We start from the raw sequence: 1,140,025 nt of genomic DNA, 5'->3' as shown, positions 1-1,140,025 counted from the left end.
GGAGTAAACATCTTTTAATTTCATGGCTGCAATCACCATCTGCAGTGATTTTGGAGCCCAGAAAAATAAAGTCAGCCACTGTTTCCACTGTTTCCCCATCTATTTGCCATGAAGTGATGAAACAAGATGACATGATCTTAGTTTCTGAATGTTGACCTTTAAGCCAACTTTTTCACTCTCCTCTTTCACCTTCATCAAGAGGCTCTTTAGTTCTTCTTCACTTTCTGCCATAAGTGTGCTGTCATCTCCATATATGAGGTTATTGATATTTCTCCCAGAAATCTTGATTCCAGCTTGTGCTTCCTCCAGCCCAGTGTTTCTCATGATGTACTCTGCATATAAGTTAAATAAGCAGGGTGACAATATGCAGCCTTGACGTACCCCTTTTCCTATTTGGAACCAGTTTTTTGTTGTGTGTCCAGTTCTAACTGTTGCTTCCTGACCTGCATACAGGTTTCTCAAGAGGCAGATCAGGTCGTCTTGTATTCCCATCTCTTTCAGAATTTTCCACAGTTTATTGTGATCCACACAGTTAAAGGCTTTAGGACAGTCAATAAAGCAGAAATAGATGTTTTTCTGGAACTCTGTTGCTTTTTTGATAATCCATCGGATGTTGGCAATTTGATCTCTGGTTCCTCTGCCTTTTCTAACACCAGCTTGAATATCTGGAAGTTCACAATGCAGATAGTGAAGTGCAGTTTATTACACCGGCGGGCCCAAGGCAGAGTCTCCTCTTAGCCAAGGACCCCAACTGACTTTTGTGAAAATCTTTAATATCTTAAGTATACTGCTCAAGCTCACATCCCCAAATTCCTTAAACCTAGCCTGGAAAGTGTTAAAGGGAGATACAATCAGGTTACAGCCATGATTCATAATCAGAAGGGTCAGCTGATTATATATTGTAGCCTACACCAGTGGGTGCCATAAAGATTACAGAGGTGATTGACTACATAGGGGATTATTACATTCTTTTTGGCGATGGAAAATCTTGGTATGGAATCTGGTGTTTATCAGTCTGGGAGGCCAGTTTGGTATGTTATCCCTGTGGCTACTAGGCACATAGTCCAAAGCTCACTGAAAGTGCAAGGGGAGTTTTCCTCTTTTTCAAGATGGAGTCAGCTCGGCCTGTTCCTTTCCTCCCTCAACATAACTGTATTTACATGGTCAAAATAATGTAAGCATAATATAAATACTGACAAAATGGGAAGATGAGGTATGGCATGGGAGGATGTGTGTACCTGTGCATAGGTTTGTGCTAAGGCCAGGAGCAAAGGATTGGAAGATAAAGCGATTAAAGAGAACAAAATCTTCATCAGTAGGAAATCAAAAGATAATACCTAAATTCAAACTCTTTGAAATGCAAATTAAATGTGTTAATTTTGAGATGCATAGATAAATACACAGAGTCTGTATGTATCACTGGAAGATATTAACTCCAGGGAGCAGGAAATGAAGGACAGCCATTTTTGTAACAGTTCTCATAGAAGGCTGACTTTTATGCAAATGTGTCAGAGGTATGGGCTCACTCCTATTCATCCTTCAGAACTCACCTGTTCCTTATTTTATTTGGAAAGCCTTCATTTGCTCTTCCAGATGCCCTTCTTATTTACTGTATTAGACATCTTTACTTACCCTATGGTAATACCTATCTTCTAGTGTCATTATTGCTCTTGTCTTCATAACCCCGATGTAAGTTTTCATATCCTTAGTGTGAGTGTGTGTGTGTGTTTTACAAGTTTTTTTACTTCATTGCCTAGCACAATTCCAAGTACATAGTAGAAGCGCCATAAATATTTGTTAAGTGAATAACAGCACCTGCTAAACCATATTTAAGGAGCTATTTGCCAGGGCTAATTCTAGCTCCACAGTGAGACAACTACCAAATAAATTAACTAATTTGTAGCTCCATGAGTGTATTATTACTCCACTATTCAAGCAGGCTCTGTTAAATTATTAACGTGAATTGTAAGGTAAATAAACTACTTTAAATCTTTTATAGCATGCTATAAACAGTACCTAGTAAAGGCAAAGAAACAGTCCTTCCAACTAGTGTTTTGTACCTTAGAGGTCTTTTTGGAAGCCCCTAGGAAAGTCACTAGAGAATACCCTAAAATTGAATGCAAAATTTTGTGTGCAGGCTTTTTTCTGGAAAGAGAACCCATTATTCCTGTTAAGTCAGGAAGGAGGGAATGATTTCAGAAGTTTAAATGGCACTGCTCAGGGCAACATGCCTTACATTTTACATTGTGCCATTTTTTTAGAAAGGTATAGGACTCTCTACATATTTTGTTTTCTAAAAATCTTGAAACATAGAGATGGGAAAGCTACTATTCTAGACTTGAGTATACAAAAAACACCAATTCAGGTTTGTGATTTTAATTAATCAGGAATAGAACTCAAATTGAAAGAAAAATTTACCCATATCCAAAAGCAGGCTGTGTAAATTCTACACAGAATTATTATGAGTTTTAGGCCAGTGTTATTTCATATTTTATGAAATATAAATTTTAATGTTCAAGTAGAACATTGCTATATAGAATGTCAGGTAAATTAAATATTAAATAAGTATTACTTTTTATTGTTATAAAATACTGTGTAAGTTCAATTTGTTTGTTTCTTGATTACTGAAATATAATTCAAAATGAGAAGTAATAGAGCAGGAGCCAATTTCAGAGGAAGCTTAGTCTTTTTTTTTTTTTTTCAGTCGATGGTTCAGGAATTCCATTAATAAAAAGACATGGTTTTTAAATATGCACAGTGGACTAGAATATCATAAATGTGAAATGACCTTAATTTTATTGAGCATTCAACCTTGCTTAGTCTAGGTAAAAATACAGTCACTGATATGAGACTAGAACATATCTAAGCCACAGAAAAATAGTCAATTCAGTGATGTGATATTAAACTATGAGAAGAAATTTGCAGGGAAGTGAAGAAGGAAAGGCAAAAGATAGCATTCTAATTATTCAAATAATCCCAGAAAGTCATTAAATAAGAAAGCATTCATCTATTCCCTTTTGGAACATCAAGTAATATGTTAATTCATTTCAGTTCAGTTGCTCAGTCCTGTCCCACTCTTTGTTGCCCCAGGGACTGCAGCACGCCAGGCCTCCCTGTCCATCGCCAACTCCCAGAGTTTATTCAAACTCATGTCTATTGAGTTGGTGATGCAGTAAAAACATTTCATCCTCTGTCGTCCCCTTCTCCTTCTGCCTTTAATCTTTCCCAGCATTGGGGTCTTTTCCAATGAGTCAGTTCTTCGCATCAGGTAGCCAAAATAGACACTTCAGCATCAGTCCTTCCAATGAATATTGAAGACTGATTTCCTTTAGGATGAACTGGTTGGATCTCCTTGTAGTCCAAAAGACTCTCAACAGTCTTCTCCAACAGCACAGTTTAAAAGCATCAGTTCTTTGGTGCTCAGCTTTCTTTATAGTTCAATTCTCACATCCATACATGACTACAGGAAAAACCGTAGCTTTGGCTAGACAGACCTTTGTTGGCAAAGTAATGTCTTGCTTTTTAATAAGCTGTCTAGGTTGGTCATAACTTTCTGTCCAAGAAGCAAGCATCTTTTAATTTCATGGCTGCAGTCACCATCTGCAGTAATTTGGGACACACACAAAAAATAAAGTCTGTTACTGTTTCTACTGATTCCCCATCTATTTGCCATGAAATAATGAGACCAGATGACATGATCTTAGTTTTCTGAATGCTGAGTTTTAAGCCAACTTTTTCATTCTCCTCTTTCACTTTCATTAGGAGGTTCTTTAGTTCTTCCTTGCTTTCTGCCATAAGGGTGGTGTCATCTGCATATCTGAGGTTATTGATATTTCTCCTGGCAATCTCGATTTCAGCTTTTGCTTCATCCAGCCCAGCATTTCTCATGATGTACTCTGCATATCAGTTAAATAAGCAGGGTGACAAATACACAGCCTTGACGTACTCCTTTCCTGATTTGGAACCAGTCTGTTGTTCCATGTCCAGTTCTAACTGTTGCTTCTTGATTTGCATACAGATTTCTCAAGAGGCAGGTCAGGTGGTCTTGTATTGCCATCTATTTCAGAGATGGCACAGTTTATTGTAATGCACACAGTCAAAGGCTTTGGCATCGTCAATAAAGCAGAAATAGATGTTTTTCTGGAACTGTCTTGCTTTTTCGATAATCCAGCGGATGATGGCAATTTGACCTCTGGTTCCTCTGCCTTTTCTAAAACCAGCTTAAATATCTGGAAGTTCACTGTTCATGTAATGGAGAATTTTGAGCATTACTTTACTAGCATGTGAGATGAGTGCAATTGTGCGGTAGCCTGAGCATTCTTTGGCATTGCCTTTCTTGGAATGAAAACTGACATTTTCCACTCCTGTGGCCACTGCTGAGTTTTCTAAATTTGCTGACATATTGAGTGCAGCACTTTCCCAGCATCATATTTCAGGATTTGAAATAGGTCAACTGGAATTCTCTCACCTCCACTAGCTTTGTTCATAGTGATGCTTCCTAAGGCCCACTTGACTTCACATTCCAGGATGTTTGACACTAGGTGAGTGATCACACCATCGTGATTATCTGGGTCGTGAAGATCTTTTTTGTATAGTTCTTCCATGTATTCTTGCCACCTCTTCTTAATATGTTCAGCTTCTATTAGGTCCGTACCATTTCTGTCCTTTATCAAGCCCATCTTTGCATGAAAACTTCCCTTGGTATCTCTAATTTTCTTGAAGAGATCTCTAGTCTTTCCCATTCTATTGTTTTCTTCTATTTCTTTGCACTGATCACTGAAGAAGGCTTTCTTATCTCTCCTTGCTATTCTTTGGAACTCTGCATTCAAATGGGTATATCTTTCCTTTTCTCCTTCACCTTTCACTTCTCTTCTTTTCATAGCTATTTGTAAGGCCTCCTCAGACAACCATTTTTCCTTTTTGCATTTCTTTTTCTCGGGGATGGTCTTGATCACTGCCTCCTGTACAATGTCATGAACCTCTGTCTGTAGTTCTTCAGGCACTCTATCAGATCTAATCCCTTGAATCTATTTGTCACTTCCACTGTATTGTCATAAGGGATTTTATTTAGGTCTGCATGGCTCAGATGGTAAAGCATCTGCCTACAATGCAGGAGACCCAAGTTCAATCCCTGTGTTGGGAAGATCTCCTGGAGAAGGAAATGGCAACCCCCTCCAGTATTCTTGCCTAGAAAAGGAAGGCAGTCCATGGGGTCGCAAAGAGTCAGACACGACTGAGCGACTTTTTCTTTCTTTCTTTCTTTCTTTCTTTCTTTCTTTCTTTCTTTCTTTCTTTCTTTCTTTCTTTTCATATGTGAATGGTCTAGTGGTTTTCCCTACTTTCTTCAATTTAAGTCTGAATTTTCCAATAAGGAGTTTATGTTCTGAGCCACAGTCAGCTCCCAGTCTTGTTTTTGCTGACTGTATGGAACTTCTCCATCTTTGACTGCAAAGAATATAATCAACCGGTATTGACCACCTGGTGATGTCCATGGGTAGAGTCTTCTCTTGTATTGTTGGAAGAGGGTGTTTGCTATGACCAGTGTGTTCTCTTGGCAAGACTCTGTTAGCCTTTGCCCTGTTTCATTCTGTACTCCAAGGCCAGATTTGCACATTACTCCGGGTATTTCTTTATTTCCTCCTTTTGCATTCCAGTCCTCTATAATGAAAAGGACATCTTTTTGGGGTGTTAGTTCTAGAAGGTCTTGTAGCTCTTCATAGAACCGTTCAACTTCAGCTTCTTCAGCATTACTGGCCATGGCATACATAGACTTGGATTACTGTTTTGAATGGTTTGCCTTGGAAATGAACCGAGATCATTCTGTCATTTTTGAGATTGCATCCAAGTACTGTATTTTGGACTCTTGTTGAGTATGGTGGCCACTCCATTTCTTCTAAAGGATTCTTGCCCACAGTAGTAGATAGAATGGGCATCTCAGTTAAATTCATCCATTCCAGTCCATTTTAGTTTGCTGATTCCTAAAATGTCGACATTGACTCTTGCCATCTCCTGTTTGACCACTTCCAATTTGCCTTGATTCATGGACCTAACATATTCCAGGTTCCAATGCAATATTGCTCTTTAGAGCACTGGACTTTGCTCTCATCACAGTCACATGCACAACTGGTTGTTGTTTTTGTTTTGGCTTCGTCTCTTCACTCTTTCCGGAGTTAGTTCTCCACTGATCTCCAGTAGCATATTGGGCACCTACTGACCTGGGGAGTTCATCTTTTAGTGTCCTATCTTATTGCCTTTTCATTCTGTTCATGGGATTCTCAAGAAAAGAATACTGAAGTGGTTTGCCATTCCCTTTTCCAGTGGACCATGTTTTGTCATAACTCTCTATCATGGCCCATCCATTTTGGGTGGCCCTACATGGCATGACTCATAGTTTCATTGAGTTAGACAAGGCTGTGGTCCATGTAATTAGACTGGTTAGTTTTCTGTGACTGTCATTTTCAGTCTGTTTGCCCTCTAATGGAGAAGGATAAGAGGCTTATGGAAGCTTCCTGATGGGAGAGACTGACTAAGGGGGAAACTGGGTCTTGTTTTGATGGGCGGGGCCATGCTTAGTAAATCTTTAATCCAATTTTCTTTTGATGGTTGGGGCTGTGTTCCCTCCCTGTTATTTACATGGGGGCAAACTATGGTGGAGGTAATGAAGATCCCATGCAGGCACTGCTACAGTCAGTGCCCCCAACCCTGCAGCAGTCCACCACTGATCCACACCTCTGCCAGAGACTCCTGGACACTCACAGGTAAGTCTGGGTCAGTCTCTTGTGGCATCACCGCTCCTGTCTCCTGGGTCCTGGTGCACACAAGGGTCTGTTTGTGCCCTCCCAGAGTTTCCCCAGTCCTGTGTAAGTTCTGGTGGTTCTATATGTTAAATGTTATGCTCTGAGCCCGTATGTCCGATCCAACCGCGAGAGTGAACAAGTCCACCACAGTAATGCAAAAGCAAGAAGGGAAGTTTATTTCTAGTGCGCTAGGCCTCAAGCCTCATCCAACACAGCGGAATCAGTCAAGAGCCCTGAACAAAGGAGTATGGTGGCTTATATACAGGCAGTTCTTTGTCTCAGTTACAGGAGTAGCTGGCGTTACATGATTGGCCAGGCAGGATGAGCGCATATCCTGTCTCTTTCTGGTAAACATGACTCAGGTTCTAGAGCCTGTCGTTTGGTCCCTAACATTCCCCCCTGTCCTTAGATCATATAGAGGAATCTTTCTCTCGGTCCTGAGACACAGTTTGATATTGTTGTCGAAGCACAAACAGCTGTACTGTATTTATGCGTTCCTTTACAAAGGCTACAAGTCTATTGATAATACATGGGCCAAAGGTAAGCATTAGTAAAAGTACTAGCAGGGGTCCTAGCAAGGTGGAGATTAAGGTAGTCAGTCAAGGGGATTGTTGAAACCAAGATTCAAACCATCCCTGTTGAGCCTCACGTTCTCGTTTACGTTGGGCTAATCCTTCTCTCACTTTGGCCATAGATTCCCTGACTATTCCGGTGTGATCAGCATAAAAACAGCACTCTTCTCCTAGGGCTGCACAAAGTCCTCCTTGTTGCAGAAAAAGCAGATCTAAACCTCTCCTGTTTTGCAGGACCACTTCAGATAGTGAAGTTAAAGATGATTTTAAATGACTAATAGATTGTTCTATACAGGTAATGTCTTTATCTATGGCCGCTCTTAAACAGTTAAATCTTTGACTTTGCATGGACAGAGCTGCTATTCCAGTTCCGGCCCCGGCCATTTCCAGACCGAACATAGTTGCTATGGTTATGGCAGTAATGGGCTCTCTCTTAACTTTATAAGCTCTTTTTTTTGTTGATTAAGACTCAATTTGTGGGCCCAATAATCATATACAGCTTTTTCTGGTCGATACAGTATCTTTGGTATCACAGCCACCATAACACAGAATTTTTTTTTTTTTAGAGTCAAAGATTGAGCTGTGTAAGCATGGAGTCAGCCCTGTGTGTGAACAGACCCACCATCCTCCCATCCGTGGTACTGGCCACCTGACTATGGGCAAGTCTGTAGGCTCAATGACATGCGCACACGGTGGAGACCTCTCTGATAATATCTTGCCCATACATAACCCTTTTCCCCATATCTCTCTCATTGTAAGGCCTACTTTTCATTTTCCCCATCAACATTGGGGAGGATCGGTGCCGTTGGCCAGGTCGTAAGAGGCGTTGAGGCCTACTGCCTTGTAATAAGGGGGAATTAAGTTGTAACATAACCAACAGGATTTAGTTGCCTCAGGATGGGTTTGATTTAAGGTAGCATAAGCTGCCTTTACTAATTTCTATAGTGGATCTGTTTGTCCAAGTTTAGCAAGGGGGCCCGCCTCTGGGTCTTTTGTTGGTCCCTGGGATGTAGGCAGGGAGGTTGTCGGGTAGAGAGTTGCATGGACCTGTTCAACGGGGTTTGGACCGATACTATACATTTGCACCGGTTTTAAAACTTGACTCACAACAATGATCCCATTATAATATTCCCAGTATGGGAACCCGTCAGTTTTGGTCTGAAGCCCCCATGATATCCTGTTGACCCAGGCCTCTCTTTTTTATTTGCTTTGTCAATGTTAAACCTTATTTTTACCTGGGCAAAGTTATGATCATTTTCCCAATCGGAGTACGGAGGTATGGGTCCTACAAATGAGAAGTTAAGCAAGTCCCGATTTCCTACATCCCACCGTCAATACCCTGGAGTCTCCGACCCATCATTAGAAGTTACGCAGTCCCAAGATTTACAATAAGAGTCCTGTATCCCCCCACAGATCTTCCAGTTATGCCTGGGTGCACCTGGACATGCCCAGGATGCATGATTCCGGAGCTTGCCCTCTTCCAGGGTACATTCACCACCGGCTTAAGGTCAAAGTATAAGTCTGGCCACCAAGTAAATGGTGGATGTATTGCGGTGGTGGAGTTAAGCATCTCACGTGTTAATCCATTTTGCAGTTTCCAGGTGATTTTGACGGGTTGGTGCGGATTCACGCTGGCAGCTTTGGAGCAGAGTAACATGATCATCCATAAGATGGTCCAGATGAGTTGCCTTGGTCCTGTTGACGACGCCGGAGCTTCAGCCTCAGGGGCTTGGACGGGTGCAAAGACGCTTCCCATTCTTTTTTAGCGTCTTCCTGCTCTGCTGAAGTAGCTGGGCATACGTGGTTGCAATGCACCCAAGGCCCGATACCATCGACCTTTAGGGCAGTTGGGGTGGTAAGAAGAACAACATAAGGACCCTTCCATTTAGGTTCTAGTGCCTTGGTGTGGTGCCTTTTGACCCACACCCAATCTCCGGGGCTGATGTTATGTGAGGGGATAGTCCCCTTGTTTTGACCCTCATGTATTTCCCGGAGCAGTTTCCAGACGCGAGAATGCACTTTGCCCAAAGCCATCAAAGCCTCCTGGAATTGTCCCAAAGTAGGAGGTGGAAGTTTTTTTCCTTCAAATATTGGACATACAGGGGGACGTCGCCCATACAGAATTTCAAATGGGGTCAGATTAAGCTGATAAGGAGTATTACGTGCGCGAAAGAGGGCAAAGGGAAGGAGAGTCACCCAGTCCCCGCCAGTCTCTATAGCCAATTTAGTTAAAGTTTTGGTTTTTTTTTTAAGGGTCCGATTCATTTTTTTAACTTGCCCCGAGCTCTGTGGGCTGTATTTACAGTGTAATTTTCATTTGGTCCCCAGAGCTAGGGCAAGGCTCTGAACTATTTGGAAAACAAAAGCAGGTCCATTATAAGAGCCAACAGTCACCGGCAGGCCAAACCTGGGAACTATTTCTTCTAAAATCTTTCTAGCCGCTACCATTACAGTTTTTCCCTTAGTAGGAAAAGCTTCTACCCACCCTGAGAAGGTATCTACCAGCACTGACAAGTACCGGTAACCATACTTGCCTGGCCTTACCTCGGTGAAATCTATTTCCCAGTGCTGCCCTGGCCCTTTTTCCTGATACCTCCGTCCTGCGTGTTGCCTCTTTCCTGGCCTCATCTGTTGACATGCCTTACAAGCATGGACTATGTTCTTCACAGTTGTTTGGTGCCGGGGGAATTGCAGGCGCGCAGTTTGAAAAAGCATCAGAGTCTTTTTCTCTCAGATGAGTAGACGAGTGTAGATGCTCACACAGTTGCCATCCCAACTGAGCAGGGAGTATCAAGTAACCATCGGAGTCTTGGTACCATCCATCCTCTCCTTTTGTAGGTTGGGACGTTCCTGGATCCAGGCAAGGTCTGTGGATGAATACTCAGGGGTTGGGGGCAAAGTGCCCATACCTGGGGGTGGAAGTCCGATCGCCAACACCGGAGTAATAAAATCTTCATCAGCCGCTTTTCGAGCTGCCAGATCTGCAGCACGATTTCCTCGTGCCATGGGGCTGTCCCCTTTTTGATGTCCAGGTACATGTACTATTGACACAGCCCGAGGCAACTGCACAGCCTCCAGAAGTCGACGGATCTCTGGCAAGTTTTTAATCTCTTTTCCTTTACCTGTCAGAAACCCCCGTTCCCGATATATCGGGCCCTGGATGTGTACCGTGCCAAAAGCATAGCGACTGTCAGTGAAGATAGTTATTTTTTTTTTCTTTAGCTCTCTCTAAAGCTTGAATCAGGGAAATTAACTCTGCTCTTTGTGCTGAGGTGTCTGGGGAAAGAGTCTCCGCCCATATCCTCCGTCCAGAATCATCTACCACTGCGGCCCCTGCCCATCTCTGTCCATCTTTTACATAACTGCTTCCATCTGTAAACCATATTAGCTCACTGTTATCCAGCGGCATATCTGCTAAGACCTTCCATATTGCTGTTACTCCAGCCAGTATCTCATCGCAATCGTGGAGGGGGCTATCCCCCTGTGGATTGGGCAAAAGAGTAGCCGGGTTTAGAGTGCAGGGCATTTGAAAATGAATCCGTGAGGTGTCAAGTAGCAGGGCCTGGTAGTGAGTCAAGCGGGCATTGGAAATCCATTTACCCGGGGGTTGTTTCAGAACTCTCTCTATAGCATGAGTAGTGTAGACCAAGAGTCTCTGTCCATAAGTCAGTTTATCAGCATCATGGACTAGGAGCGCGGTGGCCATGATGATTCAGAGGCAAGGTGGCCATCCAGCTGCCACTGGGTCCAATTTCTTGGAAAGGTAAGCTATGGGATGCTTCCAAGTTCCCCACTTCTGTGTTACTACCCCTTTTCCTATCCCTCGCTTTTCATCTATAAATAATTGGAAAGGCTTAGATGGGTCAGGAAGGGCAAGGGCAGGAGCTTCCAGCAAGGCACGCCTGAGCTCCTGAAAGGCCATTTTCATTGACTCAGTCCATTTCCAGTCTTTGTTTTCTTTGGTCCCTTCATACAGGGGCCTGGCCTTTTCTGCAAACCCCAAGATCCATAGTCGGCAATATCCCACAGTTCCCAGAAATTCTCTCACTTGTCTAGGGTTAGCCGGCTCAGGGATCTGGAGGATGGTTTCTTTCATAGCCTGTGTTAGCCACCTCTGGCCCTGCTTTATCTTATAACCGAGGTATGTAATCTCTTGCTTGGCAATCTGGGCCTTTTTGGCACTGGCCCTGTAACCTAAAGTCCCCAAGGTTTGGAGAAGGTCACCTGTTGCCTCTTGGCACTCTTTCTCTGTAGCCGCTGCCAGCATGAGGTCATCAACATATTGTAATAAAACAATGGTAGGGTGCTCAACCCGATACTCACGGAGGTCTTCGTACAGGGCCTCATTAAATAACGTGGGCAAGTTTTTGAAACCCTGTGGTAAGCGAGTCCATGTCAGCTGCACAGGGGTCTGACAACTGTCTTCCTGCCATTCGAAGGCAAAGATCTCTTGGCTTGCTGGGGCAAGAGGCAAACTGAAAAAGGCATCTTTTAAATCTAAAACAGTATACCAAGTGTAGTTTGGAGGCAAGTTGCTTAGCAATGTATAAGGGTTAGGAACCGTAGGATGAATATCACTCACCCGTTTGTTGACTTCTCGTAGATCTTGAACCGGTCTAAAATCAGTTCCCCCAGGCTTCTTTACAGGAAGCAGGGGAGTGTTCCATGGGGACTGGCACTTTCTCAAGACCCCAGCGTCTAGGAGGCGTTGTATGTGAGGAGTAATTCCTTGCCGGGCCTCTTGACTCATGGGATACTGCCGCACTCTCACCGGTGTGGCACTGGCTTTCAGTTCCACAATAATAGGGGGCCTCTGTTTGGCCAGTCCCATTCCTGCTGTTTCAGCCCAGGCCTGAGGGTATCTCTGAACCCATGGCTGTACTTCGGGACTTATTGTCGCTGGGGCCTCTGGCAAGTACAGTCTGTATTCATCCTTTAATGCCAGAGACAAGACCTGAAGAGGATGCCCAGTTCCATCTAAAACTGACACTTGCCCGTGGTCGAAATGAATTTGGGCATTTACTTTAGACAGTAAATCTATTCCCAGCAAGGGCGCTGGACACTCAGGTATCACCAGAAAGGAATGGGTCACTTGGTGGGCCCCCAAGTTTACATGCCATTTTGTAGTCCATCCATATCGCTTATTCCGGTTGCTCCCTACACCCAGCTACTTTTCTTAGACATGGGTCCATCTCTTTGGTTTAAGACTGAGTATTGAGCTCCCGTAACCACCATGAAGCCAACTGGTTTCCCTTCCACATTTATAGTTACCCAGGACTCGGGGAGGGGCTTCGAGCCCTGACCCCCCTAGTCGCTTTCCTCACCCGCGTAGAGGATATGACTGTCCAGGGAGGGAGTCTCGTTCTTGGGATTTTTGGGCCCTCTTTTAGGTTTTTCTTGGGGCATTTATCTTTTCAATGTCTAATCTCTTTACAAAATGCACATTGGTTCTTTTCAAGCTTACGCCTTGTAGGTTTTTCTTCAGTCTTTGAGTCTAGCTTTTTTCCTTTTTGGAACCTATTTTTGTTTTTGACTCCAGCAAAAAATATCTGAGCCAGCTCTTTTTGGTTCTTATGGTTTTCTTCAGCTCTAAATTTTTTTCCCCCTTCTAATGAGGTCCTCTCTCTCCTCTGGGGTCTCTCTATGATTGAAAACTCTCTCTGCTGCCCTCACTAGATCTTGCAGGGACTGTTCACCCAGCCTCTCTATCTTTTGTAACTTTCTCCTAATATCAGGGGCTGCCTGATTCACAAATGCTAGCATACCTGCTGCTCAAGATTCATCTGCCTGTGGGTCCATAGGAGTATACTGTCTAAAAGCTTCCATTATCCTTTCAAGGAAGGCTGCCAGGCTCTCATTTGGCTCTTGCCTCGCTGAATTTACCTTGGCCAAATTAGTTGGCTTTCTGGCGGCCGCTCGAAGGCCAGCCATGAGAGTCTGACGGTACACTCGGAGACGCTCCCTACCTTCAGCGCGTTCGAAGTCCCAGTGGGGTCGCACCAAGGGGAACCCCTCCTCAATGAGATTAGGCTGTATTGTGGGCCTCTCATCTACCCCCAGCACATTCTTCCGAGCTTCTAACAGGATTCGATCGCGCTCCTTTGTAGTGAAAAGCACCTGTAACAGTTGCTGACAATCATCCTAAGTGGGGTTGTGAGTAAAGAGGATAGATTCTAAAAGATCAATAGGACCCTGTGGTTTTTCAGAGAAAGAGAGAGTCTGAGTTTTCCAATTGTACAAATCACTAGTGGAAAAGGGCCAATACTGATATGTCCATTCCCCACCCTCTCTGGCTGGCCCCGCCCGGACCGGAAATGCATGAACAGTGGAGGAGGGAATTTCCGGGCCTTCTTCTTCAGCTGCACTGGCCACTTCCCTTGTCCTTCCCCGAGTTCCCTGGGCGGTGCCCCTTTCCCTGGGAGGAGCTGAGGGTTCAGCTCTCCTCCGGGCTTCTCCCGATGAGACCTGTGGAACCTGTGGAAGCAAGGGCGGATGTGGATCCGCATACGGGGGTGGGAACAATTTGGTTTCCAGATCTATCAGATTAGGATACAGAGAAGAAGATTCCTGGAACACTGGCTTAGGTCATTTTTCTTCCTGTTTTTCTTCTTTTTCTTCAGAAGCTTTCATGACTAGCACCTGTGGGTTTAGCAAGGTTGGAGTCGGGGAAGAGGTACGGGGAGGTTTAGGAGGTTTAGAAGGAGTAAGAACAAAGGGTTTAAGCCATTCCGGCGGGTTTCTCACTAGATCCTGCCAGACCAGAATGTAGGGAGTCTGATCTGGGTGCCCAGCAGGACTAGGGGTAAGCACCCTCTCTTTAACTGCCTGGATAATTTGGGGATTGAAGGTTCCCTCTTGTGGCCATCCGACGTCAAAGGTGGGCCACTTGGCGGAACAGAAAGTCACCTGTTTGCTCTTCTTTACCAGTAACGAAAGATTCTGAGCTCTAGACTTGAAATCAGAGAAGTGGTTAATCATAAGAGATAAAGGAGTAGAAGCAGTTTGTCCTATGATCACAGAAAAGTACACTGGGAGCCAACAGAGCACACAAAGAGCAGCGCAGACACCACAAATAGACAAACAGATAACAAACACAAGGTGGCCACCGACAATGCACTCAGTCTTACCTGCAGGGTGTTCACAGAGCCAGCTGCCTCCCCGGCATGAAACCAGGCCCCGGCCTTACACTGGACTTAATCCAGTAACCAGAGCCAGCCACCTCCCCAGCACGAAACTGAGCCCCGGCCTTATGCTGGACTTGCCTCTGCACTTTACATCCAGATGCCTCCCCAGTACAATACTGGGCATCGGACTTAATCTGGGCTTCTGCAACGTTAGCACTGGTGCTCAGAGCTCTTTTCTCCTAACGAGATTACTCCCTTCTACCAGGAGAGTTGTCCTCCCTGGCAGAACAGAGATCCCCGACGAGCCCCCAAATGTTATGCTCCGAGCCCGTATCTCCGATCCAACTGCGAGAGTGAACGAGTCCACCACAGTAATGCAAAAGCAAGAAGGGAAGTTTATTTCTAGCGCGCTAGGGCTCAAGCCTCATCCGACGCAGCGGAATCAGTCGAGAGCCCCGAACAAAGGAGTATGGCGGCTTATATACAGGCAGTTCTTTGTCTCAGTTACAGGAGTAGCTGGCGTTACATGATTGGCCAGGCAGGATGAGTGCATATCCTGTCTCTTTCTGGTAAACATGATTCAGGTCCTAGAGCCTGTCGTTTGGTCCCTAACATTAAAGAGATATTTATTTTGTCTTGTTAAAATTTGGTGCTATGGAGGTTTGAAACATCCTGCAGCATATCAACTTTCAGTTCACCTGTTTAGTATCATTAATTCTAAATGATAAAGAGCAAAGGGAAATAATTTGATATTGAAACCATTTACCTCAGATTGGGTCTTGAACACATGTGCTGGGACTTGAACCTGGACAAAAGCCTGCCTGGGACTTGAACCCATCTGGCTGAAACTCTAACCAGCCAAAACACTCAATACCTGGTTTCAGGACCTAATGAGCTCAGGTTCTTGATGTCTCATCACAGAAAGAGTTCAGTGAGAGACAAAGTGATAGGTAAGAAGTGGATTTGTTCAGATTCAAAGCAGACAAAGTGTGGGCCATCACAGAGGGTAAGTCAGGTGGCAGAGGAATGTGGCTGTAACTTTTTATAGGCTGGGTAATTTAATATGCTAGTGAATGGGAGGATTATTCCAACTATTTTGGGGAAGAGGTGGAGATTTCTAGGAATTGGGCCACTGCCCACTGCATGGTCTTTTGACAGTGCCTTGGAACTGTCATGGAACCTCTGGTGGTTTAGTCACTAAGTCATGTCTGACTCTTGTGACTCCATGGCCCTAGCCTGCTGGTCTCCTCTGTCCATGGAATTCTCCAGGCAAGAATACTGGAGTGGATTGCCATTTCCTTCTCCAGGGGAACTTCCTAACCCAGGAGTGGAACCCGGGTCCCCTGCATTGCAGGCAGATTCTTTACCTACTTAGCTAGGAGGAAAGCCTGGCACCTCTGGGTGTGTCATTTAGCTTGCTGATTGAGGATCAAGTTCTAATCAAAGCTGTCACTAGCCAGCCATCTCAGGACTCATTTGATTCTAATCGGTTTATGTTGTGTCCTTGGGCTATGTCATTCTTTCAAAAGTTGTGCCCTGCCCATTTCCCTCCTGTTACAATCTGTATTTTGTCTTCTTTTTGTTAATCTGGAAAGAACTGAACCAGAACTTCCTGGGGGGTAGGGTGGGGGGTTTGGTTGGCCCTATGTATCACTGAAGAACAGATTTAAATGTCAACTTTTAAATGCAAGTCAAAACCACAATGGGATATCTCCGCACAATAGTCAGGATGGCTATCATCAAAAAATTCACAAACAATAAATGCTGGAGAGGGTGTGGAGAGAAAGAAACACTTCTATACCCTTGATGGGAATATAAACTGGTGCAGTCACTATGGAGAACATTAAGGAGGTTACTTGAAAAACTGAAAATAGAGCTACCATCAGTTCAGTTCAGTTCAGTTCAGTCGCTTAGTTGTGTCCGACTCTTTGCGACCCCGTGAATCGCAGCACGCCAGGCCTCCCTGTCTATTACCAACTCCAGGAGTTCACTCAGATTCACGTTCATTAAGTCAGTGATGCCGTCCAGCCATCTCATCCTCTGTCGTCCCCTTCTCCTCCTGCCCTCAATCCCTCCCAGCATCAGAGTCTTTTCCAATGAGTCAACTCTTCGCATGAGGTGGCCAAAGTACTGGAGTTTCAGCTTTAGCATCATTCCTTCCAAAGAAATCCCAGGGCTGATCTCCTTTAGAATGGACTGGTTGGATCTCCTTGCAGTCCAAGGGACTCTCAAGAGTCTTCTCCAACACCACAGTTCAAAAGCATCAATTCTTTGGTACTCAGCTTTCTTCACAGTCCAACTCTCAAATCCATACATGACTACTGGAAAAACCATAGCCTTGACTAGACGGACCTTAGTTGGCAAAGTAATGTCATCACTGCAGATGGTGACTGCAGCCATGAAATTAAAAGACACTTACTCCTTGGAAGAGCTACCATATGACCCTGCAATCCCACTCCTGGACATATACCCAGAGAAAAACTTGACCCAAAAGTATACATCCGCCCCAATGTTCATTGCAGCACTGTTTACAATAGCCAAGATAGAAGCAACCTAAATGTCCATCAACAGTTCAGTTCAGTCACTCAGTCGTGTCCAACTCTTTGTGACCCCATGGACTGCAGCACACCAGGCCTCCCTGTTCATCACCAACTCCTGGGGTTTACTCAAACTCATGTTCATTGAGTCGGTGATGTCACCCAACCATCTCATCCTCTGTCTTCCCCTTCTCTTCCTGCCGCCAATCCCTCCTAGCATCAAGGTCTTTTCCAATGAGTCAGTTCTTCCCATCAGGTGGCCAAAGTATTGGAGTTTCAGCTTCAGCATCAGTCCTTCCAATGAATATTCAGGACTGATTTCCTTTAGGATTGACTGGTTTAATCTTCTTGTACTCCAAGGAACTCTCAAGTGTCTTCTCCAACACCTGAGTTCAAAAGCACCAGTTCTTCGGTGTTCAGCTTTCTTTGTAGTCCAACTCTCACATCCATACATGACCACTGGAAAAACCATAGCTTTAACAGTGTGGAGAGTCCTTAAAAAATAGCAAATAGAACTGCCTTATGACCCAGCAATCCCACTGCTGGGCATACACACCGAGGAAACCAGAATTGAAAGAGACACATGTATCCCAATGTTCATCGCAGCACTGTTTATAATAGCCAGGACATGGAAACAACCTAGATGTCCATCAGCAGATGAATGGATAAGAAAGCTGTGGTACATATACACAATGGAGTATTACTCAGCCATTAAAAAGAATACATTTGAATCAGTTCTAATGAGATGGATGAAACTGGAGGTGATTCTACAGAGTGAAGTAAGCCAGAAAGAAAAGCACCAGTACAGTATACTAACACATATATATGGAGTTTGGAAGGATGGCGATGATGATCCTGTATGCGAAACAGCAAAAGAGACACAGGTGTGTATAGCGGACTTTTGGACTCAGAGGGAGAGGGAGAGGGTGGGATGATTTGGGAGAATGGCATTGAAACATGTATACTATCATATAAGAAATGAATCGCCAGTCTATGTCCGATGCAGGATACAGGATGCTTGGGGCTGGTGCACGGGGATGACCCGGGGAGATATTATGGGGAGAGAGGTGAGAGGGGGGTTCATGTTCGGGAACGCATGTACACCCGTGGTGGATACATGTCGATGTATGGCAAAACCAATACAGTATTGTAAAGTAAAATAAAGTAAAAATAAAAATTAAAAATAAAAAAAATAAAAGAATGAAATAATGCCATTTGCAGCAACATGGATAGACCTAAAGAGTATCATGTTGGTGAAGTAGGTTAGAGAAGGAGAAATATCATATGGCATCCCTTATAGATGGAATCTTAAAAATGATACAAATGAACTGATTTACAAAACAGAAAAAGACTACCAGACTTAAAGAACTAACTTATGACTGAGGGGGAAGCAACGGGGGAAAGGGTTAGCTAGGGAGTAGGGGGCAGACATGTACACACTGCTGTATTCAAAATGGATAACCAACAAGGATCTACTGTATAGTACACAGAACTCTGCTCAATGTTATGTGGCATCCTGAATGGAAGGAGAGTTTAAGCGAGAAAGGATAATTTATGTATGGCTGAGTCCCTTCACTCTTCACCTGAAACTAACACAACATTGTTAATTGGCTATACACCAATACAAAATAAGATTAAAAAAAAAAAAAGTCACATCTTCCAGGAGAGAATCATTTCAGTTCAGATCAGTTGTTCAGTCCTGTCTGACTCTTTGCCACCCCATGAATCACAGCATGCCAGGCCTTCCTGTCCATCACCAACTCCCAGAGTTTACCCAGACTCATGTCCATCGAGTCAGAGATGCCATCCAGCCATCTCATCCTCTGTTGTCCCCTTCTCCTCTTGCCCCAATCCCTCCCAGCATCAGGGTCTTTTCCAATGAGTCAGCTCTTCGCATGAGGTGGCCAAAGTATTGGAGTTTCAGCTTCAACATCAGTCCTTCCAATGAACACCTAGGACTCATCTCCTTCAGAATGGAATGGTTGGATCTCCTTGCAGTCCAAGGGACTCTCAAGAGCCTTCTCCAACACCACAGTTCAAAAGCATCAATTCTTCAGTGCTTAGCTTTCTTCACAGTCCAACTCTCACATCCATACATGACCACTGGAAAAACCATAGCCTTGACTAGACGGACCTTGGTTGGCAAAGCAATGTCTCTACTTTTGAATATGCTATCTAGGTTCATCATAACTTTCCTTCCAAGGAAAAAGCATCTTTTAATTTCATGGCTGAAATAACCATCTGCAGTGATTTTGGAGCTCCCAAAACATAAAGCTTGACACTGTTTCCACTGTTTCTCCATCTATTTACCATGAAGTGATGGGACCAGATGCCATGATCTTCGTTTTCTGAATGTTGAGCTTTAAGCCAGCCTTTTCGCTCTCCTCTTTCACTTTCATCAAGAGGCTCTTTAGTTCCTCTTCACTTTCTGCCATAAGGGTGGTGTCATCAGCATATCTGAGGTTATTGATATTTCTCCCAGCACTCTTGATTCTAGCTTGTGCTTCTTCCAGCCCAGCGTTTCTCATGATGTACTCTGCATATAAGTTAAATAAGCAGGGTGACAATACATGGCCTTGACATACTCCTTTTCCTATTTGGAACCAGTCTGTTGTTCCTTGTCCAGTTCTAACTGTTGCTTCCTAACCTGCATACAGGTTTCTCAAGAGGCAGATCAGGTCATCTGGTATTCCCATCTCTTTCAGAATTTTCCACAGTTTATTGTGATCCACACAGTCAAAGGCTTTGGCATAATCAATAAAACAGAAATAGATGTTTTTCTGAAGCTCTCTTGCTTTGTTGATGATCCAGCGGATGTTGGCAATTTGATCTCTGGTTCCTCTGCCTTTTCTAAAACTAGCTTGAACATCTGGAAGTTCACAGTTCACATATTGCTGAAGCCTGGCTTGGAGAATTTAGAGCATTACTTTACTAGCGTGTGCTGCTAAGTCACTTGAGTCGTGTCCGACTCTGTGAGACCCCAGAGACGGCAGCCCACCAGGCTCCCCCATCCCTGGGATTCTCCAGGCAAGAACACTGGAGTGGGTTGTCATTCCCTTCTCCAATGCATGAAAGTGAAAATTGAAAGTGAAGTCGTTTAGTCCTGTCCAACTCTTCGTGACCCCACGGACTGCAGCCCACCAGGCTTCTCTGCCCATGGGATTTTCCTGGGAGATGCATGCAATTGTGCAGTAGTTTGAGCATTCTTTGGCATTGCCTTTCTTTGAGATTGGAATGAAAACTGACCTTTTCCAGTCCTGTGGCCACTGCTGAGTTTTCTAAATTTGCTGACATATTGAGTGCAGCACTTTCCCAGCATCATCTTTCAGGATTTGAAATAGCTCAACTGGAATTCCATCACCTCCACTAGCTCTGTTTGTAGTGATGTTTTCTAAGGCCCACTTGACTCCACATTCCAGGATGTCTGGCTCTAGGTGAGTGATCACACCATCGTGATTTTCTTGGTTGTGAAGATCTTTTTTGTACAGTTCTTCTGTGTATTCTTGCCATCTCTTCTTAATATCTTCTGTTTCTGTTAGGTCCATACTATTTTTGTCCTTTATCGAGCCCATCTTTGCATGAAATTTTCCCTTGCTCTCTCTAATTTTCTTGAAGATATCTCTCGTCTTTCCCAGTCTGATGTTTTCCTCTGTTTCTTTGCATTGATCACTGAAGAAGGCTTTCTTATCTCTCCTTGCTATTCGTTGGAACTCTGCATTCAGATGCTTATATCTTTCCTTTTCTCCTTTGCTTTTTGCTTGTCTTCTTTTCACAGCTATTTGTAAGCCCTCCCCAGACAGCCATTTTGCTTTTCTGCATTTCTTTTTCATGGGGATGGTCTTGATCCCTGTCTCCTGTACAATGTCATGAACCTCCATCCATAGTTCATCAGACACTCTATCAGATCTAGTCCCTTAAATCTATTTGTCATTTCCAATGTATAATCATAAGGGATTTGATTTAGGGCATACCTGAATGGTCTGGTGGTTTTCCCTACTTTCTTCCATTTAAGTCTGAATTTGGCAATAAGGAGTTCATGATCTGAGCCACAGTCAGCTCTCAGTCTTGTTTTTGCTGACTGTATGGAGCTTCTCCATCTTTGGCTGCAAAGAATATAATCAATCTGATTTCCGTGTTGACCATCTGGTGATGTCCATGTGTAGAGTCTTCTTTTGCGTTGTTGGAAGAGGGTGTTTGCTATGTCCAGTGCGTTCTCTTGGCAAAACTCTATTAGCCTTTGCCCTGCTTCATTCCATACTCCAAGGCCACATTTGCCTGTTACTCCAGGTGTTTCTTGACTTCCTACTTTTGCATTCCAGTGTCCTATAATGAAAAGGACATCTTTTTGGAGTGTTAGGTCTAAAAGGTCTTGTAGGTCTTCATAGAACCATTCGACTTCAACTTCATCATTACTAGGATTAATGGAGCGTAGGGTTGGGTTACCATGATATTGAATGGGTTGCCTTGGAAATGAACAGAGATCATTCTTTCATTTTTGAGATTGCATCCAAGTACTGCATTTTGGACTCTTTTGTTGACCGTGATGGCTACTCCATTTGTTCTAAGGGATTCTTGCCCACAGTAGTAGATATAATGGTCATCTGAGTTAAATCCACCCATCCCAGTCCATTTTAGTTCGCTGATTCCTATAATGTCGATGTTCACTCTTGCTGTCTCCTGTTTGAACACTTCCAATTGTCTTTATTCATAGACCTAACATTCCAGGTTCCTGTGCAATATTGCTCTTTACAGCATCGGACCTTGCTTCTATCACCAGTCACATAATGGCAGGCAAAGGCTCTTTAAGTAAGTTTTGTTTTATAGATTCCTCTGATGCTAATAAGAGTTCTGGAGTTGTCTCTGATGATTAAGAATCATCCTGCCCTTCCTAGCAGAAATAAAGAAGACAGGTTTTTTGTTTTTTTGTTTTTGTTTTTTTTTCATATCTTCTTCCTCTCAATTGTCTGCAGCTCAAAACAATCCTTAATCAAAGTGGTATATTTTGGGATATCATAATCTGAAGAGCTTCAACCCCTAGTAAACCCTCAATTAAATTGCAGGGAAAATAATATGCCATGCTTGTGGCAGTATTTGAATGGTAGATGACTGATAAAATATATTGCATTATACTTGGGTCTAGTTATGTTTTAAATACCATATAACTTAATAGAAATGTTAAGTTACTCAATCTGAAAGCCTATTAGGTAACTGTCCTGGCTTTTTTTTTTTTTCTATGATGTATATCTCAGATTTACCTTTTAACAGCAAATAAAGAAGAGGCTATAGAAATTAGAATGTCAAAAGAGATGAAAATCTTAGAAAAGATTTAAATGGAGGTAAAGACGTTTCAGATAGTTTAAAAATATAACTATCACTTGGAACTGAAAAATTTGAGGCATCACTCAGAAAGTCACAAAATATTTACTCCAAGACTTCTGTTTTCAAAGGCATTATATACAATGTTTACAAAATAAACAAAATTTGAAAGTGTAGAACCCAAGGATACTATAGGTGACTTTTTGGCTACTCCTAAATTTTCCTTAATTGGACTTATCTAAATTCTAATTGAATAAGACTTTATTTTTGGCCACACTGAGAAGCTTGCAGGATCTAACTTCTCTGACCAGGGATTGAACATGGGCCATGGCAGTGAAAGCACCAAGTCCTAACCACTGGGCAACCAAGGAATGCCCTAAATGGAAACTTTTCAGGCAACCCTTTCATATTTTTCTAGACAGTTATCTTCATTCTGAATGATTTCTCTCTTGATTTGGATTTTATCTTATAAAGTTTAAGCTCCAGCTGCATTTTATTCTGTACCTTCACAGATATATTATTTCTAGAAGTATTTGTAAATATTTTAATTAGTCACAATTTTCATGATTGAACAGGGAGTGAAACAAATATACTTTGAGACTTAGAAACTGACCTTTGATCTTATTGCCATAGGATGTTTGCTGCTAACTCCCTCGAGGCAACACATATTTACTGTTTATGATTGTTTTGGGAACCATACTCATCTATTTAGACATGAAAAGCGATTTTCACTACACTTTAATGCAATATGGATTTTCTTTTTTTTTTTTCATTTATTTTGTAATTTGAGAAAAATTGGTTTACAATGTTGCGTTGGTTTCTCCCTTACCACAACACAAATCAGCCATAATTATACATATTTCCCCTCCCCATGGAGCCTCCCTCTCCTCCCCCAACCCCACCCCTTGAGATCATCACAGAGCACCAAGCTGGGTTCCCTGTGTTATATAGCAACTTCTCACCAGCTATCAGTTTTACATATGGTGATACAAATATGTCGATGCTATTTTCTCCATCTGCCCCACTCTCTCCTTCCCTCACTGAGTCCACAAGGGTCCCTGCAAATAGCTTCATCAATACCATTTTTCTATATTCCATATAGAACGTTAACGTGAAGTCGCTCAGTCATGTCCAACTCTTTATGACCCCATGGACTGTAGCCTACCAGGCTCCTCTGTCCATGGGATTTTCCAGGCAATAGTACTGGAGTGAATTGGCATTTCCTTCTCCAAGGGATCTTCCCAACCCAGGGATCAAACCCCAGTCTCCTGCATCGTAGACAGAAGCTTTAACGTCTGAGCCACCAGGGAAGTATATGTGTTAATACACCATTTTTGTTTTTCTCTTTCTGACTTACTTCACACTGTATAACAAGTTCTATGTTCAATATGGATTTTCTTAATGTCACATCATAACATGAGTAACACCACCACACTTCATTTACTGATCTTCCTAAATTTTATATCAATTCATTTTATGGAGTAATTCAATTCAACTGCTTTATCTTAGCAATATGTCTGTTGTTGTTGTTTTAAATGTAGCATCAAATCCCACATAAACTCTGGCAGTTTGTATTTTTTAAGTAAGACAAAAATGAAACAAAATACATGTTGGACCTGTTTTTTTCTAAGATATGTCTCTAGCAAGTTTGTTTTGATTATCTTTTCCTCCTAAACTTGTTTTATCTCATTTCCAATGGGGGATTTATAGAGAACCTATGGAAAATTTGTTTCACACTTATTTTTAAACACTTTTTTATTTTACTTTGTTTTTACCCATTCTTTCAATGTCCTTTATTTAGAAGATTGTTCATTTTCATGATGGATTGTCTCATTTTCTTCCTTAAATACTTGATAGGCTTTACCAGCAAAATAACCTGGACCTGAAGTTTCCTTTGTGGAAAAGTTTTTGAAAACAAATTCAATTTTTTAAATAGAAACAAGGGTATTCAGGTTTTCTTTGTGATCTTGTACTAGTTTTGGTAAATTATGTTTTTCAAAGACTTCATTTCACTTAAGTTGTCAAATTTATTGGCATACAGGTGTTCACAAAATTACCTTTTTAATGTCTATAGGACCTGTATTGATATCTATCCCTCTTTTGTTCCAGTTGTTAAGCAACCCTTGAGTCAAGGACCGTCTTTAATATTCTTTTCATGTAGGAAAATAAGATCCAGTAATGAAGTATATCACATGCTGGCTTAAGTGTCGTGATCTACCATTAACTCTGGTTTGCAATGTATTGTGCTTTCCTATGTGTATGTTTACCTGGAATATCTTACAAAGTTTTATTTAACAAAGTCTCAAAACTATCACTGGGATGAAAAAATACTAAGAAATAAAATTCAGATCATATGTGTCTTGGATATCCTTGACTGGATTAATTTATTATCAAAAATACTAGTAGATAGTTCAGGCCTAGAACTGAAAGTTACAGATCCTGGCTGCTACAGATTGCAGTATTTTAAAGACACTGTTTTTTTTTTTTTTTTTATAAAGTAGTCGTTTGGTGATGAGCTGCTTGGTGTTGGACCATAGTCATCATGATTCCAGTACCGTCATGATGGTAGAGGGCTGCCGTCAATTTCTTCTTTCCCTATACAAGCATGCCATACTCCCATCAACAGACAGAGGAAAGAGCACATTCCTTTTCTTCTTTGATTTTGGGCTAGCCTTAATGACTTGCTTGATGAATAAAATGTGATAGAAGTGATGTTCTGGAATATTCAAAAGTAGATTATAAAAAGTCCTGCTTCTGTCTGGGCCTCTTGCAACACTCATTCTTGGGGAAACAAGTTACTATGTAAGAAGGCAGATTTCTCGAGCTTATTATGCTCTAGAAGCTATGTGAAGATGCTCCAGTCAATAATCTGAGCCTCCGTTGTAGCCACACCTACCAAGGCACCAGACATGAAGTGAAGCCGTCTTGAACGCACTAGACCAGCCTATCCACCAGCTGAATTCACTACTAAGTGACTTAAGTCAGTGACATTGGAACAGTAGTTAAGCCATACCTGAATACCTGACCAATGAAATTGTAAGTACATAAAATGTTTGTTTTAAACCACTAAGTTTGGGATTGTGACACAGAGAAGATAATCAGAAAAATGACTTGTATAAATAGAGGTAAACATCTCTATTATCTGGCCTGATAAATATGGCTGTAATATTTCAGACTAGGTGAGAAAGAATCTGGAAAAATGCCACCAGCCAATCTGCCATATAAAGTAGTATATCCTAAGAAAGTTTGTTCCTCTCCACAGTGTAAGAATGAGACTATAATTTCTAAAAATTATAAAAGTTCTTGACAACACAGCTATTTGAGTTTAAGGTGATTGACACTTTCTGGTCTTCGGTTAATTCTGACTTATTTTTACATTCAAGGTGCTATAATGAACAGGTTAGATTATTCAGTATTATCTTGAAGAGAAAATAAAAACATTTTCATGTATAAGGAAATGTTCAAGTAGCAATGCAAGGGTTGAGCTGTGAGGTTATGGCTGGTAAACGTAATAAGCTAGCTCAGATTTTAGAATGATTTGTAGCATATCTTGTGATTGAATGAATCTGTGATAGGGCATTTGCTTCTGAAAGAATCTCTCTTGCTGTTGGTTAGTTGCTAAGTTGTGTCCACCTGTTTGCAATCCCATGGACTAGAGCACTCCAGGCTTCTCTGTCCTTCACTATCTCCTGGAGTTTGCTCAGTTTCATATCCATTAAGTGGGTGATACTATCTAACTATCTCGTTCTCTGCTGCCCCCTTCTGCTTTTGCCTTCAGTCTTTCCCAGCATCAGTGTCTTCCAATGAGTCAGCTCTTCTCATCAGGTGGCCAAAGAATTGGAGCTTCAGCCTCAGCATCAATCCTTTCAATGAATCTTCAGGGTTAATTTCCTTTAGGATTGACTGGTTTGGTCTCCTTACTATCAAAGAGACTCTCAAGAGTCTTCTCCAGCACCACAATTCAAAAGCATCAATTCTTTAGCACTCAGCCTTCTTTATGGTTCAACTCTCACATCCATACATGACTGCTGAAAAACCATAGCTTTGACTATGCAGGCCTATGTTGACAAAGTGATGTCTTTGCTTTTTGATATGCTATCTAGGTTGGTCATAAGTTTTCTTCCAAGGAGCAAGAGTCTTTTAATTTCATGGCTGCAGTCACCACAGTGATTTTGGAGCCCAAGGAAAAAAAAACCTGTCACTATTTCCACTTTTCCCCCTTCTATTTGCCATGAAGTGATGGGACCAGATGCCATGATCTTAGTTTTTTGAATGTTGAGCTTTAAGCCAACTTTTTCATTCTTCTCTTTCACCCTCATCAAGAGTCTTTTAGTTCCTCTTCACTTTCTGCCTTTAGGGTGATATCATCTGCATATCTGAGGTTGTTGATATTTCTCCCAGTAATCTTGATTCCAGATTATGATTAATCATTTCACATGATGCACTCTGAATATTAAGCTAAATAAACAGGGTGACGGTATCCAGCCTTTTCATACTCCTTTCCCGATTTTGAACCTGTCTGTTGTTCCACGCGAGGTTCTAACCTTTGCTTCTTAACCCAAATACAGGTTTCTCAGGAGACAGTTAAGATGGTCTGGTATTCCTATATCTTAAAGAATTTTCCAAAGTTTGCTGTGATCCACACAGTCAAAATCTTTCATGTACTCCATGAAGCAGAAGAACGTGTTTTCCTGGAATTCCCTTGCTTTCTCTATAATCCGATGAATGTTGGCAATATGACCTCTGGTTCCTCTGCCTTTCTAAATCCAGCTTGTACATCTAGAAGTTCTTGGTTCGCATACTGCTGAAGCCTAGCTTGAAGGATTTTGAGCATAACCTTACTTTAGCATGCAAACAAGTTGTTTGGTAGTTTGAACATTCTTTGGCACTGCCCTTCTTTGGGATTGGAATGAACGACCTTTTCCAGTTTAAAAGGCTTTATGTTGGATACATGTGTAGCCCTCTGCACCTTAAAAGTTACTCTGAGCTTTGCAAGCTGCTTTAGCCGAGAGGATCATAATCAATGCAACAAAGAGGAACATACAAATAAAAATGAGTGCTATATTTAATCAAATCTCTAGTGCTTTGAAAAGAATATCCTGGATCATAAATTACTTTTAGTAAAAGCCTAATACCTAATTTGGCTTGTTGAGAACTTAATTGAAAACTATATGTAAAGTAATTGAATATGTTTATTGTGAGATTTTAATCTTCCTTTTTATTCTTTAATGAAGAATAATTGTATAGCAACAGAAAACACAGTCAATATCTAAAGTCATCGATTCCTTTCTTGCTCAAGCAAGATCATTCTCATTAAACAAAAATAGTGTCGAGAAATAGTTGCCATTAAAGGATCATCTCCTTGGGGCATATTAAAAATCACTCTGAGCCGCACATGGATGCCATGCTTCTAAAAAGTGAGCTCTTTTCATTTAGCTTTACAGTGGTACTATCAAAATTGTTCAGATTAATGAAGAAAATAAAATGGTGTTTATATGCCCACTGAAAGGAAACTGAGTTGCATGAGTTAAACTTCCAGCCTTTTATTAGCTCAGAAGGTCAATTTTTAAAGTCTTTTCTATGCTTTTAACAAAAGTCATTGACTACAGAGTAGACTTTTTAAAGAAAATGGCTTATAAACAAATTATATCTATCCCAAACCTCGAAATCTACATAAATTCATAAATCAGTTAATAATAATGACCATTTTAAAAAGTGTTGATTTCTCTAGATTCGCAAAGTCCCATGTCAATAGTAGAGTGGTTTGTATTTAGCAACCATTGTTGGAAAAATGATAGAAAATCTATTTTATCCCTTGAGGTTACTAAGATATAAAAATATTTATATTGAACAAACCAAATTGTTTTGTGACATAATTACATTGTAATTCAATAAAAACTTTAATTTAAAAGCTATTATTTTTAGTTATTTATGTATATATCAAAAAGTATATTGTGGATTTTTTGTATTCATTGTGAAAACTCTTGCTTAGACCTGTGCTCTGGAGGATTCATTAATTCATCCATTTCTCTATTAACAGATACTTGATGAGCATGTATTGCTGAGAACTATTCTGTATTCTAGGTTTGCAACAGTAAACAAACCAGAAAAACATTTCCTCCCCTTTTAAGGCTTACATTCAATCTGAAGAGAGAAGAACAAAGTAGTGGTTATCAGTGGGGAGCTGGGGAGAGGGAAAGGAGTGGGAGGTACAAACTATTGGATGTAAGACAAGCTAAAGGATGTATTGAACAAAACAGTGAATATAGCCAATATTTTTTAATAACTGCAAATAGAAATAAATCTTGAAAATTATGTAAAATTTTTAAAATGTTTATAAGTAAAATATCTTTTTAATTTAAAAAACTTTCCAAAACCATGGAAATATCTGGAGAGAATATTACAGGCAGGAACAGCAAGTTTAAAATCTTGAGGCTGGAACTTGATGGGTAAATTCAAGGAATAGCAGAAGATTGGGGCGGCGGCCAAGAAGAGCTACCCTGCGTCCAAGGTCAGGGGCGGCTGTCGTGAATGCCCGGCTGTGACAGCGCAGGAGCAGCAGAGAGGAGCTACCCCATGTCCGGCAAGGGGCAGCTGTGCGGGCGCAGGAGGACTGAGAGGAGCTACTCCACGTTCAAGGTCAGGAGGGGCAGCGGTGAGGAGATACCCTTCGTCCAAGGTAAGGAGCAGCGGCTGCAATTTGCTGGAGCAGCCATGAAGAGATACCCCACGTCCAAGGTAAGAGAAACCCAAGTAAGATGGTAGGTGTTGCAAGAGGGCATCAGAGGGCAGACACACTGAAACCATAATCACAGAAAACTAGTCAATCTAATCACACTAGGACCACAGCATTTTCTAACTCAGTGAAACTAAGCCATACCCTGTGGGGCCACCCAAGATGGGCGGGCATGGTGGAGAGGTCTGACAGAATGTGGTCCACTGGAGAAGGGAATGGCAAACCACTTTGGTATTCTTGCCTTGAGAACCCTATGAACAGTATGAAAAGTCAAAATGATAGGATACTGAAAGAGGATCTCCCCAGGTAAGTGGGTACCCAATATGCTACTGGATATCAGTGGAGAAATAACTCCAGAAAGAATGAAGAGATGGAGCCAAAGCAAAAACAATACCCAGTTGTGGATGTGACTGGTTATAGTAGCAAGGTCGGATGCTGTTAAGAGCAATATTGCATAGGAACTTGGAAGGCAGGTCCATGAATCAGAGCAATTGGAAGGGGTCAAACAGGAGATGGCAAGAGTGAATGTTGACATTCTAGGAAACAGTGAACTAAAATAGACTGGAATGGGTGAATTTAACTCAGATAACCATTATATCTACTACTGTGGGCAGGAATCCCTTAGAAGAAATGGAGTAGCCATCATCGTCAAGAAAAGAGTCCAAAATGCAGTACTTGGATGCAATCTCAAAAACGACAGAATGATCGCTATTCGTTTCCAAGGCAAACCATTCAATATCACGGTAAGCCAAGCCTATGCCCCGACCCATAATGCTGAATAAGCTGAAGTTGAACGGTTTTATGAAGACCTACAAGACCTTTTAGAACTAACACCCACAAAAGATGTCCTTTTCATTATTGGGGACTGGAATGCAAAAGTAGGAAGTCAAGAAACACCTGGAGTAACAGGCAAATTTGCCCTTGGAGCACGGAATGAAGCAGGGCAAAGGTAAATAGAGTTTTGCAAAGAGAATGCATTGGTCATAGCAAATACCCTCTTCCAACAATGCAAGAGAAGACTCTACACATAGACATCACCAGATGGTCAACATGGAAATCAGATTGATTATATTCTTTTCAGCCAAAGATGGAGAAACTCCATACAGTTAGCAAAAGCAAGACTGAGAGCTGACTGTGGCTCAGATCATGAACTCCTTATTGCCAAATTCAGACTTAAATTGAAGAAAGTAGGGAAAACCACCAGACCATTCAGGTATGGCCTAAATCAAATCCCTTATGATTATACATTGAAAGTGAGAAATAGATTTAAGGAACTAGATCTGATATATAGATTGCCTGATGAACTATGGATGGAGGTTCATGATATTGTACAGGAGACAGGGATCAAGACCATCTCCATGGAAAAGAAATGCAAAAAAGCAAAATGGCTATCTGGGGAGGCCTTACAAATAGCTGTGAAAAGAAGAGAAATGAAAAGCAAAGGAGAAAAGGAAAGATATTCTCATTTGAATGCAGAGTTCCAAAAAATAGCAAGAAGAGATAAGAAAGCCATCCTCAGTGATCAGTGAAAAGAAATAGAGGAAAAGAACAGAATGGGAAAGACTAGAGATCTCTTCAAGAAAATTAGAGATACTAAGGGAACATTTCAAGCCAAGATGGGCTCGATAAAGGACAGAAATGGTATGGACCTAACAGAAGCAGAAGATATTAAGCAGAGGTGGCAAGAATACACAGAAGAACTATACAAAAAAGATCTTCACAACCCAGATAATCACAATGCTGTGATCACTCACCTAGAGCCAGACATCCTGGAATGTGAAGTCAAGTGGGCCTGAGAAAGCATCACTACAAACAAAGCTAATGGAGGTGATGGAATTCCAGTTGATCTATTTCAAATCCTAAAAGACGATGCTATGAAAGTGCTGCACTCGATATGCCAGCAAATTTGGAAAACTCAGCAGTGGCCACAGGACTGGAAAAGGTCAGTTGTCATTCCAATCCCAAAGAAAGGCAATGCCAAAAATGCTCAAACTACCGCACAATTGCACTCATCTCACATGCTAGTAAAGTAATGCTCAAAATTCTCCAAGCCAGGCTTCAGCAATATGTGAACCATGAACTTCCAGATGTTCAAGCTGGTTTTAGAAAAGGCAGGGGAACCAGAGATTAAATTGCGAACATCCTTTGGATGATCAAAAAAGCAAGAGAATTCCAGAAAAACATCTATTTCTGCTTTATTGACTATGCCAAAGCCTTTGACTGTGTGGATCACAATAAACTTGGACAATTCTGAAAGAAATGGGAATACCAGACCACTTGACCTGCCTCTTGAGAAACCTATATGCAGGTCAGGAAGCAACAGTTAGAACTGGACATGGAACAACAGACTGGTTCCAAATAGGAAAAGGAGTACATCAAGGCTGTATATTGTCACCCTGCCTACTTAACTTATATGCAGAATACATCATAAGAAATGCTGGGCTGGAAGAAGCACAAGCTGGAATCAAGAGTGCTGGGAGAGATATCAATAACCTCTTATATGCAGATGACACCACCCTTATGACAGAAAGTGAAGAGGAACTAAAAAGCCTCTTGATGAAAGTGAAAGAGGAGAGTGAAAAAGTTGGCTTAAAGCTCAACATTCAGAAAATGAAGATCATGGCATCTGGTCCCATCACTTCATGGTAAATAGATGGGAAACAGTGGAAACAGTGTCAGACTTTATTTTTTGGGGCTACCAAATCACTGCAGATAGTGATTGCAGCCATGAAATTAAAAGACGCTTACTCCTTGGAAGGAAAGTTATGACCAACCTAGATAGCATATTCAAAAGCAGAGACATTACTTTGCCAACAAAGGTCCGTCTAGTCAAAGCTATGCTTTTTCCAGTTGTCATGTATGGATGTGAGAGTTGGACTGTGAAGAAAGCTGATCAGCGAAGAATTGATGCTTTGAACTGTGCTGTTGGAGAAGACTCTTGAGAGTGCCTTGGACTGCAAGGAGGGCCAACCAGTCCATTCTGAAGGAGATCAGTCCTGGGTGCTCTTTGGAAGAACTGATGCTAAAGCTGAAACTCCAGTACTTTGGCCACCTCATGCGAAGAGTTGACTCATTGGAAAAGACTCTGATGTTGGGAGAGATTGGGGGCAGGAGGAGAAGGGGATGACAGAAGTTGAGATGGCTGGATGGCATCACCGACTTGATGGATGTGAGTCTGAGTGAACTCCGGGAATTGGTGATGGACAGGGAGGTCTGGCGTACTGTGATTCATGGGGTCACAGAGTCGGACATGACTGAGCGACTGAACTGAACTGAGATTGACCTCAAGAAGAATGGTTGGAAATGACATTGGAGAGAAGGCTGAAATCTTTGGGTTTTATTCTGCAATGAGACACTTTTAAAATTTTTAAGCAGAGAAATAAAGGATTCCTTTCAGTACAGCATAGTCAATAAGGCAGAAATAGATGATTTTCTGGAACTCTCTTGCTTTGTTGATGATCCATCGGATGTTGGCAATTTGATCTCTGGTTCTTCTGCTTTTTCTAAAACCAGCTTGAACATCAGGAAGTTCATGGTTCATGTATTGTTGAAGTCTGGCTTAGAGAATTTTGAGCATTACTTTGCTAGTGCGTGAGATGAGTGCAATTGTGGGGTTGTTTGAGTATTATTTTGCAAAAAAAAAAAAAAAAATCCTCTACCTACTCCTTAAATGACAATAGGGGCAAGTAAGAAAGCCCTGAGAACAATTAAGAGCAGTTAGAAGGCTATACCTGGATTAGGATGTGTGCTGGATATTTTCTGTTTGCATTTCCAACTCCTTTCAATCCTTCATGGGTGTTCTGTGCCCAGAAGACTGGTTTGATTCAGTCAGCAGAAGACACTGTCAGAAACTGGAGAGCAGGAGGAAAGTGAGTAAGGTTCTTATTCTCCAGATTCACTCCCTCAAGGTCACAGGAGTTGGGCTGTTCTTCTACCATAGCTCTTCCTGGGCAACCTTCTCCAAATATCTGCTCTCTCTCGGTTCTATAACTTCTCCCATCAGTCACCCCTTTAGACTATAGTGTTAGGGTTCTGCACTGCTGCTAATCCCAAGATTTTATACTAACCCTTGTGGAGTTTCCTAAATTCTACTCATATCTTTAAACAGTCTTTTCAATATATACTCCTCAAATTACCTGATTTTAAGGACCCACGTATCTTGCTGGACCCTCAATGGCACAGGATAATAGTGAGGATTTTGAACTGGGGTGTAAGATAAGACTCCTGAGAGTCCCTTTGACTGCAAGGGGATCAAAGCAGTCAATCTTAAAGGAAATCAATCCTGAAGATTCATTGGAAGAACTGATGCTGAAGATGAAACTCCAATACTTTGGCCACCTGATGGGAAAAACTGACTAATTAGAAAAGACCCTGAAGCTGGGAAAGACTGAAGGCAGGAGGAGAAGGGGATGAAAGAGGATGAGATGGTTGGATGTGTTAGTTAGTTACAATAGGAAAAAGGAGTCCAAAATGGTGGTGGCTAAAAGGCAAAAAAACGGAAAAACTAGCGAAAATAGAACAAAGGAAGGTCTAAGGACAGGAGTGAGGATCTCAGGTAAAACAAATAGCCCTCCTGGCTAGCCCAATTTACATAGGGCAGGCCAAAGGGGGAGGAGACAAATGTATAGAAAGAGAAAGCCTAGAAGGATTGAAGCCTCTCTTCTCTTGTCTTTTGGGTTGACCCACCCTCTCGCCTTGAGAGTGTACTATCCTTTGTTTATCTGAAAAAAACTGAGCTTAACAGGGATTCCTCCCTCGCTTCAAATTTTTGCTGTGGTGAGACAGAACCAAGAAAATTATACACTCCCCCAACAGAAGGCATCACCAACTCAATGGACATGAGTTTGAGCAAGCTCTGGGAGTTGGTGATAGACAGGGAAGCCTGGCATGCTGCAATCCATGGGGTTGCAAAGAGTCAGACACGACTGAGTGACTGAACTGAACTGAAATGAATAGTGAGGATGATAAGTAGTTGGATTCAGGATATATTTTCACAGGATCCACTGAAAGACTAGATGTTTGCATACAGCATGAGATATGGAGAAGGGATCCAACTTGTCCTACTTAGTATTATGGAGGTCTTCTTCTAAGTTAAAACATATACTTCTATTTGTTTTCAGTTAAGTCATAGAATTCCTGCATTGACAGGCACATTTTTTTAAGGACCAACATATAATAGAATTACTATACCAAGAAATGTATACCTTTAAAACTTATTTTATTATTTCCAAATTGCACTCCAAAAAGCAGTACTAATAAAGCCTTTTAACAATGTTGACTTTCACCTTCATCATCAAGAGACTTTTATCAAATTTCAAAAAAGTCTTACAATAAAAACTTTTTTTATCTTATTTGCTTTTACTTGAATGCTAGTGGTGTTACCAAGTCCAAGCTTGCTCTGTTTGTTCCACTACAGGCCAATGAATCCGAGAGACTGAGATACTGGGGCAAGGAATACGACTTTATTCCTAAAGTTGGCTGAAGAAGAAGATGGCAGACTTATGTCTCAGAGTAACCATCTTGTTGGTGTCTGGATGCCAGATTCTTCTATAGAGTCAGAGAGAGAGAGAAGATATGAGAAACTAAAGTCGAAAGGCAGCCTACAGAGGGAGAGGGAGTGGGGAGGTAAAGTGAAAGAGTCTTCGGTTTTCCAAAACATCTCCAGGATTGGAAGTAGTTTGTTAATCTCTTCTTTCTGTTGTAGCTATTCACAGGTGGACAGAGTCAGATTATCTCTCCATGAACTGAACAAAGGCACTTGTGTTTACAGTCAGGCTGAGGGGCAGAGTCCTCTGAGGCAGGCTGTTATGTGTGATTATAATATTACGTTTGTAGTCCTGGGGTCTGTAATGAAAGAACTCGCCCTCAAAGCGTCATCTCTGGGCCCTGAGACAGTGGAAGGCATCATGGTTGTGACAATATGGATTGAAAAAATCCTCACTGATCTAAAGGTCCAGCATAAATGAGTTCCCTGTGGAAAGGAGGAAATCAGCCTTTTCCTAACAGCCACAGAAAACTCCTGGATTCACTTAAGGAGGAAGAAAAGAGACCAAGTGAGACAACTGAGAGAAGAGCCCCTAGCTCCCAAGAACTTGATCAAAGCCTTGGAAGAGAAAAAGTCTCCCCCCAAAGAGTCTGGCAGTAGCCAGGATGTTGCCCATGTCCCCAGGAGAGTGCCCTGGGGGGCCCTGCTCCACCAGAAATCAAATCTGCCACTGTGGGGGGCACGCCCCAGCCAGGACTCGCTTTCCCAGAAGGAAAACCCAGAACCCACGGAGGATGAAAGGAGTGAGGAAAAGGGGAACATGGAGGTTCTGGAAGGTTGTAAAGACTCTAGTAATGGAGCCCAGGACCACGAGGTTCCTGAGCCCTTCAGCAGCCCAGGGTCTGAAAAAGGGAACCATCTCCAAGGAGTGGCTGGACGTCACTTTTTCAAGTATCTGATAAACGTTAAGAAGGAGGTGGATGACACCTTAGTTAAAATGCACTAGGTTGAGGGCCAGAACAGGGATTTGATGAACCAGCTTTGTACTTACATACATAACCAAATTTTCAAGCTTGTTGCTAGTTAACTCCAAAATTCTCACACAGTTGGGAAAGTTCTATAAAGCAACTCGCTTTGAAGAGTGGCCTGGCAGGGTGGCAAGCTGAATTGCATCATTAGCCCACTAGTAACATTATGTGGAATAGTCTTAAGAAACTAATGAGTCCATTTTTAAACACCTGACTCCTTTAAACAAAAAAAAAAGTTACAGGGCATTGTAGTATGGTAGTTCAAAGAAAGAATTGTGGTGATCAGCATCAACAAAATGCCATCAGTAAACTCATAAGGGATTTAAACCTGACTTAAGCTGATCACCTTTGGGGAAGGAAATGGCAACCCACTGCAGTATTCTTGCCTGGAGAATCCCATGGACAGAGGAACCTTGCGGGCTACAGTCCATGGAGTCGCAAGAGTCGGACATGACTGAGTGACTTTCACTACATAATAACAAAAGCAATGAAAACCAAGTGAAAGAAACAGTTTCAACATAAATTCAGAATTGACTTCTCTACAACAGTGACAGTGAGCATATTTTCATGATAGTTGGCCAGTGTTTGATGAGGAATAGAATGACCCATAGGTTCAAAATACTTCCCCACAAAATACTTATAACAAAGGAAAAAGAACTTCACATTGAGGAAATCTGACACCACCTTCACTAAGCGATCAAAGTGAATATCATCAGTAATGGGACAGATTAATGTTAAGGACAACCTCATGAGATATAATGAGAAAACAGCATCACTTCTGTGATATTACCACCAAAGATAGGTAATCTGAATCTAATCTAGTCATCATCTTCAAATCCTAAAAGATGCTGCTGTGAAGGTGCTGCACTCAATACACCAGCAAATTTGGAAAACGCAGCAGTGGCCACAGGACTGGAAAAGGTCCGTTTTCATTCCAATCCCAAAAAAGGCAATGCCAACGAATGTTCAAAATACCACACAATTGCACTCATCGCACATGCTAGCAAAGTAATACTCAAAATTCTCCAAATCAGGATTCAACAGTATGTGAACCGTGAACTTTCAGATATTCTAGCTGGATTTAGAAAAGACAGAGGAACCAGAGAATAAATTGCCAACATCTGTGGGATTATTGAAAAAGCAAGAGAGTTTCAAAAAAACATCTACTTCTCCTTTATCAACTATGCCAAAGCCTTTGACTGTGCAGATCACAATAAACTGTGGAAAATTCTGAAAGAGATGGGAATATCAGACCACCTGACCTGCCTCTTGAGAAACCTGTATGCAGGTCAAGAAGCAACAGTCAGAATTGGACATGGAAAAACAGAATGGTTCCAAATAGGAAAAGTAGTATGTCAAGGCTGTATATAGTCACCCTGATTATTTAACTTATATGCAGAGAACATCATGAGAAACGCTGGGCTGGATAAAGCACAAGCTGGAATCAAGATTTCTGGGAGAAATATCAATAACCTCATATATGCAGATGACACCACCCTTATGGCAGAAAGCGAGGAAGAACTAAAGAGCTTCCTGATGAAAGTGAAAGAGGAAAGTGAAAAAGTTGGCTTAAAACTCAACATTCATCAAACTAAGATCATGGCATCCAGTCCCATCAGTTCATGGTAAATAGATGGGGCAACAATGGAAACAGTGGCAGACTTTATTTTGGCGGGCTCTAAAATCACTGCAGATGGTGACTGCAGCCATGAAATTAAAAGACACTTGCTCCTTGGAAGAAAAGTTATGACCAATGTAGACAGCTTATTAAAAAGCAGAGGCATTACTTTGCCAACAAAGTTCTGTCTAGTCAAAGCTATGGTTTTTCCAGTAGTCATGTATGGATGTGAGAGTTGGACTATAAAGAAAGCTGAGCACTGAAGAATTGATCCTTTTGAGCTGTGGTGTTAGAGAAGACTCTTGAGAGTCCCTTGGACTGCAAGGAGATCCAACCAGTCCATCCTAAAGGAGATCAGTCTTGAATATTCATTGGAAGGACTGATGCTAAAGCTGAAACTCCAATACTTTGGCCACCTGATGTGAAGAACTGACTCATTGGAAAAGACCCTGAATCTGGGAAAGATTGAGGGCAGGAGAAGGGGACGACAGAGGGTGAAATGATTGGATGGCATCACCGACTTGATGGATATGAGTTTGAGTAAATTCCAGGAGTTGGTGATGAACAAGAAAGTCTGGCATGCTGCAGACCATGGGGTCACAAGAGTCGGACATGACTGAGTGACTGAACTGAACTAAATCATGAGACAAATCTAAACTGAGGGGCAAACTACAAAACAATTCTTGTTTGTGCTAAGTTCATGGAAGGCAAGGAAAGACTGAAGAACTGCTCCAGAGTGGAAGTGACTGAGGAAATATGATAATTAAATGGGATGTGTGGATTAGATTGTAATGAATAAATCAACATTAATTTCCTGATTTTGTATTAAGGTTGTAGAATGACTTATAGGAGACAAAAGTCTTACTTGTGGGAAATTCACACTAAAATATTAGGAAGATGGGGCATCAGGTCAGCAACTTATCCTGAAATGGTTCAGAAAAAGAAGCTATTTGTATTCTATTTATAACTTTTGAGAATGCTTGAGATTATTAAAACAGCACAAAATAAGTTTTCACATCAGTAATCCTCATAAGCACTTCTCTTTCCTTGGTACCCAATGGACACCACACATTCAATCTTGGGCCAGAGAGGATAAAATTAATTTGCTTTCTCTTTCCTAGTTTTTTTTTTTTTTTTTAATTTTTGGTTGGTGTAGGTTTCAGCCATTATAAATCATACAGCATAGAATTTGGAGAAATACTCCATCACACCATTTACAAGTTAGAATAAAAGTTTCCCTGAGCTAATCAAAGGTTGTCATTGAAAGGGAAGATCAGTAAGATACTTTTCCTCATATGCTCCAGCCTTTTCAGGATTTAAGACGTAGGGAATTTTTCTGGAATCTTGTGTTAAAGATATTAAAATACTATGCAAATTGCAGTGATTAAAAAATAATAATAGGTTACCTAAATCTCTATCCTCTATAAAAACAACAGTGTATTTTACAAATTATTTGTAAGAATCAACAAAATCTGGGTTCAAAAATTAGTTGCAGCTACTATATGGTTGTGAGAGCTGGACTGTAAAGAAGGCAGAACACCAAAGAACTGATGCCTTTGAACAGTGATGCTGGAGAAGAGTTCTGAAAATCCCTTGGACAGCAAGGAGATCAAACCAGTCAATCTTAAAGATCAACCCTGATTATTCACTGGGAGGACTGATGCTGAAGCTGAAGCTCCAGTATTTTGGTTATCTGATACAAACAGACAACTCATTGCAAAAGTCCCTGATTCTGGGAAAGATTGAGGGCAGAAGGAGAAGAGGGCATCAGAGGATGAGAGGGCTGGAGAGCATCACCGATGCAATGAGAATGAACTTGGGCAAACTCTGGGAGAGAGTGAGGGACCCGGAGGCCTGGTGTGCTGAAGTCCATGGTGTGGCAGAGTCAGACACAACTGGCAACTGAACAACAATGACGGCTGTTATTGAAATAAAGCATGAAAATCTCTATGACATAAGCCAAAATATTTGCTTTTAGTATTATTCTTGCTCTTATAGCTAAAGAGTTATATTTTAATATCTTCTCAGTCTACTTCCCACAGGAAGTTAATCTGAAATATCCCTTTTAATAAAAAAAAAAACCCTGAGAATCCAGCACAGTTTCAAAAGCCATATAACACTGTTATTATTTCATTTTGTTTTTTTTCTCAACCCCACCCCTTTTTAAAAATAAGCTTCAGACTCAAGTAACAAAGCTTTGAAAAGCAGATGCAAGTTGTTACTTTTGGCTGCCATCTAGTGTTAAAGAACATGTTTGTCTTTTCCTTTTGAAAAATTTTGTATATAGTATTTTCAAAATGACAGAAGTTAAAAGCTAATACTATAATTAAAATTTTTTAAATAAAAGTTAAATATATTAAGGTATATAACATGAAATTTGATATACATATACATAGTGAAATGATTACTATAATCAAGCTAGTATTAATAGCATAGTTATTATGTTTTGTGTGTGACAAGTACACCTGAAATTTATACTCAGCATATTTCCACTGTTTAATACAGTATTAAGTATGGTCATCATACCTGTACCTTGGAACTCTAAACTTATTCATACTCACATAACTGCAAATATGTACCCTCTGACCAATATTTCTATTTCCCCCACCATCCTAGTCCCTGTAAATGTACACACATATAAATATATGTATATGATACATCTTTATCCATTCATATGTTGATGGACACTTAGGTTGTTTTATATCTTGGCTGTCACTGAATAATGCTGCAATGAGCATGGGAGTACAAATACCTCTTTAAGATCTTGCTTTCAGTTTCTTTAGATATTAAAAATCAGTAATTAGATTGCTGCATCCAATAGTTCCATTTTCATTTTTGAGGAATCTGCATTCTATTTCCCATAGTGGATATGTCAATTTACAATCCCTTCAACAATGCACAAGAGTTCTTTTTTTCTTGACATCCTTAACATTTGTTATTCTTTTTTTATGAAAGCCATTCTAACAATGTGCTGCTGCTGCTGCTGCTAAGTCGCTTCAGTCGTGTCTGACTCTGTGCGACCCCATAGACGGCAGCCCACCAGGCTCCCCCGTCCCTGGGATTCTCCAGGCAAGAACACTGGAGTGGGTTGCCATTTCCTTCTCCAATACATGAAAGTGAAAAGTGAAAGTGAACAATGTGAGGCAATATTTAATTATGGTTTTGGTTGCATTTCCCTGATAATTAGTGATGCTGAGAATTTTTCATATACTTGTTAGTCATTTGTATGTCTCCTTTGGAAAAATGTCTATTCACTTCGTCTATCCATTTTTTAATTGAATTGTTTGAGTTTTTGCTATTGAGCTGTGTGAGTACTTTGTTTTGGATATTAACCCCTTATTAGATATATGTAAATATATGCAAATATTTTCTTCATCCTGAAAGTTTTCATCTTATTGCTGGTTTCTTTCTCAGTACAGAAGCTTTCTGGTTTCGATGAAGTCCCACTTATTTATTTTTGTTTTTATTGCCTTTGCCTTTGGTGACAAATCCAAAAAAATCTTTGCCAAGACCTCTCTCAAGCATCTTGCTCCTTATGTTTTCTTCTAGATGTTTTACAGTTTCAGATCTTGAATCCGTCTTTAATTCATTTTGAGTTTATTTTTGCATATGTACAATATAGGCGTCCCGTTTCATGCTTTTGCATTTGGTTTTTTCAGTTTTCCCAATAACATTTATTGAGGAGACTATTCTTTCTCCAATGTATATTCTTGGCACCTTGTCATAAAGTAATTGACTATATATGCACTGGTTTATTTGGGGGCTCTTCATTCTCCTCCATTGATCTATGTGTCTGTTTTTACATCCTTATTACAAAGGGCATACTTTTTGATTGCTATTTCTTTTACAATGTGTCTCATGTTGAAGCCTCCATCATGTACAGTTTGACACTGGGGCCCAACTTCTATCCCTGGAAGTTCCATTTGACATGTATATCCCTTCGGAAAATAGAACTTGCTCATTTTCCTGAGTTTTATTTTGGTAAATGCCTGGCATTCTGGTTCTGTCACAGAAATGGAACGATGGTCAGCCATGCCCAAGACCAAAATCCTTCTCGGGTTCCCTGGCCAAGGCCCGGTTTCTGGTATCTGTAGATGCTCTTTGGCCTTCTGAGATTTTGCAGCTTTACTCAAGTAAATCCATCATTGCCATGCCCCTTTACCATAAGGTTTTTTTGCTAACTGTTTTCAAAGTGCTTTAGTCAGCTAGTATTCCAAGCAGGGGGCTTCCCTCATAGCTCAGCTGGAAAAGTAACCACCTGCAATGCAGGAAATCCCAGTTCAATTCCTGGGTCAGGAAGATATGCTGGAGAAGGAATAGGTAACCCACTCCAGTATCCTTGAGCTTCTCTTGTGGCTCAGCTAGTAAAGAATCTGCCAGCAATGCCAGAGACCTGGGTTCAGTCCCTGGGTTGGGAAGATCCCCTGGAGAAGGAAAAGGCTACCCATTCCAGTAAACTGGCCTGGAGAATCCCATGGACGCTATAGTCCATAGGGTCACAAATAGTGGGACACAACTGAGTGACTTTCACTTTCACTTTTCATTCCAAGCTAAGTTTCCTTGTTCCCATCAGCCCCAGTAGGTATGAGAGTCCTTGGTCTATGCCTTATTTCATTAGAGGTTGAGTGGGCAAAATCTACCAAATCTAAGAAATGACAGTTTTGCAAACATTCACCTCATTGACCTCACACCCTCAAGAGCTGCTAATTGAAGAGGTTTTACCTGGGAGAAATATCAATAACCTCAGATATGCTGATGACACCACCCTTATGGCAGAAAGTGAAGAGGAACTAAAAAGCCTCCTGATGAAAGTGAAAGTGGAGAGTGAAAAAGTTGGCTTAAAGCTAAACATTCAGAAAACTAAGATCATGGCATCTGGTCCCATCACTTCATGGCAAATAGATGGGGAAACATTGGAAACAGTGTCAGATTTTATTTTGGGGGCTCCAAAATCACTGCAGATGGTGACTGTAGCCATGAAATTAAAAGACACTTAATCCTTGGAAGAAAAGTTATGACCAACCTAGACAGCATATTCAAAAGCAGAAACATTACTTTGCCAACAAATGTCCGTCTAGTCAAGACTATGGTTTTTCCAGTGGTCATGTATAGATGCGAGAGTTGGACTGTGAAGAAAGCTGAGTGCCAAAGAATTGATGCTTTTGAACTGTGGTGTTGGAGAAGACTCTTGAGAGTCCCTTGGACTGCAAGGAAATCCAACCAGTCCATCCTAAAGGAGCTCAGTCCTGGGTGTTCTTTGGAAGGACTGATGCTAAAGCTGAAACTCCAGTACTTTGGTCACCTCATGCGAAGAGTTGACTCATTGGAAAAGACCCTGATGCTGGGAGGGATTGGGGACAGGAGGAGAAGGGGACGACAGAGGATGAGATGGCTGGATGGCATCACCGACTTGATGGACATGAGTTTGAGTGAACTCCAGGAGTTGGTGATGGACAGGGAGGCCTGGCGTGCTGCAGTTCATGGGGTCGCAAAGAGTCGGACACAACTGAGCAACTGAACTGAACTGAACTGCCTTCTGAAAACTGCCATATTAATCTTGGACTGCAGCTTTAATGGCAGTCCCACTCAGATGGATTTGAGAAAGATTTGAAAGTTTTCAGCACTTTTTGAATCAATTCAAACAAAATTCATTTCATTAAAAAAAAATTACCATTATCCATGGGTTCAAAATCTTAGATACTGATCATGAGCCAATCTGGAAGTTATGCAGTTCAGGGAAATGCCTTTGTCATATCAAAACGGAAAAAATACATATATATTCTTTTTGTATTCTCCTGGAAATTGTATTTACTTTTTTAATCACTACAGTAATGAAAAAAAAATAATTTAGAATTGAATCACTCTGCACTTCCCTGGTGGTCCAGTGCTTAAGTCTGTGTTTCTACTGAAGAGGGCATGGATTTGATCCCTGGTCCCCCTGGTTCTCTCAGTCAAGTACAACTCTTTACAATAACATGACCTGCAATCTGCTAGGCTCCTCTGTCCATGGGATTTTCCAGGCAAGAATACGGGAGTGGGTTGCCATTTCCTTCTCCAGGGGATCTTCCTGACCCAGAGATCAAACCTGGGTCTCCTGCATTGCAGGCAAGCTCTTTACCATCTGAGCCACCAGGAAAGGTCTTCCTCTGGTTGGGGAAGTTCCACATGCCACTTGATGTAGGAAGAAAAACACAATTGAATAACACTGAGGTTATTTCCAAAATATAGGAGTATTTTTCCAGTTCATAATGGCATAATTGGCAATGCTCCCTTTTAAACTTGGGCTTCCCTGGTGGCTCAGAGGTCAAAGCGTCTGCCTGCAATGCAGGAGACCTGGGTTCGATCCCTGAGTTGGGAAGATCCCCTGGAGACGGAAATGGCAACCCACTCCAGTATTCTTGCCTGGAGAATCCCATGCACAGAGGAACCTGGTGGGCTACAGTCCACGGGGTCACAAAAAGTCGGATACGACTGAGAGACTTCACTTTCACTTTCCTTTTAAACTGATGCTATTTGTGGTAGTTCAGTTCAGTTCAGTTCAGTCGCTCAGTCGTGTCCGACTCTTTGCGACCCCGTGAATCACAGCAGGCCAGGCCTCCCTGTCCATCACCAACTCCCATAGTTCACTCAGACTCATGTCCATCGAGTCAGTGATGCCATCCAGCCATCTTGTCCTCTGTCGTCCCCTTCTCCTCCTGCCCCCAATCCCTCCCAGCATCAGAGTCTTTTCCAATGAGTCAATTCCTTGCATGAGGTGGCCAAAGTACTGGAGTTTCAGCTTTAGCATCATTCCTTCCAAAGAATACCCAGGACCGAGCTCCTTTAGAATGGACTGGTAGGATCTCCTTGCAGTTCAAGGGACTCTCAAGAGTCTTCTCCAACACCACAGTTCAAAAGCATCAATTCTTTGGCGCTCAGCCTATTCCTGCAGACCCAATGTCTTAATTTTATTGCAAATATTTAGCAGTACTTTTACCATTCTAAAATAAAATTCACAGATAATACAACCCATAATACAATCCCTATATATATATATATATATATATATAATGTTCTAAGTGTAACATAAATGAGCAATGAAAGAGAAAGTTATTTGCAATAAAAGATACATATTTCAGTGTGTAAATGCTCAGACATGATCTCAAAGGAGACAAATTAGGCAGTCTGATGTTGGCACCTGTATTTAACATCTACCTGAATACAACTACAAATGTTGTTTATAGGTGTGTGTGTTGTATATTAATGTCATAGATGGTATTTCCATTGACAATTATGATTTTCTAAAGGTATGAACAACTCTTGGTAAAGTTCTGAGGAAAACAGAATAAAATCTTTCCTCAATATCCATGGTAGCTATGCTTCTGGAAATTTTGAAAAATTAACATCATACCATACCACAAATACTATGTGTTTATGTGAAGTGAATAAAACCTAAGTAACTGCTCCAATTATTATGATCATGTGTTTTATTTCATGAATGTCTTGAAGAACAATCTAGTACTGAGTAAGACCTGATAATTTTCTTTTTAATATTTCTTTTTGGCTGTATTGGGTCTTAGTTGTGGCATGTGGAATCTGTCTTGGGCCCCCTGCATTGGGAGCATGGCATCTTAGCCACTGGACAATCAGGGCAGTCTTCACGGACTGGATAATTTTTAATTGTGTGCAAGGCAAGGTGTGTAAGGCCGCACACCTTTGTAATTTTTAATTGAGTGCAAGGCTAGCCTCTAATCCCAGTCATCAAATGCCAGTAGTACTCTTTATAATTGTGAGATCCAAAAGTAGCCTGAGAGGCCAATGTCACTCCTACTCCTGCATGAGATTCACTTTCAAAGCAGTTAGAGACAAAGAACCAACAAACTGAAATTTTTGTTTATTTTGTAAATATTAATGAATAAGATATTTTATACATTGCATTTCTATATTTGGGATAGCATTTCTTATAGGCCCGTAAAACAGGCTGTTTATTATAATATACAATAATACAGAAAAAAGCATAATTGCCTGACCTCAACATACTTAAAGACTGAAAGAAACTATAATATTAATACAATCTACAAGCTAACAAGACATTATGATAGTAAGACTTGGATATACAAGGAGAGAAACAATGTAATTCTCATAAATAATTTTTTAATTTTTTAAATAATTATAACTTAGAAAGAAAAAAAAGATGGATAAGAGAAAATGTAAAACAGGAAAAAAATTTGAATAAGTCATCTGTGCAGTATGTTGTCACTTTTTTCTTCCTCAAAATTAATTTCTATGACTCAGCAATTTCAGTAATCATAAACCTCACAAAGATATCTCTTATTCATTTGATGAATTTGTGGATGCAGAGGGTATAACAAATAAAGAAAAATCTTTAAATCCTAAACATTTACCTTGCTGGGAGAAGAAAAAAATTACCTTAATTCACTCATTTCTCCTCTTCCTACCAAGAATCACTTCAGATTTTGAAGGATCAAATAGGAAACAGGATCAGTTCTTTGCTAAGTTGCAAGATTGTGAAACTTTGAGGGAAATAGTAGAAATGTGAGCATGAGGGGAAAAATCCATAGTCGTATTGTTTCAATTTAGCAGTCTAATCTCATAGTCTAGCTTAATGGTTTTTCTATGTATTTCTCAGAAGTTCTTTTTTTTAGGATATTGTTTTCATTTATTTAAAGACACTTAACTAAGGGAGGAAGGGAACTCTAAAATTTCAGTATAACTTTCTGTCTCCAAGGAAAATCTAAATTCTGGCCCAAGACAACTAGAAATCCTTCAAAAAACAGAAAGGGGGGAGATTTAATCACTTCTCTTGGGAACTAATTTTTATGCCTAGCAGCATATTGGTCAGAGTTATTCTCTAAGTTACAGTTTCACCATTATTTAGATATATTCAGTAAGTTTTTAAATGATTTTTGGAGATATTGAGGAAAGTGATCTCATTCTTACAACTTATCTTTCAAAAGACAAATCTAGGTACCTTGCTTAATCACAAAGAGTTCTGTTTCTCTTGATGTCTAGGTTAGTGACTTCTCATCAGAGTTTTGATCATCTAAAACAGTTTTTTTTTTAATACTATTCTCCCCCCTCATCTGTTTGTGTGTGTGTGTGTGTGTGTGTGTGTGTGAGGGTGAGTTGAATGGTCATCTCATCTGGTTAGCCAAGTGAAGTTTGTTGTCTTTGATGTAGAATCATAACTAGGATTAATTTACCTAAGTTTTGGAGAAGGCAATGGCACCCCACTCCAGTACTCTTGCCTGGAAAATCCCATGGACAGAGGAGCCTGGTAGGCTGCAGTCCATGGGGTTACGAAGAGTCAGATACGACTGAGCGACTTCACTTTGACTTTTTACTTTCATGCATTGGAGAAGGAAACGGCAACCTACTCCAGTGTTCTTGCCTAGAGAATCCCAGGGATGGGGGAGCCTGGTGGGCTGCCGTCTATGGGGTCGCACAGAGTCAGACATGACTGAAGCAACTTAGCAGCAGCAGCAGCAGCAGCAAGGGGAATGAAAAGAATTAGAGGGCTGAGTCCAGTTCAAAATCTAAGGAAAGGCCATGTTTCAAACTGAGGAAATTAAAATAAGGTAGAAAAACTCAGAAACCATTGGACCCATAGTACCTGGATGGGCCAAGTAGACATTTTATATTGGAGAATAATGCAGTATTGCAACTCCAGGTAGATTGAACAACACTAGTCTTTGTATATGTATCATTGAGAGATGATAAGAATTAAACAAAGGCTGAAATGAATGCTCTGACATTTTACAGTCCTTTTGTTTGGTTGCATCAAGACATGGTTTTAATCAAGTAATGAAATAGCCATTCCTGTTTTTACTGTCAATATTAAGAAGGTAATGTTGAATACTGTAGTCTGTGGCTAACGGCATAGAAGACAATTCCATAGGTCAATTATCTTTTGCCTAAACCAGTGGCTTCCCCCAAGAACAAAAAGCAGCAAATCAAAGCAGCTAATCGCTGTTATACTCAAGAAGATTTCATTATAAAATGCAACATTGTAGTTACAGCCTCTTGAGTTTGCCACAGTGTACAGGTAATAAATCCGAAAGCACTGGTAGGGAAGGAAGCAAATAAGGATGACTCCTATAAAAAGCAGATTTTTCAACTGAGCCCAGAACTCTTGATGGGATAGTAAGGAGTGTCCAAGCTTCCGTGCCATCAACACAATGATGATGATCTGGAGGACCAAGATAATCACTGCGATGACTATGACAATAGCGACTATCATATAATTGATGACTTGCACATATGCATGAGCAAGTTCCTTGTGGAATTTGAAACAGTGGTGGTTGTCGTAGCCCTCATGAATTCCATACTGAGAAACAACCAGGGGTACCACAATGATAATCACCAGTAGCCACACGGCAGTACTGGCAGCCACAGCATGTAGTTTTCTGTAGAATTCCACTTTGTCCTTGTGCTTGAAGAAAATGAGGTACCTGATGACTAGAATCACCATGTAGAACAGGAATGTGAGGTACATGTGGATGTGCAGCATGGCACTCACAAATCTGCAGAAGGACAACCCAAATGTCCAAGTGTGCTTGATGAGGTAGGTCAAGCGAAAAGGCACTGTGAGCAGAAAAACACTGTGGACCACCACCAGGTTAATGACTGCTGTGGTGGTCACAGACCGGGTGTTCATTTTCACAAGCAGGAACAAAATGGAGATGATGCCCATCAGGCCTCCAATAAGCACTACAAAGTAGAGCCTGGTTAAATGGGGTGTCAATATAGGGTCATCGCAGGTGGAAGTATTGTGGGCAGCCATGCTTCAGAAGTCACCTGGAAGAGATAAAGCACCCGTGTAACTAACAAGCTTCCAGAATTTCGTTCATATTTTGTTTCCATTAAACTGGCAGGGTGACTTTGTCATTTTTCTGTTTACATGATGTAAACCTGATATGCCTTAAGAATGAGAACTATTGTCATATGCATTTCTGGGTACTCTACACTGAAAACACAGTAAGTCATTGACTCTTGACCTTTAATAGGTTAAAGACCACTTCAAGAGGCCCTCAGAGATACATGTATATCTACATAGTCAAAACTATTTGTATAAAGCTTGATTTCGGACCATTTGAAGTTGATACATAGATACTGGTATTGCAGTAACAACTGGGGGAGGGGGGTGGGTAATATCCTAAGTTGGACAGAAAGCACAGTGGATGCATTAAGTACACAAAATGTTTTTTTCCTTTAAGTATCATTTAATTCTCTAATTCCTTCCAACTCATCAGCAAGTGATCCAAGAATATTTATACTTTATTTTTTAAAAGATATTATTTGTTTGGCAAAAAGGAAAAAGACTAAATCAAGGTAGCAGCAAGAAATAGGAGGAGTTATCTGAATTCTCACCACAGTTACATAATCGTCTAACAGTGAGTGCTTGACTAAGATCTTATCATGGGCCCCCCCCCGCCCCAAGACCATAGCATGTCTCCCAATTTTCCTATCAGTTCAGTTCAGTTGAGTCGCTCGGTCGTGTCTGACTCTTTGCGATTCCATGAATCTCAGCACGACAGGCCTCCCTGTCCATCACCAATTCCCGGAGTTCACTCAAACTCACATCCATCGAGTCAGTGATGCCATCCAGCCATCTCATCCTCTGTCATACCCTTCTCCACCTGCCCCCAATCCCTCCCAGCATCAGAGTCTTTTCCAGTGAGTCAACTCCTTGCATGAGGTGGCCAAAGTACTGGAGTTTCAGCTTTAACATTATTCCTTCCAAAGAATACCCAGGACCGAGCTCCTTTAGCATGGACTGGTAGGATCTCCTTGCAGTCCAAGGGACTCTCAAGAGTCTTCTCCAACACCACAGTTCAAAAGCATCAATTCTTCGGCACTCAGCTTTCTTCACGGTCCAACTCACACATCCATACATGACCACTGGAAAAACCATAGTCTTGACTAGACGGACCTTTGTTGGCAAAGTAATGTCTCTACTTTTGAACATGCTATCTAGGTTGGTCATAACTTTCCTTCCAAGGAGTAACCGTCTTTTAATTTCATGGTTGCGATCACTATCCACAGTGATTTTGAGGCCAAAAAAATAAAGCCTGACATTGTTTCCACTGTTTCCCTATCTATTTGCCATGAAGTGATGGGACCAGATGCCATGATCTTAGTTTTCTGAATGTTGAGCTTTAAGCCAACTTTTTCGCTCTCCTCTTTTACTTTCATCAAGAGGCTTTTTACTTTCTCCTCACTTTCTGCCATAAGGGTGGTGTCATCTGCATATCTGAGGGTATTGATATTTCTCCTAGCAATCTTGATTCCAGCTTGTGCTTCTTCCAGCCCAGAGTTTCTCATGATGTACTCTGCATATAAGTTAAATTAGTAGGGTGACAATATACAGCCTTGGCGTACTCCTTTTCCTATTTGGAACCAGTCTGTTGTTGTGTGTCTAGTTCTAACTGTTGCTTCCTGACCTGCATACAGGTTTCTCAAGAGGCAGGTCAGGTGGTCTGGTATTCCCATCTCTTTCAGAATTTTCCATAGTTTATTGTGATCCACACACTCAGAAGCTTTGGCATAGTCAATAGAGCAGAAATAGATGTTTTTCTGGAATTCTCTTGCTTTTTCCATGATCCAGCGGATGATGGCAATTTGATCTCTGGTTCCTCTGCCTTTTTTAAAACCAGCTTGAACATCAGGAAGTTCACGGTTCATGTATTGCTGAAGCCTGGCTTGGAGAATTTTGAGCATTACTTTACTAGTGTGTGAGATGAGTGCAATTGTGCGGCAGTTTGAGCATTCTTTGGCATTGCTTTTCTTTGGGATTGGAATGAAAACTGACCTTTTCTAGTCCTGTGGCCACTGCTGAGTTTTCCAAATTTGCTGACATATTAAGTGTAGCACTTTCACAGCATCATCTTTCAGAATTTGAAATAGCTCAACTGGAATTCCATCATCTCCACTAGCTTCGTTCATAGCAATGCTTTCTAAGGCCCACTTGACTTCACATTCCAGGATGTCTGGCTCTAGGTGAATGATCACACCATTGTGATTATCTGGGTTGTGAAATTTTTTCTGTACAGTTCTTCTGTGTATTCTTGCCACCTCTGCTTAATATCTTCTGCTTCTGTTAGGTCCATACCATTTCTGTCCTTTTTCGAGCACATATTAGCATGAAATGTTCTCTTGGTATCTCTAATTTTCTTGAAGAGATCTCTGGCCTTTCCCATTCTGTTGTATTCCTCTATTTCTTTGCATTGATCACTGAAGAAAGATTTCTTATCTCTCCTTCCTATTCTTTGGAACTCTGCATTCAGATGCTTATATCTTTCCTTCTCTCCTTTGCTTTTCATTTTCCTTCTTTTCACAGCTATTTGTACGACCTCCCCAGACAGCCATTTTGCTTTTTGGCATTTCTTTTCCATGGGGATGGTCTTGATCCCTGTCTCCTGTACAATGTCATGAACCTCCGTCCATAGTTCATCAGGCACGCTGTCTATCAGATCTAGTCTATTAAATCTATTTCTCACTTCCACTGTATAATCATCAGGGATTTGATTTAGGGCATACCCGAAAAAGCAAGAGAGTTCTAGAAAAATATCTATTTCTGCTTTATTGGCTATGCCAAAGCCTTTAACTGTGTGGATCACAGTAGACTGTGGAAAATTCTGAAAGAGACTGGAATACCAGACCACCTGACCTGCCTCTTGAGAAACCTATATGCAGGTCAGGAAGCAACAGTTAGAACTGGACATGGAACACCAGACTGGTTCCAAATAGGAAAAGAAGTATGTCAAGGCTGTATATTGTCACCCTGCTTATTTAACTTATATGCATAGTACATCATGAGAAACACTGGGCTGGAAGAAACACAAGCTGGAATCAAGATTGCCGGGGAAAATATCAATAACCTCAGATATGCTGATGACACCACCCTTATGGCAGAAAGTGAAGAGGAGCTAAAAAGCCTCTTGATGAAAGTGCAAGAGGAGAGTGAAAAAGTTGGCTTCAGTTCAGTTCAGTTCAGTCGCTCAGTCATGTCCGACTCTCTGCGACCCCATGAATCACAGCACGCCAGGCCTTCCTGTCCATCACCATCTCCCAGAGGTCACTCAGACTCACGTCCATCGAGTCTGTGATGCCATCCAGCCATCTCATCCTCTGTTGTCCCCTTCTTCTCCTGCCCCCAATCCCTCCCAGCATCAGAGTCTTTTCCAATGAGTCAACTCTTCACATGAGGTGGCCAAAGTACTGGAGCTTCAGCTTTAGCATCATTCCTTCCAAAGAAATCCCAGGGTTGATCTCCTTCCGAATGGACTGGTTGGATCTCCTTGCAGTCCAAGGGACTCTCAATAGTCTTCTCCAACACTACAGTTCAAAAGCATCAATTCTTTGGCGCTCAGCCTTCTTCACAGTCCAACTCTCACATCCATACGTGACCACAGGAAAAACCATAGCCTTGACTAGACGGACCTTAGTCGGCAAAGTAATGTCTCTGCTTTTGAATATACTATATAGGTTGATCATAACTTTTCTTCCAAGGATAAAGCTCAACATTCAGAAAACGAAGATCATGGCATCCGGTCCCATCACTTTGTGGCAAATAGATGGGGAAACAGTGGAAACAGTGTCAGACTTTATTTTGGGGGGCTCCAAAATCACTGCAGATGGTGATTGCAGCCATGAAATTAAAAGACCCTTACTCCTTGGAAGGAAAGTTATGACCAATCTAGACAGCATATTCAAAAGCAGAGATATTACTTTGCCAACAAAGGTCCATCTAGTCAAGGCTATGGTTTTTCCAGTTGTCATGTATGGATGTGAGAATTGGACTATAAAGAAAGCTGAGTGCCAAAGAATTGATGCTTTTGAACTGTGGTGTTGGAGAAGACTCTTGAGAGTCCCTTGGACTGCAAGGAGATCCAACCAATCCATTCTGAAGGATATCAGCCCTCGGTGTTCTTTGGAAGGAATGATGTTAAAACTGAAACTCCAGTACTTTGGCCACCTCATGCAAAGAATTGACTCATTGGAAAAGACTCTAATGCTGGGAGAGATTGGGGACAGGAGGAGAAGGTGACGATAGAGGATGAGATGGCTGGATGGCATCGCCACATCAATGGACATGAGTCTGAGTGAACTCCGGGAGTTGGTGATGGACAGGGAGGCCTGGCATGCTTCAATTCATGGCATCGCAAAAAGTAGGACACGACTGAGGGACTGAACTGAACTGAACTGAATGGTCTAGCGGTTTTCCCTACTTTGTTCAATTTAAGTCTAAATTTGGCAATAAGGAGTTCATGATCTGAGCCACAGTCAGCTTCTGGTCTTGTTTTTGCTGACTGTATAGAGCTTCTCCATCTTTAGCTGCAAAGGATATAATCAATCTGTTTTTGGTGTTGACCGTCTGGTGATGTCCATGTGTAGAGTCTTCTCTTGTGTTGGTGGAAGAGGGTGTTTGCTATGACCAGTGCACCCTCTTGGTAAAACTCTATTGCTTCATTCCACATTCCAAGGCCGAATTTATCTGTTACTCCAGGTGTTTGACTTCCTCCTTTTGCATTCCAGTCCCCTATATTGAAAAGGACATCTTTTTTGGCAGTTAGTTCTAAAAGGTCTTGTAGGTCTTCATTGAACCGTTCAACCTCAGCTTCGTCAGCGTTAGGAGTTAGGGCGTAGGCTTGGATTATGGTGATATTGAATGGTTTGCCTTGGACACAAACAGAGATCATTCTGTCGTTTTTGAGATTGCATCCAAGTACTGCATTTTGGACTCTTTTCTTGACCATGATGGCTACTCCATTTCTTTTAAGGGATTCCCGCCCACACTAGTAGATGTAATGGTCATCTGAGGTAAATTCACCCGTTCCAGTCCATTTTAGTTCACTGATTCCTAGAATGTTAACGTTCACCCTTGCCACCTCCTGTTTGACCACTTCCAATTTGCCTTGATTCACGGACCTAACATTCCAGGTTCCTATATTGCTCTTTACAGCATCAAACCTTGCTTCTATCACCAGTTACATCCACAACTGGGCATTGGTTTTGCTTTGGCTCCATCCCTTCATTCTTTCTGGAGTTATTTCTCCACTGATCTCCAGTAGCATATTAGGCACTTACCGACCTGGGGAGTTCCTCTTTCTGTATCCTATCATTTTGACTTTTCATACTGTTCATGGGGTTCTCAAGGCAAGAATACTAAAGTGGTTTGCCATTCCCTTCTCCAGTGGACCACATTCTGTCAGACCTCTCCACCATGACTCACCCGTCTTGGGTGGCCCCACATGGCATGGCTTAGTTTCATTGAGTTAGACAAGGCTGTGGTCCATGTGATCAAGAATACTGTTTGCCATTTCCTCCTCCAGGGGATCTTCCTGACCCAGGGACTGAACCCCCGTTTTTCACGTCTCTTGCTTTGGGAGGTGGATTCTTAATCACTGTACCACCTGGAATGTGATTTAATTATTATCTACATCTAAGTTGTTATTTACTAAATAAAAGATGTATTAATTTTTAATCACACTAATCAAGTCACTTCACTTTCTTATTTAAATTCCTTCAGTGGCCTCCCATTTCTTTGAAGGTAAAAATCAAAATTATTAACATGTTTAGCATGTTCTGGGTTATAGCAAAATCCAATCCCTTGAGACCAGATTCAAGAAATAATCTAGAGGTTAAACTGACAGGATTTGACATTAATTGTATATGGAGAAATGAAGGGAAAGGAAGTATCTCAATCACTCCTAGATTTCTTGCTTGAACAACTGTTTGATAAGAGAGGTCTGTTTACTAATACCAGGGACAACAAGCATCAAAGTTAAGGGAGAATAGTAGTTGAATTATGTGGCTAATACGTGACCTTTGGAACACATTCATAATTATTCTATTCATTCTTGAATGTCTCTTCATACAATCAAACTTATAAAGCAGTAAAAATGAACCAACTGCTGATATAATACTGATGAATCAAAAAAGCATCATACTAAATCACGTATCCTCAATTGGGCAATATTGCCTCCAAGGGGAAAAATGTTTGTTCTGGGGGTGTGAAAAATCTTATTTTTAGTGTATAAAATGCAGGTATACATGTAGTATATAAACACACAAACAGTATATCTGTGGTATTAAAATTTCATAAGAGGGGGAGAGATAATTAGGGAAATAGGTATAGAAAGGCTCTTTAGAGGGAAAGTGATAAAGTGGAGAACACCACACTAAATAAAAGATGCCAGCCACAAAAGAGTACATGCTAAATGATTTCTTTTTCTAGAAAATCAAAACCGATATGTTAGAAGGATCAGTGTAGCTCAGGGCCCAGTTTACAGGTGAAGGGATTTACTTCAGAGGAGCCTGGGGGAAATTACGGGATGATGGGACATTTTATATTGTGTTGTAGTTATTTGTCAAAGCTCAATGATCTGTACACTTAAAACTGGTGAATTTTCTTGCATATAACTTATAGCTCAATAGGACTAATTAAAAAATAATAATAACCTGGCCCCAGAGAGCCTCTGCTTTCCTGAGTATGGAATAGGATTTCCACGTAACCGACATTAAAGCTTGCCTCCTGTTATACTGGCTCTCTGTAATGTGTAATCTCTGCACTCACCTTTTATTTTTCTCTGTAGAAAAGTAGTTCCATCAGGTAGATGTGAAATTATATTTTGTTCGTATCTGAATCAAGGAGGAATGTGCCATCGTAAGCTCTGCTTGTCATTTTTTTTTCCAGTTATTTGCCTAGAAGTTTCAGCTTCTAAAAGGAGAAAATACGATCAGTTACACACCATCCGTCTCAAGTCCTCCTTTCTCACCAACTGCCATAATCTCTCTCTTTCAGATAAAAGAAGTTTATATTACATCTCTTGTATATATCAGGTACTACATGAGATGCTTACCTGAACGTGGGCTCATTTAACCCTCAAAGCAGTCCTGGGCTTTGTGTATCAATATGTATCACTATACTGATTTTCAAATGAAGAAACTAAGCCTTAGTCTGGATATCATTTACCAAGTTCTCCAGAGTTTTACACACACACACACACACACACACACACACACACACTCAGAAATATACAAACTCCTGCGTCATAGAGAAGCAAGTTGTGCAGCTTCTAACGTAAGAAGGAGGGGAGGCCATGAAGATATTTGGTTCTACTCACATAGCTGTATGCCAACATATCTTTAAAGCTGCCCTTCCTTCTTTTTGGATTTCTTACTTTCCTATTCCTTTTACTTGATTTACAGCAGATGCCATACATTAGCTCATTCAACATCCATTCCAACCCTTTCTGGTCTGTCAGAAAATTTCTGTACAGTTATAGTGCTTGTAAGTGAGCTAGTTTCTACTAGTATGTTGCACTACTGCAAAACTTGGAGGCAAAAGTGAAGGATGTCACTGTATAGAGAGATTAGGTTATTTGGCAAGACAGTAGTAGTAATGTCTGATTTCTCTGGGACACTAGTGGCATAGGAATCCAGTACTATATATCATGGACTTCAGAAAGCAATAGAGTCAATGATGTTTCTGCTATTAATTTCATGGATATTGAATAGTGAGATATTTTTCTCTGTCTATATGGATTATGTCTTTGTAGCAGCCCAGCCTGGTTCCCAGATATTCCATGGTATTTTGTAACTTGTTGCCTTCTAATAAACACCTTCTGCTTAGACCAGCTGAAGTGGGTTCTATTGTCTGCAGGTAACAACTATGATATACCTTGTTAATTCCTATTCTAAGGATCAATTGAGTCATCATTTCCCCCAGGAAGCCTTACTAATCTCCATTCTCAATTCAGGTTGTATGTAATCCCCCTTTGTCCCATGGAACATACCAATCATGCTTACCTCTACTATGTCACTCAGTTACATTTCTGCCTTCCAAACAAGATTGAGGAGGGAAGAACTGAGTTTTCCTTTGTATTCATATGATCTAATGAAGTTATTTAAATTAATGTAAACATTATCATTGAAAACTAACATACTTATAGTACAGTGCTCAGATATAGGTATATAGTTCAATGAATTTTAACCTTACCCTCACCAAAGACAATCAGTATCCTGACAGCTAAAACCATATAATAGGTTTGTCTACTTTGAATTTTATATAAATTCAGTGTCCTTTTTTGTGTGTATCTAGTTTACTGCACTCAGCATTATGCTTTAAGATTCATTCATGTGTATAGTTTTATTTATATCATTGCATGAATATTTCACAATTTACCCATTCTATTGTTGATGGACAATAGCATTATTTCCATTTATAGGGCTATTATAAATAACGCTATAAACCATAAGCAATGAAAAGACAACCCAGAGAATGGCAGAAAATATTTGCAAACAATGCAACCAACAAGGGATTAATCTCCAAAATATACAAATAGCTCATGCAGCTCAATATTAAAAAATAAAAAATACGCAGGAGATCTAAACAGACATTTCTCCAAAGAAAGTATATAGATGGCCAAAAAGCACATGAGGGTGTGGAGAAAAGGGAACCATCCTATACCATTAGTGAGAATGTAAATTGTTACAGCCACTAGGGAGAACACTATGGGGGGTTCCTTAAAAAAAAAAAAAAAGCTACCATATGATCCAGAAATCCCACTCCTGGGCATGCACCCAGAGCAAACCATACTTCTAAAAGATACATGCACCTCAGTGTTCATTGCAGCACTATTTACAATAGCCAAGATACGGAAGTAACCTAAATGTCCATTAACAAATGAGTGGATAAAGAATATGCGGCACATATATATACAATGGAATATTATCAGCCAAAGAAGGAATGAAGTAATGCCATTTACAGCAACATGGATGGACCTAGACATTATCATATCAAATGAAGTAGTTCAGACAAAGACAAATATCATAGGATTTCACTTATATGTGAAATCTGAAAAATGATACAAATGAACTTATTTACAAAACAGAAATAAACTCACAGACTTAAAAAATAAACTTATGGTTACCAAAGGGGAAAGGTGAGTGTGGGGGATAAATTAGGAGTTTGTGATTCACATATACACAGTACTACGTATAAAATAGATAATCAACAAGGATCTACTGTATAGCACAGGGAACTCTACTTAATACTCTGTAATAGCCTATATGGGAAAAGAAACTGAAAAAGAATAGATACATATGTATGTGCTAAGTCGCTTTAGTTGTGTCCGACTCTTTGCAATCCCATGGACTGTATGTAGCCCATCAGACTTCTCTGTCCATGGAATTTCCAGGAAAGAATACTGGAGGGGGTTGCCATTTCCTCCTCCAGGGTATCTTCCTGACCCAAGGATCAAACCAGCACCTCTTAAGTATCCTGCATTGGCAGGCGGGTTCTTTACTACTAGCACCACCTGGGAAGCCAGATATAAGTATGCTGCTGCTGCTGCTGCTGCTAAGTCACTTCAGTCATGTCCAACTCTGTGCAACCCCATAGACGGCAGCCCCCCAGGCTCTGCCGTCCCTGGGATTCTCCAGGCAAGAACACTGGAGTGGGTTGCCATTTCCTTCTCCAATGCATGAAAGTGAACAGTGAAACTGAAGTCGCTTAGTGGTGTCCGACTCTTTGCGACTCCATAGACTGCAGCCTACCAGGCTCCTCCGTCCATGAGATTTTCCAGCAAGAAAACTGGAGTGGGACTTCCCTGTACCCCTGAAACTACCACAACATTGTAAATCAACTATACTCCCATATAAAATAAAAATAAATAAATAAATAATGCTACTTTGAACATTCTCATAAATTTCTTTTGTGAAAATAACTATGCATTTCATCTTTTGTGAAAATAAATAAATTCCCAAATTCTGTTGGGAATTTACCTAAACGTGTAACTGATGGATTGTAGGGTGTGTATTTGTTCTGTTTTAGTGAAACCCAGAAAGTTTCTGATATAAATTCTCACTAACAGTACAGGAGAGTTTCAGTGCTCCACAGTCTCCAGAATATTCAGAATTTTCTGTCCTTTTAATTTTTTCCACTGTAGTAGATGTCATTGTATTTCATTGTGGTTTTGATCTGCATGTAGCTTACTGAATAATAAAGATGACCACATTCATATGTATCTGTGGGACACTTAGATATTCTGTTTTGTGAAGTGCCTGTTGAAATCTTTCACCATATTTCTATTTGGTAGTCTGCCTTTTTTTATTGATTGGTAGTAGTCTTTATGTAGCCTAGATATCACTCCTTTATTAGAGATATGTATTATAAATATCTTCTTCCACTTTCCTTTTACCTTCTTAATAGGTATCTTGTGATGAACAGAGTATCTACTTTTTGGTATTACCAGTTTGTTAAATTGGTAATTTAACAGAGTCAGCAACTTCAGAGTCAGCACCTTCATGTCCTGGTAAGGAGCCTGGCTACTCAAAAGTAATAAGGATAGTATACTATCTTAACCTAGTATACTAGTATTTTCATCTTCTTCTTTTTTTTAAATACACAGTTTATCTAGAAGTGATTTTTTAATATAACGTAAGGTAGGAGCCATGATTATTTTTTCCCACATGGATAAGCAATTGACTCAGAATCATTCATTGGAAATATCATTCCCACCCTCACTAAACAGTGTCATAAATCAGGTGACCACATATGAGTCAATTTAGACCTTTTTTAACTCTCTGATATATTCTGCTGGTTTGTTGATCTACATATGTGCCAGAACCACACTGTTTAACTCACTATTGTGGTATAGTAAATTTTCATATCAGGTAGTCTAATTTTTTTAACTTTCTTTTCCATAAGATTCCCTGAGATATACTTGATATTCTGCATTTCCATACAAGTTCTAAAATCTGATTCATAAAACTTCTGGTGTTTTTAATGAATTTACATTAAAAGTATACATACTGATAGCTTTAAATAGATAGTAATAGCTTTTTAACACTGAGTCTTCTAATCACTAAACATAATGTATCCCTCCGTGTTTTTACATCTTCTTTAATTTGTCTCAATGATTTGTTATGATTTTCTATATAGAAGTGTTCTATATGTTTTTTTAAAAAATATTGCTTGAGATAATCATATGATATTTCTCCCTTTTTTGTTTAGTGTGGTGGATTAGTGATTGATTTGTACATGTTCCATACTTGTGAAGCTGGAATAAAACCCATTTTGAAGCAGGGTTCAATTCCTGGGTTGGGAAGATCCCCTGGAGAAGGGTATGGCGACCCACTCCACTATTCTTGTCCAGGGAACACCATAGACAGAGGAACCTGGTGACCTACAGAGCATAGGGTCACAAAGAGTCAGACACAACTGAGCAACTAACACACACTTTGATGTTACATATGAACTTCATTAATATATCAGCTTATTTGAAGTGTTAGTATTTTGTATAGAATTTTGCTTCTCTTATGAGAGGGATTGATCTATAATTCTCTCCTCAATGCCCTGACAGGTATAAAAAGGTTTTGCTGGTCTCATTAAATGAGCTTAGAAATGTTCTCTCATTTACCATTTTCTAAAAGACTTGTGTACAGTTGAGGTTATTTCTTTCAGTATTCTATGTATTCAACTGAGATTAAATTTATTTTTATTATCTAAATCTTTCATATATACACTGTTTTGTGGGGGGTTTCTGTCTCCTGATTCTAGCAGCAATTGAGAGTGATTTGTTAAGATTTATATTCTTATTATAGATTGTGCAGTATTCTTTTCATTCCATCAACTTTTATTTCATATGTTTCTACACTATGTTATTAGACCATAAAAGTTTAAAATAGTGATTGTATATATTAATCATAAAATGTCCCCTTTATTTCCAAAATTATTCTTCCTTAATATTTACTTTTTATAATATGCAAAGCCTTTTTTTGGTAAAGTATTTATTTGTACTTTATATCTTTTTGCTATCCTTTTATTTGTAAACCTTTATGGTTCTGACATTTAAAATGTGTCTTTGTAAATATCATATAGTTGGGTCTTGTTTCTTAGATTCAGTCTAACAGCTCTTCTTATTTCAACTGTTTATTTACATTTGACGGAACTTCTGATTGAAGTTGTGTCTAATATATCATCTTAATTTTATTTTCTGTTTGACTCAACCATCCATGTAATGTGTCTTTCCCTCTTTCTCTGCCTTCCTTTGGATTATTCAAGTATGTTTTATTTCACCCCTTCCTCCTCTATTAACTTCTTAGTTATATATTTTTCTACTTTTTTTGTAGTAATAACCCTAGAGATATAGCATGCATCCTTTTACCTATTATGGGCTTCCCTGGTGGTTCAGCAGTAAAGAATCTGCCTGCCAATTCAGGAGAAACAGGTTTGAGCCCCAGGTCAGGAAGATCCCCTGGAGAAGGAAATGGCAACCCACTCCAGTATTCTTGCCTGGAGAATTCCATGGACAGAGGAACCTGGTGAGTACATGGGGTTGCAAAAAAGTCCAACACAACTTAGCAACCAAACAACAAGCCTAATATAAATTATTACTCTAGCCACTTCCCTCCTATTGATACAAATTCAGAACATTTTAATTCCATTTACTCTCTACTTCCATTTTATTATTTTATATTTTAATTCTGCATACATTTTAAACTCCACAATATACTATCATTGTATTGTATGGTTAATAATCAATAGACATTTATATTTGCCCACTTAGTTTTCTTTCCATTGCTCTTTTTTTTTTTAAAAAAAGATTTTATTGAAGTATGATTGACATACAAAAAGCTATATACATTCATGTATACAAGTCGATGACTTTAAAGGTAAGTATACACCACAATCATCATCCATAAGCTGGTCCATCACCTTCAAAAATTTCCATATGACCGAGCAGTCCCACTACTGGGCATATATCCTGAGGAAACCAGGATTGAAAAAGACTCACGTACCCCAGTGTTCATTGCAGCACTCTTTACAACAGCGAGGAGATGGAAGAAACCTATGATGTCAGTTGGCAGATGAATGGATAACAAAGTTGTGGTGCATATTACTCAGCTATAAAAAGGAACACATTTGAGTCTGTTCTAAGGTGGATGAGGTGGCTGAACTTAGAGTCTATCATACAGAGTGAAATAAGTCAGAAATAGAAAGACAAATATCGTATATTAACACATATATATGGAATCTAGAAAGATAGTATTGATGATCCTACTTGCGGGGCAGCAAAGAGGACAGAGACATTTTGGACACAGTGAAGGTATTAGGCGGTGGGATGATTTGGGAGAATAGCATTGGAGCATAACATTACCATATGTAAAGTTGATAGCCAATGTGGATTCCATGTATGACCCAGGGAGCCCAAAGCCAGTGCTCTGTGACAACCCAGAGGGGTTGGATGAGGAGGGGAGTGGGAGCAGGGTTCACAGGGAGGGAACATGTGTATACCTAATGCCGATTCGTGTTGATGTATGGTGAAAACCATCACAATACTGTAAATTAATTATCCTCCAATTAAAAAAATCATCCTGCCTTCTTTACTTATTATTATGCATGAAAACTTAACATAAGATCTATCCCCTTAGCAAATTTTTAAGACTACAATACAGTATCGCTAGCTATAGTCTCTATGCTTTACAGATTTCTAGGATTTATTCATCCTGTATAACTAAAACGTTGTACCCTTTGGCTAACACTTCTATGTTTGCCCTTCCCCGCAGTCCCTGCCTTGTCATTTTGTTGATGGCTTCCCTTGCTGTGCAGATACTTCTTGGTGTAACATAATCCCACTTGTTTATTTTTGCTCTTGTTGTCTGTGCTTTTGATGTCACATCCAAGAATTCTTTTCCAAGGCCAATGTCAAGAGGCTTTTACCATATGTTTTCTTCTAGGAGTTTTGTGGTTTCAGGTCTTACAATTCAGTCTTTAATCCATTTTGAGTTAACTTTTGTATGTCGTATAAGATGAGGCTTCAATTTCATTCTTTTAAATTCAGTTTTCCAAGACAATTTATTAAAGAGAGCTACCCTTTCCCCATCGTGTATTGCTGTCACAGATCAGTTGATATGCATGCGTGGGTTTATTTCTAGGCTCTCTATTCTGCTCTGTCTATGTGCCTGCTTATTTGCTGGTAGTATATTATTTGCATTACATTGTAATATGTTTGTATTACAGCTTTGTATGGTAGCTTTGTCATACATTTTGAAACCAGAAAATGTGTTGCCTCCAGCTTTGTTCTTCTTGCTCAAAATGACTTTGGCTATTCAGAGTCTTTTGTTGTTTCATATGGGTTTTAGGACTTTCTTCTTTTTCTGTAAAAAAATGCCACTCAGATTTTGATAGAGATTGTATTAAGTCTGCAGATCACTTATACTGGTATGGATTAACATAGGTAGTAATTTTAATAATATTAAATCTTTTAATCTATGAATGCAGAATATTTCCACTTATTTCTCTCTGCTTTAATTTCTTTCATCACTGTTGTATAATTTTCAGTGTACACGTTTTTTACCCCCTTGGTTAAGTTTATTCCTATTTTATTCCATTTTTTTCCTGCGATTGTTAATGGGATTGTTTCCTTAATTTCTGTTTCAGTATTTTATTATTGGGCTTCCCTGGTGGCTCAGAGGTTAAAGCGTCTGCCTGCAATGCGGGAGACCTGGGTTTGATCCCTGGGTAGGGAAGATCCGCTGGAGAAGGAAATGGTAACCCACTCCATTAGCTTATTGAAATTCAACTGACTTATTGTATGTTGATTTTGTATAGTGTAACATTAATGAATTCATTGATTAGTTCTAACAGGGTTTTCTGTAGAATCTTTACAGTTTTCTACATATAAGGTAACATTATCTGCAAAGACAGTTTTACTTCTTTCTAATTTATATGCTTTTTTGTTTCTTTTCCTTGATCTTTTTATTTCTTTTAATTGCTTTTAAAGTTTCTCTTTAATTTCACTACTATGCTGAATAGAAACAGCAAAATAGGCATCCTTGCCTTGTTCTAGATCTTAGAGGAAAAGATTTCAGCTCTTCACCAGTGAGTCTGATTTTAGCTCCGCATTTTTCATATGTGGCATTTATTGTGTTAAGTTCCCTTTACACATAATTTTTTGATAGTTTTTATCATGAAAGTGTGTTGAATTTTATCGAATGCTTTTTCTGCATCTCTTGAGATGATCGTGTGATTTCTATCCCTCATGAGGTGTATCACATAGATTGGTTTTTCGTATATTGAACCATTCTTGCATAGAGGGATAAATTTCACTTGGCCATGATGTATGATTCTTTCAATGTACTATTGAATTTAGTTTGTTAATATTTTGTTAAGCATTTTTGCATTCGCGCTCATCAGGTATTGTGCAAGACCCCCAGATGGTCTGCCTTAGTTGGCAGCTGCTGCACTCTGCCCTATCTTTCTTTCAGCTAAGCTGTGCCATGCGCTCTCTCGGTCTGCCTGCAGGGGACACTCTCTCACTCACATCGCTGCCAAGGAACCCAGCTCCACTAGGGTAACAGAATGAGAAGAGACGTTTAAAGGCTCTTTCTTCCTAGGGCATGTTCTTTTTTAAAACTCTCTTCCTCTTTGCCCCCTTCTCCATGGCACTTTCTCTTTTTTGTTCTCTTGAAGACTGCTCCATTCCACAGGATTGTTCTCCAACCACCAGGATGACTCATTGGCTTTTGAAAGCCAAACAGAACTAGAATGGAGCCTAGAGAAAGATGACAATGAAGCAGTAAAGGCTTTTGAGAGTCTCAGGTAGTAAGGGAGATCAGATACGAATTTGGGCTCAGTTTCTTCCCGGAAGAAAAAAAAAGAAAAAAAAAAGCAATGTGTCCAAGAAGTATTCCTGTGCATGTGGGATATTACTCCAGTGATTAACAGACATTTTAAATTGGTTAGCATAAAAAAGTTCTTTCTCCTTTCCTTCTTCCTTTCTAAGAACTAAGAGAAACACTTAAGTTTCCCACATCCATGACTCGCTTGTAGCCATGACTGTGTACGTCCAATACCACACTGTCAGTCCCTTCCACACCAGTACAGGGACAGGGTCATGCCACATGTTCACAATATCCCGATGCTTGAGAAGAGATGGGCACCTGGATGAATAGCACTGTTTTATGAATATTACATTAGGGAATTATATTCTGCAACTGGAAGCTGAAATATTGAAACCTGCAGACAAGTTCTCACTAGCATTATGAGCAATGTCATATTTTTCTTATGTCAAATTTCTTTCTACAGTTTACTTCAATAACAACATCAATTTAAACAAAGTAAACAGATCTGTTTGAACCTGGACAATTAAATCTTTCCTCATCTATTACTTTATGTGTTAGAGTTGGATACCCACAAAGAGTGGGGGTATCTCAAGTTTTTGCACAAAATTGGAATTTCAAAGCTTAAAAGTCTTAGAAAGAAATGCCTTCATTTCAAAAACTTTGAGCACACACGAAAATAGTAAATGCCATTCAGGAGTGTTTCCAGTGCCTCACTACAGAGCAATAGCTTGCTAGTAAGAACAGTCCCTGCATGGGGAAAATCGAGAGGATGTCTGAGAGAAGCGGTGAGATCTGTGACAGATGAGCCTGGAAGACAGTACCTGGGGACCTGGAACAACCGAACCAGCACCCACAGTCACAGTGCTCACTCAAGAGCAAGCTCAGCCAAGGGCTTCGATGTGTGTTATGTGCAGAACTCGCCAAGCGAGCTTTGATAAACCCCTACAGACAGTGAGTGCATAGTCTCTTACTAACTGAGAAGCTGTTTCTTTCCCTGAATGTCAGGTTTAGATGCTGTGTGTTTGTATTTTTAAGTGTTCGGTCTCAGGTTTGGAAATTTGCCCTGTGCTTTGGGACAAAGACCTGGAACACAGAACAGAGCCAGATCAAATGTTTGAGACACACTGGTTATTATTAGTTAGGAGCTCTAGCTCAAATTAATTCATTAATTTTAAAAAGGACTCCACCTCACCCCCAATGTTTACAGAAAAAAGTAATGTGGGCCTCAGCCCAACAACTTACTGCATGGTAACCAGTGGCTAAGTGGTAAAGAATCTCCCTGCAGTGCAGGAACTACAGGAGACATGGGTTCAATCCCAGGTTCGGAAGGTTCCCTGAAGGAGGGCATGGCAACCCACTCCACTATTCTTGTGTGGAGAATCCCCACGGACAGAGGAGCCTGGTGGGCTACAGCCTATGGGGTTACAGAGTCAGACACAACTGCAGCGACTTATTAGGCACACGCGCACAAGTGGCAAGTATACCTGCAATGATTGAATGAGGTTGTGAAAGATAAAGGGAGAAATCGAGAAAATGGGGGACAGAAGGACAGAGAAGCAACAGGAAAAATGAAAAGAATAAGGAGAAGAAGGCAGAGGGAGAGAAGAAGAGGAAGAAGGTGGCAGGCTCTAAGAATCCCAGCCAACCATGCCATCATCACTTACAGGCCTTGAGCTAACTAGTATTTTCCGGGCATCAGAGTTTTTATACCTGGAAATGATACAAATATAATGATTTGCCCAGCTGATTGTCTAATATAATATGAACTGGTTACAAAAGAGTGCAGTTGACCTTTGTAATACCTGAAAGAAAGTAAGGGATATAGTTTATGTTTCCATGGAGATGATCCATTTGTAAATCCAAGGAGCCAGGGAAGTTTTTAGAGCAATATCTATAGCGCTTATTTGCTGCTGTTATTCAAATATGTCACCCATATGCTCATTGTGTTTCCCCTTGCCCGAATAGTCTACCCTGTTCATTCTCTCCTGAACATTCCTGAGGTCCAAACCAGATTCTTTATCCTTCAGGCCCCCACCCTCCACCCCCTTATACATTCTCAGCTGTTTTCTTGCTTCAGCTAAGCATCTCATTCCTTTCTTGTTTGTTTGTTTCTTCTTTAATTCTCATTTTAATTCTTTATTTTAGGCATTTGTGTATCTGTTTTTAATGTTGAATTTCTTTCAGAACTAATAAGATATTTTTTATAGTAAGCATGAGTTTTTAACTGAATGGGAGATAAGGGTAGAAAAACCACCTTGACCTTACTAAGCATACTTTTGGAAGGACCATATTTGGATCTAAGTCCATAGCTGATGTCAGGATCTTAGAATAAATATGGCCCAGAGCACAATCTCTTAAGAGCAGGACTGCTTCCCTGGCCCTCCGGGAACCTCCTTACCTTGGACAGTGAGCTCTTCTTTATCTCTGTGATTGACCCCTGAAGTACAGCTGGACCTCAAACTCCAATCTCTGCCTTCTCTCATTCTCCTAATTTGGGGGAATTCCCTGGTGGCCAAGTGGTCAATGCCTTTGGATGGAAGACTACCTCAATATTAGCAGCAAGACAAGAAGTGGCTTCTGTGGCTGTTTGATAAGGAATCCATGATAGAACTAACATCAGAGGTCAGTCTATGAAATGAGAATCCTAAAAAAAATAATAATAATGTAGAGTCCTACAAAATGGCATTAGGCAATCTATATCCTCATGAGTGCATAGATTACGGGTCTCGGGACCACCCCTCCTTTCAAGAAGAGCATCTAGAATCTACTTTGGGATTTCTCACTTCATTTAATAAACAAATCACATCATTTAAAGCATCTTTCATATAGTAGGTAGTTAATATTCTGAGATTAATAAAACATATCTCATCCCTCCCTGCATTTAAATCTCCTTTTGTCTGGGAGGGGAGAAAGTGGTACATAAATTATTTGTCAATACAACAACACCTACAGGTACATTTAAAATGCCACAAGAATCCAGAAAGGGGAGTAATGTATTTAGCAAATAGTGGAAAGTGGAGGCATCAAAATATAGCAATGGATAATGCTGGGGCCCAGATATGTACCAGGTGCCGGATCCTGAAGGATGCGCTGAAGTTCTAGATGCAGAGAGGAAGAAGTAGAGCACTCTGGGTAAAGACAAGAGTCTTAGAGAAGGCATGGATGCATGTTCAGGAAAATACCAATAATCTGATATGCCAGGAACATTAGTAAATGAGTAGAAAAATAAGTGAGGCCTACCAAATAAACATGTTCCCACTCTGAGGATTTCCTACTGTATCCTGAAAATTATAAGAGATTCAAAATTTTAAATATCAACATTTTAATATTTCAATTGAAAAAGCTTACTTTTGGCAACAGAATGAAGGAAGGATTGGGGGAAGTCAGGACAAAAAATTGATACCATAGTAGGCTATTATGCTGATTAAGTTTAAATGATACATGGACTGGTACAAGTTGATACCACCTGGGAAGATTAACCCCCAAACTAAACAAAAATTGAAGACTCTAGGGGTTGAGAGGACATTGTATACTTCAGGTGTATCAGTTAGCAAGTAATGACATCTATATGTCAAATCAACAATAAAAAGACAGGAATAATCACTAATGTTTAAAGAAAACAAATGCCACTTTAAGAAAAAATCAAACTCCTCAGGCAAATGAACTAACAGACTAGCTAGTTGGCTAAAAGGACAAAGGATAAAACGTAACTTTAAATGTAATCAATACCCTCGGTAAGAAGAAAATGATGTGAAAGAAATTCTATTACAGTTACTGAATAAAAGATGTAGCAGAAACACAATTGGTGAGCTTATAAAAATGCTCAGAAAGATTCTCACAGGTGGAAAAAAAGTAGCCAAGAGAGAATACTGAAAGGGAATGCGTAAAGCACTTAGGATAAATCTAAAATTCCAGCATTGTTTGGAGAGAGCAGAATGGAATGGGACGCTCAAATAATTGAAGACCATCTCCTACAATAAAAAAGATGACCTCTTTATGTTAAAGGCTTTTACCCAGTACTGAGCTGAATTAATAAAAAAGACTCACGTTTAGAGACATCAAGGTGGAATTTCAAACCACAAAGAACAGCACACTTGTGTATCCACGTGGATGTCTAAAAAACATCTCAAATTTAGTATATCCAAAGCTGAACTCCTATACCTTTCTTCCCCACCTCCCAGACATACATAGAAACTTGTGACTTTCAAAGTCCTTCCAGTCTTAGGTGATAGTAACTCCACTCTCTACTGCCTGAGTGAAAACCTTAAAGTCATCCTAGATCCCTCTTTTTCTCCCCAAACTGGTCTCCAGTCCTATTGTCTTTTCTTCAAAATAATTAACATAGGATCCCTGGATCAGATTTTTTTTTATAAAGGACATTCCTGGGACAATTGACAAACTCTGAACAGAATGTATAATAAATTAAGTAACAGAATTACATCAGTGTTGCTTTCCTGACTGTGGTCACTGTATGTGGTTGTATAAGAGAATGTACTATTCTTAGGAAGCATATACTGCATGTCACAGAGACAAAAGCATCATATCTTCAACTTATTTCCAAAAGGGTCAAAATTGTAATATATGTATGTAAAAAGTGAAAAGCAAATGTGACAAATGTTACAACTGGGAAACTAGGTTAAGGATATATTGGAGTCCTTTGTACCATTTGTATAAGGTTTTTAGAAATACAAAATTTTTCTATGTTGAAAAATACAAAAAAAAAAAGTCTAAGTTGTGTCTTCTCTTCACCACTTAACATTGCTAAAACAACTGTAGTTCAAACCACATCGCCTTCCACTAGGAATATTATAACAAATTTGTGGATTCTCCCTTCTTTTACTTTTGCCTCCCCTATAGTCTATTCCCCAGGCTTCCAATGGCTCAGTGGTAAAGAACCTGCCTGCCAGTGGAGAAGATATGGGTTCGGCCCCTGGGTCGGGGAGATCCCCTGGAGAAGGCAGTGGCAACCCACTCCAGTATTCTTGCCTGGAAAATCCCGTGAACAGAGGAAACTAGCAGTCCATGGAGTCACAAAAAAGTTGAACACTATTTAATAACTAAACAACAACAACATAGTCTATTCCTGCTGAGCAACTGAGGTAATCTTTCAAAATATAATTCAAAATATAACAACAAAGGGGTTGTTCGTCTCATCACAACTCTGATGGCCTCTCATTTTTCTCAGAGTCAAGTCAAAATTTGGAAAATGCCTGATATGCCCTACAGGAGCATATTAACCCTCTCCCCCATCCTCTCTTTCTTTGATGTTATCTCCTGTAACTCTCCCTTCTGTTGGTGAATTCCAAGTAAACATAATGGGCTGTTTGCTTCCCCTCAAGCTTCCCTGATATGTTCCCACCTCAGGGTCTTTGCACATGAAGTTTCCTCTTTTGGAGTGTTCTCTCCTCGGATATCTGCACAACTCACGCCTTCACCCTCATCACATCTCTGACCAAAGCTGCTTCATTGGTTCCTTTCCTTTCTATTTAAAATGTCAACACTTGACCTCTTCTACCCAGCACACCTCGTCCTCTTTTTATTCTTTTATTCTCCACAGCCTTTATCGCTGACATGCCACACGTTTTTGTTGTTTGTTTCTTTGCCTTCTTGCTCCCTCCCCTATGATTCAGACTCCTGAAGGACAAGAAATTCTGTTTTGTTCACTTTTTTACCTCCAGCACTGGGAATAGTGCTTTGCATATAATACTTTCCTAATAAATATCAATAATTGTTGAAGGAATGAAATGAAACATACTAAAAATTCTCATAGAAGGGGAAAAAAAACCCAGATGCATTATAAAAGGTTTTAAGACAAATCAACATCAGACTTTTGACATACTGAATGCTGGAGAAGACATTTGAAGGGCTTTGAAAGACAGTTTTGAATTTAGAAGTCTGCTTTCAACTAAACTACCATTTGAGATGGAGAGAAAAAGGAAGCATGTATTCTAATACATATACACTCAGAAAGTTTACCTCTCTCAGATTTTCCTTGAATAAGTAATGTATATTCTAAAAATGAAAAAAGATATGTGGGCTACCAAAAATAAAGTAGTGGGGGAGTGACACCAGCATCACAGTGATGTGAAATGCTCTCTTTGTTTTCCCCCTTCAAGCAACAACCAGTAAAAAGTCCACAACTCAACAAAGGTGTCTCTGCCCAATGTACCAGGGTGCTGGGGCGTTCCACATGATCTGTATCTAAACACGGGTGGACTAGAACAAACAGAGGAGAACCAGAAACCCAGTGGAGATGGCGCCTGCAATCCCAGCTCACCAGCCACAGCAGCTGAGGAGGAGGTGCAGACAGCAAGAGCCTCCCAGCCACCGTGCAACCACAGCCACAGGCAAATGGGTCCCTTGTCACAGAGACACCCATGGCGCCCTCTGCCTGCAGCAGCAAAGCCTACGAACCTGACAAAGCCAGACATGGCCGAGGTGCCTGCACCACCCAGCTCCCTATCACCTTCCCCTTCCCCTGTGCTTCAGGAGCCCACAACCCTAAAGATCCTGAGCTTGGTGGAAGAGCCCACTGTCTGGTGCCCCAGCCAGTCACGCCAGTGACACCAGCAGCAACAAGGCACCACTGATCCATCCTGGAGGGAGGCGCAGCGGTGATAATGAGGGCCCTGGGCCATCCCTTTGACAGAGGCCCTGAAAGGTGAAAAGTGCCGCTTCTCAAATTTAACCAGAGGCAGCGCAGGTAAAAGAAACCAAAATCGTGGTATGGCGCCACCTACTGGAATGCAAAAGAAAGGCCTCTAATTTCTAGATGCACCCGCTGAGTTCTTCAGTTCAGTTCAGTTCAGTCAGTCGTGTCCGACTCTTTGCGACCCCGTGAACCGCAACACGCCAGGCCTCCCTGTTCATCACCAACTCCCGGAGTCCACTCAAACCCATGTCCATTGAGTCGGTGATGCCATCCAGCCATCTTATCCTCTGTCATCACCTTCTCCTCCTGCCCTCAATCTTTCCCAGCATCAGGGTCTTTTCCAATGAATCAGCTCTTCGCATCAGGTGGCCAAAGTACTGGAGTTTCAGCTTTAGCATCAGTTCTTCCAAAGAATACCCAGGACTGATCTCCTTTAGGATGGACTGTTTGAATAATTCTTAGAGACAAGTTTAAAAAAAAAAAAAAAAAAGGAACTTTACCTAAAGAAAGATGTTGAATAGTTCAGATGCACCAGCAAAGGAACAAATCATCAAGCAGCATGAAGAACCAAAGTAACATGGTACTAGAAAAAGAAAATGGCAGTTCTCCAGAAACCAGACTTTACGTCACATAAGATTGTGATCTAACTGATAAGAGAATTAAAACAAAAAACTATTATGAAGAAACTCAATGAGCTACAAGAAAAGTCAGAAAGGCAGTTCATTGAGCTTAGGAATAAAACTAATAATCAGAGAGAAAAGTTTACCAAAGAGATAGAAACTCTAAAAAATAACCAAACAGAAATTCTGGAGCTAAAGACCTCAATAAATAAGATGAAGAATATATTAGAAAGCATTAGAAATAGAGTGGACCATACAGAAGAGGGAACTAGTGAGCTCAAAAATAGAAATCTAGAAATGATACAGATAGAAGAGGAAAGAACACTGAGATTCCCCCAAAATGAAGAAATTCTCCAAGAATATTCCAACTCTTTTAGGAGGGGCAACATTAGGGTAATGGGTATATATCCTAGAAGGAGAAGAGAGTGAATATTTAAAGAAATAATAGCTGAGAATTTCCCAAACTTGGGGAAGGGACTGGATATACAAGACTGTGATGCTAAAAGAATATCTAATTGCTGCTGCTGCTGCTAAGTCGCTTCAGTCGTGTCTGACTCTGTGCGACTCCATAAATAGCTGCCCACCAGGCTTCCCCGTCCCTGGGATTCTCCAGGCAAGAACCCTGGAGTGGGTTGCCATTTCTTTCTCCAATGCATGAAAGTGAAAAGTGAAAGTGAAGTCATTCAGTCATGTCCGACTCTTAGTGACCCCATGGACTACAGCCTCCGCCGCGGGATTTTCCAGGCAAGAGTACTGGAGTGGGTTGCCACTGCAAGAATATCTACTTAGTTTAACAGAAAAAGACCTTCTCCAAGACACAATATATTAAAACTATCAAAAGTCAACAACAAAAAAAGAATTTTAAAGGAAGCCAGTAAAAAATAAAAAAGAAACTAATCTAAAAAGAAAGTCCCTTTAGGCAATCAACAAATTTCTCAGCAGAAACTTTGCTGGCCAGGAGGGACTGGGATGATATTCTCAAAATGCTGAAAGATAAAAATTGTCATCCAAGAATACTCTCAGCAAAATTGTCATTCAGATACAAAGGAGAAATAAAGATTTTCCCAGATGAACAAAAGTTGAGGGAGTTCATCAACACCTGACCTGCTTTATGGGGCTTTCCTGGTGGCTCAGATGGTAAAGAATCTGCTTGCAATGTGGGAGACCCGGGTTCCATTGCTGGGTCAGGAAAGTCCCCTGGAGGAGGAAATGGCAACCCACTCCAGTATTCTTGCCTGGAGAATTCCATGGACAGAGAAGCCTGGTGGGTGATAGTCCATGTGTTCGCCAGGAGTTGAACACGACTGAGTGACCAGCTTTATAAAAAATATTGATAGGAGCTTTTCTATCACAAACAAAAAGGCAAAGATACATAGACATTTGAGTAAGGTGGTAAATAGAATTAGAAAATTGCAACTCTATATCAGCATATGTTTTTGAGTACTTTATTCAAGCATGAAGTTTAAAGAGAATAAAAGCAGGAAAGAATAATGATAGCTACTTCAATTTGGATTAAAAATGCATAAAAAGTGATAATTTGAGACAATAAAAAGAAAAAAGAAGGATGGATCTCATAGATAAATGAAGATAAGATACTATCAACAAAAATGGACTGTTATCTATGAGACATTTTATACAAATGTCATGACAAGCATACAACGTACGTCTAGAGCAGAGACATGAAACAGAAAAAGAGGAAACTGAAGTAAACGTTATTAAAAAGCCATCCAGCCAAAGTGACAGACAGAAACACAAGGAAAAAGAAACAATGGAGATATAGAGCAACCATGAAACAAAAGATAAAATGGCAGTACTAAGTCCTCTTTTATCAATCATCACACTAAATATGAATGGATTGAATTCAATCAAGACACACAGTGACTGGGTGGATTTAAAAATAAGACAGAATTATATGCTTCCCCCAGCTCTAACAACAAACATAGGTTCAAAATGAAGGGAGATCAAAGTCACTCTCAGCTGTTATCAAGAAAGCAAGAAATAACACTGTCGTAGAGGATGTGGGTAAAAGGGAACCCTTGTACACTATTGGTTGTCACTGAGTTGTGCCCACCTCTTTGTGATCCCGTGAACTGCAGCACACCAGACTTCCCGGTCCTTCACAATATCTCGGAGGTTGCTCAAACTCACATTCATTGAGTCAGTGATGCCATCCAACCATCTCATCCTCTGTTACCCCCTTCTCTTCCTGCCTGCAATCTTTCCCAGGATCGAGGTCTTTTCTAATGAGTCTGTTCTTTGCATCAGGTGGCCAAAGTATTGGAGCTTCAGCTAAAGCATCAGTCGCACAATTGGTGAGAATATAAATTACTACAGCTACTATGGAAAATAGTATGAAGATTCCTCAAAAACTTAAGAATAGAACTATAGTATGATCTAACTATCCCACTTCTGGGTATTTATCCAAAGAATATGGAAACACTTACTTGAAAAAAATATATACACCTATGTGTTCATCATAGCATTGTTTGCAATAGTCAAGATATGGAAACAACCTCAGAGCCCATTAACAAATCAATGAATGAAGATGTGTGTGTGTGTGTGTGTGTGTGTGTGTATGAATACTGCTGCTGCTGCTGCTAAGTCACTTCAGTCGTGTCCGACTCTGTGCGACCCCATAGACGGCAGCCCATTAGGCTCCCCTGTCCCTGGGATTCTCCAGGCAAGAACACTGGAGTGGGCTGCCATATACTACACAGCCATAAAAAAGATGAAATTTTGCCATTTGGGACAACGTGAATGGATCTTGAAAATATTATGCTTAGCCAAATAAGTCAGACCCAGAAAGACAAATACATAATTTCCCTCATATGTAGAATATAAAAAACAAGCACAGCAAATGAACAAACCAAAATAAACATATAGATACAGAGAGCAGAAGAGTGGTTAACAGTGGGGAAAGTGTGAAGGAGAGGGTAAATTGGATAAAGTGAATCAACTGTATGGTAACAAATGGAAGCTAAACTTTTGGTGGTGGTCATGGCGGTAGAAATATAATAAAGTAAAAACAATGCTGTACACATAACACTTGTATGATGTCATAAATCAATGTTACCGCAGTATGAAATACAATAATAGTAACCCAAAATATAAGTGTGTGTGTGTGTGTGTTCATTCACTCAGTCATGTCTGACACTTTTGCAACCCCATAGACTGTAGCCTGTTGGGCTGCCCATAGAATTTTCCAGGTAAGAATACCAGAGTAGGGTGCCATTTCCTACTCCAGACAATCTTTCTGATGCAGGGATTGAACTCACATCTCTTACCTTTCCTGCATTGGCAGGCAAGAATTAATACAGAGGACTGGTGGTGCTAAGTGGCTGCCTTAAGGTCGGGAGCAGAGTAGTGAAGTGACCCACAGTGGTTGCTGTGTCTGTAACTAAGAACTCTGGGTGACCTGGCCAGGCTCGTGATAAAAGGCCTCGTCCCCCAGACCTTATTCATTCCTCTCTGCTTCCCACTCCATCTCTGAATCACCAGCTTCTGCTGCTGCCCACTGAATGGAAGGGACTGTGGGCAATTCAGCTTCCTGATCATTCAGTATGAGAAAGCAACCATAGTCATTTCTTCAGAGCACTCATCATTGGTATCTCACTTTTTCCTTGTCACCCTCCACACCCACATTTGCACCCTTCTGGAAAGAAAGGATCCACAAAAGCTGTATGAGTTACCACTGTGTCTCTAGGCCGAGAGGAACACGTCTACCAAGGATCAGAAGACAAAAATCACGAAATCTTAACACGGGAGAAACCTAGAGGCCGTTGTGTCCAGCGCACCATTAAATGGAAGAAAACACTGCAGCACAGCCAGGATCTTCCTTACCTAACTCAGGAGTCACTAGCTAAACCCCAGTTCCCCTATTCCAGTCCAGAACCAATCCCATGACACAACATCATTGGAACAGGACCCCAGAGGCCCAGGGAGGAGAAAGGCAGATTCTTTGTGGCAGAGCCATGCTTTAGGCCCATCCCCATATACCCCTCTTCAAGGATACCTGTTAGGAGTCACAGTGAATATTCAGCTCCAGCTAGAAGAGGCAGAGAGGGAGAAAAGGCCATTGGTGGACTGATGGCTTCCCTGCCTTTGAGACATCTTTGAAAGTGAAGGTGTTAGTAGCTTAGTTGTGTCTGATTCTTTGTGACTCCATAGATTGTAGCCCGCCAGCCTCCTCTGTCCAAGGAATTGTCCAGCCAAGAATACTAGACTTGCCATTCTCTTTCCAGGGGATCTTCCTGACCCAGAGATCGAATCCAGGTCTCCTGCACCGCAGGCAGATTCTTTACTGAACCACATTCAGCTTTAGAACAAATTACTCTTTGTTCTTTCTATTGGAACCAAATAGGAACGTTCATTTTAATCATGAAAATCAAGCAGCATTTTATCCAAAGCATTTTGAGAAAAGACTCTGTAATGACAGCTCCATATTAAGAACTAACTACCTCAGGGTAGCTAAAAAAAGCTCGCTGAAATATCAGAAAAAAGGTGGAAAACAAAAAAATAGATAAGTACACTCTAAAGAAAGCCATTTGAAAGAATTATATGCCTGTGTAACATATTAAACAGTCACTCCACCCCTATTTTTTCCCTCAGATTCCCTCTTTGTGGTCATTTTCCTTTACTTATCCTATTTCTGAAGTTTGAAAGGAATTTCCTAACTCTTCAACTAAAATTGAAGAAAAGAAAAGCCTGCTTAGGCAATTTTAAGTAAAGTTATAAATCTGCAGCTTCTCGAATGAAAAAATTGTTTCAAACAATAACAGCATTCTGGGTTGAGCTATTATTTTTGCAATCACTTGAGGAGTTAAACCTTGCTCCTGACTTGTTAACTTCTGGTGACCCATAAGAGAAGTGAAAGCTGAGATAGAATCCCCATGAGACTGAAAGAGTCTTTGTGTTTGTACAAGTAAGAGCCACACTGCCTGCAAGTCGCCTCAGCATGCTATTCTACCACCTGCTCTCCACAAAATAAGAAGCACTCTGTGAGTTCTTTCCATTCCCAGGGGGAGCTTTTCTCATATCTATAGTTACTAAAATGTGCTATGAATTCTGACCCTCACATATGTCCCTCACCTCCTGGAAATCTTTGCTTAAAAGAGATACTAATACTTTCTTGCCCAATAATTGTTTGTTCTCAGGAAATGTTAGATCTGTGGGAGAGTGTTCCTGGAACTGCTGTATGCCCATTGCAGTAATGATCTTCCTCTTGCCTCACTACGGAATCTGGTCGACTTAATCCACTCCACTCACAAAGACAGGAACAACCTGTCAGGCAAGGAAGGGCGACTTCCAATAGACAAAACTTCGTAGTCAGCCATGTTAGTGATTTCCTCACCGGAAGCTCCCACTGAGCCCAGTGAAGAACTGAAACAGAGAAAGCATAGGATATCACTAAAGAGGCTGTCTTTCACATTTTCGTTTCACATGATTCATGCTGTTTCATCAAGAGTATCACAAGCAGGCTGTCTCCTTTTTGCGCTGCTCGGACCATGTTGTGCTTAACTATCTACTTGTTCATCCTCCCCATTATCTTTTTTCGTTCATAATAACTATCTTATTTCCTTTTCTTTTTTTGGTATGTTTGTCTTGTTTTATTACAAACAGAGGCAACTAAACTGAAAAAAAAAAACTAAAGGAAAAGTAGATGAACAGAATTTTTCCACTTTCTTGAGTATTTTAGTATATTTTCTGCTGGGATCTTTCTATGCATCTCTGTTAGTGAGATAGTATAATTATATTGTACCTCAATTTTCAGCATATATTTTTCACTAGTGATATATTAAAGGACTTAGCCTTTAAGCTTCTGTACTTTTAAATGACTGCGTAACATCCCATCAAGTGGTCATCTTCAATGTTATCTAACTAAATTTTCAGCAGTGGGACATTTCCAATTTATTGTTGCTATAAATACTTCTATGATGAACATTTTTGCGAATTAAGTATTTTACATGTTTTGGATTACTTCCCTGGTATCCAAGAAAAGAGTGGTTGTATGACATGAAAATATTTATGGATTTATATTTATAGTGTCAAATTGTTTTACATTGACCTTTTTTTTGACAAAATATTCATTTAAAGTAAAAAGTGTATTCATGCTTTCTAATTTAAGCTGTTTCTATTAAGCAGTTTTTTTAAAAAAATATATTTTATCTAAATGATTCCAATCAGCCAGCAATCTTTATTTGTTGTTCTTGTTGGCGGAATTCTGTAATGGACTAAGTGAGGAGCTTTGGATAAAATGCTATCCTCAAGTAATTCATTGCCACTTGAAATCATACCCTGAGCCCTCAGTGAGCTAAGCCAACAAGAAAAGAAGCATTCCAGAAGTTCTACAGGTATTCTCCTGTTCAAATCCTGTCTTGGCGTCTCATCTAAATAGAGCTTTGGAAAAATCATTGACCTTTGTCTTGGAGCTCAGTGTAGTCTGTCAACAAATCAAGATGCCATCCCAACAGAACACCTGGGGAGACTGGGAGTGGGAAATGACTTAAGAGAATGTTGAGCCTCTTTATTAAGAGAAAGATAGCTTTTCATTTGAGAACTCATCAACAGCTACAGATGGAAGGCACCATACCTCCAAGGTGAATGTGAAATATCTCAGAGCAGTAAGGCTTTCCACAAGTCAAAACTACTGAGAAATTAGCCAGACCAATCTGCTGAGGCTCTCCCTTCTCTCATTTTCAGCCCCAGGTGTCTCTGGGTCTATGCTTCCTCATCAACAACGAGAGTGTTGATTCTAGCACAGTTTGTCAATAACATAGCTGCCACGTCCTCAGGTCTTCCTCGGTTCCTGGCACTATGATGGAAAAGTCATCTATATCAATTATAATCCTCCCAAGAGGTCTAGTATCTGGGTACTCTTGCCTGGTGATGAGGGCTTCCCTGGTGTGGCTCAGCAGGAAAGACTCTGCCTGATTCCAAGGGCTGCTTCTGCTTCCCCTCATCGTTGCTTTATTCCTAATAGAATCTCTGGAAGAATTCAAGTTTGTGCCATGCACTTACTCCCATACCTCTTTCTTTCAAAGTTTTTCTGCTGTCCCACCCAACAGGGGCTGAAGTAATTTCTTACAGGAATCCCAGAGTAGGAGGAGGTACCACTTACTTCCTCAGTTTCCCACCTAATTCTCAGCTTCCCCAACTCCTTTATTTTTGGTTTGCTACCCAGCTGCCTCTGAACAGCATATTCTCACCGCAGCCAAGGTGAATTCTAAAATTAGACAATTTAGTCCCTTCTTAACAAAAGTGATTCATGACTCACGGATACAGGTGGTAAAGGGTAAGTTTCAATATTTTCAAAGAGAGGAACTAAGTTGCTAAGAGAGTTTTGGTCCTTTATAGAGGAAGAGGAGGACCAGCTTGTTCATTATGAAACACAGGGTGAAATCCATGTTAGAATTAAAATGGGCAGGTGGAAGAAACAACTAACCATAGTACCAGATGAAACAAGAAGTGCCAGATATTTAAACATGGATTGGAAAGCTTCTTGACAGATTGTTGTACAGAAAACTCATCACTGAATCTGATAAGATAAAATGACCAATTCTGAGAGTCTATAATTTAACAAAGACCTGGCTTTTTCAGTTTCCATCTCTTTAACTCACCAGACTTCCGCTTTAGGCTCAGACAACAGAACTACCTTGTGAGGGTCCAACTACCAAACAGCCAAAGGCATTTCTCTCTAGGCTTCTGGTTCACCCTTCGGCTTCTTTCTTACTTTTTTAGCTGTGCCGGCTCTTCCCTGCTGCAAAGACTTTTTCTCTAGTGTGGTGCACAGGTTTCTCATGGGGATGACATTTCCGTTTTGTGAGGTGTGGGTTCTCGGATGTGTGGGCTTCAGCAGTTGCAGCTCCCAGCTCCAGAGCACAGACTCGGTAGTTGAGGAGCACAGGCTTAGCTCTCCAAAGCATGTGGGATCCTCCTGGATCAGGGATTGAACCCGTGTTACTTGAATTGGCATTTGGATTCTTTACTGCTGAACCACCAGGGAAGCTCACCCTTCAGCTTCTTAAAGCTACCAAATACCAGTATTAGCAGCTTCTCTGGATTCTGGCTGAAGAATTATTCTTAAGACAGAATGCTCAAAAAGGACTTGGACCTTCAAGTTCTATGAATGACCAACAGGGAAAGCATTCACCAGAGACCCAAAACCTGTGTCATTGACTTGTCCTCAATATCTTCCCCCTGGATGATGCTTCTTCATCTCAGATAATATGCTAGTATTGTGGATTATCTTATATATTCTTATACATATATATAGCTATGGCTATGTACAATAAAAATAGAAATGCCTTTCCCATATTTTCTGAATAAGATGGTGTAGTGAGGTAGAATGATGGCCAGCACCCAGAAGAATACATTCAATTAGTATCTCAGAAACCTATGAATGTGACCTTATTTGGAGAAAGAATCCTTGTAGATGTAATGAAATTAGGGATCTCAAGATAAGGTTGAGATCATCCTGGATTATCCACGTGGGCCCTAAATCCAATGACAAGTGTCCTTTAAAAAGATGCACAGAAGAGAGACACACAGAAAGAGGAAGGGAAGCTCGTGTGAAGACAGAGACAGAGGTTGGACTTATACAATCACAAGCAAAGGAATTCGTGGAGCCTCTAATACTGGAAGAAGCAAGGAGAGATTTTCCCAAAGAGCCTTCAAGGAAAGTGCAGCCCTGTGGGCCTCTGATTTTAGACTTCTAGCTCCAGACCTGTGTTAGAATACATTTTGTTGTTTTAAGTCACAAAGATTGTGGTGATTTGTTATGTTACCACCAGGAACTAGGGTATTATTTTGGTACATTATTTGGTACAGGAGAAAACAGTCTGAATTGTAGCTGAACCTCTGAGTCTATAATGTTAGAACCACCCAGATCTGTGCGAACATTTTCAAGTGCAAATTGACTATGTTCCACACCACTGCCTTCACAGAGTACAGAAGAAAGTTAGGAACATCTGATGAAACTCCTTGTTTACAAATAGTATACTTTGCATGTCTCTGTATTGTACCCCAACCCCAAAACACACACAAAAACACACATACTACTTACCAGAGAAGTTTAAAATAAAAGAAGATTATGAAACTAAGCTCTGCTTAAGATACTATATCTTCAAATCCCATGCTGTTTGTGGGTATCCAAGACTTCAAAAAATTCCATAAGTTTCTACGAGTCAGTGATATCTTTATATTCTCTATCACCCTTGGGACTTCAGAAGAGCCAAGTTTTGTGCAGGTGAGGTACTGGTTGGCAAATATCCTGTTTCCTTTGCCTAATGGTGGCTCTTTCAAGAAGTTCCCTGAATGGTTGTCACTCTGCTCATCTCAACTCAGGTTTACCAGCAGAATAGACTTTCTAACTCACAATTCCTCTGAAGCTTCTATTTTATCCAGAATCATCACTCACTTTCTTCATAGCACTTAATGCAAGGCCTAAATTCTCATTATTTGTTAATTTCTATACTGATTGATCATTAGACAAGGATCTCCATGAGGGCAGTGATCATAACTGTTTAGTCCATTAATAGTATGACGCTGCTGCTGCTGCTGCTGCTGCTGCTGCTGCTGCTGCTGCTGCTGCTGCTGCTGCTGCGTTGCTTCAGTCATGTCCAGCTCCATGCGACCCCATAGACAGCAGCCCACCAGGCTCCTCCATCCATGGGATTTTCCAGGCAAGAGTACCGGAGCGGGTTGCCATTGCCTTCTCCGAGTATGATGCTAGGTCCATACTAAACATTAAATATTTTGTTGACTATTCGTTGAATTTAAGACTCCTGATCTCCCTTACTAGGTACAAATTTTTCAATGGTGGAAACTTTCAATATAATTGATATATTTTATCCCTGAGAGAAGAAGGAATACATTACAAAGCTGTGAGACCAGGGGACCCATTGTCTTTGAGTAATTATATTTAAGATGCATATGTTTTCCCAAGAGATATATAAAGATCATATAGTAATGAAGGAGGGAAAATAAAGTAAAAAGAAACACAGGCCTGGCCTTGAGTACCTTATACCCTAGTGCAAGAGACAGATATGTGTAGCAGAAATACATGCAGATGGAATGAAATAGTGCCTTGAGGGCACAGTGGTGGGGGGAGAACAAGGCACACTAGGAAAAGGAGGAACCCAGGGAGGCTTCACAGAAGAGGCTGCTTTTAAAATGGAACTTCAGGATGGAAAGGATTTTGCAGAGAAAGAGAGAAGATGAAAGGAGAAGGAGACTGGAAATTTCAAGGGATGGAACTGCCAGAACCACAAAGAACAGACACCACACTTTGAAGGGTTTGTTAAGAAACGCAGCACGGTCCTCTCCATTACGGCCTGAATGTGTCAACCAGCAAACACCCAACCTCCATAGATTGTGATTTTCTAGTCTTGGCTGTTTAGAGATGTCCTCAATGCAATTTACTTTTGGAGAGAAGGGTGGTGACAGTTAGAGATATACTTGTATTTTTCTTTTATTAGTTTGTTTTAGACCATATGCTTTAGACTAGAAGAAAGATGCATAGCTTTTTCCTTTCATAGCTCTGAAAGCAGCTACTCATTCTTCTCACAAGCCTCAGTCCACATTTTCCAAGCCTACATTCCCTGCTGACAGTTATTATGTGTTTTAAAAATGATATAAATTTTAATCTTAGAGAAACCCACAATTAGAAAGATCTGTCTGTAATCAGAAACATTCATGGTTTGCACATGGCCTTGCTCCATTTTGATAATATCCATCACAGAAAACTGAGGTTCTCTGGCTAAGGCACTTTCCACATATCTTCCTGGACACCTTATATAGAGCTGTACCCTAATAAATGGTCACAAATGGGCTTGGCTTCCTGGGAGGCACCTATGCATCGCTAGACTGTAAGGGGAAACCTTTCCTTTAATGCTCAGATACAAAGAGTTTGAGTTGAAAACCTCGTTGAAAGTTCAGCAACGTTATGTTCTCTTTTATAACAAATGAGATCCAAGTAAATGAAGTTGAAACTTCATTCAGAAATAGAAATTCTTTAGAAGGGAATTATGTAAACTGAAAGAAAAACTTGCTCTGTGGTATGCAGATTCCTGAGCAACAGAACAAACTCACCTGAGAATACAGAAGTTGCCATTATCAGCCAGCAAGAAATGATACTTTTGATCACACGCCATATTTTTTTTTTACCACCCATACTGAGGAAACAGACCCAAATAAAACAGTGAAATAGAGTAATTTTTGTTCTTTAGGGTGCTACATTTTCTACCAAAGCCCTGAATATTATTTCCTTTAATCTCTGTCCATCCTATTCCCTAATAAAGCTTATTTTTTCCCTTGTGTCCCAGTTTCTCTCAGCAATATATTAAACATGGTCCCCCAAAAAAGTTCTAACTACTCCTTTATGTTCTAGGTAATTTTTCACTTCCTTTAAGAATTTTCCATATTCCTCCCCGAGGAATTTTTCCCACTCTAATAGTTGGTTGTACCACTTTTGTTTCACATCATCTCAAGGTTTGATTATAGTTATTAATTTAACTCCTCCCTCTCTCTAATAAAATATAGATCTCCCAGGGCAGGAGCTGTGTCTAAGTCTTTTCAGCTTCCCCCTTGGTTCTTAGCAAGACTGCTGTCTCCATGGTTCATCAAAAGGATAAATGATTTGTGGACAGTGGTGTTTGCCTGCCTCCTCAGATTTCATTTCTGCCTTCCTCAAAGCCCATCATTTCCATTTCAGCATCTGTGTCATTCTCGAGATATTCACTTCATGCCTCAACTTCATGATGCGACTCTAAAGTTGGGTTAAGGTAAACTGAGTGGTATATTTCATTCCTCAGCTTATACCTAATTAAAATAATTGATTCAATAGGAACACATGACTCAGATGGTCCACTCAGAAAGACTTTCAAGATTCCTTCGGGGAAAAGGCAAATCTTCGTGTGTGTGTGTGTGTGTGTGTGTGTGTGTGTGTGTGTGTGTGTGCTACTGTAGCATGCAGTTTGCAGGATCTTAGTTCCCTGACCAGGGATCAAACCCATGCCCCCTGCAATGGAAGCGTGGACTCCTAACCATCGGACTGACAGGGAATTCTCCAAATTCTGTTTTTGTTTTTTTTTTTTTGCAAAGTAGAGTGAGTATATTTGAGACTTAGAAGTGGTACAGTCATTTTACTACCATAACAGAAATCAACACATTTTAGGCTCTTGATACTGATTAAGTGGTGGCTTGGCAGTAGACATTTAGCTATCTGGTATATGAAATAAGTTCTAATAGGAAAAAAAAAAAAAACAGAAGATCCCCTAATCAAATTTTGTACCACTAAAATCTGGTAATTAAAGAAGTTAAAGTTTTATCCAGTTTGCCTTCATAAAACTGTTACTACAGTATTTCCTCATCTGTAATATGGAACCAATAATGAGATAAAGTATGTAAAGCACTCAGCACGTGCCTTGACCCTGAGTGGCCACCCTATAAACCTCATTAGTTTCCCTTTCTTTTCTGTCTAGAGGTCTTTTTCCAAAACAACAAACAAACAAAAAACAGTAAAACCCTGAAATATATCAATAGCTCAAAATTCTTATAATAGCATGTTCTGAAGAACTCAGAATAAAAATAAATAATACTTAGGAATGAAACTTCTTCCTCCAACTTTCATGAGGAGACAACTAACCCAAACCAGAACTCTATTATTTTGGGGACTCCTAGTGCTTGAGACACAGATTAATGCGAAACCATTGCAAATAACCTAATGACTTATATCCTATTTCTACACAACAAACCATGGTGTAACAGTATTTGCTACACAAAGGGCAGGTTAAGACACAAAGAAATATAAACTCTCAATTTCTGGAATTAGATCTTCGCAGTAAAAAGTACAATAAGGATAATGTACAGGAAGAAACTTCGGTTTGATTTACTCAAGGATATTTGGATAAATTCAAGTTTGCTTCTTTTTGGATTATTGTTTAACCTGAACTGCCTAAGAAGTTGTAAAACCAGCAATTAGTTACCAGAAGTTCCAAAACTCCTATTACAAACCTAACACTCTAGAATGTAGTAGCCTGTAAAGGGAAAGAAAGTGAAAGTCACTCAGTCGTGTCTGACTTTTTGCAATCTCATGGACTATACAGTCCATGGAATTCTCTAGGCCAGAATACTGGAGTGGGTAGCCGTTCCCTTCTCCAGAGGATCTTCCCAACCTAGGGATCGAACCCAGGTCTCCTGCATTGCAGGTGGATTCTTTACCAGCTGAGTTATCAGGGAAGCCAGCAGCCCGTAAGCCTACATAGCAATCATCTTCTACCAACTTACCTTTTATTTTGTCGTAATGTGAGAAAAACTCTCTCTGTTTTTATTCCTGAATTCTTTTAGAGCCTTAAAAGAAAATATAGTTCTAAATAGTAAAGTTAACTTGTTAGTTCCATTAGCAAAACTATAAACTATCACTCTTTTAATGATCATAATTAAATGTAATAAATTACAGGATATAGGAGAAAAATAGCCTGAGTCTGGGTCCTGGCGCTGCCATGTATTGGCTGTGTACATCTCTTCACTTTAAAATACACCTTCAGCTTTATAGAAAATAATAATACATGCCCTGCCAAAACCATGGGCTCTCAAGAAAGTAAAAAATGATCCTACCAACATTTGCCACCAGAATACCTGCCATAAAACCTATTCCTCACTGAAACACAGAGGAAAATCTAGAAACTCAGGTCCAGGAGGGAAGAAGAGGATGAAACAAAAGACATGCAGAAAATAGTAGAAAAACCATTGGCTTTGTGGCCAAAAATGACCGTATGTTAAATCTGATACTATAAAATTATCAATTTGAACTTAAACAATTTATTTAATCTCTCTGGGTTCAGTTCCTCTGTGTAATGGAGATTATACTAACAACATTGCAGAATTGTTAAATGAAATAATAAAGAGATGTGAAGGGTCCAGTTTAGAGGCTTGCATTAAGAACTTCTTAATAAATGGTAGCTGAAATGACACAGAATAGTCAAGTGGAGAAATAAGGTTTCAATCACATAAATATGTAATTAATGGGTATTTTGCACAGTGAATTAAAGGTTCTTTAGCAGCATATATTGAAGATGACATATATTTAAAGTGACGAAACAATTGCACATATAGAGTCTGGGAACTTTCATCAAGTAATAAGGCTCAACAAAGACACGTTTAACATTGGAACCACTTAAAATCCAGAAGAACACTTAGAAGAGTCTGGACAGCAAAAAAGGAAGAGAAATCTAAACAAGACCTGCGAGATATGCCTTGGAGACCCTGGCTAAAGTTAATGTGTGTGTGATTTTTTTCAACAGTTTATCCATAAGAAAGCATTATAAATTAGCATCAAAATCTAATGGTATTTTATCTGAATTTTCTTATATGTAATGTTGTTTGACTTGATTGGTATCATACTGTGTTAGGACCAAACTGAAGCCAGGACAGGCTCTAAGGGGCGGGCTAGGCCTGAGAAAAGCTGAGGCTCTGGGAATTCCCACAGGCAGTGTAGCTCGACCAATCAGAAAAAATCCCCGTAGCCCCCAGCCCGTGCCAGACCTGAGCCAATCCGGATAGGGATGCGAGGTTTAAAAGTCCCGGGCGCGCGTACGGTTTAACCAATCAGCTATGCTGTTACAGAAACAAAGAACCATCTGTATAAAAGTATATGTGATTCAGAGCTCAGGGCCTTTGTCTGATTCCACTGTGCTGGATGAAACATGGGTCCTGGCTCGAGCTGGTAATAAACCCCTCTGTGCTTTTGCATTGCTGTGGACGTCTTATTCTCTCAGTTTTGGGGACTCGGACTCTGGGCATAACAACTGTATATATTTGTGACAGGGCACTTTTGCCCAGTTCTTCACCCTTCCCTGTATGCACACCTTCTGAAGTGTGACTTTGCAGTCTTTCCCACCACAGAAACAGCTCCCTTGGCTTTGCATTTGGCCAAGGGACTTGCTTTGGCCCAAAGACTAAGGCGGAAATGACGGTGTGAGAGTTTCTCACTTAGACCTTAAGAGTTGGTATTTCTGCCCATCCCATGGCTCTGCCATTACCCTGAGAAGAGCATGCTGGGCTAGTACCTGGTCCCAGGAGGAGAATGAGAGACATAGAAAGTGGAACTAAACCAGAGTCCAGCCTCAGGCAGCAGACACAGATGCTGGAGCAAGATCAAGTGAGATTTGGAAAGCCAACCAGCTGGGCCTAGACCAATTGGTTGACCCTTAGCCAATACACAGTTCCAAAAGGATAAACACTTGCTCGTAATGTTTCTGAGTCTTGAGATGACTTATCACACAACATTTTGCTGGCAATGTCTAGCCAAACACAATGTCTTTAATAGGTGTCTTATTTTTAAAAGTAATGTCCCTATCTGCTCACATATTGCCACCAGAAAGACAACTATTCTTTGCTATCTTTCAGGTATCAAGTTTATGGGTTTTTTAAAAAATAGTTTTGATTCATAACCAGATACATTATCCAGAGATGCAGAGAAAGGTTGTGTAGAAAAAAAATGTGAGTGGTAACTGGCTATTTGACAATATTAAAGAATTATATGGGGGCAAAATGATAGTATTATGGTTATGTTTTTGTTTTTTCTTTTTAACAGAGCTCTTATCTTTTACAGATACATACCAAAATATTTAAGGATAAGATGATTTTACTTTGGGGATTTTTCTGGGGTTTTCTTCAAAATGATCCAGTTTCAGGGGAAGTGGAATAAACCAAACCAGAGTAGCTGTGAGTTGCATCACCATAGCTAAGCATAGCTAGGCAATGATTATACGGATTCACTGTGAGGTATGATTGAAATTTTCCATAATGACACTTTTAATTAGTAATCTGATAAAGACAGAAAACATTTCCTTTAAAAAAGACAAACGACGGTGAAAGATAGATATATTTTCCCATTTTCTCTGATGAGGGGTGAATACAATAAAATCCAAAGCCTCCAAAGGAAACATTGCCAGCGGGGCTCCCTCCAGATCACCAAGTACTCTCTGCTTCTCTCTAGGAGTGCATCCTTGCTTTGTCCTCTGAAGAGAGAGCTTTGTGAATACAATCTGTGCTATGAAAAAAATGCAGCTTAGTGCAAGCCTGCTGAGCACAAAACAGGCATTCAGTGACTGTTCACTTGATAAAAAACACTCCTGGTGGAGGGAGGAGAGGCCAGCTCACAGACACACTGGAGTCCCTGCCACTGTGCACCCCGATCTTGCGCTCAATATCCACGCCCATGCCCAGTGGGGGGTGACGTGATTGTCTGAACTTCACCAGGAAGTTCAGGAAACATCTAGTTCAAGACTGCCCTTCATAGATACTTTTATCTGCGTTTTGAGTGAGCTGTATTGACAAGGTATTTGAAAATTATTGCCATCAGTGAAAACCAACACAGCAATAAGATCTTCTTCATCCAGTGAAGTGAAATATTGTGACAAAGTGCTGGCAAAGATAAGGTAACACTGCCCATTGGAGTTGAAATGGAGACCACATTTCTAGAAATCCATTTGGCAGTGTATGCCAAGTTCATGAATAGCAGTAATGCTCTTTGAGGCCTTAAACCCTCTGCTAGGAATTACTAAGAGCAATACCAGCAATGTGTGCAAAAAGACTTGCTAACAAAAAGTTAATTCTGCTACATACCTCTGACCTACTGTGTCACTAAAATAATGCGCCTAAAGAAATGTTAAATGAAATAGAAAATTCCTGTGATAAATGACTGTTTATACACTATGATCTCTACTGTATTATCTAAATAAATGTATTTATTGAAAGTGATTTTATCAAATATTTGAGCAATTGCTTTGGGAAAGTAGATCATGAATACTATTTATTTCCCTTTCTGCAATTTTTTTTAGTGTTTGCCAAATTTTCTTCAGTAATATGAATATGTTTCATTATTACAAAAGTATTTTAAATCCATTAGTTCTTCTAGTAATTCCTCCATCATGTAAAATTGCCCTGTATTTCTTTAGTTTCCTTTCTCATTTCAATTTTCTTAAAAATAAATTTTTTAATGTGTTGAGGTATAGTTGATTTACAATGAGTTAATTTCTGCTATATAGAAAAATGATTCATTTTTTATGCTGCTGCTGCTGCTGCTGCGTCGCTTCAGTCATGTCCGACTCTGTGTGACCCCATAGACGGCAGCCCACCAGGCTCCCCCGTCCCTGGGATTCTCCAGGCAAGAACACTGGAGTGGGTTGCCATTTCCTTATATACAGGTATATATCTATATACACATATACATACATTCTTTTTCATATTCTTTTCCATTATGATTGATCACAAGATATTGACTATAGTTCCCTGTGCTATATAATAGGACCCTCTAGTTTTCCCTGTATTTCTTAGCTGCCTGATGGTAGTGACTGTGGTGACAGACACAAACAACGGCTTTAGATATACTCAGAATAGCCCCTATGTTTTCTACACCTATAGATAGCTTTCTTGAGCTTAGTTAAAACCACAATAACAGCTCTATCTCAAGGTCATTTTGAAGATAAAAAACAAACAATGTATAATACAATCTTTATAAGCCTTTAAGTTCTCAGCTTCCTTTGTATGTTCAGTTCAGTCGCTCAATCGTGTCCGACTCTTTGCGACCCCATGAATCGCAGCACCCCAGGCCTCCCTGTCCATCACCAACTCCCGGAGTTCACTCAGACTCACGTCCATCGAGGCAGTGATGCCATCCAGCCATCTCATCCTCTGTCGTCCCCTTCTCCTCCTGCCCTCAATCCCTCCCATCAAAGTCTTTTCCAATGAGTCAACTCTTTGCATGAGGTGGCCAAAGTACTGGAGTTTCAGCTTTACCATCATTCCTTCCAAAGAAATCCCAGGGCCGATCTCCTTCAGAATGGACTGGTTGGCCCTCCTTGCAGTCCAAGGGACTCTCAAGAGTCTTCTCCAACACCACAGTTCAAAAGCATCAATTCTTTGGCACTCAGCCTTCTTCACAGTCCAACTCTCACATCCATACATGACCACTGGAAAAACCATAGCCTTGACTAGACAGACCTTAGTTGGCAAAGTAATGTCTCTGCTTTTGAATATACTATCTAGGTTGGTCATAACTTTTCTTAAGGAGTAAATGTCTTTTAATTTCAAGGCTGCAATCACCATCTGCAGTGATTTTGGAGCCCAAAAAAATAAATTCTGACACTGTTTCCACTGTTTCCCCATCTATTTCCCATGAAGTGATGGGACCGGATGCCATGATCTTCGTTTTCTGAACGTTGAGCTTTAAGCCAACTTTTTCACTCTCCTCTTTCACTTTCATCAAGAGGCTTTTTAGTTCCTTTTCACTTTCTGCCATAAGGGTGGTGTCATCTGCATATCTGAGGTTATTGATATTTCTCCTGGCAATCTTGATTCCAGCTTGTGTTTCTTCCAGCCCAGTGTTTCTCATGATGTACTCTGCATAGAAGTTAAATAAGCAGGGTGACAATATACAGCCTTGACGTACTCCTTTTCCTATTTGGAACCAGTCTGTTGTTCCATGTCCAGTTCTAACTGTTGCTTCCTGGCCTACATACAGATATCTCAAGAGGCAGGTCAGGTCGTCTGGTATTCCCATCTCTTTCAGAATTTTCCACAGTTTATTGTGATCCACACAGTCAAAGGCTTTGGCATAATCAATAGAGCAGAAATAGATGTTTTTCTGGAACTCTCTTGCTTTTTCAATGATCCAGCAGATGTTGGCAATTTGATCTCTGATTCCTCTGCCTTTTCTAAAACCAGCTTGAACATCAGGAAGTTCACGGTTCACGTATTGCTGAAGCCTGGCTTGGAGAATTTTGAGCATTACTTTACTAGCATGTGAGATGAGTGCAATTGTCTGGTAGTTTGAGCATTCTTTGGCATTGCCTTTCTTTGGGATTGGAACGAAAACTGACTTTTTCCAGTCCTGTGGCCACTGCTGAGTTTTCCAAATTTGGTGATATATTGAGTGCACAGTTTCACAGCATCATCTTTCAGGATTTGAAATAGCTCCACTGGAATTCCATCACCTCCACTAGCTTTGTTCGTAGTGGTGCTTTCTAAGGCCCACTTGACTTCACATTCCAGGATGTCTGGCTCTAGGTGAATGATCACACCATTGTGATTATCTGGGTTGTGAAGATCTTTTTTGTACAGTTCTTCTGTGCATTCTTGCCACCTCTTCTTAATATCTTCTGCTTCTGTTAGGTCCAGACCATTTCTGTCCTTTATCAAGCCCATCTTTGCATGAAATGTTCCCTTGGTATCTCTAATTTTCTTGAAGAGATCACTAGTCTTTCCCATTCTGTTCTTTTCCTCTATTTCTTTGCATTGATCTTGAGGAAGGCTTTCTTATTTCTCCTTGCTATCCGTTGGAATTCTGCATTCAGATGCTTATATCTTTCCTTTTCTTGGCTTTTCGCTTCTCTTCTTTTCACAGCTATTTGTAAGGCTTCCCCAGACAGCCGTTTTGCTTTTTTGCATTTCTTTTCCATGGGAATGGACTTGATCCCTGTCTCCTGTACAATGTCACGAACCTCATTCCGTAGTTCATCAGGCACTCTATCTATCAGATCTTGGCCCTTAAATCTATTTTCACTTCATAAGGGATTTGATTTAGGTCATACCTGAATGGTCTAGCGGTTTTCCCTGCTTTCTTCAATTTAAGCCTGAATTTGGTAATAAGGAGTTCATGATCTGAGCCACAGTCAGCTCCTGGTCTTGGTTTTGTTGACTGTATAGAGCTTCTCCATCTTTTGCTGCAGAGAATATAATCAATCTGATATCGATGTTGACCATCTGGTGATGTCCATGTGTAGAGTCTTCTCTTGGGTTGTTGGAAGAGGGTGTTTGCTATGACCAGTGCGTTTTCTTGGCAAAACTCTATTAGTCTTTGCCCTGCTTCATTCTGTACTCCAAAGCCAAATGTGCCTGTTACTCCAGGTGTTTCTTAACTTCCTACTTTTGCATTCCAGTCCCTTATAATGAAAAGGACATCTTTTTTGGGTGTTAGATCTAAAAGGTCTTGTAGGTCTTCATAGAACCGTTCATCTTCAGCTTCTTCAGCATTACTGGTTGGGGCATAGACTTGGATTACTGTGATATTGAATGGTTTACCTTGGAGATGAACAGAGATCATTCTGTCATTTTTGAGATTGCATCCAAGTACTGCATTTCAGACTCTTTTGTTGACGATGATGGCTACTCCATTTCTTCTAAGGGATTCCTGCCCACAGTAGTAGATATAATGGTCATTTGAGTTAAATTCACCCATTCCAGTCCATTTTAGTTCGCTGATTCCTAGAATGTCGACGTTCACCCTTGCCGTCTCTTGTTTGACCACTTCCAGTTTGCCTTGATTCATGGACCTGCCTTCCAAGTTCCTATGCAATATTGCTCTTTACAGCATCAGACCTTGCTTCTATCACCAGTCACATCCACAGCTGGGTGTTGTTTTTCCTTTGGCTCCATCCCTTCATTCTTTCTGGAGTTATTTCTCCACTGACCTCCAGTAGCATATTGGTCACCTACCGACCTGGGGAGTCCCTCTTTCCATATCCTACCATTTTGCCTTTTCATACTGTTCATGGGGTTTTCAAGGCAAGAATACCAAAGTGGTTTGTCATTCCCTTCTCCAGTGGATCACATTCTGTCAGCTCTCTCCACCATGACCAGCCCGTCTTGGGTTGCCCCCAGGCATGGTTTAGTTTCATTGTTAGACTAATCACACTAGGACCACAGCCTTGTCTAACTCATTCCTTTGTATACATAATATAAAATGTTGACAAGATGTGGGTAAGACTCCATACCTGAGCATACAGTGTAATCCATGAAAACTGCCATTATTATTATTTTTTTTGAATGAGTACTTTAAGCAAGGCATTTGGACTTTGACATTTTGTTTCTGTGCAAACCTTCTTATATAATGAAGCCAAAGGTTATGCAAAGATAGGATCCTGTCTGTCTGGGGTCAGGCCCTGCATCTGTCCTCCTGTTTTCCATCACTGGTTTCCTGAAGTCATCGCCTTTTCCCAAGGGGGCCTCATGCCTCTCCTGCAACACTGAGTTCTGCTCAGACATGACATCATTTACTCATTTTTCCAGGTCTTAGGAGGGCACTTTTAGCTTTCACTACTCCCTGGGGATGATGTCTTCCTTTGTCACCACACTGTTAGAACTCCCATTAAGCTGTGGAGGAAGAAATGTGTCTCTTAGCACAAAAATAAATTTAGGAAGAACAGCAACTCTGTGTATAATTGGAACACAGACTGCATTTGGCCAGCTTTTTTGCCAAGTAATTTGTTAGGAGACAACTGGACAAAGATTGCCAATGGAGTAAAAGACTAGATCAGAGCTCGGTTCATTGACTAAATTAGCCCTTTACCTAGGTTCAGCCATTTTTCCTCATCATGCTTCAATATGGCCACGTATAAAATTGCGTTCTTAAATCTACTGGGCTTCAGCGATGGTTTAAATGAGCTAACTTCTAGATCCAAAGCATCTCAGAGGTCTCATATTATCTAAGAGGTCATACACTTTCCAAAGTGTATGTTTTCAATTTAAGAAATTTTTTTCATATCCACAAAGACACTTTCAGCTTCATAAAATTCACATTTTTTAAGACAGTCTGTGATATTGTTAGATAAAAATAATAGCTGTAACGTTCTTTATTATATTGAACAGAAATCTACCTTCCTCTAACAACCCCACTATAGTCATAGTTCTATTTGGGGGATCTTTACAACATAAACATTTTTCCTATTTTCTTTGAGGTGTCACTTTCACTTTGTTTAAGAACAAAAAGGGGAGAAGAGGGAGAACAGTAATTTTCATAAGATACAGAAGGGAAGTTAGCACTGAAAAAAGTATTTTTCCTTTTAAAATTATATTTTTCATCAACTGAATATTCCTATCATCTGCCTTTTCTCTCAACTTCTGTATGCCGTCATCTCTTCTTATTCAGACAAGTAACTAAGGTTTCCAGCATAATGTGGGATTATAAGCTTTGACACTGAAGTCCTGGCTTTATTATTCACTAGCTCGGCCATCTTGGGCAACTTAATTAATATCCCCATACCTCATTTTCCTTATCTGTCAGTTGGAAGATTATAATATTACATATGTCACAAAGCTATTGCTCTAAATATTTTACTTGCATGGGGATAGTCTACATAAAACACATCATAAGATTAGGAATAGACACCGCACTCCATAAATGTGATAAAGGTGATGTGGTTTCCAGCACCTCCTCATATGGCCAGATGATTTGGAAATTCTAGTTTGCCAGTGTCCTTCTTAAATTATAGTGGCAGAACTGGAAGCATACACATAATCAGGAAAACTCAGAACACACTGGGATGCTCACCACTTGATCAGGATGTTCAGTTCAGTTCAGCCACTCAGTTATGTCCGACTCTTTGTGACCCCATGGACTGAGGCATGCCAGGCCTTCCTGTCCATCACCAACTCCCAGAGCTTGCTCAAACTCATGTCCATCCAGTTGGTGATGCCATCCAACCATCTCATCCTCTGTCTTCCCCTTCTCCTCCTGCCTTCAATCTTTTCCAGCATCAGGGTCTTTTCAAATGAGTCAGTTCTTCACATCAGGTGGCCAAAGTATTGGAGTTTCAGCTTCAGCATCAGTCCTTCCAATGAATATTCAGGACTGACTTCCTTTAAGATGGACTGGTTGGATCTCTTTGCTGTCCAAGGGACACAATGTATAATACAGAGTCCCTTCTCAAACACCACAATTCACAAACACCAATTCTTCAGAGCTCAGCTTTCTTTATAGCCCAACTCTCATATCCATACATGACTACTGGAAAAACCATAGCTTTGACTAGATGGACTTTTGTTGGCAAAGTAATGTTTCTGCCTTATAACATTCTCTCTAGCTTGGTCATAAATTTTCTTCCAAGGAGTAAGCATCTTTTAGGATGTTAGCCACTTGAAATTGAGCAAGTTATTCAATCTGTTTAAAACCTACAGATTCTTCATGGATAAAATGGGAATAGTAAGATTATTCACTTCGTAAAGCTTTTGTGAACAATTTAGTAATAGTGATATACAAGGTACTAAGTAGGTACAAATCATGGTTCTAAGCACATCTTGACACACAATGTATATTCAATATTGTTATGACAGGAGATGGTCTAGGAGGTACTAGCTGTCTAACTCTAGCGTGATATTTCCCCCATAGGCACAGAGTCTGAGCTGACCCCACCTCTGATAAACCCCATACAGATCTGACCACATCTCTGGCTGGCTCCGCTATCAGACACTTTAACAGGAAGGAGGCAATGGGAAGAAGAGAAGAAGGTTGAGGAAGTGTAGGAGAGAAAGAGGAAGAGGTCATAGCCGTGATAGAGAACTAGGGAACACACCGAGCGAGTGGTTACTCTCAGAAAGAGGGAACAGGAGAAGAACCACCACAGCTTTTTAAAATTTTTCTTAACCCATGCCAGCCTGGTTTTCCCTGATACTCGGTTGGTAAAGAATTTGCCTGCAATGCAGGAGACCCTGGTTCAGTTCCTGGGTCAGGAAGATCTGCTGGAGAAGGGATAGGCTACCCTCTCCAGTATACTTGGGCTTCCCTTGTGGCTCAGCTGGTAAAGAATCCGCCTGCAATGTGGAAGACCAGGGTTCAATCCCTGATTTGGGAAGATCCCCTGGAGAAGGGAAAGGCTACTCACTCCAGTATTCTGGCCTGGAGAATTCCATGGACTGTACAGTCCATGAGATTGCAAAGAGTTGGACATGACTGAGCGATATGGCCTATAATATTTATGTAAAAAAAAAGAAAGAAAATAGCCTTATAATATTCACTCTGTAACTTGCTTATTAAGAGGCAATGGCATGAAGAACAAAGATGCATTTTCCTTTTATTAATAGTTACGTTTTCATGGTCTGCATCATTAAACCTCTCCATTTGAATACCAGATTCAGCTGTCTCTGCAAAGTATAGCTTTCGATTCATGTGACTAAGACTCTTCTTATAGATTCTTTTCATGATTCATCTGTGAATTCTTTAGCACTGCTGGAAAAGTTAAAGGCACTGTATGGTGGTAAAAAATATTTGCACTTCCTCTTAGTACTTACAGAAATCTGGAGGATTGAGAAAATTTCTCTCCACTGAGACAGTTTAACCTCAAACTGCCTTCATGGATCTTTTACAAGCATTCTGATATTCAGAGTTACTGACAGGCCCGAGTCCCTTTGAGTTCTGAATTTTGGAGGTTCACCCATCCCAAACCAGTGATTCTCAATCTGTTGACAGAATTGCACCATTTCCCCCCTTCTCTGCATCCTTTGGGGTCTCTGACCAGAGGGTTTAGTGTTAGATGCCACCAGTAGTAAGTATCCCCATGGCAATCTGAAGGTGAAATGGAAGACACGCCATGACTCTTCCTGTGTCAACAACATCCAGTGTGAGGACTTAGACAAGAGTAGATAAACCCTGCTAATGAAGGATCTCAGTCTTCCTCTGAATAACCCTCCTTGGATCATGCATAGCTGTAGTTTTCAGTGGTGCTTTTGTGAGATTCCTGTACCTCCTGATTCCCAGAAAAAAATCAGCAACTGCTTCTAATGTTTATTCTTACAGCCCTTCCAGTGCTGTTGCAGCCTCTCATCCTCTATATTAAGTTCCTCCCTGTTTGGAACACCTAGAGTGTTGTTATTTCCATGATACTCTGGTTTATGCATCAATGCTGGCTGCATGGTAGAATTGCCTGAAAGTTTTTGGAAAACACTAATCCATGGTTCTTACTTCTGGGAAGGGGCCTAGGTATCCATATTTTTTCAATGCTCTTCAGATATTTCCAATGGGCATCCAAGAATGAACACCACTGTCTCAATCTCAAATTGAATTCCCAACCTCGGGGTTTCATTTCTTTTCTATCAGACTTTCATTTTTTTGTCATTTTAAATTACGTTTAACAAGTCCGGAAGCTCACTTTATCCCCTCCTTCAGTGTTTTCCCAGCAAACTGAAGAAAGGCCGGTACAAGCAGTTTTCAAACTGGCCTAGGGTTTCTGGATATCTGGCTAAAAACCACATGGCAGACACAAATGCCAATGCAAATACAAATATATAAACAAATAAAATCTTTAACATAAGTGATTTTAAAATATTGATCATGCAGTTTGCCAAATAACTGAAAATCTATTTTGAAAATGAAACATATATCAATAGAAGCAGAATCTCAAAAGACATATTCGACAAAGAAAATAAAAATTGGTGAGCTCTAAAATAGATATGAAAAAAACTTTCTCAGAATGCAGCTCAGAAAGGAAAATAATAAGAGCAAGCCCACTGTATACTTTTCTTAGCACAAAAGAGAAGTGACATAGAGGTTAAATTTGTTCCAGAAGAAACGATAGAGAGCAAAGTAAAGGCAATTTTCTCAGAGATGATGGCTGAGAATTTTCCAGATTTGATGAAAAACATTGACTGTCAGGTTCAGTAAGGTCAAAAAATCTGAAGCATGGTGATTAAGAAGAAACCCATACCTAGACACAGCCTAGCGAAACTGCGGAATACTAAAGAAAAAGAGATGCTGATCTTTAAGGCAGCCAGTTAGAAAGGATGGATCACCTAAAAAGAAAAGTTTTTACAGAGATAGGTGGGTTTTTTAAAGCAGCAGTGGAGGCAAGGATATGATATGGTATTACCTTGAACGGTGAGTGAAAGTAACCATCAACCTACAAAGCGTACACAGCAAACTTGGCTTTCAAGAATGTGGACAAGAAAAGGACCTTTCGTACAAATGAAAACTGAAAAAGGTAACACCAATATAGTCTTTCTAAAGGAACATGTATAGGATGTACTTAAGAAAGAAATGAAGTTATACAAGAAGGAAAGTCTAAGTTACAGTGGAAAAGAATGTTAATCAAAGAAACTAAATATATGGCAAGACTAATCAGATTCTGTATAAAATAACAATATTAAAGTTATCTATTGGATAAAAATACAAGACAATACTAAAATATTGGGTAATGACATCACTGAAGTTTTACATATAAAAAGACAAATTGGGAGGGGGTTCTCTGTCAATGTGTTCTAAGATCTGCGTATTACTTAGGATGAAAGCAAGACATTGTTTTATTCCAGGGTTTTTAAACTACATGGAAGTTCATAATTCTTTAACAACACTGGAATAATAAAAATAGAATGCTTATCTTCCAAACTAGTAATGGGGGAAAATGAAGTGAAGAAAAAGCAAATTCAGTTAGTCCAAAAGAAAAGAACATAGGAGAGAAGGAAAGAAAGGAAGCAGGAAGGAAGGGGCAAAAAATGAAACCTACAACAAGGCATACAAATAGATAACAAAAAATTTAAAGGTAGAACTAGATGCACATTTCATTAATAATTCATTTAAGTAGACCAAAGTTCACAGTCAAAAAAGATTCTCAGATTTATATTTAAAAATCCATTCGAGTCCAAAAGTCCGCTCTACACATCTGTGTCTCTTTTGCTGTCTCACATACAGAGCCATCATTACCATCTTTCTAAATTCCTTGGGAGAATGGCATTGAAACATGTATAATATCATGTAAGAAATGAATTGCTAGTCTATGTTTGACGCAGGATACAGGATGCTTGGGGCTGGTGCACGGGGAGGATCCAGAGAGATGATATGGGGTGGGAGGGGGGAGGGGGGTTCATGTTTGGGAACTCATGTACACCCGTGGTGGATTCATGTCAATGTATGGCAAAACCAATACAGTATTGTAAAGTAAAATAAAGTAAAAATAAAATTTTTTTTTAAATCCATTCGAATCCATTATTTAGATACATCTTAAACAAAACAGCCTGGAAAACTTAAAAGAAAAAAAAAATTAAAATTCTATACCTGGCAAACTCTAAAGAAATAAAAAGTAAGAAAGGAAGGGATGGAAGAAAAAAGTTAATGTATCCATTATCATTATAAAATAGGCTGTAAGTCATGTATAATAAATGCTGTATGAAATAGGTACAGTCTATTAGGGAGTAGCACCTAATTCTTTTCAGAAAAATTGGGGAAGAAGAGAAAAAAGTTCAAGGAAGAAAAGGAAATAAACATTTGGGCAATCCTTGTCGAACAACTGCTTATTCCTGGCCCTCACACGTGTGGTTTATTTCCACTCTCTCCTTGCAATCCTTATGATAACTCTCCTCAATGAGAATTACTACTTCCAGGCTAAGTATTAATAGGTTGCTTAAGTGCTCTTATGTGGCTGAACAGGAAATTGAATCAAATTCTGTCAAATCAGAAAACTCACTATGTGAAAACTGAACCTTAAGGATTTGTGTGTAGAGCTGACAGATAAAATACAGAGTACTCAGATTTAAAATCCAGATAAGTAACAGATAATTATTTTTGTATATGTATCCCATGCAATATATGGGATATACCTATACTAAAAAAACAAACAAACAAAAACCATTGACATTTATCTGAAATTCAGATTTAACAGGGAGTCCTGAATTTTATTTTCTAAATTTGGCAACTCTAGGTGGGGATAAACTAAAAGAGAGTTGAGATGACACGGCTTATCAGGGAAAATATTAATACATTCTCTTTCTGCCATACTCCATTTTGAGCACTTAGAGGACTTATTTTTAACTTACCTAATTAAGAGTGAATTGTGAGATTTATTGTCCCTAATTTTCAAATGGAACTCTTAGAAGTATATATACTATAAGAATGTCCCATTACAGTGATATAGTTTCATGCTTCATTGGGGTCCATATTTGCTTCAGTCTGTTTTATTTGTACTTTAAACGGAAGGTACAAATCCTGGTTGAACAGGAAGGATGAAGCACCCAGGCTAGGTTATTCATAGATTTCCTGCGGCAGATGCATTGTAAATTAAGCTTTTTGGGAGGAGAACACAGGTTACTCCTCTATAAAAAACAATGTTGCCTATTAGGCAATATCATAGAAATATGTAGGATCTGGATAAACAATATAAATGAATATATAAACTAAAGTACTGTTTCAATTTACCTGAAAAATATCATTGTGTGATATGCAATTTTAAGTATGAAATTATAGAAATATATGTGTCAGTTACCCATACACACCTGCATTTTTCTGCACATTTGAAGAATGGGAGATTCTAATAAAAAAATCTCTTTTCACCAGAGCAGTGACATCACATATGCTTGGGGAGATTGAGTAGAACATCTCCTGCAACGTGCCTCACCCCATCTTTCCACCCAAAAATGAAGACAATCTGATATGCTGATGGTAGGTGATCATTGTTTTTAACTCAGACACTATGTTATGCCTTGCCAAAAGAGGAATCTATAAAAAGGGAACTGGAGGTTGAGTGGACATGCAATCTTCTTCAGGTGCTATGATGTTACTGAATGTCAGTTTCCACATTCACCCTAACCCAAATTTTCAGAGTTAAACATGCATCTGTTCACATGTGGTCTATGGCTCTTTCCTGTGACAATGGCAGTTGAGTAGTCTTGATAGGGACCAAATTAGCCTACAAAACTCAAAATATTTGCTATCTATCTTTTTACAACAACAAAAAGTGCTGCCGGTCTCTGATTATAGATAAAAGGATCTTTTCTGTTGGAAGTAAAGTTGAAGGTGATCCATTGAGAGTGATGGACAGGAATTTATTCATGAAATCCAATGATGTCCAAAGCACAGCTCAATAAGGCAGCAGCACATCAGACTAGAAGTTTCTGTAGTTAGAATTCAGCTAGCTCTGGCTTCATAGCCCACCTTATGTAGATAATATACATGTGAGACTGTTGGGAAGATTAAAGCTAAGCCTGATGCTGAAAGTACCCGCCAAATGTTCGATCTCTTCATTTAAATAAATATTTAAGTAAATATCAATTTCTCCCCTACATTCTGTTTCATCTCAGAAGAAAGTACCTGAGTATAGTTGCTCTGATAAAATGAGACAAAACAAGGTCCCTGTGTAATTTTGTCTAAGCACAGGCAAACACAAGGTCACAGGACTAGCCATAAAATGACAAATACCCCCCTTTCCTGGTTAAAAATTAATGGTTTCCTTTTCCTTGCTGAGCATAAAATTGTTTCTGCTTTCTGACAGCATCCAGTATAGAGTGAACCCCACACATGCTTAGACCTTCCCCTCCCTGCAGTGAATCATAAACTCAAGGTGTCCAGCTACAGGTGTCCCTATGGTCTTTGGCTGAAAGTCATTGACAGATGGGACAGTGAGATGGGAATAATGTCAGTTTGTTTTATTTGTACTTTAAAAACTATAAACTGTACAGTGGTGGTGGAAGAAAAGTAATAATTATTGAATAAAACTATGTCAGGCATTTTAAGTGTTCTTTTTTTTTTTTTTTTCATAATTCTCATTTGAGTTAGATATTGTGATCTACCTTTTACTGACACAGAAGCTGAGGACTGTTGAAGTTGACTAGGTCTCTTCACTGTGCGTATGTTCAGTTGTGTCTGACTCTTTGCAACCCCCTGGATCATAGCCCACCAGTTTCCTCTGTCCATGGGATTTCCCAGGCAAGAACACTGGAGTGGGTTGCCATTTCCTTCTCCAGGGGATCTTCCCAGCCCAGGGATTGAACTATATTGGCAGGAGGATTCCTTACCACTGAGTCATCTGGGTCTGGGGCATGGCAGATGTGTGTGTCACTTGGAAGTGTATAATGGCAGAGAGAATCACTGTCTTTTCTAAAGAAAGCCAATGTAGTGAGGAATAAAGCCTTTGTCTTCCCCTGTGTTAGCCTGTCTTGTATATATTACACCATGTTGGGCATGGCGCCAGGATGCATTGATTGTCTTTCTGAACATCTTAGAACCTTCTCTCTTCCTCTTTCCCTTAGACTTAACCCCTTGGAGCAGCTGTGGGTTATGTCTTTGCTATTAGCACTTAAAATACAAGATTAGGAATATGAGATAAGAAAGAATCAACTGCCTAACCACAAGCCTTCATAGTCATCCAGGTAGATCAGTCAAACCATTGATGGCCAGAGTCTCATAATGACTTACGACCTTTGCATTTTTTCACATGGATAAATTGTGTCTTTCCAGCTATATTGTTGCTTCCTGGAAAGCAGAGAACATAAACAAATGTTTGAATATATCTGTTTGTCTTTCTTTCCACAATAGTATAAAGAGTGAAGTAGATATAATTCCTATATTTTTGTTACATTTTTTCCTGAAAACTCAAGAGAAACTAAAGAATTTTACATCCAATTTTCTTCATGGGAAGAGATCTGAAACAGACCAATTCAACAATATTCCTCTTGGTAGAGATGTTTATAGGGTATTGTAATGTTTGGTTACTAAGTAGTGTCCGACTCTTTTGCAAACCCATGGACTAGAGTCCGCCAGGCTCCTCTGTCCGTGGATTCTCCAGGCAAGAATACTGGAGTGGATAGACATTTCCTTCTCCAGGGGATCTTCCCAAACCATGGATCAAATCCACATCTCCCGCATTTGCTGCATTGGCAGGTGAATTCTTTGCCATTGAGCCACCTGGGAAGCCTATTTATAGGGTAGATTATGTTTAAAGGAGCATGGACAGAAAGAGATTGAGAGAAGGGGAGAAAGGAAGGAGGTGACTGATGAATGTGGCAGTTTTTTCTTAATTCTTGAATTTATGTTCAAATCCCAACCAAAGTTTCTCTAAATTAAGTCCTTGCATAGAATAATCTTCATTAGATATGGTCATGACTTTGCAAGGAGATTACAGTGTAGGGAAAGATAAGACCTACACTAAAATAATCTTATGCAGTCCATGATGAATTAATCATAAGTACCACTGTACCTGCTGTGAAATAATAAATAAACACATTACTCCACCCCTGGTTCACAGAGCTCCTAAAACCATTGCCATTTGGTAGCATTAAAGTTATGGATCCCAATATTCCAAAGAAAGTAATATGCCACGTGCATTTTGGGGAAAATGAGATGTCCTAATTGTTGGTGCTGAGGAAACAAACAGGAGAATAGTGGGATATAACTCATGAAGAGTATAGAGCCAGACCATCTTCCCTGCCTCCTGAGAAATCTGTATGCAGATCAAGAAGCAACAGTTAGAACTGGACATGGAACAATGGACTTGTTCCAACTTGGGAAAGGAGTACATCAAGACTGTATATCGCCATCCTGTTTATTTAACTTTTACATGCAGTATACATCATGTGAACTGTCAGGCTCGATGAAGCACAAGCCAGAATCAAGATTACCAGAAGAAATATCAATCAATAACCTCAGATACGCAGATAACACCATCCTTATGGTAGAAAGCGAAGAGGAACTAAAGAGCCTCTTGATGAAAGTGAAAGAGGAAAGTGAAAAAGCTGGCTTAAAACTCAACATTCAAGAAACAAAGATCATGGGACTCCCATCACTTCATGGCAAATAGATGGGGAAACAATGGAAACAGTGACAGACTTTCTTTTCTTGGGCTCCAAAATCACTACTGATGGTGACTGCAGCCATGAAATAAAAAGATGCTTGCTCCTTGGAAGAAAAGCTGTGACCAACCTAGACAGCATATTAAAAATCAGAAACATCACTTTGCCAACAAAAGTCTGTTTAGTCAAAGCTATGGTTTTTCCATTAGTCATGTATCAATGTGAGAGTTGGACCAAACAGGAAGCTTAATGCCAAAGAATTGATTCATTTGAACTGTGCTGTTGGAAAAGACTCTTGAGAGTCCCTTGGACAATAATAAGATCAAACCAGTTAATCTTAAAAGAAATCAGTTCTGAATATTCATTGAAAGGTCAGATGCTGAAGCTGAAGTTCCAATAATTTGGCCACCTGATGCAAAAAACTGACTCACTGGAAAACTCCCTGATGCTGAGAAAGATTGAAGGCAGGAGGAGAAGGGGACGACAGAGGATGAGATGGTTGGATGGCATAACCAGCTGGATGGACATGAGTTTGAGCAAGCTCTGGGAGTTAGTGATGGACAGGGAGGCCTGGCATGCTGCAGTCCATGGGGTTGCAAAGAGTCGGACATTACTGAGTGACTGAACTGACTGATAGAGTCAGGTGTTCTCTAGTCACTGATATTTCCAGTCAAGAGAAAGCTGGAAGCCAGAATAGACAGGCAGTTTATTTTTTCATGTAATTTTAAGAATACAAGCCATAATTTGCTTTTCACACAAAAGAACAGATATTATGCTTCCATTTATGTGAATAATTTTGACTAGTCAAACTCAAAGAAACATAAAATAAAATGGTGGTTACCAAGGGCCAGGGCAGGGAGGAATGGGAAGTTATTGTTTAAAAGACACAGAGTTTCTGCTTGGGATGATGAAAAAGATCTGGACAGTGTTAGTTGCAATGACTGTACTTAATACCAGTGAACTGTACATATAAAAATAGTGAAAATGGTCATTTTTCTGTTATGTATACTTTACCAAAATTGTAAGAAAAATTATGAAAAGAGTTTTTAGGGCAGACTGTGATTTTAATCAAGAAGGCAAAATTTTGGTGAGTCTTTTAGCTGTACAAATGGAAGGTAAGTGCCACTGTGAGTCCTGAACATGCTTCAGACATAGATGGACCACAGTTCTGTTCAATGGGACTTGCTCTTCAGAGATGATATGATATGAACTAATTTTTCACATCCTCTACCTGGGGATTGGGGCATAGGCTTGGATCACTGCGATATTGAATGATTTGCCTTGGAAATGAACAGACATCTTTCTGTCGTTTTTAAGACTGCATCCAAGTACTGCATATTGGACTCTTTTGTTGACCATGATGGCTACTCCTTTTCTTCTAAGGGATTCCTGCCCACGGTAGTAGATATAATGATCATCTGAATTAAATTCATCCATTCAGTCCATTTTAGTTCGCTGATTCCTAGAATGTCGACGTTCACTCTTGCCATCTCCTGTTTGACCACTTCCAATTTGCCTTGATTCATGGACCTGACATTCCAGGTTCCTATGCAATATTTCCCTTTACAGCATCAGACCTTGCTTCTATCACCAGTCACATCCACAGCTGGGTATTGTTTTTGCTTTGGCTCCATCCCTTCATTCTTCTGGAGTTATTTCTTCACTGATCTCCTGTAGCATATTGGGCTCTTAGCAACCTGGGGAGTTCCTCTTTCTGTATCCTATCATTTTGCCTTTTCATCCTGTTCATGGGGTTCTCAAGGCAAGAATACTGAAGTGGTTTGCCATTCCCTTCTCCAGGGGACCACATTCTGTCAGACCTCTCCAGCATGACCTATCCATCTTGGGTGGCTGCACAGGGCATGGCTTAGTTTCATTGAGTTAGACAAGGCTGTGGTCCGTGTGATCAGATTGGCTAGTTTTCTGTGATTATGGTTTCAGTGTGTCTGCTCTCTGATGCCCTCTCACAACACCTACCATCTCACTTGGGTTTCTCTTACCTTAGGCATGGGGTATCTCTTCACAGCGGCTCCAACAAAGCACAGCCGCTGCTCCTTACCTTGGACTAGTTTGCCCCTCCTGACCCTGAACGTGAAGTAGCTCCTCTCAGCCCTCGTGCACCCCGCAGCCACCACTCCTTGGACGTGGGGATTCAATATCACAGTGATCCAAGCCTATGCCCCAAGCAGTAATGCTTAAGAACCTGAAGTTGAACAGGTCTATGAAGACCTACAAGACCTTTTAGAACTAACACCCCCAAAAGATGTCCTTTTCATTATAGGGGACTGGAATGCAAAAGTAGGAAGTCAAGAAACACCTGGAGTAATGGCAAATTTGGCCTTGGAATACCTAATGAAGCAGGGTCAGGGCTAATAGAGTTTTGTCAAGAAAAAGCACTGGTCATAGCAAACACCCTCTTCCAACAACACAAGAGAAGACTCTACACATGGACATCACCAGATGGTCAACACTGAAATCAGATTGATTATATTCTTTGCAGCCAAAAATGGAGAAGATCTATACAGTCAGCAAAAACAAGACCGGGAGCTGACTGTGGCTCAGATCATGAACTCCTTATTGCCAAATTCAGACTTAAATTGAAGAAAGTAGGGAAAACCACTAGATCATTCAGGCATGGCCTAAATCAAATCCCTTACGATTATACACTGAAAGTGAGAAATAGATTTAAGGGACTAGATCTGATAGACAGACTACCTGATGAATTATGGACAGAGGTTCTTGACATTGTACAGGAGACAGGGATCAAGATGATCCCCATGGAAAAGAAATGCAAAAAAGCAAAGTAGCTGTCAGAGGAGGCCTTACAAATAGCTGTGAAAAGAAGGGAAGTGAAAAGCAAAGGAGAAAAGGAAAAATATTCCCATTTGAATGCAGAGTTCCGAAGAATAGCAAGGAGAGATAAGAAAGCCTTCCTCAAGATCAATGCAAAGAAATAGAGGAAAAGAACAGAATGGGAGAGACTAGAGATCTCTTCAAGAAAATTAGAGATACCAAGGCAACATTTCATGCAAAGATGGGCTCGATAAAGGACAGAAATGGTATGGACCTAACAGACGCAGAAGATATTAAGAAGAGGTGGCAAGAATACACAGAAGAACTGTACAAAAAAGATCTTCATGACCCAGATAATCACGATGGTGTGATCCCTCACCTAGAGCCAGACATCCTGGAATGTGAAGTCAAGTAGGCCTTAGGAAGCATCACTACGAACAAAGCTAGTGGAGGTGATGGAATTCCAGTTGAGCTACTTCAAATCCTAAAAGATGACGTTGTGAAACTGTGAACTCAATATGCCAGCAAATTTGGAAAACTCAGCAGTGGCCACAGGACTGGAAAAAGTCAGTTTTCATTCCAATCCCAAAGAAAGGAAATGCCAAAGAATGCTCACACTACCGCACAATTGCACTCATCTCACATGCTAGTAAAATAATGCTCAAAGTTCTCCAAGCCAGGCTTCAGCAATACATGAACCATGAACTTCCTGATGTTGAAGCTGGTTTTAGAAAAGGCAGAGGAATCAGAGATCAAATTGCCAACATCCGATGGATCATCAAAAAAGCAAGAGAATTCCAGAAAAACATCTATTTCTGCTTTATTGACTATGCCAAAGCCTTTAACTGTGTAGATCACAATAAACTTGGAAAATTCTGAAAGAGATGGGAATACCAGACCACCTGACCTGCCACTTGAGAAACCTATATGCAGGTCAGGAAGCAACAGTTAGAACTGGACATGGAACAACAGACTGGTTCCAAATTAGAAAAGGAGTATGTCAAGGCTGAATATAGTCACCCTGATTATTTAACTTATATGCAGAATACATCATGAGAAACACTGGGCTGGAAGAAACACAAGCTGGAATCAAGATTGCCGGGAAAAATATCAATAACCTCAGATATGCAGATGACACCACCCTTACGGCAGAAAGTGAGGAGAAACTAAAGAGCTTCTTGATGAAAGTGAAAGAGGAGAGAGAAAAAGTTGGCTTAAAGCTCAACATTCAGAAAACGAAGATCATGGCATCTGGTCCCATCACTTTGTGGCAAATAGATGGGGAAACGGTGTCAGACTTTATTTTGGGGGGGCTCCAGAATCACTGCAGATGGTAATTGCAGCCATGAATTAAAAGATGCTTGCTCCTTAGAAGGATAGTTATGACCAAACTAGATAGAATATCAAAAAGCAGAGTCATTAATTTGCCATCAAAGGTCCATCTAGTCAAGGTTTTGGTTTTTCCAGTGGTCATGTATGGATGTGAGAGTTGGACTGTGAAGAAAGCTGAGCACCGAAGAATTGATGCTTTTGAACTGTGGTGCTGGAGAAGACTCTTGCGAGTCCCTTGGACTGCAAGGAGATTCAACGAATCCATCCTAAAAGAAATCAGTCCTGGGTATTCATTGGAAGGACTGATGCTGAGGCTGAAACTCCAATACTTTAGCCACCTCATGCGAAGAGTTGACTCATTGGAAAAGACCCTGATGCTGTTGGGGGCAGGAGGAGAAGGGGACGACAGAGGATGAGAGGGCTGGATGGCATCACTGACTCAATGCACATGAGTCTGAGTGAACTCCGGGAGTTGTTGATGGACAGGGAGGCCTGGCATGCTGCAGTTCATGGGGTCGCAAAGAGTCGGACACGACGGAGCGACTGAACTGAACTGAACTGAGCTGGTGATTAATGCAGGAAGGAAGTGACTTGATTTGTGGTTGTAAGGATAAAGAAGAGAGAAGACCTCTGCCTGGGATTATAAGTAGGCCCCAGCAGCATGGCCTCAAACAAGGACTAATGAGAAAGGCTATCGGGAAGAAGGTACTCCCTAGGTTTGGAATTGTTCTTTTCTGTCTAAAACATTGTAATTTCTTAAGCTATTATCAAGCCTTCAATATAGTTCATGGGCCAGCCAACTATAGCCCATGGGCCAGCCATGTGTGTAAGGTTTTTATCTGATCACAGGAATGCTTATTTATTTATATATCTTCTCTGACTGTTTTTATACTACAATTGGAGAATGAAGTAGTTACAACAGAGATTGTATGGCCCACAACACCTAAAATACTGATTATCTGGTCCCAGCAAGAGTTTGTCCCAACAAAGGGTGTCATGGATTCAAGTTAGTTGTGTGCGAGAGGGAATCGGAAGGTCCTTGTCTACCTGTTGGAATAAAGCAGACCAGACAAGTGGGGAGATGGCCCACAGACAGACCGGAGGGCAGTAAGAGTGAGGGACACCCTCGGTCTCGGATTTGTAGAGTATGTAAACCAGGCCTCAGAGATCCTCAAGAAGAGACTGAGCTTCCTGTCATCGTTTAAGTGGGACCTTGGACCAAGAACAGTAATGAGTTATGTATTTGTGATTGCACGCATGAAGGCCTTGGTTTTTGGACTCCGTCTGGGACTAATCTTAACCCCTAACAGATCCCGGGACATGACTCCAGCACAACCTCTACGTAGTTGAGCAAATTATTATTGTTGTTCCATAGCGAAGTCATATCCAACTCTTTGCAACCCCATGGACTGGGCATGCCAGGCTTCCTTGTCCTTCACTATCTCCTGGGGTTTGCTCAAACTCATGTCCATTGAGTCAGTGATGCTACCTAACCATGGTACCCTTGAATACACAGATACTGCACAGGCGCAGTATGTAAACACACCACAAAGTAAACTGTGAGTTGCTGTTTGTGAGGTGGAGGGATAGTGTAGGCAGGGGAGGAGGGGGGGTGCACTCTTTGAATAAGGAGTTTCAGGCATAGTACCAGATTATACAAAGCTGTGTAGGTTTTTCAGTAAGCATTTCTTACATTCTTTTCAATCTTAGAATTTAAATTTCCCTAAAGAAATGAATGGAAAGTAAACCAGCTATTGTAGATTGAATTGCTCTTTCAGAAAATGAAATTATTCATAAAGAGAGAAGAGAGGGATGTTTGGATCTCAAGCCATTTCCCACTCCAGGTAGCTGTGGGGACTCCCCAGCCAACGGAGCTCAGAATTTGGTGTCATCAGTTAACCAGGCACTGAGGGCCAGACTGAGCTTCTCTGTCAAGGAGCAGAGTGCTATCCTAAATTCTATTAGGTCTGATTTCTGAATTGCCCAGGAAAACCTTCCGTTTATGTGTAGCGCTCCAGCCAGTACAGTCTCCTGCCTGATGCCAAGAGTGCCACTATTCATTAACAAAACTTGATTCTCCAGTTCCCCGATCCCAGACGCTAGGTTACTGGGAAAACTTGTAATGTGTCAATTAAATTCAACCAACTTCACTCTTTTTTAAAAATGACATAATCTCCAGGGACTGCAATCTTTAGTTGACCAAGTATTTTGAAATCCCAGTTACATCCAAATTCAAAAGAAAAGGCAATATTTGGATTTAGCAACTACTGTTTTTAGAGCATTTGGGGCTCTAAGCCTTCAGTATCTATGCTACATAATCTCAATGATGGTGTCTTTAACTTTCCATTCATTCATCCTTTCATTCATTTATATACTCATTCCAGAGATGTTGAATACTCAGTATGTCACAAACACCATTCCAGAATGTGTGCTCACTCAGTTGGTTCCGATTCCAGTCAGGCGACTCCAGGGACTGGAGCCCAGCAGGCTTCTCTGTTCATGGGACTTCCCAGGTAAGAATACTGGAGTATGTTGCCATTTACTACTCCTCGTATCTTCACCCTGGGATTGAACCTGCATCTCTTGTGGGTCCTGCATCGGCAGGTCGATTCTTTACCACTGTGCCACCTGGGAAGTTCCATTCCAGAATACAAAGATTTTTTTTAAAAAATCATCCTAAAAGAATGATTTCCTGCTCTTAAGGAAATCTGTGGAAGTTTGTTTCCCATTAAAAAAATACATACTTACAAACACTCAGATTTTTGTATACAATATTAGGGGATTGGTGAACTACCTTAAAGTATCATTCATGAACTCCTTTGGGGTCACATGAGTGAGTCTATATCTTCCATTTTATAACTGTTAAAAATCATTCCCAAGAATCAGAACTGGAAAATTATGGCCTTGAAGCCAGATCTGGTACCTTTCTCCTTCTTTATGGCCTGACGTAAGAATGGCTTTTGCATTTTCAAATAGTTACATTTTAAACAGTTATGTAAGAGTCTGTACATTATCTTCAATTTTACCTATTGACTTGCAGAACCTAAATTATTCACTTTCTAGTCCCTATAGAAAAAAATTGCCAATCCTTGCTCCCAAATGGTTAGAAAATATTTTTCAAATCACTCAGCCAGTTACTATAAAATAGAGGACTAGGATTCATACCTGATTCATACTTGATTTCTCATCCATTGGTCTCTCATTATTCCTGTTGATAATTAAAATATTGACTAACATTGATTGAATTAAACCCAATAAAAAGAAAACAAGAAATTATATATTTGGAGTACTTAATAAACAATTTCCTAGATAAATAATTGGACATTTTTCAGGAAGTTGAAATCCAGAGAACTTAGTGACCTACCCAAAATCCTCACAAATTTGTTAAAGAAGCAAGACTAAGCTCTCAAACTCAGATTGTGTGTTACTTGTTTTTTTACTTTGAATATTTTCTATTCCACATGTTTGAAATATAATACTTTTTGTAAACAGAAATAATGGTATGGAAGGAATTTACTTAAAGCAAAATACTTGAACAGATGCTATTGTTAACTTCTAATTAAGTGATTTTTAACGTTATTTTCAGATTCTTCTGTAATGAAATACAAAGAATTATGATAACTATTATTACAAAATCACATGTGCTATTTTGAATATATTCTTTTAGAAATTTCAAAGTACCTAATTACTACTGATTTCTTCTATCAGTTAGGGTTGCCAAAATGGTTTCAAAGTATATATGACAATATTACCAATGATAGAGTTTAAAGATTTTCATAATAAAAATACTAAAAATGCTTCAAAGATAAATATTTTAATACTATTTGAAAACAATACCAGATTCCTTAAAGACTTCTTATATGATGTTTTTAGCCAGAATTCTTTTTTTTTTTTCCGACACATTCTGAGAACATTTTTGTTCATATTTAAGCCCTAATAAAAATTGAGTGTCACACTCAGCATCATGTGTACTACACAAGAAGAACAGATCAATTCTTTCTAAAATGAGGAGTTGTGGTCAGTGTAAATAAACTCATTTTTTTACAGTAAGACTGTGTGGAGATTCTGAATTTGAACAGCGTTGGCAAGTCCAGCATGCTCTCTTTATGGGTAACCTTCATATATGTGCCCCCCAGCTCAAACCTTTTGCACTTACCTGAATAAGACAGATTTCCCAGGGAAATGTGCAGAGTTGGGCCACCTGACAGACTTCCAAATAGAATTCTTTTTTTAATAACAAGGCTGCCTGGGCATTTCCCTGGCCTGCAAGCACTCACACAGCCTAGACAGTTCACCAAACAAAAGGAAGCTAGTGTTTTAAGTTCTGCAGAGAATCACCAGCAACCACAAAACCTCAAGATCATTTCAGACACATTAGTATTGAAAAACCAAGTTCTTAAAGATGAACACCAAGTTGCAAAATTACAGGAAGGCCAACTGTCAAATATTTTTTAAGGTTTTAGGACTACTATGAGAATCCATTTTTTAAAAGCATTCAAACTGAATTTTGTAGAGAATGGGAAGTGGGGGAAGACAGTGATATTATCAAAATTGAAAAGAAGAGATGAATTCTGTGCTGTGGGATTACTACTCTCATAATGTATTTCAGTGATTATCTCTGTCATTGTATATAATATTGACTACAATATGACACTAACTTCAGCTCATTTAATTAGAGTTAAGAAAGAAAATATTAGAATGATAGTCTATTAAAGTGCCAGAAGAGGGAAGTGTGTCTGTTCACAGCCTCATTTTTTAGACCCTTAACATTATCCTCATAAGAAACCATACATACAATCATAAAGCTATATTGCAAACATTGAAAGTATATAAGTTCCTCAAACTGCTCTAACTTGCCTGTCATTTTATGCCACGCTATGTATGTGTGCATTCTCAGTTGTGTTCAACTCTTTGCGATATCATGGACTGTATAGCCTGCCAGGTTCCTCTGTTCATGAAATTATCCAGGCAAGAATACTGGAGTGGGTTGCTATTTCCTTCTCCAGGGGATCTTCCCGAACCAGGTATCAAACCTGTAAATTAATATTTTATAAATACTATATCTTGTAAATTATATAATAGTATATAGATATCTGTGAATTTAAAATGCTAATTTATTAAATATCAATATTTTAAACACCACTCCAATTTTTAAACTCTAATTTGACATTTCTCTATTTAAAAAAATTATGGGAGCATCAAACTTGTACCATCCCTGAGTTTTTTCTACTTTAAAGGCCCTAATTAGAATTATGAGTTTGGTTATTTCATATAATTTCTGGTGTCCTTTGCAGTGTTGGAACACTAATATTTTAGGCAAACATTTTTCAGTTCTTCTTATTGTTCACATTTCTAATTTCAAACATAATGCTACAAATACACCTGATTTTGTTTTTTTTAATCACAAGGGAAGTATTTTACATCTGGAAACTCTTCAGCTTCAGCAGGTGTGCACCATTTGTGTCACAGGAATAAAAATGTTATATGCTTCAAAATAACTCATGCTGGAGAAATTTCAATTTTCAGTAATGGTAGAGAAGACTGTTTTAGATAAACTCACCCTCTGAGAACAGCCTAAAAAAAACGGATAGAATATAAGTTTATTGGCTTCAACACTTCAGAAAGCTGGCCAGGCAGTGAGAACCTGAAGAAACCAAATCCCCAGAAGAAGAGAAATACAAAAGGTGACCCTCATTTTTTATTCTCTTTTTTACTCAAGGCGCTCCTGTTTGTAACTGGCTACTCAGAAGCAGAAAAATCAAGCAGGAAGGGGTAGCTAGGGAGCTCAGAAGTGAAGGATACTTGGGTTAGGGAGCAAAATCAGAGCCTAGAAATTACCAAGGAGGTGGTACCTTTATAGTCACCCTAGGTTGCAGGTGGAACCCCTGCACGGCTCTATCTCAGGAGAAGGCATTAACTAGAAATACTGTGCCATCACAAGATTGAAGTTCAATTTAAATCAACTAAATTAGTTGTTATTGTTTAGTTGCTAAGTCGTGTCAGACTCTTTTGTGACCCCATGGACTATAGCCCATCAGACTCCTCTATCCATGGGATTTCCCAGGCAAGGATACTGGAGTAGGTTGCCTTTTCCTTCTCCCAAGGTACTGAATCAGTAGGTGCAGTAATTAGATAATCATTGAGCAGATTAGGGAATTTAGCACCACTATAACAGCCTACATCTACATCCATATCAACAAGTTTGCTCTCAGATTTTTTATGCACAATGTCCAAATTTCAATAAATATTAATAGGCATGTCAGAAGATAAGATTAAATAACCAAAATCATGAAAATAAATAGAAGATAGAAATAGATGTGCAAGGAGATAAAGGATTGAGGGACTTTAACTGTGATCAATAGCTAGAAGAAATTAGGTAAAATATAGAGGATTTATATTTTATACTGGAATCTATCTCTTAAAATCAAATGGAAAATTTGAAATTAAAAGATAAGATAGCTAAAATTAAATACCCAACTTGTAGGGACTAAGAGAAAATTAGACCCAGAAGATGAAAATTAGTTCAATAGAAAACATCAGGTTGAAGAACAGGGAAGCAGAAAAAAGACACAGGAAAAGGTGTTTTTTAAATGTAAAAGACAAACAGAAATGTCCTAACATCCCCATAACTGGTGTCCTAAGAAAGAGAGGAAAGAATTGGGCAGAAACAATGTTTAAAGAGGTAATCAATTTAAATATTAAATAATTTTAAAAACACATAGACTTCAGAAGCATTATGTACTTCAAGCAGGGCAGAAATGAAGAAAGTTTGCACCTAGTTGTATCTAGAAAAATTGCTAACAACCAAAACCAAAATCAAACAATCTTAAAATCAATTTGAAGGGGAAAATTATTTTTTAAAGAGCAACAATAAAAGTAAAAATAAACTTCCCTACAATGAAACCCAAAAGAAAGGAAAGAACACCTTCAAAACTATGAAAGAAAATTACTACCAATTTAAAACTCCTTATTCGATGAATATATTAATTATCTTGAAGGCAATATATAACATTTCCAGATCAATCAAAATTGAGGTAATTTAAAACCTGCAGACATTTGTAACCTGCTAAGGGAATGAGCAGGAGTTGTTCACGAAGAGCAAAAGTGTATCCAAGATGGAAGTCAGTACTGCATGTAGAAAGGAAGAAGCAAAACAAGGAGTAAATATGGGTAAACCTAAAGAAATATTGAAGATACATGGTAACAATAATTATAATGCTTTGTGAGTTTCAAAATATAGAGAAAACAAAATATGTGCTCAGTTGCTCAGTCGTGTCTGACTCTTCACAACCCCATAGGCTGTACCCTGCCAGGCTCCTCTGTCCATGGAATTTCCCAGGCAAGAATACTGGAGTGGGTTGCCATCTTCTACCCAGGGGATCTCCCCCGACGCAAGATCATCCTGACCCAGGGATCAAACCCACGTCTCTTGCATGGGCAGGAGAATTCTTTACAACTGAGCCACCTGGGAAGTCTGAGAACCAAAATACATGACAATATTAGAATAAAACATGAGAAGAAGGTAAATTCAATGAAAGTGTCCTAACACCTCTGCATCTTCTTGGTGGTGGTAAAAACACTAATTTATTGCAAATTGTAGTCAGTCTAGAATACTCATTGTAATCTCTGGGGTAGCCACTAAAAGAATAACAATAGAACATATAATTAACAAGATAATATAGAAGAAATGATAAAAATATTAATCCAAAAAAATGCTCAAAGCAAAGGAAAAGACATCGAGAATGGGTTGACAAGTATGAAATGAAGGTTAAGAGGGTAACTTTAAAACCCTTAATATAATATGTAAATAAGTGAGCAGTCAAAAACAAAAATTTTTAGATCAGATGAAAAAACCACATGCAACTTAATATTGATTAAGAGAGACACACCTAAAATGCAGCAACACAAAAAAATCTAAAATAAAAGATAAAATATATGTAAAATGAAAAAGTATTTTAAAGAAATTCAGTATAGCTATATATTTATATAGAGAGAAGTTAGATAATAAGGTAAGAGACATTATTGGCAATAAACAATAAGAATTTCATTATAACGAATGGCACAATCTTTCTAAAATATTACAATTCTAAGTTTATTGCACTTAATAGTGCAGTTTCTAAATAAATAATGACACAACCAAAGGAAATATGACACAACTAAAAAGAAAATGGACAAACCCATTATCATAGGGAGATTTTAACAGCTATCTCTTAGTAATTGATAGACCAAGAAGACATTAATTCCATGTGAATATAACAGATTTTTAACAATGCCATCAGTAAACGACCTGATTACATACTCTATACCCAGCAAAAGCAAAATTCATATCAAATATTAATTAGCTAAGTGATAGGTATAAGACAAATCTAAACAAAGATCTAAAAACTAAAATTATGCAGAGTACATTTTCTGACAATAGTATAATTAGGTTAGAAATCAATAAAAAAGGTAATATTAAAATCTTTTCATGTTTGAAAATTACTTGATATAATTACTTTTAAATAATTCAAAGCTAAAAAAATCATTACAATGAAAATCAGCAAATTTTTCTTTGAATGGTAATTAAAACTAAATTTGTCAAATATTTCAGAACACAACTAACACCATACTTAAATGCTTATAGTAGGAATGAAGCTGAAAATGAATTCTCTAAGCATCCAGCTCCATGAGTTAAAATAAATCTACAGAGAGCAAATGGAAACAAATAATAAAAATAAAAACAAAAGTCACTAAAATATAAAACAAACATGCACTAGAGGAAATCAATCTAAAGGTTGATTTTTTTTTAAGTTGGTTTTAAAATCTGATAAATCCCTGAAAAACAGGTCAAGAAGAAAGTAAAGAGGTCATAAAACACCAATATCAAGAATGAGTTTTTTCAAAGGAGAGATTTAAGTATAGATCCCACAGTTAAGAAAATGAAAACAAGAGACTGTCATAAAAGTTTCAGGGTAATAATTTCAATAAAATAATTAAAAGGTTTAAAATGTCATAATTTTCCAAAACTGCTGAAATGCCACAAGAAGGATAAAATACGAACAGTTTAATATGTAGTAAAGAAATTGAATCTGTAACTAAAATGCTTTGAAAAAAAATTTCCAAGCCTGGTAGTTTTACTAGTGAATTCCTCCAAACATTTAGAAATGAAATCAATCTTACATACACTATTCCAGAGACAGAAAAAGAGGAAAACTTCCCAAGTCATCTTTTGAGGTCATCATTACTTTGGTAGCGAATATTGGTAAAAGGGAAACTACTTTCTTATCTATATAGAACAAAACTCTCAAAATACTAGCAAATCCAGTGATATATAAAAATGATAATACATTATGGCCAGGGGACAATTATTCCAGGAGAGCAAAATGGTATAACATGTGAAAATCTATAAAGGCAATTTACCAAATAAACAGATTAAAGAATCATAATAATCTTAAATAGAGGCAGAAAAATCATTCAGTAAAATTCAACATCTATCTATGATTTTAAAAAAGAAAACCTACAAACTAAAAATAAAAAAAATGTTTACAGCATCTTATAGCAAACATCATGCTTTAATGGGAAATATTGAAAATGTTTCTCTCTCTCTTTCCTTTTTTTTTTGAAATATGTGTGATCAGTTCTTCATCTCCACTGAAATAAATATCAGAACAATTAGTTCCAAATCCATATTTAAAGCTCATTCCCTTGTGGCTCAGCTGGTAAAGAATCCACTTGCAGTGTGGGACACCTGTTTTCGATCCCTGGGTTGGGAAGATCCCCTGGAGGAGAGAAAGGCTACCCACTCCAGTATTCTGGCCTGGAGAACTCCATGGACTATAGAGTCCATGGGGTCACAAACAGTCAGACACGACTGAGCGACTTTTACCTCTTCACCAAGAAAAAAGTTGCATGTGGCTTTTGTTAGCTTCCAGCTCTTACCTATTACATCAGTATGCAAAGTAAACTCTAGTTGAGCTCTGCTGCAAATTTTCAGAAATCATCTTAATCACATAGAAAGAATGATTTCCAATATTGGCATCCCCTAAAAAAATGAGGCTGGTGATAAAATGTCAAGTATTTAAAGAGCAGAGGAGGGATCTATGAAGCAGAGAATTTCAGTGTTTGAAGATATGCACTGATACTAGAAACATCTTCCAAGTAATCATCCAGACTCTAGTTGTTCATTGACAGCTCTGACATTTAAAGTTATTCATTACTCACAAGCTGAACTGTCTCACTATACCATCTACCCACATGTTCAGTTCCCCTTATACCACAGAGAAAAAGCTTAACCCTTTTCTGTATGACAGTGCTGTAAATACTGATGACAGTAGACTAGTCCAGTCTGTCTTCTCAATGCCTGGAGCTGTGTTCTGTTAAAACAATACTCGTCTGAGGTGGCTTTGAGTTTCTCCACCCTCCTGGCCACTCTTCCTTCAATACCCTTCAGTTTATTTAACTTCTTTTTCAGAGTTTATCCAGATGACTCCCAGTGCCATCAGTGTGCTCTATCCTGTGAAACAATGTCTCTTTGTTACCTGGTGCTTTCTTTAAGAGCTGCCTACAAACATATCTTCTAACCATCTTGTGCTTTTAGACCCAAGAGAAGATCCTTGCATTGATCTTTACTAAACTTTACTTTGCTCCAGGCTTTTCCACACCTTTTCTTTTGGATCCTAAATCTAACCACTGCATCATCTTCCAAGATGTCCAACAGAACAGAACTGAAGTTCAAGGCCTTCATCAGCCACCTGAAAACTTCCAGTTGGGCACCAGTCCATTCATGTGCGTCCTTCAGTTAGAGCTTTTCTCCAAATATCACACAGCCTGTGCTTCCAGAATGCCTATGTGGCCAGCAGCGAGCTTGCTAAATGCCTGCATGAAAACCACATAAACTTTGTGTAATGAATATTTTTATCTCATTCTGATATCTTATCCAAAATATTCCTCACTCAGCTTAACCTTCCAGCCACATGAATTAGCCTGTGGAGTCTGTACTCGCAGTAGAACATAAGAGTTTGGAGGTTCATCTGCGTTCAAGTTCCTCCGTTTCACGTAGTAAGCTGAGTACCCTCAGCAAAAAACATCCAGACTCTCTGAGCCTCATCTTGCTAAGTAAGACAATGGGCTAATTGCCTAGACCCCTGCTGTAGAATTTTAATTTGTTTTATAATGTGCATGAACTTTGTCTAAACCAGTGTTTTCCCTGTAAGGTATTCCATGAATTTCAAACTCTACATAGAGACTGTTCTGAAATGGAGACCATCAAACGTCCCCATCCATGGAAAGGCTCAAGATTTTCACAGGTTAATGCATTCAGACACTATACTTACACAAAAAAGGTTACCACCTGTGAAGAAATGCGGTTATGTGGGCAGATAATGATGATGACAACAACCATAGGGAGGATGATGATGCTCATGCCCTTGATAATGAAACTGACGGCCCACCCTGAAGTCCACGCTATTAATACTTCTGTTGTTAGCATAACAATAACGCTCACTTGGCTTCTCATAGCATGAGTTCTATTTGCCTGCATGTCAGGATATTATAAGGCATTTCAGGACAGTTGCTACGGTGACCAATGAATTTTATGAGGACATATAAATGTACCTCAAATCTGTACTTCCTCTCAGAAAGAGACTGGATTCAAGGCCTATGTAATTCAGAGGAAACAAGCTTCATGGTGCCATTTTTAAAACAGAACTTGTTTTTCTAGAAGCAGAGCATCAGCCCTTGCACTGTAGGAGACCACACTCCTATAAATAGATAAGAAATCTAAGGGTGTTTTGACTTAGGCAGGAAGTCTTAGAACACGGGTGAAGAATTTTAGTTTTCAGTGTGTTTATTCATCAATACATTTCAAACACACACACCCTCCACAGACAGATCTAGTAACTGGATCACCAAAATCCTTTATTCTAGGCTAAACCAGGCCAGCACCTAATCTAAGATTCACATATTCCCACACTGTTAAAAAAAAAAAAACCAGCAGTCTTGGGCTTTCTTCTCTTGATCTTAACCTTAGCTTCTTGCCTCACCATCCATTTCTACATATACCTAGCTCTGTTTGGCTTTGTCTTCTGTTCTTATCCCTTGTAGCTGAAGGTAGATTTGGCTTTTTCAGTTCCAGGAAACCTCCCCATTTGATCAAGCACTAACCTGGAGCTTATCATCAATGATGCTTTCCTTGGTTACCTAATAATCCTCAGGGGAGAGTTTCAGTGAGTTTCCTTGAGAATGGCCAGCTCTTGCCAGAGAAGTTTCAGAAACAGTTGCAACAGACCTTTCCTTTGCTGCTGCTGCTTAGTTGCTTCAGAGGTGTCTGACTCTGTGCGACCCTATGGTCTGCCACCTGCCAGGCTCCTCTGTCCATGGGATTCTCTAGGCCAGAGTACTAGAGTGAGTTGCCATGCCCTCCTCCAGGGGATCTTCCCGACCCAGGGATCAAACCCAGGTCTCCTGCATTGCAGGCTGATTCTTTACCACTGAGCCACCAGGGAAGTCCTAGACCTTTCCTTTAGCAGCCCCCAAAGTTTCACTGTTTATTTGTTTTTTTTTTCAATCTTCCCAAGTTTTCTGTTTACTTACTCTATTTGTTTCAATTCTCCATTTTGGTAGCTGTATCTCCAGAGCACATTTTTTGCTTGAAGGATAAATTTATTAATTTATTCAACAAATACTTGCATGGTACCAGGCCACTTAACAGCAGAGTTCCAGAAGCTGCCTGTTAGGTTTGATTCTGCCTTTGCTGGGGAACCTGTCGTCTGCTTGTGCACCATCCTACATGGGATAAAAAATAAGGTCAAGATGGTGCCTTAAACCACTCTTACTCAATCTTATACTGGAAATTGTTTCCAAATCCATGAGGAAACACATATCTTCATGACCTTGTCTGTTTCAGTGGTTTCTTAGGTCTGACACCAAGGCACAATCAATGAAGCAAACAATAAATGGATTTCCTGAAAGCTTTTCTGGATTAAATGACACTGTCCATAAAATATTTGAAAAAAACCCCACAAAATAAAAATATTTTACAAAACATTGTATGTAATGTTTTGGTAAATAGGAAGGATTTCTGATTGCTTAGTTCCTTTGGCTTTATCGAATCTTTGTGTAAAGGCATGCCTGTGCTGTGCTAAAAATTGTTTTCATACTTGGGTATTGGTTAAGGTTTATTTTATTGTTAATGGCTCTGCTCTGTTGAGGGACCCACAACACAAGGCCAACTCCCCTGGGGAAGCGCACAATCTGTCTCAAACTGTGGAGACTTCCTGCAGGTCTCAGCCGCAGTGGGCACTCCCCACACACCCTAACTGTGTCTGCCACATCCCTTCCTCTCCCCAGCCCAACTGTGCAAGTGAGCCTTAGTAAGCTGCTACTTTTGCCCCTTCCTGTCTGTGCAGGGAATAGATACCTGAGGGCCACCTACTACCAGAGGCACAGAAGATAGAAATGAAAGACAACACAAACAGAGAGATATACCGTGCTCTTGGATTGGAAGAATCAATATTGCGAAAATGACTGTGCTATCCAAGCAATTTAAAGATTGAATGCAATCCCTAACAAACTACCAATGGTATTTTTCACAGAACTAGAACAAAAAAATTCACAATTTGTGTAGAAACACAAAAGACCCCGAAGAGCCAAAGCAATCTTGAGAAAGAAAAATGGAACTGGAGGAATCAACCTTCCTGACTTTAAACTATTAGCATTCTTATCATTTATAACTGAGAAGTAAGAAAAATATTAAAATATATTTCTTCCTTAAAAATCCAAGTCATATAAAACTACACTTTGTCCAAAGCAATCTACAGATTCAATGCAATCACTATCAAGCTACCAGCGATATTTTTCACAGAGCTAGAACAAATAATTTCACAATTTGTATGGAAATACAAAAAACCTCGAATAGCCAAAGCAATCTTGGGAAAGAAGAATGGAACTGGAGGAATCAACCTGCCTGACTTCAGACTCTACCACAAAGCCACAGTCATCAAGACAGTATGGTACTGGCACAAAGACAGAAATATAGATCAATGGAACAAAATAGAAAGTCCAGAGATAAATCCACACACTTATGGACACCTTATCTTTGACAAAGGAGGCAAGAATATACAATGGATTAAAGACAATCTCTTTAACAAGTGATGCTGGGAAAACTGGTCAACCACTTGTGAAAGAATGAAACTAGAACACTTTCTAACACCATACACAAAAATAAACTCAAAATGAATTAAAGATCTAAACGTAAGACCAGAAACTATACAACTCCTAGAGGAGAACATAGGCAAAACACTCTCTGACATAAATCACAGCAGGATCCTCTATGATCCACCTCCTAGAATACTGAAAATAAAAGCAAAAATAAACAAATGGGACCTAATTAAAATTAAAAGCTTCTGCACAACAAAGGAAACTATAAGCAAGGTGAAAAGACAGCCTTCTGAATGGGAGAAAATAATAGTAATTGAAGCAACTGACAAACAACTAATCTCAAAAATATACAAGCAACTCATGCAGCTCAATTCCAGAAAAATAAACGACCCAATCAAAAAATGGGCCAAAGAACTAAATAGACATTTCTCCAAAGAAGACATACGGATGGCTAACAAACACATGAAAAGATGCTCAACATCACTCATTATCAGAGAAATGCAAATCAAGACCACAATGAGGTATCATTTCACACCAGTCAGAATGGCTGTGATCCAAAAGTCTACAAGCAATAAATGCTGGAGAGGGTGTGGAGAAAAGGGAAGACTCTTACTCTGTTTGTGGGAATGCAAACTAGTACAGCCACTATGGACAACATTGTGGAGATTCCTTAAAAAACTGGAAATAGAACTGCCTTATGACTCAGCAATCCCACTTCTGGGCATACTCACCAAGGAAACCAGAACTGAAAGAGACACGTGTACCCCAATGTTCATCGCAGCACTGTTTATAATAGCCAGGACATGGAAGCAACCTAGATGTCCATCAGCAGATGAATGGATAAGAAAGCTGTGGTGCATATACACAATGGAGTATTACTCAGCCGTTAAAAAGAATGCATTTGAATCAGTTCTAATGAGGTGGATGAAACTGGAGCCAATTATACAGAGTGAAGTAAGCCAGAAAGAAAAACACCAATACAGTATACTAACACATATATATGGAATTTAGAAAGATGGTAATGATAACCCTGTATGCGAGACAGCAAAAGAGACACAGATGTATAGAACAGACTTTTGGACTCTGAGGGAGAGGGAGAGGGTGGAATGATTTGGGAGAATGGCATTGAAACATGTATAATATCATGTAAGAAATGAATCACTAGTCCAGGTTCGATGCAGGATACAGGATGCTTGGGGCTGGTGCACGGGGATGACCCAGAGGGATGGTATGGGGAGGGAAGTGGGAGGGGGGTTCAGGATTGGGAACTCATGTACACCCGTGGTGGATTCCTGTTGATGTATGGCAAAACCAATGCAGTATTGTAAAGTAAAATAAAGTAAAATTTTTTAAAAAAAGATATTTGAAATTATAGAAACTGAGGAGTGGGGACAGTAGGCTGAAGTCAAAAAAATGAAGGGACAAATGTGCCCTCCAATGGTACAAAAAGAAACCCAAATGTTAATTTTTAAATGTTTTTTGATTGAAAAGGCATTATGTGTTTACTACAGAACATTTCTTTTAACTACAGAAAAACACAAAGAGAAAGGAAATTCACTCATATTTCCATGGTCATAAATAATAATTATTGCTTGGTATTTTCTCTCCAGTTTTTATTGCATATGCTATAGACACACACTTTTGATCACAGTGTACATGCTTAATTGGTTAAGTGAGGAGAAAGATATAAGACTTCCTTAATTTTATTACTTTTTATCAATGAAATTTCTAAATTATTAAACACAATTAAAAGACAATTTACAGAATGGGAGAAAATACTTCCAAAACTTGTGAGTGACAATGGGTTAATCTCAAAAAAAAAAAAAAAAAAAAAAAAAAAACCACAAACAGTTCATGCAGCTCAATGTAAAAAAAAAAAAAAAGATTCTCAGCAATACAAATTACAAGAGAAGTGCAAATCAACCATCCAGCCAGCAGAAATCTTTCTTTTGCTTTCCAGAAGATGGTGCTGTAACGCAAGGTTTTGTTTTCTCTTAACTGGCCTGAGTCTGCACACTACACACTCACTTTGCACCTCCTCCAAACTCCTGTTCCATGGATTGCTGATTTCTCCTGTCAGGCGGGCTGCACCTCCACAACTTCTCTGTCTCCCATGAGTGCCCAGGTCTGCACCCTCCAGGTTGCCTTGCTCCTTGTGGTGGCAAGTGGGGATCAGTAGACTGATTCCCCAGGATCTCTCCCTCTGAAGTTCTAGCCACTCACTTCCCTCAGGTGGGCAGATCTCTCAGGTGTCTTGGTGTTACTGTGTACTTCTGTTGGATCATGGATGTCTGGTTAATTGTGAACCAAAAGAAGAGAAAAAGGGAAGGACTCTTGCCACCACTGTGTTGACGTCACTCTCATCAAGAACTTTGCTTTAAAGAGGAGTGACCCTAGGATAACTATAGAAAATCACATTTCTTTTCTAGTCATTAAATATTTCACCTTTTGAAAACATAAATCTACATGATATACCTTCGGTCCTGGTCAGCCTTTATCCTGATATGATGATGCCGAAAGGACGGTTGGGCACCAGCTCCAGCGAGACTTGTGAAAAAGGATGTTCATCAAGGACACAGATCTTCAGTGGTACAGGCTGGTCTCCCACCAGCTAATGCTGCATTACAACTATATAGATATACAGAGAATTAAACCTCCTATGGCCGTGGTGCCAACAGACTGCCATTACCTGTGGGCACACCCCATAACAGGGCCAGCGTCACAATAGTGACCCCAGTAGGCTTAGGTTCTCCACTGCACAGACTCACAACAAAGGTGAATGTAGTTTGAGTTGAGTTTTATCTGTACTGATGCACTCACTTTTGTGGCCTTTATTACTCACCACTCTGTGTCCTATTTTGAATGAGCATCTTCACGAAGCATGTGTCATGGTTTGGGATGCTTTAGTCTGGGGTCAACCAGCTTTTTCTGAAGATGGCCAAATAGTACATATTTTAGACTATGCAGGGCATATAAGCTCTGCTAAAACTACCCAAATATGCACTCCCAAGTGAAAAGCAGTCATGGAAAATACACATGACTGTGGTCCACTAAAACTGAGTTTATAGAAACAGGCAGCATACCAGGTTTGGTCTGTGGGCCATAGGTAGCGGCCTTCTGCTACTAACAGAAACAAGTGTAGTTATATGATGTTTCTTTTTTATGTAATTTAAAAAAAATATTTTTAATCCTAATTTTTAAATTTATTTTTCTTTTATAGCCACATTCAGCATGAAGGATCTTAGTCCCCCAATCAGGAATTGAACCTATGTCCCTTGTATTGGAAGCATGGAGTCTTAACCACTGGACCTACAGAAAGTCTTGAAATAATTGTAGTTAGATGCAGGGTTCTAAGGCAAACAAATGTTGAAGCAGTTTTGGAGACTATAATATAAAATCTGGTACGTTGAATATTTCACTAAAGCACTGCCTTTCTGACTTCTTGCCCAGGGAAATTGTGGGAGAGTAGGTACAGATCTTCTGAGTTTATTTGGTTCATTTTCTCCTTCCTCTGCATTATCTTTGAGCATATAAAATAGGTAGAACCTCTAGTTTAATAATTTTACTAGAATAAATATTGGTCCTAACACTTTCCAAGTTTTTCCTTCAACTTAAAGGCTCCCAGTGCTTTCTCTTGGCAAAACTCTATTAACAACACAAAAGAAGACTCTACACATAGACATCACCAGATGGTCAACACTGAAATCAGATTGATTATATTCTTTGCATCCAAAGATGGAAAAGCTCTATACAGTCAGCAAAAACAAGACTGGGAGCTGACTTTGGCTGAGATCATGAACTCCTTATTGACAAACTGAGAATTTAATTGAAGAAAGTGGGGAAAACCACTAGACCATTCAGGTATGACCTAAATCAAATCCCTTATGACTATAAAGTAGAAGTGAGAAATAGATTTAGGGGACAAGATTTGATAGACTGCCTGATGAACTATGGACAAAGGTTCGTGACATTGTACAGGAGACAGGGATCAAGACCATCCCCAAGAAAAAGAAATGCAAAAAAGCAAAATAGCTGTCTGAGGAGGCCTTACAAATAGCTGCGAAAAGAAGAGAAGCAAAAAACAAAGGAGAAAAGGAAAGATATATCCATTTGAATGCAGAGTTCCAAACAATAGCAAGGAGAGATAAAGCCTTCCTCACCAATCACTGCAAAGAAATAGAGGAAAACAATAGAATGGAAAAGACTAGAGAGCTCTTCAGGAAAACTAGAGCTACCAAGGGAACATTTCATGCAAAGATGGGCTCAATAAAGGGCAGAAATGGTATGGACCTAACAGAAGCAGAAGATATTAAGAAGAGGTGGTAAGAATACACAGAAGAACTGTACAAAAAAGATCTTCATGACCCAGATAATCATGATGGTGTGATTCACCTAGAGCCAGACATCCTGGAATGTGAAGTCAAGTGGGCCTTAGAAAGCATCACTACAGACAAAGCTAGTGGAGATGACAGAATTCCAGTTGAATTATTTTAAATCCTAAAAGATGATGCTGTGAAAATGTTGCACTCAATATGCCAGCAAATTTGGAAAACTCAGCAGTGGCCACAGGACTGGTAAAGGTTAGTTTTCATTTCAATCTCAAAGAGAGGCAATGTCAAAGAATGCTCAAACTACTGCACAATTGCACTCATCTCACACACTAGTAAAGTAATGCTCAAAATTCTCCAAGCCAGGCTTCAACAGTACATGAACCATGAACTTCCAGATGTTCAAACTGGTTTTAGAAAAGGCAGAGGAGCCAGAGATCAAATTGCCAACATCCGCTGGATCATCAACAAAGCAAGAGAGTTCCAGAAAAACATCTATTCCTGCTTTATTGACTATGCCAAAGCCTTTGACTATGTGGGTGAGTGAGTGAGTGATTGAAGTCGCTCAGTCATGTCCGACTCTTTGCAACCCCATGGACTGTAGCCTACCAGGCTCCTCTGTCCATGGGATTTTCCAGGCAATAGTACTGGAGTGGATTGCCATTTCATTTCCTTCTCCAGCGGATCTTCCCAACACAGGGATAGAACCCGGGTCTCCCGCATTGTAGACAGACACTTTATTGTCTGAGCCACCAATGTGGATCACCATAAACTGTGGAAAATTCTGAAAGAGATGGGAATACCAGGCCACCTGACCTGCCTCCTGAGAAATCCGTATGCAGGTCAAGAAGTAACAGTTAGAACTTGACATGGAACAAAAGACTGGTTCCAAATAGGAAAAGGAGTACGTCAAGGCTATATATTGTCACCTTGCTTATTTAACTTATATGCAGAGTACATCATGAGAAACACTGGGCTGGATGAAGCACAAGCTGGAATCAAGATTGCCAGGAGAAATATCAATAACCTCAGATATGCAGATGACACCACCCTTATGGCAGAAAGTGAAGAAGATCTAAAGAGCCTCTTGATGAAAGTGAAAGAGGAGAGTGAAAAAGTTAGCTTAAAACTCAACATTCAGAAAACTAAGATCGTGGCATCTGGTCCCAACACTTCATGGGAAATAGATGGGGAAACTGTGGAAACAGTGGCAGACTTTATTTTTTGGGCTCCAAAATCACTGCAGATGGTGACTGCAGCCATGAAATTAAAACACGCTCACTCCTTGGTAGAAAAGCTATGATAAACCTAGACAACATATTAAAAAGCAGAAACATTATTTTGCCAACAAATGTCTGTCTTGTCAAAGCTATGCTTTTTTCAGTAGTCATGTATGGATGTGAGATTTGGACTATAAAGCAAGCTGAGTGCATAAGAATTGCTGCTTTTGAACTGTGGTGTTGGAGAAGACTCTTGAGAGTCCCTTGGACTGCAAGGAGATCCAACCAGTCCATCCTAAAGGAAATCAGTCCTCGGTGTTCATTGGAAGGATTGATGTTGAAGCTGAAGCTCCAATAGTTTGGCCACCTGATGTGAAGAGCTGACTCATTTGAAAAGACCTTGATGCTGACAAAGATTGAAGGCTGGAGGAGAAGGCAACAACAGAGGATAAGATGGTTGGATGGTATCACCAACTCAATGGACATCAATCTGAGTAAACTCCAGGAGTTGGTGATGGACAGGGAGGCCTGGCGTGCTGCAGTTCATTCTGTTGCAAAGAGCTGGACACGACTGAGCACTGAACTGAAATGTACATCTGTTCAGTTGGTACATAGTGGGCTTCATCACTGTTCTCTAGCCTCCCGTGATGCATAAAGTCTCCCAGGCCTCTCAGGAGATTAATTAGTCTGATTGATGGCAAATTATAGCCAGTTATAATCTTGAAAGGACGCTTTGTTCTGAAATAAGTTTTAAATTGTTAACTCATCCATTTTAAAATTTGGGGTCTTGCTAAATCAACCAACTATACTTACCTTAATTGAGTCATCACAAACAAAATGATCTCATTATATATAAGCTTTTAGAAACTCATACCTTTAGAGGTTTTGAAGTTTATTCCCTGATCAATTTCCCATTCCTTTTCTTAAAATGTTCCAAAATAAAACTGAACCCCATCTTGGCTGTTCATGCTTCCTTCCCACCTGCCAAATAGTAAATGTCTTTTAAAATTATCTGTCATAATTTAGGAGAAGGAAATGGCAACCCAATCCAGTATTCTTGCCTGGAAAATCCCATGGACAGAGGAGCCTGGTGGGCTACAGTTCATGGGGTCACAAAGAGTACCAAGTGACTGAGCACAGCACATGATAATTTAAGAGAGCTCTGTCATTAAAAAACAAACACACAAAAACCCCACCTTTATTCACATAAGCAGTCTAAGGGGAAAGCATGCGTTAATCTCATCAGAGAGGGTACTTTCAGATAAGTTCTATCTTGGGTCATAGGTTCAGATAAGTCTCTAAGTGAAGTCTCTCAGTCATGTCCAACTCTTTGCGACCCCATGGACTGTAGCCTACCAGGCTCCTCTGTCCATGGAATTTTCCTGGCAATAGTCCTGGAGTGGATTGCCTTTTCCTTCTCCAGGGGATCATCCCAACCCAAGGATCGAACCCGGGTCTCCCGCTTTGTAGACAGATGCTTTACTGTCTGAGCCAATTTGGCTGGTTTTCGCAGGTGGCTCATTGGGAAAACACTCAGAGCCAGCTCCATTTTAACGATCTCACAGCGTGCTCCCATAGCATTTACAGAAGCGTCAGGCTGGGGTGTGAAACTGTGGCAAACTCCTGTATGAGGTTTTTTGTTTTGTTTTGTTTTGTTTACCATATAAATAGTTCAGAGTTGCTGTCATAAAATTAACGGTTTCTCTAATAAAACAACATCTGCATTTTATATCCACTGTGGGTTATGAGCCCCAGCAGAGCAGAGAGTTGGAGATTGCCTTTTTCTCCTCAGTAGGTACCAGACACTGGAAAGCTGAGATCCAGTTTCTTATTCAGCCATCCACCAGAAGACATTTAGAAATAACTCTCCCTACAAGGCCTTTTGCATAAACTGCCTGGCTGATCTTAGAAAAGAATTGTGAGCCACGGATGGTGGTGGCTGATTCACATTTACATTCACATTGGGAAGCACTTTCAGGCTCTCATTCTCTTGGCTAGCCATAAAGCCTTAACACAGAGAAGGAAATAGTACGGAAAATTTATATCTATGGAATATAAAGACTATCCAATTAATACTAAAACCTGCCTGGACCCCTTCTTGGTTTTTAGCTCCTGAAACACAGATCAAACACCAGCTTTGCTGATAGTGGTCATGAGTCAGAGAATTATCTTTTTGTGTAGCATCAGAACTAACCCCTGCAACCTGTTTCACACTATTAGTCTTCTTGAAATGTTGAAGATTTAGAACTCTATGCTCCTACTTTGAGTTGAGGGTTTAGACTTAAAACCCTGTTGGTCACAGGTCTTTTTTCATTCCCCCAAAGAGTTCTCATTCCTTTGTTGTGACTAGAAGCCCTGATCATGGACTCATGGTGTTTGTCGAGAGAAGGGACAGGGGAAGAGGTTGGCTAGAGCGGGCAGAAGGCCAAGTGAGCAGAGTAGGACTCTCGTATCCTCCTATCAACCAAATGCTTGTCTGGGAATCTCTGAGTCAAGACTTTCTTGGTAGAAAATCCTCCCTTGGCTTTCATCTAGGGGTAAAGCTTGGTGTCAATTGCTCCTTTTCCATTTTTAATTCCCAGCTATCACCCAAGGGTAGAACCTTATCTCCACCTCTGCCCTGCCTCTTAGTCCAACCCGGTCTCCCCAGGGAACTCACTGGTGGGCAGTGTAAGTAGACAAGCAGCAAGCCCCAACTAGCCCAGCTATTTTGAAGACCTTCAATCAATTAGGCCAGTGGTTGCTTTGGTTGCATTTGTTGACCGTGACTTCAAATTTTTTCTAGATTTCTTTGGAGAGGAAATAATCTCATCTATTTTGCTCCAATCTGTATTTTGTGTTGTATTCCTTTAGCTCTGATTCATAACTGCAATATCTCAAGACTTCTGCTCTACTTATAGCAGAATTTCATGTTTTTCTACTGCTGTTGGAAATTTTTCTTTTGAAGTGCGTGTTTCAGATCTGTCAATGAAATTTTGGACAGAAGAAAAAAGAGATGCAAGTGCTACATCCTTCAACTTACAGCAGTAGTTTGAAGAGGTTATTTAACTTTGTTAATAAAAGGCAAATCTTGATAAAGATGTAAGGTTTTGCTTTATCACTTACTCCCCATCTTATTCTGTCTTTGTGTGTGTGTTTGTGTGTGTATGTGTATACATGGACTTCCCAGTTGGCAATAGTGGTAAAGAACCCCGCCTGCCAGTGCAGAACACGTAGGAGACATGGGTTCGATCCCTGAGTGGTGAAGATCCCCTGAAGGAGGACATGGCAACCCATTCCAGTATTCTTGCCTGGAGAATCCCATGGACAGAGGAGCCTGCTGAGCTACAGTTAGAGTTGCAAAGAGTTGGACACGACTGAAGCAACTTGGCACGCATGCTCACATGTGTATAGATATATTTTTTCCAAGGCTTAATATGATCTTTTAAATTATTATGATCAATTTTATAGATGAAAGATTCAACTGAGGCTTAAGAACAATGAACTTGATCTAATTTCCAACAATAGATATCTTTGTACTACACTTGACCTAGTACATCTTTTTATCTATTTTTTTCTGTTTTTAGGCACTTTGCCCCATCTAGACTTTGACCTGTATAATTTCAGGATAATAGTTTATTCATCTCTGTCACTAGTACCTAGTGAAACTGTTAGGCACTCAGTCATATCCAACTCTTTGTATCCCCATGGACTCTAGTCCACCAGGCTCCTCTGTCCATGGGAAATTCTCCAGGTAAGAATCCTGGAGTGGACTGCTATTCCCTTCTCCAGGGGATCTTCCTAACCCAGGGATGGATCCCAGGTCTCCTGCATTGCTGGCAGATTCTTTACTGTCTGAGCCATCAGGGAAGCAGCCCAGTACCTAGTAGTGGCTGAAACATAGCATAAGTACTCGGTGCATGTTTGCTGAAACCAACTGAAGTGAAAGAATCAGAACTCTAATCCAGGTGTGTCTGACTTCAGAGTATACAGTTTTCACCACGCTATACCATCAGAGCTGACGACTGCTCTAATTTTTTAGAGTTAAGACACCACTCTCTCCCACTGCAATGTAAGGAAACTTCACATTCTTGCAATCCCTTGGCTCTAGCCTGAGGCATTTCCCCAAGTGGTCATTTGCATATTCTGTAATCCGTTCTGGACAGGAGTGTCCAGACAAGAGTTTTGGAGACTAGAATCCCAGAAGGGACAAGCAATGTGCCTCCATTTTGTATTTTCTAGTTTCTTCCCATGGTCCACAAACTTAAGGTAACACACAAGTTGGAAAATTAACCAGATACAAAATTGAAATGTAATGTCAGGAGCAGCAACTTTGGAGACAAACGAGCAACCAATTTAAGCTGAGGCTGCACCATGCTGGAATTCAACAGTGTCTGATGATAATTAGAAAATAGTGTGTGAATAGTATCAGTTCCCAGAGATCCATTCATGCTAGCAGTTTGGCTTTGGTTTAAGAGAAGAAAGGATGCTATCAGGCAGGTTTATATGAATACATAAGGGTTTAAAAAGGAATGATGGAAACAGTTTCAAGCATCTTCCCAAGACTGAGTCCATGGGCCCAGTTTTAAATTTGTAGAGGCTAAAATCTCTTTTTACAAGAAACACTTTCAGACTGGGGAATGGGTAGGGTTGCTTGGCTTCTCAGACCATAGATAAAATGCAACACAGAGTGAGTACCATGAGCATGATCCTCACTTCTGCTCGGAGCCCATTAACTATGGTGATTCTAGACCTGTGAACTAGTGCATTGATGATGGGGGCCAAGAGTAGTGACTGCACACCCACGGAGACCAGGAGGCCCACCAGGAAGTGGTGTAAGCCCGCTGGACACGTGTGCAGAAAAGTGGCAATACCTGAAATGCACTTCTAATTATTGTGAGACAAATGAGAGACTTTGTGGGGGTTCCTCAGAACTTTTGTGGGGAGACTGCAGGAAGCTAACTTCACCCGGGACCAAGGTCATACTCCAAGAAACAAGGTAATAAGCCAAAATAATTTGACAATTAATAGTAACATGGCCTCACTTTTAACCACAGCTCTTGGATCGATGAAGATTAGGGTTTTATTTCTTTAAAAAAATTTTTTTTACCATATCCTTAGTTCCTAATATCATGTATGTTTAAGCATACAATGACTTTAGCTTGTTTGATAAAATAGGCTCTGAAACTTAACCACTGGTCTGGACTCCCAATTTTTCCATTTGCTAGTTGTATTACTTTCCTGTCAGTTCAGTTCAGTTCAGTCCAGTCTCTCAGTCGTGTCTGACTCTTTGAAACCCCATAAATTGGAGCATGCCAGGCCTCCCTGTCCATCACCAACTCCCGGAGTTCACTCAGACTCGCGTCCATCGAGGCAGTGATGCCATCCAGCCATCTCATCCTCGGTCGTCCCCTTCTCCTCCTGCCCCCAATCCCTCCCAGCATCAGAGTCTTTTCCAATGAGTCAACTCTTCGCATGAGGTGGCCAAAGTACTGGAGCTTCAGCTTTACCATCATTCCTTCCAAAGAATACTCAGGGCTGAACTCCTTCAGAATGGACTGGTTGGATCTCCTTGCAGTCCAAGGGACTCTCAAGAGTCTTCTCCAACACCACAGTTCAAAAACATCAATTCTTCGGCGCTAAGCTTTCTTCACAGTTCAACTCTCACATCCATACATGACTACTGGAAAAACCATAGCCTTGACTAGACGGACCTTAGTCGGCAAAGTAATGTCTCTGCTTTTGAATATGCTATCTAGGTTGGTCATAACTTTTCTTCCAAGGAGTAAGTGTCTTTTAATTTCATGGCTGCTATCACTATCTGCAGTGATTTTGGAGCCCAGAAAAATAAAGTCTGACACTGTTTCCACTGTTTCCCCATCTATTTCCCATGAAGTGATGGGACTGGATGCCATGATCTTTGTTTTCTGAATGTTGAATTTAAGGCAACTTTTTCACTCTCCACTTTCACTTTCATCAAGAGGCTTTTTAGCTCCTCTTCACTTTCTGCCATAAGGGTGGTGTCATCTGCATATCCGAGGTTATTGATATTTCTCCTGGCAATCTTGATTCCAGCTTGTGTTTCTTCCAGCCCAGTGTTTCTCATGATGTACTCTGCATAGAAGTTAAATAAGCAGGGTGACAATATACAGCCGTGACATACTCCTTTTCCTATTTGGAACCAGTCTGTTGTTCCATGTCCAGTTCTAACTGTTGCTTCCTGGCCTACATACAGATTTCTCAAGCGGCAGGTCAGGTGGTCTGGTATTCCCATCTCTTTCAGAATTTTTCAGTTTATTGTGATACACACATTCAAAGGCTTTGGCATAGTCAATAAAGCAGAAATAGATGTTTTTCTGGAACTCTCTTGCTTTTTCCATGATTCAGCAGATGTTGGCAATTTGATCTCTGATTCCTCTGCCTTTTCTAAAACCAGTTTGAACATCTGGAAGCTCATGGTTCACGTATTGCTGAAGCCTGGCTTGGAGAATTTTGAGCATTACTTTACTAGTATGTGAGATGAGTGCAATTGTGCGGTAGTTTGAGAATTCTTTGGCATTGCCTTTCTTTGGGATTGGAATGAAAACTGTCCTTTTCCAGTCCTGTGGCCACTGCTGAGTTTTCCACATTTGCTGGCATATTGAGTGCAGCACTTTCACAGCATCATCTTTCAGGATTTGACATAGCTCTACTGGAATTCTATCACCTCCACTAGCTTTGTTCATAGTGATGCTTTCTAAGGCCCACTTGACTTCACATTCCAAGATGTCTGGTTCTAGATGAGTGATCACACCATCGTGATTATCTGGGTTGTGAAGATCTTTTTTGTACAGTTCTTCTGTGTATTCTTGCCACCTCTTCTTAATATCTTCTGCTTCTGTTAGGTCCATACCATTTCTGTCCTTTATCGAGCCCATCTTTGCATGAATTGCTCCCTTGATAGCTCTAATTTTCTTGGAGAGAACTCTAGTCTTTCCCATTCTGTTCTTTTCCTCTATTTCTTTGCATTGATCGCTGAAGAAGGCTTTCTTATCTCTTCTTGCTGTTCTTTGGAACTCTGCATTCAGATGCTTATACCTTTCCTTTTCTCCTTGGCTTTTCAATTCTCTTCTTTTCACAACTATTTGTAAGCCTTCCCCAGACAGCAATTTTGCTTTTTTGCATTTCTTTTCCATGGGGATGGTCTTGATCCCTGTCTCCTGTACAATGTCACGAACCTCATTCCATAGTTCATCAGGCACTCTATCTATCAGATCTAGACCCTTAAATCTATTTCTTACTTCCACTGTATAATCATAAGGGATTTGATTTAGGTCATACCTGAATGCGGTTTTCCCTACTTTCTTCAATTTGAGTCTGAATTTGGTAATAAGGAGTTCATGATCTGAGCCACAGTCAGCTCCTGGTCTTGTTTTTGTTGACTGTATAGAGCTTCTCCATCTTTTGCTGCAGAGAATATAATCAGTCTGATTTCGGTGTTGACCACCTGGTGATGTCCATGTATAGAGTCTTTTCTTGTGTTGTTGGAAGAGGGTGTTTGCTATGACCAGTGCATTATCTTGGCAAAACTCTATTAGTCTTTGCCCTGCTTCATTCCGTATTCCAAGGCCAAATTTGCCGGTTACTCCAGGTGTTTCTTGACTTCCTTACTCCTTATTCTTCCTGTGCTCAGTATACACGTCTGCAAAGTAGTACCTCCTTCAAGTATCATGGTATTAAATCAAATCTTGTATTCAAACATAGCACAGGACTCAGTCTTCTATAAGCAAGAGTTTCTATTCACATTAGTTCATGTGTTGTTATTGTCATTAGTAATATCATCATTATTATTGAATTCATCTTCATTTAGAGCATTAGTCCTACTCATCCCATTATAGTTTTCATTTTCTCAACATGTTTTTTTTTTTCAATCAGTGACTTCAAAGATTTTCTGAATAGTCATCCGTATGCAAAGACTTGATTTTCACTGCAAATTTTCCCTTTTCCTTTCATTAGGTAGTGGTGTTTATTGATGTATGTATTCCTTCATTATTCACTAAATTGCTTATCCAATCACTATTTCATATGCCTACTGAGTGTTAGATGGAATTATTGGAACTACGTGTATGGTATATAAACAGTGTATATAGCAGTAAGCTGCCCTCAGGGAGCTTATATTATCATGGAGGAGACAGACAATAAGATAAACAAATATGTAATCTAATGTCAAGTCTGTGTAAGGGCTATGAAGAAAAATATAGTAGGGCAAATGAAGAGAGAGTGACAGGTAATGTAAATTTAAATAGAGATATCTGTCAAGGCATCTCTTTGTCACAGAGCAAGGGGATGTTTAAGCTCAAGGGCATTGATGAAAGCAAAAGAGTTCTTGGAGGTGAGCAATTAAGAGAAGTCTCCTTGATAGCAACAAGAAAAATCATAGGCCAACTAGAAGTATAGCAGAGAGAACCTGAGAACAAGCTAGCTAAGAAGAGCTCTCCTGAGGCCTCAAAGTTATGTCTGCAAAGAGGCCCAACTCTAATTGAATCAGACTATGGAGCAGTTTATGACCCAGAGTGTTGTCAAAAACAATAGAGAAACCAGCTGGCAAATAGTTGAGGCTAATAGCTAAGTATGATAACCAGCCTGAAGCTTAACAGGGGGTGAAGGGAAAGAAACAGAGAACCAGTTAAAACCATAAACATCTCTGAGGAAGGAGGTCTGTGAAACTGCACATATGCAAAGCTGCGCCCTTTAGGGAGTGACATCTGAGCACGCACACTGCCTGGGAAACAGACTTCACTGAACTAGTCCAGCCATGTCACTAAATTAGTGATCAAACAAATACACAAGCAAACAATAAGAATATCAAAGAAGATGGGGGAGGAGACAAACTGATATTCATGTTTGCAATGATATATTATTGAAACTGTCCGATTTTCAAGAACAAAGAAAGGATGAGACATAAAAATAAACAAGAAATTGGTGCCCATAAACAGAAAAAAAGAGTGGACAACAAAATTTACCTTTGAGGGCTTGAAGGTAGCCATTATAAAGAAGCATGTTATAGAAGTTAAAAAAAAAATGATGACAATGTCTCACCAAATAAAGAATGTCAATAGGTATGACAAATAACTAAATGGAAATTGTGGAGTTGAAAAGTACAACAACTTGAATTAAAATTCACTGAATTGGTCCAACTGATTTGAACTGTCAGAAGAAAGAATAGACTGATAAAGATTATGTAATCTGAAGAATGGAAGGAAAAAGGACAAAAACTATAGTCAGCCCTTTGTAACTGCTGGTTCCACATCCACAGATGCAAAAACCACATGTCAGATTTCAAGGTTGGTTGGATCTACGTATACAGAATCCCAAGTATGGAGGACAGACTCTGTTATACTACTCAATACAAGAGATTTGAGCATGACTAGATTTTGGTAACTGTGGGTGTTCTGGATCCAATCCCCTGCAGCTATCATGGTAATCTCAATATACTTAGAAAAAACATTTGATGATATTCAACATGTTTTCATGAAAAAAAATAGCTGCAAATAAAAAGGAATTCTCTCTGATACACAGCATCTACAAAAATCTCACAGCTAATATGACACTTAATGGTGATGCTGAAGTCTTTCCCTCTAAACGTGAAAGTTGCTCAGTCATGTCCAACTCTTTGTGACCTCATGGACTAATCAGTCCATGGAATTCTCCAGGCCAGAATACTGGAGTGGGTTGTCTTTCCCTTCTCCAAGGGATCTTCCCAACCCAGGGATTGAACCCAGGTCTCCTACATTGCAGGAGGATTCTTTACCAGCTGAGCCACAAGGAAAACCTAAGAATGCTGGAGTGGGTAGCCTTTCCCTTCTCCAAGGGATCTTCCTGACCCAGGAATTGAAGTGGGTTCTCCTGCATTACAGGTGGATTCTCTACCAGCTGAGCTATCAGTGTTATTTCCCTCTAAGGTCAGGAACAAAACATGGCTGACCCTCTCTTAACATTGTACTGGAGGTTCTAGACCGAGCAATTAGACAAGGAAGAGAAGTAAAAGACATCCAGATTACAAAGAAAGAAGTAAAACTAACTCTAGTTTCAAATGGCACTATCCCTTTATCCACTAATTAATGAGTTAAGATCAACCTATAAAAATCAATTTTATTTCAATAGTAACAATGAACAATCTTAGAATGAAATTTAAAAATGCAATTTCACAAAATAGCATCAAAAAGAATAAAATATTTAGGTGTAGGATTAACAAAAGAATTGCAATACTTGCACTGCTAAAACTATAAGGCATCACTTAAAGAAATAAGAAAAAAAACTAAATAAATGGAAATATATTCATGTTCAAGGATCAGAGACCTAGTATTATTAAGATGATGCTGCTACTGCTAAGTCACTTCAGTCGTGTCTGACTCTGTGTGACCCCATAGACGGCAGCCCACCAGGCTCCCCCGTCCCTGGGATTCTCCAGGCAAGAACACTGGAGTGGGTAGCCATTTCCTTCTCCAATGCATCAAAATGAAAAGTGAAAGTGAAGTCGCTCAGTTGTGTTCGACTCCTAGTGACCCCATGAACTGCAGCCTTCCAGGCTCCTCTGTCCATGGGATTTTTCCAGGCAAAAGTACTGGAGTGGGTTGCCATTGCCTTCTCCGATTAAGATGATAATACTTCCCAAACTGATCTATGGATTCAGTATCATCTTTACCAAAATCCCAGCTGGCTTGTTTGCAGAAAAGTCATCATGGGACAGTGGGGTAGAGAACAGATGGAGAAGGCAAAAGTGGAGATGGGAAACCCAGGTTACAGGCAATACCACTCAGCTAAGTGAAAGACTGATAGTCTGGATTAAGTTTATGGTAGTATGGACAGAGAAATGTGACTAGATTCAAGACACTATTATGGGTAAAAATCTGAAAAAATATGAAAGTAAACATAGGGATAAATTAAATGCCTGTAAATGTATATGATCTTGGAGTAATTTCCTCTAATGAGCCCTTCAGAGAATAGCTGCCAGATAAACCTAAATAACTAATAAGAATCTGCTCATTGACTAAGATGTGAAGCTATTCTTCAGTAAGTGCTCTGCATAAAAAGCAACATATTTCTTGATTGTTCTTGGCAACTTCTCAGAAATTCTCATTTAATTATTTTATTGTGGAGCAGGAAATGTTGCTGTGTCTTCTAAAACCTTTAAAAAATGTTATCTTTTAAAATCTCCTTCCCCAACTCAAAAGTCTCTGGCAGAGGATTAGGGGGTAGGAAACAGCACAGGTGCTCAGGATTTCTAATAAAAAATAGAAAGCCATTAATTGATGGTTTTAAAGCTATTACATTATTTTTAAACTGTTACATTATTAAATGAAGGTCTGAACTGTTTTTTCTAATTTCCATTTATTCAGACATAATTGACATATAAAATTTTAATATAATTAAAATATTTGATAAATGTTTACATCATGAAAGGATTTTCCTCATCTAGTTAATTAACACATCCATATCCATCACTTCACTTATTCATCTTTTCTTTTCTTTTTGGGACAGGGGACTGAGAACATTTAAGTTCTACTCTCTTAATAAATTTCAATTATACAATACAGAGTTATCAGATATAGTCTGAACTTAAAAGCAACTTTTTTTCTTTTTCTTATCTTCAATATAGTACAACAGATAGCAAGAGATAAACTGGATGAGTTGTGATTTTCTTGTAAATATGAGTTCATTCTCAGTTTGCTAAATCAAAGGGATTAAACCTACTGACGTCTATTTAATCATTAAACTAAGCAATAGAGTATTTTACTTTTAGCCTTATAGTCTATATTGCAGGTATAATCTTTAGCTCCATCAGCAAAATTCATCTTTTTTAATTTATGACTTTCATTTTAATTACTAATATCTTTACACAGTATGTTTAACCACATTTCTGTACATGAGATTATATCATTTGAAACTCATTTTATCAAATATTTTAGCATCTAATATTCTGTGTGCTTTCAGAATTAGATAGCCTAGAGGGAAAATACTTTGCTGAGCCAATGATAAAAATACCATTAAAAGAATTCTACACTAGCAGATGCAGTTGACATGACTTTTTAGAATTTTTAATTAGCTATGGTTACCCTAGGATTTGAAGCTCCCTGGTGGCTCAGACAGTAAAAAATCTGCCTGCAATGTGGGAGACCCAGGTTCAGTCCCTGGGTTGGGAATATCCCCTGGAGAAGGGAATGGCAACCCACTACAGTTTTCTTGCCTAGAGAATTTCATGGACAGAGGAGGCTGACAAGCTACAGTCCATGGGGTTGCAGAGTTGGAGATGACTGAGCGACTAACACACAGACACACCCCCAGGATTCTATATTCATCGACGTCAAAGCCCATGTTTTAGTTACCTTGTTATTAGTAAGTAGTGCTCTGTTTTGTTATGTACACATAGTTCTGCTAAATAGGTGCTGAATTCAATACTAATATCAAACCTAATGTTATTTTTAAATTTAGCATTAATGTTAGAGCAGTATTAAAATGCAAGAGTTTTTACTGTGATAAACTCTGTAAAGTATTTGTAGAAATTTCAGGATCTGAAAATCAGATAGCTTCAGGACAGATAAATTTTGTTGTTCCAATAAGAGTTTAATTTATTCTAGTTTAATTTAATTTTAATATGTAAAAATCAGAGAGAGAGTACTGATTAATAAAGTTAAGGAAAGAAAAGAGCAGGCACTTGCAGGAAATCCTCTGTGGAAATGTTTTTAAATCAAGTATATTATATATAATAGCAATATAGACCCATTTACACAGATTCCAGATAGAACCAAGCAAGTGTGACAGGCCATTATGCTGGCTGTGATGAGATTCCACCTATTCAGATAATCATCCTTTTGCTTAAATCACACTACATATCTTTCCTTGACAAGCGAATTAGGTTAGAGGGGAAAGAGAACAGTAACAGTTACTATGTGCTGAGCATGGGGATTTGTCCCAGCATTATAAATTGATTTCAGACATTTAGGGCACCAGGAATTCCAATGCTTTTTCTCACTGATACTATCTGTAATTCAGTAAGAGTAAAACACTGAACTCCAAAGATGCTGGGCCAAATTACTACCACGAATGAAAAATAAAACATCCAGATTTATAGCAGAAAACAGATAGTGGTGCAAAGAAGCAGAGATGATACATGTTAATAATTACCCAAAATACTGCAACTATTACCGTTTATGCACTCCACAGCGCTATGCAGGCACAGAGCCCTGAATTTTCCAAGCGGGTAGTCTTTCAAGGAAAAGAGGAGGTGTTTTTGTTACATATTCTCATCTTAATATTTTTCTTTGGAAAATGGTTATATTTGGGATGCAGCTCTATGAATTCAGTGAGTCAATATTTCCAAAGTGATTAGGTCTCAGAGAACCAGGTTTTACAGAATATGATAAGCTACACTGTAGATATAGACACATAATGGATGGGTGCATGAATATTTAGAAAGAAGCCACTATTTCTTGAGCACTTTCTATGCCTCAGACACTGCACTAAGTACTTTGCATAGTAACTGCTCACAATAGAATGATTTCTCCACTTAAAAAAGTGTTCAAGCAGCAAGGATTATTATTGTACCAAGGTTAAATGGGGGCTTCTTTGGTGGCTCAGCAGAAAAGAATCCAACTGCAATGAAGGAGACTCAAGGGATGCAGGTTCCATCCCTGGCTTAGGAAGATCCCCTGGAGGACAGCATGGCCATCCACTCCAGTATTCTGGCCTGGAGAATCCCACGGACAGAGGAACCTGGTGGGCTGCAGTCAACAGGGTTACAAAGAGTCAGCTACAACTAAAGCGGCTGAACACACACCCACATAAATGCGGGCAGACTAAGAATCCAACCCAGGCTTGTCTGTTTGCAAACCATGTAGTTTATAAAAATCATTGCATCATGCTCTGTCTTACAATATTAACAATTATATGGGAAATGTTTACTGGGTACCAGTGTGTTTACACTTTGATTACTTGGTAAGTGTTTCGAATACATGAGCTCATCTCAGCTAAGGATTGTTTTACACACGTGGTTCAGAGAAGCCAATATTAAATTGACTAATGACTACCAAACTCTTGGAATCGTTTGTGGAGTGTGCAAATTTAATCACTTGGAAAATATGTCTTTTAAGAGTTTTAATAATCCATGCTTAAGAAAGATGAAACAATATCTTTTGTTTTAGCTTTTAGATGAGGCAGCTGCATCATAAAGAATTCAGTGATTTGCAGAATCTCCTTAGCCAGTCAGTGGTAAAGTCAAAATTACATACTGCTCCTGGGTCTGAATCACGGTGTTCCTCTGGGCCGCTCCTCACCTGAGGAGGCTGCAGTCAGCCTTTGTTATTCCACTGCCCAAGAAGCTCCCATGACTTTCACATTGCTTTTCTCCTTTTGGTGGTCTCCAAGGAGACCAGGAGCATCCAGGAGGATGCTGCCTGGAGAAACAGTGCCTCACTTCTAATATACAATAAGACCTTGATGGGTCTGTCGGCAGAAAGAATTTTTTCCCTGTGAGGCCTGTGTGTTTTGTTTTTAATAAAAGACACTTTAGGGGGGGTGGATAATATGCTGGCTTGACTTCAGCTTAAAAAATAAGCTTTTCAGCCTGTAATCTAAACAACTCACCAAAGATATGAAAGTCTAATAAAAAATTGATGATAAAAGACTCATAAACAGAACCTGTCCTGCATATACATGGGAGGACCCAAGGGACAAACTAAAGCTTTGCAAAGCAAGAGCTACAAAAAATGCAGCCGCTTCTGCACACGGAGAAGTGCCTGTATTGTGAGAACACAAAGACCTGCTTCCTGACTGGCCTTGGCAGAGGAGGACATTCGTTCTCATTAGCATGACACTGGGTAATGTGGGCTGTTAGCTCATACAGGGGGCAAGGCAAGGGCCAAGCACTGTGCCAAGCCAAATGGACAGTATGGGCAAGGATGGCAGAACAGCTAAGAAAGCTTATGCAATCCTTGTGCCTATGAAGTTTAGTAAAAAAATTACACATATTTAACCTGGTAACATGAATTAGCTACCTTTCCTGATTGGTAAAATTTTGGTAAAAATAATAACAACTACAATGAGCTGTTGGGATAATTTAAAGAAACTATATGTGTGGTGTGTATTATACATATAAATACATTATAAATACTATATACATATAAAGTTCTTAACAGCATCCATTCATTCATTCAAACACACAGTAAACCCTGGATTCCTAGATTATTTTGGTTCAGCCCTCTTTCCTTATCTCAACCTGATTTTTGGCCCCGTGCCTGAGATAACTCTGAAATCCACTTTTGTATTTTGATTTGGATCTAAGATATATTTTGATGCCTTAAAGGAAGTATCACCATCTCTCTTCTCCTGGAAGAACAATGACTTAGATTTTTCTATAGAATCTTAGTAACCTGCTTCTCAAAACTAAAAAGAGAAGGAAACAGAGGGTTTCAGGGCAAACAGAGATGAGTGAAAAAGCATTCCCCGGAATGCATGTTGCTCTCTTAAAACTCCATCTTTCTCTCCTGCCAGCCGCTCTGTTCATCAGCCCACAGCGTTCCCTCATCTCAGTGAGTATTTAACAGCCAAGCTGAGTTGGTTATCTTTGTGTTATGGTCTGCACGTATTTCCCAGGTTAGAGTTACCTATAATTTGCAATTGTAGGTAATGCCTGGTGTGGCCCCTCCAGGTGCTTGCCCCCTGTTCTCTGCCGCAATGTCTTTACAGATGCTGCGGTCCCCGTCTCAACTTCTTTAATACACACTCTGCCACATTGCCTGCCACCTCCTAGGGACTCTTTCCTCATCCCAGTCTCTGCACAGTCTCACCTCTTAGTTAAGTCCTGTGCAGCCTTCAGATCTCAGTCAACTGCTTAGGAGAATTGGGTTCCCATGCTACACACTCTAAAAACAGAAAGTATACCTTTTCTTTAACTTGTCACAAGTTACAATTTATATATTCATGTGTGTGTGTGTGTGTGTGTGTGTATGTATTTGATAAACGTCTGCCTTATCCTCAACACCATAAGTTACAGAACAGTAAAGGCTTTGTTTTCTTCTCCTTTATGTCACCTCACTGACTATAGTGCCAGGCACATGGTAGGCAGGCAGGCATTTGTTGAATGAATAAAATATTGGTGTGCTGCATGTGCTAACTTGCTTTAGTCGTGTCTGACTCTTTGTGACCCTATGGACTGTAGCCTGCCAGGTTCCTCCATCCATGGGATTCTCCAGGCAAGAATACTAGAGTGGGTTGGCATTCCCTTCTCCAGGGGATCTTCCCAACCCAAGAATTGAACCCAAAACTCCAGCATCTCCTGCATTGCAGGCAGGTTCTTTACCCACTGAGCCATCTGGGAAGTCAAAAGTATTGGTAATGACCCACTAAAAAGAATCATTCTCATAAACATTCCTAAGCCTCAACCCCCCTCAGTTCAGTTCAGTTCAGTCGCTCAGTTGGGTCCGACTCTTTGTGACCCCATGAATCGCAGCATGCCAGGCCTCCCTGTCCATCACCAACTCCCAGAATTCACTCAGAATCATGTCCATCGAGTCCGTGATGCCATCCAGCCATCTCGTCCTCGGTCATCCCGTTCTCCTCCTGCCCCCAATCCCTCCCAGCATCAAAGTCTTTTCCAATGAGTCAACTCTTTGCATGAGGTGGCCAAAGTACTGGAGTTTCAGCTTTAGCATCATTCCTTCCAAAGAAATCCCAGGGCTGATCTCCTTCAGAATGGACTGGTTGGATCTCCTTGCAGTCCAAGGGACTCTCAAGAGTCTTCTCCAACACCACAGTTTGAAAGCATCAATTCTTTGGCACTCAGCCTTCAACCCCCCTAGAGTGATGCTAAAATGTCCCCATAACAGGGGAATTCACTGGAACAGTGAGGAGAACAGCCAGGGTCTTAGGGAAAATCAAGGATGCTTTTCAGATACCTTATGGTCAATCCTTAAGTTAAACCTGTTACATACGGAAAAGGAACTGGCAACCAACTCCAGTATTCTTGCCTGGAAATCCCATGGATGGAGGAGCCTGGCAGGCAGCAGTCAATGGGGTCGCGAAGAGTCAGACACAACTGAGCAACTAACAACACAGCAACACATGTTACATACTGCGTTGTCTGGTGGCAGCATGCATACACCACCCAGGATAAAGTGAGCTGTTCTTTCTGTTCTATGACTATGTAACCTGCCCTTCTGAACAGCAGCAGGCACACAGAAGGGGAAGGGCGTCACCGCCCATAGCTCTCAGGTGATAGGCCAGGCATTTTGTCTATGCCATTTCCTTGAAAGGAAGGATGTAATTCTGTTTATTCCCTGTTCTGTAGGTCAGTCTAGGACGTATAGCAAGCATTGTGTTCTATATATTAATTCCTGTTAAAGAAACTGCATGCATGAAAAGAAGGGTCCTATGACATGCAGGCAGCCGTAGACAGGCAAAATTAATGGGGACTTATGAGGACATGTTTTATACATAGTGATTTAGAAGAGAGAACTGTAGCTGGAATAAAATGCTGTTTTTAGAAGGCAAATAAGAATGTGTGTTAATTAATCACTGAGATAAGTTCTTAGCTAACTGAACAAACAACCAGATTTGAACAGGTAAAAATAAGGAGATGCCTGTTATGTGCATCTAAAGCTAAAGCTGATATGTTATATGCCTCTAGAGACATTGCCTAAGAAATCTGCTTGGCTTCAGCATAGACAAGCCCTCTAAATTTTGTTTGTTTGTTCCAAACAATGGAAAACTCCAAATAAATACAAAGTAGAAAGACTAATACAATAAATCTATGCACCCATGGCTCAAACTTCAATTGTTTTAAATACATGAAAAATCTTCCATTTATACCCCCACCATTTCTCCCATAAGTTAAGTCACTTGCTCAGTCATGTCTGACTCTTTGCAACCCCATGAACTGTAGCCCACCAGGCTCCTCTGTTCATGGGATTTTCCAGTCAAGAATACTGGAGTGGGTTGCCATTTCCTTCTCCAGTGGATCTTCCCGACCCAGGGATCAAACCCAGGTCTCCCGCATTGCAGGCAGACGGTTTAACCTCTGAGCCACCAGGGAAGCCCATAACACTAGATTGTTTTGAAGCAAATCACTGGTATTACATTATTTCATCCACGAATGTGACAGTCTTAATGATAATTACTCTTCTTTTTAACATAATCACAATACCATTGTTGTACTTAAAAATTATAATTCCTTAGTGTCTTAATACATACTCTAATCTCATATCACATAAATGTCTTTACTGCTTATTGGTTGGTTGGCTGGTTGGTTGGTTGTTTCTGTGTTGTTATTCTTTGTTTTTACAGTTGGCCCATTAGAAGCAAAGTCCAGAGTCCATATCTTGCATTGGTTGATATATCTCTTATATGCATGTGTGTGTGCTAAGTCATTTCAGTCGTGTCTGACTCTGCGACCCTGTGGACTGTAGCCTCCAGGCTCCTCTGTCCATGGGGATTCTCCAGGCAAGAATACTGGTGTGGGTTGCCATCCCCTCCTCCAGGGGGTCTTTCTGACCCAGGGATTGGACCCGTGTCTCCTTTGCAGGCAGATTCTTGACCACTGAGCCACTAGGGAAGCCCTGATACATCCCTTACATCTCTTTTCATCAATAGTTCCCCTCTCCTTTGTAATTTTATTTCTGTTTTCATTTTATTTATCTTTTGAAGAAGCGGGTTATTTGTTCTGTAAAGTCTCTCATTTACTGTATTTCGCTGATACGACGCTAGGGTGCTGTTTAACATGCTTTTCTATCCCTTGTGTTTCCTGTACAGTTGTAGGCTTCATAGGTTTGTTTTAAACGTTTGGCTAGAATACTTCATAGCTGGTGTTTTGTACTTTCGTTTACAGCACTTTAAGAGTCACAGAGTGTCTGATTGTCTCTTTTTTATTATGTTAAAATTGATCAGTAAATCTAAGAGTTGCCCACCTGAGCAGTCCACAATAAAGATTTTATTACCTGTTCACCAAATGATTTTAATAGTCTTTGCCTAGATTCAGTTTTCATTCAGGGTTGTGAAATGTTGGTATTCTAATTTTGTCATTTTTCCTGCATTTTCATTTAAAACTCTTTTATAAAGAATATTTTCTATCAATGAAGTTGAATATTGTGTGTATATAGTCTTTATTAGGGTTTGTATACCAATTACAGGATAATTGCTTTTCCTTTGTTTAGTGCTCAGAATGAACTGATTCCTGAGCATCTTCTAACAGCAATCACAAGTTTGTTTGTTTTCCTTCAAAGTATTACGAACTCATGGGTTTAAGCATGTTCGATGTGCTTCAGTTCTTGTATTATTATCCCTATTGATGGCTCAATTATTCCATTTTTGAGACAAAATGGAAGCCAATTCAAGTTGCCTCTTGAGTCCTTTTGATATGGCTCCAGTGATTTTCAATTTTCTCCTTACTTTCAAGATTGAAGTTTCAGGCTAATTTTGTGTGTTTGCTGCCACAGACCTGGTATCAGCTGTCTCTCCAAAGAGCTCTTGTTCCATTTATGGAAATGAGTATTTAGGGACTACAGTCTGGATGTTTGGGATGATCTTTGCTCTGAGTTAATAATTTTTTCTAATCTTTTTCAGTGGATAAACTTAGAAAATATGTAATTTTATAAAATTAAAATATGTAATTTTAATTTCTTGCCCGGAGAATCCCAGGTTTTTATAAAGTTTGTATTATCTCCAATTCAAATTTTGGCCTATGGGTTTTTACACAATTTCTTTGATTTTAAATATTGACTGTTAACCACATTAACATAATTACTTATTTACTTTATCCTAGTGTGTATATAGAAAGATCCTCTGGAGAAGGGATAGGCTATCCACTCCAGTATTCTTGGGCTTCCCTTGTGGCTCAGCTGGTAGAGAATCTGCCTGCAATGCGGGAGACCTGGGTTCAATCCCAGGTTGCAATGACACCCCACTCCAGTACTCTTGCCTGGAAAATCCCATGGGCGGAGGAGCCTGGAAGGCTGCAGTCCATGGAGTCACTAAGAGTTGGACATGACTGAGCGACTTCACTTTCACTTTTCACTTTCATGCATTGGAGAGGGAAATGGCAACCCATTCCAGTGTTCTTGCCTGGAGAATCCCAGGGACGAGGGAGCCTGGTGGGCTGCCATCTCTGAGGTCGCACAGAGTCAGACATAACTGAAGTGACTTAGCAGCAGCAGTAGCAGCACTGTGTATATATACATATATGTGCATGTATCAAATTACTATGTTTTACAACCACTTGAAATAATTTTACTCTTATTGGCAAAACCACCAACTCAATACACAGTTTCATTTGGGTCATTTTGCCTTTTAGACTTCAACTTAATTTTGTTCATAATAATGTAAAGAATATGATTCCAAATAAAATCCACTAAATAAAATACATGTAAAGAAGTCTAACTTCTGTCTTTATTCCTTCCAATCTATTTTCTTGCTCCCCCTAGAGACAGACATTCTTAGATTTATCCTTCCGTTGGTTTGTCAGTTCAGTTCAGTCGCTCAGTTGTGTCCAACTCTTTGTGACCCCATGAATTGCAGCACACCAGGCCTCCCTGTCCATCACCAACTCCCGGAGTTCACTCAAACCCATGTCCATCAAGTCAGTGATGCCATCCAGCCATCTCATCCTCTGTCGTCCCCTTCTCCTCCTGCCCCCAATCCCTCCCAGCATCAGAGTCTTTTCCAATGAGTCAACTCTTCGCATGAGGTAGCCAAAGTACTGGGGCTTCAGCTTTAGCATCATTCCTTCCAAATAAATCCCAGGGTTGATCTCCTTCAGAATGGATTGGTTGGATCTCCTTGCAGGCCTAGGGACTCTCAAGAGTCTTCTCCAACACCACAGTTCAAAAGCATTAATTCTTCGGTGCTCAGCTTTCTTCACAGTCCAACTCTCACATCCATACATGACCACTGGAAAAACCATAGCCTTGACTAGATGGACCTTTGTTGGCAAAGTAATGTCTCTGCTTTTGAATATGCTGTCTAGGTTGGTCATAACTTTCCTCCCAAGGAGTAAGCGTCTTTTAATTTCATGGCTGTAATCACCATCTGCAGTGATTGGTTTTTATATATAAGCAAATGTATACATATATTTGTATCCTCTTCTTTCTTTGGTAAAACGTAGCATAGTTTATAAGCTTGACTCCAGACTGCTTGTTTTCATTACATGAAAAATTCTAGATCCCCTTTTAGTGATACACGGAGAGCTTTCACAATTTTTTATATTGCTTGGTCCTCCAGTGTCCTGATCTACTAGGACTTATGCCTCTACTACCTATGTTTGGCTGGTTCTAAGCTTTTGCTATTAGAGACAGTGCTGCAATAAATAGTCTACAGTATATTTTCTTTTCATTTTTTTACTAGTGTGTTTTCTGGTGGTGGTTTAGTTGCTCAGTCATCTCCAGCTCTTGTGACCACATGGCCTTCAGCCTGCCAGGCTCCTCTGTCCATGGCATTTCCCAGGCAGGAACACTGGAGTGGGTGCTATTTCCTTCTTCAGGGGATCTTGGGTCTCTTACACTGCAGGTGGTGTCCTACATTGCAGGCAGATTCTTTACTGGTATTTTCTGGATAGATTATTAACAATAGGATGGCTGAGTTAAAGGGTAAATGCATATGTAATTTTTTCTAAATATCACCAACAATGAATGAGAATTTTTGTTTTCTCTCAGCCTGCTGACAATGCATGCAGTCAAACTTTTGGATTTTTACCAGTCTGCTATGTGAGAAATGATACCTCAGTGAAATTTAAATTACATATCTCATATTCTGAGTAAGACTGATCATCTCTTCTCACACTTCAGGACCATTTGCATTACTTTAATTTTTTTCTAAATATTTTCCCTTTCTATTCTAGATGTCCTTTATACATGAGGTGATAAAAAAGTTGAAGTATTTTTCCAGGTCAGTTATTTGTCTTTTTACTTTCTTTATCATGTAAAAGTTGCTTCTGGAATTTGAGTCATAAGTGGAAAAGTATTCCACATTCCTAGTCCATAAAGGACTTCATCCATGTTTTCTTCTAGTGTTTAAATAACTTTTCACATTTAACTTTATAATAAATTTAAATTTATGTTAGTACATAGTAGAAGAATAGATTGGTCTCTTTTCAAATAGGTATCTAGTTTTGTCAACATCGTTAATTTAAAAGTCCATCTTGTTCTTCCTCTTTGTTCATCTTCTTGTTTTTTTCCTTTCCCTCCATTTACAGAATGATACACTATCAAAACCATTTAGTGAGGTGTCTCCTGGTAAGCCAGAGAAGGCAATGGCACCCCACTCCAGTATTCTTGCCTGGAAAATCCCATGGATGGAGGAGCCTGGCAGGCTTCAGTCCATAGGGTCGCTAAGAGTTGGAGCGCCTTTACTTTCACTTTTTACTTTCATGCATTGGAGAAGGAAATGGCAACCCACTCCAGTGTTCTTGCCTGGAGAATCCCAGGGACGGGGGAGCTTGGTAGGCTCCCATCTATGGTGTCGCACAGAGTCGGATACGACTGAAGTGACTTAGCAGCAGCAGCAGCTCCTGGTAAGCAGAGTGGCAGAGTCTGAGTAGAATGAGAAGACTCAAAAGTGAAAGTTCCCACATATAATTAAATGATGAAACTCTGAAAATGTCATTGATATTGATGACCATTTAGGAAAAACAAGAAACCAAATTAAAACAAGAGAAAAAAAAAAAAACCTAAACTGACCAATAATCATGGAAGAAAAAGATGAAGCTGTCAAAACATAGAAGCAGCTGCCCCCAGAGATCATTTCTCAGGCAAGTTTGTTCAGATCTTAAAAAAAAATATGTCCTTGCTGTTTAGATTTCTTTTGAACTTAAAAATCTTCCTTACTAATGTTAAAAAGCTCACATAATCCTGATTACTAACTCTAATAGTAATAACATAGAGGGTAAAACCAAAACTTACTGCATCCCAAGCACAGCATAGAGGAGCTACTGCATGTCCAAGGTAAGGAGCAGTGGCTGTGCTTTGCTGGAGCAGCCGTGAAGAGATACCCCAAGTCCAAGGTAAGAGAAACCCAAGTAAGACGGTAGGCACTGAGAGAGGGCATCAGAGGGCAGACAGACTGAAACCACAATCACAGACAAATAGCCAATCTAATCACATGGACCACAGTGTTGTCTAACTCAGTGAAACTAAGCCATGCAGTGTGGGACCACCCAAGACGGCCAGGTCATGGTGGAGAGGTCTGACAGAATGTAGTCCACTGGAGAAGGGAATGGCAAACCACTTCAGTATTCTTAACTCAAGAACCCCATGAACTGTATGAAAAGGCAAATGATAGGATACTGAAAGGTGAACTCCCCAGGTCAGGTGAGGGCGCCAATATGCTATAGATCAGTGGAGAAATAACTCCGGAAAGAATGAAAGGATGGAGCCAAAGCAAAAACAACACCCACTTGTGGATGGGACTGTTGATAGAAGGAAGGTTTGATGCTGTAAAGAACAATATTGCGTAGAAACCTGGAATGTTAGGTCCATGAATCTAGGCAAATTGGAAGCGCTCAAACAGGAGATGGCAAGAGTGAACATCGACATTCTAGGAATCAGCGAACTAAGATGAACTGGAATGGGTGAATTTAACTCAGAGGACCATTATATCTACTACTGTGGGCAGAAATCCCTTAGAAGAAATGGAGTAGCCATCATAGTCAACAGAAGAATCTGAAATGCAGTACTTGGATGCAATCTCAAAAATGACAGAATGATCTCTGTTAATTTCCAAAGCAAACCATTCAATATCATGGTAATCCAAGCCTATGCCCCAAACAGTAATGCTGAAGAAGCAGAAGCTGAACGGTTCTATGAAGACCTACAAGATCTTCTAGAATTAACACCCACAAAAGATGTCCTTTTCATTATAGGGAACTAGAATGCAAAAGTAGGACGTCAAGAAACACCTGGAGTAACAGGCAAATTTGGCCTTGGAGTAAGAGTGAAGCAGGGCAAAGGCTAACAGAGTTCTTCCAAGAGAATGCACCTGTCATAGTAAACACCCTCTTCCAACAACACAAGAGAAGACTCTACACATGGATATCACCAGATGGTCAACACCGAAATCAGATTGATTATATCCTTTGCAGCCAAAAATGGGGAAGCTCTATACAGTCAGCAAAAACAAGACTGGGAGTTGATTGTGGCTGAGATCATGAACTCCTTATTGCCAAATTGAGAATTAAATTGAAGAAAGTGGGGAAAACCACTAGATCATTCAGGTATGACCTAAATCAAATCCCTTGTGATTATACAGTAGAAGTGAGAAATAGATTTAAGGGACCAGATCTGATAGAGTACCTGAGGAACTATGGACAAAGTTTTGTGACATTGTACAGGAGACAGGGATCAAGACCATCCACAAGAAAAAGAAATGCAAATAAGAAAAATGGCTGTCTGAGGAGGCCTTAAAAATAGCTGTGAAAAGAAGAGAGGCCAAAGGCAAGAGTAAAGGAAAGATACCCTTTTGAATGCAGAGTTCCAAAGAATAGCAAGGAGAGATAAGAAAGTCTTCCTCAGCTATCGATGCAAAGAAATAGAGGAAAACAATAGAATGGGAAAGACTAGAGATCTCTTCAAGATAATTAGAGACAACAAGGGAACATTTCATGCAAAAATGGGCTCAATAAAGGACAGAAATGGTATGGATCTAACAGAAGCAGAAGATATTAAGAAGAGGTGGCAAGAATACACAGAAGAACTGTACAAAAAAGATCTTCATGACCCAGATAATCATGAAGGTGTGATCGCTCACACTCATCTACAGCCAGACATCATGAAATGTGAAGTCAGATGGGCCTTAGGAAGCTTCACTATGAATAAAGCTAGTGGAGGTGATGGAATTCCAGTGGAGCTATTTCACAGCCTAAAAGATGATGCTGTGAAAGTGCTGCACTCAATATGCCAGCAAATTTGAAATACTCAGCAGTGGCCACAGGACTGGAAAAGGTCAGTTTTTATTCCAATTCCAAAGAAAGGCAATGCCAAAGAATGCTCAAACTACCGCACAATTGCACTCATCTCACACACTAGTAAAGCAATGTTCAAAATTCTCCAAGCCAGGCTTCAGCAATACGTGAACCGTGAACTTCCTGATGTTCAAGCTGGTTTTAGAAAAAGCAGAAGAACCAGAGATCAAATTGCCAACATCTGCTGGATCATGAGAAAAAGCAAGAGAGTTCCAGAAAACATCTATTTCTGCTTTATTGACTATGCCAAAGTCTTTTTGACTGTGTGGATCACAATAAACTGTGGAAAATTCTGAAAGAGATGGGAATACCAGACCACCTGACCTGCCTCTTGAGAAACCTGTATGCAGGTCAGGAAGCAGCAATTAGAAACAGACTGATTTCAAATAGGAAAAGGAGTACATCAAGGCTATATATTGTCACCCTGCTTATTTAACTTATATGCAGAGTACATCATGAGAAACGCTGGGCTAGAGGAAGCACAAGCTGGAATCAAGATTGCTGGGAGAAATATCAATAATTCCACCACCCTTATGGCAGAAAGTGAAGAACTAAAGAGCTTCTTGATGAAATTGAAAGAGGAGAGTGAAAAGGTTGGCTTAAAGCTCAACATTCAGAAAACGAAGATCATGGCATCTGGTCCCATCACTTCATGGGAAATAGATGGGGAAACAGTGGAAACAGTTTCAGACTTTATTTTTCTGGGCTCCAAAATCACTGTGGATGGTGATTGCAGCCATGAAATTAAAAGATGCTTACTCCTTGGAAGGAAAGTTATGACCAACCTAGATAGCATATTCAAAAGCAGAGACATTACTTTGCTGACAAAGGTCTGTCTAGTCTAGGCTATGGTTTTTCCAGTAGTCATATATGGATGTTTGAGTTGGACTGTGAAGAAAGCTGAGCACTGAAGAATTGATGCTTTTGAACTGTGGTGTTGGAGAAGACTCTTGAGAGTCCCTTGGACTGCAAGGAGATCCAACCAGTCCATCCTAAAGGAGATCAGACATGGGTGTTCATTAAAGGTGAAACTCCAATACTTTGGCCACCTCATGCGAAGAGTTGACTCATTTGAAAAGACCCTGATGTTGGGAAAGATTGAGGGCAGGAGGAGAAGGGGTCAACAGAGGATGAAATGGTTGGATGGCATCACTGACACAATGGACATGGGTTTGGGTGGACTCTGGGATTTGGTGATGGACAAGGAGGCCTGGTGTGCTGCAGTCCATGGGGTTGCACAGAGTCAGACACAACTGAACGACTGAACTGAACTGAACTGAACTGAATCTTAATGTTATTATTGTTAATTCACAAGCCCTAAAGAAAAATAGAAAATCTAACAGTACTAAGGGCTAAGGGCTTCCCAAGTGGTGCTAGTGATAAAGAGCCCACCTGCCAATGCAGGAGACATAAGAGACACCAGCTTCATCCTTGGGTCGGGAGGATCCCCTGGAGGAGGGTATGGCAACTCACTCCAGTATTCCTGCTTGGGGAATCCCATGGACAGAGGAGCCTGATGAGTTACAGTCCATGGGGTCACAAAGAGTCAGACACGACAGAAGCGACTGAGCATGCATACAACATTACTGTACATTTCAGAAATTCAGTTATCAATATTATAATTTCAATTAAATTTATTAACTACTTGAGCATTTCTCAATGTCTGGTGGAATCTAAGGTGACTGGATAAGAAAAAGGGGAAGAGCTGATTTCAAATAGGGAAAGGTCTGAAAAGGTCAAAGAAATTTCCTGGTTGCCAGTCTTCTCAGTGCCTTTAATTTGTTCATATACATGAAGGAGCAACTGTCTTCAGTCTTTCCAAATTTACTTGATTATAAAATCTTCTTTAATGTTCGAAGTAATGTCTTTATAATTCAGTTTGAAAAATACTCAGCACTGTCAATAGAGGAGAGAGGGAAAGCAGGTGATCATTTTGATAGATGGTACAACAACGAATAATGAAATTCAAAGTTCATTTTTCTGAACAACTTTGGAAAACCAGAAACCGGAGAGTACCTCAAAACTAAGAGGCAACATAAAATTTCAGAATGATGGATTAGAGGCATTTTTGCTAAAGTCAGAAGAAAAAAAAAAGTACGTTTATATTAGAATGCTTATATATTCCCACCTAGGGTACTGATGCAAGAAAAGAAATAACAGGCACAAATACAGGAGGGAAAAATAATATAGTGTTATTTTATAATGACTGGTTATCAGGAAAAGAATTCAAAGGAGCCAACCAGTAAATGTTGAAATCATAAGAATGTTCAATAAGGTAATCACCAAAGAAAAGATCAAAAGTATACTAACAACAACAAAAAGCTATTAGGAAATGGAAATTTTTTCCAATATTCAATAACCACAAAAAATAGGAAAGAAACAAGAAATATCATGGACCTGAATAAAATGTTTCAGCTCCAGCGAGGGACATAAATGAAGGTTCAGATAGCTGGAGAGACAACATGAATCTGACGAAACGAATATCAAGTTATCTAAAGAAATGCAGTATAAGAAAAGCAAGTGGGCTGATGGGGCAAAGCCAGCAGCACCAGGACGGTTCCTTACAGAACTCACCCGACCCAACCAGAACTGCTGGTGACGAGGCAGCTAGTTTATCACCCTGAAGTAGCACGATGTGATGGTCAAACCAAGAGAAGGTTGCATGGAGGCCTCTGAGGCCTGGGACAAGGGTCTGTTTAGAGCTCCTTTGAGGAAAAAGCAGATTAGCATTGTAGTGGGCACCAAAAAACTTCAAATGGTGTATTCAAACCTACTGAGAGCAAATGGATCACCGGAAAAAGAAGGACTCAGAAAGCAAGACTAAGAAAAGCAGAGAAGCCCACTGGGAGGCACAGAATTTCCTGCTTTCGCTTTACTTTTGGCCACACGGCCAGATTTCTGGTTCTCCCACAGTAACTGTTTTCACATGAGAGTAGGTTCAATTTGGAGGAAAGAAAGGTTGTAACATTCACAGGGCAGTTGTGATAAGAAGCCAGGTTATTTTGGATCTGTCTGATTGGCCTGGGTTGTATGGTTGTACAGGCATTCACGGTGGCTTAGCAGTAAAGAATCGACGTGCAATGCAGGAGACGTGGGTTTAATCCCTGAGCTGGGAAGATCCCCTGGAGGAGGGCATGGCTACTCACCCCAGTATTCTTGCTTGGAGAATCCCATGGACAGTGGAGCCTAGCGGGCTGCAGTCCATAAGACTGCAAACAGTAGGACACAACTGAAGCAACTGAGCACACATACGCACACTTTCAGAATAACACAGGGCGTGCAGATCCATGACACGTATTAGAAGGCCTTGACACACCCTCTAGTGCATATAAAATAGTTATAATACAAAAATGATTTATCAGTTAACATAAATTTGGCTGAATGAAACTAAAATCCAATTATGGGGAATCCACCAAAGAGGAATTTGGGTTTCTCATGCTGAAGATGTCTAGAGCTAGAATGATTACTGGAGAAAGTCACCTGGGGTCAGATTTCTCTGACCTCCTGTCCCACCATCCTCACCAACCACATTTGCCCCCAAAGAGGGAAGATGGCTGACCCACTGACTGACAGGATCCACCTCACATTCCAGGAACAAGAAAGAGAAGAGGTGAAACGACACCTTCCAGTGAGACCACCACTTGAGAAAGTGTGAGCCGTCCTGGAAACCTCAGTTTTTCTGCTCTCTGACCCACATGGTCAGCTGCGAGGAAACATGGGCCCATTGCTCCCAACAATTGGGTTCCACTAGTCCAGAAAAGAATGAGAATTGGTTGTAAATAGTAATGACAGCGTCAGCCATGAATGGTATTTTTTTATTATTATTTAAAATTTTACAGTATTGTATTGGTTTTGCCATACATCAACATGAATCTGCCACAGGTATACACATGTTCCCCATCCTGAATCCCCCTCCCACCTCCCTCGCCGTACCATCCCTCTGGGTCATCCCAGTGCACCAGCCCCAAGCATCCTGTATCCTGGAGGATGAAATGTTGGACTGGTCAACACATATGGTGATGGTGGCTAAGCAGGGTGGAAGGTGGTGGGGGAAGAAAACTAAAGGTTTCCATTACACATTACATAAATATAAATTCCACGTGGATAAAAAATGTAATTGCCAGGATAAATCATGGGTAATACTCAGGCAATCATGCCTTTCTAAGACCAATAGCATGAGCCTAAAGGAGCATAAAGAAAAGATTGATGAATTCAGTTATCGAAATGTTGAAAACTTTTTTGCTGTAGCTTCCAGCCAACAAAATATCCATGAACATAATTTGACACAAGACTATTTACTAATACAAACATTTTCAGTGTATACTACAAATGGTAAATCTCCTTAATAAAGATTTAATAAGAGAATAATTAATACAATACATGGCAAAGTTTCATTAACGCAGTTTGGAAGAGAAGAGAAAACTAACCAACTGATACTTGAAAATATGCTTAACTTCATTATTAAGCAAAGGAATGCAATTGACAATAATGAGTTACCATGTCTTACCTATAAAGCTGTTAACTATTAAAAAACCTGATGACACCAGTGGCTGAGGTGCAGACATACATGTCTGGTATGAGAAAAGCTGGACTTTTCCGTTTGCAAATAATATATATAATATATTACACGAGCTGTTGAATGTAGCTATGGGAAGAAAGTTTTTTGTTCATTTTAATTTGTTTCAGTTATCTAATTTCTTTTTACAAGTAATATGCAAATTAATAACAAGATCAAAAACAATAAACTGTACTGTCTCGATCATCAGTAATGTTACACCAGAATATAGTTGATGGTTATCTCATAATCAGAGAACTGTAGAGGCTTTTCATTTATGTTTTCACTTATAAACTTTTCTGTTTTTCCCTTTAATGAAGAGGTATAACTTCTGCAAACAAGCAATACTAGTTCGTTTGTTTGTTTGCCTTTTTAAACAACTCTTGAGAAGCTCTCTACTGCCCTCATAAATGAGTCCAAATTTCATTAGAAGGAATGTATTTCTTCATCAGCTCTGCTGCTTCAGATGTGTCCAACTCTTTGTGACTCTAAAGACCATAGCCTACCAGGCTTTTCTGTCCATGGGATTCTCCAGGCAAGAATACTGGAGTGGGGTGACATGCCCTCCAGAGGATCTTCCTGACCCTGGGAATGAAGCTGAGCCTCCTTTATTACAGGCAGATTCTTTACCACTGAGTTGCTGGGGAAGCCCATTTCTTCATCATCTGACCTTTATTTAAACAAGAGGTCTCTCTTACTATCTCCTCTACCACAGTCCAGAGCTGGACAGAATGACTTTCAGTACTCTGAACACAGCAAAGCTCACTCTCACTCTCGGGGCATTTGCTCCTGCCCACATGCGCCTTCTCAACTTCTCACAACTTTTTTTACTAGAGCACTCACACCCCCTCACCTTCTCCACCCAGCTTGGTGGGTCAGGTGACCTGCACATAGCTACACCATTGCATTCGCTCAGTTCGGTTGCTCAGTCACGTCCAACTCTTTGCGACCCCATGAATCGAGCACGCCAGGCCTCCCTGTCCATCAACAACTCCCAGAGTTCACTCAGACTCAGGTCCATCGAGTCCATGATGCCATCCAGCCATCTCATCCTCCGTTGTCCCCTTCTCCTCCTGCCCCCAATCCCTCCCAGCATCAAAGGCTTTTCCAATGAGTCAACTCTGCATGAAGTGGCCAAAGTACTGGAGTTTCAGCTTCAGCATCATTCCTTCCAAGGAAATCCCAGGGTTGATCTTCATAATGAATGGACTGGTTGGATCTCCTTGCAGTCCAAGGGACTCTCAAGAGTCTTCTTCAACACCACAGTTAGACTTCCTCAGAGTCCAACTCTCACATCCATTCATGACTACTGGAAAAACCATAGCCTTGACTAGACGGACCTTAGTCGGCAAGGTAATGTCTCTGCTTTTGAATATGCTATCTAGGTTGATCATAACTTTTCTTCCAAGGAGTAAGCGTCTCTTAATTTCATGGCTGTAGTCACCATCTGTAGTGATTTTGGAGCCCAAAAAGATAAAGCCTGACACTGTTTCCACTGTTTCCCCATCTATTTCCCATGAAGTGATGGGACTGGATGCCATGATCTTTGCTTTCTGAATGCTGAGCTTTAAGCCAACTTTTTCACCCTCCTCTTTCACTTTCATCAAGAGGCTTTTTAGTTCCTCTTCACTTTCTGCCATAAGGGTGGTGTCATCTGCATATCTGAGGTTATTGATATTTCTCCCAGAAATCTTGATTGCAGCTTGTGTTTCTTCCAGTCCAGCGTTTCTCATGATGCACTCTGCATAGAAGTTAAATAAGCAGGGTGACAACATACAGCCTTGACATACTCCTTTTCCTGCTTGAAACCAGACTGTTGTTCCATGTCCAGTTCTAACTGCTGCTTCCTGACCTGCATACAGATTTCTCAAGAGACAGGTCAGGTGGTCTGGTATTCCCATCTCTTTCAGAATTTTCCACAGTTTATTGTGATCCACACAGTCAAAGGCTTTGGCATAGTCAATAAAGCAGAAATACATGTTTTTCTGGAACTCTTTTGCTTTTTCCATGATCCAGCAGATGTTGGCAATTTGATCTCTGTTCCTCTGCCTTTTCCAAAATCAGCTTGAACATCAGGAAGTTCACGGTTCACGTATTACTCACACACTAATTTTTGTTTGCTTGTTTTTCTCACATATTTGATTCTAAATTCCTATTGGGAAACACCTAATCAGTGACCAACAGTTATTGTTGTCAAAAGAGATAAAGAATGAGTAAGAGAATGAATGGAACCAGCCTCTGTGTATCATATCTTACTGTGGACACCTCATGTACTTCATCTCATTGAATACCAACTGAGGTTTATGAAATAAGCATTCAGTTCAGTTCAGTCGCCCAGTCGTGTCTGACTCTTTGTGACCCCATGAACTGCAGCACACCAGGCTTCCCTGTCCATCACCAACTCCTGGAGCTTGCTCAGATTCATGTCCATAGAACCGGTGATGCCATCCAAAATCTCATCTTCTGTTATCTCCTTCTGCTCCCACCTTCAAACATTCCCAGCATCAGGGTCTTTTCCAATGAGTCAGTTCTTCACATCAGGTGGCCAAAGTATTGGAGTTTCAGCTTCAGCATCAGTCCTTCCAATGAATATTCAGACTGATTTCCATTAGGACTGACTGGTTTGATCTCCTTGCTGTCCAAGGGACTTTCAAGAGTCTTCTCCAGCACCACAGTTCAAAGCATTAATTCTTTGGCATTCAGCTTTCTTTGTAGACCAACTCTCACATCTATACAAGACCACTGGAAAAACCATAGCTTTGACAAGACAGACCTTTGTTGGCAAAGTAATGTCTCTGCTTCTTAATATGCTGTCTAGGTTGATCATAGATTTTCTTCCAAGGAGCAAGTTTCTTTTAATTTCATGGCAGCAGTCACCATCTGCAGTGATTTTGGAGCCCACCAAAATAGTATCTCTCACTGTTTCCATTGTTTCCCCATCTATTTCCCATGAAGTGATGGGACCAGATGCCATGATCTTTGTTTTCTGAATGTTGAGTTTTAAGCCAACTTTTCCACTCTCCTCTTTCACTTTCATCAAGAGGCTCTTTAGTTCCTCTTCACTTTCTACCATAAGAGTGGTGTCATCTGCATATCTGAGTTTATTGATGTTTCTCCCAACAATCTTGATTCTAGCTTGTGCTTCATAAGCTCAGCATATCTCATGATGTATTCTGCATATAAGACAATACACAGCCTTGACATCTTTCCTGATTTGGAACCAGCCTATTGTCCCATTTGTCCAGTTCTAACTGTTGCTTCTTGACCTGCATACAGATTTCTCAGGAGGCAGATCAGGTGGTCTGGTATTCCCATCTCTTGAAGAAGTTTCCATAGTCTGTTGTGATCCACACAGTCAAAAGCTTTGGCATAGTTGGTAAAGCAGAAGTAAATGTTTTTCTGGAACTCTCTTGCTTTTTTGATGATCCAATGGATGTTAGCAATTTGATCTCTGGTTCCTCTGCCTTTTCTAAATCCAGTTGAACATCTGGAAGTTCAATGTTCATGTACTGTTGAAGCCTGACTTGGAGAATTTTGAGCATTACTTTGCTAGTGTGTGAGATGAGTGCAATTGTGTGGTAGTTTGAACATTCTTTGGCATTGCCTTTCTTTGGGATTGGAATGAAAATTTCCTCCACCATAGTTTGCTCTGAGTTCAAACAACTGGGAGGGAACACTGCCTCACCCATCAACAGAAAATTGGATTAAAGATTTACTGAGCATGGCCCCATCGATCTGAACAAAACCCAGTTTCCCTCATAGTCAATCTCTCCCATGAGGAAGCTTCCATATGCCTCTCATCCTTATCCTTCAGAGGGCAGACAGCATGAAAACCACAATCACAGAAACCTAATCAAACTGATCACATGGACCACAGCCTTGTCTAACTCAATGAAACTATGAGCCATGCTGTGTAGGGCCACCCAAGACCGACGGGTCATGGTGGAGAGTTCTGACAAAACGTGGTCCCCTGGAGAAGAGAATGGCAAACCACTTCTGTATTCTTGCCTTGAGAACTCCATGAACATATGAAAAGGCAAAAAGATATGACACTAAAAGATGAACTCCCTAGATCAGTAGGTGTCCAATGTGCTACTGGAGAAGAGTGAAGAAATGACTCCACAAAGAATGCAGAGACAGAGCCTTAGCAAAAACAGCACCCAGTTGTGGATGTGACTGGCACAGGAAGTAAAGTCCGATGTTGTAAAGAACAATATTGCATAGGAACCTGCAATGTTAGGTCCATGATTCAAGGTAAATTGGAAGCGGTCAAACAGGAGATGGCAAGAGTGATCATCGACATTTTAGGAATCAGTGAACTAAAGCGGAATGGGCAAATTTAACTCAGATGACCATTATGTCTACTACTGTGGGCAAGAATCCCTTAGAAGAAACGGAGTGGCCATCATAGTCAACAAAAGAGTCTGAAATGCAATCCTTGGGTGCAATCTCAAAAATGACAGAATGATTTCTGTTCATTTCCAAGGAAATAAGCTTTACTGCTCCTTTTTTCCAAGAATTTAGGAATTTGGATCACCCTTGATAGCACCTGGCATGTAGTAAGTGCTAAAAATTACAGAATAAAAGAACATTTGTACTCTACAGCCACTTATGTAAAGTCAAAGCTAAGTGAAAATATGAGCTAATTATCTGGATTGTTAAAATAAAAAGCACCTTGCTCTGAGGATGAGGTTGAGAGTGGAACAATTAATAGAAACAGGTTGTTTATTTTACTTTTTCTTTTTGTCTTGAATTATTTTAGATGGCTACATGTAGAGTGCCTGGATTCATCTGCACTGAAACTCCTTGAGAATTTTGATAGGTTGAGCCAAAACAGAATAATGAAATGAACCCTTCTAGGCAGGAAGGCAGAAACAGACATAAAAGATGATTTCTTTGTGTTATCTGGCCTTTATGGAAAGAACCATGATGAGCTTCCAGAAAATGCATTATTGATGTGATGTAATAAGGTGAGCTTGTTTTCTTCTTTTCAAATGACTTATTTTATATTAAGCATAGTATGAAACATTGCCACTAACATTGTTTTTCAGCACAAGGGAATTGTATTTGATCTCATACCCTGCCTTTTCTATCTATTTCAATAACTCATATTTCGTCAATGAAGCTTTATTCATGTTATTCTTCCATTTCTAGTTCAGCATGTATTCAGCGAATTCAAGAAATTTTTCATGCTCAAATCACACCCTTTGTTCCCTATGTTTAGTCTCCTTTGGCTTCTGAGTGATTCTTGGTCAATTCATGCTTTTACCTTCTCATTTCATTTATTTCATTTCCTTCTACAAAAAAAAAAAAAAACTTTAACTGTGCTACCATTTAGAAAATAGATGTTTGTTCATAATTAAATATTTTGTTTTTTAAAAGGGCAACCTCTGCTTAATGTCTTGCAAAATATTAAAACTCACAGTATCGTTTTTTTATTTCACATACATATCTCAATTGTATGCAAGATTGTTATTGAAGCACCACAGAAAGCAAACTCAAAATCCAAATAAAACGATTTATTTAAAATATCAATTTAGAGGAGAAAGATTAATTAGAGCATGAAACAAAATTTGCAGATCCAAATTATTCAAACATTATTGTTCTTCTCTAGCTACATTTTATAATGGTACATTTGTTGTCTGCTTAGCATTCAGTTGACAGGAATTCATAAATATGTAGTGAGCAAATATCCATTTTCCTCCTTCTGACGATGGAAAGTCTTTTGTGTGCCAAGCACTGTGCTAGACAGAGTCTCTGTCTTCTTCTTTGAGCTTGTGGTCTCACAGGAAAATGTAATCACACTGATGAGTGTATAATGACAAACCGAAGTGAGTGCCCTGCCAACCAGAAGCAGATCGTGGGAGCTTCTCTGGGGTGAGACAGTCAAGTGATGCACCTTCCATACCTCTCAACTGTGGTCTCTGGCAAGCTGGTGAAATTCCTGTCCTCCCTGTGCTCACACTGAAACATTTTCCCTGCCAAATGCTTGAGGCAAAAGGCTTGATAGACCTGACCTGGCCTGAATGTAAAACTTCACTTAGAAAATCTTCTGCTTCTGCTGTTGACACCACAACACATCTTATTTTCAGTTTTGAAATGAGAAATTTCATCCAGGTGGCTGCCCACCTATCAAGGCTTCATTTAGAATATGTGGTTTAAAGAGTACCTGCAGCAAAGAAGGGCCTGGAATAAACCCCTGGATTAAATCTACTGTGTGGCCAGGCAATGTGGTAGCATTCGGCAGCATGCATGGTTTTGCCAGGATACCTCTGTGTTGCTTCACCATTGCTTACAAGTAAACTCCCTTTGCACTCCCGTGTACATACACAGCCCCATGTACATATGTGACATATACATGTTGCATCAAATGTATATGCTTAATTAGAATTAGTAGGAAAAGAAAGGTAAAGCAAACTGCCAGTGCAGGAGATATGAGAGACTCGGGTTCAATCCCTGGGTCAGGAAGATCCCTGGAGGAGGAAATGGCAACCCACTCCAGTATTCTTGCCTGCAGAATCCCATGAACAGAGGAGCCTGTCAGGCTACCGTCCATGGGGTGACAATGAGTTGGACAGGACTGAGCGACTAAATGACAACATAGAAAAGATGTATAAAGCAATCGTGGCTGTCAGTAATTCTTGGCTCTATGTATGGCATAAGAAGTTTGGAGTGCTATTCTCTCAACATTTCAGGATGTTTAAACTTTTCATTTACAAAAGGTTGAAATATCTTTCAAAAATAATACAAAGCAAGAAAAAGTGCGTCAAGGCACTTCCCCAATGGATGGGAAATCTCTGCCTCCCACATTTCTCTTAGGCATTAGCTTGCTCTGACTTCCTGCACTGCCAGATCCTCTCATCCTTCTCTCCTCGTTTGCTGATGCTCCCTTCTCTGCACTCAACGTGGGCCAAACATGGAATATGACCCTTGCTTCCTTGGTCCCCACAAAACCCCCTGCATAATGTGTGCGTGCGTGCATGCTCAGTTGTTCTTTGCTTGTCTGACTCTTTGCAACCCGAAGGACTGTAGCCTGCCAGGTTCCAGTGTCCACGGAACTTTCCAGGCAAGAATACTGGAGTGGGTTGCCACTTCCTACTCCATGGGCTCTTCCTAACCAGAGGATCGAACCCATGTCTTCTGCATCCCCTGCACTGGCAGGTCAGACTCTTTCCCACTGTGCCACCTGGGATGCCTTGGACCAAAGATCCTGGGGCAATGGTTGGAAGAGGGGCTTACATTCCAGAGCACCAAAGGACATGAATGAAAATGAATTTTTTTTTAATCAAACTTATAAACACTGTTTTCCTTTATGGCTTTAAAATGTCATGCACTTTAACATCCTACTCTTGAAGTAATATTTTCAATAAAGTAAGACAACTGAAGGATGGCCATTGCTGTTTCTAGAAGTCCCCTGGCCAGTCCGCCCATCAGGATGGCCAGGTTAAGGGTTTTTGCTGCTTTTCACTTTTCCCTGAAGCCCAGCCTCATGTCACATGCTCAGCTGATTCCCTTTCCTCCCACACCCCTTCCTCTCTCTGTCCTCGCAAACTCTGAATTCAACTCAATTTCTCATGCAAAACCACTCAGTTCTCTATATTCTGTCCTTTGCTTCCAAACCCTGTGTCTCTGGGTGGTAGGAGGGAGCATGGCACTCAATAGAACCACAGATATAGTAATTCATTTGCTTACGCAAAAAAAAAAAAATTTGCCCCCTCCAGAGCAATTATGCTAGCAGAGGGCAAAAACAGAGATGCAGTGTTTGTTTAAATAGCAATTAGAAAAATTGTTGCTACCCTGAACTGTGGCTTCACCAAAGAACCCTATTTAAAATGTGGCAAATGCTCAGTAACAATTTGTGTGTGAACCTTTTGTCTGTGAAGGCTGTGCAGCAGAAAGGCAGTCCTATTTAAAATGAGCTATAAGAATGCCCCTGTCATTGTATCTTCCTGAGTTACTAGCCTGGGACCAGACAATTGAGAAAGTAAAGCCTTCTGCCCCCACCCCCTTTTCCCAGCCCGGTGATATGCCCAACTATCATTGGTATTCTTGACTCAGCCCTCCCACTGGCAGCTCTATTCAGCCTCTTCAGTTCTATTCAGACTCTTTTGACCTGAATCTCAACTCCTTTTGGGGGTCTTGCTTTGTTTCTCCTCTGCCAGGATCCTGGACCTGTTCTGAATCTCTCCTGGTTCTGTAAAAATCTGCTCTCTGTGCACTGTCCCCACTCTGACTAATCCATTTGGCTTCATATGAGCTGGATTCAGTGAGCTCTGCTTTCATATCATTTTTGCCAATCACAATTTCCATCCATCAGCCTTATGAAAGCCTTCAGGAACATCATCCCGTCCCTGTCATTTCTTCCTCCAATATCCCAGCTCCCACAAGATGTTTCTTCCCAGAGGCCTAGACCAGTCCTCCACTTTGAGTGACACGCACTCTCTGCCATGCTTCTGGAATCTTTGAACCATCAGAAAGAACCATGGAAACATTTCCAGCCTAAGACCAGCCAAACACTTTGTTATGAGCAAGATCGTGTTGAAGTCATTTGCTTGCATTAAAATGGAAGCTTCAGGACAATAAGAAATAAAAACTTGTTCAAGAGTATCACTCTCCTATCCTTTATTAAATGAAGTACCAGGTGATAAGTAAATAGCACCTGCACTCCTGGATAAAGAAGGGCTTCTTCAGCTGCAGACCTGCAGGGAGCCCCAGTCAGCAGGTCATGGCCTTCAAAGCAATCAAAACTCTGTCAATACTGAAATGACTTTCCAGAGTAGGAGTGTCATCTCTACCCTCTTGCTATTTCACTCAGGCCCAAAGGTATGATCATAACTCACCTTTCCAGATTTGGGACACTATGAAATAAATGTCATCCTAATTTTGGTGGAAACATTAAAGTAAGTCAGCACAATTTCTAAACAGATGGACTTTGAGTCTCGGTTTTGCAAAAGTTACATTCTCCTTCATTGTGTTAGGTAGTTAGAAGAATAGGAAAAAGGAGTCCAGAATGGAGGTGGCTAAAAGACAAGGAAGGGAAAAGCCTGCGAAAATAGAACAAAGGAAGGTCCAATGACCAGAGTGAGGACCTCAGGCAGAACAAACAGCACTCCTGGCTAGCTCACTTTACATAGGGCAGGCCCAGGGGGAGGAGAAAACATAGAAAAAGAGGAGCCAAAGGGCTGGGGGTGGGAAGGGGCTCTCTTCCGTGCGCGCATGCGTGGTCCCTCTCTTTCCCTCTCCTCCTCTTCACGTCTTTTGGGTCAGCATGCCCTCACACCTTGAGGATGTATTTTCCTTTATTTTCTAAATAAAACTGAGCTGTAACATGGAGCTGTAACACTGTCTAAGAGCTGTGATGCACCGAGGGCTTTAATGTCCGTCACTTCAAATTTTTGTTGTGAAGAGACAGAACCAAGGAAATTACACACTCCCACAACAACTGTAATTGTAATTGCCTACAGAGAGGCAAGTAGGACTCCTTGTTCCTTTCCTAAAGATCTGCAATAACAGGTTAATAATAGCCTCAGCCTGTGAATCCTGTTTCCCACAGTTTGGAAACACTATCTGATTGACTCAGGAGTCTCCTTTGATGACCACATGCCTGCAGGTGGTACTGTTCTGAGAAGATCATCAGCCTTATCTGAGGACCCGCACCCCGGTCCTCATACAGGCAACACCTGTACTCTGTCTCTGTGACTAGTTGGGGGGTTTTAACATCTTCATCCTGGAAAATTGGAGTCCTTCCCATGGAATGTGTGTGTTGACCTTAGCAGAGACAGCCCTTTCCACTCTGGAGGTAAGACTGGGAAAATGTGAGTCCAGAGCCCTCTGCTGCCTCTGGGCCCACTGCCTGTCCAAGCCCACCTGCAGGAGGAAGGAAGGACTTTGTTACGAACAAGAGAAGAAGAGGTGAGTGACACCAAGGGGGCCCAAGTTCCCAGTCTCAAAAGACTTCAGAAGAAAGCATCACATTACACTTGAAAATATGCAGGCTACTTTCAGATATCTTTTGATGTTGATTTCTAACATAATTATAATTTCATAGTGATAAGAGAACAGACTCTGTATGATTTCAATACCTTTACACCACACCATTTTTGCACCTTGTTTAGTGTCCCTGGATATATTCCAATGTCTCCTAGTTTACAGCCTATGGGAACTGAAATAGAATTTGTATCCTACTGTTGTCTGAAAACTGTATACATCTTAACTATGTTGAATTGGTTCATAGTGCTTTTCAGGTGTGCTGTAATCTTCTACTTCTCTGTATATTCATTCTATTAATTTTTGAGAATATGATATTGAATCTCAAACTCAAAATCTTACTTAAAAATAATGGCAATATATAGTGGGACTATATGTAAATTTGCTCTACATTTTCCAAGTCTCCTGTAATTGTGTTAGCATGCTTTCATAATTTAAAAAAATAAAAATAAATGTCCTCCGAAGAGCCCTAGGTACAGCACTCCTAAGGCTCTGCTTTTATGTTGTGGTTTTTTACTGATATTGGTTTTGACTTTCTGAACTACCCTGATCCCTCAACTAAATCTTTTTGTACTTAGGCGAATCTATTTGGTTTTCTAGTACCTGGAACTCAAGCATTCAAACTACCAAATGGCTCATAATTTATTTATCTTAGTAATGGATATAATTACTGTGTGAGGCCTTGATGAAATGCACGCCAGTAGGATGGCTTCTCCCCTTACAATACTAACCTTCCAGGAGAAGACATAGCTGGACAGCACTCACTTTCTCTGAGTTCCCGGATTCACCACCCTGGGTGCCAACTACCCTTTCTGAGGACACTTTAGCATGCTCTCCGCATAGGAGCAGCAACAGCCCTTTTTCCATTTTATACTCCTATTATCTAGTGCAATCATAAAGGCCCTCCAAATATTTGTTATGGGAATAAGTGAAATGCAGTAATACTAACAACAATACTGTTTTTATGGTCTCAAAGCCCCTCCAGATAAATTATCTCAAATACCAAGCATATCCATGGAATTTCTATAGTAGAAAGTTGATGTTTATCAGCATCACAGCCAAATAAAAATATCCTGTAAGACCTTCACCTTCCTTCCCTTTTCTTATCTAATCTTAATCTGATTTTCTAAGGAGACTTTCATACTGGGAAAAGAATGAGCTCATGATTGGGAACAGGAGAGGAAAGGTGATAAAAGTATCTGGTTGATTTGGTTGCATTTCCTGAAAATGAAATTAACTGGGTTCCACTGAATATGAATCTTAGAACCTCAGTTACCTAACAACCTGATCCTCTGGTGGTGACACAGGAGCCAAAGTTCAGGATCTGCAAAACTGAGACCTCACATCTCATTCATTCTTTCACTCAGCAGTTTCTATTGCATGCCAGTTGCATACCAAACATCATGGCAATTGTGGTGGCCCTCTCCACTCTTGGGATTTTACAGCTCAGTATGGGCTTCTCTGGTGGCTCAGAGGGTAAAGCGTCTGCCTGCAATGCAGGAGACTTGGGTTCAATACCTGGGTCAGGAAGATCCCCTGGAGAAGGAAACGGCAACACACTCCAGTACTCTTGCCTGGAAAATCCCATGGACAGAGAAGCCTGGTGGACTACAGTCCATGGAATTTCAAAGAGTCGGACACGACTGAGCGACTTCACTCACTATGGTGGTTCTCAGGTGGTTCTCACCCGCCAGTGCAGGATACAAGAGACTCGAGTTCAGTCCCTGGGTTAGGAAAATCCCCTGGAAGAGGAAATGGCAACCCATTCCAGTGTTCTTGCCTGGAGAATCCCATGGACAGAGGAGCCTGGTGGGCTACAGTCCATGAGATGGCAAAGAGTCAGATGCATCTGAGCTCTAACATAGTGTAAACATAATAGTTGTTCTCAAACTGACTTGTACCCTGAAATCACCAGGAGAGCTGATACCTGAATCTGACTCCAAGAGCTTGTAATTTCCTTAGCCTGTGATCTGTATGTCTGCAGTTTCAAAATGTCCTCAGATATCCCACGAAATGTGCCACCACAGCTGAGAGCCACTAGTCTGGAGAGAGAGAATGGTGAATAAGCAGGGAATTACTAGGAAGGGTTTAAATCCCTGATGCAGGGGAACCATGTGCAACCCTCTCCACCCTAGCTTGGGAGATCCTGAGAGATTTCCCTGAGGAGGCAGCTGAGCCCAAAGGGGCCCTGTGGTTTGGCCCAGGTGATGATGTTGAGAAGCTGAGAGAAGAAGAGTATTCCGACCAAAGAGAATAGTAAATGTCATTAAAAAAAGTACCCTAAAGGGAGAGAGAGAGAGAAAGAGGGAGCCTGATGTGTAAAAGAACAGAAAATAGTCTTACGAAAGGAGAGATAGGCAGTGATAAAAATTGAGCTTATATATTAAAAAAAAAAAAATTGAGCTTGAAGAGGTGAGCAAAGGTCAGAACACAAAAATGGAAGTTTTGGGATGTTGGAAGGCAATGGGGACACATGACAAAGTGTGCGATAGGAGAAGGAAAGGATCCTCTGTGCTAGAGATAGAACCTTCTCTAAGCCCTTTCTCATCAGAATAACCTCAATGGCCACACTTGTAAATGAGACCAGCCTGGATATAGCATGGTTAATGAAGATTTGTAATTGTGTTAATGATTTATCCTTTCTTTAAAAATCTTGTTCTCATCATTGTCTGTGATAAATTTATAGGCTTCTTTTTCTCCCCAGGAGATTAAAGCAGCTGCATCATCTCATTAACCTTCACCCCTAGAGAAGATGGCAAGGTAAATGATATTATATTACGGAAAATTTTAAACACTTAAAGTTTAAAAGATTTGCCAAGAACTCAGTGTGATAAGTAGAGCAAATGCCAAATTCTAAGGGTGCTTTTTCTTCTGATTCTTAAGCTCTGATTTATCTGTGAGATGACATTGTGGGGAGAGAGGAACAGGTCAGCTTGGAGCATGTCTGCAGAGCAGGGTGGCATGGAGCTTCAAGCAAACCTGCACTTAGAAAAAAATCAGAGGGGAACAAAATTGCTTTTTGCTCAGCGAAGCTCTTGCAATTTCAATTCCAGGGGAAATAGTTAATTCATGAACTGAGCTGTGGGAGGAATGAATGCACTGGCTCCCAGAGGAAAAGGGATCTGGCCAGCTCACCAACTGCTAATACAAATTTTAGGCTATTTTACATTTATTCTCATGGGGGGAAAGCTAGAAATTGCTTATCTAAAGCTAAAACACTGTGGACTGGATTTGATGGGTAGATTTTTGCTAACTCATCCACCACACGATGAGGTTGGCCCCTTTATTTGGTTTTGAATCAGTCAGCTGTGTTTCCCGACAAACTGCCAGCTCCTGTAGGCCTACATCTGATTTTCTGCTGTCCTTGCCTGTAGTTCCCTCTTGCCTGATCACCTGAAAAAGATGGTTCGAATTCACCTTTTCAGTTTGAGCTCTGAGCCCAGCCCATTGCCTAAGTTCAGACAAAGTCAGAGTATGGATTAGACCAGTACTTGCCAAACTGTAGTGGACATCCTCCCAGATCACCTGGTGATCCTGTGAAAGTGTGGACCCCACATTCTGCATTTCTAATGAGCTCCCAAATTGTGGCAATGCTGCAGGGCCATGAGCCACACCTTTTTCTCTACCTGTTCTCAAGCTCCGAGATCTTTCCTCTCAAAAGCATCTTCCCATCAGCCTGCTTCTGCTTTTGTTAGTAGAGCATCTGAATCTTAAAGGCCTTCTGCCCTTTCAGAGTCTTCTTTTTAAAACACTTTCCCTGGAGGGTTAATATTTGATGCTCTGTCTTAGCTAAGAGGGTCAGGGATTAGATTTCAATTGGTTGAAATCCAAATCAAAGTGGAATGAGTCAGGACTGTGGATATTAAAAGGACAAAGGCAGCAAGGAACAAAGAAAGGGACTCACTGATGAGACATTATTCTCCAATTAAAGGGAAACTTACAAACAAACAAAATCAAGCCACTCTTCCTGCCTTCAGTGGAGCTTCAAACCAGAGGGTGTTACCTAGGACACACTGGAGAGTCATAACCTTGGAGGCAGATCCCACTCTGCCCTAGGACTGGGACTTGGAAAAACTATGTAACTTTCTGCATTAGCTTCCTGATCTATGGAGTGGAAATGACAGCACTTACTTCATCCACCGCAACTTGTTGTGAGGGCTAAATGAGATATTTAATCTTAGCTATTGCCAAGCACCTACTACGGTAGCCCTAATAGTCACTCAAAATATAATGGAAATGTAACAAACAACGCCAGTGAAATTAGCAAAATTCAGATTATCAGAAGAGCTCATGAAGGTGTTCAGGAAATCAACAAACCAGTTTGGGATGAATGAAGGGAATACACTTCATTAATCTGTCCTCTCATATCTGTACCACATCTCAGCTCTCAACCTGCAATGAAGTCTTCCCTGACTCCTCCTTTCAATGACTGGTCACATTTCATTTAGTCCTAGATGAGAAATGCCATATGCAAGAAGGAAAACAGCCCCTAGATTCCTCTTGGTATACCTTACTTAATTAGAAGAAAACACTGGAAATCCATTACTTCATTTGCCATTTACTAACTGATGTTGGGCAAATAACAAACTTTCCCGCTTTTAGTTTCCCGCTCTGTTGAACGGGTGGAAGAACAGCTATCCTAGCTATTTATTGTGCACCTAACATAGAGTATTGTACATGGCCCCTCCGTCATTGAAAACTGCAGTCCCTTCTACCTCACACCCCCCATCAATGTTCCTTCATCCCATGTGTCAAATGAACAAGTCCCTAAGAAGCAAAGAAACCAAGTTAAATATTGATTCTAACTTTACAGCTTCATTTCTTTTCTCTTAACCCTTTGCCCAAGCTGTCACTGCCAATTTTCCCCAGACGTAGCAGTCCAAGAACTATAGGAGAAACTGAGTTGAATGTGATGTTTTAGGGCTGTTCTTTTCTAACATTAGGTCTAAAAAAAGGCCGATTTGAATTACTAAGGAGGTCAGCATCTCAGCCACTCAGCCTCAAGATGAGAATTGTTCTAGGAAATGGAGTTGTCAGGGACAACACTGCAGGGAACAATGGGGGATTGTCCTCTTCCCACCTAGAACTCAGATGGGCCCAAGCCAAGAATCAAAAGCAAAATTGGCAATATATGCTCTGTTTCCTGACAAACAGTGTTCAATTTAGGCTGTGATGATTTTTCTAATATACCTTTTAATATAAATTTTGTTTTATATGAGTTAGCAGATGGGGCCTGGAAGCTGCAGAGCAGAATGGATGTGCAAAATGTTATAAGTCACATTGGTAGGGTGATGGGTTCCATGTGTCTGCGGGGAGTAGGAAGCCATTAAAAAAACAAAAAGAAAATCAGGTCAACACCTAGGTGTTATGAAAATGAAAAAAAATCACAACTGGAGAATCTAGGGATTTTTAATCTGATCTTTTTTTTAATATGGGAAATGAAGTGTTGAAGTACCCCTTGCATAGAGTACCACTTTTATCAGTTCTTACCTCTTCCCTGGGTCTCAGTTTCCTTATTCAGAAAATGAGGCTTGTTTCAGGTCAGAGATGGCAAAGAAGTTTCCCTTCGGGTGCTAACTCTAACCCTTGGCGGTGGCTGAGGACTGGCCTGGGAAATCTAAGGCTCCAGCTGGGCTGGTGTCATGATGTGCTTAATCCTTCAGTCTTAACCAACTCTTTGTGACCCCATTCTCCAGGCAAGAACACTGGAATGGGGAGTCATACCCGCCTCCAGGGGATCTTCCTGACCCAGGAATCCAACCAGTATCTCTTAACGTCTTCATTGGCAGGTGGCTTCTTTACCACTATCGCTATCTGGTGTCATAATAAATAGATGATCATTGCTTTACCGACAAAGGTCCATCCAGTCAAGGCTATGCTTTTTCCAGTAGTCATGTATGGATGTGAGAGTTGGCCTATAAAGCAAGCTGAGCGCCAAAGAATTGATGCTTTTGAACTGTGGTGTTGGAGAAGACTCTTGAGAGTCCCTTGGACTGCAAGGAGATCCAGCCAGTCCATCCTAAAGTAAATCAGTCCTGAATATTCATTGGAAGGACTGAGGCTGAGGCTGAAACTCCAATACTTTGGCCACCTGATGCGAAGAGCTGACTCATTTGAAAAGACGTTGATGCTGGTAAAGATTGAAGGCAGGAGGAGAAGAGGAGGACAGTGTATGAGATGGTTGCATGGCATCACCAACTTGGACCTAAGTTTGAGCAAGCTCCAGAAGTTGGTGATGGACAGGAAAGGCTGGTGTGCTGCAGTCCATGGGGTCACAAAGAGTCAGACACGACTGAGAAACTGATCTGAACTAACCAGGGTAGAGCTGGTTATAGTTGTGCTAAACATTTGTACTCTCTGATTGCTGTTGTTCAGTCGCTCAGTTGTGTCTAACCCTTGGCAGCTCCGTGAACTGCAGCACACCAGGCTTTCCTGTCCTTCACTGTCTTCTGGAGTTTGCACAAACCATGTCCATTGAGTTGATGATGCCATTCAACCATCTCATCCTCTGTTGCTCTCTTCTCCTCCTGCCTTCACTCTTTCCCAACATCAGAGTCTTTTCCAATGAGTCCGTCCTTCGAATCAGGTAGCCAAAGGGTTGGAGCTTCAACTTCAGCATCAGTCCTTCCAGTGAATATTCAGGGTTGATTTCCTTTAAGATTGACTGGTTTGATCTCCTTGTAGTCCAAGGGGCTCTCAAGAGTCTTCTCCAACACCACAGTTCGAAACCATCAGTTCTTCAGTGGTCAGCCTTCTTTATGGTCTCTGAAGACCCTTCCATTCTTAATAGTTACTGATCCTAATGTGCCCACCATGGGATGAAGGGAAGAGGCAGAGGAGAAGCTGTAGATTATATTGGGAGGCTCCAGAGAGAGAATAGTCCCCTACAAGTCACCCAGGAGCATGGTTTTGGCTAAAAGACATTCTGAAGTTTGGCCTCTAAATGCCACCCACAAATTCAAGCCCACGCAATACATGTGACATGGAAGTTTTTTTTTAATGTATTTTTAAACACCAAAGATATAAGTCCTCATAGTTCTCTCTTTTGGCATCTATGATGCATTGAATTGTGGGCCCCAAAAGACTTATCCATTTCTTCAGGCTCAGAACCTGGAAATGTTACCTTATTTCAAAAAAGGTTCGTTGCAAAAATACTTAAAAATCTTGAGATGAGATCATTCTGGATTACTCAGGTAGGTCCTAAATCCACGTGATGGGTATTCTCATAAGAGACAGGAGAGATGACACACGAAGAGGAGAAGGGACTGTGCCCACACAGGCAGAGGTTGGTGAGATGCAGGCCACAGAGGCCAAGGAGGGCTGACGGCCACCAGCAGCTAGCCGAGGCAGGGGAGGACCCTCAACCGGCCAGCAGAAAATCAACATGAGAAAGAAAACATCCGTTGTAAGCCACCAAGTTTCAGATCACTTTTACAAAGCCTCAGGAAACTAATACAGCAGCCTACAGTACAAGTGTTTACAGAGCGGCTCTGGCTGGCCAGAGGAAGAATCAGTTCATGGCTCTCCACAGAGGACATTGGCCCAGGTCCTTGCCATTGCTTTGCCACCCGCCCTTCAGACTCTCTCCCTGACACGGGGCTGTTTCTGCAGCTCAAGCAGGGAGCCCCCCGACTGGTTTCCTCTGGGCCTCCACTCAACTGCATCCTCTTGACCTTCAGATGGCCTCTTGTAGGCCACCCTTCAGGCCCAGCTTGACCTCAGCCAAGTCCTATAGTCTAACTTCACTACGAGCCTAATCATTCATCATAGTTTTAGCTGCCAGATGCTCCTGGAGGTGCTTGAGAACATATGTTTAAGCTAGACTCCCTCCCCTTTATCACCCAAATGACAGCTTAATACTGCCCAAGCCAGTGTTGCCGAAACTCGGCCAGCATTTGGCAGCTGAGGAATGGGGCAAAAGAGGAACTCAAATGCAAGCAACATCCCTAAAACAGTGTTTGATAAGGAAATGTTCCTCTCTAATTTGTATTAAATAATGGGCAAAGGGACCGTTTCTGAAATTTCATCAGGATGACCTGAGAGCTTCAGCCTACAGGAACAGCAAGTCACAGTCAGAACAAGAGGACCAGAACATGAACTTCATTTGATGCAACTGCCATTGCCTTACCTTTTTTTGTCCCCCAAACTTACACACTCTACTTCTTCTTTTCATCTCATTTAGACCTCGCTAGGAAAAACAGAGCCAGCTGTCCTGTGAGCTTTACTCTCCAACCCCGTCACAGCTTGTGGTAAGGGACTAGTATGGCTCATGTCTCTTTATGATGACACCTGTGATGACAAAAACCCAGGCCGCAGATTCTATTTCCTATATGTTACTATAATATCTTATATTATTATAGTCCGTTACTTACCGTCTGTGCAACATAGAATATTTATTTAATGCCTGGGAAACACTGCCTTCTTGTCTATGGGGAAGGAATAGTAAGAGTTTCCTTGCATGATGCCAGTGAGAATCAACATACCTAGTCCAGGGCCAGGCACAGGACTGGCAAAGTTCTCAGGAAATATCCTTTACCCTGATTCCCACTACTATTATTGTGATTGTCATGGCTACCCTCCCCCAAAGACACATAACCCTCTGTCCCACGATACGTCTGCTTGCCTCCATACTTGCTCCTATAAGGGCTGAGGGAGAGACGAAGACCACGGAAGAAATGGAAGCAAAAACTTAGGGCCTGCTAGATTAGAAAGGGTCTGAGCTGTTCCTGGATCAGGAGATCCATCTGTATAGCAGCCTCTTTGATAACTCTCTTTTGTATTCTGAGCACAGAGTCCTCATTAGACACTTCTGCTTCAGAAATAACAGCAGCCTGACACTTGATTTTATCTCCAAAATCACCAACCTGCATAAGAACTATGCATCATCCCAAGAAACCATCTTGCTCTGGGAATAATTAGACACGTAACTCCAGAATTGCTCAGTGTGGACAGCCCAGGCTGTCTTTTTCCCTCCCTTCTACCTGGGTTGACACTGCACTCACCTTTGGCCAAGCACAGACAGAAGCATTTCCGTTTGCATCCCTGCTGACCCAGTGTTTGTCCACTACCAATTCCAGCCTCATCCCCCTTGGGGTATCACCTCTGTGCCACACTTCAGGCTGTGATGCCACCTGCTGCACCCCCCCTCACTGCCTCAGCCTCAACTCCTCCCTTCAACCTGCCCACCTCTGCCCTCTCCTCCCCATCTAGCCATGCTCTTCTGTACCTGTACACACCTGGCTCTTGACCCAAATGCAGGTCATTGATACTACCTCTGACCTTCCTAGGCAAACTTCAGTTTCCTGATTGTTTCCACCAGTGTACTCCAGCTCTATTATAAGTGTGAGTCAGATGTAGGAGGTGTGCATGGTCATCCAGGCAGTGCTCCAGATTCCCGCTCACATGTCCTCACCGCAGTTAAGACCCTCCTTTTCCCTGTAAAGTCAATCAGCCTCCAAGAAGGGTATCTGATGGACTAGCCACACTGACAGGTAAATGACTTGTGAGAAAGAAAAGGCTTCCCCTTCGGGACTGTAACCTAACAGATAGGAATTCCTCAGGGTCCTCCATTGGCCCAAACACTGGGAACATTTGTTCAGTTCAGTTCAGTCACTCAGTCATGTTTGACTCTTTGTGACCCCATGGATTGCAGCATGCCAGGCCTCCATGTCCATCAACAACTCCTGGAGTTTACTCTAACTCATATTTCCATTGAGTCAGTGATGCCATCCAGCCATCTCATCCTCTGTCGTCCCCTTCTCCTCCTGCCCCCAGTCCCTCCCAGCATCAGAGTCTTTTCCAATGAGTCAACTCTTCGCATCAGGTGGCCAAAGTACTGGAGTTTCAGCTTTAGCATCAGTCCTTCCAGAGAACACCCAGGACTGATCTCCTTTAGAATGGACTGGTTGGATCTCCTTGCAGTCCAAGGGACCCTCAAGAGTCTTCTCCAACACCACAGTTCAAAAGCATCAATTCTTCAGCGCTCAGCCTTCTTTATGGTCCAGGAACCTCTGTGCCCTCTGCAAAAATGACCTTTAAACAAAGATCAGTCAGGGCACTGGGGCTTCCCAGGTGGCACTAGTGGTAAAGAATCCTCCTCCCGATGCAGGAGCCTCAGGAGATGTGGCTTGATCCCTGGATTGGGAAGATCGCCTGGAGGAGGAAACGGCAACCCGCTCCAATATTTTTGCTTGAACAATCCTGTGGACAGAGGAGCCTGGTGGGCTACAGTCCCAGGGTCACAAAAAGGCGGACACGACTGAGCAGTACAGCTGTCAGGGCATTAGTTTGCTAGGGCTGCCATAACAAAGTGTCAAAAGCTGAGTGGCTTAAGCCACAGAAATTTATTACCTCCCTGTTCTGGAGGCCAGAAGTCTGAAATCAAGATGCCAGCAGGCTTGCTGCCATTTGCGGGCTGTGAGGGACAACCTGCCCCATGCCCCTCCCCCTGCTTGTGTACCCTCAGGTACGCCATGGCTTGCACGTGGCATTCAACCTGTGTCTTCATATCACCTTCCTTCTGTACACGTCTGTCTGTGCATCCAGGTCTCCCCATTTATAAGGACACCAGTCATACTGGGTTAGGGACTGTCCTAAGGACCTCATCTCAATTTGATCATCTGCAAAGACCCCATTGCCACGTAAGATCACATTCACAGGTCCTGGAGGATAGGACACCAACACTTTTTGCAAGGTACACAGCTTAACCCATAACACTTAGGTACAATGTATCCTTATTTGTGTCAAAAATACATCCTAAAAACCTCATATGATATGAAACTTTCATAATTAATTTTTCTAAAGGAAAAACAATAGTTGAGGGCAAGGTGGACGGACTATTATCTCAAAACATATTTATCACTTAGTTTGTTAATGTTTCCTCTGTTTCTTTTTCTCAGTATCTTGTCTAGTATTTTTCTTTGGAGACTTACTATAGTTACTGCCTGGCCCATCTCAGTGATCATTTGGTTCATGTAGTAGCTTTTTATGTACCTTTCATTGCAAAGTTACTGATTTTCAGCACTTGCACAAGCAATATGACAGTGACATCTTCGATGATACTGTTATATGATACAGAGAGTTTTAGATGTTTAAGTAGCAATGAATATTAAAATAATAGTGCAAAATGGATCAAAACTCCTTGCAGAAATTCTTGAGCATGCAGGGTATTTCCATTAAGCAGCTAAAGTGACTGTCGCCTGGCAAGAATGTGAACGCAGGATGCAATTCATATAGGCCCCCTGCTTTGAAATTGTGTGCATTTGTTTTTAATTTGAGGAATTGATAGCTTTTTTTTCATACTTGAGTAACCAACTGAGACTTTGTTATTACTTCCAGGCCACACTATTTCAAATTCACATATTTGCATTAAGTACCACTGGACTGGGTAAGAAGCATCTTTACTTCAGCAAGAAGAATCATAGAGAAAACTACCCGGAGGAAACAAGGCAGGTGGAAGCCTTGTGTCTAGTCACAGAGGCTAGCTTCGTAGATCAGGAAGAAATGGGATTTGACATGTCTCATAGTTTTTATTTATTCCCCAGTCCCTTCTGCCTAGCTCTGAAGTCTACTAAGAAAAGAAATATTACCTTTATTATATGTTCTTTTGTCCTCCCTGTCTCCAGCCACCAAAATACGCTGGTCGCTTCTTGGTATAAAGGCTAAGCTCCTACAGCAAGATGACTTAAAAGCACAAGGCACTTAGCACTCAGCACTATGGAGCTGGAGGTAACCTTGTATCAGGAGTCCTAAGACTCAGTTTCTAAGACTTGGCTCTGCCATCAACAGCTTGCTCTTCTTAGGACAATTTGTCTAACTTCTCTGGGTTTCCATGTCTTCGGAGTAAATGGTTTTGTACATTTTTGTTAAAGTGATGGAATGACAAAGGCAACACAGGACGTGCACGACTCTCCTCTCTTAGAGAGAACATGTATGGCTCATGAGAAAAGGGTTTCAAACCAGGAGCCCTCTCTTCTTCCCACTAAACCCATGGATCTCCTGAGTCCCCAGGTGTTGCTGAGGTCTCTTGAGCCATGGCTCACCCCTCAGGCTACTCCTGCTCTCTTTACTAACTTTCTCATTATGAACGGCTTCACCCCCCACCCCCACCCCACCCCACCCCGCTGCTTTAGTCGACACCTTCACCCAGGGGAAGAAAAGGTTGTTTTGGCAGTGTTGTGCTGATCCTGACCTTAACTGCCCAGCAGGTCCTGGACAAGCCCACCCTCGGGCTTTTGAACAGAAGGGCCTCAGATAGACAGACACAGTGTACATTTTTCTGACCAAAATGCATAATCTGTTTTATAAGAGATTTTTGAATTTTCAAATAATCTGAAACATATGACAATCAAATCATATTTAGTTAAGCCTCTAATTAATTGCCTTGACAAAGAACAAAATTCCATTAAATTCATCTACCCAAGGAAATCAGAGTGGGACCCATGGCCCACTCACTTCCTTCTTATTAGTAATGAGCAGGAATCCTCTCCCCAACAGCAACCAACTATTACGTGAATCCCACATCCAGTCCCATTTCTTCTTCCCCAAATCCTTTGCTCCCTACATAAAGGAATTATGTAGAGAATCATTAGTTTTCAGCCTCATGGAAAAATAAATGAAAGAAAGAACGCATCTTTTCCCAGTCTTTAGAAATTTTGATGTAAAAAATCCATCCATTTGTAGAACAAAAGCTTGTTATTTTCACCCCATCTTTAGGAATGGTGATTCCCAGAAGGATCTGGAATTTTAACTTTTGTTTCATGCTTGACATTTGGATGGGTTTGTTTATGTGTGATTGTTTCTTATCTGGGGAAAGTGGGAGTGGAGACAGAAAGGCATTAAATACTCAACTCTTGCCTACCCACCAGCACTGGCAGCAATTGGTGTCAACAAAGATAATGAAAATTGAGCTGGGATTCCAACATCTGTGAACCAGGTCTCCTCTGGAGCTGACGTGGAAGATGGAGACAGGTAGACAGCGCCTGGTCTCTTCAAGGCGCTGGGGTAAAAATGCTTCGTAGACATCAGTATCATTGCATGTATTTTCTTCTGGAAACAATGTTCAGAAAAAGACTGATGAAGATGTCAGAATACACAGCTATTTTAGAGCCATTTGGCAATTTTTTATTTAGTCATCCAAAAAGGTCCTTAGGATTGCCAACAGCCAATGTTGCCCGCCAGCTTGTTTGCAGGAGAACCCAATTATCACACACAAAAGCCCTCTGGTCTTGGATCAGTTTACTTGTCTGCCAGCTTTCAGAAAGGAGAAACAGCTGTTCCTTATGCTCTGACTTCAGTGGGCCTCTAACAGACCCCTCCAGCAGCAGAGACCTGATCTCAGCCCAGTGGGTGCCTTTGACCAAAGTCCTGCCTCCCCTCTGACATCTGGTCCACCCTGCCCCGTTGCACCCCACTCAGTCCCCAGCCTCTTGGGCCCAGTTAGTGCTTAGAAGAACCAGGTCTTCTCTAAGTTGTTTTCTTTTTTAAAACAGAGGATGATTTTTTGTTTTCTGGTTTTGAAAATAACCAAGACCTGCAGTGTTAACTCTCAAGGTGAACTTGGCAGAGGGAGGCATAGCTGTGGACTCTGTGACCTGCCAGCTTGAGTGACAGGCTGTTTACAGTCATTAGGAGACTCTGAGAATAGAGACTTGGAGAACTGAAGGCCTCTGTAGATTTCTTGGGTTCTGTTTTTGAATGCTTAAAAATAGAGTGGTTCTTTAAAGGGCATCATTTAGGAATCATCTATCTTATGTTTCCTAATCTGTGTATTTAAACTTCTATGTCATCTATCAATACAGTAGAGGCACTAATGATGAATAATTATGGGTGAGGAGCTGAAAAGGTTCAGAATGTGTAGTCATTTACAGAGGCAGCACAGCAAGCACAGTGGTCAAGGCACAGATTCTGGAGCCAGCCTGCATTTGAACCCTGGCTGTGTGACCTTGGACTGCTGACAACCTCTCTGAGCCTGTTTTCCCATTGCTAAAAAGCACATGAGAAAAAATACGTCTTCATATAATTTTTGTGAGGACAAGAACAGTGGAATATGTGAGAGCTAATGATATTTATAATCTTTCTGAAGCACAAATTTGAATCATGTGCGTCATGGGATTTGACATACAATAGCTTATCCCTTGACTTGAGAGATAGGCTATTGCAGATCGGTGAAGAAAGAATGAATATATTACTAATGATGTTGGGGCCATTGATGACCCCCATGGGAAGGAAATGAAAACAGAGCCCTCCTTCCCTACTTTATAAAAAAATCAATCTAGATAGAAATAAATTAAGGGCTTAAACATGAAAAGTAAAAATTTTAATGTTTTAGAAGAAAAGCATATGAGAATATCATTATGGTCTTAGAGGAGACTTTTTTAAAGAAACTATTTTTTGAAAGCTATTGTTTTCAACTACATAAAATTAAGCACTTCTGCTCATTAAGATACCATAAGATATTGAAAAGATAGGCACCATCTGGGGAAAGAGATTTATAACACATTTAACTGACAAAAGATTCATGTCCAGTATAAAAGAATGTCCATAAATCAATAATAAAAAAGCAAACAGACTAACAAAAAAAAATGAGCAAAAGATCTGAACAGGTATTTTACAGAAGAGAAGACTTTCATTAACATATGAAAGTATACTCAATGTTGTGAGAAGACAAAACAATGCAAGTTAAAATCACAATAAAATGCTATTTCGTACCCACCAAGTTGATAAACTATGAAGCATGGCTAGACAGCAATGATCTGGGACTCAGATGTGCTGCTGGAGGGAGGTGACTGGGTATCACCATTTGTAACACAACTAGGTATTGCCAAGAAGAACTGAAAACCCACAACCCTACAACCTAAGTCGACTCCTTAGAGTGGATCCCCAAATTTGCTGCATGTCACCGTCACCTGGCATGCGTTTAGAAATCCTGTGCCCAGACTGCACCCAGACTAATTAAATGAGAATCTCTAGGGGTGAGACCAAGGGATCAGTATCTTAAAACATTCAGATGATTCCCACATGCAGTCAAGCCAGTGGAACCCCCTGCTTGTGACCTCTGATTGCACCTCAGAGGATGCTGAAGTGGAGAAGGCCCAGATGTGGCAAGCCATCTGGCAGGATGTGAGCATGGTGAGCAAAACCCCACACAAGCTTCCCTCCCATAGGCATTTCCTCCAGGAGAGGGGTCCTCTCCACTCTGGATGTCTACCTCTTAGGTCACAAAATAAGTAAAGTCCTCCAGTAGCCTTACTTGCCCAAGGCACAGACATGACCTCTTTTCACACAGTCAGGTAGTTTGGCTCAAAAACGGGGATGGGCCTTTCTGTGTTGTGGGGCAGGACTCCCAGGAGGGGGCAAGTATAAGATTGGAGCTGATGTTCTCTTTTATGACATCCATATAGCTATAGGGGGACTGCTCTGACTAGCCAGGCCTCCACAGCAAATAAGTGTTTCATCATTGTTCTGCAATTGTCCTAACTTGCTTCAGTCATGTCCAACTCTTTGCAAACCTATGGAATGCAGCCCTCTGTCGGTGCGATTCTCCAGGCAAGAATACTGCAGTGAGTGGTCATTTCCTTCTCCAGGGGATCTTCCAGACTCAGGGAGCAAACCCACATCTCTTATGTCTCCTCCATTGGCAGGCGATTTCTTTACCTCTAACACCACCTGGGAAACCCCAATTTTGCAACAGCTGATATAAAAAATCCCAATTGAATTTGAAATCCAGTTGCATTATCAAGGCATTTTTAATTTTTATAGAAAGAACCCCCTTTTTTATGTGAACAATTTTTTAAAGTCTTTACTTGATTTGTTACAATATTGCTTCATTTTGCTATGTTTGTTTGGTCTGGCTGCAAGGCATGTGGGATCTTAGCTCCCCAACCAGGGGTCAAACCAGCACGCCCTGCATTGGAAGGCAAAGTCTTTGCCACTGGACTGCCAGGGAAGTCCCATTATCAAGGGATTTTTTTCAACCTAACATTTGTCAGTGAAAGAAAAAAAAAAGCCATTTGATTCTTCAAATATCCTTCTTGAATTATTATTATGTATTTTAAAATTTTATTCCCAACCTTGAGAGTAATGGCTTTTGTCCATGACGACTATCAAAATTTAAAGAGGTCATCATTTAAAATCTTGATCACAATTGCACGTAACTATTTCATGCAGAAAACTTGATTTTTTTTAGAAAAGTATGTTTAAGGAGGAAATCTCAAGTTTCTCTTTTTAAAAAAATGTGAAAAGATTGTATGTGGAAGTGTTATACTTTTTCCTAAAATGATTATGAAATATTAAAAAAAATTAATTCTTAACATAATTGTGAAACATAAAAATAGTTCTTTTTTCACCAATACCTGTGAAGTGAAGTGAAGTCGCTCAGTCATGTCCGACTCTTTGCGACCCCATGGACTACAGCCTTCAAGGCTACTCTGTCCATGGAATTTTCCAGGCAAGAGTACTAGAGTAGGTTGCCATTTCCTTCTCCAGGGGATCTTCCCAACCCAGGGATTGAACCCAGGTCTCCCACATTGCAGGCAGACACTTTACCTTCTGAGCCACCAGGGAATACCTGTGAAGGTGCCCCTAACCCCCCTCCAGCTCACCCCAATGTGCTAAACAAATACCATCTATTTCAGTGTATGCCATGAAGGCTCTAGGGGCATGGCATTAAAGAGAAACTTTTGCATGAAAAATACACAAGAACGTACTTTATAGCAGGATTCTTTATAATAGTAAACAAACAGAAAACCACCCAAAAGATCGCTGACCACAGAATGGATAAAGGGTGGTGAGCTCATTCAATGGAATGGGATGCAGTAAGGAAAATCGGTGAACTACAGCAACATGTCACTATGAAGGAAACTCAAAACTTTATACTAAGCAAGGGAAAAAAAAAACAAGTCACAGGAGAAAATGTACAAAGTTCAAAAATAGGCAAAACCAAACAATAAATTTGGGAGAATGGGGAATTAGTGATGTTTTTGAAGGGAAAGTAGAGTCATTCACGGGAGAAGGCAATGGCAACCCACTCCAGTACTCTCGCCTGGAAAATCCCATGGATGGAGGAGCCTGGTAGGCTGCAGTCCATGGGGTTGCTAAGAGTCAGACACGACTGAGTGACTTCACTTTCACTTTTCACTTTCATGCATTGGAAAAGGAAATGGCAACCCACTCCAGTGTTCTTGCCTGGAGAATCCCAGGGACGGGGGAGCCTGGTGGGCTGCCGCCTGTGGGATCGTGCAGAGTTGGACATGACTGAAGCGACGCAGCAGCAGCAGCAGCAGCAGCAGCAGAGTCATTCACTCATTCAAGTCCACTCAAACCTTGACATTTGCTGGGTTTTTTGCCTGGAATACTTTCCCCAAAAGAGAGGTTTGGTTTTTCCAAAATAAAGACAATAATTTTCTATGTGGTTTTCCCAGATCAGCTGATGGAAAATTGTACAAGAGAACATCCAGCAGACACACACACACACACACACACACACACACATTCAGACATTCCCCCGCCCATACAACACAAGGACCCACATCATGTGCACAATCTATACTCACCTTACTTGACTTTTCTTCACAGAATTCAACACCTGGCATATAGATTTTTTTTTTTTTTTACTTAATCTGTTCCTCTCACCCAAAGGAGAAGAAACTTAATTTTGTTCACCACTATCTCTCCAGCACCTAGAATGGTGGTTGGCACATACTAGGAATTCAATAAAAATCCATTGGATACAAATGGGGATTTATTTAGCAGTTACTTTATTCAGACTACCAAATTCTAGTGCAGGCACAAGATTTAAAGTCACCAACTTGAGTATGTAGAAATGAAAATATTTTGCAATAATTTATTTTATACTCAAACCCTAATTTTTACTGGTTGAAAGAATCTAAAATTTTACATTTCAAGGTAGACCTTTCTCTTCTGGGTTTTTCCTCAGACTTTTCTTTGTGTAAATGATCAATATAATGTTTTACCCCACTCACTGGCCCTCTCCTTTGAGGTGAGCTTAGTTTCTGGGGCATGGAGGTTTACAATGCAGCGTGAGGGGTCCCTGCCTCCTCCTCCATATGGTCCCATGGTGTGCTGACATCTATGACAGTGTTCTTGTCCTATTGAATCTTTGTTCATAGGCATATCTGACCCCACTGCCACCAAACTGCTGAAATACTAGAGTCAAAGCTTCCCTGTCTGCCTTGAGCATCCTCCTGTACCAATGAGTCACATACCACTGAATATTCCTTAGGAGGCAAAACAGCCTCTTCCATCATACTGAATACTTCCTCATTCTCTAAAAATTCAAAATTCTTTTTCTCTCCAAATCTTGGCTCTAGCTCTATTACCAGAAGTTTTCAAAATAGTTAACTCTATTCAGAAACTTGTCTGATCTGAACCCACCATCTCCCAGAACCATGGATGGCTCAATGGGTGAGCGATCTGGGAACAACCAGCAAATTGAAGAAAGGGAGGAACATCTGTTGTTTTCTTGAAATTTTATCTCACCGCTCAGAACCCATGGCACCACAAGACCTTAACACATGGCTTTACAAGTTTAAATAACACTTTATTGACCTAATCCTTTGGGAAATCTAGAGGTATTTTTTTCTTTCCAACAGATGTTCACTACCTGCAACTCTCACTTTTTGTTTTTAATGTAGAAATTTTGATGGAAATATTTTTAACAGATATTTCACACCTTCCAAATTTATTCAGTGTATAATCCAGAAGATAAGGACTTATTTTCAAAAGAAAGTTAGCCCCTCAACAATATCAATTATTATCCCCCGCTACTCAGTAGCTCTGGGAGCTGTCATGGGTGAGAAAAATGGGCAAAGTGGCTTGGCTTTTGCTACATTTGGGCTCATCTGCTCTTCTTTCTTCCATCAGCTGCTCTCAAGGTCACTAGCCTATCTGTTAGAAGTGGTACTCAGCATCTATTCTGTCTATAACAGGTAGACTTTGCTTCTCCAGATGTGGTCCTTGCACCAGCAGCATCAGCATCACCTAGGAGTTTTTAGAAATGTCAAATCATGGGCCCCATCCCAGCCCCACTGAATCAGAGTCTGCATTTTATCAAGATCCCAAGGTGATTGATGGGCACATAGTTGGTGAAACACTGCTTCAGATTCAGCCCTGCCCTCACTCCCAAAGCACATCAATTCTCAGGCTGAGGTCTAAGCTGCCCCTCCCTTCCACACCCGCACAATCACTACTTAGATGCCCTGTGGATTGGTCATTAGCACTGGGGAGCCTGGTGGGCTGCCATCTATGGGGTCACACAGAGTTGGACGCGACTGAAGCGACTTAGCAGCAGCAGCAGCAGCAGCAGCAGCATTACTACGTGCAGAACAATTTCCAGTATAAGATGAGCGAGGGCAATTCTCCCCACCCCAGAGTTTGGACTGACGTTGGGGGAACGACTCAGGGAGGCAGCTAATAGGAAAAAGAATATAGTACAGAAAGCAGCCTGACACATTTTTATGTACAGAAACCCCATCAGCTCTATTGCAATGGCAAATCATTGCAATCATGGTTGCAAACACACACACACTTTGTCCAGCACATCCCCCACATTGTACTTTTGTGACTTATTTTTATCCATAAACATCCTTTGGTATCTATTATGAATTGATTTCACCTGAATTACATATTTCCCTGAATTAGTAAGATAAGAGTAGACTGGAGAAGAGGCAGATGGCATGAAATCAGTCGGACTTTTCTCACCCTTGTGTGGATCCTCTAACAACAGGTCATGAGAAAGTGCCCTGGAGCTAGACGGCTGGGGTTCAACACCTCGCTCTGCCTGTGTTACTGGATGGTACCGGACAAATTACTTCAACTCTCCTCCTCAGTTTCCTCAATTAAAATACAGAGATGATCAGAACTGCACCTATCTCTCAGAGTGAAGGTGAAAATTACAGAAATTAACACACAAAAAGTGCTTAGAACCATAACTGGTACATAGAAAGTACTCAGGAAGTCATTATTGTTGTTAATATTATTATCTCTAAACCTAATAGAAGGCTTCAAGCCACTTTTATTTCCTCCTGAAGGCATTTTTTTTTAACCTGTGAGACCTTGAATCAATCAATATGTTTACCATCTCTAAGCCTCGAGTTTCCTTATCAGTAGAAAGAGGATAAGCATAGTATTTCTCTCATAGTGGGGTAAGAGTGGAGTGAGAAGATTTGTAAAGAAACCCACAGCAGAGTACCCAGCCCATGCAGCCTCTGAGCAAATCTTAGCTGTTTTCTCTCCTTCACAGTGAAATCAAATAGTCGATACAACTAAACAAGATGTGTTGTTTTACATGCAGTTCACATTAAAGATGTCAGTCCCAGGAAACTTCTATTCACCCAGCTTGAATTCACCAGGGAAAGGACAAATGAGGACGCAGTGAGAAGATGGGAAGAAGGTCTCACCACAACCCAATCCAACAGCACCTTGATGTTAGATTCACAGCCCCCAGAACTTCAAGACAACAGATAGATTTCTGTTGTTCAAGCCACCCAGTCTGTAGTCATTTGTGATGACAGCCTTAGCCAACTAATATAAACCAGAGAGGCCCAAACAGGTCCTCAACGACTGAGAGAAATTGCAATGCAGTAGAACTCCCCACAAGCTTCTTCAGAGTAAGACGTTTCTGGGACACCTTTTGCCCCAAAGATTATTCCTCACCGACCTCTGGGTTTCAAGGAGAAGCTCCCTTCCTGCTGATTTTAAGCATCCCATAGTATGATGATCATCGACAGGAAAGATATTGTCTAATCCCAACCACACAAAGACTCCCTAGGGGCCAAGGAACATGGCCAGACAATTTTGCTCCCTGGGCATCTCTGCTCCTATGCAAAGGGGGGATTCTGGAGAAAGGTTTTACCCACATAACAAAATTGCCATAAGGTAACCGCTAATGACACAGCCGGCACTCCATGCAGACCACCTGCCACCACCTGACAACAGCACAAAGCTCAACATTTTGGCAGCACTTCTTTGTCTAACACAAATGATCTTATTTTCACAAGCAACTGGAGCTGCCAAAAGGCCCAGTGAACAAACACAGCCTGGCAGATGCCACGATGGGGCAGAAAGTATGAGGTCCTGGGATGGAAACCGGCAGGTTTACACACCTCCCCAGGTCCTAGCAGGCAGAGCCCAGGCGACAGACGCACACTGACTTGAATGTTAATGTCAGAGAGTGGGACGTGGGAGACAGAGAGGTGAAACTGGCATGAAAGTGCTTTAAGGTGAAATGAAACGCTGCTCATCATGTTAACCACTAAGGAGATGTTCAGATTATTCAAAGGCAAATGTATACATGTTAGTTGCCCTGTTGTGTCCGACTCTTTGCAACCCCAAGGACTGTAGCCCACCAGGGACTTCTCCAGGCAAGATTACTGGAATGGGTAACCATTCCCTTCTCCAGGAAATCTTCTCGACCCAGGGATGAAAACCATGTCTCCTGCATTGCAGGCCGATTCTTCACCATCTGAACCACAAGGGAGCAGGCAAAGACAGCCTGCAAAAAGATTGTTGTTCAGTTGCTCAGTCATGTCCAACTTTTTGTGACCGCATGAACTGCAGCATGCCGGGCTTCCCTGTCCTTCACCATCTTCCTGAGTTTGCTCAAACTCATGTCCATTAAGTCAGTGATGACATCCAACTGTCTCATCTCTATCTCCCCTTTCTCTTGCCAACAAGGTATGTGCACATCACACATAAAATATGTTTTTAACTGGAAAATCAATCTAGGGCTGTCTTAAATGCTTCATATAGTATAAATATTTATATTCATATAGAAGGAAGAAAAATGGTTAATTGGATTCTTTTGAATGAAGTATCATTCAAATGTATTTTGACAATAATTGGCAGCTTCTTGCCCAGGTACTCTTGAATCTATAGAAATCCCTTAGGAATGTGGGAATCACCCTCCTCCAGTGACAGCCTCTCTCCATCCTCCACACAGCCCTCATGCCCCCTGGAGAGATTTATCAAATGCACAGCTCTTCACAGCCTCCCGACAATGGTTGCTCCTTTGTTGTCTTTCAAGTAAACACTACAGTCATCAGCATGGCCTATGAGTCCCTTCATGGTGGCCTCTGCCCACCCCTCTGCCATCATCTCCTGCCCTCAGATATCATCACATGCGATCAAGATCCCAAACTACTCACTCTCACTCTGTCTTCCTCTCCACAACTTTCCTGATATGCTTTCCTTTTCTACATTACTGAGTTATGACCCATTCTTCCATACAAGACTCAAATTCAACATTCGTTTCAAAGCTTCCCTGATTCTTCTAGGCAATATTACTTGCCCTCTGCTCTACAACCCTAGAATACCCCAGGTGTCCCTTTGATGTGAGGTTTAGTATTTCCAGTTGTTAGAATGTCTTGATACAGGTTGACATGGTGGGCCTGGGTGGTGGGTACCCTTCTTACTTTTCTTCTCTTTGAGATCCTGTAAGGCAAAGCATATTATCTGTTTGGCTAGGGGCAAAAAATATATACATATATATATATGTTTCCTATTGAAGTGTATGGAAACAGAAAAACAAATGAAAACCACAAGGTAATTCATAAAACATCTTGAAACATATGGAAAAGTTAATGCTCCCTGAAAATACAGAAAAGCGTATATCTAAAAATGGCTTTCAACAACAAAAGAGAGAAGGAGAAAGGAAGGGAAGAAAGAAGAAAAGAAGAGGGAAGAAAATTATAGAGGATATTAGCTTGGTGTCTTCAAAAAGACCCCAAGGGCTTGACCTCTAGGAAACAGGGTCAGGGAACCATTAGAACAAAAGAGGTTGAGATGGAAGAAGAGACGGGAAGGAACTTGCAGAACTGGCAAAAATATAAAAATACAAGAAGGCAAAAAATATAAAATGCAAAGGTGAAACCAAGAATGAATTAAAATGATAGGCAAGGATGTGGGGAAAAGGGAACCCTTGTGCACTGCTGTTGGGAAAGTAGATTGGATCAGCAACTGCAGAAAATAGTATGAAAGTTCTTCAAAAAATTAAAAATGCAACTACTGGATGATCTCACAATTCCACTTCTGGATCATCCAAAGAAAATCAAAGCACTAATTCAAAAAGAAATCTGGACTCCCATGTTCTCTGCAGCACTCTTTATAACAGCCAAGATATGGAAACAATCCAAGCATCCATCAGTGGATGCATGCATAAAGATAAAGCCATGGAAAGGAATGAAATCTTAAGAAATCTTGCACTTGAGACAACATGGATAGACCTTGAGGGCATAATACTAAGTGAAATAAGGAACACAGAGAAACACAAACATTGTATGATCTTCCTTATAAGTGAAATAGTTTTTTTTTTTTTTTTTTAAAAAGCTCATAGATACAGAGAACAGATTGATGGTTCCCAGAAGTAGAAAGTAGGTGAAATGGGTGAAGAAGGTCAAAAAGTATAAGCTTCCAGGTATAAAATAAAGTCCCAGAGAATGTAATATACAGCATGGTGAGTATAGTTAATAATACTGTATTTCATATTTGAAAGTTGCTAAAAGAGTAGATCTTAAAAGTTTCAATCATAGGGAAAAAAAATTTGTAATTATGTATAAGAATGAGGAAAGTTAACTAGACTTATTGTGATCATATATCCTATAAACCTATCACATAATTACATCATGACACGAAACCAAAATAATACTATATGTCAATTAAGCCACAATAAAAATTTTTTTCTTTTTTTTTATATTTTTACTTTATTTTACTTTATAATACTGTATTGATTTTGCCATACATTGACATGAATCTGCCACAGGTGTACATGAGTTCCCAATCCTGAACCCCACTCCCACCTCCCACCCCATATCATCTCTCTGGAACATCCCCGTGCACCAGCCCCAAGCATCCTGTATCCTGTATCGGACACAGACAGGCAATTCGTTTCTTTTATGATAGTATACATGTTTCAATGCCATTCTCCCAAATCATCCCACCCTCTCCCTCTCCCTCAGAGTCCAAAAGTCCATTCTATACATCTGTGTCTCTTTTGCTGTCTCGCATACAGGGTTATCATTACCTTCTTTCTAAATTCTATATATATATATGTATTAGTATACTGTATTGGTGTTTTTCTTTCTGGATTACTTCACTCTGTATAATCGGCTCCGGTTTCATCCACCTCATAAGAACTGATTCAAATGCATTCTTTTTAATGGCTGAGTAATACTCCATTGTGTATATGTACCACAGCTTTCTTATCCATTTATCTGCTGATGGACATCTAAGTTGTTTCCATGTCCTGGCTATTATAAACAGTGCTGCGATGAACATTGGGGTACACGTGTCTCTTTCAATTCTGGTTTCCTCGGTGTGTATGCCCAGCAGTGGGATTGCTGGGTCATAAGGCAGTTCTATTTGCAGTTTTTTAAGGAATCTTCACACTGTTCTCCATAGTGGCTGTACTAGTTTGCATTCCCACAAACAGTGTAAGAGGGTTCCCTTTTCTCCACACCCTCTCCAGCATTTATTGCTTGTAGACTTTTGGATCATAGCCATTCTGACTGGTGTGAAATGGTACCTCATTGTGGTCTTGATTTGCATTTCTCTGATAATGAGTGATGTTGAGCATCTTTTCATGTGTTTGTTAGCCATCCATATGTCTTCTTTGGAGAAATGTCTATTTAGTTCTTTGGCCCATTTTTTGATTGGGTCATTGATTTTTCTGGAATTGAGCTGCATGAGTTGCTTGTATATTTTTGAGATTAGTTGTTTATCAGTTGCTTCATTTGCTATTATTTTCTCCCATTCAGAAGGCTGTGTTTTCACCTTGCTTAGAGTTTCCTTTGTTGTGCAGAAGCTTTTAATTTTAATTAAATCCCATTTGTTTATTTTTGCTTTTATTTCCAGTATTCTGGGAGGTGGAAAAATTTTTTAAAATAAAGGTAAGCTACATTTTTATGACAAACATCAGAAAATACCATCAAAAATATTCAAAAGGAGGAAAGTTATCCCCAAATTATCATAACATCATAATTTGTATTTTTTCCAGAAACTTTCCATGCCAATATGTAAAAAATGACACAGCTTCCATGCATTCATAGACATATCCAACATCAATTCTGTAAGTAAGTCCCTGTTGAGGTTCTGTTAGAGTGAATAAATCCAGCTACCATAAGACATAAACCTAGAAATCTGCATGTTAGAATGATAAAGGGTATTGCTTTCTCAGATCACAGACCACTGCTGACAGCAAAGAGATTCTGGTTGGAACTCCAGGGCTCCTCCCAGCTTGTGATGCCAGAAGCTCAGAGCAACATTTGTGATGTGTCTCCAAGGTCACTATGGGGAGGGAGAGGGGCAGTGTGAGCCTTTGAAGGGACAGGCTTACTACAAGAGGCATGCATCCCCTCTGCTCACATTCGTTTGACTCCACTGACTGAAAGGGATGAGGATCTAAGATGTAGCTTTGTGCCCAACATAACAGGAGACACACAGAAGCCGGTGAGCAGTAGCAGTCTTTGGGTTGTGCAGTGGTTTTAAATATGCCTACTAATTCTCTGATGCTCCTCCCTTCAAAAGGTAGAACCCAATTCCCCTACCCCTGAGTGTGGGCTCAAGTTCTAACACGTACAAATGACACTGCATGACTTCTAAGTCTGGGTCATAAAAGGCACTGTAGCTTCCTCCTTGCTTACTCTGTCTTTTCTCTGGAGTCACTTACTCTGAGCAAGTGCCAGCTGCCACATCAAAAAGACACTCAATCAGTCCTATAGAGAGGTTAAAGTGATACAGAATTTGACTCCTGCCCATGAACAGCAATACATTGAGCCAGACTTCCTCCTAACAAGCCCAAGAGGGTGCCATCTTGGAATTCACATTCAAGCCCGAATGTAGCCTTCAGATGATCATGGCCCCAGCCCAGCTTATGAGTGCAGTCTCACAAGAGGGCTATACCAGAAGCCCCCAGCAAAGCTACTTGGATTAGACCTCAAAAAACATTTACGTGAGACAATATATGTTTATTGGTTTAAGTCATTAAAGTGAAATTGAAGTCGCTCAGTCATGTCTGACTCTTTGTGACCCCATGGAATGTAGCCAACCAGGCTCCTCTGTCCATGGGATTTTCCAGGCAATAGTCCTGAAGTGGACTGCCACTTCCTTCTCCAGGGGATCTTCCCAACCCAGGGATCTTTGGGGTAATTTATTATCTAGCAGTAGATACTTAATGCAGCAAGGATCCACACACATAGCATAATAAGACTAGGCAAAGTATCTCTTTATCACTAAGTGGGACTTTGGAACTAGACCCAATATGGAACCTTTAATGGAGACTCAGTGACTGTTCTTGCTTACATTTGACAGCTATGAGATGTAGGGGGCAAAGCTGAGAGAGATACTTCCTCTGTGCATTTCCTTGGGTCCAATCTCATAGTCTAGCCCTCTAATTATTGCCAGTTGAATGGCCAGGTTAGGCCATTCCAAGGAAAACTATGCCAAGTAAAAACAAGGAAGAAGGAGGTGGAGTATGAATCTGGCGACCAGGCCCATGGGGGTAGGAGGAGGCCAAGAGGAAACAGCTTGTAAGAGGACACAGAGCCTCACTCTTTTCAGAGAGACAGTCTCTGGAGGAAGGAGAATAAATCTGCAGAAAAGAGAAGGGCAAACTTTCCATTCTGAGCTGCAATCAAAACTTATTTCCTTGTCTCTCAAAAATCTCTACCTCTAAGTGCCTGGAGTCATTAAATATCCTTGGACTCAGATCCATTCGCATAAGATTCTTCTGATCTGGGATGTAGTGGGGATAATGCAAGGAAGCTTTATGCCTTCCCTGGAGGCTAGATGGCATCCTTGTATGGCCTCCTAGGGCTATTGTTCTCTGCTTTTTAATAATAGAGGCTGGGGTCTGATTAATTCTATGATAGAATAACACTTTCTAACAACAGCCTTGTTGTTAGAAACTATCTTCTCAAGTTCATTTTCACTTAATAACATCATACTTCACTCTGTTAATAGATAGAGTCACTCAAAGATATAATCAACTGAGTGTTTTCAAATTGAGACCTTGCTAAATTGGCGTTGATGGCCAGGGTATTTACTACGTTAATTGTTTATATACAGCAACAAACATTAATTGCAGGAGTTTGTTAATGTCTAAAGTTCTTAATTTTTTTTCTAAATTAAAACTATCCCCTTTTATAATTATTCTCACTGATTATTTTCATCTTGACAGTTCATATTATGATTTAGGGGAATATTAAAAAAATTTATGAATTTGTGTAGCTTAAATGAAATATTTCACCAGTAATAGCTATTTGACTATTGTCCAGCAATCAACTTCATTCCTTGTTTAAAAGACTAGCTTGTATGTTAGACCCTCTTATACATGTATGTATGGATGGATAGATAGGAAGATAGGTGGATAGATAGATAGGTAGGTAGGTAGACAGACACATAGGGAGAGAGAGCAGTCTGGGTATACAGAAATGGAAGGCAGGTTGAACCTCAGAGGAGACACAAATCATCACCACTTGGCAGAAAGCACAACACAACTGGAATCCAAGTCCTGGTTCTGTGCTCTGCTCTGACGTTTACAAATCTTTTGCCCAAAGCGAGTAGCTGCAACCATTCTCGGGTCCATTTCCTGGTCTACTGCTTGTTGTCCTGCCTGTGATGTGGAATCACTTGAGTAGGTGACAGTGCTCTCAGATGTCAATCCAGAGTGTAAGAGATGATCAGGATGGAGAGAAGACCCCTCGTGTGGCTGCCACCTCTAATTCCTACACCCCCATTTCCAAAATTACTTATGCTGCTCTGATAGGCACAGTGGTGGCTTCTTATAAGGATGTGGTTCCTTTGAGGCCCCCAGACCTCCACCAAGGACTATGGCCAAGTACCTAGAGGAGAAGCCAGTGAATATTTGCATCAGCATATTTGATATCATATTCCAAACACTTTGTTCTTGCCTACCCCAAAACCTAACTTTCTGGACCTGTTAGGGAAGTGTAATCTCATCGATTCTGTTTCATCACAACAAAGATTTGAAGCAACGGAATTAACGCCTCAGCACATCACACCTCTTGAACAGTCTGTGTTATAGTACTTGGACAGATCAGCTTCCTTTATAAAATAAAGGAAAATGCATCCTCGAGGCACGAGGGCATGTTGACCCAAAAGATGGGAAGAGAGGAGAAGAGAGAGAGAACGGGAGCGCACACGGGAGAGAAAGAGGCCCCTGGCCCTTTGGCCTCTTTTTGTATGTTTTTTCCTCCCCCTGAGACCACCCTATGTAAATTGGGCTAGCCAGGAGTGCTGTTTCTTCTACCTGAGGTCCGCACTCTGGTCCTCCGACCTTTCTTTGTTCTATTTTCATGGGCTTTTCCCTTCCTTGTCTTTTAGCCACCACCATTCTGGACTCCTTTTTCCTATTCTAACTACCTAACAGACCCAAGCTCCTGCTAAAATACAAATTAGCATAAAAGTGACTTGAATATTTCTGAGCACACGATAGGTGAGACCCACACTGTAATTAGCTTCCCCGGTGGCACTAGTGGTAAAGAACCTGCCTGCTAATGCAGGAGACATAGAGATGTGGATTCAATCCCTGAGATAGGAAAATGCCCTGGAGAAGGGCATGGCAACCCACTCCAGTATTCTTGCCTGGAGAATCCATGGACCGAGGAGCCTTTAGGGCTACAGTCCACAGGGTTGCACAGAGTTGGACACAACTGAAGAAACTTAGTATGCACAGCATGCAAACTGTGATTAGATGTCCCGCTCTGCTTGTCCCTAAAGTAAAACCACCCCAAGAACAAAACTATTTGCCTGACTCTTCCCTCCTTGCTCCTGGAGGGCTGGTGTTACCACCTTTGGAGAATTTTTCCTGCCTTTAAGACTAAGAGTTTTAAACATGGTATCCCAAGACCTCACTCAAAGCCACCAACTCCTCCTCATTTACAAAGCCCACCTTGAGCTGCAGAGAGTAGCACACAGTTATACGGCCCTTGGGATGCCCCCACTCCCACCAACCCCAACATAGGATTATGCAAAAGAGCACATTTCTTGCCGTCTTTCCCCATCATATCCTCTGTTAACCTGTGACACAGTATTTTGGTCAAAGCGTCAATGAATGAATTACAGATATATAGAGAGAGAGTTTCCATTTCACAAATAGTTTTCAGTGTGGGTGGTACCTTACCTTAGTGAATTTGTCAACTGCTTTTTCAAACCCAGAAATCATGGAATCCTTTGCAGCCTAGTGTGGAGCTCAAGAAAAATTAGCCAAGAAACCATTACTGTGATATCAAACTGCAAATGTGCCCTGGGCAGACGGAGGTGAAGGCAGATGTGTAATGCTAATAAGATGATTCACAGGCACTTCTGGATCTTCTGAGGATGCTCAGGACCCAGAAATACTTGTATCATCATTGCAGCTATTTATGTCAACAAGACATATTTTATTTCGGCCAAGAAACAACAGCAAAACTGCTCAGAGATAATCTCTAACATCTTTTAATCCAGTCTGAATTTTAGGGAAGCTGGAAAAGAATTTTAGGGAAATGTGGGGTGTTTTTTTGTTCTTGTTTTTGTCTTTTTTTTGTCGACTAAAGCGACTTAGCAGCAGCAGCAGAGCAACTAAATGAACACAGTCATCACTTTAAGTCCTTTTCCACAAGCCCACAAAGTGCTGTTCTCGCTGTCAGAAAAACCTAAGCATCCATGACCACTCATCCACTTTGGATCTTCGCTCTTGTGCCTCCCTCAGCGGCCACCAGCAGGTATATTTATTGGAAGCCACCTCAAAATCAGATGGCTCGTAATGGATTTAGGGAACCTGGCTTCAGCCTGCTGTCACTGTGATTTTCATGACTTTTTATCGGCATCGCCACCACTGCCACCACAGATAATGAGTTAAGAGAAACCAGATCTATTATTTTCACATTAAGTGATGAATCCAAATAAATCTGACAATCCTAGATGGATGTGCATATCATATTTTAGAGTCTGGATAGGAGTGGGGCTTTGGTTATTTTCTTATCCTGAGGGAAAGCAAGCTCTCAACTGCTGGCCTCCAGCCCAGATTCACGGTCAAAGACCTGGGCTTTGGACCTTGAGCTTTCTCTGCCTCTGATTCTCCCTTCCAAATTGCATGATGCGGATGCAGATGATGTCCGTGGAAGATGCTGTGATGTATAACCTAGGTCTCCCTTCAGAAATTAAGGGCTTGTTTTCCTGGTTGTTCAGTGGGCAGTTAGCCAATAGCACTCAGCTCTGAGCCCTCTCCAGGAACTGCCCATGGACAATCCTCATCCAGTGATTTGTCCACAGAGGGATATAAATACTCTTCTCCTTTGCTCCAACTCAGAACAACTCTAAAGAGCCATCCTTGTTTCTAAGCTCCCCAAGGGGTCAGCTGCACCTCCCTTGAAACTGCATCGTAGCCAAATAAAAGTCTCTCTTGGCCCATGCCTCCTTCCTTCCATCCCCTGCGGATGTTGATCCCAAGAGCTCTTCCTATAATACATCTTGCATACTAATCTCCATCTCAGAGTCAGCTTCCTGGAATCCAAACTGTGGCAACTCCCCTGTGCCCTCAGCCCAACTCCATGTTGACTTAGAGCTGAGACTGACAATCTGGAGGCTGACAGCTTCCACCCTGGAGCACCTGCATCTCTCGGTGTCTTGCCCAGGGCTTTCTTAGCAACACAGGTTGCATACAAGTACAAGTGGGGCATATGGGGGATTAACTCCCCCAGGAGGACCCAGGATAAATGCCCACCTCCCCATGCCTGGCTGGCACAGTCCTGAAACATGTTCCACAGTTTCTTGAGAGGCCCTGGTGAACCAAGTCTCTGCTGTGCCCGCAGCCACCTTGCCCATGGACGTGTCGTTGGCTTTCTCTTCTGTCTCACAGCTTTGTCTCCCGGCACTGCTTCGTCTCCTGGCACTGCTTCATACCTGCTTCTGCTTCCTGGGATCACCTCCCAGTAAGCCACCAGCATTGAGGTGTTTGCTTCCCTGGTGGCTCAGATGGTAAAGAACCTGCCTGCAATGCAGAAGACTCAAGTTTGGTCCCTGGGTTGGGAAGATCCTCTGGAGAAGGGAATGGCTACCCACTCCAGTATTCTTGCCTGGAGAATTCCATGGACAGAGGAGGCTGTTGGGCTATAGTCCATGGAGTCACAAAGAGTTGGACAGAGCACACATACACGCTGAGGTACTTGCCTCAGAATCCACCTCTGGGTGATCTGAAAAAGAACAGAGACTTTTTTTTTTTTTCCTTTCTAAGCTAGAAACTCACCACCCTGGGGGCAAGACCAAAGGTGCACTTGCTGGAAGGGGCCATGAGTCATGAGCAGTGTGTCAGGATAATAACTATGGAAGATGCTGAGGCTACAAGTTTAATCTCTGCCACGATGTCTGGCTAATGTCGAACTACTTCATGATAACATTTATCAAGAGAAAGTAGACTTGAATGTCCCCCTTGCTCCATCCTCCTGTATGGGAGCTCTCCACATGCTCCAGAGGCTGAATGACAACAACGGCTGTCACTTACCAAGCCCTCTGCTGGTTTAGGAGGGAGCATGGGGGAGGAGCTCACTCATCCTTTGAGGTCGATAAAACCATTGACTCAGATTTAGAAACTGAGACAGAGGGGTGGAGTGATTTCCACGGTCTCATCCTTAATCAGCTAAGAGCCAAGATTCAAACCCAGAGCAGATCAAAGTGCAAATTCCAAATCAAGGGGCAAGAGGCCACTGGAATATGTGTGTGCCCAGGCAGGAGAATGCTGGGCAGCCTGGAGTCAGTGATGTAAAGAAGAGAAAGGAAATAGCCTCCATGTCATGTTGCAGGGATATGTACGAGAGCAGGTAGAAAAGGGGCTAAGAGCATCCCAAAGGCTCTAGAAATGTGTTGATAAGGTAGAGAAGGAGAGAAGAGACAAAATAACCACACCATCTTCCAGGTCAGCAGGCAGCCCTTGAGAAATGAGCTTGGTGCCAGTCCAAGCAGGCTGAATATGATCTGTCCTGAGGAGGGACTCTGGCTTCAATACTGTGCCCCCAGATGTCACCTTTCAACTAATATTTATTGAGCGCCCTTGAACTGGAGACATGGAAATACACAGAAAAGGCAGGTTCCCTGCCCCCAGACAGCAAGTCTACTGGTCAGGGGAAACTGACAAGAAATAAATAAATTGATGTATTATAGATGTCTGAGAGTAATAAGAGCTCTGAGAAAATTAAAGACGGCATGTGCTAACAGTTGATGACTGCAGGTGCAATCTTAGATGAGGCGGCAGAGAGGTTTCTGGGGAATGCCCCATTCAGGGAGACAGGTACACGAGAGGCAAAGTATCTGGGGAGGGAGCAGCTGGTAGCAATGCCCTGTGCAGGGCTGGGGAGCAGCCAGTGTTGGGCTGCAGAGAAGCAAGAGAGATAGCAGTGAGAGAGGAGGTGAATCAATTTCAAATCAAAATTGATGCCAATAACATCCAGGCCTGGAAACATCTAAGGCTCTCCCCCAGGTCCTGGACCTAACATTCTCCGTGTCCTGCTGCTCTTGCCCCTTCGTCGTCCTTTGCTGTGTTGGTTTAACCTGGTGACAACCAAAACTTAATCTACGACAGCTTTTTTATAAGAAACTAACCACAACAAGCAGTTTATGGCCGTTACATGTACAGAGATCTGGAGTACGTGAGGGAAAGCTAGCTTCATCCAGCCCACTCCATCTGCCACCTCCGTCGTCCCTCCCTGCCTCATGTTCTTCACTCCTACCTCCACCAAGACAGAGCTTCTCCCCCTCCCATCTCCTTTCTCCAACCCTAGAACTATTTCTACTCAAGTAGAAATCTTAAATGCACTTCTTCATCGAAGTAGATCTCTTCTAAGAGGAACTTTTCAACAACCACTAAGAGAATAAAATGTTCCCCATCTCATTAGTTCACCCCCACCCCACCCCACCCCTCCTGGGCAGGTGTGTGGTAACAGGGCTGGAAGCCAGGGACTTGGCCTCAGGATGGAAGGAGAATCAGCTTCCGACCATGGGCGTGCACAGAGAGCTGCGTGGTGTGTGTATCTTTCATCTAGAGAAAAATTAGGTCAGCTATAAATGGAGAGGACACAAGCACCGTGAAGGCTACAGATCTCTGCTGGGTTTCCTAGGGGATGATCTACGTTGTGGAGCTGTGGAGGTGTCCTTGGAACACAGGACTCGAGTCAGGCTTTTAACAGAGCGCTCGTTTTCCGATAAATACACACACACTCTTTAAAAGTAAACCTGGGAAAGGTGTGTGTTTAGTAGGGTGTTTTATTTTTCTTTTGTAATAGTCTAGATTAGGTTGTAAGAAAGAAGATGGATTTCAGAAAATGGATAGGCCCTAAATAAACACAAATAATCTCCAGTCTATGATGTCTTTGCAACACAACTCTTTCTCCCTTGTTCTCCAACCCCTCATCTTGCCACCCTGGAAGTGCAGATGTAATTATAGTTAACTGCCACTGATTGTGTTCCTAATATATACACAGGCATTATCTCTAATCCTTCTAAGACAAGACAGTTAACACTACTTCCATTTTACAGATGCAGACACTGAGGCTCAGGAAGGTGGCTCCTGGCCACTTGCCTAAAACGGAGAAGTGTCTGAATCCTTCTGAACTGATTTTCCACTGCCTGCAAAAGAGAAAGGCTTTTTTCTTGATTCCCAGAGAGCCATCAGTAGCTCTGTTCTCTGGGAGTGGCTTTTGCAAGATCAACCCTGGGACAAGCCCTTGATTGAGTTTGTTCCTTGACAAAATTTACCAGATCACCAATTAAACACTTGCCATAGGAGGTTCACCGTCTAGAAAGAGTAGAAAGTGAAGGGTGAATGGGAGGATGAAAGTGAAAGTGAAAGTCAGTCATGTCCAACTCTGCAACCCCAAGGACTGTGTAGTCCATGGAACTCTCCAGGCCAGAATACTGGAGTGGGTAGCCTTTCCCTTCTCCAGGGGATCTTCCCAACCCAGAGATCAAATCCAGGTCTCCCTCATTGCAGGAGGATTCTTTACCAGCTAAGCCACAAGGGAAGCCCAAGAATATTGGAGTGGGTAGCCTATCCCTTCTCCAGCAGATCGTCCCAACCCAGTAATCGAGCCAGGGTCTCCCGCATTGCCTGTGGATTCTTTACTGACTGAGCTATGAGGGAAGCCCCAAATGGAACGATGGGGGTGTCCAAAAACCAAGAGACTGGGTCATGCTTTCCAAATGTTAAAGTCTAATGAAATTTTACATTTGACTACTTGGTGAAATTATCAAGCTGTCAGAAGAATCCAGGAAAGCCGCAGGTCTCACCTTTCACCCTCTCCTTACCCCTCCCTTTCCCATTCCCCCAGGGCTTACACTGTGGCTGGTTGAATATTTCCTGTGCATTGACAAGCAGATCCTTTGCCACTAGCGCCACCTGGGAAGCCCGACTGTTTGACTATTATTCTGTCCCATTAGGGACATTAGGAGGAGCCATTAGGACAAGGTGTATGCCAGTACTTTGTAAACTGTGCTAAGTCACTAGAAAAGCCCCATCCATGAGTGCGATACAAAGCTTGATCGAGGCCATCCACATGCTAGTTTCAGGGTCCTCGAAGGGCACGAACCTCTGCTATAACCACTATCCTCCCCAGGATCAGCAACAAGAAATGTTCATCCGTCTTTTCAGTTATGCCAACCTCTATGGTTAGCACCAATGTAATTCTGTCTGATCTTCAAAACAACCTTCGTAAGGCAGATATTATCACCTCTATTTTACAAAAGAGAATGTTAGGAATTTAGTCACTAAATAATATGCTTAGGGTGAACTATGTATATGGCTTTCTGGAGCTGGGTATTTGGAATGTTTAATCAAGTTACTTTCTTGGTTAAACTACATCCTTCAAGGAGTTAGAAGAAAAAGAGTAAGGCTGAGTGCTCTCAGGGAAGACAAGCTGATAACAGGGGCCCCTTAACTAACTGCACAAATCCTGAAATCACAGAAATGTCCTAAAAGCATCTCATGTCCCCTCATCACCATGGGTGTGAACAGTTCTGAGACAAGCTGCTCTGAGAGGGTCGTGTACAACCAAGTCAGCCTTTGCAGGGAACAGAACAAGCTGTGCCTTAGGAATGTGTTCGCTTTAGCCTGGGGTGATGTGTCAGCCCCGCCACGTCAGACTCCGCCTGGACCCTCCCTGGGGCCTCAGGTCTCCCTGTTGCCTACTCCCTCTTCCTTCTGTGTCCTCCACATATCTCATTACCAAGCAATCCCAAATTGGAACGCTTTGTTTAGAAAAGGCATAAACAGCGACCGTCCCATTTAACCACAGAGTCTGGTAGTGTTCTAAAATAATTTACATGTACCTGGTTGTCAGATCTTCACAGGTACCCGTGAAGCACCATTAGCCCCCATTTTACAGATGAGTGAGCTGAAGCACGCAGAAGAGAAAGGACTTTCTTAAAGCTCATTCTGACTTTGCAAGGCCAAGCTGGAGTGGGGACCCAAGTAGTCCCACACTGCCACTTCAGAGACTATTTCAATTGTTTTAAAAGGTCATTTTAATCTGGAAAGTCCCAAGTACCCAGGAAGATGATAACTGAAGATGTGGTAATAAGTGAATACGTCTCCAGGAAGCTAAGCTATTGTTCAGCCTAGAATTGTATTACAAAGGAAAAGAGTGGCAGGGCCTCACCCATAACAAGCACGGTTTTAAGAAGAAAGACAAAAGTAAGAATGAGGGATGGAGCCAAAAGGCAGAGCCCCAGGCTGGAAGCCCGGACACCTTTCAGCTGTCCAGAGAGAGCCCTATGTACGAAACGAGCATGTGGTTGGTGCATGGAACCGAGGTAGGACTTTAGAGCGTCACCTCCTTGGATGCACCCAGCACCACTGAGAGGGAAGTGGTTTGCCAGAGGTCTTTTAGCCAGTGAGAGGGCAAGATAGGGTCTGAATGCCTTTCTGGAAGGGTAGAGGCAGAACTGGAGCTCAGGACACTTGCTATGCCTTTCAGAAGGTTGAGACAGAGGGTCAGTTGCAGCTGGCTGGGGGCCATGCTGATGAAGCCAAGGGTCATGTTGATGGAGCTAAAGATGCAGTCACTGTTCTCAGGGTTGACAGCTTCATCAACAGAGCAGAAATTAGTGGGGAAATCGCTTGGCCAGCTTTGTACTGACCAGGGCAAACTGATGTCCATCCCAGGAAGAGCACTCCAGGAGGCAATCCTACCAAGATCAAATAAAGACACTTCTTGGCTTATTATTAGAGGCAGTTCACTATTAGATGCTAACTATAACGTACTCTCTGGTCTTTGTAAACCAGAGTGGGAAGATAAATGTTATGCTGACAAACCTAATTTAAACTAAAAATATTCTCTGTAACTTGCCTTTGGTTCCTATAATCCAGCTTATCGTCATATAAAAGGATGAGAGTAGATCATATTCTGAGAAATATTGTCTTAAACATTTTAACTAAAGTCCTCTCTAATGGTCTATTCAAGCACTAACCATTTAATAAGAAACAACAATTCAGTTGTAAATGTCATCACTGGGCATAACGTTGTTCAACAAACACCAAAATAAACTCTTGTAGGAGCAGCAAAGGACACTTCTGAATCTCGTTGCTCTGCAGGAGGATAGCACTGACAGTCCTGTCTGGGAAGCCACCACAGAATAAGGGCCCACCAGAAGCAGGGTCTGGGAAGTACTCTTTTCTCTTCCCAGCAAAATCTGGTAGAAACTAGAAATTTCCCTCAACACCAGCACCAACAATGAGAAGGATAGCCGGTTTGCTTGCTTTTAAATAGCTAATACATTTACAAAGCAAGTTACAGAGAACATTTTTATTTTAAATTTGCGACATTTCCAGTTCTCCAATGGGATGGCAACAAGGTGTGCTGTTCATCAAACCTAAAATTAGTTTTCTCTTTGTTGCTTGCTTGTTGGCTATACCTGCATTTAATGAAAAGGGAACCTCCTGTAGACCCAGTTTGTCTCAACTAATTCTTGGGTTGATTCTACAGATCTCCAGGTTAGAAACCTCTCAGGCACCTGCAGAGCATCTTTCTAAAATGGAGTAGACCGAGATGGCAATGACTGCCAAGATCTTGGAGCCTTGAATGAGTCCAAGCTTAAAATCAGGAACCACCCTTCTGTTACAGTGTTTCAGACAAAAAGTGAGATGAGAGATATTTAAGATTCAGGTCTCAGGGTCAAACATACTAAATGAACTGATAGTTTACTCCATGCATGAGAGAACAGTAAGGATGAGACATGTTCTTTACCCCTGGGGAATTTCTTAATGTTGTAAAAGATAAGGAGGTGCCCTGGAGGATACTGGTTGATAAAAATACCAATGCAGTGAAACTTTGGAATCTGAAAATCCTAGCTCAAACCAAGCTCTGCCTGCTATTAGCTATGTCCTCGTGCACTTTAGTTGCCGCAGGGTTCTAAGAGTGAAGGACCTGCCAGGAGTTGTGACTCTGCTCTCTATTAGTCACTCTGTTTATGTTGACTTCCTATCTCCTTCACATGCTTGTCAAATACATACTAGTTATATACTCTGTTTCGTCTCCCCTCACTGTTACCTACATATGCTTTTGCTTCTTTATTATAAGTAATAATTAACACATGATTGCAAATGGACAAATACTATATGGAGGTACTTAGAATAGTCAAATTCATAGAGACAGAATGTAGAAGAGTGGTCATCATGGGTTCCAGGTGTGGGGGGTGGGGAGGGGCGGTGCGGTGGGGAGTTGTGTTGAATGGATATAGAATTTCAGTTTAGCAAGATGCAAAAAATTCTGATGATGGATGGTGGTGATGGTGTCACAACAATGGGAATGTACTTAGTGCCACTGAACCGTGTACTGTTAAAATGGTAAATTTTATGTGCTGTATATTAGAGTTGGACTATAAAGAAAGCTGAGAGCTGAAGAATTGATGCTTTTGAACTGTGGTGTTGAAGACTCTTGAGAGTCCCTTGGACTGCAAGGAGATCCAAACAGTCCATCCTAAAGGAGATCAGTCCTGGGTGTTCATTGGAAGGACTGATGCTGAAGCAGAAACTCCAATACTTTGGCCACCTCATGCTCAGAGCTGACTTATTTGAAAAGACCCTGATGCTGGAAAAGATTGAGGGCAGGAGGAGAAGGGGACGACAGGGGATGAGATGGTTGGATGGCATCACTGACTCAATGGACATGAGCTTGAGTAAACTCCGGGAGTTGGTGATGGACAGGGAGGCCTGGCGTGCCTCAGTCCATGGGGTCGCAAAGAGTCAAACACGACTGAGCTACTGAACTGAACTGAACTGAAGCATAATTTAAACAAATAGAAACACAACAAGTAAACACTTGACGCACTCTTAAGAAATTTACCTACAAGATCCGTCAGAATAGAGTGATTCGTCACATCCAGACCCACCTCGACACTATCTTTTGGAAAGATTTGAGATGGGAAAATACCCTTTTTTTTTAATCCCCCTGGACAAAGAGGAGATACACAGTGCCCAGCAGAGGGCAGAAGAGAGTCAAGGAGGCGGTTCACCTTCAATTTTGGCTGTGTGTTCACTTTCTAATTTGCTGCTTAATGAATGGTATTGTCTTTAAAAGAGAAAGTCTTTCTAAGACAACACCTTAGAGGACAGAGAATAAACAATTCTTCCGCTGAGTTAATCACATCATTTAAATGACATGGAAATAACTGCTCTGTGTTGGTTTTTCTGGTGGTGCCAAGTTCCAACTTTTCTTGCAAAGTTCTCCGTGAATAATTGTATTGGTGTTCCCACGAAAGGACAGTAAGAGCTAGACTAAGTCTCAGTGGAAGCCCTATGGAAATACTATTGTAAAATTAATGGGATTCAGGTATTTCGGTGTTTTCCTGCTTGGCAGCTGTGAGCTACACTGTCATAACCAAATGCCATAAAAGTGCTGCCATTTACATTCACTTTAACGGAAGAAATACCTTTTCTTTCCCTCGATTTTCTACATATTTTCAATTATCCTTGATGCGCAGTAATTACTTTGGGGAGATTGCTCTTTGGCTTAAAAGGATATTGCCACTTTATTATTTTAAAACACCAAGGGAATCATTTTAAAGGCAGAGAGCAGCATTTTTATGACAAGAGTTTTCTCTCTCCTCTCTCAAAGGAAGTCAAACGCATTGCTGTCGCATTTAAGCTTGCAGATTTTTTACTTTTTTTGAATTTTGACCAGAAGCTTTTTTGACTTCTGGTCTCCAGCAGCCTGGGAGGCTCAGGGCTGGCACTGGGATTCTCCAGGAGGGTTTTGTGTAATATCAGTGAGCCTTAGCTCTCTGCCTTCTCCCTGGGAGGCTGCACGGAATCCTCCCCCAGTTAAAACTGAGGGCAGCAGCATTATCTGCCCAGGCAATTCTAGTTCTTCCCTTTATTTGGATAATCTGGAAGCAGATAGCTTTCTCTTTCCTGCATTGAATATAATTCAAGTTCCCCAAATCCGTTATTATTTCACCTGCCTTGCAATGGGAATTGGAGGCACACTGATAAATGACTTGAAAGATGGTCTAATTTCCGTAAATACCTCTGTTGGCTGTTAACTTACAATTTTATAACGTCTAAAGCAGTCTGAAATTCCTCTGTGCATATCCTGAGTGAGCTGACAGTCACGTGTCCCCTGCATCAATTCTGCCCCCCACCCCCCAAATAGAAAAGAAAACTATTTTTCTCTTTGTCCATCAGTGGAAGACTACTGCTCTCAAAGACCCACGTGTGTGAACCATGAGCCTTTTTCTATAGAAAAGAAATGACGGGGGAACCCATCACTAAGCGCGGTAGGATAGGCTTAATTAATTTAATTTCTGTCTCCGGAATGTTCCCTCTTCCTTTTTCAGAGTCAAGGTGAGGGGAGAGTGAGAGGGCATAAGGGTGGAAAGCTCGGAGACCAAAAAAGAACTAGACCACTGAATAGCTCTCAGGCCTTTAGAGGCTGCAAATCCTCTTGAGTTGAGTTACCTTGTGTTGTGTGTTATGTGGCAACATAAAGATGAGTCGATGTCCTCTCTAAGTTCGGTTGCCTTTCTATATATGGTAATCGCTTGGTTTACCATAAGGTTCAGGAAAACCCACTTTCTTGTGGAGTTCACCACATGTAGGAGCTCTGGAAGAGTTATTTTCAAAACCCCAAATCCTGAATTTCCATGAGGAGAATCTAAACAAATTGTACAGACCAAATAAACATCATTGTGGGGAAGGGAGGGCTCCCATATGGAAATCATGGTGACACATGGCGTTGGCAGGAGCTGCATGCTACAATAAATTAAAATGTAAACAGCTTTCCTTGTTAGAAGATCCCATATGGAAAATGGAATGTGGCTGTAGAATGTAGACCGCATAAAGCACTCTGTCTCTGCACTGAGTGGCGAAGCTGAGGAAGGCAGTGCAGCGAGCTTGTGTTCATCCAGTCTGCAGAGGAGGGTGAACTTGTCTGTTGAACTCCATTGTAGAAGGTGAACGCCCCCCCAGGCGCACTCCACTTCAGCTCAGGCTCACCACAGGGTCTGTTTCCTTGGGTCGCACTTAAATTTATCACAGTAGAGTCTCTAGCTTCTGACAAGGTCTGTAGGAAAGGATCTGAATCCATACTCCCTGTGCCCTATGTGACAGGCACTAAAAAATTTTCATTAAAAAAATTTAAAGTACAGAAAATAGTTTAACAAGCACCGTTTCCAGATTAACAAATACCAGTATTGTATTCTACTTGGTTCAGATCTTCGTACAATTGTATAAAAGATGCAGAATATTCCAGCTAAAACAGAAGCCCCCTTTGCTCCCTTCCTGAGTCCTTTCTTCTCCCTCCTTCCTGAAAAGGTGCCATCCTGAATTTTCTGAGTATCGTCCTGTTGCAGATATGTTACCATATTACTTGATTTAGTCCTTCCAGCAGCTCTTTGAAAAGGATATTATCCTCATGTTTCAGATGAGAAAACTGAGACCCAGGGAGATCAGAATTTACTTACAGCCACACATCAATAGGTAAACGAGCCTTTTTTTTACTGCATCCTACCCCCAGAAGAGATGGTCCTCTTTCTCATGGCACCTGAGGACCACAAGATTTCTTCCTGGCTGAATCATTTTACCTACCTGGATCTTGATTCATGAGCTTCACTTTATGACTCCTTGGTGGATCCATTTTCAAAGTTTTGGTGTTTTGATTTGTAAAGTCCAAACACAAACCCAACTGGGAATCAGTGAAATGGGAGAATTACACTATCTTATTACATGCATGTGGACATCCTATTTATCATGAAATACACGACTGGTACACAGTTGCCTTTCTGAGGCCAGCTGTGCATCCCATATTTCATTGGTTTCATGCCATTAGGGAGTTAAGACCTACCTTAAAGATTTAGGAGAGCTAAATGAGCTAAAATATGAAGCAACTTATCCCACTTATTGGTACCAGGTAGTGCTCAATGAATTCTATCTAGAGGAATGATTACTTATATCTAAAAAGATACAGATATATTGAAAATTCTACAAAAATGTCAGAGCTGGACTGAAATATATAAAAGGATACAATCTAACTTAGGCTATGTGTTTTTTACTACGGTTAAAAAAAAAGTGATCTGATTTGGTGTAATAGTGTCAGAGAGAAGCATTTTCTTCTACCCTCTTAGGTTTAGTACTGGCGTGTGCAAATTAAACATAAATTTATAGTTTAACAGAGGAAAATGGCTTATTAATATGCATGCAAAAATACACCAAAAAAGTGGCTCTCCAAATAGCTAAAGATAGGAGTTTATATACCTAACTTAATGGTGGGGGATGAGGGGAGGGAGAGAAGGATCTTCTATGGGAGGAACAAATGGTTTTCTAGGGGAACAACTGGGCTTTCCTGGTGGCTCGGTGGTAAAGAATCCACTTACAATGCAGGAGACGCAACAGGAGCTGCAGGTTCGATCCCTGGACTGGGAAAGTTTCCTGGAGAAGGAAATGGCAACCCACTCAAGTATTCCTGCCTGGAAAATTCCATAGACAGAGGAGCTGGTGGCTACTAATCTTTGCACTTATAGCCTATTTATTAAAAAAAAAAATAGCTTATTTATATGCACACAAAAATACACCAAGAAAAGTAGCTCTCTAAATAGCTTAAGATGGGAGTTTATATCCCTAACTTAGTGGTGGGGGCTGAGAGGTGGGAGAGAAAAATCTTCAGTGGGAAGAACAAATGGTTTTCTAGGGGAACAAATGGCAGATAAGGAAGTTTGTGATAATGTCTGTTTATACAAGTGGGAGCGGTCATCTCAGATTTTTCCTTCATGGCCATAAAGGTTCTGGTTAGGGAATTCTTAGCAGTCTCACTCCCAGGAGTTTCTGCTTTCCGTGCCAAAGGAAGGTTTCTTTCTACATCTGTTAAATCTAGAATGTCTTTATTTTAAAGTAATCTTTATATTAATTTTAGGGATCTGAGTGGGTCTCCACATTGGCATTTAAACACTTCCCAACCCCCATATATTAAATAAACATGCTATAATTTTGTTAGGCAGATTTTATAAAGTTTTTAAATAAAGTGATATCTTCTAAGCTGTTACTGTGAAAAAATAAAGGAAGCCTTTCCAATCTAGGAGAAAAAAGTTCTAACAGAGTCTAGATTCAGTGACTATTACAATGGGGAAGATACCCCAAAGACCTTTTTCACAGGAACAGTGTTCACATCCTGTGTTCCACCTCCCAAGAGTCTGGGACCTTCTAGTCTTCAGTTTTTTCACCTATAAAATAAGGACGATAATGATGTCTAATTTGTAGATTTCTTTGAATAAAATCTGTGTAGGCTGAAAAGTCTTTTGGTTTATAAAGCCTCATATATGTTAGATTAGCATTTTAAAACAGTATGATCATATAAATAAGGTGACATTCTATTCATTTAAATCAAGAGAAATTGGATGGTGATTAAACTTGAAAACTTAAAAAAATGTGTATACGTATATATGTATATATATAAATAGATTCACCTCCAGGGAATGCCAAGCTGACATTCACCCTTAGGCACTCTGGTGGCTATAACTTATGTCAATACTGCTGTTTTGGAGACAAATCCGTTTTCAAAAACTGGAGTTAAGAGCCAAAGACATTACCAAAATAAAACAATAGCCACTTCAGGACGTCCTTGAGTACGATGACCTTGCAGAATGTGATTGTTATTATAGAACGTGGTGTGCTTGATACTTTGGCCTTTTTATTTTCTTGGCTCAAACCAGAAATGCCAACCTCTCCATCTATTCTAGAATCTCTGGCATGTTTATGGGCAGAAAATGGCTGATGATAGGTTTTTGGTCAGATGATCTTCAGTTAGACCTGAAACTCACCTGCTATTTTAAGAAAATTTTATAAGATCGTCACCTAGCAAAACACACCCCAACACACACACACACACACACACACACACACACACACACACACACTACTTTTCATAAAGAGTCTTCCCCAACCTCACAATTTTATCTGGAAAAAAGTCAAGCAATCGTGAATGCAGCTATTAACACTAACTTCAAAATTATAACAAGGTTCAAGTGGATATAAACGTTAGATAAAGTGTCCTGTGTATAGTGATGTTTTTAATAACATGCTTCTAAAAACTAAGCTTTTCATGTGAAAATTGTCAAATAAATAGCTGTGCTGATTTCTAAAGCAATAAGTAGCTCATGGATTTCATTATTTGCTACAGATTTTCAAATGAATTGATTAAAAATTACATCTGACTACCAGTCCCTGAGAGACTCTCTAATTTTCCACCAAAGTACATACAAAATTGCTTTTGTTTTTTTAACAACAGTCATAATACAATTTAAAAAAATAAGATACTACTTTATTCAAACTCCTCCCCTACTTACAATTTCATCTTCCCCTTTTCCTTTTTTTTTTTTTTTTGTTTTCCCCACCTTTTTGCATGCTTAATTTTTTTAAATTTACCTCTTTCTGAAACACTCTAGGGTCTAGTGTTTTCTTTCCCTTTAACAAATGGGGCATAAGTATGATTTCCAGTGTTCCTAAACAAGCCATGCCAAAAACAAAGAAATGTTATCTTGTGTCCTCATAGTGGGGAATGTTTCAGGTGGTGATAATTTCCAAAATCCTATAAGGGTTTGACAGGCCACAAAGGAACACGGTCCAGGTATTGGCTGGGTAGCTTAGATTTACTTTCCCCCCTTTCCTTCCTAATAAAATAAACTTCCCACCTATTATAACATGTGCTCTCCCATGCCTCAGGCTCACATGTCCCACCAACTCCAGTTCTTTGAATGACTAACTCTGTTTATTCTTCAGTACTCAGCACAAGCATTGTCTCCTCCAAGACTCATTGTCCATTGAGTGAAATAAAAACCCATTCATGTGGTGTCCTAGAGCGTTCTGTAGCAGTAGCTCAAAAACCTTTCCCCATTGCATTGAAACTCTCTTCCCAGGTCTGTTTCTTTTCTGTTAACCTAAAACAATAAAAGGTCCAGTTATTTTTCCAGCACAACAGGGTTTTTACTTGGAAACAGCCAAGAATTGCAATTCTGGACATGCAATTATGATGAAGCACATGCAAGTCAGGTAAAGCAAGGGAGAGAAGCTGTTATAAACACAAAGTCCAAAGTGCAGCAGTTTTTTTTTTTGGCTGAGCTGTTGTCAGGCAAAAAGAAAATCTTTCCTCTTCCTGCTGGCCCTGTAATGTCGCTTTCTGCCAGAGATGCAAGGTATGTCTCTTCCTACTGGGATCTGTGCTGGCACAAATGGTATATGCATGAGAGCTCCCCTCCTGGCCTCCCAGCTCCGTTTTCATGAAGTTTCCCTTTTCATTTTCCCAGCTCCCCCTCAACTGAGAATTGATGTGAACAATTCAGAACAGAATTGATGTGCTGGTGTAGTCATTCCTAACTCGAGAGTTTAGCATGAAATGATTATTTCCATTTTATAGTGGATAGTTTAAAATGTCTTTAAAAACATTCTCAAATTAACAGTAAACTATGTAATAAATTATACAGCACAGAAGACAATAGCTCAGTTGTTTCAAAATCATGTTTAATATATATACGCACATCATATGTGTGTGTGTACACAAAATACTCCTGAGTTAAAATTAACCCAAAATACCAAGAATTTTCAAAGCAAATTCCTAGAAATGTTTGTTTCATGAGCTACTCAATGAAAAAGAGAAAGCTGAAATCAAATATTCTGAGATATCCTACACTAAGAATCCCGCAGACACTTTTGAACACAGTAGTTTTAACAGATATCCGACCATGACGCAATTTTGCCAGGTACACTTCTGAACAGACTACGCAGACTTACCTACTCTGTGGACACAGGTTTTGAGAAATGTTGCATGACTTATTCTAACCAGCCCTTTACACGGCGGACAGGTCAGACCTAGATGTCCCAGCATCCATGGAAGATTTTTGTTGGAGTGGATTGTGCTCCTACCACAGCAAAGAAGAAGCAGTCGATACATTCCATGTGGTACTCTGTTGGAGGACTACCTAGCTTATCTTTTCCAATCCTAAGAATTCTGCTCTTCTTTCACAGGCAGTCCTTCTAATTCAATGAATAATGTTCTCTCCTTTTGGGGGGCATGTGTAAAAGGATTGTTAACTATTTTGAAAAGCACCCATCTGTGACAATAGTCATGCTTATGGTGGCAATTGATTGAGATGATTTGGGAGAGGATGATGTCTCACAAATAGGAGGAAAAAAAGGGCAGAGAAGCCCCCTTTTCTTTATAATATGAGATTTATGTCTAATACCATGTGTTCATATTTATATCATATTTGTGCATAGTATCATATTTAAAACATGTTTTCCATTTAGCTTTTCTAAAATTAAGGCACAGTTTGGGGAGTAGATACCAAAATGCACTGCTAATTTAAAACTTGGGGTGGAATAAGGACAATTTAGCTTTTACTTTATTCATGAAATCTTAGCACAGGAAATGCTACACTATCATTTGTTTGTGGCTTCATCTTCAGCACAAAATTAGTTTTCTGCCTGGTGTCATTTGTCAAGTCATCTTTTAAAGTAGTAATTTCCCCACATCCCTTATAAATGCAGCCCATCTTTAAAACCACTGCATGCTGACGTCACCCAACAAATTGTCACTACAGAGAAGGAATGACATGAACGCTGAGAGTTATAACACTGACCAAATGCAGAGCAGACAACCTTTTTGACCAACATCTTATCATAAATGCAGATTCAGCTGTTAACTTTGGTAATTGTTGAGAAGGTTAACACTGCTATAAGTCCCATGACATAGGCATCACATGGGACACAAAATCTTACATGTGTTGAACATGCTAATTATACAGAGGCACCTAATGTACCATAAAATATACATGCATCATCTACAAAATGATAAAATGCCATTCCAAATATTTAAGAAATTTTACCCTAAATAGAATGTTTATTCAAGTAATAATAAATAATTATTAATATTTGATTAAATGGAGGTTATATAAAGATACTATAAGGAATCCAAATCATTTTGGAATGTCAGACAGAAAAGCCCAGTTTTCAAATCTCTACCTAAAGTAGTATTCAAATCATTTTGCACTTTCAGAAGAACCTGTAATTACCACCTTTCACGCTAGGTGGTGGACTCAAGACCAAAAAAAGCTATTAAATGGATGAATACATTCGATTTAGCAAGGTCAAAAGAAATGGAGAAGATCATTTTAAACTTGGAAAGAGGTAATTATTTTATATAGAATTCCAATGCATTTGATAAAGAAAACAGGCCGAGTCAGAGAAGTACGGAAAAGTGGTTTAAATAGCTTTGGGAATATCTCTAAATAGGGATTCTCTACAAGTAAGCCACCTACCATCAGGAGAACCAGTTAAAACACACATTCCTAAGCCACAGAGCCACCTTGCAGAATTATCACATCAGACTGGTGAGGATAGAGACCTGAACCTGTTTTTCTAACATATGGTTTTTAGGCAAAATTCTAAGAACTAGATTTACATTGCTCTAAATCTGCCTGGTAGTAAGAAATCCCAGTTGGTTGAAAAGTTCTTGATGTTCAGAAACTTTGTTTTCAGCCTCCTATAGCTTTTATCTTGAAAATCAGCAGTTGTAGGTTTCACTTTAAAGTCTCCAGATAAATTTTGGCTAAGTTACTATTACCCCAAGAAAATTCAGAGTGGCAGGTTCAACGCTGTATGTAACAGAATATTTGGAAAGCAGTTTGAGCTTTGTAAAATGGGAAAAATGTGTTTTATAGAATGCAATGAAAATGAATCTCTTCTGGGAGGAATGGGTGGTATTTATATTAGGTATTCAAAAGTCGAACCACATTGATCTGCCTTTTGAAGTAATTACATTGATCTCTGGAGTTAGAGAAATGTATTGCTTATTCCCTGCAGATATTTTCCAAACCTCTTTTAAAAAACCAAAGCAGTTTTTTTTTTTTTTCCTTCTAGTTCAAGTCACAAAGAAAAGCGTCTTCTCGAATTGCAGCGAATTATTCTGAGGAATAGGAGAAGGCAATGGCACCCCACTCCAGTACTCTTGCCTGGAAAATCCCATAGACGGAGGAGCCTGGTGGGCTGCAGTCCGTGGGGTCGCGAAGAGTCGGACACAACTGCGCGACTTCCCTTTCACTTTTCACTTTCATGCATTGGAGAAGGAAATGGCAACCCACTCAGTGTTCTTGCCTGGAGAATCCCAGGGACGGGGGAGCCTGGTGGGCTGCCGTCTATGGGGTCACACAGAGTTGGACACGACTGAAGCGACTTAGCAGCAGCAGCAGCAGCATTCTGAGGAATGTGTATGCGTGTGTGCTTAAGCTCGTGTGTGTGTGTGTGTGTGTGTGTTTCTGTGCTCCCTAGAACCTCCTGAAATGAGTGTTCTGGGTTTTCTGCTTTTGCTTTTTTAAGTGGTTTTATTTAGTTAGCTTTGGCTGTGCTGAGACACAGCTGCTACGAAGGCTCTTCTCTAGGTGCAGCAGGTAGGGTCTGCTGTCTGGTTGTGGCGCGCAGGCTTCTCACGGCAGTGCCTTCTCTCGCTGAGGAGCGGGGGCTCTAGGGCACTCAGGCTCCAGTAGTTGCCACACATGGGCTCAATAATTGTGGCACCCGGGTTTAGTTGCTCCATGGCATGTGGGATCTTCACAACCCAGGGATTGAACCCATGTCTCCTGCAGTGGCAGGCGGATTCTTTATCACTGATCCGCCAGGGAAGCTCTTGAGTTTTATTTTAGATGAGAATTTTTTCGGTAGCATCAAAACCTTGCTCCTTCAGAGTCACTTGTTCAAAAGTATTTTTGAATGGATAATATACTCAGATAACCACTCCAACTTTGACTGAATATACAGAATAAAATTTAACCACTGCGTTAAGACTTAGCACAGTCTGTGTGAAAGTGTATTCTGTAGAGTTTGCAAGTAGTCCAGTGAGGGCTATTTGCCCCTATAGTACATTAACACAGGCATCTTTGCTCTTTGAATTCTTGTACCTAAATGGTAAGGTTTTCTTATTTTTCACCTTACTTTCAATTGTTATTTCATGTCCCTATCAATACACCAGTGCAGTAGGGAGGACTCTTTCTATTGCTAATCTTCAGAAGTTTTGGAAGGCTGATAACCGCATTTAGTTTGTTAGGAATGTGTGCAGAGCAAGAAGGAGAGTAGGAACGCAGTGGAGTTAGGAATGCTGAATCAGTGAAGTAGGAGATACTTTGAAATATCTCCTCTGCCAGTGCTTTCTAATCATTTCCTCATTCTTGATGGTTTTTCCCATGGGGGAGACTGCAGGTAGTTGAACTATTGTTTCAAGTAAATCTTCTGAATCTGCTTTTACTTGTGGTTATAACATTTCTAGAAAAGCTTTGCAGCCCCCTAAAATATATAAATGCTTTTAATTATTTTATTTTTCATCTGCTAATAGCAGAGCATATTTTCTTTCTTAAAAAATCTAAATGTGCTTCTGAGTGTTCATTTATGAGAGAGCATACTTGCATTGCTTTCTATGTATATGTGTTTATACATGCATATATAAATGCATATATGTGAGTGTGTCTAGAGTATGGGGCAGAGAGGAAAAGGAGCCATTTTTCCACTTTAGGAAGTGACTTCACACGAATCTGCTTTATTTGAGTTACTTTCCTGGCTTAATTGTCTTCATCAACGTCACTACATGGTAGAAGCACCGCAAAAGCAGGAATAACAGTAGTTTACAAAGGAGCAATATACCAGGACTGGACTTGTTTGTCTGTTCTCTCAGGGGCAAGATGGAGGAGTTGATGAACAAAAGCAGCCGTTCCCAAGAAAGAACAATGGCATTCTCTGTGACCTGAGCACAGCTGGTAACACTGGATCCTCAAACATTAACTCCTTCCTGAAGACCCACATTAACATTTCCTCTAGCCACATCTATAATCTACAGCATCTCAGATAAATTGAACACCTTGCTTCTTCTTTTTGGTTTAAAAAAATTTCTTCTAATTGAAAAAAATTATGTTCTTTTAACATTGAAGAACAGCTCCAGTAAATTTATAAATGCCTAAATACTGAGGTTTGTTTGTTGAGATTTGTATCTGGAATTACTAAATACCCATGTGACCATGAGCTGCAGGAGGGTGAAGATTGGATTTGCTTTGCTCCACACAGTTTGTCCAGCATGACCCAGTGCCTGGCACACAGTAGGCCCATGATAAACATTGTTAATCAACTGACTGACAGTAGTTTAAAACAGAAACTCATCTGTGGGTTGAGATTAACTTGAAACATTAATGGGATCAGTCGGATCAAAACATAAATGTGATTTTTTGTGTGTCTTACTGATTTATTTCCTCTGTTTCCCCTCACATAGCTCTGAAAACCTATTTTAAATTTCATGAGGAGCAATGACGTGTTCCACTGTGCCATCTCAAATCTCCTTCTCTGAATTCAGGTTCCATCTTAAGTGCAGAAAAAGTGATGCAGGCTCACAGTAGAAAAGTATATTTTTGAAAATACCCACAATCGCACTGCCCAGAAATAAGAACCACTAAAATATTTGCTGTTTCCTTCATATTTTTCTGTATTTATATCTTTAATTTATATCTATATTCACATAATTGGGTACTATAAATATAATTTCATATTCTGCTTTTAATGTAAATGTTATTTCTTAAGCATATGCCATATCATTCAGTTCAGTTCAATCACTCAGTCATGTCTGAATCTTTGCGACCCCATGGACTGCAGTACGCCAGGCTTCCCTGAACATCATCATCCTGAAGCTTACTCAAATTCATGTCCATCGAGTTGGTGATGCCATCCAACTGTCTCATCTTCTGTCATCCCCTTCTCCTCCCACCTTCAATCTTTACCAGCATCAGGGTCTTTTCAAATGAGTCAGTTCTTCGCATGAGGTGGCCAAAATGTTGGCATTTCAGCTTCATCATCAGCCCTTCAAATGAATATTCAGGACTGATTTCCTTTAGGATGGACTGGTTGGATCTCCTTGCCGTCCAAGGGCCTCTCAAAAGTCTTCTCCAACACCACAGTTCAAAAGCATCAATTATCTGGCACTCAGCTTACTAGTCCAGCTCTCATATCCACATGTTCAGTTCGGTTCAGTTCTGTTGCTCAGTCGTGTCCAACTCTTTGCGACCCCATGAACTCAGCATGCCAGGCCTCCCTGTCCATCACCAACTCCCGGAGTCCACGCAAACCCATGTCCTCCATTCAGTCGGTGATGCCATCCAACCATCTCATCCTCTGTCATCCCCTTCTCCTCCTGCCCTCAATCTTTCCCAGTGTCAGGGCCTTTTCAAATGAGTCAGCTCTTCACATCAGGTGGCCAAAGTTTTGGAGTTTCAGCTTCAGCATTAGTCCTTCCAATGAACACCCAGGACTGATCTCCTTTAGGATGGACTGGTTGGATCTCCTCACAGTCCTTGGGACTCTCAAGAGTCTTCTCAACATTACAATTCAAAAGCATCAATTCTTCAGCACTTAGTTTTCTTTATAGTCCAACGCTCACATCCATACATGACTACTGGAAAAACTATAGCTTTGACAAGACAGGTCTTTGTTGGCAAAATAATGTCTCTGTTTTTTAATATGTTGTCTAGGCTGATCATAGTTTTTCTTCCAAGTAGAAAACGTCTTTTAATTTCATGGTTGCAGTCACCATCTGTAGTGATTTTGGAGCTCAAGAAAATAAAGTCTTTCATTGTTTTCATTGTTTTCCCATCTATTGGCCATGAAGTGATGGGACCGGATGCCATGATCTTCATTTTCTGAATATTGAGTTCTAAGCCAACTTTTCCACTCTCCTCTTTCACCTTCATCAAGAGGCTGTTTAGTTCTTCTTCACATTCTGCCATAAGGGTGATGTCATCGGCATATCTGAAGTTATTGATATTTCTCCTGGCAATCTTGATTCCAGCTTGTGCTTCATCCAGTCCAGCTTGTCTTATGATGTACTCTGCATGTAAGTTAAATAAACAGGTGACAATATACAGCCTAGATGAACTCCGCTCCCAGTTTGGAACCAAACTGTTGTTCCATGTCCAGTTCTAATTGTTGCTTCTTGACCTGCATACAGATTTCTCAGGAGGCAGGGCATGTGGTCTGATATTCCCATCTCTTTCAGAATTTTCTAGTTTGTTGTGATCCACACAGTCAAAGGCTTTGGTGTAGTCAATAAAGCAGAAGTAGATGTTTTTCTGGAACTCTCTTTTTCGATGATCCAGCGGATACTGGCAATTTGATCTCTGGTTCCTCTGCCTTTCTAAATCCAGCTTGAACATCTGGAAGTTTATGAATCACAGTTCGCCTGACTTGTAGAATTTTGGGCGTTACTTTGCTAGCGTGTGAGATGAGTGCAATTGTGCGGTAGTTAGGGCATTCTTTGGAATTGCCTTTCTTTGGGATTGGAATGAAAACTGACCTTCACCAGTCCTGTGGCCATTGCTGAGTTTTCCAAATTTGCTGGCATATTGAGTGCAGCGCTTTCATAGCATCATCTTTTAGGATTTGAAGTAGCTCAACTGAAATTCTATCACCGCCACTAGCTTTGTTTGTAGTGATGCTTCCTAAGGCCCACTTGACTTCACATTCCAGGATGTCTGGCTCTAGGTGAGTGATCACACCATCGTGATTATCTGGATCATGAAGATCTTTTTTGTATTGTTCTTCTTTGTATTCTTGCCACCTCTTCTTAATATCTTCTGCTTCTGTTAGGTCCATGCCATTCTGTCCTTTATTGAGCCCATCTTTGCATGAAATTTTCCCTTGGTATCTTCTAATTTCCTTGAAGAGATCTCTAGTCTTTCGCATTCTATTATTTTCCTCTATTTCTTTGCATTGATCGCTGAGGAAGGCTTTCTTATCTCTCCTTGCTAGTCTTTGGAACTCAGCATGAGTATATCTTTTCTTTTCTCCTTTGCCTTTCACTTCTCTGCTTTTCTCAGCTATTTGTAAGGCCTCCTCAGATAACCATTTTGCCTTTTTGCATTTCTTTTTCTTGGGGATGGTTTTGGTCACTGCCTCTCATACGATGAACCTCCATGCATAGTTCATCAGGCACTCTGTCTATCAGATCTAGGCCCTTAAATCTATTTCTCACTTCCAGTGTATAATCATAAGGGATTTGATTTAGGTCATACCTGAATGGTCTAGTGGTTTTTCCCACTTTCTTCATTTAAGCCTGAATTTGGCTTTAAGGAGCTCATGGTCTGAGCCACAGTCAGTCCCTGGTCTTATCTTTGCTGACTGTATAGAGCTTCTCCATCTTTGGCTGCAAAGAATATAATCAATCTGATTTCATTATTGACCATCTGGTGATGTTCATGTGTAGAATCTTCACTTGTGCTGTTGGAAGAGGGTGTCTGCTGTGACTAGTGTGTTCTCTTGGCAAAACTCTGTTAGCCTTTGCCCTGCTTCATTTTGTACTCTAAGGTCGAATTTGCCTATTACTCCAGGTATCTCTCGACTTCCTACTTTTGCATTCCAATCCCATATTATGAAAAGGACATCTTTTTGGAGTGTTAGTTCTAGAAGGTCTTGTAGGTCTTCACAGAACCATTCAACTTCAGCTTCTTCAGCATTACTGGTCGGGGCATAGACTTGGATTACTGTGATATTGAATGGTTTGCCTTAGAAACAAACAGAGATCATTCTGTCGTTTTTGAGATTGCATCGAAGTACTGTATTTCAGGCTCTTTTGTTGACTATGATGGCTACTCCATTTCTTCTAAGGGAATCTTTCCCACACTAGTAGATATAATGGTCATGTGAGTGAAATTCACCCATTCCAGTCCATTTTAGTTCGCTGATTCCTAAAATGTCGATGTTCACTCTTGCTGTGTCCTGTTTGAGCGCTTCCAATTTGCCTTGATTCATGGACCTAACATTCAGGTTCCTATGTAATACTGTTCTTTACAGCATCGCACTTTACGTCCATCACCAGTCTCATCCACAAGTGGGTGTTGTTTTTGCTTTGGCTCCATCTCTTTATTCTTTCTGGAGTTATTTCTCTACTAATATCCTGTAGCATATTGGGCACTCACCCAACCTGGGGAGTTCATCTTTCAGTGTCCTATCTTTTTGCCTTTTCATGCTGTTTATGGGTTTCTCAAGAATACTGAAGTGGTTTTCCATTCTCTTCTGCAGTGAACCACATTTTGTCAGAACTCTCCACCATGACCCATCCATCTTGGGTGGCCCTACATGGCATGGCTCATAGCTTCATTGAGTTAAACATGGCTCCATGTGGACCACAGCCATATCATCAAAACCTCTTAAAAAACATAATCTTGATAGTCATGTTGTATGCCACTGTAGAGAGATGTCCCATAATCAGGTTAATTTCTTTTTCTTTCTTTTTACTGTTGGGCACTTAGATCACTTGGAATATTTTTATCTTCATGATCATCTTTACACATAATGTTTGTGAACATCAGATTGCGTTCTTGGAACACTTTCCTAAAAATACACTTGATTATTTTTAAGGCTTTTGATTTAAGTACTACCACACTGCCTTCTGGTTTTATTACAATTAGTAGAATAAATGGATCTCAGGTGGCCTTGGCCTGCAATGGCTTGGAGTGGGACTTGGGTTGGCCCCAGAGATGGGGCTAGGTCACAGCAATGAAAGCACTAGATTCTAGCCTCTAGATCAGTGGTCAGTGACAAGGGCTTTGGCCCTTTGGTTTTTCAAAAAAGAGCTTCCACAAAGACAGAAAGTAGTGAAGCAAGTAAAGTCTGTGTGTGTGTGTGTGTGTTTTTAAGAGGGTAAAGAGTACAGCATGTGTGGATAGGCACACAAGCAGACTCAGACAGAGAATCCCCGAGTTGTGCCTGAGTGGCAGTTTAAATCACTCATATGGGGCATTTCTTCTGGTTTTCCTTTGGCCAGTCATTTTGATTTGCCTGGTTCACTGTCCCTATTTGGCATATCTCAGCATCCTTCCATGTGTGCATACACATCTCTTAGCCAAGATGGATCTTAATGCAGAGGTGTCTGGGTAGAGCATCTCTAGACAGTGCTCCCCACTTTTGCCTGCAAGGAGCCTTTCTGTGCCTGTGTGGCTGGGGAGGTCTCCTGACTTTGGGGAATGAGAGATGTGTGGTCTGGACAGGGCCCAGCCTCCTCCCTTAATTGCTATTCTCATCTTGGAGTTTCCAGTCAATAGAGAATGAATTTCCAATTGCTTTACCCTGCTGAGGCCTGTCTGCCTCCTAACTCAAAACTTCTAACAGCAGTGAATGAGACTCTAATAGTAACTGATAGCAGCTAACCTTTTTTTAAAGTCTTATTATGTTCCAGGTACCATACTAAATGCTTTATGTGTGTGTTGTCTCATTTAACTTTACCCATAGCAATATGAAGTAGGTATTATTTTATACCCATTTGGAGAAGGCAATGGCACCCCACTCTAGTACTCTTGCCTGGAAAATCCCATGGATGGAGGAGCCTGGTGGGCTGCAGTCCATGGGGTTGCTAAGAGTCGGGCACGACTGAGTGACTTCACTTTCACTTTTCACTTTTATGCATTGGAGAAGGAAATGGCAACCCACTCCAGTATTCTTGCCTGGAGAATCCCAGGGACGGGGGAGCCTGGTGGGCTGCCGTCTATAGGGTCGCACAGAGTTGGATACAGCTGAAGTGACTTAGCAGCAAAGATGATAAACTGAGGCACAAAGAGGTTACAAACTTCCCCGGACTCATACAACTGGATTTTTGGACCCATGTGATCAGTTGCCAGAGCCCTGGCCCTTCCTATATACTGAAGGAATCTTTGGCAGCATTGAAAGATACCCCTTAAATCTGGCATTTTAATTCTTTGCTAACTATATAGAAGGAAAAACAGTATCTCATTGTAGTTCCTAAGTTTCATTATGTTAATATCAGCAACTTTATGTGCTTTCCTGATATAGCTATTTAGCCAGTTGTATTTCTTCCATCCAGTGTGAATTGTGTTTCCATCATTTGCTGCTTAGTGACTCTTCTTTTTTTTAATATAAGCTTACTAAGTATTAAAAATATTCTTATTTGTCTGTGTCTGTTGTGGTTAAATATTGTTCCTGTTTGGTATTTAATTGTATTTATATTTGGGATATCTGAAAGATTTTCATTTTCAAGCAGTAAAATATATTGTAAGTTCTCTTTGCAATTCCTCCCATTTCTTTTATACCCAGAAAGTAATCCATTTGCAGATATCAGATTGATATTAATTTAGAAAAAACTGTATCTTTTCCTTGAAAAAGAAAATCTTCCTGATAGACTTGGGTTTCTTCTCTTTCTCCAAGATTGTATTGTTAGAATCAAGTGGAAACAAGTATTCTCTAACACTTCTGGCACTCTGAAAACACAATTCATAGAAATTTCAAGGCAGCAATTTTGTCTGCCCATCCTCATACCCCATGGCTGGCCCAAGAATGGGGAAGCAATGCAAGCATAGATACACATTGCTGATGACGACCTGATACAAAGGATTGAGTTTTGGTTCCAGGCATTCTGTTTCGGTGTCACCAGTGTAAGTTCCCCCTCCCTAGTACTATAATTCACTTGGGCTGGTTCTCAGTATGAGACACCAAAAGATTAGTTACTGGTGAGGGGTTGCTTTTAAAATTTAAGCCCTAGCAGGATGTACTTTTAATCAGAGATATCTGCCTTCTGAGCTTGACAGCTGTAGAGCAGTCTTTGTTTACAAAGCATCTCATTAAATGGCCAGAAAGCCTCCTAATGCTAAATTAGGCTTCTTTCATTTTGCCAACACTATTTGCTGATAATTCTTCACATAAAAGCTTTGATATAAACCATTTTTTCTTCATTCTACTAATTTGTGTCAACATATTTGGGAGTATAATATTCTGTTTAAAAAGAACATATTTATGGAAACCAGTACAAAGCTTCTCCATCCACCCTAAAATCTAAGCCTAAAATTATTTACATGCAATTTTCAGTGATTTATGACTTATTAATTAATTATCAACTAAAGTAGGGCTGATGTTGAAAAGGGTACAGTTGCTATTGGTTGCTAATATGCCAGGAAAAGAAAACCTACAATTATAAGCTTGACACAGGCAACCATGGTAACAGATAGATCTACTTTTCACAACAAATAAAAACTGTTCAAAAACAACTAATGTTTCTTGATGTTTGACTAGCTGTCACAAACAACTCCAGTGGCCTCTGTTACATTTTTTAAGAAGGTAACTATGAATCTAGACCCATTAACTTTAGGTTAGTTATATGGACCTGGATTTTAATGACTTTATTATTTTAAAATTCTGGAAATGATTTTTATCCAATTTTAGGCTACTTTATAATGTAAGTAACTTATCAACAAACAGCCAATAATGTGTAAATTTTACAATGATTTATGATGCATCATTGGATAGTGAGCAATTACTATTTTAAAATAATTACTGTAATGGGAATCAAAATGGTTTTCCAAATATAATGAATAGCTACTCTCATCCAGCCTCATGAAAGGACTGGAAAGTATTTCACAAATTATCTGGATCAGCTTTGGAAATAAGTCCAAGAAACTGAATAGAATAAAAATCTTTTCCTAGAATACTGTAATCAGAGATAATTATTCATAGCAACAGCTAAAATTTACTGAGCACAGACTAGATACCTGAGAGTTTCCAGTCAATCAACACTGATTTCTCAGGTGCTATGTAGTCCTTATTTTATGTATAAGAAAAATAAGGCTTAGAGAATCAAGTAACTTGTCCAAAGTTAACTTCTGGCAAGTGGCAAGCCTGGGACTTAATCCTGACCTATGTGAGTTCAGGATCCAAGCTCTTAACTCCTATGTAATAAATAAATGTCAACTAAATTTTGCCAACCCATCCTAGCTACATAACTATTAATAAGGCTGACTCCTCTATTCTTCCTAAGCTTCATTCTGCCTACATAGTGTTCAAGATGTCTGGGGAACTGGGATTCCACAAAAAGATGTGAGGAGTGACCCAATTAGCCAAAACCACTTGTCTTTCAAGATAACTAAGATTGTTTGTAAATCTCTTATTTTGGGGGTAAAGGAGCCTCCCCTCCTGCCAAGCATAACGCATTAAAGTTTTTCTGTGTAGGAACAGAGTTCAAGGTGGCCTGTGATAGCTTCTAATGGGATCCTTCTTTTTCATGACATATCGAGTGTTCCTGTGTGACTAATTTATAGTCATTCTTTAACAAATAGTGGACCAGAACTCCAAATATTAAGTGTATCTCAGGTTTTTTTGATACCCATTCTCTCTTGCCATAAAAAAACTACCAGCTTCCTAGTCATATTAATGTAATATTGATATATTATATAAGCCGGTGTCACTGGGGAAAGCTGAGTGATGAGAACACAGGACCTCTCTGTACTAGCTTTGTAACTTCTCATGACTCTCTATCTCAAAGTAAAAAGTTGCATTTATTTATTTATGTCATGTGGGGTCTTAGTTCCCTGACCAGGGTTTGAACCCCCAGCATTGGCAGTTTGGAGTCTTAAGCACTGGATCCCCAGGGAAGTCCCTCCAAAGTTTCAAGCTATTGCCAACTTTACATTTTGCCTGGGAAATGAACTTCTGACTTTTGCAGCTGGTACTTTCATCCGGTCAAGTTTCCTCTTCAGGATTTGGCCAGCGATTTGAAGAATCACTGATGTGTGTTGCTGTTTGGTCACTCTGTCGTGTCCAACTCTTCGTGACCCCATGGACTGCAGCACACCAGGCTTCCCCATCCTTCACTGTCTCCCAGAGTCTGCTCAAACTCATGTCCATAGAGTTAGTGATGCCATCCAACCATTTCATCCTCTGTCGCTTCTTTCTCCTTCTGTGTAGACACAATCTGTCAGCATACTAGAGACAATAGAGTATGTCCATAAACCTGCATCTGAGGGTCAACCACATACCCTTCTCCAGGAAACTAGCTGAGGACCAGGCTGCCTCTCAAAGCCTCATTAGAAATGAAAGTCAGCCTGCTGTGGAACTACCCCAACTACCGCTAATCCCCCTGAACAGGAAGCGCTCACTAGGTGACAAGGCTGAGCCCAAAATTCCTTTCTGTGGGGGAGGAAGTAGTCACGCTCTTGCCTGACCGCTGCCTCTGCTTATTTATCGATATGTATCAACTTCAAATCTTGACAAGGACAGATCAAAGGACTGTGGGTTCTGGGAACAGAGTGTGCTGTAGAGAGAAAAGCAAAGCAATCCTGAGTGGAAGATCAAGGCCAGTCCTGAGCCGAGCCCCAGGAGGGCACAGGTCCTTAGTCATCAGGAGTATGCTGCACACTCCCTCAGGAAATTTACTCTCTGTAAAATGCCTTGAGCAACTAGGGACAGTTCTCAAAATAAGATACTGATGTAAAGAACTGAGGAGAAGGAAATGGCAACCCACTCCAGTATTCTTGCCTGGGGAGTCCTGTGGACAGAGGAGCCTGGTGGGCTGCCATCTATGGGGTCATGCAGAGTTGGACATGACTGAAGCAAATTAGCATGCATGCATGCATTGGAGAAGGAAATGGCAACCCACTCCAGTATTCTTGCCTGGAGAATCCCAGGGACAGGGGAGCCTGGTGGGCTGCCATCTATTGGGTTGCGCAGAGTCGGACGTGACTCAAGCGACTTAGCAGCAGCAGCAGCAGTAAAGAACTGAAGGAAGCTCGAGGAAAACATTGAACGATTTGTTCTGGAGGCACCTGTCTGAAATGCAATCTTTTTCTTAAGAGGGAAACACTCAACAGCTTCGTCTAGTTAATGAGGCTGATCCTGGAAGTTCCTGGAACTCACTTTGATGCATCCTGCCCAGAAATGCTGTGCCAAATAAAGGGGGTTTGTCCCCAGTTTGTAGTAGAGGAACCTGTTGAAGGTGGTATTTGGAGAAAAAAGGCTGCAACTATGAAAAGATAGTTGCATGCTGCAAATGGCATATATTCAGAGATGGCAGAAGACCTGCTAACAGAATCCGGGAAGACGAATGACGGGGCAGGGAATACAAGGAGCTCTCGTACGAGCCATTTCACAGGCTGCCCTGAAACTGCCCATTTGTCTTCTGCCGTCAACCTACCAAAGCCCTGTTGGCTTCTCTGGAAATAGATTGCTAAATAAGCCTAAGCTTTTTTAGTTTGTAGAATTGGCGAACCAAAGGGGCAGCAGATTTATTTTGTGCCTCTAAAGATCATTTATAACAAGGCTAAGTGGCCCAGGGTAGAACACAATAAACGTGATTCATGCAGGAAACCCATTCTGTTGAGGCAGAAACGAAAGTCCATATTAAATCAGTCTATTCTGTGCACGGGGCCAGTTGGAGCAAGGCAAGCTCAGTGGTTTCTCAGGCACATCGAAGGCTGAGCACAATTGTTCTGGGTAACATGGAGATATGAGATGCCTTTAAAATGAGAATAGAGCCTTTAGCTCTGGGGGCAGGGGCATCCCTGACCAGCCTCTAGCTCTGGGAGCAGGGGCACCTTTGCCCAGTGGCCCTGCCAAGCAAGTGGGTGTCTGGAACTATATTCTCAGATGGCAGCCAGCCTGGGGATCTATTCAATTACCACAAGTCCCTTGCCAGGCAGTTTTCATCAGCTGCACAATTTATCAAGACAATTGGACCCAGTACCGGAATCCACCTTTGCAAATTGCCCTTCACAGGGCATCTGACTGAGACAGGGACGTTTGATGGCTCTTGGCATTTGAACTCTACTGTAAAACTGACCAACTGAAAAAGTTGCTGATGCTCACCTTCACCTTCCCTTCTGCCCCTGAAGGTCTAAACTACTGAAGAATGATGTGAGTGCAAGAGCATGTCACATGGGCCCACTGTTTTTCATGTGACCTGCTTTTTTTTTAACATTAAATTCCTCCTAGCTTTTTCTCCTTTCTACAGCTGGCACCGCATTTCTTCCCCTTTTCCTTCTGATATCTATCCGCGGCTTTGGTCATGATCAAGTGAAATGCCTTCTGAGCCCAAATCCTCACTTTTCAGTGAGAAGTTGACTGGGGCTCTGTCATAAGGCCTCCAACTATATTATAAATTAATCATGTGTGGAGTATTTTTAGCACATTTGATTTGGGGTTTTCCTTCTCCACTGTCTCTTTCCCTTGCATTAGCCTTTATTTATACAATAATGTTGCAACTTCACATATAGTTATTCGATCATAGTGAATGACCTCTAACGCAAGCTGTTTAACAGCAAGGGAGTCTGAAATGGAGACAATCCATAACTACATACAGACCAGGGTGGCACTGGCCATAAATCGTTGGTCCTCATTTGTTGTCTTTATTGAAAGCTGACAGTTGCCATTGTGATACATTCTAAAGGGTGGTCTAAGAGCAAGTCCAGAGCGGTGATAAAGGTAAGAATTCCATCCACAATGAATTTAGCAAAGACAAAAACCTCATCAAAGCAAAACCTTTCTCGAAAAAAGAAAAAAAAAAAGGAAAATCTATTAACTTGTTACACTTTTATCAAAAGTGCTGATGCCCTTAGAGGTAATGGTAAGCTATCCTGTCTATTGACAATACACTTGAAAACTGGTTTTAGATGGGAATCACTGGCTTTCCTCAAAAATAATTCATGTCTATTCTTATGCCTGGAAGGGATGCACAGCAAACATCAGCAATAAAGGTTTATTTTATGGGAAAAGCAATCTGGTAGATTGTAGATAGAATACTAAATTTGTGTGGTCATGCAAATCCCATAAGCATGAACTAAAAACATACTGAGTGCATAAATTAACCAGAGCTCCTATTGGATTTTTTTTCTACAAAAATAGTTTCTTATCTCAAAACAGTATTTTAATTTGTTTCCCTTTCAAAGACTAAGGGTATACTCCTGCTACTCTTGCTAACAAGCAGCTGCTCATCAAACTATATACAGAGAATTAATTTAATGAAGAGTTTCTATTTAGGAAGAAGCAGTAGGAGGAAAGGCAAACAGTTGGAGCTTCCACCAGGCTGATGGGGTTTTACATGCTGGAGAAGCAGCTGGAAATTTGGATGACAGTTTTGAAAGATGGATGATAAGGAGAAGGTCACTGAAATTGAAATGGTGGGTGAGAAAGTGGAGTAGACCAGAATAATACGGCAAAACTGAATCATCTCATACATGTTCAAGCCTTTAAGGAACTCTTTTCTTTTTGCTTCAAACAGTTTGCTATTCTCCCTGGTGACAAATTGTCCCATGAATGGCATAGATTATTGGCCTTTTTTCTTCCACTCAAATCAGTTCTAAGAGCAATGTTTAAAGTTCAGTTTATATGATAAAGGATGTTCCCCTCAGACCCTCGTCAGATTGTGAGTGTGTGTCTTTTGCATAAGTATGATTTTTTTTTAAAGTAAATGTTTGTTCCCAAGCTACCTTAAAAACAATGTATGTGTTTCCAAAACAAATGCACACTATAGCTTGGAAAATTCCTTTGGCACAGACTGATCAGCCACAAGTGCTACTGACTTAAAAGGTGAACCAAATAAAACTTGACAGCAAGGCAAAATATTTTATAGGCAAAGTGACATTTTATAATAATGGAATAATAAATGCAAAAGGGAAAATGAAGCAAAGCTAAAATATAATCTCAGATCCATTGATGCTAAAGAGGGGTGAATCTCAATTAGACTTTTCCTGCTTTTATTGCACTAATAATTATGGCTATGACTGAAGCACTCTTAAGCTTGGAGAACGCCAGTATTTCTAATCATGGTATCACATTCCTCCAATCATTTGTCTATATGAGAATCTGATGATACAGTGTGGAAGCCTTGGTAGCATGCTGAAGTGGATGGAAGAAAGTGATGGGAAAATCATAGGACCGCTTTATCAAGCACTTCAATTTGGAACCAGAGGAAGCAATGTTTAAATTATCCTGATGAATACAATCCAACCCAAAACACGTCTACTTCTTGACATAAATCAGATTACAAATGTAATTAATACAGACCACGTAAGTTTACTTGCCTAACTCCGTCTTCCACCGCACTACGAAACTCAGCTAACAGAAGCGATTTGGGTCAGTTTAGGAAAATCAACAGGGTCTATTCCATAGCACAAAAGTTGTAAAGAGGATTTAAAAAAAAAAAAAAAAACTGATGTTTAACTCTGGAAAAAGAGAAACAGTAAAGGCTGGTCTTAACACAGAGGTTTAGATTTAGGATGAAAAGAGAGCCTGGATAATAAGGAGAGGAAAGCTGTATATTCACCCAGCTCCAGAGACATGCATCTGCTTTCTTTAAGTTCTAGTCAAATGTACTTTGGGGCAGGTGGCAGCTAGATTTATTAGGATGACCATGTCAAAATCTATATAAATATTGAATTACTATTATGCACAGCTGAAACTAATATGATGCTGTTTGTCAATTGTATTTCAATTTTTAAAAAATGTACTCTGGGTTCACAATGGACTCCAAGCTGGAAAAAGCCCATAAGTCCTCATTTTCATCACTCAGAAGCAGATATTTCCACAAAAGAATCATCATGGTGTAACACAGAAGAAATAAACCAAGGCAATCAGAAACTCACAATCAACAAATTAGTAAATAAAATAATGATTTAATGGAAGCATTCATTCATTTGATAGACGTTTATTGATGCCTGCTTTATCCAAGGTTCTATGTGAGGTGCTGGAGGACAATTGGAAATGACCAAAGCATCTTATCTCTGGGTAGTTGGTTTCATTAGGTATGGAGTGGGGTTTTGAAACAGGTTGCTTTTTTTTTTTTTTTTTTAGCGACTAAAATAATTCTGAGGATCCACAGATTGAGAACTCAAAACCTGAAACAGTGATTCTCAATATCTGTGTTGCCAGTAGGTCAGAGACAGAACAGTAGGGAGGAATGAAAACTGATGCAGAGACACTGATCATAACTCCAGTCTCTGTACTTGCAGGAGAGCAGTTACAGGGTGCCCTGCTGGGAAGACTGAGGACTTTTGATCCAAACACTGTATGGCTGCTTAGAAGCAGCATGACCAGGAATCAAGTTATTAAACTCCTCAAATGGGGACTTACAACCACTTCCCCAGATGGCACTAGTGGTAAAGAACTTGCCTGGTAATGCAGGCAATGTTAAGAGACAGGGGTCCAACCCCTGGGTAGGGAAGACCCCCTGGAGGAGGGCATGCCAACCCACTCCAGTATTCTTGCCTGGAGAATCCCATGGACAGAGAAGCCTGGCAGGCTACAGTCCATGGGGTCGCAAAGAGTTGGACACGGCTGAAGTGACTTAGCACAGCACCAAGTGAGATCACAACAAGGCTCTGCTTAGTGCCTGATCCATTGAAAGGCTGTTTCTGTCCTTTTATTGAGTATGGCACACCCTCTTTTTTTCCCTTTTACTTTTAAAAAATTGTTTTCATTCTTCACAGTCTAATCCCAGCCTACATTCTCTATGAAAGCTTCTTGACACCCCACCACCCCCATTTCCAAGGCTCATTGACCTCCCTCCTCCGTACTTCTTCAGCCCTCATATTCAGGATCACACAATCTGATGCTCAATTGTCCTCCAATTACTTCATGAGTATTGCTTCAGTTTTCCTGGCTGGGTTGTCCCTGACCATTTGGACAATGTTTCTTTCCACAGAGGTATAAGAGACTTACTTGCTGGCTGGTCAAAAGTACCTGCTGGGCTGCTGCCATAAGAGACATCTAAAGAGGGAAGGAACAGCCTCATTTCTCTGTCAACATAATGCAGAGGAGACCTGCCAGCATCGCCACCGCCTCTGGTAGGCATTAGTATTCTGAAATAATCATCAGAATGTCAGCCTCCTTCCACCCCCACTCAGTTATTTTGTTGGAAAAATGCAAAACCTGCATTTTTCCATGAACCAGATTTTACTCTATGCACAGAGTGAATGCAGCGTCTGTGTTTAGCATCCCAATGTGATAATTATACATTACGCTTACTCCATGGCTAAATCCTGCACAGGATCTACACTAAAACACAAAGGAACGACTAAATACTAAATAAGTGTGTTATCTTCCCCTTCCTTCCCCTTGTGATTTTTTTTCTTATCATCCAGATTGCCCCCATGCTGAACTGTGCCTGTAAAAATAATGGAGAAACCTCAGATGTGTATATAACTTGAAAGGTGAGTGACAGAAGAGGGGAATTACAGGGACATCTGTGCCAGCAAAAACATGAACATATTGGGAAGAAGGAGCAGTGTTTGTGTGTGTGTGTGTGTTTGTGTGTGTGTGAGAGAGACAGTATGCCTATAGAGAAAGCAGATTTTTTCTTTTTTAATGAAAACAAAAGCTGGGTTATGTAAGCAGCACAATTTGAAATGGCTTGTATAGCAAGAACGGAAACAAGTTATGAATATTCATAAGTAAAATGGAAGAAGTGTTCATTTGCAAGGAGGAAGTGAAGATGAAATTCTAAATATCATTTGGCCACAATTTTATCCAGTAAATTTTAGATGTGTAGATCAGATAATATAAATACAAATTCAAAACCAACTAACCCCATTGCCTAAATTTCCCCCTTCAACACACTAATAACCAGTTTATGAATATTTCCACATATTATTGAGCCAATTTGCCTTAAATTTGATTTTTTTATCTCTGAAGACCTAAAAGTGAAAGAAGAAATAAATAACAAAAACAAGAACCATATACAAAAATTAACTCTAAATGGGCCACAGGATTAAATGTAAGAGCCAAAACTATAAAACTTATACAAGAAAGCATACGAGTAAATCTGTAAATTTGTGGCCTTGGGTTGGAAAAAGGATCCTTAGATATGACCCCAAAGCATAAGCAAGATAAGAAGGAAAGATAGATAAACTGGACTTCTTTGAAATTAAAAACTTAGGTACTTTCAAAAGATACTATCAAGAAAGTGAAAAAGACAACCTACACAATGGGAGGAAATATTTGCAAATCAAATATCTGATAAGGGCCTTGAATCTCAAATATATAAAGAATCCTTCAGTTCAGTCACTCAGTCATGTTTGACACTTTGTGACCCCATGGACTGCAGCACGCCACGCTTCCCTGTTCATCATCAACTCCTGGAGCTTACTCAAACTCATGTCCATTGAGTTGGTGATACCATCCAAACATCTCATCCTCTGTCATCCCCTTATTCTCTCACCTTCAATCTTTCCCAGCATCAGGGTCTTTCTAAAGAGTTGGGTCTTTCTAAAGAGTCAGTTCTTTGCATCAGGTGGCCAAAGTATTGGAGCTTCAGCTTCAGCATCAGTCCTTCCAGTGAATATTCAGGACTGATTTCCTTGAGGATTGACTGGCTGGATCTCCTTGCAGTCCAAGGGACTCTCAAGAGTCTTCTCCAACACCACAGTATAAAAGCATCAAGTCTTCAGTGCTCAGCTTTCTTGATAGTCCAACTCTCACATCCATACATGACTAGAGGAAAAACCATAGCTTTGATTAGATGGACCTTTGTTGGCAAAGTAATGTCTCTGCTTTTCAATATGCTATCTAGGTTGGTCATAACTTTCCGTCCAAGGAGCAAGCGTCTTTTAATTTCATGGCTGCAGTCACCATCTGCAGTGATTTTGGAGCCCAGAAAAATAAAGTCAGCCACTGTTTCCACTGTTTCCCCATCTATTTGCCATGAAGTGATGGGACCAGACGCCATGCTTTCAGTTTTCTGAATGTTGAGCTTTAAGCCAACTTTTTCGCTTTCCTCATTCACTTTCATCAAGAGACTCTAGTTCTTCTTCACTTTCTGCCATAAGGGTGGTGTCATCTGCATATTAATATTACTCCCAGCAATCTTGATTCCAGCTTGTGCTTCCTCCAGCCCAGCGTTGCTCATGATGTACTCTGCATATACTAGTTATTAGGGAAATGCAAATCAAAACCACAACGAGGGGCTTCCCTGGTGGTCCAGTGGTTAAGAATCCATGCTTCAGTGCAGTGGACACCCATTCAATTCTGGTCTGGGAATATCCCACATGCTGTGGGGCAACTGAGCCCGTGCGCCACAGCTACTGAGCCCGCACACCCCGGAGCCTGTGCTCCGTGACAAGAGCACCCTGGGCACTGCAGCTACTTTCTCCTTGAGGAGAGAGTAGTCCCCGCTCTCCACAACTGGAGAAAGCTCCCGTACAGCAATAAAGACCCAGTGCAGCCAAAAAAAAAAAAAAAAAAAGCCCCACAATGAGATACCACTTCACACTCACTAGAATAGCGATACTGGCATATCTTGGAGATTTTGCGGGTTTGATTCCAAACCACTGAGATAAAGTGATTATCTCAATAAAGGGAGTCACACAATTTTTTTTTATTTCCCAGTACATATTAAAGTTATGTTTACACTACACTGTAGTCTATTAAGTGTTAACAGCATTATATCTTTTAAAAAGTACATATTTTAATTTAAAAATGCTTCATTGCTAACCATCATCTGATAACTCAGAGTTGCCCAAGCCTTCAATTTGTGAAAATGCACTATCCATGAAGCGCAATGAAAGGAGATATGCCAGTAACTCAAAAGTTAGATAATAATAAGCGTTGGTAAGGATGTGGAGAAAATGTGACCCTCATACACTACCACTGGGAATGTAAACTGGTATAGCTATTTTGGAAAACAGTTTTTAGCCTTGTGCCAGACAGATAAACATAGAATTAACATTTGACTCAGTAATTCCACACCAGAAATGTACTCAAGAGAAATGAAAATATATGCCCACACAGAAATTTATACACAATATTAATAATAGCATTGTTAATAATAACCAAAATGTAGAAATAACCCAATATCCCTCAGCCAATGAATGGGTAAACAAAATGTGGTTATCCATACAATGAGATATTATTAAGCCATAAAAAGGAATTAAGTGCCGATTTCATGCTATATCATGGATGAATCTTGAAAACATTGTGCTAAGTAGCAGAAGCTACTCAAAAAAGACCACATATCATATGATTCAATTTATATGAAGTGTCTTCTAAAGACAAGAGAGTTGATTAGTGGTTGTTTAGGTCTGTGGAGAATGTAGGGGTGATAACTAAAAAGATAAGGGATTTCCTTTTGAAGTGATGAAAAATGTTCTAAAATTGACTATTATAATGGTTGCACAACTCTGTGAATATACTAAAAGCCATCAAATGTCACACTTTAAATGGGTAATGTATGTGAATTATTATTTCAAAAACACTTTGCAAAAGAAAACAAGAAGCAATCAGCATGATCTTGAACTCCATTAGAAATCTCAAACTACTTGTCAAACAAAGCTCTATCAATGAAATTGTAGGTGAATTAAAAGTTCAGGACAAAAGGAAAAGAAAATGCTCAAATGAAACCTCATCCTAATGTCTAATCCATCCCCTGAGGCTCATGCACCATGGTGTGAATTTTAATGATGGGGTCTTATATAAGTGAGATTTTTTTTTCCTCAAGCAGAACTTTGATCCTTCATACATTTGCCTCAAAAATTAGAAGCCGCAAAGTGAAGTTGGTATCAAACAGCCGACTACTAGATGGCATTCGTCACAGTGTTTCACCTCCAGAGCCTCAACCTGATAGTATTTTTCTTTTTGTCTTCATGAAGCTAAGAATACAGGTTGGGTAATCTCCCAGATTTTGATTAGCAATCAGTGAATCTTGAGGATGAATTCAAACAACTGAAATCTCAACTCTTGAATCAGGAAGGGTAAGGACAAAGATTAAAATATAGTTTAGCCTATTCATGGGATCTAGATAATGAGCCCAAAATGTATCTTCAGACCAGTATTTTCAGAGACTGTGGCCCATGGAGGCTGCTGCAGGGAGAGAGCCAGGGAAGATATGCTGCAGGTCCTCCACCAGGGAATCTCTGCTTCTACCTGTTCTAAATACAGAGTTTCTGCTTTGAGAAGAAATCTATCAGAGTTTCTGCTAAAGCAAGTGTTGAAACCTAGGGATCTAGACCATATTCATTCACAGAGGCATCCTCACAAGATTTTTGGCATAAAAAAGATCACATTCAGGTCCTGATATCGTTCACAGAGGAGGTCTTACCAGCTCACACAAGACTTGCTTCCAATAAAGGACCTTCACCCCTAAATATTTCTGGGAGGGTTCTGAGAGACATTTTACATACTCTTAAGAACAGATCACCATTTATACATTCAAAAGAGCAGCAGCTCTGTGCCTGGCATAATACAAATCTCTGCCATGCTTCAGGTATGGAGTTTCTGCACTGCCCTCATCCTTGACTTAGCTCTTGTGGCTAGACAAGGTTAACACTTCCACTGTGAGAGAAAGACCATCTTTCCAGTCACTTTTTACCAGCTGCTGATTTTAAAAAATGCCATTAATACCCTACTGGAGGAAACATGATTCTCCCTAATCCTTCCAACACAAAATACATAACAAGAAGATTTTCTGGCTATTAAAAAAATCTTTACTTAGATAAGAGATAAAGCTAGATATTTCATCATGTAGTTTTATTTTTAAATTTATTTCTAATTAGAAGATAATTTATTTCTAATTAGAAGAAGATAAAGAAATGGGAATATCAGACCACCTGACCTGCCTCCTGAGAAATCTGTATGCAGGTCAAGAAGCAACAGTTAGAACTGGACATGGAACAACAGACTGGTTCCAAATTAAGACTGTATATTGTCACCCTGCTTATTTAACTTATATGCAGAGTATATCATGAGAAATGCTGAGCTGGATGAAGCACAAGCTGGAATCAAGTTTGCTGGGAGAAATATCAATAACCTGAGATATGCAGACGACACCACCTACCACCCTTATGGCAGAAAGCAAAGAACTAAAGAGCCTCTGGATGAAGGTGAAAGAGGAGAATGAAAAAGGTGGCTTAAAATGTAACACTCAGAAAACTGAAATCATGGCATCCAGTCCCATCACTTCATGGCAAATAGATGGGGAAGCAATGGAAACAGTGAGAGACTTTATTTTGGGGGTTCTAAAATCACTGCAGATGGAGACTGCAGCCATGAAATTAAAAGATGCTTGCTTCTTGGAAGAAAAGTTATGACCACCCTAGACAGCATATTAAAAGCGGAGACATTACTTTGCTGACAAAGGTCCATCTACTCAAAGCTATGGTTTTTCCAGTAGTCATGAATGGATGTGAGAGTTGGACTATAAAGAAAGCTAAGAATTGATGCTTTTGAGCTGTGGTTTTGAAGGAGACTCTTGAGAGTCCCTTGGACTGCAAGAAGATCCAACCAGTCCATCCTAAAGGAAATCAGTCCTGAATATGCATTGGAAGGGCTGATGCTGAAGCTGAAAGTCCAATACTTTGGCCACCTGATGCAAAGAATTGACTCATTGGAAAAGACCCTGACTCTGGGAAAGATTGAAGGCAGAAGGAGAAGGGGATGACAGAGGATGAGATGGTTGGATGGCACCACTGACTCAATTGACATGAGTTTGAGTCAGCTCCAGGAGTTAATGATAGACAGGGAAGCGTGGCATGCTGCAGTCCATGGGGTCGCAAAGAGTCGGGCATGACTGAGCAACTGAACTGAGAAGATAATTGCTTTACAATGTTGTATTGGTTTCTGCTGTACAACAACGTGAATCAGCGGTAAATATACATATAGATTTCCCTCCTCTTGAGCCTCCTTCCCACCCCAACTCCTACCCCACCCCTCCAGGTCATCACAGAGCACCAAACTGATCTCTCTGTGTCATATAAGAGCTTCCCACTGGATAGACATTTTACACAGAGCAGTGCGTCTATGTCAGCGCTGTTCTCTGAATTCATCCCACTCTCTTATCCCACGATCTCCACAAGTCTGTTCCCTATGTCTGCATCTCTCATGTAGCTTTAGCCTGTGGGGTTTCTAAGATGAATGGACTATCACCTATTTGTAGGAAACAAAAACAAAAACTGGCTTTTGAAATTCTAACTCCCCAAATCCATCACTGCTGGTTTCAAGTGGCATTTTAATTAATGGTTTCTTACTTGGTCTCCCCCAGTTTTCCAGTGAAATGCCCACTGGGACTCAGAGAGCAATGAACCCTCAGACAGACAGCCTACCTACTACCAGACTATGTATGGAAGCTGCACTAATTCATTAGTGGAGTTTAGTATTCATGGGACTGAAACTAGATTTAGCAGAATCTAGCCAACATTTGGGAATTTAAAAAACCCATCCTTTCCACCCTGACCCAGGGATCTGAGTCTGTTCCAGCCATATTTTGGACAAGTGTTCTTCTGCCTTACCCCGTCTGGGAAGCCAAAGTGTTGGAATATACTAATCATTTTAGATAAATTTAGGTAGACAAGGTTGGATTTATAGATTTTTATCCTCTATATTTTTGGCAACATTTCTTCTTTGCACTGTTAGCCAACACAATGGTGAAATGATCTTAAATTTAAATGCTGATAGAAGGAATTAAGAACAGTGCCCAGCCATAGAGTAAACAGTCAATTAATATTCATTGTTTAAATGTTTGTATGTAACCAATTTTAAAAAATACAGAGGTTCTCAATCAGTTTCTAATCACATTTGCATTTAGTTTTTGAAGAGAACTTAGGCATGGAATAATTGATGAAGAATTTCATGAAGAATTTTATCATGAAATTCACCAAGAGCTTACAGTAACAAAAGCAGGAGCTTGATGAAAGAATAGTCCATTTAACAGCAAAGGAATTAAAATAAAAAGGAACTTTGTTTATTAGTGACCTTCAAGGAATCAGCCCCATGTCCTCTCCCTGCCAAGCCGAAGCCAGTGCTAACAAGCCTGCTCATTTGCCGGAGCTGAGCTGGGTTCCCTGTCAGCACCGCTGACACTGCAAGGAAGGAAAAAATAATTACTTCTTAAAGCCATGCATTAATTTAAGCACTTGGGAAAATTCAATTTGTGAAAAAAAATAAAGAATTAAATGGGAACAAAAGAAATACTGTGTTTAATGTCAGAATAGAAAGGTTAGAGAATGAAAACTGGTGAACAGAATCAAGTGTGGGGAAACACAGTGAGCTGGAACCAACAGGGAGACCAGCCCTGCATGGCAGTGTGCTTGGCACATACCGCTCCACCTGCAAATGCGGGCATTGCCCTCGGAACACTTACACCACTACCTGCTTCCTGCTCTCCAGACAAGGGGGAGAATACTCACTAACCTCCTGATGATGACTCTAGAACCTACTTATTTTAGGAAAAGGCATCAAAATCATGAGTACCAATAGGTGATTTCTGTCCACGTGGAGTTCAAAGTAGCTCTGGGGTCTTCTTCTTCTCTTTTCTCCCTGTCCTAGCACCTATGACCGGAGAAGGCAATGGCACCCCACTCCAGTACTCTTGCCTGGAAAATCCTATGGACGGAGGAGCCTGGTAGGCTGCAGTGCATGGGGTCGCTAAGAGTCAGACATGGCTGAGCGACTTCACCTTCACTTTTCACTTTCATGCATTGGAGAAGGAAATGGCAACCCAATGTTCTTGCCTGGAGAATCCCAGGGATGGGGAGCCTGGTGGGCTGCCATCTATGGGGTTGCACAGAGTCAGACATGACTGAAGCAACTTAGCAACAGCAGCAGCAGCACCTATGACTCCTATGTCTAACTTATTCTTTTGCTTCATTAGCTTTGAGGGATAAACATGAAGAAAGAGGCTAAACTAGTTTTAATTCTGCCATTCAAAAGTGCTTTAAAACATGGGTTTGGGGAATTCCCTGGTGGTACAGTGCTTAGAACTCTGCACTCTCACTGATGAGGGTCCGGGTTCAATCTCTGGCTGAGGAACTAAGATCCAGTAAGTTGTACCATGTTGCCAAAAAAAGATTTTATTATCCTTTATGAGTATGGGGAGGCCTCCAGGTTAGAGACAACTGCCACTGAAAAGATAGTTTATTATATTTACAGATGCCAAGAAGTGGGAAAACACCACAACATGGTGGGGAGGGCTCTCTAGGGAAGCATTGGATTTGTCAGGAGGCAGAGGAAGAGGGAAAGTTGTAAACAAGAGCCTTTATTGTGACTTCTTCAGGAAGGAATGGGTCTGGCACAATAAGCAAACTTAAAATTGGCTAATTTGGATCATTTCAATGGGCTCCACGGCATAGAGTCTGTCCCTAGTTGTTCAGTACCTGAACCTGTGCTGCTTGGGGCAAGTAGATGATGGCCCGGAATGTAAATGCTGATTAAAGGCTGTGATTGAGGTTAAGGGCTCTGCATAGATTGGTTTGCATTTGAAAGGTGTCCTCACTGGTCATTTGTTCACTGTCTCTAGGAACTGGCTAGCCCTGGTAGGGTTAGTCCCTCCAAGGTCAGCAAGGCTAGATGTCAAAGCATCAGAATACAGAGGGTAACAGACATGCTTCATACAAAAGGCACTTACATAGATTCAGTTTACTAGACTAGCAAAATGTTTCACTTGGTGATTTCTATCATAGCACAGAACTTCAGTTTTTGGAAGGTCAGGCTCCCTAAAAATCCAAAATCAAAAAGAGCTCCTCAGTGAACATGAATAAACTGCTTCTACTGCCTGGGGACCATTCTCATCCTTACCCTGGGGATTTGCCCTCTCTGAATACTAAGCAAAATGCTTCAGGAGAAGGATGCTTTATATTTCATTATTAACCTTTAGCTTGTCACAATATGAAGGAAAAGGATGGTTGAGGAACTGTTGATGAAAACAGGGAGATTTTCTTTCTATTGCAAGGTGAAACTCTGACCTGTACATCAATAGTAGAAGCTCTTAACAGTCAATAGAAGTTCAGAGCCTTGGAGAAATGGGTCTGCAGGAAATTACTTTCATGGAGGAGAAAAAAAGACATCAGGTTATTGGCCCTAAGAGGCTCTTAAATTCCAAAAATAAAATCCAGATGAAGATATCAAAAGAGGGGGAAACATTCAACCACATCAAAAACTAAGATTTCCTACCAATATATTATTGGAGTTTGTAAAGAATTCTTTCCAGCACTAAAGCTGATGAAATTGAATTGAAAGCTATAATCAGTGGCTCATTCAATGAATGTCAATTTGAAGCTAGTGGAGATGATGGAATTCCAGTTGAGCTATTTCAAATCCTGAAAGATGATGCTGTGAAAGTGCTGCACTAAATATGCCAGCAAATGTGGAAAACTCAGCAGTGGCCACAGGACTGGAAAAGGTCAGTTTTCATTCCAATTCCAAAGAAAGGCAATGCCAAGAATGCTCAAACTACCACACAATTGCACTCATCTCACACGCTAGTAAAGTAATGCTCAAAATTCTCCAAGCCAGGCTTCAGTGATATGTGAACCATGAACTTCCAGATGTTCAAGCTGGTTTTAGAAAAGGCAGAGGAACCAGAGATCAAATTGCCAATATCCGCTGGATCATGGAAAAAGCAAGAGAGTTCCAGAAAAACATCAACTTCTGCTTTATTGACTATGCCAAAGCCTTTGACTGTGTGGATCACAATAAACTGGGGAAAATTCTGAAAGAAATGGGAATACCAGACCACCTGACCTGCCTCTTGAGAAATCTATATGCAGGTCAGTAAGCAACAGTTAGAACTGGACATGGAACAACAGACTGTTTCCAGATAGGAAAAGGAGTACATCAAGGCTGTATATTGTCACCCTGCTTATTTAACTTGTAAGAAGAGGTGGCAAGAATACACGGAAGAACTGTACGAAAAAGATCTTCACGACCCAGATAATCATGATGATGTGATCACTCATCTAGAGCCAGACATCTTGGAATGTGAAGTCAAGTGGGCCTTAGAAAGCATCACTACGAACAAAACTAGTGGAGGTGATGGAATTCCAGTTGAGCTATTTCAAATCCTGAAAGATGATGCTGTGAAAGTGCTGCACTCAATATGCCAGCAAATGTGGAAAACTCAGCAGTGGCCACAGGACTGGGAAAGGTCAATTTTCATTCCAATTCCAAAGAAAGGCAAAGCCAAAGAAGGCTCAAACTACCGCACAATTGCACTCATCTCACATGCTAGTAAAGTAATGCTCAAAATTCTCCAAGCCAGGCTTCAGCAATACATGAACTGTGAACTCCCTGATGTACAAGCTGGTTTCAGAAAAGGCAGAAGAACCAGAGATCAAATTGCCAACATCCGCTAGATCATGGAAAAAGCAAGAGAGTTCCAGAAAAACATCTATTTCTGCTTTATTGACTATGCCAAAGCCTTTGACTATGTGGATCACAATAAACTGTGGAAAATTCTGAAAGAGATGGAAATACCAGACCACCTGACCTGCCTCTTGAGAAATCTGTATGCAGGTCAGGAAGCAACAGTTAGAACTGGACATGGAACAACAGACTGTTTCCAGATAGGAAAAGGAGTACGTCAAGGCTGTATATTGTCACCCTGCTTATGTAACTTTTATGCAGAGTACATCATGAGAAACGCTGGACTGGAAGAAACACAAGCTGCAATCAAGATTGCTGGGAGAAATATCAATTACCTCAGATATGCAGATGACACCACCCTTATGGCAGAAAGTGAAGAGGAGCTAAAAAGCCTCTTGCTGAAAGTCAAAGAGGAGAGTGAAAAAGTTGGCTTAAAGCTCAACATTCAGAAAACGAAGATCATGGCATCTGGTCCCATCTCTTCATGGGAAATAGATGGGGAAACAGTGGAAACAGTGTCAGACTTTATTTTTTTGGGCTCCAAAATCACTGCAGATGGTGACTGCAGCCATGAAATTAAAAGACACTTACTCCTTGGAAGGAAAGTTATGACCAGCCTAGATAGTATATTCAAAAGCAGAGACATTACTTTGCCGACTAAGGTCAATCTAGTCAAGGCTATGGTTTTTCCAGTGGTCACGTATGGATGTGAGAGTTGGACTGTGAAGAAAGCTGAGCGCCGAAGAATTGATGCGTTTGAACTGTGGTGTTGGAGAAGACTCTTGAGGGTCCCTTGGACTGCAAGGAGATCCAACCAGTCCATTCTGAAGGGAGATCAACCCTGAGATTTCTTTGGAAGGAATGATGCTGAAGCTGAAGCTCCGGTACTTTGGCCAACTCATGCGAAGAGTTGACTCATTGGAAAAGACCCTGATGCTGGGAGGGATTGGGGGCGGGAGGAGAAGGGGATGACCGAGGATGAGATGGCTGGATGGCATAATGGACTCAATGAACGTGAGTCTGAGTGAACTCCGGGAGATGGTAATGGACAGGGAGGCCTGGCCTGCTGCAATTCATGGGGTTACAAAGAGTCAGACACAACTGAGTGACTGAACTGAACTGAAGAAGAGCTTGCTTTTTTCTTACAGTGCTTATATTCTGGGTGGTGGAACCCAAGAGGCAGTATATAGATATATCTTCCTCTGGAATGGATATGTAGAGAGAGTGTGTAATTGCCTCAGTTCTGTCTGACCACAACAAAGACTTGAAATGGTCGACCAGTGTTGCAGCTTGGTTACAGCTCAGAGTTTTATTCGGTAAACAATGCACAGTACATCCTCGAGGTGTGAGGGTGGGCCAGCCCCAAAGGAGAGGCCTCAACCTGTCTTGGCTCCCTCTTTTTGTACATTTTTCTCCTTGCTCCTGAGCCTGCCCTATGTAAATCAAAGCTAGCCAGGAAGGAGGCGTGTTTGTTTCATCTCAGGTTCTTACTCAGGACCGTGGATTTTTCCTTTGTTCCCTTTTAGTGGGCTTTTCCCTTTCTTTGTCATTTAGCCACCACCATTTTGGACTCTTTTTTCGTATTCTAACCACCTAACAGATATGCAAGCAAAGCAAAAACAGTAGCAAAATATGCCCATGGAATTAACGTATTAGCCATGAATAAAAAATGTCAGACATGATGCTAAAAACTCCAGAGGAAAAACAAGTCTCTGAAATGGCTTTATTTCCAAAACCAAAAGAAATTGTTTAAGAACTGTCAACCTCAACAGAATGAAAGAAGATATAACTTTCATGGAAAAGAAGCAGATTTAAAAAATAGGAGAGTCTGAGATGAAAAGGGAATGGGGTAAGATAAGAAAGGCATTCAGAAAAACTAAAAATATAATAATAGCAGAACCCCAAACCACAGCACTTACTGAGAAAAAACAAAAACGGTCAGAAAATCAAATCAGTGTAGAGAAGGCACGATTAAGAAACTCTTCAGGAAAACAGACAAAGAGAAAAAAGAAAAAAATGACAAGAAAGAGGAGACGTGTCTATGACAGAGAACAGAGACTCAGCTGAGCAATTCTGTGGTGGACCTGAGGAAGGAAACACGAAGATGGAACAAGAGCATGAGTCAGACATAAATATGCAACACTCTTCCAGACCAAAAATACTGGAGAATTTGACTCAGTAGGCTTCATCACATTCTTAGACAATTTAGGTACATCCTGACAAATACTTGATATGTAAGAACTACAAGAAAGAATATATGTATATATATATATATATATGGCAAAGAATATATGCATATATATATATATGGCAAAAAGTGGATAATGTGCAAAGGATAAAAGTTAGGTTGGCCTCTGTGACACTAATCTATGACTAGATATTACAGTGTGAAAAAGGTCAGCTGATGAAACGGGTACCACTTAGTACAAATAACTATTGAGAATTTAGTTACAATACCAGAGAGACAAGTCTAAAAATTTTTTTGGAGAACAAGATATATATGACAAAAGAATCATTTAATTCTCAAAATCATGTAGTTCCTAAAACTTAAAATTATGTTGCAAAATTCAAGAATTAGGGTGATTATGGTAGAAACAAATGTTTTTAAATTCTACATTTCATATGAGGACTCAGAAGATTGCTTTCCATTCTTAATTTGATATAAAAAGTTTACAGTTTTTAATGTCATTTTAAAAATGTAAGGACAACAGATTGTGTGTGTGTGTGTGTGTGTGTGTGTGTGTGTGTGTGCTCAGTTGTGTCTGACTCTTTGAAACCCCATGGACTATAGTCCGCCAGGATCCCCTATTCATGGAATTTTCCAGGCAAGAATACTGGAGTGGATTGCCATGCCCTCCTCCAGGGGAGCTTCCCAACCCAGGGATTGAACCAGCACCTCTTGAGTCTCCTGCATTGGCAGGCAGGTTCTTTAATTACTCACCACCTGGGAAGGCCTCAAAACAATGGATAACAACATGAAATGCCCAATATATAACCTTCAAGTCAGAAAAGACAAGTGCAAACATGTTATGATGTGAGCTTAGGTTTAGTTTTAAAAATGTCTATTAAAATGTATATGTAATAGGCATGTATTTATTTTCATTTAAATTTTTAGTGTTTTCTAAAATGAATATATATTATCTTTAAATATAAAATGTTTTATTCTTAAAAAAGAGATGTCTCTCATACATAAATGCAAAGGAATTCATTGGCATTTTCTAGCTGGTTTCCATGACCAGTGTTTGTTTTTTCTGTATAATTCACCATCAGAACTGTTGTCATGTGCAGACTAAATTAAACATCCTATGAGAAAATGGGGCTTAGCACAAACTTCCAGTAAGATTTTTGGAAAAATTAATCTGCATTGCGTTAGACAACTAGTTAGAACATTTATTGAGGCTATATAGAATGTTATTTTCTTGAAATCCTAGATTGGCAATTATTCACATACTTTGGCCTTTTATTAGACTGTGGTCTCCTGGAAGCCCAAGATTATTTCTTTTTCTATTCCCACTATCTATCCCAGGTGAAATTAAATTATTCTACCACGTGGCTGTTGCCATCACCATGCTCATTCCCATTATTGGACAAAAGGTATTGAATTCACTCAGCTTTCTTTAGTTGCGTCTTGAGCTATTTCGAGCTATTCCTCCCTCCATTTTTTTTTAAGTTTATTCACACCTGCAAAACCAAGGTGGTCTTTGATACTATATGTGCTTTTAGTTACCAGTAGCTTAAATGAGCCATAGTTGTAAAATTGCATTTTCTTTGCTTACATGTAAAGCTTTTCCATCTGATTTTGTTTAGGTCTTGACTTTTCCCCCAAGTTCTAAAGAGCTGCATTAATTTTACTTTCTTCAGAAAACTTGTTTGAGCCAATAATCTAAACTTGACCTGCATTTTCACAGCTCCAGGCCTTTGCTCATGCTATTCACTTGGCCCACACCTCTTTTCCCCCAGTATATTTATGCTCATCTGAATTCTGATATAACCTCTCCCATGAAGTTTCTCCAGCCATGAGTTTCCATTACACATTGTGTGGTCATTATGATAGAGTTTCTCAAGCAGGGCAGGGCCTCTGTCTCCTTCATACCAACTCCATTCCTAGAACATGATGACATATAAACATTTGATCGATTCAGTATACTGAGAGTTGACTCTGTGCCAAGCCCTCCATCAGACTCCCAGGATGTGACATTGAACAGGTAACGAACAGTGTCACGGCACTAGCCTCAAGTAGATCCCAAACTTGTTTAATAAGACAAGGACCAAATAGAGCTGTGACCAGGGCTTCCCTGGTGGCTCAGTGAAAAGGAAACCATTTGCAGGAGATGTGTGTTCGATCTCTGGGTCGAGAAGATCCCCTGGAGAAGATAATGACAACCCACTCCAGTATTCTTGCCTGGGAAATCCCAGAGACAGAGAAGCCTGGGGGGCTAGAGTCCTTGGGGTTGCAAGGAGTTGGACACAACTTAGTGACTAAACAACAGCAAGAAAGGCTGTCACCAGATACAGTGAATACACTCAGTGTGGCAGGGTCTGTTCTGATTGGTGATTAAGGCAGGACTACCTGAGGGGAAACTGAGGCCAAGGTCTGACGTATTAGGAGCTTGCTTTTGGAGAATCAGGTGAATGCCTTCCAGGCAGAGAGAAGAACACAAACGAAGGCCCTGAGAAAGGCACAGGCTTGCTCTGTTCAAGGAAGAGTGAAAGGTCAGCGTGTCTGGAGCAGAGGGTGAGAATCACCTGCAGACGAGAGGAGGGACATGAACTGAGGTCAGACAGGCAGACCCTGATAAGGGTAATGGGGGGGATTTTGTTTTACTTAATTCCATTGGCCATGAGTTCCCACTCAAGGGGTTTAAATTGAGAAGTGCCATTGCCTCATTTCTATTTTTAAGAGATCATTGTGGAAGTGGACTGTTATGAGACATATTTGGGTGGACAGTAGCGCTACCTACCAAAATTGGGAAGAGGGTGGGGCATGGAATGAGTTTGTGTATGTTGGGGGTGGGGTTTAGGCACTGTGTGTTTGCAAGTGGAACAGTCAATAAGGTAGGCAGATTTATGAACTCTTCAGGAGAAATGTCTGGCTCAGAGATTTAATTTGGGAGGTAATCACAACTAATGGTATTTCAGGCTATGGGACAGGAACAGATTATTTTGGAAGGAATGGAACAGGACCCAGGTCAAGTCCTGAGGCAACCAATCATTTAGAGGTCAGATGGAAGCGGGAAAAAGAGCAAAGTAGTCCAAGAAAGGGAAGCCAGTAATGTGGGGTGGGGGGAGGGGGAGTGTGACTTGAAGGGAAACAAAAGGGGAGTATTTCAGAAGGAGGAAACAGCTCACTGTGTGGAATGCTGCTGGCACGGCAAGTCAAGGAGGATAGGAGATGTCCTGCACTGATAAATCCCAGGTGGTTGGTCATCTTGTCAAAAGCAGTTTTGATGGGGTGGCGAGAACAGAAGTCAGATTGGTGTGGATTGTAGAGGGAGGAGAGATGGTGAAGGAGTTGGCATTCAAAAGAAATGTTGCTGTGAAGGGGACAGAGAAATCACTTTCTGACTATCTCCAAAACACGTGTGGGACATACTGTTTTTGAACACACAATAATGCTTCCTTTTTAATGTGCGTGTTTGTACACATGTGCTCAGTCATGTCTGACTCTGAGACCTGTGCACTGTCGCCCACCAGGCTTCTCTCTCCATAGCACTCTTCAGGCAAAAATACTTGAGTGGGTTGCCATTTCCTACTGCAGGGGATCTTCCTGACCCAGGGATCAAACCTCTGTCTCTTGTTTTCTCCTGAATTAGCAGGCAGATTCTTTTTTTTCAGTATGCTCAAAACTACAGAAAGGATCAACAGACCAAAGAGCAATATTTATAATAAATGGTGTGGTTGGGAGACGTCTTCCTTTAATCACAGTATTGAAGCTGAATGCCCCTAAAACTGAGTTTCCCTGCTGAGTTTATGATTAACTTTTCTATCCAAAATTTTATTCCCTTTCTTGTTTCTTCTGACCTCAATATTGTGCTAACTGGATGCTAAACATCCAGAGTCAGATGACTAACATTGCTGTTGTCAATAACACTGCTAATGTATGGGGGCTCATACATTAGCTTCTAGACAAAATGAATTAACAGGTTGCTTCTCCTAGACAAAATGAATTGACAGATCCCCAAGTCATGGGCTACCAGACCAGAAACTCCTAAACTATAGATGACCTGACCAAAACTACAGCTAGGAAATGGCACGAGACTGATTAACCCCAACCTGTTTGTTCTTCCCCTCTAAAAAGCCACTAACTCAAAGACCAAGCTGGAGTGGATCTGAAGCTCCTCTCGGGCTCCCTTGCTTGGTACTCTACAGTGAACCCTGACTTGGCTGCAAACACCTGTGTCAGAGTTTGGTTTTCTGTGCTGTGGACACACAAGCCCTTGGTCAGTCACAGTAGTTTTTCATTTGTTTCTGTACTATCCTATACAACTCAATAATAGCTGACATCTTAAAGGAAATTATAATTTCCCTGGTGGCTCAGCTGGTAAAGAACCTGCCTGCCAATGCAGGAGACACCAGAGATGTAGGTTCAATCCCTGGGTCGGGAAGATCCCCTGGAAAAAGAAATGGTAACCAGAAAATTCCATGGACAGAGGAACCTGGCGGTCTAGGTTCACAAAGTGTCAGATAAGACTGAGTGTACACACATGCATAATTAAAATATAATACTTTATTTAATACTCCTAACAACACTGTGAGACAAATACTATCCCATTTTAGAGATGAAGAATCCAAGAGAGTGAAGCAGTTACACCAGACCACAGAGCTAGTGAGCAGTAGAGGCAGAATGAAGACCCAACAAAGATCCAGGGTCTGCATTCCCAACCTTTGCAAGAGAGATGGAGAAACAAAGAAGGTATTAATGACTTAAGATAAAACTAGAATCTTAGCCATTCTCATTTAAAGAAAAATGGTCTTTCTCTATTCACTAAAAATTTAGATAACAAGATTCATGTCACTGTTGAATAATCCCTAGCAGTAGTTTAGATAATTCTGCTGGTAGCTGAGAATAAATGAATGGAGGCCTTAGGTATGAGTCCTTCTCTTTTGTTAATGCAAGAAGGAAAGGGATTTAGGAAACATCATAATCTTCCTACTAAATTTGGATACTTAAGACTTAAATATTCTAAATAAGGTCTCTAACCATATGCCCCAGATAGTAGTAGGAGAACTGTCTGAGTAAAAGTAGTAGTACATGTTTTATTTACCGGATTTGTGGAAATGTGTTTATAGCAGTAGCTTTTAGGCATGTTTACAAAAAAAAGTAGGCACCCCAAACATTTGACGAACTAGAACCCTTGCATTCCATCAGTCATTAAGGCAATATCCAGGTAGAAAAGTTGAGTTTCATGCATTACCTAAAGATATCACCAAATGCATAAACATAAAGAAATGACTCGTGGGATGTGTGAGCATACACAAGATGGATGACCCCCTAAAACAGAACCCATTTGGATCTTCAAATCAATAGTTACTCTATGCATTCAGAGAGCAAAATGACTCAACGTGACTCTTGAGATGTTGAAGGCAGACAGCCATTCAATCATCCTTGCATTTCGTCATCTCACAAATGGTTTTGAGTTTTTCTAAGCACTCAGCATTGCAAAAGAAGAGGTGCAAACTCTTGAGGAATTTATGATCTTCATGGAGAGAAGAGTTCTTTGCCTTATCTGCCAAGCACCAAAGGAGTGACAGACATAGAGTGGCATTAACATTAAAGGATACGAGGCCTAGTTTTTTTTTTTAATTTTTGCAAATTTTTAAAGGAAATATGTGTCCAGTGTTTAACTTACAAACAAAAGAAGTAAAACAAACACACAAGATTCATTCTCAGAGAGCATTGATATATTTTTGGATATGCATTTATATAGTTGAAATATAATGCACAAATGTCTATCTCTTTTTCATTTTTGTAAAATGATATGTTTTCTCTGTACCACATGATATAATTTCCAACATCATTAAAAATTCTTAATATATACATGTCATTTTAATGAGCATTTATATTCCATTGTATGGATAAACTTATTTAAGCATTGCCCCTGCTGTCAACCATTTGAGTTTCATGCAACTTTTGATTGTTGTAGCTATAAGGCAGCTGGGATAAACTGGGATAAACTTGTTCATGCCAATTGTGTTTGTCTCTATCTCTTATAATTTTCTTAAGTATACATCACCAGGAGTAAGTGAAACCTCAGGGTCAGGGAGTCTCCAGAAAGACTGAAGCAATTTCTACCTCTTTAAGGAATATATAGGTGTGTCTATCTCACAAAACTCTGGACCACTATAATGAAAATCTCATAAAAAAATACATTTTTTAGTTTGATGAAGCAAACAATTACTCAAAGCTATTTGAATTCTTAGAGATTTTATTTAAATTCCATTAATATTCCATTAGCCACCTGCATTTTCCCTTTTATAAATTATCTGTTAATATCCTTGCTCATTTGCTTTCTGGAGTTTTAGTGTTTTAATGATGTGTTTGGGTTCCTTGTATATGAAGAACAATAATCCTTTATAACACCTATAACACATATTTCCAAATATCTCCCTCATTAATAGTTTGCCTTTCAATTTTGTCTGTGCTTTCGGTCCACAAAATAGGACAGAAACAGAGGCAGGGATGTGTTAAAACACCTAATGCCTGTGGGAGGAAATGGGTGTGGCATTTCCAGACACATGTATTTCTCCATTCTGGCAGATGAGAATGAAAAGTGGGCTGGTAAGGGCTGTGTATAGCTCATACTTAACATTATTGTTTGCAAGCAGTGATGAACTATTGGAGGCTTAAAACAAGTGACACGAGCAGATACACTTCTTGGAAATGGAGACCTAGTGGTAGAGAGGAAGATGGATTGCAGGCAAAGACCTTTGCAGTCAGCTCCTGGACTGTTGCAAGAGCCTCCTCTGCAGTCTCCTGGGTTTAACTTACATGATTTTAAGTTTCTCTATGTTTAAATTAAAATGTTTAAACTTAAAACTAAATTATGGAATGAAGTAGAGTCAACATTTCTTTCTCAGAGGAAGGAATAAAATAGGCCAAGATGAGTGAAGAGATCAATAGATTGAAAGTGTTTATGCAACTTTTATTAAAAGAACATAAAGCTATCTTTTCCAGTATGTGCTTGTTTGGTGAACTATTTGGCTAAATCCTGGTAATTGTATAGAAAAGTAGGAGAGAGAAAACTGTAAGAGGTGACAGGCTGATAGCAGAAGGCATTAGTGTTAGAGTTTAGAATTATTTGTGGATAATAGGTAATCTGAAAGTTTTAGACTTCAACAAAACATTAGCCTTAGAATGTTCAATATGGACTGGAAAGAGACTAGAAGCAGAAAACTCAGTTACGAGTTTATTGCTTTGGTACAGCATATCCAGAGGGCAATTTGGTGATATTGTGGCAACAAATATAACATCCCCATCTTTTGACCCTACAATTTCATTCCTAGGAATTTATTGAAGAAATAATAGATATATGTTTGGAGTTGTATGTTCAAAGATGTTCACTGAATTGCCATATGTAATAGAGAAAATGTAAAGACTAAACGTCCAACAATTCATAAGATGAACTACTGTGTAAGATGAAATACTGTGAAGTGACCAAGTATCATGATGTACATCTGTATTTATAAACCTTGAAATAGCTTCATAATATACTTAAATACCCTACACCTAGAGTGCCTCCTCCTTCACTTTAATCCATCTATCGTCTTACCCTGGTGATACTTGTAAGACTGTTATCACAGTGGAGTTTCTAAAGCAAATCTTGTTGGATTTCTACTATAGCAGAGTGCTCTTGGCTCTGGACTGGGACATTTGCTTTCAATTCTCATCTGTCACTTTATAGTGGTATGAATTTGGCAAGTCACATAATCTCTTTGAGTCTCTGTTTCATATTTAAAATGGGGACAATAAAATGTGTTGTTTCCTTTAGTTGTGGAATTGAACACAAACAAAAGCCCTTTCATTGCTTAATCCTTGCTTTTCAGGATTAGAAATTTCAGACAAAGAATATCAATAGCAAAAATAAGTTATTTTTTACTTTACTTAGAAGTAATATACCCACAACCCACTGCCTAAAATGCTAAAATGTTTTGCCTTTATAATTAGTCTCTTTGGAATAAACCACAGATCATTTCCTTCAAATATCATAAAACTTTCCTATTTTCATAAGTGCATATGCAAATTGAAGATCTCGCCTCAATTATGAGTACTCAAGATAACATAATTATGTTATTCACATAACCTACTTTGAACTTATCTTAAAATCTGTAGTGGATTTCCCAGAAAAGAGGGCCTACCTTCTTTAGGTTCATCTAAAACCTTTTGCTGATGGAATCAAATGCTATTTAAGATTTTTGCCTTTGGGCAAATATATAAAGAAGGAATCCTACTTGCCCTTTACCTTCCTAGATCGTGCCCTCAATATTAGATTCACTAGGGAAATAAATTCACATGCTTAGAAGTGAGTAATTGCTGTATTTTATAAAAAAAAAAGGTTATTGTATTAATATAAAACCTAATCTTGTTCCTCCAAATTTTATCCAAGTATTTAGCAAAATTTAAAAAAAAAATTATATAAGAACCATGTCAAGTCCAAATCCTTAAAATTGGCAATTAATGGTAAAACTACTACACTGTCCTTAAAGTATTCAATATCTTTTCACATTTAATCTTTCCCTTTTCTTTTGAAATGAAAAGAAGAGATAAGGTCACGTTTGGGGGCAAACAATACAGAATGTTGACAAAAAATTGAAAACCTTGGGACTTTGATCTTAAAATAAAATTGATATCATGGAAAGAAAGCGAAAGTGTTAGCTCCTCAGTTGGGTCCAGCTCTTTGTGACCCCATGGACTGTAGCCGGCCAGGTTCCTCTGTCCATGAACTCTCCAGGCAAGAATACTGGAATGGGTTGCCATTTCCTTCTCCAGGGGATCTTCCTGATCCAGGGTTGAACCTGAGTCTCTGCATTGCAGGCAGATTCTTGACCATCTGAACCACCAGGGAAGCCATGGAGGATATTTTTTTTTATATTGGAGAATAGTTGATTAACAATGGTGTGTTAGTTTCAGGTATATAGCAGAGTGATTCAGTTATACATATAGATGTATCTATTCTCTTTCAAATTCTTTTCCCATTTAGATTATTAGAGAATATTGAGCAGAGTTCCCTGTGCTATACAGTGGGTCCTTCTTGGCTATTTTCAATATAGTAGTGTGTGCAATCCCAAACTCCCAATCTATCCCTCTCCTGCACCCTTTCCCCTGGTAATCTTAAATTTGTTTTCTAAGACTGTGAGTCTGTTTTGTGTTTTGTAAATACGTTCATTTGTATCACTTTCTTTAGATTCTACATATAAGCAAAACCATATATTTGCCTTTCTCTGTCTGACTTACTATGGAGCTTTTAAAGAAAGTAACCTTCAATCAAAATCTAGGACCTCAATCCAAAACCAAAATCAATGTACATGGAATTATAGATGAGCTAAATTTCTCCAGGTATGTATGTCTTTGAAGGGACCAAGGTAGTAGATGAGCTCAGGTATGCTGACCCTGAATCGTGTGTGGTGATCCAGGAGGGGAAGATGGAAAATGTGATCCTGATTCTTGGAGATGTGAATAAGGAAAGAAGTGGAAGAGCAAAATGGCTCAGAGGGCCTGATTCATGAGTCATGTGAATCACAAGTGGGAACAGATCTTCAGGGAAATTCTGACTGTTCTCTGGAGGGGGCAAGCGAGTTCTACAGACTTAAAGGAGAACTTTTAAAACAATCAACATGAATGAGATGTAATTTACATACCTTTTAAAAGATTCACCTCTTTGAAATTTTTCGTTTTCATCTTGAGATAATTGTATATTCACACGCATTTATAAGAAATAATACAGAAAGATTCCATGAACTATTTACCTAAGCTGGTAGCCAAGTGAAGTCACAGCAAAATATCACAATGTTATTTTATAAAATATGGTGTATATTTTATATATATAGTATACAATGTACATATATAAGAAGATGTGTTAAAAATATATATAGTATACTATCACAAAAAGATATTGACATTGATACACTGGGAAAAAAGAGCATTTCCATCACAAGGATCCCTCATGCAGCCCTTATAATCACACACCTCTTTCACCCCCCACTCCCACCCACCACCACTAGTCCCACCCACCAGTAACCACTAATCTCTTCTCCATTTCTATAGGTTTGTCATTTTAGAAACAATATTTAAATGAAATCATACAGTGTGTGACCTTTTATGGTAGGACTTTTTTTTTAGTTAGCATGATTCCCTGGAAGTGCATCCAAGTTGTTGTATCAGTGTTTCATTCTTTTTTATTGCTGAGTATTATTCCATGGTATGGATGATGACAGTTTGCTTAGCCAGTCCCCTAATGAAGGACAGAATGTACTAATTTTAAGTTTTTGATGAGTTTTGACAAATTGAAATACCCACAGAATTGTTGCTGAAATCAATAAATAGGACAATTACTCAGGAGAAAAGAAAATATATATTCACACGTAAACTACATGAATACTTGTAGCAGTTCATTTCATAACAGCTAAAAACCCTAGTGGCTCAGATGGTAAAGAGTCTGCCTGCAGTGTGGGAGAACTGGGTTTGATCCCAGTGTAATGCAGATCCCCTGGAGAAGGAAATGACAACTTACTCCAGTACTCTTGCCTTCAGAATCCCATGGACAGAAGAGCCTTGCAGGCTACAGTCCATGGGGTTGCAGAGTCAGACATGACTGAGCAACTTCACTTCACTTTCTTTCAAAAACTAGAAAAAATCCAAATGACCAACCACAGATGAATAAAAATGAATAAATAATGATGTATCTGTACAATGCAATACTACTCCGTAGTAAAAAGAAATGAACTACTGATATAAATGTCACCCATAGTGAAAAAAGACAAGACATAAAAGAGCATATGCTCTACGCTTTCCTTTATATGGATTTCTAGGACAGGTAAAACTAACCCAAGTGTCAGAGAGCAGAGAGTGGTTGCTGAGGCCTGGGTGAATGAGGGGAGAGACTGACTGCAAAGGGGCATGAGAAAGCTTTTCGTAGTTAGAGAACGTTTTAAACCCTCAACCTGGAAGAGAATCTATTGCTCAGAATAAAAAGACTTCCCTTTCACAGAAGTCAAGAAATTGATGAAAAAAAAAAGCTTGTTTGTGGAGGCTAGGAAAAGAGTGAGGTAGGAATAGAGGCCTAAAGAATCAAGGTATGGATGAATAATGAACCCCAAATGTGAAAACAGAGGAAATTTGGGGGAAAAGTATAACAAGGCTTCAAACTGCAGAAAGCTGGTTGGAGCATTGCAACACCAGAATGTGAGCTTAATCTATTTATTGTCAAGTTTGTAATATGCAAATTCTCCCTCCTTAGCTTGTGGTCTTTACACAGGTGTGTGAGTTGCTTTTCTTTGGGTCCTGTAGGAGAATTTAGCCCAGGACACACAAGTATTGGGACAGCAAGTGTGATCTTGAAAGGGTTAATTCTCTGATTCCATTAATTGGTTATGGCATGAAATTACTTCTAATAGCAGAAAGCAAACAAAGAACAATTTATTTGCTTTTCTTGGGTTGGGTCTCTCTCATGATGAAATACATTGTGATATTTTCCACCAATGTCCTTCTGGAAGCCCTCTCTATTCCTCCGAAAAACTTATAGTGCTGATGTAGTAAATGGCATGTGCTGTGCTGTGCTTAATCACTCAGTCATGTCCGACTCTTTGCGACTGCATAGCCCACCAAGCTCCTCTGTCCATGGGGATTCTCCAGGCAAGAATACTGGAATGGGTTGGCATGCCCTCCTCCCGGGGATCTTCCCAACCCAGGGATCAAAACCAGGTCTTCTGAATTGCAGGCAGATTCTTTACCATCTGAGTTACCAGGGAAGCCCAAGAATACTGGAGTGGGTAGCCTTTCCTTTCTCCAGGGGATCTTCCCAACTCAGAAATAGAACCGGGGTCTCCTGCATTGCAGGCAGATTCTTTACCAGCTTAGCTACCAGGGAAGTCCAGTAAATGGCATACTCAGATGAAAGTAAGTCCTTTTTATCACATTATATGTGCCAAATCCCTTCCACCCTTGAAGGAGACAGTACTTACCTGGGTTGTAGGGAGAGAAACTGGAGCAAAAATGATGGAACGCTGGAAGTGTGAATTGAGTCTGAAAGAAAACAAAAGAAAAGAGGTTCAAGTCTAGGTGAGAGTAGGGATAAACTTCCATTCCAGGGAGATTGGAGGTGAAAGAGAAGTGAGCTACAGTTACTGGAATTCAGAACTAGGGAAACAAAGTAAAAGAAACAGGAAGCAAGCTGGAATTACATTGGAGTTGGGGAGAATTATCTGCAGATGCTAAAACTACTGGGTAAAAGATGGTTCTGGAATAGGATATTTGTACAGTGTAAAGTGTCCTCTCAGATTTCTTTTTAATTATAAAGGGAGAAAAGAACATTTTCACTGGCTCAATCTAGTTGGTGGTGACAACCTTCCCAAGAGTGACACAGACTAACGATGCACATGTGGATGGGATGCAGTGCCGACCACCCATGTCACCCATGAAGTGTTCATGCCCAAATGTTTAATGTGAAGCTCATCACACCAAACTCCTCCAGAAGCACAAAGAATAGAGGGATAAATAAAATGACGCCAGAGGCAACAGGCTAATCCAAAGTGTTTGCTATTCTATGAGAGGATTTGCCTGGGCCCCACACATTATTAGTAGCCTTTGACTGTGTGGATCACAATAAACTGTGGAAATTTTCTGAAAGAAATGGGCATACCAGACCACCTGACCTGCCTCTTGAGAAACCTATATGCAGGTCAGGAAGCAACAGTTAGAACTAAACATGGAACAACAGACTGGTTCCAAATAGGAAAAGGAGTACATCAAGGCTGTATATTGTCACCCTGCTTATTTAACTTCTATGCAGAATACATCATGAGAAACGCAAGGAGAAGAATACTTACATGCAGAGTACATCATGAGAAACGCTGGACTGGAAGAAGCACAAGCTGCAATCAAGATTTCCGGGAGAAATATCAATAACCTCAGATATGCAGATGACACCACCCTTATGGCAGAAAATGAAGAGGAACTAAAAAGCCCCTTGATGAAAGTGAAAGAGGAGAGTGAAAAAGTTGGCTTAAAGCTCAACACTCAGAAAACGAAGATCATGGCATCTGGTCCCGTCACTTCATGGGAAATAGATGGGGAAACAGTGGAAACAGTGTCAGACTTTATTTTTGGGGGCTCCAAAATCACTGCAGATGGTGATTACAGCCATGAAATTAAAAGACGCTTACTCCTTGGAAGAAAAGTTATGACCAACCTAGATAGCATATTGAAAAGCAGAGACATTACTTTGCCAACAAAAGTCCGTCTAGTCAAGGCTATGGTTTTTCCAGGGCTCATGTATGGATGTGAGAGTTGGACTTTGAAGAAAGCTGAGCGCTGAAGAATTGATGTTTTTGAACTGTGGTGTTGGAGAAGACTCTTGAGAGTCCCTTGGACTGCAAGGAGATCCAACCAGTCCATCCTAAAGGAGACGAGTCCTGGGTATTCATTAGAAGGACTGATGCTGAAGCCGAAACTCCAATACTTTGGCCACCTCATGCGAAGAGCTGACTCATTTGCAAAGACCCTGATGCTGGGAAAGATTGAGGGCAGGAGGATAAGGGGACGACAGAGGATGAGATGGTTGAATGGCATCATCAACTCAATGGATATGAGTTTGGGTAAACTCTGGGAGTTGGTGATAGACAGGGAGGCTTGGCATGCTGCAGTCCGTGGGGTCACAAAGAGTCAGACACAACTGAGTGACTGAACTGAACTGAACTGATTCAGTGACTCAGTTTCCAGGTTGTCCCAATAATATGTTTAATAGCTCTTCTCAGTGAATCAGGATCTAATCAAAACTTACTTATTGTATTATTTATGTGTCTTGCTGTTGTTCAGTCACTAAGTCGTGTCTGACTCTTTGCAGCTCCATGGACTGCAGCATGCCATGCTCCCCTGTCCTTCACTATCTCCCAGAGTTTCCTCAAACTCATTCCATTGAGTCAGTAATGCCATCCAACCATCTCATCCTCTGTTACTCGTTTCTCCTCATGCCTTTACTCTTTCTCTGCATCAGGGTATTTTCTAATGAGTCAGTTCTTTGCATCAGGTGGCCAAAGTATTGGAGTTTCAGCTTCAGCATCAGTCCTTCCAATGAAGATTCAGGGTTGATTTCCTTAAGGATAGGCTCGTTTGATCTCCTGGCAGTCCAAGGGACTTTCAAGAGTCTTCTCCAGTCTTTATGTGTGATTGACCTCTTTATCTCTTATAGTTTTGAATGATCTCTTTATTTTTTCCTTACTGTTTTTTTTTCTGCTTTCTTTTCAAAATTGTCATGACACTGACATTTTGCAGAGTCCAGGTAAGCTCTCCTGTGCATGAGGAGTTGGAAAGCCTGACTGTATCGGGGCCCAAGAGCATGGGGAATTGAGCACCAGGGCTTTGGAAACCAAAGCAAGCAAGATCTCCATGTGGGCTCAGAGTGAGCTTCAAGACCAGCAGCCCTGTCTGCCCTCAATACAAAGGCTCCAATATAAAGATGCCATAGACCAAAAACCTCTTTGGGGTCACCCCATAAACATTTTCATCCACTCATATGATCATGGAGGGGGTGATGGGCGTGTATGATCAACTGAGACTAGATCTCTAGCCAATTTGGTAAGTGGATGCTAAGTTGGAGTATAGTGATTTAGAAAATTAAGGGAAGTCTGGATTGAAGAACGTAGGCTGAGCACTTGGTTTTTTTCACCTTTGTCCAAAATTCCCATTGAAATAACAGTAAAGGTATACAAAAGGTGATCAATAGGAAACCACAGGGAGAACAGAAGGGGGACCAGTAGCCAGAGTATTGATGAAATTATGTAGTATGGCAAGTAGAGTGGATCTATATGGTGATCAATCAGAGTGCAGGGAGCTAATACTGGGAAGAGACCCAGGGGGAAAGGGGATACAAAGACACAGACACAGATCTGCACAGCAGACTCCATACTGGCTTAGAGGCTGCAGGCTCTGGGAGCAAGAATGGACTGCGGAGCAGTAATCAAGGAATTTAATCAAGCAATAATCCAGGACTGGGTACAGAACAGCTGGGTCAGTGGGTCCCACCTATATTTAGAGGATGACCAGCAGCAATACTTTTTGCATGCATGCTAAGTTGCTTCAGTAGTGTCCAACTCTTTGTGATCCTAAGGACTGCAGCCTGCCAAATTCCTCTGTCCATGGGATTCTTCAGGCAAGAATAATGAAGTGGATTGCTATGCCCTCCTCCAGGAGATCTCCCCGACCCAGGGTTCGAACCTGTGTCTCTGATGTCTCCTGCATTGGCAGGTGGGTTCTTTATCACAAGCGGCACCTGGGAAGTTGCTGTCTGAAGAAACGAAAAGATTTGCCTGAAAATACTATTCATGTTCACAGATATAAATATTAGGGAATATAAACCAATAATCTGTGATCACTAGACTATCAAAGAAAATCATCAGTCCCAGAGACAAGCACCAATGTGAACAAACAAAAAATGAACCTCAAATTAACAGATGAATCAGGAAACAGAGTATTTAAAAACAAAACAAATCAGTTTTTAATTAAAATCCCAGAAGAGAGTTCAAGAGATATGCCCTTAGAAAAGGAATTGGTTGCTGTGAAAAAAGGAACAATCAGAAATATTAAGTCGCTCAGTTGTGTTCGGCTCTTTGTGACCCCATGGACTATACGGTCTATGGAGTTCTCCGGGCAAGAATACTGGAGTTGGTAGCCTTTCCCTTCTCCAGGGGATTTTCCCAACCCAGGGATCGAACCCAGGTCTCCCTCATTGCAGGCCAATTCTCTACCAGCTGAGCCCGAAGGGAAGCCCATTGATGGCTAATGGTAGAAGCATTCACTGAAAGGGTCAGAGGATAAAGTCAGGAATCTTCTAGAAAAGCACAGAGCAAAAAAAGGAAGAAAGGTAGGAGATAAGGAGATATGATATAGAAGATCCATCAAGGATTTACATAGAACTTCCAGAAAAGAGAATACAAAAAATGAGATGAAAATAAAGAAAAGACAGAAAGAAATTTCCTGAGGTTGAAGAAAGACAAGCCTTTCTTTTGAAAGGCTTATGTAGTGCCAAGAGAGAATGGTGATAAATACCCACACCCTTTTGCATCCTGACAACAGTTCAGAATGCCAAGGATAAAGACAAGATTCTAAATGCTTCTAGAAATGAAAACACACATCCACATGGGCACATACACAGACCCATGAAGTAAACCACAAGAGAGAAAGATCATTTTGACCTCTCACTTTTTATCAGCTGGCAGACAGGAAGCCATGCTTTTTTAGCGTTCTGATGGCTACCAATCTTCCAATCAAATGTACCTGCAAATAAAGATAATCTTATTCTGACTTAGTGCACTCGGTCTGATCGACTCTCAGTCCATCTGTATCCCTACAAATGATCCAATTTCGTTCCCTTCTATGGCTGAGTAAGGACTTCACTCGTGACTCAGCGATAAAGAATCCACCTGCCAAGCAGGAGCGGCAGGAGATTTGGGTTCGATCTCTGAGTCAGGAAGATCCCCTGGAGTAGGAATTAGAAATCCCCTCCAGTGTTCTCTCTTGGAAAATTCCGTGGACAGAGGAGCCTTGCAGACTCTAGGTTACCGGGGTTGCAAAGAGCCTGAGCATACACACAATATTCCATTGTATTTATGTACCACATGTTTCTTTACCCATTAATCTGGGCATTTTAGAAAAATGGTACAGATGAACCTATCTGCAGGGCAGGAATAGAGATGCAGATGCAGGTAACAGACATGGGGACATGGGGCGGGAGAGTGAGGAGGCTGGGAAATTGGGATTGACATATACTCACTACCGTGTGTAAGACAGACAGCTAGTAGGACCCTGCTGTATGGCACAGGGAGCTTAGCTTGGTGCTCTGTGATGACCTAGACAGGTGGGACAGGGCTTGAGGGGCTAGGAGGGAGGCTCAAGAAGAGGGGCGATATGTGTGTACATATAGCTGATTCACTGTCATACAGCAGAAACTAATACAACATTGTAAAGCAACTATATATCAACACATTAAACTTAAAAACATTAAAAAGGATATGGTCTGTCATACATGAAGTTTCTCAGAAATGTTTATCTTCCATTCATACTTTCTAAAAAATCAGTTTTCTTACATAATTCAGTGAAACAAATCTTACAAAGCAGAAGTCAAGGTATTCAGGAAACATGGGACATAACTAAAGGGTAATGGAAAGAAATCCTGGGACTACAGTGAGGGAATAAGTGATGTTGGGATGGAAAATCTGAAGGCTTTGTGGAGAATGTCTTCAAGAGTAAAGTGGATTCCACGTGCAAGGGTATGGAAGACTTTAATATGTTTTGGCAATTTCAAGACTCCAAGGAGGGCAAACCACAGAGTCGTGATGCCTCCACGAAGTAAATGAAAATATACCCAAATTGTGGGAATCGGACAGAATCCAGAAGAGAGAATCTGTTCAGCCTTTTATTTCTGACACATTACCCTTCGGGAGTGACTGGCTTAATGACATAAGATTATATTCCTTGTCTTTAGGTACAGTCATACTACTTGGTTCTGCCATGCATAATAATATATAAGTTCAATGTTTGGTTGCACCGAGGCAGTAAGGCGAGCAAATCCTTGTTTGTGGGCTTCTACAGCTGGGATGGATGACCATCTGTTCTACGTGCCCTCAGCTTCCTTTGTATCATTTCTGCTTCTCCACTTCTTCCTAGCCTCTCAGTTTTGGTGACTTAGGCTCCATCCTCTCTGTCTTTGGTTTACTGCAATAACTCCCTATCTGTTCCTCCCTGTGCCTTTTGGTGTCCCCTTTAATCCATTCTCTATTTGATAGGATGAACCATCAATATAAAAAACCAGTCTCTTGCTTAAAATATTTCACTTGGAAAACAAATCAAAAAACCCTCAAACAAAAAGCTTTTCAGTGCCTTCCCATTAACCTTAATAATGCCAAGGGCTTCCAGATTTTAGGTTTTGCCCTCTGCTCTTGGATTCAGTTTTGATATTCTCACACTTTAACCAAACTGACTTTTTAAAGGTCAATTTAAAAAGCACTATAACATCTATAGACCTTTGTACAAACTGCTCCTCTTGTTCTAGAACCCCTCCCCATTACCCAGCTCACAGACCCCTCCCCATCCTGGCTAACACCTACTCACTCACCCTTTGGGTTTCAGCTCTAGCAGAGTTTCCCCAGGAGGGTTTACAGATCTTGGTGGCAACCCTGCCCCCTAGGGTACTGCAGCCTTCTGTTACTATATCCTACTATAGTCTCTCTTTTTAACTAGGTTGAAAGTGCCAGGAGGGGGAGCCCCATGATTCTCATGCCCACCACTGTAGCCTCCCTTCTTCTCACAGTGGCTGTCATTTAAGGCATTCAGCACACATTGAATTAATGGATGATAGAGAGAAAGAAGGCTCTGCACACACACCTCCCTGCCACTCTGTCTGTCCCAGGGCTGACCCCAGTGGCTCTGAACTGCAGGTGCCTGCCTGCTCCACAGACCTTGTTATCTCTGGTACAGCAGCTTCCTGGAGCTGAGGTCACTCTCTCTACCCCCAGAGCTGTTTCAAGACTGGAGTCAAGCCAACATAAACCTGATTCTAAGACAGGAAAAGAGAACAGATTCTTCAAGTTATAGATCAAGGAAGTTGAGGCTGATTTGAGGGAGAATTCTGAAGCAAATTATGAAATGTATTATTAAATGCACAGGACCCATTTGCAGTCCAATAAATGTTTTTAAAAAATGAATTAGAAATGAATATTTGTAAATGCTTAGGAAGGAGAGTTGATCAACATGAGTCATCATTGATTAAAAATATAACAGGCCATTTTTGCACTTGGGGTTTTCATGGTGACATTTGAGTACTCATCCATCTTATCTTGGAGTTCTGTAAGCACAACAGAGAATAAAGAGGTGGGAAACACAGGATAGAGTTATTAAAGCTGGGTATTTCACCCAAATGGCTCTCTATCCTTCAACAGTACAAAGCTGTCCTCTAAGCATAGTTGTGGGAGGCAGTTTAGACTTGAGGCTTCAGTGAATTTTGTTCTTTAGCTAGTCCTCTCTTCCATGTTTCCTTTTCTCCTAGCCATCTTGAGACTGAGGTGGGTGGTCCTGCAGAGGAGATCTTGAGTCCACTTCCCTACCCGCAGGCTGGCCCATCTGCAGAGAGCCTAGCCCTGCCCTGGTGGAATTCCTGCAGGTACGACTGATGGGCTGCACTTAGATTCTGATCCTTATTATCAAGTGGTCCCTCTCTCTAACACAGCATGACCTGATGATTGAATGATTTGGGCTCTGACCAGGAGCTAAAATAAAATCAGAGTCATTCATACTAGCTCTTTTCCTCCCCTGTGGATAGAAACTGATAGGTAGGAAATGGGAGATGTTGCTGTTTATTTGCTGATTCGAGGGCTGTTCTAGATAATAATAGCTAAGCTAACAATTAGTGAATGCTTGTACGTGCCAAGCCCTGCTTTAAGAGCTTTATTGTGTTAACTCATTTAATCCTTACTCAATGCTCCCAGGTAGATATAGTTTTAGTCCATGAGTTAAGTCACTTGCATGGGGTAATGCAGCTAGTAAATGTCAATGCTGAAATTTATGTCCAACAACCAAGTCCAGAGATAGAGCCCTTCCACATGATACCACCACAATGCCCTCTCTGCACAGAGTGCCTGCTGCAGACCAGCTAGCCCAGAGTAAAGGTGGATTTTTCTAAGGCATTTGACACATCTAAGATGTTTTTATGAATACAATAGAAAAATAAGGCTTGGCAATTGCACAGTTAAGAGGGTTATTATTAGTAACTGAATGAACCAGATAACCCAAAGAATGCTGATCCCCACAATGGCAGAGGGAGTTTGTTAATAGGGTGTCCCCCAGAACCTTAGCGTTCTATCTGACCTGCAGACATGGAGAGACACTGGACACCTGAATCAAATCCAAAGAGACCTAGAGATGGTGGACCAGAGACATTGGTTTCTAAGACTAACCTCGTAAGCACGGACATTGCCTAATGGTAACACAGCAAAGAATTTTCTTTATTTTTTTATTTTTACTTTATTTTACTTTACAATACTGTATTGGTTTTTTCCATACATTGACATGAATCCACCACGGGTATATATAAGCTCCCAATCAGTCTTCCCCTTGCACTGGATGAATCTGAAAAATAACTGCCAAGAGCTTAGGCTACATCAGTTCAGTTCAGTTGCTCAGCCGTGTCTGACTCTTTGTGACCCCATGGACTGCAGCATGCCAGGCTTCCCTGTCCATCGCCAACTCTCGAGTTTACTCAAACTCATTTCCATTGAGTCGGTGATGCCATCCAACCGTCTTATCCTCTGTTGTCCCTTCTCCTCCTGCCTTCAATTTTTCCCAGCGTCAGGGTCTTTTCTAATGAGTCAGTTCTTCACATCAGGTGGCCAAAGTATTGGAGTTTCAGCTTCAGCATCAGTCCTTCCAATGAAGATTCAGTATTGATTTCCTTAGGATGGACTTGTTGGATCTCCTTGCAGCCCAAGGGACTCTCAAGAGTCTTCTCCAACACCATAGTTCATAAATTGCTTTTAATGTCTAGTTAGTTCGTTTATATGACAATTAACTTTTTAAAAAGACAGAGACAGGTGTCCTTTACAAAAAGGTGAAAGAGGTTTGAAGCCCTATCACCTGAAAAGGAGTTAGATAGATGAGAATGTTTAATCCTCAGAAGAGAAAGTGTAGGTAGATTCTAGGGTTACCTTCAAAGATCTGAAAGGTTATCTCCCTAGGACGGATGTGACTTACTCCGTGTTAACTGCAGAGGGCAGAACTGGGACCAAAGGTTACAAAGAGGTGGCGTTGTCTAATTGCTGGGAGAAGTTCCCTGTCTACCTTTGGAACAATTATGACAGCTAACATTTACTGAATGTTCATGATGTCTGAGGCTGTCTTTATGTGCCTGAGCTAGAAAGTTGTGGATCAAATTCATACTTATTATTATAAGCATCTCATCATCATTAGTAAAGGCCCCATTTACTGACTGCTTATTAAATTACCTCATTTGATAGCTGCCCTGTTGACTGTTATTACTGTATCATTACTGTTTTACAGATGGGGAAATAAAGAAGTGAAATTACTTTCCTGGAATCATCCTGCTTTAAGTTATTGGTTTATAATGATCTGCACCCAAGTATTCACGCTCCTGATACTAACTCCTGGGGTTATGCATATAATAAGGGGTCAGATCAGAGTGGTTCACTAGAAATATAATGTGAGCCACTAATGAGAACCATGTGTATAATCTTATTTCTTCTAGTAGTTGCATTTAAAATGTAAAAAGAAACCAGTAAAATTATTTTAAATTAGTATATATAGCATACATTTATGTCTTAACCCAATAATTAACCCAACTGAATCATCACATCTAAACTATCGTCATTTGTTGGAATGATGTAATCAACATTAAAATTATTAACCAGCTATTTTATCTTCTATTTTCACATGAAGTCTAGTGTCTATTTTACACTTACAGAACATGTTAGCACTAGCCATGTTTCAAGCATTCAATAGCTGCTTGGAGCTCTTGGCTGCTAATGGACAGTTATTATTCAGTCGCTAAGATGTGTTCAACTGTTTTTGACCCCATGAACTGTAGCACACCAGGCTTCCCCATCCTTCACTCTCCCAGAGTTTGCTCAAATTTATGTCCATTAAGTCGGTGATGTTATCTAACCATCTCATCCTCTGCCGCCTCTGTCCCCTCTTGCACTCAATCTCTCCCAGCATCAGGGTCTTTTCCAAAGAGTTGGCTCTTTGCATCAGGTGGCCAAAGTATTGGAGTTTCAGCTTCAGCATCAGCCTTTCCAATGAATAATTAGGGTCAATTTTATTTAGCAGTGATTGGTTTGACCTCCTTGCAGTCCAAGCAACTCTCAAGAGTCTTCTCTAGTACCACAATTTGAAAGAATCAATTCTTTGGCAGTCAGCCTTCTTTATGGTCCAACTCTCACATCTGGACATGACTACTGTTAACAGGTTTGACTACATGGACTTTTGTTGTCAAAGTGATGTCTTTGCTCTCTAATACAGTCTAGGTTTATCATAGCTTTCCTTCCAAGGAGCAAGCATCTTTGAATTTCATGGCTGCAGTCAGTGCAGTGTTAAAATTTAAATCTCCTTTGGGGCCTAGGTGGTGGAGTGGGTGGGATCGAAACCTAAAAAGCATCTTTGCTTATATTCTAATGCCTCCCTGTCCCACTTTATCTCCTTTGCCAATTTGCAGGGAATGCATAGCAGTTGTCTTTTCCTTCTCTGGTAGAGCCAGCATAGATGCTTCAGAATTTGGAGAGGACAGGTGTTTCTCCTGTAACCTTCCAACAACTGTCATTTCCCTTCTGGCAGCAACTCAATTATCGTGCTTAATTTCTGCTTTGAAAAGGACTAAAGTAGGTTGTATGAATCAAATAATGTACCTTACAGACCAAATTGGGGATAGAACGTCTTGCTTTATGCAAAGTTATGCAAAATTAGGGAATCCCTGGCTTAATTGTTGAGAAATAAATCCCGTGGTCTGTAAGCGCACAGGTGACTGTGAGGAGGAGGAAACGTTCTGTTGTTAATTTTGTCGCACTGTCCAAGAGTCCAGGCAGAACGTCAAAGCAAACAGCCTCTTCAAGTAGCTTTAAAACGGCCCACCGAAGTTTCCCCTCAAAATCCCAAACCAACTGCCAAAATTGAAAGCTTGTAAAAAAAAATGCCACGCACTCCCGGCCTCCCGGAGGTGGCGCTATGAGGGTGACGGAGTTAATTAGTGCCTGCAAAACGCCGCTTGTGAGCTCATCCGAGAAGTCATGCTCTGCACACATATTATTTATAGCAGAACTGAGGCGTGCATAGTGTTTGACATTTCTCTTTAAGTAGGGGGACTTCAAAAAGTCGTGGGCACCCCCATCCCCCCCAGGCGAAGTGCGGTGCGCAGGCAGCAGGGGGCCGGCTGGAAGCGAACGCGCCAACCACGCGGGTCCCGGCGCAGGTGCCGGGGGCGCCGGCGGCCACTCCGCAGCGTCTGCTCTGTAGGAGAGTTCGCGGCTAATCTCGGGATGCCTTGCAGATGCAAAATGTGTCTCTGGCCAGCAGGAGGAAGGAAGAGGAAGTGAGAGCAGCGGCAGCCGGCGGCGCAGCAGCCGGCCGACCCGGAGTGTAAGTGCGTGTGCTCGGACAAGCGAGAGCGGGCGAGGATGGGCACGGGATAGATAGAGGCAGAGCCACTCACACCGCCGGGGCCCTGAGCTGGGCGACAGACTCTCCGGCTCCCCTTCCACAGTCGCGGGGTCGCCAGAGATCTTATCGCTGGGAACCCTCGCCGCCGCCGTCCTGCGACCCCGGGCAGGTTCGTAAAGTTTCCTGGGCTGGCGTGGCGCCCTGACTCGCTGACCTCAGCGCGGCCCGGGAGGGACCTGGGGCTGGGGTGAGGAGGAGGCGTCTTGCTCCGGGGGACTCTGGGCGCCGCGGAGACTTTTGTTTCCTTTCTGGGGGCGCCGCGTCGCAAGCGGGGGTGGCCCCGGGCTCGGCGGGGTGAAGGCTGCGGGCGCGCCTGGGCACTCCGCAGTTGGGGAAGTCAGGGCAGAGGGGGAGGCGGCAGGAGGAATGGGAGCCGAGCGAGGGGCTCCGAGGAGGGGGCGCAGGGCTCGTGACCGAGGAACCAGCCGAGACGTTTCGGCCAGGGCCGGTTGCAGGGGGTCGACCTGGGGTTGCGGTGCTGGAGCCGGGGGACTGGGGACTCAGGACAGGGAGAGTGGGATTGGGGGCTTGGGCACCACAGAGGGTGCGCGGGAGAAAAGACTGGCAGCGAGGACTCCCGGCTTTTCTCAGGCGCTCGAAGATGGGAGGGAATCCCCCGGCGAGCGCGCTCCTGGCAGGGGGCGGTGATGGGCTAGAGGGGTGGAGGGCCTGGAGGGACGCGAAGGGGCGGCAGGGGCAGCTGGGAGCCCCGGACGACTGTTAGTAAATACCCGCCTCCCCGGGACACTCCGAAGTCCCGGCTGGGACCCGGAAAGGAGGTGGGGGAAGTCGGTGGATGATCCTGGCATCAGAGGAGGGGCGCACCGGGCGCGCCTTCAGGGAAGGGAGGTAGCCGAGCTCTGGGGGCCCTGGAATCCGAAGCGGAGCGGGGCGGCTAAGATCGCAAGAGTAGCTTTGAGGAAGAGGAAATACAGAACTCAGCTGGCCGTGGGGTGCGCGCGTGTGTTTGGGGTTGGGAAGTCCGTGTGGTGCCGCGGGCGCGCGCGAGGGCGGCGAGCGTGTGTGTGTGTGTGTGTGTGTGTGTGTGTGTATGTGTGTGTGTGTGTGTCAGAGAGAGAGAGAGAGAGAGAGACCGAGAGACCCAGAGGGGCTCTGGAGCCGTGGAGTCCACGCCGCCGAGTGACCCTCTGCCGCCTAGGTGCTGTTTGAAATTGACTGGTCCGGACGAGGGTTGTTGACGGTGGGACCTGCGTTGACCTAAAGCCAATCGCTTGGCCCCGGTAGTGACCCGACTCTGCGGGTCTCTGGACAGCTCCGGAGCCTTGCAGGGCATACTCTGTATGCCCAGTGCCCCAAAATTGGGCCTGCTAACATCACTGGCCTTAAATGATGCGAACTTAAATCGTTATATTTAAGATTTCAGAGAATCTGTGACAAGGGTTTCTCCACCCTTGAGACAGAGGCCGCGGTGCGCCCCACGGTAAGGCTGCCAGTGACTTGGGGGTGAATTTTCAAGTTGTTCTTTTTTTGGTCTATAAAATAAAAGTAATTAATGACCAGCATTTATATATCAACTCTTTGAGGATAACTTTGGGAACTAGAGGGGCCTGATACCACTCAGGTTCACTTTCAGATCCAAAAGGTGTCAGTGGCCATTACCATCAGCCTCCTCTGATCACGGTTTTCCATAGTATCTCATCTCCATTCCTACTGCCCAAGGTTGTTTCAGAGTTTATTGTTCCCCAGTTTGAGTTTGAGGGTCAGATCCCCGGCTGTCAAGTGGTGGACATTTTTTTTTTTTTTCTTGTAGCTGACCTTCTGCACCTGCTCTTCACTGTGATAGATTTCCTATCTCTTAAGGGCTGTGGTTAAATGTGCATATATATTGCTTTCTTACTATGGCTTATGACTTGGTTTTGTTTGTTTTTAATTAGATGGACTGGATGTCCTCTCAGAAAATCTGAGGGAATGACCTTGAGTGTTCAGACTCTGCAGGAGGGAAGGGAACTGTGAAGAAGCTGGGTAGGTGTCAGGCAGGGGCAGGCTGCGAGGCTGGCCCACACCTGAGATGGTGGAATTCGGGAGCAGACACGTCTACCCCTTCTTCTGTCTCATTTCTCTGCCCTTCTTGACTGCAGCAACTCTGATTGCCTCACATTCTTGTTTTTCCCCAAGTTCTGTCCCCAGGCTCTTTGCACATATTATTCCTTTTTCACAAGGAACTTTTCCCCACATGTCCAGAGGGCTCACTCCAATGCTTCCTTCAGGTCAGTTGTCAGTTTATAGGCAGGCTTCCCTGACTACCGTAAAATAACAACCAGCCACTCCCTGGTCCTTTTCAGTCTCTCAGTTTTCCCTCTTAACATTTATTACCCTCTGATATAATATATTCGTTTGTTTGTCTGCTTATTGTCTGTCTTGACCATTAGAATGGAAGTTCCACAAAGGCAGAAATATTGTCTTATTTACAGGGCCAGAACCTAGACTGATTCCTACCAAGTAGGTGTTCAATAAATACTTGTTGATTGACTAAGATGGGCCTTCATGGGAGAGGCTCACCAGGGAAGTATGCCAAGAAAATACTACAGCATCAGGGACAAGTAAGCCTTTTTTCCTCTGTCGTCTCCCCATGCTCAGCTGCACCTCTTGCAGATGCCTTTCTGCCTTGAGTAAACTCCTCCCTGTAGAATTTCAGCCTGAAGAAAGGAACTGAGAAATGATTCCTTGGGAGAGTGAACAACCAGTACAGTTTATTAATAACACATAACCGCTTTAGATCTGATATCTGTTTCATCACTCTCCTTGGAGAATGTCTTTTTAAAGTGTGTGTTACTTTTGCCAAAGGAAGACTCCCCTGGGAAGAAGGGTATTACTGTGAGTAGAGTGAAGTCAGAGACAGCCGCTGTATGCCACTCCACTTCCCCAGCAGATGGGAGTGAAGAGGAGAGGGAATAAAGGATGAAGGAGAGGAAGATAGAATGGAGCTGGGTAGCAGATGCTGGGGAGAAGAGAGATGAGAAAAGCCCAAGAGAAGAAAAGCGAAAGAGAGGAAATGGGATGAGGGGCTTCTACAGTGGTGTTAACAAACCATACATATTTATTAAATTGAGATAAGACAACATTTGAGTGTTTTAAAGTAATAAATAACCCCCCTTTGGGTGTTGGGTGTGAATGGGTGGGGATAAAGGTGGAGGAAGGGAATGCTTTGAAGCCCTTGCGGAGAGGATGTGGCTGGGGTGTGCCAAGGGGCTCCGAACACACACTTTGCTGACATTATCATCTTTCTAAACACTGTAGGTTTATAGGTAATCATTCCTATGGAGGACATATCCTGTCTGGATCTAAGACAATAGGTACCATTAAGGTTTGTAACTGAAGCCTGCAACCACTTTTTAATGCCTGAAACCATCCAAGTGGATCATTTGATTTTTAAGACACCACAAAGCCCAAGTGTTTCCTGCTAATTACTCAACTCCATTTCTGCTTCTTTTTGTTAACTAGTGTTTTTAAAGCTTAGGGTTGCAACAAGGAATGGATCATAACATCAATTTCTTAGGTCCAGACTAGCAGATGAAAACGTGAAATAGAAGAGAGTACAATGGAAAATAGAGTGTTTTACAAAACAGACACCAAATCTAAACGTCAAATGTATTACTTAATATGAGTCGTGTTGAAAAAAGTCTGTTTTAATAATTTTGGGGGTGCTAGGCATATACATTTTAAACCATTTGCCAAGGATAGTGATGAAAGTGTTTACGAGGTCATACTTTAAGAAACGCTTAGCACCCTCCCTCATTACAAAATACTATTAGTTTAATCTCCTGCAAGAGATGCTGTTTCCCAGTGTTGAATCAAATGCAATAAAAGCATCAGCCATTGACTCAGCCTTTAAAATACTACTGTTCATAGGACTCAATGGTCTGTTAGGCCCCAAGAATGCCATTTTGACAAAGCTGGAGATCCAAGTGTATCGTTTTCACTTTAGTAATATGGAAGGGCAGTAGATTTTATGTAATAACTTTTTAACTTAGCATAAAATGAGTGAAAATACTCTTTTCTGGCTAAGTTTTAGTTTAGAGCTTATGAGGTCTTTAAGCTTTTGAGGTCTTTGGAGCTTACTCCACTGAACTTTTTCTTTCATATTCTACACCTCACAGTTCTCAGATGCATGCTTTTAATTACTTCAGAGGTTTGCAAAGACAGAAGTAATCTTGTCTGGTGGCTGCCACACTGCTGTGATACACAATTAGATTAAGCTTCTTAGCTGACCAGGGCTTGGAACTGGCCAACCAAAAAAAGAAAAAGGCTGAGAACTTCAGTACCATTCAAAACATCAGGATTTTGAAGACCAGTTATCCAGGGAACAGAATGTGGCTCCCATGAAATGTGTGTGGCCTATGAAAGCCTTTGAATATGCCTAGTGCAGCACTTTCACATACAGCAAAGCCAGCCTGAAAGCACGATGTTCACACTGGTTGCAGTTTTTGGATCCCTGGATAATTTAGGTTGTCTGAGTGTCAACAATTGGAGCTTACGTTTAGTAGCCAGAACTGAACACCTCAGATCACTCTTATGATCCATGATTAATTTAACTTGTGACTTAGCACTATGATTTCTGAAATTTTTTAAGATAAGTGCAGGTCAGTTTGAGCAGAATTTTGTCACCAGCCTAAGGTGGGGTGAACAGCCAAGTATCCGGTAGGAATCTGTGTGGGAGAGGGAATGCTACATCATCAAACAATATTAACCACAGCAACAACCTGGCCTACTACTGAGTAGAGACATTAGTCACATGTATAAATAGAAGGAGCCGATGAGTCTCAGTCAGTGCTCTGGGCCCCCACAGACACTGATTTCCAGAATCTGAGCAAGATTATTATTAGAACCTTAATTTTAGGAGTTGAGGCTACAGTTTTGGCTATTTTAGGTCTAACAGTTAATGCAGGGAACATAACTTTCCTCAGTAGAAAACACTGGCAAGCGTACTACTTGTTGGGCTCCCGGACTGCTGTGGGTTGGGTGGGTTATACTTGCTGGATAAGGAGCAGAGGTTGGAGGGCGGCAGGAGTGAGTAAACGGTGACTGAGCATTGCCCCAGTGGCCTTGGAGTCACAGGAGTCATGCAACATCTTCCTCTTTGTGCCGGCAGCTGACACGCTTCCTCCAGGAAGGCTGTTTTGGAGATGGTGGGGAAGAACTGGCACAGTGTTCTTATCCATTTTATTGAAGTGGCCTGGAGAAATGAAATGTCACTGTTGTGCTTGGAGAGTAGATCTGAGCAGATATCCGCCTTTCCTGACTCTTTATGCTGCTGTTTCTTTCACATGCCCCATGACTCTTGCGTTGACTGCTTATTCTTCTTGTTGGTTCTCTTGGACTAGCCTAGTCTGAGGCCAGGACTCCCATGTCAAGCTACGCTGCAGCCCATCCAGGTACCCTTCACTCCTATATGCTAGTAGAAATGCCCTGGGTACTGATGGATGTGCCCTGGTTGCCATGGCGCCTAGGGATGTGGCTGTCATCACTGAGGCCGTTTTTCAGTGCCTTACTTTGTATATCACATTCCAGAGCTGACCTCTTTAGTCCTGGGAGTCAGTGATCCTTCTCTCAGGGAGAGCATGCCCATCACCTAAGCTCATGATATTGAAGCATATAAGCCAGAATGCAATTCATTAATCAAAAATGAGACTGAGGTTTGCCAAGGAGAATAGACACATATTCTTTAACCAACCTTTTTGTTTTCTTTGTGGATGAGTCATGATGAAATCAAAAGCCTGGAACGACTTGATGGTGGTGGTGATGGGGACCAACTTGGAGGAAGGAATACATTTAAAGTATCTTCCAGCTAGTCATACCTTTTTTGCTACTTCTCCTGCTCCATATATTAATACCAACCAAGGGAACCAGAGACTGGAGTCTTTAGCCAGGATGGTTTTTCCCTTGGGTGATGCTGAGACTGCAAATTCTCTTTTTCTTCCTGCAGGCTATTGCCAATTCGATGTTGATCTTTTATGTCAGGCAGTCTCAACCTCACACTGTTGACCCTTGAGGCTGGATGATCCTTTGTTGTGTCCTGTGACTCCTAAGATATTTACTAGCTTCTCTGGTCTCTACCACCAGATGCCAGGAGCAGCACACCGGTGTGATAACCAAATATGTCTCTAGACATCAGTTGCCAGTACCCTTCCCATAGTAAGAACCACTGTTTGGTTTTCTTGCATGAATTAGTCCAACTCTGGGCTATCCAACAGGCTAGACTTTTGACAGCAGTTATAAGTGCCCCAGTTTTCTATTCACTGGTATTTCCTTTGCCCTAAGGTGGCTTTTTCACATCTGGGTGGTCTCACCCTTTATGTTCATTTATTTCCTCTAGTTCTTGAAGTTTCCTCACTAGCTTCCTCTCCTAAAACTGCAGTTGTTTTCCCAACCCAAATTGCTTTCAAGTCAGTTTCATGTGTGTTTCCTCCTGGCACCCCCTGGTTGAAAAAAACTGTAGCTAGTGATTTTATGTCTCCGTTTCCTCACAAGGTCTTGAATTCTGGCCCATGGTTGCGGTGTTAGCTATATCCTCCACATAATTGAATAAAATCAATGAAACAGGAACGTAGTTGCAGAACTCAGCTGGGCTTCTTCATAGGTCTCTGTCTCGAGATTAAAGAACTGTCTGTGTGGGGATGAGTTAAGAGGGTGAAATGCCTCCTCTGCCGGTAAAATACACCTTGGCTAGTTGGGTAGTGATAGATACTAATGGTCCGGTACGGTGACCAGGACATTGCTTTAAGATGCTGCTAGATGTGGAGTCCTTTTCCACTCTGTCCGTTAGATTCCGGTCCTAATCTTGCCACATTTGTTTTCTTATGTAATTATCTGTCAACCTTTTATTTACCTTCACTCTTGTGCTGCTAGAGCAGGGCAGCATCTAGTGGCTTAGGCAGAGATATTGCCAGCTCACAGCTGTATCTCCCTGAGGTAGCCGCCTTCTTATAAGTCACAGCCCTATAGCCAACCTCCACCCTTCCTTCCGCCCTTTGTGTGTTTTTTTTTTTTTTTTTTAGTTTGAGATTGCATTTAGAAAGCCAGTGTTTTGTGCTCTGGGGTTCTGTGGCTGAGCAGTCCTGGATGAGCTATATTTTCCAGGCTGCTACACACAATTACCCTTAATTTCGAAGCGTAATGCATTTCAAAATAATTTTTTTCCCCCCTGTTTTCAGGCTCTTTTATCCAAATGCAGAGCCACAGCTGGCTTTGCCCTTGGCCCCCAGAAGGCATGTGGCTTGGGAGGTGGAGCCAGTGGAGGGACTTTGGTTAGATTGCGTATTTTTGGCTGAGTGAAGAGAGAATTCCAATAACACTCAGTAAGACTAGTTTTGCCTTGACTCTTGCCCACCCTCACCACTGCCCCACCCCATCATTTTCAGAGCATTTTTATAGTGGACCATGTGCCCTCGTTATTCCAACCATGCACCATTCTGTAGAAGTGGCCAAGTATTCAGATATTTAGATTTGGGGGATAGGACTGATCCTTCATACACTAAATAGTAAATGTTTGTTGTGTGTTTATGTATGTGTGTGTATGTTTTTGTCACACACACATACACACACACACACATACACACACACATATCCATGTAGCTCTCCTAATATTGACAGATCTTTATGAACAAAGAAACTCTTCTATCACCTGCTAAATCCTGTTTTCTCCAGTGCTTATCATTTTTATTTTTAGAGCATGTCAGTATAAATCACATTAAATCAAAACTTTTATCAAGGAATGTATATGTTTCCATCATCCTTAAACTTACTTTCCTGCCAAGTAGTGACTTCAACTAGTTAGAACTACTTTTTCAATTACTGCTTGTTCTTTGAGGATTTGGAGAAACATTTGCCTGGATTAAGATAAGAGAAGCACAATAAAAGTTTATTTATTTATTGTAGTATATATTTTCAAATGGGCTTCCCTGGTGGCTCAGTGGTAAAGAATCCTCCTGCCAATGGAAGAGATGTGGTTCAATCCCTGGGTGGGGAAGATTCCCTGCAGAAGGAAATGGCTAACTCATTCCAGTATTCTTGCTTGGGAAATCCCATAGACAGAGGAGCCTGGCAGGCTGTTACAATCCATGGGCTCGCAAAAGAGTCATACACGACTTAGTGACTAAAACAACAGTGAGAATGTTTTAAATGTGTGCCTTATACTTAAATATGCATATGAATATTTTTAAGTTGAAATGTGAGTGGGCTTATAGCACGCTTTGTAATACTTCATTCATTCAATAGCCATTTTGATAGCATTTTATGTCATACAATCAAGACTCTTGCTGGTCCTTATAAGACCCACTTCAGATGAGCAGTTGGGTGAGGGGAGCGGTCGTGGAAACAAATTCATTAATAGATAGTCATAATAGAGTGTGACAAATGTATGTTTAGAGTGTGTGTAGATCACAGAGGAAGAAGTTCACCATGAAATGACTTTGAGAATGTTCTGGAAAGCTGAATGTTGAAAAACTGGTTAAGTCTGGGGAATACAGCAATCAGGGTAGTGGGGAGAAAGTTTGAGAGAGGCCTTGTGTCAACTCTTCTGGGAGCTGGGCATTTGGATTGAGTGGAAAGGAATACTAAATGATTTTAGCTAAGAAAAAGACACAATTGGAATTCAATAAGGAGCATAAGTCCCAAGGCCACATGGAAGATAGATTAGATGGTACAGCAGGAGGGAAGTGCCAAGGAAAGATGGAAGCTGTAAGCCACTTCCTTCTAGGCCAACCCGAGGAAACACGCAGTCTTGGTCAAATGAGTAAATAAAGCTTCCTGTATAAATGCAATTCCATTTTCAAGTCTGAGGAGTGGGCCAGTCCTCTTCCTTTAAAGAGACAACTTTCAGAGGGCCAACCTTTCCCCCTCTCCAGGCTGGATTCAAGCCAGAAGGAAAAAATATTGGCATTGATGAAAATAAAAGATTTGGTGACTGAATGGATTTGGGAAAAAGGGAAAAGTCTTCGAGGTTTAAATCTAAATATGTGTTGGTTGAGGGTTCTTTTCTCAGCCTCAGATTTTATACCTTGGGCATAAGTCCCTACCTCTTAGAGTTGCTGAGGTAACTAAACATAATAATGATTGTAAAGTAAGATACCCCAAAAGTACTGGGTTGGGTTGGATTTGCTATGATTGTTGATGTTACCAGTACTGATGCGGTAGTTTTGATTCACGTTTTTTATTCAAATGTTTTGCTGAAATCATTTAAAGACATACATTTATTATTTTATCTTCTTTAAGTAGCTTTGGGAATTCCTCCTAAAATCTTGACTAGACTGTTAGGTTGATTTACATATCTTTTCTTCAGGAATACAGGAGAAATAGACTGTAGGTTAGGGAAAATTACCGTTGATTGTGAATTAAAAGAGCTGACATAATGAATAATGTTAGCAACATGGGGCCCTCAAATAAAACCTCTTGTAAATGGGTCTCTATCCCCCATTCATTGACAACTAACCTGGAATTTTACTGTTTTATTATTATTTTACTTTGGGTAGAGAGAATTGAGGTTGCTAATTGGGGGTCTTTCCCTTTCCTTGAATTTAGCCTTCCTGAGGCTGTTTGTTCTTGTTTGGTGTGGATGGGAGCCCCGTGAGAAACCCCCGGTTTGTGGAGCAATAGTGGAGAGGTATTTGGCAGGAATTTCATTCAGTTGAACTGGGTTTCATATGATTATGCTGCATGTTAAGGACTTAGCTCAATGATTCCAATAATGCTTTGTGACTGTCCCTTTCTAAGTCGTTTGGAACTTCTCATGAGTAGGGGATGGTTGAAATGTTCACTGGCAGGTGAGTGGTAAGAAAGTATTCATTTTTCTTCTTTAATTTGAGCCTATAAATCAGATTAGAAAATATTCTGGATATAAACAATAGGAAAATAAAACGAGAATGTCTGCAATCCTGAGTGTACAGCCACAGTATAGCTCTGTCATCCCAGCGTGATTAATTGTACCAAGTTTCTCTTTAAAAAGTGCCCCAGATTGGATGGTTCACTTTATGGCCACCTGAGTAGAAGCCACCTGTTTCCATTTCTACTCATTTTCCCTGGCCATTTCCAGTTTATTTGGATGCCTTTTCTACTTCATGCTCTTTCAGGATGGCAACAACTAGCTGAAAGGCTCACCAGCTCATTAAGCAGTAGCTCATGTACCTGCCATTTGGTACTGGCTTTTATGAAGTGGGTTGGAAAAAAAAAACAAACCTCAACATAGACACTAAATTGCCATGAAGTATGGGTGTAGGAGAGAAATGTGTCAAGTGAAAACTACTTCTCCAAGTCTGTGCTTTGAAAAGTATAGTCCCCACACCCCTGTTACTATAGTCATGAAAAGTCTCTTATCTAATCACTATAATCAAATCTTGTCTGGTACCTGACAAATTATACACTCTCTTTAGTGTACAACAAAATCCCCAGTCACTTTCTCTTCTCCCAGGTAGGGTGATAAGTATGGATTTTTCATTGCTGATTGTCAGTTGTGCGGTAAGGCCTCTTTACTGTCTATCAGGATTAGTGTGTAGCTTTCGTGGCTCAGAGGTTAAAGCATCTGCCTGCAATGGAGAGGACATGGGTTTGATCCCTGGGTCAGGAAGATGCCCTGGAGAAGGAAATGGCAACCCACTCCAGTATTCTTGCCTAGAGAATCCCATGGATGGAGGAGCCTGGTGGGCTACAGTCCACGGGGTCGCAAAGAGTCGGACACGACTGAGCGACTTCACTAATGTTAAATAAGTGTTAAAGACCCGTTCAAAGATTTATATAGTGAAATATAAATTTACGATAAGTCACTGGAGAGTTACATCCATAGCAAAATCTAGATCAGATTAACAGTGATTCAAACATATTCATTCGCCTTGGACCCATTTTATAGATAATACATGTCAGGGAGACTGGCTGCAGATCAATGCAAGGCCCAGAGAAACAGTATAATAGCAGTTTCAATGCTGAATTTCACTCTTCTTTCAAAATCCAGGATTTTTCTGTAGCACATCAAATGCTGTAATGCTCTCTTGCTGCCGTGTCTCTGTTGATTTGTCTAATTCATTTTTGCCTCACTTGACCCCACTGCATTGGAATATTATGTCTACTTGGTGAAGGATGGGGAACAATGCTGTGAGAACTTTGCTTCAGGAACATGTGAAAGAGTACAGTCAGGGCCGCAAGCCCTTCATTACCTGAGTCAGGGCCAACTGCTGGCAAGATGGCAGAGAGGAAAGGGCAGTAATGGTGGATTCATTTATATCTTCGTGAAGCCTCATTCTGCTGTAGTAGAAATTGTGTTGTGATTATTGCCAGCTTATTTAGGGCCATTTGAAATCATTCAGATATGCTGGTAACAATTCCAGCATTTGAAAATGCCTTGAAACAGTCTGAGAATCGGCACCTGGAGCTGAGAATGATAAGACTCATGAATGTGTACAAAAATATAGGAAGTAAGTCATTGTGAAAACCCCGAGGTCTGTTTTTATTTCAGCATATATTTTTTAGACAATGAACAGGCTTTAGGGTAATTTTTTACAGCAAAATCAAAGCAAGACCCAGAGAAATGGCGTAATAGCATTTAATGTTGAACTCCACTTTTCTTTCAAATTCTAGGAACTGCATTAGGAAGAGTTGGGTTCATCCTTTTGAAATGGTAAATGCAAAGGAAGGTATCTTGTAACATAGGCAGGGGAAGGGAAACCACTAGAGGACTTGAGTCTTCCTGGTGCTTGAGAGACCCTGGAACCTTGAACCTTTAGGAGAGAAATCAGAGTATGTTTAAATTCTTGGTGGCTACTGTGGGATCTGCATCAGCTGCCAGTGTTTGCTTTTGAAATATTCTTTAATTCCTTTGTTCATCCACCAATATTTATCGAGCACCAGCTATGTACCATGGGTATGCTAGATTATACATAAACAATGGTGGGTCTGCTTCCTAGGGAAAAAATATAGCCCTGTAGCTGATGTCACGGACTTCTTACCCCTCAGTGGAGGAAGTGTACATTAATCAAAGAATCACACAAAAAAATGTGACATTCAAACTGTGCCAAGGGCTATGGAGGAAAAGGTCTGATACTAGGAGCGCCTGAAGTAGAGGGATTAATACAGCCAGAGCTGGGAAGGGAAAGAACGGATTTTACTGGGGAAAGAAGATTCCCTGCCTATGGCTAGTGTGTGTGAAGGTCATTTGAAGGGCGGACTTGGATGTTGAAGGAACTGAAGCTAGAACACAGGGCAGGGAACTCTCCAGGCCTGGATTAGACTGGAAAAGAGGGCTCACTGGGACCAGGGTCTGGGCCTTTCTCAAAAGAGCAATGAGCAATCACTGAAGCGTTTTACCCAAGGGAGTGATGTGATCACATTTATGCTTTGCAAAGATCTTTCTGACTTCAGTGTGTTAACTTTTACATCATTTAAAACTGGTCACAATGTAACCTCACTATTACTACTTTTAGAATCTTCACAATTTCTAAAAGAATCAATTGAGCCACTAGTGTCTCCTTCAGATTTTAAAGAGCAATTTAACTGAGTGATTTAGCATGGATATCTCAACCACTTAAGAAGGATAAAGTCCCTAGTTCTGTGGTTCACAGACTTCAAAATGCCTAAGAATCACCTGGGACCCAGAAACTGCATTTTAACAAGTCCCTCAGGTTGATTCTGATGCAAGTGGCCCTCTCTCCACTTTAAGAAGCCTCATCCTAGAAAGTGCTAAGGAGTGAAAAAAGAATTATAAACCTCAAAGTAAAACATTATCAGTCAGCCAGTCCAGGATAGAACCTCTTTATTGCCTGGATTTTAGCGTGGGCCTGTTCTCCCCATACTGGTGGGATTTTCTTACAGGACACCTGAAATGGATTCTAAATCCTTTGGGTTTCTTTTCATTTATTTCCTAATCCTTTCATATGCAGCTGTTTTCTCAGATCTATGGCTTACTACTTCTGTGTCTCTGATATTTTACTTTTCATTTTGTTGCCATTTAATAAGAATCTTCTTGTATGCATGCTAGGTCACTTCAGCTGTGTGGGACTCTTTGTGCCCCTCTGGACCATAGCCCACCAGGCTCCTCTGTCCATGGGATATTCCAGACAAGAATATGGGATTGGTTTGCCCGTGCCCTCCTCCAGAGGATCTTCCCCACCCAGGGGTCGAACCTACTTCTCTTACGTCTCCTTCATTGGCAGCCGTGTTCTTTACCACTGGCACCACCCAGGAAGCCGAGAATCTTCTTAGATAAGGCCCAAATGAAGCTATGAGGTGGGGAGGTGGTGGGAAGCCTGCCCCGAGGAGGAGGTGGTGAGAGCCCGTCCATGGGTTTTGCTCAGTTTGCCATCTGCCGCAGGAGACTGGCACATTGTGCAGGGGAGAGACCAGTCAGCCCATAGTTGCCACAAGATGGAATTTTTTCCAGGGATGTAAAGGGCCAAGGATACCAGGAGGAGTACTTTTGGGGAGGGCATCTCCTTTCGCTCCCCTGTTCTGGTGCCGTCTTAAAATTCTGCTTGGAAACCAATCATGAGGAAGAGAGTGGGCTCACAGCGGTTCCCCAGGGGAGTATAAGGGCCCAGAATTCCTTATCAGGTGAAATCAGGTGGAAATGAATATTAAGGGCAAATTTACAGCAGAAAAAAAGTGACGGAAAAGGCATCAGGTGGCAAGAAGAGAGAGTGAAGTACCCCGAAGCCACATCTCCCTCTGGTCAACACGACCCAGCTCCGTGGTCACCTCCTCTGGGAGCCCGCCGTGATTTCCCGGTATGCCCTCCTGGGACGCACTGGTGCTTCTCTGTGCTGTCTCTTCACACTGCGCTTCCGGTCTTTGTTCCTGGGTCGACTGGAGGTCCAGCGCAGATATTCCCAGTGCTGATCCTGCAGCAGGTGCTCAGTGAGCATTTGCAGGAAGAAGCGCTGTGGTGCATGCACGTGAGCCCAGCGTCCTTTTGGAAGAGCCTTTTAAAATGGCTTCTTTATCGCTGAGTCAGGGCCCCAGGGACACGTGGTTCGGGAATGCCTGGCATGGAACTCGTCGCTCTCAGTTTTGCTGAAGACTGGTCCCGCCTGAGGTCACTGTGATGGAGGCACGGGCCAGACAGATGTCAGATGTGGGAGGCGAGCGGCTGCTGGCTTTGCAGTGCCCTAATCCTGTGGTGGCAGTGGTTACTGCTTTTCTCTCATTCCACTGGATCCAGACGTGTGTAATGAATGTTCCAGAGGAGGACACCAACATTGTTAGCGTGTTACTGCCTGCAGAAGTATTTATACTTCGTGGGTCTGCTTGTAATTCTCTCCTGGTCACCAGAAAGCCTATGGGGCGGAGATATCAGGAGAACATAAGTTGGAAGAATGTAGAAAACATTTCTTGGCTTCCACCCTGAAACTTCTACCCCCTCTGTGTCTTCATCCACGGTTCAGCCCGTGTTGAATCTGGACAATCTGTTTCTCTCTTCCTTCCTCCCGGTGCTTGTGGGCGACCAAGCATTCATGACACATGCTGGGGGCTGGGATCCTTACCACATCTGTGGTTACCTACATTTCATTTATTACGTTCTGAGAGTATCATGGCCTTGATAATTTATGTTTCTCAGCTAAAATCGCACATTATTTTTCTAGCAGCTATCGAGGGTTTTAGCTAGCAATTGAAACTTGATAGGTGTCGTGGCTCTTCATTGCTGGAACGATTTATCCTGATGTTCAAGTGCTGAGCTGAGCCCATTTCTTTTAAGCCAGATAGCACACACACACACAGTAAACCCCAAACTTAAGTGTTCTGAGTTCACTCTGGAGGTGGAGTGAGTTTGGGCCTTTGGAGCCACATTCTCAGACCTTCCCCAGCCCTTTTCAACTTCAGTTAAATAACCAAACAACTCCTTGCTTCCCCAGGGTGGGGATCATGCCAATTGCTCAGTATGTCTATTTGGATTATGAATTCTGGGGCCGAGGAAATAACCAAGACTTGGAGTCGGGGACCTGCTGCAAGATGGATCTGAGCTGAAACTCCACTGATCACCTGAATTCCATAAGCACATTCTCTCACTGGTGGGCCAGTGGGGACATTTTGGGTCTCTTGGAATTGGTGTCACTTCAGAGTCAGTGACCAGTAATCCCCCAAAGGTTTGATTATTTCCCTTTCCCCATTGCACAGTCTCCCTGAAGAGGCTGTCAGTCCCTCTGGGGGAAGGCTAGGAGAAAGATTAACAGTATATGCTTTTAGCAATGTACCAGGGCCCTTCCTCAAGGGGACCCAGCTCATCTTTATTTAAGGGATTTTTGTGTCTACAAACTGGTTCAAGTTGGGGAATTGATGGAAGGGCCGTGACTCTGTTTTTAATGGTTCAGGTTGGACTTGCATTCACTTGACCTAGAGCTTTTCTGCTTCTAGGCTCCAGTAAGGATTTAGTAGGCTGCCTATTTCACCTTTAGAAATATCGTAATTGACTCACCAATACCATGTGCATACTGTCGATTCAATTGTGTCTGACTCTTTGTGACCCTATGGGCTATAGCCCGCCAGGCTCCTCTGTCCACGGCAAGAATACTGGAGTGGGTTGTCATGTCCTCCTCCAGGGGATCTTCCTGACCCAGAGATTAAACCCCACATCTCTTATGTTTCCTGCATTGTAGGTGAATTCTTTATCCATTGAGCCAAACCCCATAGGTCTGTGCAAAGCTGACTATTCTGACTGCTGCTTTGATTCTGCTGTCTATATGGGAATCGCGCAACACTAGAAGGTCCTTAAATAGAGCCCTTGACTGGCTTCAGGCCTGACGCCCTCGCTCTCTTAGACACTTTGCTGAGCTGCCTTGGGGGAGTGACGGAGGCAGGATCGCCACGACTACACAGATGGAGTCTGAAATTACTCATCCCCTACTTGCTGTGGGCAAATTCATTAAGCTCTCATAGCTTCCATATCCTCTTGTATAAATGGAAATGGTGTCCATGTAATGTCATGAGAAAATGAAACATGTCGCCAAAGAACAGAGTTCCTTGGCTCCAGCCAGCATGCAGTAGATGTGAAAGGATACATACTTTTTGAGCCTCTCTTCAAAAATTGTGTGTGCAAGGCCAATGGTTGGTTAGAAGAGATGGAATTAGGAGTCACAAGATGCACCATTCCTGTATCTTTCCACACCCTTCTGGTTGGCTGACTCTGAAACACGTGCTTGATTTTAACTTTTGTAGGGAGAAAAAGCCATTTCATTCGAATTGGTTATGTCCACAAAAGCATTTCATGAAGTTTGTTCTTTGCATTAAGAATAGTGTCCTTAAGAATGCTCTTTGCATTGAGACTTAAAGTTCATTGTGTTTTCCACTATCAGATTTTGATTCATGGGTCTTCTTTTAGAAGATCCTTTAGAGAAAATAAGGTCTCTAGGACAGAGGACCTTCTCAGTACTTGCCCAATGCTGTGGGGAGTCCTGTTTGTAGACTCCATTTGTAAACTTCATTCACTCATTCTCTTTTAAAAAACATTTATTTTTATTTATCAGTGGCTGCGCAGGGTTTTTGTTGCTGCACTTGGGTTTTCTCTAGTTGCGGTGCATGGGCTTCTCATTGTGGTGATTTTTCTTGTGGTGCCAGGCTGTAGGTGTGTGTGTACACTGTCGGTGTATAGTGGTTGTGGCTTGTGGGCTCTAGAGAACAGTCTCAGGAGTTGTGGTGCACTGGCTTAGTTGTCTGTGATACATGTGGGATTTTCCTGGACCGGGGATTGAACCCACATCCCCAGCATTGGCAGGTGGGTTCTTTACCACTGAGCCACCAGGGCAGCCCCACTGAATCCTTCTTTAAACACTCGATGCCGGGGAAGTGGTGGTACACAGAATGTGACTTGCCTCCCCCTAGTGGGGGAAGAGGCAGTGATGGACACACCAGTAACTCAGTGTGGCTGGTCCTCTCAGGCAAGCACCAACCACTGTTGCTACTGGTCATTGTCCTGCTTCAAGGAAAATGTTGTGCCTCATGAGGTCTGTGGGCTCTGGTGGTCCAGGCATGGAATTCAGGTTCAAGAGGCCAGAGTCTTGGTCCTGAGGTTGTAACTCACTGTTATCTGTGCCCTCCTTGATGGCCCCAGTTTTCTTAGCTCTGTAATATGGAGGAAGGGAGCTGGATGTCACTGATGGATCCCAATCAAAGATCTGTGAATCAGTCAGCTGCTTTACAGTCATCTCAGCAGTTACAAAAACTTGGAATCTGGGTCCTCAACACAAGAAATTTGGATTCTAGGTGGGTTCGGAAATCTGTACTTAAACAGAGTTCCTGCCCTAGTTAACTGTGATGTGGAGCCCCCTTGGGGAATCCCTGGATGACTTCTGATGCCTCTTCTTCGCTGTTGCTCCATTCCTCATCCTTTACAACCTTTGCCCTCTTAAATGTCTCCTTCAGAAAGCCTTCTGACCTCTGACTGATTGGCCCACCATAGAGAATTAATTCATGCCTTGCGCAAAAAAAAGAATGATAAAACTTATCAATTTGCACTTATTTACTTTTCTGTCTCCCTACTGGCCTGGAGGCTCCTGAATATAACGAAGGTTCCATATTTATCTTCACATCCTCTGTGCCCTGCCCATTGCCTGGCAGGTAGAATGTGCCCAAAGGGGCATTTTTCAAGATAGCAAGATAAGAGGGTAGTGAAACTGAAGATTAGCCCTTCTCTCAGCCTGTTAGCACTTCTGGAAAAGATTTAAGAGATGTTTCAAATAAATCACTCCAACATATTTGCCATGGCCCATTGAGCTGATGCCTCCTTTTCAAATATCTGACTGTTAACAGAAGTATAACGGGATTCCATCCTGTAGCCTCGAGACCCCCCAGGATGGATGTAGGATCACCGAGAGAAGTGAGGTAGGGGGAAGACAAGTTGGAAATTACTGATGGTTTAAATTCAGGTGTTTTGCTAATACAAGCCCTTTCAATATATGACTTGACATTCCCTCCCTAGGCCTCCTCCCTTCCCCAATTGAAAAAGACAGCTGACAATATGTGTGCCCAAACCCTCCTCTGGATGGAATAGAGTCGCACTGAGAAAAGGAAAGTTGATTTCCTGGTTGCCCTCCTACTCACAGAGTTCTGGGTGGCGCCATCCCACACTATTTGCATCACTGAGCTACACATACTGCCAAGACTGCATCTTAAATTTAAACACATTCGCAGGAGGATAAAGAAAGCCCCGGGAAAAAGGTGACACTTGGCCATAGAGGTACGTAAGCACTGAATGTTGTATGTTTTACTTCTGCTTTGGTGTTAAGGACAGAAGATGAATTGAAAAGTCAAAAGCTCATCTTCTGAGCAGCTATTAATTTGTGTATTGCTGTACTTTCATCTGTTGAGTCTTTGAATTTTTGAAAACATAAAGACTGAAAAATATTTCCTAGGGATCTCTCCTATGTGCCTTCTCACTGGATTGTTTTGATTTTTAGGCTACATGTTGACTTAAGAACCAGTGTTAAAGGAAGAAATGTCACCGTAAGGTTCTGGTTCCTGATTGTCGTCCCTGTGACACAGATGTGACAGGACTCTAAGCATATACTCTCTTCACTGGTTCTGCCCCATCCCCGTTCAAAGTCGAATGTTCCATTTAATCAAGGCAGTTAAGGAGCAATATAACTGGATTCATTAGCCTGAGTTCTGAATGCTCCTCTGAAGAGTTATTTTTGTATTCATACAATTTTAATATTTGGGGACAGGCTGTACCACTTTCCAGGTGCCAAAAGTGATCACTCAGTTTTTTTTTTTATTAAGTACTATTTTAGCTTCAAAATATTTTATTTTTTTATGGACTGCTGTGTGCCTTTGACCCAGTTCTCTTTTTCCTGGGATGTGTGTCCTGAGAGGATGAAGTTTATGATATTAGTAAAGTTTATGATATTAGTAAAGTAATGCTTGGAAGTTTGATTCCTTTCAAGTGGAATCACTGTCCCCATCCTCCTCCAAAACATACACACAGACACACACACACACCATCCCCTTCCCAAACATTCATCCTTTATGTTGCTAAAATGCCTTTGGAGTATATATGGGGAAAACTGATTTTTCTCCTCCTTTTTGCATGGGAGAGGGAGAGGCCTTGGTCTTGTGAGATAGAGGTGGAGTAACCAGGGTCTCTGAATTGGCAGACCTGGGCACTGTTGTCTTATTGTCTTTTTTAAGCAGGACTTTTGTGTTCCTGGTAGATGTGCCTTGGAGGAGGACCATGGCCTTACAAGAAAGAGAGCGTGCCATTCACAGAAAAAGGGAAGCTGTCAGCAGCTGTCTCCTCTAACTATAATTTGCCAGAGCCTGGAAATGAATAGGTGACAGCTATTAAAAGAGCTTTAGAATGATTGCAGTTAAAAGTAAAGATATTACAGCAAAGATATTATAGACTACCACTTAGACTTGTTTCCGCTCGTGAAAGGGCTGAATTGGAGTCCATTAAATGTTTACAAAATAGTATCCTTGGTCTTTCTCTTAAGGACCAGTCTACAGTACTGTTTATGTCTTTCTCCATCTCCTAGTGGCTTTTCTTTTGCTGACATTTGAAGGAGGGTGACATTACATTGGAGTGAGCTGTGACACATTTTCAACAATGGTTGCTGCCAACCTGGGGTGAGGTGACTGGGGGTTATTTCATCTGAATGTTAAGAGCTGTTCATCATGCGCTTTTCCTGAGGGTGGGGTGGGTGGGTGGGAAAGGTGCTCCGTTCCTGCCTGGGCATTGTTCTGCCTGTTATGTGCTTTTTGCGAGTTTCAGTTTTGGAATTTGAGAATGTCTTAGCCCAAACATATCTTAAAAGCATCTCTCCACCTCTCAGCTAATGAAGCACATCCTAGAGATACCTTTTCTTCTATTGTGAATTGAACTAGAGAATAGTTGTCCATTTTGGCAAACCATTTTGTTCCAAATAAGTGCACACGTTAATATGCTTGACAGAAAAAGAACGTATATCTGAACTTGGGAGAGGATCTTAAATGCCGTTTTTGCTTTGAAAAGTCACAGGCAACTCTGTGCCCCTTGCCATCTTGGATTTCCAGCTGTTAAATGATTTGAATCTAGTTTCTTAAAAGGACCCCTTTGATGGTTGGAACCATGATACTTGAGAGGGTCAGGTTAGCTTTTCCAAAATTCTGTTTGTAGTTTTTCAGCAGAGATGATACAGTATCTTCTATTGAAATGATCTTAGAGATCCTACGTTACTGCTTTCCAGTTACTTGGTGGAAAGATGTTGAAGATGAATTAGGTATTAATGCTGGCTTTTAAAATGTATTTAAATAATTGTTCATTTTAATGCATATTGGAAAAAGTATAAAAGCACATCAAACCTATGACTTCACAGACTTTCTTGCGTAGGGTGAGACTAAGGTGAAATAAGAGCTTTGAAGAGCTAGAGTATGGGAAATGCTCATGTAATCCAAAGGCTGCCTTTTGCCACAGATGAGGCTATATACAAACCAACTCACCAAAGGCTGCTTAGTGGTGACATTGAGACAGGAATCCCAACAATGTGTTACACTAGTGAATAATATTAATAATAATAACAACAAGGACAGATAACCTTTATGGAGCATTTACTATATGTGATGCAAAGTGATTTATATACATTATCTCTCTTAGTTCTCACTACAGTCCTTTGAGTAACTACTATTAATATTCTTATTTTATAGGTAAGAAACTCAACATTTAGAGAGGGTGAATAGCTTGCCCAAGGTCATAGAGCCAGAAGGAGGCAGAACTGAAGGGAAAGATGGACTGCACATTATCTGATCTTAGGTCACTGAGAATAATTAATATCAAAGATGACCTTGAAGAAGGGTCCTTTGATTAGGAGATTTGAAGGCCTGTGGAGCAGATGTTTGCTGGGAGCTCAAAAGTGTGCTAAACTGTGAGGCACTGGGCATCCAGAGACTTGCCTGGAGACTCTTGTGACTTAAGGGTTTTATAGCTTTGTTGGAGTGGGTGGCTCTCATAAAAATTAGTTGAGGATATTATTTTTATGTATGAGCATGTTAAATGCTCAGAAACCTGCAGTCAGAAGTCTGTTTTCTTCTGTAACATGACAGTTTTCAAAATCAATTAACCACAGTTTCCCTCTTTCTTAGATAACACCTATCACATTTTGTAGAACCAGTTTTCTGGGGAGCACCCATTTGGCACCTCACTCAATCCTTGTAACTCATTTTAAGCATGAGAAATCTAAGGTCCATGATGATTTGACCAAAGTCAAAACTAGTTGTTGGCAGAGTTTGTATCATTTGTTAATCTATTCAGTGGGTGTACATCCAATGTATATAACTGCTATTGCTATTATTTGGGCTACGTGTTGCTCTTTGGGATGTTAAAAATAAACTGTTCCAGAACTTGAAGTAAGTCTATTTGTCCTCCTTGCTAAGAAGTCCAGTTCTGAAACCATTGACCTTAGACAGTCATTAGAAGACAGATTATTTATGAAAGAAGTCACATTGGAAAATCATCTCTATAGGTTTCTCAGCATTGCTAAATTGTTTCATTGGCTAGAGTTTCATATCACATCTGTTTTTTGATTCCTGGGCTTTGGGCCATGTGCTACAGTGCCAGATTCTCTAAGGTTCTACCCAAATTGCTAATATCAATGGATTCCTGAGGAAGATATAGTTTGTTCAGTTATAATAGAGATGGACACAGAATCGTATCAGATGGCGAGTCCTTCCTGGCTTCAGTTTGGAAGAACTACCTGTGGGTACTGGTAGTGTGTCCATCTGGTGATTTTCTGAACTATATAGCACACTGTGGCCTTATAAATCTCTGCTCATGGATACTGAAAAGGATTCATGGAAGGATACAAATCTTCTGTGAATTATACGTTTCAAGTATACAAAAAATGGCTGATGTTGGTACAGTACAAAGATCGATGAGTCTGCTGGGCTAATGGTTCTGAGCTGCTCAGATGGAAGACAAAGGTCAACAAAGCCAATGGCTTTGCCACTGGAAAAGGGATTTGTAACTGAGGAAGATCATTCTGCTGTGGAGGAAATGATGATCTAATGCTGGTATGCTCATGGATCTTTTACAGTTTGCTTTCTTATCCTGGGAAGCGGGGGAGTATCATGCTAGGCCTTGCTCTGCATTCCGCAGGGGACTCTGCTTCTAACCGGCCCTCACTCATGAGGTCTATCAGCATGGCCTTCAGGAGAGAACACTTTATCTCAAGCAGATCATTTAATTTAGGAGAAGGGTATCCTCAGTTTTATATAGGGATAGTTTAGTGGTTAGAAATGCCATCTCTCTGACAGAGGGCACTTACAGCTTAAAAGAAGAGAAAAGGAAATAAATCTGACACTGTCTGTCAAACTCATTTCTACATTTCTCAGGGTATTTCCCTGAGAAGAAATTGTTTATTTCATCCTATGTGTCTTTATGGATCAGAGCAAAATCAGACATTTAATTCTAGGCAAAAGAGGTTAAAAACAAACAAACCAAAAAAACTTAAAAAGATTAATAATTGGGATAGATGTTTGAGAAGTTATATAAAATGGAAAGCTGCAAGTTTTATTTAGTCTCAGAAATGAAAGCAAAGCTGTAAGAGGTTAAGTATGGAGACACAGGCTTAATCGTGTCTATAGGAGTTTACTGTGGGCTGTGAGAGGAATGCCTGACTACATAGAAAATGACTAGAAGGGAAATGGTGGACATGTTTCCCTTCCATAGTTTTAGGAAATAAGCTGTAATATGGAAGACATTGGTAAAGGTCAAAATGGTACTTGGAGCTTGAAAGAGCCAGACCTGAACCCCACCTTCTCCATTTACTAGATATGGAAATTTAAGCAAGTTATGCTATATTTTCGAATCTCAATTTCTTCAGCTATAAGATTTAGACGAGAATACAGACTTCTGGAGGATGCTAGATAGTGCTTAAGAGGCCTGGCACAAGGAGTGCCCAGTAAATGGTAGCTTTTATTAGGAACTATAAATAGGAAAGTATCTAAGTGATGCCCACCACACCTGGAAGGGAGCTGTGAAATGCCCTGCTGAGGTGCTGTGAACCCTGTGATTTAACTGAGTGTGGCATAATGCTTGTCTGATTTTGTTTATTTCCAAAGAAATCTTCTAGTGCATCATTACTGAAACACATTTTGGAGTTCTTACAATCAGTTAACTAATTCTAAAACCCTTTTCCTAAATAGCAAGGCAGGTGTTGCCTGCTTCATCTGACTATTTGTACACCTGTTTAAGCAGTTAAAAATCCACCAAAACATTTAAAATTATGAAAGCCAATTGCTTCATGACTAAACAAAATTCCCTGAAAGTGTATATTCCTGCCAACAGCTGAATCGTCTGAAAGAGGCAGGAAAACCACATGAGCTTCTCTCTTCTAATGCTGTTGATGTGTTGGGACTTGTACCACGTCCCTTAGGCCAAAAGGAAGCACAGATTTGGATGGGGGGAAGTCTGATGAATTAAGCCAATAACATTCAGCCTCTTGGCCAGAGAGATGTAAATTCTTTGTCTAAACTCACAGAAAGAAGACTTTCAGGGCTGAAAAAGACTGATAAATAATGCAAATTCCTCCTTTTATTGAATTTATTTCTCTGGATGCTATGTATATAATTGGTAATCAATACATTTTATTTGCTGGCTTTGTAAAATTGTTTCAAGTTGGGAAAGAGATGAATCTGTGGTGTTGAAACAGAAGAAAGCTAATTTTCTTATGCTGGGACTGACTGTAATGTTATTAGCCAGATGGTCTAACCATCAGAGCTAACCAGTCAGACTAGGCCACAAATATCTCAGTTGCACAAAGCAATTGGATTTATGAGCTGTAATCTTTAAAGGTCGACTTGTGTATGGGGACAGAGGTACCTCTTGTCTGTGTTTTGGGAGCATAGGTTGGCTCCCTGGCCCTACACAGGGCAGAAACACCACTGGCCATCCTTTGTGGCTTTAGCTCCTTGAGTTTAAATCCCAGTGCATTTGTAAGCCTCAAGAGTAAGGGCTAATTTTGACCAATGAAAGTGGTTAACCCTTCTCGCACGTCCTCTTCTTCTGCTGTTTATGAGGCATAGCTCTTTTCTCTTTGCCGGCAGAAAGAGCATTCAGAAAAAATCCATTGCACCTTCTTATTTTGATAAAACCTTTCATTTTCCATCCTTTCCCTTTGCAGCTTCATCCATGTGCTGCATAGTCAACCCCGAAGAAGCTGGGGTTAAATTGAGATGATAATTTCAGGACGACCTGAAGTTTAGATGTTGTGATTATAGTAGAGAGTTTCCAGCCTTTTTTGCTCAGCTTTGAAATCTGGAGGACTGTTCTCCTAGGGAAAGATTTTTGACTTCTGGGGAAACAGCACTGTGACCCAGAGGGACTGCAGCATTTATCTTGATAAGGTGCTTGCGGAAGTTGCTGGATATAGAAGAGGGTAGATTTCTGAAGGATACAAGCCATCTTGAACCCTCTTGGCTGATATTCACAAAATAAACATGCACCAAGAAATCAGAAACTATGTGGTGGGCAAGGTAGAAAGAGTCAAGTTGGCTAAAATAAGGAAATAGGGGAAAATTGCTGTTTAGAGAGAACTTGGCATATATTTGGTATTTGTGTCTGTTTTTCTCTTGAAATGGGCTGATGTGTTGGCAAGAAGCTTCTGGCTGTTGTCGCAGATATGAACATCTGTGCTCCTTTGCAGAAAACTCAGGATTCCAAAGTGTTTGGTGGAAAATGTGTAACTGCCACTCACTCTGTCTCCTCGTTAAGAGTTGAGCCTCTGCTGCACAGAGTGTGTTTTTAAAAGGAAGACGTGGCTTATGGCTCTGGGCTTTGCTTTTGCATACCACGTGGCAGAGGAGTTCCTAGCAGTGAAATCTAAGGCTGTCAGATACAAGTGTGCGTTCTTGGGGCAAATCTGCTTTACTTGCTTGCTTAGAAATAAGAGGGAAAGATGCCAAGTTAGCAAGATAATTGTGACATAGGCATGCAAGGAGAGCCATCAAAGGTGTGGCAAAGTCTTTGCAGCCTTTTGCTTTGTTCCCTTGGTTAACCCTGAATGCCATTACAATGACCCCCAACTATCAATAGCACCACAATAAGAATATAATTTTTGATCACCCTAAAGTCCAATGAGGTCAGCCTAGGCATCAATATCTACCCAACATACTCCCCATCTTCTGGCTTCCTTTAGCCAAGCAAGACTCAGCACAGATGTGGCCAAATGCAGAGGAGGCTGGGAAATACATTTTTGCCATATGCCTGTGGAAAATGCAATTGATGTGATTGAACATACAGCATCATCTCTACCACAACTCTTAATGTTCTTCCTAGACAGTTGTGGATTCAAATTTTGTGAGGCCTGGAATTTACGCAAGTTTGGGGATCATGTTGGAAATTTACACAAAATTAGGTGCACAAGCGAACATCTATTTATTTATTAATAGAAAGAGGATGGAAAGGACGCAGTAGAAAGAGGATGAGAGGCTCTGTGCTAGCTTCTGTTACTCTCTTAGATGTCTGCATATAAAATGTGTTTTTCCCCAACTTGCCTGGGGCCCCCAAGGAGCCTTTAGTGCTGGTGAGGGGGTGGCAGGCCAGTTATCTCATGCTGCCCTGCAGGGTGAGAATTGCTCCAGTCTTTCTGGGGAGCTTCTCAGCTATTCGTGCGGAGAGCCTGTGACTTGTCTCCTGCTATAACTCAGTGGCCTTTGCTTTTGTGTGCCTGCAAGGGGCTAAGGGTATGGGTCTAGACAGAGATCCAGGCTGTTTGAATCCCAGCCACTGTTTGCTCCAAATTCTTTAGCTTGTCCAAACTGAAATGTCTGCCTCCCCTCACCACAGATTGATGCAACTGACATAGCAGAGCACATAACTCAGAGCTGGTATCCAGATTCGTTGGGCTAATGCATTGAAAGCACTGAGCCTAGTACCTAGAACTTAATAAAAGCTTAATCCATACTGTCTTTTTAAAATTATTATCACACTAGGCAAAGATTTATGTTTGGAGACGTTCAATCTGCCTTGTCATATGTGTAAAAATGAAAGCTTTCTAATTGTCCAATGACAGGTAAATGCTTGAATTATGGCTCCATACAAAGGACGATTACAGTAATTAGAAATGATCATAAATTTTTTTGTGCAAGTAAATGCTCATATAAGTGAAAATAGAATGATATGAAACAGTATGACCTGAATTCTGTAAATAATGAGCAAATAAAAAAGTGCTGGAATTGAGAAAACCTTAGTATTGGTCATCACTGGGTGATAGACAAAGGACCAAACTTTACGCTCAGCTATAGTTTCTGCACCTGGCAGATTGTATGTATTTATTTAAATAATGATATTGCTGATCCTGCCTTATAAATGGCAGTATTGCAGTCTTCAATTATCCTAAAATTTTATTGTTTCCAAAGAACTATCACACGTAATTTTCACCATAACTCTTTACAGAACAACAAAGGAAAAAACATGTCTTTAGTGGAAAAAAGATCAAACAAAACAAACCCATCCAACCACGAAAAACTTTCAATTGGGTGAAATTTCCAGATAGCATCATCACAGAAATCTCCATCCCTGCCTCATGTCCTTTTAATTACTTTTGCTGTTTGCCAAGCACTGGAAAAAAGGAACAAAGACTACTGTCTTCTCAATTTATGTAGTTTTCTATTTAAAATTTCAGTCACAAGTATTTTAACAGTTATCAGTTTGAATTATTTTTTAAAAAGTTAATTAATTTATTTTAATTTTTGTCTTTTATCAAGAGGCTCTTTAGTTCTTCTTTACTTTCTGCCATAAGAGTGGTGTCATCTGCATATTTGAGGTTATTGATATTTCTCCTGACTATCTTGATTCCAGCTTGTGCTTTATCCAGTCCAGCTGTCTCATGATGTACTCTGCATATAAGTTAAATAAGCAGGGTGACAATATACAGCCTCGACATAACTTCTTTCCCGATTTGGAACCATTCAGTTGTTCCATGTCCAGTTCTAACTGTTGCTTCTTGACCTGCATACAGATTTCTCAGGAGGCAGGTAAGGTGATCTGGTATTCCCATCTCTTTATGAATTTTCCAGAGTTTGTTGTGGTCCACACAGTCACAAGCTTTGTCATAATCAATAAAGCAGAAGTAGATGTTTTTTGGGAACTCTCTTGCCTTTTCTATGATCTATCAGATGTTGGCAATTTGATCTCTGGTTCCTCTGCCTTTTCTAAATCCAGCTTGAACATCGGGAAATTCACAGTTCATGTACTGTTGAAGCCTGGCTTGGAGAATTTTGAGCATTACTTTACTAGCTTGTGAGATAAGTGCAATTATGTGGTAGTTTGAGCATTCTTTGACATTGCCTTTCTTTGAGATTGGAATGAAAACTGACCTTTTCCAGTCCTGTAACCACTGCTGAGTTTTCCAAATTTGCTGGCATGTTGAGTGCAGCACTTTTACAGCATCATCTTTTAGGATTTGAAATAGCTCAACTGGAATTCCATAACCTCTACTAGCTTTGTTCCTAGTGATGCTTCCTAAGGCCCACTTGACTTTGCATTCCAGGATGTCTGGCTCTAGGTGAGTGATCACACCATTCTGATTATCTCGGTCGTGAAGATCTTTTTTGTATAGTTCTTCTGTGTATTCTTGCCACCTCTTCTTAATATCTTCTGTGTCTGTTAAGTCCATACCATTTCTGTCCTTTGTTTTGCTCATCTTTGCATGAAATGTTCCCTTGGTATCTCTAATTTTCTTGAAGAGATCTCTAGTCTTTCCCATTCTATTGTTTTCCTCTATTTATTTGCATTGATCACTGAAGAAGGCATTCTTATCTCTCCTTGCATTCAATTGGGTATATCTTTCCTTTTCTCATTTGTCTTTGCTTCTCTTCTATTCACAGCTCTGGATGAAAGTGAAAAAGGAGAGTGAAAAAGTTAGTTTAAAACTCAACATTCATAAAACTAACATCATGGCATCTGGTCCCATCACTTTATGGCAAATATATGGGGAAACAATGGAAACAGAGACAGACTTTATTTTGGAGGGCTCCAAAATCACTGCAAATGGTGACTGCAGCCATGAAATTAAAAGACACTTGCTCCTTGGAAGAAAGTTATGACCAATCTAGACAGCATATTAAAAAGCAGAGACATTACTTTGCCAACAAAGGTCTGTCTAGTCAAAGCTATAGTTTTTCCAGTAGTCATGTATAGATGTGAAAGTTGGGCTATAAAGAAAGCTGAGCGCTGAAGAATTGATGCTTTTGAACTGTGGTGTTGGAGAAGACTCTTGAGAGTCCCTTGAGCTGGAAGGAGATCCAGTCCATCCTAAAGGAAATCAGTCCTGAATATTCATTGGAAGGACTGATGCTGAAGCTGAAACTCCAATACTTTGGCCACCTGATGCAAAGAACTGACTCATTGGAAAAGACCCTGATGCTGAGAAAAATTGAAGGCAGGAGGAGAAGGGGACGACAGAAGATGAGATGGTTGGATGGCATCACCGACTCAATGGACAGAAGTTTGAGTAAACTCCGGGAGTTGGTGATGGACAGGGAGGCCTGGCGTGCTCCAGTCCATGGGATTGCAGAGAGTTGGACACGACTCAGTGACTGAACTGAACTGAACCGAATTTGTGTTTGCGCTGGGTCTTCGTTGCTGTGCGCGGTCTTTCTCTAGTTGCAGCAAGCAGGGGCTACTCTTCGCTGTGTTGCTCAGGCTTCTCATTGCGGTGGCTTATCTTGTTGCGGAACATGAGCTCTAGGGCATGCAGGCTTCAGCAGTTGTGACATAGGGGCCTAGCTGTTTCATGGCATGTGGGAGTCTTTCGGGACCAGGGATCAAACCTATGTTCCCTGCATTGCAAGGCAAATTCTTAATCGGTGGACCACCAGGGAAGCCTGGATTATTTCTTCATGGAAAGTTTTAGAGTAGAGCTTGAACCTTAGCCTCATTCTCCCCAAAAACACTTTCTGCATTTCTAGGAGGTGACAAGTTCACTTTCGATCAGAGCCTGCCTGCTTTCTGCTCCGTGTTCCCCACCGTTCCCTCCCTTGCAGGCCCAGCCTTTGAAGCTGGTGGGTGGACTGCTGAAGGGGTCTCTAGGACCAGGGACCAACACGTCCTGATCAGGTCACCCTGGCTGCTCGTCTCTCTCTCCTGGCTGACTGGTGTTTTGTACCTGGCTTCTGCTTTGTTCCAAGTGCCCGAATCCTTGCTGGGAGAACCTAATGAGAGCTGGGCCCTGGACTCATACCAGTCTCGCCTTCCTGCCTCTCTGGCCTTCCAACTGCGGAAGCTGAAGTCTTGCACCGTGTTGGTGACTGACTTCACCCTGTCGGGTGAAAACTTCCCTGATTCTGACCACCTGCCTGTACCTGGGAATCCTGTGTATCTTTAACTGGCCCTCTCATACCTCTCCATACTGGCCCTCTTTGCTTTATGTTTCTTGTCCCCAGTCTGACCTGCAGCAGCTGATGCGGCTACTTGAGCTGACTCTAAGGCATCCTTGGCCTTGATATTCAGCAGGTACCGAGTTCCACTGGGGCCTTGCACTCCCAGCTACCTCAGCTGCCTCTGTCCTTGCTCTCAGCCTTGCTCACCCCTGGGGTCTGGGCAGATCCACTTCCAGGTTATGGAATCTCCCATGGGAGAGATTCCAATCATACCTCATTGCAGTGATCTGGGCCAGGTCACCAGATACTGTGCTTTGAAAAGACAACCTGTTTTTAAATTGTTAACCCATTATAAGACAGTAGAACTGCAGGCTGCTGGATGGGCTGGAAGTTGGGGAGTGGGGTAGGATACTCCTATTTCAATTTTGAGTAAACATACTATTCAAGACAGTTCAAAAGATGTTGCACTTGCTATCTGTAATAGCCTCAAATCTGGGAAAGTATCGTGGAATGGCAGTTTTCGTGTCTCTTCTTTAACAGACAGGTCAGGTTAAGTGGAAGTGTGGGCGGGGAAAGAGTAGTCAGTGAGAGTCCAGACTTCTGGGTTCAATTCCTGGGCCGGGCCCTAACAAATTGCAACTGGGTGACTTAAAACAGCAGACATTTGTTCTCTCACAGTTCTGGATGCTAAGAGTGCAAAATCAAGAAGTCAGGGGTCTTGCTCCCTGGGACCCAGTCTTAGGGGAGGCTCCTTCCTTGGCTTTTCCAGCTTTGAGTAGCTCCAGGCATTTCTTGGCTTGTGCAGTGTGACTCCAGTCTCTACCTCCATCTCCCCGTGGCTGTCTTCTTTGTGTGTGTGTGTGTCTTGGCATGACGTTTTCTTCTTCTTGAAAGGATGCCAGTCATATTGGATTAGAGTTCACCCTAAGGATCACATCTTAACTTTGATTGTATCTGCAAAGACCCTGTTTCCAAGTCAGGCCACATTTGTGAATATGGAAGCTTAGGAATATAGCTTTTGGGGAGACACAATTCAACCCATAACTACCTTCTATGATCCAGTCCTGGATGCCCACTTAAGGGGTGTGACCACCAGCCAGACTGCTTTGGGTCTCAGTTTTGGTGGCTGTAAAGTGGAGATAATAATAGCCTTTCTTAGAGGGTTGCTGTGAGAATTACATGAGAAAAGGCTAGTTGGATAGTATCTGGCTTATAGAAGGTGCTCAGTAGGGGTGAGCTTTTATGGCCAGTCATTTCCAGTCCAGGATTTCACAAGCTAGCTCATGGAGAAATTGAGGAAGTGAATGAGCCCCACACCGATTAACACTATGGGAAATCATAAGTTAACTCTTCCGATGCTGTGGCCCACAGGACTCATCTGCAGACCAATTTTGATTCCAGGGCAGTTGTCACCTCTACTTCTGCTCAAGTATTTGCTTGATGGAAGTCTCCTCTGCTGCTCTTTAAAGGGAATGCAAAATAACCTTGTTGGGCAAGTTCAAGAAACTCTAGGCCATTAGCTGGACTGAGCAAATGTGTCTGTCCTTTCAGGGTGGTCCTGTAAGACACCTGGCTTGTGTCCACTCAGCTCTGGGGTGCAGTGTGGTCTGTGTGAGTGCTGCGGCACGCCTGGCTGGGCCCTGTGCAAGGTGGCCTCGGGTCATTCTTGGGGTAACATGAGGTTTACAAGTAACATAGTCCTGGGGTGAAACTTGAACCACATTCTGCTGACTCAATTATTCAATAGAAACGGGATTCTCAAGATTCTAAACCACCGTCCCTACCTTTGGAGGACACATATATCTATTATATTGTTCAGCAGGGTACCACCGAAGAGTTGACTGCAAGTCAAATTGCTATTTTTCTCCCTGATTCATCTTTGTGAGGTTGGTGTCGTCAGTTTTATAGTTGGCAGCACATCTGATTTAGGAAATAGATTCTACACGTTGAAGCCCTAAATAAAGCTTAGCTTTAGATTGAAGTCCAATAAAGGAATTATCTATAGTTAGTTCACTTATTTCTGGTACAAGTCAGTTGCAAGTCTGAAAATACAGGCTTGAATTTGCATGCTCATTTAGTGGTGCTGATCAGCTGAAATGCTGGTTATTAGAAAGGTGGTAGTTTCATTATGGAACATACTTTGAACTTAATTTCATGTGGGTCTGTTGCTGTTCTGGGAATTTTGTTCTAGGATGTGTTGAAGATGTGCTGTTGCTATCTGGTTTATGAATTGTTGAGGTGCTGTTTATTTTTAATGTACTCCCTTCTCTTTTCTTCTCAAAGTGAATAATTAAGGATTAACATTCAACTTTCAGTGAGATCCTTTTACTTCATATTGAGAGTTATTATTACTCTAATTCATGTTACTTTTTCCTTGAAGTTCTGATGTATCTTTAGGAAGATAAACCTTTTTGCATATTAATTATTCCTTTTCAGTATTAATTACTATAACTTCAGCAGTGAACATTATTGCACACTTATTTTATGCCAGGCAGTGCTGCTTTAGGTTATTATTATTTAATTTTTATGTCTTTACTAGATTTTTGAGTAATGTCTGTTAGAATTCACATTTTGTAGTGGGGATCTGAGCCCTGGAGAAGCAAACTTGCCAAGGCTACATTTTTGTAAGTGATGAAGTCAGGGTTTGAACATAGGTATTCTGGCTTAGGATCCCTTGCTCCTTCACCATATACCCTTGATACTGCAGATACAAGCAAATCTTTGCAGTTGAGGAGAGAACTACAGATGCAGTCTAGAACTTTTTGGTGAATCAGAAGACCTCAGCATTTCCATGTAATATGCATTTCAGGCCAGTGGTTTAATTCACTTTGCTTAATTTGTTTTGTTCAAGTTGATATCATGCTAATTTGTACAGTCAGTAACTGGAAACATGGGAAGTACCCCAGTAGGGCTCTGGGTTGCAAGATACATTAGCGTGCAATTAAGAAATTCACAGGCTTCATACATAGATATCCTTGAGATTGACTCAGTTGTTATCAAAATGAAAACTGTGGCCCAAAGTATGTATTTCAGAAGATAGGGTGTTGCTTGGTTTTATGTAATAAACAATAGAAAAGTTAAATCAACTTAGGTAACTGGTTTAACGAGTTTTTTTTTTTTCATTTCAGAAAATTTTCTAGGCCTTCTTTATTATATGTATGCTATGTACATTTCAGTCTCCAAGAAGGTTAAAAAAAGGAGTATTAAATGTTTTTGGAATGTCCCTGACAATTATCTGATCATTTATTCTGGCAGATAAGATTTTGTCATAATTCACCTATGCTGTGTTTTATTAGATTTTTCCACTCTAGCAGTTAGGATGACTTTGATTGTGAGTAATAGAAAACCCTGTGCAAAGTAGCTTAAACAATAAAAGTTTATGTAAATGAAAAGGTTAGAGGTATAGGAAGATGTAGAATTAATTAATAGCTTGATTCAGCCACTCTGTAGGTCATTTAGGGTTTGGTTTCTTTTTGTTTTTCTCTGTCTGCCAGAGTTGAACTTTGGAGCTGGGCATTTTTCTTTCTCTGCCAGAGTTGAACTTTGGAGTTGGGCAAGGGACAAATTCCTCTAGTTAATGAGCAAAGTGATCACATAAGAATGGCAGGATAAACATCTGATTTTTTAGAAGAGTGAATGGGAGCATGGATGTTTGAGAGGCAGCCAACAAATGTCCACCATGGCCAGTGACTTGGGTACCTCTAATTTAAACTAATAATATATTAATCTCCTTTCTTCTTCACCTTGTATGTATCGATACAGTATATAATAATGCTGAAGGATGTTTCACTGAATGGCAGGCTGGGGTTTTAGGCAGCAAGAAAAAGAGAACTAAGGGCTGTAAGTTTGCGTGTCACATGGACACTCGCTTTTGGCCCTGGGGATTTCTTCTGAGAAGTGAGAAGTACCTTCGGATGACCTAATTCATTTGGTGGTTGCCCTTTTTTGCCATGTTGTACCAACTGGTATTTTTTTCTTTAGTAAAGGGACCAAGTGGCTGCTCTGTGCAAGTCACTCTGTTGAGTCTAAGTTGATTGAGAGACTTTTCTTAGAAGTGTAGCCTTCCTGGTCTTTCAGCTTGGTCAGGGAAATGAGACAGGCACACAAATAGCTAATACTGAGGGTCAAATGTGGAGGGAGGCACAGGAAAAAAGTCTCAGGGGCTAAGAGGAGGGAAAGATTCCTGGGGAGATGAGTCCTTTGTGGGTGGGGGAAGGGGAAAAAGTGGGGACTTTAGAGAAGGGAAGAGCTGGGAAAAGGGTGATTTAGTTTGGCTAGAGTCTAAATGCTGTGAAGCAGTTAAAAAAAAAAAAGATTCTTATACTAGTTATTTATTCCTGTATAACAAAGTAGCCCAAAACTTAGTGGCTAAACCAACAGTCTTTACTCTCTTCTATAGTTTCTGTGGGCCAGGAATCCAGGAGCATCTTGAGGGGTTCTGGTTGAGGGTCTGGCCTGAGATCATAGACACATGTTAACAGGGTCTGCAAGTCATCTGAAGGCCCGACGGGAGCTGGAAGGTTGGCTCCAAGGTGGTTCGTTCACATGCTTGGTCGGTTGGTTCCTGTGCTCTTAACATGACAGCTGTCTTCTCCCAGGGTGAACTTTTGGGATAGAGATAGTCAAGTGGCAGCTATATCTTTTTATGATCTAGCCTTGGAAATCACAAACACTCTGTGTTTTAGAAAAGGCCATTCTAAGGGGAGGAGAACTAGGAGTCTTTTGTTTTTTAAGAGAAGAGTGTCAAAGACTGTGCACACATAGTATTGAAACCACTGCTGTTATTGAAAAAAGCCGGGAGCAAAAACAATAGTTGCCTCACAGTGGTTTTCCTTTAGTTTTCTCTGCTGCTGTGTTTACTCATCTTAGTTGGCTAGCCTAGACTGTTTTGATTGGTGTGTTGTTGTTGAGTTGCTCAGTCATGTCTCAGTGTGTACAACCCTGTGGACTGCAGCATGCCAGGCTTCCCTGTCCTTCGCTGTCTTCCAGAGTTTACTTAAGTCCACGTCCAATGAGTTGGTGATGCTATCTAACTATCTTATCTTCTGCCACCCGCTTCTTCTTTTGCCCTCAATCTTTCCCAGCATCAGGGTCTTCTCTGGCTCTTCGCATCAATATTGGAGCTTCAGCTTCAGCATCAGTCCTTCCAGTGAGTATCCAGGGTTGATTTCCTTTAGGATTGACTGGTTTGATCTCCTTACTGTCCAAGAGACTTTCAAGAGTCTTCTCCAGCACAACAGTTTGAAATCATCCATTCTTCAGCATTCAGCTTTCTTTATGGTTCAACTCTCACATCCTTACATGACTACTGGAAAAAATAGCATTTTGATTGGCAAACTATGGTATCAGCGATATTAAAAGTATGTTTTCATCTACTCAACTAGTTATTTAAGATAAAAATTGGTAACTTATTCAAAAGTTATCTTGTAGCAGAAACTTACTACATAAGTGAGACAAAACAGAAGTGACTCAGGCTGGGGTGGTGAAGGAAGGGTGCAGCCTCCAGTCAGCACCCAGGAGGACCCAATAAATGCTTTGAACCCAGAGAATAGTTCTCACTTTGAAAGCCACCAAATTTTGATTTTCTTTGAGAATTCAGTTTGTTCTTTTGAAGAACTCTTCCTTATTCAGGAATTTAGAATTGCTTTGTCAATTGTACTCTTATGGTAAGACTTATTTTCTGTCATTTAAATAATGTAGTTGAATTATGACACAAAATGATAGTTAGTATTATTTTATTCAAAATGTTTGTCTTGTGGCTGGTGGTGGGAGATAGTTGAGAGTGAGGAGGGAACTTTAATTTGAACAGAATCTTCCCCTCTGTGGAGCACATATATTAGTTAAATACACACACACTTGGGATTGAAACGTAAAGTGACAGCAATGAAAATTGGGAGGCACCATTCTCATGTCAGTATCAAAACTAGAAGCCATCCATGACCATGTGACCTTGAACCATCACAGTATGACTGCTGGAGTGGGAGGCAAACTTCTGAGAAGTGGAGAATATGTGTGTTTTGTGTGAGTGTTTTTGATAATTACCAGAAGTAACAGGGGAAATTTTTATGAACCTGATAAGGAAAAATATGCTCATTACTCATGACTCATTAGTTTTCTTAATACAACAATATACTTGCTAAAATCTGCACACTCCCCCCTCCCTAAAAAATATTTCTGTAGACTGCAGGAAAAGAGATTCTTAATACAATAAAGAAATTGGAAAGGCAGAGTGCATTACCTCTCTCTAATTTAGCACGTTAAAGGGCAATAGCTAGCAAAATTAAATTTTATTTAAAGAATTTTCAGGACAAAAAGCATGAAGATATTAATTTTTCTCCACTATCACTTTCCACTTTTATTGCTGCTACAATCCACTTTACCCACTTGTTCCTGGGGAAGAAAGAGTATAAAGCTTGGTGCAATGATTTCTTTTGAAAATAAAGAAATGTTGTAGCAGATATAGAAAGCCTAGAAGAAACCAAAGGCTGGGTGGTAAATGAAAGAAGGGAGACTTCATTTATTTTTTTTACAAAGATTGTGTGTGTGTGTGTGTGTGTGTGTGTGTGTGTGTGTGAAAGGAGACGACTGCTTTTTGAATTCATCCACTGACAATCAGTCCATGGAATTCTCCAGGCTAGAATACAGGAGTGGGTAACCTTTCCCTTCTCCAGGGGATCTTCCCAACCCAGGGATCGAACCCAGGTCTCCTGCATTTCAGGCAGATTCTTTACCAGCTGAGCCACAAGGGAAGCCTAAGAATACTGGAGTGGATAGCCTATCCCTTCTCCAGGGAATCTTTCCGACGCAGGAATTGAACCGGGGTCTCCTGCATTGCAGGCGGATTCTTTACTAACTGAGCTATCAGGGAAGCTGAAGAATTGATGCTTTTGAACCGTGGTGTTGGAGAAGACTCTTGAGAGTCCCTTAAACTACAAGGAGATCAAACCAGTCCATCCTAAAGGAGATCAGTCCTGGGTGTTCATTGGAAGGACTGATGTTGAAGATGAAACGCCAATACTTTGGCCATCTGATGCTAAGAGCTGACTCATTTGAAAAGACCCTGATGCTGGGAAAGATTGAGGGCAGGAGGAGAAGGTGACAACAGAGGATGAGATGGCTGGGTGACATCAGATACTTGATGCACATGAGTTTGGGTAAACTCCGGGAGTTGGTGATGGACAGGGAGTCCTGGCTTGCTGCAGTCTATGGGGTCGCAAAGAGCTGGACAACAACTAAACTGAACTGACAATCAGTATTCATACCAGTGGGATTTCCCATCTAGAGTATTGCTAGGGTAGAAATTAGTTGCTGTATCTCCACAATTGCTTCTTAAAATCATTTGCTATGAGCTAGCAAAATGCCACACTAGTTTTTGTTTCTACTTCCTATTCCAGCTGTTCTTGATTTTATGTGGAAGTATTACTTGTGGGAGTGGAAGCCTGAGCTCTTTCTCAGTAGAGTGACTGACATGGAATAGCATCAGGAAACAAATTTCCTTCCTCCTCTTCTCCTCATGCGTTTCTGCACTGACCTCAACATCTAAGTTGGGAGGGTGTCAAAAAGCATTTATAAGATGCTTATAAATAGTATCTTTTCTTCATGCAGCTGAAAAAATTTTCAGCTAATGTCTTCTTCCCTTTACAGGTCTATCATGCAACCCACTGTTTCTTTTTTCTCCACCAAAATATAATTCTGGTTGCCTTCATTTAGGACTAGGCCAGTGGGCCCAATAAATGGGATCTCATTTCTCTTGTTTGAATGAATGTTTCTCTTGTTTGAATGAGGACAGTTATTATAAACCTGTTCATCTCTGTATACAATTCATTCATTTCTTCAGGATAGCATTTAATGAAGGCACACTCTGTAGGGCTCTGTGTGTGTTGGGTGGGGCATGAGGCATGGAGGTTATTGTGATCTTAGCATCTAGCCCTCTGTCTTTCTGCCTTTTAGTATTTCACAGTTTGGTGGAGGGTTGGAGAGACAGATAAGTAAACAGGTAGGCCATTTCAAACAAGTACTTATGAAACTCCTGATGTATGCAAGAAAGTAAATCAAATATCATACAGATATCAGGTTTTACTGAACTTCATTTCTTTCAAGGAGTTGATTGTTTAGCACAGAAAAGAAGGCAACTAACTTAGCAAATATTTAGAGAGCTACCTCTGGGTCAGTAGTTGGAAAGTTATAGATTGTTTATAGTTATAGTTTCCAACTAGTGTAGTTGGAAAGTTCGTTTGTTTTCATGTTAATTTGCAAATTAACCGGATTCAACCGGGCCACTAAGCACAGATATGAACTAAGCCCCTTATATGCAAAGAAAGTAAAGATCTTTGGAAGGGAAGTAATTAGAGTGAGAATTGTGGAAGAACTGGGAAGCAGAATAGTTAAGAGTAATTAAGGGCTCAGACTCTAGGAGTCATGGGTATCTGGGTCGGATTTTAGAGTCATTACTTAATAGCTTTGTGATTTTTTTGTGGGAGGAGTTAATTTCCACTCCAAACCTCTGTTACTCTATCTACAAAATGGAGATGATACTGATAGTACTTACTGTTCAGTTCAGTTCGTTTGCTTAGGAGTCTCACTGTCCATCACCAACTCCCGGAGTTTACTCAAACTCATGTCCACTGAGCCAGTGATGCCATCCAACCATCTCATTCTCTGTAATCCCCTTCTCCTCCCTCCTTCAATCTTTCCAGCATCAGGGTCTTTTCAAATCAGTCAGTTCTTCACATCAGGTGGCCAAAGGATTTGAGTTTCAGCTTCAGCATCAGTCCTTCCAATGAATAATCAGGACTGACTTCCTTTAGGATGGACTGGTTGGATCTCCTTGCAGTCCAAGGGACTCTCAAGAGTCTTCCCCAACACCACAGTTCAAAAGCATCAATTCTTTGGCACACAACTTTTTTTATAGTCCCAGCTCTCACATCCATACATGACTACTGGAAAAAACACAGCTTTGACTATATGGACCTTTGTTGGCAAAGTAATGTCTCTGCTTTTTAATATGCTGTCTAAGTTGGTCATAACTTTTCTTCCAAGGAGCAAGCGTCTTTTAATTTCATGGCTACAGTCACCATCTGCAGTGATTTTGGAGTCCCCCAAAATAAAGACAGTCACTGTTTCTACTGTTTCCCCATCTATTTGCCATGAAGTGATGGGGCCAGATGCCATAATCTTAGCTTTCTGAATGTTGAATTTTAAGCCAACCTTTTCACTCTCCTCTTTCACTTTCATCAAGAGGCTCTTTTGTTGTTCGTTGCTTTCTGCCATAAGGATGGTGTCATCTGCATATCTGAGGTTATTGGTATTTCTCCTGGCCATCTTGTTTCCAGCTTGTGCTTCATCCAGCCCAGCATTTTTCATGGTGTACTCTGCATATAAGTTAAATAAATAGGTAACAATATACAGCCTTGTTGTACTCCTTTCCCAATTTGGAACCAGTCTATTGTTCCATGTCCAGTTCTAATTGTTGCTTCTTGACTTGCATACAGATTTCTCAAGAGGCATGTAAGGTGGTCTGGTATTCCCATCTCTTTCAGAATTTTCCGCAGTTTGTTGTGATCCACACAGTCAAAGGCTTTGGTATAGTCAATAAAGCAGAAATAGATGTTTTTCTGGAACTCTCTTGCTTTTCCAGTGATCCAGTGGATGTTGGCAATTTGATTTCTGGTTCCTCTGCCTTTTCTAAATCCAGCTTGAATATCTGGAAGTTCACGGTTCATGTATTGTTGAAGCCTGGCTTGGAGAATTTTGAGCATTGCTTTGCTAGCATGTGCCACTGCTGCTGCTAAGTTGCTTCAATCATGTCCGACTCTGTGCAACCCCACAGACAGCAGCCCACTAGACTCCTCTGTCCCATGGATTCTTCAGGCAAGAACACTGGAGTGGGTTGCCGTTTCCTTCTCCAATGCATGAAAGTGAAAAGTGAAAGTGAAGTTGCTCAGTTGTGCCCAGCTCTTAGCGACCCCGTGGACTGCAGCCTACCAGGCTCCTCCGTCCATGGGATTTTCCAGGCAAGAGTACTGGAGTGGGGTGCCATTGCCTTCTCCTGCTAGCATGTGAGATGACTGCAATTGTGCGGTAGATTGAGCATTCTTTGGCATTGCCTTTCTTTGGGATTCTAATGAAAACTGCCCTTTTCCAGTCCTGTGGTCGCTGCTGAGTTTTCCAAATTTACTGGCATGTTGAGTGTAGCACTTTCACAGCATATCCTTTAGGATTTGAAATGGCTCAACTGGAATTCCATAACCTCTACTAGCTTTGTTCATAGTGATGCTTCCTAAGGCCAACTTAACTTCGCATTCCAGGATGTCTGGCTCTAGGTGAGTGATCACACCATTGTGATTATCTGGGTCGTGAAGATCTTTTTTTTGTATAGTTCTTCTGTGTATTTTTGCCATCTCTTCTTAATATCTTCTGCTTCTGTTAAGTCCATACCATTTCTGTCCTTTGTTTTGCTCATCTTTGTATGAAATGTTCCCTTGGTATCTCTAATTTCTTGAAGAGATCTTTAGTCTTCCCCTTTCTACTGTTTTCTTCTATTCCTTTGCATTGATCACCGAGGAAGGCTTTCTTATCTCTCCCTGCTATTCTTTCGAACTCTGCATTCAAATCGGTATACTTTTCCTTTTCTCCTTTGCTTTTTACTTCTCTTCTTTTCACAGCTATTTGTAAGGCCACCTCAGACAACCATTTTGCCTTTTTGCATTTCTTTTTCTTGGGGATGGTCTGATCCCTGCCTCCTGTACAATGTCATGAACCTCTGTCCATAATTCTTCAGGCACTCTATCAGATCTAATCCCTTGAATCTATTTCTCACTTTCAATGTATAACCATAAGGGATTTGACTTAGGTCATACCTGAATGGTCTAGTGATTTTCCCTACTTTCTTCAATTTAAGTCTGAATTTGGCGATAAGGAGTTCATGATCTGAGACACAGTCAGCTCTCAATCTTATCTTTGCTGACAGTATAGAGCTTCTCCATCTTTGGCTGCAAAGAATATAATCAATCTGACTTCAGTATTGACCATCTGGTGATGGCCATATGTAGAGTCTTCGCTTGTGTTGTTGGAAGAGGGTGTTTGCTATGACCAGTGCTTTCTCTTGGCAAAAGGCTATTAGCCTTTGCCCTGCTTCATTCTGTATTCCAAGGCCAAATTTGCCTGTTATTCCAGGTATTTCTTGACTTCCTCCTTTTGCATTCCAGTCCCCTATCATGAAAAGGACATGTTTTTTGGGTGTTAGTTCTAGAAGGTCTTGTAGGTCTTCATAGAACTGTTCAACTTCAGCTTCTTCAGCATTACTGGTTGAGGCATAGACTTGGGTTACTTTGATGCTGAATGGTTTGCCTTGGAAACGAACAAGAGATCATTCTGTCGTTTTTGAGATTGTTCCAAGTACTGCATTTCAGACTCTTTTGTTGACCATGGTGGCTACTGCATTTCTTCTAAGGGATTCTTTCCCTCAGTAGTAGATATAATGGTCATGTGAGTTATATTCACCCATTCCAGTCCATTTTAGTTCGCTGATTCCTAAAATGTCGACATTCACTCTTGCTGTGTCTTATTTGAGTGCTTCCAATTTGCCTTGATTCATGGACCTAACATTCCAGGTTCCTATGCAATATTGTTCTTTACGTCATCAAACTTCACTTCCATCACCTGTCATATCCACAACTGGGTGTTGTTTTTGCTTTGGCTCCATCCCTTCATTCTTTCTGGAGTTATTTCTCCACTGATCTCCAGGAGCACATTGGGCACCTACTGACTTGGGGAGTTCCTCTTTCAGTGTCCTGTCTTTTTGTCTTTTCCTACTGTTCATGGGGATCTCAAGGCAAGAATACTGAAGTGGTTTGCCATTCCCTTCTTCCATGGACCACTGTGGAAGATTATATTTTCTAACGATGTTCAGTCTGATCCCTCATATTTGCTTTTTACAGTGTCACTTTGACAGTCCTTGGCTCTAGTGATAGAGTTTACGTACTTTCTCTTTGATCTGGAGTGGAATATTGTGACCCCCTTGACCAGCAGAATATAGCGGAAGTGATGCTATCTGTCTTGCAAGGCTAGATCACAAAAGTGCTGTGCCTCTCCATTTTGCTCTGTAGTGTTTGTTCTCAGAAGCCAGGCACCCTGCTGTAAGAAAGTGGGAGTAATTGAGCTCCCTGACCCACAAGCTTAGTTGAGCTCCAAGCTGACTGCTAGCTCAGCTCTCCAGCATATGCATGAACCATCTTGAAAATTGGATCCTTCATGAGCCCCATGCAAGCCCTGGCTGCCTTCACATGGAGTCTAGAGCAGCCATGCCAGCCCAATCCTGCCAAATTGTAGTTTCATGAGCAAAGTAAATGACTGTTGTTGTTTGAAGGCCTAAGTTTTAGGAAGTTATATTTATTTAGGATGTTACTTATTGTTACACAGCAATACGGAACCAGGACATTTGCCATATAAAGTTGTCAAGAAGATGTGATGAAATGATGCATATAAACTGGCACAAAACTGATGCTTCACTAAGATTTTTCATTATTGTTGGTAGTTGAGAAGCAGAAATAAGTATTAATTCAAAGTTCCGTCACAACCTAAATTCCCCCCTCCAGCCACCGTGAACTTCTGGTATGCAGTAGTTTTTAGGAAACTTGTTCTGTTTGCTTTTCTGTCACTTGCCAACTCTGTCATGTGTCAGCTTCCTGGAGTCCTTTTCTCCTGCGTTTATGATGCTGACTCTGTGCTGGACTCTATCCTCTGCTGAGTCAGAGTTTTCACTGAGTTTTTCAGTGTCACAACCAGACCTGTAATCAGTGTTTAAAGTTCTAGAATGTTTTGTGAAAGTCCTGCTTCTGATGTTTTAAAAGCTTTTTTATTGTGGTTCAAAAAACATAATGTAAAATTTATCATCTTAATCATTTTCAAGTGTTTAGCTCAGTGCTGTGCTGTGTGTACCAAGTCACTTCAGTTGTGTCTGACCCTTTGTGACCCTGTGAACTGAAGCCTGGCAGGCTCCTCTGTCCATGGGATTCTCCAGGCAAGAATGTGGGAGTCTGGGTTGCCATGCCCTCCTCCGGGGGATCTTTCTGACCCAGGGTTAGAACCTGTGACTCTTACATCTCCTGCACTTGCAAGCAGGTTCTTTACCACTAGCACCATCTGGGTGTAGTTCAGTGCTGTCCACTATATGAACACTGTTGTGCAAGAGATTGCTTATATATCTGAACTAAATCTCTATACCTGCTTAACAACAACTCCCATTCCCTGTTCTCCATCCTCCCAACCCATGGCAACCACCGTTCTACTTTCTTCTTTCTATTTCTAAGAGTTTGACTCCCTCATGTAAGTAGAATCATGCAGTATTCGTCCTTTTGTGACTGGTTTATTTTACTTGCCGTCATGTCCATAAGATTCATTCATGTTGTAGCATGTGAGGGGATTTGCTTCTTTTCAAAGGCTGAGTAATATTCCATTGCACATATAGACCACGTTTGCACAGTGCACTTTAAGGTTTGGAACGGGTAATGCAAAAAGTCACAGTTTAGTGAATCTGAGTAAAGTGAGAACACTGGGAACTTGGGACAGGCTTGACTTCAATATTCGTGTGCTTTGCTGCAGATCCTGAAATGTACTCATGAATCCTTACACAGCAGAAAAAATAGGCTTTCATTATTATTTGCATCATATAATAGATATGTATATTATTATAATGTCACTAAATGTTTATTAGCAAGTTCCTTTAAGTAGTGACCTACTTTAGTTCATTTAAAACATGATTCAATTTACTGAAACATAATTTACAAATAATTTTTCAAATGAAGTTCCCTTGGGTATTTACTAGCCAGCAAATGATAGCACTGTGAGTAAGTGGAAGAGTCCTGAGAGAGAGAACACGGGATGCAAGGAGGAAGGAGTGCTTGTGAATGTGAGCCTGTTTCAGGCCTGATGAATGGTGTTTGACTGTAGTGTTGGAACCCATGAAAGATATTGATTGTGGATGTTGGGAACATTTTAATCTCTCATTTCAAAAGACAAAAAAATGTATTTTAGAACCCACCGGTGATTTTTAAATTTTATTTTAAAGAAAAGGAAGCATGGCATTCTGTGTCTTGGAGCTTACTGCCTTCCGACTCTGGCCACTGAAGAGGTTTATATATGCTGAGAAAGTTAAATTTGTGCTGGGAAATTATTAGTTAAATAATTAATATGTAAAAACCATTATATTTCATAGTTCTCGAGCAGAGATTCTCAACCTCAGTGCTATTGACATTTTAGGCCAGATAATTTTTTGTTGTTGGAGGGATGTTCTTTGGCGTGTAAGAAACTATCAGAATATCTGGCCAATACTCTCTCTAGTAGCACCCTCTACCCATGTTTTGTCAAAGAATAATATCTCCAGACATTGTCAATTGACCCTAGGGGAGGAAGAACCACTACTGTTGGACGACCACTGATTTTATATAATATGTCTGTATATAGATGTATATATAGATATATGTATAAACAAATACGTATATCCTTGAAGAATACATTAGTGTTATTTTTGCCTAATTTGCCTAAATGGTATAGTATGTATATATTGATCTTCATCTTTTGTCCATTTGTTAATGTTTTTGAGATTCAGCCATGTATATAATTATAGTTTGCTGCTGCTGCTAAGTCGCTTCAGTCGTGTCTGACTCTGTGCGACCCCATAGACAGCAGCCCACCAGGCTCCTCCGTCCTTGGGATTCTCCAGGCAAGAACACTGGAGTGGGTTGCCATTTCCTTCTCCAATGTTTATGTATATTTAATTGGTGTATTTTGGGTCACCTTTAGACCATGCATGCTGCTAAGTTACTTCAGTTGTGTCTGACTCTTTGTGACCCCATGGACTGTAGCTCACTGGGCTCCTCTGTCCATGGGATTCTTCAGGCAAGAACACTGGAGTTGGTTGCTGTTTCCTTCTCCAGAGGATCTTCCCAATCCAGGGATCAAACCTGCATCTATTACAAGATTTCCCTGGTGGCTCAGACGGTTAAGTGTCTGCCTACAATGTGGGAGACCCGGGTTCAGTCTCTGGGTTGGGAAGATCCCCTGGAGAAGGAAATGGCAACCCACTCCAGTATTCTTCCCCATGGACAGAGAAGCCTGGTAGGCTACAGTCCATGGGGTCACAAAGGGTCGGATACAACTGAGCGACTTTACTTTCACTTTCATTGGCAGGCAGGTCATTTACCACTAGCACCACCTGAGAAGCTCCCTTTAGACTGTATCACTTTTTATTTATCTGTTGATGAGCATGTAAGTTGTTTCTAATTTTGCCATAGAAAACTATTCCTCAGTGATTATTTTCATCCATGTTACCCTGAGAGTGTATGTGATCATCCTGCTAAGTCACTTCAGTCGTGTCGGACTCTGTGCGACCCCATAGACGGCAGCCTACCAGGCTCCTCCGTCTGCAGAATTTGTTCAACTTTACTATAAATGACCAAATTGCTTTCCAAACAAGTTATATTAATTTATACTCCCAGTTGGCAGTATGTGCGATCCTATTTACACCACATTCTAACACTTGATACTGTAGAATTCTTTAACCTTTGTTCATCTAAAAGATGACCATGCTATCTTAATTGCTGTTTTAATTTACATTTTACTGATTACTAGTGAGTCATCAAGTTTTAAACCTGGAAGGACCTTTGGAGTTTTCCAGTCAACACATATTTTAAAGATGGCAAAATGAGACTAAGAATATTTTCTTACTTCTTTCTTACCTTTAGTTTTCTTCACTAAGAATATTTTTCTGCCTCATTGTTTGATGTCCTTCATTGTTTTGTCATTTTGAATCCAGGAGCAAATCAAACGGAAATCTTTCACATTTTCAATGAAGACAGGAAATGTACAGAGAAAAAAAATTAAAGATTTTGACAGTATAGATTTCCTCCATGCAATATTTTCTTTTCACCAGCCACCGCAAGAAGATGGCTGTTTACTGAACTTGTTATGTTAGGCACAGGACCTAAACCAAGGAGGGTACACAGATGTTTGCATGAATGATGGCGTGAACCCTGAGATGTAATGAGCAAAAGACAAAATCCTAGCAGCATCTAGTCCTTTGTTTTTCTCATCTCCTCTGCATCTTAAATTTAATTTCCTAATTCTGCTCGTAGCCTCAGCAGACCTGGGAATTACTAAGAAGGGAAGGAAGTGTCAATATTTTCCTTATTTGGGTGCACTTCCTGGTGAATTTTGATCCATGCTTCCAAGGTCTGCCCCTCTTGAGGTGAGATTCCTGGAGGCCAGCTGTTGAGATCAGACAGTTGACCCTCGTGGGCAGAGCAGTGTGGGCACTGTCCCCTGAGGGACATGTGGTTTTCTCTGTAAGGTCTCCAGACTGGAAGAGGTCATGCCTGTCTCTGTTGTAACTGTCCTGACTCTAATAAGCCTGCCTTCCCAAAAACCTCATCCCCATTAATGAACCCAGCATCCCGAGTCCCAGTAAGCCTGCCAGACATGATTTCAGTGCCCCACGCACAAGCAAGTTTAATTGCTGTATGATTGCCTCAGATATGAAATGAAGAAACTTATTACTTTCAAGGCTAGCATTGTGTTTCTGTGCAATTCATTTCATCACAGGTATTTGTGTCAGTCAAAACAACATGGAAATGTATTTGTTTAATTTTGTGATTTGGGAGAATAAGTGCAGATAAGCTGGCTTTCCCCAAAGTTAAACTCTGTGAGCTTATTTTTATGCTAAATGATGCACGTAATGCATGTTAATATTTTGTCAAGCTGAAAAAATATTTCTTGCTGAGATTCTGTTTAGAGGCTTTTTTTACAGCCACTGCATGCAGGATGCTGTGTGTTCATTTCTTCTGTGATCTGTGTTTTGAGTAGTAGGCATCTGCTGATAACCTACTATGGGCAGCATACTGTCACGTGGCTGGAGCTAGAAAGAGAACTAAGAGGAATGTCCTGCCTTTGGAACCCTCTATCAAGTGAAGACAAAGATTTGCTAACAGTCGTTGAGAAAGGAGACACATGCAGAGAATAGGGGGCAGAGAGGAAGAACTGAATAACCACTTTGGGTCACTTCCAGGTTTTCCCAAAGGAGGAACATTTGTGCTGTATCCTGAAAAATGTGTGAGTATGACAAAGATTGGGGGTGAGGATGGTACTGAGGCTTGGCTTGGGCTGAAAGGGGAAGCCACTCCAGGCAGAGGAACTGAATGTGCTAAGGCTGGGATTGTCAGAAATCCTGACCTTTGGGGAAGAATTGTTAGTATTCATTCTTGTTGTTTGGTCTAGATGTATTTAAAACACCCATGGCCTACTCCTGGGAATGATTCATTTGGATAAAATCCCATTATCACCCCCAAGTTATGTTGTGTTACACAAGCATTTCAGCCCCCAGCTGGTGGCCGCATTACCAAAGCTTCATTGATCTGGCCACAGTGACTGCTCCCCAGGGAATGCTTGCTCAGCAAATGCCTCCTTCTGGGGCCAATTTCATAGTGTCCACACTTTTAGGGAGGACTCCTGATCATGTGCCCATTTGCATTTTAATTAGAAAAGATGAAAAACGGGGGGAAGGGGAAGGGAAGAAATCTGAGCCAACTAATAGTTGGTTTTTTTAAATAGATATTTTGTTTTTTCATCAAAACAATTATCCAGCCACAGCCTCAGTCTCTTTAGTACTGAACTTTTAAGCCAGCCTTTCAGCTGCCATAGAAAACTATGGGGAAAAAAAAAAAAAGATCTAGGAAACTTTTGGGACTGGAGTGTGAGACCTCTTTCTATTCATGCTGAATTCAGAACCTTTACTTACCTCTCCACAGAGAAGCTAGATCTCAACACAGATTGGAATTCATGGCGCTGCAGTTGGGGAGTGGTTGGACAGTGTTTTGGGTATAAGAGAACCCTAATGTAAATAACCTGAAGGGCCCCAGGGAATTTATCTATTATTTACTAGGATGTTACTTGCATTAATGTGGAGACACATTTGAAGGATGCCTCCTTTTCCGCAGAGATCATTATCAGAAGTAAAAATAAGCTGAGGACCCTAGGGATGCCCTGGAAAGCTGACAGAGCAGATCGGCAGTAAAGTGCACTCCTTGGAGTGAAGTGAAGGTGAAAGGGAGGAGCCCCCCAGGGTCAAGTTCAGAGACGGGTCTTGGTGGAAGGGAGAGAGGTATTTTGTGGACCAGTGAGGATGGAAGATGCTCATCCCACACCCTCCTTAAATTGGATGAGTTTCTGTACTGATTTGAGAAGAAAAACCAAAACCCAAAAAACATAATTTGGGGAATTGTTCCCCTCTCCTAGTAGTTCCCTCTTTCCTTTTCCTTTTTTTCTATTAGTAGACTTTGTTTTTTAGAACAGTTTTAGATTTAACAGAAAAAATGAGCAGATAGTACAGAGAGTTCCAATATACTTCCCTTTTCTGCACACAGTTTTCCCTACTAGCAACATCTTACATCTTTTAAAATTAATGAACCAAAATGATACATTAATATCCATTAACATCTGCAGTTTACATTAAGGTTCTCTCTTTGTGTTGTACATTCTATGGGTTTTGACAACTGCATATGTCATGTAGCCAGCATTATAATAGCATACAAAATAGTTCCACTGCCCTGAAAATCTCCTGTGCTCTCTCTGTTCATCACTCTGCTCTCCCGTCCCTTCTGCCTGCATCCCTGTCCTTCAGACCCCTGACAGCTACACACCTTCTGATCTTTTTACTGTTCCTGTAGTTTTGCCTTTCCAGAATGTTATGTAGTTGAAATCAAACTGTCTAGAGCCTTTTCACACTGACTCCATTCACTTAGAAATATGCATTTAAGATTCATCCGCATTATGTTATGCTTTGATAGTTCCAGCACAGTTGCTGGGTTCTATGGTGTAGACTAAGAGTTTGGCTTTGTAAGAAGATGCTAAACTGTCTTCCAAGTTGACTGTACCTTCTCTCCTTGCTTTGAGCTTTCCATATGACTTTAGTTTGGGAGCAGAGCTTAGAGATAATTTGTGGGAAAATGTAGGTGCTGCTTAATGTGTAGTACACTTGATTCTGAAATATCTAGAGAAGTGTTTTATATTGGGTAGAATGCGGTAGGTGAAGACCTGACCAACAGTCTCTTACTGTAAGGACATTTATAACTTACTTAACCAGAAGTCAGGGCCAAGTGGCTTCAGATTCATCGGGTAGCTGAGGGAAATCATCAGGGACCCAAGATCTTTTCTTCTGCTCAGCCATACTGAATATGTTGGCCCTTTGTCTTTTTTCATGCTTCATAGTCTCAAGACGGCTGCTGTAGCACCAGGCACTATGACCTCACAGCCCTAGCAGAAAGAAAGAGGAAGGGGAAACACCAGCAGTTCTCCTCTCCCTTTGTCTCTTGTATTAGAAAAATGACCTTTAGCAGATTTCCTCTGGTGTCTTTTTGGGGGCTCACATGGGTCATTTAGTCACTGTAGCTGCACAGAGGCCAGGAAGTGGCTTTTTTGAGCCCCTTGAATGTTTGACCAGCTCTCACTCATTTATCACGGGGACTATTGTAGGAGCTACTTGCCCCTTTTTTGGCCTTAGCATCCTCATTAATCTGTGATGTGATAAGTGATATCAATTCCTTTCAAACTATGTTTCCATGAGCCCAGACTGTCTGAAGATGAGCTTAGAGGTCCCTATAGAGGGAGAGGGGGCGGGGAGGGTGAGCCAGGCTCTGGCCTCCCACTTCTTCCTGGATAAGCACTCTTCCAGCTTCCTCACAGATTAGGGCTCCTGAAGGGTTTCCTTTGGATAAGGCTTCTGCAACTAAAATTAAGGATGAAAGCAGTCTGGATTAGATGATGGTGAATGTTTCAGTTCTGAGAGTCAAACTTTTGGACCAAAGTAAGACAAAGCTATCAGTCTCCTCCTAAGTGTTTCATGAAATTCTTAGGATTTTTGCCTTGAAAATTTTACCAGATGCACATGTTGTGCATAGATTTTGTCCTCTGTCCTAAAGGAGGAGGACTTTGCCGTTTGTAAAGTGGGTTTAAATCTTACTTCTTCCTTGACAAGGAGACGCGTTTGGAGGTAGATTTTGGAGGTAGAAGATAAAACAGTGGTCAACAGCCTGAGTGTTACCCCTAAAAGGTGAAAATTTGATCTTCCTTGATCTTTTCAAGCGCAATTAATCAAATGGCCCTGTAATTGAAAAGGATGTGTTCTCTCCTATCTTCTTTGAACTCTTTTCCATGTTTATGTGAAATTGGGGCGGCTTTTCAGATGGAAATTTTACCTTTGATGTAGCTATTTCATTTATGGTAAAAAATGTTGTGGGCTTTTAAAATTATTTCAGTTAAAATGCTTTGTAATTAATATTTATCCCCTGAAGTGATTTTTATGAAATTTTAGGAAAAGAGAATATATTAAAAAAAAAACCACAAATAGGTCTGTGTTTTAAAAGTGAGCAGAGGATTTTAATAGACATTTTTCCAAAGAGGATGTGCAGGCACATGAAAAGATGGTCAACATTACTAATCACTGGGCTGTGCTTAGTCGCTCAGTCATGTCTGAGTCTTTGTGGCCCTTGAACTGTAGCTCGCCAGGCTCTTCTGTCCATGGGGATTCTCCAGGAAAGAGTAGGGAGACGCAAATCAAAACCACAGTGAGATATCACCTCATACCTTTTGGAATGGCTGTTATAAAAGAAGACAACAAATAAAAAGTGTTGGTGAGGATGTGGAGAAAAAGGGACCCCTCATGTACACTGGTTGAAATGTAAATTGGTGCAGCCAGTATGGAAAACAGTATGGAGATTTCTCGAAATATTAAAAACAGAACTACTATACACATACACACACACACACAGACACACGGAATATTACTCAGCCATTAAAACGTATAAAATCTTGCCATTTGCTACAACATGAATGGTCTTAGAGAGTATTTATGCTAAGTGAAATAAGTTACACAGAAAAAGACAAATACTATATAGTTTCACTAATTGTGGAATCTAAAAAACACAAAACAAATGAGCAAATATAGCAAGATAGAAACAAAGTCATAGATACAGAGAATGAACAGGTGGTTGCCAGAGGGGACAGAGGCAGGAGAGAAATAGGTGAGGGAGATTAAGAGGTATAAACTTTCAGTTGCAAAATAAGTGAGTCAGGGGTATGAAATATATAGTATGGGGAATGCAGTCAATAATTATATTATGTCTTTGTATGGTGACAGATCAAATAGATTTACTATTAATAGTAATAGATTTGTGGTGATAATTTTGAAATGTACAGAAATATCAAATCACTATTTTGTGTAACAGGAACTAGCATGGTATTGTAGATCAATTATATGTCAAAAACAAGCAAACAAATTCACACACAAAAAAGAGATCAGCTTTGTGGTTACCAAAGGTGATGCATGGGGGAAGTGGGAATTGGATGAAGGCAGTCAGAAGGTACGAACTTCCAGTTTTTAGATAAGTAAGTACTTAAGTAAGGAAGTAAGGAAGTAAGGACTTCCCTGATAGCTCAGTTGGTAAAGAATCTGCTTGCAATGCAGGAGACCCCAGTTTGATTCCTGGGTTGGAAAGATCCACTGGAGAAAGGATAGGCTACCCACTCCAGTATTCTTGGGCTTCCCTTGAGTCCATGGGGTTGCAAAGAGTTTAACATGACTGAGCGACTTTCACTTTCAATGAAGCATAAGGAAGTACTAGGGATGTAATGTACAACATGGTATGTAATTCACACCACATATGTTATATACGAAGGTTAAGAGAATAAATCCTGAGTTCTCATGACAAGGAAAGCAGTTTTTTTCTATTTCTTTAATTGTGTATCTTATATGAGATGATAGATGTTCACTAAACTTACTGTGATAAGTTTATGATGTATATAAGTCAAACCATTATGCTGTACACCTTAAATTGTCAGTTATTTCTCACTGGAATCGAACCGAGGTCCCCAGGTCTCCCACATTGCAGGCAGAATCTTTACCAGCTGAGCCACCAGGGAACCCCATTTCTCAAAGAAACTGGCAGAAGAAAAGGAAAACAACCAAACAAACAAACTAGGTCTGTGCTCCCTAAGGACAAATTGATGAATTGACTGCTAAGTGAAGCTGACTTTTTTTTTTTTAAATAATTCCAGTGGCTTCGTAGTTTGCACAGCACTTTGTGATAGATGGACAGCATGCTGATGCTGATTCCATCCAGGAATGCCCCCCTGATCCTGGGCTGCGTGTTGCTTTTCAGGTCTTATTGGTTCGGGGTTTAGACAGAGGAACCCTGCTGTGTGCAAGACAAAGGGCCTCAGTTCTAAGTGAGCATATGCCATCTGATGTTCTACACAGTCCTGTATCGTCTCATTATGATGCATAACTCTTCAAAGCAGAGGTTATTACATTTTGCAGTGGAAATGGCAGAGCTGGAGCTGTAGTCTTCCCAGAAGCCTGAACATTTGCCACTGAGTCAGTTGCTCTACCCTTTTGCAGTTAATTGGCATATCTCACATAAATGCAGGGAAAAGAGAGAATGATCAATTTTTGGAATACTCTTTTGGGTCAGATAATTTGAATATTTTAAATATTTAATCTTCATGTCAACCCTAGGGGAAAGAGAGTTTATGCCAATACCTGCAGTGCGAGTTACAGTATTTTCCCCATTTTGCCGCTGCTCCTGCTAAGTCGCTTCAGTCGTGTCTGACTCTGTGCGACCCCATGGACTGTAGCCCATCAGGCTCCTCTGTTCATGAGATTCTCCAGACAGGAATACTGGAGTGGATTGCCATGCCCTCCTTCAGGGGAACTTCCCAACCTAGGGATCGAACCCATGTCTCTTATGTCTCCTGTACTGGCAGGCAGGCTCTTTACCACCAGCACCAACAGGGAAGTCACAGCGAATTGAAGACTGAGACTTTTAGAGGAAATGGGTCCTTTAAAGGACGTGTGAAAATCTGCTCAAGATGTTGGAGTAATGGTACTGCAAGAAACTGCAGATAATAGGGTTTCTGGCCTCTGTGGATTCATGCAATTCCCACCAAGCAAAGTCACTCAGCTTATTCCTTTTATGTGTAGCACAGTGCCATGCCTTGTCCAAAAGGATGGTGAATGTCTGTCTACTGGAAGGAAAAGATAAAAAGTTCAGTCTTTCCTCTTTTCCCACACACTTTCACAGTGGCTTACAGTCAGAGTACTTGGGTTCCCCCTCTACTTGCACTAAGTTGAAGTAGAGGATATGATGGGCTGGCACATTGTGACATTTGAATCAAAATTGCCTGATGCTCCATTTCCCCAAGTCTTGGAAGAAAATAACTTTCCTCCCACCCTTCTTCCCCCAGGAGTTTGCTCAGTGAGTTGAATCAAGGGTGTGCTCCCAGCCCTTCTTGTCCTGTCCTGGCAGAGCCCAGGTGGGTAATGACATCGAGGCAAGGCAGATGGAGGAGGAGCCTGAACCTGGATGGGTGTGCTTCGTGGATGGAGTTGGGTTGCAGATGGGAGGGAATAAACCAGCTGGGGACTGAGGAGTTCTGTCCAGCCAAGTGGCAGAATGTGATGTCCAGGTTGGAGAGTCTCAGGGGCACATGTCTGGCTAGCAGTTGTTGGATTGGTGAGGATATATGTGAGAGCGCTGCTCCTTGACACATTAAGTATCGGCATTAATGAAGCTGTATTTGGACTAGCTCTCTGGTGATCCAGTGTATCTCAAATCAGTACTGGGTAAGAATATCCTTGAAAGGTGGGGATGATTCTCTTAGGAGGTCAGAATCTTAAGCTGAGTGTGATGCTTCCCAGAAAGGAGCCCAGGAATGGGATAGGGACTCTTGAAAGAAGCCCCCTTGTGCCTCTGGGTTGAGGATGGAGGTGGTGATCAAGGGACACACACAGAGGTCACAGACCTGTTTATCACTTCTTTTGGGGGACTGAGTCCAAGAAGTATCAGTGTGCCTCCATTAAGATCATCCTTTCTGTCATTTTGCAAGAGTGAAAGTGAAATGGGAGGAAGTGAGGCTGGAAGACCATGATGTGACAGTAACAGCGATGCACCAAAGCCCATGCTATCTTCTGCTCTCTTGCCCTTCTCTCTTGTTTCCCTGGGGGAGGAAACTTTTCCCCTTTTGGCTTCCTTAGAAAAGTTTTCATTTGTTTCAAGGGTCCAGGAATCATATGTCACGAGGTAAATAAAATAATGGAAACAAAGCAGGAAGATAAACAAGGTTGGTGAAATCAGTCCCTTTTTGGTTGTCATCTGAGTTACTTGAATTAAGCAGCAAACAGAGCTTCAGAAGAAAGAGTGTGTCATGGTTAATTAACAACTTTAAAATTAATATATAGATTGAATTTTCCTGTGAAAGAAACTTGAAAGTCCTGGAGATAGGAAGGGAAAGTAAAAATAAAAAAATAAACCTCCTTACTTTCTAGGTTACTTAGAATACAGTTCAAAAGTCCTTTACTGCTTTTCATGTATTTATACATCCCTCCTCCATGTATTTATACATCTCTATGTAAAGAATAAGTACTACATAAAAAGGTAGTACTTATTCTCTGGTGTCTACCATGTGTCAAGGACTAGACTGGAGTTTGTGTGACGTAAGCTCATTTGATGCTCAAAGGAGTCTTCAGTTCAGTCGCTCAGTCGTGTCCGACTCTTTGCGACCCCATGAATCGCAGCACACCAGGCCTCCCTGTCCATCACCATCTCCCGGAGTTCACTCAGACTCATGTCCATCGAGTCAGTGATGCCATCCAGCCATCTCATCCTCTGTCGTCCCCTTCTCCTCCTGCCCCCAATCCCTCCCAGCATCAGAGTCTTTTCCAATGAGTCAACTGCTCGCATGAGGTGGCCAAAGTACTGGAGCTGCAGCTTTAGCATCATTCCTTCCAAGAAATCCCAAAGGAGTCTTAATGAAATGTATATTATTGGCCATGTTGATGAGACAGTTGATGTTCAGAGAGGTGATGTGGGCTGCCTACAGGAAAATCACTGGTAAATGGATGTGCAGATTCGAACTCTGTTTTCACAAACATGCTGTTCATAACCCTGTTGGTGTACCTGTGCTACCGAATGAGACTATCTTACATATATCTTTTATAGCCATTGCTTTTACCCGATGTATTCCTCAAGTGTTAGTCAATCAATCGTGTCCAACTCTTTGCGACCCAATGGGCTGTAACTCATCAGGCTCCTCTGTCCATGGGATTATCCAGGCAAGAATATTGGAGTGAGTGGCCACTTCCTTCTCTAGGGGATCCTCCAAACCCAGGGATTTGAACCTGGGTCTCCTGCATTGCAGGAGGATTCTTTATCATCTGAGCCATCAGGGAAGACATATACCTCAAATGTTGATTCAAAGGTGAGCTTGAATAATTTTTGTTAAAGTTTAATTATAGGGTTTTCAGAATAAGAAGTATTCTGATATTTATTTTTAATTGGAGGATAATTACTTTACAAAATTGTGTTGCTTTCTGCCAAACGTCAACATGAACCACCCTTCAACTTTCTTAATCTTTGATAACTGAATCTTCCTATTTCGAGCATCAAGTATTTTAAGCATTGCTATTCAAAGGGATAGAAGGAGAAAGAAGAAATGAAATTAAGAAATTTTATACTATAAAAGATTATAAAAAAAGCATCTTGAGTTTCCCTTGAGTCTTGTTTTAATATATAAGGAAGTTAAATAAAATTCAGTTGGCTATACATTTTGCAGACATTCTACTCTGTTCGTTCTGGTTAGAGTATGACTAATTTTATATTTCTACCCAGTTTGTTTCTTTCTCATGAAAATCCCTATCTTCAGTCTACACCATTCTGTCTTAGGGTTATATTATCAGATTTAGACGAATATTCCTTCATAACACGATGCAGTCATTCTTACTCTCCCTTTGTTTCTTGTTTAATGAAATCATCTGATGCTGTGAACTGTCCTCTTATTACTTCTTCTGTTGTTCAGTCGCCCTCCCCAGCTCTTTGCAACCCCATGGACTGCAGCACGCCAGGACTCCCTGTCCCTCACCACCTCCCAAAGTTTACCCAAGTTCATGTCCATTACTTCGGTGACGCCATCCAGCCATCTCACCCTCTGATGCCCTCTTTCCTTCTGCCCTCAATCTTTCCTAGCATCAGGGACTTTTCCAGTGAATTATCTGTATGCATTAGATGACCAAAATACTAGAGCTTCAACTTCAGCATCAGTCCTCCCAGTGGATATTCAGGGTCGATCTCCCATAAGATTGACTGGTTTGATCCCCTTGCTATCCAAAGGACTTTCAGGAGACTTCTCCAGCACTTGAGTCCTATAGGATTTCCTATATAGTTTTCTCAAAATAGTTTCTCGCTAATACATTGAACACCTGTGTTGTTCTAGTGTAGAAGGTATATACATATATATGTATATACCCTGCAGACCCCTGGCATGCTGCAGTCCATGGGGTTGCAAAGAGTCAGACAGGACTGAATGACTGAACAAAAAAAAGAAAAAGAAATAATATACATACACCTGAAACTTGGAAACAGGCAAAAGGATGAGTCTGTGTCCTTTCAAAGTCATACTGGATTATATAATCCCTACCCAAGGATTATCTAATTCTCTAGGCCTGTGTGCCTTTCTTTGCTTTACTTAGATTTACTGTTTACTGTTGGATAAAGTATTTTACAAGTCTATAAGGGTAGATGAATGCCTACAGAAAATGGTACAATGCAAATGATTCTTTTCCATTAGAAAAGATAACCCCAAAGTATAATTTTGATGCCCTGCAAGTCATTAAACAAAGTTTGTATCTACTTTAACAACCTAATTTCAGCATTCTTTCTTTCAGTGACTATATATAAATATTTATCTTCTCTTATAATCCTTTGAAACAATATTTCTGTTCTGTTGGTTTTCTCATGGAATTAAATGCATCTTTAATATGTATTTTACAAGGGTCATTTTATAACATTTTGGAATTTGTTTACACTAGGAACAATGTTAGAGTCTTTCACCCATTTCAAAGTAAAACCAGAACTGGATGGTAGTTAAAGCTGTGAAACTAATTTTACTCAGGAACCATTGCAATAGGGGGAAAATAGGCCTCAGTAGAGAACTAGGCTCAATTCCAACCAAATGCAACAAGGGACAGTGGAGATTTATAGCTGAGGAACAGGGTTGGGGGAACTTCCCAGGTGGCTCAGAGGGTAAAGGATATGCTTGCAATGCCGGAAATGCAAGAAACATGGGTTCGATTCCCAGGTCAGGAGTATCCCCTGGAGAAGGACATGGCAACCGACTCCAGTATCTTTGCAAGGAAAATCTCATGGACAGAGGAGCGTGTCAGGCTGCAGTACATGGGTTCTCAAGAGTCGACATGAGCGTGCACGTGTGCAGCAGGGCTGGGGAGCGGACGGTAGAAGGAAAGTCACTAAGGGGAAAATCTAAGAATATGGGGTTCTTGCTAAACCAAGCAAGAATTGACAGGATGGCAGGATTCTGGCTTAAGGCAGGCCAGGGTGATCACGGTTCAACTGGAGGATGAGGAATTTGATCAGATATTAAGAATTCTTTCTGAACTAATTTAGCAGAATTCTTATTAAAACTGGGTTCTACAAGGACAGAGATGGAAGCAGAGGGCCTAGGGGAGCCTGACCAAAGTTTGGCAAGGAGAGAATCTTTGTTTCATGCATTGTGATTTAATATTCACATAAATCTTCTTAGGTGAGCTTATCATTCTCATCACTGTGCTTAGGAAAACAGAGGCTTAAGAGTGCTCAAGTGACTTAGTTTAGGGGTGGACTGGGTGTAATGTGGAGGCACCAGATCAGCCCAGGTTTATATGAATCAAGGTCAACCGCTGATTATATACTTCACTGTGTTGTCCAGAAAACTCAAATGCTTCTCACCAAGGTGAGTGATGGCAAAGTGTGGCTGAGGGTGACCCAATATTGTGCACCAAAGAATATAGATAAAAGGAAGAAATAAGTTAGGGAAAAGGGCTGAGATTGCCTACAGAAAAGCTATGATACTGTTGGGCTTTTTGTTTCTTAAATCAAAAACAATCTGTGTAAAAGGTCTGTGCAATTATTTTGACTCATTGGATAGATTTGCACTTGGAAAGTCCCCATCTCTTACCTCAGACCTGAATATTTGCTTATTGGGTGTATAGAGAGAAGTAGTTTAAAATAAGACATAGCAGAGGTGTTTGCTTTACATTAGCAGGACAAACAAAACATTGGGAGAGGAGAAGAACCATAATTGCTTCTAGATTTCAGCCAAACATAGAGTTTTCATCTTTTACCGTGTAAATGTATAGTTCCTAAGCTTAACTTTTGAACATTGTAGGGTGTTTCCAATTTTTCTTCTGTTGTTGTTCGCTTAGTCATGTCCAACTCTTTGTGACCCAGTGGACTCCAGCACACCAGGTTTTCCTGTCCATCACCAACCATCTCCTGGAGCTTGCTCAAACTCATGTCCATTGAGTCAGTGATGCCATCCAACCATCTCATTCTCTGACATCCCCTTCTTTTCCGGCCTTCAGTCCGCAGTCTTCCGGCATCAGGGTCTTTTCTAATGAGTCAGTTCTTCACATCAGGTGGCCAGAGTATTGGAGCTTCAGCTTCAGCATCAGGACTTCCAATGAATAGTCAGTATTGATTTCCTTTAGGATGGACTGGTTGGATCTCCTTGCAGTCCAAGGGACTCTCAAGAGTCTTCTCCAACACCACAGTTCAAAAACATCAATTCTTTGGCGTTCAGCTTTCTTTATGGTCCAGCTCATATCCATACATGACTACTGGAAAAACCACAGCTTTGATTATATGGACCTTTGTTGGCAAAGTAATGTCTCAGCTTTTTATATGTTGTCTAGGCTTGCCAAACTTTTCTTCAAAGGAGCAAGCGTCTTTTAATTTCATGGCTGTAGTCACCATCTGCAGTGATTTTGAAAACCAATGAAATAAAGTCGTCACTGTTTCCATTGCTTCCCTGTCTATTTGCCATGAAGTGATGGGACTGGATGCCATGATCTACCTCTTAAAGTTCCCAAAACAAAATTGGTTATAATTCCTATTACTTAAAAATGTGTGAGAAGTGTGCTGTGTCATTAAGTCAATAATAGGCTTCTTCAACTCTAACATTTCTGAAAATGAGCAGGGAAGTGTAAGTGGTAGGTGGCAGTGAGTGAGGCAAGGATGAACAAGTCTTAAATGTCTCTCTCACTCTTTCTCTTACTGTAAAATCACTCCCAGCTATGCCCACAATAGTCACTGCAGTAGGTAACATTAGGAACTCAAATGTAATTAAAATACTAGGGCTGAAACTCAGCATGCTGTGGTATCTATCTGTAACAGCAAACAGTCCTTGAAATCCTCTACTAGCCCAGATGAGTATAATAAATTCACTAGGATACCAGATTTAAGAGTTTGAGAAATTGGTTTTGTGTCTGTAAGTGTCATTAGCAATATCTATTGTTGTTATATTCTGGATTCTGATTAAAAGCATCCTACTCATATCCACTTAATCCAGAAGCCCCCAGGCACTTCTGATATGTCTTGATCTCCTACTTCTCATGCTCCTGCAAAATCCCTTGGATATTGCATCCTGTGTTTCCATGGAATCTGGTCCTGTTTCCTCCTCATTGTTCCTGCCCCAGATTAACCTGCATCAGCCTCTGGTCCGGCTGATGACTGCAATTGTCTCCTCAATATATTCTGTGTACTTAGCTTCCCTTCCGTTTCCCCTTCTTCCTCTTTGTACATAGTTCCTCAGATTGTTGTAAAAGTATCTGCATGATTTTGCCACTGGGCTTCAGACCCTTCAGTGGTTCCTCACGGCTTTAGTGATGAGTAATGAAGACTTTTGCTAAACCTACCAAGGTCTTTCTGACCCAGTCCCCGTGTCCCTCTTTCTCCAATCTGTTGTCTCCTGCTGCTCACCTTTGCTCTCAGGCTGACCTGGGATCTGTTTACATCTGCTTTCAGCAGAACATGCCAGACTGTGTTGAGCTAGCCAGTCTCTATGCTGGATTGCTTTCCTGTGAACCTGAGCTAGGTTCTCCTTCTCAATAACACACTGTAGTTGTTTGTTTATAGTATTTCTGCAAGGGACCATTCTGTCCTTCGGGGCAGGGTGGTGTCCTCTGTGTATTGGTGTCCCCATGCCTAACAGAGAGGCTCTCCGTTATATTTCTTTGTAGATTGAGTGAATGAATAAGTGAAGGGAGACCTTTTTTGCTTGAGGAAGTGAATGCAACTTACTTGTAGGGAAAGATTGTGTGAGTAGGACCTAAGACGGAGAAGGCAATGGCACCCCACTCCAGTACTCTTGCCTGGAAAATCCCATGGACGGAGGAGCCTGGTAGACTGCAGTCCATGGGGTCGCGAAGAGTCAGACACGACTGAGTGACTTCACTTTCACTTTTCACTTTCATGCATTGGAGAAAGAAATGGCAACCCACTCCAGTGTTCTTGCCTGGAGAATCCGAGGGACGGGGGAGCCTGGTGGGCTGCTGTCTATGGGGTCGCACAGAGTTGAACACGACTGAAGTGACTTAGCAGCAGGACCTAAGGAATTCTGTTATTTGTCCACAAAAGCGTCTCATCTCTCTTCTTTCCTTTTATGTATGTCTCATTTTTGTATACCCATCTCTGTAAATCTGCTTTCATTGCCATCACTACTGTTCCTTCCAAGGGGGAGGCAGAGCAGTGGAGCGCTGTTTGTAATAGAGGGCAGAGAAGATACAGAGTTGGCCCAAAAGTTTGTTTGGGTTTCTCCACACAATGTAACAAAAAATCTGAATGAATTTTTTTGGCCAACCAAATACAAACCAAGAGATACTCCTGGGCCCTCACTTGCTCAGCCTGTCTTTGGGTTAGACCAATCTTCATGGACTTGTGGGGATTTGAACACCACACACACACACACACACACACAAGGCAGGGAAAAAAGTGAACATAACCAGCAAAGGGACAATTCAAAATCATGGATCACCTGATAACATTCGAGGGAAAGGGTGTAGCATCACTTTTCCATGATTTTCTGCCAGAAATCCACAGCCTGAATTTAATCAGAGGAAGCATCAGACAAAGCCAGATTGAGGGACTTTATCCAAAATAAACAGCCTGTAATCGTAAAAACCGTCAAGGTCAGAAAAATCAGGGAAAGACTGAGGATAATGTTTTAGAATAAAGGAAGCTAAAGAGATATAATGGGCTTTCCAGGTGGTGCAGTGATCAAGAATCCACCCGCCAAAGCATGAGACGCAGGAGACACAGGTTCGATCCCTGGGCTGGGAAGGTCCCCTGGAGAATGGAATGGCAACTCACTCCAGTATTCTTGCCTGGAGAATCCCCATGAACAGAGGAGCCTGGTAGGCTGCAGTCCATAGCGTCGCAAAGAGTCAAACATGACTGAAGTGACTTTGCATGCATAAACACACACACACACACACACACACACACACACACACACACACACACACACACAAAGAGGCACAACAGCTTAATGCACTGTGTGATTCTGAACTGACTCCCTTTGCTATAAAGTACAACACTGGGACATTGGGTAAAATTTGAATAGTGTCCAGGAGCAAATGCAGAGTGTATTAAATGTTCATTTCCTGATATTGATGGTTTTGTTGTGGTTGTGGAGGAGAATGTCACTGTTGTAGGAAATGTACACTGAAATGTCACTGAGTGATGGGGCTTCTGTTTGGCAAGTTATTTTCAAGTGTTTCAGAAAGGAAGCAAGCTTTTTGTACTTTAGTTGCCTTTTTTTTTTTGTAACTTTGAGATAGCTTGAAAATTAAAAACAAGTTTTTTAAAGAAAAATGTTAATAAACAAACTTGGACTTTCTTTCCACAGACAAATTGTCCTGATGAGATTTGCTTTGCATTATATGCTGATGGAAATGTGGGGAAGAGGGATTCTGGTTTTCCTCGAGAAGATTTAGGAGTGAAGAGGTGGTGAAGCCTAGGGCATAGCTAGGAACAAGCCTGCACCTCAGCAGCTCTCAGCGGGTGAAAACAGACTCAGAAGAAAGACTGTCAGCTCCAGGAGAGCAGAGCTACCTCCCAGGGACAGGTGCAATTAGCAAGTTTCTGGGGACTGGGGAGAGAGATGCCAATTTGATGATTGACTGTGGGAAATGTACTCAAGGCCACTGGCACTCTTTGACTAGCAGATTTCCTCCCTGTAGGAAATCTTCAAGGAGGAAGCCAGGTGCAGTCAGGAGACTGCTTCGTAAATAACGACTCACAGAGTGAGGAGCTGGCCAGTGTGATCAGAAGGCCAGAGGCATCCGGTCCGGGGCAGCCTGGTTCCTGCATTCTGCATGGGAGCCTCGCACCTGGTAATGCTACGTGGCGGCATGAGTTTGGGGTGGGGCCTGCCCTGCCTTGGGTACAGCTGGGGTGGCCAAACTTCAGTTTTGGTCTGCTTTCGTGGTTGGCCACCTCTCTGCTTTTGTTCTTTCTTTAGGTACGGAAATAGCCTCAGGCAGTTTGAAGACCCCTGAATGCCTTTGCCTGTGTGTGATTCTGTGTGACCTCCTTCTGGGCTGATTTTATAGGTTCACTCTCAGGAACATTTACCACTTTATTCAGTTTCCATAGAGATCTTTTTTTTTTTTTTTTCTGCCACTGGCCACATGGGAACTTGGGTTAGAGAGAGACTGTAGAGTAGCAACTTCCCTCTTTTCTGTTATTTATTTTTTTAAGCCATGTTAAAGGAAGGAAAGCTTTTTTTTTTTTTTTTTTTTTTTAAGAGGCTTACGTTCTTGGAATATCTTACTATCTTCTATTTAACTTCCCCAGTTGTAGACTTTCTTTTAGAGATTTAGTCCAAATGGGTATTTTTTTCCCTGTTGAGCCCAGTGTGCCCCCACTACCGTGAACCAAAGGAATTCGGCTCCTTGGGCACAAAGTCCATTGAGGGCTTGTTGTCTGTGCATTAGATGATAATTCACTTTCTACAGCTGAGTAGTGCTGCCTCTCTAGGGGTGGGCCCCCACGCCTCAGAGCTCTGCTGCTTCAATCCCCTCTCCCCTGGAGGGGTTTGCTGTTCTTTCTCACACTGGTGGCCAAGCACTTGAAGGCCCCTAGGTACTTAGCCCTGGAACCTGTGGTCCCAAATGGCTCCTTATGTAAAAGCTGGTTGTTTTCTAGTGAGTGTTACTGCAGTTACCCAAACCTTGAGGCTCTTAGTGCTAGAATCTGTTTTTGAAGAGGTGCTGGAAACTGGAAACCTGGCATGCAAGTACGTCTGCCTGCAGCCCAGCAGCAATGGTTCTGTGTGGCTCCTTGGTTAGAGATGAGCCGAGAGGGTCTGAATCCTTCTGTGAGTGATGAAGACCACAGGAGTTCTTAGGCATGGACCCTGTATTCCCCAAATAAAGCTTAGAAGGTTGTTTTGCTTTTTACAAAGGAAGCACGTGTACATACCTGGACTAGCCCACCCTGGTCCAACATCAGGGTCCTCAGTTTAGTGTAATTTTATATTTTGTTTACTGCTTTGCCCATACCATGATAAGGCCTTTCATACACATGTCTTTGTAAATGATAACTACTTCTTCTCTGGAACATGCCTGATTTGCGTCTCTACACTGTGGACACTGAACCACGTGTTCAGCTGGGGTGTCTACATGGTCACCAGGTTTCCAGCCTGGCCATCTGTGCTCTGTGGCAGATGCTGGCAACCAGATCGTCCTCTCCTCTAAAAGTGCTGCCTCATGAGGAATTCATGGCCCTTAGCACCTGGTGGACAGAAACAGTAGCTTGGAGCGTGGAGTGGTGAGCACCTGCAAGGCTCAAGAAACAGAGACTTGGTTTCCATTTGCAAACAAAACAAAAAGCCCCATGTGAATTCTGGCACCAGTTTTTTGCCATCTGTTTGATTTATTTTAAGGGTCAGGGGCTGTGGTAAGTACCAAACTCTGTGGACCAGTGAAAAGAATTAGAAATAGAATCACCTGAAACATGTATTCAAAGCAGGTAGGCCCTGTGGTCTGCTTAGGGACCTATAACTTTCACTTTTACCTTGTCCCTAGGCCTCCTTGCGTCAGGGACTGGAGGCTGGGGGTGGCGGGGAAGGACAAGCAGGAACAAGAAATGTGTTCCTTGGGGTATCTTACTAAGCTATGCCTCTGTTAGTCAGATTTCATATTTGTTAGGAGTTCTACCCTCTCCAGCTCTGCCACGCATCTGCTAGGTGAAGTTGGCCAGGACAAGGGGGAAGGAGGGATAGCTGGATGTGAAACTGATGTGAAATTGATCCTGCTCCTCCAAGTGGCGAAGGGGCTGGAGGCTGACAGCTGTGTAAGGAAGCGCTCCCTGTAATGGGCTTTGGGTCCCTGCTCAGTCAAAAGACAGACTTTTTACTCCCAGTGACAGCTGCGAAGTACAGATTTATGGTGGGGCACTAGCTCTGAATTCCAATTACCAGTTGAGTTTCAAAAGAGTCGACATTTTCATGTCCGTGGTACATTTTTACAACTTGTCACTGTGGTAGCCGTACATAGCCATCCACTGTTGCTAATATTTCTAAGCAACTGATTTACGGAATGAGAGCACAGGTGATGGATACTTAAGGCTTTGCTGCTTGGGGGATGAAAGGGCCGTGGAATATGCTCTGAATTTCAAGGGGTGAGAAAGGAAGGCGGTATGGGGAAAGAAGACGATGAGGTTTTGGAAATTGGGTGACACCCGTGAGGCTGTGTGGAAAACATATATTTCTGTTTACGATTATTGATTTTTGTCTCAAAGAGCAGCTCTTGCTCTTGAGGGTTGCATGTGCCAGAGAGTTAATTAAGGATCCTGGGGGCACCCATGCTTCATGCTGTACGCATGCCCATAGGTGAAGGTGGAAGCATTTGGGTCTACTGCAACTTGACAATCTTATTTCCTATGGTTGAGAGATGGCTGGATTCGCTATTGTAAGAACATGATGTTGAGAATTGGAAACTAGCTCTGAGCCCAATCTATCATTCTTGCCTGTAATGCTCGATAGACGGTATAGGTTTATCTTTTAACTTTGATAATTTGTGACTCTTAGAGATTCTTGCATAGCTGAGATGTTTTAACAACGGATTATTGTGTGCAGATTTCAAGAAACAACTTCATTGCTTCTGTTTGAAGAAATACACGTGTCTGTTCACATTCATGTCAACGAATGGTGGGAATAAATCTCAATGTTTTAAAATAGACTTTAAAAAACCTTCCCAAGACTACTTAGTGCCTTTTAAAAAACCTCCTCCTGAACTTTGAAAGTCTTTTTCTTCAAACATAAAGGACAGGTCTTATGTGTCTGTTTTGGTTAATGTGTGCTGGTTTTATTTTGGACTCTTTGAAACCCAGCATGAAGGCTAAAATTCTGCAATGTGGAGAAGTAAAAACGAAAGAAATGGTGAGGTTTTGGTTGTGCTAAATTAAAGTGACAAGGTACAGATAACAGGGCATGGCTGTGTCCACAAATTAGCCCTCTCTAATTTGCTGCTGTGGAAAATAGTGCTTTGGCATTGCATTGTAATTTACTTCTTGAATTAAAAGTTTTAAGAAAAGAAGGTGTACTTTGCTCAAAAGAGAAAACCTGAAAAACTCAATCCTTTCAGTTTAAATGGCCTATGGTTCCCTGTGTTCAGGGAACTATTTGAGCAAGTCCTGCTTCAGAAATATGTAAATTACATGGTTTTATTTTTAGAAGCCACACTGTGTGTTGGATGACTATGTGTGCTACTTCAAGTTACCCTTTTCTGAAGTTTTTGTTGCAATTCAGAATGCAGTTTGTTCGAGCAGGTGGCAGCAGTATTTTGTGTGGTCTCTTGTGTAAATGCAGGACCATCTCATGTATAGGACAGATTTCTAATGGCTGGGGCAGGGCAGGGCAGGCTACCTTCTCCAGTTTCTGTTTGCTGCTGCTGCTGCTGCTAAGTCGCTTCAGTCTAAGCAATAACTTGATATTGGCAGGGAGACAAGATGACATTTGGTTTCCTCAGTCACACCATGTCTTGCCCCAAGTTATAATATTCCTTTCCCCAAATTCAACTTCCCAGAAGGCTGAAATGTTGTCATTTTGCAAAGTGTGGTGGCACGTGAACTATTATATTACAGAAAATCAGCTGCGTAGATTGAAGAACAAAAGTCAGAATTGTTTATTATAAATAGCACTTTAAAAAATTGCAGTTCATGATAATTTATCTTTTGTTTTTAGTTCCTATGGATGTTTGCTCAGAGAGAAACCCAGGCCTCCATATTAGCCTGTCCACTCCTGGGTGCTGATACTTTCACCATCGTGTGAGGTTTTAATTCATCATGACATTCCATACAAGCGTGTAAGATGTTTCCTAAAGTGTGTTCCACAGGTCATTAACAGATGTGATGGTTAAAGCGTTCCATGGTAAAATAAGTTTGACAGACACTGGGAAAAACAGAGTCAACAGATTGCTTTACTGAAGGCCTTTTCTGGGCCTTTAACAGACAACTGTGCTTGTGACTTGTCAGGACAGTAAGTTCATCCTCTTGCTGGGTCATCACCTGGTAGAAGAGGGCAGGGAGCTCTCTGAGGTCTCTTTTGAAAGGGCACTAATCTCATTCATGAGGGCTACACCTTCAGGACCTAATCACCTCCTCCAAACCCTACCTCCAGTACTGTCGTCCTGGGATAAAGTTTCAATGTGGGGAATTTGGAGATGCAGACATTTCAGCCTGTAACATGATGGTTTATGGAGGAATCGTGTGTGAAGCTTTGAGTTCAGGGCCTGGGAGACAAGCATTATACCATTGGAGACACATCAGTAAAGCTTCAATCCTACTCCCCTTCCTCCTCAGTGAGACTCCCGAGATAGGAATATCCTGTCTTGTTGCCTTATGCCCATTCATTTTCCAAGCCTTGATTCCTCTTTGCTTATTCCTTTCTCCGTCCCCAAGTTCTGCTCCTAACAATCACAACATTCAGTAGGCTTCTAAAGAAAAGGAAACCTGCATTCTTGGTTGGCACACCCTTTCTCTACAAATCAAACACATTAGTTAAGAAGTGTTCTTATTTCCAGTGCTGGGGATAGGGTCATTATGGCCCACAGGACTGTGGCCTGTAGGCATTAACTGTATATAGGTGAAGTTGTTTCCAGCCAAGAGCCAGCAACTGAAGCCCAGCAACTTCAGTTCTGCCTTGGAGCCCTCAAATTGAAGATCTTCAGTTAACAGGTAGCTCAGCCTTTGAGAGAGGTGTTTGGCTTTTGGTTCTGAATCAGAATCAGTTGTGGAGTGTTGAACAGTGTGAGTCCCTTGTGCACTGGCATCTCCAGGGATTGGACCTGATGTTTGGAATTTCAAAACTCCATTCTGATGCAAGGCCATTTTCATGTAAAGACAGAGTTTCTACTCTCCATATTCTCACTCTGTGTGTGTACACAGGCACTCATTCATTGCTTTATTCAACACATATTTATTAGGCATCAGGGCTATAATCCATGGGCTTCCCTTGTGGCTCAGCAGGAAAAGAATCCTCCTGCAATGCGGGAAACCTGGGTTTGATCCCTGGGTTGGGAAGATCCCCTGGAGAAGGGAAACGCTACCCACTCTAGTATTCTGGCCTGGAGAATTCCATGGACTATACAATCCATGGGGTCACAAAGAGTCAGACACGACTGAGGGAGTTTCAGTTCGCTTCACTTCATAGTGCATGGGGTCACAGAGTCAGACTTGACTGGGTGACTGAGCATACACACAGATACACACCCATACACACACACATTTGTGTTGTATATGTGCTGGGCCTTATTCTAGATGTACAGCAGTGAATGAAACACCCATGCTCACAAGCAGCTTCTTTTCTAGTGGGGAATGCAGAAAATAAACAAGTAAACAAATCCCTGAGATGCTATCCTGCTTTGAGAAGCATCAGCAAGAAAATGAAGTTGAGGAAGGAGGTGGGAAGGACGGGACACTATTTGAAGTAGGGGCCAAGGCAGGCTTCCCCAGGGAGGTGACATTAGAACTTGAGTGAAGAGGGAGAGGGAGCCACAGGACAGTTTGCGGGGGTGCATGTTCTAGGCAGAGAAGCTTGGTGTCCTGGGGAACAGCAAGGCCAGAGAGGCTTGAATGGAGGGAGAGACAAGGGAAGGAGGTGCAGAGAGTCTGGAGGCCAGATCAGAAAGGCTGATGGCAGACTCTAGATACAGCTTTGAATATTTTTCTAAGTGTGATGGGATGCCTCTGAGAGATTTGGACAAAAGAGTGATCTGATCTGATCTGTATTTAGATGGATCATTCTGGAGAATTAACTATCCCAAGCAAGAGTAGAATAAGGAAGACCTGCTAAGAGGTAGACTTTCAGGCAGTGTACAAGGAAGTTTATGCATTTGCTGCAAGAAAATATTAAACTAAATCTTTGAATTTATCCATAGGCCATGTTGATGGTGCTTATTAAAAGCAAAGTATGGAATGTATAGTCTATACGTTGTAAAATAATTACATATATTTTCAAATATGATACCTGCAATGTTATTTGAACAAGGTCACACCCTCAAACCAATTTGTGTGCATTTATATTCATGTTTTGTGTGTGTGTGTGTGTGTGTGTGTGTGTGTGTGTGTGTGTACGTACAATGCTTGCTGGTTTTATTACAGATTAGCGTGAAAGAACTAATTTATCAAGGCCAAATTTCTGGGCAGCCTTTTGAGTTGTTCTAGACCTTAGTGTTTTCCTGACAAACAGAAATTCTTACCACAGTGTGATTATTTTGATCACTCATTTAAATATATCTTTTCTAAATAGTTGCACTTTTTATTTGCATTTGTGTTACTTCATATATCTTGTTCAAGTGTAAGTAATTAAATGTGTGCTTTGGACTGAATAATGCTGTTTCTCTCTGTGTGTGCTCAGTTGCTCAATCGTGTCTGACTCTTAGTGACTCCATGGACTGTAGACCATCAGTCCCCTCTGTCTATGGGTTTCCCAGGCAAGAATACTGGAGTGGGTTGCTATTTCCTCCTCCAACAGATTTTGCCACCCCAGGGATCAAACCTGAGTCTCCTGTGTCTCCTGCATTGGCAGGCGGAGTCTTTACCACTGAGCCACCTGGGAAGCCCATGTTCCCCTCTACCCTTTTTATATGTTGAAAGCCTAATCCTAATGTTATGGGATTTGGAGGGAATTCTAATGTACTGGGATTTGGAGGTAGGGGCTTTGAGAGGTGATTAGGTCATGGGGGTGGAGCCTTCATGAATGAGATTGTTGTTGTTATGGTGTCCAGTCACTAACTTGTGTTGGACTTGAAATGACCTCATGGGCTGCAGCACACATGGCTCCCCTGTCCTTCACTATCTCCCAGAGTTTGCTCAAACTCATGTCCACTGAGTCAGTGATTGATGCCATCTCATCCTCTGTTGCCCCCTTCTCCTCCTACCCTCAGTCTTGCTCAGTTTCAAGGTCTTTTCTAATGAGTTGGCTCTTTGCATCAGATAGCCAAAGTATTGGAACTTCAGCTTCAGCATCAGTCCTTTCAATGAATATTCAGGGTTGATTTCCTTTAGGATTGACTGATTTGATCTCCTTGCTGTCCAAGGGACTCTCAAGAGCACCACAATTCCAAAGCATCAGTTCTTTGGCACTTGGCCTTCTTTTATGGTCCCCTGTAAGAAGAGGCCAGGAAGATGGCCAGCTCTTACTTTCTGCCACAATGAGGATGAAAGGTGAAGTAAAATGAAAGAAAATGAAAGTCACTCAGGTGTGTCTGACTCTTTTCGACCCCATGGACTGTAGCCCACCAGGCTTCTGTGTCCATGGAATTCTCCAGGCCAGAATACTGGAGTGGGTAACCTTCTCCAGGGTATCTTCCCAGGGATTGAACCCAGGTCTCCCACACTGCAGGCATATTCTTTACCAGCTGAGCTGCTGGTGCTAAATCACTTCAGTCATGTCCGACTCTGTGCGACCCCATAGACGGCAGCCCACCAGGCTCCACCATCCCTGGGATTCTCCAGACAAGAACACTGGAGTGGGTTGCCATATCTGCAAATCAGGGCTCTCACTAGAATCTAATCAGGCTCCATGACTTCCAGCCTCTAGAACTGTGAGAAGTAAATTTCTGTTGTTTATGAGCCACTTAGTGTATGATACTTTGTTAAGGACCTGATGGACTGAAATAGTGTCCACATCAGCATATCATGTATGTGCATTTGTTTTCTGTTTCTATGGCCAAAGTAGGTATTGGAATCCACTCGACTGTCTAAGCAGCATATTCTGTCCATACTAGAGGTAAAATATAGAAGAAACCAACAAAACCCAGGGATGTAAAAATCTACCTAAAACCCACATCATATTGAACATTGCCTGAAAAAAAAAATCTGTTTAGATATTTTTCTTGTAACACGTTATAAGAAAGGAAAAGTAATAGAAACACGTCAGTAATAAATAAATAATTAAATAGGTAGGAAATAAAGAAGAACCTCCAAAGAGAATCTCTACAAATGTAACAAAGAATACAGACGGTAGAAACTATATAAGTGGACTCATTTGTGAAGTGTTTTGAGATTTTTGTGTCAGATGCTTATAATGTAATTGACAAGTAAAAAATTGTAAACTCACCAGGCAGGCAGTCTTAACCAAGTGCTCAAAGTTGACACCTCCCTTAATGGGACAATCGAACTGCAGGTGCCACCTGATATGAAATGTGACATCACTCCTATTGTATTTCTGCCAAATATCCATAACCAGAATCTCATTGCCAGGAGACATTAGACAAACCGAAATTAAGGGACATTCTGAAAAGTAACTTTTGTAGATTTTTCTTGTACTCTTCAAAAATGTCAAGGTCATAAAAGACAAAGGCTGAGCAATCTCCCAGACTGAAAGAGACCAAAGATGAAAAACTTAATTCTGTTAGCAATCCTGGATTGGCTCCCAGGCAGGGAAGCAAATTCTTTGTTTTTGTACGATAAGGGAAATAATTGGGCTCATTAGTGGAATTTGAATAGGTCTTGTAGATTATTTACTAGTGTTGTATCAATTTTAATTTCCTGATTTTGATAACTATGCTCTATTTATGTAAGTGAATTTTTTCTTTTATTGCCTCACTGCATGGCTTGTAGGATCTTAGTTCCCTGATCAGAGACTGAATTCATGCCCTTGGCAGTGAAAACCTGGAGTCCCAACCACAGGACTGCCAGGGAATTCCCTATAAGTGAATGCTCTTGATTTTCAGAAGTATATGTTGAAATATTTACGGTACAGGGATATCATGTCTATGACTTATTCATATATAGTTCAGTTCAGTCGCTCAGTCGTGTCCGACTCTTTGTGACCCCATGAATCGCAGCACGCCAGGCCTCCCTGTCCATCACCAACTCCTGGAGTTCACTCAGACTCACGTCCATCGAGTCAGTGATGCCATCCAGCCATCCCATCCTCTGTCATCCCCTTCTCCTGCTGCCAATCCCTCCCAGCATCAGAGTCTTTTCCAATGAGTCAACTCTTCACATGAGGTGGCCAAAGTACTGGAGTTTCAGCTTCAGCATCATTCCTTCCAAAGAACAGCCTGGACTGATCTCCTTTAGAATGGACTGGCTGGATCTCCTTGCAGGCCAAGGGACTCTCAAGAGTCTTCTCCAACACCACAGTTCAAAAGCATCAATTCTTCGTTGCTCAGCCTTCATCACAGTCCAACTCTCACATCCATACATGACCACAGGAAAAACCATATCCTTGACTAGACAGGCCTTTGTTGACAATGTAATGTCTCTGCTTTTGAATATGCTATCTAGGTTGGTCATAACTTTCCTTCCAAGGAGTAAAGTGTCTTTAATTTCATGGCTGCAGTCACCATCTGCAGTGATTTTGGAGCCCAGAAAAATAAAGTCTGACACTGTTTCCACTGTTTCCCCATCTATTTCCCATGAAGTGATGGGACCAGATGCCATGATCTTCATTTTCTGAATGTTGAGCTTTAAGCCAACTTTTTCACTCTCCTCTTTCACTTTCATCAAGAGGCTTTTTAGTTCCTCTTCACTTTCTGCCATAAGGGTGGTGTCATCTGCATATCTGAGGTTATTGATATTTCTCCCGGAAATCTTGATTGCAGCTTGTGCTTCTTCCAGCCCAGCGTTTCTCATGATGTACTCAGCGTATAAATTAAATAAGCAGGGTGACAATATACAGCGTTACAGGGGAGGAACTAGGTTCTCCAGTTGTCCTACAAATTAGATTGAAAAGATGGAATAATGAGGGAAAAACACATGAGTTGATTGACACAAGCAGCATACATACATAAGGGAGAAACTCAGTGAAGAGTGACTCACAGGGGTGGTTAGAACTTGGGCTTGTATGGTATCTTGCTGCTGCTGCTAAGTCGCTTCAGTCGTGTCCGACTCTGTGCGACCCCATAGACGGCAGCCCGCTAGGCTCCTCTGTCTCTGGGATTCTCCAGGCAAGAATACTGGAGTGGGTTGCCATTTCCTTCTCCAATGCATGAAAGTGAAAAGCAAAAGTGAAGTTGCTCAGTTGTGCCCGACTCCCAGCGACCCCATTGGACTGCAGCCCACCAGGCTCCCCCATCCATGGGATTCTCCAGGCAAGAGTACTGGAGTGGGGTGCCATTTCCTTCTCCGATGGTATCTTAAAAAAGAACAAAAATATTTAGAATAGTGACAAGGTGAAGGAAAAGGGTGTTAGGCTTCCAAGGGTGGTAAAATGTAGGAAAGTAAAGCTATGTGGAAACTAATGGAAGGTAAGGGTCAAAATTAGTGGAGTTTGTTTGTACAGGTCCATCTGGTGCCATCGCATCTCAGGTGATAAGGTTGCTATTCCCTTCTTGGTATGGGAAGCTAGGGACACCTTTGTAAGGAGAAGTTGTGTTCTGTTTTGGGGCTTCCCAGGTGGTGCCAGCGGTAAAGAAACTACCTGCCGGTGCTCGAGAATGAGACTCAGAGTTCCATCCATGGGGGGGGACGATCCCCTGGAGGAGGGTGCGTCAACGCACTCCGACATTCTTGCCTGGAGAAACCCGTGGAGAAACCCATACATACATGTGTGTATATATCTATATATATATGCATGTGCGTGTATATATGTGTGCGTGTGTATATATGTGTATGTGTGTATATATATGTGTTTGTGTGTGTATGTGCATATGCTTGCACATATACACACACACACACACGTGCGTGTGCATTCTCAGTCACTTCAGTCATGTCTGACTCTTTGCAACCCTATGGACTGTAGCTACCAGGCTCCTCTGTCCATGGGATTCTCCAGGCAAGAATACTGGAGTGGGTTGCTGCACCCTCCTCCAGGGGATCTTCCTCACCTAAGGATGGAACTCTGAGTCTCTTATGTCTCCAGCATTGGGAGGCAGGTTCTTTACCACTAGCAGCACCTGGGATAAACATACGCCACATTTTCTTGATCCATTCACCTGTTGATGGACACTTAGGTTGCTTCCATTTCTTGGCTATTGTAAATAATGCTGCTTTGAACACTGGGGTACATGCATCTTTTCAAATTACTATTTTTGTTGTTTTTGGATATGTACCCAGGAGTAGAATTGTTGGGTTATATAGTAGTTCCAGTTTTTTTATTTTTTTGAGAAACCACCATACTGTTTTCTCTAGGGGCTGAACCAATTTATGTTATTACCAACAGCGTATGAGGGTTCCTTTTTCTCCACTTATTCACCAACATTTGTTATTTGTGGGTGTTTTGTTCTGTTTGTTTTGTTTTTGCTGATAGTCATTCTGACAGCTATGAGGTGATACCCCATTGTGGTTTTGATGTGCGTTTCCCTAATGATTTGCAGTGTTGGGCATCTTTTCATGTGCCTGTTGGCCATCTGCATGTCCTCTCTGGAAAAGTGTTTATTCGTCTTCTGCCCATTTTTAATTGGGTTGTTTATTTTTTTGATCATTTTGAAACTTTTATGTAAGTCTGAAATTATTTCAAATCATGAACTCTAAATTGAGTTTAGGAGAGAACATTTAATTTTCTCCCAAATTTCAAAACCCTCTCTAAACCCTCTCTAGTTTCTAAATAGTAGGAAGAAGACTTTTTTTTTTTAAAGTATAAAGCAGTTTATCTAGAAATTGCCTTAAATTCATATCAATTAGCTATTTCAGATATTATGACTTCTATGCATAAAGCAGTGTACGTCTTGACATGGTAACAAAGCCAGTTAGCATAAAGTGGACCAGTAGGAAGTATTTGTCTAATGCTGAATTCTTAAATAGTTTTTTAAATTTCTAAATAGAAAACTAAGTTGTAATTTACACTGTTTTTATTCGTACTTCTCATAAACTTATCGGCTTGTCTCAACCCTTGTGATTGGATGTGTTTTAAAAGAATAAATAAAGAGACTTCCCTGGTGGTCCAGTGGCTAAGGCTCTGAGCTTCTAATGCAGATAGCGTGGGTTGGATCCCTGATCAGGGAACTAAGAGCCCGCATGCCGCAAACCACCACCCCCCACCCCCCGCAAAAACAAAGTGAAAGAGTAAAAAGAAATTCAATAAGAAGTGAGAAACCATAGAGAGGATTTCCTAAATAGTGAGAGTAATCAAGTATTGGAATGTTGTTCAAGAGTTTTTCCTCCCCTGTGGACAAGGATGAGGCGTAGATACTGGATTTCTCATGGTCTGTAGATCAACTTACCTGTACATTAGTTTGTGGGTGGTTCAAATTTTGAGTCTTAAAATATTTATATTCTCATAAATTTGCATTTTTTTGGTAAATCTTAGGGTCTACATCTTATTCTGAAGTCACCTATTGTTATAAGTAACTTGGGACTCCCTTGTGAGTTGTCACTTATTAGTAGCTGGTTCTTACAGTTTAACTCTTGAGGAGTGTAGAGTTGTCAGTTGCTCACTAGTCTTATACAGATTGGTGTCCATTCTGTGAGAGAGGCAAAACTCCTTCTGTACTTTCTACTGAAACTTTGATAAACTGGCAATCTAGGGGTTTTAATAATTATAACCAATCCATCTAGAGTAATGGACTTCCTTGATGGCTTAGTGGTAAAGAATCTGCCTGCCAATGCAGGGCTGGTGGGTTCCCTCCCTGGTCTGGGAAGATTTCCCTGGAGAAGGAAATGGCAACCCACTCCAGTGTTCTTGCTTGGAAAAACCCCATGGACAGAGGAGCCTGGCAGGCTACAGTCCATGGGGTTGCAACGAGCTGGACACAATTTAGAGACTGAACAATGAGAAATCTGGAGCAGTGGTGCTTTGCTTCAAAAAGAGCAGCTCTTTCCTTGGTAATACTGGTCTAATGAGTGGACGTGAAGCTGGACATTTTCTGGGGTCTGTCCTCGCACTACAGTGTCTGTAATCACCTTAGACGAGCTACAGTGCATCCTCATTATTGGAGGATTCCATTTTTGTGACTTTGCCTACTTGAGAGTATTTATCTATAACCTCAAATTGGTACTTAGGGTGCTTTCGTAGTACTCAAAGACATGAACGGAGCAGTGAACGTTTGGAATTGCCCAGTGAGCAAGTTCCCAGCTGAGGTCAAACAAGGTGCTCTGCCTTCTTGGTTCAGCTCTTGTACTGTAAACAAATGTCCTTTTTTTCCCATAGTCTATTTACTGCCACATTTTCCAAAGTTTTATGCTTTTTCTTTGTGATTTTACTATTAAAATTAGCCCAAAGCATAGTGATGGAGTGCTCTCTGTGTTCCCAAATGCAAGAAGGCTGTACTGTACCTTAAAAAGAAACTGTGTAAACTAATTAGCTTTGTACAGACATGAGTAAGCATGTTGATGCCATGAGTTCAAGGTTAATAGATCAACTGCTAAGTCACTTCAGCCGTGTCTGACTCTGTGTGGCCCCATAGACGGCAGCCCACCAGGCTCCCCCATTCCTGGGATTCTCCAGGCAAGAACACTGGAGTGGGTTGCCATTTCCTTCTCCAATGCATGAAAGTGAAAAGTGAAAGTGAAGTTGCTCAGTCATGTCCGACTCCTAGTGACCGCATGGACTGCAGCCTACCAGGCTCCTCCATCCATGGGATTTTCCAGGCAAGAGTACTGGAGTGGGGTGCCATCGCCTTCTCCATAATGGATCAACAATACATGTTAAATAAAGTGTCTTTAAACAGAAACACACATGAAGCCAGGTTATTTATTGATTGGCTGAAGGAAGTATTTTGACCAGTCACTCCCTGGGTTGGGGTGGGGGAGTGTAATTCTGCATTTTACCTTGGAGCAGGGATTCAGCATTTGCTAATTCAGTGTTCATGAAGACTCTATACAGAATAACAGCCATGGATAAGGAGAATTGAGTCTATTTGATCTCTCCGAATGTCAACTTCCTTATAGATAGAGTAACTATATTACTCATCTTAAAGCCCGGAATGAAAGTGAGAATTTGTCAATCATTATGCTAGTGCAACAGGTGTAAACAAAGACGGTGTCACGCAAACTGGGTCACATGGTCATCTTATAACAGGTAATGTGGAGATTAAAATACCCAATTTCATTAGCAGACAGCAAATATTTCTTGATCCTCACCTATGGTGCTGGATATTGTACTGGGCAGTAGGTACCAGTGGAAACAAAAGCATCATGTCGCCTGCCTGCATGGAGTTTACTCTATATTGGAAGAAGGGAGGGGAGTGAATAGGCACACACACAATGAAGTATATTGTCACACGTTTTGGCCCATTCTGTGAAAGAAAACTATAACCGGTTCTATAGGTTTTAATTGTAGAGAATAAATACTTAATTTTGAAGTTGGATGTGGCGATTAAGATAAAATGCACAACCTACAAGTTGAGAATTATGTTTTATTCGATGAACTTTCTGAAGACTTTGAGCCCAGGAGGCAGCCTCTCAGCTCTGAAGAACTGTTTGTAAGAGCTAAGGGAAAGATTGATGCTGAAGATGAAGTTCCAATACTTTGGTTACCTGATGTGAAGAGCCAACTCATTGGAAAAGACCCTGATGCTGGGAAAAATTAACGGCAGAGGAAGAAGGGGACGACAGAGGATGAGATGGTTGGATAGCATCACCAACTCAATGGACGTGAGTCTGAGCAAACTCCAAGAGATAGAGGAAGACAGGGAACCCTGGAGTGCTGCTGTCCACGAGGTCACAAAGAGTTGGACAGGACTTAATAACTGAACAACAAAGGGAGGGGCTAGGATATAATAGGAGTTTTGCATCAAAACCAAGTAGTCAGAATGTCAAAAGATGACTATTAGATAAAGAAAATCAGACATCTCAAGTTAATGAATTTAGTACCTTTTTATGTATGGAAAGAGGCAAGAGTCTGGGCTCACTGAAATCGTTCCTTTGATAGGTACCGTAGCTATCTTTTCTCCCATTCTGAGTCCTCTCAGGATGCACAGTTGGGGGCAGCTGTAGTAGCTTAAGGCTTGAAGGCAACGTTCTTTATTTACTGCTATGGCAGGGGGCAGTTTTCCTCCACAAGCAGTAAGGCAGCAAAGAGGTCTCTGAAAAGGAGACATTTAATCTGAGATCAGATGATAAGCTTCATTTGATCTTTCCAAGTAAAGAGTGAGGTAGGATAGAGCCTGACCCTTTCCAGAAAGACCTTAGTGGCTGAAAAGTAATGAACAAGGAGAGACTGATGCAAGATACATGCATGGTAAAGATTCTACGAGCACTGGAAATCCACTGGGGGATTCTGAGATCAGAAGTGATAAGCTATTTTAAAAGTTCTCTGTAGTGAATGGAATTGGGAGTAGCAGGAGAAGCAAGTGAATGCCAGGGGCCAGTTAGGAGCCTATTTCAGTAGTCCTAGCAATGTAAATCAACTGTACACCAATAAAAATTAAGAAAAATAAGAAGTCCCAGAGGAAGTGGAGGTGGCCACAGTGTAGGTAGAAGAAGACAGGGAGAGAGGCTTAGGAGGTCAGATCTGCTTGTCATGACAATGAATATGAACGTATAGGACAAGAAAAGAAAGAGTTAGGAATGACTCTTAGATTGCTTGGATAGATGTTTCATTCCCTAAAAGGTGAAATATTGTAGGGAGCAGAGTCAAGAATGTAGCAAATTAGATATGTGTATTTACATAGAAAACCACTGTTAGATATTAGTTTCTTTTCCACTTCTGTTATTCTAGCCATAAAAGTTGTTAGACTATTTGGTTTTCTTTTTTCTCCCTGTCTGTCTCTCTGTGAGTTTGTATGTACTAGCATTCAAATTTGGTCAGTTATTTCCTTATTTTTCATATCAATTTTCTGAACATTCTTTTACACATATTAGTTGCAAGTCAGTTAGTAGCCAGATTTAACAGGAGAAAAGAAAAAGTGAAAGTGAAATTGCTCAGTCATGTCCAGCTCTTTGCGACCCTATGGACTGTAGCCTACCATGCTCCTCTGTCCATGGGATTTTCCAGCCAAGAGTACTGGAGTGGGTTGCCATTTCCTTCTCCAGAGGATTGAACCTGGGTCTCCCGTGTTATAGGCAGACACTTTACCATCTGAACCACCAGGGAAGTCCTAACAGGAGAAAAGAGAAGGCTTATTTACCTGTGCTTGTAGGAGTACTCAGTAAGAAGTAATTTGTCAAGTGTCCAGAGGTAAAGATGTATGCATCAATTTAAGAAAAAAGCGGTGTGGGGTTTAGAGCTTCAGTGGGAAAGTATGGAGAGTTCTCTTGGGCTTTTTGATGCTGATGGAAGCAGAATTCATACTTCCTGGTGGTGAGAGTATGTCTTCCCTCTGAAGGGGAGGTAGAGGGCAGCTGTATTTTAAGGAGGCTCTGCTATTAGTTTCAGTTCAGTCGCTTCGCTTAGTCATGGCCAACTCCTTGCAACCCCATAGACTGTAGCATGCCAGGCTTCCCTGTCCATCACCAACTCCTGGAGCTTGCTGAAACTCATGTCCATTGAGTCAGTGATGCCATCCAACCATCTTGTCCTCTGTCATCCCCTTCTCCTCCTGCCTTCAATCTTTCCCAGCATCAGGGTCTTTTCTAATGGGTTGGCTCTTCCCATCAGGTGGCCAAAGTACTGGAGCTTCAGCTTCAGCATCAGTCCTTCCAATGAATATTCAGGATTGATTTCCTTTAGGATTGACTGGTTTGATCTTCTTGCTGTCCAAGGGACTCTCAAGAGTTTTCTCTAACACTACAGTTCAAAAGCATCAATTCTTCAGTGTTCAGCTTTCTTTATGGTCCCTCTTTCATATCCATACATGACTACTGGAAAAACCATAGCTTTGACTAGATGGACCTTTGTTGGCAAAGTAATGTCTCTGCTTTTTAATATGCTGTCTAGGTTGTTCATAGCTTTTCTTCCAAGGAGCAAGTGTCTTTTAATTTCATGGCTGCAGTCACCATCTACAGTGATTTTGAAACCCAATAAAATAAGGCAACTCCTTATCCTTATGCAAATTTATCCATCTTCTCCCCTTTGAAGTGCTGTGCCTAGCAAGGAATGTTGGGAGGGGTAACCCTTTCAATTCACAAAGGTCATGACCTTCCCTTTCCTGGGGAGGTACTAGTGTCTCACCCCTCATTTGCATAATTGTGTGAGGCCACAGAGTTGACTCATCTCTGAACTAAGATCTGTTTCTAGTGACCTGAAGAAAAACTCATGGCCTAGCAGCTTCCCCTTCTTGAAACTTGTAAGACCTGCCACATCCTGTGGATATGGCTATTTTAAACTAATGGATAATGAAAGGATGCTATGAATTACAGGTTCACAGGTTTCTTGCAACTTTTTGATCTTGGATAAACAAAAATGTTTACAAAATAGTGGTTATAAGGTCAGGTCTCTGTTCAGAGGTATAATCCTGAAACTTGCTGGGTTGGTTCAGCCTTTCTCTCTTGGATTGCAGGAGCTGGTCCTTTTTGATCAGGATAAATCTGATGTTTGATTACTGGTTTGTAAAAACAGAATTTCCTTCTTTTTCAGTTACCAGGTTTTTAAGGAAATGGTAACCTGTTAAAGTGTGATTATGCATACTTTTGAGTTCTGCTTTGCTTCCAAGAAGAGGAACTGTTAGAGGAGTCAGGGAGATAGGAACAAAGAACCAAAATTACTATGTAAAAGTTCTCAATTTTTTAAAAAACATAATTAATATTCTTTTCATCTGGCAAGTGGTAATGATGCTGTGGATATAATATATTGAGCTTTTGCAAGACTTCCAAAAATGTATTATTAAGGTCTTGGTTTCTTGGACAATGTGGAGAAATGGGACCTGAATGCTGATACAGCTATATACAAATGATTACATAAGAATAGCAAAGCTTCAGCAGTCACCACCTCTTTTTCCTTCCTGGGGCTGCCTGGGTGTCCAAGGCACTGGCCTTCAGCCAGCACTTACTGGTATACTGGTCCCTTGGGGTCAGAGTGCATTCTGACTGGTCACTGGGCCCCTGTGGCTGCGTTAATGCAATCTCAGGGTATAATAAACAACAGCTCTTAAGAAAAGCTGGCTTAAGTGGGGCCTGGACTAGCTGAGCTCTTTAGGAACTTTATACATGGTACCCATACCCAGCTGTAATTTAAATGAAAAATAAATCATAAAGTAGTGTCAGAAAATCCACCATAGTGCATGTTTTCTCATGATGGAGACTTCAGCTTATTTTTAGAACTCATAAGTAACAAATAATGTTTTATTTTCTCATTGATTGGATGCTTCAGTTTTGTCAGTGCCTTAAACATGAGCCCTTGTTGAGCTCAGAACAGGTCTCCTAAGGCAGCAAGGATAGGAGAGAACTGGGAGTTTATGCATTGATTCTACTTACATTTTGTACTTCCATGAGTAGTTGTGTTGGTTTAAAGTGAGTAAAAATTGTTTGCATAGCCATTAAGCGTTTATGATAACGTGTAAAGTTGTTTAAAAGAAAAAGCATTGCTTAAATTAAAATAGCACCATGAACAAACAAGGTTTAGACTTCGTAAAATAAAAAAAAATAAAGCAAAATACTCAACAGAGGGATTTGCCACAAAAAATCTGTACTTATTAGACAACCACTTTTGCATATTGGCTTAGTTAGATTATTTGCTTTTGGCTTTAGGGTAAATAACCGTGCCGTTCCTAGAACAGACCTCCCCCAGCGCCATCTTCATCTTTACACCTGACTCTCCTGCTGTCCTAGGAAATGCTGACTTGCAGAGCAGCTGGAGAGGCAGGATTTGAGGTGATAATCTTTAGGGTGATCTTTTCCTGGAGATGTTATAGCGTGCTGTGACTATTTCTCAGCACTGAGGGTTTGGGTGGAAGACTAGGGGAATCTTTACAAGCCTCAGGATGAGCTTCTAGCTGCATTTTCCATCATAAAAGCCTGTCTGACTGAGGTGGGGGGTGTCTCATGTTAATCTTAACCTGCCTTCTGTTCTATGCCAGATTGAAAAGAAAGATAATTATGAAAAAAAGAGTGCTAAAGAGAAGTGCCAACCACCAAATCCCTTTATGAGTGAAGGATTTATCTAGAAAAACAGACTAAAATACCCATTAAATGTGTAAACTAGACTGAAGGGATTGGCAGAAAGTAGACTGACAGTTATTTGTTGAATTCCTGCATTTTTATTAGTTTGAAATACACTTACTTATGTTCCAGTTAGTCCTGGGAAGGAGAGAAAAGTATATTACTACAGTTTGGAGTTATAAAAAATTTATTATGAAGCTGACATAACTTTAAATATGAGACATGTAGGTTAGGGTCAAGTGGATAAAAAAAGAAATCTATAGGAAGTTCTGTTTCAGAACCAGCAGGCTTTGTGACCTTGGAAAATAAAAATAATAATCATTTATTGAACATATTGTGTGGCAGGGTCTCATGGGAGCACTTGGCATCGTTTAATCATCATAGCAACCTTGTGAGGTAGCAGTATTATTCCCATTTTACAGATGAGTAACTGAGGTCTGGAGAGCTTAAGGGAGAGTATCTGCCCAGAGTCACCTGGCTAGTTGGTGACAGCCAGGATTCCAAGCCAGGCCTCCTGATTTCAGAAGTTGTGGTCTTAAACACATGAAGATATATTTGTTTCCTCTGTCATTTAACTTCTCCGGTTAGTTTCTTAATTTTAAAATTAGGGATCAGGATTAGATTATTTGTGATTAATCAGAGAGTTTTGGAACTAGAAGCTCATTGCTTTTTTTTTTTAACTGAAACTGAGAAGAGCTAATGTTCACCCTAATACTCATTACAAAAGGTCAAGAGAATGACTAAATGGCAATTACTAGCAAGTATTTGTAGCAGTTTAAGTCATTTCAGGATTTTACTTTTGACAGTTACTTTTGATTAGTTTTAGTAACAGGGACATGGAAAGAAGTTATTTCTGAGCCTACAGCTCAACTGCTTTCTCATTTCTCTCTGTAAGAACCCCCACCCCCAGCCCATCATTCCCTGGAGTTGCTAAGTAATCACATGACAGGCCATCAGCTCATCAAGGGAGTGATGCAGGTGGTTCATGAGAGGAGGGTATTTCAGGAAAAGAATAAGAAACATGCCACTGGTTAAGAGAACCAGGAAGAAACCGCAGTTAGTCTGTGCTGTTAGAATCTCAAGGTTTTAAACTATGCATCACTAGAAAATATGCTCCTTACTTCATTAAGAAAGAAAATATTCATTATTGTTTATATCTTCTGATTTATTGATTCAGCATTATGCATAGTTTCTTGCAGTCCAGAGGTCTGGATCTCCTTGCAGTCCAGAGGTCTCTCAAGAGTCTTCTCCATCACCACAGTTCAAAAGCATTAATTTTTTGGCGCTCAGCTTCCTTTATAGTCCAACTCTCACATCCATACGTGTCTACCAGAAAAACCATAGCTTTGACTAGACAGACCTTTGTTGGCAAAGTAATGTCTCTGCTTTTTAATATGCTGTCTAGGTTTGTCATAGCTTTTCTTTCAAGGAGCAAGCATCTTTTAATTTCATGAAAAGGAACTGTAGTCACCATCTGCAGTGATTTTGGAGCCGAAGAAATTAAAGTCTCTCACTGTTTCCATTGTTTTCCCATCTATTTGTCATGAAGTGATGTGACTGGACCCCGTGATCTTCGTTTTCTGAATGTTGAGCTTTAAGCCAACTTTTTCACTCTCCTCATTCATTTTCATTAAGAGGCTCTTTAGTTCTTCTTCACTTTCTGCCATAAGGTGTCATCTGCATATCTGAGGTTATTGATATTTCTCCCAGCAATCTTGATTCCAGCTTGTGCTTCATCCAGTCCAGCATTTCTCATGATGTACTCTGCATATAAGTTAAATAAGCAGGGTGACAATATACAGCCTTGACGTACTCCTTTCCCTATTTGGAACCAGTCTGTTGTTCCATGTCCAGTTCTAACTGTTGCTTGTTGATCTGCATACAGATTTCTCAGGAGGCAGGTCAGGTGGTCTGGTATTCCCATCTCTTTCAGAGTTTTCCACAGTTTGTTGTAATCTACACAATCAAAGGCTTTGGCGTAATCAATAAAGCAGAAGTAGATGTCTTTCTGGAACTCTCTTGCTTTTTCGATGATCCAGCTGATATTGGCAATTTGATCTCTGGTTGCTCTGTCTTTTCTAAAACCAGCTTGAACATCTGGAAGTTCACGGTTCACATACTGTTGAAGCCTGGCTTGGAGAATTTTGAGCATTACTTTGCTAGCATGTGAGATGAGTGCAATTGTGCAGTAGTTTGAACATTCTCTGGCATTGCCTTTCTTTGGGATTCTAATGAAAACTGACCTTTTCCAGTCCTGTGGCTACTGCTGAGTTTTCCAAATTTGCTGGCATATTGAGTGTAGCACTTTCACAGCATCATCTTTTAGAATTTGCAATTGAAATTCCATCGCCTCCACTAGCTTTGTTCATAGTGATGCTTCCTAAGGCCCACTTGACTTCACATTCCATGATGTCTCGCTTAGGTGAGTGATCACACCATCGTGGTTATCTGGGTCATGAGGATTTTTTTTGTATAGTTCTGTGTATTCTTGCCACCTCTTCTTCATGTCTTCTTCTTCTGTTAGGTTCATGTTGTTTAATGAAGAGTAATAAAATTACTAGCCAGGTACCCACCACTCAACCTAAGAAATAGAACATCACCATTACTGATGCCTTTGAAGTCCTGATTCCTTACCCTTCCTTCAGTCTTGTAACCTTTGTCTTCAATGATTTATTAATGATTTCCTTTTTTTTAGATTTACACAAATATAAACTATATTTTCCAACTTTTTAAAAAAAATGAAATTGTTGTTTATGACAGCTTTTTGTATACATTCTTTAGGAGAAAAATTCCCCTCTACTCCTAGTTTGTCTACTTTGTTGAAAGGCTTTAAAAAATTATGATTGACTAATGAGTTGGTGATTCTGATGCCCTGTTTAGTTATGACAGAAAGGAGTTAAGTTTATTATTAATGATTGATGAATGTATCTGCAGTGGATGTTAGTGGAGAGAGAAAGGTAAGAGGAAGTAACATGTGACTGTTGTATGCTTATTTCTCATTGTTTATATGCTATAAAACAGTTTCATTTACAATACCACATCTTGGTTATTATTTTCAGGTTTTTTGTTTTTTATTAATTAATTTATTTGATTGTTCTGGGTCTTCATTACTGCATGTGATTGGGGCTATTCTTATTTGCAGTGCACAGGTTTCTCATTGTAGTTTCTCCTGTTGCAGAGCATAGGCTCTGGGGGATGTGGTCTTCAGTAGACGTGGTGCTTGAGCTCAGTAGTTGAGGCTGGAATGTTTTAGAACATGAGCTCGGCAGTTGTGGCACATGGGCTTAGTTGCCCTGCAGCATTTGGGATCTTCTCGGACCAGGGATTGAACTGATGTCCCCTGCATTGCAAGGTGGATTCTTAACCGCTGGAACATCAGGGAAGTCCTCCAGCTTCTTTTTCTTGTTTAGAGAATTCTGATTTCATGAATATGACTGGAACCCATGTCTGATGCCCATCATTTTCCCCTACTACACCCTGGTGATACTTAATTTGCACTTTGCTTCACTAATTCTTTCTTTTATTGTCTTCCTCAGTCTCTCTAGGTTACACCTTTATTGAATTTAATCTGGAACCTGTTATTTTTCACTGTATTGCCAAGGAATTGTTTTAAAGCATCTAAGAAATAAATGGCTTCCCCCAAATCTAATCAATTTATTCATTTATTCACTTCCTAATTCACCAAATATTCATTAAGAATATACTATGGGACTAGAGACATAATGGTGAATATGACAGTACCCCTGCTCCTACGGAGTCTGAACTCTCATCTGAACAAACAGATGAGTGCATAATATGCTACAAGGTAGTGATAGATGAGAGTAAAGGAGAGTGAATGAGAGAGGGAAAGATGACTGGGAATGTGTATGCTGGGGTGTGTATGCCAGTTCTACTGGCATTAGGTCACGTGGAGAAGGCTTCCCTGAGGAGACGACATTTGGGCTGTGTCCTAAATTCGGTGAACATGTCAGCTATGGGAAATTGTGGGAACAGTGGGTGGAAAGTGTGATAAATCTGAATAGCTTCAAGACTTCCTGAGTGGTCAGAAGAGAGTAAGCAGAGTAGGAGGTGGGGACAGAGAAAGAGACAGATGCCAGAACATGTTGGGCTTGTAAAAACTCATCAGATAGATTTTGCTTTCTGATTCTTGTTGACATAATGGAACTAGGTGAGTGTAAAGTAATTTAGTAGCATCTGGTATCTTTCTGTTCTTTTACTGTCTCATTGATTTCTTCAGTCCATTATCAAGTTGTTGAAAATAAAAATGTAAATTCTGACTTTCTTTCACTCTTGTATCAGAGACTCTAAGCTCCATGAATGATGGAAGGAAAGACCCTTGTTATTTATTATGAAGTGAATAGAGAATTTCTCTTTTTCCCTTAGAGGAGTTTGAGAAACACTGTCACTGAACTGGGGCAGGTTCTTTGCATCATGCTGGGAGATGCTGCTGTTCTGCAGAGACTCTGGAGGAATGTAACTTGGAAAGGGGCAGATGTAAGCTAGATGTCTTTCCAGCCTTGAAGTGCTCCGTAGATGAGGCTCCTTAATGTGAGGGTTGAATGAATGAATGAATGCTCAGATGCTCAGTCAAGTCTGACTCTTTGCCACCCCATGACTGTAGCCCATCAGGCTCCTCTGTCCATGGAGTTCTCCTGGCAAGAATACTGGAGTGGGGTGCCGTTTCTTCCTCCAGGGGATCTTCCCGATCCAGGGATTGAATCCCCATTTCTTACATCTCCTACACTGGCAGGCAGATTCTTTACCACTATTGGCAGTTCTCAAAATCTGACTTCCTCTCTTTGAGTGGAAACATAATTTAGACAATGTAAATGATTCATTCACGATTCCATAACTTTGTCTTACTTTAGCCACTGTTCTGAACACTAGGTGTTAAGGAATGGAACTAATCTGATTTTGAGTTGGGTCTTCTTAATTTCTATGCCTCAGTTCTCTATTTGTGTAATAGTATTTGCCCACCTACTTCACAGAGATTTTATATATGATGATATGAGATGGATGTTGGAAGGACTGTTTGCCTGTTTTAATATATGAGAAATAATTACAGTCTGACATAAAATAGTTGTTACTAATAAATTTATTTTTCTTCTATGAAACATAATCTAACTTTGAAGAAGAAATACACTGGACAGTCCACTGACACCACCTAAATATGACTATAGTTTCTTCCTTTGTCTTTTAGAAAAATGGCACCTTTATGAACATTGAGGGGCAAAAGTAAGGAAACTTTCTGAATTTTCCCTCTCATTCTTTAGCCTTTTTGAGGGTGAGATGGTTGGATAGCATCACCTACTTAATGGACAAGAATTTGGGCAAACTCTGGGAGATAGTAAAGGACAGGGGAGCTGTGTGTGCTACAGTCCAGGGGGTCGAAAAGAGTCAGACCTGACTTGGTGACTCAACAACAACAACAACAACAACAACAATCTACTAAAAATAACAACCACTACATTGATAAGAAAACATCAGATGGATGAGTCACCAAACTAAGATTTCATTTCCATCTACCACTTACAGGGACTTTTCCACCAGTGAGGTTCCTACCATTATTACAATGTCCTAGAATTTTCTCTAAATTCTAAGCAGAAAACCCCATCATAAGGCTCAAAAAGGCTAGATGTTTTTCTGGAACTCTCTTGCTTTTTCCATGATCCAGCGGATGTTGGCAATTTGATCTCTGGTTCCTCTGCCTTTTCTAAAACCAGCTTGAACATCTGGAAGTTCACGGTTCATGTATTGCTGAAGCCTGGCATGGAGAATTTTGAGCATTACTTTACTAGCGTGTGAGATGAGTGCAATTGTGCGGTAGTTTGAGCATTCTTTGGCATTGCCTTTCTTTGGGATTGGAATGAAAACTGACCTTTTCCAGTCCCGTGGCCACTGCTGAGTTTTCCAAATTTGCTGGCATATTGAGTGCACTTTCACAGCATCATCTTTCAGGATTTGAGATAGCTCCACTGGAATTCTATCACCTCCACTAGCTTTGTTCGTAGTGATGCTTTCTAAGGCCCACTTGACTTCACATTCCAGGATGTCTGGCTCTAGGTGAGTGATCACACCATCATTATGAAGCTTAAAATCATTGCATATGGTGGATATTGTGACCACGTAGGAAAGAGAAGGGTGCTCATGGTGATACTTTGGTATGTCTCTATCTGCCTATCGAAAGATAAGTCATGAGTTGGGATAATTGCAAGTAATGGAGAAAAAAGAGTCTACTATTGAGGAAAAGATTCTTGAGATGGTGTGCATTGATGAACTGTTTGGTTACTTCTTCAACTCTTCACTTTACCCCAGAAGCCACAGTTTTTTTTTCTGTGTCTTTACATTAGGTTTGAATTTTTACGATCACTGAGATCAAAATTTTGGCTTTTAGAATTAATGACTGAGATGGGTAGTTGGTATTTGAGAATTGTCGGTTCTGCAGCAGAAGACAGTCTTTTCTTCTGCTTTTTCTAATGTGGAGTGCCTCTCCAGGGACCCGTGTTGAGTAGATCTCCCACTGGCTTTCTGTCCTGCGGCTGCTTTGGTGCTGGCCAACACTGATGGAGGGAGATTGGATACTTCTCTTCCCTGTTGAGGGCTGAGTCCTGCCCTCACTCCTGTTTCCTCACATTTCAACATGATCTCCTGTAGTGAGCTTGGGAACAGAGAAGTTTCACCAAAACAACTTTTATTTTCAGATCCCCATTTAAAAGACTCTTTACTCTGTGAGGTTTCACAGCCTTTGATTACTCTAGGAATTTAGGACTACATCATAGAATTTAAAACACAAAGTGGAAATGTGGCCTGATATTAGAAGTCCTTTCACTGAAAGTGGATGTGTTTCCCAACAGATGGGAAGAGACAGGAAAACTAAGATTGCTTTTCCACCTTATGCAGGCTCAGATGTAAACCTGTGGGGGCTGAAGAGCTTTCCATTTGATAAAGGCTAAAAGCTTACCTGCATTTCTCACCTTTCAAGCTATGACAGTCATTCACAAATGTCAAATATAAAGATGTTTGGACACCATTCAGAGCTCATCTTTAACAAGTTCCAAGTGCGAGACGTAAAAGAGTTTATAAAAACACCAGAGCTTTGTTAGGAAGACGCTTCTGGCCCGTCTGCAATAGGATTTATCTTTTATCTTATTTTTCCATCAATGGTGATGGAACAGTAATTATCCTGAGCTGTCTTGCACCTGTAAAATAGGATGTGTCCACAGAAGTACTCTAGTGTGCTCCAGTTTCTCAAGCAAACATTGCCAAACTTTAAGACTGTGAAAAGAAAGGCTGAAGAAATTTGGTTTGACATGAATTTTTAAAAATTTTAATTACTAAAAGTAAGGATTCTGGGAAAAAAAAATTTCAAAGCAGAAATAAAGATCAGAATTAAAGCACTAAAGCATGCCTTATAGAACTCCTTTATTATTATTTTTCTATACTTTAAAGATTTTTGAAACACATGAATAAATATGGGAAGAAATCCCTTTTTCTAATTGGATTAACATTTAGGTGAAAGCAAAAATGGTTAAGTATGAGTACAACCTTTCAGACGATTTTTAATTTAACTCTCTAGATTTCAACACTCTAGATTTTTGTCTGAAATTTGGAACCCTTTTAGTCATATATTCAATACAGTGCATGCTTGCTCAGTCGTGTCTGACTCTTTGCAACCCCTTGGACTGTAGCCTGCCAAGCCCCTCTATCCATGGAATTTTCCAGGCAAGAATACTGGAGCAGGTTGCCATTTCTTTCTCTAGGGGATCTTCCCAACCCAGGTATCAGACCTGTGTCTCTTGCATCTCCTGCCTTGGCTGGCGGATTCTTTACCACTGTGCCAATTTGGCAAAATTGATATTAGACACACAGTCATATGAGGGTCTCCTGAGTATCTCTGAAGTCTCATTTTGTATTAATAAAGATAGAGATAAACACTGATCGGAGAGTTTGATTTCGAAGGAAAAATGTATTGAGGGTTCCAGATTGGCATCCTGGGAGGGTATCCTGGTATCCTTTACCACTGCTTATTCCATCTTAAAGTTTTATCATAAGCCATTAAATCAATTTCTGTTAGTAAACATTATGCCTGTGTATAACATTTTTCCATTGAAGACAATGCAGTGTGCCATCTGTGTAGATGGCAGTGAGTTCAGTATTACTCTTACTGATAAGGCTGCAGAGTGCAATTACTCTTCATTCCTGGCAGTTACTTGGAACCCCATATGCCTTAACTAGTCAGTTGATCTGGGGATTGAGTAGAAATCCTTTTGAAATTTGAGGAGCTTAATTTGATCCTACTTTTGAATAGGCAGTCACCCTACCTCCTGGTGGATATGCCAAAGAATACCCTCAAACAGATCCTGGATTTTTCTCAAAATAAATAATTTCTGTCTCTTGGCCTCCAAGAGTTTTATGCTTTACTGCATGGGTGAATTAATTTTTGCCTGGAAAATTTTTAAGTAGATGTTTGAAATGTCTACCTTATTATTATTTTTTTTAATCTCAGTGGAGTTTCATAAACTTTCATTTTAAGCTGTATAACTTCCCAGTGAACTCTCTTGTACCTGAGTGAACTGATTTGCTATTTAGGTTCTTTGCCATAATAAGCTCATTAAATGCTGAGGCCTGCTACCAAAAAGTCATTATTTCAGTTTTGAGTACTTGTTCTGAGGCTGTACTCTGACAGAGCTAGATGTCAATTAAGATTATTCCTTGTTAGTGGAAATAAAATCATGTTACCTGCTTATAAAAGAGTCCTTCTGTTCTTTCTCTGGGAGAGAGATGAATAAACTCATACAAGGTTTATCTACTCATTAAATGAAAAGGTAAAAAGTTAGAGATTGTGAAAAGATCCTTGTCTAAACTCACCGGAAGTAATGAAGGTAGCCATGGGGTGTTTTTTCTGCTGAGGTGTGCCTCAGAGTTCCTTTCCAGTTGCAGGTTTTGTCACAGCATCAACAAATATGTCTGTGATGAGCTTAAAATTTCACGCTGTATGATTCCTGTCTATGGGGTCAAAGTCAGAAGCCAATTCAGGAAATCACTATCAGTATTATGTAAGAACTAGGTGAGAAGGTGGAGTAGGGATCTATGATACAAAAAGTGTCTTAAGGCCTCCTTCTTTCTGGTGAAGCAGAATGGTTGTAAAAGCCTGGATTTACTGATTCCTGGGATTAATGGTTGGTCTTACTCTCTGCCAGGCCCTGTTCTAGGCATTTCGTGTATGTTATAGTCAGAGGAAGTTGATTATAATGGTTCTGAGCACAGACTTTGGACTGGCTAGATTGCTAACCAGCCAAGTTAGTGGCTGGTTTCCTCACTGACTCCATTTCTTCATTTTTAGAATGGAGATTAGAATGGCACCTATGTCAGAGGGATGTTGGGAGGATTAAATGAGTTAAAATATGTAAACTGTTCAGTAGGGTACCTGGCAGATAGTAAGTTAAACAACCATTAGCTATTACCATCATCATATTACTTATCTCAAGAAAGCTGTGGGATAGTTACTGTGGTTTCCCCCATTTTAGAGTTGAGTAAACTGAGGCACAGAGAACAATTTTCCCAAGGCCTCAGTCTAGGAGGCAATGAAACTGAGATTAGAATTCATGCAATCTGAGTTCAGTCTGTGGCCATGACTGCTATCTTCTGCTGCCTCTCAACTTAATAAGAAGGAAATGGCCATGAGTTTTAGAGGTAATCTGCAGTAAAGCAGATTAGGTTTACAAAGAAAAGGGGAGAGGATGTTTCTTATACTAGTGCCTTGGACTTTACCACTGGGTCCTCCAGGTGGGTCTTACTGGTAGTGGTCAACAAATTGGCTGGCATGAATCTTCCTTTTGGAATAGTCGTAGCTCAGTAATGGGCTTCCTTTGTGGCTCAGCTGGTAAAGAATCTGCTTGCAGTGTGGAAGATCTGGGTTCTATCCCTGAGTTAAGAAGATCGTCTGCAGAAAGGAAAGGCTACCCCCTCTGGTATTTTGGCCTGGAGAGTTCCATGGACTGTATAGTCCACGGGGTCTCAGAGTTGGAGATGACTGAGTGACTTTCACTTTTAGCTCAGTAATGACATCTCCATCACTCTGGCTCATCCAGAGTGAGCCAGCTCACCTTTGACTCCAGCTTCTCCTTTGTCCCCTAGATCCATTTTATTATTGACATCTGTTGATTTTTAATCTTCAGAAATAGTTTGTAAATCCTTCACCTTCTCCATCTACAAGGCTAACCCCCCAAGCCATTGCCATCAATCTTACCAGGCTTTTTATCAGTTTATTCTTTGTCCACATGTGTCTGTTCTCCTGTAGGCTGAGGCAAAACGCAAATCTGCTTTTCTTGTGCCCTGACTTAAAACACCACCCATTTTTGCATTCAAATCCAGCTCTGACTCTAAAACTTACCCTTTTTCTTATGTCATCTTGCCCCATTGGAGCTGTTGGCTTTGATTTGAAAAACTGAAAAAAGTAAGATTCTTAGGTATCAAGTAGAATCTGATTTTCTTTGACCTCATTCATTAAATTCATGCCTCAGATAATTAGGCTAGTGTCTGACCCCATTATCAGATCTGTCAGCAGAACTCAAGTGTCCCACAAAGATTTATAATATATGACCTTTTTCTAGGCAAGGCAAAGTATATTGCAGTAGAACTTAAGATACATGGAAGTTCTTCCTAATTTTTTCCACAGTCATCTTCACTAATCTAGCTAGGTTTGTGTGTGTGTGTGCAGGGTTGTTTTTATTATTATCATTTTGTTAGTTTTTGCATGACCGAGTCCTTATCAAAGTAGATAGTAGCAGACTGAGTCCCAAGTATTCTACAACTATGTATAGATGAAAAGAATCTTAAAAATTTTAAAAATTGACATATAGTTAATTCACAGTGTTAGTTTCTGCTTTAGAGCCGGGTGATTCAATTATACACTAACATACATTCCTTTTAATATTCTTTTCCATTATGATTTATCACAAGGTACTGAATATAGTTCTCTGAGCAATACAGTAGGACCTTGTTATTTATCCATTTAATATAAAATAGCTTGCATCTGCTAACCAAAAAATCCTAAATCATCAGCATCCTGTTAATTGACCAACAGAAACTTTAAAAGGTCCTCATTTAGCAAACAGTCAGCACTGAATTGGAATCCTCTGTCTTCCTCTTACCAGTTTTTAATCTTACTACTTCCCAGGGCCATGCAAACAGATTGTAGAGAAGCTCTGCCCAGTGAAAAGTGAAGGGCAAAAGCATTAAAAAAAAAAAATCCATCCAGAATGTGATCTTTTGGATATTAACAACCTCAGGGTGTAATCAGTAAAACTGGCTTTCAGAATAGAATTGCAGGCTACCTTTCCCCCAGTTTGTAACCTGGCTTTATTTTTAAATAAACAGTAAGCAGTTTCTGAATATATGTCTATGGAAGTGAAATCCTTTTGTTCTCCCATCCACAGGGAACACTGGCCCACTCACTGGACCCATTGTTATCTTAATGTTTGTGTGAAACACTCTTCAAAGCCTGGCTACCTGATAGCATGTCTCCTGATAGTATTTTGTCTTAAAACAAACTGCAGCAAACTTGTGAGGGAACCCAGATAAAAAACAGAAGGAAGAGACTTCCTCTTGCAATTCAGGGAGTTTTGATAGCACCTCCTAAAGTGGAAGAGATAAAACCGAAAAACCTATAGCCTTATGTTTTTGTTTGTCTTGCTGAGGGTGTAGGGTGGTACCTTTGTAACTAGAGGATAAACTATCTAAAACCCTGAAAATAGGGGAGATTCATGTTTTCTAGTGGAATCTTTCCTGAGAAACATTTTGAGGTGCTTCTGTTTAAAGCTAGGAGAGGAGCTGTGTAATCATTGGCCACTGTACCTTCATCCTCTCTAAAACCCCTGCTTCTGCCAAGCTGGAAGGACAGACAGCTGGAGAAGCTGTAAAGTAATTGGGGCAGGCCCCCTGCTGAGCAGAGAACACCCCTTTAGTCCTTCTTTCAGTTCAGTTCAGTTCAGTTCAGTCGCTCAGTCGTGTCCGACTCTTTGCGACCCTATGACTTGCAGCTTGCCAGGCCTCCCTGTCCATCACCAACTCCTGAAGTTCACTCAAACTCATGTCCATCGAGTCAGTGATGCCATCCAGCCCTCTCATCCTCTGTCGTCCCCTTCTCCTCCTGCCCCCAATCCCTCCCAGCATCAGGGTCTTTTCCAATGAGTCAACTCTTCCTATGAGGTGGCCAAAGTACTGGAGTTTCAGCCTCAGCATCAGTCCTTCCAATGAACACCCAGGACTGATCTCCTTTAGGATGGACTGGTTGGATCTCCTTGCAGTCCAAGGGACTCTCAAGAGTCTTCTCCAACACCACAGTTCAAAAGCATCAGTTCTTCGGTGCTCAGCTTTCTTCACAGCCCAACTCTCACATCCATACATGACCACTGGAAAAACCATAGCCTTGACTAGACGGACCTTTATTGGCAAAGTTATATCTCTGCTTTTTAATATGCTGTCTATATAGCTCATAACTTTCCTTCCAAAGAGTAAGTGTCTTTTAATTTCATGGCTGCAATCACCATCTGCAGTGGTTTTGGAGCCCCCCAAAATTAAGTTTGACACTGTTTCCACTGTTTCCCCATCTATTTGCCATGAAGTGATGGGACCAGGTGCCATGATCTTCGTTTTCTGAATGTTGAGCTTTAAGCCAACTTTTTCACTCTCCTCTTTCACTTTCATCAAGAGGCTTTTCAGTTCCTCTTCACTTTCTGCCATAACGGTGGTGTCATCTTCTTTAGGTGCCTGAGCCCAGCTCCAGCAGCCAGGGATTCAGCCTGAAGAGATGGACGGTGTCGGCAAGAGAAATGAGACAGCCTCTCAGTTTTCTTTGGACTGCCTGTTTATTCCAAGTTTAAGATTCTCTTTTATACTTTCACAAAAGCATTAGGCCAGAGGTTTGACATTTTCAGTTCCCCCTCTCCCAGATTTATTATCTCAATAAATCATTACTGCTCCTCAAACAGAGTTCCTGCTTCAGTGATTCTCTTGGAATCAACCTTATCATCTATTATGGCATCACTGACTCGATGGACGTGAGTCTGAGTGAACTCTGGGTGTTGGTGATGGACAGGGAGGCCTGGCGTGCTGCAATTCATGGGGTTGCAAAGAGTCGGAAATGACTGGGAGACTGAACTGAACTGAACTGAATGTGTCCTATAGTTAACTTGTGATTACGTTGTAACTCATGCTACATTCCTCAGTTTACTACTTATCTTCCTAAGTCCTGTTTGCTCCTAACATTCTGAGCTCACTATCTCTTAAAAAGGCTTCTAGCTATAGTGTCTCTAAAAATTCCTAACTTCTATAAGCTATAGTAAAATATGCTAACTTTACAACATTCCTTAAATCTTTAACTTCTAACTATTTTAATTATTTCTAAGCCCAAAATTCAGTAAACTCCTTTGCCATAAACATTCTCCTTGCAAATAAGCTTCAGATATCAATCTCTCCCATGGCCTTAAGCTGCGGCCTATGTGCTCATCCTGGAACACTTTTTTGTAAAAGTCCTTGGACAAATGTCAATGATTAACTTTATGAATTATTTTCTGAGCAATGCTGCAGAAGGCTTTGTGCCTTCTCATGCTCCTCTCAAGAACAATAAGCACCTTAATATTCCTTTTCAGTCAACTCAGCCGAGGAGAGGAAAAGACAAGTCAGAATTACAAGGCCTAACTGCTTCATCCCGGGATCCGTGCCTGCGGAATGAGGAGAGGGGGCTGGGGACTGTGCCTCCATTTTGTCAGTAATGCCTAACGTGGCTCCCGACATTTAGGGACTGTTAATTGCCTTATAACTGAAGACCGCATCCACTTCTCCCTGGGGAGAAAGTATCTAGAGGAGTTGAATTCCAGTCACCTCCCTGTACTTGAGAGAATTTTCCCGGGAAGCCTGGGCCTGCTTCAGCAGGCTATCTGCCCAGGCAGTTCTCTGCGACTCCGTCTTTGCAGGGCAGGTTGATCCTTCCTGAATCTTAACTCTAATCTTCATCTCCAGTTCCTCTCAACCCAGTCACTCACCTGGAAACTTCTGCTCATCCTTGAAAACCCAGGAAAAATCTTCGTCTATAACCCACTCCCCACCCCCAGACTTTCAGGCCGAGTTACCTTTCTCTACCCTCCTAACAGTTTGTGTACTTCCGTTATGATGCTTGAGGGATAAAAGAATTCCCATGTGGTAGGACCTCCATGTATTTCAGAGGAGGGGATGCAGGAGACACAAGAGACATGCCTTCGATCTCTGAGTCGGCCAGATCCCCTGGAGGAGGATATGGCAACACACTCCAGTATTCTGGACAGAGGAGCCTGGCGGGCTACAGTCCTTGGGGTGGCAATGAGTCAGACACAAGTGAGCAACTGAGCACACACACTGGAATGCTGTGTATTTCACTAGAGAAGATGACAGAATCCCCTGGTTCATCATCCAGGTACCACATGCCCGGTGAATTAATAATCGTCAGAATGCTGTAGCAGGCCCTGTTCTAGTTGCTTTAAGCGTTTTGTCTTCACAACAGACCTACAAGAAAGGTTCCACTGTTGCTCCTGTTTTACAGATGAGGACACTGCAGGTGAGCCATAGTACGTAACTTGTCCAGAGTCAGGGAGCTGTGGATGTGGAGAACCAGGATTAACCCAGGTGGACCTCTGAGCACGCTCACTCACATGTCTGTGCTCATCTGAAGAATGAAACCTAAAGGGCCAGAGGAGGGAGAAAAAGGCAGAGGCTGTTGCCATCCTGTTTGGTGGGTGCTCGGCACTGCATCAGGCGCCGCCTTTTAGGATGATTAATTCTGTGCTGAGTTGTCAGTGGAAGCCTGTGGAAGTGCAGCCGGACACCCACCTTCTGCAGAAGGCCCTCCCTGCTAATCCGATACAATTGAATTTCCTAGGGTGGCCTTTATGGCTCTGCTGTTGCTGGAAAGGGAGGGAGAGAGAAGTTTTGCGTATTGTTTTTTGATCAGCAGGTTTGGAAACTTTGAGTGTTTGGCTCACAGGATGGTGGAAACGCTCCAGCGTTTCCTGTGGCCTCAAGTCTGGGCTCTGAGATAGGAAACTGGGCCTGAGCTTTGTCTGCCCCGCTGGGGAATGCCGGCCCACCTCACAGAGTGATAGGAATTGCCTAAGGAGGAAGGGAGCTGGGGGAGATGCTGGGGAGTTGTGGGGAGCAGACACTGGCATTGCAACAGCTGAAAAAGAATTTGAAAAGCAAATATCCAAAAACCAGAACAAGGGAGGAAGTGTGTATGTTAGTTTGAAAATAATGAACTTTCCGTTTGAGATGCTGATTCCCTAAAGTGTGAGAGAGAGCTCAGAGTTGAAGGGATGAGCATCAGTGGCTTGAATCTCATCTTATATTTTGACAGAATTTCTCTGGGAGGAAAATGAATTCAGAATCAATCCTGCTCTCACCTCGGAGCACCTCCATTTCTGTTTCTGCCCCATGAGACAAATGAACGGTTGCTGCTTGAAGAAACCCTTAAAGGTTTTCTATGCAAAGGATTCTGGATTTTTAAAAATGCATCCTTGGCTTGAGTAATCCCTCACATCAAAAAAAAAAAAAAAAAAAAAAAAAACCAAAACCAAAAAACTCTGAACTTGCTTTTAAGGAAAGAGTGATTTATTTATTCACTTGTCTGAAAAATATTTACTGAGCTGCTGTTTACCGTGCCATCTGGTCAGGAACAGAGGTCCAGAGATGAGTAAGATGATCGCTGCCCTCGGGGAACTCATTAACCAACAGCGTAAGGAAAGGTGGAAAGGTGCTCTGGCCAGTGCATTGTAAGCACCTAAGAAGACAGATGTGAGTGCCGTTCCTTCTTGCCTTGGAGCCTGTGGAGTCAGAGAAGCGGGTGCATGAAATTGGCTTTGAAGGCTAGGTGGGAATTTTTGAAGCCAACCCAGGGGGAGAGAAAGAGACGTTCTGGAATGCAGAGGGAACACTATAAACAGAAGCAGGAGCCGCAAAAATTTGGCAAGCTCAGGAAATGGCCAGCAGTTTGATAGGAGAGAGATAGCCAACTTTTTTCTCAGGACTGGCCCTCTCCCCTCAGTAGATTTTGATACACTTGGAGAGCGATCCTGACCTGGCCAGTCTGGGACTTGTCTTCTTTAAGTAGTGCTACCACCAGCCACTGCAAAAGAATCATTGATGATCTTATGGGAAAACCTGTTATTGCCTGCATCTGAGCAGGTGGGGAGCAGGGATACAGTTGATGGGGAAGGGTGCCCTGGTGGTGTGGTGCTCAGAGGCAGGTGGGCCCCAGAAAGGTTTATGTGCCTGGAATCACCTGCCGGAGATTTAAAGTGAGAAGTGAGATGTTCAGAATCTAGCTATCACAAATACAAATCTTCTGTTTCTTTTTATTTATCTTCTCATGACCTGCACAGTAGAAGCTGTGGTTAGTTGAATTCCTATGTGAATTGGAAAGAGTTACTCAAAGAACAGGGCTTCTTTCCTGGAAACAATCCCATAGACACAGGTGATGATAATTCGATATGGGACTAAAGGAAAGAGTTTTCTCTGTCACTTTCCAGTGTGTTTCTGGCCAAGACTTTTCAACAGTTCATTTTTTCCTGAGAGGTGAAGGAGGAAAATGGTCTCAAAACATCTCTCCTCGAAGTGTGTCCTATGAGAAACCAGTGTCACTAGATGCTCCATGAAAAATCAGTTTTCCGGATAGGTACATTTGGGAAATATTGTGTATTGCATGCGAAGATTTCACAGTACATCTGCATTATATTAAAGACCTGTAGTAAATGTGCCCTCTTCAACATATGGGATAGCAATTAAAACCATGGGCTATGGAATTGGACAGATGTGGATTGCATTCTGGCTGGGCTCCACAGGGGGATTTGGGACTTTGAGCAACTTAATGTCTCTGCATCTTAGTTTCCTTGTCTGTAAAATGGTTTAGTAAGTGGTGCCTATTCCATAAGGTTAGTATGTAAAGTCCATGAACTGGTTATTCAGTTCAGTTCAGTCGCTCAATCGTGCCCGATTCTTTGCGACCCCATGAATTGTATGTAGCACGCCAGGCCTAGACTCATGTGCATCAAGTCAGTGAAGCCATCCAGCCATCTCATCTCTGTCGTCCCCTTCTCCTCCTGCCCCCAATCCCTCCCAGCATCAGAGTCTTTTCCAATGAGTCAACTGTTCGCATGAGGTGGCCAAAGTGCTGGAATTTCAGCTTTAGCATCATTCCTTCCAAAGAACACCCAGGACTGATCTCCTTTAGAATGGACTGGTTGTTACTATTAGCTATTATCCATTCAATGATTTACAAGAGCTTTGACTCTTTTTTTTTTTCTTTTTTGCTTTATGTTAATTAACATATCAAAGAAGTAGTGTTTGTGGGAAATGCTTGCCTAAGACTAATTCCTAAAATGCAGGCATGACTTTTTTTTTATTGGAATATAATTGCTTTACAGTGTTGTGTTAGTCTCTGCTGTACAAAGAAGTGAGTCAGCTAAATGTATACGTATATCCCCTCCTTCTTGGGTCTCCCTCCTATCCCCATCCTGTACTCCATCCCTCTAAGTCATCATGAACTGAGCTGAGGTCCCTGTGTTATACAGAAGCTTCCCACTAGCTATCTATTTTACACATGGAAGTGTACGTATGGTAGTCTCTCCCCTTCCCCTTCCCCACCACTGCCCACGTCCATACGTCTGTTCTCTACATCTGTGACTCTATTCCTGCCCTGCAAATAGGTTCATCTGTACCATTTTTTTTTTTTTTAGATTGCACATATATGCTTTAACGACTTCTGTTAGCAGTCCAGGGGAGCCAGGGCAGGTCCTAGGCAGAGAGGGCTCCATCAGAAATACGGACGTGCAGGTATCACAGCTCCAGAATTAGAGAGCAAAGTATCCCTCCCACTTGGCTGCTAAGTTAGACTGTGTGACTTCAGTGTGTGTTTTATGTACCAGTCATCTCTAAGGGAACAACACGATTCTAATTCAGAGCAATAAACAGTTATGATAGAGTTGATTTTTTTAGTCAGGAATTTTTCAGTTACAAGTGATAGAACCCTAACCCAAACTCACTTGGCATAATGGTAAATTTAAGAGTTCAAAAGTCTAGGAAGAATATTGAGATAGATCAGAGAGTGGAAGGAAAAGTGCTAGAAGACAGAAACTCTACATAGTCAGGACTCCTGGCCTCTTATTCTCCCTCCTGTCTTTCCTCTCTGTCTTTGCTTCTCTTTGCCTCATTCCTTCCTGTTAAGAGACAGCCCTCCCCCTCCTCCCCTCCTCCCCCCCACCTCCAAATGGGATATGTCTACTGACAGCTTCAGTCAACAAGCCCTGCAGAAAGAGAGAACACTCTCCTTCCAGGCCTCATAAATCAATCCCCAGCAATCGATTTGCTTGGATCATGTCTGTCCAATGGGCCAACCACTGTTCCCAAGGAGATGGGGGCTGTCATTGTCCAGGCCTGGCCACATGCCTACTCTTGCTTAATAGCTGGTGGGACAGGACCTAATACGTGAAGAAATGAGATGGAAGAGCTTGCTAGACTACTAGACAGAAAAATTGGAGTGTGTCAACTACAAATTGGCGCTTGCCTGTCAACTACAAACTGGCACTTGGCTAGAGCATTTGCCAACCACTGAACAACAACAACGAGGGCATTTGCCATTTGCCTCTGAGGAGACTGAGCCCTGTGCTGCTGTTCCTGTTGACCTTCAACACCCTCTGAGGGAGTTCAGGGTGGAGTGAGACACTCTGTTCGCCAGGGAATCTGGTGGAACAGGTTTTCAGATGCCTAGGTATTTTCAGGAACTGATTTCAGGATCTCAGTCTTTGCATCTCTTCATGTCTAGAAAAGCACTAAATCTCTTCATGGTGACATCCTCTCCTCGTGACTCACAGAAGATCTCTTGTAAAGTAAGCGCTTGATTGCATGAACACCCCCCTCCACCAAAAGCTTATATACTGACGTTCTCCCACTGCGTCTCTGGAGCAGCCTCTCAGAGCTGCCGTCCTCATTTTGTCCCAAATAAAACTTAACTGGCAACTCTCATGTTATGCATCTTTTTATTTGACAAACGACAAGGGTTCATTAGAGAGGTGTGTGAAGGAAATATGTTGGAGTAAAATATTACAGAATTACTCTCAACTGGTATCAAGGTATTCACGGTTTTGTGTCACCTTCCCCTTCCTGTTGGTTTTCTTCAATTTATCTTTAACTCTATATCTCATCTCCCTTTTTTTTGCAGTTAAAATGTCGTATGTATGACTTAATATCCACTTTGTAAAGTTGGTCTCTATGAAATAAAGCTTTTTTTTTTTAAAGCAAGATTAAACTTAGTAACCTGAGTGACCTAGTTCTCAACCATGGGTGATTTTTTCCCCCAGGGGACACTGGGCAAATGTCTAGAGACATTCTGATGGTCACAGCTGAGGCAGTGCTCCTGGCTCTAGTGGATGGAGTCACAGATATCACTGGACATCCACAGTCTCTCAGGATGGATGTAGTCCAAAATGTCAATAGATCAGTGGTCAATAAACCACTAAAGAAATGTTACTTTAGTGGTTTCATCAGAGCAGAAATTATAATGGCTAGATTTATTACACTAAATTTTATGGATTAAAAACAAAGTAATTTTTTTAAAGGGCTTTTGCTTTTACATTTTCCCTGATGGTAACAATATGGTAGTTGTATTAGTCACTCAGTTGTGTCTGACTTTTTGCAACCCCATGAACTGTAGCCTGCCGGGCTCCTCTGTCCATGGGATTTCTATCTCAGGTTGAGTCATAGTTATTGCAAATACTTTCTCAGATTGCAATTTTTAAAAAATATTTAATTAATTATTTGGCTCTGCCAGGTGTTAGTTGCAGCATGTGGTGTTTTTCAGTTGTGGCATGGGAACTTTCAGTTGCGGCATGTGAGACCTAATTCCCTGACCAGGGATGGAACCTGGGTTCCCTGAATTGAGACTTTCCTACTGGTACAGTGGCTAGGACTCCATGCTCTCAGATTGTACTTTGTGTTTAAATTTTTATCTTGTGTTGTGGAATGCAGAAAATTTTAAGCATCTTTCAAAACAACTATCAGCCCCTTCCCTATGTTCTCTGTTTTTGGTGTTGTACATTTGGTAGGATTGCCATGACAAGGTACTGCAGACTGAGTGGCTTACCCAGCACAGATTTGTTGTCTCACAGTCTGGGGGCCGGAAGTCTGAGATCAAGGTGTTAGCAGGGTTGGCTAAGTGAGCCCTCTCTTCTTGGCTTGTGCTCAAATGATCAAGCCACGAGATAAGATGGCTCTCTTCTCACTGTGTCCTCAAATTGTCATCCCTTTGTACATGGGTCCAAATTCTTCTCCTTATAAGGATACCGATCAGACGAAATAGGGCTGCCCTAATGACCTCGTTTTAATTTAATTATCTCCATAATGGCCCAATCTCCAACTACAGTCACAATCTTAGATACTAGGAGTTGCGACTTCAACCTGTGAATCTAGTTCAGTTCAGTTCAGTCGCTCAGTCATGTCCGATTCTTTGTGACCCCATGAACCACAGCACGCCAGGCCTCCCTGTCGATCACCAACTCCTGGAGTCCACCCAAACCCACGTCCATTGAGTAGATGATGTCATCCAACCATCTCATCCTCTGTCGTCCCCTTCTTTGCCTGCCCTCAATCTTTCCCAGCATCAGGGTCTTTTCCAGGGAGTCAGCTTTTCACATCAGGTGGCCAAAGTATTGACGTTTCAGCCTCAACATCAGTCCTTCCAATGAACACCCAGGACGGATCTCCTTTAGGATGGACTGGTTGGACTTCCTTGGTTCTCCAACACCACAGTTCAAAAGCATCAATTCTTCGGCACTCAGCTTTCTTTATAGTCCAACTCTCACACCCATACATGACCACTGGAAAAACCATAGCCTTAACTAGATGGACCTTTGTTGGCAAAGTAATGTCTCTGCTTTTTAATATGCTGTCTAGGTTGGTCATAACTTTCCTTCCAAGGAGTAAGCATCTTTTAATTTCATTGCTGCAATCACCATCTGCAGTGACTTTGGAGCCCAGAAAAATAAAGTCAGCCACTATTTCCACTGTTTCCCCATCTATCTGCCATGAAGTGATGGGACTGGATGCCATGATCTTCGTTTTCTGAATGTTGAGCTTTAAGCCAACTTTTTCACTCTCCTCTTTCACTTTCATCAGGAGGAGAAAATAAATGCAATAGCCCACAGTAGGTATCATGACTGAGAGGAGAGGTATCATCCTCTGGAGAGTATATAAATATTTAGAGAAAGTAGTTCAAATTGCTGAGATTGTGTATCTTCATTCATTTATTGCAGATAGTGCCAACTGTCACTTAGGGCTGGGGTAAAGAATGAGTGAGAAAGTATATATTTCAAATGCCCAATCCAGTGCTTGGTCTCAGCTCATCCCTGCCCCTTTCTGCCAACTGTCCCATAGCCTCCGTGATGACAGTTCAAGCCTCTGTGAAAGCATTTTTCTCTGCAAGTTTGCAACCTATTGTAAGCAAAGGTATCTAATAGCACATTTCCCCCACTTGGCAAGTAAATGGGCCAAGTTTTTAGTGAAATACCATATGAGGTTTTCATGCACTGCATATCCATACAATGGGATATTGGGTTTTGCATTTGATTCAGTTCTCTCTTTTTTTCACTTTCTTCTGAATGCTTATGTCTTGCACAGGGTTTTCCCCCATTTATGAAGTCATAAAGCTTCCTCCTTGGGCCCTCTGCTCTTCTCGCAATGTCCAACAGTTTTCTAATGGAGATGGAGAATCTGAAATGGCATCCCCACCATGTGTCACTCCATCTGGACCCTACAGTGTGGGAAACACAGGTCTACTCCCCCTGCTCCCATGGTCCCTGGAGATCATGGCTCATTTACATGACTGCATAACAAACCTTAGTAAACAACCCTTTCTTAGTGTACATTTCCAAGTTACCTTTCTACAACATACATTTCCACCTGCATCCACGAAGTCCTGAACCCCTCTTCCTTTGTCTAGCCTTTTCTCCTCGCTTAATCACCCCTTGCTAAGATGGTTATGAGCTCCAAATTTTAACTGTCTCTTTGAGTTACTCATCTCTGAGTTCTTCGGCATGTGCAGTCATTGTATGAATAAATAAATAAACTTTCATTTTCTTCTTTTAATTTTTTTGTTAGTTTAATTTGCAGTCCCCAGCTGAAGAACCTAAGAGGATTGAGAAAGGGGATTTTTGTCTCCTTCTCTACAGTGAAAGGCTACTCTCAGAGCCACTTTCAGAGGTCCTTTCCCTTTTTGCATAACTTGGATACCACAGGAAAATGTTGTCTGTCTCTTTTTCTATCTGGGACCACTGAACATTTAAAATCTGGAACCAGTTCTCCCTCCCCACTATTCCCATACTCATTATAAACCTATTATCTGTCACAAGTAGATAATGATGGTGAGTGGAGGAGGGGACAGCTTGCCTATGGAGGAAAGGAAGAGACAGAGGAGTTGAAGCAAATTGTTTCTCCAGCTGTTTGCTATTTCTTTCCCATCGATCTGCCTTTTGACTTCTACTGGTCCATCTGTCAGGCTCTTTCAGTACAGCTGTGGGGACACATGGTTCACAGGACAATTGTGTTAACTTTCCCGCTACACAACTCCTATAGAACATCCTTATAGGCTTGATTTTCTATTCTCTTAATAGGGTTTGCTGGTGTAACAGGAAGGCTAGAAATAAGATAAAAGAGTTCAAAGCCATTCAGAGACCCAAAGCTAAAACTCTTACGGAAAATTCAGGGGAAAAAATGGGTCAGATATTTGGGAACTTCATGAACTTCAAGATCTAATCAAACTGCCTGGAAAAACATGCAGAGACGTGACGCATCTTTAGGAGACTTCAGTGGAGTGAGTTTCAAACACAGACATGTAGCACTTTGGGCTTAGAACAATGCACAGTGATAGGTTTCTAGATAGGAATCAAGAGCGATTTCTCTCCATTGTATCAGAGACATGACCCAAAGATAAGGAGGAGACATTCAGCAGAATAATAAAGACAATTTCAGCTTGCTCAGGGTTACATCTGACATGAGGATTTTGGTATCTCACTTCCAAGTATGAAGTGACTCCTTTTTTATTTATTTAATTTACTTAGCCGTAAACAAGTCCTTTGACATGCATATTAAGGTTGTAGAATCTGCAGTTCAGTTCAGTTCAGTCGCTCAGTCATGTCCGACTCTTTGCAACCCCATGAATCGCAGCACGCCAGGCCTCCCTGTCCATCACCAACTCCCGGACTTCACTCAGACTCATGTCCATCGAGTCCGTGATGCCTTCCCGCCATCTCATCCTCTGTCGTCCCCTTCTCTTCCTGCCCCCAATCCCTCCCAGCATGAAAGTCTTTTCCAATGAGTCAACTCTTCGCATGAGGTGGCCAATGTACTGGAGTTTCAGCTTTAGCATCAGTCCTTCCAAAGAAATCCCAGGGTTCATCTCCTTCAGAATAGACTGGTTGGATCTCCTTGCAGTCCAAGGGACTCTCAAGAGCCTTCTCCAACATCACAGTTCAAAAGCATCAATTCTTCAGTGCTCAGCCTTCATCACAGTCCAACTGTCATGTCCATACATGACCACAGGAAAAACCATAGCCCTGACTAGACGGACCTTAGTTGGCAAAGTAATGTCTCTGCTTTTGAATATGCTATCTAGGTTGGTCATAACTTTTCTTCCAAGGAGTAAGCGTCTTTTAATTTCACGGCTGCAGTCACCATCTGCAGTGATTTTGGAGCCCCAAAAAATAAAGTCTGACACTGTTTCCACTGTTTCCCCATCTATTTCCCATGAATTGATGGGGCTGGATGCCATGATCTTTGTTTTCTGAATGTTGAGCTTTAAGCCAACTTTTTCACTCTCCACTTTCACTTTCATCAAGAGGTTTATAGTTCCTCTTCACTTTCTGCCATAAGGGCGGTGTCATCTGCATATCTGAGGTTATTGATATTTCTCCCGGCAATCTTGAATCCAGCTTGTGCTTCTTCCAGTCCAGCGTTTCTCATGATGTACTCTGCATTTAATTTAAATAAGCAGGGTGACAATATACAGCCTTGACATACTCCTTTTCCTATTTGGAACCAGTCTGTTGTTCCATGTCCAGTTCTAACTGTTGCTTCCTGACCTGCATACAGATTTCTCAAGAGGCAGGTCAGGTGGTCTGGTATTCCCGTCTCTTTCAGAATTTTCCACAGTTGATTGTGATCCACACAGTCAAAGGCTTTGGCATAGTCAATAAAGCAGAAATAGATGTTTTTCTGGAACTCTCTTGCTTTTTCCATGATCCAAAGGATGTTGGCAATTTGATCTCTGGTTCCTCTGCCTTTTCTAAAACCAGCTTGAACATCAGGAAGTTCATGGTTCACGTATTGCTGAAGCCTGGCTTGGAGCATTTTGAGCATTACTTTACTAGCATGTGAGATGAGTGCAATTGTGCGGTAGTTATAGCATTCTTTGGCATTGCCTTTCTTTGGGATTGGAATGAAAACTGACCTTTTCCAGTCCTGTGGCCACTGCTGAGTTTTTCCAAATTTACTGGCATATTGAGTGCAGCACTTTCACAGCATCATCTTTCAGGATTTGAAATAGCTCTACTGGAACTCCATCACCTCCACTAGCTTTGTTCGTAGTGATGCTTTCTAAGGCCCACTTGACTTCACATTCCAGGATGTCTGGCTCTAGATGAGTGATCACACCATCGTGACTATCCGGGTCGTGAAGATCTTTTTTGTACAGTTCTTCTGTGTATTCTTGCCACCTCTTCTTAATATATTCTGCTTCTGTTAGGTCCATACCATTTCTGTCCTTTACCAAGCCCATCTTTGCATGAAGTGTTCCCTTAGTATCTCTAATTTTCTTGAAGAGATCTCTTGTCTTTCCCATTCTGTTCTTTTCCTTCTATTTCTTTGCATTGATCGCTGAAGAAGGCTTTCTTATCTCTTCTTGTTATTCTTTGGAACTCTGCATTCAGATGCTTATATCTTTCCTTTTCTCCTTTGCTTTGTGCTTCTCTTCTTTTCACAGCTGGTTGTAAGTGCCCCACCCCCCCGACAGCCATTTTGCTTTTTTGCATTTCTTTTCTATGGGGATGGTCTTGATCCCTGTGTCTGTACAATGTCACGAACCTCATTCCATAGTTCATCAGGCACTTTATCTATCAGATCTAGGCCCTTAAATCTATTTCTCACTTCCACTGTATAATCATAAGGGATTTGATTTAGGTCATACCTGAATGATCTAGCGGTTTTCCCTACTTTCTTCAATTTAAGTCTGAATTTGGCAATAAGGAGTTCATGATCTGAGCCACAGTCAGCTCCTGGTCTTGTTTTTGTTGACTGTATAGAGCTTCTCCATCTTTGGCTGCAAAGAATATAATCAATCTGAATTTGGTGTTGACCATCTGGTGATGTCCATGTGTAGAGTCTTCTCTTGTGTTGTTGGAAGAGGGTGTTTGCTATGACCAGTGCCTTTTCTTGGCAAAACTCCCTTAGTCTTTGCCCTGCTTCATTCCGCATTCCAAGGCCAAATTTGCCTGTTACTCCAGGTGTTTCTTGCCTTCCTACTTTTGCATTCAGTCCCCTATAATGAAAAGGACATCTTTTTTGGGTGTTAATTCTAAAAGGTCTTGTAGGTCTTCATAGAACCGTTCAACTTCAGCTTCTTCAGCGTTACTGGTTGGGGCATAGACTTGGATTACTGTGATATTGAATGGTTTGCTAGGAGACGAACAGAGATCATTCTGTTGTTTTTGAGATTGCATCCAAGTACTGCATTTCGGACTCTTTTGTTGACCACGATGGCTACTCCGTTTCTTCTGAGGGATTCCTGCCCACACTAGTAGATGTAATGGTTATCTGAGTTAAATTCACCCATTCCAGTCCATTTTGGTTCGCTGATTCCTAGAATGTCAACATTCACTCTTGCCATCTCTTGTTTGACCACTTCCAATTTGCCTTGATTCATGGACCTGACATTCCAGGTTCCTATGCAATATTGCTCTTTACAGCATCGGACCTTGCTTCTATCACCAGTCATATCCACAGCTGGGTATTGTTTTTGCTTTGGTTCCATCCCTTCATTCTTTCTGGAGTTATTTCTCCACTGATCTCCAGTAGCATATTGGGCACCTACTGACCTGGGGAGTTCCTCTTTCAGTATCCTATCATTTTGCCTGTTCATACTGTTCATGGGGTTTTCAAAGCAAGAATACTGAAGTGGTTTGCCATTCCCTTCTCCAGTGGACCACATTCTGTCAGACCTCTCCACCATGACCTGCCCGTCTTGGGTTGCCCTGCGGGCATGGCTTATTTTCATTGAGTTAGATAAGGCTATGGTCCTAGTGTGATTAGACTGACTAGTTTTCTGTGAGTATGGTTTCAGTGTGTCTGCCCTCTTTTGCTCTCTTGCAACACCTACCATCTTACTTGGGTTTCTCTTACCTTGGGCGTGGAGTATCTCTTCACAGCTTCTCCAGCAAAGCACAGCTGCTGCTCCTTACTTTGGATAAGGGGTATCTCCTCACCACCACCCTTCCAGACCTTCAACGTGGGATGGCTCCTCTAGGCCCTCCTGCGCCTGCGCTGCCACCGCTCCTTGGATGTGGGGTGGCTCCTCTCGGCCGCCGTCCCTGACCTCGGACACCGGGTAGCTCCTCCCAGCCGCCGGCCCTGACTTCGGACACGGGGTAGCTCCTCTCGGCTATTCCTGTGCCGTCTCAGCCTGGTACTCTTGGCCACTGCCCCTGACCTTGGATGTGGGGTAACTCCTCTTGACCGTCGCCCTTCGGGCATGGGGTCCTCCCGGCTTCTGCCCCTGACCTCGGACGTGGGGTAGCTCCTCTCGGCCGCCTGCGCTTAGTGCACAGGTCGCAGCCGCCTGCGCTTAGTGCGCTGCATTTGTTGACTGAAGTTTACAAATACTTTTGCATCTCAGTGATGCCTGACCAAGCACTGGGTCTGAATGTTCATGTTTCTTGGTGAGCCTGTCTTGTGTCGCTTCAGCCATGGCTTGCCCTGATCATTAGTATCTGCCCAGAGAACTTGGCATCTTTGTGACCCCATGGACTGTAGTCCACCAGACTCCTCTGTCCATGGGATTTCCCAGGCAAGAATTTGTTGTCCTTCAGATGCTCAGTCATGTCAGACTTTTTGCAACCTCATGGACTGCAGCACACCAGGCTTCCCTGTGCTTCATCTCCCAGGGTTTGTTAAAACTCATGTCCATTGAGTCCGTGATGCCATCCAATCATTTCATCCTCTGTTGTCCCCCTTCTCCTCCTGTTTTCAATCTTTTCCAGAATCAGGGTCTTTTCTAATGAGTTGGCTATTGGCATCAGGAATACTAGGTAGACATTCTCTTCCCAGGGGATCTTTCTGACCCAGGGATTGAACCCAGGTCTTCTGAATTGCAGGCAGATTCTTCACCATCTGAGCCACCAGGGAAGTCCTGAGAACTTGGCAGCTCACACCTGAACTGGAGGATGATTTTCCCCTCAGAGGACATTTGGCAATGTCTGGAGACATTTCTGACATTTATGTAACAGCTAAAGAAGGTTATTGATCTCTAGTGGGTAGAGGCCAAGGATGCTGCTAAACATCTTACAAGGGTGAGAAAACTTGAGCTAGAAACGTTCTCTTCTGAATTTCAACAGTAGAAACATGACTATATATAGAAGCTAACGGTTTCTTCATGGAAATATAAATTCAAGAGGATAAAATGTGTACTTCTGAGGATAATGAGGTGGATGGGATTATTCATTCTGTAGTTGCACACCTGACTCTACCCATGGGAACCTGGCTGTACCCCATCTCTGCTGCTTGTTAATGTGGGGAAAACTGATGAGGACTAATTGGGCTGCTTAGGTGAGCTCCCAAGGGGTGCTCCCAGCCTCTTTGCTCTCAATGGCTGCTTTGTACACCGCTCTTATGTTGTTCTCCATGGAGGCACAAGAAGAACTGTGTTATTCTATTCTCACCTGTTCAACAGGTTTTGTCTGAACAGTCTTTGAGAAATAAATATCTTTTAAAGGGGAAAAAAAGCACACTTGGCCTTTGATTCCTGGAAGGCCAGATGACCTCTTTCAAAGTAACTCTAGACTATTTTGTGTAGAGTTGGGAGGAAATTGCTCAAAATGCATTTTTATTTCTACTGTCTAGTATCTATTCTCTTCAACACCACGATTATGTGTTCTTTGGTTTGAATAGTGTTACCTGATATTTGCACTGAGTCTATTCTCACATTAGAACTTGTTTTCTTAACTCTTATTCTAGGATATGTAATTCAATATGGATCCTGAATTGAAGCAATGTGGTACAGATAAAATACACTATCCTTGGAATTCTCAAGTGAATTAAAAGAGTGTACAGATTATGAAGAAATCTGTCCCAGTGCAGACTGCCTGCTTGTATTTGCACTTATGAGACCCATAATTACGTAGTGGTCTCTGTTGTTGAATATTCAATTGTTTTCAAGTTTTGGGAATTATAACCAAAATGGCAATTGACGTTGTTATGGTTGAGTTAATAGTTATTTCTTAAGGAAACATCCTAGAAAAGTAAAATTACTCAAAGGGAATATAAAATTTTAAGGCCTTGAGTACAATTTGCCAAAGATACCTCTAGAAAGTTGTACTGATTTATACTCAGAATCGATAGATATGCATGGACATGAACTTTCTTTTTTAGAAGTTATGACCAAGAGTTGGCATAGGAATGTCTAGGAGGGTCAAGAGTATAGTGAGCGAACCTGCCTCACTGTGACCCCAAACTGTTGGAACTCGTTCTCTTATTACACTTGCTCCTACTTGCTTGACTTTGGCCCCTCACCTGTTGCAGGAACATGTGAGGCATGCTCCTCCCTCAGGGCCTTTGCACTTGCTAGTTGAGAAATAAAATATTGCCTGCCATATTGGTAAGGAAAGGATCTAGCCACCATGTTACAGGTGGCCCAAATGTGAGCCCTGAGGGAACTCAGGAAGGAAACAAAGAATGTCTGCCATCGAGCAGTCATCAGAGTGAAGCCACTCCCCTCCTCCATGAGAAAGCACTTCTGGCCCCAGAAAGCGGAGGTGCGCATCAAAGGATGATTTTGGTGAACCCAGACGCTTGCATCTTACCATATGCAGAGAAGCACTAAATTCCTTAACTGGAGATATCTAGTATTCTTTTATTAACAGTAATCTATTGTTTTGACTTCCTGGTATGGTTGCAAAAACTCCTATATATTCTGGCTCACTACTTCCTCTTGGGAGAAGTTTACTCAGGGTGATTTGAGATGCTGCCTCCTGGGCTCAAAGTCCTAAGAACATCCACTGAATAAAACATAACTCTCAACTTTTAGGTTGTGCATTTTTATTTCAGTCAACATGCTCTCTTGGCCTGTGACATGATTTCCCCAAGTGTTCACATGACTCATCTCCTCACTTCTCGTAGGCCTTTGCTCACATTTTGCCTCTCACTGAAGCTTCCCCTGGCTTCCCTATTTAAGACTGCATCCTGCCCCTCCCACACAGATATACTCACAGACTTCAGATTCTCCTTCCCTGACTTATTTCTCTCCATGTCCCTGATGCCACCTAAGGTGCAGATTTGCTGCTGTATCCCCAGCACTGAGGAAACAGCTGGCACAGAATTGGGCTCAACAATTATTTGTTGAATGAGCCACTGAACCACTGCTTTGGAGTTATGCTCCTGCTGGTTAGCACTGATTATCTTCACACCAGGCTGGCTTCATCTTCCTTGGCCAGAGGGGCAGCCGTTTTGTTTTGGTTCATTTCCCTTACTTGTCAGCTCTGGTGAAGTTAGTTATTTATATCACTGCTTGTGTTGTTATTATTAACTGCCATGAGGCTGTCACTATTAGCTCTGTTATCTCTATTATCTTAGGCATGTCCAACTGCCACAGACAGGGGTTAGTAACTGACAAGCCCCACTCTGGTTTGATAAACAATCAGTTGCATATGTTTGACTAGAAGCTTTATACAGAGATCAATTTCTGAATAAAAGACCAAGAACCCAGTAGAAAAAGGGCAAAGTATCACTTCAGTTCACAGTAAAGTAGACATGGGGCTTTGCATCTTTATGTTCAACTTCCCTCACAATAAGAGAAATAGACATTGGAAGTACATTGAAATATATTTTTTCAATGCATGGAGGTGTACAAAAGTTCAGTCTGTTGGTGAGTCTGTGTAAATAGTCAGACTCATCCATTGCTAAAGGGAGGGTAGATTGGTACAGCTCTCCTTAGGGAGGGATATTTGCAGATAGTATCAGAATCTAAAACTGCTTATACCCTTTGACCCAACAATTTTACTTCTGTGAATCTACTGTAAAGATATACTCACAAGTGAGCACAATGATGTATGCATAAGATTATTCACCAGAGGCTTGTTTATAACAGCCAGAGTTGAGAGATCACCCAGTGGCTCATGGCAGGGGACTCGCTCTTCAGATAAGACCCTTCTATACAAAGAATGTCTATGCGGCTGTAGAAGGAACCAGGACACAATGTTTATACTGATATAGAAGGTTTTAGAAGACACAGGAGATGAATAAAACAGAGTCTAGAATGCTGCCTTTTATATAAAGAAAATGGGAAATATGTGTTTTAACATTTGACTTACATGAAGAAATTCTGAAGGGACACATAAGAATCTATTAACAGTGGCTAGATGGATGGATGGGGATGGAAGTTATATCTGTTCGGAAGGAGGGAGATTCACCCTGTCTTTACACACACACACACTCTCTCTCTCTCTCTCTCTCGTTTTGAATTGCATGAATGTTTTACCTGTTCCAAAATATTACGTTAAAAAAAAAGTTCTTAAAGAAATGAGGGAGTCTGGGAGAGAGAGGCAGCAGAGGATTAAACTTACTTCTTTTGTGTAAGCAACACTATTCATTCCAGTGAGAATTCAAGGTCTGTTCTGAATGCTGTATTAACCAGCACAGTTAATTTTCTTGGCATCTTGTGAACTGGCCTTGGGGAGGGAGTGTGTGTGTACATGTGTGTGAACCATGGGGCGTGGCTCCTTCCTCATGATATCCTGGTTGCTATAGTGCAGAGCTCTATTTGTGACACCCTGAAAACACTTTAAAGAAATGCTGCTTCCTGGCCATGACTTCCTGGGCAATCTGTCCTTCCGGAGACTGTTGAGCACGAGGAGTTTTCATGTGCTTCGGGGCAGAGTGAGCCAGGCGCATTCAGACCCCGGGCACTGTTCAGAGCAGAACTGGGCGGTAAGGGTTCCACCTTGCTTCACACTGGGGACTTGGGAGCCTATCCCTCGCCAGCGCCTCATCTCCTGGTGGCTGTGACCCCAGGGCATTGGTATCTTCCCCTCCTCTGCCTTCCCTCCTGGGGAGCCACCACTGAGTGGTGCAGTTGGCGCCCTGAGTCTTCTGCACCCAGAGCCGTTTCTTGTACCTAAACCACCAGTGAAAACAGGAAGTGATGAAGCAAAATTCACCCTGTATTTGTACTGAGCGACTTCTCTTTCTCTTTTTGTCATTCCTCATTAGGTATAGACACGTGCAGCCGTCTACACCGTAGGATCCCACTTCCACTGGCTTTGGACGTTCTAGGAATTTGCAATGCCGCCGCCCGCGGACATCGTCAAGGTGGCCATAGAATGGCCGGGTGCCTACCCCAAGCTCATGGAGATCGATCAGGTTAGTAGGACTGGCAGTCATTTGGCAGTTATTTTAGTTTCCTTTCTATTCTGAATTTCTCCCAGACCAGCTCTTTTTTCTCCTGTTCTGTCTCTGGCTGTGTTGAAAAATCAGTGTGATAATAGTTACAGTATAGTTTGATTCCTGTACCACATGTAGTGGTGATGGATGGGGTTTTTATACTTGTCCAACATCTACTCAGGATGAGTCAATACAGGGTTTGTGTCCGAAGCTGTGAAGGAGGCGGTCAGGACAGGGGACCGGACTTGGGCAGCTGATGCAGTGGAGCTGTCCCAGCACCGCCTTGCAGAGACTCATGACTATGAGTAGATTGTTTTATTATAGACAACACAAAACTTAATTTTGGGGGTCACTCTTCTCTGGCTTTTGCAGAAGCAGCCAACAAGTACAATATGACTTTGTCCTATTACTATTTTGATTATGAAATTAGCATAGAGGGGTGGGTCTTGGGTCCTAGCCAGTTGTCATTTCATTATTAGAATTAAATGCACTGTGGGTCTAATGTATTGTCTGGTATATGAAAAACACTCAGTAAATTTTTACTGCATGAGAAAGTATCACAAAGATTTTTAGCATGGTTTTACCTATGGAAGCATCCTTTAGCTTGGGCACTGAGTCTTATGATGTAATTGATTGCAGGCAATCTCAGGGAGGTTACTTTTGTCATTCTAGAGTAAATGACTTAAAAACAAAAAAGTTCAAGACCTAGTATATGCCTATGGGTTTCATAAAGCATGTAGTATGGGGTTCTGGATGGCTTTCTACATCTTCAAAATTAGGGTACCATGGAAACTCTACTTTTTATGTACTCAATACTATTTTATAATTATGCTCTGTACTACTTTTCTGGTCAGATTTTATTATCTGGTTGAAGACTTCTAGAGGATTTGAAAGATATTGTGTGCATCCAAGTGATTCATTAAATCATGAAGGTCAAGTGAGAATTAGTTGAGTTTGAGCATGAATGTAAGGAAGAGTAAGTTTTGTTGTAAAGAAGGTGTCATCAGACCAACATGTCATAGTCATTGTGACTGCTCTTTGAGGCAGATTTTGTTGACTTTAGAAGCAATCCATGAAAGTAGAGAAGTGCGCTCAGTAATTTTATATACATTTGTGTCAGACAACAGTTGTTTACACTTTTTCACGTGCTGTTTGAGAGAGGATACACATTGAATATTACTGCAAGATATGGCTGGGGCTACTTGGTGAAGACTAAATGTTGTTAGGATTATGTTTGTCTACAACCCAAGAGAACAATGGTTTCAAAGAGATAGAAGTTGGCTTCTCAAGTCCATTGTACTTCCCTGGTGGCTCAGATGGTAAAGCATCTGCCTACAATGTGGGAGACCTGGGTTTGATCCCTGGGTTGGGAAGATCCCCTGGAGAAGGAAATGGCAATCCACTCCAGTAGTCTTGCTTGGAAAATCCCATGGATGGAGGAGCCTGATAGGCTACAGTCCACAGGGTCGCAAAGAGTTGGACACAACTGAGTGACTTCACTTTCTTTCTTTCTTTCAAGTCCGCAGGGCCGTCCTGGGCTGGCATGGTGCTCCAGTGTCATGGACCCAGGCCCATTCTGTCTTGTTGCTTTGCCTTGTCTGCAGGTGGGGCTGAGGATCAGTTGCTTGAGCATCACCTAGGAGCTCAGTAGATATACAGACTCTCAGATCCTACCCAGACCTCCTGACCCAGATGTGAATTTTAACAAGATCCCCAGGGGATTCCTTGTATAGTTAAGTCTGAGAAATATTGAACTGGACACCTGTGCCCAAGCCCGAGGCCATATCAGAACCACTTGGGGCACTTGTTCAAATGTTCTCTAGGGCCCCATCTCCAGAGATTCTAAGTCAGTGGTTCAGGTAAACTATTTCTTTTTGATTCTGCCATGGCCAGGGGTGTTTGGAAACCTCTTCTTTAAGACAGCAATTCCTGACCTGCACTCTTAGGGGCCTGTGGAATCAGTATCCTGTCCCTGCCTTTGGGGATGGCCCTTGTTGTATGTGTATCAATAATCTTTCTAAAATATTCTTTTTATTTGGGAACAATTTTAGATTGACAGACAAAATACAAAGATTTTTAGAGAGTTTTTGTACAACCTTCAACTAAGTTTATCCTAATGTTAACATCTTGCTATAACTGTGGTACATTTGCCTCAACTATGCAGGATTACTAGTAATTGAACTACAAAATTTATGAGGATTTCATCAGTGTTTCCACTAATGTTCCTCTTCTGTGACAGAATCCAATACAAGAATATCAATTGCACTGTAATATATCCATCTTGTTTCCTCTGTCTTCTCCAGTCTTTGACAGCTTCCAAGTCTTTCCCTTGTTTTTCCTGGCCTGATAGTTTTAAGGAGTAATTTATTTCAATACAGTTTCACACACAGAAATGACAAGAATAGTACAAAGGACTCCTGTCTACCTTTTATCCAGACTTACTAATTATTAATATTTTGCTTCATTATTTTTTTATCTCTTGTATACATATCCCCTTTTGAACCATTTGAGTGTGACTTAGAGGCAGCATCTCTCTTTACCCCTAAATAATCAATGTGTCCTTCTAAAGAATAAAATCATTCTCTTACATAACCATATTCTCCTTATAGAAACCAGAACATTAGTTCAACATTATCATCTAGTTCAGAGCTCAAAGCCCATATTCATATTTCATCGGTTATTCCAATAAGATCCTTGATAAGTGTTTTCCTCAGTCTGACAGCCTTTCAGGATCCTGAAAGGATCAATCATAACAGTACAGTTATTGTCATGTCCCTCTGGTCTTATGGCTCTTGAATGGTTCCTGAGAGATTCTTTATCTTTCCTGACCTAGAAAGTTCTGTAGAGTGTGCTGCTGCTGCTGCTGCTAAGTCGCTTCAGTTGTGTCCGACTCTGTGCGACCCCATAGATGGCAGCCCACCAGGCTCCCCCATCTCTGGGATTCTCCAGGCAAGAACAATGAAGTGGGTTGCCATTTCCTTCTCCAGTGCATAAAAGTGAAAAGTGAAAGTGAAGTTGCTCAGTCGTGTCTGACTCCCAGCAACCCCATGGATTGCAGCCTACCAGGGTATTTTGTGGGATGGCCTTCAGTTTGGGTTTCTCCAATGTTTCTTTCCAATTAGATGCATGTTTTGCATTTTCGGCAGACAGAAAGGAGAGATGAGGGTCCTCTTCAGGGCATCACATCAAGAGGTACATAAAGTTGCTTTGTCTCATTCTTTGTGATGGTTCTAAATTTACAGATGCTAATATTGAGGTTCTTAGAAGTTAGATGATTTTGTAGTCAATGAGACCAGAACACAAACACAGGCCTCCTGTACTTTGAAGACTGAACTTTTCAACCATTGGCTAAATTGTAGGCCTCCTGCTAATGCCATATGGAGACCTCCAGTGTTAAGAGACCCAGTTCCTTTTTGCCCTGCAGTGGCTGAAGTTGGAGTGAGTGGCAGCCTTACTATCAGGTGTTGTTTCTTGATGGAGTTGGAAGTTGGCGCAAGGATCAGAAATGTATTTGCACAAGCAAGGAAGACTTGGGCAGAGTTTTCTCCTAATCTTCTACCTTGTTCAATAAAGGTCACATCACCTGCTTCTCTCCTATCACATTTTGCCTTTGCTCCTTTGTTCTTAGCTACCATTTCACTACAAGGTATTTCTGGAAGCTGGGTCAAGCATGGCTGCTCCGTCTTCTCCCCCAAACCCCCAGTATCCCTCCACTTATCACACTGTGTTGTCCTTATCTATCAACTTAAACTGGTGGTCCTCAAACCTGAGTGTGTCAGGGCAGCTTGTGAGAAACAAACATCCCAGGCCCACTGCAGAGACTGTGATTCTGCCGACCAGGGGTGGACCCTTAATCTGGCTTGCGATGAGCACTAAATGAATCTAGAGCAGAGTCACCCTCATTGGATCCTGCGGGGGCTCGAGAGGAAACCACCTGGAGCCTGAATTACTCCATTTCTGAATACCTTTTTTTCTAGTGCCTGTTGACCAACCTTTCTATATAAGTGAGTAATTAATGACTAGCTGGGAGAGGGAGATTCCTGAGTGGGAATCGTGTCTGCTCAGTCAGGGCCCATCTCGGTTGCAGGGGATGTCTCCTTGGAGTGGATTGGTTTATCTTCATTCTGAATTTTGAGGAAACAGTTCTGTGTTTCTACTCCACAGGAAAAGCCCCGAGGAACTTTTTACAAGTGAAGTCTGCTCTATTATACGAGGCTCTCAAAAGAGCTGTCATCTAGCTTCTTTGTTCCTGGCGGCGGCCTCTGCTCCTGTCTTCGCTGTCTGTTGCTGGCTTTCAGCCTCAGGAACCATTTGCGGTTTTAGGTGATCATTGTCTGGATACACAGAGCCAAAAAGGCTTCCTGTCCACTCTTCCCATTAACCTAATGTTTTCTGAACAGATTTTTTTTTTTTTGTCAAGTGTGTAGAACCCCCAGCTCTTTGACAAGAGGCATAATGCAGTGTGTCCTAACAAACACAATATGGGCTCTGGGACATTTAAACCTGTGGGGTGGGCCCAGCGGCCCCCTTTCTGTGAGAGCCCAGTTAGCCTCTTTGAGCCTCATTATCTTCGTCTTGTCAAGTCAAGATAATAAGTCACCACTTTTATGATCATTGTGAACATTAACGAAAATATATGAAAAGAATAGCACACTGCCCAGTTCAGAGGAATTACGCAGTAAAGGCATTGTTGGGCTTCCCTGGTGGCTCGGCGGTAAAAGAATTTGCCTGCAATGCAGGAGCCACAGGAGACGTGCATTTGATTCCTGGGTTCGGGAGATCCACTGGAGGAGAGCATGGCAACCCACTCCAGTATTCTTGCTGGGAGAATCTCATGGATGGAGGAACCTGGTGGGCTATGGTCCATAAGGTCACAAAGAGTCAGACACAACTGAAGTGGCTTAGCATGCATGCAGAGGCTTTACTGCTGCTCATTTAAGCAAGTTCTCATCCAATAAGAGAATGAGATGCTCAGGTTTGCTTTTTTACCTGCCCTTCCATCGTGAATGGTTTCCCACCTTTCTCCTTCTTTTTCTGCATGACTTTGTAAATATTTAGGAAAGAGAAAAAGTTAAAGGGCAAATGGGAGGGAGGCATCACCTAGTAATAAAGGAACATGCGAATTGGCCACACAACAAGTTCATGCTATGGAATATTCACTGGCTCCCTGGTACTTCTCCAAAATATTTTCTCCCACCTCTTGGCCACCTGCTAATGTTCTGGGAAGCAGCTCCTCTGTTTGATGCACTCTCTTCCTCCTGCCTCTGTTCTGCCCTCCCCTGCCTTTTTTTACGAGGAATTCACTGAAGCTAGAAAGCCACCACTCCAATCTGAGCCTCAGATATTCTCTGCTGTGTATTTGCCCAGAAGGGATGATGGGAAGAGATGCATGGTTTTCTTCCTCAGTTCTGCAGATCCTCCTCAAATGGTTCAGGGTGAGGGGTGTGTGCCATAGGCGTCCAGGCTCTCCATGCTCACTTCTGCCACAGCAGCGGCTGTTGACCTTTTCTCACTTTTGGATGCTTTGGGGAAAGATTTTGTTTGAAGAAAGTATACCACAATTAAACAGTCACTGATGATCCTTGAGTTTCCCGGTGACCCTGAGACTTGTCAGATTCTTTGACCTGCCTTCATGTCCTGCTGTGATTTTTCTCTTACATTATCCCAGATTCAAGGTATTTGCATGTGCTGTGAGCAGTTCTCAAGTACCCTCTTGCTTTGGACAAACTGCCCCTTTACGAGTGTGTCCCTGCCCATATTTGCACTTTTCTTTCCCCCCATATCTTATGGTTTCTAATAGCCAACTGCTTGGGTTTCTTCTGCCCTGTCTTACTCCCTCCACTCTAAATCTTGGCTTTGCTAGCATCACACAGAGCCTCCTTTCTGCTCAAGTCTTTTTCAGTCCTGTTGTAACGCAGTTGTTTCTCCATCCTTCTAATCCCTGCCCCTCCTTTCTTTTTGGCTACACCGCGTAGCATGAGGAATCTTAGTTCCTTGGCTAGGGATCAAACTCTCACATCACCCCCTACAGTGGAAGCACAGAGTCTTGCTTGCTGGACTGCCAGGGAAGTCCCATCCTTTTAATTCCTTATACCATTTTCTTTGCCTGTAGATTTTGTTTACAGTTAACATAACTTGAGCCTGCCGTTATTTACATTTTTAAAATGTGCCTATGTCTTTTGAAGTAGATTATAAGCTTCTGGTGGTCAGTCTGTTTTATATACATTTGTATTCTGCAGGCCATCACATTGGTCTCTTTCTGTGGGATGACTTTTGGCTTGAATCGTGAGTAGTAAAGATAAGAATAAAACATTGGTATTCTCCATTCTTCAAAGAGAAAGAAATTACAATAGCAACCCCTCTTCATACATGGTTGCAGATTTTATTTTTCTAAAAAGAACACATATGCATGTGTTTTTAGGCAAGCATGCACAAAATGATTGCTCGTGGTTTTCCCTCAACTATCTGATTTCTGTAGTATATTTAAGCTATCCTATTTCTGTAATATATTTAAGATATAATTCAATATGCATAAATTTGATTTACCCAAGACCTTTTAATGGCTCACTCATTGCATAAAGTGCATTGAAGTTTTGGTGCATGACACAGGAGTTTAACTCATTCTATACATAGTACTAGTAATAGTGGCAATATTAATAATAATGTATACCATCCAGTTAGCACATAGGATGTGCCAGGCAGTGTCATAAGTGCCCTGCGTGGAGTACCTCGTCCCCCTCTTAAAGCCTAGCAAGGCAGGCTCTACACTTCTCATTTCATAATTTTTCCAAGTTACCTGAGATCACACAGGCAGAATGTTATTGATTTGAATCCAGATTGGGCTTCCCTGTTGGCTCAGAGGTTAAAGCGTCTGCCCGCAATGCGGGAGACCCCGGTTCGATCCCTGGGTTGGGAAGATCCCCTGGAGAAGGAAATGGCAACCCACTCCAGTATTCTTGCCTGGAGAATCCCATGGAGGAAGGAACCTGGTAGGCTACAGTCCACGGGGTCGCAAAGAGTCGGACATGACTGAGCGACTTCACTTTCACTTTTGGGTGACACTAAAAAATCCAGGCCGTTTGTACTAAATCATAAATCTGTTCAGTAGTTCTTTTTTAAATTTCATTTCAGCTTTATTGAGGTACAATTGACATATAGTGAGAACAATTCATTTCTTTTTCTCTAAAATTATTTATTTATTAATTTGGCTGCACCAGGCCTTAGTTGTAGCATGCAGGCTCTGCAGTCTTCATTGCGGCATGTGGGATCACAGATACCAAACCCTGGGCCCCCTGTGCTGGGAGCGTGGAGTTTTAGCCACTGGGTCACCAGGGAAGTCGGGAGAATAATTAAGTTCTGTTCTCTTAGACAGTTTCAATCATACAGTACAGTATTATCAACTGTAGTCACCATGTTTTATATTAAATCCTCAGGCCATGTTCATCTTACAGCTGAAAGTTTGTATGCTTTGACTGATCTGTTCATATTTCCCTCACTTACCAACCTCTGGCAACTTCTTTTCTACCCTTTGTTTCTAGGAAATTGAATTTTTTTTTTTTTTTTTTGTAGATTCCACCTGTGAGTGATATTGTGTGTGTGCTTTGTCACTTCAGTTGTGTTCAACTCATGCAACCCTATGGACTGTAGCTCCCCAGGCTTCTCTGTCCATGAGGATTCTCCAGGCAAAAATATTGGAGTGGGTTGCCCCCGCTAGGGGATCTGCCCGACCCAAGGATCAAACCAGTATTTGTCCTTCTCTGTCTGTCTTATTTTGTGTGTTCGGTACTTCTGTTTGGGTCTCTCCACCCCTTATGGCTCCATTTAATGGCTCACACCAGTAACCACAGCCTCGTTTAAACAGACACTTCTACCACTGCCAGCTTGCCTCCTCCATCCACTGACAAGATGATTTCCAGGGACGCATTGTATGATGAAAGCCAAGTCTGAATTTATTTAAAAACTAGGGAAAAGATGGTGAATGGTCTGGATTATCACTGAAGGAGCCCACCTGAAATGAGACAGAGCCTTGAAACATGGGGGTTCCTTTGGGGTTGGACACTGGGAGAGACAGACTGGCCTAGTGCTTACAGGCACAGCCTTTGGATGGGCTTATTTGGACTCAAAATCTGGGTTGCCACTGAGTGCCGTATGACAGGGGACAAGCCTCCTGCTTTGTAAGGATGAACTGTCAATATTCTTAGGTCCTTCCTGACTTTGTGGGGATTCAGTGAGGTAGTCGCTCAGCGCCCTGCTTAATAATCATTTGAGCCAATTATGATTTTTTTTCAGGGTCATACATGAAATAGAACCATTTTCTTCTGTTTCAAGCAAGACTGGAACCAATAATACAAACTTTTCCTTAAGTGCATTAAAGTTATCTCTTCAGCCTAAAAACCTGTAATTCCCAAGACATTTAAATATTGAGAGCCTGGTGAACTAAAACAACAGTTGAGCTCCAAATAAAGATTCTGAGTTCAGATGCAATCACGTTCAGTTCGGTTCAGTTCAGTCGTGTCCAGCTCTTTTCGATCCCATGGATTGCAGCACGCCAAGCTTCCTGGTCCATCACCAACTCCTGGAGCTTACTCAAACTCATGTCCATTGAGTCGGTGAGATGACACCATCCAACCATCTCATCCTCTGTCGTTCCCTTCTCCTCCCGCCTTCAATCTTTTCCAATCAGGGTCTTTTCCAGTGAGTCAGTTCTTTGCATCAGGTGCCCAAAGTATTGGAGTTTCAGCTTTACCATCAGTCCTTCCAATGAAAATTCAGGACTGATTTCCTTCAGGATTGACTGCCTATCAGATCTAATCTATTTGTCACTTCCACTGTATAATCGTAAGGGATTTGATTTAGGTCATACCTGAATGGTCTAGTGGTTTTCCCTACTTTCTTCAATTTCAGTCTGAATTTGGCAATAAGGAGTTCATGATCTGAGCCAAAGTCATCTCCCCATGTTGTTTTTGCTGACTGTATAGAGCTTCTCCATCTTTGCTGCAAATATAATCAATCTGATGTTGGTGTTGACCATCAGGTGATGTCCATGTGTAGAGTATTCTCTTGTGTTGTTGGAAGAGGGTGTTTGCTATGACCAGTGAGTTCTCTTAAACAAAACTCCATTAGCCTTTGCCCTGCTTCGTTTTGTACTCCAAGGCCAAATTTACCTGTTACTCCGGGTATCTCTTGACTTCCCTGCAATCACATAGAATACACAGCTTGAGTATATTTAACACTGCTGAGCAGTATGTTTAAAAATAGTTAAGACTGTAATTTTAATGTAATGTGTATTTTGGCACAGTGATCATAATAAAAAAGATCCCATAGAATCAAGAAAATGAGACTGAATTTCTGGAAAGCAAGTTTCTACCCTTGCCCTGCAGAAATGAAAAGTCTTGTGCCTGTCCTGAACTCTTTTCCTAAACGGTTGTATTACATTGGACTTCATCAGTCTCAGCACTATTGACATTTTAGACTGGAGAATTCTTAGTTTTGCTGTCTGTGCTTTGCATTTGAGGGTTTTAGCAGCATCCTGGCTTTTACCCACTAGATGCCAGTGGCATTCCTTCCCCCATCTGTGGCAACCAGCAGTGTGTCCAGACATTGCCAATGTCCCCTGAGTGGTGGACAAATTTCCTCTTATCAAGGAGGGACTAAATCAGTGGCTCCAAGCTTGGTTCTGCATCTGAATTGTTTATGGCACATGTTGAACACAGAGAGGATTATTTGTAGATGTGGTTCAAGAGCTGGGGATTCCTGTTTCTTCAAGCTTCATAGTGATGCTGATGTTCTTGGACCCAGATTTAGAAATTGTTGTTGTGCAGTCCTATACATTTCTCTCTGCTGGTGCTGCCTCTGGCTCCCACAGTAATGTTTAGGGAGTCCTTAATGCTTCCTTCAGTACAATGGTCCTAATAGTTCTTCATTTTTTCTTACTTTATAAAGAATACAAACATGACACTTTCAAGAGCTTATTTGGTCCTGCTTAAGAAAAGTGTGATGAAGCCTGTGTGATGTTACACTGCTGGGTTTTGTGCTGTCATAACCAGGTGGAATTTCACTGAGACAGGAAAAGTCATGGCTCATCTGATTTTTGCAACTGTTGGATTTGGTATCGTAACAGCTATTTCTTAAACTTCCTTTAATATAAAGTGACTGAAGAACTTCCCTTTCTGGTTTTAGCTCTCTCCCTTTGTATGTGAGAGTGTATATAATCTCTTACAATCTTAGAGTTTGCCATGCTTTGGAGGAGAAAGATGGAAAACATGTTTCCCCTCAGCTGAGAACCCAGGTTAATTGCACAAGCATGAACTCTAGCATTCTGCTTTTTCTCTGAAGATGATCTGCAGATTTCAGTTTGCTTTCTAGGTAGGTAGGGGTGATATTCTCCTCCGTCTACTTCCCTTTCTCAGCTCTGTCACTAAGAGCAGATTGGGTAACTCAGGACAGAACCTTTTATCAACCATGTTTCCTTAAGATTTTGATGACTAAGACATCTCACATTTCTAGAACCTTTCGTGTATGTCACACTGTGTACTTCGTTTTCCTGTTAGGTCAACTGGCAGTTTGTGGTGGGATATATAATTATGTAGCTTTTAGCATGAAGCAGGACTCTGGGTTCTCATAAAAAGGTGCTTTGTCCTAGAGAAAGGCAGCTTGCACTTTGTCTCTAGGGATGTGTAGACCTATGCAAGGTGCCCAGAACTTCTCGGGAATGAGAGCAGCCTCAGGGGAAAAAAAAATATGTGCTTTTCTGTTTTTTTTTTTCTAGAATTTCCATCAGATGTACTCATGAGTCTTCTGAGTCATTGTACCACCATGGTGCTGGACCACCTCCCCTGCAACTCCTAAAGTCTCTCAAATAGCAAATCCTGTGGAATTTACCTCCTCAGTGGTTCTTGATTCTGTCTGCCTTTTCTTGATCCTCACTGTTCTCGCTTGCCTCCACTTGCCTCCTTGGCTGGCCTCCTGGTCACCACTCTTACTTCCCCTCTAATGCATTCTCCCAGGCCTGGCAACCTTCAGTGCCTTCCCACTGCACTTGGAATAAAATCCAGACGTTCTGGCTACGAACCTGCTATCCCCAGCCTTTGCTCACCTCACCAGCTTTGCTTAGAGTTACTGCAACTTCCACCAAACTCCTATCTTGGTTCTAATTATAAGTGATTTGTTTTCTTTCATAGCTGCATACTTCTCAGAGCCTTTACAAATGTGTTTTTCTTCTAACTGGAAGTTACCAGCCTTTCATTTCTCCGCTCATCTAACTCCCGTTCCCTCTTGATCCCAGATGAAATGTACACTTCTTAAAAGTCATCTGATTTCTCAGATCAGATGAAGGCCCTTGTTATATGCATTTGTAACAGTCCATATGGCTCCACTTATGCACTATGTGATGCTCTGCACAGGCCGTGTGTGTTCCCAGTGCCTAGTACAGTGCCTGATGTGTGCAAAAGTCATAAGAATAGGAGCAAAGGAAATAGGTGATGTTTATACCTTTTCTGTCTGATGATGCAATTAAATACAGTTATGAAAGGAGTGGCCCTCTGAGAAGAACGTCCCTCCCCTTGTTCCCACCGTGCATTCTAAATATATTGTTTTATCTTATGAATTGACTTTATGAAGATCTATTTTTATCCTTCCATCAAAGCATTCCATAATCAAAAGACAGCCAAATGACTTTGAGATAAGCTATATCAATTTTCAGAATGATTATAGATGGATCATTACACTGCAACACGTTTGTGGTGATATATTTGCATTCATCAGCCTTGTCGCCGGAAGATGCTCATAATTTCCACTGTCACATCATTCTTGACCTCCTGACCCATATGAACAGCTGCCTATCTGTTACTTGTTTTGACCATCTAGATGCCCCTTGCACCTCAAACTCAACATAGTCAAAATCAGTCCTCGTTGTTCCCTCCACCCCCAAACCTGTGCAGTTTTGCTTGCCTTAATATCTTCTTTTCTCAGTGATATATGAACATATACCCAGGTTGCTGAAGCTGCAGCTACATGTCTTCCTAGATTCTCCTCTTTCCCTCAGCTTTTCTGTACAGTCAGTTACCCCAGAAAACTTGCATCTGGTCCCTCTTTATCACACAGGCTGCTGCTGCTCCAGGTGGCTCTATTCCATCTGGTAAATGTAGGGAAACGTAGCACTCAAGGGAGGACTTAAAAATAAGGGTGTCATGGGCCCTCAAAGGAAGAACTTTAAAAGAGAGAGAATAGTATCTTCACAAACAGGAAGTTATGCACATAAAATGGGTAGATATAAATTGAGAATAGATAAATTTGAGGAAGAAACAATTGAAAATCTCAGAAATGTAAAAGTAATAAATAAAATGTAAGAAAAACTCTACAACAGGAAAAAAGCAGTAAAATACATAGAGTTATTCTGTGGTGGGTTTGGCTAAAGAGAGAACCAGTAATGTGGAAGTTGGAAATAAGGAATACATCCAGAATATATTCCAAAAGATAAAGGAATGAAAAATACAAATGTGAAGTTATCTTGAAAGGGCAGGTTAAGAAGTCCCATCCTGTGTCTAACTGGCAATCCTACTAATAAAGAACAAGAATGGAAGAAATGGTGGAGAGGTAATATTTGAGATCCTGCCCAGTACTGTAATTCCACATGGGCCTCTGGATCTGGCCTGCTGGATGGATAGAGGGTGTGTCATGAGGAACTGTATGGACTCAATACTCTGTCCAAGAGTCATGAAAAAAAGGGAATGTTTCTCAGCAGAAGGTTTCACTGCATGTGATGTGATCTGCATTTTTAGAGGGTCAAAATTTAAGAACTGTTTTGTGAGAAATAAAATTAAATAAGAGAGATTAGTTAGACAGTAATTAGTTGCAGTAGCCCAAGTGAGAAATAATTATGTCATGGCCTAGGATGGTGACCTGGAGAAGGGAATGGCAACCCACTTCAGTATTCTTGCCTGGAGAATCCCATGGACAGAGGAGTCTGGTGGGCTACAGTTCACAGTGATGCAGAGGGTCAGATGTGACTGAAGTGACTTAGCACAGCACAGGATAGTGACAGAGGATACAAAAAGAAGTAAGACAAGTGAGCATGCTATTTAACATCTTGAGATCCTCGTACAGTTCTCTCAGTTGTAATGTAGGCTTAGTAACATCATCTTGCAATGGGGATATGGTAGTCACTCAGTAAATGATAGCTATTGCTATTATCATTATTATCGGAAGGGCTGACCAAATGACAATAGACAGTGAAAGTGTGAGTTAATGACATGTCGAAGGTAGGGCAAGTTTAAAAGTTGTTGATATAGTCAGATGTCTGCCTATTTCAGATCCTCCCAGAAGAGCCTGTTTTATTGTTCTTCCAGGCTGTGGTTTAGCCTCTGGTAGTCATGGTCACACTCATGGGACATATATTTGAGACTTAGAAGCCTGTGTTTCTCCACTAGTTGCTGGCACATTTCTCAGCACATCCATTACCACTGAAGAAAGAAGGATGGGGGACTTCCCTGGTGGTCCAGTGGTTAAGAATCTGCACGCCAGTGCAAGGGACCCAGGTTTGATCCCTGGTCAGGGAACTAAGATCCCAGGTGCTGTGGGGCAACTGAGCCCACGCATCACAACTAAGACACAAGGCCGCCAAATAAGTAATCTTTTTCAAAAAGAAAGGTGAATTGGTGCTAGTGCATCCACTCACGGTAAACCACTCATCCACTCAACAGTAAACCAACTCCATGGCACAGAGAGACAAGAAGTAGAAGAGGGGGAACTAGAAAGTAAAAAAAGTAAACTGACTTCGTAAAACTCTCTTTGCCACGACTTAGTATTCTTTTGACAGCTTTCTTACGTCGGATGTCAGTTTCTTCGCAGTTGATAAACATTCATAATCCTGTGTTTAAATTGAACTTGAACCCTACTTTGCCTCCAGAGCTTATCTGGCTTTATCTGGTCTGCTATTACCTTATCCATCACAGTCAGCAGTCGTTTCTGTTTATTCTATCAAGCGTATCTGACTTTTTATCAATACTTTCATACCATGCACATAAATAGGATTAACCTTCCACATATGAGCTTAGCACAAATAAGTGCACTGTTTCACAGAAGAGAAGGTAGGCAGGCCTTAGGACCTGAATTGAGTCACAGAGTGAATCACTCACTCATTTCCATATAAAAGAACACTTGACTCAAGGCAATTTGATCTCTGGTTCAAGGAGATCAAATTGCCAACATCCATTGGATCATCGAAAAAAGGAAGAGAGTTCCAGAGAGTTCTGCTTTATTGACTATGCCAAAGCCTTTTACTGTGTGGATCACTACAAACTGTGGAAAGTTCTTCAAGTGACGGGAATACCAGACCACCTGACCTGCCTCCTGAGAAATCTGTATGCAGGTCAAAAAGCAACATTTAGAACTGGACATGGAACAACAGATTGGTTCCAAATTGGGAAAAGAGTATGTCAAGGCCGTATATTGTCACCCGGCTTATTTAACTTATATACAAAGTACATCATGCAAAATGTCGGGCTGGATGAAGCACAAGTTGGAATCAAGATTGTTGGGAGAAATATCAGTAACCTCAGGTATGCAGTTGACACTATCCTTATGGCAGAAAGTGAAGAAGAACTTAGAGCCTCTTGATGAAAGTGAAAGAGGAGAGTGAAAAGGTTCGCTTACATTTGAATCAGTTCTCATGAGGTGGATGAAACTGGAGCCGATTATACAGAGTGAAGTAAGCCAGAAAGAAAAACACCAATACAGTATACTAACGCATATATATGGAATTTAGAAAGATGGTAACGATAACCCTGTATGCGAGACAGCAAAAGAGACACAGATGTATAGAACAGTCTTTTGGACTCTGTGGGAGAGGGAGAGGGTGGGATGATTTGGGAGAATATCATGTAAGAATATCATGTAAGAAACGAATCGCCAGTCTAGGTTTGATGCAGGGTGCAGGATGTTTGGGGCTGGTGCACGGGGATGACCCAGAGGGATGGTATGGGGAGGGAAGTGGGAGGGGGGTTCGGGATTGGGAACATGTGTACACCCGAGGTGGAGTCATGTTGATGTGTGGCAAAACCAATACTTATATTGTAAAGTAAAGAAAAATAATAATAATTAAAAAAACAACAACAGAAAACAAAAACAAAAAATACCCTCAACATTCAGAAAGCTAAGATCATGGCATCTGGTCCCATCACTTCATGGCAAATAGATGGGGAAACAGTGGAAACAATGACAAATTTTATTTTAGGGGACTCCAAAATCACTGCAGATGGTGACTGCAGCCATGAAATTAAAAGATGCTTGCTCCTTGAAAGAAAAATTATGACCAACCTAGACAGCCTATTAAAAAGCAGAGACATTACTTTGTTAACAAAAGTCCGTCTAGTCAAAGCTATGGTTTTTCCAGTAGTCATGTATGGATGTGAGAGTTAGACTATAAAGAAAGCTGAGCGCCGAAGAATTGATGCTTCTGAACTGTGGTGTTGGAGAGAACTCTTGAGAGTCCCTTGGACTGCAAGGAGATCCAACCAGTCCATCCTAAAGGAAATCAGTCCTGAATATTCATTGGAAAGACTGATGCTGAAGCTGAAACTCCAATATTTTGGCCACCTGGTCAGTGAAGAACTGACTCCTTGGAAAAGACCCTGATGCTGGGAAAGATTGAATGCAGACTAGAAGGGGACAACAGAGGATGAGATGGTTGGATGGCATCACTGATTCGATGGACATGAGTCTGAGTAAGTTCTGGGAGTTGGTGATGGACAGGGAAGCCTGGCATGCTGCAGTTTATGGGGTCTGGAAGAGTTGGACACGACTGAGTGACTGAATTGAACTTAACTGACTCAAGGTGTGGTGGAATGAAATGGCCCACCAGACAGGGTGGGATTATCTGGGAGCACTTCTTGGAAAAGACAGATGTTAAGGAAGGTTGCTGCTGCTGCTGCTAAGTCGCTTCAGTTGTTTCCAACTCTGTGCGACCCCATAGACGGCAGCTCATGAGGCTCCCCCGTCCCTGGGATTCTCCAGGCAAGAACACTGGAGTGGGTTGCTATTTCCTTCTCCAATGCATGAAAGTGAAAAGTGAAAGTGAAGTTGCTCAGTCGTGTCCGACTCTTAGTGACCCCATGGACTGTGGCCCACCAGGCTCCTCCGTCCATGGGATTTTCCAGGCAAGAGTGCTAGAGTGCGGTGCCATTGCCTTCTCCGTTAAGGAAGGTAGAGAAGGATATAGTAGTTGGGAAAGTTGTTGTTTTTGCTGCCTGAGATATTGAAATTTGGAAAAAAAAGTATATCCATAGCAACATTGGTATTAGGACAGTGTAAAATAGTCAAGAAGAAGGAAGAAGACTCAGGAAAGATAATTGATGTGAGTAGGGCTTTATTTTTGCATCATTCATCTACATTTTTGTCATTTTCTAAAATTGCAGTTTTGCTTCCAATTGAAGGAGAACACCGTTTCTACTGAGCAGAGGTATATTGGAGAACCTAAAAGAGAAAGAGGACCTTCTCCTCCTCTTTAACTCATTACTAATGAGAGTACTGATTATTTTTTGTGTCTGCTCATTTACATAGTCTGGTGATTTTTATGATGCAAAGATTGCACTTGGTCTTGCTGAATCTAATATTTAATTAGATTCATAAAGCTTGAAACAAGTCATTTTTAGTAAACTATTTTTAAAACAAATCATCTGTCGAGAAAAAGGTGTCATAGCCTGTCATCTTTCTATTTTTAAAATTAATGGGATACATAGTTTTTACTGCTTTGGAGATAGAGTTGTGAGTCCTTTCCCCCCCACCCCCTGCCTTTGTCATTTCTAACAGTCACTGGAATCTTGTGTCAGTGATTCCCATTGGAACTGTTGTCAAAATGTTTGCTTTCCAAGAACCAGCTATTAGTAAATTTGCCTCAGGGAAGTGTGGTTTTTGTCATTAACTTTCAGTTTATTTAAGCAGCTATTAGGAAAACAGAATATTCATACACACTTCTCAGAGACATCTGATTCCTTCATATTAAAGGTATATGGTTGGAAGCATGGAGAGCAGTCACCAGGCTCATTGGAGGAAGAGTAAAGCTGTTATAAAAATGACCGGTGTTTTTGACGTGGTGTCAGGAGGCACCTCCGGGAACTAGATGGATTACTTATTGCACCTGAAAGTTTTTCCAAGTCACATTGTAGGCTACGTCTCAGTCAACATGCATATATCCCTTCTCAGAGGTGTCCTGACATTTAGGAGCTGGGTTTCTTTTCTTTCTAGACCAACATTACTCATAACTGCTGGGCAGAATATGTTCAATGAATTTCCATCTATAAAGGAAAGTAAAAATCCCAGGTGCTGTGCTGTACCAGCTCAAAGTGTCAAAACAAAGCATCTGTCACATTCTTTTAAAGCACTGGAGAATGACTTTATAACAGTCTGGGACCAAGAACTTTCAGTCTTGGGTGAAAATGGTTTTGCAATTACAGAGCTGTCTGACAACGGCCCTCTGGCAGAGTAGCTATGAGGTGGTGATGGAAGACTGCTCCTGCCTTTCTCTTGCTGTCTTCCATCTTTAGCTTCTGCCTGAGCTTCAGAGGCAGTTGGAAGAGACCAGAAGAAAGGGAAAGAAGCTGAAAGTCTGAAAAAAGATGTGTTTTTAATTTTTTAAAAAAGTTCATTAATTGCACGCCTTGTAGCCTAGTAGCCATTTGCTTGGGAGGTGACAGAGGTGAGTTTCAGAGGCAGTGTCTCCCTCCAAATGTGTATAATCTGGTTGGCAGAGGAAACAAAAATGCATTGAAGAGTAAAGAACAGGATGAGATGAGTGCCAAAGGCAGCACTGGGGGCTGGAGTCACTCCAGGAAGAAGGAAGAAGAACTGGATATTCATTCATTCATGTATTTAATTTTCTTAACCAACATTTAAAGAAAGTACCTGCAAAGTGTCCAAGCTGGATGCACAAAATGAAAGAACCTATTCAGAGGTAACATGCCTTGCTGTGTACCAGGTGCGGTTTTGAGGACTGATCTAACATCCTCTCAATTAATCCTCACTACCCTACAATGTACGAGGCGCTACTTTATTTTCAGAAAAGAAAATGGAAACATTGAAAGAAGTAGCCAGCCTAAAGCTACAAAACCAGGGGCTGCAGAAGTTGGGGTTCTACCCCAGGAAATCATTTTCTAAAGTTATTCCAGTGCTCATAGTTGGGGTAAGATGTAGAAAAGCAAGTTGTTGATAAAAATTCAGCATTCTGAGTGCTTTTCTGGTGTCCCTACTGCTATCTCATAAGCATACCCCCACCCCATATCTTTAAAAACATTTGAAATAAATACGGTTTTGAAGAAGCCAAGCTTTCTTTTTGATATGATGCTCTTTTTAGGACAGACATGGGCCTGAGAAGTGGATGTCAGAGGTCGGAACAGCAGCCCACAATTTATAGTTGCTGACAAGTGTGTATCACTTCAGATGAGGGAGATATCAGCCTCCACAGGCCAGTGTCAAGGCAGAAATGTGGGCAGTGGGAATGTGCGAGCTCTGAGGTGAGCATTTGGGTCGCGTAGTATCCCCAGGGCAGGTGCCCTGCCAACAGGCAGGAACAGGTGGTTCAGTGGGAACTGCCCTCATCAGCGAGGGGACATTGACGAGGGATAACAGCTGGACTGTGTCTGGGGAACATGCCTCAAGGCAGGCTGGACTCCACAGCCTCTGATATAATCAACTGGAGAGCCCCAAGGATGTTTCTTCGGGGGGTCTTCTCACGTCTGAAAGGAACCTTGAGCTTTGGGCCGGGAGAGTGAGATATAAATACACACACACACACACACACACACACACACACACACACACACACACATACTTTTGAGATAAAAGTGAGACAGGAGGAGGATCTGCTTTGGTGAGGAAGAGAACGTAGCGCTAATCTTGAAGAGGTGGCAGGACGTCCATGTGGATCTGCACCAGGGGTTGTTGGTAATGCAGGATCAGACCTTAGAAGAGGGGTCATAGTGGGAGGCATGGATTCAGGGATTTAGGACACTGGCATTTCATTAAAAGCAAGAGAGAGTTTAGGAAGAAAAATGAAGGACCAACACCCACTTTAAGGATTAGGGAGAAAAGGATGCATTCTCTTTTCTCCCTAATCCTTAAAAAAATATTTTAAGAAATATTTAAGAAAAAATTTTTTTTTCTTACCCACTTGCAATAGTTTTAACAGTGGCCCCAAAAGTATGTCCAAATTATACCACCTGGAATATGAAAAGGTGACCTTATTTGAAAAAGGTGTTTTATATATATAATTGTGTATCTTGTGATGGAATCACCCTGGATTTACATCCTTCTTGTAAGAAGAGGAGAGAACACCATGTGAGAACAGAGGCAGAGATATAGATCACAAGCTAATTGCTAGTGAATTTGACCATTCTCAGGAATTCAGGTGATTTTATGAAAAGTAAATAAAAAATTTTTTGTACTGGAAATTTGCTTTCTGGATGTAGTCTATGATAAATTAAGTTGAATAAAGGAATTCTTTTGGAGAGTAAGAGTTTAAAAGAGAGGGATAAATTTAAAGAAAAAACCCAACAATAAAAAGCTTATTTACTCCGTGAATATAATTGTTGGCACAAGGTACTTTGCCAATAAAATTCACTTGGAAATGCATACTTTGTTTGATGAATAAAAATATTTGTGTCATTATTGAAATTGTCTCAAATTAGTATAAAGAGAAGAAATACTTTCGTGTAGTGAACGATGACCTCACCATTGCTAAAGGGAACAAGTAGAGAGTCTATTTAATCCCCAGTCACCTGCACTTGGAAATCTGGTAACTGACTAACCCTCTGGGTTATCCTTAAAAACATTTCTATTCTTTCCATCTTAGTTCATTACTGAATCTGAGAAGGCTGATTTGACCTTCAAAACAAAAAACTTAAGGGATTTAGTTATGATTTTTGTTAAGTTACAAAAACATGGTCAGGCAATTAAAATAATTTTTCCTTGATATTTTACATGGAGATATATTCCTGTAGAGTATAGAATTTATTTTAGTTCCTTTATGGTTTATGGACTCAGAGAAGAACCAGTTTTTATCCTTTTATATCAAAGTTTCTTTTCTTCTGGGCTTTTCTCTCAATGAGATGAAAGGCAAATATTACATGGGTCCATAGAAAGCTACAAGGGAATGCGCTTGTCACCCTACTCCAAAGTTTTAGTGAACTTCCAAGCATGCCTTGGAAGCTTTCTTTTCCTCAGGTGAAACTTGTATTATTATAAAAACATCTTATGTAACTTGAACAAATATTAACTAAAACATAGAGCCGATCTTCAGTTTAGAATTTAAGTCAGGCAAGGAGCTCACATCAAATTGAATGTTTTATATAGAAAGTGAGAAAAGTACTGCTACCAAAATAGTGTATTTGGGAGTATCTCGTTCCATCCCTGTTTACAGCAATAGTTCCTGCTCACCTGTGTGGCCTTGCTAAAGGATGGTGACAATCATTTGATTGGTATCTGTTTTATCACCTGTTGAATTATACTGCTCATCAGCTGGCTGGCTCAATGCTCTCCCAAAGCTGTGAATCACAGAGTGGTCTGTGTGGGGAGTGGTGACAACCTTCACATGTCTAAGCAGCTGCTTACAGCCACCCCACAGTGGTTTACATGGTAGGAAGTGGGATTTGTGCTGGTTAATCCAGGCTATACTTTGAAATGGTTTACTTTGATGTTGTTGGTTGTTTTTTTCTTTTGTTTTGCTTTTTAATATGCATTAATCATTTTTCTTAGTTTTTATTGGAGTATATACTTGCTTTAAAATGTTGTGTTAGTTTCTGCTCTACAGCAAAGTGAATCAGCTATATGTATACACATGTGTGTGTATATTAAGTTGTTTCAGTCATGTCCGGCTCTTTGCAACCCTGTGGACTGTAGCAGGCCAAGCTCCTCTGACTCCACTATCTCCCAGAGTTTCCTCAAACTCATGTCCATTGAGTCGGTGATGCTATCCAGTTGAATAGCATCTCATCCTCTGTCACTCCCTTCTCCTCCTGCCTTCAATCTTTCCCAGCAACAGGGTCTTTTCCAATGAGTCAGTTCTTCACATCAGGTGGCCAAAGTATTGGAGCTTCAGTTTCAGCATCAGTCATTCCAATGAAGATTCTCCATTAGAAATAGGTTCTCATTAGTTACCTATTTTATGTGTAGTAGTCATAGTATATATGTCAACCCCAATCTCTCAAGTCGTCCCATCCCCCATTTCTCCCCTCGCTGTGCTGTCCACACATTTATTCTCTACATGTATGTCTCTATGTTTGCCTTGCAAACAGGTTCATCTGTACCATTATTCTAGATTCCACATATATGTGTTAATAAACAGTACTTATTTTTCTGACTTACTTCACTCTGTATGAAACTCTCTAGGTTGACCCGTATCTCTACAAATGACTCAATTTCGTTCTTTTTATGGCTAAGTAATATTCCATTGTATATATATACCACATCTTTATCAATTCATCTATTGATGGACATTTAGGAAATGGATTACTTTTATAATCAAGGCTTTTCTGTTGGTTCTTTTTTTTTTAAATAAAGTAAATGAATTTTCCATCTAACAGAAATATATTGAGTTTTCTCATATCCTGTTAGCATCTGTGAACTGTGCAATACTGAGGGGTGGAGAAGGTTACAAAGATGAATTAAGATACCTTGTTTTCAAGGGACAAGAAAATAAGACAAATATACTAGGTCCTTAGGAGTGATTCATTTAATATGCTAAGTATAGAGGGACTTTGTTGCCAACAAAGGTCCATCTAGTCAAAGCTATGGTTTTTCCAGTAGTCGTGTATGGATGTGAGAGTTGGACTATAAAGAAAGCTGAGGGCTGAAGAATTGATGCTTTTGAACTGTGGTGTTAGAGAAGACTTTTGAGAGTCCCTTGGACTGCAAGGAGATCCAACCAGTCAGTCCTAGAGGAAATCAACCCTGATTATTCATTGGAAAGATTGATGCTGAAGCTGAAGCTCCAATACTTTGGCCACCTGATGCAAAGAGCCAGCTCATTGGAAAAGACCCTGATGCTGAGGAAGACTGAAGGCAGGAGAAGAAGGGGCCAACAGACGTTGAGATCACTGACTCAATGGACATGAATTTGAGCAAACTCAGAGAGATGGTGGAAGTTCAGAGGAACCTGGCGTGCAACAGTCCATGGGGTCACAAAGAGTAGGGCACAACTTTAGTGCCTGAACAGTGGGGCTTCCCTGGTGGCTCAGTGGTAAAGAATTCACCTGCCAATTCAGGAGACATGAGTTTGATCCCTGATCCAGGAAGATCCCACCATGCGGTGGAAAAACTAAACCTATGTGCCACAACTATCGAATTCATGTTCTAGAGCCCGGGAGTGGCAACTATTAAACCCGCGAGCCCTAGAGCTCTTTTCTGCAACAAGAGAAGCCACCACAAAGAAACCTGCACATCACAACTAGAGAGTAGACCCCACTTGCTGCAACTAGAGAAAAGCCTTCACAGCAATGAGGACCTAGCACAGCCAAAAATAATATTTAAAAAAATGGCATAAAGTAGAAGTATGGGGGTGGGATTTTTTGGATGAATCATTAGCTAATCCAAAAGCATGGGGAACATGTACAACATTAGTAGACAGTTTGATTGCTTGAGACCAGATTGTGGAAGGCCTTGGATGACAAGCTAAGAGATTTATACAATGTAGGTGATGGTCATTGAAGATCTATGGTGGATATTAGAGCAAAAGAACAACATGAGCAAAGTTTATGGGGAAAGTCTAATTTTACCTAATTATAATTAATGCAGGAATTAGAAAGAAAGAAACTGGTGATGTACAGACTTATTTGTAAGTATCTGATGCCAGGATACTGAGAATTCTTAACCAAAGGTGGTAGTTAGGTCTGGAAGGGATAAAGCAGAGAGAGGTTTTTGCGAAGTAATGATGAGACTCAGTGTCTTGTAGATATCTGTATATCACAGAATGGAGAAGGCAAAGATAAGTTCTCTAGAAATCCACATGAAAGAACTACTAGACGTAGGTAATACAAATATAGGAACTAATGCAAGGTCAGAATCTGTGTTTGATATGCCAGTGTAATGTTTGACTGGAAATTTATGGCAAATAGTTAATGCTAGTAATGATGGGCTGTTCCTCAGGAAAGGCCCTGGGGCTGAGGAAGCAGAATTAAGAGTGATGGAACTGGGGTATGATTTATCTGGTAGAAACTGGAATGAGGAATGCCAAGATCTTAGAAGAGCAATTTGGAGGAGGTGAGAAGTAATGATATGAATGTCACAGAGGAAGATGTAATGCCACCTGTAACAAATCAGACCCGGAGGGTGAAGAAATAAAGGTTAATGATGCTCTGGGCTGTAGTGGTGTCATAGTGAGACAGAAAAAGTCATGACTGAGATGGCGGGAATTTGGGGGTGGGGACATGCTATTATTGGGTTAGGGAATCGTGAGAGTAATGATTTTTGTTTGTACATTTAATAAGATTCTTGAAGGAGAGTTAACATGCTGTTTCTAACAAACTGCCAGAGATTTCTAAGAGTGGAATCAGATTACAGACTTGGGACAGCTGAAATGAACGAGGAACTGACCAGTTGAATGAAAACAGAAGAGATAGGAACATAAATCTGAAGTTTAGAAGTAAAACAAATAATGAGGAATCTCTTGGATTTTATCGGAGGATTGTTGCTTATAACTGTAGGAGATGGAAGGAAATACAGCAACTCTGGAAAGATGGTTTCAAAAAGAAGGTAGTAATGACATTAAAAATGTGAATGAATTAAGGGAGATGAAAATTGTGAAGTCATTGGAATTAGGCTTGGGTGGTGGAGTTCAGTGTTTCTTTGGAACATGTAAAGAAGGGAGGGGACAGGTGTAGGATGCGGGCCGTGGGACCAGCCCGTGCTTACACAGCATTCATTTTAATTGGCGAGGCTGCAGTTACGTTAACTGTGAGTCCTTTTCCTCTGGGGTTTTAAGTTTTTCTCTAATCTTTCTCTATTAAATCTCTAAACTTTGTTCTTCCAGAGTCTTTACTCCTTTCATATAGCCAACTTCAGAATGTTCTAGATATAATAGTTCTAGAAGCCCACTTCTATCTTTTCAAATTTGACTCTGAAACTATGAATCAGACCTGGATTAAAATCTGAATTCCTCTAAGTTACCTAGACTTTAAGAATTCCCATTCTGAAAGCAGTCATTTAAATGCCTTCTCCTACATCATTAACAATACTTTCTTGGCTCGATCTGTTCTTTCAGTATAATTTAAGTCTGAAATTTGACCCTGTTATTTATATTTTAGTTTTGAGGATACAAGAAGATTGGGGGAGTTAGGAGACTGGTAGGTAAATAAGTGTTAGTCACTCAGTTGTGTCCAGCTCTTTGTGACCCCATGGACTGGAGCCTGCCAGGCTTCTCCTCTGTCCATGGGGTTTCCCAGGTGAGAATACTGGATTGGGTTGCCATCCCCTTCTCCAGCGGATCTTCCCAACCCAGGGACTGAACCCAGGTCTCCTGCATTGCAGGCAGATTCTTTACCATCTGAATGACTGCAGCTAATCTAGGAGACTGGTAAGTCCTCATGAAATACTAATAGCCTGGAGAGGTCTCTGACAGCTGGAAGTGCAAAATCCTCAATTTATGGAAAAAGTTTTGTTCCTAAAGCTCCTTTCTCCTTTGGTTGGGAGTGTACATTTGCTCTTTGACTCACAGCCAGAACCATAAACAATGGACAAGTTCTTGCAAAGGCCTCAAGTTGTAACATGTAACCTCAATGTTGAATCCAATCTCCATTTCTAATCTTAGTCTAGAAGAGATTAACTCAAGATGCTGATATGCACTGTCTTTCCACCCCTCCACAATTCTCGGTCCCTCTTCTGCCCATTGCATTTAGAGTTGTAGGCAGACGTTCTTCTGAAAACATGGTGGTGGGCTTAGTCATAGACCCTAGCGCCCCAGAGTGCAGGAGAGTGTTGGAGGAACACTGAGGGCAGCATTGGAGCTTTTACTAGGGCCCTGAAGCCCTTAGGAAGGGACTGTGAAGAATGGAGTGCTTGGAATTAACCAAGAGGGGGCCCTAGCAATGTTGGGTCCGAGGGCAAGGATGCAAAGAGGAAATCAAGCTCTTCTAGTGACGCGAGAGGGTAAAGAAGTGGAGCCCTAACCCTTTTTTGAGTCTTTTGCCCTTTATTTTAATTTTCATTTAATTCTTATGAAAACCCTGAGGAGTGGGTAGGTCCTCTGCCCATTTTACAGATAAGCTAGTTGTGGTTCAGCAAATTAAGGAAGATGTCAGTCTCACTGCAGGCAGGTTGACACAGCTAGGATTTAAACCAATTCTGCTTGATTCAGATTCCTTCTGCCATACCTCAGTGCCCAGAGGGACAGGAGGAGAAAGTGTTAGCTGCTATTCTGTGGTTGTATTTGAAAATCCAGGACCGTGTGTTGTATTTCTTTGATTTCTCTTCCCCATTTGTTTCTTGTCTGTGATGTGTTCCTTTGGTAGACACACTCCTGCCCATCCCAGGAGACAGCTGGGGTCTGTTTACATCCAAAGCAGAAAGAGTTTCGACATGTCTAGATGAGCTGTGTGTGTCTCTTCACTACATTCTTTCTATCTGGAGGCAGGCAGAGCACAGCTGCGGCTGTTAGGCCAAGAGTACAGCTGTAGTCAGCCGCCAGTTGACACCACAGCACATGGTGTCATGGTGCCGTTACGCGCGTGTGTCCTGCTCAAGCTGCGGCATGATTGACAATTGCCAGGACCACAGTTGTGGGAAGAATTCTATGTACTTTGTAGGAACAATGTCTCTATGCTTCATACTCCACTTGCCTCATGTTCTCATAAAATTACCCTACATCCAAGCTTGTTTGCAAAAAGCCAAACTACTGGTTGCCCTACCCATGTACTACTCTTGAGGAATTCTGGTGATCAGTTGACTTTGTAGATTGTTATTGCCTATGAGATCTTTGACCAAAACTATGTTTCATCCTGATTTTAATGTGGCTAAGTTAAATACTGGGGCTTCCCTGGTGGCTCAGATGGTAAAGAATCTGCCTGCAATGCAGGAGACCTGGTTTCAATCCCTGGGTCAGGAAGATCTTCTGGAGAAAGAAATGGCAACCCACTCCAGTATTCTTGCCTGGACAATTCCATGGACAGAGGAGCCTGGTGGGCTATGAGATCAAAAAGAGTTGAACATGACTAAGTGACTAACGCTTTCACTTTCAAGTGAAATATCATGTATATTTTGTTCAACTCGCATGTTAAGTATAGAAAAAAGGACCCAAAGGATAATACATCATTAATGCATTACTTTGCCGACTAAGGTCCGTCTAGTCAAGGCTATGGTTTTTCCCATGGTCATGTATGGATGTGAGAGGTGGACTGTGAAGAAGGCTGAGCGCTGAAGAATTGATGCTTTTGAACTGTGGTGTTGGAGAAGACTCTTGAGAGTCCCTTGGACTGCAAGGAGATCCAACCAATCCATTCTGAAGGAGATCAGCCCTGGGATTTCTTTGGAAGGAATGATGCTAAAGCTGAAACTCCAGTACTTTGGCCACCTGATGTGAAGAGCTGACTCGTTGGAAAAGATTCTGATGCTGGGAGGGATTGGGGGCAGGAGGAGAAGGGGACGACTGAGGATGAGATGGCTGGATGGCATCACTGACTCAATGGATGTGAGTCTGAGTGAACTCCGGGAGTTGGTGATGGACAGGGAGGCCTGGCGTGCTGCAATTCATGGGGTCACAGAGAGTTGGACACTACTGAGCGACTGAACTGAACTGAATGCAGTTGGTGGTGATGTCTGGTCGATTATTACTTTGAGAAAAACAAACTTACTGACAACAACCAAGAATAGCAAATGTAAATTGTTCTTACTTAAGTGTCTTTATTAGGCCTCTTCTTCTTCTTTTTTTTTTTTAGAGCTTAAAATGATGAAATGAAACTAACAGAAAGTATTTCCTTTTTTTCTATTTTTCAGAAAAAACCACTGTCTGCAATAATAAAGGAAGTCTGTGATGGGTAAGTGTTACTCAGGATTTATCCAGGGAGCTCCAGTCAGCATATTGAAAGGCAAATAAAATATTCTTGTGCAATCATTAAATATTACTCATTAAGTCACTACTTGACCTGCCTAAAGACACCAAGAAGTACTGTGTAATATTTCCATGTCTTTTCTCCCAAAACATTCTATCTGTTTCTCAAAGAGTGGGAAGCGTAGAAGTCCTGATATGTGGACATTGGGATTGATCTTATTTACTTTGAAAAGATGTGGTTCATTCATCCTATTCAGCAGGAGGCAGTCTAAGTTCCTGAAGTTAAGTGCACACTTCATCTGATATAAAATGAGAAGACCACTCAGGTCCCCACAAAAGATAAAATAATTTAAAAGACAGGTCAGTGGGTGGTTGTGCTGCCGCATGGAACTTCACAAAGATAGAGAGCTTTCCTGCTTCTCTTGGGCTGCTCTAACAATCCATGGATATGCAAGTTGCCTGAGGTTTTTTTTAATTTTTAAGGCAGAACTATGAATAGCATTTTACCTGGAATTTGTTTAAGGCCTGTGATCCTTAAATGGACAGAGGAGACTGGCGAGTTAATCTGTGGGATCGCAGAAGAGTGGGGCACGACTTTGTGACTAAACAACAACAATGCTTAACTGAAATGCTCCAGTCCACAGCCAGCACACTGACTGGGGATGGCAGACTACAGACAACCAAAATGTAACAGTTATCAGAAGTTTAAATTGCATTCATTTCCTTTGTTTTCCTCTCTCTGTTCCACTCACTCCTTCATCATAGGGAGGAATGGAACTTTATATTTAATGAGCCCTCCCTCAAACCTGTGAAGATAAAATACTTAAAGAGTGAACAATAGGCTTGGAATAAGATCTTGGTCTCAGGGTCATGAGAAGGGGGCTAAAGTCATTTTGTTTAAGGAACTGCACTGTGCGTATCTTGGGTACTGGCCCAGTTCCAATCACAGGGTGCTGCTGCTGCTGCTAAGTCACTTCAGTCATGTCCAACTCTGTGCGACCCCATAGACGGCAGCCCACGAGGCTCCCCCGTCCCTGGTGGGATTCTCCAGGCAAGAATACTGGAGTAGGTTGCCATTTTCTTCTCCAATGCATGAAAGTGAAAAGTGAAAGTGAAGTCGCTCAGTCATATCTGACTCTTAGCGACCCCATGGACTGCAGCCTACCAGGCTTCTCCATCCACAGGATTTTCCAGGCAAGAGTTACTGGAGTGGGGTGCCATTGCCTTCTCCACACAGGGTGCTAAGTTCATCTGACTCTATCATATGGACATGAAAATGATCCTTTTTTTTTTTTTGTAATCAGCTTTTGCTTGCATTTTTCAGGTGGTCCCTTGCAAACCATGAATACTTTGCACTGCAGCATGCTGATAGTTCAAACTTCTATATCACAGAAAAGGTAGGTCAACCACGTTATTTAATCTGGAACACTTATATTTAAAGGAAATCAAAACATAGCTGATGTTTTCTCTGCTCAAGACTAAACATGCTGGTCTAAATTTTACATCTCTCACGAAAACAGAGTCTGCAAAGCAACCAACCGCTACTTTAGTATTAACAAGGGGATATTTAGCCCATTCAAGAGTAAAGACCAAATATGTTTCTGTGTTCTGTTTTAGCAACAGCATTTGCCTTCTAACAGTGAATTTACTAATTATCTCTCTTCCTTATTGCTTGGTTTAAGCATTTATTTGATACTTAATGACTTAGTCAAGCTTTCCTTTCTCAGACTTTTTTTTTTTTTCCAGAATAACCTCTAAGCCCTGCTTAAAGTTATTGAAACAATGATAAAAACCATTTTGAAGGTGGCATTGTGTAGGCATTGAGTGTTCTGTGGTTCTTGGGAGCTCTGCTTTCTTCGTGGGTGATTTTAACTAGGAAACTTGGAAGTGAGAGAAGGATTGTGAATACTACAGTGGCTCTGGCAGGAAGTACAATTAATATCCTAGAGATTTCTCTTAGGAGAAGGGAAAAGTAACATTTATTGAGCACCTGCTGTGTGCCAGAAACTGGGCCCGCCTCATTGCATCTGTTTGTTAATTTCATCCATAAGACTACCCTGTGGTGGAAACCGCATTGGCTTTGGTTAACAGATAAGAAACTGAATCACAGCAGTCAGATGGCTTAGCTAATATCTCAGGAGTGATAAGCCATAGAACCAAGAAGCCAGTTCAGATCATTGTGCTTCTATCACTTTTCCTTTGGGGAATTCCTGGAGAAGTTTAGTATTCAGCTCGGTTTTATGGAGAGCTCACTGATATGCGTTAAGAGCCAAAATTGTCTTCATGGAGCTGATCGCCTTCTGAGGTTGGCGAGGAGGAAGAGGATGGGTCTGTGAACAGCTTTCATCACAGGAAGCTGGCCAGCTCTGGGACAGAAGTGAATACAGAGTGCTCCAAGAAAAGGGAGAACCGGGTGGCCTATGGCTCCTGGCTTTGTTTGTCCCAGTCCTTAGAGCGATCTTCAGTTGCCCTATCAATCAAATGGTGGTGGAAGTTGGAGGCACTAATAGGGTCTGTCCCACTGTGACTGCCCTCTCTACCCTGAGGAGGCAACAGGTGTTCAGTCCAGCCCGAAGGGAAGACAACCAGATGGATCTTGGAATTTCCATAACTGATCATGTTTTCCTCTGCACACTGATGGCCAGAAAGCTGAGAACATGTAGCCTAGATTTCCTGGCCTATGTTGTCTTTATTACTTGTGCTTGTTCCTTTGATTTATTCCGTAAACACACAATTTTATGTCTTTCTTTTCTTCTTGCTTCACTTTCTTAAGATTTTTCATTTATTTTATACTTATATAATCTGCATGCTATTTGTGAGATAAAGAAGATGTAAATAAATAAAAGTTAAATGCTAGCAGTTGAATGTGTTGTTGTTGATTCCCTTAAACAGAAGACTGTCTCACTTTACCTTGATTCACCTTTTAAAGGTAACTAAAATATTGTGACTTTGCGGGTATATTGGAAAAGACTGAATGGCTTTCTACTATTTAGGATACGATATGAAAAAAATTTTAAATTATTAAGTGATAAAAATATAGGACAACAAATATTATAATAGAGTTTTTCGAACACCACCAATTAGTGGGATGTGAAATCAATTTAGTTGGTTGCTGTAACATTAAAAGTTAGAATATAATAGAGTAGGCCAGAGTATATGACCCATGTTGTTTCTGAAAAACTTGGGTCATACACACACACACACACACGTATAATACAAGTATTTTGTGCTGGTTTTATACCCTAGGCTGTGGCCTAAAAGCCACTGAGTCACAAACAGCTCTGTCTTTGATAAACCATGTTGGTTTGTGTTCCCTGATGACTGTCCTGTCTTCTGTCTTCATTGTCAGGAGACCTCAATGTATTGGTGATTGCTAAGGATGGACTTCTCAGACCAGAGAACATAAACATCACAGGGAGCATCTTTTTAAAATGGAGATTTCTCAGATCCCGACTTCAGAGACTCATAATGGGTGGGCCTTAAATATGGCCTAGGATTTTACACTGTAAGGGCCCTCTGGAATTCTGATGCAGGTACTCAGGGACCATTAGGAAGAACACTGCTCTGGGACCACTTTTCTGAAGACTTGGGGCCCCAGTGTGGCACTGTGTACAATGAACAGAGGTCACGTGCTAAGTTTCATTTAGGAGGGTGTTGATGTACAGTCAGTTGTTAGAATAATTTTAAAATTCGTATATTGTTTATACTTTTATTCTAACTAACATTAATATCTACTTAGAAAATTCAAACTACTCAGATCAGTGGAAAAATTATTATTTTATTGGGCATGCTAGTTATTTTCTGAGAAATCTTGTTTGGCCTGAGGAGATCCTTAACATTGAATTTAGAGGGACTGCCACTTAAATCTGTTATCAGTCTTCATTGCCCAATAGCAAGGATTCTTCCTTTACTAAAAGTTTAAGGAATAAGAAAGCTCGTTTTTTGTTTGTAAATAAAATGTCATCACTCTTCCTCCTGCAGCTGTCTCTGGGCATAGCACACACATGTGACACAGAGCTTGACGCACACAGGGCAGGAGATGGACCTTGAATCCTGGGTCCACAGGGGTAAATCTGAGCCACCTTCAGTCTGCGGTTAGGTCCATCTAGTTCTTTGCAAGTATTCCTAAAAATAGAGTCCATTTCCCATTTTGAAGTAATGTATTTAGCATCATCTTAGTTACTTACAGCCCAGTGAGTTGTTAGGCAATATTTGCGTTACCATGGTAACCAGTGACTAATTTTTGAAACTTGTGCATATTCTTAGTTACTGACTTTCCCTTGTATATGAGGTGGTTCCCCCTCCCACTGGCAGAGATAAAATATCACCTGTAATTTTAAAGAAGAAAAATTCTCCAGCTCTGGCAGGACAAGCTAACATATTCTCTAACTGACGGCTGTTGACAGTCTTCTAGGATCCTCAGGAAGGCACCTCCCCTGCTTTTCTCATGTTATCCAAGCCCATTTTCTGAAATTGTCTTCATTTGCTTATTGGGCCATTAACTTTTGTTTTTCAGCACGAGGGAAAAAAAATGTCATGTTGTCGAGCAGTGTTCAGCAGAAGCATAGCATGCAAATGCTTAGAGAACATTAAGATTCAGCTATTTACAAGTTCAGATTCTGCCCTAGAAACTTTCATATTTCAGAGTGATGGCTCAGAGGCAGAGAGAGAGAGAATATAAAATAAAAAGTGAATTGTGTATTTTTCAGCTTTATTGAGGTATACTTGGACAAATAAAATTGTGAGATATTTAAGCATATGTCATGGTGGTTTTGATATACATTATGAAATGATGCTTATCTAGTTCATAACACACGCATTACCTCTAATTTTTCATTTGATGAGAACATTTAAGTTCTAGTCTCTTGCCCTGTGCTGTGCTTAATCTCTCAGTCATGTCCAACTCTTTGCAATCTAATGGACTGTAGCTTACCAGGTTCTTCAGTCCATGGGGATTTTCCAGGCAAGAATACTGGAGTGGGTTGCCATACCCTCCTCCAGGGGATTTTCCTAACCCAGGGATTGAACCTCGGTCTCCCACACTGAAGGCAGGCTCTTTACTGTCTGAACCACCAGGAATACTGAGCCACCAGGAATACATCCAAGAATACTGGAGTGGGCAACCTATCACTTCTCCGGGGGATCTTCCTGACCCAGGAATCGAATTGGGGTCTCCTGCATTGCTGGCGGATTCTTTACCAGCTGATCTACCAGGGAAGTCCTCTAATCTCTTAGCACATCTCCATGCAATGCAGTGTTATCAGCTAAGTCATCATATTTTACATTAGATCCTGAGACCTTAGTCATCTTATAATCTGAAGTTTGGTACCGTTTTACCACCCTCTTTCTATTTCTACCAACCCTTCAGCTCCTGGTGACCACTTTTTCTACTCTCTGTTTCTCTGCTTCAATGAGTTTGACTTTTTCTTTTTTAAAAAAATTCCACAGATAAGGGATGCCATGCAATATTTGTCTTTCTCTGTCTGAATTCTTTCCCTTAGCATGATGCCATGAAGGTACATCCATGTTGATACAAATGGCCAGATTGCCTTCTTTCTTATGGCTAAATAATACTCTATTGGTATATTTCTACCAGTCTTCTTTATTCATTCATCCATTGACATCTCTTAGGAGATGTTTCTGTATCCTGACTATTGTGAGTAATGTTTCAGTGGATGTGGGAATGCAAATATCTCTTCAATATCATGTTTTCATTTCCTTTGGATGTATACCCAGAAATGGGGCTGTTGGATCCTGTTTTAATTCTGTTTTTTTAGGGGGGAACCTTCATGTTTTCCCTAGTACTTATACCAATTTACATTCCCACCAACAGTGTATAGGTGTTCCCTTTTTTTTCATAGCCTCACCAGTACGTATCTCTTTCTATGTTTTGTTTTTGATAGTAGCTATTCCAACAGATGTGAGGCAATTTCTCATTGTGGTTTTAATTTGCATTTCCTTAATGATGAGTGATACTGATTAGTCATATACTTGTTGACTACTTATCTTTTTTCGAAAAAAGTCTATTCACTTTCTCTGCCCATTTTTTTAAATTGGAGTGTTTTCTGTTTTTGTTTTTGCTATAGAGTTGTGTGAACTTGTTATTTAATTTGGATATTAGCCCCTTATTGGATATATGACTTGCAAATACTTTTCTCTGTTTCGTAGGTTGCCTTTTCATTTTGTCAATCTACCTATGTCACCTCCTGGAAATCCTGGAGTCTCTACCACCTGGGCCCTAGTTTGTTTATGATGCCCCCTTTTTTTTGCTGACACTAGGCCATTGATCCTGATGGTATTAATAACTGCCTCAGGACACTAAATATAGGCTGTTACAACCTGTGAGTTTTAGTCCGTGTGCATGCTCAAACACTCAGTCATGTCCAACTCTGCAACTCCATGGACAATAACCCACCAGGCTTCTCTGTCTGTGGGCTTCTTCAGGCAAGAGTATTGGAGTGAGTTGCCATTTTCTCCTCCAGGGGATCTTCCTGACCCAGGGATTGAACTCACATCTCCTGCATTGGCAGGTGGATTCTTTACCACTGAGCCACCCTATTATGACCTACTTATTCCTTAAGAAGATGGCATGGAGGAAGTTATAACAGATAGTCTTCTACTCAGTAGAGATTAGCAAATACATTTTCATTTGCCTTTGATCTGGATTGTCTAAGGTAGTATTATTGCATTAATACCATATTTTTTTAAGGAAACAGGAAAATTGCCTTGTTATCCTTAACCCTAAGCATGCACACAGGTAGGTTCCCTGAAAGCACGGGGCATGGTAGAAGGCACCTTTAGGAGATCATTTACTTGTGGACCCTTGAAGTTTTCTCACAATTTCACAATGGCATTTGGTCCCCATGTGCTAAGACCTACCTCAGAATGTGTGAAGTATAGTGATAGACCTTGGCAGTATCTTATTTCTGGAAGTTCTCATTTTGTAAAAATAGAGATGGCCATGCCTCATCTAGACTCCTCTTTGAAGCTGGCCCCAGAAACCTTAGGGAAGGAAGTGGCGTCTTTGAAGGGCACCCCTTTTTAGTGCCATTCCTGCCTCCTAGATGCTGTGGATTCTCAGACAGGCCTTGAGCATCCCAGAATCCCTGGGCAGACAGGGATTGTGTATCCCTGGTACTTGTGTGTCTGCCTTGGGTCAGGAGACCACTTGGTTATTATGTGGAATTGAGTCTGACTATTGTGAACTATCAAGCTTTGGGCTCTATAAATAGTTTAGTAGATGAGTCCCTTTCATTCTCTGTATCCATGGATCTCAGGGTTAGTGGGGGAGAAAACATTGAAGTGAGCATAGGTTTTGAGAAAGAAGAGGAAGGAATCAAGTTATTATAGAAGAGAGAAGGGATCCAAAAAGGTCCTGGAGTGGGCTAACCATGTCTGATAAGAGATTAGAGAGGCTAATGGGAAAAGTACTCATTCAAAGACAGACATCTGCTTGTGTGTTTTAAGCCCTTTGGCAGGTGAGCTGGGGCGTTAGTTGGGGGATGGTAACAACTGTCCGGAACATGTGTTGGATCCTTGCTTTGTGGCAGGCACTAGGCTTAGCACTTCACATGGGCTCTTTCTTGTACTTGAGTCTTCACAGGGAGCTTGTGAACCGGGATTATTGGTACCTGCTCCATTCTACAGAGGGTACAGCTGAGGCTCAGGGGACATCAGTAACAGATCAGGGATGGGCTCAGGTCTGACTGAAGAGCCAGTGTCCCATGCTCTTGGGCCATGCTGTGGGACAGGCAGGAATCTCGGCAGTTCTCAACATGCTGTGCCGCAGATGGAAGTCACACCGGCTCTTGGTGCTGGAGATGGAAATCCATCTTTCCATCCTCTCTTCTACCTCCCTAGCTTCCTCCACTGACAGTCCTCACTCTGCTACCTCTCGGTCCTCCAACAAGCATTTGAGCCTATTTATATCCATGACCCAATAACCCAATTGCATCGACATTGCTGAACAAAGTAATCTGCCTTAGAAATTCCCCAGAGATACACACATTACCAACAGAATTTCTTTCCCCTTTGGGACAAGTTTGGTGAGCCCAAGGGAGCTGGTTCCATCCCTGTATGGGCAGGTTGGCTTTGTACAGAGACAGTGGGTGGTGCTTCTCAGCTAGGTTGGTTGACACTTTACACAAGTGCATGAGTCCCTGTTGGTCACTAAACAGATTGAGAACAGGGGTGTCGTGTGACTGGCTTAAGAACATTGTTGTGTAGACAATTCAAAGCATTAGACATCTCTTATGTACTTGCTTCATCTTTTAAAACTGTCTACAATATTGTGGAGTTTAGGATATTATTGGGAAAGAATTGGGGAATTCTCTTCTATATGAGTATAATGTGAAAAGTGTGAAATTGTTTTTAAATGATAAAATTACAGATGATAGAGGTAACAGTAGGGTTTTTCAAATCGCTGGTCACCACTTGTTAGTGGGTGTTAAATCAACTTAGCAGGCTGAAGGAGCATTAAAATGGACTATAACAGGATAGAAAAGATCAGGGTGCATTACATGTGTGGTTTTGTGAAACATTTGTTTCGTGTGCTTTATATGTAATATACATCTAGTCTTATTTTTTATCCTGGGGTCAAAAATGTTTGAAAGTCACTGAAAATATTTATGAGGTGGGGGGATTCACTCGAGAGAATAAATACAAGTAATATTAAGTAGTTTAAGGAAGTTTCATGTTTGGAACGTTTTCTTTGTTGAAGAGTGGAATGCACACACACAAACACACACCCACACACCGACTACCATTGCCACCCAACAAAACACAAAGCAAACTGAGGCATGTCTTCTCCTGGGAAGCTGCCCCTCCGCTGGCTCCTAGGAGGCCATGTGTCCCTTCTCTATTGCCCCCAACAGCCAAGGGACTGGAAGTTGATGCCTTTCCCTAGCTGAGCCCTGCCCCCTTACATTCTCTCCTGGAAATCTGAACTTGAGAGGTGAGTTGGGTGATGTTGTTTGCTAGAACAGAAAGGACAAATGGAGTCAAAACTACTGTGATGTCAAGGCGAATGCATCTTCCTACAAGGTGAACACCGGCCTGCAGAAAGGATTGGGGCTTGAGATGGGTGGGGCTGAAGGCCTGTGAGGAAGCCAGAGGAGGGGGAGAGGGAGAGGCTTCCAATCCTATTTCCTCTCTGTTCTGTTTTCTGTCTTCACATCCCTGTGAGGGCATCTGCTGTGGCATTTCAGTTCTGCCTCTGAAAGCACTGTATGCAGGTCTCAGTTACTCTTGTTCAAAGAATTTTCACTGGGACAGGCATTTTAATTTGAACAAACCAGAGCGCGGGAATGTTGTAAATTTCTTTATGAGACATCCCCTTTTCTGCTACCTATGGTGAAAGATTCTGGATTTGTTCAATAGAAGCCACTGTGGCTGCCTCAGCAAGTTGTCCCTCAGCCAGGTGTGACCAGCATGGGTTGCGACCTGCTGATCTGGGGAAGCGCCTCCAGGACTGGCACTCAGCAGGCAAGGACGGGCAAAGAAAGATCCGGGACTGGCACTCAGCAGGCAGGAACAGGCAGAGACAGATGTTCCTGCTTTTCGGCTTGCCCTGGCCTTTCAGCTCTACTGAGGCTTCTGACTCCCAGTATTTCTCTCTTGCTGCCCCTTTGCCCCATCTCCTGCCTTTCTCACACTCTGCTGCCTGTCTGCTTTTGATCCTCACTCTACATTCACATGTGCCTTCCTGCTGAATTCTTCTTTTTTTGATTTGTAACTGAACCTGACTTCTGGTATGGATGCTCCTTGCCCTGCTGGCTGCTTGTATGCCTGTCACCAGTCTTTAGAAAGTACTGGACTCTTCTAGAGGCTGCTTGTCCCGGATCTACCAAATCATAATCCAAGGCTGTCAAGGGAAAAGAGCCATGCATGCATTTGAGAAAAGTGACTCGTACTGATCTCCTGTATGTGCCAGGCACTGTCCTAAGCTTGAGATTTTTTTTAGCATCTTAATTGAGATACAACTCACACACATAAAAACTACCATTTAAGTGTGCAGTGGTTTCTAGTATATATACAAAGCTGTACAGCCCTTTATTTTTTCGATAGTAAAGCTGCGTCATTTCTGTTCACGTCATTTTTGAGTTCTGATCTAGCCGCTCTCAATGTGAATATAGATCATGGCCTCGGATCTAGCGATGCAGATCCAATAGATCAAGTCTGGGGTTCAAATATTTTTAACAAGTCCCAGTGGTACCACCAGTGCCACATTTGAACATTACTCATTGGAAGTGTGAGCAGCCTCTGGACCTTTCTCTTTATTCCTGCATGTCTCGGCTGAAGAAAAATGCATGACCTAAAAGTTATCAGTTATGTTTTATTCAGGGGCTTTACTGAGGACAGGACACCAGCTTCTCGGAGAGCTTTTATCCAAAGAGATAAAGGAGGAACTAGGATATGTGGGAGTTTTTGCTGAAAAACAACAGCAAACATTTAGTGAAACATCAAAGATTCCTGCTAGTCACAGAAAACCAGGCATCTCAAGTTAATGATTTTAGTGCTTTCTATGTTTGGGCAGATGCAGAGTCTGGACTCATTGCAATTATTCCTTAGATATGCATCTTAAGTATCTAGGGTCAGTGTCCTGTTTTTGTCTCTATCCTAAATTGCCCTCAGGGCACGCCATGGAAACTGGCTACTGTGGCTGATGACTTTATCGGGGGCAACATTTGTTGTTTACGAGAATGGCAGGCAGTGTTTTTGGCTGCAGAAAACCCATATTATGAATTCTTACCAGCTTGTAGTCCTGTGTGCTCCCTGATAATGGAGACAGCGTTCTGCTTGACTTTCACTGTTGCTGAGAGAGAATGAGGTCCAGCCTCCTTCCTTAACCTGGCTGTCAAGGTGTGTCACAGTCTAGCCCCAGTCAACACATTCCATTTGCTGTCTTTTTCTTGTTCTCTCTGCTTTAGCCAAATTGCCTTGATGTTCTCCAAATAAACTTTGCTCTGACTTCCCTGGTAGCTGTACTCACCTGCAGTTCAGTCCTGCCCAACCTCCCGCACTCCCTCCTATTCTGTTTCAGGTACTAGATTAGATACTGTGTAGAAAGAGATGAAATGGCAGACTCCTTGCTTCTGGGGGAGGTGAGTCTTAACAAGGAATACACATGGGAAATAATGCCATTCAAATAACTGCCATTTCAGAACAGTCAACCCTTCTGTCCCTACCAATCCTTAATTATCTGAGCTGGAAGAGACCTTGGGTGCTTGCCTGAAATAATCTTCACCCCAGTGTTGGAGATTAGTGTCTTCATTCAGTCCTTAGCTCTAAATACCTTCCCTTGTCTCTGTTGTTGTAGGAAAGATTGTCTCTTTAGTTTATCATCTCTTAGACTCATTTGTTAGCTAAGCAGGATCTGCATCTCTTTACTGTTGCCTTAAAGTGTGACTTAACTATTAATTTTTAACCACCCCACCCCCCGCGCCGGCCCCAACCAAGTTGCAAATACTTTACAATCAAAACCTTCATTTTTCACCTCGGGGGCCCTGTACAGTGTCTGATGTGGTTCCTTGAGCATATTCTGTAGGTATTCGAAGATTGCTTGTGGATTTTATGTGATGCAGTTTTTTTGTGTGTAACATAAAAGGTACAATTAGTTGCTTAATAAATTATGTATGATATTGGTTAATTCAATTACCAGAATATGCACATACACTTCCAGATTATTCACAGTGGAGGAATCCTAGAGTGAATAAATGAATCTTAATGCTCCTCTTAAGAGTCTTAAATCAGTGTTACAAAGTTGGCTTTCAGTACTCCACGACTGATTAATTTTCTTTCCCAAAATAAGTATGTGCGTACATACATACACACACATAATATTTATACTGTGCTGGATGTCGACTAAAATTTTTAAAGATTCATGAGATTTCACAAGATGATACTTAAACCCAGTCCTATGGATTTCAGTACTCTTTCTTTAGAATCAGTGACCTGTTTTTGAGAACTCACAGCAATAGCTATGGGAAGGGAAAAATAAGAGACCCTCTGGTATCTCATGTTATACAAATAATTCATCATTAGGCAGATCATCAAATAGTAATACAGTTTCAAAGTCAGTATTGATCATGTATTTTTGTTGTAGCAGGCAACAACCTCTAAGAACCAAACTGTAGTTGTGACAGAAAATTTACCCCAAATTTTGTGATTTATTTTGTTGTTCAGTTCTGAGAAACTGAGTTTTACTTTATTTCACCCTGGGGGATCCATTAATATTCTTGTGGCTCACCCACCTTTGGTTCTTTATCAGGCAGTTAACTCTGTTTGAAACAGTGATCACAGAAAAGCAGAGAGAATTCCAGGCTTAAATACATGTTTTAGAGTTTCCATGAAGGAAAACAGGGGCAGTAACTTTGAAACCTTGTCAGCATTTTCTGCCCTCCCCACACACTCTTTTTCATTAAATGAAGGCGAGACAGGATAGGCACAGTCCACTGTGGTGACGGATTTTCCAATAACCAAGGCACAAGTGAATGCAGCTGTTGTAGTTGGGATTATATGTTCATGTGGTGAGAACAGGGCTTCCTTGGTGGCTCAGTGGTAAAGAATTGGCCTGCAATGCAAGAGACACAGGAGACGCAGTTTCGATCCTTAGGTCCGGAAAATCCCCTGGAGAAGGAAAAGGCAACCCACTCCAGTATTCTTTTCAGGAAAATCCCGTGGACAGAGGAGCCTGGTGGGCTATAACCCATGGGGTCACAAAGTCAGACATGACTGAAGTGACTAAGCCCACAGCACACATGGTGAAAGCAAGTCACTAAGAACAGAAGCTGTAGCGAGAGTCTGGACCAATAGGAAAAGCACTTTGGAATTTATCATATTGTGTTTGCTGTGTCTTAGATCTTTCAGCTTGGGGAACAAAACTGCCATAGACTGAGTGTCTTAAAAACAACAGTTGTAGAAGTTGGAAGTTCAAGATGAAGGCGCTGGTAGATTCAGCATCTGGTGAGGGACTGCTCCCTGGTTCATAAATGGCCATCTTGTCATTGGGCCCTCCTAAGACAAAATGGGAGAGACAGCTTTCATCAGGGCACTAATCCCATTCACGAGGGTTCTGCTCTTAAGACCTAATCACCTCCCAAAGGCCACACCTCCTAATACCATCACATCAAGCATTAGGGTTTAACAAATGACTTTTAGGGTGACGCAGTCTGTAGCACATGCCACATGTGAACCCATAAAATTTTATTATCATCCCTTGGACCTTACATTTTGAGTTTCTCCAAGTCAGGAACCAAAAGATTATGAATATTATTAATATTTACTTTAAGGACATACTGGATTTTTCCCAGTTCAGTTGTCGAAGACAAAAGGGCAGGATGATAGCCACGTGCTACTCGGGTATTTGGTTCCTGGCGTGTTGTTGGGATAGAATGATAGGTACTACTCTTGGGTTCCCTCAGACCTTTCTCACTCAGTTCATCAAGCCCAACTTGTGAAAATGGAAATATGTACACACATTGGTACGTATGCATACAAGCATCAGACAGTTCTAAATTTCCCCAGGAGCTATCCAGCCCTGGCATTAGGCTCCAGCCACCCAGTCACCCTCCCTCTCCTGGTATCTTTGCTCTTAGTGACTCAAACTAAACTGGCATTAGACTTTCTGAAATCTCTGAAAACATCTGTGGGGTGTTTTTTTAGAGTTTTCTAATTAAGAGTTTAGGAATTGGGAAGGAGCTATCATTTTAAATCATCTGGTGCTTTTCCTCCAGAGAAGACTTGGAAGAGTATATACTTATTTCAGTATGAAGAAAAAAAAAAAAAAAAACAGTCTCAGTTGAGTCATATAAACGAGAGGGAGCAAGAGAGGGAGGGTACCGACTGCCACCAGCATTACTCAGATGTCAGTGGGTTTTATGACATGTTATTTAATGTTTACCACTGACTGTTGGATAGAGGCTATAAGAAGATGATTATACAGGCAGCTAACTTTTTTGCTTAGGCTCCCTAGCTTGTGTTTGGGAAGATACGGCTGCTTCTAGAATTGCAGGCAAAAATAAATGCCAGAGGTCATGATAATTCCATGTTCTCCAGTTCAGCTATTAAACCAGTGAATAGATTGACTCAAGTACTGAAACATTTAACTGTAATGTTCAGATACAGAACGAGTGACACATGAGTTTCCCGCAAAGGCAGGCACTTATTTACCAAAAATGACCCAGAGTACCCTTGTAAAAAAAACAAAAAACAGTAAAAAGCAAAAACCTGTATCAGTAGAGGAGATTCTGAGAACGGCTCTGTGACATATTGTATTTCAAAGCCAGAAACCTAATTGCAAATTTCCTGACCACAATCCCATTCATGTTTTTTAACTCTAAGAATGAGGTTTAGTTCTGAATAGCTATTGAACTATATTTCTCAAAGTTTTAAGATAACACAACATTCTGTGTGCCAAAGGTAACATTAAAAAGTCATGAAACAATTGTCATGATGTTGTTAATTTTATTATTTTTTATTATTTTCTGTTTTGTTTTATATTTTGAAAGTGTTTGCTAGGCCCCGTCAGGATGCCTTCATGACTGTCACTGACTGTGACCCGTAGTGTGAAAGGCATTTCATTACTCTCTTTGCTCTACAAGGTCATAGACAAAGTTAGATATCCTCACCTTTGCTATCCCAGTATCTAGAACAATGCTTAAAAGTTTAATTAGTGAAAGAATGATGCCCACAGCAATAATGTGTAGTGACTTAAAGGCAAACTTGAGGAGCAGGCATGATCGAAAGGAGGAAGGGAAATAAAACGAAGATTAAAGGTTTGGTAGAAAGATTGGGAAGAGGGCAGAGGAAGGAGATCTGGTCACAACCCCAGAAAGGTGTTTTGTCTTCAATGTTTTCTGGATATGGCCCTCTGTGACATTTGGGGTTTTAGGATGCCCACTTTCTACTGTAATCAGAGTTAAGTTGCAGTAATAACTATTGCAAGATCATTTCTTTTTTATCTCCATAGTTCCCATTCATTTTTGCATTAAAAATACCCCATGTTTAGTAACATAAAACAAAAACCTTTTATCAGCAGAGATGATTAGTTATACTTACTGGGTCAGCCATTTGGACATGGCAAAGCAAGGATAACCTGTCTGGGATGATGTCTGGAGTCCCATCTGGGAAGACATAAATACCTGGGGGCTGGAATCATTTGGAAGCATCTTCACTGTATGTCTGGCTCCTGGGCTCGGGTGACTGAAAGGCTGAGCTCTAGTGGGACTGTACACTGGAGTATCTTCCTGTGGTCCTTCCATGAGGCTTGGGTTTCCTCACAGCATGGTGGCAATATTCCTAGGAGCTCCCTGGAAGGGTGCTTCCTGAGAACCAATATTCCAGGAGAATAGAGCAGGTGTTTGATGCTTTATGACCTAGACTGGTAAGTTCTGTTGAAACTTCCGCTCTAGTCTGTTGCTGAAAACAGTTCTAGGCCTGCCCAGATTCAAGGGGAGAAGATATGGGCCCCTTCTTTCTATGGAAAGGATGGCAAACAACTTTGGGGCTTTTTAATTAAACCACCACATGCCACACCACGTTACCTTTCTCCTTCAGGGAAAAACTGTTAGCGGAGTTACTATTTTCCAGAAGTTATCCAAAAACTAAACTCGATCTTTTACTTTTGCTAGATTTTAATGTTTTAAGCTAAGAGGAAGAAGACAAGATAGTTAAAATAAGAAAAACTGAAGAAAGTTTACCTCATTAAAGCATAGAGCATCAACGATGTTATTTTTCATGTTGACAACGGGTACAGGTGGAAGAATGATTTATTGCTTCTTTTTCTTAAGGGTGGCAGGAGGAAGCTGGGTAAGTTGAGCAAGTGTTCAGAGGAAATTAGAATCAGGCACTTGGATATTTACACCTTCTTTTAAGTATAATTTTTGGGGAAATGGGTTCACTTCCTTTACCATGTCTGAAGACTGTAGTTAAAAAATAAGTGTTTTGTTATCAGCAGCAGCACCTGTAACCCAGTCACTACTCTTCATTTTTCAAAGACAGTCTTGTGCTTGGTACTGTGACTAAAGAGAAAGCTGAAAAATACCTGGTGTGTTAATTGCAGTCCTATCCAGGTTCTGGGCTGGTGTTGGACGAGTTAACTTTGGTTATCAAGTACATTCTTCAACCCCTTCTCACTCTTACAGGGGAAAATTACAAAAAATAAAAAATAGCTTTAAAAGTGATTCATTGTGATCTTATTTAAGTTTTTCCATTTCATTTAGAGATGAATAGGAAGGGAGGGTTCCTCCTTTATTCTTATTGTTTTGATGTATTTCTTCTCTTTTCTCATTTTTTCTCTGTTCCCAATGTTTATTTTTAATTCTCCTGTGGCCCCTTTTCTTCCTACTGATTCCTTTCATTCCATCTTTCCTCATTACCATCTCCTTTTTTAGAATATTAACTATCTTTTTTAAAATTTCTTTTCCTAGTCTCTCTTCATCAACTTTTCTTTCTCTCCCTCTCTCTTGAAACTTCAGACTTGCAAGCACTGTAGTTAGATACAGTATTTAGAGTTTAGATATAAAAAATAGTGAGGTGCCACTTTACTAATAACGAAACTTACATAAAACTTTCTTTTTTTTGGTATCTGCTACTCCTAAGCAAACAGATGTGAAATTTTCAATTTCATTAAAAAATTTATGCACACAGATAAACATATTGGAGACATATTAGAAGTAAAAAAGAAGAGTAAAAATTGCTTTAATTATCAGAATCCTAGTATTCAGAGAAAACCACTGACATTTTAATGTAAATACTTCAGATATTTGAGTATGCATAATTTGCTTTGCAAAATAGGATCATTGCATATACATTCTTCTCATAACTTGCATTTTAACTTAATGTATAATATGCATCTTGACACGTTAATACACTCTACCTACTTCACTATGTTATGACAACTAAATGGCATAATGCTGGTAAAACACTATGCCAGGCGCTTTGCCCATGGTCATCCCTCAGTGAGTTGTATTTCCCATTTATCTGTCAGACTTTCTTAATGGCTGAGAAGTATCCAACTCAGTTTTTGAATTAGTTCTTTTTGTTTGTATTTTAGGTTTTTTTTTTCATTCTTTCTTTCTTCCCCTCTCTCTTTTTTAAGATCCTAAAGTGTCCATTCCTTAAACTAAGTCTTTTAGTAATTCTTTAACTATTTCCTTATAAACTATCAATAGAACTTGAATGAAGAATCAAACTGGATTATCCTAACTTATACAGATGCTGCTTACTGATGAACCCCTGTGTGTCAGGCATGTTCTTGTGTGATTTCATTCAAGCATTAAAGGTTCACAGGGGTCTTGGGGAGGCTTGGAGTTTTAGGTCACACAACTTTGAGTGTCATCTTTGGAGCTGAACTTGATATCTTCTGTATTATTGTGAAGAAGATTCCATTTCAGAGGATTTTAGAGATGGCTTAGGAATTGCAGACATATTTGAATTATCCAGCCTTTTTTTTAAACTGTTGCTTTGAAATATTTCAACATGAATAAAAAAAATCAACATAAACTCTAATAATAGCCTCATTATTCTTAACTAAACCTCTCAGGTTAACTTGCCTTTAGGCAAACCTTAATATGAAAGATTTCATTGCCTTCATCCCTGTGAATATATTTACACTTCTTACAAATGTGCCATTGACTGGAAAGATTGGACTGTTTTGTTTTAAATCAAGCATGAACCAGCCCACTCGAGTAAAATCATCCCAGCAGATTTACTGCCGCAGAACCTGAGTGCCTGGTTCATGTACAAAAGGGATAGTTCAGGCTTCATGGCTTGGGTACACGTCAAGTGTCCAGTAACAGGGGGAGACCTATTTTATTCCTTTCAGTAAGTTTTGGGTGCCTTTTGCTTGACTTCTAGTGTTTATTATGAGGAATGAGAGTTGAGGTTAGTTATACAGATTTGACTATGCTGAAGCCTTTGATCAATGCAAAGAAATAGAGGAAAAACAACAGAATGGGAAAGACTAGAGATCTCTTCAAGAAAATTAGGGATACCAAGGGAACATTTCATGCAAAGATGGGCTTGATAAAGGACAGAAATGGTATGGACCTAACAGAAGCAGAAGATATTAAGAAGTGGCAAGAATACACAGAAGCACTATACAGAAAAGATCTTCACAACCAAGATAATCACGATGGTGTGATCACTCATCTAGAGCCAGACATCCTAGAATGTGACGTCAAGTGGGCCTTGGAAAGCATTGCTACGAACAAAGCTAGTGGAGGTGATGGAATTCCAGTGGAGCTATTTCAAATCCTGAAAGATGATGCTGTGAAAGTGCTGCACTCAATATGCCAGCAAATTTGGAAAACTCAGCAGTGGCTACAGGACTGCAAAAGGTCAGTTTTCATTCCAATTCCAAGGAAAGGTAATACCAAAGAATTCTCAAACTATGGCACAGTTGCCCTCATCTCACATGCTAGTGAAGTAATGCTCAAAATTCTCCAAGCCAGGCTTCAGCAATACATGAACCGTGAACTCCCTGATGTTCAAGCTGGTTTTAGAAAAGGCAGAGGAACCAGAGATCAATTGCCAACATCCTTTGGATCATGGAAAAGGCAAGAGAGTTACAGAAAAACATCTATTTCTGCTTTATCGACTATGCCAAAGCCTTTGACTGTGTGGATCACGATAAACTGTGGAAAATTCTGAAAGAGATGGGAGTACCAGACCACCTGACCTGCCTCTTGAGAAATCTGTATGCAGGTCAGGAAGCAACAGTTAGAACTGGACATGGAACAACAGATTGGTTCCAAATAGAAAAAGGAGTGCGTCAAGGCTGTATATTGTCACCCTGCTTATTTAACTTCTATGCAGAGTACATCAGGAGAAATGCTGGACTGGAAGAAGCACAAGCTGGAATCAAGATTGCTGGGAGAAATATCAATAACCTCAGATATGCAGATGATACCACTCTTATGGCAGAAAGCAATGAGAAACTAAAGAACCTCTTGAAGGTGAAAGAAGAGAGTGAAAAAAGCTGGCTGAAAACTCAACATTAAGAAAACGAAGATCATGGCATCTGGTCCCATCACTTCATGGCAAATGGATGGGGACACAATGGAAACAGTGTCAGACTTTATTTTCTTGGGCTCCAAAATCGCTGTAGACGGTAACTGCGGCCATAAAATTAAAGGACGCTTGCTCCTTGGAAGAAAAGCTATGGCAACTGTAGACAGCTTATTAGAAAACAGAGACGTTACTTTGCTGACAAAGGTCTGTATAGTCAAAACTATGGTTTTTCCAGTAGTCATGTACAGATGTGAGAGCTGGACCATAAAGAATGCTGAGCACCAAAGAATTGATGCTTTTGAACTGTGGTGGTGGTGAAGACTCTTGAGAGTCCCTTGGACAGGAAGGAGATCAAACCGGTCAATCCTAAAGGAAATCAGTCCTGAATATTCATTGGAAGGACTGATGCTATAGCTGAAGTTCTAGTACATGGCCACCTGATAGGAAGAATGGACTCAGTGGAAAAGACTTTGATGCTGGGAAAGATTGAAGGCAGTAAGAGAAGGGGACAACAGAGAATGAGCTGCTTGGATGGCATCACCAACTCAATGGACATGGGTTTGAGCAACCTCTGGGAGATGGTGAAGGGTAGGGAAGCTGGCGTGCTGCAGTTCATGGGGTCATAAAGAGTCGGACATGACTGAACAACAGCAATACAGATTTGGCAAAAATTTGGCCTATTATTCCCTTTCTAACCATCTTGAGAAACTCCTGAGACTTCAAGGTGATATCTTAAAGGTCATCATTTATAGCTATTACGTAATATGTATCCGGGTATGGTAGGCAGAATTGTAAGTTACGGTGGCTCCCAAGATTCCCATCCCCTACTGTTGCATGCCCTGTGTAATTCCGTCTTCTTGAGTATGGTCTGGACCTGGGAATATGATAGTTTTTACTCCTGTGGTTACATCACACTGTATGCCAGAGGATTTGCAGATGCAGTTAAGATCCTTAATCACTTGACTTTGGGTTGACTTTGGATTCATCAAAAGGGAGACTATCTTTGTGGACCTGACTTAATCAGATGGACCCTTTGAAAAGGGTGAAGCATTAAAGAGATGCTCCCCTGCTGGCTTGAGAAAGTGTAAATTGCCAGGTTGCAGAGAAGACTACAGGGTAAAGACCTGAGAGCCACCTCTCAGAGCTGAACATGGTCCCTGGGCAACAGCTGTCTGGGAAATAGGGAGAAGCGGGATCTTCGTCAAACAACCAAAGAAACCAAATAGGCAGCAAATGGAATAAACTTGGAAATGGTCTCTGAGTTCCAAGTAAGGGTGCAGCCGATTGACACCTTGATTTTATCCCTGCGCAACCCTAAAAGAGGGCCCAGGTAAAATGAGCTATTCTCCTGAGCCATAGAGATTGTGACATTACACATTTGTTTAAGTTTCTAAGGTTGTGGTAATTTGTCCTGCAACAATGGAAAACTAGCATATTGTATGAATGTATCCAGGTTTTCTCTATACTGAATAAAATAACAAAACACAGAAGCAAATTGAATGTAGAAATTTGTTGTATTATTGTAATGACCATCCATAGTGCCAGATATTGAATTTTTATGTTAATAAAAAAGCCTCATTATTCCTGCTGATAGCTTTAATAAAATATACATTTACAAACCTAAGCACAAAAAACATGATAATATTAATACAAAACCTCTTCGTCTATTTTCGGTTCTGAGGGATTTCTTTTCCCTTTCTAGAACAAAAATATTTCATTATTTGAAAATTATTGGCTTGACTAATAGGCACTTTTTAAAAAGACTGCATTTTAGTTGTTTTAAGAATGTAACTTTTGGCAGGGAACAGAAAAGTGGGATTGTGTGAGGCTAATTTATAGTCAGCACATTGTTTTTAAATATATGTTTGTCTTTAATTGTTCCCTCATTACTAAATAATGCATAGATGTAAGGAATCCAGTCACTACTTTTGATTCAGACAGATGAGTTTTGCAGTAGTGATGGTTTTCTGCAGTAGTGATGGATTTTTAAATAGTAATTTAAAACTTTAAAATCATGCAGCATTTCAAACATCAGAAAGTACAGAAAATGACATAACTAATTCCCATATATTCAATCATCTAGATGTTAATAGATGTTAACGTTTTGCCTATTGCTTCAAGTTTTATTTAAAAAAGTGCAAGTCCTGCTACAACCTGCTTAATCTTTTTCACTGTCTCGCCTCCCCAGAGGTAAATTCTCCCTCAGTTCTAGCCAGAAATGGATGTATATTATTCTCATGAATTTTTATAAATTTTCTATGTATGTATGTATTTTTGAATAATGTAAAGAATTGTTTTATGCTTTAAAATTTAAATTATTGGTATCATACTGAAGGTAACTTAATTTTTTCACTCAAAGCTATATTTTCAAGATAAATGCTAGGTAATGTCCCATGGCATGAACAAAACAGTTGATTTATTAGAACACAGTTGATCACCATTTTTCTGCTGACAAGCAATGAAGTTGTTTCCCCAATTTTTGTACTTAAATAGTACTGTCATGAATATCCTTGTTCATATATTTATGTGACCCCATTTGAACATTTCTGTAGAATAGAATGCAGGGAGCTGCTGGGTTGTATCTTTAACTTTACTAGGAGTTGCCAAACTGCTTTCCAAAGCATTTCTTTTTAGTCTAGTCCCACTCACAAAGCAGAGTCCTCTTCCCTTCTTTTTACCCAGTACTTGTTGTCATAGTACGGCTTTGGTCTTCAGTCACTCAGTCATGTCTGACTCTCTGTGACACCACGGCCTGCCAGGCCTCCCTGTCCCTCACCATCTCCCGGAGTCTGCTCACTCATGTCCGTTGAGTCGGTGATGCCATCCAGCCATCTCTTCCTCTGTCACCCCATAGTCCTGCTGATGCTAGCTAACTGGATGGAGGGTGAAGGCATGTGGATTTCATTTGTATGAAATCCTATGAAACCCTAGTCCACTAGTCCATAACTGTTTAATGGTGTCTGTTGTTAAATAGATGTTAATAAGACCGCTTTAGTATGATTTTGCTTCCCGGGTGGCACTAGTGGCAAAGAACCCACCTGCCCGTTCAGGAGATGTAAGAGACCTGGGTTTGATCCCTGGGTCAGGAAGATCCCCCAGAGGAGGAAATGGCAACCCATGCCAGTATTCTGGCCTGGAAAATCCCATGGACAGAGAAGACTGGCAGGCTACAGTCCATGGAGTCACAGAGGGTCGGACATGACTAAGTGTCTGAGCACAGTACGATCAGACTAATCACTTTTCCTTTTATTGCTTGGGCTTATTATGTTTCTTATAATAGCACTTCCTCTAGTCATATATTATAAAGGTATTCTCTTTTATTTTCTTTCAAAAGTTAGAAAGTTTTAATGCTCATTTTGATTAAAATGGATTTAACTTATGGATTAATTTTAGAAGGAATTTGCTTTTATTAGCATACTGTCTATCTCATCCATGTAAACAGTATATTTTCCCATTTATTAGAATGTTTCAACAAACTCTTATAATTTCTCCCTCAAAGTTCTTATATATATTTAGTAAGATATATGACCCACAATTTTATGTCTATCATAAATTGTATCTGTTTTTAAGCACTTCTCCTCTTTATACCTATTTATGTATTATTCATTGAGTGTTTCTTGTGTAAAAAGTTTTCTACTGAGCTTAATTTCTGCAAATACACTAGATATACTTATTAGTGTATTTCCTGTTTTTTATTATTAGCAAAATTAAGTATCAGAGAGATTAACTTGAGGGTTGTATATGACTAATTGTACAACCTGGATTTTAACTTAGTTTTATCTAATTCTTTACCTTTTGCTAAAAGCCTTTCCTTTTAAATCAGCTAATGTTTCTCTGATGTATGTAACCTTGTTTCACTATATCTTTTTATAGTAAAAACAAAAATCTCATTGTAGAGTCTTTATGTGAAAAAAGCATTTATTTCACCAAGTAGAAGTTCCTTCATGTCAATTAGCTGATTCATCTGGATAGACACATCTATGGAAGAGAAGAAGTGTATAAAATAAATGTTTCTCTGGCAGTTTTCTTTAAATTAACTCTTAAGGAAAACACCTGTTCTAATTGCCAGCGTGTTCTTTCTCTTGCTCTCTACTTCACCTGTGCTAAGAGGGTTAGTCCTCCCATCAAGACAAACAGCTTCTAGAGATAAGGCCCAGAGGTCCAAGTGCAGGGCAGGCGCTCCAGTGAAAAACAAGGATGTAGATGAACTTTCTAATAATTGTAAGTTTCTTTTTAAATTGAGATATAATTGACATAACTTTATATGGTGGCTCAGATGGTTAAGAATCTGCCTGCAATGTGGGAGACCTGGGTCTGATACCTGGATTGGGAAGATCCCCTGGAGAAGGGAATAGCTACCGACTCCAGTACACTTGCCTGGATATTTCCATGGACAGAAGAGCCTGGCAGGCTACAGTTCGTGGTGTCACAAAGAATTGGACACGCCTGAACAACTTTCACTCACTCACTACATTAATTTCAGGTGTAGAGAATAATGATTCGATATTTGTATATTTTGTGAATTGATAACCACAATAAGTCTAAGTGAATGCTAAATGAAATAAGTCAAAGATAAATACTGTATGTTTCACTTATATGTGAAATCTTAAGAAAAAAGACAAAGCCTAAGTTCATAGTTACAGAGAACAGATTAGACTGGCAGTTGTCAGAGGTGGGGAGTCAACATCCCTTACCTACATAATTACAAACATTTTTTTCTTAGCAATTTTCAAATAGTATTGCTGCTGTTCAGTCGCTAAGTCATGTCCAACCCTTTGTGTCCCCACGGACTGTAGCACGCCAGGTTTCCCTGTCGTTCACTATCTCCCAGAGTTTGCTCAAATTCATGTCCACTGAGTCATATAGTATACAGGCAGTATTATGAACTGTAGTCACCATGCCATAACAACACGTCCATGACTTACTTATTTGATAACTGGAAATTCACACCCTGACTCCCTTCACCCATTTTGCCCACCCGATAACTCCCCTCCTCTGACAACTGCCAGTCCAATCTGTTCTCTGTATCTACGAACTTAGGTTTTGTTTCCTTTTCTTTTTTTAGATTCCATATATAAGTGAAACATACAGTATTTACCTTTGACTCATTTCACTTGGAATAATGACGCAGTAAACATGGAGGTACATATATCTTTTCAAGTGGAGTGGTTTCATTTTCTTCGGTAAATACCCAGAAGTGGGATTGTGGCGTCATATGCTAGCTCTACTTTTAACTTTTTGAGGAACCTTCATACTATTTCCTATAGTGGTTGCACCAGTTGACATTCCCCCCAGCAGTGCACCGCTGCTACTGCTGCTGAGTCGCTTCAGTCGTGTCCAACTCTGTGCGACCCCATAGACGGCAGCCCACCGGGCTTCCCCGTCCCTGGGATTCTCCAGGCAAGAACACTGGAGTGGATTGCCATTTCCTTCTAGAATCCCCTATTCTCCACATCTTTGTAATCACTCTTTTTTTATCTTTTTATGATAGCCAATGGAAACAGGTGTGATGCATTATCTTATTGTGTGATTTTAGTTTGGATTGTCCTCATAACTAGAGATGTTGAGCATCTTTTCATGTACCTCTTGGCCAGTTTTCTTTTAAGGAAATCTCTACTCAGGACTTCTGCCCATTATTTTTCCATTGGATTGGTTTTTTTTTTTTTTTCCTGTTGACTTGCATGAGCTCTTCATATATTTTAGATATTTACCCCTTATCAGATACATGATTTGTAAATTATTTGTACGTCAGTTTTTGTCATTCAGTATGTTGCTTTTTCATTTTGTTGGCGGTTTCCTTTGCTGTTCTGAAGCTTTTTAATTTAAAGTAGTCCCACTTGTTTATTATTTTATATTTGTTGCCTTTGCTTTCAGTGTCAAATCTAAACAGTCCCAGAAAGACCCGTGTTAAAAAGCTTACTGCCTATGTTTTCTTCCAGAAGTTTTATGGTAATACTTTCAAAGTTTTGATTGTTTAATTTCCTTCTCTTTCATTTGTCATCCATACTAACTCATCTAGAGAGATCTACCTAAAATCTAGTTTTTTTCCTAGTGCAAGAAGGAGGAGATAGGCTAGAAGGGAGAAACCTATAGTGGGATTCAAGCTCAAACCCATTCTTTCTCTAATATGTTCTGTTGGGTATTTTCACTTCTAACACCGAGGCCAGATCCTGCTTTTCTAAGGCTTCTTTCTATCTGGTCTTTTCTCATAACTGGGCAATTCCTCTTAGGATTGTAACAGTTTAGTTTCTAGGAGTGGTTCTGGATGGTCTTGTGAGTCCCAGAGCTCAGTTGTAGATGTCTGGGACTCTTTGTTGGAGAAGGCAATGGCACCCTACTCCAGCACTCTTGCCTGGAAAATCCCATAGACGGAGGAGCCTGGTGGTCTGCAGTCCAAGGGGTAGCAACTGAGCGACTTCACTTTCACTTTTCCCTTCATGCATTGGAGAAGGAAATGGCAACCCACTCCAGTGTTCTTGCCTGGAGAATCCCAGGGACAGCAGAGCCTGGTGGGCGGCCATCTATGGGGTCGCACAGAGTCAGACACGACTGAAGTGATTTAGCAGCAGGAGCAGCAGCAGCAGCAGCAGGGACTGTTTGTAACTCTGCTTCTGTGCTAGGGCAGCCTGATGCTGTGGATTAGGTGAACATCCATTCAGGACATTATGGGAACACAAGAATTGATAGTGGAACATGAGCAATTATTATCTCTGTTCTTCCCTTTTTTAAAAAAATGATACAAGTATTTCATAGTAGGCATGAAATAAATAGCCATTGATGACTGCAGTTTGTAAAACAGGGCAAGGAAAGAAAGATGGACTGAGATTTATTTGCATTGTGGGAGGAAGAAAGGGACAGTATCTCTATCTTTGAAGAAAAAAAAAGTGGACAGTTAGTTTTAGTTTACAGATATATTCTGACTATTGCTTCAGGCCAAATTATGATTAAAATAGCCATTGCATTCATTTAAAAAGTATATATTGAACACATTTTACATACCACACACTATTCTAGGCACTGATGATGAAAAAAACTTGAAGATGCCCACTCCTCTGATGCATATGTTTTCATGGGCGTGGGTGGAGACAGGAGATTTTTTAAAAAATGAACAAGGTATTTATTTTTCAGATTGAAGTAAAGACTCGAAACAAAATAAGTGAGGTAATGTGATAAAGATTTGTGAGCAGAGTGTGGTAGGCAGGCCTGGCTATGGAGCTCAGTCTGCCAGGCTAGCCATGTAATATAGGTTCAAGAATGGGTCAGAAATATGACTGGACTTGTTTTAAATTTCCAAATAAACAGATATAGAGGAAATAAGGCTGCAGGAGAGTGGACCTGGTTTCCAGAACTGGGGGCTTATGACCCTTCTTCTCCAATTATGTGCCCCAAGAAACAAACTTATACTCCTCCTCTAAGGCTCCGAGTTTGTGCTCCTCAAGCTTAATATCTGAGTTCTGGGTCTTTACTTTAGGATTGTGCCAGCTCTGTGACAATCTGCATCTCTCTGCAAGGCCCCAGATGTCCGTCTGTGGTCAAGATTGCTGTAAAGCACCAGGAAGTGTCTTTCTAAAGGGGTGGTATTCATGCCAAGGCTGAAGAATAACAAGGAGGCAGATCATAGCACTTCAGCAAAAGGCACAACCAGTACAAAAGCCTTGAAGCATGAAGAATTTGGTGTGATAAGTGACAAAAGGGAATAGGAGAGTGAGCTGGGGAGTTGGGGGAGTATCAGATATGATGGTAGAGGTTGGCCACGGCCATATCAGGAGTCTTTTAAACCATGATAGGAACTGGGATTTTCTTCTAAGTACACGGAATGCTGCTGTTTCAACCCAGGGTCTGTGAATTTGTATAGGAAGAAAGTTATAACTGTATGACAATAAAAAAATCACATTATTTCAATGAGACTAGACAACAACCCATGCTAGTTTAAATAATATCTGTGTTTGTGTTACAGGTAGAAATGATAGATATTTCCATTTATTGCTATTATTGCAATGATCTCAAAGTGTCATTTATGATCATTACATTAATTATAAATTACAGTAGTTATTAGCGCTTATAGTATATCTTGTTATTTTCTGCATTAATAAAGGTGCCAGTGAACTACAGCCTGTGGACAAAATCCAGGTTGCCACCTAGTTTTGTAAGTGAAACTTATTGGAATACAGCCATGCCCATTCATTTATGTATCACAGTTGCAACAGAAAATTTCTTCCCTTGCAATGTTTAAAATACTTAGTAACTGGTTCTTGATGGAAAAAGTTTGCTGATAACTATACTGAAAAAGATTGAGGGCAGGAGGAGAAAGGGACGACAGAGGATGAGATGGCTGGATGGCTTCATCAACTCGATGTACATGGGTTTGGGTGGACTCTGGGAGTTGGTGATGGACAGGGAGGCCTCGTGTGCTGTGGTTCATGGGGTCGCAAAGAGCTGGACACGACTGAGCGACTGAACTGAACTGATATTGAAAAAGTAGCATATGATACAATTCAAAAACTTGGATAACTATTGGTTTCTTTGCAAACTTCTGTATTTTATTTTATGTATTTAAAAGTGTTATTTATTGAAGTGATCCATAGGCTTCACTAGACTTCCAAAACATCCATGACAGGGGGCAAAAAGAAAAGAGATTCTTTAAATCTCTGCCTTACAGGATCTCAGGCAGGGGAACCTAATGGCCTGAACTGCGTTTCCTCTGCCTGAGCTTCTCTTCCCGCTTCTTGATCTGACAGATTTTCCATATTTCCAGTACCCAGTACCCAAGCTGCCTCTTCTTTGTGAATGATGTATCGAGTCCTTACGCAGTGCCAGGCAGAGCCTTTATTAGCACTGTCTAACTTTATCCCATGACAACACCATACGGTCTAGGTGTGACGATCTTCCTTGTAGCAGTGAGGGGGGCTCGGAGGAGCTGTCATGCCCATGTATTAATTGACCGGATGTTCACTGAGCACCTGCTATGTGCCAGGCTCTGTGCCAAATGCCCAGGTGACAAAACTGTCAGTAGTGATGCCAAGGTTTGGATCGGTCCCATCTGATACCAGTGTTAGGGTGGCTCACCTCACAGCAGGTTGTGTTCAAGATGCCAGACACCACACTGTCTCTTTGAAACCAGCAGCAAGCTCAGTTACTCTTCCTTTTCTGATGCTTCCATCCCACTTTATTCAGTAGCTCTCCTCTCCACCGTAAATGTTTGCATCTTGTTCTCACTCCACAGTCTGTTGTCTGCACTGGCTTTGCCTAGAATAGGCCGTAGCGTCTGTATTTTCCTAGCTGTAGCAGCATCCTTACCCCACTCCAGTACTCTTGCCTGGAAAATCCCATGGATGGAGGAGCCTGGTGGGCTTCAGTCCATGGGGTCACTAGGAATTGGACACGACTGAGCGACTTCACTTTCACTTCCCACTTTCATGCATTGGAGAAGGAAATGGCAACCCACTCCAGTATTCTTGCCTGGAGAATCCCAAGGACGGGGGAGCCTGGTGGGCTGCCGTCTCAGGGGCTGCACAGAGTCAGACAGCGACGCAGCAGCAGCAGCAGCATCCTTGGGCTTCTCTGGTGGCTCAGTGGTAAAGAATCTCCCTGCCAGTGCAGGGAATGGGGGTTTGAACCCTGGATTGGGAAGATCCCCCGGAGAAGGAAATGGCAACCCACTCCAGTATTCTTGCCTGGGAAATTGCATGGACAGAGGAGCCTAGGGCTACAGTCCGTGGGGTCACAAAACAGTCAGACATGACTCACGTGACCAAAGAAAAACAGACAGCATCCTTAGTGATGCTTGTCAATGCCGCTGGAATGACCCTTTAAAGTCTTTTCTTTTTCACAAGCATGAGCTTCTTTCCTGTAAGTGCAGCTCTCTTCTCCAGCACTTTGTGGATTTCTGAGACCACTGAGATTTGTCCTTCACAATCCAGGTTTAAACATTTTCACATGCCATCTGATTGAGGGTTATGTTAAAATTGATAGCAGGAGGGGCTGGCAATGAAATCTCTATCTCAAATAGAAAAAAGGGACCGTAGGGGAGGCCTGGTTTACATGGTTTACCGTAGCTTGTGCAAATCTTTCTGTCCAAAACCATGGAGATTGCTTTTTCCCCTAGAAACGTAACCAATGTTCATTAACTTGGGTGGGCAAATACTCACAATATCAGCCATTTTTAAAAATTTCTTTTCTTTTTTTTCATATGTTGTAAGTGAAAAGCATTGTTGCCCACTTGTTACTGGATCTACCTGGACATCAGCGTTTTATCAGTTTATACACACATAATATATTCCATCAATTTGGATTCATACTGCAATACTATCATGCAACCTACATTTTTTATGTGATAACTTAAAAATAATGCAGGAGGCTGCATATTAAAAAAGAGTTTTTTGGGGTCTTAAGTTTTGCAATTCAGAAGACACAGGTTTGGGGTAAACATGAAAGAATATTCCAAGGAAGAGAGTCAGGAACTTTTAAAGACAAAAAGCCACAAGGTTGTTAAAAGTTGCCTGGTGAGGACTTCCATGGTGGCGCTGTGCATAAGACTCCATACCTGCCAATGAAGGGGACAGAGGTTTGATCCCCGGATCAGGAGGAATCCACATGCCACGGAGCAACTAAGCCGGTGTGTCACAACTACTGAAACCTGTTCGCTCTAGGGCCTGCAAGCCACAACTACTGAAGCCCATGTGCCTAGATCCTGTGTTTTGCAACAAGAGAATTCACTGCAATGAGAAGCCCGTGCATTGCAACTACAGAGTAGCCCCCACTCTACACAACTAGAGAAAGATCCCACTCACAGCAAGGAAGACCCAGCGCAGCCAAAAAAAAATAAAAAGTGCCTGGTGAGAATGGTCATTGACTCACCTGAATCAGAAAATATTTGTCCTTACAGAATCCCAGGTTGTTTTAGGATAGGGTTCCAAAAGGTAGGTAGACCATCACAAGTTATTTTAGGGGAAGGGTTGAGGGTGGATGAGGCCCGTGGACTTCTTTGTATAATAGTAATAATACTGGTAATGATAATAATAATGATAAAAGAGAACCGACTTTTGATGACCAGGCAGGATCATTCCAATGCTCTCTGTTGGTGAAGTTTAACATTCTCCTAGATGGCAAAAGGGAAATGGTTGCAGGGCCCAGCTCCAGTATGCGGTTGGGCCAAGAATGTTAGATTTCAGGTTGAGAGGCAGTGAATGAATAACTAAAGTATCTGGGCTTGCTTTTAGTTGTTTTCTCTCTGTTATAAATGATGCCTCGGTGGACATCTTTCATAAAATGTTTGCCGTTCTGGTGTTTCCAAAGGGAAAAACTTCATAGAATTTGATTTTGATTTTTAAGGCTTTTGCTAAACATTATAAAATCACCCATGAAAAATGTGTCTCTGTTCACTGTCCTTCAAGTCATGTGTGGGAAGAAAGGCACAGATTTTTGTCACAGAACTTATTACTAGTTTTTCAGTTCTTGGGTCTATTGGATTGTTAACTTGGAGATAGGAGGTGCTCCCAGCCAGGAGTCCTGTGGTTGGAATCCGGGGTCTAATGTAGTGAGTGCCAAGCCCTGCAGAGATGGAAGCAGCTGTGTATTGCTGCAACCCTCCACCATGTTGCCCAATCTCCTTAACTTACTCTCCATTCTAATTCACTGCTGCTGACAGATTTATTTCTCTGAAACTTTCCCTTGGTCATAATGTTCAAAAGCCTTAAATGTTTTCTCTTTGTTTATTGTATTGAGATGTTGCTAGTGCTTACCCCACTGTCTGTATTACCAAAATTATCCCCCTCACCTTCTGTGCTCAAGGGGACTGACTACTTTGACTTCAAGGTTGAGTCACCATCTACATAGTGACCTTTTATTACTTCTTAACGGATTGGACTTAATCAGTTCTTTCTCTAGGATATTAGAGGGACAGAGACATGGATTGGGTTCTACCCTGAGCTTTTGGTCCTAGGGCCCAGACACCAGGCAAAGGTAGATGTGTCTCACTCTTGCCATATGAAATTGGCTGAGAAAGCAAGCATCTTCCCTGGCTTTCTAAAAGGTGCCTCTTTCCAAGCAGCAGTGAAATCTAATAGTGCCTATTCCTTTAAGATAAGCATATTCTTTTCCAGAAAACATTGTTCTTTGTCTCCTACAAGCAGTTGATGAAAACGAAAAGGGGGACAGGCATTCTCCTCTGGCTCCTCCCCTGGGATCACTACATCCCACAGATTCCCTGGGCTCCTAAGGACTGTCTACCAGCTTTTCTCCACTCCTTTTACCCAGATCTTATTACAGGTAGAAAGAGAACAAAGCATTCTGATGGAACAGGCCCTCCCCTAACGTGGTCTGTGTTTACACAGCACAGATAGGTAATTAGCCAAATATTCCTTATCACCTGTCTTGTCTATCTTCTTTTGCCTTGGGGAATTGTGTGAATGGTACATGAGTGTTATGAAAAATAAATTGATTAAAGAAAGACAATAACTGAGCATAGAATCTAGTTAGTGGCATGAAAAAAGAGTGGAAAGAAGTCAAATCCAGCTCCTTCCATCCATGGGTGATGATGAATTGCTACAGCTATATGGAGCTGGGGCGTGGGGCTGGGAAGGAACATGGTCCTTGATGGTAAGGACCCCAGGGAAGTCTGCAATATGAGTTATGGGAAATGTGCATTTAGAAGAGTTTGCCACCCTATCTTTCTTATTCTTTTTCCCCACCTCACCTCTCAGCCTTTTCCTCCTGGCCTTTGGGGGTTCAGATTTATTTTAGGGTATTTCTATGCTCCTCCTCAAATGTTAGACCTGTAGTCCTCTGTCTGGAGGCATTGCTCGGTAACCTAGCAACCGGCATGTCATATGTGGTCCTCAGTTATTTCCCTCAGCCCAAAGATTTGAAGATCATGCAAATGGACACATAAAGGATAGAAAGGATCAGGTTTACAGTGAAAAATCAGCCTCTGTGATTACTGAGTAATGGATGCAAAGAACAGCGTTATTTCCTGGTATTATTTCCAAAGTAAGGACCCCGTCACATCAGGAGAAAGAGACAGTGACAGACAAAGGCAGAACCAGAGAAAAGGTCCTGAAGCTGCCTGGACTTGAGGGGTCTGGTCGTGAGTGCCCCCTCCCCCTCTGACCTCCTGCTTTCCTTTCTCAGTCACAGGAAGGGGGTAGAATTTGGAATTTTGGGCCAGGGAATAATTCTTAACATTGCCTGGCTACATAGAAAGTTGGCCTACTGAGATAAACAAAATTTCAGAAGGAAAAATATGACAACAGTGACATTTTTCTGAGGAATCTTATTATCCGATCCACACAGAGGCCAAGTCACTGAGCTTCTTCTTGTGTGAAGAAGCACAAAGACATCCTATGGAGATGCTTGTGAATGTCAGGGGCTAGTACAGTCTGCCACTGCTGGGTGGCAGTAGCTGTGACAGCGGGGTTTAGCAGCTTTAACTGGGCCCCTTGTCATTCTTCCCGTACATTGTGTGCTGTTACTTTAGGACATTTTCTGCAGAAATGTTCTTTCTGCTGCTCTCTCTTCTTCATTTTTGAGGAGCTGCCATTAGTCTTGTTTGCCTTACTTTATTACCTTGAAATTCCAAACACTGACTCTAAATGTGCTGCATGATCTTATGAATTAGACCGGGATGATTCTAAACTTTACTGTGCAGCAGAATTATTTGCAAGCATAGTGAAAAGGTAGCCGCTGAGGCCCCTGAGTGTGTGGCTTGGTGGGCTGGGGAGTCCCAGAAATCTGCATTTTAATACTCATGGTGATTCTCAAGCCAGTGGTATGAAGATCCCATGAGAATCAGGGATTAAAGGCTGATTTCCCAGAGAGGGGCATGGGACAGTTTCTTGGCTCTGTGAGTTGATGAATACATTCTTTAGTTTTGCAGAATCTCCCTCTCTGTTTGGAGGGAGGGAGTTCACTTTTTTTGTTGTTGCTGTTCCTTCCCCCACATGCTTTTCTTTAAAGAGCATATCTTTTAAATTTTTTATTTATTTATTTTTTTAAATTTAAAATTTAATTTTTTTTCTTTGGCCACACCACAAAGCATGTGGGATCTTAGTTCCCCAATAAGAGATCAAACTTGCAATCCCTGCATTGGAAGTACAAAGTCTTTTTTTTTTTTTTCCTTCCTTAATCCCTGGACCATCAGGGAAGTACCCCTGCCATGCACACACACATGCTTTTATAAGTCATTTAATGATGTTCCTTGTCTGGCCTGAGAAGGGTGCCTCTATTGAATGCTGCTGGATTGATCCTGTTGAAATCTGCTTACCAAAGGTCACTGATATAACCTGTTGATCAGACAAAGCTGGCTAGAGTATTTCTCAGTTCACTAAGGAGGAATGGATCCATGCCAGCTGGGGCAGCGTATCAGCGGATGGAGGTGAATTGGTCAGGGTAAACTGGAGGGAATGGACAGGAGGTAGAGGGACACAGCCAATGGGCAGGATAAGTAAGTAAAATCACACACACACACACACCCCCACACACACCCCCCCCCCCACACACACACCCACACACACCCCGCTTGCTGGATGCTTGGAGGACTGCATCAAAGAAGTCCCTTCTGAAACAGACATAGAGGCCTGAGAGTATGATAAAAGAGTGGGTGCCAGGTCCTCAGCCTTTGATGTGGCGCATGCTGTGTGCCAGACCTCCCCTCAGCCGTGCTGATCTGCTGATGGAATAGGCGTATGGTTGATAGCATTTGTTATCCCGCTGGATATGTGCTGTTGACTTCCTGAAGTCTGAGACTCAGGATTGCCTAGATGGCACTATTATTATTACTGGCTGGATTACATATAGAGACTAGCTCAAAACAAATAAGCATATGCAGCAATGTGCTTTTCAGATGTTATTTTTGCACTTAATAATATACTTTTTTCATGAGCTAACTTTTTTCATGAGTGTTTGCAAGGTGCCATTCTCTGTCCTAAGCACTTTAAATGGATTATTTCAGTTAATCCTCAGAATAGCCTTAGGAGACAGGCGCTATCCTTATTTTACACATGAACAAGCTGACACAGAGGGCAGCTATGTCACTTGTACCGGATTCCCCAGGTAAGAAGTGAGATGTGGGTCTAGTTCAGACTATCCTAGCTGGAAACCCAACTCTTCAGTGATGCCCTACATTGTCTGGATGAGACTTATGAATTTAGAGTAAGTCCAAGCCTTTTCCTGTGTTTACCTCCCAAGTTTGACTTCCTTGGAGAGCAAAAGGCGTCATCATCAGTCAGTGGCATGAGAGGTGGCATCCAGGGGATTTTCTTGATGGAAAAGTCTCCAAAGCAGATGTCTACCATTGGCTCTTTCTTTGAGTTTGATCTACCCTTCTGTTGGGACCTTAAAGTTTTTAATGCATATATTTGTGGCTTTTCTGGTTTTGTTGTTGTTGTTGTTGTTATCTATTGTTCCAAAGTACTAAACACTGATTAAAAATGTATTTTGGGGATAAGGAAGAGACAGAAAGCAAATTAGCTGCCGGTTGAGAAGGGATGCGTGCTGCTCTCAATGTAACAGTCCCATTTTGAATGAATTCTAGGCCAGGCACAGCTCATACATCACATCTGGTTCTTGCTACATTCTCTAAGCAGTGACTTGTTCTTCCCATTTTAGATTGGAGTGGTTGAATAGCTTGCACTGAGCTTACAAGGTGGTGTGAGTCAGATGGAATTTGAACCCAGCCCTTTCTGTCAGTGGTTTTGACACTGCTTTTGTTTTAAATAAACAGTCCTCAAGATCCTTTCTTCAAAGAACTCATTCTTGGATCCCAGAAAATCAGGAGTCTGTGTCGAAGGAGTCAACCTGGAGGTCAATTGTTTGAGGTCACCCCAGCCATACTTCCACCCAGTGCCTCATGTCCAGGACATCCTGGGGAACACCTGGGAATCTGTAGAGCATTTGTTAATACCACACTTATTTCTTTGCTCTCATATATGGCAATCAGATGATGAGCTCACCCCTCTAATGATGAATGCAAGGTCTAAGTTGTTTACCTTTTCCAGAGGGAGCACAGCCTCTGATGTCGTCTGCCCCCAACCCTGAGGGGTTTGAGTCCCCCCTCCCCCTCCTTGATGTTGGGCAAATAACTTATCCTCTTGGCAGATTTGGTTTCTTATCTTTAAAGTCAACATAAGATTATTATGATGGTTAAATAAGCATTCCAACAAAACCCCAAATCCCTCACCCCAGTGCCTGTCAACAAATGTTAATTTATTGCTTTTATTAGGAATGCTTCATCACCACTATTAATTTTCACGAGGAGAGATTATTGCTAAACCCTCCTGGCCTCTTTACACCCTCTTTTCCTGCTTGATTTGTTACTTGGGAAGAATAAACTAGGCCCCCTTTTCCTCTTGGGAAGGAACCTGCCTTTGGTCTTAACCTCAACAGGTATGCTAATCTGAGGGTTTAGTTAGCTGTCTGCTGGTTATCATTCTCAGCTCTGTGTTCCATAATCACTAATAAAGGAGATATTTTAGGCTTTCACCTTCTGACTCCTTTATTTCTTGATTCATATAAAACCTGAGCGGGAAAGATGTAGCTATCTATTTGGCTTCCTTAATATTCTATAATTAGTATTTGTGGTTTTCCTCTCCATTTCTCTTAGAGGCATAGAATTTTAGAGTTGAAAGCTTTTTTAAAAAAATACTGAAATTCACTTCACCATCTCATAACTGAACCGGGCTGCCCAGTGGTCATTCAACCCTTGCCTACACACTTCCGGTAATGAAGACCTTGCTCTCTCAAGAGGTGGCCCAGGGTGTCTGGCTGGGGATGCTCTAAATTGGGCTGAAATTGCCTGAGGAAAGTTTGGATCCAGCAGTGTGGAGCTTTCAGGCCTGCCTGAACTCAGTTTAAAACGTTCAGATTAGGATTTCTTTGGGAGAAAGTACTGGCCTGAGGCCTGCTTGCTTTCAGATAATTGTTCTAGAAAGTTCATTTTCCAGTAAGTCATCAGAATTGGCTGAGGGTGAGAGTGAGTATTCTGTGTTTATGGCATCTCATTCTGAGAAATTTCCTACTACTCCAATGTGCCTGCTGCGTCCTGAGCAAAGTCTAGCTTGTGGCTTGTCGGAAATGGTGCAGGAGATTGACCCACAAGGCACTTTATTAACCTCCTGGCTCGGTGCTCCAGGGTGGGGGATGCTGTGGTGTGACTCCCAGAAGGTCAACTCCTGAAAGCTGAGCATGGTGCGTACTCTGGTGGCAGAAGAGAAAACTGCCAGTGAAATTCTCCTTTCCATGCCAAAGACGCTAAGTGAAAGCTTCAGAACACTCACTTCCAATACACTTGCTGAGTGGAGATGGACCAATTTGGAATCTGCTCATATATGCTGTTTGTTCTTAACTTCAAGGCAACGTTCAATAGAAACCAGCAAATGTTAAGAAACCAGAAACCAGATTCCTTCTCCCCCCCCCCCCCAAAAAAGAGAACAACTTCATTGAGATAATTCACGTACCCAAAATTCACCTGTTAAAGTGTTCAATCTGTTGCTGCTGTTGTTGTTCAGTTGCTCAGTCATGTCCAACTCTTTGCAACCCCATGGACTACAGCACACCAGGCTTCCCTGTCCTTCACCATCTTCCAGAGCTTGCTCAAACTCATGTCCATTGAGTCTGTGATGCCATCCAACCATCTCATCCTCTGTCTTCCCCTTTTCCTCCTGCCTTCAATCTTTCCCAGCATCAGGGTCTTTTCCAGTGAGTCAGCTCTTTATATCAGGTGTCCTAAGTATTGGAGCTTCATTATCAGTCCTTCCAATGAATATTCAAGGTTGATTTCCTTTAAGATTGACTGGTTTGATCTCTTTGCTCTCCAAGGACTCTTCAGCGTCTTCTCCAGCACCATAGCTCAAAGGCATCAATTCTTCGGTGCTCAGCCTTTTTTATTGTCAAGCTCTCACATCCCTACATGACTACTGGAAAAACCATAGCTTTGACTGTATGGACCTTTGTAGGCAAAGTAATATATCTGCTTTTTAATATGCTGTCTAGGTTTGTCATTGTTTTTCTTCCAAGGAGCAAGTGTCTTTTAATTTCATGGCTGCAGTCACTATCTGTAGTGATTTTGAAGACCAAGAAGATAAAGTCTCTCACTGTTTCCATTGTTTCCCCATCTATTTGCCATAAAGTGATGGGACAGGATGCCATGATCTTTGTTGTTTGAATGATGAGTTTTAAGCCAGCTTTTTCACTCTCCTCTTTCATCTTCATCAAGAGGCTCTTTAATTCATTGGCTTTTAATTCTTCAATTCGTTGGCTATCACTATATTCACAGATTTCTAAAATCATCACCACCATCAATTTTAGAGCATTTTAATCACCCCTGAAAAAAAATTCCTGTGCTGGTTAACACTCACTCCCAAATCCTCCTCCATCAGCCCCTTGAAACCAGTAGTCTGCTTCCTTGTCTCTATAGGTGGACCTCTTTTGACAAATGAAATCTTAAAATACATAGCTTTTGCATCTCAATTCTTTCACTTAATGTTTTCAAGGTCATGTGGTAGCATGAATCCATACTTTGTTTCTTTTAATGGCTTAGTAATATTCCATCGAATGGATTCACTATGTTTTGTTTATCCAGTCATCTGCTGATGGATATTTGGGTTGTTTATACCTTGGCCGTTGGAGAAGGCAATGGCAACCCACTCCAGGACTCTTGCCTGGCAGATCCCATGGACAGAGGAGCCTGGTAGGCTGCAGTCCATGGGGTCACTAAGAGTCGGACATGACTAAGCGACTTCTCTTTCACTTTTCACTTTCATGCATTGGAGAAGGAAATGGCAACTCACTCCAGTGTTCTTGCCTGGAGAATCCCAGGGATCGGGGAGCCTGGTGGGCTGCCGTCTCTGGGGTCACACAGAGTTGGACGCAACTGAAGCGAGTTAGCAGCATACTTTGGCTGTTATGAATAAAATTTCTCTGAACATTCAGGTACAAGTTTTTGTATGGTTATATAGTTTTGGTTCTCCTGGGTATATATGTAGGAATGATTTTGCTGGATAATACTCCATTTAATAAGCTTTTAAAATTGCTTGTTTTGATTGCTATCCTTGTGTCCCATATTTCTATTCTCTGGGTTCATATTCACTTCCTCTGTAGTGTAGGCTGTCCATGATGATATAAAGAAACAGAACAAAAATAGACTCACAGACATCAAAAGCAAACTTATGGTTACCATAGGGAAAAGGGAGAAGTGGAGGGATAAATTAGGAGTTTAGGATTAACATGTATACATTACTACATATAAAATTGATAATCAGCAAGGACCTGCTATATAGCACAAGGAACTCTATACAGTATTCCGTAATAACATATATAGGAAAAGAATCAGAAAAAGAAAGAATATATGCATATGTATAACTGAATCACTTTGCTATACACCTGAAACTATCACAACATGATAAGTCAGCTATACTCCAAAGTAAAATAAAAATTAAATTTAAAAAAAGAATTGAAGGGGGAAATAACACATCTGGGACCCAGTTTAAAGTTCTTTGTAGAATTAAAAATTATTCAAGTGAGAATAGACCGAATCATATGAATGCATATTATTTATATATGGAATCTCCGCTCAGTGATATTTGCCTTTGTGTTCTTCTTTCCCAAGCTTTCACTTGAAGATTTACAGTTTTTTTTTTCTTTTCCAGAATCGAAATGAAATAAAAAATGGCACTATCCTTCGATTAACCACATCTCCAGTAAGTTGATGCTTGTTTGTGGTTCTGTGATTTGCGGTTTGTTATATGTGATTATGGGATATTAATTTTTCAAGGTAACTCATGTGAAACAAAAGATTTTTGGAGTGTTCCCCTATTCTGGAGTAGCAGGAATGCCCCCCTTCGATTTCCTGGCACAGAAAAGGAAGTTTTTGTTCCAGGTTATGTGCAAGTAAATTCACTTTAAAGTTTGAATTTTGTGGTCATATCAACAGTTCTCATAATATAGATAGGATAACTCTACCCTGTGAATTGGTTTTACCTACCTACCCACAGATCCACCCAAAACTATCTGAACAAACAAAGCGAACACAACTAGAGACAGCCTGTTCAACTTCCCTTGAAAGTCAAAAGGTGTGTCTGTCTGTGTATGGCAGAGTGAAAATGTTTAAGCATTTCCTAAGGTTTGGTCAGTTATTGTGACAATTCATCAAATATGGTTTAAGAAATATTTGCTGCTTATGTTGTTTCACTGACGGCTGATCCTAGAAAAAAAACCTTTTCAAGTTTTCCAAATAAAAACTGCTAAACAAAATGCTACAGTATATTTAGATTACTGTAGCCAACTGTATTGCTTAACTTGATCTTTCTTACTTGCTTATAGAGACTTTGGGTAGTAACATTAGCATATTTAAACTATGTTTTTTTCACAGTGCATTTTATCACTTTCCTAAAAAATAATCTGCACAAAATACACCAAGTGTTACTATTTTCACTCTGCATATGTGATGAAAACTGTGTCTAGCTCTCATTTTCAGTTTCCACTGAAACCATGTGCTAGGCTAAAAATAAATTTAAAAATTGGGAAAAGCATCTGGCTAAAATTAAATTGTGGGTACTGTAACCACCACAAATTCATCTTGTTGAAAATTACATTAGAGAGGCTTACAAACACCTAAACATTTTACCCAGTAACATCTTGAGCCTAAACACAGTGATGGGCTCAATAGAATACGCTGCTGGAGTTGGCTAAACTGGCTTTTGGTACCTTCTTTCCCACTTAAGGGAAATTATCATTCACACTCATTTTTCAGTGACTTCATGTTGAGCCAAGACATTTTTGTCTGCCTTAGCACTGACCTTACTTCAGTCAGCATGAATTCATGTTAATTTAACCTTTAGAGACCATAGTTTCATTTGGGTTTTGTAGTTCCTATATATCCTGTTGAAATTATTCATCTGGTTGATGGGCAGAAAGAGTATACCTTACTTTTGTTTCATCTCAGAATTAGAAAGGCACCACTTTTTTTTTTTTTTTTTTAATCTATGCCTTGGCTTCATGAACAAAATTTCTGCAGTGCCAAGCTACTCCTTGCAAGAAGGTTAGGTGTTTGTCAGGGTGAAGTTTCTCAGCACCCAGAAAGCCAACGTGCTGACACTGTGGTGTGACTTGGCTTCACTGGGGGGAGACGTGCAAACACCAGTGCACGAAACAACACTCTACAAGAGAATCCCCCTGCAAGAGACTAGTTTACATTTTCCAGACAATAGTGGTCCCCAAAGTTGACTCATTGGTAGAACTTAAAAAATGCTGATGGCTGGGCCTTTAAAGAGAAGCTGAATAATGACATCTTAGAATAGGGTCCAGGCACCTGCACTTTAAGTAAGCACTTTATGGTTTGACTGTAGCCATGGAGTCTAGCATTGGGAATTACTCTATAAGCAAGACATATTGGATCTTTAAACTTTGTTTGTTGCTGGTAGATTTTCTTTTTAAAGATTTTGTGTTTGACTGAAAAAATGTGGGTCAGCATATGCTAACTCTTTCGCTTCTTATATACACAATAAAAATATATTTTTGAAAACTGTCTCTATTGAATTTGCAAGGAGGTGTTAGAGTACCATAAAGAAACCAGCAAATGGTGTTGTGCTAACTTTTACAAGTTTTTGTGTCTACCTCAGCTGAACTCTTCCTGTGGCCACAGTACTCACACTCGCCCACACGCATAGATGCATGCATTCACACACTCTTGTTTTAGGTAATGTGCAGCTCATGTCCACTCTATCAATGGCATTTTGATGGATTTATTTTCAGTCTTACTCTGTTATAAAACTAGTTGGATTATTCCTAACAAAATAGGGCATTAATAAGAAAAGATTTTTAAAAACTGCATAGTTATTCTTTTAAGAGCCCAACACTTGGCATATGGTCTTCCTCTATGTTGCATGTCTTCAGACAATCTCTCTACTGACCATCTTGAATATATATTTTTTAGATGTCATATCCTTATCCATCCCCCCAGTAGTGTGAAAATATAGCCATGAACCCACCCCAGAAATGTGTGTGAATATGTGTGAGTTTTTGAGCATTTAAAGGTTTGAAGACCTTCAGATTATGCTGCTAAGTAGTATTTCCTTGTATCTGTCATGATAATACTAATAATACCTATGGAAATCTAACCTGAGGTCACATGTTGCATGAAGCATATTTTACATAAATTTTGACTACTGTTCCTCTTATTAATAGAAGAAACCTAGGTTTCCAGACCATTGTTTTCACATTCCTGAAATTTTTGTTTTGGAAAGTTTTTATAGTAAATATATTTGTAGTTTTGGAATATGGAAAGCCATTCTAAGTTCTAAATAGGACACAAAGCTCAGAAGTTACAAAGAAAAAGATTAATACATTTGATTACCAAAAATAAAAACAACACCACAGAACTTTAATGTTTGAGAAAAATTCCAGAAACAAAGTAAAAAATAGCAAATTAAGAAAAACTACTGGCAATGTAAGTAATAAATGGAGGGTTCAGTTCAGTTCAATTCAGTGGCTCAGTTGTGTCCGACTCTTTGCCACCCCATGAATCGCAGCACGCCAGGCCTCCCTGTCCATCACCAACTCCCAGAGTTCACTCAGACTCACATCCATCGAGTCAGTGATGCCATCCAGCCATCTCATCCTCTGTTGTCCCCTTCTCCTCCTGCCCCCAATGCCTCCCAGCATCAGAGTCTTTTCCAATGAGTCAGCTCTTCTCATGAGGTGGCCAAAGTACTGGAGTTTCAGCTTTATCATCATTCCTTCCAAAGAACACCCAGGACTGATCTCCTTTAGAATGGACTGGTTGGACCTCCTTTCAGTCCAACGGACTCTCAAGAGTCTTCTCCAACACCACAGTTCAAAAGCATCAATTCTTCAGTGCTCAGCATTCTTTACAGTCCAACTCTCACATCCATACATGACCACTGGAAAAACCATAGCCTTGACTAGACGGACCTTAGTCGGCAAAGTAATGTCTCTGCTTTTCAATATGCTATCTAAGTTGGTCATAACTTTTCTTCCAAGTTAATTCCTCAACTTGCAGGATCCCTTGTGAATAGATAAACTGCCCCTAAAATAGATGGTCCAAAATCTATAAACAAAAGTGATCTCTTTCTCTCTGTCTATTAATCTATATATTTATCTATCTTATCTTGCCAAGCAGGATCTACATAGACCTATATATGGCTATATAGCTATAGCTGTGAAAGAAGAAACTCAATCTTCCTCTCAAAAAAGAGATGAAAATTGATAATCAAGGCACGAGGCAAAGATGCTGTGAGGTCAAGAGTATAAATTGGTACAGCCTTTTTGGAGGGCAATTTAGCTGTATTCACCCAAGCTTAAAATGCATGTGTCTTTGTTCTGACAATTTTACTGCTGGGAATTTATTCAATAGATAGTCTCACAAAAGCACTGTAGGATACACACAGACACACACACACACACACACACACCCATACACATCCATACAGGGCTGTATGCATCATTGCTTTCAATAATCAAAAGCTGGAACCTATTAACTATCAGTTGGGACTAGTTAAATGCATTAGGTGATAACTGTGTGACAGAATACTGTCAGATGTGAAAAAGAACGTGGCATGTGCTGCCTCCGAGGCACCTCAGAATTTTACTAAGTGCCAAAGCATGTTGCAGAACATGGTGTATAGAGTCATCCCCCTGATGCACAGGGGAAATAGTTATATGTCAATAAAAGAGTAGAAATGGTTCCCAAAGAATATCACAAGAAACTGCTAGCATTATGCTAACTCTTATTTTTCAGTTTATAACTTCTGATAATACTTACATTTTTTGTACCATGTGCTGCTGTTATTTTATTTTATTTTATTTTGGCTGCACCCTGTAGCATGTGAGATCTTCCCTGATCAGGCATCGAACCTATTCCTCTTGCGGTGGTCACATGGAATCAGCCACTAGACCACCAGGGAAGTCCCGGCTAATGTTATTTTTAATTAAATAAATCTGCAAACAAATTTCTTAATGTCACTACAGTATACGAGAGATGAATCATGACATTCCATGCTAAAACCATTCCAGTATTCCAAACTATCAGATTTTTAAGAGCCCTTTTATATATGACCTGAACTCTTCTTGTCTCTTATCCCTCATTTTGGCCCATGTGGACAAATTAAATAAAATTGCTTATTAAGTATCTGCTGTTGCTTCGTCAGCTTTAAGCGCAACCCTGCCTTCTGCTCTCTTGCATTTGGGGAACTGATATTAGAAGTATCTGGGTTAGAGAGCCTGCTGCGCTGATCTGGGGGGGCCAGTTACTATGGCGAAAAGAAAAACAGTGTTACCTCAGTCACTCTGTGGATTCAGGTTGTCAGAGATTCTTAACAGTCAGACTGTTAATGATTTTTTGAACCAGTTTCTTTCTCCTGAGCTGAGAAACCCAAAGCAAATGGTAGGATGTCTTAAGTTCTGTTTCTTGCTGGCACCCTATGAGCTTAACACAGAGGGAAGCCAGTGGAAGCTTTTAGGCAGAGAGGGGACAGGATCACTCTGAGTGCTGCCCCGGAACAGATTGCGAGTGTCAAGGGGCCGGGTTAGGAGACAGGGCTGCAGTGCCAGTTGGAGACGATGGCGCGGGCTGCCTGTGTGGTCTGGACGTGGAGTGTCTGAAGGAGGGTTGGAGGGCGAGCCCCAGCACTTCCTGATCCCGGGGCTGTGGTTCTCCTTGTGGGAGACTGCGAGGATGTCCCTGGTGTTTGGGCACAATCAGTAGCAGTGCTGCTTACTGAAATAGAAAGTTTAGGAAGCGGGAGATGAAGAATTGGAGATGCCTGTCCTGTGTCCATGAGGACACGTCAACCCGGCAGTTAGGAGTCTGTTAGGGACACTTAGGTGTGCTGAGGTCTGCTGAGAAGGTAAGGAGGGCCAGATGAGCGAGGTAGACAGGGCGTCATGGAGACGTTGTCTGGGTAGAGAGTGGGGAGTATGGAAGCTCGTGGATGGAGGTGAGGAGGAGAATGTGAGGTGAGATGAGTGGCAATTTTGGACCCACTGTTAATTCTCTTAATTCCAGAACTGTTGTGGAAAATGGAAGCAGTGAAACGAGGGCCTGGCTGGAAGCAAACTGACTCACTGTACAAAGGTGTGACAAATGTACACACCTTTTCACTTGTTTTTAAAACAGGGTCTGTTAGAGATGTTTGCAGCTGGACCTGACCTACTGCACAGAGACTGATGTACAAAAGAAAGGGGGACACAGTAGGGGCAGAGCGCCTGAGAGGTGAGAGGGTGGCCGCTCTAGAGCCGGGGATGAGGGGACGATTGACCTTGGACAGGAAACAGGGGTCAGGTGCATAGACTCAGAAAGAAGCAGAGCAGGAGCACAGAGGCCCTGGGGCTGTGTCCTTGCAAGCAGCAAGCTGAAGGAACTCTGTGCTTTTTGAAATAGGAAGATGCAGAAATTCCTGGCTGATTACTTTGATTTCCTCAATAAAATGTAGGGCAAGATCACCAGTGTGAGGGAAGCAGGAAATGAGGGAGTTTAAGGAAAGAAGAAAATGTGTGAGTCATTTTGGAGGGAGCTTCCCAGGTGGCGCTAGTGGTAGAGAACCCACCTGCCATTGCAGGAGACTAAGAGACACACCTTCAGGCCCTGGGCTGGCAAGATCCTTTGGAGGAGGGCATGGCAACTCACTCCAGTATTCTTGCCTGGAAAATCCTGTGGACAGAGGAGCCTGGCGGGCTATAGTCCATAGGGTCACAAAGAGTTAGACATGACTGATGACTAGTACGCACGCAGCAGACAGTCCAGGAAAACTTGGTTGGATTGCTGGGCAATATTGTGTGCCCATTTGAAAATATCTGTGAACCTATAGACTTTTTTGATTACTTCTTAGTTGGTATCATGGACCCAGAACCATTTGGGAAATTCCTTGGGAAAAGCTTTAATTAGGACCTTAAAGAGCAGAGATGGTAAATACTTGGCACACATCTACTGTGTATACCTATTCTGTGTCCACTGGTGATCCCTCAGAGGCTGTTTGCCTCTGAGCTTGGGCCCAAAACTTTCTCGTCCCAGGACATTAGGCAGCCACACTGTGCTATCTGAGTGACTCAAGATGAAACTTGTTTTCTATCCTAGGACAATGCCGGAAAATAATACTTACTCTCTGATACAATCACCCTCACAGCTATTAGAGTCTTTTTCAGTTGTTCTAACTGCTTGGAAAATCAAAACTAAGGCTATTTTATTTTTTAATAATGTAAAATTTCCCCCAAATATAAAGATATTACAGACTCATGGAAAATTTGAAAAGTGAAGCTTGCAACAGAAAATTATGCAGAACATTACAATTTATCAACAACAGTGGGCTATATCTTGATTTGTTTCCTTGGGTCAGGTTTATGCAAATATGTGTGCATTTGTATATTCATTGCTGCCAGTGTTTGAATATGAAAGCTATTTTAAGAGCTCCAAAGGTGCCACACATTTGTCTAGATGTTTAAATTCATGCTATCAGTCAGGGAAGATCATCACCACCCAGGATTCCTCCAGCTCTGTTGCTTCTGCTCATGAACTTCTTAGGCCACCTGGCCCAGTCTGTTTGCCTGTCCTCACCTCCTTACATGCTCCCTTTTGCCCTCCAACCCCAGGCACACTGGTCCTCTTTCTGTCCCTGCAGACATCCCAGGCCTGTTCCTTCTGGTTTTCCTTTGCACCAACCGTTTGTGCTGCTCAACATACCTTCTTGAGGCCCCTCCCCAATGTGGCTGAGTTTTTGTCGATTAGACCCCTGCATCAATGTTGCTTTCTTAGGCTGCTTGTCCCTGAAAACCACAGGGACAAGAAGCCAGGTGCCAATGCCTTAGAAATGAGAACTCTAATTCTAGGCAAAGCTGCTAATGTGGTTTTAAATTATTTTTTGTATTTTTGTTTGCTTGTTTAGTTACTTTGTTTTAAATTCATGCTGTAAATAACTAATGCGCATGAAACACATGTTGTTGAAAAGTGGAATTTACAAACTCTGTTGTATTGTGCTGGAAGATTTTCAGTAAGCCTGAAAGATTATTTGGGTGTCTAATGATGCTTTTGAACATTTTGTGTAGGCAGTTATTACTCAGAGTATTGACTGAACGGCTGAACATGCTGTATAAATTTGTGCAATTGCTTAATTAAGCAAATAGCTTTTTTGTCATTTGTAGATAATAATTTTACTTAAAAAGTAAACATTCTCCCCCTTTTCCCCTCCACACTGCCATACCCACTCCATTTCCAGGGTTTTACTGTTCTTGGGCTCTTGCTTCTCCTTGAGATGGGAATATGGGTCCTGTCAAAGAAAGGCAACTGATTTTCGTTGTGAAATTGACAAGCATTGCCTGAAGGTGAAGTCATTATGGTTGGAAACCTCCCTTGGTTTGTAATACTTAACTAAACTTGTGCATTTGGCCTTTGTTTCTTCTTTTTTTTTTTTGATCTGTGGTGGTTTCCTTTGTGAACACTCTTTGCTTTGTTTTTCTCTCCGGTGAGGCTCAAAACGCCCAGCAGCTCCATGAGCGAATCCAGTCATCGAGTATGGATGCCAAGCTGGAAGCCCTGAAGGACTTGGCCAGCCTTTCGCGGGACGTCACGTTTGCCCAGGAGTTTATAAATCTGGATGGCATCTCTCTCCTGACACAGATGGTGGAAAGCGGCACCGAGTAAGCACCTTTTATCTAGACTTCATTCTGGGTATACTTTCCTTGTTTTTAGAATTTCTAGTTTTAAATACCAGAAATTGTCTAGGCTCAGGAAAAAAAATGGCGTTTAAGATAGTGTGTGGGGTGTGGTTTTGTTAAGGATCACTACGTTCTCCACCCACCAACTAGTCAGTATCTAACACAGTCTGAAATTTCAGATTCAGAAGGAGAAATATTAGGTCATTATCTCTAAGGGCCTTTCCAACACAAATTATAGTTCTTTAAAATATAAATCCCTCACATCCTTTGCTTATCTGCAAAAAGAATTTTCCTCCCCGACTCCATTTTTAAAGAAAGTTAGAATACCTCCTTAGATTTCAGAGTCTTAAATCAGGTCTAAATAGCATTCATAAAGTAATTATTTTTTTACATTAACATTTGACTGATCAAATATATGTATTTAGTTATTTACCATTAAGTACAATAAACATTGGGCTTCCTAGGTAGTACTAGCAGTAAAGGACCCATCTGCCAATGCAGGAGATGTAAAGAGACATGGGTTTGATCCCTGGGTTGGGAAGATCCGCTGGAGGAGGGCATGGCAACCCACTTCAGTATTCTTGCATGGAGAATCCCCCGTACAGAGGAGCCTGGTGGGCTACAGTCCATAGGGTGGCAAAGAGTCGGATATAGCTGAAGCAACTTAGCATGTATGCACAATAAGCATTTATTAGGTACCCCCTGTGTACAAAAAATTAGAAGTCGGGAAAATTTTACAAGATGTGAATCTTGCCATCCAAAACTTTTTAGAGGCAAAATTCAGTTGAGGTGCAATTCCTCTTGAGGACTGGGAGTCTAGAGGTTGGACCAGTTATATCTCATGGAACCTTACAGGAGGGTGTCAGTGAATGGGCTTTAGGGAGTTTGAGTTCTGTCCTGGGCCAGGAAGGAATGGACATTTCTGATTGAGGAGTTCATCTTCTTAGGGAAAGGTTTGATTCTGTGGTGTGATTGTGGAGTCTAAGAAGCTAGATGGACCTAGCTTTTATATGTGTGGACAGATCATTCCCTTGACCACAGAATGACAGCTTAGGGTCCACAGGAAACTGCTCATTTCTATATGGTCAGGTACTACTGGTAAAGACTATTAGAGTATGCCAGTTAGGCCTTGTGGGGATGCTGAGCCAGCCAACTACAGAGTAATATGCCAAATGAATAATGTGCAGAGCTGGGGTAGGTATTTATTAGGAAAGAATAAATATCGCTGAGAACTGCAGTTTAAACCTGGGTCATTTAAATCTGTCTTCAGTATGTGGTGATTTAAAGGATGACCTGATGACTGTACATAGTAGAAACCTGTCTCAGCCCACTGCCTTCCTTCCTTCCTTTCTCCCTTCCTGTCTCCTCCTACGCTGGGCATTATTTAGCCTCTGCTATTGGCTAATAAAAGATTCTTTCTTTCTATTTCAAAAAGCATGTTTTATAATAATAGAAATATCTCCTATATTAGAATGTTCTCCAGAGTTTGGAGTTGGGGGGGTCTTACTTCACAGACAAGTAGAGAAAACATCTAGGAGTGAATAATGGCGGTGGGGGGGGGAGTCTAATTCAAGAGGACTGTGAATCAGAATTGGGTGATCTGGAAAGGGTCAGTTGTAGACAATATTATCTATTTTGTTGTTGTTGTTCAGCTGCTCAGTTGTGTCCAACTCTTTGTGACCTCATGGACTGCAGCATGCCAGGCTTCCCTATCCTTCAAGTCTCCCAGAGCTTGCTCAAATTCATGTCCACTGTCAGTGATGCATCCAACTCTCTCCTTATCTATTTTTAAAATGATGACTAAAACTCAGCTTATTAAATTTTTGGCAAACATGGACTTGGAGTAGGACAGGGAATCTCAGATTCTGGATGTTATCAAAATCCAAAGTGGTTACTGTAAATTGCAGTTGATGCTTGAAGCAGCAACTTGAAGGGAAGTTGAATAAGTTTAGCCATCCATGAGGCTCACCCACGGAAAAAGAGAAAGAGGATTCTGTCTGTCGGAAGCTCCAGACTAGAATCCAGTGAGGAATGTATCAGATTCCTCACTTCTTGTTACTAGTGGACAGTGGATTCCGAGTTGTGATTAAAAACACATTCACTGTGACTGTGGATGACTTCATGAGCTTGCCATACATGGTAGGCCCTGCTTCACACCCATTACCGCTTCTGGTGGGATAGTGAGCCCTGGGAGCTTCTGCCTCCATTACATTTGTAACATATTAAACAAAAACATAAATGTGTTCCCGCATTTATTGATTTATCTAAATCTCAGCCATTGACATATCAAAAACAATGTACTAGAACCAGTTTCAGTGGAACCTGCTAATATTAGGTGGTTCTGCCACAGATACCTAAGTATCCAAGGGCTTAAGCTATGGCATATTCAGAATGACACTGTGTTAATACTTCCAGGTTTATTAGAACTGCAATCATAATTACAATTACAATGGTCCATACACTGAAAACCAGAGTGCATGGGATTTGTACCCTAAATAGAGGACTGGAGCTGAGCTCCAGAACCTCTGGAGGTTGGCAGTTATATACTTGACAATGAGGGAGAATGCATGCTAGGAGCTTTCATTTTTTAGTTTCTCATTATATTCATTTGCTAAGGCTTCTGAAACAAAATACCACAGAGCAGATGGCTTAAATTACAGAAATTTCTATCCCCACAGTACTGGTGGCTGGAAGTCCAAGCTCAAGGTGTTGGCAGGCGTGGTTTCTTCTGCAGCTCTCTCTTTGATTTGCTAATGGTCACCTTCTTCCTACAGGGCTTCCCAGGTGGCGCTAGTGGTAAATAACCCACCTACCAATGCAGGAGACTTAAGAGACATGGGTTGATCCCTGGGTCCGGGGAAGATCCCCCAGGGGAGGGCATGGCAACCCACTCCAGCATTCTTGCCCAGAGTATCCTGTGGACAGAGCAGCCCAGAGGGCTACAGTCCATAGGGTCACAAAGAGCTGGACGTGACTGAAGTGCCTTGGCATGCACGCCTTCTTCCTATGTCCTTACAAAGTCTTTCCTCTAATCAAAAGCATCCGAGGTGTCTCTTTGTCCAGTTTGCTTCCTCTTACAAGGACACCAGTCAGACTGGATTAGGACCCTACAGGCCTCATTTTAACTTAATCACCTCTTTAGAGGCTTTATCTCCAAATACTGCCCCATTCTGATGTATAGGGGACAGGAATTCAGTATATAAATTTCAGGGGATACAGTTCACCCCATGACACTCATCAAGGAGACACTGCCGCTTGTGCTTGAGAGGACAAAGAGTAAAAACAGATACTACGTATGGCCTTGTCAACCTTAGTGGTTTTCATCTGTGCTGTTGCCTTACTCTGTAGTTTATCTTGACTTACAGAGTGGCCTACAGAATGAACATTGGGGACAGCATATCTGAATTATATCACTAGGTTTCACATGTCAATACTGAATTTACTCTATGTGAACCACAGTAATTGAATTCTTTTTTTTTCCAAAGTGTATCATACTCATTCATATTTTGATTATTTATAATCTGTAAGCCATCCCAGTTTGTTATGTGCAACTTGATTGCAGACAGATGAACGGAACTCAAGACCAGATCTTGAGTGTGTTATGGTTGTACTGTCTCTGATACTTTCCCATCACACTGTGTTACTGGGAAGGGATGATATCTCTCTGAATGACCTTGGTGTGTGCCCTCTTCACGATTTTGCGCATAAGTTCAAAGTCACACTACTCATAGGGAAGGAGTAAAGAGGGCACCGGAGCTATACAACCTTCCTGCCTTCCTTCTGCAAGGTCTTGCCATTCATGCTAGGAAGCTGCTCATTTGATGAACAGTTATTTTCAGATCTTTTGCTCAGATGAAAAGGAAAAGAGAAGGACCTTTTTGTCATAGGGAAACTCAGCTTCTCAATTAAACTTAAACAAGACTTTAATTAATTAACAGGAAACCTTTGGAATAGAAAGAAGCTGCACAAATTAAATAGATCCTGCAGTTTGGAACGCATTTGCTTATGACTCCTGGGCAGACTTCCAGGTGGGAAAGGCAGCAGTTTCCTGAGCAGGACCTGTGGAAATTTTTAGGAAACACTGAAGAAATGTAGCTGGAATTTTTCTTCTTACTTTGAGCTATAATGAGATTCAAAGATTGCTTGCCTGCTTGCCATTACCCAAGGCTGAGCTTTTTAACGTCTCTTTCCAGCTGGTACCAGGAGAGACTACAGGGAAAAAATGAACAACAAAGGAGCAAGAGGCAGTGACACTTTGGCAGAACACAGTGTCTAAAACTTGAATTTCATTTTTCCATTCTTGTATAATTTTGAAATTCCATTCCTAGTGTCAGCTTGAAAGATAGATGTGGAAGCATATACATTTTTGGGGAAACTTGTTTCTCCAGCCTGAGTCAGGAAATGGTATCCATTAAGGAATGGGCAATTATTTTTGTTTTCTGTGTTTTGTTTTATTAAGGATAGATATTAAAAGATTCTCGGAAACGATACATTTTGTTTTATTTGAAAGAAAAAAAAATTGTACCTGCAACTTTAAATCCATTGTAGTGAATAACACTGCTTTTCTTAGGGTTTTAATTAAACACCGTGTTCTTTGTCTATGCTGCTGTGCACACACACAATTGGATGGTTTACTCTGTGCCCTTTTGCTGTTCAGCAATCAGAAGAACAGAGGAACATTTCCAAGAATGAAAGGGCAGGATCTTTCTAGTTTCCCACTTGGCAATATGACAGGCAAATTACGCCCTTGGAATATGAGTAAGCAGTAGCACCACCCTGGGCAGAAAAGTTAAGAGTGAAAAAAGTTAAATCCATATATTTACCAAAAACTCATTTATTATTTAAAAATAAATGCAAGTAAGCAGAAAGAAACAAATAAGAATCATTTGTCTTCTGCCTTACCAGAGGCAAATATTTTTAGCATCTGGATGTATATTGTTTTTGTACATTCTTATAGATACACACACACACACCGGCTTACACACACATACACAGGTTTTACAAAAGTAGATTTATAATATTAATGGTCTCTGTAATCTGCTTTTTGTGCTTAGCAATAGTGCCATGTCGTTAAATGTTATTCCCTTCGTAATTTTTATCTGCCTATTTTTTATTGGAGTATAATTGCTTTACAACGTTATGTTAGTTTCTGCAGTACAACAAAGTGAATCGGCTATATGTGTATACATCTATCCCCTCTCTCTTGAGCGTTCTTCCCATCCCCCCATCCCTCCCCTCTAGGTTGTTGTCTACCTATTAATTCATTTTTGAAGCTCTGTTTAAGTGCAGTTGGTAAGCAGTGTAATGTGATAATTTGAAGGACATGCAGAGTGGAATTAATTGTTCCCCTATTGTTGGATATTTACTGTTTTGAGGTTTTATTATGATTGTGAACACTCTCTCATCAGTTTTTCTTTCAGCAGAATCTTTGTGAATAATTATTTTATTGAAATAAAATTACTAATTCAGTGGATATGCACGTATTCAAGGTGTTTTAAAATAAGAACAGCCCCATAGCTTGCTGACCTGTCCTAATTTGTACTTTACCCTTCTTGTAGGAGTATGTCCATTCCTAACACTCTGGGCAATACTGGGCTGGTATTTCCTTAGGGATTCTGGCTTTCCTAAGAAAAATAGCAGTGAGGTATTTGAGGAGTTTTCACTAATCTGGGGAATTTACAAGTACTTTTTATTTGCTTAGTTGATGTCATTTCTCCAAAATTTGGCTATACTAGCAACAGTGGAAAGAGTCCCATAGTTATTTTAGATACCTGTAAAATAACTATGGGACTCTTTCCCTTAAGTGGACTTCCCTGGTGGCTCAGATGGTAGAGAATTCACCTGCAATGTAGGAAATCTGGGTTCGAACCCTGGGTCGGGAAGATCCCCCGGAGGAGAGCATGGCAACCCACTCCAGTATTCTTCCCTGGAGAATCCCATGGACTGAGGAGCCTGGCGGGCAACAGTCCATGGGCTCGCAGAGAGTCAGATACGACTGAGTAACTAAGCACACAGCACAGCAAAGCCCTTAAATAATTGTCCTAAAAACAAACCACATTTGTTGTATAAATTGTCAGTCTCCTCCCCATTCTGTCATATAGATGACACAGATGAGGATGTTCGGGTGTGTGTATAGCTATGTGTGTTGTTTATATAAATTGTCATTGTTAATATACAAACAGTTTCATATTAAACTTTGAGGATTCAGATCACTTTCTGCTGGCTGGAGTCAGAGTTGTGATTGTGTGTCAGGTGTGGAAATTCAGTGATGATCTAAATTAAGCATGCAAAAGGATGTCTTGGCCTTGATGTTGCCTGGCACCCACACTTGAGAATGGGTTTCTAGGTTTTATTCATTTAGCTAAGTATGTATTCTTTGAATGCCAGATACTCCTGACACTGGGTTAGACACAGAACGTGTGTGTTGTTGGGTGGGGAGGGGGAGGACACAGTTGTGCATATGACAGTTTGGGACTATGTGTGACCTTTTTTGTCTTCACACAGAAGGTAAATTTCTTTTTTGAAAGTGACTTTGCTAAGCTTCACGGACACGGATTGTTGGCTCTAACTCAGGCTCTTGCTTCTGAGAATTCAGTGTTTCTTATAAACCGTGGTTGTTGTGGAAGGTCCAGGCCAGGCCCGATTGATCAGGGAATCTCTGCCAGCCGCCAAGCGCAGGTCACACCATGCGTGTCCTGTACTTCACCTCGGACAGAGGCCACGAGGAGGAGCCAGCGGCTCCCCAGGCCGAACCAGAAAGAAGCAGCTCTGTGTGGTCCGTGGGCCCCAGCTGAGAAGCTGGCTGAGTCTTCCAGCTCCCTCAGTCTGCCTTCTTGGCGCTGCAGGACACAGAGCTCAGGGAGTTTCAACAGGAGCAGCCCTTCTGGGGCCCTGCCAGAAATTTGCATCACTAATGCCAAAGGGGCCGACCTTCTTGGGCTTTGTTGGGGGTTGTGTGGCAGAAAATTCTTTATGCTGAAACTCCGCCTCCCCATCCCTTTTTGCTTTGTCTCTGTGTCTTTGTTCATCACTCTCATAATATAAATAAGAAGGGGTCATACAGCCTATTTAAAGGAGAGCTTGTCTTCTGCTGGGGCAAGGATGCCACTTGGGCTAAGGTGAGGGGCTTCTGATCATGTGAAGCATTGTTTTTGGAGAATCATTTGTTCTCCTGATTATGTTTTATTTAAAGTGGATACATATGGAGACAGAGAGAGAGGGAGAAGGAGGAGAGAAAGAGAGAGAACTTCAGATAAAAAACAGACATCACAACAAAAAATTCCTCTTCTGCTTATGTTTCTCTGAAGCCAAGGTGAGGAAGTAGAGAAGTGAGAAACACTGAATTTCTCTCTCTGTACTCTGGTCAAGAACTTTCTAAACCCAGAATCTGCTACAGGGGTAGCGCGTGCGCGCACACGCGCACACGCACACACACACACACACACACACACGCACGCGCGCACACGCTTATATATACCTAAGGATGCACAGGCCTGAGGCCAGAAGGTTATTTTGAAAAATTGCTTTGATTGTTTTCACACACAGACACACACACACACATCTCTGACAAGCATTAATTTTAAAGCAGTTCTCTTAAAAGATTAACTGACCCATAGCAAAACATTTTTAGAGTATATTTGAACAGAAATCAGTTAGAATTGGTCAGTGCCAAACTGAAAGTGGTTAGGAACACTGTCCACAGGAGCTAGCTGGGGAGGGAAGAGTCTCTTACAGAGAAGAAGTGGAAACAAGCAAGGGCCTTGTTAGACTGTTAGTCAAGTCTGGTTGCTTGTCCTTAGGTTTCCATTTCCTAACCTGGAGGCCTTTGCAGGTTTCGGGTTTTGGATTGATTATGTAGGCAGCCAGAGTATTAGAGCTGCCTCCTCTAAAGGGTGGCTTGTTCAATTAGTTTAACAGTTCCAAATTTAATGGGAAAGTTGCAAGCTCAAGTTTCACCAGTTGTCCTGATTGTGTCCCTTCCAAAGATCTAATCCCAGAGAGCCCCTTGCACCCAGTTGTCCTGCCTTCTCCTAATTGTTTCAGGAAGGGGGACCTTTTCCAGGTCTGGACAGTAGGTGCTTGTCGAACACTCAAAAATGAATTGTTCTAGGGGACACAGTACTGACAAAATAAAAGAAAAAAAAAAACTTTATTGGGAAGGGGTGCCTGGACAGAGAGCAGCAGGGTGGTACGGGAACCCAGAATAACTGCTCTGCCTTGTGGACCACAATCTCAGGTTTTATGGTTATGCGTAGTTTCTGGGTTGTCTCTGGGCAATCATCTTGCTTGTGCCCATATTTGGTCTGACTCAGCATACTTCCTGGTTGTGCATGCAACCTCTCAGCCAAGATGGATTCCAGCAAGGATTTCAGGAGGCTGGTGGGACATATGGATTGGCTTCTCCACCCTCCTTTGGGCCCCTCCTGAATTCTCCTGGTTAGTTCTTAGTGGCAGCACTTTCTTCCTTACTGGGACCTCCTGTTGCCAGACAACTCATGTAAGTTTCAATCACTGGTTCCCTAGTATAATCTCTTGTAGTCTGGAGCTATTCCTTAATCTTTCCTGTTCTCTCATGGCTTTGACACTTTCAAGATCATAGGTCAGCCATCTTTAGAATATTCTCCAATTGAGGTTTATTAAAAAGTAGTTAATTAAAAGGTAATTATCAGGGAAAGGTAAAAGCATGGCTTTCATACAGATATAAAACTGAGCATGTGTTACGACAATGTATGTTATTCATTTGATATGAGGGAACTGGGCAGATGTTCTCATGGTTCAAAGAAAGAGTCAAAGGACACAACTTTGCATGAAACAGAGAAATGTTGAATTGCAATAGAGACAAAACTAGTTTTTCACCTGCAGGGAAGAAGTCAGTTAATTCACCACTAGACAAAACTGTGGACACTAATTTCCCTCTGAAACATGCTAGAATATCACAAATGCTTGTGTTTGTTTTTTTGCATCCTATTAATGGCGCATGATCTCTCTCTTATTATTGATGTTCACTTTGACTGCTTGTTAAGATAGTGCCTTCGAAGTATCTCCCAGTAATGCTTTTTACCCCTTTTGTAAATAATTAAGAGAGAATCTTGAGTAGTTACCCATGGGAAATGGAAAGTGGTACAAATCAGATTTATATATTTTTCCCTAGGATTTAGTTCTTCCAACAGTACCAGCACACTACCTTTAAAGCAGTGTAGGCCCATTTGTTCTTGTTTTATTCCCTGGGCTATAACTCATCACCGTTATTATTTATCTTGAGGCTCAGTGTGTCCCCAGTATGGCTTTGGAAACTTCTTCAAGCTGTCTTCTGTGTCCTACCTTGGTTCCCATTATTCTTTGAGCATTTCTGTACTTTTTGGCTCAACGAAATGTTCTGGGCTTTTCTTGGTCTTTTCTTGCCCCAATCCTGGCCAGAGTCATTTCTCCAAGGAGCCCCAGTTCCTTTTAGTGGAGGGTAGTATTTGGCTCTTGCGAAAGGGCCCAAACTCTGCTCAGGCTTGCCTCTCCATGGCCACCTACTTCTTTTACTCTGCCCATGGCAATTTGAAGGAGAAGAAAAGGAAGCTACTATAGATCTGAATGAAAAATGTCCTCCAGCCAGCTCAGCTAAAAAAGGACATTCAGTTCAGTTCAGTCGCTCAGTCGTGTCCGACTCTTTGCGACCCCCTGAATTGCAGCACGCCAGGCCTCCCTGTCCATCACCATCTCCCGGAGTTCATTCAGACTCACGTCCATTGAGTCCGTGATGCCATCCAGCCATCTCATCCTGGGTCGTCCCCTTCTTCTCCTGCCCCCAATCCCTCCCAGCATCAGAGTCTTTTCCAATGAGTCAACTCTTAGCATGAGGTGGCCAAAGTACTGGAACTTCAGCTTCAGCATCATTCCTTCCAAAGAAACCCCAGGGTTGATCTCCTTCAGAATGGACTAGCTGGATCTCCTTGCAGTCCAAGGGACCCTCAAGAGTCTTCTCCAACATCACAGTTCAAAAGCATCAATTCTTCGGCGCTCAGCCTTCTTCACAGTCCTACTCTCACATCCATACCTGACCACAGGAAAAACCGTAGCCTTGACTAGACAGACCTTAGTCGGCAAAGTAATGTCTCTGCTTTTGAATATACTATCTAGGTTGGTCATAACTTTTCTTCCAAGGAGTAAGCGTCTTTTAATTTCATGGCTGCAGTCACCATCTGCAGTGATTTTGGAGCCCAAAAAAATAAAGTCTGACACTGTTTCCACTGTTTCCCCATCTATTTCCCATGAAGTGATGGGACCGGATGCCATGATCTTCATTTTCTGAATGTTGAGCTTTAAGCCAACTTTTTCACTCTCCTCTTTCACTTTCATCAAGAGGCTTTTTAGCTCCTCTTCACTTTCTGCCATAAGGGTGGTATCATCTGCATATCTGAGGTTATTGATATTTCTCCCGGCAATCTTGATTCCAGCTTGTGCTTCTTCCAGCCCAGCGTTTCTCATGATGTACTCTGCGTAGAAGTTAAATAAGCAGGGTGACAATATACAGCCTTGACATACTCCTTTTCCTATTTGGAACCAGTCTGTTGTTCCATGTCCAGTTCTAACTGTTGCTTCCTGACCTGCATACAGATTTCTCAAGAGTGCCCAGTCCTAACCACTGGATCGCCAAAAAAGAAAAAAGGACATTAGAGCCAACAAACCATAAACCACTGCAGCTGCACCCCCTCCCTGTGCAGATTCCTGATGGAGAAAAGCAGGATACTGGCCCTAGACAGCTAAGTGAAGGGAGACTCGCCCAGTCACGTCCAACTCTTTGCGACCTCATGGACTGTGTAGCCCACCAGGCTCCTCTGTCCATGGGATTTCCCAAGCAAGAATACAGAAATGGGTTGCCATTTCCTTCACTAGATAGTTAAGGTGCATATCAAAGGAATGATTTCAATGAGCCCACACTCTTACATCTTCTAGTACTTAGAAAAGCACTAACTCCACTAGCTTAAGAAGTCTGATTTGTCTTTAACAGTACTCTTGATGTTCTGACTACTGGTTTTTGTTGCAAAAATTCCTTTGGATACTGATTCTTCCCTTAAGGCCTTGGAGCAGTCCCTCAGAAACAATCTTGAGAGGCTGTACTATGGGCTTCAGTCCAAGTCCTTCAAATAGAACAAAACCCTCAACTTTTAGGTAGTGCATTTATTCAGTGTATATATATACACTGAATATATATATATATATAATATTATTTAAGTAATTATATATGTTATTTATTGATAAAGCCAAGTAAAAGAGGAGAAAGAGGGGAGGAAGAGCAAGATTACCTACATTTTTAACTCCCCAGTTTTATCAAATACTAGATCTGATCACCTCGTGGTCATTTGGGTTTCTGAAGTGGTTACATTTACATTTATGTGGTTGAAATGTGGAATTTAACTTCTTCTGAATTGAATACCTACTCTGCAGGTGCCTGATGGTATAGTTAGTAGTTGAGTTACAGAGCCAGCCTTTGCCTTCATGGTGCTGGAAGGGCTGTGAGATGTCCTAAGTCAAATGCCTGGTGTATTCTCAGCACTGTGGACATGGGTGCCACACTCAGTCCAGTGAAGGAGGGGAAATCAGAGGTCAGGGAGGCTTCACAGAGGAGCCTGGAATGAATGTGGGGTAGGGTTTAGCTAGTCTGACAAGGAGGGGAAGGGTATTCCCCCAACTGAGGGAAGAATACACTTAATGCCAGACAGATTTGGCAGGCTTGAGGAATGGGAAGTGGTTTGATAAGGATAGAATCACTTATTACCTAATTTTTTTGACCTAATCTTTAGTTTTTTAAGAAGCATAAGTGTCCTATTTTGCAGACAAGTTTTGTTGATTGTGTACTTGTTTTGCAGCCTATGATCCTTGAGGTCCAGCTGTCATCCAAGACTGCTGCACTGTCTCATAATGTCTTCCTTCAGAAGAAGCACTTTTTTTTTTTCCTCTAAGAAAAGAGGAAGTAGAATTAGTGGGCATTTTACCACAGAAAGATAATCAACTATTTCTCTCCTGTTGAGCATATACTTAAAGAACAACTGGATTAAGGCTTTGTGGCTCTACTTTTTCATTGAAAATATGCTCCCCCTTATTTCTAGTGATGTCCTCCTTAGTTGAATATATACTCATTCTGAGCCAAAGGGAGTGTTTTTGTTGCCTTTGTGTGCATGCTCAGTAACTAAGTTGTGGCTGATTCTTTGCAATCCCATAGGCTATAGCCCGCCAGGCTCCTCTGCCAATGAGGTTTTTCAGGCAAGATACTGGAGTGGGTTGCCATTTCCTCCTTCAGGGGATCTTCCTGACCCTGGGATCAAACCCCCATCGTCCCTAGTGGCTCCTGCATTGCACGTGGATTCTTTACCACTGAGCCACCTGGGAAGCCCCCTTTGTTGCCTTTATTCAAAGGTAAATTGCATTAGGTTGGTTATAGTAGTTTAATCTCTATTTTTGATTGTTTTGTGTCATTAATAAATGCAAATTTATTACTTGGAGAAATGTTTTGAAATGAATTAAGTGTCATATAGCTCATTCTGGGCTTTCTTCATGATATGTAAGTTGTGTGAAATCCATTGCTGTCATGCATGCGCCTTACATGGTTGTTTTTGAACTTTACAGACGATACCAGAAATTGCAGAAGATCATGAAGCCTTGGTAAGAATTTCTGATCTGTTGATACAGATGATGTAACACTTCCTTCTTCTCTGAACAATTAAACTCTGTCCTCTGATTGTGTAACTATGTGTCTAGATATTTTGAGTGATTTTTTTTTTTGCTTTCTTTTTGATGTTCTTATAAACAGGTTCTTAAAAAAAATTATTTCCCTTTTCTTTTTGCTTTGTGGTAGAGTGTTTTATGTTTGTAACCACAGAATGATCACATCAGGGTTGCTACCCTTCTCTTTGGAGCAAGGCTAGGCATAATTTTATGTATTACTTTAAACAAAACCTTTCTTTTTTGTGGCCTATGTAATGTTCAAAGTCAAAAATCTTTGATTTTCTTCAATGACGTGGTAAGAAAAAGATCCACATAAAAATATTAAAGATTGAAGTATGGAAGGAAAATTATTTACTTTCAGTCTGAGAAAATGTTCAGTCACCCATATATTTGTGAATTGCATGATAATTGTGTCTGGAGATCTCAAAACTTCTCTCTCAGAGTATTCCCTCCTCAGTGCCTTTATTATTCACTAAACAAGAGGAGTCCAAATAGGATCTTATAAACTCTCTGTAATAGGCTGAACAAATTTCCATTTTGCCCAGTTGTTAAGCATATAGTTTCAGCTTGAGAAGGAAGATTGAACAGCATCTGAAAATGTGCACCTTATTTTTAAGCCTCCAGAGAAAATGCTGAACAGTGTAATAGTGGTCTCTAAGCTCTCATGTTCCCTTACCCCTCCCACTAGAAAAGTATTAGTTGCAGGAACTCTTCAGTCATTAAATTCTAATAAGACAGAAACATTGAATTTTTAGGATAAAGCTCCTTAAATCTAATTTTGATATATATTTTAATACAGTAGAAACACTTAATGGTAAAGACAATAGAATCCATCTTTTGTTGAGAATTTACTCTGTCCTGGGCACTGTCTCAATGTTTAAATGTTTACACTTGTTACTTCTAATTCACACGTTTATCCACAACACAAGATGAGTAAAATTAGCATTATTTCCTTGATGCAGAAGTTAAAGTGAGGTGGTATTGGGATTCAAACTGGTTATTTCTTCTCTAATAATCTCATACAATTTGTTAGTGTAAAATTTTGGACTCTAGCCAAAATAACTTCTTAAAATTTATCTGTCAGCAGTTTTAATCTTTTGGTATATAGGGGCATTGCAAGTGTGAATCATGATTTTTATTTATGATGGACAAAATCAATGCTCAGGATCCTGGTTCTGGTAATGGCAAAGTAGCCTAATCAGACTAAGGGCCATAGATAACAATCATGACCTCTAGACAAAATATTGCAAAGAAAAACATCGAAAAACAAGTATTTAAGGAACTAAATAGCAACTGAAACAGACAGAAAAAAGTAAGTCAGTCTTTGAGAGAACAAACTGGCTCTAGATGAGATTTGTGTGTTTACAGCTTTTTGCCTGAGGATCCCTGCTCATCCAGGTAGCATGCGTTCTGCATGTGTGCGAAGTCACTTCAGTCGTGTCTGACTCTGTGCCTGCTATGGACTGTAGCCTGCTAGGCTCCTCTGTCCTTGGTGATTCTCCAGGCAAGAATACTGGAGTGGGTTCCCGTGCCCTCCTCCAGGGCATCTTCCCGAACCAGAGATTGACCCCACATGCCCTATGTTTCCTGAGTTGACAGGCGGTTTCTTTACCACTAGCACCACCTGGGAAGACCCATCCGGGAATCATGGAGTGATAAAAACCCTCAGTCTTAATGTTACTGGTGGTACATACCTCCTCTGTCCATGCGACATAATTTGGGGCTGGCAGAGCAACTAGATAATTAAGGAAAATCCATGAAAGAAAGGAGGCTCAGAGGATATGAAACCCTCATAAATATATATGAATTCTGCCCAAATATATCACTGATCACTGAAGTGTGAAGGTACATGTGTGTATGTGAACCCCAAAGGGTATTCAGATGTTTTGCTTCCTCGTGGGTCAGTTTTGATGTGTCAGTTTAGTCCCCTGAGCAGCTAGTGCTGAGATGGAGTAAGGAGAGTAAGAGGTTTACTGGAGGATGGGTGGTACTTTGTGGCTCAGAGTGAGGTTGGCTGTGAATACCTTTCAGATAGTGAGGTAGAGCTGATGCCTGGGAAAGGAAGAAGAAAAGAGGAAGCAGGTGTAGATCTGACACTCCCAGCTAACCCAGTAGGAAGCCCAGTATAAATACAGACTGTTAGAGGGGTTACACAGTGAAAATTGGTTACACTGGTGAGCTTTATTATGCACATGCAGAAGAAATACTGACTCTACACATATGGTTTCAGAGAAGAGAGATGGTGGGGCAAAGTTCCCAATCATTTCATGAGGCCTGTGAGGCCAGTATCACTCTGATAACAAAACCTGACAAAGCTAACTTAGGAAATAAAAATTATAGGCCACCTAATGAACAAAGGTACAAAACTCCCCAGAAACATATGAACAAATATAATCAAGCAAGGTAAAAAGAAGATTTGTGGCAACAAAGATTTATCTCGGAAGTTTAACATCTGAAAATCAGTCACCATGATTTAGGAAAATAAAGGAGAAAACTTAAACAGAAAAACCACCTTTATAGATACAGAAAATAGATTACAGATACAGAAAAAGCATTTCATAGTATCCAACACTCATTCATAAGTATTCTCAGCAATCTGGGAATAGAGGGAACTTCCCTCAACCTGATAAAGACTATCTAAAAAAAGAAAAAAAAGCATTATACTTAATGTTGGAAGATGAATCCCCACTCCTCCCACTAAAAACTGGGAATAAGGTAAATATATTCACTTTTTGCACTTGTAGTCAACATTGTACTATAGTTGTTAGCCTTAGCAATAAGTCAGCATATAAATAAAAGGTCAGAAAGGAAGAAATAGGGGCTTCCCTGGCGGCTTAATGGTAATGGTAAAGAATCTGCCTGCCACAGCTATTGGGCCTGTGCTCTAGAGCCCGGGAGCTTAAACTGCTGAGAGCTATGCGCTGCAGAGCCTGCGCTCTGCAACAAGAGAAGCCACTGCAGTGAGAAGCCTGCAGACCGCAGCTAGAGAAAGCTGCGCAGCAATGAAGACAGAGCACAACCAAACATAAATAAATTTTTAAAGCTACTCATATTAAAAAAAAAAAAAGAAGTAAAACCAACTCTATCTATAGAAAATCCTAAGGCATCTACAAAGAAATGGCTTGATCTCATAACTGAATTTATCAAAGTTTCAGAATATAACATTAGTATGTAAAAGGGATGTATTTTTATACTTTAATAGCAAACAACTGAAACATGAAATTGTATAATTTCCATTTACAGATGTCAGAAATGATAAAATTCTTAAGAATTAATTTTAACAGGAGACATCAATACCTGTTGTCTAAAAAATAAAAAAATATTGCTGGAAGAAATTAATGAAGACCTAAATAAGTAGAGAATACAGCATTTTATGGATTGGAAGACACAGTATTGTTAAGACAGCAATTCTCCCCAAATTAGGTTTAATGCAATACAGTTTTTAAAAAAGAAATTACAAGCCAACCCTAAAAACTTAAAGGAAATGCATTGGACCTAGAAGAGCCAAAACAATCCTGAAAAACCCATAAAAATCTATAAAGTTGGAAGACTTCATTAACTGACTTAAAGACTTCCTACAAAGTCAGTAATTAACATACTGTGATATTGACATAAAAGGATAGACAGATCCATAGAACAGAATAAAGAGTCTAACATTGATCCACAGCTAAATTTTCAACAAAGGAGCTGAAAGAATGTATGTTGATATATCATGCTATGATTCTAAAGGGAATGTCCAATGGGGCAGTTTAGAAATCCATGCATTTCTGCGTCTATAAGTTTTACCACAAAAATAAAATACTTGGAAAAACTTAACAGGCAGGGTAGAACAACATTATTAACTTTGGCAATTAGGGATATATTCAATATTATTTATTAATAACTTTAAAAGTGGTCTTTATTTTTATCTTTTCTCTGCTTCTCTCTTGGGTATGGCACCCAATGAAAACATTTGGAAGCACTATTTGATAAAACTAACAGCATAAAATTTAAATGCTTTGAGATTGGCTGAATTTTCTTGGAAAGAAGATGGTCTCTACTGAATTGATGAGAAACATTTATTTGAATCATTCCAGCACACATGGTGTGTTGGCTGTGACATGGCTCTCGACCAGCATGTAAAGTTTGTAGTCAGCTTAATCTGTGGCAGCCAGTACTGCAAAATCTCTAGCTTAGCACTTTATTAAAAAAACAAATAAACTAAACAAATAAAAATGCTCCCCGCATGTGCCATGTGGTTGCTTTATATCGGTAATCCTTTTAGCCTTGATCTTCTGCACCCAGCACTGATTTCAGAGACAGGATCTTGTCTCTTGCCTTTCCTCTTTGGAACCTGAATCACTCCTCTAGCAGTGGAAATAAACATCTGTGTCAGGGTTCAATAAGAGCTTTTGTAGCTGCCTCAGTTGAGATGAGGTGAGTGAGTCCCTTGATATGGAAGGTAATAACATTTTAGCACTGCCATCCTTTCCTTGCAACTGAGGATTTAAAGTTGAAGTTTGAAAAATGTCTCCCATGGAAAGGTAGTATGCCATCTAGCAACCAGTTATAATGAATTATATATGTCATATATATAGTATATATAATACAATATATTATATACATATTCTATATCATCATATATGTATGTATCATATAATAGATAAAATATGCTATTAGATATGTATTATATGTACACAGTATATAAGATATACGTTATATATACAATATATTGTATCATATATAATGTGTACATATAAATATATCTAATAACATATTTTATATATTATATAAGATACATATACATACATAGGATTATATAGCCTATGTATGTCTAGTAACATTAATGCATAGAGTTTATAATTACGTGTGTGTGTGCTCAGTTGTTTGGTCGTGTCCAACTCTTTGCAACCCTATGGACACTAACCCACCAGGCTCCTCTGTCCATGGAATTTTCAAGGCAAGAATACTGGAGTGGGTTGCAATTCCTCCTCCAGGAGATCATCCTGACTCAGGGATCGAATCCACACCTCCTGCGTCTCCTGTATTATAAGTGGATTTTTTACAGCTGAGCCACTGGGAAAGCCCCCTTATAATTATATATGTGGCTCAGATAGTAAAGAATCCTCCTGCCAGGGCAGGAGATACAGGAGACATGGGTTCGATCTCTGGGTCAGGAAGATCCCCTCGAGAAGGGAATAGCATGCCACTCCAATATTCTTGCTCGGAGAAGTCCATGGACAGAAAAGCCTAGCAGGCTATAGTTTACGGGGTCGCAAAGAGTCAGACACGACTGAGTGACTAACACTTTCACAAGTATAGAAAGTGTTATTAGATAATAAATATATAAGTATAAATTGAGGAAATAGCAACCCACTCCAGCATTCATGCCTGGATAATCCCACAGACGGAGGAGCCTGGCAAGGTCACAAAGAGTCGGACACTCCTGAGTGATTGAGCACACATAATATAACATCTATATAAAACTTTTTTGGACCAAGAGAGTGATCCTTGCTCTAGACACCTTGGTGTGTGATGTAAAGAAACTTCTCTCACTTCTCAACCATTGATACTAACTGGTGATTGCCAAGCACAGAAAGCCCTAGCTGCGGTCTCAGAAACAGTGCTCCAGTTCCAACCATGGAGATTTAAACACTAGTTCCCCAAAGCAGCTTGGAGATTTGGAAACCAAACAATACTGTTTCTCTTTTTCTGCATCTTTTGCCCCAGGTCCTGGGAGCCTGTTTGAGGAGTCTGTAGGCAGAGTTCTGGGGCATTTGAGGAAGAGGGAGTATCCGAAGATGTCACTGAGGCCATTTGGATTATGAGTCCATTGAGCGAGGAACAAAGTTATGTTGCGTTCAGATAATCAGAGCGCATAAGTACAATTTATCTTTTGCTTTTAAAGCAGTTAATGAAGATGATACTGTCTTTAGTCCAAGATATAGGGAATATAAAGAAGAGTTTGTTTCTAGCCATGTGTTACTCCTTTTTCTGTTTCCATTGATTTCTCTTAAGTGACAACACCAAGACAGTGTTTTTACACGCCATGGAACCTATGAATGCCATCCTCCAATGTCATGTACATGTTTTACCATTTGAGGTCTTTCAGCATGCCAGGTGTAAAGAAATGCAAACCATTCATTATCAGTTGTGCATGTATGTGTGTGCCTAGTCGTGTCTGATTCTTTGCAAACCCGTGAACTGTAGCCCTCCAGGCTCCACTGTCCATGGAATTTTCCAGGAAAGAATACTGGAGCGTATTGCCATTTCTGACTCCAGGTTCATTATCACTTAGTGTTTCTTTTTTTCCTTTTTTTGAGTAAAAAAATTGTTAATATTGTTTGTGTGTGTGTTAGTTGCTCAGTCACATCCGACTCTTTGTGACCCCTTGGACTGTAGCCCGCCAGGCTCCTCTCTCCATAGGGATTCTTGGGGCAAGAATACTGGAGTGAGTTGCCATGTCCTTCTCCAGGGGCTCTTCCTGACCCAGGCATTGAACTGCAAGCAGATACTTTAAGCCATTTGAGCCACAAAGGAAGTTAGTTAATATTGTTTACCACTAATAATACAACAAAGTAATAAATTACATAATATTATTCACTAAAAATTCTATACATAATAATGTACTGTTTTCACAGTGATACTAATATGTAATAATTTGTTAATAACTCTTACTAATTGATTTTATTTCCTGGCTCTCTTATTTTTCTGAAGAAATTTCGTTGTCTTTTTGCAAGCTAGTGTTTAGATTTTCTTATGACTCGTTGTGGGAAGAGTCATTCTGGAATTTTTCAATAACCTTTCTTACTTGTCCTTTTAATCCATTTTCCACCTGACTATCTACTTTTTTTGTTTTCTTAAAGTAAGCTTGAGTTTTCTGGTTTGGAATTTCTTTTTGGGGCATGATTCTCTGATGCCACCTAGGGGGAACCTGTAAGATGGGGATTGCTTGTCTGTGACTCAGAAAAGTCTTTTTAAAATATATGCTGCTTTTTTTGTCTGACTTGAAACGTTTGGCTTTCCTTGCATTTTTTTTTCTGGTTCCAAGGACAGAGAATTCTTGTCACAATGAAGACAGATATTTGAAAATCATGAGCTCCGTGTACCTTTTTAAAATACCTCTTTGCATAATGATAATAACTAATATTCATATGCTGCCTTCCAAGTGTTATACACAGCTCAGAGGGCTATAAATGTGGTAACTCCTTTTATTTCCCCAGGAATTCTCTGAGCAAAGTATCACCACCACTAGCAGCATCATTGTCATCCTCTGTTTTAAAAAATGAGGAAACTTGGGGCACAGAATATGTCAGTGACTTGTCCTCTTACAGCTGTCCACCTCTGCTGTCTGACTCCAGAAACCACCCACTGAACCATTTCCATCTAGCACATCTCATCCCCTCTGGTGTCTGGTACATTTGGATCACAGTACTTGCCTGAGAGTCACTTCCTCTTTTGTAGATTTATTTTCAGCATCACAGCTTCTGAGATGATGCAAGATTTCCAAGGTCCTCCATGGAGGCCAGGCTAAGAACACTGGGAAGAAGGGCAACTGCAAAGGTGTTTTAAAAGCAATAGGAGCCAGTTTTCTATTCTGTTCATTGAAAATGAATGGGAAGACTCCATCTAAACACTTTATGAAACTCTGTAAAGTAGCAATCATGATATATAGGAGTCTACAGATTAAAAATCTGAACTACTAAATTGATTTTTTAAAAATCAAGCATAAGAATCAGTATGGTTGTATACAGTATGGAGATTCTGATGGGTGTAATTTAATGTACCTGAAGAGACAAAATTTACCTTGAGAGTTTTAAGTTAATACTATTATGGTGATAATTTACAGTAGAGATGAGTTTCTGTAAAAGATTCTCAAAGTTGTTTTGAAAGCACTAGAAGATTCAATTCTTACATGACAGTATACATGTTAGAATAAGAATTGAATCGCCAGTCCATGTCTGACTTAGGGTGCAGCATGCTTGGGGCTGGTGCATGGGGATGACCCAGAGAGATGTTGTGGGGAGGGAGGTGGGAGGGGGGTTCATGTTTGGGAACGCATGTAAGAATTAAAGATTTTAAAATTTAAAAAATTAAAAAAAAAAAAAAGAAAGCACTAGAAGACAAGTCAGGTTGTTGTCTGGTAAGGGGTGTGGGTGGAGCTATTATAGAAGGCATTCTTTTACCTGAGTTTGCCTGATCTGTTTATTTTTTTTTTTTTAATTTTATTTATTTATTTATTTATTTATTTTTTTAATTTTAAAATCTTAAATTCTTACATGCGTTCCCAAACATGAACCCCCCTCCCACCTCCCTCCCCACAACATCTCTCTGGGTCATCCCCATGCACCTGCCCCAAGCAAGCTGCACCCTACGTCAGACATGGACTGGCGATTCAATTCTTACATGACAGTATACATGTTTAACATGCCTGATCTGTTTAGATTTCTAACTCATTCATGAGACACTTCCTACAGCTTCTGAATCACAGCAAGTCAATGGCCAGCAAATCATTATTATCTATAATGTTCTAGAAAGGTATTCTATAAAGCCTGTTAACTAAAGTTAAAATGCTGGACAGTGTAACATAAAAATTAATATGCTTACTTACATATATGTTTGTATCTATGAGTGTGTGTATGTGTGTAAATGCACTCACCAAACACACACACACACAGACACAGACACACCCACACACACACACACCCACACCCACCCCTAGGTATATATGGGCTATATGAATCTTTTACAAAGTGCTCATATTTTAATAGAATTATTTATAACCTTCCCTGTTGGATACCCAGAGATAAAAGAGAAGTGTGTTGCCCTCTTCCTAATATTTGTTTGCTGAGGAGCTTTTCTAAGCGATCATTTTCTGAATGTTTATATGCTGCATTTTATTCAGTGCTCTACCAGCAGCCCTGTGATGAAACAGATTTTAAGTTTTCAGTGGGGAAGACGATGGCTTAGAGAATCTTAGGGACCTGCTCAGGGGCAACGTAGCTCACTTGAGTGAGATGTGAATCCACGTCTGTCCCCCAGAGGCCCTGGCTTCTCACTGTGAAGCTACCTGCCTCCTTCCTAGCGAGCCGCGTGTGTAAGACGTTGTCTGTGGCCCAGCTGCTTATCCCAGTGATCTTGTACAGTTCTGCTTGTATTCATCTTTCTAAAGCTCTCTCACTCCCGTCTCTTCTTGTGCTGAACTCCTGGGCCCATCACCCTCACGCCTCCTTGTGTTTTCCAGCTTTGGAGACATGCTGTCCTTCACCCTGACGGCCTTTGTGGAACTGATGGACCATGGAATAGTGTCCTGGGATACGTTTTCGGTGGCATTCATTAAGAAGGTAATTCAGATTGTGCTTCCCAAGCTCAAACCACTACTTTTTTTACAGATATTTTTCTACGCTTTGAGCTTATCGCAAAGTTGTTTCCTTTTGTTCTTTGTGTTAAAGGGTGAGTGCTATTTTTGATAGTATTATATATATGGTGGTCTGAGGGCCTAAATTCTATATAAAAATGACATTTTCTCCCCAGCAGGATCATAAGGGCTGTACAAGAGAACCCCTAGTTGAGGGAAGTCAAGGTGACATGTTAAAACCCCTCTTCTGGATTCCATTGTTTTTAAGCCCTAACTAGAGTTCCTAGTATCTTTCCTAAACCTTCTCTTCTCAACTAGGTGTTCCGGAGAAGGGAAAGAGGCAAAATATATTGACTGCTACATGACTGGGTCTGAAGCAGAAATGTAAGAGGAAAAGGGGTGCTTGGGTCCATGCCTCGTAGGCAGAGTAAGCCTGCTCATGCGTAATCTTGTTGTAGTAAGTGTCTCTGGGATCAGCTAGTTCAGTTGGCTCCCACTGTCCTTAGGAGGAAGCTAGCAAAGGGGCAGGCGAAAGTGGACCTGGTGTGAGGAGAGAGAGCAGAAGAGCCCCCCACCATTCCTAGCAGGTGAATAGTAATACAAACACATCTGCAAATTTACAATTCTCTTTGCAGTCTTCTAACCAAAATGAGTAGCCTTGACTTTTCAACTGTTGAACGTAGTAGTAAATCAAGAATCATCCTTATTAGTTTGTTAACTTATTTTTCCTCTCTTTGTATTTGTGGAATGGTTTCTAAATATATTGGCATCTTTCTTTCTGCTGTTACTGGGAATGAAGAGATATTTGGAATTCATAAATTTATCTTATAGGTCTAGATTCCTGGGAAGAGTGGTCTAAAATAAAGAATTTCAGAGAGTCTTTGTGAAAGCTAGAAAATAAAAACAAAATCCAGGCTGAGTCACTTGAGTTTTTAAGAGCTTTTATTCTGAAATCATGGTAAACGTATAGAAAATTTGCACCAAAAAAGTACAAAATGTTCCAAATGACCTTCAACCAACTTCCTTAATTACAGCATTTTGCATAATAACAGTATTATCAAGACTAGGAAATTAACAGTGCTACAAAGACTATCACTATTAATTGATTTCACCACTTTTCTCTGGTTAAGGACTCAAGACTGCATTTAGTTATCATGTCTCCTTGGTGTCTTCCAATATGGTAGTTCCTCAGTTTTTCCTTGTCTTTCATGACTGACAGTTTTGAAGAATACTGGTCAGTTATTTTGTAGAATGTCCCTTAGTTTGGGTTTGTTTGATATTTCCCTTAAATCAAGGTTATGCATTTTTGGCAAGAATGTCAGAGAAGTAATGTGCCCTTTTTAGAGGATCACATTAGAATATGTAATGTTGATATCTCTTATTAATGGTGACCTGGATTATGTGGTTGAGACCCAGCAGATACCACTGGGTCTCCCCTCTCTGAAGTTACATCTTTTCCTTTTGAAGTTAATCAGTACCTGCAGGGAGTTACTGCCTTAAACTGAAGAGCATAGGAGAGCCCTTAGTCTGTTGAATGAGGATGTTTGGAATGGAAGTCTCACAGAATGAATACCTGAATGCTGTCGTCTATTTATTTCAGGCAAGAACTGTTTGGGAACCCAAGGTCTTCTTGATGTACCTCTGAATCCTTTTTTATTACATAAGGGCATAAAGCCAAAAAAAAAAAAAAAAAAAAGAGTAGTAAGAACTTCCCTGATGGCTCAGATGGTAAAGCATTTGTCTACAATGCAGGAGACCTGGGTTTGATCCCTGGGTCGGGAAGTTCCCTGGAAAAAGAAATGGCAACTCACTCCAGTACTCTTGCCTAGAAAATCTCATGGACAGAGGAGCCTGGTGTCCATGGGGTCGCAAAGAGTTGTACACAACTGAGGGACTTCACTTTCTTCACTTTTAAGAAAACATACAAAGAAGGATGAAGCCTCTTTTTGCCTGTATTTGTCAGTGGCATGAATTGCTTAGAAAAAAAGAAAAGGAGAGAGAGAAATGAGTATAGAAGAGAAAGCCAAGGTAATCCAGATGTGTTAGGAAGTACTCTCCTTTGGTGGTAGCAGGTAATTAATATAAGCATTAGGTTTTATTATTTTTTTTTAGATTTTTAGTTTTTTATTTTTTAAATTTTAAAATCTTTAATTCTTACATGCATTCCCAAACATGAACCCCCCTCCCACCTCCCTCCCCATAACATCTCTCTGGGTCATCCCCATGCACCAGCCCCAAGCATGCTGCATCCTGCGTCAGACATAGACTGGCGATTCAATTCTTACATGATAGTATACATGTTAGAATGTCATTCTCCCAAATCATCCCACCCTCTCCCTCTCCCTCTGAGTCCAAAAGTCCGTTATAGCATTAGGTTTTAAATTCAGAGGAAAAAATTACTGTGTTTTGTCTTTCCAAGATAAAAGTTCTAGAGAAATGGAGTATTACTTACCCATAAAAGAGTGAAATATTACCATTTGCAGCAACATGGGTGAGCCTAGAGATTATTATACTAAGTGAAGAAGTCAGACAGAAAAAGACAAATATTATATGATATTATTACATGTAGAATCTAAAAAGTAGTACAAATGAACGTATTTACAAAACAGAAACAGTCTTATAGAGATGGAAAACAAATTTATGGTTACCAAAGGGGAAAGAGGAGAGGCATAAAGTAGGAGTAGGGGATTAACAGATACACACTACTATATATAAAATAGGAAAACAATAGGAATTTACTATATAGTGCAAGGAACTATATTCAGTATCTTCTAGTAACCTTTAATGGAAAAGTATCTGAAAAGGAAAAAATATGTCTGTATATATATACACGGACCTCCCAGGTGGGGCAATGGTGAAGAATTCTCCTGCCAGTGCAGGAAATGAGAGTTCAATCCCTCTGTCAGGAAGAGCCCCTGGAGAAGGAAATGACAACCTCCTCCAGTATTCTTGCCTGGAGAAACCCATAGACAGAGAAGTCTGGAGGTCTATAGTCAGTGGGATCGCAGTTAGACTCGATTGAGAGATTGAGCACCCACACATGCATGTAAATACATATACATATAAAACTGAATGACTTTGCTGTACTAAAACTAACACAACACTGTAACTCAACTATATTTCCAATTTAAAAAAAAGTTCTAGGGAGGCAACTTTAAATTTGAACATACTGGGTTTTGCGGACATTTTTTATACTTAAAATTTTTAAATTCATTCTGAATTTATGGTGGGCTTTTCTTTTCTGCTTTCAAATTGCTTTGCTTTTCTGATATTAGAGCCTCTTTTGCTATAAAAACAATGCTGTTCTCAACGTGAATTCCTTGAAATTAGGTTGTGCTTTCAGCAACATTATCTCTTGATTCCTGTAGCAATCCTTTGCAGAAGAGAGCAGTAAGTGTGTGTTCCTGGTCAGGAGGGGAGGACACAGAGGCTTGGGGAGGTAGAGTGAGGTTATGTATGGAGAGTGGGTGTCGTTGGTCCCCCATTGCAGGGCACCTGCACTTTAGATGTTGGAAAGAAGAGATTCTGAAGGACAGAGGACAGACTTGTTGAAACAGCATTGCCTCTTGTTCAGCCCTCCCTGGCCTCACTAGGGCAGCGTTAACTGATTTCTCCCGCTCTCCATTCTCCTTGAATCTTGTACATGCCCCTGTTCCATCACTTACCACTCTCCTGTGAATTTTTTGTTCTTTTGATTGGCTCTCCCAAGACCATGAGTCCAAGAAAGCCAGGATGGAACCATGGCTTTCTTCTGGCTTCTCTCCTCAGGGCGTGGCATAGAGTCAGACCTTAATACATTTCTGTGAAAATGAATAAATGAAATTTGCTTTGGAAGTATTTTTCTAAACTCTAAAACTTGAAGGAAAAAAAAAAAGAATACAGTGCCACCATATTTAAAATATATTTCAAGTAAAATTTCAGCCATGAATGGAAAGGAATTACAAAGGTAACTTTCTTTAAATGGGTGATGTGGTTAGAGAGAATGACAATAATCTAATTTTCTAACTGCTTATGAAAATGGTTTTTGCTCACTGAAATTAACCAAAAAATCATATTGGATTCAAGGAAGCAAAGACTAGCAGTCTTGGCAGTTTAAATTAAACACTGAGTATTTTTCAGAAGACAACATGTTTATAATGTATTCCATCCTCATTCCTAGCCATTCTATTTCCTTTGCATTGCTACTTTGAGCTCCACTCCTTATGTGAATTTTAAAAAGGCGTCATCAGAAAATGACTTTATAATTAAAAGTTTTTGTAAGGTTATCTTTTTATTCATTAGCTGGATCAAATTCAGCACTTTGACAACCCAGGAATTGTATACAGGCAACTGTCTTTTAAATGGAGCTTTATCTAGACAAAAATCAGCTAGGAAATGTGCTGACAAAAGATGCTTATCTCTGTGCTCCAGACTTGGCTTCCTATTAATGCCAAATTCATACGACTTTGGAGGAATATTTTTTCCCTGCCAGCCCTGATATCCTTCTCTGCTATCTATTTTGTTATGTGTGGATCTCGAGTCTAGTTTACAAAGTTTTTCTGTAATAAGTAATATCATTTCATGAACACTTTGAAACTTGGCATCCCTTGATGCCAGTCTTTAATGTTGCTGCTTTTGAAAGACTTGGTGACTTAGAGAGAGGGTCAGAAGGCATGGAGAAGAAAGAAATGAAATAAAAGAAAAACAACCTAGAACTTTCTGTGTTACGAGTTGGTTTTACCCTAGCCAAGTATAACATCAGAGCCTTTTCTTGGAAGGAAAGTTTTATACAAATGCTCTTGAAACCTTAGCTCTGCAGGAGGGCCTGGTTCACTCTGCAGTATATTCAGTGCCTAAATAAACATCCAGCCAATTTCAGTTTAGAGACCCAGTCATTTTTGCCTCTTAAAAGCTTGAGAGATTTATGGACCACTGCCTGAATAACTTAAAGTATGGGAGAGGGGCTCCATGTTCTCCACGTATCTTTGCAGTTTTGACAACAGAGGATAATTTTAAGGTCTCTTTCTAAGTAATTCAAAGTGTTTCTGTGATTTTAAACAGTTGTATTATTGATTCATACCCTGTGATGCCCCTTAACTTCTTAAAAGTCACCCAAATATTCCTATGTTTTATCTAAGTAGCACTTTTATTTATTTATTTTTCTTTTAATTTTTCTTTTTTTTAACGCTGAAAACATTTTTTATTGGGGTATAGCCAATTAACAATGTTGTGATAGTTTCAGGTATACAGTGAAGGGACCCTGCCATGCATATATATGTATCCATTCTTCCCCAAACACCCCTCCCATCCAGGCTGGCACATACCATTGAGCAATTCCACGTGCTGTACAATAGATTTTTGTCAGTTATCCATTTTAAGTACGGCATTGTGTGTATAACCTTCCCAAAGTTCTAGGTAGCACTTTTAAATGAGTGAAAGCATGTGGAAGTAATAGATATAATTATTGTTCGCTCCTCTTCCTCCTTTTTCTCTCTGATACAGACCCACTCTCAAGAAGCTGTACTTTGACAGGTTTAGGCTGGCTCACCCATGTTGGCCAAAGTACAGAAATAGAGCTGGAAAAAATTTAAAGGCAAAGGAAGTCACAATTGATTTTGAGGAAGACAAGGGAAATTAAAATGTAACAAGATGATTTTTAACCTTCTGCAGCTATACTGTGACCTGTGGTTTTTAAACTAGACATAGAAAGTAACATTTAAGCTTTCACGAAGTTGTCCATCCACCAGTGAGGACAGTCATCATGTTTGCCCAGTCAGCCCTGGTACCTTGTTTATCGGTATTCATTAGATGAAAGTATTGGTTCGTTTAAATGTCAAGTTAAAATTACTGATAAATAAGGCAAAAGATAGAAGTTAGTTTCAAAAGACGACTAGTATCTCCTACAGAATTGTACATTAGACTCTGAAGAGTCATGTGCATGCTTTCTGCCAGGCAGTATTCAGCTTAGCGTGTTACGCAAAGTTTTGTAAGCTACTTTAGGGTTGCTGAAATGATGGTCTCTGTATGTTAAGGAAGAGCTGAAATAATGGAAAAGATTAATTTTAAACAATACTTTGATGAAGGTAAGGGGTAATTTTTATGATAAATATATAAAAATGGCAAATGGAATATGTATATAGAATACAATGTCTGAATTAAAGCATAGGCCATTACCTTTTTTACCACCCCTGTGTAAGCCTGTTGGGAGCAGGTGAGAATTAATAATTTGTAGAGAACTTTAAAGCCATTGTAAGAAACTGTGCTTTGTATCAGGAAAACATTGAGCATTTTGATTATTTCAAGAAAGGAAATACTGTCAAGGCATATTTATAGAAGTAGGGGGTAAATCTGTATCAGAGGGAAATCCTGAATACAGAGGAAATTGAAGAAGCTGCTCTCATAGTAACCTAGGAATGAGCTGGACAGTGTGCCAGTGTGCATATACAGCTGCATGTATATGAGAGGGTAGGCATTGCACAGAGCTTCCTTGGTGGCTTAGATAGTGAAGAACCTGCCTGCAATACAGGAGACCCAAGAATAAGCATGTAATGTACTTTATAGTACATGACTGTTGTGTGTCCATCTGTGCTAGATTATAAGGTCCTTGAAGTTAAAAATCATGTGGGTTTGCTCATCTCTTGATTTCCAGATCCTAGGTCAGTGTAAGCCTGTTTTGTAGTACATGGTCAACACCTATTACCTGAATGAATGAAAAGAGGGGATGAAGGCAAGAGGGCGGAGGAGGGGGTTTGATCATAAACTTTCAGCTAGAAGATTCTCCACAGAGTCTTAAAGGTACATCCAAATTTACTAAATGGGAATAAGAATAGGAGCATGGAAGGAAAATAGAATCTGTGCAGAGGAATCAGTGGTATTGTCAACATATTTCTTTGTGAGTTCTTCTCTTTTCCAATAAGTGTCAAGAATTGTACTGGGATCATGAAAAGTTTTTGGTGTGGCGTTGATGAGGAAGTCAAGGAATTAATATTGGATTTAGAATAGGTCTAAGTTAGGCATTACCCCTAAGCACAGTATGAGGGTCATTGGATTTCTGTGGGAGAAAGATGGACTTAAAGAAAGAAAAGTGGCCTCATCGTGGTAGATCTGATAGGGGAATAGACCCAGACAGTGAGGATTAAGGCATGGGCTTGCCAGGGACAGTAAACACATTGAAGAAGTTTATTAGCTGTGAAAGGAGCTAAAGCAGTCTTTTGAGAATCTTAAAAATCTCATACTCTTTCTATAGTCTGTATTATAAAATAGTACCCTTTTGGAATATACTAGTATAATGTTACTTTACTTCTTTATGTCGTATATTTTCTACCCCAAAAATCCAGGTGTATCTGGAGGCAGAGAGCAAATTGATAACTGTACTTGCCCACCTCTGTTTTTCACTGTGCCCTCTGCTTTCACTGGGCAGTCATTGGACTATAAATGGTTGAACTAGTAACTGTAAGTTGCCATGGTGCCTTTGAATTTTATCTTGTGCAAAGATGGAGAGGGAATGAGGAGAAGGGGTCAATGCAATAGCAAAAAGGGAAATATTCGTGTTGATAAGGGGAAGCTATAAGTGTCAATTTGTCATGGAACCAAATAGCTTTTAAGAAAGCAGTCATGATGATGATGATATAATAACAGCATTTTAATGTGAGTTGTCAGCAAACAGTAATAACATTTAATGAGGCCTCTAAAATAAAACCTTTATGGTACCCATGTGTTTGGGTTTCTGTGATCCATTATTCTAACCCTTATTTTACTTCCCTCTTACATTCTGATTTATTATGTTTGAGGCTTTAGTAATAGAGCTTAAACGACTATTTTAACTTTTAGCACTTCTAATTTAATTGATTTCCTGTTTGCTAAATTTGAGAGTGATTAGAAGTATTTATTTTAACCATAAGAAATGGGAAGAATGGGGAAAAGACTGCTTCACTGAGGAATAAAAAGGAGATTAGCCAGTGACTGAAAAGTTGCCAGTTGAACTGTGTTGACAAGTGTGATTTGTGTGAGTCCCTTAAGAATGTAACAGAAGCATAGTAAGAACATAAAAACCATGGGTTGTGTGGGTGAAGGAGTAGCCTGGAAATGGGAGGCAGTGGCTATTAGTATATGTTGAAATTGCTGTCTCAAAGAAACACAAGAATTCTTACAATATATGTGTTGAAATTATCTGCCCCTGAAAGCTGAAACTCAGAAGAACCATTCCAAAAACACCAGACATAATAATTCTTTGAAACCATCTCCTTTTTAAAATTGCTTATTACCAAATTAGAGAAATAGGCCATAAATAGCGGTTTGTAATAAGGTGGTGAACAGTCATTATTGACACTGTACGTTTCTGGCTATCCTGCTATAATTCCAGGTACTTTTCATACTGAATGTCTGGTGTTTCTTAAATGAGCTCCCGATTGACTTCATTTGCTCCCTTCTCTGCTCTGCTTACCGTGAGTAATCAATTGTGTCCCTCTTGGGTTTTCAGATAGCAAGTTTTGTCAACAAGTCGGCCATGGATGTCTCCATCCTGCAGCGGTCCTTGGCCATTCTGGAGTCCATGGTGCTCAACAGCCACGACCTCTACCAGAAGGTGGCACAGGAGATCACCATCGGCCAACTCATTCCGCATCTCCAAGGGTGAGCGAGATCGACGCTGCCACAGGGGGAGGGAACGTCCTTCAGGCAGACAGCTCCCATGACGGTTTGGTATTGGTTTGATTACATATATACAGAAAAAGAATCTTGATCTTGTATATAATGAAACCATGCATCATGTTTGTCCTCCATCACACTGACATGGCACAGTGACTAGCCCTGGGTGCGCCCCTTGCCTGTTCTTGAGACTAGTGTGTCCCTAGTGCCTTGGTAGGGGCTCAGTTCTGATAAATGTTGCTAGATAGTGTAGAGCTTTGCTTTTAATAAGATACAATAAAGCAATTTGTTCTCTTACGTTCTCAATAGGGTCTTTATCCTTAATCATACAGTATTTTCTGCAATATGAGAATTTTCATAGTTAATTAGGAGTTTTTAAAGCCAGACTTCTTTATTTGTCTCCAGGTGATTACAATAACCTTTTTCTTGTGTATTTTATAAAATACAAAATTTTAAGACGCCTGAGCTATGAAATAGCTGCCCTAGCAGCCTTGGGTTTTGGGGGAATCTCTCCTCCCCACCCTTAGATAACTAGTAAGGTTGCCTCTGATGATGCGAGCCTGAGAAGGAATGCTTGTAGGATGCCACTTGATCAATGAAAGTATTTTGGATCGCAGGTGGCAAGAAGCATCCTGAGCTAGGACAGGGAGTTTATTGAAAGGATACTGGGGTGTTTTATAGACCCGAGGAATGACTTGAGTAGCTAAGCCTTGGGAAGGACAGAAACTATGGCTTCCTTGGAGTTCTCACAACAGGCCTTTTCTCTGGCATATTGGCTGGCAGTAATGTGACTTGGCTCCCAGTAAGTGCTGCCCCTGGTCTCTCAGGTCACACTGGCAGATTTTCAAGAGGAAACCTGATTGGCCTGTTTGGGTTGGGGTGTAGAATGGGAATTCAAGAGAGTATTCAGTCATTCTCAATATACCAAAAATGTTGACTATGTGTTTATAATTAAACTTTATATTAAACTACCAAAGTGCATTAGATGTTTCCTTCATTTGGGGGTAGGAGATGGTGACTAGAGTGTAAAATTGTAAGTCACACAAGCTATAGACTGTGGCCTCAGGGAAAACTAGCGCATGCTCTAAAATGATTTTGTGTGAAATCACTCTGGAAATGGTACCAATTTCATGTGTCCCTGAATGCGACCTGTATCAACTTAAAAGTCTGTATCTTTCTTCTGCATCTCAAGGGCATCATTGTGCATTTACAGTGCACTTTGCCAAGAGGAGAGTCTCTTATTTGCCAAGTGCTGTACTAAAGGTTTCATGTGCATTACCTCATTTTATCCTAAAAGCAGCTCCTTGAAATGAGTGTGTTTTTACCCAGTGTTCCAGATGAGGAAGCTGTGTAGGGACACCCTGTGAACTTCAAGGCCACACAGCCAGCCAGTGGGGCACTGGGCTTAAAATCTCATCCTTCCTGAGGCTGTGTAATAATCTCTGCCTCTTCCTAAATTATCTCTAAATGTAGCTCACTGGCCTCTGCTCTTTGTTTATGCCCTCGGTCCTTCTTATTTACTATTTGTGCTGTGCTGTGCTTAATATTTACTGTTTACCATGCACCTAACTGTAGATCTTGGCTTCATTTGGAATTTCTTATTTCATTCCTGTGAAAAGCAAATTTGTAAACATAGAAACCTATCCTTCTTGTTCTTTAGAATTTCTAGTTGAAAATAGATTTTTAGAATACGTAATATTGCCATGGAGACAAGGCAGTTTCCTCTATAATAAGCCCAGGAATGTGGGGACACCCAGGACTATTCCCAGATGTACTTCCTGCATCAGACAGAAAATTACACACACACACGCACACACACACACTGGTCCATATTTTTAACTCTAATAGAGGAGAGGGGAAGAGAGCCAGCTGGCCACCTATATCTCTGGGTGAGTATGTTTTGTCCGGCTAGCAATAGTAATTTTCTCCTCACATGTTTCCAGCTTTTCATGGTTGAAATACACAGTGCTGACTGCGTTCTCTGGGTCCTGCCTTTCTCTCTCACCTTTTTTGGGGAAATAATCATGACCCTTATCATGGTCTCACTGAGGGGTGGTCTTTTCTGACTTTGATGTTGTTCTGTGTCTTTACAGGACAGATCAAGAAATCCAGACCTATACCATTGCAGTGATTAATGCACTTTTCCTGAAGGCCCCTGATGAGAGGCGGCAGGTAAGTTGCATTTCTTCTGCCTTAAAGCCTGTGCCCAGGGCTGACAAGCTTTGGTGCAGGGAGAGCCCTCCCCTTCCAATCCCAGGAACTCCTCTGGGGTTCTCTGCTTCTTGGCGGTTTGCCTGGCCAGACTGGGATCATTCACAGATCCAGTGGGAGCTAGTTGGAGATGAAGTATTTCAGAGGTAAAGCCCTTTCATCATGTAAAACCCAGTATAGAAGCCCCAAACAAAGAGCTGAAAGAAAGAGGAAACTGCTTTCGTGGTGGATGCAGAGTTAGAAGCCCCTGTGGTCTTCCGTCACTTCACTGGATACTCACTGGAGCCAGGGAGGGATTGTCCCCATTTTCCTGATGAGGAAAGCTAGACTCTGAGAACTGTCACACTTTGCTGCGGGAGATGCCAGGTGGGAAGATGGGAAAGGGAATGTGTAAATTGCTGCCGCAGTTGAGAGAACCTTTCGTCTGTAAGAGGCTCTTTGCTTAGTGATATTTCTGCTGTCCGTGTGTGGATGTGCCCAGGAGGAGTGAGCATTTCATTTCCTCTCCTCTGTGTCATCAGAAGGAGGGAACCCCTTCGAAGTACCTGCTTGGAACGTACCCTTCAATACTGCCCTTTGTCAATCTTTGGTTCTTCTTCAGCGAGGGAAAGGACTATTATAAAGTGGCTGTGGAAGAAGTGGCGCTTTTGCATGTCTTAGAATTTGGCTCACATCTCAGAATCCTTTCTTTTTTTCCCCCAGCAACATAACATACTTGTTACCTTGGTCACAATTGACTCCCTTTAGAAACTAGATGAAAATATGAGATCTTCCAGCGTTTAGAAAGTATTCTAGGGAGCTTATGACAGTTACTAATAAATTGTTTTAGAAGAATTTAGAAGGTTAGCATGCTACTGAATACTGTGGCAAGAATTTTACTTTTTTTTTTTTTTTACTTTATTTTTTTCGTTGCCAGGGATTTTAAACCTCAGTGGCTAAATATGAGCGTTTCTGGTTTGTTTTCCATTTAGGTTTGTTTGCTCATTCCTAGGAGTTACATTTGCACAATAAGCAGAGTGGCTTTCTAATTTCCTGTGCTTTTGGTTTGGTATTGGCTGAAGCCAGGAGGTGCCTGCTCTCCCCAAGCTTATTTTCCAGGCTGGATATTTCAGGGCAGCTTTGCAGATCTTAAGTGGGATCATGGGTAGGGCTGCTCCTTTTATATTTATATCTAAATACTGGGAGCATGATAATTCCCATCAGGCTAGTAAGTTGCCTGCATATGTTCACAAGCCTGACATGGGCATCACAGAGAAGCTCAATTCTTCTGCTAGCCAGACCAGGGATGCCTAGCCAGACCAATGATAGCTGCTTGTAGAGTGGGGTCAAGAGCCAGGCCAGAACTAAGACTGACTAAACTGACCTAGACTCTTGAAACTGTCTTTCCCTCTGTGGCTAGATTAGAGGAAAGGAAAGCTCACACTCACCCCAAGTGTTACGATTTCACTCAGACCTCTGCATAAGTAAGATGCATACCCCTTGCATCATTCTGTTACACTAAAATTACTGTTAATCTGATTAATTGGAATTGAATGACCATGAAGAAATAGGGAATTAGATGCCAATCTATGCTGACTCCAGGGCAATGATAACAATGAAAATATAATGGGGTACCATTATACTAGAAATGCCATTAACATTAGGCTTGAATTCTGCTAATCAAATCTTTTCTATTTTTGAAAAATTAGGCTATATGAAACCGACATAGCACAGTTTGTACATATGTTACTGTATTAATACTAAATCACAAAAGGTAGTCTAATAACATTAAATCACTTAAGTAAACAATTCAACTGAGAAAAAGTGTTTATCAACCAGCAGAAAATTCAGATTTTAGTCTTTGAAATAAAAATGGCAATACTTGTCAATAGAAAATTAACTTGGACTTTATAGACTATGTTGAATTTAGGATGAATCAGTGACTATTATTTGTCAAGAAAAGGAGTATTTTGATTTTTAATTTTTAAAATACTTTCTAGTGAGTTAAGAGAGAGTTGGCCCTAAAAATTACTTCAAGTTCATAATGAAGAAAAGCTTATTTGTCATTATTTTTTGAATATCAGTGGAGTCTGATAAAGCAAAAGCTCAAGCTAATTGGTAATATCTTGCTGTATATTATATATTTGTTATTGATTGATTTATGTTTTTAAACATTGAAAGTTCTGAAATTTTTGGCAAATAGGAAAACTTGCCAAAGCCTGTCACTGATAATATTTGAGAGTCTGCCTTGCAAACATGTTTTATGTCATTTCATTTAATCTTCACATCTATAGAAAATCTTATTATTTTATTATTTCTATTTTATAAATGAGGAAATTGAGAGTCAAAGAGGTCAGGAACTTGACTGGTTGCTGAGCTGATTAAGAGTCCATGTTAGAATCCCAGCCTTACTCTTGCTCTTATCTGCAAAGCATCCCACTGAATACTGGTCAAGGAAGTGTCTCCTGCAGAATGGCCTTGTATTTGTCTGGTAAAGAACTTCCTGATACTTGGGAGACATCAAGCCCATTTTCTTACTCCAGTTAGATTAAAACATAACCTTAACACTTATTTATTGGATTTACAGGAATGTCCCTTTTTGTTTGTTTTTTTAAAGCTTTTAGACATTGGATAAATTCCACTTCAGTCAAAAGTTTTTATTTATTTCAACATCTCTTTCCAACTCGGTGTCAGACACATTGGTAGGACTCCATTATTTGGGTTTTTTTTTTTTTTCAAAATGTTAATGAATTTGGAAGGATTTTGAATACCTATATCTTATTTCTACTTTTACTGAAGAAGGATACCACCAAAGCCAAATCTTTTTACTTGGCAGGCAAACTTGAGCGATGTTGTTTTGCATTCATGGAGTTGACCTGCCTGAGGGAGCACTGAGCTTAGGGCAGGGGTATAACTGCCTCCTGTGTGATGGTACCCTGTCACCCTCCCTGTGAGGTGAGGGGTTGGGTCATGCCTGCCTCGCAGATATTGGAAAAGCTCCCTTTTCCTGCCCAAATGAAGGGAAAGGGTGCTGTTTTATGGGAGAGGGGATTGTTGTTAGGTGGGCAAATGGATCCTTTTTTTTTACAACTAGTTGCCATTATTCATTTTATTATTTCCATGATGAAGTTTGTCAAATCACTTCCAAATTCCTCTACAAACGCTTATGTTTTGATAAGCATTATTAAAAAAAAACAAGCCCTTTAGCTGAAAGATTTGGTAGAAAAATCAGAAAATACAGATTCCAAAGGAATCTGTTCTAAAAACACCTATTGCATCCCCAGAGAGGGAAACACTGCCACTACTCACCCCTGTGGGGCTGTCATGGTCCTACTTCCTGCTTGTTTTGTGCAAAGACTTCCCTTCAGACATCATTTGTCACTAGATGTGATCATACTGTGTACACTGTTTATTCTTAAAAATGCTTTTAGAACTAAACCTGACTTTGTGGACATCTTTCCATGTCATATCTGTACAGGCAGACCTCGTTTTCCTGCATTTTGCTTTATTGTGCCTCACAGATGCTAATATATATATGTAAATTGAATATCTGTGACAACCCTGCACCAACCAAGTTTACTGGCACCATTATCCAACAGCATTTATTCACATGGCGTCTTTGGTAATTCCTGCAAATTTTCAAGCTCTCCATCAGCAAACAAGACTATGAGTCAATGAAGACTTAGACAATGTTATGATCTTTTAGCCGTCTGTCCTGTGCTTAGTAGCTCGGTCATGTCCGACTCTTTGCAACCCCATGGACTGTAGCCCACCAGACTCTTCTGTTCATGGGAATCCTCCAGGCAAGCAGAGTGGAGTGAGTTACCTTGTCCTCTTCCAAGGGATCTTCCCTACCCAGGGGTCGAGCCTAGGTCCCCCGCATTGCAGGTGGATTCTTTACCATTGCAACCACCAGCAATAAAGTATTCTTAATGGTTCACTCAAACCATTCCTTAATATTGGACAAAAAATCCATGGTGTGGATGAGGATTTTTCCATTTTCTCTCTGATCAAACACTAGTTCCTTTAGGAGGGTAAAAAAATGTTTTATGTACTTTGTTTTCTTAGATATAATGTTTTGCATACTTAATAGACCTCAGTATAGTGTAAACATAACTTTTGTGTGCACTTGGAAGGCAAAATATTAGTGTGAGCTAATATTAATCAAGGTATTTGCTATATTGTAGCAGTCTGTAACTGAACTTGCAATATCTCTGAGGTATGCTTGTATTCATATCCATATTTATATTTGTCTATATCCAGGATATATATTTTTATCCTGGAGAAGGAAGTGGAAGCTCACTCTAGTATTCTTGCCTGGACAATTCCATGAACAGAGGAGCCTGGCAGGCTACAGTCCATGGGGTTGCAAGAGTCAGACACAGCTTAGTGACTAAACCAAAATCATATACTTTTATATCATCCTAATGATATAAAATATTCTCCATAGATTCTCAAGTTCTCTCAAATCATTCTTTAATATTGGACAAAAAAAAAAAATCCATGATACGGACAAGGATTTTTCTGTTTTCTCTCTGATCACGCTCCAGTTCCTTTAAGAGGGTAGCAGACTGTTTTATCTAACATTCATTGCCTACTCTGTGTCAGTCATTGTGCTGTGGGCTGGGAATACAAAAATAAAAAGGACAGTCTGTGTGCCCTTGAGAGGACCATACTCTTCTGCAGAAGATAAATATCATAAACAGATCACTATAATAACTGCTGTAGTAGATGTTGGAAGTATATCATTCCTTCTAACTTATTTTAAAACTTTATAAGTTGATAGACTAATATGGACTTCCTGATGGCTCAGCAGTAAAGAATCTCTCTGCAATACACTAGATACAGGAGACATGGATTTGATCTCTCGATTGGGAAGATCCCCTGGAGGAGGAAATGGCAACCCACTCCAGTATTCTTGCCTGGAGAATCCCATGGACAAAGGAGCCTGGAGGGCTATAATCCATGGGATCACAAAGAGCCAAACACGACTAATTGACTAAGCACATCTACCTCAGGCTGACATAGGCACAGAGGATTTGTGTGTGTGTGCCAATAAAGCAATACTTTTATTTATATAAAAGAAAAGGAATGAAAGGAATGTTGGGCCTTTGTTATTCATCTGGTCCAAGAGAAAAAAAAAAGATGGACTCTTTCTGTTTTGATCATGAAGAAGGCATGCTTTCTTCACCCTGTGGAAGGGCAGTTCTTTCTGGATCACCGTTTAACTTATTTCTGAAGGTGTTCTTGTCCTTGCCTTCTTGTTTTTAAGAGGTTGGAGAGGATTCAGCATTGGATTTTGACTGATGCCATCTCTGGCCTTTTTAGATCACCGTAGAGTATTTGTACGTGTGTCTCTTTGATGCTGTGGATGAGCGGGGACGTTAACATTAAGCTGTGATGTCTAACAGAGTGCTCCTAATTTCCATCCCTCTCTCTCCTACCTGCTTTCCTTCTGTGGTGGCGATGGCCGTTAGGTTGGTGTAGACAGCAGTGTTGACATCCTTGAGTGTCCTCTGACTGTAAGTCCCCATGTTCCCTTCGTCAGCACTCAGCAGGCCCTGCACCCTCATTCTGCTCCTGTCCAGCCCTGCCTGTGCACCCCCTTGTACTTCCTCCCCGTGTTCTGAGTTCGCCTTGCTTTCTACAAGTTTATTTTGACCTTGATCAAATTCACGGTTGTGTTTTTAAATTATAACTTAGCTTCTTCTCTACTCAGTAAGAGTGGTGACCCTCAAATTACCCCCTTCATCAATAAACATCCCAGTGACTTCCTGAATATGAGCAGTATTTTTCCTTTTGGATGTTTGTACCCCAATTGCATTCAACTGTTTAATTTTCCCTTAGTATCTATTTGACAATGTTTAGAAAGAGCATCTGTAAATCATGTCATTTAATAAAATCACCTGCAGAACCTCTATGCCAGTCAGGTAGACCAATGCACAGTCTGCAGAACTGAGGCCCAGGGAGACTGGGTGTGGACCTAGAGCATAGCTCTGCCCAGATGTCTGTCCTTTGCTAAAACTTCACTCAGTTCATTTACATAGACTATTAAACCTTGGGATATATACTACTCAATGTTTGGTTTTGCACAGATGCTGATGAAATGGCTTTTAGAAGTCTTAGATCTTTAAAGTGATGGCTCTCTAGTATTGAAATCTCTTAGGTGCGGGCATATGTTGCCTTGTAGTAACAACTCTCTGCACATATATATTCTAATAAAAGCTGATGAGCCATTTCAGTGGAGAGCCACTGCTCTCATTTGGAGTGTTTGATTTTGATTTAGTACTCACCTTTTCCTGGAAGGAAGAAATTCTAAAAAAGAAACAAAAAGAAAAAGAAAGAAGTCACCGGTGCCAAATTTCTTTCCTTTGTTTTTGGGCATTGCTGTATTATCTAAACAACATTCACAAAGTCAGTTGAGTAGTACTGTCCATTTGAGCCCTTTCTTTGGTAAGAAATACTGCTGATATCCAGTGTTGAAGCACACCCCAGAATAAAGTCATCTGGGGCCACGTGGAAATGTTTCTTTCTAACTGATGCTTTTCTATCTGCGTGTTTTCTTCCACAGGAGATGGCGAATATTTTGGCTCAGAAGCAATTGCGTTCCATCATCTTAACGGTGAGTACCTGTATGCTGTGAGCACCTTGCTGGGGAAGAAGGGTCTGGTGGATTTATAGATCTCCTCTTTTGGTGTGGTTTTGTGGTTTGTTCTGTGACTTGCTTCTGTGATCAAGCAGTAGGAAGTAGAAAGGCGGTAAAAGTGTGCTTTTGGAAGTGGAATAAATAAAGCTTTCCCCCAGGGATGGCCATGTGATTGGAGGGCAGGGGTCCCTGGAAGAGAGAAATGCCTTGTGGCAGGTTTATTATAACTCACCAGAGCTTTAGCTTTGTATTTAAGGAAATTAGGGACTCCCTGACTTTAACAAATCCACCAATATGAGCAAATACCATTTTTAATGAGGAAACTAAAGAGAAACATATCAGACTCTGAGAGAAGTCCTGAAATTTTGACCATCATTTTCCTGGGCCACTTTATCAGAGAAAGGCAGAAAGGTCAGGCATGAAACCCACTCATTCACTATGATGCAAAAAATACCTGAAACCTCAGTCAAGAAGAGGCTCTACATGTTATGTTGTAAATGTTTAGAAGTAAATCAAATAGCAAGATTTCTTGAGGCCTTATCTGCTACTTGACTTTTAACTAAAGGCTGAAAGAAACATGTGTGATTGATTCTTCTGCTTACCAAAAAAAAAAGAATAAAGATTTATGCTTGTGTAATTCCAAAAAGGAGTTCTGCAAGCATACAGTTACACACACACACACACACACACACACACACACACACACATTCCAATACCATGAGGCCATTAAAAATTAAAAACCTTATGGGGGCAAATAAAATAAATATTCTAGAATCCAAAGCCAATAATAATAACTATGATTTGTCATCAAGTTTGATGTTAAACTTCCTGGCTGTTAAGGATAAAGAGAAACCATATGAGTGTACTTTTCATTACTTGATAAAAGGGGTACCCTAGGTCTTTGGAGGATGACATATTTCCACCCCCTGGAACTGGAATCTGAAATGGGGATTGTCAGAACATTCTGATATATTCTTTGTCCAAGAATGGTTTTGTAGAAATTGCAGAGGGATTCAAAATACGGTTATTTTTTACACTCACTCTCAATAAAAGTGGAAGCAACAATATTAATCATAGAGAAATGAAGGTATTTGTGTAGGGGGTGGAGAGTAGGGTGATGAAAGAGTAGAAACCGGGATTAAAGTCTTAGCCTGTTGTTGATATCACCTTGGTGTGGCAGTTGAAGTTAGGATGCCCAGAGATGGAGTGGGTGAAATGACTGTAGCTACCATGTCTCAAAGATCAGTTTACTTCAGCGTGACTCTTTAAATGAGACCTTGATGATTGAAGTTTAAGATTGGTTGGTATTCTCTGGCAAGAACTTGGAGTGTAGATACTGTTGAGTTGCTAATAAAATAAATAGCCATATGCTTTAGTGTCCATACACTTTGGACATTAAACATATACCAAGAATTAACATTCTGTTGGGAAGATTGGAAGCTATGAGGTTTGATTTTTCCCCATCACATTGCTTGGCCTCCCACCCTCCAACCCACCTGATTTTGGTTCAGCGACTTCCTTCTATGTCTTGTTCTTCACTCCACCTCTCCTTTAATTGGCTATTTTATCATGGTGCTCAGAGCCAGGCTGTGGAGTCCAGGTACACGCCAGGTTCAGGGTACCCAGAGAAAATTCCTTGAGATAGCAAGACATGGTTGGGCCTAGCAATTCAAAATAACTCATTCGAGTGGGTGTTTCACCACTTTGACTGGTTGGTTGGCATTTAACAAAGTATTCATTTATTTATTTGCCTGTACTGGGTCTCAGTTGAAGCATGCAGGATCTAATTCCCTGACTAGGGATCGAACCTGGGCCTCCTGCACTGAGAGCACAGAGTCTTAGCCACTGAACCACCAGGAAAATCTCTAGTTGACTGGCATGTTTAAGGCACAACTGTGGTTTCTGCCAAAGCAGATGCATATTAGGTCCAAGTCTTGAATTCCGTTTCAAACCCAGCCCTTGACGGGACAAAGGCCCACATATTATAGTCTCCTGCCCCTCCTTTTATATTTATTCCATTTTGGTTCTGTTTCTAAGGGGAAGGGTCATTTTCTAAAAAAAATTCACTCACTGCATTGTGGGGGTAGTGGCCACTATATAGTGTCCACAGGGAATTAATGACAGATCTGACAGTTACTTTGCCTTTGTGTGATGCTTCTAAAGCTTTCCCAGTTTAGAGGTGGGATCACTTCTCGGAGACAGCTGTAGGGTAAGAGGATGGCAGCACTGCTTACAGTACCTGTGTACCGTTTATTTTTCTGGCAAGGCAAGCAGGCAAGGAGTGCTTCTGCTGTAGAAATCCATAGCTGTCCTCAAGATGCTCCCATTTCAGGCATACCTTCTCTTATATGGCTGCAATAGTCACCAAATGTCCATTTCCTGCTGCACTTCCACTCTTCCCTGAACACAAGAGGTCTTTCCCCAGTTCTGGCCTAAAGATCAGGAACCTTACTGGGTCCTGAAATGTAAAGGAAAACTCCAGGGTCACCTGTGCACTCATCTTTCTCCTGAAAGTGGTTCCGCCCACCTTCACGCCCGGTGCTTCCAAATGAGGTCTTCTGAGGTTCTACTTGGCATCATGATGAGGGTGGGGTGGGTAAATTAGGTTATTTGCTGTTACTTTCTTCCTTTGTTTAAAAAAGTTTCACTCATGAACCATCTCCCTAGCATGTCATCCGAGCTCAGCGGGCCATCAACAATGAAATGGCACACCAGCTGTACGTGCTGCAGGTGCTGACCTTTAACCTTTTGGAAGATAGGATGATGACCAAGATGGACCCACAGGACCAGGTGAGTGCTCATTAGACAACAGTCAAAGCATATGAGGGAAAGAACATCCTTAAAGGTCTTTTCTTGAGCTTCTTAGAAACCAGGAGGCTTCTGATGATGATAATATTATTATCATCTCAGAACTTAGGGAAATGGATTTAAAATTTTGATGAGTCTAGAATCAGAGAGGGCTTCTCTGACAGCTCAGTGGGTAAAAACTCCTCTTGCAACGCAGAAGACACAGGAGACAGGGGTTCAATCCCTGGGTCAGGAAGATCTCCTGGAGTAGGAAATAGCAACCCACTCCAGTACTCTTGCCTGGAAAATTCCATGGACAGAGGAGCCAGGCAAGCTATAGTCCAAAGGGTCGCAAATAGTTGGACATAACTAAGTGACTAAGCATGCATAGGATCATAGAATAAAATAAATGAATTATTTTGTTATGTATCGAACACATGCAGACTCTTTCCTTATTGGATAAGAAAGCCTGACGTCACATGACTACAAATACTGACACTTGGCTCCAGTACTTTCATTGGTGATAGCTTTGGAGTCAAGTCCACAGGACATAGAGCCACTTGGTAGCTCTGGTGATATGGCTTCTACAGGCTGAGAGAGTATTTCCATTCTCCAGTGGTCAGAGCCATGGAGGCCCCAGGTTACATCTGATTTCTGGGCTTCCATTTCTGCCGGTTGGCTCTCTGCTATAGATCTCTCTAGGTCTCTGGCTGTTGTGCTTGAGAGGTTCAGTCTTGATCCAAAAGGCTCTGGGGGAACTTTACTGTGTGAAGACAGAGTGAGAGGAAACAGCTGGGAGCGCTGCTGTAGCATATTTGCAGCTTAAACAGCGCTGCAGCTTTGGAAAGGAAAACACTCGTTATTGGCACGTGAGGGTCTGATCTCTGGCAGATGTGGACACACATGCGAAGTGTGTAACCGCCGCAGCACTTCGTTTGTGGCGTGAGGCCACGCGATTAAGAATGATCCAGAGGCTTCCAGCGGCCGTCTAACGTGCCCCACACTTCTGGCAAGGCCAAGTGCAATCATCACAGAGAGATGAGACTGCCTTATGACTTCTAGTTCGAAAGGCAATGCGTCCAGAGGTGGAACAGCCCTCCCTTCTTGAAAACCTCCTCCTATTTATGTAAAAGATACATGCCTTTTTCTTATTGTGGTTAAACATGCATCACAGAACCTTTACCGTTTTAACCATTTTTCAGATTTGTCTCTATGAAGTCACTTCTCAGTGGAGTTAGGGATCCCATATCACCTACCTATTGCTCTTAAACCTTATGTGCGTCTCACTTTCTTTCTGACAGTACAGGACTTCAAGATCCTCTAACTTGGCTTTTTCCAATCACAAGCCTTCCATCGTATTTGGGGCCCTCATTGAGAATGTCACAGGGCAGTTGATACCAGAGCTTCAAGGGGCTTGGCCATGAGGATAATTGTGGAATAAAGCCAGGGCTGACCAGCAGGGAGAGTGGCAGGAGGGGGGAAAAGGTTCGCAGAGCTGTAACTTAGAACACTGGTTGCCCTTTATCTGTTTTCCTTTTGCCTGTACCCAGTGATTCATTTAGACCCTGGGGAATGAGGGAGCAGATGAAACATCACAGAATGAAGGCAGCTCTCTCTCCCTCCCTTTTTTTCCTTCCTAACCCCTTCAGGCTCAGCGGGACATCATATTTGAACTTCGAAGAATTGCTTTTGATGCAGAGTCTGAACCAAATAACAGCAGTGGCAGCATGGAGAAGCGCAAGTCCATGTACACCCGGGATTATAAAAAACTTGGCTTCATAGTAAGTAAGCCATCTCCAGTAAGCTCTCTCCTTCCAGCACCCGGGGGCCTGACCTCAGCCTCATAAGCGATGTCTCCTCCGAGCGTGTGGTCCTCCTGTGCCTTACAGAATAGTTTCCACATTTTCCAGATGTTTAGCTGGTTTAAACAGGATCACATGAAAATCTCTTCTGGCTGCAGCGGAGTGGAATAACTTGTACAAGTGTGACTAATACTGAGTTTGTTTATTCAGTTCTGATTAAGTGTAACCAAGAGTAGTTAGCCCGGAAAGCATCTAGACTTCGTTAGATCTACTTCACAGGAGGCTGAAGATTCTATTTAAATTAAATGGGTGATGGCAATTGTGGGAGAAACCTTATTTGGGACTGGTGACTGGGTTATTCACATATGCTGATTCCATATCACAATCAGATTGAGAGTCTCCTGAAATTTAATCATGGTGTGACATGCAGTTTATATTGTCCTAAAAGTTTTGTCTTGCTACGGATGCTAATTAGTTACCACCTAGATTTTCTTTTTACTTAGTTTGCAGATCAGAACACAGCCTTGTCCTGAATATAATCTGTTGTTTTTGTTTCTGCTCGTCCATTTTTGCTTTCATCATTATCACATTTCTATATGACCTTTGGCTTATTAACCTCAAATTCTGCAGGTGTAAATTTGGGTTTCTTTCTACCTCCTTCATAACCAACATAAATCAGACTTTTGTCTTCAGTAATTAGAAATTAATTTATAACTGCAAATACTCTTTCCTTGAATATACTTACACACACACTAATGTTAATATTCATTTGTATTTATGCTTTATTGTTATTTGGAAAACCTTATCTTTTATGGGAATTCTTTGGAAATGTTTCCACATCAGTTATATGCATTGTTTTCATTGCTAAAGAGTTGTTATTATATGAGTGTACTACAGTTTATTTAGCCAAGCTCTTTTACTGAGTATTTCAGTGTTTTAAAATTAGATGAGTCAGCAATTAACATCTTTGCTTCTCAGTATTGATGTAAATCCTTGATCATGTCATTAGGATAAATCCATGAAACTAGCATTTCTATGATATATATTTTTAAAGCTTTTGATATCATCAAATTGCTTTCCATAAACACTGGGTAATTTCTACTTTAACCATTGGTGCATCAGAGTAACTTTTTTATAAACCTCTCTAATAATATTTGTAAAACTAGAAAAAAGTAATAATTCGATGTTATTCCTTTTTTGCTGGTAGTCTCAACATGTTTTTTCTAAGAAGAACACTTCTGAAGCGTTGTATTCAGCTTTGCGACTTGCTTTACAGAGCTTCCTTTTTGTGCTGTCATATCCCAAATTTTGACTTTGACCTTCCATTTGATCTTTTAGCTGAATCTGTTTTTCTAAATTTTAGCAAAAAACTCCAAGACTGATGGAGAGGCGAGAGTCCCTGTGCTTGGTGTGTGTCGATGATCAAGGTTCCAAGGTGGCCCCGGTCCTGCTCTCACCCACCCGTGTGTTGGCAGACTCTTTGCTAGGGAGTTGCCTGTCGGATTGTGGATGCAGCTCACATTCTACCTCCCTGACGGTTCCTTCCAGGTTTTACTTTAATGTGTTGAGTGAGGAAAGTGAAAGTGAAAGTTAGTCGCCCAGTCCTGTCTGACTCTTTGTGACCCCGTGGACTGGAGCCTGCCAGGCTCTTATGCCCATGGAATTATCCAGACAAGAATACTTGAGTGAGTTGCATTTCCTTCTCCAGGGGATCTTCCCGACCCAGGAATTGAACCCGGGTGTCCTGCATTGCAGGCAGATTCTTTACCTTTTGAACCACCAGGGAAGCCCCATGTTGAGCCAGGAGTCATATGCAAATCACCTGGGAAGTTGTGCAAAATCATCCAATCTCTTACCCTTAGGTCATACAGAATGGCAGGGAACAGACCAAGGTGTGTGCATTTCGAACTGCTTCCCCTCGATCCTGATATTCTATCCTGGAGGAGAGCCTGGTGCTAGGGTACGCTTGAGTTACTGCCATTCATGTTCCTCCTTTTGATACGACCTGGATTTCTAGTGCATTTGAACAATGTGGAAAATGCAAAGTGAGCTTTTTACACATACTGATCCCTGGACACACTGTGTCTCTGACCCAGGTCCTAGTGGGTTTTGTCGGGGGCAGTTGGGTCCCAGAACACACAGTGTTATCTGTTTTCTTGTCTGAGGGATGGAGGAGAGAGGGAAGTTGAGGAAAGACCACTCAGTAGGACTTGGATTATCCCAGCTTTTTGTGTTACTGCAGGTCTCTAGGAAGGATAGACTAAATGAGGGTGGGAGGTATGAGGCACCACCTTTTTTATTTCTATGCATTAGTCCTGTGTGAAATCTCCAGGGTATCCCACAAGCCAAACTCTTGAGTGATTTTTCTCGATGAAGCTCCATCTGTCATAACATGATTGATAATTCCTTCCACAGTTGGCTTCTGGGGTCTGTCTCTGTCTTAGCTTTCAACGTCTGCTGAGTGTTTTTTGAGTACTTTGTGAGTACTTTATGAAGAATGTTGCATTTTTAAAGTAAAAGTTAAAATTATGTTGTTCTAAGGCCTTCAGCACTTATGTGGCCTCCACTCCAAGGATTTGAAAAGTCATTTAAAAAAAAGCAAAAATCTTGAACAGAGAATAACCAAAACGGAGTGTTGGTTTTTCCCTGGTACTTTCTTTGAGCTTTCAATTTTAGTCCTTCCTCTGACACTTCTTCCAGGCCACAATCTTGCATCAGGTAATGGAGAAACTGAAAAGACTAGTTAGTCATGATTTCTAATGCTAGAAATGATGCAACCACTTTCACAAGCAGAAATTTTCTCTTTTGACTACCTGTCAGCAGAAATAGACAGGCCTCGCTAATGGAAAGACAGGCTCGTGGTGCCACCTAGAGGCCATTGTGCAAAACGCAGAAAGCTGGTTGAGGACCTCAAGTTTCTGGCCCAGAAAGCTCCGGATGCTGGAAACTGTCCTGGTAAAGGATTCTCTCTGTGCTTCCAAAGGAGGAGTAATCTTGTCTGTAAACTCCTTAGCGACCTCCTCCACAGTCTGAGATTTGAGTAACCTTTTGGATCTCTTTGAAGAAAAGTTCAAGTCATATAAGATGGTTATTCCTCGTTTTTACATCTCCTGAGTAGGCATTGCCCAGGAAACGTTAAGTGACAAATTTTTGGAGTTGAGTGAGTCTAGATTTTAATTCCATGCTTCCCACTTAAAAAGCCACTTACTACTAGTGAGCCATTTATTAATAACTGGCCAGTAGGGCGGTTATTTGGGCTTCCCTGGTGGCTCAGTGGTAAAGAATCCGCCTGTAAAGCAGAAGACACAGGAGGCGCAGTTTCGATACCGGGTTGGGAACATTCCCTGGAGAAGGGCATGGCAACCCACTCCAGTATTCTTGCTGGGAAAATCCCATGGATAGAGGAGCCTGATGGGCTACAGTCCATAGGGTCGCAAAGAGTTGGACACAATTGAAGCGACTTAGCATGCAAGCATGGGGCAGTTATTTAACCTGTGTGGGTGTCAGCTTCCTCAGGATGAAACTGGGCAGATGCTCTTCTATTTCGCAGCTGCTGGAGGGCCCTGCAAGACCATCTTTTAGCAACTGGCCTTGCACCTGGCATGGCAGAGGCACCCAGCAAATGGCACCTCCTTCCCTTTCTTTTCGGAGAGCACATATCAAGGAAATCATAGGCAGCTTTTTACGTTTTCCGAAGTGGAGGGGCCGTTGCTCCAACAAGGCAAGAAGAACAGTTTGTTACCGGATAATAAAGCACGACACTTTCGAGAAGGCAGATGGGCCTCACATTTCTTCTCAGTGCAGCATCCCAACAGAGCAGATTTTTCTGGTGAAATCATTCTAAAGTCCCAATCTAAAGTGGCTAAATGGCTTGTATGGTTAGTCATAACACAGAAAAGCACTTGCTCTTAACACAAAGCTGCTTATTCTTCCAAGATCTTTTAGTTAATGGTTTCTGAGTTGCAAACTGGACATGCTTATAGATTCCCTGGTAAGAAGAGGGAGTCAAGGATGTCTGGGTTAATACTAATCTTATTGGAACTTCTGAGGAGGGGCATGTGTGCTTCTCAACCTGACAGAAGGCAGATTCACATTTTTAGAATGATTTTATTTTGAAAACACAGGAAATACCTTTATACAGACCATGCGCTATTGACTATAATGACCAGGAACTGTGCAGAATGCTTTGCATACTCTGAGAAGAGTTTGAGTTCCTGGCCGCAGACCCTTCAGAACGTGACTGTCTTGATGTCAAATTGATAGCTTCTCTATTTGTGGATTTTACCTTTGTCCAGTCTAAAAGGATGTATCTGTAGTTCTTTTTTCTTGAACCCTCTTGGACTAAGGCAGATGTCAGAAAATGGATAAGAGTGGGTTTTTTCCTTAGTTGTCTTTTTCTTCTTCTTGAGCTTGACTGGGGATAAAATAAGCTCATTTTAAAAAAGAAACTCTTTCTGAACAGCATAATGTGCTTTTAATCTGAAGTGTTTTGATAAGCATTTACCTTAACATTTTCAGATGGTCTTAGCAGAAAAAAAAAAAATGGCTAACTTGTGGGTAGTGGGAAAAATACTATTTCAGAATTAAGACTCTTTTAAAATGTAGGTTTTATTGTATTCAGGTATAATAAGGCCAGCCCTGCCCCTGGAGATGGTTGTTGTAGAACAGGCAGGTTGTTATTCATAGATCCCAAGAGGAGGAAGCATGTGACCTCACAGGAGCATAAGGGGGCACTAGGGTCAGTCAGGAGACTGAGGGAGCAAGGGGGAAACACAGGCAATGGCCTTTGTCGTGGTTTCCGTGAGAAAGCCAAGGCACAGCGGGTAAGCAGACTCAGAACTGGTTGGTTTGAATAATCTCCCTGAGTTCTGAGCCTGCATGCTACTCTGCGTTGTCCCGTACTTGGCCCCGTATTCATTAGGGCGGGTGGATGGTGGCCCCAAGTGTAAACATTGAGAAAGGAGGTTGTTGGGGGATGAAGGCAGCCTTCTCATCTCTAGAAAGTAGGTCACTCTGCAAAGGGGAGCCCCTCCAATGTCAGCAAGGACCCAAGATTCCAAAGCATCAGAAAATAAAAGAAAATGAAAAAACAAATGATGAATACAGACTTACATTCAAATTTTAAAGGATTTTTTTTTTACCTTTTTGGATGATAGAAGATGCTTATGCACAAGTATAATTATCCATAATTATATATGCAGTGCTTGGTGTCATTTTAATATATTTTTTCTCAAATACAGATGGCAGGATATGAAATGAGATGTATATTTATATATCTCTTCCTCCATCTCCGTCTCCATCTCTGTTCTCATACCACAGAAGACAGCGTCTTAGTCTAAATGCTGCTGGAAATCCGCAGCTACTAGGAGAGTGTGACATTGGAATTACGCTTGTCCAGGGCTGCCTTTGACTCTGCCACTCACAGGCTGAGTGATTCCGGCCAGGTACTTGACATTGTCATGTCTCAATTTTCTTATCTTTAAAATGGGGCATGTTAGTTGTTTCTGTCTATAGGTTTGTTGTGTGGATTAAATGAGTAAACACTTATAAATTGTACAGAACGATACCCGGACATAGGAATTTGGACAGTGTTACAGCTACTATTAATGTTATTATTGGAATGTTGCCCAGTGTCCCATGACACTGAGAGACAATGATGGGGGAATGTGAGAGTTGTAAGTTGCTCCTAGGAAGATAATGAGAAAATGCATGGTTCAAAATAAAAGTTAAAGATGAGGGAATAATGTGTGCTTGGGAAACTGCAAGAAATTTGTCACGACCAGTGTTCGTGTTGTCCTGGGGGCAGAGAAGTAGAGTTGGCATTACAAGCAAGAGACCAATTATAGAGAATTTTAAATTCAGAGGGGTTAAAATAGACAGTAAATCTTCATGGCTTCCAGACCTGAATATTCACCCATTCCCTACAATTTATTTGTAACCTTGAAATCAGTCATCGTGGGCTTTCACAGTCATTTGCAGACAAGCACATAGTGGCAAAAAAAATTGAGTTACTGGGCAGTCTGATGAGATCAGCAAGGTATCTGCCGTCTTGTTTCAACTCTTAAATGAGTATCCCTTTTGCAGTCCAGCCAAGGACACATTTTCCGAAATGATGTGCTTTCTCTTGGTGATTTTGCCGTTTAAAATGGCCCCCAAACTTTGTGCTAAAGTGCTGTCTAGTCTTCCTACGTGTAGAGGCTGTGATGTATGTGCCTTATGGAGAAAACCTGTGTATTAGATAAACTTACTTCAGGCATGAGCGACACTGCTGTTGCTGTGAGTTGTGTTAATGCATCAATAATATGTTACATAGTGAGTTTTTAAACAGACATGCACATAAAACAAGGTTATATATTGATCGATTGACAAAAATTTGTGACCAGGGGCTCAAAGGAACCTGAACCTGTACTGCCCTTAGGAACAGTGGCTCAGTGTCTGTGATGATTTCATAGGCCATAGGTACAGGAAATAAAGAGAATCAATGTACTATAAGGTCCTGGAGAGCTTTCAGGCAGGGATGAGCCATGCAGGGGAGAAGTTAAGGTGGTCCTAGGTTCAGTTCTGTGCTCACCACGTGTCCTGTACTTGCTAAGTTGGGAAGAGCTGGCACATCCTTCAAGAACTCACAGGTATGTGAGACGTCAACAAATGTCTGCAAATCACAGCACCACTCAGGACAATCGGGGCAGGTGTGAATACTATAACCTACTGTGACTTGAGGCATTTATTTCAAGAAGCTGCCTTGAAACTGCTGCTGTACCAAATACTACATCCCTGTAGTTAGGTGAATTTTCATCCTATAATCAAGTTTCATTCCAAACTCATTCTGCATAGATGAGAATGCAGCCTCGGGTGGGTCTGGCTTATATTTCAGCGTCACTCCTAACAGGACTTTCTTAAAGGTTTTGTCATTGAGAATGTGATCCAGTCCCTTGGACTACAAGGACAGCGTTAGCAAGAATCTAGACTATATGTAAAGTAAATTTTAACATTTACCTAATCTTTGCTGTGTTCAACCCCCTTTCTCAAGCATTTCTGGAACCACAAATTAAAGCAGATTTTAATAAAGAAAATCACTTTTTCCCATAGGGATGATTTAATAATTGGAATAGTATTCTTAACCAAGAACCCTAATTTCAAATAGTTAAAGATACGCCCCATGAAAAATAGGTCATAAAAAAGGGACAACTAATTAGTCTGGGTTGCTCTGCACGGAAGCTCTGGCAAGTCCTAGTCAGTCCACCCAGCCCCAGCCTGCCCCTTCCACCCGAGGGAGGGACCTTTTACAGACTGTGATGAAGGGATAACTGAACTCCCTGAATGTTTAGGTTCAGTCTGGATGAAATCACAGGCAGTTACCACATGGACTTGTTGCCCAGAACCACATCTTCTATCTTCTGCCTCATGGACACTGTGTTCTGGTCCATTCTGTTCAGAAACCCCCTTTCCCTATTCAAAATGCAGTGAGGCCCCAGTCCTAATCATTTCTAGTTTTGCTCCATCTGAAAGGAAACTAACAGAGCACTGTGCATCTGAGAGAGGACATGGCAGCCCACTCCAGTCAGTATTCCTGCCTGGAAAGTCCCATGGACAGGAGAGCCTGGTGAGCTCCAGACCATGGGGTCACAGAGAGTCAGGCATTACTGAACTAGCCGAGAGATAGAGTTATTAGTGAAGCCTGAGCAGAATCAGCCAGCAGATGGAGTAAACCCACAGCCACTGACGACTCTCAATCAGACCTCACCCCCGACAAACTCAGGAGTATCAGCCACTGGGACACCCAATTATATTACAGCTTTGCTTGTCAGCCTGCAGAATTTGAAACTGTAGGGCCAAGACAAGAAGCCTTAGGATATCTTCAGGAGGTCTGCTTAGCCTTCATCAAGGTCCTACAGAAGCTAGGACCATTCTAAGATGCCCACCTGGCCTCTTTGTTAAATGAGATTGTCCGCTGTTCATAGCCAGTGAGCATTTATGTGTAGCACCCACATCTCCTGATGCTCATTCCCAATTATTTTTCCTTATGCTGTCTTGAAAAATTTTATATGGGGCGTAAGAGTCTATACATCGAAGATTTTCTTCTGTCTTAACATGGAAATGCGAGAAAGAACCCATTGTAAATAGAAAATCCAGATGAATATTGACTGTAGAAACAATGATAATAATAATGTATTTGGGGGTTTAAAAACATACATAATTAAAATGTGGAACAATAATATCTTGGAGTGTGTAGCAGAGTAAAAATGAACCAGCTGGGGCGTGGTACAAAGCTATTGTGGAAGTCTGAGCTGATTCTTGATATGTATTTCTCAGCTGAGTAGAATATTATGGATTCATTTTTCAACTTTTTCTTTTAGTAGCCATTTGTGACCTTGTGGACTGTAGCCCCCCACCCCCAGCCCCCTGCCGGCTCCTCTATTTGTGGGATTCTCCAGGCAAGAATACTAGAGTGGGTAACCATGCCTCCTCCAGGGGATCTTCCCAACCCAGGAATCAAACCTGTGTCTCTTGTGTCTCCTGCATTGGCAGGCTAATTCTTCGCCAGAGTGCCACCTGGAAAGCCCCTTTTAAGTAGCCATTCCTGGAATTAATTGTTCAGAGATATCACCAAGACTCCCATCTTGATGGTATGGGGTACTTGAACCTCCTGATCGTTTGTTTCCCTTTTATCCCTGCTTTTCTCTTCCTCACTTCAACAAATAGCAAGGGGATTGTGAAAGGGAAAGCCAAAGAAGGGCATTCATTGAGGATACTCAGAGTTTAAGCCAGAATTTGCAGGCAGTTCTGTCAGTCGCTTCCTTGATTGGCAGGTAAGAGTGTGGCAACTCCTCATTACAGGTAAAGAGAGGACCCCGTGGCCAGGATGGGCTCTGCCGTGCCTGTCTTGGATGTTTCCGATCAATGATGCACAGTGTAGCATCTATTGTCTTCACGTTTGGTTTTAAGTGCTGAGACCAAAGCATTGTGGAAGTTACGCGCACATAGAAGAATAAAAGTTAGCTCCCGAAAGTCTCTGGCAGAACCAGAAGGTGGGATCCTGGGCTTCATTTCTCCATCATTGAACTGAGGGGAGCAGATCCCTGGGCAGAGCTGCTGCGCGGCGGGCTTTTCTGGTTGGTGTGGTTGTAGGGCCGCCTTCCCCGCAGGGTCGCACCATCACACTTGCTGGTGATGCAGAGACGTCCAGAAGTTCCGTGCAGAGCACTTGCAGACTTTTCGTTTCTTCTTCCTCCTCGGCTGTCTGGCTGGGGTGGGCAAGGACCGTCCCGATGGGTGCGGTGTGTCTGGCTTGCAGGGGCAGCCCCCGCGCAGGCTCTCCGTCACTGTTGGGACTGACGGGTGGGCCCGTTACCGGTGCCTGACTGCGGTGTCGGGGCTTGTGCCGTCGCTGCAGTTCCATCAGGTCGGTGACTTCGTGCACGTGACAGGTTGCTTCCCTTCTCCCTTCCCTAGCAAGGGAGAGGAGCGCCGAGGCGCAAGAAGAGCTGGGGACAGTCTCATCTCAGAGTCAACCCCCAAGAGCCAGCTGTTACCCATGGATGCCGTGTGAAGATGGGGAAAAGTGCATCAACCCTATAAGGGACACGTGAATAACTGTGCTCTTGAAGTGCTTTATATTTTTAAAAGAAATATTGTAAAGGAAAATTTTTACAAACAAATGGACTGTGATTCATTGCCATGACAATATTTGAGCTTTGTTCTCCTCTCGTATTTTAATGTGATTAATTTTAACTCTAGCAGAATCTCTCAGGGGACTGTTGAAAACTGAGTGAGAGGATGGGTTTCTCCCGCTCTATTTTCCCCACTCTCCTCCTGTTCAGGACTCATCGTGCCTTTGTTGTTCTTCAGTCGCTAAGTCGTGTCCAGCTCTTTGCGACCCCATGAGCTATAGCACACCAGGCTTCCCTGTCCTTCACTGTCTCCTGGAGTTTGCTCAGACTCGTGTCTATTGAGTCAGGGATGCCATCCAACCATCTCGTCCTCTGTCACCCCCTTCTCCTGCCCTCAAGCTTTCTCAGCATCACTGTACCCAAGGTGGGCCATTTATCTCGTGTTAGTGCTGATTTGGAGAAGGCAATGGCACCCCACTCCAGTACTCTTGGAAAAATCCCATGGACGGAGGAGCCTGGTAGGCTGCAGTCCATGGGGTCGCTAGGAGTCGGACACGACTGAGCGACTTCACTTTCACTTTTCACTTTCATGCATTGGAGAAGGAAATGGCAACCCACTCCAGTGTTCTTGCCTGGAGAATCCCAGGGATGGGGCAGGCTGATGGGCTGCCGTCTATGGGGTCGCACAGAGTCAGACAGGACTGAAGCGACTCAGCAGCAGCAGCAGCAGTAGTGCTGATTTATAACCACTAGGGGGCGCGCTACACAAAGGCATGTGTGTTAGTTACTCTCCAGACAGAAGATATTTTCTATGAAGAGCAGCTCTTAGAAGGCAGAGTACTTGGTGGGGTAATTTTTAAAAGATTGAACCCTGGGCCAGCCAAAACCGTCTGCCTTAAACTTTAGCTTAAAATCCACAAGAATTTTGTCTCCTTGAAAACAATACTGTGGAGGCAACTTATTAAACAGTGTTAGTCACGAACTCCTTCAAGTTCCCCTCTCCTGGCATTCTTTCTTTGTACGTGGGATTTTGCAGCAATGGTTACCATTCAGCAGGTACAAGGGTGATGCACAGGGAGTGTGGGCTTCAGTTCAGTTCACTTCAGTACAATCACTCAGTTGTGTCTGACTCTTTGCAACCCCACATAACGTGGCACACAGGCCTCCCTGTCTATCACCAACTCCTGGGGTTCACCCAAACTCATGCCCACTGAGTCGGTGATGCCATAAAACCATCTTATCCTCTGCAATCCCCTTCTCCTCCTGCCCTCAATCTTTCCCAGCAACAGGGTCTTTTCGAATGAGTCAGCTCTTTGCATCAAGTGGCCAAAGTATTGGAGTTTCAGCTTCAACATCAGTCCTTCCAGTGGACACTCAGGGCTGATCTCCTTTAGGATGGACTGGTTGGATCTCCTTGCAGTCCAAGGGACTTGCAAGAGTCTTCTCCAACACCACAGTTCAAAAGCATTAATTCTTCAGTGCTCAGCTTTCTTCACATTCCAACTCTCACATCCATACATGACCACTGAGAACTATAGCCTTAACTAGATGGACCTTTGTTGCAAAGTAATGTCTCTGCTTTTTAATATGCTGTCTTGGTTAGTCATAACTTTCCTTCCAAGGAGCAAGTGTCTTTTAATTTCATGGCTGCAATCACCATCTGCAGTGATTTTGGAGCCCAAAAAAACAAAGTCAGCCACTGTTTCCACTGTTTCCCCATCTATTTGCCATGAAGTGATGGGACTGGATGCCATGACCTTAGTTTTCTGAATGTTGAGTTTTAAGCCAACTTTTTCACTCTCTTGTTTCCCTTTCATCAAGAGGCTCTTTAGTTCTTCACTTTCTGCCATAAGGGTGGTGTCATCTGCATATCTGAGGCTATTGATATTTCTCCCAGTAATCCTGATTCCAGCTTGTGCTTCCTCCAGCCTAGTGTTTCTCATGATGTACTCTGCATAGAAGTTAAATAAACAGGGTGACAATATATAGCCTTGATGTACTTCTTTTCCTATTTGGAACCAGTCTATTGTTCCATGTCCATTTCTAACTGTTGCTTCCTGACCTGCATACAGATTTCTCAAGAGGCAGGTCAGGTGGTCTGGTAGTCCCACCTCTTTAAGAATTTTCCACAGTTTATTGTGATCCACACAGCCAAAGGCTTTGGCATAGTCAATAAAGTAGAAATAGATGTTTTTCTGGAACTCTCTTGCTTTTTCCATGATCCAGCGGATGTTGGCAATTTGATCTCTGGTTCCTCTGCCTTTTCCAAAACCAGCTTGAACATCTGGAAGTTCACAGTTCACGTATTGCTGAAGCCTGGCTTGGAGAATTTTGAGCATTACTTTGCTAGTGTATGGGATGAGTGCAATTGTGCGGTAGTTTGAACATTCTTTGGCATTGCCTTTCTTTGGGAATGGAATGAAAACGGACCTTTTCCAGTCCTGTGGCCACTGCTGAGTTTTCCAAATTTGCTGGCATATTGAGTGCAGCACTTTCACAGCATCATCTTTTAAGATTTGAAATAGCTCAGTGTGGGCCTGCTGCTGCTGCTGCTGCTATGTTGCTTCAGTCGTGTCCAACTCTTTGCGACCCTATAGACGGCAGCCTACCAGGCTCCCCCGTCCCTGGATTCTCCAGACAAGAACACTGGAGTGGGTTGCTATTTCCTTCTCCAAGGCATGAAAGTGAAAAGTGAAAGTGAAGTCGCTCAGTCATGTCCGACTCAGTGACCCCATGGACTGCAGCCTACCAGACTCCTTCGTCCATGGGATTTTCCAGGCAAGAGTACTGGAGTGGGGTGCCATTGCCTTTTCCTAATGTGGACTTAATGATATATAAACAAGTCAGTTTCATCTGAGATAATATAGCACTGCTCTCCGGACACACAGTCTAGAGCCAGACTGCTTGGTTTTGCATCCCAGCTCCATTGCTCCTCAGCTGCGTGACCTTGGATAATTTACCTAATCTTTCTTTATCCCATTATCTCTGCATTAGTAAGAATGGCATAATAATAGTTCCTACCTAAGCTTTGAGGTTGAGATTAATGAGTCAACAGAAATCAAATTCTTAGAATCCTGCCTGACATTGAGACAAATTTAATAAATTCTAATTACTGCTGTTACCTTTTGGGTTGGGTGGCCACAGTGAGTGTGGGGTCTGCGTTTTGACTTTGACAGTTCTCCAATTGACTAGAACCAGTTGTATCAGAGAGTAGAAATAAGTGGCTTCAAAGTGGAGCTAATCTGAGGGATAATAGGTCCCAAGAGTGCTTCCCTGGTGGCTCAGATGGTAAAGAATCTTCCTGCAATGCTGGAGACCAGGTTTGATTCCTGAGTCAGGAAGATCCCCTGGAGAAAGGCATGGCAATCCACTCCAGTATTCCTTCCTGGAGAATTCCATGGACAGAGAAACCTGGTGGGCTCTGGTTGCACAGAGTCAAACATGACTGAGTATGCACACACGTACAATAGGTCCCAAAGTCCATGAATTCTAGAGAATTTTTTAAAAGTGTTTGGCAAGGCAGGAATTTTAAAATCTTCAAGAAGTGTTTAATGAAGAGATAAGTCCTTTTCCTCTCCTTGAATAGCAGCTCAGGAACTAGCATTCAGGCCCATGGGTAAGTATGTCCTTGGGGATTCAGTCCTCATAGACACCTGCTCCTGTGAGGAGTTCCAAGAGGCAGAAGGGCTCCAAATCACAATGTAAATCAAAGAAATTTTGCTGTTCACAACAGGAAACGCTTTTCAATTGGCTGACTCCATACAGGGTAGCCCTTTAGAGTACCTTGGACTTAGGCTAGACTGCACTAGAGCTTGAGCATTTGATCAGAGTCTTAAAAAGGACAAGCAGTTATGGGATTCTGGTACCTATGATGGATTGTTGTAAATGTCCAGCATCTCTTCCCATCATGCTCTGCTTCGTGGCTGAGCCTCTTGATTTTGCCCCTGGTAGGATGTCAGGGGTCTTCCCAGGTAGCACTAGTGGTAAAGAACCTGCCTGCTTATGCAGGAGACATAAGAGCCGTGGGTTCAATCCCTGGGTCAGGAAGATGCCCTGGAGGAGGGCATGGCAACACACTCCAGTATTCTTGCCTAGAGAATCCCATGGACAGAGGAGCCTGGTGGGCTACAGTGTGTGGGGTTGCAAAAAGTTGGACACAACTGAAGCGACTTAGCACGGGCTGGTATCAGAGCATCTTGAAAAGCAATGCTGGCTCTTCCGGGGTGCAGGCCAGAGGGTGAAGATTGTAAATGCCAGTACGGAGACCCCTGGTGCAGTCGCCTGCTTGCTGTCAACCTTGCCTTGGACAGCAATTGAACAGCCCCAGGCCAAGTTAGTGGGCCTTCTATTCTCATTCTCTTTCCTGAGACTTTTTTTTTTTGTCCTTTTTTCCAAATGGTCACCATTTGTCAGTGTGTCTCATAGCTCTGAATTCGGTGTAATGTGACCTTGGGAGAGGAGGTGTGAACAAGCCATGCAGACCTGTTTTATGTCTGGGAGGAAGTAATTTATACACCAGGAGCTGGCTCTGTGGTGTGGGATTCTAATTCTGGGAATGGCATTTTGTATGTGTAGGAAGGCTGTCAAAACCTTTCCAATGGAAGGGACCAGAACCAATTTGAGAATAAGGTGGTTATGTAAGAACTGTCCCAGCTCAGGCATCTTGGCACATGTCCTGTGTTGTTCACTCCAAAGAGGAAAGAAAGGGGAATAGGAGGAATTCGCTGTGCACCCTTGAAAACCCACAAACTTACCAGTAAGAGATGACATGCAGTTCTGAGATGTTTCTGGAGGCAAAACATTTGTAGTTTTCTGTAGTCAGAAAAGGGAAATGGGTGTGCATGAACCCTTTGCTTTCTTATTATTCCTGCTCCTCCTCTTTAAAGTGTTCGCCAAACTAATTAGCCTGCTGGGTCTATGTCACTTTAAGGAGGCCCACTAGGGTTTCCGTTGGTCTCATATCAGTGACAAACCAGCCACAGTGACCACCCCACTAGCAGCAGCATTTGAGCCCGTCTAGGGACCTGGGCCAAATGGTTCCCATGCAGTGGAGCCTCCACCAGGCACGAGGCACAGCCATGACTTTCCCTATTTTAGAGGTGAACTCGTGTGGCGCAGACATTGGAGATGGGCATCATAGAAGGGGAGGCGTTTCGACGTGCAGGAATTCGAGGGTAAACAAGGGGACCAGTGCGGATTAGCCCTGGCTGAGAAGGAGGAGCATGAGTGATGAGCAAGGACAACTGAAAAATGTGAAGAAAGTGCTCCTTTGACGACAAGTCATGAGCAATTTGTGCTCGGGGTTTTGGGTGATATTTGATCATTTTAAATTAGGAGAGTATGTGGTTAAAGATGAGGATTTCACTTTGACGGTAGTATAAAGATGTTTTGGAATAGATTCTTGCAGCCCTTTTTCTCTGTGTGCATACAGGGTTATTGTAAGCCTTCCAGTGGCAGGAATACTGTCAGTATAGTACGATTTGAATACCCAGTGTGGGTTCCTCTGAGCAGAGGATGCATATTAGGTTTACTAGTTTATTTAGCTCGTCCTCTCACTCCCACAAGAACCCCCAAACCCCAGCCCCCCTTCAGCTCCCATACCCCAATTATGGGATATGTGGCTTCTGTGGCTAATCCCTCACCCAGACTCCTTGTTTGGGGGTTCCCACTACCCCCCCCCCACACACACACGTACATGTGTATGTGCTTATGTGTGTATGCACAGGTGTGTGCCCATCTGCTCGCAGAAGAGAAATTGACGAGAAGAGAAAAATCGGTTGGCCTGTAACATAGGAACTGTCTGATTTGTTTTTAAGAGCTAGGAAACAAAATTGCTACTCTTCCTAGTGACTCAACAAGGTATAGAGAGTCCTGCCCTGTTTTTAGTGCTGGGTGTGAGTCTACGCCTAAGGCTGCTGGTTACCAAGGGTGCTCCTCCTCCAGGCCCCAGTCCTGCAGGGCCTTCCCTGGCGGTGGCTTGTGGAGCTGCATCCCGTGGTCCACAGTTCCGTCCGGCCTCGCCGTCCTCCCCTGCTGCTGCTTTAACAGCTTGTCTTCATTCAGTTTACAGGTCAGAAAAAAATGGCCTCCGTCTTAAAAGCGATCTAAGTGAAAATATCAGCCTAGTAGAAGTACAGGGGGCCAGGGCCCTTGGGTGGATGAGCATCTTTTGGGGTTGTGCACTGTGACCCGTCAGGTATGGGGGCTTCAAGTGTGCTTGCCTGTCCCCAGCCTTGCTTCTGACATGCATTTTTCCCCCTGCCTCCTGGATAAACCAAGAGGGAGGTGGTCAAAGACTTCATGGAGTCCTTGGTAGTTCTTGCAAGGTTGGGCAGACGTGGTAAATGGATACTTACTTGTCAGGTTGAATCCTTCAAAGCCCTCCAAAAAAATCCTCTCCCCAGATCTGAACAGGGATGTGCAGTGTTTTGTTTTGGTTTTTGTACTTTTACCCCACAGACTTTCTCTTGCTACTCTTTAAAATTCTTTCTTTCTGCAGGCCAGTTTAGTACTTCCCTATTGTGGAAAGGAAAGGAGAGGAAACTGTGAAGAAGGAAAGCAAACACGCGGGAAACCACACACACACACACACAAAACACCTGTAATCCTACCCTCCGATAGCAAACTGTTGTTGTTTAGTATTTTTCCTTAGTTGCTTTTTCTATGGGCTCTGTTCTTTTCATATTTGAGATTAAATTTTATGTTCAATTTCCAATCGTTTCCATTTGTCACATGTAAACCTGGATAAAGATCATGTTTAGTGACTGATGCTCTGCAGTAAGTACTTAAACCATAACTTACTTAGATGTTCCTCCAGTAATTAAGGACATTTTAAAATAAATTACAGAAATGATTCGATGATTATGTTGTGCATGACTATTTGTCCACATTTAGAATTATTTCCTTAGAAGAAATTATTAGACACTTGGGTCAACGTTTACAGATACTTTTGAAACTCTAATTTAATTTTGTTTATTTGTACTTCCTATTTTAAAATTCTTCCTGCTGTCCATTAAATTGATTTTATTCACATTGTTTCTACCTACTTTATTTGAATTCTTTTTTTAAACTATTCTAATTCTGAGAGCAAGGCATAGTGCCGAGAATTCATAAAAATAACTAAAATTATTTAGAAAAAAATAAACCATATTCCTTCATATATAAATAGTTACAATTTTGGTGCGTATCTTTTCCAGGTATATTCTATGCTTATGTAAATAAGTATACTTTCTCTAAATGTGATCTTCTAGTTTTTTAAATTTTCAAAGTGAATTTTTATTTTAAGGTTTCTAGTGAAAATGTAGTAGAATTTTGATGCCATCTTATCATATGCTTAGCTTTATCTGACAGAAACTTAGTGAAAATATTAAAAAAATATGGGAGCTAAGCACTATTGATGAAGCCTGTCTTTTCTGTTTGTATTCATAGAAGCTTCTTACAGAAGAAACAGTTGTGGAGGCAACTCTTGTGGCCACATCCAAGCAATCTTTGTGCACAACGATATTTAGTCATGCTCTCTTTTTAGGGATTTTGATGTATATTGCACAGTTTGTTAGAAGAAGCACTATAACAATTTGCATTTCCACCAAGAACCTTAGAAAGTACCCATTTGACTGAATCCTCAGTAACTCTGAATACTTTATTTTTTGTCGTCACTAATTTTACAGGCTTTTAAGAAAAATCTCCTAACATGCTTTTTTTCTATACCTCCACAGCCATATTTCCTATCTTCCTAGAGTCTTCTCTTGCACTTATTTTTTATTATTATTATTCCACTGGCCTGTTAATTTGTCTTTCTAACAAGAGGCACAGCCCAGAGCTTAGTACTTTTCTCACTTTGAATAAAGGATGGTAACTCGTTTAACTCAGGATAGTGTAGTAATCCAGTTCTTGTCATCAGGGTAGGCCCCAGGGGACCACTGTGCTCCTTCTTCCTCTGAATACCAGCCAGCAGTCTTGTATCTCTCTGCTTCTCCGTTTCACTGGTCCCTTTTGCCTCCTGCAGTTTTCTTTCTTCAGCTTGAACATGGCAGGAAATGGCTGTGCCATCTCTAGCTTTACATAACATACTCAGTCCTGTGCTCACTGATGACTGATGGCTTCTGAGAGAGGTACTTCAAATTTTCTAGATGAAATTCTTGTCCAGTTTGAGTCAAATGACCACCTTGGCCCACTCAGACCTGCCCAGGGTATTGTGGTCCTTCCACACTATATCCAGAGCTGTTTCTCCAACAAGAGAATGTACATAGGGTGTAGTATTTAGTGTGTCCACTGCAGCTCCCTGCCCAGCAAGTGGACCTTGGCTTGGAATTTGGGGATCACATAAATATTGATTTGGGGGGGGGGTATTTATATATTTTTCATTTATTAAAAAGCAAAGATCATTTTGCCAACAAAAGTGCTTAAAATAAAAGTTATAGTTTCTCCAGTAGTCATGTATGGATGTGAGAGTAGGACCATAAAGAAGGCTGAGCACCAAAGAATTGATGCTTTCAAATTGTGGTGCTGGAGAAGAATCTTGAGAGTCCCTTGGACAGCAAGGAAATCAAACCAGTCAATCCTAAGGGAAATCAGCCCTGAATATTCATTGGCAGGACTGATGCTGAAGCTGACTCCAGTACTTCAGCCACCTGACTCGAAGTTATTGTTCAGTCGCTCACTTGTTTTCGACTCTTTGTGACCCCATGGACTGCAGCATGCCAGGCTTTCCTGTCCTTCACATCTTCTGGAGCTTGCTCAAAGTCATGTCCATTGAGTCGGTGATGCCATCCAACCATCTCATCCTCTGTCCTCTCCTTCTCCTCCTGCCTTCAGTCTTTCCCAGCATCAGGTGCTTTTCTAATGAGTCAGTTCTTCACATCAGGTGGCCATCGCCCAGGAGCTTCAGCTTCATTGTCAGTCCCTCCAATTAATGTTCAGGATTGATTTTCTTTAGGATTGACTGGTTTGATCTCCTTGCTCTCCAAGGGACTCTTGAGAGTCTTCTCTAACACCACAGTTCAAAAGCATCAGTTCTTTGGTGCTCAGCCTTCTTTATGGTCCTACTCTCACATTCATACATGACTACTGGAAAAACCATAGCTTTGACTATAGGGACCTTTGTTGGCAAAGTGATGTCTCTGTTTTTTAATACACTGTCTAGGTTTGTCATAGCTTTTCTTCCAAGGAGCAAGAGTCATTTAGTTTCATGGCTGCATTCACCATCTTCAATGATTTTGGAGCACAAGAAAATAAAGTCTCTCACTGTTTCCATTGTTTCCCCTTCTGTTTGTCATGAAATAATGGGACCAGATGCCATGATCTTCGTTTTTTGAATGTTGTTTTAAGCCAGCTTTTTCACTGTGCTCTTTCACCTTCTTCAAGAGGCTCTTCAGTTCCTCTTTGCTTTCTGCCGTAATGGTGGTGTCATCTGCATATCTGAGGTTATTGATATTTCTCCTGGCAGTCTTGATTCCAACTTGTGCTTCATCCAGCCCGGTATTTTGCATGATGTTCTTGGCATAGAAGTTAAATAAGCAGGGTGACAATATACAGCCTTGACGTACTTCTTTCCCAATTTGGAACCAGTCTGTTGTTCCATGTCCTGTTGTAACTGTTGCTTCTTGACCTGCATACAGATTTCTCAGGAGGCAGGTCAGATGGTCTGGTATTTCCATCTTTTTAAGAATTTTCCACAGTTTGTTGTGATCCACACAGTCAAAGTCTTTAGTATAGCCAATGACACAAAGAGCTGATTCATTGGGAAAGACCTTGATGCTGGGAAAAATTGAAGCAAAAGGAGAAGGGGCTGGCAGAGGATGAGATGGTTAGGTAGTATCACCAACTCAGTGGATATGAAACTGAGCAAACTCCTGGAGATAGTGAAGGACAGGGAAGTGCGGTGTGCCCTAGTCCATGCGGTCGTAAAGAGTCAGACATGACTTAGCGACTGAACCACAGCAATTTTTTAAGGGATAGTCAATGCTCCTTGTAATTATTAAAACAGCATTATTTTAACAAATGGAAACAATAAGTGTTATCAAAGCCTTCCTTTGCATAAATGATACTAGTTAGACCTCTTTATTATGCTGGGACTGTATCAAATTTCATTGTACTCTCTTTAAAAAGTATAGAAATGGTTTCTATTTTAAAACTTTATTTGCTGCTTTGTTAAAAATAGAGACTGACAGCAAATTCAACAGAAGATGCAGTTTATTTGCCTTTAGGCTATCAGATTTCATCCAGAATAACTCCTTAGAAAGAAAGTCTTTAAGGACATGATGGGAGAGGGAATGGCGAGTGCCTCCCAGTAGCCCATTCTCTGTTTATTCCCCTATTTTAATGGAGAAATGATCGTCAGTCTTCATATGCTGTGACTTCAAAAGTTGAGAGGATTTTTGTGTAATAGACATGAAAAGTGAAGTCACTCAGTCGTGTCCAACTCTCTACAACCCCATGGGCTACACAGTGTATGGAGTTTTCCAGGCCAGAATATGGAGTGGGTAGCCTTTCCCTTCTGTAGGGGATCTTCCCAACCCAGGGATCAAACTCAGGTCTCCCACATTGCAGGCGGATTCTTTACCAGCCAAGCCACAAGAGAAGCCCATGAAGATTGGTCAAATATGTAGAACAGAGGAAAAACAATAATTTCATGCTTTGTGATGGACTTAAATGTATGCAGACAGTTCAACAAACGCGGGTTGATTTGGATAAATATTTTGGTCTAGGTTTGCTATATTTTTATTCTGCAGGGATTATGATTTCCCAGGCTACATTTTAGGACTTTTTGCCCCTTTTATTTAGAGCAATTTGTAGGAACCCATATCTACAGGTATTTGCAGTTATAGCTTTAGTGCCTGGAGCCAGACCACCTTGGTGGCCAGAGAAGCTATCCCCAAACTCTGTCTACACTCATCTCTGACCTCAGAACCACCTGTACATGGGGCAGACTCAAAACAGTAGCTATAAACAAAAAGTCTGAAGTGAGACCAGAATTGCAGCCTCCAAACAGTTAGCAGTTCAAGCACAAGCAAGAAAATTATCTGCCAAAACAGAAGAAACAACACTCCTTAGAGAATAATGACAGGATCCAGACTCGCTGCAACTTAACATTCATAAAGGCTGGAAAACAATCTTATGTTTTCTGATATATGAAGAATGAAGGAAAAATTCTCTCAAATCCAACTCCAAGATGAACCAAATGTTGAAACCAGGACAAGGAATTGAAAACGTTTGTGAAAGCTGTCCACAGTGAAAAAAGCAAACCATATTTTCAATGTTTGAAAATCTTAGCAGAATTAGAAGTATCAGTAGAGAAATAAAAACCATAGGAAAGAACAAAATGGACAGTCTAGAATAAAAAAAAAAACCAACCACTGAGATTCTCAGTATGTAATAAACCTGCAAATTGAAGCTATTCCTTGTAAGAAAAAAAGTAAAGTATTTTGCTCTTATTTTAGTATATTTTTTACTAATGAAATAGAAGCAGAGCAACTCTGTCCATCTTTTCCTCTTCTAAATTTTATCATCCTTAACCTTGAGGGAAAGAGAAAGTTCTGGAAGGTGAGCAGTGAGGTGAGAAAGTTGAGGAGTTTGGGGGTGTTGTAGCATATACTCTTCCTCTCTCTTCTGTGCTACTTCGATGCTTTATGCACAGATTTGTTGCTTTTCATAGAGCAAATTCCAGTTCATCTCCCGATTTATCTCGCTCCCCTGATGGGTCCTAAATAATAGGAGGTCAGCTTCTAGGTCTTTCTTATCTCTTTCTGTAATAGGAGTGGAATGGATGGGCACTGAGTGAATGAATAAAGCTTTCGGGTCCCTCAGTTCCTGCTGTTATCTCCTAGCCTTTTTCTTGGAATTGTCGTCTTTATTGCAAGTGTTTTAGAGTGCTTTACAAGAAACTGCACAATTACTGAAACAGCATTATTTACTGAGTGCCCTGTCAGAATGTTTGCCATTTTCCTTTATCATCAGCATTTAATTTTGCCCAGCATGTTTAATCATGATGAAAATGAAAGGGTCAAGCACTATGAATAGATCTGTCTTTCCTCCTCCTAGTCTTCCACACCTGTGTTCCACCTTCAGTTCCTTTACTGGTCCTTCTGGGAAGGTTTTGTGATGTCCATCTCTAAAATAGTCTCCTTTAAAATGGTTCTAAGGGCTTCCCTGGTGGCTCAGACGGTAAAGAATTCACCTGCAATGTGGGAGACCTGGCTTCGATCCCTGGGTTGGGAAGATCCATGGAAGAAAGCATGGCAACCCACTCCAGTATTCTTGCCTGGAGAATTCCCAGGACAGAGGAGCCCGGTGGGCTGCAGTCCGTGGAGTTGCAAAGAGTCAGACATGACTGAGCGACTAAGCACAAAGTGGTTCCATAGAAGTATGTGTACACACCAGTCACTTTTACCAAATGCATCTTAGTCACTGCATTTTGAGTCTTGCTTCCATGTGTGAGCTGTTTTTTTGACACTTTGTGTAGGACTTTGAAGAGAAAAAAAAAAAAAGAACAAGTAGCAGAGGTATGAGTTTTCTTTTTGGTTCATCAACCCCAGGGGGGAAAGAAAAACTCAGCCTCTTTTGTCTGCTTATTATTCTGTAGCAGGTCCTCTCCTGAGTGTTTGAGATGATTTTTTTTTCATTTAATCTTCATAACCAGTTTGTGAAATAGACGTTTTCCCCTTATTTTATATCTGAAAATATTGAGGTTAAATAACCTGCCCAGAGTCTCACAGATCGTAAGAAGTGACACCAGAAATTCAGTGATAATTTTGTCTCATTCCCCAGGCCACTGCTGTTTGGCTCTGAACCATACTGCTTCTCTCTGAAATAAAAGGTTAAGAGGACTCAGGAATGCAAATGAGGAGGTGTTGGAGCATGAGTGGTTGGTTCAGCTTCTGGTATAATAATTTTTAACCCTTTCCCACTGTGAAAGCACGTGGTAGAATTCATTTATATTTTGTACATATCTCTTTCTTCTGGCCTGAAAGCTCTTATGCTGCCTCTTTGTCTCTCACTCTCAAGAACATATTGAAAAGAAAGTGAATAACTATGGCACTGTTATACAGATATATCCTGCATATTTTCCAGTGTATAAAATGCAGTGGTATGTAAGATGCATGGCCAGCGTTATAAAATGGCCTAGAAGATGAGAAACTCATCTTTACTGTGCTGCTCCAATTGCCTCCTGCTGACACCAGGGGGCAGCATCTCCACATAGCTTTCAATTTAGTGGGCACTTGAGGTAGTGGGCCGTATTTGGCCCAAGTGGATCAAGTTTGTGTGTTAGTTGCTCAGGCCGGGCCAACTCTTTGCAACCCTGTGGACTGTAGCCCTCCAGGCTTCTCTGTCTATGGAATTCTCCAGGCAAGAATACTGGAGTGGGTTGCCATTCCCTTCTCCAGGGGATCTTCCTGACTCAGGAATCGAACCCAAACCTGGATCAACCTTCACCTCTTATTTTCCAAGCCAGATGACCCAATCTTAATTGGGCTAAATGAGTGCAAAACGATTTTCAGTCAGTGTTTTGAAGGAGAGGGTAGTGAGAGGCATAACCTATGTTAGCACGCACGTTAAAGTATTTGGTTTTTTATATGAATGGATGTGTTCTGTGTATTGTAGAATTCTTTCCCCTACCGAGAACACCCGTTTTCTTTTTCAGGACTGCAGTACTGAACATGCAGTCTTAACACAACTGCAACTTAGACTTCATTTCCCACTAAAACTTTAGTATATATTTATTTTCTGAAAGGACGCCTAGCAGTTACCCGAATCTCAGCATTTAATACTGATAAATACTATTTTGCTGTCCAGTCCTTCCTCTAATTTAATCACACGTCCTTTATACCATTTCATTCAGTCCAGATCCGCAGTTCCATGTTGCACTTTGTTGCCATCTTCTTTGCTTTCCCTTAATCTGGAGTGGCTCTTATGCTTTTTCCCGTGTTCCAACCTTGGTCGTTTTTCAAGGATATGGGCCAGTTATTACATACATTGTCTTTCAACCTGAGTTTGGCTAATATTTTTCACCATTGGATTCAAGTTCTCATTACATTTTATACCGTGCTGTGGAAAGATGAGTCCTGATTTCTAAAGGCTAGACATGGTAACATTGTTTATTTCATACTATCTCTTCAAAAACTAGCAATTGTGTGTAGATGGCATTTTTTAGCTCTACATTGCAGAGCTGCCCTACCCCTGTGGGCTTGGGTTTAGTTTCCCTGAGACCACTGGAAATCTGCAGAATGAAGATTTAGGAGTTGTTTATCAGGAGTTTTATGCTTCAGGACTGGAGGGCAGTGACAGAATTATATTGTGTAGCCCTCTGTGTTAAAAATCATTGTTTTTTGATATCGTGGAGCCAAATGGAGTTCCCTGTATGTTAATTCGCTTGTCAGATGTTAAGTGAGAAAATGACAATTTGCCATGTAAATTATAAAGATAATTAAGCCAGTCTTCTAGGGCATGGCGAAGGCTGCTTGTTCGACTCGTGTACCCCTTCCCAGGGAGGATGGTACATTTTATTTCCTTGGCAGTAGAATTTCCCTCTGCCAAGAATAAAAGCATTACTACCCTGAGTTTATAAAGCAAATCAACAATGTCAATTTGGATACATGGATAATTTCTTAAGACTATTTTATTAGTAGTGTTATAGCTGCTATCAGAACCAGAGAAGTGACTGTCTTTATGTTTTTTTCTCCTCCCTTTATGCAGCCTCTCCCAAATCTTTGTGTTTCCTTTCCCCCATCCTGCTGTATTTGATAACTCAGCTTTTCCTAAAAGGATTTTGGCTTTTGTTGTAAAAGTTGAAATGAAAAAGCTATATGCAAATATATGCAGATTAGATTTGGATTATTTTTAAGCCACATGGACAAAATTCCCCTCAGCAGTCTGTTCCCACTAAGAAAAATTCCTCCGTTGTTCTCTTTCCATTTTAAACTTTTTATTTTGAAATAATTTTAGATGAACAGAAGTGTTGGGACTATAGTACAGGGAATTACTGTAACCCTTTGTGTAACTGCCCGTAATGTTACATTTACACAATGGTAGTATATTTTTCAAAACTAAAAATTGATATTAGTATGATACTATTAAGTAAACCACAGAGTTTATTAGGATTTCCCCAGTTTTCCCTCTTATATCCTCTTTTCTTCCCAGGGTTCCAGAATGCATTTAGTTGTCATGTCTTCTTAGGCTCCTCCAACCTGTGGTGATGTCTGAGTCTTTCCTTTTTGTAGCAATCTTGACACCTTTAAAAGAAATCTAGTTGTGTGTTTTGCAGAAAGTGCCTCAATTTGTGTTTTTTCCTGATATTTTCTCATGATTAGACTGGATTTATGATTTTTTTGGGGGGGTGGTTATGGTTTTTAGGAAAGAATATGATGGAAATGAAATGTCATTCTACTCAGAGAACCTCATCACATTATATCTGGGATATATGGTTTCTTTATTGACTTTTATAATTTTCTTATACTCTTTCTCTGTTTTGCGGTTTTAACTCTCTTTATGGTGCTACCCTGGTGGCTCAGATGGTAAAATGTGTCTGCCTACAATGTGGGAGACCTGGGTTCGATCCCTGGGTCAGGAAGATTCCCTGGAGAAAGAAATGGCAACCTGCTCCAGTACTCTTGCCTAGAAAATTCCATGGACGGAGGAGCCTGGTGTCCGCAAAGAGTTGGACACGACTGAGCGACTTCACTTTCACTTTCACTTCCATGGTGTTACAACTATTTTTAAAAAATTGAATACTGTGGTCAGTTACTTGGTTGTTCGCATAAAATCCTCAGAGCTCATTTAAGTTTTCTGTATAACATAGGGTATTTCAGTGAAAGAAAATCAAATGCAGGCACGGTTTCCTCTTTCTCGAATACTTTCAACCTCTCAACTCCACTCGAAAAGCATAGTGAGAAGTGGGATATTTCCTGCCATATCAGTAAACAAGGATGTCACAGTCATCAGTGATTCCAGTGGTCCAGTGTGAGCTGGTGAGCCTAAGGGCACTCAGGAAGGAGAAGAATACTTGCGATCTAACAGCCATCAGATTACAGCCACTCCTTGTGTTGAGCCCCAAGGGAACTCAGGATGTGAAAAACACAGGATTCTGGCCACAGGATAGCTGAGATGCACATGAAAGGAATGGTTTCAGTGAGCCCAGACTCTTGCATTTTCCCATATGTGGAAAAGTCCTAAATTTCTTAACTTAGGTTATCTGGTTATCTTTAATTAACAATAATCTTTTGATGTTCAGACTGCCTGTCCTTTGTTGCAAAACTTCTGTATAACCTGACTCCTTCTTGCACCTCCTCAGAGCAGTTCTCTCAGGGTTACTTGAGATGCTGTCTCCTGGGTTTGAAATCCTAACAATTCCTGCCGAATAATATGTAACTCTCAACTTTTAGGTCGTGACTGTTTTTTTCAAGTTGACAGTGGGTACGCCACTCTCTAAAGTGTTTAGAGTCTTGGACAAAGCATAGCACATCTTCAGATTTCTTTTAAGGTTATTTTTAGTGTATCAGATTTGTGCGCTGGAGCAAAGCATGCTAGAGACATAGACATGCTTGACTGAGTCCTGGTCTGCCTAACTCCTTGCTGAACTTGGACTCTTTGAGTTCTAGAGATGGGGCTTTATTTGGCTCAGAGCATCTGTGGATATTTCAGAAAGCTGATTTTAATCTTAATATAAACTTCTCTTGCCAGTATAAGGAATAATATGGATGTGGATTGTATCTCATTTTCCATTCACTCATGAATTATCTGGGTCCTAGAAATATTCAATTTAAACAATGAGCCAAAATGAGGAAGGGCCTAAGTGATCCACGAGCTATAATCAGTCTATGACTACCAGCAGCTGAAACTGTCACTCTCAATCTTTCTCTCATTAGTGGCTTACTTTAGAAATACCCCCTTTTTATTGAAGTATAAGTGACATAAGACATTATGTTTAATTTCAGGTGTGCAGAATTGTTTGGTATTTAATGCATAAAATCTTTGTAATAATGTCCTCCCAAACATAGAGTGACAAATAAAATAAAACATAAAACAAAAGAAAACAAATATGTAGTTTTCTTGTTATAGCATTCATCTTTAGAAGGAAGATCACTCTTGTTTGCTTCGTATGATTTAATTCTAATTATGGCTCCCAGAACACATTCTAAATTACTGTGCTGTAGCTTGAATATTGCTAATTACCTATCCTTCCAGTTGGGAGGGAAAAAAAAGAAATTTAATTAGCTCTGAAGTTCAAGAACTATTGAAACAAGCACTATTTCCACCCCACTTCTCTGTACTTCCTCTTGCAAATGATGTATTTAATTGCTGGTATTTCGTACTTGATGTGTGAATGTATTTGGCAGCCATTGCCACCAAGCTGAGTACCATGAGCTTTCATAAGCCACATATGTTCAGAAAGTTTCCTGACAGGGCAGAGAAAAGGAAATCTCAGATCTTCTGCACCCTCCGTCTTCTACTAGAACACGCTGTGTTTAAAGTACTGATGAGTGACCTTCCTAATTGGAAAGGTGATCTTTGGTGATTCCTTGAAGCTCTTAATGTCAGTGCCCCTGAGATCTCTTCTGTCCCTTTCTCTCTAGTTTTTAATGTGCTATGTCTCTTTCTGAGTTTGCCTCTTTCCTCACTGGCGTATACGTCTGCACTTCTTCCTTTAGCATATTTAATTGCTATGCCATCTCTGTGCTTTCTCATTAAGCTGTATACTCCATCTTGGTTTATATCAGTATTGTCTGACAATGAGAGTATATTCTTCTAGAAGCTGTGATCTGTTTTCGCCATTTTCCCTCTTTTTTCTTTTCCAATTTCTGTTTATTGCACAAACAGTGGCATAATAGTAATAAGGGAACAAAAGAAAATTGAGTTCTATGTTCAGATTACAGTGGACCAACAATTTTTATTCTCTATTTCTAGTTTTGATCACATATGTGATGTTTACCTAATTATAATGCTAAAAGACAGACAATTTCATATTTTACTTGGAGCATTACATCAAAAGGATTTTTTTCATATTGTTATATTGCCATCATCCTGATGACTGTTAATGTCATTAAGTTGATACACTGTCATGTGTTTGGACATTTTTAATTGCTGGACGTTTATTGTTGCAGTATTTTTCTATTTATGAATAATGTTCTATTGTGCATCTTTGTGTTTATGACTTTTGCTTTTCTTTTGAATTATTTCACTGGGGTAGGTCACTAACAAAGTACTTGAATATTTTCGTTGTTCTCAGGTTCAGTGCTGCGTTTTGTTGGTGTTTTTTTTTTTAGCACAATGTCATTTATAGGAAGGCATTTTGTCAATGTCTTGGGATCAGGCGGTGATAAGGAAGTCCATTTTGGAAGCAGTCTTTTCATGTGAACTTATTATTGGGGTTCTGAAAATGATCTTTTAGGAAGTGATAGTGAAAGCAAAGCAGCCATTGAATCTTTGGGGAGATGATTAAATTGTTGGGATTTAAAAGGTCAATTCGAAATTCATTCGCTGGCCTGCTGTAATCTATACTGAAATTTTTTTCTAGGAAAAATATATTCTCAACAATATCAAAGACTATTTTAAAAGCTGGCTGGGTGTCCTGTATATCATTCCAAATATCATTTGAAAGTTTTCTTTTATGTCTAACCGGAATCTCAATCTGCTGTGGAAAATCATTTTCAAGTATTACAATCCAACTTGCAATTAAACATAGCTACATTCTTCTTCACAGAGAGTAGAGACCTGTTGTCTACTGTGACCGTGGGCCATTTTGAGTTGGGCATGGGACAGAGGGAAAGCAGTGTCCCTGTAGGGTTGAGAGAGGTGGTTGAAGGTGAGCCTTGATGTATCTCCACAGTAGCATCCTCTTTCTTAATATCTGTTTGGTTTTGGTCGTCTTAAGGGTTGGATTCACTCTGTAGCTCAACAATGCCTGCTGTGACCGGTTACCATTGTTGTCTCATTCCAATCAGACATGGAAAATATGCTGAACAAATTTAAAGAGCTGTGAGTACTTACTAATTTGCACTGCGAGAGGTGATGATAGTAGATGGCAACTTGATTTGAAGCCCATGTTCAACATTTGGAAGTGATAAGCATTTTATTAATATGTTCATCTCAAAAATTACCTCACATTTATTTTTCTTTTACTCCCTCTGTCATTGTTTTTAAATTTAATTTTAAATTTTATTATGATGATTTTAGGGGTTGTTGTTTTTTTTTTTTGCTGTGCCACGCAGCATGTAGGATCTTAGTTCCCCAACCAGGAATCAAACCCATGCCTGGAAGCGCACCACCCCTGCAGCGGCAGTGCAGAGTCCTAACCCCTGGACCACCAGGGAAGTCCCCTCCCTCTGTCCTTGCATTCTTATGTTCCCTTTCTGTTGTTGTCTCTTTTTCTGGTGTTTCCAATGCTGTTTTTCTCCTCCTACCTCTCTTCTTCATCCCTCCTCTCTCCTCTTCTCTATCACTCTTCTCTCCTTCCCTGTTAGTTTCTACCATTCTTAATTCCCTTCTTTTTCCTTTGGGAAAATAGGCTTTAAATTTTAAGTATGCTAAGGGAATGTCATTTCATAGTGAGACACTGCAGGATTCAGGGACTGCATTTTATGGCTTATTGACAAAGACAGGCTGCAGGAGCTTGTGCTTATGGCCGTGATTTAAGGGTGATGGTCCCGTGTCTCAGATGAATTCGATTGTGTTGTGGGGCAGCTGGATTCCATTGTCACCTGAATCTGACCTTTCTTTGCCATGTAATTAACAATGTGCCAGCCGCAGATCATAAAGTGAGTGCAGTTCAATGAATAATACTACGTACTGGTGCCTGAAGTTTGTCTTAACTGTGGGACTAGTGGACATGGGATGTGCCTGGATGTCTAGCCAGGAGTGACATTTAAGCTCCATTGCCTGATGCTGGGTTATGAGAGCTCTAACGTGTGTCCCCAAACAGTTGCTCACTACAGATGGCGGATGAGCTCTGAAGCTACAGGCTTACGTGTCCAGGAGCCCAGAGGCAAACTGACCCTTTTCTCCTTAGGCTCAGCATCTGTGTTGGCTGTTAGAAATGATCAGAATACACTTTAATTAATTTTCCTGATGAAGCTTGGGAGGCTTAATTTTTGGTGATTAAACTAGACTTCTGAATAGATTCCCTCAAACCCCAAACATCTTGCTCAGAGATTCATATAGTGAAGTAGGCTTGCCTCCCTTGATGAGTGTTGCTGTAGATTCAGTCCTTTTCATGGCTTTTGTGTTGTGTGTTGATTAACAGACCATGAACTGACTGCCAAGCACGTACACAGAAAAAAAAGAAGTGGGGATGGTATTAAGCCTGGGATGGATAATACTCATTAGCTTAAGATGCATAAAATAAGTTGAGGTAGGATGGGAAGGGGTACAGAACAGAAGATTTGCACCCCCATCATGGTTTCATTTACTAATTAAGGAGCTTGGCAAGGTGGTTCAGACAGATTTAGGGACTGAATGTAAGCAGGCTTCGAGTGATCACTAAAATTTTATTCAGAACATGAAACAGATGACTTTGGTTTCACCGGAAGATGGGCAGATATGGCCATGTAGTCAATTAGTAACCTGGAATTACAGGAACCTGGGGGCGGGCCATCACTGTTGTGGCTTTTCTCTGCCCAGTCTCAGGAAAGCCAACAGAGCAGGTGCCATCTGCATTGTGCATGAGTTTGGGGGTGGGAGTGGTCCTGAGAGGAGCCAAAAAAAAGAGGGAGGTCCTTTAAAGGAAAGCATTTCTTATCTCTTCTCCGAATGAGTTTTGAGCTTAACACAAGTTGCATTACCAAAGGAGTTCACCTAGAGTTTATGCATTGAGCCTACCTGTGGGAAGATGCCACCATGGGGGCAGGGGAAGTGGTCATCATGGGCAATTTAAGTTTTTGCAATTTAGTTTCATTATTTACTTTGAAATGAATTCTCTGATAATTGTGCTCAGTCATTTCAGTCATGTCCAACTTGTTGAGACCCTATGGACTACAGCCTGCCAGGCTTCTTCATCCATAGGATTCTCCAGGCAGGAATACTGGAGTGGGTTGCCATGCCCTCCTCCAGGGCATATTCCCAACCCAGGGATCGAAGCTGCATCTCCTGGGACTCCTGCATGGCAGGCAGATTCTTTACCTGGTGAGCCACCAGGGAAGCCCTTCTCTGATAATTGGCTTCATGTAAAATCAAAGGGAGATTTGGAATAATACCTTCAAAGGCAAATCAGTGGGATTTCCAGTCATCCTCTCCATTGCTTGGAGAAGGAAATGGCAACCCACTCTAGTATTCTTGCCTGGAGAATCCTGTGGACACAGGAGCCTGATGGGCTGCTGTCTATGGGGTCGACAGAGTCGGAGACGACTGAAGCGACTTGGCATGCATGCGTGCACTGGAGAACAAAACAGCAACCCACTCCAGTATTCTTGCCTGGAGAATCCCAGGGATGGAGGAGCCTGGTGGGCTGCCGTCTATGGGGTCACACAGAGATGGACACGACTGAAGCAACTTAGCAGCAGCAGCTCCACTGCTTTTTTTCATCAAAGGGGACCACTGTAACTTGGCTTCCACCCACCTCAGCAGCCCCTTTCCTTGGACCCTCAGATGGCGCGATGAGGCTTCCAGGTGGAGTGTAAGAAGACATGGTGCATTCCCATGTGCCCATGCTGGCCGGGTCTGAGAATAGGGAGATAGTACTGAGGCCACTGGACCTAATTTCAGAGAGTGTATCTCCAGAGTTAAATGGGTTTGCCTTAAATTCTGAACAGTTACAGATGAGGTAATCCTTTGAGACATTTTATTAAGCAGATTGAATTAAGATACAGGAAATGCTATTTCACATTTCATCAGAGAGGAAAGTCAAGTCTTATGAAAGTTGTTTACTGTAACAGGAGGTTGTTGTGTGTCTGTTTCAACTCAATTTTCTCATTATTTCAGGATCTGTGTTCCCTGCTGCCCTCTACTCCTTGCATAGTAGAAAATCTAGTCTGCTAACAGCTTGTTGAGATGACTAAGAGCCTTCTTCCAGTTGTGGGAAATTGGGGATCAATGAAGATAGTCCACGGAAACCTCTATTTGCTGTATCAAGCATGTGTACTTATATGCATACATGGAACCTATTTGTTTAGCTCCAGTGTTGCAACTTAAGATGGCCATTTTCCTTCTAGGTGTAGCATATACATGCAGTAACTGAGTAGTTAACCTGAGTTATACTTCTTGTGTTGTTGCTAATGTGCCCTCCACCTAAGATAAGGCATTTGGCCACTTGCTGTAGAATCTAATACGGTAATCAAGGCTATTAGTACTTCTTGGTAGCAGGCTGCATCCTAAATTTACATAAATGTCATATCAAATCTTACTTTTTTTTAGCTTAGCTGATAGAGTCTTTGAAAGGATAGGGAGAACAATAAGTTGATTTGGGTGTTGTAGTATTTTGGAGAGAGGCTTGGGAAGGAAGCAAAATGAGGGATGCATTGATATATCTCAAATGAGGGACGCTTTGGTATATCTCACTTGGCCTTTCTTATGTAAAAAAGATATACTCAGAAAACACTTCCTAGTTATTGAGAGTAAATTTCTTTTCTGAAATACCGCAAGTGGCTCAGAAGAGGATTTCAGTATGAAATGACTTTTTTTTAAACGAAAGCACAGACAATTCTCTCTCCACCCTCAACCCTTTACAGAATTTCAAAGAAGAGGAGAAATAGAAATGAAGCTGACAAGAGAAGTCATCTAAAATTAAAACTCTCCATATGGAATTCCTTTTTCTTTTCCTCTATATATTGTACTTGAAGTCCTAAAAACTCAGCTCCATCTTTGAGAATGTTGTTACAGGATGGTCATTGGAGGCTCTTTTAACTCTTAACATCTACCATTGTTCAGTGATTGATATCTTCTAAATGGTAAAACAGTGTTCTTCTAAATGATAACTTTTTATTGAAAAAAATTTCTTATTATCTTTTCTTATATATTGAATAGGATGAGTACAGAATTCAAAAGGTATATGTGTGAGTGTGCTCAGCTGTGTCTGACTCTGTGTGACCCTATGGACTGTAACCCACCAGGCTGCTCTGTCCATGGAATTTCCCATGCAAGAATACTGGGATGGGTTGCCATTTTTCCTCCAGGGGATCTTCGCAACCCAGGGATTGAACTGCATCATCCGATGTGGCAGATAGATTCATCACCACTTGAGCCACCTAGGAAGCCCTTAAAAGGCACAGAAGATGGGAAAAAAAAATGGTGAAATGATTCCTGCTACCTCTTTCCTCCAGCCTTCCTCTTCCCTTCCCTGGAGACAAATACTGTTGTCGCTGTTCTTATTTTTATCTTTCGGTATGTATATGAGTGTGTTTAGGAATTCATGGAGTTTAACTATCTCTTTATGCTAGATGTGTTTTCTTGGTTCCCATCAGTTTAAAATGTATTTGAAGAGAAAGTAAGGCTTAGTGACAATAATAAGTTAATGGACTATATTTAGCTAATCACATAAATTTACCTAGAATTCTCCTGGATAAACCTTCTTGCTACTGTATTACATTTATATCTCCATATTTCATTGTCAGAGATGTCATTTATTGGGAGATATACACTTTATGTACAACTTAGAATGAAAATAACCTAACCAGTGAACTATTAACCCATACTTCAGTTCAGTTCAGCTCAGTCGCTCAGTCGTGTCTGACTCTTTGTGACCCCATGAATTGCAGCATGCCAGGCCTCCCTGTCTATCACCAACTCCGGGAGTTCGCTCAGATTCATGTCCATCAAGTCAGTGATGCCATCCAGCCATCTCATCCTCTGTGGTCCCCTTCTCCTTCGGCCCCCAATCCCTCCCAGCATCAAAGTCTTTTCCAATGAGTCAACTCTTCACATGAGGTGGCCAAAGTACTGGAGTTTCAGCTTTAGCATCATTCCTTCCAAAGAAATCCCAGGGCTGATCTCCTTCAGAATGGACTGGTTGGATCTCCTTGCAGTCCAAGGGACTCTCAAGAGTCTTCTCCAACACCACACTTCGAAAGCATCAATTCTTCAGTGCTCAGCCTTCTTCACAGTCCAACTCTCACATCCATACATGACCACAGGAAAAACCATAGCCTTGACTAGACGGACCTTAGTCGGCAAAGTAATGTCTCTGCTTTTGAATATGCTGTCTAGGTTGGTCATAACTTTTCTTCCAAGGAGTAAGCGTCTTTTAATTTCATGGCTGCAGGCACCATCTGCAGTGATTTTGGAGCCCAAATAAAGTCTGACACTGTTTCCACTGTTTCCCCATCTATTTCCCATGAAGTGATGGGACCAGATGCCATGATCTTCGTTTTCTGAATGTTGAGCTTTAAGCCAACTTTTTCACTCTCCTCTTTCACTTTCATCGAGGCTTTTTAGTTCCTCTTCACTCTGCCATAAGGGTGGTGTCATATGCATATCTGAGGTTATTGCTATTTCTCCCAGCAATCTTGATTCCAGCTTGTGTTTCTTCCAGTCCAGCATTTCTCATGATGTACTCTGCATAGAAGTTAAATAAGCAGGGTGACAATATACAGCCTTGACGTACTCCTTTGCCTATTTGGAACCAGTCTATTGTTCCATGTCCAGTTCTAACTGTTGCTTCCTGACCTGCATACAATATTTACTATTATCTATTTATTTAATCCTATTATTTGGGTCTTCCCTGGTGGCTTAGATGGTAAAGAATCTACCTGCAATGAAGAAGACCCAGGTTCAATCCCTGGGTCAGGAAGAGCCCCTGGAGAAGGGAATGTCTACCCACTCCAGTATTTTGCCTGGAGAATTACATGGACAGAGGAGCCCAGCAGGCTATAGTCCTTGGGTTGAAAAGAGACACAACTGAGCAACTAACACTTTCACACTTCATTTCCACTTATTTAAGTATTTTCTAAAATATTACATTTATTTAAAGAGCTCAATTCGACTTACTGATACATAGATGGGCTTCCCTGATAGCTCAGTTGGTAAAGAATCCTCCTGAAGTGCAGGAGATCCCAGTTCGATTCCTGGGTTGGGCAGATCTGCTGGAGAAGAGATAGGCTACCCACTCCAGTGTTCTTGGGCTTCCTTTGTAGCTTAGCTGGTAAAGAATCCATCTTCAATGCTGGAGGCCTGGGTTTAATCCCTGGGTATATAGATGCTTATTATTTAACACTCTTGAAAGCACATAAAAAGAAGTAGCAGGAAAATAGATGTTTCATTCCTGAAATTTCTATCCATGGACCCACCTCTTCTGAATCATTTCCACCTCAATTCTTCATTATCTATCTATATTTTCCAAACAATTTGCCCCATGTGCTGTCAGGAACCATTTGGTGATACAATTTACAAAGAATCTGAAAACAAAAGTCAATGGTGCTGAGCTCTTAAACTATCCTTCTTTCAGTTTTGTAGAGTTGGCACACTCTTGGCTCCCACCAGGCAGGAAATGTAGTGAAGCATGCTCGGTTGCCTCTGCTTCTACCCCTTTCCACAACCACTGGGGCTTGGGGTTAAAAAAGAAAACCTCCAATATTGTCTCAAGGTTTTTATTGTAGATCCTGATACCCATTCTGCTATGTGATGCTGGGTTTTTAATATTCACACATGCTCATGCAGAGAAAATTACTTTATGACTGATGTTTGGTAGAGAGAAGTCAAAGGTCCTATTGATTATGAAATTCTACCCAGATTTAGAACTATTAAAATATGAAAAACAAGTACAGCTTAGAATTGATGAAGATGATAACCTTAATTCTGAGTCTTATTAATTAAAAATGGAATTTCTGGAAGTTTTATGCTTTCAGATGAGAATTATCTCTAGATTGTAGACTTTTGCAAGGCTCATAAATCAAAGCCATAAGTCAAAAGCACTAAGCTTTGAGATTTTGACATGTCTTAGATTCATAAGGGTGAACCTTCCCTTCCCTCTTATGCTCACAAATATTGACAGCACATTTCTTTTTCAGAACATCTGAAGTGAGTTGGTTTGATATTTAAGCGACAGGTTAAAAACTCTTTTCTTTTCTCCCGTAATGAGTCAGCTATTTGTTTTACACTAAGAAATTCAGAGATCAGATTTAAGAATAATCTTCTAATAGAAAAAGGGAAAAACAATGAGAGAAAATTCTAATTTGCGAGCCAACTTGGTTTAAGTCACAGCTATTTTTTCCCTTTATTTGAAATATGTAGCATTACAGTCAATACGTTACTAAGAAAAAAATTCAGAATTTGGAAAGGAGGCAAAGACTAGACTGGCATATCCTTTCAATGTGGTATTGGAGCATTAAAAAAAAAAAAAAGCCTGGCCAAAGATGATTGCATTCTCCAGGAGAGCATTTCTGTGTTTACCTGTGTTGTTTACTGTTACTAGAGCCTAGTGAGTGGGAAACAGTACACTGCTGCGTAGCTTTTAGCTGGTAGAGCTGCCTAGCAGGAAATCTTACCCCAAATATTGTAATGCTCTGTAGGACATTAACTAGCTTTATAAGTAAGCTGGCAGTCTTTTACTAATATTCTTTTTGCAGATGCTACAAACACCTTGCTCTTCAAATGCACTATGAACCAGCTTTATCATCCTACTGGTTTCTTCATTACTGAGTTGAGTAAATCTTGACCCATGTTTGTTCTGTATTTTTACAGAAGTCCTGTTATTAAAGTTTTGAACCTTTCCCTTTGTCAAGATTTTAATCTCTCATGTGAAACAGAGTTATTACCAGTCACTATGAAATATATTTGTAGCTTGACAAGTGTGTGGTAGTAGTTCATAGTAACCCAAAAGCATGATAATGCATATTTACCAGGTTCAAAAGTAGACTGCTGAGAATGTATGTGAGCAAGACTTTTACCCAGTGATGTCAACGTGATTAGCAAATGATTCTATTTGTGTGAATGGAAAAGCTTCAGGAGCTGGAGTTGGGCTTGTGTAGGGAATTGTTCTAGCCAGAGCTGGAACTGTTCACAGAATCCTGAGAGCCTTTTCAGAACAGCCCTGGGGGTTCAGGGGTGCCCTACAGAGGTAGATTTTGTGTTTACTCCTTTGGCAGCAGGAGTGGGGTTTTCTAAGCCCTCGACCATGTATGCAGTTGTTCCCTGGAGTTATCACCCTCGTCCGTTAGGGATCATCAGACATTAAATATATTTAGTTTGGTTTACCCTCCCACACCTTGATTATTCTCACATTATCCTTCTCCTGCCATCAGTCCTATTTTCTCCCTCTTCTTCTTTCTTCTCTCTGCCTCTCTATCCATTAAGGAATGCTCCCTGACTTGGAATGGTATGGCAGATGACATCATGTTTAACTGAGATATACATTTATTTGATTACTTCAGGGTTTTTTATAATGTCTTATAAGCACAGTAAATGCCAAGCAATGAGACACACACAAATCAGTGGAGGGAAATTTCATATGTATTTGAACTTTGCATTGATCACCTTAACTGTGTACCTAAGTCATTTTCCTAAGAAGAGAATTAATGTATCTCAGATTTATGGTGGCTTAGGGACACTTATTTTGAAGTGACAGAATACTCAACATACAATGCTGCATTATCTTATGTAACTCAGCACCTGGAATTCAGGTAAAATGTTGATGAATGTATAAATGAGTGGAAAATGAAAAATGCTATTGAATCTTTTCTGCCAGAAGTCTCTATAAATAGAACAAATTACTATGCAGGTGGGAGACTGAAATTTTCCACACTTGAATGCAAGGAGATGGGGAAGGTACAATATCCCCCCAGGATCTTTGGGGAACTTTTGATTCTTTAATTCTTTTCTGATTCTGTTGGCAGAATCCTGGGGTGAGGAGACGATTCAACAGTGTTGGGAAGAAGGCCCCTTTAGCACAGTATTGGTGAGATCTTTGAGTAAGTGTGGGCTGAGCATAGTCTGGGAATCAGTTCTGTGGGGCCAGTGAGAAGGATGAATTAATGGAAGCTGAAGCTTAAGAATGCAAGGACCGTTGACATCTTGAAGGGAACCAGAACTAGAAAAAGGACCAGAATTTCTGAATAAGAGATCTTTTGGTGGAAGGTGAGAGGGGACACTGATGCAATTCTGGATGGAAAGTGAATAACCCACAGCAACCATTTCCCTGGGGCTTACCTGTTGATCTGTTCAAAACATTTTCTATATGTTGTCTCACTTGATCTTCACTAAGCAAATGAGCGAGAATACCTACATAGAGTTATAGGTGAAGAAGTGGGTTTTTGTTATTGTTATTCAGTCACTAAGTTGTGTCCAACTCTGCAACCCCGTGGACTGTAGCATACCAGGTTTCCCTCAGTTCAGTTCAGTCCAGTTGCTCAGTCATGTCCGACTCTTTGCGACCCCATGAACCATAGCATGCCAGGCCTCCCTGTCCATCACCAACTCCCAGAGTTTACCCAAACCCATGTCCATCGAGTCAGTGATGCCATCCAACCATCTCATCCTCTGTCGTCCCCTTCTCCTCCTGCCTTCAATCCCTCCCAGCATCAAGGTCTTTTCAAATGAGTCAGCTCTTCACATCAAGTGGCCAAAGTATTGGAGTTTGAGCTTCAACATCAGTCCTTCTAATGAACACCCAGGACTGATCTTCTTTAGGATGGACTGGTTGGATCTTCTTGCAGTCCAAGGGACTCAAGAGTCTTCTCCAACATCACAGTTCAAAAGCATCAATTCTTCAGTGCTCAGCTTTCTTCACAGTCTAACGCTCACATCCATACATGACCACTGGAAAAACCATAGCCTTGACTAGACGGACCTTTGTTGGCAAAGCAATGTCTCTGCTTTTGAATATGCTATCTAGGTTGGTCATAACTTTCCTTCCAAGGAGCAAGTATCTTTTAATTTCATGGCTGCAATCACCATCTGCAGTGATGTTGGAGCCCAGAATAATAAAGTTAGCCACTGTTTCCACTGTTTCCCCATCTATTTGCCATGAAGTGATGGGACTGGTTGCCATGATCTTCGTTTTGTGAATGTTGAGCTTTAAGCCAACTTTTTCACTCTCCTCTTTCACTTTCATCAAGAGGCTCTTTAGTTCTTCTTCACTTTCTACCATAAGGGTGGTATCATCTGCATATCTGCAGTTATTGATATTTATCCTGGCAATCTTGATTCCAGCTTGTGCTTCTTCTAGCCCAGCATTTCTCATGATGTACTCTGCATATAAGTTAAATAAGCAGGGTGACAATATACAGCCTTGATGTACTCCTTTTCCTATTTGGAACCAATCTGTTGTTCCATGTCGAGTTCTAACTATTGCTTCCTGATCCTTCAGTATATCCCAGAGTTTGCTCAGATTCATGTCCCTTGAGTCAGTGATGCTATTTCTTTTCTAAGAGCATCAGCTGATTTTGCATATTGCACTGGAACCCGCATTGGTGTCTCTCCAAGTCTGTGCTACTTACCATACCCCTTGCTGCCCTTTACGGGTGCTTGTTTTGCCCTTTGTGGTTAGCCAGGCCCTTTACTGAGGAAGTACTTGTCAGAATTGAAGAGACTTTCCTGCCTGTTCAAAGCCATTTAGGGTGAATTTTTTGGAGAATAAGCCCCTGAACATGGTGGGCACAGGGCCCAGGTGGATGTTCTCCCAGCACTGCACTGTAGTCCTAGAGGTGGGCTTTTATGGGGTGTTTTTGGGTGGGGGGGGGCAGCTGTGCTCCCTTTGAACTGTTCCTTGATTTTTCCCATCTCACCCCCTGCATACAGTGCCACTGAGGGAGGTACCACCTGCACCAACTTTACTGATGAAGAGTGAGCACTTTGTGAACAAACAGACTCTTTCTAGCTCCTCTGCCTTTTGTCTGATATGTAAGAACTTGGCAAAGCTTCTTCCCTTCAGGGTGCTGAAGAGAAAATTGATCCTTTACTAGAAAAATGGGAGACTAGGAGAGGAAATTATGCTGTTTTGTAGAAAAGGGAGGAATTTATATACATATGTTCAGAATAGTTTTCAGACTGCCCATGTATGCACTCACTCTGTTGAAGAAAGATCTATTTGTGGAGGATTGAAATGTTCCTATTAATATTCCTTATCTAAGAGAAACAGAGGTATCAACTGAATTTCACTAAAGGTAATAGGAAAACTGATCTCCAAGGGTCTTCTTTTATATTTGGTTTCCTCTTTTGTTGTTAAAAATACATTTCATTTCTCTTTTACATGCCAGGATACCGCAGAGGGAAAAGATAGCATAATCAGTATGAAAGTAATAGCAAATGTTAGTGCCCGTTTGCAGTTCTGGTCACGACTACCTTTCATCTTACATTTTATTATGCCTTCATATTTAAGGTGCAAAGTCCTGAAATTATTAAACCTACTTCAGTTGCTGTAGTCAAATAACATTAATAAAATGTAGCCTTTCTAAATTTACATTGTAATGATGAACTATTTTACTCAAAGAAAAATAACTGAAGATAAAACATATTGATCTTCCCTGGTGGCTCAGCGGTAAAAAAATCTTCCTGCAAATGCAGAAATGAATTCGATCCCTGGGTGGGGAAGATCCCTTGGAGGGAAAAATGATAACCCACTCCAGTATTCTTGCCTGGAAAATCTGATGGGCTACAGTCCATGGGATCGCAAGTGTTGGACACGACTGAGTGACAAAGCCGCCACCACCACCAAAGATGTTCATGTGTGTACTTACAATTCAGATTTAATAGATAGTAACATTCAACTGTGGGGAAGGCAATGGCACCCCACTCTAGTACTCTTGCCTGGAAAATCCCATGGACGGAGGAGCCTGGTAGGCTGCAGTCCATGGGGTTGTGAAGAGTCGGACATGATTGAGTGACTTCACTTTCACTTTTCACTTTCATGCATTGGAGAAGGAAATGGCAACCCACTCCAGTGTTCTTGCCTGGAGAATCTCAGGGACAGCAGAGCCTAGTGGGCTGCCGTCTATGGGGTCGCAAAGAGTCGGACACAACTAAAGTGACTTAGCAGTAGCAGCAGCAACATTCAACTGTATTTGGGGAGGAGGCATGATTAAGAAAACAGGACATTACAGATTAAGGCCATGTCCCCCTCTCTCCCCACCTGTCCTTATCCTTCTGCTGTCTTATCATGATGCATATCACTTCCCTGCATGTTTTTGTACTTTGAAAAAATGGTTGTAGAAATTTTGAGTAATTTTCTTTACATATATATCTTGTGATAACATTATCAGTTTAAAGTCATAATGTGTATGTTTGAAGTCATTTTTTTCTGAGATCGAATTACAAAGAAGACCCAGTTGTTAGAGGAGGTTGAATTTAGTTAAATAACCACCAAAAAGTAAATCAGACTTTCAGAAGTTAGTTTCAGTTTCTCTTGTCCTTCACCCCTGCCCTCAGCCTCTGAGTAACCCTACAGATCCTTGCACGCTGGGGGTCCTTTAGGACCAAGTTCGTAGAGCATGTGATGTTTGCAAGATAACCAGGAGGTGTTTTCTTTTTTAATGTGGTAGTTTTTATTAATAATTCCATTCAATCTGTTTGCTAAGGTTAGGGGCAACATGGCATTCACATGCTATTTATCTAACATTTTCAATAATTCTTATCCTCTTTCAGGGTTTATTGCTCTCTCGTTGGTAGTGGTCTCAAATTCTTGTTTTTCAGATCCTTATTCTCCAGACTGAGACAGTCACAGTCATTGTATCTGCAGATGGTTAGATTTAATGTGAGCAAAACCAAATCAAACAGAGGTCACTTGCTTTTCTGTTGGCTCCTATGAGTGACAGCCAGGAGGGGAGATATTTCTGCCATGGTTTTGCTGATTTCTTAGAGGCAGGAGGTGTGTCATAAGATGCATTTTTAGAAGCTTGTTTAAAAAAAATCTATTTTATTACTGATTTTCAAACTAAAACTGTGGCACTCCTTCAGATCTTTCTATCCTCAGCTCCAGCTATTCTCTTTGGAATTGTTTCCATTACATTCTTTAGGAAGCCATCTTCTTTCAAGAATTTTCAAGATAACTGGGGTGGATGCCTCTATTTAGCTTGACTATTTTTAGATTGAACCATGTGAAATTCCATTACTGCAGGTCACAAATGGTCAGATATTGGCAGTTTCACAGTTTCCCTACATATTTGGGGAACCCTGAACATTTACAGCTCTGAAGACTTTAGAGCTGAAGGGTCCCATCAAGATAATATTGTCCAACTGCCAGCAGTTACAGATGACTGCCCCTGGGCTGGCCCAGGATTGCCCAGTCAGTAGTGTAGTGCCTCACTCAGGCTGAAGCTGTGATTGTAGTTTCCTGACTAAGTGAAGTGAGATGTGAACAGTCAGACTCCAGGAGATGCTGGCTTAAAAGGATCGGGTTAAAGAAGGGGAGTCCTTTAAGCCCAGAGGGCTGTACCTTTTGTAGGGCTGGCAAATTGAGCAAATGTCATGCAGTGGTCCAAGCCAGGGGGCCTCAGGACCTGAGATTGCCTGACTCAGATAAGGGACCTCTTCCTGGCCTTCTTCTGAGAGAAATGCTGTATTCAGGAGGCAAGCTGTTCTGCACAGGACTCACTTGACCAGGTGGAGATGAGCCTTTCTGCCCAGGTGTGTAACCTTGGGCACAGCTGGACATGACCTGCAGGGGACCTTCAGCAAAGGCATGGGTGGAGTCCAGGGTGAGACTCCAATCCATTTCTCATCTTTTCCTGCAGGATGGTCTCTGTTTCTTTTTAGGAAACAGTGGGCACACCTCTACTCAGATATAAGTAAGAAGCAATGCATCTTCATTAGAGAAAATTTGAAAAATATGGACAGGTAGGGGAAAAAGTCTTCCATCTCCCTACCATTACAAAAAAATTACCATTAATACTTTGGTAAGTTTCCTTCCAGTTTTTACAAATTCACAATTACATGCTAAGTATATATCTTGATATTGCCTGCATGTATATGTCTGTTATATATATATATATATATATATATACACACATATATATATGTATATATATATATGTAATAAGAATACATAGAGAGTTCTCTACATAAAATACACAATGTCAAGGAATATATACTACTATTGAAATTCTACACAGAGTACAACATATATTTTATATTCCTAACTAAGTACTCTATGAAGATAATTTTTTTAATTTATTTATTTTAATTGAAAGCTAATTGCTTTACAATATTGTAGTGTTTTTTGCCAAACATCAACATGAATCAGCCATGGGAGCGTACGTGTTTCCAGAACCTCCCTCCCACCTCCCTCCTCATCCCATCCCCCAGGGGTCATCCCAGTACACCTGCCCTGAGCACCCTGTCTCATGCATTGAACCTGGACCGGCGATCCACTTTACATATGATAATATACATGTTTCAATGCTACCCTCTCAAATCATCTCACCCTTGTCTTCTTCCACAGAGTCCAAAAGACTGTTGTTTACATCTGTCTCTCTTTGCTGTCTCACATATAGGGTCATCATTACCATCTTTCTAAATTCCATATATATGTGTTAGTATACTGTATTGGTGTTTTTCTTTCTGACTTTCTTCACTCTGTATAATAGGCTCCAGTTTCATCCACCTCATTAGAACTGATTCAAAGGCATTCTTTTTAATGGCTGAGTAACATTCCATTGTATATATGTACCACAGCTTTCTTATCCATTTGTCTGCCAGTGGGCATCTAGGTTGCTTCCATGTCCTGGCTATTGTAAACAGTTCTGTGATGAACATTGGGGTACATGTGTCTGTTTTAATTCTGGTTTCCTGGGTGTGTATACCCAGCAGTGGGATTGCTGGGTCATATGGCAGTTCTATTTCCAGTTTTTTAAGGAATCTCCACACTATTCTTCATAGTGGCTGTATTAGTCTACATTCCCACCAACAGTGTAAGAGGGTTCCTTTTTCTCTGCACACTCTCCAGCATTTATTGTTTGTAGACTTATTGATAGCAGCCATTCTGACTGATGTGAGATGGTACCTCATTGTGGTTTTGACTTGCATTTCTCTGATAATGATGATGTTGAGCATCTTTTCATGTGTTTGTTAGCCATCTGGATATCTTCTTTGGAGAAATTCTGTTTAATTCTTTTGCCCATTTTTTGATTGGGTCGCTTATTTTTCTGAAATTGAGCTGCAGGAGCTGCTTGTATATTTTTGAGATTAATTCTTTGTCAGTTGCTTCATTTGCTTTTATTTTCTCCCACTCTGAAGGCTGTCTTTTCACCTTGCTTATAGTTTCCTTCATTGTGCAAAAGCTTTTAATTTTAATTAGGTCCCATTTGTTTATTTTTGCTTTTATTTCCATTACTCTGGGAGGTGGGCCATAGAGGATCCTACTGTGATTTTTGTCAGAGAGTGTTTTGCCTATGTTTTCCTCTAGGAGTTTTATAGTTTCTGGTCTTATCTTTAATCCATTTTGAATTTACTTTTGTGTATGGTATGAGAAAGTGTTCTAGTTTCTTTCTTTTACAAGTGGTTGACCAGTTTTACCACTTGTTAAAGAGATTATCTTTTCTCCATTGTATATTCTTGCCTCCTTTGTCAAAGATAAGGTGTCCATAAGTGTGTGGATTTATCTCTGGGCTTTCTATTTTGTTCCATTGATCTATATTTCTGTCTTTGTGCCAGTACCATACTGTCTTGATGACAGTAGCTTTGTAGTATAGTCTGAAGTCAGGCAGATTGATTCCTCTAGTTCCATTCTTCTTTCTCAAGATTGCTTTGGCTATTTGAAGTTTTTTGTATTTCCATATATTTGTCCTAGTTCTCTGAAAAATACCCTTGGTAGCTTGATAGGGATTGCATTGAATCTATAGATTGCTTTGGGTACTATACTCATGTTTACTATACTGATTCTTCCAATCCATGAACATGGTATAGTTCTCCATCTGTGTCATCTTTGATTTCTTTCATCAGTGTTTTATAGTTTTCTATATATAGGTCTTTTGTTTCTTTAGGTAGATTTATTCCTAAGTATTTTATTCTTTTCATTGCAATGGTGAATGGGATTGTTTCCTTAATTTCTGTTTCTGTTTTCTCTTTGTTAGTGTATAGGAATGCAAGGGATTTCTGTGTGTTAATTTTATATCCTGCAACTTTACTATATTCATTGATTAGCTCTAGTAATTTTCTGGTGGAGTCTTTAGGGTTTTCTATGGAGAGGATCATGTCATCTGCAAACAGTAAGAGTTTTACTTCTTCTTTTCCAATCTGGATTCCTTTTGCTTCTTTTTCTTCTCTGATTGCTGTGGCCAGAACTTCCAAAACTATGTTGAATAGTAGTGGTGAGAGTGGGCACCCTTGTCTTATTCCTGACTTTAGGGGAAATGCTTTCAATTTTTCACCATTGAGGATAATGTTTGCTGTGGGTTTATCATGCTGCTGCTGCTGCTAAGTCACTTCAGTCGTGTCCAACTCTGTGTGACCCCCATAGACGGCAGCCCACCAGGCTCCCCCATCCCTGAGATTCTCCAGGCAGGAACACTGGAGGGGGTTGCCATTTCCTTCTCCAATGCATGAAAGTGAAAAGTGAAAGGCAAGTCACTCAGTCGTGTCCAATGCTCAATGACCCCATGGACTGCAGCCTTCCAGGCTCCTCCATCCATGGGATTTTCCAGACAAGAGTACTGGAGTGGGGTGCCATTGCCTTCTCCGGGGTTTATCATATATGGCTTTTATTATGTTGAGGTATGTTCCTTCTATTCCTGCTTTCTGTTTTTTTTTTTTTTTTCCATAACTGGATGTTGAATTTTGTCAAAGGTTTTCTCTGCATCTATTGAGATAATCATATGGTTTTTATCTTTCAATTTGTTAATGTGGCATATCACATTTATTGATCTGCAGATATTAAAGAATCCTTGCATCCCTGGGGTAAAGCCCATTTGGTCATGATGTATGATCTTTTTAATATGTTGTTGGATTCTGTTTGCTAGAATTTTGTTAAGGATTTTTGCATCTATGTTCATCAGTGTTATTGGCCTGTAGTTTTCTTTTTTGTGTGTGGCATCTTTGTCTGGTTTTGGTATTAGGGTGATGGTGACCTCATTGAATGAGTTGGAAGTTTACCTTCCTCTGCAATTTTCTGGAAGAGTTTAAGTAGGATAGGTGTTAGCTCTTCTTTAAATTTTTGGTAGAATTCAGCTGTGAAGCCGTCTGGTCCTGGGTTTTTGTTTACTGGAAGTTCTGATTACTATTTCAATTTCCATGCTTGTGATGAGTCTGTTAAGAGTTTCTATTTCTTCCTGGTTCAGTTTTGGAACAGTTATACTTTTCTTAGAACTTGTCCATTTCTTACAAGTTGTCCATTTTATTGGCATATAGTTGCTGATAGTAGTCTCTTATGATCTTTTGTATTTCTGCATTGTCTGTTGTGATTTCTCCATTTTCATTTCTAATTTTGTTGATTTGATTCTTCTCCCTTTTTTTCTTGATGAGTCTGGCTAATGGTTTGTCTATTTTATTTATGAAGATAATTTTTCAAGGCTGTGTAATGTTCTATCAGGCTTCCCTAGTACTCAGAGGTAAAGAATCTCCCTGAAATGCAGGAAACCCAGGTTCGACCCCTGGGTGGGGAAGATCCCCTGGAGGAGGACATGTCATTCCACTCCAGTATTTTTGCCTGGAGAATCCCATAGACAGAGGAGCCTGGAGGGCTATGGTCCATTGGGTCACAAAGAGTCGGACATGACTGTAGTGACTGAGCGTGCACACATACAATATTCTATAACATGATTCCCACCCCACCCCACCCCACCCCACCCCCACTGTGTAGTTAGCTAGTTCTCCTTTTAGAATAGCCATTAAGAAATGGGCTCTGGACTTATGGGATCAAGTCTAAGCATAATGTTTGTGTGAATGTAGGCAAGACACTTAACTTGTCTACTCCTCAATTTCTTCATCTTTAAAACAACCATAAGAATTCTACTGGTGTGGAAAAGAGAACACAGTCTCCAAATTTAAAAGCCAGGACTTTGCCATTTCAGCTGTGCTGAAAGGGGGAAGGAGGAGAATGCTTATGAGACACAATCCAGATCCCTGACTCATCAAAATTGTAGGCAGTCTTACATAAAGTTATATAAAGTATAAAAGTCTTATGTAAAAGTGTGTCAAAGGTCTCTTCCCAGGTTTGCCTTTGGTTGGCAAGGAGAAAGGATCTGAAGACACCAAAGTGGGACTTTGCATCACAAATTAAGGCTACTAAAAACATTCCTTTCAACTTAACATTTTCAAGACACAGGATTTATCCAGTTAAAATTTAGTTATCTTTAAAATCAGTACCATATTTTCCAGGGGAGCAAAACATTAAACATTTACATAGGGCTTGTGTTATCCAGGTACTAAACATTTACCAAACATTAGCATTTCTTTGATAGTTGAGATGTTTAACTTTGATTAAAGAGTCATTATTTTTCTTAGCTCACAGCACTGCTGTGAAAACAAAACACTTAGAAAGAGGGTGGGCAAACTTTTCTTGTAAAAGAAGGGTCAGCAAGTAAGAATTTTAGGGCTTATAGGCCAAATGCTCAAGCAGGTACAGATAATATGTAAATAAATGTGCATAGCTGTGTTCTGACAAAGCTTTCTTTATGAACATTGAAATTTTAATTTCATATAATTGTCATGTGTCAGAGGTAATTATTTTCCTTTTGAATAAAAACAAGATTTAAAAATATAAGAAGGGACACACACTTTTAAATTCACAACTCTACAGAATTGAGTGGTGGACCCAATCTGGCCCCTGGGCAGAAGTAACCCCTGGCTTAGAATAGTCCTCAGCCTTCATTAAGTGCTGTGTGTGTGTTAGCTGTGTCACTTCCATGATTAGAGCTGTCATCACCATCATCACTAGCACCATGCAGTGCTAGGTCCTGGAGGTGGTGGGGATTGTAGTACACAAGCCCCTGCATCCCTTTGACCTCCTGAGAATCCATCTGTAGCAGCAGCATCTTGACCAACTCCTGGCTCCATCACAGAAAAGAGGTTTTGTCTCCCATGTCGGCGATGGTGCCCGTATCAGAGGCTGTCTGGAGAGCTGTGCTAGGCTCAGAGGGAACGGGTTGCCTGCGTGGCTAGCAGGCCCAGCCCTGGAGTGAGGGTAGCACCCGTTCTGTGTCCTTTGATGGACCTTTTAGCCTGTGCTCTTCCTGGGGATGGGTGAAAGAGGGAGACAGAAAAACCCCCTGTGCATGACTGATGCTAGTTCACCTCCTGTTTTAAAACTACAAAAGGTTGGCAAAAAGGGAGTTCTAAAAGGAGCAGTGAAAAAGCTGTGGGAGTTCAGGGAAGAAAGAGTAGGGTGTTGCTAGCAAGAGCCACAGTGCTTGGGTCATTGAGAATCCTGCATGCATTCAGATCAGTAGAAAAATTACAGATATCTTTATAAACCTTGACAGCATTATTTCATTATTCATGAAGACTTTTTTTAAAAACCGTAACCAGCTTCATTTTAAAGGAGATTTATTCCCAAGGCATTATTTAATTGAGTTTTCATGGTAATTCTTTGTATTGACTGTTAAATCAACATACCAAATAAACAATATTAGAATTTATTCTTTTATTCAATAAGTCTCAACTCTGCTTCTTCAAGATAATGAAGTAAGAGTGAGCCCAGTTTTTCATAAATTGTATGCATAGCACTGCATAGCCTTTTCTGACCTTTTAAGAGTAATTTTTAAAAGGACAATTTTTTTAAAAACTTTATTTTATATTGGAGTATAACCAATTAACAATGTTGTGATAGTTTCAGGTGGACAGCAAAGGGACTCAGCCATACATATACATGTTTTCTGACTAAGGAAATTTGCCTTAAATCCAGAATTTTCTGTGTGGGAGCTTCCACAGTATGCATGTGTGAAGTTACTTATGCTTGTGGGGTGTGTGTGTGTGTGTGTGTGTGTGTGTGTGTGTGCATGCACAGTGTGTGTGTATGTCCATGTGTGCATATTTCAAAGCTGTATTGTTAAGGCTTTTAATAATTCACTTCTGAAACGAAGTTTCTTGAAGCCAAGTAGTATTTTATTTTAATCTTTGGATGAAATTTATCATGTTTGTCTTCCATGGTGCCTTGCACAGTAGTAGAAATCCAAAGTTATTTGATAAGAAAAGGAATGAGCCAGGGCTGCTAAGTATCTATTGTCCTTTGCCCCAATTCTCTACCCTTTAGTTCTCTGGAAACCATTCTGGCTGGACATCCAGTCCTTGCTTCAGTATTTCTGAAAAGGCTGTTTTCTGCCAATTCTGCTTCCTATAGCTGCCCTTACAATGATATCAATCCTTGAGATGCCTGAGGACAGTAGTGATCAAACCCACAATTCCCATCCTACTACAAACCACCACCATCACATATACTTTTCCCCCTGGGCTAAATATCTAAAGTCCCCCCCCCCAACTTTTCTGACACACCTTTCTGTCCAGATATTTCTGCTGCTTCCTGGCTGCCCCTCTGTATAATTTCTTATGTGTCAGGAGCTGGTTCACAGTGGGGGCCCCCCAGAACTCTGTGTTGTGTACGGGTATGGCCTCAGCTGGGCCTGGATGGTGGAATTCTCTTCTGTTCTTCTGGTTATGCTCCTGTTAATAAAACCCAGCCTGTCAGAGCCTCCTGCCTGTCAGAGTCTCCTGCCTGCCACTTGAAATTGATTCATCTTAGACTTATATTACCAACTCTAACTCGTATTTCTTAATATAGAATAGGTCATGAACTCCCCTAGGTTGCAGAACAGACCCAGGGAGGGGGTTCCTAGTGACACTGGATAGTAGTGGATGGTCTCACAGCTCAACTGAATTAGAGGTATTCCCTAAAAGATTAGTTGTGGACCTGTGGAAGGAAGATAAATGGAGCCAAGCTGAAGGTCAGGAAAACCAAAGAGTAACAGGTGGGTGAATGATATTAGAAAGACAAGCAAAGGTGTAAGGGTGTTCCAGAGGCCAGGCCAAGAGAAGAGAATGCACAGCTCAGAGGGAGGTCCAGCATGGAAGCCAGACAGTCTGTTGACCTGAACCCTTAGCATCTTTCTGAGTATTTCTTTCATGTAGATCCTTTGTGCTTTACCTAAAAGAATCAAATTTTAATGATGTGGAGCTGGAATCTCATGAATTATTTGTGAGCCAGATTTCCCTTTTTCTGTAGTAGATTTGTTTTTGAATTTTTAAAACAGTCTTTTTATGGGATGTTACATTTCTCTGATTGAACTTCTACTTGCTAATGGGACCCATCTTCCTATTCTCCAAAGACCTTTTGAACCTAAATAGGAAAAAAAAAAAGCTACAGGGTTGAAGTTGGGACTTTGCCACTTCTAACCAGGATCTTGCACGAGTCACTGTCATCTGTAGGCAGAGAAGAATAACATTTACCTCCTTAATAACTTGCCTCATTGGGTAGTTGGGAAGATTAAATTAAATCACCCCTTTGGAGTACCTGGCACAATGCCCACCTGTACCCAGTCACAGCTATTTTTCTGCTCTTCAATATATTCACCATCTTGTCCACTCTTAGGTCAGATTTAATAAGCTGCCTACTCTGTATTCATCGAAACTCTTCATTTTTATTGAATTTAATGGAAAGAGACCAAGGACAGAATCCAAAGATTTCTAAGGGCTATGTCTAGGACTTTGAAACAGTGATCTGTGTTGGGGGTCAGATAGTCAGATACTGTTAGGAACTTCCTCATATAACTGTGTGAAGCAGCCAGGTGAGAGAGTGCTGAGCCTGTATCAATGTGAAGAGTGCACGTCCTCCCTAAAGCAGACATCACAATAAAAGTCCCTGCCAAACCAAACACTTTGATACAGGGAATCAAAGTTCCAACTCCATCAGTTGGTGAGTATAGGTCCCTAGAACTCTCTTGCATTGCGTTACTGTGCCTTTAGAGCAGAGGTTCTCAAAGTATGGTCCAGAGTAACCCCTGGAAACATGTATGAATGCAGATTCTCAGGCCTCAACCAGAAACTCTGGGGGTGGTGACCAGCAATCTAACTGAACAGATGCTCTATTTGATTCTGATCATGCTCAAATTTGAGACCCAATGATTTGGGAAAGTGTTCTCAATCTTGGCTGGACATTGGAGCTTCAGAAATCCAGTTGCTTGGTTTCCACTTCACAGATTTTGGGTAGAGCCTGGACATCAGAATTTTTCAAAGCTCCAAAGGGGATTTTCAGGGGCATCCAAGATGGATAAGTGCTGTTGTAGGAACCTGTTGAAATGCCCACATACCCTTTCTCCTGGGTTGGAAGAGGAGGAGTGGAAGGCATGCACAGTTTGGCACAACTCCCACGTGATCTTTTGCAACCATCAAAACCTGCTTCCCCTTGGAGAACATGACCTTAATGTACCAGCCTCAAGAAATAGCCTTGATGGAGCTTTTCCTAGACTGAATGAATATTCACTCAATGTGATTTGTTTTAAAGGTTGCTTTTAATGCTATATTTGTTCAGCAAATGTAGGCACTCATATAGCACAAATATTAACTCCTAAATCCTCATAGGCTTTCTCTGCGATATGCCATCTGGCAGGCATTATTGTAATCATCTCTTTATTATCCACACTAATGAAGGACTAGCATGGCATTGGTAATTGAAAAACACAGATCATTTAAAAATCATTCAGGCTCGTGCCAGCACTGCTTCCCCAACCAGGAAGCATTCAGGAGTAAAAAATATTGACTGATTACAGGTTCCTACCTTCCCTGTGGAGGTACTAATATATATTATTTTAGTCAGAAATGTGAGAAATAGAAGTGAGAGGCTTCTAATTTATAATTCCTTTTTCTGAAAATGGAAATTTCTGTTTTCTCAGTAAGAGGCCAAAGCACAAAGCAGATAAACAGCAAGTATATTTATAATGCATCACACCCTGGAACCAGTTAGTTTAAAGCATGATACTCAGGGGATCATGGGACTCAGGGATACTCAGAGAAGCTGCATGGGACTCAGGGGATGAGTGGATATGGATTCCAGATCTTACTTTGATATTACTTGTGTTATTTGAGATGAGTCATTGCAGTCATCAGTAGGTCTCAAATTGTGGTCCCCAACCGGCAGCATCTGTGTCACTTGGGAACTTGTTAGAGAAGCAGAGCCTTGGACCTCACTCCAGCCCTCCTGAATTAGAGGGGCCAGCAATTGGTGCTTCAGCAGAGGCTTCAGGAGATTTGGTTTGGATTTCTGCTTAAGTTGGAGCACCACTGTTCACTAGGTGCTTAGTTTTCTTAACTACAAAATCAGATGACCAACCTAGCTTATATTTGAAGTGCACAACTCTCCAGTGACCTCCAGTGATTTGGGCCTGAAACATATTTAAAGATTCTCTGTCTTAGACGTTGGATGTGTGATTGAAACAATTCAACTTAAAAAACTGGCATGAGGATAATAGAAGACAAACAGATCTCTAGGAACACTAAACACAAACCGTACATAGGGTGCTCGCTATAAAATAGATCATGCTATCTTCAGTTGGTTGGTACCATTTTCCCAAAGTGAAAATTCTTGGTGCCTTGGAAACGCAAGTGGCTGCTCCCCCTTTCTCCAGGGGCTTAGAGCTGTCTGATGTGATTCAAGGAGCAGCACTTCTACAGGCTCTAACAAATGGCATTTCAGGAGGATGTACAGAGGTACACAGGCTTTGCAGTAAAACAAGGGGAATTTTCAAGTCATTTATCAAAGCACTTGCAGCTTCCATTTCAAGACAGGTGGAAAAAAAATAACATGGAACAAGAAAAGAAAATAAATCTGTATCCAGAGCATCTCATAAATAAGGAAGGAATAGGGGAACTGTTGGCCTTGCTGGGTTCTCAGATTATTTTCGTCACAGTATAGAGAGCTCTCAAATGTTTTGGCAAGTAATTCTTACACTTTTTCCATTATCAGAATCTATGCTTGTAAAATAATTTCACTGGCTGTTAAAACAAAAAGAGAAAGAGGAAACAATCATTTCAAGGAGAGAGAGGCTGAAAAAATAATAACCAGAGTTAAAAAGACAGAGACAGAAAAAGAGTATAGTTCACTCACAAGGCAAGTTATTTTTTAATCTAAGATGCAATGACGCTTCATAATTTAGAGCAAGTCATAGAAAATCAAAGGCAGTTTTCTAATTGACTTTGGTTTAATAAGAGCCTATTTGTTGGAGACAATAAGACCTGGTTTATTGAACATGAGAGAGACTCTGGTCTGTTATATCTGGGGGGGATGGAGAAATTAGAGCTTTTATTGAAAAGGATGGATCACAGGCCCACTTTGCCTGAACAAAGCGTTGACTGAGGAAAACTACGACTGAGAACCTGCATTGGACATCTCTGTAAAATTTCCAAAGGTGTCTGGTTGAACAGCAACGTGACACTGAAATCCTGGTTTAAAGCCTGTGACCTTAGTTCAGATTCTCATTCTGCCACATCCTGGCTCTAAAACTCAGCAAGCTACCCAGATGCTCCGTGCCTCAGTTTTCTACTGTCAATGGAGGAGAATAATAAGACCCCCTCTATAGGAATTTTATGAGGATTAAGAGTTAACACCTTCAGGGTGCTTTATATAACACCTAGCAGAGAGCAGGCATTATTTTATTGGGACTATTTGCTAAATAGCCACATGAATCTTTAAAAGAGCTATAAAAATATAATTTTTCTTTACTGTAAGACCATTGAAAGCAGCAATGCCCTGTTTGATACCCCCATTGTATGCCTAAGAAAGTGTGTAATTGACTGAAAGAGGTTTCTAGAGGGTCCTAGGAGCACTGTTCAAACAAGACTGATGACCCTTGACCCACAGGGCCTTCTCCTTGGTCAGCTTCACTAACACATAGCTTTGGAGGGTTGTTCAAACTAGATTCAGAGAAACTAATTTCTTTTTCAGATGATTGTCTTTCCATATACTTATTTTTGGAGTAGATTCATAGACCAACACTAGAAATAAGTCTGAAGTAAATGTCATGTTTTTCTCTTTTATCTGGCACACTCTCCTTTGTTGGCTCGACCATGCTGTGTAGCAGCTAATATTGATTAGCCTACTTTTTTCTCAAGCTTTTCTCAGGCTATATAAAGTATAAATGGCTAGCAGTACCAAAATAAATGCATTCAACATGTAAAGGAAAAAAGTAGAAACAAAAGCATGTGGAAACTTGTTGTCCAAGCAGGACATTGCCTGCATTTCCAAGTTCAAGTTGCAAGTTCCTGGGCAAGAGTCTTATCTCATCTGAGCTGCAGTTTCCTCATCAATAAAATTCATGCAGCCACTATGGAAAACAGTATGGTGCTTCCTCAAAAAACTAAAAATAGAACTACCATATAACCCAGCAATTCCATTCCTGGGTGTATATCCAAAGAAAACTGAAACGCTAATTCAAAAAAATACATGTATCCCAGTGTTCATAGCAGCATAGCCAAGATATGAAAACAAAGTGACCGTCCACAAACAAATGGGTAAAGAAGGTGCCATAGATGTAGACATATGTGTGTATACACACACACACATATACATACATACAATGGATTTCTACTCAGCCATAAAAAAAATAAAAGTTCACCATTTTTAACAACATGGATGGACCTGGAGGATATTAGTTAGATGGAGAAAGACGAATACTGTATGCTATCACTTATGTGTGTAATCTGAAAAATAAGACAAATGAATGACTAGAACAAGACAGAAAAAGACTCACAGATATAGAGAACAAACTGGTGGTTACTAGTGGGGAGAGTGAAGCAGGGAGGGGCAGAATTGGAGTATGGGATTAAAAGATGCAAACTACTATGGATAAAATAAAATATACAAGGACATATTGTATAGCCCAGGGAATATAGCCAATATTTTCTAATAACTTTAAATGTTGACATCAATATAATGTAAATCAACTATACTTCAATAAAATGTACATGTAAGGAAAAATGTGAGATGAATTTTGGAGTTTTCTTCTCCAGAATTAAACAAAAATAAAATAGCATTGTATTATTAAAAATTAATAAAATGAGAATAACAATAGTGCCCACCACCTATTTATTAGATGAGAGAACCTTAGTGAAACCCAAACTGGCGCTAGCCCTGAAGAGTACTCAGCAGATAGTAACATTTGTATGTTACTTGTGTTCATGAAAATTGAATACATTCAAGTCAAAATAAAAATGTACACATAATGAGGGCAGTTCTACTATTCTCTTCTAAAGAACTGAAAATATTACAAGATTTTCACTGCAAGTTACTTTTTAGACTACATCTTTGATCATTTATTTTCAGCGTTTTGCTTCACCCACCCCCTCACTTTTGAATACAGGTCTCACTCTTGTACACCAGTGAGTATCAGATTAAGGCTGAATCTCACTGCATTTGACATGCTTAGTGATTTTCATTTTTGTTACAATTTTATTTATTTTATGAAATATATCTTTCTTATCCTAACTAGTAGTTCTTTGGTATTTAAAAAATTTTTCAACATCTTAACAAACAAATCAGGTTAAAGTGCTAAAATAAAATATTGAAGTCACTGCTGCTGCTGCTGCTGCTGCTTCAGTCATATCTGACTCTGTGCAACCCCATAGATGGCAGCCCACCAGGCTCCCCCGTCCCTGGGATTCTCCAGGCAAGAATACTGGAGTGGGTTGCCATTTCCTTCTCCAATGCACGAAAGTAAAAAGTGAAAGTGAAGCCGCTCAGTCGTGTCCGACTCTTCGCGACCCCGTGGACTGCAGCTTACCAGGCTCCTCCGCCCATGTGATTTTCCAGGCAAGAGTACTGGAGTGGGGTACCATTGCCTTCTCCTTGAAGTCACTACATTGGCCCAAATTCCTTTACAGATATGGACAGAGGTTTCTGAAAATTGTGGAACTGTGGCCAGTAGGCAGCCACTGTCCTATCATTTTTGATGTTATTAGCTCATAAAGCAATGTCAAATCAGCATGCAAAAGACAGCTTCTATATATTCTTGAAGGAGGTAGAAAAGTGTGGGTTGTTTGAGCAAGTGAACAGAAAATTCTTCATGTATGTAAATTAGAAAAAAATACCATTGACCAAAATTTCTCTGGCATATCAGAGAGTCAGACTGTTTTTAAAAAGTATTCAGGAACAAAATAAAAATATATTATTTCATACAAATTACCTAGATTATGAGGAAAGAGTAGTTTCTTGAATATCTCTTCAGCGTTTCTTTTCCATCTCTTTAGCAGAAAAATGACTTCCCTCAGATCACTTGCGTGTGGGCTAAGTTGCTTTAGTCGTGTCTGACTTTGTGGGACCCTATGGACCATAGCCTCCCAGGCTCCTCTCTCCATGGAATTTTCCAGGCAAGAATATTGGAGTGGGTTGCCCTCCTCCAGGGTATCTTTCCAGCCCAGGGATGGAACCCTCAACGCTTACATCTCCTTCATTGGAGGGCGGGTCCCCTACCGCTAGTGCCACCTGGGAAGCCCCCCAAATCATTAGCCATTTAGATCTGAATTTTCGAGACAGATGTTGGTGATTGTTTTCAACAATTGGCTGTGGAAAGTGGTTTACTGCCCTGACTAGGAGTCTCTGGTGGTGTTTACTGAGTGATCTTGAGCATATGGACAATTTGTTGGGCATATTTATAAGTATTGTGGGTTTTTTGTGTGTGGTTCTTGACACTGTATGGGTGAGAAGGCCAGAGCACTCCCTGGAAGAAGGCAGACATTAGGACCCTGTGAACCTCTGAATTTTAAAGTCATGTGTCTGCAGAGACCTATAAGTCCGGACAGTTCACAAACACCATGGACTGGTGTGACCATACTTTACCCTCACTCATGAGGATGAGGAAGTTAAGGTACAGAAAGGTAAATGGCAGACATACAGCTTTATCCCAGGTCTTTCTTCCCAAATACTATTGGTTCCAGTAGAGCTCAACCACCAGAAATAACTGTTTTTGCATTATTTTCTCTTCTTACAGTGTCACATGTCTAAGAATAATCCCATATTTTGATTTTCAGCTGAGTCTCCCAACCCTGAGTCTAGAAGCTGGTTTTGATGCACCTGTAGAAAGAAGCCCTCATTGCCACCCCAACAGGCTCACATGGAGACAGCAAATGTCCTACTTGATTATTTGGAGCTTGTCTTGTGGTACTTTGTGGTCTTGTGGAGGGAAACCAGACCTCTAGTGGTTGTTGATAAAATCTGCTCAAGAACTAACCTGATCAAACCTTTTGTTTTAATCACAGAATCATGTCAACCCCGCCATGGACTTTACCCAGACTCCTCCTGGGATGTTAGCTCTGGACAACATGCTGTACTTCGCCAAGCACCATCAGGATGCCTATATCCGGGTAAGCATGTGGCCTCTTTCAACTGTTGTAGGTTTTCTGCTGAATTTGAATTTCTAACTTGTACATATGGAGGGATTACCCGTTAGATAAGTGGCCCCAGAGTTTTGCTTCTGTTATTTAGTAAAGTAAAAAATGAAAATGAAATGAATATCAAAGTAGGGATTTTTAACTTTTAGTTTTTTTTTCACATGATTACAATTTAAACATATACTAGATACTGGAAAAATATTTTATATAATTCACTTATTTGATTATGGCAAAATCTCTTATCCTTAAATAACAAAGAGAAATGGAAATCTCTTAAGACTTCTCTGACTTCTTGAGAAGAGTCTCAGGATTCTGTCTAGTACTGCTCTGTTCAATCTAATTCTGGAGATACAATAAGATAAACAGAGAAGTGTGGGAGAGATGGGGAGGGAGGAGAAATGCCTTCTTGCATTTCATAACAGATTAGTGAAACACCAGCTCCCAGGGCAGATTCCTTTGTGGGTGGGGCTGAAGGAAAGTAGAAGGTGCCCAGCTCTGCGTTGGCAGGAAAGACAATGTGAGTGAACTGGAGCATGAAGACAGTGACAGAGAAGGTCTGCCCATCAAGGCTGCTCCCCTGGAGGCTCTGGATTTGTGTTGACCTCTGTCCTCAGTCTCTAGAGAGAGGACCACAGCTGGGTGAGGAATATAGATCCATGATTGAGAAGGAGGAGGATATGAATAAATGGGCAAGAGAATTGGTGAATGGTTAAGTGATGACTAGATACAGCTTAGAAAACAGTCAATGAATGAAAATCCTAATGCACGAAGGCTAAAGCTGAAATCGGAGTAGGATATGAGCCCGTATGGGGCTTCCCGGGTGGCGCTAGTGGTAAAAGAACCTGCCTGCCAGCGCAGGAGACTTTAAGAGATGTAGGTTTGATCCCTGGGTCCGGAAGATCCCCTGGAGAAGGGTATGGCAACCACTCCAGTGTTCTTGCCTGGAAAATCCCATGAACAGAAAAGCCTGGCAGACTATAGTCCATAGGGTGGCAGAGAGTCGAACACAACTGAAGTGACTTAGCACGTGAGCATTTACCTTAGACCTTCTCTGTTGGATCCCTCTTAGCACTGGCTTTCTGGAGACCAGGGTTCAAGACCTTTCACTGTTGTTACCTGGTGATATAAATGTGAGCCATTCCTTTTGAATGGGCCACAGTTTCTCCTCTAAACTAGGGAGTTTTATTCCCCCAGGGAGCATTTGGAAATGTGTGGGCATGCTTTTTTTTTTCTTTTGGTAGTCACCATGCCCGTTGGGGTTCTACTGGCCACAACCCTCTAAAACATGGGACAGTCTGCAGCATGAAAAATTATCCTACCCGGTAGTGACTCCTTTGAAAAAAAGTCACACCAGATCTGAGTTCTCCGTAAGCACTATCAGTTCAGTTGAGTTCAGTCACTCAGTCGTGTCTGACTCTTTGTGACCCCATCGACTGCAGCACGCCAGGTCTCCCTGTCCATCACCAACTCCTGGAGTTTACTCAAACACATGTCCATTGAGTCGGTGACGCCATCCAACCATCTCATCCTCTGTCGTCCCCTTCTCCTCCAGCCTCCAATCTTTCCCAGCAGCATCAGGGTCTTTTCAAATATTTTAACTTTATCTGTTTTTCTATATATGCAATTTGACAAGCTTTGACTTATATTGAAGCATTATTTATAATTTAACTATATGAAGGATTTTATGCATTTGTCTGAAAGTTTTATGCATTTCTCAGGTACTCAGTCAGAAATATAATTTTCCATAAGAAAATAGTTTTTTCAAAAAGTTTAAGTTGTTTTATATGTGCATACATTTATTACACAGATTTTTTTCTAGGAATGTAATTGCTCCCATTGTAAATAAATTAATATTTTTTAGATACCATGTAGTATAGCCTTAGAGAGTTGAGTGTGAAAAGAAGAAGCCTATTAGAAATTGAATTTAGCATTAACTGATTGATGTTTGTGGATGAATATTTTCTAAAATTAGAATATTGATGCTCAATATATTGTTAATTGCATAAGGAGCATATGTCTCAAGAAGAGTAATATAATATTTTATATTATAAAATAATAAAAAATAAGCCCATTTTCTTCAATGTGTTCTCTAAACCATCATAAGTTAAACTAATACCATAGCAACCTGATAGAACTTTATATCTGATAGGAACTTGAAAGAAAATCCTGTTTGAAAGAAAAGTGTGGCCCTTTTCATCCACATGCACTTTACTCTCTGGTTAGACATTCCAATAACTGAGATATCTGTTGTTTTCTAAAAAGTGTCCCTTTCTTGATGTTTTTTTCTGTGTCCTATCTGACTTCGGGGTCATTAACTGCTATTTGGAAAGCTAAAGCTGTTTATCTGAATGAACAGGAATACAGGATCGTATATAAAATCTGAGGCATTTCGAAGGAAGTTTTTAGATTTCTCTTTTTTTAATTTTTATTTATTAATTTACTTATTTTTGGCTGCAGTGAGTCTTTGTTGCTTTGCACAGGCTTTCTCTAGTTGTGGAGATTGGGCCCCTCTGTAGTTGCAGTGTGCCTGCTTCTCCCTGTGGTGGCTTCTCTTGTTGTGGAGCATTAGCTCTGGCTGCACCTGACTTCAGTAGTTGCTGCTCATGGGTTTCAGAACACAGGCTCAACAGCTGTGGCACACGAGGTTAGTTGCTCTGTGGTATGTGGAACCTTCCAGACTAGGGATAGAGTCTGTGCCCTCTGCACTGGCAGGCCGATTCTTATCCACTGAGCCACCAGGCAAGTCCCCGCAAGGAAGTTTCGTGGTGACTATGAAAGCAGGCTTCCCAGGTAGCACAGTAATAAAAAATCCTCCTGCCAATGTAGGAGCTGCAGGAGGAGAAGGTTTTATCCCTGGATCAGGAAGATTCTCTGGAGTAGGAAATGGCAACCCGCCCCAGTATTCTTGCCTGGAAAATTCCATGGACAGAAGAGCCTGGTGGGCTACAGTCTGTGGGGTTGCAAATAGTCAGACACAACTGAGCACACACACACACACACACACACACACACGAAAACAGATGTCCCAGTGGCAGTAAATATAGACAATGAAATTTGTCATTTCAGCAGCTAATTATAGATTTTGGTCTATGAGCTGAGTGGTCTCTTCTGAAATACAAAAGTGGGCTCTTGGGTTTTTAATAAGTTTACATTTTGATAAAATTTGTTTTTTTAATGGTAAATTTCCTATCTAAATGCAGCTATTTACTTATTATTTATATCTTTCATTCAGTAAACATGTATTCTCTACCTGAATATATAGTCTCACTTTTCACTTTGCCAGTCACATTTATGGCTGAGGTTTTTAAAAAGAATTCTAATGTACACACACACACACACACACACACACACACACACACACACACACACTCCTTCTTTGCCCTTGATATACTCTATCACCCTCCAGCTACTGTGTTCCCTCGAGCACTGTTTCTCCCTGTTGTCTTCTTGACCCGTGTTCTAACTCACCTGCCCCTCACTTTTCAAAACTTGGTACCCACCACTTTCCAGAAACTGTTCTGCTACGTAAAGAGCCCCCACCTCCTCCTTTGTCTCATTTGGCCTCCCATTGACACTGGACACTGTTTCCGTTGGCCGGTTCTCCCTATTTTGCCTGCAGCCTATGGTGTCTGTCTTGGTTCTCCCCTTGGCTGTTTTAGTCTCTGGTGGGTTTCTCTCCTTCTGCCTGCTTATCAAATGCACATGATGCTCGTGACTCAGTCTGTGGACCATTTTCCTTTAGGCTGCAAGCATTTACTGAGTAACCTGTCAAATAGCCTGCAGTGAGTGAGGAGACAGGAGTTCCCCAAGGAACAAGTCACTCATGAGTCCTGTCCTTGAGGATTTTACTGTCTACAGATGGCAAGTAGGGGGAGCTGGGGGAAGAGATAAATACCAGCACTTTCCAAGCCACTCAGTGGATTTTGATTGGGTAGGAGTGATAATGGGGACACAGAAGAGCATCACAAACACAGATGTCAGGTAAGGAGGACTTCCTGGAAGAAGTGGCATAACACTTAGACCTGTTGGGTAGTACTAGTTCTCAGGTGAGGGGAAAAGGGTGTGAGAAAGTACTCTAAATAGAAGGAAACATGCAAACAGAGGCATAAAGATGTGTGCTTTGTTTATTGGAGAAGGAAATGGCAACCCACTCCAGTGTTCTTGCCTGGAGAATCCCAGGGACGGGGGAACCTGGTGGGCCACCATCTATGGGGTCGCACAGAGTCGGACACGACTGAAGTGACTTAGCTTAGCTTTGTTTAAGGAACCACAAATAGCACAGCATGGTTAAGGCAGGGAGTGGCCGATATGATCATGGCTTGGGAGATAATTGTGGGCTGGTTCGTTAGGCACCCTTCATGTAGTATTAAGTTGTTTGGGCCTTAACCCAAAGGCAGTGAAGAATTTCTGCACTATTTTAAGGAAAGAGAATGAGAGTCAATTTTAGAAAAATCATTCTCCTGCCAGAAAAGAAACGTGAGAAATCAATACTAGCAGTGAAAATGAAATTGGAGAAATTATCGAGAAAAGATGGTCACCTGAATGAGGGTAGTAGCCGTGGCACTGGGGAGAAGCAGTTGGAATGAACTATTTTGGAGCTGAGATAAATTTGATTCTCTCCAAGGATGAGAGAAATACTGGATTGAGTGGATAGACAATGGTGTCATAGATGAAATAGATCTGCACACTGTGAGGGGATAGTCCTTTGGAGATATCCAGACCCTATTTTTACATGGGACACCTGTCCAGGTCTTCGTTTCTAATAGGCAGTGAGCCCAAACCTATATAGATACCACATTCTGTGTTCTCCATTCTGAACTTTCTCTTTTCCTCTCATCTATTCTCCCTCTTATCTATTCATGTAGATTGTTACAATACTATCTTAATAACCTCCCTGCTAAAGCCTGCACTCTTTGAACCCACCTTCTAGGCTAGCTGCTAGAAAGATTTTTCTAACCACAGCTCAGAACGCTTTGGGAACCACCCCTGGCCCACAGCTCTACCTCTGGTACCTGGCACACAGTGGATTTTAATGATTGCTTGTTGAGTAGTTTCTTTAGTTTTATTTAGATCATCTCTTGCCAGTGATCAATTCGTTTTTATCATCTGGGAATCATGGTCTTTGGTTCTCTTAACAATCATATAAAAGTATATTTTTGCAACATGAATTTATTGATGGGCAGTCTGGTTTTTCATGTATTGTTTGAATAAACTTGGTAACCATGTATTAATGAGAGCAGCAGATGTAATTGAATTAACCCACACTTGGATGGGCACAGAACACAAGCAGAAATTGCAAATCTGAGCATCGCACTGTGCCCAGAGTAAAATCCGAAGGCATAGCATGAATTCAGACTTTGAGTCTTATTTACTGTGGGCATAATTGTTTTTTGGTTTTTTTTTTTCTGGAAATGCTTGATTCCCAGAGCTCCCCACCCCCACCCCCACCCAAGGCTCTCTCTGTGAGAGGTGGAGGGTGGTGCTTGGCTCACTCCCATGATTCTGCTGTCAACTCAGAGACAGATAACAGCATGTAGTGTATTGTTTCATCTTGCTTTTCTTTTTACTCCCTGGAATGACAATTCTTAGTATCTTGAAAGAAAGAAGCTTAGTGACTCCATTGGAAATAAAACCTTTGGTCTTAGAACATATATTCTTGCTGTATTTAATTATTCACTGGAAACTACTGAGGCCAAATGACTTGTTTTCTTTTGGTTCAAGACGCATACTGGCTATTGTGGGAGCCAAGATTTAGCCACAAAGCAGGAGGTCATAAGGAAAAAACTAAGGATTCCCAGCACACAATGGTCAGGTCTGGGGAGGAACTGGGATTGGAAAAAATACCTGAGAAAAATGCTAAACTAAAGAGGTCATTTCAGGATGGAAGTAATTCTTTATGGTAATACTTGTCTTCCCCTGATTGTTCAGAGAAAATAAGTACCTAGTACAGGTTCGGTAACATAAGATGTGCTCCATATGTTTAGCTCAGTCTTCAAGTGAGATGGATGTGTTATCACAGAGATTCAGGAACTGGGACTTAGAGAAGTACTAAGAGCTCCACTAGGTCAAACAGCCAGGAGACCAGCTGACTTTGAACTTATGTTTTGGCTTCCAAATCTTAGGCTCTTTGCATTGTGCAGCCTCCTTTCTCAGGGCTTGGATTGTGATGAATACAACAGGTCTGTTCTTCCTGACATGATGGGTAAAGGGGCAGAATCAGAGGAATGCTTAAAAGACACAGGAAGTTGATGGGACCATCAAACAAGTGTTTATACTCAGTTCTGATTTTCCTAAATCTAGCATGATCAGAAGGTTGTTCCTAAAAGGAAGAGAGGTGACAACTTCTTCCATTTTACTACAGACTTTATATAAATATCACAGTTTATTAGATTGTAAATCCTTTGAAAACTGAGGCTGTCTTTTTCCTATATATTGTCATATAACCACATATTTGATTGCTACTCACAGCATGCTATTTAAAGGGGTAATCAAGCCTGGTGAAGGAATCACTACAAAGCTTTCCAGATTGCAGATGTGGTCATTAGTTTCAGACTAGTGACAGGAGAAGTGACAAGCAGAAGAATTTCAGAAGGTTCAAAACCTCTTGGCATTATAGCCAGACAGAAGCATGCTGTTCATTAATCCTAGACCCTAAAAAAGTCAGATAAGCTATTTAAATATGCTGCAATTAACAGCCAAAAGAGTACAAATGAGATGTTTCTGTTATTACTTATATCTTTCTCAGAGGAAGACATATTCACACTGAAAATAAAAAACAGTTCATTTTCTCAGATGCTGCTGCTGCTGCTAAGTTGCTTCAGTCGTGTCCAACTCTGTGCGACCCCATAGACGGCAGCCAACCAGGCTCCGCCGTCCCTGGGATTCTCCAGGCAAGAACACTGGAGTGGGTTGCCATTTCCTTCTCCAATGCATGAAAGTGAAAAGTGAAAGTGAAGTTGCTCAGTCGTGTCCAACTCTTAGCGACCCCATGGATGTAGCTCACCAGGCTCCTCCATCCATGGGATTTTCCAGGCAAGAGTACTGGAGTGGGTTGCCATTGCCTTCTCCATTTGCAGATGCTAAAAAGCATCAAAGCAAAGAGAGGGGCTTCCCAGGTGGTGCTAGTGGTAAAGAACCTGCCGGTCAATGCAGCAGACATAAGAGACATCAGTTCAATCTCAGGTTTGAGAAGACTCCCTTGGGGAGAGCATGGCAACTCACTCCAGTATTCTTGCCTGGAGAATCCCGTGGACAGAGGAGCTGGCAGGCTACAGTCTGTAGGGTTGCAAAGAGTCAGACACAACTGAAGCAACTGCACACAGGCAAAGGAAGAGAAATCCCTTTCAATATTCATGTTCAACATCAACTCACTCAGGTTGACACTGTCATTATTTCCATTTTGTGGATGGGGAAACTGATACACAGGCAGGATTACACCAGCTAAGGAAGAGGAGAGTGAAAAAGTTGGCTTAAAGCTCAACATTTAGAAAACTAAGATCATGGCATCTGGTCCCATCACTTCATGGGAAATACATGGGGAAACAGTGGAAACAGTGTCAGACTTTATTTTTCTGGGCTCCAAAATCACTGCAGATGGTGATTGCAGCCATGAAATTAAAAGACGCTTATTCCTTGGAAGGAAAGTTATGATCAACCTAGACAGCATAGTGAAAAGCAGAGACATTACATTGCCAACAAGGGTCTGTCTAGTCAAGGCTATGGTTTTTCCAGTGGTCATGTATAGATGTGAGAGTTGGACTGTGAAGAACGCTGAGCGCCGAAGAATTGATGCTTTTGAACTGTGGTGTTGGAGAAGACTCTTGAGAGTCCCTTGGACTGCAAGGAGATCCAACCAGTTCATTCTAAAGGAGATCAGTCCTGGATGTTCATTGGAAGGACTGATGCTAAAGCTGAAACTCCAGTACTTTGGCCACCTCATGCGAAGAGTTGACTCAACTGGAAAAGACTCTGATGCTGGGAGGGATTGGGGGCGGGAGGAGAAGGGGACGACAGAGGATGAGACGGCTGGATGGCATCACCAACTCGATGGACTCCGGGAGTTGGTGATGGACAGGGAGGCCTGGCGTGCTGCAGTTCATGAGGTCGCAAAGAGTCGGACATGACTGAGCGACTGAACTGAACTGAACTGAAGGAAGTGCTTGTGCTAGAGCTGAGTTTAACACTGAAGAGTTTGCTTCCATACTTCGTGTCCATACCCTGTGCCTTTTAGGGGTCATAGATTCATATAGAGTTTGCAACTGCAAATCAAGTAAGTTCTAAGGAGTTATTTTGCTCACCTGACACAGTGTTTTTAATGAGAAGAGAATTTAAATTGCCTGTGGCAGGGCCTGCACTCTCTGTCCAAAAGAATTGCGAGCTCCAGGACTCCCTGTTACATTCTGTTTGGCTGCTTTATGAATTCTAGTTGTCTGCCTGCTACCTGAGGGACCTGACTTAGTGGCTGTGATATTGGCAACCTTTGTGAATTTCTGGGTGCACTGTCATCACACAATGGGTGCTCAACATCTCTTACTTGACTTTTTCTTTTCCTGGTGCATAAAGTTATACTTGGTTACTGTCCTGTCTCCTGGGGGCTTCATATTTCTGTGCTGAATGTTGTCTTTCCAGCCTTGTCAGCTCCTGGAGAGCAGGTGCTTCATCCTGTATTCGGTATTTGTTCTCTTGCTGAGAATAAAGGACTTTAATTTCAACCTCCCAAGAGTAGAGGAAAAGATTAGGCATGTTTCTCAAATTCTCTTGCTGTAAATATTAAAGAAAAAAAGTCATCAGATATGATTATAAATACATGAGCCCAGTGTCTGGGGGCTTTCCGCACAGTCAGCCCTCTGGCTGTGCGTCAGACCACGCAATGGAATTCTTGCTGACCACAGCCTGCACATAAAGGGGCACAGAAACCGAGTATCCCTCATGCACTAACGGGGTGCTGATGGAGGCAATGATGAGCCTTTAAAATAAATTAAGGAACTTTTAACATTTCAAGGGGAAAATTGGCAGTTTCCCAAGTGGCATAATTACAAGACAGTGTGTAATGTGTAATTAAACTTAACTATGAAGTAAATGATTGGAATAAAGCTTGGTGGCACATCATTTTTTTTGTTCCCCTATGCTGACAGATCCCTCCCTCCCCTTGTCCCTGAAACGGCTTTACAGCAGCAATTGCTCCTAATTTTTTTTAATGAAATTATATGTTGCCAGTTAAACACAGAGTTTTCATGTAAAGGAACCTTTTTTATTAGGGTGATGTTTTCTTTCTAGGTTATCTGGGGCACAGAATCCATAGGATAACAAGGACCTCAAGGCAAAGCCTTGCTGGGACTTTAATCTTTGTCTAATTATTCATTTAAATACTTTAGTCTTTACTTTTTATTTTGACTCTTCCTTTGACCAAGGTCTGCAGCCTGAAGGCTTATTTTTGTGTACAGTTTTTTCATGTTTTAAAAATAGTGGCATTAATTTCATTGATTGTGAATAACGAAGCTGTTACTGCCAAACAATCAGGACCCCTTGAGAGTGTGAATGTATCTGATTAGATTTACTAATTGCACTGGAAAGCAGAATTTCTGACTTCCAAATCCAGTGATTTGAATGGAATACTTCAGGCCTCAGGATGAGATCATTGTTCAGCACGAGCTTGGTTTTATCTCAGACAACCCGTCATCTTAGGAGTGAAGGCAGGTTCCACACGCGTGAACAATTGCTAGATAGAGCAGTGCATCTGCCCTGAGTCTTCACCACCTGGGTTCTTTCGGTACCTACTTCAGTAACTGGGATCTGAAGCAGGTCTAAACCTGGTAGTTACTTGTTCCGTTTTCCTCTGCACCAACCCAAGCTGGGTATTAGGTTTGGAACTTTTTACTGAGCTATATCTAAAGGGTTTTTGTTGTTGTTGTTGTTTTTAAACTGTAAAACATAGTGGGATTTTAAAACACAAGGATGGATTGCTTGATAAAAGAAAATGTAACCAAACAATAGAAGGAACTCTATGCAGTTGACACAGTACAAACGAGGCCCAGTGTGAATTGCAAGGTTAGAAACTGCAAGCAACCTCATGTGTGGATGACGCTGTGCTCATTAGGGTATCAGCTAAACCCTTAGTCAACACGGACTGTCCTGGGTCTATCCTTAGACCCAGTCATGTCTTCTCATTCCTTCTCCACATCCATTCTTTCTCAGTCCACATTGTCCATTGTTTGTCTCATTATTCTAGTTAAACAAATACATTTTTATTGAGTACCTGCTCTGTGACAGGTTGTCTCCTTTCTGCTGTCATCAGCTAAGTTCCCCTTTTAATTATGCACTTTCTACCTTCATTGTGGAGGGCTGAGTAGCTGCTGTGCTGGGGGTATGGTGTGGCTGCTCCTCTTTCTGCTGTAGTTGCTGTGCCATGCTATAAAGTTCCAAGAGCTGCTATTCACTTTTGCCTGTCCCTTTAAGAGGTGAAAAGTTTCTGGGAATCCCCTCTCTTCTGTGTATCTAAGTGGAAAGTGTTATAGGCCCCTTTAGCTCTTTAAGTTATTTTTAAATAATGGACATTATTTTTAAATCGGTTTTAGGTTAACAGAAAAATTAAGCAGCAAGTACCAAGAGTTCCCATATATTACCACTTCAGTCCCTCTCCCACACAGTCTCTCATGTTTTTAACATCTTGCTAATTAATGTGGCACTTTGTTGGATTTAATGAAGCCAGTATCCTACTGTCTTGCTATAATTGACTATTAGTTCCAGGATTTTTTTTTTTTTTGTCCTTTGAAAGATTGTAGATAAATAATCATGTGCACCAACAGTTTTATTTCTTCTTTCTCAATCCGTGTACTTTTCATATCCTTTTCTTATCTTATTGCATTAGCTAGGATTTCCAATAAGATGTTGAATAAGTCAGAAGGAATATCCAGCCTTAATCCTGATGTTAGGGGGAAAGAGCTAAGTTTTTTTACCGTTAAGGATGTTGTTAGCTTTTTATAAAGGGAATAAAAAAGTGAATGAAACCAGTTTTTTTAAAAAAAAAAAGGATGTTGTTAGCTGTAGAGTTTTTATAGATGTTCTTTATCCAGTTGATGAAGTTCCCCTTGGTTATTAGTTTACTAGGACTGCCATAACAAAACATGCGGTGGCTCAGACAATAGAAACATATCCTTTAACAATTCTGGAGGCTGGAGGTCTGAGGTCAAGGTGCCAGTGGGTTGGTTCCTCTTGAGGCCTCTTTCCTTGGTTTGCAGACAAAGGCCTTTTTACTGTGTCCTCCTGTGGCCATTCTGCTGTGTACTCACATCCCTGGTGTCTCTTTCTCTTCTTCTTATAAGGACCTCAGTTGTATTGGATTTGAGCCCCATGCTACTGGCCTCATTTTCTTGCTGCTTTAAAAGCTTTATCTCCCAATATAATCACATTTTGGAAGACCGAGGTTTAGACCTTTAGCATACACACTGGGGTAGGGAGAGATACTGTTCAGTTCATAGCATTCTGTCTACTTTGTACATTCCAGGTGCATTCCAATCTCTGGGTCTGGTACAGGCATACCTCATTTTATTGCTCTTTGCAGATATTGGTGGCATTATTTTTTTAACTAATTGAATGTTTGAGGCAACTCTCTGTCAAACAAGTCAATCAATATTTTTCTAATAGCATCTGTTCCTTTTGTGTCTCTGTGGTAATTCTTATAATACTTCAGAAGGTTTTTCATCATTATCATATTTTATAAAATATAATATGTGATCAGTCATCTTAGATGTTACTATTGTAATAGTTTAGGGTTGCATGAACCATGGCTGTATAAGATGACAAACTTCAGCAATAAATGCTATATGTTTCCGGACTGAAGTTGGCCAATTAATGACCCTACAATGGCCTGTAAATGTTCAGGAGAAAGGAACTGTTACACGTCTCTCACTTTAAATCAAAAGCTAAAAATAATTAAGCTTAGTTAGGAAGATATATTGAAAGCTGTTGTTGTTCAATTGTATATCTGACTCTTTGTGACCCCATGAACTGCAACACGCCAGGCTTCCCTGTCCTTCACTATCTCCCACACTTTGCTCAGATTCATGTTCATTGAATCCGTGATACTATCTAACCATTTCATCTTCTGCTGCCCTATTCTCGTTTTGCCTTCAATCTTTCCCAGCATCAGGGTCTTTTCAAATTAGTAGGCGCTTCACATTCAGGTGGCCAAAGTATTGGAACTTCAGCTTCAGCATCAGTCCTTCCAATGAGTATTCAGGGTTGATATCCTATAGGATTGACTGGCTTGATCTCCTTGTAGTCCAAGGAACTCTCAAGAGTCTTCTCCAGCACCGCTATTCAAAGGCAGATAGGCCAAAAGCTATGCCTCTTGAACCAGTTAGTCAAGCTGTGAATGCAGAGGAAAACTTTTTGAAGAAAATTAGAGGTGCTACTCCCATTAACACATGGATTATAACAAAGCTAGACAGACTTATTGCTGATATGGGAAAAGTTTTAGTGGTCTGGATAGAAGATCAAACCAGCCACAACATTCCCTTTAAGACAAAGACTAATTCAGAGCAAAGCCCTAACTTTCTTCAATTCTGTAGAGGTTGAGAGAGGTGAGGAAGTTGCAGAAGAAAGGTTTGAAACTAGCAAAAGTTGATTCATGAGGTTTAAGGAAAGAAGTCATCTCCATCAAAATGCAAGGGTAAGCACAAGTGCTGATGTAGAAGCTGCAGCAAGTTATCCAGAAGATCTAGCTAAGACAGTGAATGAAGGTGACTATACCAAACAAGAGATTTTTGATGAAGACAAAATAGGCTTCTGTTGGAAGAAGATGCCATCTAGGACTTTCATAGCTAGAGAGGGGAAATCAAGTTTCAAAGAATGCTCTTTTTAGGTGCTAATGCAGCTGGTGACTTGATGAAAATGCTCATTTACCATTCTGAAAATCCGAGGGCCCTGAAGAATTCGTAATACTAAGTCTACTATGCCTGTACTCTATTAGTGGAACAACAAAGCCTGTATTGCAGCTTGTTTGTTTACAGCATGATTTCCTGAATATTTTAAGCTTGTGTTGACACCTGCTGCCCAGAAAAGAAAATTTCATTTCAAAATTATACTGGTCATTGACAATTGACCTAAGAGCTGTGGTGGAGAGTAATGTTTTCATGCCTGCTAACACACCATCCATTCTGCAGCCCATGGATTAAGGAGTAATTTCCATTTTCAAGTCTTATCATTTAAGAAATACATTACATGAGGCTATAGTTGCCATAGACAGTGACTCCTCTGTTGTTATCTCTAAATTGAAAATTTTCTGGAAAGGATTTGCCATTCTGGATGCCATAAGGAAAGTTTGTGATTCATGGGAAGAGGTCAAAATATCAACATTGACAGGAGTTTGGAAGAAGCTGATTCCAGCTCTCATGGATGACTTTCAGGAGTTCAAGAGTTCAGTGGAGGAAGTAACAACAGATGTGGTGGAAATAGGAAGAGAACCAGAATCAGAAGTGGAGTCTGAAGATGTGGCTGAATTGCTGCAATCTCATAATAAACCTTTAAGAGACAAAATCCTTATGGATGAGCAAAGAAAGTGGCTTCTTAAGGTGGAATCCTTTGCTGGTGGAGATGCTGTGAAGGTTGCTGAAATGACAACAAAGTGTTTAGAATATCATATAAACTTAGAATAAAGCAGTGGCATTGTTTGAGAGAACTGACTCCAATTTTGAAAGAAGTTCTACTTTGGGTAAATGCTATCAAACAGCATTGCATGCTACAGAAGAATTATTCATGAAAGGAGGAGTCAATCAATGGGGTCGACTTCATTGTTGTTTTAAGAAATTGCCACAGCTACCCCAGCCTTCAGTAACACCACACTGGTCAGTCAGCACTCATCAATATCTAGGCAAGAACCCTAAGAGCAAAAAGATTATGACTTGCTGAAGGCTCAGTTGCTGGTCAGAATTTGTTAGCAATCAAATATATTTTTAAATTAAGATATGTACATTTTTTTAGACACAATGCTATTGAGCGCTTAATAGACTATAGTATAGTGTAAACATAACTTTCATATGCAGTGGAAAATCACAAGTTTGTGTGATTAGCTTTATTTTGGTATTTGCTTTATTGCAGTGGTTTGGAACCAAATCTTTAATATCTGTGAGGGTTGTCTGTACATGCTGTTTCCTCTCCAGGGAATCTGCTCCCCTTTTAGCCATGTACCTTGGCTCTCACTTCCTCTAGATTCAGGGTGGCCTCTTCTCACCACCAAATATAAGATTGTAATTTCATCCTTTTTTTCCCATCCACCTTACCTCCTTTGTCTTACTCCAAATGTAATGCTGTTTACGTGCTCTACATCACTTATCTGTTAAGTGGGTGCCTGAATCGAGTGGGTGCTTATGTTCTGCCTCCTGGCCAGATCGCCAGTCACCCCAAGGTAAGAAGCCACAGAGATGAATTTTTATCTGGAATATGCTAACTGAAACTGTCCTTCTGTCCTTTGTCCATTCTCGAATAGAAACCAAATTAGCAGTTATAGAGGTATGCCCCAAGGTGGCCTTGCCTCAGATATGCTGATGCTTATACTTGGGTGAATCACTGCTGACTTTCATTTTTAAATTGTATTCATGTGACTAGAGTCTAGCCAGTATCAGCAGCCTGACTACCAAATCAGAAAGCATTTTGTGTTGGTATAATAGAATTTAGATGGTAGTGTTCCTGAATGTCCCATTGTCTTCAGTAAAAATAGCTTTCCCCTTAGGAACTGTGCAGTACACCTGGTACACCCAGAAGTGTTTGACATTGTCAGGTAGCTTTAATTTTTATCTCAATTTTATCAATTTTTCCTTTGTCTTGAGGAAAAAGACTAAGATTCCAAAATTTAGTATAAATAGTAGACAATATTTTTCTTGTATTTGATAAAGTAGCTGAAGCACTATTAGTAACAGATATAACAGCCTTAACAGCTTAATTTCTCTCTGATTTATTGAATGCTATTCTGTAAATAAGTACAAGGGTCCTTATACTTGGAGGCTTTTAGAAGACACAGATATATGTCATTCATACCTGTCCATAAACTTGTGATTACCAAGATCAGGGAAGTCAGTCGGCTGCACCTTCATTTCTTGAATGGTGGTGTTTCTGTGCCGCAGGGCTCTTGCACATGCCGTTCCCATTGTCTCAGCCCCACTTTTCTCTGCCCATACTTCCTCGCCCACATAACTCTCATTCTTTAGTACTTCATCCTGAAGGCTCCTCTTTTATTGATTTTCTTTCCTTGTTACTTCCTATAGAGCACTGACTCAATTTTGAATTCTATAATTATATGTTTTATTATTTAATCATCATTTCTCTCAAATAAGACATTTTTGAACAGGGACCTTTTTCCCCTAGGAACCTATTGTCAGCAAAGCTGAGGAACTGACCAAAGGTGATTCTGGGCAGGAAGAGAGAGGCGCCTGAGTGATGTGAGACTTTGTTTGTACTAGAATGCCTTAGAAGTGGAAAGAGGAGGAATGAAGCTTCTCTGAATCCAGAATTTTCTTAATTGCATTTGGTAATTTGTACTTGGGCTTCCCTGGTGGTTCATATGGTAAAGAATTTGCCTGCAATGCAAGAGACCTGGGTTCAATCCCTGGGTTGGGAAGATCCCCTGGAGAAGAAATGGCAACCCACTCCAGGATTCTTGCCTGGAGGGTTCGGTGGACAGAGGAGCCTGATGGGCTATAGTCCGTAGGGTCGCAAAGAGAAGGACATAACTGAGCATACTTCCATAGGTATTCTTCCCTCAAGAGCCTACAAGGGAACCCCCCTTCCTGCTCTCGTCACCATCATACCCCGTGGAAGGTGCAACTTTGTAGAACTCAGGAGTGGATGCTGCCCTGGCTGGGGAGGCAGCCTGGAGCTGTGGGGTAGTTGGGACAGGTTGGTGCTTACTACTCACTTCTTTTTCCTGCTGGGAAAAATGTCAAGGACATATAGATTTTCCTTTTCCATCCTAGGTTCAGATGGGCCCTATGAATGATTTTTTAAGACTATGTTTTTTTAGCACAGTTTAAGGTTCATAGAAAAATTGAGGGGATGGTACAATGATGTCCCATGTATACTCTGCCCCCACATATGCACAGCCTCCCCCACTAACAACATCCGTATCAGAGTGGTACTTGTTCCAGTTGATGAACCTGCACTGATGCATTGTGATCACTCAAAGTCCACAGTTTTCATACAGTTCATGCTTGTTGTACATTCTGTGGGTCTGGACAAATGTATAGGGACATGTATCCATCACTATGGTATTATATAGAGTATTTGCACTGCCTTAAACATTATCTGTGCTTTGCCTCTCTTTTCCCTCACTGCCCTCATTCTCCCCTGGCAAGAATTTATCTTTTTACTGTCTCTATAGTTTTATCTTTCCTAGAATGTCACGTAATTGAAATCGTGAAAATCATGACTTTATCAGATTGGCTCCTCTCACTTAGTAATATGCATTTAAGTTTCTTTCATGGCTTTTCATGTCTTGATAGCTCATTTCTTTTCAGCAGTGAATAGTATTCTGTCATCTGGATATATTGCAGTTCATTTATCCCTTCACCTACTCTAAGACATCTCAGTTGCTTCCAAGTTTTGGCAATTAAGAACAAAGCTGCAGTAAACATCTATGGATAGGCTTTTGTATGAAGATAAGTTTTCAGCTCCTTCAGATAAATATCAAAGAATGTGGTCACTGGACAGAATAATATGAGTATGTTTAGTTTTATTTTAAAAATCACCAAACGGTCTTTCAAGGTGGCTATACTGTTTTGCATTTTCACTAGCCATGTGTAAGAGTTCCTATTGCTCCACATCCTCACTAGCATTTGGTTTTGTCAGTATTCTGGATTTTGGTGGTGAAATGATTTTAATGGTAATTCTCTCCCATTGCTTTGGGGAGTATAAAGAGATACAAGCTTCTTGGATGGTGGTTTATAAATATATCAATAAAATACATTTTAAGCAAACAGGCTCTTTTGACTTAATTCCTTTTCTAGTAATGGGCTTGAAGTGAAAAGTTAGTGAAAGTGTTAATTGCTCAGTCATGTCCAACTCATTGCGACTCCATGTACCGTAGCCTGCCAGGTTCCTCTGTCCATAGGATTTCCCAGGCAAGAATATTGAAGGTGATTGCCATTCTCTTCTCCAGGGGATCTTCCCCACCCAGGGATCAAACCTGTGCCTCTTGCATTGCGGGAAGATTCTTTACCATCTCAACACCAGGAAAACTCTACAGGAAATAATTTCATAAGTACGCAAAACAATTGCTGTGCAAGATGTTTATCATTAGCTTCAAATAACATGCAGTTTAGAGGACCTTTGATTAGCAGGAGGTGTCTGCACACAAGAGTATGAGTGAAGGAACAGAACTTGGCACCCCTGTAAATGCAAATACAGCCAGGCAGCTGCATTTCTTTGCCTTGGCAGCTTTAAGTGCATTAAGAGCTGTGTCATTTTTTTTTTTAAAAGAAAGGATTTTGAAATGAAGGAAAAAATAGTCTTTGGGGGGCTATAACAACTGGGAGGTCATTTATCTCCCTAATACTTACACACTTAACACTGTCATGTAAGCTTATTGGAAACAAGAGCGGCCACTTTCTCTTTGGTCCCCACATGTACCTCAGGTGGCACAAGAGGAGCTTGGTTCATTCCAAAGGGCAGCTTGGGGCTAGTCAAGTTTGCTTCCTGGGAAAATCACAAGCATTCATTGCTTTAGCCTGCAATACTGTCTTCCCCTCTCCACCCTTATCTTCAGCAATCTTTGTCAATTGTAGAGTAATTAGAAGAAATGTCCCTATTAATCTTGCTATACAGGAATCCTTTGAGTCTTTTTTTCCCCATTTTTTATGTTTTACCTGAAAGCATCATAAAAAATTGGGTGTCCCTCACTGCTCAGTAGTAAAGAATCCATCTGTCAGTGCAAGAGATACAGATTCAATCCCTGGATTGGGAAGATCTCCTGAAGAAGGAAATGGCAACATACTCCAGTATTCTTGCCTGGGAAATCCTAGCCTGGCAGACTACAGTCCATGGAGTCACAAAGAATCAGACACAACTTAGCAACTAACAACAGCAAATCATAAAATTAACTTAGGGACAGGCTCATCATAAGGCAAGTAAATTGGGGTTTGTATGGAAGGACTGTTTCCAGAAACAGGGGACTTAGATCAGAGCTGGTGCCCAATGTGCACAAAAGAGAAGGAACCTATTGGAGCATCACTACCTAGGAAACAGGAGTAGCCTTCTCTTTCACGACCTCAACTTGGGATGCTAGATTTGAAGGCCTTGGAATGTTGCTCCTCCCCTGCCCCAATCACCTAAGCCCAAAAGGGGAGATTCTGTGCCACCCCTTCATGGTAACAGGAGGGTGAGAAGTAGAGCCTGGTGGGTATGTGGAGGGCATATTCCTTTGCTATGGAAGCTGGTTCCCAGACACGTCACAGACATTTTTCTTCTGCTGGTTTTCATCCTCAGCATTTATAGGAAGCGTTTATAGCAAATACTTGCCAAGTGTTTTCCGTAAACATCCAACTAAGGACATTTTTCACACATTCCAATGCTCTGTAAATGTTTGTTTTCACAATGCACAAAGAAGGTGAATACACAGTTTCCCTGAGCAGACCTTTGAAATGTGGGCTTTGGTCCAGAGAGAATTCCCTTCTGAGTTTGTCCTTCATCTGGCCATGTTGTCCGTGCACAAGCAGTAGTTTCTCAAGAGAATTTCTAAATGAAGTTTCCCCCTCTGCTTGGATTCCTAGCTGCATGGCTGGATGGCAAGTAACTTCTGGGTCCTGAGTACCCCCGTGATGAAGAAAGGAGTGAGGTCCGAGGTTGCTGGGAGCATACAGAAGTCGTTGCTTCTGAAATAGGATGGGGAATGTGGGTGACAGGGGATAAGAAGATGATTAGAACTCAGGATGCATGTGAATGTACAGAAATAATAGATTATGGAAACTCCCATGTTCAATTCTCACCAGCTAGTGGTCACCATAAAGGATGGTGAGGGACCCTCAGTGGGCCTGGCTGGAGTTGTACCCTATACTATTCATTCACTTGTTTGATAATTGTTCATTAATGAGCACTAGTCTTTGGAAGGACTGATGCTGAAGCTGAAACTCCAGTACTTTGGCCACCTCATGAGAAGAGTGGACTCATTGGAAAAGACTCTGATGCTGGGAGGGATTGGGGACAGGAGGAGAAGGGGACGACCGAGGATGAGATGGCTGGATGGCATCACTGACTCGATGGACATGAGTTTGAGTGAACTCCGGGAGTTGGTGATGGACAGGGAGGCCTGGCGTGCTGCAATTCATGGGGTCGCAAAGAGTCGGACATGACTGAGCGACTGAACTGAACTGAACTGAGTGTTATGTATGATTCTGCTGTAGTGTGGGAGATCCACAGGTGACTAACATGTGGTTTCTGACCTTAAAGGCTCAGCCCCATTAGGGGAAATAAGGCATATACGAAAATTGAGAGTGAAAGTCGCTCAGTCATGTCCGATTCTTAGCAACCCCATGGACTGTAGCCCGCTAGGCTCCTCTGGCCATGGAATTCTCCAGGCCAGAATATTGGAGTGGGTTGCCATTCTCTTCTCCAGGGGATCTTCCCAATCCAGGAATCGAATCCAAGTCTCACCCATTACAGGTGGATTCTTTACCCATTGAGCCACATTTGGAGCAGGAAGTGAGAAGTGCAGTGAGAAATGAGGTAAATTCCTCACAGATAAAGGGATGAGGTTTTAGACAAAGGAATTGCATAAGATTTTATGGAGAAAGTAGCACTGGCTTGGGTCCAAAGGAGAAGGACAATTTAGACAGGCACAGGAGGAGAGGGGGCGGCAGGGAGGTGTCAGGGGAAGCGGCTCTGGACTGCGGGGAACCCGCATCTGGACCTACTTCTAAAGAAGGGCTGTCTCCTAGCAGAGACCTCTCATTCGGCAGAAGTAGCCAAAGCTTGGGATGCGTATGTAGAATCAGATATAATGAGATGAACTGCATCTAAAAAGCTAGATTTAATAGCAGATAGATTTTCTTTTCACATGCCTTTAACTTGAAGTAAAACAATGTATGACCTAATTTAATTAGATTTTAATAAATAATTTTCCCATTGTAGCTAACTTAATATGTATATAATTGGAAAACTGACCCTCTTTTCTGTTTGAAAATGCTTCTGCAAAGGCCGATTTATTACTGTCTTCCTCACCTTTCCATCCCTTCATGTCCATACTTCCAAAACAGAGTGAATTTATAAATCTGTAAGCCAAGTGAGAAAACAGGTGTGATCTATTTCATCACTAGCTCTCCTGAAATGTGTTTGTTTAGTAAAGCAAGTTATATCCAAATACATTTCAGACAAATATATGTGGAGTGTAACATAGCTTTAAGACTGCAATAACTGTTAAGACAGTGGTGACAATTTCTCAGTAAGAAATCAGGCTTGAGAAATGTCAAGCCTAATTTTTCATCTAAAAGTGACTGTCAGACAATGCCAAACATCTTGGTGTCTTTGTATTCCACTGAAGGAGACAGGAGGCATTTGTATTCAGTAATGCAACGCTGAGTGAGTCAAAATTCTGCCTTTTGTTCATGTGATTTATTGCTAATATTGCCCAAGATACAGAGGGGCTTCTCTGCCTTCATCCGGCATCCATTTCCCAGTTGTAATTAATCTTTATTACATTCCATAGCTCACCTCTGGTTTGGAATGTTAAAGAGATGCCTCAGAATAGTCTGGAATCAGTTTCTTCTCCAAGTTTCACCCTCTTGATGAAGCTAAGCCTGCCTGCCCACTGCATCTCATATGTACCTTCATCCCAGAAAGTCCTATTTCTGTGTAAAAAAATGCAAACAATATAGAAGGACACAAAAGAGGTACATAGCAAGTGAATATCTGCCCTACAAGTGAATATCTGACCTGCCATCCTTTTGTGTCTTCCAAATAGATTACAAGTCCCTAAAAAAGGTATTTTATTCATGTGTATATTTTTAGCATCTAGCAAGTTACTTAGCAATAATCAATGCTTAAAGAAATGCTTGTTGGATGAATCAATCAGTCAAAGGGTATGAGGGAGAGTGGGGCTAAAATTCAGATGATACATTTGGGGAAGTACTTTGCTTTTCAAAATGTGATCTTTGGACCAGCATCATCAGCATCTTCTGGGAACTGGTTGACAATGCAGGACCTCAGGCTTACCCTAGACTGCTGGATCAGAATCTGTATTTTAACAAGATCTTCAGGTGAGCAGTGAGTGCTTGAAAGTTTGAGCCAACCTACAGTTGTCCTCTGTTTATCTGCAATATAATTTAAAATGTGAGCTTTCACAAATAAATGCAAGGAAAGCTATGTGATTTACATTTACGCCATATGCAGCGGAGCCCTTATTCATCAAGTGTATACTGGGGGCTTTGTAAGGCCTTCATGTTTCACTCCCTTGAGTGTGGCTGTTTTGGGGTATCCTGTAGGACTGTCATCCTAAGCCATTTTGGAACTATCTCCTTTAGTGCCCATATCTGGTCAGTCCTAAGCCCCAGTTTGGAGACAGACACATTTCATGTTACCCAAGAAACCGTTTAAACTGCAGTGTAGAAATCATACCTTGCTGGCATATCACATTTTAACTATTACTCAATGTCTGAGGTGTGGTTTCCTTATGTGTAACATGTCCTGCTTTGATGGCTTATGAAGACTAAAGGAGTTAAAACGCTTAACAGTTTGCACATAGTAATCAGTCCATATATATTCACTCTTTTTTTTCCCCCAACTGAGGCAAAATTCACATAACATAAAATTAACAATTTCAGAGTGAACTTTTAAGTGATATTTGGTATATTCACTATGTTATGCAGACATCACCTCTGTCTGGTTTTAAGACATAAATTATCCTCACCCTGAAAGGAAACCATATACCCATTAAGTAGTTGTTCCCCATTCTCCTTCCCCCCAGCCCCTGGCCACTACCAACTGCATTCTCTTTCTATGGGTTTTATTTCACTCTTATTAATAAAATTTTTATTAGTCACAGAAAATAAAAAAACAAAAAAAATCAGATTTTTAAATTTCTTCTTCTTTCTACTCTCATTGCTTTTCACATCCTTAAAAACAGGAGGTTTGCTAATGATGGAAACTGGAAGGAGAGACGTGGTATAACTTTAAAAACAGTGGTTCATAAAATGTTGTCCCAAATTAGCAGCATCCACATTGCCTAGGAACTTGTTAGAAAATGTAGATTCTTGGGTTTGCCCCAGAAGAGCTGAATCATAACTCTGAGGGTGGGGCCCAGCAATCTGAGTTTTAATAAGCTTCCAGATGATTCTAATGCCTGCTTCAGTTAGAGAACCACTGCTTTAAATAAACCAGACGTTGCCTCTCCAGGCGTCTTTGGGTCACGACACTTGCCTTCACACCTTTACCATCCTTGGGCCCAGGAACACATGTACTGGCCTAGGAGAGGTGGTCTTCCAACCTGGAGAGAGGAGATCTTCCAACCTGGTTTCTCTGATGGAGGCATCAGCTAGGGAATTTCTCCTGCTATCCTCTGGCCCCTGGAACAGTCAACAGAGCTGTTGCCTCAACTTCCTCCAGTGACAGTGGCATCATTGTGCAGGCACAGATGCAAACACAAGTCATCTCTGCTATTATTTAATCCTTTCCCCTCTTGGTGCTCCCTGACTTCATGTTTAAAGGGAGGACTTTCCAGCAGCGTGTGGATGTGATTGCTTGCTGTGTTTCACACATCCTATTTTTGTTGCACTATATCAAAGTGCAGGCAGCATTTCTTTTTGGTTGATTAATGTTCCATTTGAGGTCTATTATAAACCTCCAGGCTTTAATTACTACACCATTACCCAGTCAATTCCTTGCCATTTTATATTTATGGCCTTTATTATGCCTCTGTATGTGCAATTGCCTAATTTTATTCTGGAAGAATTTCACCTCATTAACTGGGTTTTATACCATTCTTCTCATTTGTCCAGATTGTTATTTATCTCAGTTCTGTGTGTGTGCTTTCCACTTTGGTTTTTCACCAGTCTGACCCTTTGTACATACTTTTTCTCCTTTTCCTGAGATGCATTGTTCTTTTGCTCTTGGAAACTGCTCCTTAAGTATTTGCAAACTCTTCTGCGGATGGTCTTTTCCTTGGTGATCTGTTACTCCCACTCCAACTCTGGTTGCTCCATTTGAATTGCTTGGTATCACTGGCCCTTCAGAAGGCCTAGAGGTCTGGCTTTTCAGCCCTGGGCATACCATGGACAGTGATCTCTAAAGGGCCATCTAAGGTTCAGGGAAGAAGTTGTTTTCTCTTTCTTAAAGCCTATGCTGCTAAAAATAATTTTTAAATGAACTCTAAAATGCTTTGCTAACACTTCCTCCTTTAATCCCCCCAGTATCTCCAAAGAATTTAGAGTTTGGTTCACTTGCTTTTATATTTTCTTACATTCTATCCCATACCTGCTAAGTCAAACTCTGGGGGAGCAACCTAGCTGTCTGTGTTTAATAAGCCCCCAAATAATTCCGATGCTCACTCAAGTTTGAGAACTACCATTATAAAAAGATGCTGAAAGAACTTCAGGAAACCTATCTAAGTCAGAAATATTTATTCCACCCACGTTCTTACTTTCCCAAAGAGCAAGATTAATAATTTCAATACCATTTGTGACTGGTTTTTTGTTGCTTGATTTTTTTTTCAACATCTTTACCCTAGAGTTATGAGAATATTTCAGTAAGACAAGAGCTTATGCAATTACTATAATAATAGTAGATCAGTCGTCTCCCTCATTGAGTATTTGAGATGTCTCAGGCACTGAAATCTTTACCTCCACTTTCTGTTTTCATTTAATCTTTACAGCCCTTTGTGGGTGGGTATTCCTATTTCTGTTTTTGTGGGAGAAAACTGAGATTAAGAAAGTTATTATCAAGTCACCAAATCTATTAGAAGTAGATGCAGGGAAACCATATCTGTCTACAGCCGTTTTCTAGTCATTTGTTACCTTGTTAAGGACTTTCCTGATCAAAGCTGTATTATAATTATCTCACCCTCTCCTTTTTCAGTAAGAGTTGGTATCATGTGTTTCAGTAGGAATCAGTAACCAGCAATGTGTGCTTTAGTGTTAGACATCCTAAGTCCTTGAGCTGGGTCTGTTTATTTCTGTGTTACATGAACCCTGGGCAAATTATACCACATCTTTTTGCTTCAGTTTCTCCATCTGTAAAGTGGGACAATGCAGTATTCCTGTCTCACAGTAGTACATGTGCCTTAAATGACATAATGTGAAATCATTTAGAACAAAGTCTGGGAAATAAAAGTTCTTGATAAATATTAGGTTCTGTTTCTCTTTTTCTCCCATCTTGTCTGTGCCTTTAAAGCTATTTACTCTGGAGCTCACTATGCTTGTCTGTGAAGAAGTGGTTGGTGGTAGATTGGGTAGACTGTCCGCCTGGGATTCTGATTTGCTCTGGTTTATTTTCCTGCTTGGCATACTTTCTATGGTTATAATATTCCTTTGTTCTCTGCACACTTAAAATCATATTAGGGATTTGGCATGTCTGTTTAATTTTTAGGGACTTGCTCAAAATTCATGATCATGATTAAGGTCTTGTGCAGCTCATTTGAGGTAGCTCAGTGCTCTTTCTGGAGAAGGTAATGGCAACCCACTCCAGTACTCTTGCCTGGAAAATCCCATGGACAGAGGAGCCTGGTACGCTGCAGTCCATGGAGTCGCTAAGAGTCGACTGAGACTTCACTTTCATGCATTGGAGAAGGAAATGGCAACCCACTCCAGTGTTCTTGCCTGGAGAATCCCGGGGACGGGGGAGCCTGGTGGGCTGCCGTCTATGGGGTCGCACAGAGTCGGACACGACCGAAGTGACTTAGAAGCAGTGCTCTTTGTAAAGCTTTCCCTCTGACTTTCTGGTAATAATCACCATTATCTTTGGTACAAAGGGAAATGTAGGAGGTGGTTCGCTCTTGTCTCCCAAATCTCTGTGGATGTAAGACCCCCCAGGGTGGCCTTACACGTTGATTCAGACAATATCTGGATGTCGATGATGAGATCTAAGGGCTAACACTTCATTCTGGGGTGTTCCATGATTTTGTTACTAATGTAGAAGTACCGCTGTGTTGGGGGTGGGGGGGACTTGTTGATACAGTAAAGGTCTTTTTTTTTATTATTTATTGGTTTGACATGGGAGAAGATTGGCATTTTCTCTGGTGGGTGAAGAGACAAGTTTTTGCAGAGCTTGTGGGGTTGACAAGACTCCAAGGACAGGTTCCTATGGTGACTGTAACTGTTTGGTCTTGGGATTTTATGGCCCAAACTATCAGACTGTGACTTGTGTTTCAGGGTCCTTTCTCATTTTCTGTACTTGTATATGGAGAAGGCAATGGCAACCCACTCCAGTACTCTTGCCTGGAAAATCCCATGGACTCAGGAGCCTGGTAGGCTGCAGCCCATGGGGTCGCAAAGAGTCGGACACGACTGAGCAACTTCACTTTCACTTTTCCCTTTCATGCATTAGAGAAAGAAATGGCAACCCACTCCAGTGTTATTGCCTGGAGAATCCCAGGGACGGCAGAGCCTGGTGGGCTGCCATCTATGGGATCACACAGAGTCGGACATAACTGAAGCGATTTAGCAGCAGCAGCAGCAGTAGCAGTACTTGTATAACCTCGTGTATAACTTGTATAACCTCGTATATAACTTGTATAACCCCATGGAAGATGCCTGCTTGAATACAGGCACCTCGGACCTTCTATCTTGTATTTCTGGTGTAAGTAGGTTCACACACTGTCCTTGGTGGCCTGTGAGGAGACCTTGAGGCTTCCTGTGACACTCAGAGCGAAGTGGCGTGAACAAGAAGTATCCACAGATGAGAGGAGATGGAGGAAGTCCCTGAGGCTTGCTCCAGGGCTGGCTACAGGGAAAGCAGAATGAACCGGACTCACCCCAGATGAGGCTCACTCATGAAAAGGTGGAGGAAAGTGTGCCAGGGACAATGTAAATGTCAGCATTGTGATGCTGAGGCTAAGGTGTAAGGGTGGTCCCAGGAGCCAGAGAAGGGCAGTTTACTAGAGTGTGGCTGGCCTTGTTCTCAGCTCTTAATAGTCACTCCCAAGCCAGAGAGGTTTCTCATCTGCACCAATGCAGAAGAAGAACTCAAAATGCATGAAAACAAAGCCTGTAGGGACACTCTGCACAAAGTCATTCACCCGAGTAATTGTTACTGACCCTCGGGATAAATGAGCCAAGAGAGAACCTTATACCTTTGTCTAGGAGGGGCTGGGATTTATAGACCCACTTCAGTGAGATAGAGGAAAATTGATCAAAGTTCCCTTAGCCTCTTGAGACATGAAATCCATTGAGTTTCATGGCAAAGTGTATGTGAAGGCAATTTGTAAGCTATAATGGGGCAGAAAGAGATTTGGAAATTGAAGACCTTAAAAATTGAGTTTCAGGAGTGACCTAGGAATGATCTAAGCAAGTCACCTCTTCCTGTTGTTTCAGCTTTCCTAAGAGAATAATAATAGTATCTGCCTCATTGATCTTATAGACTTGTTGGGGTCAGTGGACAGAATATATGTAAATATACTCTGTAAACTTCAAGTATTTGATCAAATGTTTTATACTCAATATTGCATAAATATCCAGTGTTTTATAAAATATGCAGACACTTACAACTTCTTTTGCTGTATGAAGTATTCTAAGGTAAGTGATAATAGCAAGTTTAAATATGTATTCCATCCACCAAGGTTTCTGTTACAGTTTGTTTGCTTTTAAAACCGAACAGTGAGGGGAAAAAATAAAGATGAAAAATATGCTTTGATATTTCCAGATAGAAGCCCAAGTATGTCAGATAAACATGGATAATACCAGAATGTTGAAATTGAAAACAGATATATTAGTATATTAAGTTAAAAAACTACTGTCTAGTCTAAGAATGATCCCTCACTATAGTAATATCTTATTAGTAACATTCATAATTTAGTGTTTTCTGAATATTTTTGTGACAATGTTGACCTTAAAGCCCATGCAGGTAACTAACTTGAATGATTTGTGTCAGTCTTGTCTAAAGAAACCAGTAAAGAAGGAGAGTTTATTTTTCTTCAGGTGGGTAAATATGATAAGATGGATGGTACATTAAAAAGTGAAGAGCAGGGTTTTTCCAAGCTGATTTACATATTGGTTACTTAAATTACTCCTTAATTTAGTGCCTGCTAATAAACAGTGCCTTGGAAATATTTTCAGAACATTTATTGGCTGCAGTAATTCCACCACGTGCAGTGTATTCAGATCACATCCTCATTAAATATTGATGGACTCATGAAATGTTGACAGAATGTTAATGTGAAATGCCAGGGAATGTCCTCGGTGGGAGCTACAGGCTGCCTGAAAACCACCTGTCTCCTGTCTTTTCTTTCTGTTCTGTCTTCTGCTGTGTTTCCTCCCTTCATTTCCCCATCATCCACAGATTCAGATTTGCTCCTTGATGGGGCTGTCTCAGATACAAATATTTTCAAAGAGAAATGAAAATTCACTGATAGATGGGAATATAGTTGTTCTTCCCTTCTGTGTTTCTTAACTGGAATTTCTGGTTAGAACCAGAAAAGATTCACCTAAAAGGAAGAAGGTGATTCAGGCTCAGTTGAATGAGACTGTTCACATTCAGGCAGATTTCCAGAAAAGATCATGAACAGGGGCAGAGCCGCTCAAGGACTCCAGGGCTGGTCCTTTCTGCTTGGCAGGAAAAGGGATTTAGTTGGAGTTTATGATGAGCTTTCTGAGAGAAAAAGAATGTGTGTTGGCTAAGGAGACTGTAAGAAAGAATTTTTATGATAAATCTTAAGGACAGCAAAGGCTAGATTCATGGTGGTAGTCAATGCATAATTATTTATGTAAGCATGTGCTACAAATATTCCATGGACAGAGGAGCCTGGAGGGCTATAGTCCATGGGGTTGCAAAGGGTCAGACGTGACTGAATGACTGAGCAAGCACGCACGTGCTGCAAACAGTTGACAAGTCCCACAAAATGGGATAGTTCATCAGCTTCTTGGACAGTCATAAGGGTGATAAAGCCACAATGACGAAGGCTTTGGAAACTGCCTCTGATGCTGCAGGTGGAACTGTTTCTGTTGTGATTAGGGTTAGGTATACCTGTGATGCTGGAAGGAACATGCTCAAATGGAAATGGTTGATTTGTTTGTGTGGTACTGTCAATGCGTGTGATTATGTGTGTGCATATTTATGTGTGCTATTGTCATAGTGTTTGTGAAGAAAACAATGGGAGCACATTTGTTTTGAAATTCTACTCCTTTGGGTCTTTTTAATTAATTTATTTTTGAAGTGAACTATTTTTAGTCTTTCTTGAATTGGTTACAGTACTGCTTCTGTTTTACGTTTTTTTTTTTTTTTTTTTCGCGGGTGAGGCGTGTGGGATCTTAACTCCCCGACCAGGGGTCAAACCTGATCTGCCTCCATTGGAAGGCATAATCTTAGCCACGGGACTGCCAGGGAAGTCCCTACTCCTTTGCTTTTAAACCATTCTCCATATCCTGTGCTGCCTCATGTTACTTTGTTATTTGGAACCCAGTTTGTGTAAATAAAACAGCACTTTCATTTACTTTTCCTTCTTCCCCTTTTAATTTTCTCCTTTTTACTTCACTTCTTCCAAATAGTCTTCCTGTTATCTGTCTTTCCTAAACACTTTCCGTATGGTTTCTTGTGTGTTCTCCTTGCCTTTTTTGATCACTTACTGTGTAATGAGTACACCCTTGCAGTCAGAGCTGAGCCACCTTCGTCTCTGCCAGGGATACTATAGGCCCTCCGAAAGGACTGCACTTTCTTTCTTAGGCCCTACTATCCATTCTTTACACTTGTAGATCTTTCGAAACAAATCAGGCCATGTTGCTTACTTGTCTCAATCTCCAGGTTCAGTTCAGTTCAGTCGCTCAGTCGTGTCCGACTCTTTGCGACCCCATGAATCGCAGCACGCCAGGCCTCCTTGTCCATCACCATCTCCCGGAGTTCACTCATCCAGCCATCTCATCCTCGGTCGTCCCCTTCTTCTCCTGCCCCCAATCCCTCCCAGCATCAGAGTCTTTTCCAATGAGTCAACTCTTCGCATGAGGTGGCCAGAATACTGGAGTTTAAGCTTTAGCATCATTCCTTCCAAAGAAATCCCAGGGCTGATCTCCTTCAGAATGGACTGGCTGGATCTCCTTGCAGTCCAAGGGACTCTCATGAGTCTTCTCCAACACCACAGTTCAAAAGCATCAATTCTTCGGCACTCTGCCTTCTTTACAGTCCAACTCTCACATCCATACCTGACCACTGGGAAAACCATAGCCTTAACTAGATGGACCTTAGTCAGGAAAGTAATGTCTCTGCTTTTGAATATACTATCTAGGTTGGTCATAACTTTTCTTCCAAGGAGTAAGCATCTTTTAACTTCATGGCTGCAGTCACCATCTGCAGTGATTTTGGAGCCCCAAAAAATAAAGTCTGACACTGTTTCCACTCTTTCCCCATCTATTTCCCATAAAGTGATGGGACCAGATGCCATGATCTTTGTTTTCTGAATGTTGAGCTTTAAGCCAACTTTTTTGCTCTCCTCTTTCACTTTCATCAAGAGGCTTTTTAGCTCCTCTTCACTTTCTGCCATAAGGGTGGTGTCATCTGCATATCTGAGGTTATTGATATTTCTCCCGGCAATCTTGATTCCAGCTTGTGTTTCTTCCAGCCCAGTATTTCTCATGATGTACTCTGCATAGAAGTTAAATAAGCAGGGTGACAATATATAGCCTTGATGTACTCCTTTTCCTATTTGGAACCAGTCTGTTGTTCCATGTCCAGTTCTAACTGTTGCTTCCTGACCTGCATACAGGTTTCTCAAGAGGCAGGTTAGGTGGTCTGGTATTACCATCTCTTTCAGAATTTTCCACAGTTTATTGTGATCCACGCAGTGAAAGGCTTTGGCATAGTCAATAAAGCAGAAATAGATGTTTTTCTGGAATGCTCTTGCTTTTTCCATGATCCAGTGGATGTTGGCAATTTGATCTCTGGTTCCTCTGCCTTTTCTAAAACCAGCTTGAACATCAGGGAGTTCATGGTTCACATGTTGCTGAAGCCTGGCTTGGAGAATTTTGAGCATTACTTTACTAGCATGTGAGATGAGTGCAGTTGTGCGGTAGTTTGAGCATTCTTTTGCATTGCCTTTCTTTGGAACTGGAATGAAAACTGCCCTTTTCCAGTCCTGTGGCCACTGCTGAGTTTTCCAAAGTTGCTGGCATATTGAGTACAGCACTTTCACAGCATCATCTTTCAGGATTTGAAATAGCTCAACTGGAATTCCATCACTTCCACTAGCTTTGTTCATAGTGATACTTTCTAAAGCCCTCTTGACTTCACATTACAAGATGTCTGGCTCTAGATTAGTGATCACATCATCATGATTATCTGGGTCGTGAAGATCTTTTTTGTACAGTTCTTCTGTGTATTCTTGCCACCTCTTCTTAATATCTTCTGCTTCTATTAGGTCCATACCATTTCTGTCCTTTATCGAGCCCATCTTTGCATGAAATGTTCCCTTGGTATCTCCAATTTTCTTGAAGAGATCTCTAGTCTTTCCCATTCTGTTCTTTTCCTCTATTTCTCCAGGTTAGCGTCTCAGAATTTGAAAATGACACCCGCTGGAGCCCTAGGGCAGTGGTTTTAGCCAACCTCTACGCCCTTTGGCTCTCTCTTCCCTGCTCAGGCTCCTGGAATCCTAATACTGCCCTGCACAGCTCCAGACCCCTCCGCATTGTAGACCAGGCCACGTGAGGAGACTGTATCTGAAACATACCCTACTCAACTCAGCGGCTCTGTCCTTGATCTCTGCCTGGACTATTCTTTCTCCTAGACTTTGACATGGCAAACTCTATTTCACCCCTGGATTCCTAATAGTCACCTGGTTATCTGTACTCTCCTCTCCAGGTCTTTCTTGTTACTCTTTACCACCTCAACCAGTTAATCTTTTTGGTAGCACTTGTTATAAACTATAATTACCTCTTTTTCAAAAAATATATTAATTATTTAATTGATGGAAAATTGCTTTACAATTTTGTGTTGCTTTCTGCTGTAAAACAACACAGATCAGTCATATGTGTGTGTGTGTGTGTGTGTGTGTGTGTGTGTATGTGTATCCCTTCCCTCCCTCTACCCCCACCCCACATTTCTCTGTGCTAGGTCATCACAGAGCACCAGGCTGGGCTCCCTGTGTCATTTAGCAACTTCCCACTAATTCTTTTATACATAATAGTGTATATATATATCAGTGCTATTCTCTCTGTAATTGCCTCTTTTGTTTTGTCTGTCTGCCATGGTTAGAGTGGATGCTCCTATAGGTCAGAGCCCTGGTCTTGCTTTCAATTCTATGGGCCTAGGCATCTTTCTGGTAGACAATAGGTACTCAATTACTACTATTAATTGAATGAATAAAACACCATTTCTTTCACTGAAGAAGTCATAGTCTGGAGGGAAAACCACATAAGTCACTGCATTGTGGTAAACACTTCTGGGAGACACCTACTGAGGGTCCTATAGCTTTTAAGGACATTCCAGACAACCCCACTGGGAAAGTTATAGGGTGCTTCAGAGATGAATAAGCTGATTATTCTTTTTGTCAACATATGAATTTGAAGTTTGGCAACCTTAATTTTTTATTATTTTATTATTTTGTGTGCTTTAGAACAGTTGGCTAATAGCCCTTTATTCCTGAAGTAGAGTTTTTCCTTTTATGTTTTACTTTTGTTTGATGAATGTGCTAAATGGCTCCCTTAGTTATAGTAGGAATATTTCAAACCAGCTTAAGGAAAGAAGAGAATTTGTTAGATGGCACAAATAATTTTCAAATGGAGGGCTGAGCAAATAAACCATAAATCTGGGGAGGTAGTTTTGCTCAGCACTCAAATGCTGCCACGGCCACCCCTGCCTCTGCTCTGTTTTCCCTTGCATTTTGACTTGCTTTTCTTTTTCTGTTTTTTCTTTCAGACTCACTTTCAGGTAGTTCCTACACTCATACCTCTTGGGCAATATAAGCATAGTTGGGCCAGTTTTCCCCATTTTGGTGCTAAGTCTCAGGGAAGAACTCTGGATGGTCCATTTTTGTGTCACATGTCCGTTAGGTGTGCTTGGTCCACTAATGCCGGGGTGAGCTCTTGTAAGAACATGGAAACTCCTGTGGGAAATATGTGATTAAGTAGAGGAGCTGAACCATTAAAAAAAAATGGAATAATACCATTTGCAGCAACATGGATGCAGTTAGCGTTTATCAAACTAAGTGAAGTAAGTCAAAAGAGAAAGACAAATACCATATGATGTCACTTTTATGTGGGGTCTAAAATATGAAACAAATGAACCTATTTTGAAACAGAATCATGTGGTTGCCAAGGGGGAGGGGATTGGAGGGGAGGGATGGAGTGGCGGGTTTTAGGATTAGCAGGATGCAAGCTTTTACATGGCTTCCCTGATAGCTCACTTGGTAAAGAATCTGCCTGCACTGCAGGAGACCCCGGTTTGATTCCTGGGTTGGGAAGATCCACTGGAGAAGGGATAGGCTGCCCACTCCAGTATTCTGGCCTGGAGAATTCCATGGACTGTGCAGTCCATGGGGTTGCAAAGAGACGGACATGACTGAGTGACTTTCACTTTCTTTCAAACTTTTAGATATAGAATGGAGAGACAACAAGGTCCTACTGTATAGCATAGAGAACTGTATTCTATACCCTATGATACACCAAAGTGAAAAAGAATATTTTTAAAAAAAAAGAAACTGTAGGAGCTGAAGTCATTAAAGGAGAGTTACTATTCCCAGGAAAGGGAAGATATGACTGGGAGAATAAGAGAGTGGTTTTGTTACTTAAGTAAAAAGTCTTTATTGTACTATTTTTAAAAACTCTCCATGGGCACCTCTGGGTAAGTGGAAACTGATGAGCAAAATATCCTCTTACAGAGTTGGAAGTAGTTTTAGGAGATTTGGAAAACAAGAGAGTTTTCAGCCCTATATACAGAGACTATACTTAGAGTACAATTTTGTTCTGCTCCCAAGAGACTTAGTTTGGTGGTCTGGAGTAGATCTGTTTCTCTATTACAATACAGCCAACACTTTTGATGTTTTCTGTAAACTGACTTCCCTTTCTGACCTCCTTCCTTTCCTGCTTGCAGATTGTGCTTGAGAACAGTAGCCGAGAAGATAAGCATGAATGTCCCTTTGGCCGCAGTAGTATAGAGCTGACCAAGATGCTGTGTGAAATCCTGAAAGTGGGCGAGCTGCGTAAGTATCCTCGTTTCCCACAGGGTATCCAGCTTCTGGGGCTGCCTACCTACATGCAGGGTTCCCAAGGTGCTGACAGCTAAGCATGGGCATCATTCCCATGGACTGAACATTCTTTAACTCAGGTTTCCCGTGTATGTATTTCTGCATGTCTGCTCTGGGAATAAATATTAAAATCTACAGGAATGGAAAAATGTGCAGGTATTGTGACCAAATTTAAAATATTGTCAGAGTATATATTGCTCTGTTTAGGAAAAGATCTATGGGTTTCTTTTTTAAAATTCCAGTTTTTAAGCTACCAGTAGATCATTTTCTTTTTGCTTTTTGAAACATCTTTCTTGTATAAAGAAAAATGCACACTTTAATGAAATTCTCTTGCTTCCAGTATTTTACTTGCTTAGAATCCTTTCTCTATGAAAGATAGAATTATTGAAGGAAATGAGTAGCTGTGTGGTCAGAAATATGCTTATTGCTCTTTTCCTCCCTTACACAGTGTTACAGAATTTAAGAGAGGATACCTAGCAATAGAGAGCATGATAATTCTCTTGCCTTTTGCTCCCTTGCATAATTTGGTTTTAACCCGTTAAGGCAAATCTGATTTAACCAGGCCTGCAATCATAGTTAACACTGAGTCTCCCTGTAGCAGCTAAATTCCATTCCCTATAACAGCTATAGAGCCGACACACATATAAATCTTTTCTTGTAGACTTAATAACATAGGCATCAGCAGAAGCTATTTATACCAGAGGAATGTCTAGTGTTTGGTATTATTGTGAAAGCATAAATATTTAGTCACCTGTTTGAGAGTGTAAAATAATGGTCTATAATGATTGATGGGAAGGAATCTAAAGATGAAATTGGAAAGGGGGTTATGTTTTATTTACAGTGTAAAATTGACTACCATCACTGCTAAGGTAAATTTTTAAAATGTAGAACTTAATAAGGAAAAAAGCTAAGAATTTGAGCCTGTTTGACCAAGCACAGTGAGTGTTATCATCCTCCCAATGTGGCTGGGGGAAAGAAACCAAACTGGGTCCGGAATTCCCCCGAAAGTTCATTACTTATGAGCCCAAATTAGGTTATTTTTGCATTAAAAGAGTAACAACCTATCCTGAGAGATGTCTGTGTAGTCTGCTTGGGTTCACTTATCACCAATGCTAACATTTCATTTTTACTTTAATCCTTGACCTTCATTTCATCCTTCCTACTCTTCATTTCACTAACTTGTAGAGATTATGTCTGCTATGTAGCTTACTAAGTATTCCACTAAAGAATTAAAGTCCTGAATCAAAAAAATCCTCCTGAATTCCTGTCTGATAAGCATGACTATTTCCTGTTTATCTCAATTTGATGGGGAAAAGTATAGAAAGTCACTTGCTAAAAGGCACTGATGACTACCCAAGATTTTCAGAAATGAGAACAGTCATGTTCTGCTTGGCTGGTATATCCTGTGTCCAGATTACTGCCTTGCAATGTCCTTTTCTTGTCCTGCCTTCATTTTTGTCTTCCCCAGAGGCCTGCTTTGGCTATCTTACTCTCATCTTGATGATGGCAGAAGGTATGCTCTTGTGAGCTTTAACTGTCATACCTGGCTTTCTGCTTTTCTCCTTTGCCCAATGGACATGTGTCCATTATGCTACAAGTCAGCACAGAGCAGAAATATGGTGGACTAGGGGGAGAATGTTGGGGACAACAGGCAGCAGGATTCTGTCTTGGCTACTTATGACATTTGTGTCCTTGAATAACAAGTAGCAGACTTCACTACGTGCTCATATTCCTACATTTCCCCAGAAAGAGTTGGGCTGATGGTTTGAGTAGTTGCATTCATTTTGGCTTGATCACAAGTAACTTTGGTGTCTGAAATTGCAAGGGTTATGTATGAGAGGAGTAGCCTAGGAACAGGCAGTATTCAACCTAAGGAAGCTAACTTGGACAAGATGGCCACATTTCAGGCTATATGTGGGCAAGATTAATGTGTATCTGATTTGGACTCTCCTCCCCGTCAGTGGTGCCCCATCTGGTGTGTGGACAAGAACTTTTGTGACAAGAGTCTAAGCAGAGCATGCTGCTCATGTAAATGTCAGCTCTGTGCTTTGAGGGAGGGAATTGGTGTAGATTAGAGGCTGACCTCTGCCTGGTATAGAGCACCCTCTCCAGATGTTTGAAGAGCTGGTAGTCAAGCCAGGAACCAAGAGAGAATCCCATTCTATGGGATGAGGTAACCAAGTAAGAATGAAGGCAAATACCTTTGGGATCCCTGAAGGTGTTCCACACACTATGCACCATTTCAGAAGGTGAGAACCTTCTGCTGCAGAGAAGGCCTCCAATATGCTGCTGCAACTTGCTTAGCACCAGATCAGGTCTGGTTTCTGACATCTCCATGGCAGGCTTCCTTTTGTCTAAGATGACAAATGCATCTATTCATTTGTTTAATAAAAATCTACTGATTAATTACAATATGCCAGAGACTATGTTGAACACTGTAGGTGCAAAGGTGAACCAGATATGGTCTCTGTCCCCAGGAATCAGTCTTCCACTTGAGAAAGTATATGAGCTGAAACTGATGTTTTTTCCTCTTAGCTATAAATGTGTGTTTATATATCCATAAATATATGTACATATATATATATACACCCATTATCTGATCTAAAGCATAATTTTCAAATTTCGATAGTCTGAGCTTTCAGGTTGACCTGTGTTCACCCTCTACTGATTGCAGAGCCCATTTCTGACATTTTGCAAGCCTACCAAAGACCCCCACGTTTCTGAAGTCTACATGCCCAAATTGGTTGTTTTCTACTCATAAAATATTAAAGGATTGCTACATTCTGATTGAGTGCTAGACAGCAAATGATGAAACACCCTGGAGTAAGAGGAAAATTGCTTTTTAATGGATTGCCTTTTGTTTGTTGCCATATTAAATAAGTTACTAATAGAAAAAGTAAATCTAAGCATACCCTTACGTTGGAGGAGATGTCTGTTTTTCTTCTGAGGAAAATTGGGTTCACACACAAATCCATCTCCCTTTGGTCTGTGTGTGTTTGCTTTTCTCCATTCCCAAATCAATGATTTGTGTTAATAATTGACTGGGAAGATTATGGTCACATTACGTCTGTGAGCAAGTACTGAGACTAAAGAAGTACCAATTAAAATTCTAACTCATTTTTCTACAATAGTAGGAAGATGCAATTTTCTAGAAATGTTTTGCCTTTTGATTTAACTTAAGGTCTTTTAGAGGGAACCCACTTCTGAAATACCAATTACATCTTAGTGTCTAAAGCAAACATATTAATGTTCAGTTAAATTACTAATACCTAATATTTATGCACAAGGTTTTTTTGGATTACTTTTAAAAAAGCACTATTTTTCTGCATCCCAATTATTGGCATTGTAAGACACAAATGTTTAGTAGTATAGTCTATAAAACAATGCCTACTTATATTCTCAGAGCACTTTATCAAGGCATTTAATTGAACTCTGTAATACCCCCAGGAGTTAAACCAAGATCAATAGCATCTATTTTTATTAATGAAGAGAAGACTTGTGCTTTCTGCTTATTGTCTAAGGTCACTGAATTCAAATTGGTGCTCAGGTTGCTCAAAGAGTGGTTCAGAAAGAGGCAGGGAAGTCAAGTGTTTGCATTTTGGCGTCTGAATGACCTAATCTGAATCGTAGCTATTAATCAGATGCCTTGGGCATGCTTCTCTCTGTTCTGAGCTTTCTGGTTCCTTATCCATAAAATAAAGATACTGTCTACTGCATATAGTTGTTGGGAGGGTTAAATGAAATCTTGGATGTGCTTTAGTTGGAAGATGATAGTCTTTTTTTTCAAGTGATAGGATTTTACTTTCCATAAACAAACAAACTGCAAGTTAGGCCAAGGAGGGAAAGTGCTCTGATTTAAGTGACAACTGGAAGCAAGATCTGGAACCACGTCCTTTGTTTCTGCATTCTGTACATTCTGTTGTTATTGTTCAGTCACGCAGTCATGTCTGACTCTTTGGGACCTCCACGGACTGCAGCACACCAGGCCTCCCTGTCCTTCACCATCTCCCGGAGCATGCTCAAACTCATGTCTGTTGAGTCAGTGATACCACCCAACCATCTCATCCTCTGTCGTCCCCTTCTCCTCCTGCCTTCAATCTTTCCCAGCATCAGGGTCTATTCTAATGAGTTGGCTCTTCACTTCAGGCGGCCAAAATATTGGAGGTTCAGCTTCAGCATCAGTCCTTCCAATGAATATTCAGGATTGATTTCCTTTAGAATTGACTGGTTTGATACCAGCTTTCTTCATGGGGCTTGTTTGAGGTACTTATGTTCTCTTAGTTTCAATTCTAAAAATCACAAAAAGAAGAATCCTATTGACCTAGAGGTAGTCTCACATCCCCATGGCCTGGGTTGTAGAATTGTCAGTCCCATGTAGAAGAAGATTGAAGTAGAGGGAGAACGTTTTCAAAAGGAGAGGTGTGTTTGTGAATGTGAGGTGGGTGAGAATAGACAAAAGCAGGAAATGGTTTCCTTACAAAGGATAGGAGGCATAATACAGGCTAATCGATTCCTTATGAAGAAACCCTGCTCCTAACAGGAGCTAACAATGATAACTGTTGTTTTTGCTGTTGTAGTACTGTTTCGAAGGCAATAATAAGCTTTTGAGGACTGCAAAGAAAATTTGATTTCTGATACAAATAGGTTAATTACTTATCCTCTGGATAAGGATCCAACAGATAAGTTATATTCCAATTACACTTAGAGCTAGGATATTTATTTTTATTTCTCATTCATTCAATAGCTAAAGCTCTTCTTCTATGGTGTTGTTTAGTCACTAAGTGGTATCTCTTTTGAGACCCCATGGGTCCAGTCAGGTTCCTCTGTCCATGGAATTTTCCAGGCAAGAATGCTGGAGTGGGTAGCCATTTCCTTCTCCAGGAGATCTTTCCGACCCAAGGATTGAACCCGGGTCTCCTGCTTGGCAGGAGGATTCTTTACCATGGAGCCACCTGGGAAACCTATACTGATGACAAGGACTTAGAACATACACTTCATCCTCCAGCAGTTCATGTGCTGACTAGAGTCTTTCATGTAAACAAATAATTATGAAGCATCTTACTATTTGTAGATTACATTTAAGATATATTAATGTTCCTAGGGGCATTGTTTAGTTATTTTGTTCATGGAGAGCCATGCAGGCTGAGGAAGGGATTTGACATCGCTCAAGAAGAGATTTTTCTTTTCTTTTTAATTTATTTTTTAAATTAAAATAAGGCTTTTAATAATAAGGCTTTTAAAGGATCATGGCTTTACAGAATTTTGTTGTTTTTTGTCAAACCTCAATATGAATCAGCCATAGGTATACATATTTCCCCTCCCTTTTGAACCTCCCTCCCATCTCCCTCTACATTGATACACAGAGCCCCTGTTTCAGTTTCCTGAGCCATTCAGCAAATTCCTGTTGGCTATCTATTTTACATATGGTAATGTAAGTTTCCATGTTACTCTTTCCATGCATCTCACTCTCTTCTCCCGTCTCCCATGTCCATAAGTCTATTCTCTATGTCCATTTCTCTGTTGCTGCCCTGTAAATAAGTTCTTCAGTACCATTCTTCTAGATTCTGTATATATGTGTTAGAATACAATATTTATCTTTCTCTTTCTGACTCACTTCACTCTGTATAATAGGTTCTAGGTTCATCCATCTCATCATAACTGACAAATGCGTTCCTTTTTATGGCTGAGTAATATGTCGACCTTCTAGGAATCAGCGAACAATAATGGACTGGAATGGGTGAATTTAACTCAGATGGCCATTATATCTACTACTACGGGCAGGAATCCCTCAGAAGAAATGGAGTAGCCATTATGATCAACAAAAGAGTCCGAAATGCAGTACTTGGATGCAATCTCAAAAACGACAGAATGATCTGTTTGTCTCCAAGGCAAACCATTCAATATCACAGTTATCCAAGTCTATGCCCCAACCAGTAACGCTGAAGAAGCTGAAGATGAACGGTTCTATGAAGACCTACAAGACCTTTTAGAACTAACACCCAAAAAAGATGTCCTTTTCATTATAGGGGACTGGAATGCAAAAGTAGGAAGGCAAGAAACACCTGGAGTAACAGGCAAATTTGGCCTTGGAATGCGGAATGAAGCAGGGCAAAGACTAATAGAGTTTTGCCAAGAGAAAGCACTGGTCATAGCAAACACCCTCTTCCAACAACACAAGAGAAGACTCTACACATGGACATCACCAAATGGTCAACACCGAAATCAGATTGATTATATTCTTTGCAGCCAAAGATGGAGAAGCTCTATACAGTCAACAAAAACAAGACCAGGAGCTGACTGTGGCTCAGATCATGAACTCCTTATTACCAAATTCAGACTGAAATCGAAGAAAGTAGGGAAAACCACTAGACCATTCAGGTATGACCTAAATCAAATCCCTTATGATTATACAGTGGAAGTGAGAAATAGATTTAAGGGCCTAGATCTGATAGATAAAGTGCCTGATGAACTATGGAATGAGGCTCGGGACACTATACAGGAGATTGGGATCATCCCCATGGAAAAGAAATGCAAAAAAGCAAAATGGCTGTGAAAAGAAGAGAGGCAAAAGGCAAAGGAGAAAAGGAAAGATACAAGCATCTGAATGCAGAGTTCCAGAGAATAGCAAGAAGAGATAAGAAAGCCTTCTTCAGCAATCAATGCAAAGAAATAGAGGAAAACAACAGAATGAGAAAGACTAGAGATCTCGTCAAGAAAATTAGAGATACCAAGGGAACATTTCATTCAAAGATGGGCTCAATAGAGGACAGAAATGGTATGGAACAAAGAGAAGCAGAAGATATTAAGAAGAGGTGGCAAGAATACACAGAAGAACTGTACAAAAAAGATCTTCATGACCCAGATAATCATGGTGGTGTGGTCACTAATCTAGAGCCAGACACCCTGTAATGTGAAGTTGAGTGGGCCTTAGAAAGCATCACTATGAACAAAGCTAGTGGAGGTGATGGAATTCTAGTTGAGCTGTTGCAAATCCTGAAAGAGGATGCTGTGAAAGTGCTGCACTCAATATGCCAGCAAATTTGGAAAACTCAGCAGTGGCCACAGGACTGGAAAAGGGCAGTTTTCATCCCAATTCCAAAGAAAGGAAATGCCAAAGAATGCTCAAACTACCACACAATTGCACTCATCTCACATGCTAGTAAAGTAATGCTCAAAATTCTCCAAGCCAGGCTTCAGCAATACATGAACCGTGAACTCCCTGATGTTCAAGCTGGTTTTAGAAAAGGCAGAGGAACCAGAGATCAAATTGCCAACATCCACTGGATCATCGAAAAAGCAAGAGAGTTCCAGAAAAACATCTATTTCTGCTTTCTCGACTACGCCAAAGCCTTTGGCTGTGTGGATCACAATAAACTGTAGAAAATTCTGAAAGAGATGGTAATACCAGACCACCTGACTTGCCTCTTGAGAAACCTGTATGCAGGTCAGGAAGCAACAGTTAGAACCGGACATGGAACAACAGACTGGTTCCAAATAGGAAAAGGAGTACGTCAGGGCTGTATATTGTCACCCTGCTTATTTAACTTCTATGTAGAGTACATCATGAGAAACACTGGGCTGGAAGAAACACAGGCTGGAATCAAGATTGCCGGGAGAAATATCAATAACCTCAGATATGCATATGACACCACCCTTATGGCAGAAAGTGAAGAGGAGCTAAAAAGCCTCTTGATGAAAGTGAAAGAGGAGAGTGAAAAAGTTGGCTTAAAGCTCAACATTCAGAAAACGAAGATTGTGGTATCTGGTCCCATCACTTCATGGGAAATAGATGGGGAAACAGTGGAAACAGTGTCAGAGTTTATTTTTTTGGGCTCCAAAATCACTGCAGAGGGTGATTTCAGCCATGAAAATAAAAGACACTTTCTCCTTGGAAGAAAAGTTATGACCAACCTAGATAGTACGTTCAAAAGCAAAAGCAGAGACATTACTTTGCCAACAAAGGTCCGTCTAGTCAAGGCTATGGTTTTTCCAGTGGTCATGTATGGATGTGAGAGTTGGACTGTGAAGAAGGCTGAGCACCGAAGAATTGATGCTTTTGTACTGTGGTGCTGGAGAAGACTCTTGAGAGTCCCTTGGACTGCAAGGAGATCCAACCAGTCCATTCTGAAGGAGATCAACCCTGAGATTTCTTTGGAAGGAATGATGCTAAAGCTGAAACTCCAGTACGTTGGCCACCTCATGTGAAGAGTTGACTCATTGGAAAAGACTCTGATGCTGGGAGGGATTGGGGGCAGGAGGAGAAGGGGACAACAGAAGATGAGATGGCTGGATGGCATCACGGACTCGATGGACATGAGTGAGTGAATTCTGGGAGTTGGTGGTGGACAGGGAGGCCTGGCGTGCTGCGATTCATGGGGTCGCAAAGAGTCGGACACGACTGAGCTACTGAACTGAATATTCCATTGTGTGTATGTGTACCACACCTTCTTTCTCCATTCATCTGTCGATGGACATCTAGGTTGCTTCCATGTTCTAACTATTGTAAATAGTGCTGCAATGAACAGTGGAGGATACATGTGTCCTTTTCAATTTTGGTTTCTTCAGGGTATATGCCTAGGAGTGGGATTGCTGGATCATATGGTGGTTTTATTCCTAGTTTTTTAAGGAATCTCCATACTGTCTTCTATGGTGGCTGTATCAGTTTACATTCCCACCAACAGTGCAAGAGTGTTCTTTTTTCTCTAAACCTTCTCCAGCATTTATTGTTTGTAGACATTTTGATGATGGCCACTCTAACTGGTGTAAAGTGATATCTCATTGTATTTTTTATTTGCATTTCTGTAATAATGAGTGATGTTGAGCATCTTTTATGCATTTGTTAGCCATGTGTATGTCTTCTTTGGAGAAATATTTGTTTAGGTCTTTTTCCCACTTTTTGATTTGTTGTTTGTTTTTCTGGCATTGAGTTGTATGAGCTGCTTGTATATTTTGGAAATTAATCCTCTGTCAGTTGTTTCATTTGCTATTATTTTCTCCCATTTAGAGGCTTGTCTTTCACCTTGCTTATAGTTTCCCTTGCTGTGCAAAAGCTTTTAGATTTAATCAGGTCCCACTTATTTACTTCTGCTTTTATTTCTGATCCTCTAGGAGGTAGGTCATAGAGGATCTTGCTTTCATTTATGTCGAATGTTCTGCCTATGTTTTCCTCTAAGTAGTTTTGGTCTTACATTTTTGTAGCTTCTGGTCTTACATTTAGGTCTTCAATCCATTTTGAGTTTATATTTGCATATGGTGTTAGGAAGTGTTCTAATTTCATTCTTTTACATGTAGCTGTCCAATTTTCCCAGCACCATTTATTGAAGAGGCTGTCTTTGCCCCATTCTATAGTCTTGCCTCCTTTGTCAAAAATAAGGTACCCATAGGTGCGTGTGTTTATTTCTGGGCTTTCTGTCTTGTTCCATTGATCTATATTTCTCTTTTTGTGCCACTACCATACTGTCTTGATGACTGTAGCTTTGTAGTATAATCTGAAGTCAGGAAGGTTGATTCCTCTAGCTCCATTCTTCTTTCTCAAGAGTGCTTTGGCTATTCGGGGTCTTTTGTGTTCCCATATGAATTGTGAAATTTTTTGTTCTAGTTCTGTGAAAAATGCCATTGGTAATTTAATAGGGAACACATTGAATCTGTAGGTTGTTTGGTAATATAGTCATTTTCATGATATTGATTCTTCCTACCCAGGAACATGGAATATCTCTCCATCTGTTTATATCATCTTTGATTTCATTTTTTGTGTCTTATAATTTTCTATGTACAGTTCTTTTTGTCTCTGTAGGTAAGTTTATTCCTAGATATTTAATTTGCTAATTGCAATGGCAAATAGGATTGATTCCTTAATTTCTTTCTGATTTTTCATTGTTAGTATATAGAAATGCAAGTTACTTCTGTGTATTGATTTTGTATCCTATAACTTTACTAAATCCACTGATTAACTCTTGTAATTTTCTGATACTATCTTTAGGGTTTTCTATGTACAGTATCATGTCATCTGAAAACAGTGAGATCTTTGCTTCTTCTTTTCTGATCTAGATTTATTTTATTTCTTATTCTTCTGTGCTTGCTGTAGCTAGGAATTCCAAAACTATGTTGAATAATAGTGGTGAAACTGGATACCCTTATCTTATTCCTGATCTTAGGGGAAACACTTTCAATTTTTCACCATTGAGAATAATGTTTGCTGTAGGCTTATCATATATGGCCTTTACTAAATTGAGATAGGTTCCTTCTATGCCCAATTTTTGAAGAGTTTTAATCATAAATGGGTACTGAATTTTGTCAGATGCTTTTTCTGAATCTGTTGAGATTATCATATGATTTTTATCTTTCAATTTGTTAATATGGTATATCACATTGATTGATTTGCATATATTGAAGAATCCTTGCTTTCCTGGAATAAACCCAACTTGATCATGGTGTGTGAGCTTTTTGATGTGTTGCTGATTTCTGTTTGCTAAAATTTTTTTGAGGATTTTTGCATCTATGTTCATCAGTGATATTGGCCTGTAGTTTTCTTTTTCTGTGTTGTCTTTTTCTGGTTTTGGTATCAGGGTGATGGTGTCCTTGTAGAATGAGTTTAAAGTGTTCCTTCCTCTGCAGTTTTTTGAAAGAGTTTTAGAAGGATAGGCACTAGCTCGTCTCTAAATGTTTGATAGAATTCTCCTGTGAAGCCATCTGGTCCTGGGCTTTTGGGTTTTGGGGAGATTTTTTATCACAGCTTCAATCTCAGTGCTTGTAATTGGGCTGTTTATAATTTCTATTTCTTCCTGGTTTGGTCTTGAAAGATTGAACTTTTCTAAGAATCTGTCCATTTCTTCCAGGTTATCCATTTTATTGCCATATAGTTGTTTGTAATAGTCTCTTATAATCCTTTGTATTTCTGCATTGTCTGTTGTAACCTCTCCTTTTTAATTTCTAATTTTGTTTTGATTCTTCTCTCTTTTTTCCTTGATGAAGCTGGCTAAAGGTTTGTCAATTTTGTTTATCTTCTCAAAGAACCAGCTTTTAGTTTAATTAATCTTTACTATTGTTTCTTTCATTTCCTTTTCATTTATTTCTGCTTGGATCTTTGTGATTTATTTCCTTCTACTAATTCTGGGGTTTTTTTGTTCTTCTTTTTCCAGTTGTTTTAGGTAAAAGTTAGGTTGTCTATTCGATGTTTTTCTTGTTTCTTGAGGTAAGATTGCTATAAACGTCCCTCTTGGAATTGCTTTTGCTGCATCCCATAGGTTTTGAGTTGTGTCTTCATTGTCATTTGTTTCTAGAAAGTTTTTGATTTCCCTTTTGATTTCTTCAGTAACCTGTTGGTTATTTAGAAATGTGTTGATTATTCTCCATGTGTTTGTGTTTCTTACAGTTTTTTTCTTGTAATTGATTTCTAGTCTTATAGCGTTGTGGTCAGAGAAGACACTTGATACAATTTCAGTTTTCTTAAATTTACTGAGGTTTGATTTGTGACCCAAGATGTGATCTATCCTGGAGAATGTTCCATGGGTACTTGACAAGAAGGTATATTCTACTGCATTTGGATAGAATGTCCTGAAGATATCAATGAGATCCAGCTCATCTAATGTATCATTTAAGACTTGTGTTTCCTTATTAATTTTCTGTTTGGATGATCTGTCCATTGGTGTGAGTAGGGTGTTACGGTCCCCTACTGTTATTGTGTCACTATCAATTTCTCCTTTTATGTCTGTTAGTGTCTGTCTTATGTATTGAGATGCTCCTATGTTGGGTGCATAGATATTTACAATTCTTATGTCTTCCTCTTGGATTGATCCCTTGATCATTGTGTAGTGTCCTTCCTTATCTTTTATAATCTTTATTTTAAGGTCTATTTTGTCTGATATGAGAATTCTACTTCAGCTTTCTTTTGCTTCACATTTGCAGGGAATATATTTTTCCATCCTTTCACTTTCAGTCTATATGTGTCTTGAAGTCTGAAGTGGGTTTCTTGTAGACATCATATATATGGGTCTTGTTTTTGTATCCATTCAGTCAGTCTGTGTCTTTTGGTTGGAGTATTTAATCCACTTACATTTAAAGTAATTATTGATATATATGTTCCAATTTGGAGAAGGAAATGGCAACCCACTCCTGTACTCTTGCCTGGAAAATTCCATGGATGGAAGAGCCTGGTAGGCTACAGTCCATGGGGTCGCAGAGTCGGACAGGACTGAGCGACTTCACTTTCTTTCTTTCTCTAGTTCCTTTTGGAGGAGGAAATGGCAACCAACTCCAGTGTTTTTGCCTGGAGAATCCCACGGAAGGAGGGGCCTGGTGGGCTGCAGTCTATGGGGTTGCAAAGAGTCAGACATGACTAAGCAACTAACACACACACACACACACACACGTTCCAGTTGCTAGTTTCTTAGTTGTTTGGGGTTGATTTTGTAGATCATTTTTTTTTCTCTTTATTTCTTGACTATATAAGTCCCTTTAACATTGTTGTAAAGCTGGTTTGGTGGTACTAAATTCTCTTAACTTTTGCTTGGCTGAAAAACATTTTATTTCTCCATCAATTTTGAATGAGATCCTTGCTGGGTACAAGGATTTGGTTGTAGATTTTTCACTTTCAGTACTTGAAATATATCCTGCCATTCCCTTCTGGCCTGAAGAGTTTCTGCTGAAATATCAGCTGTTAAGCATATTGGGTTTCCCTTCTGTGTTACTTGTTGCTTCTCTCTTGCTGTTTTTAATATTCTTTCTTTATGTTTCATCTTTGTTAGTATAATTAGTATGTGTCTTGGCATGTTTCTTCCTGGGCTTATCCTGTATGGGACTCTTTGTGCCTCTTGGACTTGACTGATGATTTCCTTTTTCCTGTTGGGGAAATTTTCAACTATAATTTCTTCAAAATTTTTCTCATACCCTTTCTTTTCCTCTTCTTCTTCTGTTCAGTTCAGTTCAGTCACTCAGTCGTGTCTGACTCTTTGCGACCCCATGAATCGCAGCACGCCAGGCCTCCCTGTCCATCACCATCTCCCGGAGTTCACTCAGACTCACGTCCATCGAGTCCATGATTGCACCCAGCCATCTCATCCTCGGTTGTCCCCTTCCCCTCCTGCCCCCAATCCCTCCCAGCATCAGAGTCTTTTCCAATAAGTCAACTCTTCACATGAGGTGGCCAAAGTACTGGAGTTTCAGCTTTAGCATCATTCCTTCCAAAGAATCCCAGGACTGATTTCCTTCAGAATGGACTGGCTGGATCTCCTTGCAGTCCAAGGGACTCTTAAGAGTCTTCTCCAACACCACAGTTCAAAAGCATCAGTTCTTCGGTGCTCAGCCTTCTTCACAGTCCAACTCTCACATCCATACATGACCACTGGAAAAACCATAGCCTTGACTAGATGGACCTTAGTCGGCAAAGTAATGTCTCTGCTTTTGAATATACTATCTAGGTTGGTCATAACTTTTCTTCCAAGGAGTAAGCGTCTTTTAATTTCATGGCTGCAATCACCATCTACAGTGATTTTGGAGCCCCAAAAAATAAAGTCAGCCACTGTTTCCACTGTTTCCCCATCTATTTCCCATGAAGTGATGGGACCGGATGTCATGATCTTTGTTTTCTGAATGTTGAGCTTTAAGCCAACTTTTTTGCTCTCCTCTTTCACTTTCATCAAGAGGCTTTTTAGCTCCTCTTCCCTTTCTGCCATAAGGGTGGTGTCATCTGCATATCTGAGGTTATTGATATTTCTCCCAGCAATCTTGATTCAAGCTTGTGTTTCTTCCAGCCCAGCATTTCTCATGATGTACTCTGCATATAAGTTAAATAAGCAGGGCGACAATATACAGCCCTGACGTACTCCTTTTCCTATTTGGAACCAGTCTGTTGTTCCATGTCCGGTTCTAACTGTTGCTTCCTGACCTGCATACAGGTTTCTCAAGAGGCAGGTCAGGTGATCTGGTATTCCCATCTCTTTCAGAATTTTCCACAGTTTATTGTGATCCACACAGTCAAAGGCTTTGGCGTAGTCAAGAAGCAGAAATAGATGTTTTTCTGGAACTCTCTTGCTTTTTCGATGATCCAGTGGATGTTGGCAATTTGATCTCTGGTTCCTCTGCCTTTTCTAAAACCAGCTTGAACATCAGGGAGTTCATGGTTCACATGTTGCTGAAGCCTGGCTTGGAGAATTTTGAGCATTACTTTACTAGCATGTGAGATGAGTGCAGTTGTGTGGTAGTTTGATAATTCTTTGGCATTTCCTTTCTTTGGAATTGGGATGAAAACTGCCCTTTTCCAGTCCTGTGGCCACTGCCGAGTTTTCCAAATTTGCTGGCATATTGAGTACAGCACTTTCACAGCATCATCTTTCAGGATTTGAAATAGCTCAACTAGAATTCCATCACCTCCACTAGCTTTGTTCATAGTGATGCTTTCCAAGGCCCACTTGACTTCACTTTCCAAGATGTCTGGCTCTAGATTACTGATCACATCATCATGATTATCTGGGTCATGAAGATCTTTTTTGTACAGTTCTTCCATGTATTCTTGCCACCTCTTCTCTTTTTTTTTAATTTTTTAATTTTTTTTTTATTTTTTAAATTTTAAAATCTTTAATTCTTACATGCATTCCCAAACATGAACCCCCCTCCCACCTCCCTCCCCACAACATCTCTCTGGGTCATCCCCATGCACCAGCCCCAAGCATGCTGCACCCTACGTCAGACATGGACTGGCGATTCAATTCTTACATGACAGTATACATGTTAGAATTCCCATTCTCCCAAATCATCCCACCCGCTCCCTCTCCCTCTGAGTCCAAAAGTCCGTTATACACATCTGTGTCTTTTTTCCTGTCTTGCATACAGGGTCGTCATTGCCATCTTCCTAAATTCCATATATATGTGTTAGTATACTGTATTGATGTTTTTCTTTCTGGCTTACTTCACTCTGTATAATTGGCTCCAGTTTCATCCATCTCATCAGAACTGATTCAAATGAATTCTTTTTAACGGCTGAGTAATATTCCATTGTGTATATGTACCACAGCTTTCTTATCCATTCATCTGCTGATGGACATCTAGGTTGTTTCCATGTCCTGGCTATTATAAACAGTGCTGCGATGAACATTGGGGTACATGTGTCTCTTTCAATTCTGGTTTCCTCAGTGTGTATGCCCAGCAATGGGATTGCTGGGTCATAAGGTAGTTCTATTTGCAATTTTTTAAGGAATCTCCACACTGTTCTCCATAGTGGCTGTACTAGTTTGCATTCCCACCAACAGTGTAGGAGGGTTCCCTTTTCTCCACACCCTCTCCAGCATTTATTGCTTGCAGATTTTTGGATCGCAGCCATTCTGACTGGTGTGAAGTGGTACCTCATTGTGGTTTTGATTTGCATTTCTCTAATAATGAGTGATGTTGAGCATCTTTTCATGTGTTTGTTAGCCATCTGTATGTCTTCTTTGGAGAAATGTCTATTTAGACTCTCACTGTTTGCAGATGACATGATCCTCTACATGGAAAACTCTAAAGACTCCACCAGAAAATTACTAGAGCTCATCAATGAATATAGTAAAGTTGCAGGATATAAAATCAACACACAGAAATCCCTTGCATTCCTATACACGAATAATGAGAAAGTAGAAAAAGAAATTAAGGAAACAATTCCATTCACCATTGCAACGAAAAGAATAAAATACTTAGGAATATATCTACCTAAAGAAACTAAAGACCTATATATAGAAAACTATAAAACACTGATGAAAGAAATCAAAGAGGACACTAATAGATGGAGAAATATACCATGTTCATGGATCGGAAGAATCAATATAGTGAAAATGAGTATACTACCCAAAGCAATTTACAAATTCAATGCAATCCCTGTCAAGCTACCAGCCACATTTTTCACAGAACTAGAACAAATAATTTCAAGATTTGTATGGAAATACAAAAAACCTCGAATAGCCAAAGCAATCTTGAGAAAGAAGAATGGAACTGGAGGAATCAACTTGCCGGACTTCAGGCTCTACTACAAAGCCACAGTCATCAAGACAGTATGGTACTGGCACAAAGACAGACATATAGATCAATGGAACAAAATAGAAAGCCCAGAGATAAATCGACACACATATGGACACCTTATCTTTGACAAAGGAGGCAAGAATATACAATGGAGTAAAGACAATCTATTTAACAAGTGGTGCTGGGAAAACTGGTCAACCACTTGTAAAAGAATGAAACTAGATCACTTTCTAACACCCCACACAAAAATAAACTCAAAATGGATTAAAGATCTAAATGTAAGATCAGAAACTATAAAACTCCTAGAGGAGAACATAGGCAAAACACTCTCCGACATAAATCACAGCAGGATCCTCTATGATCCACCTCCCAGAATTCTGGAAATAAAAGCAAAAATAAACAAATGGGATCTAATTAAAATTAAAAGCTTCTGCACAACAAAGGAAAATATAAGCAAGGTGAAAAGACAGCCTTCTGAATGGGAGAAAATAATAGCAAATGAAGCAACTGACAAACAACTAATCTCAAAAATATACAAGCAACTTATGCAGCTCAATTCCAGAAAAATAAACGACCCAATTGCCACCTCTTCTTAATATCTTCTGCTTCTGTTAGGTCTATACCATTTCTGTCCTTTATCGAGCCCATCCTTGCATGAAATGTTCCCTTCGTATCTCTGATTTTCTTGAAGAGATCTCTAGTATGGAGAAGGGAATGGCAAGCCACTTCAGTATTCTTGCCTTGAGAACTCCATGAATAGTATGAAAAGGCAAAATGTAGGATACCAAAAGAGGAACTCCCCAGGTCATTAGGTGCCCAATATGCTACTGGAGATCTGTGGAGAAATAAATCCAGAAAGAATGAAGGGATGGAGCCAAAGAAAAAACAATACCCAGCTGTGGATCTGACTGGTGATAGAAGCAAGATCCGATGCTGTAAAGAGCAATATTGCATAGGAACCTGGAATGTCAGGTCCATGAATCAAGGCAAATTGAAAGTGGTCAAACAAGAGATGGCAAGGGTGAACGTTGACATTCTAGGAATCAGCGAACTAAAATGGACTGGAATGGGTGAATTTAACTCAGATGACCATTATATCTACTACTGCGGGCAGGAATCCCTCAGAAGAAATGGAGTAGCCATCATGGTCAACAAAACAGTCCGAAATGCAGTACTTGGATGCAATCTCAAAAACGACAGAATGATCTCTGGTCGTCTCCAAGGCAAACCATTCAGTATCACAGTAATCCAAGTCTATGCCCCAACCAGTAATGCTGAAGAAGCTGAAGTTGAACGGTTCTATGAAGACCTACAAGACCTTTTAGAACTAACACAAGAAAGCCTTCTTCAGCAATCAATGCAAATAAATAGAGGAAAACAACAGAATGGGAAAGAGATCTCTTCTTCTTCTGGGACCCCTTTAATTTGAATTTTGGTGTCTTTGATATTGTCCCAGAGGTCTCTGAGACTGTCCTCAGTTCTTTTCATTCTTCTTACTTTATTCTCCTCTTCAGAAATTATTTCCACCATTTCATCTTCCAGCTCAATGATTCATTCTTTTGCTTCAGACATTCTGCTATTGATTCCTTTTAGAGTATTTTTAGTCTCAGTTGGGCTTCCCTGGTAGCTCAGAGGTTAAAGCATCTGCCTCCAATGCAGGAAACCCAGGTTTGATCCCTAGGTCGGGAAGATCCCCTGGAGAAGGAAATGGCAACCCACTCCAGTATTCTTGCCTGGAGAATCCCATGGACAGAGGAGCTTGGTAGGCTACAGTCCATGGGGTCACAAAGAGTCGGACTCTACTGAGTGACTTCACTTTCGCTTTAGTTTCAGTAATTGTGTTGTTTGTCTCTGTATGTTTATTCTTTAGTTCTTCTAGGTCTTTGTTAATTGATTCTGGCATTTTCTCTGTTTCATTTTCAAGGTTTTTGATGATCTTTACTATCATTATTCTGAATTCTTTTTCAGGTAGTTTGCCTATTTCCTCTTCATCTATTTGGACTTCTGTGTTTCTAGTTTGTTCCTTCGTTTGTGTAGTGTTTCTCTGCCTTTTCATTGTTATTATTTTTTAACTTATTGTGTTTGAGGTCTCCTTTTCTCAGGCTTCAAGGCTGAATTCTTTCTTCCTTTTCATCTCTGCTCTCCTAAGGTTGGTCCAGTGGTTTGTGTAAGCTTCATATAGGGTGAGATTTGTGCAGGACTTTTGTTTGTTTGTTGTTTGTTTTTCCTCTGACGGGCAAGGCTGAGTGAGGTGGTAACCCTGTCTGCCGATGATTGTGTTTGCACTTTTGTTTTGTTAGTTGTTTGGATGAGGCATCCTGCACAGGGTGCTACTGGTAGTTTGGTGATGCTAGGTCTTGTATAGAAGTGGTTTCCTTTGTGTGAGTTCTTACTATTTGATACTCCCTAGGATTAGTTCTGTGATAGTCTAGGGTCTTCGAGTCAGTGCTCCCACTCCAAAGCTCAGGGCTTGATCTCTGGTCAAGAACGAAGAGTCTATAAGTGGTTTGTTATGGCATTAAGTGTGAGATTAAAACAAATGTCCAAAGACAAGAAAGCAAAGATGAACCCTAGACAAATGGCAGTTACAAAACCAGGCAAATAATAATTAAAATAATGGAATATACACATATACATATACACCTATGAGCAAAGTCAAAACAGTCCAACAAAAATAAAATACAGTAGACTGACCCGGCAAACAAAGGAAATAAAAAATTACATTTACCAGTTAAGAACAAAACTAACTAAATCAGAAACTGGAAAACAAAACTAAAGCAAGGTGCCAAATGGGGAATAATGCAAGCAAGGAAAACAAAACTAACAAATATGTTGAGAGGAAAGGAAAGAAAGAATAGATATGCAGAGTTAAATAGAGGTAGATGAAGAAGATTTCTATACATTAAATATTAACTGCATGGGGACAAGAACAATAGGAAAGGCAAAGGAATAAATGTAGAAAAATATAATAGATTTTTTAAAATTAGAAATTAAAATTATAAAAAAGAGGAAAAAAAAGGAAGAAAAAAGGGGGAAAAAAAGAAAACTTCATAGAACTGCAAAAGCCCAGTGTAGAGGCAGAGGTTTATACCAACAATAAAAAGTGTGACTGAATGTACACATATACATATACATCCAAAAACAAAATCAATACAGTCCAACAAAAATAAAGTACAACAGATTTACCCAGCGAACAAAGGAAACCAAAAATTGTATCTACAAGAACAAAACTGACAAAAGCACAAACTGGAAAATAAAACCAAAGTAAGGTGCCAATTGGGGAATAAAGCAATGAAAATAAAACTAGTATGTTAAGAGGAAAGGAAAGAAAAGAAAGAATAGATATGCAAAGTTAAATAGAGGTAGATAAAGAAGATTTATATACATTAAAGATTAACTGCAAGGGGAAAAGAATAGTAGGAAAAAACAAACAAATGAATAAATGTAGAAAAAAATACTGATAGGTTTAAAAATTAAAGTTAAAAAAAGAGAAAAAAAAAACAAACAAAAAAAAGGAAAACGCCACAGAACTGTAAAAGCCCAGTGTAGAGGCAGAGGTTTCTAACAACAATGAAATAATAATTAATAATAATTAGTTATTAATTAACTGAGGGAAAAAAAGCTCAAAAGCTTAATTAGATTTCATAGTGCCAATAAAATCCACAGCTACAACAGAAGAGGAAAAAAGGGGAAAACAAATCCAAGAGAATCTACAGAACACGTCAAAACAGAATAATAAATGTTTTTCTTGAGTCACTGCTGTCAGAGTCCTTTCCCTCTCTGGGAGTCACAGTTCGCCTTACCTCCCTAGGATGCCCTCCAACACTGTGCTGGACCTGGTCCTCCATCTCTGGACCTGCTGTGAGGGCAGCTCAGATTCTAATCTGGTCCTATTCCTGTGTCTTCTTAACTCCAATGTCCACAGCTATCAGAACTAGTGCGTTTTCTTTTATGAGAATTCTCAATGACCTTTTATATATTCCATAGATACAGAGTCTGCCTAATTGATCGTGTGAATTTAATCTTCAGCTTGTACTGCTAGTGGGAAGGTTTTGGGTCTTCTTCCTTAGACACGCTGCCCCTGGGTTTCAACTGTGGTTTTATTTCCACCTTTGCATGTGGGTCGTCCACTGGGGTTTGCTCCTGAGGCTGCCCTGGAGGACTTGGGTTTGCCCCTGTGAAGACCAGGTGTGGAGGTGGTGCAGCTGCTTGAGTCGCAGGTGTTCTGGCAGCACCAGGTACTCAGAGAGTTGGCAGCTAGGGCAGCAGGAAATACAGTGCTCTAAAAGGGTATGGCAACCAGTATTGGCCAATACGCTCCAGTGTTCTTGCCTGGAGAGCCCCCCTCCTTGACAGAGAAGCCTGGCAGGCCACAATCTACAGGATCACAAAGAGTCAGACACTACCAAAGTGACCCTGCGTGCATAGATGCAAGCCTTTTTTGCCTGTGGCAGCTCTGCCCCAGTGAGAGTTGAACATGAAGGTGGGGCAGCTGCTTAGCTTACAGGGACCCTGGCGGTGCCAAGTGTGCAGGGACATGGACTGCCTCTCCTGCAGGAGTTATGGTCCCATCAGAGTCTTCATTTGAGCCTCTTGTAGTTGCCATTCAGAAGGCCTGTTTGGCGAGTCTTTCTCCATAGCTCCACCCATTCAGGCACTTAAGAGCTCCCTTTCCTGAGATACGTCTCTGTTGTTCAGAGCGTCAGGCACATAGAGGGGCCCCCCTGGCTGGGGTCCTACACTGTAGATCGGTGCATCAGACACTTAAAGGGGCACCCTGGGTGGCATCCTACTCTATAGTTCAGTTCATCAGGGGTTTGATGGGCTAGTCTCTCTGTTGTTCAACTGCTGATGCTGGTGTGTGGAGAGAGAGAGGCCATGGTGATGTCTCCACCCACTACACGTGACTCAGCAGTATAGCCTTGCTACCACAGCTGCCCGTTTTCTTCCACAGGCATTTCCCACCACAGACTCCTCCCTTCCATCCCCTCGATCCATCTCTCCACAGTCAACAGCAGCTCTCGCCCTGGGATTGCTCCAGAATCTCTAAACTCTAGCTCCTAGCCGCTGCACCTTCCAGGGGACCTGCGTCCCTGTCTGGGGTGTGTATGGCTGCGGCAAGGACTGTCTGATTCTCATTCCATTTAGGCTGCCACAGATCAGCTGTTTCACTTTCAGCCTTAAATGTTTCTCCTCGGACTCAGACAATTGCCCTGATGTGGGGATCAGACCCCTGCTTCAGTTCCCCCACCCGCCAAGGCAGGTCCAGTCCTACCAACACTCCTGTTTCCCCCCCCCAGTTCCTTCATCCTACCAAGTTTGCATGGGTCTATAGATTCTTTCCCACTGGTCAGGTACTCCTGTCTGCTCTCAGCTGATGTTCTGCATGTACTGTTGTGTCTGAAGATGTATTTCTGATGTATCCGTGGAGAGAGATGTACTCCACGCCCACCTACTCCTCCGCCATCTTGTTCAAGAAGAGATATCTGAGTGTGTGTAATCATGCAGATAAAGAAAAGAATAACCAGGCAGGCACAGGGGGGCGAAGCTGTTGAAAATTCCAGGTGGTGAGAACTGTAGGTGGAAAGACCAGGAGGTTCGAAGAATTCTACAGTCTGCTCTTCTTATCTGCTGGTTCTGCATCCTTGGATCCAGCCAATCCTGGAACCAGTCCCTTGCAGATACGGAGGGCTTGTACTTCAGTATGGCAAAAGCAGGAAGCTTGAGGGAGCAGGCAAATGGAGGAGATTCTGACAGGAGAGGCAAGGATCAAGGTATAAGGATTTGCAGCATGGAGGTGTCTGGATTTCACCAGATAGTGGAGTGGGAACCAGTAGAAGAACTTTAACAATAAAAAGAAATGTTGCAGTCCTAGGCATGAAATTCTAGAACTAGATTTTTTTCTGGGTGTGACAAGACCTTGCAAGCATGACAATATGCAGTGCCAGGACCAGAGACAAACTTAGCTTACTCTAGCCGAGCACAGATGATGAATGGAGAGTCGATTAGGAGGTTTTCAGCTTCAAGTAATCAAAATCTCAACTCAAAATGGCCAGCATAAGAAGAACATTTATTGAATGTCACAACTTCAGACTTGAGTAGGCTCTGGGGGTGGTTATCTGTTTAGTGATGTCACCAAGGACCCAAGTTCTTTCCATCTTTTGGTTCTGCCATTCTTGGCATACCAAGTTTGTTCTCGTGCTTATCGCAACATGGCAGCTATCATCACATGGTCCAGAGGAACAAGAGGCTGTGTCTTCCAGAGAATCTTTTCTGGTGTATAAAATGTGTTCGAAAGCCCTTCAGATAAGATAGATGTGTTCAGGGTGGTGTGACTGTAGGTCCAAAAGCCCTTTAGCAAACTTTTTCTCATGTATCTTTGGCCAGCACTATGACCATGTGCTTGTGTCAAACTCAATCACTGAGAGGGAACTAGAGCATTTAAAGGTCATAGCAGTCATTAGCTTCTCCCAAGATTGAAACTAGTCTTTCCTGAGTGGCCATAGGATGAGGCTTAGCTAAAGAAAACTGGGAAACTACTCAAACCCTTAATTCTATCCCTTTACTTTGAAACCTATTTTCTGCATTTTCTTTACTGCTGCAAAAAACTATAACAAATTGAATTCAGATTATAGCCCTCTGTCATTTTGCCTTTATTGGGAGTTGAGGAAATACACTGTATTTTTTTAGGTCACAATATCAAAGGTTGCCGAAAAATGGAAATTGAAGTTTGATTATAATGTATTTCATTTTTCATCACTTCGCTACTAGAGCTCCACTACCTTATTTTCTTTTTAGCAAATGGATATTCCACTTCCTCAATTATGCTTTTGTGTGTGTTATTCTCCAGTGTGTTCTGAAGGGCAGGATGGACATACATTTATGATTGAAGCCTTTGTATTTCTCGGGAATAACTTTGCCATCTTCAGCTGTTTGACTATACCATAATTACATTAAAATTTAATAGCTACTTCTCTGTTTAAAAAAAAAGAGATACAAGAACAAAATCTGCATCACACACTATGAAAATTTTAAGCATTTTCTTACCTTGTCTTTCAGTGGAAATATTTATTATCACATACCAGTGGTGCTGAGTGAAGCACCTTGTATAATTCATCACCCAGACACCTCTGCTTTAGCAAGTAAAAATAACACAGATGAGCAATCTGAAGGACTCTGGAGTGCACAGCAATTAAAATAGACACTTAACTCTGGGACATTGGTGTTTTCGTACTTGGAGAAATACATCCATCACTTTCATTCTTAGAACATCCTGGCTAAAGCAAACTCAAGGAAATTAGCTTTTAACAATTAAACCTCGTAAGGACATTTTTCCTCCTAATACTAGCTTGTACCCATGATCCATGGCAAGTTGAAGCCTCTCAGATCTTGACTCTGTCTTAAATGTTTATATTCTACTTCTTCATATTCTATACTTTCATACTCTATTTCAGCCTTATGTTTAATGTAAGCAAATAAGCAAAAGTTATTCAAGGCCTGAGCCTGGATTTAGAAAGTTACATGCACTTTTGCCTCAATTTAAAATGTCATAGGAGAGAGTATAAAAGTCATTCCAAAGTGGTAGTTTAAAATATATATATAATGTAATATTACTCAGCCATAAAAAGGAACAAAATTAGGTCATTTATGATGTGAATGGACCTGGAGTCTGGAAGGATGGTGCAGACAAGCCTGTTTGCAGGGCAGGAATAGAGATTCAGATGGAGAGAATGAACACGTGACACAGCATGGGAAGGAGAGGGTGAGGCGAGTTGGGAGAGTAGGATGGACACATATGCACTGCCGTGTGTAAACTAGATAACTGGTGGGAAGCTGCTGTATAGTGCAGGGAGCCCAGCTTAGTGCTCCGTGGTGATCTAGAGGGGTGGGAGTGAAGGGGAGGGGTGGAGGGAGGCTCAAGACGGAGAGGACATATGCATACATATAGTGCATATTCACTTCACTGTACAGCAGAAACTAACACAAACTTTTAAAGCAGTTATACTCCACTAAAACTAAAATTAAACAACTGATATCAGGATTTATAATAGTAGTACCATGAGAGGGAGGGCCTGATTCCTGAATCCAGAATCAGAAGCCCTGGTTGATAGACATCAGTGATTTTGTCTTTGTCATGATGGCTAGACATATTGCTCCTTAGTCTCCCATTTGTAACACGGGAAAATCATCATCATCTGAAAATCAGAGGAAGAATGTCAGTTAAAGCATTTTGTTAACTATAAAATGTTGTCCTATTGAAGGAAGTAACTCGAATATGCAGAAATGCAGAGACACTGAAATGCATCTCACCCCATAGCAAAGCCAACTCTTTCTGTGCATCCAGTGGCTGTCATATGAATCTGAAGTTCTGGTTGTTTTGTTGGTGTGTCAGAAGGCTGTCCTTGTATATCCTTCTGAATCACAGTGTAATGATTGTCTCCATAGACACGTGGTTGCTGAGAAAAATTACGTCTGGCAGTTTGAAAGAATATATCAAGCACATCTCAATTATAAATGGATGAAAATAAGTTATAGTTACCATAGGCTTTTTTTAGGACTTGCCCTTTTTTACATTATTTTTGAGAAGATACATAGCTGGAAACAATCAGTATCCATTCCTCCTATCAAATTAGGTTATAGATTGAGAGGGAAGCCTGGTAGCTTTGCCGCCTCATGATGAGAGACACAGACACACTGACGGAACACAGATGCCCGTTGTCACCTGCTTCTGCCTTGTAGCAATATTTTTCATCCAGGTTCGTCTTTAACATCCCATTTGGGTGACTGTTCTGATTCCTCCCTGAACTCCAGCTGTAACAGGATATCACATCCTCCTCTAAACTCCTAAAGCACTTTATCTGTGTCTCTTCCGTTGTTCTTTCAACTACATTAAGAGTTTTTACCTTATTTGTGGCCCTGCTTTCCCTACAAGTTGAGGGGGTTTACTGAAAAGTGTAAAGATAACTTGAAGATAATTAAATGATGAAAACAAAAGCAATTAAAAAATAAAACTGAAAAAAATAGATTATGAGTGTTTTCAAAGTACATGTTATAAAGACCTTTGTATTGATAATTATCAGCAGTGGACCTTGAATTTGGCTCAAAGATCCGTTTGTCTCAGGGAAACCAAAGCAACTCAGTAACAGAAAACAGAACAGTGCCCATTACATCTGAATAAACTCTATATGAAAACTGAAATGCTAATTTCAAGTAATCCCAAATGGTATTTGATAGCATTAATATCATCTGTTAAATACGGAATAGGATACATTCTTAGCATCATTTTGTAAACTACTACAATGCAACAAGCCAACATGGTATTTTAAATGGTGATAACAAAATTGCTTTGCCGTTTAAAGCTGGAACTAGAGTAGGATGCAAAGGATGCTGATAGATAGAAATAGAGGTATAACACATTGATATAAACAAAGTACTTTAAATTATAGACAATAAAACTATCTAGAAATCCCTGAAGAAGCAATAGAAAAGATGTTCGGATTAATATAATTTAGAAAAGTAGCTACATAGTGGATAAACAAAACTTTGTAACATTTCCATATGTCAGCAATAATTAGTTAATTATAAAATGGATAAAAGGGGTTTTTCTAGCAGTGGCAATAAAAATGTAAACTGCTTCAGAATAATCCTAACAGAAAACATCTTGGGACTAATGTGAAGAAAACTGTAAGAGTTTACTAAGATATGAAGCACAAATTTTAAATAACTAAATAAGTGTTTTATTCCTGGGAGGAAAACATACATACTATGATCAAGATTTAAGCTCCCCAGTCAATGTACAGGCTCATATCTTGCTCCAAAATACCAATGGGTTCTGGGATGGGAACATCACAGAGCAATGGTAGAGTTCATTTGGAAGAATAATAATGTAAACATTGGTAAGTAAGAATTGATAAGTAAGAGCAATGATAAATGAGTGGAAGTAAAAGTATTTCTTTTTAAAAAAATTTTTTTGCAAGAGAGTCCAAAGAATTCATTCACATATACCTTTCACCCTGGTTCGCCTACTATTATATTCACATTTTACCATAGCTGCTTTGGCATTCTCTCTCTTTCTCTCTCCGTCTACGCATACATACATACGTACACATATTCACAATAGGGAGTATGTGAAAAATATGAAAAAAATATGTCTTGTTGCAGAAAAAATTTTAATATATTTTTCAAAAAATTCAAATAAATAAAAATGATTTTAAATTAGATCCAGCTCTGGCCCGTTGTCTCTTAGAACAAAAAGTGCCCATAGCCCTGCCCGCAGGAGGCTTCCTTGGATGGCTGTGGGGAGGAACGTTTGGGATGTCACTGGATGAGACATCATGATGAGAGCAGTGGCAGGAGCCGGGCTCAGAACATTTCACCACTGGGAGTCTGAGAGAGGCTCACTGCTACCTGCCACCTTCTCAGCGCAGGTCAGCAGCATATATAATGAGTTTCATTGTCTTCCATTCTGTTCAACAATACTGGGGATGTGGCTTACCAAAAACCCAGTGGTTACATACATGAAAAACTATGGATTTCAGGACATGCGGCTTCTTATATAAGTAGAAACATCATTTTTAAAAAACCATTAAAGTAAAATAATCCCAGTAGATGAAGCAGGCTGTCTAAATGGATGGTGTCTTCAGTTCTCATCTGGGAAATCAATCTAGTATTAAAGTTACTAGTCTCACTCCAAAAATGAGACACATGAAAACCATCTTCCTCTAGTTCTGCAGACGTCTGTCTCTTCTGAAACCCAAGGTTAGACCCATAGGCTGTGAAAACCATCTTCCTCTAGTTCTGCAGACGTCTGTCTCTTCCGAAACCCGGGGTTAGACCCATAGGCTGTTTGTTTTTTTTCCCCCAGAGCATTAATCACACTTTGCAGAACTTATTGTAGGATTGTATCACACCAGGTTATGAGCTAAAAGACCCTAGGATGTTGTAAAAATAGAATATTAATATGGGAGGGATGAAATTAGAGAAAAAGCATTTTAAGTAGAATGCTGTAAGTTTCAACTAGATGGTAAAGCAGTATAAAATAGATCAGAAAAAGAAAGGAATTAAAACAACACAATCAAGATGTTAGACTGCACTGAAATAGTGATGAGATGCTAAGATATAAGGTTTTAAAACCAAAATATATATGTGCCAAACAAAAACAAACACATAAGAAATCCAGGAGGATACCCACACCTTCAGTCTTCAGTTCACTTCCTACAGTGTTGGACTGACCCCCAGGGAGTCCCCATTGGTTGAGAGAGCAGCAATGGACAGAAGCTCTAGGATGCCTTTTAAAGCTTCTGAGGGCTTTGGATGGATTTTCCTCGTTGCTGGAGTAGATTAGAAGATGAATGCCAACAGAATCTCCCAACTCTGGGCACTTGAACTTCAATCAAAAACCATTTGTTGATCTTTAAAGATGAGTAGAAAGAATCTATTTAAAAAAAAAAAAAAGCAAAACAAGACCACTACCATTTTTCAGATGCTTTCTATTTGGCAGGCAATTTCGTGAGGTTAGTACTCTTTTAACCCTTATAGCATCACCATTTACAATCGAAGGACTTGGGACTCTGGGAGAGGTTAAGTAGGCTGAGGCCATAAAGACATCAGATACAGTTAATTATTATGGGATATTATTGTGCTGTTTACTTTTAACTATCAATACTGCTTTCATTTTTTAAAGAATGCCCTATCTTCCTTACAGACTGTAAGCGCTTCCAAGAATGAGGCTCAGAGTGAATTTATGTTCTAGCTTAGCCTCTGGTTCGGTGCTTTACATAAATCTGCATTTTAAAAATATTTAATGGGAATTTTCTGGTAATCTAGTGGTAGGGACTCCGTGCTCTCACTGCTGAGGGTCAGGGTTCAACCCCTGGTTGGGGAACTAAGATCTCACTAGCCATGTGGCATGGTCCAAAAAAAAATAAAAAAGTATTTACCATACAAATAGAGTAACTTTCCATTTGCTTCAGAATCAGTTCCAAAAATATTTTTCAGATATCACTAAATTTTTTATGATGTCTCTGCTTTATCCCCAAACCTCTTAAACAGCATCCTTTTTTCTTCCAAAGTAAGTGAAAATGAATTATACCAAAAGACTCCTCTTCATCCCTCCTCCTCCTCCTCCACCTTGGGGTAATTTGGTGAGGAGGCCTCCTGGGTCCAAATTTGAATTAGAAAATATCAACACCACAGTATGTTCCCCAAAGAGGAAAACATGATCTATTTTCAATCTTGTGTTTCAGAACACACAGCTGTGTGACTTCCTAATTTATTATATTCCCCGTCTGCCTCCAGACAGCTCTTAGCCTGCTTCTTCTTCTCTACCCAGCCCATCGCTATGGGAAATGGGGGGGACTTGAAGCAGCCCAGAGCTTGGACTCTAGTGAAAGGCCAGTAAACTGTTCCTCCCGAGATGCCTCCTGCCCAAGCATGTGCATTCGCCTCTAGGACCTGAAGGGAGCCCGAGGCCCCATGGGATGACAGCTGTAGGTTAGGAAGCCAAGCTTCCAGCTCCTTGAAGGTTGGTGTCAGCTGTCTGCATGTCTCCCTAGGGTGTGGTCATTGTTCCCTGTCTCCAGAGAGAACAACACAGCTTTGGGTGGGTCTTGGCAACCAAGCCCAACGTGGCTTCCCTTAATTGGGCTTTCCAAGGGTTTTGGCCATAAGAACAGATTGCAGCTGTGGCCTGAGCATCTTTAGAAGTGTGAATCATTTTTTTTTTCTCCTGAAGAAGCTATTTTGAGCTTTATAATTGCATATTTCTATGTTTTTTTTTCATAGAGTGAGTAAGGAGAATGACTTGCATTTTTTTTTTTTAATAGAAATCTGCTGGGTTCTATGCTCTTCTATCTTGTGTAACCCAGGCCAGTGATTCCTGAACTTGGTTGTGCATCAGATTTACTTGAGGGCAACTTCTGTGATACATAAATTCTTGCAATGGAATCCAGAAATCAGCACATTTTATAAACTCCCCAGTTCATTTCCAGGCAGCGAGACTGGCCTCTCCTAGGTTTGGGAATCTCTTCAACCCCCTTTCTCCCCACTGTGGTAATTTGGGTCCCAGTTAAATGGTTATCTTTATGGAGTGCTAAGAGCCCTAGATTGGGTACTGCTGCTTAGTCGCTCAGTCCTGTCTGACTCTTTGCGACCCCATGGACTGTAGCCTACCAGGTTCCTCTGTCCATGGGGATTCTCCAGGAAGAATACTGGAGTGGGTTGCCATGCCCTTCTCCAGGATCTTCCCAACCCAGGGATCGAACCCAGGTCTCCTGCATTGTAGGTGGATTCTTCACTGTCTGAGTCACCTAGAAGACCTGAAATCTAGTTCTATTAATAGATCCACTACTGACCAGCCCTAGATAAATATTGTCTCCTATGTGGTCCTCAGTTTCCTCTAGTGAAAACATTGTGATTGCCCAAGTGGCCACCAGGTCCAAAACTGCTATGTTCAGCAGAATCCTTTTTATGAACCCGAGAAGGTGACCCTAACCACTGCATTAGTTAATTAGAACTTGGCCATCATTAGTTCTCTAATTACATGTATGCAATCTAGATTGGTTAGTAGATTCTGTGTAAGAGAACTAAAGAGAAGCGCGAAGACCTTGTGAGGAGGAACTCCTAGTGATAAGGCAACCTCTCAGCATGGACCAGAGGACTTGCAAATATCAGTGCACTCACCTTTTGAACATAAAATTTAGTTAAATGTACTTTCTCTCTGTGAGTGTTTTCCTCCTTTGAAAAAATCAACTTTGTTGCCAGCAAAGAATTAAACCTTAATTTTGCCAGAAAAGATAAAGGAAATAGCCAAAAAAAAAAAAACCTTCCTCTCATTTCAGTCTTCCCTGCCTAGATGATTTCACCGTGTCTTTCCCACCTTGTCATCCTCTCGGCTGGGTCTGGTGGCTCTTGCCGCACTCCATGATGAGGTGGGGCTGTCGGGGGCTGAAGCAGCTGCCTTACCCATCTTTACTTGGAAACAGGAGTGTTTAAATAATCCAGAAACTTGGAAGAAGACACAAGCCTAAATCCAAATGCTACTTAACATTTCTGCAAGTCATTCTTATCCCCACTTGGAGACGCACAGCTCTGATGGTTCTATGGCTTTTATTGGCTATTTAATGGTTTAAGGAGCAGCTTTGCACTGGAGCCCATGGAATCCCACCAAATTGCACAGACCATCCCAACATGGCCCGATCAGAACCCATCCTGCTGCTCTTCTGTGTCATGAATGTTGTCAGAGGAAACCTCAGATTTGAGGCCTTGTGGAATTGACTGTTTTGATCATTTTTTTAAAAATGTTTTGAATTAGGAGTTTACATTGATGCTTATACTTTAAAAACTTTTCCTTTAAGAAATGAGCTAATGTCATGTGTATTACTTGGTAATCTGATTCTTTTTAAGATGTTACAGGCTTCTTTCCTCTCAGTAAATGTAGTCATTTGCAGTTCATGCAAACTTTGAACAGTTGAATAGTATTCCATTTCATATCTACGGCCATCATGTAGATACAGATATAAATAGTATCCCATTCTCTGAAAGTGTGAATCTCTTATATCAATAAGATATTTGCTGCTGCTGCTACTGTTGCTGCAACTGCTGCTGCTGCTGCTGTTGCTGCTGCTTCTGCCGCTGCTGCCGCTAAGTTGCTTCAGTCGTGTCCGACTCTGTGCGACCCCAGAGAACGCAGCCCACCAGGCTCCCCCGTCCCTAGGATTCTCCAGGCAAGAACACTGGAGTGGGTTGCCATTTCCTTCTCCAATAAGATACTTAAATTGCTTAAAAAAATTTTTTTTATGAAGGGCATCAGGATGAACATTTGCTCAATAAATACAGTTTGCATCTTAGTGCTGGGCTGTGACAGTAAAGTGAAACAGAGCGCCATCCCTTCTCTTAAGTAGCGTATATTTTACTTGGAGACCAACAGAAAATAAGCAAGTGAAGAAGTATGTCATGTGGTAAAAATACAACAGATAGATCAGACAGAAAAGGGAAGATGCGTGACATTGCCTGTAAGATGATTGCATTGATCAAAAGTATGAAGGCAGTGAGGGAGGGGACCAAGGTAGTATCGAATCAAGAGCTTTCTTGAAAGAGCGAACAGCAGTGCAAAGGCCCTGAAGCAGATGTATCCAGCAGAAAAAAAGTGCAAGGATCCCAGTGTGGAACCCGGGGAGAGTAGCAGGAGATAAAAAGGGTCGGAGGAAGGAGAGACTCTGCAGGCCTTTTGTTGGCCGCTGTAACAAGTTTAGCTTTTACTCTGAGTGGAAAATGAAGCCATGGGATGGATTGAGCATGCATATGCTGTTATGGGACTTATGAATTGAAAAAATGGCTTGGTTTTTCTATTGAGATTAGACTATGGGGGAAGGCAAGTTAATATACTCCACTACAGTGACCAAGCTGAGAGATAATGGTGTCTGAAACCAGTATTAGCGGTGGAGATGCTAAAAAGCAGTTGAATTCCAGGAAATAAAAAGAGGAGTCAAGGATGGGCAGTTAGAAGCAAGAAACTGTCATTGAGAATGATGAAGGGCATAGAAGATTAGCAGTTCTGTTTTGGTCATGTTAATGTTGAGATGCCTTTTAGACATCCGAATATTGGATGTGTGTGTGTGTCTAGAATTCAAGGGATGGTTCTGAGCTGGAGATCTAACTTTCGGCATCATCAGCATATAGACCCTGTTTAAAGTGATGAGAACAGTGAAGAGGTTCCACGACTGAGCTCTGAGCACCTCAAAGTTGAAGGCTGGGGAGAAGAAGAATGACTCTGAGTAGAATCATAGGGATGTAGGAAGATAATCAAGAGAAAGTTCAGTTAAAGGTGAAGGAGAGATTGCATGTATAAAATACTGCAGACTGGGAGTTAAAAGAGGATTGAGCATTGATTTTAGCAGCGTGGAAGCTCGAGGTGATCTGAGCAATGGTAGTTTCAGTGCAAGGATGGGAAGAGAGCCTGACTGGATGGGTTAGCAGCAAGGTAGGGCAGAAGGATTGGGACAGTGAGTACAGAAGAGTCCTGCTCAGCGTGTCTGAGGATTGCTGCAGGGATGTATTAATAGTACAAAGTCAGCTTTTAGAAACTTTTCTAGCACTTTGACATGGTCATGACATTCAGGCACAGGATCATTTTTCTACTGATTAATTTTATTTCATTTTCCACGAGTATCTGTTTCTAGTCACAGATTAGAAAAGAAAAATAAACCGGTCCTTTACTACACAGAGTTTGATGGGTGTTGATGTGGGCTGTTGAAAGATGATTTGCTTTACGGCAGAGCAGAAAAATAAAGTGGAAGCTGGAGGGGAAGTTACAGTCAAGTGTCAAGTGTGACTTTTTTTTAGTCTTTTTTTTTTAAATACATGTTCTAGAAAAGGAGTCAGCAAACTACTGTTAATGGGCTCATTACCTATTTTTAAATTAATTTTTATTGAAGTATAGTTGATTATGCATTATATTATATGCATTAATTCAGTTGTGTAGTGAAGTGGTTCAGTTATATATATTTTTTTTTCCTGATTATTTTCTACTAAAGATTACTCCACGATATTGAATATAGTACCCCATGCTATACTGTAAATGCTTGTTTGTCTTTCTCTCTCTGATTTACTTCATTCAGTATGATGATTTCTAAGTACATCCATGTTGCTGCAAATGGCATTATTTTATTCTTTTTCATAGCTGAGTAATGTTCCATTGTGTTTATATATACCACATCTTCTTTGTCCATTCATTTGTTGATGGTCATTTAGGTTGCTTCTGTATCTTGGCTGTTGTAAATACTGCTGCTGTAAATATTGGGGTTCATGTGTCTTCCCAAATTAGAATTTTCATCTTTTCTGGATATATACCCAGGAGTGGGATTGCTAAATGATATGGTAACTCTATTTTTCATTTTTTAAGGAACCTCCATACTATCTTCTGGTAGTGGCTACACTGCTGCTGCTGCTGCTGCTAAGTCGCTTCAGTCGTGTCTGACTCTGTTCGACCCCATATACGGCAGCCCACCAGGCTGCCCCATCCCTGGGATTCTCCAGGCAAGAACACTGGAGTGGGTTGCCATGTCCTTCTCCAATGCATGAAAGTGAAAAGTGAAAGTGAAGTCACTCAGTCGTGTCTGACTCTTAGCAACCCCATGGACTGCAGCCCACCAGGCTCCTCCATCCATGGGATTTTCCAGGCAAGAGTACTGGAGTGGGGTGCCATTGCCTTCTCCGAGTGGCTACACTAATTTACATTAAAGTGGAACTTTTTTGACAATGGGAGAAATTATGGTAGTTATATATGCTCATGGGAAAATTCAGTAGAGAGGGAAAAACTGATGATGACAGAGAACTGTATCTTCGTGGCTAAATCTGTGCACACATCTGTAATAATTTTCTTGTTAAATATCTACCAGCAGATCCTGAATCAAAGAGTACATACTTTTAGTATTTTTTAATCCAATGTAGCATATGCCCATTGTTGAAAAATTTTTAAATTCAGAGAAGCAAAACTAGTAATTATCCATGATCCCACCACCAAAATAGATTGGTATATATCTTTTGCTTTATGAAGAGATTAAACTATAATATATGAAATACCTTATTTTTTCCATTTCACATGTTGTGACTATCTTCCTACAATAAATATATAATTACATGTATTATTTAATGTCTGCTTAGTATTTCATTGTGTGGATCAACTATAATTAATTTAACCAGACTCTTATTACAGAATATTTAGGGATGTTCCATTTTTTAGTGGAAATAGCATTGTGATATCCATCTTTGTAATTCCATCTGATTTTATTTCCTGAGGATTAATTCTTAGTGGAAGTTCTATGTCAGATGATCTGAAAATTTAAAGTTTCTTATTCCTTTACAATTTACCTGTAGAAAGGATGAAGCATTTGCACTCTACTGAGCAGTCGTGAAGATTTAGATACAAGCTTTAAGACAGTTTTTTAAACTACTGAAAAAAATTGGGAGTGGGGCAAGCAACCTAGTTGAGATGGTGAGGCCTGGGGTGATATGTAGGGAGTTGCTCAGATAGATGGACATGTATCTCATAGATCTACTGTATATGACAGAGGCTTATAGGTTTAGATATGACATATAGTTGTCCATACCACAGACACATTATGACTTTTATAAGCCCCAGGTGCTTTTGCCTTTGTGGGCAGCTTATTCTGTAAAACAATGTTAAAATTTATATTTTAAGACGGTATGATATCACTTACATATGGAATCTAAAAAAAGGTACAAATGAACTTATCTTCAAAACACACATAGAGTTACAGATGTAGAAAACAAACTTACTAGAGGATAAAGATGGGAGGGGATAAATTGGAAGATTGAGATTGCCACATACATACTGCTATATATAAAATAATTAATAAAGACCTACTGTATTGCAAAGGGAAGTCTACTCAATATTCTGTAATAACCTATATAGGAATAAGATCTAAAAAAGAGTGGATATATGTATATGTAGAAACTAACCTAATATTGTAAATCAACTACACTCCAATAAAATTTTTAAAAAAGATTAGTGAAAATCTGCAAAAAAGACTACATTGTCATAAAGATGACTATAATCCAGGCTGGATTCATTGTTCTGTGTTAGTTGTTATCCTCCTTATGTTTTTCTTCTAACGTTTTTCTGTTTTGTGGTGACCACCTAGGAGGGAAGGTGAATTTTGTAAAGCAATTCAGATGGAAACAGTTTCATGGGCTGGAGAGTATTAATTCCCACAGGCCCTCAGAACTGTGCCTGCAAAGCACCATGGATAGATTGGCCCCAATTATGCTTTCTGTAATTTTAATAATGAATTGATATGACTTATGAAAAAAATAAAAGAGAAAAATGTCAGACAAAATTTATAAATATTCATGGTCCCTAAGTAGTTTCACTTAAGTCACACAGGGAGAATATACATTCTTTTCCCATATGTTCCATCCCATTTCCTTCCCAGCAGTGGACTATAACAGAAGACTTGGTAAAAGTAAAGGTAAAACCTTTCTAGCTTCCCTCTCAAACTTGCTGCTATTTCTGATCCCTGCCTCTATTTACCCAGTTGTCCCCCCAAAACTCCAAAACTTGAGGTCATCTTCAGTCACAGCCTCAGGTCCACAGTCAGTCAATGACCAAGCCTTGTCAAGTCAGCACCTAAAGCTTTCTTTCTAGATTTTTTTTAAAAAATTGAGATATAATCCACATGTAAGTTTGTATTAGTGTTAGCCCTTATGATGTAATAATTTGCGAAGGGAAGCTGATAAATGTATATATTGCAAATTGATGATCAGAGTTAGTGTAGTTAACATACAGCACCTCATGTAATTACAAATTTGTGTGTGTGTGATGAGAACTTCTAAGATCTCTTCTAGCATTCTTCAAATATGCAACACTCTTAAGTCCAGTGTTGTTAATTGTAGTTACCATGCTGTATTTAGTTGTCTTATAACTGGAAGTTTGTGCCTTTTGACCACTTAAGACTTCTGTCTCCCTATTTCCCTGTGTTTGCACTGCCATCATCCTGATTTAGATCACCATGGTACTGCCTCCACACTTGCTTGTTCTAATCCATCCCTACTCCATCCTGCAACCTGGACTTTAACTAGGGCATAAATCATATCTGTTTAACCTGATTTATTAAAATAAGATGGCTCCCATTGCTTCCTGTTTTCTCTCAGAATAAAATCCAAACTTCTGTTTACTACCCTTGCATCTCAGTTGCTTCAGTCATGTCCGACTCTTTGTGACTCCATGTACCATAGCCTGCCAGGCACCTCTGTCCATGGGATACTCCAGGCAAGATTACTGGGGTGGGTTGCCATGCCTTCCTCCAGGGGATCTTCCTGACCCAGGGATCGAACCCGCGTCTCCTGTGTCTCCTTCATGGCAGGCAGATTCTTTACCACTGAGCCACCTGGGAAGCCCTAGTTCCTTTCCCAGGCCTGGGCAAACAGGTGGGCTCTCCCAAAACCCCTAAGGCAACTAGTTATATTGCTGCATTTGGCCTGAGTCAAGATTAGTCCACTCAAAGGCAAACAGATATTGTGGTGAGGAATGAACTGGAGTACAGGAGAAAGCATCCTTGAGATCAAGTTCTGTAAACCTTTTAGCATCCTCAGGAATTTGGGTTAATATGTTATAAAGAAAGGCCATGAAGAGATATATAGGGATCACTGTGTTGTTTACTGCTGTAAGGTCTTGTATTCCCCGTTTGGCTTAACAACTGGTAGAATAGGAGTGTTGCAACAGAGACTGGTAGATTACCAAAAGGTCATGCCTTAGGAATTTACCCACGAGGGGTTGTAAACCCTTCTTCTCTTCCAAATTTATAGGATATTTTCTCCTGTTAGGATAAGTAGTTTCTGGTCCAAGGCTGATTTGTACAGGTTGGGTGTTAACAGCCCATCTGGGGATTCCTTAGGAGAAGGCAATGGCACCCCACTCCAGTACTCTTGCCTGGAAAATCCCATGGGCGGAGGAGCCTGGTAGGCTGCAGTCCATGGGGTCGCGAAGAGTTGGACACGACTGAGCGACTTCACTTTCACTTTTCACTTTCATGCATTGGAGAAGGAAACGGCAACCCACTCCAGTGTTCTTGCCTGGAGAATCCCAGGGACGGGGGAGCCTGGTGGGCTGCCATCGATGGGATCACACAGAGTCGGACACGACTGAAGTGACTTAGCAGCAGCAGCAGGGATTCCTTTGTCCCATACTGAAGGATTTTCTCCTTGTAGAATATGGCAGGAATAGAATCTTGTTCTTTTGGCTGGTCTTAGACAGGGTTAAAATAAGGGGCTGTTCAGGGCCTCCTAACCAGAGTATGACCTCAAGGGAGCTTGAAAAGTCCTTCCCAAGGAGAGGAGTAGGACACTGAGCCACAACTAGAAGGGCATGCAGAATCAACCACTGCCTTACTACCCTTGCCCTCCGGAAATCCCGTCATGACATTCCTCCTCTTCACTCTGGACCTTTACATACATAGGCTCCTTCCAGAGCATCCATCCTTTATTCCTTTGCATCCCCTCATCAGACTCACTCTTCAGCCCTCACTTGCTGACAGCAACATTCCACAGGACTGGACTCGAGGCCTGAACTCCCCCCCCGCCCCGAAGCACATTCACATATGTGGAAATGACATTTCCTTGTCTGTCTCTGCACATTTTCTCCCTTCAGCTTCATCTGCTTTATAGTACAGTTCCATCCAGATTCTTATGTAAGGCTTTCCATTAATCCAGCATAGATGAAAAGCACACAGAGGCTGCATTGAGGGACAGCTAGTGGGCACCATATGGAACTGGAGGAAAGACAAATTTTGTTTTAAAGTTGAATCCATTGACTCTGGGACTATGATTTGGACAGATGGGAGTCAGTGAAACCTCCCAATCAGGACAAGCGATGTCGTATGGGATGAAGAAGACAGTGGAATGGGTCTTAACCATAGTGTCTGACAGACATAAGAGCTCAACAGATGCTGCCTGTTGCCTTCATCCTAGAGAAGGCGAACATTGGGAATCTGGTCCCCCAGGGTTAGCCCTATGCTTTGCTGGGGCCTGCCTGCTGGATGGTGGGGCAGGCCCAGATTGATATGACTGTGTCAGTCAGCTGGAGGTTAGAAACCAGCAGGTGAATCCTGCTATGTTTAGATCATCACCAATAGGAGCAAGATGACTGTTCTCTTTATATAAGAGTGGAGCCCAAGTTTCTTTGCTGCTCTTAGTCTTGAGAAAAAGTCAGAAGCATAGGCAGTGACATTTATAGCTATTTTGACTGGCTAGAGGGTTTTCAGAAGATGAGGAAACAAACAAGAAAATTGAAACCAAAATATATTTAACCCTGTAGATTTTGGCCCATTTTGCTTCTTTCTTATAACTTTGGTCATTGTAGCTGACGAGATGGTAAGGAGGGGACCTGTGGACATTTTTTTTAACCATCTCTATGCTATGTGGCTGCCTGTATTTATACTTTAGATAATAGCATAATTTCTACTGTTCTGAATATTCCTCTGGGTCATAGCCTCGAGTCATTTGATTTCTAACTTTGATTAGTTCATGAGATGTGGTTAGAAGCATCTTATCTGAAGAAATAGGAATAAAATATCAGGAAGGAGGCAGTCAAATGGATTACTCTCTTGAAATAATTGCGAATGGTGACTCATTTGGGTAACGAAATCACTTTAGTGAATTTTGAATAGCGTTTTAAAAAATGGAATAAAATAATTTTTAGAGTGCTTCACAAGTAGCAGAGACAAGTGTTTCATTAGATCAGTTTCATCTGCATGTGTACTGGGATACAAGACGCATTTTGTGCTGTCGGTCATGGTTGAAAAAGTTTAAAAGCCTCCTCCCCTGCCCCTTCATAAGGCAATTCACCTTGAAATTACCTGCGCTATAGAACATTGTCTGTTTTTATATTAATATATGCATTGCATATTTTTTTATTCAGATGTGTTATTCCAATAGAATTTATCTTAATGGATGAGTTGCCTACCTCACAATGATACGAGTGAGGCTGATCATCACCCATAAGCATCTGTTGCATGATTTCTGCTCACTACTCACATCCATCTTTTCTCTTGGTACCACTTCTAGCTCTTGGTGATAGCCCCAATTTCTAGGCTCTTTAGAAGTGCTTCTTTACAGATTGCTGCTGCTGCTAAGTCACTTCAGTCGTGTCCGACTCTGTGCGACCCCATAGACGGCAGCCCACCAGGCTCCCCCATCCCTGGGATTCTCCAGGCAAGAACTCTGGAGTGGGTTGCCATTTCCTTCTCCAATGCATGAAAGTGAAAAGTGAAAGTGAAGTCGCTCAGTCGTGTCTGACTCCTAGCGACCCCATGGACTGTAGCTTACCACCAGGCTCCTCCACCCATGGGATTTTCCAGGCAAGAGTACTGGAGTGGGGTGCCATCGCCTTCTCCATCTTTACAGATTAGAAAATGAGAATTTTAAGTGTGATATTTCTTACATGTACATGAGAGGGAGCCACAAGATAAATCTTTAAATGAAAGGGCAGTGTCCAGTCTTTTGTGCCAGAAATGATTGAAGCCTTAAAACAGCTTTTGTGTTTCTGATTTGTTTCACTGTTTTACCCGTGTTGTATCTGAAAGACAATATTCTGTTTTAAACAGTTCCAAATGGAAAGCCATTCAACCACCATGTATGTAAAAGCCTGTATGTAAAACCCGAACAGAAATGTCTGGCTAAATGATAAATGCCCTTCCTTCCTCCTGGGCTCCCTTCATGCAATCGAGGGAATATGAATAAGAATAAGTGGGACATGAGAAAGCAATCCAAATTGGTCCTGACTAATAAGAAAATCATTGAATAGTCATTCACTTCCATTCACTCAAACTTAGGACTGTGGAAAATCCCCTATTGCTTTGGACCTTTAAAACCTCCATAATTTGGCTTCTGTCTGCTTTTCTAACCTTATTCTCTATACAACTTGGGAAAAAGAAAAAAGAAGAAAAAAAAAAAACGTAAACCCTAAAGTAGCTGCCACAACCAGCTTGCATTTCCTTTAGATATAGGCCATTTGCAGTACCTTAAAAAAACAAACTACCTCTTTTGTTCCTTGGCTCTTTAGCACTTTCCTCCATAACTGTTTTTTGTCTAATTCAACCCAGCCTATATGGTCCAGGATATTGGCACAAAACGTTTGGGGACCCTCCTGATTAATATGAATTCAGTGGGTTTCTGTAGAGCACTTACATGGCTCAAGAACTGTGCTCAAAAAACACATGTTTCTTCATCTGCCCCTCCTGAGAAGCCCACATACAGAATTATTAGTATCTACTGAGCATCTTCAATGTCGCACATCTTGATCTTGGTACTGGAACTTGGCTGATTTGTTGAAGATAACATAGAAGTCAATCGTGGAATTATCTTTGTGCTTTTCATTAACTTATAGTCTAACATCAGTGCAGCCATGTGAATATAACCATTTATTAGAGATATAACAAAATCTCCATGCATCATTTTAAACTGTTCAACAAGGAAGCGTTCCATAGAAACCAAAGACTTCACTAGTCTTTGGTTTCTATCTTTGGTTTAGCCAAGTGATATTTTGTAGCTTATATTTTATTTCTAAATTTCCTTTCTGATACTGTGTATTTTATATAGGGTCAGATTTTATTTTTAAATAAATGATTATATAATAATTGCCCTTGATTTTTCTCTGCCATTTCTTTATAAAAAAATTACATAAAACCAGTATCATATCACATGAATATGTATATATATAAAGATTATCAACACATTAAAAATAAAATTTTAAAAGCAGTATGTCTATTATTGAAATGGCAGAAAATGGGGATTTAAAAAAATTTATTTTATTGAAGTTTATTTGATTTATAATGTTGCATTAATTTCTAATTAATTGCATTAATTTCTACAGCAAAGTGATTCAGTTTTATATATATATATTTTCATATTCTTTCCATTATGATTTATCACAGGATATTGAATATATCCTGTGCTATATATAGGAGGACCCACTGTTTATCCATTCTTTATATAATGATTTGCATCTTCCTCTCCCAGACTCTCATCCACGCTTCCCCCACCCCACCTCCCTTGTAACCATAAGTCTGTTCTTTGTGCCTATGAATCTATCTCTGTTGCAGAGATAAGTTTGTTTGTGTCAAATTTTACATTCCACATATAAGTGACATCATATGGTATTTGTCTTTCTCTTTCTGACTTACTTCTAGGCCCATCCATGTTGCTTCATGTAGCATTATTTCATTCTTTTTAAAGGCTGAGTAATAGTGCATTATGTATACATAACACGTATTTATCCATTTATCTGTTCATGAACATTTAGGTTGTTTCCATTTCTGGCCATGGTAGTACTGTAATGAACATTAGGATGCATGCATTTTTTTTTAAATTATAATTTTGTCCAGATACATGCCCAGGAGTGGGATTGCCAGATCATATGGCAACTCGATATATTTAGTTTTTTGAGGAGCATCCATGCTGTTTTCCACAGTGGCTGCACCAATTTACATTCCCACCAATAGTGTGGAGGGTTCCCTTTTCTCCACCCCTTCTAGCATTTGTTATTTATAGACTTTTAAATGATGGCCATTCTTACCAGTGTGAGGTGGTACCTTACTGGAGTTTTGATATGCATTTCTCTAATAATTAACAATATTGAGCATATTCTCATGTGCCTGTTGGCCATCTGTCTGCCTTCTTTGGAGAAACATCTGCTTAGGTCTTCTGCCTATTTTTTTATTGGGTTTTTTTTTTTCTGTCATTGAGCTGTATCAGCTGTTACATATTTTGGAAATTAAGCTCCTATCAGTGGCATCATTTGCAAATATTTTCTCTTGGTCCATAGATTACCTTTTCATTTTGCTTATTATTCCCTTTGTTGTGCAAGTACACATAGATTGATTAGGCCCCATTTGTCTATTTTTGCATTTATTTTTATTGCCTTGGGAGGCAAGAAAACCTAAAAAAACCTCGGTACGATTTATACCAGAGAATGTTTAGCCTATGTTCTTTTCTAAAAGTTTTATGGTGTCGTATCTTATATTTAAATCTTTAAAGCCATTTGAGTTTATTTTTTCTGTTTGATGTGAGATTGTGTTCTAACTTCATTGATTTATATACAGCTGTCCAGCTTTCCTAACAACACTTTCTGAAGACACTGTCTTTTCTCCATTGTATATTCTTGCTTCCTTTGTCAGAGTTTAATTTAGTGTAGGTGTGTGGGTTTATTTCTAGGCTCTTTATTCGCTTCCATTGATACATATGTTTGTTTTTGTGCTAATACAACACTCTTTTGATTACTGTAGCTTTGTAGTGTTGTCTGAAGTCTAGAAACGTTATGCCTCCTGCTTTGTTCTTTTCCCTCAATATTGCTCTAGCAATTTGAGGACTTTTGTGGTTCCATATAAATTTTAGGATTATTTGTTCTGATTCTGTGAAAAATATCATGGGCAATTTGATAGAGATTGCATTAAATCTGTAGATTATATTGGATAGTGTGGCCAGAAAATGGGAAAGATTTTTAAAGAAGAGAATTAAAGTCACTCACTATTCTGCCACTCCATGATTACAACTATAAGCAAAGTGATACGTGTCCTTCTACCCTCTACTGTATCTATGTTTATATCCTCACATTATCTGTAAATATACATATGTCTGCAGAAATATGCACATATTAAAAATGTAAGGTTTTTCTGCCTCTGCAGTTCAGAATCCTATTTTTCTCTTTGCTCAGAATTATCATATCTAGAACATCTTTCTTTTTCTTGAAATACCCTTCAAAGATATATTCTTTAAAGACTGGATACCATTCCACTGTGTAGATACATCATACTTTATTTAATAGATGTCTTTTTTTAGTATGTTGAGGTTTTATCTAATTTTTACTGTCATAAACACCTCTAAGATCATCATCCTTGTAAATGAATCTGACATTCATCTTTAGTCTTTTACTTAGAATAAATTCCTAGAAGTGAAATTGCTAGTCTTGTACACCCTTAAGTTCTGATTACTTGTCGCCAGACTACCCTCTGAAAAGGTTATCTCAATATTTGCCTCCCCCTCAACAGAATGTGGAGAAGGCAATGGCACCCCACTCCAGTACTCTTGCCTGGAAAATCCCATGGGCAGAGGCGCCTGGTAGGCTGCAGTCCATGGGGTCGCTAAGAGTCAGACATGACTGAGCGACTTCCCTTTCACTTTTCACTTTCACGCATTGGAGAAGGAAATGGCAACCTACTCCAGTGTTCTTGCCTGGAGAATCCCAGGGACAGGGGAGCTTGGTGGGATGCCGTCTATGGGGTCGCACAGAGTCGGACACGACTGAAGTGACTTAGCAGCAGCAGCAGCAGCAGCAACAGAATGCGAGAGAGTGTCTGCTCACTACACTACTGTAAAAAGAACAAAACCAAGAACTCTCATCATTCACTTGAGAGTTCAAAATATCATCTCCATTTTGGCTATTTTATGGGAAATGTTAAACATTTTTTGATGTATGAATTAGCCATTTATATTTTATGTATCAAAATGATTACTTCTATCCCAATTACAGGAGAATTGTGCATGCCTTATGTTAGGAGCCTGGTGGGCTATGGCCCATGGGGTCGCAAAGAGTTGGACATAACTAAAGTAGCTTAGCATGCATCACATACACATACACATACATGTAATACATATTTTGGGGCTTCCCTGGTGGCTCAGATGGTAAACCATCTTCCTGCAAAGCAGAAGACCTGGGTTCAATCCCTGGGTCAGGAAGATCCCCTGGAGAAGGGAATGGCAACCACTCCAGTATTCTTGCCTGGGAAATCCCATGGACAGAGGAGCCTGGCGGGCTACAGTCCATCGGCATCACAAAGAGTCAGGCACGACTACGAGACTGCACTTTATTTCTTTCTTTATGTTATATAAATAAGAGAAACTGATGTCATTATCAGGTGGCACATGATTTTTAAGTGAGGACTAAGATCGAGTCTTTGAAATAAAGGAGAATTGGTGGTTCTAATTTAAAACATATGTAGGGTGATCAGTTTACTTTATGTATTTCAGACTGCTTTAAAAATATTTAGAGGAGCTACGTATTAACTAGCATTCTGAAATTAAGTAGTGGCAATCCAAACCCTATTGTCAGAGGGATCTTTTAAAAAAAGTCCCTTTGTAGAGGTTTGAACCACTTTGGGAGACATTCTTCTCATTATCGAGTGGCCAAAGGCCTATATAGGATAGTATTTAATTTGTTAAGGTTTTTGATTCTTTTTTTATTTTTAATACTTTTATTAAAAGAGTAGCCCATGATATTATAAAGTACTTTAAATTATATAGTAGATTTAAAATGAAGAGAATGAATTCCCCTCTCCATCCTCAGTTTGTTTCTTGAGTCCCACATCTCAGCAGTAATCTTGGTATGATGAACTTGTCTGGTCCTCTCTGATTGCATAGACTAATGTATTGTGTGTGTGTGTGATATTATAGAACTCATTAATTTTAATAGCTGGGCAATATTCCAGAATAATGTCAGACCTAATATCATGTTTGAAATGTGAACACAAGCAATGTGAGATTTACCTCAGGGCATTTTGTTTATTTTAATCATTTTGGAGAAATTGAGGGTTCCAGGAGATGACCTTTTTAACTAATGTTAGTAGAGAAGATATGGTAGAATGAGTTGTTTTTTAAAGTTATGTCAAATAGAGGAAGATGCAAATAGAGGAATATGATATCAAACTTATATTGTCCTCTTTATTTAAATTTTGGAACCGAATTAAATTTGGGGAGGAAAGTAATAAGGGAAAGTGCATCTTCAAGGAGCGTTCTCTGGAATTCTCTTAGAGAGTTAATCACAATGTCCAAAATTGATTTTGTCTTTGGACTATAATAGTTTCAAGACTCTAAAATACAGTCAGAAATCCTGCTAGTTTCTTCCTCAAACCATGAGGCCGGCTTTGGGAAAAATACGATTTTTGTCCTAGAATTCCAAGTGTGGTGAGGAGTATGAGGTGTGTGTGTCGGTGGAAGAGATGAATGATTCATTCACTTCTACCTACAGTTCATATAGATGGAATCATACAGTATGTAGCCTTGTGTGCATCGCTTCTTTCACTTAATACAGTGTTTTCGAGAGTCATCTAGGTTGTCACCTACTGTTTTAATGACAGGGGAGCTGTGTTTTGTTTTGCTTCCCCTTTTAAGTCAGGTTTGCTGAGGTATAAATAGCACAGTAAAGTTCACCCATTTTAGGTATTCTATTGTATAGTTTTGGTTTTTTAATTTTTTATTAAAGTTGCTCTGCAATGGAGTGTAGTTGCTTTACAATGTTGTGTTAGTTTCTGCTGTATAGTAAGTGAGTTGGCTATGCATGTGTATATATCCCCTCTTTTTTTCTTTTTATTTCTTTCTCATTTAGGTCACCACAGAGCATTGAGTAGACTTCCCTGTGCTATACAATAGGTTCTCATTAGTTATATTTTATACATGGTATCAATAGTATATATATGTCGATCCCAATCTCCCAATTCATCCCATCCCCCTCTTCCCCTCTTGGTATCCATATATTTGTTCTCTACATCTGTGTTTGTTTCTGCTTTGTAAATAAGATCATCTATATCCAATTTTTTCAGATTCTACATATGTGTTAATATATGGTATTTGTTTTACACTCAGTTCTTTAATTTTAATACATGTATGGAGTTCCAGTTGAGCTATTTCAAATCCTGAAAGATGATGCTGTGAAAGTGCTGCACTCAATATGCCAGCACATTTGGAAAACTCAGCAGTGGCCACAGGACTGGAAAAGGTCAGCTTTCATTCCAATCCCAAAGAAAGGCAATGTCAAAGAATGCTCAACTACTGCACAATTGTACTCATCTCACATGCTAGTAAAGTAATGCTCAAAATTCTCCAAGCCAGGCTTCAGCAATACGTGAACCGTGAACTTCCAGATGTTCAAGCTGGTTTTAGAAAAGGCAGAGGAACCAGAAATCAAATTGCCAACATCCGCTGGATCATGGAAAAAGCAAGAGTGTTCCAGAAAAACATCTATTTCTGCTTTATTGACTATGCCAAAGCCTTTGACCGTGTGGATCACAATAAACTGTGGAAAATTCTGAAAGAGATGGGAATACCAGACCACCTGACCTGCCTCTTGAGAAATCTGTATGCAGGTCAGGAAGCAACAATTAGAACTGGACATGGAACAACAGACTGGTTCCAAATAGGCAAAGGAGTCCGTCAAGGCTGTATATTGTCACCCTGCTTATTTAACTTATATGAGAGTACATTATGAGAAACACTGGGGTGGAAGAAGCACAAGCTGGAATCAAGATTGCTGGGAGAAATATCAATAACCTCAGATATGCAGATGACACCACCCTTATGGCAGAAAGTGAAGAGGAACTAAAAAGCCTCTTGATGAAAGTGAAAGAGGAGAGTGAAAAAGTTGGCTTAAAGCTCAACTTTCAGAAAACGAAGATCATGGCATCTGGTCCCATCACTTCATGGGAAATACATGGGGAAACAGTGGAAACAGTAGCTGACTCCATTTTGGGGGCCTCCAAAATCACTGCAGATGGTGATTGCAGCCATGAAATTAAAAGACGCTTATACTTTGGACGGAAAGTTATGACCAACCTAGACAGCTTATTAAAAAGCAGAGATATTACTTTGTCAACAAAGGTCCTTCTAGTCAAGGCTATGGTTTTTCCAGTAGTCATGTATGGATGTGAGAGTACGGAAAGCTGAGTGCAGAAGAATTGATGCTTTTGAATTGTGGTGTTGGAGAAGACTCTTGAGAGTCCCTTGGACTGCAAGGAGATACAACCAGTCTATCCTAAAGGAGATCAGTCCTGGGTGTTCTTTGGAAGGACTGATGTTAAAGCTGAAACTCCAATACTTTGGCCACCTGATGTGAAAAGCTGACTCATTTGAAAAGACCCTGATGCTGGGAAAGATTGAAGGCAGGAGGAGAAGGGGACGACAGAGGATGAGATGGTTGGATGGCATCACCGACTCAATGGACGTGAGCTTGAGTAAACTCCAGGAGTTGGTGATGGATAGGGAGGCCTGGCATGCTGCAGTTAATGGGGTCACAAAGAGTCAGACACGACTGAGCGACTGAACTGAACTGAACTGATTCAATCAGAATAGAGACTACTTCCATCTCCCCTCAGAATGTTCTCTTGACAATTGATTTTGCCTTTGAGAAATAGTCCTTAGCCAATAGGAAGTTGGGGTGGGGGTTACGGGGGGTAGTGGGGGGAGCTGGTGAAGTTAAATCTAACCTGATTGCCATAAGCCTTCAGCAATCTTATCTATTCAGCCTTTAGAATCACACAACTATTCCTTGATGAGAGTGTCCCCCCACCCTTTGTTAGGCATATAGAAAGGAATGTCACAGTAGAGATGAGAGATGGCGTGTGTTTCTCTCCACTGGATTACCACACTTTGCTTAATCTTAGATGGTAGTTTTATGAGATAGACCAGAACCTTTCCCTGACAACAGAGCAAAACTCATGCTCTGCAATCTGAAATGCATCACACCATCTGTTTCTAGAAGTCAATAATGGCCAGAACACATGCTCAAGAAAACAAGGGGCTATAGATGATCACATGAAGATGAACCGATCCCTTTTTGATAGATACTATCCAAATTTGTATAGTACACACAAGCACACACAGGCCCACAAATTTCACAGAGGTCCATGGGAGTCAAGAGAGGGTGTGATATTTAGTGAGCTTATTTAGTTGATAAATAACCCCTGTTTTAGGTCTAAGCCCTCTCCTACTGATGAAAAAGAAATAAAGACTAAAAGAAGATTGCATCTTCATATGAGTTTTTCTCAGCCTACAGTATCCTCTTTAAGTCTGTTTATCACACTCCCGCAAGAGGTGGAAGGCCCTGGGAGCACTGCAGAGTGAAGAGAATTAAGCAGTACAGTCTTTTCTGCCTTCAAATGGTGCTATGAAGGTAGGGTAATGAGGATTTAAAATGATGCAGTTTCAGCTTCTTCTCTTTTACCTCCCTTGATTACTATCGTCTCACCCCCCAAATGAATGTCTCCCATGTCTAATCGGATGAGGTGAAGAAGAGAAAATTACATTTATTTTAAGCTTAAAGTTTAGCCAGATGGGAGGCAGCTTAAGTTTCGTGTGAATATAATTTGATTATTTCCCCATCTCACCATCCCATGTTGAGTTGCCTCTGACAACTGATAAAATTCACATTTCCAAGCAAATCTAGGATTTAGATATAAATATGCAGAGTGGAGCGCACAAATTAACTCATGTTCTCAAAGTTAAAAAGGGTGAAATCGGACTAACTTCACATAAGAAAATTTTCGACTATGCTAGTGAGATGGAGCAAAATAGAACATAACCCATAATCAGATTTCAAAATTTTTCCAATTCATAATTTTTAACAGAATGAGTAGGAGCATTCTAGCAAAGCTAATTACTAAGTCTGAGATCAATTTTCTCATTAACTGTTGGTATAAAATTGGAGCTAGGCTCCATTTGAAGTAATTTTCCCAAACATTGACATAAAAATACGTGTTATGGAATAAATTAAAAATTTGGGAAATGTTATGATATGGGAGACAGAAATTTCAGCGCCTATTAGTAGTTCACATTTCTTTGCTTCACTAAGGCACAGGTTGAGAGTTGGAATTTCTCCATTTCATCCTTGTAGCCCACAACCTTTCTGCTTTCAGTTCTGGATCTTTATCCAGTATTATAAATGAAGGGGCTAGGAAGTAATGGAGTGGAATTTGGTGTTTCTTTGCCAGTCTGATCGAAGTGGTTTGGATCTAGAAACAGATACTTCTTTTAAAAAAAAAAATTTTTTTTTTTACTTTATTTTACTTTACAGTACTGTATTGGTTTTGCCATACATTGACGTGTATCCACCACGGGTGTACATGCGATCCCAAACATGAACCCCCCTCCCACCTCCCTCCCCACAACATCCCTCTGGGTCATCCCCGTGCACCAGCCCCAAGCATGCTGTATCCTGCATCGGACATAGACTGGCGATTCGATTCTTACATGATAGTATGCACATTTCAATGCCATTCTCCCAAATCATCCCACCCTCTCCCTCTCCCTCTGAGTCCAAAAGTCCGCTATACACATCTGTGTCTTTTTTGCTGTCTTGCATACAGGGTCATCATTGCCATCTTTCTAAATTCCATATATATGTGTTAGTATACTGTATTGGTGTTTTTCTTTCTGGCTTACTTCACTCTGTATAATCGGCTCCAGTTTCATCCATCTCATCAGAACTGATTCAAATGTATTCTTTTTAACGGCTGAGTAATACTCCATTGTGTATATGTACCACAGCTTTCTTATCCATTCATTGTAGTGTAATTTCTATACAATGTTGTGTTAATGTCTGCTGTACAGTGTTGTGTAATGTCTGCTGTACAACGAAGTGAATCAGCTTCGTGTATACCTGGTGGCTCAGTGGTAAAGAATCCGCCTACCAGTGCAGGAGACACAGGTTCAGGCTCTGGGTGGGGAAGATCCCCTGAAGAGGGAAATGGAAACCCACTCCCGCATTCTTACCTGAAAAATCCCATGGGCAGAGGAGTCTGGCAGGCTGCAGTCCATGGGGTCACCAACGAGTCAGACATGACTTAGCAACTAAACAACAAACAGTACATATGTATCCCCTCCCTTTTAAACCTCCCTCCTACCCCTCCCCTGTCCCATCACAGAGCACAGTGAGATAGTTTTTCTGATAGTCAGATAGTTCTGACACACATAGCTGTCAGATAGTTTTTCTTCTAAATAGATCCATCTTAGGAACAGAACTGCAAGGTATGGATAAAGCAAGCTTTCATATGTATCCCCATTTTTTTCTAGTTGGACCCAGTGGGGAGGAAGGGCAGAGACTCTGTCCAGATGGTGGAGTAAAAAGTAAAAGCAGTCATTCTCACCACTCCAGGCAGTGCAGAGCTGGAGTGGAGTCATTTCCACACTTGGAGCTGCCCCAAGCAGCAGCAGCTGCAACAGCAGACACGTGAGCGGTAGTGTGTCCTGGGAGAGGCCACTGCCGGATTGTCATGGTTCTGACTTTCAACTGGAGTAACCAGGCGTTTGAGGACAAGAGACCCACCAATCATTTTAAAATGAAGTCATCAACGCTTTTATATTCAGAGGCAGAATTGTTACTTAATTTCAAACTGGTACTTTATAATTAATTTCTATCAGCCACCTTTGTATTTAGGATCTTCAGTCTTCAAATAATTTGCGGAACCATCTGATGACCTCAGGGGCAGAACCATTACTGAGCAATATTTACTTGAGGGGCCCAGACCTTCTAAAGGGGATTTCTCTAGGACCCCTCAGAATCCCCATTTTTTTGTCGGCAGCACCATCTCCTCCTTTGGAAACCCAGCCTGAACATTCCTGTGTCTCACTGCTAGTGCCCTACCCCATCAGTTCTGTACGTTTAAATATTGTGTATCATGCTGATGTCTGAGCTAGCTGAATTGTCACTGTTTTGTTCTTTTGTAAGGTTGATTTCCTTATTTATGTTTTACTCAAACAAATGTTAAGATTTGTATGCCTTAGTGGAGGCGGCACAGTGTCAACTGTGATGGAAGAAGGTGTGGCTATGTCCATCATATTGAATTTGGAATTCTCATAACCTCAGGTAGAGGGTGAACTGTTTTATTTCTAGGTGAGGATAATCTGCTTAGAATCATTTCAAACTCATTCTTTTGAGATTTGTGAATTAATCTAGTCCAGGGAGAGCCTATAAGAACATACTGATCTGCTTCATTTCTAGGAAACTTTTAAACCTTTACAGTGTTAGTAATAGAGAAGTTCTCCCTTTAAGAACTTTTTTATGTGAGTTTTCAAGATATTCTAGATTAACAGTTTCTATTTTTGGTTTGTTCATTTTCTGATTCTAAAGTTAATAGAGATAACTTAGAAACAAAGATGTTTTAGTTTAACAATCTAAAGTCATTTTTGAAATTATCTCCTTATTTTTTCTTAAACCTCTCTGCTCTTTTTCTGGTGGTGAAACAGTTTCCTAAACATAGTAGTGAAATTAGAAAATTTTAAGTTAGAAAATAAAATATAAAAGATCATCCCAATAGTCATTGTTAATATTCTTTGCATTTCTGCCAATCTTTGGTGCATATGTGTTTAGAAATCTTGCTCATCATTGCAACCCCACATCCTAGAGACCTCCTGAAAGTTGTAAGTTGCTCAGCACATTCATGTACTAGGGGTGATCTTTATCATGTAAATTATTCTCATTCTTTTCAATTGAGAGGGCACCTTTGCATCATTTGATTAAAATGTTCACTTCTGAAACATTGTATCTGCAGATGAATGTTTGGGCTGTCTCCTGCCCACCAGGAACCAGTGACCTCTGTGGATTTAACAGCTTTATCTAAAGACAAATGGATGAGTTTCTGTAGAATACATGGATCCCCTTTTTATGGAATCCTTTTTAAATTCTGATCAAGTTTGCTTCATCAATACAGCTTGTGCAGAATTTTTCTGTCCTGAATATTGCTCAGATAGAGAATTTATTCCCAAGTCCTTTTTATTGGCATCTCTGTCCAATCAGTTGTAATTCTTCCTGCAGGTGATTGTACCCTCCTAGTTTTTCCTAACTGGCTAATGCAAGTGGATTTTCAAGTATTGAAAACAAATCTCAAATACATTGCTCTCCAGTTCCTTAATTGCTATTATTAATTTTGCTCTACCCTAAAATTGGCATGAGCCCTTGAGTCCAGTTTTCTCAGTATCAGTATGTGAGGCATTAAAATCCACTGACCCGAAATCACAGCCTTATCAGAGAATGACCCCAGAGTCACGTTGTGCCAAGGAAGAGTCCATTTTGCCTAGTTTTTGCCATTGTTCTCAAACTGCTAAATACTAGATTCCAAAGCTCAAGCATAAGTGCATAAACATTTCCATTAATGGACTTGCCACTCCCGATGGTAACTGCAAAACTCAGGCACCTCCAGCGCCCTGGAAGTCTGGCTCCAGACCTTCCTTCAATGTCTTACATGGTTGACTGTCCCTTCTTCCCAGATGGCCTGACTGCTGTTCAAGGTAGGCAGTGTTCCAGTTCTTGGTTTGTTCCTCCAGTCTTCTAGGAGTGCTTTCGCTGTCCAAATAGATATATATTCAGATCATAGAACGCAGGAGGAAAGCCTGTGCTAGAGATACTAACTTGGGAGTCATCGCCCTGTGAGTTGGGGGTAAAGTCATGGTATTGGGAAGATTGCCTGGAGGGAATTTGGAGAGTGACCAGTGTAGGTCTAGGAGATAAACCTGCAGGAAACCTTCCTTTAGGGACCACATAGAAGAAGAGGAAAGCTTCCCTGGTGGCTCAGACAGTAAGGAATCTGCCTGCAATGCAGGAGACCCGGGTTCAATCCTTGGGTCTCAAAAATCCCGTGGAGAAGGGAATCTTGGAAAATCCCATGGAGCCTGGTGAACTGTAGTCCATGGGGTCACAGAAAGTCAGATACAACTGAGTGACTAACACTTTCCCTTCACTTCAAAGGAAGAGGAGGACCACCATGCAAAAGAGAGGCAGGAGCAGGAGGGGCAGAAGCAGAAAGCACAGAAGCCAAGGGTCATATATGTGGACCTGAAAGGAGTCCAGGATGAAGGCAGACATCCTGGTGAAGAGAAGGACTTATGATCTTGGTTCTGGAATATGTATTATTAAATAACTTGTCATTTGACATCTTTGCATGTATAACTTTTGGATATTGCTGGCATTGGCTGACAGTTTTGCAGTTCACTTTCCATGCAGGTTTGTTCTATTCATCAGAGAGAGAAAGTACAAGCATGTCTAAAAATATTTTAAACTTTGTTCAGTACTGTTTGGAATCTTTTATTAGCAACTTTTCTAAGGATTTAGATTCCTTATTGAACCTGAAAATGAGTGCTAAAAGAAATCCTAATTGGATTAATACTAGTCATGGTTTCGATATTCCCTAAAAGCTACTTATTGATTTAAAATGCAGTCTTCAGCTCCCCTCAGATATTGCAATCAGACTTTGTTCAAGGGTGAACATCATGTGAACTGACAATCACATAAGATTTAAAACTCTGCCTTTCACACGAGTTTCAGATCCAGACCTTCTTTTCTCTCTTGGACTCTAATCAAACCTAAAGGGAATTGGCACTCACAAATAAATAGTATGTTACAGTGTGCATTTTGTGGGATCCTTCTCTTACTGAGTGGATGACATAAAATTGCCTAGCGTTCAGGGCAAAGGTGTCTGTTCATTCTCTTTGATGTCTCTGGGCCCACAAGCACTGTACCTTCCCCAGCTAGTCAAGTGGTGATGGTGGAAGAAAACATTTCTATTACTCTGTTGTTCAGTTGCTAAGTCATGTCCAGTTCTTTGTAACTCCATGAACTGCAGCTTGCCAGGCTTCCTTGTCCTTCACTATCCCCCAGAGTCTGCTCAAACTCCTGTCCATTGAGTTGGTAATGCCATCCAACCATCTCATCCTCTGTCACCCCCTTCTCCTCCTGCCCTCAATCTTTCCCAGCATCAGGGTCTTTTCCAGTGAGTCAGCTCTTTACATCAGGTGGCCAAAGTACTGGAGCTTCAGCTTTCAGCATCAGTCCTTCCAATGAATTTTCAGGGTTGATTTCCTTTAGTATCAACTGGTTTGATCTCCTTGCAGTCCAAGGAACTCTCAAGAGTCTTCCCCAGCACCACAATTCAAAAGCATTAATTCTTCAGCTCTCAGCCTTCTTTATAGTCCAACTCTCACATCCGTACATGGCTACTGGAAAAACCATAGCTTTGAACAATAGCCTTTAATGAGTTGCTAACGCAAGTGTTTTCCCTGAGCAACAGCCCATAATGAGTTCCTAATGTGAGTCTTTCCTCTCGAGGAGTGTTGGCTACTTGGTTAATATGAAGATCAACCTAACTGTGGTTTCCCTTGCTTAGGGGCAGTGTTTCCTTGTGCTCTAAATAGGATTAATTTCCATAACTTAATTTACCAGGTCCAAGAGGCGAGCTGCAGTTGCTATGGGAACATAACTAAATTTCCTTGTGTTAGTACATTTAACACATCAACAGTGATGCTATAGTGATATACGTATGTCTTCCTTTTCCCACTTTCATTTCCTTATCCTTTTAGATGGATTACTCTTGGGCAAAGGAGAAGAGGATTGATTTTCAGACTAGTTTATCTGATTAGTGTGTCACAGTGTTCACCCGGCCAGTTATTTTCATGGTAATTACAAGTCCAAGGATGCCTGTGTCTGACCTTTACCTCCTGCCTTTGGTTGGTGCTACTTTTGACAGGCTTTCTAGCATCACAGAGGCCCTTGCTGAAAGAGAGGAAAATATTGTTCATCCCCATACTCTGGGTGCCCAACCTTGTGCCCCAAACTGAACAATTGTTGACTGAATGTCACATGGCTTTGTGTATGGTGATAACTTTTGTTCATTCACCTTTCATTTCCACCAGCATGAATCATTTCTTTGCTAAAACTGAAAGGCCTCTTGGGTTAGATATCTATATGCACACAGAGTGTGACTATCAGGGAAGTACTTGCATTGCATTTCTAGGCCACATAATCTTTAGCCTAACATTTGCATATTAATGGATAATTGTAAAACATTATGTAAATTATACATGGTGGTGAATATATTATCAAATCAAATGGCCTTTAGAGGTAATTACAGGATGCTGCTATGTCAACTAGGATGCTGCAGGTTGAATGCTGAACATTTTCCATAGAATAAAATATAACCTGGGCAGAGTTTATTTCTGTCCAAAGTCATGAGTTGTCTTTCAGTGTGATTTTCAATTTTTAGATGATGAAGCTGATACTTGGGATGATATTAGTTGCAGAATATTAGGGGTTAAAAGAATAAAAGCCTGATTGAAAAATATTAGAATGTGGAAACTCTTAAGGTTGGTAATCAATTAAATGTTTGAGTCACAAAGTCCCATGAGTATTTATTTCTTTTATTGTACTGATTCAAACATACTTTCTTTTTATTTGTTTTTTAATTTTAACATAATCCATTCTTATAGTAAAATGCACCAGACAATACTGCCTCAAGTCACCCCACTGCTAAATGACTTTATTTATTGACATGAGTTCTTGAAGACCACTGTCTGCTTTATCACTCTGTTCTCGAGTCCAACTTGATATCTGTTCTGTAGATGGTGGCAAGAAAGCATTGTGGAAGGAAAGAAGGATGGAACATAGGGAGGGAGGAAAGAGGCCGAGAGGGAAGCAGGAAGGAAAGGGGAGGAGGGTGGAGGCAGGAAAGGATGGGCCAGTAGGTACTTCCACCATGAGAGTGGATTGTGGGCAACCCGAGTCACTTTCTTTGACTGTTTTTTAGGTTTACTGTATGAGGAAAGAAAGAAGGTTTCTCTTTAGAACATATATTTTTCCATCTATAAATGCTGACCGTATCTAGTGCTTAGAAAGGAGGCCGTCTCTGTAAATCTCTCGTGGTAGTCAATAGTGAGTGGTAGACTAAGATCTTTATTACCATTTAAATCTGTTCCTTTCTAATCTCTTCTCTTGTGTGTGTGTGTGTGTGTGTGTGTGTGTGTTTTTGAGCCCCTGGGTGTGAGCCCAGGCATGGACATTTTTGAAATTATGTTTAAATTCTGTCTATGTTTCACTTTATTTTTGGCTGCTCTTGGCCCTCATTGCTGCAAGAGCTAGTTCCTCTAGTGGCCACACATGTGGGGGCTGCTCCCTGGCTGCAGGGCTCAGGCTTCTCGGGACAGCGGCTTCTCTTGCTGCACGGGCTTCGGCAGCTGTGGCGCAGGGGCTCAGTCACCCCATGGGCTTAGTCGCCCCATGGCATGTGGGATCTTCCCTGATCAGGAATCAAATCTGTGTCTTCTGTACTGGTAGATGGATTCTTTACCACTGGGCCACCGGAGAAGTCCTCTAATCCGTTCTTCCTTAAAACCCTTATTTTACTTGATTTCCATACAAAACGATCCTCTTATCACCATTATTCCAACTATTTTTTGGTTCTCTGTTCTGTTAGTGAAAACTGGGGGTGAAACGTTTTTTTCCTAAAACATAACTGATATTATGCCAGGTATCTCCTTCCCAATAGCAAATATAAAACAGTAAGCAAATTTTGGAGGTCAGAACCTGAAATGGATCAAAATGGTCATTCAGATGTGCTCTAGGAAATCAGACTTAGCCTGAGTAGCCTTGGAGGTCAGAAACCTGTGTCTGAGTTCCCTGCTCCTCCTGTTCTGTTCCTCCCTGTCCCCAGCCCATCACCATATTGGGCTAGAACTTGGGATATTAACCCACATTTTTGACAAGTTAATTTACTTGGTTTAGTTATACTTTAAATAAAGATAATGGTCTAACATTATGTCAGCTGTAAAGCACAAAATAATTGTTGACCTAAGTTTTCAAGTTTTGGTTGATTGTTATAGAATTTTATGGGCCCATTTCTAACCAGACAAAGGGAAAGGGACTATGCCCGATTAAAAACATTCCTGTTGCTTTCTCAGCGCCAGGGTTCAGTTAGATGATTAAATCCCTGCTTTGCTTCTTGCTGATTCTGTGACCTCAGATGAGTACTTTCATAAGCCCTGCTGCACCAGCTTTTAAAGACCTGGATAAGGGGGTGGCAGAGGATGAGATAGTTAGATAGCATCACCGACTCAATGGACATGAATTTAATCAAACTGTGGGAGATAGTGGAGGACAGAGGAGCCTGGCATGCAGCAGTCCATGAGGTCACAAAGAGTCAGACATGACTTAGCAACTGAACAACAACAGTGATGTCTCATCTCATAGCTGTGTTGTGATCAAAAGAGGTCACAGATATGAAAGTCCCTAACAAAGGGCCTAATTCATAGAAGGTGCTCAATATATGTCTTTCCTTGTACGTAACTCTCCTCATTGCCAACTTCTTCCTGCAGTGATAATATGGAAACCTCTAAAAGTGACTGTTGTCAAAACTAACATGCCAACAGATAATGTACAGTCCATGCCTGCCCTTAGGTAAGTCATCTATTCATCATCAATTTGCTTTTTCTCCATTTCCAACTCAGATTGGTAATTTGGAGCCATTGGAAACTAATAGGAAAATGGAAGGCATTGCTATCATTATTGCTCTGGTGGACTGAGGCCTCATGCAGGAAAATTTGAGGGAGGCAAAGGATAATAAAGGAAAAAAGAAACCTGCCTAGAATTAAGCTGTCCTATCTAGGGCCTCCTTCACATGACTTCAAAGCCATATTTCCTTAAGTGGGAGTTAAAAGCTTAATCTCCTTGCCAGTTAGAATAATTCTTAATGACTAACATAGTACTGAATCATTCTTTGGCTCTGTGAGATACTATTGATGGCTGTACTGTAAAGCAATGAAACACAGAAATGGCTTCTGCCATACAATGCAAGAGGAAAATAGAGCAGCTAATTAATAGGCCATAAAATATCTGCTACTACTGCTACTACTACTGTTACTATTGATACATCCGATTTTTATGATGTCCTGTATGCAAGAAGCTGATACATTGGTTCATATTACTGTTGAAATTATGTTAAGGCACTCATGACAACAAGCACTGCAGAGGACTGTGGGTCATCAGGCTCCCTGTCTTATAGAACATCTTCCTGTAAAAGCCCCTAACTGATGTGGTGGTTTCCCTGAGCGTATCAGAATCCAGACTTGGGTTCATTAAGAGACTTCCTCAATACAGAAAACACAGAAGAGCAAAGGTAAGGGGACTTGTCTCAGGGTGGCTTACTGGGCTTTGGAAAAGATCCAGCATCCAGTTCTTATTGGAGACTCTCACCTACAGAGACCCCAGGCGGCCTGGACAGGACATCTCAAACTGATAGATGCCTCATGGATAGCAGCGTAATGCCTGATGACACAGGCCTCTCCCCACACTTCCCCTTTGTCCTTTATTGGGAGTAGTAGAAAGGAAGAAAATTACCATGGGTTTCAGAAATCTCTGAAAAATCCTTTTAGGCTGTGTGCGAAATTAGACCACAACTCTGAACTTTCTAATGGCTCACAGTCTTTGTGGAATCCTCCCACCAAATATTCTCAGATAGGAATATTGCCCCCGTGAAATCAGGGCCTCTTGGTTTTCCAGGGGGATCTGTATACCACATTCAGTATCCAGAGGCTGGCCTGGCCTGGCAAGCCACCCCAGGGTTTCCTGTATTGAGATTATCTGAAGACGAGGTGGCATCATGCTCTGGTAAATGGTGCTTGGCTCTCGCTGATTCCCTGGAGGAGGAAACAGCAACCCACTCCAGTATTCTTGTCTGGTTCTCTCTGAGTAAGCATTTGACTACCTGGTTTAGCCTGGGTCATAAGGCACCAGGGCGGGATCCCTTTGGACACAGAGGAGCCTTTTGTATTTAAAAACTGACAGATTAACTAGACCTATTTTGTGGTAGGGATATCCTGTTTTGTTTTTTAACAGGCAGCACACCCCCATCTAACAGATCACAGTTAGGTTTCAGCTTTTCCATGGGAGCTGTTCTTGGTCTAATCCCAGTGTGTGCAGTAGGAGTTCTGAAGGATGGTGCTCCCAGAATTAGTTATCTCGTTGTGAACTCGTGTGAAAAGCAGACTCTACCTAGTGCTCCTGTCAAGAAAGTCACTTAGAAGAAACTGCAACTGTTGTTGCTTTTTAATCACTGCATTTCTTTCCTCAAGGATACACTGACCTCATAAAAAGAACCAGCTCGGGATCTATAGTCAATAAAATAGCTTGTGTTTATAAATCACCTTTCCTCCAAAGTATAAAAACTACTCCACAAATTTTACTCCAACTAAACTCTTCTTGAATTATTATTGAGAGAGACAAGAGTATTATAAATTCTTTCCAGGTAGGATTGTACTTTTACATTTCTTTTGTTCCTCTCGAAGCACTAATGGTTACTGAATATTTTGTGATTGGTTGGTTGCTGATTACTATTAAGATCAATGCTAAATCTTACTGGATTGTACAGAATGAAATACGGAAATCTAAGGTTGCTCTTTCAGCCCAGACTATGAGCAGGCATCCGCCTTAGAAAGACTGGCAGCCCACTGTGTATAGTTGGGTACTACCCAGCTGTAGGGGGCACCATTCACATGGCCCGGGTGGTTCTGGTGCCCTTTAGAATTGGGCTCAGCTTAGTTGTACACAGTAATGCATCTGTGGGCACAGCAAGACCTGAGACTATAGGACTTATTACAGATGTGGTGAGCAGGTACAATTCCCCAAACAATTTCTTACCCTCAAAATCTCAGGAGACAGACCTAGTAAGACTTTTCACCTGCGGGAGGACTGGAGCTAACACTGTGTTGAACACTGACTCACAGGCTGGTTGGAGCAGATCCTGCAAATGGATGGTGGAGACCATGATTTGTTAGTTCTGGGAAGAGTTGCTGGGCTGTGAGTCTGCAGGGGGTGGGTTGGTATCTTGAGTGCTAAAGCTTTGATTTTAGGCTGGCACACATACCTCTGTGGACTCATGGGTCTTTGGCTTCTGCTGTAGCATCAGTTGTTAAAAGACGAAGGAGACGAGGTTCCGAGAGGGATTCAAATTGCCTAAATTCCCATTCCTAGTAAGTGGTCAAGAAGGAGTTCACCTAAAGCTTTAAAACTTGTGTTTATGCAGTATACTTTCCTGATTCTAGTTTGGACAGGTTATTTTATAGACACTCCAGCTCTTTGCTTCTTATCATTTTCTCTATTTATTCACTGGCCACAGAAGCCATTTTTCTCATATTCATTTTAATGTTCAGTGTTTACATTTCAGGATGAGCCGCAACTGCTTGTGACATGGCTGACAGGGAGACATGGGTATCTTGGGGAAGCTAAATGATAAGCTCCTTAGAAATCTGTTCCCTGGGTAATGGAATATGCCTAACTCCATTGTTTATAAGCAGTAGCATTATTGCTAGGACAAGAAATGCAATACATATGCTAATATGTGCATGAACAATTGGAAAGATGTTTGAACCAAAGAAGCTTGTCTATTTCACATTTACAGGCAATGAAAATTGAAATTTTTAAAGCAGATTTTCAATGAAGATTGGAGAGGTGCCAAAAATTAGAGATTGCTACATAGTGGTGCCTTCCTCCAAATTACTACAGGCATGCATGCTGTTTGCAAGGGGAGGGTAACATTATTGCCAGTTTTGAAATCCAATGATTCTGTAAAATATTACATAATATATAGTATAGTGGTATAGTGTTAGTCACTCAGTGCTGTCTGACTCTTTGTGACCCCATGGACTGTAGCCCACCAGGCTCCTCCGTCCATGGGATTCTCCAGGCAAGAATACTGGAGTGGGTTGCCATTCCCTTCTCCAGAGGATCTTCCCGACTCAGGGATCAAACCCTAGTCTCCTTCATTGTGGGCAGATTCTTTACCATCTGAGCTACAGGGAAGATCCCTATATAATATGGATTAATTATATAATATATCTTACACAAATCCCCCGGGTATGCTGAGTATAATTTGAATAAACATAAATTCTTAAATATAACTTGAATGGAGATTATATAAAATACTAAAAATTTTCTATTTCACATACTCTCTTATGATTTCTTAAAGTATTTAATAAAATATTAACACATTTTGCCTTTTGTTACTAACACCAATGTGCATAACCTATTGCCCAATCTTCCCATATCTTTGGAAATAGAACCCATTTCTTATGTCTTTGTGGCAGGCAGTTAATCAGTGTATGCTAAGGGACTGGGGGTGAATGTTATCACTTTTATTATCTTTAAAAGTGGATTCTGGAAACTATTACCACTGACAAAAATTTTAAATGGATTATTGAAAAAGCCTAGGTTTTGGTTTTCATAAGAGAAAGTAGCAAATACTTGGAGTCATTTGGGTTGCCTAATTCAGTTTTGCCAAAAATCACTTTCTTTTCTGTCCTAAGTATTAATATGATAAATTAGACAGGTGCCTTCAAATATAGTGTATCTAGTGTCTAAGAGAGGGAATGTTTTAAGAATTTCTTAGAATCATTTTCTTGGAGGGTACATGGGTCTGTCTTTGGCTGTATCTTTTTAAGAAATTGAATCCATAGTCTGAATAAAGGAATGCAAACTATACTTATCAGACTTTTCAGAGTATCCAAATCAAGAGGAGCTTTTCAAAATTAAAGATTTTTCTATGTCCTAGTAGGCTGAAACAGTGGGATAAATATCAAAATTACCTTTGACAAAATTCTGCATTTCAATTTAAAAAAATCAGTTCCACAATTTTAAAACCAGAGAAATGACTTCGATCAATCTTTCTGGGTGTAGAACCTGAGCATTTTACTTGATGACATTGTCAGTTAAGCCCTTAGTAAATGATTGTTAAGTAAAACCAGTGCAGTCTCAGGCTGTACTCACCAAAATAATTTCCAAATCCAAGAAGAGTTAATAGTCTGATGATAGATACACTTGCCTCAGACAATTCCTGCAATACTAGGGATTATTCTGGGACACCTATTTTAAGACTGTCCTTGGCAAATAAGCATATATTGAAGAAAGTAATGATGTCTGTAAGTAACAGTTGAAGAAATGGGATATGATTAGCCTTTTGTAGAAAAAGCTAAGAGGAGAAATAAGAACTTTCTTCAACTGTTTCAAAGATTGCCAAGTGAAAAAGTGTCTGATTTACCACATGTAATTCTAGAGGTGAACTAGGACCAATGTGTGTAGAGTTTTAGGAAATTAAACCACAGATTTTGTCTATTGTTTGATTTTGTTAAAACAAATGAATATGTACTGCAAAGTCTTGAGGTATTGCTCATCATGTTTGAACCAAAATTACATGACAGTCTTTCATAGTTGTTGTTAGTTATGAAATTTTTAAAAATGAATTCTCCCCATGTCTGGAAATGCAGATTTTTATAGGAATATTCTAATAAACCTACTTCCAAGGATAGAAAAAAAAAATGAGGACTTGATTATTTCTACCTGACACTCATCCCAAGACACTTGCTGAACATCCTATAAACCACAGGTGCTGGTTCCAGGCTTTCTCTGTGGAGACTAGTTTGTCATCATTAGAGGACCTCAAGGGCCTCCCTGGTGGCTCAGATGGTTAAGAAGCTGCCTGCAATAAAGACCTGGGTTCAATCCCTCGGTTGGGAAGATCCCCTGGAGAAGGAAATAGCAACCACTCCAGTATTCTTGTCTGGAAAATTCCATAGGCAGAGGAGCCTGAAGGGCTGCAGTCCATGGGGTTGCAAAGAGTTGGACAGAACTGAGCAACTAACTGGTACACGCAGAGAATCTCTGTAAGCAGGGCATGTGGTTTGGTGCTCTCTGTGGTGCTGAATCAAGGCAGGGCCTTTCAGGCATTCCCCCAGGCTAAGGTTTGCTTTTTACTTCTCTCTCTCTTTCTCTCTCTCTCTCTCTCTCTCTCTCTCTCTCTCTCTCTCTCTCTCTCTCTGTGTGTGTGTGCGTGTGTGTGTGTGTGTGTGTGTGTGTGTGTGTTTGCAGACACTCAGTCATATCCAACTCTCTGCAACTCCATGAACTATAGCACAGTAGGTTCCTCTGTCCATGGGATTCTCCAGGCCAGAACACAGGAGTAGATTGTCATTCCCTCCTCCAGGGGATCTTCTTGACCCAGGAATCAAGCCCACATCTTTCGTGTCTTCTACACTGGCAAGCAAATTCTTTACCAACTGCACCACCTGGGAAGCCCCTTACTTATCTCTGCCCTGCAACAATTCAGGTTGCATCCATTGCCTGTTGTCATCCCTCAGGATTATGGCTCCATACCATATAGATCACACCCTTACATCAAGCTCTCTGATGATTTTGCCTGCCTTTCTTAAATCTGATTGGCACCCAGCCTGCCTTGACCCCAGTCCACTGACTTCTCAAGACAGATAAGTTATGGAAGAGATTTGAGATTTTGAGAGAGCTTCAGTAGATGAAACATGATGTTCTTAGAGCTCTCTTGACCTATTAATTACATTTCTAATAACATAAAAAATCATCTCATGGTATATATTCATTAATTCTTGGTAGACTTAGACATGAGGCAAATATTGGATTAGATGAGTATGTGGCTGAGAAAGCATATTAAGGGTTTGATTACATCACTGATAAACTAGATATTAAACTAGAATTTTTCTTCAGTTTTTGTTTCTCTTATACATACGAAGTCCTGTTCTGGTGGCTGGAGATATCAATTCTTTACCATGGTTTTTGTAAGAATGAAAAAGCTTGAGGAAAGGCCATCACATAACAACTAGAGGAACTTCACTGACAGAACATCTTGACCACAGAAGCAGAAATCTGATAAACTCAGGCTGCGCAGAGTAGACAGTCATGTTCTGCAGATAAGACAGGGACACAGCTGGACACACAGGGGGAAGGTACTTCTGTCCTCCTATGGGGTCTCACCAGACACAGAGAAATTGTCTGAAATGAGCATTTTTTCTCTATGGACCCAGAGATCTATGATTAAGCTCGAATGAGAAAAATTTGTGAACATAAAACTAAAAAGAAGAGAAGGAACTACTAGTGGAGAAAAGGAACATAAAGCATAATGGAGAGAAAAGTTGGAAAATCTCTGATATATAATGGTAACTAATATAAAGCCCTGCATGGAAGCCAAACCATTTAAGATTCATAAATTTTATAGCTAGAATTTTAATGTAAAATTCCTTGAGGAAAGGATTCATTCAGATTTCACTAGTTATTAAGTTATAGAACATTGCTATACCAAATTATGCACTTAGTAAATGCTTTCTATGATACATGTGAGATGGGTAGAAAGAGAAAAATCTCCCTAAATCAAGGGGAAAAAACAGAAACTTGATCTTAGGAAATATAACAAATGATATAGTTAATCCTCAAGGTTCATCCTGTAAGGTTTTGTGATTAAATAAGAATTCACATAAAGAACTTTGAGGTGAAAGAAATTATGCTCATTCAAAATTTAGGCCATTTTTTTAACATCTGGTCAAATTCAAGGTCAGATTTATTAGGCTTAGAAAAATTATACAAATTACTAAAAAGTTGGTCCACTTATTGAATAATTCTCTTTGAAAGTTTTTTTTTTTTCTTTTTCCCTGACAAGAAGAATCTCCAGAATAAAGATGTCCTGGTGTCCATTTGGAAAGCTCTTTATATCATATCTCACCCAGTGTGATTAGGAGGCCAAGTACACAAGACCTGTTTCTCATCATCTTCCCGCTTTTTAGCACTACAGCTCTTTTACACATTTTGGTGTTACATATATCCACTCTGAAAGGAAACAATATTTGATCAAGCAGCATGTAGTAGCCAGAGGAGGAAGGAAGCTGAACATGTCAAAGGAAGAATTCTCATGAGAGATTCCACATTTACGGCAGGGCATTTGCCCAAAGCCCCTAGAGTAAACTGGGCCCTCCATTTGTGCTATCTTCTGTGGTTAAATTGTGTTCCCCTGGAGGGTAGTTAACCTCATTTAGAGCAAGCTAAATATCAATCAAAAAATATTTGACTTTCTTCCACAGCACAGATGAGACTCTTATAAAAATACCTTAAGTCAGCCTCTGAACTTGGCTTCTACAACCATTGATAGAAGTTAACTACCATGTAGACTTGCTCTACGGAGAAGGCAATGGCACCCCACTCCAGTATTCCTGCCTGGGAAATCCCGTGGGCGGAGGAGCCTGGTGGGCTGCAGTCCATGGGGTCGCGAAGAGTCGGACACGACTGAGCGTCTTCACTTTCACTTTTCACTTTCATGCACTGGAGAAGGAAATGGCAACCCACTCCAGTGTTCTTGCCTGGAGAATCCCAGGGACGGGGGAGCCTGGTGGGCTGCCGTCTATGGGGTCGCACAGAGTTGGACACGACTGAAGTGACTTAGCAGCAGCAGACTTGCTCTAAGGCGTTATGGATCATTGTAGGGACACGGCAACTGTTGACTCTCTTTCCACCTGCTCTTTCAAGGCTCTTGTAAGACTACTGAAAAATAGGACTGGGAGGTAGTTTTCATTCTTACCAAACACCTAGGTATCATCTGTCCTTGAAGGCCTTACATCTTCTTACTAAGTAAAATCTGTGATGGATCCATCTCCTCAAGGGGAGGACCAGAGGGCAATTGTCTTTAAACCCCATGATCTGATGTGGCAAATAGGGTTGCTGACCTAAGCTCTTGATTTCTCCAATTGTTCTAAAGAAAATGATAAGACACACTCCCAAAAGAAAGCCGCATTTGGAGAGAAAAGTGTCAACTGATTGCTAGGATTCAACATTTTTAATTTATTAAAGAAAACAAAATTGTTTTCAGTGGCCAGAATGACAGAAAGTGGAAAATAAGATTTAAAAACAAAGGAGGATGGAAATTGACTGCTGAGGGGGTCTGAAGTTTCATTTGGTGGGATGAAAATCTTCTAACATTATACAATGATGATAGCTACACAACTTTCAAAGTACAGTAAAAAATGTTGAATTTCACCATTAGGTGGGTGAATTTTATAGTACATAAACTGTATCTCATTAAAGGTATTAATTTTTTAACAGATGAAAAGGTTTATTTTCCAACAGAACAGGTGTTCAGGATAAAATTTCTTGGGTTCACATCCCCATAATTCTACCATTAATAGTTGGGTGGCCCTGGTCAAACTATCTAATACCTCTACATAGCAGTTTTCTTGTCTCTAAAATGGAGATAAAAATACCTTCTCCTTTGGTTTGTGAGGATGATTGGACTAATGTATGCAAAATATCTACCAGAATGCTTAACTTAGAGAAAGCCCTCAGCAAGGCTAGACCTTGGGAACAGCAGGATATGATTGTTCTGACGATATTAGTAGAAGTAAGTCTTCAGTATGAAAGTTCAAAGCCTGAAATAGCCTTGTAGAGACCATTTCATTTCAGGATGTATTTCTTCACCCAAAAATGTATTAAAGGAAATTGATTTCATTGTTTTCTCTCAATAAGCCTGCCTCTTTCCCTGGGCTGATCTGGAGACAAAAATCAGCTAATTCATTTTTGCAAGTGTGTGGTTGGAAATCAAAATTTGCAAGTTCTTTAAGGAAAGCTGGAAAGTTCTGCACCTTTAAGCTCCTCCTCCCTGCCTCTGCCACCTGGTTTCCTTTAGAATAGGAAAGCTTGGTTGCACAAAGATGAAGGGTGTTGAATATGCCCCATATATTAATAAGTATAAAAAGGCCACCCCACTGAATCCTTTCCGCAGCAGAATGGTCTTTCCAGGGAGAAGTGATGCAGTCAGAGAGAATCCTTTTGGGAAAGCTGATCTAGGGACCTTTTGCGGAAAGGATTCTGGGAACCCCAGAGCAACTCTGGCAGTGGTCAGGCTTCAGGAAGCACCTCTTCCCAACTCAGATCCTGCATTTATTTATCAAGTTCATTCAATAATATGTATTATGTGCCAGCTGTGTCCGAGGTGGTACAGTGTGTGTTTTTGTATTTATCCGTTAACAAGACAAGTGTGGTGGTCTCTATCTTAAAGGTCGACATTCCAATCTGAAGACAGAGAAAACAACTTAAAAGGAAATTAAATCACTGTAAATTGTTATGAGTAAAGCAGTTGCAAGTAAATCAAAAGGCAAAAATGTTAGAGTATCAAGCTAGTGATTGCTTTCCTGGTGGGCCTGTCTGACCACATCACATCCTTTAGGCTCACTGAGGAAAATCCTTTCATATCCCATCTGTGAAAGAGAGTGCAGAAAGGTCTCTTGGTGATAAATAAATAAGCATTAAATTTCATATACTTCATTTAGGGAAGTCTGTCAAACTCATGCACAGGGTACGTTTATTTTTAATTTAGCTATGGTTTTTGAGAGTTGGACTATAAAGAAAGCTGAGCACTGAAGAATTGATGCTTTTGAACTGTGGCGTTGGAGAGGACTTTTCAGAGTCCCTTGGAGTGCAAGAAGAACAAACTAAACAATCCTAAAGGAAATCAGTCCTGAATATTCATTGGAAGGACTGATGCTGAAGCTGAAACTCCAATACTTTGGCCCCCTGATGCAAAGAACTGACTCATTGGAAAAGACCCTGATGCTGGGAAAGATTTGAAGACAGAAGGAGAAGGGGACGGCAGAGGATGAGATGGCTGGATGGCATCGCTGACTCAATGGACATGAGTTTGAACAAGTTCCAAGAGTTGGTGATGGACAGGGAAGCCTGGCATGCTTCTGTCCATGGGGTCACAAAGAGTCGGACACAACTGAGTGACTGAACTGAACTAAGGCACAGTTTAGATGTATTTATGGTGGCATGCATGGTTATACTTAAGATACTTAACTGGAGTAGGTCACATGACCCAGCCAGGAAGAGTTGGCAGCTGTGGTGCAGCCAGAATTTCTTTATTGGGGAGGATCCTTGAAGAGTGACATATTAATCCCATGGGGAACAGTTGACACGGGGCAACTGCATCCACTCCCTGTACATTTGTTCTCCTCTAAACCCCTTGAATACTTCAAGTTCTCATAAGCTAAAATGGACCCAGGTTAACTGGAGCCAAGCTGGCATTCTTCTCCATTATTGAACCTTCTTTTGTGGTCCGTCCAGCTCTCTCAGTTGTGTGCTTCAAAGCTTACACAAGATAGCAAAATCAGATAAATAGGAAATTCTTTGACAGGCAGGTACATTGATTAATGAGCCATTTCTGTATTTAAGAAGCTATTTTGTTCAATTGGCCTCTAAAGTGGAAGGCCAGATCATTTGTATTCAACAAACATGTTTTGCTAGAGGCTGGGGACAGAAAGGTAGCCAGTCCTAGCCATGCCTCTCTAGATATTCAGTTCTGTGGCTCAGTGCTTTCTCTTTCTCCTTTGCAAGCTGAAGGAGCAGCATCAACTACCATTGACAAATTGTGCAGATTCTTTTTTTTTTTTAAGTGTAACATTTGATTGATCCTAAGTCATAATTTTTTAATATGGCAATCTGTGAGTTGTAAACATAGAAGGAGAATTTGTTTCATTAGTGGCACCTAGTGAGTTGTTCCCAGCATTTCACAGCCTCTTCCACAAGCTGAAAGGATCCTGAAAACCCCTCTGTGCTTTGTGCTGGAATTGCACAAAGAGAGTTCCCAGGTTCTCTTTAAAAAATCAGAAAGCAAATTTACATTAGCTGTTATTTGGCTCACGAAACTCCCTTGATCTCTCAAAGATCTCCTTTCCCAATGTGTCAAAATCTCAAGCAAGGTACATATTGTCACCTTCCCCTTGATCTCTCCATGAGTTTCAGAGCGTCAGGGTTAACTGCAGACGTTTGCCTCAGTCTTTGATTCATCTCACGCTTTGATTTTTTTGTTTTGTCTTGTTTTCATCATTCTCATTCCTCCATTTGATTCCTCGATGATTATGACATGTCAAAAACATCAAACCTAAACTGCTGCTCTAATGAGAACAGACACACCAGGGTTCTCTCTCAGCTGTTCTGAAGCCCGGAAGGCAGCTCCAAGTGGGATGCGCACAGCGCTGTGTTCTCCAACAAGAAGGTGGCTGGGCAGAGGCCTGGGCCCCCTTTCTTTTCTCATTAGTAAGTGCTAAATGTCTCGGGATTCCTTATGCAAAGAATACTTGATGTTTCTTCCAGTCATCTGAGATGGTTCTGACTTTTAACAAACATGACTATGTATGTACAGAAAGCAATTTTCTCTCTTTCCAAGGCTGACCTTGAGTTAATCTGTTGAAATTATGTATAATTGTTGGACAGTTATACACACTGTATAATTTTAAAAGGAGACAGATAAAGTATATGTGTTTGGTGACAAGGAAAGATCAGCCGGCTCTCGGCTTATTTACATTCAGAAAGCTGGGGACTGGTGTATATGCAAAGGTGGACGTAGCGAGGATTGATTTAGAATTTGGCAAGATGTGTCTGTGGATTTAATTCATTGAAGGCTGCATCTGGTGTGATGGCAGTGGCTCCAGGATCAGCTGAATGAAAGAGAGGTCATGAGGTCTGCAGGAAGTAGAAAGCCCTGCATGGGTTGGAAGGTTTTACTTTGCCTCTCAGAGCTTCAGTATTCTTGTCCCTAAAGAAGAGATAATTCTCAGCCTCACAGTGGTTACCTAATGTATGCTAATCTGTGGGGAAATACTTTGTTAACTCTGAATTATTGCATAAAATATACTTTTTTATTATGGAAATATAGACTGTCTTGTAGGTTATTTTAGGGACTCTAGAAAAAGAAAGACTTTATTTAACTCTTTTTCCTTTCCTTGATTCCTTTGTAGAATGAGGCAGTGCATGAATATATAAATAATTCTTCCTTCTTGCAAATAAGTGGTATTTTTAAGATTTAATAGAGAATAAAGGGCAGGCAAATTGCTGCAGAGCAAAAGCAGTCAGCAAGAGGACCTTTTATAAAAAGCTTTTGAACCACTGTCATTTGAAAAAAATATATGTACTGTCTTGTCCAAATAAAGAAAATTTTATAATAATGGTATAAGTTTGGGGGCAGTAAGCAGACAATGCAAAATCTTACCTTCTTGTGCCACTAAATATTTTTAATGAAATTGATTTTTTAGTAAAGTTTAGATTTAAAGAAAATTGCAAATATAAAAAATTTACACATACCCACTACCCAGTTTTTGCCATTATTAGCATCTTACACTGGAATATTACATTTGTTTCCATCAATAATAGTAATATTAACTGAAGTCCATACTTTCAGATTTCCTTGGTTTTTAACTAATGTTCCATTTCTGTTCCACAAGCCTACCCAGAACACACTTTATATTTAATCACGGATTTATCCTCTAGGTGGCTCAGAGTCAGTCCTAGCTTATATTGTGTCTCTGTGTTAAACTAATTACTCTTTCTAAGGGTCTCTATTGATCATCCTAATAAAGCATTCATAGCCTCGTACCGGGAGACTCTAGCTCTAGATTACCTCCACCTAGAGCCCAGCTGTGTAGCCACTTTGTGTGAGCAAAACACAGGCAGAAACTAGCATGGGAATTTAAAAAATAGCCTGAAACAGTTGTAGTAAATAACAGAGTGCCAACTACATTCATGCACACCACTTCCAGTATTACTTTTATAATTCACACTTATTTATTTTGATTTTACACACATTCCTAACCATTTTGGTACTATAGACTATTTTGAAGGCTTCAAACTCTGACTCAGAATGTGTCTAAACCTCTAAATAGCTGAGGATTATTTGAAATTCTACAGTAATCTCAGACTGAAGACCCAGAAGATAGTGTGGACAAAAGAATTCTTCCTTTAGTGGTTTTAGTAGCTGTTGAATTCAGCACAATGGTAAGAGTAGAGACACCTATGATGAGGATAACAACAATGTACATGTGTTGAAGGACACAGTAGTGAAACTCAGCATCTAACTCTAGGCTCTGCTGATCTCACAGTAGCTTTTCTAGAACCTTTCTGTGTAGTGTGTAGAAGTAAAGCTAGAAGTAATCAAGCAGCTCAATAGTTGTGACTTACTAGTCCACCAAGAGACCATACAGCCTGCAGAAGAAAGTCATGGAGCCTGCTAGAGCCTGGGTCAGCACTGTGACCGGATGCAGAACATGGAGCCACTGCTAACTCATTCATCCTCTCAACCAGTATTCACAGAAGTGCCGGCCAGCCTGTGTTGACACTAGGGGTACAGAATGAACAGAAGAGGCAGAGGCCTGTCTTGTGGAGCTTTCATTCTATTCCCTTCTGTATTGCTAATTTTATTTACATTATAAAAGGATCCCTCTGGATTCTTTGTGGAAAAGAGATTGTAGCAAGAGTGGAACAGGATGTCTAGTTAGGGGGCCACATGAGGCAGTTAGTGACGAGGCTAAACCACGTAGTGGTGGAGATGGTGACCAGTAGTCAGGTTCTGAATTTATTTTCAGGAAAGAGCCAGCAGGATTTGCTTGTGTATTGGATGTGGGTTTGAGAGAACAGGAGCCAAAGATGCCTCCAGGTCTTTGGTCATTTACTACAGAAGGGAACACTGGGGGTGGGGAGAGCGTGAGGATGGAAATCAGGAACCCAGGCTTGGCTGTCTTTCTGAGGTATCTGTGAGATACCTGAATGGTGCTGACAGCTATGCAGTGAAAATACGCCTCTGGCTGCAGGGAGAGGGCTCAGTGCCCAGAGACTGGATGAGTCTGCATCACCCAGGGAGCGAGGACAGCTAGAAAAGCCTAGATGTGCAGGACTGAGCACTAGGCTGGAGGTTAAGAATGGGAGGAGGAACCAGTAAGCAGGCAATCAGTTGTCCAAAGAGCCAAGAGGAAGGGGGGAAGTGATCACCACATCAAACAAGAGGGATGTTCAGGAAGAATAAAAAGGTAATGTGGAATATACTATTGGCATGGTGGAGATGGTGGCAAAGCCATAACATTCTCATTTTTCCCCCTTTGACCCTACCATGTAGCATGTGGGATCTTTTAGTTCCCCAACCAGGGACTGAACCCTTGACCCCTGCATTGGAAATGCAAAGTCTTAACCACTGGACCTCCAGGGAAGTCCCAACATCCTTATTCTTAACTGAAGACAGTTAATAGTCTTACCTATGATATTTCAGGATGAATATATAATAATGTGAAAATGCTTAGCACAGTAAATGTGCAATTCACACCAGCTATTTTAATGGGATACAGTTGATAGATCACTTTCTTGCCGGTTGGCTGTTCTGAGCGTCCCAGGTGATCTGAGGGAGAGCAGTGGCCATTGAAATCTTTGTCCTTGTTTAATGGTAAGGACACTCGTCTTCAGAGAGGTTAGAGAGAAGTAGTAAGGTTGCTGGGACAGAGCTCTTCCCAAACCACACCTCATGGAGGATTTTCACATTTGCCCCAAAAGAGCCTATCTGCTATATCACCAAAAAAAAAGAAACAATCAAAACCAAACAAACAAGCACCTGTTTAAGTCTTTGTTCGACAAAATGAGTGGATTGTAGCACTTTCCCTTACAAGCATCCCATGCATCACCACCCGCCCTTGAGTCTGATGAGTATACAAGAGAGTGACTGTTCCTAGTCCCTCATTGGATAATGGGGATGCCATTCCTATAATGAAGAGGCAGAAATATGTAGTTCACAAACTCAAAACTGAGAACCTGAATTCTTTCTCTAGAGCCAGCCACACCGCTGGTCTTTGGCCCAGCCCCTTTTTCATGTGACTCCCCTGTGGCCACAAATTCTAGACTTGCATTGGTCTCAGTCCTGGTTGCATGTGAGAATCATCACTAGGAAGCTTCTCAGTAATGTCCTGTCTCATGCTTTTGATGGTTTGATTTCATTTATCTGGGTTAGGCCCAAACATCAGTAGCTTTTTGCAGGTAAGTTTATGGAGGCATAATTTACATTTGGCAAAGTTCTTCTTTCTTTGTGTGCAGGTCGGTGAGTTTTGACATACATACAGTCATGCAACCAGTGCCACGGTCAACACACTGATTATTTGCATCACCCTAAAAATCGATGGGCCACTTTCAGTCAGCCTCTTCCCCCACGCCCTGTAGACCACTCATCTGTTTCCAGTGGCACTGGTATTTTTTAAAGTAGACTATTACAGCATGCATCCAGGGTTCAGAAACATGGTCAGCAGAGCTGCCTTCCAGCCTTTGTTAAAATTCAGGGACACAGGAGAGGAAACCTGAGGTGTTCTGTTAATACATTCAGGAAATCAATCAGTTTATTTCATGCTTATGCTCTGTTAGCTGAGAGAAGGCCCGTCTATTGCTTCCAATTTTCTGCAGCTGTTTCTCTGTTTTACTAGTGGTTTGAAGAGAGAAGCGAATGGAGATTCTGAGGCACTGATCAGGGAGGGCAGACTTCCTGTACCTGCCATGGTGGTGGGCAGTGTGAGGTGACCAAATAAGTACTCATCTTTTCTAGGTGTCCACACTGTCCTTAGCATCATAAACACAATGGCTGTTGTTCAACGCACTGCCCCCCACCTCCCCAACCCCACCTCCCCACCCCTGCCTCTGCTTTCCTTTGCCACATACAGACCTCAAATGTTTCGGTGATAACTCAGCAGCCCACAGAAGTTCAGCAATGTAGGCAAAGACCTTCCTGTTTGAAATATACCTTGTATATTTCAGGGGCCTACACTCTGTGCATGATGAATAAGGCCTTCATGTGTTCAGGCTTATGGCTATAAAATGACAAATGGCAACATTAATCTTCGCATTGTTCCCTTCCCCTAAGGACATTATAGAGACAGCCAAGGTCGTGCAACCATGTAACCTGAGTGTTGTTTCTCCTTATTCCCTCTCCTATACAGGATGTTGACATTACCTATTATATATGCTACACTCTTTCCTGATCTCCCCAACTTCCTATTTGCAAATAGCTTTTAGACTTATATTGAATGGTAATGATACAAATAGAAAGAAACACAACATTTATTCCTTATACCCACCATTTTTGACTGATGGGGTGGGCAATAGAATGTCCTATTTCTCCTTCGCTGGCAGAGAAATACACCACGTGGTGGCAGCATAGTGTGAGAAGCATGAGTCCTTCAAGTGTGGCGTGGAGGAGCTGGAAGGTGTGGGACTGGCTTTGTTGTACCAGGGCACACTGCCGATGAAGTCCTATCTTGGGAAGGAGGAGGCGTGTGTCACTCTTACAGTGTTGTCTATCGTATCGGGCACACACTGATCCAGTCGGGTGTACTAGTGTTCATATTTTTGCTGTTTCTGTGTCAGTTAATGTTTTTATCATAATGATACTAACTTCTTCCCATGTGGTCTCCTTTCTGTTGGTTGTGGGTTGGAAGATCTATGCAAGAACTCTTTGTATACCATCACAGCTGCTTTGAACATCACCCCTTCAGTCTGTGGCAAATGGGCTACTGATGAGAAAAATGATCTCAGGATATTTCTACTTGGTTTCAGTTTTGTGCTCCGAGGATGGTTTTGCCTAGTAGGAGGTGCCTAAGCCGAATATCCATCTTTCTAAAATGGCACTGTCCAATAGGTTAAGCCACTCGCCACATCTGACTATTGAAATTTGAATTAGGTAGAAATAAATAAAATTTTAAAATGTAGTTTCTCAGTCATACTAGCAACATTCCAGGTGCTTCCCTGGTAGCTCAGACAGTAAAGAATCTGCCTGCAATGCAAGAAAGCTGGGTTCGATTCCTGGGTTGGGACAATCCCCTGAGAAGGAAATGACAACTCTAGTATTCTTACCTGGGAAATCCCATGGATGAAGAAGCCTGGTGGGCTACAGTCCATGCAGTCACTAAGAGTCAGACATGACTAAGTGACTAACACTTTCACTTCACTAGATACACACACACACACACACACACACACACACACGCACACACATGCTTCCAAGATTACAGAAAGTTCTTCTGGAAAACACTATAATGCAACACCCTTCCCAAGTAAAATGAGATTTTTTTAATTCATTGCATTTCCAGTGATTTTGTATTGGAGCCTACATTTTATCTTAAATCAACATTATGTTGCTCCTGTAAAGAGAGGAGATAAATACAAGTCAAGAGTATGTAAAACCAAAAAATTCATTTATCCAAGTGAATCATGTGGGTCATAGTGTTGATTATAAATGGTCAGGAGGAATTAGGCATAGACTGAATCCACTGGAATCAGGCTATGGGAAGATTTCCATAAGGAAAGTGCATAGTGACCACCAAAGCATACCTTCCTTCCTAGTTCTGATGATGTTAAGTCATTCTTTGTGTTCTGTATTGCTTGCTTCTGATGGTGATTCTTTAACTTCAAAGGTCAAAATTGCCTTCACAGAATTTCAATTTCCCCTCATGTCTTGGTCAGTATTAAGTAAAAATATGATGATGATGCTTTTTTCCAATTCTGTGGGGGAAAGGGGCCAAGATACAGATGGCTGAACATCCTATCCACCCTCATTAGCTGGACCGACAGTGGAGATTCAGGGCAAGAAATGCCCTGGTGTAGACGCCATCCATGTCTCTCTTCTTCATGATCTATGGACAGAGTGCCAAGGAGGCTTCAGGGAGCATGGAGAGAGTATGGCTGTTATCATCAAAAGAGCATTGACATTTTGAAACCAAGCTAACCTTACCTCAGACCATGGCATATCATACGTCTGTACATCTCACCCCTTCGTAAACATATGATGTAAAGTGCCCCCCATTTTGTGATCTAGTGTGCCCAGGTGAGTGTCCTTGCAAACTAAATCGTACTTACCTAAAGCAGCAATAATTTGTTTCACTAAACCTCATCCAGAATTTTTTCTAATCCTTTGAAGAATACAAAAGAATGTCAAAGTTTCCTGAGCTTAGAAAAGTGATATTAGAAGGAAAATCTCTAAGCAAGGAAGAAACCTGTCATACCAACATCTGTAGCTACCAAGGTATAGGTGATGCTTAGATTATTCAGAAAATGTTACAATTTTAATGGTAAGAATTAAGGGAGACAAGAAAATCCATTCCAAAATATGAGCATCTTTTGTGTCACCAGCAAAATATCTGAACAAAATTTCTATTACATTAAGAGAAACTGTTCTGAGAAACCAGGGCACCACCTGGGTAGAGTGCTAGGGTATAAGAATCTGCACAGGCAGGTCAGTGACCTAAAGGTTCCAGGGGCAGGATGAGTCTGGGGCTGAGTGCACATGGTATTTGAGCCAAGTAGGAAGAAGTAGAGGTGAAACTGTCTTAAAGAAGGGGTGGTGAGAGATACACGTAGAAGTGGAGGGGCTGAGGCAATTGTTGCCAAGGAGCCCATGGCTTCCTTCATGCTTATTTTTTCTTTGGCTTCCATTGAGGTAGTCTTTGTGTGGTCCCCTGATTGAAAAGCACAGGCCATACAAGTGAATTAAAGAATGTATATTTTTCAGATATGGGGAATGATGGGCAGAGCAGATGGGTCCGCTTAAGCATAGTGTCTGATAAATTGGGACTGTCCTCTCTGGAAATGTTTATTGTCCTCTTGATTGCAATGTCCAATCTGTGTTTCATATAGATTGCGTTTTCCATAATTTCTGTAGTTTCTTTATTCTATATTAACACTTTGGGAAGTGTCAGTTGCCCAGATTAGCCATATCCTAAAGCTATAGATTAGTGTATCTGAGTATATTTTGCAGTATCATTCATTCAGTCAAAATAAGATGATGTCTTAAAGCAAAAACAAGAAAGCTTTTGAAAATGACCCATCTTGTTAGTAAGAATCTCTGTATTATACATGAAAAATACTCAGGAAAAGTCTAGAACTTACTAGGGATAGAAAGAAATATTTATAGATATAAATTTAATGTATTGCTCCAGCTGATCCATTGTCATATATCTATTTTCATGTACTTAGAAAACAGACCAAATTTGACTTCTGACTCGGGTTTTGGGTGATGATGGAGTCAGGCTAATGCCTGATTCCTATACGTTTGGTCACAGACTGTTATTTCCCTCAGTTCATTTCTCACTACCCTATCCCTCTTCTTCATGTCTGAATTTTCTCAAAAACAAAGCTGGCCTCTCTAGTCTGTGTTACAAGGTTTTTTGCCAATGGCTGCAAGCCTGTGTCCACTCTGCTCAGGCCATCTGATGGCCTGATTCCTGGCCCCTCTTGCTGAGTTCTTATCACAGGCAATGACTGTGTCTTCCTAACAGGTTCCTCGGTCATAGGCGTGAGTGGATAGAACTGGCTAGAACCCAGTGAAAGAACGCCTAATCAGGTTTTTGGATGAATTGGGGAAGGAAATGCCAACATAAATATTACTCTGGAGTAAAACTAAAAAGCTTTTGAGGTTATTGAAAATAACAGAAAACATGATGCACAGGAACTATTGACGTCAACCTAATCCCACGAGACACCTCTTCACTGCAGATCTGCTTTTCTTAAAGGGCATATTCTACTCTTTTTACATAAAAGAGTTTCCATTTTATTTTCCATGAGGCTAACTAGCAGATGCAGAAAATTCCATAAATAAATTTTTAACCCCTCATTGTACTATTTTATTAGAAGCTTATCTTTTATTCTATAATATTGGACTTCCCTGGTGGCTCAGATGGTAAAGCGTCTGTCTACAATGCGGGAGACCTGGGTTCGATCGCTGGGTTGGGAAGATCCCCTGGAGAAGGAAATGGCAATCCACTCCAGGACTATTGCCTGGGAAATCCCATGGACAGAGGAGCCTGGTAGGCTACAGCCCATGGGTCACAAAGAGTTGGACACGACTGAGCAACTTCACTTTTAGTATTTTTTCACTTTTACATTTTACTATTTTATTAGAAGCTTATCTTTTATTCTCTAATAACCCCACCATTTTACCACCTTCTTTCCTTAGCTTCCCGTTTACATTGGCCACTTTGTTCTCCTACAATTTCTGCAGACACAGGCTCTCGACATGATTTTTGTTTCTTTTGTCTTCTCGTCCCCATTCAAGTTGTTGAAAATATGTCCTGAATATTTCCCTGTCATTGAAGTCCAAACCCTGGTTATATCCCTAATGGGTTACTAGATCCTTTCCAGAAGTCTTCCTTCAACACCAGCATTTTGCATGTATTTTTTAAAAAAGAAAAATTTCTACCACCAAAATGTGTGGCTCTCCTTTGTGGACTTTCTTCTGGTTTTTTGTCATTCCCACCAATTCAGCTCCATTATCACCACCCCTGATGTCTGTAGATAGCGGCACATTTTTGATGATACTTTTTAACATTTTCTCCTTTGATTCGCTCAGCTGTGTGAAGTTGTGAGAAATTAAGTCATTCACATAGAGAACATATATCTGCTTGGTACTAGAGAGTGGACTATCACTTAAGCCTTCTAAGGGTCTAATTTCTTCCTTCTACACAGCTCTGTAGCCTAATTCAGAGAGTTACTCACTGTTTACAACTTTCCTTTGTCTTCTGTTGTCTTTATTCTGCAGTACTGAATATTTTGGATCACTTACCCCATTCGTTCTTGGGCATTCAAAGTTTTTCTCCCAGTGTCCTCTGTGTGTTCTTTTTTTGGCTGTTTAAGAATCAATTCTGATTATCTCAGCCTGCAAAATTTATGTCCTCCATACCTCATCATGGGACAAATTGCAATTCCTTTTCCTTATTCTTTATTCTTATCAGAAACCTCTATCATCAAAGATACCAATTTTGCCTCATTTCTTGATATATTAAGTGTACCCTGAATAGTTATGGTCTTACCTCTTGGGAAAGGACTTCCAGGGCTTGACTGTAGAATGCTGACTTTCTTGTAAGTTATAATCTAGTGTCTGGTTTCCCCCGACCCCAACAAACACATGCTCTAGACAATGTTTTTGCTTCCTTTTTATCAAACATTCATGATCACAAAGCTTTGTTTTCAAAAAGCACTTTTCACCTAAAAAATTCAAAGTGCTTTGAGCATTATGCATCCCGGCAGTGTTCCTCTGAGGTAAGTGGGTGGCAAGTATTTTTATCACCTTCTATTAAAGCAGAAGCAGAATTCACTGCACCAGGATCCCCTGGAAAGCAGAACGATGTGGACTTAGTGAGTCTCTTCTCTATTTCATTTATTGGCCACTGTAAAACTATTCCTGATAGAACTGGGTAGAAGCATCTCCCTTGCAGGCAGGCTTCTATGCATGCTTTTAAATGGCTTCCCAGAGATGCTGATTATGGAATTTGGAGTCTGAATGTAAATGAATTTGAAATGAGCCTGACTGGGTTCTGAAGGAAAAACACATTCAGAACTATCATCCTTGGGTCCAATTCAAATGCCAATTCCTCTAAGAAAATAAACTTAGCCTTCCCCAGGACTCTCATGACCCTTTGCATATTCTTCTTTTGTGGCGTATATAACTCACTGTACTTTCTTCTGCCACTGATTCCATGCCCGATTTATCTCTGTGGATAGCCACTTGAAAGATTTGCTGGAATGGAATGAAAGGAATTAACCTCTGTTGTTTCTAATTATCATGGAGCTTAAAAATTCTTCCATTGGCAGGTTCTGAGTGTCCTGGATGACATCTAGATGATTGCAGTTCTTTGACTGTCTTTCCACTCAGCTTTGTGCTCACTAGTTGGCCATTGATTATGCTGAGAAATGTCACTCTCCTTAGCCAAGCATTTGTCTATCATAGCCAAGAAAGAGAAGCCAACTGGCCTTTTATCAACAGTAGCTCTGGGAGACTGTTTCTAGGTACCTGTCCTGCAAGGGGCCTTGTGCCGTGTCTTTGCCTCCTGTGAGCCTTCCTGCCCGCTTCGATGGCATGGCGTAGCAGCAAGAGCCACATGCAGGCCTCCCGGGAGCCGTGTCAACTCTGGATGTGCTAGAGCTCCACTGTATCCTGCTGTTCTGGTGAAAGGTGCTTTAAGTAGAGTAGCTTGTGAAAAATAAATAATGCCGTTTCTCCAGCTGCCCCTGGCTCCCTTAGATATTTCTAAAAGGTGCCAATGAAGCCCACAAAATATTAGTAATGAAAAGGAAGGGAGAACAGGTTCCTTTTGTCATAAGAGTGAACTGTGACTCATACGTCCTGACTCATCGAAAACATACAAAGGAAGCCAGTCTGTGGGGTGCCCTCTAATAGGATGTTTCTCCAATGACTCATGCAGGCATGGAATGAGGAACAGCCTGAATCAAGCCAAACAAGTGTATTTTTAAATATGGGAGGGCGCGTTTCCTGGTACGATATGATGAAGAGTGCTACACACTTACATGGTTATTTTAGCCCAGGCATTGAAATGTGTGGGCACGGTCTCTGCAGAGCCTTCTCCTGTGGTCATGTTTTGTTTTGTTAGTGGGGAGAAATGTTTAATGATTAACTAGTGCTGGCAAGAATATGAGATTTCAGTGCTATGCTTCAGTGTAACAAGGAGATGGAGACTTTTTGAAAGTTGCAGCTTCAATAATGTTGTCCCCTGGACAAGTAGTGTGTCGCATCTAACCATGCATTCCATAAGCGTTTTTGGAGACTCTAAAGACAGAAAAGGCCTAGTCCTGGACCTCCAGAGTCTTAGAATTTTTATGGAAAGACACAAAAACAGATGGAGAATGGTGTGAACGATGGAGGGTGAGATGGAGACAGTTAGAGGTATCAGACTATAGGTAGTGAGAACAAAGGCATCCCATAGAGGTGGTAACGGCACTGGATGTTAAAAGACCTTTGGAGTTGTCACTGAGTAGGTGGCTCAGTGATAAGGAATCCACAGGTGTTGCAGGAGACACTGGTTTGTTCCCTGGGTCAGGAAGATCCCCCGGAGGAGGAAATGGCAACCCATTCCAGTGTTCTTGCTTGGAACATCACATGGACAGAGTCGCCTGGTGAGCTAAGTCCGTGGGGTTATAAAAGAGTCGTACGTGACTGAGCAACTAAACAACAACCAGGGAATGAGACAAGGCAGGGTGTTTCAGGCAGAGGAGAAATGTATCTTTAAGTCTAGAAGTCTTGTAAACAGCTTATTTGACTTCATATGTTTGGTCATTCTATTTTCTTCTCAACATTTGAAATTGTTTTCTCCCTCTCCCCAGTGAACACATTCTGAAAGTTTTATTTTTAAAAAACGTGCAATGGGCCTATTAAGGGCTAGGCAGGGTACACACAGTAAAGACTTTGAGAGGAGCTGGGATTTTAAGCAGAGTGACTTATTTTCACTATGATCAAGCACTAATAATAATAAGTTTAAATGCTTGCTATTGCTCTCTCTGTGTCTTGCCATGGCAGTAGTTAGATTTTCATGAACTCCTCATGTGGGGCAGTGAGGAGCATGAACCTGTCTTGAGGGTGGGAAGCCGTTTTGAGGCCTTTTGTTGCCATCTGGCACAGCAGACAGTGAACACTTGAACCCTGCCCCGTGGCAGCAGGAGGGGAAAGGAGGAAATATATTCAGAATACTAAGGTGACTGAGAGAGGAGTCCAGCCGACCCTGGATGACTAAGCATAGCAGACTGCTGAGACTGGGCACCAGCCTAGATAGAATGAGTGAGTTCAGTTTGGGCCATTTGGAGTGTGAGGTGACTAAGGGATATCCAGGCAGGCATGTCCAGTAAGCAGCTGGTTGTCTGAAGCTCAGGGGAAAGTTCTGAGCTCAAAAACGAGATTTGACAACGGTGACCACGGGAGCCGTGGGACTAATTCAGTTCTCCTAGGACAAGAGTGAAGAGAAAGAAGAAAGATGAGAACAGAACCTTGGGCAGAGAAAAGCACCACCCCCATCCCAAACAACAAACAAAAAACAAGTCTATGAAGAAGACAAGAAAGAACAGTGAGATTGGGAAGAAGAACAATTATCCAGTGCTAATGGGCTGTTGTTATTGTTTTACCCTCTCAAGTCTTAACAGCTGCCAAATAACCTCAAAAGCATTTATAAGGACTCCACATGCTAGATATAATGTCCTTCTTGCTAGGAAACATGGGTACCTGTATTGGGTATCCTGTGTACATCCTAGTGACCACAGGAGATGTCCTGATCACTTATGTGTGTAAGAGAATGGAAGTGATGTCAGAAACACCCCCTGTTTTTAGAGAATTGGGAATTTTTATAAAATCAAAGTTCTCAAATGCTTTTGTCCCAGGCAAGGGAGAAAATGATTTCAAAACATGAAGAATAAGATCGTATGACCAAAAAGTAAAATAAAATAACTGTCTACAAAGAAAGGAAATGAAAGTGTCTGAGAGCATTAAATTTTATTTCATATGGAAGGAAGGGCTGAGAATTTTCATCAGAAAATCATCCTCTTGAAGTTAAAAGCATCTTATTTTAGTCTCATCCTTAGTTCGGTTTTTCATTAAGATATGTTCTTATCTAAAACGACATCTTTTTGGTGAGAGTTTAAAAAGAAAGAAAAAGATGATGGCTAAGAAGCTGAAGGCCAAAATAACCTTTGTTGAATTTGGCTTAGAACAAGTTCAATGGCAGGCAGTCTGTCATTGGATAATAACCACCTGAATATATAAGGATATTAGAGAAACTTTAGAAGTTAATTTTAATTATATGTCAGCAAGACCATGGAGGAAAAAGTTACAGACATTCAATATAAAAAGAATGTGGATAACAAAGGGTTAAAATATATCTTTGCCATCCATTTAAGACTGACTACAGACACACATTCTTGAGGCAGAAGCTATGTATGTGAACCTGTCTCATAGGCCCAGCAACAAGAAACCAATGTTTCATTCCTTGGAATACTAATTAGCCCCACAGTCTATAAGATAAAATCTAGTCTCATTAAAGCAGTAACAAGAACTTAAACCTCATTTTATTAGTGCTCTTTAATAGTGAAAATAATTTTATCAACTGCAAAACTGTATTCACTTCTTGGATGTCCATGTATTCAAGATAATGAGATGCACTCTGGGAGCACACCCAGAGTGAGTGTGCCACATTTTTACTCAGATTTATTTCCCAAAATACCACCAAAACACTGATGCCTGGTTTTTTGTTTATTTGTTTGAAGCTATTTCTGTGAAATAGAAATTCAGTTCTAACATAATTTTTTAAAAGAGATTAGAGTGCATGGGGCTATTTTTAACAAATAGAAGTAATATAATTTGGCTACTTACCCTAAACCTGAGACATCTGGGGTAGTTATGGATATGTGTGTGATCACTCAGGGTCAAAGGAGCTCAATGGCCTTATTATGTGAATACTGATGAAGCTCTCATTCCATAATGGTTAGGACAGCAGCAGCAGCAACTAGAAAGCTACTGGGGCAAGGGGACCTCCAAGTACACTGACTACACACATATTCAGAGAATAGCCTCTGCAGGCTGAAGGCCTCCAGACTTACATCCTGCCCTGTCTCTCTCTGGCTGTGTGACCTCAAATAAGTTACTTACCCTCTCTGTGCCCCAATTTTCCTCACTTGTGAGACAGAGTTGAGAATCAAACTTGTCTCATATGGAATTCTCATATGAGAATTAAATGATGTAATAATTGTAAAGCACAGAGAACAGAGGCTGGTGTATATTAAGTGCTGTAGAATTGTTTGATTAAAAATAAATTGGTCTCATTAGCTTGATTTTCCTAATCTTCCTTGCATTAATTTTCTATCTTCTTTATTAAGAAACCAATGAACAAATAAAAGTTTCCTGAAATTAAAAGTCTATGAATTGTTGAATTTTCCCCTGGCGTTAAAACAGTAACATTTTCATGGGAATACATGTCTGCCATAGATAAATTGGAAAATGCACCATTCTTACCAACTGTAGGAATTGCATATCCAAAAATTACCTTAGTTTTTAAGATTAAGTGTCCATTAAAATAATGGCTTGGAGAAGAAAGAAATGGAATTAAATTTATTTTTATATCACAGTAAATAGGCATTCTAGAAAGAATTAACTTTCTGCTGTAAAAATCTTCCATAGAGGGAAATTAATGTGTGTTGAGTAGTTTGATAAGAAGGACTCTGGACCCAAATTATTGTTAAATCCTGGCTCTGCCTCTTCTTAGCTCTGTGAACCAATCAACATCACTCTTCTGTGCCTCGTTTTCTCATCTGTACAGTTGGGGTGATAATAGCTGTACCGCCTTTATGCAATTGTTATGAAGACTAAATGAGAAAATACTTGTAAGGAGCTTGGAACCGTTCTGCATGGTCACTGCAATGGTATCAAGTAAATAACAGCTTTCTAGGCTACTCACCTTCTAACTTGCTCTGGCAGATTTCCCAAGTGACTGGTAATTCAGACTATGTCCTTTTCAAGTTTTCCAGCCAGCTGTTACTGGTTTGATATGTAATGCTTTATCCTTTCGTTTCCTCTTTTCTGGGGTAAATCTCAGTCAAGTGCCTGTGTTGAAGCCTTTTCCCTACATTATTAACACGATGCTTGAGGATATACTTCTTGGGCTGGTGCTCTGTGGGTGCACTGCTTGGCCCCTCTGCACAAAGCTGCCCACGTGACCCTGGGTAGGAGAGAGCCATACTCCTTATATGCACTCTTCTTTAAGAGGATTGATGGAACTATATATAGGCAAAAAATTAGGGGTTTAAGTCTGTTTTGATCACTGATAGAAATCTTCATCCTCTCAAAGCCCGCATTGGCAAAAGCATGATTGTCCCTGGATTATTCTGTTCATATCCCCCATATTCCCTTTAATTCCCCATGGGTAGGGGGACACATTGTTAACACTGTCCTGCAATTTTTGAGGCCATATGTTCCTTGTAATGAAGTCTGACGAGGGCCTGAGATCAGCACCGAGTTCCGGTGCTTCTGCTGAAAGCCACATGTGGTAAATGAGGTGGGCGGGGAGAGGAAAAGAGGCCCCTACCCTAGGGCAGGACTAGTTGTTGGCAGTTGATCTACAGAGGAGGTTTATATACCATAATTTGGGTACATACCAGATTTGAGGCGTTTTTGTTGTTGTTGTTACATTTATGTGATTAATCTGCTTCCCTTTAAAATTCCTCATTTTTCTTTTTTTTAACTTTTTAATTTTATATTGGAGTATAGCTTTTTAACAATGTTTTGATAGTTTCAGGTGCAGAGCAAAGCGACTCAGCCATACATATGTATGTATCCATTCCCTCCCAAACTCCTCTCCCATCCAGGCTGCCACATAAGTGAGGAGAGTTCCCCTGTGCTATACAGCGGAGAAGGCAATGGCAACCACTCCAGTACTCTTGCCTGGAAAATCCCATGGGCGGAGGAGCCTGGTGGGCTGTAGTCCATGGGGTTGCAACTGAGCGACTTCACTTTCACTTTTCACTTTCATACATTGGAGAAGGAAATGGCAACCCACTCCAGTGTTCCTGCCTGGAGAATCCCAGGGACGGGGGAGCCTGGTGGGCTGCTGTCTGTGGGGTCACACAGAGTCGGACATAACTGAAGCGACTCAGCAGCAGCAGCAGTGCTATACAGTAGGACCTTGTTGGTTCTCCAGCTTAAATATAGCAGTGTGTGCATGCTAACTCCAGACTCCATAGCTCATTTTCTATGAAGAGAGCACGTATGCTTGGATTTCAGGATATTGGTGGAGAGAATACAGAGGACTGTGTCACTTTGTAGGTTGGACAATGTATGGCAAAACCAATACAGTATTGTAAAGTAAAATAAAGTAAAAATAAAAATTAATAAAAAAATAAAATAAAAAAATAAAGTAGTGGGTGAAGCATGTATGGGGCCTTCCAAAGTGGCCCTATCACAGCAAGAGTGCCGAAATGTGTGTTATACAAACGTTGGGGACTTCTCTTATCCCATTTTATTAACAGTGCACGAAGTAGGGTGAAATGGAAACCACACGGAAGAAAAGCATGTCTAGGGAGGAAGAAAAAGGAGGAAACCTGAAAAGGGATTGTGGGCATGTGTTTGTGGAAGGCTGGTCATGTGAGCACTGTGAAGAATGCAGAAATTACTGAATCAGGATTCCTGTGTCTTGGAGGCTCATAATCAAGTGTGGGGATTCCAAACAGATGGAAGAAATAAAAGGTCTGGAAACGCAAAGGAAGCAGAAGTTGGGCAGGGCTGGAGGGAAATGACTTAGCAAAGGGAAGGACTTTGAAGGGTGACTCACTGGGCTCCATGAAGAGGGAAACCCAGGAGCTTAACATGTGCAGATGCAAGTGTGTGTGCCTGTGTAGTTGCTTAGCCACATCCAGTTCTTTGCAATGCTATGAACTGTGGCCCGCCAGGCTCCTCAGCCCATGGGATTCTCCAGGCAAGAATACTGAAGTGGGTGTTGCCAGCCTTCCTCCAGAGGATCTTACCTACCCAGGGAATGAACCCACGTTTCCTACATTGCAGGCAGGTTCTTTACCCATTGAGCCATGGGGCAACCCCGCAGATATAAGTGGAGAAGTTTATTTGATAACTTTATTGTTGAATTTAATGTTCATTCCTAGGTCAGTTAAGAAAAGTTAGGGGAACGGAGTAGGGACAAACTGGAAAGTGTTGAATGCTTTGCTAAATCATTTGCATTTTGCCCTGACACCTACAGGTAATCACTAAGTTTGTAAGGGGACTCAATTACTGAGTGGAGAAGGCAGTGGCACCCCACTCCAGTACTCTTGCCTGGAAAATCCCATGGACAGAGGAGCCTGGTGGGCTGCAGTCCATGGGGTCGCAACTGAGAGACTTCACTTTCACTTTTCACTTTCATGCATTGGAGAAAGAAATGGCAACCCACCCCAGTGTTCTTGCCTGTAGAATCCCAGGGACGGGGGAGCCTGGTGGGCTGCCGTATATGGGGTCACTCAGAGTCAGACACGACTGAAGTGACTTAGCAGCAGCAGCAGTAGCAGCAGTTACTGAGTACCAAAGACATGAAAGAATGTATGTGATAAGCAAGACTTGACATGTCCTCTTTCCTTTATTTGCTATTTTTTTGGACTTAGGGTTACTTATTTTCAGCCTCTTTGCCAGCTCCCCAGCCCTGGTTAAGGCTCTGAGCCTCAAGTAAAGATGTCATCCATGGTCATGTGATGGCGCACAGCTCTTTCTTGCTGGGGCTTCGGTGAGGCACATCCCAGCCGTTCATTAATCAGCCTCTATCCCAACATAACCCTCGAGTGCCCATCTCACATGGTTGAACAGGCAATTATTTATATCCATGCTAAATTTGCTGTATGACAGTCTCTTAATATGTCGCTTCTGAGAATAATTTTCCTTATAAAGGGAATTTCAATTAAGGGTATGCAGAAATCACTTCTTGGATGTGCTCTCCTTTGCCCTGCCTTGGACTATTTACCACCCAACTAGAACTTTCCTCTTTCCTAATCGTTCACTGTGCCTACCAGTGCTGCAGCCACACCTCACCCAGGTCGGCAAATTAGATTTTTCATTTTGGTTTTGTATTATTAAAGCATACTACAAACTTGATACTCTTCCCAAAGAAGTCAGTTTTTCCTATTATATTCTTTTCTTTAGACCATTCAGAGACCTATAAGTGAATCCAGAAGCAATTATTTTGTCAAGAGAGAAGGTGTCAGGATCCAGAATCTGTTTTACTGCCGGTCTTAGTTTCAGCCAGAGGACCAAGAAGCACAAACACAGAGCATGTCAGAAAGCCCAGTTTTCAATTATAAGCCAACATCTAGGAGTCACTTAGCTCATTCTTATTAGAAATCATAATTTCCCGGAAATTCTGCACATTTTGTCATTTGGTAGATGCAGCTCTATAATTTTCCAGGGGATCTGTTACTTTCATGAAGGGAGGTTCAAGTGAACAAGATTTCACACAGACTAAACCTGTGTGAATCTAAATTTAAGATTTTGGGGAAAATTGCACATCATATTTGTATTCTGCACAGCATTTTACCGCTACCATTTATTGAGTGCTTATTATATGCCAAGAACTATGCTAGGTGTTTTATGTGACTCCTCTCACTATATCTTTACTCAGTTCTACAGTGTAAATTACCGTTATTATCACCATAATAACACAGACTTGATGACATAAAGGACTCAGTTGAGAAAGTATAGAGAAAGAATTCTAGCCTCAGTTCTGGTGACTCCCAACTACTTAGCACTAATGTTCATCACTCGCCATTAATACACTGCAGTATCAAGTAGAGTCCAGAATAACAGGGATCCTCAAATTACCTGAATTTTAATGCCATTAAAAAGAGATACAAGGTAGAGGAAGAAAGGTGATAGGAAGTTGTTACTTTATTCCACTCCAGTTCAAAACCTGCTAATGGCTTCTTATTGCAGGTGGAATAAAGCCCATGCTCCCTAATGTGTTCTACAAAGAATTAGATGATCTGATGCCTGCTGGTTTCTTCAGCTTTTACTCATTTCTCCTTCTTCTTGAGCTCAAGGTCATATAGATAAAGAGTGGCAGAGCCAGGGTCCAAACTCAGGCGGACTGGCTCCAGTACCCTGTTCTTAACCACCTTACTAGTTGGATGGGTGGATGGATGAACGAATCAATGGGTCAGTGGACGGATGGATGGACAGATAGGTGGACATGCACATGCGTGGATGAAAGGAGGGAAAGAAAGAAGGAAGGAAGGATCTGTAGATGAATGAAGGAAACGAGAGAGGGATGGAGGGAGGAAACTAATTTAAGAGAAACTAATTTAAGGGCTGGAGTGCTGCAGTCAATGGGGTTGCAAAGAGTTGGACACGTCTGAGCGACTGAACAACAAATATTGCTATATGAATAAACTAAAATTTAACATATTGAGTGGATATTTTGACTGTTTCAAGATTTTGATTATAACAAATAGAGCCACTATGAACATTCAGATACCTTTCTTGTGCAGCACCAGTTTATGCGTTTCTTTTGGATCTATATCTTTGGGTAGAATTGCTGTATCATTGAGTATGAATATTTTCAGTTCAGTTCAGTCGCTCAGTCGTATCCAACTCTTTGCAACCCAATGAATCACAGCACACCAGGCCTCCCTGTCCATCACCAACTCCCAGAGTTCACTCAAACTCACCTCCATCGAGTCCGTGATGCCATCCAGCCATCTCATCCTCTGTCGTCCCCTTCTCCTCCTGCCCCCAATCCCTCCCAGCATCAGGGTCTTTTCCAATGAGTCAACTCTTTGCATGAGGTGGCCAAAGTACTGGAGTTTCTTAGGCAGGCTAAATACTGTTAAACTGCTTTTCAAAGTGGTTGAGCTGATTTACACTCCTAACAACTGTTTATGAGAATTCTATTTTTTTCTACATTCTTATCCACACTTAATTATTTTTTTAAAATTTTTTCATTGTAGCCATTCTGGTGATATTTGAAAGTATCTCATTATAGTTTAAATTTGCATTTCTCTGGTGATTAAAAAAGCCAAATATCTTTTCATGTGTTCATTGGACACTTAGATATCTTGTGAAGTATCTGCTTACGTTTTGCTTATTTTTCTGTTGAACTGTCTTTCTTTCCCTTATTGATTTATTAGAGGTATTTATATACAATGGATATCAGTTTTTTGCCAGACAATGCTGCAAGTTTTTCTCCTACCCTGAAGTTGCCATCCTTCTTGTACCCTTTGATAAACAAGAGTTCTTGATTTTAATATAAGCAGATCAAACCTTTTTCTTTAGGGTTAATGATTTTTTTGGTCCTGTTTAAGAAATCTTTGCTTACTTCTAAGTTATCAATATTATTCTCCTGTATTATATAGGAGCCTCATTGTTTTTCCTTGCACACTGAGACCTATAATCTACTTTGAGTTGATTTTTGTAGATGGTATGAGGTAAGGAGTTATAATTCATTTTTCAGATGCATATGTAATTGGCTCAGCACAAGTTTTTGAAAATTCTTTACACTATAGTGTCACCTTTTTCATAAATCTAGTGATTGTACATATAAGACTATATCTTGAAGATAAGAACTCCCTATTCTATTTTGTTGTTCTGTTTTTCCATTCATGGACCAATATCAAACTGTTCTAATTATTATAGTTTCATAATGTCTATCTGCAAGTATAATTCCTCCAAATTTGCCATTTTAGCTAAGTACAATAATAATTAATTTGCTATTAAAACTGGTAACAACTAGCACTTACTACTGCTTATTTTATCTCAGTTAATATGTGAATCATGTATCACTTTAGATTTAATCTTAGCAGCAATCTGATGAGGTAAGATGCATTATCTTTTTTATAATGAAGAAACTGAGCCCCGGAGGAAGAGTAAGTTGGTAAAGGTCACATTGATATTCAGTAGTGACACCAAGATTTGCACCCAGATCAACCTCACTCTAGAATCTCTGCTCTTTTATTAATACACAACTGTGAGCTTGAGCTATGGCCTCAGGTCATTCTTGGTGAATTGTTTATCTTTAAATGCTAGAGTCTGATTTTTAGCGCTAACACTAGTTGGTTTTTTTTGTTTTTCCTCTCTCTCTCTCTCTCTCCATGTCCTTAAAAAAAAGCCCAGAAGGAAAGTGAACAATGGAGCACTGGATTAGACGATATGTCTTTTTAGTGTCAATTTCATACTATTTTTAGGCATGAGAGAGGATAGAAAAGAATATCCAGAGTTCTGTTAAACCAAATTTCAGGAGCTGGGAAATGCTGAGCAGCTTTCAAGCATCTGATCCCCTATCCTGAAATAGCTGGGGTGAAAGCTTCTGCACTGGTGGAGCTCAGCAGTGGGGAACTTTTCACATTCCTTGCCCTCACTCCCCTCGCCTCTTTTCACCTCTCCCACCTGCAAAAGGTTTTGAACTTTGAGCCTCTTCCCACACAGCACCAAAACTCCAAAGCCAAGCTATTAAGGAATACCCAGTCTAAAAATAGAAAATTCAAAGGCCACAAGGGTAAGATTTTGTGCAGAGGTATAAATAGACATTTGCATCTGTGAATTCATCAATATATTTCGAGCCAAATAGTTCTAGTTTCCATGCTGTGGCTACCTAGTAAGATTTTGCAGCCATTCTGACAGTTTTCACGGCACTCTTGTGTTTATGATTTATCCCCTTCTTCCTGTAGCTCAGAATTTTAAAACAAAATGCCCTTTGTGTTAGGCCAGTGCTTATCTCTCTTTCAAAAGTGCACCATTTCCAAAGACTGGTTTAGTTGAAATGGCTCATTATTTCATGGTAAAAATACTCAGAATTTGCCTAGTGCCACCAAAATATGTCCCTTTAGTCACTCGCAAGTGAGTTCACAGTCTGAGTATAACAAGGGTCATCGAAACCAGGAACAGAGCTTTTCAGCATCTCAAACATTACATTTGTCTGAGAAAATTCCCATGAAAGAGCAGAAATTATATGCATTTTCCTGTGTCATCTTGTCATTCTATCTTTAGTCGTGTAATTTTCTTATGTAATGGTCTGCATTCGGTGATATTAATAGATTGAAAGGGGCTGAAAACAACTAACACTTTTCTTATGAAAGAAAGATTGAATACTAGCTTATCAAACATTTCTAAGCCTATCAAATGCCACTCTGATGCCCTAATACCCTAACTGAAATGTGTAGCCACCCTGTCATTCTAGGAAATAATAATTTAGGACATAAAGTTCAATGCAGGTGTAATCTCCAAGTTCTATAATTACTAATGGACATTAGGGACTTCAAAATACATTATGGTGTGTGTGTGCATATGTGTGTGTAGTCTTATAATCTTAGATTTGGCAGGAACCTTACCAGGTGGTCTCATTTACAGGTAAGAAACTTGGAGCCCTGGAGCTGAGATGACCTTCTCAAGGTCACAGGGCAGCACTAGAACCCTTTCTTTGTATTCGCTTTTCATTGTTTACTTGCTACCCTACAAAAGCCATTGTTCTTTGAGGCTCCAATGACCATACCTGCCTCACCTTACAGTATCCAACGGAAAATAGGAACAAATCTACTTTGAAAGGCAAAAATGCTGCATAAGTGTATAGCATTCTTATTTTTCATTTTAGAAACAAAAGTGTGTGGATTACAGAAGCTTTCTAAGCTTCCTGTTTAAAAGTGAATTAAATGTCAGCAAATTAATAAGCACTCATTTACTCCCAGCCCTGAAAATACCTTCATATTCCAGACTTAAAAGAACAGTAAGTTGATCCTTTTTTTTAATAAAAGAGAATCTCATTGTGTTAAAAATAGTGTGCTTAAAAACAACTTGGTTTTTAAAAAAGTCTATTTTTGTCTCATTTAAAATTACTCTTTAAATTCCATTTATAAAGTCATTGCCTACAAATTCAACATTTCTTTTTCTTTAAAAAGTGTTTCTGTTTTCCTTAAAAAACAGTAATAAACCTTCCCTTCCCTATTTTTATCTGTGTGTGTGTTTGTTTGTTTAAATCTACAGATTAAGGACCCTGTTCATGAGAATCAGGCCACCTCTGTGAGCTGATGCAAGTTTAGTTTATCACTGGGACAGCCTGGGCTGAAGCCCACTTGCTATGGGATGAAGAGCAGCATAATTTTGTTGGCCTATAGTTGCACTGAGCTTACTTCCTGTAGTCATGTTCCTTTTTGATCCCCATAGCCCCCTGATGAAGTTTGTTCTATTGTTGCCCCCAGTTTACAGATGAGAACACTCAGGCAATGACAGATGAAATGTGTTGCCCAGCTGACTCAGCAGAAAGTGATAGAACCAGAATTTGAACCCCAGCAGCCTGACTCCCAGCATCGTTGCCTGCTTTCTGCCATCACGAACTCTTGGACAAGCCATTTTGCCTTTCTCACTGCTCTTACCTGAAAAATGAAAGAGGAAAATAGGTCAGATAATCTGGACCAATCCTTCCTGCTCAATCATCCTCGATCCTGAATATCTGCAATTTGAATATTTTTGAGGAAAAAAATATCACTTTTTGTTTGCCTTTAGTGTAGGAACAGCTTTAAATTATAAAATCCCAAAATTCATCAGTCTTCTCATTGTTTCTTTGGTAACATGTGAGGGAGCAAATTGTCTTTGGTTTGTTGTATGCCCATTTCTCATCACAAGGGATGAGTCCCAAGGTTCTTGAATAGCAAAGCCGTTCTCTTATGGAGGTTGAAAACCATGGCTCTGGTGTAGAATGCTGGATGTACAACAGTGATGGGCTGTCACCACAACAATGTAAGGGCAATGATGATGGACTTTGGAGCCAAGTCAACTGAGTTTGAGTTTGCCACTTGAAAGCTGGGTGACTGTGGACAACTTTCATAACCCTTCTAACACTGTTTCTAATTTAAATAAAAAGAAATTGATGTTATTTTCCTAGAGGAAAATAGGGCCTGAAATGTGGCTAATGGCAGTGGTATGGCTGTTGTTGGTACTGTCACATGGCCAGGTATTACCCATCAACAGGTGCTGGCTGTGTACTTGCTGTGAGCCTCACTGGGCTGTGCATCAAGATCGTGGTTTCTGTTGAAGGAAGAATCCAAGGAGATCTAGGAGAGTAGGTGGAGAAATTAACTTTCAAAGCATCAATCACATGGAAATGCCCTGTGCTCTTGGTGTCAACTAAGGCAGGAAGCTGCTGCTGGGTCAACAAAAACTGTAGGTTTCCAATGCTCGTTTGGGGCCGCCTGCCTTAGTTGACATGATGGAAGGCTTAATTTCTGCAAATTTCACCTTTCTCATGTATAAAATCAGAGAAGGCAATGGCACCCCACTCCAGTACTCTTGTCTGGAAAATCCCATGGACGGAGGAGCCTGGAAGGCTGCAGTCCATGGGGTCGCTGAGGGTCGGACACGATTGAGCAACTTCACTTTCACTTTTCACTTTCACGCATTGGAGAAGGAGATGGCAACCCACTCCAGTGTTCTTGCCTGGAGAATCCCAGGGACGGGGGAGCCTGGTGGGCTGCCGTCTATGGGGTCGCACAGAGTCGGACACGACTGAAGCAACTTAGCAGCAGCAGCAGCATATATAAAATGAGGATAAGCATCATGCCTACCTCCTGGGTTGTTATGAAGATAACACCCCTAGAGCCCTTGTGAGTTACACACAATCTCCTACCACCTGATCCCTAACATTAGGGATGTTGTTTTCATCCCTCTTCACCCAAGCAAGAGCAGGGCTCTTTGTTCTCGGTTTTGTCTGGCTTGCACAGCACCAGTAGTCCCATAAAACATTAATTAGGGCATAAAGTACCCATATAATCACACCAGTCCTGAAAAAGGTACTGTGATAATGCGATTAATAAGTTTTTGTATGGTGATAGCGCTTTAAAGTCCTGCTGTAGACCTGTAAATTTTACTGGCTTCAGTGCTTATGAAAGCAAGAGTGACAGCTCCTTGCCCAGGGCCGCAAACACACAACCCTCCTGCGTTTACTTTTCAAGCTCCCTAAATAGCTTTGTATATCAGGTCAGGACTTCGCTTTCTTCAATTTTGCCATCTCTACCACTGTCATGGGCTTCCCTGGTGGCTCAGATGGTGAAGAATCTGCCTGCAAGGCAGGAGACCTGGGTTTGATCCCTGGGTCAGGAAGATCTCCTGGAGAAGGGTTGGTTACCCATTCCAATATTCTTGTCTGGAGAATTCCATGGACAGAGGAACCTGATGGGCTACAGTCCATGGGGTCACAAAAAGTCAGACACGATTGTGACTAACAGTTGGCCAGTCACCACTAACATGAGCTGGAGTTCTTTCCTCTAATTTCATATGTTGTTTCCTCTAATTTCTGAGATGTAATAACAGGCTTGACTAAGAATTGAGGGCCATCAGAGAACATCCCACATTCCTAGAAATGATCTGCTGGTACAACCTTCATTGTCATCACCACCGCTTTTTTCCATATTTATGTCTCTTTGTATCTTTTTAAAGCACTTTCCCATGAATGGGGAAAGCAGTGGAGATTTCATTCCCACTTCTTAGTTTCAAAAATCAAGAGTCATAAAGGTGAAGTGAGCTCCTTATTGTCATGGATGGACTTGAACCCAAATCTTTTGCCCTCAGACCCAAACTTTTTTAGTGTGACTGCTGGCTGCTGCTAGCCTATGCCCCTGCCTTCTCAGGAAGAGAGCAGCACTTACTACGTATTCTAAAGGATGAAGACAAAAGAGGTTTGCGTATAGGTGTGCCCCTACCAGAGCGGAGCATGTCCCCGTGGGTTTGATCAGGGCTCACTCACCAGGAGCTTTCCCCAGGGGATTCTCTCTAAATAATGTCTGTGTTCAACTACATGAAGGGCACCCTGACCTTCCCAAAGTGCTGTAAACCTTACTCCTGCCCCACCCCTTCTGCCCTCCTGGGCTTCCAGGGCTTGAAATTTGGGGCCTTGAGATCTAACTGGCCTTTAAATAGAGTTCAATTAAAATAGAAATTCTTTCACTGTATGACATGACTGAGCGACTTCACTTTCACTTTTCACTTTCATGCATTGGAGGAGGAAATGGCAACCCACTCCAGTGTTCTTGCCTGGAGAATCCCAGAGATGAGGGAGCCTGGTGGGCTGCCGTCTATGGGGTTGCACAGAGTCGGACACGACTGAAGTGACTTAGCAGCAGCAGCAGCAGCAGCAACAGCCTATATTAAAAGAAAAAAAAATGTAGGATCCTGTTTTGGCCCTGGGGAATCAAGGATAGGGGAATCACAAAGCATACTTCCTTGGGCTCCAGTAGCCTTATTCATATGACATGAACAGTCAGAGGTATTCTAAAGAGCAAATGAATGTATGTAAAAGGACTGTAAAAATGTAAGCTTGACAAAGAGCTGAGGAGAAGGGAGGGGCTGGTGTGCTGGTCTGGGAAGAGGAGACAGGTGGCCACACCTAGAATTCAGAGCATTGGGTCTGACCATGACAAAGGAAGCTTTGTAATGTGGTGGTTTGAAGGCAGTCTTACTGACTTCACGGTTTGGTCCAGAACTGAACCTTCAAAGACACTTGGGCTGCTTTGACCCCCAGCCATCTGTATCTGGGAATGTCAAACAAATGGTTAATGGTATCAGATGCTTAATGATCTCAGATGTCCCCTGCTTACTGCCATAAGAGGGAAAAGAGCCCCCTGGAGAAATAATTCAAGGATGCTATTTTCAAAGTTGCAATTAATTGTGTATTCAGGAAAGCTCATCTTCTGCCAGTTATTCCATTGAAAAATGGGAAATTACGGGTGATGGAGGCGCTGTGACTGACAGGGCAGTTTGAATGATCTTTTTAAGATCAATAAGGCAGATGCAGAGCCCATATTCAACACCAGCCATCCTGGACCAAAGCCGTAATGATCATGACACGGGAAGAGTTATGAGCTAGCTTCCTTCACTCAACATATTGCGTAAGGGTAGGTCTGACCATCTGACCTTCAACTTGGAGGTTTCATGGGGACTAGCCTCTGGTTGCCCTTTTCTAAGTGCCTCTTTTCCACGGTGGCTTGAGCCGAATGTGCCTCCCATTGTCTCCCTTTGGGGGATGTGGCCGTGTCTTTTCATTTTCCTTCTCAACTTCCTCCCTTGTTTCCCTCCTCTTTCCTCCAGCTAGTGAGACCTGCAACGATTTCCACCCGATGTTCTTCACCCATGACAGATCCTTTGAGGAGTTTTTCTGCATCTGTATCCAGCTCCTGAACAAGACATGGAAGGAAATGAGGGCGACTTCTGAAGACTTCAACAAGGTAAGAGGAATCTGAGGCAGAGGCGGCAGCTTCCTATGTCCCCGGAAGAGGCTCCTCCCCACCCTTAGCATGGTCTCTTTGTGGCGCGTGAAAGGAGAATGAGGATGGCTATGAGTTTAGGTGGCTTTGAGGATGGAAAAGGAACGCATACCTGTACAGACAGGAGCCTGTGTGCCAGTGATGTTCTTATCTCTCTAGGGATAAGCTTGGAACAGTTTGTTCCTTTTGGCTCACTAAGCAGAAGCCACAGGCAGAGACTCTTTCTTGAGAAATATTGATAAGGTGAACTTTGCCTTTAATGGCGTTGAGCTGGGATGCCTTGTTAGTACAAGATCTGGTTGGGGGATATCCCTCCCTTTCACCTGTGCAGGTGACTGCTACGGAGAGAATGAGATGAGGAAGGCTGCTGTGGTCACTTGGTGTCTCTCTGGGTTATGGATGGGTTGAAATAACTGCCCTTTTCTCTGTCACAAAGAGTTTTTATTAAAATGCAAGACCTCTTTGAGGGAGTTGAGGAAGTTGAAATGGAACATTTCTTGGTTTACAGAAAGCATTTGGTTTTTGTGAAGAGTGTGAATCTCACATTTTCACTTGTGAGTGAATGTTGGGTAGAGAGAAGAGTGTTGATCAACTTAGGGGATACATCTTGTGCACTTTTCAAGATAAACAAAATCTTTATCCTAAGATCAAAGCCTTGTTAGCAATCATGACGTGGCTACTAACAACTGGTGGTTGGGACAGGTGTGCATAGGACTTTAATTCTGATTTGCTAATATATATGGCTCTGGGTTTGATTAGCCCCCATCACCCATGTTCCCTGGCCTGGTACTGGGAGCAGAACTGTTTCTGAGTCTTAAGTGTCTGGTCTGAGAGTCATCCTGCAGGGCCTTCATGAGCTTATGCTTGGGGCATAACATAATATCTGAATTCTGGTGTCACTTGATAGTCTCATGGTCTTTGCCTCCCAGTCCCCTTTTCTCAGAACTTACATCTATCTGGTCCTTCTTTTCCACCATATTTCAGGTTCATGGCATTTGAACCAATATTGGCTAAAAAGAAAGAAAACCAGGGAAAGGACACTTTTCCCAAGGCTTCCCCAAGGTTAGAACCTGTCTCTTATCAGCATAATGATCTTACCTGCACTTGTAACAGAGAATGAACACCATTCCATCTCAGTCATTCTGGGCCACCTATTCAGTTCCTTTCTTTTTTATTTTTGTAAATCTGTTATATGTTTTTGATTTGTGGTTACCCTGGTTTTCAAGAAAGTTTACCCATAACTCTATCTGCTTGCTTTAGACTGATAGTCATGTAAGTTCAAACGCATTCTAAAAGATGGACCTTTTTTACCCTCCCCCACATTTTGTGATTTTGATGTCCTGTTTCACATCTTCATCTTTATCCTGTTGCAGTTCATCGTAGTTATAACCACTTCAAGAAATGTTTTAATTGTTGTTTAGTCTGTGTACTGGTTTGTTTAAGTGATCTTCAATCCTTTTGTATATTTGCTTGGGCCATCTATTGAAGTCCTTGAAATTGGCCCCAGAGACTCCCCTCTGTGGAAAACACTAGTCTATAGACTGTGTGCTAGAGCTGCAAGTGTCTGAGCAACTGTGTCCAAGGACAGACATGATTTGGGATGGGAAGTGAGAAAGAAGAAGCCCATTAATTCCCTTATGATTATAACTGCAGCCTCTTAAGTGTACTCTACTTGATTATGAGGGACTTCGCAAATCAGGTGCAAATTATCCCTAGGAGAGAGGGAAGAAGGAGCACGGAGACCTTTGTTCAATCAAACCAAACCAAGTGGAGAGTTAAATCAGTGGGCTCTGAGAGTTCTAGAGCGCTGTAGCCGCTTGCTCTGGGTCAGTGCAGTTCTTCCCGCGCTGCACTGTTTCTGAAAGTCACTCAGTCCTCAGCTCTTGTGTCCTGGAGACACCTATTCCTCAGGAGAAGATGTCACTGGCTCCCATGTGTTCTGGTACCAGGTATCCATCTGCTTTCTGAGGGGGGTTCATCTAGCCTTCTTCCCCAGAATTTTAGATATCTGCATTTTTTGTGAAAGATAAAATCTAATATCATTGCTATTGGTCTATGCACAGATGAGGTGTATAGAAAATATTAGCAAATTCCTGCAAAGGAATGGCTCAAGGGAATGAGTACTTAGGTTTAAGTACTTAATTACTGTAGAACTAATAAGTTTAGGACATGAAGTCAAGAATACATCAGTAACAAAGGAAATCAGAGGCCTCAGTCTGGAGGTGCTGAGCAGGGCTGGAGGGAGGAGGTGAGCCTGGCTCTCAGATGCATTTTGTTCATTGCAGCTGTGTGCTCGGGTGGGTGAAGATGATTTTCTCCTTGCATAGGATGAGGTCCTGGTAGGTGACAGTAAGGGCCCCAAAGGGTCATGTGAAAATCTGTTTGATTAACTTATATGGTTGCAGAAACATTCTTCAGCAAGATCGAAGAGCCAGGTTCAAATACAGTTTCCTATTGTAGCCTTAGTGTCATCTTTTTTGCACTGGACAATCATAAACTATGGAGAAGAAAATGGCAACCCACTTCAGTATTCTTGCCTGGGAAATCCCATGGACAGAGGAGCCTGGTAGGCTACAGCCCATGGGGACACAAAAGAGTCAGACACGATTGAGCGGCTAAGCAACAAATCATAAACTAATTCTGACATTACACATCTGCTGCCAAGTAGAGGTGGTTATTTATGGTTGTGGGTAGGCAACTGGAGGCCTGAGAGGCAGAGAGCCCCACTCCACATGCCCATTGGTCAAGAATGGATATCAGCGGAGGATCAGGGATGGGTGTGACAAGGCATCTAAATTTTCTACATCAAATGTTTGCTGTTTGCTTTTTTCTTTTAAATACTGTGCATGTCTTACTTTTGTAACCAGAAAAGTATATCAATTATATACTTTTAATCACATGTATATTAGTTTTTTAATACTTTTGTAACATATTGCCACAATTTGTAGCAGCATAAACAATACAAATTGTTTATCTTACAGCTCCATAGTTCAGAAGCCAAAAACAGGTCTCCCAGGACTAAAATAAGATATCAGTAGAACCATGTTTCTTTTGGGAGGTTCTTGGGGAGAATTCATTTCCTTGCCTTTTCCAGGCTATGGAAAGCACCTGCATTCCTTGGCTCATGGCCCTCTTTGTCCGTCTTTGAAACCAGCGATTGCAAGTTCAGTCCTTTCTACCACATTTCTCTTCACTATGATCCCTCTTATGCCTCCATCTTTCACTTGTAAGAACCCCTGTGATTACACTGGACCACCTGGGTAATCCAGAGTAATCGTTCCTATTTTAAGGTCAGCTGACTAGCAACCTCAATTTCATCTGCAATGTAAATTCCCTTTGCTATAAAAGGAAATACATTCACAGAGTATGGGGATTAGATTATGGACATCGACACAGGGCCATTATTCTGCTTACCATAATGTGCACTTAAGTTGTAAATATAATAGATTTGTATCTGTGAGTATCAGTTTAAATCAATGAAACATGAAAAGATGAGCTTTTCTGGTGTTTATTTTTCTGGTAGACTAGCATAATACCAGTTGCAGAGTTCTGCTAGTGGTTGCTCAAAGGCAGGTATAATTACGTCCTTTTTCTTTTATTTCTCTTTTTTGTTACTGGCCTTAACAAAAACAAGAAAAAAGGGCCGGGGGGTGGGGGGAGTTGTGGGGAAGGACTCTGAGTGAGAGCCTTTACTTAAATGTGAAGAATGTCTTCTCTGATTTTTTTCCTGCTGCCTATCAGCCACTGTTTGCTTTACCAGATAATAATTTGGAAAAGAGAAATGCTGAAATTGCAATCAGTTCACTTTTCTTCTTGTTATTAATTTGGTAGCAGAAGAGACTGAGTTTAGGAACAAATGTGGGTTTGGTGTTACTGGTAGATTTAATGTTTTTCTTGTTTCCTAAGATTATACAAATGGAAATTCAGAAGTATTTTAAGAGTCTAACAGAAGACACAGTTTCTTTGAACTTTCTTGGACATCTTCTCAAGCTTTTGCCTGTTTGAATGAAAACATGGGTGGTGAATTTAATCATTGACCCTGAGATACAGTGTTCTCTAAGAAAGGCTTAACTATTTGCCTCCTTTGGTTTATTAGTGGAGAAGCAGTATTTCTCAATCTAAAATTTTGATTTTTCTTCCCAATAAACAATACAAGATTCTGGCAGACCCAGAAATCTCTTCTACAACCCACTTTGTTGAGGACACTCATTGGTAGATACCTAATGCTTGGAAGTTAACACTGCTGCTGAATGTGAGTGTTTGGAAAAGCAGCTGTCTCCAGACCTGGGAAGCAGCAGGTGCAATGTTTTTGTGTTTGTTTTTTTTTTTAATTTATTCAAGAGAAGTAGAATTAGAGAGTGATTACAATACTTATGCTTTGAAAGTACTTTCAGTTTCTCAATATAGCAGTCTCTGCAGAGTTATCCATTGATTCAGGCCATTGAGTTTGTATTCTGTGTTTTTGCCTTTTATCACCAATATTTCAGAGCATGCATCACTCATTGTCAGGGGCATTAGAGAAGAGCTAAAGCACAGCTGGATCCCCCAAAATGCAAGTGGCCCCATAGTCATTTCACTGAAGCCTTTACTTTTGAGTTGGGGGTTAGGAAGGAGGATGCAAGTGACTTGGATATTTCAGGTATGGGAATCTCATTTCAAGCTTTTGTGTCAGACTGCTCCACTTGAAAAATTTGAACAAGGATATGTATACATCAAACTCAGTATCTATGAATAACAGCATTTCTCAGCCTGCCTGTACATTAGAATCACCTACGGGGCTTTTGAAAGCTCTGTTATCCCGGTGTCCAGCTGTACCACATGACAATTAAAATTTGGGGGGGTGGAGCCAGCACTATTAAAGATTTTCATTAAGGTAGATTTGATCACTAAAGGTAAATCATGTCCATAGAGTTACCATCAGTTGACACATATAACACATTTCACCAACTCATGACTTGTGCTGATGAAGTGGTGTGTCTGTCAGTCTGCAAGGCCCAGGGTCTAATCCTGACTCTGTTACTCAGGAGCTCTATGCCTGAAAATTGGAAGAAAAAAAAAGTGGATACCAGAATTCCATCACTTTCTCTTATAGTAGTGTGATCTCAAGGTGAAGTCATAAATGTCAAAAGACTTTGAGGAAGTAAAATATCATATGCAGTTGTAAAGTGTTCTTTTTGTATGTAATAAGATAAATACTGTCTCTGAAATACAAGTAAATTGCTTTTTCACAAGAAGACATTTTTTTAGCCATTATGTTTAAAAACAGAGGAGGGAGGGGGAAGAAAGCAAAGTGAAGCTGTCTCTGTAGCCCCAGTTAACTTCTGAACTGAATTAAACAACTCGTCTAACTTTGGTGGAAACAAGGTTGAAGCTGAAAATTTGGCGGTGTTTTTCTCCAAACGTCTTTATTAGGTACCTTGGTTTTCCCCATGACAAGCCATGAGTAGCAGCCTAAAAATCAACGGGTACAGTTTTCATGAACTTAATGTCTGGTGAGAGTTAAGGCCTCTCCAGCAATTACCTTGTTGTCCAGACTTCTCCCCAGGGTGGCTGAGCCTACTAGATACCATCAAAACATTTGTTCACAGCATTAGTGTTACTTCACATGCTGTCAAAATGGGCATTAAAAACCCAAATCAAATGACTTTGCCATGCCTTCAAATTACCAAAACTGAAGAAACTAATGATTTGAAAAATGCAGTCACTCTAGAGTGAAAGCACTGTTTTAAAATGCTACCCAACAGCGTAATAAGCAAAGCACGCATGATAGAGTGTATGCTGTCAGGCTCACAGATGAGAAATCGTCCCTTCCAAGAGGAGAGGCTGTGCACGGGGAGAACCCAGGCCCATCACACAAAGCTGCAGCTGCCTCTGGCGCAGCTACCAGCTTCTTCCAAGTCAGTGGGTGAAAATGCAGTGGGGAGGATTGGAGAACAAGACACAAGACAGCGGACACATCCTGAGAAGTCCCTTGGAAGGTTATCCATGGAAAATAACCACTATCTAGGGCCATAGTCACATCTGATGGGTTATGATGTGGTATAGAAAAGGGATTGTTTGAAAGCTCAAAGGCGGTGACCGCATAAATGAAAAAGGGGAATATGTTTTCTCCCCAAACCGCTTCCAGCTTACTGACTTTCTATGCATGCTTTTCAGGGGGCAATTAGCTATTCAGAAGTCCCCTTCCTAGGCCAGCTCAACTTCGTCATGGTGCAGACAGCGCTCTGTTGGTTAGCTGAGCTGGCCTAGGGAATGAAAGGTGGTCTGTAACTCTCACCATGAATAAACATGAATCTCCTCATTTGCATGAGGCAGGTGACTGTAAAATATCTTGGAGCAAGTTGTGAAAGGAGGCTTTGTGCATCTGTGCCCAGGGGAAGCTGGGGGGGACTCAGCGTTGTTTATCTTCATTAGAATTCCAACTAGTGCTGCCGTTATTGATCTGAACCCAGGCCTGGTGTGGTTAATAAAGTAGGTGTATGTTTTAATTGAAACATGAATATTTAAGTAGAGGAGAAGTCTTTTAAAGGGCCCTCATTTCCTATGGGATTATCCATTTTTCAGCTGTCTAGGCCATTTACAAGTATTTATTCAAAAGGCTTCTCCTGTTTCACACAGGTCTTTAGGTTTGGCAGGAAGAAAATCAAATCTCCAGAAGCAAATGTATTATATGAACAGGTTTATTTTTTCCTTTGATGTTTCCCATTGCATAGGTAGCAAATGGTTTGTGTGTGTGTGTGTGTGTGCGTATGTTTGTGTTTCAGTGTGTTTAAGGTATCCACTTAAGGTGGTATTACCCTTTTTCATGTAATTTGCCACTTTCTGTTGGACAGTAATCATGGCATGTCCTCATCAATATCAATTATGCTGTTGAGAGACAGTGAAAAGACCAAGAAAGATCAACTGTACTAATTTATTGTTTTCAAGAGGTATCTTCTTAAATAGATCTCAGCGTGTACACTTTCTAAGCAGAAATGTATTGATTATAGGTAACATTGTCCTTACTAAGATGGGAAGATTGCTGCAGTGTGAAGCAGTATTTCTCCAATTTTGCATCACAACCCCATTAAGGAGCTTTCAGACATATTTTTCAAACCTAATCACCCTCCTCCTGAAATTTCAGTTATGCAGATATATTGTTATTTGTTTAGATATGTATATCTGTACTTTCCATGTTAAAAGACTAAGAATTTTTGCTCCTCCAAGAACTAATTTTCACCTCCCCAGGGGGAGAGCAACAGAAGAGCCTGCAGGCAGTCCCAGCATGGCTTCTCACCTGAAATGTAACCTTGAACATGTCCTTTAGCCGCCAAGTCCCTTCTTATCTGTAAGCTGAGTAGCGGTAATAATAATAATAACAATGATATTTCCCTGAATCACAGAATTAGACCCTCAGTGGTGAGGTTTGTAAATTGCCCCATATATATGGGAGGTGCTGATCTCAAGGGACAAACAGTAATTTGCATTTGGATTGTGCAGTATGATTGGGCAGCTTTGATTTCCCAGGGGGGTGGTGGTGGTAGTTTAGTCACTAAGTCATGTCTGACTCTTGCAACCCTGTGGACTGTAGCCCACCAGTCTCCTCTGTCCATGGGATTTCCCAGGCAAGAATGCTGGAGTGGGTTGCCGTTTCCTCCTCCATTGGTTTAGCCGCAAAGGGGGATTTTGACCACAGTGGGGCACATTTCTTAGTGAGGAGGAAGTCCTCTTGTGCAGTTTGTGGTTATGAGGGATGCTCTCCCCAGCCTGCCCACAGATGTACCACAGGTGATGCAGGAGCTTAGCAGAATCTCAGAGATGGACACACTGGTCCTTCAAGAGCCCAGGTCCCCTACTGTCAGCTGGCTAACCTTGTGCAAGGGCTTCAGCCCTGTCAGCTTCAGATTCCTCATCTGTGAGGGAACAGCAGGAGCAGTACCACAGCTACCTGGGCTCTGAGCCCTGGGCCCTGTCAGGCACAAAACTGCTTGGCTCAGTCTGGCCTGGCGCAAGCACCAGGTGACACAGGATTCTAAATTCCTCTGAAAAAGAAAACGAAAACTCATGGCAAAGCTGACGACGAAATGCTTTCAGGCTTCTCCCTGTGATTTAAGTGACTAGCTTAATAGAATGTCCATCTTAGTGGTCCCAGCTGCACAAGGTCCGTGCAACTTTTATGAGAAAGCAGGGGTGACTGTAAAGTGGTTCATTTGCAGGGACCATCCTGAGGTTGTGTCACTAACAGCCTGAGTGTATGTCCTTTTGAAGGGGTTGTATACAAGGATCCTGAATCATCCAGAAAGAATTCGATTTTGTTGACTCTTTCCTTGTAATTTTCACAAGAAATGGTTAAACTGTTTACAATTTGTTTAAAAGCTGTCTGATAGGCTTAGTTGGTTGGAAACACAGCTAACATGTTTTGCTCTCTTGACATTTTCTAAAACCGAAACATTTAAAAAATAATCTTTGCTGTGTTTGAGTCTCATGAATAATTTGGGGAAAAGCTTGACAATAGTAAATATACATCTTGAAGTTTCCTTTATGTGCGCAAGGCTTTTCTCATTTCCAAAGTCTTCATAGACTCGGTGCATCTTTCTCTGAATGTGCTGTTGTTGATTAGTCACTAAGTTATGTCCAGCTCTTTTGCAACCCCATGTTCGGTAGCCCACCAGGCTCCTCTGACCATGGGATTTCCCAGGCAAGAATATTGGAGTGGGTTGCTGTTTCCTTCCCAAGGGGATCTTCCTGACCCAAGGATCAAACCTGTGTGTCCTGCACTGGCAGGTGGATTGTATGCTTAATTAAGATCTGCCAATTATGAAAAGCAAAGAATTGATAGGTTCTTCTACTGGACAGTGGTGAGACATATCAGTTCCTTTAAAAGTATATATATATATTTTTTACTGAATTATAATTGGCATACAATATCACATTAGTTTCAGGGATACAACATAGTGATTAAATTTTCTATATGTTCTGAAATGACCATGACAACAAGTCTAGTACCGTATGTCACCATACAGAATTAAAACAATATTATTGACTATATTCTCTATGTGATACATTATACCGCCATGTATATGTCTCTTGGTTCAACTGCAGACCTTTCCTGAACACGAAAATGATGACAACTCTTTAAGTTAACTGTTCTCTATAACTCTATTCAATGACTTTGGAAGCTTCTTTTCCCTTTTATTAACTACACTTTGGGGCACTGTATGAGTTGCTAACTGGTTCCTATGACCTGAATTCCATATTCCATGGTGGATCATGTGAGGGATTTGATAATGGCACAGAAACCATTTTATTAGTATACATCCAATTAAAAGGAAATTACCTGTATTTTAAGCTAGGCATAATGAGATTTAGGCATTCTAAAGTAAAGGGCAGATAGGAAACAGGGACAGATAGCTATGAAGAATACCATTTGATGGGAATCTCTCAAAAAATGCCAAGTCCTTTTTGATTTAAAAGAAAATATTTATCTTGTATTTGCAAAGTCAGTCAGTCAGTCAGTTCAGTCACTCAGTCGTGTCTGACTCTTTGCGACCCCATGAATCGCAGCATGCCAGGCCTCCCTGTCCATCACCAACTCCCGGAGTTGGCCTGCCCACTCCATCTCCAAGCATAGACATAAGCTACTGGGTCTAACAGGTCAAAAACAGAAGCTAAGATTGAGAGGCAAAAGAGAGGCTCAATTTTATCACAGTCTCTGTAGCTATTTGTTACAGAGAGAAAAATCAATGTGGAAATGAATGAGAGATGAGAATTCCAAACTGCTAGTTTCTTCTTTTCCTCTCCTCCCTCTCCCCTTTCTTTTGCTTTTTCTATGTATTTTCCTTGAAGTTCTGGTAAAATTAAAAATGACAGTGAGTGCTTAGTGAAGTACATGGGAGGAAGTCGTTTAGGTGGGTAGTCAGTTCGGGTATCATTCCTACACCCAGTCAACGCTCTCCCTAAGGAAAGTTCTCAAGCCACTGTGGCTTTTGGCAACAACTCATGCAGATCCTCTTCAAGTGCTCCCCTTGCTCTGTCTTTGTGAATACCCATATCTAAAACTCACCACAAGGAACTGCAGTTGTCTAACTGTGAGGTTTCTAGTGAGTAGAGCCTTGCTTTTTCTGTATTATTGGTATCTACTCAATATCTGGGATATAGAAGGTATTCAATGTTACTCGCCCACAACCATCATATACACAGCATGGCCGCATCAGTAGTCCACTTTTGGTTCAGTTCAGTTCAGTCGCTCAGTCGTGTCCAACTCTTTGTGACCCCATGAATCGCAGCTCGCCAGGCCTCCCTGTCCATCACCAACTCCCGGAGTTCACTCAGAGTCGCGTCCATTGAGTCAGTGATGCCATCCAGCCATCTCATCCTCGGTCATCCCCTTCTCCTCCTGCCCCCAATCTCTCCCAGCATCAAAGTCTTCTCTAGTGAGTCAGTTCTTCACATGAGGTGGCCAAAGTACTGGAGTTTCAGCTTTAGCATCATTCCTTCCAAAGAAATCCCAGGGCTGATCTCCTTCAGAATGGACTGGCTGGATCTCCTTGCAGTCCAGGGGACTCTCAAGAGTCTTCTCCAACACCACAATTCAAAAGCATCAATTCTTCGGTGCTCAGCCTTCTTCACAGTCCAACTCTCACATCCATACATGATTACTGGAAAAACCATAGCCTTAACTAGATGGATCTTAGTCTGCAAAGTAATGTCTCTGCTTTTGAATATGCTATCTAGGTTGGTCATAACTTTCCTTCCAAGGAGTAAGCGTCTTTTAATTTCATGGCTGCAATCACCATCTCCAGTGATTTTGGAGCCCCCAAAAATAAAGTCTGACACTGTTTCCACTCTTTCCCCATCTATTTCCCATGGAGTAATGGGACCGGATGCTGTGATCTTCGTTTTCTGAATGTTGAGCTTTAAGCCAACTTTTTCACTCTCCTCTTTCACTTTCATCAAGAGGCTTTTTAGTTCCTCTTCGCTTTCTGCCATAAGGGTGGTGTCATCTGCATATCTGAGGTGATTGATATTTCTCCCGGCAATCTTGAATCCAGCTTGTGTTCTTCCAGTCCAGTGTTTCTCATGATGCACTCTGCATAGAAGTTAAATAAGCAGGGTGACAATATACAGCCTTGACATACTCCTTTTCCTATTTGGAACCAGTCTGTTGTTCCATGTCCAGTTCTAACTGTTACTTCCTGACCTGCATACAGATTTCTCAAGAGGCAGGTTAGGTGGTCTGGTATTCCCATCTCTTTAGTGTTAATATCCAAACTGCACTTTAAATAAATGCTGCCCATCCTTTCAACAAATATTATTGTGTGTTGGCAACACAGTGGGCACTGTCCCAGGCACTAAGAATACAGAGAAGGACTAGACTGATGGTTCCTGCCCTCGTGGAGCTGGCAGTCTAATGTGTTTCTATTTGGAAGTTTATAGACTAGTCCCTTTTTCTGAAACCACCAGTCAGTGACCAGAGTCAATACAACCACTGTTGGGTCCTCTGCCTTCTCATCATTGCCTTGGTTCTGATATTCTTCTTCTCTCCAAATCTGGTACAAGTGATTTGCTTGGGACAGTGAGATGTTCATGGATGGGAAGTGAGCCAAGGCCTGACTATGGCTTCTGTGGTTGGGTTGGGCTCTTGCACTCTACCTTCATTGTGAAATAAAGTCTATAACCTGGGCAGCCACTAATCCTTCATTGTAGTTCCCAAATGAGGCATTTAGACTGCAGTTTCCTTACCTATCCATGAAATTACAGCTTGCTGAACACTGTCACCTCAGCTGACCTATAGACCTGTGAACAGAAGAACTTCTTAGCTGTTGGGATTATTTGTTACACAGCACTCTTAATAGCTGACTAAGAAACCAACTATTTCAGTAATTTTTCTCCTAGCTTTAAAATCTTCCCACTTTCCAAATGTCCTCCAACATAGATCTGTATCATTCTTGATTTTAATCCATCTATAGCTGTCCATTGCCTGACTTATATAGTTTCCTAACCTTAGCAAGATGTTCACATTTCTCTTTTATTAGCCTAAAATACTTTCCCTGCTTCATCCCCGTATCTTCACCTGTACCTATCTGAAGCTCTGCATATTCTGGACTGCCCACCATTCCTTGCACGTGCCATCATACTTTCCTAGCTGAGGTGTTTGCTCATCGTCCTTCCCTCTGCCAGAAATACCTTCCGCCATCTGCCTGTTGAAATTCTACTTCAGGATTTTGCACAAGCGCCACCTCAGGAAGATGGTTACTGTCTCCTCTTCATTCAGATTGAAATCCTGCACCTCTGCCCCCTCTGCCCCCATGACATGGAATTCAAAATTTCTTTTGGAAAATATCTTTGAGCTAAGAGTAGTAGTGTATTTACAAATCTGCCTTTCTAAGTTAAATTTGTCATTGGAAACAAGAACTATAGTTTTAAATCTTAATATCTTCCTGTTATTTTTAAAGTAGTCTCGTCTCATTTTTTGCATGGTTGAAGACTGAATGAATAAATGGCCAGAAATGTTTAATTTACTCATTATTTATAATGGCCTACCCAGCCAATAAACTGAATTAATTTATATCATTTGTGTGGGATGGTCACTGTTATTCAATTACTAGAGACGACAGTTACTAAGAATTCTGCAGTTCTACAGAATAAGGAATTTTCTTGTCCCGGATTCCAGTAGATCTTGAAAAACCCTTCTAGATCCTTCTTTCTGAATCTCCTCTTCAGATGTCAGAACTTTGAGGGAGTTACAACTGATTTTGCCATTCATGTTTTAAGAAAAATGAATATTATTTTTCCAAATCTGTAACTTAAGATAAAGAGAAAGCTTCAAAAATATTGAAGAGTTGCAAAATAAGCTAAATTCCTTTTTTCCAAGGAGAGTTGTTGGACCCCCCTCCCACACCCTGGTTTAAAACAAAAACAAAAACAAAACAAAAAATTGTCTCACCTTATTTCTTATATCCACTATTGGATTTGCTTAACCCATATGCCCTGGCCATTTGTGGAGTATTCTGTTTCCCCCTTGTCTTGTTTCTTCTCCACGCCACAGGGGAAAATAATACCAATAATGGCATTTATCTTTTCACAAGATGACCACCAAGAGACTTTCCAGTGTGGGAGACAGACTTGCCTTTCAGCAGTTCATCCCACTTAGATGATTACTCTCTACCCAAGCACTCCCAAGAAACCTGTACCTGTCTTGCATGTCAGATAGTAAATGTGAGGACATCATGCAGTTTATAAAAATTATCTTTTGTGTTTTACCTTTGCCTCCCTAATTTCTCTTAAATTAGGAAAAAAGTTGCATTCCCTAAGAGCTTCATAAGAGTAGGAAGATTTGATTCTTGCCACAGTTATTGTTTGTTTAAAGTGCAGTCAAGTCCCTAGAACTCTTCTGGTCCTGATTTCCTTATTTCTCTTTCACATACCCGTTTGTGTGGCTTGGCTGGAATCGAGGTGTATGGCATATGGCTTTTTGCCGCTTGAGCTGCCACAGAAGTAAATGTCATTGGCATATAATGCCAGGTTTCCATTTTTTGAATCACAGAGCATGGGATTCCGTCCGAAAGCTCCCAGGCCACTGTGTGTTCTTGAAGCAAAAGCAGAAAAGGATAAGAACCATGTCTCAGAGATGCTCTGCTTATTAAAATGTGTCTATTGCGATAAGAAATATATATAAAATGGAGATGCTGTTGCCCTCAAATGTGTTAGAAAAAGATATCTGGCTTGTTTATCGGGCACTGAGCAACTCTGGATGTTTGTTCCAAGCCTCTACTAAGCAGATATCAGTTAGAAATGTAGAGATGGTTTTAGACAGATAAAATTCTCTCGTGCATGTACCAGAAAACATGAGACTGTGAATAAAAGATATTGATGGTTTTTTGACGCAGTTCACTAAAATTTTGTATTCATTAAACTGTCACGTTATAGAACACTTCAAGACAGACTTGGCTGATAAAAGACCCTAGAAGCTGCTGCAGATACGGCCTCAACCTTGACTTCCCACCCCTACCCCTCACTGCACTCATCTCCCCACTCCCAACCCCCTCCCACTGCTGAGGAACCAAGAGGAGGGTTTGGAAATTCACAAAGAAAGAAGAAATGAAGTCAGTAAGTTCAGTAAGTCAAGAGCAGCATTGACCCAGAACCTAAGGAGTGGGATTCAAACTCTAACGCCATTATTTCCTTGCTGGGTGATCTTGGGTGGATCAATTAATTACCTTGCCTCATTTCTCAATCTCTTATCTGTGAAATAATATAGATATTTTACTTAATATAACAACTTGATATAGTTATATTATATTGAATATGTAGTTAAATGAGCCAAGATAAGCCTGATCATATGAAATGGCAGATATTTGACCATTTCTGAATTGCAAAATTGAACATTCTTTATGGTTTATCCTAATCTATCTATAAAGCACTGGGGCCATTTCCATAAGGATTACACGGTGCCCCAGATGAGATGTGGGCGGCGTGGATTCTAGTCCAGTTCTGCATTTAGTGCTTGACCCTGGATGGTTCTCCTACACCTGCACTTACCACCCGTCTCCTGTCTAGACAGAGGTGGCCCCTGAGGCAGCTTCCTCCTTCTGGGCTTTGAATTCCCTCCCTTGTCATCTGCACCAATGTCCCTTCTAATCTTCCCGTCATCAGTATCATCCTCTTGCATGCTGTCTTCTCACCATGATAAAAAGGTACTCACATCTCTTGCATTTTACAAAAACAAGTAACTCCTTGATCCTCTATCCACTTCAAGCCAGGTTTCCTCATATAGTTCCATCTATGTACCATTTCTTTTTTCTTCTTCCTATTAATTCATTAATCCACTGCAACTTGTCTTCTGCCCTCACTAAAAATATAATTCAGCAAAAGGAGAGAAGTAGAACTCTAAAATACACAAATTATATTGTCAATACTTGAAACCTCTTTAGCCACAAAAGCCTCCAGTTTTAACAAAGTCAAGAATTACCTCTGATGGACATTTTAAAATCCTCTCTCGTATTTGCCTTCTTTGAAGCACATGACCCTGTTAGTCGCTCTTTTCTTAAAAACTATCTTACTGTGGCTTTGGATATGAACACATGCACAAGGTATATACACAATACACTGTATATATTAAATGAAGTAAAATAATTATCATTGTTCCAGTTACAAGTGATATTTTAGGCAAAAAAAATTAAAGGCAGCTAAAAATATAACATCTTGAGAAGAGAAATATGACTCTCTAAAATGCACTAATACACATTTTGAATACTTGAAAACCTCTTTAGCCATAAAAGACAGGATTTCTTAGAGGCAAGTGGAGATTGAGAAGAATTGTTGAGTTCTAATTTAAGACTGGAAAGAAGTCACATTGTTAAGAATCTCTGCTCTGATGAAAAAAGACATCAAAAAATGTATAAAAATAAATCTTTTATCCCTTTCTCCTTTATACTTATTGACATTCTCTCTCCTCCTCCCTCTTCAGTTCCTTCTCTTCACCGAAAAATCTCTCCTTTCCTTCAAGATTCCTCTTTCAGGTTCTTTACAGGCTTTTTTGTCCCCTCTCTGCCAAATTTCCCAGGAGAGATCACCACCTCCTTGCCCACCTCCTCCACTTGCTGTGGTTTGACATTCACCCAAGTCCACCTACTGAAGTTGCTTTATTTAGGTCGGCAGTCACCCCTGAGTGTCAAGTCTGACAGCCTGGTTCCATATGTTCATCCTGTTCCATAACCCTAGAGCTTTGGCTTGTGTCCCCACCTGTGCCTCCTAGGATCATCTCCATTGCTTGACTCGCAAAGCACTGCAACCGCTGCTCAACTCTTAAGGTTAGGCATTCCCCTATGCCTTTTTCTTGTCCCACAGCCTCTCATCTTCAATCATGCATCAACTCTAGGAGTGGCCCCTCGTCTCTTAGTCTTGGAACCTTACAGTGGTCCCTGGCTTTCTTCACCTCTTCTCCTACCCAGTCCCCAGATCCTGTGGGTCCAGGAGTGTGTGAGTAAGGGTCATCTGGCTTTTACCACTTTTAACCTGCTTCCTGCCACCATTATCTCTTGTGGAGCCTGTTTGTCTTTTGATGTTCTCCCTGAATCTGCACTCGGCCCACCTATAATTTCTCTTTCCCTAGCTGCCAGAAACACCTTTTTAGAACACAGTTCTTCTAATAACATATTTGCACTCAGAAACGTTTGGTTTCCTCTTCTTATAGCATGATGACAAAATATTTTATTGTAAGTCAGTTTTCCAAATGAAATGTCTATTACACCCTGCAACTCACCCCCTACAAACCTGTAATTCATCATATTGATGGCTCCTCCAATGTGCCTGGAATGTCCAGGTCTCTACCCATGTTCCCTCAACAAGGAAGACCCATCACTCTTTCTATTGAAAGTCTGCCTATCCTTCAGAACTCAGCCCATGAGTTCTGCAGAGCCCTTCCAAGGAGGTAGAATTAATTTTTTTCTTTTAGGTGCACTTTATTTTTCCTTTTCTTGTAGCATTTCACATCATTGGCCATACATTGAGTTTGAAAACTTCTTTTAGTCAATTATCTTGCTTCAAGCTGGTCCCTAGCCACTTTTTGTCCAACCTCATGCCTCCCTACAGCAATACAGAAGAACCCTAAAAAGACCCATGAAAACCATGGTCTTAGTTTATAGTTAGTCACCTGTACTTTCTCCTTCTTCACTCTACTCCAGAGAATAAGGAAAAATTCTGTATTGCCTTTCTATCCCAAGGTGCCTACGAAAAATTATACAGGTACTCAACAAATATTGAAATGAAATTGAAACTGTTAGACACTCAGTCATGTCTGACTCTTTGCAACCCCGTGGACTGTAACCTACTAGGCTCCTCTGTCCATGGGATTCTCCAGGCAAGAGTACTGGAGTGGGTGGCCTATGCCTTCTCCAGGGGATCTTCCTGACCCAGAGATCAAGCCTGCATCTCCTGCATTGCAGGTAGATTCTTCACCATCTGAGCCACCAGGGAATTAAATGGATTGAATTTTTTATCCAGCCACAAATGGGAAAAAAGAAACTGATAATGTTTCTGTTTTTTAATAAGCTAGAAAGCTCACCCTAGAACAAACCTGGCAAATTATGGAATAAAGTCAATCTTAAGTGAAGGGTATTACTGCGTAGCTAAGATGAGCAGGAGAAGGAAGATACTCCAGAGTGATGATTTCTCTTTGGACCAGGAAGAAAATTCAGGCACTTCTAGGAGAGAAAGGAAAGAAATTATGTGCACGTGTGTGTGTACACCTTAAAAACAGCTTTGCATTTGGTTTTGATGGTGTTTAGTGCTTGACCAAAACCAGTTGATTATTTTGTGCTGGTGTGTGCTCCTGTTCAGAGATCAGGGCATGAGATGTTACAAACACAGGCCATAGCAGAGCCTGGGAGACCTAGTCCCCAGTTGTTTGTGAGGCTGATTACCTCCTTTCCTCTCCTCCCTTGTTTATATCAGTTGGAAAACCTGGAGCTCCCTCTGCAAAAAGGAAAGAAGGAATTGGCATCCACAATGACATTAGAGGGCTGCTTGCTACCATTTTGCTGGCATAAATCTTGACGTTTCAGCAGAATTTTAAGAAACAAGTTGGGAAAAATTTCCTATTGGGAAATCTACCAGTAATTGATAAACTAATTTATAAAGTCATGCACTACAATATAGGTGTTTAGAATCATGGACATTCCAGGGAAAAAATGAAAACATATAGATGCTCGTTTCATTGTTATTTACAGCAGCAAGAAAATGGAAATTAACTCAATAATTCAGCAATGAGAACATGATAAATTAATTTATGGCCACATTTATTTATGTGTCAAATTTTTTTAGTCATTTAAAAATGATATTTGTGAAAACATTTTAAAATATTACATTAAATGTAGTGGGGGGAGCAGGATGCAACACTATATCTTAACCAAGTAAAAATGTAAACTAAGAAGTTTTCAACATGAAATTTGAATGATTTTAACAATGGTTTCTTCTTCATGGTGTGATTAATAGTAATTTTTTCTGTTTTACTAAGTTTAGAATGTTAAGCATGTTCTCTACTGAGCATGAATGTTCTTACAGTCATATTATTATAAACAACTTTAAAGTATGAGAATACAGAACTGTCATCAAGCTCCAGTTGTGATCTGCTAAGTGGTGCTGGTCTAGGGGGAATTCTCTGACCACAACAGCCCACATTATCAATTCAGGCTAAGTTTGTTTATTCTTCCTTAAAATAAAGCATGTATTTGAGCCATCTGTGCCAGCTGAGCCTGCGCCCGGCATCTTCAGCCTGAAGTTGATTGGTACTAAGATCAAAACCCTCTGAGGCTCCATTCGAGGAAGACTCATTAACTGCAAAAAAGTTCTAAGCAAAGGTGACATCCTTGAGAAAGGGAGCGAGTTCACAGAGGGAGGGTCCCAGCACCTGGGCTGCTGGTAAAATGGGTTCCTGGAGGGGAGGTATCTAACTTCTTTTCTATCTCTCTGAGGCCCCTCGGGATGCAGAAGTAGGAGGAGAAAGGAATGGGAGAAAACATGAGATGAGTCACTGAGATGTTTTCAAAGACATCCTCATCTCATAACTTTATCCTTGAGGTTGGGTAGAATAACAGAGAAGGACTCAGAAGGATTTTATCACTTCCCTAAGTGTAAAGGTTTGCAAAAAGATTTTATATTTTTGGCTAAGGTATCAGAGACATGTAGAGACGGTGTTCCTAGTGTTGTGTGAATAAATCAGACTCTAAGGAGTTCGCAGAATTGGTCATAGCCCTGGAAAGAGATAATTACAAAATAGCATGACATACGCAACAGCAAAAACCTGTATACATTGTATGGAAATAATTCAAAGGAGGAATTATATGGGAGAGGCACTCTATTGGGAGGGTTTTAAAGTATGACTAGACACCAGGTAAGCAGAACAGAATTGGCGGGGAAAAGAAATGAAATAGAATGAAGACATGAAGAGAAAACTTAATGAACAGAGCTCTGTTGTTTTTAAGATATTAAAGCTGTATTCTTCAGTATCCAAGACTTGAAAAAAACAACCTTAAAGAAACGTGTGAAAGCACATTATAAGTACTTCCTAAATATTAGTTGAATGAATGGAGGCCCGATTCCTTAATTACAAACTGGAGTTCTTTGGTGAAAGATATTTTTTCAGCGTGTGAACAGAAAAACTAAGATGTCTGACACACAATAGATTGCCCCAAAATATAAACAAGAGCACTTATTCATAGTTGAACATATGTCATTGTTTGAAATATCTGCTTCACAATTCTTTTGCTTGTCACTGCATTAAGAGTATTACAGGCAATGCATTTTGGAAATCATGTTTCATATTTGCTGTGGAATGACTTGGAGGGAGAGCATTTTTGCATCTAAATGGATGGGTTATTGCCCTTTGGGGCCAATTTTTATTTATATTATCAAATTAACTCCTTCCTGCAATTACTGACTTAAAAAATGAAGGCAAGTACTGAGCAATAAAACAAAATTATACTTTGGACTGAATTTAATTGCTGCACAAATTAGGTTGCAAAGCTCATTCTTCCTGAGAGTTGGGAATAACCTGTTAATATCATTTGCCTAGGGGTCATGGTTCACATTTCATAGCTTTCTTTAATTGGAAGTAGAATAGAGAACAGTTGGCAAGTAATCTGGCTCTTACAAGCTGATAATTTCAGAACGAGTCTGTCCTTATAGTGGTGATGCCAGTTTGCCATGAGTGGTCACAACACTCAGAGTTGGTTTTCCTAGAGAGTTGCTGGGTTGTTTTGGTATTGAAATGGTGGCTGCATGGTTGTAATGTGTCTGGCTTCTGAACACAGTCTTTATTAAGGGACAAAGGCAAAATAATTGAGTTTAAATAGGGCTCAGAGTAGAATTTCATACGTTGAATCCCTTTGGTCCTGTGGGTGTCCTCCCCTTGTGGTTTCTTATGTGGTTCTGTAAGACCTCTTGGACCTTAATTCAATCCCTTAAACTCCTTTTGCTTTGCAGCATCCCCTTCCACATCTTAGAACCTGACGTCCCAGAAACTGATGTCTGTACGCCTTCCTCTTCCTCCCTCCTTGCCTAAATAAACCACATCTACTTATCTTCTTAATCTTCTTGGTTTTCCTCTTGCTCAGCAAACCCTCCTACTTTCCACTTCATCCCTGGTTTACCATGTTATGTTGCAGTGTAATGCCTGTTATAACTAGAGACCAGGACACATAATTTATCTGTGAATCTGTGAGAAGAAAGAGCAGAGAGAATGAGGGCATCCAGTGTTAACCATTTGACAAAACAATAGATATAATATCTGCTGACTGAAATGAAATTGGTCCTTTTACTGAATATCAGAAGCTAATTTTATTCTCAAAAGATAGAATTATTTGCTTGTGAAATTCTATGTTTTCTCAGAATTGGGAGAGATTTGCTTATGCATTAGATCTAAAAATCAAGAAGAATGTGATGACAGCCCAGAAGCGTCCCTTTTCCAAGTGGTGAAGAAGCTGTTTCCCATTTTGTATCATCTAGAGCATATCCTACCATTTGCCCAGCAGCTCTCTGCCACCATATTGGCAGTGGACATGCTTGGCAAGGCTGAGCTGAGAATTTTGGCATTTTCATTTTCCCTTTGGCATGATTTTTCATCAGCCTGCAATTCTGGAATGCACTTTCATAGTATATTTGAAAAATTTGAGCTGGCAAGTCCATACACTTTCAGAATTCACCACTATTCCTTTAAAGACAGACAAAATTTAAGAGCTGCATGATGTTAGGCCTTACTCTTCTGGCCCCTTTACAGGCTCAGCTGGTAACGAATCCGCCTGCAGTGCAGGAGACCCCAGTTCAATTCCTGGGTCAAGAAGATCCACTGGAGAAAGGATAGGCTACCTACTCCAGTATGCATGGGCTTCCCTGGTGGCTCAGCTGGTAAAGAATCCACCTGCATTGTTGTGGGAGAGCTTGGTTTGGTCCCTGGTTTGGGAAGATCCCCTGGAGAAGGGAAAGGCTACCCACTTCAGTATTCTGGCCTGGCAAATTCCATGGACTGTATAGTTCATGGGGTCACAAAGAGTCGGACACAACTGAGCAACTTCCACTTTCAAACTTTTCAAAAAAAAAACCTTCTGCTCCCCATGTTCTTCTCAGGTCAGATGATTTCATTTGGTTAAGTCCTTCACACCCAAGGACTTCTAGACCTTGACTCTCCAACCTTATGAATCCAAATCATGGCCACAACCTGTCAGAGGTCAGTTGCTCTGAAAGAGGGAAGAAGTGCATGGATTAGAGACCTGTTTATGGATGGGTTTGCATTTTGTGGGTCTGCTTTTATTTAAGTGCTTGTAGATTTTGCTTATATTTTAAGCATTTCTAAGGGAAACACAAAAATAGCAAGGTTCAGGGACATAAACTTCATACTAATGCCTCATAACGTGAATTAGGTGTCTTAGGTTGCTTGTGGGGCGGTTGAATCTGCTCTAGACGCCTTGCTTATCGGAGTCTATCTTCTTGATCTCAGTGTAACCATATCATGAATTAAGGTGGTCATTACCATCATGTACATTGCCAGCAATGAAACATGCATCCTAACAAAACTGATGTCCAGCTTGTGGAAGTGACCTGTTTAGGACCAGGGGTTGGCAAATAGGATTTGCTATTAGTGCTACTTCTTTATAACTCAGTAAATGGAATCTTCCTCAGCTCTCTTTTAAATGCCCAGTATAAACGGTGTTCATTTTAGCTAAAACCTGTAGGTAGACTGAGGAAAATGTAGATTGCAAATTTAGAAATCACTCCACCATAATCTCTATATTTTATGATCCCAAAATATATTGTCACCTAACAGAATCCTTTTTGATTTATGTATCTATTTTTAAAGTATTGCAAAGTTATATGACTTACATCAAATCTGGTAATAATACATTTGATAAATCATGTTTATGGAAAGGAATAGAATTTAAATAGCTTGAATCTTCCCCTAGAAAACCCAGGATAAATGGCACCAGCAGTGCCTACCTGGAATGAAACAGAGTACAGGCTGTAATGTGGGGGTAAAATGGAAAGATGTTTTTCTCTGATTTTATTCAGATGCCCAGGTGGCATTATTTCTCCCAGAATTTTCCAGATATTTGATGCTGTGATTTCCTTCCTCTGTCCGTGGGCAGCACATAATAAATATGAACGTGTTCATAGCTGATGATATGCTACCAGTAATACATTTTGAGCCTCTAGAGTACAAGTCCATTAAATGTATGCTCCGTACCAGTTCTTGGGGACTTGACAAGCAGAAGTTCAAATATCAAGGCAGTAAAATCTAGGTTTCCCTTTTTTTGAGGTTCATTAGCAGCTGTCTCTTTTTAAATTGCAATATAGTTGATTTACAATGTTGTGTTAATTTCTGTTGTACCGCAAAATGATTCAGTTATACATATTCTTTTTCATATTCTTTTCAATTATGGTTTACCACAGGAAATTGAAAATAGTTCCTTGTCCTATACAGGACCTTGTTGTTTATCCATTCTCTGTATAATAGTTTATATCCATCAGTAGCTCCTTAAGCTTGTATATACTCTTTTCATTACAAAGCGTAGAAAGGGAAGAATACCCAATAATGGCCAAGTTGATTAACCCAGTCCGGAATCTCAGTAACAAAAATACTAGACAACATTCCACGGGAAAAATCCCGGGAAGATTTTCTGAAGATTATGTAGCTACTCTGTATAAAGTGACTCCTCTGGAAATGTAGATAAAGCTGCTTATTTTTCAGAAGTAGCTAGGTGAACCAAAGTGCCTGTTTGCTAACTTTTAAACAGAGGAGGGGGTAGATCAGACTGAAGGCCAAAAAGTGTTCTCTGTTGTCTTTGCAAATTTTGTCTTAAAAATGAATTTTCTAGAAAAAAATTACCCAAAGAAAATTTATGACAGTTCTTAGCATTTTACCATCTGAGCCACCAGGTGGCTCAGGTGGTAAAAGAATCTGCCTGGAATGCGGGAGACATGGGTTTGATCCCTGGGTCAGGAAGATCCCCTGGAGAAGGAAATGACAACCCACTCCAGAACTCTTGCCTGGAGAATCCCATGGACAGAGGAGCCTGGAAGGCTACAAGTCCACGGGGTCACAAAGAGTCAGACATGACTGAGCAACTAAAACACTTTCATAGCATTCAGGTAATAAGAGCTCTACCTGTCTTCTTGCCGGCAGGTCTGATAGCATCTCTAACTACCTGGTGGATCTGGTCTTCAGGAGCTTACATGCTCTTTCTTCAGATGCCTGCTCACCAGCAGGTATTGTTGTTGTTGTTCCGTCACTCAGTCGTGTTTGAGTCTTTGCGACCCCATGGACTGCAGCATAACAGGCTCCCCTGTCCTTCACTATCTCCCAGAGTTTGCTCAAACTCATGTCCATTGAGTCGATGATGCCATCCAACCATCTCATTCTCTGTTACCCCCTTCTCCTCCTGCCCTCAATCTATCCCAGCATCAGAGTCTTTTCCGATGAGTCAGCTTTTCACATCAGGTGGCCAAAGTATTGGAGCTTCAGCTTCAGCATCAGTCTTTCCAATGAATATTCAGGACTGATTCCTTTAGGGTTAACTGGTTTGAACTCTCCACTGTCCAAGAGACTCAAAGAGAATGGCAAACCACTTCAGCATTCTTGCCTTGAGAACCCCATGAACAGTATGAAAAGGCAAAAAGATATGACACAGAAAGATGAAGCCCTTCAACACCAGCAGAGCTACTGAGCCCCAAACTGTGCTATGTATGGTACCTACTCTCAACTCAAAAATTGATAGTCAAAGGAATGTGATTTTGTTCTGATGTAAAGGGGTTCTTTGGGTTGGCTTGGAGTAGTGAGACCCACCCCCATTCTCAAAAACACACACACATATACATGCCATTCTCCATTTTATGCATTAAAGATTAATTTAGGATTAGTCTTTTTTTTCCCTTATTTTAACCCCTCTTGCAGTGATTGTCAAGCTGTGGTGTATACAAGAATCCCCTGGAGAGCTCGGGAAAACATTCTTAGATTCCACTCCTAAGACTGTAGGTAAGGAGGGATACAGTGGGATCCTAGGAATCCACATTTGGCCACGAGCTCCAGGTAATTCTGATCCAGGTGGTCCGTGTAGATCTCTTTTAAAGAAACTGGAGCTGGAATCTTTGGATTCACATCCCAGCTCTGCTGTTTTTTATCTTGGTAACCTTACTTAACTTCCTTAATTTCCTCACACTGTTATAATAGGGACCATAATAATACTTCACTGGGTTGTTGTAAGATTTAAATTGGTTAATCCAGATGGAGTGCTACCCAGGCTATTAACTTGTAAATGTTAGCTAGGTCAGTTCAACATGTTATGCATGCCTTGAAATCAGCTATTTCACTTAGATTGTTAACTTGTTGAGATTAACTGGGGAATATATTGAGTTACGTAGGTGTGTTGAGGGATGAAGTCAGGGAGTCATTGAGTGAAGTATTTCAGTGGCTTTTCATTGTGATGGGATAAAAACCAACTCCGAGACATGATCTCTGAGACCCTGCAGATCTGGCCTCTGCTTTCTTGTCTGGGTTCATTTCACACCAACCTTTTAATCATTTTCACTCTGATCAGTCACATTTGGCTTGTTTCAGGTTTTCAGAGCTGTCACCCTCCCTTGTAGGCAGTGTGTGTCTAGGAGGGCCCTTTGCGTGTATTATTCCTTATGTCTGAGACACTGTTCCCCTTGCTTTCAACTCATTACCTTCTGCTCTTCCTTTAGATCTTAGCTCAGATACCTCTTCCTCCGAAGTATTCTGCCTTACCTCACTGCGTTCAGCCTTTTAGTATTTGTGCTCCTAGCACACAGCTCTCCTTCATTCTCCATATGAAAGTTACATTCTAATATTTTTTGTGTTCTCTGCTAGGGTCATTGTGCTGTAAGGCACAACACGGGCTAGTTTGTTTTGTCATGAGCACAGTTACTTTTGGCACATAAACACTCACTAAATATTTGTTAAACAAATGATTCAATTTTGATTAAATTTCCAACCAGGGAAGAAGACCTGGTTGGAATGACGTTTCTGCATAAAAAGAATAGCAATTTGGATAATCTCAGGAGGGTGAGAGGGCAATGCGCAGATGTCCCCATGGCAGAGGAAGGTGGACAGGGGAGCTTAGAAAGGTTCCAGAAAGGTGGTAGAGGAAATCTGAGATATGCATGACCCTGGAGTGTTGAGGTGGTCTGGACAGAGCTGAGAAAGACTGCTGGGTGCCTGAGAGGCAGAACCCAGGTGAGAATTCCTTCCCAAGCTCACAGTGGCACAAAGAAACAAAATGGAAAGCCAGGACTCAGATTCTTGAAAGAGCAAATATAATATCAAGACCACTGGGCCAGAGCTGAGCACTTGGAGACAGATGGCTTGGACCAAGAGTCTTTAAGGAATAAAGGAGGTGCAGGTGTTGCTTGTTAGACACTGTCTGTGTGATAGTGAATAATTCACCTTGGCTCCAAGAGCAAGGGACTGTAGCCCTCTAGGAAGCCTGGCCAGTGTCATTGATGGTTTGAGGTCACCAGGCTTGTAGAGATGGTTAAGAAAGAAAAGATTATTCTTAAGATTCATGATGATGGGACAGAAAATAATTTCTTTCTCTCTAACTTAAGCCAGAATTATAACCTCCTTTGCCACTTGCCATTTTCCATCAGTTTCTGTAGAATTCCATCATGTCAAGGGCTTCCTGCAGACCCAGGTGTGAGATCCCCTGGGTTTGACCAGACCAAGCAGCCATTCATTGCTCAGTGGCGGCCCCTGCTGTTATAGAGAAATATAACAGCATATCTAAAGTGACTAACTGGTCGTGCAACCAGAATTTGGAGCCTGCAAAGGGAGGAGTCAGAGGGGTTGTTAAGGGGCTGAGGAAATCCCCAGGAGGAGATCCAGCGTTGAGGGTACCTTGGTGAGGTGCTAATGCAAAGAAGAAGTTGAGCTTAAGGGTTTGTGCAAGCTTTCTTTCACAAGCACCTGGTTTAGTCACTTCATTCCAAAGGTTTGCTAGGAACCACCACAGTGCCCTCAAGAAATGCCACCGAAAACTTTTATTTGAGGGCTTTTAGCGCTGTTAGATGACAAATATTTTAAAAGATACTCCACTCATTCTATAGGTGACTTACAGTAAATTTTAATGAGATGGCTGTGCGTGTTTGTTTACATCCTGAGTATGAATCAGAGGATGAATCCTCCCTGGGGAGCCCTGCTGGGATGCACTGTTGCATGAACGCATTTCTGGGTATGTGAGCACCCCTGGCGTGCTGGTACTGTGTGTACAGAGTGAGGCTGTTACATGACATTTCTGGACAAAAACTGTATGTGAAGAAAAGGAGGGAGAAAGCAAACTCACAATCAAATAAAAGTAGGGAGCGGGGAGAGATGAGATTGCAGTTAGATTGTGGGTCTGGCAGCAGATGTTCTACACGAATCCAACTTGCTGCAGCCAGTCTGTTTCCATGGCAACAGAATCAGTAATTATTGAGCCTGGGAGCTCCCCCCTCCTTTCTCCCAACAAGGTGGAGGCTGATGAATATGAACTATCTCCAGCCCACCACTAGCTCTTTCTTCTTCCTCTTTTTCTTTTGTTTTTAGTTCTTTACAAGAAGGGGAGTGCTGAGGAGTACCAAGAAGAGGAGCTATCTCTTTATTGATAGAAGAGCATAGGGCACTAAAATTAAATGAAGTTATTGTTTTCTCTTGTGGTGCTATAAGAGAAAAGCTCTTCCTCGAAAAGCCGATGATCTCTGAAGATGCTAAATAAATGAGCAGGAGTTTCCCTGAAATGGAGGCTCCCTTTGATTGGCTGATCTTTCTGCGACTTCTGCCAATCAGAGCACCCCTGGGTTCCAGCTCCATAAACATAAGCAAAGCTACATGCTTATTTTCCCGGACTTGAAGTGTATACCATTCAAAGGTGTGCGGCGGGTCTCCATTCACATGGCTCAACTGGAAATCTATTTTGTGAACAAGCTCACTCAGGAACCATCCAGTATTCCAGCACGTTGTTCTTCTGGAGGTCAACTTTAAGTCATCTGGTGGCAACTGCAGCTTAGAAGCAGTATCTGTAGTTGGGGAAAGATGGACTTACGGGGGCTTGGTGAGTAAATCTCAGTCTTACACATCTGTCCGCTGGTATTAGCAGCCTGAGCTAAAATGTAGCTTTGTCTTATTGTCTGCCAAGAAAACGGTGAATTGGAACAAGCACACATAAGAATAAGCACTCTAGGCTGGGGTTCCCGTGATGTGTGAGCCTCTGTATTCCAAAGACTGCATGCATCGCTCGGGTATGATCGGGTTTGTAGTTGACTGTGTGTTTTACTGGGATGTTGGTTTGTCTTGCTAGGATCAGTGTAAGGAGTGGAGTTTTGCTTTATCTTCCTGGGCACGGATCCATTTCAAAAGAGGAAGCTTTTAAAACTAAATTTATGAGAGTCAATCCTGTGCATGGCTGGGAGGAGAGAGAAGGGTGCAGGCTCGGAGCTGAGCTGCGAGCTGCTTGACCGTGTTGCCGGTGTTTGCATTGTGAAGAGAGATGCTATTACAATGGTCTGTCAAACACTTCTTCAGACCCTCAGCCAAAGAAAGGAGCATCTCTGCTGGGTGCACTGCCCTTCCTGCTCGGGAAGTATGCAGCTGAGCTAGGTCGGGTCCCTTTCTTCTTTCATGAAATCTGTCTCCAAATTGAAATATGTTCTCCTCTTTTTAAAAAATTAATTGCAGAAAGAGTTAAAAGTCAGAGAGATTCTGGCTGTCAAGAAGCATGCTTCTAAATGACTCTGTTTTGCATTCTTTGAAGCCAGAGAAGGTTTGCAAAGTTGAATTCAAGCATTGGCTCTTTGCCAGGGAACCGATGCTCTGAGCTAGTGCTCTGCTCCCTGGGGTTTAATTTTCTGACACTGGTGATGAAATTTTCAATTTTGTTGAGTAGAAAAAGGAGGAATAAGAAAGCAATGCTGTAAACAGGCAATGGAGGGGCGGCGTGTGAAAGGAGAAACTCTTTGCCTTTAGGGACCCTTCTAGCTGCAAACTTAAATATATATGTGATGAAATGGAACTCAAGCAGTATCCTCAGATGCAGGATGTAGGATTCCAGGGGTACTACAGTCCTTCCGAATGTGGAGAGAAGAGGCATTGCCTTTGGTTTGGGTGCAGAGAGTGGGGGCTGAACTTGGAGCTTCCAGCTCTACCTAAAAGCCTCTCCCCAGCATCTCTGTTGATATTGAAGCTTCATTACTGTGACTTTTTTTAAACGCGATTTCCCGCGTTATGTGCCAGGGAGACTGACAGCACTGATGTCTTCTATTTACAGTCCACTTGGGTTCAAATAACAGAGAAAAAAAGAGAAAAAGGCGTTATCACCTGGTTCATAAATAGATGCATGTAAAGTAGTCATATATGGGAAGTCTCATTGGCTTGTCCTTTAAAACAAGGTCCTATTGACAGAAGAGTGTTGTAGATCTTCACATGGCTCTAGCATGGAATTTGCTGTGCCCTAAATGGATTCAGTGATGAACGGGTAAAGAAACAAAAGAGTAGGAAGGTTTTGCCTGTAGAAAACTTGAAACCAGAGAGAGGGTGATTGGGTATTTAGGAAAGATCTTCGGCTTTTGTGACCAGTAAAGAGATAGGGTTGACTCTCTGGAGAACATGGAGAGTTGCCCAACTCCGCGTGACTGCATCCAACACAGGGGAAAGCTGGCCGCACCAGGTCAGTGTCTTATCTATTAACTGAAGCTCTCTAGAAATGTAGGCTGTCCTGTGAGCCCAAGTTGCTCAGGATGGTGTGCTGATTGAGAATTCCACCTGATTGGAGGCGAGTGTGAGCGTCTCTCTGCTGCATCTCACCACCCCCCCCACCTGCTGTACACCTCAGTATAGGCACAATTTGGACAAAGTCTGGTTTCTAGTGGCTCTGCATTAAGTGACCGTCACCTCATTAGAATGACCCTCCATCTTCTTTTGATCTCTTCTCTCCCCCTCTGGTGTCATTTGACATGAGTGAAGTACTGGCACCTGTTGGCACGAATGAGAAAAAAAGCCTTTTATGGAAGCAGTCAAAATGTAAAGAAAAAAAAAAAAGAATAAGAGTAGTTATTAGCCTATTTTTTGTCATGAAAGTCTAAGAATTTGAAAGCTATGAAACTCTCCCCTGGCTTAAGAAAATACCTTTATGCCGAATCACATAACATTTTGGGGACAGCCCATTTCAGGGTCAAGTAAGATCTCTGCCCTGTGTGACTAGCCAAGAATTTATTATGTGCTCAAGTTCATTGTCTCCTTTTTGCAAATGGGTCCAACTATGTACTGCTACAGCCATGTCTCACTCAACTGCTGGCTTAAGCAATGATTTCGGTATCTGAATGAGGCCCTGGATGTTCTCACCTAAGATCTGAATTAAAAAATTTTGGAAATCATTATAGATCATGGTGGTTTTCTCACTCCTGAGCTTAGAGGGTTGGTGAAGCTAGAATTATAGGACTTGAAATGAAAATGTTCTTTCAAGGACCAGAATTAGTTGCATGTTTGTAACTGTTAAGTTTGCTCCTGGAAGAGAAGATTTCTTCCCACTACCTCTTCTTGAAATTTGTAGGATGTGGGACATATTACAAGGTTAAATGTAGAGACTTCCTTGATGGTGCAATGGCTGAGACTCCACATTCCCTATGCAGGGGACCTGGGTTCAATCCCTGATCAGGGAACTAGATCCCACATGTTGCAAATAAGAGTTTGCATGCTGCAACTAAGACCCAGGATAGCCAAATACATAAATAAATATTTTTTAAAAAGAAAGATAAATATAAAGACCAAAAAGTGAATTCCCTTAGATTTTTAAGTGACTGTCAGAGTTTCCCAATATAAGTCAGAGTGAATATAAATACATTGAATCTAATGCCTGAAATTTAGCATTGAGTTGGGATGATAAGATTCCTCAGTTCTCCCAGCAGTCGGAATAAAATCAATTACAACAGGGGTAGTTAACCTGCCTTGTGCCAGGCACTGTTCAATATATTTTATGTAGATGTAATAGCTCATCGAGTCTTTATAGCAGCCCAACAGGACTACTTGCATTCCTTACTTCCTAAGTGAGGAGATGGAGTCACCAAAAATGTAAAGAACTTGTTTCCGTTTATCCAGCTAGAAACTGGCAAGTGCTTGGTGTTTTCACACACATTGATTTACCACATTGCTGAATTTATGGGTGGACGGAGCCCAAGTGGGTAGAGGAAGGCGGTCTTCTAGGTCATCGAGTCTGACTAGTGGAGTCAGACCCCAGGGAGTTGAATTAAAGAGTCATTGCAATAATTAAAGTCAAATTAGAAAGGCACAGTGGGATAGTTGGGTCAATTTTTAATAATACCATTTAAGAAAAAAAATTTGAACTAAGTAAAAGCCTGTCACCAAAATGCTGCATTTGTTCAACCCCACCACCACACCATGCTCCTGTATGATGCGCCACCTAATTCTGCAGAGTATTTATTTGACTGGTATTAACCGGGTCAATTTCTATATGAGACCAGCTCCTCCTCGGCCATATGTGAGAGGCGGGAGTTCACCCTTTCCATGGTTGCCCTTTGCTTGCATTTGCCAGGAATGGTTTGCAGTTGCCATAGCAATGGTGAGGGTTGTTAAGGGCCAGGAACAATAGAGCAGCCAGGGTGTGCATGACCCACAATGGCTATGGGAATCACCAGGGCTACCATGCTTTCTGAAGACTTGGCAAACAGGAGTGATGGCCCCAGCTCAGAAAGATTCCAGGTAGTGATAGAGGACAAACAAAGACGAAGCAACTGAAAGGTCAAGATTAGGCCTGGAAATCATCAAGTGACATAGATTTCAAACTATGTACCTCAGAGTTGCCATCACTGAGAGAACTGGGGTAACGTGGGAGAGGGGTGAGTCTTCAGTTCCCACTTTAACCACAGCATCTACATTCTATCTGTTTTGCAAATTGGCAATCTTCACTGAAGCCTTACTAATGAAAAATGAAAGGAAAGGTTGGGTTCCTGAAAGGCTGGGTTCCTAGAAGGAAAAAGAAAAAGTATTGACCTCAAAATTTTCAGTTTGGCAGATAAAGAAATGAAAGACTGCAGCATAAAAGCGAGCTTACACTGCTATATGGAAAAGGAATCTGGAGGGGTCTTAATAGCAGCTTTTAAAACATGGGTTATTTGTTATTCGTGTCTAATATTATGCAGTTTCTAGTATTACACCAGGTATTAATATGTGTGGCTTCTCTGGTGGCTCAGACAGTAAAGAATCTGCCTGCAATGCAGGAAATGCAGGTTCGATCCCTAGGTCGAGAAGATCTCGTGGAGAAGGAAATGGCAACCCTCTCCAGTATTCTTGCCTGGAGAACTGCATGGACATAGGAGCCTGGTGGGCTACAGTCCATGGGGTCACAGAAGAGTTGGACACGACAGCAACAGCAAAAATTCATATGTGTAGAAGACACATTCAACAGCCATTCAATAAACAATGTCCTCCAGAGACAATATGCCAGATCTCTTTCTAGAGCAGCACTGTCTAGTGGGAATACAATGCAATTTATATCATTTTAATTTTTTAGTAGTCGCATTAAAAAAGTAAAAAGAAAAAAAAAACCCAAACTCCAAATCTGTTCATTTTAATAAATTATATTATTTAACCCAGTATGTCCAAAATATTATACTTTCTATATGAAACTACAAAATTATTAACAAAATATTTATATTCAAGTTTGTCATGCTCAGCCTTTGAAGTCTGACATATATTTTACACTTAGAGCACAACACAATTTGGAGACTGAATTTTCATGGGAAATCTGTATTTAGATTTCACAAAATTTACAGTTACAAAAGTAGATTCAGGAACAGAAGTTGTTCTAAACATACTTAGAAGTTTTCCAATAACTGAAGTATCAATTTTAAAATTTCAATTAGCTAACATTAAATAAAATTGCAAATTTCAAAAAAAAAAGGCGAATCAAACAACAAAACACCTCAACTGCATAGTCTCACGAACCACATGTTTCAAGGTTCCCACGACCATGTGTGGTTCGTGGCTACTCTCCTGGACGGTGTAGTGTTGAACCCTTGGAGAATTCTCCTTATAAACTAGGTCAGTTAGATTTCTCGCTTACTCATCAGGCTGTGGCACCTTGATCTCTTTTACCTCCATTAGGTACCAAGCAGGCTTGCCTTGCTAACAAAGAGAAAAGCCACACATTAGTATTCACAGATGTGTTTACTTTTGCCCTTAACCATTGTGCCACATCCAGCATATAGCTAAATCTTGGTTGCTCCATTGCACTGTTTGGCATGGGGGAATTAAAAGGTGTGCCATTCCGCATTGCAGAAAGTCAACACACCATCCGTGGCATTTTTCAATCCTCAGATATCTTGGCCTTGCCACTTGCTGCACTTTGGCACTACTTCCTTCAACTTAATATGCTCAGGGAACATGAGTTTTATTTTAATAATAAGCTAAGCAAACCAGAATAAGAAGGTAACTTTTATCTGTTTGCATAATTGAGGCTAAGGGATGATTTAACTGATGTCATCTTATTCAATTCTGCAAATTTTATTTACCTATAAAAGTTATTGAGGGCTTCCCTGGTGGCTCAGTGGTAAAGAACCTGCCTGCCAATGCAGGAGACACGGGTTTGATCCCTGGGTCAGGAAGATCCCCTGGAGAAGGAAATAGCAACCCACTCCAGTATTCTTGCCTGGAGAATCCCATGGACAGAGGAGCCTGGTGGGCTACAGTCCATGCGGTTACAAAAGAGTCAGACACAACTTAGCAACTGAGCAACAACAACACATAAATTAATGACTGAATAGTTCCTGCAGTTAATTTGGTCTTAAGATCTTTACCTTCAACATCAGATGGCATCCTTATCTAAAGTTTTCTTTGTATAAATATAAAAGCAATCATGAAAACAGAATCAACCTCTTCAATAACTAGATCAAAATGATGCTACAAAGTCTTCATAGAAGTATCCAGTTCCAGCCTTCTAAAGATATCCTGACATTGACAATTTCAGCCCAGTCTGCCAGTGGAAGGATAAAGCTCACTCCAAGCTGGGTGCTTTTAGGCCTTCCATTAATAAAGAGCTCTTTTAGAAATAATAGAAAAAATTGAGAAAGGAAAAAAAATTCCATACAGTTAAATACCATCCCTAGAAATGGGGATGCCTTCTGGTTCAACTCGACCCATTTCTAGCATGTTGGACAGAACTGTCAAGGAGAATGCCTTGTGCAGTTAAGCACTCAACAAGTGTTGGTTGGGTGAAATTGTGTGGGTCCTTTGCAACTTCTTTCTTTCTATGACATGACTTAATTTTTGTTCTGAGACAACAGTGGCAAACCAAGTAGATTAAACCATTGGCAGTGTTGATTCTTGAGAGCAAGATGACTTCGTATGTGAATCTGCTGATATTTGGCCAAGCCAAGAGCTAATCCACTCAATCATGAATGAAAAGAAGTGCTGTGGGATTTCAGTAATTACAGAGACACCGGGAACTAGCTGTATGTTACATAAGTAAAATTATCATTACCGTAATTGCTTTTGCATTACCACAGGATTTAGAAGTTCACTAGCTTATTTCGCCTAGAAAGTCAGGACTAGAAAAGTGTCATGTAGAGGACAGAGCAATAGTCTCGTATTGTCATCTCTACTTTAAGAATTAAATTTTACAAGTCACTTAACCCTTATGCCCCTCAGCATCTTCACATGGGTAAGGAGGAGTTTAGACTTGGTGACTTCTCAGGTCATGTATGTATCAAGTTGGAAACATTCAGTCCTCGAGGGCCCATGCTCCATTGATTATAGTAGTCTTTCTCATTGTACCCAGATAGAGCTTCAGAATCCTTCTTAACACAGCGCTAAGTCAGCCACTGCCAAAGGATCAGAATTGGCTTAAAGCTGAAACGGATTTTCCATCCTCTCCTAGGCCGCTTCATCAGCTCAGTGCCTTGTGTAAGACTTTGGAAAGGAACATGCAGGGAACTATCATCAGTATGCAGAGTTTCAGCAATAAGGGGATGACAGTTCTTGCCTCAGCCCCTTGCTCAGCTGTTCCATGGAGGTGTTGCCATCTGACAGCGAGGGCTGCAGCCTGGCACTCTGGGAGCTCACTTCTCTCTTCCTTTGAGCTCTAAGTGATGAGGGACCTGTCAAGGAGAGCAATTCACTGGCATCATTCCCAGACCTGGAAGCATAATGAAATAAAATTTCATTCTGACTTGGTTGGAATTCTTCTAGCTGAACATTTGAGATAGCATCTGGGGCAGTTCTAACATCCAATTGCCTGATTGGAATGAAGCACCCATCAGCTATTGGCTTTCATTCAGTCAGAGCCTCTTGGGACAAATCATTTCTATCTAGAGCCAGCCCAGTCCAGAGGTCCCAGCAGGTGATGCAGAGCCTGCTCCTGTCTAATGGGCCAGTAAAGTGAAATCTGCATTTCAGAAGCTTTATCATTTACAAAGAGTGATTTCAAAGCAGGAAGCATCTGAAAGTCACTGACACTGGTACTCCCCCTAGACTCCTCAACATTAAGGCTTTAATTTGAGACTCGGGTTTGGGGGGTATTATGCTGGTACTGTCCATTGGTACTCTTTCTAGTACCCCAAAGAATGGGAGTAGGGCCATACCCCTCCAGCTATAGAGAGTGGTAGGATTTGAGGGGCAAAACCCTCATTGACTCCATGATCCAGGCTCAAATGCCTTAGCAAATTAGACCCAACAAACTTTGCAAAGACCACCTTATAGACCATCCCTGTCCATTCTGAGTTTTCCAAGCACTGTGTAGATGATTATTTAACCTTTATGAGTCCGAGTTTTCCTTATCTTGTTAAAACAGGAGTAAAGATGCATAACTCACAGGGCTATTGAGTGAAAATTAGAGTGACGTCTGTGTGAGTGGTTAGTATGCTGTAACACACTACGTAAGGAGAAAACAGTATGAGTATACTCCTTGGGTAGAAGCCGTGTATTTTTCATGTCTCATAGAATGTCTAGCTCAGAACTCTTTGGCTATGGAAGATTCTCTACTTGGACAACCAGGGCGCTTGCTGTCTGCTCTCGGGCCATTCTCCTTAAACCACAGAGGCTATCCCAGCTCTGCTAGTGCTGGAGGCCACCCAGAAGAGAGCACTGCCCTTAGAACCCCGGTGTTTGTTGTTTAGTCGCTAAGTTGTAGCCAACTATTTTGTGACCACATGGACTGTAGCCCACAAGCCCACTGTAATTCATGGGATTTCTCAGGCAAGAAGACTGGAGTGGGTTGTCACTTCCTTTTCCGGGGGTCTTTCTGACTCAGGGATCAAACTGGTGTCTCCTGCATTGGCAGGCAGATTCTTTACCACTGAGCCACCAGGGAAGCCCTTAGCACCAAAGCCCAAGATAAAAGTCCCAGCTTAGCCACTACTAAGATTTAGGTCTTGCCATGTTACCTCTCCAATTATTAGTATTTTCTTCCCTCACAGATAAAATATAAATATTATTTACACTAATCTGACAAATAGAAATGTCTAAAGAACAAATGAATTAACATGTTCCATGTGCTTTGTGAATTATGACATAAAGTATTACTATTATTATTTAAAATCTAATATCTCCTAACGACTCAGTCTTGTTTTTCTGAGGAAGGATAATTGGGAAGATGTTTCTGGAAGCAGGGTACCAGAAGCTCCAGGATGATGACGTATACTTTCCTGATTTTGGAAGCCAGTCAAGATCAAACGATATTGTGCTTCTAGGCAGATGCCTTGTGGCATTCAGGGATACTGTGAACTGCCATAAATAACTGGTGGTGTTTACATTTGTAAGTCAAGATGTTCTTGTGTCTCTGCAGATGGCCCATAAATCTTTCTGGATAGCCAAGCCTTAGCCATACAACACTGATTCTGTCCTTCTTCTAGAAAACATAAGAAAAAGCTTTGAAAGCATGCATATTTTGAGTTCTTCTCTATGCAAGTTCTCAGACACTTCTTGATAGCGTTTTTCCCCTCCCCTGCCCACCCTCTACCACCACCAGCCATGAACTTCATACCCCTGAATTATACATTCTATCAAGAGAGGAGGTGTGATTTCTTCCTTTGTAACATCTGGTGATCTGTTTATTGTATTCCCGTAACATCCTAGGTCCTGAGGAAACCTGAGTCCCAGGATGTCAAATAAATCTAATCTGGCGACAGCCTGGGGGTACTGGGGTAGTTACCGGGGCTCTGCATCTGGGTTCAGTGGTACTGTGGAGGGGAAGGGGAGCAGCACCATGCAGTTACCTTATTACAAGTAGAAAAAATGGGGCTCGGAGAAACTGATGGACTTGCTAATATGTCTCTGTTAACAAAGGACAGTGGCCACACTGCCTTGCTCTCTCAATTTATTCAACAATCAATACTTGCTGAATGCCTACTGTGTATGAGTTCTAGGCCTTAGTATTATCTGTGAACATAGATAATCTATGACGATCTGTGGATTAATCTGCACGGAGGTTTATTTTTAATGCAATCATTAGTGTCAAAACTGGAATTGCCTAAAATACAGAGGCTATGATAAGAAAAATTTCTGACAGACAAGTTATTTGTATATTCATTAATTCATGCATGCATTCACTTATGCATTTATTTCCATTTCCGTCTGCATAAAGAATAAATATCTACTTTCAAAAAGTAGGGCCTTGGGAAAGCTGTTTGAAAACTTGAAAGAAATTGATGAAAACAAATTGGCCAATAACTGTCCTTACCTTCTGCCTTCTTTTCTCCTGGTCTCCATTTATGGCCTTGCTGGCACAGAGTTAGAAATGAACACAGAAGAGCTGAATTGTAAGAGCAAACACAAGAGCTGTGCACTCTTTTAGTTTTGCAAAACAACTTACAAGGTGAAATTTGGATGAACCAGATTTTTTCCACTTTACCAGAGGTTCTGAACTGTTAGAATTGTCAAAGAAGAAATAATGCAGCTATGGTGATCGAGAGCTGTGGCAACTGCATGTCTCCTGGGCAGAGGTATAAGTATCAGTGGATAGGAAAATCTTTTAGCTCAATATCTGAGCACTATAGGAAACTATACAATAATCACACTGTGTGTAGCAAACTATCATTTTCTTCCGCCCCTGCTTAATTTATGTCCTTCATAAACTCACTCCCAGTCACTTGCTTCAAGGCCAGAGTAATGTTAGAAACATTTGTTTTGGTGGGCATATGAATTGTGCCTTCTCTGTGCTAGGCACTTTACATATTCTTAGGTCCTTTTAATGGAATTTCTCAAACCTTTAAAAAAGTATTTTTAGTGTAACTTTTATTTTTGAATTACCACATGCCATGGTCTATCAGGATACAAGTTTTTACCAAAAAGTGCATCCCTGTATACTCAAAGGATGAATAGAAGTTGAGAATTAGGGAGGTTTTAGTGTGATTCTCAGTCTCCATCCTTTTTCCTAACATAGTTTCAGTATCGTGCTAACAGCAATGTTGAAAGACATTATATCCTCTTTTACAGGTAAGGGGACAGAGATGTAGAAGAGTTAGTTTATGATCCACCTAGTAAATGGCAGTGAAAGTGAAAGCGTTAGCCCCTCAGTCATGTCCTACTCTTTTCGACTCCCTGGACTATAGCCCACCAGGCTCCTCTGTCCATGAAATTCTCCAGGCACGCATACTAGAGTGGGTTGCCATTTCTTCTCCAGGGGATCTTCCTGACCCAGGCATTCAGCCTGGGTCTCCTGCATTGCTGCTGCTGCTAAGTCACTTCAGTCGTGTCCGACTCTGTGCGACCCCATAGATAGCAGCCCACCAGGCTCTCCCATCCCTGGGATTCTCCAGGCAAGAACACTGGAGTGGCAGGCAGAGTCTTTACCGTCTGAGCCACCAGGAAAGTAAGTGGAAGAATGGAGTTCAAATCCAGGTCTCTCTGACTCTCAAGCCTCCTAAATCAACTTGGAAGTCATTATATGTGGCTTCCAAGTCAACTTGAAAGTCACATATATATATATATGAGGCTTTCATATATATATAAAACATATATATGTATATATATATGACTTCCAAGTTGACACACACACACACACATATATATTCTGTTTCAGAGAAGTACAATAGCATAATTAACAGCTAACATTTAAGCATAAAATTCTATTATGAAAACACAGTTTATGAGTAGAATCAAGATAGAATGGGAAAAATGGGAAACAGGATGAGAATTTGAGTTCTAGGACAGAGGTTCGCAAAGGTGACTCATGGGCCAAATCCAAGCCATGGCCTATTCTTGTAAATAAAATTTGGCTGGAATCTAGCCATGCCCATTTGTCTACGTACTGTCTGTGGCTGCCCTCATGCTACAATAGCAGTGTTGATTGGGTCTGACAGAGACTGCCCGGAAGGCTTAAAATTATATTTGGCCTTTTAGAGTAAAAGTTTGCTGACCTGTATTAAATGAGAAAAATGAAGATGTAAAATTTCCAGTTATTAAAGAACTTATTCACATATGTTTAAATGAGCAATTATGGATATCAAATCAGTTTTGTATGCATATCCAAGGATACACTTTTAAAAGCAATGCAACCATTTTATATTTTTAATATCAACACTGTGATACACTGAAAATTATATTTTTTGCAACTATTTCAACTTCAATAAAAAATTTTCCTAAGTCAATAAAAAAAATGTGTTAAAGAATATGTAGATTTTTAAAAAATAGAGAGTTAGAAGACCAGTGCTCTAGAAGACAGGATCAGGGATGGGGCTTTCCATAGTTCAAGGTCATTCAGTGATGGAGGGAATCTTTTTTCTTCTCATGGGGCAAACTGAGCCCCAAGTGTAAATGTCACCCCTCAATCAAGCTATTCTCCAACAACCTTGAGGGCTAGCTGGTGGAAGTGTGGGACTCCAATAGAACAGTGCTAAAGAGTGATTTCTTAGACATCTGGGTTCAGTCCTTCAGATCAGAAATACCCTTCAGGGGCCTCTGTACTGGCCTTTCTGACAGCCAGCCGTGCTCTTTGAGAAGGTAGAAGGCTGGGCTTTTCATGATGTACCTGCAGACTTGTTGGGAGGCTGTGCTGTGCTCTAGCTGCCCTGACTGTGGGTTGTCCTAGACAAGCGATGTTTAAACCTGTCTAGCAGCCTTGGTCAGAGAAGGCAGTGGCACCCCACTCTAGTACTCTTGCCTGGAAAATCCCATGGACAGAGGAGCCTGGTGGGCTGCAGTCCATGGAGTTGCTGAGAGTTGAGCACAACTGAACAACTTCACTTTCATTTTTATGCATTGGAGAAGGAAATGGCAACCCACTCCAGTGTTCTTGCCTGGAGAATCCCAGGGGTGGGAGAGCCTGGTGGGCTGCCGTCTATGGGGTCGCAGAGTCAGACACGACTGAAGTGACTTAGCAGCAGCAGCAACCTTGGTGTATGTCAGGAGTTGAATTGTGTCCTCCTTCTAAAAGGCTATGATGGTTTTAACCATCAGCACCTCAGAATGTGACCTTATACAGAGGTAGGGTCTTTACAGAGGTAATCAAGTTAAAATGAGGTTATTAGAATGGGCGCTATGCCATGATGGCTGGTGTCCCAATAAAAAGGGGAAATTTGGATCCAGAGGTAAGACATGCATGAAGGGAAGATGACGTGAAAAGACACAAGAGAAGACACAAGCTGTTACCAGAGTACCTCTGAGGATGGAGGCGTGGAACCAGGGAAGTTTTGGTCCTGGCCCCTCGTCTCCTTCCTTTCCCTTAGAGAAGTTCAACAGAGTATTTCAGATAAAAAACTCTAGAGCCAGAGCTTTTGGGTTTTAAATCCTACCTACCAGCTGTGTGACCTCAGGACCAAATAGCCTCACTTGTTAAACGGAAGAATAATGTGTGTGTGTGTGTGTGTGTGTGTGTGTGTGTGTGTTAGTCACTCAGTCATGTCCAACTCTTTGAGACCCTATGGACTGTAGCCCACCAGGCCCCTCTGTCCATGGAATTCTCCAGGCAAGAATACTGGAGTGGGTAGCCATTCCCTTCTCCAGAGGATCTTCCTGACTCAGGGATCTAACCTGGGTCTCCAGCATTGCAGGTGGATTCTTTACCCTCTGAGCCATGAGGACTCACAGAAGAATAATATTACCTGCCTTAAACGGACTCGATGCACGTGAGTCTGAGTGAACTCCGGGAGATGGTGATGGACAGGGAGGCCTGGCGTGCTGCGATTCATGGGGTCGCAAAGAGTCGGACACGACTGAGCGACTGAACTGAACTGAACTGAACTGATACGGTTATTGTAAGAACCAAGAGAGATAATACCACGTGAAAGAATGGTACATAATAAGTGCTCAGCAATGAAGTGTTCATTATTGGAGATCGAAAGAACAACTACCTCGGACCCATGAATCACCTAGGAAGTACTGCCTGCATGCTTCTCTGGAATTCTGGAAGTTTTATTTGTGAAATGACCATATACATGTTTGAAGTGGGTTTTCAAAAAAAATCTCTAATCATCTTTTCTCTTGCTTTATCCTGTCTTATTCTTGCAAAGGCTAATATTTGAGAATAGCCAGCATGCCCTATTAATCCTTTAAAGAAAAAGTATCTGCTCTGGTACCAGTTGGCAGTTAGATTTCATCAGTCACTTGAGATTATGGATTAACTCGCTGATCTTTCTACCCTTCGAGCTAATTAGCCTTTGGACAAATACAGCCAGTCACAGAAGCCAGGCACAGCTGACCAAACACATCTCAAAGTAGATTTGGTGGGTAAATAATGCCAAGCTAACTTAGATCTCTCGATGATACTGCTTTTCTGAGTCACTAAAATCTTGATAATTTGTCTTTCCTAGCTAGAGTTGGAAGTGAGGTGTTTACAACCCTTCAAAGCAATAGGACATATGTGACTAATTAAACTAGCTATCTCCTCCTTTCCTAACACCACCACCCCACATTTAAAACTAGTTCTTCTCTTATGTTCTCAAATAACTGGTCTGGTTTGGCTTTAAATGACTTCAGCATATCCTTTGGGACCCTTGTGTAACAGATAAGGGAGGCTTTCCGACAGCCCCAGCTGAAATGCAAGTTTTCTCAATGTAATTTAATTACCAATAATTTGGCTACCTGATGTGAAGAGCTTACTCATTAGAAAAGGCCCTGATGCTGGGAAAGATTGAAGGCAGGAGTAGAAGGGGAGGACAGAGGATGAGATGGTTGGATGGCATCACTGACTCAATGGACATGAATTTGAGCAAACTTCAAGAGATAGTGAAGGACAGAGAAGCCTGGTGTGCCGCAGTCCAAGGGGTCACAAAGAGTCAGACACAACTGAGCAACTGAAAAACAACAAATTTAATTACCACCACCTGCCAAGACTTTCTCATACCTCTATAAAGCACCTTACACAGTTCATGCCTCACCTTGGTGCTAAAGCCTGCTAAGTACTTGTAGATAATTGGCATATCCTCTTAGATAGTGTTTGGTGGAACTCAAAATGTTATTCCTTTCATTCTTTGCTAAAGATGACCTCTCCAGGTAATCCTTCTCAAGCTCCCTTCAGCTGAAATTATTCTCTCACTGTAAAATCCTAGACAGCCTGACCATCAAGTCCTCGGTAGTTGCAAGGAGCTTCTCAGTGGGGCAGGGCCATCCGCTTGGTAGTGACAGCTGGAATGGTGAGCCCCTCGTGGTATCCAGTTCTTTTGGCTTCTTCCCCATTGTCTCCTCGCACAGGCAGCCTACACTGTGCATCTGTGTTCTTCTGAGTGACCCCTGCTTCTTCCTGATCCCACAGGGCAGAGTTCTGGTGAAGGGATTCTAGGCTGAGTGACCAGCTCTGACATTAAACAACCATGTACCTAAGTCACTGGGTTTGGGGTTTTGTTCTTGCATTTGAGGAAACAGAAAATAAGAAATCGTTTTGCTGTTATCTTAGAAGAGTAGTAGAAGTGTGGTCATTTTGCATTGTCATCAATATGCATTGATTCAACAAAACATTTATCAAGTGAATACTAAGTGCCTCGTACTGTGTTTGGTAAATGGGAAGAATCCAAAGAGAATACAATCTAGGTTTTGCTCTCAGGATCTTAGAAAAGAGTGAAAAAATTTATGAGATAGTAAATCATCTTGAATGGTATTATCCAGTTAATAACAAAATTGAGAGCTTCAAAAAGATGAAGTCGTAGGCCACCATTCTGTCACTTGTATGTTTGGAAAAATATCTCATGGCAAAGAGCAATGCACTCTATGCCTGCATGGGCTTCCTCAAAACAAGCTATCATGTCTGATACCCAAGTGGCATGTGTCTAAATGAATTATGATAATATGAGCTTATTATACAGAATGAACTATATTTTATATGGGAAAATGACCAAGAGATATTTCTCAGTGAACAAAAACGGTAGGAGGATAATACACAGCATATTACCCCTGGTATTTGTGTGTATGTGTGTGTGTGTGTTGGGTGTATGCATGTATTTGTGTCTGTTTGCATATATGAAAAAAAGTCTGGAAAATGAATAAGACAATGTCAAGAATGCGTAACTGGAGAATGAGATGGAGGAACCCAGAAGAAGACTTGTACTTTTAATATGATGTTCTCTTGTACATATTTTTGCTGTAAGTATGCAATGACTTTTATTCTTAATTTAATCATCAAAGTGAATTTTTAAAATATAAATCTTAATAAAATATTGGTCTTGGTGGTTTAGTCACTAAGTTGTGTCTGACTCTTTGCAACCACGTTTACTCTAGCCCACCAGGCTCCTCTGACCATGGGATTTCCCAGGCAAGAATCCTGGAGTGCATTGCTCTTCTCTTCTCCATGGGATCTTCCTGGCCCAAGGATCAAACTCAGGTCTCCTGCATTGCAGATGGATTCTTTACTGACAGTAAAAATAAAAACCTTTTACAGTATTATCAATATAGGAAAGTGTGTTTACTCTGAATTTGATTATGGAAGATACATAATTTAGAGTTTGTTTTGGAAATATTTAAAGCAGCGATTTCATTCCTTGGTGCACATTATAATTACCTATTGATTCTTTTAAAAATTGAGAGACCCTGCCCCTGGATCACCTTAACTTTATAAACCAGAATTGCAAGTGAGGCTTAATTGTGTTTAAAAACAACACACACACCTCACCACCACCACCAGCTTACTCAAGTGATTCTGATGTGCACCAACTTAAAGTACAGAGCTAGAGAGGAAATGAGAGATGAAAACTGCCGCCTACTGTGGCCACATACACGCCGAGTGAAACTTCCTAAGGAAAGATAGAAACCTTAAGTTAGATTATAAACCAATATACAATCATGTTCTAGTCACAAGGTAACCACCTGAATAAACGATAGACAAAAATTTTGAAGGAAAAATAGAGCATACAAGTTGGAAAGAAAGAAAATAGGAATAGCAATATGGACATCAAAGAAGAAATTAAGCTTAAAATCATCAAATGGGATAAAGAATCATTTCATAGATAAAATGTTCAAATGAAAATAATAAAAATAGTCATGAATCTTCATTCACAACATATCAATATCATCAAAAAGAAAAGGAAAAGTTAAAAAAAGAATGCGTGAAAATATAGTTGTGATAAAACATCACTGCATTCTTAATATATTATCAAATTAAATATATAGGATATTTTTAAAACATAAGTATCAACCAGTAGGTACACATTGAACTGATACCTTACACTGAATGTGTGCCTTCTTTTCAAGGATCTATGCAACTTTTTAGAGAAAATGTGTCACATGGCCAAAGATCCTAAATAAATTCTCAACGTAACAGGCTTTTCAGTAACTACTGAGTTAAAGAAGAAATAAAAGCTACAATTAGAGGCTATTTAGAAAATGGTTACAGTGAGAACACGGCATGCCAAACCTTACAAGATACAGGCAAAACTGTCTTTATGTGTTATGTTTATAGCCCTAAAAATCATTATTTTTATAGAAAGAATGAAAATAAATCAAGGACAAGTTAGAAAACAATAACAAAGGAACAAAGAAGGGGCAAGAAGAAAGATAAAAAACAATAAACTAGGAAACAGAAACAATAATGAATCCAAGAATTACTTCTATTAAATAATAACCATTGACAGTTTTATCAAAGAAAATATAGGGGAAACATGAATTGAAAAACTCATCATTGAAAATGAGATGAAAGCAGGCATTGGGTGACTCAAACAGTATTAATGAATTTTAGGGGTGTCAAAATGCTATACTATCCTAGGTAACGCTCAGTTAGTGCACAAGAACACGCAAAAGGCGGAAGGTTCCAAAACCCTAGGGCTATAGTGTCCCAGGGCTTCCATCATGGGCTTTCATTATTAATCCCTAGGAAGTCAGCTGTTCTTGCCAGATATTTAAATTCCTACTAAAAATGCCTCTTACTCACCTAGGAACACTGACTCCTTTTCCTTTTTTTGATCCTTTATCCTTTCTTTTTGTTATTCTGAGCTTCCGGAAGCAATGGACACCCTCCCTTTTCCAGAAGCACAAAATTTGGCAAACACTCCCCCTAGTGGCAATTTAACAAATCTCCTGAAATGACTTACCCAAGAGCCAGGGCTGAAAACTGGTGCCAGGCTGGGTTAATGGAGGGACTTGTTAATGAAACATATTGCTGGGCTCCACGTCATAAGGGTATACCTTAAAATATATGCTTCATCTAACAAGCATCATTAAAATACTCAAGTTTGGGTCTATTGACCTAGGGTATGTATTCTTCTATGGTATAGAAAAGAAAGGCAACATGAGAAGAAATAAATTCTTATAAACTAGCCGGAAGTGTTTGTATTAATTTTCCACACTGAACACTTGTGAGAACACTTGCTGCTACTTTTCTTCGTCATACTACCTACCAGTATATGAGTACAAATGACAGACTGGCCTGGGAATTGTTGCTTCATTATTCTCAATTCATATTTCCAAACATCCTCCATGCCTTAGATTTCTCAGTTTCTAGACCCCCATTCTGTTCAGAACAGCCAGCTGGTTTCATCAACATGCTGCCTATAACATTCTCCAGCTGGTTAATGGGTCTCAAAACTGGCCCTAATTCTAACCAGTGTGTCTATTCTGGCCCCTTTTGTAGAATAATCTGTTTCATGGTCAAAGTTTCCGTTCATTATTTCTTTGTAGTCTTTGGTAATCCCTTTTCACCCCTTCCTTGTTCAAAACTGTCAAATGGCATATTAATTCAATTCATTGGTGTTAATAGTACTTGCAGGGAAGAAGAGACTGTTCATATTAATATCAACACATTACTCATCATTTATCATCTCCATGTAAAGTTTTAGAGAATAGATTTGTCATCATTATTGATTAAGAGAGGAAAGAGCCTTGTTGTTGAGGAATCACAGACAGGTGGTGCCCATCGCTGCCTCCGCTTTGGGAAGCAGGATTCTTATCATGTGAAAGAGCATTATCTTAGGAGTAGCATGTATGAATTAGGTTTTCAGAAGTCTCACTTCTGAAAAACCTGTGGTCCTAATATTCAGTGCGACTCAAGGATTTCAAATATAAATAACCTTTGAGCTTACCCATTGATTCAAGTCTCATTCCCATCTCACAAGTGGCTTCCAAGGTATACAGTTCAGTCATGTAAGAGTGACATTAAAACTAATGTTGGCAGAATGCCACTGTAGCGTGACTTCTGCAATAATGAATGACTGAAAGTAGGCAAGATAATGTAAGATGTAAATGAGGTTTCATTCTGAAAGGAAGGCAGCCAGAGGTCCTGAGAATTAATGGAAAAGCTGCAGAAAAAAATATGGCGCTATTACACCAAACACTTTCCGCTTTTCCTTTCTATTGCCTGACTGAGATGATTTGGCAGAGTTTAAAAATAAATGAACTGTATTCATTTTTTCCTTCAGAGCTTTTCTTTGAAGGCATTCTATAAGAAAAAAAAATGAAATACTAACACAGGCAGTATGTGGGGATCAAGACATGAAAATGTAAGCATTCTATCCAGTGGTATATGTTTAATAGTCTAACTCTCCTCATGTGGGGAGATATGCCTGATTCCAATTAAGGTCATATCATACAGGCAAACGGGATGTTTCAAAGAGATGTTAATGATCTGCTAGGTAATTCGGAGGAAATGATGTTCTAAATGGGTTTCAGTAGCATTTGAACCTTTCCACTGCCATCTTTACACTGCAACATATAGTGTTAAGGATGATGTTTTTATAGCAATGCCATTCCAATTTTTAGTACTAACTAGAGACAGGATTCTTTTGCAGACTTATCGTTTATGTTGATCATTGCTTTTCACATTTTATTTTAGCCACAGAACCCATACTGTAAACAGCGTGAAAGTACACTTCTGTGATGTAAATGAGGTTGGACAAGATCTCAGAGATCCTTCCCTCCCCCCAGCTTTTTTCCAGTGTTTTCCTCACGTCTCCCCGTAGCTGAGTTTGCAAACAGTCTGCTGGGAGAAAGAACAAGGTTTCTTCTTTATAACCTAGGGAGGAAATGCCTTTAATTATTCATTCATTCTTTGATGAGACAGATGTTTTTTCCAGTGCCTGTTGTAAGCCATCATTTCTAGGCATTGGGGATGCAACAGGGAACAGAAAGGACCAAGAGTCTGCTCTTAGGAAGACGATGAGAGAGACAGCCAGGCAACCGGGAGGTGATTGGTGCTATAACAAAAGTAAAGAATGATGGATGAAAAGACGGGTCCTAGAGAAACGGCTAACACAGGAAGAACAGTCAGGTCAGGAATTAGAATGCTGAGAAGGTGTGGTCACATCTGTCCAGAGCTTGGGAGTGTTTCAGGCAAAGAAAGCTTCTGAAAGCCCTAAAGCAAAGGTATTCAAGATGTGTCTGACAGCCAGGCAGCTGGAGCCCCGCGAGGATGTGGAGGAGCTGGGGGTTGTGGCAGGTAGAGAGGTCAAAGATAAGGAAGCTAGTTGATGGACTGTCTGGTGACCCATGATGGAAGTTCAGTATTTCTCATTTTAGTTTAAATTTACTTTTCATTTTGGCTTATTTATTATTAAACCACTTATGATTAAGCTCTTCATATTTTTATTCCATCAACTTCCTAAATGGCTTTGAGGTAACTTACATGTATGATGCCTAAACACAGTCCATTCAAGCTCAAGACCATTTAGAGGGAGAATGAAGTAATAGTGGAACTGAGAATTTTAAATGTAGTTCTTTGTTTCCTCAGGGCCAGGGTTAAAAAAAGAAAGAAAATGATGGCTTATGTAATTTTGGTTAGTTAAAAGGGAAGGCTGTCCGTTCTTAAGGGAAGGAACTTCTAAAATAAATTCGAACATAATGTATTCCATTGGGTCGTATACAAGAAACATCAATAATTCTCTTTATGAATATTGAATACCTAATGTATGCAAACTATTGACACTCTAGGGAATACAAACCATAATCAAACATAAATTCTGCCTTCCATGAGCTTGCAGTTTAATAAGGTGCATAGCAAACATACACAAATAACTATACTACAAAGTAAGATATAAAACAAATATAAGTTAGTTTTCAGAGTCTCTAGAAATGGGTCTTCATGGAATTTTATGTCAGTCACAGGCACAGCATTAAAGCATGATTCTACAAGAATTTCATGGTTAAAGGTAGGAGTTAAAGTACCCAGCCAGGTTTATAGCTTTCCTATAATCCAAGGGCTTAACACAAAGCACCCTGGAGCAGGACGGAGGGCAGGCTCTGTGCACTGGCTTTCTCTGCCCTCGTGCACCTCACGTACAGGCACTGGTCCTCATTCAGTTCAAAGGTGACTCTTTGTCAGAGCCTCAGTTGCACATCACCTGTGTTGCTAACTGAAGAGACACTTGTATTTTGGATAACAGATGTGTAGGTGAAAAACTGACATCATGAAAATTGAATAGTGTTTTTTTTCTTTAATAAGAAAAAGACTGTATTTTAATAATGTATGTTTTATGCAGAACTAATTCTTGTAGAACTAATTGGTAAGTGGCTCAGACAGTAAAGAATCTGCCTGCAATGCAGGAGACCTGGGTTTGATCCCTGGGTGGGGAAGATGCCCTGGAAAAGGGAATGGCAACCCACTCCAGTGTTCTTGCTTGGGCAGTTCCATGGACAGAGGAGCCTGGCAGGCTACAATCTGTGAGGTCGCAGAGTTGAACATGACTGAGCAACTAAGGCTTTCACTGTCACTTTTTCAGAATTAATTCAAGTTTATAGTTGAAGATAGAAAATGAAAGCATTCCTAAAGGAAAAACACTTATAATTCATCTATCCAAATGAAAACACTGTTGATTTTAATCTTTGTTCCCTCAGACATTATTCTATGTATGTTTATGAGAATATCATACTATCTATACTGGTTATGTGGTCCCCTTTTTTCATTCTTTAAACATAGAGACATGCTGTTCAGTGATATCATTAGTAATTGCTATGTGGCACTCTAGTGTACAGGTGTATCATTATTTGTTTAACCAATCTTCCAGAGTTGACACATGAGTTGTTATTGATTTTTCAATGTTAGAATCAATGCTGGGATGAACAGTCTTTACGTCTTTTCATACTTTTCTGTAATAATTCTCTAGAAGTGGAGAGAACAGTGATTTGGGATAACTATCCCAGTTCTAACTGAGTCACACCTGTACCCAAAACTTTTTCTTGAGACCTTTGCTGATTGACTCTTAACTGCAGATGATGTGAAGCCATCCTTTATACAGAAGGAAGGCAGCTTCAAAACACTGAGTTTTAAATTATCATTTGTCTCATATATGAGTCTCTGAATTTTAAATTATCATTTGTTTTTCCTTTCTTCCCACCCCAATGCCATCAAGTCCTTTAAATCAGTCACTCAGGCCAGACCATGGATGGCATTATCAGCTCCTCTCATCTCTCAAAGCCTACCATATCCAATAAGTTACCAAGTTCTTTACATTCTGTCTCCTAAAAAATATCCTAAATCTGTATATTGACTTCTTCCATTTAGTTTATTGGTCCCAGATGACTGACCCTGGATTCCTATTGTTAGTTGTTCAGCTGCTAAGCTGTGTCTCTTTGCAACCCCGTAGACTACAGCACAGCAAGCTTCCCTGTCCTTCACTATCTAACACAGTTTGCTCAAACTCATGTCCATTGAGTCGGTGATGCCATCCAGCCGTCTCATCCTGTCACCTCTTCTCCTAGCCTCAATCTTTCCCAGCATCAGGGTTTTTTCCAATGAGTCACTTCTTCTCATCAGGTGGCCAAAGTATTGGAGCTTCAGCTTCAGCATCAGTCCTTCCAATGAATATTCAGGACTTATTTCCTTTAGGATTGACTGGTTTGATCTCCATGGTGCCCAAGGAACTCTCAAGAGTCTTCTCCAGCACCACAGTTTGAAGGCATCAATTCTTCAGTGTTCAGCTTAATTTAAGGTCCAACTCTCATATCTGTACATAACTACTGGAAAAACCATAGCTTTGACTATACAGACCTTTGTTGGCAAAGTGATGTATCTGCTTTTTAATACACTGTCTAGATTTGTCATAGCTTTTCTTCCAAGGAGCAATTGTCTGAATTTTGTGGCTGCAGTCATCATCCACAGTGATTTTGGAACCTAAGAAAATAAAATCTGCCACTGAATCCCTATAGAATTTTTAAAATGTTCTCCTCTTCTTGGGTTTGGCTTACCCTCTAACCCATCTTTCATACTTTGTTGTAATGTAAATCTGATGATGCCATGGTCAACCTCCACATCTGCGATGGTGCCATATTGCTTTCTAGGTAAAATTCCAACCCCGCAGCTTGGCTTGCAGGTGTCTGTTTCTGGGCCTAGTAACCTGGCTGAGTCCTGAGAATATGTATGTTTTAAACCTTCCCTGTGATTTCCATGTGAGCAGCTTGACCCTTCATGAAGCCCAAGATGGGCACATAGGAAGCACTGATCTGCTTGGAACCCACTGTAAAGCAGGAGGCCAGAGACAGCTGGAAACTTCCCTCAGCCACGGCTTAAAATTATCCAGCACAATGTGATTATTTTAGGAAAAATTTCAAAAGCATTCTACCAAAGAGCAGCATGTTTGCAAGTATAAATTAGAAAATTATTTCCTTTTAGAAAGCCTAATTTAATTAAGTGACACAATTTTGAAGCTATGAAGGCTTTTTCCTGCTGAGTCAGGATTTCTTGTTTCACAGCTAATACAAAACAGGTAGTGTAAATTAGAGACTGGCTCTAGAGACTACTACATGTTTGGCTGTGTAAAAGTATAAAGTATTGTTTTGTGGGGTAGAAGCGCAGGAGGTCATTTCATTTAAATCTGGTTAAAGCACCATGTGAAACCTTTTTTTTCAATTAAGATATTTAAAATATAGCTTTCTTACAGAAATACTGAAAAATCATTGAATGCTGTATATTTCCTACAGAAAATGATATTCATAAGTATCATCAAACTTCAGGAAAAGAAAAAGATTTTGGAACAGTTGTATGTTTTCTTGAGATTTATGGTGGAGTTTTTAAAGAAAAAACACGTTTGTGAAAATGAAGAGGACATTGCTATAATAGAGCTTTATTTAACCCATCTCTTGCTAATCCTTCAGAGAAGGCAATGGCACCCCACTCCAGTACTCTTGCCTGGAAAATCCCATGGATGGAGGAGCCTGGAAGGCTGCAGTCCATGGGGTTGCTAAGAGTCAGACACTACTGAGCGACTTCACTTTCACTTTTCACTTTCCTGCATTGGAGAAGGAAATGGCAACCCACTCCAGTGTTCTTGCCTGGAGAATCTCAGGGATGGGGGAGCCTGGTGGGCTGCCGTCTATCAGGTTGCACAGAGTCGGACACGACTGAAGCGACTCAGCAGCAGCAGCAGCTTGCTAATCCTCAAGGAATTTGGTGGACTAAAATTCCCTAATTCTCAGGCGAGGTAATATGAACACCCTATATAGTCATTAATATCATTAGCATTATTCCTAGAAGATACAGAGTTGGAATTTTAAAACAATTTTGTTTACTTTTCTTTCTGTCTCCACTAAAATGTAATTTTCACAAAGCCAGAGTCTCTGTCTTGTTCGCTGTGGGTCCCCAGGCCCTTGTTCATCAGTGAAGTGAAGTTGCTCAGGCGTGCCCGACTCTTTGCGACCCCATGGATAGTAGCCTGCACCCAGCTCCTCTGTCCATGGGATTTTCAAGGCAAGAGTACTGGAGTGGGTTGCCACTTCCTTCTCCAGGGAATCTTCCCAACCCAGGGATCAAACCCAGGTCTCTCACATTGTAGACAGACACTTTACCGTCTGAGCCACCAGGGAAGTCCTTGTTCATATCTGCTGAGTTAGTGTTTGCAAGCCAAAGAGTGAAGATTTTGTGTAATATACTCCTCTATGGAGATATAAAAGGAGAAAGAAATTTCATACTCAACCTGAAAGAAGCTTATAATAGTAGACATTACCTATTTTTCTAGCCCACTGGATCTATCCAATTATGATCATGCTATATACATTGCAACATGATTCTCAATAGAAAATCTCTTTTGTCTTCTTTCATATCTATCCTCTATTTCTTGATATACATCATCAATACATATATTCCAAAATTGTCACCAATGTATGCCTCATATGTATGTGGAAGGGACAATTAATTTTCTCTAGGCATGCTCAGAGATTAAAAAATAGTTTTCAAAACCAGAGGTAAGAAAAAGTTGCAAGAGATACTGGGCTAGATGGCCTACATCAGCATTACTCAGAGTGAGCTCTTTGTAACTGATTGGCAACAGAATGTAAATCAACTATGTCATTAAACATACAGTGTAGTTCAGTTTATACCTTTTCCCTGGTAAGAGTTTCTCAATGAAGGAAGCGGCACATGGACTTGATTTCTCATGCAAGCTCTTCATCTTGTGGTCAAATCTCAAACAGTTCATAGACTAACACTGCTCTACAACCACACCTTGAACAGCACTGATCTTCATCAAAGTCTTATCTACTTCAAGGAATCTCCAAACTGCCTTCGATAAAAGATTTATTTATTTATTTGGCTGTGCCAGGTATTAGTTGCAGCACACAGAATCTTGGATTTTCATTGTGGCATATGAGATATTTTAGCTGGGGCATGTGGAATCTAGTTACCTGACCAAGAATTGAACCCAAGCCCCGTGCATTAGGAACACAGAGTCTTAGCCACTGAGTCACCAGAGAAGTTCTGAAAATGCCTTTTAAAAGTATCATTTTCAGTTTCAGTTCAGTTCAGTTCAGTTCAGTCGCTCAGTCGTGTCCGACTCTTTGCGACCCCATGAATCGTAGCACGCCAGGCCTCCCTGTCCATCACCATCTCCCGGAGTTCACTCAGACTCACGTCCATCGAATCCATGATGCCATCCAGCCATCTCATCCTCGGTCGTCCCCTTCTCCTACTGCCCTCAATCCCTCCCAGCATCAGAGTCTTTTCCAATGAGTCAACTCTTCACATGAGGTGGCCAAAGTACTGGAGCTTCAGCTTTAGCATCATTCCTTCCAAAGAAATCCCAGGGCTGATCTCCTTCAGAATGGACTGGTTGGATCTCCTTGCAGTCCAGGGGACTCTCAAGAGTCTTCTCCAACACCACAGTTCAAAAGCATCAATTCTTCAGTGCTCAGCCTTCTTCACAGTCCAACTCTCACATCCATACATGACCACAGGAAAAACCATAACCTTGACTAGATGGACCTTAGTCGGCAAAGTAATGTCTCTGCTTTTGAATATACTATCTAGGTTGGTCATAACTTTTCTATGTAGTTATTTCTCCAATAATTAGTTATGTGATAATTAATTTAGTGTTATTAATTATATCTATGTATAGATAGATAGATAATGCTATATAACATCATAGAAAAACTTATACAAGGCTGAAAGTTTAGAGAAAGGTTGGGGCTGCTGTTTTGGTTGGAGTTCCCTTGGGTGGTTTCTGTGAGGAAGTGACGCTGAAGCTGTGGAGAGAAAGCTATGTAATTATTGCTGAGAAAGCAATCTGGGAAGAGAAAATATCAGGGGGCTTGGAATAGGAGCAAGCTTGGTGTTTAAAAAACAGCAAGGCAGTTAGTGTGCCTGGAGGGTAGTAAACAAGGAGGAGAGTGGTAGAGGACTGAGTCAGAGAGCTAGTCAGGGCCCAGACTTTGCAGGGCCATGGAAAGAACCCTGGTTTTTGTTTTCGGTAAGACAGAGAGCCCTTGGAGATGGTGAGCACATGAATGGCAGGATCTGATAGGTTTTAAAGGGTCACTGTGACTACAGAGGAGTAAAGGTGACTCGAGAGATGAGGATGCTGTTGCTGCAGGGATCAGCAGGCAAGGGATATGGTGGCTTAGACTAAGGTGGAAGGGTTGGAGATGACAGAGAGCAGTCACATTTTAATCTGTGTTCCAGACCCAGCCAATAGGATATGCTGACTGGAGTAGGCGTGGGGCAGAATGAATGAAATTAACCATGACTCTCAGTTCTGATGGCACCATTTATAGAGTTGAGGAACACTGGGAAAGAACAGATCTGGGGTGAGGGAAGAGGAAGAAAAAGTTGAGTTTGGAGCTGTTGGGTGTGAGACGCCTGACAAACATCCAAGTACAGATGTGGAGAGAGCAGTGCAATAGATGCATTTGACTCTTACAAAGAGGTTGGGACCAGAACATAATCTGAGAATTGCTAGCTCATCTAGGGAGTGACAGTCAAGCTTCAAGAACCAAACTCAGGGCACTCCCAACAATTAGAGATCGGAAAGATGAGGGACTTTCCTGGCGGTCCAATGGTTAAAACTCCGTGCTTCCACCGCAAGGGGCACAGGCTTGATCCCTGATTGAAAAACTAACAGTCCACATGCCATCCGATATAGCAAAAAAAAAAAAAAAGAGAGAGAGAGAGAGAAACTCAATAACAGATACTAAGAAAAAATAGAAAGCACACAGGCAACAACTAAATGTGGTCTTATGAGTGTCAGGAGAAGGAAGAATTTTTTAGGAAGAGGCAGTAATCATGTGTTTCAAACACTATTGTGGAATGAAGACTGTAAATTATCTATCAGAAAGGGCCTTATGGAGGTCATTGGTGCTCATGATTAAAGCAGTTTCAGCTCTGATTCACTGCCTAATTAGAGAAGTTTTCTTGTGATTGGTTTTACTTTCTTATTGAAATGAGAATCAGTTACCTGATGAAAACTAAGAAGGAAGGGGTGGGGCCCTGGAGGTTTGCGAGTAGAATGAAGCTGTGAAGAGTGGATCAACTGGGGAAGCACAGTAGGACTGCCAACAGAACTAAGAACTCCCTTGTTAGCCACAGTCATAGATTTAAATGACACCAGACTGCGCCACTGTATGCTTTCCTTCAGCCACCCAGCTCCGCAGAAGGGCAGAGCAGAGAAGAGGATTTAAGGAAGATCGGTGGTTTGCTGGGCAAGTATGATGGAGGGCAGAGGTGCTGGGTATTTGGAAGCAAATGTAAGGGAGTGATTATAATTATAACAGAATATAAATGATGTAAAAAAGTGAAGGCATGAATAAGGAAGGAAATGATGATAATGTCAGAAGCCACAGTAAGTTCAGAGAATGTTCAGAATGGGCATATTAGCAAGAGTGAGTTGTAAAGATGAGATCAGTTCAGTTCAGTTCAGTTCAGTGGCTCAGTCGTGTCCAACTCTTTGCGACCCCATGAATTGCGATAGTAGTTGTCAACTTGAAGCTTTGGCTCATGTTCTGTATCAGCAATGACAATGTTTAGGATACAATCACAGCAAAGAGTGACTTTGGAATGTATAATGGACAAGATCATTGGTTGAGGAGGCCATGGAACTAAGAAGCTAGATGCTGGATGGATCCTCTGTGAGGACATTGGAATTACTAAGAATAGTAACAGAACGATGGCAATGGGGAAGAGGGTAAGAAAATCTTTAATAAATTGTGGGCATGATGGGGAGGAGAGTAAATAACACAAGGAGGGCTAGTGAGTAGTATAATCTGATGGGATCTCAAAGGAACTGGACAAGGGTTAAGGAGTAGAAAGGACAGTGGTCTGGATGCAGCCAGGAAGAGCAAAAAAGGACAACTTATCCAGTCTCCAAGACCAGTAGTACCAAGAGGTAGAAGGAAGAACTGGAGGAGCCTACAGAAGAGAAACAGTCTCCTAGAAAGTCATCCAGATTTCCATCAGGGCAAGAAAGAGAAACAAATGCTTTCAGAAGACACAGGGGAATTTACTGATGACAGACCTTGGGTTTCAGAGGGCACACTGGAAAGGTTTGAAGCTAATAGGAGGGGGTGACCAGAGCTTCAGGCAAAGTAGGGAATACAAAGAACCTTTGGGAATGCAGATCTGTGAGAGTCTGGGTGATGGGGAGTGAGCTGGAGTCTTGACTGAGACACAGAGGAATGAGAGGTGTGGCAGTCTGATTCGAGTGGCGTCTCAGAGAGAGTGGGCTACTCAGTACTGACAGTAGTTTCTTGCTGGGACTGGTCTCATTGGTGGTTCTCATGAGGAGGTGGGAACGGTTGGAGGAGGAAGAGCAGAAATTGCACCAGAAACCGGGAGCACTTGGAAGGCTCCTTGGATGCCAAGGACCGTGGTCTGACAGGGGCTGGGGAGCTCTAGGGTTTTGCCTCCCACCTGTCAAGAGCAACCTCAAGGTTTCCAGAAATCGTATTCCTTCAGTTGTCCATTATCTTCTCTAGATTAGAAAATCACCATCCAGTGATATCTGGGGTCTTTGCCCGAATGTATTTCAGAATTACTAGGTTAGTTGAATGCTTTAACAAGTACTGTTTTGACGGAGTATACTTCAAATTTACGTTGGAAAAGAATTGGTGTCATCCTTTCCACAGAAACAAGGCTGATAGCATTTAAATAGCTTTGGCTATCTCTTGGGGTGAACATAGTTGGTGGGAAATTGACAACATTACTTAGAACATAACTTGGAAATTATATTTTCCTCTGCACACCACTAGACATTTTGGACTTGGGAAACTCAGACTACCAGAGAAGTAGCTGATGTGAAAGGACAGTGGAGACTCACTTCAGTTAATCATTTCTTGTTATTTTTTTTTCTGCCCTATAATCAAACCTATAGACCACCCATTATTTGTTTTGAAAAATTTCCCAACTGATGGGTTTATGTAGGCTAATCATTTGTATGTAAGCACAACATTTCTGATAATAGTCTTTCCAACAACTGCTAAAAAGCCTTGTCTCTACAGGCTGTCGCGAGATGGCCTCACTTGGTAGTCTCAAAGTCAAACTCATTTTCTTGTATACCTCAGTGCATTTTCAAGCTGTAAAACAAAACTTGTTGGATAAACTGACCTTTTTTTTGTAAGCAACCTAGCCAATTTCAGAATTGTTCTTTACGAGCATTAATACATGGATTGATCTGATGGCATTTGGATCTAAAATTACATCTTGGATACAGAAGAGACCAAGGCCTTGTTTGGAAAATTTCTGACTTCATTGTTTTCTTTCAAAAAAGAGACGAAAAAAATGCAGAATTTGGAGAGAATTATTGATTTTTGTTCTGACTTGTTCCTGAATCAAAATGTTTATAGCCTTAAGGACATCCTAGACAAAAGAAGGTTTTGAAAAAGGGAGCAAATATCGAGAGATAAATTTGAATCAGGCATCTATTTGTGCATCAAGTACTGTCTGAGAGAGAGAGAGACATAAAAATGAAAAAAGGATCTGTCTCAAGCATCAAGTGGTCTAGCAGTAGAGACGGACATAAACCAACTGCCCTGTTGAATTCCATTAGACTTAAGTAGAGGATGTGAAAACAGTTAATCCTCTTGGAGGTAAAAAGAAAGTGGATAAGGGATGGGGCAGGGGCAGCTGAGAACCTACGAAGAGCAGAAGATACTTGGATTGGACTTTGGAAGATGATTCCGAATTTGCCACATCCATAGGAATGGGATGGAGGTCATGCGAGAGAGAATTCAAAGCGGAAGCAACAACCTGAGTAGAGGGCTAGAGGCATGAATAGGGTAGCCTTTGGGACCCCGAGGAGGCAACAAGGGGCAGACAGATATCACAACTCTAATTGGTATCCTTTGCATGGCAGGTTTGATGAATTTAAGGGGAGCAAAAAGATATATACATGCTTCCAAGACATCATGAAGTGTTTTCATAAAAGAAGATACCGGCTCAGCATGTTGCTTTTCCAGGTGCTTTTACTTGGAGAATTTGCTCTTAAAAGTGGATTCTCCATCTTTGAGGAATGAGACCAAGCGGTATACTGGTGAGAATTAAGAGAGATGAGAGGATGCAAAAAAAGAAGCAGAGGATTTGCACCTAGAGAAGAGGGTTTACTTCCTATTGTGAGCAGTTAGGAGCCGTGAGCCCAAAAGTCACATGATCTCCTGGCATTTGTTTCTTCCTCTGTGTAAGCGGAACTACACAGAGACCATATATGAGGTAACATGAAAGCCTTTTCATGCCTTAAAGCATGATAGACATGACAGCTGATACTGACTCTAATCTTTCAGTTATAAACTTTGTCTTGTTAAGACCCCAAAGTCAGAAATTGTACAATGAATTTAGAGAATGACTCTCAAATTTTAGTACCTAGAAACATTTCTCACCTGGTATACTTGTAAAAATGCCAAATCTTGGAAACCACCTGCAAAATTTCTGATTCAGTAGGATTTAATAGGGATACGGTTTAAGAATCTGCCTTAAAAAAACAAACAAACAAATGCCCTATGGAAGGTGGTTCAAGGAAACCATTTTTAGAAAAACAGTTTCAAAAGAGCTGAAAAAATACATGCACTTAGCAATATCAGGCCAGAAAGTGCCTGCCTGTTAACAGAACCTTGGATTCTTATCTTCTAAGAGAAAGTGCGCATACTCTTTGTGGAGGTCTGAGGTTCATTTTGACCACGTGCCATACCTGAAGTTTGCCTCACTGCCTTAGGCCAAAATAAGAAGGTACCACTTTTGGGGGGTGTGGGGGGCACTTCCCAGGTGGCTCAGCAGGTAAAGCATCCGCTTGCAATGCAGGAGACATAGATTGGATCTCAGGGTTGGGAAGATGCTCTGCAGGAGGGCATGGCAACCCACGCCAGTATTCTTGCCTGGAGAATGCCATGGACAGAGGAGCCTGGAGGGCTACAGTCCACGGGGTCGCAAAGAGTCAGACACGACTGAAGGGACTAAGCATGCATGCTGGCACTACTTTTTTGAAGTTCTGTGATGGTGTTTGGGGTGGAGGACCAAAAACTCTACCTGCTACTGAGCACAGACTCCTGCACCTGGGCCCTCTTGGCCCTTGCCCATCATCTTCATCCTTCATTTGTCAGTCCAACGATCCCTGGACTGCCTTCCAGAGATGCCTGTCCTTCCCCTTGCTTCTCGTCAGCCTTGCCCAGGGGCATTTGCCATCAGTAGAAGGGGCTCTGAGCACTTAGTCTGAACTTTAACCCTGATACTTTGGTGGCTGTGTGACCTCCAGCAATTCCTTTACTTTCCTAGTTTCCACTTCTCAACTGTAAAGGAGGTCGACACACCTAGCTTGCAGCACTGCTATGAAGATGAGGGGAGATGGCTTAATGCTCTGTGTAAGCCTGCACATGGGCTTCTCTTGCCTTCCAGCAACTTGTGTGTTTACGCACTTATGAGCAACAGCAGTGTTTTTGGAAAGCCTGCCTGAGACTCAGAGCAAGTATCCAAGTTTTAGGCATCGAGTCCAGAGCATTAAAATTTTCAGTACAGGTCTATTAGCTTCTGAATAAAGATAGTAACTTTGGATTGAAACATTTACTTCTCCTTTTTCCAAAATTACCCTTGAGATGACCAACACGCACACGTACACACACACACACACATACACACACACACACACACACACACTATACTGTTCCCCAGGTCTGGAGCAAGGAAAGGTAAAATCCAGTCATTCATTCAGCAACATGTTAACACACATCCCCATAACATGCCAAACTCTTCTGTGGGTACATTCAATACAGGTTAAATTGGAAACCACCTACATGTTCAGCAATAGGAAAAAAGTAAATAGAAAACTGTTTTCCTTAAAGATGTTGATGCGTTGGCATAGATTTTATATAGAAAAGATGTTTATGTTGTTATATAGAAAAGGTTTTAAAAACAATATGTACAATATTATACTAAACCTATTCTTATGAAAAGTTCTATAAAGATGTGCACTAAAATTTTTAACTGTTTTTTTTTGTAGATGATTGCATTGAGGATCACATTTTAAAATATTGCTATCTATTCTAACTTAATTACATTGAGTTTAGCGTACTTATGTCATAAATATATCTAACAGATTGTCACAGTTGGGATTTTCAGACATTAACTGCAGACCTAAAAAATATTTGCACAACTAATTTGGGGTTTGTGTGTGATGTTCATGTTTATATGAAGAGAGCAGTACCTATCTTCCACCATTCGACCCCTGACCTCATGGTACTGAAATGTCATAAGAGTCCTATCACCTTCCTTTGGGTCCCGTGATCAGTGCTTTGGGGGTAATGAAGAGATTTGTCTTCTCCAAGGGCAGAAAGAACCCCCGTCTTCTTTGATGTCTGTACTTTTCCCTCCCCATCCATTCACATGCCAGTAGAACCTCTCTTATGTAAGTAGACCTCTCTTGAGATTCTCTGTGATAGGAAAGAGCGTGTTAAGACTTTTTTTTTCCTTTTATTTTCCAAAAGCACCATTACAATTCCCACTTTCCCTCCACTCATTTTTATAACTGAGTCTAGAGTGATTGTTTTTTTCTTTGAACCTTGCTTGAAAGCAAGTCAGCCCCTTTACAACCACCCGTTTACCTGGAGACTCTAAGGTGAGAGTGATGATACAGAGAGGCTCTCTTATTAACCAAACATTTCCTCTGTGCTGGGCATTCATCACGTAAATCCAGATAGCTAGATAAGACTCATTAGTGTCATCTTTCACGGCTTTTGTCTGCCTACCCTTCTCGTTCTCTGTAGCATTCATTAAAATGCCACCGAAGCTTCCAGGGCCAACTCCATGTCTCTCTCACCCCCCATGGCCAGGTGCCGTGTTTGACCCCGCAGGGACAGGGAACAATCACTGAGGTTACCAAGCAGAACATTTAATTAAAGGGCCTTTGATGGCCTCTTGGACTGATTTCCTTTAAAATCTACCTGGATCCTCTGGGAGGTTCTTCTCAAGATCCATGTTCTGCTTTGAGCCCAGCAGCCCCCAGGGATGGAGATGGGCCTCCACCTGACGCTGAGCATCTGTGTGCAGTGGGTTTGCCATAGGGACACACCTGTTCAGCAGTCACTGGCCCTTGCCTGGGGACATCCTGCTGGTACCCAGACCCTCCTCTCTGGTTCCCAACCAGCTCCTGCTGCAATCTCCTTGCTAATTTCATGTAGAGGTCTTTGAGTTCAGAGTCTCTTGCTCTGGCCTTTATATCCCCCTTTGTGTTGTTTTTCCTTGAACAAGTATTTATTGAGCACCTACTATCTGCCAGGCCTTGCACCAGTCACTGGGGACACAATGCTGAGCCAAGGAGACATGGTTCTGCTTCCATGGAGCTTACAGTCTAGAAGGGGAGACAAGCAAAGGCAACACAAGAATAAACAAGGCAGAATGGTCTCAAATGTAAAAAGTACTATGAAGTACACCAAAAAGGGGCATAGACAGAATCTACCAGGGGTAGGGGAAACCTTCTTTTGGACAGTGTGGTCAGAGAGAGCTGTGGTCCCTGGACCAGCACCATCAGTTTCACCTACAGCCTGTTAGAGAGGCAGGCCCTTCGACTGAATCCCTGACCTCTGGTGCAGTCTGTATTTACCAAAGCAGTTATGTGAAAGTGTGTGGAGGAGAGTACATTCCAGGCAGGGGGTACAGAAGACCCGAGACAGAAAAGAGCTTGGTTTAAGAGCTTGGTTTGTTCAAGGAAGTGATATCAAGACTACTTTAGCCAGAGCAGAATGAGGGGGAAAGTGACAGCAGATGATGTTGGTGATTTGGGCAGGGATCAAATCATGCAGATTCTTGTAGACCAGGGTGAGGGGGTTGGACTTCAGTCTAGGCAATGTGAGAAACCACTGAGGCATGTTAAGCAACGTGATGCACTCACCTGAATTACTTGTTTTTAATTTGAAGTTTGCCCCTGCACATTTTTAATATATTTTTTTTACTTTATTACTGGAGTATAATTGCTTTATGATGTTGTGTTAGTTTCTACTGTACACCAAAGTGAATCAGCTATAGATATAGCAGAGATATATGTTTACATGAGATCTGAATTACTTTTAAGATGATCTCCATTGCTGAACCCAGAATAGATAGGGGCAGCTTAAGAGTGGAAGTAGGAAGACCAGTGAGGAGACTGATGCAGTGGTCCAGGCAGTAGGTGATGGTGGCCTGGACCAAGGCAGTAGGGCATAGAGGTAAGAAAGTGATTCCAAGATATATTTTAGAGAGAAGCCGATGGTCCCGCTATGAGTAGAGAGAAGTTACAGAGGTGGGAGGGGTCACAATTGCCTCCTCCATTTCTGCCTTGAGTGACAGGGGAATAGAGGTGTCATCTACTGCTCTGCAGGGCCAATAGGTAAGCATACCCTCCTGGCCTTTATCTCAGCCCCCTGCTCCCAACTGTTTGGGCACACATCCCACTGTAACAGCTTCCTGGAGCCTATCCTCAGCTTAACTCTCGGGCTATATCTTCAGTCTATCCCAGAACCTTGACAGAGGACGCCCTGAGCTCATCCCCATAAGGACTCTGTCCCTAAGGCACCGTGTCTTGTGTGCACAAAGGTTTGAGGAATACCTAAATGGCTATATCTCTGTGTAGATCAGTGTTGCTACTAAAGAAGGACTGAGTCCGTCCCCAGCCTTGCTGAGAGGTGCACACTTGTTACCGTCCCCTTAGGAATGAGCAAAAAGGTAGAGAGAAAGAGGTAAACTGCCTGGAGCCAGGAAGCACAGCCGGCCCTGGAATCCAGGGGAGGTTGAACCCAAATCCAGGGGAGGTTGGACCAAAAGACAAAAGATAGGAGTGGCTAGGGGCAAAGGAGGAAATTTGAGAAACCTGGGACCTTCTGGTGAGTGACCCTTTGCCCAGTCACCCACCATGAAAAGTGAACTGCAGGAGGGAAGAGGAAGGAAAACAGATGTTTTAACTCCTCATGTCTCCTGCAGAGATGGTGGGCTGGTTACATAAAAAGCTGCCTGTGGACTGCTCAGTTCCTGAGTCTCACTCATGAGGCTAAAGGAAATGTCGCCTCCTCTCTCACATCTGTGAATGATGGGCCTGTCAGCCAGTCCAGCCAGTCAGGAGTCAATCACTTCCCATCAGCCATGTACCTCATTGTTTGGACACCATGCGTAGCATTTTGTTGCTCAAACTGTGTTCATTTGGGAAATGCCAGTGGTTTCATCTTCTAAAATTAAACTCTGAAAAAGTGGTAAGATAGACAGGAGGGATGAAAAGGAGATGTAACGAAGCACGGGGGGAACAGAGAGCTTGGGACCAAGAAGCCAGAACCCGAGAAGGTGAGCAGTTGAGTAAGCCCAGCCCATTTACGGAGCATCTAGCTGGCCATAATGAAAATTCTGTATTTCTCATCTATGTTGTAGAACCTTGTAAGGATAAAATGATAATGTATGCAGAGTTCCTATACCTGGCTGACTTACTAGCCAGATGACAAATCGTCTTCTTGCTCCAGAGTTTAGCCAAAGGAGTCCAGCTTCTTCTGCACAAAGTTATGTGCACTTGGATCCCACAGACTGCCTTAGTTTCCCTTACCTTCCCCATCAGTGCACAGAAGAACATCCCTCTCTCTCTCTCCCCCATTTATCTCACCAGACAATTTTAAAGGCAAAATGTCCTTTAGAGTGCTTATAAGCTGCTGTAAGATAAATTCCATATAAAAATCAAGATCCTACTCATTCTAGTTATGTTATTCACCACTTTTTACCTCTTCTCTATTCAGTCTGCATTTCTGGAACATCTACTGCATGCTACGAACTGTCACAGAGGCTGGGAAAATTAAATCAAAAGAACACTTAATCCTCCACTTGGCTGTTTTTCACAAACAAGTGTTCGCTCATCTTCTGTCAGTTGAGCCCTACCTTCATGAATTCTTTCATGAACATAGTTGATTTAGTTGATATCCTCAGGCTACATCCTGAAGGAGGAGAGAATCCTGGGGGCAGAGGTGCTTGTGGGATATTCCAGGAAGAGGAGTGTGGTTGCTCCACTGTGGATGCTTCCAGATCACTGATCCGTGTGTGAGCAGGAAAGCATCAAGAAATACAGCTGTAGAGGTGAGCTGAGTCAGCTGGTTGAAGGGCCTTGTACAACCTGCTGTGGGATTCAGGCTTTGTCCCAGGGTTTTGGAAGACTGCAGAAATATATTAAGCCAAGTAGACATTGTGGTCTTTGTGCTTTAGAAAGAAAACTTTCTGGATTGAAAAGTCCCAGATGACTAGAAGAGAGACCAGTTTAGGAGGTTTAGGAGGTGGTTGCTAATCCAAGGAGGACATAATACAAGACTGAATCAAGGTACAGGCCAAAATGGAAATGGAATCAATCAATGTTTAGGCTATGAAATCAACAGAGCTGGGTGGTTTGTTGATTGTAATTGAGAGTGAGTTGGCAAGTGAGACGTTGAATATGATTTCTGGTGGATATTGGAACCTCCAACCAAGGTAGAGAATTATGGGGATAACAGCAAACCAGGATTTGGGGGAGAGTGAGTTCAGTTTCTGATCTAGATGAGAAGGGATTTGTGTGCATACACATGGAAGTCATGCCCTGTGCAGAGCTAGAGCGACTGATGAGCAAAGGTGAGTGGGATTAGCTGGAGATACAAAATTGGTTTCATAAGCATGAGATAGAACTGTGAATCGTTTGAATAAAGGAGACCGAGGGAGAAGGTGGAGAGCGAGAAGAGTAAGAGGCTCCAGGACTGTGCACCTGCATTTATTTTCTATTTTAATTACTGTTACAGTATAGTTGATTTGCAATGTTCTGTTAGTTTCAAGTGTACAGCAAAGTGAATCAGTTACCCATGTACATATATCCAGTCTTTTTCGATGCTTTTCCCATATAGATCATTACAGAATATTGAGTAGAGTTCCCTGTGCTGTCCAGTAGACCCTTATTAGTTATCTGTTTCATATATAGCAGTGTTTATCTGTCAATCCCAATCTTCTAGTTTGTCCCTCCCGCCTTTTACACCCTGGGAACCATCAGTTCACTTTCTACACCTGTAACTGCATCTAAGTGACATGCAGATGAACACAAACTCACAAAAGATACTGAAGAGGATGATTAGTGAGGTAGAAGAGAAGGCTGTTCTCAGTGACAAATAGAGTCTTGATGGTTTCAGAAAGAAAGGATAGGAATTTATGGAAAACCACCCCACCCCTATCCTCACTATCGGTATCTTCCTTTAGAAGTTACAGACCAACACAAACCCACCTGTATGCACACACACATACATGCACACACACAACACACACACGCATAAAGGTTGTTGCATCAAATGCCATTTTGGTTTTAGCCAGGGGTGGCTTTAAGGCTTCAACCATAATGAAGTGACTGGGAGAATTCCACTTTTCTGTCCTGACAACCCTTTATCTTCACAGCAAAGCAGGAGGGTAGGTGGCCACTTGGACAGCAGATGTATTTTCCCTGTAGCCATTAATACTACTCATTCCTCTACCTACTGGGACACAGTGCAGCCCTCATAGCTACCCCAAGCCTCTTCCCGGTGATGGAAATTTCCATTATTAACAGGAAAACAGCAGGCTAATGGCACAGATGAATTGTAAATTTTGACAGCCCAGACAGGTAAATATTGGCTTTGCACAAACAAGTTTCTATAAATAACCTGTCTGCTGTAGAAACTCCACAGATGGCAGCAGGGCTGCCCAAGCGTTGATTTTCCCAGGGTGTTCGGTGCAGAAAAGCACAGCTGTCAACTTTGCTGTTCTTGCTGTGAGCTCGGGCCACCTCTGCTGTGCCAGCAGCCTGTCCCTGTCCCATCCTCCTTTGGCAGGCAGAGGCAGGGACAGGTGGAAATCAGTCATTTCAATAACCTGCCTCCAGTGCCGTTCCTTCCAGGATTCCAAAAGGGTTTCTTTAAAATGTCGCTCTTTCAGGTTTGGCAGTCAGAGTGGAAATTTGTCTGATACGGGGATTCTTTGGCCCCTTCTAATTTAAGTTCATCCTGTTGGAAAGAAAAGCAGGTGAAGTGAGGCACATAGTCACTCTGGATTGTGTGTTGTGTGGCTGCTTCGCTAAAAATAGTGCCTTCAAGGGCTCTGGGTAGATGCTGGGTGTTGTGTGTGGGCACACCATGGCTGCTGACCTGAAAGAGAATGGGTGGGGTGAGGAACCATTTACATCAGCAAGTCATCTTGCAGAGGAAGTTGGCCCGGTGGTCATCTCAGTGCATCCGCACCCACGAGAATGCAGTGAGCCACTCTTGGAAAAATATAGAGGCCTTCTTATTCTTAAATTTGGGGCTAAGTGTTCATAGCTGGAATAATGTGGATTAAAGTAATGGCATTCTAAATGATCGTTCTAAGGATGCCCAGAAAGCTTCGTGCTAAATTAAACACTCTGTCACTGTGGCTGGGCTCTGGTTTGGAGTATACTTCCTTCCTTCTCTAATGTTTATTTCCTGCTTCTTCTTATTTCTGAAGGCTCACTGATCTAGTGCACTGTGTTGTCATAAGCCTTTTCAATTCCTTCTGGAAGCAGACAAGTTATAAATCATATAAGGTGAGGCAAATGATTCTAGAAGGTGCCTAAGATAGCGGTAGTAATCAAAAATTATTATTTTCCCCTTCCACGAAAGTTTTGATGGAAATTCCCCAGCGGTTCAGTGGTTAGGACTCCATACTTTCATGACCGAGGGCTTGGGATCAATCTCTGGTCGGGGAACTAAGATTCCACAAGCCTCACAGTGCAGCAAAGCAGAAAAAAAGAAAAAAAAGGTATTGAGAAAGCAAATGATAATAATAGACACCATGTTGTTGTTGTTTAGTTACTAAGTCGTATCCCACTCTTCCATGATTCTGTGGACTGCAGCCCCCTAGGCTTCTCTGTCCATGGGATTTTCCAGGCAAGAACACGGGAGTGGATCGCCATATCCTTTTCCAGGGCATCTTCCTGACCCAGGGATCGAATCTGCATCTCTTGCATTGCAGGCAGATTCTTTACCTCTGAACCACCAGGGAAACCCAATAGATACCATGCGATTGAACAATTCAAAATAGGAAATTAGGAGGAAAGATATTGTGGAGAACTGCAGTAGGAAATAGCACATAAATAATGAAGCAATAATGAAACAATGACAGCAATGTTGTCTGTGGGTTTTCCCTTTAGTCTTATCCCAAGAGAGGAGAGCAAAGCTGATAGGAGTCAGCCATCAGTATAAAATATAGCACGTATATTTGCTCTGCTCTGTGTTCACAGAGTGAATTCAGGGCTTTTCATTCCTCTCCTGGGCAACTGATCACCACTAGCAGTCTCCTTGGCTTCTCTGGTCTGGTTACATTCTAGTTATACTTCCACGCTCAGAAGGACTACTAATTTATTAGGGTTTAGGGCTTTGGGCTTTTCCTCCCAAGCCTTGTCTCCATGGATAAAGGCCTGTTTCCAATAAGGGATTTGAATGCCTCCCAGGCCAGACTTGTCCAGGCCTTCTGCTTCCAGAGCAATCTGTACAGCACCCAGCAGCCAGCAGGCAACAGACCAATGTTTGGGGAGTGGAGCTGACTCTATGAGCTCTTATTATCAGGGAATCTCATTTCCATGTTAGGGAAGAGACCAGAAAAATTCTTCCTGGTAAAATTACAGCTCGATATTCAACAGTATAGCTGAGCCAGGTGCTCAGCCTAGGAAATAATGAGGCATCTTCCACTAAAACTGTAAGAAGGAGCAAACATACCATATAGGAAGCCCCAGTAGGATACTGCCAAGTGTAAGAGCTTTGTAATCAGACAGGCTTCATTTTGAGTTGTGCACTCCTTATGTGAATCGGTGGACTCTGGGAAAGATTTTGAGTCTCTTTGAATCTCAGCTTCTCAGTTGTTATGATACAGATGAGAATAATCATCAAATTCTCAGGACTGTGATATCTAAGAAGCAGGATGTCACCTTGCAAGAAGGAACTCAAGCCACATGGCCAGGCTCACCTCCTTTTTTTGCCATTTACTTGCTGAGAGATCTGTAACAAATTCCTTAACTTTTTGTGCCTAAATTTCTTTATGTTTAAAATGGGGAGTGTTGCTGTCGTGAATAAGTAATTCCTATAGAGAGAGTGATTCAAACAGCATGAGATAAGCGTGTGTTTATGACAGTGTCAGATGGCACTGAGAAAAGATGCCCTCCTGGGGTACTTGCTCCCTCCATCCTACTGTCTCACTCACCCCTGGCTTTCTGAACAATTCCCTGATCATTTTGTTAACTATGAAACCAGTCACATCGTTGGCATCTTCATAAAGGATTGGACAACTATTGTCTAGTACATAAGGCCTCATCAAGAGGGCACCTGTGCCAGTTTCCACACAAAGCCAGAAAGGGGGCCTTTGAGGCCCCAGGAGAGAGGGTGAGTGTTGTTATGTAGAGCCGGAGCGAAGGTCTCGTTTCTTTTTTATTATTATGAACATCTGTTCTTTAATTGAAAAAAATTGCAAGGTATTCCCCAAAATCCAAAGTAATACTCTTGTTTACCTAGAAAGGGGTGAGTATATTATTTAGAGGCATATAATACAGTTCCATAATTCAAGATATAGATATACACTCCAATCATTCATTTAGCCAAACCCTCTTATGCAGCGATTGGACACTGGGTCCTATGCCAGGTGCTGGGGATGGAAGTAGGAGCAAGACTGTCTTTGATCTCAAAATCTAATCTAATTGGTAATATCAATTAATGAAACTGAATGACTGTCTGTCCTTCATTGTCCTTCTGACTCAAACAATTGGATGAAGACCTGTCCATGAGTGATGATCCAGAACACTATAGAAGGGACCGTAGACAAGGGGAAAGTGAGTAACTCTGTGTTAGGACTAGCATAGTACCTAAGCTAAGGCACAGCTTAAGAACGGATGTGGGGCAAATAAGGTTGAATTTATACAAATACTAATGATAATTTCAGTTTGTTTAAACTTAAAAATATCGTTGACAATCCCAGAATTACATAACCCACCCCAGTAAGTGACCATGAATGCATACATGGGAAGGACTTTGGTGAATTTGTTTCATTCTCTTTTGCATGTTCATCATCCTCTAACCATGTGGTAAAGGTTTTCCCTGGTGTGCAAATAAAGAATCTGGTGCTCAAAATAAGGGGGGAGCAATTCATAGAGAGCACCTCCGAGATGGAAATCCAGGTTCCACGGGTAGCTGAGGTCTCTGTCACCGTGCACCATCCTGCTAGGCCAGCCTGCTGCTGCTGTGATCTGAAGGTGGCTTGTCATGGCAGTTTATCCCTGCAAGTGCACTCTGCAAACTCTCAGTGGTATGTTGAAACAGCCACCCTATTCTTCTAACTCTTCCTCCCTCCTTCTGGGAGCATCTTACCCGATAGTATAACAACTCAGGCTTCCTATACTTTGTGTTTCTTTTCTCAGCAAGTGTTCGTCCTACGTACAGGTTTTTCATGGAGCCTAAAAATGTCCTGGCTGGGGCAGTTGGTGCTGTGTTGTGTTAATCACTTGGTTGTGTCCAACTGTTTGCGACCCTATGGACTATAGCCTGCCAGGCTCCTCAGTCCATGGGATTCTCCAGGCAAGAATACTGGAGTGGGTTGCCATTCCCTTCTTCAGGGGATTGTCCAAACCCAGGAATCAAACCTAGGTCTCCTCCATTGTAGGCAGATTGTTTACTGTCTGAGCATCCTGGCTGGAGCAGTAAACCTCCTAACTAACACGCAAGGCCGTGTATGATCTCCTGTTAAGACCCCTTCAAACTAAAATACAGTGACTCCTCCGTTGAAGGAAGCACTTCCTTTAAGGGGAGTAAGTCACGCCATTTATCCAGATTTTCTCATTCATGGTGTAAATCTGTGGATTTCGTGCAACTGAGATAATTCGTTGTCTACAGCAAAGAAAACATCTTCTCCGTAACTCTTCTGAAATTCTCAGCCCACGTCGTAGGTTTTCTCAGATGGTAGTGGCACCAGTTGGTCCCCTGAGACCGGGAAAGCACCGCTTCTGAGTCTTAGCACAGTTGGAGAACCATCACTTGTAATAACTTCATGCTTCTATTTCAAGGACTGTTGACTGATGTTTTGTGAAAATCGCTTTGTTGCTTCCATGTATAGCTGAGGAGTCTTAGGACTAACATGCAGTAGTGCTTCCTGGTAGAACAGGAAAGATTTTCCAGATGTGGCAGAGGAGGGGGCCATTTAGTGAGTTAGGGTGGGATGTGGCCCGGTGACCCTGCAGTTCTGTGGTCAGTGTCCACCAGGTGGTGAAGCAGTGTGTGGAGATCTGGCCGAACAGGAGAGTGCTTGGGACTGTTGGACCTTAAAAAAGTGGCTTTCTGAATATCTGTTGATAAGGTGATGACCGTATAGTCCACTGGATTTGTATAAATTATAGATTACTACTTATGTTTGTCCTTAAAACCCTATTCCCTAGAATCACCCAGCACTAAACTAAGGTGATCCTAGCTTTATAGCACTATTGTACATCTAAGACAACTGGGGTAGAGTGACCAGGAAGGCTTAGGACACAGATCCCAAGTCCTGCTCAGCTGTGCAGTCTTAGGCACACTGGTTTACCTTCTCTGAGCTTTAGTTTGCTCGCCTGTGGAAAGGAGACAGACAAAGTCCACCTCACAAGGTGTTGTGACAGGCCATGTAAGGGTGTTTTGCAGAGAAGATGCAGAAGATGAGTTAAATCATTTGAAAGTGTGTGTTTGATTATCTTCCCTGAGTGTGGTCACAAGGCACAAAGCCAGAAGCTACAGACTTTCCTTCTAGATTGCTTGAATGTGGTTAGGTTTGACATGGTATTCATTGCATGCAACTCATTCAAGGCAACAATTTCCAAGGTGAACTAGAAAATCTGTAGGTATTATACTAAGAGATAAAAGGTGTTACATGACCAAATATGTTTGTGGTATCTTAGATTTAACTCATATATCCTGATACATATAGTGAGCCTCCAGGAGGAGGGTATAATAACTGAACAACCTAGATGTCCATCAGCAGATGAATGGATAAGAAAGCTGTGGTACATATACACAATGGAGTATTACTCAGCCGTTAAAAAGAATTCATTTGAATCAGTTCTGATGAGATGGATGCAACTGGAGCCAATTATACAGAGTGAAGTAAGCCAGAAAGAAAAACACCAATACAGTATACTAACACATATATATGGAATTTAGGAAGATGGCAATGACGACCCTGTATGCAAGACACAGATGTGTATAACGGACTTTTGGACTCAGAGGGAGAGGGAGAGGGTGGGACGATTTGGGAGAATGGGAATTCTAACATGTATACTGTCATGTAAGAATTGAATCGCCAGTCCATGTCTGACGTAGGGTGCAGCTTGCTTGGGGCAGGTGCATGGGGATGACCCAGAGAGATGTTGTGGGGAGGGAGGTGGGAGGGGGGTTCATGTTTGGGAACGCATGTAAGAATTTAAGATTTTAAAATTTAAAAAAAAATTAATAAATAAATAAAATTTAAAAAAAAATAAATAAATAAAGCTAAAAAAAAATAAAAAAAAAATAAAATTATACATCACAGAATTCTTTCCTTCTTATCCAGTTTCCTTTCCCCTACTCCACTGAGTACACCATGGAACTAGTGTAACCCAAAGCATATTCTGAGAAATGCTAACGCAGAGAATCCTAAAGAAACTTGCTGTGAAGTCACTAAGTTGTGTTTGACTCTTATATGACTTCATGGATTTCAACCCACCGTACTCCTCTGTCCATAAGATTTTCCAGGCAAGAATACTGGAGTGGATTGCCATTTCCTTCTCCAGGGGATATTCCCAACCCAGAGACTGACCTTCAGTCTCCTGCATTGGCAGGCCGATTCTTGACCACTGGGCCACCTGGGAAGCCCCTAAAGAAACTACTCTTAGCTTTTTACACCTGTGCTAATAGAAAGGCATGGTGTCAAAGAGCAGTAGAATTTATTCTAAGAAAACCCTATATGACCACGTAGCTGAGGGACAGTGCCACCTTATTCATGAAGCTGCTCTGAATTCCCCAGCTAGAAGCTGTCTTTTCCTCTCCCAGCCTCTTATCACACTTTAACTGAGGCTGTCTTGTGCATTTATAATCTTCTACCTCACTTAAAAGCTAATTATGTACATGGCATAACTCCCCTGCTGGTGAAGAGACTCCTTTTGTGGAGTGCTTCTTAGAGCCCCGCAATGCCTGTTCTTTGTGAGTGCTTAGAGAGTGTGCCTCTGCTAGGCACTCAGGTGACTGACTCAGATGATGAAAGTTTCTCATATTTCCTTAAGACTATTAATTTCCTGTTTTTATTATTATTTAGTTATTGGGCTTCACAGGTGACACTAGTCATAAAGAACCCGCCTGCCAATGGAGGAGACAAAGGAGACCTGGGTTCGATCCCTGGGTTGGGAAGATCCCCTGGAGGAAGGCATGGCAACCCACCCCAATAGTCTTGCCTGGAGAATCCCATGGACAGAGGAGAATATGGGCCTATAATCCATAGGGTCTCAAAGAGTCAGATACGACTGAAAGGACTTAGCACACATGCATTACTTATTTATTATTCATTAGACAATATTTGTTAAACATCTACTATGTGCTAAGCACTTGGCATTGATTATTTATTTTAATATTCACAACAAAACTCTGAGGTAGTTGCCTTTTCCCCTCAGTTTACAAATAAAGGAACTGAAGCTTTAAGAAATGCTAAATAACTTGCTCAGCATCAGAACCAGTATTCTAAACTATGGGTGTCTCTTGCCCAAGCCTGTGCTTCAGATCACTAAGCATGACCCTCTCAGGGGCTGATGAATAGACAAACACAACCAGGAAAGCAGCCTCGGTGGTACCTTTGTGCTTCTCTGTTCTCTGTAAGTCCCTCTGTGGAGATTGTGGTGGTGGTTTAGTCGCTAAGTTGTGTCTGATTCTTGCGACCCCATGAACTGTAGCCCACCAGGCTTCTCTGTTCGTGGGGTTTTCCAGGCAAGCATACTAGTGGAGATTGCCATTTCCTTCTCCAGGGGAATCTTCCTGACCCAGGAATCGAACCTGGGTCTCCTGCATTGCAGGCAGATTCTTTGCCGACAGAGCTATGAGGGAAGCCCATGGAGATAATCACCCTCGTAAATGAAAGACTTGTAAGCCCCCAGGCAACTGCCTTTCCTCCTACTCTTGGAGTGCGGAAGGCTCTCCTTGGCCTGCTCTGTCTGATGTTGCTTTCACCAGATTTGCCCTGCCGTGACTGTAAACCCTTGTGAAGTGGTGGGTTAATTGCCAGTCTGGGCTATGTTCTCCTTTCAGAAGTCCCTCCAGAGATTACAGTCTCAGAACTGGGAAAGGTTGTCTCTGATCTCCACTTGCCCAGCTGCTAATGGGGTTCGGAGGATGGCAAGATCACATGCCACTCCAGCTTCTTCTCATTTACAAAGTCTTGATGTTGGTCACACCCCATAATATTCAGCCTTCTGCCACCTGTGCAGTCAGGCAGCTAAACCAACCAGTATTTATTGTGTACATGCCACATGTAAGGACAGGGTGGCCTCTGGAACTCATTCATACTCTTTAGAGTCCTCTTCCTATTTTCCTTTTTCCAGGGGCATACAGTGTGGCAAAGATTAGAACAGGAGATTTGCGTTCTCACTCTAGGTCAGATACCATTCCATGCACGCTGTGGGCCAGCCTGTTGGCCCCTCTGGCTCCCAATCTCCTCAGCTAAAAGCAGGGGAGTGCACCGTGACACTCCCTGTTCTCTCCTTTCTGGCCTGACTTTCTCAGAGTGGCTGCAGCTCCCCAAGGGAAGAGTTTATCTGCAATCTGAATGGGGATGAGGATGCTTATATGCATGTGGAATACTCCAAAACCACTACAATACTGCTGATATGTTTTATTACTATGTCATCCCTGAGAAATTCAGAAAACGCAGTTCTGGGTAAGTGAATACAATAAACACAGAAATCCATGTTGGACTGGGGTTTGCACTCTGTAGATTTCCACTTGCAGGAGGTGAAACATACCGAATCTGTATGTAGAGCTGCTCTAAGAGTGCTGGCCCTCGCCTGACTGGGTTAGGGTAGGGAGCAGGCCTCAGGCTTCTGTCTCTGGGAAGTGACAAGGTCTTTGACCTACATATGATATGGCCAGGAAACCAACAAAGTCTTTCCTGAGACTCACTCCTAAGGTATAATTATCTACAAAGAAGGTGATTTATGGGTCATTTTCTATTTTCTAATAGCTTTAAAAATTATGCAAGTAAATACATTTTCCTTTTTTAGAAAAATTAACAATGTCTTTGATGTTTGAATCAATAGAATTTTTTTATTCTAGAATATCATTCATTGAACAAAGCAAACATCCCCTCCCTAGTGGAACTTACATTCTAGATGACCATTGATGACAACTAGGTTCAGAAAGAAAACAAAACAGCATTTGCCCATCTTAAGAACAAAGGATGAAAAATGAAGCAACTGCATTAAGGGCCCTCTTATCCTATGCAGCTGGAATTGGCATCAGATTAGTTAATTTTTAAAAAAGACCGTGGAAATGGTTATGGTAACATGATATAGATAGGCCTTAAATATTTTACTTTAATTTGAAAAATACAAATGCAAATCAATTCACGTTTTAAAAATGTGAGTTGCTGATTGGAGATTTTAATGACCAGTCTTTGAGAAACCAGGCTGAAAAGACATCATCCACGATTTCCAGTTTCAGTTTTCTTAAACTAGAATGAGATCTCGAAGGCACTTAGGAACCAATCCAAGTACAGAAGATTCCAGTCTTTTGTGATGACCCACCCACACCTAACCCTACAGCAGGTTGATTTTGTTTTAGCCACTTTTTCCCCTAGCCTTCTAAATCATGCAACTGAGAGCATTTTCTTTTTCACACCCACATTTCATCAGTGTATATAATATGCAACCAAATTGCATAATTACACTAACAAGTATAACTGGCAGAAACACTAACAAGTGTAACTGGCAGACCCTAAAATCTCACTCCACAACTGGTAGAAGCAGAAGCACAGAGCTGTGCCTGTGTGTGCTGTCGAGTCCGCCTCATTGCGACCCCGTGGACTATAGCCCACCAGACTTCTCTGGCTATGGAATTTTCCAGGCAAGAATACTGGAGTGGGTTGCCATTTCTTTCTCCAGGGAATCTTCCTGACCAGAAATCGAACCCATGTCTCCTGTGTCTCCTGCATTGCAGGCGAATTCTTTACCCATTCAGCTACTGGGGAAGCCCAAAGCACAGAGGCATAACAGCAATTAGGCGATTAGCTTGTTGTAGGGAATGGCTACCCACTCCCGTATTCTTGCCTGGTGAGAATTCCATGGACAGAGGAGCCAAATGGGCTACACTCCATGGAGTTGCAAAGAGTCGGACATGACTGAGCGACTAACACTTTCACTTTTTTTCATCAGCTTGAGCATCAGTCAGTATATTAACAGAAAGGATGGAGAGTGTTTCTTAATATGGCAAGTCAGTTACACGGCAATCATTTATGAGAACTCCTATTGTACTTCTGAATATAGCCATAAGCACCCATTATTTGCATGCCCTAGAACAGTGTTTCTCAGCGTAAGTGCTGTGGAACCCAGATGATTGTATTGGGGGCACTCAGGGGTCATTATAAAGAGTTGGCAGCAGGTCTGAATCTCCCCAGCTTTCTTCAGCTGTAGGAGCTGCACTTTTATCTAATTTATACATCTGACTGCTGCATCTAATTCCATTTTTAAAGAAAAGACTTAGAGAATGATTATATTTTTAAATAAGGGCCACTGGGATGCTTTTAGGGAGAAACTTTTAGAGTTTTAGCAACCTGGCATAAACTGCTGTAGAGAGAGGACACCTGATAACATTTTAAAGCTTTCTTTTTTTTAAAGAGATGATTTTAAATGCTTGCTTTCCACCTGGTTTCTTTCTATTACATGTTTCTGATTAGGCACTATATTCATTTCCTAGAACTGCCTTAAGAAAGCACAACAAACAAGGTGGCTTAAAACAGTGGAAATTTACTGTCTCACAGTTCTGGACCCTAGAAATCCAAAATCAAGGTGTCAGCAGGCCCATGCTCCTCCTGGAACCAGTGAGGGAATCCTTCCTTTCCTCTTTCCAGCCTCTGGTGGTTTGCTGGTGGTCCCTGGAGTTCCCTGGCTTGCAGCTACATGATTTCGGTTTCTGCCCTTGTCATCATATGACATTTTCCTTGTGTGTCCGTGTCTTCACATCACTACGTACTCATAAGAAACCCAGTTATACTGAACTAAGGGTCCACCCCATTCTATGTGACCTCATCTTATCTAATTACATCTGTAATGGCCCTCTTTCCACATAGGGCCACATTCTGAGGTACTGGCATCAGGATTTTGATCTATATTTGGGGGAACACAATTCAATCCATAGTATTTTTCTCCCTGTCCTCAGCACCCTCAATTCCTAGACACCGGTAGTGAACAAAGCAAAGCCTCTCAACATTTATAAGGCCACTGATGTCCCTGTGCTTGAATAAAACCAAAATAAGTCTTCTGGGAGAATCCCTTAATCTAGGTAAGGCAGTGCAGCCAGGAAAGACACTACAGCAAAAAGAACTAGCATGTTTTAAATGCAAACCCTGTACTTAGTCTTACACTAAGCACAGGACATCTCCTTTTTATTTATCTTCTGCCGAATTGTTATAGGTGTTTATTATTTTATATACTTTAATTTTCAAGTAACAGAAAATTTGCAGTTGTTTATTATCTTTAACAAGAAGAAAATGTATTGGCTCACATAATTGAAAGCTAGAAATGCAGACTGAATTCAGAGCTGACTCAGTCCAGGGTGGCTGCAGCTCTGGATTCCCTGGACTCCCGTTTTGTGATTCCCTGGGTTCTGCCCCTATCTGTGTGGCAGCTTTAGTGCTGGACATTGCACACCACAACATCCCATGAGAGAGGGGTCATTTTAGAATATGATCCCAGAAGGAGTGAGAATATTTGTGGAAGCACCTAGCCAAAGCTCTGCTTGTCTCCTTGGCTTGAATTTGAATACACACCCTGTTCCAAACCAAATAGTGTTAAAGAGCGTGGGGAGGAGACCAATCAGATCAGCACCTGCAGTCAGGGTGACTGGGTTAGCGTTAGCATTAACTCAGGCTCAAGGACTTCCCAGAGGATAGGTGGATATCTGAATAAAATGAGGCTTCTCTTAGGAAAGAAAAGGGGGCAATGACTATGTAAGTTACCACTAACGTCCGCCTCAGCAAGACAGGTGTAGAGATGAAATAACAGAGATTTAGAGAGGTTGATCACTTCTTTCCAAAATGACATAGCCTGTGAGTGTTAGACTAAGGTTTATCACCAAATGTCTCTGGCTTTCTCATGGAGCAGGTACCACCTCCCTTACTGGAGTGGCTGAGCTCTTTGTGTGCCTTTTTGACTAGTTATGTAGTCTCAGCTTCTCAGAAACTTGGTCTCCACACCTTTGATTGTGCACCTTCTTATAAGAGTGCCAAGAGCCTCACGTGATGTGCTTCTGTGAATGAATAAGGCTGTTGAGGTGTTGAGTATCGAGAGAAAATTCTAGGAGGCCTTGGCTAGGAGAATGGATTCCCCACCTGAATGAAAAAGTGAAAGTGCAAGTCACTCAGTCGTGTCCGACTCTTTGCGACCCCATGGACTTAACAGTCCATGGAATTCTCCAGGCCAGAATACTGGGTATTCAGAATACTGGGTAGCCTTTCCCTTCTCCAGGGGATTTTCCCAACCCAGGAATCAAACCCAGGCCTCTTGCATTGCAGGTGGATTCTTTACCAGCTAAGGCACAAGGGAAGCCCAAGAATACTGGAGTGGGTAGCCTATCCCTTCTCCAGGGGATCTTCCATCGAACCGTGGTCTCCTGCATTGCAGGCGGAGTCTTTACCAGCTGAGCTATTAGGGAATCCCCTCACCTGAATGCTGCTGCTCCTGCTGCTAAGTCGCTTCAGTCATGTCCGACTCTGTGCAACCCCATAGATGGCAGCCCACCAGGCTCCCTCATCCCTGGGATTCTCCAGGCAAGAACACTGGAGTGGGTTGCCATTTCCTTCTCCAATGCATGAAAGTGAAAAGTAAAAGTGAAGTCGCTCAGTCGTGTCTGACTCCTAGCAACCCCATGGACTGCAGCCCACCAGGCTCCTCTGCCCATGGGATTTTCCAGGCAAGAGTACTGGAGTGGGGTGCCATTGCCTTCTCCCCTCACCTGAATAGACACCCTTAATAAAACCACTGGATTGCTGGCTTCCTTTTTGTGCTTTAATGCACTCTGAGCAAGATAGCAGGTAGGCTGACTCCCCAAGTAAGAATGGAGATGGTGGAGTTGTACCCTCCAACTTTGCAGTCAGACCAGTTAGGTATCGGATTCATTTTTGGAAGAGACAAGGTAATACCTTGATAACCTCTCAAGAGACAACTTGCAGTGAGGGAGACTGTGGTGGTGTCTATTATGGTTGAGCAGAAACAATGTCCAAGATGGAAGAACTGAAACTTTCCTGCATGCCCAGCATCTCACTCAAGTGATGAGAAATGAGAGTGAGTTTCCTCAGGCTCAGACCTTGGGGACAGTTTGGGTATTTGTCTCTAACCCTTAGTTAAACTACTTCTGTGAATTTCCTTTAGCATTTCTCTGGCCCTTGGCTATTTTAAGTATTTTTTCTAGCGATACCAGTGGAGCATTACAAAATCCAAAAGTTTTTCAAGGACGTTTCCTCTTGCGAGCATCTGTATTGTCAAGGAAAAAAATTGTTTTGCCCATTATTAACCTTCATGCTAATTGTTTCTTTTTTCATCTCCTAATCATCAAAAGCACATGTTTTCATTTCCATTTCAATCATTTCAATTACTTGCATCCAAAGCAGAAATAATCCCAAATGTTATTAACGTTTATAATGCCCCAAAGTAAACAGCTCTTAGCCTTACCAAGCCATGCCTGAAGGTTCTCTTTTCCCTTGGAAGGCACTCCCAGCAGGTTTGGCTTCACAGGTGTGCTCAGGGAGTGGAAAATAGTGCAAGTGCTGTACAGCTCATGCCCTTCCCTTCCTGCAGAGTTTCTAAAGCAAGGGCAGATGTTGTCCACTCCTCAGACCTCTCTGGCTCCTGAGCCAGTTGGGAAAGTATTTCATTATCTTTGATCCCGCTGTCCCGGGTGGTGAAGAGCTGACTTAAATGTGCACATAATAAACCTGGGTTTTAGGATGCCAGGAATATGACTTGTCACCTGACTTGTCCCCAATTCTCTACATCTTTGCTCCTTGTCATATTGTCCCAATCTCTGTGAGACCTTACTTTCTCTTCCTATTGCTGCAAATATCCTCTAAGAGTAAGACCTGTTCTCAATGCTTGGCTTCACTCCCATGGGGCTCTCTCCAGTAATGAATGGACCAGGAAAGCTGAATTAGCAAATTTCAAACATTTCCACAGTCAAAACTTTTCTAATAAAGAAAGAGAGAGAAAAAGAAATAAAGAAGGAGGGGAGGAAGTAGATGTCTAAGGGAGAACTTCTAAAAGCAGAGCTATTGTCACTTAAATGATGCCCTGACCCCCAGTTCTCTGAGGTGACTCCCCCCATATCTCTTGAACACAGTGTAAAAATCACAGACCTGAAACCATGAGCTCTCTGGTGTGGCTGGGACTCACCTGCCCCTGCCTCCCTGCATTCTGTTCTCCAGCCCCTGCCTTCCCTGCCTAGTAGTTAGACTCCAAACTCCCCAGGTTGTACATGTGTCTGGAAGGTTTCTGTGGAATTGCCCTATTCTCACAGAGTTGGAGCCCTTGAGTGCATGAGAGTGTTACCCTCATCTACTGCCTCCTTCTGGAGCTGTCTCCTTCCAAGGGCTTGTATTGGTCATGCACCTCTCGCTGTAGCTCTCTGGAGCACAGAAGTATTTCCCAGGGAGCTTTCAAGGTATGTGTGGATAGACAAGCATGGGTCACTGTTGTTCATACAATTGTGATTTCAACTAACTTCTCACCTTAGAGGATTGGTAGGAGCTACAGTTCATCTTCTCACATCCAAGTTCCAAGAGAAAAGCATAGACTTAGATTTCTTCCTGTTCTTAAAGGAGAAAGTGACCTGGTCTTCCGGGAAGAAAGTGAGTAGTCATTCCTGTCTGGGGTGTCTTGAGCCAAGCGGATTAGTGTCCTTGCAAATATCACAGTTTCACTCTGTTCCCACAAAATTTTAGCTATGGAAAGTCTGTGGCATTGTAAATAGTTATATCTAAGCGAACGCTTTACCCTCTGAGCCACCAGGGAAGCCCATTTCTAAGCGAGCTTGGAGTACAGACATTCCCAGCCTGCCACCTGGACTTGTAAAGTCTTCTTCAAGCAGAGTGAGTGGCATGAAAGGTCCTTTTCAGCCCCACACACTCTTTGAGACCAGGGTTGTGCTACATGCTCTGTTGCTTCAGTCGTGTCTGACTCCTTGCAACCCCACGGACTGTAGCCCGCCAGGCTCCGCTGTCCATGGGATTCTCCAGGCAAGTATACTGGAGTGAGTTGACATGCCCTCCTCAGGGGGATCTTCCTGACCCAGGGATCAAACCCACATCTTCTGTGGCTCCTGCATTGCAGAGGGATTCTCTACCACCAAGCCACCAGGGAAGCCCTTCCCCTCCCATACATGAACCATTAGGCACATTTCTCTCTTTAAGCACTTATTACCCAATCCTTGAACTGATGTTCATTTGTCTCCCAATTAATCAGAGATCTCCTTGAGGAAGGAAAAAAGGAAACTGATACTGACTATGAAGGATGCTGAGCCAAGAACTGTGTGGGAGCCCTCTCTTGTGTGTGGACAGGGACCATGTTTTATTAAACTGGGTCTAAATAACACCTTGCCTGCCTCTTAGTGAAAGTCAAAGTGAAGTTGCTCAGTCGTGTCCGACTCTTTGTGAGTCCATGGACTATAGTCCACCAGGCTCCTCTGTCCGTGGAATTTTTCAGGCAAGAGTACTGGAGTGGGTTGCCATTGCCTCTTAACTTACCCACAAAAATGTTTTATGAATGAATGAATAAGGTTTACCCTCTAAAGAGCAGGTCATGTTACATCTCAGCATGTGTTTACCACCTGGGCCCACACAGCTTTTTGTGTCTAGTATCTGGTTACCTGAAATAATACCTTATATCATACAGAACTTTCTGATTTTCATATCTTTAAGAGAGCCACAAACACACAAAAGTTCCTAGCATCTAATATTAGACCAGTTACTAATTGACACATACAGATGGTCATTAAATGAATTCTGTAAAATAGGTAGTACCATCCTCCTTTTTCAGGGAGGTTATTGTGTGTGCCCAAGGTCACAGCTCACATTTTGGATTTATGTTCAGGTTACATATGCGGAGGATCTGCTATGTGCTGGATGTGCCATTAGGTGCTGTCAATGTGTTTATAATTTAATCCTGCAACAACTCTACAGAGTCTTTATTAGTGTTGTGATTAACTAGGGCCTTAGAAAGATAAATAGGTCTTATTTAAGGTCACGAGTTCATACTGACAGGCCCACCTCAAATGGTGCTTCTTACAGCTCACACAGCTGGTACTAGTTCTAGAAGATGGACTCTTTGGGATGAATCCCCCAAAGCTGCCTTACCTGTTCTAAAGAAAGCATTTTTCTTTCCAAACGTACATCTGTCTTTCTCACTGTAAAATGATTCTCACTAGAGTGATGGTGTCCAGAGATTCCACATTATTCAAACTCAACGTTAAGAATAAAGGCATCAACTATCAAATTGATGTTAATGAACCAAGTGCTCTTGGAAAGCCAGAAACTCATTTTCATTCTAACCCTTTCCACTGACTAATAATATTATGGAGAAGGAAGCAGAGAGAAAGAAACTGAAAGTGCCCATACACTCATCTCACAGGTGAGGCTGTTTGGAAATGTCCACTGAATTTGTCTGTATGCCCTCCTTGTGCAGAAGAAAGGAAGCAGGCCCTTCCCACCATGGAGAACAAACTTGATTTTTTTTTTTCACTTGCCTGATTGGAAAACAGCAGAAATGGCAAATATGATGTGATTGGGATGATGGACTTTACTCAGTGAAAGGGGAAAAATGAGTTAAGTTTACTTTAAAAAATCAGTGAGATGTGTCTAAAAACACAGCATTAAAATGTGGTGTACCTGAGCATATTCTGTAGAAGATGATTTTACGCTGTTTTAGTGGACATTTCAATTAGGGCTTAGTCTTATGGGGAACAGTGCTGTGGAAGACAGGAGGAAGTAACGAAGCTCAGCATGTGGCTTGGGAGGCTTCCTGCTAAATGCAACTCAGCAAATTAAAAGCATAAGTAATTTTAATGACAGCATAAGAGAAACAAACCTTCAAAGGTTAGGAAACTTAAAATAGCTTTAACTTGAGGGAATTGCAGGGCGGTAGGCTTTTAACTCTTTTCATCTTAAAAAGGCACATCCTAAAATATGCCAAGTATAGGCATGTGGAATAAAATTCACTGAATTTGGAAGCAAAATATAGTTTTTGAATTTCATGACATTGACCTGCTATTGATATTGTTAACAAAATTGTCTTGGGCCCCAAATAGCGCGCTTAAAGTTTCTAGACACATCTGGGGCCATGGCTACTCCCTGGTCAATGTCAGCTAGGCCATGGGCTGGGAAATCACACATACCATGGTACTTAGTTCAATTGCAAGAGAAACAGAGGGAGAGGGAGCAAGCTCATGGCTGCTCAGTGACTATGTGTTCTTCCCACCACTCTTCACTGTGGGTTGACCAGTTCTTTTCACAACAGGATGCTATCTAATGAGCAACAGAATCCCCAAACATCATTTAGGCCCTTGTGGAGGTGTATTATTTCATTAGGCCACTCAGATCTCATCGAGCAACAGGCTATTCATTTTCTCAATTGTCCCCAAAGGGGTGTGCAAAGCTGGTGAACCTCCTTACACTTTGGGAGTCAGTCACTGACCAGATAAGCATTGGCCCATATCCAGGCAACTCATGGAGCACTGGTATGTTTCAAGTGCATTTGGAAACCAGTAACATGGATTTGGCTACCATAGATTTTAATACTTAACATTTCAATATGCTTTTGCCAGCTACTTTTATATTGTTCTGCTACAGTGATTTTAAGTCATATCCTCTTTTAAATTCATCAGCTGGTTGAACCATTCATTATTCATTCATTCAACAAATATTGACTGGGTGCCAACCCATTCAGAGCTGGACCACACTGAGCCTTCAGCTGGAGGATTTTAAGATGCTTAGTAAAGGTTTAAAATGTGATGCTAAGAGTCATGGTATATTTGCCCATTAAGGAACAGTGACATGATAATTTTAATTCCAACCTGGAGTGAGGAATTTTCTAACTAACACTTTGAAATGTATTCACCCTCTTTCAGAAAACTGATTTGGGAGGCAGGAGGTTCACCAGAAGTAATCCTAGGGGATTAAGAGGAGATGGCATCACCTACTCTCCCATTCATATTGCAGAGGAGGGCAAAGCTCAGCAATATGGCTGGCCTTGGACATTGGAAGTGAGTCCACACCCCAGTCTGCAGCTGCCCACACTGAGGTCAGTCCTCGAAGGCAGCTATAGGGTGTGCAGGCTTTGATGTCCTATGCATCTTTTGTTTGGTTCTCATTTTGCTGCTTACTAGCCATGTGACCTTGAGTAAAGCTCTTAACCCCTCTCAGTTATCCTTTCTTGATACTATGAAGTTGAGAACATCATTACTAGGGCAGGTGCATCGCTTACTCAGTAGCTGGCCAGAGAAGACGTCCCATGAGTGCTGGGTTTCGGTGGCTGGTATGGCTATGCTGCCATTACTCTCGGTCACTCCTGTGCTTCTAGTCCTTTGTCCACATTTGTGCAGGCACACAAGTTCACACACATGCTGAGCAGCTCTGTGTGTGTCAGATGTATAAAATGCACACTTTGGTACATTCTTGCCATTCAGAAGAGCTCTCTTTCACATTCAGTCTAGTAGGAAAAAGCTCTTCAGTAAGGGTCATCTGATTCCCTGGTGGTCTGATTCCAGTTGGCCCAATGGGTGGGAAGATTGATTGCATTTTTAAACCATAGTTAGTATTTATGGCCAGGACTTGGAATAGGCATGGAGGATGGTTGGCCGACTCTGGAGGCAAGTGTTATTAACGAGGCAGTGGGAACCAAGCAGGGCCTGAAATAGATGTCAACGTTATCTTTTGGTTGCAGGGTGTCACTACCCTGCTGCTTTTCTCGTCAGTGCTTCCTGGATCAGGGTTTTAAAAAAAGATGGCAAAACACACCGCTTTTATCAGAGACTCAACTTTTCAAGTATAGAATGCTGTTTATGTGTCACTAATGCTGTTGGACTTGCCTTCTGCACCTGATTTATACAGATTGTTCCTTTTGACTGGTTTTTTGCTTAAAGTCCTATTGATTGGATGGAGAAGGATAAGCGTTACTGTCAAAGCCCTGGAGTCTGCAGGGTAGAAGGTAGGAGGAGATTCAGAATGTCTTAAAATAATCCTATTCTTGGATAGAAGTGCGGGTGGCAAGAGACAGTCAGCTTTCTGTTTTCTGGGGCAGAGGAAAGATACATTTATGAATGCCGGAGTTAATCTTGAAGCCTCACTTGAACCAAGGAGCTTTATCTTCTTAGTTAACAAGTGGCAAAAAATGAAACTTCTGAATATTCTTTTCCCTCATTTGCCTTTTGAGATTATCAGGGACTTACCAATACCCAAAGAAAATGATAAAGCATGAAGAGATGAAGTTTGGATTTCTGAATAATCAGAAGTTGATATGATTTATTCAGGTTGTATTTAAGTCTGGTTTCCCAGACGAGTTGAGAGACTAGTCACCTATTTTCTGAATTTGAACCCCCAAATCTCTCCCCCTTGAGCCTATTGCAGTAGTTGAAATGACAGTCCTAAAAAGTAACCAATTCCTTTAAATATGGAGAAAGCAATGGCACCCCACTCCAGGACTCTTGCCTGGAAAATCCCATGGATGGGGGAGCCTGGTGGGCTGCAGTCCATGGGGTCGCAGAGTCAAACACAACTGAGCGACTTCCCTTTCACTTTTCACTTTCATGCATTGGGGAAGGAAATGGCAACCCACTCCAGTGTTCTTGCCAGGAGAATCCCAGGGACGGAGGAGCCTGGTGGGCTGCCGTCTATGGGGCCACACAGAATCGGACACGACTGAGATGACTTAGCAGCAGCAGCAGCAGCCTATGGGCCTCTAGCAATCATTCATACTCTAGTATGAACTAGTTCCTTCAAGTTTGATCTCTAGAGTTGTACTCATTGGATGGAAAGAAGAGGCATGTGTTTTGCAAAAAAATAAATAAACAGAATGGTTTGGTACGGTCTCCCAAAAGTAGAACTGGATGTGATACCACAGTGGGTAGTTTTGTCTAGCTGTGTACTGTAAGCTTCCAAATCTGCTATTCCAGCTCTGAGCTTTGTGTAATCCCCATCTTCAATAAGATGGAGTAGACTGCAGGTAAAAGAGAGAAGCGGCACGCCCAGCTGCACTGGGGGGTGACAGGGTGCTCATAGATACAGGCTTTGTCCATTCACTATGTATTTACTGCTTGGTGTCCAGTATTATGTTTGGGTGTTCTGCTCTTGGGATCAAGAAAAGGCAGCTGTAGCCTGAAATGTGACTTGTTCTTATAAATGTCCTTATGTTTTTCAGAAATAAATCTGATCTGTATACTACTATCTGCAGCTTTAAAAAAGGATTGTGTCAACATTTATAAATGATCACGGTATAAGTTTACTTTATCACCTTGCTGCTCTTAATCTAGTTTACTAAGGTAAATTTGCTCTGTAAAAGAGGAAGGGAGGGCAAGCACTCTCCTGTGGAAAAGAATGTTAGAAGCCAATTAAGGTATTTTCTAAAATTATGGACCTCAACAAGCTATCATTGATCTGTGCCTTCTTTGGTTGCTTACACATTAACTAGATCTTCATTAAAAACTGTTCAAAATACATGTAATAATATATAATATGTACTTCTTAGAGTTAGGTAATATGTTTCCATAAAAATGACCAATACTTATTAAGGAATTTCCACAAGTGTTTACTATAGGTCACATAACCCCTTTTTGCCCTGTGAAATAGCCTTGTGATCTCTCCACCCTGTGGGATTCCCAGGTGGCACAGTGGTAAAGAATCCACCTACCAGTGCAGGAGATGCAGGACACATGGGTTTGATCCCTGGGTCAGGAGGATCTGGAGGAGGGAATGGCAACCCACTCCAAAATTCTTGCCTAGAGAATCCGGTGGACAGAGGAACCTGTCAGGCTACGTCCATGCAGTCGTCAGGAACGCAAACACAGCCTTTACTCAAACCACATCAAAAAGGAATTTGCGAATTGTATTTTGAACATACGTATGAGAAAGTTTTACCCGGTTCACCCAAAGTTGTACAACTGAAAAGTGGTGGATTTAGAAATCAGACTGAGCTCTGCCTGACGTATATCCATGCATGTGCCCATAGATCAGAGTTCATCCTTCTTAGAGCTCAGAAACCACCTGGAAACTCCCAGAGTGCAGTTGTCTATTAGGGATTACAGCTGGTGATTTGAAATGTCTGAGTAAATCTTACTAGTTGTGGGTCCTTCTCACAAGTGAAGATGGAAATTGATTTTTAAAAAAACAACAGCAGTAGCTGCCCCAGATGTGAGGCTTGGAGCCATAGTCCAAGGAATGGCCTGTGGTCTTGCTTCTCTCCCACTGGCTGGGACACGGGTTTAGTTTGCCACAGACAGCAAGGGCATTGATGTGCTATTCACCAGTCTTTTCTGGCAGGAGTTACTCAAATTCTTTAAATTGGAAATGAAAATCCACTCAAAGGGAAAATGAGAGGAGCAATTTCCATTTTGGGAAGGGGAATTGAGAAAGAAAAGGGGAACATAGACACATGAAATGTCCCAATCACTCCTTGGTCCATTCCCAAGTCCTGGTCCCCTCATTTTTTAGTTTGATATAAAATAGCGCGACCTTTTACACTTTTCTAAATACTCTGCCAAAAATGGTTGAGTGAATCCAGGGAAATCAGTTGGTTAATTAGGATATCTGCATGACTCTTCAGCAATAAGAGTTGTGATAAAGCCATACAGTGGACAGCTAATAATGACTTCTCTCAAGAGAAGTTTATTATAGCTCCCTGCTTGCTGTTAGTGTGAGAATTAGCCTAGGAAGGCTCTGCAACTTTACTAGCACTAATTTAAATAAGGATTCCTGTGTGTGGGATTGTTGCTGAGCAGCGGATTCTAAATTACATCCCGTGAAATATGTGTTCGAGATTTTTGTAAGCAGGTATAAAAGGAAGAAGTTTTCATAGTCCATCAAGTTTGAGGGAACTCTAGGTTAAGCAAAGAATCTTCCAGTTGTCTACAAATTTGTAATATATTCTTTGTATTTTTCCTTGGCCATTAAGCTTGTTGCCGAAGAGCATCTCTTGAGGCAGGATAGGCTGGTGGTTAAGGAGTCTGGAGCCAAATAGCCTGGATTCAAATCCCTATCTTGCCACTCATTATCTGTTTGGTCCTAAGCAAGTTGCTCAGTTTCCTCACCTCTAAAACAAGGATCATAATAGTATCTACCTCCTAGGGCTGTTGAAAACTATTAAATGAATTAAGCCATATAAAACATTTAGAACTGTGCCTAGTATGTGGTCAGTGCTCTCTAAGGGGCAGTATTGCTGTTATGATAATTTTTCAGATTAGAAGACTGGGTATTTGAGCACCTCGGTGGCTCAGTGGTAAAGAATCAGCCTGCCAGTACAGGAAACACCAGTTTGGTCCCTGGGTCGGGAAGATCCCCTGAAGAAGGGAATGGCAACCCACTCTAGTATTCTTGCCTGGGAATTCCCATGGACAGAGGAGCCAGGCAGGCTGCAGTCCATGGGGTCGCAAAGGAACAGCATACAACTTAGCGACTAAGCAACGACAGCAGCAGAAAACTTCATGGTGACCAGTCTCTTCAGGAATAATTGTTTGCTGTTTGCTTCAAAATTAGTTTCTTCTTCCCCAGTATGTGTGGAATTAGGTCAAAAGTAATTTAAAAGGTAGAAAACACAATGAATTATGGGATTCCATGGCATTAGTTATATAGAAAGCTACAAATTTTGAGTCAAATAGGAGTTTGAACATAATAGTTTGGAAACATTGAAGGACAACCTCTGGGCTTCGGAAAGTACTGTGGGAAATGATAGTACTAATTACCAATGGCAGATATGTTTCCTACTTGCCCTTCCATAATGAAAGCGTGCATGAATGCAACCTTCTGTAGAGTAAGAACAAGGTGCCAAGTGCCAAGTACTGGATTTCTCTCCATCCTCTCCTTCTTCACAGTAAGAAGAGAAGGAGGAGATGGGAAGGTTTAATCATGTGAGATTTAAGTGCAATTCTGAGTGAAGCCCAGGAGGAGAAAGGAATGACAGAGGATGAGACGGTTGGATGGCATCACCGATTCAATGGACACAAGTTTGAGCAAACTCTGAGAGATGGTGAAGGACAGGAAAGCCTGCGTGCTGCAGTCCATGGGGTCGCAGAGTCAGATGCAACTTAGCGACTGGACGACAACAACTGAGTGAAGCCCAAAGTTAAAAGGGCAAAGATCTGAAATTCTATTGCTAGTTGGAGTGGGTCCTTTTCCCCATGAGACTCTGGGGGCCCAGGCAAAGACTTACCCTAACCCTGCCACTTGTGAGACAAAAGGAAAAATTGCCCATTGTGCTCTTCAGAGACAGGCATCCAGTGAGATTGGGCCCTAATCTCGCCACTAAAAAAATGTGTGATCTTGAGCCAGTCACTCCAGGCCCAAGCCTAGCGCTTCTGTAAAACAAAGGGATAGGCCTTAGTCTTAGCCCCGTCCTCCCGTGGGACAGTCTGCCATCGTCCTGACAACAGGGAACTGTACTGAGGCTTACACAGCAGAGCAGAAATGAGGACGGAGTCTTGGTCGGTCACGAATTCCGAGTTCCCTCCCTCCACCTCCTTGCCTTGGGCAGCCGGGATATTCCTTGTGTAACTGGGTCAGGAAAAGGAGAGCAGGAAGGTAAAAATACTACCCTGCAGGTATAGCCAAGCCAATACTGCGCTGGGTTCCGGGGATGGAGGAATGAAGATGAAGGGGACTTGGAGGGATACGGGAAGAAGCAGAACACATGGAAAATCCAGACTGATTCCTCTGGCCCTGAGGCTTTATGTATTTGGTCCTCCTTGTGGCTGTTGAGTCTAGGGTGAAAAAGAGGCCACAGGGGTGGGGCTAGAAGGGAGAGGCCTCCCTCACCATTACTCAGTGGCTAATTTTCCAGAGACTGTCATTAAACAAATTTCTGCTATAGCCCGGCAGCCCTCACAGCCCTCATTTGTTGGAAGAAAATTGGGAGGAGGTGATTTATCAGAGGTGATAGTCAGGCCGGACTCTGGATTCTTAATGGCACATGGACCTTTTGCCTTTAAAAAAAATTGCTTGTTAGAAAATTCATTTTCCAGCCTGTCTTTGCATTCAGAGTCAGAGGAGTTGGGGCAAAGAGAAAGAAAAGGCGAAAAAGCTTGCTAGGCTTTTGAGCCCAGAACTGGGGTCCAGGAAAATTGAAATTAGTAGGGGGTAAAATAGGGATCAAATGCTAGGGGCTACATGATGGAGTGGGAGGGGGGCTGGAGATAAGAAAGGATGACTTTCCTGGAAATTTCTGGCCATTACCTGCCAGGAATAGCATCCTTTTATAAATTAAGGGCTTATCTTTTGCAGCAGCGGCATCTGGCCCAGAGAGGGCTGGCGCAGCCCAGCTCAGAGAGGATCCGAGAGCCTGGGAGCTATGTATAGAAGGCAGGGTTGCTCTTCCAGCCTTTGGAAATGTTCAAGCACTGAGAGAGTCACGAAAAAAAAAAAAAATGATCCCTCTGTTTGTTCCTTGAAGTATAAAAATGATTTTATTTTTAGACATTACAGTGTTTTTTTAAAAAATCTACTGGCAGTAGTCTTCAGACGCAGCCATGGGAAGTGCAGCCAAGAATGAGTGCAAGGGTTCCTCAGCCTCAATGCTGTTGACATTTGGGATAATCCTTTGTCGTGGGGCTGTCCTCTGCACTGTGGGTGTGTTGCAGCCTCCCAGGCTCTGCCCACTGGATGCCAGGAGCACGCCCCACCTCCACCTGCTGTGGCCTGACATTACCAAATGGTCCATGGAGTGGGGGATGGGCAAAATTATCCCACGGTGAGACCCCTGCCCAGAAGACACAACCATTCCCATGGCCCCTGCCTTCAGTTTTTCTTAAATGATCAGCTGTCCCCCAGACCACTGGTCTCCCTGGGGCCCACTTTGCATCCACTTCACCCCGTGGGGGCAACATTCCCCCTCCACTCTCTTAATTTTTTCCAAGACAAATGCTCTCCACCCTCCTCTTTCCCCCACAACATGTAGTAAGTTTAATGCACACTGTTTTTGTCATGAAATATTTGCATTGTATTTACCAAATATATGTTCTTTAAAGAAGTTTGCCAAATGTGTCGCTTTAGTGGAAGAAAACACATTTCCACTCAGTGTTTCCATTTGGTTTTGTTTACCTGTATGTGCGTGTGTGTGTGTCTGTGTTTTAAGGCAGTACGTAGAGGACATATTGGTCCTAAGATCTCTGTGGTTCTGTTTTTTGAGGGGGGAGTTTTTTGTGTGAGAGGGGTTGTTTTTGTTTGTTTGGGTGTTGGAAGAGGTTGTTGTTTCTTTTTGTACTGCTTAGGTTGTTTTACCCTCGTTTCTACCTATAAGGTGGTGGAGATTCATACTAAGTGGTCCGAGGCTTCCAGCCCGTGGACTTGTAAGCTTCTTGCTCCCAGATCCAACATACCTCCAAAGAAGAAAAAAGGACATTTCTCCTAGGAAAGATGAGCTAAACCATGGAGACAAGATCAGGGCTGTTGGGTAACAGTCTAAATTGTAAATGTTTAATAAAGACTAAACTTAGAATTGGAAGTGAAACCTAGCTGTAATAGGTAGAATTTAGAGTAGGGAACCTTCCAAAACATAGCTCAGAAGGGCATCTCACTCTTTGTTTAGATGCTTTGGTGGTTCCTGCAGAGGGAATCCAGCTTTCTCGGCCTGGAACAGAAGGCTTGTGTGATCTGCCCACAGAAGCCTCGTTGCCAGTCTTTCCACTGGCCAGCTTCCTCACTGTCTGGGTTCCAGCTATACAGAACTATTTTCAGTTTTCCCAATATGCCAGGGTTTTTCATAGCTTTGCCAGAAATGTCTCTCCTCTTTTCCCTTCTACCTGGGAAATTCCTACTCATCCTACTTGACCTAACTTGAAAGATCTTATCTTTGGTGCTAGTTCCCTGCTTAATAACCTATGGTATTATTATGGTTTTCCTCATGCCAGATTATAATTATTTATATTCCTTTCTCAATTTCTAGTACTTGAGAATAAAGTGGACATCCCCTGAATGTAATTGAATGAGTTAATGCATGATCCCAGTCCCAAAGATGTAATTTAGAATTTGATGTTCCTGAGAAAATTTTTTTTAAAAAAATTCATTCCCTGCAGTTCTAAATTCCAGAAGGTACCTTGAAAATTCCAAGGTCCCCACCCAACCTCTTGCTCTTTGGAAAGCTTTGCCAATCCTAAGCCCATAGACCAGGTCCTCCACTGCTACAAATTTAGTCAACACAGGGTTTTTGTCATGATTTCCCTTCTTCTGTCATTTTCAGTTGCCATGGCATTCTTGGAACTGTTTTCTCTAAACTGAAAATAAGTTTCCTCTTTACTTTTACTCTTCTACCTGAGGCTGTAATTTTGACATAGAAGATTATCCTGCAAGATGTGAGTCCAAGTTCAGAAAAAATTTCACTCAGGTTAGTGAAACCATTAGTTCTCAAAGTTGTATTCTATTCTCGAAGTTTGAATAATCTCCCTTAATTTTCATTAATTAATTAATTGGCATCTAGGGGATGTAGAAAAGAGAAAGGTGTAGTCCCACCAGGCTTCCCAGGTGGTGCTAGTGGTAAAGAACCCACCTACTAATGCAGGAGACACAGAAGACACAGGTTTGATCCCTGGGTCGGGAAGATCCCCTGGACGAAGGCTTGGCAACCCCCTCCAGAATGCCTGCCTGGAGAATCCCATGGAGAGAGGAGCCTGGCGGGTTACAGACTATAGGGTTGCAGAGAGTTGGACACGACTGAAGTGACTTAGCACAAAGCACACATTCTAAGATGGAAGTTTCCATATTTTTCTTTGTCTTCCTTGTTTCCCTTTGCTTTTCTTCCTCTTTCAAGTCATGTTTGGGAAGATTTCTTAATTTTCAGAAGGAAAAGATCCCAGAATCCGAGAATAAAACTAATTAAAATGACAAATTGACCAAAATGAGAAAAATGACAAATAATCCGTAGGCTGAAATTTTCCCAAAAGCCAGGAATAAATAAAATGTCTCTTAAAGTGCCTGGTGGAGGAGGCTGATAAAAGAAACTCAATTATCTGTTGTTTCTTCTTCAGTCTGTGACATCTGACTTTAAAAGGGAAAAAGTAAAAAAAATAATAATAATTAAGGATAGCAAGTAAAATAATAAATAGAAGTTCATGAGCTTCTGTGCCTAGTTGGAGGTTGAGAGAAAATGTTTTCTTTCAAGAATAGATTGTTCAATTTAGCCTCCTCTCTTACGTTAAAGTGTTTCAGCTGGACAATTAGACACTTGACCACCTACGTATTATTATTGGAACTTTCAACCATTTTACTGTAAATAGATACCTTACTTTGTTTCCCTGAAATTTGCCTCGTTCTTGCCAGGAGAATTCCATGGACAGAGGAGCCTGACAGGCTACAGTCCATGGGGCTGCCAAGAGTCAGACACGAATGAGTGACTAACCCTTTCACTTCCATAAGGGAACAGGCAAAAAAATAATTAGCAAAGAGCAACTATAGAGAATTCCAAGTGTTTGATAGAGTGTGAGATGAGTGCCATAAGAAAGGGAAGGAGGTCTGCACCATGCAAAGAAGTCCTGCCACACTCTCTGGAACAACCGCACCTGGGCACTTTCTCATAGTTAAAGCCCAGCAAATGCCCTCGAGTCAACGTGATCCTTCTTTCAAGGACTTTTTCAAGAGACATGCAACTTTGAAAGATAAATGACTACCATAAATATGGCGATTTTTACAGTGAATCTGCTATGGTCCAAATGCTTGTATCTCTGCCAAATTAATATGTTGAAACCCAAACCCCATAGATGATGGTATTAGGAAAAGGGCTTTTGGAAGGTGATGGCTTAGGTCATGAGGGCTCTGCTGTCATGAATGGCATTAGTGTTCTTATAAAAGAGGACCCACAGGGATCTCTAGCTTCTTCTACCACCTGGGGACACGATGAAAAGATGTCAGCCATGAAGCAGGAAAAAGGGCCCCCACCCAGCATACTGACACCCTGATCTTAAACTCCCAGCCTCCAGAATTGTGAGAATTAAATTTCTGTTGTTGAATATATGCTTCCCAGTTCCTGGTATTTTGTTATAACAGTTCAAACAGACTAAAACACAATCTTACCTGGATCCTTGCTCCATTGAGGAACACTTAGGAATTTTTCTGTGTTGAAAATAAGGGATTTGGTAGAGTTCATTTGATAGTTATTGAATACCTACAATATACCAATAATTATCCCTGGAGAAGGAAATGGCAACCCACTCCAGTATTCTTGCCTGGAGAATCCTATGGACAGAGGAGCCTGGTGGGCTACAGTCCATGGGGTCGCAAAGAGTCGGACACAACTGAGTGACTTCACTCACTCACTCACTCACCAATGATTATACTTGACTCTTGAGCCAAGTGCAAGAAACAGACCCTCATCAGCTGTCAGGGAGATCACAGACAAGGTGGAAAGGGAGTAGTCATAATAATAATAGTAGTAACAGCAAAGAGCTGGTCACGACCTAGCAACTGAACAACTGTTATTATCCCCACTTTACAGTTGGAGTAACTGAGGCCAAAGAGAGGTTAAGTAACTTGACAAGACCACGTGGCAGAGCTAAGTTCTAAAGGCAGATCTGGTCCTGTGGTCCAGCTCCTAACCACAAGGCAGCACTGCTTCTCACGGACATGGAAATTGTCATCTAAATATGTTCATAGAGGCCTATAAAAAGAGCTTTGGGTGAACAGAGAATAGAGTGACTCATAGGGGAGTCAGAAAGGACGTCTCAAAACAGATGACATTTCAAGAGAGACAAGATCGTCAGTCTAACAACAGAGAAGTTAAATGGCAGAAAACAACATGGGAAATTCTGTTCATAAATTACCATTTTGTAGAGTGATTTAATATGTATATGTTTCATGCCAGATTTTTAAAAAACCTTTCCTGCATAAAACCATAATGATCTATTGATATTCATTAAAATATATGCACATATATATACACGTGAATTTCATTATGCAGATATGAAAATTAATGTATTGAGCAAGAGAGTATGTTTTAGGGTATAAACTGAACACTGTGTTAGGATTTAATTTTAAAGAACATTGTTTTTAGTTTTGGATGTTGTAGCAGTTGTTTTAAATATCCACAAATCAGCACAATGGGAAAACATGAGCTTTTCAGAGGTACATGAGATCAGTGTTTCTCTCCAGAGGCAGTGCCGGGTGATAGTTGCCTGCTCTGGGCAACAGTCCAGCTACCCAATCAATCTAAATCTCATTTGTAAATGAGGAGTGACGCATTCGTTTGTTCCATAATACATTTCCGTGGACTCACTGACTCATATTCAACAAATTGTTTCGTGTGTAGGTCCAGAACCCTATATGTTGGTTCTTGAAAGGCTCAGTCAATGGGCATATTACACACAGTAGAAGGGGTGAGATCTAGGTCCCAGAGGCCAGATTAGAGGTTGAAGTCTAAAGCTGACCCCTGGAGGTGAAAGCTATTAGATATTTATTAGTTCAGGCTAGAATGACCAGCAGGAAGAACAAGCATCCTGATCAGATTACTGCTGGTGTCTAAAAGGGGTTGGGGGCTTTTGGCAACCCGTGGAGTGTTCTCAGTGTGATACAGTATAGCTCTGAGAGGTCCATAGAATCTAAGATCTCAATTTAAGACATTGGCTAGAGATTTAAGGATGACAGGCTGGATGGTTGGATGACAGGGGCTAGGCCTTTAAGGAAAGAAGTTTGGTAATGGCCAGATGGGTTGTTTCAGTTGCAGCTAAGATAGTATCATGGTGCAGAGGTGGGCTCCATTTTCCTGAGAACTTTGGATTGAAGAAACTGTTCCACAGGAGCCCAGCATGAATCACAAAGCATTGAGCTATGAATTGGAGCTTTTTGAGCATTGGGGGACCAGAGCTCACATGAGGACTAGATATTGGTTTTGTAGCAATACACTTGCAGCAGCAGCCTCACTTCCGTATTTTCCAGGTCTAGTCTGTTCCAGGCACTGTACATTCACTATGTGATGCTCACAGCAACCCAGCGAAGTTGATGTCATTATCCCATTTCACCAATGAAGAGATTGAGACTCAGATAGTAGATGATAAAGCCGAGTTTCAAACCCAGAATTATCCGACTTTCTTTCTCTTTTACTAAGTGCCACTTCTCTTGAGCCAGTCAAAACCTCATTCACTGGTGACAAAGATTGGTTTGGGAAAGATGAGGGGTAGGTAGCCTCATCTTTGAGCCTCAAGGCTCAAAGCTAGTATCTGAACAGCACTGGGAAAGGCAGAAACTGCATGGTACTAAATACTGTGGGAAAGAAAAGAATCTTAGAAGAGAATGATTGTCCTAGTCATTATTAACCAAATGCTGGAGTCCATGAGCACACAGTGACATCCAACAGAGAGAGCTGCGTTCTCTGCCTTCTAGGACCATCCAACCCAAGATGCACATTTACGTGCCGAGTATTGAGCTAGGAGAAGACAAGTTGCTGAATTTGTGCAAGTTACTTTTATTACAGATGTTGAATTACTTTGAGTTAGGTGAACCATCATCAGGTGTTGACTGAATGACTAAATAAATGAAGGAAGGAGGGAAGGAAGCCAGGTTTGCTTGCTCTTACAGATAAATCTTTATCTATGGATAAACCAAAAGAAAAAATATATTTTCCCATACCCCCTAAAGTGAGTCTACTTTGTTTTGTGGGAGGTAGCAATTTATAGATCTATCTACACATTAGTTTCTAAAACTCAAGTATTTTGGAAGAGCAGATGGAGTACCATACTGTACACACTAGTCATATATTTTGAAATATATTTCTTTTTGAGCAATTCAGTGCTGCTTTATTTAGCAAAAGTTGTTGAAGGTTTTAAAAGCAATGATCCAAAGAACATAAGTGGCTGAAATATAGTGGACAGACAGGCATGAGGGCAATGCTTTTCAAATGCGGCTCTTCAGACCCCAGCCCTGATCCCCATTGCCTCCCCCATGTAGAGATAAAGATCCCCTCCATCCTGGGAGATGTGGGTGTGGAGGCTGGTTTTCTGTGTTTTTTTTGTAAATCGTCTGGGTGGTTCTGATATGCATCCAGATTTGAGTACAAATCTTCTATACCCATATCTGAGTCCTACTCTTAGTTCCTCGCTTTCTTGAGACTCATTTATTTTCATAGATTAAATTATTAGAGAAACTAAGGGAAGAAAACCCCATTCCTTTCATACTTCCTGAGTCACAGGAACCAAATAGGTGTTTCCAATATGTCAGGTAATTTGTTTTATAGATTTAACCTAATTTTCACAAGGACTTGCCAACATTTTAAGAGTTAGCCCTCAGATACAGATTTGGGTTGTGCATACTCCTCAGTCCATAGCTTATCACCATAAGTACATGGAAGACTTTCCTTTTATTTTTTTCTTTATTTTTTGCTTGGAGGAAAATTGCTTTACAATGTTGTGTTGGCTTCTGCCATACAATGCAAATCAGCCGTAATTATAAATATATCACCTCCCCCTTGAGCCTCCCTTCTGTCCCCCCATCGCACTCCTAAGGTTTACCTTGTGTTTTGTTACTGTTCCCCTTCACCATCTCTCCCAAACCCATTCCCCTCCCCAACGGAGAACTACCTACATATTCTGGAACTCAAATGTGCATGTGTCTTTATAAAATGTATCTTATTATTGGTGTATGTGTATATTGTCATTTTTGTAAATGATAAATCGATAGTACAAATAGGCTATAAAAAGTAAGAATGTTTCTTAGTGTTTACCGAACATTATATTTTCAGGTAGATCCCTATTATTATGTAGACTCCCAACATTTTCATAATATTTCATTGCTATTATTTCACGTTATTTATATCCTTCCAGTTGATATACATCTATCCCACTTCCAGATCTCCACTAGTCACGAAAAATTCTGCAACAAACATCCTCATTTGTAACCCTTGGGTACCCGTGTTAAGCATTATTTGGGGGATGCATACCCAGGAGCTGGGACTCAGAGTCATGTGATATGATTATTAGTTTCAGATTGTTCCAGTATTAATAAATGGAATAAGCGCACAAGTGGTCTCCCCTCCCTATACCCTCTCCAGCGTTGGGTGTGAACATTTGGCCATTCTGACTGCTGAGAGCACGCGTCATTGTTGTTTTAATTTTCATACCTTGAAAAACTAGTGAATTTGAGCTTCTGTTCATGTGCTTCTTACCTATTTACCTTACCTTCTAAGAACTGCATTTTTATGCCCTTCATCCACTTTTCTATTTCTTTAAATTCTAGGTATTAATTCTTTGTCAGCTCTGGCTGCTGCAATAATTAACTCCCAGTTTTGTTATTTGTCCCTGATAACTTACCAGTATCTTTTAAAATATCCTTACTATTTAATGTTGGTAAATCCAACAATTTTTCATCTTAAGGTTAATGGTTTTAGGATCTTAGGAAGTACTTTCCCACCCAGAATAAGGATTTGATTCCCATTTTTGTAGGTAAGGAAATGGAATCCCAGTGTTTATAACTATCAGTTAACAGCAAGATTTGAAACTATTAATAATAAGCTGTTAATAATGAAATTTTGGTGTCCACAACACTTTTAAACTGGTAAGTATTATTTGCACTAAAGACATTCTGTGAATTTCTCTCAGAGATCTCTCAAAAATTCCAGTCTGCAGCCTGTGTCCCTCAGATTTCACGGAATTTTCCTTTCTGCCCTGAAATTCTTGCAAAGTATCTCAGACTGCATTACCACCAGGCTGGTCGTAATTACAGCTTTGGCCTTCATTAAGCTAATTACTACTTGGACTCAAATTGAGCCATTTTGCTCAAATAACACTATAAACCAGTCCTTTCTCTGTGACATCTCTGCCTTTTTCTAGGAAAGTACAAGGCTGATATCAGAGCTCTGTGTCTCCTTAGAACAAGGGATTTCAAGCTTCCTTTCTCCAAGGAGCCCTGCAGTACGGTTCAAGTGTCTCATGGTTTAAGAGAAATGGAAGAAGGAGCTGGGGACTGGAAGGGCACACAGGCCCCTCTTCTGGTTTACACAGTCAAGCTTTGCCTTCATTTGTTGTGTGTACTGAGTAATGTGCTGCGCTTAGTCACTCAGTCATGTCTGGCTCTTTGAGACCCCGTGGACTGTAGCCCACCAGGTTCCTTTGTCCATGGGGATTCTCCAGGCAAGAATACTAGAGTGGGTTGCCATGCCCTCTTCCAGAGGATCTTCCCAGGCCAGGGATAGAACCCAGGTCTCCCACATTGCAGGCGGATTCTTTACCATCTGAGCCACCAGGGAAGCCCTGGTGTAAAGTACCGGGTAATACGTAAGATCTATTTGAAAGGGATTCTACTGGTAAAGGGGGAGGAGGAGGAGAAGCGTTGCCTTAGAGAACTAGACTACTTAATATAAACTGATATATTTTCATCTCTTTGCTTACGTTACATTTATATAGTGCTTTACATTTTGAAAAACACTGACATTATTTGAATTTATAAACTCTTGTGAGGTAGGCATATTTTAACAGCTGCGGCAGAATTTTCTCACAATTAAAGTTCCGTCTTGCAGCACCTGCCTGTTCTAGCAGGCAGGCTGAAGGGCCATATGTCAGGAGATGATTGAGATTATCACCAGCTTAGGTTGAAGGCAGAACCAGACCATATCTAATCTCTCTGTTTGGGCAAAGATGTTATAACTGGGAATGATCAGAGAAGAAAGTAACATTACAGTAATTGGCTACACTAAGCGTTTTGTCTGCTGGGGAAGGAAGGAGGAGATTCCACACATTAATTGAACACGTGCTCTGGTCTAGTCACCATGCTTGGTGCCTCATTTCGTTTCACCTTACAGCCACTCTGGGAGGGAGGTATTATTATATCATTTTAAAGGTGATGAAAGTGAACCACGTCAGCTTAAGTGGAAAAGCCCAAAGGTTTTTTCCCAAAGCCCAGAGCTTTGCAAAACTCCAAAACCAGGACTCTTCCCACTGCATTAAGGATACCTCCACATAAACATTACATCTTTTAAAGATTAGCCTCCTTGAACTTCATTTAAGCAGTTCTGTGTGGAAGGAAAGTTTTCATAAGTCATTCCATCTCACGCTGGGCATCACATCAATGCCTTGATCCTCTCCATCTCTCTGGTGCTTACCTCCTGCTTTCAGACGGAGCCGCATCATCTGTCGTTTATAGCTACATTCAGCCTCCTTGTTGATGAGGTCACTTGCCATGACTCAGCCCTCAGCATCTTTCCTGCTTTGATTTCCTGGGTTTACAACACAAGCCCCTGCTATTTTTGGTTTTGCCTCAGATAGAAAGATTGGAAAACAGCAGTCCAGCCTTCTGATTCTCCAAAGTTGTTGATTCGACTTGGCTTTCTGTCTTCATTCATGAATTCTTTCTGGGCTGCAAGCTGAGGAGGTTTACATGATTGAAAGCTTCTTCTCTATTCTCAGAGAGTGTGCATCTGGGACACAAACAGGGGCCAAATGTGGTGTCAGCATTGATTATCTTTGTTTTCACTCTTCTGACCAGAATCCCATGTACACAATCACTCTTTCTCCTGCCTATTGCTTAACTAAAAGAATAAATATGTTAAATAACATTGTTGAGTAGTTTTATTTCAAATATGCATATATTATGACTGGTGTCCTGAGCAAGATGACCAAGACTAGGTATATTTAATCTTTTATTCCTAGGGCCTTTTATTCCTAGGGCCAATCTTTAAATGAAACTGCACTCTGTTCAATGAAAGCTGTTGGTTTTCACAACTTGAACTTCTGGGATCTTGCATTTTATACCAAGAAGCCATTTACTCAAATGTTCATGATCATTCTAAAATGATGGAAAGCAAGAAGGTATTTGCATAACACCTTACACTTTATGAAGTACTTTCATATGTACCATGCCTTTTATGTTAATTACTCTGGGGTAGATTTTATCGTCCCTGTTTCACCTAAGTAAGTTCAGATGCAAAATGCCTTAAGCTGTATAAAGGAACATGAGTTTTAAAAAAATAGCTGTGTGCATGAGGAGATTGGGCAGGGTCACACAGACCTAGCTGTGCAAGTCATTGGCTCCTTATACCACAAATACTGCTGTTGATGAAGAAATAATATTATACTTTGGGAGAAGCCGATGCATATAAAAAATTCAGGTAAGACTGAATTATCATTCAGCTGGCTGACACTCAGATCAGTATCAGAGGGGCAGAACTCCTGGAATTAAGCAGGGTTTTATATTCTCCATGTCAAAAGTAGAGCCTTTGTGACCTGTTTTCCCTTCAGAATGGTTTCCTATAGCTGACTCTGTTAGCTAAGCCTACAGAGCAGCCATTATGTCTTCAGGATACCCCAAGCAGAAGACAATGAGTATGCCACAGATTCTCAGTTGGCCAGGCAATATTCTAGGTATTGGGACTAACACAATTAATAGAAAGCTTCCTTGCCCAAAGAATATGACAGTATGGTGGAGGTGGAAGGGGTGTTCCCTTAAACTAAGCCTTTTAATAGAATGAGATCAGGGCCGTGATGGGTGACAGGCCTGCTTGCATAAGGGATGAGTAGTTAGCCCATTAAAGAGGGAACATTTCAAAAAGAGACATCAGCATGGAAGAAGAAGGAAATCACCAGTAACTTGGTGTTTCTGGAAGGCAGTATCTGAACTGGGAAATGGCAATCAGTGAGACTAGAAGATACACAGGCAGAGGCCCTGTGATGGGGGCCATCTTTTCTGACATGGAAAAGTTTATCTTTTATGCTGCTGAGCACCTGGATCCAAACGGTTGGATTTGTATTGAGTTCATAACACTGTGGAGAAGGGATGGGAGGATCTGAACATGAAGAGAGGGAGTTAGGAGGCTTCTGAAGTCATCCAGATGAAGGATGTGGAGCCTCAAGAGACAAAGTGGGAGTAGAAGGGAAAGGGCAGAGCTGAGAACCATGAAGAAGCTGGAGCCACAACTTGAAGACTGGACGCAGAGGCTAAGGAATAGAAAGGTGTCCAAGATGACATCAGTATTTTTAGTCCAAAGGAGGACGCCATAAATCCTTATAGGACATGCTGTAGGCAGGGCAGTTTTAAGAGGAAGATAATAAGTTCTATTTTAGAAATGTGTGAGAAGTATTTATGGGCCACTTCTAAGACAATGCTTTTAAACAAAGAAATCAGTTTAGATCTCAAAGCTAGAAACACAGCTTCTGCTCTGGTTTGTATTAATTTTTTTTTTTTTTTTTTTTTTGCTACTCTGTTTGAATCAGTGGTTCTTTGGGACTTCATCATGACCAGCTTTAAGGGTCTGATGACAGCCACGGATCCCCGGGGGTAGAAAAGCACATGTACACATTCATAAAACGTGACACACAATTACAGGTAATTTGAGGAGCTCCAAGATGATACTCCTTGCTTTAAATGGGACACGAAACTTTAAAACTCGATGCAAATCTCTGAGCTGCCAAGGTACATGTTGAGAGTCAAGGATATTCTACTGTTGCTATATGATCAGAGTCCAATTGCAACCACATGGTTTATTACCGACCCAAGTCAATAGGACGTCAACAGGCAGTTATATACCTAAAAATTGGAGCACAGGCTCATTTTAACTCTTCTGTACACTACGCATATCTTTTTTATGACCCCATTCTTTGCCTGTGTTATAAACTCCTCCTCTGACTTTCCTCCAAAATGCGGCTAACAGAATGTGAGGTTGTTCAAACTCTGTTACTACTTATTGACAAATGTAGTCTTTCTTGTCCCAGTTCATTTCATAAGCTGAGAAAGCTGTTGTGAGAACAACCTCACGTCATCTTCCACTGCATTCTCTGCTCAAGTTGGTTAAATTCTATGTCCAGAAGTCAACTCACTTTTGTTTAGACGAAAGTATGAACATCCCACAGCTTCTGTCTCTGTATTTTAACTCTTTTTCTACAAGCTCTGTACATGTTCTCACGAGATAAACTTTTTCACACATTTTGTTCTCCTGCTGAGGAATGCTGGCATTCCTCTCCTCTAATGCGCTGAGTAGTGCTTCAGATCAACAGAGTCCCCCCAGAAGATACAAAGGTGCGTTAAAGATATTGTCATCTATTATTTATTGGGTGCGTATTAGGTACTAGGTCTCCCTTGAGGGTTTCCAGTCTAGTGAAAGAGGCAAATGTGGATTTATAAATTGCACACAGTGTGATCATTATGTTAGTAGAGGTGTTGAACTCAGGAGATTATAAAAACATGCATGCAGGGATGCCCCTTGCCTAATGGGTTGAGTCTTTCAGTCATTTTTGTGTGAGCATTTATTGCACCCCTCCTGAGTGGGCTTCCTGGTGCTGTAGGGGTAAATAGTTGGACAAATCTTGAATTTGAGAAGCTTTGACAGCTTAACGAAGATGTACAAAATAAGCTTTAATGGGAGGTAGAAGTAATACATGCCTCACACGTGAAGAAAAGCAGAGGGGAAACTAGTACTTATTAAGTACCTATTATGTGTCAGAAATTATTTTAGATACTTTCATTTAGACTTTCTAATTGAATGCTCCTACCTGTATTTAGGCTTAATTAGCCTTTTCTAATTTAATTTAGAAATTAAGACTCAGAGATGACAAATTAACTGAAGAGCTCCTTGTTTGTGAAACTCATGATATTTCCAATCTACAGAGCTAAAGGACCTTAGGAAATACATCAAAATAATGAAGTGAGACAGCATATGACCCATTTAGTTACTGCCCAGTGTTCCAGTTTTCTCTCCACTTCATTTATCTCTTTCGCCCTGCCCATTATGGGTCAGTTTATACCCAGAACATCCCTAGAGGTTGTACCTTACCAGCTTTAACTATCATTTCTATTATGATAATTTCAAAAATAAATCCCTTTGGATGTGGCTTAGCAACTGGCTCCTATCTTTCTCCCGTGATTTATCCCATCTTTGGTAGCATTAATATTAAAGATAATTAAACATGCTGCCTTTACAGGTTGATTTTCGATGGGCATGCCATCTTTTGTCCTAAAGCATGAGCATTTCTTAATAAGGCATAGACATAGCAGGCACCTTTTCTTATGTTTCAGTGCCTTTTCATGTCCTTTTGAACAAGACTGCTGACAAAGCCACCCTTAAGTTTCCTTTACTGCATGGCAATTATGACAGCTTAGATCCATTTATCCAGTGTCACTCAAGTCACTGGATATACACAATAGATGACCCAAGCTTTAACCTTTTTATGATTTAACACTTTATTTATTTGGCTGCATTCGATCTTACGTACAACACGTGGGATCTTTTGTTGCAACACACTGATTCTCTAGTTGTGATACACAGGTTCAGTAACTCCAGGATATGTGGGATCTTAGTTCTCCAACCAGGGATCTAACCCACGGTCCCTGCATTGAAAGGTAGATTCTTAACCACTGGACCACCAGGGAAGTCCCAAAACTTTAAATGAAAGCCAGCAAGCTTCACCTGATGGTGCATTATTAACACTACATGTCTGAAACAAGCTCACTTCTCAGCCACACCTTCAGGCAGAAGGCGCTTCATATGAGTATCTTGAGATGTTCCTTTGAAGATCTTATGCCAAAGAGCAAGCATTTATTTATAGCTTTACTTTTTTCTTTATCAAATGAATTTTACACACAAAAAGGGTTTTATGTATAGTGTTTTTCTTATGTACCTCTTACTTTTCCTTCTCATTTCATTCACCTGTTGTTCTACATTGGCTACCAGTATTTGTCAGGCAGCCTTCCTAGGTGTAACATCTAAAGCAAGACTCACTTGGGCACCTTGCATTCTTTGCCTGGTGTTGGCCCAGTAGTCATCAGTCATGTTTGTTTGTTAGTTGTTGGGGTGATGAGCCAAGCCTGTTTAGCTTGGCACTGATTAATGATGTGTATGGAATAAGCCATTTGCAGACCCATCTTAGAAGCCCAGTTAGCCAAAGACAAATAGCTGAAAGTTGGCTGAGGGAGCACAGGAGGTGGACTCTTGAGAAAGGAGAGTCATTTGGAAACAGTGGTATGACTTTTGGTTGTCATAACTAGGGAAGAGGCAGGTTCTGCAGTCAAAATAAATGCCTTGGGGTGTGGTTTCTTGGTAGGTACCCCAAATTCTGTGTAAGGCATGTTACTGATATACTTGCATAACTGCATCATTTCCCTGTGCTGTGGGACCTGCCATTTATAACTTGCTTATGGAGCCTTCTCAGCCACATCTTCAGACAGAAGGCATTCGTGTGAGTATTTTGAGATGTTCCTTTTGAAGATCTTATGCCAAAGAGCAAGCATTTGCAGCTTTACTTTTTCTTTATCAAATGAACTTTACACACACACACAAGTTTTTGTCTGTAGTGTTTTCCTTGCCTTATGTACCTCTTGTTTTTCCTTCTCATTTCATTCACCTGTTGTTTCATGTTGGCTTAGCATCCATTTCTTTACTCAAAACTTCTCCTCTTTGCCTTTTTCTATCCTTTATGTGAGACAATGAGGAAGAAAGACGTTCATTTTGAAGTTATAGAGAAAATATCTTGGTGCTAACTGGAGTCTTACCATTTAGTGGCTTGCCAAAATTGGGCATGGTACTTTATTTTGTCCTTTCTAGAACAGGCTTTTTCTCCCTATTACTGACCGAGAACTGACAGAAAACATTTCTGAAGTTCCATTGCCAACTTCTCGCTAGAAACTTTAGGGATATGTATTTCCTGAAGATAAATAATCCCCTTGTTTAGAAGGCATTTTTTCACTAACCTATCTGAAATGCTTAATTCAAAAGTTATAAGGATGCCCAAATCCATTTGGGTGGAGAAAATCCAGAGATGAGAGGATAACTCCAAGGTTACACAGGAGATGAGACAAGAAAATTCACCAGGTATCCTGGCTTAGTTATTAATGTTTGGTTTTATGACTTTGGTTCCTGTACTCAAATATTTTAATTTTTCATCACTTCCTGCAAGATAGAGCTCAGATTCTTCTACTTGGCAGCTATAGGCATCCATAGTTTGAGTGTGTCCTGTCTCCCACAGCTTATTTCCTGTCCCTCTCCCTAAGCGAGGGAGAAGGAAATGGCAACTCACTCCAGTATTCTTGCCTGGAGAAGCCCATGGACAGAGGAGCCTGGCAGGCTAGAGTCCATGGGTTCTCAAGAGTGGGCTACGACTTGGCAACTACACCACCACCACCACCACCACCACCGCCACCACCTCCCTAAGTGAATAAGCATAAACAAAGGCATGTATGTATGGTCTTGTAAAAGCTGCTCAACAAATACTCTTTTAATTCTTACATCACCCTGTGATGTTTATACTGTGATCTCCAGTTTACTGGGGATCTGAGACTTGGAGAGTTAAAAAATTTGCTCTAGGACACACAGATGGCAAAAGTAAGAGAACCATGAATCAGACCCAGTTCTGTGGGACTCCAGTGGTCGCTGTTTTCCTTTGACCTTTCACTAAAGCCAAAGGGATCTTAAGAAACTGCTTTTCAATTGGCTTGGAAAGCCCATCCCCCTCATTTCTGTCTTTAGATCTAAATCAAACCCATCCTGAAGAACCCCACCAGAACCTGCTTTGTTCATAGGATGCTTCCTAACCACCCCAGATGGAAATGGTCTCACCTGCCAGGTAGGAATTGGGAGCTTTGGGCTCTATGCCACTCTCCAGTGTGTGATTTTTGATTCTAGCTTGACACATGCTGCAACCTGACCTCTAGAGTTCCACTCAGTTAAAAATTTTAGGATTCTGAACACCCTTTTAATTTCTTGTGAGATAAGATCACTAATGTATTTCTTGTTTGAATATTTGTCTTTAACTCCTTCCTTAACACAAGGCTCCCAAATCATTTGGAAATCCTAAGTGATAAGAGCTCTTAGAGAATTTTTTATTCTACTGAGCTGACTCTGGGTGGACTCCTGGATGGAAATTCTCACCAGAAAGACCAGGCCATGATTAGAAGCTTGAAATTTTCTGCCTTGCCCCATCCTCCAGATAGGGGACAAGGGCTGGAAATGGCAGTAATAGTTGGCCATGCTTACATGAAGAAATCTCCATAAGATCCCAATAGCACAGGGTTTGGAGAGCTTCTGAGTTGGTGAGTACATCCACACCAGGAGAGTGATATACCCCAATTCCATGGGCACAGAAGGCACTTGGCACCTTCCAGGTCTCCCTCCATGTTTCTCTTCATCTGGCTTTTCATCTGTATCCTTTACCATATCTTTAATAAACTAGTAAATGTAAAAAATTAGGATTCTGAAGTTATGCCATGTATATAATTTCTTGTATGCATTAAGTCCTGTACCTCTGTGCCTGTCTCACCCCCATTCCCCACTGGCTCTATGTGTGTGTTAGTCGCTCAGTCGTGTCCGACTCTTTGCGACTCAATGGACTATAGCCTGCCAGGTTACTCTGTCCATGAGATTCTCCAGGCAAGAATACTGGAGTGGGTTGCCATTCCCTTCTCCAGGGGATCTTCCAATCCAAGGATCAAACCCGGGTCCTCCACATTGCAGGCAGATTCTTTACCATCTGAGCCAAGGGCAGTGCCTTAGGCAGAAGGAGCAGCACACAGATGGTATTGTGGAAAACCACATCTACTCTTCAGTTCTATCACACTCCCTTTTATTTACTTGTCTCTTTTATTCACTTACTCATCCATTTATTTATGTATTACTAGCACGGAAGTTTCCTATAGCTTCCAGGATCCTTCCTGAGATCTTCTAGAAGCCTCACCTCCACTTTTAGGCAATATAGTTATTGGTTTGGGCAAAATTATTGGGCAATAATTATTGCCCTGAGGGTAAGAACTTTTCATTTTTTATATACTCAAAGAAGAAACCAAAAGGACAAGTCACTTTGAGAATATGAGATTTCAGAAAAAGAAGTTTGAACAAATACCAATAAACAGTTTGTAACATTTGCAGTATCATGGTTTATTCAGCATTTCATCAATCCTTGTGCACCTGTACATACTAGCCTATAGATACTAGCCTGTATAGAAATATGGGTGGCTACCAAGTAACTGAAGTCACCAGGTTTCAAGTTTGGTTTCAAAGGAGTGTTGTCTTCTGCACCATCTTCAGTGACACTTGTCCCCTTTGACTCCTAACATCTTTGGTTCTTACAAGTTCTCAAGCATTCCTTCTAGGAGAAAATGGTTCTGTTTATCCCATCAGCAGACACCACTGGGAAAAATAGATATCATTGTCTTCCCCTCATATCCCCCAGAAAATTCTTGGACCCCAGTTTTCACCTATCAGACTTCCCTGGTGGCTTAGATGGTAAAGAGTCTGCCTGTAATGCGGGAGACCTGGGTTCAATCCCTAGATTGGGAAGATCCTCTGGAGAAGGAAATGGCCACCCACTCCAGTATTCTTGCCTGGAAAATCCATTGATCGAGGAGTCTGGCAGGATACAGTCCATGGGGTCACAGAGTCAGACATGACTGAGTGCCTTCACTTTCTTCACCTATCAGATGTTCATACTAACTGAAATTTGAAAAGAAAGGAAAAGGTGAGCATGCTCAACATCAGAAGGTCTACAGTTTGAACAAGGAGACCGATGTCTTCCCACTATTTTATACATTCAACAAACATGTGTTGGTCCCTCCTGAGTGTTTGGCATTGTTCTTAGACCCGTAACTAAGTTCTTTCCCTGAATAGTACACCATTTCCAGAGGTGTTATTGTTGACTTCAAATTGCCAAGATAGTAAGTGAGATAGAAATACTGTTTAGTTATTGGGTTGAACAACTTTCACAAGGACATACCACTGAACGTAAGTTCAGACCCTGAAAGAACTTGAGCTATTTCTCAAGAAATTTGGTTTGGGGCACTGGGGCTTTTAAGAAAATTTAATCCAAAGTTATTGAACAATCAAATGTGTTAGGTAAAATTAACTATTGCTGACCAACATCGTTTCCTTCAGAGATGATAGATAAGTGCTATTGTGAATACCAAATTCAATTGATTGGTAGTGACTTGCCTGCAGACAGAGTTCTGGTTCAGCAGGAAAGAAAGTGCCATGATGGATTAGTCATGTCTGCCACTGTCATGGGAGAGAAGAATGCTGAGATATGTGCTATATAATTGCCATCTAGGCTGTTTCCTTCAAAGGACCCATCAGTAGGCATGGCAAGGGGGTGTCACATTCAGGTGAAAACAGGGCAGACCCAGTGGATTTCTATGACAGTAGCTGCCTTCTTGGATGCATTAGATCCAAACCACCAAAAGACTGAAAGGATTTTGCAGAATTAGGGCACTTTGGGCAGTTTTAATTGTCTGAGCTTTGTGGCCATGGTGGTTGACAGGTTCTCCTTTAAAGATAATAAATAGCTTACAATTACTTTACTTTGGAAAGTGCTCTTCTGCCCTGGAACTCTGTAATAACCAGCCGTGGAAAAGGAAAAGCCTGGGGATTTATGAGATGTCCCAATTTACAACCATCTGGGAGAAATACAGCAGGACGTTGGTACATCAGTGTTTTAACCAGAGTTAATCCATCATTGCTACTGTACAAACCCTCTCTTTCCCTCTGTTTAAAACTATCACACAGATTTGACCCCAGACTTCATCAGGACGGGCCAGAAATCATGTTTTAAAACATGTAATTCAGAAATACAGTCAAATTGACCTTTGGTTTACTACACCGAAGGGGATATTTTCCAGGTATGAGAAATTTTAAAACCTACTAGCAATGAGAAGAAACATGAGGTATAGTCTCTTCCTTCAAAGGGAAACCAGCAGTGAATACATAATTTCAGGACACTCTGGGAAGTGAAGTCCTTGAAGTGATCAGACAAGAGCAACAACATATTTGTATGCACAAAAAAACAGTGGTATGCTAAATCGCCTCTTTGCTTGCCCTGCCCCCAAATTATATTGGTAACTCACATCCATAGCACTTATTGAGGGCCACTGTTCTTATTTGTTCACATCTGTTTGTTCCTCCCGACTGCCTTTGAGTTCTGTAAGAGTGAGCATTGGATCCAGTTCTTTGTGTTTCCAGCACTTCGGGACTGAATACGTGCAGCTGACTCGAACTACCTGGCAGTTAGGACGTCAACCCTCTGCACAGTGAAACTCCCACATATGATATGTAGTTTGGGCATTTCCTTTGTAAGTGTCTAAGGATTCGACCAGCTCTGAATCATGTAGCTGTCGTATTTCCTTTGAAGATAATCCACAAATAAGTGGACCCGCACAGTTCAAACCCATGTTGTTCAACAGTCAACTGTACTTCTAAAGCCTCTAATGCCATACCCGGAATTGACAACTCATTAGAGAAAATTTAGAAAATGAAAACATATTTATTCTTCATATGTTTTGTTGATGATTCAGCTGAATCTGTTTGGAAAGTAAAAAGCATTTCTAAATTTCTCAAGGAAGAATGGTCCACTTATAATATCACACTGTAAACTATAGAAACAAACATTTGATATACCATTTGCTTTAAACTGTAAAAACACAAGAAAATATTACATGTTATTTATGGATATAGGCATATGTAGAATTATAAAAATATCTACAGAAGAAATATATCTCTGGCAAGGGTAGAATGAGGAAAGGATGACACCTATGGCATTTTATATCTTTAAAAAAGACCTCTAAAACAAATATGGCAAAATGTTGACACAAATAAAATTAATATGGTGGATGATGAGTATCTGCTGTATTATTTTCTGTTGAAATATTTCATAATTTTGAAGTTTATAATTACTTTTTTAATGAAATAAGACCACTGAGAGGGAAAAAATATCACACTCTTAATTTGATGAGTACTGAAAAGGAAAAAGTGTTTGGAGAAGGATGGCAAGAAGATTCCCTCCTGTATGTCAGAGTTTATACCAGTGAGCTCTACTGCGTGGCCATCACCCTGCACAGTTTGTCTGCGGAGAGGCATCCACCAGCACTTTCACTTTGGTGCACTGTCCTTCCGGAATGACTTGTCAAAGCGGTGATCCCCATGTCTTGTCGAAGCGGTGATCCCCATGTCTTCAGAGTTCGGCAGCCTTGCCTCACCAGGCAAGGCTGGTTTATAGAAACCTAGACCTTGCCTTTTCTACCCCATTTCCCCTGTGTTCTTGCTTGAGGAGTCTGCTTATGAAAAGTTTATTCAATCTCCCTTCCAGAGGGGTGGGTTGTCCTCTTTCATTTGTCACTATTTAATAGCTTATGCAAACCTGCTAGGAGGGCCAAATGTGGGAGGCTTCAAGATTCACCCTCATTTACAGTAAGTACACAGTACATTTACAGTAAGTCTTCGCCATAAGAACCTTCAAAGTTGTGAAATTTCAAAGATGTGAATGTGTGTGCCATGAATATCTAGCGTGAGTGAAACGGCATCCTGCCTTCCGTCTTCTATTACTGATGATCCTTCAGCTCTACCATCTTCCATCTCCTTTCCCTCCTCCAGTCATTAACTCTTCTTTCCTGCTCAATCTATGCCAACCCCTGAATGTCGGCTGTTGTACGATACTGTCGTACTTTTCAGGGTACTTTAATGGCCTGAAAACCAGCCCCATTGGTTTCTGCCTCTCTCACCACACATGGTCATGCATTTAGACTGACTTACTTGACATGTTGTTTATTCAAAGCCATGGAATTAAATGCCACCCACTAATGTGATTGGCAGGGACTTTGCTTGCCTGAGGCAAGCATCCTCAGACACTGGTGAAAATAGCTCCCTGCTGTCCACCAGAGCCTTCAATTAGCTAACCAGCAAATCTAGCCTGATGGCTGTATTAATCTGGCTCCCTGTTTCAGTGGGGAAAAGAAGCTTGGTCACAGGACTGTTTGCCTCTTGATCTTCCTTGCTCTAAGGGCAGGATGCAGAGGGAAGGCATTAATCCCAGCCCTCACCTTTTCTGCCTCCTCTTTTGAACTGGCTCCCTGTGGACGCTGGAGAAACTGAGAAGGATGTTTCTTCCACATCCATTGTTCTTCCACAAAGCCAGCTCTAATTGATTTTGAGATGAATTGCTAGTTGAAATGTTTTTTTTTTTTTTTCTGGCTGTAAAGAAGCCTGAAACCTTAAATTAAAATGCCTTCTTGTGAAGAGCAGGGCAGCTGTTAGTGCCTGTGTCTTCATCATCAGATGTGAAATCACCCAGTTAGCACCTGCACGGAACCACAGATCAGACATCATATAATAAGTTATTTGGGGGCTGATGGCAAAGCCCTCAGAGCTCTTAGTTTGGATGATGATCAGATTCTCAGGATGATTGAACCTGCCTGAGCATCACTACCCCCTGCCATCTGATTCCTACTTTATTTGTAGTTAAACCAGGGGAAGTTCTGAGCAAGGAAAAGGCAGTGCCAAGCAGCTAGCTCCGTTTCTAACAGCTCTGGTGCCATCTGCTTTGCTCTCGGGGTGAGTTTTAAAAAGTTATTTTTCATAGTCTCTCTAATAATAGCCCTCCATCAGGTTCCCCAGGCCCGTCTGGACACTGCCAACCACAGGCTTGCTCACTCAGTGTTGGCACTCAGGCATCTGCCATGTATCTGGAAATGCTGATGTTGATTGCTGCCTAGGGGACTGTGGGCTTATTGGGAGGGCAGTGGCTGCCCTTGCTAAAGTGGGTCCCTGAGCAGCACCTGAGCCAGGTAGCAGATGCTTGCACCATGGTGACTAGGGCCGCCTCAGTGAGAAGCAGCCCAGGGAAAGTTACCCAGCCCCTGAGTGAGGGTGGCATCAGAGAGCCCTGTCCAAGCCTGCTCAGATCAGATGCAGTCTCCTGACCATCTCTCTGACTGTCCCAGGTGAGAGTACTCACCCTGTCCACACTGTAGCTAGTACCTGAAGGCCAGCCCTTGAGGGCTGTAACAAGCCAAGCTCTGGGTTCCTCATCTGTAAGTTGAACGTCCCTTTCTCTTTTTCCTGAAATGGCAGTCATCATTGCTACTTCCTACCTTCTTATGCCTCCTTGTTTAAGACCAGTAGCCCTCAACCTCAGCTGAATATTAGTGCCTCCTGGGGAGCTTTGTAGAGCGTGACCAGTGGGTTTTCAGTTCTGAAACCCATTCCCAGCTAGATGAATCAGAATCTATGGGGGTGAGGCCAGGCAGAGGTTCATTTTGGATTTTGTTGTAGACTGAGGGTTGGGGATTACTGATTTTGAGGCTATTTCTTCTTTTAATCATTTGTCCATCTGTCATATATTAAACAGACCTTTTGTAAATTACTATGTGATCGGATCATGCAGACTCTGAATATACAAGAGTCATCACCAAGAAGGACAGTGCCCATAACATTATGATACAGTCCTATGAGGGGAGAATAGGTGGTCCGACATTGCCTTTAGCGAGAGGGCAGCAGGTCAGAGATGGATTTCTAGATTTGAAGAATGAGCAGGTATTGGAAGGAGGTCATTAGTCACAGGTGGGAGGAAATAAGCACAAGTGAAGCTACAGGATGAAGTTCAAGGCACTGGGAGGATCTCAGTGTGGCTGGATCATGGAATCTGAAGGGTGATGCAGTATAGAAGGCATCAGCTGGAGGGGAGTGGAAGGAACCAGGAGGGCCCACGTGGTCACACTGACAGAGTCAGTCTTCACCAACAGGCAGTGATGAGATTACCTTTTGGAAATAATCCAGCATCTATGTAGAGAGGCTGGAAGGGACAGAGTTGAAGCCAGAGGCTCTTGGGAAGCCACATCAGGTGATGAGGCAGGGCTCCAGGGGTGGGTCAGTGATAACAATGTGAAGTCGAAGAAAAGAATAGATATTTAAGAGGAGAATGAGCATCTCACACTTCTGAAAACTATAATCCTAGCAAAATTCCCAACTTTCATGAACATTAAGCTTCCCCAGCCCAGAGAGTTCCACCGTTTGGATCATTGCTACTTTGTCTTTCATCACTCACCAAAGGCATAATGAAACTCCGAGTTGCAATACCAGCACAGTACAGATACATGGGGCCCTAGGAACAAGACTGTCAGCAGTTTGCATTCCAGACTCTGACTTGGGAGGAGTCAAACCAATGGAACATCCCAGTCTTCAGTGAACTCTTCTTATTCTCAGCTCCTGGGTTCATATCTTGGCTTTAGATTTGATGCATAGTAAGCCTAGTGTTTGCTGGATTCAGAAATGCCATCTTAGAGAGGTCTGGTTGTGGTGACCTCACAGCCCACGTTACACACAGCACTGGGCTTTGGCTCAGAATTAGGTCATCGACACCCCCTCTGAGGGATACTCACAGGAGCTCAGAGAACTATTAAGACCCGCTAAAGCATCAGAGGCAGGGAGAAGCTAAATAACTTGCTGGTTCTTATGATTATCACATGCCAGGCTTAGATCATGTCCTCTATGAAGTGCAGAGACACTTTATTTCATTTATTAATGAACAGACTATTTCACATTCATCTGGTATAATTTGAGGACATAGGATGAAATCGAGAATGGGCTGGAGGTTGCACACCAGCTGAGCTGATTTGTGATTTCAGAACAGTTTCTATTCACTTACGTTAAGCCTGATACCATGAGGCCCTAGAGAGTCAGGCCCATCAGCAGGGGCCTGCACTTGTCCAACCCCAGTAGGAGGTGTGGTAGAAGGAAGCAAGGATGGGCCAGAGTGTCTTCCAGTCCCTGAAACCATTATGAGGAAGAGCTGAGAAAACTGTTTAAAGAAGCAACTCTTTAATCTGCCTGAATCAATTTCTATTCAGTGCAACCTAAATATAATCTTGAATTGCCCTGCACATGTTATGAACCCCCCAGGTTGTCATGAGGATTTTTGCATGCTGCAAGGAAGATTTTTTTCCTTTCGATAAGCTGTTGGTGATTCACAGGAAGCCTCCTAATGATGGGTATAGTGTAATGGGGTAAATACTGTGCATCTTCTAATCCTAACTAGAGATATTCACCTCCACTTTATAGACAAGGAAACAAGATTGAGAGAAGCTAGAGCAATTTGCCCAGTTAAGTGAGTGATGGAGTCAGATTGTGAAGTGAGCACTGCCTAATTCTAAAGCCAGGCATTTTTCTTCTATACCAGGGGTTAGCAAACTCCCACCTGCAGGCTGTATACCCAGTCCACCAGCTATCTTGTCAAATGAGGTTTTATTGGAACACAGCCATGCTCATCATTTCTTATTATCTTTGGTCACTTTCATGGCACCACAGTAGAGCTGGGTAGCTACTACAGACACTATATGGTCCACAAAGCTTAAAATATTTATTATCTGGCCCTTAAGAGAAGTTTGCCAACCTCTGCTGTAAATCAAAACTGCCCCAAGATAAATACAGAAAAATTAAATCTGGCTCCTTGGGCTAAGAAATCACTTTTGTTTTTTCTTTCTTTCATTTAATATACTTGATTTGTTGTTGTTCAGTCGCTAAGTCATATCTGACTCTTTGCAACCCCATTGGCTGCAGCATGCCAATACACTTGATAGTACTCAGCAAAAACTCTTGTTTGCTTGAACTGACTCAGGCAGTCCATTCCCTACCTATGGCAGAACTATAAAGTAAAATCATCTCTAGTTTCCAGAAGCTATCCTAAGTTTAAAGACCTCTAAAGGATGGAGGTCAGTTGACAGCCTACATCTGGTTCAGTAACTGTCCCTGCCAGGTAAGTCACCAGTTTTCACCCCAACTTCTTGAACTTTTTCTAGGCAAGGCCACTTCTCCCCATATTCTAACCTTGGAGAGTAGCCCCCTAGAGTGAGTCCCAATCTCCAGAAAAGTATCCTGCTTATACATGGGTATCTGGGGTCTTCCTCCCCCCAGACTCCTCTCTAGGTAGAATCCCTCAAGTTTTCTGAGCCTTCTGTTGTTTTAGGTAAAGAACATTTCTGGGAAGAAAAATGGTTCCAGTCCTAAAGCCAGCAATGAGAACTCTCCCTCATGAGTCATTTTAAAGCTGGGCCGCATTGGCATCTGTCTTCTCTAAGACAGCCTTTTCTCTTCATCATGGAGATAAATCCATTTAACGGGCACCACTGGTTGGGTAATTGTATGTTTGTAAGCATCCCTTTTAGTGGTATACTGCCGTGGCTTCTTCCAAAACCCTTCACTCAACTTCAGATCAGCCCCTTCCAGCTCACCTCTGGAAGAAAGCCCAGAACGACCTCTGGAACCCTAAGACACCATCTCAAAGCCACAGACATTATTCCTTAGGCTGTGGAAAAGTGCTCTCTGAGAGGTGTGTTAGCAGCCTTAGAGTTCTGTTAAGGTTGCCTTTGTTTAATTCTATAGATGAACGGTAGAAGCCTGAGAATCTTCAGTATTGAGCCTATCGGTCATTACAGTCTGGAAGATACTTGTTATGTACCATGGGCCACAAAACAAACAAGAAACAGCGCCTGCTTTCCAGGGATTTACAATCTAGATGGGGTTACAGGTACACTAGTCATTAACTTCATTAACTTCATTGCTTTATAGGCATATGACAAGAATCTCTATAGAGGCCACACTAAAGGCTCAGAAGTGGTGCTGGACATCTGCTGAGATCAGAGGTTCTCACACTCGAAGGTGCATCAGAATCACCTAGAGCAGCTATTAAAACACTGATTCCTGGGCCCAACCCTAAAGTTTCTGATTCTGTGGGCCTGGGGTGGGCCTAAGAAGCTGAATTTCTAGCAAGTCGCCAGGTAATACAGATGTGGTCTGGGAATATTTTTATAGGAGAAACCTCTGACATAATTTCATTCTCAGAAGGTAAGGGGACTCAAATTTGTCATGAATCTAGTATGTTCCATTCACTGTGTCAGATGCTTTGCACATAATATCTTTAGATTTTAAAACAACCCTGTGGACTCTACTATTATGTCCACTTCACAGTGAGCAAACTGAGGCTTGAGAAGGGGAACTAGTGTTTGCTAACTATCTACAATATACCATGCAGTTTTAGGCTTTACCTCATTAACAATAAACAGTGTGTGTGTGTGTGTGTGTGTGTGTGTGTGTGCACTTCATTGCTGAGTTGTATCTGACTCTTTGCAGACCCATGAACTGTAGCCTGCCAGGCTGCTCTGTCCATGGGATTCTCCTGGCAAGAATACTGGAGTGGGCTGCCATTTCCTACTTCAGGAGATCTTCCCAACTCAGGGATTGAACACGCACCTCTTGCATCTCCTGCATCAGCAGGAGGATTCTTTATCACTAGCACTCTGATGAATCTAAAATGATTCATTCTCCCAGTTTACAGATGACGGAAATGAGTCTGGGAGGGATTGAGTGTCTTGAGGAAGTTGGCAGCCTGGTTTCAAAATTGTGTGTGTTGAGCTCTAAAGGCTGTGCAGCTGCCCTGCAACCAGTACCCATCCATTGGCTGAAAACTACTAACATGAACTCCAAAAGCATATTTTCTCTAATACCTGAGTCATGCACGGCCTACCTCCTGCCTTTGCTCTTGCCAGTCCCTCTTCCTGGAGGGACATTTTCCTCTTCCATTACATCGTAACTCCCATTCATCCTTCAAGTCCCAGCAACAGTCTTGTCTCAACCGTGTAGACTTTGCTGACATCCCTCCTTTCCCCAGCTGGCCCAGGAAGAAAGATACCTTTGTTTGTGTCCCAATATACATTACTGAATTCCATCACACCACCCAAAATCCTCTGATGATTTATCATTAGTAATAGAAAAAACAATCCACATTTTTCATCTTAGCCAGTAAAGCCACCTACTGTCTTCCCAGCCTTACCTCTCAGCTCCACCTCATTTCTCAAATTAAATGAAACCACCAGCCACTCTTCTCCACCCAGAGCTGTTCTCTCCTCTCTCTGAGCTTGCCTCATGCCATTTCTTCCACTGAGACCGGCTTCTTCCCTGCTCCTCCTCATGTCCATATCTGGCCTCTCCTTAAATCCCAGCCAAAGTCCCCATGCTGCACCCTCAGCCCTCTGGCACTTCAGAGGGGCTCAGGAAGTATTTGAGGGATGAATATCTTGCCCATGCGCCACTATGACATCACTTCTTCTCGCGGAAGATGCAGATGGAGTTGCAAATCTTTCCCTTTCCCAGGCCAGGAGCTCATTCCATGCAAGCACATTCAGTCTTAGGGCCTTTTACATTGTGGATGCTCAGAAACAGTTGTAGAATGAATGGATGAATGATGCTGGATAAAGATGTAACTGGTGTGTCAGGGTCAAAGAGCTGATGAGACCAGGAGGGCACAGAGGCTCCATGGATCAGAAGCTCATTGCAGTTAACAACAATGAAACCAGAGCACCATTAGACTGCCAGCATGCTTGATTCTGTTCAGGGATACCCAGCACTTACACCTTTAACCCACTCTGCCAAGGAGCTAAAAGGTTTCTCCATTTAAAGTACAAGTGTCTTGTGGGACCCCCACTTCTTTTGTAACATATGATGTTACTACAGTCAGCGTGTGCTGGGAAGACTCCAGAAACACACGCTTCAGACCACAGGCATGGTTCAGACCTTGACTGAATAATCAGTCAATACCAAATGCAAATTCTAAGAGTATGTTTTCTTTGATGTCTGTGGCAAAGCACATGTTGTAATTAGAAGTTTTAAGTTCATTGATTTGCTCATGCCTCTGCAACACCACTGTGGGTTTTTCAGAAAATGATTAAAGGTTTTCCAAAGAGGATGGGGTTAAAGATGGTGGTTGTGAGTATCCTGATTTAAATTGCACACATAGAGCATTAACAGAGACTTCACATCATTAATTCTAGTTCTTGTAGAAGGTATGCTGCAAAGGAATAGAAGGCTAGTTGACCCCTCTGACTGTTTTGCCCCTTCTTAAGGAAACAATGACATCTGTCGCTCAGGTCACTGCTCTTGGTCATAGAACAGTGGCCAGTGCCAAGCAAAACTGTGAGGTAGGCAAAACCAATATCTGGCTGCTGTTTTATCCTGTATACCTACCGCTTGCTTCCCTTTTCCTGGGGCCAGTGCCATCCAGACCTCTTCACGCTTATCAACCTACTCCTAAGAAAAGGGCTATATTTTCTTCAAACTGAAGTGTAAATGATTGTTGGGGATTTAAAGGATTGTTCCACTTATGGATGCTTACATCTAGCAGGGATCAAAGTCTTAAGCAAAAGAAATGGAATTCTAACAGTGGATTTTAAGTGCAGAGTATAAGTAGAAGCTGAAGAGTTTCCCATACTTGCATAAGGGATTATCATTTCCATGCAAAGGTACAACCATGAGCATATAAATGAAGATGATTTTAACTTATTTGCTTTCAAAATAGCTTTATTGTTCCTACCCAGTGTCCTTTTCCTATTTTTTCTCCGATCTGGGCAACGTCAGCCTCTTAAATTGGTATTCCTGCATACTTCATTGCTTATGTTCACTGAGATCTTTGGTTGAAAGTGACAAGAATCCCACTCAAACCATTTCCAGAAAAAAGGCTTATGCAATCAAACCAGCAAATACCAGGGCTGAACTGACTTTGTGGTTGGAGAAGACAATGGCACCCCACTCCATTACTCTTGCCTGGAAAATCCCATGGACAGAGGAGCCTGGTGGGCTGCAGTTCATGGGGTTGCGAAGAGTCGGACACGACTGAGTGACTTCACTTTCAGTTTTCACTTTCATGCATTGGAGAGGGAAATGGCAACCCACTCCAGTGTTCTTGCCTGGAGAATCCCAGGGATGGGGGAGCTGGGTGGGCTGCTGTCTGTGGGGTTGCACAGAGTCAGACATGACTGGAGCGACTTAGCAGCAGCAGCATGGCTTCATCATTGGGCTTCCCCAGTGGCTCAGTGGTGAAGAATCTGCCTGCAATGCAGGAGATGCAAGTTTGATCCCTGGGTCAGGAGGATCCCCTGGAGGAGGACATGGCAACCCACTCCAGTATTCTTGCCTGGAGAATCCCATGGACAGAGGAGCCTGGCAGGCTACAGTCCAAAGGGTCACAAAGGGTCAGACGCAACTGAAGTGACTTAGTACATGCACATGGCATCACCATTATTAACACATTCCTTGTCTCTCTCTTTCTCTCTCTCTCCACCCCCACACACACACGTGCACATGCTTCTGACTTTCTTGTGTCTGATTCTACTGGCATCGGGCTCATTATCTTCCACTCTGCCGTATGTTAAGGGACAGTCTCACAGTTCTCAATTTGAGGCGAAAAGAGCAATTCTGCCTCAAGTCAAGTCAGAAAAGTCTGGGAAGGATGCTGATTGGTCAGTTCATGCTACATGCCCTCTTACTAGCATTATCATTGTGTCCAGTCACACGTAGTCTAGGGACTGTCATCTCTGACAGCTCCTTAAGAAACTCATGAAATAAGAGAATCACCTGGCCCTCTGAGCCTGTGTTTTCTCATCTATAAAATGAGGAAAGTGGAGAGAGCTGTTAAGACTCCCCCAGCGTTAACCTAATTCTATTTTAAAACCTCTTCGTTTTTGGTGTTCTAGTTGCTATATCTTTGTCTCTCTTACATGTCCTACCTCCCGCTAGAAGGTCAAATAACATTAGGAGATGACAATTACAACCTTGGCTCAACTCTGAGTTTCTCTAAATGAGGAAAGGGGCAGCTCCTGCAGTGCCCCTCACATGAAACTACAAAGTGTTATAATTCAGCCTTGACCATATTTAGCCACCATTTATACTGCAAGATATGAGATGGTCACAATTTCAAAATTTGTAAAGCATTCCAAATTTAGCATTTTGCCTGAGTAAAAAAAGAAGCAGATCAGGTGGAAGGTCAACTGGAAATTTTCCTCTCTTCCGTTACACTGGGGGCATGAAACAATGTTTATGTAACTGGTTCCAATTCAGACACAGCCCAGGTTTCAAGCAGTTAAGATGTGGTAGTTTCCATGTTATTTACCTATTTCAACATCACTGAATATGCATACTTCATTCTAAATTCATGTGACATCCTCTTCTTTGAAATACCTTCCCATCTGCCAACAATGTTTATCCATCCATCTGCTCTGTCACATCCACATTTCAACTGTCATAATCTTTGCTCATCCTGGTTCTCTTATTAGACCCTTAGTTCACACAAGGCAAAGACCATGCCTTCAGTTCAGTTCAGTTCAGTCACTCAGTCATGTCCAACTCTGCAACCCCATGAACTGTAGCACACCAGGCCTCCCTGTCCATCGCCAACTCCCAGAGTTTACTCAAACTCATGCCTATTGAGTTGGTGATCCCATCCAACCATCTCATAATCTGTTGTCCCCTTCTCCGCCTGCCCTCAATCTTTCCCAGCATCAGCATCTTTTCAAATGAGTCAGCTCTTCGCATGAGGTGGCCAAAGTATTGGAGTTTCAGCTTCAGCATCAGTCCTTTCAATGAACACCCAGGACTGATCTCCTTTAGGATGGACTGGTTAGATCTCCTTGCAGTCCAAGGGACTCTCAAAAGTCTTCTCCAACACCACAGTTCAAAAGCATCTTCGGCACTCAGCTTTCTTCATAGTCCAACTCTCACATCCATACACGACTACTGGAAAAACCATAGCCTTGACTAGACGGACCTTTGTTGGCAAAGTAATGTCTCTGCTTTTCAATATGCTATCCAGGTTGGTCATAACTTTCCTTCCAAGGAGTAAGCGTCTTTTAATTTCATGGCTGCAGTCACCATCTGCAATGACTTTGGAGCCCCAAAAAATAAAGTCCGTCACTGTTTCCATCTGTTTGCCATGAGCACTCAGCAATGTTTGTTATGTTGATTTCACAAATGATGCTTCTCGAGCAAATTTTTGTTAAAAGTTTCTATCAATACAGTCTGATTGGGACATCCCTGGTGGTCCATTGGCTAAAACTGCACTCCTAATGCACAGGGGCTAAGTCAGAGATTCCTGATCAGAGAATTGGATTCCACATGCCACAGATAAAAATCCTGCATGCCACAAGTAAGACCCAGCACAGCCCGATACATAAATAAAAATATTTTTTAAAATAAAGTCTGGCTTGTGGTAACCCTAAAAACCCATGGAATTACACTGCAGAGAGTAATCCAGCCATGGCCCCAGAAAGTCCCGTGAGTCAGTGGCCTGGAGGACAGTTGCCTTCATGCCTTTCAGTTCGGTTCAGTTCAGTCGCTCGGTCGTGTCCAACTCTTTGCGACCCCATGAGTTGCAGCAAGCCAGGCCTCCCTGTCCATCACCAACTCCCGGAGTTCACCCAAACTCATGTCCATCAAGTCAGTGATGCCATCCAGCCATCTCATCCTCGGTCGTCCCCTTCTCCTCCTGCCCCCAATCCCTCCCAGCATCAGAGTCTTTTCCAATGAGTCAACTCTTTGCATGAGGTGGCCAAAGTACTGGAGTTTCAGCTTTAGCATCATTCCTTCAAAAGAACACCTAGGACTGATCTCCTTCAGAATGGACTGGTTGAATCTCCTTGCAGTCCAAGGGACTCTCAAGAGTCTTACATCAGAGGTATCACCAGCAACCTCTTTACAGGGCAAGCATGGCACACAGTCCTCTGAGAACAGTGTTGCCTACTGGATAAAGCGGATCCATAGTGAATGATACAGATCTGTCATCCTTCGCATTTTCTTCTGAAGTTTCTCAAGATTCCTGCAATTAGATTTATTTCTTGTGATAAAATACTTCGTGCCTGATAGTCCCTATGAAAATGCAAATAGATCACCTAGTAGTGGGTAGTCTTACTGTGGGCATGGATTCTTAAGGGTTAGAAGCATATAAGGAAAAATAAAGGTTGAAAGCACTTGAAAATAGATAGACCTATTTGTCTCCCAGCCACCTATGACTCATCTTACCCTTGGTTCAGCCATGTTCAGTTGACTAAAGGAAAATGTGGTTAACATGGGATTCCTGGTTACATGAAGGCAGGGCAAGCAGTGTGCATGCAGATGGCTAAAGAGTGAGCTATCAGACATCCCTGAGCTAAGAGGACTCGTGGGCTTATGGGTTCCCCCAAGGCTCTGGTTTTTCTGAGGGCACATTTGGTTTTGCTACCAAGAAGGATTCATTTCTTGTTCTGCTTCTCAAAGCCTCTGGACCCCAGCAGATCACTGGACAGGTCCTTATTTGTAATAGGACAGCTATCTGAAAGACATCCACTTGGAGAAAGCACCCTGTACCATCAGAGAGGGGCAATGCCATTAAACAGAGTTCAGCCAGTGCAATGGGCTGTCCAGTGTGTAGAGGACATTTCAGCTGCCTAATATTACTTGAGATGGTGAGATTTTTTTCCCATCACCTGGCCATCACTCGAGTTTGAAAGTTCTGGTTGCCACAGTCTTTTCCATCCTGTAGAACTGTTACTTCTGTTCAATAACATTTCATGAAATATTGACATTTTGGTGGGACTAGTCAGTGAGTGGGATTCTCTGGTAGCTCAGATGGTAAAGAATCTGCCTGCAGCACAGGAGACCTGGGTTTGATCCCTGGGTCAGGAAGAAGCCCTAGAGGAGGGCATGGCACCCCACTCTAGCATTCTTGCCTGAAGAATCCCATAGATAGCAGAGTCTGGCGGGCTACATTCCATAGGGTTGCAAAGAGTCAGACACGACAAGCAGCTAATACTCTTTTATTTCCCATCAGTGAGCAATTACTATCTACTGTGCTTGAATTTTTGAATGACTAACTGTTTAGAAGCCATAGGAGCATACTGAAATCACATTCATAATGATGGGATAGGTGGTACCCCAGGGCTGTTCAACACTCAGTGTATGTTCTGTTCACCATACAGGTATCTTAGATCTCAACTAGATATGTGTGACCTTCGAGAAGTTCTCAATCCTTCTCAGTAACCATTTTCTTATGTATTTTTTAAACGTTGTACTTTATATTATAGTTGATTTACAGTGTTGTGTTAGTTTCAGCTGTATAGAAAAGTGATTAAAGTGATTAATTATACATATTCATATATCTATTCTTTTTCAGATTCTTTTCCCAATATTGAGTCCATTTTCTTATCTTTAAAGTAGTAGTAAAAACATATACTGTACTGTATTGAAAAGAGGATTAAATGAGTTGATGATCAGCAAAGTGCCTGACACCGAACCTAGCACATAATTGAGGTGCACTGGTGATCTACTCTTATTTTTAAGTTGCAGATGACCCCAGAATGTTGGTATGAAGGCAGTAAAATACAGCATTTACAGTCAGCCCTAAGTTCAAATCTCAGCTCAACCACCTACCCATCATCTATAGAATTGTGGACTAGTTAAGGTTTTCAAAGCTTCAGTTTCTGCATGTAGGAATAATGATGATACCTATGTCCTGAATTTGAGTAGATTAAAATAAAGAATACATATGAAGTACCTTTTGTAGTACCTGGCTCATAGTAGGTATGTTATCAAAGGTAACAATTGTTGTTAGCATCTGTAATAGAGGATTTGAAAAAGAGAAGCAGCAAGGTTACAGTCTCTTGGATGCCTCTGTGTGTTTTCTGGTCTTTTCCTGCTCTAGATATTTGGATGAAGATGAATCCACATTAATAGAGGCAATGGTTAATTGCCTCCTTGTGGCCTGGACCTGTCCTGAAGCAGCCAATTACCATATTCTTCTTTTTCTCTTGAGGCTTCCAATGGGATGTGTCAGTTCTAATTCAGTAGACCTCTCTTTTCAGTGCCTGGCTCAGAGAGGCAATACCACATACACATTTCTGGATATATCATCTGTATGAACACTCAGACCTTAACTACATGGCGAAAGCAGTCCAGGAGGAACGGGTGTAGGTATTATTTCACATTCACTTGAACCAGTGCCAACCAAACTTCCACAGTTAATTGTGTCTCAGAGAGTTTCTCCTGGGAAAAAACAATGATTATGCAGACTTCTGGCTGTTGCTTAGACTCCTTTTTTCCTTGAGTTGGCATCCTCTACAGTCATACAGTATATCAAGCAAATGAATAGGTATATACCCTCCCACCCTAAGTCTCCCTCTCCCTTCCCAATTCAGAGTTAGTCAATCCACCTTTTCCTTGCAATTCCAGTAGTATAGGAGGAAATGGAAGCTGTATGTCATAGTAGTTGACTCTCTGGAAAAGCACACTCCAAGTTAGGGCCGAAAGTGCCAATGAAAGGGCTAGGGAACCATAATGTGAAAGATTTTTCTGAATGGGTAAGGTCAATCCCCAGGAAAATTACGGTCTTCCTTCAATCTCACAGGTAATGCAGGTGGTGAAGGAACAGGTTATGAGAGCTCTTACAACCAAGCCTAGCTCCCTGGACCAGTTCAAGAGCAAACTGCAGAACCTGAGCTACACAGAAATCCTGAAAATCCGCCAGTCTGAGAGGATGAACCAGGAAGATTTCCAGTCTCGCCCGATTTTGTAAGTTACCTCTGACCTCTGCCTTCTCAACAGCTCTGATGCACCGTTTCTAGAGTGAAAGCCCATCACCCAGCTGGGCTGTGTTGCATGGAAAGCCAATGAAAGATCTCTACTCAGTTCCTGAAGTCTCAGCAACTCCTTGAGAAAGCCTGGGCAGGGCTGGGCTACGGGGAGGTGGAGACAGGAGGTGCTGGCAGGAGAATCTAAACCAAGAAGTGACCCAGTTACTGATGAGTCCTCTCAGGATTTGCAGCTGAAAAGACTGGAAACTTTTCTAATACTTGGGACAATCTCTTTTGTTTTGTCCATAAAGCTATATTCTGTGTAGGCACTCTTGAATGGCAAGATGTTCTGCTCCAGCCAGAATGAGACTTAGTGATAATTAAAACAAGAGGAACATTGAAGTGTCATGAGTGGGAGGGAGCATGAGCTTGAAGGGGAGCGACCCACTGTCTCCCTGCCCCATTGTCTCTGCTTCGCATCAGAGCATCTCATGTGGCTATCAGCAGAACATCTCTTGTAGCTATCAACCCAGAGGCCTCAGGTGAAGAATCAGGGGGCTCCTTTGCACAGGACTTTGCATCAGGTGCACTTGCAATGGTTCTGTAATTTCATCTCCATCTTTATGATGTTCTAAACCTTGAACATGAACACTGTTTTAGACTGTTGTTTCCTTTATCTTTTCTTAGTATTGACCTGTTTATCTTCCTGTGTCCTTTTCTTAGGACTAGGTCAGTTTTGTTACCTTATACTTCATAGGAAAGAAAGTAGGAAACAGGATGGGAAGTAAAGGTGTTTGACATTTACTCTCATTCTTCCCTCGAAAGACTGAATGTGGCTTCTTCTGAACTTTCCTATGAAACCATCTTACATCCTGGGTGTCATGAAGCACCTCTTCAACATCTCTTTCTCTCTCTCTGATTCCTTTTCTTTATCCCTGCTTTCTGTTTCTTGCTCCAATATATCTGATATGTTTAGTGCTTGGCGATTTGCAAAGTACCTCCTCGTGTTCCTTATGCTATATCGTGTCCTCACACCTGTGTGAGGAAGGCAAGTCTTATTTCTACTTGAGGACCAGAATATAGTCTAGAGAGGAGAGGACCTTGTTGGCAAGTGTAGGATCCAGGACTTGAACTCCAGCCCACAGATCCCTTAGCTAATTCTTCATTTCCCCTACCAGAGCTGCTTTGCCAAGCGCAAGACTAAGATGAAGTTCTAAAAAGTGCACAGAAAAAAACATAGCCAAGCTATAGCATCTACTCTGTGTTTGTTTTCAGGCCTTGAGAAGCATCATTAGAAGCTGCAGAGCAGAACTGTGGGCTTTTGTGGGGATGAGGTTAGGCAGCAGGGGAGGGAAATGCTTCCTCAGGGCCTTTGGCGGCTCACGCATGCTTAGCCGCCTAGCTGCATGCGACAGTTCGGACCCCATGAACTGTACACTGCTAGGCTCCTCTGTCCATGGAATTTCTCAAGCAAGAATACTGGAACAGGTTGTCATTTGCAGTAGGTTGCCATTTCCTCCTCCAGGGGATCTTCCTGACCCAGGGATCAAACCCACATCTCCTACATCTCCTGCGTTGGCAGGCGGGTTCTTTAAAACTGAGCCACCTGGGAAGCCCCTTTGGCAGCTCACATCTATGTAAAACCTAAACCATATCCACATCAAGCAGCAGGCAGCACTCGTAAGAGGCAGAGCTGGGGTTTTGCTTTGGTCATCAGCTATTAATAGAAGAAGATAACAGCCCCTGAATACCAAGTAGAAAGAGCTTTGAATAAAGAGCTGACTCCTCAGAGATGGAGTTTATTTCTTTTTTTTAATTAAAAGAGTTTGTTATTGAAACATAGTTGACTTGCAATGTCATGTTAGTTTCAGGTGTACAGCAAAGTAATAGATAGATAGATAGATAGGTACTTTTTCACATTTTTTTTCCCTTATAGGTTATTACAAAATATTAAACATATTTCCCTAGGCTATATAGTGGGTCCTTGCTGGTTATCTGTTTTATGCATAGCAGTGTGTATATGTTAATCCCAAACTACTAATTTATCCCCTTCATCTGCTTTGGTAACCACAAGTGGCCATGTCTGTGTCTGTGGGTCTATTTCTGTTCTGGGTATAAGTTCATTTACATCATTCATTTTTTTTTTAGATTCCACATATACGTGATATTAAATGATATTTGTCTTCCTCTGTTTGACTTGCTTCACTCAGCATGATAATCTCTAGCCCCATCCATGATGCTGCAAGTGGCATTATTTTATTCTTTTTTATGACTTAGTAGTATTCCATTGGAGAAGGAAATGGCAACCCACTCCAGTATTCTTGCCTGGAGAATCCCAGGGACGGGGGAGCCTGGTGGGCTGCCGTCTGTGGGATCGCACAGAGTCGGACACGACTGAAGCGACTTAGCAGCAGCAGCAGCAGTGTTCCATTGTATCTATGTACCACATCTTCTTTATTCACTGCTCTGTCAATGGACGTTTACGTTGTTTCCATGTCTTGGCCTCTGTAAATAGTGCTGCTATGAACATAGAGGTGCATATGTTTTTTTGAATTATAGTTTTGCGACTTAGCAGCAGCAGCAGCATACTGTTCTCCATAGTGACTGTATCAATTTATAGTCCTACCAACAACACAGGAGGGTTCCTTTTTCCTTCCACCCTCTCCAGCATTGATTATTTGTAGATTTTCATTGATGGCCATTCTGATTGGTGTGAGGTGATACCTGATGTAGTTTCTCTCTTGCAAGGAGGGACAGAGGCCCTTTTCCCCATCCTGGGACCCACAGTACTGAAATGTTGGATTTCATAATGTTTGTTTCAGCAGATGTGTGAACACAAGAAGATTTTATTATGCTTTTGACAACAATTCTTAAAGCCTAAAGAGAGTCTTAAGGGACCACTTCAGTTAAATCCAAAAGGCCAAGTGATTCTAAATTAATGTTTGACCATGACTTTGTTCCAAATAAGACTGTTAAGTGCTTGTCAAGTACAAACATTTTGCTCCTGCTTTGACTTCATATCTTTACGTCTCAAGGCTCTGCAATGATGTTCTGAAGTTTCATTTCCCTTGCTTTCCCTTTATTATAAGAAACTCTTATCTTTACATTTATTATTATATACCTGTATAGAGAGAAGCTCTGAAAATACAAAAGAAATCTCCCGTGGGTATATACATTGGCATCATCACTTGGGCATGGGACTGAAAACACCATGGTCCACCAGAGCTCTAGTAAAGTCATAAAAACTTGTCAGAGCTGTTTCATGGGGGAGGTCATGACCCAGCCTGGTCCCTATCCTGGCCCCTGAAGTAGGCAGGAGGCTACCAGCCTCCAGCTGCTTCTCCAGTGATGCTCTGTCTGTTAGAATGATCTGCTAGACAGGAACTCATTGCTGTAGTTGGATGAAGTCTAAATGCTGCCACAGTGGCTCATGGGATAAACCCACAACAAAGAAAATGCAGAGAACCATGTATGATTGCATTCATTCATTCATTCACTTAACAAGTATGTATTGAGTAACTCCTTCCTGCAAGGTCCCGAGGTGCTGGGACAGGCAGAGAACCAGAGACACTTGGCTGTCCTTGTGCCAGGCTTTAAAGCTGAGATTAGCAGGGATTATCAGGGACTGTGCCAGGTGAGAGGAAGCGCAGGAGGGTGGGTTGTCACAAGAGCACATAGGAGACAACCCAAGCCTGGGGCTTAGGAATTCATACTTTGGAACTGAAAAGTGACTTTAAGGTCATCCAGTTCAAGCTTTTCATTTTGCAGACTGGGCAGTGGCTGGGCTGGATGGTTGATCTCTGGTGCAGAACACTGCTGACCATCCCCTCCCCCTCGCCTGGCTGCTGCACACAGCATGGAGGCAAATCTCAGAGCCACGAAGATTCCTCGAGGCGTGTATCTCATTTTTATAAAATGTTTATATTTCCTGAGAAGAAAAATGCAAGCTCTGGGTGGACAAATATTTTGGAAGACTGTGTATTCAGTGGGTTGAAGAAGCTCTGTTTTCTTTCTTAGCTCTTGACTAATTATTTCAGAAGGAGGTATTTGTTACTTTCTACTTCATGTGACTTTGCTGCTGCTGCTGCTGCTGCTGCTAAGTCGTTTCAGTCGTGTCCAACTCTGTGCGACCCCATAGATGGCAGCCCACCAGGCTCTCCTGTCCCTGGGATTCTCCAGGCAAGAACTCTGGAGTGGGTTGCCATTTCCTTCTCCAATGCATGAAAGTGAAAAGTGAAAGTGAAGTCGCTCAGTCATGTCCAACTCTTAGCGACCCCATGGACTGCAGCCTACCAGGCTCCTCTGTCCATGGGATTTTCCAGGCAAGAGTACTGGAGTGGGGTGCCATCCCTTTCTCCGTCGTGTGACATTATGGGGAAGATAAGTTCATCCGCACAATTGATCTGAATTAATGGATATAAAAAGTTTAAAAAGTCCCCAAATAGATCATTTGCCATGATGTTGGGGGGAGGGGAGCTGCAGGGACAAACACCATGGAAGCAGAGTAGCAAATGTGGAAAACGCAGACCCAGGAGCTAACAGACCCGGGATCAGATTCCCAGGCCATCGCTGGCAAATGTGGCTCCTCAGTCAACTTCTGTCACCCATTCTAAACTTGTTTTTCTCATTTCTAAACCTAAGTTGATAAAATGTCTACATTGTTGAGTTGTTCAGAGGACTTAGTGAAGTAATACATGAAAAGCCCTTAGTATATGTCCTGCACTCAACAAACACTCTGAGAAGTAGTCACTCTTATTATGAGTCGATAACCAGAATTTAGCAAGTTGTCTCACTGTCAACATAGAAATGGTAAGATCGACACTGTGAATATATTCGTTTACACCTCATCTTATCCTGGAGTGTCCAGTACAAGTAGGTGAGGAAGAAAAAGGAAAAGCAGGTAGAGCCAGAAATATGGCTACTGCCTGTCCTGCAAATCTACATCCTTGTTAAAGACTGGTCACAAGCTTTGCTCATGGCTTTCACAGCCAATGCCTGTGTTCAGTGCAGCCTCTGTTCTAGATGAGCACCAGGTCCAGGAAGGAGGCTCGCCAGTCTAGTGGTGCTGTCTGTCCTCTGCGTATGTCATTGGCCTCATTGGGCTTAGACTTGGAATTCTCTTCTGGAGACAGTGCTAGACTTTGAACTGCTCTTCACACACTCATTTATTCTGCCTTGTTTAATCTTCCTCCTTTTATTTATTTACAAAGCTTTTAGCTAGAAATAGAGGAATATTTATCAAAGCAGAGCTAGTGAACCCATGACCTTGACCTCACTGACCCCAAGCTGAGAATGTCAAAGCCCAATTTCAGCCCATGGTTATTACCAGGATTCCCCCAGAGGTCATATCTCATTCACAGAAACACCATGTAGGGATGACATATGTTTTCCTAATATGAATGAAGTCTGCAGCTACTGAGCCCATTTGCGGGAAGGAAGAGGACATCACTTATAAAAAAGAAAAAAGCTATTCCATTTCCCTCATTGCTTAAACATGTTTCGGAGTCCTTGGGGTTCATAACAAGAAAAGGTAACCTGTGTAGCAGCAGATCCACTTATTCTGACCGTCCATCCCCAGAGATGGTTCATAACGGAAGGTGCTATGATGGCAACATCTGGCTCTTACACTGAAAATCATAAATCATCGAGTTCTTTCAGTTATTCCTCCTCTTGGTCCTCATCTCTGCATCTTCATCCCCATTTTAATAGGTAACTCTAGCCTAGGAAAACTATCTTTTAAAGATGCATCTCTAACCTAAGAATTGATGAAATTCCCAGTTTCTCTTTCCCATGATTTCTCCACCTCATTACCCCAACTTGAAGCCAGGAGCAGTGATTTATTGTCATGTGTGACTACCTTGGCTATCTCCCACCTTCTTGTCCGTTCAGAGCAGGGTTCATCAAAGCTGCAATTCTGAGTCCATTCTACAGAAACTGAACGCTGATAATAGGTAATGTTAGTAATCTGAATGCCTGAGATGAGACCCTGTGAGACCCACGTCAGAAAAGCAAATGCGCATAGAGCAAATGCACCAAGCTGTACCGTTGGGGTGGATATCCACACTCAGCTTTAAAACTGGTCAGATGGAACAGGATCAAGTGCCCTGGTATTTGAGGCCATTTAAGTCCAAATACGGAGAAGGCAATGGCACCCCACTCCAGTACTCTTGCCTGGAAAATCCCATGGATGGAAGAGCCTGGTGGGCTGCAGTCCATGAGGTCACTATAGTCGGACACGACTGAGCGACTTCACTTTCACTTTTCCCTTTCATGCATTGGAGAAGGCAATGGCACCCCACTCCAGTGTTCTTGCCTGGAGAATCCCAGGGACAGGGGAGCCTGGTGGGCTGCTGTCTATGGGGTCGCACAGAGTCGGACACGACTGAAGCGACTTAGCAGCAAGTCCAAATATGTATCGACAGCATACCTGGTTAGATGGCCAGACCCTTTCATATCACTTTCTATTCTCTATTTTTTTCTCAGGAGTGAATAGAAGCAGTTTGCACAAGAAACACTTGATTGTGTACTCCTATTCAGGGCTTCACTTCTGTAAGCTGTTTCTCCATCTGTGAGATGGGCCTGATGATATTAATACCTGTTCCCAAAAGTCAGGGGTTCTTTGGTGGGGAGGAGAGAAGAGTGTTAAATGAGCTACATTTGCCTAGTACACTACCTGGCTCATAGCACACACCGACTGAATGTGTAGGGCCTTTCATACCTGGGAACAGAATACCACGTGAGGACAGATTGCCTACGATCCAGAGGGAGCCCAGAGTTAAGGCTGAAGCTTACGAAAAATGTGAGCCTTGACTACAGTGTGTTATGGGCACAAGAAATGTTTGTCCTGAGGAAAGGCGAGAGTATTATCTAAGCAAATCCAGAAACACTTGGCATTCCTGCCCAGCACTTACAGCTCACTTATACTCACACTGTCCCCTTTGGAAGGAAACATTCTTGTTCCCATTTTATGGATGAGGAGAGACTTAGAGGAGCTACATGAAATGCCAGTCATGAGCAGAGCCTAGATGGAAATCCTGGTCTTTTGAGTTTGGGTCAGTGCTTTCAACACTGCTCTGAGGGCTAGATTGTAGGTCTCTCTATACATCCTCAACTAGAAAGACTCTAGCTTTAATATACTGAAACACGAGGGTGCTAACTAAGATTTCACAAGATAAAAAAAATCTCTGCTCTTGGAAAAAAAAAAAGGGTTTACAACCCACTGTACTCATTATTATATCTTTACAGCATAGTACATCTAAAATTACATTGTATTAGCTTGAGACAAGATGCAAATAATCCTTCATTTATGCCCTCATTATCCCAATCTCTATGGGCTAAAATCTCGGATGATATGTTATTCCCCTTTGTAAGTGGTCCTTTGCTTCACCCAACGCTGTTTGCTGTACAATAGTCACCGCATGGTTGTCCAGCACTCCTATTTGGTCAGACTACACATGTAGTCTAGGAGTTTATCTGTCTGCTGTAAGGAGTAGAATATGACCAGAGATTCATTGTCTCAGAAGAACTAAGTGAATTTTTGCATAAATTTGTATCTGTGACTTTATAAAACAAGAGACAAAATGTCTCTGGAGACATCGGTCTAGAAAAACGTCACTGAAGTGATTGGGGCTCTTGTGGGTATTCTGTAAATGTCAGAGAATCTATACAGTTACCACAACAGATAACCCTGTTTACTGATGCTTAATAAATGATTCTCTAAAGCACCAACCTAGGAGGTCTGGGGATGTTCAGGAAAAGATGGAGCTTTTATGCACCTGCCCTCTCTGCCATGGTGCCCTTTCAGCCAAGTGCTATTCTCAAGGTGTGTTGTGGAATATGTGTTTATCCTTTCACAGGGAACTAAAGGAGAAGATTCAGCCAGAAATCTTGGAGCTGATCAAACAACAACGCCTGAACCGCCTCGTAGAAGGGACCTGCTTTAGGAAACTCAACTGCCGGCGGAGGCAAGGTATTGTTTCCAGACCTAAGGAAAGAATAGTGGCCTGCTCCCTAAGGAATCACATGGGTAAGGGTGTTGGTTTCAGGGTCAGCTAAGCAGCATTGTACTCAGAACAAGAATTGCTGTAACTTATTCCAGGTAAGTTTTAATTTCCCATGTAGACTCGGGAGGAATCAAAATCTAAAGTCAGCAGAAGACCCATGGAACTGAAGAGTCACCTGAAGCATTTCATGCCTCGTGTCTGCCAGTAGTGGTCCCACAACAGCCATCATTACCGAGTGTTTACCACGTGCCAGGCTCTCACTTGACCCATGTTAATGCATGTCATCTTCCCAGTAACCTTATGAAGTAGCTACTGTGATTACACCCAGTTTACAGATAGATAAACTAAGGCACTGAGGGAAACTAAAGCAGTGGGGTACAAAGTAACTTGCCCAGTCACAGAAGAGTAGGGATTTAAACTCCAGCATCTCTATGGCCCTAACTTTTAATGATTCACTATGCTGTCAGGAGCGCTAGCATCCACTGTTGGATTTGATCTTGGAATTTTCAGCATGGATGGCCCTTGTTTTCAAATCCTTACTGATTCTCTTCCAGGTCAGAATATTTTATTCATAGTATAAGTAACAGTGAACCGAGGTGGGATAGAATCAGTTTTCATAATCTTGCAAGAGAAATTTCTGACTTGTCTCTATAAATTTTAAGCCCAAAATATTGAGTCCAAATGGGTGCCATTAAACTAGTTCCAGTAGATGGGAAGCATGTCCAGCTGTTTCTTAGCCAGGAAGATAAACTCCTTTGATTGCTTTCTTGACATATGGCTCATTGAAAAGTCAAGGTATTTGTATCATACTGTCCTAGAAACAAATAGAAAATAAAATTGAAATGTAAGATTCAGGGAGAGGTGAAGAGATTGGGGAACAGTCAGGAAAAAGAATAAGCATTAGTAACTGTACCAAGAACAAACATCAGTTATGGCCCTGGAGAAACCCTGGCAGATGTTTTTGAAACCTGATGGATGCCCTGCTTAGACACAGCGCCCGTCCACTAATGACATACATCACTTCACATGTTTATACTGAGCCCATCCTCCTGGCCATTTACTTTTAATGGCTTTGTGCTGAATATTGAGTAAATTCAAAGTATTTCAAATGCAACCATTAAAATCATATTAAGAAATGTCCAAAGGCAGAACTTCCTTGACAAATGAAAATGCAGGTCATTCCCAGGGGATAAGAAACCCTCACTGATGACAGTGAGCTTCAGGCTGGGCCTCAGGAGAGGACAATGGGCAGAATAAGAAAGAGCTGAGTTACAGCTGGGACTGAGAAAGGCTCACAGTAGGAGGAAGGCACTTATCTCTTCCGTTCAGCCATGGAAGGACTGGCTCACTGCTCCTTCTTTGCTGCATCCCCTGCATTTGGGCACCTTCATCAGAGTGGATGCTCCTCCAGGGAAGAGTGTGGTACAGTGAGGAGAACAGGAGCCCTGGAGCCAGATGGAGTGAGCGCCGTCCGGCCTCTTCCTCTGTCCAGCTCCATGACCTTGGGCAGCTGCCCCGTGAAATGGGGACGACAGTGCTTGTCTCCTGAATTTACTGTGAGGAAGAAAATTGGTCGTGAATGCATCTCTTAGAAAGCAGCTAAAAAAAGAAGGGGGCGGGGCGAGGAGGGTAGAAGGTAGTTGCTCTTTTATTCTGGAAGACCCTGTAGGAAAGAACAAGGAGCTAGCTGGGGGCGAGTAGGCTTGGTTCTAGGCTTCTCAACTCTGCGAGGAACCACTTGAGTGTCTTTTGGCAGGACACAGGACCTCCAGGCCTACAGTTTCTCATCCCTGAAGTGGGAGTACAAGATCAGATGATCTGTTATTTCATTAGCTGGATTGTCTGTTGTATGCCTGGATCGCCTCTTTGCCTTTGGCAAAATCAATAGTCAGGGTATATTGCCCACATTAGGTAATTTATAAAGTTTTTATTTACTTGACACTGGGGAGAGAGCACAGAAGTGGGGGAGGGGAAAGGTAGCAAACAGACCCATGCCACCAAATGCCCCCATTCATAGCCAGCTATTGATACAAGTCTTCTGAATATAATGATAATTCAAAGAAGCCAATTTAGCCTTCCAGTCTACTCCAACACAAGACTTCCTTTTCTAGGCTGAAATGAGTAGATTCTATTAGAATAGTTCTGTTTCTAGATGTCATAAATACAGTTTTTTTGGCTAAGAAAGTGTTATTTCCAAATGTTCAACTTTTTCAGTTTTCTAAAAATGAATTACCTAATGAACAAAAAATGATTAGCATCTAGACTATAAATTTATTAGTTAAACTCCCTAGGGAGCATGACCATCTGTGTTTAGTATAAAATCATCCTTCCGAGTGCAGAAAGGAAGGCTTTTTAGGGTTTGGTAAATTGATTTTAAAAATCTGGTGACTAGCTTTGTGTGCTTAAAAATAGAGATTCAAAGCAGACTGTGCTGAAATTGGTTTCCTATCACCCCATCCAAACATTCCATTCAGATTTACACACATTAATGAGGACATGGAGAAGACAATGGCACCCCATTCCAGTACTCTTGCCTGGAGAATCCCATGGATGGAGGAGCCTGGTAGGCTGCAGTCCATGGGGTCGCTAAGAGTCAGACACGACTGAGCGACTTCATTTTCACTTTTCACTTTCCTGCATTGGAGAAAGAAATGGCAACCCACTCCAGTGTTCTTGCCTGGAGAATCCCAGGGACGGGGGAGCTTGGTGGGCTGCTGTCTATGGGGTCGCACAGAGTCGGACACGACTAAAGTGACGCAGCAGCAGCAGCAGCAGCAGCAGCAGGTGTAAAATTATTTGAGAAGTAAAATTATTTCTCAAAGTCCCTTTGAGAAAGGTAAGATATGAGACGGGGACACCCATGAAATATATCTCTGGTTAAAGAGCAAGTACAAAGGGCCCGTGCATGACCACACTCCCTCTAAACTTGTCTGACAGGGAGTTAGACACAGATGAGTGGATTTACATATTAACTTTCTAGGGGAAAGTAGGAAAGAGCCTCCTGTCCCATACAACTGGAAAGGGGAGGCGCAGATGTAGAGCCCTTTATCATGCCATGTTTGGCTAGAAGGTCCCTGAGTTTCTACTTGCCCATCATTCTGTCTGCCTCATTTGCAACTCTGCTGCTTGGTTAGTTCAATAGAGATATATGCAAATGTGGATTTCTGGGGATTTTGACCACAGAAGAACTGAGAAGCAGTAAATCATGGGAGATGCTCCATGCTGCGTTCATGTCCTGCCTCCCTGCCTGTTAGCTGGTTAGCCCTGGGCAACCTAATAAATCTCTCTGTGCTTCTCTTTCCCATCTGTCAAGTGAGGATGTCAGTTTCTACATCAAATTGTTTCGAGAGTTAAATCATGCATGCATAGCACTTAGTCCAGTGCTCAGCACATTGTCAAGCATTCATTAATGATATTTAGTATTTTAATTTATAGTTACTCAGAATATACATTCTTATTTCTTGATGTTTAGATTTTTTTTTGGATGTGGACTATTTTTAAAGTCTTTATTGAATTTGTTACAATATTGTTTCTGTTTTATGTTTTGGTTTTTTGGCCACGAGGCATGTGGGATCTTAGCTCCTCGACCAGGGATTGAACCTGCAGTGGAAAGCAAAGTCTTAACCACTGGACCACCAGGGAAGTCCCTAGAATATAGGTTTTTTAAACATAGGCCATGGACTGGCAGTGACTGTCACGTATCTGCTTCACTCTGTCCTGCACTCACCGTGGAGTGTGAAAGCCTCTCGTCCACAGTCCTTTAAGATATATTTGCCTTGCGTCTGTGTTCCCTGGGCTTCTCAAGAGAGTTAAGATGAAATCTCAGAAGCTGCCTACATGCGAGCCATTATTTGCTTCTTGAGACTCTACAGGCTCGGAACTGCCTCCTATTTTCTTTCCTTTTCAGAGATTAGGGTCTTTCAGAATCACTTGCATTGAATAGTCTTGATTAGAGCCCAGGGCTACACATTGGAGTGTCATTTTCAACAAATCATAGCATGAAATTTCTACTTCTCTTTGAAGACAGTGCCCATTTTGTTGACCAGCATCCCTTCTCTAAGCATTAACTTGACAAATCTAATTTGAAAACCAGGGATGAACAAAACGAGCACCCAGAGGAGTTGGCATGCTCCTGCGCTTCAGCCACAGTTGCTGTACCTGCTTGCCCTTTCATTTCACTCCAAAGACCTGCAGTCAAGTGGTACATTCAGCCCATTTTGGGGCACCGGTTGTTTCTTCCTCTTGGACTTAAGTTTTCTTTTAATATTTCATTAAACCTTATCATAACACATTTTTACAAAAAAAAGCAAATATATATAAAATGTACGTTGTCAAAAGAATAAAAGTCAGATTATTTTCAGGAAAAAAGGCACTTTCCAATAGATCAGAATAACAGATAATCATCCGGTAGTGTGGATGAGAGGGGTTACTGTTAACTGAAAGATACCAAGGTACTGATACTTGAGAGCTGGCTCTGTGAAAGATGAATGACAGGTGCTCTCTCTATGTTTTACTCATATAATTTTTAGTGTTATCTAACAAAGGAACCATAGGAGTCCATAACGATTTTTATAATTTGGCCAAGACTCCATAGCTGATGTGTCAAGGCCAGGTGTGTAACTAAGGTCTGTGGACTCCAAAGCATCAGTTAAGCTAAACCATCTTGAAGATGTCTTCAGGGCTCTGGAGTTATCTTTTGCTGTGAAACGAGAGTCTCCGGGGAGGCAGAATTCTGAATCAAAACAGGAGTCTCTATTCTGAAAAATGTTCAGTGTAGTGAGGAAGATTTGAAAGGCAGAATGACCTTCGTTCTGGATCTGTGGTTGTTGTCTTCCTTCACTGAACTCAAGAATATTTCCCTTTAAAACCATCGGCAGGATCGCTTATGTTTTTGTAACGTGGGAAGGTTTGAAGCAGACCTTCCCCTGAGCACACTGAAGACATTGCACATTGTAGGTTAACCTAGGAAAGACTCAACATCTTAGTGGAAGTGCCATAAGAATTCGCTTTAGTAAAGGTCACTTGTCTCCCAAACACAGGATTCCTGGGGCCCCCTGGGCCAGCAGCCAGCTGCCAGCTGTAGGCTTTGCAAACAAAGCAAGTATGTCCCTGAGTCCGTGATAGAGGCAATCAGGACTCAGTTCCTGCTGTGGCCTGTGCCTCACTTTACAAACCACATTTCCTGATCAACAATGGTAGGTATTATTCAGCTTGCCCATCTGCCCTAAAGACCTGCTGGCCAACTCTGCACTTGTCTGCAGTTTGGATACAAAGACAGGCAGTGAACTGTACTGTTCCGTATGGCTACCTATGGCTATTTGAGTTAATTAAAATTAAATAAAACTCAAAATTTCTTTTCTTACTATTAAATAAAGCAGGTGCAGAGTATTTGCAGTGGTGCAGAAACTTCTATCAAATATTACTGCAAGAATTACAGTTGTCAGGGGTGATTAGCTCCATAATGATCTATGTGACATTGGGAATAACTTTAATCAGCCCTGGAGACCTTCTTATCAGGCTGTGAGCTTTGAAACCAGCCTTTCTCTCTGATTCTTCAAACACACACACATGCGTGAACTCACACACACACACACGCGTGCACTCACACACACACACACAGGGAAAAACGTGAAGCACAAAATTATCTCCATATTTTCAGTTTTTCAGTTTGGGGAATTAAAAATGGCTATTAATGTAGTAACATTTGTAATTGACTGAAAGACCTCCATATTAACTCCTGCTTTCTCTTTAAAGGCTAGTAAACAATCTTTGCTAATGTTCTCACTGCTTCTTGCTAATTGCTTTTAGTGACACAATCCACTCATTCATTGCCCAAAGGGATTGGGGAACTAGTAACATCATGCTGGGTTTTGAAAAGAAAATACATGTTTTGCTTACCATAAAAGAAACTACAAATCAAGCTGCCACCAGTGGCCTACGCTGAAACTGTCTCACCCAACAAGTCAGTGTGCTGTGCTGGCTGGAGCCGGCTTCTCTGCTTCCTTTATAGCTGCTCTGCCTTCAAGACGGACACCCAAGTTATGATGCCTCTAAACCTTCCCAGAGCTAATGACTCCAGCTTTTATCCCGAGGGAGAGACTGGCTCAGCATCCACCCGTTTGTCTATGAATCAGAACAACCTTCCCAAGCCCTTCAGCCCTTTTCCCAATATTCTGTCATCCATCCAAGACTTCTTATTTGATGGGAGGAGCGGAACATCACTCACATTGATGATGCACAGATCTTTTGCTCTCTACCATTTTAGTGGTAGAGAGAGAAAGAGGAACTTCTGTGGGATAAGAGAAGGGGTAATCAGAGGTATAAGGAAAACCGAAAGATAGTGGTGTCTTAAAAGTCCAGAGATTCCAGAGCAGAAGAAGAGGGTGGGACAAATTGGGAAAATTTTTTTACATATACACACTGCGATGTGGAATACAGATAGCTAAAAGGAACTGCTGTATAACACAGGAAACTCAGCTCAGTTGTCCGTGATAACCTAGAGGGGTGAGATGGAGCGGGGTGGCAGGGAGGTGTGGGGGTGGGAGGGAGATTCAACAGGGAAGGGATGTATATATATGTATAGTTGATTCACTTGATTGTACAGCAAAGACTAAAGCAACATTGTAAAGAAATTATACTCCAATAATAAATAAATATATAAATAAATACATACACACCAGGGATTTCCGGTGCCCATGCATGCTCAGTTAAGTCCAACTCTTTTGCAACCGCATGGACTATAGCCTGCCAGGATCCTCTGTCCATGGAATTTTCCAGGCAAGAATACTGGAGTGGATTGCCATTTTCTTCTCCAGGAATCTTCGCAACCCTGGATCAAACCCACGTCTCCTATGTTGGCAGGCAGATTCTTTACCACTGAGATACCTGGGAAGCCCAGGGATTTCGGATCTGAAAACAAAGAAAAAAAAGAAGTCAAGAGAATTTAGTCCTCTGGAAGGAGGAAAATCTGTCAGCTCTACACTGTAGTGTTATTGTAGGTTTCCAGGTAGCCTTTTGTGTTTCTTTAAACAAATAGCAACTACAACATTGCAAAGAAGATGATTATCTTCAACCATCATGATAAGTAGCCACTGATTCCAGTAGTCTCTGAATGTAGAAATATGTTGCACCAGAGATCTTTCCTTTTTCTGTTTTTCCCTGTAGTACAGGCAGAGTTGCTGAGTCACTGTCCATATTTCCCAGACCTGAGACACAAGTGTTTCCACCGTCTTTCTTTAAGTTGCCACTAAGAACTGAGAGAGCTCCTTCTCCTTGAGCTTTTTGGCTTTGTCCTTCATGTTTGCCTTTCATCCTGATGACTTTTGCTATATCCAGCAGAGTCCTGTGAGCACTGTAGGCTCTCTGCAAATAGTCACTGAAGAAACAGACTTAACCTATTAAATAGACAAGCTATGAAAGTATATGCAGCAATTTTTGAAGTGTTGCAGCATTTAGCTCCACAATATATGTTTGTACCACTTAACTTTCTTAACGCTCCCCCAAATATGTTGAGGATGACAGTCTTCTTTGATTATGCCATGTTGACTCCTGGGCTTCATGTTAGCACTGCTAGTCTCTTAAGTTTACCTCAGCTTGAGAAGTGAAGGATTTCTAGAAAGAACAGGCTAAGACCTTACTCAAAATAAGACCAGCATGTCCAAGTGCTACTGCCCACCAACTTCCCTCCCAGCTTTCTGTTACCCTGTTACAGTTGCTCACTTAGCCAAAGTCCCACCTCAGAGGTAGCAGGGGAAGGAAAGCACTATAGCAAGTTTTTCCAGGAAGTTTTTCCAGCTGTGGTCATCACAGTTTATTTAGACAAGGTGGAAAGTCCTTTGGGTTGAAGAGATCTCTATAGTCCATCATGCCAGGCCCCCAAGAACACTGTTGGTTCTCATGGCTGAAGCTTAGACCACTTCTATCAAATTGCAGTTTTCCTATTGTGAATTACAAGTCAAACTCTCAAATATGTTCTCCTCATGGAAAGCTGCCTAATTGAAGTGGTTATGAATTATTCAAGGAATGATTTTATTTTCTCCCTTTGAAATGCCCTCCCTGTGTTGAGTGTATATATATAACAGAATTTTGAAAATTTAGCAATTCCAGATGTTTTCCTAGCCTTCAAATAACATTTTCTTTCCTCTCAAATTTTTCCACTGGAGTTTAGATTTTTTTAAAATATATGGATTGCTGTATACAGCCTACATTCAGGAATTCTCAAACCCTATTTCTACTTGAGAAAGGAATCACAGAGGCATTTTGCTTTTGTGGATCAAGTTGGGTGTTTCCTTTGTTCACTGTGTGACTTTTATCTCCATTTTTAAAACTTGGTTTTCTACTAAAAGAACTGTAGTTAAGACATAATTTTTTGGTGAAAGCAATTTTAGATAAAAGAACAGTTTTGTTAAATGGTATAGAGCGGTTTCTGGTCAGATTGGCTTCAGAACAATTTGTATTGGTAGACACAGTAATGGGGTGAATTGACCCAGGCCACCATGTTTGCCAACTACGTAATTGCACAAAGGGTTTACAGGTCACGGATGTTTTGTGACTTACACATCTTGACTGAGCCCTTTTGGGTCTTCATGTATCAATTTAGCCATAGCAACTGTGCAACTTCTCCATGGCAGGCATTGTGCCAAGGGATCGGTCCAGTGCAGCCGTGAAGGCCGTGGCTGTCGTCGGAGCACCCTGGCTTTCCACACTGTCGGGACTGTTGCGTGTCCTGGAGTCTTCTTCTTTGGTTAATAACTGTTCCTCATGTCCGCACTAGGCAAGTTGCTTGCCTAAGCTCTATGGCAGATAATGGGAATACTAAGGGATTTATGAGGGCACCAATCATCAAAGGAGACACTGGAGCAGCTAAGAGGGTGGGGAGAGTCCCCTTGGCTGCAGTAATCACAGAGGGCTTCCCAGAGAAGGCAGCGTCTCCCCCCACCCTGAGAGCTACACAAAGATCACTATCACAATTTAAGTTTCTTATCTAGCAAAAGCACTCTTTACCTCCTTCTCACTACCTCACAAGCTCATTCAAAACTTGTTATTACATTTTGGGGGAGCAGATGAAGTTAAGCTGAGGGAGTTATTTATAAGGATGATCCTAAGGTACTCATCAAGCCTATTCAAGAGAGCTAAACTCTACAGATTAGAGAGGAGATGAATGTGACATCTTCATTCTTGGATACATTTCTGACTTGGGGTGGTTCCTCATGAATCCCACCTCTTGTGTATGGATTACTAGCATCCTAATAATATATTCATGATTAGTTTGTGTGTGCAGGCCTCAGGGGTGAAGGCTTTACTATGCCAGCTGAGATATGGCACAAACATCTCAATAGTCTTAGAATCTCACAGAGGGAAGTAGAAGCAGAAAAATTCTGAGAAAGCTCTTTTTTCTTCATCTCTCTCCCTACTTTGTCAGGCCTAACTGAATAATTAATCATGCCTTCCTCATTATAGATATTGATGAAATACTCCTCTGGAAGTCACCACCTCAGACTTGTTGCCATTGTCCTCAAAGGATCTGGTAACTTTCCCAGTGTCACCAAATGTCTACCTGGAAGGACAGGAGCTAACTGCATACAAAAATTGAGAAGGGACCGACTGCCAGGGCTCTTAGAATTCATCCCTTTCTGAAGATTTAAAATCAAAGAAACTGCCTATTCTGTCAGGAAAGGCTCTGAGGAAATAAGGATGTCAATATTTTTTGAAAATCAGAATCACTTACCTGGTAAATCTGTGTTTTCTCTTTTTCTTTTTGTCCTTCCCTCAGACAAGTTTTGGTATTGTCGGCTTTCACCAAACCACAAGGTCCTGCACTATGGAGATCTGGAAGAAAGTCCCCAGGGAGAAGTGCCCCATGATTCCTTGCAGGACAAACGTAAGTGTCTCTTCTGTGTAGGAGGCCTGAGTTTTGGTTGGTTGGTTGTTTCCTGGTCACAGAATATCATACAGAAAGACTATTAACCTAAGTGAACCCACTGGGCGTGGCCCACCTTGCTGTTAGTCCTGGCCTGAGCCATCTCATCAAGCACAAGACCTTGGTGGATTTGTGGTTTGGGAAAGGAATACTCACCCATCTGTCCTGAAAGATACAAATCTGGAGTTCCAACATCCACTTTTATATTTCTTGTCCACGTGCTGTTCTAAGAAACAAAACCAGAATAAACCTGATTGTCAGCTGTCTTTTTCTGATGATCCAAAATAATCTCACCTGAATTGTGTGTTTGATACCCTGCCACTTTTATTCATTATAGTTGACTGAATGGTGGCTCAGTGGTAAAGAACTCGCCTGCCAATGCAGGAGACAAGGGTTCGATCCCTTGGTCAGGAAGATCCCCTGGAGAAGGGAATGGCTACCCACTCCAGTATTCTTGCCTGGGAAATGCCATGGACAGAGGAGCCTGGCGGGCTACAGTCCATGGGGTCACAAAAGAGTCAGACATGACTTAACAACTAAACAACAACAAGGTATATAAATTAAACAAAGTATTATGGAAACATTAAAATACATAAAGGTAGGGACTTCCCTGGCAGCCCAGTGGCTAACACTCCATGCTTCCAATGCAGGGGGTGTATGTTTGATCCCTGGATGGGGAACTAAGATCCCATGTACCGCATGGCCCCCCCAAAATTTTTTTAATACACAAAGGTAATGAATTAATTTGGAAGAGAAATGAGATAAAGTTAAACATAGCGTCAGAGGATATCTCAGGTAGAGAAATCAAACAGTGAGGAAAAAGTAAAGACACTTTAAAATAACTTTTTAGAGTCACCTTGACCCTACCATGAGTCATATAATTCACAGATAAAATCCTTACCCCTAGATCCTGGCACCTCCCCAAAATCGCCCCAGGGCCCATGGAAGTCCAAGCTGTACTGTCTTCCTTGCAGCTCTTAGCCATCACAGGGGAAAATAAACCACGAGCAGCAAATTCCTGACACACTCAGGCTCTAGGCTGACATATCAGACAGACAACCTGGAATATTCTCTCTTCCTCCAGCTTAAAAATGGGACAGTCTGGTCCTTGTAGTGTCATTTAGTTCAGAAAGCAATCTTATTTCATGGGAGCATTGCCTCCTCAGCCCATGTTATTGCCATTGTTAATAGGAAAGGAAAGAAATCTGAAACCCAGTACTGCAGAGTCTGGGACAGTGTCTATACATACTTTCCTGTTGTGGGGTCATTCTAGGCCTCTGTTTTTGTGATAAGGACCCTCCCTTTAAGTCTCAGAAAACCTCCATCCCACCACGGACAAGCTAGAACAGTGGTTCTCAGACTGTGTTCCTTGGACCATTCACAGCAGCAGCATCACCTGGGAACTTACAGAAATGCAGATTCTAAGATCCTCCCTCCCAGACTTGATGAATCGGAAATTCTGGGAATGGAGCAGCAGTCTCTGGGTTCATGGGACCTCCAGGTGATTCTCATGTGCATTTAAAGTGAGAACTGCAGGGCTAGATATTGTCTGATATGTTTCCCAGTGGGTCCCTAAATTTGGCTTTCACCAATACATAAAAATTTTAAAAGAATAAAAAACTGAGTGGATAGTGGGTTGCCAACTTCAGGTTTTGGCAAGGAAAAAAAGAAAAGCTATTAAAAAAGAAAATCTAACTAAAATTTAATATCACATTCCCTTCATTTTAAAAACTCGATCACACAAAAAAGGAAAGACCAGAAAGGCCTAACCTTGGAATAAAGGACAGTCCCTTGCACTAAATTAGCTGTATGAAAATCTCATGGCATTTCTAAAAATGAGTGTCTTCATTTTCCTGTCTTTGCTATTAACTGGTGAAAAATTCACTGAGAATCCTCTCTCATGAGCTCAAAAGAACTGTGCAAAGGCCAGCCACTTGGAATCAGAGCTTTAAGGTGGTAAAATGAAGCGTTTGAGGTACTGTTGGCCGTAGCAACCAGAAACTCTCTACAGACTCTCCCACTGCCTCTCTCTTAACTTGGCCAGGAAATAGAGAAAGTGGTCTGGGCCGGAAAAAAGAAAACACATCTGGGTTCAATCTTGACCCACATGGCCCAGTGAGTCGGCTCCCCCACGCACTGATTGTATTCTTTATCCCCATATTTATAGGGATCTATTCCATTTCTCAACCCATAGATTGCAGTTTAAATGGAGCACTCTCATTCTAGCTGGCTCTGCTGCTTAGGAAGTCAGTAGCTCTCCCCCTAGAGAAGGTCAGGGCGTGGACAGCACCTAAGCCTTGTGTAGGGGCCGTCTCTAGACTGTCCACAAGCTGATGACCCCAAGCTCTACCAAGGCCTGCATCCCCAAGGACTGGAAACTGGAGTGCCGATGCCAGGGAGAGCCAGCTTGCCAGGGTGGTTGCAGAAGAGCCAGGACAGAGCTGCGGATCTCTGGAGAGCTTCTGGTCATGGCCGTGATGCTTGTTCAGAGAACGCACTGCAGCAGTCCCTTCCGGCTGTGGCTCTGAAATTCCTGTCCGCCCTTTCCCCTGTGGCCTTAGAAATCTAGGAATTCAGAGTTCCAGAAGAGGTGCTCTACAGTCTACCCATTGTAAGATAAACCAAGAATGCATCCTGTGCAGGTGTTCGTGTGTAGATGTGTGTGTATTAAAGAGATTATATCTGGGTGCCAGGTGGGCCAGGGAGGAGGAATATTCATGTAATGAAATCAGATGACGCTGTTTTGTGCAGGAAGTGAGAAGGTCCCAGCCTAGGAAACCAAAGTTTGCTGCTTCAGGCCTGCCACCTGGTTTGCATTTAATTCCATTTCTGCATTCTGCCTGGAGCAAAATAATCCATCCTCTTGGAGCCCTTCAAAGTCAAAAACCTCATTCCACTAGAAAAATGAGCTGTTCCTTTAATTAATTTCAAGTGCCATAGCTCTTGCCATGTACGATTGCCCTCTCTTGAGACCAACGGGAAAATTGTCTTCCACCCCTTAAGTTAACCAGCTGAATATTGAGATATTGATGAATCAAACAGTGTAATTGAACCCTCTTAATCCAGAGAGTGCAAGTGGAGATTGAGGGCTACTCAGCTGTCTTCGTGCCTAAAAGTTTAGCAAATCTCTTCTCTCATATTCCTTTTGTTTGGCAGGAAACACGGCCCTTGAAAAGTCCACATCTCTTTAGCTCCCTTCGCCCCACATTCCTCCCATCAGGCATGCAGACTCTCATCACCCCGCTACAACCAGACTCCACTGCTTTCCAGCAGCGCCCCCACCTCTCAGAACCACCCTTTGAGAGAATCTAGGCCAGCGCTCTTCACTCCTGCATCAAAGGGGCCGGGAGGAGAGGGCTCAGTCCCTCACACAAGACCATTAAGCCTCTTACCACAGAGGAGAGGAGCGGCGGCCAGAGCAAAGCAGAGTGGGGCGATTTGGGTCACTGAAGCATGCTAAGTAATTCAGGGCCCTCAATCTACAAAGAGAATTAACTCTGATTATTGATAATAAGAATAATTGCAAATAATATATTTGGAGTGCTTACTCTATACCAGGCACTGTGCTAAGAGCTCTACATAATAACAAATTATCCTCCCCATGACTTGAAGCGGTAGATACCATTGCCCTTCTTTTACAGATTAGGAAACAGAGGTACACAAAAATTAAGTAACCTGTTGAAGGCCACATGTCTAGTAAATAACAGAGCAAAGACCTGAGTGCAGCTATCCAACCCCCGGTCCAGATTTTTACCCACAAGGAAGCTTATGCTCTAAGAACTTAAGCCCAAAGTGGTATAGCCAGTAGGTGCATCTAGAATTCAAATCCAGGCTCTGTGATTCTTCCAGCCACTCCAGACTGCCCAGTTAGAGGCCAGATCCTCTACTGAACTGTCCTGGGATCAGCCTGCCCCTCCTCTGTATCTCTGCCACAGCGGAGCTATGTATACAGCAAGTGATCATGGCTTACTGGCTAGTTCCTGGAGTGATTTCTGCCTCCATTTACTGGCTTCCTGAGGTGATTTCTGCCTCAACTTTTTCGTTCCCAAGGGTGAAAGCCAGAACAATTTTTATCATGATGGCCACATTTACTTTTTCAGTGGCATTTCTGTTATAAATCACAATTAAAATTTCTCCCACAAATATTAGCCATTAAAGAGCTTCCTGAACATATCTGAAGTGATAACCACTTCCAGGGCTGTGTCTGACATGTGTTTAGCATGATCTCGGGAGCTGACACCTTCCAAACATAGGAGAAAATCATGGCCTAGCAAGAGACCATGGAATAGAAGAAAAAGCAGCTGTCTCAGCTCTGTCCCTCACTAGCTGTGTGACGTATTTCTTCTCTTTAGGCCTCAGTCCTCCCATCTATAAAATGGAAATGTTGGATTAGATTGTCTCAATCCAGCTCAAACTGAAAATGGCACTGAAAGATATGAGGGCAGGCCGCAAGGAGTTAGAGTGGGGGCTAGGGAACCAATGGTGACCTTTGTGGTTCTCATATCTCTGAACCCCACTTTATTATGCTGCTCCCACATGAAAAAAAGACCTGATGGAAATGGTCCTATTTTGAAGTAATCAAGAGCCCTCTGTCACCTCCTAGAGTATAGATTCCAAATGTGTGAGTCCAGCTCTGCTGGTGGGTGACATTTTGGCCTTTCCAATGCCTAATTTTCCAGTGCATCCAACAACAAACTCTGCAAAGGACAATCTTTAGATTTTTAGAATTTTGTGTTTTCCTTTTAGCCACAATCCTGTGAGAAATACAGCAGCTTTTCCCCTTGACAGGGGTGATGCATATGAAACATGAAATATGGACTGCCACCAGCGCAGTGGAAGCATGCCTTTTCTCCCCTGCTACCTTCTTATTAGAGATTCTAAAGACTGCTCCCACAACAGACCTTCATGTTCCCCTTGTCCTATTCCACGTGATGGGTTTTCAAAGCCAAGGGGTAGCTTACTATTTACCGGTCATAGACACGCTCTCTCAGTCACGGAGCACGTTACATATTTGAACAGCAGAAGACTTTCTAGGAGGTGCTTGCTACTCAAACTCCATCTAAAGCTTGAGAAGGGTTTTGGAGCTTGTACATTAATTACATCACAAATTCACTTCAGTGGTACATCTTCCACTGAAAAGTAAACACTTAAGTAAACCCAACTTCCCAAAGTGCCAAGTATTTCCTCCCTGAATAGCAAGTAGGTAGCCAGGTTGGCCACTGAGAACAGGGTTGATTGTTGGTTATGAAAATGGATTTGAGAAGAGCTGAAGTCAGTGGCTGTGATCAAAGGAAAGTTCAGGAATCACAGGGACTGTCTGCAAGAAGATGCCGATCCCGAGCAGCAAGGTAGGGGAGGAAGGGGGTCTGAGGTCAAGGGTCAGGCCACTCAGAAGAGGCTGCATTGCCATTAAGCTTCAGGAATAAATAACCCCCCAGACCTCGCTGGCTCACAACAGGAGTTTATTTCTCACTCCTCAGTTATATAACTGACATGTGCCTTCAAAGGACTGCTCTGCATGATCACAGGGACACAGGCTGACGGCTGCTCTGACATCCCAGAGCTGCACCATCTGGAGGGACCACGTGGCCTGATCAGTCCCTGCTGCTGGGAAAGAGAGGCTGATGGACGTGGGCTTCTCACTGCCTCAGCCAGAAAAAGAGCCAGGCCATCTCCTCTCGTGTTTCATTACCAGAGCTAATCATTATCCAGCCCCACCTAAATGCAAAAGTTGCTGAGAAGCATGGTCTTCCATGTGCCCAGAATTGTTATTAGTGAGAACAAGTCCTATCTACCAAGGAATCTAGAACCAGGAGTCCAAGCTAGAGGAGCCCATGTGGTAGGACCGAGAGCAGGGGATGCCGTCAGAGAATCCTAGAAGATTTCATCACAGCACCACTCTTCGCTAGGGTTCGAGAGAGCTCTGGAGGTATCATGGATTTGGACAGTTCTTAGCAACTTTGGGGTACCCGGAAAATGTTAGCTTTTAAAGAGCCTTCCTGTTATATCATTTTGATATTCTACATATTTTATAATTTTATCTTCATCTAAATGTCACCCCCAGAACCCAATGCCCCAATAAAAGTAGGTGAACTTTAATTGTGAAATCTCTCATTATCTTCGTCATTGGAGGAGTCCAAGGAATTGATGAATCAAAGCTTCTGCACATCCTAACTGAGCCCCTAGAGTCCCTTGAGGGACTGAAAGATTAGGAGTTGGAAAGGGACAGATAACTCTGCAGTTTTTAAAATTAAGTTTCCAAACCATCCTGCAGCCTTCTCTCCATCAGATGATCTTAACAAAAGCATTAAGGGCAAAAGCCTTTCCATATCTTTTATCTTCCCACAAGTCCTGAATAAGATGATAGATAACATCATTTTATCTAACTGCATTATTCTCAGGATTTCCAAGATAAGTGCCAGCTACCATTTCCCTAACAGAAAGGAATGTTCCCTTTATTTAATTGAGTTTAGTTTTGTTGTCCATAAACTAGGAATAACAAAACCTGCCTCACAGAATGGTTGTGAGAATTAGTGAGATGGCAAGAGGGAGAATTTGGAAAGTGAGAGTTCAGAATGGTTTATGTTCAGATAGATTTTTTTGTCATAGGGTTACCTCCCCTTATTATCCAAAACTCAGAAACTAAAGTGATGTCACTACTATAGTAAGAGATACCAGTCTACAGGAAGCACTTGGCATTTGCTCCAGGCACGTAGATGTCTTCCATAAAATCAGTATCAGTACCACTATTACTTATTATCATTATTGTTTCTTCTAATGCCATCACTTTTAACACAACTATGATGGGTTTTTTATTGTTGTGTGCAATCTTTTTTTTTTTTAGGTATTTCTTTTCTTGAAACAAATTCTACTTATGAACATAGATTTTTCTCCCCAGGAATGCTTTCTACCAGAATATTAAGAGTATATTTTAGTTCCTTGTCCTGGAGCCTGCCTGACTTCTCTCTCTTTTCATCTCTTTTCTCTTCCTGCTATAGTGTCTGGGAATGGTTGCTGTACCAACAGACTCGATGATGCTTACTCTTGCTGTTTCATGGATACTTACGCTGTCACATGATGTAGTTACTTTCATTTTCTCTTACGAATTTCAGTGCCGGTGGCAGATATCAAAGCTGTGGTGACGGGAAAGGACTGCCCTCATATGAAAGAGAAAGGTGCCCTTAAACAAAATAAGGTATGATTTCCAAATTATTCTAAGTAGTTCTGTCTGCACAATGCAGTTAGTGACTACAGTGGGCCCTTCTTTGGTAGCTATGCCTGTGTGGTTGGGGTGTGTGTGTGTGTGTGTGTGTGTGTGTGTGCGCACGCGCGCAGATGTGCCCCGCAGTTACACATCTCTTAAACTCAGTTCCTTTCCTTCCCTGATTCCTTTTACATCTCTCAGTCTTATTCTTTCTCTCACTGATCACTCGCTGAATCCCTACCACGTCTTGTATTCTCCCACTTCCTGTCCATGTACAGCCCTAGGAATTGCCCTCACTGATGTGACCAGTCTTCTCTCAAGTCTTTCCACTCGTCTCCATCCTCTGGGCCCCTCCTACCCTCCTATTTATGTTCATAGCCTCCCTTCTGCATTTCCTCCCCAATCTCTTCCATTTTCTTCTTAGTTACCCCTGTGGGGTCTCAGAGAAGTCTGGGAAATGGAAGAGAGACCAGATGACTCCCAAAAATATGAGAAAAATTGTCAAGGCCTACTATTCTTCAACATCATGGGAAATATTGTGAAACAGTTCAGATTCAGCTTAAGGGAGAAAATGTTCCCAAAGGTGTATATTGCTTGAATACTGTTCACATTGCAATGTTTTTCACCCTTCCCACCATGTTGTTCACCGTGACAGCCTACATCCCGTAACAGAAGGTGCGGGGGGCAGCATTATCTGAAGAGGTAGAGGAATTTCCTTTGTCCCCAGTTTGGAGGCATTTGCCCTTGGAGGGGCCATCAGGGAGCAGTTTTTGTCACCTTTTGGCATTTTGTGATCCATAGTATCCACATATGAACAAGATTAATCAGATTGATCTGGAGGCTTCAGACACCTTGGTACCAAAAATATCACATTGATCAGTAGGCTGCTTGTTTATTGTCCTGTGCCAGTATCTAAGAAGAGTATAAACATTATACATATCCTATTTATCAATCAGAGTTGACATGAATTATGCCTGCCCTGTAGTTTCAGTCATTGTAAGATGAAGGTGAATCTATGTCTGCATAAGATCCATGGTTAAGGAAAATCAAAAGTACTACAAAAGTACTATTTAGGAAGAAAATAAAGGAGAGGATACAGCCAAAGAGACTGATAACAAGAGTTTTGCTTCTTAAGTTACATTAAGTATAATTCACCTCTAGTCCATAAGAATTCCTTCCATGTCAAGCCTATCACAGTTGCCATCATATAAAGCACTGGGCCACATAAGGGCATACCTTAGGGTCTGTAGGTTAATCGTTACACAGCATTTATTTCTTCTCCACAACGTGGGGAAACAGGGATCCAACAGCTCATCAGATTCCAGAAGAGCATCCTTAACCAAAGCAGCAAGTCCCCAGCCTTCATGATTTGCCTTCTTTCCAGACCACCTGAAGTCAGAGTATAGTCTTGGGAAGTACCAGCTCTGCTCAGCTCCAGCTGAGGTCCCTGTGGTTATATAACACTTGGAACTGACCAGGACACAATTTGGGGAACTTGGAAGCAATAGGAGTCTGTAATTTAAAGAAGGCTAGGGGTGGTGTATTGGCAGCAAAGCAACTTGCCAGGACTCAAGAGCTCTAAGCAGGCACAGAAAATTATTTAAAACACTTCTCATTCAACTCAAACATGTAAAGAGCCTGGGAGTTGTCACTTCCATCCTAGAATTGATGGTGCAGGGGAACACCACCACCATGGAATCTGGATACATCGAGTCACATACCTCCAGAGTTCACAACCAGGTCTACTCAGAAACAAAATCAAGAGAATTCATTACCAGCAGACCTACTCTGCAAGAAATTCTTCAGCCAGAAGGGAAATTCTATAGGATAGGAACTTGAATCTACATAAAGAATGGAAGAGTATTAGGGAAGGGATATGTGAAGGTAAAAGAAAAGTATATATTTTTTTCTTATTAATTAATCTAAAAGGTAACTCGGTGCTTAAAATAATAATTTTAAAATGTGTTGTATCTATAGCATCTGGATAAGTGAAATGAATGACAGAAAAGTCAAAATGTACAGGAGGGAGAAGTAAGGATACTCAAAACAGGATAAGGTTTTAAAAAAAAGAAAAGGGAGAAAATAAAAAATAAAGAACAAATGCAACAAATGAAAAGAGTTACAAACTTGGCACATAATCTATGTCAACCGTCATTTTAAATGTCAGTGGTCTAAATACACCAATTAAAAGACAGGGATTATTTGAGTAGATAAGAAGCAAGTAGGTAAGTAGATAAGAAGCAATTTTCTTGCTTTCCTACAAGAAACCCACTTAAATATAAAAACTAAGAGGTGAAAGTAATGGGATGAACAAAGATCAGAATGCATGAGGCAAACTGAGAGAACTGAAAGGAGAAATTCACAAATCCATTATTATCCTGGAGATTTCAGTAACCCTCTGTCAGTAATTGATAGATCAAGTGAGCAGAAAATCAATAAGGATATTGATGACCTGAACAGCACCATCAATCAACTTGATCCAATTAACATTAATAGAAAATCTACTCAACAGCAAAATATACATTTCTCCCAAGCTCACAAGAAACTTTCACCTAGACTGACCACATTCTGGGTCATAAAATACATCTTAACAAATGTAGAAGTAACAATCGTACAAACTATATTCTAATTCACAATGGAATTAGACTAGAAATCAATAACAGAAAGATAGATGGAAAATCCCCAACATGTTTGGAAATTTCAGAACACACTTCCAAATAACCCGTAGTTCAAAGAGGTAGTCTAAACAGAAATAACAAAATGTTTTGAACTAAGTAAAATGAAAATATAACTTACTAAAATGGTTGGGTTGTGATGAGATAGGAATGTACAGCATTAAATGCATATATTAGGAAAGAGGAACGGTCTAAAATCAGTAATGTTTCCACCTTACAAAACTAGAGAAAAAAGAGTAATTTAAGCCTAAAGAAAACAGAAGAAAAGAAATAATAAATATTAGAGGTCAATGAAATTGAAAACAGGAAAATAGTAGAGAAAATCAACAAAAGCAAAACTTGGTCCTTGGAAAATATAAATGAAATTGAAATTTCTAGCTTGACTAACCAAAAAAAAAAAAGAAAGATACAAGCTATCAATATCAAAACAGGTATGGAGATGAGCTCATTTGAGCCTAGGATGTATGTGGCTGATTTTGGCCTTCTTGTTTCAGATTCCTCTCCCTTTAGAGGAGACCAACAAAACAAACTGAGTGAATGACTTTTCCAACCTTATTTTTAAAATTTGTGATGACACTTATAGAAAACTGGGCAAGTGGGCAGATGAATGAGTGATAGATGAATGGATGGATGGAGAGGTGGTTGGATGATGGAAGAATGGATTGATAAATGGGACACATTGCTGAAAACACATAGATAAGACTTCAAATGAAGGCTGCTTTCTGGGATTTGCTAGCCTAGAGGGCTAAGAGAGGTAGTTGCAGCTCTGCTAGCCTGGCTCTTTCATTTGTATGAAAATAATTTGTCTTGTAATTAATAGTGTTCATATATCTGATGCATCAGGGAAAATATAAGAAAGCAGAAAGGAAACCCCAAATTCTAATAATTTATCTCCTCAACCCACTCACACTCCTTCCCCAGGGATCCAGAGGCCTGCTCCTCCCCACCTCTGGAATTTCTGGATAGGAAAGGGGAGTTGTTGCATTCAGTCACTAAGTCCTGTACTCCACTATCTCTCAGAGTTTGCTCAGATTCCTGTCCATTGAGTCAGTGATGCTATCCAACCATACCTTCTGATGCTGGGAAAGACTGAAGGCAAAAGGAGAAGGGGGCAGTGGAGGATGAGATGGGATGAGATGGAAAGAGGAGACCTGCAACTTGAAAGGAGGGTTGGCCAAAGTGTGTCCACAGGAGGTCTGTCAGGGCACGGCAGTGGGCAGCAACCAAGGCCTGCTGCTGGCTCTTCAGCTTTTCCAGCTAGACAGTAGACTCTGACATTTTATGCCCCAGGATTCTTCATTAGCTTAATTATGAACAGGGCAAACTAGACATTCAGATCTGTTGGTAACTGGTAGTACTTCTTGCTCATTCAACAGCTGACATGCCAGGCACAGTCTAAGGTCCAAGAAATAGATAAAGGAAAGGGACTGATCCTTTCCCTTGAGGCAGAGGTCTTTTTCCATAGAGACCTTCATTCAGTCAGCATTAGAGCCCTTGAGATGGGAGGGCTGTAGGCACAGAGTGATGCACAGGCAGACATGGCCCTGTCCCCCTGGAGCTGTCTAACTTGTTGAAAAGAAGTTGGTGCAACAGACAAATTTCAGTGGACACAAAAAGTATTGGCTTCTTCACACAGAGAGTAGGAAATCCCTGATACTTGAACAGAATTTTCATGGGTGAATGGAAATTGAATTGGAAGAATTTGACTTTTAAGGATTAAGGATTCTAAATTCAAACTCTGTGATTCATGAAATAAAGTTGATTTGTTACTGTATTTTTGAAAGTGGGCAGTCCTGGTACTTATCCCGTTAGCATGCAATCACCGGAGGAAAACTCTAACCAGATATCAGTGAAAGGGATAGGAATATGTTTGACCTGAGAGATGCTTCCATTTCACCGTGCCCAGAGCCCAGATTTATTTTTCCAGTATGATTTAATGTACCTGAAATAAGAAGCAGATTATATTAGAAGATAATAATCCGGATCTTAAGCAAAAAGCCTTTTATTCAGAGTTACTTCATTCATCATTCATACTCACACTATATTGAGTATTTTCTTTATACCAGAACTGTGCCGGGTGCTGGGAATCCAAAGATAAATACCACCTGGCCCCTGATATTTTGTGTCTAGAGCAGATGCAAGATTTAATGATCTCCATGCTATTATGATCCAATGGTGCCTATGCCCCAGTAAATTTAAAAACAAGGGGAGCCTGGGATTTTGAGAAGGTTCATGGAGGGAGTGATGTCTGAGCTGGGTTTTGAAAAGAAGAGAGGGGAAGACCTTCTAGGAGAAGGAAACAATAGATGAAAGGCGCATGGGGCCTTTTGACATCTGATGAACATCCTCTGACTGAGAAACATTGAATTCACGGTAGGATTGGTGGGGACAGAGACGAAAATGGGTTGGAGAACTGTTGGCTAATAATGCTCAGAGAGATGGGGCCCAGACATAAAGCTACTTTACAGAAGGCAAGATCCTCTCACTATATCATATATGAATGACTGATTTTGCCTTCTAAAATAGAAAGTCAAACTCCTAGGTGTATAGATGAACTGCAGTGTTTATAGCTATGAAATCTACTATTTCTCTGGCCATGTTTAGCACACACACATGCCAAGTTATATCCACATCTGTAATCGAAATGCTTTGCCCTCAAGATAACCTGGATAGATGCTGGAGAACCAACATAATTAAAGTGAATGCCAGGTGAGATGGCCAAACTAGACAAGTCATCCCAAAACAAAGTAAGGAGTGGCAGCCAACACTTTAGAGTGAAATTATGTTGTATAAAACTCTACTCTCATATTCCATCAGCCCATCACGTGACCGTAGAAGGTGGAAATCCCCAAATCAAGACACCATCATGCCCAGAATTTCTCTGCGTATCCCCTGACCCTGTATGCCTTGTCAGTAGACCCAGGGCCAGAAGGTTGAGTGGGGTGAGAAGTCATAGCGTGAGTTCCTCCTGTAACCTCCAGCCACGGAACTCGCTTATCCCAGGCCTTCCTCGACACGTGAGGGGAGGGCATATGAATTAGTGAGACGGAGGACAGAAATAAGCTACTCCTGGACATGATTTTTCACTGACTTAGATCCAGAGTGAATGAAAGACCTTAGGTAGTGAGTAGCAAGACTGCAGAGCATCATATATTTAAGAGAGTGTTGTGGTGTGTGACAAGAAGCCCCGAGGGGGATGCTGCCCCAGATCCACAACTGCCTACTCCGCCGCCTCCTGGCACCTCTCTCCCTCACAGACAGTTGGACAGGTGGCCGCTTCTAGAGTGTTAGCCCGAGAGGCCGTCGCTGCCAGCTCTGCAGACTGCCGGCTCAAAGTGCTGCAGAGCTGACCTCCACCAAAGCCTCAATGACAGCCAACTGGGGACGTCAATAAAACTCATTATAAGTGATAGCAGGCTTTAACGCAGGCGTGCGACTCAGAGAAGTAATTCCTCCAACCCCTCCCAGGCAGCTTTGGTGAAATTAAAGTGGGGATTGACATTCTCACGAATTTCCTATTCCCTGCCTGTGTTTATCAGAAATCTAGGTCATGACAGTTCCTCTCATTCACGTCCTCCCTGGTAAATGCCTTAGAAGGGCAAAACCTAAAGTTGGCAGCCCCCTCTCCTTTCTCTTCCTGCTCCATGCCCTGTGGGAGAGAAAGTGTCACAAAGGACAACCACACTGACACTCTGGTCTCAAGTGACTTCAGCACCCAGTCAAGAGGCCACGTCTGGGCTCTGGGGATGCTCACACCTGCTGTCGTAAGCAAGAGGATGACTAGCTATGTGCCTGCCCTAAGCAGAGCAGCAGGCATGGGCTAGCATCAATCAGAAATCCGTTGTCAGTTTCACCGTTTCCTGTTGACGTCTGAAGGTCACTTGGTGCTGCTGTGATGTACTGACTGGGTGTCCAGAAGCAAAGCCCCTCCTCTCCTTTCTCTTCAATCTATTAAGTACGAGTCAGAGTTTTTCCAGGGGATGACACTAAGATTAGTAAAGAAATCATCATCTATATCAGTGTTTCTCATCTAAGAACAGTTTTTATGAATTTAGGAGATTAGAGCTTAACATTTTGTTGAAAAATGTTTTCAGTTTTTTAAAAGAAAAAAATCACCTATGATCCCAGCACTTTAACATAATTATTTTCATTTCACATATTCAGTTCCTGTCTCCAACCACAGCTAGACATTGTTCCTAGTTGTGATCAGTATGTAAATAATGTTCATTTCTCTTGTTTGTTTTTCCAGTTAAAATCGAATGTTTGTAATTATACTTAATGCCTAGCAGCATATATTTCACAGGGTTGCTAATTTGTGATTTCTTTATTTAATGTTTTACCCAAAGAAGGGAGGACATTTATTTAGTTCCTCAAATTACATTCTTACGGCTTCCTTGGTGGCTCAGTTGGTAAAGAATACACCCGCAATGCAGGAGACCACCCGCAACCCAGGAGACCCAGGTTCAATCCCCGGGATGGAATGATCCCCTGGAGAAGGAAGTGGCAACCCACTCCAGTATTCTTGCATGAAAAATCCCATGGAGTGAGGAGCTTAGCAGGCTGCAGTGCATGGGGTCGCAGAGTTGGACATGATTGAGCATAATGTTCTGTCTTTCTGTTCTATTATGTTCTTACAGATAATAGTATATACAGTTTTGCTTCCTTTTGAATTTTTTTAGGAGTAGCTCCAAAAGTGAGATGGCTTGTTCTTGATATGGGCTGCCTTACAGACTTTTTTAAAAGGATGACACCAATTATGGTACCACTGTTAAGACCCATGACCATTTTCATTATGCACTAAAAGACCCAAAAGAGATGCTAAACTTATGGGGAAATTGTTTTTGTTTGTTGGTGGACTCTTTTCCAATTTTATTGCTCTTTACTGGGCAGGCTTGAATAGAATCCTAAGGAGAAAAAGAATGAAAAATTCAGAGTGGGTAGTCTTGCAGAAGAGATCCTGGTCTGTGACTCAGCAGTTTTTCCTTCACTTGTTTCTATTTCTGGTAGGGTGAGGATACTCCAAGAGGATGAGATGCTGGTAGGTCTGGGCTCAGAACAAAAGCTGCTTTCCCTTAATGAGGGGACAGCTAGAGTCGAGCCAAACACAGAATTCATGAGAGCCACAAACAGCCTGATGGCTGACTGTGTTAGGAGAGGCATACACCTAATGCTGAGCCTGTGGAGTCCTCTTGGGAGAATTCTTTCTCATCTGGAATTCTGAAATCTAGAGGCAGTGACCTCATCTTTCTCCCTGCCATCTTCTTTCTGGAGCATTCTTGCTGTGAATCACCGGCCAAAGACAAATCCTCTGACAGGTGTTGAGGTAGAGAAGGATGTGGAGAGGTCTACCTCCCTAAGAAAGAATGCCTGTGGGTGGTGACTGAGAATGCATCTCCCAGATCATACCATGAGGGAAAGGGGCAGTCATCAGTGGTGCCTAATAGACATAGAGACAGAAGGTAGACTAACACGTGTCTTTTGTACTGATGCAGAGCATCGATGTGGACTCCCTTGGTTCTTTCCTCCAAATTAGGAGTTGTTAGGGTGTTGAGAGGGGCTTCCCTGGTGGCTCAGATGGTAAAGAATCGGCCTGCAATGGAGAAGACACAGGAGATGCAAGTTCGATCCGTGGATCAGGATGATCCTCTGGAGAAGGAAATGGCTACCCCCGCCAGTATTCTTGCCAGGTGTATTCCATGGATAGCAGAACCCAGTGGGCTACAGTCCATGGGGTTACAAAGAGTTGGGCATGACTAGCACATGCACACAAACACAATACAGGGTGCTGAGACGTTCAGTGACCCTCATCTTCCAAAGATTGTACCTGCTGACTGCTCAATCCAGTAGAATAATCATTATATCTATCATTGTATAGTATGTACAGTTTGAGAAGCATATTTTAGCATACATATTAGGTACAACACTGAGTGTCTCGGCCAAGGTCATTCAGCTACAATGGAATGACAGCATCACTCAGTCCTTGGCCCTTTGGGTCTGTCTCATAGTCTGTACTATGAACGAACCCAGGCACTTGAATGAAGAGACATTCACCAATGGATGAATCCAGCTATTCTGCCACTCATGCCCATACTCTCCTTTATACCCTGCAGCTACTCTAGGATAAAACTAGGTTTTGTATAGCCTTTGCTGTACAGTAGTTCAGAGTTCAAAGGGCAGACATACTACCTAAAGATAGTGGATTCATCTGGAAGCCTCATTACCTCCTATGTAGCTTCCATGCTTTAGGAAGTTTATACCCACTATGAACATCTGTCTTTTTGGGAATGATGAAAGATAGAGCAGCCCATAACGTTGCTGATTGCGAAAGAGTTTACTACTTTCCATGGTCTCCCTGGGAGGGAGATGCTGAAGATAGGAAAGTAGCATAGCTTTGGGGCTGTGTGGCCTTGGACAACTCACTTAACCTCTCTGAGCTCCTTCCCATAAAAGAGGAATGATAACACTTGCTCCATGCACTGTCTTGAGAATTGAACGAATTGGTTCATGCAGCCCTCTCATGAACAGAAGGAAATGTGTTGTGAATCTTGAAAAATATTGTCCTTCTTCCTATCAGCCTCACTACCACTCCACTTGCCTAGACCCACTACAAGCACTATTCCATGTTCAATCTGCAGCCATTTGTAACTGAGAAACAAAACGTGCAAATTGTCTTCAATGTGGTGTTTTCTCTAATCTCTTGCAGGAGGTGCTTGAACTCGCTTTCTCGATCTTGTATGATTCAAACTGCCAACTGAACTTCATAGCTCCTGACAAGCATGAGGTAAAGGTCTCCAGGGGTTAATTTATGAGAGAATGTCATATTTTCTTGAGAAAAACAGCAGATAAAAAAATACTGGAAAGAAATTTTTTTTAAGTCTGCCTGAGAAAAATTATGAGCAAAGGCACATTTTGTTGACTTAGAATAGAATGAAAACCTCTCGAAACACTGCAAATTAAACAGATTCAGCTTCTTCTTAGCTTAATCAAGAGTTTATGGTAAAGAAGAAGGTATAAGTGCTTCATAGTAAGGATTTAACTGTTACAGAAAAAATATCATCCTTAGCTATTGCTTGGTTTTTATTGACTATTTAGGTTTTGGTCAAAATTTTCCCATGATAAATTTGTCGCAATTCTTTAAAACATTTGAGAACTAGATTTTTTATCATGTTTAAGTTGTTTTAAGAGGTTTAGGACTGTCTCAGCTGTTGGAATTTTATTTTTGAGATGCTTTTATTCCTTTTTGACATCTTGTTATATGTATAATTTGTTTCTCTTCTCAAAGTACACTGTCAGCTATATTTAAAATATTTTGCATAAATCTAGGAAAATGCATTTGAAAGATGAAGTAGCAGCTATGGCTGATTTAACTTTTTTTTCTTGTAAGCTAGAACCCAACATCATGCTTGAAACTCTTATTTTTAGATGATACCATTCAAATTTTTGTTGTGCATGTGGTAACATAAAAAGCTTTTAGAAAGGAAGGAACATTTTAATAGAACTTGAATTTTGTTCCCCATTTCCCCAGGGAGACTTAACTCATTTAGAAGTTATTCTGTATTTGTTTTTGTTTTTACTGGCTTGAAGCTTTTGAATAAAATTGTACATCCCCAAAAGAGAAGAATGATTAGATGCAAATCCTACATTTAACATGGTGCTTAAATATAATTCTGTGTTACTTGACATTTAGTTCATGGAAGGGAATGACTTTGTCTTCATCTTCTTGCAAATAGATACCATGTCCTACCATTTCTCTTTTTAAATAAAATTGTGGTTGTACACAGGCCACCATATTCAAGATATATACAGATACATAGGAAACCACTTAAAATAGTAGAACTGTGGATGCTATTTAAATCTATACAAGGCTGTTTTGCCCAGTGTACATTAATTCCAGATAAGGATAAATGTTCTGAGACTGCCAAATTTTTATTCATATCTGCCACTTTTTATTGATGCAGTGAGGAGAAAAATGCCATGCACTTGTGAATACTTTTAATTTCTTCAGACCACTTTCATATCTATTACCTCATTTTATTTGCATAATTGCTCCATAAAGCAGAAAGTTCTATTACAGTGAGGATTCTTTGATCCTCACTGATCAAAGGAGGAGAGAGAAGCCTCCCAAAACTGACTACCTCAACAATAGTAAAGACAATAGTAATTATAACTGGAATACTCTGAACCAGGCACCATTCAATGCTTTGTGTGCCTCACCTCCCTCAATCTTCATTCTGTAACTGTAAAAGAAACAAGCTAATGTTATTCCTATTTTATTAAAAAAAAAAAAGTAATGCGCCACAGAGAACTTAAGAAAGTTTTCCCAGATCAAACAAGTAGTGAGTGATAGAACCTGGATTTAAACAATAGGGGTCTTGTTCCAGAAACACCTTCTGTCTGAGCCCTGTACTGCGTGGCTTGGAAGGAAGAAAGCAGAACCTAGACTCAGGACTTCCTGCCAGTGTCCATCCCCTAGCTTCAGCAATTATCAACTCATGGCCAATGAGGTTTCACCTGTACCCCTGCCCACACCCAGCTGCCATACCCCAGATTATTTCAAAGCTCATCCAGATGTCATCATTTTATTTGTAAATATTCCCTTTGGGCATCTCTAAAGACCTGATGGACCATAAGTTGCCAGGCTTCTCTGTCCATGGTATTCTCCAGGTGAGAATACTGATGTGGGTTGCCATGCCTTCCTCCAAGATATCGAACCCATGTCTTTTATGTCTCCTGCATTGGCAGATGACTTGTTTACCACTAGCGCCACCTGGGAAGTCCTACATTTCAATAGGTTGCCATTATTGTCATTATCAGTGTCCAAATTATCTTATTTAGAAAAAGTAGATCTGGTCCCATCACTTCATGGCAAATAGATGGGAGGAAAAAATGGAAACAGTGACACTTTATTTTATTGGGCTCCAAAATCACTGTGGATGGTGACTGCAGCCATGAAATTAAAAGACACTTGCCCCTTGGAAGAAAATCTGTGACAAAGCTAGATGGTGTATTAAAAAGCAGAGACATCACTTTGCGAACAAAGGTCTGTATAGTCAAAGCTGTGGTTTTTCCAGTAGTCATGTATGAATGTGAGAGTTGAACCGTAAAGAAGGTTGAGTGCCAAAGAATTGATGCTTTTGAACTGTGGTGTTGGAAAAGACCCTTGAGAGTCCCTTGGACTACAAGGAGATCAAATCAGTCAATCCTAAAGGAAATCATCCCTGAATATTCATTGGAAGGACTGACACTGGAGCTTCAATACTTTGGGCACCTGATGTGAAGAGCTAACTCATTGGAAAAGATTGCGGGCAGGAAGAGAAAAGGGGCAACGGGATGAGATGGTTGGACGGCATCATTGACTCAATGGACGTGAGTTTTCGCAAACTCCAAGAGACAGTGAAGGACATGGAAGCCTAGCATGCTGCAGTCCATGGGGTGGCACAGAGTCAGACATGACTGAGCAACTGAACAACTACAGAGAAAGTAGGAATACCTCTGGTTGGCTTCTGAGTCCTATTGACAGATGACCCTGGAAGCTTTCCGGCATTCTGGCATGACAAGATACTCCAGGTTCTTCTTGTGCATTTCCTGCCTTTTCTCTATGGAGTTTTGACTCCTTTTGGTATTTAGCAACTGGAACCTGGACATTCAATGTGCCTTTTACTACTGAGTTGGTGATTATTTTTAGGCATTTTTGTAGACAGAGCTTGGAGTTATGTTTTTAAAAGACAAAATACATCATACATTTATATTGATATTTCCAACTCAGATTCAGTACTACAGTTTTTATTTATTGATCGTGATGCTTTTTTAAAAAGTTTTCTGTGCTAGCTGCTTCTCAAAAGCACCACAGAAGTGTTCCAGTGTTAAATTAATCTGTACTAGGAAGCTAGCCAGGACTGGGAAGGCTGTGTACAAAGAGTGGCAACCCCAGCACTTAGGGGTTTACAGTGAAACAGTGTCTAAACTGGAAGGGGCCTCAAAGAGCATGGGGTTCAGTGGTGCTTCTAAATGGAGATACATCAGAATTAGCTGGAAGCTTGTCGAAATAAAATTTCGTGACGTAAGATTTGTATGATCAAGATCTACAGAGTAGATCCTGGGTTCTATTTTTGTCAAGATTATTTATGAAGAAACAAACGTTTAGATGTGTTTAGAATCTATCTAAGGCATTCACAAGATAACTAATACTTCCAGAAACCCCTTAGCCCTCAGCTGATATTTAGATGGGTTAAGTGCTCTGGCTGAAATCCCATAGTCAAGGCCGAACCGAAGCTCTACAGTTCAGGACTGCCCTACTCAGACAGACTTAATAACACACCCATGGTACACCTTCTCGGCTTAACAAGTGGCGCCCCCAGTGTGCATCAGGGTAGATTTCTAAGCCATCACTGTGACTTAAGATCTGTATAGCGCGTGCCAACTTGTAGTGCTTTTTCGTTGAGATCTGCTGTCATATTCTGGAACATAGCCCAGGTAACCACAGTGCAAAAGACAAGCTAAGTAGGGTCTGGAATTGCAATTTGACCCAGTAAGGGCAAGAGAGGGGATAATCTAGAACACATTCTAGAAGGAAGACCAGTCCCACAGGAAGAGCAGTGAAATTGGTATCAAAGAAGCCCTGTATAGGACTAGGACATCCTAAAAGGTGAACCAAGCACAACATCCAGAATGCAGGCAGTTTTCTGATGTTTGCAGCAGAGGCTAGTTCTTCACCAAGTATTATGGCTTTAATACCAGGTCAGAGCAGGATTTCAGCCTCTGGAGGGAAGCTGACAAGAGCAAGGCAGGTCCTCAGATAAATGAAGCAGCCTACTGGAGAAGCAAAGGACATGATTAATTTTTAATGAGAGGGGTTGAACCAAATTCTTAGTTGGTTACTATGGAGTGCTTTCCAAAACAGGTGATGTCCCCAGGGATCAGACTCCAAAGACATGGAGGAGAAAACGCTTAGAAACCAGAAACCCAGGCAGAAGAGGTCCATAGACTGGCAGCTAAACCACCTTCCATTAAAATCACCCAATAATTTTAGCCATTTTGTCCACCAGACCTTGGGCAGCACTGAGCTATTCCTAAATCTTTTGCTAAGAAATACAAAGGTGGGACCACCGTTAGCCCCAGGGTGGGGTTCGACTATCGTTTTGAGTGCAGGAATCAAACAGGATAGTCAGATGTTAACTCTAGATTAGAACTTTGCTCGGAGTCAGGAGAGTTTGATCTGATGTCGAGTCCAGTAGTGTTAGGATATATTCTACCGATACCTTTAACTCTTTGATTCACTGGTGGGATGTTAGAGATATTCTGTGCACAGGCAGAAAAAACTCAAATCCTCCTGCTGCTGTGTAGGGAGGCATTATTTATATGGAAGAGTGCAGACAATGGAGGCAGATTGGGTAAGTTCAAATCCCACCTACTCCACGTACTGCCAAGTGACTTAATTTCTCATTGTCTCAGTTCCCTCATCTGTAAAACAGAGATGCTAACAGAAGTGTCAGCTTTATAGAGGTGCTGACTATCAAATGATGATGTAGGCAAAGCCCTTAGCACAGAGCCCAGCCCTTGCTGAGTGATCAGTCGGTGTTAGCTGTTGTTACTCCTCTTGCCCTTGTCATCAGTCATTCTCATTGTCACCTTCTTTCTCCCCAGTACTGTATCTGGACAGATGGGCTGAATGCGCTGCTGGGGAAGGACATGATGAGTGACCTTACACGGAATGACTTGGACACGCTGCTCAGCATGGAAATCAAGCTCCGCCTCCTGGACCTGGAAAACATTCAGATCCCCGACGCGCCTCCACCCATCCCCAAGGAGCCCAGCAACTATGACTTCGTCTATGACTGTAATTGAAGCACCCTGGGCCCAGATGCACCCCCTCCAAAACTGGAAGATTTAGCTAATAGGAGAGAAGAATGAAAAGGCGCCCACACCGTGGAATCCACTGTGGTCAAGGGACGCTGTGGGTCCATACTTCCTTTGGCCTTGCCTCCTCTAACTCTGGCATTTTTCTGCCCCTCCGTGGCATCCTGCTCACCACCCCGATTCTGTTTCTAGACTCCATTGCTTTAGGTCACCTCCCGTCGCTGCAGTCGAAGGTGGGAGAAAAGCAAAATCCACCACCAATGAGAGAGCCAAAGGGCCCTTCCATCTTCATTCCAGCAGGCAAGTCCTCCCCTCCTAGAGGCTCCAAGCCAGCAGCCCAGACCTCCTCCCAATCTGCAGCCAGACACAGGGGTGTGCCTCAAGCTCTGGGTCTGGAAGAACCAGAAACGATCTAGCTACTTGAGAAGACAAACACCACTCCTCGTTCCCCTTCTCTCTAGGGTCTGCTCACACCACCAGTTCCATGTGAATTGAAATCTGCTTCTAAATGCCCCCCCTCCCCCATTCTGGCCTCTGCCTGCCCACTTCCTCTCTGGTCCCAAGAGCAGCAGCGGTTGCCTCATCCTAGTTCTCGCAAACGTTGGGTCACCAGACACAATCTGAGGGTCCCGTGGCCACATCACGTCTGCCCTGTGACTGTGACCGACCCTTTCTGTCTCTCCGCTAGTCTTGGGTTTCTTCTCCCTGCCCCAGCCCTGACCTGCCTTCTTCATTGCCACATACTCCTCCAGCCCCTTAGCTGAAAGCACAATGCTGAAATCAGTCGTCCTGCTTTATCTCTAATGTACTAAATCTAAAAGCCTCGATGATAGGCAGTTGCTATGTAAGGGTCTGGGAGGTTCTGCTGCAACACAGGTTCCACAAGATGGTCAAGATGTCAGACATCCAAGTTTACATCGTTGTAGTTATTACAGGTATTGACAATTTGCAAAGGTTGTTGGTTTTGGGGGTTGGTTGTTTTTTTTTTTTTTTTGCTTTGTTTTTGTATAAAAGAGTCTAACATTTTTTGCCAAACAGATATATATTTAATGAAAAGAAGAATACATAAATGTGTGTACTTTCCAGGTTTTTTTGTTTAATTATTTGAGTCCTAAGCATCTTCCTGAGAATAACATTCCTCTAAACATGCTGTGGAATAAAATTAATTGTGATGAGTTGGAGAGCTGATGTTTTGATTTGGTAATTTAGGTTCTGCTGCTCAGTCATCAGCATCACTGAGAGCTTGTTGAAACTGCAGAATCTAAACCTCACCCCAACCTTGAAGAATCAGGTGATGCTCATGCATATTAAAGGTTGAGAACCACTGCCTTTGGGGACTCTTGACCTTTGCTGGATCACCATAGGCTCTGAGCATCAGTAAAGAATGCTCCTTCTAAGAAGACCATCTCAAGTCAGCTAGAAAATCAGACCTACTTCATAAAAATATAATGTAGGGACTTCCCTGGTGGTCTAGTGGTTAAGACTGCGCTTCCACTGCAGGGGCACGGGTTTGATCCCTGGCCAAGGAACTAAGATCTCACATGCTGTATAGTGATCATATTAAATACTTTTTAAAAAACAGATATTTAAAAAAATTAAAAATATGTATTTATAATCTATTCATTTTACACTGTTACCTCCTGACTGACTCTTTTATTTTTTTCTTCCTTACCATTATATAATTTATAAAACTGTCCAAATGAAACACACCACACTTTGAAGGCACAAATTTATCAATGGAAAAGAATGCAGACCCACAGACCAGAAATAAATCAAGCCAGAACTAGATAAATCTAACCATGAATTAATGAAATATGGGTCAGAGCCCAGCAAAGGATTTTTCTGAGGTTATATCCACTGGAGGCATATCTGGATCATAAACTCCAACAGCTGGAAGAAATGTCAGGAAGGTCCAAATGATGTGGAATTCACAGCACAAGTCATTCTTGACTCACGACCGAAGTGTTAGATGCCTTCAGGTCACTGCTCTTTATTGTCACCAAGATGTGCAATTACAGGCTAACCTGGGTTGAGACGACATGAACCCTCCATAAATTACAGGAAAAAAATTTCCTTTATGATTCATAGTAATTCCCAAGTAATTGTTTCCCATCAATGCACTCATGCCTGAGTGTCAGGTTGAAGCTTCCTTTACATTAAGTTTTGATGATATTAACATGTATGTCCTTCACATCAGGAGCATTTATAGATTTACCCATCAGCCTGATAAAATGATAAATGGTAGGTAAAAGAAAGGAGACAAGAGTCAGACCATTTGTTACTTAGGAGTTACCAGACTTCATCTATGAAAAAGGGAATTTTTTGGACCAAGTACCTGAGATCCAGGGACTCTTGCTGGGAGGAACGAGCCCTTCTCTCTTCTGTTGCTCTTGCTTTGATGCATTAAGTAGAAACTAACCCTTTCATGGCTGTTAAAAAGTATTCTGCCACCTTGTAGACCCTCCTCTCAAGGACTAGTGAGATCCTGAGAGTGTGACCTCATTCCTTCACTTTGTGGCAACATGGTGCTGGGTTACTGTCCACATTTGGCCACCCCGTCTTCTCAACCTACACTGCCCAAGGCTTTCCCGGCCAGTGAGCCTCCCACCCCCAGCTCAGCCCCCATCCCCACAGGATTCTAAGCCTGGAAAAATTAGCCAAGCCAAAGGAACACTGAAGGAAGAGCCCAGTTTTGTCATTATGGCTAAGCTGCATTCTCCAATTCAGCTTTACCTGAAATAAAATTAGACATTGAATTTTAATCTATTGATTAAACTTTAGTTCCTCTCTTGCTCTTATTCAGAAGCTATAGGGGGAAGGGTAATTAGTTGGCATTCTCAAACTCAGAAGTGGCTACTAAGGATAGGAAAATCTGATGACTATCACAGAAGAAAAAGTGCATGAATGAATGTTTCTGGAGTCTATTTGCAAAGTCACTCTAAACCACTTTCGAACTAGCCGCTAAACATCTTCCTGCCTGCCTGTTCCATAATGAACTGAGTAGCTGACATATATACCTTTGTTCCATCTTGTCATAGTTATGAAATATTTGGCTTCCCCAGTGGCTCAGTGAGTAGACAATTCACCTGCAACACAGCAGACATGAAAGACATGGGTTCAATTCCTGGGTGAGAATTAACATAAACCTTTAACTTAAAGAAAATAAATATTCATACAATAATCAAAAATGTTTAGAGCTAGATACTAGGAATGCAACAAGAATAAAACTTGTAAAATCAGAAAAGTTATAATCAAGTAATTTAATTGAAAGACCAAATACTTGAAGGGAGGTGGGATGGGAGATTTTAGGAAATGATAGCAAGAGGGGATCATGAGACAGTGAGTTTGCTGATCTCCAAACAAAGAAATGAGAGCTGTTTACCTCATTCTAAAATGGAAATTTCATGACTTGAGAAGCCTGTGGATGATGGGGCTGGAAATTGTCATCATTCAGTAAATAAATCCCCTCCCATCCTTTTGGTCCTCTATCCATGCCCTCTCCGTCTCACACATCCTCTCCTTTCCTTTTTGATACACAGTTGTTGAATGATCTCTGCTGCTGCTGCTGCTGCTGCTGCTGCTGCTGCTAAGTCGCTTCAGTCATGTCCAACTCTGTGTGACCCCAGAGACGGCAGCCCACCAGGCTCCCCCGTCCCTGGGATTCTCCAGGCAAGAACACTGGAGTGGGTTGCCATTTCCTTTTCCAATGCATGAAAGTGAAAAGTGAAAGTGAAGTTGCTAAGTCGTGTCTGACCCTCAGCGACCCCATGGACTGCAGCCTACCATGCTCCTCCATCCATGGGATTTTCCAGGCAAGAGTACTGGAGTGGGTTGCCATTGCCTTCTCCGAACTTGCAATAAAACCACAATTTAAAATAAATTTGGGTGTAGATGGGTGGAGCAAATATGGTATAATTCTATATGAAAATGTAGTAATATTCTATATTTTTATTTTAACGGAATTAAATTTTTTCTGACCTTAAAATAGAAAATGAACACTTTGTGTTTTTTTTTTCTTTTAATTCAGAAAAATAATCAAAACACACCCAAATGAAGGAAGGAGATAATTCTACCAGAAACATGATGTGAATAGAGGTGATACACTTGAATGTTAAATCTAAATCTAGGCTTCCTGGAAGTCAGTGTAAACAAGGAAGCAAGTTGGGATATATAGCTCTCATTTTTTAAATTAAATTTCTATCACCTCATAAGAAAATATCCTTTCCCAGGCACCAAATCTCAGAGAAGACATGCTATTAAAAGCACTTATCACCTTCAATAGGCTTCTCTGGTGGCTGAGAAGGTAAAGAATCTTCCTGCAAAGCAGGAGACCCAGGTTTGATCCCTGAGTGGGAAGATCCCCTGGAGGAGGGCATGGCAAACCACTCCAGTATCTTGCCTGGAGAATCCCATGGACAGGGGAACCTGGTGGGCCACATCCATGGAGTTGCAAAGTCTTGAACATGACTAAGCACCATCGATAAATACTTCTTAGTAGATGCTATTTGTCTGTCATTCTGTATTTTGTGGAATGAAAAGAGTTACCCTTGCAGCCCCTTGGGGGGTGAAAGCAATGGGGCACCAGAGAAGGAGCCTTCTGAATGCTGGAGTCAGTTTAGGGACAGAGTAACAGAAGAGGATTCTGGGAGTCGAGCAGCCAAGGAAAGTCTGGCTAGAAAACGGTTCAGGAATGTATGGAGTGGGTCCAGGACTAGGAGATGTGCTGGGCAGAGAAGAGCAGGATCCAGGAACCAGATCTCATGCACTTTGATCAGGCACTCACTGTGCACCATGCACAGGGTACAGGGATACAAAAGTAAATAAGAAGTGACTCTGCCTTCCAGAGGCTCACGGCCTAGGACAGGAAGGACAGACGAATAAGTGCAACCCACGGCTAAAAGGGCCATAATGTAGAGAACACCGAGCTAACACACACAGCAGGAGGCAACTGCTTCCACTTAGAGGGAGTGAGGCCTGAGGGAGGCTTGGAAGGGTAACTGGGGAAAGAAGGCCAGGCTCATGCCCTACTCATCCTTTGGGTTCCAGTTTTGTCCTCACTTTCCCTAGCCATCAAAGTTAAGGTTGTGGGTTCCTGCTCTGTGCTCCCACAACCACCTCTGCCTATCCTGTGGTGATCATATGAGTTTTCACTGTCTTCCTCACTTGCTGGGAGCCCCATAAAAGAAGACATCTGGCCAGTGGCTCTCACCACTCTCATGCCCCACCTTGAACCCAGTGCTGGGCACCTAACTGCAGTCTTTCAGCATTTTCTAAGAGAAGTGATCAAAGGCATGAGCCATTAGAAAGAGGGCATGGATTATGGCTGGAACAGACACGAGTGTGGGAGAGAGAACAGTAAGAGATGAGCTTGGAAAAGAGGGCAAGGACCTTGAATGGCAGGCCCAGAAGTTGGAACTATATTCTTTGTGTGGCCAAAGCCACTGACATAGAAACTTCGGTAAATGGCCATGAACTGATTTGCATTTTCGATCTGGCCACAGCACAAGAGACAAGTTGAGAAAGAGTGGATCTAGAAGCAACAAGACCAGATTAAATGTGTGTCCAAGGTGACTCATTCTTTTTTTAAAAACTTTTTATAATTTTGTTTATATAAGTTCAATATCATTACAACATTCTGCCAATGCAGCAATAACACATGACTGGAAGAAGTCCCTTAGCGGAAACGTGAGAGACAAAACTAGGATTTGAATCCAGATTCTCTGGATCCAGCTTTTCCTTCTTTGTTTTTCCAAGCCATTTTATTTAGTTAGTTATTGACTACTGAATCGTCATAGGCATGCAATATTATATTAATTTTAGGTGTGTAACATAGTGATTTGATACTCTTCTACATTAAGGAATAATCACCAGGATAAACCTAGTTACCATCTGTCACATACAGAGTTATTACAATATCATTGGCATTTCCCTATGATGTACATTACATCCCATGACTTATTTTACAGTTGGAAGTAAGGATGCCTCAGTTTTAAGAAGGCTTAGCTTATTAATCAAATTACTAGGATCAAACTGAGTTCAGAAAAGAATGTGTGTGCTGTGATAAAGGTGAAATTGATTGTCATTGCAAGGACAGAAAAAGGAAAATGACATATTTTTGAAGTATAATATGTAAAAACAAAAATAGAAACCAGACCAAATCTTTCTCTGATTGGCTGGAGAAGCAAAATCTGGACAAATACTGGTTACAAGATATCTGCTTAAAATAAAATGACATGGATAGTTGAAAAATATGGGCAAATACCAGCAAATACATTTTCACTGCGGTACACATGGGCAGGTAAATATCAGGCAAGTAAAACTGTGGGAAAAGAAAGTGATTTTGTAATACTCCTTAACATTAATACAATTTACCATTTGGATATGACTGATGATAATAATACTGCTGTCACTGCAAACTGGTAAAGGACTTTTCACCAGAATCTGACCAGCTGGCACCCTGACCCTAGACTTCCAGGCTCCAGATTGTGAGAAATAAAGTTCTCATAAGCCACCCAGTCAATGGAATTTTGTTATAGCAACCTGAACAGACTAAAATACATAGTTTGTAGCTCACTTTCAATAAATAAACTCTGGTTTGATGGTGTTCCATTTAAAATGTCTCTTGAAGCCAATCACAGTTTTTTTAAAACTGTGACAGTCTAGCAAGTAAGACCTCACTGAACTTGCAGAGAATTCTTACAGAATTAAATCTTAAGAACATAATCAATTTTTATTTTATTTTCATTTTACTTCATTTCATTTCACTTCATTTCATTTTTGGAAACAAACAATGCTATCAACCAAAAATTCTAAGAGATTTAGCAAGATCTGATGCTCAAAATTCTCCAAGCCAGGCTTCAGCAGTACATGAACCGGTGAACTTCCAGATGTTCAAGCTGGTTTTAGGAAAGCAGAGGAACCAGAGATCAAATTGCCAACATCTGCTGGATCATCAAAAAAGCAAGAGAGTGCCAGAAAAACATCTATTTCTGCTTTATTGACTATGTCAAAGCCTTTGACTGTGTGGATCACAATAAACTGGAAAATTCTGAAAGAGATGGGAGTACCAGACCACATGACCTGCCTCTTGAGAAACCTGTATGCAGGTCAGGAAGCAATAGTTAGAACTAAAAATGGAACAACCGACTGGTTCCAAATAGGAAAAGGAGTCCGTCAAGGCTATATGTTGTCACCCTGCTTATTTAACTTCTATGCAGAGTACATTATGAGAAACGCTGGGCTGGAAGAAACACAAGCTGGAATCAAGATTGCTGGGAGAAATATCAATAACCTCAGATATGCAGATGACACCACCCTTATGGCAGAATGTGAAGAGGAACTAAAAAGCCTCTTGATGAACTTGAAAGAGGAGACTGAAAATGTTGGCTTAAAGCTCAACATTCAGAAAACAAAGATCATGGCATCCGGTCCCATCAGTTCATGGGAAATAGATGGGGGAACAGTGGAAACAGTGTCAGGCTTTATTTTGGGGGGCTCCAAAGTCACTGCAAATAGTGACTGCAGCCATGAAATTAAAAGACGCTTACTCTTTCGAAGGAAAGTTATGACCAACCTAGATAGTATATTCAAAAGCAGAGGCATTACTTTGCCAACAAAGGTCTGTCTAGTCAAGGCTATGGTTTTTCCAGTAGTCATGTATGGATGTGAGAGTTGGACTGTGAAGAAAGCTGAGCACTGAAGAACTGATGCTTTTGAACTGTGGTGTTGGAGAAGACTCTTGAGAGTCCCTTCGACTGCAAGGAGATCCAACCAGTCCATTCTAAAGGAGATCAGTCCTGGATGTTCTTTGGAAGGACTGATGCTAAAGCTGAAACTCCAGTACTTTGGCCACCTCATGTGAAGAGTTGACTCGTTGGAAAAGACTCTGATGCTGGGAGGGATTGGGGGCAGGAGGAGAAGGGGACCACAGAAGATGAGATGGCTGGATGGCATCACTGACTCGATGGATGTGAGTTTGGGTGAACTCTGGGAGTTGGTGATGGACAGGGAGGCCTGGTATGCTGCATGGGGTCGCAGAGAGTCAGATGCAACTGAGCGGCTGAACTGAACTGATGCTACTAGATATAATTTTTAAAAGCAAAAGCACAAAATATGATACCAGGAAAAACACACATGAGAGAGAGAGAAAATGAGAATATACATGTGTGCTAAGGAGAACTCCAACTTTGGAGCAATGTTATGGTTACACAGTTGTTAAGAATATATAAGCTGTGAAATCCTACATCAAATTCCAGTTCCAAAGCTTCCTTGCTGTGTGACCTAGTTTTTTCCTTGTTTGTAACACTTTGTCTATACAATTCCTTTATAACAACTATTGAAGGATTTTTTCAAATCATGTTCATAAGCTTCACAGCACAATATCTTCAGTATAGTAAATACTCAAAAAAATAGTAAGTAGTAAATACTCATAGCTAGACCTTTCTGATACCAAAAAATCAAACACATGTCCATTTGAATCCTTTCTAGCTTGAGTTTGAATCAAGCCACACTCCACTCCTCTTTCTAGGCTAGCTGATGACCATGTGGATCCTTCTATTATATCATTTGCACTTTTCCCACGTGAATCGCTACTGTCTCATTTCCACCATTTAGATCTTACCTCCACTTTCCTGTGTGGTAGTGGTGGATGTTGAACAAATGGACCAGACCCTGGATGTTACCTGGACAACTAGGATCAGTGGCCCAACCAGCAGAAAGAAAGCTAAAAATGGGAACTAAGTCAACATACTTTGGAGTCAGGCAGAACCAACGAGAGCAAGGTCCGAAGTGAGACCATTGTTTCTCAAGACTGGATTTTGCATTTTTCTGTTTACATTTGGAAAAGAGCAATCTTCTATCACTGCAGAACGCAAAATGGAAGAGGGAATAAGAGAAGGATGGGAGTGGCGTTTTGTGCCCCGGCAGAGCCTACTGTGGGGCAATATCGCTGCGGTGGTGCATAATTTTGCCAGCTTCATGCAGCTCTCCAAGAGCCAGTGCCCAAGGCTGATGCTTGCCTCTGGAGAGGAAGGCCAGGTCACACCATCCCTTCTGTCCAGTAATGGGCTATCTGTTTCCCACACCCACTGTGAGAGGAGTGAGGAGAAGTGAACAGGCATACGTGCAATTTTGTTGGCCCAAGTCATTTCAACATCTGTAAAGCAACCAAGAATTCATCCATCACAAAATAAAGTCATTATCAAAGCAGCTGTTACCCAGACATGACTCTCAGCTGGGGCGGTGGGAGAGCAATTTATCTCTTAGCAGCAGCTTGCCAACATCTAACTTGAAATTTACAGAGGAGGAGAAATCCTCAGCATACAAAGTTCAGGCAGACATGTTGAAAAGAACTCTTCAGATTCTTCTGAAACTATGTCTATTATTTTTCAATTTATCAAATACTCACAAAAAATCTAGAATATTCGGGAACATGTATATAGGGGAAAAATATGAGTTCTAATCAAGATAACCAGCATTAATATTTCAATATATGCCCCTTCCAGGCATTTATCCATATATTAGACAGGTAAATGATAGTTAATAGATAAACAGATACTGTGTAATTCCACACATCTATAAGTGTTTGTGTAGTCAACCGAATGGAATCAGCTAGGGAAAATAAGTCTATCCATACAATTGCATCCTTAGTGTAGCCAGGTTTCCTTGAGGTCTCATCCAGTGATTCTACTTAGCTTCTTTTAATATTTGGCATCTCATTTCATATGGTCACTCCCCTGGTCGGTCTGGGCATCCTCAACTTCACACACCAGAATATCTCTCCTAAGTTTCCTATATGGATGCTTCTATGCTTCTCAGCATCCAGTATGAACAGAGGAGAAGGATAATGAATTCAAGTAAATCCTGTATATCGAATGGGTAGAAGTCAAAAAATCAAAAGGAAATGAGACAATGTAGGATGTTAGAGAAAAGCTAACAGAGCCCAGCTTCACGAAAGAGGAAAGAAATACAGGCAAAGTCTTGCTGAATTGAGATCTTCCCCCGACATTCAACAATAAGAACAATCCCATTGGAGTATTTTTCCCAACTGTCTTTCAAACCTTCTCTATGAGAAAGAAAGATGTATAAGGCACATGCCTTACATTCAGGGAACTCACAAATAAGAGTATGTACCAAGAGTATATACTCTTGAAAATAAGAGTATATCCTCTAGGTTCAAGTTTTCAACCTGGGCACTACTGATTTTTAGGGCAAGTTAATCCTTTGTTATATGGGGCTGCCCCATATTTTGTAGGATGTTTAGCAGCTTCTCTGGACTCATTAAATTCTAGTAGCACCTGTCCCCCGCCCCTGGCAAGTTGCAACAACCAAAAATGTCTCCAGATATTGCCAAATGTCCCTTGGGTGGGCCAAAAATTGAGATTCTCCCTGGTTGAGAATCACTAAAGTAGATATAGGGGTTGAGGACAGGGGAATATTCTGCTGCTGCTGACATCAAACTAATTCTATTTTCAAATGATTTAAAAATTCCAGCAGCAATGTCCCTAGGGACATTAAGCTGAGCACACCCAGAGCCATTTGGGTTGGGAAAGAGAAAGGAAATAAAAATGGATTTACACACTTCATTTATTTTAAACCTCTCGACAGTCTTTCAGGTAAGCATTCTTCCCTCGCTTTACAGGTGAGAAGACTGAGACTCAGGATAAACAACTTGCCCAGGACCACAGAGCAGGTAAATAGAGTGCTCCCTACACCACAGTGCTATATTCAGCCAAAAAATAAGAATTCCTAGAGTTAGGAGAAAGGAAATAATGCAAATTCAGAATTTGTACATTTAAAATAAAAAAAACCTGGAGCATGAGATGGGCCTGAAGGGAGGAAGTCTTGAGTGACTTCAAAAACTAAGTGATTCCAAAGAGAAGATTTTGCTCATTCTGAAATGGTTTGTTTAGAATTACTTTGTCAGCAAAATTGCCATGGCAGTTATTTTGTCTACTGATTGGGCACTGCAATTAAGCCTCCTTGATGAAGGCATGTTAAGGCTAATTTTAAATCTGATTATTGTCAGCATGACAGCCACTTGAAGCTGCTTTTCAAACAAGAGGCAGTGTTTTCCTAAAGATGTCCGTGTCAGAATTTGTTGCCAGAAGTTTCTGCAACACATATTCGTCTCCCACCCCTGTAACCCTCTCCAGATACTATCAGTTCACAGCATCTTAAACTCAAAGTGCTTTGATGTGAGCTAAGTTCAGAGCTTCTTTTGGGAGCCCAGAAATGCAGTGGTGTATAAGCATTGGCCTGAATCAGAGAACATCGGAAGATTGAGTATCTAATTAGGTTAGTAAGAGAAAAGGCTCTGGGCCATGTCCTGCAGCCCCTTGACTTGAAGCCTCCTGCATTAAAAGCACTAATATGTGATTTGTGCTGCCTCTGCTCTATTGTGGGAGATAAAGGTAAGAGACTGACTGTTGTTGTTTAGTTGCTAAGTCGTGTCCAACTCTTTGAGACCCCAAGGATGGTAGTTCAACAGGCTCCTTCTGTCCATAGAATTACCCAAGCAAGGATACTGGAGTGAGTTGCCATTTCCTTCTCCAGGGGATATTCCCAACCCAGAGCTTAAACCCACATCTCCTGCATTGGCAGGTGGATTCTTTACTGCTGAGCCACCACACCAGGAAAGCCAGAGGGATTGATAAGAATTACTAAAAAGCCTCTTGGCCCCAGGCATTCTGTTGTCTCTCAAATGTTAAGCAAAACAGGAACTCTGAAGACTATCTTTCTAGACTGTATTCAATCAACGGAGAAGCTGACTGTCCACCTCTGCTGCTTAAGATGACACCGCATTCAGAAAAGTGTGCCAAGTAGGGTGGCACTGAGCAGAGCCAGTGCTGTGGAATTAATTCTGGCATCTGCACATCTGCCTGGGTCCAGTGCTAACCAATCTTTTCTGTGATGCTCAGTTTTCCCAGTTCTCTTTACCCTCGCCTTTGAGATGGTATACATCTCTGCAAGCTACTGTTTTCATGAATTCCCAGCTCCAAAACAAAAAACGCAAAACCCTTGCTTATCTCTTCACACCCGTTTCAGTTACAATGAAGGTTTGTAAAGTGCATACATGATGAAGATAGAACAGAGATGTGAGAGATAAAAGAGGCAGCACTCGGAGACCCATTGTTTGCAGGGGTGAACACAAGGAAGCAGTCCAGAGTGATTGAAGTGGCTTGCTTCACTAATCAGGGCAATGGTTACACATTAAACACCAGAGTGAACTTGGACTGGGAGGAACACATTTGGGGCAAGATGGGTGACTCAATCTCAATTTAGGTCCTGGAGGTTGGAAAACCCAGGGCCACCCCAGGACCTGTGCCAGGAGAGAAGATTGCCACCATCTCAACTGCTTGAACAAGCTGGCCCCCTGCTCCATTGTCTGCACAAATCAGGGAAGGTGACCTGAAAGAAAATGACAAGCCATGGTCTTAAAGAAAGATTTTTAGTGGTGGGGGAGATAGGAGAGGAAGGAGGCTACTGGTTTCTTCCTTGAGGGTGCAGACCCACCAAAACTTGACCTTGACAAAAGGGACTTGGTCTTCAAGTTCTGAAACGGTGACTGGGCTGCAGATCTAGTCTCCAAAGCTCAGTGAGGCAGACCCTCACTCTCAGTGCTGAAGGACTCCCACCTGGCTTCCCCCATAGCTCAGCTGGTAAAGAATCCGCCAGCAATGTGGGAGACCTGGGTTCAATCCTTGGGTTGAGAAGACCCCCTGGAGAAGGGAAAGACTACCCACTCTGATATTCTGGCCTGGACAGTTCCTTGGACAGTATAGTCCTTGGGGTCGCAATGAGTGGTACACGGCTGAGTGACTTTCACTTTCACTTTGAGGCCTAGAAGAGTCCACAGTCGGCCCTAGCAGCAAATTACTTGTTTGCTTATGCTTTTCATTTCTCACATTATTATTGTTATTTTTAATATCTCCCCTTAAAAATGGCTTTTTCTTATGTCATTTTGGGGATGTCATCTCCAGGGAAGATCCCCTGGAGAAGGAAATGGCAACCCAGTATTCTTGCCTGGGAAATCCCATGAGCAGAGGAGCCTGGCAGGCTACAGTCAGTCCACAGGGTCCCAAAAGAGTCAGACACAACTTAGCAAGTAAACAACAACAGCAAGTCTTATTTAATTGCTTTCCCATTCAACATTTAACCTTCTGAGCTCAGAGTGTCCCCTTTTATTATTCTTACTTGTTTTTAATTTTAACATTGTACTTTACATTACATTATATAAACTTGGATTTGTTTTGACTTTCATTTCAGCTTTTGAGCAGAAGATTTTATTTTCAATTGTTTAAATTTTTATCTCCAAACCTTCCCTTTGCATGTTTGAATTTTTACTTTAATCATTTTCTTGATTCATAAAGAAATTTTTTCTTTTATTCATTTTCAAATTTTCTACCTTAAATTTTTAGCCCATCTCTTACAGTCATTTTCTTACTAGGTTTTCTCTTTTTAATTTCTCTTTCATTTATTCTTAACATTGTCTGTCATTGCTCCTGCTGTTTGTTGTTGTTTTCCTCGTTGTTGCCTTAAGGTCCTGGAAAGAATTCCCCTATTTCCTGTGAAAAACAGATTAGACATCTTCCCCGTTCTAACCGTATACCTTACCTCCTTTCTGTCTGCCCTTGCAAAATTTTGCCATATTGGTTTTTCTAAGTGAATTCTAAAACAATTCTAAAGTAAGTTAGATGTGCAAATGCACCCATGCTTGCACACACACACACACACACACACACCCTCTTACCTTATAAAATGAAATCCCTTCCCAGTCAAGAAAACTGCTTCTGCAGATACACATCTGAAGAGTTGGAATGATGTGTCTCTCCACCACATTACAAGGAGGCATGGGATTGATAATCTTTGACTCCAAAGAACTCAAAGAGTAAAAGACGAGAGAGATTTCAATGGTCTGCTCTGCAGACCACGTGCATCAATATCGTTGAGGTTTTTGTATAACAACCTAGGCTCCATTTCCATTTTTAACAGGTTTCTCAGATGATCACTTATATTAAAGTTTGAGAACAAGCGCTTTATTGTACTAAAATTTATCCATCTGTATCTGCATAATAGATACATACAAAGCCACTGAAGTTATTATGAATAATTGTTACTTCTGAGGAGAGAGACAGAATGGTGGAGCAAATATAATTTTTTAAATAATAAACATTTGCTACATTTATAACAATAGTTTTAATTAAATAATTTTTAAAGTTATTACACACTCCTTTGGATGTTTTCCTATGCTGTCTGGATCTCTTTTGACTTTAAGATAGAAAATAGAACAAGTTACAAGTACATAGCCTCTAAAATACTGACACTGTCTCCTGCTACATTAAGACAGATGTTGGAATTCCATGGAGCACGGCTGTAGGAAATTCACCTGCTCTGGCCCTGCCGTGTTCCTCTTCAAAGAACTGGAATCTAAACAAGGAGGGGTGAAGTTGCTAGTTTCTCTTCCTTCCACTCCTTTCACTTAGCTTCTATGTGTCTACAGCACGGAGATCAAACGTTTGGCAGAGAATTCATTGGTGCGAATGAGTGAAGATGTCCTTGTTTTAACACTCCAACTACTTTCATTGTTCTGTTTCCAAATATTTATTTACACAGCTCCATGCCACTTCAAGAGGGATTTCCGGATCAGAGCTAGCCGGCTGACTTTAATTGGTCAAGGCCAAAAGCTTGTCAATATTGTCTTTAGGGATGTTAGCCAGGGTCAGGCCCTGAGCAAATGGGATAAGAGTAGCTAGAAGACTGAGGCGGGCAAGAGAAAAGGGAAGAGACAGGAAATGCTGTCACACACTTGGTGGACTGCTTGGATTAGTGACTTCGGCATGTCTCCCTCAGTATCTGTGAAATTCTATTATCAACATTCCTCTAACTCCAGGGAACATGTGGGGGTGTGTGTGGGGGGGAGTTGGGGAGCAGGTTGACTCCCTCAGACTCTGTGCCCAGAATTGTTCTTGGGTGTTGGAAGGCCCTGCCTCCACCCCTCTTTGCTCTTTCCTTATTGTTTGGGCATTTAATATGAATAAACATCTCTAATTCTCTCTGTAGGATAGACTCCTAGAAGTAGGATTACTAGGTCAAAGAGTATGAACAAATTTGAGAATCTTAAGGTATGTCTATTCAGTTAGACAAGTGTTAGCTTTTTCCCACTGGATAATCTATCCTAGAAAAACATTCTGTAACATAGGCTTTCCCGATGGCTTAGTGGTAAAGAGCCTGCCTGCCAATGCAGGAGCATCAGGAGATGAGGGTTCGATTCCTGGCTCTGGAGGATCCCCTGGAGAAGGAAATGGCAGCCCATTCCAGTATTCCTGCCTGTAGAATCCCATGGACAGAGGAGCCTGGAGGGCTGTAGTCCATAAGGTCACAAAGAGTCGGACATGACTGAAGTGACTTAGCACACACACGCACATTCTGTAACACATATGTTTATGGGCATATTAATACAAATTATTAGAAAGAGCAAGGACTTCCCTGACAATCCAGTGGTTAAGAATCTGACTTCCAGTGCAGGGAATGTGGGTTCAATCCCTGGTTGGGGAACTAAGATCCCACATACCATGGAGGAAATAAACCCATGTGCTTCAACTACTGAGCCCACACACTCCTGAGCCCGTGAGCCACAGTGAAGACCCAGCACAGCCAAGAAAGAAAGAGCAGAGCGGAGCTTTAGTGCTTGTCACTGTACATAACACTTGACTCCCCTCAATCTACTGGTTTAGCTTTGAATATTTAAAACAGTTTGGTGATCCACAAAGCTTTCAATGATAATGCCACACTCTATGTAAAATAAAAATTTAAGATTCCGGACCCAGGATAGTCAAACTAATGTGGAATCTACAGTTTGAAAGAGCTGGACAAATTGTGTCAGATAAACAATAACTTAAAGGACCTACGTGTCTTGATGGTTGTAGAAAAGCCAGTACTCCAGAGGATTTATAAAAATTGAGATATACTTCACATATGGTAAGATTCTTTTTAAAAATTTTTTTATTTATATCTGGCTGTCCTGGGTCTTCATGGCTGCAAGTGGGCTGTCTCTAGCAGTGGGGGCTACTCTCTGATTGCAGTGTGCAGGCTTCTCTCACTGTGCTGGCTTCTCTTGTTGCACAGCACAGGCTCTAGGAACAGGGGTTTCAGTAGTTGCAGTAGGTGGGCTCAGTACTTATGGACCATGGGCTTAGTTGCTCTGCAGTGTGTGGGATCTTCCCGGATAAGGGATTGAACTGGTGTCTGCTGCATTGCAAGGTGGATTCTCAGCCAGTGGACCACCAGCAAAGCCCAGATTAGTTTTTTTTTTTTTTTTAGGTGTACAATTCAGTAGTTTTTAGTATATTCACAAAGTTGTGCAATACCATTATCTAAGGCTAGAATATTTTCAGTGCTCCACAAAAAGATTCCATACCCATCATTAGCCACTCCCCACTTGTCCTGCCTCCAGCCCATAGCAACCACTAATCTGCTTCCATTCCAGTCTGTATGGATTTGCTCATTCTGGACATTTGATACAAATAGAAATACACAGCATGTGGCCTTTTGTGACTGGCTTCTTTCACTTAGCAGAATATTTCCAAGGTTCATCCCTGTCGCAGCATGTGTCAGAATTTCATTTCTTTTTATGACTGAATAGTATTCCATTGCATGAATCCACCACAGTTTGGTTGTCCATTCATCTATGGAGGGTTTTTCATGTTAACTTTTAATTTATTATGGAATACACCTGGGAAAGATTATACTAATGTTTATTGTGCACTTCGATCAATCTTTATCAAATGAGTAACCAGCATTCAGATTGTGAAACAGAACATTACCAGAACCCCAAAAGCCCCACGAGCCCCTTTCCAGACCCTTGTCACCCTCCAAATACAGCCATTATCTTGATTTCTAACTCTGCAAATGAGTTTTGCCTGTTTTTGAAATTTATACAAGTGAAATCCTAAACTACGTTGTCTTTTGTGTCTTGTTTCTTTCACTCAACTCTATTTTTGTGAGATTCACTTGTGTCGTGGCATATCAGTTCAGTTCAGTTCAGTTGCTCAGTCGTGTCCGACTCTTTGCAACCCCATGAATCGCAGCACGCCAGGCCTCCCTGTCCATCACCAACTCCCGGAGTTCACTCAAACTCATGTCCTAAAGATGGGAAGCTTTGTTAAGAAGCATGGAAAGACTCACAAAATGGGACCGAGGGAAGGATTAGCAACAGCAAGGGAATGAGAGGCAGGGCTCAGAGTGATATGCGCCTGCCCCAGGGGCACTCTTCATTCACGTGGCAGGTGTGGAGTGCTAAGACTGAGGGTCATGAGATTGCTTCCCCAGAGACTTGGGTATGAGAATGGCTCGCTCTTGTCTCCAAAACTCTCAATTCTTTCAGAGTTGGGAGACACAGATAGATAATGAGCTAAGAATATAAAAAATGCTTATTAAAAACTACTATGTGTGAGGAGCAGGGAGTTTCACTGTCTAGTGAAGTGGACAATAGCCTCTTTTTCTGGTCTGTGAAACAATATTCCAATAAAGCTATCTACAAGAGTATTTCTTCTCGCTCTTCAGAAAGGGCACCAAGGATGTTGGAGGGAAGAAAAATGATGATTAGCAATGTGCCAAGGCAAGCACCTGGATGCTGTAAATTAGCAACCTGCTGAAGGGAAATCTGCTCACCTGGGTACCAACATCTAGGAATCCTTAGCAGGTAGGAAAGACCCTGTAAGGATGGTATTCCTTCACAGTCCCATTTGCCACTTGTAGGGCCCTGCTTTTGCTCTTTTCTGCCTGGTTTTCTCTTCTCAGGCCCTTCCTAACTCACTCTTTTTCATCCTTAGATTTCCGCTCAAATTCCATTCCTTAGAGAGACCTTCCCCAACCCCCTGATTAAGAGATGTTGTCTCACCATGGCTCTGCATCTACTCTCATTTGGCTCACATGTTTATTTCTTTGTTTAAATTTTTAATTTATTTTTTAATTGAAGCATAGATGATTTACAATTTTGTAATTTCAAGTGTGCAGCAAAGTGATTCAGATACATGGACAGAGAGATAGATAGATATAGATATAGACATAGGGCTTTCCTGATGGCTTAGATGGTAAAGAATCTGCCTGCAGTGCAGGAGAACTGAGTTTCATCCCTGGGTCAGGAAGATCCCCTGGAGAAGGGAATGGCAACCCCTCCAGTATCCTTGACTGGAGAACTCCATGGACAGAGCAGCCTGGCGAACATGATTCAGTAATTAAACAACAGCAACAACTATATACATATATAGTTTTTTCATTTGTGCATATATATATATATATATATATAGCAAGTGGTAGTCACTCAAGTCATGTTTGACTCTTTGCGACCCCATGGACTGTAGCCCACCAGGCTCCTCTGTCCATGGGATTTCCCAGGCAACAGTGGTTGCCATTTCCTTCTCTAGGGGATCTTCTCAACTCAGGCATTGAACCCATGTCTTCTACGTTGGCAGATGGATTCTTTACTGTGTGAGCCACCAAGAACCTACGTGTGTGTGTGTGTGTGTGCATATGTTTATTTCTTCATGAAAATTATCACTACATGAAAATACCTTTTAAGTTATGTATTTACTTTTTATGGTCATCAATAAAATAAACTGTGTGAGGGTAAGGTCTTTGTCAGTCTTGTTCGTGTTTTATTCATGGAGCCCGAAATAAGATCTGGTATTGTAGGTGATTAAATGCTTACCGAATAAGTGAATCATAGTGACAAAAAGATTAGTCAAGAATTACTGGCCAACATTCTAGAATATAAACTATGCACTTTAAATTGACTAAAGAATCAGCAAATTACAAGCTTCAAAAATAGACAGCGTTTTCTGACAAGAAGTTTACAGACCCTTCTCATTGTGGAGCTGGCTTGCTTATCAGTTATCTATTGCTTTGAAACAAATAGTTTCAATATCTTATAGTTTCTAAGGGTCAGGAATTGGAGAGTGGTTTAGCTAGGTGGTTCCTGTTCAAGGTCTCACATGAGGTTACATTACATCCCAGGTGTCATTTGGGGCTACAGTCTTTGAAGAACTGACTGAGGGTCAAGGATCCACCTCCAAGACCAGTCACACAGTTCTTAGCAGAAGGTATCAGTTCCTCCCCATAAGGGTCTCTCCAGAGAACTACCCACAACCTGCTCCCCTTGGAGCAAATAGACCAGGAGAGAGAAAGAGCATAGGCAGAGGAGAGGAGTGCCCAAGATAGAAGCTGTAGCCTTTCACAACCTAGACTCATAAAAAATAAACCCTGTTCAATGTGAGAAGGACTCCCCCAGGGTATAAATATCAGAAAACAGGGGTCATTGAAAACTATCTTGGAAGCTGGCTACCCATATGGCAAAGAGTTTTCTCCATTCTGGTCTGGCTTCCTCTTCTGTCCGGATAGTCTAAGATCTGCTGGCCATCTGTAGTGGGTCTTGTTCTATTCTTACTCCAGGATCATTTGCCTTGAGATCAGATGCCTGCTTTGAAGCAAAGTCCTGCATCCTCAATTTACAAACTAGTTCACTGATCACCTTAATTATGCACACTTTCAATGATAGAGATTTTACTTTTCTCCAATACAGCCTGGAAAGCATTAGCCACTAATGTTGGAATTCACTGACCTGCATAAGCAGTGTCATCCATTAATTAAATGACTTTTATCTTAAACTACATTCTGTTGGAAGATATAGCCTCTCTGCTCAGTTTGTCCTAGGTTTAGCCTCCTCCATAGAGTGGGAAGTGGAATTTATTCTGCTCTCCCTGATATGAGCTGAAGACAGGCCCTCCCTGTGGCAGGAACACACATGGATGCTGTAAAATGTCACATCATCCTGTCCACTTTCTGCAGCAATCAGAAATTTGGTCATTTAATTCATGGTTTAATTAATGGATGACACTGCCTATGCAGGTCAGTGAATTCCAAAGTTGGCTCCTGCTAAGAAACTCCTGGGCAGCTTCTGAAAAATACTCATTGCCTAAATCTCTTTGCAGAAGATTTGGATTCATTTTGTTCATCTTCTTTACTTGAAAGTTCTTCAGATGAGCCTGATCATCAAACAAGTTTGGAAACAGGGCAGGAAAAATAATAATAGAGAGTAATAAAGAGTCATTAAAACAGTCATATCAGAATTCACGTGTGCTAAGACCAAGGTCTTGGAAGCAAATGAGATGCTGCCTGTCCCTGTAACTTCTTACTTGGGTAAAGTCCTGAAGATGGAATTTCCTACCACACTGGCTTTCCCTCTCTTTCTACTCCCTAAATGCCTAATATACATCTTTTCCCTTTCCCTGTAGGGGCAGTAAGACAGAGAAGTCAGTTTCATAAATCTCATGGAATGGGTTCTCAACTGTAAAGGGAGTTTTGTTATCAGAATATGGGGACAGGAGAATTAATAAAAACCAATGTGAATGCATACCTTGGAGAAACTGGAAACTACTGACATTGTACAATCATCTCTCCAGCTTGGAAAGGGGAAAAAAGAACAAGTTAAATATTCCACTGCAAGTTGGATGATACCAAGTTTGAAACGTTTGAGCAGTGTCACATTGAATCTCTGCTCCTGGGAGGGTGTAATTGTCCTGCATAGAAAATATCTCAGTGCCTGTGTTTCTTTACAAAAAAGGAACGATTTCATCTCCAGCTCTAAGCCAGAAATGATTTTTCCCTCCTAAAGGAATTTAAAGCATTCTTCATCTTGTTACAGTATGCCAAGCACGTGGTCATCAGAGCTGAGAGCATGGGGTGTAACAGCCAGAACAGATAATCACAGAATCTATACCCACAGCATCAGCCAAGTGAGGAAAAGCAAGCGATCCCCATTCTAGAAATCAGTGATGAAGATTCATAATGTAACCATGATATTAATATCTGTAGGAAACACAGTCAAATGCTAAGACTCTAACTAAGTATTACAACAAAGAAGAACAATTGGTCATCTCCTTTATGAGTCAAGTACAATGTGTAACACCCAGGAAAAGAACTGGCCAAGGATGGCTGTATTACTTTCTCAGAGAGAAAAGTAGCCAGGGATTAACATCAGAGTTCTGTGTGTACTTTTGCATAATTAATTATATATACATATGTGTACATATATGTCAACTATATGTGGTTTTTGTTAATGGGGTGGGTTCATTGTTGATCATCTCCATGCTACCTGAGCTAGAAAGTTCTAGGGCTGCATGGTACCTAGGGTTCAAATCAAGTGCACACTTTCCCTTCCAGAATTCTATCTTGACAACTTATTTCTTTCTGGGAGTGTGCAGCAGTCTCCAATACCACACTACTGCACAAGTCTTTATAAGACTCCTGTTAATTTTTAATCAACCAAATTTATACATTTTGAATACAAATTTTCTCTTTAAAAATATCAGATGGCATTTAAATATTTATTTCCTTCAGTGCTTTTTTCTTTGATTTGTTCTAGAAACTGATAAGAACTTGTTAATTCTGTTTATAAGTTTTATAATGAATAATAGATCATTCTTAACAGTGATAATCGTTAGAGCTATTTATAGAAAATAAATGCAAAGTAAACCATTATTTCTTTCCATAACCTCAATTATTTAATCTAAGCAATGCTGTTACATTCTAAAGAATTGTTCAGTTAGAATTTTTAAAATTTAATCTTTGCTTATGGCTCCTTTTATGAATTCCATTATTTTAGATTGCTTCTTATCTTTTTTAATAAGCATCACATTATTTACTCTCTTGCTTCTTACAAGCCAGGCTGCATTAATATGTATGAATGTATATCCCTTCATTTCAGCAAATGTAAGTGAACAAGCATGTTATATGCCCATGAACACACATATGCACATGTGTGTGCACATGCACATATGCACACAGAAACACACACAATATACTTGTATGGTCACATGCAGAAAAAATTTGTCTCCCTTACTCAGTCTTGGAATCCATACAGAACAATAAATTACCAAGGAAAAGAAGAAAATTGTCATTGATTTTCTCCAGATCAAATACCATAATTTTTATAACTTAGTTTTTATTTTTTATCAAGGTTAAATATGTATGCATATGGAGTTAAAGAGTGCAAAATCAAACCAAACCAAAACAATCCCACAGTCATCGCCCACAATCTCAAATTTTTATTTCTAGGAGACCACCTTCTGCAACTTTTTAAACTCCTACTTTTTTTTTTAAACTCATTTATCAATAAATTGGACTTCCCTTGTGGCTCAGCAGTAAATAATCTTCCTGCAATGCAGGAGATGTGAGTTTGTTCCCTGGATTGGATAGATACTTTGGAGAAGGAAATAGCAACTCAATCCAGTTTTCTTGCCTGGAAAATCCCATGGACAGAGAAGCCTGGTGGGCTATAGTCCATGGAGTCATAGGAGTTGGACGTGTCTTAGTGACTAACCACCATTAATAAATTACATACTTTTTTTTTTTACATACTAGTTACTTTACAATATTGTATTGGTTTTGCCACATTGACATGAATCTGACATGGGTGCTCATGTGTTCCCCATCATGAACCCTCCTCCCACCTCCTTCTTGATCCCATCTCTCTGGGTCATCCCAGTGCACCAGCCCTGAGCACCCTGTAGCATGCATCGAACCTGGACTGGTGATCCATTTCACATATAATATACATGTTTCAATGCCATTCTCCCAAACCATCCCACCCTCTCCCTCTCCCACAGAGTCCAAAAGACTATTCTATACATCTGTGTCTCTTTCACTGTCCCCCGTACAGGGTTATCGTTACCATCTTTCTAAATTCCATATATATGCGTTAGTATACTGTATTGGTGTTTTTCTTTCTGGCTTACTTCACTCTGTATAATTGGCTCCAGTTTCATCCACCTCATTAGAACTGATTCAAATGTATTCTTTTTAATGGCTGAGTAATATTCCATTGTGTATATGTACCACAGCTTTCTTATTCATTCATCTGCTGATGGACATCTAGGTTACTTCCATGTCCTGGCTATTATAAAGTCCTGTGATGAACATTGGGTGTACACGTGTCTCTTTCAGTTCTGGTTTCCTCAGTGTGTATGCCCAGCAGTGGGATTGCTGGGTCATATGGCAGTTCTATTTCCAGTTTTTTAAGGAATCTCCACACCGTTCTCCATAGTGGCTGTACTAGTTTGCATTCCCACCAACAATGTAAGAGGGTTCCCTTTTTTCTGCACCCTCTCCAGCATTTATTGCTTCTAGACTTTTGGATAGCATCCATTCTGACTGGCATGAAATGGTACCTCATTGTGGTTTTGATTTGCATTTCTCTGATAAGGAGTGATGTTGAGCATCTTTTCATGTGTTTGTTAGCCATCTGGATGTCTTCTTTGGAGAAATGTCTGTTTAGTTCTTTGGCCCATTTTTTTTATTAGGTCGTTTATTTTTCTGGAATTGAGCTGCAAGAGTTGCTTGTATATTTTTGAGATTAATTATTTGTCAGTTGCTTTGTTCGCTATTATTTTCTCCCATTCTGAAGGCTGGTCTTTTCACCTTGCTTATAGTTTCCTTTGTTGTGCAAAAGCTTTTAATTTTAATTAGGTCCCATTTCTTTATTTTTGCTTTTATTTCCAATATTCTGGGAGGTGGGTCATAGAGGATCCTGCTGTGAATTATGTCGGAGAGTGTTTTACCTATGTCTTCCTCTAAGAGTTTTATAGTTTCTGGCCTTACATTTAGATCTTTAATACATTTTGAGTTTATTTTTGTGTATGGTGTTACAAAGTGTTCTACTTTCATTTTTTTACAAGTCATTGACCAGTTTTCCCAGCACCACTTGTTAAAGAGATTGTCTTTTCTCCATTGTATATTTTTGCCTCCTTTGTCGAAGATAAGGTGACCATAGGTGCATGGACTTATCTCTGGGCTTTCTCTTTTGTTCCATTGATCCATATGTCTGTCTTTGTGCCAGTACTATACTGTCTTGATGACTGTGGCTTTGTAGTATAATCTGAAGTCAGGCAGGTTGATTCCTCCAGTTCCATTCTTCTTTCTCAAGATTGCTTTGGCTATTCAAGGTTTTTTGTATTTTCATACAAATTGTGAAATTATTTGATCTTGTTCTGTGAAAAATATCATTGGTAGCTTGATAGGGGGAGAAAGCAATGGCACCAGACTCTGCTACTCTTGCCTGGAAAATCTCATGGACGGAGGAGCCTGGTGGGCTGCAGTCCATGGGGTTGCTAAGAGTCAGACACGACTGAGCAACTTCATTTTCACTTTTCACTTTTCACTTTCATGCATTGGAGAAGGAAATGGCAACCCACTCCAGTACTCATGCCTGAGAATCCCAGGGACCGCGGAGCCTGGTGGGCGGCGTCTATGAGGTCACACAGAGTTGGACATGACTGAAGCGACTTAGCAGCAGCAGCAAAAGCAGCAGCTTGATAGGGATTGCACTGAATCAATAGATTGCTTTGGATAGTATACTCCTTTTCACTATATTGATTAATCTGATCCATGAACATGGTATATTTCTCCATTTACTTGTGTCTTCTTTGATTTCTTTCACCAGTGTTTCATAGTTTTCTATATATATGTCTTTTGTTTCCTTCAGTTCAGTTCAGTCGCTAAGTCATGTCCGGCTCTTTGCAACCCCATGAACCATAGCACGCAAGGCCTCCCTGTCCATCACCAACTCCGGGAGTGCACTCAAACTCACGTCCATCGAGTCAGTGATGCCATCCAGCCATCTCATCCTCTGTCGTCCCCTTCTCCTCCTGCCCCCAATCCCTCCCAGCATCAGAGTCTTTTCCAATGAGTCAGCTCTTCACATGAGGTGGCCAAAGTACTGGAGTTTCAGCTCTAGCATCATTCCTTCCAAAGAACATCCAGGACTGATCTCCTTTAGAATGGACTGGTTGGATTTCCTTGCAGTCCAAGGGACTCTCAAGAGTCTTCTCCAACACCACAATTCAAAAGCATCAATTCTTCAGTGCTCAGCTTTCTTCACAGTCCAACTCTCACATCCATACATGACTACTGGAAAAACCATAGCCTTGACTAGACAGACCTTTGTTGGCAAAGTAATGTCTCAGCTTTTGAATATACTATCTAGGTTGGTCACAATTTCCTTCCAAGGAGTAAGCGTCTTTTAATTTCATGGCTGCAATCAACATCTGCAGTGATTTTGGGGACCCAAAAAATAAAGTCAGTCACTCTTTCTACTGTTTCTCCATCTATTTGCCATGAGGTGATGGGACCAGATGACATGATCTTCGTTTTCTGAATGTTGAGCTTTAGGCCAACTTTTCCACTCTCCACTTTCACTTTCATCAAGAGGTTTTTTAGCTCCTCTTCACTTTCTGCCATAAGGGTGGTGTCATCTGCATATCTGAGGTTATTGATATTTCTCCCGGCAATCATGATTCCAGCTTATGTTTCTTCCAGTCCAGCATTTCTCATGATGTTCTCTGCATAGAAGTTAAATAAGCTGGATGACAATATACAGCCTTGACAGACTCCTTTTCCTATTTGGAACCAGTCTGTTGTTTCATGTCCAGTTCTAACTGTTGCTTCCTGACCTGCATATAAGTTTCTCAAGAGGCAGGTCAGGTGGTCTGGTATTCCCATCTCTTTCAGAATTTTCCACAGTTTCTTGTGATCCACACAGTCAAAGGTTTTGGCATAGTCACTAAAGCAGAAATAGATGTTTTTCTGGAACTCTGTTGCTTTTTCGATGATCCAGCAGATGTTGGCAATTTGATCTCTGGTTCCTCTGCCTTTTCCAAAACCAGTTTGAACATCTGGAAGTTCACGGTTCACGTATTGCTGAAGCCTGGCTTGGAGAATTTTGAGCATTACTTTACTAGCATCTGAGATGAGTGTAATTGTGTGGTAGTTTGAACATTCTTTGGCTTGCCTTTCTTTGGAATTGGAATGAAAACTGACGTTTTCCAGTCCTGTGGCCACTGCTAAGTTTTTCAAATTTGCTGGCATATTAAGTGCAGCACTTTGACAGCATCCTTTTTCAGGATTTGAAATAGCTCCACTGGAATTCCATCACCTCCACTAGCTTTGTTCATAGTGGTGCTTTCTAAGGCCCACTTGACTTCACATTCCAAGATGTCTGGCTCTAGGTGAGTGATCACACCATCGTTATTATCCAGGTCGTGAAGATCTATTTTGTACAGTTCTTCCATGTATTCTTGCCACCTTTTCTTAATATCTTCTGCTTTTGTCAGGTCCATACCATTTCTGTCCTTTATCGAGCCCATCTTTGCATGAAATATCCCCTTGGTATCTCTAATTTTCTTGAAGAGATCTCTAGTCTTTCCCATTCTGTTGTTTTCCTCTATTTCTTTGCACTGATTGCTGAAGAAGGCTCTCTTATCTCCTCTTGCTATTCTTTGGAACTCTGCATTCAGAAGCTTATATCTTTCTTTTTCTCCTTTGCTTTTCACCTCTCTTTTCACAGCTATTTGTAAGACCTCCCCAGACAGCCATTTTGCTTTTTTGCATTTCTTTTCCATGGGGATGCTCTTGATCCCTGTCTCCTGTACAATGTCACGAACCTTATTCCATAGTTCATCAGGCACTCTGTCTATCAGATCTAGGCCCTTAAATCTGTTTCTCACTTCCACTGTATAATCATAAGGGATTTGATTTAGGTCCTACCCAAATGGTCTAGTGGTTTTCCCTACTTTGTTCAATTTAAGTCTGAATTTGGCAATAAGGAGTTCATGATCTGAGCCATAGTCAACTCCTGGTTTTGTTTTTGCTGACTGTATAGAGCTTCTCTATCTTTGGCTGGAAAGAATATAATCAATCTGATTTCAGTGTTGACAATCTGGTGATGTCCATGTGTAGAGTCTTCTCTTGCGTTCTTGAAAGAGGGTGTTTGCTATGACCAGTGCGTTCTCTTGACAAAATCCTTGCTAGCCTTTGCCCTGCTCATTCTGTATTCCAAGGCCAAATTTGCCTGTTATTCCAGGTGTTTCTTGACTTCCTACTTTTGCATTCCAGTCCCCTATAATGAAAAGGATATCTTTGTTTTTTTTTTTTTTTTTTTGCAAGGCTTTTTGCAGGATAGCTATCCCACAGTCTGGTTTGCTATCTCAAGTTAGGTCCCTCAGATTGCCCTCGGGGCATTCAGGCCCGGTCCTTACCCTAAGCAATGCAGCCTGAGCCTCCCTGCCCAGCCCCCATTTGCTAGTGGTGGATGCAAGCGTCCACACTGCTTCTCTGCTGGGAGTAGCCTTAGGCACATAATCTGTGAGTTTAACTTATTTATTTATTTTTCTCCACAGTTATGTTCCCCTCTGAGGTTCCAAGGCTCGCCACAGATTCGCCAGTGAGAGTGTTTCCTGGTGTTTAGAAACCTCTCTTTTTTAAGACTCCCTTCCCAGGATGGATCTCTGTCCCTCCCTCTTTTGTCTCTCTTTTTATCTTTTATTTTTTTCCCTACCTCCTTTTGAAGACAATGGACTGCCTTTCTGGGTGCCTGATGTCTTCTGTCAGCATTCAGAAGTTGTTTTGTGGAATTTGCTCAGCGTTCAAATGTTCCTTTGATGAATTTGTGAGGGAGAAAGTGGTCTCCCCATCTTATTCCTCCACCACCTTAGGACCACCCCTCAATTACATACTTTTTAAACACTACTTGTGATTTTTCAGTGCTAGGCAGCATAAATTGACTTCTTTCTATGGAAACAAAGATTAAGTTCTTTTTCACTCTTCCTCCCATCTCTCTCTCTGTGCGTGTATGTCTGTCTGTCTCTCTCTCTCACACACACACATTTCTCCTCAAATCCCAATTACACTTGAATGGAAAGTTTTATTAATTCAATATTTAATATTAGCATTATAATCACACAAACAGTATTCTAAATGAGTCATATAGGAATATGCACAACTATTGGTTTATAAAATGAATAGCAGGCTTGATTTTAAAAGTAGTTTTCTTTGTCTTTGCCCAGACTGTCGGTTCTCTAAATCTCCTCCCAATACGTCAGAGCACATCAGGAATAATGTCAGTCTCCTCTCCTCCCAAATATTCTCTCAGAGCCTTCATCCTGGTTGCCCATTCACAGTGGGCATCTGGACCCAGCTTAAAGAAAGACCTAGTTTAAAGAACTTTTCTTTTCCAGAAAAATCAAAGGGTCTTCTGACAACATGTGTGCTGTGCTAAGTCACTTTAGTCATGTCTGACTCTTTGGGACACTATGGACCATAGCCTGCTAGGCTCCTCTGTCCACGGGGTTCACCAGGCATGAATACTGGAGTGAGTTACCGTGCCCTCCTCCAGGGGATCTTCTTGACCTAGGGATCAAACTCATATCTCCTACATTGGCAGGCCAGTTCTTTACCACTAGCACCGCCTGGGAAGCCCTCTTTTGACTATAAGTTTAGCCAAATCTATGCCTATGATTGTGAATTATGCTGGTGAATCACCCTGTGGAATCTTGGTACCATTTGGTCACACAGCTGTTGGAAAATAGCATGCTACCCCCGGAGTGTGTGGAGTTTATTATGGCACATTGTATCTATTATTCCATTTAAACATTATAGCAACCCAGGGAGGTGAGTGCTGTTTTCAAGAAGATTATGATCAACTCAGGTCACACAGAGAGTGTGCAGACACAGGTAAGTTTCTGCTGTAAATAACTCATTAAGTCTCATCCAACCTTTATTCCCCTGCGCTTTCTTTCCCTGTGAGCTCAGTACTATTTGCTTGCAAATATCAAGGTTTCTGCATTTTGATTCTCCAAGGTTCTCAGAGGCTTTGATTTGGGCTATGCATTCCCCAAAGAAGCTCAGGCAGCCCCTTGGGTAATCAGCAATGCAGCTGGGCAAATTACTGTTCTCTGGACCTGAAATAAACCAACTATGAAGACCAAATGCTTTAAATTAGAGCATGAAAAGTGAAAGTGTTAGCCACTCAGTCATGTCTGATTCTTTGCGACCCCATGGACTGTAGCCCATCAGGCTCCTCTGTCCATGGGATTCTCCAGGCAAGAATACTAGAGTGGGTAGCCATTCCCTTCTCCAGGGAATCTTCTGGACCCAGCGATCAGACCCACACCTCATACACTGCAGGCAGATTTCTTTACCATCTGAACCACCAAGAAAGCTTGGGGGATATGAACTAGTTATTGAGAGTATGAAGAAGAGTCACTGTTGTGTTGGGGACGGCATCCTACTCTGGTCATTTCTAATTAATCAGACCAGCTCATGGTCTCTGGGTTTAACTCTGTAAATTGAAAGCATATGCTTCTGTGGGGACTGCCAGAGTAAGGAAAATAGCATAAATGACTTTAAACTGTGACAATTTCAATGGAAAGGATTTGCAGAAATGATGGGTAAGTTTTTAGACAATTTATTAAATTAGTAGTGGGGGTGTGGAGCCATAAAGCTTACTCCTTTCAGAGTAAAGCAGCCTGAAGTGTTTCAAATAAACTCTCCAAATCTCCTTGTCAAAAACAAACAAAAAAAATGGGGAATGTAAATAATGATCTATCTTATTTGCAAACTAATCTATTTTTACAAAGTTCATTCTTATTCTCTCAGAGGTAAGACACATATTCCCAGTATCTGTCATACACCAGGTATTTTACAGCTGTTAGCTCCTTGAATTCTCACAAAACCCTGCAAGGAAATTGGCTTGTTTTTGTTTGTTTGTTCGTTTTTTAGTTAAATGAGGAAAGAGAGTCAAGAAGAATGAAGCAAATTTGCTCTGGATCACACTGGCAAGGAGAGGGACTGGGATAGGTGGCAGGCAGAGGTGGGGTAGAGCCTGGTGACCTGATCCCTGGCTTTGCACCAAATCCCAAATCTGCCTTTATTGGCTACAACACCTTGGCCAAGTCACTTAAGTTCTCTGTGCCTTGGTTTCCTCACCCACAATGTAGGAATGAGACAATGGGCAAATGAACAATGGTCGAACTATCTATGACAGTAGAACTCTGGCCTGTTACCTCTATAGCAACCAGCCCAGGAAGCCCAACCATCACCTGTACAGTAATTGGCTCAGAACTGTCAGGATGTGGCCAAGACTGCCAGCTTCCCTAGATTTTTGTCCTTCCTTTCAACTCACAACCAACCTGAGAAAGCTGAATATACTCCTCAAACAAATCACAAAAGATGCCCCACTTCTAGTTAGCCTGCCTCCTACATCTCCATGCCAACAGCTTCTAATCAGAGCAGACATGAAGCCTGCCCCCTTTTTATAGCTTTCCCACTCCCCTGACTGCCCAGAGTCTCTGGCAGGTGCAAGTGATGGGGGCCAACTCCCTTCCTACAGCAAGCGCTGAATGTTTGTTTTCATTTGGTTGGTCTTCATTTATTTCCATGGGGGTAATAATGGCACCCCAATTTCTTAGGATTGTGAGGAGGATAAATGTAAGCAACACAGGTATAGTGCTTAGAGCAGAACCAAACACACATTAAAAGTGCTCATAAAGACAGTTGTTTTTTTTTATTATTATTATTTTCACAGTGAAAAGTAGTAAGGCAGATTCCAGTAAATTATTTGCACAAGATAAAAAACTGAGAACTACTGAAGGATGGGGATTTGGGCAGATGCTTAGCTGAAACTCTTCTCTGGCCTATGCTTTCCACGTGGCTCAGTGGTGAAGCATCTGCCTGACAACGCAGGAGACAAAGTTTCAATACCATGTCGGGAAGACCCCCAGAAGAAGGAAATGGCTACCCACTCCAGTATTCTTGCCTGGAGAATCCTATGCACAGAGGAGCCTGGCGAGTTAAAGTCCATGGGGTCACAAAGAGTCAGACATGACTGAGCAAGCAGGTACACATGTTTCTCTGACCTGTGCGGGTGATATCATTTTCTTTACTCCATAGATGAAGAAAATGAGACTCAGCAAGACTGAACTTTGAGGAAGAAACCGCACTACCGTTCCAATTTATTTCCGCTTCTCATGCTCACTTTCTATGATTTTTTTTTAAAGTTTCCCTTGGAGATGTCTACCTCTTGGAGGTTTCTGTAATCCTGACTTGTTTATGGGAAGAGAGCTAGTAGGTCCCATGATTCCCTGATTTGTGAGTCCACCAACCATATTTATATCAGGCAGTAATATCATGGTGGGACTTCCTGAAAAAGTAAAGATGTTGCTGGGTTGAAATTGAATGGAATAGCTCAGGGTTAATTCCTTAGAAAGCAAGACCCAGTGTAAAAAATTTCTCAGCCCATGGCACAGTAATGGGTGGATGGCATCTATGTTTTATTTTTGTGAATATTTTCAAAATAATAAAATAGATAGATAGTACCAGAACCTTAGATAGATGTATAGGTCTGGCTTTTCTTATTGACAGATTATATCAATTATTTAGATGAAATGAGAACCCAAATTAGGAGCAGTAGGAGATAGACATCGTACATCACCTTATTAAAGACTATTTAGAAACAGCAGAGGAAAAAACAGGAGCGTCTCTAGAGAGACAAGCTGTAGGCAGTGCTCCACTCTACAGAGAGAAAAAGCAAAAACCATTATACACTTTGGAGTTTAATGGGGAATTAAAATGGGTAAGGGAAATAATGAACATCTCTATTCCACAGCAAAAGTTCATCTTGCTGTAAAAGACCAAGAACTGTGAAACAGCCCTGAGAAGCCCATACATGGGAGAAAGATGAGGAAGCAAATACATTAACAGAAAATCTTCAACAGCTAAGTTAGCAATGGAACTTACAATACGCAGGAGTTATTTATACTTTTTTGGTACATGTTCTAACTGTAGCATTGCATAGCCTTTAAGCAAAAGTTATGGCTCACTGATCCATTTGTCTTTGTATAAATATTGATAAATAATGCTTCCTTCTTTAATCTGATAAGTTTGATGTGGTCTATAGGAGACCTCATGTTTAACTCCCATTCCTCCCTAATTTCCATGACAAAGATTAAAAACTAAGAAACAGTCTATAAGGTGGAGAGGACAAACCCAGAGCCCCTAGCACCCACAATCTCAACAGAGAAGAGCCCCCCATGCAAGGGGACTCCCTGGGGTTCAGGGGCAGTGGCAGACCTCAGCCCACTAGCATGTGGAACCACCAGGAGTGTGGTTCACTCACCTCCAGACCATAGCCCTTCCTCCTACTACCTTTGAAATGCCTGTCTCTTTTCACAGGGACTGAAATCACAACAATTATCCATACTTCAGAAAGAGACACATCTCTCACTAAAGAAAAATCGCCACATATTTGACAAGTTTCAGCAGTTCAGATAAGAGGGGTATGGGAAATTAAGGAAAATACATGACAAACTGAAAACAGCCACATACAAATAAATGTTTGAAAAGATGTATTTTCAGTATCTTGACAAGATGCAAGAGGATGTTGCCCCACTGAAAGAGGATCAAGATGATGAGAGAAAATATTAACTGGATACAAGAAACTTGGTTCAGTTCAGTTCAGTTGCTCAGTCATGTCCGACTCTGCAACCCCATGAGTCGCAGCACGCCAGGCCTCCCTGTCCATCACCAACTCCTGGAGTTCACTCAGACTCACGTCCATCGAGTCAGTGATGTCATCTAGCATCTCATCCTCTGTCGTCCTCTTCTCCTCCTGCCCCCAATCCCTCCCAGCATCAGAGTCTTTTCCAATGAGTCAACTCTTCGCATGAGGTGGCCAAAGTACTGGAGTTTCAACTTTAGTATCATTCCTTCCAAAGAAATCCCAGGGCTGATCTCTTTCAGAATGGACTGGTTGAATCTCCTTGCAGTCCAAGGGACTCTCAAGAGTTTTCTCCAACACCACAGTTCAAAAGCATCAATCCTTCAGCACTCAGCCTTCTTCACAATCCAACTCTCACATCCATACATGACCACTGGAAAAACCACAGCCTTGACTAGACAGACCTTAGTCGGCAAATAAATGTCTCTGCTTTTGAATATACTATCTAGGTTGGTCATAACTTTTCTTCCAAGGAGTAAGCATCTTTTAATTTCATGGCTGCAGTCACCATCTGCAATGATTTTGGAGCCCCCAAAAATAAAGTCTGACACTGTTTCCACTGTTTCCCCATCTATTTCCCATGAAGTGATGGGACCAGATGCTATGATCTTTGTTTTCTGAATGTTGAGCTGTGAAAAGAAGAGAGGCAAAAAGCAAAGAAGAAAAGGAAAGATATAAGCATCTGAATGCAGAGTTCCAGAGAATAGCAAGAAGAGATAAGAAAGCCTTCCTCAGTGATCAATGCAAAGAAACAGAGGAAAACAATAGAATGGGAAAGACTAGAGATCTCTTTAAGAAAATTAGAGATACCAAGGGAACATTTCATGCAAAGATGGGCTCAATAAAGGACAGAAATGGTATGGACCTAACAGAAGCAGAAGATATTAAGAAGAGGTGGCAAGAATACACAGAAGAACTGTACAAGAAAGATCTTCATGACCCAGATAATCATGATGGTGTGATCACTCATGTAGAGCCAGATATCCTGGAATGTGAAGTCAAGTGGGCCTTAGAAAGCATCACTACGAACAAAGCTAGTGGAGGTGATGGAATTCCAGTGGAGCTGTTTCAAATCCTAAAAGCTGATGCTGTAAAAGTGCTGCACTCAATATGCCAGCAAATTTGAAAAACTCAGCAGTGGCCACAGGACTGGAAAAGGTCAGTTTTCATTCCAATCCCAAAGAAAGGCAATGCCAAAGAATGCTCAAACTACCACACAGTTGCACTCATTTCACATGCTAGTAAAGTAATGCTCAAAATTCTTCAAGCCAGGCTTCAGCAACATGTGAACCGTGAACTTCCAGATGTTCAAGCTGGTTTTGGAAAAGGCAGAGGAACCAGAGATCAAATTGCCAACATCTGCTGGATCATGGGAAAAGCAAGAGAGTTCCAGAAAAACCTCTATTTCTGCTTTATTGACTATGCCAAATCCTTTGTGTGGATTAAAATAAACTGTGGAAAATTCTGAAAGAGATGGGAATACCAGACCACCTGACCTGCCTCTTGAGAAATCTGTATGCAGGTCAGGAAGCAACAGTTAGAACTCTACATGGAACAACAGATTGGTTCCAAATAGGAAAAGGAGTCCGTCGAGGCTGTATATTGTCACCCTGCTGATTTAACTTCTATGCAGAGTACATCATGAGAAATGATGGACTGGAAGAAACACAGCTGGATTCAAGATTGCTGGGAGAAATATCAATAACCTCAGATATGCAGATGACAACACCATTATGACAGAAAGTGAAGAGGAACTAAAAAGCCTCTTGATGAAGGTGAAAGAGGAGAGTGAAAAAGTTGAAACTTGGTTAGTGGATTTTAAATGCATGGACTGATTTAGACAATATGGCTTCATGAGAGCAAAGGTTGCTTGGAACTTTATAAAGGGAGTACTTAGGCTGAAATGAGGACTAACAGTGCCAGTGATCGCATTTGATGTTCAGTCTCTCAGTCGTGTCCAGCTGTTTGTGACCCTGAGGATGGTAATATGCCAGGCGTCCCTGTCCTTCATCATCTCCTGGAGCTTGCCCAAACTCATCTCCATTGAGCTGATGATGCCATTCAGCCATCTTATCCTTTGTCATCCCCTTCTCCTCCTGCCTTCAATCTTTCCCAGCATCAGGGTCTTTTCTAATCAGTCAGCTCTTCGCAACAGATGGTCAAAATATTGGAGCTTCAGGATCAGTCCTTCCAAAGAATATTCAGGATTGGTTTCCTTTTGGATTGACTGGTTTGATCTCCTTGCTGTCCAAGGGACACTCAAGAGTCTTCTCCAACACCACAGTTCAGAAGCATCAATTCTTTGGCGCTCAGCCTTCTTTATGGTCCAACTCTCACATCCATACATGACTACTGGAAAAACCATAGCTTTGACTATATGGCCCTTTGTCAGCAAAGTAATGTCTCTACTTTTTAATATGTTGTCTAAGTTGGTCATAACTTTTCTTTCAAGGAGCAAGCATCTTTTACTTTCATGGTTGCAGTCACCACCTGCAGTGATTTTGGAGCCCAAATAAATAAATAAAGTCTGTCACTGTTTCCCCAACTATTTGCCATGAAGTGACAGAACCAGATGCCATGATCTTACTTTTCTGAATATTGAGTTTTAAGCCAGGCTTTTCACTCTCCTCTTTCACCTTCATCAAGAGGCTCTTTAGTTCCTTACGGTTTCTGCCTTAAGGGTAGTGTCATCTGCGTATCTGAGGTTATTGATATTTCTCTTGGAAACCTTGATTCCAGCTTGTGCTTCATCCAGCCCAGCATTTTGTATGATGTACTCTATATATAAGTTAAATAAGCAGGGTGACAATATATAGCCTTGACGTACTCCTTTCCCAATTTGGAACCAGTCCGTTGTTCCACATCTGGTTCTAACTGTTGCTTCTTGACTTGCACACAGGTTTCTCAGGAAGCAGGTGAAGTATTCTGATATTCCCGTCTCTCTAAGAATCTTCCACAGTTTGTTGTGATCTGCACAGTCAATCACCTTAGCATCACTTGAAGCTGTTCTTGTGGGCAATCTGCACCTCCAATATGATGCCATGGGGAGCACACAACACCACCTCTGAAGGACTCTGGCCAAAAAAGAGAAGAAACAGAATCTAATAGAATATTTTAAAGTTTAGCTATGTGTAGAAAATGTAGGTATAGAGAGAAAGGACAAGTCAGTTGATACCACAAGTCTGCAGGACATTTTAGAAGACAACTGTCCAGCATAAAACAAGCCGGGAGAAAAAGGGCTGCTTAGACTAGAAGAGACTTAGGAGAAAAGACAAACAATGGTGTGCACAGACCCTGTTGGGATCCTTATTTGAACAGACCAATGGCAAAAGGACTTTTAAAAAACTCTGAGAACCTTGATTAGGAAATTGGATATTGTATGATACTAAGGAATTTTTTTCAATTTTACTAGATGTAATTGTGGCATGGTGGTTATATCTAAGGAACTGTTTATCTTATTTTAGACTTGGTGTTCAGGGATAAAGCAACATGATGACTGGAATAGTTTCTATTTAAAATTTTTTTCCAACTTTATTGAGATTTTATATTATGAATATAGTATACATAAGTCTAAGGTGTTTAAAATGATATTATGAAATGATGACCACAAAAAGGTTAATTAACATCTCTATTCTCATACATAGTTGCCATTTTTGGGGGGGTGATATGTTTTAAGGTCTATTCTCTTAGCAACTCTCAAGTATACAATATAGTATTATTAATCACAGTCACTATGCTGGATACTAGGTGGGACTATTTTTAAATCTTACAATAATAACAATAAAAATAAATAAAGAAAATGCTGCTATATATTGATAATTTTTGAATCCAGGTGCTGGTTAATGAGGGTCATTGTTCTTTTCTCTCTACCTTTTGGTGTCTGAAAATATTCATCTTAACTATTTTTATTGTATCAGTGACATCTTAGTGTTTGCCATCTGATCTACTATCACAGTGACCAGCCACCGAAACAGAGCATTCTTTTTCGGACTATCTACTTACTCCTAAAGTTATCACACACGAATTCAGTCGTATTAGATCTGTAAGTATTGGTGTGTATGGTGGGTGCTGTAATGCTTTGTCTGTTTCCTCAGCTGCCCAGAGGGTTTCCTGCTAATGTCTCAAAGCCAAGTCCCTCCAAAGGGGCAGCCCTTGGCCGGCGGGGAATAACCTGTACAGGTCGTGGCCCCTTCAGGAGCAGTTCACATCCACTTTCCCATCCACGTGGGTCTCCATAGCCCCACACGAGATGGCTGTGAGCTTTGTTGGGGCTGCGTTGCAGTTCGCCTTCTTCTGGCCAGTCACGCTCCCTTTACTCTCCCCCAGGTGTTATTCTCAAGAGCAGCAGCTAATCAGCCTCCTACACACAGATTTCCTCTCAACTTCTGTTTCCCAGGAAACCTGATCTAAGCTGGTGTGGGAAGACCTCCACTAACTGTTGTTGACTGAAAAGAGCAAAATGCAAAACACTACGAATAGAAATTTTCCATGCAAATAATAGTGGGGAAAGCCATACATTTTGATAAGAGGGTAAATTCACAGAAAAAGATACAGAACAATATGTATATCTTTTTAACTTGGGGAAGGGAAGTAAGTTGGGGAAATGTTAAGGGCAGTTTTCATTTTATTTGACTCGCTTTAACTTTTAACAATGAGATGATTTAGTTTGCTATTTGAATTATTAAATATTAAACGTAAGTCTATCACGTGTTCTTTTAAAACATACAATAGAAGTTTCCCTTGGAAGATGGGATAACATCTCGTGTGGGGCTATGGACATAGACAGGTGAATTTATAAGAAGATGAGATAAAGATGAAATTCAGCACAAAAAGTGTTTTTAATATCAGGCAAAAGAAATGCATGTTTATATGTAGAATTTTTAAACTTGAATTAAAAAAAAAGAAGTCTTACAGGTGCCCAGGGCTTGAGAACAGGTGGTAGTTCAAATATAAAAATATTTCAGTTGGCGCCAGACTTCTTGAAAAATCTCAAATGCCAGAAGTCAAAGGAGAATAACCAGAGCATGTGAGAGGGAAATATTGTGACCTCTGGGTTTTGCATCCAGGCAAGTGATATTTAACATGCACAAGAACATCAGAAAAGAGTCTCATACATGCGAGAACTAAGAAGCATAGAATCCATCTATCTTCCTTAATAAAAATTAAAGTACTGATGCCCAAATTCTCCAAGCCAAGAAATTGAGTCTGGAGGTTGTATAAGAAATTAATGGTGATGAGCAATAAAAGAAGTAAAATTTTGAATTAAATAATTAATATTAGCTTGGAGTAGAACTTAATGCAAATTGAAGAATAATTCTTTAAAGCACGATTGGACCTACAGAATATTATACTTAATGAAGGAAGTCAGGGAAAGACAAATATATGATATTGCTTATACATGGAATCTGAAAAATTATGCAAGTGAATCAGTATACAAAACAGAAACAGACACACAGGCATAGGGAAAAAACATGTTTACCAAAGGGGGAAGGGATAGATTAGAATTTTGGGATTAACAAATACAAATTACTATACATACAACAGAAAAATAAGGATTTACTATATAACACAGGAAAAAATATTCAATATCTTGTAATAAACTATAATGGAAAAGAATCTGAAAAAACATATATATAACTGAATCACTTTGCTATCCACCTGACACTAACACAATATTGTAAGTCAACTATACTTCAATTTTAAAAAAGAATAGATCTTTAAATTTAATGTTCATAACATTTAAAAATTATCATTATTAATCTGGATGGAAATTCCACTGTCTATTGGCAAAATTAAGGACAGATGGTAGACAAGAAGGGAGGAAGAAAGAAGAAAGTGTGAGGGTGTTTATCTCCCACAGCTTATAAAGGTATCCAAAAGATACATTGTTTTATTCTTGATATTATTTGGGAAATACATTTTTTTCAGTTTAAAGACTGTCGCTGGTAGAGCGAAGTTACATATTTCAGTTTTTAAAGAAAAAACATTAGGGAAGTTTGACCAATGTGAAAAAAAAAAGAAAAAGTAGAAAAAGAAAAAAAAAGTGGAAAATGAGGAAAAAATGTTTTAAAGTACAAAATAAGATTACAAAGTCAAGGTGATAGAAATTAATTATTAAAATGAACATGAATATATTAAATTACTTATTGTTGTTGTTCAGTCACTAAGTGATGTCTGACTCTTTGTGACCCCATGAACTGTAGCATGCCAGGCTCCTCTGTCCTCCACAATTTCCCAGAGTTTGCTCAAATTCATATCCATTGAATCAGTGATGCTATCTAACCATCTCATCCTCTGCTGCCCCCTTCCTCTTTTGCCTCAGTCTTTCCCAGCATCAGGGTCTTTTCCAACGAATCAGCTCTTTGTATCCGGTGGCCAAGTATTGGAGTTCAGCAACAGTCCTTCCAATGCATATTTAATAGAAGTCTTAAAAACAAGAAAAAAATCAGATTTAAATTTAAAAATTGAAGTATGTGGGATTTTCCAGAGAGTCAACTAAAATTAATTAAGAAAAGTTTAAAATAATGACTTGGATAAAAACATACCAAAAAAGCATATATGGGTGGCAATAATAATACCAAATAAAGTTGAAATAAAGAGAAACAACAGCTAAAAGAAACAAAAGAGGTTGTTTCGTATTTTTGAATAACATTTCCAATAAAGATAAAATACTCATGAATAATGACTGAATCTATTCAATGAATGACTAGCATTAAAACATCATAATTATATTAAGAGGAGAAATTGGCAAAAATGTGTCTAATAGGAAATTTTAGTATGCCTGGCTTAGAATTTGGAGTAATAGAGAAAATTACTAAAGATATAAAAAATTAATATAACTTATAATCTTGGACCTTTACTGTCTATCATGAATAGCACTTATTATTATTCATAGTTTATTTATAAAAATTGGCATCTAGGGCCACAAAACAAATCTCAATAGTTCCAAAGAAACATTATATTAGTCAATTTTTCATGACTGCAAAAAAACGGAAAATTAATAGCAAATGAATTTTTTAAATTCTACTTGGAAACTGAAAAGACACAGCTAAGTAACACTGAAGTCAAAGAAGAAATTAAGGGATTCCCTGATGGTTCAGTGGTAAAGCATCTGGCTGCCAATGCAGGAAACAGATTTGATTCCTGATGTGGGAAGATCCCACATGCCTTGGAGCAACTAAGCCCATGCGCCACAACTATTGAGCCTGTGCTCTAGAGCCTGGGAGCCACAACTACTGAACCCATGGCTGCAACTACTGAAGCCTGTGCACCCCAGAGCCTGGGCTCTGCAACAAGAGAAGCCAAGTGCCATGAGAAGCCTGTGCACTGTAGCTAAGAGTAGCTCCCGCTGGCCACAGTTACAGAGAGTCCAAGAGCAGCAACAAAAACCAGGTCAGCCAAAAATAAATAAACAAGAAGAAACTAAAAGTGCAATTAAGGATGATTTAGAAAATGATAGCAGCTATAATAAATCTCAAATTTTAATGCAATATAGCCAAAGCTGGGAACTTCCCAGGTGGCTCAGTGAGAAAGAATCTGCCTGCCATGCAGGAGACGCTAGATCGACCCCTGGGTTGGGAAGATTCCCTGGAGAAGGAAATGGCAAACCACTCCAGTATTCTTGTCTGGGAAATCCCATGGACAGAGGAGCCTGAAGGGCTACAGTCCATGGGGCAGCAACAGAGTTGGGCACGTCTTAGTGATTTAACAACAACAACAATAGCTAAGGCTATATCAAATACATTTTTAAAAGAATAAGAATACATGACCTGTGCTTCTTGAGAAATCTGTATGCAGGTGAGGAAGCAACAGGTAGAACTGGACATGGAACAACAGACTGGTTCCAAATAGGAAAAGGAGTATGTCAAGCCTGTATATTGTCACCCTGCTTATTTAACTTCTATGGAGAGTACATCATGAGAAACGCCGGACTGGAAGAAACACAAGCTGGAATCAAGATTGCTGGGAGAAATATCAATAACCTCAGATATGCAGATGACACTACCCTTATGGCAGAAAGTGAAGAGGAGCTAAAAAGCCTCTTGATGAAAGTGAAAGAGGAGAGTGAAAAAGTTGGCTTAAAGCTCAACATTCAGAAAACAAAGATCATTGCATCCGGTCCCATCACCTCATGGGAAACAGATGGGGAAACAGTGGAAACAGTGTCAGATTTATTTTTCTGGGCTCCAAAATCACTGCAGATGGTGACTGCAGCCATGAAATTAAAACACGCTTTACTCCTTGGAAGAAAAGTTATGACCAACCTAGATAGTATATTCAAAAGCAGAGACATTACTTTGTCAACAAAGGTCCGTCTAGTCAAGGCTATGGTTTTTCCTCTGGTCATGTATGGATGTGAGAGTTGGACTGTGAAGAAGGCTGAGTGCCAAAGAATTGATGCTTTTGAACTGTGGTGTTGGAGAAGACTCTTGAGAGTCCCTTGGACTGCAAGGAGAGCCAACCAGTCCATTCTGAAGGAGATCAAACCTGGGATTTCTTTGGAAGGAATGATGCTAAAGCTGAAACTCCAGTACTTTGGCCACCTCATGCGAAGAGTTGACTCATTGGAAAAGACTCTGATGCTGGGAGGGATTAGGGGCAGGAGGAGAAGGGAACGACTGAGGATGAGATGGCTGGATGGCATCACAGACTCGATGGACGTGAGTCTGAGTGAACTCCGGGAGATGGTGATGAATAGGGAGGCCTGGCGTGCTGCGATTCATGGGGTCGCAAAGAGTCGGACACGACTGAGCGACTGAACTGAACTGATGCTTCTATCAATATTGACCTAACAAAAGAATAATAAACATATAAATTGAAATTTATAAATTCGAAACAGAGCAATTGACAAGTAAAAGATGGAGATTTAATTCTGAGTAGACTAAGGACATAAAGGAGAACAGAAATACACATTAGAAATGAAAATATATATATTATTGTAGAAATAGGAAAATATTAAATTCTTAGAGATGACAAGAACAAGATCAAACACTGAATATGGATTACTTTCCCTGTTATAAGACAATAGTCCTCACATTATTACAAGATTTTTTAAGAGATGCATTTAATAGCAAATAACCAGAATGTTTTAAAAGAAAGAGGGAGGTAGAGATCTACCAAATGAATGCAAACACTTAAAAAGGTAGGAGTGATACTATTATCTGACAGAGTAGAATCCAGGGCAAAAGGATTAAATAAAACAAAAAACCTATTTTTAAAAGATAAAAGTACAAGTCACAGTGGAAATACAGCAGGTGTGCACCTTTCTGTGTCGAATAACATAGCCCAGAGAGAGACAAACAAAAAGACCAGAAAAACAAGAGATCATGACTAAGATGTGCTATAGGAAAATTCTTTAAAAAAAAAAAAAAAATCTCTTTTTATGGCCTGGGGCTCTTCAGCATTTCCATGTGAAAAACTATTCTTCTCTTTGAAAACAAATGGAAATAATAAACTGTGGCAGTTTTTCGAAGCTCCATATTCTTTTCCAGAGAGACCATATAATGTTTACAAAATTCCTTAGAGCACTCTACCTCTGTCTGGAAATGAAGCTTGCTTGCTTTTTAATGTATCTATTGGAGAAAAAGAAAAACAAACAAATAAAGGTTGTCCTTTAGCATTCCAAATCTGATAGCATTATGATTCTGTCATCCTTAGGCCCCCTAATTTCATGCCAGGAGAAATAGTAAAAGGGGACAGAATTCCAACCTCTTTGAACTAGCTACCTAGTAAAGCCTGTCAAGGGTGACTTCTGTGTCAGGGCAAACTCCTTGTGCCCCTCTTTGATTTAAGGGAACTAGACTTCCCTGGTAGCTCAGCTGGTAAAGAATCTCCCTGCAATTCAGGAGATCCTGGTTTCATTCCTAGGTCAGGAAGATCCACTGGAGAAGGGATAGGCTACCCACTCCAGTATTCTGGGGCTTCCCTGGTGGCTCAGATGGTAAAGAATCCTCTTGCAAGGCGGGAGACCTGGGTTCAACCCCTGGGTTGGGAAGATCCCCTGGAGGCATGGCAACCCACTCCAGTATTCTTGCCTGGAGAATCCCTAAGGACAGAGGAATCTGGTGGGCTCCAGTCCATGGGTAGCAAAGAGTCGGACACGACTGAGTGACTTTCACACTAGACTAAGATGGGAGTTTGCAACTGCACAGAAGTAGAGAAAAGCAGTTCTTTTTCCTTCTTAGCAGACAGATTAAAGCCATTTTGCATACTATCTGCTGAACCTCATCTTGCTTTGTTTGGACTCTGGTTTTTGAGGCCATCATCTCTATACCATTTCTTTTAAAAGATTCTCACCTTGAAGTCAGTCATGCCCAGAACATACTCATCACTAGTTTTGACACATTAAAACATGGGAATGTTTTAAACATTTTTCTCATAAACTGAGAAATCAAAGATACCTCAGGATTTAGAAGTTTTGAAACATACACTGAAGTTGTTCAATAAATAAAGAACTTTTTAATCCTGCCAAAAGAATGAATTATCCTTAAAGCGTTTACAAAAGTTCATCAAAATTAGATTAAAACACACCAACAGGACTTCCCTGGTGGCTCAGTGGGTAAGAATCTGCCTGCCAGTGCAGGGGACGGGTATTCAATTCCTGGTCTAGAAAGACTGCGCGTGCCTCCAAGCAACAAAGCCTGTGCTCCACAACTACTGAGCCTGTGGTTGCAACTTCTGAAGCCCGGCCACCTAGAGTCTGTGCTCTATAATAAGAGAAGCCGCAACATTAAGAAACCCGGGCACCACAATGAAGAGTAGCCCCTACTCATCATAACTACAAAAAGTCCATGCAAAACAACGAAGACCCAGCACAGCCAAAACTACATTAAAAAAATTTTAACATACATCAACAAATTCAAGAATGGAAAAATCTACAGGCTTCATTTTCTCATTTATTCATTTGTTCATTCATTCATCCACTATGTAATGGGCACTACCATTTTGACAAACAATATGCTAGATACTGGTGAGAAAGCCAGAAAATTTAGAAATTTTAAAAAAAAAAATAGGAAAAATCATCAACTTTTGAGTCTTGTTTCTCCCAAATAGCTCTAGGATCAAAGAATGAATTGAAAGTGCACTTATAAACTATTTAGGAAATACTAATGATGACTATACCACATTCTAGTGAAAACTGTATGCAGGGGAAATTCATAGTGTTTATGCTTATATTATTAAGGGAGAAAGATTCAAAATAAATAAGTGAAGTGTTTCTGTTAAGTTTAAAGAAACTTAAGAGTTGCAAAAAGCTAAAAAGCTGATTCTTGAATATATTCAAAGGATTCCCCAGTTCTCCAGGAGCTTCCCATTGGGAGATTCCTATTTTTCTATTGGAATAAATCACAGAATCAAAAGAAAAAAGCCTAGTCAGAACTCAGCATCAGGAATTCACGGACCTTTCTTCAAAATACTGGAACTGGGGTGAGTTAACTGTCCCAGAAGGGCTCGTAAGATTACAGAGGAAGTTCAGTGCAGTCAGTCAGTCGTGTCCGACTCTTTGCTACCCCATGGACTGCAGCACACCAGTCCTCCTTGTCCATCACCAACTCCCGGAGTTTACCCAAACTCATGTCCATTCAGTCAGTGATGCCATCCAACCATCTCATCCTCTGTCATTTCCTTCTCTTCCTGCCCTCAGTCTTTCCCAGTATCATAGTCTTTTCAAATGACTCAGCTCTTCACATCAGGTGACCAAAGTGTTGGAGTTTCAGCTTTAGCATCAGTCCTTCCAATGAACACTCAGGACTGATCTCCTTTAGGATGGACTGGTTGGATCTCCTTGCAGTCCAATGGACTCTCAAGAGTCTTCTCCAACACCACAGTTCAAAAGCATCAATTCTTTGGCACTCTGCTTTCTTTATAGTCCACCTCTCACATCCATACATGACTACTGGAAAAACCATAGCCTTGACTAGACAGACCTTTGTTGGCAAAGTAATGTCTCTGCTTTTTAATATGCTGTCTATGTTGGTCACAATTTCCTTCCAAGGAGTAAGTGTCTTTTAATTTCATGGCTGCAATCACCATCTGCAGTGATTTTGGAACCCCCCAAAATAAAGTCAGTCACTCTTTCTACTGTTTCTCCATCTATTTGCCATGAGGTGATGCGACCAGATGACATGGTCTTCGTTTTCTGAATGTTGAGCTTTAAGCCAACTTTTTCACTCTCCTCTTTCAAGTTCATCAAGAGGCTCTTTAGTTTCCCTTCACTTTCTGCCATAAAGGTGGTGTCATCTGCATATCTGAGGTTATCGATATTTCTCTTGGCAATCCAGATTCCAGCTTGTGCTTCCTCCAGCCCAGCATTTCTCTTGATGTACTCTGCATGTAAGTTAAATAAGCAGGGTGACAATGTACAGCCTTGATGTACTCCTTTTCCTATTTGGAACCAGTCTGTTGTTCCATGTCCAGTTCTAACTGTTGCTTCCTGACCTGCATATAGATTTCTCAAGAGGCAGGTCAGGTGGTCTGGTATTCCCATCTCTTTCAGAATTTTTGAGTTTATTGTGATCCACACAGTCAAAGACTTTGGCATGTCCAGTTCCATGTCCAGTTCTAACTATTGCTTCCTGACCTGCATATGGATTTCTCAAGAGGCAGGTCAGGTGGTCTGGTATTCCCATCTCTTTCAGAATTTTCCACAGTTTATTGTGATCTACACAGTCAAAGGCTTTGGCATAGTCAAGAAAGCAGAAACAGATGTTTTTCTGGGATTATCTTGCTTTTTTAATGATCCAGTGGATGCTGGCAATTTGGTCTCTGGTTCCTCTGCCTTTTCCAAAACCAGCTTGAACATCTAGTAGTTCATGATTCACATATTGCTGAAGCCTGGCTTGGAGAATTTTGAGCATTACTTTACTAGCATGTGAGATGAGTGCAATTGTGCGGTAGTCTGAGCATTCTTTGGCATTGCCTTTCTTTGGGATTGGAATGAAAACTGACCTTTTCCAGTCCTGTGGCCACTGCTGAGTTTTTCAAATTTGCTGGCATATTGAGTGCAGCACTTTCACAGCATCATCTTTTAGGTTTTGAAATAGCTCAACTAGAGTTGCTATATTTAGCAGAAAAAATACAGGTCCCACAGCTAATTTTAAATTTCAACTGAACATCAAATAATTATTTTAGTATAAGCATGCTCCATATGTATTAGTGTATGCAATATTTTGGACTTACTTATACTAAAATAAGAACTCATTGTTTACTTGAAATTCAGGTGTGCAACCCACATGTTTGTGTGTTATGTGTGAGCCTCTGTGTTTATAGCAGTTTGGGGGTTGTTCGCATACCTGTGTATATGTATGTATATGTTTTGTGTGTATATGTGTACCTGGGTTCTAGCATTCCTAATAAGAGTTTTGTTTTAACCATCCAGGCCATGGGGAAAGTAGAAATAGAACTCTCCATTTGGAAGAAAAAGAAAGAAGCAGATTTTTTTCTCTATGTTTAATTTTGACTCTGAACAAGGTACTATAAAGTGAAAAGGTTGAACAGATTCAACCATTTAAATATTTATTGGCCATCCTAGGAGCAGAGGGTACAAAGGCAAATAATTCACAGAGGGTTCGCATTCTAAGGAAAGGACACCTGTACAACCGATGAGGTTATGATGTAGTTAATGCACAATAACATGCCAGCCAAGATCCCAACGACTGCGGCTGTACCTTCCAGTTCTTCATGTCTGTAAAGGCAACAGATATTTCAGTGTGATGCTCTTATCACTTGCAATCTTTAAATTATGATTATTGGTAAAAGTATGCATGTGGCTTGGCTAAACACAGATGATCACCCAGGCATCAGCCAAGAAGAGCATCACTCTATCCAGCAAGATTGTTTTTGTTTTTGTTTTTGAACACCGTAAGTATTCATGAAAGCCAGGAAAATAACACTGACTTGTGCATTTAAAGCATTCCTTATCCTGTCATCCTGGACAGCACACCGTGCTGCTTTAAAGGGCCACTGCTTCCCCTGCAGGGCATCCAGGCTGTGCTCATACCTCTCCCCATTTTTGCACTTCTTTTGTTCATCTACCATTTTCAGGATCTGTCTTCAAAATGCAATTAGCTGGCTAAGTGAGACATTGGCAATTCTGGCTTAAAATCTGTCTCAAGTGAGCATTCACACCCCTACACAAGGCTGCCTTAATATCATAATTGAGGGATTATGTACGAGCGTTTGAATCCAACAAAATATAGTTAGAAGACAGGCTACAGCAAAGAAACTTCAGTGGTGGCAATTAGACAGAAATTTATTTCTTACTCATCTAGTAGTCTGAACCCAAGCTGTCTTGTTGGACCCTGCAGTCCTGGAAGTATAAGGAGCCTAGTTCGTTCTTCTTGGTGCTCTGTTGCCTTCAATCCATGGCCGTGAACCCACACACGGTCTAAACTGCTGTCTGGCTCTCATCAACATGGCTACATCACAAGCAGCAGAAAAAGGGAGAGAAGGGAGGGGCGGTGCCCGTCCAATTTCTTTCAAAGGCCGTACCTGGAATTTGCATGGATCGCTCCTCACGCATATCCACAGGTGAACTGTGGCCAGTGAAGTGAAGTGAAAGTTGCTCAGTCATGCCTGACTCTTGGTGACCATGGAATTCTCCAGGCCAGAATACTAGAATAGGTAACCTTTCCCTTTTCCAGGGGATCTGCCCTCCCCAGGGATCAAATCCAGGTCTCCCTCATTGCAGACAGATTCTTTACCAGCTGAGCCACAAGTGAAGTCACTCAGTCGTGTCTGACTCTTTGCGAGCCCATGGACTGTAGCCTGCCCGGCTCCTCTGTCCCTGGGATTTTCCAGGCAATAGTACTGGAGTGGATTGCCATTTCCTTCTCCAGGGGATCTTCCCAACCCAGGGATTGAACCCGGGTCTCCTGCATTGTAGACAGATGCTTTACCGTCTGAGCCACCAAGGAAGCTGTGGCCAGACTTGACTTCAAAACAGTCCAGAAATGTGATTTTCATCTGAAGATATCCCAGGGCCTCTATCATTATGGAGGAAGGAAGAGTGGATATTGGAGTCCTCTCTACCCAAAGAGTATTTGCCTTAAAGTATTTAAGAGGACTAAGGGCAAATAGCTCACAGAAGACACTAGTCTGTTTATAGCTGGCAGGACCAAGAACCAGTACTGAGCATCCACTGTGTTCCAGACTCTGTGAGAATCATTTAGTTGTTGTTATTTTCCATAATCCTGATAGGCAAAGAGCCTAAGAGGTGAAGTTGCTTCCCCACTCAAAGCTATGATGCCAAAGGGGGCATTTGGATTCAGGAACTTTCCCACAGATCATCCTGACTTCTATAACCTACTGTGACCAAATGAATCCCTTGACTGTGTTCTGGATTGTTGATTGTCAACTCAGTATTGTTGCCATCCCCATCTAGGTCTGCTCTGTGCTGCAAAAGCAAAGCAAGAACTACATTTCCCAGAATGCCATTCCCTACAGGATCCAGGTTAGAGCAGCTGCGAGAGAACTTTGGAAGGAAGAAGAGAAGCAGAGCCCTTTATCCTGCAGCGGTGGTTGTATCTAGACACCAGGGCAGATGCAGAACTTCTGGCTTCAGTATTTCATGCTTAGATCTTTGGCTAGTGGTTTCTCTGATCTTTGCACCCTGGCTCTTCCAAAGGTTACATAAATCCCTGATTAGTATGTAAAACTTTTCATATCTAGAGCGCATAGACTGATCCCTCACCGGCAAAGAATGTAAGATCATGAGATCAGGCAGAGTCCTTTCTTTATGGCAGAAAGAACAGTAAAAATGGTACCAAATGAGCTGGATTTATTTTTTATTTTTATTGAGGTAACATTGACTTACTACATTTTAATAATTTTCACGTGTATAACATTCTATTTCTATTCTATATATCCCATAATTTGCTCACCATCCAAAATTTATTTTCCATCTGTCGCCATACAGTTGATCCATTTACCCATTTCAACCTCCCTCTCCACCTCTTCCCCTTTGGTAAGCACTACTCTGTTCTATGTATTTATGTGTTTCTTTGGTTTGTTCATTTACTTTATTTTTTTTGTTTCTTTGTTTTTAACATTTTTTATATTCCACATATGAGTGGATGAACTGGACTTAAATCCTAGTTTTCTTACCAAGCATGCCCTTAGGCATATCTCTTAAACAATGTGAGCCTCAACATTTTTTATTTATCAAATAGGAGTAACAAAATCACTGGAAGGATTACATGTGATAAAATATTAAACAGCTATTAACACAACAGGAGAGCAAAGGGTATCATTGTTATTACAGTTAGTAATAATAACCAAACATGTTATAAACATGATTTTATTTAATCCAAAATTACCCTTGTTACTATTATTATTCTTATTTTACAGATGAGAAAACTAAAAAATAGAGAACTGAATTAACTTGGAATTATCACCCAGTTAGTTCCTGATAAGGCACAAATTGGACCCAATCTCTCTAGTTCTAGAGCTCACACTCTTAACACTATGTATTGTGCTTCCTGTTAATACACATTTCAACTAGCTTGTTCACTTTGCTCCTCAACAGCTTACCAGGGTTGCCAACAAGTGCAAAGATGAGCGACAAAAACTTATGGGCAGCCGTATGTACAGAATAACCTCATAATAATTTCAAGAACTCAAGACAAAACTTGTCTAGCTGATGAGGTGCCTGCTCCTTGGGTATTAACAAAAAAAAAAAAAGAAAGAAATCTCAAGGACAACTAACTCAAAGGCAGTGTTTCTCAACCTGGGGTGACTATACCTTCCAAGTAACATTTGGCAATATCTGAAATCATTGTCACAACTGGGGATTGGGTTCTAATGATACCTAGAGTGATTGCAGCCATGAAATTAAAAGAAGCTTACTCCTTGGAAGGAAAGTTATGACCAGCCTAGACAGCATATTAAAAAGCAGAGACATTACTTTGTCAACAAAGGTCTGTCTAGTCAAGGCTATGGTTTTTCCAGTAGTGATGTATGGATGTGAGAGTTGGACTATGAAGAAAACTGAGCACCGAAGAATTGATGCTTTTGAACAGTGGTGTTGGAGAAGACTCTTGAGAGTCTCTTGGACTGCAAGGAGATCCAGCCAGTCCATCCTAAAGGAGATCAGTCCTGGCTGTTCATTGGAGGGTCTGATGTTAAAGCTGAAACTCCAATACTTTGGCCACCTGATGCGAAGAGCTGACTCATTTGAAAAGACCCTGATGCTGGGAAAGATTGAGGGCAGGAGGAGAAAGGACAGAGGATGAGATGGTTGGATGGCATCACCGACTCAATGGACATGGGTTTGGGTGGACTCCAGGAGTTGGTGATGGACAGGGAGGCCTAGCGTGCTGCGGTTCATGGGGCTGCAGAGTCAGACACGACTGAGTGACTGAACTGAAGTGAACTGAGAGGGTAAAGACCAGGGATGACAATAAGCAGTTTACAATCCACAGGACAGCCCTCCTCCCCATGCCCCACAAAGAATTATCTGACCTTGCTCAATAGTGTTACTGTTGAAAACCACTGCTTTAGGAGGTGTTGAGACTTTCAGCTCCTGAAATGGGTTATATGGGACATTCTCTACTACTATGTTGTTTAATAAGGTGGTCACTTGCCGTGTGTGTCTAAAGTAAAGTAAAATTAAATTAAATTAAAATTTTGATTCATCAGTTGAACTAGCCACATTTCAAATGCTCAAATTTATGACTGATGGTCACTATACCAGACAGTATCAGTTTATAGAAAATTTCCATCATCTCAGAAAGTTCTTTTGAATGATGCTGCTGCAAGATCTTCTTTTACTTTGAAATTCTATTAAATATCTCAAGCTGTAGTTCCTTGCATGTTATGAGAAACAAAGCATTCAAATGGTGATTTTAATAATAGATAAAACAGGACATGAATATTCACATGATAAAAATAATCTTTTAAATATGAATGCTTCTAATATATTTGATGGCTTATGTCCTTGTTAAGAATCTGATTTACGTGTTTATAAGATCATTAAAACAGGGAAGAAAGTAGAAACTTAAACCTAGAATTAGCAAAGCCACTGCCAATTGAAGCTCAAGGGAAGGTCTTGAGGCAGCTCTGAAATTACAACCTAAACCAAAGATGTTTATGAAGTTGTAGAATTTTTTTTAGTTTAAAATTTTTTGATTTGGAATTACATAATAGTTTTTAGGGATCACAAAGTTCTTAAAAGAATCTAGTGAAATACACTGACCCTCTCTTCCCAAGGAGGACCGTGAACACACAGATACTTACAGATACAGTCGCCTATACAATTCATGCAATCAGTGACTTCCCAAAGCCCAGGGAAGCCCTCTGTTTCCCAGCTGATCCTCACCCATCACTCTTATTTCACAGATGAGGACAATGAGGTTCTGAGAAAGTAAGTGACTTGCCCAAGTTTACACAGTGGAAGAAGATGGACACTTCCTGAACCAGAAGATGGACATTCTAATTCCCAAGCTTCACACATTAATTAAGAAAGACCAATTTACATTAAGTATCAAAGTAACTAACCGACTGTGTGATATAAGATACACTTGTACTATCTGAATTCTTTTGCTTGGCTTCTATGAAGGAAAGGGAGGAAGGCAGTGTTTAAAATACAAAGGAATGGGCTCTAAAACTGCCAGAGGGTTCAGCTCAGTTCAGTCGCTCAGTCGAGTCTGACTCTTTGTGACCCCATGGCCTGCAGCACACCAGGCTTCCCTGTCCATCACCAACTCCCAGAGCTTGCTCAACTCATGTCCATCGAGTCAATGATCCCATCCAACCATCTCATCCTCTGTCGTCCCGTTCTCCTCCTGCCACAGGGTAGAAGAGAGAAATGCAAGTCCATTTACTATTCCACAGACTGGATTGTGTGGGCTTCCCTGATAGCTCAGTTGGTTAAGAAACTGCCTGCAATGCAGGAGACCCCGAGTTTGATCCCTGGATTGGGAAGATCCGCTGGAGAAGGATAGGCTACCCACTCCAGTATTCTTGGGCTTCCCTAATGGCTCAGCTGATAAAGAATCTGCCTGCAATGAAGAAGACCTGGGTTCAACCCCTGGGTTGGGAAGATCCCTGGGAGAAGGGAAAGGCTACCGACTCCAGTATTCTGGCCTGGAGAATTCCTTGGACTGTATAGTCCATGGGGTCACAAAGAGTCAGACATGACTAAGTGACTTTCCCTTTCACGTCCTGGATTGTGTAGCTCTGGATGAAGAAGCATATTCCTTAATTTCTGATTTTGAATTTTATCAGCAGCCTTCTCCTTTGAGAATTCATTGCCTTTCTCCATACAACACATTCCCAGTAGCAATATGAATTCACACCCAAATGCCTCCATCTTTCTCATCAGGTCTTCAGGAAGCAGAGTTTGTGAATTCCCCTTTGAATAGCTCATTAAGTTATTTGCTTTGTTCCTGCCTCCAGTCTCCTGTGTTCTGCATCCTTATTTGTGCTTTTTCTTTAAAGCCAACAAAAAGCTTAGAAAAGTCCCTTATGTAAAATTCCAAAATTCAATTGTGTATTTTGTTTCTCAGCTTAATGATAAGAACTTGTGCCTGCTCTATACTTACAGCTTTTCAAAGTGTGCTATTATGTAGAATGGCAAACAGAAGCAAGAGGTAGCAAACCTCATTGAAGTCTAATCCACACAGAGCTGTCCCTATTGAAATACTGTAAATAGAAATAATATTCAAGCAAAAAGAAATTGCTTCTAGATCTATGCCCAATAGATCTACTTACAAATCCCAGACAAAGCTTAATGTGTCAAGTACACTTAGCCCAGTGTCTGGAACATAACAATGAGTTAAAAAAAATATTTGTTGAGTGAATACACAATTTCCATTTCCCCCCTTGCCATTCACATTCGCTCTCCATCCTCTTCTGCCTGTCTCTGTCCTGACACCCATGGAATGCATTATCCAGGCATTTTTTGCTGCATGCCCAATGGCTACAGGCAACAGGAGATTAGCAGACGGAAAGAGAGACACACTAAGAACCTCTTCTCACTCCCCTCTCCTGCACTTTGCCTCCGGTGTGGCTCTCTTCCCCCTACAACCACAGTTCCCACGAGGTGGTTCTTCTTCCATGGCACCAGCTCTCACTGGGTTTCAGAAACATTATTCCCTCCTTGTGACCCTTTAGGTCTAAGGCTAATAACAGTTTCTTCCATTATTATTTCCTGGCTGTCTCCACATCCATTTTGGTTTCTTCAGCTCTGCCCAACCATTTTGTGTTTGTCAACTTGGGCTGCTATATAACAAAACATCGTAAACTGGGTGGCTTAGTGAGAAATTTATTTCTCAGTAGATTTATGGTGGCTAGGAAGTCTAAGATCAAAGCATCAGCAGATTCTGTGGTGAGAGCCCACTTCCTAGATAGCCATTTTGGTTTTGTTGTAACTTTATATGTTGGAAGGGATGAGGGAATCTCTCTTAGTTGTAAGAGCCCTAATCTCCTCATGATCTTCTTACCTCTGAAGGCCTCCTCCTCCTAATACCATCACCTTGAGGTTTAGGATTTCAACATCTATTTAGGGTGATGCGAACATTCAGCCCATAGCACCATCTCTTCATTAAACTGCTCAGTTGAACCAGGCAAGTTAAATTTTGTTTTTCATTACGTTGACAAATGAAACAGCTAGATAAATGAAAAGAATTAGAAAACCAACTTAATTTTGAGTGTATAATTTTTAACATTAAGTCATAAATCTATAAAGATAAAAAAAATCACTTCCCCAAATATGAAAATCTCAGCAATTGAGATCTGACTTAAATATAAGTTTCAATATACAAAAATTTGCATTCATGTTTATATAATATATGTCAGGGGCAGATAAAGTAATTGAGAAACTTGATCTAGGTGTCAAAAAAAAAGAGCATTAGTAAATGATCATGGGCAGTCAGCTTGGACCTCTGTTATAGAAAGGAAGTTTGCTACATGTACGTATGTGTTTGCACCATAATCAGTCCTTGCTGCTGTTGTTTAGTTGCTAAGTCATGTTCGACTCTTTTGTGACCCCATGGACTGCAGCCCACCAGGCTCCTCTGTCCACAGGATTTCCCAGGCAAGAATACTGGAGTGAGCTGCCATTTCCTTGTCCAGGGATATTTCCCACTCAGGGATCGAACCCACGTCTCCTGCATCAGCAGGTGGATTCTTTAGCACTGAGCCACCAGAGAAGCCCATAAGCAGTCCTAACCAATCACAGTGTAACAAATATACACTAAGATTTATACGGCCTGATGCATCATCTACAGTCCAATTTCTGACATTATAGAACCGAATCTTATCACTACATGGACTGAGAGAGGTAGAGTCCAAGTGGAGCTCAAGATAGACAGGCATGAGCCGATGTCAGGTTACAGGTATGAGCAATTGGGAGACACCTCATAAACAAAAGAACTAGTCATCCTAAGTCATCAGGAACATGGCTTGAATTGCTTTAGTGAAAGAGGCAGGTTGAAAGCCAGTGTCATGTTCAAAGTTAGGGTGGGTAGGTGGCAGCCTGGAGACACCAGTCCATCTCTGAATTAGTGCATTCTTTCTTTTCTCCCATACACACTCTCTAGCATGCTGGCACTTGCTCTGTTTCACTGTTATTCTCTCTTATTATAATACATTCCAATTATGTTACTTATTTTAAGAAGTAATAAATAGTAAAGAAAAAATACCACAGAAATAAAGATAAGCGAAAGGAAAATAAAACATAAAATGACCTGTAATATTTCCATCCTTAGATAACCAGTTTATACACTAAAAGACTAAATCCTTCAGTAGATGCTGGTTGATGGCTAGCTAAATGAATAGACAGATATTTCCTAGCTAAAACTAATCAAATGTAGATGGCTTATAACTTGCTGTTTTCGCTTAATAATATGTTTTAATATCTTTCCAAGTTTACTGCCCACCCTTTCACAGCAGTGTTTTTGTAGCTGAAAAATATTCTGTAGTATGAATTTGCCATTGTTGGCTTACCCAGTTCCCAATTGTTGGACATTTAGATTCTTTCCAATACTCCCCCATTTTAAACAATACTGTAAAAGATAATCCTTGTAATTGCTTGCTACTGTTATTATCTAAACTTTTCAGTGTAAGGGCAATTGGTTAACTTTCTTTCCTCTAAGGTATGGTTGTGATTATAGCAAGATGCAATAATCATAGATTAAGCTCAGTTTTGAAGGGATAGAATCTATATATTCAATCTAATGTCACTTCTGGAACCTAGGTCCTGTCAGTTACCAAAACCTTTTCCCCACACATTGCAATATTGACAGGGTAATCTTGAGGTACTAGTTAATATTTTATTCAATATTTCTTTTTTCTAATGAATACACAGCAGTAAAATTAAAGGAGGCATGCATTCTTTTCTAATTCTCCCCCTATCCACATCTATGAACTGTGTGTAAGACACTTCACAAATTGGCATGCGAATGCATGTGTATATACCTGAATGTCTCCATTGGGTGCCTCATGCTGTCTTTACTGTTTCCATCAAAAGAATTCATAGGTAACCACGTGTTTTGTACTACTTACCCCACTATGCTGATTACAACCTAGCAAGTCATAGATTCACTATAGATGGTGCAAAGGCCCCAACTAAAGCTGGCCTAAGGCTCAAAGAGTAGCTTGACTAGCATTTCTGCTGGCAGGGAGCCTGCCTTTTACAGAATGATTATCAGATTGGCTGGAACTTGTCTTCTGCGGATTTCAATGCAAAATAACTAGAGGCTCAGGCATTAAAAACAAAAAACAAAAACAAAAAACCAACTCTTAGCACCCTTTGTATACCTAACACCATGGTAAGTGCTCAGGTTTCAGTAGTAAGCAAAAGTGAAAGGTTCCTCCAGGCCTCACACAGACTCATACCCAAACACAGACTGTCGGGGATGTAGCAGGTACTCAACAAATTAAATGAATTAACACATGTCAAACACTTAGGACAGTTTGGCACATAGTAGGTGCTGTATAAGTGGTAGTAAGAGTGCTAGATAAGTAGTAGTAGTAGCAGTAGCATCAATAGCAATAGTAATATTTGCGGAATAAATGAGTGAAGAAAGACAGGAAACCCAGAGAAGCAGGTAGTGAACAAAAACTACAGAGCTGAAGATACTATGAGGCAGACAGATCTGTAGAGAAGTTAGATGGAAGCAGCAGAAATGTAGACAGAGAAGTAAAAAGGGACAGAAGTTGAACCATGAAGATAGAAAATAAGCAATAAATGTAAGAAAACCAAAGTAACAATATTGATATCAGGGGGAAGAAATTGCAAAACAGAAATGACTACTGGAGCAAAAAAGAAGCACTTCAAAATGATAACAGTGCAATTCATTAGGAAGACAAAGCAATCATAATTGTTTATGTCTAATAAGAGAGCTTCAAAATACATGAAACAAAAATTTATAGACATTTATCCTGCTGACATTATCCGATACAAATTATTCAAGAAACATAAAAACCTGAACAACTGAAGCCCACTTCCAACTTGGTGGGAATGAGGAAACTGAGGAAGGGAGATTTTGTAACTTGACCAGGATCACAAGCCTAGCAGGTAATAGGTGTCATATACCAGAGCATATTTAGCAAATGCTACCAACAAGTTTGAAGCTTCCCTGGTAGCTCAAACAGTAAAGAACCCACCTGCAATGCAGAAGAACTGGGTTTGATCCCTGGGTCGGGAAGATACCCTGGAAAAGGGAATGGCTACTCTCTCCAGTATTTTTCCTGAAGAGTTCCATGGACAGAGGAGCCTGGTCAGGAGTTCCTGGACAGAGGGCTACAGTCCAAGGGGTTGCAAAGAGTCTGACATGATTGACCGATTAGGACTTTTTCACTAACAGTTTGCCACCAAGGAATATTGAGGGATGAAATTTAGACTATATTTGGCCCATAAAAAATCCTCTGCATCAAAATTTAATAGCCTAGATCCTCGTTTGGTGATCTCGTGAGGCAAAGAAGTTTAATCCAGGTGCCCCATCCCACTCAAAAATGTAAATGTTACTAAAAGTGATTTCCCCAAATCCAAGTGTGGTTGTTAACAAGGTTCTGGAAAACACTGTAGCGTGTGGACTTGTTTCTACTCACTCTTCTTTCCACGCAAAGTGCTTTTTAACACCTCAGTTCATTCTCAAAAGGAATTCCATCTCTCTAAAATTCCCTTCCACTCCTTTTATAAGTATTTGTTTAGGCTTGTCTCCTCCATTTGATAGCGAACTCTGTGAGGGATTGAAAGAAGAAAGAAAACCAGCATTTGAATATGTACCTGTGATGAACTCAGCACTCTTGTGGGAAATTAACAAACATCATTTGGGTAGGCAGGAACCAAGTCCAAATTCATCTTTATAGATTCAATATAGACTCAGTACAACGCTGTACTGCATGGTTTTGCAGTCTGTAGGCAAACACAAATTGCTTCTTTGGCTTTTGGACTCTGATGCACTTTGTTGCATGCAAGCATATTTGCATTTTGAAAATCATATATTAATCAGCTTGGTACCATAAGGCAAAGTCCAAAAGTAACAGATGATTGATATAATGCAAAAGACACAGTGAAGATACTAAAATGAAATTAGGATGTAGAAACCTAAAAGCTCCCCAGAGAAATGCTTAGACAGCAAAGTGAAACTCGGTGAGCTAGGAAAGCAGAAGAGGATACCACTGGCAGGAAAACAACCAAGTCAGAAAGGGCACATCATTAAGGTGATTTAGTACAGAATTCACTTTAGGAGAAAACACTTGCAGGGAGGAAAAGAATGGAAAAAAGCAAACTGACATTCCAATTCATCTCTTTGCTGTTAAGATAATTCTGTTCCTGCAGGGAATTACATCTCAGAGTAACACTTAGACTCAACTCATATTGTAACCTTGCCTTGTGGTTAAATTAACTAGTCCATGAAGACTCCCTAATTATACAAGTTTTGGTTTATGTCTAGCAACTAGTCCTAACCTTCAAAACCAGAAATAAATCCTTAGATCATGGATGAGATCTTACCATTCTCGGTTTACTATTTTCTACCTTTATACTGAGAGTTGATTGCCACTCTAACATTTTCTCTGCTGCTGCTGCTAAGTCGCTTCAGTAGTGTCCAACTCTGTGCGACCCCATAGACAGCAGCCCATCAGGCTCCCTTGTTCCTGAGATTCTCCAGGCAAGAACACTGGGGTGGGTTGCCATTTCCTTCTCCAAGGCATGAAAGTGAAAAGTGAAAGTGAAGTCGCTCAGTCGTGTCCGACTCTTAGCGACCCAATGGACTGCAGTCTCAATTGAACGGGAAGATGGATTGGTTTATTGCTCTGGGTCTGTCTTTTCTTGCTGAATTGATTTCTTCCATTTTGATTTCTCTCTGTCCTTCTAATCATTTTGATTAATTAATTACTCTTTGGTCATATTTATCTTCAATTTTTCCCGCTCCTGAATCTTCCATATTAAAAAAAAAAAAAAAAAGGCTCCCGCCCTATATGTCTTCATCCATTCAAAGCCAAATGTCTTGGAGAATCATCTATATTTGTATCCCCAATTCTCCACCCTCTTCTGTGTTGACATTTCACTGAACACCTTCTCACCAAACTGATCAATGACCTCCCAATGCCAAATCCACCTGATGCATCTTCAGCCCTTATTTTGTTTGACTTCTTTGCAGAATTAAACAATTTAACACATCTTCAGTTTTTAAGCTCTCATATATTTGCTTCCACAAACTGCTGTCTCCAGGTTTTCCTGCTGCTATTCTTGAAGCACATTCTCAGTTTTCCTACTAGAGTGCTTTTCCTCCATGTTGCCTCCTTAACTATATCTGTTCTGCAAAGTTCCATCTCTGGGTCTTTGCCTACTTAACCTTCTCTCCTTGAGAAGTCTTGTCCACTCCCATGATTTGGATGACTACTCATACACTGAGCACAGTAACATCAATATTTTCAGGGCAAATCATTCTCTAGAGTTTCAAAACACAAATCTAACTGCCTCATTTTATTTCTTTTCTTCCCAAATTTATTTCTCCATTTAGTTATATATCTGGGTGAACGCCACATCCATTCACTCAGACAGAAATTTTAGAATTGTCTTTAATCCTCTGTTCTCACCCAATTTTCACAGTAAGGCAATCACCAAGCCTAGTCGATTCCCCCAAATAGCTCTCAATTCCATCTCTTATTTTCTTTCCTTATCATTTCTTCCCTAGGTAACTGCTAAATACATCCTGAATGGAATTCCTATATCCTTCTCTTGTCTTTGTTCAGTTTACTGTCCTCGCTTGTGCAGGAATTTGCATTTTTGAGATTAAATCTGTCATTCATTAATGCAGGGATACCCAACCTCCAGAATCTAATGCCTGATATCTGAGGTGGAGCTGATGTAATAATAATAGAAATAAAGTGCACAATAAATGTAATACACTCGAATCATTCCAAAACCAGCCTCCTCCATTTCCATGGAAAAATTGTCTTCTACAAAACTGGTCCCTGGTGTCAAAAAGTCTGGGGACTGCTGCTAATGATACCCCACTGGTTTCGGGGTAAAGTTTAAGTGCTTTCACATGGCCATCAATGTCCTCCTAGCCTAGCCCTGTCTTCCTTTCCTGCTGCAGCAGATGGTTTGTCGTCTCCCATAACCAATCTCCTCTTGATTCCTGGCACTCTCCAGCTAACAACTACATTTCCCATGAGGATAAGTGTAGCCATGGGGTGAAGTTTGGGTCTTACTTGTTTAAAAGAAAATTGCTTGCCCCAGACATCCTTGCTTTCTGTCTCCTTAAGCTAGAACCAGACATGCCTGTGACCCATCTTCAACCGTGCAAAGGCAAAGTGATGAGATGGTTCCCATATAGCAAAGCTGCCCATCAACCTAGGCCAGCAAGACAGCCGTGTGAGAAGGATATAAAAATCCATATTATTTGGGGTGTTGTATTGTGGGGGATGCCCTGGTGGCTTAGCAATAAAGAACCTGCCTGCCAATGCTTGCCAGTTCAAGAGATGGGGGTTTGACGCCCTGAGTCAGGAAGATCCCCTGGAGAAGGAAATGGCAACACACTCCAGAATTCTTACCTGAGAAATCCCATGGACAGAGGAGCCTGGCGGGCTACACTCCTTGGGGTTGTACAGAGTTGAACATGACTTAGTGACTAAACAACAACAACAACAACAATTGTGAGGTCTTTTACTGCTTTATCTTAGGCTTTTCTCTAACTAGCTGAATGCCTTCTCCTCAGGCAGTATATGTGTTGTTTCAGGCCACTGAAGTTGTGGTAATCTATTGCAGAAGAAATTGGAAACTAATAGAAGTAGTATTATCAGCTGAATGAACTTGGGCAAAATATTTAATCTACCTATACCTTGGTTTCCTCTTGTAAAGTAGGGATAACATTCTTTCTGTGATTTTGAGGACTGAATTAGATATCATACCAAAAGATTTTGGCAGAGTGCTTGGCACATGGTAAGCACTCTGTAAACAGTAGTAATCACTATTAATAATATCATCATTGTTATTATTGTTCACTGATTTGCCTAGTAGTTGTGACTGGAGAGGAAGGAAGAGACAGAGGAAAAAAAGACAAAACAATAAACATCTGTCTCAGAAATCTTCAGGCATATTTGGTTTAGCTCTGTTGTAAACTGTCTTTTAAACGCACAGAATGTACTTCATTTCCTTCTGCTTTCTCTCTCTTGCTTTAGGTATTAAGATCTATTTTAAATTTAGTCATTTCAAAGTCCCCTTGGCATCGTGTAAATGTCACACCATTAAATATATATTCAACGAGTGCTCAAGCAGGCTGGCTTCCCTGCCAAGAAATGGAGTCCCGTAGGTGGGCAGGTGGAGGGATGACAGACACACCCTGCTGCAGACCCTACTGTCCTTACTCACCAAGACCACGTGTACTGAGCTCTAAATCTGGATGTGTGGTCTGACAAATGTATTTTCTCCAGAGTTTTATTTTTATGAAAGGCTTACACTGGTATTAAATCACATGAAATTTAGTGGATAATCTTTGTTGCAAAGACTAAAACCTCAAGTGAAAATTCAAAGAAAATATATATCAGTTTTTATAATTTTTGACATTTGAATTATCTATGACAATCTGAAATGTAAGGTTTGTTTGACATCTGTGGTTTTTTTGTTTTTGTTTTGCTTTGCTCTTGAACAGCCCCTTCCCTACTTTTTCTCTGTTAGCGGTGCTTCTCCTGTTCTATTCAACTGACTCCAATGAGCTGCCAGACACAAAACCTCAGCTTCTGGTTGGTTGAATAGACACGTGATGCTGACCTGACCAATCACAATACCCCACTGCCTGGCCAGTGATTGGTCCCATGAATAAGCACATGACTTTAATGGAGCTAATCTCATACAGACAGGTGGAGAGCTCAACTCTCTCTTTACTCTTGAGTAGTGCGTGGTGGCGACACACAAAGATGCTGTTGCCTGCCATACTTTCTACCACAAAAAGGAAACATCTGCAGGAAGTGGATGAGGCCAAAGACCAGAAAGAGGCAGGATGAGAAACAGGAAGGAGAAAAAACCTCTAATGATATTTGTGAGCCCTCAGACCCTGCACTGCCTGTCTCACTTACTCCCCATTCTTCCCTGTACATCAATCAATCTTTTTCAAGTAGGTTTTCTGTCACCTGAAATGGAAGGAGCCCTGGCTAATACAGAGTCATGGCAAAGAAATGTTGTCAAAAAGAGACCTCAGAAAATCCAGCCCAAAGGTAGGCAAAACAGGAAAAAGAGGAGAAAAGAGTGGATACGACAAACAGTAAGACAAAGTGAGAAGAGAACCAGACTCAGAGTTAGAGCACCAGGGTTTATGTTCCAACTCTGCCACTTGCCAATGACCTTGGTAAGCTGTGATCTTGGGTGACAGCATAGCATTTCCATTTAATGATCTGCAGAGTGGACGACTGTGATCTCGCTGTCATATAAAACATGATGCACTAAGGGACGCTCACCTGAGATGATAAATGTGAGTGTTCTTTGTAAATGTTAAGTGCTTGCAAATGGCATTTATTACACAGAAAGCAGCACATTTAAAAAACTATGGATTGAAACTGAGACTAAAAAGGTAATGTTAAGCCCAAAGTAGCTGAACTCTTGAGAGAGGACTAGGAAACTCAGTAAATGGTTGGCTCTTCTATGAACTATCAAAAGAGCTGACAATATTGAAGGTCACTGATTAAGTAGAAACATATGAAAACTCTGTGCAAAAACTAGAAAATAATTCTAAGGCTGTGTGTAAGTTAAGAGCTGCAAGAGAGAAGAGAGAACCATTTTCACTCACAAAACCATTTTATTTTGTGAGTTGCCCACAATATCTTACCTGCGTACTGACAAGCCCTCACTTGACCCATGAAGCTACACAGCAAGAGTCAGGTATTATTGTCTCAGTTACATATTTGAGGAAAATAGGCTCAAAGCTTACATTCAAGCTCAAGTCTTATGATTCTACAACCAAATCACTAGATTATACATTGATAATACATTTGAAGGTAGACTTTGGGGTTTAGATAAGGATATGCATAGTTTTCATTCCAGATTAGAAGAACCAATCAATTAATATTTTAAAGAATCAAAGAATTCATTTATTTAAAATTTTAAAAGTTAATTGTGAATGGTTTCCTGTCAGATTTAAAGACTAATTAGTGCTTTCAGTTATAAATAGGAATATTTGTCTCCTCCTCTGCTTGTCAAGAATTGTAAAAAGTCTGGGACTTTACTTGCAAGTAAATAATTTAGACTGCTACAAGTCTATGGATGCTGGCAGAGGATACAAGATTCCCAGTTGGAGACCAAGAACTATATTGCTCATGGTGGAAGAGGTAGCCAGAGGTTTACATTGGTTTGTGTTGGTTGGTTCTCAACACTGATATTCTCCCCACCAAGTCCCACAGGGTGGCAAAGAAAGTTCATGGTAGGTGCCCACATGTGCCATGGGTTGCGTTATGGGAGAGGGACAAGTGGAAGCAAACTTGTTCTTCGTCTAGAGGGGATGTTACCTCATCCTTCAAAACTGCCTACAGCAAACACTACTCTGAGAAGCAGCTTAGATAAAGAGCCGACAGGGCCTTTCACTTTGGGTATACCCACCAGGAATGTGTAGGGAGGCCCATGGTCCGTGGTGGATTGCCCTCCCCAGCACTGAGATCTTCCTTTGACAGTACTGAAGTCTTATTCCTACTTATCCTCTCCAACCACAGTTTCATTCCCTTGCTCTGCATTGAAATCTTCCCTTGCACGTATTTCTTCAGGCTCTTTTCTCTCTTTTGTTGTGAATATCTCCCATTTTCTCCCCAAAGTTCTTAGAAACACTGTCTTTGCACCCCCACCACACAGCCACCACACAATGCCTTGTGACATGTGTCAACTAGTCTAGGCTGAATCGCCAGAGAAGTCTCCTTCTGGTATTTCCCATCAGTGCAGGCTGCAAAAGACACTGCTTCATGCAAACTGGAGGACTGAGAGAGGAAGTAGCTGTTTTCCCATGTTGTCCCAGTCACCTCAGCAAACAAGCATGAATCTCGATGCTATGGTGAAGGGATTCTACAGATGTAAGCTGCCTCATCAATTGACTTTAAATTCATCAAAAGGGAGATTATCATGGGTTGGACTGAGTTAATCAGTTGTAAGACCTCTGAAAGAGGACGTAGGCCTTTCCTGAGCTAGAGTTGCAAACAGCAGTTGGCCCTGCAATTGCTCTCTTTTCCCATTGGATCTTTTTTCCCAACTCTCTGACTGTGAGCAAGTTTCAGCTTGGCCCCACAGTGTGTCAGCCTGCTGGAGGTCTTTTCTGCCGGACTGCCTGCCCTATAGACTTTGGATTAGCTGAGCCAATCAGCACAATTGTATAATCCAATTCCATATAATAAATGCTGAAATATATTAGTGAGAATTAACATATTATTATAACAATGTCATATAATCATAAACATTAATATTTATTCTCAATAATATATTGATCACTGACATAATCAATAAATAACCCATTCATATTAACATCTATAAGTGAGAGATAATTTATAAACAACATATGTATCCTACCACTTTTGCCTCTCTTATTGAACCCTGACTGATAAATGTGCCACTTCCTGTCTAATTCAACAGCTTTCTCAGTCCTCATTTGGCATGACCCCTCTACTAGTCATCACCTCTTTAATGATGATTTCTCCTTTAATGATGATTTCTCATCACTTCTCCTTTGGCTTTGGAAATATCATTTAGGCTGTCTCCCCAGTCTCTCTCTCTTTCCCAGCTTTTCTGATTCCTCTGGTTCTTTTAACTTTGGTCATTTTCCTAAGATAATTCATGCTATGTATTGTATCTCTTCCTTTTCTCATACAGGCAGTCTTCAGTCCTCAGTCTTGACTATGTTCAATGCCAGTGACTCAAATACGTATCTCTCATTTTCACCATCTTGGAGTCCTATTAGTGTAACTCTTGCCCAACCTAATTCATGAAAGATTCATTGAAATGAAGACCATCCCCAGGGCCATTTGAATCTTCTGCTCTTCTGGACTCTGGAGAAACCGTTTCCATGATGATACTGATTGGCACCACTATCATTTTTTGAGCCTCGATATGGATGCTATTGAAGATGCTTTACAAACATGATCCCATTTAATTCTTACAACATCCTTGTGAAGTAGATATTATGATTCCCATTTTTCTTATGAGAATCTGAGATTTTGGGAAATTCTATGCAATTGGCCTTAGGAACAACAGCTGGTAGATGTCAGAGTTAGGATTTTTGCTCTTAACTCAAACCCCAACTAACTGGCAATAGTGCTTTTGGAGAAGACATGAACAGCAAGGGCACAGTGATCAAAGACCATTTAAATCTGTAGGATCTGGCCAAGCAGGGCAGGGCTGGGCAGGTAGCTCTGTCTTAAAAGCTGGCAATAGCACTTAGGTGACTACTGAAACCACGATAGCCCTGGGTCTAGTCTAGCTGCTATAATCACAAGTTTCCTTTGCCCTTGGTTCCTATTGCAGCTTTGTAGATTCCCTGGATGAGACTGTGTACACTCAGCCAAAGAAAAGCCAAATCAGTCTCTTGCCAAGCTGTCTGTCTCCAATGATGGACAATAACCCAGCCTCCAGACAATGTTGTGTCTCACTGATACTGCCTTACCACTCCTGAGTCATGACCTTGACACCACTGAGTCTCAGTCACACCATGTCTGGCAGACCAGTACCCAGCAGGCCAAGGGATTTAGTGATTATTCCTGCTGATGTCAAGTCAGTGCAGGGTTTTCTGCAGAATCATGGTGCCTAAAGCATCCTGTGCAGCAAAGAGCAGCAGAAGACTGATGCCGATTGAAAAAAAAAAAAAAAAAAAAGCCTTCTTCCCCAAACAAGAATTTTGGGCAATTTCTTCTCTTGGCTAAAGCCTTTATGTTTCTGGCATGATGTTTACTTTATGGTCCAATCATCAAACTCTGATGTAGCTATGAATAAAGATTATGTTGAATATGAAGAACAAATTACAAAGATGGCTGTGGAAACCTTGCATATTTCAAAGGAATATATGCCAGGATGTGAGAAAATCTTGGCAGATGCTTCTCTTGGAGAAAAAGAATAGTGTAATTACCTACTGACTCTGGGGACCGTACCTTCTGCTTCTCTAAAGAAGAAGTCTTTGTTAATATATTTTACATAAGATCATACCTTCTGCTTCTCTAAAGAAAAAGTCCTTGTTAATATATTTTACATAAGACCGTACCTTCTGCTTCTCTAAAGAAAAAGTCCTTGTTAATATATTTTACGTAAACCATTTCCTTTTGTGATACTTTGTGGCTTTAGTTTGCTTAAACATTTATTTCAGTTGGTTGTGAATTTATTCTAGTCTTTGCAGAAATTAGTTTCACAATATCCCTGTATCAACTTCCCCAGCCAGTACTGTGCATTCCACACCTTCTTTGTTAGTTCACTGATAAGAGGAGCCTAAAAATGGCTGGGGAATAGGCTCAGCTCCTGATTTAATTGAACTAGAACTCTCTTTTCTGACAGAACATCCCTTCATAGAATACAGATATCAAGATAGTGATAACATCAGACTTTACTCAAACCACTCTCATTTCTCTTGGTTCGTAGGTCCATGCACACTGAAGAAGATGGTACCTTCTTGTAAGGAACTTTCTTCATCAGACCATTCCAGCAATCTATCAAGTCATCTGCTTTGGGGTAACAGGAGTAAGAGCCCTTTGCCACACCTCCTTCACCACCAAATAAGTGCGTTAGATGGATACAACATTTTGTGAGAAACTATGTCAATGGATAAGGCATTTGTAGACCCATGAGTGGGAATGCCAGCAGAAGAGTTCTGAGAAAGGAAGGCAAATGTGTGTTTGGGATATATATTTATTCCTGAGAGGACAAATCGTTGCTTACTTCAGGGAATGGTGTTTTATTAAGACTCAGTTGCCTCTGCACTTGAAAAGTTGGGCAGTCCATATTGACTGTCACCAAGTCAACCTTGGGAATGAGAAGTCCATGTGAAACCTCCATCTTAGTCTCTGCCGCCATGGTCTACATGGGCTCATTGAAGAAGTATTAATGTAGCCGAGGAAGGAGAATGACTGACAGCTACCTTTCCCACTATCCATCAAGAGCATTTTCATGTTGGTAGCTAAAAACCAGGTGCTAGGAGTAATTATTAATTTGCTCCAGTAATCATACCACATCCAAAATCTCAACTGCGATTTCCATAACCACCTGATTTAGTCTGGGACAATCTACAATTATTCTCTAAGACCCATCTGGTTTGTGCACCTGCCAAACAGACTAGTTAAATGGAAATATGGTAGAATTAATCACCCTGCACCTTCTAAGTCTCTGATGATGGCATTAATCTCTGCAGTTCCTCCAGGGATATCACATTGCATTAAGGTGATTATTTGGGGGCTTCTACTTGGCTCTTCCTATCAATGTAATCTTCATTTCACACCATAGGGAGCTAATGTGTGTATTCTGCCAGTTGAGTACATTAGTTCTCACTGTACTTTTAGGAATGGAAAAATAACTAGAGTATGAGAATTGGTTAAGAGGAGACAGTTGTGCATGCCAAGGATGATCAGTGTCTCATCCCTTTCCCTCTCCTCCCATCATGGAGATTTTCTCTATACTTCTCAGATATAGGCAACTCAATCACAAAATCTCATTTTAAGAGGCTGTGTCCCAGGGCCACTTCTCTCACTACTAATTATTATAAAAGTCAAGATTCTGTCAGGAAACAAGTAGTACATTCAAATGGGGATAGTGGGAGAGTGCAATAAAGGGACATTTTACAAAGATGTGGACAGATTTAATAGAAACCAATAAGGAATAGAGGAGGCACCATGGGGTTAGCAACAATGGGGGCACCCCTTGGAACTCAAGAGAGGCAACCTGGAAAGAGCTTAAACTTCAGTAAGGATTATAGCTGCTGCCAATCTGTAGCCTAGAAATGCAGTGGCCAGGGGAATAAAAACCTTGACTTCAATGCACTCCTGTTATCTAATGCCTTGCCTGTGTCATCCATTGGCCCAACTCAATGAGAAGTCACACAGAGAGAGGCCCATCAGTACAGCCCATACAGATCATCCTCCCTGGGCACAGAGCAGGATGAAAATTGAAGAGTAGATCTGGAAGGGCTAATGAAGACTGTCCAGCACATCATCTTCAGCAGGTGACCCACTCTGAGTACTCTAATATATCAATATGTCCCCAAGCCCTGGAACTCCCCATTCTGCTTATCTTACTCTATCTTTTCACTTCCCATGGCATTGTCAGCACCTACAATATGTGATCTATCCATTTATTACACTTATGGAGCATTCTCTACCTCTCTAGTAGAAAGTAAGCCCTCCTAGCATATACATCTTCATCTGGTTTTGCTCCCTGATGCTTCCAAATTACCCAGAACAATTGCTGGTACAAAGTAGGTGTTCAATAAATATATGTTGCTGAATACACGTAATAATGAGTTGCAGATAATGAGAAAGCACTAGGCAGAGAAGAAGGCAAACCTAAGAGCTGATATATAGTGATAAATCTCTAATCTTCCATAGATCTTAAAGAGAGGATTTGGGACAAATTTGAGGTATGGAAAGAAGAAAGAAAACAGGGAGGCACCAGGGAAGATTTAATTTATGTCAAGAAAAGTGAAGAATTTGTTTGACTGTTATTCTAGTAAATCTCACAGAAGTATCAGCATATAGTTTACCTTAAAGATTAAGGAAAAAAAGTGACCAACACTTGAAATGGGCCCTCGTGGTCCAGTTAATAAACCTGAGTCTCCCCCATCTTACTCAGAATCTATTTCTCTTCTTTCAGCCTATTCTATTACAGCAGACATGGGGGTGAATGGAAGGAGGAAATGGCAACCCACTCCAGTATTCTTGCCTAGAGAATTCCGTGGACAGAGGAGCCTGGTGGGCTGCCATCTATGGGGTCGTCCAGAGTCAGACACCACTGAAGCAACTTGGCAGCAGTAGCAGCAGGGGGTTAATGGGGCTGAGATTAACTGAGAATTAACTGGCGCTCCTTCAGGCTCTTAAATCTCCTCCCTTGACCCTAATACATTTATACCATTAAAAAACAAAATTGTACCAGTATGAAAAGAAAGTTGGGGCTGGGTAAACACATTTGTGCTACAATGAGGATACAGATGAGCAAGACTGAATCCCTCTGTTGCTCTTGCTTCTTTCCCTTCATCTGGGGACAACATCACATTTTACTTTGGGGAGTGTTATGGACCAAACAGTGTCCTCCCAAAATTCGTATGGTAAAGCCCTGTCCCCCAGTGTATCAGCATTTGACTGTAATTAGAGACAGGGCCTTTAAAGAAGTGTGTGTATGTGTGTGTGTGTGTGTGTGTGTGTGCGCGCGTGCATGCGTGTATGTGTGTTAGTCGCTCAGTCATGCTCTTTGCGATGCCCATGGACCCTGTCCATGAGACTTTCCAGTCAAGAATACTGGAGTGTGTTGCTATTCCCTTCTCCAGGGGAATCTTCCCAACCCAGGGATCGAACCTGGGTTTCCCTCATTGCAGACGATTCTTTACTATATGAGCCGCCAAGGAAGCCCTTAAGAAGTGTAATTAAGTTTAAGTGAGGTCCTAGGATGGCTCCCTAATCCAACAGGAGTGGTGTTCTTATAAGAAGAGGAACAGACTCAGACAAGAGGCCATGTGAGGGATTAGAAAGAAGGTGGCCATTTCTAGGTTAAGCAGAGAGGCCTCAAGGGAAACCAAACCTTTCAGCAGCTTGATGTTGGACTTCAAGCCACCAAAATGGTGAGAAAATACATTTCTGATATTTAAGGCACCACTCTGTGGCATCTTGTTATAGTAGCCCTAGCAAACTAAAACAGGAGGACAAAACCTCTCCCGTTACTCATGGCATGACCAAATCAACATATGGTTCTTTTTTTCCTGCTTTTTCAACAAGGCACCCACATTTTCATTTTGCACAGGGACCTGCAAATTATATAGCCAAGCCTGTCCATCATTGCATGGACGAGCTCAAGTGGCTCTGGGATGTTTCTGTTGTGACTTAATGGAGGCAGGAGAGGAGACTGAGAAAAAGGTGCATAAACATCACTGAAGGGAATGCAAGGAGAGAGAAAAGGGTCTCAAAGGGAGATGGTGGCATCAACCAGTGACTTTTAGTGATGTAACCGTGCAGCCTGTGAGGAGCAACAGGGACAGCATCACTAAAGGAAGGATGCTTAGTGGATAAGGGCAGTTTCCTCCCTGTAAGTTGTGCTGATAACAGCAACTTAGTGCTGTTTATGGTGGTAGAGAAATGTTCTCTTCTCATATGATTGCTGATAACCTCCTGCCTATTACTCGAGCTCAGTACTGGGATGTATTTGTACAGAAAAGCTGAGAGCTTGCTCTCAGGAAACTCGGGAAACAGAGTGATAGATTGATTGATTTGTCAAGCCCGGGCAGACAGAAACAATTTTCTTGGCTAGACTTGGAAGTTAATGCAGATGGCAGGTTCCTTCACCCTTTAATACCTCTCACACTGAATTTGGAGCTTGTTCCCAGGAGGATGTCACAGCTTCCCTGGAAGGCTCTGGACTTTTCCTCGAAGCATTTGAAAAAAGAGGAAATAAAACAGCACAGCAGGAACCTGAGAAAGATTTTAGCACAAGGTGGGTGTGCCTGCTGGTAGTCATGTTAAAACCTGATCCTGCCGCTGTTTTCTGTGTCCAGTCATCTACTGGTGCATCAGAAGCTCTTGTTGGGATAGAAGGCAAAGAATATGCCAACCAAATGCTGACTCTTCACACCTGGAACATGGGCTCCCAGTCTCTGTCTGATGGACTGAGACACTAGATTGTCAGGAAGCACGTGACCATGCAGAGCCCAGTGGCTTGGAACCTAAGCAAACACAAGCCTTGCTCCTGACCTCTTCTTCCCTGCACCCACTCTGAGATCACTGATCTTTGTTTTCAAGGGGGAAGAGAAAATGAGAGAGCAGCCCCCACCCCCCACATCTTGCACAAATACTCATTTCAGTCTTCACATTAAATACATAACCATTTCTACCCCATGCAAGGTGGGGTTTGGGGGTGGGGGCATGTGGGTAGTGTTGAGCACTATACCACAGACATCCCATCTCTAACGTCTCCTTTCCACAAACACTCCTGGCGACCCCAAATGGCAGGTAGTTCCCTGTTTTGCCTCAGTCTTTCCCCTCTCTGTGCCTTTATTTATGCTGCCCCCTCTATTGGAATGCCTTCCGTACTTCTTTATTAACTGCTAAGTCACTTCAGTCGTGTCCAACTCTGTGCGACCCCAGAGACGGCAGCCTACCAGGCTCCCCCGTCCCTGGGATTCTCCAGGCAAGAACACTGGAGTGGGTTGCCATTTCCTTCTCCAATGCTTGAAAGTGAAAAGTGAAAGTGAAGTCGCTCAGTCGTGTCTGACTCTTAGCGACCCCATGGACTGCAGCCCACCAGCCTCCTCTGTCCATGGGATTTTCCAGGCAAGAGTACTGGAATGGGGTGCCATTGCCTTCTCCATCTTTATTAACTAGTGTGCATCAAATCCATTTCCTCTTCTTCCTGGCCACACAGGTTAAGACTATATTTCCCAGACTCCCTTGCTGTCAGTTGTAGCCATGTGACTGGGTTCTGGCCAATGCTATGTGAGCAGAAGTGAGGTGTGCCAGTTCTAAGCCTGATCCATAAGAACCTCTCACATAAGATCCTCCAAGCTCTTTCCCATCTATAGACTAATGCGAAGCAACACAGTGCATGGAGAACTGAGGGATAAAGAGGATGAGGCCACAAGGAAGCAACCTAGGTCTTTTAATAAACACTTGAAGGAAAACCACTGCAGATCATCAGAAACATCTATATTGGAAAGTGAGAAATAAACTTTAATTATCTTTAGGGGTTGTTTAAGCAGCCAGTGTTACCATAACTAATACAACTGACTTCTAATAATATTCTCCCTCTTCCTGAGGGTTATAACACAGTTGTAACCCAGAAATTAGCTCCTCAAATGTCCTCCAACCAACTTTTCTTAGAGTGGACTCCCCCAAATTCCAGCCTCTTGGCCTCCCCCGGTCCTCACTTGGACTCTTAGTCTCTCCTTTGAGTTGTAAAGAAGCAAAACCTAAAGATTTAGACCAGTGACTGGCAAACTATGACCCACACATAGCACACTGTCTGTTTTTGCATAACCCGCAAACTAAGAATGGTGTTTACATTTTTTTAATGCTTAGGAAAAACATAAGAAGAGTAAGATTTCTTGACATAGGAAAATCATATGAAATTTAAATTTCAATGTCCATAAATAAAGTTGAACAGAAACACAGCCTACTCACTCCCTTATGTATTGTCTATGGCTGCTTACACAGTAGAATGGCAGACCTGAGTAATTGCAACAAAAAATAAAGCCTACAATATTCTTATTTACTTACTTACTTGTGGGATCTTAGTTCCCTGATCCGAGACTGAATCAGGGCCTGTGGCAGTGAAAGCACCAAGTCCTTACCACTGGACCACCAGGGAATTCCCAAAGCCTACAATCTTGACTACCTGGCTCTTTACAGAAGACATTTTCCTGGCTTAGTCTCTTTATTAGTAAAAAGACCACAGTGGATGCAAATAGTCTCCCATTTGACTCTGCACTGTCAGCTTTGTCTTCTGCAATGATGCCCGTTTATATCTGCATTTCCCAAATGGTCTGCAAGATGATAACGTGACAGAACACAAATGATTCTTTAATCAATTAAATCTTGGGTTTTTATTGTGAATAATATTTTATTTAATCATTTTTGTTTACAACTGAAACTCTGGGAATTCAGAATTAACATCCTTGCCCATGAGCTTCTTATAGAGACGAGAAAATGTTTCAACCTTGTGTTCCACGTTGTTCTGCTGTGCTTTATCCAAATGGACCATTATGAGTCAGCTGCCGCCCAGTTTTATGGGGATTCTCTTACCCACAATCTCACTTGGGAAAACCAAGTTCTCCAGGATGGTGTCATGCATGGCAGTCAGAGTGCAGCTCCTGGGATGCTTTTGCTTATTTTTTGTACAACTTTTTTGAGTTGGATTAGACAGAATTCTCCTCTGAGTGATGAAGATGATGTGCTTCCCTCTGAACTTCTCCAACTTGTGCACCAGCCACACCTGGATTTTCAGGAAAGATTTCAATTGCTGAACGGGAACAAAGATGATGATAGTTTTCCAGCCACCACCAACTTCAGTTTCCTTGGCAGCCGTTATGTTCGGCTCCCGCAGCTGGGCCTTGAGGTCTGAGTTCATCTCCAGTTCCAAGAGGGCCTGGGAGATGCCTGATTCAGACTCCTCCAACTTCTCTACGTTGGGCTTCATGATCTTCTCGCTGGAAATGAACATGGCCTGCACCTGGCAGATGTGGCCAACACCTGTTGCTGCCACTGACACTAGTAGGCCTAGGAAGAGCAACTCTCGGATTTTTAAAAAAGGATAAAATTTATTTTGTTACCAGAAGTATTTTCAGCTCTTGAAATATGCTTATAAATATGGAAGGATATTTAATGGATAAATATCCATTGGATAAAAATGGATAAATAAGCTATCCAAATTGGGTATATAAATTTTAACATTCCTCAAACTTATTTCATCACTCATCCGATTTTTTAAAGAATGTCCATGATTCCCTCAGAATACTTCGCACTGCATAGTTTTATCCACACTACTCTATACGTTTCAGTTCAGTTCAGTTCAGTCGCTCAGTCGTGTTCGACTCTTTGCGACCCCATGAACCGCAGCACCCCAGGCCTCCCTGTCCATCACCATCTCCCAGAGTTCACTCAGACTCACATCCATCGAGTCAGTGATGCCATCCAGCCATCTTATCCTCGATCATCCCCTTCTCCTCCTGCCCCCAATCCCTCCCAGCATCAGAGTCTTTTCCAATCAGTCAACTCTTCGCATGAGGTGGCCAAAGTACTGGAGTTTCAGCTTTAACATCATTCCTTCCAAAGAAATCCCAGGGTTGATCTCCTTCAGAATGGACTGGTTGGATCTCCTTGCAGTCCAAGGGACTCTCAAGAGTCTTCTCCAACACCACAAGTTCAAAGGCACCAATTCTTCGGCACTCAACCTTCTTCACAGTCCAACTCTCACATCCATACATGACCACAGGAAAAACCATAGCCTTGACTAGACAGACCTTAGTCAGCAAAGTAATGTCTCTGCTTTTGAATATGCTATCTAGGTTGGTCATAACTTTTCTTCCAAGGAGTAAGCATCTTTTTATTTCATGGCTGCAGTCACCATCTGCAGTGATTTTGGAGCCCAGAAAAATAAAGTCTGACACTGTTTCCACTGTTTCCCCATCTATTTCCCATGAAGTGATAGGACCGGATGCCATAATCTTCGTTTTCTGAATGTTGAGCTTTAAGCCAACTTTTTCACTCTCCTCTTTCACTTTCATCAAGAGGCTTTTTAGTTCCTCTTCACTTTCTGCCATAAGGGTGGTGTCATCTGCATATCTGAGGCGATTGATATTTCTCCCGGCAATCTTGATTCCAGCTTGTGCTTCTTCCAGCCCAGCGTTTCTCATGATGTACTCTGCATAGAAGTTAAATAAGCAGGGTGACAATATACAGCCTTGACATACTCCTTTTCCTATTTGGAACCAGTCTGTTGTTCCATGTCCAGTTCTAACTGTTGCTTCCTGACCTGCATACAGATTTCTCAAGAGGCAGGTCAGGTGGTCTGGTATGCCCATCTCTTTCAGAATTTTTCACAGTTTGTTGTGATCTACACAGTCAAAGGCTTTGGCATAGTCAATAAAGCAGAAACAGATGTTTTTTTGGAACTCTCTTCCTTTTTTGATGATCCTGTGGATGTTGGCAATTTGATCTCTGGTTCCTCTGCCTTTTCTAAAACCAGCTTAAACATCAGGGAGTTCACGGTTCACGTATTGCTGAAGCCTGTCTTGGAGAATTTTGAGCATTACTTTACTAGCAAGTGAGGTGAGTGCAATTGTGCAGTAGTTTGAGCATTCTTTGGCATTGCCTTTCTTTGGAATTGGAATGAAAACTGACCTTTTCCAGTCCTGTGGCCACTGCTGAGTTTTCCAAATTTGCTGGTACCAGATATCAAAACATTGTCTTCTAATTTGAAGGAATAAAGCCCTCTTCCTAGTGAAGCCCCCTCGGTCATTCACTCCCCGCTTAAGGCACAGAAAGTTAGAGTGGTGATTGCTTCTGTCACCTCTTTACTAATGACAGACATGCTCGCATTTTCTCCCCCCTACCTGTGGTATCATTCCTCTTCCCTACATGCTCATCACCCCTTCGAAGACATGAGAAGATAGGAATTTTCAAGCTGCAAGTTATAACTCAGCAGTGGGTCATGAAATCAATTTAGAGGGTCAGTGATCAGCATTTTTTTTAAAATAGTAAAATACAAGAGGATATAAAACATCAGAGTGCATCTCAATAGTACTTGATGAAATTTTCTTATGGGTTCTGGAGTCACAGTATAAAATGAATTTCTTTGGGTCATGGTTTAAAATTTTTGAAAGCCACTGTGCTAAGGTGAAACAAAATAAAAGAATCTAGCAAAACCTTATAGCAAACATTTGATTAACAAAAATGTCATATATCTGTCCTACTATTAATTCTTCTCATGTATTTCTAATTTAAATTGCAAACATAAAGACTCAAGGACTGCATCTTTTGATTAACCTCTGTATCTTCTACCCCTCACTGACTGTGGGACTCACTTTCCCACAGAATCTGCATAAATATTTGATGTTGATAATGAAATGGAATTAAAAGCTAATAGAAAAAAACCTTTCAGTTTCTACTGTCAGTCTTGTTTAAAGGATGGGAAGTAACCTCTATGCCATAACCACTTCCGCAAGGTCTTTCAGAACTACCTCAGATAACCTAAGATAACCCAAGGGGCGACACTTCTTTCTTCAGTAGAAAATGCACACGCTTGGTCCCAAGTTCTTCCGATGCTGCAGCCTTCCTACATTTCCACTCCCTTCTTCCCTCTCTTGCTCCAGCCACTGTCTTCAGGAACCCTCCATACATCTGCATACAAAGCTCCCTCCTCTTTCACAGCTTCTCCCTCCACACTTTTCTCTTGCTGAAATCCTTTTCACCTGCACAAGTCTGCATTGCATAGACCTCTGTGAAGCCCCAACACACAGAGTTACTTTCATTTTTTTTGGTGATCCCATAGAACTTTGTTCATGCATCTGCACAGCAACAGTGACACTGGATTCTAAACTCTGATGTGCCTCTGGTCTCCTACTGCCCATTGGCTTCTCTGAGACAAAGCGTGCTTTATTCATCTCTGAGATGTCCACGACTGGCATGGCGTGGCAGAAGTAGGTGCTCAATAATGTTTTAAATGCAAATGAAAGAGAAGCAATAGCATGAAATATCAAAGGGATGAGGTAGATCATGTTGCTTCCTCTGACCTCCAAATCCTCTCTAGCACCTAAGAGGAAGCTTGCTTGCCCATAATTTGCATACTTTTGTGAGTGGCTGAAGGAGAGCATGATATTTGAATGTGTGTTAGTCCCTTAGTCATGTCTACTTTTTGTGGGCCCATGGACTGCAGCCTGCCAGGCTCCTTTGTCCATGGGACTTCCCAGGCAAGAATACTGGAATGGGTTGCCATTCCCTTTTCTAGAGGGTCTTTATGACCCAGAGATCAAACCCGTGTCTCCCACATTGCAAAGCAGATTCTTTACCATCTGAGCCACCAGGGAAGCTCTTTGCATGGAACTTGCTTAGGAGACAATTCTCTTCTGCAGCTGAGCTGGAGGAAGGAGGGAGGGAGCCTAATGGTGCTGGGGTCCCCTGAGGAGGAGGCCACCCCAGGGAAGCAGAACCAGAGGTAGAGGGGGGCACTGAGCCTGACGACATCCCTGAGCTCCCAGATCTGAATGTAGTCAACCCACTCCTTGGCTTTTATATGCAAAGTCCATCACTGGTGAGTGTCCTTGCCACCTCAACAGCCAACGGGGCTCCAGGCACCCCGACGTTGTTGGTGTCCAGACCCAGGGCTGCAGCCCGCATGGGGTCATGAATACTTGCGGACGTGGGGGTTGAACAGGCTGCCCGGAAGGGCTTGCCCAGACTACCTGGAGACCAGGAAGCTGCTGCGGGAGGAGGAGGAGGAGGGGAAAGTGGTGGCACAGGTCACCTTGTGCTGTAGAGTAGGTTCTTACTAGTTATCTATTCTATACATGGTAGTCAACAGCGTATATATGTCAGTCCCAATTGCCCAATTTCCCCCCCTCTTTTCTCTGTGGTATCCATGTGTTTTTTCTCTGTCTGTGTCTCTTTCTGCTTCCAAATATCATCATCTATACCATTTTTCTAGATGGACCAACTCTTCTAAGATTTATAGTCAGGCCATTCTACACACAAAGGGGAAGTTTCAATTGCTCATGGAGCTCTAATGTGATCGCAAATACCGTATAGCTAGTAATAGATGATTAATGACTCGTAGAATTTGTCCAAATGTGAGCTTTATAATTGCAATGAATTTTGAAAACTACAGAATTAAGTGAGTTTTGTTTTGAATGTCCTGCAAGATTTTCTGTTTAGATCCCTCCCTCTAATACTCTCCCCTCCATCCACTCACTTAACAACCCCCTACGTTTGTTGCCCCAGAGCTAGTACACTGCTTCTCTCACCCATGAGCACCCACGGGATGCTCTGCAGCTCCCTGCACTTGCTGGGTGGTAGCAGCATTTCACGCCATTGCTAATCAGAGCACTACCTTCTCTAGGGACCATCTAACTCTTTTAAGGCTGAAAGACAGTTCAAATGAGTTGCTCCACCTGAGCAAAAAAACTTGCTGAAGATTAGAAAGGGGTAAAAGCCACTTTTTGAATTCTACCAGGAAATCCATGCAGATCCACGCAAATATTTACCTTAGTTGGGAAAGCCATACAAACCCCAGAGCAGAAAAAGAAAAGAAACAAAGCTCCTAGGGACAGTCCTGGCCCTCAGTCAGAAGTAAAGGGATTGTCACTTGTGACCTTTATTCTCTTTGGGATCTGTGGGTTCTGAAGAAGCAGAACTGAGATTATTGAAACTAGTTGGGAGGGGCTGGCACCAAGAACTGAGAGATCAAAAGGCACCAAGGAGAACACCCTACTAGATGCAGGCTGATCTGACCCACTGAGCAATCCACTATGTGCCAGAGACTGAACTCATCTGTGGGTCTCTGAAGGTCCATTATACCTGGGTGTTGCAGACAATCCAAAGATGATAACTCCATGTAATAATCTTCATCATCTTCCTCCCATGCGTGCTTCCACCTGATGGTCCTCACCTAGTTCAAGGCATCACTCTCTGCCTCATTATTTGGGCCAGAATTCCCTCACTCTCACATCTCTCATCTAGTCAGCAAAATTCACTCCCTAGATATGTTTAAATCCCCCCCTCTTCAGTAGAACCTCCAAGATCCTTTGCGTGAGCGGCCAGCTCTTAGGTGACCTGCTGCACTCCATGCTTAGGACTCTGCAGGGCTGACCTATAATTCTTCACCAGAACTGCAACAGGAAACATAACCAGAAGGCAAATGACAAGCAGGGAACAGTGTCTGCAACATATATGAAAGTGCAACGGTTTCCATATATTATATACAAATACCTGTTACAGATCAGTGGCTTCCTGGGTGGCTCAATGATAAAGAATCCGCCTGCCATAGCAGGAGACATGGGTTCAATCCCTGGAGAAGGTTGAGAAGATCCTCTGGAGAAGGAAATGGCAACCCACTCCAGTATTCCTGCCTGGGAAATCCCATGAACAAAGATGCCCGGTGGGCTACAGTCCATGGGATTGCAAAAAACACAATGCGGCAACTAAACAGCAACAATAAGAAAAACATGAGCCATCCAAAAAGACAAAGAAGACATAAATGAGCATTTTTGAAAATAAAAATATAGGGACTTTCTTGGTGGGCCAGTGGTTAACAATCTGCTTGAAAATGCAGGAGACATAGTTTCGATCCCTGGTCCCAGAAGATCCCTCATGCTGCGGGGCAACTAAACCTGCATTCCACAACTACCCCGTGGTCTAGAGCTCCAGAGCTGCAACTACTGAAGTCCATGCTCTGAAACAAGGGAGTCCATTGCAGTGAGAAGCCTTGTACTGCAACTAGAGAGTAGTCCCCACTCACCACAGCTAGAGAAAGCCTGTGCACAGCAATGAAGACCCAGCACAGCCAAAAAGAAATACAAATGAAGATTTGTTTAAATTTCTAAAAATAAAATGAGAAAACATATATGTAGAGAGAATAAACATAAGGGGAAAGGCCCAACCTAAATAGTAACAAAAGAAATACAAATTAAAGGAATGACATATTTTCTTCCTTTGTTAGTGAAATAAGGGGAGAATATAAACCTATTCTATGCATATGATGAAGCCCAAATTGGCGAAGAATTTCTCATGGGAAACCTTGCTATATGAAAAACAGCCTTTAAAAAAAAAAGTGTATAACATTGACTAAGCAATTGCAGTGATATAATTAATTTTATCCTAAGGAAATAATTAGTGGACTGGAAAATGTTTTTACTTTGGGGATGTATAACATCATGTGGGTTTTAATGGCAAATATATGGAAATGCTCCAAGGTTTCAACAATAGGTTATTTTTTAAGCAAATTCCATGCTCTAATATGCATTTATTTAAAATGGAAGTATAGAAGTATAATTGTTGACATGAGACAAATGTTTATTGGTAAATGTAAAGGGAAAACAGTTTATAAAAATGTATGACAGTAGCTTTTTTACTTTAAAAATTAATATGCATAGAATGCCAGGGAGCATGTATACCAAGCTGTAAATATTGGTTATATCTAGAATAGACTTACTAGTGAGGAAATGTGGGGGGAAGCCTTTCTACATTTTTTTCACCTTTGAACAATAAAAATGATTTACCTTTATAATAAAGTGTGGTTAAAAATAACTCAAACAAAATTGCCAAACTAAGAGTTATTTATTACCAGAGGCAAAGACTTGAGCAACTTAATTTTATGAATAAAGCAAACAATTTACTTCAAACTAGAAGAATATTCACGTTCTATGAGCCAAACATGGTTGTGAGCTTGGTGTGGGGAGCATGGCATTAAAACGGTAATTCACATAGCTGCTTCAATAAGCCTCATGAAATTCAAAATTACAAAGATTCATTTGATTTATGAATCTTGACTATTATGCTAAAGCTATTTGAGGGTTGATTAAGTCAGGTCATATGAAGAAAATACATTTAAAAATAAAATGATACACATATATATGTGTCAAAACTAACTGAACTGCATGTTTAATCTGCACATTTTGCTGTGTACATACTTCAAAATGTTAAGGCAGAAAAATTAAAACATCCATAGAAATAACAGAAAATATTTTACATTTTTCATCTTGAATTTTGAATGGATCTCTAATATTGAATAAATTAAAAAACCAAACACAGGAGTATGTCCAGCTCTGGCTATGATGGAGTAGAGAGAAAGCCCCTCTTTCTGGCACCTCTCACTGTCTCCTCACACTTATTTTCTCTATCTTCTTCCTCTAAACTCCCAGACACCCCAGTACTTATACTTTTATCTATGCAAGCTTCTTATAAAAAAAAAAAAGAATAATTTAGCATCATAAAAAACTTCTCAGGTTGACCTGAGAATAAAGCAATCAAAATCACATTAAAATTATACCATGATATTTTTCCCTGAAACTCATTAAGGAGCCCTGAGAAACTAGTACACCAACCTGTTGTGAAACTCCAATGTTAAACTAATTTTCTGATTTAGTTTGTTTCCCTACAATTAATTTTGTTTTTCTCATAGACAGTTCCACTTCATTTTTTTTAAGGTGACCAAAAAAAAAAAAGTGAGAGAAAATGTCAGCGCCTACAGCTGTGTTTCCTGACTTATGGCTGGGAGGGTGCTGACTCTGCTTTCCTGAGTCCGCGGGTAACAGGCTCTCTTCTGCCCACTGCCACTCCCCTCCTGCAAGCCACACTGCTTTGGGAGCGGTTTTGCACTTGATCACCCATTCTCCCAGCCAGAGTTGATGTGGCGGCAAATGAGTCACAGTTTCAACTGGGAGAGAGAGAAACTTGACCCTGAAACGTATAAACTCATGTGCTCCTGGTGGCTGTCCCGGCTGAAATATGGGTAGGGGAAGACAGTCCAAGCCGAAAGGAAGAGTGACGAGAAGGCTCAGAGAAAAACAGGGAGGACGTCCATTCTGGATTTCTTATAGTCCCCAGGTCCTGTGCCTTCCTTAAGTCCTGCGGCATCTCTGCCCTTGGTATCCCTGAGCTTCTGCATTACCCAGCCATTGAAATGTAGACTTTGCTTAAACTGGTTCCCACAGATTCCTGTAACTTACAACTAGAAATGGCTGAGGAAGGTGCCAGGCTTCTGCAGTCCAGTGTCATGGCCTCGCGAGCCTCACTCCTGTAAGACGTGAGCACATTTCCCGCCTCCAGTAATCAGACGGCCCCGCCTTGGTGGAGCTCCCCTGCTCCCTGAGCTGAGTTAGCCACCTTTTGGCTCAGTGGTCCCTGGCTCTCCAGTTACAGCCTTTCGTCCTTCAGCCTTTGGTCACTCATAAGCCTGAACTAACAGAGCTTATTCCAGGGCAAGGGCTGGGTCACCCCACGACAAGCCCTTCCATTCTTGGTATCATTGCCAGGTTAACTGGGGTCAAAAATTGTACACAATGCCAGCTTATGTGACTAAGATATTGCTTCCTTATTTTCTCCTAATGATAGAATCTCCCTTTCATCCTGTGGATAATGTGCATGGAGGTTACACTTTAAGCGTGTCAGTGAGTAAAATCTCAGTCTCCATGAGATTGAATAATCTCTCTGAGGTGATCAGGTCTGCTAGAGAAACACTCAACCTTCCAGACCTCCTTACCACTTCCTTTTTTTAAAAAAACATTATTTTATGTGGACCATTTTTTCCTTCATGTATTGAATGTGTTCCACTAGTGCTTCTGTTTTATCTTTTGGTTTTTTCACCCCGAGGCATGTGGGATCTTAGCTTCCCAACCAGGGATCAAACCCACACTCCCTACTTTGGAAGGCGGATTCTTAACTACTGGACTGCCAGGAAAGTACCCCACCTCCTGTTCCAGATGGCAAGTGGATGAAGGGAAACAAGGAGATTTCAGGGTGGTAGGAGAGAAACTGGGGAGTTTTAATTCAGACCTCCTCCCTGCCAGACCTGCCTCACCACACCTCTTACTCAGCCACAGGCATCTCATGCAGCTGAGAGATTCCTTCTGTGGGAATGTGTCCCCTCACAGTCCCAAAGCAGGGTGAAACCTCTCTGCTTCTGACTCCCCACCCCCCAATCTTTCTGACACCTAGGACCCTTAGTTTGGCTGATGAAGAGAAGTTGTGTATATATTTATGACTGCTTGATCACTCACCTCTGATGTCCTTCTCCTCTACTTTGCTGGCACAGAAGAGGCAGGCTTCCCTCCTTTTCGTTTGATCTGAAATCCTCTTATGTCATTTTCTTCCACTTACTTAGGGCAGTAAATCTCAAGGTCTGGCTGCCCTAGGACAAAGATCACTGAAAGGATATATGTTCTGAATTCTTTAAGTTTCAGTCAATATGAAAGCTGCAGGCAGTTGAGTTAGGGATTACAAAATAAAAATATAAACATGCTCAGCTAGTATTATATAAATAAAAGAATGATGAAAGAATGGATGAATGAATTTTACCAAATCGCATAAAGAAAACCTTGATGTATCAAAACACTGGTTGAAATAAATAAACATTTCACTGGGACTTTAGCTATCAAGTATTATTCTATCATATTTTTGCAGCTAAAAAGCATTTTCATAAAGTATTTCATCTGACAGTTGAAAGAATCAAGTAAGGAAAAAGAGAGAGCAGGTGCTATGAAGCCCATTTTATAGTGGGAGAAACAGGTTCAGATTGCTTCAAGATGCTTCAAGGCAACACAAAGGTAAGCAGGCTTCCAATTAACTTCCTCTTAACCTCTGTGTAACATGGCACCATAGTAATTATTCATTGATATAAAATTACTTGTGAGATTTATATCTAATAATACAGAGCTAACTCTCTTTTATTTGGAGAATTCTTATCCAGAATATCAAACTATTCTAAGCAAAGATGACAAGCTATGGAACCTCTAGGGTCAAAACAGATGCCACAGTAAAACCTTTAAAAGTCATATGGCCCTTTGATAGATTCTGTGAGCTCTCATTCAAAGCCTCTTTTCTTTTGTTTTTAAAGTGAATCACAATTTGTTTGGTTTTCAGCCCACAAGCAAATGAAGACATTAAATGAGAGGAGGGAAGCATCTACACTGTAAGACGACAGAGAGGAGACAGAAAGGCATAAGTGCAAACAAGAACTATGAAGGCATAACCGTCTAGAGACAGTCAGTGAGGAGAAACAACCGCATACACACAGACGAACTCCAGACACCTTGCATTCCAGGTGTTTTCCCAGACAGAGCACAGGTAGGTTCCTCTGGAAGGCTGGTCTTGTTTCTACTTTACTCTTTTGTTCTTTTTGAATGAAATAGTCAATGACTGTATTAGCTCCCTATTGCTGCTGTAACAAACTACAACAAACTTAGGAGCTTAAATTTTGGACTTCCCTGGTGGTGCAGTGGTTTAGAATCCTCCTTGCAAAGCAGGGGATGCAGGTTCGATCCTTGGTCAGGTAACTAAGCACACACATACCATTGAGTAGCTAAGCCTGCGTGACGTAACTATTGAGCTCACACCACAACTAGAGAGGCCATGCACCACAACGAAGTATTCTAGATGATGCAACTAAGACCTGATGCAGTCAAATGAGTAAATAAATATTTTAAAATGCGCACACGCAAATTTATTATCTTACAGTTCTGGAGCTCAGAATTCCGAACTGGGTTTTGGATGCTAACTCAAAGTGTTGGCAGAGCTGCACTTTTTCTGAAGGGTTTAAGTGAGAATTTGTTTCCTTTCCTCGTCAGCTTTTAAAGGCTAAAAGCATTATATTTCTTGGCTTTTGGTCTGTTTTTTGCATCACTCCAACTTTGCCCTTTGCATCTTCTACCCTTAATTTGCCTTTTCAGCCTCTCTCTTATGAGGACCCTCATAATATGCTGGGCCTACTCAGGTACTCCAGAGTACTCTCCCTAGCTCAAGATTTCTAACTTAATCACATCTGCAAAATCTCTTGCCTTGTGAAGTAAAATACCCAGATTAAGACATGATATATTTGGAGGGCCATTATCTAGGCTACCACACTGAAAAATGAATTTCACAAACAATTCTAAATTAAAGTCACCATTTTGTCCTCTGCAAACATTCCCTCATGGCAGGGAAAAGGGAGACTGTCTCTTCTCTGAATGACCGTGATAAGGTATTCAGCAGATTTTATGAAAGGCAAAAAGAAGAATACAAACTGAAATAACAGAGCTTGCTCAAATATGCAAAGAAAAGTTGTAAAAGAACTTTGATGTTACTGCTACAAACTGGAAAGAAGAACTGAAAGCCAGTATATGACATTTGGTGTGGGGAAAGATCGGCCCTTGGGCTGGAGTTTCCTGCACATTGCTTAATGACAACAGCCAGACATAGGGCTGATGTTCATTTTGACTGCCTTGCTTAGCAGGAAGAGCTTCTATCACAATGCTAATATGGAAATAGCCATGCCCCAGACAGTAAAAAACCTGCCTGAAATGCGGGACACCCCGGTTCAATCCCTGGGTTAGGAAGATGCCCTGGAGAAGGGAATGGCAAACCACTCTGGTATTCTTGCTTGGAGAATCCCACAGAGGAGCCTGGCAGGCTATAGTCCCTGGGGTAGCAAAGAGTTGGGCACAACAGAATGGCTAACACGTTCACTTCACTTTCAAACTTTACAAAATTTCTCAACCCAAGGGGATAAGTTTAAAGAGGAAAACACCAGTTCATGGGAATTTCACAACTGTGAAATACAGAATAAGAAGTTGAGAAAAGTAAGATCTTCCAAGTTATGGGTTCTTGACCTAGGACCCATGAATTTCCAGAAAATAAATAAGTGGGTTTCAAGGATCTATGATGCCTTAAAATTCACATGTAAAATTGTGTGTTTGTATATCTGTTTTTTCCCCAGGAAAAAGATCCATAGTTTTTCACCAGATTTCCAAAGGGGTCTATGACTATAAAATAGAAGATATTTTATATCAGGTGATCAGAGAAAAGGCCTCATGTCATTAAATTACTGATACAAGAAGTTGTTTTTTTGTCTATGAAATGTACTTAAAAATCAACATATGGACAAGTCTATGTGAACTGTAGAGCTCAGCCTCAGGACCACTCAAGGGCAGAGTAATATAAAGGATGCCAGTTTCCTGCCCTGTGGAAATGGTAGGTTTGTGAGTTTCCCAAGGAGGTATTCTCCCTACAGCTGCTCTTCTGATCATGTGAATGAATAATGACAAAAAAGCAAAAGTGACTCAGTTAAGTTCAGTTAGGTTCAGTCGCTCAGTCATATCCGACTCTTTGCAACTCCATGGACCACAGCACACCAGGCCTCCCTGTCCATCACCAACTCCCAGACTTTACACAGACTCATGTCCATCGAGTCGGTGATGCCATCCAACCATCTCATCCTCTGTCATCCCCTTCTCCTGCCCTCAATCTTTTCAGGCATCACGGTCTTTTCAAATGAGTCAGTTCTTCACATCAGGTGGCCAGAGTATTGGAGTTTCAGCTTCAACATCAGTCCTTCCAATGAACACCCAGAACTGATCTCCTTTAGGATGGACTGGCTGGATCTCCTTGAAGTCCAAGGGGTTCTCAAGAGTCTTCTCCAATACCATGGTTCAAAAGCATCAATTCTTTGGTGCTCAGCTTTCTTTAGAGTCCAACTCTCACATCCATATGTGACTACTGCAAAACCCATAGCCTTGACTAGACGGACCTTTGTTGGCAAAGTAATGCCTCTGCTTTTTAATATGCCATCTCAGTTCAGTTCATTTCAGTCACTCAGTCATGTCCAACTCTTTGTAACCCCATGAATCGCAGCACTCCAGACTTCCCTGTCCATCACAAACTGGAAATCCACCCAAACCCATGTCCATTGTGTCGGTGATGCCATCCAACCATTTCATCCTCTGTCGTCCCCTTCTCCTCTTGCTCTCAATCTTTCCCAGCATCAGGGTCTTTTCAAATGAGTCAGCTCTCTGCATCAGGCGGCCAAAGTATTGGAGTTTCAGCTTCAACATCAGTCCCCCCAATGAACACCCAGGACCGATCACCCTTAGGATGGACTGGTTGGATCTCCTTGAAGTCCAAGGGACTCTCAAGAGTCTTCTCCAACACCACAGTTCAAAAGCATCAATTCTTCAGTGCTCAGCTTTTTTCACAGTCCAACTCTCACATCTATACATGACTACTGGTAAAACCATAGCCTTGACTAGACAGACCTTTGTTGGCAAAGTAATGTCTCTGCTTTTTAATATGCTGTCTAGGTTGGTTGTGGCAAACCACTTCAGTATTCTTGCCTTGAGAACCCCATGAACAGTATGAAAATATGCTGAGTTGGTCATAACTTTCCTTCCAAAGAGTAAGTGTCTTTTTACTTCATGGCTGCAAACACCATCTGCAGTGATTTTGGAGCCCAAAAAATAAAGTCAGCCACTGTTTCCACTGTTTCCCCATCTGTTTGCCATGAAGTGATAGGACCAGGTGCCATGATCTTAGTTTTCTGAACGTTGAGCTTTAAGCCACTTTTTCACTCTCCTCTTTCACTTTCATCAAGAGGCTCTTTATTCTTCTTCACTTTCTGCCATAAGAGTGGTGTTATCTGCATATCTGAGGTTATTGATATTTCTCCTGGCAATCTTGATTACAGCTTGTGCTTCATCCAGCCCAGCATTGCTCATGATGTACTCTGCATAGAAGTTAAAAAAGCAGGGTGACAATATACAGCCTTGACATACTCCTTTTCCTATTTGGAACCAGTCTGTTGTTCCATGTCCAGTTCTAACTGTTGCTTCCTGACCTGCATACAAGTTTCTCAAGAGGCAGGTCAGGTGGTCTGGTATTCCCATCTCTTTCAGAATTTTCCACAGTTTGTTGTGATCCACACAGTCAAAGGCTTTGGCATTGTCAGTAAAGCAGAAATAGATGTTTTTCTGGAACTCTCTTGCTTTTTCGATGATCCAGCAGATGTTGGCAATTTGATCTCTGATTCCTTTGCCTTTTCTAAAACCAGCTTGAACATTTGGAAGTTCACAGTTCACATATTGCTGAAGCCTAGCTTGGAGAATTTTGAGCATTACTTTACTAGCATGTGAAATGAGTGCAATTGTGCGGTAGTTTGAGCATTCTTTGGCATTGCCTTTCTTTGAAATTGGAATGAAAACTGACCTTTTCCAGTCCTGTGGCCACTGCTGAGTTTTCCAAATTTGCTGGCATATTGAGTGCAGCACTATCACAGCATCATCTTTTAGGATTTGAAATAGCTCCACCAGAATTCCATCACCTTCACTAGCTTTGTTCACAGTGGTGTTTCCTAAGGCCCACTTGATTTCACATTCCAGGATGTCTGGCTATAGGTGAGTGATCACACCATCATGATTATCTGGGTCATGAAGATCTTTTTTGTACAGTTCTGTGTATTCTTGCCCCCTCTTCTTAATATCTTCTGCTTCTGTTAGGTCCCTACCATTTGTGTCCTTTATTGAGCCCATATTTGCATGAAATGTTCCCTTGGTATCCCTAATTTTCTTGAAGAGATCTCTAGTCTTTCCCATTCTATTGTTTCCCTCTTTTCTTTGCACTGATTCCTGAGGAAGGCTTTCTTATCTCTCCTTGCTATTTGTTGGAACTCTGCTTTCAAATGGGTATATCTTTCCTTTTCTCCTTTGCTTTTTCCCTTCTCTTCATTCACAGCTATTTGTAAGACCTCCTCAGGCAACCATTTTGCTTTTTTGCATTTCTTTTTCTGGGGATTGGTCTTGATCCCTGTCTCCTATACAGTGTCACCAACCTCCATCCATAGTTCATCAGGTACTCTGTCTATCAGATCTGCTGCTGCTGCTGCTGCTAAGTCACTTCAGTCGTGTCCGACTCTGTGTGACCACATAGTTGGCAGCCCACTAGTCTCCTCTGTTCCTGGGATTCTCCAGGCAAGAATACTGGAGTGGGTTGCCATTTCCTTCTCCAACGCATGAAAGTGAAAAGTGAAGTCAGTCAGTCATGCCCGACTCTTAGCAACCCCATGGACTGCAGCCTACCAGGCTCCTCCATCCATGGGATTTTCCAGATCTAGTCCCTTAAATCTATTTCTCACTTCCACTGTACAATTGTAAGGGATTTGATTTAAGTCATACTTGAATGGTCTAGTGGTTTTCCCCACTTTCTTCAGTTTAAGTCTGAATTTGGCAATAAGGAGCTCATGACCTGAGCCACAGTCAGTTCCTGGTCTTGTTTTTGTTGACTGTGTAGAGTTTCTCCATCTTTGGCTGCAAAGAATATAATCAATCTGATTTCGGTGTTGGCCATCCGATGATGTCCATGTGTAGAGTCTTCTCTTGTGTTGTTCGATGAGGGTGTTTGCTATGACCAGTGCATTCTCTTGGAAAAACTCTATTAGCCTTTGCCCTGCTTCATTCTGTACTCCAAGGACAAATTTGCCTGTTACTGCAGGTGTTTCTTGCCTTCCTACTTCTGCATTCCAGTCCCCTATAATGAAAAAGACATCTTTTTTGGGTGTTAGTTCTAAAAGGTCTTGTTAGGTCTGCATAGAACCATTCAACTTCAGCTTCTGTAGTGTTACTGGTCAGGGCATAGAGTTGTATACCGTGATATTCAATGGTTCATTCGCCTTGGAAATGAACAGAGATCATTCTGTCATTTTTGAGACTGCATCCAAGTACTGCATTTTGGACTCTTGTTGACTATGATGGCTACTCCATTCTTTGGGGATTCTTGCCCACAGTAGTAGATATAACGGTCATCTGAGTTAAATTCACCCATTCCAGTCCATTTTAGTTTGCTGATTCCTAGAATGTCAACATTCACTCTTGCCATCTCCTGTTTGACCACTTCCAATTTGCCTTAACTCAACCATATTTAAATAAATTGATTTGTCATATGGCACTTGGGGTCCACTGTGAGTCCACAGAATGTAAAGTCAGTGAGGATGGGAATCTGTGAGTTTTCTTAACTTCCATGCCTGCAACATTACCTGGCCATAAGGCAATCAGTAACAGATGATCAATAAATATGTTGAATGACTCAATGAAGAGTTTTCTAGAACCCTTTGAAGACTGTGGATCCAGTCAAATCAGGCTGACTTTTTAATTTCCTTGACAATTAATAGGAAATGTATTTGGTTTTATTTAAAAGCCACATATTGGCACTAAATCAAACATTGTCATATTTTATTATAATTGTTTTCATGCTGAATGTCTGAAAGCTGTTTACTGAAAAATCTTGTCTTTCATCAATACAATATTTCCTTATATTTTTATTAAAATTTACATATGAAAGAAAATGCAGAGAAAGGACCACTACTTGATTCTTTCCATTAATAATCATGTAATTTAGGACCTCTGACTCCATGGAAGTAAAAGATCCAAGTTTCAGAGCTAACAATGTGAGGATTAAAGCTTTCTGCTGTTGCTGATTGAGAATGAACTATTTCCTGCGTGCTGGAATTCAAGGACGTTGTTCACGGTGCTATGTGCTAATGGGATTGTCTTTGGTATAGCTGGTTGAAGCCTGGCAGAGATCAATTCCACATGGATATCTTGAGTCAGGTCCACCTTCTAAACCCACAGGTCTGTTTTAAAGTCTGAGCACTTTCTCACATCAAAGAGTGGAAAAGAAATTTCTGAATCAAAAACTAAGTGGATTTCTTATCTCATGGCCTGCAGCCATAAGGTATTCTAACCTCCTGGGAGAGATATCTCACCAGGGCTTTTAAAATGAGGTGCCAAATGGTTGCTTTACCTCCACTGGGCAGTTTGCAGGGAGATGCTTCAAAGGAGCCGAGTGTACACGAAACAGCCGGTTAGATGTTTCCATTCTTTTTGACTTGAATACTGGGAGGGTAGGGGTGTCAGTGCGACAGAACAGTGAGATGGTATCTCCTGAAAGGCTAAACCACTCCTGAAATGTCTTCCAGCAAAGCAGAAAACACCAGGGGAAGCAGATTGTCTAATTAATGACTTCAGGAGAAGATAGAGGGATGAGGGTCTGAAGAAGGGTCACCCTTGATCAGAGCAAACTGGGCAGGTTCATAGTTTGCAGGGAAATCAACTCTGCCATCTTATTAGAAAAGCATGACAAATGAGGAGGAAATTGCATGACTGTGGACTTCCCTCTCTGACAGTGTAACACTGTCGCTTCTTGGTTTTTCTGCTACATAGTTATGGGACTACCTTTCAAATCCTAACTCAGGTGCTCAGCCTCCTTTGCATCCTTTGCTGATATGATTCCGCAGCATTTACACGAGGGTTTAATTCTGAACACAAAATTTTATCCTTTTAATGCTTTTCCTTTTGCATAATACTCTTGAGAACATGCTAAAAAATGTCATCTGTTCCACTGTATTGCCATAATATCGTCAAATCTTTCATAGCATCTTTTATAATATTTTTAAAGTTTTTCTTTTGGTTTGCTCCCCACTTTCCCCCCCGTGATTCATTTATTGAATACCTGCCATGAGTAGGTGCATACTCTATAGTGATAGAGCTAAACAACGTGCCCTTAGCATCCAGTGGTGGGGGTAGGGGGGAAGAAGCATCAGATGCCCACACTAATGTCCAGGCCACAGAGGCAAGGGCCAGCGGAGGCTTGCCTGAAGTGTCTTGCTAACAGTGAGAATGGATCAAACACTTGTGCTTTGCAAGGGACACAGAAGGTTTTTGAGAGGAAGTAAACTTGAACAGAAAGAAGAAGTTGTCCTGGAGATAAGGAAAAGGATATTTCAGACAGAGTGAAAGTTCTTGCAAAGGCACTGAAGCATGAACAGCTGGGCGTGTGTAGGCACAACACTGGTAATTTGATGCCAGCAGGACATAGGACACATGGGAAAGTGATGAGAAATGTGACTGAAAGGATGAAGTCTCAAACTGAGGAGAAGAATTGTGAACCCTTCCGAAGAATTCACTCTTTATTTGGTGGACCATAGGGAGCCATGATGGGTTGTAAGCATCAGGATAATATGATCTACTGTGTTTTTTTAGTAAGATTACTATTTTCCTTCAACTCTAATTTCATCTTTAATAAAACTCCTTGTATCTTTCTTTTTCTCTAAAAGCTCATATTGTCATAACATAAGGTCCATAACACGGACCTTATGTTATGATATCCATATATCATGGATATATTTATTCTGGTTATTTATTTTTTAAAAATCTATTAAAGTATATTCATCCCTCCCTTTGCTTCCCTTCCGTCACCTTCCCTTTGGAAGCGCTTGGCAGGAGTTTGGATGTGGATTTGGATGCAACATTGTAAGCATCTTGCTCTGTGCCAGACACTGTGTGAAGCAATTTCATGATCTTCTCTCCTCTTCCCTTACTCTCTGTCTACTAACTATTGACACAGTGACTGGGGATATCAGGGAGAGACCTTGGAACCAAATGCAGAACTCCAAAGAAGCCTGTAATAGACTGCTCTGAACTCATTGTGTGCATCTGGGGCTCATGCAATAAAATAGTATACACTTAGCTCAACACATGGCAACCCACTCCAGTATTCTTGCCTGGAGAATCCCAGGGATGGAGGAGCCTGGTGGGCTGCCATCTATGGGGTTGCAGAGAGTCAGACACCACTGAAGTGACTTAGCAGCAGCAGCAGCTCAAGACAAGTTCTCAAGGTCTCCTTATATTTAGCTACTTTGCCTCTGAGATCATTCTGCAGCTGCAATGGCCTACATCTTCCACATGTAGCTTGAAGCTTCTTTTAGCATTTCATTCATGGTTAGCTAGAAGCTTAGTGAATTTTATTTACACTTCTTCCATGAAAATATCCCCAGAAGAGATTTAACTAATCCATATTTTTAAAATGTAGTGGCAAACTCCCTAGTAAGTCAGGACCCTGGCTTACTCCCGACAGTCCTGACCATAGGTTAGACTGTCTCATTTCAGTCTCAGCTGTGACTTCATGAAAGTTTTTGCCAATATGTTTTTCCATGAGCTGTCCAGAGCAAGAGTTAGAGAGAAAAGTGCCTTTAGGGAGCATCTGCTATCCATATTTTTAAGAAAACACCACTGGGAAGAATAGGGTTCCATCTTCCAAAAGCTCATAATGCAAGGTAATCAAATATATTCAATTGAGACAGAAAAATATTCACATATGTTTATGTATAGTACACATGGTAGACAGTTGCCTCCCAATAACTCTCTTTCTCCTTTGCTTATAACTCTGGATTTTCACTGAGCATGTTGCCATCAGAATAAAGACCACCTGCCCCAGATTCCTTAAGCTAGGAGGGGTTATATGACTGTATTTCTCAGCATCCCTGGTAGCCATGTGTGGCCAATGAGATGTATGCAAAAGTGTTGGGGAGATTTAGAAAGAAGCTCTTTATAAAGAAAGGTGTAAGCTTCACTAGCCTTCTGCTTTCTTCTATTGCTGCTCTGGAACATAGACATGATGGCTGGAGCTCTAGCAGCCATATCTGGTCTAAAATTTTCTGCCCTATTAATTCTAGGATAGTCGAACAGAAAATTAGAAGCCTGGGTGCTTGAAGACACAATGGGACAACCCCAACAGCCCTAAACTGCCCATTCTGAACTTCTTTTATCTAAAAAAGAAAAAAAAAAAAAGAATGAATGAATGTGCTTCAAGCTTATTTCACCTGTTTATTTTATTCTGTTTTGTGCATTCGAATTCTACTTTACACTTTGCAGATCTAGGTAAAACTAGTTTAAGCCCATATTCCCCCCAGTCTATAGAATATGGGAGTCTAAAGCATATGATACTATCTATAACATGAGGAAGTCCAAAGCCCTCCCCAAGATACCCGTGAATCCCTGAGTGTATAAACTCCTGGTCCCTCTGCCTCTGGACCTGTTACTACCCGTGCCTTCTTTGCTCTGCCCAGCTCTGATCCCAACATGAAACTCATTTCCTCATTGATTTCCACAAGAATCCATTCAGAATCTGGGCAAAGCATCATCTCTCACATGGTACAGCAAACAACTTCCTCTTCATATCACAACTTCCTATTAGCTCAGGGTTTTTTGTCACCCCCATGTCCCAGCACTTCTCTGTTGGCTCTTCAGTCAGCAAGACCCCAGTATCTCATCTGATTCTGCTTCTGCATTCTCTGCTCCTATTTCCTTCCTTTTACATCGTGTCCAAATTCTACTGCCTCACTGATGAAAAGCAACTCACGTGCCACAGTTCCTTTTCCCAAACTTACTGTCAGCTGACCGGCAGACAAAAGAAGTTTGTTTAAAAGAATTCACTCTCCTTAGAAAGCAGTTGTAGTTATAAATGGCATACCTCTGCCAACAAGTGTGAATGTTTATCTCTAAAAGTCTTAAGAATGTCAGAGTGCAGGAATGAGGGATACGATTAATGGGGAGCGGGAAAGAAGTGCTGGAGTACAGAACTCATTGTGTGTCTGGGTCACAGTGTTGCTGCCATTGCTACATTGTTAACACATTGAGGATCACTGGCTTATTTTCTGGTGGGTGTCTTTTCCTGCTGGAAGTTACAAGTGTACCTCTTGGGGTGATTTTCCACATTCTCTCTTATCACATGGTTATTTGCTATAATACATCTGCAAGTTTCTCTCCCTCCACTGATAATACCCATGGCTGGCCACTCCTCTAGTGTGTTCTGAATATCTACTTTGTATCTACTTAAGTACATTACTAAAATGGACAGCCCTTTAAAGGTTCTGAGAAAATATACAAAGTAAAACATGTTAATATTCCTATACTGGAGAAGGATAGTGTTAATTCATTGTTAGTTTTAAATGTATCTCAGACTTTATTTGGGGGAGCTCCAAGATGGTGATTGCAGCCATGAAATTAAAAGAGCTTACTCCTTGGAAGGAAGTTATGACCAACCTAGATAACATATTCAAAAGCAGAGATATTACTTTGCCAACAAAGGTCCATCTAGTCAAGGTTATGGGTTTTCCAGTCGTGTACGGATGTGAGAGTTGAACTGTGAAGAAAGCTGAGTGCCAAAGAATTGATGCTTATGAATTGTGGTGTTGGAAAAGACTCTTGAGAGTTCTTTGGACTGCAAGGAGATCCAACCAGTCCATTCTAAAGGAGATCAATCCTGGGTGTTCTTTGGAAGGACTGATGCTAAAGCTGAATCTCCAATACTTTGGCAACCTCATGCAAAGAGTTGACTCATTTGAAAAGACCCTGATGCTGGGAGGGATTGGGGACAGGAGGAGAAGGGGATGACAGAGGATGAGATGACTGGATGGCATCACGGACTCGATGGACGTGAATCTGAGTGAACTCTGGGAGTTGGTGATGGACAGGGAGGCCTGGCGTGCTGCGATTCATGGAGTCGCAAAGAGTCGGACACGACTAAGCGACTGAACTGAACTGAACTGAAACTGTGCCTCCCTGTCCATCCAGCCATCTCATCCTCTGTTGTCCCCTTCTCCTCCTGCCCCCAATCCCTCCCAGCATCAGAGTCTTCTCCAATGAGTCAACTCTTCGCATGAGGTGGCCAAAGTACTGGAGTTTCAGCTTTATCATCAGTCCTTCCAAAGAAATCCCAGGGCTGATCTCCTTCAGAATGGACTGGTTGGATCTCCTTGCAGTCCAAAGGACTCTCAAGAGTCTTCTCCAACACCACAGTTCAAAATCATCAATTCTTCACCACTCAGCTTTCTTCACAGTCCAACTCTCACATCTATACCTTACTACTGGAAAAAACCATAGCCTTGACTAGATGGACCTTAGTCAGCAAAGTAATGTCTCCGCTTTTGAATATGTTATCTAGGTTGGTCATAACTTTTCTTCCAAGGAGTAAGCGTCCTTTAATTTCACAGCTGCAATCACCATCTGCAGTGATTTTGGAGCCCCCCAAAATAAAGTCTGACACTGTTTCCACTGTTTCCCCATCTATTTTCCATGAAGTGATGGGACCAGATGCCATGATCTTCATTTTCTGAATGCTGAGCTTTAAGCCAACTTTTTCACTCTCCACTTTCACTTTCATCAAGAGGCTTTTTAGTTCCTCTTCACTTTCTGCCATAAGGGTGGTGTGATCTGCATATCTGAGGTTATTGATATTTCTCCCGGTAATCTTGATTCCAGCTTGTGTTTCTTCCAGTCCAGCGTTTCTCATGATGTACTCTGCATAGAAGTTAAATAAACAGGGTGACAATATACAGCCTTGATGTACTCCCTTTCCTATTTGGAACCAGTCTGTTGTTCCATGTCCAGTTCTAACTGTTGCTTTCTGACTTGTATACAGATTTCTCAAGAGGCAGGTCAGGTGGTCTGGTATTCCCATCTCTTTCAGAATTTTCCACAGTTTATTGTGATCCTCACAGTCAAAGGCTTTGGCATTGTCAGTAAAGCAGAAATAGATGTTTTTCTGGAACTCTCTTGCTTTTTTGATGATCCAGTGGATGTTGGCAATTTGATCTCTGGTTCCTCTGCCTTTTCTAAAACCAGCTTGAACATTTGGACATTCACAGTTCACGTACTGATGAAGCATGGCTTGGAGAATTTTGAGCATTACTTTACTAGCATGTGAGATGAGTGCAATTGTGCGGTAGTTTGAGCATTCTTTGACATTGCCTTTCTTTGGGATTGGAGTGAAAACTGACCTTTTCCAGTCCTGTGGCCACTGCTGAGTTTTCCAAATTTGCTGGCATATTGAGTGCAGCACTTTCACAGCATCCTCTTTCAGGATTTGAAACAGCTCAACTGGAATTCCATCACCTCCACTAGCTTTGTTCGTAGTGATGCTTTCTAAGGCCCACTTGACTTCACATTCCAAGATGTCTGGCTCTAGGTGAGTGATCACACCATCATGATTATCCAGGTCATGAAGATATTTTTTGTACACTTCTTCTGTGTATTCTTGCCCCCTCTTCTTAATATCTTCTGCTTCTGTTAGGTCCAGACCATTTCTGTCCTTTACTGAGCCCATCTTTGCATGAAATGTTCCCTTGGTATCTCTAATTTTCTTGAAGAGATCTCTAGTCTTTCCCATTTTGTTGTTTTCTTCTATTTCTTTGCATTAATCGCTGAAGAAGGCATTCTTATCTCTTCTTGCTATTCTTGGGAACTCTGCATTCAGATGCTTGTATCTTTCCTTTTCTCCTTTGCTTTTCACTTCTCTTCTTTTCACAGCTATTTGTAAGGCCTCCCCAGACAGCCATTTTGCTTTTTTGCATTTCTTTTCCATGGGGATGGTCTTGATCCCTGTCTCCTGTACAATGTCACAAACCTCATTTCATAGTTCATCAGGCACTCTATCTATCAGATCTAGGCCCTTAAATCTATTTCTCACTTCCACTGTATAATCATAAGGGATTTGATTTAGGTCATACCTGAATGGTCTAGCGGTTTTCCCTACTTTCTTCAATTTAAGTCTGAATTTGGCAATAAGGAGTTCATGATCTGAGCCACAGTCAGCTCCTGGTCTTATTTTTGCTGACTGTATAGAGCTTTTCCATCTTTGGCTGCAAAGAATATAAACAATCTGATTTTGGTGTTGGCCATCCAGTGATGTCCATGTGTAGAGTCTTCTCTTGTGTTGTTGGAAGAGGGTGTTTGCTATGATCAGTGCATTTTCTTGGCAAAACTCTATTAGTCTTTGCTCTGCTTCATTCCACATTCCAAGGCCAAATTTGCCTGTTACTCCAGGTGTTTCTTGACTTCCTACTTTTGCATTCCAGTCCCCTATAATGAAAAGGACATCTTTTTGGGGTGTTATTTCTAAAAGGTCTTGTAGGTCTTCATAGCACCATTCATCTTCAGCTTCTTCAGCGTTACTGGTTGGGGCATAGACTTGGATTACTGTGATATTGAACTGTTTGCCTTGGAGATAAACAGAGATCATTCTGTCGTTTTTGAGACTGCATCCAAGTACTGCATTTCAGACTCTTTTGTTGACCATGATGGCTACTAATTTCCCTATAATATTTGGCATCATATAACCCATTCTATAGTTAAATAAGCTGATACTCAGAGAGGTGGATCAGCTTGCCCAAGAACATACAGTAAGTGCTGAAACCATGATGAAGATGAAAGCTCACCTGATCCTAAGCCCAGAATGCTTTTTTACAATAATTTTATTTACTTAATCATTTTTGGCTGTGCTGGGTCTTCATTGCTCTCCGGGTTTTCTCTCGGTGCAGCGAGTGGGGACTACTGTCTAGCTGCAGTACTTCTCATTGCTGTGGCTTTTCTTGGTGAGGAGCACAGGCTTTAGGGCACGTGGACTTTAGTAGTTGCAACTCCTGGGCTCTTGAACACAGGCTCAATAGTTGTGGCACACGGGCTTAGTTTCTCTGCACATGCGGGATCGTTCTGGATCAGGAATGTCTCCCGCATTGATGGGTGGATTCTTTACCACTGAGTCACCAGGGAACCACGCCCCCCCCACCCCCCACTCCCCGCCCCGAATGCTTTTAATCAGCTGGCATGCACCCTTGTCATGGATTAATTTAGGATTTCCGTAGCAGGGAACAGAAGAGACTGAATGAAGGTAGAATAAATAAACTCTGACTGCGGAGGAGGGGCCAGCAAAGGATCTGGGCTTGGTTTGAACAGAGGGTCACCGCAGAGAATCCTGGGAAGCCAGAAGCATGGAGACGGATCCTTGGCATCGAGAAGAGGAGAAAGTCAAAGAGAAGAGGCGCTTTTGAGAGAGCACCAGATTTTACAGTATCTCCTGTCACCCAGGTCAGTTTTGTTTTGGGCTTTTGTTTTTGTTTTTCTGATTAAGGAACTTGCTGTGAATGAGGTGATTGAGGCCAGTTCTGTTTGAAAACTAATCAGGAAGCATATTCAAATAGAACAAGCCACAGCAAACCACTGGTGTTACATTCAAGAATTTATAAATCCTCAGCCTTCTGCCAGCAGGACAGACTGTGATTCGAATCCAAACTCTTCTGGTGAAGTAAGTAACAAAGTGCTTCAAGGAAGAAATCTCATTTTCTAAAAAAAAAGATTTTGAGAAAATCAGAATTGGGGCCTCTGACAGCAGGGGGTCCTCAGGGGATGTTATACAGGGTCCAACAAGGGTTTTTTTGTGAGAAACAACGCCATAGGTCCAGGGCCTTTCAGCAAGTTGTGCAGAGATGCTAGGCCACGTGCTCTCAGGGCCCAGTGAGACAGCCAGGGGAGAGGAGACCAGGCAGTCTGAGAGAGTCTGTGCAAACGGTAGGGCCCACCGCCTCCACCCCAACTTCCACCTCCACCTGGGCAGCTGGAGGCAGGGTTTGTTTAGCGGTGTATGGGCACATGCACTCCCTTCAAGATCAATGAGCAAGTCATTTCCTGATTTCTGTGTCCCTCTTTTGACCCTGCCAACTAAGAATTCACCCTTCAAGCATGAAAATCACCTCTATTTAGGGGAAACCGACTATATGCTGACATTCCGCTACAGCTGAGGAATTTCAGCCCTGGAAATGGCAAAGGACTGTCTCCACGCTGCACAACTAAGCCCAGGATTCCCAGTATAGCCCGCCCTGCCTGAAGCCGAAGCATCCAGTCTGCCTCAGGACCACGATTCCAGGAGTGCTTGTGGGTGAAACTACCTGAGTTTGTGCACACATGACCATGGGTCTAAAACTTGCCCACTGTCTTAACACAGAAATTTCCCTCACCCTGAGGTGGCCCAGTCTGGCTCACAACTATATACCTAAACTAGGAGACCCTCAAGAGGTCCAGTTTGTTATTGTTGTTGTTTAGTCACTAAGTAGTGTCCAACTCTTTGCAACCCCATGGACTGTGGCACTCCAGGCTCCTCTGCCCATGGGATTTTGCAGGCAAGAATACTGGAACTGGTTGCCATTTCCTCGTCCAGGGGATCTTCCCAACCCAGGGATCAAACCTGTGTCTCCTGCATTGTAGGCAGATTCTTTCCTGCTGAATTACCAGATAAGCCGCAGCAGGCCCAGAGCCTGTGCCAGTGGCTCTTTCTGAACCTATGCAAAGATTCCTCACCCACCTATTGTTAGCAAACTACCCTCTGTGTTCCTGGAGGGCTGTCCTGCACACAGACAGTGTTCAATAAGTGCAGCCTTTAATAAATGCAGGCAGTATCATTTTCTTTCTTGGCCTGCAACTACTGTGAATGTCTTACAATAATTCTCTTGAAATCTGGCCTCGGGTGCAGATTTCCTCATACTCCTGCTGGGATAGCAGTAACCAAAGCTTTGTTTTACCAAACACTTCTTGCAGGGCACACTGCTTTATAGCGTGAATCCATTGTCTATTTTAGTCCTTCCTGGAATCCTGAGAAATATTATTATCCCAACATGAATGAGGAAACCAAAGTTTAGAAAGTTTCCACCTCTGGTCTAATACTTGACCTAGAAATGAACATCAGACAGGATAGCTGAACAAGTATCTTTTTGTCTTTGCAGGCAGTACTAGTAATAACTCTATGATTCTGCCTCCTCAGGAATTCTCTAGAATTTCCCTAGGTCCTGACAGGTCTGGTGGTCCTGGTGACCTCTAGAGCTTCCCTTGGCCACAGGGTCAGGGAACTTGCAAACCAGCAGATCAGCCTCAAAGGAAGTCAAGGGCCCATGATGAGCAAGACATTTTCGGTAGTCATTGACCCAGCCAGTGCTGGGGACTTAAGGAGGGAAATACTCTGGTGTTTGTCACAGATTCAGAGATTTGACAAATTGGCATTTGTTAAACTGATGCTTACACAAGGAATCTTCAAACCATAAAAATTGGTATCTCCTACATCCTAGAAAGAATACAACTCTAAAATTCTACCTGCTACTTAAAATGTTACTCCTTAAGTAAAAGCAGGGGGAGGAGGAGAAGAAATCTTTACCAATTTTGATTTCTAGTAAATGTTACTAGAAATATTATATTTAATTAAATAGTTAAAACAATTAAATAATTTTTAATATTTTTATGTATTTGGCTGCTCCCGGTCTTAGTCACTGCATGCAGAATCCCAGTTGCAACATATGGGATCTAATTCCCTGACCAAGGATAGAACCCTGGCCCCCTGCCCTGGGATTGTGGAATCTCAGCCACTGGACCGCCAGGGAAGTCCCTTGATAGCTTTTAGAATATTTTATAAGGTTTATAACAAGCTTTCTTCAGAGCCTAAACAAGGAGAATGTTAATTGCTTGATCCCTAGGCCCATCAGATTGTGGCCCTTTGCCCCAGTCTTCTTATCTTATTGGATAAGAAACAGCTTGTGACTTTGCTCTATCCTATTTTAGAACAAAGCATTTAGATTATATGTCTTTATCTACAGTCTGGTTGAGTTTTCAGTTAGGTGGTTTTTTTGTCTCATAAAAATAGCATTCAGTTCTCATCTTTAAAGTAGAAAACCAGTCTCTCAAAAATGAATGAATCATTCTCAGGTGAGGGATCTGAACATACTTTGAAATTCTTCAGAAAAGAGATGTATCATACACAAGCAAAAATGAATTGATTAATTTCAGCTCATTTTTTTAAAATTAGATTGAAATCCACCAGTGCCAAGTGCCCCATGACTATCTCATTGTTCATTTTCTGAACACCAATGAAAGGCCCTGGGAAAACTTGAGCCTTGAAGGAATAATCCAACATCTCCAAAGGAAAGTGACTACTTGACCAGAACATCCTTTAACCACCAAAGGAGCCCAATCTCACCATATAAAACAGTTTAAAGCAAAACAATATAACTTCTGAATATAACAGATGGTAATTTCTACAGTCTTAACACTGCTATCAAATTGCTAAAGTGCTGTGTGTTTGTGGTTGAGGTTTTCTTCTTCAGTTTTACTTTTAGTTTAGCTTTGTTTTGCAAGAAAGAAAGAGGAAGAGCTGCCTAACCAGGCCACAGGATGATTCTGGGAGGCTTCAAGGTTCCTAGGGTTCACCGCCACTGACTTCAGCCAGCAAGTGCAAAAGCACTTTTGGCTGCCTCAGCTGCAACCTGCGGCAGTTTTTCCTTCAGTTTGCAGCTTAGAAGAATTGTGCACCAGGGGCTCCTCCAGCTCTTCCCAGACCCAAGCCGTGTGGCTTCCTCTCTGGGTTCTGCGTAGTGAAAAGTGTGCATGTGAGTGTGGTGTGTGTGTGTTAGAGGACAGAAGAGAATTGGAGAGAGACTAATCCGTTCTTGGGCCTCAAATCCAGCATCCCTCAGCCTGCAGCTTCTGTTGCCAGCCTGAAGTCTCCTGATATAATAGCTCCGAGATGAAGTCTCATCGGAAAATCCTTATGGCTCTTCCTCTGCTTTTTCTCCTGACCCTTCACACCCTGGCCTCTTCAGGCTATGGCAACTGGTCTGACACCAGACACTCCAGTGCCTGCATAGGTAAGTAATTATTCTGTGCATCTTTTTAAAAAACAAACTCAACTTTTTTTTTTTTTTCCCTTTGGAGAAGGAAACCCACTCCAGTGTTCTTGCCTGGAGAATCCCAGGGACGGGGGAGCCTGGTGGGCTGCCGTCTCTGGGGTTGCACAGAGTCGGACACGACTGAAGCTACTTAGCAGCAACTGTTTTTACTTCTTATTTACTTCTTTTTCAATATATAACTTTATTTATTTATCTTTGGCTGCACTGGGTCTTCATTGCTGTGCTCAGACTTTCTCCAGTTGCAGTCAGTGGGGGCTACTCTGTAGTTGTGATGTTCTGGCTTCTCATTGCGGTGGCTTCCCTTGTTGCAGAGCATTGGCTCCTCAGGTTCAGTAGTTGAGGAGTGCTTGCTTAGTCGCCATGAGACATGTGGAATCTTCCTGAACCAGGTATCACATCCATGTCCCCCGCCTTAACAGGCGGATTCTTAACCACTGAACCACCAGGGAAGTCCTATTCTGTGTATTTTTAATGTGAACATCATAGGGTCAAATTTTTGGCTTTCATAGGAAACCACCTATTTAATGGCGTCCATGGCCAAAAGAATCCAGTTAACGTATCAATAACCTCACTAGCAGAGAAAAATTTTGAGTCTTAAGGTAAGCATTCACTCTGTATGCAAATATGTGTGTATAGAAGTGTGCTATATAGTTGCTAGCTTGAATTAAAAGTGACCCACCTCATTGGTGATTGAAATCTTTTCCCCCTGGATGGCAACTATAAGAGCCTGAAATTCTCAGCTGCCTTTCAGGACAACAGGCAGCATTACATATCAGAAAGAAGGTAGACTTTGACCTTTGAACTGCCGCCACCCCCTCCTCCTCTTGCTCCATCCTGTACAATCTGAAACTTTGAGCAACTTATTTAACACTTCCATTCCTCTGTGTTACCCACTTCATGGGGATGCTGTGAGAATTGAGATCATACATGTAAATGTATGGTGTTTGCACACAGTAAGGATTCAGCAATCTTAGTTTTGTTCTTTCTGTCAGTGAGTCCAGAGTTGGCAATAAACAGTCACCTGAAAACATTGAACACTGACTGAGATATGGCTCTTTCACTTAACTTTTATTGAGGTATTTTATTTCCAAGTTGTTGTTTGGTATTTTTCTTTGTTTGTTTGTTGTTGTTGTTATTGTTTTGGAGAGGAGTAAAAGTAGGGTAAGACCTTTGATATTCACATCACACCTGGAGATTCCCAACAGGCTTTCACAGGGTCAGTCCCTGGAGCCAAAGTCTGAGTAGTAATTATTCAATGAGCAGATCCCAAAATTAAATCCTGGCTTAAGAAGCCAGGAAAAGAACTCGAGGGATAAGTATAGTGGCCATCTCTTACAAATGAAAAGTTTGGATGAATTATTTCTGGAGACTGTAGAGAAAATATCTGATTCAGTCCTATTTCCTGAAAAAAAATCATGATTTCCGGTCATTATATACGGTAAAGAACACATCCCTGGTCTCAAAGTCTTCTTTTAAATTAAAACCTTAAGGCCCAGATTCCATGAGAGTCTATTCTCCACAGGCCTCGAAGCAGAGATCTGTGGCCCCATTGGAAACATGCCTAGGAGGTTGTCCCACTCAATATTTGGTTCCATCCAATAATTATTTACCACCATCTATTTTCTCAAAACAAATACCTCAAGGTTATAAAACAGAAATGCTCTTGAGAAAGGCTTAAGTGAAATCAGTTTTATTTCTAGGATGGTTGAACTGAGATACTTGGTCTTCCACTTCCATAAAGTAGACAGAATACACTCATTTCCTTTCCTTCTCCATTCCCAATGAGGCATAGAGAGTTAGCAAGAGGTGTTGAGGGGATCCTAGGATGTGGTTGTTTTGATTATATATTACTGCAAAACAAATTTTAAAATAACCATTTTGTCATACCACAATTTTGTGGGTCAAGTGTGAGCCTTCAGCAGTTGTGGTGGTGGGAGGTATCTCCTGAAAGGGGACCTGGGGATGCCCTTAGTCACTGGCCAAATGTGGAAGTGTCCTGGGAAGCAGCAAAGTAAGCTCACTCCACTCCCAGCTGGTGGTAAGAGGGAGAGCCTCTTGGAGAGGGTGGGAATAAAGGAGGAGTTGCCAGTTGGACTTCTGCTAATCTCAACAACTTTCAGATGAAAAAGCAAGACTACGTACCATCCAACTCATTGGCTCCCATAATCCAGAGTTTCCACATAAGAGGTCAGCCCACACAGAGAGGGATTATCCTTCTGGCTGTCAATCTAACTTCCTGGAAGGGAGAATCTGGGCTAAGTCTTTAGGTCAGTGAATAAGAGGCAGGTGGGAGTGAAGAGAGCTCACAGTGCAGATGTGGCTGCCAGTTTCGTGGAGGGAGGTGGCAATGCTCATGGAAGTGGGGGCTGTCATGACTGGAGAGATGCTCCACAAGAAGCCACTGTAGAAGTCACTGAGTGACTGAGCCAACATCCCCAACATCAGCAAACAACCACAGCGCCTATGCCAGGACGAGCTTTGCAGTGGGAACCAACCAGCAGATCTGGAGGCCGTGGCCTTGAACATATTCCAAAATCAGAACTAAGCCATGCAAAACCCTAATGGCCTCTTTCCCAAGTTTTACCATAATTTCTTTGCACTGAACTATACATTTCGTTTGATCACCAAGCAAACTCTGATTCTACTGTGCTGGAATGGGCAGGACCTCTTTCTGGTGCTTTTCAAATGTTATGAAATCAATATTAAGTCATGTTCATTTTTGCAAAACATTGTTTTCTTTACATGGGTGATTTAGGGGCAAAATAATCCTTACATTTCGAAGTCACTGACATTTAAATGTATTCATTGACTTTTGAGGTTGTTTTTGTTTTTTGTTTTTGTTTAAGCCCTATTTAGTGCTCAGGAAGCTTTTCAAAGAGTTTAAAAAAAAAAAAAAACTTTTTTCCATCATTAATGTTTGGTTAAATATACAAAATGCCTTGGGAGTAAGTTAAAACCTCCTCTCCCAACCCCCACATTACACATATAATGGTCAGGGATGACTTTATGTTTGAATGATAAACAGGAAGTGATCCTAAGCGTTCAGCCAGCAGGAATGGTAAAGTAACAATGTCACTGACAAAAGTAGGAAAGATCCAGACAGAGCCAGCAGAGAAGGTTGAAAATCTATGATAACAATCTACATGGACAGAAATTTTATTTTCTCTATTTTTCTGTATCTGAACACTTGTTCATAAACCATCACAGTCGCTGCTGAGGACAGAAAACATTTCATCTTTCCACTCGTGGGTTTAGATTTAGTCTCTCTGGATAATTCAGGGCTCTTTTCCTTCTGCCCTCTCTGAGGGCTGCTCTAGTTCTTGGGGAGAGACTGTGTGTCCCCCTGACTCTTACAGGCCCTGGCCCTCAGAGCTCCCACATGGAAGGGTCATGGCTGGTGCAGTTCTTTGGCTGGTATTGGCCGTCCACAGTCACTCCCTGCTGATGCCTGCTCATCTTCACCCTCAGGCCCTGCTGAGGCTCCAGGTGTAGCCATATGCCCTCTGGTTCCCAGCTGCAGCTTCATGCAACCCTCTGCACTTTGTCCCTCACTTTCCCATTTCCCCTCTCCTAAATCTTCTACTTTTTTTTAGATTATCATAGAATTTAACCCCAACCTTGGTGCAGATGGTAGGTTTCTGATCACCTCAATTTTTCACTAAGCTCACATCTGCCTTTTGTTTTTCTGGCTTGTTCTGGGGTCATACCCCTGCAGAGAAGACCCACAAAGACATTCTAGAGAGAGGGGCACAATTCTGGGGAAAGATCCCAAAGTGTGCAAAATTGAAAAACAGTAGACAGTATGCTTTTCCTCAAGAAGAAAGTGAATAAATTCTATTTTGGAGGGAAAGGAAGACACAGTAAACTAGATCATAGTTTAAATATACTATGAGAAAGAGGAAAAAAAAATGTTGCAAAACATTAAGTGGAGTGAAATCCCCCAGAAGTTATAATGTACCCACCTCTCTGTTTATATAGCTGTTGTTCCAGATAGGATGAACAGCGAAATGCTAATTGTGGTTGTGTGGTTATCTGTGAGTAATGAGGTTACAAATGATTTGTAATTTCTTTTCAGCACTTTCTGAATATTCCACATTTTCTAGATGAGCTTGCAAAAACGATAGTAAGACATGGTGGTCTTACTAAGAGAGCCTGGATTCTGGGCTCAGACTGTCTGGATTTGAGTCCTAACTCTGCCTCTCTGTACATATGTGACATAAGGGCACAGCTTCACCCTCTGTACCTCGTGTCCCCTGTCTATAAGATGAGATTACATGGGACCTGCATCCTAGGATGGTATGGAGGCTTAGGTATATATTCATACCTCCATTGTGTCCGACTCTTTGCCACCCCATGGAACTGTAGCCTGCCAGGCTCCTGTCCATAGGATTGTCCAGGCAAGAATACTGGAATGGGGTGCCATTTCCTCCTCTAGGGGATCTTCTTGACCCAGGAATCGAACCCTGGTATCTTACATCTCCTGCATTGGCAGACAGGGTTTCGTTTTTCTTTTCTTTTTTTTTTAACCACTGAGCCACCTGGGAAGCCAGGGTGACATGGAGTAAATACACATGAAGGACTTACAACTGTGCTCAGCACATAGTAAGTACCCAAAGGAGTTGTGATTATGTACTCTTTGGGAAATCAGTAAAAAACAACAGAAAATATGCTATAGAAGGCCTAAAATTAAACCTAATATGAAGCAAAGAGGCCCGAGCAAACTGAATAATTACTTGTCAGTCTTTATCTGTGTAACTACAAATTCTCAAATCTTGGCTATCTTATTGAAAGATTCACTTATGAAAAAAAAAAGATTTCATAGTCTATTAGCTTTCTATTGCTGTGTAATAAATTGCCATACATTCTTCAGTTTAAGACAACGTAAATTTACTGTCTCACAATTTCTGCACATGAGAAATCTGAACATAACATAACTGGGTTTTCTGCTCAGAATTTTACAAGGCTGAAATTGAGATGTCAGCTGGGGTTGCAATGTGAGTTGAGACTCAGGTCCTCTTGCAAGTTCACTGGTTGTTGGCAGAATTTAGTTTCTTGGATTTTCAGGACTGAGTTCCCATGTACTTACAAGCTGTCAGCTGGGATCACTCTCAGCTCTTAGAGGCTACTCCTTTACAAAGGAAGTTAACAACATACCTATTTCTTTAAGAACAGCACGGTGGAGCCTGGTGGGCTCCCATCTATCGGGTCACACAGAGTCAGACACGATTGAAGCGACTTAGCAGCAGCAGAGGAAAAGAAAATCCTCTATGTTTACAGGGTTCACCTGATTATGTTCGGTCCAATAACCTTGACTAACTCAAAGTAGACTAACTAAAGTCCTTAACTGCATATGCAAAATCTCTCTTATCCTGTGTGCTAAGTCGCTTTAGTCATGTCCAACTCGGTGCGACCCCATGGACTGCAGCCTACCAGGCTCCTCTGTCTATGAAATTGTCAAGGCAAGAATACTGGAGTGGGTTGCCATGCCCTCCTCCTGGGAATCTTCCCAACCCAGATATCAAGCCCAAGTCTCTTATGTCTCCTGCATTGGCAGGCAAGTTCTTCACCACTAGCACCAAATGGGAAGCCCCTCTCTTGTCACAGAACATAACATAAATCCAGAAGTGATATCCAATCACATTCTAAGGTTCTGCCCTCACTAATCTTATCATTCTGCCAACCACTCATAGAAATGATTAAAAAAGAAAAGTCTCCAAACTAAATGCTGAAGAGTATTGCAAAAGAGAATGTATGTGACTTAATCCCAAAGTGATTCACCAAATAGGCATGACTGCTGCTGCTAAGTTGTTCAGTCGTGTCCGACTCTGTGCAACCCCATAGACGGCAGCCCACTAGGCTCTCCTGTCCCTGGGATTCTCCAGGCAAGAACACTGGAGCGGGTTGCCATTTCCTTCTCCAGTGCATGAAAGTGAAAAGTGAAAGTGAAGTCGGTCAGTCCTGTTTCACTCTTCCTGACCCCATGGACTGCAATCTACCAGGCTCCTCCATCCATGGGATTTTCCAGGCAAGAGTACTGGAGTGGGGTGCCATTGCCTTCTCCGTGACATGACTATATAGTGGAAATTAATAGATGAAGAGAATGCTGTGATTGAGGGTTTTTTGTTTTGTTTTGTTTTGTTTTGTTTCTGAGGGGGAAGGGGTTGATAAGGGTCAAGCTTTTTTCTCCCAGCCTTCACACTCAGAATTTGAAAAAAAAAAACAAATTACTCCACTATTATTCCCTTTCTCTCATAAACTAATTGTTCTTCAATGTTAACAAAGAGGACAAATCTTCCGAATCTTTCCCTGGATAAAGTCCTTTTTATAAAAGTATGATTCCCACAATTTAAAAATGTCAAATGTTAATTAAAACAGATTATATTGCCCTTTAACATAAGCCCCAGATTCTTTCAGATATAAACAAGTACAAGAGGGAATTCTGATTATTATGGCATGAGGGGCTGGTGAGCCCTCTGTGCAAAAGGTCAAGCATAAAACTGGAAAGACTGTCTTAAGCAACCATTTTGGGACACTGAAAATCAACCATCAGACCACAATGAATTGAGGAATGTTTATTCTTGAAAAACTGCTTGCACTTCAGGAAGAGCAGTAAAACTTTGACCTTTTTGCCTGAGGCTGCTCCATCTACTCTGGCCCTCAGCTTAGTTAGTGAGAACAGTAGTTTCATTATCGTGGAGCTGTCTGCAAAAACCAGCAGGTCTACTGCTAATGGGACAGACTTGATTCAGCCAGGATTCAAAGATGGCTTTGTTGGCTAAAAGTGATGGACTCTGTTGGGAATTAACAAGGAGAACATGCAGTTTGCTAGCTTAAGGTTTTGGCCCTAGGTGAGACAATGAAGATCAGCCAGAAATTTAACAGTGAAGCCCTAGTAATGTGAGCATCATAGAAGACCAAGATAAGGTCTCCACACATCCCTGATTGATTTGGAAGCTGTACAAGTGTTGGGAAGACCTGAAAGAACCTAAGAAAAGTGAAGCCAACTTAGCCGCAATTTTGAATGTATTCACCAACCCATTTAAATTCATTCCCTTTTTTTCATAAAATATAAGAGGAAGGAATACTTTCCAGATCATTCCATCTTTTACATTATATCAAATCCAGACAAGGACATCACAAGAAAAGGAAATAAGAGACCAACATCTTGCATGAACATAGACACAAAAATCCTTAAAAAACTGCATCCAACTAGGTGATACCCCATAATCAAGTGCCATTTATCCTAGGAATGCATGGTTGTTTTAAGATCTGAAAATCAATTACTAGGATATACCAGATTAGTGGAATAGAAGCTATAACTACATTATCATCCTGATAGAAATTGAAACATAATTTGACAAAATCAATCACTCACCCATGTTAAAACCACTCAAGAAGTTATGAAAGAAAAAGGAACTTCCTTAACATAATAAAGAGCATCTATGAAAACTTATTACTAATGTTATCTTTAATGAGGGAAGACTGAATGCTTTTCTCTGAAAATCAGAAACATGGTAGATGTCTACCTCACCATTTGTACTTAACATTATTCTGAAGATTCTATTCAGCTTAATAAAGAAAGAAAAATAATTTAAGCAAGCAAATTGGAAAGAAATAAGTAAAACTATATCTTCAGACATGTTCCTGAATATATAGAATCCTAAGGTATTTACAATAAAAGTACTAGAATTAGCAAGTTTAGCAAGGTGGTAAGATTCAAGATTAATATAAAAATTAATTATATTTATTTATATTAACAGCAAATGTTTAAGAACTGAAATTAAGAAAACAATTCCATTTATAATATGATAAAAATAGGAATAAATTTAACAAAAGAAATGAAATTACACTGAAAACTATAAAACATTGTAAAGAGAAATTAAAGGTGCTTTACAGAAAAGGAGAGATACTTCAGGCTAATGGATCAGAAGACTCAATAGTGTTAAGATGGCAATACTCTCCACATTGATCTAATAGATTAATTCCTTCAAAATCCTAATGTCTTTTTTTTTTTTTTTTGTAGAAATTGTCAAGCTGATCCTAAAATTTGTATAGAAAAGACAAGAAGCCAGAATAGCCAAAAATTTCAAAGAAACCAGTTGGAGAGCTGACACTATCTGATTCCTTATTCCAAATCATGCATAATTATTAACTCAAAATAGATCTTAGACCTCAAGGTGAAAACTAAAACTAAAAACTTTCAGAAAAAGTACAGAAGAAAAATCTTTGTGATTTTGGACTGGGTGAAGACTCTTGGATATGACATCAAAAGAACTATTCAAAAAGAAAATACAAGATGTACTTTATTAAACACTTTGTTCTCCAGAAAACATCATTAGAAAGTGAAAAGAATATTAAGAAACTATATTCACAAGTCATATAGACATCAGTATAGCGATTATTATTTTAGTTAACACAAATGATAATTTTCACTTTCAGAATCCAAAATTTTAATGTATGCAGTGTGATACTCAGCAGTGTATAAATTTCAAATTTCAGTAGATCTGGGTAGGAATCACTAGCTAGCCCATGAGTGGTTGAATCAGTGCTTGTCTGAAAGGCCTCGGGTATATTGCTTAACCTCTCTGAGTCTCATATTTCTCATCTGTAAAATGGGAAGTACCAATCTCATGAGGTTGCTGTGAGGAGTAAATGAGATATAGTTTGTGAAAACACCTAGTAGAGAGGTGAAAGACCAAAGGTATTTTCATAATTTCCTAAAACTTATTGCAGTAAAAAGCAACTATTAAAAAGCTTATTCAATGAGAAATTGTTTGATAAAATTCAATTTATTGGGTTTTTTATGCTATAAAAGAATATATGACTTCCATAGAGATTTTAGAAAATACAGATATTTTTAAAGAATGTAATAAACTGTAGTCCCCAAACTCAGATGATCACTATTGATATTCAGGTATATTTCCTCACAAAACCATCTAGGTTTATATTTATAATGAGTTTAGATCTTGTTTTATTGTTTTATTTAATTTCTAAATTTGGATTGTTAAGTAGACAAGCAAAAGTAAACACCTTTTTCTTTCAACAAAATGTGAGAAATTTGGCAGTAGTAAGCTGTTGCTGGCAGGTGAGAACTTCTCAAGTTAGCAATTAAGTTTGTGGATAAAAATGATTAGGCATAGTCTAAGATTATTTTTCCATCTATCCATTTACTCATTATTTGTCTACCCTTCTTTCTATTCATCCATCTGTCCATCTATCCACCCACCCATTAATCCATCTTTTTCTATCCACCTATCCTCTATCTTAAAATTCAAATATAAAAGTAAATGAAAAAATAAAGTTATACTCTTCTGAAAGAAAATCTGATTGGTTAATTTCTTTGATAATAAAATCTGCCATTTAGGTTTATACATAGGACATTTTTCATAGCTTTAATGTACTATATCTGCAGCTCCAACATTTTACAAAAATGTCTGTGAGGTATACAATAAGATAAAGAATTTTACCTCAAATGTTGTATAGGCAAGAGTGTATTGAAAAGAACAATATTTCAACTTGCCAATTGTTTCTGAGCATATTAGTTTTTAACAAGGTCTCTCTAAGTGAAATTGTAGTAGGTAGAATTAAAAGGTAAGTCTTAGTAAAACTTTTTAATTTGTATTTCTCAGAAATTGAGAAAGTGAAAGGCTCCATTGATTGGGCAGCAAATGTTTTTGTAACTCAGTTTTATCAAGTTTTTTGCTTTCAACACAATTGAAGGGAGACTTAATAATTTTCAGTGATTGATCACTTTCGGATTTTTGACGTTTAACTCAGAAGAGATAAAGAATTGAATGACACCACCATATCAGAAGTCCTTTCATTCTCTTTTACTTATTTAAGTAAGCATGTTTTCTCAGCTGTTACATCTTTAAAAATGAAAAATAAAAACATTGGGGTTAGCAGATGAAACCTTTTATATATAGAATGGATAAACAACAAGGTCCTACTGTATAGCATAGAGAGCTATATTCAATATTCTATGACAAACCATAATGGAGAAGTATATATTCAGAAAAGAATGTATACACATACTTATATATATATCTGAATCACTTTACTGTACAGCAGTAGTTAACACAAATTGTAATCAACTTCAATTAAAAAAAAAAGACATGATGCTTGACATGAACCTTGTGTCTTTACATGAGTAATATTTTTCAAAGATATAGGTATTAATTGAAATAGTCCAACCATCTCATTAAAAGATGGAATTCCAAGAAAATTTTTCCGTTATTATTTAGAAATTGTTTATCAAATTGACAATACATATTGCTTAGATAAGTTAATTTTACTAATAAAGAAAACTCGATCCAGAAGAATTTAAAAAATACTTTCAGTGTTTCATTCACAAGAAAGTAAAGGTTTTATTTAAATTTTATACATATTTTTAGTGTGAAATAGTACCTTCAAGCATAAAAATACATTATATTGGGATAAAACTCTAGTGGAAGGAAAATTCAGTGAAGTAGACTTTTCACTGAAATATGAGTTCAAGGAAAGGAATTATCAATGGAAATTTTTCACTGTGAAAGATGAATTTGATCATATATTTTTAAAGTAGATGAGAGTAGGTATAAGTCATTATAATATTTAGATTCTTTTGGATACATACAGAAGATTAATGTAATTTTTCTATTGTAATATTTACAATTTTCCTGGGATTGTACCCCTTGCAACTAATGGAACTTATACCCCTTAATAATATTTTAACATCCACTAAAATGTAGAAGGGTACATAGCTTTTCAAATTTCTTTTGGGGATTCAGAGCAAAATGTTTGAAAACCATTGATCTATACTCTAGCGGAGAAGGAAATGGCAACCCACTCCAGTATTCTTGCCTGGAGAATCCCAGGGACAGAGGAGCCTGGTGGGCTGCCGTCGATGGGTTTGCACAGAGTCGGACACGACTGAAGTGGCTTAGCAGCCGCAGCAGCATATTCTAGAGCATGAAGCTGGTGGTCCATAATCTGACCTTCAAGCCTCATCAGGATCTGTCTCCTTCCTAACTTTCTTACTCGTCCTTTCCCATCAAGCCTGGGCTCTAGTCTTGGCCAGCGCTTCTCATTCTCACATTCATATATTTAGAAATACTGCTACTCTCTTCCTGAAGTCCTTTCCTGCCTTTTGCTGTCAAACAAGGTCCTCCCATCTTGTAACACTCACCTCCTCCAGGAAAATGTCACTACTTACCAAAGGCAGTGTTAGTTTCTTCTTCCTGTGTGTTCCCAAAGCACTAACAGGTCCCTCCACCAAACACTTGCAGGTTGCAATAACTAGATTATTTTTCTAATCTTCAGCATTTCCTAGTGTTGTGTGATTTCTTATTCTTTGTATACTCAAGCCTCTGAGCACATAGTGGACGCTAGTAAGTGTGTGTTGAATAAGAACAGGATGGATTGACTCCCAGTGTCCTCACTGTCTTTTCTTTATCATTGTTTTTTATATATTTCTAAATTAGCCAAGCACACTATTCTGTATTTCTCAGCACAGTCTGCTAATTTCCTCTTGCTGCTTTGCTTGGACTCTGCCCCCACTTGGATGCCCTTAGCTTTGTTCTCACCAGTAATTGTCCAATAAAGTGCCTCTTTCACTGCCAGTGTTTTGGGGAGAGATGGCAGTTTGAAACTCACTGAGCATTTTCTCATAAAAATAATATTCCAGGTGATGATCGGTTTAGGACACAGAGCCTAATCTGCCCAAATACATTGAAAATACAAGATATCTATAATAAAAGTAAATTCAACCATAGAAAAGGAAAAAGATTAGTGATATTAAATGTTTTTTAAAAAATAGTTTTCTGAGCTTCTATTTTTCCCCCCTTTCCACAAAGTTTATTTTTTTTTTTAATTTTACTTTATTTTACTTTACAATACTGTATTGATTTTGCTATACATCAACATGAATCCGCCACGGGTGTACACGAGTTCCCAATTCTGAACCCCCCTCCCACCTCCCTCCCCATACCATCTCTCTGGGTCATCCCAGTGCACCAGCCCCAAGCATCCTGTATCCTGCGTCGAACCTAGACTGGCAATTTGTTTCTTATATGATATTATACATGTTTCAATGCCATTCTCCAAGGAAACTATAAGCAAGGTGAAAAGACAGCCTTCAGAATGGGAGAAAATAATAGCAAATGAAGCAACTGACAAACAACTAATCTCAAAAATATACAAGCAACTCCTGCAGCTCAATTCCAGAAAAATAAATGGCCCAATCAAAAAATGGGCCAAAGAACTAAATAGACATTTCTCCAAAGAAGACATACAGATGGCTAACAAACACATGAAAAGATGCTCAACATCACTCATTATCAGAGAAATGCAAATCAAAGCCACAATGAGGTACCATTTCACACCAGTCAGAATGGCTGCGATCCAAAAGTCTACAAGCAATAAATGCTGGAGAGGGTGTGGAGAAAAGGGAACCCTCTTACACTGTTGGTGGGAATGCAAACTAGTACAGCGACTATGGAGAACAGTGTGGAGATTCCTTAAAAAAGTGGAAATAGAACTGCTTCTATTAAAAAAAAAAAGAGTCATAGAAGATATGTTCTTTACCCTATGATGGTCTCAGCAGGTGGGGTAAAAACTAACCTTAAACATCTACTGTGCACCAGGCACCATGTGCATTCTACGTGTTGTATCACTTAATCCTCACAAGACTTTTGCCAGGTTTTCAGATAGCCTTTACCAAATTATAAGCCTCTGTGCACTTAGACAGTAATCATTTATTAGCTCGCAGTCCTGTGGGTTGGCATTTTTACACTGGGCATTGTTCAGTGGCCCTTGAGCTGGTCTTAGGTAGGCTCACTACTGCTACTGCACTCAGTTGGTAGGTGGTGGAATGATGAGCTGGATATTTAGAATGGCCTCATAGCAACTAACACACACACACATTCCCAAACCTGGTAGTTGGCAGACTATTACTGGACATTCCCTTCATGTGGCCTCTCCAGCAGACTAGCTCAAGCTCATGGCTGTGAAATTCTAAATGGGAAAAATGGAAGATGCAAGGCCTCTTGGGGTCTAGAGTTGGATCTGAAAAGCTGTCGCTTCTACATTCTACTGATCAAAGCAAGGTCACAAGGCCAGATTCAAAGGGCTGGAAAATAGACATCACCTCTTCATGGGAGAAAGTGTAAAATGTCCGTGACCATTTTTAATGTATATCACACAAGGGGGCTTTATTATTCTGTTCTGTGGGTACCAAAAATCTGGGTTCAGAGAGGTTAACAATCCCACCAAATATAACAACTCATAAGTGATAGAAGCAAGATTTGAATCCAGGTCTGTCTGAGCCCCAAATTCTTTACTCTCTACTGTGCCATGGCTTCTCCCTTCTCTGTCCTCCCCTCCTCTCTCTTTTCCTCTCCTACCCTCTCTCCCTATCCATGTCCAGACTGAGAGAAGAAAGCAGACAAAAAAGGTGAAAGTGTAGCATTCACAGCTGGGCTGTGTGCTACCCTATCTGGCTTGGTAAATAACATCTTAGGGAAACAAGGCTGGCTGTAGGATCATTTTAAGTGATTGTTTTCCTACCTTTCTTTCTTATTTCCTTTTCACCAAAGTGAGAAAGTCTGGGGATAAAGGTTGTTGGTTAGAATTACAGCATATAAAAAACTATATCCTGTGCTCCCACCCTATTAGGAAAATCTGAGAACAGAATTTAGGCATTTGCGGAGGGGCACCAGGCTGGGGGAGATGGGCCATATGGGAAATGAACTTGAAAATGTCATGCTGGTCCAACAGGGATGCAAGGACAAAAATCCAGGTGGGCTGTGACTCTAAAACCTGTGTTCTACACTTCTCTGGTACCCAAACCAGAAATGAAAGAGTCATCCTTGATTCTACCTTCCTCACATTTCTCATCAGTTCATTAATAAATCCCCTTGGGTCAACTTCCACAGTAGATCCCAGATCTGTCTATTTTCCTCCACTCCCACTCGTTACTCTATCCAATAAACCATCATCTCTTCCCGGGCCCAAAATAGCCTCCTTCTTCAGCCCTCTGCCCCCATATTTGCCCTGTAAAAACCTTCCTCCTCAGGACAGCCAGCATGATATTTTTAAGACACAGATCAAATGGAAACAATCCTATCCTCAAAACCTATTCACAGCTCCCCATTCCTCTCAAGTTGAATCCTTACCTCTTTTGCCATCTACAAAACCCACAGTCCTGACCTTTACCTATGTCTGCACCTCATCTCCTAATGCCAGGTTTTCCCAGTCTCATTGCCATCAAGTGGGTATCAACTTCTCCTGCCTACAAAGCCTTCCTGGCCCACCAAACTGTTTGCTCCTTTCTATTATATCAGTCTTTGTGTGTGTGTGTTCTTCAGAGAAGCCTTTTCTCTCTATCAGCTCTAGCTAAGTTTTATACCATCTTCGTTCTCATTGCCTTCTGTTACTTCACCCTATTCCTTTTCTTCATTGGACCTAAAATTATTTATAAGTGCATGCATGCCTATTTGTTTATGATCACTTTTCCCTAATGGAGTATAATCTCTGAGAGGGCAGGAACCATATCAGTTTGTTCTCAGCGTGTACTCACAGCTCAGCATGGTGCCTGGCATCCAGAAGGGACTCAGACTACATACTGGGTTCCAGTCTCAGTTCCCTTGCTCACTAGCTATATACTTGGCAAGGACCTAACTTCTCTGAGCCTCTGACTTCTGGTCTGTACAATGAGAGCAATAATTTCTACAGTGATGAGTCAAGTTGTTGTGAAGTTTAAATGAGATGAAAATGTATGCAAAACTCTTTGAAATCTGCAAAGAATATTCTAGCCATGTAATGAATTATTTATGCCCCAACTCAGGGTCAAAAAGGAGGTGTAGTCACGCCGACTCTGGTTCTGACAACTGCCAGGTGCTTTCAAGGCTTCTCGATGAAGTGCAGGCTTCAGACAAATGGGAAATCTAACAGACCTCTCTCTGCAGTTGGCCGCATCTCCAGCCAGCACAGATATGATTATAATTAGAGTTTTAAGAGTTCTGTTTCATTTCAAAAAGATTCCATGGTACAGTCTGCAGTCTACCTGAGATGTGTGTCTAGAAGCAGATTCCTGTGGCAGGTGTTTTTATTCTAGCCTATTTGCTTCTTTTCTTACAATGTCAGGGGTGTCTGTTTCTATTATACTCATTATTTTCAGTTGCCAGGTGAGAAGAGATTTACCATATGGAAGATTTCAGATGGTGACCACTGAGCAAAATACGTAGTTCTCACCCACTCTCATCACTTCTTAAATGAATAGTAGCTTGGACAAACTTGCTTCATCAAACCCAGGCCTTTTTATTAGCAGCCAGAGAATAGTCTATAATGGGAAGAATTACTCTGCTCATGCATTTCTCCAAGGGAAAACATTTTTTTAGCCTGTCAAGACAGTGAAACCTCTTATTAGAAACTATAGCAAAGTCAATTTCTCTATTCTTGTTACTAAAGGATTCAGGACACACCTCACTGCAGACCCTAAATTAACAACCCAAGGGGAGTTGAGCTCGGTGGAAATGGGCGGGGATGTCCAAGTGAGTGGGACTCAAATCAAAGCTGAGCCTAGCATGGGCGTTTACATATTTCAAGCCCCATTACCTGCTTTTCTGCAGAGTTCTTTTGATCCTAACAACTCGTCACTAGGCAGAGTGGCGATAGTGGCAAAATATACTCAATCTTTAGAGACAGTTAAATTTGGGGAGGAGGGGATTCCTTTTTATTTAGGACTTCCCAAGTGGCACTATCTAATGATTTCCTATTTGAGTGAGTAATGCTAAGGAGCCATGAAAGTCATCAGCCCTTGTTGGGACTGCTTGAGGTAAAAGAAAACCTCACCTCTGTAAGGACAAAGAAGCAGGTTGGTCTCAAGCAGCATAATTCTCTATGCATTTGTCCTTCCATGCCAAGGATGAAAACAAACAGGTAGGTACCTGTGTGTTTCAAGTCTACTCTGGGTGACAAATGCCGCAGCTCCTTGATGAGACCCTATGAAGTGACTGCTATGCAAGAGCTCAACCCAACCTCTACTGCCTTCTTCTTTGATCCTGAGCTGTGTGTTGTGACTGTTTGCTATAGAATCTGCTGGTTGACTTAAGAGAGGGTGCTGATTGTTGCACAGCAGGATGAGAAGTGGAGCCATGTCCTGTAATGACATGAAACAAAGGTAAGCAATGTCATCCGTGAGATGACTGAGCTAGAACACAAAGTCAGTTGCATTCACTAACCCTTTTCTATGGAGGGTCCCTCAGGTGGCTCTCTAGTCAGTTTGCTTTGAGTCAGCCAACATCTCTTATCTCCTTCCTCCCAGCCAGGTACTCAAAGCTAGAAATAGGAAGACCGCAATTCTGCCCACAAGGAACTTACACTCTACCTGTAAACCCTTTTTTTTTTTTTTTTTTTTTAGAGGCTAATCACTTCACAATATTGAGGTGGTTTTTGCCATACGTTGACGTGGATCAGCCACAGGTGTACATGTGTCCCCTTGTCCCAGACCTCCCCCCACCTGCCTCCCCATCCCGCCCTCTGGGTTGGCCCAGTTCACTGGCTTGGAGCGCCCTGGCTCATGCATCGAACTGGGACTGGTCATCTGTTTCACATATGGTAATCTACATGTTTCAATACTCTTCTTTCAATCATCCCACCCTCACCTTCTCCTATGGAGTCCAAAAGTCTGTTCTTTATATCTGTGTCTCTTTTGCTGTCTTGCATATTGGGGTGTCATTACCATTTTTCTAAACTCTGTATATATGCGTTAATATACTGTATTGATGTTTTTCTTTCTGACTTACTTCACTCTATATAATAGGCTCCAGTTTCATCCACCTCATTAGAACTGACTCAAATGTGTTCTTTTTAATACCTAAGTAATACTCCATCGTGTATATGTACCACAGCTTTCTTATCCATTCATCTGCTGATGGACATCTAGGTTGCTTCCATGTCCTGGCTATTGTAAACAGTGCTGCGATGAACATTGGGGTACACGTGTCTCTTTCAATTCTGGTTTCCTCGGTATGTATGCCCAGCAGTGGGATTGCTGGGTCATAAGGCAATTCTATTTCCAGTTTTTTAAGGAATCTCCACACTGTTCTCCATAGTGGCTGTACTAGTTTGCATTCCCACCAACAGTGTAAGAGGGTTCCCTTTTTCCCACACCCTCTCCAGCATTTATTGTTTGTAGACTTTTTAATAGCAGCCATTCTGACTGGTGTGAGATGGTATCTCACTGTGGTTTTGATTTGCATTTCTCTGATAATGAGTGATGTTGAGCATCTTTTCATGTGTTTGTTAGCCATCTGTATGTCTTCTTTGTCAACTCTTAATAAGAAGTTCCAGAAGGTTAGGTAACTTGTTCAAAGTTACACCATTTTAAGTGACTAATCCAGTATTTGAATGTGGTTTTTTAAAAAAGCTTATTTTTTATTTCAAAGCTTCTCCCTTTTCAACTATACCACACTGTATCCTCTTATTATATTGCAATATAATTACTTATAATTATTTTAAATTACAGTTATTAAAATGTATTTAGCTCCACCTAACTTAACAAATGATTAGCAGAGACACAAATCAAGATTGAAAAGTGCATTATAAATGTTAAAAAAGCACATATATTATATATATTTTGTGTTTAAAAGTGAAACTTGTTTATCTCTGGATGATTTAAGTGATGTATATCTTTTTAATACTGCTGTATATTTTAAAAATATTCTGAAATGAGATTGCATTGCATCCATCTTTTGAAAAAGTGTTAGTTGCTCAGTTGTGTCTGACTTTTTGTGATCCCATGGGCTGTACCCCACCAGGCTCCTCTGTCCATGGCATTCTCCAGGCAAGAATACAGGAGTGGGTAGCCATTCCCTTCTCCAGGGGATCTTCCCAACCCAGGGATTGAACCCCAGTCTCCCACATTGCAGGCAGATTCACCATCTGAGTCACCAGAGAAGCCCCCTTTCTTGAAAAGTTATTGGTAAAATAAAATATATATGAAAATGTTTTTAAGACTGTAAAGTGCTAATAAGTATCAGCTACTGAATTTACTGCAATGTAATAAAGCCCTCAATGCATAGATTAGGTTGAAGCACACCTAATCCACCTTGGTAATTGAAGTTGAATGCCCCAGAGGAAGATGCTCCCAGAGCAGTAAGACTGTGGTTATCAAGGTTGAAGTATCTCAGACTTGGTGAGCCCAGCTTTGCCAAAGGATACAGAACAAGGGAGGCCAAAGCCTGATCAGGTGTTGCAATGTCTAGAAAGGTGGAAGTCTCTCCTTCTTTGTTGGCAATCTCTCATTCTATGGGAGGTTTGATTTCTTTCTGTCTAGAGAAGCCCAGTTGTACTATTCACATCTGTTACCAGCCACTTTCCCTCAAGGACTCCTAGTGGGAATTTGGTTTTAATGACACTGCATGTGAACTTGGGTCCCTAGCTTCTTGAGCAGATGGATATTAGTGAGCTGGTTGCTGGGCTAGCCACGCTGGAACTTCTGGAACTTCTTTATTTTAGATGTGGTCCTTCTTTTGCCTCCTTGGAAAGCAGCATCTGCTAATAGATGCCACTCCTCTTATCCCAGTGAAGCTGAACAGTTTCTTCTCAGAATTACTGATCTTTGAACAACCAACCCCTTGTGTATAGAAGAGAGTCCCCTCCCTTTGGACAAAGAAAGTTTGGTCTTCCCTGGTAATTTAGGCTGGTGACAGACCTTCTAGGGGTGTTAGCCTAGCAATTCTGAGCCTTAACCATTATCATACATCAAGGTAGCTTGAGAAATATATTCTTAATTTAATCCAAGGTTCCTTCTAGACACCTATTGTATTGGTACATGCTTTCAAGCAGAGTGCTTTATAGCTGGGAGGTAAAATAATATTTTACAATAGTGTTTTGATTTCAAAGCCATCTTCATTTGTACTATTATCTCATTTAATCATCACAGCAGCCCTGCAGGAAACTTAACTACTTTGCAGTGAGGAAGCCAAGGCTTAGAAAGGATACATGATAAGCCCAAGATTCAAGGGCAGGACTCAGTCCCAGGTCTTCTGACTCAAATGTTGGGCAATTACCACTGCTTTTCTGCAATTAAAAATCTGAGCCTAGGTCATAAGCTGAGCACATGTAAGGTGGGAATGATCCTACTCACAGTGAAGCTGTCTACTACAGAAGGGAGGAAGAGCAGACAGCAAAGGCCAGTGTCCACTGAGCCTGTCCTCAGTGCTGGCTGGCTGTCTTCTACACACAACTCCTATAAATGGCACCTCTTTCCCCCATATGATCAAAATGAAATGGAAATAAAGCAAGATTCTTAAGTTACTTCCCTGAAGTCACATAGCTTAAAAGTGACAAAAGTCAGCTGATAACCTGTCTTTCTGACCCCCAAAGTCACAGTTTTCTTACCATGTTTCACTAAAAACTCAGCTCACTCATTCATGTGGTCAATTATAAAAATCATGGCAAAGAAAAGTTCTCTGTTTTGGAAAAGTTTGTGTTCTTAAGGACACACATATATCCCCCTTTCTTCTTCCAGTCTCCAGAGAAGCTTTCCATGTGACATAGCTGACATCTCTTCTGCTCCCTGCAGGGTGTGTGCTGGTGGTGTCTATGATTGAACAGCTCACTCAAGTTCACAACTCGACGGTCCAGATCTCAATGGAGAGACTGTGCAGCTACTTGCCTGGTAATGTAAAAAGGGTCACTTGGCTATGGGTCTGATTCTTTTCTCACTCATGAGCCATCATGAGTGAATTTATACCCTACATGAGTTTAGAGAGGAGAATCTGACTGTGTTCTTTCTGTGAGTTGATATTCTTATGGGGATCATAGGAATTAAAAGAAACACACAAAAGAACACTCTAGGCATTTTTTCCCCAGACGTTCATTTTCCATCATAGCAGAATGAGATTGCTGTGGACATTTAGGGAGTAAAATGTCAAATGGCTGATCTTTTTATGAATCATTTATAATGATTTGCCCACCTAGTGATCATGACCTTAAGTACCAGGAAGGCAAAAAAATCAATAATAAATAATTTTCAATGATTTATGTTAATTTAACCACATACACATTCTCAAATGCACGTGCATCACTTCTAACACAGAGCTTTATTTAGTCTGAAAAGACAATGGATCTTAAAATTCCAAACTGGAAAATAATCTGGGAACACTCCATTGATATGAATTGGATCTCAATAAAATCCCTTACACATCCTGCAAAAGAAGGAAATGATCTGTGGTTTAAACAAATTGTGTGCTCTTGTTGTTTAGTTGCTAAATTGTGTTTGGCTCTTTTGCGATCCCATGGACTGTAGCCAACCAGGCTCCTCTGTCCATGGGATTTCCCAGGCAAGGATGCTGGAGTGGGTTGCCATTTCCTTCTCCAGGGTATCTTCCTGATCCAGGGGCTGAACCCGCATCTCCTGCATTAGCAAGTGGATACTCTACCATTGAGCCACTTGGGAAGCCCTTAAGCAAATTTTATAGTTGTTTTAAATTTCATCAGAATGAAAATATTGATTCTATTTCCCTTATATTAGAATATTCTTAGGTGTACAGTCACAATGAGTAAACTTCATTGAGAGTCAAATTTTCATTCACTTAATGTTAAGGAACTAATTCTCCAAAGATGCCTACATTATTATTTTTAAGTAAGATCGTTGGATTCAAGACAGTTTTATCTTTGACTTAACAAATGCTGTGTCAATGGCATCAATGCACTTTTAGAAAATTTATTGCTTACAGTCACAATGTACACTCATAAGCTCATTTTTGTATTTAAGAATAAAAACTAAGAGAAGATAATACACAAATACATGTGCTTGCAATGTCCCAGTCTGACTACTGCTAACATTTTGACATAATTGCATCATCTTTCTTTCATGGAATTAGAATGTGACAAATAAACTAGAAGGCACTTTGGCCTCCCCTGATCCCAGTTCCATTTTCCTTCTGCCTCTCTAGAGAGAACCATTCATGTGAACTTGATGGATATTAGCTTTGTCAAATTTTATACTTTTACATTCACTTCATTGTAAATCTATAGATGATGTGTAGTATTATCTATGGGTAATTTAAAAATCTTTTCCTGGTAAAGGAAACAAATGCAGAAAACCACACAAAATAAATGTATAGTTTTATCAGCTATTGAAAGGTGAACATCTTTGTAAACATAGTCCAGAGGAACAAGGCTATGTTCAAAAAGGAACAGATTGGTGGCTACTCCAAAAGTCCCATCCACATGCTCCATCCCATCAAAAACTCCTCCTCCCTAAAAAAAAAAAAAAAAAAAAAAAAAAAAAATCTGCCTGTTACCATAATCATCTTCTTATATTGCTTTATAACTTTATCATCCTACTGGGTATCTCCAGACACCATAGTTTTGTCCAGTTTTTAAATTTTTGATGTGTCTTTTAAGGCCCATTTTAATCTACCAGTTTCTTTTACATCCCTTCCTTTTCCTTGTAAATGAGCTATGGAATCTGCCCTGTAGTTTCTGCATTTTGTTGGTGGCACCCCTGTGGTAGGATTGAATGTGTTTCTCTGTGTCTGTATTTCCTGAAAATGGCAGCTAGATCTGAGGCTTGACCAGACTCCAGTTTGATTTCTTCAGCAAGGCTATAAATGATGGTATTTTCTTTCATCAGGAGGCCATCATAAGTGTTTTCCTCTTGTTTTGTTTTTTTTGATATTAGCGCTGTTGATGCTCTATGACTAAATCTGTTACTTCATTGGAGGTTACAAAATAGTACTGTTCTAATATATCAATTATATTTCCTTTAGTAGCTGAAAATTTTTAGAGTCAGTTTCCCTTATCATCATTATCGTTTAGAGATGTTTTTAGATAGTTGCTACTGCTGCTGCTGCTGCTGCTGCTAAGTTGCTTCAGTAATGTCTGACTCTGTGCAACCCCATAGAAAGCAGCCCACCAGGCTCTCCTGTCCCTGGGATTCTCCAGGCAAGAACACTGGAGTGGGTTGCCATTTCCTTCTCCAAATGCATGAAAGTGAAAAGTGAAAAGTGAAAGTGAAGTCGCTCAGTCGTGTCCAACTCCCAGCGATCCCATGGACTGCAGCCTACCAGGCTCCTCTGTCCATGGGATTTTCCAGCCAAGAGTACTGGAGTGGGGTGCCATTGCCTTCTCCATTAGATAGTTGAGTTACTGTCTGAAGTTCGTTCCTTAGAAAGGACTCATGGGAACAATATTCCCTGAATTCTTGCATGTATTTTTTCTCCACAGTTACTAATGGTACTATTTATTCTAAGAAAGGCAGGGTAAATGCTTGATTCTTTTTCTCTACTTGCCAGGTTTCAAATAATTTATTGCCCTTGTGGTATCATCCCAAACTAGTCATTCAGTCAGTTCAGTTCAGTTCAGTTCGGTTCAGTCCCTCAGTCATGTCCAACTCTACGACCCTGTGGACTGCAGCACGCCAAGCCTCCCTGTCCATCACCAACAAAATGCAGAAACTACAGGGCAGATTCCATAGCTCATTTACAATGAACTCAGACTCATGTCCATTGAGTCGATGATGTCATCCAACCATCTCATCCTCTGTCATCCCCTTCTCCTCCTGCCTTCAATCTTTCCCAGCATCAGGGTCTTTCCAAATGAGTCAGTTCTTCTCATCAGGTGGCCAAAGTATTGAAGTTTCAGCATCAGTCCTTCCAATGAATATTCAGGACTGATCTCTTTTAGGATGGACTAGTTTGATCTCCTTGAAGTCCAAGGGACTCTCAACAGTCTTCTCCAACACCACAGTTCAAAAGCATCAATTCTTTGGCACTCAGCTTTGTTTAGAGTCCAACTCTCTCATCCATACATGACCACTGGAAAAACCATAGCCTTGACTAGACGGACCTTTGTTGGCAAAATATTGTCCCTAGGTTTCTTTTACAGTATCATTATGAACCCATGAATTTATATGCAGTTGATGAGTTTCAGTCTACTTCAGTTATTATCCTTTTGAAGCTCAAATTTGTCTCATCTTTGACCAGTGGGAACCTCTGTAAGCTGACTCCTACATCCTTTTGATATAAGTCTACATAATCTTTGAATGCTTCCTCACCAACTGGTATGACAGCTGTACTAGTCTGTCTTGTACATTTCCAAGCCAAGGCTTGAAATCAGTCATTTCTCTTAGATGCTCTGGTTTCTTTTAGTGGGAAATAGTACTAAGACCGCAAGGTCTGAGTGCATAGGAATCTCACTGCTACTCAGTCGGTCATTCTTTCTAGACTTCTGTTGACAGTGATAGAAAACATACATATATATATATATATATATATATTTACTTATATTATTTTAAGATAAAACATCTAATGAGTTCATCCTGTCACTTTAAATTCAAATTCAGGACTGCAGGATTTTTTCTTTGCATCTTCTGTCTCATATCTGTATCTTCTTTCCACAGTTGAAGTCCTAACTCTCATGGACAAGGGGATTGATTAAATTAAAATATCTCATGATTACTCATTTACCTATCCTCCTTTTCACATACAAGAGGTTCAAGATGTCAATCTTAATTCTACTATTATTAATATATTTTATAATCTTTGAGAGCAGTTAAATTGTTATTTGAATATAACAATGTTATATTCAATGTGTGTTTTCCCCACATCTCTACACTTTTCAGTCATTGTACTGCATTATTTTAGCATACAGCTATTACATACAATATATACATTCCCTTTGCACCCTCATTTAGTTTTAGTTCCATCAGCAACTATAAGACTGATGTTCACCACCAGCCCTTACACAGATGTCTCTCTAGTCGAGTTACTGTCTAAAATTCATTCCTCAGAAAGGACTCATGGGAACAATAGTCCCTGAATTCTTGCATGTTAATAACAAGCTGGCTTGTCCTTTATACTTGAAAGTCGGTGTTTTTCCAGATATAAAAATCCTTGGCATGTAATTTCTTTCCCTAAGTGTCTTAAATATGTTATTAAAAGTTTAATCATAATCTGATTTTCTTTTCTTATAAGTCATTTACTGTTTTTACCTAATTCAAATGATTTTTTTTCATTTTTATAAAATTTAGTCATCTAATTAGACTATATCTTGCTGTCAGTTGTTGTATATTGATGTTCTCAAGCACACAGTATGCTCTCTCAATGTGTGGCTTCGAATGCATTTTTTTTTAATCTCACAAATTTTTTAGTATTTGCTCAGTTTTCTTGATTTGGCTTTCTTCTTCAGGGATTTACAGTATGCCTGTATTAATGATTTTGCCTATCTCTTGAATGAATAATTTAACAATTTTTTTTTCTTCAGCTAAGACAGCAAAAGAGATGATTTATTGTATACATGTTACATTCAGCCACAATTCAGTCCAAAAATCACAGGTCCAGGGCAAAGGGCCTAAAGGGACTCCTTTGACATAAGCAAGATGGGTCTCTCAAAGGTGGTCAAGGTGATCAGAATAGCCATGGATGTTCCAGATCCATTGAGACAAGTTCTAGACAGTAGGCATGCCGTTCAACAACTTGTACCAGCATCACTGCCTCCAACTTCCCTTGTTTCTGCTTCTGTGGTTTCCATGGCTATACAGGTTTACTTGGACCTCTGCCTCATCATTCTTTTGTCCTTCAGCTTGTGCGTTCACTTCTTCCTCCACTTCATTCTCGTGGCATGAAGGTTTCTTAAAAGATGGCTTTAAGGCCGAGAAATTTATTTATTTTTAATTGGAGGATAATTGCTTTACAATATTGTGTTGGTTTCTGCCATACATCAACATGAATCAGCCATGGGCATACGTATGTCCCCTCCTTCTTGAACCTTCCACCCCATCTCACCCCCTAGGTAAGCAGAGCAGGTTTGAGCTCCCTGTGTCATACAGCAGATTCCTACCAGCTACCTATTTTATATACAATAATGTGTATATTTCAATACTGCTCTCTCTATTCATCCCACCCTCTCTTTTTCCACCTGTGTCCACAAGTCTCTCTACGTCTGCATCTCCATTGCTGCTCTGCAAATAGGTTCATCAGTACCATCTTTATAGATTCCATATATATACATTAATATATGATGAATACTTCTTAATCACTTCATTTATCTTTTTTTAATCTTAAAAGCTTTCCTCTTTTTCATCTTCTGTTTCTCTTACAATGTGAGCTATTGTATGCCTTTCTTCTCACATTCATTCTAATATGGATGTCATTTCTTTTATAATTTTGTGATCTTCCCTGAATTCTTTTATTCCATTTCTGAGTTTCTTCAGTTCTGATTTCTGTTGTTCTTTCGTGTCTTGTATCATTTTATTAATACTTCTCACTCATTTTAAAATACCGTTATGTTTTAATCCTCTTTTTGGCACGATTTTCTGGCATGCTTTTGCTATCTGCAAGGATGTGATTCTGTTCCTTATTTTTTTTTTTCTTCTTATAATAACTTTGTATGGGAGTTGACCTAGATACATTTCTGTTGCTCATTTTTTTGTGAAATTATTTTCCCAAAACTCTTAGAAAGAGAAGTGGTTCAGGGCAGCAAATGCACAGAATTCCTTCCTCTGTTGTTTTTGTTGGTGTTAAAAAAGAAACACATGGCTGCTTGCATGTTGAGATTTTCTGATTCTATCTTCCTGCCCACTTTTATCTGGATTTTCTCTTTGTTTTGCTTCTATCCAGCTAATTTCTCCTCAGTGTGAGCCTTATCCTGGAAGGGAGCTCTGATAGACGAATTTCTAGAATTCGGAGATGCCTCACCACTCAAATGCCTTTGTCCTTCTAACCCTGAGTCTTCTGTACTCATCTGCTACAGAAGTGGGCTAAACCTCATCCCCGCCTTTCCCACTTTCAGCTGATATTCTTAACTCCCCCACCATACTTTGTCATCAATACCCAGGCTGCTTTGGCGATTCATCTGTTTATCCCTTGCGTCCCTTTACTTTCTCCCACACTTGATAACCCCCAAGTCTCACAGTTGTGAGTGGTTTCTTGTTGCCTTAATTGTATTTGGGGACTCATGGAGATATCTAGTTTTCCTGTAACTAATGTTCATAGTGTTTTGGTTTTCCTATTCCGAAGCTTTATCATTATTATTTTTTATTCAGATTCAGTGAAATACCAAAACTCGGCTGCCTCCACCACCATCTTTCCAGAATCCTCCCTTGTGGGGATCTCATTTTTACATCAATAGTTACTGTATATACCACTCTGCAACTTCTGTTTTTCACTCAACAGTATGTTTTTGGATCTATACATGTCAAGATATACATAGACTTAGGTCGAGCCTCCAAGTTATTCTACAGTCCTTCACCACATAAATGTCCCTTATTTTATTTATCCATCCCCTTATTGTTGGATATTCAGCATCTATTATAAACTTTACCTTGTATTCTCACATCTCTGAATTAGAGGAAGAAGAAGAAAATGTTATTATCATTTTACAAGGAAAAAATAAATAGTCATAATTATCATTAAGACTTGTTTTGACTAGTTTTCATTTCTGTGTAGTAGACCACACTGATAGATATCACCATTTATGCCTTGAGTTAGATTTTCTCTTTTTAGGCAAAATTTTGTTGTTCAAAGGTGAAAGCATGAGTAAAAATCCTGTTTCTCAGATGATCCTGTTATAATGTACCAGCAAAACATAGAAATGCATGAACCAAAATTGCTGGTATTCAAGGTTCCATCTTGGCTCCTTTTGACTCTTAACAAAAAATTTTTGTTCAGGTAAAATGAGATTCCAGGAAAATAGTAGCTGGCACATCACCAAAGGGAAGCAAAGGAGGTATTTCTGTTTTCAGCAGTGGGCTACCTTTCAATTAGAGGAGATTTTCAAAGAATTCATAAGCCTACTTGGGGGTATTTTCATTTTATTAATTAACATTTATGTCTGGATGGAAATAAAGTGCTCAGCTCAGATTAAAGGCTCTTTCACCTGACAGACAGGAAGGTAGAGTGGACATTACTGTTCCCATTTTGTGGAGGCGGAAAAACATATAGAACAGTCATGCGAATTGTGTAGGGTGACAGTGACAGTCTGCTGCTGCTGCTGCTAAGTCGCTTTAGTCGTGTCCGACTCCGTGCGACCCCGTGGACTGCAGCCTACCAGGCTCCTCCGTCCATGGGATTTTCCAGGCAAGAGTACTGGAGTGGGGTGCCATTGCCTTCTCCTAGTGACAGTCTGACCATTGGCTAAAGATTTCTCCTTCTAGAAGACATCTTGGACTGCTTTGTTTATGAAATATGAAAACATCCACACTGCCTGAGTACACCCAGTGTTGCCTTGTCTCTGGAGAGCCAGGAGAATGGGAGAGAGGGGAAGTCAAATTATGCACAGCAACAGTTATGGTTTTTAAAATTACTTTTAAGTAATACTGCTTTTACCTTCAAAGCTAAATAAGTTTATAAAACATAACCTTAGCAGAAAAAAGCATGCAGCAACATTCTTGAGAATAATCACCCAGTAAATCATGTTGGCCTTTCCTGTGCCTGGGAAGACAGTTTTTTCGAATTGTGCAAAATATTTCTGACCTTCAGTTTCACCCGCTGCTTTTGCCTCTGGCTCTCATTAGTACACACCTTGGAAGAATCTCAGAATTGTTAATGGAAAAATGATTAATAGAATCATTCTCACTAGGGGTCAGCAGACTCCTATGCCCTCAGTGTCTTGCTAGAACTTCACTTTCTTGGGTCACCTGTGCAGAAATCTTATCTCTGTGGAGTATGCTATTTAAAAACTGATGTCAACTTAAAATGAGAAAGGCAACTCTCCTCGCATTCTGTAGGCTCTGAAAATCTACATGCAGCCTTAGAACACACAGCCACAGAACTATCTTGGTGGTCAACTCACTGTGTTTTAAATTTCTAATTAGTAAGTTGGTATATACTTGCCATAACTGAGGTCGATGAGGCATCAAAAAATGTCCTAAATACATTGAAATGCATACTGCAAATAACTTGGGCTTTTGGAATAAAAGATTTTAATCTCTTACTGAACCACTCTACCCTTGAGGAAGCCTTCAGTTCTCAAAGTTTCTTCTCACAGAATGAGGGTGAAAAAACCACTCCCTCAAAAGTTTCTTATGAAAAAAGAAATGATGGTAAACCTAAAGGTGACTTACTACCTGAAATGTTCTAGGTTTTATTCACACCCATACATATGGATACACTTAACATGTGATGACTGTGCAATTGTTCCTTTTTTAACCTTCCTTTGCCCTTGGAAGTGGCCGTACCTTTTTATCCGTATGCTGTTTCAAGTCCTTTTCATTCTGTAGAAACCAAATGCTCTTGTACTTTCCTGGTCACAAGCACAATTTAACTGTAGACTTTTTACATCAGATAGATTACTAGCACTATGTTAGTGTCAATCTTTTGTTCAGTAGTAGCAATAACAGGTTATCGTCTAATTATGACTGACTGGGCCCAATCAGGCTTTTTCTGGAGACTTTGCCTATCTCTGCTCTGTAGTCTTCTAGGTCTGTCTAGAGTTTAGCTCTCAGAAATCCAGCTCGTCTCCCACATTAGCCATTTCTGCAGTAACCTCCCATTCTTAACCATCGCAGAATTTGAGGAAACTGATTGTTGGCCCTGCACAGAGGATTAGGAAAGTCTTGCTGCCACTCACTTCAACTTGAGCAAAGCAAGATTCTAGAAAAAATACACACACACACACACACACATGCGCGTGGAAGCATCTCTTATTTTACCAGAAAGAAGAAAATTGTTCTCTGCCTTTCAGGCAACACCGCAAGTGTATCAAAGAACACCTGGTGTCAATTTTTAAATTGCTCTGCTCTTGGCTAAACTAGTTCTACACGAACAACACTGGAAACTCATTTCCAAAGTGCTTTACAAGTCCATGTAATTTTGAATGTCAGTTATATAATCCTCCAAACTTCCAGGACGACATGGCGAAGGGAACTGAATCCTACTCCTACATTTTTCAGATGAGGAAACTGAAACCCAGAAGGGAAATCAACCTGACCAAGGTCAAAGCCAGTTACCCAGTGATGAAACCCAAGTCTCTAAGTTCTGGAGTATCAGAGTTCCTTAGGACCCCTAAAAAGGAACACCCATGGGGGCGCTGTTTTTATTTTATAGCAGTAGTATTGAGATTTAGTTCAATTATACATGCATTTAAAGTGTATACTTCAATTAATAATAAAGTCACTCAGTTGTGTCTGACTCTGCAACCCCATGAACTGTAGCCTGTCAGGCTCCTCTGTCCATGGAATTCTCCAGGCAAGAATACTGGAGTGGATAGCCATTCCCTTCTCCAGGGGATCTTCCCGACCCAAGGACTGAACGCATGTCTCCTGCACCACAGGTGCATTCTTTACCGTCTGAGCCACCAGGGAAGCCCGAGAACACTGGAGTGGGTAGCCTATCCCTTTTCCAGGGGATCTTCTTGACCCAGGAATCGAAACAGGGCCTCATGCATTGCAGGCAGATTCTCTACCAGCTGAATGGAGTTGTACGTCCATCACCACCATATATTTAAGAATATTTTCATTATATCAACAAGGACCTCCACCTACCTCAGGTGCCCACTCCTAACCATCCATTCCTTCCAGACCTAAGCAACCACAAACTGACTTTCTGTCTCTATGAATTTGCCTATTGTGGTCATTTCATATAAATGCAAACACAGAAGTATGTTTCTTTCATTTAGCATAATTAATATTCATCCATGTTGTACCATGTATCAGAAAGTCATTACTCTTTATGCTGAATACTATTTTGTTATGCGTAGATTGACTGTTTTTTTCATCCATTCAGTCACTAACGGGCATTTGGATTGAATTGTTTCCACTTATTTGATTTTGTATAAAGATAATTCCACTATGAACATTCATGTGGAAGTTTTTGTGTGGAAATGTTTGTATTCTTTTGGGTATATGCCAACAGTGGGCTTGTTGGCTCACATAGTAACCCTATACTTAACCTTTTGAGGACCTGTCAGACTGTTTACCAAAGTGGCTGTACTATTTTATATTCCTACCAGCAGAATATGAAGATTCTAATTTCTTCACAGCCTCATCATTTCTTGTGCTTTTCTTTATTTTTATTCTAGCATATCATAGTGGGTGTGAAGTGGCATCTCATTGTGGTTTTTAACATTTTCCTCTAATAGCTAATGATGTTGACCATCTTTTCATGTGCTTATTAGCTATTTGTGTAGCTTCTTTGGAGAATATCTAGTCAGCTGCATTTTGAAAATGTTTGGTACAATTCACCAGTGAAGCTATCTGGCCCTGGGCTTTCCTTTATGGGACATTTTTGATTACTAGTTAAATCTCTTGTTATATCTCTATTAAGATTATCTATTTATTCTTAAGTCAGTTTCAGCAGTTTGTCTTTCCAGGAATTTGTCCATTTCTTCTAAATTATCTAATTTGCTGCCATGCAGATGTCATAGTATTTCCTTATCATTCTTTTTATTTCTATAAGGTCAATAGTAATGTGTGATTGGTTTTAAGTTCCTACTTAAAAAGCGTAATGAGTTTGAAGTCTTGTGCTTTATCACAAAAAAAAAAAAAGTCCCATGAAACTATTTTAATATGAAAGTAGTATTTACATTGGGCTTCCCTTAAGGTTATTTACCATTAAGAATCTGCCTGCAATGCAGGAGACTCCAGTTCAATTCCTGGGTTGGGAATATGCCCTGGAGAAGGGATAGACTACCCACTCCAGTATTCTTGCCTGGAAAACTCCATGGACAGAGGAGCCTGGCAGGCTACAGTCAATGGGGTCATAAGGAGTCAGACACAACTGAGTGACTTTCACTTTTCAAGAGTACTGGCACTCTTACTAGTACTCCCACTCCAGGATTCTTGCTTGGAGAATTCCGTAAGACAGAGGAGCCTGGTGGGCTACAGTCCATGCTGTCACTAAGAGTAGAACATGAAAAAGCGATGAATACTTTCACTTTCAAGAGTGCTAGAGAGAGTTTCCATATTTATCTTGTTGTTCCATTACCCTACTCCCCAAATAACTGGTAGCCCAGTTTGAGGTAAACATGACAAGAAAAATTTCCAGGGAGGGTTTCCCATCTGTTCCTGGACAGTCCATTTGTCCTACCCTTGCTAAAGTCCTCCTTGGAATTACGAGGGTTCCACAGAAGCTGACAAAGCAGAGAAACAGGACCAGAGAGTTAACAGGTTTCATTGTGCAAACAGATTGATCCACAAAGCCTTCCTGTGCTTTCCTAACAGGGGAAGCAGGAGGAAGGAGACTGTTTAGGTCGTGGGTTTGTGTGTGTCTACATGCGTGTGTTCTCTCTGGTGTAGATGGCAATACAGAGACACCTGTGACTGTTTGTTAGTATCTTTTTATCTCTGGGATACCAACAGCAAAAGCTAAATAGTCAAAGTCAAGTCTTCCCCCCCCCCCACCCCCGCCAAATGAATACCAGAGAAGAATATTATCAACAAAGTAATACTTCAGATTATTTACTTTCAAGCAAATCCCATTTCTGTCATCAACAGATGGGATCCTCACCACTATTCAGATGTTCCCTGCTACACAAAAGAAAATGAGACTCCGGAATTTAACTGTATTTTTTATCAAAAATTAGCATTCTTTAGCATGTACAGTAAGCAAAGTAGCATTTACATAAATCAGAGCTGGAAATGATATTTTCATGGATACAATAACTGTAACATTTCTCCCAAATCCTTATAATTAATCACTCGAATTAATGATAAATTAAGCACTCAGCTTCAGTTCCTAGTAAAGATCATTATTGACTCATGTGTTAAATTCATCATAATAATCTATTTCCCCTGCTTTATCTTTCTTAGAAAAACTGTTCTTGAAGACCACTTGCTATTTAGTGGTACATATATTTGGACCAGACATCGTAAAACTGTGAGTATGCTGATACATTCATCTGATTCAGTTGCTGGGACATGGTGGGAGGAGAGGAGAAAACTGGGAGATGGCTGGCTCCATTTCCAGCCGGATGTGCTTACTGTACATGGGCATAAGTCCTATCTGGTTCTTGTTAATAGTGGAAAATTCAAACCTGACTCAGATCATCATCCTAGGCAAAGGCTCCCTTCAAATTACTGTGTGGCAACTTGGCTCAGTTTCTCTGCAAGAGCCATTCAGAAGAATTTTGACCAATAATGCCAATAAAGGAGGAGATCCTAGAGGCTGGGACTGGATGTCTGCCCCCTTCTCTTGAGCTTTCCCCACACTCCCTCCTGGATTCTCAGGCCATGTGCTTCTCAGGTTCTTCTCTTCTTGCCTCCCACTTGCTGGTTTCCTGGCCTTCTCCCCTGCCCCTTAGGATCCTGTATGTGTGCCATTGTCATTTTCTGTCTGCTTCCCTTCTTCTACCTTTCTTTCTTTTTTGAGCTCAGGACACTGAATCAGACACATCACATTCCTGTTCATGGCACTTTCTCATCAAGAATCCAAACTTGGCTTTCTTGTATTTCTTATCTAGTTATTTACCTAGTTATTCTGAATAATGTCATTAGCCCCCAATAAACTATGGAAAATTCTTCAAGAGATGGGAATACCAGACCACCTGACCTGCCTCTTGTGAAATCTGTATGCAGGTCAGGAAGCAACAGTTAGAACTGGACATGGAACAACAGACTGGTTCCAAATAGGAAAAGGAGTACGTCAAGGATGTATATTGTCACCCTGCTTATTTAACTTATATGCAGAGTACATCATGAGAAACGCTGGGCTGGATGAGGCACAAGTTGGAATCAAGATTGCCAAGAGAGATAACAATAACCTCAGATACGCAGATGACACCACCCTTATGGCAGAAAGGGAAGAGGAACTAAAGAGCCTCTTTATGAAAGTGAAAGTGGAGAGTGAAAAAGTTGGCTTAAAGCTCAACATTCAGAAAATGAAGATCGTGGCATCTGGTCCCATCACTTCATGGGAAATAGATGGGGAAACAGTGGAAACAGTGTCAGACTTTATTTTGGGGGGCTCCAAAATCACTGCAGATGGTGACTGTAGCCATGAAATTAAAAGACGCTTACTCCTTGGAAGAAAAGTTATGACCAACCTAGATAGCATATTCAAAAGCAGAGACATTACTTTGCCAACTAAGGTCCATCTAGTCAAGGCCGTGGTTTTTCCAGTGGTCATGTACGGATGTGAGGGTTGGACTGTGAAGAAAACTGAGCACCTAAGAATTGATGCTTTGGAACTGTGGTGTTGGAGAAGACTCTTGAGAGTCCCTTGGACTGCAAGGAGATCCAACCAGTCCATTCTAAGGAGATCAGCCCTGGGATTTCTTTGGAGGGAATGATGCTAAAGCTGAAACTCCAGTACTTTGGCCACCTCATGTGAAGAGTTGACTCATTGGAAAAGACTCTGATGCTGGGAGGGATTGGGGGCAGGATGAAAAGGGGACGACAGAGGATGAGATGGCTGGACAGCATCACAGACTCGATGGACGTGAGTTTGAGTGAACTCCGGGAGTTGGTGATGGACACGGAGGCCTGGCATGCTGCGATTTATGGGGTCTCAAAGAGTCAGACATGACTGAGCAACTGAACTGAACTGAACTACCACCCAAAGCAAAGTCTGGACCTTGACAATAACTTACCCTAACCACAGGGTCTCTGTCTTTATTCTCATGATTTTCTCCACCCAAGTAATAAAGTCCATGCTCTTATTTTCCTTTTTGTATAGTTTTTTACATATGTATATTTTATTAATATAATACATTATAATCATAAAATAATATATAAGTAATTATTAAAATCTATTATAATTATTTTCTAAGGACTTCCCTGGTGGCTCAGACGGTAAAGCATCTGTCTACACCGTGGGAGACCTGGGTTCGATCCCTGGGTCAGGAAGATCCGCTGGAGAAGGAAATGACAATCCACTCCAGTACTATTGCCTGGAAAATTCCATGGACAGAGGAGCTTGGTAGGCTACAGTCCATGGAGTAGCAAAGAGTCGGACACGACTGAGCGACTTCACTTTCACTTTCATATTCCTTTAAAGCATATTTTAAAATTTTAGTTATTTCTTTACAAAGAGAGTATCACATCATTCATAATCTTTGGGGACCTACCACTTAAAATTGTATGTCTAAGATTCATCCATAGATTTGTAGCATTGCTGTAGTTCATGCACTCTGAGTACATAGAATATCCCACTGTGTCTCTACAAGAGTCTGTTCCCTCACTCTCCCATTGATGGGTGTTTGGCTTGTTTTCTGGTTTTCTCTCTTGTGAAGAAAGTGCTGCTGTGAACATTCTTACATGGTTCCTCTTTTATATGCCATTGGCTTCAGAGCAGAGTTGCTCAGAGAAACTACCCCCACAGCAGGGTAGCCTGCAGTTAAAGATTTCTAAAGACAAAAGAAATTTAAACCAATACAGACCAAAGGGACAATCAGTGCTCCATCGTGCTGTGCCCCTGCCTCTATTTATGTTAATCTCACTCTACTGTGGTCAGTGATTTTTCAGGGACCCTGGACTGGGAGTGTTTAGAAGGCAGGGATTCCCATCTTCTTAGCTCATATCTCTTTTACCGCCACTGCCTCCTAACAGGACTCCAGGCCTGCTGGATCCCCCATTGCCGTGCAAGTCCATAATCCACATTCTAGCTGGTCAAATAGCTTCTTAATGCAAAACTAACTATGGCAATCTCCAACATAAAATTTTTTACACACTTTACAGGATTCCTTAGCCCCCTGCACAAAGTTCTTTATGACCTGATCTCTGAGAACATGTTCAGACTCATCCCTGGCTCTTCTCTAGCATACCACGGTCCAAAACAGTTGTAATTTTCCACACACACCAGAAGGTTTTTTGCTTTGGGACTTTTGCATGAAATGTTCCCTCATCTCCTACTTCTTTGGATCTTAGCTCCAGGGTCACTTCCTTTAGAAATTTCCCTGACTCGCCCCAGGCTAAGATAGATACCTCCAACACACACACACACACACACACACACACACACACACACACACACACACAAATTCTTCCTTTCCTATGCAAACTCCTGTGTGCTTTTCGCATCTGTTTGTAGTATAATTCTCCATTTACTTTTCTGAGTTGCTAACGAGATTGAAAGACTTCTGAGAACTAAGACTACATTTTTTCATCTTAAGCAAAATATTAATACTTAAGCAAAACACTGAATATACAGAAGGAAGGAAAAAAGGAGGAAGGAGGGATCTTTGTATCTCCAGAAAGAGAAGTCGCTCAGTCGTGTCCGACTCTGCAACCCCATGGACTATAGCCTACCAGGCTTCTCTGTCCATGGGATTTTCCAGGCAAGAGTACTGGAGTGGGTTGCCATTTCCTTCTTCAGGGGATCTTCCTGACCCAGGGATCAAACCGAGGTCTCCTGCATTGCAGACAGATGCTTTACCATCTGAGCCACCAGGGAAGCCTGTAACTCCAGGGCTTGGGGCAATACTTAAGCATAGAAACTCTTTGATAAATATTTGTTAAATTGATTAATTCTTTTTAAAAACAAAATTATCACCACAGATGAACTCTGACTAGACTGCTCCAAAGAAAATTACTTGAACATATAAAGAAAGAAAAAAAATTAGCCTATAGTGAATCTGTTTACACACCTAGTCTGAGCCAGGTGCACTGAGGAAACATCAGCTTGGCCAGAGAGGTTTTCTTAGACCTGGATTAGAGAACCGGAGAGTCACAGATGCCAAAAAGGGCAGTATACACAGATATCTAAAAAAGGATATCAGAGATTAGCTACCAAGTGTGCTGGGAGTAATAGGGAAGTGGCCTGTGTTCACTGGGACATCCATTGTTATTCTATAGCTGGCTGGAGGGTGCTGAGTGCCAGAGCCAGGTAAGCATGGGATCAAAGGGAGGACAGACTTTGCACTAGTACTATAGGTGTGGACTGTACAAGAGACAGTCCCCACCCCAAATAGCTACAAATGGACACAAAGGATTGAGAGAGGGGGCCCAGCAAGCCATTGAAAGAGTAGGTGATAGGGAAAGGAGGAAAGTTTTTTCTTTGAGATGACTCAAAGTTATAAGATGGCTAATACTCACTAACATGGGATAAGTCACTTTGAAGAAAGATGGATGTAATAAGCAATCCCTCTTTGTGGTTACATCCACTGTTAGTTTTTTTTGTGAGTAATTTTTCAGGACTCATATTAGTTGTTTGCTGATAGAAATTTCTCTTCCTATGGTGGCCTCTTCTTACAGCTTGTTTTAATCAATCACATGAAGTTCTGGGTTGATGTAGACCCTGAACATGACAGTCTTATAATTTAGTTTTACCTAAATTTCAGGCTTCCAATATTAAATGTGTTTCCTAACCCAGAGGGCATCTCTCCTCATTATTTCACACCAGTCAATTCTCAGTGATTCATGGACTAATTATTCAGCAATTACATTTCCTACCCACTGGCAAACCACAAGATATTGTTAGGAAGTGGGGCACCTTAGCACTCAGGCATTCATTCCCCCAAGAACCCAGGTCAGAGAGGGTGGGGCTACTTCCAGGAGCAACCTGGCCCAGCCAGCAACCACGTGCCCAGTCCTCCTTGTTTTGACATCCACTGTGCCAAATATTGCCATATCAAACCTGATGCTGGTCTTCTGCTCATCTCCCTTGCTTCATAGTATCTATGCTCTCAATCATAAATTCCTATATTGCAACTTAAGAGCTCTCAGAGATCAGGAGAGGCCTAAACTACTAACATGTTTAGAAGAAAAATGCAAAACAGAGTTTATAACAATTTTGATACACCTTAAGTGTAATTAATGTATTTTTAATGGACAAAAATATAAAGTATTACAACTGAGCCATTCACAGGACAACGGCAAGGGGGTGGGAGGGAGGCTCAAGAGGGAGGTGATATATGTATACTTAACAGCTGATTCACATTGTTGTACAGCAGAAACTAACATGCCATTGTAAAGCAACTATCCTCCAATTAAAAAAAAATCCTAGGATAAACCTAATTGGAAAATAATAATTAAAAAACAGCATATATATATATATCTATCTAGATATATATAAAAGAAAATCACTTTGCTATATAACAGGGATTAACAACATTGTAAATCAGCTATAATTCAATAAGAGTAAATAAGAAAAAAGACAACTACAAGATTTCTATAAATGATTAAATTCATAGTACACTCTAAAGAGTGTAGTCGAGAAGTGGGATAAAAGTGTTAAGTCATATGAGGAAGATCTTTTTTCAGTGCTATGACTGTGTCTCTGTGACTACATATTAATGCATAAATCCTCCTTTGGAAGTGATGTCAAAGGTTTAAATTTGAGAGCTTTCATGTGTGAAAGGCCCTGTCCTTGCTCTCTGCCATAGGCTACCACTCTACCTGTCTGTCCAAACTTAACCCTGACCTTGCTCCCTTCTTCTGAGTTATGATGATGATAAACAATCATCAGCATTGACTTCATTCTACCATGATCCTAATTAAATTTGTTAATTAGCTCTGCCAAATGTGTTGAAGTTTCCTGCCCACAAGACTCACTCCTGTAAAGGTCGTAAAAGGATATAAATTGAAATGTGACCATTTTGGTCTTATTTGTTGCTCTGGAAAAGAGAAAGCAATGTTGGGTGGGAATAGTTATTACACGTTTGGAGATTTCCTAAGTGAAAGGAAAAGTTGCTCAGTCATGTCCAACTCTTTGCAATCCCATGGAATTATCCAGGCCAGAATACTGGAGCGGGGAGCCTTTCCCTTCACAGGGGATCTTCGTAACCCTGGGATTGAACCCAGGTCCCCCACATAGCAGGTAGATTCTTTACCACCTGAGCCACTAGGGAAGCCCAAGAATACTGGAGTGCATAGCCTGTCCCTTCTCCAGTGGATCTTCCCGACCCAGGAATCAAACCAGGGTTTCATGCATTGCAAGTGGATTCTTTACCAGGTAAGCTACCAGGGAATCCCCTGGTAGGAAATTTGGAGATTTCCTAAGGATTTCACGAAGTGTGTGTAGCCTAGGCCTTTTGTCCTAAGGTTGGTCAAGAGCACACATGCTACTTTGACATTTCTTTCCAACTTGTACATCCTTGTCGTGTTACGCTTGTGTGGACATATGAGGCTCAGCATTTTCTATTCTTGTCCAAAGGAGTGCTTCTCACTTTCAGTCTTTCTGATGATAAAACAGTTTATTGTGATCCACACAGTCAAAGGCTTTGGCATAGTCAATAAAGCAGAAATGGATGTTTTTCTGGAATTCTCTTGCTTTTTCCATGATCCAGCAGATGTTGGCAATTTGATCTCTGGTACCTCTGCCTTTTCTAAAAACCAGCTTGAACATCAGGGAGTTCACGGTTCATGTATTGCTGAAGCATGGCTTGGAGAATTTTGAGCATTACTTTACTAGCATGTGAGATGAGTGCAATTGTGCGGTAGTTTGAGCATTCTTTGGCATTGCCTTTCTTTGGGATTGGAGTGAAAACTGACCTTTTCCAGTCCTGTGGCCACTGCTGAGTGTTCCAAATTTGCTGGCATATTGAGTGCAGCACTTTCACAGCATCATCTTTCAGGATTTGAAACAGCTCAACTGGAATTCCATCACCTCCATTAGCTTTGTTTGTAGTGATGCTTTCTAAGGCCCACTTGACTTCACATTCCAGGATGTCTGGCTCTAGATTAGTGATCACATCATCCTGATTATCTGGGTCTTGAAGATCTTTTTTGTACAGTTCTTCCGTGTATTCTTGCCCCCTGTTCTTAATATCTTCTGCTTCTGTTAGGTCCATACCATTTCTGTCCTTTATCGAACCCATCTTTGCATGAAATGTTCCCTTGGTATCTCTAATTTTCTTGAAGAGATCTCTAGTCTTTCCCATTCTGTTGTTTTCCTCTATTTCTTTGCATTGATCGCTGAAGAAAGCTTTCTTATCTCTTCTTGCTATTCTTTGTAACTCTTGAGAAATCTGTATGCAGGTCAGGAAGCAACAGTTAGAACTGGACATGGAACAACAGACTGGTTCCAAATAGGAAAAGGAGTACAGCAAGGCTGCATATTGTCACCCTGCTTATTTAACTTATATGCAGAGTACATCATGAGAAACGCTGGACTGGAAGAAACACAAGCTGGAATCAAGATTGCCAGGAGAAATATCAATAACCTCAGATATGCAGATGACACCACCCTTATGCAGAGGAGCTAAAAAGCCTCTTGATGAAAGTGAAAGTGGAGAGTGAAAAAGTTGGCTTAAAGCTCAACATTCAGAAAATGAAGATCATGGCATCCGGTCCCATCACTTCATGGGAAATAGATGGGGAAACAGTAGAAACAGTGTCAGACTTTATTTTTGGGGGCTCCAAAATCGCTGCAGATGGTGATTGCAGCCATGAAATAAAAAGACACTTACTCCTTGGAAGAAAAGTTATGACCAACCTAGATAGTATATTCAAAAGCAGAGACATTACTCTGCCGACTAAGGTCTGCCTAGTCAAGGCTATGGTTTTTCCTGTGGTCATGTATGGATGTGAGAGTTGGACTGTGAAGAAGGCTGAGCGCCAAAGAATTGATGCTTTTGAACTGTGGTGTTGGAGAAGACTCTTGAGAGTCCCTTGGACTGCAAAGAGATCCAACCAGTCCATTCTGAAGGAGATCAGCCCTGGGATTTCTTTGGAAGGAATGATGCTGAAGCTGAAGCTCCAGTACTTTGGCCACCTCATGCGAAGAGTTGACTCATTGGAAAAGACTCTGATGCTGAGAGAGATTGGGGGCAGGAGGAGAAGGGAACGACTGAGGATGAGATGGCTGGATGGCATCACTGACTCGATGGACGTGAATCTGAGTGAACTCCAGGAGATGGTGATGGACAGGGAGGCCTGGCGTGCTGCGATTCATGGGGTCGCAAAGAGTCCGACACGACTGAGCGACTGAACTGAACTGAACTGATGATAAAGCTCTGGTCTTGGAGGATTTGGAAGGGATTCCACATGCCCAGCCTCCCTCTCCTATTTTTCGGTTCAGGGAACACCAGTCTGAATGAGGGGCCCCCATCTTCATTCTCATATTCAAGTTCATTTACTTGAACTTGTGCTCTATTTGCAGGGGAAAAAGAGTAGGTGGACACCATATGATGAGTTGGCTCTTGTGGTTCTGAATTGCCACAGATGGGATATTGGCCTTAGGTTAAAAAAAAAAAAAATTTTAACAGAGCCCTATTTATCACCCTTCTGAGTCCACTAAATACCAGATTCCCACAAAGACAGCAGTCATCAGTTAAATAAATGAACCATTAAATCGAGAACAGATGTGTGAAAACAGTCACCCTCTCCTGATTTACTGACCCTGGGTAGATATTACTTTGGTAATGGACCTTGTGTGTCACAAACAGCTTGTCCCACTGCTTAGCCACCTTTAAGTTGGTTACCTTCCCCTCCACCTCCCATGCAGAAACCCTGGGGCCAAGTGGATGATTCATGATAATCTCGCTTTGCCCTCTTAACTCAGGTTCTCACAAAAGGCTGAAAAGCCGTCTTGCTGCTCACATTGTTAGTCTCATTCAGCTGCACTGAAATTTGGAAGCCATGATCTTAGCCTATGTTTTCACATATTAGTGACCTTCAGTTTTTTTTTTTTATTGAAGTATAGTTGATTTATAATATTGTCTAAGTTTCAAGGGTACAACAAAGTGATTTGGTTATACATATATTTCTTTTTTTTTATTTTCCATTATAGTTTATTGCAAGATATTGAATATAGTTCCCTGTGCTACACAGTAAAACCTTGTTGTTTATCTATTTTGTATGTTAATCTGCATCTGTTAATCCCATATTCCTTATTTATCCCTCCCCCCCTTCCCCTTTGGTAACCTTAAGTCTGTTTTCTATATCTATGAGTCTATTTCTATTTTGTATATAAGTTCATTTGAACTATTTTTTATATTCTACATATAAGTAATATCATATAATATTTGTCTTTGTCTGACTTACTTCACTTATGATAATCTTTAGGTCCATCCATGTTGCAGCAAATGGCATTATTTCATTCTTTTTTATGGTATCATTTAACTCTTCTTTATTCATTTTCTTGGTTTAAGAAGTGTGTTGGGAATGGCAGGTAGAAACTGAATATGGAAGATTTGTTTTAGCCCCTTCAAACCTAAACATAAACCAAAATGCTTGAAGAACACTATGCTTACACCATCCCCAGGGAAAAAGTCGAAGGTAAAAAATAAATTTACTTTAAAAGGAAAAGAGATGCTTTGATTACACCTAAGAAAATGATTTCAGGTGTTTAAGGCCATATCATAAAGATATTTTTTGCTATAAGGCTCAGCAAACTTTAAAATATTTTTCCCATCAAATTACACCCCTGTCCATTTCTCCTATCTCAGTTTTATTTATGGCTTTTCCAGAAAAGCATTCCAGTGTCCATGCAAGAGACTGGCTTACAGCTCAGTGCTGTTGGCCCCTCTCTCCCCGCCCCCAGGACCTTAATGTAAAAGTAGAATGCTAGTGGCAGGAAATTGTTATGATCCAGCAGCTACACAGGACTGGACTCAAAGGCCATGCCAGAATCCATTCCGGGGTTTTACCTTCTTTTGAAATTGCTTCTGTTTTCTAATGCCTGAGAGCTTTTAAATAGCCTTTGTTTTACTCTATTTCCCTCCAGATTCAGAGCAGATATGAATGCTGATGTGGTATGTCACACCCTAAAGTTTTGTAAACAGGATCCTGGCCAACCCTTGTGTCACCTCTATCCCCTTCCCAAGGTGAGTGGTTTTTCATTCTGAATGTCAGATCACAATGACATGCAAGCCCTTTGGACATGTTGTAAAGGGAGGTTCAGCTTCACTGGCTCCATGGTTTGGGACAGGGACCTGCAAAATGACATTTTCCATTACATCACCCAGAATAATATTCCCAGAGTTTAACTTAGACGCCTCCCCCATGCTGCCAAAGAATGTCTTTGCTGTTTATTTTGGACTGTAATCTAGATTTGGGCGGGCAGTACATAGGAAATCTGGCCAGCCAAATTGCTGCTGCTGCTGCTGCTAAGTCGCTTCAGTCGTGTCCGACTCTGTGCGACCCCATAGATGGCAGCCCACCAGGTGAGGAGAGGTTAAATCCCTCTGTACCCCTTAAAATTCAAGCAAGTTACTTTTATAGAGTGACCAATTCATGTATTTTGCCCAGGACATTTCTGGTATCAGCAATGGAAATCCCACATCCTGGGAAAACTCAGGCATTTGGTTCCCCTAGTCTAAGCTTTATTGTTCTCACTGTAAAGCTCGCTCAGTCGTGTCCGACTTTTTGTGACCCCCATGGACTGTAGCCTACCATGCTCCTCTGTCCGTGGGATTCTCCAGGCAAGAATACTGGAGTGGGTTGCCATTTCCTTCTCCAGGCGATCTTCCCAACCCAGGGATCGAATCCGGGTCTCCCACGTTGTAGGCAGACGCTTTACCATCTGAGCCACCAATACCTCCCTACTACATTTGTTGAGGAAAGTAGGTAAATTAATACATATAAAATGCTTAGTGCAATACCAGCTGTGTAAATAAGTATTAATAAAATGGTAGCTAATATAATTATTACCAATATTATTATTATTCAGACATAGCTGTTCAGAATACCCTGTGTGCATTATATTATGTTGGACAAATTTTTTTGGAATGCAGACAGAGACAGGCAAGTGTTGACACAATTTCCTGCTAATGCTGTGTGCTTAGTCATATGTGACTCTTTGCAGTTCCATGAACTGTAGCCCATGAGGCTCCACTGTCCATCTCCTACTGCAGTGGATCTTCCCGACCCAGAGATCAAAGCTGCGTCTCCTGCATCTCTTGCACTGGCAGGCAGACTCTTTACCACTAGGGCCACCCGGGAAGCCTTACCCACGCTATGAATGAAAGTATAAGATTAGATCCGGTTAGGAATCAAAATAACGATTTTAAGAAACTTCCTATGGAAATAAAATAAAACAAAATTTTATGCCCCCTTTCCCATAATTGTAGTCTTTCTGTGTCTAACGTAACAGGCTTCTGATTACTTGTCATTTCCTTTTTATTCTTATTGAAAAAAAGACAAGTTTAATACATTTATGGCCTTGGCATGGTTTTGTGGACTTGAAATATTAAATATCATGATCCTAAAAGATGATGCTGTTAAAGTGCTGCACTCAATTTCTCAGCAAATTTGGAAAACTCAGCAGTGGCCACAGGACTGGAAAGGGTCAGTTTTCATTCCAATCCGAAAGAAGGGCAATGCCAAAGAATGTTCAAACTACTGCACAATTGCACTCGTTTCACAGGCTAGCAAGGTAATGCAATATCCTTAAGCTAGGCTTCAACAATACGTGAATCAAGAACTTCCAGATGTACAAGTTGAACTTAGGAAAGGCAGAGGAATCAAAGATCAAATTGCCAACATCCCTTGGATCATAGAAAAAGCAAGAGAATTCCAGTAAACATCTACTTCTGCTTCATTACCCTAAAGTTTTTGACTGTGTGGATCACCACAAACTGTGGACTATTCTTAAGGAGATGGGACTATCAGATCACATTACCAGCCTCCTGAGAAACCTGTATACAGGTCAAGAATAAACAGAACCAGACACGGAACAATGGACTGGTTCAAAATTGGGTCAAGTATGTGAAGAATATGTCAAGTCTGTATGTTGTCACCCTCTTATTTAACTCATATGCAGAGCACATCATGAGAAATGCTGGGCTGGATGAAGCACAGGCTGGAATCAAGATTGATGGGAGAAATATAAATAACCTCAGATACGCAGACGAAACCACCTTTATGGCAGAAAGTGAAGAGGAACTAAAGAGCCTCTTGATGAAGGTGAAAGAGGAGAGTGAAAAAGTTGGCTTAAAACATTCAAAAAATGAAGATCATGTCATCCAGTCCCATCACTTCATGGCATATAGATGGGGAAAAAATGGAAACAGTGACAAGACTTTATTTTCCTGGGCTCCAAAATTAATTTGGATGGTGCCTGCAGCTGTGAAATTAAAAGATGTTTGCTCTTTGGAAGAAAAACTATGACTAACCTAGACAGCAGATTAAAAAGCAGAGACATTACTGTGCCAGCAAAGGTCTGTCTAGTCAAAGCTATGGTTTTTCCAGTAGTCATGTATGGATGTGAGAGTTGGACCATAAAGAAGCCTGAGCACCAAAGAACTGATGCTTCTAAACTGTGGTGCTGGAGAAGACTCTTGAGAGTCCCTTGGACGGCAAGGAGATCAAACCAGTCAATCCTAAAGGAAATCGACCCTGAATATTCATTTAAAGGATTGATGCTAAGGCTGAAACTCCAATACTTTGGCCACCTGATGTGATTCACTGGAAAAGACCCTGATGCTGGAAAAGACTGACAGCATGAGGAGAAGAAGATGACGGGGGATGAGATGGTTGGATGGCATCATCGACTCAATGGACATGAGTTTGAGGAAACTCTGGAAGATAGTGAAGAACAGGGAGCCTGGCGTGCTGCAATCCATGCGGTCACAAAGAGTCGGACACAACTGAGTGACTAAACAATAAATATTAAATATCATAAGCCTGTTCCTTGAGCAGAGAGATAGAGTTGTAAATATCCGGGGTACATGTGCATTTCATGCTACCTTGATGATTGACTTAAACTGCTAGTTAAATTTCCCTTAATTCTACCTGAGAAGCTGTTGGCTCCATTGATGTCTGGAAGAGTTTGTTAATTTTAATTAAAAATTTTCCTTGTATTCAAATAGCATGCAAATATGATATTATAATATTCACTATTTGATAATGTACAGAAGAAACATCTCTATGTACAAAGACAAGTGATATGGGTTTTCATGATTTCCTTAAATAACATCATTTTATATATTTTCACACTCGTAGCTATACATAGTCACAAAATGTTCAACTTTATCCCATTTAAAATGACATTCTTTATTTTTATACTCTGTAGAATTTATACTCAAAATAGCATTTCCTTGTCCTCCCATCACTACCTCTTTTCTTTTTTTTTTTTTTTAATATGGAACGCTTCACGAATTTGCGTGTCATCCTTGCGCAGGGGCCATGCTAATCTTCTCTGTATCGTTCCAATTTTAGTATATGTGCTGCCGAAGCGAGCACACCACCTCTTTTCAATACCCAATTCGGGAACATTTTGACCATCCTTTCTGGGTAAGAGGAAGTTAGAGGATTTCATCTCAGAAATGATCAGTTTCCTCCTCAAATCCGCATTGCCAACCTCCAGCTGTACAGATGCCCCAGAAAAGAGGAGCAGTTGGTGCAATGCGGACAGTCATCTCTCTGCCTCCACGATTTCATTTAATAGCAGTAACAGGTATTTACTGAGCACTCACTGTGCTTATTCTTCGTCCTCTTTAATCTCGCAAATACCCCTAGCATGGAGGCACCCTTGGATGACCCCTTTTCTAAGAATGAGGAAATTGATAGTTAGAAAGGTTATGGAACTTGAAACTCACTCCTCTGGGAAGGACCAGAACTGAGATTCATGTCCCTGTCCTTCATTCAGAGAGGCTGGTTGATCTCTTAACCTTTATGTCAGTGTTTCTTGAAAATCCCCTCGGGGTGTCTCCTGATAGCAGTTAACTGAAATCCCACCACCAGAAATAACCAATGTTAAAATATTGAATGCTTTCCTTTTAGTATTAAACAAATTATATGAACTTCTTTGAGAGTTATGATACTGTTGTATATATAATATTTTATTTTACTTTTCCCCCTCAATATTACATTTTGAGTATGTATTTTTTAAATGGTACATATCAGACCTTCCTTTCATTCTCATGATACAAAAATTACACCTGCAAAGCGAGTGTGAATTAGTAGTAAAGATACAGGTATAATTTCCAGCCCCCTAGAAGCCTTTCCCAGTCAATAACAACCCCCATGACAGCCACTACTCTGAAATCCACCACAGAGTAGTTTATTTGTATGAAGATCTACTCTTGAATTTCATGTGAATAGAAATAATATGATATATTCTTCTTTGTGTCTGGCTTCTTTTGTCTGTGAGATTCATCCATGTTATTGTGAGTAACAGTATCATTGTATGAAGTAGTCACACAATCATCTTTTGATGTTACTCCTGCTACATAGCCCCATCTGGTCCAACCAAATCTTGCCCTCTTTCCAATAAATTTTGCACATGGATGCCAGAAATGTCTTTCTGTAAATAGATATGATCTTGTCACCCCACCCCAATACATTTGCCTGAAGCTTGAGGAAGCCTACCCTGGATCCTTTTACACACTCCTCTTGTCAGAACACCTGTTTTTTCTTTCTTTGAAGTTGCTTTGTTTTGAATGATACACCTGTGTGATTGTCTGTGTGTCTCTCCCACTAGGCTATAACCTCCAGGAGGTCAGATTCTATCTTCTTTACACTGTATACCCAATGTGTAGGACAATGCTTTATACATAACAAAGAAATATTTGTTGCCTCAACCTTCCCACCTTCCCGGCACCTCTGTTCTTAATAATCCCTTCTGCCTAGAATGACCCATCAACGTCAAGCCCATCCTTCTAGCTCATCTCACTGCCACCTCCTCTGTGAAATAACTCCTAATCCTCTCAACAGAATGCTCACTGTCCTCTCAGTCATCAGCATGAAGTGCTTTTTGAGTACTGCCATGTGCTGGTGCTGTTCTAAATGCTTCACACATAATTAACCTTATGAAGTAGGTGGGGCTGTCGGCCACACATTGCAGACGAGGAAAGGGAGGCACAGAGAAAGGAAGATGTTACATGTACATAGGTTTCCTTGTTAGCGTGTAAATAGATCAGGCAGCAGTTCTGCATCTTGCCCGTCTTTGTCCCCTCCGTCATGCCAGGCACATGCTTGATACCTGAGTGAATGTGCCAGGCGCTGCACTGTACATGGGTGATCTCATTTAGCAATGCTCTTGGGGGAGTATATGTATCTTACAGATGAGGAAACGGAGACTAGAAGATGAGTTTTTCCCAGTTTCACAGCTAGTAAATGGCAATGAGAAGCTTCAGCCCTGAGTCTGTTTGTCGTTGAGCCCAAGTTCTTCCCACTGCGCTCTGTGCTTCACTGATTCTCCTGGGGTACTGGTATTTTGAGTCAAACCACTGCTCCTGGGCCAGCTAGTTCCTCACTTGAGGACTCTACACACTTGAGGTCTTGCTTTGTGTGTGTTTCAGATGCTGGTAAAATGTAGTGTGATGCAAGCCATTGTCCCTGTGAAATGCATTTTACAGAGTGGAGGGAAGAAGACATCTCTCTGCTCCAGGGGCTTGCAGGGGGAGCTCCACAGTGTAGAAAAAGGGACCTCTGACTTTAGTGGGGGCAAAAGCGAAAGGTAGAACAGCTTGTAGGGATCCCCTGAACCTACATCATCTGCAGTGAAATTGAAATTTCAGCCCACTTCCTGCCAGTCCTTCAGCCACATGTTTATATTCTTTTCTATTGTGTGCTCCAAAACGACAATTCCATCCATAATTAATTGAAGCAAGAAATAATCTGCAGTGTTCAGTGGGCACAGGAGGATGGAGTGAGAAGAGGGGGAGTGGAGGGGAGACGAGGACAAGACAAGGAGAAACAAGAGAGGGGGGAAGAGGTGAGGAAAAGGAAACCTGCAGGCTGTGTTGCAAAGACCACCCGGATGGTTTTGTGTCACCTATTTTAGGGGGATTATTTATATCATCCCTCCTCGCGTTCACACACCAAGCAAGACCCTGCCTACTGCTGCTGTGTGTCTCTGCGTGCATGTGCCTAAGCGTGATGCTGACACCACAGCTCGCCAACTGAAAACCAGATGTGGTTCCTCCATGTGGGCCCTTTTGCTTTGAACCTCTCATTTTTGGGTCAGAGAATAACAGTGCATGTGCTCATGCTTCGACTGGGCCAGGTGCAGCCTGGAGCCTCGTCAGTTTTATGCTGCTCCCTCCTGGTCCCCTAACTCTGAGATCCCCAAACAGACCGGTGGTTTTGAACAGATCCCTTTCTTCACCACCCCTGAGCTGGAGGAACAGGCTGCATCTACCAGCACCTCTAAGGCGTGCTCAAGACTTGCTTCACAGCACTCTGATCCAATTTCTGCAGGAAACCACAATAACTCTCCAGTGCTGAGTGTGTGGGCCTGTGGGCACGCACAAGGAATCTGTGCTTCCCTGGAATCCAAACAACAAGGAAGCTGACATAAGTAGATTCGGAAGGAGTAGGTTAGCACTTTTTACGAGAACGTGATGGGCTTCCCAGGTGGCGCCACTGGTAAAGAACCTGCCTACCAATGTGTACTAAGTGTCAGTCACTCAGTTGTGCCCGACTTTTGCGACCCCACAGACTGCAGCCCACCAGGCTCCTCTGTCCATGAGATTTTCCAGGCAAGGATACTGGAGTGGGTTGTAATTTCCTTCTCCAGAGGATCTGCCCAACCCAGGGATCAAACCCAGGTCTCCTGCACTGCAGGCAGATTCTTTACTGATTGAGCTACAAGGGAAGCCCTGCCTCAATTGTGTCTGACTCTTTGTGACTGTATGGACTATAGCCTGCCAGGTCCTCTGTCCATGGCAAGAATACTGGAGTGGATTGCCATACCCTCCTCCAGGGGATCTTACTGACCCAGGGATGGAACCTGTGTCTCTTATGTCTCCTGCACTGATAGGTGGGTTCTTTATCACTAGCACCGCCTGGGAAGCCCTAATGCAAGAGACATAGGAGTGTGGGTTCAATCCCTGGGTCGGGAAGATCCCCTGGAAGAGGGCTTGGCAACTTGCTCCAGTATTCTTACCTGGAGAATCCCATGGACAGACGAGGCTGGAGCACTATGGTCCATAGTGACACAGGACAAATTCTTGTTCAGTTGAGGAATAAACAAGCTGACCTCAGGAATTTATATTTTTTAAACATTAAGTTTATTAAGAAAATATCTGATATTAATAAAATATCTGGCATCTTTTTAATGGAAGGTAGTAGAGTTTAGGAAAAAAAATTATAGATGAGCAGGAAATTTGACATTTTCTAAGATTTATTATTCACTAAATTTCATCCTACAATGGACAGCACCTTTCCATCCATAATGATATGCTCAGCTCTGTGAGCTCACAAAAAGTTTTTAGATACATTATCATCTAATCACCCCCAAACTATTTTTAATAAGCTTTTTATTTTGGAATACTTTCAGATCTACCAAAAGTTGTAAAAATATCATACCATACCATGGAGAGTACACCTTCACCCAAGTTCAGTTTCCCGTAATGATAACATTTTAACATTACTTAAGTCAAAACTAAAGAAGCCACATTTTCCTTGTAATTGTCATGCACTAGTCCTTAATCAATAATCACATGACTGTTTCTTACCAGGTGTCTCAGTGGTAAAGAATTTGCTTGCCAACGCAGGAGACGTAAGGGACATGGGTTCAATCCTTGGATTGGGAAGATCCGCTGGGGGAGGAAATGGCAATCCACTCCAGTATCCTTGCCTGGGAAATCCCATGCACAGAGAAGCTGGTGGATATAGTCACAAAGAATCGGACGTGACAGAGCATACGCGCACACATGACTATCAGTCATTACTAGTTTAGACTTGATTTGGTTTGGGCCTTTTTTTAAAATTTACTAATGTCCTTTTTTCTGTTCTAAGATCTAATCCAGGACACATGTTGCACTTAGTGTTCCGTTAGTTTCCTCTAGTCTGTGACAGGTTCTCACTATTTCCTTGTTTTTCATGACCTTGACAGTTCTCAGAGTACTGATTAAGTATATTCATATAACATCCCTCGAATTGGGATTTGTCTGATGTCTTTATTTTGAGTAGAGAGACTTACAGTTTTTTGGAAGGAAAACTACAGAGGCTAAGTGCCCTGGTCATCACATTTTATCAGGGATACATGATACCCATGCTATATTCAGGGGGATATTAAACTTGATCAGTCGGCTAAGGTGGCATTACCAGGTTTCCTCACTGGAAAGTCGCTATCTTTACCTTTTTCTTTTCTTTATTCTTTAGAACTGAGTCACTAAATCTAACGGAATGGGGCTCCAAGCTTACCTCCTGGAGAAGGGAGTATCTATCTACATACATTATTTGAAATTCTTCTGCAAAGATGTGTCTCTTCTTTCCTATTTATTTATTCAAGTTATTCACTTATGTCAATATAGACTTGTATATAAGTATTTTATACTTGAGTTATAATCCAGTATTGTTACTTATTTTCTTGCTCGGATTTTTTTCAGTGTTGGCCACTAGGATTTCTTTCTGATTGCCCTGTGTCCTTTTCAACACAGTGCCATTTCTTTTTTTTTTTCCTTTGCTTTTCTTCCTTCTTTCATTTTTTCCTCCTTTCCTTTCAAACATCCTTACTTTCTGGTAATGCCAGATGAATATTGTATTGTCATTTTGTATTTTTTCTGCCCCAACACTAAAATTCACCATTTTCTAAGATGACTTGGTTCCTTTTATTGGAAAATGGTGTTTAGAAACCAAGATCTAGTTGCTGGGTATTCAAGTTGTTACTGGAATGACATTGCTTCTAGATCCTCCCAGTGGAGAATTTAGTAAAGTATGTATGTATGTGGCCTATGAATCTATCCATCTGTGTGTGTGTGTGTGTGTGTGTGTGTGTGTGTACTGATGTCTCCAACTTTAGATAGTATCACAGGGCCAAACTCTATTTTATATATATAGTTATTAAACATATTTCGGAGTTGAGGCTTAAGGTCTTGACCTAGGTTTCATATCTAGTGAGTAGAACCTGAACTTAACCTGGGACTTTGAACTTCAGACCTGCAACTCTTCACTTCAGCAAATGTGTGTTTGGCAGAGATTATGAAGCACATTCAAAGTAGCCAGTTCTCAATATCAGAAAGTAAACATCTCTTGGTTTTAGTTTTAATGGAAATATTATGAAGAGCTTAAGTTCTAAGAATCTTGCCCAAGGATCCCAACTTTCCCCTTACCGGTTAAATCATTTGGTCAGTCATTCACATAGCCAGCCACACCTCAACAAACATTTCTTGAGCACTTACTGTGTGCTAGCCCCACTGCAAGGCACATTGAGTAAGCTATCTCTTTTAACCATCACAAATCTGCAGGACAAATATGATTCCTCCGTTTTATAGATAAGTCCACTGAGACCTGGAGGATCAAAAGACTTGCCTATAGTCCTGTAGCTTCTACAGAATGATTTTTTTTTTCCCTAGGCAGCAAGTATTTATAGAGAGAGAATTATGTAGGACAGTATTCCAGTAAATGAGGCAGGCAGTCACGATGCAAATAGTGATTCTACAAGGGAGGCAGACTTGTAAACAAACTCTGATGAAGAGACAAGTGTTCTAACAGAGGGTGCAAAGAGGAACAGAAAGCTCAGCAGAGCAGGGCTGGGCTCTCCCTGGAAAGGAGTGGAGATGGCTACCTCCACGGTGCAGCCGGTGTTGACTACATATGCAGGCTTCTGGTTACATCTGCCTCAGAGCCCTTGTTTTTGGGTACTTGGCTTAGAACCCTTCCAGTTCTCTGCACAGTCAGCTACCTCTCCTCCTTCAGCTTTCTGCTGAAATGTCCCTCCTCACACTCCATCTGAAGGTCTTCTGTGTGCTCTCACACAGCACTTTGTTTCTTTCATAGCACTTGAGGATAGGAACCATGTCTTTTTCATTCACCATCATGTTTCCAGGGCTGTGCAATGCCTGACACATAGTAGGTGCTTTATAAGTTTTGTTACATGAAAGACAAGATGGAAAGGGCCTTTCTGAACGTATATTTGCTTTACTTCCTCCCTTGCAAGGGTTTATCTGGTCTCAGTGGAACATACCAGAGTATAAAAGGTTTAGCTGATTTTAGAACATGAAGCAGTTTTTACAAATACGTGCGGAGTCCCACCCAAGGGCATCTGGTTCAGTACTTCTACAAAACTTCTGATGAGCATTGAAGGGTAAAAACTGTTGGTCCAAGCCTGAAAGCTGCCATCAACAAGCCTGAAAATGTCGTTTCTCCTCCTGCTGCTGGCCTTTTCTTGGTCATCTGGTAGTTAGTTTCCCAGACACCCAAAGTCACATGTCTCCATTTACCCGCAGCCTCATCCTTGGTTCCTTGACTTCTGCCCCTTTTCTCATGGATTCATTAACAAACTCTGTTTATGGGCTTTAAGTCTCCAAACCCCCACTGCTAAGACCTCTTAGAAGGGCTGAGGGAACTGAAGGTTTTAGAAACAATATATTTAGAGTTCACTCCTTTTTTATGGATTTTCTCATAACAGTTTGCTAATTGTACTAAATGGCACTGAAGTTGTCTACACCCAAGGAGGGAAAGGAAGATACCTATTAACCAGCTCAGGTAGCTCCCATTCCAAAAATTAATATAAAAATAAACCCCAGGACTCCCATTCTTCTCCAGCCACTATCTAATTTTTTCCTTCCTCTAACTGAGGGGTAGTTCAATATTGTGGTTATGAGCACAGATCTTAGAGATAGACCACCTGGGCTCAAAACCTGGCTGCATTTCTTACACTCTATCTCTCCTTAAATTGCTCAATTGCTCTGGGCCTCAGTTTCTTCATCTGTAAAGTGGACATAATACTCAGGCTTCATAGGGTAGTTGTGAATATTTAACAATTTAATATATATCTCCAGGTGTATGTATATACATACATACCTATAAGTGTGTATATGCATTTTATAGTGGGGCAGGAGATTGAGTTTTAGGATGGTGCTTTCTTTGCTTATAATAAGCATTAATAAGTGTTAGTTAGGAGCAGCAGCAACTTCCAGCTATCTTTTAAAGGAGGAGAGCTTTTCTTCACTTCCCATTTGCTTCTCAAGTTATTGCAGCTTGGCCTCTAGCCCCATCACTCTAACGAAACACTTCTCCTTAAGGCCACTGATGACTTCCTAAACATCAAATCCAAGATCATTCTTGTCCATTATCCTGTATTTAGCACTGCTTGCCACTCCCTTCCAGAAACTTCTCTGCTCTTTCCTGGTTCTCCTTGCACTGCTCTATCTCCTTGAGGCTACCCTTCCCTTCCTAAGCACCAGGACCCACCCAGCCAGGACTCTGCTCACTCTGGGCTTTCTCTCTGAGTAATTATAGTCCGGACAGCCTGACAGTTAAGCACAGACTGCCCAATGCCGTCCTGCGGGGATCAGTGACCCTGGCCCCACCGTGCACTTGCTAAGTGATCTGAGATACATCATTTACCTGCCTTGTGTTTTTTCACATGTTAAATGAGGAATAGAGTAGAGCCTACCTCCAAGGGCTAATGTGGAGACTACACAAACTGGCATGTGTGGAAATTCTTGGAACAGTGACTGATCGGCATGAGCAAACGAGACATTCGCTCTTGCTATTAAGCCTCACAAAGTTCAAGACTTTCCTCAGAGCTTCAGCCACTGCATGCAGTTGCTAGATAAATATCTTCTTTTGTAGGTCCCAAAGACAGCTTGAACATAACATGTTAGAAACTGGACTATTACCTTTTCCCCACATCAGCTATTCTTCCCATATTGCATTATTTCAGTTTTGACACCAGCCTTCACCCTTCTAAATGGTTCTTTCTAGTCTATTCCCCTTCTTCATCCTCAATTCTGCCTGCCTCATTCAGGGACTTATCATTTCTTTGGCCATCTGATGCAAAGATTGGAAGAGACCCTGATGCTGGGAAAGATTGAGGGCAGAGGAGAAGGGGGCAGTAGAGTATAAGTGATGGTTGGATGGCATCCTTGACTCAATGGACGTGAGTTTGAGCAAGCTCCAAGAGATAGTGAAAGACAGGGAAGTTTGACATGCTGTAGTCCATGGAGTCACAAAGAACTGGACATGATTTAGCAACTGAAATCATTCTAGGGTAGAGTCCTGCAGCAGCTTTGTGATTGATATCTCCACCTCCCACCTTGAAACCCTCAAATCCAGGCACCCAAGTGATGTTTCCAAAATGCAAATCTGACATGCTCCCTTTCTTGCTTGAATCCCTCACAGCCATCCGTCAAGGTCAAGACAAAGCCTGAGTTCCATAAACTAGCCTGTCCTTACCTCCCCAGCCTTGTTCGTGGAGTAACTGGTTCATCCACTTCTCTGCAGCAGCTCAGCACTTATCATTCCCATCACATCCTGCTTGTTCTCACCTCCCAACCTTGTTCTATTTTCCCCTGCACCTGTAATGCCCTTTCCCTGAGTCATCTTTTAAGATCTAGTTAGTTCAGCCGTCACCTTCTTCAAGAAACCACTGGACACCTATGCTCCTACTCCAGTGAGGATTATATTCTGTTCTTCATTGTCCCCATGATACTAACAGCTATATCCTAACAGCTAGAATTGCAGTTTCCAGCTTGTATGTTAGTTTATGTGTCTGAAGCTATGAGATTGACAGCTGGACTATAATTGTCAGGCTGGGACTACACTTGAGCCAGTTCTCTCTCCCCACTGCTTGTTCTGGGTATAGGAGGTTGGCACACTGCCCAATAGATGTGCATTGAATGAATGGATTACATTTGAACCCAGTTCTTTCTATGAAATAGGACAGTAATGCCTTTATAATTCCTCTTCTTGCTACATTCCTTCCCAACACTAGCTAGTGTCTATACTTCCAGTGAGTCTTCTTCTTTATCTCTTTAACAGACCAATCCTTAAGATGGTCTTAATCTTAATCCTTAAGATGCCTTGATCCCATTTTTTAGCAATGAAGTTTTTTGTTGTTTTTTTTTTAAAGAATGTCTTGATCCATCTATCTAGACTTGGGCTTTCCTGTCACTAGTCTTCCAGATGACTCATCATGGGCATCCATTCTGTCCTTTCCACTCCTCCTTTCTGAACAAGAACATAATTATCCCCCAGAAATGCATCTCTGTGTTATTCTCCTCTTGTAACAACCTAGAATTCAGTATAATAGGAGCCTCAACTTGAATGAGTTTTGGAAGCATAAGAATATACCTCCAAAGGCTGCTACGGAACAGAGGCTACCACAGTTCTTGGAATCAAGAAGATGCTCAATAAATGGTGACATTTAAAAAAAATAAAATGAATCCATGAGTGAGCTCTAAAATCAAATTGACAAGAGGGTGGAGTTTAGAGTCTCCCCTATTTAAAACCAAAATGTTCTCTAGTAACCAGCAGTTAATCCTTTGTTCTTATTCAATAAAAGTAATCTCTGATCCTGAGCTCCATTTTTTTTTTTCAACATGGGCTGTGTGTGTGTGTGTGTGTGTGTGTGTGTGTGTGTGTGTGTGTTTGGGTAAATTTCTTTAATCTATCTGTGTTGTTATGACTTGACATTTTTATCTCAGGTACATATAAAATAAAAATGAAAGTGTTCTCAGTTTAGCAGAATTTCTATGTCAAACAAGGAAAGGAAATTACTTCCTCTATCATCATTGTTACATTGGTGCCTCCATCGCTACTACCACAGGCAACTCTAGCAAACTAGTAGCTCAAAACCTGAACTAAGTTGAATAAAATCAAGCTTCTCTTCTCCTTCGGTTGTTTAGCCAACCTACCAGCTTGCTGTATTTGCTCTTCTTCTGTTCTCCACCTTAACTCTGTATAGTATGTGAGTATTTTCTCACAAATCCAGGTCTAGAAGAAAACAAATTATTAAATGAAAAAAGGAGTCAATTGTGCGATCATCAGAGTTTTAGATTAAGGAAATTTCCTTCTTGAGTGATAGCTGTTCTTCAACTGTGACTTGGCAAATTATTAGAAAATCAAATGTTAGTTTTGAAGAGAACGTACATCCAAGAACAGTTTTTGTGTGCCTTAATATTTTGGAAGACCTAATAAAGTTTTCCAAATTACCTCACTTAATAAATTAATGCCATTCCTGTAAGACAAACATATCTTTGATACCTGAGGCCAGGAATGGTTCAGTTCAGTTCAGTTCAGTCACTCAGTCACGTCCAACTCTTTGCAACCCTATGAATCGCAGCACACCAGGCCTCCCTGTCCATTACCAGCTCCCGGAGTCCACCCAAACCCATGTCCATTGAGTCGGTGATGCCATCCAGACATCTCATCCTCTGTTGTCCCCTTCTCCTCCTGCCCCCAATCCCTCCCAGCATCAGAGTCTTTTCCAATGAGTCAGCTCTTCGCATCAGGTGTCCAAAGTATTGGAGTTTCAGCTTTAGCATCAGTCCTTCCGATGAACACCTAGGACTGATCTCCTTTAGGATGGGCTAGTTGGATCTCTTTGCAGTCCAAGGGACCCTCAAGAGTCTTCTCCAACACCACAGTTCCAAAGCATCAATTCTTAGGCACTCAGCTTTCTTTATAGTCCAACTCTCGGTACTAGGGTGAAAAAGTCTTGACTGACACTGATAGACTTTCAAGTCATGGGCAGTCATTCTGTTATTCTCATAATATACATTTACTAAGCCCCTACTGTATGATAGGTACACATTAGGGGATGAAAAATGAAAGGTAATTGACAACCACAATTTGAATGACTGTAACACACCAAAAGCTGGACTAAGTACTTATCATACATCATTGAAAATCCTCTCATACAATTGCAGTTATTCCATTATCCCAATTTTATAGATGAGAAATCAAAATTCAAGTAAATTGTCAGTTGTGGAGTTGTTTATTTGACAGTGTTTCTAAAGTTTCTCTTTAAACATCTCAGGAAACTATAAGCAATGAGATAAATTACAGGGGAATATAGCCATCTAGATGCAGAAAAGTCAGCCTAAAAACTTAAATTGGAACAGAATATAGTGTCTAAAAATAAACTCAAATGCATTTGAGATTTTTGTTTTTGATTTAAAAAAATAGCATTTCAAATCAGTGACAAAACACTGGCATATTCAGTAAATGGGTGGGATTAAAGACTAGCCATTTAGGAATAATATTTAAGGTGGATACTTGTCTATTCTTTACAGCAAAATAAATTCCAAATGAATTAAAGGTTGAGTCATAAAGAATGGAAAGAAGAAAAACCTAAGTAATTTTATTTGTAATTTGTGATCCCAAAGTCACAAAGGGAAATATGAATGCATGTAACTGGTGAAAAACCTGACATATACAAAGTCAGAAGACAAATGGCAAACTGGGAAAGCATTTTTGTAATATGCCACACTATGAATTATTTTCTCCATGATTCAAACAGCTCTTACACACACACACACACACACACACACACACACAAAACCAGAGCAAGGCAAGAATTTTAAAAATGGCTTATGGAGGAAGATCAAAGGGCCAAAAATATAGGGAGAAATGATGATCCTTTTCTCATAATTAAAAAAGTAAAAATTAAATGAGATTCCATCGACCTCATGTATTTTGCCTCCACAATACTCTTTGAAGATCATTAGACAAGAAATTATCACAGAAATAGAAAGGCTGTAAATATCAGAGACCACTAAATTAAATCACTCCCTGAAGACTTGAAGGTTTAAAACTCTAACAGAACTGAGAATAGCATTTAACACCATTCTCGAATGTACAGCCTGCTATTCAGTCATTTCGCCCAGCATTTCAAAGGATTTGATAGACACCCCAAGCTGCATTTTAGTTTAAGCCCACATTTGGAAGCTTGGAGAATATGTCTACTCAGACTTAAATTTTAAGTCTTATTTGGAGGTCATTAAACTCTTGGAGATCTCAAGAATCCTCAGTGGATGGCACTAATAACACAAATGTTACCCTTGACTACTGATAAGGAGAAGAAATCAAATAATTCAAGGAAGGTACTTAAATGCTATTCAAATTTGTAAACCTTTCTTGCCTGCTTTTGAGAAGTTTAAAAATAATGGCAACTGTATCTCTCTTGAGAATATGCTTTCTTCCCTTAGCTCAAGAAAAGCTAATGACCCTAGTGAATTTGAACAGTTCTAAGAGATACTTTGAGTTTTAAAGTTTTAATAAGTAGTCTCTCAGCTTCCACTCTTGGCCCTCATCTTCACCTAATTAATCACCCACATCAGAGCTCAGATCAGAAATCACTTCTTCTAAGAAGTTTTCCTTGATGCCCCAAGTTAGGTCCTCTAGGATTTCTCTCCTTTCATGGCTCGCCATGCTTCTAGAAATTATAATTGTAATGAAACAGTTGTACAATAAGATAAATAACTGTAAAATTGTGATTTAATGTCTGCCCCTTCTGTTAAGGTGTAAGCTCCATGAAAGCAGATAATCTGGCTGATTTAGTTTTTAAATTCTTTGTGACTTCTCCAGAGCCCAGCACATTTCACTGCATATATTAATTTCTCAATAAACATTTGTTGAATGAGCAGTATGGTATACAGAATAATGGCCTCCCCATAGAAGTCCATATCCTAATCCTCAGAATCAAAAAAGACTGTGCAAGTATGATTAAATTAAGGATCTAGAAATGGAGAGATTATCTGGGATTATCTGGCTGAACCCCATGTAATCACAAAGTTCCTTGTAAGAGAAAGGCAGGAGGATCAGCATGGGAGAAGACTGTGATAACAAATGCATTGATCAGAGTGATGCGGCCATCAGCCAAGGAATGTGTATAGCTGCTGGAGACCAGAGGCAAGGAACTTATTTCTCTCTGGAAACTGCAGGAAATGACAGGAAAAGTTTTGGGGTGGGAATAGTGTTATTTAGAATAAGACTTTTTTAAAAAGGTATTTCCTGGAGAAAAAGGATAGAGACTGTGTGACTAGATGTACAAATGATACTAATAGGTCCACAATGCAAAATTGGCCCAGAAGAAGAAAAAGAGGAAATTTAGCTAATGGTAAATGTGTATGAAGCAAAGATATTTAACAGCATAAGGGAATGATTCAAAACTGGTGGTGTTTTTCAGTTACTTTCACAGTTTTTTCTTCTTTCTTTCTCTCTCTCTATTTCCGCCCCCCCCCCCCACCTACTTTTTGGTCCCCAGAAGAAGAAAATGACATAACCTGATGTTATTTTTTTCACATATTCCAGAGTCATAAAACTGGGAAATGTAGGAACATCAAAATCAAACTGGACTTTGGGAGAGCTAAATCCTACATGTTGGAAAATAGCCACTATAGGTTACAATGGAATGCAGATAATGTAATAAACCAGAAAATTCCAGTTGGACAGGCTACTATTTGTTACAAACTTATATAAGCAATGCCTCCATGGGTATATACTACTGTGTGCTCTGATGATCAAGCAAAGGGTTGGCCTTTCCCCTTTTTTAGACTGCTAGGGAGCCATGTCATGTTGTCCTTGGAATTTTCTAAGTCCTTGAGTAAAAAAATGCAATATATATATCCATGGTTCTTTGGACTATAAGCTTCAAGAGTGAGGGCTTATATCTCTGTGAGCCCATGTAATGGCTTCCTCTGCAATTCACTCATGAGACTCTGAAGGAGATTTGAAACTGGAATGAGGAAACACCGCAATTGAAGGGAGAAAGTAATGAGAAATTGAAAACATTTGACCATAACAAATTGCAGGATCAAATGAGTATTTCCAGAACCAAGCCCCTCATTGTTGATGGAGAATCTGCTTATGCTCAGATGATTGCTCTCAGTGAGTTAGAAACATCATTAGGGCTTCCAGCCAGGAGAGTTTTATATCTGGCTCACAATCGATTCCCCAACTTTCTCTCCAATCACTGATTACAGTTGTGAAGTTGTAGTTTTCCAGAAGATAGAAGCGTGGTCCTCGTTCTTTAGAAACAATGGCTAAAAAATGCTAGGTTTTTTTTCACCAACAGTGGAAAATGCTACCAAGGTAAGAACAATTATCTTCATTTTTATGTTGATTACAATTTGCCCCCTTTGCCTGTCTTTAAGACAAGCAAACAAATAGCTTTAACAGATGTCTTTGAGTCTTTACATCCAATTTTACAGATAGCAGAGATTTGGAGGTTATATCATTTAACCATGGCAGTCTGCAAACAGAGCACGTGGTCCAAGTCTCTGAATTCCAGCACGTTTCCCACCATTGTCATGCTGTTTTCCAAGAATAAATTAAGTCTGAAATTTTAACACAAGCCAGATAATATCACCAAGGCTCAGGAGAATGGCAAATTTAGCTCCTATGGCATGTGGATGATTTAATGCGAAGGATCACATGGTTGGAAGAGTGCTAGCTCTGTATGCCTAGCACCTTTCCACCTGTGTGGAAACTCATGTAACCCAGGGACAAGCGTAGTCACAAGCATGTGATTGATAATGAAAGAAAAAAGAAATATTCATTCACCCAGTCATTTCTATGTGCAATCATTCATTCATTCATTCCACAAGCTCTTCTAAAGTATCTGTGTCGTGCCATGAATTATATATTAGGGATACACAGAATCCTTCTCATCAAGGGTTTTGTATCCTGGGAGAGAAGAGTGACAGCAAACTGGTAAGACTACAATGTAGAAAGTGTTAAGTAGTAATTACTATTATCCTTCTTTTATAGATGAGGTAACCGAGGCTTAGCGTAGATAAATAACTTGTCCCAAGTTGCAGACCCAGTAAGTTACTCTGTTCAGATTCAAATGAGACATGTCTGACACAAAAAGCCTTGCTTTTACTCCCACTCTGGGAGATGTTAATGAGTGTGCTAGAAAAGAAAGTTGTTGTTAAGTCTTAAAAGTTTGGGAAGTCTGTAAACTAAATTCCCTGCTGGGAGAGCCATTGCACATATTAGCATATGCAAGGGGTTGAGCCACTTTAGGGTAAGGAGTACCATTTGGAAAGGCATTTCCCAAACATTCAGATGTTTCAGCCAAAGCACACTGCACTATATTGACAAGGATGGGGAAACATGCAGAGAATGCGGTGCACACGGGATGCTCCAGATCTCAATATAATGTACCTCAACATTTCAGGAGTATGAATTAGACAGGACACAGTCACAGACTGGTCCTTCTCAGGTTCTGTGATGTTAAAGAGTTGAATTCTGGTACACTCAGGAGTAAAGGAAATAAAGAAACATAGTATTATTAGACATGAGTTTCTACAGGGAATAACTTTTAGTGATCAAGTTCTCTGCTATCAATTATAGCAGCAGTAGATTTGAAAATTACAGAAAATGCCTTTTCTTCACATCACACTTTGACAGCAGTGACAAGCTCCCACAAAGGAAGAAGCCCCCTGGGACATAAAATGATGCTTTTAGACATGAAATTTTTTTATTGTCAAGGAGCAGGCATTTATGAGGGGGTTTAGGGGTGGGGAGAAGCTCACTGATCTACTCTTGATCTTTTCTAAAAGTTTATTAGGACAAACTGCTCCTCACTCCCAAATTTAATGACATAAATTCATTTACAAATGGAGCAAGGTTTGAAAGAAGCTGTTCCTGAGGACTTGACTGCCCACTGGAGGTAGTAAATGCATAAATAATTCCAGTGGAAGACAGAAGAGTTAAGAGAAAAGGACAAATGGGGCTTTGAGGCCATTCCTGTTATGTAGGAAGACAAATGGAGGGAGCTCCTCTGCTTTTAATTTTTTTATCAAATAGTGGCATGTCTGACCTTTGGGTGGAATTTGCAGTCTGTTATTATATCTGTGTTCCACTATATCCTATGGTGTGACTATTTTCCAATACATAGGATTTAGCTTTACCCAAAGCATCTTTTAAAAGCACTCATGATTTCTCTTATGACGGCATTGCACTTTAACTGCGGGAGACAGTGCTGCTCTTGTCAAGCCAAGACCATACACATCTGCCCTCAGCGTTCCAGAGGGGACCCAGAAGCAGCAATTATGCCCAGCACTAAGGGGTCAGAAGGTACTTGGTAAAACCCTTGTCACTTCTTCTCCTCCTTTTTCTTCCTTGTCTTTATTCCTCACTAAACATTGGTCTCCCTAGAGAACTGAGCTGGGTTAAAATCAGATCAGTTCTCTCAAGGGGATCCAAATGGCCCTTCCTAAAAAGATGTTGCCAGCACCTTCTCTCTGCTTCATCTCACTTCCACTTACTGTGCTTACTGTACCTGTTCCTGGTGCCTCCTTGCCAGAATGGGAATTTCAGGAGACAGGAGTGTCCATTCACCCCCAGTTCTCAGGGTCCTCACCACATCCCTGTACTGGGAACAGATCATTTTTAATAAGCAACAGGGCAATGTGTATTGAGTTCTTTTTTTTTTTTTTAAGCATTTATTGTTGAATTTGTGCTCATTATTGAAAATTTAGGAAAAAGTTATCACCAACTATTATTATGGCATATTTCTTTGCAAGGGCCTTCCCAGGTGGTACGGTGGCAAAGAATCTGCCTGCCAATGCAGGAGACACAGGAGATGCAAGTTCGATCCCTGGGTCCGGAAGATCCCCTGGAATAGGAAATGACAACCCAGTCCAGTATTCTTGCCTGGAAAATTCCATGAACAGAGGGGCCTGGTGGGCTACAGTCCACAGGGCTGCAAAGAGTCGACTGAGCACACACACGCACACATTTGCAGGATTTTTTTCTTTTCTGTATGTGCAAAATCTGATAACCTATTTTCTGTATGTGCAAAATCTGATAACCTATTTTTTCTTTGCTTGGCACAATATCATAAATGTTTTCTTTCACTTTTATTTCTATATCTATTGAGCACTTACAATGTATTAGAAACTGTGCTAGACCCTGTAGGTGCTCGAGATGGGCCTCAAATTCAAAGGGATATTTCCAAAGCAGAGAAACAGGGGACCCATAATTAAGACAGAAGAACACCACCCTCAATGTTGTGGAGAATGAACTTTAAGCTAACAAGGGCCGCCAAAAAGGAAATCATAACAGAAATTTGCACCTCCTGCACTGGGGCTTTCAGACCCAAAGACAAGTCACTGAGCTTGGCATAGCAGGCAAGAAGACAAAGGTTCAGATGGCGTCTTTTTTGGACACTGGCTCTGAGATCTACAGCCAATTTCCTAGCTTTTATGCATCTCAATTTCTTCATCTGTAAAAAGGTCATATCTCTCAGAGATGCTGTGAAGATTAAATAACATAATATTTGCAAAGCACTTAGCATAGCATCTGGCACAAAGCAAATCCCTTATTAAAGAGAGTTATTAACATGAAATTGCTTTCCTGTAAGTTATTTTATCAGAAAGCTATAGAATAACGCATTTATTGCTAAGTGACAAACAAAAAACCTAACTTTGGAAACCCAAAAAAATAAAAGATGGGATACAAGTTGTAATATTGTCTAACTTTATTTTTATAGGAGGCATGGACATTTACACTTGAGAAGGCCAGACAGATTGTCAAGAAATCTCCAGCTCTGGTAAGCAACTGACAGGCAGAATGCCAGCATTGTCCTTGGCACATTCACCTCCCTCTGGCCTCTGCTCTCCCACTCCGAAGGCCAGGGGCTACTCCTGACACAGGCCCACAACACTCCACAGCTGAATTGGGACTGACGTAGGAATATGAGCCCCGTCCTCTTTTTTTCTCTTTTTTCTCCTCCCTTCTCTCTACAGCTGCATTTCTCACCTTCAGTTGGAGCTGGATAATCCTTAGTTGTGGGTTCTGCCCAGGGCATTGTAGGGTGTTAGCAGTATCCCTGTCCTCTATCCGCTAGATGCTACCCGCCTCCCCCATAGTCACCGCAACCAAAAATGTCTTCTGGCATTGTCACATATCCTCTGGCACTCGCTGTTGAGAATTGCTGCCCTCCAGCAGATGATACTATAACCTCCTGCTCCATCACTTTCTAAACATGTGATCTCGGCTGAGCCTCAGTTCCCCTGTCAGTGAGACAGGGACAATGACAGCGTTCCTTTCTCAAAGCTAGGTATCAGGACCTAAGAGAGCCCATGTGTGTAAAGTGCCTAGTATCATACCTGGGACATATCAAGCACTCAACAGATGCTAGCTAAAATCATCACCATTAGTATTCTTTTCCCCTAATTTTTCCTTTTTGCAATCATAGTTTTATTCAATAGACAGAATGCTTAGTTCAAACTGGTTATCATTAAGTCAAGTATTTGACTTGGGCCCTGGTGGTCATTCAGCCCCAGATGAAAAGGAAGCAGAAAGGTAAACCTTTGAAGAAGTATCTCCCCTGATGCTAAGCAGTTCTGGCAGGAAGGAAACATTCATCAGAGATGAGAGGACATGGCCCTCATCCTTGGCTTCTCCCTGCTGGCCCAGCTTATCCTTCACCTGATGCAATACATTCAAAGTAGTATTGATTTGGCAACATGGAAATAAAGGGGAGGAAAATTCCTTGTGGCTCAGCCTGCCAGATTTAGCAAATAAAAATGGAAGATTAAATTTGAATTTCAAATAAATAATGATTAATTTTTAGTGTAAGTATGTCCAGCACAATATTTTATTTGGCAACCCTACTTGAGGGGGGCACATGGGTTTTGATGTACAAGTCTGATACATGTTGAATGATAGCATGAAGACATTTCTACACAATCGATTAAGCAATCATAATGCCTGCATCTTCAATTATTACTTAATTCAGTGAGTAATTAAAGGCCAACCATAACTGGTTCAATTAATCCACTTAAGACATTGAACAAGAAACTGAAGCTTCATATGAAACCTTGACCACCACCTTCAGAACTCTAAACAGACTGGAGAATAATACCATTTTTCTTTTAATTCTTCTCAATATGCATCTACAAATTTATTCTCAGAGCCTTGTTTACTTCACTAGCACAAACTGCCTTGGCATTGACTCAAAGGCTAATTAGGACTTTACAATTTTTCATTTCTGTCACCAAAATTGCCAGCATAATTCATGCGGCAGGATTCCAATCATGCCTTGCAAGAAGCCAAAAAAAAAAAAAATCAACTGAACAATTCAACAATTAAAAAAAAGCTCCTCAAAAATATCCTCCAATTTATTTACTCTCTGAATTAAAGCTATCAAAGAAAAAATAATCAGGAAATGCAAATAAGAATCTTTTAAAAACTGCTCAGAGGATATTGCCTGCAATTAATTCCATTGTGATTGCTGATGTAACTGTAGACCTAGCCAAAATGCAGAGAAACACACAGTAGGTTGCATATCATTTCAGCACAACCTGTCAGAAAATCCAGACTGGGGAAGAGTTAAGTGTTGTGGCTGGGGAGCCGGGTCGGGCAGTGGAGGGGGAGGTCTTCATGGATTTGGCAGATACTGAGCATCTAAATGTTTAGAATACTTGAGTTATGTCCTCAGTTTGTCCTCACAAAAATGCCTAAAAGGAGCTAGCATATTTTTATTATCAATCCCATTTTACAGATAAGAAAACTAAGAATCAGATAGGTTAAGTAATTTCCTCATTCCACATAGCTTGTAAGTGAGAAACTCATCATTTAAGTCCAGGTTTAGCTTCTGCCCAGTTTCTAACCTTTCCACCATTACAATAGCTTTCAACCAGACCTCCTCAGTACTGAATTTCAGGAAGCACCATTCACATCACAGGCTGTGTGACTATTAAGATTGTGCAGTGTACAATCTGTACAGCTGAACCCGATGGCCCTGATGGTAAACCTACTTATTCAACAGAACCATCTGGAAAGACTTTAAAAATTGTCACTGTTCAGACTTACCCTGGGATTCCCAGGTGACTCAGTGGTAAAGAAGCTACCTGCAAAGCTGGAGACACAGCTTCAATCCTTGGGTTGGGAAGATCCCCTGGAGAAAGAAATGGCAACCCACTCCAGTATTCTTGCCTGGGAAATCCCATGGACAGAGAGGCCTGGCAGGCTATGGTCCATAGGGTTACAAAGAGTCAGACATGACTGAAGCAATTTAGCACACATACAAATTCAAGTAAAATAATATATGACAATGGTCTAAAAGTACTATATCACTCAGAAATTCAATTTTAAGTTGGTTATGTACAGAAGGGGGCTTCCCTGGTGGCTCAGATGGTAAAGAATCTGCCTCCAATGCAGAAGAGAAGTTATGCTCCCCCTTTGAGCCTCTATTTACCCCATTCACCACATTCTCATTTATTTAACCTCTGCTTATTGTTCTGTATTCATTTAACATCATGGGGTGGGCAAAGCTCCAGATGCAAATAGAAGTTGGCTAAATAGATGGCAAAAATGAAAATGCTGCCTGAATCCTATGCCCCAGGACAGCCCAGACTTGGGACTTTCATTTTAGATGGGATTACATACAGCCAGAAGTGCTGTTTTAAATCCATCTCTGAGATAATAACAGCCCCCATTCTGCCTCTGTCTAGTAAGGTTTGAATTGAAAGGAAGGGGCTGGCAAATATGCAAGTGAGGGTTTCTGCAGTGCTGCTCTGTGTCCATCTAAATTCCCTTTGCAAGTTTGTAAGAAGACGTTAGTCCTTCCCATACCATGTGATGAAAAGGCTGGATGATCAAAACATCTGTCTTAACAGAAGGAGTTCTGGGGATCCCTGGACAAGTTACATCACCTTCTGCCTACATCCTAGATTCAGTTTCTGCACAAGGAATGTCAAAGACAGCTGCAGTCTTCAGGCTGAATTTCGACAGTGAACAGCTGTGCATTTTATTCCATGTATCTCCTGTGTAGTAATTATCAGCCTGTCCTTGTAAAATGTTTGATGTATTGGTTATCATCTGTGTTAAAATCTGCATTTGCCATTAGGTTAATTAGACCAAGGCCTTCAGACAAAGTAAATATAAAAAGAAGTAACTCAAACTTTCAAATGCAACCTGACTCTGGATCTTAGAATGTGTCTCTACCAATTGGCACCCATGTTATGGTATAATTGCACGCCGGAGTATGTTTCACAGTGTGTCTACACTGCTCAGCATACTCAGTTACCAGTTCTCCAAACATCCCATCTCTGTACCCCGATCCCCCTCCTCCCTCCTTCCATCAGTGGTTCCCAACCAGAGGCAATGCTGTCCCCCATCACCTCTCCTGGGGACATTTGGCAACAATTGGAGACATTTGGGGGCTACTGACTATAGCGGCTAGATGCCAGATACACTGCTAAATAGCCTACAATGCACAGGACAGCCCACAACAAAGAATTATTCAGCCCTGAATGGCAATAGTGCTGAGGTTAGAAAGCCCAGGACCAGGCCTTAGAGTCTTTATCTGCCAATGGGTTTTTCTGTCCCTTCTTGCCTCCTCCAGGCTTTCATGTCTCCTCCAGAGATGTCTTTCTGAAATGCAATGTGATCTCTCCCAGGATTCCCCACTGCCCTCAAGACAGAACGTGATGCAGCCTTCCAGGCTCATCCTAATGTGTCCTTCCTTCCATGTCCACTGCATTCTCCTGGCTCCTTATACTCCAGCCAGGTTGAAATGTCCTGCAAGATGCCAGTCCCACTCATGCCCACAGCCCTGTGCCAGGTGCTTCCTCTGCTTTTCTGGCTTTGGTGTGGACTCCAACTACCTGGGACATTTTTAAAATACAGATTCTGATTCAACAGGTCAACTGTGTGGCCAGAGGCTCTTAGTCCTAAAGTTCCTGGATGACATCCAATGCTTCTGCTTTGTGATCACACTTTCTTCAGCCAGAGTCTAGAGCCGTGGTTCTCAAACCTTAGTGAGCATCAGAATGACTTGGAGCTGTGAAAACACAAATTTCCAGCCCTTCCCCAGGCTTTCTGAGTCAGTAGATTGTGGTGGAGCCCATGAATTACATTTGTAGCCAAGTCTGCAAACTGCCTTTGAGTTGAAAAGCGTGGAGCATCTGTCTCTTCCTTTCTCGCCTGCCTCCTCCTCCAGTTCCTAGAAAGCCATATTAATGCCTGGACCATGGCAGCCCTCACAGAGCATGCTAAGAGCTGGGATTATCCACCCCTGTGCTCCACTAGACAGTAAGCTCCGTGATGACAAGGACAGCCTCTTCTGTTTCCACCTCTTGCATTTAGTTGAGGGCACTAGTCAGGATTGTTCCTCATTCTAGAAAGTTGTACAAAGATCACAAAGATCCTTAAACATCTCATTTGTAGCCAGAAAAGGTTACTTGTCTGCCTTTGCTAGGGTCAGAATACTGACAACTGTTAGTACCACTCACAGCCACCTGAAGGACTCTCTAGGTTGGTGAGAATTACCACATGCTTCCCCGCTATCCAAAAGTAGACCATTCCTATGAAGTCTTTCCTAAGGCTAAGCAGCAGCTACCTTAGGACTCATCTTGCTAACAGATGCACACAATAAGTGGAAATCAAGCACAAAAGCTCACAGACATGGTTCAAAGCTATGGCTGCCTGATACTGAAGTGTTCAGCGTGGTTTCTGGGGAAGGAGCTGGGCGGGGCCCCTCTCAGTACTTGGGGTTACTCACTGGCTCCACTCTCGCTCCTGCAGAACAGATGATAAACACTACTTTTGCTTTCCGCTTTTTTTTTTTCCTGTTTTTATGAAAGTGAAAACTCCTCTTCGGATTTCTTTCAGTTCATGAAAATAGATACTAACTTAGGTCTTTCATCGAATCAAGGTGGCGTGAAGTAAACGTTAAAAAAGCAGGAGATACCTGTCTCCCTTTCTCTCTTTGTCGATAAATGCCAGTTCCTGACTTTTTCTACCCAGTTGTTTTTCCTTTTGTCTGCGAAAAGCATCATAGGAACTGCAATACGTCTAAAAGCACTGTTTAATTAAAAAAAAAAAAAAAAGCCAGGGTTTTTAATTTATCCCCCAGCTAGAGTCTTATGTAAACTGCTGTCTGAAATCCCTTTGCTCAGGAAACTCTGGGGGCTTCATCTGCACCCCTTCCACCCCTCCACGCCCCAGGGAAGGGGCCTTCCTTCTTCCTAAGCCATCTCTCCCATTAGTCTTTATTTTATCTCTTAACAGGATGGAATTGTCTTATTTGAAAACAGCCTTTATTTTCCAAATCCTTTTTTAAAGCCACTGAAGATAGTGAGGAGAAGAATGCTGTCTGAGTAGAATGGACCAAGATGGGCCTCTTCTTTTGGGAAGAGCTGGAAAAGACAAGAGGATGGGACTAGCTGGCTGGGGGAAGGGAGACCTTCAAGCTCAGGAGCCAGCACACAGGTGCAATGAATTTGGAGTGTGGGGACAGAAACAAGGGGTAAATTGAGTTACGTAATATGGCCCAGATTCAGGAGAAAGGAGAGTCCAGAAATTCAAAATGTGGAGCCAAGAAGAGAGGACGTACCTTTAGAAACTGGAGAACCATTCCTTGAAATAAATAACTCTTTCTGTTTTTGCTTTTCTCTCCAGAAGTACTCCAGAAGTGGTTCTGATATTTGTTCACTCCCATTTTTGGCCAAGATCTGTCAGAAGATTAAACTGTATGTATATGAATGCCCCCTCCTGAGCACTAACAGGGGAAAGCATCTTTAGTGGTTTCTGTTTTCTAATGATGAAAATAATCTTCAAGTTAAAAGGCATCTTTCTGAAGGTGAAAGTGTTTCTTGCTCATGACTTGTATAGAAACTAGAAGACAAATTAGCTTAGAACAAATCATTTTGGAAATATACTGAATACCAGCATCTTTGAACCTCCAAGCCTGACTTACAGTCCTGGGCTGGAACACAGCCTGCCTGCTCACACCGGAGCAGGACAGCCCCTCCTTGCTGTGTAAGATCCGGACGAGGTCAGCCACCCATTATGATGAGGACTCTTTGAGCATCTTTAGTGCAAGGCACTCATGAGGCTGGAAAAGGACCTTTGTTTTCAAGAGCGCAACCTATTACCTAAAAACCTTAGCGCTAATATTTATGAACAGGGTGCCAAATGCAGGGATACTGTCCAGAGTTCCCAAGCCCTCCTGTCTCAGTTTAAAATCCCATGCTCCAGCTCACTCTAAGATTGTGCTGGGTGTCATAGTAACTACTGTCCAGAATATTGAAAGATGGAACAGTATCCTGAGAGGCACGTTGGACTAAGAGGCAAAATAGCATAAGTCTCCTTCCACCCAGCTCCTTCCCTTGTCACTGGGGCAGGGCTGCTGCCTGCCACTGTACGGCCACTATTCCCAGGGCCAGATACTGAACTTTCACTGCATTTCTGCACGGAATTCTCATAATTCCATCACTATTCCCATTTTGAAGATAAGGAAACTGAGTCTTACAGAGGTAATTTTTCCAGGATTTCTTTCCCATGGTTAAGCCTCTGCTTCCACTGCTGAGGGCATGGGTTTGATCCTTGGTTGGGGAACTATGATTCCACCTGCCACGTGGTGTAGCCAAAAAGTTTTTAAAAAAAAGGTAACTTCTCCCAGCCACAAGGACCCAACATACACCCCCAGGTATATTGGACCACGCTTGTTCTCTGGAAACATCCCCTTTTGGACTCCTCTGCAGTGCTGTGTCTTGAGCCAGATTTGAGAACTTGGGCCGCTTCATGTCTCCGAACCTCAGTTTTTCCCATGTCTCAACTCAAGCTATAGAGCCATTTGGGAGGTTTTAAAGATGCAGACTCTTGGCCTGAGCCCTGGTGGGGAAGCATGGCAGTTTCCTAGGCTCCTGCTTAACTGTGTCCTCCCGAGTGCTCACATTCTAGTTCTGGAGCCAGACCACAGGTGCTACATGTACAGATAATGCTTTAATGACTCAAAATAATATTCTTTCTCTGTAACATATTCACTGAGACCATGCCATCTGCCCGGGCCCCTGTTGCTTTCATTCTCACTCTCCTGCAGGCAATTCCTATCACTTGAGTGCATTCTGGTCCAGCCTGGCTCTCACTGTGAAGGGACAGAGGGGAGAACTCTCCAGAGATGAGTCAGGCCTTATACCTGAACTGAGAGGTTATATTCATTTCTTAGGGCTGCTGTACTAAAATACCCCAACCTGGGTACCTTAGAACAATAGAAATGCATTCTCTCCCAGTTCTGGAGGTTGAAAGTTTGAAAGCAATGTGTGGGCAAGGTCCCTCTGAGACTCTAGTCCCACTGATATTCCCTCAGAGACTCTGGGTGGAATCCTCCTTAGCTCTTAGCTTCTGGCAGTGGCTCTCCATCCTTGGCAACCCTGAGCTTGCAGCTGCATCACTCCGTCTCTGCCTTCCTCTTCGTGCATGGGCAGCTTCCCTGTGTGTCTGTCTTTTCCTTTTATAACCAGTCATGTTGGATTAATTCAGTTCAGTTCAGTTGCTCAGTCGTGTCCAATTCTTTGTGACTGCATGAACTGCAGCACGCCAGGCCTCCCTGTCCATCACCAACTCCTTGAGTTTTCCCAAACTCATCTCCATTGAGTTGATGATGCCATCCAACCATCTCATCCTCTGTCATCCCCTTCTCCTCCCACCCTCAGTCTTTCCCAGCATCAGGGTCTTTTCAAATGAGTCAGCTCTTCGCATCAGATGGCCAAAGTGCTGGAGTTTCAGCTTCAGCCTCAGTCCTTCCAATGAATACCCAGGACTGATCTCCTTTAGGATGGACTGGTTGGATCTCCTTGAAATCCAAGGAACTCTCAAGAGTCTTCTCCAACACCACAGTTCAAAAGCATCAGTTCTTCGGCGCTCAGCTTTCTTTTGGTCCAACTCTTACATCCATACATGACTACTGGAAAAACCATAGCCTTGACTAGACGGACCTTTGTTGGCAAAGTAATGTCTCTGCTTTTTAATATGCTATCTAGGTTGATCATAACTTTCCTTCCAAGAAGTAAAAGCGTCTTCTAATTTCATGGCTGCAATCACCATCTGCAGTGATTTTGGAGCCCCCAAAACAGAAGTCAACCACTGTTTCCACCATTTCTCCTTCTATTTGCCATAAAGTGATGGGACCAGATGCCATGATCTTAGTTTTCTGAATGTTGAGCTTTAAGCCAACTTTTTCACTCTCCTCTTTCACTTTCATCAAGAAGCTTTTTAGTTCTTCTCCATTTTCTGCCATAAGGCTGGTGTCATCTGCGATGAGGTTACTGATATTTCTCCTGGTAATCTTAATTCCAGCGTGTGCTTCCTCCAGCCCAGCATTTCTCATGATGTACTCTGCATAGAAGTTAATATGCAGGGTGACAATATACAGCTTTGACGTACTCCTTTTCCTATTTGGAACCAGTCTGTTGTTCCATGTCCAGTTCTAACTGTTGCTTCCTGACCTGTATATAGGTTTCTCAAGAGGCAGGTCAGGTGGTCTGGTATTCCCATCTCTTTCAGAATTTTCCACAGTTTATTGTGATCCACACAGTCAAAGGCTTTGGCATAGTCAATAAGGCAGAAATAGACGTTTTTTCTGGAACTCTCTTGCTTTTTTGATGATCCAGAGGATGTTGGCAATTTGATCTCTGGTTCCTCCGCCTTTTCTAAAACCAGCTTGAACATCTGGAAGTTCATGGTTCACATATTGCTGAAGCCTGGCTTGGAGAATTTTGAGCATTACTTTACTAGCACGTGAGATGAGTGCAATTATGTAGTAGTTTGAGCATTCTTTGGCATTGCCTTTCTTTGGATTGGAATGAAAACTGACCTTTTCCAGTCCTGTGGCCATTGCTGAGTTTTCCAAATTTGCTGACAAATTGAGTGCAGCACTTTCACAGCATCATCTTTTAGATAGCTCAACTGGAATTCCATCACCTCCACTACCTATGTTTGTAGTGATGTTTCCTAAGGCCCACTTGAGTTCACATTCCAGGATGTCTGGCTCTAGGTGAGTGATCACACCATCATGATTATCTTGGTCATGAAGATCTTTTTTGTACAGTTCTTCTGTGTATTCTTGCCACCTCTTCTTAATATCTTCTGCTTCTGTTAGGTCCATACCATTTCTGTCCTTTATTGAACCCATCTTTGCATGAAGTGTTCCCTTGGTATCTCTAATTTTCTCGAAGAGATCTCTAGTCTTTCTCATTCTGTTGTTTTCCTCTGTTTCTTTGCATTGATAGCTAAGGAAGGCTTTCTTATCTCCCCTTGCTATTGGTTGGAACTCCGCATTCAAATGGGTATATCTTTCCTTTTCTCCTTTGCTCTTCCCTTCTCTTCTTTTCACAGCTGTTTGTAAGGCCTCCTTAGACGGCTATTTTGTATTTGTTTTTCTTGGGGATGGTCTTGATCCCTGTCTCCTGTACAATGTCATGAACCTCCGTCCATAGATCATCAGGCACTCTGTCTATCAGATCTAGTCCCTTAAATCTATTTCTCACTTCCACTGTTAATTGTAAGGGATTTGATTTAGGTCATACCTGAATGGTCTAGTGGTTTTCCCCACTTTCTTCAATTTAAGTCTTAAATTGGCAATAAGGAGTTCATGATCTGAGCCACATTCAGCTCCCAGTCTTGTTTTTGCTGACTGTATAGAGGTTTTCCATCTTTGGCTGCAATGAATATAATCAATCTGGTTTCAATGTTAGCCATCTGGTAATGTAGGGACCACCCTAATGACCTACTAAAGGAAATCAGTCCTGAATATTCATTGGAAGGACTGTTGCTGAAGGTGAAGCTCCAACACTTTGGCCACCTGATTTGAAGAACTGATTCATTGGAAAAGACCCTGATTCTGGGAAGGATTGAAGGTAGGAAGAAAAGGGAATAACAGAGGATGAGATGGCTGAATGGCATCATTGACTTGATTAACATGAGTTTAGCAAGTTCGGGGAACTAGTGATGGACAGGGAAGCCTGGCGTGCTGAAGGTCCATGGGGAGACAAAGACTGAGTGACTGAACTGAACTGAACTAATAACCTCATCCTAACTTAACAACATCTGCAAACATCCTCTTTCCAAGTCAGTTCCCATTCACAGGGACCAGGGGTTAGAACCTCAACAGCTCTCTTTGGTGAACACAGTTGAGCCCACAACAGAGGCACTTTTCCTATGTTCCTCCATCCTTCATCTCATCAGCTTCACGGAAGCTAAAGCCACTGAACAGCTTTGAAAGTATCTCAGGAGAGGAGAAGGCTGTGCTTCTGACCCACATTCAGAACCTCTTAGTTTAAAAACTTTTCCTGGTTCATCTGCCCACATGAGTTCCTGTAAGCCAGCTGTGCGAAGTGCTGGCCTAGATCCCGGAAACAGTTATCAACACTGCTTTTCATGAATAGAGGTGGAGGCGGACAGCATCAGGATATGAGGAGTGGAGGGGGAATATCAGACATGAAAGAAGATGCTGGGGGGCTGAGAGACAGCCAGGTCCCTAGGTCCCCAGGCCCCTGATCATTTCATCATGCCTAGCTCTTGTTGAATTGAGACTCCTGTCTCCTCCTTGCTGAAATCATCATTACATTTTCTGTGTCAAACGTGGGCCTGCAGGACCAAAACGACATCTCTGCAATTGAACCACCTTTGAAACACTGAATTCAAGAGCATCTGTGGCCAGAGATTTATCAGGCCCAATTTAAAAGGGAAATTCTTTTTATGAAAAAGCAAAAGCAATATGTTTTTCTTCTTCTAAAAACCATTGTGCTTCTAGTATAATTCATACCAGGTCACAATTTATTCAGTGCTGTTTGGTTTATAAATCACACTTACATGCAACCTCATTTATTCTTCAAATAACCTGTGGCTCGGTGATAATAATGACAAAGAAGAATAACCCAGTACTGTCTCTTTACCAGGAACTCTTGTAAATACAGTCCTGTTAGCAGACCCCATTTTTGTCCCCCTTTTTAAAGATGTAAAGTTATTTTCCCAAACTCACAGAACTAGTCATGGATTCATATGACATTTGGACCCAGAACCACTACACTGTCTGTCCCTTGACCCTGAGCCCCACTTTCAGATGAACAGGTTGGTTCTAGTTCATTTAACGCCTGATCCAGCAACAGTCAACAGGTAGTAGAGAAAGACCTACGTGTCTTCTACTGCATTAACCCTTCCGTAAAATCCCCTCCGATAAGAACATCTTTCCTGCTCCTTGCCTCTCTCTGTGCCCCCTTGTTTGTTCTAATGCCTTCAAAATGCAATGGTGGCATCTCCACCCATGAGAAGAAGTTTTCCAGCTCCCAGCCTGTCTTCAACCACGTAGCTAGCCTCCTCGGTACCCCCACGCTCCCTGGCACCTGATCCTGCACCCTGTTCTTCCCTGGCTGCTTCCCCACCAGTCTCCCACACCTACCAACAGCTTTTGAGAGTGAGGATACCATTTCTTGGTAAACTTTTTAGCCCTGGTCGCTACCACAGTGCTTGACCTCAGTAGGGACTCAGTGAAGAAACAAATGAATAAACAAAGAAAACACACTAATTTAATAGACACAAACGTGCAGGATACTAGGCTACTACCATGGGGCAACCAAGGATTTTGTTGTTTTGTTCTGATCAGAATTCACAGTGCCTATACACTGCCTAATTTTTTCTTTTTTTATTGCAGCAATGGTGAGTCAGGAGGGTCCCCTCTTAATATCGATAATTTATTCTTTTTATTGAATTTCCAAATGCTCAAGCCCACCTATATATTATTTCACATAAATTCACACAGGCCATCATACGCTATGTTAATCACATTTTTAATTCATCGTTCTCGGCTTTTCTCATTTGTTCCTTCTTGCTTCTGCCCTGCTCTTGCCACGCACCTCCGTCCCTATCCCCGCCACACGGTGAGTCATGTAACTATGTCAGGATGGATCTTTCCATGGTTTCCTCTGCTTTCATTGCATCTTACAGAGATGCATGTAACACATCCATGTGCAGAAGAAACAGAGCCACTCTGAGCCTGCACTGCTGCCTGGGATTCAAATGTGAGGCAGATACTCATGGATACTCTATTTTCCCTGGTTTTCTTTTGTTGTAATGCCCCAGTTTCATGACATAGTTTTAGGCATCTTGAGCTTGAATAGCTCAATATTATGTAACGAATAACATTCAGCTGCAGTCACAATTGCTCACTGGGTCAAGCTTGTCAGCCAGACCCCAGGCAAAGGGCAGGAGCAGCAAGCAGGTGATTAGCTGCACCAGCCAACTGGAGTTCTAGGTATTTTCACTATAAGTTTCCTGTTTTAAACATCTTTGCTGCCACAAACATTAGTTTCACCATATAACTAATTAGCCATGAGGCTAATTACAAAATTAAAGAGACTTTATTACTAAATATAAAATATCTGAATATATTTAAAGGGTGAAAAATGAAAGTCAGTCATGTCCAGCTCTTTGCAACCCCATGGACTGTAGCCTACCAGTTTCTTCTGTCCATGGGATTTTCCAGGCAAGAATACTGGAGTGGGTTGCCATTTTCTTCTCCAGGAGATCTTCCCAACCCAAGGATTGAACCCAGGTCTCCCACATTGTAGGCAGATGCTTTACCATCTGAGCCACCACGGAAGTCCCTTTAAAGGGTGCGTAGATTTAATGGCACTACTGTGCAGATGACTGACCTTATTTTGTGACTTGTACCTGAGCACTTGTCTTCCAGGTCTTTCATTCTTAGTGCTTTACACATTGATTCGCCTCCTCATTCGGCATCACAGTTTTTCTTTTTGCTAAAATTTCTTCCTTTGTTAGAGGAAGTATCAATTTCCAAATATTAGGATGCATATTTATACCCAAGCTTTGTATTGCGTCTCATTCCTATGTTTTTGCCTAGAAAAGAGCCTGGTGGGCTACAGTCCATGGGGCTGCAAGAGTAGGACACCTCTGAGCACACACACATTTGTATTCTGTTATGAAAGCCTCTATACTGTTCTGTGATCCTGGCATCTGGTCACATGTCTGTTGATAAACATTCCAGAGGTTTATGGGAAATGTGAGTTCAAACTTGCACTTTTTCAGGCCCTCAGCCTCTTTCTCCTCTATTGTAATGTGTTTAGAAATAAGAAACTGGCTCTTGGGGCAAATCATCATCATTTGTCATGATTTTCATATGATACATATCAAAACAAACTATCAACCAGTCATTTTACCTTTTATGGCAAAATTGTCTTATGGCCAATTAGCTACACAGTGAGAATGTTTGTAACAAAAATGCTTGCTGTGAAGGTACTTACAGCAAAGAAATTTACGGTAAAAATATCTAAAAATAATAGACATGCATAACTGGATTGGACATTGTATGGCTGGGAACCTGAAAATCTGAAGAGAACCCATGGGTTGAATTGGGGATATATCCAGAAACCAAAATGTCAGAAGAGCAGACAACTTAGGCCTGTTTGCCCAGTCCTAGAAGCCACCCTTGGGATAGCTTATTAGCGTTGTGCATAATAGAGAAAAGAACTAATATTTTGTGAATACTTATCACATGCTTGGCACAGGTCTTCCTCACTTCACATGTAACAACTCATTTAGTCTTTGCAACAGTCCAAGGAGGCAGGTACTGACATTGACCCCATTTACAAATGAGCCAACAGATGTAAAAATGATGAAATAATTTGCCTTAAGTTTACAGCAGACCTGGGATTCAAATCCAAGGAGTCTAATTTCAGAACCTAGAGCTGTGTTAAAGGGCTTCCCATATTTTTCCTTCCTACTAGAATGCCTGTCACCCAATTACTTGCTTTGAAAATACTTTCTAATCCTTTAACTTTCACCTTAAGATTGCCTCCTTCCCTGTAGAGAGGGAAATGTCTTCCCTCTGCGTGCACAACTCTCTTAGGGAATTTTCTCCATAGCACTGTAGCTATCTATTAATGCATTGTTTTCCCCACCCATCACTGAGCTCTTCTAGCATAGGAAATGTATCTAATACTCATCCTTAATATCTAACATGATGTCTGGCACATGGTAGGGACTTCAAAAATAGCTATGGAATGAATGAATGAATATTTTGGCATACAACTGGGCACCTATAAGGATACACAATGTATCAAATTTTATACAGTTTTGCAGAAGCAATGATAGTAAAAGTCAACAATGCTTTGTCCAAAACCTTGGAGCCAGATGTAATTTGGAATTCAGAATTTCCCAGATTTTAAGAAAGTGACATATCATGCATATACTATAACTCACCACACTCACTTACACTCTTAGCATTCCTGATTAAACACATTTATATTTCAGCAGTGAAATATATGGATAGTCATATTAAGTGGGGTATAGGTTATGAGCGACTTCACTTTCACTTTTCACTTTCATGCATTGGAGAAAGAAATGGCAACCGACTCCAGTGTTCTTGCCTGGAGAATCCCAGGGACGGGGGAGCCTGGTGGGCTGCCGTCTATGGAGTCGCACAGAGTCGGACACGACTGAAGTGACTTAGCAGCAGCAGGTTATGAATTGCCTTAGATTGGTTTAGGTCAAATTTTGTCACCAAATAAATTAGCTTCAACATTGAAAATAAGAAACCACTCTTGGTTTTCAGGACTGTTTGGATATGCAGGCTATGAATAAGGGATTGTGGAGTTTATGTAAATTGCAACTTATGAGATTTAGGATGGCCAATCTACCCATGCATGTCTAGAATGTATGGTTTTGGTTAGTTACTCTGAGCCTTTAAAATAAACAAGTAAAGGTTAATTTAGTGACCAAGTGTTCCAATTCTAGAAACAGCTCATTGTTCCTTCCTTCAAGGACAAACTCTCACCCCCAAGGTGGCAAAGGTAGAAGGAGATAGTTTTGACATCATTGAGAGAGACCTTTTACCCAGTGCTTTTTCTCAGATTGATAATATGGCTGTTTGGGTTTGTTCATCCTCTCTCTCCTCCCTAACCCATCCCTCTCCCTCCCCCTCTTCCTCTTATTCTTTCTCTTGCTCTGTGTCTTTCCTCCTTTTCTCAACTAGGAGCCTAAAACAGCTATCCAAGAGGTCAAATACATACATAGGAGAACGCTACCTATTTTTACAGGGGATGTCATCTCCCAAGAGAACTATAAAGTGGACTTCCAGTGGCTCCACCATCCCAGAGCTCTTAAGACAGGCTCCACACCAGCAGTTAGGCTCCATGCTGGCTCTGGCTGAATTCGCTAGCCTTGAGACTCTCAGAACTGCTGAGAAACTCTTGATTCAGAAGACCATGGTTACTAAAACCTATAAGGGAGCGTGTTACTCTCTCTACATTCTAAGCTCCAAGAGTAACCTCACTCTGCCGTATGATGGCACTTGCCTGCTACTCTGTAAGTGATTCTCCTAAAGGGAATACAATGTTTGGCATTTGGAAGCTGGGGAGAGTCTGGTGGTGAAGACTTAAGGGAAATCCTCGCTCAAAGGAGGTATCCGTAGTTTTTGGCATTAATTGCTCGATCATCAGTCACATCAGTTACACCCGGTTCTTGAAGGGGATTGACAACTAAATGCCTAACTGTTCTCAGATGAAGCGATTTAAAAGAGGAGACTCTTAAGAAAAGACTTCTGTCCCAGAATGTGTAAAATGTGTAAAATCTCTAGTACTAAGTTCATTGGCCCAAAAATGCAGTCTCCTTTCCTGAGAACCTCAACAGCCATATCCCATGCCCTCTAAAACTTGAGTTCATTATATTTTACTTACCCATATAGGCCAAGTAAAATGTCAGAGAGAAAATCGTTCTGTTGAGTGGCAAACAGAAATAAGTAAATTTGGGCTGGTATTTATAAATTTGGGCTGATATTTATAAATTTGGGCTCCATTTTATCTTTACTTTTAAAATTTTTATTTAGGCCCTTAATTTTATTTTTAGAATGGGGTTTTGTTAAGTAAACTCAACACAGTCATATCTAAACATGTCTGTATTTATTTTCACAAACACACGTTCTTTTTCCTTAGCTCACAGGTGTTTCATTTTCTTTCTTCTAGAGCTACACAAAATTCTATGCCATTCAGTGATGCTGATTCAGACAAATATAGTGATTTCCCAGTAAGTATTGTTAAGAGTAACCAGATGTTCAGTAAATATTGCATTGCTTCCTATAAATTTCTTTCCTTTAATAAGACAAGATTGAATGCCAATTGAATGTATTATTAATTTGGTAACACACCATTTTATAATGTTTCTATACCTTTACACTATCTCCACATGGACCATCAAAGTGGATCTTAGGCCTAGACTGTTTTCATTTCCTGAAGTCATTCCCAGCTGGAATTCTCCATGGGGATAACAGTTATCTTGAAAACATGTCATGAATTATTTTCAAAATTCTTAAATATATTTTAACTTACTTTTTAAAAGTGTATATGTGTTTGTGTGCACATGTTTGATTTAGAACAGTTAGGATGTCATAATATTCTCTGTGAAATTCAACAAGCAAGTAACAGATGTCACAAACTTTCCAAGGTTGATGGGATCTCAGATACTCTACCTGGCAATTTGAGAAATAAAAGCATTGTTTGACATCATCATGGTTCTTGATCCTTTTGAATCAGACATGTCAGAATATAATAAATCCATGCAAATAATCAGTTTGGCTAGAGTTTTTAATTATTCAGTAAAATTATTAATCGTTGGACAAAATACACCAATTGCTTTGGGGCCTGAGAAGGTTGATGATTAATAGAGAAAGTTCAGGGAGTTGGATGGCCCTGCTGTGTGTGGAAGTACACATAGACACATACACATGAACACACATGTACACACAGACACACGTGTGTGAAACATGCATTTGCGTAACCATGTGAATGCACACATGCTCACGTATTTACAAATTCACACAGATGCACCCCCATACTTTCACATATTGGCACACACACAACAGCACACACACGTGCGTGTGCACACGCATGCTACACCTGTGATTGGCCCTGGCACCGTATTATACTTCACCTCACTCGGGAGGTCTTAGCATATTCATCTTAATTTTCTTAGTGATCTCTGGTGTTCCCAGACTATATTTGAATTTGAAACTGCAGATGTCAATACCCCTCTGACAGCTCTGACTGGCCTTCACCGTGGACAGCATCAAAGCAGAACTGACCCTTCCTGTGTATGCTCTTCGCTTTCAGACACTGCGGGGCTTTCACTGGCGAGGGAGAGATTGCAACGACAGCAACAAGATGGCATACCCAGGCAGAAGGTAATGGTCTCTGCTCATCACTGATTTTGAAAATTACCTTCTGAAAAGGAGGCAGGAGGCATAATTATCTCCTCCAGCCTAGGGGATTCGTGCTTACAGAGAGAAGGGACTTCCGTGTCCTCACTGAAGTAAAACTCAATGAAAAAAAAAAACAGTAATTGTTCATTTTATTGCCCCCCAAAATGCTCATGGAGCATTGCCAAGCACTCTGCATCATGCTGTGTGGTGAACAAACAGAAATACGAGTTTACAGTCTAGTGGAAGGAACAAGTGAGTAGACAGGTTCTTGTGGATGTTTATCTCTCCTCCTGCTCGAGCTCTACAGGCAGCCCTGGGCCCAGAAAGAGCAGCCTTTTCTGCCAAGAGTAAGGCAAGGGCTGTGGGGCGTGGAGTGCGGGTTTCATTTTAGTCCCAGGCTGATGTGCAGCCAATCCCATCTCAAAGCTCAAACTGGATATGCCAGCCTTCATCTTAGCTGTGACTACAGTGCTGAAGCATTAACCAGATGTTTGGGACTTTAGAGGCGTAACTTTAATGGTATCGCCTGTCTGAAGAAAATAGACTGCAGATGTGTTCATTACGCTCATCAGCACCATTACCCAACAATACCACCCATGAACGTAGTCGGTTATGAAAAGGCTGCATTTGGTCCCCAGCTCCCAGCAAACACCCAAAGCCAAGAGAATGACAAAGAGGCCGAGTGGGGGTTCTGTGGGCCACAACACACAATGGCGTGTGGCATTTTTCCTTGAAGAGCCTGTTGGCTGTCGGTGACACTTGGTGTAGGACTCATTCATTCATTCTTTCGTTTGTGAAGCTGACATTCAGAGTGATACATACGTGCTGAAGACTAATGTGGCTGTCCTCTCTGTAGGCCAGACAACTGGGACTCATATCAAGATTCCAACTGTAATGGCATTTGGGTAAGCAACTAAATTCAGACTTAACCCTATTCTCCGGCTTTCTGCCCTCCTTACCAGCCCATTGCCTGTTTGCTTAGTCAGACCTAAGGAAGAAGATAAGATGGTAGGCTAAGGCAACTCTTTTTCTGCTGTTTGAAAGAGAGGCATAGAATCCAATCACACGTGAAAACTGTCAATGATGTAATGAGAGCTGAGGCTCTCTCAGTCACAGCTGCTGTAAGTCTTGTTTAAGGTCACTCGCATCTAACCCCTTGGTTCTGTCTGAAACAGTGTGAAATTAAGTCAATCGTGGTGTTAGCAAAGTTTTTACAGCAACCCAAACAGCTGGTGGAGCAAACCACATGCTGTCACCATTTCATTGCAGCCATTTTTTTCCTGTTTCATAAAGCTAGCCAGGCAGAGTGGAAATTACCTGTAGCTTCCCCACTACCTACATCCCGAAGCATCTATGCTGCTACCCTGGTTCCTTATGAATAATAGATTAGTAGCTTCCAGTAGAGAAAAGGGAAGGAAGGAGAGAAGCCAAACACTTATCTGAGGACAGCAATGGCAGCAAATCTAAATTTTGTGAGGTCTTGAACTTATAGGATTTGAGGGGTTCTCACCCACTCCAGTGTTCTTGCCTGGAGAATCCCAGGGATGGGGGAGCCTGGTGAGCTGCCATCTATGGGGTCGCACAAAGTTGGACACGTCTGAGGCAGCTTAGCAGCAGCAGGAGCAGCATAAAGGAAAAAGTATACCAAATACAAAATCAAGTATAAAAGTATGATTAACTAGAATGATAAAAGAAATCTTAACAAATTCCCAGAGTCTTGGAAATTCAGGTCCTTTTCTTTTGAGATCTCTTTTCCAATTTACCAGGAGTGCTTAAGTGGAAACATTGTTCTGACTGCAGCCAGACTCCTCTCCACCTAAAACACTCTCCACCTAAAACAGCTCCCAGCTGCTCCCAGCACTCACACAGGCAGGAATCATACAAACAACGGGCCTTGGAGTTTAAGTTTCCCCAGCTTCAGGATAAATTGCCTCTGAATGGCTGCCTAATTTGTCTGCTTGGATGAAGAGGAGAAAGTTTCTGTAAATAGTTTCTTCTCTCCAGGACACTGATGGTCTATTGTTTCTGGGATATGGAGAGCCAGACAGATTGTACCTCGTATAGCCCACCCCAACCACCCTATCATTAGTCAAATTGCCATCTCATGAGGAGGGGAAGACATCACCCCTAGTCTTAAGGTATGGAGGTGTCAGGACCCCTAAGGCAGCTCTTGTTCTGACAGAGTCAAGCTCAGCTGTCCTGTTGGATGACACGGAGGTTATTAGTATGTGAAGCTCCTATCTTGGTTCCATGACCCCATCCCTTCCTCTGACATGTGACCCCTCCTACATACGGAAGGCCAATAAGAGACTGCTATACCAGTGGAAATCCACCAGGAGCCCAGAGAGCCAAGACTCAGAGTTCATCATCAGTTAATTGGAAAAAGACACATGACCTTCACACCTATCCCTTTCCATAGAGGAAAAATGACTCCCAGAATCACAAAATCATCTTGAACTCAGAGAGAATTTTGCAACCACCAAGTCCAACATTTCCCTAACTGTGTCCAGGAACTCCGCTGTCGAGTGGGAGGTTACAAGAAATAGGAGGAGGGGTGCTATACCCAGGTTTAGAAAGTACTGGGTCAAGTAAGCCTAAACAGTTTTCTTTACTTCTGAATTTCTCGGCATCTTTAATGTTTTATTGCACACTGGGAGCCCCCAAGACCAAGGGAGTGAACACACTGTTTCCAATATATCTCTGACCATCAGGTTCTTCCTAGAATACTGTTAATACTATTACTATCTAGTGGAATGCCAGTGCTCACCAGACCAGAGTTTGACAAGCAAAACAAAGCAAAAAACATAAGTACATATGTGTATTAACTTTTCCTTAGGGTTATCCAGACTCTGCTTGAACCTTCCAAGGACCAGCTCTACTAATGCACAGACTTAGCATTCAGTGTTAGGAAGTGCCCTCAGCGATGGTAACCCTGTCCAACTCACAAGCTCAACCTCACTTATGGGTTTCTCGGTCTTACTGTATCAGCATTTGGGATGATGTCTTATGGTCTGGGCTGCCTTGCAAAATGTAGGATGATCAGCGGCATCTCTGGCCTCTCCCCATAAATGCCTGTAGCTCCCCCTCCCCACGCTGTAACAACAAAAGATGTCTCCGGACATTGCCAAAGTCCCTTGGGGATGGTTGCAGGGCAGGGGCGGGTAGGGGGGCTGCCTTAAAACCAGCCCTGTTGAGAATCACTGCTCTAGAAGCATCGCTCCTTAGGCACTGGAGAAGTCAGGATACTTAGAGCTCCAGTTCAGAGACCGCTGAGCCCACTCTGACCCTGTGTCCCAGCACTGACTGGACCCTCAGTGCTCCCTCCAGTGACACTTCCAGCACTCAGAGCCCTGCCCTGCATTCTTCTGAACAAGATGGTCCAGTTTTTGGATTCTTCTAATTCCTGCCCCCAGGTCCTTAAAGCCTAAAATGTTGCTACCTTGGATTAAGGGCTCAAGAGACTTTAAAGGATTTTATCTACTGATTTGCCTTTGTGCTTTAAAAGCCATCTGGGGAGGATTCTGTACTTGTGTCTCATAAATTTAAAAGCAAACTGCTAATCTCATCATTTCTCTCTTAAAGGGTGTTGATCCAAAAGATGGAATCCCGTACGAGAAGAAATTCTGTGAAGGTATGAATGGTAAAAGTCAGTGTACTTATCCTAATAGAATACTCTTTTCTAGTCTGAGTCAAATTGAATTGAATAGACAAGCGAGGAAATGCCTGGTGCTACAGCATAATGTTGACCAGTTTACATTTGTTTTCATGACAAATTAGAAAAATATATGAAAAAGATTATAGAAATGAGGCAGAATCTAGACAAAGAAAAACTGAGTTTAATTGATTCCTTTACTGGGTGACTGGAAAGTTATTAGAGGGATAGTTAGGGAGTTTTGGATGGACATGTACACACTACTACTTTTAAAATGGGTAACCAACAAGGACCTAGTGTATCGCGCATGGAACTCTGCTGAATATTACATAACAACCTAATTGGGAAATGAATTTGAAAAACACTAGATACTTGTATATGTGTAACTGAATCACTTTGTTGTACAACTGAAGATAACACATTATTAATCAACTATACACAAATATAAAATTCAGTTTTTTCTTAAAGGCTGTAAAATAGATACCATGGTAACTGAAATCCAGCACTTCTCCAAATAAGAAAATAACTGGAGGTGATAATTTTCAATCTGCTCTGTGTCCTTCTCAATACACCATAAGGTCAGACATCTGGGCTTGTATTGACAGAGTCCCTTGTGTCAAATGGGTTAAAGGCTTGTATGTGGGTAACTTGAGGGAGGCCGCCAAACTATACCTGCTGAGAGTTCCCAAAAACACTTGAACAAAAGCTCTGTGTTCTATATGCCCAAATGCCACTGACACCTGGGCCACCAGTAGTCTTTGTACTCTTTGTTTGGTTGCTAAGTCATGTCCAGCTCTTTTGAGACACCATGGACTGTAGCCTGCCAGGCTTCTCTGTCCATGGGATTTCCCAGGCAGTAATACCGGAGTGGTTTCATTTCCTCCTCCAGGGGCTCTCCGCATCCCAGGGGCTGAACAGCATTCCTCACGCCTCCTGCTTTGGCAGGTGGTTTCTTTACCACTGCGCCGCTAGGGAAACCCACCAGTACTCTTAGGAGAAACTTACTAATACCAACCACATAGTACTGAAAACATGGTACTGCTGATGCCCAAACAGCCTCAAACAAGACCCTACGGTAGCATCACTATTTTTGTTTCAGTTCAGTTCAGTCGCTCAGTCATGTCCGACTCTTTGTAACCCCATGAATTGCAGCACGCCAGCCTTCCCTGTTCATCACCATCTCCCAGAGTTCACTCAGACTCAGATCCATTGAGTCCGTGATGCCATCTAGCCATCTCATCCTCGGTCGTCCCCTTTGCCTCCTGCCCCCAATCCCTCCCAGCATCAGACAGAGTCTTTACCAATGAGTCAACTCTTCGCATGAGGTGGCCAAAGTGCTGGAGTTTCAGCTTTAGCATCATTCCTTCCAAAGAAATCCCAGGGCTGATCTCCTTTAGAATGGACTGGTTGGATCTCCTTGCAGTCCAAGGGACTCTCAAGAGTCTTCTCCAACACCACAGTTCAAAAGCATCAATTCTTCGCCGATCAGCTTTCTTCACAGTCCCACTCTCACATCCATACATGACCACAGGAAAATCCATAGCCTTGACTAGACAGACCTTAGTCAGCAAAGTAATGTCTCTGCTTTTGAATATACTGTCTAGGTTGGTCATAACTTTTCTTCCAAGGAGTAAGCGTCTTTTAATTTCATGGCTGCAATCACCATCTGCAGTGATTTTGGAGCCCAAAAAAATAAAGTCTGACACTGTTTCCACTGTTTCCCCATCTATTTTCCATGAAGTGATGGGACCAGATGCCATGATCTTAGTTTTCTGAATGTTGAGCTTTAAGCCAACTTTTTTGCTTTCCTCTTTCACTTTCATCAAGAGGCTCTTTAGTTCTTCTTCACTTTCTGCCATAAGGGTGGTGTCATCTGCATATCTGAGGTTATTGATATTTCTCCCGGCAGTCTTGATTCCAGCTTGTGTTTCTTCCAGTCCAGCATTTCTCATGATGTACTCTGCATAGAAGTTAAATAAGCAGGGTGACAATATACAACCTTGACGTACTCCTTTTCCTATTTGGAACCAGTCTGTTGTTCCATGTCCAGTTCTAACTGTTGCTTCCTGACCTGCATATGGATTTCTCAAGAGGCAGGTCAGGTGGTCTGGTATTCCCATCTCTTGAAGAATTTTCCACAGTTTATTGTGATCCACACAGTCAAAGGCTTTGGCATAGTCAATAAAGCAGAAATAGATGTTTTTCTGGAACTCTCTTGCTTTTTCCATGATCCAGCAGATGTTGGCAATTTGATCTCTGGTTCCTCTACCTTTTCTAAAACCAGCTTGAACATCTGGAAGTTCACAGTTCACGTATTGCTGAAGCCTGGCTTGGAGAATTTTGAGCATTACTTTACTAGCATGTGAGATGAGAGCAATTGTGCGATAGTTTGAGCATTCTTTTGCATTTCCTTTCTTTGGAATTGGAATGAAAACTAACCTTTTCCAGTCCTGTGGCCACTGCTGAGTTTTCCAAATTGGCTGGCATATTGAGTGCAGCACTTTCACAGCATCATCTTTCAGGATTTGAAACAGCTCAACTGGAATTCCATCACCTCCATTAGCTTTGTTTGTAGTGATGCTTTGTAAGGCCCACTTGACTTCACTTTCCAAGATGTCTGGCTCTAGATTAGTGATCACATCATCCTGATTATCTGGGTCGTGAAGATCTTTTTTGTACAGTTCTTCCGTGTATTCTTGCCACCTCTTCTTAATATCTTCTGCTTCTGTTAGGTCCAAACCATTTCTGTCCTTTATCAAGCCCATCCTTGCATGAAATGTTCCCTTGGTATCTCTAAATTTCTTGAAGAGATCTCTAGTCTTTCCCATTCTATTGTTTTCCTCTATTTCTTTTCATTGATCACTGAAGAAGGCTTTCTTATCTCTTCTTGCTATTCTTTGGAACTCTGCAGTGATTTTTCCTAACATTTAAAAATATTTCATTTACTCAACAGGATATTTCATGAATACTCATTCCTGTTATGCATCAAGGACTATACGTGGCTCTGAGTTTTCATGGGCAGACATGATATAGTCCTTGTCCTCAATCAACTTAAAGTCTAACTGTCTCTAAGCTGTCATGGGAGTAGGATAGAGGTAGAAAATGTAAGGACCCAATATATGTCATACCATTTAGAAATGCTGTTGCATGAATAAAAGAATGAATTAACAAATAAATGAATAAATAAACATCTAAGTGAAACCATGGTGTGAGGCTCTGGGTTAACTATGGGAAGTCTCTTGGATTCCCTAAGTCCCATCCCCTCTTCAGTGTCCTGGGCCTTCTCAGTCCCCAGTTGCATAGCCAAATGCTAGCTGTCCCGGAGTCCTGAGATAGGGAGCCACTGGAGGAAGGCTGGACCATCCTTGGCTTGATTCAGGGGGTTTGTAGGTGGGGAAAGGAGGCTCTCCTCTCTGACTCTGGGAGGAATCACTTGATTCTTTCAGGACTTTAAGAATTTTGGAAGAGTTACACGCACCACCCATGGGTGAATTCCTCAGAATCAGATTAAGTGATTTGTAATCTCAGATTTACAAGGCTGCACAGTGACTTTATTTCTCCATTTCTCCATCGATCAGCCATAATTGTCCATTCGGCACTTTTCCCTTTACAGATTCAGGACTTTAAAAATCCCTAACATGTTTGAAAAATCAAAATTGCTCCATGATATCACTAATTCCTAAAGTGAATTATAATAGAAATGGGTATGCTTTCCAAAAGAGCAATTTTCAGGACCAAAATCTGGGCATATTTCTGAGTTCAGATAAACTTCTGATGTTTTTATTCATCCATCATTCACTTAAGAGGTTGCACAGCAGTTTGTTTTATGCGGAGCTAGGAAACACACCTGCATCTCTGCAGCTTAGTTGGCAGTTTCAGTGGCCTAGAAATCTCATTCAGCTCCTAAATGCTATGCCCCTCATCCTCCAACACTCAAAAAGTGGCAATGTATCACTGATATGATGCTCCATGCATGGAATACACACCAGGGTATGTGTTCACCTAACTACCTAACCTGGAGGCTCCAAACTACTTGAGTGCATAAATAATGCAAATAAATTGTGCCCCCTAGGTTCACAGCCCAGGGGAGTCATTTTGCTGGGGGACTCAGCTGGGGCTCATTTCCACATCCCTCCTGACTGGATCACAGCTTCGCAGATGTCTTTGGTAAGTAATTTTGGCAGTAATCATCCCCAGTGTGCTGGCCTTTGTGTTTGTTTCCCCCTTGCTCTCTATAAATGTAATGCCAGTTCCAAACAGGTGCGAATTTCCCTTCTCAGCACAATCCGCTGCCATTTCAGTTCAGTCCAGTTCAAACAATGTGATAAGAACAACAGTCTCACAACAAGACCATCTTGTCCATTAGAGAAGGAGGATGGTGCCCCTGACAGGTGGGAAGGAGTGTGGGCACAGTGGGGACGTGCTTGTCACATGACTACCTTGGGATGTGGTTCCTTCTTCAACCTTCTAGAAAATGGGACTGCTGATCCAGAGAAATTAAACTACAGAAATGATAGATTCTTCCTTGATCCCTTTTTGCACACTGAAGAAATCAGACATGAAACTGAACACTCTCTAACTGGGCCTCTTCCAGTTTCCAAAACTGGGCAAACACAGCACTCCCTCATAAGGATGAGAAAACAGAGAAACATTTGAATATAGAAAATATGTTCATGATCTCCAAAGAGGAGAGCTCTTTCAAAAACAGCTTGCAACAAGAAAGTGAATTTTGTAAGATATTGAATCAGATTCTCAGTAATAATTTGAGGAGACAGCACTCGTGAAAAAGAAAGAGTCTGAGATCAGGGAAGACTACTTAAGGTGAAACAATAATTGCCTGATGTAAAAATGCGATGGCCATACTGACAAGCAAGTTGGACAACACGAAACAAACTGGGTGAGAAAACCAGTCAGCCCACTGGGGAAATTCTGAAACTCATATAAGAGGCATATAGGACAGGTCCTGGAGATTGACTAGGAAATCCAGAAGAAGAGAATACATCAGACAGAGAAGTGGTGACCAAACTAAAAAAAAAAGATAATTTTCTTTAGTTGAAAAAATCCTTTAATCCAAAACCCACTGAACTCCAGAAAGTGTAAAACAGACTCTCCTCATCGTGTCTGGCTTTTCTTTTTTATTCCAAGTATAAAGAATAATCTTGCAGTCATTCTGCTCTTGCAAATAACTGGGGACATAATAAGAGACAAAAGTCTTTTTGGTATCAGACTTCTCTCTCAACAGTAAATTTCGGAAAATAGTGGAATAGCTTCTACAGCATTTTGAGGATGGTGTGTCAAAAATGCTCCAACTGTTCCTGTATGAGAGTCACAGAAACATATTCACAGTCATCCAAAGATTCAGAAAACATAATAGATTTATACCTTCCTGAAAAAAATATTTTAGGAAGTATTCCAATTTCTCTGAGCATGATATTACAAAGGGAAGGCCAACAAAAGTATTACTAGGTTTAATTACATAAAATCTTCAAATGTGTGCAATGTCAAAAAAATTCATAAAATTGAATAAGTGAAAAACTAGAGCAATATTTATAGCATAGACAAGATTTAAATCCTCTAATAATAAAGAGTTCCTGCATATCAATATGGAAAAAAACAATTTAATTTTTTAATGATCAAGAACATGACCAATAAATATAAAAACAGTTTCATCTTCAGTAGTAATCAAAGAAAAACAAGTTAAAACAGCAATGAGATATCATCTGTTGTCTGATAAATAGGCAAGGTTAAAAAGTGATGAAGGCCTGCTTTTAGCAAGAATATGGTGAAAGGGACATGTTCATTCATCACTAATGTAGGCTTAAGTTGCTAGAACTTCTCTGAAAGCAACTTGACAATATGCATAAAGTGTAACACCACAGGCTATATCTTATCCATCCATGGAATTCTAAAGACAAGATTACTGGAATGGGTTGTCATGCCCCCCTCAATTTTGGGCATACCAGAGTTCAAATCCTGGCTTAGTCACTTACCTTTAATTATTAATATTGTCTCTGAACTTTAATTTCTTCATGTATAATATATAAATAATGAGAGATATTTCATTAGAAATTCAGGATGATTTTATGACAGATGTTAAACATGGGACTAGTTATTTCTGCCTAACTTTCAACTGAGATCCCAAGATAATGTGGGTCAACTACTCCCACCTTCCACAGTCAAATATTAGAAGGCCTGCAGCAGCATCCACCAAAGAAGAGAGAGGGAAAACTATTTCTGCAACCTGCAGCTTGAGGCTGGCTAGTGTCAGCATGGCATCGGGGCTCAGCTGTCCCCATGGGTGAAGGGTGCGATGCTTCCCCTCACTATGGGAGGCCACTAAGTGATTTGAACAGGTGCCTCCTAAAACTGGGGTCAAAAAAGCTGGAGTCTGACACTCTTGTGAGTAATGTAAGGATGGTGACTGAAGCATCAGGATAGGAAGGGTATGTGTCCTGGGGCAAGGACATGGACTCCCCCCTCCCCCCGCCCCCAGAAGGGGGAACCAGCCTGGGCCATTGAAAATCTTGGAAATGATTTCCCTGGATTTGACATCCATGTGGGGACTAAACTCCAGATGACCAGGGGCTGGAGCATGAAACTTAAGTGACTAGTAAAAGTGAAGAAAATGTACCAACTCCACACCAGGATTTATTAATTCACTAGAAAGTAGAAATAAGAAACATATTAACAAAAATAACATATTTTTATAATAAATAACTTTATTTTCCAAAACAAAAGTTAAATTAGAGTAATAGCACTCTTTTCTACTTTTGTGAATCTCCTTGATATCTGAATAAAAGACAGCTAAATTAAAAGACGCTTGCTCCTTGGAAGAAAAGCTATGACAAACCTAGACAGCATATTAAAAAGCAGAGACATTACTTTGCTAACAAAGGTCCGTCTAGTCAAAGCTATGGTTTTTCCAGTAGTCATGTATGGATGTGAGATTTGGACCATAAAGAAAGCCAAGTGCCAAAGAATTGATGCTTTTGAGCTGTGGTGTTGGAGAAGACTCTTGAGAGTCCCTTGAACAGAAAGATCAAACCAGTCAATCTTAAAGGAAATCAGTCCTGAATATTCATTGGAAGGACTAATGCTGAAGCTGAAACTCCAGTAATTTGGCCACCTGTTGGGAAGAACTGACTCACTGGAAAAGACCCTGATGCTGGGAAAGATTGAAGGCAAGAGAAGAAGGGGATGACAGAGGATGAGATGGTTGGATGGCATCACTGACTCAATGGACATGAGTTTGGGCAAGCTCCAGGAGTTGGTGATGGACAGGGAAGCCCAGCATGCTACAGTTCATGGAATAGCAAAGAGTCGGATATGACTGAGCAACTGAACTGAACTGAAATTCTGCTGAATTTCTGAAATATCTGCTTCTGCCTACCATCTGTTTCTGTATCCATGTATGTAACCTCTTGAAATCTCATTGTACCCTTATGAGTGAATTAAAATGAAAAAGGTAAATCAAGTCTTGCTGCTGCTAAGTCACTTCAGTCGTGTCCGACTCTGTGCGACCCCATAGACGGCAGCCCACCAGGCTCCCCCGTCCCTGGGATTCTCCAGGCAAGAACACTAGAGTGGGTTGCCATTTCCTTCTCCAGTGCAGGAAAGTGAAAAGTGAAAGTGAAGTCGCTCAGTCGTGTTCGACTCTTTGCGACCCCATGGACTGTAGCCCACCAGGCTCCTCAGTCCATGAAATTTTCCAGGCAGGAGTACTGGAGTGGGGTGCCATTGCCTTCTCCGAAATCAAGTCTTACTATTGTGATAATAATAGTGATCTCATGAATACTTTCTGAGGGTTTCAGTGATTCCCCACAGGTCCTCAGACTATACTTGAGAACCACTGCCATTTTCCCACTGCCTCCACTGTCCAACTTTGAGGATTTATAAAAGAAATAAAGTAGAGTACTGCAGTGTAGTTTTTAAAATTCTTCACGTGTAGAAATGCCAAGGAAGAAGCACTCTAAGACAGACCATTGTAGGGCAAGATGGGGAAGCCATCAGCATGGTGTAGGCTCATCTCTCAACCTGAATATTTCTGGAGGATGTTAGAGAGTGTGAAGTTCCCCAGGAGAGCATCTCTGCCCATCTGACTGTCCTCAGTCCTCACCCTGCCCATGGGTTCTCTTTTAGTGATGTCACCACAAAGGGAGAAAGCCTCCAACCTTTTGCTAATTCAACAAGCGGAACCCTTTTAAACTGGGTTTCTTGTCAGTGTCAGAATCAACATTTATCAGGGGTCAGTCAAGAAAATGAAAGCATTCCAACAAAGGAGATTTAACACAAGATACTGGCTACACTGATGGATTTAATACAGGGAACTGATTATACCGACTTTAGAACAAAAACGAGTTAGTGAAAGTCGCTTGGTCAAGACCAGCTCTTTGTGACCCCATGGGCTATATAGTCCATGGAATTCTCCAGGCCAGAATACTAGAGTGGGTAGCCTTTCCCTTCTCCAGGGGATCTTCCCAACCCAGGGATTAAACCCAAGTCTCTCGCATTCCAGGCAGATTCTTTACCAGCTGAGCCACAAGGGAAGCCCCATAGAACAAAAGGGGGGATGCTAAAATTATCAGACAGATCAAATTGCCAACATCCGCTGGATCATCGAAAAAGCAACAGAGTTCCAGAAAAACATCTGTTTTATTGACTATCCCAAAGCCTTTGACTGTGTGGATCACAATAAACTGTGGAAAATTCTTCAAGAGATGGGAATACCAGACCACCTGACCTGCCTCTTGAGAAATCTGTATGCAGGTCAGGAAGCAGCAGTTAGAACTGGACGTGGAACAACAGACTGGTTCCAAATAGGAAAAAGAGTACGTCAAGGCTGTATATTGTCACCCTGCTTATTTAACTTCTATTCAGAGTACATCATGAGAAACGCTGGACTGGAAGAAACACAAGCTGGAATCAAGATTGCTGGGAGAAATATCAATAACCTCAGATATGCAGATGACACCACCCTTAGGGCAGAAAGTGAAGAGGAACTAAAAAGCCTCTTGATGAAAGTGAAAGAAGAGAGTGAAAAAGTTGGCTTAAAGCTCAACATTCAGAAAACTAAGATCATGGCATCTGGTCCCATCACTTCATGGGAAATAGATGGGGAAACAGTGGAAACAGTGTCAGACTTTATTTTATTTATTTATTTATTTATTTATTTATTGGCTCCAATATCACTGCAGATGGTGATCGCAGCCATGAAATTAAAAGATGCTTACTCCTTGGAAGGAAAGTTGTGACCAACCTAGATTTTGAATAAAGCAGAGACATTACTTTGTCAACAAAGGTCCATCTAGTCAAGGCTATGGTTTTTCCAGTAGTCATGTATGCATGTGAGAGTTGGATTGTGAAGAAAGCTGAGCACCAAAGAATTGATGCTTTTGAACTGTGGTGTTGGAGAAGACTGTTGAGAGTCCCTTGGACTTCAAGGAGATCCAACAAGTCCATCCTAAAGGAGATCAGTCCTGTTCTTTAGAAGGACTGATGCTGAAGCTGAAACTCCAGTACTTTGGCCACCTGATGCGAAGAGTTGACTCATTGGAAAAGACTCTGATGCTGGGAGGGATTGGGGGCAGGAGGAGAAGGGGACAACAGAGGATGAGATGTCTGGATGGCATCACCGAGTCGATGTACATGAATCTGAGTGAACTCTGGGAGTTGGTGATGCACAAGGAGGCCTGGCGTGCTGCAATTCATGGGGTCGCAAAGAGTCGGACACAACTGAGCGACTGAACTGAACTGAACTAAATCATTGCAAGAAGCAACTGCTGATTCCAGAGCTAAAGGACAACAGGAGGAAGAGTTATTACCAGAAGCCAGAGGGAGGGGTGCAGCTAGTGCTGGGACTACTGCACAGCCTGTACTTTCACTGCTGAAGCCATGTGGACCAGCTGCCTCTGAACCACTGAGGAGTGCAGAGAGGAGACGGAAGCAGCAAAGGGTGCTGGAGGCTAGAGGCTGCTGAAGAATGCTGACCTCAGCTAAATGCCTGAAAATGGCTCCTCCTCTCCTTCTCCTGACCTTCTTGTCCATCTCCCACCTGCACCTCTCATTGGCAGGGAGATACAGAGGAGTCTGGGAAGTGTAGTTTGCAGAGTCCAGCCCCATAGCACAGAGCAGAGAATAGCGGAGTGGGCTTGAAGCCCAGAAGCCATTGGTGTTAACCCAATACAGGTGACTCAAACCCTGTCAGAACAAGTCTGGAATCCATTCCAGCCAACACTGGGCACCAGAAATCAGGGATGTCCGAAGAGGCTGAAGTACAACAGAAATTGTATCTGTTGGCTCAAGGCTGGATGATTGGCAGGAAACAGCTGTCAGAGGCGAGTAGTGATTATTCAACCTTGTGGGTCCCATGGAACTGGAGGCCTGGCTGGTGGTTGGCATAACCTCGACCCAGTGGAGCCTCATTTCTTCAGGTTCTTATTAACCTAGGACCTGCCTCACCCAGGGAGCCCACCCTTCCCCCCTCACCACTGGCTGCTATTCACCAAAGGCCAGATCATCCCCTCAACTTTCTTTAGGAATCCTTTCCAAAATGGCATGAAGAGGGTGAACAACTGAAAGCTGTCTTTAAAAATGAAGCTGTGCGACCTTTCTCCAACCTTCTGCACAGACAGAGGTTCTGAGTTTGGATTCTGTACCACTGACTGTGAAACTTGAAAGTACCCACTGACCCCTAACCCCACCCTGTAATCCCTCATGATCTGGTGTCCCACCAGGAACCATAATGGGATCACCTCTTCCGAAGTGAACATTTGGCTCTGTGGCCTTTCTCAGGGTCTGACAGTGGGGATGCCTATTAATCAGCCAAGACCCGTCAGGATCCCCCAGGGTGCTTGATGCCATTCCTTTGCTATACTAACTAGTAAGTCATATTCTGGGAAGAGCAGTTAAATGCTGTAGAAAAACAAGCTTTCATTGTTCATAGTAGGCCATTCTGCCCTTTAGGAGACTAGTCGATTTATTTGCTTCTGTCTCCCTATAAGACAGAAAAGTCTTCCACAGATACATCACCCCATCCCAACTGTGCCCATCAAAAAGACTCACAGTCATGGATATCTTTCTTGCACTAGTCCCTCTCCCCTCCTGCTCATGCCATCCCCTAGCTAAAGCAGTGTGGCACCCAGGAGGCCTGTTTACAGCTAATTAGATTAGGAGAGTGTTCATCTGGAAAGATATTTATAGTTCAATAAAGAGAGTGTGAAGAATCACCCTCGTTGTTACACAGAAACAAAGGGTTCTGAGGCTCACTCTGCCAGGGACAGAAAATCCTGCCCTCTTCCTCTTTAAAAAAAAAAGAAAACACACACATACACACCTTAGCATCTCTCCAAGATGTCCTCAGCAGTCAGGTTCAAAATGAGCTTTCCATATCACACAGAGGACCTCAGCGTAGGAAGATTTCACAAGCAAACAGAGAGCAAATCTGAGAACACTTTCATGCTGTCTTATTTTATTTTCTTTCAAAGGAAAAACAATCACTGCTTGAGTTGTTTTGTTGACAAAGTAGGGAAGGTAGAGAGATCATCAAGGCTAGTAATAGAAGCTGCCCTCCTGCCTCTTCCCCCATCTGCTTGAAAATTATTTCCAAAATATTAAATGCTGTGTTTCACTGAGCCAGAATTGCATGACGGGCTGGGGATTGGTGGGGAGAGAAGAAGAAGAAACGATTTCGAAATACAATTTCCCAAATGTTTATTTTGCTGGCGAAGACTGTTGCCTGTACTATTATAAAATCTTCGCACAACCCCTGGCAGGCTGTTGTCTGTAGGGTAAGTAAGTGCAGATTGAATTTCGTGCTGTGTCAAGGACAAAATGAATCCTTAATCTGGCTGCAGAAAATGCATATTCACCCGAGAGCAAAGCAGCTCCAGTCTTTCAAGCCCCTCTGCACTTCTTTCCTCTCTTGGAGATGATTTTGTAAATCAAGCTAGTCTACCCTTTATTAGCCCACAGACAAGAGAGCCGTATCTGATCTCTCACCCTGCCTCTCACTACCCAGCCCTGCCTTCGCTCTCTTGATTTATCAGTGAGCATAAAGCTTCCATTAAGCATAAAGGAGGATTTTCATGGTGCATAATAAAATATGGAAATTCTACCTCCACTAACTTCATGTCGACTCCAGAAATATTAAGAGTTAGAGTACTTTTAAAATTATTTTTTCAGATGAGGAAAGCTGTTGTCTAATAAAACTGGATAAAATTACATTTTCTGCTCCTCAGACATCTTAAAAGCTGATGGATTAAAGATGCTAAACAATGAGGAATGAAGCCCCAATCCTAGTTATTTCTCATTTATTCTGTCAGGAAAAGAGAGTTCTGTGTACCATGGCGAATCCTTTTCTCCAACAGCAATCAGGCCACGTGAGAAAGAATGTTCTTCTGTTCCCTTTCCCCGTTTATGGGCACAGGGCAGACGGGCTGTTGCTTTCAGTCCTGATCAATTTAGTGCCCCTTTCTTCCTGCTCAAGGTGAGCATCTGTGTCTCTTACCTGACAGCAAAGTCAGGTTTTCTTGCAGCCTCATGCCTCTGAAATCATTGATGATCTTAGCCCTCTATGCCTTCTGTAAGGATTAAAAAGACACAAACACTGGTTGTTTTGAAAAACTACAAGAGGAAATTATTTTAAGCTCCATACTTCTGAAAGGCATTTATAATTACTCAGCCCACATGCCTGCTCCCCCAGCATGTTTGATAGAGATCTCCACACAGAGAGGCAGCATGAGTCAGGAAGCACCTGTGCAATCCAGTGTGTTCCTAAGACCAGAGAACAATCCTTGCCCTCCAGCTAATTATATCTTGCATTTTGCTTCACTCTCCCTCAAGTTTCTTGGCCATAAAATAGGGTTCATGGTAGTGATGCTTCATAGAGGAAACATTTAGAATCTCAAATCCATTGGCATGGGGGAAGAGGACAATTCTAGCATTTAAAAATAATTCTGAATGGTTGGAATTGATCGCTATATACCATTCATTCACTGGTTCCTTCAAATAGTTCCCTCCATGCCTCTCCTGGGGATTACCCAGCCCAGTCCTTGCCAAGGGCTGGGAGTCAAGTCTGGCTTCTGTGTGATTTTCTGGGGATTTCCTACTTAAGGCAATGACTGGAGGACTGGTCAGAGGTAGGAGCTAAACCATCAATCCTAGATAATTATGGGGAGCATTATGAAATACCAGGTCCATAGAAAGTGTCATACTGAGTGAAGTAAGTCAGATAGAGAAGGAGAAATATCATATGACATCCCTTATATATGGAATCTAAAAAGAAATGATACAAATGAACTTACTTACAAAACAGAAAGAGATTCACAGACTTAGAAAATGAACTCATGGTTGCTGGTGCAGTGGAGGAATAATTAGGGACTTTGGGAAGGTCGTGTACACACTGCTATAGTTAAAATGAATAACCAGTAAAGACCTATTGTTTAGCACATGGAACTCTGCTCAATGTTATGTGTCAGCCTGGATGGGAGAGGGACTTGGGGGAGAATGGGGACATATTTATGTATGGCTGAGTCCCTTCACTGTTCATCTGAAACTATCACAACATTGTTAATTGGCTATGCTGCTGCTGCTGCTTCTAAGTCGCTTTAGTCGTGTCCAACTCTGTGTGACCCCATAGACGGCAGCCCACCAGCCTCCCCCAATCCCTGGGATTCTCCAGGCAAGAATATTGGAGTGGGTTGCCATTTCCTTCTCCAATGCATGAAAGTGAAAAGTGAAAGTCAAGTTGCTCAGTCGTGTCTGACTCTTAGCAACCCCATGGACTGCAGCCTACCAGGCTCCTCCGTCCCTGGGATTTTCCAGGCAAGAGTACTGGAGTGGGCTGCCATTGCCTTCTCTGGTTAATTGGCTATACCCCAATATAAAATGTTTTCAGTGTTAAAAAGAAAAAGAAAAAAATTAAATACAAGGTTCAAAGATTCTACAAGCAGAAAGTGAAGATGGTATCACCAAGAATTTAAAGCCTCGTTGATAAAGAATCCAAAGGAAAGTAGATCAAGAAGAACCAAAGAGTAAATATACACAATGGACTATTACTCAGCCATTAAAAAGAATGAAATAATGCCATTTGCACCAACATGGATGCACCAAAGATTATTATACTAAGTGAAGTAAGTCAAAGACAAATGTCATATGCTATTAGTTATATGTGGAGTCTAAAAAATGTTATATTTACAAAATACAAATAGACTTACAGACATAGAAGATGGACTTATGTTTACCAAAGGGGATAAATTTAGTAGGAGTTTGGGAGTAACATATAAACACTACTATATATAAAACACGTAAACAACAAGGACCTAGTGCATAGCACAGGGTACGTGCTAAGTCACTTCAGTCGTGTCTGACTCTTTGCCCTTTGGACATGTAGCCTGCCAGACTCCTCTGTCCATGGGATCCTTCAGGCAAGAATACTGGAGTGGGTTGCCAGGCCCTTCTCCAGGGGATCTTCCTAACTGAGAGATTGAACCCAGGTCTCTTAAGTCTCCTGCATTGGTAGATGAGTCCTTTACCACTGGGCCCACTGGGAAGCCCATAGCACAGAGAGCTATATTGAATATCTTGTAAAAGCCTATTATGAAAAAGCATCTGAAAAATAATATGTATATGCGTGTAATATGTATATACAACTAAATCACTTTGCTATACACCAGAAACTAGCACAGTGCAAGCTGACTATAATTCAATTAAAAAAAGAAGAACCAAGGAGGTCATGATTTCACATTGATAACATATTAGCCAGAAAAAAAAGGAAGGATAGGTCATCCCTTCTTAAAAAATTGCTTATTAATCAAGCAGGGTATAGGCTCAGCTACTGTGAAAGAATCTCCAAATTAGTGATTTACAATGGAAACATACTTTCCTCTCATATAATAAGGAGTGATGAGAGCTGGAGGAGGGTACCTCACAAAGGAAGGTCAGAGCAGTCAAGAACGTCAGGATTTAGCTAATGCTTGGCCAATAACAACAACTGGTTAAAGGAGGAAGGAGAAGGAAGAGCTTGTGACAAGCCCTGAGGTCCAAGGGGGCTGCAGGTGGTTGACTGGTGGGAGAGAGGACCAGGAGAAGAGGCTGGGGCAGTGGGTGGTGCCACATGAGGATGGTGTCGAATAACTGTAGCAACCTGTAGAGCAGCCTTTCCGAAATCTGGCTAGTGACTGCAGCCATTTAGGGCACTTTTGAAAAATAAGGATTCTAGGGCCCCAGCACAAACCTACCTGAACAAAATCCATGTTTTAAAGAAGCTCCCCATGAGATTCTGGGAAACACTGCTGAAGATGGTGGGGGAGTGTGAGGAGGCAGGGACCCTGGCCAGAGGCCGCAGAACTGACTTAAGTTGGAAAGATAGAAAGAGAGAGGTTGTGTGACAGCTTCTTGGGCAAAGGTAAAACAGGGGAGAGGATGAAAATGAGAGCACTTTTGTGACTGAGCTAGCGGGATGGAGAGCGCAGCTCAAGCCTGCTCGTTAGGTGCCCCAGTAACGGCTTTCCCTCTCCTCACCTCTGCAGTTTGACTGTGGACTTTGGGCTTCTTCTAGAATCTAAGGCTGGATGTTGCCTCTCGAAAGAGGAAAACTACCCCACCCCAGACAAATGGCAGCCTGACTGCTTCAGAAATGACCAAACCTTTAGAAAATCCAGTGATGGTATCTGAAGACTGGACTTTTACGATATTCATTCATTGTTATCTGTTCCTGGCCCTTAGAGGAGTTATTTTTTCTGTTTGTGAAAGAATTTTTTTCATTGGCCCCACAAAAGATTGATTTGCAATTATCTTTGTGTAAGAACATGACATTTTGACCTCTTTGCTTTCTCACTGTTATGAATTTGGATATAGTTCTCCAGTCCCTCTGGAAATGATGACGAAAGTGAAAGTGTAAGTTAGTCACTCAGTCGTGTCTGACTCTCTGCAACTCCGTGGACTATAGCCCACCAGGCTCCTCTGTCCATGGAATTCTCCAGGCAAGAATACTGGAATGGGTTGCCATTTCCTTCTCCAGGGGATCTTCTCAACCAGGGATCAAATCCAAATCTCCCGGATTACAAGCAGACTCTTTACCAACTGAGCCACCAGGGAAGTTACAAAATGGTGATGGAAAGAATTTAATTCTGTATGAAAAGTCCAGCTACACAATGCATTTTCACTGGATATGGGGCACTTAGATAAACACATCCCTCCATTCATTCATTGAATAAATCAGTCATGGGGTTAGAGCTTAAACAGTAATTAATAGAAAAGAGAAAAGGAAAAGACTACAAGGAGCTGATGAGATAAAAATTAAAAAATAAAAGAGCTATTTTCAGGCAATATGATGAAAAATTGTTGCCTGCCATACTGTCCTCTTTATATTTACTGGTCATATTTGCTAGAATTCTATGTTTGACTATATCTTCACTGCCCCCATAAGTTTCTGGACTGGCATAGGGTTAAAGATGAAATGCTATACCTCCTCCCTGGAAATCACTTATTTAGCTCAAGTTAAAGTTTAAATGTTCATTGAATAGATGTCATCCCAGGAGCAGAGAAATTATTGTTACTGATCTCCTTGTATATAGTATGTTATAGGCTGCTGAATTTAGAGGTAATTTGTTACATAGCAGTAAGAAACTGGCAAACTTGGTGTTTGGGGTTGGTTGGGGAGGGTGGTTTACTGGTCTTCTGTGCATATAATATGATGAATTTAGCTTTGTGATTTTCCATATGACATTGTTGTTTAGTTGCTAAGTTGGGTCCAACTCTTTGCAACCCCATGGACTGTAGCCCACCAAGTTCCTTTGTCCATAGGATTTTCCAGGTAAGAATACTGGAGTTGGTTTAGCCATTTCCTTCTCCAGGGGATCTTCTCAACCCAGGGATCAAACCTGCACCTCCTGCTTGGCAGGCAGATTCTTTACCACCGAGCCACCTGAAGCATATGGCATAGCTAATGTTTAAATTCTTTTTCCCCTACCCCTCTTTCACTGGCTTCCTCTTACTAACCTTACAGGGCTTACATTGGATAACACTTCTTTTAAGATTCCTTCTCTAAATATCCACATGTGGAATAGGTGTCCTTTCTATTACCCTGACCTTCTTTCTTATCAATACTACTAACAGCTAACTTTATTGAGCATTTACAATTCTAAACTTTAGGTGTAGATTATCTTTTCTAATCCTCTCAACGTTCCAGTGATATAGGTGCTGTTATTTGTCCATTCTATAGACAAGGGACTGAGATACAGAGGAGTTAAGCAAAGTCTTCCAGGTTACCCAGCTGGGAAGTATTTATTTTCTGAGCCCCTCTAGGCAGAATGCCAGGCTGGCACTTGCTGTGTTTCTCAATCTCTCTCTCTCTTTTTTATCTCTCTCTCTCTCTACTATTTAATGAATGATAGGACCACAGGGACTTTGACAATAGACTTACCCCACTGCACATGAAATTGTAAAGTTCACAGATCTAACTCAAAGCTACACTACATTCTTGAAGTTGTCTATATAAAAGCATTCGCTGAACGAACAGTGCTGCTTGCTCTAGTTAACGCCTGCAACGACAGAGGCAGAAACCCAATGAAATGGCCTCTCCTTGTTCCCCCAGAACTTCATCTGTCAGGTCCCTCTGGAAGATAAACCTCCAGAGCAGCAGAATGCCCTGTTCTTTCCCTGTGGCTGCCTTTCCTCAGCCTGTGTCAGGCCAGAACAGGCCCTGGGAATGTGAATGGAGTGTTTACAGAGGTGTCTATGTAGGGTACACATATAATTTCAGTATTTATCTGCAAAATACTCATTCTGCATTCTTCATAAGGTATGCATGCCTTCCATAAAAGAGACAGAGGAGGCAACTCTAGAGTTATGTATAGATTTCTCAACTTTTTACCTGAAACAGTGTCTGAGAGACATTCCTCAGCAGGAAGCTTCATTTCCAACAAATCCAGCTAGCCAACGCTGTGATTCTAGAAGATCTGGCAGCTTAAAAAAAAGAAAGGACCAGATACAAGAAGGCTGTGAAAAGCCATGTCCATGGAATTCTCCAGGCCAGAATACTGGAGTGGGTAGCCTTTCCCTTCCCTAGGGGATCTTCCCAACCCAGGGATCAAACCCAGGTCTCCCCCATTGCAGGTGGATTCTTTATCAGCTGATCCACGAGGGAAACCCAATAATACTGGAGTGGGTAGCCTGTCCCTTCTCCAGCGGATCTTCCCAACCTAGTAATAGAACCAGAGTCTCCTGAATTGCAGGCAGATTCTTTACCAACTGAGCTATCAGGGAAGCCCCTGTTCCACCAGAACCTGGGTTCAAATCCCAGCCCCTACTATTTACCAGCTCTGTGATTTGGCAGTTGTCCAAACTCCCTCTAAATTCTGTTCACAGTAGTTTTTCTGGGCCCTACTGCCCAGTGTAAGGGATTCATTGACTAACAGAAAATACAGAAATCTCCCTCAGACTGGAACCAGTGATGGGGGCGGGGGGTGCCATTTAAGAGGCCCTTTTTCAGTATCTTTGATTGGGATAAAGCATGGTTACTTAATTCACTGCTATTCATATGAGACCTGGGTACTTGTTCATTTTAAGAGGTAATATTCAGCATCTGATAATGGTAGTTGTTCAAAAAGCATGTGTGGAATAGAGAGAGGAAAAAGAGAGGAAGAAAAACTAATCCCTGCCTCACAGAGTGGTTCCATGAGGTTGAACAATTTTCATAAGTTTCCTGTCTCAGTGCCTGGCACATAAGGAGAACTTGAGATTTGTTCCCTTTCCCACTCTGGTTTAAAATGCAAAAGTTATCTGGGAAACAGCACATTCAAGCCCCCAAAATGTACATTCATTTATAGGGTTTGTTGACTTTTAAAAATGCACAGTGTGAGAGTTGCAAGTTAAATTTTATTTGGGGCAAAATGAGAGACAGCATTTCAGATAGCTCTGAGAAACTGCTCCAAGGAGGAAAGGAGGGAACGAGTATACACAGGAGCTTTGCAGCAAAGAGCAGGTAGTCAGAACATCATAAGATTATTGTTAGTTAAAGAAAACCAGATATTCCAAGTTAAGGAATTTAGCACTTTTTTATGTATGGGAAGATGTAAGGGTCTGGGCTCTCTAAAATCTTTGTTTTGACATGCACCTCAGCTATATGGGGCTGTATCCTGTGTTTTCACATCCTGCGTTTCCTCAGGGCTCACCTGCTCGCGTAGGAGAGCTGCAGTAACTGATGACTGTGAAATCCCTGTTTACTGGTATGGCAGGAAATATTCCGTTTCTCAGATTTACGCACAAAGCAAAGCCTAAAGAATGGGACCAGAAGAAGAAAGTGTGTGAGAGAGTCAAGGAAGACCCGTAAAGTTTCATAGATTCGGTATTCCTGTAAGAAAAAGCCACTAGGGTTGTGTAAGGTGGGGCGGGGAGTGCAAAGGAGGGGCAGTGAGGAAGGACCTTCCTGAGAAGGCAGGAGGCAGTTCAGTAGCACGGTGGGATTGAAAGGCATAAAGCAAGGGGAAAACCTCACCTATGCCACCTGCAGGACAGATGAACTAACGGCAGACCAAACAGGACCGGGAGCCCCGTAGTCTCAAATGCTAAACAGATGGAGCTATTGTCTCTGATTCCCAGGTCTTGAAACTCACTCCATTATCAAAAGACCAACAACAAACCTGTTTGCTTTGAGAGTTTTGTTCCTGGGAAATAAATTTTTAAAAAGACTTAACTGTTGATGATATATCTTTGGTATCTTTTTCCAATAACAGTTAGCTACAGATTTCTCCAAGTGATTTTGTACTTTTCAAAAATAGTTAATTTAGGTCTAACTCAGTTAAGAGTTTTTTGTTTTGTTTTGTTTTTAAAGAATACACTGTGCAAAGCCTTGCTGGATGGGGAGGGCTCAAATGTAAACAGTAAAATAAAGGTAGCAAGAACATTCCCTTTGTCATTGAAAGGCTGGCAGAACCAGATGTATGGGTGATGGATGCCATTATTCTCTTTCTTGCACATAAGATGGCTTTATGAAATGAAAATATAAGTTGCTTATTGAAGCTAGGGCTTAAAATATTCCCAAACCCAAAGTATTATACATACTAAAATTAATTAAAATGAGAACCAGTGAAGTTTCTCAGAGTATGGAAATACACACAAAGTAATGTTAAGTGAAAATATTACACAAAAATGCTATACACCTGCCAGTTATGATATAAAACATTTTTATGTCATTGATAAAGTCAGAAGAAAATTTGTAGCACTGCAGTAGTTGATTTAATACTCACTGAGTTTCTGGTGCTGTTTACAAGTTTCGAAATTTTTTCTTGGTAAATATTAAGTCTTTCCACGTATGTACATTTAAGGTACACTTAAGATGAGTTTCCTGAGAACATAATGCTCCAGCGGAATAAGCAAGAGTTGATGAGGGAGATCTTAATTTGCATTTTTCCTGCCTTAAATGCCTGAAATATCTTGAGTATAATGTTGCGTGAATAAGGCTTTTAGTGTTTAATGTGATATGACTTAAACATTCTCTTTATGCTAGGGTCTATAAAACCTTTGCTATTAATGGCTGTTACTTTTCATTTTTATCTACCAAATTTACTAAGGAAGAAAAAAATATGTGAGGTTTCCATTTGTCTGCTCAAATATTTTCTATTATTTCTGGCAATAAACTTTATTCTTCTTAAAACCAGAAACAACCCACTTGGAAAGAGAGATGGTAGGTGATCCATCCTCTAAATATGATGCTGTCTTGATCCTCCCAACAGTCTTGTTGAAGTACATAGGAGAATAGTTAGTGATATCAGAACTGGAACACTAGTAAAGCTATATTTTCCTTATTTTTGCACAGCTAGTAGTAGTAAAGCCTTGCCATAACACTGTAAATGAAGTCTGAAATATTACACCAGGAAAACACAGATTTGCATTATTTCAAGGTTAATCAAGTAACCAGGATATGCCTATACAGGTGACCTTCCTGGGCCTTTCAGGGCTCCAGCTGTGGGATGCACACATACCCACCCTGATTCCAGTGGCAGTTCAGCACCAGCCGCTGTCCACTCCTGATGGGGATAATTCCAGGACTGGTGAGGGAGGGCTTCCTGGAGAGTAGCAGAGTCCAGGATTCTCCAAGGTAGTTGAGACCATTTTTTTTCAGGTTGATCCAGAGAGAACAACTGGGATAATACTGCGGATTGGAGACCATCCTCCCTTCTCAAGATAGGTTTGCTGGCCATTTCCTCACCAGTCCTACCCCTTTCTCAACATCTTTTCTGCCTCAACCAGGAGGATTAAATTTTTTTTACTCACCTCTGATTGAGAATGGGAGCTGCATGGAGTATGGAACCCATTTCCAGTATGTCATATCCAAACCATGAAATTGTACTGAATTTGTAGAGTCAGACATCAAAATCAGATCTCCTGATTCCAAGAACAGACTCCCTCCCCTACTCTGCTAGCACACTTCAGAACTACCATCCTTGAAATTATTCTCCCAGGTTGCAGAGGATAGCAGACATACCACCCTATGTTTGAAGAGTTCTTGCCTACCACCTTCTTCTAAAGGGAAAGCAGACCCACCCAGAATCAGAAGTCCAATTCCATACTCAGTTTTCAAAATCTGGGGTTTTCATTGTGCAGATGACTGAAGAAATGGTGATAGAGTAATGTGGGGGTGTATTGTGTCATTCTTAGAGTTTTAATGTGTTTTTACAGGCTGCTAACTTACTTAGCACAGCTCATAAATTCTGCCTGCATTTCACAAACCACTTGCTTCCTCACTATCTTAACACATCTTATGAGTTTCATCCACTCTATTTGTTTTTCTTGTCTTTTCCAGTAGAATTGAATATTCTCAAATCCTACAGCAAACATATATTATAAGCAGAAAGACCTAGGGTAAAAATAAGATGAAAAAGCAGAGAAAGAATTTTATTTTAGTGTCAGGAGAAACAGAAACTAAAAGAGAGAGTAGCTGAGTCATGGTAATGGTGGAGTTTAGAGCAGAAAGTGGTGGGGGCTTCCTGCCAAGAAGGGACAAAGTATCAGTTGCTGGAATTCCATCGACTGTGGAGACTTACTGGGAGCCTCCATGAGTTAGTGTCTGCTCCTTTGGCACAGCTAAATCATAACAAATATAGTTTTATTCCAAGAAGCCATCCTTCCCAACCACCTCCCAACCCCTTCCAGCTTCCACTTGTGCTGGAAATCTCACTCAGAATAATAATAATGCTGGGGAACTTGGGATTGGCATGTGCAAGGAGGAGATGACTGAGGAAAGGGGAGTGAAGGAAGTTCACAGAACCATGGGGAAAAGTGAAGGACACCATGGGATAACCACTGTGTGAATCTAGTTACTACCTGACTTATTTTGAGAAGGGTTTATATCTTGGACCCTCATGAGAACTATAAGCAAATTGTCCAGTTCAGGTCATATCATCATTTCCTAGGGCTACAACAGTACAGCACCACAAATTGGGTGGCTTAAAACCACAGAAATTTATTCTCATACTTCTGTAGGCTAGAAGTTGGAGATCAGGATATTAGCAGGATGATTCCTCCTAAGGGATCTGAGAGAGAATCTGTCCTGTGCCTCTTTGCTAGCTTCTGGTGACCACTGGCAATCCTTGGTATTCCCTGGCTTGCGAAAGCATCACTCCAGTCTCTGCCTTCATCATCACATGGCCTTCATCCAGTACCCATGTCTCTTCTTCCTCTTATAAGAATCCCTAATACCAGACCACCCGACCTGCCTCTTGAGAAACCTATAGGCAGGTCAGGAAGCAACCGTTAGAACTGGACATGAAACAACAGACTGGTTCCAATAGGAAAAGGAGTATGTCAAGGCTGTATATTGTTACCCTGCTTATTTAACTTCTACGCAGAGTACATCATGGGAAACGCTGGGCTGGAAGAAACACAAGCTGGAATCAAGATTGCTGGGAGAAATATCAATAACCTCAGATATGCAGATGACACCACTCTTAAGGCAGAAAGTGAAGAGGAACTAAAAGCCTCATGATGAAAGTCAAAGAGGAGAGCGAAAAAGTTGGCTTAAAGCTCAACATTTAGAAAATGAAGATCATGGCATCCGGTCCCATCACTTCATGGGAAATAGATGGGGTAACAGTGGAAACAGTGTCAAACTTTATTTTTTGGGGCTCCAAAATCACTGCAGATGGTGATGGCAGCCATGAAATTAAAAGATGCTTACTCCTTGGAAGGAACATTATGACCAACCTAGATAGTATATTAAAAAGCAGAGACGTTACTTTGCCAACAAAGGTCCATCTAGTCAAGGCTATGGTTTTTCCAGTAGTCATGTATGGATGTGAGAGTTGGACTGTGAAGAAAGCTGAGCGCAGAAGAATTGATGCTTTTGAACTGTGGTGTTGGAGAAGACTCTTGAGAGTCCCTTGGAGTGCAAGGAGATCCAACCAGTCCATCCTAAAGGAGACCAGCCCCGGGTGTTCATCGGAAGGACTGATGCTGAGGCTGAAATTCCAATACTTAGGCTACCTCATGTGAAGAGTTGACTCATTGGAAAAGACTCTGATACTGGGAGGGATTGGGGGCAGGAAGAAAAGCGGACAGCAGAGGATGAGAAGGCTGGATGGCATCACCGACTCAATGCACATGAGTTTGGGTGAACTCCGGGAGTTGGTGATGGACAGGGAGGCCTGGCATGCTACAGTTCATGGGGTCACAAAGAGTGGGACACAACTGAGTGACTGAACTGAACTGGAGTCATACTAGACTAGAGATTTTATCCAAATGAGGATTCCCAGGTAAAATACAGGACACTCAGTTAAATTTGAATTTAGATATGCAATGAATTATTTTTTAAGTGTAAGTATGTTCCAAATATTGCCCAAGACATAATTATACTAAAAATTATTCCCTGTTTAAATTAAATTCAGTTTCTTTCATATTCATTTTTTAATTGTGGTAAAATACACATAACATAGAATTTATCATCTTAACCATTTTAAACAATTTTGTCAGTTCAGTTCAGTCGCTCAGTAGTGTAGTGTTAAGTATATTCACATTGTTGTACAACCAACCTCTGTAGCTTTTCATTTTGCAAAAACTGAAACTCTATATTCATTAAACAGCAATTTCCACTTCCCCTCCCCTTAATCCCTGGCGATCACCGTTCTACTTTCTGTCTCTATGAGTTTGACTACCCCTAATACCTCAGGAAAAGACCCTGATGCTGGGTGAGATTGGGGGCAGGAGGAGAAGGGGATGACAGAGGATGAGATGCCTGGATGGCATCAGTAACTCGATGCACATGCGTTTGTGTGAACTCCGGGAGTTGGTGATGGACAGGGAGGTCTGGTGTGCTGGGATTCATGGGGTTGCAAAGAGTCGGACACGACTGAGCGGCTGAACTGAACTGAATTGAATACCTCATATTCAATCCCTGGTTAGCAACTGTGCACACACACAGGATAACTTATATAAATAGAATTATGCAAGAGTTTTTTTTTTTTTTTTATAAACTGACTTCTTTTACTTAGCATAATTTCCTCAAGATCCATCCATGTTGTAGCATGTGTCAGAATTTCCTTCTTTAAGATTGAATGGGGTTCCCTGGTGGCTCAGATGGTAAAGAATCTGCTTACAATGCAGGAGACCCAGGTTGGATCCCTGGATCAGGAAGATCCCTTGGGGAAGGGAATGGCTAACCACTCCAGTATCCTTGCCTGGAGAATTCCATAGACAAAGGCAGGCTACATTTCATGCGGTCATCAGTCAGACTGAGCAACTAATGCTTTCACTTTCGCTTTAAGATTCAGTAGTATCCTATTGAATATGTATATCACATTTTGTTTATAGAATTCAAATTTAACTGAGCACTTGCATTTTTATTTGCTAAATCTGGTAAGCCTATTCCAAACACATTATTCTAGATGAGCTTTTTCTAGGAATTAGACCAGAGGAGGGGTTTATCCCAGATATCATCTATACTAAGGAACAATCAGGAGACATAGCTAGCAACATTTTTCTTTTGTGATTTTGCACAAGTCATAGAATGTGGTTCAAAGGAATTCTAATTTAAATTAGAATTAGAATTCCATGTCAGGAGTTCCTGAACAGGAAGCTGTGCAAGAGTTGCAGGAGTTCTGTGAACCCCTCAAAATCACAAGCCATGTTGAGTATATGTGTATCTTCATGAGAAAAGGAACCGTAAGATTTTGCAAAGGTGTCTAAGAACCCCCACCCACCCAAGGATGTCAGGAGACACCATCCTAATAACTGAAGGCGTAGCTGTGAACTCAGGGAAGGCATTTTTGCAGGAGGCTTGAGTATTATTAGTTTTCAGATGATCAATTTTCTGATTACCCCACCTTAAAAGTGGAGAAAATCTCAGAAATTAAATAGTTGAAAGTTTACCCATGTCCTGAAGCATCTCTCTCAAATGAGGGATGAGTATGAGATGCCATGCTTCTACATCCTTCACAGGAGCTGAATGGAAGCCAGTTTAAGAGTGGATGCTGATCTCTGTGAATTTTCTGATGATGGTTAACCTTAAGAGGCATATGCTTTAAATGCAAAGTCCCTTAAAGAGATTAACAAAGTGAGAGAGAGAGAGAGAGAGAGAGAGGCAGAGGGCAATGCCTGAGCAATAGACAACCTTACTCCCTGTTGAAAGCTAGTGACCATTTTGATAATTACTACTTTGTTTTTCCTTTAGAAATCCTTCTTCAATTTACCAATAGCTCTTACCAACGAGCTTGACTGGCCCCAGCTATCAGGTACTACTGGATTTCTGTACTCCACCAGCAGGTATGTATGTCTGCACACCCTCAAACATGTCAATGTGTCTATGTAAGAAACAATAGGAGATGGGCTTTGTTCCCAAGATGTTAAAATGAGAATCATTAGAAATTGCTTCCGGAACACAAGTGACACAACAAACCCACCACTGACACAGAGTCTGCCTTGTGATGGAGTGTCATGCAAATTAAATTCTATCTGTGCTGGCAAGGAAAGAGCACTCCTGCTCAGGGGCTCTAGAGCTGACCTCTGATAAAAAAGACTCTAGCACACCACTGAATTTTTCTGACTCAAGAGACAAAGTTTACTTTCTTATTTACACTCATATACATACATTAACATTTTAAAAGATAATAGGCAAGTCTCAAAGTCCTAGAATCATTCTGGCTCTTACGCTCTGAAGTTGAAAGTAGAGATGACGCATGGCAAGTCTTAAGTGTCACACAGACCCAGCGTGCTCTGTGTCCCTGGGTGTTGACTCGGGGCCTGGGAACAGCCAGTGCCCCCCTTCCTTTCTGCATCTATTCTGTCCTCAGACCAGGGGGGTTCTCTCTGATCAATATGAAATCCCGCTAGTTCCCAATCCTATTGCAGTTTCCACCCATCATCCTGTCAGAACCCAGCAGGCAGACAGATCCTCCTTAGAAAGTCAGAGAGGTAAAAGGGAGAGAAAAAGTTGTGAGTCTTCAGACACAAATGGCTTATAATTCTTATAAAGGCTTTGCAGAGAGATTCTGACCCCATGACACAAAGGAAGGAACCATCTAGTTGTGGCTTATGTGAAAATCATCTCTATCCTGAGCTAGTCTATGCTGACCTAGCACCTTCTTGTATTAGGCTCTATGTTGCTATTTACAAAACACACTCTGTTCACAGAACTTGCTCTACGTTGACTCTAAGTACTGTCCTTATCAGCTTTATTTCCAAGAAGGTACACACCCTGGCTGGTTGGCCACCTGCCCTGTGAGGTTTTTTCTCTCTGTATTTGTGGGGGCCCAAGGAAATGGCAACCCACTCCAGGACTCTTGCCTGGAAAATCCCATGGATAGAGAAGCCTGGTAGGCTACAGTCCATGGGGTCACAAAGAGTCGGACACGACTGAGCGACTTCACTTCACTGCAAGCTATCTGGTTGTCTTTCTCTTCGTGTCTAGTTGCCACCTGTTTCTGTGTTCTCTACCATATAGCTACAATGACAAAGAATATATTTAATTCCTTTTGATAGAAAAGGGAATTCTCTATCTGGAATAAGAGTTGCAGTGGATCCCCATTAAGCAAAAACATAGCAGCATGATGGTCCCAGGGTGTTACCATTCAGTATGTCCCTTGTAGCAGTAGCTTCTGTTAAACCATCTCATATACTGTCATGCAAATTATTTTTGTTGTTGTTTAAAAGCTAAGTCACATCTGACTCTTTGTGATCCCATGAACTGCAGCACACCAGGCTCTTCTGTCCTCCACTATCTACCAAAGTTTGCTCAAATTTATGTCCATTGAGTCAGTGACACTATCTAGCCATTCTATCCTCTACTGCCCCCTTCTCCTTTTGCCTTCAATCATTCCCAGCATCAGAGTCTTCTCCATTGAGTTGGCTTTTCACATCAGGTGGCCAAAATATTAGAACTTCAGCTTCAGCATCAGTCCTTCCAAAGAATATTCAGGGTTGATTTCCTTTAGGATAGACTGGTTTGATATCCTTGCTGTCTAAGGGATCCTCAAGAGTCTTCTCCAGTACCATAATTCGAAAGCATCAGTTCTTTGACACTCAGTCTTCTTTATGAATCACAGCTATGAGTACATGACTAATAGAAAAAGCATTGCTTTGACTGTATGTACTTTCATTGGCAAAATGATGTCTCTGCTTTTCAATACACTGCCTAAGTCTGTCATAGCTTTTCTTCCAAGGAGCAAGCATCTTTTAATTTCATGGCTATAGTCATTATCCACGGTGATTTTGGTGCCCAAGAAAATAAAATCTGTCACTGCTTCCACTATTTGCCATGAAGTAATGGGACCAGATGCCATCATCTTAGTGAGAGAGTCAATTCCTAGGCAGGTTGATAAGAAGTCCGGGGGTCCCCAAGGAAAGAGGGGTCTGGAATTCTCAAGGTGGAGGAAAGGACAAACCTTTTTTTTTCCTCTACATTCCTTACGATTATATAACAATAATGTATTTTGCTTGAGGACAGCTTCTGGAAAAAAAAACCTGGCTAATCCTGTTATCTTAAAATGTAAATTATGGGCGTGAGTCTAGTAAGGTCTTTATAACCTCCATAGTTCATCAGGCACTCTATCTATCAGATCTAGGCCCTTAAATATATTTCTCACTTCCACTGTATAATCATAAGGGATTTGATTTAGGTCATACCTGAATGGTCTAGTGGTTTTCCCTACTTTCTTCAATTTGAGTCTGAATTTGGTAATAAGGAGTTCATGATCTGAGCCACAGTCAGCTCCTGGTCTTGTTTTTGTTGATTGTATAGAGCTTCTCCGTCTTTTGCTGCATAGAATATAATCAATCTGATTTTGGTGTTGGCCATCCGGTGATGTCCATGTGTAGAGTCTTCTCTTATGTTGTTGGAAGAGGGTGTTTGCCATGACCAGTGCATTTTCTTGGCAAAACTCTATTAGTCTTTGCCCTGCTTCATTCCGCATTCCAAGGCCAAATTTGCCTGTTACTCCAGGTGTTTCTTGACTTCCTATTTTTGCATTCCAGTCCCCTATAATGAAAAGGACATCTTTTTTGAATGTTAGTTCTAAAAGGTCTCGTAGGTCTTCATAGAACTGTTCAGCCTCAGCTTCTTCAGCATAACTGGTTGGGGCATAGACTTGGACTACTGTGATATTGAATGGTTTGCCTTGGAAATGAACAGAGATCATTCTGTCATTTTTGAGATTGCATCCAAGTACTGCATTTTGGACTCTTTTGTTGACCATGATGGCTACTCCATTTCTTCTGAGGGATTCCTGCCTGCAGTAATAGATATAATGGTCATCTGAGTTAAATTCACCCATTCCAGTCCATTTTAGTTTGCTGATTCCTAGAATGTTGACGTTCACTCTTGCCATCTCTTGTTTGACCACTACCAATTTGCCTTGATTCATGGACCTGACATTCCAGGTTCCTATGCAATATTGCTCTTTACAGCATCAGACCTTGCTTCTATCACCAGTCACATCCACAGCTGGGTATTGTTTTTGCTTTGGCTCCATCCTTTCATTCTTTCTGGAGTTATTTTTCCACTGATCTCCAGTAGCATATTGGGCACCTACTGACCTAGGGAGTTCCTCTTTCAGTATCCTATCATTTTGCCTTTTCATACTGTTCATGGGGTTCTCAAGGCAAGAATACTGAAGTGGTTTGCCATTCCCTTCTCCAGTGGACCACATTCTGTCAGACCTCTCCACTATGACCCGCCCGGCTTGGGTTGTGCTGCGGGCATGGCTTAGTTTCATTAAATTAGACAAGGCTATGGTCCTAGTGTGATTAGATTGACTAGTTTTCTGTGAGCATGGTTTCAGTGTGTCTGCCCCCTTATGCCCTCTTGCAACACCTACCATCTTACTTGGGTTTCTCTTACCTTGGGCGTGGAAGAAATATCAATAACCTCAAATATGCAGATGACACCACTCTTATGGCAGAAAGTGAAGAGGAATTAAAGAGCCTCTTGATGAAAGTGAAAGAGGAAAGCAAAAAAGTTGGCTTAAAGCTCAACATTCAGAAAATTAAGATCATGGCATCTGGTCCCATCACTTCATGGGAAATAGATGGGGAAACAGTGGAAACAGTGTCAGACTTTATTTTGGGGGGGCTCCAAAATCACTGCAGATGGTGATTGGAGCCATGAAATTAAAAGACGCTTACTCCTTGGAAGAAAAGTTATGACCAACCTAGACAGCATATTCAAAAGCAGAGACATTATTTTGCCGACTAAGATCTGTCTAGTCAAGGCCATTTGTTTTTCCAGTGGTCATGTATGGACATGAGAGTTGGACTGTGAAGAAGGCTGAGCACTGAAGAATTGATGCTTTTGAACTGTGGTGTTGGAGAAGACTCTTGACAGTCCCTTGGACTGCAAGGAGATCCAACCAGTCCATTCTGAAGGAGATCAACCCTGGGATTTCTTTGGAAGGAATGATGCTAAAGCTGAAACTCCAGTACTTTGGCCACCTCATGCAAAGAGTTGACTCATTGGAAAAGACTCTGATGCTGGGAGGGATTGAGGGCAGGAGGAGAAGGGGACGACCGAGGATAAGATGGCTGGATGGCATCACTGACTCAATGGACATAAGTCTGAGTGAACTCTGGGAGTTGGTAATGGACAGGGAGGCCTGGCGTTTTGCGATTCATGGGGTCACAAAGAGTCGGACCAGAGAAGGCAATGGCAACCCACTCCAGTACTCTTGCCTGGAACATCCCATGGACGGATGAGCCTGGTTGGCTGTAGTTCATGGGGTCGCGAAGAGTCGGACACGACTGAGCGACTTCACTTTCACTTTTCACTTTCATGCATTGGAGAAGGAAATGGCAACCCACTCCAGTGTTCTTGCCTGGAGAATCCCAGGGACGGGGGAGTCTTGGGGGCTCCTGTCTATGGTGTCGCACAGAGTTGAACATGACTGAAGTGACTTAGCAAAGAGTCGGACACAACTGAGCAACTGAACTGAACTTATAACCTCCAGACATTCTTTTGATTCACTGTAATAACTAATTAAAAAGTATATAACTCCATTGCTAACACTTGTGAGGGGGCACTCTTTCTGCCCCTTCTGATGTCTATGTCAGAAACTTTCTCTATCTCTTATATACTTTAATAAAACTTTATTACACAAAAGCTCTGAGCATTCAAGCCTCGTCTCTGGCCCCAGATTGAATTCTTCTCCTCTGGATGCCAAGAATCCCAGCGTCTTTTGTGGTTCAGTAACAACGTTTCATTAGTCTCTTTATTGTTGTGTTTTAAGCCAGATTTTTCACTCTCCCCTTTCACCCTCATCAAGAGACTCTTTAGTCCTTCTTTACTTTTTGCCATTAGGGTGGTTTCATCTGCATATCTGAGGTTGTTGATATTTCTCTCAGCAATCTTGATTCCAGCCGTGATTCATCCAGTCCAGCATTTTACATGATGTACTCTGCATCTAAGTTAAATAAGCAAGGTTACAATATACAGCCTTGATGTCTTCCTCTCCCAATTTGAACCAATCAGTTGTTCCATGGCTGATTCTAACTGTTGCTTCTTGACCTGCATACCGGTTTCTCGGGAGACAGGGAAGGTGGTCTGGAATTGCCATCTCTTTAAGAATTTTCCACAGTTTGTTGTGATTCACACACACAGTCAAAGGCTTTAGTGTAATCAATGCAGCAGAAAGAGACGTTTTTCTGGAATTCCCTTGCTTTCTCCATGATCCAGCAAATGTTGGCAATTTGATCTCTGGCTCCTCTGCCTTTCCTAAACATAGCTTGTACATCTGGAAGTTTTCAGTCCATGTATTGCTGAAGCAAACCTAGCTTGAAGGATTTTGAGAATCATACTGTTCATGGGGTTCTCGTGGCAAAAACATAGTGGAGTGGGTTGGTATATCCTCCTCTGGTGGACCCATTTTGTCAGAACTCTTCACTATGAACCTTTAGCCTTGGGTGGCCCTGCATATCATGGCTCATAGCTCCATTGAGTTATGTGAGCCCCTTTGAATGACGACAAGGCTGGGATCCATGAAGGGATTGCAAATTATTCCTTCAGATAGCCTGTGCTAGGCCAGTCTCCTTTAAAGAACAAAGAGTTATGAAGTGTGTAAAAATCACTGAAGAGAGATTGGCATTAGAATGAGGATCCTCTTCTGGCAGAACCAGAAGAATAAGTAGAACATTGACTTAGAAGCAGTGTTTGTGAGAGATGTGGCAGCTGCCTCAGGCATTTTGAACAAATGTTCCTTTGGGTCCAAATGCTTATCAATATGGGATGAAATTTATGGATTTCTCTATTCAACTGGATCTCTGGAAAGTGCCTCTTGCCTCACCCTTTGGATGTTCACAGTGTTATTTTGAAAATGTACCTTTGAAAGCAAAAAAAAATGTACATTTGAAAGCAAAAAAATGTCATTTGGAAGAGAAGATGGTTGTTTTCCTTTCTTTATTCTGTCAAACCCTCCACCTACTCAAAATGTAATGTCTCCTTTATGAGATGAAAGTAACTCTAATTGAAATTACATGCATGCATTTAAAGGCAACATAACAACTTAGTTTTATAAATCTTTACATCACTCAGTTGAATCAACATTAATAAAATCTGTTCTCTTGACTCTCAGGCTTCAGAAAATTCAAAAAGTAATATCCCTTAAAACTATGTGCTTTCTGAAAGAAATTGAGTAGGTTGAAGGCAAAAACAAAAAATGAGGCTGGCAGCTTAGGGGCTGGGAGCCTGACAACAGGGAGAACTCTAGAAGCAAGAAGAAAAAACCATTTTTTAAAGATTAAAAATAGTTATTTGTGTTCAGAACACTTTAAAACGCAACTAATGTAACAGGAAAGTCCTTTTTCAGTTAAAGAAGCCAAGGCCCAGTAACCCGTATAGAAGGATATAAAACAATACCAAAACTTCAGGAAGGAAGAACTTCTTGCTTAAAAGCAATGTATTAATAGATGAGGGATATTAAGAGACACAAACTTCCAGGTGCAAACTAAGTGAGTCTCAGGAGTGAAGTGTACAGTGAGGAAAATATAGTCAATAATTACGTAATAACTTTGTACGATGATAGATGGTAACTAGACATGGTGATCATTTAGAAATACATAAAAATATTGAATCACTATGTTGTGTATCAGGAACTAACACAGTGTTATATTCAATTATATTTCAAAAAAAACTCATAGAAAAAGATCAGATTTGTGGTTACCAGAGGATAGGAAGAGGAGGAATTGGATGAAGACAGTCAAAAGGTACAAAGGTACAAACTTACAGTTATAAGATAAATAATTACTAGGGACATAATATACAAAATCATAAATATAATTAGCACTCAGTTCAATTCAGTTCAGTCGCTCAGTCGTGTCCGACTCTTTGTGACCCCATGAATCGCAGCACGCCAGGCCTCCCTGTCCATCACCAACTCCCGGAGTTCACACAAACTCATGTCCATTGAGTTGGTAATGCCATCCAACCATCTCATCCTCTGTCATCCCCTTCTCCTTTTGCCCCCAATCCCTCCCAGCATCTTTTCCAATGAGTCAACTCTTCGCATGAGGTGGCCAAAGTACTGGAGTTACCTATTATACATTATATATGACAGTTGTCAAGACAGTAAACCCTAAGTGTTCTCATCACAAGGAAAGTAATATTTTATGTTGTATCTATAAGAGATGATGGTGCTTCCCGGTTGGTGCAGTGGTAAAGAATCTGCCTGCCAATGCAGGAGACACAGGAGATATCGGTTTGATCCATGGGCTAGGAAGATCCCCTGGAGGAGCAAATAGAAACCCACTCCAGTATTCTTGCCTGGAAAATCCCATGGACAGAGAGCCTGGCGGCTACAGTCCATAGGCAAAGAGTCCAAAATGACTAAGCAACTGAGCACATAGAGATGATAGATGTTTACCAAAGTTATTGTGATAATCGTTTCACGATAGATGTAAGTCAAATCATTATGTTGTACATCTTTAACTTAAATGGTACTGTGTGTCAACAGAAAAAGCAGCATCTAAAATTCCAGAGCACTGTGAGTCCGTATGGTAGAGTAGGAAGAAGTCTGTGTTTACAGATGAAAGAGTGCTGGTTCTGTGTGGCTGCAGGTAGAACATTTAGCATTCCTGGACTTCATTTATGTGATGAAGGGGAGTTGCACCTGCTGATCTCTGAAGTTCTCTCTGTTATTCAAGTTTGGTTGCTGTTAGGGCAACATGACTTTTGAGTCCGTGTCCTTCTTTAGCTGCTGCTTGCATTAGAACCATTAGGAAAACTGCTGGGGAGAGATGCTCCTCCTTCTTGCCACCTCCTATGCTTTTTTCCAACCCTTAGCTAACTGTGGCTCGTGACTAATTTTGTGGGTCAGAGTCTGAAATGTTCTAAGAACCAAATTTCTGTAGGGCCAGGGTTACCATGCAACAAAAGTCGAGCTCATGCGTAGTAAGCCCTGCATTAGGTGTTTGACCAGCTAGTAATTAAAGTGGTTCTCCATTATTATCTTTTATGCATATTATTTTCTCCAAGCAACGGCCAGAGAGGGAAACGGGTGACTCCAAATCCTTAACAGAAATAATCACCTGAATCCAACACATCTAACCTGAGCATTTATGGTTAACCAACTCCCCTTCTGAAAGTGAGGCCAGAAGTCAGAGAAGTTCTGCCTGCCAGGGCTAAATGATAAAGAAGTTCTTCAAAGCTGGGAGGCAGAACCAGCTGGAAGGAAGAGCAAGGCAACAATCACAACTTTTTTTTTTTTTAAAGTAAGAAACTGCTGTTAGCCTTAAAAAGTCATGAAAGCCAGGGCCTCCCTAGTGGCTCAATGGACAAGAATCTGTCAATGCAGAAGACACGGGTTCAATCCCTGAGCCAGGAAGATCCCACATGCCACAGAGTGAGCCCATGAGCCACTGAAGCCTGCATGCCCTGGAGCCTGTGCTCTGCAAGAAAAACCACCACAATGAGAAGTCCCCACACAGCAGCTAGAGAGTAACCCCCGCCTGCCCAAACTAGAGAAAGCCCAAGCACGGCAATGAAGACCCAGTACAGCCAAAAATAAATTTTAAAAGTCACAAAAGCAAAAAGAACCAAAAGCAATGACCAAAGTTACCATATCAAGCTAGAGAGATAAGAGTGAGACCAGTGGGCCAACATAAATTGGTGCAAAGTAGATGGAATTTTCTAGAGCAGCTGTTGCTCCCTCTTCTTCTGACTTAAATTTGCTATTTGGGCCAGAAACAAGGCAAACACATAGAAAGAAATAGACAAAGCCATTGTTATAAATGGCACAGTAATGCTATTCAAGGACATTTAAACACACATCTTTGATGAGAAGTGTCCTAGAATCTAAGTGTTAAAGGTTATCTATTCTCTCCAATCCAATAGACATTATATGAGAGAACAATTTTGAAAAGCAGTGTATAACTCCAAATCAAGTCACTTGGGGCATTAAAAACATAAAATTGGAGAGATGGGATTTGAAGCTAAGATTTGCTAACCTAATTTCCTGTTTGGAAAAAAAAAGAAGAAGACATGTACGTACGAGGCACTAATGGGCTTAATAACCTTATTAAATCCATTATTCAAAAATTATATGTGATATAATTGCAAATGATTAGCCGTCTTATAATTATACTTTGCAAAACAAATAATTAGCCAGAGAGGTGGTAATCTGAGGTTGGGCGAGGCCAACTGGAGTAGGAGATAGACTCCATGAGGGATTTTCTAGGTGTGGTCCATGGACCTCTGAGGCTGGGTCTCTAAGACCCTTTCAGGGGGTCCACAGGATAAGAACAACAATGCTAAGACAGTAGTTGTCTTTTGCACTGTGTAGCCATTTAACTGAGGTAAAAAAGCAATGGTGAGTAAGACTGCTGACACAGGAGCATGAATCAAAATTGCACTAAAGCCATATTAATAATCATAGTGGTCTTCACCTCCACACCTCCTAGATTAAAAGAGAGGGGACATCTGCCCTTGAAAATGTCACCTATAAAATAGGAAAAAAAATATTAATTTTATTAAAGTAAGTACATGATTTTTAAGAATGTCATCTGATGAAACAGAAATATGCATAGAGCACTTCTGCTGCATAACAAAACATGATGTTTGGCCTAAAGAAAAGCACTTGTGTGAGGGAGTTGAAAACTGAATTAGTCAGTTTTTCATGGAACACCTTTTATTGAAAAAGACTGGAAAACAAATTATAGTTATTTAGACTTGGATATATGGCAGGTATTATATCTACAATGAATGAAATGAGCTTGTCACTTCAAGGGAAACAACTGACAGTGTTGGTTGCCAATCATAAAAGTTGAGCTTTCAGAGAAAATTTAGAATTTTTGAAAAACTGTATCTTCTGCTATGAACTTGACAACTTCCTATTACTCCGAGTCCTATACATGGTGCTAGCAACAAGTATGAGTTTTCAATATTGTGTCATAAGGTGTTGTGTGTGGATGTGAGAGTTAGACCATAAAGAAGGCTGAGTCCTGAAGAATTGATGCTTTCGAATTGTGGTGCTGGAGATGACTCTTGAGTGTCCCTTGGAAAGCCAGGATATCAAACCAGTCAGTCCTAAAGGAAATCAACCCTGAATACTCATTGGAAGGACTGATGCTGAAGCTGAAGCTCCAATACTTTGGCCACTTGATGGGAAAAGCTGACTCTTTGGAAAAGACCCTGATGTTGAGAAAGACTGAGGGCAAGAAGAGAAGGGGGAGACAGAAGATGAGATAGTTGGATGGCATCACTGACTCAATGAACATGAACTTGAGCAAACTCTGGAGACAGTGAAAGACAGGGAAGCCTGGTATGCTGCAGTCCACAGGGTCACAAAGAATCAGACGTAACTTAGTGACTGAACAAGAACAACAACATCATAAGTTGTATCAACATTTGGAATATCTGCATAGCTTAGTGAACCAATATTTTCTAAATGACTAATGTTTGATATAGGAAATCATGCCATTCAAAGGACAAGCTAGATCATTTGAATGTAACATGGTGCAAAAAGTCCATTTCAGATTCCATATGGCAACTAATGGTGGCAAGAATACACAGAAGAACTGTACAAAAAAGATCTTCATGGCCCAGATAATCACAATGGTGTGATCACTCACCTAGAGCCAGACATCTTGGAATGTGAAGTCAAGCAGGCCTTACAAAGCATCACTACGAACAAAGCTAGTAGAGGTGATGGAATTCCAGTTGAGCTGTTTCAAATCCTGAAAGATGATGCTGTGAAAGTGCTACACTCACTATGCCAGCAAATTTGGAAAACTCAACAGTGGCCACAGGACTGGAAAAGGTCAGTTTTCATTCCAATCCCAAAGAAAGGCAAAGCCAAAGAATGCTCAAACTACTGCACAATTACACTCATCTCACACGCTAGTAAAGTAATGCTCAAAATTCTCCAAGCCAGGCTTCAGCAATATGTGAACCGTGAATTTCCAGATGTTCAAGCTGGCTTTAGAAAAGGCAGAGGAACCAGAGATCAAATTGCCAACATCCACTGGATTATCAAAAAAGCAAGAGAGTGCCAGAAAGGCATCTATTTCTGCTTTATTGACTATGCCAAAGCCTCTGACTGTGTTGATCACAATAAACTGGGGAGAATTCTGAAAGAGATGGGAATACCAGACCACCTGACCTGCCTCTTAAGAAACCTATATGCAGGTCAGGAAGCAACAGTTAGAACTGGTCATGGAACAACAGAGTGGTTCCAAATAGGAAAAGGAGTACGTCAAAGCTGTATATTATCACCCTGCTTATTTAACTTATATGCAGAGTACATCATGAGAAATGCTGGGCTGGAAGAAACACAAGCTGGAATTAAGATTGCCAGGAGAAATATCAATAACCTCAGATATGCAGATGACACCACCCTTATGGCAGAAAGTGAAGAGAAACTAAAGAGCTTCTTGATGAAAGTGAAAGAAGAGAGTGAAAAAGTTGGCTTAAAGCTCAACATTCAGAAAAATAAGATCATGGCATCTAGTCTCATCACTTCATAGGAAATAGATGGGGAAACAGTGGAAACAATGGCAGACTTTATTTTTTTGTGCTCCAAAATCACTGCAGCTGGTGACTGCAGCCATGAAATTTAAAGACATTTACTCCTTGGAAGAAAAGTTATGACCAACCTAGATAGCATATTGAAAAGCAGAGATGTTACTTTGCCAACAAAGGTCCGTCTAGTCAAGGCTATGGTTTTTCCTGTGGTCATGTATGGACATGAGAGTTGGACTGTGAAGAAAGCTGAGCGCCGAAGAATTGATGCTTTTGAACTGTGATGTCGGAAAAAACTCTTGAGAGTCCCCTGGACTGCAAGGAGATCCAACCAGTCCATTCTGAGGGAGATCAGCCCTGGGATTTCTTTGGAAGGACTGATGCTAAAGCTGAAACTCCAGCACTTTGGCCACCTCATGCGAAGAGCTGACTCATTGGAAAAGAGTCTGATGCTGGGAGGGATTGGGGGCAGGATGAAAAGGGGACGACAGAGGATGAGATGGCTGGATGGCATCACTGACTCAATGGACGTGAGTCTGAGTGAACTCTGGGAGTTGGTGATGGACAGGGAGGCCTGGCGTGCTGTGATTCATGGGGTCGCAAAGAGTCGGACACGACTGAGCAACTGAACTGAACTGATGGCAATTAATCAGCCTTTTAAGAGATAACTACTTGCTGAGTTTTGGTATAGAATCAAAGAAGGCAATTGATTGTTATCTAAAAAGGATATTAAAATTTTACTCCCTTTTCCACCTAAATGTATATTTAAGACAAGCTTTCCTTCATATAGTTCCCTTAAAAGAATACATCGCAACAGACAAATGCAGAAGCAGATTTGAGAACCCTGTTGTCTTCTATTGTCAGGCATTAAAGACATTAGCCAAATGGTAAAATGATGCCTTTCTTCCCACTAATTGGGGGAGGAGTTGGAAAAAAAATGTTCTTAGAAAACAAATGTTTCATTTATGTTAATATGTAATGGATTTATTATTTTAAATGATGAATAATTAAACTATCTTTTAAGTTTTAATTTCCAGTATATAAATATTGACAGCTATAACTCACATAAACAAAAGCTCTCTGATTTCCTCAATAATTTGAAGAACATAAAGTGGTCCTGAGAGCAAAAATTTGAGACCTGTTATTACAGGGAATGAGTGTGAAAAAGAACTGTGGCTGAAGACAGTGGCTTGGGGATGCCATCATGTAGAGGTTAGGGAAGAGAAGGGACCGCCCTAAAAGGGAAAGGAAACAAGAAACAGCTAGTGTTCTGGATGCCAAGTGAAGAAAGTATATCCAAAGGAGAAGTGCCCAGAAGCTAGATGGTGGGAGAAGGAGAGGAAGATGAGCCCTGAGAAGAACCACTGAGTGTCCAGATGGTGATCTTGGTGACACTCTGACCAGACACATTTCGTGGGGCAGAGATGGAAGTCTGATCGGAGAGAATAGGTTCAGGTTGTAAGGAAGTAAATGCAGGTGAACATACATGACTCTAAACAGGTTTTACTATCAAAGGGAGCAGAGAAGTGAGGTGATAGCTCATAGGAAATAAGAGATAAGAGAGACATTTTTAGATGAGAAATCCTACCACATGCTTGTAGAGACAGAAAGAGCCAAAAGAGGGAGAAAGGCAGACAGAGGCGGGAACAGCTATGAGACAAGGCAGGAAGGATGGAGTGCAGGCGCTGGAGGCACGGCGTGGGGCAGGAAGGGCCATCTGAGGAGACTGACTCCCAGCCCAGGACTCTTCCTGCCTTGTACTGACCAATCTCTGCGCTGAGACAATGTCCCCTTTAACCCTACTTATTTTTTAATTAATTTATTCAAACCATGAACACATTTTTATTTTACAAAAGATACTGAGGTGTGTAATAACAAAATCAAAGCGCTCCCCTAATTTCATTCCCATTCCCAGAAGAAAGCCCTGTTATCAATTTACTGTTGTTCCCTAACAGACTCTTTCTATGTATTTGTACATAAAGAAATAAATGCTTTGTTGGGGTTTTCGCATAAATGACATCATACTGTGCATAACAGACTATAAGTTAATGCTTCCATAATACTTCCTGAAGCATTTTCCATTCTGATGCAGTTCTGCATGATATTTCATAGTATGGTTGTTTCATTCTCCTGTTGACAGTCAGTCAACTTAATTCCAAGTCCTCACAAATTTCGTTAATTCTCTAATGAATTTCCTATGGTTCTCTTTATGACTACATGTGAGAATGTCCTTAGGAAATAAGTTGCTGGATCAGAAGGTATACATTTTTAATTTATTATAATCTTTCCAAAAGGGCTGCACCAATTTACATTCCCCAAAATATTGCATAAGAATACTTGTTGCCCCACACCTTTGTCAATACTGAATATTGCCCATTTTCTTAATTTTTTCCAATCTAACAAAAATTTTATTACATATGTTCTCATATGTAACCTCTTGATTACGGGTGAGTTTGAATATTTTTCATAGGCATTTAAGCCTCATCTTTGTCGTATCTAGTTACTCTTGTTTGTACTTCACCAACCAAAGTTAGGAGTCAATTCCTTGGACAGCATCTTCATACTAACCCCCATCTGACTCTATGATTCTCTCCTGTGCTCCTGTTTTGCTCCTTCAATACCAGTATCATCTCACTTGTCATAAGTGTTTGCTCACTGTCTCACCACTCCACCCACCCCACACCAGACTCTGCATCTCCAGTACAGGGATCAGGCTTGCTTCTCTCTGAAGCCCGAACCCCTGGCACCTTGTGTGGCGCTGTGGTTGGTATTCAGTAATAAGAATCACTGAGTAAGTTCATAATGACATTACTTTACATTTGCAGAGTGTGGTACAATCTACAAACCTCCTTCCCTTGCAATTTCTCAGATTGCCTAAATCAAATCAGATTTGCAGGAATTAACATTTTAGGGAAAACGCCAGGGACAAGGGAGGAGGAGTATAAACAGCATGAATTGAATCACCAGCTGCATAACGGGATGCATATAAAAATAAATCAGTGTAACTTAAGCCCTTGGATTTCTAAGTGTGTTCTAAAATAAATATGTTCTACAAGAAATTAGCAAAAAGTCATCACAATATTAAAATAACTGCAGTCAACAAATTGGAGAAAATAAGTTTAAAGTAAAATTATCCATTCAGTAGTCAAGTAGAAAGAATAAAACAAAGGAAAGATCTGCTATTTGAAGAAATTAACCATTGATGTGAATTTTTGTCTGGAATGATATAATTTGACTGCAGTCTAGATTGATCAAAGAATATGTACAACCTCCAAATTTTTCTAGTAGGATTCTTGTAGCTGACTGAACTTGAGATTTTAGGCCATGCCATAATGCTCAAATATAGATCACAGAGATAATTCATCAATGTTCTTCAAAACCTGTTCTGTGAAGCACTAGTTCCACAAGATGTTAAAAGGTATTATACACATTTTTAAGAAGATTCCTAGGTCAAATAAGTTTTGGCAATGCTGATTTAAATAAAGGAAAACAAGTTTAATCAGTGTAAGGTTTATCAGAGCCTTCAATAAGCTCCAAAAGCTTTGCTTAGCTCCAAGGTATAATATGAAACATTTCCTAAACTAATTTGACCACAGAGCTATGTAATGTGTGTATGTTTTATGAGAAAGATACATCTCAAGAAACTAGTGTTGTACAGAGCATCCTTTGAGAAACACTGTTGAGACTACTAAAACAATCTTCTTCTATGCCACAAGTGATCTTTTCGGACTTATAAATATCCACAGGCTTAAATCCCCCAGTTTTATCACAGTTTAATGTTTACCCTGATACAGTGGCCCAGAGTCATATCTGAGGCTGCAAACATAAGGATGGAGAGAGTTATAATGCTGCCAGCTCAGAGAAGGTCAGAGAAAGGAATCTTAGTGGAAAGTTAACAGGTAAGAAGCTTCGTGTGAGGATAGCAGCTCATGAATTATTGAACATGATGCCCATGAAGTCTATTTCCCTGTACTATTTTGCCGCTCCAGATTCAAAATCTATCATGCTGTCTTGCTAATCTTTTCAAGTCTGAACTCCTAGGACCTCCTCTGCAATCATCCTCACCCCTGCAAACTCCCCCTGCATAATTAGCCCATTGCCAGACTCTCTGAATACACAATGAGTCATATTCTACATGTTTATCTCTCTCTGAGGCTGAAACCTTGGTTCTTCTGTGATGCAGTGAATTAAGGCTTATACAGTGCTCTGGGCTGTGGCTAGTATCAAAGAACTAGAAGGAATTTAAAAAATTCTTTAATCTATCTCCCTGGCCCCATGCTGGCCTGACCTTCAACCACTTGGAAAGAAAATTATTCACCCTTTTCTTAAAACTTCCTAGTCGTAGAGGTCCCTGAATAAAGTCTGTGTAGTCTCTAAGTTATCCACGTTCATCCCTGTATACTCCCCTGTCCTAATCCTTCACATCAGATGTTACCATTTATCTCTCCCTCACGCTGTTGCTCAGAGAAGGCAATGGCATCCCACTCCAGTACTCTTGCCTGGAAAATCCCATGGATGGAGGAGCCTGGTGGGCTGCAGTCCATGGGGTCACTAAGAGTCGGGCACGACTGAGTGACTTCAGTTTCACTTTTCACTTTCATGCATTGGAGAAGGAAATGGCAACCCACTCCAGTGTTCTTGCCTGGAGAATCCCAGGGACGGGGGAGCCTGGTGGGCTGCCGTCTCTAGGGTCACACAGAGTCGGACACAACTGAAGCGACTTAGCAGAGTCGGACACAATTGAGGCGACTTAGCAGCAGCAGCAGCACCCTATTGCTAGCCTTCCAAACCCCAGTGTTTTTGTGTGAGACTTACTCCCTGATATTCAGCTTGATAGTATCTCAGAATTTGTACCCAAACTGACTGTGCTCCTGATGAGAGTTCAGAAATAGACTCAGAATCTTCATAAGGATTTGATACATCTCTCTTGCTTCAATAATATTATCCTTGGTTTATCCCCAAAACCTCTGATATGCTAAGCCCTTTGGGAAACTGTTTTTGTTGCCTCTCTCCAAATAGGTTCTGCTCTGAGTCAACAAAGGATGTGACCATTTTTTAGTTTTAAAGCCACCCATTTGTCTGCATTATTCTTGAGGCTTATTCTTGGCTTTACTCTTTCTCTTGTTGTGTTTTTCTTTCAGTCATAGTGAAATGGAATAGGGGTGGTGGTCCTTAGACGGTTCTTAGATAAAGTGGGTTTTTGTGTGTTTTCTGGACCCATGTTGGGAAAAGCCACTAGTAGATCTGAGATTTATCTGTTCTGAATGTTGGTATTAGAAATCAAAATCTGACTAGTGTATCAGTGAAATGGCTGTACTTCCTAGGCCCTACAATAGATGGGGCTGATAAAACTGGGACTTTAATATGGTGAACTTTCAAGCCTACTCTAGATGTTAAGGACACGCCTATCTTAGACAGTGTGGAAGGTGTAAAAAAAACTTTTAAGCACAGCTTCTCCGCACTCCTCCTCCACACTCCTCAATTGCAGAACTGAAGCTGTCACCTCTTCTACTAACCCATTGTACTGGGTTTTCCTATGTTGGACTGGGTAGAACAGAGGAAAAATAGAGAAATAAAGATCATATGGGAAACTTGAGTCCAAGAAGAGAGGGGAGAGCAAACGGAGGGGGGTTGTGAAACCAGAATGGTGATCACAGTTAACCTTACTATGGATGGTATCCTCAGCTTAGCCTATTCATTCAAGTTACACTGACCCTGTATATAAATAACTTTCTATTAAGCAATCTTTTCAATTCATAGGCATCTCAAATATTGTATTACAGGCTTCTCAACATATTGTATTGATCCTTCTATCTTCTTAGAATCCCTGAGCACTGCATGAGAAATTAAATTCCTAAAATTTATAAGGGAGATTATGTATTGAGAATGAGGATGAAAGAAAATAGTGTATTTGATTAAGTGAAATAGTTTCTAGTACTTAGTACAAAACCTCATCTCCAAAATTCAGAAATAGTAATTGTGGTCAGAAATAGTAATGGAACTATTCAGCTATTGGTAAAGATGTCTATATTCTTTCTGTAATGAAAGAATTAGAACTGTACCTATATTATTAATATCCACAGTATTTACTCTCCATGAGCAGGTCAAGAGCAAAACAGTATTTTAGTATATAAATTCTATTTTTAGAAATTATTTTTGACGTCAAAAATATATTTCTGGCTAAATTTGGTAACAATTACTTTCCCAAAGGAAAAAACCCCTCTTTATTGACTGTGAACTTATTTTAGCATTGAACTGAGATCTAATGTGCATTTCCCATCTGCTTTTTTGAAATATAATAAAATAGTCAACGCAGAGGCCATAAATGGTGCAGTGGATAAAGTATTCATTTCAGGCTTCTGGGTAGAATAGCAGATTGAACAAAGCATTTACTTCTCTCCCCTGAGGAACCCCAGTAAAATGACAGGAAATGAATTTGTCCACAAGGACAAAGAGAACAGAAAGAGCCGATCACAAAATGTTGAAAGCCAGAAACACAAGGACAAGTGGTAACTGACTTAGTCGATTCAGGAAAGTTGCCTCCTAAGCTAGGAGGATGGAAGACTGAGAGGTAAATCAGTCTACACTGCAGAATCCCAAAGGGCTTGGGAACTGGCTAAATATAGTAGTTCTAGAAATGAAAGTGAGGCTAAAAGCAAGTGGTAGTTGGAAGATTACTGAAGAAGTAGTAAGATCCTCAGATAAGAAGCTTCCCTTCCCTTATTCTGAATGAGACTAGGGTTTATTCTCTGGGGATGCCAAGATCAAGAGCTTCTGGACTGGGAGACACCAGACAAAGTGTGGTAAGGAACACCCTATGAAAACACAAGCATGCTGAATCTAAGGTCCACCCACTGCTAGCCCCAGAAAGCTGGCAACCCAGAGACTAGAAGACCCTTCTCTGGGGAACCTGCACATCCCAAGAGGAAGGAGCCCCCAAGACTCTGACAGCAGTGGTTCCTTGAGAAAGACCCAGCCAGCTCACCCACTAGCAAGGACCATAGATAGCAAGCCACACCCAGAAGGCCTACTTTCCAATCCACTTTTAAGATTCAACTAATTTCCACTTTTAAACATAAGCCAACAACCCAAGATCATCAGATATATTAGAAAAACTTCAAATGTAAAAAACAACATAAAATAAAGAAAAAAATAACTTCAAGAAGACAGAAACTATATTCTAAAAAAACAAATTTTAACTCTAATTAGAGTCAGACCTGATTTGGTGACTGAACAGCAACAACAATATCCCACTTATAAAAGTAATTTAAGTGAATATCTTCAAAAAGACAAGAGGAGATATTAATTCAGGTAACAAAAAAAGATAAAATATACTAGTGACATAGGAAGATTTTCATCAGTTTAGTTCAGTTCAGTCGCTCAGTCATGTCCGACTCTGTGCGACCCCATGAATCGCAGCACGCCAGGCCTCCCTGTCCATCACCATCTCCCGGAGTTCACTCAGACTCACGTCCATCGAGTCAGTGATGCCATCCAGCCATCTCATCCTCTGTCATCCCCTTCTCCTCCTGCCCCCAATCCCTCGCAGCATCAGAGTCTTTTTCAATGAGTCAACTCTTTGCATGTGGCGGCCAAAGTACTGGAGTTTCAGCTTCAGCATCATTTCCTCCAAAGAAATCCCAGGGCTGGTCTCCTTCAGAATGGACTGGTTGGATCTCCTTGCAGTCCAAGGGACTCTCAAGATTTTCATAGATGTATTGAAAAAAATCAAGTTGAGGATATTATCCAGAAAATAGAGTAGAAGACGAAGAGATACAAAATAGGACAGAAAAACTAGGAAAAATCAGAGAACCAGACTAGGTGACCCGATACCTAAATAACAGGAGTTCTGAGAAAGGAAAAAAATCATCAGTGGAATAATTCAAGAACATATCTCAGAACTGAGTGACATGAATTTCCAGGTTGAAAGGGTCCATCAAATGGACACTGAATGAAAATAAAACCACGCCAAGCCTATCATCATGATGCTTCAGAACACTTAGAATGGACGTTACCCAGATTCTTAAAGGATTGAGAGTAACAGAGTAACTTCAGACAACACTAGGAGGCCATGAGCCAATGAACTGATTCCTTCAAACTTCTGAGGGAAAATGAAATTAACCTAGAATTCTATACGCATCCTTTCTGGGTATCTGTTGTTGTGTAACAAAGTACTCCAAACCTCAGTGGCTTAAAACAAGTCATTATTATATCCCACAGTTTGGGACTGTGAGAAATTCAGGAATTTAGGCAGAATTTGACTGGCCAATTCTTCCTCTCCATGTGGCACTAACCATAGACACTTGACGGTATTCACTTGGTGCTGGGCTGGAGGGTCCAAGATGGTTTCATTCATGTAAAGGAGTGCCTGAGAAGGGGTAACCAGAAAGCTGGATATAGCTGGGCCTCTCTTCCTTTCCAGGTAGGGCTTTTTTTTTTTTTTTAATAGATTTTAATTTTTTGAGCAATTTTAGGTTTACAGAAAAAATTGAGCAGAAAGTACTGAGAGTTCCCATGTATGCCTCATCTTCTCAATTCCCCCTATTATTAACAACTTGCATTAGTATGGTACATTTGTTATAAATGAAGAGTCAACATTGATACAGTATTATTAACTGAAGTCCATAGTTCATATTAGGGTTTTCTCTTTGTGCTGCGCTTTCTGTGAGTTTTGACAAATGTGTAATGACATATATTCACCATTACAATATTATACAGACTAGTTTCACAGCCCTAAAAAGCCCTTGTGCTCTACCTGTTAATCTTCCCCTCTCTCCTCATAACCCCTGGAAACCACCTTTTTTTTTTTTTTTTTTTTTTACTGTCTCTATATTTTGCCTTTTCCAGAATGTCACGTAGTTGGAATTACGCAGTGTGTAGCCTTTTCAGATTGGCTTCTCTTACTCTGCAGTATGCACTTAAGTTATCTCTGGCTTTTCATGCCATGATAGCTCACTTCTTTGTACTGTGACTAATAGTCTACCGTATGGATAGACCTGGTTCATTTGTCTATTCACCTATTGAAGGACATCTTGGTTGCTTCCACTATAAGGCTTTTTTTCATGATGTCTCCAGAAAGATAGACTTCTCAGATGGTGGACCAGGGCTCTAAGAGACTAGAGTTGCTAAGAATCTTAAAAGCCAAGCCAAAACTGGCAGAGTGTCACTTCCACCACATCTTATTGGTGAAAGAAGTAACACGACAGCCAAGATTTAAGGGTAGGATTTAAGGGTATGAAGCCATTCTTAAATCCACCACATTGGCCAGTGAGCAAACTCTGATGGTCCTAGAAGCCCATTTCCTTCTTCCTATTGGTAGCTTAGCAAGAAGCCAAGGGACTCCTCCTTTTTAACAAACCAATTACCTATCCCAGAAATCTATTATTATTGCAATTACTTAATGATTTATATACTCAAGAGTTTTCTTTCTCTTAAAATATATAGATGTGCTAGTCTAGCTATGTACTGTCGGAGACACCTTTTTATGAGATAATGAGAGTTCAGAAACCAAATGAATGCTGCTTCTTCTCTATTTGAATTTTTCCCCCAGTAAGTCCTATTAACCCTATTTGTGTTTGTACTTATGGTGTGACAGGCTGTGATTCTGGGCCCACCTTCCATCTCACCAATAATACCTCACCACCCTACACCTCACCAAGTCAAAAAGTAAAAACAGTTTCAGATATACAAATGCTAATAATAATTTTACTTCCCACACAGCCTTCAAACATAATATTTAAAAGTATGCTTCATCAAAAATAAGAAAAATGTGGCCTTCCAGGAAATGAGATATCCAATAAATCAGAAAGAGGTGAAGAAAACCCCCAGGAGGATAAAGAAGGGAGCTCCCAGGACATTGCTGCACCCCAGGGTGAGAGAGTAACAAGTCCAGATTAAGCAGGTCAAGAGGTTTCAGGAGAGAATTCCACAAGAAGATGCAATTACTAAATTATATGATATATCAGAGCATATTGAAAGGAGACCAAATATTTATAAAAAGGTTTAAGGGTAAATTGATTTAAATACTTCAGAACATTAAGCAGAGAAACAAAAGCAGCTATTAACTCCAGGGAAATAAAAGAGCTGTGAAGAGAAGAAAAAGCAACCATAGATCCGCTGTAAATAGCTGAAGCTTCTTGATAGTGGGATGCGAGTAGATAATGCCAAAGACTGAAAATCAAGGAGTAGCCTTGGAAGTATTTTATTTAGAAATAAGGAAGAAAATACAGAAATACTCAGCCAGGGACTTCCCTGGTGGTACAGTGGATAAGAATCCACCTGCCAATGCAGGCCACATGGGTTCAATCCCTCTTCTGGGAAGATTCCACACGTCACGGAGCAACTAAGCCTCTGTGCCACAACTACAGAGCCCGCGGAGCCAAAACTACCGAAGCTCATGTGCCTAGAGCCTCTGCTCCACAGCAAAGAGTAGGCCCCACTGGCTGCAACTAGGGAAAGTCTGAACACAGTTACAAAGACCCAGCGCAACCAAAACTATATAAATAATTTTAAAAATATTTTAAAGGCTCAGCCAAATAAGGTTGAAATTAATTGCCTCTCAAAATGGAGAAACAGGCAGGATGAGGAATGTGAGATTGCTGTGTATCACTGCAAGGCTTGTAGACATAAATAATTCAACTATTTTTTTCCACAACTTCAAGTCTTTGCTCACATTCACTTTTTCAATAGTTCTTGCTCTGACAACTCTGATTCTACTTCCCATGTCTCCTCTTTTTTTTAAATAGCAATTACTGTCTTCTAGCATCCTCTATAATTTGCTTATGCGTGATGTTTAGTGGGTTTTTTTTTCCCCTCCCAGGATGTCAGTGATACAGGGGCAGGGGTCTTTGTCTTTTTCACTTGCCAGTATAATCCAGATGCCTAGAACAGTGCATAGAACATAATCAGTTCAGTTCAGTCGCTCAGTTATGTCCAACTCTTAGCGACCCCATGAATTGCAGCACGCCAGGCCTCCCTGTCCATCACCAACTCCCGGAGTTCACTCAAACTCATGTCCATCGAGTCGGTGATGCCATCCAGCCATCTCATCCTGTCGTCCCCTTCTCCTCCTGCCCCCATCCCTCCCAGCATCAGAGTCTTTTCCAATGAGTCAGCTCTTCGCATGAGGTGGCCAAAGTACTGGAGTTTCAGCTTCAGCATCAGTCCTTCCAATGAACACCCAGGACTGATCTCCTTTAGAATGGACTGGTTGGATCTCCTTGCAGTCCAAGGGACTCTCAAGAGTCTTCTCCAACACTACACTTCAAAAGCATCAGTTTTCTAGTGCTCAGCTTTCTTCACAGTCCAACTCTCACATCCATACATGACCACTGGAAAAACCATACCCTTGACTAGACGGACCTTTGTTGGCAAAGTTATATCTCTGCTTTTTAATATGTTATTTAGCTTGGTCATAACTTTTCTTCCAAGGAGTAAGCGTCTTTTAATTTCATGGCTGCAGTCACCATCTGCAGTGATTTTGGAGCCCCCAAAAATAAAGTCTGACACTGTTTCCACTGTTTCTCCATCTACTTCCCACGAAGTGATGGGACCAGATGCCATGAACTTAGCTTTCCGAATGTTGAGCTTTAAGCCAACTTTTTCACTCTCCTCTTTCACTTTCATCAAGAGGCTCTTTAGTTCTTCTTCACTTTCTGCCATAAGGGTGGTGTCATCTGCATATCTGAGGTTATTGATATTTCTCCCGGCAATCTTAATTCCAGCTTGTGTTTCTTCCAGGCCAACATTTCTCATGATGTACTCTGCATATAAGTTAAATAAGCAGGGTGACAATATACAGCCTTGACGTACTCCTTTTCCTATTTGGAACCAGTCTGTTGTTCCATGTCCAGTTCTAACTGTTGCTTCCTGACCTGCATATAGGTTTCTCAAGAGGCAGGTCAGGTGGTCTGGTATTCCCATCTCTCAAAGAATTTTCCACAGTTTATTGTGCTCAGTCAGAGGCTTTGGCACAAAGGCTTTGGCATAGTCAATAAAGCAGAAATAGATGTTTTTCTGGAACTCTCTTGCTTTTTCGATGATCCAGTGGATGTTGGCTATTTGATCCCTGGTTCCTCTGCCTTTTGTAAAACCAGCTTGAATATCTGAAAGTTCACGGTTCACGTATTGCTGAAGCCTGGCTTGGAGAATTTTGAGCGTTACTTTACTAGCGTGTGAGATGAGTGCAATTGTAGAACATACAGAACATAGAACATAATAAGGTCAATAAACATCACTCAGGTAAAATAAATTGATTTTGAAAAGTATATGCATGGGTCGCTTTGATATTAAAAAGTAAAATAAGTCACTTACCTCAAAACTCTACCACAGAGCAAAAATCCTATAATTAAAGTATTGCTCAGAGACCTTGGTCTTCCATTAACATTAAGAAATATTATTATAATTCGGGGCTTCCCTGGTGGCTCAAATGGTAAAGAATCCGCCTGCAATGCAGGAAATCCTTGATCGACCAGGAAACCCTGGTCAAGAAAATCCACTGGAGGGAGGGCATGGCAATCCACTCCAATATTCTTGCCTGGAGAATTCCCATGGACAGAGAAGCCTGGCGGGCTATAATCTATGGGATTGCAAAGAGTAGAACAGGACTGACACATGCAGGCCATTAAGATTTAGGGAGTGGGGTGGGGCGCGGATTTGGAGTTTTACATACTTTATTGAAGTATGAAAGTGAAAGTGAAATCGCTCAGTCATGTCCTACTCTTTGCGACCCCATGGACACCAGGCTCCTCCATCCATGGGATTTTCTAGGCAAGAGTACAGGAGTGGGTTGCCTTTTCCTTCTCCAGGGAGCTTCCTGACCCAGGGATTGAAACCAGGTCTCCCACATTGTAGACAGACGCTTTACAGTCTGAGCCACCAGGGAAGTGAAGTATAGTTGATTACAATGTTGTATTAACTTCACGTGTATAGCAAAGTTATTCAGATATATACATATTATTTTTCAGATTCTTTTCCCTTATAAATTATTGCAGAATATTGAATAAGTGTATTGGGTGTGGTCCCCTGGGCTGTACTCTAGGTCCTTTTTCATTATCTATTTTACATACAGTAGTGTGTATGTGTTAATACTAAACCCCTATTTTATTCCCCCCTTCCCTTTTCTCCTCTGGTAACCACAAGTTTGTTTTCTATTATCATTAGTTCTCTTAGACTTCAGAAAGAACACTACTTGCAGTGCATTCCAAATATGTACACACTTGGGATACAAATGTGTATCCCAACCCGATACATGCTTACCTGTCTGAAGCACTGAGACAGTTGGTAAGCACTCTAATACAATGAGCGAAATTTATATAACACTTAAAAATAAATAATGATTTATGTAAGGTTGTGAGACAGGAAGTCTATTTTTATGAAGAGAAGATAAAATACACTTGAGAAGATAATTGAAAATGTCTGAGTTTAATTATTATTCCTTAGTTTATACCTGGCCTGGTTTCAAAAAGGATTTTAGGAAGCCCATGAAAGTATGGAGAACATAACATTAAATTGCATTTAAATTAAATTAAAATTTGGCAAAAGAAGATAGAAAATCAAAGATGGGGCAAAGAGGAGCCAAGGAAGTGACTTAAAACATGTGCAGTTATAGCCTGCTACTGGTTGAAAATTCCTCTCTAAGATCTGTGTCCATTAGTATTACTGAATGTTAAGTAAGAGATTATGGAAAAACCCAAACAAACTCTTTGGCTAACCCAATAGATTCAGCTATAAGTAACAGAAAAACTCAATGTCTGAGAATTTAAATAAGATAACAAAGGAGTTTATTTCTCTCACATATGCAGTCCAGGTCTGATATGGGAGCTCAATTCTCACCCCTCTGCCTTCTCAGTGTAGAACTTATCCCCATAGTCCAAAATGGCAGCCATCCAATTGTTGGCAGCAGAATGGAGAAAAAGGACTGAGCAAGGTCACCAGACAGTTGTTTCCTGAGATGCATTCCCAGAAGCCATCACTGGAGAATTCCACTCATGGTCCAAAGCTTAGTGAGGTGGCCGCTCCTAGCTGCAGGTAAAGATGAGTAAAGCCATCATCGCTCGGGGGGCAGACATGTGTCCTACTAAAATTTCTATTAAAACGGATGAAGGTGGGGGGAACTCCCCTGGTGGGCCTGTTAAGACTCCCTGCTCCCAATGTACGGGACACAGGTTTGACCTCTCGTTGGGGAACTGGGATCCCATGTACTGCATGGCACAGCCAAAAAAAATTTTTTTTATTAAATTAAAATAAATTAAAAAGTAAAATGGAAGAAGGGAAAGAAAAGAATCTGAAAGACAAGAGTGTCTGCCAGAGCTTCACAACAACCAAAAGCAGAAAGGAAACATGGTCAGGTTTAAAATAATCAAGCTGGTAAAAATGATCAATTCCTCAAGAGATTTGAAACAGCTCTTGGTTGAAAGGTTAGAAAGGGATGATTGGAAGTCGTCATTAAAAAAAAGAAGTTTGAACTTATCACATCAATGCAACCCATTTTGTAGAACTGTTCTTGTAACAATTCCTAGTAATGTATTGACAATTTAGAGAAAATGTGTCTGCAGAGATTTGATTTTCTGAGTTCATTTTCACATTTTAAAAAATCACAATAAAAACATGCTTCTTTGAACTCTATCATGTAAATGTCCTGAAATTAAATATACACATATATGTTTGTTTCAGAATTAAAGAAAATTCTATTTACCTTCGTTTACGGAAAAGAAACCGCTGCAATCACAGGGACTATCAGAATATTTCAAAAAATGGTATGTAGTGTTCCATTTAAATCTTCACCAATGTGCCCGTAACAATTGGTTTTATTTCATAAGTCCCCAAAAGCAGAGAATTAGATAACAAGACTAAGATGAACAAATTCCCTTTCTAATACCATTGCCTTTTCTGAGAGGGGGCCTTGAGTTCAAAGCCTTTCACCCACAGCACAAGAGAACGAGACAAGATGCAGTCAAGGCAGAGACTACAAGGGCCTCTCAGTCATCCAACAGCAAAGTTCTAGAAAGGCCAAAGTGAGGACATCAAGGTTCAGGAGGCCAGAACTAAGTGAGCATTAGCAGAACAAGGGCTGATTGAAATCCAGGTCATTGCAAAGACTCTGCTTTCCCTACGGTGCAGCATCACCCACATTTCTACTCAGCTTGGGGTTTTAAGAAAAACAGCTAAGAGTTTGTGGCTGAAATCCCCCAAAGCCATTTTAAAAATGAACTGTTTTCATGTGTTTGAAAAGACACTCAACATCACTCATTATCAGAGAAATGCAAATCAAGACCACAATGTGGTACCACTTCACACCAGTCAAAAGGGCTGCAATCCAAAAGTCTACAAGAAATAAATGCTGGAGAGGGTGTGGAGAAAAGGGAACCCTCTTACACTGTTGGTAGAAATGCAAACTAGTACAGCCACTATGGAGAACAGTGTGGAGATTCCTTAAAAAATTGCAAATAGAACTGCCTTATGACCCAGCAATCCCACTGCTGGGCATACACACCAAGGGAACCAGAATTGAAAGAGACACATGTACCCCAATGTTCATCGCAGCACTGTTTATAATAGCCAGGACATGGAAGCAACCTAGATGTCCACCAGCAGATGAATGGATAAGAAAGCTGTGGTACATATATACAATGGAGTATTACTCAGCCATTAAAAAGAATACATTTGAATCAGTTCTAATGAGATGGATGAAACTGGAGCCGATTATACAGAGTGAAGTAAGCCAGAAAGAAAAACACCAATACAGTATACTAACACATATATATGGAATTTAGAAAGATGGTAATGATGACCCTGTATGCAAGACAGCAAAAGAGACACAGATGTATAGAACGGACTTTTGGACTCTGTGGGAGAGGGAGAGGTTGGGATGATTTGGGAGAATGGCATTGAAACATGTATAATATCATGTAAGAAACGAATCGCCAGTATATGTTCGATACAGGATACAGGATGCTTGGGGCTGGTGCACGGGGATGATCCAGAGAGATGATATGGGGTGGGAGGTGGGAGGGGGGTTCAGGATTGGGAACTCATGTACGCCCGTGGCGGATTCATGTCAATGTATGGCAAAACAGTATTGTAAAAAAAACAAACAAACAAACAAAAGAAAAATATATATGCAGCCATTAACTTAAAAAAAAAAAAAGAATGAGACTGATAGAGCACATAAGAAGAAGATGAACAAGAAAGTCAAAACATTTCCAAATTTTGAGGATCCCAAGTAATCTGGGTAGAGCTTCCCTTAGAACTCTGAGTAGAATGATGGATGCTAAATAATTCATGATTATTAATAAAATAATGTGTAATAAACTTATTAGTTTATATTCTGTATACATTGTAGAAGCCTGTGAGAATATATACCAAAATGCTAATAAAGAATTATCTTTAAACAGTAAAAAAAAAAAAAAGGAACTGTTTTCAGAGGGTCGTCATGACTTCCAGGTCTCCATCCACTTCCCGTGTGTCCCAGACATCTCTGTCTTCCGGGTTTGCTTCTTCCCTGTGTGGTTCTCACCTCCCACCTTGGACCCAGATTCAGTCCGTAGCCACACAATTTTGACGGAACTCCTGATTGATAAACCGTGGCCTTGAGTTCAGTTCAGTTCAGTCGTTCACTCGTGTCCAACCCTTTGTGACCCAGACACGGTGCTGAACTGCAGCACTCCAAGCTTCCCTGTCCATCACCAACTCCTAAAGCTTACTCAGACTAATGTCCATTGAGTTGGTGATGCCATCCAACCATCTCATCCTCTGTCATCCCCTTCTCCTCCTGCCTTCAATCTTTCCCAGCATCAGGGTCTTTTCCAATGAGTCAGTTCTGTGCATCAGGTAGCCAAAGTACTGGAGTTTCAGCTTCAACATCATTCCTTCCAATGACACCATGGCCTGGCTACTGCCCAATGAGCTGCCAAGTAATGTTTTCTGACAATAATGCAAAGATGGCAAACATTTAGTGTGTGTGTTGCCACTCCATCTTCCAAAGCCTGGGGAAAATATTCCTAATACACCTTGGCACTCTTGTCTGATGCACTCAGATTCCACCTCAATGATTCTCACAGTACAGTTCATCTGACAGACACCGTCAACAAATTAGACTTGGCACAGAAAGTTAAACCTATTTGCCATCCCTGTGCCATCTCTAATCAACAAGAGTATTACAGAATTTCCCAAGCAGTACAAGTTTTATCTAAGTATATGACCTGCAAATAACATTTTTATAATATATATTCTATACAGAACAAATGTTCTGTTGTAAGGACAACATAGCTCTTTTCTTACTGATGAAATAATAGCTGGTGTTAATCTCTTACCAAATGCTAATAACAATTTATGTAAAATATTTCACTTAATTATTCTCACAAGTATTTGCTATATATAACATATTATACTATATTATTTCACATCACATTGTATTTCTTCAATTCTAAGATACCACTGATTGTGTTAGCTCTATGGAGTGTTAAGGTGGTGAAAATGACAGAGACTTCCCTGGTGGCTCAGCGGTAAAGAATCTGCCTGCCAATGCAGGAGGCGCAGGTTCGATCCCTGGGTCAGGAAGCTCCACTGGAGAAGGAAATGGCAAACCATTCCAGCATTCTTGCCTGGAAAATCCCATGAATAGAGGAATCTGGCAGGCTATAGCCCATGAGGGGTCACAAAGAGTTCAACATGACTTAGAGACTAAACAACAACATATAGATTACAGCTCTCAACCCAGTATCAGATGTGTTAAAATACATTTCTCAGAATTTAGGATCTTTAATGATATCCACCAGGACCTGACAGAAGCAGAAGATATTAAGAAGAGGTGGCAAGAATACACAGAACTGTACCAAAAAGATCTTCATGACCCAGATAATCACGATGGTGTGATCACTCACCTAGAGCTAGACATCCTGGAATGTGAAGTCAAGGAGGACTTAGGAAACATCACTATGAACAAAGCTAGTGGAGGTGATGGAATCCCAGTTGAGCTATTTCAAATCAGTTGTGAAAGTGCTGAACTCAATATGTCAGCAAATTTGGAAAACTCAGCAGTGGCCATAGGACTGGAAAAGGTCAGTTTTCATTCAAATCCCAATGAAAGGCAATGCCAAAGAATTCTCAAACTACTGCACAATTGCACTCATCTCACACGCTAGTAAAGTAATGCTTGAAATTCTCCAAGCCAGGCTTCAGCAATACGTGAACCGTGAACTTTCAGATGTTCAAGCTGGTTTTAGCAAAGGCAGAGGAAGTGAAGTGAAGTCGCTCAGTTGTGTCTGACTCTTTGCGACCCCATGGACTGTAGCCTACCAGGCTTCTCCATCCCTGGGATTCTCCAGGCAGGAATCCTGGAGTGGGTTGCCATTTCCTTCTCCAGGAGATCTTCACAACCCAGGGATCAAACCTGGGTCTCCCGTATTGCAGGCAGATGCTTTACCATCTGAGCCACAAGGGAAGTCTGTCTCAAAAGGCAGAAGAACCAGAGATCAAATTGCCAACATCCACTGAATCATTGAAAAAGCAAGAGAATTCCAGAAAAACATATATTTCTAAAATTCTACGGGAGATGGGAATACCAGACCACCTGACCTGTCTCTTGAGAAACCTGTATGCAGTTCAGGAAGCAACAATTAGAACTGGACATGGAACAACAGACTGGTTCCAAATAGGGAAAGAAGTACGTCAAGGCTGTATATTGTCACCCTGCTTATTTAACTTTTATGCAGAGTACATCATGAGAAATACTGGGCTGGAAGAAGCACAAGCTGGAATCAAGATTGCTGGGAGAAATATTAATAACCTCAGATACGCAAATGACACCACCCTTATAGTAGAAACTTAAGAAAAACTAAAGAGCCTCTTGATGAAAGTGAAAGAGGAGAGTGAAAAAGTTGGCTTAAAACTCAACATTCAAAAAACTAAGATCATGGCAAATAGATGAGGAAATAGTGGAAACAGTGGCAGACTTTATTTTCTGGGGCTCCAAAATCACTGCAGATGGTGACTGCAGCCATGAAATTAAAAGACGTTTACTCCTTGGAAGGAAAGTTATGACCAACCTAGATAGCATATTCAAAAGCAGAGACATTACTTTGCCAACAAAGGTCCGTCTAGTCAAGGCTATGGTAGTCATGTATGGATGTGAGAGTTGGACTATAAAGAAAGCTGAGCGCCAAAGAATTGAAGCTTTTAACTGTGATATTGGATAAGACTCCTGAGAGTCCCTTGGACTGCAAGGAGATCCAACCAGTCCATCCTAAGGGAGATCAGTCCTGCGTGTTCATTGGAAGGACTGATGTTGAAGCTGAAACTTTGGCCACCTGATGCAAAGAGCTGACTCATTTGAAGAGACCCAGATGCTGGGAAAGATTAAGGGCAGGAGGAGAAGGGGATGACAGAGGATGAGATGGTCGGATGGCATCAACGACTCAATGGACATGAGTTTGGGTAGGATCCAGCAGTTGGTGATAGACAGGGAGGCCTGGCATGCTGCAGTTAATGGGGTCGCAAAGAGTCGGAGGCATGCTCCAGTTCATGGGGTCGCAAAGAGTCGGACGCGACTAAGCAATTGAACTGAACTGAACTGAATGATATCCACACTGTTACAGCTGAGAAAACAGGTGTAGAGAAGCCAAAATTTTGTTCAGATCCCATCAATAAGAAGTTCAGATCCAGAATTTGTACCCAGCTTGTCTCACTCCACTGAGACACCAGCAAAGATAATACAGTCACCAGTCTATCATCTGAGACTATCCTGCAGAAAGAGATCAGCTTTGTCTCTCTGTGTATGGACATGCTCAATAGTTTATTGAAGTTGTCAATAAATCTGGCCAAGGATCATCATAGACATAAAGTGACACTGGCTGCTTGTTGACCTCTCTTTTTCCTTCAGTGAGATATTTAAACAGCCCCAGTGTTGTCAAAAGTTCTGTCAACAGAGACTGTAAAAATCAAAGAACAAAAACACCCACATGGAATATTATGCAGCTCTAGAAAATGAGCCTTAAAACAACATATATTTTTTAGACTGACTAGGAAGCCATTGCTTCCCATTTGTACTTTTAAAAATTTTATTTGACTGCTTCGAGTCTTATTTGTAGCACCTAGGATCTTCCTTGCCTCATGCAGGATCTTCATTTTGGTGTGCAGTCTCTCTAGTTTTGGCTCACAGGTTTAATTGCTCTGTGGCACACGGGATCTTAGTTCCCTGACCAGGGATGGAACCCATGTCCCCTGCATTGCAAGGTGGATTCTTAACCACTAGGCCACCAGGGAAGTCCCCATATATTTTTATTTAGAAAGAAAAACACTGCCAAAAGAAAATTCAGGATGTAAAATTGGATATTGCTTTAATTTCTACTATATTTTTAAAAGAAAAGAAAAACAAATAGCTGCACATAAGAAAATACATCAAAATCATTATGTTTGATAAATTATGGGTGATTGTTTTTTCTTTTTTTTTTTAATCTGTTTCCCAAAGATTTTGGTTTTATATAGAAATAACAACAACAACAATAAAAATCTAGAAGGAAGCTGAGCAAAATAAAGGACTTGTCCAAGGTCCCCTGCTTAGGGTACATGTTAGCTGCAGAATAAGGAACAGGATTTGGCCAGAAACACAAGCTGGAAGCTGTGCTCTCCCCGTGTGCCTGCAACACCAGCATCTCTCTCTCACAAGACCCAGGCATGTCGTCTCCACATCACTTTGTACCCACAATGAATGCAGCCATCTTTTGTAAAATCAAAAAGACCAAAGTAAAATTCTCTGAAAAGTACTTGGTACAATTTATAGTCGACATCTCTCCTTTTGTGGTACACTGTCTTGACAGCATTTCTTTAAAATTCAGATTGTGGAGATAAAAAGAGAGAAAGGATATGGGAGGAGAGCCTAATCATAAAAAAACATGCGTGTCAAAATTTGATTGAAACCCATGGCTTCTGTCAGACTTTTATCTAATGAATAGATGCTGGGGTGGAGTTGCAGGATGGGGGGGGTGGTATTTCCTTTCTTTTCTTTAAATTCACAATCCTTAGAAATACACAGAGCATACACTCTGTCTAGTATAAGTTCTTTGAAAATGCTTCTTGACTATTTTTCTAAGGATGTAATTTTAAAAAAAAATTTTTAAGTTTCTCATAGTTACTCATTATTTAATGTTCTGGCTTTATTCTCCAGCTCCTCTTCCTGTTTTCTGCTGCTTTCCTCAATATGGGTTTTTCCTTTGATATTATGCAGCATGTAACCTGACTACCGGAGCCAAGTTATTTCAATTACTCCCCAAGGTTTTTATTAGATAGAGAAAGAGTCAGCTTTCTACAGCCTGCAAACTTATGGATACACTTATTTTTCAGAACCAGTGAGAGAGAAAGAGGAAAAAGGGAAGAAAGAGTTGAATGAAATATGAAAGCATTTCTTAAAAATTGCATAGTGAGAATCAAAGAAACAGCTCCTATTTTCCTTTTGATGTTTATATACAAGATCTCAAAAATTTCTATAGATACCTCTACCATGAACCATTGTCAGCAATTATATGGCATTTTAAAATGTAAACTGTTGAAGTCATTTTAATTTGGGTACTCATTCTCTGGCATTGGGGGTTAGTTAGGCACACCAAGATTCCTGTTAAGCCTTCTTTACAATCATCAAAGGGGAGGGGTTGCAGCACCCCTTACAGCTTCCAAAACAACATGGGAGTTGGGTGGGGGTCAGTGTAGGGTGTGGAGTGGTCTGGGTCCTCACAGAATAGCACCTTACTTCTCAGAGATACAAAGTAAAGCCCAGAGAACAGAGAGCAGAGGTCTTCCCCTCCGTGTTGCTTCATAGAATCTTTTTCCTTTGTGTAAAAAATAGACTGGTTTTGAATTTAGGCGCTGGAACTGGTGTGTAACTTGGACAAATTATTAAATTTCTCTGGTCTATTTCTGCATCTACAAAATGGGAATCATGGTTCGATGAGCACAACTGCCAAAGGTGATACCAGGATCTCATTCTTGGTTGCCTAGACAACAAGCCAGCTGCAGTGGGGTTCTTCACCCCATCCACCTGGGGGAAAGGCTGCACCTAAACTCAGTAGGATGATGGAGTTCAGGGGACAAACCCAGCCTTGTAAGTTTGTCTTTCCCCAGTAAAGCCAATTCCTTAAACTATGTTGTATGACATGAAGGAATTCATCACAAAACCCAAATGAGGCTCCCTTTGCAAAGTGGGGTGATAGCAGTCCACACTTGAACTTCACTAGGCTGTGGTAAGGTTGAATGAGAAAATACATTGCTTCTTGATCATTCATTGTTGTTGCTAACTTCATCACCTGGCCTATTATTTACTCAGCATTTTAAAAAATCAGTCACTTTTTCAATATAACATTTTTTATAAAGTAAGCAGATTTGGAAAAACAAAAATAAATTTAAAAGACACATGTTCATGACAGAAAGGCTTTCAGAGCTCAAGGGCAAAAAGAGGGGCATCTAGCATTGAGTTATCTGGCCCATGGAAACAGTGGCAAGCAGGAAGGTAATGGAGATGGGGGAGGGGCAGCCGGCCCCACCGGGAGAATCTGGCAGAAAGAAGGGAGCTTCTTCCGGGAGGAAAAAGCCGGGCTAGGGATAGGAGTGGGAAGTGATGGAAACTGATAGATAGCAGGTCTAAGCCTGACAGAGAGGAGCTGGGATGAAGGGTAGAAGAGAAATGAGGGAACTGCAGAGGGAGCCCTGGGGAATGGACGGTGGATACAGCCTCCCTAGAGAGGCTGGAGGAGACAGCAGGCAAGGGAAGGGTTAAGGCAAGAAAGAAAGTGCTGAGGGTGGGGCAGTGGAGGACCCCCCCCAACCCCCCCCCCCGGCCCCCCCCCCCCCCCCCCCCCCGCAATGAGATGGGTGGGGCAAGAGATAGAAGCTGTGGCTGGAAGGGACTGGAGAACAAGCCTTAGCTGGTTGAGCTGGAAGGTCTAGAACATGTTGGAAGGAGCAGAAGCAGATGAGGGGTTTCACCTTCTCTCTAGTGATGATCACCCATCAGAGACTAGAGCTCTAAGCATGGATGCCAGTCAGTATTCAGTTGCGAAGGTGCACACAGCAAACATGGACCCCGAAACCACCTCCTACACCCATGCTGCGTGTTCTAGTCTTTGGGACCCCATCACTGGGACTCAGGCCTGGTGCTCAGGCAGGACTGAATAAATACTAGCTTTGGGAACTTCCCTGATGGCCCAGTGGTTAAAACTCCGCACTTCCAATGCAGGGTCGAAGGTTCAATGCCTGATCAAGGAACTAAGACTCCACATGCTGCACGGTGCAGCCAACAAATAAAAACCAAAAATAAAGGGGGAAAAAAGTTCATCTAAAAATGATCGTATGATTTAAAAAATAAATACTAGCTTTTATTCAACCCTCACTGAAGCCCTTTGTCCCTGCCTCTGTGTCTGCATCTCCTCGCTTATAGCTGAGTCATTTGCTCCAAGTCTGGCTTCCCCCTCTGACACTGAGGATATGTACCCGAAACCCTGAGCTCAGACTCTGCTGCATGTAGTAGGTACCTGTCAACCCAACATGCTTTTTTTAAACTAATAACTCTCAGGGGTTACATTTAACCTTTGAAGAGAGGAAAAGCACACACACAATAATCTTTTGCCAACCTGAATACCTCCATGGTGGGCAAAAACTCTGAGTGACAAGATTACACTCCATCTAAAATAAAGGGTAGAAGAAAAACAAATGTTAACATGGTATTCAATATCAGTATGTATTTTAAAGTAAATAAAAATTCATAAGGCATCGCCTTCCAAAATAAACAAGACTCTTCTGCTTTAAGAAACAAGCAAATCCCAGCCCTAAATCTCCATGGCCACAGCCTGCCGAGGAGGGCACCTGACGAGCTTAGGGGTTGCACTGAGGATCTCTTTACAGTTTGCAAACAGGACTTTACTAGCTTGAAATAGAATGTCTTTTTCCGCCGCCAACCTCCTTCATTTTATTTTTGCAAGTTTAGCAAAGCTGGTGTAAACACCTGTTTGGGGTTGTTTTGTTTTCAGAAAGTCAAAAGTGCTGAAGAGTGTGTTTTCTTGAGGGGCCCATCCATACAGTGAGAGATTGCCTATCTCTGTGCACCCATATGTTAACCCACTCAGTGGGAGAGTGGGGCACAAGGGACTGACTGCAAACATATAGATATGAAAAGTGGAGAATGTTAACATTTGCCAAAGTGCATGTGTTTACAGACTCATCTACCCAACCCAACCCAGCCCCAAGCCCCTTCTCACAAACCAGATTCGATCTTGAACTTCTTGGCTTCTCTACCCAGCCCCCAGCTCCCACACCTCCAAAAAAAAAGAAAAAGAATTCATCTTGATGGTTCCCCTGTTTAGCCTTTAGTTAAACCATATGGAGAATGGGAGAGAATCTGACAGACCTGGAGAAACTAAAACAGGGGGGCAAAATTCAGGGCTGCATGTGGAATTCACATTCAGACCATCTACAGGATAATGTCTTAGGAAGGCTGAATGGGTGGAGTGGGAAGGAGAAGAGAAAGCTGGGTAGCGATGGGGTGAGGATGCAATTCTAAGGTAGACACCTTTCCAAGGAGGAGGGCTAGGAGCAGAATCAGAGTGAAAGGGAGCAGGGAGAAGTAACTTGCCCACGGTCCATTAGCTTGTTAGAACTGAAAACTGTGCCTGTATCCTACTGGGCACGCCAGCATGTCTGTCCAGTCCCCCCACCAGGCCATACTGTCCCACTTTTGAATTCTAGTCTCTAAAGCCACCATCTTACTTGCTGGGACACCGATACCTGCCTTGGAGGCCAGGTGAATGTCAGAATTAGATACCTTGACCCAGCATTCTGTGTCAGCTTTCTTTGTCAAAAGTGGTCCTCTCAGAAAGGGATGGAGACCAGGAAAAAGTAAAAGAAGGATTAAGAGAAAAACTACAAATGAAGTATTAATTCAGGCTTAGCTGAATTCAATTATACATACAAGGGCTTATTATTTATATACCCTCCCAGCCCCTCCTTCAAATCTCTGTATTAGAAGAAAAAAAGTTTTTACTTTAACTGAGCAACTGCTACTGTAGTCTGCTGCAGTCTACTGCTACTGTAGTATTTAGTTATAATCTGAATTAAATCATGAAGAAACATAAGACAAACCCCGAATGAAGGATATTGTATAAAATAATGGGCCAGCACCCTTCAAAAGTGTCAAGGTTGTGAAAGACAAAGAAAGACTAAGGAATCACCCCAGATTAAAAGGAGGCAAAACAGACATTAAAAAAAAAAAAAAAAGACAAACATGAAAGTAAATAGAACATGTAATCCCGAATTGGATGCTGGCCCTGGCCATCAGTGGGGCAATGAGTGAAATTTGAATGAGGTCTGTAGAGTAGACAATAGTATTGAACCAATGTGAATTTCCTGATTTCCATCACTGTACTATGATTATGAAATATGCTCACATTTCCCATTTAGGGATCTGGATGAAAGGGTATGTGCAAATCCTTTGTTCTATTTTTGTAACTTTTTGTTTAGCATTCTAACTTACAGAAATTATTTCAACTTTTTAGAAATCATTTCAAAGTGAAAATTTCAAGACAATTTTTTAAAGCCACAGAGTATTGGAAGAAGCAAAGAAGTCACCTTTGCCAAACAGAAATAGGCCCTCAGTAAATATTTGATGAACCCATCCACTGGGTGGAATATTTGGTCTCAACCCAAGATGTTGAGAGGAAATAACAGAAATTATTTATAATAAAACAACTAGGACATTTCTGTTTAGGAGCTATTATCTAGTGTGATCACAACAACAAGCAAAGATTTTAATACCGATTTTTGAGATGCTTGATCTAAAAGGCAAATGCACACAGATATACTATAGGACTGCAGGCATCAAAACTTGTTATTTCTCTCAAAGACCAAAAATACTTCCAAGATACAGCACTTAACTATAATAGAAACTTTTGAAAGAGTAATTTCAAAAGTTTCTATTTTAGTCTGACATATGTCATACAGAGGGATACATTTTCCTCCATTTATTAGAGGACATCATTCCAATTTTTAATACTTTCTGGAATTTCAAAGAATCATTAAAGAATGGAGATATTCTGATTCCAGTGGGACTATTTCTTGGGATTTATCTACACAGCCCTTTCTGGCTTCTGCTTGTCCCATGCAAACATCAAAGTGGGGCAGCATAACTGACAACAATTATAATACGAAGAGTGATGAGCATATGCTTGAGATTCTTCTGTTAGGTCAAGATTTTCATTCTGTACTTCTTGAATCAGCACACCTGCAAAGGACAGATTCAGAAGCATATCTTAACATTTTTATATGTAATTGTGCATGGCAAGTGTTCCTGAAGTCCTAAGGGGTCTCTTTTCAATCAATCCCTTTTGTTTAGGGCTCAAGATAAAGGCCCTCACAGGGAAAGTTCACTGCTACTTGTGTTTAGAAATGAACTTGCTGGATTTTTTGTCAGTTTCAAAGCATCTTGGGCTGTGCCTTTTACCACGGGTCTTCTCTTCTCTTTTACTTCCCTTCCTCTCATGCTCCATTGGATTTTGCCCCACCACTCTCTCTGTTTCCTCTCCAATATTGCAATAGGTGCTAGAAACAGAAAGGTGAACAAGACATAAAGGAGATCATAAGTAAGCAGAAAAGAGAGACAAGACGGAAACAATTATGGTTCTTATAAAATGACACTAAAATAGAGGGAGGTTGAGGCCTTCTGAAGGTGGGAGCCACTTAGCTCTGCCTGGGGGAGAGGAAATCTTCAGAGAAGATACATTTGAGCAGAGAGCTTTGCAGAAAAAAAAAAAATAGAAATCCAAAAACCATGGGGGAGATGGTGACTCGGTGCATAGATGCTCCAAGGACAAAGTATCTTTGGGGAAAAAGGAGAGAGAAGTGTAGCATAGCTGAAGGATACTTGTGAAGCTATGTCAAGTTTTGAGACTAGCAGGTAGATTAGAGCCACTCTGGGGAGGTTATTATATTCTTCTAAAAATACATGTTTTGGGGAATCATTTATCTAGTTTGTCACAGAAATTCAGAACCACACTTGTGAATTTGAAAGCATTTTCAGTAGTAGAAACACCATCAGAAACTGTCACAACAAACAATTATTAAGTACCTACTATTTTGAGTTGGAGGTCAATGTATTAGTTTGAATATTTCTGCTTATTACAAGCAACACTTTTAGAGAAAAGAAAGAATTTAAATTTCTTATCGCTGATTTTTTTAAACTAGATTATACAAATTGTGCTCTTCAAAATGCTTCCTAAATTTATAAGCAAAATCTGCTTTATTTAAAATTTTATTAAAGTTAAATGACATTATTAAATTTATTTTAGGTCATTGTACAACACCACATTTTTCATGAACTATTTATACTCTCTATAATGCATTCAGGTTTCTGGTTCTGGATATAATGGAGGAAGCACACTCCACCCTGTCTGTCCCAAGAAATGCAGCCATAAAACCTAGACAGAATGTATGGAAAAGATGTTGGAGGACTCTGGGAAAGTAAACCAAAAAAGAAAACCAGAATCAGGAGTACAGCCAAACCAGCAGTGGTGTTGGCATTTTGTTGTCCTCTGATATCTTCCAAACTATACCCAATACTGCCCAAAATCCAGAAGTGAAGAGTGGCATGAACTGATTGAGTTAGAAGAAACCCTCTAGTTCTCACTCTAGAAGTGGGAAGGGAGTTTCTTCTCAGTGTCAGGGCAGCAGTGAGGAGGTGCCTAGAATTCTCGGTGGTAGTGGGGGCGGTTAGTCGCTCAGTTGTGTCCGACTCAACCCCATGGACTGTAGCCCAATAGGATCCTCTGTCCATGGAATTCTCCAGACAAGAATACTGGAGTGGGTTGCCATTCTCTTCTCCAGAGGATCTTCCCAACGCAGGGATCAAACCCACATCTCTTGCACTGCAGGCAGATTCTTTACCATCTGAGCCACCAGGGACAGCCTCTCTAGTGACAAGAGTTGTATTCCCAGAAGGGTAAGGCAAATCCCCTGTTGCTCATTTTCTCAGTCTGTCCTCTTATTATGAGATCCTCATGCATTGGAAAAGAAAATGGCAACCCACTCCAGTGTTCCTGCCTGGAAAATCTCAGGGACCGTGGAGCTTGGTGGGCTGCCATCTATGGGGTCGCACAGAGTTGGACACGACTGAAGCGACTTAGCAGCAGCAGCATAATGAGTTAATCTCTGAGAAGTGTACATGAGAGTAGGGGAGTGGAAACTGGGGCTTTAGGACGATGGAGGGGAGCCCAAGGAACCAGAAAGGACCAAGGAGCTTCTAGAGTGGGAGGAACTTGGGAAAGCAACCTCATAAAGTAGTGTATGAACTCCTGGGCTTAATCTTGAGCTGAACATGTGCAGATCTGATGCTTAACTGCATACCAAGGACTCTGAGAACTCAACTTCGACAAAGACTGTTGTCTAGGTCCCACTCAGTGGCACAGACCTGAGATTAATCAGAATAATACTACAGAGGCTTTGAGAGGGGAATGGACATTGAAATCATAACCTCCCAGAAGGCTGGGTAGAACTTGCCTCCTGAACCTGAGTGGATTGCCTAATAAGACAAAAGTACAAGGCTCAGAGTCTTTTAATATCCAAGATGCCAAGGATAAACTCCAAAATTACTCAGCACATAAGGAACCAGAAAAATCTCAACTTGCAGGGGAAAAGAAAACTAACAGATGTCAATGCCAAAATGTTGGAACTATCTGACAATAAGTCTGTATAGCGGAGGTTGTAAAATGCACCTTACCGTCCTTTTTTACAGGTTCTCATATAAGAACTAGATCTTTTGCTTTTATTTATTTTAATTGCAAGCCAATTACTTTAGAAAAATGTGGTGGTTTTTGCCACATATTGACATAAATCAGCCAGGGCTGTACATGTGTCCCCCGTCCCGAACCCCTCCCCCCACTTCCCTCCCCATCCCATCCCTCTGGGTTGCCCCAGTGCACTGGCTTGACTTTCAGTGTCCTGTTTCATGCATCAAACTTGGACTGGTCATCTATTTCACATATGGTAATATACATGTTTCAATGCTATTTTCTCAAATCATCCCATCCTGGCCTTTTCCCACAAAATCCAAAAGTATCTGGCCAAGCACAGAATTAAAAATTACAGGTTGTTTAGAAGACCGTTAAGAGAGTTTTACCAGTTGATTTGAATGTCCAGAATATGAAGCACTTGCTGCTATAGTCGACACTGATCCATCAGTGAAACTGTAAGCTGAAATTTACTCATGAAAGGAAAACCAACACTGACATGGGAAACCCTTCTTTACTTGCAATGTACAGTGCTTTATGTCAATGTATGGCAAAACTAATACAGTATTGTAAAGTAAAATAAAGTAAAAATAAAAATTTAAAACAAAACAAAAAAATAAATAAAATTTAAAAAATAAAAAAATAAATAAAAATAAAAAGATGAGCCATAATTCAGACTTGTGGCCAATAAGGACCCTGTTCTTTCCTTTCTTGATGATAGGTAGATTCTCCATTGGATTACCTTGACAAATAAATTAAATGTCCCTATTTCGTAGTCAGAACTTTTCCATTTCTCTGATCTATCACTGTAGAGACCAGGTAGGGACCTCTTAAGGGCATCTCCAGTTCTTTGAACGCTGCTCTTGTTTTGCCACATTCCATAGGCTAGGAGCTATCTTTCTCTCCTGCTCACATTTTTCAGCTCCAACTGCTTTACTAAGTATTTTCTGTAATAGTAGTAGCAGTAGCACCAACAAAATCAGCAGCCTGGAGGAAGTCTACATACAGGAGAAGAGAGAAAATAGAGCTTGGGAGGGAGAGAGATACCAAATGATGATGTGGCTGGTGAAAGTGTAGCAAGACTACAGGAAAGAGGGGCTCAGAAAAGAAAGTAACATGGGAATTATGTAAACTCTTTATGTAATCCCATAAAACTGAAGTTTCCAAAAGAAAATGGAAATCATGGAAGTGTAACGACTTTGGAGCAAAGACTTTGCTCCTATTGCAAACACCCACCAGAAGAAAATAAACATTTGGGTAAAGAAGTATACATACTTCCTCTCTCCTTGGGTGGATGTTTGTGATTGCTGCTTTTAAATCCACCGCAAGCCTTTGCCATTGGCCTGCCATCTTTGTCTTGGCAGCAGAGAGATCAGAGGATGTGGGCCCAGGGAGGGGCTTTCCATATGGCATGCCATGACAGGTTCTCATTACCATTTCCCTCAACCTCTGTGGGGACTCTGCACCTCAGTTCCCAGTTGTACTCTGGATAATGAGGGAAATTATTGACAGTCTCTGACCTGGCCCTTTATTTTTTTTCCCACTCATGGCTTGAGTTTTCATTTCTCATTAAGAGAAAAATCAGAGAGTGAGAATTAAACACCTCTTGATTTATTATCTTACTGAAAATGGGAAGTTGAGAGTCCTGGAGCTGGCACTGAATGAAGGGCCCAGCTGATGAGATGAGTCAGCCACTGTAGGCTCCCAGTGGCTGTCCTTCTTATCTTCCCTCTTGAGAGCAAAAGGGAACAACCTCACACCCGGAAGTACTTTGAGTCTATGTTTAGGACTCAGTGGTGTAAAACCTGGCACCTTCTCTGAGCAGAGATAATAGGCTCAAATCACATTGAGTTTTCTGGTTTGGATCTGCACTCAACCTTACTCTAGTGCTCAGTTATGTGTCTGCCCCCATAGATGGTAACCCTCGGGTATAAAGGCTGTGTCCAGCTCACCTGTTAATTCCCTACTATGTGTCAGGCACATGGCAGGTTCTCAGCAAGTGAATGGAGAGGGTGAATGAATGCTTCCATGCCAAGGTGAACTGACGGCCCTTAATCTGCATGTCTGTGTGCATATCTAATACTGCCCTGAACTGAGAGTCGCTCAGTGGGGTCCGACTCTTTGCGACCCCATGGACTATATACTCCATGGAATTCTCCAGGCCAGAATACTGGAGTGGGTAGCCTTTCCCTTCTCCAGGGGATCTTTCCAACCCAGGGGTAGAACCCAGGTCTCCCGTATTGCAGGTGGATTCTTTACCAGCTGAGCTATCAGGGAAGCCCCACCACAAAAAGGAAACAAAGAGTGTATGACGATTCCTAAAATAAATTAAATGTAGCATTGCCATATGGTCCAATGATTTCAATAACCTAAATGAACCTAAACAGATACTTGCACACCGATGTTCATAGGCAGCATATTCATAATAACCAAATAGGAGAAGCAACTCGAATGCCCATTGACAGATGAATGGATAAACAAAATGCGGGATGTGCATACAATGGAAAATTATTCAGTCTTTAAAAGTAAGGAAATTCTAACACAGGCTACAAATGGAGGCCTTTTGAGAACATCATGCTAAGTGAAATAAGTCCAACACAAAAAGATGAATAAGGTATGATTCCACCTATCTGAGGTACCCAGAATAGTTCAATATATACCAACAGAAGGTAGAGTGGTGTTATCAGAGACTGCCTCTATTTGGTATGATGGGAAAACTCTAGAAAAGGACAGTGATGATGGTTGCATAACAACGCAAATGTATTTAATGCCACTGAATTGCACACTCAAAAAGGATTAAAATGGTTATGTTTATGTGTTGCATATTTTACCACAACGAGAGGGGAAATAAAGCAATGCTCGCTTATTATGCTAACATTCCTGAGTCAGCCAGGAGAACGTCAGTGCTGCACATATAGCTTGCATCTAGTTGTATGTGGAAAAGGAGGCCTACCCTGCATGGTCACACAGTCTCGAGGGGACATGGGCTAGTTAGCCCCTAATAGCTGTGCACTGCCCTTTTGCCCATTTGTTTCCACAAGAAACCCACTGGCTTTCTCCCCAAGCTTCCAAGGCCAGAAGTTACAGGAAAATCTCCCTTGCCACTTGAATTGTACCACCTGCCTGAGGATTACTCGCTCATTACTGCAGACTATCTTCCAACAGACAAAGAAACAGTGAACTTATTTGAAACAGTGAACTCTTTCTAGCACCCAGCCTAGAGAAGCCATGTCACACAGGGAGCCAGAGCTCAGCCTTACAGAAGGGACAGACTTTGAAGTGCAGCTCTCCAAATGATTAGTTGTGTGGCACTGGAAAAGTCACTTTAAGTGAGTCTCAGTTTCCCCCTCTATAAAATGGAGACCTACTATGCCTAGGGCTTCCAAGCTGGCACAGTGGTAAAGAATTTGCCTGCCAATATGAAAGATGCAAGAGACAAGTACACACGCCCACGTGGGCACACACATGCACATACACACACACACACAATGCTACCTCGTACTGTGGTGCTAAGGCTGAAATGAATTAATAAGTGTTTAGCAGAGCGTTGACAATAAAAAGAATATTCAATAAATACAATTTTCATATAAGAGATTCATTATTGGTGGTGCCTAGAGTAGGGGAAGGAAGTCATATGTGTCACTACAGGAGCTTAAATACATCAGCTCTACAATCTGACTCGCACAGGCCAGCCAGTTAGGAGGAGTCTCAGGAATGAGCGGGAACACCAGCAGGCTATTAAATGGGGTTTCCAGGGAGATGTGCAGTTCTTGAATAATCCTTTTTACTGCCCCTCTTACTCAAAAGTTATGAGCAACCTAGATAGCATATTCAAAAGCAGAGACATTACTTTGCCGACTAAGGTCTGTCTAGTTAAGGCTATGGTTTTTCCTGTGGTCATGTATGGATGTGAGAGTTGGACTGTGAAGAAGGCTGAGCGCTGAAGAATTGATGCTTTTGAACTGTGGTGTTGGAGAAGACTCTTGAGAGTCCCTTGGACTGCACGGAGATCCAACCAGTCCATTCTGAAGGAGATCAGCCCTGGGATTTCTTTGGAAGGAATGATGCTAAAGCTGAAACTCCAGCACTTTGGCCACCTCATGCGAAGAGTTGACTCATTGGAAAAGACTCTGATGCTGGGAGGGATTGGGGGCAGGAGGAGAAGGGGACGACAGAGGATGAGATGGCTGGATGGCATCACTGACTTGATGGACGTGAGTCTGAGTGAACTCCGGGAGTTGGTGATTCACAGGGAGGCCTGGCGTGCTGCGATTCACGGGGTCGCAAAGAGTCGGACACGACTGAGCGACTGAACTGAACTGAACTCATTCCCTAACTCATTCTTTAATCTTGGAATAGTTTCTGTCTCTGCTGATAGATCTGTACTTTTTTCTCACATCTATTAGAAAGTGTACCCATTCATGCTCAGTAAATGTCTTGAAACCTGTGAATCCAAAAATGTTAGGATTATGTTAATATAATGCCAAGTAAACAGAAGGCCCATTAAGAAAGTCGTAGGATGAAGTCATTCCCATCAGTATGATGGTTTGGATGACCTTTGACCATACAATGATGGTTCTTCCATGATTTCCGTCAATCAGTCAAATTCTCATACTGATAGTGCTGACTTGAATTTACTAACTTTAATTATTTTCTCAATTTTAACTATTCAGGTGCATCCTCCCAAAACCTGGAGAGATTTATAGAAAGGTAAGTGGAAAAGGGAGGGATATAAGTTGTTTTTAGGTTGGGTTTCTATTTTGAAAAATTATAAAAAAAAAAAAACCTCTCTGTTACTATCCAGTAGCCACTTATACTGAACATCCATAACTTGTTAGTCACTTTCCAAACAGTGGGAAATTTTCACTTCTTGGGCCAGTGACCACAGGATGTGGTTAATTTACATGTATACTTTCAAAAGGATCATAAAAATGTATACAAAGTGGATAAAACTTCGGTCTGACCCAAGTATCTGAATGAGACAAAAAAAAAAGACTGTTTCTTATTCCTGCTTTATGAATGAGAAAACAAGTTTTGGCTCATATTTGACTTAAAATTCATTAGCAAGGGCCTGGGGTGTCCAAAATAGGAAGCTTGAGAAACCCTTGATTTTTCAAAGTTGGCTATGTCCACAGCTGTCGTAATGTCATAAAGTCCTACACATCTGGACGTAAGTACCTCAGGAAACTGATCTGGGTTTACTGATGACAACTACTGTGAAAGATGGTAGCGTGTCCCCCTACTGGAGACTTCAGCCTACTCTAAATGTAGGTATGTATTTATGTGGTCTTTTCCTAATGGAGAAGTGGGTTAAAGATTATAGAGAAGAGGGGAAGTGGGAATGGAGACACTAGAATGAAAGAAAAATGGCAAAAAGTTACCCAGAGGATGGCCATTTGAAGATTCTTTCACATGTTGGTTGGTTCCAAAGCTAGGTTTCCAAGTGTTCGTTTTTCAAATTCCATCTATGGCTTCTCAGTTTATCTAGGAACCAGCTGTTGGATTATCCAGCCATTGTCATATATGCCATGATTGGAAATGATGTCTGCAGTGGGTGAGTTACTAAAAATGTTTGGAAGGTTCTTTGAGCTTCCCCTCATCTCCACTCCATTATAGTAGCCTACTTCCCTATCTTAACAAGTCCTGGACACATGTCGACTCAATAGAATCAACCTAGAAATCTGAAAGACCCTTTGAAAAATATCTGATCCCATTAATTCTTTGCTCTGCTTCACAACAAATGGGTGTGTCATGATCAACTCTGAATTACATCACAAGAAATATGCTGCTGCTAGCCAAAATCCAAGACTGAGAAGCGTGACTTTTGAAATAAAGCAAAATCACAGCTATCCCATAAGAACAGCTTCCTCACTCGTCTTCTGATTTACTTACTCGTGTGGCTGAGATAGCATAGACTTAGAGCTTTGCAAAGAAACCTACACATGATTCACAGCCAATCCTATTTGTGCCCATGGCCCATAGTAAGAAAGTGGTTTTGCTAAACTGCTAATATCAGTAGTGATTTCAAAATGTTGAATGCCTTCGTTCCCCCACAACATTTTGGAAGGCTTCTCAAAGTCTGTGCATACCCCTAAGAATATGCCGCACATGTGAATGCCATCTGTCCTGTGATCATGGCCAAAAAGAAAAAAAAAAGGTGAGATCAGATCTAAAACAACTCCCCAGTAGCCACCCACGCATCATTTTGGAAAACCTAGAAGCAAAGCCAAGAGAGGTGACATGACTCGTCTAATTAGTGACGGATGGCAGAGCTGGACTCAAACCCAAGAGGTACTAGAAGCAGGCCACCCTGCTCACTGCCCACCTTTTGTTTTTCTATACTTTGCTCACCAAGAGCTTTTTAAGTTTGTGCTAAAAACATGGTTGAATATTATGAAATTGTGTTTGCCCTCATGGATACCTCCATGAGAGCCTCAGAACCCTTCTGGTGAAGGAGGTGTAGGCCTAATCAGTGAAGTGAGTTCAGGGCAGGAGATTCCATGCTGCAACCCAGAGATACTCATGTGCCCTGCCTTGGCAGCCCCTAGGCTGGTTTACCACTCTCCCCAGAATCCCAAGTCTGCCAAGGCTACATTCTGGGGACCCAAGTTAGCTCTGTGATCAGCCACCTGGTACTCTCCAGTAAATGGCAAACACCCCCAAAACCTTCCATGAGCCAAGAGCCACACCACTCTCTGCATCATCTCATCCCCACAGCAGCCCTAAGAGGCAAGTGCTATTGCGCCTTTTTACAGATGAGGAAACCATTCAGCAAGATTATTAAGAAACTTACTTCCATAGTGAGGAGCAAAGATGAGAGCCCAACAAGGTTCTCTGGCTAAATTCTGTGTTGTTTCTACAGTCCATACTTGTCTCATTTGCTTTCTTTTATGCACATGCTTTTAAAAGTATGTATTGACCACTTACGATGTGCCAAGCTCTGTGCCTGGCTCTAGGATACAGTGGCAAAGAGGCCACCATCCCTGACCTCAAAGAGCTTATAAAGGTAAAGCAATGAGCGTCAGCCCCCAGTCCCATCAAAGAACAAAACCTATGGTCAGATCAGCCAGTGCCCCTCCAATCTCTGGATCCTATCCCCCGGGAGGGGACAGAGAACAAGCTGGTTATACTGAGTCAAAAAAACACCTGCAGAAAGACGTTTAGTTCAAGAGCCCCAAATCCCTGAAACTGCATGTTTTCAGCAGAAGCTGCACATGCAGAGGTCCCTCCAGCCTGGCCCTGCTCTTCCTTTTCCAAGGAGCTAAAGGGCAGGTAGACATCAGCCAGAGATCTATGCCAGCCTTTTTCCCCCCGGGGGTCTGGGCAAATAAACAGCAAGCATTTGGGTGAAAGAATGGAGTTGGCTGTGTGGGGTGTCCCTATGGTGCCCATTTTGCAACGTCCTGTGGAGGGGTTAGAAAAATAAAGACAGATGGCAACTATACTTCCCATCTGCCAGAACATCAAGGTGGAAGAGATTACCCCAAATGAGCAAAGTGATTTCATAAAAAGCTCAAGCCAGCAACAAATTGCATAATAAGTTCGTCCTGAAAAAACTTCTAGGATATTTGCTTGACTTTTTTCTTTTCTTTCTTTCTTTTTTAAACAAAGATGCTAGTTCTCTGCTTCTTTCTCTATTATTTAAACTCTTGTAGGTAATAAGTACTTGTTAAATGAATGAAGGTCAGGATTGCAAAATAGCTTTTAGCATCAGGAATTTGAGAAAAAAGGTAAAGTAGACAAACTTAGCTTTGTCATTGTAACTCTATTTGATTGGGCTTAAACTAACCCAGGTTACTTGGGCTTTTGCTATCATTGCCTTCAAAAACTGCAGAATGTGAGTGATACAGAAAAAATTCCTGGAAATAGGGCCAGTATGAGTGAACTACAGCAGCTGGGTAGCAATAGGAGTACTGAGAAATGAGAGTGGCCTCAAGACCCTCAGTTCATAAAGGGTGATTACAAACCTTCCCCAATATCCCAACATGACATCACTGAAAAGAATATCATAATTACTGGAAATGTGATAAATATATATATAGAGAGAGAGAGAGCTACATATATATATATAAGCACATAACACTAGCCACAGAAATGGATTTAGTTCCATGTTTTAGAGTGGACCTAGAAATTATAAACTAAATATCTTTTACCTAATGGAGAGAGCCAAGGCCACCCTACAGAGGTCGTCTGTGTCGCCAGCTCCCAAGCATTTTTCTGCAGTGCCATTGTTTCAGATGTCATCCAGGACAGCTGGTCAGCATTGCATTAAGAGGAAGCAGCCAAGGTGCTGATAAATAACAGACTCCTAGGAGTTCAGCTGCCAGAAAACAATCCATTCCATCCAATCAAGGGTAGAAAACCAATAGAGAAGGGAAGGGAAAGAACTCTTGCTCAGAGGAATTTTCTCTCCCAGCCTCCTCAGTGGAAGTGGGGTGGCCAAGGAGTTTCTCAACCAGCCAGGATGTTCCAGACCACATACTCTTTTAAGGGCCCCAGGACCTCTATGCATCAGGTAATGCGGGCCCAGTGAGTCCCCACCCCATTCTCCGTCTATGTCAAGAGGCCTCTTCAAAGAGTTTGGGTGGTAAGTCAATAATGTGGTTACAACTGGCGGGCCTGGAAAAAAGGGCTGCCTCAATTTTCCAGGCAAGAATACTGGAGTAGGTTGCCATTCCCTACTCCAGGGGATCTTCCTGACCCAGGGACTGAAACTGTGTCCCTGGCATCCCCTGTATTGGCAGGTAGATTCTTTACCACTAGCACCTGGGAAGCCCTCTCTTACCTGGATGTTTCAAAAGCACAAAAGCTAGCTGTGGGTGAAATCTGAACACTCAACCACAACAAGTCTCTGGGCTCTTGCTGTGATTCTGGGCAATGTTTTCTACAGAATCTGTTTGCCTTCTTCCTCAAGAAGGGGCACACCTGCCACCAACCAGGTGCAATCTGGCTGAAACACCTGCCAGGCTAATGAAATGATGGTGGCTGGCCCTGCACCCAAGTCATGAGGCTTATTTTGCATGATCGGGCACAATTCATTAGGATGAGGACAGAGTCTGAGCCACCCCAAAGGCAAGGCTCATCGTCTATTCCAAGCCCGCCCCTGTGGTCCTGACGTGTAAGAGCATGTGCTGGGCACCATTTTCTCTTTCATTATTTTCTTGGCATGAGCGTCATGTCTCTCAATCTGGTTTTCATATTTCTCCTCTAAGCTCTGTCCCCGCAACCCCTTACCTCTCCACGAGTGACTGGTGTGAGCTCACCAGTGGGTGGGGAAGGATGCAGGCACCGCAGTGGCAGGCAAACATGGGCTCCAGAGCATCCTGGGGAAGAGGTTAAAAGTTTCAGCTCAGCCCAGTCAGTCTTTGACAACAGGTGGCGCTAGTGGTAAAGAATCTGCCTGCCAGTGTAGGAGACCTGAGATGCGAGTTCGATCCCTGGGTTGGGAAGATCCCCTGGAGAAGAGCATGGCAACCCACTCCAGTATTCTTGCCTGGAGAATCCCATGGACAGAGGAGTCTGGCGGGCTACAGACCATAGCATCGCAAAGAGTGAGACACGGCTAAAGTGACTTAGCATGCCCACAAGGCCTGGGAGGTGTTCCCCAAACCACTGGAACTCTTTGATCACTAAAATGCTAGTACTCAGTTCAGTTCAGTTGCTCAGTCATGTCTGACTCTTTGCGACCCCGTGAATCGTAGCCCGCCAGGCCTCCCTGTCCATCACCAACTCCCGGAGTTCACTCAGAGGCGTCCATCAAGTCAGTGATGCCATCCAGCCATCTCATCCTCTGTCGTCCCCTTCTCCTCCTGCCCCCAATCCCTCCCAGCATCAGAGTCTTTTCCAATGAGTCAACTCTTCGCATGAGGTGGCCAAAGTACTGGAGTTTCAGCTTTAGCATCATTCCTTCCAAAGAAATCCCAGGGCTGATCTCCTTCAGAATGGACTGGTTGGATCTCCTTGCAGTCCAAGGGACTCTCAAGAGTCTTCTCCAACACCACAGTTCCAAAGCATCAATTCTTCGGCGCTCAGCCTTCTTCACAGTCCAACTCTCACATCCATACATGACCACAGGAAAAACCATAGCCTTGACTAGACGGACCTTTGTTGGCAAAGTAACGTCTCTGCTTTTGAATATACTATCTAGGTTGGTCATAACTTTTCTTCCAAGGAGTAAGTGTCTTTTTATTTCATGGCTGCAGTCACCATCTGCAGTGAGGGGAGAAAGAGTACACAGGTAAAAATTGAGAATTTTTCAGATACAGAGTCATAGGGACCTTGTATGGCATTCAGAAGAGGTGACCCACCATCTGCCACTCAGACCCTTCTGAACTTGCCTGAGCTTGCCATGCTCATGGCAGGGCATACCTAGCAATGCACACATGTAAATTGTCTAGGTGTACATGATGTAGCAAAGATGACTGGAGACTGCTCCAGCAGTCTCGTGATGCTTCTCCAGAAGCATCATGGCTTCTGTTCTGACTCCAAACCATTTTGGTTAAGCTTGCTTACTTTCATAATACAAATTAGCTGAGATTCTTTGTTTATCATCAGGGTTGTGTCTCTGACTAAAAAAGAATCATTAAGGAGGGAGTTTGGGAGACTTTCCTCCCTCTTAACTCATCTTGCTTTTAGGTGGTAGGAGAGGCTTAGCTCAGCATAACTGCTCTGTGCCAAACTGCTGTTGTATCAGCAGAAAAAACAAAACCTGAGCTGCCAAGGCAAAAGTTAATAGGTGTGCATGCTAGCTTTACCATTGACAGAAGACAGGACACAGACTCCAACTTGCTTTGTTTCACCCCTGCTGTTGCACTCCAGACACACAGTGAAGGTAAAACCTGGTTACTCTGGGTGGATTCTCCTGGTCTGAACAAGCCCAGAGGGCAGCCCAGATCCCCTCCACACACTGAGGTCCTTCTAGTGCTGTTGGACATCTGCAAATCAAGCCTGGTTACCAGTCTTTTTTCCCTAGTAGGTAGGCAACCTATTCTCAAATCCTTCTGAGTACATTTTTTTGTAGGTTACAGAGTCTTTTTGTTCTAAAAACCATATAATTTTTCCCAAAGTAATAAAAACCATAAATATAGAATTTTATTCTACATGCTGGGGTTTTGTAAAATGGGCATCTTTTTCCCTTTCCTCCTATCTCTTTATCACAAAGTCCAGGGAACTCATTACCTAGTGTAGAAGCATATACACCAACCGCAACAAACACCCCAAACATCAGACTTGCTCCACCTTTTCCTCTGGATGGGGACATGCTGCTTGTCACAAACTGGCCCATGTGACCCTCACACGATGGTCAGCCTGCCACCCTTGGGATAGCAACAGTGCGAAAGTTTTATTTGGCTAAGAGAAATAGGTAGAGCGGAAATGACAATATTTTCTGCCCCTCCCATCAAAACTTAGTTTTATCTCTTATTTTAGAAAGAATAAAATAATATGAAGACCCCTTTCATTTGGATTGTTTCTCTGATCACAAAATAACATCTGTTGTAAGAAGTTCAAATAATACAGGGTTTAGGAAGGGAGAGTTACGCCAGAGTCACTCCCTACCAGCCCCCTCAAGCCTGCTCTGAGCTAACCAATAGAGACAGCTTCCTGTATTTGCATCCAGATTTTTTTTCTATTCAAATTCTAACTTACAGGGTGATTAATATTCATTGAAATGAAATATTATTATGCTTAGTGCTCTGCAATTTGTTCTTTTTGATCAACAATACTTTTCAGCAGTCTTTCCCATGTTGATACATTTAGATTATTCTTTTTAAAAAATGTTTTATTGCGATGAAATTCACATATTGTAAAATTAACCATTTTAAAGTGAATGATTCAGTAGCATTGCGTACATTCAGAATGTTCTGCAACCATCACCTTTATCTAGTTACTTCATTCCTTTGAATGGCTGCATGGGTGTACTATAATTTAGGTAGCCAGACTCTTTAGTTTATTCCAATTTAATTCTATTCCAAGAAATGCTGTAATATTTGTATGTACACTTTTGCACATTTGTGAAAACGTTATTAAAGGACAATTTCCCAAAAGAGAAATGTCAACCAAGGTTAATAGTTAAGACAACTTCAAATTTTGATACATTTTGAAAAATTCCTTCCAAAATGACAACACCGATATCCATTTAGGAGCAGGTCCCTTAAAAGTGACAATAGTGAATACCCCAGGGACTTCTTTTTTTTTTTTTTTTTTAGTTTTTCTTTTTTTTAATATAAATTTATTTATTTTAATTGGAGGTTAATTACTTTACAAAATTGTGTTGGTTTTGCCATACATCAACATGAATCCACCACAGGTATACACGTGTTTCCCATCCTGAACCCTCCTCCCTCCCGGGACTTCTTTCTATTCCCTCTTTCCACGTCTCTTATGTCTGGTCCAACCTGTGAGTCATGAACTTACTTTTTCTGGCTTAGAATCTGCATTCAACGCCTTAGGGTGGCAGTGACAAAATACCTCAACCTGGGTAACTTCAAACAAAGGAGACATTCCCTCACAGTGCTGGAGGCTAAAGGTCCAAAATCAAGGTGTGGGAAGGGCCAGGTTCCTTTTGAAGTGCCCATGGAAAGTCCTTCTTTGTCTTTTCATCCTTCGGGTGGCTCCCTGCAATCCTCAACATTCCTTGGCTTGTGGCAGCATCACTCCAGTCTCCACTTCCAGCATCACATGGCCTTCTTCCCTACGTCTGTGTCTCTCCTCTTCTTAAAAAACCCTAATGCTTGTATTTAAGGCTCATCCTAATCCAGTATGATCTCATCTCAATTGATTATATCTGCAGAGACCCTGTTTTCAAATGAGGTCACAGTCTGAGGGATGCTATTCAATCCATAGGCAGGATCATTAGGTAAATCTAAAATTTCAAGAATTTAGAGAACATGATTCCATTTAGATTAACAACAGGCAGTTTAAAGCCAAAAGAGTAGATGAAAATCAGAAAATTCTATATTCTCTCCCAGGTTAATGCAGGTTAGTGTCTTAAGTCAAATCTGATGTGTACTTAGGGCTTGTACAAAACTCAGTTGTGCAAAAAGTGAATAATAGTAGGCTTATATATTAAATCCAAAAAATGTTCTAGAATCCCTATTTGTACCTTGCCTTTTAAACATAACAAAAAAAAGAGAGAGAGAGAGAGATAAACAAAGAAAAGAAGGGAGATTTAAATGAGATTTTCAATGATTTATTTCTAGTATTTTTTATATTTCTTATCTTTGTTCTTTGCTCTTTTCCAAGACAAATGAAATTCAATAAATGTCTGATTGAAGCTAAAGATTTGCTACTTTTAATTCACTTATGATTTACATCTTCGTCTTAAATTCTTTGATTTTAGGACCATGCTCTTACAACTACTTTCAGTACTTTCATTTTCTGTTTTCACTAACTTATATGGAACAAAAAGATAAGAATAAAATTTTAAATTTCCTCTGTATAGCATGAGCACTACCACATAGAGAAAGGCAGTGATGAAAACCTGAATTGTCTGCTGACAGATATTGTTGCAGGGGTGCAGCCTGGAATAGCAGCCGATCAGGAAATTCATGAAAGTTCACGTTTAGTGCAGAAAGGAAGGATGTAGTGTGCACACATAATGTCACTTCATTTTGCAGTGAAAGTCTGTTTCCCTGACTATGGCATAGGTGAAAAATTTTAAAGGCCAAGTTGCAGATCTCAAAGCACCAAAAAATAATAAGCAGTACCAGGCTTCTTTGATTCCATTAACTGTGTGCAATAGTCAGAGTCAGTGACATTATACTGCAGGAACAAATAGCCCCTAAAATCTTAATAGCATAACACAATAAATATTTACTCACTCACACTACATTGCCCATCAGGGATCACCATGGAGCTCTGTTCCAGTACTCATTGGTGGAGCAGCTGCCTTCTAGAACATCCTAGAGGCTCTCATACAACATGGCAAATGTCATTTCTGCTCACAACGCGTAGGCCAGACCTGTCAGTGGCCCTCCTAATCACAAGGGAGTCCCAAAGTCAGAAATATTTTGCAAATAAATATTCAGTGTGTGTGTGAGAGAGAGTGTGTGTGTCAGGGGCAGGGAAGTGTATTTGCATGCATTTATCCCTATAGCCTACTAAGATATTTTCTGTTTCTTTTGCCAACAGGCATATTGATCCTCTCCCAGCAATGACCACTCCTGAGAAATTGTACTCCAAGGTCATGCAGACTCTGCAGTATCTAAATTCCCACCTGCCAAACGGCAGTCATGTTATTTTATACGGCTTACCAGATGGAAGATTTCTCTGGGATCATTTGCATGACAGATATCATCCTCTTGGTATCAGAGATTCTTTTACTCTTTAACAATGTCAGTGTATTCATAGTTCAAATATATGTAGCTCAATTATATAAGAATACACCTAAAATGTCACCAGAACAAATCAAGGAGAGAGTACCCGGGTACAGGATCTAAAGGTCAGTATCCAAAGGTGGCCAGAACCATATCAAAGTCAGACAGGGCAGACACAGTTAGTAAAGAATTTGGACAAATTGAAAGGTACGAGTTTAAATAAGGAAACTCCTTCGCTGAAGGTGAGATACAGAACACAGAGCAAGCCAGCGAAGTCCAAACAAGAGACAGAAAGGGGACAAACAAGTCCAAGGGAAGGATTTCTCCAGACCTCAGTGGTGAGTGCCCCCTGGTGGCCAGAATTCTAATGGATTCTGTGCACCCTGAATCTTCCCTGGTAGCTCAGCTGACAAGGAATCCCCCTGCAATGCAGGAGACCCTGGTTCAATTCCTGAGTCAGGAAGATCTGCTGGAGATGGGATAGGCTACCCATTCCAGTGTTCTTGGGATTCCCTGATGGTTCAGCTGGTAAAGAATCTGCGTACAATGTGGGAGACCTGGGTTCAATCCCTGGGTTTGGAAGATCCCCTGGAGAAGGGAGAGGCTACCCACTCCAGTATTCTGGCCTGGAGAATTCCATGGACTGTATAGTCCATGGGGTCACAAAGAGTCAGACACAACTGAGTGACTTTCACTTTTACTTTCTGTATACTCTAGTGACCAGTTGGGAGTTCTATAGAACACAGTCTTCCAGAAGGTTTGGTCCCTGCTTCTACATTTTTGGAGTCCTTGGCTCTGAAATGCTTTAAAGTTCCAGGAAATTTCTAATAGCACGTGTAGCATTCCAGACGCTTTACAAAGACTGTGAAAGTAGTAGTAATTCACCTTGGGAAGAGCTGCCATTACAGATCCTTTAAACAATTCTGTAAGATAAATGTTTCTATTAATTCCACTTGATTGATGAAAAAAACTAAGGCTCAGAAAGGTTGCGTAGCTTGCCAAATGTTGCACAGCTTATTATATATGTAACCTGGGTGTAGCAGGGTTCTTTTTCTGTGTTTCAGGGAAGAATGTCCTTTAAAAAAATACTCATTATATGCCATGTGCTGTTCAAGACACTGTGTAACCATAAGTGAACATTATAGTCAAAAATCTCAGCCAGCATAGGCTTAGGTTACAGTGGGAAAAAGATTCCAAAAGTCAGAAAAGGCTGAGTGTTACTAGAGAAAATTAAACAAAGGGCAGATGGGAAGCGCTGGTCTCAGGCCTCTCAGAGAGGCATCTACAAGGAGAGGCCTGCTGCTGCTGCTACTGCTAAGTCGCTTCAGTCATGTCCAACTCTGTGCGACCCCAGAGATGGCAGCCCACTAGGCTCTCCCATCCCTGGGATTCTCCAGGCAAGAACACTGGAGTGGGTTGCCATTTCCTTCTCCAATGCATGAAAGTAAAAAGTGAAAGGGAAGTCACTCAGTCATGTCCGACTCTTAGCGACCCCATGGACTGCAGCCCACCAGGCTCCTCCGTCCATGGGATTTTCCAGGCAAGAGTGCTGGAGAGGGGTGCCATTGCCTTCTCCAAGGAGAGGCCTGGGGACCATCATCTCAGCCCCATATTGACAGCACCTGTGCCAGTCTCTCATGGAAAGAGACTGTCCCTTCCCTGGTATTGCCAGGTCTGCCTCCTTAGACCAACCCTGGAGGTGCAAGCAGTTTCTTGTGGGTCAGATAAGCAATTCAGAGAGGGGTGACCCGAAACTCCTTCCTTTGTGTCCTCCATAGTGGGTGGAGGAGAGAGCGTTCCCTTGCATCCATAACATCCCTGTGTCTTTTCAGTCCTCTTGTGGCCTCTTCCTGCAGCTCCTGTTTAATCCAACCTCCCTACCACCTCCCTCAGCAAGTTCCACCCCTACCCACACAAGAAAAGAGCAGGGACCCTTTAACCAGCTCTCAAAGGACTCTGATCCCTTCACTGAGTTTCCCTTACTGGGGGACGATAGGAGATATCCACACACCACACTCCCTACCAATGGACTAATGTCATTTTCTTCTTCAGTTATGAAATGTACTATGAATGTTATTATTGTCTAAGATTTAGCCTCTCATAAGTAAAGCATGTTCCACCTGTTCACATGGCTTTGACCACACCCTTAAGAAATGATTGTGTGATTACACAGTGAACTTTACTCCATTCTGGGCTGCCTTGGACATGTATAGGACAACCACTTGGGCTGAGAATATCTCTTTGGGCCATTGGGGATGAAAATTTCAGTTCCCCTAACAAATGTTTTCAGATTCCCTGGTAGCACAGATGGTAAAGAATTTGCCTGCAATGCAGGAGACCTAGGTTTGATCCCTGGGTTCGGAAGATCCCCTGGAGGAGGGCATGGCAACCCACTCCAGTAGTCTTACCTGGAGAATCCCCATGGATAGAGGAGCCTGGTGGGCTACAGTCCATTGGGTTGCAAAGAGTTGAACATGATTGAGTGACTAAGCATGGCACAACAGATGTTTTCAGATTCCTAGATTTCACCCATGCTAAGAAATGCTTAGGGAAGGGAACTTGAAGGCAGGGAAAATGTGCTCCCAATTTACTCCATCACACCAGTAGGGACTTGACTTTGGGTTTTCTGACTTCAGATCCTATTCCCTTTCCATGAACTGCAGTTAGACTGTATCCATAGGTTTTTTCAGATATGCCATGCAATTCCCTTGACTCAATCATAGTATTTAAAAATGACTCCACGTAATTTGGAAGAGAGCAAGGAAAGGAAAAAGGAGATTGATCAGGAACTCAATCACTTGGAGGATTTTCTCAGCCAGTGGTTCTCATCCAGGGACTACCCACCCAATCCCACTCATTATCATATCACACCTGGAGATACAGAGTGCTACTGGCATCCAAGGGTTAGAATCCAAGGATGTTCCTAAACATCCTACAATGCACAGGACAGCCCCTTCACAACCAGGAATGTCAACAGTACCAAGGCTGAGAAACCCAACTCTAGGCTTTGTCTTGAGAAGGCAATGGCACCCCACTCCAGTGTTCTTGCCTGGAGAATCCCAGGGACAGGGGAGCCTGGCGGGCTGCCGTCTATGGGGTCACACAGAGTCGGACACGACTGAAGCGACTTAGCAGCAGCAGCAGCAGCAGCAGCAGCAGCAGGCTTTGTCTTATCCTCAAACAGCCTCCCTCCAGCCGCTGATCTAGACTAGCATTTCACAGCACAAAAGCAAAAGGTGGAACAAGTGTGTTCTATAAACAACCCTAGTTTGGTGCATTGGGGCGGGGGAGAGGGATCCAATTAGGGAGAAAGTTGAAATCACCTAAAATTTCTAATGTTTTTCAGTTATTATTCATATCTTAAATTATCCCTGCTGTCTGGTTGCTATGGGAAATAAGTGTTGAATTCCTCAAGAAGCATCAGGGTCCTTCCTAGGCAGCCTGGGGAAGGAGGTGGGATTTACCCAGCATCCTCATTCCTCCTCTGGCAGGCTCCTAACTCACATAAGACGACACGGTTGAGTAGGGGGCTGCTGCCTTCACATCATCTCCATTCTGTTTCTGCTCCACCTCCAATCTTTGGATCTTTGTTCCCACAAGATAGGAACCAGCAGTGAAACAAGTTAATGCTGGGTCAGTCTCAAGGTTTGTTTGCTCTGCCCAGGTTAGGGTGAATCTCATCTTAATCAATAGCCAAACACCTGAGTCTGGTTCCCGGGTCATAGTGCTCAGGGTTGTACAAGAAATTAAGAGGGGATTTCCATTTATTTCTGCCTTTGAGCCAAGAAACATGATGATAATCTGTAGATTTGACTTTAGCCGCCCCTTAAGGATTAAGAAAGAGGCCAGGGAGCAAAAGGGATTGGGGAAGAAGCCCTAGGTCAGTGATTACATTCTCTGCTGCCTCAGTAGTACAAGTGGGAATTCAGCCCATCTATTCAGGAAAGAGGTTAAATGCCACAGCATCAGATCAGCAGCCAGTGGAGGCCCAGAACAAGAATGGGTGTCTAGCTAACTCCCACCAGGGAAGAAGGAGCTAGAATACCCTCCTTAGCATCATTCCTCTTAGCCTTGTTTGCGAATCACCACCCAGTAACTGCCTGGCTGCCAAGGGCTGTGACAGCCCCACAATCTCTACTAGCAATTAGAATTCCTGGTGAGAAAGCAGGTCTCACACATTAGGATTGTACTTGCATAGATCTTTTGAGAAAGTTTATACTTGACCAGGAATGTGTCCTCTCAGGCACAGCCTATGAGGAAGGCAATCTTTCTGTTAATATGTCTGAGATATTAATTATCTAAAGATGATACTAAGGTAAAGTTCTTGTCCTCTAAGGAGAGGGAAAAGATAACTACACTGGGGGAAAGATTATACAGATCCTGACAGTAAAATTACCCTGGGGCCAACAACATTTGTACAGGCATTCTGGGAGCTACCCAAAGGGTTAGACTGTGGTCAAGAAATCTGGGAGTGCTGGCTACAAGTAAGCCTGCCGTATGGCCTTCATTGAAGGGCCTCTGCCATAAAACATTGGCAATAACTTCATTTTGCCTCAACTATTCTTAAACTGAAACCTAGTGCATTTTAAAATACCCCACCTTCCGTTTTCTTACTAGCTTCATCTCTTTTAAATTAATGTTGTACAAAGTTTTAACACACTTAGATGGTACTTCGTGAAGGTGTGGCTGATCTTTGTTGGTACTAGGCCTTTATTAGCACCAACTTTTATTTTTATTTATTAGTACCAAGCTTTTATTAGTACCAAAATTTCAGTAATGGTCCCAACATTAAATGCACTCCAAAAACTGCCATAAAGAACTTACACATAACTGAGACATGAGCTGCTGCTATAGCAGCTGGGGTAGAAGATACCCTTTGATCTTAAAAGGGAGTATAGGGTATCCACTGGGCCAACCCATGGGCTCCCAGCCCTTACACACACACACACACACACACACAGATTGTTCCACTATTGTGAGACAGCCCTCTTGTCCCTCTCCTGGGCGTTCATGACCACCTTTCTTCATCAGATTTACTTTCTACAAGGAGTTGTAGAGACAACCTCTTTGCATGTAGGTACGACGTTTAGGTAGGATCAGTCTTTATACCAGGGCTCCTCGATATGGAAAAATACCATGAAAGTAACAGGGATAAAAAGTAATACATAAAAAGAAAGAGTGAATAACAAACTGACAGTTTCAATCAGTGGAAAAAAGTGTAAGAACCATTTTCATTCTTCCCCATCTTTCAACCATAAGCCCATCACAAGCACTCTCAGTCAGCCTTTCATATGAACAGACCCAGACACCCTAACCTTTAATAGGCAGAAATACCAGAAAGAGGGGAAACCAACCTATTACATCTCTCCCATTTATCTTCTAACTACAGTTAATGTGCCCTTATCCCATCCACAGACCTACCTACTCACCTAAGAACTTCCTCTCCGTCAACCTGATCTGATTAGAGACATAACCAGAATAGCCAGAAGATAGAGGGGAAGGAACAGGGACTGGGAGATGATGCAGAGGAGGATATGCCTTGTGGTCTAATCCTAACGTGTGCTGGGACCTCAGCAGTAGCATAGTAGGAAGAGGGGAGTAATCTGGGAGGCAGCAAGGCTATGGATCAGCTTAGCCCCCGCAGGGGAGACAGCAGATGACTTCTCCAGCACCCAGGAGCAGGATAAACCCCAGTCCCTGTGGATATCAGTGAAGTCCAGTCTTTCAGATGAGGAAGAAGAGGGTGTAGAAATGTTTCTTACAGCCAGGCATGAGGTGCCACTTCTGGCAGGTTGAAGAGACTTCAGCCACCAGACAGGGGAAAGAGAGAGAGAGGCCACCAGGTGAGAATCAGGGCCAAGCAGGTTGTCAGGGCCCCAGCCAAGCTCTCCAAGGTTTGTTACATGGCCCCTGTACCAACAAAGAAACAAGATTGCAGAGGGAAGGCTGGCACTCAGGGGCTGGATCAGCAAGAGCCAAGGCCTCCCAGCAGTGGAGAGCTGAGGGTGGAGATGCAGGTTGGAGGTGTCAGTCCTTGCAGCTGGGCTAGGCTGAGACAGGCAGGGACACACACAGAAGGAGGCAAATTGCAAAAGTACATGCACGCACACACACACACACACACAAAGAGGGAAGTAGACTCAGTGATGGAGAGCAGGATCTTGGAGAAAGATGGGGGCTGAGAGCTCCATGGGGAGTCTATAAAGTGAACGTGAAGACAAGACCCAGTAGCTTGGGATTCATCTAAAATGTGAAAACGCAGACACCTTTGGAGCACAGAGAAGGCCCTGCGTGTCACTGTGACTTTAATGGCGATAATAAGCCTGCGGTTTTCCAGTCCTGGGATTCACTCACCCACACAGAGACATAATATATTTTTCCTCTACGACAAGAAAATTGAATCTATCTTTCAGTCTAACTGATCTGAGGTATAAGTGAAAAATAAGACTGTGTTCTATCACCTTCAATCTTTCTCTTCGCTCCGAGATAGGCCCTATTATTTTCCTTTATTTTTTCGGGCGTGAGAGAAGTGTTAATGGATAAGACATCAGTCATTCACCCCTGAAATGCGGGAGAGCCTGGATTTTGTGTCCCAGCTGCAGCATGAAAGTTGAATTGCCTCTAGGGTGAAGTAGGGGGGGAGCAGGTGGGGAGTGGGGGATATGGTGGAAGGGCCAGGGGTGGGAGGTGTGAAGAGAAAATGAATTATGCCCCCAGATTCTGGGTCTAGAGTTGATATTTGGAAAGACTCTGCATGAGCTTGCATTTGGTGCTTATCACTTTATTCTTATGTACTTCTTTAACTTGCACCAAAAACAGAGCCTGTCTATTAATGAGGGCTCAAGTAAGAGAACTGGTGGGCCATGAAGGGCTATAACATATTAGCTGCTCCCATTCAATGACTGCCCAAGCACTTGTGGAAAACTTCAGTTCACCAAACTATAAAACAGAGCATGATCAGACCTTCAGACACTCGATTGTCCTCTCGTAATTGGAATATTTATTTATTTAATTGGGTCAGACGTCAGTGTTTCATAAACACAAAAGGAGGATTTGGTCAACTACACCCTGCATGCTCCCTGGGCCCCATGTTTGATATCATTGCCAGGAGAAACCCACTTCTCTGCCAAGTCCTTCATTAGTGGTGTTCTGGTCCATATGGTGCCCTGTATCCCTCTCCCTGGAGTCCTGCCCTAGCCCATGATAAGAGCTCAAGATGGGAGTGAACTCCTTAGGGCTTCTCCCCGACTCTGGGTCTCAAAGTCTAGGGAGCTCAGAAAGAAGGAAATCCTAGGCTTCCTCAAGAGCAATACCAAGTGCAAAACCCGGGAAGATCCCTGGGGACACCAGCCATCTTCAAGGGAGGCAGGATCACCCATCAGGGTCCCTAGTTGGCTGCTGTATCTCTGAGTGCATGCCACAGGCCAGATCCCTCTGTTTTCCAGGCCAGCTCAACAAGGACGTGACCTACGCGCATTTCTACTCCTTTCTGAACTGTCTCCAGGTGAGCTCACGCTGACTCCTTCCAAGGACATGTTCCCATGACCCACACCATTCTTTTGTATTCAAAGTGTTTTCCTGCTCTCAGGTCAGCCCCTGCCGCAGCTGGATGTCTTCCAACAAGACGCTGCGGACTCTCACTTCAGAGGTAGGGCTGTCGTGGGTCCTTTAATCCCATCTTTGAGCATTCTCTCCCTGTGTTTGCTGAAGGACTTTCATTGGGGATGGGGTTTTGGCAGGGCAATGGCCTCCAAGCTGGTGAATTAGAAAAAAAACAAATTCAAACTCTTGGATGCTTGAGGAGCCAAGAGAACGTGGGGTGCCCTGTCTCCCCACTCTGCCTCACTGCGCCTGTCATCTTGCCAGCTTCTCTTTGTGTGCCTCTCTCTTGGATGCATGTTATGCATGTACGCACACACAGAGATGTCTGTGAAAGCTTGTCCTAGACATATTTGTAGAGTCAGAGAAATGAGCAAGGGTAGGTATACACAGAGCTGGAAGACTTCCAAGGCAAGGGAGGACCAGATGCCCCAGAGCCTTCCTTTCTTCTCTGAGAAAGGTTCCCACATTTCTTTCACAGATGGTAAATAATCTCTTTGCAAGGAATTTATTTAAAAGTTTTTACAAGGGAAATATGTTTCAATTTTTTTTAAATTTGGAATGTAAAACAATACAAAAAACATTAACAAAAATCACTCAAAATCTCACCACCCAAAATTAATATGTATATCTTTCCAGTATTACTTTCATATCTAGTTATTTTGGGGACTTTGCCTGCATAGTATCAGAACACACGCATTGTTTTATACCTTCTAATGTTCATAATTATTCCTCCACATCGTAATTTTGTAATCATTTTAGAATACAGAGTACATGAACATACCATGGTTTATTTCATCTCTTGGTGTTGGACATATGAGCTGTTTCTAATTTTCCACTATGATATATAGCATTGTGATGAACCTTTTTATATATAAAAATGTATGTCTTTGTATGGCATGTCTATTTTCTTAAGATAAATTCCTAGAAAATTATTGGGTCAAAGAGTACACCAGGTCTGATCCGTATCACCAAATTGTTCTCTAGAAAGGTTAAACAAATTGACATTCTCAATCACATATCCCATGGCAACACTCTTTATTATCACGATTGTTCATCTTTTCCTTGACAATACCGTGGGGAGAAAATGGTATCTTATTACTTTAATTTGCACTGATTTGGTTCCTAATGAATTTTAACAGTTTTGTACATTCGTTCGTTGGCCATTTGTGCATGAACAGAATTTAATATGCAGAGCTGCTCTCTGCTGATGACTTGCAGTGGGGGTGGGAGTGGGAACTATTGATTTCTTTGTTCTGCCTGAATTATCTCCCTAAAGCCCAAGTCTAGATTTCATGAAATTCTCCCTGTTTCCTTTGCATTCAGAGAGCAGAACAACTCTCCAAAACGCTGAAAAAAATTGCAACCAGCCAGAAATTTACGAACTTCGACCTTTTCTACTTAGATTTTGACTTCCAAGAAAGTAAGTTTTGCTTGGTTTAGGTATTGACACAAGACAAAAGCAGCAGCCACCATTCAGAGCCTGCCTGGGCGAGGTGTTTGTTTACAAGCGAACAGGCAGTAGCGTGGACAGGGTCACTGTTGCCCATCCTGGCACATTAATAGCTCTTGAGTATTGGAAGAAATAAAGTATGAGACTCTCTCTGGAAAGGTGGAAGCTTAGCATCGCTTCCTTATTTCACCATTATTTTAGAATCCCTGCAGCAATAGAGCCAGTGACCAGTCAGAAACAGCTCTGGGCTGGGAGCCAATAGGTCAGTGAAATCATCTTACTTATTCTTGACAGTTTAGTAATGCCCTGCTTATGAATGGGCTAAGGATGAGTGTGACAAGCCTGAGGGATAAGCCCATGTCTCTTCTCATGGGCACTGGATTCCCTAAGGACTCAAAGCAAGGCAGATTCCCAGCCCCCTCACATGATGAAACAAATAAGAGTCTCAAAGGGAGGGACTTCAGATGCCTATGGCAAAATGGACAAACCATATCCCAGCTTTCTGGAAAGAACATTGCAGCTGCTTTTCTAGCACTCTCTCCAAACACTGGGGTCACTGATGAGTGGTCACAAGAAAGCAAGCATGATTACTGAATTTATCCTTTACATCTTGACTCTGAAAAATTATTATCTATTGACTTTAATCCTTCCAGTCCCATTTTCATTTCTAAGTAATTGTTATACGAGACAAAAGGCTCTGTTGTTTGACTGCCAGCTGAGATGATGCTAACGAAAAGTTTTGCAGTATGTGCAAAGGATGGACAATTTCTCATAAGGAGTTTATCATCTCTACCTCCCCACCCCCAGCTCCCCCAGCCCCAGCGTCTGGGATGAAGCAGATGGCCATCATGAATTATCAAATATTGCATTAGCTGACACGTTTTGCATTGTAGACTCTAGTATTTCAATTCTGAACATCTTTTCAACAAGACTGATCTCTCTTAACTAGATTTCCTGCCTAGGTGATACATATTTCCCTCATGGGGAGAGACATTTTGATAAATAACCTCTCATTAAAATGCAGAGTTAAAGCCTCATTAATGAATTCCTGGTGAAAACAAATGTACCACTAAGCAATCTTTGATCATCACCAACCCTGAATGTAGAAAAAGGTTTTAAAAATATAATAATGCCTAGCTTTCACTAGAGACTTTCACATTTCCACAGTAATCTCTAGCTCTGTCATTTGTTATTTTGGGGACTGTTGGAAATTCCCTGAACATTTTCAAACTCTCCTTTCCAGACCTGGAAACAGAGACACTGTATCTACATAACAAGTCTTTGTGATGATTGTGTGAAATAATGTATGCTGCTGTTACTGCTAAGTCATGTCAGTCCTGTCCAACTCTGTGCGACCCCATAGACGGCAGCCCACTAGGCTCCCGTCCCTGGGATTCTCCAGGCAAGAACACTGGAGTGGGTTGCCATTTCCTTCTCCAATGCATGAAAGTGAAAAGTGAAATATCCGACTCTTCACGACGCTATGGACTGCAGCCTACCAGGGTCCTCTGTCCATGGGATTTCCCAGGCAAGAGCTCTGGAGTGGGTTGCCATTGCCTTCTCTGAAATAATGTATAATCCTTCTAAATGCCATGCCTAGAACATTTCCTAGCACCTAGGAAAGAACACCATTCTCTCATACCATGGCCACTTAATACACAGCTCAGAATGAACAGGCTCCATACAGCAAATGCAGAGCCCTAGGCCCCACTCCTAATTAGGACCTGCCTAATCAGAATCTGTCTGCATCTGGACATAATCCACAGATGATCCATACACTCATTAAAACTTAATCAGTGGGGCTCCGACAATGCTCCAAGATTAAGAACTTAGTCACTTAATCATCACATTCTCACTAAGCCCTCCTATGTGCCGTGCAGGTGCTGGGAATATAGTCAACGAAACAGAACAGTCCTTCTCTTCATGAAAGATATAGAGAAAAGAGCTTCCTCCCAGACGCCATCCCTACCAGCATTCCACATGCTTGGAAGCGGAGATTCCTCAGCACATTCTTATCCTTAGAGCAGCAGTAAATGCAATTTTAAAGTTTCAGTTAAACTGAACATGCTGCATCAACATGGTGATTGATCACCTTACTGAGAAACCTCCCAGGTATCTCTCCTTGTTTGTCAATTCTCATCAGTAGTCCAAGGAATTTCCTGAAAGTTTTTAATTCCCTGATATTGAAGGTCCAGTTTTGGTACAGGGATTTCTTTGCCTTCTCCATATGAGGTTAGTCTCCACTAGAGAAGACCCAGTGGGAGGGAGAGGGGTGACAGAGGAAATGGTACCCTGGGACCTGCTTCTGGAAACATCCAACACAGCATCCCACATTTAATAGCTATGTGCCAGCACGTACGCTTCTGAAAGAGCTCGAATCTCTATCTACTTTTCAGAACGTCTACGCTGACATCTTCACCTACGCCCAGTGTTAGACTACTCCAAAAAGAATGCCTGCCTTGAGACTTTAGCATTTCTCCAGGGCAGGCAGAGGGCACATCCACTCTAGATCCATCTCCATGAATAGCCTCCAACACACACACTCAGTCATGTCCAACTCTTTGCAACCCGGTGGACTATAGCCCACCAGGCTTCTCTGTCCATGGAGTTTTCCAGGCAAAAATGCTGGAATGGGTTGCCATGCCCTCCTCCGGGGGAATCTTCCCAATCCAGGGATCAAACTCACATCTCTGGTGTCTCCTGCCTTGGCAGGTAGTTTCTTTACCACTGCACCTCCTGGGAAACTTGATGGAGTCATTTATTAAGTCTGCAGTCTCAGTAGTCCCATGAAAATCTCTGCTCTCATTTCTAGACTGCATTTGAGCATCACAAATGTTACTTTCATATGTAATTCACAGTTTTACGCCTTGAGACAGAGCAAATGACTGTTGAGAGTCCCTGTCCCTCGAGGGTAGACATGAGACGTGTCTGTTCTCCACTCTGACAGCCTCAGTCCAGCTCCAAAAGATGATTGCTCACCTCAAAGACTTTTTCTGTCTCTCACTGACTCATCCTCCAACTGGTTATGAGCTAAACAGAAGCAGTAATTTTTTTCTCCTTTCAGGAAATGCCAGCTTGAGCAGGTGATGTCCTTTTTCTTCATCTCTACCACACCTCCCAAATGGGGGAAGGAAAATGCCACTTGACTGACAAGGCCATTTTCTCATTGACACTTTAAATATTCTACCAGCTGCCCTCAGCTTCTAAGACAACTCAATTAGAATAAAACTTGTTCCCCCATGTGTGTTTGTAAAATGACCAATAACCATGAAATCTGACCAGAATTCAGATTTCTCTTTAAGTATCTGCTAATATTGCTGTTTATCAAGGAGCTAGCAAATGTTCTATGAGTCTTCTCCTGTGATTTCTATTGCATCGCTGAAAAACTGGTTATTAGCAAAGTTTTTACTTTACCAAGAAAGAAAATACAGTACATACCATATCCCAAGAGATCCTTCATGCTGATTCAAGAGCTTTAAATCAGCTGTTCCAAAGAGCAAATTGGAATTCGTATACCTATTTTTAATTACGGTCCAAGGCAGGAAGAAAACTGACCAATTTACCATAATACCCTGCTTGGACATCCCATGCCAAAATTAGTCAGGAAGAAATACAGACCACTGTCTACAATTGTATTTATTCTAAAGAGCAAAATTTCACCCTGAGATAAACAAACTAAAAAGGGTCATTCTATCTAACTCTGTCTGGTCATAACACAGGGGAAACCTTAAACTCTTGCCTGTGAGTTACTGACTCTTCCTCTAAGTGTTGGAATTCTGGTGTCTACAGGTACTTAGTGACTGGTAACCCTCAAAGATAGAACCATCATGTGAGAAAATGATCCTACATCATGAGATCAAGCTTCCAAGGGAGCAGAAGGAATGACCATTCCTTTTCATTTAAAAAACAGTCATTAATTCTGATGACTGAGTTTGTTCCCTGAAGTATAATATCCATCACCACTTCTCCCTTTCTCTAAGGGAAATAGTTTTTCATTTAGTAGTTAGTTGGAGAAGACTCTTGAGAGAAGACTCCTTGAGACTCCTTGAACTGCAAGGAGATCCAAGTAGTCCATTCTGAAGGAGATCAGCCCTGGGATTTCTCTGGAAGGACTGATGCTAAAGCTGAAACTCCAGTACTTTGGCCACCTCATGAGAAGAGTTGACTCATTGGAAAAGACTCTGATGCTGGGAGGGATTGGGGGCAGGAGGAGAAGGGGACGACAGAGGATGAGATGGCTGGATGCCATCACTGACTCGATGGATGTGAGTTTGAGTGAACTCTGGGAGTTGGTGATGGACAGGGAGGCCTGGTGTCCTGCAATTCATGGGGTCGCAAAAAGTCGGACACGACTGAGCAACTGAACTGAACTGAATGCACATGAAATTCAAATCAAAATGGAAACAGCCTGGACTAACTTTAAGCTTGGTTAAGACTAGCATTCAGTCACACTAGAGAGAGAAACATGGGTATAAGAAGTCTGGTATTTATAACATGAGGCTCTCAGTAAACATTTCTCTCCAGAAACACCATCTTGGCTTAAACTTATAGGCTCAAATTTGTTTTACTTATGGGCTCAAATTTGCTTTCCACTGTGGATTTTCCAGCTTTCTAGACCACTGTAATTCCCTTCTGAATGTTCTCTTAGCCAGTAAAGGCACATGTTTAGATTGACTTTGTTGATTAACCTTCTCTGCAAACCAGGAGAGCCAGAAAATACTGTAAGGAACTTCCTGCTCCCGCTGGATCAGAGGATGTGTCCAGGTCACACCCATGCCTTGCTGTCCATCTTGTTAATACAATCTTCATGTCTTATTCATCCAACCCTACAGCTTCTCAGCAGGCTTCCCGAGGTCTTCACTGGGGCTTGCTTCCCATTGCCTAACATGGACCAGGAATTACTTAACACTGGATAGAGATTCTTTCTCTCTTTCTCTTCTTTTTCACACTTGTTCAGCATAAGGGAAACCAAACTAAAAATAAGGGAGAAGCAAGAGAAAGGATGGAGAAGCTCATTGAGAACCTGGGTGAGGTGAAAGAGCACAAGTAGCATAGAAGCGAGGTCACCTCTCCTGCGACAGATAACCTGGGAGGCTGATGTCTCAACCTGGGCTGGACCTCTCTGCATCATTATTGATTTTTGCTTTAGAAACTCTTGGGACTGCAAGCCAGGGATAAGGCTGACCATACAGAAGAGCAAAAAGTATGGAGGGGGCTCAGTAATGGGTGACACTGACTTTGAAGAAACCCTTCCAAATGCCTGGTGCTCCATTAAGGGTAATTGGTTAGATGTTCAGATTGGCAAGTGGCTCAGAGAATCAGCGTAAAATTCTAAAGTAGAAAAGTAGGACCCCCCAAAAAAAGTGAGTAGGAAAGTGGCCCATCATCTCCTGGTCAATCAAAGGGGAGAAGGAACAGCCTGAACCAAACACTAGGAACTCGCAGCAGGGAAGCCAGATGAGCAGAGCTGGGCTGGAACAGCATTATGCACCCAGGAGGCCAGCATAGCCCCGCAGGTGCTTCAGCTTCAGGTCCAGAGGTTAAGGTGCAGCAGCCAGAATTTAACGTGAAGCAGAAAATATGATTCCAAGGTCATGCCTGAAAACCAGAACAGCCAGGCAGACTGAAGCTGGAGCCAGGCAAGCTGGCCCAAGGCTCTGTCTTTCACAGGGTACCTGTGGCCAAATGCAAGAAACTGTTGAGGTCTGCAAGCTGGTTCAGCAGAATAAGTCTTCATAAGGGTTAGTGTGGTTTCAGCATCATTGCAACTCTAAGCTTCCTATCAGAAGATCAGATATATACTATTCCTTCAGAGAGATACATCATTTACCGGCATGAAGCAGTCTCTCCCTTGGGACCACATATGGAGGACACCGTGGACAATGTCCTTGATTTGAGTGTCACAACAAATGCAAAGGCCATTTTCCAATAGCTGTTTCTTCTAGAACCCTCCAATAAAACCCAGTAAAACACAAAGTATAAGAGAGTGGCTCAGTGGTGGCCATTCAGGCAGGGAAAAAGCCAACAGGAACTGGTAATCCAGTGTAAGACTCCAAACCACCAGCAGGGATTGTCTCCTGTGCTCTGAGAAGGGCAGCAGTATTTGCAGCCCCTCTGGGGACAGGGATTGGACTGTAAGTATAGATGGCCTGGCGTGATATTAGAACTAATTACAAAAGCAGCATAGTATTGATTCAGCTCCAGGGAAGTCCAGCTTCTCTTGTCCAATCAGAGCCCCTAATAGAATTTTCATTCTTCCCTTGGGGCAAAGGGAGATAAAAAGTTGGGGGTGGGGCAAGAGGGCACAGATCCCTGCCCTTGAGTTTTTGTGGAGTGAAGAGGGAAGATGGAGTAGGAAATGGCAGCCCACTCCAGTATTCTTGCCTGGACAGTCCCCATGGACAGAGGAGCCTGATGAGCTACAGTCCACGGGTTGCAAAGAGTCAGACACAACCAGGTGACTGAACACATACGCACGAGGAGGGAGGAGCCGGGGGAATCACAGCTGTGCCCACTCCCTTCTCAGCACACCAGGGAAGTAAGGACGTGGTGGGCTACGCTAGTAACGGTAGGTCTCACAGTTTTCTCTCTGGAGGTTTTCTGGGGATTTGAAATTTCCTTGAGAAATCCTTATTGACAATATGATATCACAATGTAGAGTTCGTTGTGCTGTTGCCTTGGGGCAGCTGACATTCCTGGGTTTCACCCCTGCTAAGAACAGTTTTATTGCTGCTCATCATTTTAAGGCTCATACTGTTTTCTCTGTAGCTATCCTCACTCTACATGTGATGTTGAGATCATTTTATGTAATTTTATTTCTGAGAACTATGTGAGTTTTAATGATGATGGCTTGATATATGCAGGCAGTGTCTGGAAATGGCAACCCATGAAAGGAAAGGTTAGTTTAATAGTTTCCTCTTGTTTCTGAAATTCTGTTCTGGTCACTGAGAAATGAGATGGACTTAAATCAGTCTTGAATATTTTACAGCTCACCCTTCCCTCCCACCCGTCTTACTCTACAAACCACATTCATCCAACACTATCACAGGTTTTTCTTCTTGAGTTAAAGGGGGAAAATGATACAATGGAAAGATCACTTCTGTTTAGAAAACCCCCAAACTGAAACAATGACTCAGAGGCAGATGTGGCTGGGTAAACATCAGCCCAGGAGGGGAGCATCCTTCACACCCCTTATTCTGGGTGTTGACCACTGCTCGGAAAAGCCTGTCTCTAATTCTGTGTGTGTCTGCCCTGCAGTCACGGAGGAGTGGCAAAAGAAAGGTGGGCAGCCCTGGCAGCTCATCGAACCCGTGGATGGATTTCACCCTAATGAGGTAAGAGCAGTCATGTGATGGTTGCTGAAAGTTGTTATTTTTTCATTATAATTAATGCATCCATATGTTCATTTTTATCCTGTTTTATTCCAAAAAGTTTGAAGTGATGTACATGCATGTGTAAGATAGAAGATAAACATAATTTAATATTAATTTTAAAGAATAAAGTAAAAATCAGAGTAAAAGGAAAATGAGATAGAAATGATACCTGGATTCCTGATTTAATGTTTACAATTCATGATTTTTCCCAGAAATTCCTAAGGTATTCCCTGCAAGGACCCACAAAATCAGCTCCAGGCTTTCCAAGGGGCTGATGCAAAGAGAGGCATAAGCCATGGCCTTCAAAAGATTAAAAAAAAAATAAGTACTCAGAAAAAAAAAAATCAGAAGGATTCCTGGAAATGAGTCCTGTGAGAAATTTCTTCTACAGATCATTCTAGAAAATGAGGAGAATTGTATGAGAGGAAAACAATGTCCTTGACAATATCCTGCAGTAAAAGCTGTTTCCCATCTAGGATTCCAAGGGACAATTCTGGAAAGTAGTTCTGCCCTGGTCTCTTCACAGAGCAAGGAGAGCTGGAAGGTGGGATGCTGTCCCCTCCTGTCCTTATTCTGTCCATTATCCTGGCTGTAGCCCAGGAAGTTCCTCTTTTATCTGTTCTATATACTGGACTTCCTCATAATATCTCTTTATAGAGAAATTAGGAAAAGAACCAGGGGCGGGGGTAGCGCTGCCACTTGTTACATTTTGGTCAGTCAGGCCACAGGGAGGCCTGATCATCACCTCAGAAGCTTGAAGAGAACCACGCTGTCCTTCCCTCGAGTTCTAGGTCCCATGAGTACCCATGGGCAGGGCTAAGAGTTATCTCAAAAGAAAAGGAAGACTGCCACTCCATCACCAGATAGATGGACAGTGGAGTCCCATAGATGCTGGGTAAATTTTAAAGTGAATATTAAACGCCCATGTGTTAAATAGCAAAACCCGAAAAATCTAAGTAATGCACTTCAGAATATCTAAGTTTCCTGTGTTTCACCTGGATATGTTGATCCAAGAGAATCATTGGCTAGAAGCTGCCTAAATATTAGAGTTTGCCCCTCCCCTCAATGATGTCTGGTTTTAGAATAGCTCACGTGGAGACCTGCTTTCTGGCAGTAATGAGGTAGTCCTTCTTATCATTCTTTGTACATCACAGAATTTTACCCTCTGATTCTACAGAGAACAGGGACGAGAGGAGATGGTCAGATAGGGAGTAATGAGGAACAAACTAAAAAGAAGAGGGTCAAAGACAGCTTTGTTGTATATCTGTCTGATCTATCAAAAGAGTATTGTGTCCCTGACTCTTAAAATAGCATTAGGGTTCAAGTTCTGTCAGATGGGGGCTCTTTCTTGCACTCAAACAGTTTCACCAATAACTGATTGTTGTGAACAGAGTCAAAAGCTGAAAATCAGTGTGTGCTGTGACCTTAAGCCATTCCCGAGAAATTCGTTCACATGCTGGGAGTGGGTGATAGAGTGGGCCACAGTGGGCGGAGCTGTGACTAAAGCGGATGACAATGGAGAGACGTGCCTAGAGCCCACCTGCTTATCCTGTATGTTGAGCTGAACAGTCTAGATGGCAAATTGCCATCCAAGAATGTTTACTGAGTGCCTATCCAGTATCAAATACAGTGAGAAGTCAAGTATGAACAAGAAACTATCCCTGCCTGTTAAGGAGATTATAGGATAGAGTGGGAGAATGAGAAGTAAACAGATAATTAAATGTAAAGTAGTCAATGCCTCTAATTTGCTAGCACAGATGCTAAGGGAGCATTATGGGAGATGGGATGGAGCAAAGGGGTATGAGAAAAAACTTTTGGAGGCGGGAACTCAGAATTAAGACCATAAACTTGTCAAGTGACAGGAAGAGGGAAGGGGCTGCAGAAAATGTTTCGAGCCAAAGAAGTGCAAGGGCAAGGACCTGAATACAAAAGAAAGCACAGCACATTGGAGGAAATAAGTGTTTCAGTGTGGCTGAGACACAGAGTGGAGCGAAGAGAGAGGGATCAAGAGAGAGATTTAGGGACAGATCACATAGGGTCTGTATGGGATTTGACCTTTCAGCTATGGAGAATGGGAAGCCATTGAAGGTTTTTTCAGCAAGAAGGAAAAATACCCAGACTTAGGGCTTCCCTCCTGGCTCACATGGTAAAGAATCTGCCTGCAATGTGGAAGACCTGGGTTCAGTCCCTGGGTCGGGAAGATCCCCTGGAGAAGGGCATGACAGTCTGCTCCAGTATTCTTGCCTGGAGAATCCCATGGACAGAAGAGCCTGGCAGGCTACAGTCTATGGGGTCGCGCAAAGAATCAGATATGACTAAGTGACTAACACTTTCACTTCTTTCACTTTGTGCTCTAAAGAGATAGATACCTGAGGTGGCAGCATGGAGAATGGTTTTGTCCAGAGGGAGGGAGACCTGTTTGGAGGACACTTTTGTGTGGGAGAGTGTGGTGGCTGAACAGACGTAGTGAGAGTGGGAGAGAGAAAGCCTCTATTGGAGTGATTCGGACAGTTAAATCAACAGAACATGGTTGTTTATTGGATGTAAAGGTGAAGGAGAAAGAGATGCTAAGCATGACACTTCTTTTGTGAATTGGGAAATTGGATAGATGATTCCATTGCCTGCTGAGATCAAGAACACCTTTAGGGGGATAGGGTGGTTTGAGGAGGCGTTAGTAAAAGTTAGTAAAAGTTTAAAGATCCTATAGGATGTCTCTGCAGCAAGCTCAGGAAGGGATCTGAGCTGTAGATACAGATATGAGCAGCAGCATCAGGACACGGTTGTGACTTGAAGCCTTTAAGGGAGCCTCTGAATGTCCCTATATACCCTCCTCCCAGTGGCGTGCCCTAAAGCAGAAGCCATGTGAATGTATTCTTCCAGACCATGGGGAAGCTAGAGGAATCCACTCTTTTTCCACCTTGAAAGAGCTAGTTGGTCAAGGCTGAGTTGCAGGACCTCATGTTGATGGCACAGACATAATACCAACCAAAAGAGTAGCCACGAACCTTTGTCCAGTGCCCCTCACCAGTTCTTGTACATCTGAGCAAGACAGTTGCTACTGGCCCCTCACCACCAAGAGGGGAGCAGGCTTTATTTTATTGGCCTATTTTTTTCTAAAACCCTGCTGGAGAAGCAGAGGGGGACAGTGTATAATCACTATTGATTCAACTGTTCCAATTATCTTAGAGAGACAAGTGTAATTAAGTATAAACACAGATTTTGTTGAAAAGTTCAAATTTCTGATAGATATTAATTTTTGAGCCAGATTGTATTCACCATCTAAGTGAAAGTAAGCAAATATTAAAAAAAGCCTGATATACTAATAATCACTTCTTTATCTCATTTCCAAAATGTAGAACAGAAATTTAAGAAATACCTTCTTTATTTTAAGGGGGTAATGGGACTAGCAGAGTATAATGCCAGACCTGCTGGTTGATGGATTTCATGAGTAGGAAGGAGATGACTCACAAAATTAGACACCTGGATGAAGAGAGGTGAAAATACCAAGTCAAGGAACTTAAAGAAAGGAGATTTAGTTCAGTTCAGTCGCTTGTTGTGTCCAACTCTTTGTGATCACATGGACCACAGCAGCCAGGCCTCCCTATTTATCACCAACTCCCAGAGTTTACCCAAACTCATGTGCATTGAGTCAGTGATGCCTTCAACCATCTCATCCTCTGTCATCCCCTTCTCCTGCCCTCAATCTTTCCCAGCATCAGGGTCTTTTCCAATGAGTCAATTCTTTGCATCAGGTGGCCAAAGTATTGGAGTTTCAGCTTCAGCATCAGTCCTTCCAAAGAACACCCAGGACTGATCTCCTTTAGGATGGACTGGTTGGACCTCCTTCAAGTCCAAGGGACTCTCAAGAGTCTTCTCCAACACCACACTTCAAAAGCATCAATTCTTTGGCACTCAGTTTTCTTTATAGTCCAACTCTCACATCCATACATGATCACTGAAAAAATCATAGCCTTAACTAGATGGACCTTTCTTGGCAAAGTAATGTTTCTGTTTTTTAATATGCTATCTAGTTTGGTCATAACTTTCCTTCCAAGGAGTATACATCTTTTAATTTCATGGTGGCAATCACAATCTGCAGAGATTTAAGACCCCCCCCAAAAAAGTCATCCACTATTTCCACTGTTTCCCCATCTATTTCCCATGAAGTGATGCGGCCAGATGCCATGATCTTAGTTTTCTGAATTTTGAGCTTTAAGCCAACTTTTTCACTCTCCTTTTTCACTTTCATCAAGAGGCTCTTTAGTTCTTCTTCACTTTCTGCCATAAGGGTGGTGTCATCTGCATATCTGAGGTTATTGATATTTCTCCTGGCAATCTTAATTCCAGCATGTGCTTCATCCAGCCCAGCGTTCCTCATGATGTACTCTGCATAGAAGTTAAATAAGCAGGGTGACAATATACAACCTTGATGGACTCCTTTTCCTATTTGGAACCAGTCTATTGTTTCATGTCCAGTTCTAACTGTTACTTCCTGACCTGCATATAGGTTTCTCAAGAGGCAGGTCAGGTAGTCTGGTATTCCCATCTCTTTCAGAATTGTCCACAGTTGATTGTGATCCACACAGTCAAAGGCTTTGGCATAGTCAATAAAGCAGAAATAGATGTCTTTCTGGCACTCTCTTGCTTTTTTGATAATCCAGTGGATGTTGGCAATTTGATCTCTGGTTCCTCTACCTTTTCTAAAGCCAGCTTGAACATCTGGAAGTTCACGGTTCACATATTGCTGAAGCCTGGCTTGGAGAATTTTGAGCATTACTTTACTAGCGTGTGAGATGAGTGCAATTGTGTAGTAGTTTGAGCATTCTTTGGCATTGCCTTTCTTTGGGACTGGAATGAAAACTGACCTTTTCCAGTCCTGTGTCCACTGCTGAGTTTTCCAAATTTGCTGGCATAATGAGTGTAGCACTTTCACAGCATAATCTTTTAGGATTTGAAATAGCTCCACCGGAATTCCATCACCTCCACTAGCTTTGTTCATAGTGATGCTTCCTAAGGCCCACTTGACTTCACATTTTAGGATGTCTGGCTCTAGATGAGTGATCACACCATCGTGATTATCTGGGTCATGAAGATCTTTTCTGTACAGTTCTTCTGTGTATTCTTGCCACCTCTTCTTAATATCTTCTGCTTCTGTTAGGTCCATTCCATGTCTTTCCTTTATTGAGCCCATCTTTGCATCAAATATTCCCTTGGTATCTCTAATTATCTTGAAGAGATCTCTAGTCTTTCCCATTCTGTTGTTTTCCTCTATTTCTTTGCACTGATCATTGAGGAAGGCTTTTTTTTTTTTTTTTAAATCTCTCCTTGCTATTCTTTGGAACTCTACATTCAAATGGGTGTTTCTTTCCTTCTCTCCTTTGCTTTTTGCTTCTCTTCTTTTCACATCTATTTGTAAGGCCTCCCCAGACAGCCATTTTGCTTTTTTACATTTCTTTTCCATGGGGATGGTCTTGATGTCTCCTGTACAATGTCACGAACCTCATTCCATAGTTCATCAGGCACGCTGTCTATCAGATCTAGTCCCTTAAATCTATTTCTCACTTCCACTGTATAATTGTAAGGGATTTGATTTAGGTCATACCTGAATGGTCTAGTGGTTTTCCTTACTTTCTCCAATTTAAGTCTGAAATTGGCAATAAGGAGTTCATGATCTGAGCCACAGTCAGCTCTTGGTCTTGTTTTTGCTGACTGTATAGAGCTTCTCCATCTTCGGCTGCAAAGAATATAATCAATCTGATTTTGGTGTTGACCATCTGGTGATGTCCATGTGTAGAGTCTTCTCTTGTGTTGTTGGAAGAGGGTGTTTGCTATGACCAGTGTGTTCTCTTGGCAAAACTCTATTAGCCTTTGCCCTGCTTCTTTCCGTACTCCAAGGCCAAATTTGCCTGTTACTCCAGGTGTTTCTTGACTTCCTACTTTTGCATTCCAGTCCCCTATAATGAAAAGGACATCTTTTTTGGGTGTTAGTTCTAAAAGGTCTTGTAGGTCTTCATAGAACTGTTCTACTTCAGCTTCTTCAGCATTACTGGTTGGGGCATAGACTTGGATTACCATGATATTGAGTGGTCTGCCTTGGAAACGAACAGAGATCATTCTGTTGTTTTTGAGATTGTATCCAAGTACTGCATTTCAGACCCTCTTGTTGACTATGATGGCTACTCCATTTCTTCTTAAGGGATTCCTGCCCACAGTAGTAGACATAATGGTCACCTGAGTTAAATTAACCCATTCCAGTCCATTTTATTTTGCTGATTCCTAGAATGTTCACTCTTGCCATCTCCTGTTTGACCACTCCCAATTTGCCTTGATTCATGGACCTAACATTCCAGGTTTTTATGCAATATTGCTCTTTACAGCATCAGACCTTGCTTCTATCACCAATCCCATCCACAACTGGGTGTTATTTTTGCTTTGGGTCTGTCCCTTCATTCTATGTGAAGTTATTTCTCCACTGATCTCCAGTAGCATATTTGGCACCTGCCCACCTGGGGAATTCATCTTTCAGTGTCCTATCTTTTTGCCTTTGCATACTGTTCACAGGGTTCTCAATGGAAGAATACTGAAGTGGTTTGCCATTGCCTTCTGCAGTGGACCACATTTTGTCAGGAGAAGATTGGAACATTCTAAATTTGGGGTATCTGTATTATATCCAGTCACTAGATCAAGTTTATGAGTTCTGATCTCAGGAGAGGGGTCTGGCCTGGAGACACAGATTTGGGAATCACCTGCTTCTAATTGAAACTGGCAGGGATGAGGTTGGCCCAAGGGATCAAATTATGAAGAAAAAGTAAAGATCAAACAGGATTAAGATTGAGAAGGTGTTTTAGTTGTCTACTGTTGCATACCAAATGATTTTAAAACCACGCGCATTACTTACCTGGCATTTTCTGTGGCCAGGAATCTAGGCAACATGGGTTAACTGGGTATCCTGCTCCACTGTCTCTCCCAGGTTGCCATCAAGGTGTCTGCCAGGGCTGGGTGTCATTTGAAAGCTTAACTTGGATCTGCCTCCAAGTTCATATGCAGAATTTAGTTCCTTGAGGCTTGTGGAACTAAAATGTTGCTAGCAACAGTTCCTAGCTGGCTGTTGCTCAGAGGCCACCTGAGTGACCTGTTTGTTTCCTCAGCGAGTACAAAACAGCAACAGAGAGTATCTGCCAGCAAGACAGAAGTCACAGTGGTACACAACCTAATCTCAGAGTAACGTTCCATCACCTTTGCCATATCCTAGAAGTTAAAAGCAAGTGTCAAGTTCCACCACACTCGAAGGAGAGGGATTACACAGGTGTGACTGCCATGAAGCAGGAACTATTGGCCCTCCCAGCAGGATCCACTGGAAGGAAGACCTGGGAGATCACTAGATGCCTCCGGAGACAGCTGATGTAGCAGAGAGTTGGGAATAGCAGTCAAACTACTGACAAAATGCAAACAAAGTTTGTCCTAGAAAAGAAACATCATGGTAAAGACCCAAGACCCAGATTTGTGGCCTGTGGAAGGTGCAGCAATTCTATATGTTCAACGTCTACCTTTCAAAACCTTTGCAAAGTTAAATATCTGAAAAGGCACTCAAAACATCTCTGAGTCTAAAATCAGACAATGGTAAACAGGAAATGTTGAAAGAATCACAAACATACCAAGTCCAGTTTTCTTGGCTATGCTGAGACTCTCTAGTTAAACATTCCTGACACCTCCTGCCTTCAGAAACTCCATCCAACAAAGTCTCTGCAAAACAGCCTCATCTCTCATCAAGCAAGGAGCAACTCAAACAACCTCTTCAAATTCTCCCTGCAGGCAGTGAATCTTCCATGACACCAACTCCCTCTTCTTTCTTAAGCCCTGACCCGTTTACACTGCTGGAAGCAAACATCTATATATATAATCAGTAGGTTGGCTTTAAATAAGTTTAATAGCCTCTAGATCTTTATTTGTCTCAACAAGTAAGTCCCTGGGACTCCAGGTCCATGGCAGACTTGTGGAGTCCCTCAAAGAAGGCATCTCTGCTGGCAGTGGGGAAAGAGAAGAGAAAGGGCCTTCTGGCCAGGAAACCCTCCAATAGCGGTCATTTAGGCTGGTCACCCAGGAATGAAGGGCCATGTTTGGTCAGTTTGCTTTATACACCAGCTGGCAGCAGTGGTTTGAGTGGTGACACACTGAGTCAGCACAGACGGGCTGCAGCTGGAAACTTACATTTTTCCTTAAATGTTTTAGAATACATCTCATACCACTATCACATTGTAAGCTTACAAATTTAAAATTAATTGGGAACAAAAGCAACCAGGTCCAATAGATTGTGTTTCTGAGCAGATTAAGAGGCCAGAGAAATAAAACCGTGCCTTCCCTGTGGTGAGGGCTTCCCTGCAGGCATTTAAAATCAATCTTACCAAGATAGACTGGATGTGTTCTTCCTACAGAAAAAATAAATTCAGAGATTTTTCATTTTGGTCTGGTAGAACCTCAGTGTTAAATTTAGCAATTTAAAAGGTTGGTCATAAATTGTTGGTGAAGTCTATATAATCTTGCTCTTAATTGCAAGAATTTATTCTTTAAAAATATTACAAAAAGAAAACAACAAAATTCTGTAAAGTAATTATCCTTCAATTAAAAAATAAATAAATTAAATATATATATATTACAAAAAGGTAGTTACTGTTTGGGGTTTGTTTTTATGGTTGTCTTACTAAAGAGTTGCATTTTTGTAACAAAGTCTATACAAATATCTTCTGAAGTGGGAGTGTGGAGGAATCTCAGATGATGTTCAGCTATGACCACTGCTGGGCTTCTATCATGCCTGCATATGTGAGCAGATCATGAGCATGTGGGCTGAATCTGGCATGGTATATTTGCCTGGAGGACTAGTACTGCCTGGGGAAGAACTCATCATAAGTACAAATATGGTTAGGCAAAGAAATGTGGCTCAATTTTAACTTGTCATCAGAAGGGAGAACAATTCTAAAAACCACATGATGGCTGTCATCAAGGACTGAATCAAGAAACAGCACCAAGTCCCCACCCTCCAACTCCCCTCTCCATGGACTCATGCCTGCATCCTAGGGAGAGCAAAGGCTGCAAGTAAAAACTGAGAAAGCTGCTCACCAATGGGAGGTTAAGTTACCCTGCTTGGTCACCCCTTCTGTGAGAGTTTCAAAGAGGAAACGTTGCAGTGGGCCAACAACCATCGCGTGGTTTTGCTACCCTGCGGGCTTCTGCAGCAGGCAGATGAGTGGGTGACAGTGCCCCACCTAAGCACTGGGGCTGCAGAGGGGCCTGCAGACCGGCACCAGTGCCCATGTGGTACGGACTTACCCAGAGTAAGGGCCCCACTGCTGGAACTGAGGGGCACCTGGACAAGAGCAGCAGCGCCCTGGTGGCAACCGTCTGGACTCTGCAGCTGGGGCCCTGCGAGAGCACAGGCAGCTGGGCCACTGCCGAGGAAGAGACAAGGAAGAGCCCGACCCTGTTCACCACCACATTCCACTTACCCAGGACCCTACGTCCCCTAGCTTTCTGCTGGACCAGTTTCATTCCGTGCACATGTCTAGCAGGGGTAGTGAATGAGGCAGCCTGTGAACCCACCCTGGGCTGCAGATGTATGCACCGGCAGCAGGAAACTGTCTCTGCCCCTGTCCTGAGGACAGATGTTAGGAAGATGTGTGGCAAGAATCTCTATCGGTGAAATAAATTAGTTTACATCTATCTGATGGAGTATAGTGCCATGAATAAAAATGATAGAGATCTGCTTTCAGTGACATGGAAATAGGTTTGTAATATAGAGCAAATTAATAAAAGCAGATTAAAGATTGGTGGGATGATGACTCAACTGAATGCATTTGTCAACACTCATGGAACTGTTTACCAAAAAGAGTTAATTTTACTGTGTGTTAATTATTTCTCAAAAAGAGCAGATTATAAAATATTTATAGAGGGATCCAGTATATGTGTGTGTGCATGTGTGTGGCTCAGAAAGGTTCAGTGCTGACAGTGACTCTCTATTCAATTAAGATGTGTTGTATCCTGCTTTCCTTTTTGCTTAACTATCTTTTAATTTTTTTCTCAACTGAATAGGTATTGCATTAATATTTTAAATTGTGAATAGGGAGACACAAAAGATATTTGTGTTCAAGGACCAGCTCACCTGGGGTAATAAGGATAGCTGAGCCTTGTCCTGAACAGTGTATCATGGGAGTTACCAGAGAAGGTTGGTTTTAAGAAGCTCATAGTAGGTGCTCAGTACACATTTCTCAGACAAATGAATAATTATAGTGGGTCATTTTATTACAAGTGTCTAGTTTAGTAATAATGATGCCACTTTCATTTTAGATCCAAAATATCAGCAGTGCACACTCATGAATATTTTAATCTCCATCAGAGTGACAGCCAACTAATTGCTTTCAAACCAAACAGCTACCCGAACTCAGATCTGAGTTCTCTCCTGTTAACTTTCCTCTGCTTATCCTCATCCCCATCTCCTCCCTTATTAATTCAGACTGGGAAATAAATGACCACAAATACTTTGGTACCACATAATTATTAGGAAGACTGCTTAGGTATATCAAGGTAAAATGCAAAAACCGAAAAATAAGAACCCGTAATTTTCCACAGACCTAGAAGGAGGCTGTTCTGTTGAGAAGTGGCAAGAAAAACAGTCTGAAACCAGTCCTCTCTTTTGAAAAAACACTGACTGCTTTAGTATGTGAGAGATGGTCAGATCTTCCAGTAATCCTGCTGGCCTGACAGCCTCTTTAGGTCTGAGTGTGTGTGTGTGTGTGTGTGTGTGTGTGTGTGTGTGTGTGTGTGTGTGTGTGTGTGTGGTTCATGTAGTACGTGGTAGTGGCAGGTGGGGTGGGTGTGTGTTAGACACCACACAGAACTAATCAAGGTTACACTGGTGGATGGATGGAATTTGGGATCCACCTCAGAAGGCTCAGAATGTATTAAAATACCAAGGATGTTTAATATATCGACTCAACCAGTTCTAGTTTTTTTCTACGTGCTAAAATCTTTTGCACAATTTAGACCCAGATAAGTCATTAGATCATTCACTCATTTTGCAAATGAGAGAATTTCAGCCCAGAGAGTAGAAGAGGGCTGCCCACATCCACAGGGAGCTGGCAGCACTACTTACTGGCAAGATGAACAGGATGTGCCCTTTGAAGACAATGTCCATGTGCTTCTGAATAAGTCAGGGACATCACTGAGCATCCGCGCTGAACAATATGTTCCCCTCTGAAGCCTTCAGCAATCACATTCCTCTATTCATTCAGCTTTAACCACCCCCTACCCAACCCCAGGGAGATGTAGCCATCTGGGGCCTGAAGGCTTGTCCAAGCCCCATTTGCTAAATGAAGGCATTATCTGCAGAGAAAGACTCCTCATCAAAGACACGTTAATGGCAAGCCAGAGGACTGAACACCAAGAATGGGTCCTGGTGACATGGTGAATAAAGGGACGTACAACAATGGAACCAGCGAGTGGGCATTGGGCTGGGACAGCAGGGACAGACCTGGGAGTTAAGCCACTACATTCCTCACCCTGGCACTCCAGCCACACTCTTCACGCCCACAGCCCGCCAGGGCACCCATTCAGCCTCAAGTCCCAGGCACCCCTGGGTCCCCACCCACGGGCCATTCCCTTCTGTGCCTCTGAGCTTTTGGGTGTGCTGCACCCTCCATCATGTACACTACTTCCTTCTGGATCCATCTGGTGAATCCCTCCTTGAAAATTCAGCTCAGCTATCACACTCTTCAGAGAGGACCTAGCCTTTGCTCCCACCCAGCAGAGTTGCCCCCTCTTCCCCTTCCAGGTGTGAGCACCCTCTCCGCCCTCCCTGTGGCTTTGGTAGCATCATTCTGCAAGTCTCAGTCCCTCACTAGGCTGGGAGTTCCTTGAAGGAGGGATTCATCCTGTTTATCTCCAAAACCCAAGCCTTAGGCCTGTAGTAAGTGTTAGCTGTCCACAGGTAAGTGAATAAATGGCTTTCGGAGAAAGTATATTTGCTGTCTTTTACCAAATACAAATTTCCACAAAGGTAGCAGCTTAAAACAATACATACTTGGTTCAGTTTCTGTGGGCCAGAAGTGCTGGCGCAGTTTCACTGGGCTCCCTGCTTAGGATTTCACAGACTAACATCTACGTTCTTACTTGGAGACAACTGGGGAAGATTTGATGCCATACCCACTTGGGTTGTTGGCAGAATTTATTTCCTTGTGGCTGTAGGACTGAAGACCCAACTTCTTACTAGATGTGAGCTAGAGGCCACCCTCTGCTCCCTGCCATGTGGCTTCCCAACATGCCTTCTAACTTCATCAGCCCAGCAAGGAGGGTCTCGAGAGCAAATCTGCCAGCAAAGCAGAGTCATAGATAACGCGACAGTCACTGAAAGGACATCCTTTACTGTGCTCTGTTGCTTAGAACCAGGTGATAGGTTCCACCCACATCAAAGGAAGGGGATCATACGAAGACTCAAAGGTAGGAATCCTTGGGAGCCAGCCTAAGGTCTGCCCACCACTCAAAGAATAGAGTAAATCTTGCCGATAAGTTCTTTACTTTGGTATAATCCCCCTTTTCCTTTTCCTTTGGGTTCTTGCTTGCAGGTGGTTTCACAGCTGTTGGCAGATCGCTTCTGGAAGAAGATGCAGCACCAGTGGCCTCACGTCCTGGGAAAGGAGAATCCATTCAATCCCCAGATTGAGGAGGTGTTTGGAGACCAAGGGGGGCACTGAGGCCCCAAGGACATGTGCTTCTGGGGAGGCAGCAACCTGGGTAAACTCATTCAACAAACGGTTGTAGGGGCTGCTTGTCACAAACATAAAATTAGGTACAATTTAAATACTTATTTAGAATGAGAAGAAATCACAACAAGTTACAAATTTTTGGAAGTTAACAAATATAAGCTCCACAAAGTCTAGGGAAAAAATGACAACTTTTCTTTCTTTAAAAGATTTTCTTACATTCTTTGGCTACATAATCTGATTACTTCTTCCTATAATAATGCTTTTGTAATATGGTTGTTTATAGATAGAAATTTTTTTTTCTTATTATTGATAGTTTAGAAGAGTTTCTTTCAGCTACACAACTCATCACTGGTAAAGCTGTGTAAATTTCTAGGATTTTTTTCAAAATGGGAAGACCTCGATCAAATTTCTTTTGTGGAAGAGTCATTAAAGACACACACCCTATTTGTAGTGCTGGTAAAGCTTTGTGTTCATATAAGCACACATACAAGAAGTTTGATAAATTCTATTGCACGTCCTCTCATCCATGTGTCACTTTCACGGCGCTGATGGATATGGGGGTCAGCGTCTGTGCCACCAGCATTCCACCTCACAGCAGGCCTGCCTTTCTACATTCTGCCCTTAGGAGCTTGCTTGGCACAGCCCAGAGTGGGCCAGTTCTGGCCAGGGTTCTCAGGGGCCGGTGAGTAAAGGTTCCAGCCTCTTCGATTAGTGCTCAGTTTGGGGATATATTCTGTGTGCTTCTCAGGGGGTCTCAACAGAATCAGCCTCCTCTGCTCACAGGAGCATCGCCTTACATGACTCTTCTTCCTTCCTTGTGTCACTCTCCTTGCTTGTGGGATCACTCCCCAAATAAACCACCTGCACCCAAATTTTTGTCTTAATAAAGATGAAATTATAATGACAGTATGTGTGTAATTGTGTATGCTTTATTACTTTACTATTTTTAACTATTTATTCCTGATAGGGAGATACTTCTCTTTTGTCCAGGCACCAGCATGAACCACACCTTGCAGTCATCGTATCCGTGACTGGAAGACCTTACCCCAGACTAGCTCCCAGTTTGTGAGTTTCGCACATTTCTCCTCCGTGATCCCCACACTTCCCGCGCCAGGAGCTGTAGTACACTTTCTCCTCCTGTTATCTGACCGCTAGCCCTGCACTTTGTCTCCATGCTGGTGGACAGTAGGAGCGTACCTGGAAGCCCTTCCTGCCCCAGGATGGCTGGCAGTAACCTGAACAGAAATAACAGCTAACCACATACATAGTGCAACCTAAATGTATCTCCATTTCAACTTCCCCAAAATTCCCATGGCTTTTCCAGAGCCACCAGATAAAAGGGAAATTGTGACAGGGAGGAAATGTGTTTAAAATATCTTACTTTTGCCAATTTTACAAAGCACAGGACCCTGTGAACTCATTGTTGGGGCCCCTTCCAGGGCTTTGGAAGAAACTCTAAAACTTAATCTTTCTTAGACTTATGGTAAATCCATCTCTGCTCACAAGATTAATCTGCCAGGTTTGTGTGAGCTTCAGTTCGGAGGGCCAACACACTTAAACTATTGTCAACCCATTAATTTCTGTCACCTGAGTAGGATCCTTGGCTCAGAATGACCAGCACATGTCCTCAGG

The 1,140,025-nt window shown here is 41.3% G+C and overlaps 3 protein-coding genes and 1 pseudogene across 8 annotated transcripts; 2 read left to right on the top strand and 2 right to left on the bottom strand.

The window, feature by feature from the left end:
- Positions 46,659 to 54,923, bottom strand: GPR141 (G protein-coupled receptor 141). The gene is made up of 2 exons (XM_005679184.3): positions 54,792 to 54,923; positions 46,659 to 48,010 (listed from the first exon to the last, which is right to left on the bottom strand). The coding sequence occupies exon 2, from the start codon at positions 47,994 to 47,996 to the stop codon at positions 47,085 to 47,087; it is 912 nt and encodes a 303-aa protein (XP_005679241.1). The 5' UTR covers positions 47,997 to 48,010; positions 54,792 to 54,923; the 3' UTR covers positions 46,659 to 47,084.
- On the top strand, positions 265,056 to 845,481 carry ELMO1 (engulfment and cell motility 1). 6 transcript variants are annotated; one of them, XM_018047158.1, is made up of 23 exons: positions 265,424 to 265,506; positions 377,730 to 377,879; positions 404,874 to 404,914; positions 406,253 to 406,325; positions 443,580 to 443,630; positions 451,409 to 451,578; positions 464,212 to 464,247; positions 473,534 to 473,633; positions 482,106 to 482,257; positions 484,366 to 484,444; positions 489,940 to 489,984; positions 491,034 to 491,084; positions 493,776 to 493,898; positions 495,545 to 495,676; positions 552,331 to 552,435; positions 585,664 to 585,772; positions 680,896 to 681,032; positions 804,478 to 804,641; positions 812,500 to 812,612; positions 822,419 to 822,526; positions 829,678 to 829,760; positions 839,148 to 839,225; positions 844,088 to 845,481. In XM_018047158.1, the coding sequence occupies exons 2-23, from the start codon at positions 377,802 to 377,804 to the stop codon at positions 844,286 to 844,288; spliced, it is 2,229 nt and encodes a 742-aa protein (XP_017902647.1). In that variant the 5' UTR covers positions 265,424 to 265,506; positions 377,730 to 377,801; the 3' UTR covers positions 844,289 to 845,481. The 6 variants fall into 6 exon arrangements, with proteins under 6 accessions (XP_017902649.1, XP_017902648.1, XP_017902647.1 ...); XM_018047157.1 differs by having other exon boundaries at positions 265,502 to 265,696; XM_018047160.1 differs by lacking the exon at positions 489,940 to 489,984 and having other exon boundaries at positions 265,056 to 265,506.
- LOC102189273 lies at positions 915,888 to 916,494 on the bottom strand (annotated as a pseudogene).
- On the top strand, positions 940,877 to 1,139,299 carry AOAH (acyloxyacyl hydrolase). Its single transcript, XM_018047156.1, has 22 exons — positions 940,877 to 940,987; positions 944,403 to 944,583; positions 964,193 to 964,288; positions 976,364 to 976,430; positions 986,157 to 986,256; positions 1,007,553 to 1,007,612; positions 1,013,471 to 1,013,541; positions 1,023,829 to 1,023,889; positions 1,024,972 to 1,025,042; positions 1,025,917 to 1,025,965; positions 1,028,643 to 1,028,691; positions 1,032,785 to 1,032,879; positions 1,054,376 to 1,054,467; positions 1,080,815 to 1,080,897; positions 1,099,575 to 1,099,611; positions 1,100,381 to 1,100,455; positions 1,109,032 to 1,109,204; positions 1,116,662 to 1,116,720; positions 1,116,805 to 1,116,864; positions 1,118,142 to 1,118,238; positions 1,125,526 to 1,125,602; positions 1,138,253 to 1,139,299. Exons 2-22 carry the CDS (start codon positions 944,463 to 944,465, stop codon positions 1,138,379 to 1,138,381), a joined length of 1,722 nt encoding a protein of 573 aa, XP_017902645.1. The 5' UTR covers positions 940,877 to 940,987; positions 944,403 to 944,462; the 3' UTR covers positions 1,138,382 to 1,139,299.

The sequence above is a fragment of the Capra hircus genome, chromosome 4 (assembly GCF_001704415.2).
Source record: "Capra hircus breed San Clemente chromosome 4, ASM170441v1, whole genome shotgun sequence".
NCBI classification, from domain to species: Eukaryota; Metazoa; Chordata; class Mammalia; order Artiodactyla; family Bovidae; genus Capra; species Capra hircus.
This window is presented reverse-complemented; position numbering and strand designations above follow the sequence as displayed.

Bases quoted from the DNA above. Each gene is read 5' to 3' on its own strand.
- GPR141 (XM_005679184.3), bottom strand. From the start codon at position 47,996: ATGGCTGCCCACAATACTTCCACCTGCGATGACCCTATATTGACACCC.
- ELMO1 (XM_018047158.1), top strand. From the start codon at position 377,802: ATGCCGCCGCCCGCGGACATCGTCAAGGTGGCCATAGAATGGCCGGGT. The intron at 443,631-451,408 runs GTAAGTTGATGC...CTCTCCGGTGAG, and splicing joins TTCGATTAACCACATCTCCA to GCTCAAAACGCCCAGCAGCT. The intron at 464,248-473,533 runs GTAAGAATTTCT...TGTGTTTTCCAG, and splicing joins CAGAAGATCATGAAGCCTTG to CTTTGGAGACATGCTGTCCT.
- AOAH (XM_018047156.1), top strand. From the start codon at position 944,463: ATGAAGTCTCATCGGAAAATCCTTATGGCTCTTCCTCTGCTTTTTCTC. The intron at 1,025,966-1,028,642 runs GTAAGCAACTAA...TCTCTCTTAAAG, and splicing joins CCAACTGTAATGGCATTTGG to GGTGTTGATCCAAAAGATGG. The intron at 1,028,692-1,032,784 runs GTATGAATGGTA...TGTGCCCCCTAG, and splicing joins CGAGAAGAAATTCTGTGAAG to GTTCACAGCCCAGGGGAGTC.